This window comes from Balaenoptera borealis (genome assembly GCF_965194805.1).
Source record: "Balaenoptera borealis genome assembly, chromosome: 20".
Classification (NCBI taxonomy): Eukaryota; Metazoa; Chordata; class Mammalia; order Artiodactyla; family Balaenopteridae; genus Balaenoptera; species Balaenoptera borealis.
In genome coordinates, this window is record NC_138879.1 from 2,805,161 (window position 1) to 3,958,593 (window position 1,153,433).

The 1,153,433-nt window shown below is 39.2% G+C and overlaps 2 protein-coding genes and 6 long non-coding RNA genes across 18 annotated transcripts; 5 read left to right on the top strand and 3 right to left on the bottom strand.

Moving 5' to 3' along the window:
* The first annotated feature begins 8,843 nt into the window (after window positions 1–8,843).
* LOC309617792 lies at window positions 8,844–178,841 on the top strand. The gene is made up of 3 exons (XR_014238142.1): window positions 8,844–11,876; window positions 150,007–150,147; window positions 175,061–178,841. It is a non-coding gene; the product is annotated as an uncharacterized lncRNA (long non-coding RNA).
* LOC309617794 lies at window positions 51,957–69,052 on the top strand. Its single transcript, XR_014238144.1, has 2 exons — window positions 51,957–62,621; window positions 62,935–69,052. It is a non-coding gene; the product is annotated as an uncharacterized lncRNA (long non-coding RNA).
* Window positions 178,842–204,653: 25,812 nt separating the features above from the next.
* Window positions 204,654–366,680, top strand: KCNJ16 (potassium inwardly rectifying channel subfamily J member 16). 10 transcript variants are annotated; one of them, XR_014238129.1, is made up of 6 exons: window positions 204,654–221,440; window positions 233,307–233,478; window positions 253,349–253,420; window positions 254,265–254,423; window positions 338,493–338,720; window positions 359,598–360,024. XR_014238129.1 is itself a non-coding variant. In XM_082370484.1 (5 exons), exon 5 carries the CDS (start codon window positions 360,772–360,774, stop codon window positions 362,029–362,031), a length of 1,260 nt encoding a protein of 419 aa, XP_082226610.1. In that variant the 5' UTR covers window positions 218,199–221,440; window positions 233,307–233,478; window positions 253,349–253,420; window positions 254,265–254,423; window positions 360,684–360,771; the 3' UTR covers window positions 362,032–366,680. The 10 variants fall into 10 exon arrangements, 9 of the variants coding, with proteins under 9 accessions (XP_082226610.1, XP_082226603.1, XP_082226605.1 ...); XM_082370484.1 differs by lacking the exons at window positions 338,493–338,720; window positions 359,598–360,024 and adding an exon at window positions 360,684–366,680 and having other exon boundaries at window positions 218,199–221,440; XM_082370477.1 differs by lacking the exons at window positions 204,654–221,440; window positions 233,307–233,478; window positions 253,349–253,420; window positions 254,265–254,423; window positions 338,493–338,720 and adding exons at window positions 310,744–311,430; window positions 313,767–313,871; window positions 360,036–360,196; window positions 360,684–366,680 and having other exon boundaries at window positions 359,598–359,652.
* Window positions 273,255–775,975, bottom strand: LOC309617797. The gene is made up of 2 exons (XR_014238147.1): window positions 772,891–775,975; window positions 273,255–277,013 (listed from the first exon to the last, which is right to left on the bottom strand). It is a non-coding gene; the product is annotated as an uncharacterized lncRNA (long non-coding RNA).
* On the top strand, window positions 384,485–408,308 carry KCNJ2 (potassium inwardly rectifying channel subfamily J member 2). 2 transcript variants are annotated; one of them, XM_082370474.1, is made up of 2 exons: window positions 384,485–392,320; window positions 397,314–408,308. In XM_082370474.1, exon 2 carries the CDS (start codon window positions 397,534–397,536, stop codon window positions 398,815–398,817), a length of 1,284 nt encoding a protein of 427 aa, XP_082226600.1. In that variant the 5' UTR covers window positions 384,485–392,320; window positions 397,314–397,533; the 3' UTR covers window positions 398,818–408,308. The 2 variants fall into 2 exon arrangements, with proteins under 2 accessions (XP_082226600.1, XP_082226601.1); XM_082370475.1 differs by having other exon boundaries at window positions 384,485–391,462.
* On the bottom strand, window positions 468,926–517,462 carry LOC309617788. Its single transcript, XR_014238137.1, has 3 exons — window positions 501,297–517,462; window positions 479,496–479,646; window positions 468,926–474,141 (listed from the first exon to the last, which is right to left on the bottom strand). It is a non-coding gene; the product is annotated as an uncharacterized lncRNA (long non-coding RNA).
* On the top strand, window positions 525,884–544,909 carry LOC309618275. Its single transcript, XR_014238393.1, has 2 exons — window positions 525,884–531,835; window positions 532,315–544,909. It is a non-coding gene; the product is annotated as an uncharacterized lncRNA (long non-coding RNA).
* On the bottom strand, window positions 579,913–588,418 carry LOC309617795. Its single transcript, XR_014238145.1, has 2 exons — window positions 582,185–588,418; window positions 579,913–582,145 (listed from the first exon to the last, which is right to left on the bottom strand). It is a non-coding gene; the product is annotated as an uncharacterized lncRNA (long non-coding RNA).
* Window positions 775,976–1,153,433: the final 377,458 nt, after the last annotated feature.

The following is a 1,153,433-nucleotide window of genomic DNA, read 5'->3' on the forward strand; positions in this document are numbered from 1 at the left end:
AAAATAAATGAAGCGACCCCGATAATGTCAAGGAAAACAACTGACAGTACTTTTTTCTTTTTTTTTTTTTTTACCAATGATTAAAAATATGAGCCTCAAGCAAAAATCTGAATCTTTAGAAAACAAGTATGTGCCACCATGAGCCTAATTAAGTTTCCCAATACCTACAGACTTTTCTGATGAGATTGGAGGTGATATTAACGAATGTGATTTTGGATGTTGCCTAATGAAAATGTGTTAGCATTCAGAAAATCTGCAAATCTCATTGAACTAATATTTTCCAAATAACCAAGGCTTGATGATACAAAATTATATATGGGTAAAAGATCCATCAAAGTGAAAGGTAGACCAATGACTTTTAATGAAGCAAAGTACAAAAAGTTCATTGTTATGGGTTCAGGTATCACAATGAAACTAAGAAACTACCACTTGTCAAGTTTGGTGTAGTGCTGAAGATGAATTTCCACAATTATATAAAAAGGTCATCAAAATACTTCTGCCTTTTCATACATTACCCGTGAGCCTCCATTTTTTTAAACCACTTCAACCAAAACGACATATCACGACAGAGTAAAAGCAAAAGTAGTTATGAGAGCCTGAAATTTTAGTCTTTAATTAGGCCAGACATGAAAGAGATTTACAAGATGTAAAACAATTGCATTCTTCTCACTAAATTTTTTGGGGAAATAATACAGTTATTATTAATAAAATATATTATGTTACCATGGAATAAGTTTATATTTTAACAGATAAAGAAATTTTTTTATAAATTTCTCAGCTTTAATTTCTAATGTGGTAAACAAAAGCTTTGGTTCTAAGACCATGTACTAGCTACAGGCACAAAGCATTGTGCATGGACTGTTTGATTAAAGTACATACCTCATTTTGAAGGATAGCTCCCCAATACTCAGGGTATCAACCTGTTGCAAACACTGGGCCGTTTGATCTCTTTCTTAATACTTTGCCAAGACAGCCTGGCATCTCCGCCTCATTTCCTCTGTAGAACATCCCCCTCTCTAAGCATCAAAGGACCATTCCAACGATGTACTGAGACAGGCTCCAGGTGTCTTTGCCAGCATGCTAAATCCTAAGACATGGGAGAGTTGCCCTTTAGTGGAAAATTCTCTCCTATCCAGGTTTATATTCTGGCCGTATTCTCCCAGCCTCCAGTCCTGTATCCCCAACGTCAATTTCCAGGCGTTTCCTCCTAGTTGCCACAGGTATGGAGAAGCCATATCCTTCACCTATTTTGATGATAATCCATTTCTTCCCATAGCAGCGAGTAGACTTCCCCAGTTGGGCTGTGCTGAGAACTGATCCTAGTTATTGGGCTAGAAACAGCTAGAGGAGCCAAAGGAACGTCTTGCGTGGCCAGACAACATCTTGGAAGACATCTTTCTTAGATGAGAGTCTTCAGGCCACGGGATGCGATTTTTCACTGGCAACGACAAGAGACGGCTTCGCAACACCTGGATGGTTCATGAGACTCTGGAAGTTCCAATTTTCTAAAAGTATCCACCCTCCAAAATCCCTGTCCCAAGTCTCAAGGTCCTGTTGCCACCTTTTTAGGGTTATGAGTTTCATATAGGAGATGTTTTGAACTGTAAAATCAGGCTCCTTTGTAACTCCACCACTCTTAAGAACAAAGTTTGGGCCTGATTTTCAGCACAGCTTGCCTGCTGGCTGCAGGATATGTAGGTTTCTCCAAAGCTGCCTGTAGGCTTTCTGGCTCCCATGCCGTGCCATGAGTTGACAGCTGGCTGTCTCAGCATGTAATTCTCTTTCTTTAAGGCTTCCAGGATATTTAACAGAAGCTACCCAACTCTACAGTCTTTATAGTCGTCACTGTTCTTATATCTTTCCAGGACTAGAGAAAATGCATAAGCCAGCGCTTCCTCTTCTGCCTGGACTTGGTCCACCACAGATGAGCATCTTAGTAATTGTGAGCCCGCAGCTGGCCAGGATTACCACCCCCCGACTTGTCATCAGCAATAGGAGGCCTCTTGCCGTTTGGTGAGTGATCCACTTCCAGTGTCTCTCCTGAGGCTGTCTCTCCAATTGTCTAAAAAGCAGACTCTGGGACGAGGACTCAAGTACCAGTAGCTTATGTTGGAGTTGAACCCAGCAGGCACATGTGGAAAGTAGATAGAGGAGGTAGGAAGGAAGGAAAGCCAATAAAGTATGTTAATAAATGGGGTGCCATGGACCACGGGGGCTTCATCCTGCTGGTCATCCCCCTGTTGGCAAGAAAGCTGGGTGTTTCTCCACCAGCTTCAGTCCCTACTGGTTGCCTAGAGCAGTAACTCCTGGCACTTCTGGGCTGACCAACCGTGGGCTGAGCTTGCACCTGTAGCCAGAGCCTTCTGGTAGACAGAGTAGCAGATGGTTCAGATAGGACACCACCAGTGTGCATGAGAACTGCCCAGTGACGCTGCAGGTGACCTCCATGGGGGGCTGCAGGATATGGACATGACGCTGCAATCCGTTTTGAAAGTTAGACACAGGAGCTTCGACCCAATGTGGGAAAGGACAGGGGTTCACCGAATATTTTTGCACATCTTAGTGTCTTGATGTTTCAAGTTTGTGCCTGGTGGTTTAATGGAAATTGTTTTAGTCTAGGAAAAGACTAAAGGCAGGCAGGCCAGTGAGAAAACTGTGATAACGATCCAAGTATCAAGTGTGGAGAGGCTGAAAATAAGGCACTAGTAATGAGCAAGTACAACAGATCATCCCTACTTCTTGTTCTTTCACTATTACATATTATTCCGTGGAAGACGATACCAGGATGCAGCTCATAAGTATAGCACAGAGCATCAAAAGACAAAGATATGATATAAGCCACAAAAAGGTAAAAACATGCCACTTACATATAGTGTAGAGACAACGTATGTGAGTAACGTGGACGCCAAAAGTGCAAAAAAAAGCATCAGAATAACAAATACCCAATTGACAGTGGTGGTTAACTTCTGATAATTGGAAAGAGGTTTCTTGGAGTTTCAGCTGTGTGATATTGCTTTATTTGTTAAACTGGGTGGTGGGTGCATGGGTGCTCATTATATAATTATTATACTTTTTTGGTGTTTCTAAATTAATGCAAGATGTATTTTAAAACATTTTAAAGCATAGGACTTGATGGCTGAATGAGAATAAGCCAAGTTGATTCCGTGTCTTCTCCTAGTGGCTTTTTACAATATGATAAAAAAAAGAAATAAAAATTTTTCCACACACATGTGTACACAGATACTCACATAAAATGATAATGAGGAAACGATTTTAATGTGTTACGTTTTACTCACGGTCTATGCTGAAGCCCGGATAAGTGAACATTTTAATTAGCTGGTGACCTGTAATTTCCATTTGCAAAGGATAATTTATAGAAGTCTCCTAATTATAATACAGAATCACCGAGTTTAGAGGGATCCACAATTAAATGAAGTCATTTTTACAAGTGTCTTCAGGAATAGCCCTAAGCTTTAAGATGGATTTTCCTCAAAGGAGCAAATCGTAGAGCTTGAATTAAACAGCGTGGACGGGTTTTTATGATCGGCCGCTTTTATGATCGGCCGCTCTAGGCGGGGGGTGGGGGGTGGGGGGGGGCGGGGAGTGGGGGGGGCGGGGGGGGCGGGGAGTGGGGGGGGCGGGTGGTGATGTTTCTTTCGGGTACAAGTTTTCCAGGAACAACCGCGTAACCTGCGTGTGTTCTTGCACGGGAGGGCTTTAGTCTTTTTAATGCTACTTACACCAGAGTGCTTGGTGAATTTCGCCACTGCTGGGTGACACCTCGAGAGAAACAGTATAAACAGTATCGGTGCGTTTCCTCCAGCTGTGGTTTCATTTACCACAGCCCATCTCTGCTCTCACTGACTGTCGGTGACGTCAAAGTGCCCATTCTAAGGGACAGATGGAAAATAACTCAGAGAACACGCTGTTTTCTTATCTTGCCACTCATTTATTCCATTTCACGATAGGACTGAGACCCTCCAAGAAAAAAGAGATGCTCAAATCACTGATGTTTTCTCTGAGTATTTGTGAAGTAATTCTGAAGACAGCAATGCAGTTTCACAAGGAGAAAGCTCTGACCATAGCTTTTTATAAAATGAAAGCCAAGCCTTTTTATCCCTCCAAAATTTTATGTACTTGTTCCCAAGGGCGATATTACTTGCCATATCCTTGGACTTTGAATTTTATTATAATTTTTATGGGTGGAGGGACTGCGTTCAATAAAACATGAATAAAACTACATTTTTCCTTCGCAGCCAAATAAAATCGAACCTCAGGACGTTTGCAGGAAAGCTATGTCCCGGGTTTCTGGTTAGGTTGTCACAAGGAAAGTGAGAGAGACCCAGGAATTTTACGTATAAACTGAAGATTCAGGGCCTTTTGTTTCTTCTCCCTTAGTTTTGACTTTCTTTGCCTGTCTCTTTGAGAATGAGAAGATAATGGCTCTAATCTGGCTCTAGTTTTCTCAGTGACACGGGAGGAAGGAGATTGTGTGGTTATTTATTTTTCATAACCAGAAAGAGAGTTTCCTAAGTTTTCCACAGTATGGGGAGCCGTCAACCTCTGATAAATGGAGACTTGCGTTCTTGACTCCGTATCTTGTGTGTGTGTGTGCGCGCGCGCGCACGTGTGTGTGTGTGTACGGGGTGTCGGGAGAGAGGAAGGGCGGGGACGTTTCTCTTTCATGTACAGTTACACCTAAAAAGATGAAGTCTATTTGTCATTGAGACTTCACTGTTAATTATTTTAATTGGATCATTAACTTGCTTATGTCTCTAACAAATAGTAGGGATCAGAACAGGCCTTAACCCTTAATTCAACAAAGATTGTACGGAACTATTTGCCTGAGGCATTTCACCAGGATTTCGACATTTGTGTGTGAGGAAGGGAGGCTTGGACAAGGGAAGAAACTCTGGGAGAATGGAGTGCTTTTGACGGGCACTTCGGACAGCTACAAACAGCTACAAGACAGCAGAAGGACTATCACTTAGCAGTTTGGAACTGTGTTACGTGGCTGAATACACACTTGCGTGTGCATGCGTGTGTGTGTTTGCGCACATGTGTGCAGGAGGGGGGTGCTTCTGTCATTTGGTGCCTTGAGCCCTGGGTGCTAACCATCCTACTAGTGCAGAGGACAGGACCATGCAAAGACCTGTCATGCCCTGAGTGTACTCTTCCTGCTGTTGAGAAACTGGTCAAAGAAAAAACTGAACTGATGCGTTCGGAGTCGTGGTGGCAGTGACAGAGAGTCATCGACTAATTTATCCACTGCTACCGGCCTCGGTGTTCTCTTGGCATTGGAGCCCAGAAATCAGTGAGTCAATTGGGAAGTAAGTCAAAACAAAGCCGACAGCAAAGGCAGGCTATTAACTTGTCCAAAGTCTCATAAATTATGCCCAAAGCAGGAGCTCTGGGTATTGCAAAACTTTTTTTTTTTTTAACCTCTTATTTGTTTGTAAACAAGACATCAATACCTAGTAATCTTCTATCCTACTTTCTTTTCTTCCCCACTAAGCAGTTACATGCTGTTGTTTCCTTCTAAGCATCTTTGAAAAAGGATGCTTTGAGTTTTTTTGAATGTTAGCAATACTATAAATATCTAGAGATCGTGATAAATCATTGGTACTCTATGGATTAGGCACTTTCCCGGTGGAATCAAGACATTAAATTAAATCATATGTAAGTGATAATGTACCTATAAATAGCATCTCTAGTACCTATAGGTAATGAAGTGTTTGGAATCGTTCATTTCAAAATATGAACAGGTTGGGACCAGAGCAGCCAGCAGATGTTTTCAATTCTGGGCCCTTTGTTTGCCATGGCAGGCGCACCTTTGCGGAGTCTGGCTGTTGAAAGGATGGCCCTTGCTGGACATGTTAGCCTTAACACTGCTTAGTGATTTGTGTTGAGCTTTTAAGCATGAAAGGAAAGCAGTGTGGTCTTTTTTTCAGAGAAAGAATAGATAAAATGTCCCTGAGTCAATACTAGGAGGGCATTATGACTTTTCAAAGTTGGCTAAGGCAAGCTTCACTTAACAATGCCTGGAGGTCCCTTTGAGTGGAATAAATCATGGGTAACGATATAATAATTTCTTTAAAATATAGTGTCGAAAACCAATGTCTGTTTGCAAATGTCAGATCTGGTATCCAGGAAACCAGCATCGCTACTTTTCGAGAAGGGTCTGTGTTTGCAAACTAAAAAGAATTTCTGATAGCCTTTGATAAAAACAAATGGATAATCTGACAAACAGAGTGAGAAATGAGCAAGACAAAGGACAGTCTTCGCTTTTGATTTTAAGGATCAATCCTGGTAGAAGGAGCTAATGCCCAAACCATTCCGTGCAGTTTCCTAACATTTGGTTCAGATTGTTTGATAAAGAAATATATTATGGTGGGGCTGGTATGATAGCTGAAAAGAATTAAAAAAACGCAGCTTCCTCCAGTACTACCCAAATAGTCAATCAAATAAAACCACACTGTGAAACAGGAGGGATGTTTCTAATTGCTTGAGCCCATGTTGAGACTCTTGGTGAAGACCTGGAATACGGTCCATTCTTGTCCTTAATCCACCAGGAAGGTTGAAAGCAAAGAGCAGTAGCAACAGGTTCAAACCGTCTAGTGGTGACACAGGAGGCTTGGTTTCCGAGTAGCCCTGAGGAGGGGGCTGAAAGGGGGGCGTCCAGGACATCCAAGCAGCAAACTAAAGCACAGTATGTGTCTGGGCATCTTTGCTGGTCTTGGACCCATGTCTTCATTCCTCTTTCTGACAGTAGAGCACTCGACTGGTGGGTATTATCTTTTACAACCATAGGGATGATTTTCTGTGACATTAATAAGACACACAGGAAGAACCACGTCTTTATACCAACACCTACTCGTTCACAACGCTGGCGCTGCCAAAGAGGTGGCGATTGTTGAAGGGGAAGTTTGAGGTCTCCTGAAGCAGGGAGTAAAGGTAGAGATTCTGTGATTCATCCTGGGCATAAGTCAATGGAAAAGACTGCAAAGGTGTGAGAAGAGTTTCCCATGGGCCAGTGGGGCCCGAGGAGAGTCTTAAAGGCTGCCAGCAGGTCAGGCTTTGCTTTACTCAGCAGGCTGAGGGCTAAGCCAGTCAACCTGAGCTCTGTATTTCTGGGGAATTAAACCAGTAGATTATACTGATCTCTCAGGAGAATTATGATACGAACCCCTTTGATAGATGTTCGATTACTTTGGATTACACGATGTTTATGAGTTTCTCAGGAAATTTGGTGTGCCCCTTATTTTGCCCAAGTTAATTGCCCTTGCAGTCCTAGTATGTCAAAGCCTACATCCCGTAGGAATTTGACTGAAATTTCTAGGCCCAGAGCTGTTGTGCCAATTGTGATTTTGATGAGAGTGACAGAAAGGTTAGGGAGAAAAAGAATTAGAAATGTGATAGGTGGCTTTACAAATTTAAGTTTAGATTTGGAAATAGAGATGCCAGCCACAGGCTCTAGCTCATTCTCAGTTTAAAGGGGATTTAGAATTATCTCAAAGCCCTTCCCACTCTAAGGGTTTACCATTCTATGATGATAATGCTAAGGCAGAAGTAAAAGCAGAGGTGGAAGGAAGGTCAAATTGATGAGTTGGCCTGGGTTGGTGAGTGGAGCAGCCAAGGGTGGGTTTCAGTAGACCAAATCTTGCCTTCTGAATACTTCTCTCAGTTCCTCAATCTAGCAATCCATCCAGGTGTGTCTCTGCATCAGAGTTTCCTAGGTTACAGTGTCCGACTCGGCCCACTCTAGTTGGGACCGTTTGGGGTGGCAAAATCGAACTATAGGAGGCGTCATAATATAATGGTAAGAGTTTAGGCTCTGGAGAGAGACTACCTACATTTGAAGCCCAGCTTTACCACTTGCCAGAATATTAAGGAAATGATTTACCTTTCTGTGCCTCAGTTTCCTCTTCTGTAAATGGGAATTATAAAGTACCCACTTCATAGAATTTTTTTGACAAGTACATTCATTTTCTTCTGTTTAGTGTCTTCTCCGTGAGGGCAAGGACTTTTGTGTGTTTTATTTACTGCACATCCCCGGCACCAAGAGACAGCTCAACGCATAGTAGATGGCTTGATGTTTGTTAGATGAACGCATACGTATGGTGTTTGGAGCAATACTCAGAACACAGGAAACCCTTCGTAAATGTTGGTTGATGGTGTAATTTTTCTTGAAAGTGCGTATTCTGTTTGTTTCCTCCATACTCTCAATACCCAGCACGGTGCTAGCACATAGGACGAAGACGCTTGTGGAAGGCGGAATAATGTCCCCGTCCCCCAAAGGTGTCTCCTTCCTAATCCCCGAACCTGTGAATGTGTTAAAGAACACGGCAAAGGGCAATGACAGTTGCAGATTAAGATTGCTAATCAGTTGACCTTAAAGTAGGTGGACTGAGTTAGACTATCTGGTTGGGCCCAATGCAATCATAAGGATCCTTCAAAGTAGAAGAGGGGGGGCAGAAGAGACCGGGGAAAGCGATGTGACAGTGAAGCAGGGTCAGAGAGACACTGCATTGCTGGCCTTGAAGATGGGGCAAGGGGACCGCAAGGCAAGCAATGTGGGCAGCAACAGGAAATTACTAGAAGGCTCAACAATTATCTGTTGATGTGAGCCTGAACAGATACCATTTTTGTTCCAATGATCCACTAGACTTTATCGTTCCTTCATAATATAAATGCCATGTGGTATGCTTAATGTACAGAAATCTAACAATATATAAACTTTAATAAGGAAGTCAAGGTCCTGTGGAACTCTGCTCCCCTACAGCAACCACTGTGAGCTTCTAGGTGTTTATATCCTCTCATGAATCTCTTTATGTGTGCAAGTGTGCACACACACATAGACACATACACACACACAGTTTTCCTCCCATGGGATTATGCCACACGTGGCAGTTTGCGTTTTTATCATGGACACATCCCCATCCTCCTAACACCAGTACCTCTCATTCCAGCTCAGTCTGCACACCCCAACTGGGAAGCCGTGACAACACCCTAATGTGTGTTCTTCAGTGTTTTTTTCTGTACTTTGGTGATGTCAGAATGGGATCGTATGACACACTCTTTTGCAGTATTCCTCTTCGTACTCAGCGATACCTCAGGAAAATCCTCCAGGTCATTTTTGATGAGTGCTCTGTGATGTGACTCTAACTCATTTTATCCCATCCTTGTTGACGTTCTCTGTGTTTTTAACTATTGACTACTGCAGACAACACTGCAGTTCGTAAAGCTAATACTTCTTGCACAAAAGCAAACCTTCCTAGTTTTAAAGGCTGTTTTCGAGGGATGCCCCTTTGGGGAGATAAGAGTCCCTGCGAGGAGCCTGCCTCTTTCCCCAGAGCTTCGTATCCGGGAGCCGGAGTTAAGGTCCGCAAGGATTGTGGGAGGTGGGGGAGACAAGGAAGGTAAGGGTGAGCACCCAGCAAATACCTTTCTCTGTAACTTAAATGAAGAAAGCTTTCCACTTAGAATCAATCCTCTCTATCAGCTTCCTCTGAAGAACACGGTATTTGTTTACCCTGGTTTACCTCTCTTAGGGAAATTCAGCATAGCAGAAGGTCCACTAGGTAAATGCTATTAGGTTATTGTTCCCTTTTGTTTACACCAGTGATGTGCAGAGCGATTCAGCGCCCTGTTGGGTGAAACAGCATGTTAATTAAAAAATGGTCAGAAGGTCAGTACTCTCGAGACATTCATTGGTTCCCTCTGTAACGCTGTCTGTCACATTAGCTCTTCGTAGGCAGCTGCAGCTCCAAACTGGTTTGGTTAGAGAGCTCTCGGTGCTGCTTCTCAAGTACAATCATTCGGTGATGTATCTGCAGGATCTGCATCAAAGGGACGTTCTTCTGCAATCTGCACAAACCTGCTTGGCATGTGTTCTTGTTTATGGAAAATCCAAATATATATTTGTGTTCTTTTGAAAAGGGGTGGCAGTCGGAAGGGACGTCGTGCAGGAGATTAAGACTCTAGCGTTCCACAGCAAGCTGAATTCTTCAAGCCCTAACTGGTTTCATGAAGTAAGCAGAAGTTGGAACTTCTCTGGCTGACATGTAGACAAAAGGAAGGAATCCGCTCAGCTGAGGGCCAGTAGCAGGTCCCACCGAAGGACACCCTGAGCCGGACGAAGTCCTTGGGCCGTGGTGAAGGCGCCCTTTCCTTCTATCCGCTGTTACTGGTCACTTTATATGCACTGGCCCCGTCATTTCTCACAACTCCAAGGGGGAGCTCAGACCGGGAAAACTGCACAGACGAAAATAGGCTCAGAGAGCAGTTTGCCTAATGTTCCGCAGCTAAGTAATGGTAGGACCCAACTAAATACAGAATACAAAGAAACAGCTTTTCAAAAGCTTTATTATGGAAGGTGTCGTATGTATAGACGAGTTGAGAGCGTATTACAATTTACTGTCCTGAGCCCGTCACCTAATTTCAAAAATTACCAGTTCATAGCAGTCTTGTTCTCCTCCACCTCTCCAGCCTCCTGTACAACTGGGTTATTTTGGAGCAACTCCCAGATATCATATTTCTGTATGTATTTCCAAATGGTGAATATTTATTAAAAATATAGTCACAATACTGCTTTATGCCTAAATTAAAATAATAATTCCTTAATGCCGTCAGATGTCCAGTCAGCATCTGGATTTCCCTGATTGTGGGGTAGGATTTTAACCCGGGTCTGCACTAGAAGTTTGAGTTACACTTGTGTGATCAGGTTGGTGGGTGAGGTTGGTCCACTCTGCAACGCTTGGCCCGCGGCATCCTTTGGTCCTAAATTCTTCAAGTGCAAATCTGCTACAAGCCGTAATTGCCTGGAATCCTCCACAGGCAAGCAGCAGTTATAGTTCCAGTAACATGCTTTACAGATGTAAAAAGTAAGAAAAATGAGAAAAAGGTATAGCTTACTTCAAATTATGGATATCTGGGGGAGGGGAGGGAAGTGACACAGGAAAACAGAGGAGGGTGGGGAATCTTTCCCCAGCAGAAACAAGGTAGGCATCTTTATTCCAAGCCAGGAAATAATATTATTCATGAGCTCTTGGCTCTCGTCAACATGAAATGATTGTGTAAAGGCACCTAGTTGATTAACCAGGTTTTATTGCCATTTCTAATAAGGGATTTCAGCTAAAGGATTAGATCAGTAGCCTTTGATTTCTAAACTTAGGTAGAAGTCCAGTTTTGCTCTTTGGTTCTCTCTCCGTGCATTCCTGGAACTCATGAGTTTTGCCCTGAACTTTCTGGGAGCAAGGGCCGAGGTCCGGACCCAACTTTCCAGTGAGTGCAAATCACGGTCTCTGGTTCTCTTCGATGTTAGCACGTGACAGGGCTGGAGGCCTCTGGTTTGCTCAGAGCAGTGGCCAAGCAGATGAATGCATGCTCTTGAATATTTGACCAGTGTGACAAGCCTGTGCGGGCTGGAGCTGTGGCTGGCTGAGCTCAGCTTCGTAACCCAGGCGCTTTCTCGACCAGCCGTGTGTGTTTTGCCCCATTAGACTGGCGTGGGTCAGGTCAGGAATGCAATTGTGTGCTTTTAGCTCTCAGTCAGGGAAACATAGTCATGAACAGCACCGGCTCTATAATTTGCAGGACCAAGTGCAAATAAAACCGTGGGGCTCCTTGTTGAGAACTAATTCAGAATTTCAAGATGGTAACAACAGAGCCTTTTTAAGTTAGGGGGCCCCGGTGTGACTGCAGGGGGAGCCCTCAGTGAAGCTGACCTTGGGCACAGAGCACAGAGCCAGAAGCTGACAGGTTAATCTTTGTGATGCTTCCAAGAGGGACCAGTAAGAGGGAGCTGGGACCTTAACTCAGCTTGGCGGAGAAATTGTCGGAGAGCAGGGAATGCCCACGGGCCATCACTGGATAAGGTGAGAGCCGTTATTATTTTGGGGAAGTTGGTGTGCTTGTTCGCTAATCTATGTCGGTTAGCGAGAGAAAGGTCAGCGGTGAACTGTTGATAAATTAATGCCCTGGTAAACGGTGAGTACAAATGCAAGGGCCAAGCAAAAGGCCAGAGGAGAAGGACCCGTCTAAAAGGAACGAGAAAGTTCATTCTTTTCATCCACTTCTCTCTTCCACTTCCAGCCCCTTTACAAGTTTCCTGTAGAGAGAAAAATGTTCACAGCCAAACAACAAAAGACCCAAAGCAGATTTTTCACAGTCTGTGAGCTGATCTTGAACTTTTCAGGGGCTTGTACTTCATAGAAAAAAAGCATTTAGGCACTTCCTCCGTGTTTTTGCATTTGGAAAGGGAGGCTCCTCTCTTCTAGTGCTGAGTGACATCTTAGAGCTTATTTCTTTCCAGTAAAAGTGGAAAATATCAACTAAGGTTTCAAAGGAAAGGAAATGTAATGTATTTTCTCATCAAATTTGGCATTATCTCTCTAGCAGGCGGGCCTTTAATCTTCGGTGCAGTGTTTTTCCATTGTATGATTCTGAGTTTGCCTTCAATCTGTCCTACTCTTTTAACTCCAGATTTCTAAAACACGAAAGTGATTTGCAGAACTTATCTTCTTTTCTCATTTGTTTCCTCGATACTTTTGATTATCACTTGCCAGGGTTTCTCTAGAGAAGCTCACAATTTTGCTTCTGCAAATATTGAACGTAACACAGATAAAGTTCCTTTGTTAGTGTGAATTCATTAATGACCTTGATAAAAAGAACGTTTTCCTTTCCGCCTCCAGCATCCTGGGAGGACTAAAATGATTCGGGGGCTGTTGATATGAACATATAAATGAGAAAGTGCGATAATAGGTCTTTTAAAAATCCCATTAAGTTTTTAAATAAGAAGGAAAGCCAGGCACTTCTGTTCCAGCACTTGAGAACTATGGTGAAGTACCTTTGCCAGCCTTCTTCCCCCTAAGCCTTGGAAAATAGAGATGTGAGATTGATCTCTAGGAGTCGAACTTTTAAATCAGTCTGTTATTACATAGATCACAGCACAGTTGGGTAAAGACAAGTGAAGGGGAAGGAAAGACTCTTCAGCTTAGAAGACTGGATTGCATGTGGCCTGATGAAATGTATTAAAGAGCATGCGTCAAACAGACACGTGAGCAATGCAAACAAAAAATTCACAGAGTCAAATGTTGGCAGTGTTCTTTCAGATGCTGTCTGGGTGGGGACGAAACTTTAGTAGATGGACTTAAGTACTCTTGACTCACTGGCAAGTCCATCCCCGTTGTTGAGATGGCTGTGTTGTGTTTTCTTAGGCTGAGCGCACGGAACATTCAGACCACTTGTTAACTATCCTTAGGAATAATCTGCGCTCGCCAGTGGGCCTGATGAATATTCTTGGCTAACTTTGTTAAACCTTGAACAGGGATAGTTCACACTCTTCATTCACAAGTAGGTAATTCCGTTTCTGAGACCGCTTCCTTTTTCAGTGTGAATTAATAAACCACAATTCTGATCTTACACGTAGGATGGGTGGCTAGAGGAGCTGAGTCAGCCTCAAGGGACAGACCTGTGCCAGGGAGGCTGGCTTCAGGCCCTGGCACAAGCACAGCTGGCACGCCCCTCTCTGAGTGTCGCCTTGATGGGTATTAGGGCTCTGAGCATCCTGGGAGCAGCTTGGATGTTTAGTTTGTCCTCTTTCACGTCTTAGTCCTTCTGTCTATATATATATTTATCACTCCTGATCCCTAATTTAGATCATGTCATAAAACAACACTCCGAAGGCTCAAACTGGTAGAGTGACGCAATTAGGCCCCCAGCTTTCCTTGTTGGATGCGATTAGCTCACCGTTCATATAAAGCTGTCTGGAAAGCACCATGTACTCATCATGACTTTGGAGCTCATTCTTTTAATACATTTTACCTTTTTTCGCTGCGTGCTTGACAGCTGCCTTTGCTTGTTTCTGATGGGCATCTCCTCGTGGGTCACATTCTCAAATCTGCTCTTGCTTTGCCAACTAGGTTTTGATGCCTGTCTTCTGCCCATGTCTTCTGAAGCTGATCTCAGCTCCTTGTGTACATTTTCAGCCCTTTCTGCATCTGTTTCAGCAGTGAGTCTTTCTCATGACCGGATGCACCGAGTCTAAGACTCCTGTCCACGGTCTAGCTCTCCCCACCTTCCCTATTGCTTTAGTCTCTCCAAACTTAAAAAAAAATGCCTTTCAAAGCTGGATGAATCATCTCAGTCGCTTACATGGTGGAGTCCAACCAAAGAACAGCAAGAAGAGTTTTGAAAAACCAATGAAATGGGGAAGTTTAAGCAGAACCCTGATGAAACGACCCACTAATCCCAGACAAGGTAATTTGCAGTTGCAGGTAGCTGTTGGGCAGAAGTGGGCAAGGTCCTGAGAGTCTGCAGAGGGCAGAGATGTCTGGAAGAAGTGGCAGGAAGGCGAAGGGGTCATGGCTCCGGGGGCAGTGTTATGTGATGATCCTGCACTTCAGCGGCCCCGTGAAAGCCCTGGGGTTCCCAGTGGAAAATCACTGCACACCGGTCGGGAGTGACCTGTGTCTGGAGCGGGCTGTGGACAGGCCACCTGGGGATCGAGCGTGAAGTTGCTGCAGTCAGGAAGCCTCACCCACACACCTGTTTGCCATCCTCAGCATGTGGTGCCCACGTGGTAACAGTACTCCCTGCTCTGGAAAATATAGGTTGATTTGCAGCATATTTTCTTGGTGTCAGATGAGGAGGAGCTTGGGAGTTCATTTCAATGCCTGTGAATTCTCCAGGGTCACGTGGGTAACAGTGAGTCTTTCTAAGGAAATTTCATATTTTCTGAAACTGGAAAACGGACCCCTGAAAGTGTAGGGCTTTGATTTTCCAAAAAAAAAAAAAAAAAAATCCTTGTATAATTTTTCATCCACATTGTGTACTCTACCACCCCAACTCTGCTCCTCATTGATTAATTTTACTTTGGCTTTAGTGGAATGTAATTTTGCTGTGATTAGCTTTCTGTCAATCAGAATCCCATGGCGATAATAATGTCTATGTATTTTGTTAAAGAACGAAACTATTTTTGTAAATGACACGTATTTAAAGAAAATGTCACCTATAAGAAGGTAAAGCACGTTGACAAATGTTTCTTTAAGTGAAGCTAATGGTGTGGAATATTTTATGGCATTTCCATGGAAAATGTTACAGGACATCCCTAGAGGATTTCAGGGGAACTTTTATAGCTATTTCCTGCTCCATCAGCATGTTTTAGAATCCTGTGGAAAGCAGGGGTGCTTGCTGCTGCATTTGGTAAGTCATGGCCATCAGTTTCTGTTGGACAGTGGAGGGGCTTACCACACAAGCACGTTTGTGCAGACCGGATTGGGAAGATATCAAGAACTATGGTGACTGTGGGTAACCCTGGGGTCCAAGCGTATCCTTCTTAGTTGCCATAGAAACTTCATTACCATGGTCCTCAGATGAAAGACTTTTGAAAATTCTCATTTATAGTAGAGACTGGCTACTTTAACCCTTTTGATTTGTTGAGAGGTGTTTTTTAAAATTTTTATTGGAGTATAATTGATTTACAATGTTGTGTTAGTTTCCGGTGTACAGTAAAGTGAATCAGTTATACATACAAACATATCCACTCTTTTATTTTTTAGATCTTTTCCCATATAGCCCATTGCAGAGTACTGAGTAGAGTTCCCTGTGCTATACAGCAGGTTCTTATTAGTTATCTATTTTATATACAGTTATGTGTATATGTCAATCCCAATCTCCCAATTTATCCCTCCCCCCGCCCTTATCCCCTGATAACCATAAGTTTGTTTTCTACATCCGTGAGTCTATTTCTGTTTTGTAAATAAGTCCATTTATACCATTTTTTTAGATTCCACATATAAGCGATATCATATATTTGTCTTTCTGTGTCTGACTTACTTCGCTCAGAGAGATTTGTAAATGTCGTTAAATACAGAAAAACTTAGAACCTACTTTTTTTTTTTTTTTGGAACTCTACTCAGTGCTCTGTGGTGACCTAAATGAGAAGGAAATCCAAAAAAGAGGGGATATATGTATACATATAGCTGATTCGCTTTGCTGTACAGTATAAAGTAACACAATATTGTAAAGCAACTATACCCGAATAAAAATTTTTTTAAAAAGTACCTACTGTTTTGAAGACATTACTGTGTGTAAGAAATCCAAACAAGAGTAAGTGCAAAGCGTATGCTCCAGAAACTAATCAGTCACGTAGGGTGACAGCTTTGTTTACGTTCGTCTACAATATCGTACACTTAAGACGTAAGGCACACCGAGAAGCTACTCTGCTTGGTCCCACTGCTGTTTCTCTGCGCGACAGATTTTAACATGTAACTATAAGGGCTCTCACGTTATCCTCTCATGAAGATTTAAAACAGCACTTTAAAATATTCCACTGATTGCACATGGTGATGTCATAATTAGGTAATTATTTTATTCAGCCCATTCATATGTGCCGTGAACTCTTTAAACCAAATCTGTAATGGAGAATAATCGGCCGTGTCAAGGGTGGGCATCTGACATGAAAATTAACACTTGAATTGGCAGAGAATCTGCACGCTGTAGTCAGGATGTACAATCTGGATGGAGATCCTTAGGTGGCCGTAGTCCTGGGGTGTTGGTTTAAGCTCTGACATTAACTAGACTGTGGTCTCAGCAAAACTCAGATTCTTCTGATTCTTGTACTGTCTGCATACTTCACCCCTCTATCTTCTCTTGAAGGGACATCATAATTGGCGGTATCAGTAATACCACTTTTCACTAACTTAGAAAGTGTCATTTTCTATACACTTTCCTACCTAGGCTTTCTTATGCTGAGAATAAATAGGACAGAAATCATTATCCCAATTGTTGCAGAAAAGAAGGAGCATTGGAGATACCTGTTTTACTTCTCAGATCTGTTAGTCTAAAGGATGCGTAACAGAACCCAGGGATCCAGATTCCTAAGTCTCAGATATTGTCCATTGACTGGAACATACTGATTCTTCTAAAGGATGTCAGTGTATCAAGATGAGGATACACCAGTGAGCTCTGGGTCTTGGTCTCCTTAACTCAGCCGACATCATTCCCCAGGGCCCGGGGCTCTCCCCAGTTGCTTGTGTGTTGTTTTCCTTGTTCACATGGTGGCGTGTCTCCATGATGCCAAAATAACTAATCAGTTCAAGATATTCTTTGAAGAAGTAAAACCAGTAGTGTTTAGTGTCATGGAGACAAAACAACCGGTTGATTTGACTTTCATCCATTTTCAATCAGCGGTTTTAGAGCCATGAAGAAATAGCCTGTCTTTTTTCATTTTATGGGGTCTTTTTCCTCCCTCCCTCCCTTCTTTCTCCCCTCCCACCTCTTCTCTTTTTCTCTCTCTCTCTCCCTCCCTCCTTCCCTTCCTTTTTTTAAAACACATTTTTTTCACCCCAGGTAACAAATGGCCTTACAGAAAATTCAAAATACAAAATGTTGAGTGAAGAAAAAACGAATATAACTGTAGTCTCATTGCATAAACAAACACCTTTTTTTCCAACATGTTTAAAGCAAGTAGTATTATAATAAGTAATATTAACCTTTCTCTTTCCTACAATCAGCTTGCTGAATTTTCACTACATGTTGGGGATTTCCTCTTTGTTTGATTTATTTATTATTTATTACCTGATCTGTGACCGCAGAGATACCGAATTGATTTTCCGTAAGATCTTTATGAGGTTCTCTTAGATCTGGCACTAGTTAGCAATGAACAGTGGTATTAGCCGATTTTTACTCACTGATTTTTATGATTTTTTACTAATTTTACTAATTTTTACTTACTGAATATGAACTGTATTGGGAAAACTGAGTCTTGGGTTTTGAGACCCCAGTCACGAGTGGAAATAGAACGATTTTGCTACGTAATGTCCTATCATATCACGCTGTGACATTTATTCATTCGTCCAGAAAGTGTTTTCTGACTACCTTCTGTGTTCCAGACACCATTCTAAGTATGGGGATACAGTCATCAAAAAGCCACATGGGCTGGTTCCTGTCTTCAGGGAACCCGTCAAACACTAAGGAGTACTTGCATCAAGCAGGTCATGACTGGGAAGGACAGGTAGGAAGGAGAAATGCACATACTGGGCTAAAAGCCAGACGCAGAGGCTTTCATGGTCATGTAGAAGTTTATGCCTAAATCCTGTGGATCTGAACAACTCAGATACCCAGCTGCACAAACTGCTTCAGCTGCCTGGGTGCCATTGCACCACGAGCTTCCAGACCGTCCTCCTGCTGATGTGGATTAGGAAGGAGGGCAAGAGAGGATCACCTTTAGGAGTTACCTGATACAGAAAGAGGAAGCGTTAATTTACATTCACACACACACACATACATTAATTTACATTCACACACACACATATATACATTAATTTACATTTACACACACATACATTAATTTACATCTACACACATATACATTAATTTACATTTACACAGATATATTACATTTACACACACACATATTAATTTATATTTACACACACACACACACACATACATATACACTCCCTGCAGGGGTTGAGGATTGAGTGGGAACTAGAAAGTGCTGAGAATTGCCTAGCCTCCCTCTCTCTCTCTCTGTCTCTCTCCCTCTCTCCCTCTCTCTCTCTCCCTCTCTCTCCTTCTCTCTCTCCCTCCCTCTCTCTCTCTCTCCCTCTCTCTCTCTCCCTCTCTCTCTTCTTCTCTCTCATCTTCTGCCTTCGAGTTTGAGACCTATAGGGTATAGGTAGCACTCTGCAGGCTTCCCATTTTGTTGACCTCAGCAACCATTCACGTAAAGTGGGCATGGGATTTCCTTAAATCTAGAGGTTCCTAGGACTAACTTCTTGATAACTCTGGAGGCCTAGCTTGGGTGGGGAGCAGCTGCGTGGCAAGATCCTTCAAGGGATGACAGAATCTGTAGCAATTCTAGGTGGTTCCAACTGGAACGGATACGTGGAGACAGTCGTGCAGCTTAACAGGCAGGAATTCACGGGCATATGTTTTAGGAGGTCCTGGGCTAGTTTCACGTTGTGCCTAGGATAACGACTTGGGGTGAGCTTTACCTGGCCACGTATGAAGTTTTGATACATTTTCCAAATGAACGTGGTAGCTCTTTGGCAAACACCACAGCAACAGAAACGTCCTGACCTGCACATCAGAAGAGCTGGTTCTAGTTCCGTTTCTATCTGTCGTCCCGTGACTTCCAGCGAGGCACGGTGCATCCCCGGCTTTCTGCCTCTTCATCTTAAGTGTGAGGATAGTGACGACATGATTCCTAACAGCCCTTTGAGCGCTGTGGCTTTGTGATGCGAGGAGGGTCCAGCGCATCTTCACAGAGAAGTGGATTTGAACCACGCAGCTCTCCCCTCCCCTCTCTGAATCCTCGGTGGTCCTCCCAATGCCGGAACCTTTGAGATGTGTAAGGGATGTGAAATAAAAACAGCTCTGAATTGGGCGTCACTTGACTCCACGTAGTGAAGGTGTGACCCTGGGAGAATTATGCTTAATTTCTTTGCATCTCAGTTTCTTCTTCTGTAAACCGGGGCAAAAGTACTCACCCTCACAGGTGAAGATCACAGGCAATGACACGTGTGTAAATCCATGGCACATACCAGGGGGCCAGTCGGCCAGTCTCCCCTCCTCCTTCCCTCTTACCCTCCTGAACATGGCCGGCTGAGTTTCATTAGTAACGATCTTAGTTAAAGCTGCTCCTTGGAGTCTAGATATCCACAACCCGTGATGGATGTTGGGCGTCCACCTGATGATTACCTGCTTTGGAATGCTGCTTTTGGTGAAAGCTGGGCTGCTTTTAGACTGAATTCTTGTCCTGGGCATCTTGGCTGTTGGGGACTTCTGCTAGGACCGCTGGCAGCATAATCCCATGGGTCAGCAGTTTGCATAACTTCCCAACTTCCGACTGAATTCGACTAGGGAGTAGTGACACGCTGGAAAATGCGGTGGCAGCCACTGCAGTCCGTCCCAGGGCCTCCCAGAAGCTTTCCGGGGCCACGGATCTCTGTGCTCCCAAGAAAGCATTTTCTTCTGGTAAGAATACGTACAGCAGTCAGCTCACTCTTTGACTGGCTAATATATCAGCAAAGCCTATCTGCTCCCGTAGCTGAGGCATGAGAAATAAAGTAGAAATAATTTTTTTTAAAGGTAAGAGTAAAGAAGGAGTGCAAGAAGAGGAAAAAAAGTAGAGAGAAAGAAGAAGAAATGTAAAGTAAAAGAGAAATGCAAATAGGGAGGAAGGAGAGGGGTGTCAGCAGTTTTTCCAGGGGCTGTAGATTTTCTTGGTAGAATCAGGACGTAATTAACGGGAGGCGTCTCCCAAACCGTAGACTTTCAGAGGTCCAGAACATTATATCTTCGTAACAATTCAGTGGTTTGGGAGTGGTTCTACATGCTGATTCCAGAATGAGTCCATTATTGGCTGCACTAGAATCACCTGTGGGTGTTCTATTCCATGAAGATTTCTGGGCTTTGGCTCCAGATCCACTGAGCCAGAATCTTGAGATGGGACCAGGGATCTGCCTTTGTAAAGAAGTCACCCCAAATGATGCTGATCTGGTGCTGATGTCACTGTTTTAGGAATACAACATGATGACATTTTCTCCAGCAGTTAGAACCAAGGGCTCCATGTTGTATCAGTTCTTCACGGGAGTAGAGACCCTGAGACATAGCTGAGTCTTGTATCTATCTATCTATCTATCTATCTGTCTATTGTGTGTGTATATATATATCTACATAGATAGTTATATAGATATAGATATATATAGAGATGTATGTCTATGAGATGCTCAAGATCATGGGCATGGGTGCATCACGTCATCGTACTATGTGTAAATTACCAATAATGGCCTCATAGGTGGCAACCTTCAAATTTGAGATTCTCCCCCTTCTCAGACTGTAAGAGACTACTTGTGTAGGAAGGAAAAAGCAAACACAGCTATCTTTCTTCCCAACCTGCCACCACTTCTGAGAGGCCGCCCTTGTGGTGTCACGTGCAGGCGAGGAAGCTGGGGTGGGTGGGGCGGTGAGGCAAGCCAGGCCACTGGCACGCAGGAGGTAGGGACGCTGGTGACTGCTGCCTACCTCCTGGTGTGGATTCTGACCCGAGTCCCAAGCACCGGCTGGTCCCACCCTACCACGCCTTTTGTCCAGGGCCTGCTGGCTGTACCATATCTAAGTAGCTGAAATCAGACACAGGTACTTGCAGAGCAGTTTTAAGCCATAGTTTGTCAAAGGTGTCCCACCTTCTTTCCTGTTTCTGCAAGCCAGAGAGAGACCTCTAGCAACTGCGTTTGTGTGTATTTGACACCCAGTGCAAATGCCCTTTGGATTCATGGCACACTCAGATGTGACTGTTTCTTTCCATTGGCTGCGTTACACTAGATATGCACAAAAGACGGAACCGTAGCCAACCCACAGCTGCTTATAGGGCGTGTACTGTCATTTTGGTAAAATTCCTGGACTGTCATCTACCATCTATCACAAGTGTCTTTCTTCAAAGGGAGAATAGGAAAATAAACTTTTTTGCAAGCAGAAAGAGCAAAGAATTGGTTCGATGATACGAATTTTATTAATTATGCAACATTTTTGGAGAAGAGGTGGAAGTCTGCTCTGTGTTTGGAAACACCAGAGGATTTAGCAATTTACCTCCTGGTTTAAGCAAAACGCACCCACGTGCCAACAGCTGCCACCTAGTTCCGCTCAGGAGCAGCTTAAAAAACCCTATTGGAAAAGAATATTAAAAAAAGGATGTCTATATGTGTGTAACGGAGTCACATTGCTGTACAGCAGAGACTGGCACAACAGTGCAAATCAACTGTACCTCAATAAAAAAAAAGACTGAAGAAAAAAAGCATTTAGGCAAAAGCCCAAGGTCCCAAGCATTTCAGTTTTGCCTCCACACTGGTTACGTTTCCAAAATATCCGCTCATCTTCTGTTGATTGCAAAATAGACAGGCCTTTAGAGAAAGAGAAGAACTTTTCTCCCTTTATTTTATAAATAAAGACTTCTTTTGAAAAGTATTTTAGGCAGCTAACCAAAATACACACAAAGAAAAAACTGGTGATATGGGGGATTATTGGATGATTTTTTGGTGTTTATGCCTAGGAAAATAAAGTTTTGGGTGAATGTTACAAACAAGTATTCTAATTGAAGCTGAACTGACCATACTGTGAATATTTCGCCATTTGGTAAGTTTTTTAAATAAGAAAATTTACCTTGGGTGCTAATTTCATTTCAGGCACCTGTGAAGTCTGCTATAATATATAAATAAATAAAAAGTTAGATTTTAGTTGCAAGATTAGGCAATGTGGATATTGATTATACAGTTTATTTAGTTTTATTTAGTTGGTTGCAAAGCTTAGGTAATGTGAATATTGTTATTATTACTTACACTATTTCTTTCATCCATGGGGAAGAATTCTGAAGTCTCAGGGCAACTTTGATAATCAGTTTTCAACTTCTTTTCAAAAGAAAGAAAAGAGAAAACAGGGAGAGGACAAGTATGATGTGCTCAAGACACTGGGCATGGTCTCCTGGCCACTCTCCCTTTAAAAGAAGTCTACCTTCCACTATGGTCCTGATGACAGATGGGATGCAAACCTGTTCGCAGCAGGTGCCCGTCTTCTAGAATGAATAACTTTCATCATAGCTGGCTAGTTGGTTGCTCCTAGGAACTAGGACCTGAGATCCAGACACCAGTGAGGTTGCCTGTGAGGAGCAGTTTGGGAGCTAGAGTCAGTGCCGTAGCCAGGTGCAAATTGCATTTTAGGTAAATATAAAAGCTAAAATCCTTGTAGAAAAGGCTCTTCTATAGAGTAGAACAGAGCATGTATTAGTTATATATTGCCTTATAGCAAATTGTCATCAACTTAGTGGCTTAAAACAATGTACATTGATTGATTGATTGATTGATTTTGGAGTTGAGCTTGGATTTTTATTTTATTTTTTATTTTTTTTAATTTTAGAATTTATTTTTTATACAGCAGGTTCTTATTAGTTATCCATTTTATACATATTAGTGTATATGTGTCAATCCCAATCTCCCAATTCATCCCACCACCACCCCATCCTTCCATTTTCCCCGCTTGGTGTCCATATGTTTGTTCTCTATATCTGTGTCTCTATTTCTGCCCTGCAGACTGGTTCATCTGTACCATTTTTCTAGGTTCCACATATATGCGCTAATATACGATATTTGTTTTTCTCTTTCTGACTGACTTCACAACAATGCACATTTATTATCTCAGATTTTCAATGGGTCAGGAATCTAGGCATGGGCTCAGTGGCTTCTTTGACTCAGGGTCTCTCACGAGGCTGTATTCAAGTGTCAGCTGGCACTGAGGTCTCATCTGAAGACTCCTCTGGGAAGGGTCCACTCCCAAGCTTACTTCCATAGCTGTTGACAGGATTCGTTTCCTGGTTTGCCCTTGCTTGTGGGCCTCAGTTCCTTGTCATGTGGGTTTCTCCACAGGGCAGCTTACAACATGGCAGCTTGCTTCATCCAAGCCACCAAGGGGGAGTCTGCCAGCAAGACACAAGTTACAATATAATGTAATGTAATCACAGAAGTGACATACTGTCACCTTTGCAATATTCCATTGGTTAGGAGTAAGTCATGGGTCCTGTCCACACTCAAGGGATTTGGTGATGGGGATGTTTGTTACTCAGCATTACTGAGCAAAAGCTGGCTTGTGCAAGGATGTGAGTACCAGAAAACAGATTACTGGAGGCTTTCTTAGCATCTGTCTGCCACAGAGCAGAAACAGAGAAGATCCAAGAAGAGAATAGTGCGAGACATTGAAAAAGAGAGACAGACAGACAGACAGATATATGGAGGAGGAGCCACCTAATGATTTTTCTAACTCTCATGAGGGGTCTGGCTCTACTTCGTAGAAAGTGGGTCATATAACATATTCCCATTAGCATTACAATAATGACCTCTTTTAAAAGTTAAGAAGTTTAATTTTGGTTAAGCACACATAAAATTTACCTTCTTAGTCACTTTCAGCGTACTGTTGAGTAGTGCTGGGCACGTTCACGTTGTTGTGTTGCCACCACCAGCGCCACACATCTCCAGAACTCTATTTATGTTGCAAAGCTGAAATTCCATACCCATTAAAAACAACTCTCCATCCTCTCCTTCTACCAGCTCTTGGCAAACACCCTTCGACTTTCCATCTCTATGAATTTGCTTACTTTACATACCTCATATAAGTGGAATCATACAGTATTTGCCTTTTTGTGACTGGCTTATTTCACTTAGTATACTGTTCTCGAGATTCATCTACGTGATAGCATGTGATGAGAATGTTGTCCTTTTTTAAGGCTGAATAGTATTCCATTGTATGTATATACCACACTTTCTTTATCCATTCATCCACCGATGGACACCAGGGTTGCTTCCACCTTTTGGAGTAATGATGCTATGGGAATGGGTGTACAAATGTCTCTTTCAGGTCTTCTTTCAGTTCTTTTGGGAATATATCCAGAAGTGAAGTTACCAGACCACATGGTAATTCTATTTTCATTTTTTTTTAGGAACCACCATACTGTTTTCTACAAGGACGGCACCATTTTACATTCTCTCCGTTCAGTAATGCACAGGGGTTCTGATTTCTCCGCATCCTTGCCAACACTTATTTTCTGTTTTTTTGTTTGTTTGGCACTAGCCATCTTAATCGGTATGAAGTGGGATCTCATTGTGGTTTTGATTTTCATTTCCCTAATGATTAGTCATGTTGAGTACCTTTCATGTGCTTGTTGGCCATTTGTATATCTTCTTTGGAGAAATACCTGTTCAAGTCCTTTGCCCATTTTAAAATCAGGTTGTTTGTTTTACTGTTGCTGTTTTGTAGGATTTCTTTATATACTCTGGTTATTAACCCCTTACAGAATATATGTTAGCAATGACGTCTTTTTTAGTTGAGCTTGTTAAAATGGGTTTTTGTTCTTTGTAATCAAATATCTCTAATTAAGGTGTGAAAGCATCAGGAAATTCTTGCTTTTTATCTCAATTCTTCTTAGTGTTTTGTGTCACGTTTACTGTTTAAAAAAAGGGCCCACTCCATGAAATCAATCCCTACAGATTTTATTAGGGACTGGCTTGGTTTTTTGGGAGCTGCTAGTAACCAGCTTAGAATTTTAAGATTAAGTCCAAGTTCTCACACAATTTTAGATCAATAACTTTTACCCAAGTGCTTTGAAATATTCAGATCGTGATAAAAGAATGTTTTTTCCTTCACATGATACAAATTCTTCCCCTCACTTTATATAAATAGACCCCATCCAAGAACCGAACATAAACCCAGTATGTTCCAAACATGTGCCAAATATGTGCCAAACATGTGCCAAATACGTTTCGGCGTAGACCTTTCCCTGGAGAGGATTGGGGAACGGGAGGGAGCCTAAGAGACTCGGAAGGGACTCATGTACTCCGTGCTTCCAGACTTTGACTCTTTCCAAGTTTCCTCCTCCCACTAATACTTGTTTTTAGCTTCTAATAAATGAGAAGTTAGAGGTTTTTTTTCTTTTCACAGATATGATTAACAGTTACTGCTAAATTAGGTAGCTTTTCCAAAGTATATACAGCTTAAAATTATGGGAGGGACAAAACCTTTGTTCTCAGATCACTGAAGCTTGTTGTGGAAGAGCCCAAGAAGCAGGTTGCTTGCTAGAATAGCAACATATGTGTATTTTTTTTAGCAGGTGAATTTCAAATCCGTATGTAGAAAAGTTTTCTTTCCAAAGCTAGTGGTATATGATGGGGAAGGTGGGAGAGTTATTTTCCCCTTCCTATGTAGTACAAAGCCCCTGATTGAGTGATTGGATCTATACTTTGCAATGAGAGAGAGCCAGAAGGCTTTTCTTTTTTCCTTCTTCCTCTCCCCACCTTTTTTTCCACCACTCTAATGAAATTTGCAGACATGGAAAGAAAACCAAGTTATTTATAGGAGCGGGAGGAATGTGAGCGCTAATTGTGCTTAGTCTATTCCTAAGTGTGTAATCTGTTTGCTATTAAATTTTACAGTCTTTCAGCAATATACACATTTTTTTTTTTTAAAAGAGGAGAACTTCATAAATCTGACAAAGAAAAACCAAAGAAAATTGTTCTGAGGGTTCAAATCATCTAATCAAAGTCAGGTTTACTATAAAAATTTATTTGTAGGATTAATCTCTCTTGCAGCTCTGATCTCTCCCGCCCCCCTGACTAGCTTATTCATCTCCCTTCCAGACTCGTAAGGTGGGATATGGCTGCTCATGAGTGACACAGAGTTGGTGGTGAGTTATCATGTGTGCGGTGCACACTCACGCACAAGGAAAATTGGATCAAATGGAAAGTTACTGGATCCAAGTGTCTGAAGAAGGCACTGGGCCCTTACACTTGAAATCCAGCATTTTGACAATCTAATAATGAGGATGAATCAAGTTATTTGGTCCAGCATAAAGTCATTCTGGGTAGAAAGCTGTCATGGGAAACGAAGTTTTCCCAGGTTTTTCCCCTTTATTGCCCCCACCTAATAATCCTGGGAACCTGCTTATTGGAAATTAAACCCTCGTTAAAAGGAACTAGAGGGGCTTCCCTGGTGGCGCAGTGGTTGAGAATCCGCCTGCCAGTGCAGGGCACACGGGTTCGAGCCCTGGTCTGGGAGGATCCCACATGCCACGGAGCAACTAGGTCCGTGAGCCACAACTACTGAGCCTGCGCGTCTGGAGCCTGTGCTCCGCATCAAGAGAGGCCGCGACAGTGAGGGGCCCGCGCACCGCGATGAAGAGTGGCCCCCACTTGCCGCAACTAGAGAAAGCCCTCGCACAGAAACGAAGACACAACACAGCCAAAAATAAATAAATAAATAAATAAACTTGAAAAAAAGCCACAAGCAAAAATTAAAAAAAAAAAAAAAACAAAAAGGAACTAGAAAACTCATAATCTTTCTTAGGTGAATTTCCCATAGTGGGAATTATTTCCTGTTTGACGTGACTGTCAAGGCTGCAGGGGATGGAAGATCACTGAGCTTACTTCAGGAAGAGGCCAGCGGGTCACACGGCCGCAGCCTTCGGAAACCACAGCTGGACGGCCGTCGGGAAACCGGGCAGTCCTTGGGAGCCACGTGGAGGTGCCAGCACCGAGCACGTTTCCCTGTTTCTGCTGCTTTGGACTGTTTTCTCTGCCCCCTTCTGCTTCTGAGTGTCTACTAAGAAGTTATTAACCTGAACTCTTTGTTATTTTTTCTACTTCATAGCTTCTGCTTGTTCATATTGTTTTATTTTATGTCTTCTCGTAGCTTTGGTGTGTTCCGATCTGTCTTATGCTAACTCGTGCTACCATGTTGGCTTCAGTTTCTACTGCTCAGCTGCCATAGTCATCCAGTATTTTCAGTTAGAACTCTTGAGAAAGGGAATCTGATGGGTTTACTATGACTTTTTATGCCGTTGCAAGCCATAGTGTAGGTTGTAGGTCAGTTGATGATTTGGCTGTTTTTGAGTTCGTTGCCAACCGCTTTCAATTGTCTATGGCTTTGGGGTGGAGGGAACCGGGTCAGATGATCCGCACGGAGACTCTTCTTTAGTGGGACCTGTTGACATATTGGCTATTTTGAAGGTTAACTTGCTTTTCTCCAGAGAAGGTGGCCGGTAAAGATTAGAATCACAATAGTGATGTGAGTTTGGTCACTTGCCACTTCTGACTCCTCTGTGCAAACGAGATGATATCTACTTTTCAGGGTGTTTCTCTTATCTGATTGCTGAGTAGCAGACCACCTCCAACTGTGGTGGCCTAAAACAACAATGAATTATTTTTTTTTCTCCTGATTCTCTCGGTTGGTTGATATGCAGTTCTACTTCACGGGATGTGTGGAAGGCCCAAATGTCTTCACTCACCTGGTTAGTAAGTGCTGCTGGCTGCTGCCTGAGCGCTCTGCGAGGACCAGGGCCTGGACTCTCCACCACGTGGGCCCCCTTGAGTCCTGGTGTCTGGGTTCCGTGGAGGAGCGGCTCACGAGGACCAGCCCCAGGACGCGCCCCGATGTGGGGGCTCCCCTGCATAATTCCTCCTAAAGCCTCATTGGCCAAAGCTGGTCCCCTGGCCGAGCTCAGCCTCAGTGTGTGTGGCGACTCACAGGGTACAAATACTGGAAAGCGTGGTTCACTGGGATCCTTGAAATAACCGTCTGCCATGCAGGTTCTGTCATATTAAATGTGATAGCAGGTGGATAGTGGTCGTTAATGCTCGAAATTGAGTCAGTAAGCACCTGAATAATGTTTTTGCTGAAGGAAGTATGGACAGTTTTCTACACATAGCTTAGCTACATTGCATTGTACGTTTCTGTGTTTAAAACATGAATGCGTTCAATATAAGCGTTAATATTTTATCATACTTTTTGTAAACATATTTAGGAATTTCTACCTTCTGAGAAGATATTTCAGGAGTCTCAAAAATTCCAGGTGATCCAGAATTCTCTCCTTTTCCAAGAACCACTGCTTCCTGTCTCCAAAGACCTTACAGTAACCATAAAACAGCTGCAAAATACTTTTTCAGCGTAGGCATTCAATGTCAGAATGAGATGGGTTAGTTACTAGGGAAAGCATCTCAGAGAGGGAGGCTTGAGTAATTTTTAGGTGAATCAGAATTATTCTGGAGTCTCCTGATTTTGTTGAAGAGGAAACTGACACTTAGAAAGGAGTACAGCAGACATTAACACAACATTGTAAATCAACTATACCTCAATAAAAACCATAAATTAAAATAAATTTAAAAAAGGAAAAGAAGAAAGAAGTATTCTGCCCAAGATTACTGTCAGTGATCAAGCCAGAATTTGAATCTTTTATCTTCTGATACATTCATCCACCAACAAATATTGATTGAGTGCCAAGCACTGTATCAGGCCCCGTGTGTATGGGCATGAAGGAAGGAGACCTGTGGAACTCTGCGGAGCTTACAGCCCGCCTGGGGTAAAGACGGCAGAGAAGTACATAAGCCGACTCGCTAACGATCCAGAATTGCGGTACACGCTGTGAACACACCCCACGGAGCAGAGTGAGTGAGTGTGTTGTTGGACGGGCTGGTCAGGAAAGGCTTCTCTGATGAGGTAACATCTCAGCTGGATTCCGAAGCAGGAGGGGGAAGGCGCCAGCTGCGTGAAGAACGAGAGAACATTCCAGACAGAGGGAACAAGACTTGTCAAGGTCCTGAGCCTGGAGAGGTTTTGATGTGTTAGAGGGAATAAAAGAAAAGGCCTGAGCGCTGAGAAGGCAGAGGTGAGAGGTACCTGACTGACACGGAGACAGAGGAGGGTCTCGTTCCCTTTGGGCCTCTGAGGTCACGAAAGGAAATTTGGGTTTTATTTTAGATACAATGGGAAGCCGCTGAAGTATTTAAGCGAGGGAGTGACATAATCCAGTTTATATTTTTAAAAGGCTTACTCAACAAACATTGAAAGCCTATTTATTTGCCGGAGCCGATGCCAAGGGATAACGAGGCAGGAAGTTAACGTGGTCCGGTGGGGGGGGGGAGGGCATGTGTTGCCTAATGGATGGGGGAGTGTGCGTGGGGGGTGGGCACATCCCTGCGTGACCACGGGGGTGTGGTCAGTTACATAAGAGACCATTTTGTTGCGTTGCTCACAGAACCTTCCACGAACCTGTCCGTGGCTTCACTGAACTGATGGGAACTAGGTTGTTAGTACCGTGGAACCCAGTCTTCCAGCCACAGCTGGTCATCCAGGGTGGGGCCCGTGACCCAAGAAGGGTCAGTCCACTGTACGTCAGGAGTGTGTTAGAGTCTCCCTTCAAGCGTTCACGCGGCGCAGAGGGTGTCATCACCGATGCTGAGCACCGGGCCTCGGAGGTGATGCAGCCGCGGTGCTGCTGTTCACGCTGGACGCGGCGAGCAGAAGCAGCCGGTCATCTAGAAGGGGGGCCGGGAAAGAGGCAGAGGGAAGCCGAGCTTCCATGTGGGCTCTAAACACAAGGGTGCACGTGAGCTTACTTACAAAACAGAAATAGTCACAGACGTGGACAACACACTTACAGTTACCTGGGGGGAAGGCAGGGGAAGGGCTGAACGGGGAGATTGGGATTGACATACACACACTGCTATATATAAAACAGATGACTAAGAAGGACCTACCGTATAGCACAGGGAACTCTTCTCAATACTCTGTAATGGCCTGTATGGGAAAAGAATCTAAAAAAGAGTGGATATATGTGTACGTATAACTGATTCACTTTGCTGTACACATGAAACTAACACAACATTGTAAATCAACTCTACTCCAAGCAGAGGACAAACGGTAGCTTACAATACTGGGAAGACGTATTGGAAGTGTTGGTCCCTGTAGGCTTCCCAGTTCCCATCTTCACCGCCCTGGGCTCATTTTGGTCCTTTGCCTGTGAGGTTGTCTACTGTATCCTTCCAGGATGCTTGTGTCTCTCTCCACCTCCCACACTTGAGTTGGGTCTTCAGAGATTTGTATGCTTTTCACACTCAGAGAAGCAGGAGAGAGAGGTTTTAGGCAGAAACAATAGTTTGTTCAAAGGCACAGAAGCACAAACCTTCTGAAGGTGAGCTACTTCAGAAGATGCTCTTGTCATACACCTTGTAAAACCCTGGTAAGACCTCCAGTCTTGATGATGAAAGCGTAAGGAAGATAAGTTGAAAGGGTGTGTGGAACAAAACCTGCACTTACAGGTTTAATAGTTGGCGGCAGTGGAGAGAATGTGTTTTACCCCAGTTCTGTGAATTCCTCTAAGAATATAAAACTCCCATGTACGGTTGTCAGCGTCCAGCACGCCACCCGGCGTTTCATAGGTATTCATTAAATGTTTGAGATACGATATTGTCTTCCCTTTCCTATGCCTCTGCCACCGGTCCACAGCCAGCAGTAAAGACAGGCTTATTACAAGTTAAGGTCCAAGTTGTGTAGTTCAAAGGTAGACACCGAAGCATGCGGGGTATTTGCAGTAAGAAGTTCAAGTTCTCTTCCACCATGAATAATAAACAGGCTTCCAGTTGGCCAGCCGCCATTCCTTTCCAGAGGCCAACTGGCAACCAGCTCACCCCCATCCCTCTTGGAATTTACAGTTGTGTGCTGGGCAGTGTGGGAAAGGGTGTTTTACAGCAGCAATTAGTTTATTCCTGGGGTAAACAGTAGAAATTTAAGGATAATTGCAGCAAGAAATTTGTTTCCTATTGCAGTGTGAATAACCTGCTGGCGGCCAGTTGGCTGGTTGCCCTACGAATCCCCAAAAGGACGATTGGCAACTGTTTTGCATTTGTGCCTAGGAGGGATTTGCAGATGCATGTTGGGGAGGGCAGGAAAGCCGGGGAGCGGGGGCTGTGTTTTTACATAGGTTTGCAAAGCCAAGGATGGTTTTCTAGGAGGGGTTAAACCAGAAGGAGAAATTCTGGTCTGAGTAAGGGGAGTGCTAGTTTCTCTTTAAGAAGGGAGTTTCGGCTTGAGTGCCAGTTGGCATCTTCTAGACCCAGCTATAGGGGCCAACACACACGCAGGCGGCAGAGTCACTTAATGCTTCTGACTTTGCTGTTCACTGCCTGTGCCTGGACTGAGCTTGGTGGAGCCTGACACAAGCTGCCCCCCCTGAGCCGGTGAGGAGCCCATCTTCCGTGGCCCTGGGGGAACTGACTGTAGCACCCCGTCCACGTTGCCACCCCGCCAGTTCGCCTGTTTCCCCACGTTGCTTACTCAGGTGTGGCAACCATTGTTGTTGTTGTTGTGTTTGCATTTTATGAGAACACGGACACAAGAGTTTCCAGGCCGCTTTTTTCACACGATTTCCCTAAATCTGTTAAACTCCCTGGTGCAGGCTACAATTTGGAAGGTCACCTCAGGCAGCAGCAGTATCACATGTGTGTATAGCCTTGTCTTTTAGGATTATTGTGTAATTATGTTTTAATATTTCCGTAGGAATCTTTAGGAAGGCATTTTTGGTGAAAATCACTAGGGAAATATGCAAAAGAGCTAAAGTTGGAGATGTTGATTCCAGTTACTAGAGATTTAATCTTTCCAGGTAAGGGGAGAGGTGCAAAGTCTTGCTCGACTGACTGGTAATAATTTCTCCCACTAACTCTGAGCTCCTTTCAGGGGTCACCGTGCCGTAGGCGTCTCATGCTTCTTGACTGCTTTTCCTGCACCTCCCCCAACCCAGGCCTCAGTGTGTTCTGCACACATGGCAATTCTGGTCACGTCAAGGTTAAAGTAATTGAAGATGTAGAAAATAAACTGTGGTGACCAGGGGGTAAGGGGGGTGGGAGGGATAAACTGGGAGACTGGGATTGACATATACACACTACTATATATAAATAGATAACTAATAGGACCTATTGTATGTACATTACTCTGTGATGACCTGTACAGGAAAAGACTCCAAAAAAGAGTGGCTACAGGTCTACGTATGACTGAATCACTTGGCTGTACACCTGAAACTAACACAGCATTGTAAATCAGCTCTACTCCAATAAAAATTTTAAAAGAAGATTAAAGTAATTGAGTAATATCCTTTTATGGGGGGAAATAAAATAACTCAGTCTCCTCAGCATGGTTTATAAAGCCCTACTTGATTTGACTCCAGTCTCATCTCTCAGGCCAAACCTGTTCTCTGCAGACCAGTCATGGTGGCCTTTCCCGCTGACCCCGAATGCATCATGATTCCTCCTGTTCCAGGACAGCTGCGCATCCCAGGTTTGCCTCCTGGAACGCTCTCCCCACTGGACTCTGTGGAGAGTGGGCTGCTTCTCCTGCTCCAGGTCTCAGCTCGTGCGCACCCTCTCCCCTGAATCCCCGACACGCTCAGCTGTTCCTGTTGCTCCCTCACGCTGCATGTGGAAGTCTCCTTCCTACCCCTGATCGCAGTCTGTAAATTCTACGTAAGCTCAGCCTACCTCGCCCCTCAGCGAGAAGTAGGGCTCTGTTTCAGGCATCTTTCTGCCCCTGGATGATGGAATAAAGGTGAACTAGATTGGAAAGAGGCTGTGAGGGCTGTCACGGTAAGACGGAGGTGCCAAGTTTAATGTTAAGAAGTAGAAGAAAATGGGACCGAGGCCAACAATTTGGAAGGGGCTTTGAAGGAAACAAGTCAAGGTCAGCATCAGTTTTAGTCTGCAGAATCTAAAGGACTGGGAGTGAATTTCACATCAGCCAGGCTCTGAACTTCAATTTTGAAACCAAACATTGATTTTGGGGTTCAAAGAGGCAGCATTATAGAGGTGGGATCACTCATCTCCAAACAGAAGGCATTTTATTTTTGTCAGGGTTTGCCCTGTCCAGAGTGGGGGCAGGTCAGGATTTTAGCCTGGTGGCCAAAGCAGAGAGGGCTCCGCCAGTGCCCAGAGTGTTTGAAGCTGGGGATAAAAGTTCCCCTGGGGAGTTCTAAGTGGTTTTGCAGCAGAGGTGATTGCTGAGGGTGTGTGTCTATAGAAACAGAAGAAGGAGGAGAAGGAGAAGGGGAAGAATAAGGAGGAGAAGGTTAACACTTAGGGGGACAACCACAGCTCAAAAGTGTCAGAGAAGAAGGATAGAGTGAAGGGGAAAAGTTGGCAGGAAGGAGGCAACTCAAGAGAAAAGAGCCCACACTTTGCAAGGGAAGACAGGAGAGACTTTCAAGAAAGAGGGTGTGGTGAAGGAGGATGAGAACAGAGAAATCACCTTGAGATTTATTCAGAATGAGGTTGTTGATGACCTTGGAAAGGGCAGTGTTGTTGGAGTGCTGGGGGATGGAAACCAGAGATCAGGCTGTTGAGAAGGGGATTCCGAGAAAGTGGGAAAGTCAGAGCCGTGCACTCGGGTTGAAAAATCTTTAAATCTTTCAGCCATCTAAGAAAGTTGCCAAAGGCAAAAACCCTTGCCTGCCACGGAACTGTTGGACAAATTGTTCCCTTCTCCTGATTGCTGTTCTCAGAAAGCTCAGGGCCGTCGGATCCCAGCCAGATGTGTTGAGTTTCAGGACTGAGATGGACATCTTGGGAGACGAGGTGAGGGTGTGTTGTGCACTAAGAGTCTGGCAGCGCCCGTGGGCAGGAGTCCATCCCCAGGGACGGCCCTTCCTTGGCGTGACCTGCTGTTATCGTTAGCTTCTCATTTCCAGGAGTCCTAAATCTATCACAAAGTATGAAAACTGGTGTTTGGAATATGATCTAATTAGTGCATTTTGCTTTATCTGAACTCAATGGCAGAAGAAATGTTGGCTTTGGACTTTCATCTCTTGGGCTGTGTGGTGGTACCAGGACAGCAGAAACTGAGATTTAGGAGGGAGGAGACCACTGCTTACCAGACAGAGGCCTGGTGGGGAGGGTGGAAATCAGCATGAGTTAGGTTTACCAGCAGGAGTTGGGCCATTGATGTAGCCAGCACAGGTGTGGGTTACAGCTGGCACAGGTGCAAAGCAGGTGCTCTAGGGTAGGGATGCAAAATCGTCATTAGAAGTCAGCAACACAGAGAATGTTACTCGGGCTTTGCAAAGCTAGGAGCAGGTTAGCATCTTCAATAGGAATGCAGCCCAGGTTTCTACAGCTAATTCTATCCTGGTGCAAAGGCCACTCTACTTCACTCTGCAGCGTTGTAATCATGCTGCACCCAGGAGCACCATCTGTGCTTGTTCTCTTGGTGGAGTTAGTGACCTCGGGGCTGTCAAGTGGCCTGCTGGGTAAGCGAGGCTCATCTTCTGAGAGTCCTAGGCTTCTGTTTATTGGAATCTTCCTTCCCTGGGAGAGCACCGAATTTGGAAGAGTCATGGCAGATACACAGAGAGACCTCCACCTTGGGTTTGATAGTATCCTGCGCTCAGCCGTGTTGGAGTGGCAGCGCGGGCATGTCTGTGACTGTTCTGTGCGCTTTCCGGGCCTGAGCGTGCGCACCCTGTGCCTCCTAGCGCATCGTGACCGTTTCCGCCGTCCTCTGGGCACCACGCTCTTCTGCTTTGCTGATGGGAGCCAGGTCTTGTTCTGGAGTGTAATATTACATGTAGTTCAGCATAAGAATTACATGTTGAAGCTCACCACGACTTATACTTTTAGGCTACAGGAAGCAAGCAGTTGACCCACACCTTCTCGGAAGTCTAAGGTAGGTAGCCATTCTCAAGCCTTCCTGCAAGGTTTGTCCCTGTTTTGTAAATGCCCTTGTTCCCTTGAGGGCCAATTTGCAAGTTGGACTATGCAGATAGCGCAGAGAATGATAAATGCTGGAAACAGTGTGGATGGAATTTAAGGTCACTTAAAAGGGGCCGTTCTGTACGAAGTGTCCTGCTGGTGAGTTGGGGGGGGTGGGCGGGAATTGTAAAACTCCAGGGTGCTGGTTGTGTACTCAGATGCTGCTGGTTTGCAATTCGTAGGCAGAGGTCAGCTCTGTTGCTCTTCTAAGTGGACCAAGGGAGGATCTCCTAAAATTGGAAATAAGATGATCACCTAAAATAGTTTATCTTAGAGTTTTTAGATATTAAAGATAGCCTAGAAGAAAAATAAGACTTCGTGTAGCAGGAGGGGAAGCTTGTAACTTTGGATAGTTTGCCCACAACACTAGTTATAATAAACTGTATTTATTTAGCACTTAACTACGTGTCTCATACTGCACTGAGGACGTTTTGTGCCATGTGTCATTTGTTTCCTACAATATTATTATCCCATTTTTACAGACAAGGAAATGAAGCGAGGGACTTAGATATCATACCTGTAGAAAATGGAGAGCAGGAGTGAAACGTACATCTTTCTGTTTCCAGATCTTCTGTTCTTTCCAACACACTGCACATCTGGAACGGAGGTTCACTTTGTGTAGGAAAGAAAACTCTGCTTAAAATGGAGGTGGGGACGAAGCCTGGCTATGGGTGAAGTTTCAGAGCTAGGGAGAACTTCCGACGTGGCGTGACTCCGCACCCTCGTGGTCTGAGCGCGAAAGCCGAGGCGCAGGGGCGGGGCTTGCGTGTGTGCCTGCGGCTGTCGCTGGCGGTCGGGAAGGGGTGATCCTAGTCTGCCCGCCGGCAGCTGGCCCGGGCACAGTCTTCTCCGGCACCTTCAGGTCTCCAGGCGGCCTGTCCCTGAGGTCTCCCCAACTTTTGCACAGAATCAAAAACAAGTTCAAGCCGCTTGAAGTGGCAGGAGGACAGGAATTCAAGGCACAACATTTTGGCAGCAAGAAGAAAGTGCTGGGCTAGATGTTTATTGAAGTCTTTTCCCACCAACGTCCTCTGAGTCTGCGATCTTGGCCGAGGGTGTACACTCTCGGGAAGAGCCTACAGTGGAGATCAGAACAACATAAGTCTGTGTGATGGAAGTTCTCCCCCCAGAGTCAGGGTTTCTGATTTAAAGATTTTTATCTGCTCCTCTGCGAAGCCCTTCCACTGTGAGCCCCAAATAATAAGAAAATGTGGATCCAAAAATGTGTGGCCGAAGCCTTTTTTTTTTTTTTTTTAATAGATTTATTTATTTATTTATTTATGGCTGCGTTGGGTCTTCGTTGCTGCACACGGGCTTTCTCTAGTTGTGGCAAGTGGGGGCTACTCTTCACTGCGGTGCGTGGGCTTCTCATTGTGGTGGCTTCTCTTGTTGCGGAGCACGGGCTCTAGGTGCGCGGGCTTCAGTAGTTGTGGCTCGTGGCCTCAGTAGTTGTGGCTCGTGGGCTCTAGAGCGCAGGCTCAGTAGTTGTGGTGCACGGGCTTAGCTGCTCTGCTGCATGTAGGATCTTCCTGGACCAGGGCTCGAACCCGTGTCCCCTGCATTGGCAGGCGGATTCTTAAACACTGCGCCACCAGGGAAATCCCTGAAGCCTTTTTTTGCAGTAAATAATTATGTTTTTAAAAAATTTTACTGAAGTATAGTTGATTTACAATGTTGTGTTAATTTTTTCTGGACAGCAAAGTGACTCAGTTACAGATATATATATATATATATATATTCTTTTTAATATTCTTTTCTGTTATGGTTTGTCACAGGATATTGAATATATTTCCCTGTGCTATACAGTAGGACTTGTTGGCTGAAGCCTTTACGGAAATATCTGGGGCTACATGTAGATTACAAGTACCTAACTAACCTCTAGACCTGTACTGTCTAAGTACAGTCACATTTCAAGTGCTGAATAGCCACATGTGGTTAGTGGTTATTGTTTCAGATAGTACAGACACAACATTTCCATCATCAGAGAAAACTCTGTTGAGCAGTGCTTCTCTAGTCTTTGCAAATGTTCACGGTTTAGAGGTGAGTTTTTTTAAAAGAATTTATTTTATTGAAGTATAGTTGATTTACAATGTTGTGTTAATTTCTGCTGGGCAGAAAAGTGATTCAGTTACACATATATATACATTCTTTTTCATATTCTTTTCCATTATGGTTTATCCCAGGATACTGAAGAGAGTTCCCTGTGCTAGAGGTGAGCTTTTATTCTTTATTCAAAGCAGGGACTTCTAAATCAACCGGGAACAGTTAGAAAAAGAGCTTCACAGAGGAAATGGCAACTGAGATGACTTTTGAAAAACAAGTAAAAATTAGCCGAGTAGATGACAGGGGGGAATTAGGCAGGAGGAAGAAGCTGGGAAATTCTGGACTAAGGAAATAAAATAGCTTTGTGGAATTTTAGTAAAAGTTTTGTAGCTCTGAAGAGTAAGTTCACGCGAGGGAGCATGGCAGGGGGATATGACTGCCTCGGGTATTATTACAAGGAGTTTGGATTTTTGCCCTGGGCATGAAGGAGAAACATTGAAGGATTCTCTGCAGGGATAAATTGGGGATGACTTGGTTGAATTTGGATTTTTACAAAGCTTACTCTTGCAAATGTGTGAGAATGAGGATATTCTGGGAGAGATTGGAGAAAAGGATAGACTTAAAAAGCTCTTGCATTGTGAGAAAAACAATGAGTCCCTGAACTGAGGCATTAGCAGCGGCTCTAGGGAGGAGGACGGGTGATTGCAACAGGGTTTAGGAAGTGCTGGCTGTTAGCTAAGGAAAGCCAGAAGGAGGGAGAAGCTTACAATGGTTTCTGAAATTCTGGTTTGTACCACTGTGTAGAAGATGAAGTCAATGGCCAAGATCCTAAAATAGGAGGACAGGTTGGGAAAGAGTGGTGAGTGATGTGTTCTGTCTTGAACAAGTTGGACTTAAATATTTGGGGACTTGGAGTGGAGATGTCCAGGAGGCAGAGGTACAGGGTCTAGAGGCTGGGTGAGAGAGTCAGGTCAGTGATGTAAATTTGGAATCATAAGCATTGACGGTGGTTGAAAAATGCTCTCGCTGCGAGAGCGTGTAGATTGAGGGGAAATAACTGTCAAGTGTGAGGCCTTGAGGAACAGCAACCCTTAGGGAATAAGCAGAGAATTATGAGCCACACGTTGGAAAGAGGTCTCCAGCAAAGCGGCAGTGAAACACGTCTTAACGGTGTTACAGGCTCCATAGATGTAGAGCATTTGTAGAAAAAAGGAAGTGGTCAGCAGTGCAAGATACCACAGATAAACTTAGTAAGCAGAATTTCACTGATAAACTTCAAGGTCCGATGTTTCAGAGGCTGAGGTCAGATGCCCGGCAGGGGGACTTTTGGCCCAGGTCTTTTTTTTTTTTTTTTTTTTAATTAATTTTTATTGGGCTATAGTTGATTTACAATGTTGTGTTAGTTTCAGGTGTACAGCAGGGTGAATCAGTTATACATATACATGTATCCACTCTTTTTTAGATTCTTTTCCCATATAGGTCATTACAGAGTGTTGAGTAGAGTTCCCTGTGCTATATAGTAGGTCCTTATTAGTTATCTATTTTATATATAGTAGTGTGTATATGTTAATCCCAATCTCCCAATTTATCCCACCCCACCCTTTCCCCCTTGGTAATCATAAGTTTGTTTTCTACATCTGTGACTCTATTTTTGTTTTGTAAATAAGTTCATTTGTACCATTTTTTTAGATTCCACGTATAAGTGATATCATAGGATATTTGTCTGTCTCTGTCTGACTTACTTCACTCAGTATGACAATCTCTAGGTCCATCCATGTCACTGCAAATAGCATTGTTTCGTTCTTTTTTATGGCCGAGTAATGTGGCCCAGGTCTTTAGGTAGATTTTTTAACCAGGTACATTGAAAGTGTTCCTAAATCCAGTGTAAATAGAATGTCAATTTTCTTGTTCCACCTTTCGTAAAACATACGCTGTGTCCATACTATAAATCCTCGGTTTTTGGTCTTTTATTATATATGTTCCTAAGTATTTTGCATTTGTATAGATTTTTTTCTCCTTCAGTAGATTTAGTGTTTCTCAAGGACTGCAGCCACATGTTTTATCTTTTTTAAAAAATTTCCAACCCAATATTCAAAGGATTTCACATAGTTGGAGTTCTAGATAAAAAGTTTCGAGACGCTTTTAAGAAAACCTAAGAAATTCCTGCAAAGATCTCCAGAAACAATTTTTAAGGCTCATTTCCTTGGATAATCAATTTGGGAACATTTATCAAACATCCATATCATCAGTGACACAGAAAGAGGAGTCAGAGAGAGTTTGAAAGATGTATTTTTCTCAAGCCATGTATCTGGCCAACGTGAAAGTATGGCCGATTGACTTTTCCAGATTGGATTGATAAAGAGATGAGTAACCTGATCTTTGTCATCAAGATGATAACCAAGGACTGTCAGAATGTGCTCGTGCAATATAATCATTAGAAATAACAAAACTTCACAATTTACTGAGCACCTGTTATCTTAGCCATCCTCTGTTCACTGTGTATGGGAGGCCAGGCACTCTGTAAAACTCTAAAGTGCTTTATAGCATTTAATTTTTAGGTACCATTAACTTCATTACATATGGAGGAGGCTGAGACATAAATGGTCAAAGCATCCTGGCCTCGTTCACATGTGCAGTGAAGGAAAAACCCAGTCTCTGAATCCCAACCTCCTGACCCCAAAGCACCTGGTGTATATGACACTAAATGATTTCATTTATTCTTCACGGAATCCTGGAAGGTAAGTATCATCAGTACCTCTTTGGCCATGATGAGCCACAGCTCTGATGAGTTTGAGCCATTGTCCGAGAACACACAGGTCATTAGGTCATTGGTTCAAGCTCTTTCTCCTTCCACTGTGTTTCCCTGGCTTCTGGAAGTGTTCCGTCTTCATGAACTGTCACAGACTTTACTGATAGTGAAGAAAATTAGAGACCTCCAAGGCTGGCCACGTCCCTGGAGGTGATCTCATCCTTCTCCGTATTGCCTGGCAAGACTGAAGCTCTTCCTGGTTGGTATCAAGCTGAAGAAGAAGGTTCTTTTAGAAATAACATTGATATCACTATAACGGTATTACATGTTCGCTGAAGGAAAGCTGGAAAACACAGAGAAAATAAAAAATACCCACATTTTTATTGACTAACACTCTTTTATAAAAAGGAAGAATATGCTATTTATTTGTAGCCTTTGTCGTATAAGATGACATTTCCCATATCTTTAAGTATTTTTCTACAATATGACCTTTTCCTATAATATGAACACACAGTACTCTAATAACACTAAGTACGGTTAAATGACAATACCGTTATTTACTGAAACAAATTACGTTGTTGCCATTGAGGTTAATATCTTTCGTTAATGTCTATGGTCATCTCCTTATGACCAACTCCAAGAAACTGAATTTCTAGTCGGGGGAATAACTTGGTAAGTTCTTTGAGATATAGTGATATTCATTGACATACATATATATATACACATACACACACACATAGTATATATATATATATAGTATAGTATATATATACACAAATACAGTAATATATACACACACACAGAGCCTTTCAGAAAATTTATGCCAGTTGTTGCTCCTGCCGACAGACTGTATCTATTTTCTGTACTCTTGCCAATTTAATGGGCAAAAAATGGCATCCCTTTGTTTGTTTGTTTGTTTATTTATGGCTGCGTTGGGTCTTCGTTGCTGTGCGCAAGCTTTCTCTAGTTGCGGTGAGCGGGGGCTACTCTTAGTTGCGGTGCGCGGGCTTCTCGTTGCGGTGGCTTCTCTTGCTGTGGAGCACGGGCTCTAGGCGCACAGGCTTCAGTAGGTGTGGCACACGGGCTCAGTAGTTGTGGCATGTGGGCTCAGTAGTTGTGGCACGCGGGCTCAGTAATTGTGGCTCAGGGGCTCTAGAGCACAGGCTCAGTAGTTGTGGCACATGGGCTTAGTTGCTCTGCGGCATGTGGGATCTTCCCGGACCAGGGATCGAACCCGTGTCCCCTGCACTGGCAGGCAGATTCTTTTTTCTTTTTTTTAAAAAATTAATTAATTAATTTTTATTTATTTATTTATTTTTGCCTGTGTTGGGTCTTCGTTTCTATGCGAGGGCTTTCTCCAGTTGCGGCAAGCGGGGGCCACTCTTCATCGCGGTGTGGGGGCCTCTCACCATCGCGGCCTCTCTTGTTGTGGAGCACAGGCTCCAGACGCGCAGGCTCAGTAATTGTGGCTCACGGGCCTAGTTGCTCCGCGGCATGTGGGATCTTCCCAGACCAGGGCTCGAACCCGTGTCCCCTGCATTGGCAGGCAGATTCTCAACCACTGCGCCACCAGGGAAGCCCTCTTTGTTGTTTTAAATTAAATTTTTGGTTACTACTGTGGTAGGCTGATTCCTGCCCTATCCCCCACCCCAGATTGTCCATGTGCTAATCCCCATGTCCTAAGCACCCCTGAACCTGTTGCGTTATATGGTAAATGAGACTTTGCAGATACAACTCAATTAACAATTCTGAGATGAGGAGGTTGTGCCGGATTATCTAGTTGGCCTGATGCCATTCACATGTCCTTGGAAGAGGAGGCAGGAGGGTCAAAGTCATAGAAAGAAAATGTGAGGATGGAGCAGAGCTCAGCGGGGAGACGGGCATCTGCTGGCTGTGAGGATGGGGGAAGGGTCCGTGAGTGGGCGAGGAGGGCGGCCTCCAGAAGCTGGTGAAGGCAAGGATGGGGTCCCAGAGGGCCTCCAAAGGCAGCACCGTCCCGTGGACCTGTTTCAGGTTTCTGACCTCCAGAACTTCCCCGTAACATCAGAAATTTATGCTTTTTTAAAGCCAGTAAAGTTGCAATAACTTGTTATAGCAACAACAGGAAGCTAATGCAATCACTATTTTTTCATGCTTGTTTCTTATTTTTGTGTTTTATTTTTCCTTGGACCTTAGCTTATCTTTTATTTTGATGATTTTATCTTTTCCTTATGGGTTTTTGAAGGCTATTTTTGTATTAAGGATATTAACTATATTTCAGTCACAAGTATTGTCAATATTTTCTCCAATTGTTGGTCTTATAACTTTATTTTTAGGTTTTTTTTTTTTTTATTGCCTTTTCTTTCTTAATAAATAGGAGTGAAGATTCTGGACTACACTGTCAGGAAGTCCTGGTCTTGAGTCTCAGCTCTAATTTTGGACAAACTGTCTTACCTTTCTGAGCCTTAACTTTCCCATCTTTGGAAAATATTTGGAAAATATTTGGAAAATAATAGTATCCTGTAAAAATCAATATAATGATGAATAGAGAATAAAGAATTATCGTCATGTCTCGTATCTAGTAAGTAAGCAATGCATATTAGACCTTCTTCTTCTTATCATTATCTTTCCTTTTATGGTTTCGTCTTTTGCTCAGTACTTGAGGGGGGAGATTTTGCTTTTTACCTTTAATCCATTCAGTGCCTCCAAATTTCAAGTAGCTAATAACTTGATATTTTCAGCTTATTCCCACCACCAATTACAGCCATTTTCTCATGTCTCAGACATTGGAGGAGACCAGCAGGTCACTCCCATCGTTCTTTTGACCCATGGCACATTTGATGACTTGTCACTCTAGCCAGCTGGTTGCTGATGGCTGCCTTGCTCTTTTATTCATGAAGTGATTGGTGGGGAACCAGGAGTCAAAAAGAAGACTTTTCCCCCTCATTCTCTCAGCTGAGTCTGCAGAAAATCATCTGCATTTCGTTCTGAGTAATGGCAGGTGGTGAAACCACCCATAAGTTCCAGGCTTATCTAACAGCTGGCTCACAGGTGATATGTATATAAAAGTGAGCTGGAATCCAAGATCTCTGCAAAATAAAACTTTCTAGAAGTCAAACATCTGTTAAAAGAACGCAGAATTCTAGGCAGTATGTATCCAGGAGCAGTTTGAATAACCTGCCAGTTCTTTTTTGTTCTCATAATTTTTCAGATGAATTTGCGTTTGGAGGTGGTGTAGGTGGGTAGAAATAAGCAGAAATGTCTTTAAAAAATACTCCAAGTACACTGGGTCTCCTTCTTCTCTTTAATTTTGGATCAACATCTTTGGCAGGATTTGGAAGCTGTTTTTTTTTTAAGAGGGAAAGAACTTCAGTCCAAAGTGTTTTACTGTCTTTATCAGCAGAATTCTGAGGTCATCACTACGGAAAATGGCGATTTGGGTTGTAACGCGGCGGACCATTTTGTTCAGAGATCGAAAGGTCAGCCTCATTGGCCCTGTGATCTTAGGGATGTTGCTCATCCTCTCTTCAAAGTGTCCGTCTTCTCATAAACAACGAAACAAACAAACAACCCAGAGGATTATAAATGGGTGTCCTCATACTTGCTGTCCCTTTGATTTGAAGTGACAACAGTTATTGCATGAATACCTCAACTGTGTGTCAACATTTAGGATCACCTGTTGAATGTCTAACATCCCAGGAATTGTGGAAGGAAAAGAAAGCAGGATTACTCATCAACATTATAAAGCAAGGTTTGCGGTATGAATAACACAGGAGAGCAACTCTGAGCATTTATATGCTCTTGTTTCATCTGGAATCTTTTCTCTTCATTTGCTTAGAATGTGCTTGGTAATCCATCCTAGCGAAATAGCATGTCATTCCATTGGAGTGATTTTCATTTGCCCAGAACCCCAACTGCCCACTGCTTTCTCCCTTCTCCCGCCCCCTGATAGAAACACCAAGCCTCCAGGAGATGCTTTTCCCTCCCCTGTCACCTCCTCTTTCCCAGAAGGGCTACCTTCTGAGCGGGACTGTCTCTGACCCTGCCCTGCACACTTTCAAGCCCAGTACCAGAGGTCTAATTCCTCAGGTGTCAGACCTATTCTCTGTATTTTCCCGCTCAGGATGGGTCTCTCTCTTTCTGTTGGTGATGTAATCTGGTTTCTCCCACAACCTGGATCCCATCACACTTTCTTCTTTATCACACACTCTTCCCCTGATTCTTTGCCCTGACGCAAGTTTTGGATCTTTCACTGCTGCTTTCTATGGTTTTCTGCCTACTTACATGAAAATCAGAGTGTGTAGTATTTCTCTTTTCCAGTTTTGCAGGAGTCATGGGCTATGGCAGACCTTACTTGCTCTGCTTGTTGATCTGCATGGTGTTTGGTGGATGTGTAGACATATTTGGATCGAAATGTCCAGTGTTATCCTGGGGTATGGTATTAATGATGAAAATAAAAGAAAACAGAGTCTCTCTTTTGCTACCGTTAAATTAGAACACTTCACCGTATGCCCTTTCTGCAAATCTTACAAAGGATCTTTGTCTGAACTGTATTCAGATGTTTAAGTCCTACCACCTGTTTGACCCATCTGAGATGCCTTGCCCAAACATTTACTAGAAAAACAAATCAGTCCTTAAGATGTGGGCATCCTCCTCTCTCTCAGTCCCCAAAACACCCTCAGGTGAATCACCTGTGGCTCCAAGAAGCATCTTGAACGCTGGGGTTCCAAGATCCTGTAACCAGTTACACCCTAAGACCCAGGCAGAAGGGCTCTTCTGGGCTTGTGCTTTAGAGGGCCGCACATAACACACACATGCGTACACACACACTAAATTTATTCAAGAACACACAGGCTTCTTTGTCATTAGGGATCTAGCACTTGGTGGTGGTGCTGTGTTAACGTCTGCTCTTGTGACCAGTATTCTTCAGCCCTAGAGAAAAACTCCTCCATACTCCTTACAGTATATCCTCAAAACAAAAGAAACCGTATCCAGATGCCATGAAGGTTTCTGGATCGTACCTGTGCTGACAGCAGAGGTAGCATGGGGACAGTAGAACGGCTTAATTTAAAGGAAAGGCAAACTTACTTAACTCGTCAAATAATATGATATAGAATTATATAGTATGGATGTGCTAGATTTTTGCATAACCAGGTATCGTTTCCCAAGAGTGCCAAGCACTCATTTTCTTACTCTCTTCACGATCTAATTTGCGATTCCAGAGGAACTCAAGATTCGCAAGCTGAGGAATGTTTCACAATATTGAACAGTCCATATTACTCTTAGACTTGTATGTATGTAAATAACAGGCGTGATGTGTAATTCTGAGTCTTTACAGTGCCAACTGGACAGATCCCAAATACTAGAATTGCAAATAATTTTATTTTTACAAAAATATATTTTAATTTTTAATTTTCTTTTTACATTTTAATAGAGAGTTTTGAATCCCTAGAAGAAAAATACCTTCTTTGAAATCAATTCTTTTTTTATACTTTACATTTAATTTTCTTTTTTAATGAAAATACACTCAAATTCATATATTTTGAATACAATTATATTTTCTGTTTTAATCCTTTAGTCACTACTCTCAGGACATCATAAATTATGGTGAAAATCATGATTACAGTAATGTAATTAATGAATTTGCTGAAATGAGTGCAAAAAAAATAAATTCTATAGGATAGCTATAGAATAAGTTATACATTATGTATGCTTTTAATTTGGTACTTATCCAAATAGTGCCAGCTTATCCACAGAACACCCAGCCATAATAAGAATTAAACTCAGTCCTCTTAGATATTTGGTCAGTTCTCAGTGTCATGATAACCATAACTTTATTCATTTCTTATCTTGTCATTATGAAGGTTTGTTTCTCAGAGTAGGGGGAGAGAATATTGAAATCGAGCTTCATCTGTACTATTGTTCCAAGCTCTGCAAATATTTGGGGGTAGATCTGCCTGTAACCTTTCTTGGTAACTCATTCTAGAGATTTTTTTCATTCTGGTAGCCAAACAGTTTTCCTTGTGTCAAACAAAAGTCTTTTCTACTGTATCTTAAGTCATTTTTTTCTTATATTTAAGAATACACACACACACTTACAATACATATGGTGAGTATTACCAGATGTGTTTTATAAAATGTGTCTTACTAACAATCTTCCTCAAAAAGGCAAATTTGAGAATTTTGTTGGTGTTCCCATATTTTTGTGATTTATTTCTCAGGTCTGTCGCCCTACCACATACAAAGGTACCTCTCTGGTTTTTGAGAGGTAAATGTAGAGTCCTTATTATTAGAATATCATTGAAGACCTGTATATCTGGGAAGGGCACTTTATAGAAATATATGGGAAATACATTTTACAGGTAGATTGAGTGCTCATTTCTCTGCAGTTGACCTAAATTCACATTTTATTCGGCTTGTGCACTTCTAAGCGACAGCGTGGAGAGCATGTCAGCTGAGTTGGCCTGGCAGTATCTGTGTCTGTCCCCTAAGGACTCTGTCATGCTGGCTCTAGGCTTAGCTGCTCACCTATAAAATATAGAGCTACTGATTCCAACCTACTGCCTACCTCATAGACACGCTGTTTTTAATGTTTTAATGAAAAGTACTTTGAGCTTTTTTGGGGGGAAAAAAGAAAAAAGATCCTCTCTATAAACAGAGAATTGTTACCAAAATGTTCTTTTCATTAGTTCTTTGGATCCCCTTATGAAAGTCCCCGTCTACCTAATGGATGGGGATTTATAGATAGCCATTTGTAAAAGCACATCCAAATGCACTCAAACATTAAACAGACACAGATGTGCAACTGAGATTATGAAAGTGCCCGACAGCGGTACAGCCTGTACCTGGGAGTTGATGGGAGGGCCTGATTTTTCATAACTCTGATTATTCTCACACTCCACCATACATTGGAGGCTTAAATGGCCTGAGCTGGCCAGCGTGGAAATGGCAATCCTTTTTATAAAACTCTTAATAATCCTCCAAGGGCAAAGCAGAATTAGGAACAGATTGCCTAAAGCTAGGGCTACACCGGCCTTTAGACTTTTTTAGAGATTTTAAGGTCTCATCTAGATTGCTGTAGATACCACGTAGTAATGCTGAAGGACACACAGCTAGTGACTTGTGAGCCAAAGGCACTAAACTTTGCCGTTTCCTGTAGATTTCAGGCCGTGCTGTAGAAACAGTTAAGCTTTCGGAGCATCTGAGAGCTCCCAAGGGTTTTGTTTAGACACGTGCAGACACTCCCCGTATGGCACCCTAACGTTGCAGACGAGAGGGCACGGATCGGAAGTCCTGACTTTTAGGCTTTTATGACTTCCTCCCTCCTTAAGTCCGTGAGTGATACAAACAAGAGGCGATTCTCACGATGACAATAAAACATTGACTTTGACGACCCACACCGGTGGCCTCCTCTCCCCAGATTCGCTAAACTGTTGCCCTGCTCTCTCCTTGACTCTTGCTCACGCTGGCCATCTTCTGTTACCATTTGGCAGGAGGCTTCTGCCCTAAATATTCCTGTCTTGCGCAATGGAAACGGTACCCATAAGGTCTCAATCAAACTGTCATGTGAATTATTTTACATCTCATGAGGGAGATAAAAATAAACTAGATCGGGATTGGAAAAACCATCTCACATCCTCAACCTCAAGCCGTCTTCATCTGTCCTCTCTCCAGCATGCTTTCATCCACTTTCTAACCTATCGTTGCATCCTCTCCTTGACGGTGACTCAGGCCATCCTCCTATTGCCCAATTCTTGTTACGACTTGGGAGGTTGCTGTGGTGGTTTGTTTTTAATATCTTGCCCAATCTTTCCATTTTTAGTTCCAGACTATTGCTTTTAACCACTTTCAACTATCCCATTCTTTACAGAATGACACAGTACTGTATACAATGTAGCTCAGATACTTTTCTCACTCTCATTCCAGGGTGGCTGCATCATACCCTGGGACTCTGCAAAAATGGCAAGTGGGAGATTGTTCTACAGTTTTCTCTTTATCCTCTGAGGGGTCCAGTTCAAGGGACCCACAGTTATCACTGCATAGAGGTGATGTACGTTGGTATTTGGGGAAGTGGGCGGCAAGAGAGCCAAGGTCATCCAGTCAGTAACTGATGGTGTTAGTAGCCTGCGTCCAAGTCTGACTGACTCCAGACTCCATTTTTGTCTGGTGTTCGCCTGTCTCCCCACTAGTCTGGTCTTTTTTTTTTTTTTTTGACCCTGGAGAGGAGCTTCAATTTATTACACTAACTGCAGCGAAAAGCATAACACGTTTAAATTCCAAAGCAGCTACCCACGTAGGACCTGGCCCAGGAAGCTTATCAGCAGAAATGAGGGGAACGAGGGATTCGTAAGACAGGGACAGGTACGCTGAGAAACTCCCACTCACTGTTCCTGAGGGATGTGCCTAAAAGGAGGATCAAATCTGCTCCAGGAATCAGAGAAGGACCTGACGCCTGATTGCACTTCTGGGCTGATAAAACACAAAAACGTGCGGCGTTCCTAAGCAACGTCCTGTCGCCAGTGTCAATTGCTGTTTGACCATGTGAACACAGTTCTGTTATGTTTTCATCAGAGTTCTTCCTACTCTCAGTTTCCATTTTGCTTTAAGAGAAATAAACCCCTGCACTGTTCATACACCACATCTGCCTCTGTCCTGCTCCTGGGAAGGTGCACACCTGAGGAAGGTGTGGTAGCCGTGCATCGTGGCACCTTTCCTTAGAAGCAGGGCAACCAAAGTGTTACAGAAAGACACGGCTGTCACCGAAGCCTTAGGGAGTTCATTAAAACAAATAAACGTGCTTTATTCTGAGTTCCAAGGAAAAGGTTTTGATTGTTTAGCTCAAATAGAGAAGGTTTGTTAATATAGTCAGAGAGCATTTCCCGTGGAACCTTGTTACTATTTACAGCTTTCATAGACTCCTGCCTAATTATTATTTATTCCCAGTCCAGTGGTTCTTTATCAAATGTGCATTTTATTTTAGCATTTGACTTGGTCGTGAGCACTTGCTTAGTTGGTGGAAACTCTTCTGTTTGTTGCAAACGTGGACGGGGAGTTCACTCTTGTTCAAATTCTACTGCAATTCTTTGTTTCATAACCTACTGCCTAGGTAGGTAATAATAGAAACAAACTCAGAAAATGTCTGTAATTTGTTCCTGGTGAAATTTCCCTGTTAGTTTCAGTCATGCAGAGTGACTAGTCTGAGGTAATGGCTATTACTTTCTTAGAATTATTTGTGTTCTGCAATGTGTTTTGCTTTAATAAAAATCAGGATATCATTTTGAATATCTCGTTCTTCCAAATGAGCCTGGTTTTCATCTGGAAACTTCATGTGTTACATGTGTACTTAGCTCGGAGTAGGCTGGTACCATAACTGAGGCTAACAGCAACAACAGAAAGTTGAAAAAGTGAACAGGATCTCAAAAATGCTTTTATCACTACCTCCAGATTTCTTTTTTTTTTTTTTGCTTAATTCATAATATTTCCTTTCTCAAATTTATTTGTCTTATTCATTGAGCACCTGTGTAAATCCTTAGGAAATGGCCAGGAACACAGAAATGCCCCCAAAGCCCTTCTTTGTTGTCTTAATTTTATTTTAATGTAATAGAACCAACATAGGTGTAGCCAGTGTTTCCACAGTGGTTGTCAGGTGCTCGAATTAATTTTCTCTCGAATCATTGAGCATCGTGGGGCTTTAAACCAAGTACATGGAGTTGCAAGCTGCAGGTCTTCTGTCTCTCTAAGTTGATGGACTAATTGCTTTGCACTACAGCAGATGACTTTTCTGATATTCTGATTTTATATTATTGTTTTGTGTAAGAGACGTAGACTTTACTTAAGACTTGTAGTAGATTACGCAACTGAGAGAGAGAGAGAAAGGGAATGTGGTGAGTGAATCATTATAAAAAATTAAATTAAATTAAATAGTTTACATTACAAGCAAAGGTAAGAGATACTCAAAACTTGTCACTTCCTTGGGGACTTCCCTGGCGGTCCAGTGGTAGAGACTCTGCTTCCACTGCAGGGGGCTGGGGTTCGATCCCTGGTCGGGGAACTAAGATCCTGCATGCCGCGCCTCAGCCAAAAACAAACAAATAAAAAACCAAAAAAACTTGTCACTTCCTAATGGCAGTTTTACGACCTTGTCTTACTCTCTGTGCTCTCCAGGTTATCCATGTCTGTTGCATCCGGGTGGTGGAAATCCTCGATCACGGTGTGCTGCCTTTCCCAACACTGCCTTCAGTGGGGTCACACTGGTAGCTAGACATGGGCCGTCGTGGAGTATTTACCCCACGGGGATTGGGACACCCTTGAAAACATGGTCTGTACGTTCAGTGGAAGAGTGTTCAGCCTTTAAAAAGAAGGAAATCCTGCCATATGTGACAACACATATGGACCTAGAGGACAGTATGCTAAGTGACCATAGCCAGTCACAGAAGGACCAATACGGGGCGCTTCCACTTCAGTGAAGTGTCTCGTGGAAGCAGAGTGAAACATCGTTGCTAGAGGTTGGTGACGGGGGAGGGGGAGATGGGGAGCTGCCGTTGGACAAGTATAAAGCTTCACTTTATAACAGATGGTTAAATTCCAGTGATTTGCTGTACGATACTGTGCCTATAACTAGCGACATGGTGTTGTGCACTTATTAATTTGTTAAGGGGATAGATCTCATGTCAAGTGTCCTTACAATAATAATAATAATAGTAAAAATAAAGCTCCCTAGGGGATTCTGGTGCCCAGTGGTGGTTCAGCACATTGGAACCCCCTTCGGGAGTTATGATGAGGGAAGACTATTTTTTTTAATTTAATTTTTTTTAAATTGAAGTATAATTGATTTATCAATACTGTGTTGTGCCCATCTCTGCTGTACAGCAAAGAGACTCAGTTATAAACATACAGACATTCTTTTTTTTAATATTCTTTTCCATTATGGTTTATCACAGGATATTGAATATAGTTCCCTGTGCTATACAGTAGGGCCTTGTTGTTTATCCATCCTGTATATAATAGTTTACAACTGCTAACCCCAAACTTCCAGTCAAGGGGGGAAGGTTTTCTAGAAAGGGTGACAGCTGAGCGGAGGCTTGGAAAGTACATGTGAGTAATCCAGGCAAAGAAGGACGTCAGCTCTTGGACTTCTACACGGCTTCTGCCATGGTACCTGCGGAAGCCTGGAGCCCTGTAGCTTCTCAGTCAACTCTTACAAAATAATAATGATGATAAAGTCATACTACTGTTAAGTGTTTCCTGGCACACCCCGAGGCGGGACCATGTATACCAAAAAGAGAAAAAAGAAATAAGAAAACCCGTTTAGGGGTTAGTGTGCTTTGGCTGGGACAGAGAATTGGATTGGGGAGTAGAGATGAATACGGCTGGGGAGGTTCTCCACACATACAGAGGGCTCTAGAAATGAGAAAATCCTTAGTCAGAACCTGACCCAACCCCGTCTTGTTTCATTGTCACAAATGAGAAATCGAGGCTCCACATGCTGGTGAATTTCCGGAGACCGCGCAGCAGCTAAAGGGCAGCCGGGGCCCGTAGGACCAGCCCAGGTCTCTCTCACGAGGCCACACGCCAAGTTGTCTTCTCTTGCATCCCTTTCTTGTGAAATGCCTAAGAGCGGTCATCAGCCTGATGACGTACTTGGTGCATGGCAGGTACTGAGTGAATGCCTCCTAAATGACCCGCGGGGGATACCGTCAGAACTGATGTGAAGAGATGCACGTTTGTTTAAACGAACTGCTGGCTGACAAGCGTTTTGCTCTTTGAAGCCTGTTTCCCTCCTCCTTTCAGTTGGATGGCCCTTGTGTTTTCGGTGGGCATTAAAAAGTAGGCAGGGAGGCACAGTGACATAGAACTTCCCGACTGTGTTCCAGGAATGCCGAGGGAGCCTTGGAAGTGTCTCTGGGGGTGAGGAGCGTATGGGGAAGAAGCAAGGAGCTGGAATCTCCCCCCCCCCCCCCGCCCCGCTCACCCCTGTTTCAGAAAAACAGCTCCACTGCTTCCTACTGGATTTCTGAGTAGCGTTTAGTGGGAGGCGGGGGGGAGTGTTCTGTTAAAATAACAAAGCTTTGAAAAGGACCGGATTCGTGGGAACAGCAGTGTCGCTGAAATCAGGCAGTCCTGCAGCCAGATGATCAGCATGGCTCTGGGCAGGCCGATTCACGTCTCCCCTTGAGGAGCATATGTAATAACACCTACACGCCGGGGCTTTCGTGAGGATTGAAAGAAATTGAGAGGTGCGGCTCCTAGTGCTCGGCCTGGTACATGGGAGACATTTTTATTATTATTATTTTTTAACAATCAAGCTTTATTCTTTCTAACGTCAGTTTTATTTATTTATGTATTTATCATTTTTGGCTGTGTTGGGTCTTCGTTTCTGTGCGAGGGCTTTCTCTAGTTGCGGCAAGTGGGGGCCACTCCTCATTGCGGTGCGCGGGCCTCTCACTATCGCGGCCTCTCTCGTTGCGGAACACAGGCTCCAGACGCGCAGGCTCAGTAGTTGTGGCTCACGGGCCTAGTTGCTCCGCGGCATGTGGGATCCCCCCAGACCAGGGCTCGAACCCGTGTCCCCTGCATTGGCAGGTAGACTCCCAACCACTGCGCCACCAGGGAAGCCCGAGATATTATTTTTAATGGCAACTGTGGCCCTTCTGTGGATGCAGCAAAAGTGTTAAACATGTTAACTCTGTCTCCACACAGTAGCTGCATGAACCTGATCATCCTTTTCAGGACTTTTTTTAACATCATAGCTTAGCCTAGCTTACCTTAGACATGCTCAGAACACTCACATTAGCCCCCAGTTGGGCAAAATCATCTACCCCAAAGCCTATTTTATAATAAAGTGTTGAAAGGTGCATGTAATTTTTTTTTTGCTTGCTTATTGGTATGTTGTATTTTATGTCTGGTGTCTTACTTCCTTTTCATTTTTCAAAGATACTGTTTAGTAGTGCGTTAACTTCTAGACTGAGCTAATGGAAACTTTCGATCCCAAACAGAAAATAATAGCAACAATAATAATTTATCTTTTGGGTTTTAGTGGCTCTTCACCTCCTTCTTATGTAAGACTCAAAACAATCCAACTGGGCCAAAGGGCAAACACTGCATTCTCCATTTTATAGATTAAGAAATTGAAGCCCAAGGAATAAAACGACCCATTTTTTGAAGTTACTGTCAGTCTCTCTCTCATTTTTCCTCCCTCTGGGTTTCTTAGTTTCAAAGGTGGACTGACTTATCTTCTTATGTAGAGAGCCAGTTTCACTTGATTTCCCTGACTAATCCTGACCCAAGAAGTAGTTAAATAAATGTCAGGTCCAATTCCAGCACTCCAGCATAACCTGCAAGGCTTCCTTATTCCATTTCCCATTTCGGATGACCGGGAATCTCCCTCCAGCTGTACTTCCCCCACCGCAGTCCCTCCGTTCCAGCGACAGGGCTTCTACGCCTGCTGCCACATGGGGCTTCCTCTATGTTACAGTGTCTTCGGCTTCATCTTGCAAGCTGGGTACAGATCACTTCGCTAAAATGAGACTGAATGTTATGATAATCTTGGATGTAGTCATTCTCCCACCAAGCTGCTCTCCTTCTGTCCTCTTGCTTCTCTATCCGCCACCTTCCCTCTCTCTCCCACCCGTGGACACCTGTCTGGCTAGAACTCCTTTCCTGGCTTTCCTGGGCTAGTACACAGCCAGGCCTCTCAGTAAGATGTCAGATGTGTTCATCATGCATTGATCTTGGCAGCAGGACCAAAGCAGAACACACAATCAGGGCTCTCATTATACTTAACCCAAGGAAGGAGATTGTTAATACAACTGGCAGCAACGAGGACCAACATGATTTATTCATTTATTAAATCAAGAATCATGGGAAGACTATCCGTCCCAGGCAGTGTGTTGTGCACTAGGCAAATCATGACAAACCATGTGTAAAAACGTAATAATTGAAGGCAAATGCACTCCTCTGAGAAGGAGTCTAGGTGAAATTCACAGTAGTTATTTATAGACCTGGAGGCCAAATACTGAAGGGGAGGAGAATGAGGCATTTTAGAGAAATATTTTTCTAGGAAAGAGGAGAGAAAGGACACAGAGAAGGTTACGTGAGGTGGTGACATGCAAGGGGAGGAACAGAGAATGGGGCAGGGTTATGAAGAACTTTGGAAGGGTGGAAACTTGGACTTTCCAAGATGGGGGGAGGGATCGGTGGAGAGCTGTAGTTAGAATTGAAGTTTGGAATCAACGCTGGCAAAGACTCTCCTCCTGGCAAGTGGGGGAAGATGGATGAAAGCGTAAGTGAGATGAAAGCAAAGGGAAGTTGAGTCATAGTTGCCATCCAAACACTCACTGCTGGGGGAACGAACGAACGGCAACGCTTAAAAAGACTTCATGACTGGAGAGGCTCAGTGAGAGCAAAACCCTTTTCTTCCAGTTCCTGTTTGAAAATATAAACAACATGAAAATTTAAATAAAAAAATTCTTCCTGTGTCACATTGAGAAACTCTCTGTTTCTTCTGTTGCCGTGACTCACTTGGGGACTCTTCTTACAAAAATGCAACTTGTAGGGATGGGCAGACCTGTTGGGGAAAAACAAGAGCCTCTCTGGAATGTTGACCCATTCTTTTTTTAAAAAAAACTCTCTATTAGTTTAGATTTGAAGGGGAAAATGTCTCAGATATCATAGCCTAACCGGGGTGAGGTACCCAGGACATCTTGAAATAACCCTTAAAGAAGCAATAGAGGATGCTTGATGACTTAGACCACTTTTCTTAACTCAAATCTTACTCCAAAGGGTGCAGAGAAACAGCTAAACTTGGAAAATGGGTGGGATGAGAGATGGTCCCGGTCAGTGAATGCTCCCACAGGAATCATGAAGGATCGGACAGTCAGAGTTTGTTTTAGCGAGAGAGTGGGAAAGAAGGAGATGAGGAAAGCAAGTGGCAATAGCTCAAGTCAAATCAAAGAATCAAATCCTGTGCTTCAAATAAAATACTTTCATGGTACAAAGTGCCTGCTTGAGAGGCTTACATGGATAAGTTTGGGGGGTCTTGCCTCAAAAATAAGCTTTCTTTCACAAACCTAAAATCCACATTGAAAATTTTAGATTAGGCAGATGAGAAAAATGTAAATTCTCTGATTCTCTATAAGTTTACAGATGCTGTTGAAGGATTGGTGACCTTTTATTTCTTTCTTTCTTTTTCTCCTTCCTTCCTTCCTTCCTTCTTTCCTTCCTTTATTTCTTCCTTCCTTCCTTCCTTTCTTTCTTTCTTTCCCTCCCTCTCTCCTTCCTTTCTTTCTTTCTTTCTTCCTTTCCTTTCCTTTCCTTCCCTCCCTCCCTCCCTTCCTTCCTTCCTTCCTTTCCTTCCTTCCGTCCCTCTTTCTTCCTCCCTCTTTCTCTATTGTCTTGGCTTTGGGACATTTAATCCTGAAATATGTTATAATGAGTTGCATTAAAAATTAAAAAATTCAGTAAGGATTTTGACATTCCTAAGGTGTCTGTCTCCTATTAGAATAATCTGAGGTAATGGTGAGAATCTGAGGTGAGGTATTTCAAAAGAAAAAAATTAATTCAGTGGTAGAATGAGTGTGTGTGTGTGTGCGTGTGTGTGTGTGTGTGTAGAGAGAGAGGGAAGATGGTGGGGTTCAGCAGAGTCCTGGCCGTTCTAGGACATACGTCAGTACATTGGGGGCTGTGTGTGAGGTCCCTGAACCAAGGGGGTGGACACAAGGCAGATGGTATTTTGAAGAGCATCAAAGCAATACCATTTTATCTGTTCTTTTTTGACCTTCTGCTTATGACTTTTCTGGAAGCAGTCACACTTAAAAAAAGAAGACATTATTGGAAGAGATAATACACAGACTTTCCTAATTTTTTTTGAAGCCAACGTGATTCAAATATACTTAGCCCTTCCTAAATGCTTTCTATATCTTAATAAGTGAAATTAAGCAGTAAAGTTGCATCTGTCAATGCTTTATACGAGGATGGCTGTGAAGTGTTTCGCCAGATTTGCACAGCATATCTGTGATGCTCTAGCTTCAAATGCAGTTATGTGGCCCACACATGATTAACTTTGCAGACCCCCTGGGAGCCACATCAAAGAGATACTGAGTCATCCTCTTGAAGAGATGAAACCAGATAGACCAGAGGTCCTAATGACTGTTGAGAACAGACGTGAAATTTATACTGAGGACCATGGACAGAGAACATGGCGGATCCACATCTGAGCCCCAAATCAAACGTCAAGAAGAAGGTCTGAAACGTTGCAATTTATGTGCTGGCTGTTTCTCACATGGGCAACTCTATAATCCAGGGTAACAGCAGAGAGGCACTTGTTTCACACTAGTTCAGGATTCTTGTAAGCCTTGCAGGGAAGGTTAGATAGTATCCAGATAGAACAGGGGAAAATTCTCATGGCATTCAGTGGATTAGAAGATTGTTATCTGCATATATGATTTTCCTCTTCTATTTATGGGTGCGTTATATTCCTGAAAGCAAGCAGATCTCTCTTATCATTGAATTTGTCCGTATTCACAAGTTTTATTTTCCCAACTAGATTTCAAGATCTTGAGTGTGAGCAATGCCATATAATACTTTTGTGTTCCTTCATAGCACCCAATGTAAGGATAGACACATAGTAGTTGTTAAATAAAATTTTTGGTTAATTGATTAAATTGAAAAGTTAGGTAATTGAATCAAAGACTCAGTTAATTCACAATTATGGAAGATTAGACTTGTACATTTGTAAAAGCCTTTCCAATTGTTTTGATCATGCAGTGAAAGTGAATTGCATATTTTTTTCAGCAGAGTTTGTTTTGCAATCTGAATTTTTTTGGACCTTGCTTTGAAAAAGGTTGAAATGAAAGGCATGGCAGTGAATCAGCAAGTTAAGAAGGTTAACAATTAGTCATAACTTTAATAGATGAGACAATTACTCCATCTCTACCTTTTAAAAATAACCATATTTTTAATTAGACTTTAATCATAAAGGTCAGAGGTGTAGGGTAAGTTTAGAAAATCAGAAACACAGACTGTGTTGGCAAAACTGCTTCATCTCATGTGTTAAGTTGGACAAATTAACTAAAACAGATCGTGAGAGACTTTCGTTTCTTAAATGAGTTGCTGATTGCATGATTTTAATGGTCTTTAATGTTTCATGATTAGGTCTCAGAACTCAGGTTCATAAGTATCGCTTCCATTTCTTTGTTCCTTAAAATGATCTTTGAAATTTGGTTTACTTGCTCTCCTGCTTTAACAAAGCACAGTACGGCAATTAAAAAAACTTGGTATCTCAGCTTTGACTTTGCTTCTGTGGGACATACGAATATTCTGCTTGCTGATGCAGATTTTAGAGCATAGTGAGTTATTCGTTTTGAAAGTACTAATCCAGACCAAAACTATTGACTTTCAGATGATCGTGGCGGTTCTGGCTACCTATTCCTGCATGACAAACTACTTTAGCACTTAGTGACATAAAACAGCAATCCTTTTATCCTGCCCATGGTTTTGCAGGTCAGGAATTCAAACAGGGCAGAGCTGGGGTTGCTGATCTACGTTCCACGATGACTGGGGCCTCCCTCAGGTGGCTTGAGTTGGGTGGGATGGCGAGGCTGGGGCATTGGTGTGAGTTGCTGGTTGGGTTCACTTCCTTAGTTTGTCTCTCTAACACCTTTGCTGGGATGGAATGTCCAAGGGGCCTTCTTCCTTCACCTGTCTGCAGTGTGGATTGGGATGGGTAGAATAGGGCCAGACAAGGCTATATTTCCTTTCCCTCCCCTCCCCTCTCCTCCTTTCTCTTCCCTTCTCTCTCTTTCTCTCCTCTTCCTTCCTTCCTTTCTTTCTTTGGCTGTACTGCACAGATTGCAGGATCCTACTTCCCTGACCAGGGGTTGAACCCGGGCCCTTGGCAGGGGAAGCGTGGAGTCCGAACCACTGGGCTGCCAGGGGATTCCCCTCTCTCTCTTTCTTCGTATGACTTTTCCACATGCTCCCTTGCGTTTCCTCACAGCGTGGTGGCCCCAGAGTCAGACGTCTTGCGTCGTGCACGGATGCCCCCAGAAGGAACTTTCCAAAGGATGTAGTACCGAAAGGCCCGGGTGGAAACGGAGAGACTTCTTAGGACCTGGCTTCAGAAGTCCTGGGATGTTCTTCTACCTTATTCTACTGGTCAACCAAGTCACTAAAGCCAGGCTAGATGTGAGGGGAAGGAAGGAATAGCCTTGATGGGGTTTGGTATGCATAGAGAGGAAGGGAACAATTCATGACAGCCATCTTGGAGGTGATCTACCACATGCCTTTATTTTGTGTTTCTCGTAACAGGACATTTGTTCCCACTCGGAGCCTTTTTTTTTTTTTTTATTTTTTTAACATTCTGTGTTCTAACTTCCAGTGGTTCTATGGAGGCCATCTATTCAAAGCACCAGAAATCATGAGATTGATATTTTATAGTCATTTCATTTTCTATTTTGATACCAAGATACTACCTCGAATTGCTTACCTCAGGTTCAAATCCACAAGTGTAAAGCCTATACCCTTGATGTTTTGGGACTTTTAATCTTTAAACTTCTTCCATTATGCCTTTGTTCTCAATGATCCCCTTCAGCAATTAATACTGTTCCTGTTAGGGCATCTCAAAGGTTAGTACATCCAGTTTTTCTGTACTTAATTCCTTTAATTTTTCAAGTTCAGTGGTGTTCAGCTAAAGTAGGTAGTTGATCCAATTATTTGATTCATTTGGATTTTAAGCCTGTAGAACAGACGTGGCCAGGTCTTACAATGCCGCATAGCCCCAGTTGGATACCGAGGACGTGTGCGTTGTTTGTGATGATTTCTTCTGGCAAAATTTGAATTAAAATATCACAGTCAGCTGGCTCCAGGGAAAACTCTGAGTCAGTCAGAATTGGTCTCTGGTGCTTTTATATTTCCTTTTAAGGATTTTTCATTTTCCAGGACATCCTACTTGTAGGCTCTGCAGAGTCCCTAATAGCAGTTCCCACTCGTTCCAGTACAGATCTCTGGAGGAGCTGCCTGTTCTCACTGTAACCGTAGAGATACATGGCCATTCGTTATCAGGTTGCTGAGAACGAATGGTTTAAACTGGTCTCATCCTGGGGATTCTGGGAATATTGTCTCTTTCCCTTATGGGTGATAGAAAACTCAACTCAAATTAACTTAAACCAAAAGGGAGTATATGTACAGGGCTAGGATTAGCTTATTGCATCACTTGAATGAGGCTCCAAAGATGTCAGTAAGACCCATTTCCTGTGTCCAGTTTCTCTAGATGTGTCCATCGTCAAGCCCTTGTGGCCACACGCTCAACACGGTCCTCAGAGAACTATTGAAAGGAACGTCTTTTTCTCCAGAAATTCAAATGGAATCCCCCAGCTGAGCTGCCATGGCTCTGGTTGGTCTGAAGTGGGGCTCACATCTGCACTGGTGGCCTGGGATGCAGAAGGCACGATTGCCTTAGCCTGGTTGTGTTTCCCTTTGGGAGCTGAGGGCTGGTCTTAGCTCCGCCAGAAGCACAAGGGCTCAGAGTAGGGGCGTGGACTCCCTGCAAGGCAAACACCCTGTGGGCCTGCCACCAGAGGGGAGGAGACGGTGGGCTGCAGCCCCAGCTACCATCGCAGAATAACCGTGCTCGCGTCTTTTCTTCCTCTGTCATAACTTTCCTCTTGGTGACACCAACCCTGCTCCTTCGGCATTCCCTCAGCTTTGGTGAATTGTCAGAAAAAATAAAGCTGCGGAGAGGTGGCTGGTGTCGCCTCCACACCTTCCTGTGTCACGTTTCTGCGCGGGTCTCATGGAGCGCTTTGTGTGCCTCAAGCTCAAAAACACCCTTTCCCAAAATAGCCCCCTTTTCTCCCGTGCCCTCTGCCATTTCTCCTTCTCAGTGTAGCCAAAAGCCCTCACACATGTTCATTTACATAAATAGACTCCTGAGATTATTCACATTATTATACACTAATTTTTATTTATAATCTTTGGCCCAAAAAGTAGGATTAGGGGGAGGAAACATGGGGAGGAAGAGAAGAGCAAAAATGATGCAAATTTAGGGACATCGCTTGTGTGGGCTGTGGATTACGTACCTTTATTTCATGGAAATCATGTGATTCAAGTCCAAATTATTCAGATAATTGGATCAACTCCAAACTTCATTCATTATTTTTGTAAATGACAAATAATGATTTCTTTTGGAGGAGGCCTAAGGTAAATATATTTTTGGAGAAAGAGGATGAGGCCATGAGCTGCCTAAATGAGCTTCTTTAATTTGATGTCATATCAGCTCTCATAGTTGGAATTTGTACTTTTAATTAGAAGGAAGACTATTAAGTCAGGATTTGCATATGAAATTCCATTTTTTAATGTGAAATCCATCTATCTGAGACAACCCTTAAGTTCACAGAAAGATAATATTATAATTGCTGATTATTTAGAGGGATTTTATCACTTTTGTTTTTTTTTCTTGCTCGACTCCACATCAGGAAAACCAGTGTTTCCCAGGAAATATATTCTTGGACGAACTAGGAACCGTAGTTTTCTTGCATTCTTAATTGGGTAAAGTAGAAAAGAGACAGCTAGGAAAAATAAAAGCCCACAAACACTAGAAGTATATTGCAATGAGGGTGTCAAGGCAGACAGACTCTCTGCAGTGCGAGTTACGTGATCCGGAGTCTGTGGCAATGCTGGCAGCTGGGAGGGAAGAATGGATCTGCTAGAGTCCGTGAGGTGTGTGCTTTCTCTGGCCTTCTGTCCTCGAGTCCCTGCAGTGTTGTCACTTTTGGTCTATGGCATGCTTTGCTCTCAGAACATTCGGTGTAAACTCAGGATGAGGAGTTATACAGGTGTGTTTGGTAAAGAGTGAAGCGTGAAGCAGAAGGATACTTTCATTTACTGAACATCTAGAATGTTCTAGGTACTCTGCAGGTGCAGTCCCTAAATCTTTTCCTGTATTCATCGTAACAATCCTAAGAAATAGGTAGAACTATTATGATCATTTCACAGTTGGAAATCCACAGCTAAGATTAGTTAAAGACCTTGCCCAAGGCAAGTTAGTAGCAGAGCTGTGATTTGAAGTGTGGCCTCTTTAACGGTAAAACCCACGTCTTCTGCACTCACCTTGCTGGTTGCATGGCCAACGCTGTGCTTTTCAACCCAGACATCTTTTTCTTTTTCAGACGTCACTAGTGGCTTGCTTTATGTGGCTCAGGCTGACTTAGTGTCTTCCCTTTCCAGGATCCAAAGCATGTCCAACTGGTTTCTTTTAGCAGCAGACACAGCTCTTGTCCTGTCTCTTCATGGAGTCTTCAGATTGCACTCTTTTCTCTTTTTCTGTTTTTATATTACAGGAAACCTAGTGATACCTTCTTTGTCCTCTGCCCAAAATTTGATAGCCGCCATGTGATTGTATACCAGTGACAAAGCCCTATGGGCTCAATAGCTTCACCTTTATGGGACAGATTATGGCTATATCTGTATCTGTATCTGTATCTCTATCTCTATCTGTATCTCTGCCTCTATGTCTGTCTGTACCTCTATCTGTGTCTGTATCTGTATCTGTATCTCTATATGTGTCTGTATCTCTATCTCTATCTTCCTACTTTGGTTACCAGCACTACCATAGTCCCATAAGTAATGGAAGCTTGTTTATACTTGTTCTTTGTTTCTTTCATTAAAATCATCCCTGCCCTTCTCGCATCCCTACCCGATGACCCACGTAAGTTCTCTAAGCCTCTCTTCCCTCACATAATTCAAGGACTATAATAGTATTCCTACAGATAACCTCTGTCTCACAGAATTATTGAGAGGATTAAACAAGGCAGTCCACGTGAAGTGCATAGCAGAGTCTGGCCTGTGGTGACAGTGGTAGCTGTGGTTGGTATTACCTCCCTTGGGTTGATGTAGAAGCTGAGTTGCTGGGAGTCCCTGCCTGGTGCTCCTTTCACTGTCGAGTCCAGCCTCCTTTGTCACTCAAGGTAGCTCACGCATTTCCAAGCTGCCAAAGCTCACTTTGCAATTCCTGTTGTCACCCTTAGGATGAGAAACCCTTCCTTCCTGGATGCACATCTTATTCAGTTTGTAAAATGTATCAAGAGTACGTGTGTAAGAAACACAGTATACACCACAGTACCCAACAGGCTACCAGCAACATGGAAAATAAGGATGAACTAATAGAGGAAAAATCTCTCCTAGGATACAGTTATTCCCCAAAGTCACAAGATGTGAATGCTCCTGTAGTACCCTTGTATAAACCGTGACTCTTTCCTTTGTGCCGTGATGTTCCACCTGCCTTTATGTCCCAGCAGATTTTCTGGTCACCATATTGTGACTATAATGACCTGAACAAAACTCTGTTTTTTAGAACTTCCCTAAGGAAGTATATTCTGTGCCGTAGGAAGGGACACCTGAGTGAGGTTTTCAACTAGCAACCTCAAGTAACAATAGCTGCCCCAACTGTCTTCCAAAATACATGGCCCAGTTCCCTGCAGGATGTTTGCTTCTTCCAGTGGAATAGGCCCATTAAGGGCCAGAACTAATTTTCTTCTTTTGGAAAAATGGAAGAGAGAGAATACTTTATAGGGGAAAGAGAGGAGAAAATAGGTATTCAGCTACAGGATGGAGCAGCCTTGGAGAGGAACACCTATTTTGCAACGATACAGGGAGCTTTTGCTAAGTTAACAATGTATGGCCTGAACCTTCCTCTCCACTTTTCCTTTAAAATAGGAATTCGACTCTATATTACTTGGTGATGTGTGGTAGGAATGGATTCTTTTTTTTTAAATTTATTTATTTATTTATTTATCTTTGGCTGTGTTGGGTCTTCGTTTCTGTGCGAGGACTTTCTCTAGTTGCGGCAAGTGGGGGCCACTCTTCATCGCGGTGCGCGGGCCTCTCACTATCGCGGCCTCTCTTGTTGCGGAGCACGGGCTCCAGACGCGCAGGCTCAGTAATTGTGGCTCACGGGCCCAGCTGCTCCGCGGCATGTGGGATCTTCCCAGACCAGGGTTCGAACCCGTGTCCCCTGAATTGGCAGGCAGATTCTCAACCACTGCGCCACCAGGGAAGCCCCTAGGAATGGATTCTTTATGGTGAATATGAGGATGTACAAGTCCTGCTTCAAGGTAGGAGAGAGGTGGAAATCAGATTGTCCATTGGGAAGGCCAACTTGTGAGCGACACAAGTTTTCTGATGTCATGAAGTTTGTAATCCATGTAACTTGATGGCATTGATGCCCCAGGATGAAAAGAGAAACACATATTTATGGCCAGATCAATACATTGTGATCTTAATTCTCTAAGACGTTCTAGAATGTCCAAGACAAACTGCGCTCACATGTCAGATTGTGCTTTGAAAGCGTCACCAATGTTCCAGGCAGTCATACAATGAAAGTCAGGCCAAACATCTAGGAGTCATACTCACCTCCTGCTTTTTGCTCAGACCCAACATCCAGTTAATCCGTAAATCCTACTGGCTTTACTTTCAAAACTGATCCTGAGAATTCACCATTTCTGTCCTGGGTCCTGTATTTCCAGAGACTCTCCCAGTAACGTGTGGAATTTTATAGTTGTCTCCCATCAAATCTCCTGGTTTCTGCTCTTGTCCTCCTCCATTCTGTCTCCACTTGACTTAAAATATTTGAAATATTTAAACAGATCACATGATTCTCTTGAAAACTTCCAGTGGTTTCCCAGCACTGAGGACCTATGTCTTGTGGCGTAATCTGGCCACACCTGATTCTCTGCCTCGTTTGTGGTCAATTTCCTATTTGTTCTCTTGACTCCACCCACACCGGCCTTCCTTCTCTTTCTTAACAGCTGTAAAGCTCATCCTACCTTGGGGGCTTTGCCCTTGCTGTTCCCTCTGTCTGGAGGACCTCTCTACTCAGTCTTCGTGGAGAGAAGCCTACTCCAATGTTACCTCCTCAAAGAAGTGGTCTCTGGCCCTTCTATAGAAAATTGTCCCCTCTGGGCCCTGGTAACTACTCTCCTCTCTTGCTTTATTTTTGCTTAAACTTTTAATTTTGAACTAATTTTAGATTCAGAGAAAAGTTGTGAAGACAACGCAAAGGGTTCCCTTCTACCCCTTACCCTTCTTTCCTTAATATTAACACATTACATAGCCACGGTACAGTAATCACAAACAGACCAATTGACATTGTTGTATCACTTACTAAATTGCAGGTCTCACTCAGATTTCACCAATTTTTCACTAACATTCTTTTGTTGTTCGAGGACCCTGCTTTATTTTTGTCATAGCACCTGTCACCATCTGACATTATATTATTCGGTCATTTTTATTTGTCTGTTTTCCATCTTCCCACCAGCATGTAAGCTCTGTAAGGGTATTGATGAATTTGTCTCTGGTTTACCACTGGGTCCTCAATGTTGAGGAAATTACCTAGTATGTAGAAGGTGCAAAATATTTGTTGAACGAAGGAAAAGATAAATGCTCCTGGAAGGCAGATCTGATATGGCCTGTGTATGGTTTTATTGCTTCGTGCATCTTGATAAGGAACAAATGCCCGTGAAAGTGGAAAGGGAGTGATGTTAGAAAGGATAGTTCTGCTTTTGTTAGAAGCTGCGTCCTTTTCACCATTTTTGTATGTTTTTACTGTCCATCAAATATTAGGACCTGTTGATGCAGGGATGACAGTGTTTAGTAAATTCTGGATTCCCGGATTCCACCCATCGATGGTGTCCACTGTGACACTAATTACAGCTTATAGCATTTGCTAAACAATCCTGAAGAGATCGCCAACACAGTGGAAGAAAAAACTGCTCCTGGGGATAAACTGTTGTTTACCCGTCTTGAGCTATTCCCGTGATCAGTGTACACTTGGATGTCTGTATGTAGCAATACGAAACTATGATCCCTTAAAAACCTAATATCACTGAGCATTGTCAGAAGATTCTTTGGCTTAAATTTGGCATTTGATTATTGCGGAGTGCAAAAAGCCATCTGAAATTTGATCCTGACTTCTGGCAAATGGAATGGTTTCTTTTTCTTTCTTATTTTCTGTAAGTTAAGGAAAACAGAAAACTTTCTAGTATAAAGTTGAAAGATACCATTCAATGTGACTTACATTCAGAAAGTCAGCTCTTGATGGTAAAAAAAAAAAAGATGCATTGGCTTTTGTACAGAAAGACACATGAGAACAAAACAACAAACAAATGCCTTTCTGTAAAGGAGACACACCAAAGTTATAGTGGAGAAGTTTACTTTTCTTCACTAGAAAAACATGAATCACTTCACAAAATCTGCTATTTAAATCGTATCAAATTTAAGATTTCTTTCTTTGGGGTTAGAAGAAGAATTTTAGACATTTCCTTATGAGAAGAAGATTTATTTGTGTAACCGCTCTCAGTTTGTTCACTCAGGCTTTGTTACATAAAGAAGGTTACTCTAAGGTAAACTGTGAAGCCACTTGTACTAATTATTGTTTAAACGTGTACTGATTCACAGTCAAAAAGGAGATTCAACAGTTTAAAGGAAACTGGTAAAAATGTTCCTAATAAACATCTCTTAATTGGATACTTTTTGCTTTACTTAAAGATTGTATAGTCGTTCTTGTAAATGATTGAACTTGTGATTTCTGCCCCCTCGGACAAGCATCTCGGGCTTTCCCACTTCCCCAGGCTCCTAGCAGGGCTCATCAGCAAGGGTGGGTGTGATGGGGGTGGTGGAGAAGGAATCCATACAAATGACTGTGTCCAGGGAATTGGAAAGTTGCCTTGGCAAACCCTACGTAAGACTTTTAGCTGGACTGTCCTTGTTGGGGAGGGGTGGTCCCCCAATATTTCCTCCATCAGGAGAAAACCCATTCTCGGTGCCCTGCATTTGGTCCCAATTGTTGGACTTGACCTTGGCTTTGTTTCTAGTCCTACACCCAGCACCTACTCATGTCCATCTCATCTTGAAAGCATCTTCCCAGAATCTGCCATCTTTTTCTTGCCTCCTTCATCCCCGCTCGCCCTGAATCTGTGCTTCCCAAATTTGCCTGTGAGAAGAATTGCTCCTGGCACTTACTAAATTTATGAATCACTGAGTTCCACTCCAAGCCTACTGAATCGGAATTTTTAAAGGAAGGCTATCAGGAATGAGTGTTTTCAAAAGGACCCAAGGTGACTCTTTACCAGGCAAGTGGGAGAATTAGAGAAAGCCACTGTCGATTTTCTTGCCTGGATCGTGGCAAGTCTTTTAGCCAGTTTCCAGCTCCAGCTCCAGCCAGTTCTCTAAACAGCAGCCAAAGCGGGGCTATTAAGATGGTAGGTCAGACCACTCCTCTACCTCATGGTTTCCTATCTTCTGAGTTAGTCAGATGCTCCTCAGGGTAACGTCCAAAGCCAACTCCCAGTGTCTCTGATCTATTCTCTTTTCCCTCTCCTCCTTGTACACTCTGGACACACGGCACTTCTTCCACAAATCCAGTTTCAGGGACTTTGCATTTCCTCTTTCTGCTGCTTGGAATGTATCCTCCCGGATATCTGCTTGGCTCGTTCCTTTATTTCCATTCAGATTGGACTCAGCTCTCCCCTCTTCAGAGAGGCCGCTCTAAACGAAGCAACCATGGCTGTCCAGGATTCTATCCTGTGTCTAATTTATTTTTACTCATAGAATGTAAGAACCTGACATATTATTATTGTCGACATCAACGTTGTTATTGCTATTTTGTGTGTTTCCCCTAATGGAAAGTAAGCTCTGTGAGGGCAGGAACTATCTTTTAAAATGTGTATTGTCAGGATGTAGTATGGTTCCTTGACTCTAGTTGGCTCTCAGGATGTGTTTGCCCAACTATTCAGTGAGTAAGGAGATCAATGAATAAATGAATGAATGAAGAAGAGATTTGGAGCATGTTCAGACTTTTCTCACTGGTTCATTAAGTAGAAGTGATGTAGAGACACAGAAAAGAGGAGAGAAACAAGGGGCGACAGAAAGCCACCATAGTTCTGGTTGAATTGCCTTTTATGAGTGAACAGAACAGAGTTTTGGGGGGAACAGAAGAAATAATATGTATGGGACTTGCTCACTTTCCCAGAGAAGTTTCCGTGTTAGAAAAGTTGCAGCTGAAGTTTGGAATTGGGAAAACATGAAGTTTGAAGTCCCATTGATTTCTGAGCACCCTTCCTTAAGCGGGCTTATTGAGTGAAGACACTCAGAGGATGATAAAATGTCTATCTAGTCTGCTTCACGTAGTTACCTTGCTTTAACTAATCGGAAGGACACTATGGTATTTTTGTTCAGGCTGCTGTAACAAGTATCACAAACTGTGTGGCTTAAACAACAGAAATTTATTTTCTCACAATTTTGGAGGCTAGAAGCCCAAGATCAACGTATCAGCTGGGTTGGTTTCTTCTGAGGCCTCTCTCCTTGGCTTGTAGGTGACTGTCTTCTCCTTCTGTCTTTATGTGGTCTTTCCTCTATGTCACTATATTTAGACTCATTCACATGCATACATGTGTAAGAGGCATGTATAATAATGCCTGTAACATGTGAGAACTACCAGCACATTTTCCCCAGTAAACAAGGTGCCAGTATAAGATTTCTTGAATATTTACAAAATCGAAGACTTACTTTTCTCGTTGTTTTTTCCATATCCTGTTCCTGTTTGTATTTGTATGTACTATTATTGTTTACTTCAGGTGAATTAGTTGAGATGCACCCATATTAATTTCTCTTAAATATGACTCAAAAAATTAGGATGGGTACAGTGACTTATTGTAAAACATGGGATGTAACTATATAGTATTCTGAAATTTATTCTCTGTTATTTTTCATACTGGAAAACCAGTGATGCCCTTAATGAAGCCTGGGTAGGTGTAGTGCAGTGGTTCTCAAAGTGTGTTCCGTGGAGCACTGGAGGGGCAAGTGCAGTTCTTCTCAAGACATTTGCAGGGTATTTGCGGGGTCAAAACTATTTTCATAGTACTTAGATTATGTTTGGCTTTTTTAGTCTGTTGACATTTTTCCTGGTGGGTTAGTTATGTTTGGCTTTTTTAGTCTGTTGACATTTTTCCTGGTGGGTTAGATTATGTTTGGCTTTTTTAGTCTGTTGCCATTTTTCCTGGTGGGTGCGAAAGCGATGGTGAGTCAAGGTGGTGGCACCAAACTGCTCCAGTAGTCACTGAAAACGCAACACTGTCCATTTGCAGTAAAAAAAAAAAAAAAAAAGAAAAGTAAAAAAATTTGCCAGTTTTACTGAAGAATGTCCTCGATAACACAGTGACAATTATTAAGTTTATTAACTCTCAATTTTGACTCCTTTTAAAAAATGCTTTGTTTGACTAAATGGGAAAGCATCTCTGCTACATTTCAAAGTATGGTGGTTGTCTAAAGTAAAAGCACTTGAGTGAGTGATTGAGCTGTGAGCTGGATTAGTAACTTTTTTTTAATGGATCACAATTTTTACTTGAAATAACAGCTGAGAGATAGACTTTGGATATTCAGATTTGCGTATTTGAGAGTTTGTTGTTTTTTTTTAACTGAACAGAGTGATCCTGTCACTTCAAGGGAAACATCTGACAGTATCTGATGTTAATGATAAAATTTGAGTTTTCAGATTTTGACCTTGACACTTTCTCAGTATTTAACAGCTTAGCTGATGAGATTGTAAATTACAGTTAACAATGTAATTGTTGATATTGAATAATAAAATATGTCAATATTTGGAAGATCTGTATAACTCAATAAACCAATATTTTCTAAATGGCCAGTGCATGATGTTGCAAAGTCACGAGTGACTAAATGATACATTCAAAGTGCAGGATAGACCAATGAATTTTAAAGTATCCATAACAGAGTGTGAAAGTTCTTTAATATTGCTTCAGATTCTACATAGCAACTAACCTTGAAGAAACTACTACTTGAGTTTTGGTGAAGTATCAAATATGAGTATTCACAATGGTTTAAAAAAGCTGTTAAAATACTCCTCCCTTTTCTAACCACTTATTTATGTGTGGATGGATTTTCTTCATACGCTTCAGCCAAAACAATATATCACATTGAATGCAGAAGCAGATATGAGAATTTGGCTGTCTGTATTCTGCCAGATATTAAGAAAATTTGGAAAATTATAAGACAGTGTTACTCTTCTCACTAAATTATTTTTGGGAGAACATAGTTATATTTCATAAAACTATGTTATTTGTACTAACATATAATTGGTTTATCGTTGTTATTTGAAAGTGAGTACAAAAACGTACTTTAAAATTCTCAGTATCAACTTCCAATAAGATAAATACTGATAAATGTAACTCACATAATTTGGGACCCTCAATGATTTTTAAAGGCACTAAATGTCTTAAGACCAGCATGTTTAAGAACCCTTGATATAATTTAATGTCTTGTCTGTGATGTAGGTCTGGGTGCTTTGATTCTTTCATTGTCCTGATTCTTTGTCAAGCTGGCTCAGTACTGAGTTGGTCGTTTTGGCATCTCTTCCTCATCCACATCTCAGACTTTGGTATGAGTGTTAATGTCTATTTGCAGAGAGCTTTCAGCCGCTCTGTTAAAACCAAAACCAAAAACAACAGTCTGCTGGTTTCCTACCTCAACTATCTTATTTAATCAATTATGCTGTTTTACACTATTTTTGTTTTTATATCGATCATCTCATTTATTCAACACATTGACTCTCGTTCAAACTACACATCAGACATAATGTTAAGTACTTAGGATATAAGGGAAGGAAGGCAGATACTGTTACTAAGATCTTTACTTCTAATGGGGGAGATGGGTAATAAAGTAACAGTCAATGTACAGTATGATTCATACTGTTAGAAAAAACGTAGGCTGCTAGGAGCCCAGAGGAGGGGAATCCGTACCAGGTGACGAGAGAAAGCTTTCCAAAAGCAGTAATGCCGGAGATGAGTCTTTAAGGGCCATTTAGAAGTTGCTAGATGGAGGCTTGCTCATTCACATCTCTGGAAGTTGATCGCAACTGACACTTAGGGAGGGCTGTTGACTGAAACACCTTTACGTGGCCTCTGCATGTGTCCTGGGCCTCCTTAGAATGTGGTGGCTGGGTTGTAGTGTCCTGAGACAGAGAGTCAGGCAGAAGCTGTGTACCCTTTCATGACCCAGCCTTGGGTGTCATGCAGCATTTGTCTCCCACCAAACTCCATTCTTTGAAATAGAATTTTGAAATTCACAACGGCCCTTTGATTTCAAGGGATGGGGAAATACACCCCACTTCTTTTTGGTGGCGTGTCTTCTGGAGTAGAAGTGCTGCTCTGGACAGTTTTCTGAAAATACAGTCTGTCCTTTGTCCACACAATTCCCACCCCTCTTACATGCAAAGTAAACTCATACCCTCCTCAAGTCTTCCGAGAACTCCCCTCGTTATGGCATCAGGCTCGTGGTCCAGGATCCTGTCGTTTAAATCACGTCCCAGCGCATGAGGTTCTGCAGTTGCAGTTCCATGAGTAGAATCCTCGAAGACAGTTTTTCTCATTCTGAAGACCTGTGAGCAGAGGGGGCGACTTATCTGCTGCCCACACGCTCAACCTACAAACGGTGTGACGGGCGTAGGCTAAGTGCTACAGACACTCCCATTCAAAAAGGAAGACTTTCTTCAGTCCCTGGTCAGTATCCGCTGTGAAATCCATCTGGGCACATTTCTGATTTCCTTGATTAGGGCTTAGTCCTCCACTCCAGAACTCATTCTCCGTAGCTCTAAGCTCTGTCCTCTGAATAATCTTTCCCCTTCAGTGAGAATTGTCCTGTGTTTGCAGCTGAGTCATGTCCTCAGCCTATTACCTGCACATAATATTCAAGGCTCAAATACCCTCTTTTAAAATTTTTTGCAATGTCTCTGGCCCTTTTAGTTCAAAAGATGTTGATGCAGAGAGAAAAGTACAGGCTGGGGTGGATGAACTGAAGGGTGGAGGGGTGAATTGGTAGAAGAGAGCCTAAGAGCCTGAACATTTGCCAATGAGGAGTATACAGAAATGTCCATTTCTGCCACGTGTTCTCTTTTGCTATAACTTTCCTGAAAGTATATTTACTGCTCTAAAATACCTGGGGCTGTGATCAGGGGAGGTATGTTTATCGTCTACAATAGTTCTAAAGTTCATCTTAGTTGAATTTTGACTGCAAGATGCTATCACATGGGTGCTCTCTTAGTATTTCTAAATTGTCCTCTGGACACAGAGGATTTTCCAGAGGATTTTAACTGCTTTATGCCCATTATATGTGTGTTTCACTTCCCAAATTGACATTGAATTTTATAGGAGGCCCTGTTTAGAAGGATACATAAATAGTATTTTCAAGTAAGATGATTCTGCAGTTTACTAGAATTGAATCCCAGTTGTCAAATACTGTTTCTGTCTGAGGATTACAATTCTTGAAATCTAGTACAACTTCTACTAACAGCCTACGTTTTCCGGGGGAGTACAAATTCTGTAAATAGACTATATGATAACAGTAACAAGGACAATTTGACATTAGGCACCTGAAAATACATAAAAAAGATTTTCTTTTATTCTAAATTTTTATGGGGGTATAGCCTTAAGCTTGCAAATATTTGTGACTATATTATTGTTTTTTTAAATCAGTAACTTGACCTGGTTCAGAAAAGTTAGTTTTTTTCAAAGCATTTTTTCTAAGATGTCTTAGATTGCAAGTTCATAAAGTATCATTACCCTTAAGAGTCCTTCTGTTAATAACTATCCAGTTTTTTTTTTTAAGTCAAAATGTTGAGTAAAAGAAAAAGCTGACAACCACCAGATATTTTATTCCCCCCAATTAGTCATCCCATGGAAAAGCTCTAGGATATGAATAATGCATTACAGTGCTGCAACAGATCACTTCATATAAGGTACACAAGGATGCGGATAAAAAAAGAGAAAAAACAGGGGAGATGAAAGAACCAAATTAGAGACAAATGGGTAATTTAACACTGAAGTATCTTTCATTCAGCTCGATTTAACCAACGTTTTTATTGAACATTTGCTCTATTTGCTGAGCTTTTACAACTGAAAAGGATGTGGTCCTTGCCTTTTAGGAGGTTATGAACTGTTGTGAGGATGTGGGGTGGGTGTTATAATTCTGTATAATTAGTGCAGTAATCATGCACGCCATGAAAAGATCACTCGTGGTGATGGATCCAGGGAGGTTTTTATTCTATTTTATTTTATTTATTTATTTATTCTTGGCTGCGTTCGGTCTTCATTGCTGCGCACAGGCTTTCTCTAGTTGCGGCGAGCGGGGGCTACTCTTCGTTGTGGTGCGCGGGCTTCTCACTGTGGTGGCTTCTCTTGTGTGGAGCACGGGCTCTAGGCGTGTGGGCTTCAGTAGTTGTGGCTCACTGACTCTAGAGCGCAGGCTCAGTAGTTGTGGCGCACAGGCTTAGTTGCTCCGAGGCATGTGGGATCTTCCCGGACCAGGGCCTGAACCCGTGTCCCGTGCATTGGCAGGCGGATTCTCAACCACTGAGCCACCAGGGAAGTCCCCTGGGAGTTTTTTGAGGAGACAGAATTTAAGCTTGATGGCAAATAATGCATCTGATTTGCGCAGGCATCCCATGCATATACAAGAGGTGAGAAGAAAAGGCAGGAGGACACAAAAATGTAGGCTGTCTTCTGGAAAGGCTGAATACCTGATTTTGTTGAAAGGGAGAAATAGTAAGGAATGAACTAAAATGGCATATTGTAACTAGATCTTAACATGATCTGGAATGACGAAGAAAATTACCTTTTTTTGTTTCTGTGGGACCTAGGATGTTATTGAAGAACTTGGGGAAGTTATGATGCATGATCTGATGGTAAGTTTTAAGAATATATATCTGACAGCTCTGTGAGTGGTAGCTTTTTAGAATTGATGACATGGAGTTAAGTTTTCTACAGTCAGAGATTTGATCTGATTTATGTGTGTATTTTTAGAATGCCAAGAGGATTATTCTGTGCATAGTTTTGCAGAGTGTTGATAAATTTACTTCAAATAAATAATGGAGAAAAAGGCTAAGCTCTATTTAGCTGCTCTATTTCAATACCTGCTTACTTATGAATGTAATTATAAAGATTGTAGGATATCTAAAAGTTATGAAAGTTCAATGTCTTAAACTTGGAAAGTGTCACCATGTCACAACAACATGGGTTTTGTCTGTCTTTATTTAGCTATATCGGGGTGGGCAAACTTCTTCTTAGAGTCAGAGTATATATTTTAGAATTTGTAAGCCATATGGCCATAACCACTCAGTTGCAGTGTCTTATTTAAGAAGAAGGATTTTGAAGCCAAGCTAGCCCTGGGCTCTCTTAATTGCTTTGTACCTCAGTTTTCTTATCTATAAAGCAGGGGTAGTCACTGCTCATGGGACAGCTGTGAGGTTTAAAATAAGTTAATATATGTAAAGTGCTTACGTTATTATTGTAGCTTTTGTTTTATTAACAGTTCCTATTATATATAGTGGGGGTGTATGGATAAGACAACTTGTTTTTAAATTCACAAGTCTACGGATCAAGAAGAGCCACATTTAGGATTCCATGCAGGGACTACTGTGTGTCACCTTTTGGTCTTGGACCAAGATTACTTTCATTCTGTTAGGAATACTAGTAAGTAATTAAGAGAAAAATGTTCACTGAAATCGCAAAGTGCAAAATAGTAATCCTAATCAATTCACACAAGGAGAAATGCAAACTGTTACTAAATATATAAAATATTCAATTGTACTATTAATCACAGAAATAAAGATAAATATAGCAACAAGCTACCATGTCATTTAAAAACAGTGATACCAGTATGTGGTTATAATTGGAGAAGTTATAGCTTGGTTTAGCTTTTAAGCCCAATCCTGATGGGAATGTAAATGTATAACCTATCCAGAGGCAACTTGAAAATTGAAATTGAGACAACTTGAAAATCTGTGTCAACCTTAAAACATGAAAAAAAATCTTTGTAATATTTCATATTATATAACCATGAAAGTTTATAAAAGGAAACATTTTATTTAAAATTGCTGATGAGAAAGACTCAATTTATCAAAAATAGTATATATAATAAAATTCAATTATTATAAGAAATAATATAAAAGCATATGCCCAGAAAAAGCATAGAATGATTTACAGTGTTTATTATTGAGGAGTGAAGTGTTGTGTCTGTGTTTCTTTCCTTTCCTTTGTTTAACTGTCTATTTCTTCTTCTCTACTTAGTGTGTAAGTAATGTAAACTTTTAGGAGGCTGTTGCTATGGTCTAGACCAGGGGTTATAACATTTTCTGTAAAGGGCCAGATAGTGAGTATTTTCGGCTTCGCGGATCATACAATGTCTGCTGTAACTACTCACCTCTGACTTTGTAGTCCAAAAGCAGCCTTAGACAATCCAATAAAACTTGACTTACAAAGACAGGCAGGGGGTGGGATTTAGTCTATGGCCCATAGTTTGCCAGTTCGAGGTCCAGACAAGAGATAACAGGTGCTTGACTGTAAAAGAGACACTTAGATTAGAAAGGTAGGAATATTACCAGAGGTATTTCAGAGATGTGGCCCCTGTGGAATTCACAGGTCTTGAAGACAATCTGTAAAGCTGAAGAAAAGGGGAGGGTTAACTGTGACTTTTAAGTTTCAAATTCAGACACCAGCTTGGAAGGATATTGAGTGATGCTGTCAATCAGCATAGGGAACTCAGGAAAAGGACCAGATCTTCGAAGGACAGGATGGAATCAACTTGCAACGCGGTGAATGACACGCTGAGTTTGCAGAAAGGCATTTACCCGTGTGGGCCTGGTGTAGGGACGTAGTGAGGTATGGAGCTGAGCATTTAGAAGTATCAGCGCGTCAGGGATAACTTGATAACGGACACCATGGAAATTGGTGAGTTGCTGGCATTTAAAGAAATAAACTCACAGGGGCTTTAGGAAGCCCACATTCGATCTCTGAAGATTCACCAAAGTATGTAGAATGATTTGGATCATTCACCATAGTCTTCCCTCCCCGCTCCTCACTCTGGAAACAGAGTTAGTTGCCCTCCCACCTCCGCCTCCAAATTCAAGGCTAGCATCCTCTTGCATTTCATTAGCAGAGAATGCAAAAGGACTCTCTGGGAAGTCCTAATACTACCTTGTTAGTCCACAAAAGCTAAGTGCTACAACCAGATCAGACATAAGAGCTGCCTATTTTTAAGATTTTGTCCTAGGAAGCCAACCTACTGCTGAATAATTGAAGCTGACAGAAGCTATTTCCATTTCAAGAAATTTATGATAATATATCTTGCCCTCTTAAGGAGTTAATTAAAAGTGGCGTCTTTGTTTTCTTCCATAAAGAAAAATGTATGTAACTCAGGCCTCTTATTGACTGTCACTCAGGCAGTTAAATAGAAATGGGTATCCTATTGGGTAGTATAGTGGTTTAAAAAACAAAACTGAACCAACAAACAGAAAGAAAAACTTGCACGGAATTTACGTCTCTCTTCTCTTTGGAGCTGCCTTCTCAGTTTTATTATTATTATTATCATTATTATTCAGAGATGTAGTTATTTAAATAAATAATTTTCGATGCCAAGTTTAAACGTTTCCATAGGAAAATTATCTTGATATTTTGGCCTCAGTGAAAAAATAGGAAATGGGAAAGAGATCTAGGGCCAATTTTTAATAATGTGGATTGTTCCCCCTTTCACACAGTGCGAAAGTTGCAGTGGTTGCCAGCGGCGCTAAAACAGTCAGACCACTTTCAGAAATTCAGTCACCTCTTAAACACTTAGAGGCTGCATTGAGTGAAAACCGGTTTTCAGAAGCGTTTCCAAGGAAGTAGAAAGTTTCCACACCCTACATCTTGTACTAAAAGAAATGGAAACTGGGCTCCGTCTGCCAAAAAGTCTGAATTGTTGTGTCACACGCTGCTGAACATTATAACCAGTAATAAAAATGGGAACATGCTTGATGCTATATTAAAATGCACTTCGAAAAGCTTAGCCTAATAATATTTTTTGGATTTATTTTATTTCATTTTTTTGCAATGCTGACAATGTTTCCACACTCCCAATAACAATAAGAAAAACAAGAGAGGGGAAAAATAAATGAAATTGGAATAGAGAGTCAGTGTATTGAATCAGTGTACTGAAAAAAACTGCTATTTTTTCCCCTTAAAAATCACTTGGAAAGATCCTAGTATTGGCTATCTAATAAGCCAGAGACTAGGAGTAGACATTTTAGTTTCTATTTTTTCTGATTATGAACATAATAAATGCTCATATAAAAATTCAAATGATTCAGAAAAGTATAGGAAGAAAGTAAAAATTACTCCAGATTTCTCAGAGATAACCACTGTTAATGTTTCCAGATATAATTCTAGACATCTAACTGCATGTATGTGTGTATAAATATTTAGTTTATATATAATATTGTGTATACATAATTTTATATAAATGGCTGCACACTTTGGGCTTTGTTTATCCAACTTTTTTTTTTAATTGAATGAAAGATTCTTTAAATTCTATAATGGTTTACAATTCTCAAAAATTTCACACACATGATTTCATGTAATCCCATAATATTTCCCTACCCCTATCTTGCCCCTCCCACTTCCCCTCTCCCCACTGGTGGCCACTAGTTAGTTTTCTGTATCTGTGAGTTTGTTTCTGTTTTGCTATATACATTTGTTTGTTTTATTTTTTAGATTCCACATGTAAGTGATATCACACAGCATTTGTCTTTCTCTGTCTGATTTACTTCACTTAGCATAATATTCTCTAGGTCCATCCACGTTGCTGCAAACGGCAGAATTTCATTAGTTTTTTTATGGCTGAGTAATATTCCATTGTGTATTTGTACCACATCTTTTTGATCCATTTGTCTGTTGATGGACACTTGGGTTGCTTCCACATCTTGGCTATTGTAAATAGTGCTGCTGTGAACATTGGGGTGCATGCATCTTTTCCAATTAGTGTTTTCCTTTTTTCCGGGTATATACCTAGGAGTAGAATTGCTGGATCATATGGCAGTTCTATTTTTAGTTTTTTTGAGGAACCTGCATACTGTTTTCCAAAGGAGCTGCACCAACTTACGTTCTCACCAACAGTGTTCAAGGGTTCCCTTTTCTCCACAACCTTGCCAACATTTGTTACTTGTAGACATTTTAATGATAGTCATTCTGACAGGTGTGAGGTGATATCTCATTGTAGTTTTGATTTACATTTCTCTAGTAATTAGCAGTGTTGAACATCTTTTCATGTGCCTGTTAGCCATCTGTATGTCGTTTTTGGAAAAATGTCTATTCAGTTTTTCTGTCCATTTTTAAATCAGGTGGTTTGTTTTTTTGATGTTGAGTTGTCTGAGTTGTTTATATACATTGGATATTAACCCGTTATTGGTCATATCATTTGCGAATATTTTCTCCCATTTAGTAGGTCTTCTTGTTTTGTCAATGGTTTCCTTTGCTGTGCAAAAGCTTTTAAGTTTAATTAGGTCCCATTTGTTTATTTTTGCTTTTATTTTCTTTAGGAGATGGATCCAAAAAAAATGTTGCTGTGGTTTATGTGAAAGAGTATTCTGCCTATGTTTTCCTCTAGGAGTTATATAGTGTCTGGTCTTACATGTAGGTTTTTAATCCATTTTGAGTTTATTTATTTATTTATTTATCTCTTAATTTACTTATTTATTTTTGGCTGCATTGGGTCTTCGTTGCGGTGCGCGGGCTTCTCACTGCGGTGGCTTCTCTTGTTGCGGAGCACGGGCTCTAGGCACGCGGGCTCAGTAGTTGCGGCTCGCGGGCTCTAGAGCACAGGCTCAGTAGTTGTGGCGCACGGGCTTAGTTGCTCTGCAGCATGTGGGATCTTCCTGGACCAGGACTCGAACCCGTGTCCCCTGCATTGGCAGGCGGATTCTTAACCACTGCGCCACCAGGGAAGTCCCTTGAGTTTATTTTTGTATATGTTATTAGAGAATGTTCTAATTTCATTCTTTACATGTAGCTGTTCAGTTTTCCCAGCACCACTTATTGAAGAGACTGTCTTTTCTCCATTGTATCTCCTTGCCTCCTTTGTCATAGATTAATTGATCATTAGTGTATACGTTTATTTCTGGGCTCTCTATTCTGTTCCATTGATCTATATGACTGTTTTTGCGCCAATACCCACTTTTTTATTCAACAATATCTAGTTGATACTTCTCCAAGTCAGTAAGTATGGATGTACTACTTGATTCTTGGTTTTATTATTTTATTTATTCTGTTACATGGACGTGACACAATTTATTTAGTTACTCTTGTGGTCCTTTCGATTGTTTCCAATTCTTTGCTATTTGAAGAGCACTAGGATGAACATTTGTCATCTGATCATCTTATTACCATAAATTCCCAGAATCAGAACTCATTCATTTATTCCTGTGTTCAACAAGCATTTATAGAGTGCCTACATTATGGTGGGTATTGACTTAAGCACAGGGGATTTCAGGCGTAAAAACACAACTTTGTCTTGTAGAGTTTACATTTTCAGGAGCAAGAAACAGATCATAAATAAGCAAACAAATGAATAATCAATTCAGATTATGTGTTATGGCAAAAATAATATGGAGTGATGCTCTAAAACATGGTGGTCTCATTTAGGTGGAGCGACCTGGAGGATATCAATGATGAGGGAATATCTGAGCTGAGGTCTGAATGTCAGAATGTGTCCTGGTGTATAAAGATCTGGAGCAGCACATTACAAGCAGAGGGAAACACAAGTGCAAAGCTCTTGAGGTAGAAAAGATCTTGTCATGTTCAAAGGACAGAAGGAAAGCCACAACGTCTGGAACTCTATGGACTCATGGAGAGAGTGTCAGGTTAGTAAGAGTGAGATGCATGTCAGGGCCATTCATGTGAGACATTGCAGCCAGTATGAGGTGTTAAGACTCAAGTCTTACTGCATTGGGAAGCTGCTGGAGGGTTTTAGGCAAAAAAAAGAAAAAAAGTGGTGTGGTAGGATTATGAGTTTAAAAAGATCATTCTGTGGGCTGTGAGCAGGGCAGTCAGTCAGAGTATATTTCAGTAATCCAAGGCAAAGTTAAGGAAGAAGGAGCTTTTTAGGGGTGGGGTTATATATAAAGAATTCTGCGTAAATCATGTTACACTTGAAGTGCCTCTTAGACACAATTGTAGATATACATTAAGCTGTTGGAGATCTGTAATTGGATCTTAGGACAACTGTTAAGTCCTGGAGAAATGAATTTGGAAGCCATCAGCATATGGGAAGTGTTAAAGGCTTGGAGCTGGAGATGTAACTTAGGAAGAAAGTACAGAGAAAGAAAAGCAGGGTGAGGATTCATCTGTGGAGTGCTCAGAGGTTTACAGGCTGAGCCGAGTCAGGGAGCCCGCTGAGGGGGCTGAACCGCAGCAGTCGTGGGCGAGGAGGAAAACCAGGGCCGTGGAGCCCCGAGCCGAGCAGAGGTGGCACTTCAGTCACGACAGAGCCGGAAGCGGGCTGAAGCCCTGCTCTGGCCTGAGTCCAGTGCAGACACAGCAAAGTGACCCCTGGATTTGGCCACACAGAGGTTACCGGTGACCTTCGGGAGGGCAGTTTGAATGGAGGGCTGGAGACAGAAACCTGGTCAGCGTGGGCTGGGGAGCGAATGGGTTCCGGGAACGTGGAGACCAGGATGGACAGTTTTCTCAGGAAGTTCACTTTGAAGGGGAGAGAAAGTGTCGGTGGATGGATGTGGAAGGAAGATGAAGAAACTTTTTAAAATGGAATATTCTAAGCATGTTGAAATTCTGATGGGAATGATCCTGTAGAGAGAAAGAAATTAATAATGCAAGAGAGGTAAGTTAAAATCAAGGAACCTCATTCTTCTTTTTTTTATTTTAATTTTTTATAGAGTCATTTTTATTTTTTATTATTTTATTTATTTTTGAATTGAAGTTGATTTACAATGTTGTGTTAGTTTCAGGTGTACAGCAAGGTGAATCAGTTATACATATACATAGATCCACTCTTTTTCAGATCCTTTTCCCATATAGGTTATTACAGAGTATCGAGTAGAGTTCCCTGTGCTATACAGTAGTTCCTTGTCGTTTATCTGTTTTATAAATAATAGTGTATATATGTCAATCCCAACCTCCTAATTTATCCCTCCCCAACCCCTTTCCCCTTTTTTAACCGTAAGTTTGTTTTGTATGACTGTGAGTCTATTTCTGTTTTGTATATAAGTTCATTTGTATCATTTTCTTTAGGTTTCACATATAAGTGACATCATATGGTATTTGTCTTTCCCTGTCTGACTTACTGCACTCAGTATGGTCATCTCTAGGTCCATCCATGTGGCTGCAGATGGCATGATTTCACTGCTTTTTGTAGGGAACCTCCTTCTCTATCAGACAAGAGAAGGTGGGACCCAGGGAGCAGTGGCAGGGTTGGCTGAAGGAGGCCTCTGCTAGGCAGGACGGGTGGTAGGCAGTGTCCGTGCAGACACGACTAGGTCGTTAGCCTCGGGTGGGTCTATAAGGGAGTGCTCAAAATACATCTGTTTTCTCAATAGGGGAAAGATGACCGGTTAAGAGTATCGTGAGAGGAAAAAGTAGTGGAAACTGAGGCAGTAAGAGAAAGTATAAAACGGTTGTTTCAGAAAACCCTAAGCATGTGTAATAAGATTGTCAATCAGGGTTTAGTGCCCACACTGAGAGGTGGTTATTAATTTAAATGAAGACTAGAAAGCATGGCTATACCTGTTTTCTCTCCATCTCTGTGCAGCTGCATGGGCACAAGTCTGGGATAAAGAAATAACCTTAACAGGTTTAACTGGTCTGGGGTTTTCTTAGGTGAGTACGGCAGAGAGAAAAAGACGCAAGGGGCTGAAGGTGTTGGCAAAGTAGTGGGCCATGGAATCTAGGCTGGATAAGGTGGAAAATGTGGAGGTGAGAGAGTGATATATAGGCTGAATGGTGTGCCCCCCAAATTCATACATTGAAGCCCTAATGCCCAGCACCTCAGATTGTGACTGTATTTGGAGATCGGATCCTTAAAGTGGTAGTTAAGTGAAAGTGAAGTCGTTAAAGTGGGCCCTAATCCAAAAGGACCAGTGTCCTTATAAGTAGAGGGGATTCGGACACAGACACACACAGAGGGATGACCCCATGAAGACAGACGGAGAAGACGACCATCTACAAGCCAAGGAGAGAGGCCTCAGTAGAAACTGACCCCATTGACACCTTGATCTAGGACTTCTAGCCTCTAGAAATGTGAGAAAATAGAATTCTGTTGTTTCAGCCACCCAGTGGTACTCTGTAGTCATGGTAGCACTAACAAACTAATACAAAAAGGTATCATGAATATCATAAAAAAGAAGTTGGGTCAACAAATTATATGTTCAGCTGACCACAGAGAATAGTTGGCAAGAGAAGCTGAGTACAACTAAGCTTGGAAAATGGGAGGTGGTAGTGAGGAAGCCAGATGCTTAAGAGCAAGATGACGCAGGTGGTGAGGTTACTGGTGACGACAAAACCAAGGGTGCGACTCTGGTGCTCAAGGTGGGCTGAGGAGAAGGTCACTGGAAGAAAGGAGCAAAGACGGAGAGGACAGGGTATTGGGGAAGCCCTTCATGTGGATGCTGAAATCACCCACCAGGGTGGCAAGAGTAGGAACGAGGAGGGAAAGAGTGAATTAATGAAGAAAATATCCCACAAATGAGAGAGAGAGAGCGCAATCAGGATATCCTAGATGATAATATTGACAAAGGTAGGGGATATGGTCTGGTCGCCTTGACTTCAAAGGAGGAAGGAGGGGAAAGAGGAAGAGACGGCGGGGAACAAAGAACAGGATGAGTTCACCTCTAGACCCTGAGCACAGATTGGCCTTTAGTGAGAAGACCACCAAGGAGACAGTGTCCCTCTGGAGGGGGGCCTCCAGGTTCACTCAGGAGAAGAAGGGGAAGGAACAGCTGAGAATCAGAGTTGAGGAAACAGAGGAATTTGCTTATTCTGGGCCATGAGTTCCACGCGGAAGACAGACTGATACTAAAATGGATTATGAGAACTACTAATTTATTTATTTTTATTAAAAAAAATTTTTTTTCTCCCAGTTTTATTGAGATGTAATTGACATACAGCACTGTAGAAGTGTAAGGCGTACAGCATAATGATCTGACTTACCTACGTCATGAAATGAGGACCACAGAAAGTTTAGCGACCATCCATCATCTCGTATGGATGCAACATTAAGAAAGAAAAAAAATTTCTTTGTAATGAGCTCTTAGAATTTGCTCTCTTAAACACTTTCATATATAACATCCAGCCATGTTCATTGTATTCATCATGTTGTGCGTTAAAACCACTCTCACTTGAACCTAGATACACCGAACTCCCTTTTCCACTCTCAGTTCAGACGGAGAGTGACTCACTGAGGTGCTGCCTCTTTGGTTTTGAAGCCGCAGAGGGAAGTGCTTGTCTGGGTTGGTGCAGGAAGCACAGCTCACCGTGGAACAAGCACAGGTGGCTTCACGTGGTCCAGACTCACAGGAGGTTATTCCCGAGGAAACAGCCAGCCTGCTGGACTGGAGAAGAGCCACTGTCAGGTCTGTTTATCCTGACCAGGGGGACTTTCTCTCTCCCCCTATAAGTCCCAGGTGGAAAACCCCAACTGAAGAAGCTGGTGTGTTTCATACACAAGCCACGTGGGACCGGCTTTATGATGACCGGGATATTCACCCAGTGAATACACTCATTTCCCAGGTCACGGTAAATACTGTGGTTAAGGGGGCTCCTTTCACACAGGTGCCCTGTGTACCTTATGGTTGCAAAACTGAAAAACAGTCTGGGAAGCCTTATCCGGTTTGCTCTCTCAGCTTCCCCGTCATGGGTCTTACAGACGCTAATAAAAACAATAGGTTTATTAACAAGAGTTTGGGAAGAGGCAGAGGGGAGAGTCAAAGGACTCTTCCAACAAGGTAGCACTTTTAAAAGGGTTCTTCAGAAATAAGGTGAGTAAAGTGAGTATTGATACGAGTGAAACAAAGAGGAAACAGAGAGGGAAGTGTCATGGGACTCATCCCATGGGGGTGGACGTTTTTAGATGGTCGTTAAGGAATGAGATGAATAAAGTGAACATTGATGGGGTTAACACAAAGTTTTATTATAGCACCAAAGATTGAGTGGGCCAAAGCGACACCCTGCTGGTGCCCAAATGTAAAAGGGCTCCAGACAAGCTGCAAGGTAGAGATTGCTGTGAGAGATCTGACCAGCCATCGCTTGGGGCAAGGGTCAGGCAGTTTAATCAAGTTAAAGATGGACAAAAGTGCCAGGGTCCCTCGGCTCAACCCCTCTCTAGGGACACAAAGTCTTTTGCACAAGATGGTTGAAATGGTCTGAGGGTGGAGAAGAGAAGTTTCCAGGAGTCCCTTAATACAGGAATCCCATGAACTGTGGTACCAAAACCCATCGGTGGAGGCTGGACTCTGCTACAACTAGACTGAGAGAGTGTTAGAATGTAAGTGTGGATAGGATTACGAAAGCTGGGATGTTTAAGCAGATATTATGTAAAGAAGTGGTGTCACGTTGTTTGCGAATCGATTTTACGTCTGTCTGGGGAACACTTCCTCAACCTAATATTGTAAAACCAAAATGTGTTGATGAAATCTTAATGAAGGCCACAGTTAGGAATGTACGGGTTGGTGGAATTAAGGTAAAAGTTTGTTGGAGAATTGGTATGTGTGAACAGGCTTTCTGTAATGTGGTTTCCTCTCTTTCACCTATTTGTGTGATAGGGTTGGAGACTGTGTCTGGCTGGGGAACGTTTCCCCACCTCGTACTGTAAAACAGAAGGCTATAAATCTGCCCTTCGAGTGACATTAATTGGACATGCTTAGTGGGAACCAGTAAGATTGCCTGAGCCCACACAGTATAGACTAGAAATTGGAGTGCTGGTGGAGACAGATGGCGTGTGATGACCCCCTAGACTGGGGCTTATGGTAAGAAGCTGCGATCACCTCCCATCGAGGACGTCCGGTCCTCTGCACTAGAGCATTTCCATTGGAGGGGCATTTACTACCTTGCTGTGTGACATTACTGATGGAAGGTACTGCTAAGACTGACATAAAATGATCTTAAAACCTGAAATGCTCACATTGTCTTGGGTGATGTCAGAGACATGCTCTCGAAAGAGGGTGGCAATACCCAAAAGAGTTCCACAACCAAATGGAAATGATTTATACAGGACCACGCTCCCTGGGGAGTGCGAGGAGGAGTAATCCCTAGCAGGAGGCCTCTTTTTCTCTAGGGCTCCGAAGCAAGGGACAGTAACTGCCTGTAACCTGTATATCACACTTCCTGAGGGCCTGATGCGGTAGGGTGTGCCGTCATCCCATCTGCCAAATAGGGATTAGCGGTGCATTCAGCTCCATTGCCTGGGGTACAAATAGCCCACTAGGTGAACCTCTGGAAGCCCTGTCACCTACTCTGTGTGGCCAGGGCTGGACCGCGGCGGAGGGGCTTGCTGGGATGGTATTGCTGCCTGCTGTCTAGTGCAGCGCAGGGGCTGAGCCCAGCGTCCCTCCCAAAGGTGGAAAAGATTGGGGATAAATGGAGAGAAGGAAACACAGCAGCTGGGAGTAAGAGAATAAATAAACGAGTTATATCATGGAAGGAGGGAAAGCCAATATTAAGTAACATCTCAAAAGAGGTTCAGGGTAAGAGATGATATTGTCTCTTAGCTCGATTATGCCAGACACCTGAAGGGGTGAAACCGTATGTTACTGAAGCCACTCCTGCTTTTGGAACCTGACAAGCTGGATGGAGACCTGTCTCCTCATCCTGGGAGATGTTTCATATGATACGATGGTGGACTGGATAGTACTCACGGCTGACTGGGAGTCTAGTAGTGGGCCATTTTCTGGTGACTTTTATGATTGTTTTCCTGTAAGAGATCTGTGTTCGAAGACCGGGGGGTGATTTTGTGATTTATATATATGTATCTTGATCTTTGCCCCACTTCTGGCTCAGAGCTCTTATAACCCTTCGAATGTCCTAAGTGAGAAAGGCCCTAAAGGGAGTGAAATGCTGGAGATTAAAATTTCAGAAGTCAAGAAATCGGGGATACCGATTACATGTAGAATATGGTCTTGGATAGTAGAGGTGAACATCATACATGGGGAGGAGATGAAAACAGTTTTCGAGTAGAGTGTTGATAGCTTGGGGTATTAGTCGATTCTTGCTGTGGTAGCAAACAACCTCAATATCTCAGAGGTGTATAAAAATGCAAACCTCTTTTGCTCATGTCAGGATGAAGTTTGTTGTGACCTGGTTCTGCTGGGCTCAGCTGCATGTCCAAGCCCACCAAGCAGCCCCATTTAGGATATGTTGTTCTGATGCTGGGGGACAAGAGCAAAGAGACAGAATCACAGTAGAAGCTGATTAAAGGTTCAGCCTATATGCAGGAGACCCTAGTCACTAACATTTCAGTGGCCAAAGCAAGTGGCATGGCCTATCCCAAATCAGTGGTGTAGAAGTACATTTTGCCCATAGGGAAACATGGTGAATGAATAATACATCTGCCATAGTTGCTAACTTGGATACTGGGGTTACCCCAAATGTTACAGGTTCTTGTTAAGAAGGGAAAGATTGTAAACCAGTTACTAAAGCTCAAAGAGGTAATCATTATAATAGCTAGAAATGTCTAGGCAATAGATCATGTTAGTATAAAAAACTGAGAAGGACAGTGGCCAAACTTTGGCATTTTTTTTTCTTTATCCTCTTATAAGACTATATCCTTCAACTAAAGACCAGGTAAGCGGTTCAGCAAAGCAAAATAAATGTAGTGAACTAGATACAGATCTGTAAAAGCTCATTACGTGGACTGTTTTCCTTTTTCAGCAATTTCTTTCTAAAAAAATCATCATAATCCCACTACCTTTTCCTGTTGATAAACGTGCAGGAGTGAAATGCCAGTCCATTGAGTGAGTTGGAAACTCTTCATGGCTACAATCAAAAGCTTGGCTAACTTCTTGCATTTCTTTTTGTATTTAATTAGACACTAAAGATATAGAGACATTATTTTCTTGGAAAGTCTGGCTAGTTGCATGACTAAGCCTTAATTAAAACAAGGACCTGGTTCTGTTTCTGCTGTGTCCTGGGAGAAAGTACCCACGGAATCTCTTGATAAGCCTCTCTTCAGAAACATATAACTCCAGCTTCTTACAGAGGAGTGAGAAGTAGAAACTTGTACCCACTCCTACATTTAGTTTTCTCTAGATTTACTGCAGTCATAAGAAAGGGAATATTATATGATGTATTCTGCTTGATATTCATGAAAATAGCTCACATTTATTGAGCTTGGAATCAGCCACTTCTCTGTACATAGATTACCTAAACTGAGTACTCATAATGACAACACTAGAAAGTTAGTGTTATTATCTGATTCATTTTATAATCGAGTAAAGCATGAAAAGGCTAAGTATAAATTACACAAGTTGCATATGGAATAAAGTAATGGAATCAGGGTTCAGTCTGTGTAGTGTGGCTCAAAAATCTGAATGAACCAATAGAACATATCTGTGATTCTCAAACTGTGTGCTGACACACTCTGGGTTATTATAGATAACTCATGGTGTTATTTTAATTTTTCTAGAGAATCATCTCTTCGATATCATGTAGATCACTATATCCAAGTCATTTTAACTAACTACTCAATAAATTGAATTTTTAGGTATTTCTTTTGGCCTCAGCGCGTCATGAAACAGTTCCTGGGACGCTGAGGGTGTTGTGAACTGAGAATGTTTGGGAGCCCCTGTAGTATTCTGTCTCCACACACTACTGCAGCGTGTAGTAAGATTCCAGACATCTCTCTGATTGGCCACTGACATCTTTTGCATCTGAATCATCAGCTTTGTCGTTCTAATTATTGCTTTCTATTAAAATTGTTAGTGTTTTTTCATCTTTACTCTTTCTTTCATCATTACTATTAGCATTATCATTTTGAGTAGTGGTTATCATATTTAGAAATATGCTTGGCTAAAAAATTATAAAGAGGTTTGTCTTCTTTGTTTTGCCCACTCCGGGGACCTGAATATTGAATCTAGTAGAAAGGGTCCACCACATCTAGGTATTCAAAATTTCAGGTGTAAGAAATTTTAACTCAGGACTTTCTATCAAGATGAAAAAGAATGTACTGAGATTAGCTAACCACGGTGTTTGTAATGGGAACTATATGTAGCTTAGTATACAAGTTTATATTTGAGAAATAGTGTCGAATTCCTCAAGAAAATTCTGGTACTAAAATTGGTTTTCTAGTATGGGTCTTCAGTTCCTCCTCCCCCTGCCCCCAAATGTAGTGATAATTCTTAACCTGTGTAGTTATAGAGATAGTTCAGGTTGGGACTGAAATTTTCCTCTAGATTTTTGGAGTCTACTCTGATGGTCAACTTCGTCTTGTACAATACCCATTTCTTGCTTTAGGACATGTTATTAGCCACTAAAACATTCTTAATTTTTGCTTATGCATTTATTCAAGGCATAAATTCATTATTGAGTTCCTAGTATTGATTAACCATGTTCTTTGGAAGGTTTTCTTTTATATGATATTCTCTGCTAATTCCTATTATAGAAAACGACAGGACAGAGCTCTGTTTTTCTGCTTCTCTCACCTGATCCTTCTGGGGTTTCCTTTTCTCTGAAGTAATAATAATTAGCAAGCCAAGGCAATGAGAGGCACGTTTAAAATCTTTTCAGTTGCGGTATATCGCTCTGCTTGGCACCTGCCAGTCAAATGGATGCTGCATTCCTCAGCAGCATGGCTTGACTTGTCAAGAACCGTGAAATACGAACCTTTACCTGACTGTCCACTGAGTAGTAGTAGCTAGAATCTTCTTGCCCAGGAACCTGTCTAGATGTGGGTGACTTTGCTGACATACGGAAGTGTTATGTGCTGAACATGTGCTGCCCCAAATTTCATCTGTTGTAGCCCTAACCCCCAACGTGATTGGCATTTGGAGATGAGACCATTAGGATTAGATGAGGTCATAAAGGTGGGGCACTAATGATGGGATTAGTGCCCTTACAAGAAAAGACACCAGAGCACCTTCCCCTGCAACTGCCCCCAGCAAGAAAGCAGCCATCTGCAAGCCAGGAAGAGAACTCTCATCAGAATCCGATTATACTGGCACTCAGATCTCAGACTTCCAGATTCCAGAACTGTGAGAAAATAAACTTCTGTTAAGTTACCCAGTCTGTCATATTTCCTTATGGCAGATCTAGCTGAGCCGTAAAAGTAGGCACTCAAAATTTTTGGTTGCTTGTTTGATTGATGGTCAGCATGTTAATATCTTGTCAGTTAGTTTCTTTTAACTCAGCCTGACAAAGTGTGGGCACTATGAATTCAATAAGATAAGGTCAGAAGAGTCTCTGCAAAGCTGTCAACTGATTTCTGTCTGAAACAGACAGATCCTGCAATCTTTTTTTCATTGGTCTAACGAAAGAGAAGACAAACTCGGTCACCAATCGACGTCTTAGAGTGAATTCCCAAAAGAAGTGTAGACAAGCAGTGTAGACTTCTACCGCTCAGGAAATTGACCACACTTGCTGCCAGAGCTCCTGACTCAGCCATGAGTGAACTGTAGCTGGTCTGTGACCGCCTAGGGAAGTTTCAGACATTGCTCCGATGTTAGAACATGCCTGAATCGTGTTAACGATTGTAACAGCAAGGGCTGTAAACAAGCACAATCATATTAAGCCTAAAAAGCAGAATGAGCTGGCATGACAGATGATTCATTGCATTTTATGTTGAAATGAATATAATTTTGTTAATTTGGGGGAATTGACACTATGAAGTTTTCGGTTTTTTTAATTTGTTTTGACATGTTGAAAATTTTCTAAAAGATGAGCTTGTTTGTCGTCGGTTTGGTGAATGTTAACTGAGACTGGAAGGCAAACTTCAGCATGCCAGTTACCCCGCTTTTTCTGCACAAGGTGGAAAAATAAGCCCTGTGGCTTACTTCATACTCTGTTGCGCTCGTGAGTTGAGACAAAGTGTCACCCAAGCACTGATACAACTTCCAGTATGTTACAGCACTACTGAGAGCTTACTCCTGAGGTTCCTCACTGCGTTCATATAAACAAGATCTTCATTAACATGTGAAGGCTTAGTTTTGGCCTTACGAAATGTGTCAATTTATTAATTTCATATTTCCCATTGTTACCACTTTGATAGATCTTTCTGACTTTGTTTCTTGTTCATGTTCTATTTTTCATATTTAATATTTTAAGGTATTTTTTTTGGATGGGGATTGTGTCTCAAAATCTGTTTCAAATAGAAGAGAGCTACCCAGTACTGGTCCTGATGCTGACGTATGGTAACAATATTATATAAGTATCCAAGCTCCTGAAATGTTGATCTCATAGGTCTGGGATATGGTCTAGGGATCTCCCTATATATGTATGTTTAAAAAGCTCCCCATTTCATCTTGATGTGCAGTCAAACATAAGGACCACCGAAATGGAGGCATTATAGCTGATGACCAAGCCCACAGTTTGATACTGTAGAATGCTTGCCCTGTGAAGCAAAGTTGAATTCCTTTAAAAGGTATGTAGTTTTCAATAAGGCATATCTCCTCTTGGCCTGAGGGTCTTCATTTGTGGAATCAAACATTTGCACTGTCTCTAAGAATTGATGAACTTGTAATGCAAACAGATTTCTTTTAGCTCTGAATTAGTTAGATAGGTTCTCCATTATGCCTTTATGAGCAGTTTTAGTCTTCGCTATGTTTAGGATGACTCTGGTTAGCATGATAATACAATTTATCCTTGGGAAAACTATGTCATCTACTGTCTAGTCAGAGGTTTATTCTTCTTCACATGGCCCTATGTAGGGCTCTTTGAAATATTTACGTTTGCCTCGAGGCCACACTTCTTCATTAGGCCGGCTGATTGGGTATATAATTGGCTCGGACAAATGTTATCACTATCATTGAAACAGTGACCCAAAATATACAGCCTACTGAGCCTAGGCTGATTATCTTGCCTTTATATTAGAAATGTATAAGGATAACACATGCTGTAATCTCTTGATTGAGAATTAATAAGCTGATGAATTCTGAGTACTTCTTACATGCTAGGCGCTGAGAAGGCAAAAAGGTGATAAAAATCAGTCTAGTCATCATTTCACTGCAATGAAAAAGAAAGACTTGGTACTGACTACAAAAGAACATAGGAAAGGTATTAAAATAGGTCTACAGAATTAAAGAAAGCCTCTGGTGGAAGTGACGCCTGGGCATTGTCTTGAAGTGATGAGTAAGAATTAGCCAGGAATGGGTGACTGGAAGAGTGTTCTAGGCAGGGGGGAACAGCAGGAGCAAAGTCACGGAGGTTACAGGTCATGGTGTGTTTCTTGAGACTGAAAATACTTTCGTTTGTTTGAACATCAAATATGAACAGGGAGAAAATGAATTTTGTTTGCTTGAGAGTTTAGAAGTAGACAGTGAAGTACAGTGACGTACAGATGGCTTCTTGTAAAGGAAATGCCTAGCCCGGGTAAAACGAAGGTGCAAAATCTGGATTCAAACGTAGTCTGTTTGACTTTAAACTTGGGATTTTACCACTAGATGTTACATGGCATGAGATATAATAATTTGAGAACATCTACTCACTTTGTGGGCAGATGGGACACGTGATGTCGGTGTGAGTTAAGATTGAGTTATCATTTGACTCTGTCAGTCCTTCCGTAATAAACCGTTGTGTCTGATTATACATTAGGAGATATATCGACGCGGATGGAGGTAAACGAGTTACGTTCCTTAAAGGTTTCTCTTGAATAGACATGCTTATGAATGAATCTATTGTAAGCTCTTGGAGGCCAGTGGTATCTTATTTCTGTTTCTGTCTCTCTGGTGACTTGCCCAGTGCTAGGATATAATGATGACTTAGTTCATGTTATTTGGATAAATGTGGTGAGCAGGATGAAAGAGCTAAATGAAGGTAAGGCACTGACGTTACATAAGATCTTCTTAAATATATGCTCATCACAAGAGGGCATTGATACCATATACAGTCAAGATTGAAATGGGGGGAAAGGCACTTTAATAAGACATTTCAAACTATGCTTTCTGAAAGGTATGTTGGTACCTGGTAAGAAGGGATGGGGGCAGGAACAGAGACAGAGGGACACAAATAACATGAGCTGCTGTTGATACTGGATAATTTTCAGTTATTTTATGCTAGAAACCAAAAACATCTCTAAAGTGGGCTGCTGTAGCTTAAGAATCAGACCTCTCATCTTACAAGAATCATCGAGAGTGGCCCCACCAGGTAGAAGTGTAACACTAGCCGAGAGGAGTGTAATTACAGAAAATCAGAAGTCCCCTAAGAGTCCCAGTGACTGCTGTGAGTTCCTTTATAGCAACTGATAAACATCTTGCTGTCAGATCAGATTTATTGATCACTCAAACATGGCATTCTAGTTGCTCTTTTTCCTCTGACGCCTGCTTACCTCTCCCCATTCTTTATTTTTATTGGATTTTTTTTGTTTTTGGAGAATACGTATTACAGGAGACATCTGTAAAAGCAAGAAGGTGATTAATAACGCATACCAACTGAAATGAGGATGCAGCACCATTCATGCTGACGTGGAGAGACCAAAAATTTTCACTGCCAACGGTCTTGCCTGGTTGTGCTGGAAAATTAAAACCAAACCTTAGATATTTGGAAATGGTTTGGTTAGAGACAGGTGAAAGTGTTTGGTTATTCTAGATGCTCTGTGGCCTTCAGGTTGAGTCTCTGATAGCCAGTGCACCTTCAGACAGCATATTTCAGGATTCTGCAGGGGCCAAGTCCGTGCTGCATCTAAGCAGAGACACGGCTTCAGACTTCGGGAATGAACTGTAAGGTCATGCAATGTGCTCTCCAAGTGCAAAGATGCTAATTTGATTATGGATTCCTGACAATTCCACGGATTCGCTTCATTTTGCTCGGCTGCAAGACAGAGACAATTATAATGATTAGTCTTTGATTACGTTTGCATCATCCATCTCTCCCTTTTTGCTGCTTTTCATGGGAGTGATCTTCATCTGCATTCTCTGACTTTTATTCTACACCGTTTTCCTCGGTTTGTATTATAAGCTTAAAGCATTTTACAGGTTCTTTTCCCACATATGTTATTAGAGAGTATCGAGTAGAGTTCCCTGTGCTGTACGGTAGGTCCTTGTGGATCATCTATTTTATATATAGTGGTGTGCACGTATAACTGAACCACTTTGCTGCACACCTGAAACTGACACAACATTGTAAATCAACTATACCCCACTATAAAATAAAAATTAAATTAAAAAATTGTTAGGATACAGTACACTTTAAAATTTTATTTCGTTGCACAGTTTTTTAGACACAAGCTACCTACTCTGCAATATCCCATTTCCATCAAAATAAAATGAAATCTGAAGTCCTTGGAGAGCAAATGAACTTTGTTGCTGCGGCTGGGGGATTGAAGAAAGCCAGAGGGTCTCTGAAGGGGACACGGACTTTTGCCGCAGACAGGCAGAAGTGGGAAATAGGGTCTGCAGGTTATGCGTGCTCATGTCTCAGAACTTTCCTGAGCTTTCCGGCAAAGCGTTTGGTTGTTACTTTTCTTGGATACGCTCAGTTCTTTCATAATCATCCACATGCTTCTTTGGTTAGCTCCATGAAAATAGCAATAAGTGATTTCTTCCACTTTAGCAAAAAGCATCTTGATACTCAATGAACTGGCCAGCCCCCTCTTATTTTCATTGTGATTAACAACCAGTTTTCTTTGGAATAGAATAATTCAGTCAGCCATGGAAAGATGATACTCATTTTAGCACTGCACAGAAGAAAGCTGGTAAGAAGTTTGCTGAAAGGAAAATCATGGAAATTTAGCGTTGATCCATTTTTATATTTTGCTAGATTTCCGCCACTCAACCTATCAGTCTGTGACCTGAGACATTTTTCTGAGGCTTTAGTGATCCACAGGCTTTTACTTTTGATGACCTGATGATCAAGTCAACTGATATTCAGAGAGTGCATGAACTCCCTGAAGGAAAGTATCCACAGCCTCGCTTTCCATTCCCACCCGTTTTCCTTGATTTGTTTACACTCTTGTGATTACTGTCATTTGATTGCCCAACTACATCCCACTGACAACTATTCATGTTGCAGTGATTATGAAGAGAACAGGAAAGGGAACACAAAGCACTCAGTTTTGTCTACAATCAGAACTCTAATCTTGCGGCCACCTTTGGAGACTATAGCAGAAGCATAAGATGCGCTTTCTTCTGAGTTTGGATGGGAAAATATGTTCAAATTTAACTGAGATCCACATTTCACGTTTTTGTTAATATCAAGTAAGTTGGAGAATAGGTAGTTGGCAGATGCAGAAAAAAATTAACTTCACATTTAATCACTATTTTACAATGTTAATCAGACTGAAACGCTATAATAGCTTTTCAAAACTAAGCATATGTAAGAATTATCCATTGCTTTACTGGAAATTTGAAAATTGCCTGATGAGTCAATGGAGGTGATTAACATTGCTAGTGAATATTTAAACAAAATTTTCATAATGATCTCTGAGTTTGGTGATTAAAAGAAATAAGGTGAAGGAAGATTGATTTCATAGCTGGAGAGCTGTCTTCAGGTATGGTTTCATGTATGTGATATTTCTAGGACACAGCCAGTAATATTATATTTTGATACCCTTTCTCTCTTCTTCTGAGTCTCAGTTAATATACTGATGTTTGTAAGGAGCTAGGTTGACAGGGAGCAGTAAAGGATGGATGCCATATGTCCCACTGGGGAAACCAACGTTGGATACGTTCTGAGCCCTTTTCATGCCTTGAATTGACATAAAAGTCTTCACTTAAGGGATCTTTTACAATGTTTAAAACATGTCTATTGCTCATGATAAGATGTGCTCATTCATAGAAACATCCGGAGTCCCGGAGAGTCTTGATTCAATTAAGGCTGATTGACATCAGGCTTCTGAAGTGAAAAATGGGTTGTCCTGCCTGTGACATTTCCTTCACGTGCTCTTTATGAAGTCAGTATTTCCAAGAAATATCTCCTCTTAGGACCCTCAGTGTGCCTTCTCATCTGGCTCCCATAGACAGATGTTGCATAATGTACACGAGCAGTGCCTATCCCGTTTACCCACTGCGCCTGAGCCGTCTCTTAGGCATTTGTTCAAAGGAGTGATGCCTCAGCTCAGAGACACCCGGATCAGAAACAAGCTCATGGTATGTTTTCAATCATTTCCAAATGTACCCATTCAAAGCGGGCTAAAGGAGTCCAGAAGAGACATGCATGAGAATGTCTTATCTGCTTGGAAGAGCAGTGCCTACAGATGTTTCCACAAAGATATTGGGCGTCCCTCCAGGGATTTGTGGGATAACTTGCCCTTTCTGCACTTTCCCTGAAGTGGAAGGGAAAACAGTAGCCTGACTTTCCTAAGTTCTGCCTGCAGATACCTTATCAAGGGAGTGAACCCAACGGACTTCGGAAGGTCCTGCAGTCCTGGAGGAGGGGTCATGGGTGGACCCCACAAGGCTCTTTCTAAACTATATCAAAGGAACTTCAGAAGCTAGCTTAGTGCACTCAGCACTTTTGTGTTTTTTAGTACATGTGAAATTTCTTTACATTCTTTCTTTTCTTCAATTACATGTAATGGTTTAAATCCAACATTTTTATGGTAACTGTCTTTTGCAAAGACCCCCATCCAGGTTCTGCCGTGTGAGGGGATGTGTATCACAGGTTAATCCCCTTGTTAATGGCAAATAATTAAAGCGGCAAAATCATTCATATGTCCTCCTCTATGCAGTATATCAACGCTCCTGAAATCTCCATAAATTCAACTTAATACAGATTTTGGAGAGGAAAAAACAAGTCAATTTCTTCTTAACGTGGTGATTTTCTTAAGTTTACCGAGTGTATAGCCCCTTGTAATTCTTTGGATTTCACAGGCAATCATGGTCCCTGGACACTTTAACAGAAAAAAAACCCAAAAAAACTAGTAACTATTAGAAACACCACATTAAGCTTTCACAAGAGTTTTTTTTTTTTACACGAAACACTTTAAGAATTCCAAAACAATGTCAATAGAGTTGGGCGAGTTGGTGAAGACGTTTTCTATTATTTAATTTATTTTAAAGTGGTTCAAGAACTGGACGGCTTTATGGTTCTGAAGCATCCCTCAGCCGTGAACACCAAAATAGACACACGGCTCCTTTGTATGATCTGCTGCTACATAAAACCAAGCCCTGAGTCATCTGTGGGAAACTGAACTTTCTCTGGGAGTCCACCAACATCTAATTTCTGTATATGGATAAATTAAAAAGGATAATTAGATTTAGCTCTTATTTCATCTCATTTCCTTATTTTCCACACTTCCTAAATTCCTGCAATCAAAATACCATACTTCTGAATCTGTTTGTGTTTCGTTTCTGTCTTTTTCAATGGCTGGAGATGTATTTTGGCTTTAAGAGACTTTCACAGCATTTTTTTCCATGCCCAGGACTTACTGATTATTTTTTTTGGTGGCAGCCTGCCCGCTCTGTGCCATGGCTGCTGCTGAGTGCAGCTGAGTCTGAGCAGCCTGGCTCTCTATCAGAGGATTGCCTCTCTGTTGTTTTTCTTTTTCTCCTACTAACCTTTGAGCATATGTGGAAAGGAGAATTGGTACGTAACTTTTGCTCTGCCTCATTCATTCATTAACTTCCTGCTCCTCACATAATATCAGCAATTGGTCACAGAGAAATCTCACTCCTACCAAGGTCGAAGCTGTTTTATAGAAAATACTGATTATTATTATTATTTTTTTGTAGTTTTTTTGGCTGCACTGTGCACCTTGTGGGATCTTAGTTCCCTGACCAGGGATTGAACATGGGCCACGACAGTGAAAGCACCAAATCCTAACCACTGGACCACCAGCGAACTCCCAGAAAATACTGATTTTTATCAGCTGTATCTCTGAGCGTATTCTCTTCCCCTATAAGATAAATTCATGAAATCACTTAGAATAGTAACTGGAACATAAATTTAGGTGTAATCAACGTTGAATGTCTGTGGTCTTCTTGGGTGACTTTTTCCTCAATAATCTATACTATGTGTTGGGTGAACCCCTATTATATTTCTTTTTTATGACCAAATGTCACTTCTCCTTTGAAATCCTGAGGACTTGACTTACCAATTTCCACTCTTTTTGGTTTCACGTCATTGAGACCTCTGGTGAATTACCTCTATTGGCCATTTACCATGAAGTGTTGTAATTATTTATATACATGTCTCATTTTCCTTAATGAATTATAAGGATTCGGTCTTTATACCCTTCTTCTCTCCCCAGCGGTACTGGTAATAATAGCTAACATGTACTGAACATCCTCTATGGGGCAAGCCTCTGTTTATATTGGTGGTCCCATCTAATCCTCACATAAACCCTGATGGGACATCGTTAGTGTCCTTATTTCCTTGATGAGAGAATAGAAGCCTAGGAAAGTTTTCTGAGTTCACACTTCTAGCTACTTGTGCAGCGAGGATTGGATTCAAGGAAATTCAGTTGCCGTGGCTTTACCATGAACCCAGACATCCTAATGCCCACAGTAGAATCCTTGGCATCCATTGGATGCATCTGGCTGCGTATCTTTTCGGTTTTTCCCTCTTCCGTTGCTCGTTCATCTGTAGGTTTTGTGACGAGAAGTCTGGGTGCAAAGCATGCTTGGTGCTGCTTTGATACACGTGGCCGGAAGTGGGAAGGCCGGAAGGCCTGCCCATCTCTGGCTTTCTGAAGGGAACCTCAACTTCCCAGGAAACCCCTGCAGTGAAGCAGAGCCTTGCAAGTTTTCTGGCATCACAGAATACTCTAGTGTAGAGTTAGTCCTTGGACTTCGTTCTTTGAGTTGCCTTTGTAGCCACATTTTTTTCCTACATACATTTTAGTGTGTCCTTTCAGCAAATTTTGTTTCATTAAAAAGTCTCTTTATCTCTTTTCTTTTATTTTTTAAATTTTTTTGGATGTGGACCATTTTTAAAGTCTTGGTTGAATTTGTTACAATATTGCTTCTGTTTTACGTTTTGGTTTTTTGGCCACGAGGCACGTGGGATCTTAGCTCCCCAACCAGGGATCGAACCTGTACTCCCTGCCTTGGAAGGCGAAGTCTTACCCACTGGACCGCCAGGGAGGTCCCTCTCCTTTCTTTTAAATGGGAAGGAGGGAATAGACATGAAAATGATAGCTGTGGGGAGAACCCATGCCTTCACTCTGTGTCCTCCCCTGGGCCACCCCCCACACACACACAGTGTAGATGACTGTACGTCTCCTGTCCCCTTTATTTCCCGTGTCTGCCCCCAAACATGAGGGCAGGGATTGCGTTTGGTCCTGAAGTCCCTCTTAAGGCCACCCACAATAAGACTTCTCTTTTTCTTCCTGTGTGTTTCAAAAACTAGACTTTGCCCTTTAGCACCTAAAAATAATAATAATAAAAAATAATAATAAGGAATCGCGTTTTATGCCAGGGCTTACCAATATATCTCGCCTTTGCTGGCGGTCAGCACTAGGAAGTGAATCTCTTTTTCCGTAACCCAGTCACCCTCAGAGGATATTGGCGATGAGCCATTGTAACATGGGGTAAATAAGACGTATGACAAAGCTAAAAGCTGAAAATAGAATTCATTTCCTACCAGCTTGTTCTATAGAATGTTTTTCATCTGGGGCCAGCTTTCACGTGATCGATCACTCAGTCACATGGGCTAATCTGGTCTCACAAACATCAAGGGAATTTCTAAAACACTTTTAGAGCAAATGCAATTGTAATGTTTGAATATTAAAAAATTAAGTCTTCTTGAGAAGTTATAGTAGGTATTTTTTACTGCTCTTTGGGGCAACTGTAGGGCTACTTGTGTGTTTTCCTCTCAAGCCTTATGCGTTATGTTCTCTTTGCTGAGTCCCCAGGCTCTCCTGAAGGTCTGACTTATAACCACTTCCTCATACTATGTTCATAAGCACATCTGCCCCCCATTTTGCATACAGTTTTAGGGAATTAACAGAACTCCCAAAGATGCTAGGAGTTTTTGGATATTGCCTTGGACAATATTTTTCCAGGCCATTTATCTAAGTGAAGTCTAAATCAGCAGCATTAATACAATGATCTGAGTATAGAAAACAAACTTGTGGTTACCGAAGGGGAAAGGGAGGGGGGAGGATTGAATTAGGGGTACGGGATTAACAGGTACAATCTACTATGTGTAAAGTAGATAAACAACAAGGACATACCATATAGCACAAGGAATTATAACTGTTATAATAACTTATAATGGCGTATAGTCTACAAAAATACTGAATCACTATGCTGTACACCTGAAACTAACTATAATATTGTAAATCAATTATACTTCAATAAAAAAATACAGTGATTAGAGAAAGAGTGTTCAGAGACTCACCGTAGCTATTGAGGCTGTGGAAATGCTAGCTAGAAACAGTGTCCCCCAGAAAAGCTACCGTTGGGAGCTCTGTATTTTATTACACTGAGCTATTGAGCAATTCTTTTTTTTTTTTTTTCTCACATCTTTATTGGACTTTTTTGGAGTATAGTTGCTTTACAATGTTGTGTTAGTTTCTGCTGTACAATGAAGTGAATCGGCTATATGCATACATGTATCCCCATATCCCCTCCCTCTTGAGCCTCTCTCCCACCCTCCCTATCCCACCCCTCTAGGTGGTCACAAAGCACCGAGCTGATCTCCCTGTGCTATGCGGCTGCTTCCCACCAGCTATCTATTTTACATTTGGTAGTGTATGTATGTCCATGCCACTCTCTCACTTCGTCCCAGCTTCCCCTTCCCCTGCTGTGTCCTCAAGCCCGTTCTCTACGTCTGCATCTTTATTCCTGCCCTGCCACTAGGTTCATCAGTACTGCTTTTTTCGATTCCGTATATAGGCGTTAGCATACGGTATTTGTTTTTCTCACTTACTTCACTCTGTATGACGGACTCTAGGTCCATCCACCTCACTACAGATAACTCAATTTCGTTCCTTTTTATGGCTGAGTAATATTCCATTGTGTATATGTACCACATCTTCTTTATCCATTCATCCGTTGATGGACACTTAGGTTGCTTCCGTGTCCTGGCTATTGTAAACAGTGCTGCAGTGAACATTGTGGTACAGGACTCTTTTTGAATTATGGTTTTCTCAGGGTATATGCCCAGCAGTGGGATTGCTGGGTCATATGGTAGTTCTATTTTTAGGTTTTTTTTTTTTTTTTTTTTTTTTTTTTTTAATTTATTTTTGGCTGCGTTGGGTCTTCATTGCTGCCCACGGTTTTTGTCTAATTGTGGCGAGCGGGGGCTACTCTTCGTTGTGGTGCGTGGGCTTCTCATTGCGGTGGCTTCTCTTGTTGCGGAGGACGGGCTCTAGGCACGTGGGCTTCAGTAGTTGTGACTCGCAGGCTCTAGAGCATAGGCTCAGTAGTTGTGGCGCACGGGCTTAGTTGCTCCGTGGCATGTGGGATCTTCCCGGACCAGGGATCGAACCCATGTCCCCTGCATCGGCAGGTGGATTCTTACCCACTGCACCACCAGGGAAGCCCTATTTTTAGTTTTTTAAGGAACCTCCATACTGTTCTCCTTAGTGGCTGTATCAACCTACATTCCAACCAACAGTGCAGGAGGGTTCCCTTTTCTGTTGAGCAATTTGTATATGTTCGAAAATCAAAATCTGTGCTCCTCCTGCATTAAGTGTAAGTTCGGTCGGCAGGTAAGTGACACTAATACTGCAAGCTACTCAGGCTTCTCGTTCTCTCCATGGTTAGAGGAGCAAATCAGTATTTATTGTGTTACTTTGGCTTCATAAATAATACTTGATGTATATGCTCATTTATAAATAAGCCCCTGCTGAAATTATGCTCCAGTGAAATTATTAATAATGATATTTAAAATAATAATGGCTAACAGGTGATGAGTACTTATTTTATGTAAGCTTGTGCTCAGTGCTTTGCAGGCATTATTTCAATGCTGTTTCACAATAATTTTTTGAGGAGGTTCTATTATCTACATTTTACAGATGAGAAAACAGGGGCTTAGGGAGAGAGGTAACTTGGCCAAAGCCCTATGTCTAGTAAGAGGCAAGGCTGGGATTTCAGCTCAAGTTTTCCAATTCCCAAAGCCTTTATATTTAATTGCTATAGGATGATGCCTCACTAGTAGGAAAAAAAAGGTAAACTTAAAAAAAAAAAATTCTTGTTCACTGTTTATGTTTTTTTCTTTATTCACATGAGGGCTGTCTACATAAAGAGTTAAAATTTAATACTATTAAACTATAACATATATGCAATCAAATACAATGTACAATATGCATAATCAAATGTACCCATTTTAGGTGTTTAGTGTAACTTGACAAGTGTAAACACCTGTGTAACCACCATCCAAATAAGATAGAGAACATTTCTGTCACCCTCACATAGTTTTCTGATGCCCTTTGCAAAATCAGTCCCTCGCCTTGTATCCTAGGCAACCACCGATTTGATTTATGCAACCGTAGATTAGTTTTGCCTGTTCTAGAACATAAGATCATAGATCTTTTGAATGTGACTTCTTTTGCTCAGCATAAGGTTTCTGAGTTTCATCCAAATACATGATACATTCATATATCAATAGCCTGTTGTTTTTTAAAATTGATGACTAGTATTCCATTATATGAATATCCACAATTTGCCATCTATTGGCCTGTGAAGGGACATTTGGACTGTTTCCAGAGTTTTGATTACTATGTTTAAACCTGCTGTAAACATTGACTACAAGTCTTTGTGTAGACGTATGTTTGTATTTCTCTAAGAGTAAAATTACCCTGTCATAGGATAAACGTCTAGATATACGCCTTTATAAGAACTTGCCAGACTGTTTTCCCAAGTAGTTTTACCATTTTACACTTTTCCAGCAATATATGAGAGTTTGGGTTTCTCCAAACCCTTGCCAACATTTCAGCAATTCTACATGTACGAAGTATCACTCTTGCTTTGATTTGTATTTTCCTGTTGGCTAATGATATTGAACATGTGCTTATTGGCTTCTGTGAATTGTCTGTTCACATCTGACCTATTGTTTTATTGGGTTATTTATCCTTTTACTATAGAGTACTAATATATACATTCTGGATACAAATCCTTTGAAGACTGTCTCTATCTACCTACCTACCTATCTATCTATCACCTATTGTCTTATCTATTCTATCTGTTGATGTGTTGAAAATGTTTCTAGTCTTTAACTTATTTTATTGATGTTTTCTTCACAGTGTCTTTTGAAGGGTGAAACTTTTAAATTTTGATGAAGTCCTAGTGACATATACATTTTTCTTTCATGGTTCATATATCTTGTGTCTTATTCTGAGAAATCTTTGCCTTTACCCCGAGGCGCCAAAGATCTTTCTGCTATGGCTTCTTCCAGAAGTTTTGTAATACTACTCTATATACTTGATAGTATATCACTCCTTTATATATAGTTGAGTCTAATTTAGCCGACTCCTGTGGTACAGTCTTCCATAGATCTCCACTGGATGTCTTAAGTGATGAACAAGATTGCCTTACATTGACTGGTCAGAACTAAAGCCTCTCCCACTGTGTGGGTTCTAGAAGTAATTATTCTTTTTCAAGTGCTTATTCTTTACCTGATCTTACAGAGTCTCACCCTATTCACCCTGGCGATCAGTCAAAGACTTAAGGGGACTCCTGTGCAGATTTTGGGAGCGATTTCTCTGAAATCTCACAGTACTCAGCTCCACAAATTCTAGCTGCCTTTGCTTTCCTGAGCTCTGACAACTCCCTCTCTCTCTCTCTCTCTCTCTCTCTCCTCTCTCTCTCTCTCTCTGTCTCCAACTCAATGAGAATGCCACCTGCCATGCTCTTCCTGGACGCCTATATTTTTATTATTTTCTAGTTTTCTGTGATGGAGGGCTAGTTCCAGTGCCAGTTTTTCCATTATGGATGAAAATAGAAGTCTAACATAGAGTTTTATAATGGGCTTTTTACATATTTTGGCTTATTTCAATGATTTTTTTTTTCTTTCTTTCAAGGCAAATTTGAAGTGAAGGAAAAATATTTATCTGAATTAAATATTTAAAATAGAAAGTATTTTAAACATATGTGTTAGTTATTGAGTAGCTGATGCTGTCATATAGCCAACAGCATTTTTTGGTACAACAATATGAAAATAAAATTATGTTTTTATAGACTTAGTAGCATTATTATTTTTTATTGAGGATATAGAATTCCAGAGAGTAGAGTGTTTTGGCGAAGATTGCACACTTAAGTTTTTTTCCACAAAAGTATTAATAGCAAACAGTGATTGTGTACTTACTATCTGCCTTATATGTATGTTTTTCTCATTTAATTTTCCCACAGCTCTATAGAGTAGACTCTATTACTTGCCCCATTTTATAGATGAACAAACTAAGACTTAGAGAAATTCTTTAAATGCCCCTGTTTACACAACTAGAAATAGACAAAGCCTGGAATTTTATTTGTCCAGCCTGATTCCAGAGACTGTTTTCTTTTCTTTGCTTTTTTTAAAAATTTTTATTAGCGTATAGTTGATTTACAATGTTGTGTTAGTTTCAGGTGTACAGCAAAGTGAATCTGTTATATTTACAAACACATATATCCGCTCTTTTTTAGATTCTTTGCCCATATAGGACATTACAGAGTATTGGGTAGAGTTCCCTGTGCTATATTTTATACATAGTAGTGTGTATATGTCAATCCCAGTCTCCCAATTTATCCCTCTCCCCGTTACTCCTTGGTAACCATAAGTTTGTTTTCTACATCTGTAACTGTATTTCTGTTTTGTAGATAAGTTCATTTGTACCCTTTTTAAAGATTCCACAAATAAGTGATATGATATTTGTCTTTCTCTGTCTGGCTTACTTCACTCAGGATGATAATCTCTAGGTCCATCCATGTTGCTGCAAATCAGAGCCTGTTTTCTTAACCACTACAATTACCTCTTTTCTTCCTGAATGTCCAGTCTGTACCTGGCCCTGGGTAAAGATGAATAAGATTTGATGTAGTTTCTATCATCAATGAGTTCATAAATTGGGAACAGGGAGACAGATACATGAACAAATTACGATAAACATGAAAAGTGGTAGAATAGCGTATGCGTGTGGCGGGGGGTAGGGTAGAGTGGGAGGGGTATCATCCAGAGAAAAGTAACAGATGTACAGAGATACCAAGATGCACAAGGAATAAAATGGGACATGGTGGGGGCGGAAGGGGGTGATCCTGGAGAGACGGAGAGAGGGTCTAGGTGATCTGCAGAACATCTTTACCTGGTGAATAACCTTTCCTCGGCCTTATTAGAGATGAACTGGGCAGGGTTTCAGCCATCAAAAAGTATTCAACCTACCCAAGTAGACATGCAAAAAATATTTTTACCATTGGGTACATAAATTGCTGTGGGCACCTGATAGAGCAAGTATTCATTCAGTTTGGGGAATCACATAAAGATCCCTGGGGGAAGCTGCCCGTCCGTCGTCAGGCACAGGATAAGCAGCTGGTGCGTTGCACGTTAAAGTACTAGAACCTCTGGTTTCTCTTTGAGTTCCATCAGCTGTGTTGTATTATGATCTATGGAAAACAAAGTCCTCGCATGTATCATATTTGGTTTGAGGGGATCTGGCTTTTGGCCCTTGTTATGAATTGTCCAGAGCGAGATGTGTTGGATTTCCTAAACTATTTTAAAAGCGGTTGGTGTTATGTAAGTGGAGATTTTTGAATCACTTGAAAATTCTGCATATTTGTAAAAAATCAGCCCATTCCTAGACATCATGTTTATTTCTCAAGTGGTGGCACTATTTTTAGAAATAAAGGACTTCAAAACCTTCATCCACATTTTTCAGCCATTACACAATGTGTTCCTCAAACATATGCAAAACAATGACACAGAGAAATCATTGAGGTGGGGGGTGGGAAACAGCAGCTCAATTAAAAAAAATTTTTAACACATATTATGGTTTATTATTTAACAGTTAGCTCTGCTGGCATTTGGAGATTTTCTCAAATGCAAGAGTGTATAGTGTATTAAGATTTATTTGTGTATTAAGCAAACATCTTTGGTTGAAATGTGGCTGGCATATTTGACTGAATCAAAAATGAGATGACACATCCTAGTGACTGATAATATTTAGGGAAATATTTACAAACAAACAAAATATTTTGTTGTTTCTCCAGAATTGTCTGTGCCTATCCCCGTCTGTTTTTTTAAACAAGGAACATTGAAAATAATTACCCAGATATATTTTCTTTTTTTCTTAGGATTCAGCATGGACCATATTTGTAATATTTCCATACATGGTCTAATGCTGAAACCTCACTGGGTCAGCGTTTACCTCTCTTTCCTCTCACCTGATTTTGATTAATTTGTCTGTGAACCTTTTTTTTTTTTCCACGTGTATCATTTGTTCCCTCTCCTATCAAGTGAAGAGACTTCCAGATTCTTGTCTCTTAAAAGGATGGGTTGCCAAATGCACGATCGTAATGGAGTAAATGTAGGATGTTTGTGTGGGTGAACTCAACAACTTCTGGATAAACATGAAGCGTCTGCAGAATTTAAGATTAGTAGAGCTTCTGAAAATAATGAAGCGACTCAGACACGCTGAGGACCACGGTTGAATTTTCATTCCTTTATCATCCTTTACATATAGTGCGTTTGTATACCTTCCTTAGGGATTTGTCCAATGATTTGTTTGTGATTGGATGAAATAAATTTATTGACATATGTTACGGCATAGGATAGCAAATAGTCAGAGGCATTAATTAGTCTCTTCTGAGACATGATCTTTGCTCTTTTGGAGTCACGGAGAATAAAGGGTTACATGAGTGTTAGGAGTTAAGGGTCACAGCCTGCTTGATTGGAGTTCAAGTGCAATTGAAGATGAATGCTTATCAGAGGCCTTTTCTCTGAAACAAACAGGAAACATTAATGTAATATTATTCAAGAACTGAAAAGAGAACTTGGAAAGGACTGGGGGCGTATACGCGCCACAGCTCTTCAGGAAAGAGACTGATTTTTAACGGTAGAAACGCTGGTTGCGTGAATAGGGCTATGTCTGCAGACTCTCCCAGCTCTTACTCACCAGACAGCTTGATCTTCATCTGATTTCCTGAGCAAACTTCTCTCCTACAAAGAGAACGTGTTGAGCAGCCAACATGAATATCTGTCTGCTTTGGCAGTCAGAGCCTCATAAAGTATTCTGTTGGTTCTTTGACACAAATCAGTCTCATGTGAGTTTGAGTTGCATAAGCTGGATTATTTTTCTTTGCGCCTGATTACCACTGGCAAAGCTGACTATTAAATATCTTCTCAGGATATGTATAACCAAGAAGACAAAAACTCTGGAGTAAAGAAGGATAATTGGAATATTTTTCCTAAGTACCCACCCATCCACCTCACCCCAATTATTAAAGTAACATGGGCTCGTTGTATAAACAGTTGTGGAAAGCTATTAAATAAACAATTGTGGCTCATTGTATAAACCATTGTAGACAATCATTGCAGACACTGCAGAACATTATAAACAGGTTTAGGCGTCTTTTCTTCTAGTCTTTCTTTTCTAAGCATAAGGTAGAGGGTTAAAATGAACATAAATATGGCTTTCGCTTATTGAACACTTACGATATACAAAGCACTGTTTAAGTACTTGCTGTGCAGTAATTCATTTTAATCCCTGAAGCAATATCATGAAGTGGGTAGCATTATTATCCCATTTTGTAGATGAGGATACAGAGGCACCGAGATTTTAAATAACCTGTCCAATGTCACAGAGTAAGTAGTGGAGCTGTGACTTAAATTGAGATGGTCTGATTTTATAGCATAAGTTCATTTTTTAAAAAAATTTTTATTGGAGTGTAGTTGATTTACAATGTTGTGTTAGTTTCTGCTGTACAGCACTGTGAATCAGTTATACATATACTGTACATATAACCACCTTTTTTTAGATTCTTTTCCCATAATAAGTCATTACAGGGTATTGAATAGAGTTCCCTGTGCTATACAGTAGGTCCTTATTAGTTATTTATTTTATATATAGTAGTGTGTATATGTCAATTCCAATCTCCCAATTTATCCCTCCCCCTAATTTCCCCCTGGTAACCATAAGTTTGTTTTTTCTACACCTGTGACTCTATTTCTGTTTTGTAAATATTTCTGTTTTGTAAAGACAAATATGATATTTGTCTTTCTCTGTATAGTGTAAGTTCTTAACCATCATACTTTATTTATAATCTGTGCCCTGCTATTCTGAATTCACATAATGCACTCTATAGAATAGTAAAGTTTTGAAAGCCTTCTTGACCATCAACCAATTGCTCATGGCTACATAACCCTCAATTTGATTTTGCCTTGAGAAGGCTCAAAGTTAAATTTGCTCATCTAAGTAATGAAATACTTTCCTCCTATTGGTAGCAAAACTAGGCTGCTTAAGAATCAACTATAGGACCTATCCGTGCGGTGTCAGACCTAAATGTTCTGTCCTGTGTCCCTTTAATATTCTTAAATTATAACATGTATTATATTAAATCTTTGAAATTTGACATGAGAAAGAAAGTTCCAAACATTGTCTAACGTCATTGCCTGGGTTGAAGATTAGTTCAGATTGTCCCAAGACAAAGAATGACAAATGGAAGGCGTCTACTGAAAGAATGGGTACTGTGACTGGTTCTCTTTCCAGAAGTGCTTTTCAGAGTACAACTTAATGGGCTGCATGTAATGTGCAAATGTGTTCTACATTCTGATCTATTTCTGACTGATGTGAATTTAGTCATTTCTTTGGTTCAACTCCATGGCCAGAAATGGTGGTCAAAGAAATGTTGGCACGAGGGCGTGGCTTTCTCTTTTAAGTCGTGATCTAGGACAGTTACATGCTTGTCTGTGATTTTTGTCTTTCTTTTGTCGGAAGGGCTATCCTTGACAAAGGGTATGGATCTGAAAACTTAATGCTATGTAAAAAATTCAAACTTTTTGTTTGTTTTCTTTTTAAAAAAATCTGATTAATGAGCACTTAGAAAAAGAAAGCAGGGACTTTCAGGGCTTATCATGTGTTCACTACGATTTTTTTTCAAACTTGTTACGTTTTCTTTCCTCTTTTCCTTCCTCCCTCCCATTTTCTCTCCCTCCCTTCCTTCCCTCTCACCTTTCTTTCAAGGAATACTATACTCATGGATTGAGCAAATGTTTTAACTTAAGTACTTTATTTACACAATTTTTTGGTAAAGACCCTCATGATATCAAGAGAATCATGCCAAAATAAGGTTGCCTAGTGAATTACTTCCAACTCTTTGGGGGAGGGCTGTGGAAGCAGTCAAAATCCTGAATAGCATTACAGACTGTTAACTTACACAGAAAGTTAGTAGCTTAATAAAAATTTATAATAATCTAGTAATAATGTGGGAGGTTTTAGATACCCACAGCAACATGTGAACAGTATGAAAATATGGTCAATCAAAAAATAGCTAATACAGAACTAAGCATCGTAGGTGGAAGGTTACTGTCTATAAGAAGAGAGGTGATAAATCTTTGTACACGCTATCAGAAAGATTGCACCTTTAGTTTTGTGTTTACTTCTAGGGACCGCCTTTTTAGAAGTACATTGATTTCTAGATTGGGGTACATTTGGAGAAAGCTACAAAGGCTAGCAAGTCGTGATGGCTGGACACTATTTTTAATGAAAACAAACGAAGAAGTTGACGATGGTTAGTTGAATATTTTGAAGGCTGAGGAATCTAATGTTAATTGTCTCAAAAATCTTAAAACTATCTACGGAAGAAGAATTAGATTTAGTCTCTGTAACATTATAGACCACCAAAGTGAGGACTAACAATTGGAAGTTATGTGGAGTCATATTTTGGCTGAACGAAAGGAAGAACTTGTTAAGAAATGAAGCTGCTCCTAAATAGATTTCCTCACGCACACAAAATAGCCACCGTGTATGTATGTATTGGAGAGGAGGCTGGGTGACCATGTGTCAGAAGCGATTTTAAAGAGAATCCTCAGAGAATTTGAACTAGAGAGTCTCCAGCACTAAGATTTCTTAATTCCATGAATCTGTTAAATTCTTTCTCCTGCATTCAGTTACATTTATTAAGATTTTGGTTTTTTCACTTTTTAAGTAAAGTATTATGATGAATACTTTATGCATTTGACCAGCCTTTTGAGAAATCTATAGGGATAACTGAAAAATATCTATTTGATGATTTTATAAACAGATCCAGGAAAGAAAATGTAGTTTGTTTGTTTACATTGAGAAGATAGATGGTAGATTCCTGCCAGAAACAAGTAGTTTTTGGAAGAAATTTAGCTTTTATTTTCTGATGGGTAAGACCCAAGTGACTAGTGGTTTTTCCTGAATGATTTTGAATGATTCAAATATAATATTGAATATAATTTTTCATTTTCGTTTTGATTTAAATTATAGATTTTTTTTTTTAACCTGAAGTGCTCGGTTCTTAAATTCTTCATGCTCATGGTAACAGGCGTCATTAACCTCATTGCATCAGTTTTTGTACTAAATGTTTTTTCAATGATGTTTGCATGTTTGCAAACATCTAGATGAAAAAAAAAATAGGTAGGTATTTCTAGGTGTCTGTAAATTTAAAATATCAAGGTGATTTTTAAACCTTTCATTTGAAAGTTACAGCTTTTGTAACAAATCTCCAAGCTATTATCAGGTAAGCGGTGTATACACATGTATACAGTTGGACTGTTAAATTTAGTTGAAGTAATGATGAGTCATTTATGGCAGCTGTGAACTTTCTAGAAAAATAGACTCATAGAAAAATAAGATCTTCGGATTTTTTTTTTAAATCAAAGTAGTTTATTGTTGTAGACAAAATTCTACACACATCCCAAAAGTAGAGGAATTTCTGCTATTATGGGGTAAATGTATTCCTGAAAAATGGAAAAAAAAAACTTCTTTGGCAAAATCGTGCCCTAAAAGTAATAAGGCTTTGGAGGAAAATTGGGCTGGACGCCGCTCAATCTGCTTAGAGCTGCGTCAGAGGACATTAAACACGCAGAACAAAATAAGTAGAGTGAAGATGCTGAGTGATGGGCACCGAGGTGACGCAAATAGAGAGGAGCTCTGATCAGAGGACTTCTTAAAGGTGAGAACAGGAGGAAGGGCATCTGCCAGGAGCGGAAAGCACTGCCAGGCCATTGCCTGCACTTCTTTGGAAGGAAGCCCCAGGTGCAGGGTGCCTTTGTAATTTTCTAAACATAGAGTTGAAGGTATTTTAGCTTCTTCTACACACTAGCAGAGGGATTTTTCCCCTTTCTGCTAAAGTTTATGATTCCAATATCACTGTTTTTTCCCGACTGCCTAGAAGAAGAAAATGCATATAAAGCAGCAAAACTTCCCCGTGTATGAACTAGTTGACGTTCTAGAAACGTTTATCCCACAGTGTTTTGTCTGAAACTTGTCTGCGTGTAGGAATCGCCTTGAAGGGTTTCTCAAAAGCAGGTTTCTAGGCTCCACCTCCTGACGAACGCCCAGGTAAGGCGGATGTTGCTGGTTTCGGAGGCCACCTTCTGAGCAGTGAGGCTGTCACAGAGCGGACAAGTAAGATGCTCTCCTCCTTCAACGTGAACTTCAAAATGGATGGAAATCACACTGAATACTGGATCCTTTCCTTCAGAAAAGGAGACCAAATGAAAATATCTCACCAAAGCATTTTTAGTGACGTCTCTACTGCCTTTCAAACGATTCAGTCTTTCTTCTCAGGTGGCTCAGGACAGGGCATACACTGATTCACAGTGATGCAGAATTATACAAATTATGTCAGCAGTAAATTTTATTAATTATTAGGGGTTTGGGAAGACAACACTTTGAAGCAATCGGCTTGTGTATTTGGGTATGTCTACCACTTACAATCAAATTAAACCTGTTTCTGTATAAAACCCAGAGTTTTCAGGGAAACCAGCGTGGTTTTAGAGAGTCCAGTCTGTGTGTTGACTGTGGTTGCTTGGCTGGTTTTATTTTCCTCAACTTTTGAATGAGTTATTTCTCACAGGGAAAAAGTTTTGTCTTTGTTTTTGGAGATCAGCTTTTGATAACGTGTAAACTCATACCGTGTTTCGTTACATACAGTTTACCTTATAGAACGTGCTCTATGCCCCAAATCACATCGTGTCTCTGGGCTTTCCATGTCTAGTCTGGAAGTGAAGGGGTGGGTACATGATTGCTAGAATCTATTTCAATTGCAATGTCTATGGGTCTGAAATCTGTAAGCTAGCCTGGTAGGAATCCTTCAAAAACACAGGCCAAATGACTCTCATTTTTCAAACAATTTTCTAGATAGGTTAAGTGAATCAGTTTTCTTATATTTTTAGTCTCTCTCTTCTTTGAATGTACCATCAGTGCCACTGGTGAACAGGGCATCATTAACGACAATGAAGGATTATTTATTTAAAGAAGTAAATAACGAGGATTCATAATGCTCACAGCCCTACCCTTAAGGAGTTTAATGCCTAATTAGGAAGACGATAAATATAGCAGATTTATTATAAGAACCCAACAGTAGAGGGCTGTGTCTCAAATCGAGTAGTAGAGACATGTGCAGGAGTGCAACAGATAGAAGGTTGGCCTCTGGGGCACCATAGACAGCCCTTCAATCCAGATCACATTTGTTCATTGACTGATTCATTCATTCATTCATTCATTCAACACTTGTTTATTGAGTGACTGTTTTGTGCCAGGCATTCTTCTAGGCATGAGAATGCCTTGTTGAGCGAAAATAGAAAGAGGTCCCTGCTGTCATGGAAATTATAATTTAGTGTTTGGAATGGGTAGTTGGGGATAAACATTAACGCAAGAATCACACAAATGCATGTAAAAGTAGAACTATGATAAATCCAACAGAAGAGCAGTACACATACTCTTGAATACTAAAATTAGGGGGATATGACCCAGCCTTGGACTTCAGGAAATGCTTTTATGAGAAAGTTGAGCTCTAGGAAGATAGGCATTAATTGGGTGAAGAGATTTGGGGGAGGTGGTTGTGGTGGGAAGTTTTCTTGGTGAAGAAACGCACCTGAAATACGTTGGTATGGAAGAGTCAAAGAATTGAAAATCTAAGTGTGGGTCGGATTTTGCAATAGTCCAAATGCCTGATGATGGTAGCTTGGGGTATGGTGATGGTAACCATATCAATGTAGATAGAAGTAAGTGGATTTGAAAGATATTTGACGCGGTGGAATTATTCTGGGAGGTAAGCAAGAGGGTGGTGTCAAAGGTTTCAGGATTAACTAGATAAACAGATAGTGGCATGATTTATTGAAATAGGGCCCATGGAAAGAGAACCAGATATGAGCTTGGCTTTGGGCATGTCGACTTTAAGGTACATTTGAGACACCAGGTGGAGGTGTCCAGTAGGCGATTGTGTATACAGGCATGGAACTCAGGGGAATTAGAGGTGTTCATCTGATAGTCGCCGGCATATAAGCTGTGAGCGCAGCTCTAGGCTTGATAGAATACGTAGACAGGAGCATCTGGGCTGAGGCTTGAGGAACTCCATCACCAATGGCAACACCAGCGAGCCTGCAAAAGAAACAGAGAAAGGGTGTATGACTCGGTTGGTAGAAAGAAAGTCAACAGAGTGGTTTGTCATAGAAGTCAAGGGAAGAGAGTTATCAAAGGAAAGAAGTGCTGGTCAGATACAAGGAAGACAAGGACGAAAAAAGCTTCCACTGGATTTTGTGACATGGAGGTCACCAGTAAACTTATCAGAGTTGTTTCCATGAAGTAATAGGAATTGGAGCCAGACAGGAGTTTGGTTCAGAGGAGTGTTAGGGGAGTAAACGTTGAGTAAGTTGTCCATAAACGAGAGAAGAGTGAGGGCCATAGTTGAAGGGAAATGTGTAGTTGCAGGCATGTTGGTGTTTTGCTGGTTTATTGAGAGAGATTGAGCATGATTGGCTGTCTATGGAAAGAATCCACTCGAGATAGAGATTTTGACTACATAGGAGTGAAGAATGACAGATGATATAGTGTAGTGCTTTCAAACTTTCATGTGCCTATGAATCAGCTGAGGACCTTACTTACAATTTTAGTTCTAATTCAGTAGGTCTGAGGTGGGACCCAAGATTCTTCGTTTCTCTGAGCTCCTGGGTGATGCTGGCGCTATCGGTGTCTAGACAACACTTTGAGAACCGAGGCTGTAGTAGACCGGCTGGGCAGTGCTGTGGGCTCTTTAAAACTGAATAATCATGTACTGCTTATAGGTGGAATCTAAAAAAGTGGTACAAATGAACCTATTTACAAAACAGAAATAAATTCACAGATGTAGAAAACAAACTTATGGTTATCAAGGGGGAAAGAGGGGGAGGGATAAATTGGGAGATTGGGATTGACATATACACACTACTATATATAAAATAGATAGCTAATAAGAACCTGCTTATAGCACAGGGAACTCTACTCAATAATCTGTAATGGCCTATATGGGAAGATAATCTAAAAAAGAGTGGAGATATATGTGTACACACATATACTGATTCACTGTGCCGTATAGCAGAAACTAACACAACATTGTAAATTGACTATACTCCAATAAAAATTAATTTAAAAAATAAAAAAATGAAAATGAATGATCGTATATTTATAATGGAATACATTTACCCCGTTGTGTGGCTTTTGTTCCTAGCCTTGCTTGTTTGCTTGGGAGTAAAAGGCAAGAAGAAAACAGTGAGTAGAAGTTTAAGTTGGAGGCAGAAAGAACTGAAGAAAGGGATGGATGGATATGGAAAAATGTAGAAGGTCCAGAGTACTCAAGGTCCCCAAAAAGTTGAAAAGCTGTCATAGTGGAAGCAGCTGGAAAAGCAAGCTGGAAGGCAAGGAGCTTATGAGTGAGGATTTTGAAAGTGAAAGAAGTACAGATGATGACAGGATCCAGGAGTAGCCCTGGAGCATGGTCACTGGCGTGGCCTATGGGGGGGTAATGGTCTCATTGTTACTTCACACCCAAGGAGGACAAAGAGGGCTGTGAGGCTGGTCAGCTTCAGCAACTCATGGCCAAATGCTCGGAGGTAGAGGTTACAGTGAAGGAAGGTATTTAATCTCGAAGCTCATGTGGGGACTGACCTTTTGATCTCTTTGGGATTTCTCTTAGGATTAATTCATTTGTGTGACAAATAGTTATTGAGTGTTTACTAGGAGCGAGGCACTGTCTCTCAGTGACACGGTACATATCCTGTTGAACGAGACAGTGCTTGTGTGCTGGTGGATTCATGCCTCTGGAGTCCTGGTTTCCACGTGTATGGCGTTTCAAAAAGGATCACGGAATGGGCTGTGTGGGAAAAGGATCTAAAAAAGAGTGGATATATGTCTATGTATGAGTGATTCACTTTGCTCTACACCTGAAACTAACGCAACATTGTAAATCAACTCTACTCCAATAAAAATTAAAGAAAAAAGAAAAAAACCCCAAAAGGATCATAGACCTGCCCAACTCAACCCTCCTCACCAAATTGGAAAGCGATACCTGAGATGAGATTAGATCAGCTCTACAATAGCTCTTTAAAAAAACTTCTGTCCCCATCTTTTTCTCGGCATGAAACTTTGGGTTTAGTTTTTTTTTTTTTTTTTACCTGGAGTGAACAAAATTCGTTTGTGGGAAAAACAGCAAAGAAAGTCACTTGACCAGCTTTGAAAAAGACTGCTTTTGCCAAAAGCAAAGGAACCCTTTTATCCCATGTTAACTGAGAGTTTCCTGAACATGTAGGACAGGAACGTGTATGAAACAGAAGACCTACACATCGCAAAAGGTAGCAATTTAAGACTAGAGACTATGTGAGATCTGAAAATGTAGAGCTAAGAGCATTTGCCTGCCATTGAAAGGGAAACAAAAAGAGAAGAGTCAAGCGGTTTACCATCACTGATTATGCCCACCCGTCATCAAGCTTTTCTCACTTTTAGTGACGATCCTAAGATAAACCGATAATATGAATGAATTCATAATAAGTATTTTGATTTAATTTTCGGTAGCCATATACAGGAAGGTCAGATATTCAGCATTTCATGACCTGCGTTTGCTGCCTGGTTGGGCCACTGTTCCATTATTTTCTTTAATATTTCTATCTATAGAGTGATTTCTTTTCTGACTTTGTATTTCCCTAAAATCTGTCCTTGACGTTTTGTGAGTAGAAGCTGTCCCCCTCGCAGATCAGGACTGCAGATCAGTTACGTAAAACAAAGGGAAAGCTGCTTTTATTCTTCTGATAAATGTGGATTCGGTTTTGGCATTCTATCTGGGCCCTGAAGTGTAATGAGAAGCCCAGCTATTTCTCTCGACTTTTGATGAATAGAAGACTGTACTCTTTACCCTTGAAATCTGGCTACAGAATCACACTACACTCCAAAATATTCATATTCCTCCAACATTTCTTGGAACTTTTTGCCCAAAGCCTACTCTGTACTTTCCTGGACCATTTCTGAGACTTTGATCCTTTTCTGTTTGGTTTGTTCCTATCAGTGAGAGCAGTGATACTAATGTGAATGGTGAAAATGAGATCAGCATCATACAGGTAGGACTGGAGTATTATGATAAATTACAAGGGAGAGGAAGCCAGTTTAGGAAGACAGGCTTTCCGAGCTCATAATTCACTCCAACCTTAGAAGATAATAAATTTAGGAGTGTTCTTCAACCTTCATTTGTGCAAGCTGATGATAAACTGCAATTTTTCTGTTTCAGAGGAAAAGGACCACAAAGCATCTTTGGCCACCAAAAAGTTCAGCTCTTAAAAATATTTTGATGAGCTAAATGTAGATGAATCAGAAAACATGCGGATTGAATTTCCCCCATTGTACACATGGGAGGCCTTTTTTTTTTTTTTTAATGAGAAAAAGAATGCAGTTGACAAACAGGGTTTAGGTTTTTCTGAATCAAATATTTAGAAACCAGCTCGAGAGATTTTCATGTATCTGAATGAACAAAAGGTCCTTTGCCCATTCCTCATTTTATCATTTATTTTGACTTTCTTGGCCTTTATGTGTTCAGGTGCCCAAAACAAAAAATAAGTAAATATGAGCAAGCTGACTTTAAAGGTAAGCATCAATTTTAGACACTTCCTTAATGCAATTCAGCTGTTGCAGAGTTAGCTATATATTTATCTCAGAAGGAAGTTTTTTTTCTCTGAGAATGTCACTGGTGCTTCCATTTTAATGACATTAGATGGTCAGATAGGTTTGACAGAAGATCACCTGTAGGGCTGTCTTTGGGCCAAATTTATTGGGTTGGCCAAAAAGCTCGTTCAGTTTTTTTAACAGAAAAACCTGAACGAACTTTTTGGCCAACCCAATAGCTGTAGGTGAACTTTTTCTTTATTGTCCATTCACTTCTAATTTTTGGCATTTCTTCATCCTCCTTCGATGCCCTCATCTACCTGACGACCAGGGCCTTGGACTTTTACACTTTCCCCACCAGGCATCCCACTGACATGGCCAAGGCCCTATTATCAAAGCTTATCCTTCTCAGTATCAATTCCACACTGTCCAAATAGTACATGTTAACTTAATTATATAAATTGCTCTGAACTAAATCCAAATCTTTTTTTAGCTGCGGTACCCTTTAGTCAATTTAAATCTTATCAATATGTGCAAACCAATAAAACATATAAATGGTTACAGCAGTGGTGAGGGTTTCCAAAGATCTGGCCAGTCACCATGTTCTCCTACTATGATAAATTGCATTTATGACCTCAGTTCTCTTTTCTTTGAATCCCTGTACTTTGCCATGTTACTTTGAAGTTTCTCCTACTTTAGGAGGTAGAGTGTGTCTCCCTATAAACTTGACTTTGAGTTTGTCCACGTGACTGCTTTGATCAAGGAAGGATTAGTGGACATGAAATAACCAAAGGTTTGAAAAGCTCTGAAACAACCGGGCTTGCTCCCTTATGTGTCATCCATCCTCACGAGAAGAACATGCCTAGGCTTGCCCAGGAGAAACATGAGACACAGATGGAGCAGTGCCATTTACAACAGCTAAGACACGGAAACGACCTAAATGTCCGTCGACAGAGGAATGGATAAAGAAGACGTGGTACATGTATACGATGGAATACTACTCAGCCATAAAAAGAATGAAATAATGCCATTTGCAGCAACATGGATGGACCTAGAGATGATCATACTAAGTGAAGTCAGTCAGACAGAGAAAGACAAATACCGTATGATATCACTCATATGTGGAATCTAAAATATGACACAAATGAACTTACCTTTGAAACAGAAACAGATTCACAGACGTAGAGAAGAGACTTGTGGTTGCCAAGGGGGAGGTGGGTATGGGGGAGGGATGGATTGGGAGTTTGGGGTGAGCAGATGCAAACTATTACTATATATAGAAGGGATAAACAACACGGTCCTACTGTATAAGCACAGGGAACTGTATTCAGTATCCTATAATCATAATGGAAAGGAATATGGAAAAGAATGTATGCATATGTACAACTGAATCACTTTGCTGTATAGCAGAAATGAACACAACATTTTAAATCAACTGAGCTTCAATAAAATAAATTTAAAAAAAGAAACAAGTGGAGCAGTGCCGCCCAGCCGAACTGCCCCAGACAAGCCCAGCTCAGAACACCTGCTCCCTACGTAGCCCCCAGAAGCACGAGTGACCCTGCTCAAGATCCGCGGAGCCACCTAGCTGAGCCCGGGTGACATCAGCCAACCTCCAGTTCCTCACAGATGCCAGTGCTTATTGTCGGATGCCACTAAGTGTGCGTACTTGTCGTGCATCATTACTGTGAGTGTGGATAACTGACAGACCTCACTGTATTCTCCTCCTGGGCGGCTCCTGAGGCGGCTCCTCTGTGTGCAGTAAAAGCATCCGTATCTGTAAATCCTCACTGATAACACTACGATTTAAAAGAGATTGAGTTGTCAAGAAAGACTTTCAAAAGTAATGGGGGTATAAGGCTTCTGGCAAGAGCCTCAAAGTGAACATTTCAGTTAGATGGTCTTCATATGTTGCTCTTAATTTTCAAGGTAATATAAAGATATGTGTTACCTTGTGTTTCTCTTGTACGAATCCTGTATTACCCCATTTACTGAGTGCCTCCCATGCTCTTGGCACTGTTCTAAACGCTTTACATATGTTAACATGTTTATTTTCACAGCTGTGAAAATCCTCTGCAAAAAAAAATAAATAAGTCAGTCTTTCCCTCCTGTTGAAGGGAAAAAAACCTCAGTTCAGTCTGTTTTCTGTGTTTCTTTTACTACTCACACAAAACATTCTACTTCTGACACTTCTGGTCTCCAAATGTGTGGAGGTTGTTCCCCACATCAAGCAATTCTCTGCAGCACCAGCTGGGTGTCCTACAATTTAACTCAGTCCTAACGCTGTCTACCTGGAGACAGCATCAGATCCCACAGGTGAAGGGCTCAGTCCTGCAGGAGGAAATCCCCACCCCCGTGCTTCAGACGCCAGTCACACGCCCATGTTGTCACCTGTGCTTCTGACCAACTGGCTAGAGATGGAAGGTTTCCACGACCCCCTCCTTGGGTTTGATTAATTTGCTAGAGCGGGTCGCAGAGCTCAGGGAGACACTTAGGTCTGCCCGTTGATTAAAGGATATGATAAAGGATACCGATGGACAGCCAGATGAAGAGATACATAGGGCCAGGTTTGGGAGGGTCTTGAGTGCAGGAGTCTCTGTCGCCCTAGGAGTCGGGGTGTGTCACCCTCCTGGTGTGGATGTAGTCTCGCCAGCCTAGAAGCTCTTTGAATCTCGTGCTTCTGAGATTTTTGTGAGGGCTTCACCACATAGGCATGATCGACCATTAGCTCCATCTTCAGTCCTTCTCCTGCCTTGGGAGAATGGGGACGCAGGGTGGACTATTCCAGTCTTCCGATCATGGCTTGGTCTTTCCGGTGACTGGTTCTCATCCTGGAGCCGTCCCGCCATCTACCCACCATCACCCCATTAGAACAAAAAACACTCCTGTTACAACATTTTCAGGAGCTGTGTGTCAGGGACAGAGGTCAGAGACCAGTACATACAGTTTCTATTATCTCACACTATGGGATAGAAAATTATTTGTTATTTCCTCATTTATGAATGCCAAAACTCATTTGAGCCTTATACCAACTCCGTTATATCGGTAAGTCAAGTATTATTATGCCCATTTACTAGGTACTTTCTATGGGCTTTATTTTATTTTTTTAAACTTTTTATTTTATAATGGAGTATAGTTGATTAGCCATGTTGTGTTAGTTTCAGGTGTACAACACAGTGATTCAGTTCTACATATACACGTATCTATTCTGTTTCAAATTCTTTTCCCAATTAGGTTGTTACAGAATACTGAGCAGAGTTCCCTGTGCTCTACGGTCTATGGGCTTTACATATATTCTTTCCTCATTTAATTTTCTCATCAATCATATGAGCTAGAAACTCTATATGATTAACCCCATTTTAAAGATGAGAAAACTGAGGGTCAAAAATGTCAAGTATTTTGCCGGGGTTCGCACAGCTAGCGTCGCTGTGCTGAGGAATCCATAGCTCAGACACTGCACAGGCTGCCTTCTGTTAGCCAGCTGCAGGCTCAGAGGCCCACCAACAGTGACCTCACCTAATTCTGGGTCTCACTTGCTTCCTTTGCCACGCCCAGGGAAACAAGATCCAGAGCCACTTCATTAGTCCAGAAAGGCCTTAAAGCTGACCTTGTCTCTGGCTCGCTATTTCTGCAGCAGTTCCTAAAAAAAGTGAGATTGGCTCCAGAATCCTATTCCCTAGCAGCTGCCGCATTCACAGTGGACCCTGGTGTCATCTCTGAAAGACCTTCACAACACCTAGTAATAATAATACTTAATAATGAGCTTACCTCAAGTATTTACTATAATTCACTGGGGGGCAACATTTTCCCAAAAAGCCAGGGGACCTAAGAATAAAGAAAATTTACTTTCTTCTTTCTCCTTAGCTATTCTACCAGAATATTTTTCTACTGTTCCTTCCTAGGTTTATGTATTAAATTTTTCTTGCTGGTAGGACTGGTTATTGAGGTTAATAACATCCTACATTTCCTTTCCTTTTTTCTTTTTTTCCAGTCCCCCAAGTAGATCTGTGAAGTAAACTCAGCAGTAGTTGTTGGAACATGACACTCTGGCTTTCTGAAGTATTCTTGCTTGGGCCTGAGGGCCTGAGTTGGGGTTTCCTATAAGTCAGGAATTTAAGAAATAATGTAGCTGGTGCCCTTGATTCAAAGGAGAAGGCATGACTTAGGCAGTCAAGGTTCTGAATTGAAGGATGACACAGAGCCTGGAGGACTGAAAAAGAGACAAGCCATCTTAGGAATTACGAATGCAGAATTCATTGGTGTATTCCAATTAGCTTTGTTAAGATAATTGAGTGTGATAATTAAGTATATATATGGAGAGATCTTTTCAAAAACATGTCAGCCAAGTGTGCATTTTGAATGATTATGTAAGAATCTGGATAATTACCATATAACTTGTAAAAGTCATAATAACCTTTTAATTATCCAGTAAACAAGGTACTGCGTAACTAAGGAAGCCAAGTATTTTACTTGTTAGAGCAGGGCCTATACCTAGTAGATTTGAATAAACACTAGACTTCAGACTCTGATGTTTGGAGAAATTAGGAAAGATAATAATCCTTGTGAATGAATGAATGAATGCACGCATGATCCTGGGTCTGTGTCTAAAGAAGAATTTGGATGACAGCCAACATGGAGTAACATTTATGACTCTTAAATCAGGAGTCTGCTCCTTTAGCCTTGATTTTAAAAATGAGATGGAAGAAGTCCAGAGGCCCTTAAGCCTAAGTGAAATCTTTGCAGCTTATTTTTCGAAGTAAATCCCATATAAGAAGAAGGCATTGTGCAAAGAGATTTAGTCAATTTAAGGCATGTGTACAGAGTGACTTGCTCAGGAAGGGTGGGATCAAGGCTGGACCTAAGAGTGGTGTGGAATAGCAGAGGAGCAAAGCCTCAGGAGTTGGACCAACTTTTGAATCCTGGCTCAGGTTTTTGCCACTTCTGTGACCTGGATCAATGACTTGACTTCCTGACCTTCGGTTTCATAACCCAAAGGGTGTGGTAACATCCACCCCTCTGCAAGATTGCTCTGGGTACCAAATGCAGCTGTGTATGTCAAGTGGCCAGCAGTGAGCGTGACTCTGTCCCTATTAATAACTTTCTTCATTTCCTTTTCATTTTCTCTTGTGATTGGAGGTTCTGTCTTAATTAAAATTATGTTCCTTGTTTGCATCTAGCTCTGTTTCTGGTCCTTTAATAAAGGGTTCATTGAATGCTCGCGTTTGAATGAATGACCCAATGAAACCACGTAAAATGACTGACAGTGATCTCGAAAGGGTGACACTAGGTATTGGGAAAACTGGCTAAGGGCAAACCCGTGCCACTTAGAACCTGGTTCCCTTTTTTTAAAAAAATTATTTATTTATTTTTAATTGTGGTAAAATACCCATAACATGAAATTTACCATTTTACCCATTTTTTTTGGTCTTTTTTTCCCTTTTTTAAAAAAGCTGAGGTATAGTTGATTTATAATATTATATGTTTCAGGTTTTCAACCTAGTGATTCCCAATTTTTAAAGGTTATGCTCCATTTATAGTTATTATGAAATATTGACCCTATTTCCTGTGCTGTACAATATATCCTTATAGCTTATTTATTTCATACATAGTAGTTTGTACCTCTTAATCATTTTACCCATCTTTAAATGTACACTTCAGTGGCAATAAATATACTCACATTGTTGTGCAGTCATTACCACCACTATCTCCAGAACGTTTTTCATCTTGCAAAACTGAAATTCTGCTCTCATCAAACAATAGCTGCTCATTCCCCTGGAAACCACCATCCTTTCTGTCTTTGCAACTTTGATCAATCTAAGTATCTCCTGTGTGTGGAATCATATAGTAATTGTCTTTATGAGACTGTCTTATTTCACTTAGCGTAATAGCTGCAAGGTTCATCCATGTTGTAGCACGTCAAAATTTCCTTCCTTTTTAAGGCTGAATATTATGCCATTGTATGAATATACCACGTTTGGTTTATCTATTCATCCACCATCCATCCACCAATAGACATTTGGGTTGTTTCTACCTTTTGGCTATTGTGAATAATGCTTCTGTGAACATGGGTGCACAAATATCTCTTCAAGACCCTGCTTTCAATTCTTGTAGATATGTACCCAGAAGTAAAATTGCTGGATCATATGGCAGTTTATTGAGGAACCACCATACTGGTTTCCATAGTGGCTGCACCATTTTACATTCCCACCAGCAGTGTGCAAGAGTTCTGATATCTTATTCTTACTGTCCCTTGTTGTTTTCTTTTTTTTTTTTGAAGTGATATCCATTCTAATGGATCTGAGGTGATATCTCACTGTGATTTTGATTTGCATTTCCTTAATGATTAGTGAGGTTGAGCATCTTTTCTTGTGTTCGTTGACCATTTGTTTTATCTTCTTCTGGTTCACTTTTCAAAATCCAGAAATTCAAACAGTACTGTGTTTTCTCTTTTCCCCCACCTATTTCCGTTTTCTCCAGAGAAAGCAAAAACCACTTGCCTTCAAAGCTCTAGGTAACACAACATCGTAAATCAAGTATACTTAAATTAAAAAAAAAAAAAAAAAGTTGTAAGTGTGAATGTAGCAGCCAGAGCCACTGAAGGGTCTCCAGCCTTGTTGTGCTGCACCAACATAAGTAAACTCACACAGTTGACAACCAGAATGTTGGAGCAAATACTCAGCTGCATCTCCAAATCCACATGGCTCTCCATCTTTTAGCTTGAGCAGCTTCTTCAAAGGATCCCAACTCCGTAACTCCCCCAAATATGAACCACTATCAATACCTAGACTATTATATTTTCTTTCTGTCTTTGTAATTAAAACTCAATATAAAATCTTTTTTTAGTGAAGTCCAAAAAAATCATCTCAGTGGAGGAGGGTCCCCCCCAGGTATGTGAAATGTTTTTCTGATAAGGATAATGTACAACTTAAAAAAACAAATCTACACTGTAGAAAGTGATTTTAAAATGCAGCAGGAGAGACTTAATCTTGATATGAGAGATGTCTCTCCTCCAGGAAATGCTAAATACTGAAACAAGTTTAGGAGAAAAGTTATAGACTCTTGTCCTTGGAAAAGATGATATCTCTTTAAAGTCTATTAAAATGTAGACTTTCTATTGCCCTGTAAACAATGGTCTCTAACAATTTTGATTCAGCACACCCACGTTTGAGTACGGGGCCCTATTGCAGAAAACATAATGCTGCTAGCTATTTGCCACCTCAGGAAAGTGCAGATAATCAAAAATAATAAAATGTAAATAATAAAAATATAAACAATAAAAGAGAAAAATCCCATGCCTTAAATTTAAATTTGACAATTATTTTAAATAAGGCTCAAAACAATGAGAAAGACTCTGTGTGATATAATATTTTAGAAGTATTTTCTGTAAAAATAAGCACAGTGATGACATCCGGTAGCACTTTGTACATTTTGACTCCAGTTTCTTTGCTGTGAATCTATTTTAGGTGTCACGGTGTCTTTGTAAATTCACTCCGGGATCTTTCATTCCATTCAAAGCATCCTCTCCCTCAGTGTTTCCTTATGCAGTATTCTCATAAGCTGTTTTTAAACTTTGAGTAGTCATTTATTGTTGAGGATATACTTTCTCAGTTACATCTTGCCTTTATTGGTTCAAAAAGTATATTTTATTATTGAAGTATAATTTATCAAGTACATGTCTAACTAATATCTGTTAGTAGTGGGTTTTTTTTTCCATTCAACCTGTAGTAAATTTCTCTAACAATAATCTAATAGTAATTTCTTCTAATCTTTAGCAAAGTTTTTCTGTGTATGTCGAAAGAATTTTCTGATGAAAATGCTTCCCATGTATCATTTTAACTGTTTGTACCCTGTTAGAAACAACACTTGTATTCCCATAGAATATGAGTCTTTTATTATTTGCCATCAAATGAAAAGGCCCAAATGGGGCCTCTGAATATTCATCATCAAGTTTAATGAGATTTTTGTAGCGTTTGGATTGTGCATTGTATGACTTTACAAACACTGAAAAAATGCAGGTTTACCTTCTTATCCCAAATGCTTAGTGTTTCTGTCTCTCTCCCTTTTTCTCATACATATATATATATATATATATATATATATATACACACACGTATATAAGAAACGAAGAGTTTCTTATTACATCGTATGTGACAGGGAGAGACTGATACACAGTGAGATTAAGTAACTTCCCCAAAGTCACCTACTTAGTACGCGGTAGTGTCAGGAGTCTGAGCTCAGGGAGTCTGGCTTCAGAACGCCATTCTTACCCTGTGCTATCCTGTTCCGCCACTGCCGTTGGTCGTCGTTCTGTTCTTGTGTTTGCATTAGCAATACAAGTTGCTAATGCAACTTGGTTTCCAAACCATGATGGATTAGCTAACCCATCTGTCCATTTTGGGAAAGTTAGTTTAAACTAGGTAATAGAATCCATAATTCCAGTGCACGGTGTGCAAGTAAACAGTAATAAACTGCAGTGAGATGAAAGCACAGGAAGATGAGGGTACCCATCCCCCTCCCTCTGTCGCTGTAGAAAGCCTCCTCTTTCTCTGGGAATCCTTGCGTTTCCTAGCTGAGATCAGCACTTTTTTTTTTTTCCTTTAATTATTGATTGATTGATTGATTTTTGGCTGAGTTGGGTCTCTGTTGCTGCGCGCAGGCTTTCTCTAGTTGCGTCAAGCGGGGGCTACTCTTCGCTGCGGTGCGTGGGCTTCTCATCGCGGTGGCTTCTCTTGCTGCGGAGCACGGGCTCTAGGCGCAAGGGCTTCAGTAGTTGTGGCACTCAGGCTCAGTAGTTGTGGCTCATGGGCTAAGTTGCCCCTCAGCACGTGGGATCTTCCCGGACCAGGGCACGAACCCGTGTTCCCTGCACTGGCAGGCGGTTTCTTAACCACTGCGCCACCAGGGGAGTCCCTGAGCTCAGCACTTTTTTGATATAAGGCATCACAGAGAATACCAAAGTCTATTCTGTATTGTGAGTATTACTAAAACTTGTTTCCTTCTTCTTAGGTTGAAAATAAATATAAATACAGCTTCTAATATTTTCTTTCCATACTCACAGTGAATTATCTTGGACACCTTCTGGACTGTAAGTAGCCCGCTGGGGAGACCACTGCAGTACTGCAGGATGAAAATTTAAGTGAGATTAGAGAACAAATGATCACTGAACTCTGGACTGAATTTTTAGGGAAGAGTCAGAATTTTAAAACATGAAAGAGGTCAACTAAGATCAACACTTAAAAAATCTCCTCTGGTCTCCATAGGAACAGCAAATTCAGGCGGGCAGTTCAGCTCTCCAAGAGTTTTGAAGGATAAAATGTCTCTAAATGTCAAAAACTATTATCAGCCTCAACTGGAATTGGCTTTTGCGTCTCAGCCTGTGGTTACACAACACTCATCCTTCAAGTACCCTTTCCACAGGTGATGGCTGACACTTGAACCTGTGAGAAATCCACTGCTCTGCTGGAAACCCAGAGATTCAGTGGCTCTTTCAGAGGGTCAGTATTTGCTGGTAACGGAAGGCTTGTACGTGGAGTAACATGAGGCCGAATTGTTTATTAAAGAAAGTTCACAGTTAAACTCCACGTTTTTCCATTGGTGAACCTTTTCTGTTTTTTGGTTGTGGACATAGCTGATAATTTTATTGACCTGAACAGTCACTCATATTAAACAACTGAGAGATTTAAGGAGTATTCAGAGAATTGCAGTGTCTCAGCGTAATGAATGTCTTATGTTACTGGGTCTGAGCCAATACACCCACTACCTTATAATTTTTTCCCCTAATTACTTTGCTTCAGGCCCTTTGTGTGCAGCTACCAACAGCTGGATTTCACTGCTTGCTCCAGTGGGATGTTTCAAAAGTTCCTGGAGGCCATTCTGGCTTACTCTTTCAAGTAAATCTCCCCTTTCATAATTTATAGCTGTCTGTAGAACTTCTGGTTTTACTGATGACCCACTAATCTGCCTTACCAGGGAACTGGGTGCTAACGAACAGCCATCTAGAGACCAGTTGGAGAGACATTCAGTGATGTTTAGACACGCTTAGAGTAGGCCTTGGTAAGTCCAGTTGACTTTTCCATTCCATTCCATTGCAACTCTCATTACTAATTAACTCCATTTGGAATTGCGAAAACTTTTTTTCCCTTCTCTCTCATTCTTGGTCATCCACAGCATAATCAGCCCATGGAACTCAGCTCTGTGAGGTTTTGTTTTTATTTTTTAAATGTTTTTATTATTTTTTCATTGACTGGATATGCATTAGCGTCAGCAGAGTCATGGGAAAGTAATAGTGATCGAGAGACACCATTTTCACAAAGTCTAAAGTCACGAAGTAATGAGATTGATTTCCATGATTTACACAAAACATCAGCTTTGATCCTGTCTAAGTATAGTTCATAAATCTCGGGGCAAATGAATGACATACTGCATTTTAAAGAGAGTTTGGTTTATACACACACATTTTGTGGGTCACATCTGATATTTAAAGTTGATACATTACTGGTGTTATCAATGAAGAGCCTCAAAATTTTTTCAGTGAGCATTTTAATTGGATGAAGACTCGAGGGTCTGGGGTAAACTCAACCCCAAACTGAAAGAAGCAAAGTCTGTGAAGATGAAATAATAATGATGTGATTTTGAATTGTTAAAATGTGTTTTTACTAGGTGTTTCAAAGCACTTCTATGTTGGGACCCATTTAAAAACAGTAATATAACAATGGTATAGTGCCTATTACTTTGTAAGTACTTAAAATACTCAATAAATAATTTGGATGCATTATCTTGTTGAACACTCCTGCTTATCTTAGGATATTGATGCTATCAGGTCCCCATTTTAAAGATGAGAAGAAGAATTAAATCACTCATTGCAGTGTTGCACAGCTGGAAAACAGGCAGGGGAGGAAGTTTTAAAGCAAGGTCACTAACCTCAAAGCCCCAGATCTTTATCACTCTGCCCCTTCTGCCTCTTCTTCCTTTTGGGTTTCTGGCAGGAAATCAGCAAGCGCCCCTTGCTTTTTATCAATGGGAAAACAGGTGATTTGTTTCAAATCGCAATTTATGGAAAGCTCAGGTTAATGTGCGATTAACAATAAGCCAAAACCAATTCAGTTTAGAAGGTAAGAATTTTCTGTATAGTTTTTACATATGAGAAATGGTAACTAATATTTTTACGGCACTAATCACCTATCAGGCACGATATTAAATACCTTACTCTTTAACTCTTAATCCCCACAACAACCCAATGAAATAGGTACTATTATTAAACTCATTTTATAGGTAAAAAAACAGAGGCACAGGGAAACGAAGTAAGTTGCCCAAGATCACACTGCTTTGAAGTAAGGAGACTTTACATCCAGGTGGTCCTGTTCCAGAGTCTGTGCTTCATTGTACCTTACTCTCTTACCTTTCCCCTGACATCCAGGTAGCTGAATACCACACCTCTTGCTGAAACTCCAGGGCTTTAGTTGAAGTCCCTTATCTTTTGAGTAATACAGACCAAATAAATAATGCGTGAGATCAGCTAATAAGAGATCATGGAAATACTGAGTAGCAAACAGAATTGAAGACGAAATTAGTACTTTTATCATGAGAATATGACCTAATCTGGAGCTCCATATGGTTCAGATTGAATCCAAACTCACGGAATTTCAACAGATTCCTTCCCCCCCACCCCCTCTTTTTTTACTTTCACTGTGAAGTCTGTTGGTGAGACAAGTATTACTCACTTTGTGTGTGTCTGTTTGATGCCATTCCCTTCCTTCTGTTCTTTCATGCCAGATTCGTAATAGAGTACTGCAGGTACTCAGGCAATTTCTTGGATCATTCATTCTGAGTAGAATTTTGTGGTTGATGTGCTTCTATGTCGTCAGATTTGGAATTCAAGATTATGAGTATGGAAAAGACCACCATATGTTCATCCTGATACCAAAAAAAAAAAAAACAGTGTTTAACAACCTTGGACCATCTAAGCTGCAGATACTGGGTGGCTGAGACTGCAATAGACTTGACTAGTGTAATAATAACAAGGCAGGTCATAGCAGCCCCAAGCTTTCCAACTTCTGGGCGACTCATTTTGTCCATATGGCTATGCAACTGACCCAGCACTTTTTGGTGATAGGCTATTCTTCTCCCTCTGCACTGTGGTTTTGCCTTTGTTGTTAATCAGGGAGCATATATGTGTGGGTCTGTTATCAGTACCACTCTGTACTATTTAGTCATTTGGTCCGTTTTTATACCAACACTGTATTGTGTTAATTACTGTGGCTTTATAATAGATCTTTCAGATCTTTCTTTTCTTTTACAGCTTTCTTGAAATGGACAAGACTACTCTTTCAATGTTGAATATAAATAATGTAGTTATTGTCTCATTTTTGCTATTGGGGAAAATTCTCCATATTTACCATTAAACATAATGTTTGTTTCGTGGGTATTTTATCAGTTTAAACAAGCTTTCTACTTTTCCTAGTTTTCTATGAGTTTTTAAAATCATAAATATTTGTGTTAAATTTTGTAAAATTTTTTTTCTGCATCTATTGATATGATTACATGATTTTTCTACTCTTAATGTAGTGAATTACATTAAGTTTTGAATATTAATGTACTGTTGCCTATCTGGAATAAACCTCACTTGGATTTAGTGTATTATTCATTTTCTGTATTACTGGATTCAATTTGCTAGTATTTCCATAAGAATTTTGACATATAAGTTCATGAGAGAGATTAGCCCATAATTTTCCTTTTTTTGTAGTTTTCTTGTCAGGTTAGGGAATCAAAATTTTGCTGCTTCCTCCACCCCACCACCACCCCCCCACAAAAAAAAGAGGAAGTATTTCCTTTTTGTCTAGTCTCTAAAAGAGTTTATGTAAGGTTGGTATTATTTTACCTATAAACGTTTGGATGAATTAACTAGTGAAATGCTCTGGGCCTGGATCCTTCTTGTGGGAAGGTTTTATAATTGCACATTTAATTCAGATTTTCTGTTTCTTCTTTTTATAGTTTTGGTAGGTTGTGATTTTTAAGAATTTTTAAATTTTTACTTTATTGCTAATTTCATTGGCATAAAGTTGTTCACAATTATCCTCTTATTATTATTATTATTTTTAGTATCTGTAAGATCTGTAGTGTTGTCCCCTTTTTCATTCCTGATATTGGTAGCTTGTGTTTCTATTTTTTCCCCTTTGATCAATCTTGTAACTGTTTTATCAATTTTATTAACCTTTTCAAAGGAAAAACTTTGGGCTTTGTTGATTTTCTCTATTGTATGATTGTTTTCTATTTAATCAATTTCTGCTTTTATTTTTGTTATTTCCTTCCTTCCACTTTCTTTGTATTTATTAGGCTATTCTTTTTCTAGCTTCATGGTGCCTTAGAGCACTGATTTCCCTTTTTTTCTTTTCTAGTGTATTTATTTGAAGCCACAAATTTCTCTGTTAGGACTGCTTTTGCCGCACCTCATAAGTTTTGATACGTCATATTTTCATTATAATTTGGTTAAAATATTTTCTAATTTCCATTGTTACTTGTTCTTTGATCCATGAGTTGTTTAGAATTTTGCTGCTTATTTTCCAAATACTTGGGAGATTTTCAAACATTTCAAAACATTTCTCTGTTATTAATTCCTATCTTAATTTCATTGTTTTGAAATATTCTGCTTAATTGTTAATTTTTTGAAATTTGTTAAGACTTGCTTCACTGCTTTGTATCTTGTTAAGTATTCTATATGCACTTGAAAAAGAACTTGAAACTCTGCAGTTGCTAAATGCAGTGTTTTATACGTCAATTAAGTTAAATTGGTTAATTTTTAGTGATTATTCTAGAGGTTAAAATGTGCATCCTTGCCTTAAATGACATTCTTTCTTAATTTAATGCTTTTACCACTTCCCAAACAGTGTAAGAGCTCCATTTATCCTGTTCTCTTCTGTCTTTTGAGCTGTTTTGTCATATTTTACTTCTGCGTATGTTGTGCACCTCACAAGATACTATTTTTGTTTCAAGTGGTCAGTGTTCTTTTACACTTAACCTGCACAGTCATGCTTTCTTGTGCTCTTCATTCCTTCTTGCTCTTCTGTGCTCTCCTCTTGGATCATTTTCTTTGGTTTGAAGAACTTCTTATAGAATGTCTCATACTGTGAGTTTTTTTTTAAGTATTTGTTTATTTATTTATTTATGGCTGTGTTGGGTCTTCGTTTCTGTGTGAGGGCTTTCTCTAGTTGTGGCGAGCGGGGACCACTCTTCATCGCGGTGTGCGGGCCTCTCACTATCACGGCCTCTCTTGTTGCGGAGCACAGGCTCCAGACGTGCAGGCTCAGTAATTGTGGTTCACGGGCCCAGTTGCTCTGCGGCATGTGGGATCCTCCCAGACCAGGGCTCGAACCTGTGTCCCCTGCATTGGCAGGCAGACTCTCAACCACTGCACCACCAGGGAAGCCCCTGTGAGTTGTTTTTAATGCATTAGTTCAGCTGTTGTTTTTCTGAAATTGTATTTTGTATTTTCACTTTGTATAAAATTCTAGGCTGGCATTTTTGGTTTTGCTTATTTTTTCTTTCAACAATTTATAAATGTCTTACATTATCCTCTGGCTTTTATATCAATATTTTGTTGAAAATAGTTTTTGCTCCTTTTTAGTTAATGTTTCTTATTTCTCTGGATTTTTTTTAACTTCTTTTTGTTTTTGATTTTTAACCCAAGTTTTCCTTACTGGTGTGTGTGTGTGTTGCGGGGAGTGGAGAGAGAGAAAGAGGGAAATTGCTTACCTTGCTTGGGGTTTTCAGATCTTTCAAATGTATCATTTAATCCCTTTCATCAGTTTCAGGGGTTTTTGGCATTATTTTTTCCAATTGGTCCCCATTCTGTCTCTACTCACATCGTGGAAGTTTAAATACAGTATGTTACAGTTTGAATGTTTCTATATGTATTTTCTTTTCCTTTTTGTTGCTTCCTTTTTTTTCCTCTTCTTCAGTTTGGATATTTTTCTATTGGTTAGTCTTTGAGTTTACTATTTTTTTTTTTTTGCATTGTCTAGATTGCTCTAATGAGTAATTCCAGTTATAGTATTTTTCATTTCTAGAAGGTATATTTAATTCTTTTAGCAGATTCAAGTTATTTATTACATTCTCCATCTTTTTATCCATTCATTTATTTTCTCGATCTTTTTCCTCTATTTTATATAATATAATAGTTATCTTAATGTTCTTATGTACAAAGTCCAGTATCTGGATAATCTGAGAGTCTACTTCTGTTGCCTAATTTTTTTCTTGATTGTCAGAAAAATTATCTATTTCTTTGTTTTTTAAATTTTAACTTTATGCCAGTCTTTTTGTAAGAAAAGAATTATAGATATTGAATATAATGTTATTTTCCCCCAAAGAAGTGTTGCCCTTTCTCTGCTAGGTAGGTGAGGGAAAGATCATCTAAGTCTAACAGTAATTGCACTTATGTAGTAAGGGCTTGGCTGTGCTCTTAGTTAGATTCAGCCCTTATCACTGCTGCATCACTTAATCTTCTCACTGAGATCTTGGATTTCTGTCTCCTTAGTCCTTATACCAACTCACTCCATCTGAGGTGTAAGCTCCAGCCCCAGACAGCTTCAACATCTGGCACATGTATTGAGGAGGACATGGGCCATGCTTTAATGCAGGACCTTTTACCCTAAGAACCATGAAATTGAAGTACCATCCAGCCCCATCCCTCCCTTTTTGGCTGTGGTCCTCCACGGGTTTCATGAAAAGTCTAATGAGTCCCTACCTCCTCAGGAATGAAATTTATACCTCCCAGAGGCTTTAAGTTACACTCTAACCTTCCACCCCAACAGGTTCAAAATACAGCGGGTATTTTGTGTTTACTGAAGGATTTTGTCTTATTGGCGCTACCAACAGGTGAACCCCGCCACCTGCATGGCCTGGGCACTCAGCAGCCCTCCTGTGGGGTCATGTTTTTGGGCTCCTTCAGATCCCCGTCTGTCGTGCCAGCCTGTGTGGCTCTCGGGAGCACCGTTAGTGCCAGTTTTCTGCAGTGGCATCCCAAGACTGCCAAGTCTGACCCTCAGAGTTTCCCGGGTGGCCGGTGCCCTCAGGGAGGAAATGACCGTTGCTTGGTTGGCAGCTCTCTCAGGAAGTGCTCTTCTCTCTTTGGCATTTTAGTTGATCTAGTCCTCTTTGCATCCACAGTTTTTCGATGAGTCTGAAAGTATAATTTTGTAATGTATCCTTTTCTTCCCTAGTTGTCACACCAGGAACAAAGACCTGCCACTATATACAACATCTTATCTGGAAGTCAAAATTTCATTATTATTATTGATATTATTATGATGGATTATTTAGAAAAGCTTCCTCCAGTTTTCTAATTACTGGTAAAGCCCACACCTTTTCAGACTTGTTATACTGAGACAAACTCTATCAAATTTCTTTCCTATGTGAGCTCTATGATTTGGAAGGAATTTCTACAGACTATCTTCTGGCTCTATTCCTCTTAGACCTCTGCCATTTATCTTCGTGTGATAACATTGTGCGGTCAGCAGATTGGACTGTAGGAATTGCTGTGGAAGCCATTCCTATACCAGGATGCCGCACAGTAATTTAACCATCCGTGACAACCCTGTGAGTCTCCTACATATACCCAGTAGCCCACGTTAATTATATTTTGATTTCAACTTCTCCTCACTTCGATTACCAGAATGCCTACAGACATTCCAATGGCAACTGACATGAGAGGTCAGAGCGGAAAGGCAAACCTGTTTACAGTTAAGACATCTGAATCTTACAAATTTTAGGAAAGTATATGACCAAGTGACCGTATTACTAAACATTTTCCCAGGACCACAGAAAAGGCCCATGTAAGTGAGGCGCCCTGAAATATAAGCTCTTTTAGCTTCACAGAAAGTCCACCTCCATCAGTAACATGTGTACATACAATTACCACCACAATAAATAAACAAATAAGCACAACAAAGGAAAACCGAGGACGGAAACAAGGCTAGCTGGTACCCACAAGTGGGTTTCTGCTAGTTTGACTTGTGTCTATATTTGATGGAACCTCCTAGGAGGATAAAACGTAAAAGATACTATGGTTGGTTAAATATTCAAGAAAAATGGACAGTTCTAAAAAAAGAAAGGCATCACATTAGAGTGACTATAATGCCTAGGTTTAAATCCCAGCATCACAATGTACTAGCCATGTGACTCTGGGCAAGTTTGTTAGTCTTTTTATGCCTTAGTAGTATCTTTACCTATAAAATGGGATATGTGTGTGTGTGTGTATATATATATACACACACACACACACATATATATTTACATATATCCACATATATTGATATATCGATTGTATTATATCTCTCTATATTATAACTCTTTCTATATGTATCTATATCTGTATATGAAAAGAGCATATCATAAGTGTTCTTTAATGTTTGTGAGCATTATTGTTTGGATCTACTCTTAAGTAAATATTATACTGGTATTGCTTACCATGTTTAATAGGGAATTCATAAAGCTTAAAACTTTTTAGGTAAAAGGCATTAGTCACTGACCTTTAATATACTCTGGAGTGCGTGGAAGTGTGTATGGGGAGGAATAAGGCCTGCCTTTAAAGACCCTCAACTGTATCTGGGAGAAAACTGCCTGGGAGGACAGCTCTTCAGGCCACCTGAGGTCAGGGGCCGTGTGTGTTTGAGGCGTCCGCCTGCAGGACAGTGTGATTTCCTCCCAAGTGCATAAGGCAGAAACTGAAGAGGGAGGGGCTTAGTGATGGAGACAAAAAAGGTTGGATCTTCTGGAGAGAAGTTCAGGTAAAGGTGAGAGCGCGGAGAGTTTAGGAAGCTCGAGTGAGAGAAGGTAAGATGTTTACATGTAGTGTCACGAGGGATACATGTGACCATTGAGCGAGCAGCAGGGAAAGAAGACCCAAGTTGAGGGCTCTGAGGGATTCAGAGGACGAGGTACTGGAGGCGGTATCCGTGTGCCTACTGAGGTCTCCCAAAGTGACGGCAGGGCTGCTTGCAGAGGAAGGCTGCAAAGCCCTGTGTCACTGTCCTTGATGGATGGAGGGGAGACTGGGAGGTTGACTGGGGAGACCCTCTGCGTCGGGTCGAGGAGAAACTTCACAGGGAAAAGAGATCTTAACCTGAGGCTGACAAGCAAACGGATTTAGGAGAACTCCAGATGCGGGGCAGTTGGCTGGCATAGCCCCCTCCAGTCCTGCAGCAGAAGGACCCCATGCCAGCCCCATAGCGGGTAGTTACAGTAGGGGGGTTGGCCAGGTGCCATGTAACGTACATACTTAACAAAGGACACACACTGCGCCTGAAGCAGGGAAAGATGTTCCACCCAAGGTGAGAAGCTCAGCACCGGCTTTGTGGGCCTTTATCTCTTGGTAAGGAAGTGGTCCAGGCCCAGAGCTCCTTCTTATGCGGCTGAGTGGTGGTCCAAAGACTGCATGCCCGAAGTTGCCTTTGCCAGCATACACGCCGGGTAGGAATGAGGATCCCTGAATTATGGTTGTGGCCGTGGAAATGGAAAGTAGATAATGACATTGAAAGGAGGCGCTTTGGAAGCGCGGCCTGGGGCACACTTCTTCCCAGGTCAGCAGCAGAGGAGCGCTGGCTCTGCCTGAGGCGTAGAGCAGCTCACCTAGAGTTTCAGGAGCCCCGTGCCCCAGCGGGTGCCCGGAGCCCCCGTCGCAGTCACGTGTGGACGCCTCGTGGCAGCGCGTGGCAGCCCCCCCCCCCACCCCGTGGGCCTGGGGAGGCCGGGGAGGGGGTCAGCGTTGCTTCCTGCAGCAGCGAGAGGCGGCCTGAGTCGAGCGCGCCGAGCTCTTCTGACTGATGCTCAGAGCCTGGGCTCCTGCTGGTTCTCCAGCGGGTCCTTGGATGCAGGACTCGTAATTTCCTAGGACACAATGCGCGGTGAAATGGTTCATTGTATCAACAAGAATGACACAGTAATTTAAGCCTGGGAATGCAATGTGTCCAACCTCCTCATTTCCTAAATGAGATCAAATTACAACAGTCCCTTAAAGGACAGAGTTTTAGAAATGTTGCTTCTTTCGTTTTTTTTTTTGTTTTTTGTTTTTTTTAATCGTGAGGCACGTATGATGGTGGTGGTCATGGGAAGGAAGTGGAGGAGGAACCTTTCCATAGCTGTGACTTAAAATGACTGAATCAGGAATTCGGACCAAGAAACATGAATTTCCTTGAGAGTGGGATGCAAAGGGTTCTGTGTTTCGCAGACAAGTCCAAGCCTGCCTGTTCTTTAGGCCCTTTCTTCCTTTCTTCCTTCCTTCCTTCCTTCCTTCCTTCTTCCCTCCCTCCCTTTCTTTCCTTCCTTTCTCTTCTTTCTTTCTCCCTAGAAGGCACTGCTTGTGAAATCCAGAACAATTCCCAGGCTCGCTTTGGGGTTCATTAACCATCTTGAACTATTTTCCAAATGTTTTAGGTTCGAAAAAACCCAAACCACACTGGGCCAGCCACTTTTTTTCTTCTTCACTGTCAAACCTATGTGTATTTTAAGGGAAATGTGAGCCATATGTTTCCGATTCCTTTACACTTAACTCATCAAGCAGGATTTGTTAAAGCTATTTGATGTCCTGGATGCCTTTTGAGCCATTTCCTTGTGACTTTCAAAGCCTTTTATTCTCTAGAAATAGGAAGTTGCGTTTTATGAAATGTAAATGAGCTTGAACCCCCAAAGGTCTGATTTGGGTCAGAATTCTGAATAATTGGAATTAGTTATAAGCATGCACTATTCCACTCTTGCAGAAGAATTCCAGCTCAAGGAATAGCTCCCATATTTTTCATTAAAATTTCATAAAGTTGGCTAAACCTTAATTAGAATATTGGGAGGAAAAAAAGGCAAAATATACCTTATAGCAAGAACATATATAATTAATGAAAATGGATAAATATTTCTGATTAACTAAGAACTACCTCAGCTAACTTAACCTTAAAATGAAATAAAATAGAAAAACCAAATGAATCGCCGACAATCATTAAATTTGATCCCATAGGTAAATGGCGGCTTTTATTTTATGGCCCCAAAGTGAACCTCAACTGAATATATTTTTTCCCCAGTACGTCTTACTGGGACAATCAAGAGAATTTTCTAGAAACAAAGCTATTTTCATTTCTTAGAAAAATATCGTGTTCTCTTACACCATCTTTTCCAGCAGCAGAAATTTTAAATCAAAATAAAGAGATACATAATCTAAGGGTATATCCTCTCCTCTATTTCTGGGAAGAAATTCCATGTTGAGTGTGACGGAATAAAACAGGTTCAGTTCTGAGCCTTTGCAATTGTTTCTCCTTCTGCCTGGAATAATCTTGCCTGAGACGATCATGAGTCTGGCTCATCCGTCCTCTCCTCCCGGAGGCTGGCTCGGACTCTCCCGGCTAGGGTAGCTCTCCCTTTCCCCTTCAGTAACTCTCTGCTCCATTTGTCTTTTTTATACTCTTTTGCAGGAATTAGCACTATCTGCAGATTACTCATTTATGCCTTTTGTGCACTTAATGTTTCCTTTCGCCACTGGAAATCTAAATGTATCCCTCTATCCCAATACCTAGGATGTTGGTGGCAAATAGCAAGTACTCAACCAATGCTTACTGAATTTAATTGCAATCATTCGTTGAACCAACACTTGACAAACAACACCTGTTGACATGTATTTTATCTCAGAAGAGGTCAGTTTATATCTAGTGGCTTTGATGAATGTGTTCTTAAGCAAACTTAGTCTTGCCACACACATGAATTTTAGGGTTAACTTTCTACAAAAAATGGTGGCTGAGACTTTCATAGGGATTGTGCTTCATCTGTAGATTAATTTGGGGAGTATTGTCCTCTTAAAAATATTAAGTTTGTCTTTCCATTTATTTAGGTGTGATTTAATTTTTCAACAGTGTTTTGTAATTTCCACATGAAATGGAAGAGAGGGACCCAGAATAGCCAAAGAATCTTGAAAAAGAAGTACAGAGTTTTAGGACTCAAACTTTCCAATTTAAAAACTTATTAAAAACTACACTCAAGACAGTATAATACTAACATTGGATGGACATATAGATCAGTGAAATAGAACTTAGGAATCATAAATAATATCTTGCATTCATGATCAATTGATTTTTGACAAGAGTGCCAAGGCAATTCATTGGGGGAAGAATAGTATTTTAAAATGCTGCTAGAGCAATAGAATACCCCATGAGAAAGCATGAAGTTGGATTCCAACCTCATGCCATCTACAAAAATTAACTCAAAGTGAATTAAAGGACTAATTATAAGGACTAAAACTGTAAAACTCTTACAAAAAATAAAACCATAAATCATTTTGACTTTGGATCAAGCAATCATTCCTTAGATATGATACAAAAAAACAGGCAAAAATAAATAAATAAATTGAACTTCATTAAATTAAAAGTGTTATATTTTAAAATATACCATCAAAAAAAGTTTTAAAAAGGCAACCCACAGGACAGGAGAAAAATACTTGCAAATCATATATCTGATAAGGGGTATGTATCCAGAATACAAAATGAATCCTAACAATTTAACAGTAAAAGAATAAAAAACTGAATTAAAAAATGGACAAACGGACAAAGGATTTGGATAGACATTTCTACAAAAAAGCTATATGAATAGTAAGTATATGAAAAAAATGCTCAACATTATTAGTCACTAAGGAAATACAAATCAAAACGAAAATGAGATACCACTTCAAACCCACTAGGATGACTATAATAACAATAATTTTAAAAAACTAGAGAATAACAGTAAGTATGTGGAGAAATTGGAACACATGTATATTGCTGGTTGGAATGTAAAATGATACAGCTGATGTGGAAAACACGTTGGTAGTTCCTCAAAAACTTAAACATGGAGTTACCCTATGACCCAGCAGTGTCACTCCTAGGTATATACCCAAGAGATGGACAACACATGTCTACACAAAAACTGGTACGTGAATGGTTATAGCAGCCTTATCCGTAATAACCAAAAAAATGGAAACAACCCAAATGTCCATCAATGGATGAATGAATAAACAAAGCGCTACAGCTACATGCTACGGCATAATGGTCCTTGAAAATAATATGCAAAGTGAAAGAGACTAGACATAAAAAGCTACACATTGTATGCTTCCACTAATATAAAATGTCCAGAATAATCCAATATTGAGACAGAAAGTAGATTAGTGTTTGCAAAGCGCTAGGGACGGCAGGGAATGATAATTTACTGCTTGTGGGTACAGTGTTTCTTTTGCGAGCAATGAAAATGTTCTGGAGTTAGATATTGGTGATGGTTGCACAATTTAGTGAATATACTAAAAACCACTAAACTGTATACTTTAAAAGGTGAATTTTATGGATGTGAATGATGTCTAAAATTATAACTGGTTTCACAATTACTCAATTCTTTTGTGAGTGTCTCAATTCCCATGGGAGAAATGGGAAAGGAAAAATGATGTGTTTGATTTGAGAATTAGTCCTACTCATTGTTCATTGTCTTTCTTCTGGGCTTTCTCAGTGCTTAAGCATGAAGGTGGAGAACTGAGTAGGAGCGGTGCTTCCTTACAGAGAAGAGGTGTTAGAGAAATGTGCTGCCATGGTCTGTGCATGGGGTTCTTTCCAGATTCACCCTTGTTGTGCCATGAAAGGGCTGGCTGATGTTTAGGAAAGAAAACATAGAGAGAGCCTTTTGCCTTGCTTTTGTTACCTCACCAGCAATATTTACTTTTGGAACCGGAAATCTATAGATCGATGTGTAGCACTCTCTTAGTTCAGGATCATGATGAATGATGAGTTACTGAGAATAGACCGTTTTCCTATCAACTTACTGGCAGAGTAGGAAGCTCGCAGGCAGCAAAGGTGAAGGTTTACAATTCTGAGAAAAGAATGGTGTAAGTATGACCTCATCAGAGAGAACGACCTTTTGGTTTGGTGTTTTCGAAGTACAACTATGTAAAAATTATCCATGATAGTAAGCGATGAGTGGGAGGAGAATTGCCCATGGCACATGTAATCTGAAATAGCATTTTAAGTGCTACTGGGCTATTTTTTTAAAAATGCTGTTGTGCTTTTAATGAAAAAGAGAAGAAAAAAGAAAATTTATATTTGGCCTTAAAATGCATTTGCATGTATGACAATTTAAGCAGCAAATCTTCCTTGTGAATTGTGTTTTCTCACAGTTACGTAGCATGAGGCCACACCTTCCAATGCTGGAAGACTGGTAGGATGTTTGCGATATTATTCTGCTGAGTGGATGTTACATGGAGATAACGGAAAGATGACTGCACTTAATTTCTATCTGCTGGTGACTTAATGCTGAAGGTACATGATAATTAAAGGGAAAATTAAATAATGATGACTTCCATTTTCACGTCAAGGTGGAACTTGTTTACATTTCATGTGGTTATTCTGTTATTTCGTCTGGTTTGTACCTATCTATCTATCTACGTATCTATCTCTGTAACCCCATTTTGACAAAATAGGATCATATTGCATGCACTTCTGTCTCTCACTTAACTGTCAGTGCATGTTTGCAAATAAGTATTTATTTCTACTATGACTACAATATTTGAGGAACTAATATGTCCAGTGTACTATGTCTTGAATAATTAGACATCATCTTTGCATTCAGATTTTAAACTCTGGGGGGTAAACAATTAACCAGTTTACTGTTACAATAAATTGATAAGAGATGAGATGAGTCATAGGGGGAATACCCTAGAAAGTAAGGCAAATGGGAGGCTTAGCCAAGACAAGGCTAGCAAGTAAGGCAGAACCCAGATTATGCTGGATTTTTTTAAACCAGGTCAAGTTAGTGAGACTATTCCAAGGGCTGGTGGAAACCATTAAAGGGTTTTAGGCAGGACGTGGTATAATTGGATTTGTAGTTTTGAAAGGAAATTCTACTTATATGTGTAGTGGTCAGATAATTTATTATCCAAATCAGGAAACTTTATGCTGGGACTACAGGTGTAAACTTTGGCTCTTCTGGACAAACTAGGATGTATGGTTATTACCCCATTGACAGAAGACTACAATGGAATGAGAGTGGTACGTGAAGCTGAGTTAGGAGAAAAAATGATGGTTTGGACCCAGATGAGGCAGTCCATAGAGAGAGAGAGAGGGAGTTCGATAAACATAAGAGTTATTTTGAACAAAGAACATGAAAAGGTGGTGACTGAATGTGAAAGGGCAGAGAGAGAGAAGTTGAGGTCTAGCAGGCATCTGGCTTGAAAAACCGAATGGATATTGGAGACATTTATTGAGATGAGGAACGTTGGAGGAGCCTTAGAAGGAAGGTGATAGTTTTAGATAAGCACATGAGTGGAAGGTAGCCGTTAGGCACTCAGAAGGCATCAAGATTTATGCCAGGGAATTCCCTGGTGGTCCAGTGGTTAGGACTCGGGGCTTTCACTGCCAGGGGCCCAGGTTTAATCCTTGGTCGGGGAACTAAGATCCTGCAAGCCAAGCGGTGTGGCCAAAGGAAAAAAAAAACTAATTAAAAAAATTAAAATGTAGAACATTTACATTAAAAAAAAAAAAAGATTTATGCCAGCCACTTCTTCACATTTTCCACATCATCCGAGGTGCTCAGCTGGGCTGAAGGAACATTGTGGACTACAGAGCACTAGCCATGGCCCAAGTCTTTCTAGCATATTAGTGACTCCAGAAATATCCAATACTTATTATATTCTCACACGGTCAGCAATTTCTCCTGATCGTTTGGCTCAGAGGTTAGAAATGTAGTCGAATTCTGTATTTTCATGCTGATTCATCAGGAGAAATGCCTTAAGAACCTCCTATTCCAGGTGAGCTGTTTGAAGATGCCTGGTGTGATGGGAGGTTGAAAAAAAGTTTTAAAAGCTGCCCTTTGGGGATCTGACGGTCCTGATTAAGGGACAGGGTGCTTGATGACCCAAAATGATAGGATCTGATGCCAGTGGAAGGTGTATTTTGCCTTGATTAAACTCAACTCTGCAATAAAACCTATAAAGATTTCTGGTTTTTAGAGAAGTGATTAAAGGTTCAATATAGGAGGCAAAATAAAATTTGAATAATGTGGGCTAAAAAATAGATGCCTGTGTGTGTGTGTGTGTGTGTGTGTGCGTGTGCGTGTGTGTGTGAAAGAGAGAGGGAGTATTGGATAGGAGTGGAAGTTCACAACTTATATACAGGTTGGCCCCCAAAGCTACATCACTATCTATTTTTCTCACTTAGTCTAGGTAAACTTGGCTCCTAAATCTTTTAATTAAAGTCCATCTTGCATTTTTTAAATGAAAGGTGGACCCAACTCAGTTACACACATACAGGTGGTATACTTGGAGGATTATGTGAAATACACCAAGAAGAGCAAATGTGCCTTCCTGTGAGAGATATTCTGTTTTGTTTTGTTTTTCATTCCTCTTTTTGATGTTGGTTGACTCAGCTTCCTTTAGCCCTGATCTCTGCATTGATGGATCATTAGGAACTTGAAAGGATCTACACAAATATGAAAGTGCATACCCATTTGTGTTCCTTGGAGTTGCAACAATTTTATACGTAGATCAAATGTTAGCATTGCTCATGTTTTAAAAAATGAAAAAAGTGAGATATGGAAGATTGCGACTTGAAGTCCCAATATTAACTGGGCAAAGGACACTCAGAAGGGGCAGCCATCCTGGGTCTTACATTTGAGACACGGTCTTGATGCCAGAGGTGATGGCTGAGAGCCTTTCTGAAGCCCAAGTGTGGATCTTGTTAACATGTATTTAACAAACCTGAATGGCTAAACTTGGGAATTGTGAGGGTTCATCCCCCTGCACTGGAATGTACAAAATACAACTGCGCTTACCTTGTATGTGAAACCAATACGGCGCTGATGAGTCGGAGAAGAATTCCCCTGCTTTCCAGAATCACATCTGTCTTCTGCCACTCCGCTTAAAGTATGCGGCTGTTCGGGAGAATTAGTGTTGCCTCCTTTCACATGAATAGCAGGAAAACTAACTGTCCACTGTATTTAATAACAATGTCAGTCTCCTTTAGAGTACTAGGAATCTTTGCCGTCCCCTTTTTATGAAAAAAAAAAAAAAATCACATACGATTCCTTACTTCTAAGCTTCTCAAAGAAAAGTTTCCTAATTTGTTTCACTGTGATTCAAATTTCACCGATCTAAAAGAGTACAGGATAATTGACTCAGTGCTGTACTAAAATGTCCATATCTTCAACAATTTATGGAAGATGAGTATCTGTTGTATAATCTCTAACACGAAGATACTTTCCACATTCCTTCCAGCTCTGGAAAAATTCTATCGAAATTCTAAGTCTTATGCTGAACCTTCACTAGGGTTTCACCTTATAAGATTACCTGAAGCCTGTTAAGAAGTAAACTCCTCTTTCTCTCTTTTTTCAGATTAATTATTCTATTGCTAGTATTGCAGGCTAGGAATAAAGTATTTTTATTCTTTTAGTCTTGCAAAGTGGAAAGTTTTAAAATAGTGATGTTGACACCTCAAAAAGAGGAACTCTAAAGTGATCTAGTCTTGGAAATTATCATTGGTTAATTGAAAATTGGAAGGTACTGTGTTTGGTCACTTGTCCTTGTAGAGTCACAGCCAATGAAGCGGATGAAAAAAAAAATTATCTGGCTTCATAGTAATTGTACTTCATTCATAAAAAGAAATTGTGCCCTGAGATTTAATTGAGTGGTTCCAGGGCCATGCCAGCAGAAAATCAGCTGGTTGGGCTCCTATATAAACATGATGACATGTTGAGGGCAGTGTTTACTTTTTTCTAATTAAAGCAAATTAGAAATTCCGTTACATTTCTGCAGTGCATTGCGACAGCAGCATGCCCTGGGAATTGCTCACGGTCCTTCTAGAATAAAGCTTTCCTTCATTCAACTTTCATTTGTTCCTTTAAGTTTTAAATTCACTCCAGGCACTAAGTGTTTATGCCGGCTCTGAGACCTTGGTTTTTCAGGATCATTTCAAAACAAGACTGGAGGATGCAGCGGAATTCAGACCAACCGCTCACGATGACGTTACATGGTTTCGGCCTTGATGCTGGTTCTCTTTGGGCGGACACTCTGTTTTCTTCTCCTTGTTCGGTTCTATCAGTTTCTGTAACACTGAGGCAAACCTCCAATTGACAGCAAGAGATCATTTGTAGGGACCCACACTATTAAACAGAAACAACTAAGATGCCAATGAAAATATATCAACTGCACAGCAAACGTGGGTACTTTTCGTACACAGTAATAGGCTCTTTTGAATTTTAATTTGACACAGGGCTATAAAACCTATGAGGATTTTGTTTTTCATTAATGATACCCTTATCATATTTTTAAACCAGGAAGCAGGTATGTCTGAGTTTTGATGTTTTAAGAAAAGGAATGACCATCATGCATTTATATCATAGCTGTAAGTTTTCAAAATTCAGTGCCACTTCATTAAAATCCTGTTTAATGAGCAGCACATTGAAAACAAAATTTAATATATGGAGCTCACTAAACCATTGTTCATTTCTGAAATCATGGTCACATTTTATCGTCTTGACATTTTTCTGACTTACAATTTCAAGGTTAAATTTCAAGTCCCAGAAACCTTCTTCCAAGGAGGGTTATTCTTAGGGGATCTCCACTCCAGAGTTGCTGAGAAAAGAGGTTCAAAGAAAGACACAAGGTTCAGATAAAGTCACCATGAGGTTTAGAAAAGCATTTACATGTTTTCATATTCCTCTGAATTGATACTGAACTCTGGATCTTAATGAGCTTGTTTCTGCAGTCACTGTCAAGTTCACGAGAGGGAATGAAGGACGCCTCTAATGAATGAACACGGAGAAAACCACAATGCATTCTGAGGCTTTCTAAAGTAAAAAGAAAAGAAGTGATCAGGTCTGTGACTATAGCAAGAACTTCATGTTTTTGGTAACCATGGTATACTAAGAAAGTGGAGGTCACGTGTTTCTCTGATATTTGTAATTGCCAGTATCTCCCAGAACATTTAAAGCACAAATCATATATTAAAAACAAAAAATGGATGTCAACTCTAGCTTAATATGTGTAGGAGTGATTCTAAGACCCTTTCTCTCTTCTAGTGGGCCATTTTTTTTTTTTTGTATCTCAGCTCGTGCATTGGAGAGAGCGATAGGAATAATAAAAGGAGATAAAATTTTGCTCAATTAGATGTCTAAATGTTGTAACTTTTGAGTCCTTGGAGAATAGGGGCAGGGAGAGAGGCTGAATGGGATTTTGAGGACTTCAGTTTCTTTGTTCTTCTCGGTTTTGTCCTGCATGTCAAAGACAATCAAGAATTGGCTGTAAATAAAATTCAGTCTCAAGGAAAGATACCCCACCCCTCCCCCAAGACCCCAGCCCACCTGTTCATGCAGTCTTGGAATTTCTCCTTTGCCTAAAATGAGCTATATATAGTCAAATATCTCATAAAGTGGGGGAGGGGATTGTGAAATAACAAGAACACTTAGTTAAAGGGTCTGACTTAAAGAATAGTGCCCAGATGAGTTTATCCAATTGGGATCGGTTAAGCCTCCCCTGACACCATCCATTAGTAATATTTTCCATGCACTAAGTAAAACAATGGAAACTCCATCACATCTGGTTGAGCCTCCAATACCTATGCAGGCTGTAACAGTTTTTGAAATCTTGATATGAAACAGCACCGTGGCACTCCACGATAGATTGTTAGCAAGCAAAGAAGGCGCACTTGTTCCAAAACAATGAAGAGTTGCTTATTCCTGTTCCCCTTAGATGCCTCCCTCTGGTTCATATTGCTAGATTATTTCATCGTGATCCAAAGGGAATTTGGGGTTATTTTCCTCCCCTCTTTCTTCCCCTATCTTTAGAGCCATCGGCAGCAAGCCTCCAGAAAAACCATCGTATGTGTCTTGTGGGCACCACATTTTCCCACTGAAAAGTTTTGGTTGGCTGGGTGCCTTTCTTTGAAGGTAGAAAAAAGGGCTTTGGAAGACTGATAATTCCAAGAAATATTTGCTGCCTTAAAAGTCTTGTTATCACCTTGCACTTTCTGTAAGTACTTCAGAGATTTACAAAGAGGACGTTGACTATACCTGAATATCCCTAAACCACTTCCTTGATGTTAACATTGAATAAAGATGTTATAAAAATCCCAAAGTACCCATTGCTCTCCGAAGAGAATCAATAAATAAACTTCTAATAGGCTATTGGAGCTATAGCTCAAAGAGGGCAGGGTCCATGCCTACCTTGTTCACTTTTCGCATCTCCAACACTCAGCAAGCCATGGCAAGACCTAAGTTTTCTGAAAACAACTACATTTGCAGGTTTTAGTGTTAATTGAGCCAATGTATATCGTGTTTGCCAATGGGAAAGATACAGGAGTAGGAATAAAAAGTCTAGTGCTAATCCTAAATTAGTGATATTTAACACTAATAACAACAGCAGCAGTAACAACAACAACAATAATAATAAACATTTACTGGGGAGATACTCTGTACCAGGCTCTGTTCCAATCATTTTACATATATTCACTCATTTTGTACTCATAATATCGTTGTAGAGTAGGTACTCTTACTGCCAATTCCTGTTTTGAAAAGAGGAAACTGAGGCATGCACAAGTTAACCATCTTGCCCTAGATCACATAGCTAGTAAGTCATGAAGACAAGATTTGAACCCAGAGCCTTTTCTCTTAAATATTATGTCTTGCAACTAAAATAGTTGTGTTTTGCTAGGCAAGTCTCTTGGTACCTTTGTTGCCATTGCTATAAGATAAGCATAATGATTCTTACCTCAGAGGAGCAGTGGAGATGGGAACCCTCAGATGGGCACGTTTTGGGTGTATTTTCCGTTGTGAAGGTACATGAGATAGTTTACTGTTCTCATCAGATGCCCAAGGACTCAGGGGTCAAGACAGACAGGATTGAGATCTCTTTTTACCACAGTTCAAACTCCCGGAGCGCTGGGGACAAACAATAATCTTCAAAGCAACTGCGGCCACCGTTGTGGCATCAACTCTTGGAACAAAGTAACATATAGTGAGATGTTTCTGTTTGTAGAAAATATCCTTCCAGCTCAGTTTTTATTTTTAGGCTCCATCTAGGCCAGTGATTTTCCATTTCCTTCTTAGAAAGATTTTTTTTTAATGAGCACACACACTCATTCTCACACACATGGGCACACTCCTGTGTACACCCATGTGCATTCACATGCACACACCCACACTCACAGGCACCTACACCCGCAGGTTCCTTGACACTGTGATGTGTGCCTGCCTGCTTGTTGGTGGCAGACGGTGGTAGAACTTGCTGCCTCTGAAGGCAGACCCAAGGGTCCCAGGTGGCTAAGGAAAATCCCAGAGTTTTATCTTCTGAGAGCTTCGGGTAGAGGAGGAAGACTTTCTTCTTTCTCCCCTCCCCCAACCCTTAGCAAAAGAGAAAAAGAAGAATATTAACTAGTACAGTTTCAACAATCAACAGGGACACACCCTGAAATCAGCTACATTTGAGCATAATCGAGGTGATAGCGTTTAAGGGCAGTACTGATGTTCTTGCCACACTTGGATTGATGAACTTTTATGCACATTTTACTCGTGAATTATTTAGATGATGTGGTACCAGTTTGGAGATGTGTGTGTGTGTGTGTGTGTGTGTGTGTATGTATGTGTGTTCTAACCCTCCTTGAACCCCTTAAATTGTGGGTGAGTCTGTCATACAGATAGGTTAAGTCACATAATTTACCAAAAGTATTAAATTAGCTTCACATCAAACATTAAGCATGCAGCTAGGGACAGACTGATCCCAGCAATTCCTCTGCGACATGGATTTTAAAGCACACTCTCCACAGTACAGGTATCGTGCCTGACTTCTTTCCCCCTGAAATTAGCAAGCAAGAACACAGGACTTTCTTCTTCATGGGGGCCAGAGGCTTTCAGATTTCTGTGACCTCCATCATGTCTCCTGACTGCCTGTCCATCGGCTTTTCCTGGAATATCTGGCTTTTTTCTTCTCTGGACCGGCTGTCTCATACAGCATGTCCTGAATCAGTTGTGTGTGTGTGTCAGTGAGTTGGACAGAATCTTCACTGTCAAATGATCACATCTTCTTTCTTTGGTACTGAGAAGATCAAAGTTTAGGATGACAGATTTTCCTTTACCAAAGAAAATTGATTTCTAATCAAGGCCACACCTTTCCAAAATCCAAGCTTGTGTGTGTGTGTGTTTGTGCATGTCTGTGTGTGTGTGTGTGTGTGTGTGTGTGTGTGTCTGTGTGTCTGTGTAAGAAGTCATGTGTTGTGAATAGGAATCTGGAGATTAAGGTAAAGGTGACAATTAGTAATTCACTTCCATGGTGGGTGTCCTTTCGTCCTGGTTGACCTTCAAGGCTTTTGCTTCTGCTTTCCAAAGACTTACTTTACCTTTGATGCCAACGAACAGGTCCTCCCAGAACTTACCTTTAACATCAGGTTCTCAGCTGCCCCCAGTATATTCTGACCACATACAAGCTTAATAAAAATGCAAACAGTGTTTCTTGGAGTTGGGAGGAACGTGGAGTAGCAAAGAGAGAGTGAGCCCTGGGCTTCGAATCAAGGGTTCTGCCCTGCTTTGCACATCTGTGTTCATATTTGCAAGTCTTACAATGATTATAATCCTCAGCAAAATCAGAGGATGGGAAACTATGCCCTGACGATCAATTCTAGTTTTTCCAACTTGCGAGTCGAAGTTCTCACGCAACATGTCCAGAGCGTGGGGTGTTTGGTTCGCCATCAGCTTTGCTGTGTACGTCTGTGTGTGAGGCAGGTTGACATCTATGAGGCGGAAGTATATGCCCACACACGAGCAAACGCAGAGTCCGCTGAGATGAGCTAATCAAGCACGCAGCTAGAAACAGGCACGTTGAGTGGGGTTAGCTTTTTGTAAATACACATAATTCAGCCACTTCTCAGTCTTGTTTAGCCATTAATTTCATAATTTTGTTTCTCACGCTCCCAGAAGTTTGTCATGAGGCTCAGGACGCTGGGAAACGTACGTCCTACGGGTTAGACTCACAAATATTTTCTTAAAATTTATTTTATTGATAATTAATTTACAATATAGTGTTAGTTTGTGCTGTACAGCAAACTAATTCGGTTATGCATACATAGATTCTTTTTCATATTCTTTTCCATTATAGTTTATCTCAGGATATTGAATATGGTTCCCTGTGCTCTACAGTAGAACTTTGTTGTTTTTCCATCCTGTATATCCTAGTTTGCATCTGCTAATCCCAAACTCCCACTCCGTCCCTCCCCCACCTCCCCTCCCCCTTGGCAACTGCAAGTCTGTTCTCTATGTCTGTGAGTCTGTTTCTGTTTCATGGATAAGTTCATTTGTGTCATATTTTAGATTCCACATATAAGTGATATCATATGATATTTGTCTTTCTCTGACTTACTTCACTTAGTATGATAATCTCTGGTTGCATCCATGTTGCTGCAAATGGCATGATTTCATTCTTTTTTTATGGCTGAGTAGTATTCCATTGTATATATATACCACATCTTCTTTATCCATTCACCTGTCCATGGACATTGAGGTTGTTTCCATGTCTTGGCTGTTGTAAATAGTGCTGCTATGAACACAGGGGTGCATGTATCATTTCACATTATTAGACTCACAAATATTTACTTAGCACCAATTAAATGAATATCTAAAGTGTGAGAAATTAAATGCTTAAGAAATAAGTGAATAATATAAATACAGGGTCCCTTTCATCTAGTAACAATTTCTTTGAGGTAGGAATATATGAATATTTGAATAATAATACGTGCTAATAATACATGAATACTTGAAGTACAAAATAATGCAAGAGGGAAGTGACAGTTGGCTACAAGAGCAGAGGAAAGGGACAAAGGAGGGTTATAAGCAGGTGCCATACAAACCAAAAACACCGTCTTCAGAGAAGGGAGATTTCATCATGAACCAGAATGACCTGGGAGGGGCAGCGTCTGATCTAGATCTAGACAGCTTGGGGGTTATTTTTAAAAAATTTTTATTGGGGTATATTGATTTACAATGTTGTGTTAGTTTCAGGTGTACAGCAAAGTGAATCTGTTATATTTACAAATACATGTATCCACTCTTTTTTAGATTCTTTTCCCATACAGGCCATTGCAGAGTATTGAGTAGAGTTCCCTGTGCTGTACTGTAGGTCCCTATTAGTTATCTGTTTTATATATAGTAGTGTGTATATGTCAATCTCAATCTCCCAGTTTATCCCTCCCCCCCTTACCCCCCAGTAACCGTAAGTTTATTTTCTACATGTGTAACTCCGTTTTGGTTTTGTAGGTAAGTTCACGTGTAGGCTTTTTTAGATTCGATGGGGGTATATTTTTTATGTGGGAAGAGAGGAGAGATGGAATCCTTGAAGGGTGAATGGCATGAGCAATGCATTTGCAGAATCGAATGTTTCAAGGAAGTGAGGAACGGAGGATAATGTTGGAAAGGCAGGCTAGGCTGGCGCTGGGCTCTAGAGAGCTGTGCGTGGTGGGCTTAGTCCTGTGGGCAGCGTGGCACTGTCCACATCTGGGGTGCAGAGAGTGGCGCTGCACTCCAGGAAATGAAGGGACCGGAGGCCAGTGACTGCAGCAGAGGCTGGAGGAGGTGATAGTTACGGGAACTAGTTGCAGATGAGCAGGCAGAGAGGGATGTGAATATATTTTGAAATTCAAATACACGTATGTTATGTCCTATCAGGCCATCAAAACCTAACACACTTTTGCCTTAAGTTTCCAAATACCTCTTCTTTTTTTTTCTTCCTTGATCTTTCCTCCTTTAAAAAATGTATGTGCATTAGAATAAGGTGAATATGGAAAAAAGTGAGTGCAGATGCCACAGGTTGAAATCAGGATCAAGAGGATTTCAGTTCACAGACGCTTCGTCCTCACTAGGAACCAGGTTAGCTCAAGGGCAGGTGAAGACAAATAGGTGGGAACCTGTGTGTCCAAGAGCAGAAATGAAAAACAAACCTAGGAGGCAATGACCAGCCACCTCAGTTTCATTTTTAACTCTTCTGCCCTGCCTCTTTTGTAAATATGCATTGTCTTTGTTAAAGGAGAATTGCTTCGCTCCTGCTTTAGAAAGTTCTGGAATATAAGCAGAAACTGAAGCTGTTAGACTAGAGGGCCGGATCTCAAGAAGCCAGACTCAGTGGATTCCACCTTTAAGCCATCCTCAAAAGACCAGAATTTCACATTCTAATAGGGAACTAACTGCTCTCTGAGTCAGTGCTACCCAGATTGGCTTGAATCCCAAACTAAAAAGATCGTAAAATCCCAATCCCAATTGCAAAGTGACCAGGAAGGATGAGTCCAGCCCCAGTGGTACCTGACTACCCCCCCGATAATAGGGTGACAATAGGAGAGTGAGTTTTGAGCATCCACAATGTTCGGACCATAGTAAATAGCCAATAAGATTTTCACCAGGGTTAGATTTTTTAGACAACTTTTACAAACTTATATTTTGTGAAAGACACTGTGTTAATTATCTATCTGTTGTGTCACAAATTATCCCGATATTTAGCTGCTTCAAACAACAAATATTTATTCTTTCACATTTCTGTCTATCAGAAATCCAGGCATGGCCTTGTTTGGTGAGTCTGGCTCAGAGTTTCTCATGAAAGTGGTGTCGGCAGGGGCTGCGGTCTTCTTCTGGCTTGACTTGGGGATGATCTACTTTCAGACTCGCTTCCGTGGCTGTTGGGATGCTCAGGTCCTCTCCAGCTCTCGGCCAGAGATGTCCATTCCTTGCCACGTGGGCGGCTGTCCGCCTGGCTGCTAGCTTCTCCCAGAGTCGTGAGGTTTCCACCAGAAAGAGGATGAGAGGGAGAGAGACAGCTAGACCGAGGCTACATTCGTTTTGTTACCTGGCCTCAGAAAAGATGTGCCACCAATTTTTTGCCATATTCAGTTGTTAGATATGAGTCAGTAGGTCCAGCCCAGCCTCAGGGGAAGGGAATTACTCAAGGACCCAAATCCTAGGAGGAGAGCTCATGGGGGCCTTCGACCACAGACAGGATGAGACGGCCGAGGAAGAAACCCTCTGCACTCCCGCTGTCTCACCAGCGGTCCATCGACTAGCACCATCTGACCTCTTGAGGGCTTGATAGAAATGTAGCATCTCAGGTCCCATCCCACCCAGACCTACTGAATTCGAGTCTGCATTTCACAGGGTCCAGAGTTTCCTTGTGTGCATCTCAGAATTGGAAGAGTTCTCGCCTGCAGGATCTTCACACGTCGAATCTAAACAGAAACCAACTTTAAACTGATCATCACACGTGAGCATGCTTACCTCGGAGCAGACAGTGACAAGGTAATGAGATTCTGCTTTCTACGTTCTTCAGAGAAAGGCCTGAGCGGCCTAATCCATGGTCTCAAAATGCACACACAGTCACTGTTTAATGGCTTAAAGATGAGGGCTGAACTTTTGTTGGCTATCAGACATAACAATGACCACATGGACGTCTCTGATTCCTGCGTGGCATTTATAGGGAAAACCAGATCCTTTGAACTCAAGAAAAACCCCAAACCCATCATCCAAGCATCTTTCATTCCTGGGGATTATCAGAGTTTTCATTACAGGTTAAATTCTTTGTAACTTTTTCATGTGGAAACTATCCCGTTACCTCCTGTTAGCTCTCCTCCTGCTGAGTACAAATGGAGTGTACATTCTACTTCCTACAGCTGCTTTGGATTTTGTTACATTTTCCAGGTTTGAAAAAAAAATGTGCTGACAGAACGTGGCTTCATCTACAACTCTCAACTGATTTTAAGAGTATAAACAGAAATATGTTTCCTGATTGTATGTACCAGTGAAATCAAAATATTATCCCTACATCCAAAGATTCACTAGCCACTTTATTTTTAGAAACTTGGCACTAAAGAGGAACAGAAAAATATGTTGGGGAAAGGTCATTACAACATAAAGACAGCAAATATGGCTAGACAAAAAGAAAAGAAGCACGCTTTTTGGTTTGCGCTATTTTCAATGAAAGATATTTACTTTTTAAATGGAAAAAAAAAACTTTCCATTCGCATCTGGGCAGAAAGTCAGAATCAAATAGATATAATTGGAAAAGCTTACTAAATGATGGACTTATGTTACATTTTCCCCCCAAATGATCCTTTTTGTTTTATTTTACATAATGGAGAAAAATCCTCTTAGATAAATATATCTGAAAGCACAGCGTTCAAAAGTCACATTTTATTGTAACAAGATGAAGCAAATAAAGACTTAAATCTGAGCCACCAAGAGGTAAACAGTTCTGCTTGGTCTACGCAATTACACTCCGTAGGAAGGGCATATCTTCCATTTAGGTTTTCAGGTATGAGGTTGTGAGTCATAAAATCACGAGCAATTTTGGGCTCTCCCAATTGGTAAAAGTCCTCAAGGTGTATTTTGTCAGCCCAACTAGACTGAATACCTAAGGGTCCAGTAGAAAGGGGCTGGGGGGCTGTATACACTGGGATTTTAGAGGCAGGGGGCTGGGTGGAGGCCGAGCTGTAAGGGCCAGGTTAGGACCTATTAACTGAGAAAGGGCAGATGAGCCAGTGAGAAGGAATTGCTGGATAGGCTGATCCCGGCCACGGCAGCCCAAGGTCTGAGCTTCAGAGGACGGACAGAGCACCTGGGTTATAACCCAGCAAGTGACACCAGAAAGTCCACTCTGGATGGTGGAGCACAGCAGGGGGCTGTCTGGGTAGGTGGCAGGTGTTGCGGTGGGAAACGGGACCGTATGTGGAGACTTTTATCTCATGTCAGGGAACTGACAAATCCAGGTCATGCAGGAGGCCCCGCTGTAAGATTCAAGGTTTGGGCTGGGACCCTCAGTCACAAAAGGCAAATGGGAGTGTTTGATTCAATTAGTACAGACCCAAGGCAGAAGCTCAGCACCATGGCATGAACTAGGAAAGGGGCAGGGAATTTTGTGAGTTGGAAGAACTTTCAGAGAGACCCAGCTTATCCCTTTGGCACACGGGGTAGATATTTGATTGATAAAGGAAACTCAGGGTAGGGACTGGGGACTTGGAAAACATAGGAGTCTAGCTGGCCATCCGATTCGGGGCCTGAGAACTGGATTTACTTTGATCCCCTCGCTCACCTCCCTGGAGAAGAGTGGGTGCCTCTGGCCGAGTTGGTAAGGTGGCGTGTGAGCCCATCCGGATCCCTCCAGGCTTGGGCTGGTGACATGAAGGAAGATGAAGATGACACTGACATCACATCCCTTCACTCCGGTCACTCTCCTTCCTTTAGTAACTTGCCTCCAGTAGTGCGTGTGTTGCCAGGCCAGGGCAATCAGCTGGAGACGTACTTACAGGTTTCTGTTGTTTCATGTTATGTGGTTTCTTATGAGCAAGAGAGAAAGTGCTGATCCTTGTAGCTCTGTAATCAAGAGGACGCCCTTATTAGATCCCATTCTGGTAAATAGGAGCAGTATCTAATTTCCTTTGGAAGCAAGGCTTTCGAAGAGAAAGCGTATACCACCATGAAAGGCAATCTTGCCTGGAACCAATGTGTTTGAGTATTGAACTTTGGGTCACACTGAGTTTTTCCCAGCAGTGATATTCGAATACATAATTACTCTGCTCTTCATGTGGTGTTGGTAGTGCAGAGAGCAAGTGTGTGCTTTGTATTTATTTTCCAGATTTGCCCATTTATTGTTCCCCAAGCCACATGACGGGGCGAGTTTTGTTCCACCGCATTGAAAGATAGCTGCTCTTGGCTTCAGGAACCTTTTTTATGCCTTTCCTTTTATTCCTGTCTGATCTTTTTTCTGGTCCTTTGGTGACTGACTAGGTAACTCCCGATGGACCATCTTGTTCCAATAGCACACCTGCCATCGGGTCGTCTCCCAATCTAGATATTTAACACCTGGTGTGGCTTAGGTACTCACCCATTGGAATGGACATTGGCCATGTTCCTTGAGCAGAAAACTAAGGGCCCACTGTGGGATCATGGTAAGGTCAAGGCCCCAAAGAACAGAAAGTAGCAGGTGGGGTTCAGGGCAGCAGCTAATTTACCAACTGGTATGGAAGCATTTACATATTTCAGGTATTCATATGCTCCTACCAGCGCATACTGTTGGATTATCGGGATTGATACTGAGTGATCAAGATGGCGGAACAGTAGGACACGAAGCTCACCTCCTCCCACAAGTACATCAAAACTACATCTGCGTGTGGCATGATTCTCACAGAACATCTACTGAATGCTGGCAGGAGACCTCAGACTTCGGCAAAGGGATTGATACTTATTTGGGGGAACACTGTTACAGAAACATTATGTTTTAAATTACAAACTCTGATAACTAACAGCTCCTTGGGAGAAGAAGGAAAGTAGGTAGGAGGTCAGCTCATGTAAGTCATGGTTAAGAGTTGGGATTTGAATTTGTGCATGATAGGAAGCCACTGGATAATGAGGATCTGAATTATGTTTGAAGAATATCACTCTGGCTGACATGTGGGAGACATAAGTAGAAACATGGAGGCCAGTTGGGTTTTTTTGTTTTATTATATATTTTTTGAGAGCAGGTAAGAGGTGATTCGGTGAGGTTATTGGGGCCCAGAAAGCTTGCATGGCGGGTTCCAATTCATACTGTACAAGCTCGGTCCCAGTTTCCACGGGTCTCGACGCCTTGGTCAGTGTTGGCTGCATGTAAGTTTAGTGAATGTGGTGCATTCTCGCAGAAGACCTGCTACTTCCCCAAGCCTTACTTCTTCTGTCCTCTCACAGTTGTCCCTTAGAACTGGGAAAATTTTAACATTGGCTGATTGGTCACAAAATTGAAAGGGCGTGTAAATACCATGGTGCTTAAGAGAATAAACCCAGGTCTCATATCATTCAGGCTCCAAAGTAACGCTTTCATCTATTTTTAAGAAACCTGTGAGTCATTGATGAGAAGATTTTAAAACAAAGTGTGGATGGAGCCACCCAGAGGAAACAGAGAATGGGGGTGAAACAGTTTTTCTTCCAAAAGTCATGCAGGTCAGACAGGCAAATGGCAGCTCCTGAGTTTACACGGGTTGCAGTTAGGTTCTGAAATCTGCTACACCAGGAGGTCCATCCTTTTGTTGTGTAAGGTTCGGCAATTGCCACAATGTGCTGAATTGTAATATTTACCTTGCTCTAGGTATGCGCCTTTTATCTGTTAATGCCTAACACCTGAGGGGACTTGATGCGTGTTATGGGCCCTCCATAGTCACGTGTCACACAGTGACTGTCCGTAAGCCGCCTGTACCCCTCAGGTTGGTTTGGCCTGCAAAGGGTTTCAGAAATTTTGGATAAGCCATTGTGTTCATTTTCTATCACCATCTGACAAACTACTGTACACGTAGAAGCTTAAGGCAATGCAGATGTGTCATCTCACAGTTTCCAGGGGTCAGGGGTCCAGGTGTGGCTTAGCAGGGTCCTCTGCCTACAGTCACGGAGTCGGCCAGTCATCCAGAGGCTTCAGTGGGGAAGAAACCATTTCCAAGCTCATTCAGGCTGCTGGCAGAGTTCCTTTCTGTACGACCTAGAGCCCAGGTTCCTGAGCTCCCGGCTCCGTGGGCGTCTCCAGCATGGCCCCAGTGGGCTCCCTCGTTAAGCCCACAAGGCGCGTCTCATCTCAGAGAGAGAGCAGCCCATGTTCCAGGGCTCTTCACCCGATTAAACCAGGCCACTCTCATCACCCACTTTTCAGTTAACTCAAAATCAACTGGTTTGGGACTTGGATTACATCTGAAAAATTGCATCACCTTTGTTCTACTCTACTGGGTAGAAGTGAGTCACGGGTTCCATCCACACGCACGGAGGGGAATCACACAAAGCCGTGAACACAAGGCAGCAGGAATTGTGGAGGTTTACCGGCGGGGTCAGCTGCCCACATCTACACGTTGGCAGAAGTGGACATAAGAATCTAGATTTTTGGTTTCTTTTGAAAAAAAAAATGTTTAGTAACACTGGAGCCACACTCCCACCTGGCAACAGCCAGCAGGAGTGGACAGTTCACAGCCGCTTTCACTCAGACATGCCTGCCTGAGATTCTCTGGTTCCATTTTCTACCCCTGTCTGTTTTCTTTACTCACCCGTGCTACCTGCTTCACCCTGTGACCACTGATGGTTACCGGTCCCACGGTAAACCTTCGCTAAAGTTATTTCAGCATAACTTTTATTTATATTTCTGTTGCTTCTGCCTGTGTTTTTGGGAAGTCATAATAGTATTCCTGATGAAATAGATATTGGAGATTACTTAACTTCTTTTACAGAAAAGGTAAAAAATGTCTAAAAAGGCTCTTTGGGAGGGCAAAAATGAAGAAGCTAAAAAAGGCTAAGAAACACAGTTTTAGGAGGAGAAGAACAGGCTGGCTTCGTGATTTGCTGGGCCCAGCACAAGACCGAAACATGGGGCCCCTGTTCAAAGAGTATGAAGAATTTCGAGATAGTGGCCATGGAGCATTAAACCAGGGACGGGGCCCTGCCCAGCAGGGGACCTGGTACAGTGACTCAGCTCACGTGCTGCGGAAGCCAGCCCTGGACGGGAGCATCTGGTGGCAGCTCCTGTGACTGTTCTGAGAGCTGTCACAGGAGATCTCATGCTTTTTCAAATCCTGCGCCCAATGCCACATAATCAGGGTGACAGTAATCCATAGACTGGGGGAGGTTTGCTGAGTGGAGCCTGTGCTTCATAATTAGAAGCAAACTCTGCTAACGTCTGGCTAAAAAAAAAAAAAAGAAAATGAAAGAGGTGGAGAAACTCAATGAGTGTGTCGGTAGTTTTGATTCCTCCATTCCGTCTATTAATTTGGCTTCATTGTTATCCTTCCCTAAAACATGCAAGTTTTTTTTTTTTTTGAAATTTCATTTCCGATCCTTTGAGATGAATGTGGGTAAAGTGAGGGAAAAAAATAATTTCTGGAGGAAAATGAAGACATCAGCTTCCTCTGTATCTGTCTCTGGCCCCCTGCCCCCGAGCTTCTGGGCTGCCTGAGCTGGGGATTTGGGAGAGGAAATGACCCCAGGGTGCTCCAGGGCTGACGCAGAAGCCCGGTCCACACGGCCCAGTGGTGCGGATGGTGAACTCAGTGCCTTCCCCTCTCATGCCAGCTCCCAAAATAACCCAGTGGGAACAGCCCAGCCGCTTCTCCCTCAAGGCCTGCAAATCAAAGCCCCGATTAGGTCCAAGGCTGGGAAACATGGCTGCAGAGCTGCTCGGGGCACTCCAATGCCAAGGGCGTGGAAGCCTTCCTGCTCCCCCTGGGCTTGGGATGGAACACGAGGCCAGCTTCACTCCAGGCACCTCCGCCCTCTCTCCGTGTCCTTGAACTTGCTGGGGAGCAGCGGCCGCCGTAAGGCCGGGATTCCGTAAGTCCAGCAACGAGCACGGTCCAACCAACACATGCGAGACGTCCGACCAAGGAAAGCCCGGCCTGTGCTGGGGGTGCCTCGCTCCCGGGGAAAGTCACTCCCACCGGCCCTGCCCGACGCTCACTGAAATCAGGCCACGGAAGAAGCTGCTTCTGCGTTTCTGATGGGGCAACAGAGCAGCCACTAGTTATCACTGCGGATGTCACCTTACAGGTTGGATTAAAAGAATATGAAGTAGTCTTTGCCCCAGAACTAGAGACTTTATTTGGATGGCAGAGAGGGGACGAGATGGAGCAGAATGGGGAGGGGAGGTGCTGAAGTAAGACAGCCCGATGGCCGATCTGGCCTCCACCTGTGTTTATAAATACAATTGTATTGAGACTTTATTTATGCCGCGTGTTCATTTACGCATTCTCTAAGGCTGCTCTCATGCTACCGTGGCGGAGCTGAGTATTTGAGACGGAGACTGTGTGGCCTGCAAAGTCTGAAATACTAACCTGCCTGGCTCTTTACAGGGAAAGCACGCCAACACCCGCCCTGTGGTCGCGACTGCATGTGCAGCGCCCGCCGTGCTTGTGTAGGTCACGTGGAGGTCTCGGCGGCAGTAGTTCAGAGTGGTCACCGTTCTCCCCGCTTGACGGATGGGGAGAGAGAGGTGAAGTGGCTGGGCCCACGCAGATCATAAACGACAGGGCCGAGTGTGAACCCACATCTGTCTGGTTCCGTGGACGTCTTTCTAGCGCCCTGCGCTGCCCCGTGGCTAACTTCCCATCGGCGTGTTGGTTTGAATCGCTGGTAGAAAAGTCAGGCATCTTCAGGGGCCGAGCAGGTAGGATCTGAAGGGCGCAGATTTCAGGAAGAGGGAGTGGTGTGTGTGTGGCCGAGCTGGAGAGGACCAACCCGGCCTCAAGGCACTCAGACATGACTTGTTTTTCTAAAGCTTCGAGGGCCAAGCAAAACATGGCAGCGAGCCTTATTAGGCCAGCGGGTCCCTGGTTTGTGACCTTTGGACAGAGCCTCCATCAGGTTGGGCAAGAAGAATCATGATACGCTCAGAATGGAAACCAGAGAGGCTGTTTGTCTCTCCCTCTGCTCCGGTTCACTTCCTTGGGAACATCCCAGACGGCTCTACAGAGAATTATGGGCCTGTAGGCCAGGCGGGCCTGCTTTTCCATCCTGACTCTGTCAGCACATTGACGTCTATGAGCTTCAGATCTTTTTTCTTTAAAACGGGGAGGGACATCCCTGGTGGTCCGGCGGTTAAGACTCCACGCTTCCAACGCAGGGGGCGGGCGCGGGTTCGATCCCTGGTCGGGGAGCTGAGGTCCCGCATGCCGCGTGGTGCGGCCAAAACCCAACCAACCAACCAGCCAACCCTGGGATTTATTTATTTCACGTGTATTGCTGCGTGGCATGTGCCAGGCCCTGTGTGAGTCTCGGCCTACCCCAGGGCACGGCAGCTGCATGCTTGCCTGGGCTCAGTCCCCTCTTTCTTACCCCCGTGCAGACGCGCACCCTGCTGGCTCTGTAAGTCAGTAGCCATTCAGGAGCTGCTGCCCTGCCGCCTGTATCAGGACACCTCGTCCAGGCCGCCGCCCTTGCTTCCCCGTGCTATGCCAGTAGCCTCCTGACCACTCTCTTGGGGCCTTAGAGTCCCGTCTCAACCCAGAGACTCGAGGGAGGCTGTTAATACATAAGTCAGATCATGACATTCTCCGTGGTTTCTCGTCTTAGAGTAGAAGCCAGAGTTCTCACAGCGACGCTCGAGCTGCCCGTGGTCTCCCTGCCACCTTCTCCCGTAGCCCTGTGACTCCACCCTGTACCCTGGCCTGTTGACCTTCCTTTGGCCACAGCCGCCCCCCACCCCTTCCTCAAGCACATGGGGTGAGCTCCTGCCCCAGGACCTTGGCACGTGTTTCTTCTGCCTGCAACACAGGTGACTCCCTGCTTCCTTCATGTCCTGCTGCATCTTCTCAGGGGAGGCCGTCCCTGAGCACGGAACCCAAACGACAGCCCGCCCTCCACTGCTCTTCTTCCCTCCTTATCTTTCTGCCTCGGATTTATCGTCACCGCATCTTATATAATGGACTTACTTGCATCGTTTATTGGTCACAGTTGCCTCTCTAGCATGAAGTCCTCTACCCACAGTACAAATGCAGTACTTGTGAGTTCCTTTTCTTCTTTCTTCCCCCTTTCTCGTCAGAAATAAACTTCCCTTATTCCCACAATTGTATTTAGTCTGGTACGATTAAAGCAGGGTTATTTAGATTTCGAAGATCTGTGGCCATCGATGGGAAGTTAGCTCCCGACTGGAAGCCAGTGATTATGGCGGTGGGTCCTCCGGATCATAGCCTCAGAATCACGGCATCCCTGGGGCTCCTTAGAAAGTCGAATTCTTGGTCCCCAGCCCAAATGGGCTGAGTCAGAAATCCTGGGGAAGGACCCAACAATGATTAGACAAGCCTATGAGATGACTGTGATGTGAGAGCAAATTTGAGCCACTGCCATGCTAGGATTGGTTTATAAAACAGTTACAGGACAAAAAGGCAGAATGAGGTCATGGAAAACCCCCGTGGGATGAGATTCGGGACACTTCTGCCATTGGGGGATCCTGGAGGCATCACTTCTCAGACCCGGAGCTTGGGTTCCCTGGCTTCTGGGTCAGGACATGGCGGTGTCTTTGGATATCCAGTGAGTCTGTTTTGACCTTGCTTCTTTCTTCGGACCCTAGGACCATCTCCCAACAACTTACGTGTCAATGCCACCTCCTTTACTTTATGTTCCTAGATCCCAAAGACATGTGGCTCTGATTTGGATGCCCCTTGTCTCCACACATTTCATTCCCAGCAAAAAAAAAAAAGTACCCAGTATCTGTTTTATTTATTTATATATTATATACATGTGATACTATGTGAACATTTTTTAATACATTATAAATCACACACAGAATGGAAACGCAAGCTGAGATCAATAACAAAATAGCGGTTCTAACATTTTTTTCCCACACCCCTTAAAGATCAACTTCCCCAACACACGGGTGGATTCACTGCACAGAAACCACTTGTCTGGAGAACTCAAGGCTGACTTCTCCCCAGCTCTGTTCTAAACAGTGACCTTTTTCCAGCAAAGTACTCATATTCTTTGAGAGTTGAGCTTAGTTACTAAAAACCACTGCTCAGGTAAATTCGTAGGAAACCAACGTCCTCCTTTTATCAAGCACTTACTACCCATCAGCCACAGTGCCAGATGCTTTTCAGATTCGTACGTCTCATTTATTATTTACATGAAGTGGGGATAATTGTTGCATTTGACAGGTGGGGAAACTGAAACACACAGCCTGGTGAAGTGACCTGCTCACGTTGACTCTGAGGGAAAGAAGTGGAGCTAGGACACCAGAAGAAGAAGTTCCTGCTACAAGATGCAGATGGATATTTGCCCTTAAAGAGTAGTTGTTTAGCACAGTGGAAGTGTATTACTTTCTAGTTGTAGATTTCCAATGAGATTTTTGGTGAGGCGCTGACAGCGCCATCCAATGAATAAACCTGAATTGTTTCTATTCTACAGAGAAATAGGGCTGACATTGAGGAAGGGGGTATGGTTTTCTTTTTTTTATAATTTTTTTAAAAATTTTATTTATTTATTTTTATTTATCTATGGCTGTGTTGGGTTTTCGTTTCTGTGCGAGGGCATTCTCTAGTTGCGGCAAGCGGGGGCCACTCTTCATCGCGGTGCGCGGGCCTCTCACTATCGCGGCCTCTCTTGTTGCGGAGCACAGGCTCCAGACGTGCAGGCTCAGTAGTTGTGGCTCACGGGCCTAGTTGCTCCGCGGCATGTGGGATCTTCCCAGACCAGGGCTCGAACCCGTGTCCCCTGCATTGGCAGGCAGATTCTCAACCACTGCGCCACCAGGGAAGCCCCGGGGGTATGGTTTTCTATGTGGGCTCTGGCCTGCCTCCGTGGCACTGCCCCACCTAGCTGGTTGACGGGATGGATTTTCAGTGGAGAGTCAGACCCCGTGCTTCAGAACGGACACAGGTAATTAGTACCACGATGGTAGCTGGAAAGAGAGAGATGCGTCTGGAAACAGCCTCAAAGTGTTCACATCACATTGAACACTGTCACCGATGTCCCTTACGGAGCAGCTGCCGAGCTGAAAGCATGCTTGCTTTTCATCATAACTGATTTTCTCCACCGTGAGCGGGTCCCCGAGCTTGCACGCACTTTATCAGACACACATGCAGTTGACATACGATATGGAAACGCTCTCATCCGCGTCTGTTTATTTGCTGCATCAACTGACAGAATGTGGTTGCTTTTGAAGTCTCCGAGGGGCTGAAAAAAAAATCTCGGAAATCTGACTTTATGAAGTTAGGTTTTCCACCACCAAGACGTATCTTCATGTTAGGTTTGTTTACAAGGAGTTGCTGTTTCCACTTGCTAGAGCAGCTCTTAAACATTAAAAAAAAAAAAAAAAAGTTGTTTTTTCCAACCGCTAAGTGGATCTAAACATGAAGTGTTTCTGCAGTTGGTGTTGCAGCTCCTGGGCTGCTGTGAACTTCTGCTGGGATGAGATGGAAGGTTTCTCCTTCCACTCGGCCACCCGTCATGTGGGAGCGTAATATTTGGAAGAATTTTTTTTTAAATGGCTCATTGTGCGATATTTATAATTCATTCACATCAGCGCGGGACACTGTTGACACAAAGCTCCGTTGTGCTGTTGGCTGCTCCCTCGCTGCCCCATCCCTCCAAGCCCGGCTCCAGGCCTGATAAAGTGGCTCCTACAGAGCACGGCACACAGGGCCGCCCCCTCCAAGGGGAAGGGCAGGCACAGGAGAAGCGGAGGGATGCTTCCACGGGTCTGCTCGAAAGGAGAAAAGATCAGACACGGTCTCCCAGCCTCAGAACTGAAGCACCTGGAAAGTTAGATGGATCTCCCTGAAGGGAGAGAACATGAAGTGCGCTGCGGTTCTGTATGAAAATGTACGTTTCACACTTTCTTAGGATTGCCGTTACCAGATAGTCTCAAAGACTTGCTCACATTTTCTTCCCTCCAAACCAGCTCCAGACCATGAATCAGGAATCCCAGGAAGCATCCTGAATAAAGGGACCTTTGCAGAACGGAACCCCCCTCTCCCTTAGGCTAAATACCTTCTGTTGGACTCTGTTATTTCAGTGAACGGTAAGGATGGAACCCCAGGGAGCGAGAAAAATTTTCTATCACTTCCTGCCTGTCCCTGCCCTGCACCACACACACACACACACACACACACACACACACACACACACACGCTCACCTACAGTCATAAATACTCTTCCCTTTTGTCAGCTTTCAGCCATACTCTTTCCCAAATTCACAGCCAGCTCCTGCTGGCAAAAGTACAGTGAGAAATAGTCCCATATCACTGTCAACGAAAAAGAAATTTCCTCAAAATTCCATTGCTGTTCTGTCTTGAGTTTTAAATTCTGCTTAGCTCTGGGCATTTAGGAGAGAGAGAGAGAGAGAGAGAGAAAGAGGGAGAGAGGGAGGATAAATGAATCAATGACTTTATGAATATTTCCTGTCGGATTCTCTGAAATCAAGGTTAGTATTCCAGCAGTAGAGACAGAATAAAGTAAAAATTAAGCTGTGTGTCTATACCATGAGATTAACCTGGATTTTCATGACTTCTTTTCCTCCCCGACCTTTTAAAAAGCTGGTGACAAAGCAATGAGGAAAAAAAACCAAGTGCAGGGCAGATGCTATCAGGTGTTTTGATTGTTGGAATGTCACCTTGCCAGTAAGATACCAGCCCCACAGGCACGTGGTTTTCTGGCTCAGCTGAACCGTGACTTAGAAATGGAGAAACGGAGGTCCATGGATTTCTGAGTCCCTGCGAACCCACCTTCCTCCCCAGCATGCTATTGCCAGCGTATTCCTTGTTCAGCCTTCATCCCACGAGGGATATAAATTTAGAAAAGAAACCTGTAGGTAATTAACAGTCTAGCATGTCTGTCATTCCTTTGATAAAATGTGTTGGGTGTGGTTTCTCGACATGCAGTTGATAAAATGCACTGGTGGTGTTCCATTTCATTTGACTTTCCATTAGTTTTTTTTTTTTTTTTTCCCCCAACGAGAACGTCTTAATGGCCAGCTTCTGTTTTCAATCATGGGGGCCATTTCTATGGATTTATTTATTTATTTATTTATTTTACATTTTCCAATAAGAAACATATTCTGATCCTTTAAAGGTTGGGGGTAAAGTATGAAAGGGTGGGTGATACTCAGAAGAGGAGCTTCTCTGCTGGCTTAAATTAGCAAGTGTATATGCGTCTGGGTGGGCGGGCACGTGTGCACGTGAGGGCCTTTTTGAGGTCTTCATTGAGTCCCAACTCAGGGACAGAGATCCTGCCACATGCCTTATTTCTTTAGTGTCTTCACAGCTTTAATAACTTATGCCTGGGGCAAGAGCACCTCACTTCATTTATCTATTTGGCTCCAATTTCATACTAGTTAAAAACGCAGAAAATGCTGGGGGCCTTTGAACATGGAATTGCAACTTGCATAACCAAATAAGTCTGTGTGATTAGGTTTTATATAGGACGGAGCTGGCGAGCATGCAGATGGAAGGAGCGCGGGAGTGATTTCCAGCTCACAGCTTTGAAAAGCTGAGTCATCTGGATAAATCACCCAGCTTTTTAACTCACAGAAGCCTCAGGAAGTAAATATGTGCAATGGCCACTCTCTGTGAAGAGTCGCCAGAGAGAAGGCTGTTCTCACAGTCCCTGTTTGCTTTCCAAAGGAGCCCACGCAGGCAGCCTCGGCCGGCTGGGGCAGGAGGACAGGGCTGCAGGTGTACATTACTGTGTCGGTGTACCTGGATTTGAACTTGAGATGCTGTCCCGGCTCTGCATCATCTTCCTCACTTTCCTCCTATCCAATAAGGATCCAGAACTTTGGCCTGCGTCTCACGCGCTCTGGCCAGTTTTTAGATTTCTCAGCTTAAGGCTTTTGACTGTCATCCATGAGCTGTCTCCCTAAGTTCTGGTTCTTGGTTGCCTCTTGAGCCTTGCATACCATTTAAGGCCGGTTGCCTGAGCAGTGGGTTTAGTGCCCCATCTGTGATACCTGTCCTGTGGGCTGCTGTAGCCCTGTGTGATGCGCCTCTTGGTCTGCCCTCTCCCAGGCTCTCCACACCCTGTGAGAATCCCGTTCCTTCACTCGGAGACATTTACACACGCAGAAGGGAACTGGCTTATACTGAAAGGCAAATCTCACTTTCATCAGTCTTGAAACTGGAACCAGAGCTCTGGTCTGTTCCTCTTGAGCCGTTACTTCGATTAGAGACTCCCATTTACGTGTGGCCTCTTGGTCCACAGTTGCTGCCACTGTGGTCTGGGTCACAGACCTCCACTCGCAGCTGCTGACACTGGGCACATGGTCCTGGGAGGCAGACCCCTTGAGCTGCTCACTCGACAGCTGTCGCTACCACCCCTGCTTCTTGTTTGCAAACAGCACCCTGTATTATACTGCCACCCAGGTGGTGAGCCAAGTCCCAGGGGGTGAGTCATCGTTTTGTCAGCCAATCAGAGTCATCTGAATCCTTTTTGCTCCCTGTTTATTTTCTAAGCCTCCCTTGCAGCCTTACAGCCATGGGGTATTGTTATCATATAAGGGAAAATCTGCTGGGAGTATTTAGAAAGTGCTTCGCTGGCAGTAAGAGAAGCAGATTTGTGTGGGGACCTTGCTCGTACGAAAGGATGTGGAGAGGACCCAAGTGCCACGATATGGAAGTGGATTCCAGAGCCCAGCTGCCTGGTCTGAATTCTGGCATCCACTGCCAGCTCTCTTGCTGCTAGCTAAGTTAATTTGTCTCTTCGTGCCTCAGTTTTCCCATCTATGAAATGGGAGTGATAGTAATAGCATCTATTTAATAAGGTTGTTAAGAGAATTAAATTAATAGTTATTAAGTACTTATAATAGTGCCTGGTACACAGTCAAGTTCTGAAAGTTAAACATATGAACACAGGCATTTTTCAAGGTGAATTCGATTTAATAAACACTAAACATAGCATTTTTCTTCCATGAAACCGACAATGATAAAAAACGAACAATGAGGTTCAACATTGGCTAGGCTGTGAGGAGATGGCTACTCTCCTTCCGTGCTTTGGAGTGGATAAATTATATACCTTCTGAACCCGAAATTTCTTTTCCAGAAATAAGGATGGGCAAGGAGACTAGTAACAGTAACAATGCATCTTTTTGACATGAAAAATGTTCAGGGTTCGTGGGGAAATCAGGTAACAGAATATCTTTGATACAACCGCAACATTTATAAAAGAAATTTGTATTCAGTGTATAAATGTGCATCGAAAATACCAGGGGAAAGAGATATAAAGTATTGGAGAACTAGATGATTTAAAACATTTTCCTTTTTGTTTACTTAAATTTTCTAACTTTTCTACAATAGTCTTGGGCCGCTGGTGTAAGAAACAAAGTTCCTGTATTATGATTCCATTTTTGTAAAACAAATACAGTGGCCTCTAGCAATAAACAACAAAACCTAGATATTTGTGCATATAAAACTATCTGGAAAGACATGCACCAAGATGTGAGGAGTTGGCATCTCTGCATTAATGGAATTACAGTTTATTTTATTTTGTTTTCATTTTTAATATTAATACTTCCAGATTTTACTGCAATCATTATGTAACATTTTGGTGTTTGCAAAATGAAGAAAGAGCTAAGCAGCATGTCCTTTTTGTTCTAATGGTCCTACTGATTTGGTTCCTCTGTAGATGGCCGAGTTGGAAAATTCTGTATGTGCCAGATATTTGAGCTAATAAGGATTCTGCGAGAATCCTCCTTCCCCCTTACCCCCCAACCCCACACGTTAGTCTGAAGATATTTATATTTTCTGCCCAGTACCTTTCCCAAGTCATTCTGTGTTGCTGATATTTTGTTAGATTAATAGTTCCCAAGTGACGTGAATATGCTGATTTTATGGCAGACCTCCAGAAAGGGCTTTTTACAAATAAAAATGGCTATGATGAATTACGTTTCTTGAGATCCTGATAATTCTATTTAGAGGTTTCTGTAGGTGCTCAGGCCTTTATGAAAGGTGCCTTCAGATTACTCTAAAATCCTTGCACTCTATGTCTCTTTCCTGCCTTGAGAACAGAGTCAGGGTTAATCTGGGGGTAGGGACTTTTGCCCTGTCTTGCGGTTTGTGAATTCCTTGGCCCACCTGTGAATGTAAAGCATTCTCTTCTGATTCAAGTTCATCTGTCAGTCCAGGAAAATGCTTTTCCTTTTCAGAGGACCTGGATTGATTGGTTGGAAGTATAATTTAGTTCCTGTGTTTGTACTGGATCAGAGATCAGAAAGCCGTTTCAGACTGCGCTGGCTGGCGGGCTTTATTTTAGTGGTGAAGTTCAGAAGTGCAGCAATAGACAGGAAAATCAGAGCTGCTTATACAGTCTCTTTTCTTTCTTTTCCTGAAGTGTTTTAAAGAGGAAGACTGGTTCCCCCAAACTTCTAGAGTTGGCAGTAGTACTGTGGCGTGCTGTCAATTCTTATTTGTTTCCCGATTCTTCTGTCAGTTGGAAGAGAAAAGACAGCTGGCGGGAGGGAGTGTAAGCGGAAAGGATCTTCCTCTGGGTCTCGACTTTGGAGCAGACACAGCTCTATACCTCGTACATGTATTATCTCACTCAACCCTCTTATTTTTCAGAAAAAAAAAAAATGATGTCGTTAGAGACACGCCGATAAGCGGCAGAAGTGGGTTCAAATGCCACAGCTGCCTTCTTTGAACTGGGGGTGTTTGCACAGCGCCGTGTGTAGAAATGAGCCTGTGGCTTCCGGGATCTAGGTGAATCATTCACCACCTCCGACTTTTCAGCATCCTGTCTGTAGATCAAGGATGACATGATGATGAGGAGGAGGGGGAATTGTGATGGGGATGATGCTTCTTACCACAGTGTTACCATGGTGACTGCAAGGTTTACTGTGAGTGGAACCTGCAGGCATTGGATTGCTAGTGCGCTACCCCTTCTCTCCTTCCTCCTGGCCGCAGTTGCCCCGGGGAGGAGCAGAGTGTCCGCGTCAGCTGCATATTTCTGTGCAAACTGACATGAGAAAATGCGCTTCTCATTCCATCCCAATGGATGTTATGATCTGTGCATCCCCCAGGGCCAAGCACAGATACAACTGTAAGTTTACATCTTTATCCACAAACTTCATCATGACTCTGGTGACTGTGAAACACATCCTGATGACAGTGGCACTGAGAACCCTTGCCAGATTCTGAAAGTATTTGCTTAAAACAGCTGCCGCCCAAGTGGCCCTTGGATCTGTCGGTTCAGAGAGCCCCTGACCGGCAATCCACATCATAACCAGACCAGGATCAAGAGGAAAGACACGGTTTGGTCGCAGCGCAAAGTCCCAGGCAGCAGAGGAAATCGTCCTCTTCCTGAAGCGGCTTCGTTTCCCTCTTCCTCTTCTTCATTTCTCGGTGGTACGTGGAGCCTGAGGTTTAGAGCAGTGGGGCAGCTTTACCGGGCACGCGCCAATGCTTTTATTATTATTTTTCAGTTGTTATATGTTGGTCTTATATGCTATATGTCTAAAACTCTATAAGACCCTTCTGAGTCTTCCGAAGTCTTTTCTAGAGAATTGGCTTGGGATGGGGAGAGGGGTGAGGGCTGGGTGTTCAGAGAGGAAGGGGGAAGCAGGTGGGCATGGAATCAGATGGGCAGCGTCGTTTGCACTCATCTCTGTGGTCACTTTTTTTTTTTTTTAAGATTTTTGGATGTAGACCGTTTTTTAAAGTCTTTATTGAATTTGTTACAATATTGCTTCTGTTTTATGTTTTGGTTTTGTGGCCCAGAGGCACGTGGGATCTTAGCTCCCCGACCAGGGATGGAACCCGCACCCCCTACACTAGAAGGGGAAGTCTTTACCACTGGACCGCCAGGGAAGTCCCTCCTTGGTCACTTTTAAAACCACCTTTACTGCACATAGATGCCCAGAGTGGGTGGCAGGCGTGTAAGGAAAGGATGGAGAGAAGTAAATGCTCACTTATTATACTGTTGCTCTGGTGCCGGGTACAATGTTAGATGTTTCCCTTTGCTTTACATCATCTACTTTTTCACTATCACATGTAAGGTGGATACTTTATCTATTTTTACTGGAAATAGGTTCAGAGACAAAATGATTTGCCCAAACTCCAACTGTATCAAAGGCAGAGCCCTGAGTAGTATCTTTGTCTCTCAGTCCAAAGCTCAGGTTAGAACAAATGAAAACAAATAAAATTCGTAGAGCAATGTACAGCTTCTTCAAAGGCTACGGGCATACCAACCCCAAAGATATTCACAAAACATGACTTAAAAAACAGCACATAAAACAAGTGCATTTGTAAAGTTACTTGAAAATAACTGGGGGAATGGACAGCTTGTATTATGATAGGTGGTCTCTTAAATTTTTACTTTTGTAAGTTCTTTTTTTTAAAATTATTTATTTTGGCTGTGCTGGGTCTTAGTCTCAGGCCCCCTGTATTGGGAGCACAGGGTCTTACCCACTGAGCCACCAGGGAAGTCCCTTACTTTTGTAAGTTCTTTGAACCGTGTAGGGTAACGTGAAATAATGTTTGAGTGCTGCCATGTTTTGTGGGCTGTCTTCGATCACTTCATAAGAGATATTTGAAAACGAATCATTTATATGCAAATTGTCGCTGCTGGGTTCTGGAGAATTGCTATATTTTCTTAGGTAGATTAAACTCCAGGAAATCATTCTAATAGAATTCACTTTCTTCAAAAATTCTTTCTTCTTAGATAACAGAAAAGTTAATGTAAGCCCAGCCTGTCTCAGTCAAATTATCACAAATTCCAAACAAGCCGGGTCTGAATTAATAAGATTTCATTGCAGTGCAGGATGGGTATATTTACACAAAGTGGAGACAGAATGAAGGAGCAATCAGAATCAGATGCAATTAAGATGGGAAATACCCTAAGTTAAAAACTCCTTTGATTTTTCAGGGATAAAATGGAAATTCTGTCTTGTGACATTTGATACTTTGTCCTAATCTAAACAGGCTGCTAGTCTCTAAAAAGAGTAAGGATACATCAAGGTGATTTGAGTGTCTGCATTAAATTTCAGCTTCAGCGCAGGCTTTGGAATCACCCCGACTGAGAGGCCAGTCCAGGCTTTGCAAATTATGTACGGAGTTGGGTCAGTTGCTTTAATAAGCTCTTTAAGACTCTGTTTAACCCTTTTTTAAATTAGGAGGAGTATTGGAGAAATAGAGCAAATATATGTAGAGTTGGTTCACTTTCTGGGATAAAGTAGTACACAAAAAGGTAGTTATTGTTACTATATTATTATTTTAGTGTTTTCCAAGTAAGCTTTTTTTTTTTTTCATTTTGTTTCATTGTGGTTAAGAACACATGTTATCTACCCACTTGCCAAAACTTTAAGTGTAGAATACAGCATTATTAGCTCTAGGTGCAGCATTGCACCGGTGATCTCTAGAACTTACATATCTTGCATAATTGAAACGTTACGTCTGTTGATGAGCAACCCCGCGTTTCCCACCCTCCCCCCTGTTATCCAAGTAATTAAAAAATGCAATGTGATGAAGACTTAGCTCCATGGAACAATTTAAAATAATGATATGTTCTCATTCCCTGGGTACTTTGGGAGGGATATAACCAAATTCTGTTATTTTCTTCTTAAAATACCCAGGTAGGGGCAGGTGTGAGAAGATGGGAAGAGATGGATTTGGTTGGTCCATGGAAGGGCAGACGCACGCTGAGGCGATGAGGGAATGCCAAGTCCATCGCTGTTACTCTTGGTAACAGTGATGGAATTGACGTGACTGAGACAAAGAGAAATCCTGAGAAGCTTCATGGCTCAGTTACATCTGCTCTAATGCTGGAAAGAAAGGCCTTGCTGACAGAAAAAGACACATCCACAGTACATTTTGGCTGTAGTACCAAAAACTGGACAAGGCCCTGGGACATTCAATCACCAAAACTGATTCTCCTCTTGCCAAAGTGTAACATTTTCCATGGGTTCTTGTTTGGTGCTTAACGGGGACGGTAAGTAAGTGCAGCTTTCTGCAAAGCCCTCAGCAGCACTGGGTGCAATTTTCATTTCCCCACAAGCACTTGAGACCTTCCTCCCTGATGATCGTTTAACGCAGTAATACCACTGCATTAATAGGATATCCTTTTCTTTCATCTCCTCCTACCTCGTTTGGAAAGAAGTAATTTTGTACCAAAACAAAACAGAAAAACCACCAACAACCCAATGTAATTTTCCAGGTTCAGTCAAATATCAAAGTACAGTAGTAAATAGATACAATATTTCTCACTGGCATCTTCAGAAATGTTGTGAAACGTTTTCTTGGTTGTACTCTATTGTGGCTTGCAAAGGAAATTGGGTGGAAGAGCCAGGGAAAGAAATGCCCAACACATATGAAGGGATATCATTCAGAAGGGTACAGGCTATCTATAGTTTATAATATTTCTTCCCGGTTGAGTTTCATGCCTCTGGCTGTTCTGTCTATCACGAAGTATTCCATTTCTGAAAGTAGAAAGCAAAGGAGGGAATATCTAAGCTATAAAATGTCCAGTTGCTTTCCAAACTTGTTACAATTTCCAACCACATCAAGAAGGTTGTCTGAAAAGACAATCAGCTTTTGCACTAACCAAATACATATACAATTATTTACTTTAAAAAAATTTTCTTGGGGAATGTATCATCAAAGGAATGTTCAGGGTTATTCTGAGGCTATTTGCCTCCAATCTTTTAAAAACTAGTTTTGTAGCTACAGTATATTTGTCTTTTTTTTTTTCCTTTAAAAATTTTGTAAATCAAATAAGCCACAATTCAATTTATTTAGAAAAAAATACCGAGAGCTGGATATATTTTATCCATTTTCTGGGAATAAGATGCTGGTGACTTCCCAAAGAGCAACTTAAGGAGAAATAATCAAAACCTTACTTTTTCCCCCTAAAACTAGATGGGAGGAGGGTAAAACCTTGATGAGATATATTTCACTGAGATGTATCAATAATATGTCTTTTGAAGGTTTGCTTGTTTATCTAGTCACTTTCATTTTCTAAGACATGAAGGATGAAGTTGGAGTTCTGCTTGCATCTTTCAGAACTTGGTTTTCATAAAGAGATAGTAAAACATTGTCTTTTGGACCTCAGAATATTCAAAGGATTTTAAAGATGTCATGGCTAACAGACTGCCAATCAATCAATATTTTTTGATGAGCTGAGTATAAATTTCAGTTGCATGAAATATTTCTAATTCTAAGAATAGTTATAAATGAAAGGGCTAGTGGTCTGTGTTTGGATTAAACACGTATTTCTGGTCTTCCATTTTATCTCCTCTGTTGGATTGTTAGCTGTACTTTATTTGCTTTAAAATTTTGTAGTTCCTTTTTTTTTTCTTTTCCTTTTCCCTTTTCTTTCTTTTTTTCTTTCTCTTTGTCTTTTTTTATCTCTCTTCCTCCCTTCCTTCCTCCCTCCCTCCCTCTCTCTCTCTTTCTTTCTTTCTTTTTTTTTTTCATGTTTGGTGTCAGAACCTCAATGTGCATAATTAATTAATCCTGATCTCTTATGAATTATTACCACTTCGCTGTATATTGCCATTTACCTCACTTCTGTGCATTGAACTACTGTCATCATTAATGTACTTCTTATTTACTTACTTAATTTACTTACTTATTTACTTAATGATTTTACTTTATTTACTATGGTATAAATCCCACAGTAGTATGCTACTATTTTTGCTTGATAACAGTCAATTTTTTTTGAAGGAAATGAAGAAAAAAATAAAATATCTTTTTAATATTTGTCCACATATTTACTATTTCCAGCCCCCGATTTTCCACAGGTATTACATCCTCCTTGAGCCTGGAGAAACTCCTCTAAGTGTTTTTGTAGTTAGGTTGACTGGTGAGAAGTTTTCACAGGTTTTGTTTATGTGAGGATGACAGAGGGTTTTTTTTGTTTGTTTTGTTTTCTACTCTTTTATTCTCCAGCACTTTAAAATTGCTGTTTCATGAATCTTCTGCCCAGCTTTGTATCTGATGAGAAGCAATGTCGTCATTTTATCAGTATTACCCTATATGTTTTGCATAGATTTTCTCCCAGTCTGTGCCTTGTCTTTTCGTTTTCTTAACAATGTCTTTCAAACAGCTGACTTAAAAAATTTTTAATGATGTCCCTTTACCAATTTGTTCAATTATACATCATGCTTTTGGTGTTGTATCTAAGAAATCTTTGCATAACCTAAGGTCTCAAAGATTTCTTTTTCCTCCTGTTTTCTTCCAGAAGTTGTATAGTTCTGTGTTTTACATTTAGGTCTAATGATTCATTTTGTGTTAAGCTCCTGAGTGTTTTAAAACAAAGATGTATGTGAGATTGCTGAGTCAAGCTAATGTTTTTTTCCCACTGTTTTGAGCTACCTTGGTGCATGGCATGAAAGCCCCTGCAATGAACATCACTCTCTACTTAGAACCTGTGATGTTCTTGGAAAAATTTCTCCCAAATTGCAGTTATAGCCAATATATGTGTCTGATTGGAAGATGTGTTCTCTCATATTCTCTCATTTAGCTCAAAGGTTACAGAGATCTGAGTGAGCTGATTTTCATCATTTCACTCCAAGAATAATCTCACTCAGTTACCTGGTGAAGTTAGAATTTGAATACCCAGCAAAATTTAGTGGAGGGAGTGGCTTGGTTTTCTGTAAGAATTAAGGTATTTTGCATCTTCTCTTTGCTTTCAAAACAGTAAGGGAAGACTTAAAATTAAATGTCAGATAATTAAAAGTTTAACATGCATCCAGAAACCTCGAAAGAAAAATAGGGGTGCCCCTTATAATTTCATAATTTACATTCCTCTGTGCTGAACCCAGCTAGTTCCCAAAGATGGGCCTGCCTGAACATCTTGAAGGTCAAAATAACCTAATCCAAGAGACACAGCTGAATTTTATATGAGCTCATTTTACCAAATGTGAAATCTGCTATCTCTTATGTAGAAATATGGAAATGCTAAAACGGGCCTCTCTGATGGTGACTTCAAGGCTGGAAAAAGCAAGGGGGGCTGGGGTGGGGAGGTGAGATTAGGCAGTTGCCGGCTCTAGCAGGCTGCATGCCTTCCAGAACTTGCCAGGATTCAAGACCATATGCAAGTCAGATGACGGCAGGAAAGTCAGGGGGGACTGTGGTGTGTTACTAAAATAACTGCTCAGCAAGAAACATTGTTTCACTACGTATTCTCACTCACACATGCATTCATTCATATCCATTCAATATTCGCTGAGTACTTAGGTTCACGTTAGCCCTTGAAAAAGATAATCATGTACTATCTCTGTTTTCAAGGAGCTTTACAGACTCATCTGAACATTGAAACTACATCCGAAAACAAGAAAAAGAAATAAAGAAAAAGATAGGAAGGAAGAAAGAAAGAAAGAAGCAAGTGGAATTGAAAAGTTGGGAATACAATATATGGCCTCTCAAATGAGTCAAAGATTTTTTGAGTGAGAGAGTTCAAGTAGATATTAATGGAGAAGTGAGTATTTGAAGGGAACCTGAATGAGTGAATAAATGAATAATCTATCCAGAGCTGGTAGGATAATGTGTTCAAAGCCTCGAGGAGAGAGTGAATGAAACTATACAGGTAGGAGAGCCCAGAGAGTGTATGGGGAACCCTGAATTATTCAGATTTTGTTTTATCTAAGATTAAGAAGAAAACCAACAAAGAAGATGAAAAAAATCTGAAAATGTCTATCTATTCTATTTATAATCTTCTGTGCTGCCTAATGGAATGTAAATGGGCTAGCTTGTTTTCAAGCATTGATATTTTCTAAATATCCAGAAAGATTGTTTAATGGTGTGAGTGGCTTCATAAACACGGATTGGCTACAATGCAAAATCAAAGTTTCATCAAAGGTCAACCAATTTGCATTAGAGAACACTTTGCATTGGATCTAGAATATTTAATTGGCAGCTCAGTTGGAATTAACCCTGTGACAGTTAATTCTATGCGTCAACTTCACTGAGCCACAGAATGCTCAGATATTTGGTCCAATGTTATTTGGGGTGTTTTCTGGGAGGGTTTTTTTTTTTTGGATGAGATTAACATTTACATTTGTGGGTGAAGTAAGGCAGATTGCCCTCCTTATGTGGGTGTGTGGGTGGGCCTCATCCAATCAGGTGAAAGCCTGAATAGAACAACAGTCTGACCTTCCTCCAAGTGAGATAGAATTCTCTGCCTGGAGGCTTTCAAACTATGGCTCTCCCTGCCTGATGACCTTAGCACTGGGACGCCAGCTCTTCCTGGGTCTATCCTGGCTGACCTGGGACATCAGCTCTGCAGATTTTGGACTTGCCAGCCTACATAATTGTGTGAGCCAATTCCTCATCATTTCTTGTAATATATCTCTTTATATGTACAACACACATACATAGGATACATATATCCTATATATGTATGTTGGAATATATATTGTTAATTGGGCTTAGAGTACTAAGAGCATGTGTATGGGATGTGTATTGATGTGTATAAAGCACAATCCTATGCACATATAGGAATATATATATACACACACACACATGTATACATTATACATATACCCTACCCATAGGGTCGTTCTGGAGAATCCTGACTAATACAAACTCTATAGGATTCCTGGTTAACCTATAGAAGCAAAAGTAGAATCTCCATGTGTCCCTTGGTATGAAGAATAGTGTTGAAGAATCCCTGCCATTCTTGCAATCCAGGTAGGAGCTCAGAACCCTACTCCTGCCAGTGATGACCATTTCTTAGCATCAGACACAACGACCTGCCAGAGCGGCTGCTGGCTTTCCCGGGGCTGAGGAATGAGCCTGGTCCACTCGCTCCCCCAGACCGTCTCCATCCCGAGGCCACATCGTTGGTCATTAAAACATTCACTGCCCTCGCACTGGCAGTGATTTTGTTTCCCTAAATAGGACCTAGAGTCATAAATACCTGCATGTAGCTCAGCTCTTAGAAATAGCTAAGTAGCATCCCGCAAACAGTACATACTTCCTGTTGAAGCATATGCTGAAACCTGCAGTGCACCAAGCCAAGGTGGGGAGAGCCACAGTGGATCCTGGAACCCCGCCACTTATGCCAGAGGAGCTGGCAAAGGAATGAGCATAAAATGTAGTGTAGACCTGGTCAAGCCTTTAACTCCTCCAGGAAACCGAGCTTGAAGGGAGGAATTTGGGCTTTTATTTTTCCCTAGTGGGAAGATACTTAGAGATAATTCATACGATACCGGATGATTATGTGTAAAAAAATAATGTTTTTATTTTCCTTCTTTGAACTCCTAGCATTGCTTTTCTCTTTGGAACCCCCAGTTCAGCTTTATTTTTCTAAGCACATTCATTCAACAAGCATTGAGCATCGCTTGCGTGCCTGTACCGTATAAGGTCCTCTTTCATCACCTCTGAGTTCCTATTGATCTACGTCTTCTTTGCCATCTCCTCCTGCTGCTGGTCCAAACTACATCCTTCTGGTCACTTGGCTATGATCTTACTCATCTCCTTTTCTTTTCTCTGGCTTGATGATTTGTACCCTTTTCCCTCTCTGGTCCAAAGGAGCTTGACCTAATGCGGCAACTATTTCCTTTGCATAATGATGGGTTGGGGAGGAAGAGGTGGGTTAACTTTCCTGGCAGTCAGCAATTGGAAGAAGTTACCTCCACCAATGTCAGTTGGCCCTTCCCCTCAATCTGGATATTTCTTTAAGTATATGGCAACAGGGAAAGGTCTGTGCCTTTCCTGACTTTTTTTTTTTCAAGTAAATAAGTTAAGAAGGATTCTTAATGAATTCCTCAGATTTTTCTCCATTTGTCTTGCAGATTTGATGGAGAACACCTGCTTTTCTTGGTCATCTGCTAGAGAAAAATCTGTTTCTCTTGCCGTTGGACTTGCGGCTCATAAGAAGGTAGGAAAAGGAGATAATGTAATTTATTTAAGCACTCGTCTGACAGGCGTGGCTCAAGACATCATGAATGATATGTTTTTCATGAATAAAATACATTTTCATGCACTCATTGAATCCCAGAAGCTGAACAACTTAGACGATGTTAGATACAGAAAAGCATTTCTAAATTAATCAGTGGTCCACACCTTTGCCAAAGTCTGGCAGTCGAGTCATTTTAGGACAGGGGTTGGCAAACTTCTGCTGTAAAGGGACAGACGGTAAATATTTTCTGCTTTGGTTGGCCATACAGGCTCTGTTGCAAATATTCGATTCTGCAGTCATGAAAGCAGACATAGATGATGCACAGGGGTGGCTGTGTGCTAATAAAACTTTATTTGCAAAAACAGGTGGCTGGCTTGTTTTGGCCCAAAGCCTCCTGTTTCAGGGCAATAGGTTTAAAGCAATAAAATAAAAGCCATAGATAACCTATAGAAACATAATTCTCAAAGGAAGCAAAATAGAAACAATGTGTATTAGAGAAACCTAGAATGAATGCTAAAAAGGCAGCTTCGGGGCCCCATCGCAGACCTACAGTTTCTGAATCACTGGCAGGTAGGACCTGGAAGTCTGCATATTAGTCTACATCCCAGAAGATTGTTTTGCGTAAACCTGACAACGGATACCTCTCTAGAGCCATAGATGTGTAAGTTAGCTCACCCAGGAAGTAGCCAACTTAGGAGGATGCAGATCAAACTGTAGTCAGGGTGGCACTTTCATCCTTTCTGTGTTGTGTTCTCTTTTCATTCCAGGTACAGTACATTCACTGGTTAAGAGAGTAGGATTTTGAATCAAGTAAACATAGCTTCAGATGCAGGAAATGCCAGTTACTAATTGGGAGACTTTTGACACGCTGTTTTCTTTCGATTCCGTTGTTGGTGAAGTTGAGGTTATACCTCTGATATCGGGCCAAAGTGAGGTACAAATGCATTAAGTGCTTAGCAGCCTTCCTGGATACTAGCGTCACTTTGAATAGATGTTTTGATGCAGTCGTTACCTACTTTTGATTCTGTGGCTAACGCAAGCCCATTCGGTCCAGGATCCTAGCAAAACCCTGCATTCGTGCCGGTGAGGGGCGCTCAGGGTTCCAGCCTCTGGCCCACAAAGCACCTCGGTGCAATCAGCACCAGCAGCCTTCTCCTTCGTGCTCCAGTAGCAAGTCACTTGATTTCAACCCAGATCATAGAAGGAGACAAAGATGAGTAGTTTCAGGGCCTCTGAGGACTGGTCTGTTTACCCATTTTAGAACTAAATCCTTTACTTCTAAGAGAATATGGATAGAGTGAATCTTAAGAGTAATAATGACATTGGCCCAGTGTTATGTGACAGATGTATCTTGCCTTCATCCTTAAGGCACCACGAAGTGGTCAAGACCACTTACGCTGCATCACTGGGGGGAAAGGGAACGTCAGAGAATTTATGGGTTTTCTCACCGTGCGCAGTTGGTAATATCAGAGCTGAGGTTTGCACACAGAACCGCCTATCTCAAACCCTCTCTCCGCCGTCATTTTCAGCACTTGCCGTCCGTCATAACGGACCCTGGAAGTTTGCAAACGATGCGACTGCTCCCTCCGTCCCCCAGGACTCTGACTCAGTTGGTCTGGAGTGGGGCTTGGCATTTGCATTTCTCAAGGCTTCTCTCCTGTGTCAGGGGTGAACACTACTGCTCTTTGTACTAGTTTGTTATTTAAATCTGCATGTTTTCTTCTTGTAAGTGACCCCCTTTCCTTTTATGTGTCAACATTATTAACTACAATTATCTCTAAACATCTTTAATGCTAAGTTGAGAGCTAGCCAAATACTAGGATATTTAAAAACCTTGTCTTGACGTCAAGCGTGGAAGATCAAATACACTAACTTTGTGGTTGCTAGTAAGCGTTCCCAGTGTTTGTCTAGCTCCAAAAAAATCATTGTATTTGTTTTTTTGGCATCTAAAAAACCAGCCCATTCCACAAACCACGTTTGCTTCTGATCAAAGGCAATTTTAGGTCACTGGCTAAGTGGAACTGGTCCAGCTAGTTGTGTCCAATCTGGTGGTGTCATCCACTCTAAAGAAGGTGAACAAGATTAAGCCGTGTTAGGTGAGTTGATATTACTGAACTAACTAGGGACCTGGCTCTGGTGAACTTTGATTTTTCTGTGCTCCTTGAGCCCGCAGACTCTCAGAGGGCATGGGCTGTAGAAGAGCCACCTAAGGAGCTGCGGGTGGGGAAACAGATGTATGCCCTGCTGTGAAGTACTGGCGCCAGGTGCCAAGACCCCCTGCAGAAAGGGCCGTGGGAGAAAGGGTGTGGGACTTGGGTCTACATCAAGCTGGATTCGATTTTCCTTCGGTGTGACCTGTGGCATGTTGTCTACCTGCTGGAGGCTTTTTAAAAAATCTTAACCTGGAGAAAATAATACCTGCCTCTCAAGGTTGTGAATCTCAGTTGTGAAGACCACGAAGAAGCACATGACGAGAATTCAATAAGGAAGGTTACTTTTGATTATGCACATCAGGCTTTTTTATTGTGTGAGCTGGGTGTGTGTTACATAATTATTTACTGCCTTAGCAGTTGTGTTAAAAGAACTGATCTTTATTCCTTGAATTCCCTTGGCATCAACAATTCTGTTTTTGTCAACTAGGGAATACAAGTTTTGAGTAGGTCAAGAGGTGAACTGATGATATTTAGACCAAATACCTTAGTCTATCACATCTTGGATAGGTTTAGTTCAGAATTGGGGTTGATAGTATTCTATTTTAAAATGGGACTACTGTATTTTTCACAATGTTGACATTTCTAGTTTCTTGTGCAGTCTTTTCCAGGTTTGTGGGGAAAGTATATCTTTCTTGTATTTTGATAGGCTTTTAAACCTATAATTTATTTATCATTAAGCGTGGCAGAAAATGCAGCTAATGTTAATAGCAGTTTCATGTGGTTTTGAAGACTACCAAGAAATCCAGTGGTGGTGCGTACACCCTGTATTGATGATTGAGATTCCTTATTTTATATGAGCATTTATGTGTGTGGAATAACATACTGCAGTTCCTCATTAGGGATGAAACTGGACCAAGCAAGGTGATTTGGGATCTGCTAAAGGGTCTGGATTTGAGTCTATTTAAAGCAGTTGTACTAATTTCTCCTGAGTGGATCTGAAGGGCCATGGAGCTTTATGGGTTACGGTTACTTGTGCGTGAGGCGACCAGAGCTCTAGGTAAGAGTTTCTCAACCTGGACACAGTTGGCATTTGGGGTTGACATTTTGGGCTCGGTGTCAGCGGTGTTAGAGGAGGGCTGTGCTGTGCCCTGCAGGGTGGCGAGCGGCACCCCTGGTCTCTCCCCACTCGCTGCCAGGCGCGCCCCTTCCCAGTTGTCTCCAGACACGGCTGCATGGTGCCTGGGCGGTTCCCCACTGAGAACCACTATGAAAATGGAGGTGCTTCTCCATCGCTGGAGAAGATGTCCGGGCCTGGGGTAAGGTAGACCTTTTCCTGAATAAGTTCGTAACCAGCTGTGAGGGTTCAAGGACTGCTGAGTAGTTTTACATGGTTTTCAGAGGCTCTGTTAAAAGGGGGATCTGATTCAAGGTTAGAATCAGAAGTGAGAGAGGAGCTAAGTTTTAGAAAGCTGAGTGTTCTGGGGTGGGAGCCGTGTGTATCCACGAGAGGCAGCAGTTCTGGGAGTGGATCCTCGTCCGTGGTCTCAGTGGCCCTAAGGCTTCTCTGCTTCCTGGTCCCCCTGCATTTCTGTCGTGACTGAGTGGAGAAACTGACACCGGGCATTTTGCTGAAGTCACCAGGATGCACCCGCCAGGAAGGCAGGGGCTACACCTGTCTTGCTCTGCATTTCATATGAGTGGCTGGAAGAGGGCCCATCATGAAGTAGCGTTCAGTAAATTTTTTTTTTAAGAAATGAATAGGCATACAAATAAATTACAGGGGAGATAAGTACGTCAAAGGATCTGGGAAAAGCTCTTGTTTTGCTACCAATTTGTGAAGCAAGTCACTTCATCTTCCTGAATATCCTGAGCTAAGAAATGGATAATTGTGTTAGGTGATCTTGGAGGATTCTTCCAGCTATGAAATTGCAGGGTTTTTGGCAAGGTCACAGACAGTGTTATATAATTGTTGCTATTAAAGTTCTTTGGAGCTTGAGCTGTGAGTGCTTGTGTGTCAGACAACCTGGCCACACAAGTCAGGGTCTGTTCCACCAAAGGTGATCAGAAAACTTCGGGGCAGAGTTACCCAAAAGAACACCTGCTACAGGTGGAGTTAAAATGAGGAGCAGACAAAGGCAAGCTGCAAGACTACGTGATCTTTTCATTCTTTTTTTTTAATATAAATTTATTTATTTATTTTTGGCTGCTTTGGGTCTTCGTTCCTGCACGCGGTCTTTCTCTAGTTGCAGAGAGCGGGGGCTCCTCTTGTTGCGGAGCACGGGCTCTAGGCGCGCAGGCTCAGTAGTTGTGGCACGCGGGCTCAGTAGTTGTGGCTCACGGGCTTAGTTGCTCCTTGGCATGTGGGATCTTCCCGGACCAGGGCTTGAACCCGTGTGTCCTGCATTGGCAGGCAGATTCTTAACCACTGCGCCACCAGGGAAGTCCCAATCTTGGGACCACAAAAGGTGTTGGGCAAACTGAGGTCATGATTTGTCACAAACTCATCAGAGAGCTGAGGTTTCAGAGCAATGAGCTAGCCCAAAATCTAAGGAGAGATGGACATCTGAAGAGAGAGAAGTGGTTCTGGCACTTGCTTACCTGGGGCAAATATAACCAGAGACACAGGTAAAAGAATTCAGCTAGAATTGTTTGTGCATTGGGAGGGGGCAGGTAGGGGCTGGAGAGAGTGTGGAGGCCTTGGGGGCTGCCAAATTGGGAATAGTTTACACCTACTGGCAGGCTCTGGACTTCCCTGGATGCTCAAAAAAAGATGGGTGAGGGTCCTGAGAAAGCATCCCTAACTGTGCAGGGCTGTGGAGGGTGGGACGGTAGTAGTCACTGTGGGAGAAGCATGAGCCCCCATTTCACCTACACAGTAAGAGCCTTACAGCCTGGGAGGCAGGATGGGTAAGGAGCTTTCTAGATGTTAGGTCACTGGTTAAAACTCATTACAGCTGGGGGACGGCAACAACAACAGCAAATGTCCTCTGAGCCTGCGAGAGGGACGGGAATATAAATTGGGAACAAGAGCTGGGGGTGGGGCAGGAGCACAGCAGGCCAGATCCCCGAGGCCTAGGAACATGGTGCTTGTCTAAGCCTGGGGTTTATCCAAAATAGCAAGGATGTTGCTTCCCACCCCAAACAGTCAGATCAGCATTGAATAACAAATACAGTGGAAAACTGCAGGAGAAAGACCCTCCTGACACACAGTGTAAAGAGGAGACTTAAAGCTGGGAGTGGAACAGAAATTGAGGATGAGAAAAACCCTCTGGCAGACCAGTCACCGCCCTAAACACTAGAGGAGGCTGAAGCTTGTGGTACACTCAGGGTAACCATGGCAACAACAAACCCCAAACCCAGTTCGACTGACTCTTGCCCTAGACTGATTCCAACCCCACACTAAAGACTCAGCAGAAGGAAACAGGAGCCCATTTCCACGCATAGAAATCTATTTACCTCAGTCTTTGCTGCTCTACACAAAATGTGTGGCTTTCAAGAAAAAATTACAGGGCATACTAAAAAACAAACAAACAAACAAAACCCACATAACACACTGCCACGACACAGCACAATTAACAGAACCAGACTCAGATATGACACAGATGTTGGAACTTATCAAGGCAATTTAATAGAACTATGAAAGGTTTTGAAAAAAGAGGATAAATGCCAGATTAGATGGATAATTTCAGCAGAGATGGAAACTAAAAGAATCAAACAGAAATACTAGATATAACACAGTGACAAAAATGAAAAATGTCTTTTTTAAAATTTATCTTTTATTGAAGTATAGTTGAATTACAATGTTGTGTTAATTCCTGCTGTACAGCAGAATGACTCAGTTATGCATATATATACATTATTTTTTATATTCTTTTCCACTATGGTTTGTTACAGAATATTGAATATAATTCCCTATGCTCTACAGTAGGACCTTGTTTTTTATCCATTCTGTATATACCAGTTTGTATCTGCTAACCCCAAACTCCCAATCCAACCCTCTCCCACCCCACTCCCCCTTGGCAACCGCAAGTCTGTTCTCTATGTACGTGATTCTGTTTCTGTTTCACAGATAGGTTCATTTGTGCCATATTTTAGATGCCACATATAAGAAAAATGTCTCTGACAGTGTATTAGTTTCGTAGAGCTATTGTAACAAAATACCAGAAATTGGGTGCTTAAAACATCAGAAATTTATTCTTTCCTAGTTTTATAGGCTGGAATTCCAAAGTTAAGGTGTCCACAGGGTTGGTCCCTTCTGAGGGGACTCAGGGAAAATCTGTTCCATGGCTATCTCCTAGTTTCTGGTGGTTTCTGGTGTTCTTTGACATGTGGAAGGATGACTTCAGTCCCTTCCTCTGTTGTCACATGGCATTCTTCCTGTGTGTCCTCTGTGTCTTCAGATGGCATTGTCTTCTCTTTGTGGGTGTGTCTCTTCACCTCTTATTTATAAGTACACCAGTCATCCTGGATTAAAGGTCCAACTTACTTCAGTGTGACCTCATCTTAACTATTTCCAAATAAGTTTACCATCTGAGGTTCTGGGAAGGACATGAATATTGTGTGGTTGGGGGACATCTATTCAGCCCAGTACAGGCAGGTTAACCATTGGACCTGACATAGTCAAGGAAAGAATTAGTGAACCTGAAGATAGGTCAGTAGAAATTTCCAGTGCTGAAACACAAAGAGAAAAGATAGATTATATAAGATTACATAAATAAATAGGAGAAAGCAGAATAGAGTATGGAAGAGCCATTCAACGATACCAAATGATGAAAAATACACATAATTGAAATCCCAGAAGGAAAGGACAGAGAAAGTGGGGATAAAAAATAAGTGAAGATGAAAAGGCTGAGAATTTTCCAAAATAACAAAAGGCAGCAAAACATAGATCCATGAAACTCAGAGAACATCAAGCAGAATAAATTTAAAGAGAGAGAGACATATACACATCTAGGCATATCATATCCAAACTGCAGAAAACTAAATATAAAGGAGAAAAATTGAAGACATTCAGAGAAAATGAGACATTACAGAGAAAGAAACGTAAGAATTAAAGTACACTTCTCATCAGAAACCATGAAAGGTAGAAGATAATGAAGTGACATCTTTGAAGTCCTGACATGCAAAAACACACACACCTGTCAATCCAGAATTCTTCACCTAGAAAAAGTATCTTTCCAATATTACACTTAATACTATGTTTGATGGTAAAAGCTGAACTGTAGACTCCAAATAATGAATTTTACTGTGTGACATTGGGATATAATTTTAAAAATTAAAGCTGCTTAAAAAGTGCAAAACATTTTCTTTAACAAAGTTCACAACATCAAGATGGCTGGAATCTCACCTGCTCTCGATTCCTCTCTTCCCTTCCGAGGACTTTCAGGTGTGCACCAGAAGTGTGACCATCTTCCAGATTCTCTCAAGGGAACCCTTCCTCCGTCATCCTGTTCAGGACCAGCTTCATGGGTCACCGGTTTCTCCCCTTAAAGAAATCCTCCTGCTTGATTTAAGGCTCTGTTGTTGATGTCTTGAATTCTTAGTCATTTTTTTAAGCAGTGGTCCCTCCTTTTTATTGTGCACTAGATCCTGAAAACTATCTGTCCCATCCTGCTGTTGACCTTCAACAAGCTGGTCCCAGTATCAGTGTGCCTGCAACTCCTGTTTGGTTTGAATTCTTGCACATCAACTTTGATTCACCACAATGAAATTTGGGAAAAGAACTTCTTATTTGTGTTCTACTGTATTCCTAGGACCTAGAGTAGCGTCATCTTTTTTTTTTTTAATTGAAATATAGTTGGTTCACAATGTTGTGTTCATTTCTGCTGTACAACGAAGTGATTCAGTTATATATATATATTTTTTTTTTTCGTATTCTTTTCCATTATGGTTTATCACAGAATACTGACTGTAGTTCTCTGCTGTACAGTAGGTCCTTGTTGTTTATCCATCCTCTGTATAACAGCTTGCATCTGTATAGTAGCATCAGCTTGCCCTTTCACTCTCTTACAGCATCCCAAGAGACCCAGCTCTTTCCTCAACTCGTTTAGTTCCTCATAGCTGCCCTCTCTATAGAAAGCTGGTACCAGGTCCCTTGGGAAACTGGGAGATAATTTGTGGGATATCATTTTGTGTCTCATTCAAAATTATTCATCCCTTCTGGCTTTCGTTAAAAGCCCTATAGCAAGTGAGTCTCGGTCCTGGTTGCACATTAGAGTCACCGGGGAGCTTTTAAAATTAACACTGGTAATAGAGCCAACTGAACTGGAATTTCTGGAAGTGGGCTGGTCATTGAACAAGCTCTTCCAAGTTATTCTAACATGCCGCTGGGATTGAGAACGTAAGATTCTAGTCCCTTACCTAGCTTTTACATGCCCATGTTCTCGTCCTTCTAGAAGACCTCTGCCTCGTCTGTTATTCGGCCGTGTGTGTGTGTGCGTGTGTGTGTGTGTGTGTGAGGGAATTTTGTCAGTTAAGATTTACACCCTCTGAGACATATCCAGTCATTTGGAAAATGCTTGACATTCAGATTGGGTTGGTCCTGTGGCCTGCAGGCACACTCGCTGTGAAGAAACGCATACGGTTTTTAAGGTTTCTTTTAGGATCATAGTCTATGACCCTTTCACAGTTATTATAAAGTTTCAGCACAATTAAATACTGGAAACAATGTCAGTCAACCAGCTTCCTTCTGTTCCTCATTTGGAAAGTAATTTAGTCAACTTGGAGAAGTTAGTTTATATTTACTTTTTTCCTCTTCTGCAAAATGGCAATAAAAGTAAAATTCTTAACTTGACTTCTAGAATCCTCATAAAAAAGTGACAGAAGTTGACCAAAGAAACTGGAGGCATTCTGGAGAGAATATATAATCATATCTATATGAATCATATAGAGATAGATAGATAGACATCCCGTATATCTGTATACCTACATCTATATCTGTATATACATGTATATCTACAGGTCTATCTATAAAACCGTTTTTCAGGATTCATTACAGTGTCAATATAAACATTTGTAATCCAAAGTAGCAGAACTATTATAATAAAGAATTACAAGGGAAATATCCTGGTAAAAAGATCAGAGTTCAATAAAATACTGCGGTCTTCTCTGGCTAATATATATTAGAAAAGAAAATCTGATTTAAACCAACAGAATAAATTGGCAATCCGTGTGTTATTAGCTAGTGATTATTAGAAGCATATTTTTTGAGCTTAACAATTACATCAGAGATCTATTTATTAAGAATCAGCTGCATTCCTGGCAATGAGAAGGCAAAGAAAGTTACATCCTGCAGGTCCTACTTCTACTAGGTCTCCTTTTGCCAATTTAAGGTCATAGTCTACCTATAGTGAATAGGCTGCCAATTAGTATGTGTCTTTATTCTAAGGACATAGAAATTAGAAGTTATTTGGTTTGGTTCAATTTAGGGACAGACCTTGTTTCCTAGCTCACCTTCCTTTAGTTTCTTTGTACAAAGTATAGAGAAATAAAATGGACTTTGAAATTGTGTAGACTGGATTTATAACCCAAATCTCCTATTCACTATTTTAGAGCAAGTACTTAAACTTTCTGATCTCTAGTTTCTCCTTGAGGATAATATCTTACAGGGCTATTGTAAGTGTTGAATTATATTAAATAGAGTGTATAGGAAACCTAGCACAACGACTAAGAAGTCATAGTCACTTCTTAAGATACATTAATCCCATTACTTGTGCCTTATTTTTTTTTTAATTGAAGTATATTTACTTATTTGTAAATTTAGATTTAAAATATTGTGTTAGTTCCAGGTGTACAGCAAAGTGATTCAGTTACATATGTTCATATTATTATTTTTTCAGATTATTTTCCATTGTAGGTTATTACAAGATATTGAATATAGTTCCCTGTGCTATACAGTAAATCCTTGTAGCTTATCGATTTTATATATAGTAGTGTGTATCTGTTAATCCCATACTCTTAATTTACCCCCCCCCTTTCCCCTTTGATAACCATAAGTTTGTTTTCTAAGTCTGTTAGTCTGCTTCGGTTGTGTAAATAGATTCATTCATGTTATTTTTTTGATTCCACATATAGGTTGTATAATATCTGACTTACTTCACTTAGTATGATAATTTTGAAGTCCATCCATGTAGCTGCAAATGGCAATATTCCATTCGTTTTTATGGCTAAATAATATTCCATTATTTATCCCATTATATAAATATATATTCCATTATATATAAAACATATATATGTACTCTTTATCCATTCATCTTTTGATGGACATTTAGGTTGCTTCCGTGTCTTGGCTATTGTAAATAGTGCTGCTGTAAAGATTGGGATGCATGTATCTTTTGTTTTGTTTTGTTTTGTTTTTGTTTGTTTGTTTTGTGCATGTATCTTTTTGAATCAGAGTTTTCTCCAGATATATGCCCAGGAGTGGGATTGTGGTATCATATGGTAACTCTGTGTTTGGTTTGTTTAAGGAATCTTCATACTGTTCTCCACAGTGTTTGCACCAATTCATGCCTTACTTCTTAAGCAGTATGCTTAGTTTATTATTCAGAGGTCCTTATGTGTGGACAGAGAGAACACAAATTGCAAATTACAAGCATTTATCCTGGATTCTTGAAGAGACTTTGAACAGAAAATTCAAGCCCAGACCCTGGGAATGGAGAATTATGGTAAACTTGAGAAAGTCGTAATGAGGAATATGTGGAATATAGCTAAGAACTGGAACAAGTTTGAACTGGTGCCTCTTAAAATGAGTATTTTCTTATAAGTATTCTGATAGATTTAAATAAATCTACATTTACAGATCTTCATAGTATTCAAATGTATTCATAACCATCATTTCACCTAATCCTCATAATACTTCATAAGATAAGAACTATTATTCTCACTTTACAGATGGAAGAGTTGATATTTAAGGATGTTAATTTACGTGCCTAAATCACATATTCTATAGGTTTGTGGGGAACACACATAAACATGTTAAAATGGACATCTGATTATTGGGTGTCCTTTCAATAAAATGTTGGGTTTCTTTCTAAAGGAATCGGAACCTTTTATTGATTGAGCCATTTTACAGTTCTGTAAGTTGTAGAAGACAGAGTGGAACATAAATGATTCTTGTCTGATGGGATGCAAACTAATGTTGTCTGGTGAACTTGCAATTGATTTCCACCCTATGGAAAAGGTGATTCAAATACTACATTTTATTCCTAGTGGATATTGACCCATTTTGCATCTATTAGCAAATTTACTTCAACATTCCTGAACACCTGTATTTGTATCTGTGTTCAGATTTTTCTTTTGAACTGATTTTATTTTATTTTATTTTATCTATCTATTTTAAAATTTTATTTATTTTATTTATTTATTTTTGGTTGTGTTGGGTCTTCGTTGCTGCGCACGGGCTTTCTCTAGTTGCAGCCACTGGGGGCTACTCTTCCTTGCGGTGCGCAAGCTTCTCGTTGCGGTGGTTTCTCTTGTTGCGGAGCACGGGCTCTAGGCACGCGGGCTTCAGTAGTTGTGGTGCGTGGGCTCAGTAGTTGTGGCTCGCGGGCTCTAGAGCGCAGGCTCAGTAGTTGTGGTGCATGGACTTAGTTGCCCCGTGACATGTAGGATCTTCCTGGACCAGGGCTCGAACCCGTGTCTCCTGCATCGGCAGGCAGATTCTTAACCACTGCGCCACCAGGGAAACCCGTGAACCGATGTTAACATCTAACAGCTTTCCTAATTAATGACTTAAATTTTAAAAATTTACACATATTTATTGTATATTTGTATGAAAGTCATAATTTTACCCTTTTGAACAGACTTGAGTTCAGGTCTTCTGCTTCGAATCCCAGGACTAATTAACTATTGGAATTCAAAGGAGGTAGATAAATCTTGCTTCTGTCAACTGTCTCAACTCCACAAAAGACCACCCAAAACACATAAACCAGGTATATTGCAGTAAGGGAAAATGCTACTCTGCTAGCAAAAAGTATTTACACACATGCACAGTTTGGAAAGAAATAAAATGATCTTTATTCACAGGTGACATGATCACATAAGTAGATAATCCATAACAGATAAGGAATTTGCTTTAATGAGCCATTTTAGCAAGATCTCTGAATACAACAAACAGAAAATAGAGCAAAAAGATACCATTTGTAATTTAATCAAAACATGTAAAATACTTAGGAATAAATCTAATGATAGATGTACAAAATATCTACAAAGAAAACCGTAAAGCATTAGTGAGAGAAATAAAGACAAATACAAATATACATGCATTTAGAAGATCCAGTAGTTTATAGATTACATTTATCCCAAACTGATCAATAGATTGAATAGAATCCTTGGAAGTGTTTCTGGAGACGGACAAACTGATTCCAGAACTTATTTGGAAATACAAAGGGTCAAAATTAGCCAAGAAAATCTCAAAAGACAACCAAGTTTGGGGATGAAGAATCCTAGGTAATAAGACATTTTAAAGCTGTAGTATTTATGAAAGTGTGGTATTGGCATAAAGTAGACAAATAGAACAGACTAGAAAGCATAAAAAAAGAAAACACATGTATGGTTACTTGATTTTTAACAAAGGTGAGATGCAATAGCATACAGAAAAGGTGGTCTTTTCAGTAAATGGAGCTAAGTCAGTTTGGTATCTCTAAGGACCCAAACACACCTTTCCTCTGTCTGCTGACAACTCCTGAAAAGACCACCCCAAAACCTGTTGATTATGGAAACTAAATTTGTTAGGTCTACGTTTGACAAAAGTCAAAGCAAGGTATTTGGAGCTTTGGGATTTGGACCAAAGTGGTTAAAGATAAATCTTTCAAGGCTGGGAACTGAATGAGATTAGAAAATTCCGTGACGTAATAGTTTAGGATTGGCAGACAGAGAGAGCCTTAAAATGAGTCCAGGTTAAGTAAACTGATTCTTATAAGTGAACCGCTTGCTTAGGTGAGAAATCTACTATCCTGACAGGAGAGACATAACTTTCCTAGATAAATAAAATATTTGCCTGGAGAAGCTGGTTTGCAGGACTTCCCTGGAACGAATAGTTGCCATGTCCCAGATAGCCTCTGTTCTCTGTCCTGCTAATTAACTATGTGGTTGCTGGTTTTGCTGATTCTACCTCCTACCTCACACCATATACACAGAAGTTGATTCCAGATGGCATGTAGATCTAAATGTAAAACTAAACACAGCTTCTAGAATAACACATAAGAAAATATTTTCATGATTGTCAAGTAGGCAAGGATTTCTTAAATAAGATACAAAAAGTGAATTATCCATATAGGGTTTAAAAAGCAGATAATTGAGCTATATTAAAATAAGAACTTCTGTTCATTCAAAATAAACCATTAAGAGAGTGGAAAGGCAGAAAACCAATAGAAAAATGGGAAAAAGGTTTGAACAGGAACTCGACAAAGAGGATATCGAATGGTTATTAAAGCTGAGATAATCATATCTTATAACTCAGCAATTCCACTTCTCTGGGTATACACCCCAAAGAGGTGTATACACATATTCACACATATACACATACAATATTGTGTTGTATTCATGTATAGTAATCTCTATTAATAGAAGAGTCTATAAATGAACTTGTGGTCCAGCCATACGATGGAGAATGAACATGACTCCTCTGTTGCTTCCTGCAACACTGTGGATGACTCTTAGGAACATAAAAGGAGCCAAATACAAAGGAGAATAGACTGTATGCATCCAATAATATAAACTTCAAATACAGGCAAATTTAATCTATGTTGTCATAAGTCATGACAATGTTCACCTTTGGTAGTAACCTGAGGGAGATGTTCAGAGCTTCTGCAATGTTAGGAATTTTCTGCTTTGTGATCTCATGCAAGTTATGCTTACAGGGTGTGTTCATTTTGTGAAAATTCTATAGGCTGTACTTTTTTTGTACTCTCAACTGAATTGACAAGAAATCGTTAAGGAAGGGCAGGAGAAAGAGAGGAAAGGAGGAAGGAAAGACTGAAGGAAGAGTTACTTTCTAGGGATCTACAGTTTAAGTCATCGTAACAACATGAAAAGCAATGTGGACAAAACACAGCATAAACGGATTACCCTTCACACTAACCAAAGCAAATTCCAGAATGAGAATGTTAGTCTGGAGCGGGTACAACTTATTCCCCTCTCTTTCAAAGCTTCGAACTGTCTGCGGGAGTATTTTTCTTGGTGTCAAGCTTAGTCCTTCATACTTCATTAAAGAAGCATTTACAGCTGGATGGGTGCTAGTTCCCTTCCCCGTGGAGCCAAATTTAAATCTTAATTGACAGCCCAGCCCCTGTTCTCTTTATTTCCCATGTGCAGTTAGAATGAAAGAGCCTATGTTCTGAAGTTGAAGCTCAGGAATGGGACGTTTGGAGTTCCTGAAGCCATTCTTCACTCCATGAACCCTAAATTCATCCCATTCCCTCCTGACGCCACATGTGCAGTGAAATATTTGCTACAAGGTGACTCTAACATGGCTTTCCACTGACATCCTTTCTGCTAGTTCCAGAAATACAAATTAGCCTGTGCTGGCAGAAGATTAGGGACTGCTCTTTTAAGCACTCTTTCATTCTGCAGTTTTATTTTCCATTCATCTTGCCAAGCGAGTATCTTTTTCCAGAAGTTTCTCCTCTGCTCTCTGTGCCCTCCTCTTCTTTCATTTTAGTTTTTTTTTTTTTTTTCCCTCCCGGATCCAACTATATCTCCACTGGAGCCTCTTGCTATTTCTTACCCTCATATGTTCTTACACTGCCGACTTCTTTCATCTCTTCGCTTTTATCTCTGGTTTTAAAATTTTTGGCCAGCAGTTGCAATGTTTATAAATTAAGTGCCACCCATGAAGTGGGTAAATTACCTGCTTTGCTCAATCAGACTTCACTTACCATTCAGATTTTCTTGAATCTCCTGAGTTTGAGATGTAGACACTCAGATTAACTATCGTTCATTAGCTATTGATTGTTTAGACCCTGTTCCTAATGAGAGTTTTATGTTCCCTGATATCAGAGACATATCAATAAGAGGATACAACCATCTTCCACAGTATCCTCTACCTTTAAATTTGGTCCCTCCAAGATTATGCTATGTTACAATGCTTATATTCAGGAAGCCTCACTATGTGTACTAGTCCAATACCTCATGTGTCCGTGGGTCTCGAAGAAGCTCTTTGGCTTTAGTAGCAGTATAATGAGGAAGAGTCAGGGCCATTTAAGCTGTCCACTCCCATTCCCATTTTCTCCTGCTGGTTCTGCCATAGCTCGTGATTTATCTTGTTTACAACTTTCAAACTCTGGAAGTCTCTTTACCATCAACAGTCTTGCCACCTCCCGCAGGAGGGAAGACTGCACAGCACTGGGGTCTGTGGTTACCTTGCACTCTTTGGACATCTCCAGGGAGGGAGGGAAGGACAGCGGTTTGAGCCCTGTGGGAACCGTGCCTGCTGACCTGGAACCCAGGGATCAGTTGAGAGTTTTTGTGGCGTTCGTTCACGCCTCTTTAGTTTACACTTTTTACAAAGCAGTTCTTTTCTTTGGTTTTCTATGAGGTTGAAATATCCATGCCTTCCCACTTGGACATATTGTTGTTTGGTCCTTTCTTAATACAATGTCCAAAGTGTAATGCTCTTCCTGAGCACAAAATAAGCATCTTTATGGAGTGATAAGCAAGTTCAATCACATCCTTCCCCCAAATCTTGCTTTTATTTCCACTCTGTTAGAAGAGAGCAGGGTTTCTAAGGAGAAGGTTCTCTCAGATGACTAACATTTAACAACTTTATTTTCTTTTTCATGGTTTATTTCTACTACCACTTGAAGCTAATTCTCAATTATAAAATGAATAACAGGGAGGATGCTTCCGGGCCTTCCTGGCTGGAATTAGAGGTTCCAGATTTCAAAGACCTCTTAGTTACGAATATTTGTTTTTAATCTGGACGGATCAGTGGCCTAGAAATTTAGAGAACTGTTAAGAATTGACATTTCAAGTCTTTGTCTCTATTTGTCTGTTAAGGGGCTTTTGTTCATTTTGGCGGCGGGGGGTTGGGGGAGACCTTAGCTGAGGCCATGACACTGAGCATAATGATATCATCTGGCTTCCAAGCCATAAACATGACTTGTAGGAAAGAGATGGTAGCAGTAAGTTTTTCTGTGTAGATTCTGTCCTTGGAATGAGAAGGAGAAAGAGGAGGAGAAGGAGAACAAACCCTGTATCATACTTGCTGTGCTGTAATGAAGTGTTGCCATAATAATCTAGGATCTTACTCCCCTGAGTTGCTTTGAGGAAACTCTGATATAAATAATCATAAAGCCTTTCTCCAACAGGAAAAAGGATTTGAACCTGAAGTACAATAACTAGTTTAAGAATAATTAGTCCGCTTGAATGCCTCTGCGCAGAGGTGGGCTATGATCAGAGGAGGAAACAGATGAAAATAACTTCCTGGATTCAGAGTGGACAGTGTCATGATCATTTGTATGACCTGTCTATTGATTTTCTAGTTTCTCTAACTTTCATCTTCTGAAGGGATGAAAATGTCCACTTAATGGAAGCCTAGGAACATATACATCCTTGTAATTTTGATTAAGCTTTTACTTTTTACTTTTTTAAAATTTTTGGCTGCGTTGGGTCTTCACTGCTGCGTGCAGGCTTTCTCTAGTTGCGGCGAGCGGGGCTACTCTTTGTTGCGGTGTGCAGGCTTCTCATTGCCGTGACTTCTCTTGTTGCGGAGCACGGGCTCTAGGCTCACGCGGGCTTCAGTAGTTGCAGCACGCGGGCTCTAGAGTGCAGGCTCAGTAGTTGTGGTGCACGGGCTTAGTTGCTCCGCGGCATGTGGGATCTTCCCGGACCAGGGCTCGAACCCGTGTCCCCTGCATTGGCAGGTGGATTCTTAACCACTGCGCCACCAGGGAAGTCCCAAGTTTTTACCTTTAAGGTGCTGAAGTTTTCATGAGAGTTATAGTTTAATTATTGTGTCATGATAATATTTTATGTCTAGTGCTTTGACATCACCCAAACACATTGCCACATAGTACATCATTTGAGCCTCAAAGCTATCAGAAGAAGTAGGTAAAGCAAGTACAATTATCTGTATTTTACAAGTAGAAACTTGAAGTTGCAAGATATTGTGACTTCTTTATCTTCAAGGTAACACATCTATGAAATGATGGGCTGTGCCTTAGAATTTTAGCGCCTTTTCCAGTATAACTTGTGCTCCAGTATTACTAACTTTAAAAGTTTCAAGGATAATTTTTTAAAATTCCACTTACTTTTTTCAATTCCATTCCTCCCTACCACCCCAAATTTTTAAAAAATGGGATTCTCTTTAACAAGTCGCTCATCAAGTTCATTTTGTGGAACTAACCAAGAAAAAAAAAAACAACTGAAAGAAAAGAATAGCAAAATGTTACCCTCTTTAACTGAACTGATTTAAGACATAACAAGGGAAATGGAAAAAACTGGGCTATCCTGACAGATAATTTTGTTTGCCAAACTACAGGCAGATCAGGATTTAAGAAGCTTAGTTCTTAAATGCCTGGAAAATAAGAGAATAATTCCAACTGGAAATTTTGTTTAAAAAAATGACTTTCAAAAGTAGGACACTGCAGATCAGTGATATGGTACAAATGCAAACGTTAATAAAGAGAGTGTAATTAATCAGACTCTAGGTACACTTACTCCAATGTCTAAAAGCAATCTATATGTGCTGGTAAACATCGTTATTGTCAAATGGTGCAAAACATCATATACCCTCAACTGTTTCAAGTGGTCTCTTCCAAGTTATGACTGTTAAAACCCACTGAAATCCATGGGGCTACAGTGTAAACAGAGATATATAAACACACATGCATTAAATGTCTTCAACAGCAACCAAAATGTTAAATCGATTTTATGAGAAGTTGGTTTTCCAGCCACTGAGTGGCTATAAATGTTAAGTGTTTTTACAGGTTGCTGCTTTCCCAGCTGCTGAGCTGCCTTAAATGTTATCATACACACACACACACACACACACACACACACACACACACACATATCCTTGCTTTTCCAGCTGTTAAGCCTCTCTGTACATTTTTACGAAGTTTTTCCTCATTCTTTCACTTGCTTAATCTATTTATATTTTACTCACAAAAGCAAGTGCAAAATTGTCTTGGCATCATCCAACTTTTATTTTTATTGTATTTTTTTAACTACAAATAAAAATTCCATCCCTGTTTTGGTGCTTTCCAGAAAGTAGGGGCTCTAGTTATAATGAATCCAAGATGAACATTACGAGTTCAACTCAGAATTTAGGTACCACAAAAGCACTCTCGTTGTGGTACGCTCAATGGAAACACTGTTCTTGTGGTATTTCCATTGGAAATATTGTACTTGTGGTATTTTTCAATGGAAAAACTATTACTGTGGTATTACTGAGTGCAGCAGGAAATGCTGGCTGGAGTCTTGTAACAAATGGCCAAGAGAAAGAGAGAGATGCCGAACAAAAGAGTTAAATTAAGGTGCAACAGATGGAAGCTAAGGATTAAAAAAAGGGATGATGGTGATGGTGATATTTCATCGGAGAACCCAAAATTAAGTCCTCGTTACATTATAAATGAGGAAAGAAGGAAATTCTTTCCTATGTAGCAGAAGTTTTGTAAAAAACACAAGATAAAATGGGAGTTAGAAATAAGACTTACATATGATAGTAGAATGAAAACAAAATAAAAGTGAGATCATGAGCCACAGGGGTGGGGTTGTGCTTTAGAGTTCTATCTTAGTATCTGTTCACAAGCTCCAGAAATACATGCTCAAGAGAGGAGACAAGTAAGAGATAGCGATTCAAAGAGAAAGGCTACAAGGGAGAATTTTCTGAAGAATTTTCCCGGTCAAGTTTGAGTCGGGACTGCTGTATTGAAATAAAGCAGCTTAAAATAATTACCTAGCTCCCTAGGCTTGTCTGACCCTGGCTTGGGTGCAGTGGTTTTCTCTGTTAGCAGCACTCCCCGGCCGGATCCTCTGCTTCTGTTGGGGAGAATTCTCACCATTTCTCACTTATGCCTGGCTTCTTCTCACACTTGGTTTCCTGCATGAGTATCCTCCTTGCTGGGATACCCTACACTGATCTGAATTCCTCCTGGGCTTCAAGCCAAGGTCAACGTCCAACTCATCAAATGAAGCCTTTCTGACGCCACCAGCCTCCATGGATAAACCACTCTGTCAAACTTTAACTTGGTGGTATTTCTCTGCAATTCAGCATTTAATGGTGTTCTTATGATCCATTGCCTTCCCTGCAATGTGGAGGGCGGGCACGGTGCTTTTTATTTCTTTTGTGCCCTACAGCACCTGGCGTGAACCTAAGCCCCCAGTAGGTGCTTAATAACTGGCAGTTGCTTAACTGAAGCAAAGCAAACATGATCTCTCCATTTCTCTGAATCTTCATGGGATGATTATTTTAGCTATGATAGCACTGGCTGCTATAACAGATGAACCCCGAAATCGCAGAGCCTGACACCATAACAGCTTGTTTCTTATTCACATCCCATTTCTGTGTGAGCGTTTCTGGTGCAGTGGCGCTTCTTTAAGCGCTGACTTAGGGACCCAGGCTCCTTCCACCTTGTGGATCATTGGTTTTCGACATGTGGCTCTCAAGGTTGCCCAGAGGGTGGTCTCTATTCAGCCAGGTGGAAGGGGACAAAGGAATAGCGAGCTGTGTATGCAGGGTGTCTATAGCATTGACCTGAGGTGGCATCTATAAGTGCTGCCCATATATTATTAGTCAACACTCCATCACGTGGTGTTGTGGGCTGAGCTGTGTTCCCCCCAAATGTATACGTAGAAGTCTTAACCCCTAGTACTCAGAATGTGACTGTACTTGGAGATAGTGTCTTTAAAGAGGGAATTAAGTTCAAATGAGGTCAGTAGAGCGAGCTCTAATCCGGTATGACTGGTGTTCTTAAAAGAAGGGGAAGTTTGGACACAGACACATACAGAGGGAAGACCAGGCACAGGGAGAGGATGGACAGGCCTCATAAGAAACCACCTCTGTCGACACCTTGATCTCAGATTTCTAGCCTCCAGAATGGTGAGAGAGGAGATTTCTGTTGGCTAAGCTGCCCGGTTTGCGGTCCTTGGTTATGGCAGCCCGAGCAAACTCATATGCACGGCCACACCCATTTGTGAGAGATGTTTGCACTTGAAGTCTTGCTGTGTGTGGAGTATGAACAGGAAGTAGGTTTTGCTGAACACAGAGAAGTTTTTGCCACGTGCTAGAAGTGGATGTGATGCTAGGGACCGCCTACTCCATCTTCCCTGCCCTTTTCTAAAGGTCACGATAAAGCCTACCAAGAGGACAGGCTTGTTCGAGACTCCTCTGGATATGGAGTGACAACCTCCCTGACTACTTCATTTTCATCTAGTTAACTGGATCTAAAAACTAGCCAATGACTATTCTCCACCCACGTTCCATAAAACTCCCTGCCCTTCAATGCGCGTGCCACCCCAGACCAGCTACATAATTTGCTGGGCCAGTACAAAATAAAAAAGGAGATCCCTTTTTAAAAAAATTATTAAGAGTTTCAAGAAGGTGACAGCAGAGCATTATATCAAACACAGAGCCCTTGTAACTATGGGCCTCATGTGACTGTACAGGTGTCATGCCCGTGAAGTCGACCCTGGTGCCATCCATACCACCAACGGTACCACTACTCGGAATATTTATGGCTTGAAGTTGATATTAAAAAGTGGAGAGACGTTTTAAGGGCTAGACCACCCCCAGCTCATGTTGAGTATGGTGATGCATGACCTAAAACATTAGTTTGTTAAAGCAGATTGACTCTCTCTTGCCAAGCTTCTTATGTTAGAATCACATAGGGAGAGTTTTTGCTTTTATTTTTTTAATCTGTAGAGAATTCAGGTGATTTATTAGGGTTGGGGCACAGGTAAGAAAAGTTTTCAATGCCCCCAGGAGATTCTGTTGCCCCACCAGGTTTGGGCCTCGCAGGTTACAGCAACTTGAAATCTTACGCACCCGTTCACTTTAATCTATAACCATCCCCAGTTTATCACCCTCCACTTCCTTTAGTCAAGGACAGATTTTATTGGTAAATGATATTTTAGATGGGGTTTGAGAATATTAATAGAGATCATCCAAAAAAGAAAGTTCCAAAGTCTATAAAATTAGTTTTCTAGTATCTGCCTCAGCTGTCCTTAACTTCCTTCAGAGGTTATCCCAGGCGACTTTATCAAGAAATTAGTATCTTGTTGTTCTATCTGTACTTTGCTCCATCAAAACTGTTCTCCTGGAAAGGGTCTGATGAATCTATTTATATTAAAACATAAAAGACAGATAACGAATTAACACATCAACTCTTTCCAGGATCTCTTCAAGAGATGAATCACTAAGTGCAGATTTCTTTGCATTGAAGAAATTTTAATAGGCCAAAGGTGTATATTGTGGGGTTTTTCATTTGTTCATTCATTGATTCATTTATACTTTCAAGATATATTTAATCAAAGGAAAGTTATTTCATTATTAGATAATCCTTTCATTTAAGGAAATTGTATTTTAAAGGTAAATGTACCTATTAAAAGATTAAAATTACTATTTATTTACACATATATGATATATATATATATTTTTTATATATATATATATATATATATATATATATATATATATATATATATATCTTATATATATAGAGAGAGAGAGAGAGAGAGAGAATGCTCGGAAGACCCAGGGGAAGGAATATCTAATTCTGTCTGAATCCCACAAAAAAGGTGCACACAGTAGGTGTGGTTTGGCCTGAATCCTAAGGCAGCGTGGTGTAAATTAAAGAGCATAGGCTTTGGTGTAGGACTTGAATGCCTGTCATTTGTTTAGCAGGATAAATTTGGGTGAATTGCTTAGTTTAGTGGCTAAAAGGGTACAAAGTCTAGAGTCAGATCGCGTGGGTTTGAATCCCAGCCTTGCCACTAATTGTATAACCTGGGGAATTTATGTAACTTCTCTGTCCCTTATTTGTTCAATTATAAAATGATGACAAAAATCAACAGACCCCACCGCATCAGTTTTGTGGGAGGGCTCATGAGTCAGTGCATGCAGAGCACTGAGACCAGTGCTCATATTATTATTAATTAGCCTTGTTTTGCCTCTGTCTGTTCTCAGTGAGATGGGGAGAATGGTATAAGCCTTTAGGGGGGACTTTCCTGGCGGTCCAGTGGTTAAGACTCCACGCTTCCAGTGCAGGGGGCGCGGGTTCCATCCCTGGTCAGGGAACTAAGATCCCACGTGCTGTGCAGTGAGGCCAAAAAAAAAAAAAGGCTTTCGGACTGATTTGAGGACCAAATTCAAGACTACATGCAAAACATCTAGCCAGTGCACTTCAGCTCAGAAAATATCGTTTGCGTATTGATTCATTGACTCAACCAACATGAATGTAGGTTACCTCTCTGTAGATTGCCTTTTCCTTTTATGCAGGTTGCCTTTACCTTTATGTAGATTAATTTAACTCTACAGATTAGGGTCTGAGTGGTAAAGTGAACATAGACCACATATTTACTGTTTTCAAATCCTGTAATGAGTTATTTTGCTTTTCCTTTACATAAATCTCTGTAATCCCACCAAACAATTCAAATTAGAGTGTGGGAATCAGTATGCTATGAATAAAAATATGTAAATATCTCCTCTCTAATTAACATGCTTTGCAATTTTTAGCTAAATGATATGATGACACTTAAAAAATATAGTTGCTCTGAGTGAACAGGTGCAAGAAATTCTACAGTCCTCTTTACTATGCCTTTCCCAGAATGATTTTTAACATCATTACTTATGTCCTACTTCATTTAAAATATATTTATGCATGGCTTAAAAAGATACATAAAACAAAACTAAACTAAAAATAAAATAAAAAAATAAGAGGAGCTGAAGGGAAAATAAAAGTGGTGAAATGAGAAAAACTCAGAGGTTCCATAGACGTATCAAATTTATACTGTAGGAGAAACTGTGGACCACAAAAATTGGTTCTGACCATCATGTAGATAGGCCAGAAAGGGAAAAATGATCAGGTCTGATATTTATAAGGGCCATCAGATAAAAACAAGCAAGAATACTTTTAACCAGTCTTCTAAGTATCTTACTGTTCTCTGAACTCACAGACACCTTCTCTAAACCTCTTCTGTGCATGCATCTTTTTAACTTATGTTTAGTTATCTTTATCCATGACTAAACCATAAGATCCCTGAAGAGAGAGGCCTTAGTGTATTAACTTTTGTATAATACCGTACCTCACACATGATAGGACTATCATAAAACGTTTGCACAATGAATTAATTAAGGAAACTTTAAGATGTATGTCAAAAGAAAGAAGCCTGTTTGAGTGGACTTCCCACTTTCAAAGAGAATTGGCTGGAAAGGCAGGCTAACTGGTGAACTGTGTTGGGAAAGATGAAAGTTATAAGTGAATTTCCGTGTACGCACAGAAATAATCACTGTGGTGATTTATTATCATTTTCACATGAGGGGATAAGATTGGCCATTTGAAGATAATCGTTTGCCAAGAAGGGAGAAATTATTGAATCCAAATTCTTTATTTCGAAGATCAATCAACATCTAAATCTCAATAGGATAATAATCTAACTTAACTGGGCAAATGGTCTTCATTTGCTTTATTTAAAACCAATATTCAGAAACAACAAGGTCTGACTATACAGCATAGGGAACCATATTCAATATCTTGTAGTAAACCATAATAGAAAATAATATGAAAAAGTATATATACTAAGAGGCAGGAGACCATTGCTTCAGGGTGCACAAGGGGAGGGGATTCAGAGCACCGCCTAAACGAGCTCCAGAGACGGGCGCGAGCCGCAGCTATCAGTACGGACCCTGGAGACGGGCATGAGATGCTAAGGCTGCTGCTGCCGCCGCCAAGAAGCCTGTGTGCGAGCACAGGTCACTCTCCACACCACCCCTCCCGGGAGCCTGTGCAGCCCGCCACGGCCAGGGTCCCATTATCCAGGGACAACTTCCCCGGGAGAACACCTGGCGCGCCCCAGGCTGGTGCAACGTAACGCTGGCCTCTGCCACCGCAGGCTCACCCCACATTCCGTACCCCTCCCTCCCGCCGGCTTGAGTGAGCCAGAGCCCCCTAATCAGCTGCTACTGTAACCCTGTCCTGTCTGGGCGGGAACAGACGCCCTCAGGCGACCTACACGCAGAGGCGAGGCCAAATCCAAAGCTGAACCCCGGGAGCTGTGTGAACAAAGAAGAGAAAGGGAAATCTCTCCCAGCAGCCTCGGGAGCAGCGGATTAAATCTCCACAATCAACTTGATGTACCTGCATCTGTGGAATACCTGAATAGACAATGAATCATCCCAAAATTGAGGTCGTGGACTTGGGAGCAACTGTAGACTTGGGGTTTGCTTTCTGCATCTGATTTGTTTCTGGTTTTATGTTTATCTTAGTTTAGTATTTAGATACTAAACTTAATACTTAGTTTAGTATTTAGTATCATTGGTAGATTTGTTTATGGATTTGGTTGCTCTCTTCCCTTTTTTATATATATATATTTTTTTTTTTTTCCTTTTTCTCTTTTTGTGAGTGTGTATGTGTATGCTTCTCTGTGTGATTTTGTCTGTATAGCTTTGCTTTTTAAATCCATTTATCATAGGGTTCTGTCTGTCTTTTTTTTTTTTTTTTAGTATAGTTTTTAGCACTTGTTATCATTGGTGGATTTGTTTATTGGTTTACTTGCTCTCTTCTTTCTTTCTTTCATTTTTTTAATTACTTTTTAATTTTTTTATTTTTAATAATATTTATTTTTATTTTTTATTTTAATAACATTATTTTATTTTATTTATTTATTTTCTTTCTTTCTTTCTTTCTTTCTTTCTTTCTTTCTTTCTTTCTTTCTTCCTTTCTTCCTTTCTTCCTTTCTTCCTTTCTTTCTTTCTTTCTTTCTTCTCCCTTTTCTTCTGAGCCGTGTGGCTGACAGGGTCTTGGTGCTCCGGCCCAGTGTCAGGCCTGAGCCTCTTAGGTGGGAGAGCTGAGTTCAGGACATTGGTCCACCAGAGACCTCCCGGCTCCATGTAATATCAAACAGCAAAAGCTCTCCCAGAGAGCTCCATCTCAACGCTAAGACGCAGCTCCACTCAATGACCAGCAAGCTACAGTGCTGGACACCCTATGCCAAACAACTAGCAAGACAGGAACACAACCCCACCCATTAGCAGAGAGGCTGCCTAAAATCATAATAAGTTCACAGACACTCCAAAACACACCATGTGGATGTGGTCCTGCCACCAGAAAGGCAAGATCCAGCCTCATCCACCAGAACACAGGCACCAGTCTCCTCCACCAGGAAGCCTACACAACCCACTGAACCAACCTTACCCACTGGGGGGAGACACCAAAAACAGAACTATGAACCTGCAGCCTGTGAAAAGGAGACCCCAAACACAGTAAGTTAAGCAAAATGAGAAGACAGAGAAACAGAAGATGAAGGAGCAAGGTAAAAACCCACCAGACCAAAAAAATGAAGAGGAAATAGGCAGTCTACATGAAAAATAATTCAGAGTAATGATAGTAAAGATGATCCAAAACCTTGGAAATAGAATGGAGAAAATACAAGAAATGTTTAACAAGGACCTAGAAGAACTAAAGAGCAAACAAACAAGGATGAACAACACAATAAATGAAATTAAAAATTCTCTAGAAGGAATCAATAGCAGAATAACTGAGGCAGAAGAACGGATAAGTGACCTGGAAGATAAAATATTGGAAATAACTACTGCAGAGCAGAATAAAGAAAAAAGAATGAAAAGAATTGAGTACAGTCTCAGAGACCTCTGGGACATTAAACACACCAATATTCGAATTATAGGGGTCCCAGAAGAAGAAGAGAGAAAGAAAGGGACTGAGAAAATATTTGAAGAGATTATAGTTGCAAACTTCCCTAATACGGGAAAGGAAATAGTCAATCAAGTCCAGGAAGTGCAGAGAGTCCCATAGAGGATAAATCCAAGGAGAAACACGCCAAGACACATATTAATCAAACTATCAAAAATTAAATACAAAGAAAAAATATTAAAAGCACCAAGGGAAAAGCAAGAAATAACATACAAGGGAATTCCCATAAGGTTAACAGCTGATTTCTCAGTAGAAACTCTGCAAGCCAGAAGGGTGTGGCAGGACATATTTAAAGTGATGAAAGGGAAAAACCTTCAGCCAAGATTACTCTACTCAGCAAGGATCTCATTCAGATTCAATGGAGAAATTAAAACCTTTACAGACAAGCAAAAGCTAAGAGAATTCAGCACCACCAACCCAGCTTTACAACAAATGCTAAAGGAACTTCTCTAGGCAGGAAACACAAGCGAAGGAAAAGACCTACAAAAACAAACCCAAAACAATTAAGAAAATGGTAATAGGAACATACATATCGATAACTACCTTAAATGTAAATAGATTAAATGCTCTAACCAAAAGACGTAAACTGGCTGAATGGATACAAAAATAAGACCCGTATATATGCTGTATACAAGAGACCCATTTCAGACCTAGGGACACATACAGACTGAAAGTGAGGGGATGGAAAAAGATACTCCATGCAAATGGAAATCAAAAGAAAGCTGGAGTAGCAATTCTCATATCAGACTAAATAGACTTTAAAATAAAGACTGTTACAAGAGATGAAGAAGGACACTACATAATGATTGAGGGATTAATCCAAGAAGAAGGTATAACAATTGTAAATATTTATGCATCCAGCATAGGAGCACCTCAATACATAAGGCAAATGCTAACAGCCATAAAAGGGGAAATCAACAGTAACACAATATAGTAGGGGACTTTAACACCCCACTTTCACCAAAATGAAAATAAGGAAACACAAGCTTTAAATGATACATTAAACAAGATGGACTTAATTGGTATTTATAGGACATTCCATCCAAAAACAACAGAATACACTTTCTTCTCAAGTACTCATGGAACATTCTCCAGGATAGATCATATCTTGGGTCACAAATCAAGCCTTGGTAAATTTAAGAAAATTGAAATCATATCAAGTATCTTTTCTGACCAGAACACTATGAGACTAGATATCAATTACAGGAAAAAATCTGTAAAAAATACAAACACATGGAGGCTAAACAATACACTGCTAAATAACCAAGAGATCACTGAAGATATCAAAGAGGATCAAAAAATACCTAGAAACAAATGACAATGAAAACACGATGACCCAAAACCTATGGGATGCAGCAAAAGCAGTTCTAAGAGGGAAGTTTATAGCAATACAATCCTACCTCAAGAAACAAGAAACATCTCAAATAAACAACCTAACCTTACACCTAAAGCAATTAGAGAAAGAAGAACAAAAAAACCCCAAAGTTAGCAGTAGGAAAGAAGTCATAAAGGTCAGATCAGAAATAAATGAAAAGAAATGAAGGAAATGATAGCAAAGATCAATAAAACTAAAAGCTGGTTCTTTGAGAAGATAAACAAAATTGATAAACCAGTAGCCAGACTCTTCAAGAAAAAAAGGGAGAAGACTCAATAGAATTAGAAATGAAAAAGAAGTAACAACCGACACTGCAGAAATACAAAGGATCATGAGAGATTACTACAAGCAACTGTATGCCAGTAAAATGGACAACCTGGAAGAAATGGACAAATTCTTAGAAAAGCACAACCTTCTGAGACTGAACCAGGAAGAAATAGAAAATATAAACAGACCAGTCACAAGCACTGAAATTGAAACTGTGATTAAAACTCTTCCAACAGACAGAAGCCCATGACCAGATGGCTTCACAGGTGAATTCTATCAAACATTTAGAGAAGAGCTAACACCTATCCTTCTCAAACTCTTCCAAAATATAGCTGAGGGAGGAACACTCCCAAACTCATTCTACGAGGCCACCATCACCCAGATACCAAAACCAGACAAAGATGTCACAGAAAAAGAAAACTACAGGCCAATATCACTGGTGAACATAGATGCAAAATCCTCAACAAAATACTAGCAAACAGAATCCAACAGCACATTAAAAGGATCATACACCATGATCAAGTGGGGTTTATCCCAGGAATGCAAGGATCCTTCAATATACACAAATCAATCAATGTGATAAACCATATTAACAAAATTGAAGAATAAAAACCATATGATCATCTCAATAGATGCAGAAAAAGCTTTTGACAAAATTCAACACCCATTTATGATAAACACCCTCCAGAAAGTAGGCATAGAGGGAACTTACCTCAACATAATAAAGGCCATATATGACAAACCCACAGCCAACATTGTTCTCAATGGTGAAAAACTGAAACCGTTTCCACTAAGATCAGGAACAAGACAAGGTGGCCCACTCTCACCACTGTTATTCAACATAGTTTTGGAAGTGTTAGCCACAGCAATCAGAGAAGAAAAAGAAATTAAAGGAATCTAAATTGGAAAAGAAGAATTAAAACTGTCACTGTTTGCAGATGACATGATACTATACGTAGAGAATCCTAAAGATGCCACCAGGAAACTACTAGAGCTAATCAATGAATTTGGTAAAGTAGCAGGATACAAAATTAATGCACAGAAATCTCTTGCATTCTTATACACTAATGATGAAAAATCTGAAAGAGAAATTAAGGAAACACTCCCATTTACCATTGCAACAAAAAGAATAAAATACCTAGGAATAAACCTACCTAAGGAGACAAAAGACCTGTATGCAGAAAACTATAAGACACTGATTAAAGAAATTAAAGATGAAACAGACAGATGGAGAGATATACCATGTTCTTGCATTGGAAGAATCAACACTGTGAAAATGACTATACTACCCAAAGCAATCTACAGATTCAATGCAATCCCTATCAAACTACCACTGGCATTTTTCACAGAACTATAACAAAAAATTTCACAATTTGTATGGAAACACAAAAGACCCCGAATAGCCAAAGCAATCTTGAGAAAGAAAAACAGCTGGATGAATCAGGCTCCCTGACTTCAGACTATACTACAAACCTACAGTAATCAAGACAGTATGGTACTGGCACAAAAACAGAAATATAGATCAATGGAACAGGATAGAAAGCCCAGAGATAAACCCACGCACATATGGTCACCTTATCTTTGATAAATGGAGGCAAGAATATACAATGGAGAAAAGACAGCCTCTTCAATAAGTGGTGCTGGGAAAACTGGACAGCTACATGTAAAAGAATGAAATTAGAACACTCCCTAACACCATACACAAAAATAAACTCAAAATGGATTAAGGACTAAGACCAGACACTATAAAACTCTTAGAGGAAAACATAGGCAGAACACTCTATGCCATAAATCACAGCAAGATCCTTTTTGACCCACCTCCTAGAGAAATGGAAATAAAAATAAAGAAATGGGACCTAATGAAACTTAAAAGCTTCTGCACAGCAAAGGAAACCATAAACAAGACGAAAAGACAACCCTCAGAATGGGAGAAAATATTTGCAAACGAAGCAACTGACAAAGGATTAATCTCCAAAATATACAAGCAGCTCATGTAGCTCAACATTAAAAAAACAAACATCCCAATCCAAAAATGGGCAGAAGACCTAAATAGACATTTCTCCAAAGAAGATATACAGATTGCCAACAAACACATGAAAGGATGCTCAACATCCCTAATCATTAGAGATGTGCTTTGTTTTACTTCTTGGGGACTCTTGTTTCCAAGCCAGTTCATAAATCATTATCATCTATGAAAAGTGGGAATTAGTATCCTCATTTTATAAATAAGACTACTACTAAACAATAGCTATTAAATGATTTGCCCGAGGTCACACAGCTAATAAGTAATGGTGTCCTCAGCCTTATTCTTGGACTGTGGCTTTGTATAAAGACAGAGCAAATCCTTTTAGTTCTGGATAGAAGCTGGGAGTTCACAGAGGGTGAGAAAGTCTACAGAAGCAAAATGGAGGTGAGAATTAGAAATGGAGGCAATGAGGATGCCAGGAAAAGCAAGGTCAACTGAGGAAATCTCCTCAAAAATAAGGCAGATCAGGATAAGAGCAAGACCTATCTTTGGCGCTTTGAATTGGCAGGACTGAGCCCGCAAGCCCGCCCGGCAAGGAGAAGGGCAGGGCACCTTTGATGGATGCCAATGCCTTGGAGCTTGGATGGGAAAAGCTGAGAAGCTTTGGGAACCTAAGCAACCGGGAAGAAGGGGGCCAAGTAGAACAAACCTCACAGCAAAAATATTTATGAAAATATGTTCTTTACCTGTTGCTATTGTGAATTGTCTGGTAGCTTCATCAGGAGGCATGAAGAAGCATAAAGATGACTTGGAGTCCAGCTCATTTGCAGGCTGAGGACTGTAAATACTGAGAAACTCACTTTCCAGGAAGAAAAATAGCCTGCAGGCAATGGTGGGTTACCATAACCCTGATGAGGCCCAAACAGCCAGCAACTATTTTGTCCTAAAACCAACCTTCTCTTCTCCTAAATCCCAATGTCACGTAGTCCTCTGATTGTTGTCAATTATTATGTAATATTACAGATGATCTTTTCATGTATTTATGCTATGTCCCCTACTAGACTATAAACTCTTGCCAAGATGAGGGCAGATAGTATTCTTTTCTGATTTTCTTATGGCTGCTGCTTAATCCCTTGGACCTGTTTATCAAATACTTGATTGACTGTCCTCTTGCAACAGCACAGAAATGATCCCTGCACATGGGCCCTTTCTGAGCCTATGTGGCCAAGGTTGGGTTCCCTGGCAAGCAGAAGCTGAGATGGACATTACAGCTCAGGATATTGATTAAGGTGCCCTCTTGGGATCAACACGTGGGGAGGGGGGAGAAGGAAGCAGACAAGGAAGAGCGAGACATTGAGCCGCACTGGGGGCCCGACAGCAGCCCTGGGGGCCCCGGAGCTAGAATGGCCCTTCAGACTTGTCTCAGGTTGGGTTGATGTGGACAGGACCTTACTTCCTCATTGGTCAGTTACTGGACGTGGGCCACCTGGGAAGGGATGGGGCCGTGAGGGAGACAGCTATTTGCAACCCTTGAAGGAGCTGACAGCTCTCTTAGCAGCCAAAGAGCAGCAATTCTTGAGTGAAGGGAGATCTGGACAGTGCATCCCGGTGCCCACTCACGCTAGGTAACTCCAGATAAATGGAAGTCTTTCTTTCTTTCTTTTTTTTGTTTTTAGATTTATTTATTTGTTTATTTATTTTTGGCTGCATTGGGTCTTCGTTGCTGTACGCGGGCTTTGTCTACTTGTGGTGAGCGGGGGCTACTCTTTGTTGCAGTGTGCGGGCTTCTCATTGTGGTGGCTTCTCTTTGTTGCTGAGCACGAGGTCTAGGTGCATGGGCTTCAGTAGTTGTGGCACGCAGGCTCAGTAGTTGTGGCACATGGGCTTAGTTGCTCCGTGGCATGTGGGATCTTCCCAGCCCAGGGCTCCAACCCGTGTCCCCTGCACTGGCAGGCGGATTCTTAACCACTGCGCCACCAGGGAAGCCCTGGAAGTCTTTCTTTAAAGGCAGGAGTTATCCGTATCCTCTACTTTGGAGTACTTCTCTGAGCCCAAAGACAAGGGTATCAGTGCCCATCACTATCACTATGTTCATTATTTCCTGACTGAGTTCAAGTTGCATTTTTTCTGGTGGTTTGCGAATTTGCTGTCAGCACCTAGAAAAGAAACAGTTTTTTAAAAAGTCAAGCACTGCCTTCGTCACTGTGTCGGGACACTTGCAGACTAAGTCCCCAAGATGATGCTATGTGGCCTAAAGAAATACTGACTGAAATGGCACTTAGGCTCAATCGCGATTCGTTGTTTCCTTTTTCTAAGAGGACTTCAGCTACATTCTGGACTGAAAACCCAAGTTTGGGATTGACGTGTACAGGTACACACGGCTGTATTTAAAATGGATAACCAACAAGGACCTGCTGTATAGCACACGGAACTCTGCTCAGTATTATGTAACAACCTAAATGTGAAAAGAATTTGAAAAGGAATAGATACATGTCTATGTATAACTGAATCACTTTGTTGTACACCTGAAACTAACGCAACATTGTTAACCAACTATACTCCAATATAAAATAAAAAGTTAAAGAAAAAAAAAAAAAACGGGAGTTGGAGAGAAACAGTCTGCTGGTCCTGTCTGCTGGGTTCTTCAGAGGAATCACCTGCGTTTGCAGGTGCAACTAGCTAAAGTTAGGAAGCAAGCAGAATGACTTGGATGGGAAGAGCTAGTGGAAGGAAATGCAGGTCCCCCGGCAAGTGCTTGGCGCTTCTCTGCGAACAGGTAACAGGGAAATGGCAGATCTTCGAGCTCAGGGAGCCAGCGGCACGGCCAGAGCGCCCCTCCCTCCCTGCCTGGAGGAATCAGCAGGTCGCACACCTGCTTCTTTCTGCACGGCCGCCTCTGCGCAGCCCAGCGGCACAGCTGCAGGACTGTCTGCTCCTGGCCGGCTGCCCCGCGCTTTGCCTTTCCCCGGGGATGGGGCCCTCCCTGGGCAAGCTCAGCCGGGTTCTTTGGCAGCCGAAGTCTACACGGACCCTGCAGGGAGTGGTTGAGAAAAGTGAGTTTGACATGCTTGGAAATATTTAGATCTGGGATGTAAACTGCAAGGAAAATATTTACTCTGTTTGTTTTAATACCACAGAGGTTTGGATCCAGGGAATCTTCAGAGAAGTATAAAAGGCTCCTGCCAAGACACCAATTTAACAATTCGGTCAGTGACAAAAGGGCATCCTGCTTGACGAGTCTGAATTTAAATAACATGTCTCCGGGGTATTCATGTGTCTGTCCCATCAGTTTACAGGGCTGTTTTCTTTAACCTGTGAATTTTGGGGTTTGGTTTCTGAATTGGGACAGGATCAAAATACTCTCCTTTGGTAGAAAGCAAGCAAGCAGGTCCTACGAAGCTGAAGTGGCTGCTAGCTGAGCACAGACAACAAACGCCCCATGACCACTCGACTCTTCCGAGTAACCAGCTCTTCCTAGGAGACGTGTTTGCTCACGGCCCGTGGTGAAAATTCCCTTCCATGTAGTAGCCTAGAGTTCAGATATACTGTCGAGGGCTACAGAACCATCTAACAGTATTCTTGGTCAGTGGGTTTTAACCAGGAATTATGATAAAAGCGAAGCCTTTGTAAACTTGGAAAAGTCGCCTGTTTTGAGTTTTTGTCTTTCATGGAGAGATCTCACCTTGGGCAGAACTTTTAGGACCCACCCTGACTTCCCTCTAGTTTTCTGTCAGCAGAATGGGAAAGTTACTTCTGAAGGGAAGTTTAAAAAAAAAGTCTCAGTTATGCGCACAATACATTTGTGGGTCTATCGGGAGAAGAAACACACAAAAAATGAAGCTGGCATCAGAATATTCCCCACAGGAGTCTGTAAGAGATGAACTGGGACCCTTTCCTGCCTTCAGATGGTACACCAGGCAGAGAAAATCTTAACCAATTTTCAACTCTCAGAAAAGTAGATTCCGTGATCTGTTAGTTTCCTCTTCCACCATCTGTTGCTTCCCAGCTTTGGGAAGTTTTCTTTCAATTAAGCCCCTTTTGCTGTACTGCCAAGCCAATTCCTCCTGTATAATTGACATGGAGGACGAACAGCTGCTTCTCAATGGCTGGTCACAGTTGTATTTCAGTTCTCTTTCAACACCTGTGAAACAGAATTCCTATTCAGAATTTTGTAACAGTCGACTAAAAGCAGAGAGTCTCTTCCCCTCTCTGTGGTGGTGGAGATTCTTGTGTTCTACTTCCTTTTTAGAACCCTTACCCTTTCTGCATCCCCTTTGATTATTGCCACCATACATGTGATTCCAACTAAATCTGATGTCTGTTGATGAAACTTCGAATATTTAAGGTCCTCTAGTCCATTTCTTCCTGAGTCACAAGAGAAAGTTATCCCACTTCTAACGACTTAAGAATTAAGTGAAGAAAGCCTTTTAATACCCAAGTTGTTATTCTGACATAACCCACTTTTTTTTCACATTTCTTCTTAGTTGCTAATTAATCATAGGAACAGCTACAACAGGGAAAATTCAAGCATGCAAAAAATTATATTTACTAATGAACTAATTTGCATGAAAACCATTAGAAAAATATAGACATATTTGATTTATAGCAGCTTAGAACAAAGAGGGATAGGAAAGATTAATTAGTCTAAACCTAGTTCCTCTCATTTTGGAGGAAAAAAACCAAGCTAGAGCAGTGGAGTAATTTTTTTGAGTCAGATAACTAGTCTCTGGGGCTCAATTCTCTATTTTGGTAGCTTCCTTGGTCTTTGACAAATGGTTGTCTGAAATCAGAACAAGGAAGGTTCTGGAACATTGAAAGGGAAACTGAAATAACTATATCTTGTCGTTCTGCCGGCCGGAATATTTCTCCTACTCTCTAGATCAGACTGAAGTTCCATCTGGGAGAGGTTTGTACATTAACTGTAATATTTGTTCACCTCTAAAGTTCAAGTCTTTCTGGGAGCTATCCATTTTACACTGTTTAGGCTCTGATACACAGAATGAATGAAGAGTCTGAGGGGAGGTTTGGATAGAGTGAAAAGAAGAGGCACGGTAATGAGGAATTTCTTAAATGCCAGTTAATGTAAATGTAATGTGATGTTATGAGTGTGTATTAGTTTGCCACTGCCACTGTAGCAAACTGCCACAAACATGGTGGATTAAATAATACAGGTTTATTATCTTATAGTCAGTAGGCCAGAAGTCTGGAATGGGTTTCACTGGGCTAAAATCAAGATGTCGCTGGGCTGCATCCCCTTCTAGAGGTTCTCGGGAAGAATCCACTTTCTTGCCTTTTCCAGATTCCAGGGGCTGTCTACACACCTTGGTTTGTATCCTCTTCCTCCGTCTTCAAAGCCAGTAATAGTGGGTCAAGTCCTAGCATTGGATCACCCTGACTTACGGGCCCACCCGTGTAATCCAGGACCATCTCCTTATTTAAGGTCAGCTGATAAGCAACCTCAACTCCCTCTGCAACGTTGATTTCCCTCCGCCACATACCCTAACCTGTTCACAGGTTCCAGGGAGTTAGGGGGCGGGTATCTTTGGAAAGCATCATCATTCTGCCTATACCACAGGCTGTAACAAAGAAAACAAAACAAAGCTAATCTCAAAGGCTTACCTAAATAAAAGTTTATTCCCGACCCTCATCGGGTGTCTTTGCCGGGACAGCCTTCCTGGGGACTGTTCAGGGACCCCAGGCTCCTTCCAGCTTCTGGGTCCACCTTCCAACAGGGCTTCACGGTTTTCTCCATTCAGTTACCACGTGCAGAAAGAGAGGAAGGCTCTCGTATGTGTCATTTTATGGGTCAGGCCTGGAAATAGCGAAGGTTATTTCCTCCCATATTCCCTGGGCAGTGCTCAATTATGTGGCTATGGGACAGCCTGGGACCTGGGACCTGGGACCCTTTGCCGCAGTGCTTGCACCTGGACAAACATCTCTTTGAGCAACAAAATACAAAGAAACTATGAGGGACTAAAAATATCTGCACACATGCACAATTGTGGCAGATTATGAACAATAAGATACAAAAAGACCAAAAACCCAACTGCCACTTCTGAGGAGCCGGGAGCAAAAGCAGGGTCCTGGCGCAGGCCCCATGCACACGGCACCGCCAAAGGGGTGGGCAGACCACCTCAGCCACCGCTCCGGCCCGACCCCTGGACCCGCGCCTACCCTCACCCCATACAGGGAACCCTCGCCCCCCACTTCGGGGAGCGAGCAAGCAGACCTGTTCCTTGTTTTCTCTCCCCCCTGCCGCAGCAGGGGCCCCAATAAAGCCTCGCCTGATTTTCTGGACAGTCCTCTGATCAATTTCTATCGATTAAGGAGGCCAGGAACCCTGGTTGGTAGTAGCCACACCTAAGAACAATGGACGTCGGGAAATGGAGCCTACCTGTGTGCTTGGGAAAGAAAGGAAATGCACTCGATGAAGAGCTGGTCAGCCTCTGCCCAGTCTGTTCCTAGCCCCCAAACATCTGTTTCATCTTCCGACTACACCTGGAACACATCTGTCCTTCCAGAAGGTAGAAAACCCAAGGTCACCCCCAGTCATTGCCTCAAGTTCAAATCCCAGATCTTTGAGTGATATTCAGACCTCTAAATCAGGACTGAAGAAGGTTCCTTGAACCTACGAACCCTATGTACACACACACACACACACACGCACACGCACACACAATATCCAATGGTGATATATAGATAGGAAAATATGCTTTTAAACTCTTGTTTGGAAAAGGAAAGAATGAAAGACTCACAGCTGTTACTGCTTCACAGCAATTTTGAAATTCTTCTAGACGGATGTTACGGAGGACCCTACTCTTCGGGTAGGGAAAGTTTTTCATTTCATCTTGAATTATGCTCTCTAGAACCTCCCTTTCTAGTGTTCTCCATGGCTCTGGCTTCAGGCCTCTGGGAGGTCCTTCTTTGTCCACTACTCACCATGGCCTTAATAAAGTGGGTACTGGGGACTGTACTTGGCCCTGGTGAAGTCAGGGGACCCAGCAGTAACCTTAAAGCTTATGAAGTCAGTCTTTTTAGACCAAGCTCATCGTATCCTTAATGATATAATTGTCTCCAAAATTAGCATGCTTTACAATCTTTTTATTTCTAGATAGTTCCATGTGCCAGTAACTGCATTTGAAGTTTTTTTTCATAGCAGTATTTCTCAAGTCTGATTTCTTAACTTGCTTCCTCCAAGCCAATCTCATCCTCCTCAAAGCCATCAGAAACTATATGTTTGAAGACCATACCTTTCATCTGATCTTTATCTTATGGTTGTGTGCTTTTGTTTTGCTTTGAGTTTTGCTAAGAATCTTACTATATTTTGTCATTCAGAGCCTTTTTCAATTTATCTCTATTAACTGGGGTTCCAAAGGAGATTTTCGAAGCCTAAAAGTTACTGATCTCTGGATGCTATATACACCTTGATTTCTGCTTCAAAACAAGCTGGGTTTTGTCTGTGTTCATCTCTTGTTATATATTGCTAAGAGTAGCCAGTAATAGCAAATAGACACTATTAATCTCATTCTTATCAACATCTTGTGTAAGAACTACAGGCTTAATTGTTACATGAGGTCTGGGCTGGCTTCCTATTTACCGTACTCAGCAGTTCTGTTATATATTTTGATGTGGAAAACCATGGACTAGACCTCCCATCTTTCCAGCCTCCTATGTCAGTTTCTCTACTACTTGCTGACTAATAAGCCAGTGCCACAAATTTTAGGTTTGTGCTGTGTTAGCACCCAGCTTCCAAATACCAATTTCTAAATAAGTTAAGGTATTATAACGGACAAGCCCTGTAATCTCAGAGCTTTAGCATTCTGATGATTTATTTCTAACTCATATCATGGTCCATAGAGGTTAATTCCGATCAAGCAGCTTTATATGTGGTCATTCAAGGACTCAAGTTCCTTCCATATTTGTAGTTCTGTCTTATTATAGGTTCACAGATCCTTCTCCTTTCAGGAACAGATAGAACAAGGATCACTTGTACAATTTTGTCATGAACTGAGCCAGAAGTGGACATCACCTTTGCCCACATTCTGTTGTCCAGAATTAAGTCATATGGCTACATCTAGTTGCAAAGGGTGATAGGATGCGTATTGTCACTGTGTGTTTCCAGTGGGAAAAGGTAATGGAATTCGGTGCATATGTGCAGTCTGTGTCACACCAGAGGATGCAGAATTGAGTATACTGTGCACCAAAAGCCAGCTGCACTTTGTGATACAGTGTTGATGAGGGTCCTATGCACTATCATTGATAGTTATTGAATATTTAGCAGCAAAAGTGCTGTTGATGGAATAATATTCATCCGCAAGTCATTTTGAAATCTCGAGGTGTTCAAAGCATTGTAGATCAGAAGTCATTTATTTACATGAATATATTATTATGTTATTATACGTATTATTGATACATTTTCGACGATATCTGGTAATCAGACATCGTGGTAAGTGTTAGACTAATGGAGATCAAGAGGATACATTCTTGTCCTCAGAAAGCTCTCAGTATTCCAGAGGAGGCAAACATGTACACAGCTGACTAAAATACAACTCGTTTTTTCTATAATAAAACTATGTATGTTTGGGGTTAATATATACACACTAGTATATATAAAATGGATAAACAACAAGGACCTACTGTATAGCTCAGGGCACTATATTCAATATCTTGTAAAAACCTGTAATGGAGAAGAATCTAAAAAAGAGTCTATCTCTCTCTCTATAACTGAATCACTTTGCTGTACACCTGAAACCAACACAACATTGTAAATTAACTATATACTTCAATAAAAAATGGTTTTAAAAAACTATATATGTGCTATAGAAGCATTAAAAAAGGAACTATTATGTCCTGGTCTTATAGAGAAGTAAATAGGGACGGTGAGAAAAAAGTCAACAGTAATTAATGATGTCCTGTTTTTGTTTTTTGCTTTGCTATGTAAATGTACTATCTCATTAAATAAGAAAGATTGTGAGGAGGGGGTTATCAAAGTGCTAAACACGCCAAACTGAAAAAGTAAAAATGAAAAGTATTTTAAAAGGTCAGTGGTTTTTCTAGTTCAGTGTTTAGGAAAGAGATATTGAAATCTTAAAATCTAGAATAATGTTCAAACTAAGAAAATCAGCAAAGCCATTCCCACCCCCCGTTTCGTGGTTGCCATTTGGACTGAATAAGTTAATGGTCGAAAGTTTGTTGTTGAGGTGCCTCCAGTAGGGCACTTGGGCCACCTCCCATGATGGTAGGTCCCTGTTGGGTCTGATGAAGGCAGACTTTCATTAAGCCTCTCACCACCAGTGGTTGGAACCCATCCACTTCATGCGAATCGACAACCACAAGTATTCCGTTCCGTATATCAGTACCAGAAACTAGAAGCATGGAATGCACACAGTATGCTTTGAACCTCATAATTGTTCCTTGTAATAATAATTTTTTACATTTGAACCTGTGAGTTATCAAGGGAAAAGAAATACAAAGCCACTTTGGTTAAAGGATAGACTTAAAATAACAGGAATTATGGAGATGGAAAAATACCACTTTTCTTTGTTGGCCCAAGGATTTATGTTTGGGGAAAAAATGATTCAGAGGTGATGGCCTTTCTTGGATATTAACAAACTGTAGAACAGTTTGCATCCCTGACAGTGGATGGTGTGTAAATTCTGATAGGGAAGAGCTGTGGCAGAGCAAAAAGAGAGCTAAGCTCAGGCAGCTTGATGTTTATAAAGGGAGAGACTCTGGATTCTTCTGGTAAGGAAAATTTATTATGAAAGTCTCTTCAGCCTTTACTAGAGAGTGAGAACATTTGTTGTGCTTTAAACTGGAATACGAATATTGCTGAAAGTGATATATCCATACAAACAACATGTTTTTCCCAGCCAACTTGTTATACTTAACTCACGCTTATCAGATTCTGAGCTGTATACAAATGAGCTCCAGATGGGAGAAACAGTCAAACATTTAAACATTAGAAATCCCACAACAAAAGAATAAAGAAAAGATAGACGTTTTTTCTCCAAATTTCCAAAGAGGAGAAATTGAAAGGAAAACGCTGACAGTTGGAGTTTCACTACATTTTTAAAATTTCATACTTAAAAAAAATATTTTATATTGAAAGGCAAACTACAGAGTAGCAAACAGGGGAAAGAGTTTGTCTCTCTTCTTACTGCCACATGCAAATTTATAGCAAAATAATTAACTAATAGATATACTGTCCAATGTCATAGCTAATTTATAAGTGAGCAAATATAAATAATAGATATGCAAATTAAAATGTTTACTTATGCTAGTAACTTAAGAATTATTAAATTGAGATTACATTTCACCTATGAAATTATAATAAACATCAAAAGAGAATTTTTAAAGAGAGCAAAACATCATGGAACTGATTTTCCTTCATCACTGGTGATGTTTGTAAACTGGTAAAAAATGTTTTGGAATGCAACTTGAAATTTCACGCACTTGATTGAATGAGCTGGGTTCAGAGGTGTGAAATTGTGAAATAATCCTATTTTTTCTTCCAAATTTTGTGTTGGATCTTCCTTCTTTGCCTTTGGACAAAAACCTCTGGTAAACTCATCCTCAGGTATACAGAAGTCCAGTTTGAGACTAAGAAACAAAACACAACACCAATCCTTCATTGTGTAATCCAGCTTCAGGCTTCTTCTCTGGGCTCCTAACTTGGAACTTGTAAACCTGTAGTAGGGAAGGTGGATACTCCATCGTTTTTCTACCTCATTCTTCCATCCCTCCTCCCTTACTATGTTGCTTCTTGACTCCTCCTTGGTGATAGGGAGTCCGAGAGGAGAAATCAGGGCTCAAAAATTATCTATCAACTGGTGCAATTTGTAATCTGGGTCCAGAGTCCTGTGATGGAGACAGGTACTTAAATGCTGTCTTTCTGCCTCAGGGTATCTATGGATTCTTGAAAGACTACCCCTGATACTGTCCACTGACCTGAGCACTGACCCAACTGCGTGCCCGTATATGACACCCATCTGAACTGCTTCTGGTGGTGGTCTTCTCATAACCTTTTACTCTTGGCGGGCTCTCAGCCCTTGTAGGCAAACCACATGATGAGATCCTCTCCAGGTGGCACCTGCCTCCCTGCCCTCTGTAGGATCCACCCTGATCCAGTTTTTTTCTGTGTTCAGCCATCCGGATTCCTTCCAGCCAACCTCTTGCCTTTCAAGTTTTTCAGGCGAGAGCCAGCCTCTTTGTTTTCCAAATTCCTCACATGTCAAGATCAAAGTTTTCTCACTGGACCTGAAGTTGGTTAACAAAGCGTAGTGGAGGGGAAGAAAAGTGTGGGATTTACTGACAATTGTTCTAAAACATTATTTATTCATCTTCCTAATGCATTCTTAGCTTTTGTTGTATAATAGAAGGCGGGTGATAGGCTAAGAGGGGCTGAACCTGGTTTGGGCAGCCTCCTTTGCAGGTCACATGTAAATGACCAGGCGTCTCTCTCTAGGAGGTAGGGGCATTTGTCACATAACTTTTCAGCTTTGAAATCCCAGCCAAAATTGAAACAATGGAAAAAATCCCATTTAGACTTTACACATATAAAAAAAAAATCTTCAAAATTTTCTAAACGTTGTAGACTATAGGGGAAAAACAAAACACCCTGAATTGTGTAAGAGCATATTATGCATTAAGATAGTTATTGTAGTATTAATTATAAAACAGTAAAATTCCAAAATGGTAATTTGGAAGTAATCCAAAGTCCTATGATAGGAGAATGGCTCAGGAAGTTAGGACATATCTCTATTAAGGGAGACCATGCTACTAAAATAATGGTAACAGACTACGCTCTCATGCGGGAAAATACAGTTCAACATTAAGTGGGAAAAGCAAGACACAAAACTGTCTTCACACTACGTTTACAACTATGTAAGATGCTTATTAAGAAGCCTGGGCTAGGAAATCAAACAGTTTTCTCCTCACTCCTCTGTGACTTGGTAGTTTGCTAGCCTTGGGGAAGTTATTTAAAACCTCCAGCTCTTTTCTCTAAAAAAAAGGATCATACTCTCTATTGTTGTCATGAGACTTACGTGAGCTGAGGCAGAGAAAGTCTTACTGGGAACTTAGTAATTACTCAAGAAGCTTGGGAAAGACATACAAAAATGAAAAATTGGAGTGAGGTTAAAATAGTAATATTTCTTTTACCTTATTTATAATCTTCCTTTAACAATGTTGTATTACTTCCATAATTAAAAACAGACTCACAGAAACCGAGCAGCAGCAGGCCAGTATACTGGTGATGCCAGCCCACAAACTCGGAGGACGCCTTCTCTACAGGAGGCTGCACCAAACTGAGGCTTCCTCACATTTCATGGGCAAATCTGTTTCCCAACAGATTGTGTGAAACAGTCTAAAAAAACGCATCCCAATTACTGGTGTTCTCTAGCCATCTTTGCATCCCCTGGGTACCACTCCCTTAGACTTCAGATACATGCTGCAGTGGTTCACCTTGCCTCTTCCCAGTCCGTTTAGGTCACATGATACAACCCAAATAAAATATGTCAGAAATAAACCAAGGCTAATATCCTTTGATGAAAGAGGGAAAATTACAGTCTCCTAGAGTAGGTTTAATTCAAACAAGAGAATATATCTTGGCAAACCTTTCAATGACTTTTATTACAGTTTACTGTATGCCCTCATTATCAGAACTATAATATGCATATACCTTGGATATTAAAGTCCACTTTTGAAGGTTTTCAAATAAACTCCCTTCCTAATGCATTATCACTCTTTTATTTACTGCTGTTTGCACTTGTAAAAACATTACATGCATTATTTCAAACTAAGAAGAGAGCCAACCATAGCGTTTAAAAAGGGATGAAAAGGTTGAAAATTTTAAAGGTCTTTGTTGAGTGGATTTAGGACTAGGGCCTTGACCGTTTCCCAGGAACATCTAACTGATTAACCTAAACTAATCTCTCAAGTCTAAGTAATATTAATTAATATTTGCATTTTTATGTGGCTTTATGCTGTTGCTTCTAGTGAGAACTAGTCAACTTGCTCAATCAATAGTAAAAAATCTATATTCTCATACTTGAGGGGAAATTTAAATAATTACAACTACATGTCCCGCTTCATGGTTATACCGGGATAAATGATTAAAAATAAACCCCCAAATAAAAACATATCCAACAGAACATTTAAGAATTATCTTCCTTTGATCTTTTATTATTTAAAGAAAAGATGGTAAAGTTTGGCTGGAACCTTGTAGTCAATTATTTTTAAAAGGAACTGGGGGACTTCCCTGGTGGCGAAGTGGTTAAGAATCCACCTGCCATTGCAGGGGACACGGGTTCAAGCCCTGGTCCAGGAAGATCCCACATGCCACGGAGCAGCTAAGCACGTGCGCCACAACAACTGAGCCTGCGCTCTAGAGCCCTCGAGCCACAACTACTGAAGCCCGTGTGCCACAACTACTGAGCCCACGTGCCTAGAGCCCGTGCTGCGCAACAAGAGAAGCCACCGCAATGAGAAGCCCGCGCACCGCAACGAAGAGTAGCCCCCGCTCGCTGCAACTAGAGAAAACCCCGTGCACAGCAACGAAGACCCAGCGCAGCAAAAAATTTTTTAAAAGTCATAAAAGGAACGTGGAGTTGAGGATAGTAGCTCATTGAAATTTGAGTGCAGTGGTGTATCAATCAACTTTGGCTAGAAAACAATAAGAACTCAGTGGCACACAACTGCAGGCATTTATGTCTCACTTACGTGTCTGCCTGGCAGAAGGGGGGCGGGACTTCTCCGGTCTTGGCTGGGATCAGCTGGACTTGGGCTCAGCCACAGATTCAGATCAGGTTTGTTGCAGGTTTGTCCTCAGGGACCAGGAACCAGGAGACTAGATGGGGAATGTGCTCATGAAGGGGGAGGGATGATCCCAAAGAGGATGAGGAAAAGCAAACGATGCTTCCTTCTCAAGGCCCAGACTTGGAACTTGCACACTACCCTTTCCACCCCCCCATCATGGTAAGTTACATGTTCATGTGTTGGAGAAATGTACTCCTCCCACAGAAAGTGGGGAAGAAGAGACAGACTGTCCCTAACAGTCTAATCTAACACAAGCAATACATATATTGTACTTCGTGTTCCTATAACGATGCCATAAACACATCAACCTCATTGCTAAATTCGCTCACTTTTTTTCTCTTTAGTGTTTCTCATACCTTTCCAATGTTCTCCATTCCTTGGTTATGTGTGTAACATACTTTCCTTAAACTATTACAGTGGATTCCCTCCCTGTGTTTCAGGCACCTTACCTGTACCTTCTACAAGACTGTCATTGTTAACTTTTTAACATAAAATTTGGTCATATTATTCCTCCCCTTATAATTCAGTGAACTCTCCATCCTGACAGGGGGGCAGACTTTCTTAACGTGGAATAAATGACCCTGTCCATCTAATTTGTTCCTTTCCCCTCATCCCTTTCCTGAACCAATGTCCATATTACATTTTAGACACACACACTCTTCCTACGGTCTCTCACACACTCCAGGCCCCTGCACCTGCCCTAGCATCTGTCCTCTTCCCCTGGTCCATGGGTCATCCTTCAACTCCAGCACTTGTCTGACGCTGTACCAGTCAGGCAAGGATAATGTATAGAGCAGTAACAAATGACAGTGACTTCTAACCACAAAGCTTGCTTTCTTGTTCAAATATATGTTCATTGCTGGCTGGCTTTGGATCGCTTTCTTCCAGGATTCAGTCTGATAGAGTAGCTCTTATAAAATGAGACATTTCACCATAGGATAAATAAAAATACAGCATGCACTAGCTCTTAAAACTTCTGCTTGGGAGTGATCCATGCCGCTTCCACTCATTTTATTGGCTAAAGCAAGTCACGTATCCACGTCAGAGTACAGTAGGATGGAGATGAAAACCTGTTCTTCCGAGGCAGACACCTGAATGTCAGCTAGTAAGTATTTTGAAGAATAAGAAGATACACCACAGAAGCTGTCCTTTTGTCTTCCTATTAGACTTAAAGATTCCTTCCACAATGTAACAACAACAACAATTAATAGGTCTACTTTTTATTTAAAGGAATAGGGGTGTATATAATATATACATCTTTATGGATCACCCAATTCATTGATACGTCTTCTCCTTTCCACTCGATGGTGTCACTCAACTTGCCGCCACAACATAACAGAGATGGCTCTTCTTCCAGTTTCCAGTAACATTTACCTCATTTGCCTGCCGGCCCTCACCTGGAGCTTGATGAACGACCACAGGCTTCTGTCCACAATTTCTTCCAGGCTCTCAGGCTGTTCCTAACCCTCTTCTCAAAGCCCACCGCCTAGTTCCAAAGCCACCCCCAAGCTTTGGGTTCGTATTTTGGCAATGTTCCACTCTTGATATTAATACATGTGTTAGTTGTATAGTGCTCTGTGATAAATTACTACAAAACTTAGCATCCTAAACAAACAAGCACTCGTGATCTCAGTTTCTGGATGGTCTAGCCAAGAATGTTTCTAGCCCGGGTATTGAGAGTGCCGCTTGGTTCCTTCTCTCTGCTTTCAGTAAGATGCAAGAAGGGAGAGATAGGCTAAAGAAAAGGCTGTTAATTTGTTTTAATTATTGTTTTGAAGATTCCCAGGGTGTAGCACAGGGTTTAATGCATAGAGGAAAGAGACTCGAATAAAAATGACTAACTGAATGAATCAATAAAAATTTAACCAAGATAGTAGGACATGGAATGCACTCTGTATGATACTACAATGGTGGATACATGTCATTACACATTTGTCAAAACTAATAAAATGTACAGCACCAAGAGTGAACCCTAATGTAAACTATAGACTTCAAGTGATAATGATGTGTCAACATAGGTTCATTAACTGTAACAAATATTCTACTCGGGCGGGGGATGGTGATAGTAGGGAAGCTGTGCCTCTGTGTGAGGAGAGGGTGTATGGGAACTTTCTGTGCTTTCCTCTCAATTTTGCTGAGAACCTACAACTACTGTAAAAAATAAAGTCTATTATCTTTTTTAAAAATACCACTTTGGGGAAAATCTTTTAGCCAAAACAGTCACACTTAAGTCAGTATATACTGAGCATTCAGTTTTGACTGTTATCCCCGTGGCTCTGTTCCTGACCAAATTTAGGTGACTCTTGGAAGAGTCCACCAAGGACAAGTTTAATAATCAGAGGGACAGAAGTAAGAGGGTAGACAGGGCGACAAATCCGAAGCCCACACCGAATTTTTTCATTCCAGATCCTCTGATCCTAGATTGAATCTTTGGGTTTGGGTACCATGTATGCATGCGTCAGTTCCTGGGACCCTTTTAAATTAGTTTATAATAGCATAGTACCATTTCAGTAGCTTCCCTAGGTTGGATTCAGTTGGTCAGTTGGCCCCTTCATGCCTCAAAAACAGATTGTTTGGGGTCACGGGTGTTTCTGTGACAAATCTGTTCCTTTATCGATGCCTTTGAAGAGCAATGGGAATCAGCCATTTGGGACATTTGACTACCTGTTTTTTCCTTCCTGCACTGTGAATTTCTGCTAGGGATTGTCAGATTTCTACTTCTTCTCCCAACCAAGATGTGGGAGAGTGATGCGTCTGCACGAAGAAAAGGACAACGTGGAGACCTGGGAAAGTGGGACCATAGCATATGCAATATGGGTCGACAGAGGTAAGTCTAATATTTTACTTTACTCTGGGAACATACCCAAGTAAGGGGATTATAATCCTTTAGCTGTGTTTTCAGATGACCTGTGTTCCCTGGAAAGTCAAAGTACAGCCTATGAATTTGACCTGATGAAAGTTAATAAAAACAAGGCGTTAGAAAAGAGTCAGAGAAAGGGGTGAGCTTAGTAACATCTGGGATGACTGCCTTGAACCCCACAGTTATCTACCTTCCTATGAAACCGCAGGAGTAATCTTCACCCTTAGTAACTGTAGCTAAACTGGAAACTGTACTAGACTGGAAATTATGGTGATTCCCCTGGTTGTAGAGGAAAGAGTCCTTTGGCTTCACCTCCACCTGATACCCTGCTAGGTGTGACAACAATGACATTGGTTGCATGTATGGGTGGAGGGGAGTGAGAGACAGTTCTGGAGATAGGAAAGTCCATTATGCATTCAGAAGAGCATTTCTTCTTGCTCGTTTATTCCCCATAGAGAATCAATGAGAAGCATTTTTTTCTCCTTGTAAAATCAATGCCTTTAATTCTCTAAAATATACGGATGAGAAGGGAAATAATTTACTGCTTGGGCATTAGTTCTTGTCAAGGTGACAGAGTGTAGATATGATTGACAAATAACCATACAAAAATAGTAGTCTTTCTTATTGACATTAGGCTGACTTCGGCCAATTTTGTCATGAAAAGCTAGAGACATTGCATAGCCATTGTGCTCGTGCTTTCTGGTGGACCATCTACTTGTATGACCTCAGAATAAGGTCATGAAATGTGCCAGAGTTGGTGGAGAAAAACTTGTGTCTTTGAAATTTAAGAGCATTTTTTATTCCCTCTGGTAGTCTTTCTGAAATTCTGTGAGTAGGACTTACCTAGTTTGATTCTTCATTACTTGGAAGTACTGAATAGTTTTTCTTGGAAGTGACCAGATGGAAAAAACTAAAAATGTTTTAGAAGAGCTATTAATGCTGGGTGGATTTTTTCTAGAAGCCTTTTTATTTTTATTTAGATTTCGATCAAGAATATTTATGAGATTAATATTAGCTTATCCAATGTGATAAAATTTGTTTTTGTTAGAATTTTAAGCCATAGCTATATGCATTGATGGGCTAGACTTTGTTTTTGATGATCATCTTTACCTCTTGAGCATTTGGAAGACAACAAAATGAAAAATTTTCACGACAGTTTTGCTTCAAATGGCATAAGTTATTGTCTTTCAAGATATGAACCTGAGGAAGCAGTGATATTGTCTCCAGAATCTTTTCATAGAGGACATTTAGTCCCATTTATATTGCCCTAATGGATATTTCTTGGTAAAGAACAAGCACCAAATGTATAATGGGGAACTCTCAAAGAATGACCAGGGTTTTTTTTTTAAACTAGATTTCTTTTCCTAAAAGAGCAATTCTACAGAAAAATAACGAGTAAACCCAAAGAAATTCATTTTCTTCTTAATATTTTATAATCCTATGCTGTCAACCCACCTACAATTAGATAGAGTTTAGGTGTTGAAATGCTCAAAATTTCCACAAAAGGGAGAACGTTTTGTAGGATTTTCATGGTGCAGACACAAATACTGTGGCGTGGACAGAGGAAGAGCAGGCTTCTAAGATCCAGGGAGACGGCCAAATAATTGATGCTCTGTGAATGCAAGTGAGCGCCTTTGCCAGAGCAGAGCATCCAGGAGTGAGTGTGTTCCCCTTACAGTTTTACGAGGCAGAGGCTGCGATGTAGAAAGAAGAGAAAAGACTTTGGAATAAAGCAAACCTGGGTACAAATCATTAACATCTTCATCTTCCAGAGATTTCTGAATCTCTCCAAACATCTGTTTTCTCATTTCTTAATTTCTGAAAAGTTTCTGTTAATAAATTTTTAACAGAAATAAAAGAGATGTTGGGAACCAAAGTATCTGGGGGGGTCACCAGGGTTGTCTTCCACTTGACATTGGTATCTATATGCGTTGGGTTTATATTTAATTTGTTAATGTCAGTCACCAGAAGGTACTCATTTGTGGGTCACAGTTTTCTCCATGCACTCATACGTTCAATAACTGCTGTTATCCTCCAGGAATCATACAAAGGACTTGTCAAGGTAAGTGTTAACCTGTTTGAGAGTAGCTGTGGAACAGTGGAAGGAACAAAATCATGCGCTTCTCACCTCAGACTTAACTTGTTACCTTTACCTGGTCCTTAGCTTCCGCGTTTGTGTGATGAAACAGATGACTACTTGGCAGGGAGGATATGACAATTTAGTGAGGCAGATTATTCAGAAGTGCCTAAAACAAAGTAGATGCTTAATAAAAGTCCATTATGGAAAATATAGTAAAATGGATGATCACTGAATGAAAATGAAGGACGCTTGTCCTCCTGACATGTTTTTTAGAGTAGCATGAGCAAAGATACCTCAGCACTTTGGTGTACCTGTGTTCTTTCCTCTGCTCTCATTTTCACTTGCCACATATATATTGATATTGCATTCATTATTTTTTCTCAGTATGGCTTGTTGTAAGTAGCTTCACTAATTATCTTGTTACAACTCAGTAAGTGGGTGAATTCTTCTGTCCAGTGTCTTTGATACAATAAAATGAGTCCCAACAAGTTTTATCTTTCTTTTCAATTTGCTACGTTTAAGTCCTGATCTGTTGTCCTCTATTTAGCATGTTCCGGCAGAAAAGGACTTTATTAGTGTCCTGTGTTTCAAAGTCAGATTAATATGCGATTTTGCTTATACAGAAATAATGGCAGGTCCCCAAATAGCTCATGATATGTGATTTTGATTGCGTTTCCACGAGTGAAAATGCGTTTTGGATAAACCATTCACGTACATTGAATCTGGTACTTTGAAACCAAAGACACACTTTTTGAGGCAGATGTTTTAGGTCACATGTGGAATAAGTGGTCGAATAGACATATCTTTGAATGGAGTTCATGTTAGAAAGTCATTATTAGATTGTTTGCCTCTGATATAAAGGGTTCTTAATGGGTGCTTTGCAAAATTTATTCTATTAGTTATTTTTCAGTTGGTTTAAAACCAGTAACCAAGATACAAATTGTATAGGAAAGGCCCATAGAAATAAATTAATAACTGTGAATATTATCTTTCTGTTTTTGAAAATTCCAACGTGAAGACTCACTTTCATATTCCTTCATGTTTCAGTAATGAAAAATTTTTATTATCCTTTAATGGTAAATCTGGCTTTGCCCTGAATCTCGAAAGAATCTGGTTTGGTGCCCTGTTTTGAAATCTGCATAAAAAGAAACCATTCATTGTAAAGCACTTTTCACATATTTTAAAGTACCGTATTATCTGTACCTACATTGCTTAGGATGAAAACAAGAAACAAAGTATCCCTTTTAATCATAAAACATAGGTAGAGAAAGAAGGGAGGATGCCAAAGAAATAAGCAATTATTTGTGTACTCTGTTTGTTTATTTCATGACATTTCCTTCTAGCAGTTTGTTTGCTTGTTTAATGAAAGCAGTGAAGACGTGATGCCAGGTCTCGTAGTTTTGGATCCTTGCATTTCTCCAGTTTCCAGTCCCTTTTGGCAATGAAATTTCTTGTCTCATGTTTACAATTGAATTCTTACTTCAACACTGCTCTTGTGACTGTAGTGGCTGATGATGGAGCATTCATACTGTTTCTGTTGGTACAGAGCCAATCAAATAAAAAGTGCAGTGAGACCATTAACATCAAGTACAAATTCACATGTACCACGGATGGGTAGAGTACCAAAAGGAACCAAGGGAACTGTCAAAAAGAATCAGCCCAGCCAGAGGACTATCCATTTACAAAGCATCGTACGCAGCAGTATTTGGCTTATGATGAAAAGTTCAGCGTCCCCAGATAGAGTCAAGTAGCCCCAGTTTTCAATTTTTTAATGATAATTTATAGGGATTGGTACGTTCTGTTTATATATTTTTTAATTATCCAAATTTTAATTTTGGAAAAGCAAATCAAATTGCATGAGTTCCTAGAACTGTTCTTTATGACGCCTCAATGTTCAGTTATCCTGGAGGTAGTGAGGTTAACGCTGACCTTCAGTGCTGGAGACTAGCTCTTCTGGATTTTCCACATGGATAATCATACCTGGAAGCAGTGAAGCTACAAAGGATACAAATGATCTGTTCTGAGGTTTCAAGAACATCTGGTAGTTTTTAGTTTTTCTTTCCTCATATTTCTCCACTAATGTATCTTCTTTCAATGCAGAAACACCTTAGAATATAGACTGATGACAGTATGAAAGCTGTTTGGAACTGTAAATGCTGATTTTCCAAGCTGCTTTAAAAAAAAAAAAATCTACATATATGTGATAATGCTGAGAGGAAACAATTAAAAGTAATGTCTATTTTATTGCAACTAAAATTTACAGCTTTTCAACACAGCAACTCCAGCAAGACTTGGAGAGACATCGAAAAGACTCATAAAATGCCCTTAAATATCCATTTGAAAGTGAATTTGTTTGTGGCCTTTCAGTTTTGCCAAAAGAGGGAAATTTCCTGAAACGTTTGCCGATTTTTCCTCAGACTCAGGGTATAATGTCCTAGTTACTGAGATCCTCTGGAAATTATTGAGGCAAGCTGCAACTTGCTCATTTTCACTCATCCAGGAAATGAAATAAACAAGCATATCTTTTATGATGTGGCAATGAAAACACTGGAATGTATTGACTGATTCCTTAGAAAAGTGAGGTGGGAAGAATGTCCTTTTTTAAACTGCTGGTATCTGATATTTTCCCCCAAATAAACTCAGTCACAGACCTAAGACGTCTTAAGAGTTCATTGGTATGCCTGCCCAATTTATAGGTTCTGTCAGGTTTTCTGAACCTTGGCTCTATTGATATTTGGGGTCAGAAAATTCTTTCCTGGGAGAGGGAATGTCCTATACATTGTGGGGTGTTTAGTAGCATCTTTGGCCCCTACCCACTAGATACCAGTAGCCCCCTCCCTGCTAATTATAGCAACCAAAAATGTTTCCAGACATTGCCAAATTGCCCTTGGTTGAGAACCACTGCTGTAAATCTTAAAAAATAAAAATAAAACAACTTTAATACTTCCAAGACTTAAGATGTTATCTAGGATATTAGATAGATAGATAGATAGAAAGATAAAGATAAATATAGATAAATGTATCCTATATATATACAGAGTACACACTATATTACTTTAGTCTTATGTATATGTATATCTATATAATGAGTATAAACACATATATATTTAGCCTTATACATCTATCTATATAACAAAATTTGTGTCTTTCATGTACAATTTTCTATGCCCTTTGATCTTTTAAAAGAAACAGGATAAGCTTAAAAATGATTTTCTTCTGTGTCTTAAAACTCTTGCAATATGCAGGACATGTGTGTTTTGAAAAGTGATTTTAATGTGTGGGTTGCCTGTTCATTATTGATAGAAAGCATTTCTTGCCTCCTACCCATCACTCTCAGATCTTAAATGGGAAGATTATGCTCCTGGGCTAGCTTCATGAGTGATCATATCGCTGCTTTCAAATATACTTGTTGGTGGTACAATCTTATGTGCGGCTGTCCCCAGGAGCTACCCAACAAGTGCCCCCTTGGACTAGGTTTTCCATCTTTGCTCTCCCAACATTTCTTCTTCCCTTCCATGCTATCGGTATATTGATTCTGATCAATATACCGATAGCATGGTATTTTGTACCATGGTATATGGTATAGCTCGCTCAAAGAAGTAGTCAAGAAAGCAATGTATTGAAAACAAAGCCGTGAATCCGACCAGAAAGGTACTCAAGGTAAGTAAGAAAATGGGGTTGCATTTTTATGATGTGTGGGAAAAAGTCATCCTCGAAAAATCTGGCTCTGAGGCCAACCATTATTCCCTTTGGGGGAAGGTATCATGCAAAACATCTCCTGATTTTAGGAGATCTCACAACGACGTCTGTTGTCCTCAGCGCTTTACTCAGGAACACGGACCAAGTTTCAATCTGAGAAAGAATGTTGACTTAACGCAGCACCTTTCTCTGGGCCAAGTTGCCTTCTTTGTAATCTCTCAAGTGGCATATTTAGTTGACATTTGCAATAAAAAATATGTGAACATAGAATTCAGCCCGCAGATTAATTATTTGGGCTTTCTAAATTTGGGAGAATTGACTTACTGAAGCAGATGTTTCTGAATGTTATCTCTTTACTGAAATCTCCACAAATTGAAATTCCTTTTAGACTTGCATGATTCAGGAGACTGATAACCTGAAAATAACCATCCAGTAAAGTTATTACACCTTCCCTCCATGTCTCTGATCACATATTTTCAAGAAAGCATTGAAATTTGTACCAAAGTGCTTATGTAGGTGGTCTCTTAAAAGCTAGGCTCCATCATGGCAAGTGAGAAAAATAACTCTGTCATAGACCTAAGACTATTTCCTGACGTCAGCCTAAATGGAGTTCTGTGCTCTTTACAAGCCCCTGAATATTTGATAACTTTGAAATGTGCACGTGTAAATTCCCTGTGAATCTCTAATTGGACAAAATTGAACGCCCATCACTATAACTTGGAGCTAATTTCATTCGTTAATAACTATATCGTCTGCAAAGGGAAGACACATGTTAGAAGAGCACTAACAAGGCCAAGTATGTTGAAATGTGTGGGTTATTAACCATAAAATTCACAGTAGGAGAAACTGTGTGTAGGTAAGAAATGCTATTTCTTTTTGAAAATATAGGGTGCATGCTTATATTTCCCTTCTTTTCTTCTTTCACTGGCACCATATAGATTGTATACATGGACACCAACATCCATTGGGCACTTCCTGGGTGATAAGTTAGAAACGAAGAAACAAACCTTTGTCTCATTTACACTCATAGCTGACCTGAGAGACTAGAGGGGACTTTGGTGGTTAGTATTGCTGTCTTTTTACCCTGGGTTCTAGGGCATAAGAATCCAAGTCCTTAAATGTCTCCTTCATAATCATCAAATTATGAGGTGATTGTGGCCAGTTCTTTTGACAATATGAGAAAAGGACAGAGCTTCTTACCTACGGTTTATCTCTTGAAACTTTAAAAAACCACCAAGCACACTAGGACTCCCCCATTGAATAGGTCCCATGCAATCTGCCAGCATTGGCTAAACCAAATTCATTCCCTCGACAGTCAACAAATATGATATCGCTTATATGTGGAATTTTAAAAAATGGTACAAATGGGCCTATTTGCAAAGGAGAAATAGAGTCACAGATGTAGAAAACAAACTTATGGTTACCAAAGGGGGAAAGGTGGGGGGAAGGATAAATTGGGTGATTGGGATTGACATATACACACTACTATATATAAAATAGATAACTAATAAGAACCTACTCTATAGCACAGGGAACTCTATTCAATACTTTGTAATGACCTATATGGGAATAGAATCTAAGAAAGAGTGGATATACGTATATGTGTAAGTGATTCACTTTGCTGTACACCTGAAACTAACACAACATTGTAAATCAACTATACTCCAATAAAAATTAATTTAAAAAAACAGCCAACAAATATTTTTAGTCATTTGCTATGTACCAGGAAGTGTCCTGAGAACCAAAAATATAGCAGCAAACCATAGAAACAGTTCTCTGCCCTCGTGGAGCTTCTGTTCTAGTGTCAGGTAAGGGGAGAGAGGCTGTGAGAAGATAAACCAGTAAACAGAAAAAGATGATTTAGATAGTGATAAGTTCTATAAAGAAAATTAACGAGAAATGGGATGGAAAGTGATGGCCAGGGTGTAGAGGAGATTTTAGATTGGGTTATTAAGACATTACTCTCCGAGGAGGTCACATTTGAGTTGAGACATAAAAGATAAGAATCATCCAAACATTTGGACTTAGGGGCAGACCATTCCAGATGAAGGGAATTGCAATAACGGCCTTAAGACAGACATGAGCTTGGTGTCCTTTATGTGTAGAAGAGAGCCTGTATGTCTAGATTCTAGAGAGTGAGATTAGGTACTGCTATGGACGGAGTTAAGTACTTCCCTCCCACTCCCCAACAAAAAAAAGATGTCATACGTTGAAGCCCTAACCCTCAATGTGACTGTATTTGGAGATGGGGCTTTTCAAGAGGAAATTAAAGTTAACTGAGGTCATAAAGGTGGGTCCCTAATCTGATAGGACTGTCCTTCTAAGAAGAGAAACGACACCAGAGATCTCTCTGTCTCCATGTGGACACAGAAAAGGTTCCATGAGGACACAGTGAGAACGTAGCAGTCTGCACGGCAGGAAGAAACCCAACCTGCTGACACTTTGATCTTCCACTTCCAGCCTCCAGAACTGTGAGAAGATAAATTTCTGTTGTTTAAGCTACCCAGTCCATGGTATTTTGTTAGGGGAGCCCTAACAGATGAATACAGGAACCTAACCTAGGGACTAGCTGAAAATGAGGCCAGCCTCCTGTTTATGAAAATATGTTGCACTGTGGTTCAGAAGTTCTGATTTATTCTACGTGTAATGGAATGTTATTCAAAAGGAGGGTCTAATTTATCCTTTAAAGATGTCACTCTGGCTGCGATGTGAATAAAGAATCATTTGGTTTGGGGAGCGTAGCAAGAGAGAGACCAGCTGGCAACAAATGTTAGCAGCTTAGACTAGGCTGGTCACGGTAGAGATTATGAAAAGGACAGATTTCAAGATGTATTCTGAAGGTAGAATCAACAGAATTATGTAGTAATTATGTAGTATACTGAATACAGTGTGCGATGGTATGAAAGAACTCCTCAGACAATTTTGGCTTAGTCCAATGAGAATAGGGTGGTTTTACAGAGATGGTTATTTTCTCATCGGGGGAGGAATAGGCTATCAGAATGGAGTAGACAGGGATTAAGAGTTCTATTCTAGTTGTAGTGGAGATATCAAAGGGGAAAGTTGTATACAGTGGGCCTTCTGTATCCATCGGTACTGCATCTGTGCATTCAACCAACTGCAGATCAAAAATATTTTTTCAAAAAAATTCCAGAATGTTCCAAAAAGCAAAACTTGAATTTGCCACATGCCAGCAACCATTTATATAGCTTTTACATCGCATTAGGTATTCTAAGTTATCTAGACACGATTTAAAGTATACAGGAAGAGGTGCATAAGTTATATGTAAATACTACTCCATTTTACATAATGAACTTGAGCATCATGGATTTTGGTATCTTTGGAGGCTTCTGGAGCCAATCCTCCACCAATACTGAAGGGCAATTGTATATAAGTTTGGAGCTCAGTAGAGCAATCTGAGTTGGGAGTTATAAATTTGGGATTTATTGGCAGTTGAAAGGTATTTTAAAAGGAACAAAAATTAAATTTCCTAAGAGCAGAATGTAGGTAGAAAGGAATCAAGGCTCTGTGACCAAGATCCAGGTCAGTCCAATATTTAGAGGTCTCTCAAACAATTAAAGAAGAGTTAGCACAATTCTTTACAACCTCTTCCAGAAAATAGAAGATGAAGAAGTACTTTCCAACTCACTGAATGAGGGCAAAATTACCTTGATATCACAACTAGAGAAAGACATTACAAAAGAAAAAAGCTACAGACAATATCTCATATAAACTTAGCTGTAAAATTTCTAAACAAAGTATAAGCAACTTGAATCCAGCAAAACTTGAATCCAGCAAAATATATGTTAAGAATATGCACTATGGCCCAGAGGGGTTTATTCCAGTTACACAATGCTAGTTAAATATTAGAAAATCAATCAATGCAACCTACCATATCAACAGCTAAAGAAGAAAAATCACCTGATTGTATCAATTCATAGAGATAAAACACATGGCAAAATTTAACACACATTTATTATGTATATTATGTACGAATACTTACGATCTTTATATTATGTAAGGGGACATGACAACTAAATGCAATATGGTATCCTGGATAAGATCTTGGAACAGAACAAGAACGTTAATAATAAAAAAAAAAAAAGAAGCCTGCTGAAATCTGAATAAAGTCTGGAGTTTAGTCAATGGTGATGTTCCAATGTTGGTTTCTTAGTTTTGACCAATGTACCACAGAAATGTAAGGTGATAGCATTAGGAGAAACATACTGGGTGAAGGGTGTATGGGAACTCTCTGTACTATCTTTGCAACTTTTCGGTAAGTCTAAAATTATTTCAGAATAAAAAGTATATTTAACAAACAATATTTTACAATTTAGGCAAAAAAATATCAAGTTCGCAAGAGTAAATAGAATAATGTGTGAGAGCAAAATTTTAAACGTGGTTGAAAGATAATAAAGAAGATCTGCATGAATGGAAAGGTATAAGAAGTGCATTCATTAGAAGAAGCAGTATGATACAGATGGCAACTTTCCCCAGATTTCAACAGAAATAGCAAAAATATCTTTGGATTGCCAATTTGTTGATCTTTGAGTAATAAAATTAAAAACAAAAAGAAGGCTAGGGAATGTAAATGTAAATGATTAATTGCAGAATACTTTTAACGAAAGATTTAATGTACTGGTCACCATAATTATTAATTAAGTGTCATCATTTCAGTTATTTACTCATTTCATGAGCAAACGTGCACTGAATGCTTTATGACCCACATGCTTTGTAGAGCCACTCTTTAAGAATGAACAAAATTGTCTACCAAATTGCTCCTCTACCCTGATAGCAATCCTCAATATTATTTTGAAGGTATATGTAGTGAGATCGATACAGATAAACCTAAGTTCCAAAGCAAATTTATGACCAGAATAAACAGGTACTTTTTCAGCTCTTCACATCTTTGGTTCTATGTAGGTAGAACTTGAACATGTTTGGTGTGGAGCCAATCAAACAAGACTGAGGGCAAATCAAGTGGATGGAACAACTAACTGAAGAAGGCAACCAGAGAAAACTATTCAGTAATCAGTCCTGAAATAATAGCACTTTTAAATGACTCCCCATGTTCCAGATGGTGGGCTGGGGCCTCGCAGACAATCCATTCAACCCTTTCCATTGCCGCAAGAAGCCATGATTATTTATGACTCTGGTATAGACTAGGAAATAGACTTACAGAGGTTACTTAATACATCGACACCTGTAGAGCTAGTACATGGTGGAGTTAGGACTAGAATCCAAGCCTAGACTGTCCAACTCTGCTTTATCCTTCTGAACTGACACTGTGATAAGAGGCTTCTCTGTAGGACAACCAATAAGTCTTTCAAATATCTTGGCACCCAATGAGCCTGTTTGTTTAGGTAAAGGTGAGAATAGAATCGTTCTCATTTTCTCTTGATAATAGGTCCTTGAGTCATGAAAACTCTAAATATAAATGCTTTGGAATTCAGTCGAACTGTGTTTTCTTCTTTAAAAAAAGGAGGGGGGGGGATTGAATTTCAACCCAAGCGATTTCTGGAAAGAGTCACACATGCAAGGCAGCGCTAGTACTCTGGAGGTCCCGCCATATTGGGACAGGTCCTAATTGGCGGAAAGAAAGGGAAAGATTCATAATGAATATAATAACAGGGCGAGATGGAACAAAAAGGACTCCTTTCTCTTTTCCTTCTAATCAAGGGCCCTGATAAAAGACACACAGACACATAGCAAGAGCCTTCCAAGGTTGAATCACATTTATTTCCAAACCTGCTGTCATTTAAAATGTAGGTTCAGAAAAATAAGCAACCAACAATCAAACAAAATCCTCTCATCTTGGGCCAAATTCTGAGCTGAACTAAAACAGGATATTTTCTAGAAGCCTATTAAATGTTTGGCCAACATGAAACAATCCTTTATTTGTTATAAAATGATTCTTAAGCTCCCACAGCTTCAATGATACTGACAGGTTTAAGTAAAGAGACCAGCATGGGGGAGAGCGTCCCATGACAGCTCTTCACATTGACTCATGGGAAATGCAGGGTGGGACCACTTTAATCATCATTTATATTATTACAGGTGCCCACTTTGATGACTCGTTGCGCTACTGCCTTTGATCTCCACTATAGAAAATGCTCTGCTCCATCTCAGAAGGGATTGCCGTGTGCCCCATTAGCTGGCCTTTGGATCAAACCAGCAACAGACCTCACAGCTAGAATTCCACCGTTGGCCATTCACAAAGAGATAAATTGTAAGTCCTTTCCATCACTTCCAAATATTTCTTTCAACAGAGAACAATTAAAAAAAAATCTATTAGCTAATTTTGCCATCTCCTTTGGTTACTAATAAGGTTTAGAGTCTGGGCCTTAATCATAAAGTGTTTTGCCAAAGCCTTTCCCCCCCCACCCTAGCTATTGAAGGAATTAATTAAGCCTGGGTAGACCTTGTAAAAGATGTTTTTAATGTTGGTTTTATGCCTTTGCTGCTGATGATAATAACACTCCTATCTGCAATTCATAACCTGATTTTAGATAAGGGTGCTGCTACTGAGCCGTGATCGTAGGCGGCCTTTTAATCCTTTTTCCGTGAGATTTTTTTTCTACTAGCGTGTATTGGGGCCAGTAACATACGCATTTTTTTTTTTTTTTTTAATTTTTGGCTGTGTTGGGTCTTCGTTTCTGTGCGAGGGCTTTCTCTAGTTGCGGCAAGTGGGGGCCACTCTTCATCGCGGTGCACGGGCCTCTCACTATCGCGGCCTCTCTTGTTGCGGAGCGCAGGCTCAGTAGTTGTGGCTCGCGGGCCTAGTTGCTCCGCGGCATGTGGGATCTTCCCAGACCAGGGCTTGAACCTGTGTCCCCTGCATTGGTAGGCAGATTCTCAACCACTGCGCCACCAGGGAAGCCCCTTACATATGCATTTTTGAGGTAAAGGAAAGGTGTTTTGCCATCATAGGAGACAAAATAAATATAACTGGCCCTTGGAAGGGTAGAAAGTGTGGCTCATTTGCCACTATGTTTTAATTATCTAAGACTAAATTAAGGAAGGCAACGTGGTGGAGTGGAGTAACCTGGGATTTGTCGTCAAGGTCCTGAGACCAAAGCCACAATGTGTCATCTACTAGTTGGTTATCCTTGGGTAAGTCCGTTCAGACCTCGCAGATTTAGCGTCCTATCTCTTATCTGAGACTAATCGCAACAGCTTATCTTAATGAACTGTTGATTTAGTACTTATGAGACTAGTTTGTAAATGGTAAATCCCGCACAGATGTTGACTAAAATAATGACTGAGCCACAAGACCCAAGTTGTAGGGAGTTTGGGAGAGTATTCTAAGGAGTTATTGAATAACACAATACAGAAAAATGAAATACCTATTTGTATTTGTTTTCTATGACTGCATAACAAATGACCACAAGCTCTGTGGCTGAGAGCAGTGCACATTTATTATCCCACAGGCTCTGTGGGGCAGGAATCTGGGCTTGGCTTAGCGGGGGTGTCTGGAAAGCTGCAGTCGAGGTGTTGGTCAGAGCCGGGTCCTCATCTGGAGGCTTGACCGGGGTGGATCTGCTACCAAACCCAGTGCGCTGGCAGGATCATCTCTGTGGTTGTAGAACCCAGGTTCTTTGCTTCTTGCCGGCTGTTTGCTAGGGCTGCCCTCAGCTCCAGGAGATTGCCACGGTTCTTTGTCATGTGGCCCTCTCCTCAGGCCTTCTCACAACAGCTTCTTCCTTGGAAGCCATCAAAAGAGAAAGTCTTCTGCCTGAGACTGCTGGCAGGGCAGTTTTATATAAAGTAATATAATCATGGCAGTGACATCATCACCTTTGCACGTAACTGTTTAACATCATCACAGGAGAGACAGCGTCGTCTGCAGTTTCTGTGGATCGAAGCAGGTTACAGTTACCGCCGCACTCCATAGGAGCGGATTTCACAAAGGCGTGAACACTCGAAAGCAAGGGTCATGAGGCTGCCTTAGAGTCTGTCCACCACACCATTCATTATCAGGTCTCTAGATGTTAAATGTACACATCAGAGCATTTGTTCAATTTGTAGACTACGGAATTTAGGCGTCAACCTTCCTACCTTTTCAACAGACCTGACAACAAAAACTAGCAAATAGGCATACAGGAATAGAATATGTCACATTCCTGCAAAGTAGAAAATACACAGAATATTCTACTTAGCCAAACCTGGGTATCCGACCTCGCTTTTCTCCTCTAAAACAAGATGAAGATCATCTTAACGTCAATGAAGTTAGGTCGTTACAATGAGGGTTGCCACTGGGACCAGTGATGGTGTGATTTCCCTCCTGCAGTCATTCTCCATCACCATTCACCTCGCTCCAGGCGCTGGGAGGTTGACCATTGTGGATTCTATCAAGCCCTTTGAGTGCCCGTTGAGTTCAGCCAACGGGAGGCCGCAGCAGGACTGAGGAGGGAAGAAGAGCCAGGTCCATTGCTCGATCATTTATTCCCCTCCCTGTAGGATCTGCTTGGGCTGCCTGGGCCTCTCTGAGAGCTCCGTCCCCACCCCCAGGTCATCCTCACGTGGCGCAGTCTCTACAGGACCCTCCCATCAGGATTCAGGAACTGCTCTCTTCCCTCATCCACTTAGGCACAGATAACAATTTGGATGTCCCTAGCCCTGGGGTGCTGCCTTGATTGTGTGTACTTGTGTGTATGTGATTTCTCTGAATGCTCCCCACAGCTTTGCTAATAATTCCTGTATTAAATCTTCCTCAAATTACCATAAATTGAGCATGCCATTTTTTTTTTTCTTGCAGGACTCTGGCAGATATATCACTCAAAGAATTTAAGTTTTATAAACACAGGGGTTTGTGCATAAAGGGTAATCAAAAAATTGTTGAATGAATGAGAAAAAAACTCTTTGCCAGTGAGTGTAGTCTTTTTCCCATTCAATAATTCAATAGGTCTTGAGGGGCTTCCTCTTCCTTGTGGAGTTCTAATGAGGAGAGTCAATGTGATGGTTCATATTTCCTGGAAAATCTTCCTAAAGGCTCGAGATGATAAATATTGCTTATTCCAGAAGAGATAAGGGTGTTGATTTTTTCAAACTTTCTCCTTTACTCTTATCCAGGACAGAGCTATGGGGGGAAAAAGGCAAGATGCGTATGTTTACAACAGACTCTCAGTGCTGATATCTGTGTTGAAGGATGTCATGATCCACAGTGGTCTTTGGTGGAAGAAGCAACAGTGCAGTAGCAAAGGTTGTAATATTAGAGAATTGTTATAGCATGTTAAAAAAGGACAAAATAAATGAGAATATTGGATAAAGCTAAAATGTTAAAAAAAATAGGCATGCTATAAAGAAAGTCTAGGTAAAAATATGTGAGGTGGTAGAATAAACACTTGAGGACGTGTGAAATGTTTGATTTTTAAAGATAATTAAAAGGGAATTTGGCTGGATATTCAATATTGTCTTGTATGGATGAAAACTGGGTAACTGTGAGGGATTAAATCAATAATTTTGAAGTCTTGTTTATAGGACTATTTCATCACGTTCTGCTGTTAATATTTGCTCAGTAGTCTCTGATCAATGAGATCTCACTGAGATTTCTCAAACATTTGTTTTAATCACACAGATATGCGTTATCATAGCTGCAAATAGGAACTAAGCAGCGGCCAGATTTCTGGGCTTTGTCTACATTCTTTTCTCATATGAGTTTTGACGTTACAGACACAAGATATCCTGGATGGACAGAGGGCTTTGGAGTATGAAACCCGTTTCTAGACATAGAGTCATTTTGTTTGTTTGTTTGCCAGCTCAAGGGCCCCTTTTCTCTCAGTCTAATTCCTGTACTGCTATAAAAGTCGGACACAGCATGTCAAGGCTAAACATATGCTCCTCTATAGACATGCAGTCTGACTTTCAAAAGAGTTAAGGGCCTGGCTCTGGGACTCTTCGCAGACACATCCTTAGTTTTTAAGCTGTATTCTGTGCACTCAGCTTTATGTACTCTTCTAGGAAGGCGTGTTTATAGGGAATCCATAGCTTACCTATACCGGAACTCGGTTAGTTACTCAAAAATAGTAAACGTGTACATCCTGTTCTATGAACGTCTTCAGAGAACTTTTACTGATTTTTCTTTTCTATTTTTGAAATCCTGGTTGGAAAGCTCTGGTAGCGATCGTGGCAGAGGTACACTTGATGTAGTTCTAGGACCAGAGTCTAGAGACCTGTGATCCAGTCCCAGCTCTGCCACGATTTGACTGTGGAAAACGGAGCACTTCCTCTCTCTGAGCTTTATTGTCATCTTGTGAAAAGTAATCATACAAGAGCAATAGGTTCGCCTGCAGAATAGCCATGATGCATAGAGTTTAAGATTCTCTAATGTGTACTCTGATTTTAACTTGCTCAGAAGACACTGAAGTCTAAGCTCGTTTTCATGAAACTTCTTTTTTTTCTTCATTTTATTGCAGTATAGCTGATTTACAATGTTGTGTTAATTTCTGCTGTACAGCAAAGTGACTCAGTTATATATAGATATAGATATATATATACATATATATGTATTCTTTTTCATATTCTTTTCCATTACGGTTTGTCACAGGATAGTGAATACAGTTCCCTGTGCTATACAGTAGGACCCTGTTGTTCATCCATCCTATCTGTACTAATTTTCATCTGCTAATCCCACACTCCCACTCCTTCCCTCCCCTTCCCTCCCCTCCCCTCCCCTTCCCTCCCCTCCCCGTCCCTTCCTTCCCCACCTCTCCCCTCCCCTTCCCTCCCCTCCCCTTCCCTTCCTTCCCCTCCTCTCCCCTCCCCTTCCCTTCCCCCTATGAAACTTCTGAATTAACCCATTCAAAATATTTATTGAACATTTGCTCAGTTCAGAGAGTTAGATGGGGTAATAATAAGCAGAAGAAAGTAGCATAGTTATTGAGCCTTTTTTTTTTTAATGTTCACTCTCTGAACGTGGTCACTGCTTTTAAGGAACTGATGATCTATTAAAGAGAAAGGCCATGTTTGCACATAAACCTGATGCTTGCCAGGGGGTGAAAAGAGAGGCTGGGACCAGCATCCAAAGACATAAAAAAAGGTCACTGTGCGTCTAGGAACCATGGTAAGAAATACAATAGTAGCGAATGTGTGATTATTTACTGTGAGCCAGAACCTGGGCCAAGTACTTCTCACAGGTGAAAACAAAGTTATTACCTGGGTACCATTATATGCTCCATTCTGTGTTAGAAAGGGGTATCACAGAGAAGTGAGGTGATTTCCCAAGGCCACAGAACTAGACGGTGCTGGAATCAGGGTGCTAGTTGAGGCTTCTGTCTGCAATAATACCACTCCTTTTCAGGTCTAATCAAGATGCTTCATGTAGTCCAATGAAAGTGAAATTATTTTCAACAAGTGACATCAGAGAAGTCTTTATAATATTCTATCTTTTGGGTCTTTTCAATGTTTCTCAAAGTTTGTTTTTTTTTTAATCCCAAGACCATCTGTCTGATAATCACTTGGGTGAACTTATTAAAAATATAGACTCCTGGGCCCTATCCTAGACCTATTAAATCACAATTCTGAGACTGGATGAGGAAATCCAAATTTTTAACAATCTCTTTGGTTTATTCTGATGTACACTAATGTTAACAAATTCTAAGGGAAAGATTAGATTTCAATACGTGAAAAAGTTAAACAGTTCTAGGTAGAGAGGATATGAACAAAAATGTGGCATCCAAAGATAAGCCATTCTGGGGGTTTGAAAGCAAACATTTAGCAGGCATGTAGGGTGTATATAAGGAAATAGCAAGATACAAGTGTAGGTCTTGAAAAAGTACAAGTCAGTCTGCTTTGAGCTTTGAGTAAAGTTCCTAGGGCAATGGACTTTATTGGGCAATCAAATAGAGACATATGGGGGATTTTTTGAATAGAAAAATAGCCTATTAAAGTAGAATTTTAGGCAAGTTAGTCAGGTGGCCATTAGGATGGGTGTGGATAGATTGGCAAAGACCTTACGTAAGTGGGGCTCTTAAATGTCTGAATGGATGATAATTGATGATATTGAGTACTCAGAAAGGAAGGGGGTAAAGTAAAATACATTTTGGGAAAAAAAAATCACAGTGTAAAGGTATTTCCTGGGTTAGGTGTTGTGAGAGAAGTCTGAAAAATAGGAGCTTGGATATCTGGGTGCCAGGAATGATGGAGTCGCGTGAACAGGAGGAGGAGAGTGGGGGGCAACCACGGGTTTGATGGCAGGTGGTGCAGAGTCCACTTTGACACACATTCGTGGTGCCAGCCAAACGCAGATCTTCATGTCCAGTCGGCAGTTCGTAATTCGAGACAGAATTAAAGGAAAATGTCAGCACTTGAGGCGTAGATTTAGATGTGCTGTGCGTGACTGAGAGAAGGAGAACCTTGAAAGCGAGAAGTAAATGACAACGCGTAGAAGATTAGAGAAACACAGGACAGCACCTGGGGAATCCTGTCACTGCTACTGTGGAGAAGAGATTGAGGAGGAAAAGATGCACTTTTCTGTCGTCAAGAAGAGTTCGACAAAAATATAGTCTGAGGTTAACCTTAGGTACATTCTCTTCTTAAACAGGGCTGCGAGAAATACACACAAATGTCTCAAAATATTACCAGTCGCCCCTGCTACGAACGTGCATTTCCAGAGAACTTACAGTTAAAATTCAGATCCAGTAATTTACTGCTCTGGTGACCATGAACACAGAAATGGATTTTATCCCTCTTAACAATCACAATAATAAATTAAGTAGCATTTGAAAGCACCAAGAGAGGAAAGCACACGTCAGATCAAAACTGTTTTATTCCCAGAGTGCACTCTTGCCTTAAAGCAAGGGTGCCTAAAGCAACCCATCGCTGCTGGAGATGCGCTCCCTCTGAATCAGCTACAACTTGGGACCAACTGTGAAACATTCGAAAGGAAAGTCTCATCTTTCTGAGTCATGAGATTCTTCCTCTGAAAATACCTTATCATCAAGAGCTTTAAAATTTATTTTCAAGTCCAACCTGGAAGCAGAACCAGTAAGACAAGTCGATATCAAAAGCAAAAGGGAAACCACATTGATAAAAACGTCGGAGCCGCCAAGTTCAGAGGGTCCAGCTTTTGGAGAGGATTCAGGGAGGTCTTTTCCATCAGAACCAGTTTCCCCTTCTTCTTCATTTCCCTTTCATGGACTCTGCCTCTGGGCACGTGAAAGTGTCCTTCCATGCAGTGGGGAGTTAGTTTATTTGTGCATGGGGGTGAGGCAGCCTTTGATAAATATAAAACCCCATCATTATCTCATTTTGGTGTATTCTGAGATTTTCCTAAACAGATGTCATGGAAAATTCATTGAGAAAGAACATAACTTGTTACAAAAGTAACCCACAGATTTTATCTTTCTCTTTTCCCTTAAAAGTTCAAAGCTGGGAGGAAACGACTTAATTGAGATAGGCCTTAAAGAAAAAGAACCTAAAGGTAATTCATGTGTCATTGACTCAGCAGTATTAAGTGAATGGTGTCCGGTGGAAATTTAAGTGCTCTCAATGACCTGTGATCCTGTTTGGCACTTCAAACGTGTTCCATTCTCTTACAGTCTTCAACCCTTCTCATTTTGAATATTGCTACTCTTCCTATATTAAGAAGATGCCACCATAAACAGAAAGACAACTTTGAGTTTACTTTTCTAAATAATAGACTGGTTTTCCCATGAACTATTGAGAGGCCTTCCTCACGCCTCCGATAACAGAAAGAATGCATTTGCAAAGAGCAGAGTGGGTTCAGGGATAGTCCAAAGGACAAAGAGATGATACTTGACCATGTGAGAATCAAATCCTTGACTTTGATCGTTAGTTAAGTGCTATTTGAACTTGTCACTAAAATGGAGAAGTATTTCTAAAGGCCTGTATCCTGGACTCTAGTTTAGGGTAAAACTGGAACCATTATTATGGAGTTACAACTAGTCATTTGAGACATGTCTTTAAGATACGCTTTCTCTCAGAATCCAAGCCTGGATGACCGTGCAAGGTATCTGAGAATCAGCAAAATCATTTTTCTTCACAACTATCTAAAGAAATACCCTTACCCGTCTCTGACTATTAGATGGGTTAAAATAAAAAAACCTGCACACAAACAAAAAATGATACAATATCAAGGGATGGGGAAGATGTGGAGCGATAGGAACATTCATACTTTGCTGATGGAAATACAAAATGATGCAGTCACTTTGGGCAGTAATTTGACAGTTTCTTTTAAAGTTTAACATACATTTACCATATGACCCAGCAATTTTAATCCTTGATGTTTACCCAAGAAACATCAAAATTGGGGTTTACAGAAAAACCTATACACGAATGGTCTTCGCAGTTTTTTCATAATCGCCAAAACCTGGATGCAATCCAGATGTTTTCCATTCAGTGATTGGATAAACAAACTGGGTTACGTCCACACAATTCAATTGATGTGCTAATCAACAAGGATGAATCTCAAATATATCTTGTTATGTGAAAGAAGCCAGACCCAAAAGGCTGCATACGTACTCTATGATTCAATTTCTAAGACATTCTAAAAAAGGCCAAGTTATAAGGAGGAAGAACAGATCAATGGTTGCCTGGGGATTATGAGTGGATCAGTTGACTGCAAAGGGCCAGTGTGAGGGAATTTGGGGACATGCTAATCAAATGAGCATCAAATCTCATAGAACTATGTACCACAGAGAGTGACTTCTACTGTATGCAAATTAAAAAAAAAAATATATATATATATATATATACACACACAAATACTACAAGCTTATTCCACAGCATATCTTTTTCAAACTAGAATTGAAATTCAGTAAAAGAGCTTCAGCTTACGTGTACCCCAAAGAGAAGATGCTAAAAAGAGTAGAGAAACACTGGGTTTGCTTCTTCGTCAAAAATACCAGTCTGAGATAAAGTACTTTGGGGGGATTTTCTGTGTGATCACACTGGTGTCTGGCTCTCCTACCTGTGGCACATGGCCTATGTACCTCCAATTGCTTTCTTAGTCTGATTCTGTGATAATCAATGAATCATAGATCTCGGGAGAGAAAGGGTCATATTTCACCTAATTAATTCGGCAAATACTTCTTCAGCGTCTGTCATATTCCTAACACTCCTCCAGGGAATGGAGATTCATCAGCTTAAATGGATAGACTTCATCCTCTACCAGGCAACCCTGAATTTGGTATTTGTAGTATTCGGTAGTCAAAAATCTTCACCTTCAACTTGTTTATTTTCCGGTTACTGCAAACTTCCTAATTCAGCCGAGCTTCAACTAGTAATTAAAGTCGATTTGAGTGGGATAGGGAGGGTGGGAGGGAGACGCAAGAGGGAGGAGATATGGGGATATATGTATATGTATAGCTGATTCACTTCGCTATAAAGCAGAAACTAACGCACCATTGTAAAGCAATTATACTCCAATAAAGATGTTTAAAAAAAAAAAAAAGTCGATTTGAAAAGCACAAAAAGGTAACATCAAAAGAAAAAAAACACCAGTATCAATTTGGGGGCCTCAGTCACTTCCGATACTATTTTTCTGATTCGTAACTCAAAAGAACTTACGTCCTTTGCAAGTTGAGATTCTAGAAACTAATTGGCATTTTCACTTTCATTTTTAATTTCATAAAAGTATAGGCAACCCACACTAATTTGTTTATTTGAAAGTAACACATAGAAATTAGAAGTGCTGCTTGTGAGATCCTGGGACACTAGGTGAGAACATTCTGTCTCTCAGGAAGGATCCATGTGTATGTGACATCAGTTATTTAACTAGACAAAAATCTTCTGGATGTGCTAGAGTCAGGAGCTCTCTAGAACTTTGAGAAAGGAACTGTATGTAGTAACAAGAAGCAATCTTTCCATCCAAAATGAGAGTGTGTCCAGGAATTGATAAAACGACAAGGGGATTTATTAATTTCCTCTGGCTGCTGTAACACATTACCACCAACTCCGTGACAATACGAATTCATCATATTATAGTTCTGGAGGTCAAAGTCTGAAGTGGATTCCACTGGGTTAAAATCGAGGGGCTGGCAGGGTTGCATTTTTTGTTTGTTTGTTTTTCTGGAGGCTATAGGCGAAAACCTGTTTTCTTACCTTTTTAGCTTCTAGAGGCTACCCACATTCCTCCTTCCATTTTCAAAGCTGGCAGTGGCTGGTCAAGTCTTTCTCATGTCCTGTCACTCTGATGCTGACGCTTTTGCTTCTTCTTCCATATTTAAGGACATTGTGATGATAACCAGCACACCGGGATAACCTGGGATAATCAGCAGATGGGTAACCTTAATTCCATCCGCTGTCTTTATTCTCCTTTTCCACGTAATGTAATGGATTTACCAATTTACCAGAGACAAATTTACCTCTGGATGCATGTTGACTGGCTTCATGAGGATCTTTTGTTTTATTTAACGCTGCAGGAGGTATGATAAGATGCTTCCTGTGCAGATCATCTTTCAAAGAAGTAAACAAGCCAATAGACAGAGGAATAGAGACAGCCTACAGCTAGTGATCTATCCCCTCGTCCTTCCCAGGCAGCTCATCCTAAGTAGCATTACTACCAAAACAAAATCATTGGCCTCCAGTGCCATTTTGTTCTCATTTAAGGCCATGTTAATGTGTCTGTTCACATCTGGAACCACTGCAGGCAGACCTTGGAGAAGCTGCCCGTTCAGTTCCAGATCACTGCATGAATGTTGCAGTGAAGTGAGTCATACAGATTTTTTGGTTTCCCAGTGCATGTAAAAGGCATACTTACACTATACTGTAGTCTGTGAAGTGTGGAAGAGCATTAGGTCTGAAAAACAGTGTACATACCTTAATTAAAAAATACTTTATTGCTAATTATCATCTGAGCCTTTAGCAAGTCCTAGTAGTAACATTAAAGTTGACCACTCGCTGATCACTATAACAAATATAATAATAATGAAAAAGTTTGAAATACTGCACAAGTACCAAAATGTGATACAGAGACACGACGTGGGCAAATGCTGTTGGGAAAATGGCGCCAATAGACTTGCTCGACGCAGGGTTGCCACAAACCTTCAATTTGTAAAAAAATACAGTCTCTGCGATGTGCAATAAAGCAGAGCACAATAAAACGAGGTAGTACTGTATTTCTTTGTGTTGACACTGATAAACTTGTCTTTCTAATACCTTTCCTGCAAGAATTTGAAGAACCTCTAAGTCTAGGATAAAACATGGTTTTGCAGGGCTTATGTGTTTCACCCATGAAGAGGATTTCCTCATTTGGGGTAACTTTGACCAGATTTAGCTTTTTCTTTAATCTTTCTTTTTCTAAATAGTGATTTCGATCAACACAGATGAGAACCATGAGCCTCTCACTGTTTTACTTTGCTGTAAGGAATTCACAAAAAAATGAATGTTTTGTAATAAAATCCGAATTACTTAAGTTTAGTGTGGATTTCTTAGCCAATTACTAGTTTCTTTCATCCTAAGGGAGACCACTTGAGAACCTTAAAACTATGTTGGATTCTTTTAATTCTGTGACTAGAAATTTTTAACAAAGAGTAAGTTCATGCTTTAAAGAAGATGAAAAATGTTTATAAAATTAACTCAAGGTTTTTTTAGACATCAGTTTGGGTTTTCCTCATCTCTGACCTCATACATATTTTTATGTGCTAAGTGTACATGGATCTGAAACATACAGACTGAAACAAATATTCACTGTTTAACAAAGAAGGAAGGGGCTTGGTAAAATGAGATGACTTAGAATGGAAGAGACGGGTCAGGACCACCAGATTGGGAGCATGTGTTTTGAAGTCTGACAGATATATGTTTGAATGCTGGTTTTATCAGGGCAGATACTCTAATTTAACCACCCAAAATCTGTTTTTATCCTTCGTCAATGGAAATAAAACCCCCATACATAATGCCAGTTTTTATCTAGGCTCACGCACATCTAAAACTACTACCTTTCCCACTCCTGGGCATATATCTGGGTAAAACCATAATTTGAAAAGCTACATGCACTCCAATGTTTACTGCAGCACTATTTACAATAGCCAAGACATGGAAGCAACCTAGGAGTCCATCAACAGAGGAGTGGATAAAGAAGTGTGGAGTATTACTCAGCCATAAAAAAAAGTGATTGAAATAGTGCCATTTGCAGTAACATGGATGGACCTAGAGATTGTCATACTAAGTGAAGTTAAGTCAGACAGAGAAAGACATATATGATATCACTGATATTGTGGAATATAAAAAAAAGCTGATACAAATGAACTTACTTACAAAACAGAAACAGACTCACAGACTTCGAAAACAAAATTATGGTTACCAAAGGGGAAAGGTGGGGGGAGGGATGAATTAGGAGTTTGGGATTAACATATACACACTACTACTAGATATAAAATAGCTAATCAACAAGGACCTACTGTACAGCACAGGAAACTCTGCTCAATACTCTTTAATAAGCCATATGGGAAAAGAACCTGAAAAAGAATGGATATATGTATAACTGATTCACTTTGCTGTACACCTGAAACTAACTCAACATTGTAAATCAACTATACTCCAATATAAAATAAAAATTAAATTAAAAAAAAATAAAAACACTACCTTTCCAAGATTTCCTTGCAGTTAATGTGTCCCAATTAAGTAAGTTCCAACCAGTGGTATATATAAGTGAAAACTGTGGTATAACTTCCTGGAAGGAAGAACCATGTACTTTTTCTTTTTTTCCTTCCTTCCAGGGCTGGAACGATCATCTTGGACCAAGATGTAGAAAATGGTAATATAGCCAGGTTGAAGGGTCTTGAGTCCCTGAGGATAGTTTAAACCACTGTTACATTTTCTGTTAGTCTTGGCCAAACCTAATCTAATTCAGTCACTTCTTTGAAACTAATATCTTAAAGGGTTGCTGGGAGGATTAAATGAGATAATATATTTAAATCGTGGAGCACAATGGCTCGTCTGTAGAAGGTAAAATAAATGTGAATTCCCGTCTCCTTTCCAGGATAGCTAAAGTTCTAAAGACTTTCATCCATGAAAATATCTCAAGTTTGATCTTCAAAGTTAATGGCAAAGGAACATTTTTGACTATGAGATAGAGATGCCTCTTTAAGGACAATAAAAGAATTTGTGGGTTTTTTTTTTTTTTTTTTTTTTTTTGGCCACACCACAAGGCTTGCAGGATCTCAGTTCCCCAACTAGGGATTGAACCTGGGCCACAGCATTGAAAGCCCAGAATTCTAACCACTAGGCAACCAAGAAACTCCCAAGGATTTGTGTTTCTTAATTCATTCTTATATATTAACTTATTCAGCATGTTTTGAGTACTGATTAAGCCCAGGCCTGTATTCAGGATTGTCACTGTAAGTAAGACTTAGGCTTTGCCAGTGGTAGGCTCAGATTCTATCAGAAAGGAGAGGCAGAGAAGCGGCCATTAAGATACAGTGATAAGTACCACAGTTAGAAATATTCACAAAAATACTATGGGAATAGAGAAAAAAGTGGCTCAGTCTGTCTAAGGAAGCTAGGAAGATTCTATGAAGGAGAAATTTCAACAGGGAACTAAAAGACAAATTGATATTTGGTAGTGAGGGAAGGAAAGGTTTTAAAACATAGGGAGCCACATATCAGGGCATGAAACAGTGTATTTAGTGGATAACGGAGTAGTTTTGCAAGGCTGGAGTGTTAGGCATGAAGGTTTATGAAAAAGGACTGAATAGTAGGTTAGCATCAGATTATGACCAAAAAAATTTAAAAAATAGGTCTAATGGCAGAGTGGAGGACGTATTATAAAGCTGTAAGTGTGGAAGACATGGCCTCAAAAGACCATTTAGGGCACATTTTCTAGGTTTGATAAAAACAAAAAACAAACTATTTCAGCAGAAACTGGAAGGTGAAAATATTTCATAAAACATTGGAAGATAAAATCACCATTACTTACGACTCTTTGGATGTGGTGATAAAGGCAAAATATTCAGTATAAGTCTAGAGATCTCTCGAGCTTTAGATTAGCTCTGTGATAGAGTGCCTTTAAACAAAAAAGAGGCATATGTGGAAGAGGCTGTTATTCAGCTCTACTAGGATAAGGTGAATCTTATTTGTCCATGTGATGTCTGGGTGGAAACAGTTAATTGGCAATTGGCTAAATGAATCCGGAGTTCAGAGCTAATCATTCCTGAGTCGTATGGGTGGTTGTCACCATCTGGGGAAAGAGTGACATCTAGTAAGAACTGTGAACTTTCAGCAGAAGTGCTTGAAACAAGGCAAAAAAGCTGAAGACAGAAGCCCAGGGAATACTTGAAGAGAGAAGTCAGCAAGACATGCCACCATTTAGCTCAGAAATTGAAGAAGATAAAAAAATTGTTAAAGTTAAATTATTAAATAGAATGCTTCACATATTCAGAGGAATACAGAAAGTTATATCACACACCTCTGCACTTGCCACTGAGATTTAACAACTGTTCTTCTAAAGGTTTTGGTTTTGGTTCTTAACATTTAGGTCTATGATCTATCTTGAGTTTTTTTTTTTTTTTTTTCCATATCATATGAGGGAAGTCCTGGGGTTCTTTCTCTCTCACCCCTCCTCCCGCCCTCCCTCCCCCTCTCTCCCTTCCTTCCTTCCTTCCTTCCTTCCTTTCCTTCCTCCCTCCCTCCCTCTTTCCTTCCTTTTCTTCCTCCTTTCCTTCCTTCTTCCTTCCTTTCCTTCCTTCTTCCTTCCTTCCTTTTCTTCCTCCTTCCTTCCTTTCCTTCCTTCTTCCTTCTTTCCTCCTTCCTTCCTTTCCTTCCTTCCTTCCTTCTTCCTTCCTCCTTCCTTCCTTCCTTTCCTTTCTTCTTCCTTCCCTTCCTCCTTCCTTCTTCCTTCCTTCCTTTCCTTCCTCCTTCCTTCCTTCCTCCTTCCTTCCTTCGTTCCTTCCTTCCTTCTTCCTTCCTTCCTTTCCTTCCTTCCTCCCTCCCTCCCTCCTTCCTTCCTTCCTCCTTCCTCCCTTCCTCCCTCCCTCCCACTCTCCCTCCCTCCCTCTTTCCCTCCCCCTTTCTTTCTTCCTTTCTCTCTTTCTCTCTCTCTTTCTCTTTCCATAGATAGCTGCTTGTTGGGGAAAACCTTTTCCTCCAACCTTGCTTCTGTTGTAGAAAATCAAGCAACAGTATATATCAACCTACTTTTGGACCCTCTTCTGTTCTGTTGATCTGTGTGTCTATCCTTTATGCCAGTACCACATTGTCTGAATTATTGTAGCTTTATAGTAGACTTAAAATCAGGAAATTTAAATGTTTGAATTTCCTTTTTAAGATTTTTTCTATTCTACTTTGTCTTCACGACCATATAAATTTTAGAATCAGTTTTTCAGTTTCTCAGAAAGCCTCCCTGGATCTATACTGGAATAGTTGAAATCTGTGGATCAGTTGGGTAGAAAGTTTACGTGTTAACAATATTGAATCTTCTGATACATGAGCGTGGAATAGTTAGCTATAGTATTCAGAATTGATCAGTAAATGCCTTGAGCCTAGGGATTTCTTTATGGGAGTATTTTTGGTTAGGAACTCAAGTTTTTAATAGATATTTAGTTAACTAGAGGTTTATTAATTTTATTACGTTTTTCAAAGAACCAACTTTTGGCTTTGCCGATTTTCTTTCTTTTTTTCTGCTTCATTGAATTTCATCCTTATATTTATTATTTCCTTTCTTCTACTTACCTTGTGTTATATTTTCCCGTTTTTCTAAATTCTTAAGTTGGAAGCTCGATGATTGATTTTCAACATTTTAATGTTTAGACATTGATTTAAACTATTACAATTTTAAACATTGATTTTAAATATTTAAAGGTATACATTTCCTCCTAAGCACTGCTTTAGCTGCATCTCTCAATCTTTGATATGTTTTCCTTACCATTCAGTTCAAGATATTTTCTAATTTCCCTTCTTATTTTTCATTTGATCTGTGTACTATTTAGGTTGTTGATTAATTACAAAAATATTTTAATTTTCTAGACATCTACATATTTTATTGTTATTGCTTTCCATTTGGTTTAATGGTAGTCTCAAAACAGGCAGTGTATGATTTTAAACCTTTGAAAGTTATTAAAAACCTGTTTTATTATCCTGCATATGATGTTTGGTCCATGTGGTCCAGCATATAGTTTATCTTGGTAAACATTTCATGTGGGCTTGAAAAGATTATTGTGCAGTTGTTGGATGCAAAGGGAAATCACAAAGGATAACTGGAATATCATGAACAGCTTTATGCCAAAAAATTTGACCACTTAGATGAAATGGGACAACTTCCTTGAAAGACACAAACCACCAAAACTAACATAAGATGTGATAGAAAAATCTGTATAGATGCAAACAGTTCTTTATATATTCTTGATATAGTGGTTTTCTTTCAGGTAAATTAATTGTAAATGTTTTCTGCTGGGCTGTGGTTTGCCTTTTCATTTTCTTACTGGTGTTGTCAGAAGAGATGTTTTAATTTTGATGATGTCCAATGTATCAATTACTTTTTTTTTCATGGGTAGTACATCCTGTCTTGTCTACTCTAAGGTGGAGAAGATGTCCTCCTATGTGTCTTTCTAGATTTAACTCTTACATTATTTTATAACTTTATACTTTATTTTTCTTGAATTAATTTTTGCATATAGAGCGACAAGTCCCAGCTACTTTGTACAATGGAAAATGCCCTCAGGAGAACATGCTGTATAAATAGGGGTCTCACCCAGTGTGGTTCCCTTCCTTCAAAGATCCAATGTCCCCAACTTTCTGCTCTTTTTCATCACTCTGCAGTGCCTTCAAAGTTGCTTTTACACTTTACTTGATTGTAATTGTTATCTGCAGGAATATTAGTATATTCTACTACTGGGCTCAGAACTCCTTTAATCTCCTTTTTAACCAGATATCAGACTGTAATTTTAAAATGTGAAGATTCATCTGTTTCAGAAATTCTGGAAAATTTTCAGCTACTCTCTCTTTAAATATTTCATTTATTCTCTATTCTCCCCATTTTTCTCCTTTTGTAATTCCTAGTAGCCATTTTTATACTTTCTTATTCTATCCTTCTTATTTCTCTTGATGTCTTATATTCTGAATTTCCCTTTCTCTTTGTGCTGCATTCTGGATAATGTCCTCAGATCTGTCTTCCAGATTACTAATTCTCATTTCAACAGCAGCTTAATTTTGTCCAATGATCTTTTTTCTTTCTTTGATTACATTTTTTAATTCTGGTCTCCCCCCCTTCTATAAATCAGCCTAGCTTTTTTTTCTCATGTTCCCATTGTTCATTTTATATTCTTCATTATTTGACACCTACCTATGTTATATCTTTTGACATCATTCTGTTATTTCAAGTCTTGTATGCTCATCCTCTTGTTTGCTGACCTCATGAAATGGTTTTTTGTGTGTGTGAGCTGCAACATTCATGATCTCAAGAAGATGTGGCAACAGTCCTCAGCAGAGGTTGATCATTTTCTCAGTGAAAATGTGTGTGTTTAGTTTGCTCTGCAATTTGTTTCTAGGATTTCAAGGGCTAGTGACCTGCTTTTACACTGATTTCTCACCTTGGGGTATACAAGCACCATGTGGGTTGCATAAACTTCGCTCCACACCAGTGGTGTTGGTCTGAGACTCTTAACTTCCAATAGGATGCTTTATTTTGTCCTCCCATTAAGAAGAGCTCAGGCAGAGATATACATTCTCATTGCCACACACACAAGCTGATGAACGGACTTAGCTAGCCCACCCCGTATAGAAGATTTAAATCTAGCCCAGACCTAGCCGGATGTAAGGCTTAATTGTAAATCTCAATCTAATGCAAGGTCAATGCAACCTCTCCTGTTCATCTGCATGAGTTAAAATACCAGTCCCAGTCTCCACGGCCTAGCTGTTCTGTTAGTTTCTGGGGTCCCCCTGGTAAGCGTTTGTAAGCTTCTCTCTCTAGCTGGAGTTGCCTCTCTATTTCTGGAACCTGGGAACTTCCCTTCCTTTCATTTGGATTCATTTGGATTCAGCTGTATCATTAATCAAATATTTCTGTGGTAGCGAGGAGAGAGTCCCTCACTACCTGAGAACTTAAAGTTGCCGTTAGAGTTTATTATTCTAGAAGGAATGTAGAGGGTGCATTTCATTTATATGTTTATCCTTTACAGTACTTAGCTCAGGGCTCTAAAAGTCCATTAGTGCTTAATAAAAATAGGCAGAATGAATTTTAAAATGAATCGAAGGAGAGAACTTTAAATAGTAAAAGCTAAAAGAAAGAAGGCTTTAGTCTTGTAAAAGATGAATTCTCTCTCCCCATCTCAAATGTTTGTAAGAGTGAGGTGGGGACAGGGCCTGGCAGAGGTTATTACCTTCCGTACTGATGTATCAGTGGTCGCGATGCACTGCTTCATTTCCAAAAAACAGTCCCCTGCTGGTTGCTGTCTACAGAAATTCTGCCAACATCCTGGCGGTTGCTGGTTTGTAGTTTTATGGGTTTCCAGAGGATCAAACACTGTATTATTATGTTTGGCTACTAACTCGGGTCGGCAGTTCAAAAGGAGAAAAGAAGGGGAATAAAGTAGCTAGGAGGGGAAATGGGGATCGTACGTAAGCTGGTGTATTTAAGACAATGAGTTGGATTTACTGAGCATGAAGCAGTCTTTACTGAATCTCAGTTAATTTCATTTCAACAGAATATGATTGTATAGGTTCAAAGCTCTGTTTTCGAAGAACTGAAGATATGGCAATTATGTACCAGTTTTAATTTGGACTAAGGAATAAATAAATAGGTTGCTTGCTCCATGTGTATCCTTTTACAAAGTGTTGAAATGGAATGTTTTTTATCAACAATGACAGAAACAAATAGATTATTAAACATACCCCGAAGCCCAAATCCCTCTTCCTTCAAAATAGATTTATTTACCTAAATATAATTTGTAGGAATATTGATATGAAATATATAAGTATAATATTTGGCATTTAAAAATAACATTCAGTAATTATGGAGGGGCTTCCCTGGCGGTGCAGCAGTTAAGAATCCACCTGCCAGTGCACGGGACACCGGTTCGAGCCCTGGTCCAGGAAGATCCCACATGCCGCGGAGCAACTAAGCCCGTGCGCCACAACTACTGAGCCTGCGCTCTAGAGCCCGTGCACCACAACTACTGAGCCCGCGTGCCACAGCTACTGAAGCCTGCACGCCTAGAGCCTGTGCTCCGCAACAAGAGAAGCCACCGCAATGAGAAGCCCGCGCACCGCAACGAAGAGTAGCCCCCGCTCGCCGCAAGTAGAGAAAGCCCACGTGCAGCAACTAAGACCGAACACAGCCAAAAATAGATAAATAAAATAAATTTATAAAAAAATAATAATTATGGAGTGACTGAAATACATAAACTATTTTAAGATCTGAGACAATGTGTATATTTTCTCAGAAAATGAGGTTCAAATTATTAATGTAAGAAACTCTGGGCCTTGACCATGTCATTATTGAAATCTGCATCCCCAGCACTTTCTTTAGTCTCAGAAAAGAATCAGCATATGTGTAACACTTGTAACAAGTGTAACATCCTCTTATAGGGCCAAAAAAAAAAATCTTGTCTGACTTTGCCTTAGATCCGAATGGGACTGGGAGAGGGACGGGTAAAACTATTTTGTTTGCCGTTTTGTTTAACATAAGACACACTGTTTATTCCCATATCGGTTGCTTCTCTTTCCTGCTCCTTTCTCAAAATAATTGTTGAGTGCTGTTAACTCTATAATTAGCAGGCTATCAAGTCCAAAAGGAATAAGAGGGGATTGTGTACTGACATTAAAAAAAGCATCAGGGAGGGATAAATTGGGAGTTTGGGATTAACATATACACACTACTATATTTTAAATAGATAACCAACAAGGACCTACTGTGTAGCACAGAGAACTCTACTCCATATTCTGTAATAAACCTAAGTGGAAAAAGAATTTGAAAAAGAATAGATATATGTATAACTGAATCACTTTGCAGTATACCCGAAACTAATACAATGTTTCAAATCAACTATAGTCCAATATAAAATAAAAATTATAAAAAAGCATCAGACACAATACAGCTCTTTATTATTATTAAGACAAAAGTGCAGATATATACATATATTTTATCAATTTATCCATTATTCTCTCATCAAATAAATATTTATGGAACACTTATTTTGTGTTTCTAGGCACTAGGAACTCAGCCATGAAGAAGTGAAACAAGATGTTCACTTCCAAGGAGGAAACATTCTGGCCTGGAGGTACCATAAACAAGAAAGCAGATAATGCAAGAGCTGTGGATAAAACAGGAAAGAAGTAGAGAGTGACCGGCTTGTATTGGGACGGCTGTGCAGAACAGGGTGGCCAGAGATGGCCTTTCTCAGAAGATACCATGTATGCAGGTATCTGAAGGGCGAAAAGGAGCCCGCTTGTTGAGGATAGAGAGAAGCCGTTAATAGCAATACGCAGGCCACGCCCTCCTCTCGCTGGGGTCTGGGCCGTAGGCCCCCATCTAAATACTTGAAAGTTATAAATCAAGCTTACAAACCATTAATACAATATTTTCTATAATCCCACCTTGACAAATAAGCCTCCCTAACAACCTGGAAGTCTTGCTTGACATTTAGAATACCTTGAACTGTTTGGCACTCTTCACTGACACATGGCAGCATGGGGAGAGCTGGCGGCACGGGGAGAGCCAGCCCCATCCCTAAGGAAGCCTGTTTTTCCTTCTCCTCTCACCTCTGGCTGCTTCCACCTCTGGGGCCACCTGAGGAGGCCCCCAGGCTCGCGTGCGGACACCCGAGTCCACGCGTCCAAGCTCTGTCCACAGCCCCGCTGCCTGCCACTGCTTGACAACCTCTTGGGCCAAGAGAGAACATGTTACTATTTTCAACCAGTTTGACTTTACTAAAAGTCTCCCCTATGACTAAAAGTTCCGACTGTAAAGTTCTCGAGGTGTGACTGTGATGGAGATGTGTCAGAAAAATCAGAAAGGCCAGGGTGGGCAGTGGACAGTCCCCCAGTGCGGTGGAAAGTTACTAAGTTGAGCATAATCCGCTGTGCTCCACATCTATCTCATATCGGCATTTTCATCTGTTACAGAAACGACGTTCCAAAATGCCAGTCTAGCTTGTGGATTTCAAGGAAGAGTTTCCAATCAGATATGTGGTATCATTCATCCTCTCTCCACCCTCCTTAAAAGAAAGACCCTGACTGCAGCAACACCTACACGGGGAAAGGAGGACCAGCTCCGTTTTATGGGTAAGCAAACTGAAGCTCAGTGTTCCATAAGGTGGCAGAATAGAAAAGGGTTAGGAGCGTGGAGACTCATTTGGGTCCTGAGTATCCTACATGTTGGCTGTGTGACTTTGGATGAGTTAATATCTCTACCTTTAGTTGTATTTAATAAATCATCTCATCAATGGTGACAATGACAGTATTCATCACCTAGCGTTATTGAGGGAATTTAAATGAGCTGACACATGTAATGCATTTAACAGAATGCCTGGCACATAATTTATGGTCCATAAGCATTCGTTGGTTTTAATTATTCTACTACCAGTACAACTATTTCTGCTGTGACTATTATTCAGAGCTACATTAAGTAATTGAGAGAACTTCAATGTAGGTTTTCTGATTCTAAGACTAGTGCCCTGGAAACCTTTAAACGAATGCTCATTTCAGAAAAAAAAAAAAAACGCAAAACAAAAAAGTAACAACAAAATCCAACAGCACCATTACTTGCAGACAACCACCGTCACGCACAATCACAGTATTAAAGGAGGTAAAGTCAGGGCATTGACACCTCCTAGTTTTGTAAAGGCAAAGCTGTGTCCTTCCCTGTACAATCACACTCACTGTGAAGCTCCTCCAGCCGCTGAGGGAGCTCTTGACTGTTCACATAAATGGAGTGTGACAGTTTTGAAACAGTGGACTACAAAACCTAATTACAATTTGGCCTTTGGCTTTAGGGCTGGAGGTTCAAAATCTCTCTCTCTCTGTCCTTCTCTACCTCCCTTCCTCCCTTTTTTTTTCCTCTCTCTGTCTGTCTCCTCCTCTGACTGTCTCTCCCTCACATACACACAGAAGTACAGACACACAAAGACACACACGTACACACACGCACGGTTTTCCCTATATTGACCACTGTGCTCTTAGACTCGCTTTGGTGCCCTATGACTATTGTAGATAATCGCTCCTACTCAGTGGTTAACTCTACGTGAAATTCCAACATGACCTTAAATACCTTGTTGTGTTAGGCGTTGTATTGCAATCGTGACGGGTTCAACGAGTTAGGATATGGTAGCAAGGTTGTTTTGCAGAAGAAAATATTTTGTTCTCAGGCTTTGTACCTGGACTTCATACTGCTTCTAGGAAAACTTCTAGCCCCTGTGTGGTAAGAACTTTGAGCTCAAGCAGACTGGGGTCAAATCCTGGCTTTCCACAAGGGATTTCTACAAAGTTCCATCTCTCTGAATCTAAGTTTCATTTTCTGTAAGGAAGACTATCATAAATAACTACTTTAGTTATTGTTAATATTTATTATTGTGATTATTCCTTGAAATTAGAGCTAAGAGACTCTATGAAACCCATAATAATCCTTATCTGCCACTCGGTAGGAAAATCTTTGACAAAAAAAATTCTTAAGGAGCATGTTGTTAGCCTAGGTTCCTTAGAAAGAAAAGCCTGAGGCAAGGGCTGTATGGGGTAGTTTCTTTGGGGAAGTAATCTCAGATACGAGGCGTGGTGGACTGAAGAAGGCGAGCAAGATTGGTGGGGAAATGGCATTCTTTTGTCCTTTTTTGTGGCTGAGTAATATTCCACTGTATTTATGTACCGCATCTTCTTTATCCATTCCTCTGTCGATGGACATGTAGGTTGCTTCCATGTCTTGGCTATTGTGAATAGTGCCGCTATGAACACTGGGGTGCATGTGTCTTTTCAAATTACGGTTTTCTCTGGATATATGCTCAGGAGTGGGATTGCTGGATCCTCTGGTAGTTCTACCATACTGTTCCCATAGCGGCTGTACCGATTTACATTCCCACCAACAGTGTAGGAGAGTTCCCTTTTCCTCCACACCCTCTCCAGCATTTATTGTTTGCAGCAACATGAATGGACCTAGACATTGTTATACTGAGTGAAGTAAGTCAGACAAAGACAACTATATGATATCGCTTATATGTAGAATCTAAAAAAAAGGCTACAAATGAACTTATCTACAAAACAGAAATAGAGTCACAAATGTGGAAAAGAAAAGTATGGTTACCAGGGGGTAAGGGCGGGGGAGGGATAAATTGGGAGCTTGGGGTTGACATATACACACTACTATATATAAACTAGATAACTAATAAGGACCTACTGTACAGCACAGGGAACTCTACTCAATACTCTGTGATGGCCTATGTGGGAAAAGAATCTAAAAAAGAGTGGATACATGTATATGTATAACTGATTCACTTTGCTGTACACCTGGAACTAGCACAATATTGTAAATCAACTATACGCCAATAAAAATTAAAAAAGAAAGAAAAGATTGGTGGGGAAGCCTGCTAATAGCAGCCTAGTGGAGTGGTCTCCACTGAGCTTTAGTAGCTCCATTGCCTATGGCACAGGCATAAAGATCGGGGCTCAATGCGGTTTAGAACTGCCCGTCTGAAAGAAGGAATAAGAGGAGATTTATGCACTAGTTCCCGTCCTCCAAGGTTCAAATGTTGACCCCGGGGGCAGCAATTCCTTAGAGCTTCCGGGATGCACATGTATGAGTGCCCGGAAGGTTCTGGTAATCATCCCACTGTGTGGGTGTCAGAGAGGCCCCAGGGCAGAAAGCGCAGCTGAAGCAAGAGGCTGTCAGATGACACTACTGGCAGTTGCTGCCTTAGCAATGGTCTCAGTGGAAGAAGGGCCAAGACGATGTGAAGTGGAGCCTGAGAAGAATCTTCGGCAAGTATTTTCACTAACGATGGGTCAGTAATAATAATGGGTTAGTTGTTATCCTTTAGTAGAATTCAGAAGAATATACAAGTGCTTGTAAGTTCAGACAATTGTTAGTTTCCTTGGGGGACAGGAAATAATGGAGGCAAACGCATTTTTTTCCCTCTTCTATTTAATGCAGAGTTTTTCGACCTTGGCATTATTCACGTTTGGGGCTCAATATGAATTCTTTGCTGGGGGCCGTGGTGAGCAGCTCTCTGCTCTGTAGGATTCTTAGCAGACGCTGTAGCCTCTCTCCACGAGATTCCAGTAGCAAACCCTCCACCACCCTTTCCCTCGTCCCCAAATTGTGAGGACAGAAAAAGTCTCCGGACGTTGCCAAATATCTCCAGGGGATGGTTGATCACCGCTAGCTGAGAATCACTAATCTCATAGCATTGCAATGTCTCTCCTGTCTCCCCTTTCTCTCTACCTGCCCACCCCCATACTGACCCCCATAACTGTTCTCCCCGCCCAAGTACACAAGCGGTTCATACCTATGACTTACACCCCCATCCTAGCGACCGGTACCAACCAAGATTTTTCTCTGTAGTTCTGTTTACTAGAAGTGCTATTAAAAGCAACCTGATAGAGCCAACGCAACTGGATGTAATTAAGAGCAGTTAAATAAAGGAATCTTATGAAAAAAGTATAAAGGGAGTACTCAAGTAGTTTGCCACAATGAGGTATGTTTAAAAATATTTTTTATGTGTTTTTCTCCATGTTAAAATGCTCCTCATTTAAAAAGGAACAGCTTAAGTACTACTTCAGAATGTTTCCTTTGGTAAGCCTAAACCAGACCAGCAAATTAATGAAGACAATATAAGTCTGTCCAGGAACAATTTTTTCCCTTTCAAATGTTATGCATTTCTGTAAAATAAATGTTTAATTTGAGAATAATTTTAGATTTACAGAGAAATTACCAAGGTAGTACAGATGGTCCCCTACACCACACACCCAGTCATCCTGTTACTAACATCTTCCACCTGTATGGTCCATTTGTCACAATGCAGAAAACAACATTGATCCTTTATTATTAACTAAAGTCGATACTTTATTCAGACATCTTTAGTTTTTCCCTAAAGTCCTTTTTCTGTTCCAGGATCCCATCAGGAGACCACATGGCATTTAGTCATCGTGTCTCCTCAGGCACCTCTTGCCTGTGACAGTTTGTAGCAACCTTTCTGATCCTGGGCTTCTAAATCAGCAGGTGATGGGTAGCCCTTCAGGGCAGAGCACTGAGGATAAATGTGAATGAGGATGAAGAGCCCCGGCTTTACCACCTGCACATCCACAGGGAAACGCTGTGTCACTGGAGTTTCCTGAGACATCAGGAACGTCGAAACAACACAACATAATTTCATAACGATGCACGAGGTTCCCGGGCACACAAAGGCTTGCAGTGGCTTTAGATTCTGATCCCAAACTCCCTTTTCAACCCCATTTCTTTCCGACCTCCCCTCTCACATCCTGAGACCCGGATGTCCCCACTAGTCGCCGTTCTCTGTGTCCTAAGATGTTTTGACTCGGCGCTGGACTCCTGCTGGTAACTCTGTCGGACTGTCTTTCCCCACCAGGCTACCTGTTAACACCCTGCCCATCACGCAGGGTCACCTCCTCTTTTGAGCCTTTTCTCACAGTCACAGTCAACTTCCCTGTCGACGCAGCTCCGCGGTCCTCAGCTTGGACTGTTTCTGGTTGTTCGTTCTAGGTGTCTGCAAGTAATGACAGTGACCTTAAGCATTCATGGCGTTCCCCCTGTGCCCCGTGCAGAGGCTCTTCATGCATTGCCTCGTTTAATCTTGGTAGCAAACCTAGGGCGTTGTTACCCCCTCGTGACCCCACTTTACAGAAGAGGACGTGGAAGCACAGCGCATTTCTCATTGTCCCGTAACTCGTAAGTGGGAGAGCAACGCTGGGAAACTAAATCTGCCCGACTCCTGACAAGGTCTGAGGCTAGCGCCTTGCTTTTCTAATTTCTAGTAAGTTCCCAACACCACTTTCCTGGCCAAAGCTCATTGCTCCCCATTCCACAATCCCGTGTGAGCTGCTCCGACATAGGGGTCCATTTCATTCACGTCTCCATTCCCAAGGCCCTCAGTTCAATGCCTTATACATTGAAGGCATTCATTAAAAGCTTACTGAATTGGATTTCTTAAAAAAAAAAAAAAAGTTATCCTGGCCTCGAAGCTTGAACCCGGAGCCCTGAAAGTGAGTTGGAAGAATGCTCACGGGAGGAGAAGAGCTAAAAATACCTTCTCATTAAAGTGACGATCAGAAATACCCGTGACCTCTGGGAAGGACATGCTTCAGGTCCTCTGGCTGCACAGGGCTCTGGGGCTGAGTTCTGACTGGAAGAAACGCACCCCGTCCAGGGACCGTCTTTTGCCCACACTGGAAAATGACAAGGTGTGGTGAACCGCACTGCACTCTGGGACTCGGCAGACCAGGGGTCCAGACTGCGGGGCACTAACTCCGTGACCTCCAGAAAGTTTCCTGACCTCTCTGGGCTCCAGTTTCCTCACCTGGAAAATGCCGGTGGAGGACCTTGGGCAAACCTTGAGGGTCCCTCCAGCTCTAACATTCTGTGATTCTAGATGCAGTTATGTGAGCCCTGGAAACAAGGCTCATCCACGCAGCCTTTTGGAGAAAAAGGAAAGGAAAAGGGAAAAGAAAAACACTTCCATAAATGTATTTATAGCACAGCCAGTGACTGTGAATCACGGCATAATTAATTCTCTTTTATACAGTTGCCTTGTTCCCTGACTTGGTGCAGTCATTCCCAAGCCCTCCTCAACAGCAACTTCATTGACAGATACGGCATTTTCCTTGTCGCTTCACACTGAATAAGTTCAAAGCATCCAGACTAATCTCTGAGTTTCTGCCTGTTCCAGATTTCTGTAACTGCATGATTCTAATCTTCTGTGACTGACTGACAGACCCAGTTCCCGAAGGATGTAAGATAAATGTGATCTATCTTGACTTCAGCAAAGCTTGGAATTAACTTCCTCACATCAATTTTGTCCATCAAGTTTTAGTATTAAGTGCTTTACCATTTAATTATGATTTGACTAGAAAAAATTGTCCATAGGCTGGTTTGACACTGCCGTGTGCAGATCCTGGAGTGAGTAGATAACAAACACCCTCTTCCGCAAAAGGATTTGACCCTCCATTTCCTAAATCTGATTCTTTCTGGCACAGCCTTCTGATAACTTGTCTTCTTAACAACACCTCCGAGAAGAACGTTTTCTCACAAAATATTTTTCCCTGGTCTCAGATCCCATTCCGGGATTCTTAAAATGGCATTTAGGGAGCTACCTGCAAGTATTCATGCTTGATACTGTCTTGAGTATATTTTGCAAACTTTGTTTTTATTTACTACCCATCTACTTCCACTATTGAGTTGAGGAAGTATCATTTCAGTTCCTTTCCCCCTGATTTAGGGAATCGAGGGTTTAGTCTGAAGCTAATAGCAGCTGATTTTACGTTGACAAATTCTGCAGAATGGCCAAAGTGAGAAAAACAGCAGGCCTGTGCAGCAGAAACTCAGGAGCTTTCACTTCCCATTTATTCCCATCTCATGTCACGTTTGAATTTTGATGGGAATGGTGTGAATAAAACGTAATGCAACCACAGTTCAGATTTCTTCTTTGACCTTGAACAAGGCAGTTTACCTACCGGGTTTCGGTTTCCTCACGTGTAGAATAAAGAAAGAACTTGGCTGGATGACTTTTAAGGCTTTAAAAAAATATACTGTTCAATGTAAAGATTCAGGGAGCAATCTGGATTCATCCGTTTTTATCTGTCCAAGCTGGCTTGTGTCCTAAAACAGTAAACATTTAGGGGTTATTTTAAAGTTTTTGTTTTTGAACTTAAAATCTTATTTTCCAATGATATGCTTTTGATGTATCCCTTCAGGGTAATGCTATATAAAATGTATGGCCACAAGGGTGGTGAATTTATCAGCTAGTAACAGCATCTTCCTTTTATCACCTGAGGTAGTAATAGAACATTATATGCTGCACTAAAAGTCTAAACATTTTGGAATCACTCAGAAAATAATCAGCCTGCCGTAAGTGTTCCTGAGACACATAGCAGTGAGCCAGACAAGAAATGCAATTTTTGGCAGAAATAACTAGTTTTCTTAAAGCAAGGTCCTTACCATCCACTTGACCCCAAATGGAACAGGTTTAAAAACACTCAGGGACTTCCAGCTTGTTCTGCTGTGTCTGTCTTCAACCAGCTGTGAGTACGTAGCTTGCCCTTTGTAGAGCTGTGACTTTCAATCCTATCTTCAGTTTGTAAGCAGACAGAGGTACCGCTGCAGAAAATGATAGAGGTACTCTTTCTTGTTTTAATGATGTTCTATTTCGTGAGAAAAAATATATATGTAACCTTTTTCACTTTACATCATATAAAATTCATCTTACACATTTACAAAGAAACTTTGAGACTCCATGTAAGACAGCAATTTAAGACTTGGGGTCTTCTGAGTTAACTGCAACATTAGTTGTTGTGTATCCTTGGGGAGGGTATCTCCTCATCTGTAGCCAATCTGATTTCATAATGCAGCTCAACACTTACACTTGGAGAATATTGGAGAAAAGGGTGAGGGGTGCCCAGAGGTCTCGCATAGAATTACAAAGGAGATGTTGGTATGTAAACAGCTCTACGGTCCCATTCAGCAGCACAGGCCTCAGGGGCCTTCTGTCGGGACAAGTGATGGGAGAGGGCTGGCAGGTCTCGTGTCTAGTCATGGCAACTGTATTTTCCGAGCTTAGTATCTGATTGTTTCCCAGGCAGCCGAACGTCAGTGGACAGTCATGCCGATCCCTTACGCTGCAACTTCTCCCACATATTATCCGTGATGCAGTGAGATAAGAAATCCGTCAGGGAAAACTATGGGTCCAACATGGCAATTTTGGGTTTCTATTCACTACAAAAATGAACCTCAAGTAGGACTTGTTTTGCAACAAGATAAACATTAATTTCAAGATTGGGCTTGCCTCAGATGCTGGCTGATTCCAACTTTTAGTCTTGTGCGGTTGCCTTGATCTGGAGGAGACATTATTATTTTTTTATCTAGGGCATGTTGCTGGTTCCTGTTGTCTTTTCTGTAATGTATACTTTGTCTACCTGGTGCGGGAGAAAATGAGAACAATGACAGAGGAGAAATAGGGATGTATTTCCTCGTCTCAAAGCCACACCAAAACGAAAAACTACTAATTCCAAAACTAAACATGTTGAAGAAAACAACTTCTTCCTTTGCTGGACAGACACATGTGATTGGAAGCAGAATGAGAATTGTTCTCACACTGTGTGCTGCCACTGATAGAAAAAATGGACTTTGCTCCATTTATATCCTGTCATTCTTTAAAGTAATGTTTTTAGGTCTGTTTTTAATTCTGTTAATGTCACATTGCTTTAAATGGTCCTGATTTACAGTGGATTCCCTTTGTTAAGTCAGGGCTTCGTGATGTGGCATTTTCTAGAGGAAAACAGTGGCAAATACTGCTGAAACCTGTATATTATAAATGAGATCACATGACTTGCTTGCAAATACTCAGGGCACAAGAAAGTTCCCATTTTTTAATCAGCAGATGACAGCCCAGATGAGTAATGAAATCATGGTAGGAGAGAAGGGTTAAGGTTTTTCTAATCCATCCCCTCATTCTAAGCAAGGTTACATTCATCTAAACATTCTTAGAGTGATTAAAATCTTCCCTATTTATTAAAGCTTCCAAGGAAGAAAATCCATCGAGCAGTATATTGTAATAGAAAGACTGTGGCTTTAGATTTTGCCTATATTTTTATTCTAGCTTTTCTGTTTATAGGCTGTATAACCTTGAACAATTACATGACTTTTAAAAGCTTAACTATCGGTCCACCCCCAACTCTCACCCAAAAATGTCTCATTAATTAAAGTTGGTAATAATTACTACATATACTATTGTGAAGATAACAAAGTATAGCATGTATGGTGATGTACCCAGTGAAGATTGCAATTTTTATGTGAGGTAACCATCATTTGGGTAATTTATACAGGTTTCTGTGTTTCGGGATGGTACCTGTTGATCTGAGAAATTCCCTAAGAAGTTGCTGGAGATACACACAGGTGTCAATCTACTGTTCTTGGCGAGGACAAACAATTGAATTTTGATTAAACTAGGATCTGAGTGCTCTGGGGATGTGACCTTTTCATAACCTCAGGTAGAGTGAAATTCTGCTGGTAGGGTAGGGCGATATGGAAAATTTACATGAGAAATAAAGGGGTATCCTGGAAACAAAAGGGTTGAGGACTTAACTCCTCTCTGAAATTCCCAGGTGGTGAAACTCACTAGACTGGACCAAGATGGGTGGCCTCAGTGAAGCCTTCCTGTCAAGGAAGGGTGAGGTGGCTCTGGGATCTGTAGCAAGGGAAGCGCGGGCATATTCATAAGTACATCCTACACTTAATATTTCTCCAGTGTTGTCCCAAATGTACCGAGAACCAACCAATCCCGGCTCTTTGTCTAAAGAGAGCCAGTCTTTACAGAGTCTCCACAAATGAAGTAAAATTCCATTTCTAATTTCCCAAAGCCTGTTCTCTCTTAGTAAAAGAGACTGTGACTTGTAAATCTTACTATCCGGCAGAATGTCCTCAGCTCCTAGACCATTTGCAGGCGGCTTCCAGCTTATTTGGAATGGTATGAAGACTTGAGAGGTTTCTCAAATCTGGTGTGGGAAATGGAAAAGATTCAATTCTTGGTGGTCAAAAAAAAAAAAAGGGAAACGATTCTCTTCATATCACTGAGAAAAACATTGGCCTTGTTCTTTGGCCTTTGGTTTCATAAACAAGCTTGTTAAGGATCAAAACAGCACCGGGGCCACAAATTCCCTTAACATCATCTTTTACTTTATTCTCACCATTTTAAAATTGAAGGAGTTTGTGTTTAAGAGAAGAATTCCTAGATAAAGCTGTTCTTTTCTCTCCTCCCTGTTTACCTCTATCCCAGGTCACCCTTGAGTGCTATCTAGGAGAGGTACTTTCACTGGTCCAAACTTTTTACGTATTTCTCAGCCAGTTAGATCCCACTAGATAGAAGCTCTCCATCAATTCTTCACTGCTATCCATCTTTTTTCAAACATGTTGACATCTTGGTCACATCTTGTCCTACAGCCAACTAAAGAAGATGTGTTGATGTGAAAGATGGCAGACTCTTAACCTCGCATGGTTAGCTTAGGGACAGTATTTATTTTCTCCCCATCATTCTTCTCTTAGAAATGGAGAGCACTTAACACTTCCCAATATGCTTTTGGTCAACATTATCTAATTTGGTTCTTGTATAAACTTATAAAGTTCGTGGTATTATGCCCTTATTATAGATTCATCGTTTAGTCCCCAAATATAAGTGAGCTATGCTAGGCCAGGTATTGAGGATACAGCTTTGAGGAAGCCATATGCTCTGCCTTCAAGGAGATTATAGGCCAGTGAGGAATAAAGGTAAGTAAAGGGGCAAGTGTACTATAGGGAAATGAGTGCAATCACAGGGCTCCACGGGAAGGCGTAAGAGAGAGAATAATGTTGTGAGACTAGAGTAGGCACTGTTGATGTAAACCACTTGGCCTTTACTGTATCGGTACATGCTTGTCTGTCTGCCAACTGCCAGCACCTTCATCTGTTTACCTGAGAGGGCTTCCTCTGGTCACCTAGGCTATTCATCCCTTGGCCAATGACCAGTCGGCATTAGTGCTTGCAAACCCCAGCTCCCTTGCTCCTTGCTGCATGCTCCTTGCTGGTTTCTATCCTTCCCCAGCTGGGTCAAGCTCTAATTACCCCCAGTGAGAACTGTCTTGATAACTCTCTTAGCTTCTCTTCCCCCGTCTCACTTTGGCACTCTCTGTATTTCCCAGGATCACGTTCCAAACAAAATACTTGAATTCTCATCCATGGCTCAAAGTCTGGGAGACTTCTGGGAGAAGCCAAATAAGAGGAAAAGATCAATAAAATACCTTTTAATGATAAAGAAAAACATGTATGTTTATATTTAGAATATACTTCTTCATCCTTTAATTCGTTCATTCATTTAATAACATTGGAGTGCTTCCTACGTACTACGTGAGAATTGCTGAGTATCTGGGATGAAAAAGTAGACATAATTTGTGACTCCAAGTAAAAATAAACTTATAGAAAGAATCTTGGATACCTTCAATAAGGAAAACAAAGGAAAAAAAGCAGGGCATTAGGAGTCGTTTTGAGAAAAAGAAACCCCTCATTTTAAAAATGTGGACACAGGCTGAGAGAAGGCCACCTGGCTAGTCTAGGGCATTGCAAGGACAGGAACGCAGGTCTCTCCATTCTAGTCCAGTATTCTTCCTGTGGTACCACGTGGAAAAATGGAAAAGAAGTGAACTCTTTAAATTTTATGACTGTTAATTATGTCCAGAAATGTATGTGATAAGGTGGTAACCACTGACTTTTTGTTTCAAATGGACTTTAAGTTAACTAGAGGAAGAAGTAAGTGAGGAAATTATTTCTTCCACTTCTTCTTAACCCACCCTCATCGGCCAAAATCAGCACTCCTAACATCAGACTCTAAAAAATAGCAAAAAAACAAAAAAGCAAACAAAAAGCCCCACTTCTATTGATGTACCTGCAATGGATTGGGAAGAAATAAATGGTTCCAAATGCTTTTTTTAATTTTTATTTTATATTGGAATGTAGTTGATTAACAATGTTGTGTTAGTTTCAGGTGTACAGCACAGTGATTCAGTTATACGTATTACATGTATCTATCCTTTTTCAAATTCTTTTCCCATTTAGGTTCTTATAGAACAACGAGCAGAGTTCCCTGTGCTGTACAGTAGGTCCTTGTTGGTTATCCATTTTAAATATAGCTGTGTGTACGTGTCAATCCCAAATGCTTTTTATATCCTGTTTTCCCACCCCTGATCTCAGAGCGATACTGTACTATAGTTCAGGCTTTCTCTCTCGAGCTGGACATGACATGTGATGGAAGGAATTTTGGGGAATTTATCATGGACCACAGCATGGTCCCCCACCTTCAATAGCTGCTCACAAGGCAGAAGCCAAGAAGGTGATTGGGGTCCTAAGTTGTCATTGGAACAGGCGGGACATGTCTGAAGGTGGTTCAAATCCAAGTCCAGGGCTCTTTAGTATTATTGGATTCAAAAACAGAAACTGCTCGTACTGGTCCAGATCCCCTCCTGTTGGTTGTAAGAGTGGTATCAGGTGATTCCCAATGACTTACTTATTCATAAACCAAATTAACAGAAGTAAGTTCTGATTCTTACTGGTCCAATTAAGGCATTCTGGCAATTGCCTTTTGGATAAGGTTGTGACTTCTGCTTTATTATGATGGTACCTGCAATTCATAGATGGGAACCATGGGCTCTCCTTTTATGTTCTCCTAAATTAGAAACACTCAACAAATGCCTTATACACCTACAGCCCCACAAATATTTATCTTCCTTGGCGTTCTAGCATCCTTTACATTTATCCCCTTCCCTAGGCCTCTAGCAATTACAAAATCCATTTACTGTAATTACAAAGCTCCATTATAATTTGATATATGCGACAATTAATATTCACCATCTGTAATCTTCCAAATGAATATCTGTTTATTCCAATACTTCAGCTGTGACATCTAAAAATGAAGGTAAATAATTTGACAAGGACCTCAAAAGCCTTGAATGTTTTCTTTCAACTGAGAAGTGTGTGACTTCTTAAAACATCTCAGGCTCTTTCTTTCATAGGACTTCTGTGAATGCCCTTATGGATATTTTTGTGAGACTCGAAAGGGAAAAGATTTGGATTAAAAATTTCTTGGCTATTTTTAGAGAAGTCCTTAACAATCGAAAGATGCATTTAGAGATTTTTTTCTAAAGGGAATGCTATTCTGTTGTCAGTGCAATCCCTAGTTAATAACTGAGGCACTAGAGTTCAAATGATCATCGCCACCATCACCAAGTAGAAGTATCCCTCATCATTATCTAAGGAATCTAATATTATACTAGTTTTAGTTGGAGTTCTTGGTTGAAATAGAAACCAGCAAACCACCTCTGGGTAACTTAGGTGGAAAAATGGTAGTTCGTGAGATCTGTAGGATCTCTCAGATTTAAGCTGGAGAGCCAGGCTCAAGCAGAAATCAAGGAAGGAAAGGTCCCTTCAAGGTGTCCCCAGTGGACTTTGGGACATCACTGTTCATCAGCTGACCTTTATTATTGCTGCCTCTGGGGTCCAGCAACCCTGGACACTGGCTGTTGCTCTGCAGAACTGAATTGCTTTTGGACGTTTCCTGCTATGCCAGGGGAATCCCCATATTACACTGAAATTTTTATGACTTTCTACATGCATCTCTTTTGTTATTTTTTTTCCACTCCAGGGTCAAATGCCGGCCACAGCATCTGATTAACTAAGCTAGGCAATGTGTCCAGAGTTTTTCCTCCAAGAGGCAAAGACAGGTATATCTGATGTTCCTTTTGATTCACAGTAAAAAAAAAAAAAAAAAAAAAAAAAAAAAAAATGGAATTCCACCTCCTACCCATCACGTGGTCCTGGTTTTCTGGAATCATCAAGATTGAAGCCTGTTATTCAGATGTAATGATTAATAGTGCTCCCCTCATTCTGAAATGTATCCAGGTTTGGCTGATGCTATGGAGTGAATGTGTGTGTCTCCCCATAATTCATGTGTTAAAACCTAAACACCAAGGTGATAACGTTAGGAGGCGGGGCCTTTGAGGGGTGATGAGGTCACCAGGGTGGAGCCCCCATGAATGAAATTAGTGCCCTTATAAAAAAGACCTCAGAGAGCTTTCTAGCTCTTTCCACCATGTGAGACAACAACCTTCTATGTACCAGGAAGCGATTTCTCACCAGACCCTGAATGTGCCTTCATCTTGGACTTCCTAGCCTCCAGAACTGTGAGAACTGTTTGTTATTTAAGCCACCCAGTCTGTGGTGTTTTGGGGATAGCGGTCTGAATGGACTAAGACAGATGATAAATGATGTGCTTGCCCTACCTATCCTAGGATTCCCCCCACCACAATATTAAAGGGGTAATTAGCTACTAGGAAATCAGATGTTATACTCCTTGTCTCTCACCAAGATACAAAGTGCAACTGATGCTCTCTTACCCTTTTTCTCCCAAAGAAATGGGTATGGAAAGATGCTTTTCAGTATCGCTCCTCTTGGGGTACTTTCGATTTTAATCCCCTTGAGAAGAGCAAAACCTCAATGTAACTAAGTACGGAGACTGGCTCCCTGCACAGTCCAGAAATGCATCCCATTTATTAGCACTTTTGTTATTCATGGGCCACAGAAGTAGAGAACAGATGGACCACTAAATCCTCCCATGCAAAACCTTGTAAAGTCATCACACATATGTCTAACTGCTAAGTAGCATCATTTACTTATGTGCCCGAGGTAAGATGGGGCCAGATATGAAAAACTGCTAGAGGTAGTAGCTGGAGGGATTTATGGTTTATACTAACGGGAGCCTAGTAGGATCAAAGGGTAAAAAGAATTTCTTTCCCTCCACCTATAATTGGGATGATGACCAATATAAACCACTTACTAACAGAGCCTGAAGTGACACCTCCTTCTCTTTTCCTATTTTTCTAGCCCTTCTGTCTGGGGTTTTCACTGACTTCTGTCACCCATCTGTCCTTTCTCCCTACCTAGATGACAGATTCTCTGATGGTCCAAACCGCAACTTATGTTCAGTACCCTTTGATGTTGGAGACCATGCCTTGATCATATTTGTTTCTCCAGTTGCACTTGACATAGTGCTTTGTATGCAGTAGACTCTCAAAAATCATTTATAACACTATAATTAAAATTCAACAACATGCAGTGCCATGCATATAAAAAAGCTCAAAATGTATGTTGAATGATTGAAGATAGTTCTGAGTAGAAGGAACCATTTGGAAATTACATATTTCTGGATGTAGGGTCCTCAGCATCTTATAAGCTAAGTTCCACCAATAAATAGATTAGGAACCTTGGGAGATGTATTTATATTTTATGCTGCAAATATAACACAATAAAGGGGGAAGAGAACAGTTTTCTTCCCAAAGAAAACCTTACTAATTCCTTGGAAACTATTGTTCTGAGTTAATTTTAATGACATTATATCTTATGAGTTTGGATTGTCAAGGACTAAAATTGTTCATAAGTTCATTATGACTTATCCTGATATTTTAGTTCCCTGAGATGAGTTTGTTCTTCATCATGGGGAAGTCATAGACTGAAAATAGATGCCTCCACAGAGATCATAATAGGTGAGCTCTTTCAAAGGGGAAATTGCTTTTGCCTGGAGAAATGTTCTCACCATTTTACTTTTTTTGATTGTTCTTTCACACCTTATTTCACATAGGAAGAAGTTTTCTTTAATTACCGTAATCAAGTGAGTAGCTTATAGGAAGTGACTCAAAGGAAAAGGTGTAGACTCCTGTGAGCTGATAACATAGAAGCTGGTGGCCACGCCGGAAGGCTTTCAACGGGGAAACACAATGTTCGTTTTGTGCCAGCATTCTGTGGCCAAATAAGCCACCATATTCTCTTATATTTACATGACTTCATGAAATCACTTTCAAGTAAGGGTTTCAGTCTATATCACACGTGAATATAATATATTGAGCAGAGTTCCCTGTGCTATACGGTAGGTCCTTGCTGGTTATCCATTTTAAATATAGCCGTGTGTACATGTCAGTCCCAAACTCCCTAAGTATCCTTCCCCCCACCCTTCCCCCTGGTAACCATAAGTTTGTTCTCAAAGTCTGTGAGTCTGTTTCTGTTTTGTAAATAAGTTCGCTTGTATCATTTTTTTTAGATTCCTCATATAAGCCGTATCGGTCACTATCTCTCTTTCTCTGTCTGACTTACTCCACTCAGTATGACAACCTCTAGGTCCATGCATGTTACTGCAAGTGACATTATTTCATTCCTTTTTGTGGCTGAGTAGTATTCCATTGTATATATGTACCACATCTTTATCCATTCCTCTGTTGATGGGCATTTAGGCTGTTTCCATGTCTTGGCTATTGTAAACAGTACTGCAGTGAACTTGTTGGTTATCTACTTTAAATATAGTAGTGTGTGTATGTGAATCCCATGGGTGATCGGGGAAGTTGTTCTGAGGAGATACTACACAAGCCGTAGTATCGGTAGTGAGAGAGAGGCCCTGTGAATACGTGAGAGTAGAATTTTCCAGACAAGGAAGTCTTTGAATTTGCGGTCCTAAGGAATATCCTCTTTCAAGGGAAGGCAAGGAGCTCAGGCAGTGAGGGTGAGAGGTAGAAGATGAGGTAAGAAAAGTAGCAGGGACCAGACCCTGTGCTTCTGTTGGCTTGATAAGGTCTCTGGGTTGTATTCCAACTGTTAACGGTATGTGTATAAGCTTAAGGTCTCCGAGACACCAACTGCCACGTCTTGAAAATACCTCTTCTATCTCCTTTACCTTTCCTTTTCAAATGTACCATCCTTGAGGTTTTATTTTACACACAGTTTTGATACAGAAAGGAAAAGACCCAGCATTTAGTATTGATAATGGGACAGCACCACATAAGGAATGTTCCCGTTTGATCTTTTACAGCTACTTTCTGGGATTGAGCTCAGGTCCATGAACTAGTCACACAGCAAGTGGGAGAACCAGGACTCTGGGGTAGCACTGTTCAACCCCAAATTCTGTGCCCATCCTACTCCACCACTCGATGCTGGCAAGATGCGCCACGCCTCAGGGATGGAGTAGAACTTCCATCCTCTTATCTGAAAACTGTGTGGGTGGACTTTACCTTACAGTCCAAGCTCTAGGCAAGGCTGAACTCAGACTCATGTCATAAAGCCAACAGGATTATTTTCAGCTTGTTTCGAGTCCTTGCTGTGGGATCTTTGTTGACCACAAATGGGGGAAAATCTAAAGTCATCGGCTAGAACTGCACCTTCTAGGTTATGATGAAAATAGCATCTGACCAAGAAAGTTAGCTTGTTCTGTGGTCCCTCAGTTCTTGTGGTTTTTACTCACAGGTGAAAGTTCTTATGGCCAAGAATGGAATTGAAAAATCTGCCTCCACTAAGAGAAAAATAAATAAGCCATACTAGGGAATTTCAAGGCCTTTATGCCATGTCGGAAGTTCAAAATTAAGCGATTTACCTCTAGTTCCTGTATGTGCAGTAGTCGCTTTTCATTTACGTGTTATTAGAAGAAAATAATATGTTGATACAAATAAAGGCGTTGCAGTAAGGCACATTGACATGGAAATATTAAATCTCACTCTGCCTTTCTCTCTTAGATTTTGATCTCACAATACTCTGTTATCAGCTAAGGAATTTTAATGAAGAGAAACATCTGTAAGAAATGTTTCTTCATTTGCATCTCTTAGAGATATAATTATTTGTTTTATGTAAATGTTTCTCACAGCGTGACTAATGAATATTGATTTGTTAATCTAAAGCCTTTTCTAAGAACTCTCCTACCTGTGAACTAAAAGATATATCTCAAAATTTGTGGCATTTAGAATCAAATCAAGCAAGGTTTAACTCTTTGCTTTCTCACCTACTGGTGGTATTTCCTTGGCTAGTTAAGTCTCTCATAATTGTAATAACTCTCATATTGTGAGGGATATATTATTATGTGAGATAATGTATATGAAAGTATATTGTGCATTGGAAAGCCCACAAAGGTAAGGTAATATTGATAATAACTGTCATTGTGAAGCTGTACACACATGGCATGTGTAGTTATTCCATAAAACCTGTGATTATCTCAGTTGGCGATTAAAAGGGCAACTCCAAAATCCTAGACCAGTTCTGTCACCCTTTTATTATATTTTTTAAATCTTTTTCTTTCTGATTATGTGCTCGTTCTTGACATTAGCCTAATTAAGTAATTAGGGAGCCTTGCCAGTTACAAAAGAAAAGTCTTGATATGAATTCAAGGTCAAATTGGCATTTAAAAAAAATTATTTGCCTTTGAAATTAGAATTAATCGCTACTTCTTCTCTTAATGCAATTAAATACTGATCCTTTATGAATGGATAGCCAATGTGTTTTAGCAGCTGACTAGATAATCAGAGCTTTAGAAATTCTACTTTAACAGGCTATTGGGCATACTGTAAGCATTGGACTATTTAAATGATTAGTATATATCATTATTAGCTATTATTTGACAGTGGGCCAAAGTAATCTATAAACTTTTATAATTATCTTTTACTGCGTATACCAGTACGTAATTGCTTTGCAGGCAGGGATGGATTTGGGGAGAGAGGATACGATTCTTGGAAGACATAGAAAAATTGCAGTTTGTCAGTTGCTTGTCCTTTGTGTGTTCTCCACTGCTCACTGCACATAGACTGTTACAAAGCACTGTGTTCTGTACTGTGCGTGCGGAGGAAAGGCCTGGGGCTGGAGCGGGGGGGACGTACAAGGCTTTTGCAAAACTGTCCTCTAATGGATAGTTGAAGGGCCTTGAATGACAGCACAGAGACTGATTCCATTGAAGACATTTTCTAGGTCTGCTAGTTAAATGTTTCAAATTTGGGATATATATTTTTTTCTTTTTTCCCCCCAGTGATTTATTTATCTTTTAATATTAAACAGTGTCGTTCCAGTCAAACAAGACCTAATTTAAATTTTTCAAGAATAATTTGTGTTCATCTATCTCTCATGTGGTCACAGAGTCAGTCAACACATATTTACAGATTGCTGACTATCTACGAGACACTGTTGTGTATTGGAGTCACCGCTGTGAGCAAGTTTGACATGTGCTGCGCTTCTTCCTGCCTTTTCTTCTACACTGTACTCTTTGTGAGGAATCACAAACCTCCACACGGAGCGGGAACCACTTTGAAGTTCTGCCCAAAAACAACACATGACCCCGAAGATTAAAAAAGTAACTTCCTTCTATCACAAAGAGAAGAGCTCACATTTTCCTCTCTGTTCTATTTTGTGAAGAGGGAAGGGGAGTTTGTGTAAATCTTTAAGTCTTTTTTTTTTTTTTTTCAAAATATGGATCATAAAGCAAAACAACAAACAAGGGACCAAGAACAAAAGCCACAGCAAGAACAACAAAAAAGCCAGGAGTCTTCCAGCTCAATCTAAGGCAATACCTATGTGATAGGTAACAAGGACGATCATTCCATATAGTCTCTTCCTATTAATAGAAGAAACACAAAGAAGAAGAACAAGTAGCCATTTTCTGGCTTCGTTTTAACAATTGTGACCATACATTAAAAAAAAAAAAAAACAGCTGGAGAAGAGAATAATTACCTCCTTCCTTGATTCACACAAGCAATCATTTTTGTTTTCATAAAGACAAAACAAAAAGCATTCCCCTATAAAATTTGGGATTGTTACTAAATTATCAGATAATCTCTTCTACTCTATTTTGCTGTTGGTGAATATTTTACCTATTGTCCCAAATAATGGCGTATGGCCATGTTCCAAAGGTAAAGAAAAATAACATTGGGCTTATGTATGCTTTTTAATAGCCATATTCCAAAAAAGGTAATTTTTTCCAAAACAGGTTTGGTAGTCATGGTTTCTAGTTTTAATTTGTACTTAACACGCCATTTCAGTTCTCACCATCCATGTGCTCTGTGTTTACTTACCTCACTTAAGACAGGTCTGTTTCCTTTTCTGCTTCATGGAAACCTTCACCATCTGCCCCCAATGCCATAATAGCCTGCCATGAGGTTTAGGTTTACAGCAATACTGACAAATTTGGTGGGGGGAGGGCTGGCAAAGAAAGTAAAGGAAAAAGAAACAAAAGAACTAAGCCAGTTGAAATTCAACTCAATTAATGGAAAACTTTCAGGTTAGCAAAGCATTGTTATTGCACACTGTAAAACGAAGTTTAAATTTTCTAAAAGTGCATTTATTGCTGTATCTACTATTAATATTATTAAGTCCTTTTTATTTGCAAAGTGCTTGGTCTTTGAGAGTTTTATGTTGTCATCACATGCATAAGTGAGATCTGTTTAGAGGAAGAAGCATTAAGATCGTTTTACATTAAAAATAAACCAACTCAATTGAAACATCTCACCAAGAAGATATATGAAAAGATTCTCAGTATCATTAGTTATTGGGGAAAAGCAAATTTAAGCCACAGTGAGATACTATTTCACACTCATAGGATGGTGATAATAAAAAATATACAATATAGAGGATATAAAGAAACAAAAACTCTCTTACGTCGCTCGTGGAAATGTAAAATGGTTCAGCACTTTGGAAAACAGTTTGGCGGTTTCTTAATAAGTTAAACATAAATTTACCGTATAAAGCAGAAATTCTACTTCTAGGTATCTGCCCAAGAGAAATGAAAACCTATGGCCACACCAAAACAGGTACATGCGTGTCCATAGCAGCATTATCCGTAATAGGCCAAAACTGCAAACAATTCAAATTTTCATTAACTAAATAAAATACGATGTTTCCATACAATGGAATACTATTTGGCAATAAGATATAAAGGTACTGACACAGGCTACAACCTGGGTGAACCCTGAAAGCATTATGCTAAGTGAAATAAGCCAGGCACAAAAGACTACATACAGTATGATTCCACTTATATGGAAATACAAGTATACAAATATAGAGAGACAAAAAAAATAGTGGTTACTTTGGGCTGGGGCAGAAACAGGGATTAACGGTAAAGGGGGCCTGAGGGATCTTATTGGGGTGATGGAAATGTTCTGAATCAGGATTATAGTGACAGATGCACCATTAGGTACATTTAACTAAAAGTCATTGAATTGCACACATAATGGGGTGGAGCACTGTGGTGGGTTTTCTGTACAGGTGTTCTAACGCCACTTCAAGATGGAAAGGGAGGTTAGCCCTTACGTAGGAAAGAGACTTGCTGTAGAGGTTCGTCGACTCTGTGTCTCTGTCTACGCCACCTGCTTGCACCATGAAACCTTTATGGCCAATAAAAGCAGGAAGTAGACCATTCCTGGAGCTAAGATTTTATATTTCCCTGCCCCAAAGGACAGCATAAAAACTACGTTGACCTTAGATTTCATACTTCTCAGGTGGGTTCAAGAGAGGGTGCAGTGTGATGCAGGGTACTTGAAAAGGAGAGTAGCTGACCTCAGCATCCTGAAGTCAGGTGTGGGCAGAAGGAAACAGGACACCTGGTAATGAAAGCAAACCCAAGGCCAGATGAATCATAAATGCAGCAGAGAAACAGGGGAAGTGTCACCAGAGAGGGTGAACAATGGCTTTCGATGTGTATCCTGCCATACTCAATAGAAACTGCATATGTTAACATGCAAATGAAGTCTCAAAAATTAAAATCATTCCTCCTTTCCATTCTATTAGAGCAGCAACTCTGGAACCCCTTTCTCTGTGATGCATCAGCATTAAAGCAGCAACATCATTCATGTTCTTACGTGAATACACATGGCTTTGGGGTTGGGTCCCAGGACCATCTGCCAGATGGAGGGATGCAAAGGGTATTAAATATCGTTGTTTTTCAGTGATTTGCAGTTCAGTGAAAGATATAAGCCAGACACGTACGTACATAAATAACTGCAATAAAACAGGAGAGCAAATGCTAACAGCCAGAGGTGTCATGGTGAGTGGTAGTTCCTAAATGCCGTTCAATGTGCTGTTTCTAGACGGGTTGCATTAAAATCAGAAAAGAAATAAAAACACAACTTCTCTAGTCCTACCCTAGCCCCTTGCTGCTCAGTGTGGTCTCAGGGAATCACCTGGAAACTTGATGGAAACAGAACCTCCAACCCCACCCTAGACCCACTGAATCAGATTGTGCATTTTTAATAAGGTCCCTGGGCTATTCCTGTGCACATGGCATTTGAGGAAACACCAGTCTGGGCTATAAAATTAGATGCTCCCGGTGTGGGATCCTGAGCAGGTGGATTTTTGACAGGCTCCCCAGGGGGTTCTGTGTTCTGATCATCCAAGGAAGGTGGTGATCCCTGGAGACTTGGGAAATTGCAGAGACCCCACGTGGTGCATAGGCTGGAGCTGCGTCTGCAGGGTGGGTGGAGAGTGGATAGGAAGAGCCATTCTGTGTAAGCAAGGGTGCCGAGGCAGCACCGCTCATGCCCGGGAAGGTGAGCTCTCGTCCGGCCTGCCCATCCCCTCTGTGGCCCTGTTTCTGATTTCCTAGAAATATTTAGACGCACACATGCATCTTTGTTCCTAACAGAAGAAGTGCTCCTGTTCTGGATCATGACAATCCCTCCAGTTGTCCCTTTGATCTTTGATTCCAGGCCTTCTGCTTTCCTCTTAAGACCCTACTCCAGCAGCGACCCCCTTCTGCCTGCATCTTCCCCCCTTTCTTCTCGAACGGGCTCCATCCCCCCAGGTACAAACAGGCGCGGGTGTCTGCCATTCCCAACAAAACCCTCCTTGGACTCCACATCACCCTCCAGCAACTGCCTATCACTCTCCTTCCAGCCACAGCTTTGAGAAAATGGAAACTAGGTTTTAGTTGTTTTTTTTCTACAAAAGAGATACGTATTCATTATACAAAATTAGAAAACAAAATAAAAGGAAAAGAGAAGCCATAACCATAATATCAACGGCTAGAGGGCATCATCATCAACTTGTATGTATTTCTAGCATATTTCTATTCACCGAAGTATTGATACTTTCAAAACTTTAAAATGGATCTTTACTGTTCACACTGCTTTATAATCTGCATGTTAAATATTATATGAAGATTGTTCAATGACATTGCATTTTAATTTACAGTGTTATTCTTAGTGGTTGAATAGTAGTCAATGTTGTAGCTGGATCATATTTTTTTAATTTAATTTTTATTTTAAATTGGAGCACAGTTGATTTACAATGTTGTGGTAGTTTCAGGTGTAGAGCTAAGTCATTCAGTTGTACATATACATATATCCATTCTTTTTCAGATTCTTTTCCCATATAGGTTATTACAGAATACTGAGCAGAGTTCCCTGTGCTCTACAGTAGGTCCTTGTTGATGATCTGTTTTATACACAGTAGTGTGTACATGTTAATCCCAAACTCATAATTTATCCACCTGCCCCCCCCGCCTTTCCCCTTTGGTAACCGTATTTGGTAACTTAGAATTTGTTTTCTACGTCTGTGAGTCTGTTTCTGTTTTGTAAATAAGTTCATTTCTATCATTTTTTTAGATTCCACATATGTGATATCATATGGTATTTGTCTTTCTCTGTCTGACTTACTTCACTTAGTATGATAATCTCTAGGTCCATCCATGTTGCTGCAAATGGCATTATTTCATTCTTTTTTATGGCTGAGTAATCTTTCATTGTGTAAAATATACCACATCTTCTTCATCCATTCCTTTGTTGATGGGCATTTAGGTTGCTTCCATGTCCTGGCTATTGTAACTAGTGCTGCAGGAAACATTGGGGTGCACGTATCTTTTCGAATTATGGTTTTCTCCGGTATATGCCCAGGAGTGGGATTGCTGGATCATATGGTGGTTCTATTTTTAGTTTTTTAAGGGACCTCCATACCGTTCGCCATAGTGGTTGTACCAGTTTACGTTGAATAGTCGTCCGTGGTGCAGCTGGATACCGTTTTGAAGGGTTAACGACGTGTTTCTCCCCATGCGCACCCTCTTGCACTTGCTTATCACAGCTGCCTCCTCCCGGTGCCTGCCCCACAAAAGGATGCTGTGAGTACCAGGCTAAGTATCTTAACCTGGGTGTTTTCTGCAGAAATGGAGACAGAATTTTAAAAACAGACTTTCACGACTCATGGTAGAGGGGAGGGAGTAGAGATAAGAGAAAGAAAAGTTTTGCCTTCAGGAGTCTTTCAGGGATCTGGTTTTGAAAAGTTTACGACACACTGTGGCCAGTGTCCAAGGTCACCGTGACTAGGGTTCCCATGGGCAAGGTTGAGAGGGGAGTTGGAAATGACTGGGCTCGTGTTATGCCCCTTTCTGACTAAACCCAGGGATAGGAAAGACAGAGTCCCTAGATTCTAGTTCCTGAGGATAGAAAGGAGTTGGGCTCCGTGCTCCCAGATTCCCAGCACTTCCACGACCTGAAGAGTTGAGTGGAAATGGAAGAGGGGCAGAAAGGACCTGGTGTAGCCCACTCAGCTTCCTGTGACCCCAGACTGGTCTGGGGGAAGAGTCAAGTTCACCTATGCGTTTATAAAGGATATGGCATTGGATGAGCCAAGGGCACCCCACACAGGAAGTCTGCATGGGTGGCAGCACCCAGACCAGACAGGCATGAGGGCATCTCCGTAGGTGCAGGGTGAAGGGGCAAGTGCAGCAGAACGATGAACTTGGGGATTATGATATGGTCAGATGCCAACTGATGATCAGCAGTCTTCCCCTCCGCTCTCACCGCGTTTTACGGAAGCACTAACTCAGAAGTGACTGCAAGGAGAGAGAGAGGAGAATTTCCTGAATGGATTACGTTCTTCTTGAGAAAGGAAAGAACTGAGAAAATAAGGTGACTCCTTTGCACACCTGAGTAGTGGCTTAGAAGGGTTGTACCTACCTACTGATCAAGGTCTACCATAATTTAACGGATCTCCTACTTTCAGAAGGTTTTTTCGCTCCCAGTAGGTCATTATTATAAGTCATGCATAACCAAGCATCCCCATTCGTTCTCTCCACTGCTGGCCTTCCTGAGTTTGTCAACCTGGTTCAACCTTTTTTTTTGTTCTTTCTATGCTAACAAAACTACTCTTACGAAGGTAACCAATGAACTAGGTCTTGCCAAACTCAATGTACTCACCATAATCTCTGTATGTCACGTCACTTCCCTATTTGACATTGATACATATTCTACTGAAATTCTCATCTCTCTTGAGTTGCTTAATGTAATTCTTTTATTTCCTCTACTTCTCTGACTTTTCTTTCTTAGTTTGCTTCTGTAGTTCCAACTCCTCCAAAACCCATTTAAATGTTGATTTTTTTTTCAGATTATCATTCCCCTTGGTTCCCTCTTCTCCGTTGCCACGTGTTTCAAGTTGATTCTTGGTCAGTGTCACATATTTAACTATCTCCTAAATATGGTACCTCCTAGATCTTTATCTTCTATATCAAATTTTTACTAGATTGCCTCATTCGTGGCATCTTCTTATGGATCTTAATTCACCCACCCATCCATTCATTCATTTATTGATTTAATATTTATTGAGTGCCAGATATTGGTCTAGGCATTTGTGATATAGTAAGAACAACAACAAAAAAAAGCCAAAAAAAATCTGTGCTCTGAGACATTACACTCTAGTTTGATGTGATGGACAGTAAACAAACAGTAGAGGGAAAATGGCATTTTTTCAGTTAACCGCTCTATAATCAGGCTATTTTCTTCTCCATACCTATGATTTTTCCTTCAGCTACCATAGCCAAGAATGTTATGATTATCCATCAGCTTTTTCATATTAGAATCATCAGAATCGACCTCGACTCCTCTTCTGCTTTGCTTTGGGAAGCAATAGAGCTGAGTGGTTAGGAGTCTGGGCTATCCCATCCCACAGATCATGGTTCAAATTTTGTCACTTAAAATAGCTACGTGACTTTGGTCAAGTTACTTAACCTCTCTAAACTTGTATCAAAAAATCCTACCTCAGGACCTCCCTGATGGCGCAGTGGTTAAGAATCCACCTGCCAATGCAGGGGACACGGGTTCGAGCCCTGGTCCGGGAAGATCCCACATGCCGCGGAGCAACTAAGCCCGCGCGCCACAACTGCTGAGCCTGCGCTCTAGAGCCCACGAGCCACAACTACTGAGCCCACGTGCCACAACTACTGAAGCCCACGCACCCAGAGCCCATGCTCTGCAACAAAAGAAGCCACCGCAGTGAGAAGCCCATGCACTGCAACAAAGAGTAGCCCCCGCTCGCCGCAACTAGAGGAAGACCGTGCACAGCAACGAAGACCCAACGCAGCCATAAATAAATAAATTAATTAATTTATTAATTAAAAAAAAATCCTACCTCACAAGACTAAGTGTGAGTGAAATAATATACAGTCATTATCCCTGCCTTATATTTGGTACTCACTAAATGGTAGCTATTGTTCTTTTATTATTATTATTAATCCAGTTGGCAATTAAATCTTGCAGATTCTATTTTCTAAAACTTCACTGGCTAAAATGGTAGCCCCCAATGCATGTGGTCATTGATCCCTTGAAATGTGGTTAGTCAAAACTGAGAGGTGCTGTAAATGTAAAATACACACTGGATACCAAAAACAGTACCTAAAAAGAATGTAAAATATCTCACAGATAATTTTACATTGATGACCTGTTAAGATAATAATATTTTTGATCTGTTGGGTTAAATAAAATATACTATTTAAATTAATTTCACGTGTTTTGTCTTACCCGTTTAATACAGCTACTAGAAAATTTAGACTTACCTAAGTGGCTCTCATTATAAATATTTCTAATGAAAGTGCTGTTGGAAACATTTCCAAGTATCGTTCCTCTGCTCTGCTCGTCATGACTATTATTGTCTCTCTGCTGTCTTAGTTCAGTACTATCCTACTGGCCTCTGTCCGTGATTCTTCGAAATCCATCCTCTACACAGTTGCCTGATTGATACTTCTAAAATGTTAGAAAAGCTTTTTCTACTACCTGGAGGATATATCCAGGCTCCTTGTCTTGGCGTACAGAACTCTCTGTGATGATGCGTTTTTACCTCTCTGGACCGTCCTTGAATTCTTTCTCACAGTTTCCACGGAATGCGGCTGCTCAAAACTATTCATGCTTCTTTGCTATTGTACATGGTTTCCCTCTCCCTGAAATGAACTCTCTCATCCTGCCTACCCAAAGAATTCCTCCTTTATCCTTAAAACACTACCTTGTTGCGGTGCGAAGTTTCCCCACATCTCCTTTTAGTTTTGTTTATACAACCAAGCTTTCACTTACTTTCTTCATTGTCCTTCTCCATTACTTATTCTCTCTCTTTTTGGGCGTTGAGTTTCTTAAAAACTGGGATTGTAATTTATTACTGTCTGTATTCACCATACATATCAGAGTATTTGTAACAGATTAAGTAAGCAAAAATATTTAAAGGAAGGAAGGATAAATTGAAAGCTTATTTAAAAACATAATAAACAAGCAAGCCATAAAAACAATATAAACTAAATATTTGGTACTGTCCATCTTGAATTTGAAAAAAATACTCATGTCTAAGACACACCAATTGCCCAAATAAATATAATGTAACATCTGTTTCCAAATATGATAGTTGGATTTTGCATCAGAAGTACTATTAGGACCCACAGCCGATTCTGATTTTTCCATTTCCTACTTCAGCCAGTGGGAGCAATTGGAAATAATACACGCACCTCTTGAAACAGTCAATTCTTTAATAGAAACTCTAGAACTTGATCAGTTCACTCTTTGATATAAGACTGTCTTCTCTAATTTAAACAAAAAAAGCAACACCTGTGATTAGTTATCCTTATTGGAAGTTCTGTTCTTATATTATTTCTACCATGAAACTCACATAAGCAATTCTGAGGATAAGGCCCGTAGTGCACTCTTTGAAAGTTTGCAAGCCTCTTTGTTTCCTAGGTTTTGTCTCCATAGACTGTCCCTTATCTGACAGAAAGCTGCCCTTCCCCGCTGGGAGAACCCTGAAACCACTATCAGGTGCTAATGATTTCTGAACCAGACAGAAAACAACTGAGAGACGTGAGCACACATTTCTGTGCTGTCATCTCATTCCTGGTGATTTATTCACTGGAAGGCACTGTTTGTTTTCCAAGGTGGAGCCGTTAGGGAAGGTCTACACTCATCTTTGCAATTTCTTAAGAACCTAAAAACAGATATAGTAGTGTACTGACCTAATTTTCCAGGCAAGGGTTACCCAATAGGTCAGTGGGCTAATTCCAGAGTTTTATGTACTGTGAAAAAGTATGGTCATTGGATCAAGAAGTTGGCTGGGGGCGAAAGTTGCCCTTTAAGGGTAACATAGATGACAGATGACATCACCATTGGGCCTGGGCTTGCTTGCCTTTGGGGACTAAAGTTTCATAAATTATCACAAATTAATGTTTGTGCAGCATGGGCTGTGTAGAGGCAAAAAGATATGATGCACTTTGTAGGAATTACTTGTACTAGGAAAGAATTTACCAAAAAAAAAAAAAAAAAAAAAAAAAGATACTTCAGTTTAAATGAGCCTAAAATCTTCGTGTAGATCCATTCCATTTTAAAATTCACTATTGTGATATACCAAGGTGCTGTTTTTGTAACATACCTTTTTATTATTCGCATCATTATTGGTAAGTAAATATTGTGTTCACAGAAAAATATAATTTATTTTTCATTTACAGTTACGAATTTCACATTTAAACTTGTCATTAAAAATTCTTTATAAACATAACTTAATGGACTGGTTACAACGGGCATCAACAAACTGTTTCTGTAAAGAGCCTGATAACAAATATTTAACGCTCGGCCGGCCATGCAATCTCTGTAGCCATCTCTCAACTCTGCCCTTGCATCAGGAAAGCAACCAGTAAAACTTTATTGACAAAAGCAGGAAAAATAATAAGCAGTGGGCTGGTCTCAGCCCACAGCCAGTTTGTCGACCCCTAAGCTATAGTATAATACAGTATAGTATCTCAGAGAGATACCTTCATTTACTCAACCATTCTCTTATTGCTGGGCATTTAGATTATTCCAAAAATGTCCTATTCTAATAAAAATTTTTAAATAAATGGCTCTGCGATTAAAACTTTGTCTGCACTCCCAAAATTGCCCTTAGAATAGATTCCTAGAAGTAGAATTTCTAGGTCAAAAAGCTATAAATATTTGTAAGGCTTCCTATTCTTTTGCCCCTTGCGAGGAGTGTAAATTGGTGTGTCGTTTCTGGAAAACAGAACTGATGCCTCCCCAAGATCTTAACTAGTTCTAAGTATGATCATTTGTAAAGGAGAACAAAGAAAGGATTTTATGTTAAGAAAAAGGTGTCTCAGTGTATTCGTTTTGTGTGTATGCAACTGTATACAATTTGCATGTTACACAAATTTAGTTTTTTCCAAGTTTATTATCCGTTTGTACGTCTTCTCTTTACGTTTTCATTTATACACATTGGACTTTTTTTTCTTTTCTTTACTTTTCCTTTTTTTTTTTCCTTTACCATTTTGTCTTCTCCTCTCCCAATTTTATTTCCACTATCCGTATTTTAGTAGTAAAAAATCTAAGACCACAGGTTTTTGAATCACACTGCCCAGGTCCGTACTCTGATTCTGCCACTTCCTAGCCGTGTGACTTAACTTTAATTTCCCATATTTCTCAACTTCCGTATTTCTGAAATGGAGTCAGTAAGAGTATCTACATCATCTGTGGCTTTGAGAAAATTGTGTAAAGCACTTTACACATTGCCTTACACACAGTAAATGTTCAATAAATACCACCTAGGACAATGACAGTGAAGGCACAATTTCTTTATTACTTAAATGTTCATTATCCGTCTGGTGATCAAATGTATCATTACTTCTATTTTCCTTTAACTTTATTTTGATTTAATTAAAAACTCCCCGGATGCTGTTTTGGTGTAAGGTATGAAGACGGCTTAAACTGATTTATTTTCCAAATAGCTGGCCAATTACTGCAGTATTTTTTACTGAATAGTACATTCCTTCCTCATTAGTTTGTGCTGTGACCTTTATCAAATATTTTGCTTTTACACATTTTAGGATCTGCCTCTAGTGTCTTAAATTTATCTGCTGGTTCATTCTGACCTCTTCGTCACTGATTTAATTATTGCTATTTTATAACACCCAGTAATACTTGCATTACTCTAGTTTCCCATTTTTCCCCAGAATAAATTTGTTCTCCTAGTTGTATTTTATAGTCATGTTTTCAGTTTCCAAAAAGAATTTCTGTCACTTGAATTTGGATCAGAAGTAAAAGATACTTGCCAAAAAAATTGAGAATTGACATCACTATAATAAGCATTCTTCCCATCCTGGAACATAATGTGTATCCTCATTTATTCAACTCTTCTTTTATGTTTTTTGATGGAATTTTACCATTTCCCATGTCATGCAAAAATAGATAACACTTATTGACATTTAATTCTGTGCGAGAGATTTCTGTAAGGACTTTGCATGTACGAATACGTTTAACTCCTAAAACTATAAGAGAAAGGTTTTTCATTATCCCCACTTGACAATGGTAAAACTGAGGAACATAGAGATTAGGTCATTCGTCCCCGATCACCCTAGGCCCGAAGTTAGAACCAGAGTCGGCTTCCAAAAGCCCATGTTTTTAATTACTGTGATATACTCGTCATATACTTTAGATGTTAAGACAATTCTTAAATGTATCATATCACTGTGGCTGTGGGAATGACATAGTTTTTTCCCCAAATTATTTTTTTTTATTTATTTATTTTATTTTTGGCCGCATTGGGTCTTCATTGCTGTGTGCAGGCTTTCTCTAGTTGCGACGAGCGGGGGCTACTCTTCGTTGCGGTGCGTGGGCTTCTCATCGTGGTGGCTTCTCTCGTTGCGGAGCATGGGCTCTAGGCGTGCGGGCTTCAGTAGTTGTGGCACGTGGGCTCAGTAGTTGTGGCTTGTGGGCTCTAGAGCGCAGGCTCAGTAGTTGTGGCGCACAGGCTTAGTTGCTCCGCGGCATGTGGGATCTTCCCAGACCAGGGCTCGAACCCGTGTCCCCTGCATTGGCAGGCGGATTCTTAACCACTGCACCACCAGGGAAGTCCTCCCCAGATATTTTTTTTAATTGGTAACTGCTAACAGAGAGAGGAAAAATAATTGTCTTTATTGTTGATGAACTCATAATTTGTACATAAAAATCTACTTTGAGCGTTTACAAAAAAGAAAGAGAAAATTGGGTACAAATGATATTTCAAGAAAAGAAAGAAAGAAAACTAAAATTGAGATGTTTCCACTAACAAACTTAGTTTTGTTGTTGTATATTTTTCCTGAAGACCAATTTGAATGTTGCAGCACAATACCTTGGTTTAGCTTGAGGAAAGAAACTGTCTTCAGAACAGAGTTGGAAAAGTATGACCAGTGATAACTCTGTGTCATGGAAAGGTCCGTGGACACCCAGAAGAGGAAATCTAAAATTTCCTGCATGTTAGCAGTCTCTGCTGCAGTTTCCTTAAGGTTTTCTGCTGTGTTACCTACAAGAAGAAATTGACACGTACTTAGCTATGTCTATTAGAGTTCTTCCTTCCCTCAATACCTTGTTGTCTCTGCTGAATGTTATGATACGTTTGTGTCACTTCATAGACAAAATGTGCAGCTGTGTACACACACACACATAACATACACACACACATAACATACACACACACATATACATACACACACAGACATACATATACACACATATGTACACACACAGACACAAACACAGCAACGCCAAAGTGAGGCAGTGTCATCAACTGTTGTCAATCAAATAATAGGTTATTCAGAACAATTACAAATCATCCACTTGAGAGTAATCATGCTAGAAAATTTCCTGACAGTTTGCTATTGCTATACTAATGTCACTGTCAAGGGAGGGAGATCATTTCTCACTTGAGATTCGAGCTCCGCAGGATATAAATCCCTACACAACCAAAGAAGCCGTAAGAACATGTTTTCCAAAATGCAAGATAATCCCTTGACCCATAAGTCTCACTAATGGGGCAAAATTTCTCTCTCCCTTCCCGGGGGGCTACTCTTATAGGCTAAGAGTAAAGTAGATGATGTTATATCCAGGAGCTAAAATGAGAAAGATCTGATGTGGGCATATCTGATAAATCACCTTCCTTGGAACCCAGAAACTTTATGTGTGATTGCCTTGTGAATTATCAATGCAACAGACAAAGCAACTGGTGGTTGCTATTTGTTGTTTATGCTTCTGCTCTCCCCTTCCTCCTCCTCCTCCTTCTCCTCTTCTCCTCCTCTTTATTATTATCATTAATTATTACTGTTTATACTACTACTGTTATTTTCAGTGCAGTCCACCTGACTACCCTATATAAATTGGTTACCTTCCCCTTTACATCTGGCACTTTCCTCCCCTGCTTCTTTCATAGGATTTCGTATCTTTTAAGAAACTCTATTTTTCTAGTGTTGCTTGTCTCTCCCCGCTAAAATGTAATCCTTCACAGAGTAGGATGTTGCATCTGTTTTCGGGGTGTACCCACAGAGCCTAAAAGAGCCTGGGATGCATAGTAGGTGCTCAATAAATACATGTTGGATGGATACCAAACGTTGCTGGTACGTAGAGGGCTAATTACTTCTGTCTTTGAAGGTTTTTCTAAGCAGAGGGACCTGTTGCTTAAATAGTATTTTGATGCATTTATTGACCCAAAAATATTTTATCTGGGCCTTCCATGTACCAGGCACTCTGTTAGGCTCTCTGAAAGATTTAGAGAAAGATTAAGCCATAGGTCTTATCATTGAGATTCTTCTAGTTTATGAGGAAAGAGAAACCTGTACAAATAGGATTATATTACACTATGGTGGGTTTTAGAAAAAAAAAAAAACAAACCTTAGGAACAAATAGTTGGTGTATGATTTGCAGCTGTTTTATAGAGGCCGTCCTTCCGGAAGAGGTGATGATTAAACCAGGCATAGAAAGATGGATAAGAGCTTTCTAGGACTGTAAAATGGCAAAGGACATTGTGAGATTTGCACGTGAGATCTGGATGTGGAGGTGTGGGGAAACATAGTCTGTTATTGTCATGAAGCTGGGGCTCTAGAAAGTCCCCCCACGTCGACTTGTAAGTCGTCATGAGGCTCAGAGGCTGTTCAGAGTGGGCCACAGGCTCCCTACAAGCTGCACCCGAGCCCGGGTTGGCAAAAGGGATGTGACTCTCCAGAGGGAGCTGATGCTGGGGTGATAAAGTGCACTCGTGTTTTTCTCTAAGCTTCCATCTCACGTGAGTTTCTCCTCACATATTTGGTGACCATGTGGTTTGGCCGAAGGGAAGAGAGTTTATGAACACCGCGTCAGCAGAATATTGGCGTCAGAATTTCACAGAATTTATCTGGGTCCTAAGGGACTGACTGGGCCGGACCTCAGACCAAGATTCTGATAAAAAGAGATAACGGGGGGGGGGGGGGCGGGGGGGGTGGTCAAAGCAGGAACCGTGCTTCATTTAGCCTGAGTCAGAGGTAACCAGAGAAATTTAAAGAAGGAGCTAACGCAAGAAGTTTTGAACCTGCAAATAGGTAACTCAAAACTTTAAACTCCAATAATTTGTAATCGTAATAAAGAAGATCTTTTTTCCCTACCTATCGTATTAAGTTAGTGTTGTCAGCTTTGGTCTGGATGCTTCTGTCATAAGTATACTGTTTACAATATTGTCTTTAAAATGTGTGTTGAGGGTTATTTATGATCACTCATTGTACAGTAATTTATTTAATGTGGAGCTCTATTGCAATTAAAATCATGCTGGATCTTTTCGTTTTACACAGGAGGAACCTGAGGCTTAGAGAGAGGAAGTGATTTATTCGGGTGACACAGTTGGTCCAGGTTTGGGATGGGGACAAGTCTCCTGACTTCTAATTCAGTTTTCCTCCTAGAATATCTATGAGTCAGGTTCAAATTTTGATCTTGTTCTTGTGGAGAGGGTATGGATTTTCCAGTCAGATGTATGGGAGTTTGAATTCCAGGTCTAGTGCTTCTTACATGTGTGACTTTAGATCAGTTAACTTTATTGTTAAAAATTTCATTTAATTTTATTTTTATTGAAGTATAGTTGGTTTACAATGTTCTGTTAATTTCTGCTGTACGGCAAAGTGATTCAGTTATATATACGTACATATACATTCTTTTTTAAATAGTCTTTCCATTGTGGTTTATCCCAGGATATTGAATACAGTTCCCTGTGCTACACAGTAGGAGCTTGTTGTTCATCCTTCCTGTATATAATAGCTTACATCTGCCAACCCCAAACTCCCACTCCATCCCTCCCCCACCCCCTCCCCCTTGGCAACTACAGGTCTGTTCTTAGATCAGTTACCTTTAACTTTCTGAGCCTCAGTTTTCTCATCTGTGAAATGTGGCTAGTGAGATAAAAGAGACCATATTTGTAAGGTCTCCAGCCCAGGGCCTTCCTCAGGCTGGGCAGTAAGTAAATAAGAACTGATGCTGTCAGCACCTCAAATCACCGGTTGGGTTTTACTCTGAGAAGTAGCCTGGTATGGCAGAGCTGCATTTTGGGTTCTATGACCAGAAGTGGGAACTCTCTAAGTAAATTTCAGCTGAATTTCTTACTCTGTGGTTTTGACATTCATGTTCCCTTGTGATCGTGAATGGCATAGAAGACAGGATTTTTTTTTCAAAAACTAGTGAATGCTCCTTCCCCCTGTTGTAGATCCTCAAAGAATAATAACATGTACTGAACTTTACGATCAGTAAGAGAGTAAGATACACCTTTGAAATCGTCACAAATCAAAATCACAAGGAGATATGACTTCACACTTGTTAGGATGGCTATTATCAAAAAACAAAAATAACAAGGGTTGGCCAGGATGTGGTGAGGATGTGAAGGGTACAGGAACCCTTGTGCACTGTTGATGGGAATGCAAATTGGTGCAGCCCCTATAAAACTCGGTGTAGACGTCAGCAATCCCCACCTCCAGGTATTTTGCGCAAAGGAACTGACATCAGAATCTCAGAGAGAGATCTGTCCTCTCCTGGAGTTTTTAATCTCTCAGTCTCATCCACACTGAGCCTCCGTCAACTGTCCGCCACGGTTCTCGTTTCCCTCCCCCAGCTGCTTCCCGCAGAGGTTTCTGCCCTGGAAAGTCGTGATTCTCTGTATTCGCCTGTCCTGTCTCCAAGTCTGGGGACAGCGATTTGCCTTGTGACCTCACTTCTTTGAAGCTTCTCAGAAGAGTTGTCGATTTTCAGCCTGTTCAGTTTTTCACTTGTTGTCAGGAGGCTGTGACAACTTGCAACCTTCTCACATGCCAGGCCAGACCATTCTTTTTTATAAATTAAAAATTTCACTATGTTTTAAAATGAGCGGTACATCCTTCGAGAAATAAAGGATGATGACATATAGTATACGTCTAATGATATTTTAAAACGACTGGACTTTGGAACTCATTCCCTGATTCTAATTATTTCCATAATTATCATCCAGTAAAGAAATTAATTAATCCTGCTCTTCGAGCTAAATTCCTGCGTACATTCATGCAGAGTACATGTTTAGAATGGTCATCTCCTAAAGACAATGACTAAAAATCCAGAGGAAAAATGTATTTGGAAAATAAGAGATAGATAATTTCTTAAGTCAACAGAAAACGGAGCCTGAATATTTTGCCTAAAAACCCCAAACCAAATCCAAATCTTTCTTAATTGACAACCTACATTGATTTGAATGAAAGTCCCAATTCTATCTCATCAAGAGACCCTTTGGTAAATTTCTGATCGTGTATCAACCCACGAACGTGGAGTGCTCACAATATTACATTTGAGTCTCCCCCAATTGCAGATGCGTTTTGTAAGAGGGATTAAAAGGAAATGAATGGAATAGCATTTAAAGAATCAGAGGATAATACACCAACCCAAGTGAATGAGGTCCGTGGAGCTTTTGTTCATTCGTTTTGGTAAATTCACCATTAGTAGCCTCCAGGTGATGGAGTCTCTGATTCCTCGAAAGGCTCTCAGATGGTAATATCTTTTGTTCTGATATTTCCGTCCTAATATTGCAGACGACCCACTATTGTGCTGATAATGAACAGAGCTCAGGTAGATCGCCTCTCTTCAACCTCTGAAAGTGTTTCTTACTCTGCAAAAGACCTTGGAGAGTCCTGGCTCTCTCTCAGCCAGTGACACTTGCTTACCTGAGGCAAACAGTTGACACCTTTTCCTGACATGCATGACAGCAGGAGGGAAGCAGTGCCTCTGCCAGGTGTTGCCTGTACCTGGCCGGAAGCGTACTGCCTCAGCTATTAGGACATTTATTGACGCGTTCTCAGCGTTTACTGTCAGCATTGCCAGGCCACGCGTGCGCAGAAACTGAATAAACCCTTTTTATATCACGCTCACCACCTTTTGGCAGTGCTATAGCCTTGACTTACAATTCAGCAATTAAGTTTCCTTTTGCAATTGGAGAAAGTTTGAAATGTAGCTCCATAATATCCCTGCATCCGGTGTTGTCAAAGGCTAAACACTCAATGATTACTTAGACACTCAACGGTTGTTTACTCAAAGCTGTAAAGACAGTTTCACGTCGGGCTTTTTGTTTCTCCTTTTCAGCTGCGTCTCTAGAATCTTATTTCTGCTTCCGAGGCAGATCTCTTGTTGTTGACGCTCTCATTCCTGGGGTGGGGATTTGAAACTGGGTCTGTGGACTTTTTCCTCTTACCATGAGCCCTCTGACCTCTGCTGCGGTTTTTCTTTCCTGGGAATTCCTACAAAAATGGGAATGACTTTGAAAACTAGCCTATCCAATTTAATTATCTGAATCCTACCACAAATCATGGCTACAATGGGAAACGTTACTGAAGATGTACCAGCCTAGGGCTTCCCCGGTGGTGCAGTGGTTGGGAATCCGCCTGCCGATGCGGGAGACATGGGTTCGAGCCCTGGTCCGGGAAGATTCCACGTGCTGCGGAGCAACTAAGCCCGCGCGCCACAACTACTGAGCCCTCGCGCCTAGAGCCCGTGCTCCGCAACAAGAGAAGCCACCGCAATGAGAAGCCCGCACACCACAACGAAGAGTAGCCCCCGCTCGCCGCAACTAGAGAAAGCCCACGCGCAGCAAGGAAGACCCAATGCAGCCAAAAATAAATAAATAAATAAAATAAACTTATATATAAAAAAAAGATATACCAGCCTAGTTGCTAAAGAGAATTTAATTATTTAATTTAAAAAAATTCTTGGAAGGTATCTACTTATCATGACAACCATTGACTTCAGTGTCATTCTATTTTTCTGTTTTGAGTCCCAAGACCAACTTCACATGTCTTCAAAGCTGAATATGGTTGATATTAATGTTGAATATGGTTGATAAAGAATAAAGGTCATTTTTTAACATCTAGAAGACGTGTATTCCCTTATAGCAGTGCAACCATGCCAAGGTGGGAAGCTGCACTTCGGTGTGAAGGGGGTCGTTGAGGAACTGAGGGCAGACCGGAAAGGGCAATCAAGGGCGAGCACATTTGCTTTAGCAAACAGGAAGCCTGCAGCCTTTCCTTCATAGTACAGTACAGAGAGTCAATAAGATCAGGCGGAGGAAGTAATTCAGATCTCACGGTGCCTACCTCCTTTCTGATAAAGGATAGTGGCAAGATAACGTACGCCATATTTTTTCCTAGAGACAAGAGATTCATTCACATGAAGGACAACCAAAGGTGATTTATTTATTCATTTGTATATTCACTTAAAAAGCCAGTATGGACTGCCCCATCTCTCAGTTACTGAGAAGCGTTAGAGAGACTGAAGAATGGGTGGTGGATGCCAAAGTGATGGAGACAGGGCCTTGAGCAGTTCACAGCATGATGGGGAAGAGAGCTGTGCTTATAAATAATCATCCTTGGTAGTTACCAGCGTAATAGGAGAGCCCTGAATAGTGTGCTAAGGAAGGACACATTTTGCCTGGGAAGAAGGAAGGGAGGATTTATTGAGGATGTATGGACCTCTTGTAAGTCAATGGTGTAGTATAATAGATCTAGCTGTTCTAGACTTTAAAGTTTCTCAATTAGACAAATAAATGAATTCATCTTCATACTACGGATATGTTCTATCCCCTATGAATGGCCCTTCGATTGAATCGGGAGTGGGATGGAGCAGCTGAGCTTGATCGTGTAGAACCAGGGAGCAGTAGGTGGTGTGGGGCTGATGAGCTTCCATCTCCATGGGTCCCATGAGTTCTGGTCTCTGCTGCTCTAAGTTAATTCTGTGCTGTAACAGGGAGTAAGAAGCACCAAAAGCTTGCCCTTTGGAAATGGCCCCAGTGGAACAAACTTTCATTTGCATCCAAAACTTCCTCTTCCTGTTATAAATGTTTCTTGTGAGGTTAAGGTGTGGATATTCCCACCTCACTGGCCACTGTTCTGTGTGTGTGTGTGTGTGTGTGTGTGTGTGTGTGTGTGTTTTACAGTTCCATCTAGACCTCAGCCAAGAGTTTGGGAAGTTTAGAAGGAGGAACTGGGCAGGGGGGAAGAGAAAGACAAGAGGGAAAAGTTAATTTGAAAAGGGAGGAAGAGGACAGTTCTTCCAGCATGGAGCAGATTCTGTTTCCTTGTTCATCCACGCTCTTTCTCCCTTCCCACTTTTTTATTGCTCCTGATGATTCGTGGAACCCATCCTCCTGGAATGCCATGGGTCAAAGTACTGTAAAGAAGTAGAAAACAAAATTGAAAGGCATCTGGAGTGAAACCAGATTACATCTACTGAATGGTACTAAATTCTGTCTTTGGTTTTCTGGCATTCCACTTGGAAGATCTCAAGTAATAGATTATATAGACAGAATTTGCAAAAAAATAATAATAATAATAATAATTTCTAAGTGGCTCTTATGTGCTTTAATGAGTTAATATATGAGAGTCCTTTTTGTATTTTTAAAATAGCCTTGATGTATGGATTTCAAAATATTATAAGTAATAGCTAGTGATAGAAATGCTATCACATCTTACTGAACTCAAATAATTACTTTGACTTGTAAATGTTAAATGTGTTCCTTACTTTCAAGGTGATAAGTTACTCTTTTTTAACTGTTAGGATAATTGAGGTTGCTAAGTCTTTAGGGTTTTTTATAACAGTGACTGTTATTTTTGTTCAATGTTGGAGAACGATGCAAATAGGGTTTTCTACAGCAATCTACCTATGAGTCTTCATATGCTTTTCAATAAATAGAAATAGAGTCACAGATGTAGAAAACAAACTTATGGTTATGGGGGGGAAACGGGTGCGGAGGGATAAATTGGGAGATTGGGATTGACATATACACACTACTATATATAACATAGATAATTAATAAGGACCTACTGTATAGCACAGGGAGCTCTACTCAATACTCTGTAATGACCTATATGGGAAAAGAATCTAAAAAAGAGTGGATATCTGTATATGTATAACTGACTCACTTTGCTGTACAGCAGAAACTAACACATCATTTTAAATCAACTATACTCCAACGAAAATTTTTAAAGAACATATGCTTTTCAATAAAGGCAGTTCATTAAAAGGATAATCACATTTTGTTTATTCAGAAATAAACTCATAAATCAGAAACATATTCTGCTGGACCATGTATCCTGATTTTATTTTCCACAAAATGTGGTCATTTTACCCATGATTACAATAACATAAGTGGCATAGCTTGGAAAATATACTGTTAAAGGAAACACTCTAGTGAGATTTAAAATGTGGAATGCATATTGTCTGAATGGAAGTGAACCTTTGGGGGAGGTACCAAAAAGGACTTTAAACCTTAAAACACAGTCAAGGAATGAATGAAGTGGGGTAACTCCTTCAGTAGATTTTGAAGTGAGGGTGATCATCATATTCTTTCCAGCCTTACAATTCTTTGTCTTTACGGAGATCTCGTCAAGTTCTTGAATTTCAACTTGCTCATTGTAATGTCCAGTGAAAATCCCATTAATGTAATCCCACGGAAATAGCTTGTGACTTTCTCCTTCCATCAGCCCATTGTGGTTTGAGTGTTCAGAACATCCAGGAACTTCCAGATCGGTATCAGTTTCGAGGGCTTAAAGTAATTTCAGGAAATAAGTGGAGTGCCCATCTGACCTCCAGTAAGTGTGCCTGGTTCCAGAGAGCTTGCTGTTTTCTCACGATGACCTTGAAAATCACTTCTGTGATCAAGTAAGACCTCTTCTAACACTCAGAGGAAAAGAAATACTTTTCATGAAATGATGAGAATTCAAGGAAGAAAAGTGACTAGGACAACACATTGGTCCACTCACGGTGAAGATGAGACCTGGAAAAATTTTGGCATTTGCGACTTCCTGTTTACTTTCAAGATGATTGCAATATGCAGGGCAATTAACATCCAGTCAATAGCTGGGCTCTGCCAATGTGCATTTTTCTCCCTGCAGAATACCTACAAGAAATCAGTTTTCATTCAAGAGGAGATTTCTCATTTAGATTAATGAGACTAACAAGTTCACTTAGAACCCCCCCAAGAACTATAGGCAAAGCTTATGTACTAGCAAAGGTCATGATGAAGCGACCCTGGGCTCCTTACTAGCTGTGTGACCTTGAGGTCAACTTCAAGGTTCCTAGTTTTATTTGTAAAATGGGAGTGATAATTTTATGTTGACTCATGAGGTTATAAGGGTTAAATAAGAGAACATACTTCAAGCTCTTAACATACTGCCAGACCTTTAGCAAATGCTACGCAGGAGATAGCTGCTATTAATAGCTCAAGATGGTTGTTTCTGAGTGGATTTTTCCCCCTGCAGTGGTTCTCTTTCAACTCGAAGGTAGTAATGGATTTTTATCTATTTGGGGGGGAAATAAGGACATACAGAACAAACCTACTTTTTTTTTTCCTTTGTTATGATCTAAGCTTTCCCTCAGGAAATACCTAGAACAAGAGCAATTTAGATGTAGTTTGAGAGGGTTCCTCATTTTCAAATGGTTATCTAACTAAAGACCAAAAGAACTGTGACAAGATGTGTTGTTGTTTTCCTCGATTTACTAGGCTTAATGGTGAATTCTCAAGGCTGGAATTGCATCATTAGCATAGAATTAGTGTATTGTTGGAATTAGCGCTGAAGAGGAGAGCTCTGCTCCCTAGAAAGTGGGTACCCTGCCTCACCAATAAAATAGATAAAGATGACAGGTTCTGTACGCCACGGTTTAAAGGGATTTCATTGGATTAATTGTAGATGCCTAAGGAGGCTGGCTTGAAGTAAAGACGTACTGATTTCTTCTACACACAGAGCAGGTACTGCTTTTTGGAAGTTGGTTGGATGACAATTAATATTATGTATTTTTTAACCCCCCTGTAGCACATAGATGACACTTTTGTCACTTGGGGAATTGCAATCTGTTGTTGGCACCATCACTTTGCTGCCTGTGGCACTTCTTCAGAAATTCTCGGGTTTCACTGAGCTTACGATTTTCCATCTGGTTGTTTTGGAACAACTTTCCTTTGTCCACTGACCAACCCAACAAATAGTAAATGGTCAGGAACAAAAATATCCAGGATCCAGGTGCCAGAATGGATGTGTTTCTCTGACAGAACTCTGCTTCGTTTTTAGTAAGAGCGTACATTATTCCATTGCTCATCACCCCATCCCAAGTTGGGACAAACTAAGGGAGCAGGTCCCTGTGCAGATTATATTCTCTACTTAAAACCATTTGTACTCAAACCCAAATCATATCTAACTCACTGCGTTAAGAGACCATATTATTTGTTGCAGAGAAAAATTCCATGCCTGAATTACAGTGTATAGATTTATATCTCTGTTTTCAGAGACAGGATTGATTGGCATGTCACAGGTCAGCAATGTTACTGAATATCAGAATCACATATTACACCTTTCAGGTGAAATAATTTGACTTGTTTTATTCAAATCCATTACATTAAAAACCATATGATAATTGGGTTGTATGTTGAAAAGAAAGCAGGAGAGAAGGAGGGGGCTAAAGTCCTAGCTTAATCTCATAGAATAATAAATTACAAATAAATTACCGGAACGCAGCAAAGACTGATCCAAGAATTATGGAATTTCTAGGCTGGAAGGGATCTGAGGCTTGACTTTAGCCATCTTAATTTTACAGCTGAAAAACTGAGAGGAAGGAAAGTTAAATGACAGCTCAAGGTCACAGGTTAGTAAGTGGCAAAGTTGGGGCCGCAAGCTGGATCTCTCAATTTAAAGACCAGCGTTTTTCAAAATATGCAAAGTGTGTCTTCAACATTTTACATTTCAATTGTATTTAATTTAATACACACCTACTATTTTCCACACCAGTTTAGTTCCTACCATCTCATATGGATGCCCTCTTAAAGCACAGACGTTGGTTGATGAAATTTAACAAAATGATCCAGAATGTACCTTTTATGCTATTTCAGAAATCACTTCCCCAACAGTTATATTTTTGTGTTTTACCAAAACATAACTATATGTGTGTGTGTGTGTGTGTGTGTGTGTGTGTGTGTATGATATGTTTAAATGTTTTTCTAGAGCATCTGATTGCATGATGAGAAAGCTCAGTCCATGTATCAAGCAGAATGAATCATAACACATATCATAATCATGTACGCCAGAGATGAAATGCCTGGGTCCCTGTATGCACTTTCTTCTTCACAGAGGCAAGCCAGGGAAATGGTTATTAGTAGAAGCTCTTGTCCATCCCTGACTAATTTGAGGTCAATAGTAGCAATTTGCTTCCTGTATATCATGATGCCTGGAGTTTGGTCTTGTCACAGCACAAGCTACACCTGCATGTTTAGATGACTCAGCAGTTTGATTTTGCCAAGTCAGTTCAGCAATACACTGTTTTACTGATATATTTAAAGTGCAGGCTATGCATCAGGCACCAAAGCTGCGTCCCACAGTGACACTGGGATTTTCCTTTGGTAGGTCCAAATGGACGTACAGGAAACCAGTGACGGACTGGGCTTGCAGTGGGAATTCACATGGCTGGGAGGCCAGCCTATTGCAAAGGGAGGCATGAACCCAGAGTATGGTAACCAAAAAAGAATAGAAAGTCCACACTCTGTCTGGACACGTGTTAAAGTACCAGGAGACCAGCCAGGAGGTGGAACAACAGCAGATTTCAGGTGGTGGCAACAAGCAAGTCATTCAAGGTCACAGCATCCACGGCAGGCAGAGCCCATAAGTATTGGTACCCGAGCGTGAGAGGTGGAATTAGCAATTCACGACAGCATGCACGTCCAGTTAAGCCAAAAAACACCTAAAAATCTACTGAGGTAGAAATGAGGAGAACTGGCCATGTGTACTGTCAACAGTGGTATGCTATTTCTTTTTCTTTTTCCTTTATACTCAAATAACTTAACACTTGGGGATTTCAACTGGCTGTTCCCACCTCTGGACGCTTCTCATTTTTTACCTGCTCTCTCCGCCTAGGACCTTTACAGCACATCACCTGTCACAAGCTTAGAGCTGATCAGACAGGAGCATTTTCGATTGATTACTATTCTCTGCTCTCCTCCAGTTACTGAGACCTGAACTGAACCAAATGGTGAACTTGAGACAGCGCTGCCCAGTCAAATACACTGCACGATTCAGTCTCTGCCTCTTGAATCCCTATGATTCATTCATCTGTAGCTCTCTCTCTCCTCTCACTTCCTCTCTCTTTTTTTAAATAAATCACGCGAGGCACTATTATAGGCAGGGCATGGTGCTGTATTCTAATAGCCTGGTCATGCTGAGAATTGCAGTCGTGTGAGAGAAATCTCCCATGTAGAATGACAACAGTAACCCGATAAGGGTAGGGCATTGGAAATATGAGTTCCCACTTTAAAAAGAATCTGATTTTTTTTTAACATGTTTCCCTTCTTTGCTTAAAACTTAGAAATCTAGTGGGCAATGCTGGGAGAGCTGGGACAGTTAGACAACATTCAAGCTTCACACTTTGATAATCTCTCATCTCTAGGGGAAAAAAAAAAAAGTGACTCACAGTCGTCTATGATTTATGGAAGAATTGTACCGTGCAACTCTGAGAAAGCTGAATATATTGGCTCCATAAAGGAAATGGAAACATTTGTCTTCAAAGAAATACAGGCAAAAGGGTGTAATACCTTCGATGAAATCATGTTCCCCGTACGAAACATCTGCTGATTTCCTTTTAACTCTAGAAAGCAAATATTGTTCTCACATGATATCCTCATTTGGTGATTCAAGCAGAGTTCCCCAGGAGGGGCCTGGGATTGACTGATTGGTAAATATTTACTTATTTATATTCGAGAAAATTAAGAAACATATTTCCCTAAATATGAAGAAGTTTTTTAAAAATTCTATTTTCTTTTCTTCAATGGCAAAGAAATCCTGTTTAGCAAGTTTATTAGCGTTGAGGATCTGTTTCCTCTGTTTTGTTTTGTTTTGTTAATTGTGATCCTAGACCTGGCTCTTTCCCTGTTCTTCATCTATCATCCTGTCCAGATCAATACGTGGCCTCTGTCCCGGGATGGCACAGCTTTCTGTTTGCAGGCTTTGGGATAAAATATCAAGACATTGAGACTTTTACTAATCTTTCCAAACGCAGCTTTCTTTTATTTCCAGAAGTCCGCATTCAGTTGAATCTTCTATAGAGGTGATGGGATTTTCCTCTTGTTTTAATCTTGTCTCTCTCTTTCTGGTTTGACCTAAAAGAGGTTTTCCTAAGTGGCTATAAAACTAATGCATATGATTAACACAAAATATTCTCAGGGGCACAGGAAGTTTTGAAAGTGATCTTTGGTACTGATTACCTTAGCCAATTCTTCAGAAATCAATTTAATCATAGGAGGGATGTTCACAGCAAGATTTGCCCCTTACATATGCGTGTGCATATTTTATAGGCTGTTTTCTGGGATTAGCATTAAAAACATGATGAACGAGAGACCCAACATGGTGTGGGTGTTCCTGTTATTTTATATTTACGTTGGATCATTGTAAAATCCTCTCTAAAGTATAAGATTCCTAGACAGAGAAGATTCTCAAATCTGTACCTTGTTGAAAAACCAGATGAGATATATACTGAAAAGCATTTGCTTTGGGTATTTTATGTAAATAAGCTATGTCACAGAATTGGCGAAACACACACAATAACAACAAAATCCAACTTCAAAATGAAACAAGAAAATCACATTTCAAGGGTAAGAAATTGCTGGATACATTTTCAGAATGTAACAGTAGCGATGCTTTATACAGTATGCTATAGAATGCTTTGATTACGATCTGGAACAAATAGAAGAATTAAGAAACAGGGCTGGGATTAAAAACTGGAAGATGAGCAGGAAGGATAACATAATCTAATCAACAAGGCACTCCATCGTGTAAGAAGAAAAGAAGCTCTTGAACAATCTTGACTTTACCGTATTTATGGTCCCGTTGTATGAGGAGATAAATGATATTATTGGGGACAGGGAAAAAATACAGAGGTAGAAGGATTTAATACATCAGCACAACCCTAAGCAGCTATTTGGAAATCTTCACAGAGTTAAGAAAAAGTTTAACTCTTCATTTGACTGTTTAGGTGTTAAATCAATGTAACCTGAGAAGATACAGTCAGTTCTGCTCTAATGCTTGTTTTGAACATGCAAGTTATTAGTTCCAGTGCACTTGCTATACTGAGGAGCAGTTTGGACATAACCTGTTTGCTTGAGTATAACATGCCTTTTGAGCAAGCTTCCTGTGTGCCTGTATGTGATTTCATTCTCAAGAAACACTAGGTGAATGAGAAAAACGGCATCCAATTCAACGGAGCTGCATAGGAACACGTGCACGCGTGTGCGCGCACACACACACACGCACGCGCACGTGCACACGCACACACACACTCTCCCAACCATCGCAGTTCACCCAACGTCTTATGAGCTCATCCACCTACACCCGGTGGTACAACTTTCCATGAGATTTCAGAGAACGCTCCTTCCACCACTTCCCTATAACTCACAAGCTGAAACCTTTCTTCAGATCCCCACTTCCACAAGCAAACCTCAGGCCTTTCCCAAGGTAAAGTGCTATATTTATTGTAGCATTTTTGCCTTCCTTAACCATATATAAAACACTGCCACTGTTTTTATCAGGGTCATGTCTTTTATTTTTTAATGTATTGGTGATGAAATTTTTGAGTATTGTACCCCAACCCTATTTTCCCCAATAAGTCCTAGTTTTATTGTTTTGTTTTGTTTTTTTGCAGATTATGGTGATTTTTAAGGACACTTATATCATGTTGTAGCAGAACTAACTGCTACACCACAGAGGAGAACTCATGGGTGATGGGCATGTGAAGCACAAGCGCTGAAATGCACTAGGACCCTCTGCCCTGGAGGTGCTATTTCCTATGAAATAGGACCTGTTCAGGACCCTCACTCTATTAGCATGAAAATCTAAACATGTTAGTGCTTTGTCTTCAATTTTGAATTAGTCCTCTGGCCATGTGATTCCTAATGCCCCCATGGCTCCATTGACCTAGGATGAACCTAGCCAGTTGGCAATGCCTCATACTCTGAGATGGGTTTTCCAGAGGCCAAATGGACCCTTTTCTTGCCTTTTCAAAGAGAGCCACACAGGAAGGAAAACAAGAAATTCAACTTTTAAGCTGGCCTATTCATGGCCTTTGCTGAATCCTGGCAAAGAATTGTGGCTTTTCATTACAGTTCATCTCACTGATTTCCAAGTGGAATGAACTGGCCTTTTCATTAAGGCCATAGGAAAGCCAAGTGGGGTGACCCAGGTCATTAAGTGTTGTTATCCGATGAGTGAAAAATGGATGACTTTTCAATATGCATTTGGGGAGCCCTGTGTTTTCTTTCACTGGGTTCTGTTTTGTGAAAATCGGTTCAGGGGTCAGGAGAAGTCCGATCTTGCCTACTCTGTCCTGCTAGAACAGCGCATGCCTTTCTGCTCTGTGGGGGGATAAAGAGAAATAGACAGGCTCAGGAATCGGAAGTGGGGTGTTAACCATTCTTATTTCCCACTTTCTGGAGAGCCCAGCCATGTCACCGGCTCAAGAACATTCTGTTCCCCAAGTGGACCTATTTACAAAGCAGAAATAGAGTCACAGAGGTAGAAAACAAATTTACGGTTACCAAGGGGGGAGAGAGGTGGGGAGGGATAAACTGGGAGATTGGGGTTGACATATACACACTACTGTATATAAAATGGATAACTAATAAGAACCTACTGTATAGCAAAGGGAACTTTACTCAATACTCTGTAATGACCTATATGGGAAAAGAATCTAAAAAAGAGTGGATAATGGCTGATTCACTTTGCTGTACAGCAGAAGCTAACACAACATTGTAAATCAACTGTGCTCCAATAAAAATTAATTATAAAATAATCACCCCCCCCAAAAAAACACAGAACATTCTATTCCTGTAACCAGCAGGAGTGTGTTTTCATTAGCTTCTTAGCTTTTCAACTAAAGCCAACACACACACACACGTACACACACACACATACACACACAATGTACACACACATGTACATACACACAAACACGATGACACGTCTTCCTTCTACCAACCCCCCCACCCCTAGAGATTTCAGCTTGAATAAGAGGGGAAGATGGATTTATTTAAACCCCGTTCTAAATTCATTGTTAGGAAATATAATGATCTCTAACACTGAACCTATTAAAATACTTTGTGGATAAAGAATATAATTACAGCTTTGCTTTAATTTGAGCTAAATTTACTGTAAAAAACTCTGATTTATAAATTATTGAAATGAATACATTATATTTACTTATTTAGATATTATTAAATACCATCTTTGAAGGTATTATTTTACCTTATTTTATTACAGTTTTAGACTATGCCATAGTCTTTTGGGTTTCAGCACCCGATTCCAACGCTGTAGGGGACAGTTTCCCCTACCAACAAGGGGCAAGGGGTGTCTCCAGACACCAGTTGGATGTCCTATCATTCACCTCAGTTCTGAAATGATGTATCCAAAGATAGCATCAGATTCTACAGGTTCAGTCCTACAGGACTGCCCCCTCCCGCTCTTCAGACACCAGTTACAAGCCCAGGGTGTCAACTGACTGCCAACTGTCTCCAAATTGGAGGTTCCAACAACTCCCTCCAACTTAGAATGTCAATCGCAGGTCCAGGTTATAACCTGTACCTCTGGCCATTTCGCTATCAGAGATTCCCACGACCTTCTCCTTGGGTTTGATTGATTTGCTCACAAAACTCAGAAACATGACTTACTACATCACCCATTTATTAGAAAAGGATGTAACTTCGGAACAACCAGATGGAAGAGATGCGCAGGGCGAGGTGTGGGGAAAAGGTGTGAAGTTGCCATGCCCCCTCCAGGTGAGCTGAACCTACACAGGTTCACCAACTGGGAAGCTCTCTGAACCCCATCCTTTTGGGTCCCTGTGGAGGCTTCATTACACGGTCATGGTTGATTAAATCATTGGCCAGTGGTGATTGATTCGACCCCTGGCCCCTCTTCCCTCCCCAGGGGCTAAAGGGGCTGGGACTGGTATTCCAACCTTCTAATCACAAAGTTGGTTCCCAGGGCACCCAGCCCTCACCCCTTAGGTTACCTGTGGGCTTTCCAAAAGTTAGCACATTAGCATAACAGAAGACACCTTTATTGCCCTTATCACAGGAAATTCCAAGGGTTTTTTAGGAGCTCTGGGCCAGGAAGAGGTCTTACTATAAATCACAATATCACACTTAGACTGAACTTTTTGCACATCTAATTCATCATACTGTTTATTTTTAAAAAAGAAAAAATGGTAGTGGGTTAAGGATTGCGATGAAATATATATAACCCATTAGATATAATCGTTCAAATATCTTTATTAGAAATAAACAATCTATCATCCAGGTGTCTTGTTTACACAGTATTAAATATTCAGCTGTTTGGTAGTGTGTGTGCGTGTGTGTGTATGAGAGAGAGAGAATGTACTGGTACTTAGCAATCTTTTTGAAATGCATAGATCAGGATAAGAGAAATCATTAATGCAAAATAAATTTCTTAGAATAATTGTATGCTGAGGTTTGTCTACACAGTTCCGCTAAATTTTGGCTTCTTCGTTCTTTGCCCTTATGTATAAATCAAAGCAGATAGTAGAAATGTGAAGTATGTTGCTTTCTAAGCTGGATTGTGGTTTATAAGGTATTGAAACAACTGGGCATTATAAATATAGTTAGTCGATTTATTGCAGAAAAAAACTTCGAGGTGTAGTTTGTCTTTAAACAGCAGAATAGGGGCTTCCCTGGTGGTACAGTGGTTAAGAATCCACCTGCCAATGCAGGGACCACGGGTTCGAGCCCTGGTCTGGGAAGATCCCACATGCCGCGGAGCAACAAAGTCTGTGCGCCACAACTACTGAGCCTGCGCTCTAGAGCCCGCGAGCCACAATGTCCTCAATCTGATGATGAAGTTCTCCTAGGACCTGGTCCCGATCCCTTTTCTCAGTCTTTGCTTTCTTAACAGGTGCCCCCAAACCGCAGTCCACCTGCAACATTCCTGTCTCCCCAGTAGTTTCTCTCTTCTGACTTTTTGCATGCTTTCATTTAGGTTCGCAATACATTCATAACCTTCTCTACCTCTTGAAAGTTCATTGGTTCATTGTGAAATCACCACTTGCATGCAACTTTTGCTGATCTCCACCAGTGGATGGGTTTATCTTTACTTTGCTTCCATAACAATTGGTTTGTGCTTTTTTAAGCATTCGCATCACCTAAAATTCAGCAGTTCTTTTAAAAATATACTTACTGTATTGTCCTACTACTACACTAATAATTCCCTGATAGTAGGCAGGGGACCATATCTTATTCAAGTTTTTAACTGTAGTGTTTAGCACATCTCCTGGAATATATAGGTGCTCAATGTGTGTTAAATCAAATTCCAAAAATATATACATATATGACTAAATTTTATAAAAGATGAGGATCCTTTCCTCCTTCCCTTCTGCCTAATCCTTTTTCCTCCCCTCTCTTACTCTCCATCCTTCCCTGCTTTTCTGTCTCTTCTAGAAAAATATAAAACTTCTAATTATGTATCTGCTTTACTGTATAACAGATATAAGATTAAGTGAAAAAATTCAGAATTGCTGTAATTTAGTGGTGTTCATTTTTTGCTGGGTGAGTGATCCGAAAGTCCTAGGAACCTGAGTTTATTTAAACAAGTAAATAAATAAGATAGGCAGAGGAGTTTGTAACAGGAATAAGATGTATAATGTGAAACAGGAATGAAATGCAGTCAGGGTCTGAAATGACTTGGAAGAAGACGGTGGTGGTCTTCACATCAGATCCATGGGAAAGTCTAGAACTCAGACAGGGAACCCATGGAGCTTTGAGTATGTGAGGCAGGGTCGTGAGGGTTCTAAAAAATGGGCATCCTTCTGAGTTGAGCAAACACCTTCAACCCATACTAAATAGTCCCACAGAAAATTACACCAAGAAATAAATTTACCTGATATATTTGCTTTACATTGAGCTTTAAATCTGTCAAAAAAGAGACATAATCTAAACTTCAGATTTTGAGATTTTCATTATGATTTAGTTGTATCAAGCTCTCTCATTAGCTGGTATTATTTGGAACTAGAGATGCAAACATTGCTCTGTAGTTGTCATAATTTGAAATGGTTTTGCTTTCCTTTGGGGGCTGATGAAATTTTGTCTGGGGCAACTTATTGGTATCTAATCAATATTTGTTAGACCAAGGAAAGATTTGCTCGGCCAATACTTAGGCAAAAACAAGTGGTTCACAGCTCTGGTTCTGTAGCCAGACTGCCTGGGTTCATCTCCTGGGGTCTTCATTTGTGAGATGTGAGGCCTTGAGCAGGTAAAATGAGATGCCTGTGTCTACCTCAGTTTCCCCATTGGTTAAATGAGAAAAATAAATGACACAATACATGAAAAGTGTCTAAAAGGGTACGCGCGACTAATATCCACTCAATAAGTGTTTCTCGTTACTTTTATTTAGATTCTAATGATTATTGCCACAGTAAAAATATACAGTTGGAAAATTTAAGAAAAAAAAAGTCATCTTCAGTTTTAGAGCAATGCTTTTATTTATACAGAATCAAACAGGCTGCAGTAGACATCATCTTCATTAAATTATTTCATTTGAAATGACACCCACTGACATAGATGCATTTCATTCCCATTTTGTATAAATCACCACCTTTAGGAAATTATAATTTCACCATTTAAAAAAATCATTTATTGAAATATTGTACCTTAGGTTATGAAAAGGCTCAAATGGATGTTCCTTGAGGAAACAAATTCAAGTTGATTATTCTTTCCTTTTTCCCCCACTTCTTATCATATACTCTCTGGAAAACTTGGAACATAGCAGAATACACAGAATCCACTAGTATTTTTTTTTTAAAAAGGAGGAAACAGAGAAAAGGAAGGAGGGAGGAGGAGAAAGGAAGGAAGGAATCAAGGAAGGCAGTCTGGCAGGTAAAAGATGGGTGAGCAGAAACTTACTTTAAGAGTCAGTTGTAGGGCTTCCCTGGTGGTGCAGTGGTTAAGAATCCGCCTGCCAATGCAGGGGACACAGGTTCGAGCCCTGGTCCGGGAAGATCCCACATGCCGTGGAGCAGCTAAGCCCGTGCGCCACAACTACTGAGCCTGCGCTCTAGAGCCCGCGAGCCACAACTGCTGAGCCCGCGTGCCACAACTACTGAGCCCGCATGCCACAACTACTGAAGCCCGTGTGCCTAGAGCCTGTGCTCCGCAACAAGAGAAGCCACCGCAATGAGAAGCCGCACACCACAACGAAGAGTAGCCTCCGCTCACCGCAGCTAGAGAAAGCCCGCACGCAGCAACGAAGACCCAAGGCAGCCAAAAATAAATAAATAAATTAATTAAATAAATTTATTTAAAAAAAAGTCTTTTGTAGTTCTCTTTACAACATGAGGCACTTTGATTTGTGGTTTGTGGGACTAGCTGTGTGAACTTTACAACAGGAAAAATCCTGTTTGTATAAGCAAAGGCATCGCATTTCAGTTTTATTCCCTCTGGAGATTCAAAGGTTCTCAAGTTCTACCCCCTCCGAAGACAAACCTCAGCTCCGTCAGGCTTCTCCGTAGCCGGCACAGAAGTTAAGAACATGTGACTCTAGTAGACAAAACAAGAAGATAGACAGACTCACGGGAAATGTCTAGATTTTGAAAAGTACCTGATGTGGAAAAAAATTGAAAGAGACATAGGAATGGAAAATTCCTTTGCTGGCTTCCTGTTCTCTTTCCTGCTAAGGTGGGATTAGTTACCAGCTGTCAAAAGAAATACCACTTTTAATTCTTACTGGGGAGCTGGGGGGAGGAAAGCATTAGAAAAAAAAATGTCTTGGAAGAGAAGGAAGTAACGAGGACCTTCCTTTTTACAATCCCTCCCTGCAGTTTGAAAGTGTACAAGAGGGGCATAAGGAGGGGAGGGAGGGTTTTGCTGCCATATGAACACTGAAGACGAACTGAGGACATTATGTAGGTAAATGAATCTCCCTCACATGTTTCCTAATGAAATAATCCACGTGGCAATGAAGTTAGTTAGGGGTTTGGGTTATTCAGGTAATTGTCTCACCGGCTTCCCTTGGAGAGGCAGAGAAAGAGTTCATAAAAGAAAAATAGTCTTTAAAATAAGGGCATCCTTTGAAATCCGATCAACCGCCTTTGATGCAATTTCCATTCCCATAAGGCTTCCTTGAGGAGAGTGACCGCTTTTCAGTGTATAAGCACTTCGTCCAGAGAAATAGGATTTACACAGTGTTTGGGCACACCTTCACATGGCATGCTGGACAGTTTACAGAGCTCTCTCAGGGCACAGTTTCAGTTAATGCCCACAACTCAAGAGTAAATCCTATCAGTAAATGTGGGCATGACTGGGGAGTACAAGGAAGCCAGCACATGCTCCGAAAGATCTGCTTCAGCTGCTTCTCCTGGATGTCGGAAATTCCATGGCTACGAATGCATTCTTTTGCATTAAGACAAGAACTCCTTGACAAAGGTTAAAAAGCAAGATTCAAAATTGTGAATATGATTGAATCTCAATTTTTTTCTTAAACCAAAAGGAAAAAAGACTGGAAATAACTTTTCCAAAGGAAATTGAGGCTGGTGATTAATTTTATTGCCTCCTTTGCACTTTTATTCATAGTATCTACAATAAACATACGTAACTTGAATATCCAAGAGAGATTCTTGAAGGTATTCTCTCAATTTTTTCCCTCCTCTGGGAAGGATAACGCAGCTCTTAATCTGTTAGCGTGATTCATTCAGTGTATCAAGCTCTTTTGAATGATACAGTAAATTGCATCATTTGTATTTAAATCTTTTGCTGGAATAGTGCGCATCTGCTTATAACAATGCTGAACTGGATTTCTCCTTGAGGAAGCAAATTCAAGTTAACTTTTTTTTCCCTTTGCCTCTTATTGTGTATATTCTGAAGGGCTTGGAACATGGTAAAACACAGTCCTTCAAGTGGAAATGAGACACCAGGAAGGAAAATTGTGAGAGATGGGATGATAAAGAGAGAAAAAAACTCAGGCACAATCCAGCGATTATGATGTTGGGTGGAGCATAAGGGCAGCAAAAGGGTCTCGGGCCTTCGGAGAGGTGGAAATGGACAAGGGGTTGTAGGGAAGCTGGTTGAGACAGTGAACTGAAGAAAAGGGTCAAGGAGAGTAAGATCAGTCAGTCAGTCAATAAGTCTCTGGTCTCCAAATATGGTATGCTTACTTACTTAAAAAAAGCATTAATTCCTTAGTATCTATTGTGTTACTGTTTTGTGCTAGACACTTTGTTGGATTCAGCAATGGATAAGATCCAGTCAATCCTTACCCACTAGAATTTAAAATTTGGGGAAGGAAGAGACACATGCAACCAAAAAACCACAACGTATAGATTGGAAGGGATAGTGCCTTTAAAAAGTTTATTCTTTTTAAAGATTATTTTTTAAATAAACTGTGAATTGATATTTATAGTAGGCAAGGAAGGAGTTAGTAAAAGGAACCTTGAAGGAAAGATAGAATTGTTTTCAAGACTATTTTTTAGAGCAGTTTTAGGTTTACAGTCACATCGAGGGGAGGCAGAGAGATTTCCCGTATACCCTCTCCTGCTACATAGGCTTAGCCTCTACCACTACCAACATCACTCACCAGAAAGGTACATTTTTGTTTGTTTGTTTTTACTAAGGATGAACTTCCATTGACATATCGTAACTACCCAAGGAATCACCATAGTATACTTTAGGGTTCACTCTTGGTGTTGTACATTCTATGGCTTCAGACAATCGTATGATGATATATATCCATCACTGTAATATCATACAGGGTGTTTTCACTGCTCTGAAAACCCTCTGTGCTCTGCCTATTCATCTCTCCCCTCCTCTACCCCTCACCAACTCCTGATCTTTTTATTACCTCCATAATTTTCGCTTTTTCAGAATGTCATATAGTTGGAATCACACATTATGTAGGCTTTTCAGATCGCTTTCTTTCACTTAGTAACAGGCATTTAAGGTTTCTCCATGTATTTTCATGGCTTGATAGTTTGTTTCCTTTTAGCACTGCTTAATATTCCATTGTCTGGATGTACCACTGTTTATTCACCTACTGAAGGATGTCTTGGTTCCTTCTAAGTATGGACAATTATGAATAAAACTGCTATAAATATATGTGTACAGGTTTTTGTGTAGATGTAGGTTTTTAACTCTTTTGGGTAAATACCAAGGAGCACAACTGCTGAGTTGGATGTAAAAAAGATAGGATTCTAAATTGTAGAAATTCAGTTGGCTTGGAGTTAACCCTGTGTTATTCATTAATCAGAAAAGACGATCAGTGTCTTTGGAGAAGAGGGAATTGCATAGTTTAGCTAGCTCAGGGATTTGCAAGCATTTCTCTGTAAAGGGCCAGATACTAAATATTGGAGATTTTGAGGGCCACATGGTGTCTGTTGAGGCTCTGAGGGTCATCAAATTCTACTGTTGTAGGGTGAATGCAGCCGTGGACAAGATGTAAATGAATGAAAGAGTGGGGCTGTGTTCTAATAAAACTGTATATGGTTACTGAAGTTTGAATTTCATATAAATTTCATATCACAAAATATTATTCTCTTCTCATTTTCCCCCCACCATTTAAAAATGTAAAAACTATTCTTAGTTCCCAGGTCTTACAAAAACAGGAGTAAGACCAAACAAACAAAACATTTTGTCCATGACAGATCTAGAATAGTAATACCTCAATTCTAGACTCTAGAATTTTGTATAGTATATAGAATTGGTATAGTTTATCTTCTTTTTAGAGTCTATCTTCTTTTTAGACCACTACTAAAATCACCAGACAGCAGTAAAGTACAGATGATTGAAAAAGAGATCATGTATCCAACTTCTTATATTCAAGTCATGGATTCTTTCCTCATCTTGTCATTCGACAAATCTTAAAACAAAACAGGCCCCTTCAATTTACCTCAGTTTCTCTCTGTGTTTCGGGGGGATTGCAGCTCCCCAAAGCTGAACTTCAATACATTAAATTTTCAGTTAAGGTAGATTTAGGAAGCATAGGATGCAACAGAAAAGCCAATCCAGAGAATCATTTTTTTTGGCTTTAGAAAGTGTTTTTCTGCTTACATGTGAGTATGGGTGTGTCTGGTGTTCTGGGAATTTACTTCAAACAAAGGAATGAGGCGCGCAGTGATGATCTGACTCGGACTTGGGATGCCGTCCAGTTTCCCCATCTTTTCTCCTGTCCTGCTCCTCTCTTTCGTCTTTTTTATTCCGTGTTTAGCGGCCTCATCTTCTCCTATCAGTCCGAACACTCACCTAAACAAAGCCACCTTCCCTGAGATTGTCCTTGCAGAGGAGAGAGAGTTATGTGTGTGTTTTGTTCTTTTAAGTCCTTTCAGAGGGACCACTGATAAAGGAACCTTAGCTTTCCAAAAGCCGGGAACTGAGCAGGGTAACTGATAATACTCACTAAGCAATCACGTCGGCCTTATTATGCATACACCACCACGAAAGTGGCCTCGATCTGTATGGAAATGTAGACATTTCTCCAGTCTTCAGATTTCTTGGCAGAAAAGTTGACCTCTGGGTCCACTGCTTCCCTGACATTTATGGGTGATTTAAAAGATCCGTCCCTTGGAGGGTTCAAACTCTTCTACCGGTTACTGTGTAACAGGTTGCAAATCACGTGCTCCTATGAGAATGTCAAAACCTGATTGATAGCTAACAGGTTTGGAACACTGAGTATCAGCCTGAATAGGAGCTGTTGTTGTTATGATTATTATTCCCATTTTACAGATGAGGAAACTGGGATACAGAGAGATTAAGCAGCTCCCAATGTCACAGAGCCAGTAAGTGACAGCACCAACATTGAAATCCACTACTGCTTCCTCAAGAGTTCATGCTTTTACAGCTGCATAGCACAGGGAGATCAGCTCGGTGCTTTGTGACCCCCTAGAGGGGTGGGATAGGGAGGGTGGGAGGGAGCTGCAAGAGGGAGGGGATATGGGGATATATGTGTATGTATAGCTGATTCACTTTGTTATAAAGCGGAAACTAACACAACATTGTAAAGCAATTGTACTCCAATAAAGATGTTAAAAAAAATAAAGAGTTCATGCTTTTAAAAATGCAAACAAAACCAAACAACCCCCAAACAGCAACTACGGTCAAAACCTAGACATGGCCCCTTAAATTTGGAGGGTGAACCAAACGAGATGGGCCCTCCCAGATCCCCATGCTACCAATGCTCTTTGGAGTAAAGAAAAATGCTAATTCCTCTGCCAGCACAGAACTCCTTTTGCAATCTCCTGGATACAGCTGCCCCAGGTTCTGAAGAGCTTGGGTGGTTATTTCTTTAGTTTCTTGTGGCTGCCTTTCACATGTTTGGGAACTTACTCTAGACTCTACCACCTCTTCACTTATTAATCAGTTTTGTGACTCCTGGTCAGCCAGCTTGACCCCATGAGCACCTCAACATTTTGTTTCATCCCTGAGGACTAATTGCTCGGGCAGAGAAACTGTCAGATTGTACGTTCTGGATCCGGACAACAGCCTGTGGTTTATTCATCATCTGTCTTAAACTCTGATTCTTGAGGTTGGTGCGTGTGGGGCAAACCTTTAGCCTCCATCTCTGTCTTCTGTTTACCAAGGTTTATTCAACTGTGGATGCCGGTTCTTTGGAACTGCGCTGCGTGGGGTAAATGATCATTAAAGGCATGTTGAATAAAGGGATGAGTGGCTGCTTAGCTGTTTCTGGTTGTCTTGTCTCAGTTTTCATTGGCATCCCATCTCAACCCTGACCTGCTAAGGTGTACACAAAGAACTCTGGTGAAAAGAGCTTCTTTGCATTGCTCAGACCAAGTCTGAAAACTTAGCTCCCAATAACCCTGTTGGTAAATATTTGAGTCACTTACAGGCATAGTTGAACATATTCCTGGCCCAGGAAATCTTCCTCCTTTGTATCCCAGCCCGAGTGAAAAGTGAGTCAGGGTGTGCTTGGGTGACCTTCTCCCCGTCCTTTCTCCTGTGGTACAGAGGTGCTCAGCTGACCGGCTATTGCCTGCTTTATAAGATGCCAAGGGCTGCCTATGTAGATTCCCAGGGTGGAGCTGTAGGAACCAACCAGTGTCAATGGTTAACCCAGGTTCTTGGTGTCTGGAGCTTTTCCTTCCTGTATTATTAACTAAAGAACATTTTTACCATTGCCCAGCCGTGAGCACCCAGCTCGTAGATCCTCTGTGGAGACAGTGAACCCAGGTAAGCATTGCTCTATTATTGTCATTATTCAAAGTCATCCAGCCTATGTTTTGCTCACGCTGGCCTATTTGATTAGGAAGCAGCAATGCTTTGTATCCAGCAATGTAAATATTAGTGTTGAATTAAATGCAGTTAAGAGAATGTAATTTCCTATGCAAGGGCTTTAAGTAGGAGTCTGTGTGTCATTTTCCTTGAGTTCTTTTGAAACTTTGGTCAAAAACAGTTTCAAATTGGTCTTGAGAGAGTTGACTGAAGAGAGCTTATGTGCCACTGTAGATGTAGGTGTCTAAAAGTGACTTCCTTCTATCCCATATTTAATACCAGACGGAGTATTCTATAACTTCTATCAAAAGCAAATCATGGCATCTGTAGATATGCATACATTTATGAATATATGGCTTCAAGCTTTGGAATGTGTGTTTAAACATCCCCTAAAAAAACTTCAAGAAAAATAGGTTAATTTTTTCTAAGAATTATATATAGTTATATGAGAGAAAATAAAAACATCCATTTTTCTGGACTTATTTATTTATTTAATTTTATTTATTTTTATGCAGCAGGTTCTTACTAGTTATCTATTTTATACATATTAGTGTATCTGTGGGATGAATTGGGAGATTGGGAGGGACATATATAGACTTATTTTAACATAGATTCGAAGTAGAGAATTTTCTCCTGTTGTGTTTATTGTAATTTCTCTAAGGCTTTTTTCTTGTCCATTAAAATCTTAGAACTTTTGTCTTTGAGTATCTATTCAGAAAATTATAGATTTATCAATTCTTGCTCTCTGGACACCATGAATTCTTTAGCATATAAAATCAAATTGTCTCCCTTGTTGCTGGATATAGGTGGTAAACAAGAACTTTTCTTATAAAGCTGATGGATTTTGGTCATTTGCATTATACTCTTATACAGTCATAGGAACTGAAAGGTCATTAGGGAAATAAGACTGGAGTATTTGTGCTAAACACTACCCTTACAGCTACAAGAGACAGACCCTTAAGAAGAAAACAATATATTAATGTACCTTTGCCACTTTACTTTGGAAACTGTAGACCAACCACTCTCTTAAGAAGAAAACAATATATTAATGTACCTTTGCCACTTTACTTTGGAAACGGTAGACCAACCACTCTGTAAGTCAGATTTTAACCAACAAAGTGACTTGAAATGCCTAAGCCACAGCTATTTTGTGGAATGCCATTTAAGAGTTCCTGAAATTAAGCCAAAAATAAGCTTAAAGGTGAACAGGGTCCAGAGTTCAATTCAATTCAAATCAGCAGAGAGAGAGAAAGAGGGAGAGAGAGAGAGAAACAGAGACAGACACAGACAGTGAGAGGACCAGAGTAACTGATAGACGTAATTCCTGCTTAAGTTTATTTTTAGAACATGAGCACTGTGATAAAATCGAGGCATTAATCCCATGCAAAACAAGACCATGACAACATTTGAAACTGGAAGAAAAGACTGAAGTGGAAGGGACACTCACGATGCTATTCTAATGCATTTTCCTAAATAAGTGCATTTTTATTTGCAAAAGAACAAGAGTTTTAAAGGACACTGAAAAATCTGTTTTTTCCATTGTGCATGTGAATGGTGAGTCCACGTCAAGACTTGGATATAAATGAGTTGAAAGTTAGAAAATAGCATAAGGTAGAGTTTTTGGAAAAACAACAGATATATAAAGGGTATTTAGAATAAATATTTATAACCAAGACCACCCAAGGATTTGGTTGAATCATTTCTTTTTTGAATTCGTAAAACCCATCATTTAACAAACTGTTTAGCTTTTGTCCCCTGTGAATTTGTCCTTCAGTTACTTCCTTGTTCTAGGAAAAGTGGCCTCAAATCTAACTTTAGGAACAGTGGATGGAAAATGTCATTATTTCAGGCATCACATAGACTATAAATATTTCTATGGTAGCTTGGGGAAGTAAGCATTTATGTGCTTACTATGTTCTGGATGATTAAATACGATATTCATTGGGTCTTCACTACAAGTTTGAAAGGAGCTATTATGTTCATTTTATAGATGAAGATTAGGTTTTCCACTTTCTGGCTGTGTTATCTGGGAAAGTCACGTAACTGCTTCAGGTCTAAGCTTCAAACTCAGTCTTGTGTGAATTCCACAATGCATGTGCTTCTCGTTACCAGATGATATCCTACCTTTTCTAACATTATGATACTAAGAGTTATTAGGCTTGATACAAACAGCAAAAGGGAAATGTCCCCAGAAGGTCTCACACATATGATCTTTGTCCGAGGACGTGGCTGAGAACACAGACAGGTGACCAATACCCTCTCTCTTGAACCGACGAGTGATGTTTTCTCCACAGGTACCGGTTTCAACAAACCGATGGGATACCTATCATCACGGCTCCATCCCTCTACGGTAGCGGAAAACTTAACCCTGAAGAAGCTACCCTGATTCTTTTTATAAGGTGATGACTGACACTGCTCTTCTTTCCTAGGCATTTATGTCACATTGATAAAAGCAGTTCTTCCAGAATGGAGGACATTTTGCTCTTTGTTTTTCCTGCTAGTACCATTGTTTTGAATAATGGGAAAGAACTAAGTTAATGTTCTTAAGAAGGCAATGACCTACATTTTGTCTGTGAAAAAAGAAATTCTAGAATTCGGATTCTTTTTTTTTTTTTCCCCCGCCACCATAGTCTCAAGCCCTTGACCTCTATAAGACACTAACATGGAGTTAGTGGGTCATCTGGTCATTTCCCTGATTTGATTGTTATTGCACTTAGCGAAAAAAATCCACTTTTCTCTAATTTATTCACTGATGATCCTCTCAACAAATATTTATTAAATATAAAAAAGTCCTAAAGAAGGAGGGTTCAGTGGGAGATGATTTATTGCAATGAAACCATTTTCCTTAGGAACTTAACATTAGTGAAGGAGGAAAAACAGATAATTTGTCATTGAGTGATACAACACTTCATCTATTTAACATATTTATTGATTGACTACTGTGTGCCAGGCACTAATTAGACATCAAAATATATTGATGAAAAGAAAAAGACAAAAGTCCCTGCCTTCATGAATCTTGTATTTTAGTAGATGTTGACGGAGACTATCAATAAGTAAAATAAATTGCACGTCAAAGGTGATAAGTCTTTATGGAGGAAAACAATAGGGGAAGAAATTAGGTGTGGGAAGTGGAGGAGTGAGAATATTGTATGAGTTATTTTAGAACAACAAACATCTGTTATCTCCGAGTTTGTGTTGGTCAGGAAGCCAGGCTTATCTGGGTCCTTTGGAGCACGGTCTGTCAGGCTGCAGACACAGAGTCCAGTGGGACCGCAGGCATCTCAAGCCTCGCCCGGGGGAGGATTCTCTTCCAAGCTTAATCACATGGTACTTGGCAGGATTTGGCTCCTCTGGGGCAGTTGGATGGGGGGCTCAGTCTCTACTAGTTGTTGGCTAGAGACCTCCTTCAGTTCCTTGCCACTTGGGCCTCTCCATAAAACAGCGCCCAACATGGCAGCTGGTTTCCATTAGCTCCAGTGAGCAAACAGGCAAGACAGAGGGCAGAGTCTTTCTCTAGCCTGATCTTGGACATGACATCGCCTCAGTTTGGCCATATTCTGTTGATTAGAAATGAGTCACTTGTTCCAGCCAGCCCTCAAGGAGAGGGAATTTCACAAAAGTATGAACCCCAGGAGGCAAGGATCACTGGGGACCATCGCCAAAGCCGCTTGACACAGGTTTACATGTTTAAATAGGATGGTCAGAGAGAGCTTCAGTAAGTAGGTGAAATTTGGTCCAACTCCTGGAGGTGGTGAGGAATTGGGCAAGGTGGATACCTTGGAACAGAACAGCCAGTGCAGAGCTCTGACGTGCTGGGCATATTCGAGAAACCACAAGGAGCCCAGTGTGGCTGAAGCAAGTTACAGAGGGAAGAGTAGTAGCGGATGAGGTAATCTTTGTGCCAGGATTTTTTTCCAAGATGGAGAGGATTCTGCAAGCTAAATACGTCTGAGATGTTTTTTTGAGATGTTGGGAAAGATCAGGGTAGGTATAGATTTGAATAGTTAAGAGAGGAAAAATATTGTGTATGGCAAGCAGGTGATGGTGACAAACAAAAGACCGAAGTGGGAAATGAGGGTAAATGAAGACCTGGCTCCTCCAGCTTGACCGATGGAAAAATAAAAAGGTATCTGAACACCAAGGCTGTGCTGAGGTAATGACCTGCTACTCACCAAATGAGACTTGTAAGGAACACACCAATCTCATCAACACAGAAACTCATGCCAGCTGTTGCCAACAGACAAAGCAAATGTAGATTTATTGGGTGGTAAACACCATTAGAAGGCTTTCTCCAAATGCCTCTCTTCTGATTAGGATGTACCCCCTCTCAGATTTTAGCAAGTAATGACCGAAAAGTCACCCGCCGGGTCTTAGCATCTTCAAATGGTCACTTTGTTGGAAACCGTGGGAGAAAGGACTCGAAACAAACAGTCCTTCTGAGATGCGTATGGTCTTAGTTTATCAGGGCTGCTATGCAAAAATACTACAGACTGGGTGGTTTAAACACAAACATTTATTTCTCACAGTTCTGGAGGCTGGAAGTCTAAGATCGAGGTGCTGGAACATTTGGTATCCGGTGAGACCCATTTCCTGGTTCATATAGGGCTGTCTTCTCACTGTGTCCTCATATGGCAGAAGAGGCGAGAGAGCTCTCTGGGGTCTCTGAGGGCTCCACCCTCATGACCTAATCACCTTCCAAAGGCCCCACCTCCTAAATCCATCACACTGGGGGGTTAGGATTTCAACAGATGAATTTGGGGAGGATACAAGCATTCAGTATGTAGCATCGATGAACGTGGAAATAAACTCAGATCGGTTGTTTTCGGTTACAGTTTCTAGGCCCAAGAGCTCAGCTTCAGGAAAAAAAATGGCTTGTCTACACCCTGTAATGATTGTACTGGAGGATTCCTCTGCAGGGACATTTGCATCCTGCTTTCTTAGCTGGCCAGCCTCAGCGGACTTGGAGGAGAATTCTTTCTCTCATCATTTTTAGGCTATACGTACCCTGGACTTTGTAGTTATTTAAACATAAGCGGTGGATGACTTTATTTTTTCTTATAGCTGCTCTTCAGTGAAAAAGATGGGATCGATTCTTTTCTCTTCCTGTCCCTCCAGGGTTTTCTACTCTAAAATCAAGGATTCAGATGCACAATGTGTATAGCATTTTAAAGAGGCTTCTACTTTTAAAATGTTTTCTAGTTACATTGGCTCCACATTCACTCTCTTTCAAAAGTAGACCTGAAACTGTCCACAGATGCAAAGGAAAACTGAAAAAAGTCAATCATCTAAGAAAGAGCCCCAAAATAGATTTACCCAACAGTTCCACATAAAGAAGGTGATTTTTACCTTAACAATGTCCAGAAGTATCACCTCAAGTTCTGATTTTATGTAAAATATGAGTATAGTTTTAAAGACTTCAAACGTGGTTGCATGGCTTTAGATTATGTTCCATAAGATTTATTCTTTTAACTCAAAAAGAAGCATTCAGTTATTCTTTCTGTACTTAAAGAAAAAAGTATGTTCCAGCACACATGACAAAAACATATTTCATCACAATGAATTTTCATTTTTCATTATACTCCATTTTAAATTAGAACCATGTTCCAATGCAATCAATAATCATTTATTGGGCCTGGTACCAAGATGACAAAGACCTGGTCCTTGCCCTCGGTCTGGCAGAAAAAGGCAGATCTGCAAATAATTAAGGGCAATTCAATGACCTAGTACCATGATAACATGAGATATGATGAGCACACCAACGAATTGAACTTTTTTTCACGAAAGCAATAAGGTGATTGATAGACAAATTTGTGGCATGTTGCTCTTGTCCTGGGTATGCTTTTGGAATTCAGAACTTTTAGGCACTGAAATATTGTTTTTACTATGAACTCTTTTACGAGATTTTTTGTTGCCAGAAGCTTACTCTGACAGTTCCCTTAGAATTATTGTTTTCTTTACCAATTGTTTATTGGTGACTGTATCAGGGTTATCCAGAGAAATAGAACCAATAGGATACATATATAGAGAGAGGAGAGGTAGAAAGAGATTTAATATAAGGAATGGGTCATATGTTTGTGAGGGCTGGCAAGTCTGAAATCTGTAGGGTAGGCTGGCAATCTGGAAATTAAGAGTTAATATTGCAGTCTTGCGTCCAAAAGTTGCAAAATTTGCAGAGTAGGCCAGCAGGCAGGAAACTCAGGTATGTTGCAGCCTTGAGGCAGAACTGCTTCTTCTAGCTTCTTTGGGAAACCTCAGTCTTTGCTCCTAATCCCTTCACCTGTTGGATGAGGCCCACCCTCACTATGGAGGGTCATCTATCAATACTTTACTTAAAATCTACAGATCATAAATGTTCATCACATCTAACAAACACCTTCACAACAACATCCAGAATGGCGTTTGACCAAACAACCGGGCACCGTGGCCTGGCCAAACTGATACATAAAATAACCCATCCCAGGAACACAGGGCATCTTCACTATGATTGTATTTTGCCCTACCATTATTAGACATTCTGAGCTTGAAGCTTCAGTTTCTGTAAAAGAAATTAACTATTTTATACTCATTATATACATTTAAGATTCCATAAGATGGAGATGCCTAAAAATACCATCATTTTTGTATCGAAGCATCCAGTAATTTAATACAGCATTTTCAGTGCTACAATTTTTTAATAAGGCAACCTGGACAAAGAGAAAATGATTTCTTTTAATTCAGGCAAAGAAAAAGACACCACAGTCCAGCCTTCTAATGGCTTTATCTCTTAACTTCACTTTCTATACCATATATTTCAGCTACTATATATTCTCTCCTAGATTTTTGTGTAGTTTATATATTTTCTTTTTTTAAAAATTTTATTGGCGTATAGTTGATTTACAACGTTGTGTTAGTTTCAGGTGTGCAGCAAAGTTATTCAGTCATACATATACATATATTCATTCTTTTTCAGATTCTTTTCTCATATAGGTTGTCACAGTATATTGAGTAGAGTTCCCTATGCTATACAGGGGGTCCTTGTTGGTTATCTATGTTATGTATAGTAGTGTGTGTATGTTAATCCCAGGCTCCTGATTTATCCCTCTCCCCTACATTTCCCCTTTGGTAACCATAAATCTGTTTTCTATATCTATAAGTCTGTTTCTGTTTTGTAAATAAGTTCATTTATGTCATTTTTAAAATTAGATTCCACATATAAGTGATATCATATGGTATTTGTCTTTCTCTGTCTGAGTTACTTCACTTAGTATGATAATCTCTAGGTCCATCCATGTTGCTGCGAATGGCATGATTTCTTTCTTTTTTATGGCTGAGTGTGTGTAGTTTATTTTTCATATGTATGAGGCCTGCCCCCCAATGACTATGTTCACAGTAGTAGCAACATGCTAGGAGCTTTGAGAAGCCACAAGGTAAACATGGTGTATCTTTTTGAAGCGTTAATTTAACTCAACAGTTTGGTTGGAGAATAGACGAACTAAGTCAGTTAAGTGATAAGCAGGTTAAGTAATTATTTTTGTAATGCAGTATATATTTTAAAGAAAAATCATAAGACTGGAATATTTTGAGCTTGGGCTCAGTCCGATGTGTCATATTCTCAGATCTCCTAGGATTTTGGGTAGGGATAACGGTAATATAGTCATTTCTCTTTTGTTTTTTCAGATTTTTTAATGGACAATTTTGAGAAGCACTGTTAAAGGAGGATTTTTTTGAGGTTAAATACATGGGTTAGGTTAGTACTTGATTAGTTAAGGGGCTCTGCCTGCCTCCACCCCACCCAAATAGCTACTCACCCACAGACTTGGCAGTCTTCTCACAACTATGTACTTATCTCATGTGAGACCGTCCCGAACAATAGTCATTCAGGACATTCTGTCTCTACTTTGGGAAAATAAGCCAAAGTAGCCTCAAGAAACAAGGCACCTGGCATAAGGGCTGGACCACAAAAATTCTAGTAGATCTCTGATTCAGGGTTCTTCTATGTGGGAGCCACTGCCTTGAGTCTGCTGAACAAGAGCTTAATGAGACTCACCAACTTGCACTTACCTGAAAGACGCACCCAGCCATCCTGATGAACTATGAGGTTATTAACTGACCTTTTAGTGTTCTTGTCATGTACTATTGAGTTCTATTTATAGATGGCATAATAAAATCCTTCCCTGGACTTGCAACTAAAATTTGAGAAGGTGCCAGAGTCTTAGAGGCTGTGAGCTAATGTGCCAGGATTGTCACATCCAGAAGCTTGCTCCTTTGGTTCAGGTCAGAATTGAGTCAACTTGTGGGTGGTTAGAGAACACTCAAGGAGAAAGTAGTGTGGCTAATTTGAGCAAATTAAGACTTATGAGTTACACATATTTAAATTTAGGCTTTGTGAGAATGGAAGGCGGTTTCATTTCCTTAAGACTAAATTTTTATTTAGCTGTACCAGATAACAGTATTGAGTTGGAGATAAGATTACGCCATTTACACCAGGAGTTTAAAAGCTAAAGAAACATTCAGAGAAACAAAACTGAACGAAGCGAAATCATAAACAAGCAGACCCAAACAAAACCTAACAGAAGTAAAATATACTGTGATTTATGTTCACAGCAGGAGTCAGGACCGTGTTTCCATGCCTTATATTACTGTAGGCAGAATATTTTGTGTGTGCTTTTCCTGAACGTTTGTGTCACCTCATTCCTGTTCTTTGCTGGCATAAAGGAGGGACACTGTTTCTCCAGTTGTGCGTGGAATCTTGCGTGGGAAAAAAGTGACTGTATTAATTATGCACAAAGTAATACCATGATAACTATATCGTGGACCTGGTTATTTTTGGCATCAAAATAATAGCATTCAGTAACCACATTGCCACTCAGGAGACAGAATGTTGTCATCTTTTACACTTTGGTTTCACGACTTGAACAAATGGCATCTCTGTTCTTCTGAGTATGTGCACAATACTCATTCCACTGGGCACTAGGGTATATAAAGATAACTCCATCAGTTCCTTGCCAGTGGGAAAGACAAAGCCTATCCAAAAAGGACATGGGCAGAAAAATCAACTTTGCTGGGAAATTGAGGGAAGCTTTACAGTGGAGGTAATACTTGTGTTTCAGCTTGAAGAGAAAAGGAATGCCTGCCTGATCTACAAAGAACCGAACATGTTTGGGAAAATGTGAGGCTGGAGTATAGGGTGCTGGTGTAAGAACTGAGGCAGGGTGGTGACACACAGGCTAAAGAAGTGGTGTGATCTAGAAGTACCTCACCTGGGAAGGCTTTTTATAGGGTTTACCCTTCTCCCCCAAATCACACGCAACTCTAGTTCTAAGACTGAACTATTTACCCATTCATTACCTGTGACTTATTCTGGGAAAGGAGAAGGATTTAATAGAAAATGTAGAGAACAGAGAAGAGATAGAAGAAGCTAATTCCTGATGTTTTTCTGCTTTACAGAGGACTGTTTGATTCTCATGCAAGGTGGGCTTTTTCCAAGACATAGAACTCTTTCTAATGCAAATAACTTAATAATTGCTCATCAGGGCTCTATTTTCTTCCCAGGTTGTCCATTCGCCATGCTTTATTGTCCTAAACTGCGTGGATATTAACTTGGTGCCACGCTATTTAGGGAGCACGTGGTCAGAATAGTTTTTTTCACACCTGAATGGAGCGCTTGAGATGGGATCAGGGATTCACCTGCAAAGACGCAGCTCCTCTGTGTACCAAGGGATGACCAGATAGACTAAACGGGGCATCATGGCGGTGGAAAGAACACTGGGCTCAAAGTCAGATGCCTTCAGTCTTAGGATCGTTACATATTTATTCTTATTGGACAGTAAGTAGTTCTCCATGGTCAGTTTCCTCATCTATAAAATAAAAATATTCCCATCATTTATTTCTACATTCCTTCAACAGACACTTAATAGTGTATGTGTATATATTGTGTGCTTATTTATATATATATAAATACATATGCTATATATAAAAATAAATCTATATTATATATATAGGAGAATATATATATATACACACACACACACACATTCCTCTAGTGGTTCTGCTTTTCTACTCAAACCCTGGTAACCAACCCTATTAGGTATATATATGTATATATATATGACATGATAATCTGTGACCTTATATAATGGGTGACACGTCTGGTGCTGCAAGGCAGGCAGCTGGCAGCACAGGTGGACGTGAGGTGAAGGAGGACAGCAGGTGAGAGCCAGCACAGCTTAGCCGGAAGCCACCAGGGTGAAATGAAGCTCATGTTCATCTCTCACAGCCTTTGAGCTTCCAGTGAGATCATGGGGGTGTCCGGAGGGGAAGAGGCTGCCCCCCGCCATGTAACCCAGGTGCCGCAGAAGCTGAAGGAAGAAACCCAGCAGGAACCACGGGCTCACCTGTTGCTCTGTGCCAACACGTTAGCCAGCAAATCCATGCCAACCTGTGTGAAGTCCCACAGTGCCTCGTGCCCTGTGCCGACCTTCCGATGTAAAGAGAATACAGCTGTTGGTTTACTTCCGCCTTACAGATGTCATGCAGAATGTCTCCCATGGCCCAGGCTAACCTGGAACTGTGAAGGAAATAGGATTCTGGAACGTGTAGTCCCAGTTTAGCTAAACTGATACCATCCAAACCTACCACCTCTGATGCCTGCCATTCAGAACATAAAACAAATGATCGAAACATAGTTTCTGTCTCCAAACAGCTACCTGTATGGTAGGAGAGAGTCTTCCTTCACTCCGATGTGTGTTATAATAGAACTACTTGTGTAATGGAACACAGCACAAAGTGAGAACAATACACGTGAACAAGCTCTGGAGTATTAAGTATTAAGTTTTTAATGGCTTTGCAGAACCTCATTTTGGCTATTTGATTACCTCTACTTAAAATAGTGAAAACTGGAGAATAAATGTGTTCTAGATATTTTAATAAATGTATATTCCCTGAGATACCCTCGTCTTTATCTTAGTTCACTTGGGCGAGTGGTGGTGCTGAACGGATAGCAACCAAATCTCTACACTAACCCAGATCTTCTGGTTCGCGTAATTATGTATGCTTATTTAAGTCACCAACCGTTTTTCCACAGAGACGATGTTTGTTTTGCTTAAGTATAACTTACCCCTCTTTTAACCTGAGGAAAGAAACCCAGAGATATATTAAGAAACTTCTTGACCGGTAGCAAAATTTCTTGACAATGAGAAAAATATAGAAAAAAGCAATGAAGATAGGAAATAGCCTCAACATGCTATGCCAAAACGATATTACGAATGCTGCTTCTTTATCATCACCATCTTGTATAAATTTTCTCTATTTCCTTATTAGATTATGTTTGACTAACTCTTTCAGCTTAATCTGTCTCAGTTTCTCTTCCTTTGCTGCTGTCTAATAGGGTAGATTTGGAATATTTCAAAGGCGTCGTGTTTTCTCTGTATCACAAAGATAGTGTCACAAGGATAGGTGGCCTCATCCGTTCTGTGAAGGGTTTGTGTTCACATCCCAAACGTTCTGTTACCAAAGTCGTGGAAAGAAGATATTTCTGCTGAATCTTCCATGAATGATACGAGACTACATGGAGAAACTTATGGGATGTTTCACCTACCAATAACAAAGGAGCATGTGTCACTTCAAGGCAGAAATAACGTTTTCAGTTTACTCCCTGATTTTTATTTAACAGACACAGGGTACTAACTACATGCTGTGCGTTGTTCTAAGTGCTTTACAAGTATTCATCCTTCCACCCCCACGAGAAACTTTATTTTTACAGATAAGAAAACAGGAGCACAGAGAGGCCATGAAATGTTCCCAAGGCCACACAGCTAGTAAGTGGCATAGCTGATTTTGGACCAGGCAGCCTTTCTCTATAATAAGTGTTTTAAACCATTAACCCACACCCTCTAAAGAACCTCAGTTCCCCATAAATTCATATCTGTGTGATTGTTAGTAATGCTAAATTAGATTGACACATAATTTGGGTTATACACCTAACGTTCAAGAAACCTTTGTACGCAACTCAGAGTGAAAGCCTGAGGACTGCTCAGGCATTGAAATGATAAAATAGAATCAAACCCTTCCCTCTGAACCCTGCTCTCTGCTCTCTGGTTATTGGTTTCTTTGAAGTATTCTATTTTGCACGCCAAACATTAAGTTGTGCTTTCTCTATCAAAGGCATTTAAAGAATAAAAAACAAGCAAATCAGAAACAGAAAAGAAGATATCTGTACTCTATTTAACAGGCAGAACCCCAGCTGCACCAGCACAAGCATCTGTCATTTTCATCAAAAGTTAATAAACACACAAAAAAGTTAATCGACACAAACAGAATTTTAACACCATAAATCAATAAGGACTTCACTTCATAAAGCAAATATAATAGCCAATCTAAGGAAAGTAATAATTCATTGATGGGGGAAAATACAATCGTTCTTTATGGTCCTAATGACATATGGAAATCTGTCGGCTTTAATACCAAGTATTGAACTAATACCAAACAAACCATTTGTTTGAGGGGAAAAATATGATAAAAGTAGAGCCCAATGGGCCTTGACAGAGTTCTTAGTTTAGAGTAGAAAGTCTCCCTTTCATTAATTCAGTATAAAATAGACCCCTTCTTTGTGCCAGTGAATATTAACTTCATTAGTTAGAAGTCGCTGCTCGTGATACGCAAATATTTACAATGGAAGTTTTCATGGAGAAAGTAGAAGCAGCCTTAGTTTTCACTCTTGCATTAAAATTAATTAAGAATAACAGTGAGTGATATGAAGTCACCTGTGTTAACTATTTATGGCGTAGCAAATCCTGTATTTCATTGGTTCTGCCATTTATTACAAATGAAGTCAAATTTATATCTTGAGAAAGAGCATCCAACAAAGCCAGTGATCAGCATAATGAAATTGTATTTTTAATAGTAAAATATTTTCAGTATTCTCTGAAAGAAAAAGAAAAAACTATACTTCCAAAGAAAGAAAGCTGTTAGCATTACATTTTTACTATTTAAAAATAATTCCATGAAAATAATTATTAATCATTTTCCAGGAGTCATCATAAAAATGTCTCTTGAAGAAATAGGATGTTTACTTCTTAAGTTGAAAACAAAAACTGTTGGAAAAATTTGGCAGTTGCCCTGCCCGTAGGACTGTTAGTGCGTTCATGTTAAAGATCCCTGAATTCCTGAAGGTTCTAATAAACTTCTTTGTTGTGCTTGGCATTTCCTTTTGCGTAGTCTCAGCTTTTAAACTAAAGACCAGATCCTTCACTCGCATATTTTTGTTTTTCTTGTTTTACTCTTTTTCTGATTTGATTCCTAATGAAAATAACAAACATTTGTGGGTAGCACTTCAAAGCTTAGAAAATTATTTTACAACAGTGATCACATCTTCAAAACGACTCTGTGAGGTGAGTGAGAGTAAAGTAGCAGAATTCTCACTGTAGTGATGGGAACGCTTAGGCTCAGGTCAGTGAAGCCATACGTGGCACCCAAGGGAACTCAGACTCCAGGGTTTCGACTCCAGATCCATTCCTCTTTCAAAAAACGTGCAACTCCTACAGATTCTCCTTTTCTCTTCCATCTCTGCAGTAGAGAAATCTTAAAAGGATAACAAGTGATTTCTTAGCGTGCAATCGGTTTGTATTGTAGAATCAGGCAGACCTGGGTTTTAATCTAGACTCTGCCCCTTATGCCCTATGTGATTTAGGCTAGAGATTCTCAAAGTGTGTCCCGGCCCTAGAAGCATTAGAATCACCTGGGAACTTGTAAAAAATGCAAATTCTCAGGCTCCATCTCAGACCTACTGAATCGGCAGCTCTGGGGATGGAGTCCAGTGTAGCTAACAAACCTTCCAGGTGATTCGGATCCACATTCAAGTTTGGAAACCAGGGGAATGTATAGGCCAAGGCACTTCACCACTATCAAACTTCTGTTTCTCTTTAAATTGGGTCAGTGATAGAGTTTTGGGGGGCAAGAATATGAAACAGCGAATACATAGCAGACAAGCGCTTTAGAAATGTTGACCTTCCCAGGGGAGTGAATTTCATTAAAAGGGTTAATTCTAACTCATTTAATGAATTTGGTCCTCCATGAGAACAGAAGTGAAGTGACGCTTCTTTTTTGGATGCTGCATTTTTTCTAAACCTGGAAGAGAGGACTATTTCTAACTTATAGGTAAATGGGATGGTCCTTTTTGGGCTATATTCAAAGTAATTAGTGGCTGCCATTGAAAAGAAATCAAATGAAGTCAGGTGGTGGTGTTTTTCTCTACTAGGAACTTTAATAAAAGCTCCCGGAGGGGGCATGACCTCTGTCTTTGTCACCAGCATTTTATTTGTTGTTTGTTCACGGGATTCTGGCATTTGAGTCATAATAGCTTTGCCCGAGGGCCAATTTTAGTTCCATGTCTTGAATTACTTAAAATTTATAGGTCTTAATATGGCTTAGTAAATTAAGTCTTCAGTTTAAAATAACCTATAAATTCAATTTGAAAACTCAAAGAAGAAAATTTTTTAGCCTTGTGTCCATCAGAACGTTTGAAAGTTGGTCTTCTGTGGCTACATGGAGTATAGAGATAGGAACAAGCAAATCAAGCCAGTTTCACCTTCTGAATCCTCTGCTTCTCCTCTTCTTGGACCTACAATAGTAGAGAACACTTGTTAAAGACCTACTGTGTGCCAGTCACCATGCTGTAAGCTTGGGGTCCTACTATCCTTATTTATTTGGCTCTTTAGGGAGGGGGTGTGGGAAGTGTTCTGTAACAGGAATTGGGTGATTTAAGCCACATGAGTTGACCACCTAAGTTTTTGTTTTTAGATCAAATTAAGAGCCTTGCATAATTTGTACATGAATTTTAACTGCCAGGGACGAGAGCCTTAGTACGCCAGCTTTCATTCAACACTCCGTCTGCCCAGATTCCTGAAGTCTGAAGAGAAACAACCACATAAGCCATGGTTTTTGTTGTTTATTTGCTCCAGTAGTTCCCAAAGGTGGGATTCTTGACTTGGAGGAGACAACGAGGAAAAAAAAAAAACAAAAACCACCTTATGTTACTAAAGTGTAAAACTGCAGGGTTTCCATAATTGTGGCAGTCTACACCGGAGGGCACAGTAATAAATAAACTTACTTGGCTAGGAAGAAGGGAGAATACTGAGCTATAAACGAGACTTACCACCGTGTGTAACATTCTTTTTTCAGAAGGTTATCATATCTGTTTACCAAATCTATATGTAGGTAAAAAATTAAACGCCAGTTACTTCAGTGTTTACAGAGGACACACAGCTCTACTAACTCTGTTTAGAATCTTTAGTCACCTCACACTCACGATCAAGGCAGAGCGTGATATTCTGACGCTCCATAACCCTGGCAATAACTGCGTCCATCACCCGAGGTCTAGTCCTGATGCCCCGGGGCTTTAAGCAAAGAGATCTGACTCAGACTGGTGGTGTCCACTTCTGTCCGGCCTCAGCTGCCTCTTTGCACAGCAAGAAAGCTGTTCAATCATTTGCTCAAACGTTTATTTTTTTAGGCTCCACCTTGAATTGAATCACATACTTATCTTCCTGCCAAAGTATTTGTGCTGGTAAAACAGGGCAACTCGATCTAGGCAGAACCTGCTGTTTCTGCTTCTGTCCAAAGGGTCAGTGGTAGAAAGGCTGATGGCAGTGATTTTATCATTGAATGGGGTAATTGTTCTGAGGTTTTTGTTTTTCCCTTGAAAGAAAATGCTACAGGCTTGAAAGCTCTAAGATAAGGGGGAAAGTCTATGGCAAAACACTGTGTGCCTTCTCACAAACCTTTAGCTAGTAGAAAACAGATCATCTTTGTTACACTTTGGCTGGATAAAATCGACACATTATATGGGTAACTGAGGTCAGTGGAAACCCTTGGAGTTGATTTTCCCAGGTACTTTTCTTTTCTGGGCTGAATTATGGACCTAATTTAGGCTCATAGTGCTACTTACAGACTGAGTTGAATTCATTGGGTTCATTTATCATATTCATATGTTAAAGATACTTAAAAGCCCAGAGCTGCCATTGTGAATGATCAAATTCTGTAGTCTCTCTTCAATAATCTATGATTTATCTACCTAAGTGACCAGGAAGTGTATAAAGGACTGTGTAATTTTGCTAAATTTGTCAAACAGAGAATCTGAAAAATGGAAGTGTGATCCATTTCGTTTGCCTCGATGGCCAAAAATGTAACTAAAACCTTGTTCAGAAATATTATTTAGTAGACTATGGCTACTGAAAAAAGAAAGTCCTCAGCCAGGCAGGTAAAAGTTTTGCCATTTGGGGCCCAAATTCACGTTTTGGCCCTCTCTGCCACCATTTCTCTCTCTCACTTTACACAAATGCTGTGTCCTTTCCTCCCTTCTGAAGTATGTTAAGTCCTCTCCCACTCCACTCACCTATCTAAGCAGGTGTCTCAAAGTCAGAGCCAAATCCACCTTTCACATGACGCTTTTCCAGATGAAATCAGGCAACAAGGAGCACATCCTGGTTTCTATTTTCAGGCAACAAGGAGCACATCCTGGTTTCTATTTCCTTTTCTGCTCATCAACCGTCAGCGAGGACCATTTCCCACTCATTTGAGTATTAGTCAAAACATAACTGAAATAAAAATACAAGTGATCATTGCCTGTTTGCTACAGCTAGTCTTCTAAACAGCTTACTAACTTCCTGTGGACTGGCATTATGTCTTGTAAATCATAAATCTGCAAATAGCCCATTTGTTACCAACCTCTTGGACTCTTTAATCAGTAGAAGTTGGTAAGAGGCCCAATGAGGGATTCAGACAAGTCTTTACTGGGACTTGTGCTGCAGCAGGTGGGGGCGAAAGCAAGTAATGCGTAACCTTGCTCCATCCCCCGGGGGCGGGGGGTGAGCTTAAACGGGGTAAGGGTGGGCGGATCAGTGTGTCGGGGCAGGAGGGGTGGCCGAGGAGGTCTGCCCACCCCCTTCACGGTGCTGTGTGCAGGGATCCCGCGTGGTACCGTGCTTTTGCTCCTGACACCTCACAAGTGGAGAGGTGACAGTTGCGTTTTGGCCTTTTTGTATCTTACTGTTCATTATTTGCCCCGACTGCGCATGCACGCAGTTATTTTTAGTCCCTCATAATTCCTTTGTATTTTGCTGCTCAAGGAGACGTTTGTCCAGGTGCAAGCCCTGCAGCAAAGGGTCCCAGGTCCCAGGTCCCAGCCTGTCTCATAGTAACCACCTTGAACATAGTAAAAAGGCCAGGGGCAGGGACGGGTGGGCAAGGAACAGCATTTATGTCTTTGGGGCAAATAATCAAAAGTGAGGTTGAGGAATGATATAAGATTTGCTCCTTGATAGGATAAATTGCAAACAAGTTAAAAACAGGCAGCATTTATTTTGGGTTTTCCTTCCACTCTGTCCCTCACCCTGTCTCCCAGTTCACACACACACACACACACACACACACTCCTGATGCTCTGATTTCCTCTCTTCTACTGGTTGCACGTCTACTACTTTGCTTTAGCCCTGTGTAGGTCTTCACTTTCCTGCTATTCTCCAGGGAGGGCTGCTTTGCTTGACTTTTGCCTGTTCCCCTTGAATCATCCTGATGCCGTACTCTGTGAAGAGTCACTTTTCCCGCATTTTACCCTCTCATGTAATATTTACGTTTAATTTGAGACCCTTGGGTGCATCGACTACACAGTGAATAACATAAATAAGTCAAGTACTATGATGGCCTGGGATGGGGGGGAGGAGTTTTAATTTAGGCGAATTTAGGTTACTTATCCTGTTTAAGCAGAACCTCATTTATGGGCTAGGAAATCAGGTGTTATATAATACCAAAAGGTCTACAATGTGGTCTGCATCACAAATAAATCCTCAGTGTTGCATCTGTGAATTGGAGAAAGTTGCAGAAGTTGAAAGAACGTAAGCTTCTAATAATTAGTGAAAGTATGTACTGCATACACACAGACACCATCTAGACTGAAAGAAAGGGCTGGCAAAATATTTAACAGACTGCACCCAGCCACGTGGCGCTTTATGGTGCCTGTAAGGTGATGAGTCAGAGAAATACAGCCAGCAGAAAAGGTAGGAAAAATGGTCAAATACTTTGACCTTCCTTTTTGTGACTGAAACCAGTTTGAATTGGTAGATCTGACAAGGCTGAAATTTATTACCCACTCTCCCCCCTAGTTTAAAATAATTTTTGACTCTTCAAAGAGTCGTATTGGGCAAAATGCCATATTTCCAAGAACAGGATGCATCCAGCTTGCTTTAGTTGATCAGTCTCGAGAGATGGCAGGAACTGCTGTTTTCAACAGTTTATAGTGCAAGGCCATGCAATTTATCCCCAGAAGACTGTTACTATTGAGTATTTGTTACAGTCGTTTTCATCAAGATCAGATTCAATGATAATTAAATTAACCCAGCTTTAACATATTGGCCAATAGATAAGAGTTCTAAGAAAGTCAACCTGCTTTGAAAAAAAAAAAAAAATGAGTGATTGAATGCATTTTTTAGCTCATATAATAAGGGAGTCTGAATAATTTATTTGGGGTTTTTTTTCCCACGAATGATTCAATTTTAAGTATTGGATGGAGGCTATAGTTTCAAGAAGCACGTTTGTTCAAAGTGGTTTTCCCACATTTCATTTACCACCACGTTCTACTGTTTTGAGAGGTTGAATATACGAACAGTGGCCAAGATCATATATGACAATACAATTCTGACCGTCCCCCCATCACCCCAGCTCTGTAGCAAATAGCCCTGGAAGACACATTTTTGTAACAATGGGCCCAAAATGATCAAGAATTGGTCCTTGACTTCCAACTCCCCTAATTTTCTTCCCCTGCTTCTAACTTCAAACCAACAAGGGAAAGCAAAATGTGCCTCCTCATCACAGAAGACGCCCACTTCTAGTACACCTGATTCCAGCTTCTCATGCCCCCAGCCTTGGATCAGACCATACCTGAAGCCTTCCTTTTTTCTTTTTGACTATAATGCTTTCCCACTCTTCTGCCTCCTCTTTGAATCTCTGCCAAACACGAGTGATGGCGGCGGACCCCCCTGCTAGAGCAAACTCTGAATGATAGCCCCAACTTGTTCTCATTTGGGTGATCTTCATTTCTGCAATATTTATTTGATGTCTATATAGAAACTTTTAAATAGCAAAATGAGCCCTGCCCAAGTTTAGACAGTCATTTAGGGCCACTGGACCTTCAGTGGAGTGCCAATAATTTTGAAAGCCAGACGAACTGTTAGAAGTGGTTCAAACTTGGGTCAAGGCTCCTTTGACCTGGTTCAGATTGATGACAATTCGGCATTTGTCATAGTCAGTCCTCTTTCCAGGTCATTGCAGCAAAGGTCTCACTGCTTCTGTCTCCTGCACACAGTCCGGTTTGGGGGGTTGTTTTCTTTGGAAAACGACATCATCTGTAATTAGTTCAAATTGGCTCTATTTCTTTGAGAAGTCTATTTTGCCTTTATTAACTGAGAAGTATGTGGTATTTGGTTTTAGAAGGTTTCAGTTCTAGTCCTGCTGATACCTTCTTTCATAACAAGACTTTGAGATACTCTATCAGTATATTTAAATCTTATTTAAAAATTGCTAGGGATGTAAGTACCTATTTTATGGGTGGCTTAAGAATGAAAACAAATAACTTCTGTAAAACTGTTACCAAAGTCCTATGTACTAATGTGTGTGTAGTATGTATTCAATAAGTAATGGCTGTGATTATAACATCAAAATAGTGGCTCATATTTCCAAAGGAACAATCCTTTTTTGTCTGATGTGACAACAGAGAACATTTGGAGCAAAGATTTGGAAATTGCTGGTAACTTGCTAGTTTTTCAGATTGCATTAGGTATCAGATAAACACGGCTATCTGACAATATATGCATTACATCCTATGGAGAATAAAGGCAATTGTCTTCATAATTCAGTTGATGTACACTTTCTGCTCTACTGAAAACCACACCTCTCAGACGTGGAATGCTTTGGGGATTAGGCAGGACTGTGTTTTGACCTCAGCGTTTTCAGTGGCCTCTACAGGTTGAACAGTTTATAGCTAGTAACTTGGTCAAGGTTTTTGGATATAAACTTGCCTTTTTAGAGTGTCAAGAAATCTACATTTAAAATGTGTAATTCCAGAGGTGCGGTAAGGTACACGACCCAGCCAGCTGGAGAAAGTAGCATGCTCTTTATTTTCTCTTACATCCTATTACAGTCAGAGAAAGCATCTGACATGGTGAAATGCTTGCTTTGCAGACATGACGTGTGCAAGTTTAATTTGTGAATCCAACAAAGGAAAAATTCCTGGGCCTTTTACATGCATTTTTCTTAATATGATCACTGAATCCGAGTTAGCCATTTAATCCTGAACGAGACATGACTTCACTGGGGATTGCTCCCTGACTAAATTTCGGACTTCCACACCAGGATGCATCAATCGCTTGCACGCTCCTATGCCCGTGCTGATGTCAGGGGCTTGTGTGAGGGCGGGGCCGGGGGAGGGCAGCCCTCCAGCAAATGTTTTCGGAACAAGTATTTGTGGGAAGTTCACTGTTTTTGTCATAAAGGCCCTTTAGTGGTCAATCTGGAAACCACGAATGGAATGAGTTACCCTGTTGAAATTCTTAAATCAAAACGCATTGGTTTTCTTTGGAGAGTTTCACTAAAAATTAGAGGCACAGATCATTACATGGAAGTGGGAAGACCTAACAGGAGCACCTGGGACACGTTTACAGAATACACGTTTTCCATCAGATTCTTGAGGAAACGTTCCTAAGGACGGGCCCTCAATGCAGGCCCATGTAACATAGTTTTTAACTTCCCTACGGTTGACTATTTCAAATGTTTTCAACTCTCTTTCAATCTCTGATCCTGTCTCCCTACCCACCGTCCCCTTATTGAACCAAGAAATAAAATCACCAGTTTCTTGCCATCCCACCTGTTGACCTGATTGCAGCCGTACCCATCTTTCCCTTGGAATCATACTCAACTCTTCCCACCCTTCCCTTTACTCTGCAACTCCTTTCCCTTTTCCCTCCCTCCCTCCCTCCCTGATGGATTTCTGCTTCTTGTGGATTCAAACCCCCAAGTACCTCTTGAATCTGTTCCCTTTGCTTTATTCCCCCAGGTTATGCAATATCTTCCTCACTTCCCTCCCTATCAGTTGTCTGGCCAATCCATTCTCACCACCGCTGCCAGAACACATGCTCTTAAATTCTAATCAGATTGTCCTACTCCCCTGATCAAAGCCCTTTAATCCTGCCTGAGAATAACTGAAATTCTTGAACCTGACTTCCCAGATGTGGCTCACCACTCCAGCTCTCTCTCATACTTTTCCCCATCCTAGATCCCGCCTTCAAGCCAAATAAACACTTTAATTTTTCTTGTAACCGCTATTGGGCGCTAACATGGTTTGTCTCCACCAGTGGCATTCAGTATGAACAGAAGAAGGGTGTAAATTACACCGTTGGGGAAAAATGACTCACAAGTAACAACTGCAGGGTGGATTCCCTAAAGAACGATCACAAACACACCCGTGGCTTTAAAGAAAGTGGAGTCTATCCAAGAGTGAAGAAGGCTACCCCTGAAAAGAAGTTTATTTATTTGCAGAGTTTTAAGTTGAATATTTATAGAGTTTCCTTAATGCACGAGAAGGACTTCACAAAGGCTTACTGAATTACAGGGAAACGTTTAAAACTTTAAATCATTTTTTGCACTATCCCTCTTAACAAGCCAGCCGTTTTGAAGCCAGTTTCTTTTTCATTCCGTTAAAAAAATGACAACTTTAATTAAGACTTCGTGGTAGATAAGAATTGCTTAGTGATTATATATATATATATAATTTAACATATATCAGCTTTGCCCAATTTTCTTTCCAGTACAGACACTAAAGACCAACTTTTTTTTTCCTGACCCAAATATGAGAAGCTAGAGGCTTTTTCTGTGACTTTGTCTTTCTCCATCTCCCTACTCTCATTCCCAGTAGTTGCGAAGTTGAATTTTGATGAAATTGGATCTTTGCAGTGGAATTTTGAGTGGAATCTGGACAGATTCTGGGCTGGTCAAACAACACCTCAATAACTGTGAATTAAGATATGTCGCATTTTAAAAGAGAGAATCAGAGAAGAATAATCAGGATATTGAGCAAATCCTGAAACATGGTTTATGACCCAGGGGTGTGCTGGAGCAGACTTGTGTCAGCTCCCAAGAGCTAGCTGTTCACCCCCCTTACCACCTCCATGTTCTGGTACATCCCATCAGCAACTGGACATCAGCCAGGGTTGCAGTTTATACCATAGAAATTGGCAAACTCTTTACAAAACAGAAATAGTCACAGATGTAGAAAACAAACTTATGGATACCAAAGGCAAAAGGGGGGGGGATAAATTAGGAGTTTGGGATTGACATATACACACCACTAGATATAAAATAGATAGCTAATAAGGACCTACTGCATAGCACAGGGAACTCTACTCAATATTCTGTAATAACCTACGTGGGAAAAGAATTTTAAAAAGAATGGATATATGTATATGTATAACTGAATCACTTTGCTGCACACTAGAAACTAACACGACATTGTAAATCAACTATACTCTAATTAAAAATTAAAAAAAAAAAAAATTGGCAAACTCTGCAATCAGTCCTTTTTTTCCCTCCAAGAACCCGTAATGAAAATTTGCTAGCACACAACTGCTTATGAATAAGCTAAATGTCCCAGCAGTCCTGGTTGACACCTGCTGTCTTGGTGACTCATCGTTTTAGCATTTGTCCCAACACTCTTCACTCTTAAAAGTGACAAGTTAAATCATCACTCTGCATATCAGGAACCTAGGAGGCTTTGGAGGGTTTTCCCTGGAGGAAGTGAAGCCTGGGACTTGGAAGGTAAGAAGTAACGAGGAGATTCTGGTCTTTTTTTGTCTGAAGAACTGCCTGTTGGAAGTAGGACGTGACTTGCTTTGCAGAGGGACAGCAGGGGGACAGGAACATCCTGTGAGAGCTACGGAAGACACATTTTTATCTGAGTTTAAGGAAGGACTTCCTCATTGAGAGAGTTGAGTCATCATAAAATAGGAACAGAACACGTGAGGGTCACTGAGGTCCTTGTCAATGAAAATGTCCCAGCAGAGACCGAGGGCCACCTTGAGGGGCTGTCATAGCAGGGCTCAGGCAAGGACGTCTTGCTGTGCTCGTGCCCTTCTGAGCCTTTGAGGTGACGGACTCGGCCACTGCGCCGATTCTCACAGGGTCTTTGCTCAGTAATGTGTGTATTCGGTAGACGGTACAACAACCAGCCGGTGAAGTGATTCATTCCAGTTCGGAAAATAATGATCTAAGCAGAAATGTTTATGATGCCTCTTTGTTAAGCTTTAAAATGGAACAACGATCACTCATTTGAGAGGAAGCCCACGCTAACCAATTGACCACTGATTGATTTCTGAGTCCACATTTGGACATCTATTAAGATTGTCCACTCCGCTTTGGCACAGTTTGGCCAAAGAGAGGAAAATAAGTCAGTAAGTTTCCCACAACTTAGGAACATAGGTAGCGGGAGAGACTTTCGTAAGTGGCGGGAGAGGAATGCCCTGTTTCGCAGTGAGAACTTCAGACACTTCCTCTGTCGCCTATGGTCACCGGGCAGTTGGAATAACAGGAAGCCCTCCGGCCGGCAATAGTGGCTCCTCTGAAGTTTGTTTGGGTCTCTCCAAAGGCACGGTTTCAGCAGGGGCTGAGGCTACACCAAACAACTTAGAATTTACCCCTAAGTATGGAAAATTATGTTAACATAAACAATTCTGTCCATTACCTAGCGTCTACAATGTACCATAGAAAGGTCTAACTTTTTTTTCTATGTCAAATTACTCTATTAAATTAGTCAGTTTGATTATCTTATAGATCATCATAAGAATAGTTATATAGTTTTTCCCTAAGCTCGATGCCTTCCATTTTACACACTTTTACTCTTACCTAACACTTTGCCCATTCCTTCAGCCATGTAAGGTCTTCCAATGTTTTCCATTTTTCGTTTGACTTTTCACCACCCAGAAATCATCCTCCAGCCCAGGTGTGTCTCTTCATGTTCTCCCATCAGGCTGTTATTTAACGGCATTGAGAGGGCAAATATTATTGTCTGATACTTTTATAAGTGCTTTACGAATATTCATTCATTGCTTCTGCTGAGAGCTATACCGAATAGGTGTTTTTATTATCATTCTTTCACAGATGGGGGGATGGAGGCACCGCGAGAGTCAGGCTTCTAATCAGCAGAGTGTCTCCCACCGCAGTTCGTAATCACTATGTTGCCTCGCACTTTAAAGATGAGAAATTGAACCCATCTTAACGCGATTCTCTGAAAAACCAATGCGCACACTTAATGCCTCAATGGAAATGCGCTTTCTCTCTACCTATTTTCCTGAAGTCCAGCCTTCTTCTTATGAATGTATATTTTCCTAAGCACAGAGCTGTGTTAACATCGAGTTCCAAACACTGCGTCCTTTTATACACATTTTACATACGTACCTTCTCCTTAAAGAATCCACCTTTGTGGTGTTTTAGGAAAGAAATCATATTTACGTATTTTGTGAATCCATATCCTATTATGGACTTCACTAACCGAGAGTAAAACTCATCTACCTGGTTCTTTGAGGCTAGGAGAGCGGTTCTCAACCAGGGGTGATTTTGTCACCCAGGGGACATTGGACAGTGTCTGGACACATTGCTGGCTGTCACTTTGGGGGTTGGGGTCATGTGGCATCTCGTGGGAAGAGTTTAGGGTTGTTACTAAACGCCGTATAAGCCCACAACATCCTCCCACAAAAAGGAATTATCTGGCCCAAAATACCAAGGCTGAAAATCCCAGGTCTAGGGTATCCTGTGCATTTAAAGTGATTCTGTTGAGGACAATGTATGCCCCTCCTCAACTGTACTATAAAAGCTGTAGAAAACTCTGTGCATATGCGACTACACCTATTAATGGGTCTCTCATTAACATATCAGTCTGTCATTAAGTAGATTCTCAATTGATGTCCCATATTTTATTTACTCTTCTCACAAATCTGAACGGTTTAGAAAGAACTCGGATTCATAACCTAGTCTGAAAACAAATATAACTCTTAAGGAAAATGGTGATAATTGCAGATTTCTTTAGTACTTGTTATTCACTCATTCATTCATTCATTCTTTTTTTTTTCAAGAAATAACTATTAAGCATAAACTGTACACCAAACAATGTTATAGGTGAACAAGTAGTTTAGGATTAGGCTATGATTAATTTGTAGATTAAAGTTAGGATTATTTTAATGTGTACTGAGAAGTTATTAGTATGGGTTTTATATTTTCTGTAGTTTATGTTGTTCTACACAATTATATAAACAATGTTTTATTTACGATGAAATTAAGCAAAGTATTTTGCATAATGTAGGAAAAAATGGGAGAGAAAATGATTTTTAGAAAGTTGACTATTCACTTCTCACCCAATTAGTTAAATTGGTGGTTGGTAATATAACATGCACAAAGCAGACACAGCTGTTGGTTCAATACAAGTATTCCACTCTCTCCTCATGATTTTGTAATGAAACCATGAGACCAAACAGGACACCTTCTTCAAGTCTCCCAAAAGAAGTACTTATTTTTAATAAAAAGGACACACAAGAATCCTTGTAGGACATTTACTTAATTAAAAATTAAGAAGTTGGCAAAATCTTATGTGACAAACTGTACATCTCTCATATTAAAGCAAAACAAAAAACTCCCTCCCTGAAAAATAAACCCCCCTTGAGCTCCATGTTCCTTCCCATCCATCAGCCCATTTTTCTACTCCATTTGACAGCAGGACTCCTTACAAAGGGGATACGTGTTTTCTCCACTTCCTCTCGCCCTGTTCCCACTTGTTCCTGATCTAATCAGGCATTTGTCTCCAAAACTCTACTGAGACATCTTTCGTCAAGCCACCAGTGACGTCACATGGCCACATCCCACAGTTAGTTCTTAGTCCTCATCTCGACCTCTCATTAATCTCCGACACAGAGGATCACTCCCTTTTTCTTGCCATCTTTTCTTCACCTCCATCTCATGGTTTTCTGTCTACTTCAAGAAATTCTCCCTTTCAGTCTCCTTTGTTGGCTCATCCTCATCTTCCCAACTTCAAATTGAGTTGCCCCAGAGCTTAGTCCTGGGAATCTTTCTTTCTCTTTTCTAACTACCCTCACTCCTTGCGTGGTCTCATCCATGTTCATGGTTTTAAATACCCTATATGTACTGATAACTTCCAATCTTATACCTCCATTCTGGACCGCTCCCCTCAATTCCAGAAGAATACGTATTGTCTACCTGACATCTTCATTTGGATGTCAGAGAGCATATCCAATTAACCACAATAAAACCTCAACCACTGAGTTCCCCACTTCAAAATTCCTTCTCTCCTGGTTTCATCATCTTAGTAATTGGTACCAGCATCCAATCAAATTCTTGGAAATGTCCACATTTTCATGACTAGTTCATTCCAAACTTATAAGACTTCCCAATAGGTGAAAAGTGGATATTGAGTAAGAGACTTATTCTCTCCCATATCCCAAACTTAGAACAAACAAACAAGCCAGAAAATAAAACGGGCTTCTCAGAAAAATATCTAAACGTTGTCCTTGAAACCACTACTGGGCTTGTCAGTGGTCTTCAAGGGGCACACATTTCCTTGGAACCCAAATGAAATGCTGTTTGCCTTAGGTGAACGATTACATAGACAGGGTGTGTTTGCAGAGAAAAATCTTTACAGTGACAGTCTAGGGCACCTACACTTAAGAAGAACACACTTGGAAGAAGTTGTTCAAGTCCTGGAGGTGTTAGTGAGAAAAAAATCCAGCCTCTGGGACAGTGAGAAGTTTAGGGGCAACTTTCGGCCATTTTGTGATTTGGGGAGAGCCTTGTTGAATTAAGTTCGAAAAACAAAGGTATAGATGGGCAGGAAGGGAGGCTCTTTCTTCTTGATTCTTGTTTTCTGGAAGCCACCACTGGCAAGACTATCTACTACGGGTAGGCATGGGAACAAGTTAAAGAAAGTGTTGATTCACTAGAGGCAAGCGGAGATCTCAGTGGCCTTTGTATGTGGTGAATGTGTCCGGAAAAGCAAAGAAGAGCGAGATTCTCCCGTGTGCTTTCTCATCTCCATGGCGGTGGGTGCTGACAGCTTGAGAGAGCTTGGAGGAGCAGAGAGAAAGGAACCCTGGACGTCTAGTTGCCGTGCTCTTATACGATGCAAAAGACACGGGGGTCTGAGCTGAACTTCATCGTCCGTAACTAAGGTAAGACCATCTAGTGGGTTACTAAGTGAGCCAAGCCTGAAAGCATTGCTCTCTTGCTCGATCTTTTTTGGGTGTATGCCTGCTAGTAGGCACCCTTATGATGCTTCCTTTGGCTACATAGTCATGATTGATTGCTCTATGGTCTATGGCTGGGAATAGTCTTTCTTTCCTTCATATAATCTCTGGGGAGTGCTGAATCAAACAGATTAAGAATGCAAGTGCCTTTTATAGATCAGGGAAGTAACCATCAGAAACAGAGAGACAGACTTAAAAGCATGATGACTTATCCAACCGAATGTGACTTACTGATGCCGTGGGGCAATGTGGAAAAGGATGAGTCTTTAATTTCCTGTGGAAATAGTCATTCATCAAACCCTCCTTTTGTGTGTCTTCGTCACTCTTCCACTGTTCCAAAGTGACAACAAAGTGGCACTGAAGATTTGAAACCGTGTGATGAAAGGTGCTGTCATTGACTTGTCATTAATGACGTCTTGACAACTAAAAATATAGACAGAAATACTGTAAAGACGCATTAGAAAAAAAAACTGCTAAAAGGTAACTTCAATAAATAGTAAGCTCCTCAGGCTTTGACGTCTGATTAGGTAGAAAAGCACTGGGCTTTTTAACTTTTAATGTTTTTCTTCTACTCACTGTCGTCTTTTGGTTTGCAATCTGGAGCGTTGCCAGGGAGTCATTAATATCGGTTAACACCCCATGGCTTTAGAGTTCATTTCTCTGGTGAAAGGAGCAGAGGTTGAGATAATGCAGCTTGTCTACCTGGAAATTCCAACATTGCATAGATGCAGGGCCGTGGGTTTAACCATAAATATGTCTTATTTACAAAACTCTTTAAGCTTTTCTTTCTTTTTTTTTTTTTTGCAGTTTACAAGACTAGTTTAATTGTAATGCCTAAAACAAAGATTAAACATAAAACATTAAGATTATAGGCCAATTTAAATTTTGCTATATAATAAAAGAAACTTGAGAAATTGCAAATTAAATCTACCAGTGGATACGTCTACCCAAGAATGTAAAGATAATATACATTAGAAAAATCTATTGATACAGGTAATATATGAACACATTCAAGGAAAAAAATGATCTTCTCAATATGATGTACCCAGTAGATGCAGAAAGCTCATTAAATAGAATTTGAAGCTTATTCATAATTTTAAAAAATCATTAACAAAATAGACAGCAAAAGTATATATCAGGAATGCAGCAAATACCATATTTGTTTAAGCTTTTCTTTTTAAAAGCCCTTCCCCCTCCTTCTTTAATTTCCCATGAGCCTTGAAATCATTTGGAGAATTCACAGGGAGCTAGGGGGACATCCCTAGAGGTTCTGAAAGCCCATAATCCTGAAGGTAGAGTTCAAATGGGCTGCTTACACCAGCGTGACCTTCACAAGTGACTTAGCTTCTCTCTGCCTTCTTTTCAAAAGCCTTTCACAATCTCTCTCTCTTAGATATCATTTAATCTCCTTCGATTTAATCTCCTTCGATTATGGTGCCTGGCACACAGTGAGCACAAGCTCAATGGAGACAATTATTATTAGCTCCATTTTAGAGAGGTGGGAAGCTCTGATACAGACAGTGATAGTCGGTTAATAGCTAAGCTTAAAGTAATATCTCAAATGGCTCAACTCCTGGGAACATACATCTTGTTCTCAGGTTTGAGAAAATACGTGCCAGTTGCACTTTTGCAATTAGGATGATAGAATACTCATGATATTAAAGGTAGTTCTGGCAATTTACACCAGCCTTGACCCTCTTCTTTTTTTTTTTTTTTTTTTGTCTATCTTATTAGCTGTATTAAGGTATAATTTATATACAATAAAACTCAAACATTTTAAGTGTACAGTTTGATGAATTTTGACAAGTGTATAAGGCATGTAACCAACACCACAATAAAGATATACATCATTTCCATCACACCAGAAAGTTCCTCATGCCCTTTTGCTGTCAGTTTCTTTCCCTCACCTCTAGCCCCGAGAAACCACTGATCTGCTTTTTTATCACTCAGTATGGTCTTCTCTAGAATTTGACCCGCTTCTGACATGGTTTTCTGAGCAGCAATATTCCACTTTCAGCTTCCAGACACCCACATTCCATCCCTGGACCTCGCCTCTCTGATGAGGCCAATCTCCCCAGCGATGCAGCCGAGGTCCAGGAAGGTATGTGGGATGGGCTGGCATCAGGGTGATGAGGGTCAAGAAGCGAGTCCGGGACAAGGGCGTGCTTTTGTGTGTACGTGGTCTAATAAAGACAAATCAGTCATTTCACATTTTGATCTTTTTAAAAATCAGAACATCTGCCCCCATCATGTTCACTGTGGCTGCTTTAAGTCAGCCAAGGCAAAGTTCCTGGTTTTGTCCAGGTGAAAACTACTGACATTTATGGGACACCTACCATTTTATAATGCTATCTGATTTCATTCTCTTAATTACCCTTTTAAAGGGATGGGGATCAAAAACGTAAAATAACTGGTTGGAATTCACATAGGTAAGTGGTAGACATGAGATTCCAACAGAAATCAGTCTGACTCCAAAAATCAAATATAAATGATGTAGGTAAAGGTACTATTTTGTTTGCATGATGTAAATAATATAAATGGAATAACAGGTTGTGAAAAGAACCTGATAAGACCTTTCTGAGACCCAGACCATCAAAACCTGAATTTGGTTCACCTGCAAGAAATAGTATGTCTGACCTCACAGCGGGATTCAGGGACAGCCTGGGACACAAGAGTAACTGATCCAGAAGCATCTCTGGCCCTTGGAAACTTCCCTGTCAGCCCTTATTCTGGGCTTTCCCTAATTTTTCTGTTAAGAAAATCCATGATCCTGCCTGAGATTTTTTTTTTTTTTTTAAATTTAGGACATACGCAGAAATACAAAATGAAAATAAAAACAGATCAACTAAAATACAACGTTGATGCAATGAACAAAGGCACAAATAATACCAAAACATGGGTCAGTATGATCTTTCCTCTTGGCATGAAAATATGGCTCATAATTATTAAAATAAAAAACTAGACCCAAGTGTTTTTACTTTAACAAGAAGATGAGGTCTTTCTGACACTTTATTTTTAATCCTCTTGGACAATCTTTCACCATTGTTCATTTCATAAAATTGGAGGAAATGCTATTTAGTGGTTAATGAAAAATAACATAAAGCCTTTAAATCTTTGTATAAAAAGAAGCCTTCAGAATTACCTAGCTTAACCTCCTAACAAATTCAGGAAATTCTTCTATATATATTCTTCAAGTTGGTCATCCAAATTCTGAGTCGATGGTCCTGATCTTCACCAGATCGTTAGAGATACTAACAATAAAAAATTCTTCTTGATACAGAGATTAACTCTACTTCCCTGTAAACTCCATACACAGATCCTGGTTCAAACTTCTGTAGCATCACCCAGCAGGGTCCATTTCTCTACTGCACAAATGTAGATGTCCCCTCTCTGCGTGTCTGAGTGTGAACTACTTGAGCAGCGTCATGTTTTCATTATCTCAGCACATCTAGTTCAAGTTCAGGGACTATCGTTGGTGCTCAGTAGGGTTTTGAATACATAAGTGGATACCTTCTTGAATATCTCCTCCTTCAGTTCTTTCCCTAGTTTTCACTATTATAGTAACTTCTCCCGAAAAGCAAAATATCCAGAATTGAACGTTATACTTCAGATACGGAATCTCTCCAATTAAACCAACTCTTATTACTTTCATGGGGAGTTCTGTGTGGATGAAAAAGTATTTTTGTTGACTCTTGGCCTTGATTTTCTGGGAAAGATAGATTTTTTTTCAGCTCAGCGGCCACCGCCCCCTCCTCACTGCTCCTCTTCGCTGGCCTTCTGAGCTTGAGATAGATCAGTGTTTAGTGGAATCATCTACCTGGATTTCCCTGCTGTGAATTTTCCCAGTCCCTAGGGCTTAGGGGACTGTACCCCACACGCACACCCCTCCGCTGCCGGTTCTGAGATGGGTCAATCCCTAGGGCACCTGAGCGGCTCTACAACACACCCCACAGGACTCAGCCGGAGTCTCCTGCCATGAGTGCTGCTTTGAACTCGTGCCCCAGCCCTAGTGACTGGGATTCCTCTTTTCTTTTTTTTTTGGCTGAGATCAGGTCCAATTTTAATGAGGAGAAATATTTAGTTTGGGGGAAATCTAACTATCATGTTTTGTGTTTCATGGTTTTGATTCCTGTGTCCTAAGAACCCTTTGCTTACACCCAACTCACAAAGATTTTCTCCTATATTTTTCTCTAAAAGCTGTGTAGTTTTTCTATTTTTATTTAAGTCTGTAATAGATCTCAAATTAATATTTGTGTTTAGTGTAGGGTAAGGGTCTAGGTATATTGTTTTCTCTAGGGATATCAAGTTTTTCCAACACCATTTGTTGGCTATTTTTTCTCCCATTGGATTGTTTTCATGTGTTTGTTGAAAAAATAAAATAGACATATAAGTATATATCAATTTCTTAGCTCTCTATTCTGTTAATTTAACCCATTTATTGATCTTTGTGTCAGTAAAGTAATTATTTGATCACCATATGTTATAGTTAATCTTGAAATTATGTAGCATAACATAAGTCTTCCAAGTTTATGTTTCTCAAGTTCGCTTTGGATACTCTAGGTCCTTAACAACAACAACAACAACAAAAAACCATCTACACCCTGATTCTGCTTCCAGCAGTTCCTCTCCTCATTAAGGGTTAAAGCTTTAGCTATGGAAGGAGGTGAATTTCTTGTAGTCCTTTTCCCCCCAACTGTTTACTATCTCTGTGACCCCAGATAAATCTACCAAACTAGTTAAGCTTTAATTCTTCATCCCTTGCAAACTATTATATATAGGATGGATAAACAACAAGGTCCTACTGTATAGCACAGGGAACTATATTCAACATCCTGTGATAAACCATAATGGAAAAGAATATAAAAAAGAATATATATATATCCCAATCTCTCAATTTATCCCTCCCATATACACACAACTATATTTAAAATAGGTGACTAATAAGGACCTACCGTATAGCACAGGAAACTCTACTCAATACTCTGTAATGACCTATATGGGAAAAGAATCTAAAAAAGAGTCGATATGTGTATATGTACGACTGAGTCACTTTGCTGTACACCTGAAACTAACACAACATTGTAAATCAACTCTACTCCAATAAAACAAATTTTAAAAAATTCTTCATCCTTAAAATGGTGATGATATTGATACCTAGTTCTCAGGATTTGGGGGAAAATGAAACAAATTCATGGATGTAAAGGGCTGGCACCTAAGAAGTGTTTCTTTTCAGGCTGAGGAGCACATACAGCCCTTATCCTCACTGCGTCTGGATTCCCTATCATCCTGCAGCCCAGCTCCACACACAGGCCCAGGTATTTTTGGCCACACGTCTTGGATGTGGTCACTCTTCTGCCAGGGTGTCTGCCTGCCGCCCGCACTCACCTCTCCTGAGCTCCCCACCTCTGCGTCTCCCCTTCCTTCTCGGCCCTCGGCCTCCCACTACGTGGCTGTCACACTAATTCACAAAAGCCCTGGGAGTCTTTTCTCCCAACACTGCCCTCCGTCAGTGCGGCTGAATTCCTGTCCTTCCACAATCATGGATGGACCTGCTTCCAAGGCACCGCCAGCACCCCTCTGCAGTGGGCAACCCGAAACCCTTGGCCTTTGACCTTAGGGGTCTGGCCATTTTCTTGCCTATTAGTCCACACACATCAGATTTGGCACCTAGAAAGGCATTACCAGATTCTCCCCAGATGCGTGCTCCCAGCCATTGGGGTGATCCAGTGAGCTCCCCCGGCCCACAGGCTGCAGAGCGAGAAGCCGTGAGCGCCGCCAGCCGTGTTCCACAGCCAGCTGCTGGATCAGCCTTAGCGATCATCTCCCGAGGCTGCAAGGCTCAGAATATGGCGGTCCTCCGGCTACAGTGTTCCAAGGTGTCCCTCCAAAGCGTAGGAAGGCACTCCCTTCCATCTAAAAAGTTCTGAATTGTAATGACAATATGTTCATCACCCTTGGGGCGTTTCTTTTGCAATGGAGATAGAAATGTGTTTTCTCTCATCCCAACCTTGGGTTGCTTTGTATTCTTTTATGAGATAGTCAGTCAGCTGTGGCCATGACAGCAGACAGCATCGAGGCTAAAAAAAAAATCAAGTGTATTATACTCAAACGTCCTTGAGACAGCAGATGTGGCACAGGACCACGTGGGAAAGACACCGGGGTGGTCCAGAGGCAGAAGACAGCAGCAAAGGGGAGGTCAAGTCACAGCTGGCTTCTATCAGGGTTTACATGAAGAAGTCAAAGCAGGGCAGGATGAATAGCTTAGCTGTGGCTAGTTTGAATGATTCTGGAGAACTCTGGGTGATAAGGGTTGTTCCTAGTTGCTTGATACCTGGCCCTGTGATGATGAAGGCAGAAGAATATTGCCTTCTTGGGCATACAGCCTCCTGGAGGAGATGTGGCCCTGGTTGAGTTAGTTTGCGTATCTAAAGCATGCTCCGGGCTGGGTCTTTTTCTATCTCTAAGGATTGGCTAGCCCTGAGAAGGGCAGTCTCTCTCCAGCCAGAATATGTCTTTGTTTTTGTTTTCCTTTTAGGATGTCAAAAGATCATAATAGAAAATTTTAAAACCTTTACAATGCATAGGTATTCTTTCATCTGTGGCTTGAGCTGACAGACAGACCCTCCTTTGTCACCTAAGAAATTCAGTAAAATGGATCTCTCTTTACTGATACTAGCCTGCCACTGACCTAAAGGCCTTTCAGTTTTGGGTCCCTCTTCTCTACCCTGAATTTTTCTGTATTTACTAACCACCACTCTTGTATGACATGGCAGATTTCTGGTCACAGTTTTAGTGTCCTTGAGGAGAGCAAGCCAATGTCCTATGAACCTCAGGGAAAATGGCCTTTGCCTAGTTACAGGGATTCATAAACTACCTAAAACATGCAGAGGAGGGCTGGGAATGTTAATTCTCTAATTCACTGATGAGGAACCACACACACACACATACACACATCCTCTTCAGTACTGGCTCTTCACGATTAGGGCTAATCCTTCCATAAGAATCAAGCTTCTGGCTGCAGAAGAAATTAATGCCAAAATAAGTCTGTGTTCTTTGGATCCAAGCAGTAGGAAGCTTTATCCTTGCCGCTTTCCTCAGGATGCTCTGTGACATCATCCACACTGGGTTGTTTTTCCCTTTGTATTCAAACACTTTGGCTTAATTCCAAAGGGCGTCCAAAGGCAGCAGACCTTCCCTGCAACCCACCCATGGGCCGTGTAATCTCACAACTGGAAGCATTCGGCGCCATGAAGAGGCATCGCCCAATTCGCTGTCTTTGATAGCCATCAGCCCACTCCCACCCCAGGCCTGGGCTTCCTCTGGCCTCTTTCCTTGCGGACCCTCTCTAGGTTCTGAGTGGTTCAATCCAGTGGCTTTGCTGGTTGACAGTCACTGGGGCTTGTGGATACTGGTGTGCACATCGTGGGCTGATCTTATCAGTAGAGTGGGTAGACGTGTCTCAGGAAAGCTTGAAAACAACCACAGATGCTGAGATATTTTCCCACAGCCTGCATATTTAAAGTTACGGGACTAGCATACAATCTCCTTAATTCTAGAAAACCTGGTTCAAGCCTTATCTACAAAAGATATGTACATCCAAGAGGATGACATTAACTTTTATGCACCATCTAGAATCTAGTTACAGAGACCTGGGTTGCAATCCTGGTTCTTTCACTTTCCACCTCTGTGATAGATAGTGAACAACTTCTTTTCTCTAAGTTTTAGTGTGTTAATTTGCAAAGCAAAAAAAATGGTAAAATAAAACAAGCATTTCAGGTTTGTTGCTAAAATTAGGGGAGAGTGACACAGAACTCAGGCACTGAGAGAAGAGACCCAGCTGGACGGAGGGGCAGGTGTCACTAGCAGTGTGGGCTGGGAGCACAGAGAGACGCCTTGATTAGCATCACAAGTTGCCTATGGGCTGGACCTCCCAGGCCGCATCATTCTGAACTACTTGGAGGTACTTTCTGACCGCTGAGCCATCACTTTTTAGATAATCGAGATTTTGATTAGTGCTGTTCTGTTGAACTGACAGTAAAGTCTCCTTGGCAAAAGGAGCCGGCCGGGGAGTACATCCTACAGATGGATAAGGTCAAAAATCCTTCAGTGTTGCTTCATTACAAAGAGTGTTCTTTGATTCAGATGACAAGGATGGAGGTCATGAACAGCCCTGCAGGGGACAGGAGGTGGACACCAGCTTTGCTTGATGGCACAGGCATAGATATTGTGTTCCCATGCCAAGGCAACCGTGGACCAAGAACCCAAGAAGCAAAGGGAAGCTCTTGGTTGATGGTGCTGGGGAGTGAAGTTCACAAGATTTTGGGGTCATGTAATCAAATCCGAATGATTAACAGAACAAATTTCTCCTTATACTATCGTGTCTCCTCTCTTGATTGCCTGTGGATGTGGAAGCTGGCATGGATGTATTCACAAGCTGTTGAACATCTGTCTTTGAGGACTGGCTTCTAATTTTTTTCAATGAGGGCATCCAATCTCTCTTTCTACAGGAAATTTGCATGAGATTTGGGAGTTCAAACTGTCAATGATATTTACATTTCTCAGTTAAAAAGCCAACATTTCTTCCTCTGGCCCTAAACTCTATGCGTGGAAAAAGCTGTTTTAGTTCATAGCATATTCTTTCTGTTAAGATAATTAAACTTCTGCAGGACTGCCAACGCTCATCAATAGAATGAATTTTTCATAAATGTTATCTACCTTACGTGGGTGCAAACTGGCATTTTGATTAAGTTGAAGCCAAAAGTTATTTTATTAGCAGAGAAAACCTTCCTCTACCTACCCTGCTCCAACCAACCTCAAATAAAAGGAGGCCATGCTGGCTACAGTTACAATTGTTATGAATGATTTTTAATAAAATCAGTAGCTAAAAATTGTTGAATTTTCAAAATATATTGGAACTCTTTCTCCATGTCGCTATGCTGTGTACATTCTTGGCTAAGAATGAATTTTGATTTGGATGTGGGACATCTCTTTGTTCAAGCCAAGCACCACTCAAATTTCCATAGGCATATTATCTGCTGGATGAATTAGCCCAAGGAATTAAAAATGAAAATTCCTAAACTGCCTTTTGCTCAACTACCCAGAACGTTCCCCTTGATTACATCCTGCCTGTCTGATAGCTTGACTTCAGGTCATTTTAAAAGCCAGCCATGTACAAAAATGGGGCATTCTTTTCAGAGCCTGTGATTTATTCCAAGCCAAATGCAAATCGATTTCTCACTTCTTTCCTTCTGTGGCTTATCTATGCTACCGTTTTCCTTCCTTAGCCTAGAAAATCAAGAATTAACCACAAAAGCAGAATGCTGGGGAGGTACCTTTGCACCTTAAATGCTGGGAAAAGTCTCAAACCTAACTACCTTTCCTTTGGGTCTACTACGTGATGTCACTTTGATATTCTTCCACCAGAGAAGCCTCTACTCTCAGTGGCCTGTCTTGACAGAGCGAATGTGGTGCACTTGGCAAGACTGAGCAGCTCAAGGGCAATAACTGTCCTCATAATCCTCGGGAATAGCCCCCCAATGCCTCAGGTACAGTTAAAAGTCGATTGAATTGAAGAATACACAGAGGCTGTTTCCATGATCTTTTCCAGCTCATCACAGGCATTGGTACGACAGAGTCTCTTACAGCGCACGTCTAAACATCTTAGCAGGAGACGTAAGGAAAAAGTGCCCCCGTGTGCCTCAAACTCAACTCCCCAGTGTTCATCCCAGTGAATATTCCAGCCTAAGAAGTGCTGGGAACAGAACCACTTCTCTTTTTAAGAGAAGTCTTGCTAACCTGGGTCACCTCTGTTTATATAGGCATTCACAGATAATGACATCTAACCTTCCAACTTAGGTAGGGTGATTTATTCTGCTTCTCTAGCACTCTAGTGGAAACTGAAGTACAACCAGTGGAGAAGGTATAGAAAACGAAATGCCTGGAAATCCAAGAGTCTATCTAGTGCACTAATTTCTGTCAGCTACCTAAATCTTCTGTTATCTGTTGTAAGAGGCAATGCTTCTTTGCCAAGTACCCTTGAAAAGGCTCAGTCTAATAGAAAGCTAATCTCATGTGATAGGCAACCCACTGCTTAAAGTATTGTATCAATAGGCTGTCTATCTGGATCTTCCTAGGGACATCATTTGTCTTGTATTTTAAGACCTTCTCAATTTATCTGTATCAACGAGGGAAAATGGGAATGGAGATAATAGCCAATAACAGCTGTTTTGTTTTCCTTCCCAATAAAGACATCCTGGGTTTTCATTTTGACAGCTTAAAACAGAAATTCAATCATTTAAAGGTCAAAGAAGTAGTAGACATTATCCCAGGAGTTCCTGACCTATGAGCAAATTACATCTGTGAGATCAAAAATGCCCAGAAGATTGAACAGACTAATAAATAGACTCTCTGTAATTGCCAAAAGGACAATTTGCAGGCAGTTCTCACAAAACGGGAAAATAACAACAGAGAGATAGGACTTGGTTTTCTGTTGGAATACTATACATAACAAACTTGGAGAAGGTCAAACATGACAGCATTACACTTTCCATAAAATATATTTGTTCTGGAATGAACAGTTAAGTTCAACCCAAGCAGCTCCCAAACCAAAGTACACAGGAGCTATTCGAGACCAGTCATAGGTAACCTGGCACTTAGAAAGCAAAGTGGACGACTAGTACACAATAATATCTATTCTTAGTGATACTTGTGGTTCTTCTGGCAGCTCTGTCATGGCTCTTTGAAGGTTATATCAAGGCAGTTAGGTGCTAGAAGGGAACTTTAAAACAAGTCTGGAAATTGCCAGCCTCATGATTCTTAGAGGGGAAAAAAAAATGGTAGATAACTCTCAACCTCTTTCCCTCGCTCTTTCTCTCTCCTCATTGGGATCTATACTTGAAGGAACTGTGGACACAGCTACAAGCATTGCAGTTAACAACTCATTAAATACCAAAGACTGTGGAAGGAGCTTTGGGGACATAGCTCATTTACTCGCCCTAGCAACCTATGACCTACATTTTTTCATAAGGGCAGGCAGAGGCTCAGAGACTAACATGTAGGGGGCACAGTCTTACTAGTGATCGAGCAAGCCTCTGAACTCAATTTCATGTCTGTTAGAACCCGTCTTCTCCATTCTTGAAGCTTTAACATGGTGGATCTCCATCTTGAGGATATATAAGAATCAACAGGGGAGTTGGGCAGGGGAAGAAATCAAAATGATTGGGGGTGGGATCCAAAGATCTGGAGGTATAACCTGTTCCCCTAGGATCTCAGAAGCAGGTTGTAGTAGACTGCACTTTCAAAAACACTCTACTGCTTGCAGGGGTATCTGAATGAGGTTTCGGAGTTCACGAATAGGAATTATGAAGAATTGGCTAGGGCCAGCTCTTTAGGCAAATCTACATCGTAAATATCTAATTGCCTTCTTCAAATTCATCCATTTCTAAAGATCGTTTCCTTGTGTCTTAAAAGTCCATTAACATAGACCTTAAAGTAGTCAAGTTGCAAAATAGCACAATTTTTAATATTTTCTTTCCAAAGTGATTGCAAATATTAGGATAAAAGAAAGATTCTTAAAACAGACTTTGGTATACCAAGCCAAGAAGCAAAGGCATTAGCAGTTTAATAGGTTTTGGAATGGGGAAGGGAGACAAGAGGGCACTGAGGGAGAAGAACCGCATTCGATGCTTGTTGAATTTGAACTCTGCTTTATGTAGCCCTGAACTGTGACCAGCTGCTTTCATGATTTCTCCAGTTGGTCTCCAGCGGCCAACTCTGAGCCAGCTCCCTCTTCCCCCACTTCCTTGTTTTAAATGAGATCTGGTTTTACTTAGATGAATTAAATGTCACTATATTTGTTTCTGTGAATTGTTCCAGCAAAAATTACAGCATCAGTGTCTGACTTTAAATGTCTGTAAGACTGTCTGCTTCTCCGGGCTATTTATAGTTGCCTTTTAAACACTCTAATAAATGCTTTTAGCCATTGGTTTGCTCCCCCTTTATGAAGCCTCAGAATCGGTACACTTCAAAGTACCAGCTGAAAATACCTGTTTTTTTCTTCTTTGCAAAAGTAATGCATGTTCATTGTAAAGTTTTTGAAATTGTAAATAGACAAATAGAAGAAAAGGGGGGAGAAAAATAAAAACGATCATACCAGAGAGGGCCACAATTCACATTTTGTTTCTATCATTCTGTCTTTTCTCCATGTTTAAATGTATTTAAACTTAAAAAATTATATTGTACAAGCTGTTTTATAGTCCTCTTTCATTTTTTCCACCAAACAATATGTTTTCTATTTTTTTCTGTCAATCTTCTACTCTATCACGTTTAATGGCTACATTAAATAGAATGAGTAATGATATGATTGTACCATTACCTATGAAATAATCCCACATTTATTAGATGGCTAAGCCGTAGCCAAAACTTGCTACTACAAATAGCCCTACAAATTAGCCATGTCTCTCTGCTCATTCATGATCGTTTCTTTAGGATACATTTCTACAAGCGGAATTGCTAGATCAGAAGCTGAGCCAAATTCATAGACTTTTGCCACATGTACCCAACTCACCTCCAGAAATAGTTCAAATTAAATATATATATATATATATATAAAATATAATATAATATTATATCTTTGAAATGACAGTATAATAACATGCATTCCTATTAGGAGAACCACATTTCTAATCATTCAATCCTCATTTTAACAAATTTTATTAAACACTTTTTAGTGCCAGGCATTTGTTTTTTCAACTCCAGATTTCCAGAGAGTTCTGCAGCATAGTTACACGCAGTTACCATACTAAAAATTGTCAGTTCTAGGGAAGCTGCTAGGCAAAAGTGGATAGAAAGACTTTTTTTCTTTTTTTAAACTATGTATGAACTGGCATCTAGGACAGGGGACAGGCCAGGTACATGGAAGGAACTGAGAGCTGGTGTTTGGAGAACTGGCAGGGTTGATGGTTTTATGGATCTAGGAATGATGATTCTCTTGCTAGGACTGAAATCTCCTTGAGGACATTGCATTGTTCAACTGGTCTTATTCAATTATTTGTTAGTTCACTCCTTCAAAGTCTAATTAGTGAGGGTCTACATGCTGCTTATCACTCTAGCTGCTGGGGACACAGTGGTAAATAGGACGAGGAGAGCTTTTCTCAAGGAATTTACAATCTATTCCGTGGGGCAATCCAGCCAACAAACAAACAAATCCATCGGTTAGAGGTAAGCATTTTGAAATAAATAAATCACGTTAACGAGACAGAAAATATCAGTATGGGGGTGAGTTTTAGTTTATATCCTCATCAGACAAGGCCTCTCTGGAAAGGTGGCCTTACGGATGAGACATCAGTGATGATAAGAAGCCACACAGGCAGAAAAGGAAGTGCAAAGGCCCTGGGGCAGGAACATCCTTACTTGTTAGAGTAGAGCTTAGCAAACTTTTTCTGTAGAACGCCAGATAGTAAATATTGTCGGCTTTGTGGAGCACGTGGTCTCTGTTGGCAACTACCGGGTCTACAGGGGTAACGTGACAGCAAGTAGCCACAGGCCATGAATAAGCAATGGTCTGAACATGTTCCAGTAAAAGTTTATTTACAAAACAACCAAAGAGCTGGACGTGCCCCATGGACTGTAGTTTTCTGCCCCCTGCGTTAGTGAAAAAGGGAGATTTGATGAGGAGAGAGAGTGAACGGTGAGCAGACTGGGAGATAATTTTCAGAGATGGGCAGAGGTCAGATATATGCAATCTGTATACAATACTGATTATGCAAATTACTCTAATTGCAGTAGGAAGACACTGGATGGTTTTAAGTAGAGGAGTGACATGTTTTGATTTTATTTTTAAGAAGAGTAGATCCAAGTACAGTAAGGGCAGAAAGAGGAGGTCTCTTAGGAAGCTGTGGTCCATTGAAGACCTGGTCCATTAAAGACATGGTGGTTTTGACAATGATGAGAAGTGAGTAGTTCTAATATCTGCTTTGAAGGTGAGCCAACAGGACTTGCTGCTCGTGTACATAATGGGAGTAAAGGAGAGAGAGAGACCAGCACTCTTAACGTATAGGAGATACTTTTAAAATGTAAATTAAACTGAATTGTAACTGAGTGCTTTCTGTTTCAAGAAACAAAAGCTATCCCTGGTTAATAAAAGCAGAAGAAAATATTATTGAAAAGATATCAGGTAGCTTACAGCATCAAAGGAAGTATGAAGAGAAAGACCCTGATTTGAGCAAAATCAAGAGGCCAAATGAAAATCTAACCTCAGGGACCGTCTCCCCGGAAGCTGCGGCTTGTGTCTTTCTCTGGGTGATTGAGATGTGCACCATCACACCACTGGCCTCTTGACTCTTGGTAGTTGCCTGGAATAACAGGATTCAGCATGCTTCTGTCACTTCCTCAGGAATCAAAGTCTTGTTTGTGAAGTTCTGATTGGCTACTCCACAGTCAGGTGACCCTGCTCCAGGTGGTGCAGTTCTGATTGGTCAGTCCAAGGTCAGGTGACCCTGCTCCAGGTGGTGCAGTTCTGGTTGGCCACTCCAAGTTCCGGTGACCCTCGTCCAGGTGTAGGGTGAGGAAAGGCTGTAGTGAGAAGTGGCTTCTGCCATCTCCACTGGCGTCATCCTATTCCCAGTCACCACCATATCTTATTATCCAGTTATTGAAATACCTTTCTGCCTTACCTTCCCATGTCTGCTGTTAAATTTCTCCAACCAATTTTCCATGGCACAGCCAGAGTGATCTTTTAAAAATGCAAGCCTTATCATGCTGTGCCCTTGGTTAAGGTACTTCAATCGCTTCCACTGCTCTTGGGAGAAAGACCCAAATCTTTAATTCTACCTAGTAGGTCATTTATGCTCTGTCTCTATCTCTCTTTCCAGCTTCAAATCCCCAACCCTACCACCACTCCATCCCCTGCCTCGTATTCAGTTCTTTGGAAAGCATGCCCTATGCATCTCTGAGTCACGGAGCCCCTGCAAATGCTGTTCTTCTGCCTGGGAACCTCGTTTTCCCTTTCCTCTTAGACTTGTCCTCATCGTTCAGATTGTCACTCAGACATCCATCTCTCCCAGACTCCATAAGGACCCTGTATTATAAGCTATTGCAAGAAACAGAGGAGAAATATTCGTCCAAGTTAAGGGTTAAAGGAAGATTATAAGGACAGCTTCCAAGGTGCTAGCCATTGTAGCCTTTTATATTATGCCATTCATTTCTTACAAAAACATTTTGAGATAAGTCAGCTATTGTCCTTATGTTTTAAATAAACACAATGCGGCTTAAAGATATTTGTTAAGATGCAGATATCATACAACTAAGATGTGGTAGAACCATAACTAGAATCCAAATCTTTGATCTCCATATTCCTGCCTTTTAACTGCGCTACTGGAGGACCATATTGTGGAACTTGGACTGTGCCCCATGGTAAAAGGAGAAGGATATTTACATTTCAGAATAATCACGCTGGATGAAAGTGGCAAGAGATGGGTTAGCTGGCTGTTAGGTAAACCAGGTAAAACCAGGTTCTTAACTGATCAGGAAAGCTTGAATTCAGTGATAAAATGCAGATGAGTTCCTGTAATGATAGGTTCTTGTGAGAACCAGGCCTTCAGATTAGTTGAGCACAAAGGATGCAGCAGCCAAACTGCACCTATCAATAGTGAGAGCCTTAACAATGAGAGCGCCTCAAACAAACTAAATAGGGCAACAAGGCGTGAGCTGAGAGCATTTTTACTTACAGCGAGAGCCAGGAGAATTGAAGAGCATCTCTCAGCTCCAGTGTCGGGTCCCGGACCCCCCTTTCTCCCATCATGCTTGTGAAGTGGCACCGTCGCCTCTGGCTCCAGACCCTCTCCGTGTTCGTACTTCATTTTGCTTTCTCCTTGGTATTTACGCCACGGTCTGGGTGATCATCTCCTTTTATTTATCGATGCCCAACTCTCAAATGCCAATCCCACAAGGGTGGGACTCTTCACTAATTTCTGAAGGTGGGTAGGTCTAGCACATATAGAAGCTTAATTTTTTAAAAATGAAAAAAAAAAAAAAAAACAAGAATGAAAACAATCAGTCACAAATTCTCCACTGGAGGCTTTTAGAGACCACTGGGGAAGTCCTTTCCTTACACAACCAGGGGAACTTGAACCGTGGTCTCTTAGAGAGATGTTAAGATTTCATGATATCCAGCCTCTGCATGAAGCCGGGTCCCACTCAAGGTAAAGTCTGAGCAACGGGGGCTGACATCCAACCAAGACAGGGGCGGGCAGGCTGATTTTCAAGATAAGAACAAGAGAAACCATAAGAGCTGTCTCAGTTAGCAGGTACCTATCATCTAAGACAAAGAATAAGTATGATAAGCGCCTTGTGAATTTCTTTAACCTGTTAACTTTGCCGAGCTTGTCACTCTTGTTTCCTTTAGGTTGGTTCCTCAGAGTAAATAGCAAAAAAATTCTTAGTGTGAGCTGGAAGTGTGTGTATCGTGTATATATGAGTGTGTGTGTGTTGAGAACAAGGACTAGGGGATTTTCCACTTGGTAACAGTTGTGAAAGAGAAAAGAAAATGACCCGGTCCCTGGGGGTTGGGGGAAGTGGTGAAAGGACAGAGAAGTGGCCCAGGTGGCTTAATGGTAGGAAACAGTGGTGACATCCACATGTATTGGGAACCACGTGTTGTCTGCCCTGCTGTCATGCAACTGGGAAGCTCTCCGAGAAGGTTAGAGCATGTGCTCTGATATTTTACAGAAGGGGCAACAGTGCTCATGGGATCCAGGTTCAGGAGGTAATCACTGAACAACTGCTGTGGGCCCAGCACGGGGAAAGACGGCTGCCCATCCCTGTCTCGTTCAAACCTCGCGATAACTCAGTGGCATCGGCGACCCCACGTCAGCAGTGAAGACCCTGAGGTTGAGAGAACAGCCCCTCGCGATGAGGACGACAGACCCGGAACTGGCGTCTACCTCCCATGCACGGTTTCTCTGCAACACCAAAAAAACATTTTATTTCAGGCTATTTCTTACTAATGAGGTTATTCTATTTCTACACCAGAACGATCGGCTGTTACAACTGGTATTATTTTGGTACTGTCCTGACGTCCAGAAAATGGAGAAACACAATCCCAGACTTCAGATTTCTTCTACTTCTTTATAAAACACAGCATCCTTTGGGGTGAGGCGGAATTTACACAGGTGATACATGTGACTTAGCGGAAAACGGGGCTGGAACAAGGATCTCCAGATAAAGTTACGAGTAATATTGTCAGGCTGGGTTTCTGCTTCTTCCCAGCACATACTTCAGTTGGTTGATAACATATTATAAGTCCCTTTCCTATGATGAAGCCCCTCTATTCCATAAACTGGCACAAATCTTTCTAAATCGATTCAGAAGGAGAAACTGTAAGGTCATATCAGGGAAGAGGTAAAATCCATGGTCCCTGAGAAGTTGGACCAGGGATGGAGGGTAGGGCTGGGAGGCAGGAAACAGAGAGGGAACAAAAGCTTTAGGTGAAGCCACCGCCTGCTCTGGGGGTGACAGCAGCCGAGAAGGAAACATGAGATACCGTGGCTCTGTCAACAAAGGAGACACTGTTTGACATCAGGGAGTGCGTGGAGAAGGACGGGCAGTGTCCAGCGGGGACGGCGAAGCAGGTGTGCAGTGGCTGAATGTCAGGTCCACCTAAGAGCGTCTGGAGGTCTTATGAGAATTCCAGGCAAGATAAGGCTCAGGCTTAATTCTAAGGCAAGAAGCTGTGGGACAGGTTTGGAGCAAAATAACTCGTTTGGGTTCTCTCCTAACTCGTCAAACCCCTCTTTCTTTCCTCCTCGCCAACCAGAGCCCACCCCAAGTGTCGTCGGATCACACGTCCCTGGACCTCCCTGTGGCCCCCTTCCCCCTTCCCTTACCACAGACTCTACCAAGAGGGTCCTCAAAGACGAGGACCCGCATGCAGAATTCAGGCCGCACTTTCCACTCTCTACCCCGTCAACTCTCACGTTTCCACCAAAACTTATCTCATCTCACGGTTTTGCCAGGAAAGTAACTTGATTACTGATGACTTCATGAAACTCATTTACATGCTAAAGAAAGTACTTGTTCACCTCAAAGGCCATGGGCATGAAAAAGTGAATTTTACCAAAGATACTTTAGACCTTTATTTGTGGAGCATCTCAAATTATACAGAGATGATTACTATTGCTATTCATATGTTTATATTAAGTAGATGCTAGGGACAAGTTCATATTTTATTATCAAAGTGACACAGGATTGTGAAGTGTTAGCCATTGTGTTATATACCTCAACATGCTAATGAAAAGCTTAGGTTTGAAGAGCTACTTGCAGAGTGGTCTGCTTGGTAAATGGCTGAATTTGAGAGGACATGGCAAAATAACAGAGGAATTGCTTCCGAATTGTTGAGTCTGACTGAGGCCCTTTTGTGCATTGAGAAAAGGGGACAGGTACACAGGCTACTCCTTTGTTTTGTTGAAAATATTCCCTGTCGTTTCTATAGCCCATTTGAAATGTGCTCTATTCATAAAGGTTTCTCCTTGAATTCATACAAAGATCTAAAAACCTGGGGAGTAAAAGCAGATCTCACTAGCCAAAGGAGATTAAGGAACATTTTTTAATGTCTTAACTTAGTACCATGAGCAAGGTCTGAGAAAAGTCATTGTCAGGATTGGGTCTGCTCACCCCTCTCTCTCTCACACGTGTCTGCAGTGCTTTCCTGAGTATCTTTGCAAATGGTAATGAACTTGGATGGCGTTCTCAGGAAGAGCCACCATCCTCACTGCGCATTGCCTCTTACTCTACGCCACATTTGTAAAAGGACCCCACGTCACGACAAAGAAATTGCATGCAATGACAAAGGTCCTTCCTTACCTCTGTCATTAATCGCTGGGCAAAATAGTTTGAAACTGGTGTAGAAGAGGGACCTTAGATTTAGCATTTACTTTTGAGTTTTATATATCACGATTTTGTAATTTCAGTGATCATATTTCCATTTTTATTTTTAAAGAAAGGAATTTTGCAATCAATGAAATAGCCACCATCAGTTTCAGGAGAGCAGGGAACACAGCGTGTGAGAAGAACTACAGAAGTAGGAACACTGAAAATACTTTTTCATCATGGAATCGACGGGGACAAGATGATTAGGAAAGCATTAAGGCAATTTTAAAGCCCGGCTTCAATTCTGAGAAAAAACAAATGTTAAATATAGAATGTCCAGTCAATCAGTAAGCCTTACCCTCTGTTACTTAACGGCAAACGATTGGAAAAGTGCTCAAGTTAACACAACATGTGAAAAAAGGGATTAATAAGCATCTATGTTGTCTAGCCATTTTTGACAAAAGGGCTGCTGTAAACTCCTTAGCTCATGGTGTAGGCTGAGAAATGGTTAATATTAAATAAGATTAGTTTGGTTATGATCTATCATTTAGCTTGAAAACAATTGTCTTTTTGGAAATGCATCATCTACATGGTGGGAGAATCAAAGGATAGATGAATCAAATGTATGCATTTAAACAGAATCTGAAAGCTTTTCTCTGGATACGTTGAAATGAATGATCATGATAATAACCCACTGCAGAGGATGTGATGGGTTGGGGGTAGAATTCTCACAGCTGTTACCTTGGATCCCTGAAATTGTTACATTATTCAGAAATAATTTTTCTACATACTCACATTTGCTCCCTTGTAGCTTACATTAAGTGAAACTTCATTCACCAATTAGCATACTGTTGAAGGTATATTAAAAATGGCTTGTTTATAACAGCTGTTGGCACTACTGGAATTCACAGGAATGCCAACCAAACACCATTGCAAATAAAAACCTTTCTTTTTTCTTTCGGTAGCCGGAAAGAGCAGAGTCACACAGTAGCTCTTGATTTACGAACGGTGCTTTCTCATTCTCAGACTCCCACGATGCGTGCAGTTCCCTTTAAGGAACTGGGTTAGAAGGAAGCCTTTACCAAGAAAATAACCCTATCTCCAAATCTGCTTCTTAATTTGCAATCATGTGGGCCTTTGATTATAACTGTCCCGTTCTCATGCCTCCAGTGATCATGTGAGGGAGTGGAAACGGACGACCTTGAATAGCTTCTTGTTTGTAAAGTGTCCTTCAGTGGCAAATCAGACAGGAACCTACAAAGAATCACATATATTCTGGGCAAAATTTGTGGGACTATTTTACCTTTAACATCCCAATAAGCATCTTGTCAGCCTTGGGTCCCATCCTGAAAGTATACAATTGTCTCCCCGAAACACGGCTGAAGTGTTGACCAAAGAGAGGCTGTAACTCTTCAAAGCAGATCTGGGGGACGGCTGGGTGAAGTGGCCAGGGCGGGCGGACAGACAGGGAGAAACGCGGACACGCCTTACAGGACATTTTGGCTATAGCCAGTGTCCATCCTCCCTGTGGTCCACCAAACAAAGTGTTTAGTGTAAAGAGGGCCCGATCCCTGGAGAAGAAGAAAAATGATTCCTGTTGACTGGAGGGAAATTAACTCATTCCTCCCTTTTCCTAGCAGAGAAGGCGCTGGATAAGTACTTGGTGATTAAGTGCCTTGGTTGGTTTCAAGGGGCGTCTCCATGTCTGGAACAGTATTTACGCCCACGGAATGTTCTGTGCTGCCCAGTGGCAGGATCCTCTGATCCAAAGCCTCCCCTCCCCCTTTCACGCCCCTCCGGCACCTGGCACAGGTAGACGATGTGGAAAACATATTCTAGTGATTACTAAACTGTTACCATTGGGCCCCAGTGACTCCTTTTTTGGCAGAAAAGTAACTAAGGACCATTTGATATTGAATGTTTAAAACTTACTTTCAGGTTTGAGCTGGAAAACCATTGGCCTATATCAAGGATGCTAAAAGCAATAATAACAGTATGTATCCATATAACTTGATCTTTTAAAGACTGAATGGATTTGGAGGGAGGAAGATGATTTTGCCCACTCAGAGCTGTGAAACCCTCAGGAATACAGTGGTGAGAGGAGTCCAATTGCAGCATTCTCCCTTTAAGAGGGAAACAAGATTAGCAACCTTGGCAAATTTTCGGCTTCTTTTCAGAGGGAAAGAGAAAAGCTTCCAGTGTCAAAAAAAAAAGAAAAAAAAGTAAAAGAAAGAAAGAAAAAGAAAAAAGAAAAAAGGATGGATGTTTTGAAACAAAGGCAGAAGCAATTTTATACTTTATTGAAAGCTTACCTGGGAGTGATTTTAACTCCCCTGGGGTTAAGAAAGATTTTTTTTTTTTTTTTTTTCTCTCAAGACCGAAGGTGGAGCTAGGGTAAAGGAGTTGAATCTGAAATAACATCCCTGTCAGTTCTGTTCTGTCCTGAAAAGTACACAGGGAAGAAAAATCTCCGTGGAAGAGAGAGGAGGCTACAACAGGTGCCGAAGGCAAGCGACCATCTATGATACAACCTGTATGTAAGTTACATTGTAACAGGAACATAGAAACCCTTAATTGCCTCCTTTTTCTAAGGAAAACCATCTGACTTAAACAGAAAGCCTCGAAGGCGGCTAGACAAATACCGAAGTTCTATTTTGCCTTTTTACATTACAGATTATTTTGTTTTCTAAATGCCCTCAGGCCAGAAGAGTCTGCAAAATGAAGACAATTTTTTTTTTTTTTTTTAATGTCGGGTCAGGAGAGGTAGTGAGGACTCATTTGGGATAATCATAGTGTTTACTGAAGCCTTATGCATGTATAAGAATGTTATTTTCTCTAATCGCATATTTTGTTCCTGTAATGACTGAGTTGAATTCTAAACTGAACTGAGTAATCAATACTTAATGCCTCTATCGTGCAAATGAAGTCTTAGCTGTTTCAGATGGCATCAGATTGCTTCAAATGGGGCACATTGCTCTAAAGACGGAAATTAAAAGCAAGTGTGTCGACTTTTCTGTTTTTCAGGTTTGAAGTGAAAACTCACAAATAGCAGCACCCCTAGAACAGTCGCCGCCCCAGAAGTCACCCGGATGCCCAAAGGGCATTAGAAAGCATGAGCTATTACGGCAGCAGCTACCCGATCGTGAACGTGGACCCCAAATACCCAGGCTACCCCCAGGAGCACGTTCTAGCCGAGAAGCGAAGAGCAAGGAGACGTCTCCTCCATAAAGACGGCAGCTGTAACGTGTACTTCAAGCACATTTTTGGAGAATGGGGCAGCTACGTGGTGGACATCTTCACCACCCTCGTAGACACCAAGTGGCGCCATATGTTTGTGATATTCTCTTTATCTTACATTCTCTCCTGGTTGATATTTGGCTCTATCTTTTGGCTGATAGCCTTTCATCACGGAGATCTGTTGAGTGATCCCGACATCACGCCTTGTGTGGACAACGTCCATTCCTTCACGGGGGCGTTTTTATTCTCCCTGGAGACCCAAACCACCATCGGTTATGGTTACCGCTGTGTCACCGAGGAATGTTCTGTGGCCGTGCTCATGGTGATCCTTCAGTCCATCTTAAGCTGCATTATAAATACCTTCATCATTGGGGCTGCCTTGGCCAAAATGGCAACCGCCAGGAAGAGAGCCCAGACCATTCGGTTCAGCTACTTTGCCCTCATCGGCATGAGAGATGGGAAACTTTGCCTCATGTGGCGCATCGGTGAATTTCGCCCCAACCACGTGGTAGAAGGCACGGTCAGGGCCCAGCTTCTCCGCTACACAGAAGACAGCGAAGGGCGGATGACGATGGCATTTAAGGACCTAAAGTTAGTCAATGACCAGATCATCCTTGTCACCCCAGTAACGATCGTTCATGAAATCGACCATGAGAGCCCCCTGTATGCCCTTGACCGGAAAGACGTGGCCAAAGATAACTTCGAGATTTTGGTGACGTTTATCTATACTGGCGACTCTACCGGGACTTCTCACCAATCCAGGAGTTCCTACGTTCCCCGAGAAATTCTCTGGGGCCATAGGTTTAATGATGTCTTGGAAATGAAGAGAAAGTACTACAAAGTGAACTGCTTACAGTTTGAGGGAAGCGTGGAAGTCTATGCACCCTTTTGCAGCGCCAAGCAACTGGACTGGAAAGACCAACAGACCCACCACGTGGGGAAAGGCCCGCCCGCCCGAGGACCCCGCGCATCTGACACCAAGGTCAGAAGAAGGTCACTTAGCGCCACTGCCATCGTCAGCAGCTGTGAAAACCCAGAGGAGACCGCCGCCTCCACCACGGATGAGTGTAAGGAAGTACCTTACCAGAAAGCTCTCCTGACTTTAAATAGAATCTCTGTAGAATCCCAAATGTAGTCCTGAGTTGTAAGCACGAGGGCTACCAGTCAATCGTTTTTTACCGCCTAGCCAATCGCCTTAAGGCAAGTAGTCATAAACAGAGCTTTTAAAGAAGGTGATAGCTGTCTTTGATGGTGAAGGAAGATAAATAGAGCAGGTTAAACTTGATAAAAGGTATCTAAACATGACATCGTATCCAACTGTTTAACTTTTTTTTTTTGGCTAGCAAATTTTTTGTTAGGGGATGCTATTAAGAGGCCTAATGGATTAATTTACATTTCATCTCCTTTTGTTATTCCGTATACTTGTATAGTCAGGTGGAGGTATAATATTCAATAATGGGGAACACAGGACACTGGGATAATAGAAAGTAGAAAGGAAAATAGCATGAATAATAAAAATTTTAAATGGATCCAAATTGAGAGTATAATGAGTTACCTATAAAGACATGATATCATATAATCAAGATGCGCAGGGAATGCGTTCGGCAGATTGTAACATTGAGCTGTTAAACTGTGAGATCAGTCCCTGTGTTTGGTCCCCAGAGTGTCTCGGTATCAGCTGGCAGAGGCAGTGGCCGTAGGAAGTAACAATGCCGCCGGTTCTGACGGTGAATCCCCTGCCATTTGCCAGGTAACGATCAAGCAGTGCTAGAAGCTACTTTTTCTCTCATCCGTGAGGCAGAAGAAAAGTTGGCATTATTACTCAGAGAGGTATTTCTCTCTTAAATGCTCTGTTTGACTCCAACAAATGGCTCTGTGTGGAGGAGCAGAAATAAGGCAAACCGGAGCTTTGTAAGGTGGGTGACAAGGGGACCGCTTCTGTCCACCTCCCCACACCTTCTTTGAGGACAAAGGATCGGGATTCTGGAGATGGGGTGAGGGAACGGAGAGCCATAAACATCCTCAGACTCTTTGAGAGAAAGCGTGTTCCTGGGTCCTGGAAGACTGGAGCTCTGGCTACACAAGGGATGGAACCCTTTTTTTTTTTTTTTTGGCAGTTGCGGTGGGGTTAGGAGGTGGGGAGGCTGAGAGGGGAAAAGTATTTATTTGTGCCTAGAAGCAATTATGTATGTTTCCTGTCTTGGTCACTTTAGAAAACACAAATAACTTGAATTGTGAATTTTAAGAAACGCTTCCATTGAACTTGGAACAATCATTTAAATGCAGGATTTTGTGACTATAACTAAGGTGATTTTAATGCACATTATGAAGTGGATCAGCTAAGTGCTTTAGAATTGCTTAAATTGGAGGACAGGAGATAAATGTGTATACTCTATTTCCACGTTAAAAGATGTTAATTATGATTAAACACAAATCCAATCATCTACGAGTGAATAGTCACTCACTCTAAGCTTTATCAGTTGAAGACTTATCAGCTATATTCCGAATTATCTGTGTTATTTTTTACATTGTTGCTGAGCTGGTAATAAGTATATGCCACAGCTTTTTATTTGTTTATTTTATTTAAATATATATATGCACACACATAGTTTTTGCTTTTTTCTGGAAAATCTCTCTCTCTCTCTCCCCATTTAAATTAAAGCACACAAGTAGATTTTACTGAATCCCACAGTCCCAAGATTACCAATAGAAGTAAAATGTATAGGTCTATAAAGTTTTTCTTTTGTTTTCCTTCTTTTTTCTCCTTTTTCCTTCTTCCCTCCCTGCTTTCCTTCTTTCCTTTTCCTCCTCCTTTCTTTTGCCTGTGAGCAATAAAGTTATTTTATGATGCACAAGTGCAAAGCTTGTATTCCTGTTGTTGTATGGATAAGAGATCTGTTCAGGTCACAGGTTGCAAAATTGTCCTGAAACTTAACATCAGAGTGCTAAATAATGCATTTCTTTTTTCCAGTCTTGTTTCAGGAATGCAAAACCCATGTTTTTTAAATTGCACATGCCCTGTAGATTTGGATTTTGGAGCAGCAATTACTCAGCTAAATTAGAATATTACAGTCTACCAAGTAGAAAACAGCCAACACTACAACAAACAAACTTGCCCCCTTTCCCCCTTTTTTGGCATGTTTCACACCCATCTAGTTTCATTCACTTTCCTTCCTGGACTCTGCTTGTTCACGATCTTGCTTTGTTAGTATCAGGATAGAGGTGTCAATGTCCAATAAATACACTCTGTCGGGCTACGTGCCTCTTCCATCAAATTCTCTTACCCAGAATAGAATGTACAATCAGCAACCCCATGTAATATTTATCTCCCATTTTCTGTTTAGATTGATAACACACTTTGACACCCCAATGAGTTACTTAATAATAAAGATCTTAAAATTGTGCAAAAAAGTGTGTGCCTATGCTAGTGGAAATTCTGTGGGTGTGGTCAGCAGGGGGGACAGAGCACCAAAACTGAGATTGCTGTTTCATAGAGTTAGGATGTGGGCAGAATTAGAAACCCTTTTTCATTCGTTTCTAACAGCTTGCAGAGCAGCTCTATTCAAATGAATAATTAAGTGCTCCTGTAAGCATTGCTAGAAACCTCCCTGCAAAATAGCATTTCTAGTTGGAAGTGCTCTGTCAATGATGAGAATATTTTTTCTTCTGGCATTCATCTCCCCCTAAAAAAGACATTATTCAGTAGACCTAATTAGAAAATACATCGTAGCATCAAGGCACTGCTCCACTGTGTTTTATAGCCTGGGAGGAGGGAACACAGGAAGAGAGAAGGAAAGGCTATTTTCACGGACCACCAGCTCATCAGGTACCCTTAGGTGCTTTGCACAGATACACTTAATCCCCACACGGAAAACAAAGGGGTGGATATTTTTAATTTCCACGTCATCAAATATCTCATTCTTAACTTTATCCTGACTGACACATTCCCAACTGGGATAATAAAGTGCCCAGCTTAAAAAAAAAAAATTCCAACCGTGTTTCCCAGTCTCTCTTGCAGCCGAGGGTGGGGTGGAGGGCATGCTTCTGTGACGTAGTTCTGGCCCACGAGATGCCAGCAGAACTCTCTGGATGTGACTTTTAGGAAAGCTCTTCAGCTGAGGCTGACTTAGCTATCAGAGGCCCTCTTACCTTCATGCATTCATCCTGCTTCTCGCCTGGACCTCGAACTTGGTAGCTGATGCTCCTGCAGCCCTTCTCTTGAGAGTGAGAATCAGGGATGCTCCTTACAAGGGAAACTGGACAAGTAAGAAAGAGTGCAAGCCTAGATCGCACATCTCCAGACTTCTGCAGGGGTGGCAATAAATACGATTCCAAACTGACAGAGTGAGCCGTAGATCTAGAGGGAATTAACCAGGAAGCAAAGGCTGGGAAGGAAAAAAAGGATGTACAAGTTATGTCCAACCTGAACTTGTAGATGCCATTTCACAGAGCAGGTCTCTGTGGAAACCACATATTTTCTGGGAGAGTTGAGGAAATACCGCTATGATTGTAAAACAAATACAAAAAGAATTACTTTAGCCTGGAAATCCCTCTGAGACAGTGAGGGGCTGAGTGACCTTGATAAGATAATGGGTCAGGCCTGCTGTCGGGCTGCCCTTCATCTTTTTCCATCCCTCCTGCAGAATTACATTCTGTGTTTTAATGGGACTTTCACTAGGGCTGGTGACCTGAAATCTCTGGAGACTCAGGCCACCAAGCACTGTGCAGCTTGGGCAGAAAAGCAGGACTCAACCGAGGCTGTGTTTAAGAACCCCCGGCGAGATCAGACTGCATGAATTCATCCACAGGGACTCTGAATATATAATATACCGAGGAACCCAGACCCTGACTTTAAATATTTGTGTTTCATTCCGTCTGAGTTGGCCAGGATATGTGAAGTAGATTCTCTGGACCACTCTCCTTTAAATGATTGGGCACTCATTCTACTCTGTTTAAAATATTCTATTAGTTGCATCCATTATAAGCATTGAGTCTTCTGTTCTGAATATTCTGCAAGGCACTATAAGCCCCTGAGTTAATTTTTTTAAGGTAAGCTTCACCTTTGGACTTCTAGAAACATCCTTTACACCCTTGGCACTCTCTAAATCACAAAGCCCTGCCCCACTTCTAAATTTGCTGCGGCCAATCTCTCACTCTCTAACTTTCACTTTTAAAAGAGCACTATGACCCGTGCTCTGGAGGAAAAAACTTGTGGCACCACACACAGAACGCAGGGAGAATAACACAGACAGACAAAGCAGCAGGGAGGCACTTGGCAAATTCTCTGCGAAGGCTGTCTTGGGTGGGAGAGCTTTAAAAATGAAAGCTAGTAACTGAGACGCAGTTTGGAGCCACGTGTGGGCAGAGAGCAAGCAAGGCCTCCTACAGGGACGTTTTCCTGAAGAGGCAAAATCCTTGTGTTGCCTGGACACCGTGATTCCTCCGCGTTGCTTTGGAGCTTTTCTTCAGTAAGGAAAACCTTACGTCCAAGTGAATTCCCAAGTTCCTCTTTCACGGCTCTTGGTTTACTAAAGCAACTTCACACAAGCCTCTGACGGCCGTGTGGTTGGGTCATGAGATTTGGCCAGGGGCAGGCAGCGTCTTGCTTCATCAGGTCACCCCGTGCTCCTTGCCTCGGGAAATATCCAGGCCTGTGGTTTGGGATCTTTTGTGCAGAGTTTGGAGACTTAGGTCAACATGGCTGAATGTTTCAAAGTTCAGTAGACTCAGCTGCTGAGCACCTAGCAGGGAACGTTTAAAATTAAATAAACTCTTGCCTTTTGCTGTTTGGTCTCATTGATTTATTCTATTTTGTAAATACTACAGAGTAAAAGAATACTGGATCTCGAGTCTGTCTGTCATCCCAAGAAAAAGCCACTGGGCTGAGATTGAGAGGCTTCTAAATAATGAAGGTAACCTGACCTGGGTCATCACTGATGTCAGGTTCTCCGTGAAAACTCTGGAGACTCCACAGGCTGCCGAGAGAGAGAGAGAGAGAGAGGGAGAGGGAGAGGGAGAGGGAGAGGGAGAGGGAGAGGGAGAGGGAGAGGGAGAGGGAGACAGGTTAATCATTTTCAGTTTTCAGCAAGCCCGGTGGATGAAAACCCAAACGGATACTAAGTCTTGCTAAATTACATAGCCAAAGAATGCTTTTTCTCTGTGCTGTCATTTACTACTGGGCTTATAAAACCTTCTTAATCACTATCTAAGTAACGTGAACTTGAGACAGAAAAGCCCCGAGAGGTTTAGGCCCTGTGAAAACTTCTTTACAGCAAGTTATCAGAAACCTTCAAATTTCCACATAAAATACTTCTGTCACGTGCGCTGCACACTGCGGTTAAAGGCTCTTTACTTGAATTGGAAGCACATGTTGGAGATCAGTTATTTATCGTGCCTTGTGCTGCCTGTTGATTGTATCCGATAGCAGCTTGCCTGGGGAGGGAGGCTGGCCACGGGGCCGGATTCAGGCGACAGGCAGCATCTGCCAGCCGCTGACAAAGATTCTTCGGACATTGGGGGTCATCAGTGCATCTAGCCAGAATCCATTTTACATAGGAGGAAAAATTATCTGCCCAAAGAGACAAAGCCTCGGAGACGCAGCCGAGGAAGAAATCACCACGACCGACGACCGGGGCTCTCTGGAATCCCCAGAGGCGATAGTTGGTCCTGATATGCTGCCGGAGATAAGTTTTCTTCTGTAATCATGAAATGGGAAAAGTGACCCCTTGAAGACCCTCTGTTAAATGGAAGCCCGTTATTTTCTAGAAGTGCTTCTGAACGGAACTGTTGATTGGCCGTTGATTTTTTTAGAGAGGCCGGAATGTGGGCAAGGTTTGGAAAAAAAGTGTGGGAAACAGCTGGTAAGAGCAACGATGAATGCGGATAATCTTTTCTAGAATGTAAACAAAATGGTTGAATTTTAAAAATCTCACCCGTTTCCAGGGCAACGCTAGTGCACAGTGGGGCACAGCCCTGAGCGTGGACCAGCCACCAAGCCTTTCACCTTGGAAGCAGGAGCACTGAGTCTTCCTGCAGGGCCAGCCTTCGGGGATAAGGACACACGGTGAGCGGTGGGGTTTTTCTTCCAGTGAATGGATGTGCTCCATTCTTTGAGGCAGGCCCTAAAAGGAAAGCAGACCAACCTGAGACAGACCCAGACACCTGGGCTGGCAACGTTTGCTCTTTTTAGTAGTCGTACAACCTGGAGCAACTTAGCTGGAGTTTCTGATTCCTACTTTCCTTATCTATAGTTTTTCTTGCTGATTTAAGCTGAGATTGAGTGCAGGCTTACGGACCAGACTGCCTAGGTTTGGATCCTCTCTCTATCTGCTGTTTGCTTCCCGCGTGACTTTGGGCAATTTTCTTAACTTCTCTGTGCCCCAGTTTTCTCAACTGTGAGGTGAGGAAAATAATCGTACCCATCTTACAGTTGCTGTAAGGATTAAGCGAGAGAATATTTGTAAAGTGCTTAGAACAGTAGCTGGCACAGAACGAATGCTAATAATTGTGAGCTATTATTATTATCGCCAGCAGCAAAGTCTTAGGTTCTTTTAGTGTTTTGCCAATTAATATACATTCCTTAACTTTTAATCTGGACTTACGCCAAAGGAAAAAAAATTAAAAAGAGCAATCATTTGGTAGAAGGAATATAAATTATTGCCATCCAAATGTAAATGATTTGTATACGCTCTTACTCAAACCACTTGGAATGAAGTAAATCAAACTTCTTCTCCATTAAGTGAGGCATCAGGATTTAGTAAAATGGTGCTTTGAGAATAAAAATACTACTCTACTCAGATACACTGAAGGCTTAGTGAATGGTACCAAACCAAGGAAAAGCCAGACTGCATATCATACCGTGTGCCCCCCCATTCCATGTAAACCACCTGCTGGGTATTAACTTCAAGCTGTTTCAAAAAGTGTTTAACTTTTATGTCACAATACCATACATTATACTCAAGCTTCTCAATATTTTTCACTAAATTAGAGGGGTCCTGGGAGGAGCAATCTCAGTATCCAAAAATGATCTATTATGACCCAAATAAGCTGCTGCAAATTGAACTTGGAAAAACTTGGTCTATGATGTGCTGGTGGCCCCAGGAATACGCGAACCACCCAGGAGACTGGCTGCCTCACTTCAGGTGCCAGACAAGAGGTGTTGAAGTCATTTGGGATGAGGAAGAACAAGTCTTTTTCTCTAATGTGTGACATCCTATTGTAAGAGGGTCATGGACTTTCAATCAGACGGAAGTGGGTTCAGATTCCAGATGCGCCCTGTGCCAGCTGTGTGAACTTGGGCAATTTCCCAATTGTCACTGAGCCTCAGTTTCTTCTTGAGTATAAATGGAGATAATAATACTCACACACACGTATCCTGATACACTCTTCACAATCCATATATATGTGTGCACGTGTGTGTGTGTGTGTGTGTGTGTGTGTGTGTGAAGATATACACATAACTCCCTGGCACTTAGGAGTTGCTCAATCAACTAATATTTCCTGTGTCCCTCTATATCTATCAGTCCTAGTAGCATGTTTCAAAGGAATTTGAAAACAAAAGCATTGTTAGCTATAGCATTAGAATGCTTTATTAATGATCACAAAATTATTTTTTTCTAAATATTCATGCTTTCACTGTGATGTGTAGGTTGATGGCTGAGGTCAACTTCCTAAATCTATTGTCTTCCTGCTCCCAAGAGTAATTGATTTTAGTCCCAGCACTGCCACTAATGAGCTGTGGGATTTGGGGAAGTTACTCAACCTCTCTGGTCCACAGTTTCTGAACACTCCTGGTTTGCTTTATATTTTTTCATGATTCTTTGAAGCCACAAAATGTGATGTCTTCCCCCTCACTTTACTTCTAGCCATGACTTTTTTTTTGTTTCTTGTTTTTTTGTGTGTGCTTTTTTCATTAACATATGTAATTTACTACAACCTTTCCTATTCTTATGATTACTGGACTATCTAACTTTAACAGAACAATTCCCCTTTCATGTTATTTTCTGCTTCATTTCAAATCTTTCCTTAATGTATAACTAACTGTGATGTACACTGAATACTTCTCATGATAATAAACCAATAGTTCATTTACAATAATAATATCTGTTGAACTTAGTTTTCAGATCTCATATTACTGTACTTTAAAAAAATTGGACCTAGTTTAAATGGCAAAATTTAAGGCATTTAAAAATGACACAAGTCTGATTTCATAAAAAATGAAATACTGCTTTTGCAATTACAAAGGTCGGAAGCAAGTAGTGGCATAAAAAATGTAGTCACTAAAGTACAGCACTAAGATTCTGATGAGGGCAACCTGAATTTACGACCAATGAACAAAGGGCATCAAATATGCTATTAAATTGTTGAAATGCCAGAAGGCTTAATCTATGGAAGTTGGGGGAAATGCTCAGCCAAGGATGCTAGTAGCCCTTTGTGTTATTATTAACTGATGCATCTGCAGATCGGTGACTTGTGCAGTGAATGACTTAGACAACTGTACCTGGCCAGCCTGTGTTTCATTTCCATTTGGGAAAAAGTGGCTGTTCTTTTATATCCTCCCGGTAAGTATGTAACTGACTACGATCGCAGCACCTGGATTCCCAGACCCCAGTGACCTCTGAGTTCCCTGAGCCCTGAGGAGAGATGGTCTGATCTCAATGCCAAACAATCATAAAATAAATGGAGAGCACATTGCAATATTCTGGGGTTTCTTTCCAGGATCACATCTGGTGTGGAACTGAGAGAAATAGCAATTTGCAAATAACAAATCTGAACCAAAGTTTCCAAAATGGCTCTTTTATTCTTACATTATAAATAAATATCAGAGTAGTCATGAAAGACTAAAGCTTTGAGAGCAACATCTGATTCATCAAACAATATAAAGTTTTGTTTATCCTTTTCCAGAAATGTACAATAACTTACTATTATCTAAGCTGTCATTTTAAAGCTTTGGACAATAAATAAAGGATCTGCACACCTACTTGTGTAGGTTGGGGCTTCTGTGGGTTGGGGATTGGAAGAAAGCAAAATATTAACAATTTTGCAGGCAGAAGGAAGAAGATAAAAACATAAATAAAGACACTTTCTATTTTCACCAAAGGCTAGGGCGATGTGTTGGTCTTTTGGAATATCATAATGGTAATAATAACAACAGTATTAATAACAGCAATTATGTAAAAGCCTCCAGTAATTGCAATTCTATTAGGAGGTTGAGTCTTTCTGGTCACCATTGTGCCACCTTGTGGTCACAAGAGAACACATGTTTTTTTCCATGAAGTAAATCCATTAAGTTTTTATTTTCCGCCCTCACTTCTAGGGGATGATATTTGGAAGAATAACTTGGGAAGCATGTTGCCAATAAAGCCTAGAAACAAAATATAATGGGCACCATTCAACTCAAAAATCGCATATGCTTAAAAGTGACAAATGGCAGTGGTCTAAGGATGAATTCCATGTACCAGATTTTCCCTCTGCTACCTAGACATGGATTATACATTTAGAAGATGAAATTCGAGTTCATGAAGACGGCCACTCTCGATCTACAAATACAGGCATCGAAGTCTGGATCAACTCCATTGAGAACCTAATAAATAATTTAGCAATCTATTTATAGCATGAGAAAGCAGCCAGCATTTAGGGATCAATGACCAATATACTGTATGAGGATAATAATCATGTCAATGCATATATAGAAGCAGTTTAATAAACACAATTTTAATAATATGAGTGAAGATTTGCTTTGTAAATAGGTATATTATGATCTTATAATGTTTATGCATTTCAAAGAGTTTTGATATTCATTTAAAGGATTTTTCTGTTTTCTGAGTTCCACGTATGTCAGCATCCGGATGTGAGGAACAGAAAAAAAGAGGACTAGCCACCTTCCCACGTAGCACAGTCTGCTGGCAACTAAATAATATATTAATATTTTGTAATCAATTCAGAAATGGCCACTGTTTTATATTATTAGTGCTTGTTTCATTAAGCATATAGTTTTTGTTTTTTTTTTTTAAAGATTTATTGATTGATTGATTGATTACTATGTTGGGTCTTCGTTTCTGTGCGAGGGCTTTCTCTAGTTGCGGCGAGCGGGGGCCACTCTTCATCGCAGTGCGCGGGCCTCTCACTGTCGCGGCCTCTCTTGTTGCGGAGCACAGGCTCCAGACGCGCAGGCTCAGTCATTGTGGCTCACGGGCCCAGTTGCTCCGCGGCATGTGGGATCCTCCCGGACCAGGGCTCGAACCCGTGTCCCCTGCATTGGCAGGCAGATTCTCAACCACTGCGCCACCAGGGAAGCCCAAGCATATAGTTTTTATCAAGGATGAAAGTATCAGAAAAAAAAAAAATGAAGTTCCAGCAATTCTCTCATTGTAAATAGCGTGTGTGTGGAGAATGAGAGAATGTAATAAATTCTCCTAGATGCGTAGCCATGCTCGTATGGGCTTTAAGTCTCTTCATCCCTCGCTTGGCCTCTGTCTCTTCGCGTCTATATCTGTGAACTTCTCCATCTCTCCTCTTCTCACTGTCTATATCTTATCTCCCTGTCTTTCTGTGTCCCTCTTTGTCACATTCTCAAAATTAACCTTGACCAAAATCTAGGAGGTGGACGGCTCTAGATTTGAACCCTAGCTCTGTGGATTACTAGCAGTGTGCCTGTGGGCAAACTACAGTCATCCCTTGGCATCCGAGGGGGACTGGTGCCAGGACCCCTGCAGATACCAAAATCCCCCGATGCTCAAGTTCCTTACATAAAATAGCAGAGTACAGTTGGCCCACGGTGTCCGCGGGTCCCACATCCCCACACATACCCCGCGGATGGGTTAAATCCCCAGATGTGGAACCCTCGGATACAGAGGGCAGACGGTACTCCACCTCCAACTCAGTTTCCTTATATGTGGAATGGGCCTAAAAGTTCTGACCTCATAAAGTTGTTGTGACAATTAAATGACGAGTTGCATGCAAAGGCACTTCAGACAATAGCAGCGCGGAGGAAATGTTCAGTGCTTGGAGACTGTTTCTATTTTTATAGTCTGAACAAAGATCTCTTCTCAATATTCAAATCCCTGTCGTCATAAGATGTTGCAGTACTGCCTCACTTAGAAACATAATGTCACCATAAATTAGGTATGTATCTCATAGAATTTTAAAACACAAAAATCTCCCATGTACCTCTTCTAACCACTTTATCAATGAAATGATAAGAATCAGAAAGCATCTTGCCAAGCATCCCATAATTAAATAGCAGAACCCATACCTGATCCATACCCTCTACCTCTATGTACTTTCCCAGTGCTGTGGCAATGAACAATGGTTCTCATTCCAAACCATGGCTCTATTTTTTGACCTTCCTTCCTTCCTTTATCTATCTATCTATCTATCATCTATCTATCTATCATCTACCTATTTTCCAGGTCTAGAATTATCTCAGTCAGTGAGATAAATGTTTTCAGTCACAGTACCTGATTTTTCTAAAATTCATTAATTCATGTATTCACATATTGAGTGTCTACCTTGTGTCTGGTCATTCACAGACATTGTAAAGGCAATAATGAACTAACCAGAAAAATAATCTTGCCCTTTTGAAACTTACAGTCTAGTAGGAGAGACAGAAAGTAAAGAAGCAAATACATAATTTAATGCCAGGCGTAGTTAAGTGCTATGTAAAAAAAATAAAGGGGTGTATCCCAGCAAAGAGCGATGGATGCCATTTTAGATAGGGCAGTCAGGGAAAGCCTCTCAGTTGAGGTCACATTTTCTCAGGAAGCTAGAATAGAGAAAGTAACCCATGTGGATACCTGCGGAAATAGAATTCCAAACCAGTGCAAAAGCCCTACAGCAGAAACAAGTTTGAGAATCTGGGGAAGTAGCAAAATGGAAAGAGTTCAGTTTTGTGTTTCAGATGCCTATTTGATACTCCGGTGGGAACAAACAGTAGGAAGTTGTGTATCCATGCGTTTTGAGTGTGGGAGAAGGTCAGGTCTGAGGATGTACCTTTGGAAGCCTTCTACGTAGATCTGTAGTTAAAGGTATAGGCTTGCATGAGCTCTGCCAGGAACTGAATGGTGGCTGGGGAGCAGGGTACCAGATCCAGGGATGCTGAAACATGGTGAGATAGAGACACAGAAGAACTCATTGACCATGGACTTGAGTGTCTGCCTGGAGTAAATGCCTGACTCAAGGAGATTCAGTGAAGGACAAGGGGTAAGAAAGTAAGGACAACTTTAGAAAACTTTTGATAGACAAGGGAGAAGATAAGTGCAATAATCATAGCTGGAGGGAAAGACAGGGTCAAGGCAAGCTTCCATTTCTTCTTTCTTTCTTTGTATTTTTCTTTCTTGTGTTCGTGGGAGGTCGTTGAGCATGTTGATGAGCAGATGGGAAGGATCCCATAGAGAGGAAAAAATAGATGATGTAGGAGAGAGGAGATAAAGAAGTAGAGTCTTTGAATAGATGAGGAGTGGCATCTCTGGTTTACAAGTGGAGGGAGGGTGACATCAGAGCCATAGGAAAACAACATATCCAGGTAGAGATGGAGAAGTGGGTTTCAAGGTGGGGTAGAGAGGACTGATGGTTGAAGACATTATCTTCTCTTTGCTTCCTTTTTTTTTTTTTTTTCCCCAGTATGATGAGAAGCAAGGGAATCAGCTGAGAGTAAAAGGTAGTAGAAATTTGAGTGGAGATAGAAAATGTTCAGATCCTCATCTCAGAGACCAGGGGTGTGAATGGACTAGGGGAATAGAATAGGATTGCCAGCCGTCCCAAAGTCCCCTCTGAGGTTTGTGGTCATACATTTAATGTGGTACATATATACAATGGAATATTACTCGGCCATAAAAAAGAAATAATGAAATAATGCCATTTGCAGCAACATGGATGGACATAGAGGTTGTCATACTGAGTGAAGTAAGTCAGACAGAGAAAGAGAAATATCAAGTGATATCACTTATATGCGGAATCTTAAAAGTAGTGATACAAGTGAACTTATTTGCAAAACAGAAACAGACTCACAGACTTAGAGAAGGAACTTATGGTTACCGGGGGGAAGGGTGAGGCAGAGGTATAGTTACGGAATTTGGGATTGACACGCACACACTGCTCTATTTAAAATGGATAGGGACTTCCCTGGTAGTCCAGTGGGTAAGACTCCACGCTCCCAATGTAGGGGGCCTGGGTTCGATCCCTGGTCGGGGAACTAGGGATTGAACTAAGGATGCTGCAAATAAGAGCCCCCATGCCGCAACTAAAGATCCCGTGTGCCACAACTAAGACCTGGTGCAGCCAAAATTAATTAATTAATTAATTAATTTGAAAAATACATAATCAATAAGGACCTACTGTATAGCACAGGGAACTCTGCTCAATATTATGTAGCAACCTAAATGGGAAAAGAATTTGAAAAAGAGTAGATACATGTGTATGTATCACTGAATCACTTCGCTGTACACCTGAAACTAACACAACATTCTTAATCGACTACACTTCAATATATAATAAAAAGTTAAAAAAAATAAAGTAACATCAGCCAGCATGACTGTGTGTTTTTCTTCATCTAGAACATTTATTATAAAGCTTAGTTCCCAAGAATTTATCCGTTTAAAAAAGTCCAGCCTTCCGAATTAACATGCTTTATTTTTGCGAGTGGTCCATGCACTCACACGATTCAATAACAGAGATAACTAATTTGATCTGCTATTAAAACATGAGTTGTGAAGATCTAGCAATTAGCAGCTTGATTACCATTTTGGCTCAAGAAGGACATCCTACCACATCAATATACCAAAGAGAAGATAACGCTGACGCTTTGCAATCTGCCAGCTCTCCATCTCTCTCTCTCTGTTTGGTCATAACAATACAACCAACTGTGGAAGGGAAATGTGTGAAGTGTGTTGGGTCTCTCTCCTAGCCCAGGGGTCTGGATACTATTTCACACGCTGGTTAGTAACAAAGCCTAGTGAAAGGGGCTGAGGGCTGAGTGCGTGAGCTGGAGAACCATGAATCTGTTTCGAACTGAAATTGTTCTGCAACAGTGGCCACCTGGCTACTTTGGGTCAACGCTGGGGTTGAATAGCAATCAACTGAGAAACGAAACTTTCAAGCATTTATTTGTCCTCACGATAGTTTAACTTATTGTTTTTCCATTTAGATTTGATGTTTTTCTTCCACATGTGTGTATAATATCAAAACTGGGCCTTTCAGTTAAAGCCAACTGCATACCCAGCTGTATACCCTTTGCTATATACCCTTGCTGTAGACTTCCTCCACCATGGACCTTCTCCATGTCCACTTTTTTGGAGTTGGGGAGGCGAGAGAGTCCTTAATGAATCTGGTGCTGCCTTCATTTGGGATCCATTCTTTGATATCCTTTTAGAAAAAAGTCTTTTTAAATTCGACTCCTAAGTTTACTTTTCATGATTTTAAAATTCCCTCTTATAGAACACACAGTTAAGGAAGTTTAAAATCTAATAGGGTTATTTGCAATCAATTTATCAGAACATAAAAACTAAAGAAGTTCATTTTTCATTCCAAGTGTTCTAAAGAGTGAGTGACGGAGTCACATCTTATAACAGGTGTTTCTGTGAATAAATGAAGTAGTTGTAGAGCTGTGTTTGCGTTTATATTAGGGCATGCGTGACCGTATTGATTCAAGGGCATGTGCAAAGTGTATTCTGGAAAATATTGAAAAATAGCCATTTGTGATGTAAACTAAACTCTATTTTAATGGCTATTTTGGGGCTACTTAAATTCAATATTTGAATGAGGGGCATGCTCGTATTTATGTAAAATGCTTTGTCGGGTCACTAGAATAAATCATTGATTTTTGTTGATGATCGTAATCTGTAAACAAGAGAGAGGCTTCCAAAAACTTGCTGGTATGGTTATTTACAAAGGAAACACTCTTGAAAATATCCACTACACTACCTTCTTGTGTTCTGATTATTTGCAAGAATGGCTGCCAGTCTGTTTAGTCTTTCCAGGAGCCTCTGTGAAGGAAATCCATATTCCTGTAAGAACATTGTGTTGAAAAGATACAACATTATTGTTTTTAAATGCATATACAGTTACTCGCGATGAAGAAAGAAGGCAGTGGTCTCTAAGTTAGCATTTTCTGTACTGAAAACTACAATGATGATGACGATAATAATGTCATAATAGTAACAACACCTTTAGATCAGCCTTCAGAGGTCATCAGATTAAAGTAACTGTGCAAAAACAAAGAGAAGAAATAAGATAATAAAGCCATGTTGAATGTCATAGAACTGAAACCCCCCAAGGCATGGAGAACCAAGGTAATGACTCTCATTGAACTGTGTTTACATTATAATCATTTAAATGATATGACTGCCAGAGGACTTAAATTCATGCAGGAGTTTTTAAAATTGACTATAACAATTTTATTTCTAGTAGATCAAATTGCTAAGAGAGCCAATAAAATAAAGTACAATTTATGCCATTTTAGTGTGGCCAAAGATACCACAGAAAAATAACTCTAGGCAGAACCTTGTTCAACTCCCTCTTCAGGGTAAAAAAAGACAATTCATTTGTCCATGAATTTTTGATGAATATTTAACCCCGAAGATCACTCAACTCCCTTTTTCAAATAAAAAATTTTGATATTAAATTTAATGGATTTGGGGGACTCCTCTATTGTTTGAGGTAATTCATATCATCGTTTTCATTTCATTAGAGTAGATTCTGAAACTGAAAATTCCATTGCAATGGAATGAGCTGGCTTTATTTCTTTTTAATATTTGATGAATTTTCTTCGTGGAATTCCTCATGAAATACAATCATTTATTATATTTAAAATCCCATCATCTTCCTATTCGATCCCTCCCCGTTAGGTTTCCCTTTAATTGACTCTTAGAGGCAAATTCTGAAAAATGTATGCACCTATGCCACATAATCTGAACGGCTAATTGTTCTCTCTGGAAGTACAGCCATTGATGCTACTATGTAATTGTCTTAAGGAAAAAACAATGTCCCGTGACAAACCTATCAGAAGCAAGCTCACTGAAAATCAAGATTTTTAGGAAGATTTTTCTTTCACATGTTAGAATCTGGTTTTCAGGGTCTGCCTGTGGGTTTAGCATTTCATCTTGTTCATAGTGCAATGACAAAACAGGGGCAGGGGAATTCATCATGGAATGGGCTGCAGTTTCTCTTCCTTTTAAAGAAAATATTCAAAGGAGCAGAAGTCCAAAGCCCTATATCTATCTTTAATCTGAGCTTTTGATATTAAACGAAATTTAAGTCTTATAGAATAGGATTAAATTAGACTTATAGGCACATTTAATGGGCCTCAGGGAGAAAAGACCTAACTTCTATGATTTCTTAGAAATGTCTAGGAGGAATAAGTTTTAGGTGACTTTGTACTTCAGTTCCTAGAGGAAATTTACCAGGATTTGCAAACTAATCCAATTTGTTCAATTATTTGTTGTTTTTGATGTTGTTTTTTAATCACTACATGCTATTAAGTGCAACACAATGATAGCTGATGAGATCAAATTAAAGACTGGTTGAACTGAAGCAACACAAAGGTAAATAATTACCTGGTGGTTTCACAGACTCTCAGATCCCTTTACAGACCAGCAAGCTTGAAACAATCTAGCTATAAATTTACCAAAAATCAAGAAAATAAACAAGGCTGAAAAATAGGTCCAAATGTACTCAATCTCTGTGGAATCAGTTTTGACATTCATTGATTTTAAGGCTTGATATTAATAGTAACCTTAACTCTATTTTACGAACCCACTTGGAAGCCACTTAATTTTAATATGGAAGTGAATTTGATCAAAATATAGCAACGATAATGAGTTTCAACAGAAAATATGTGGTGGTTGAATACATATTTTACAATCATTATGTAGTTAATCCGAAAATAAATCTCCGAGCATTTATCACCACTTTAACAAGGAGGCCTCAACAGTTAAACAAACCCTTGAATGAAATTTATTCGGCCTCCTAGAATCCGAGTATCAGGAACAGTATTCCCATCCTTTTGACTCAGCTTGGTCTTACACGCCGTTGCATTATCCTGGTCCAACAGTCAGCAGACCTTTCTCAGTAAAGGGCCAAATAGTAAATATTTTCTGTCTTGTGGGCCACATATGGTCTCTGCCTTATCCTCTCATCTCTGCATTACAGCAGAAAAACAATCAGAGACATTATGTAAGCAAATAAGCATGGCTATGTTCCAATAAAACATTATTTATAAGTCCAGAAATTTGAATTTTATAAAATATGCAACTGTCACAAAGTTTCCTTCTTCTTTTGTTTTTTTTTTCCTACCATTTAAAAACATAAAAACATTCTTAGCTCACGGGCTGTATAGATGAGGAGCCAGATCTGGCCTGGGGGCTGTAGTTTGCAGACCTCTGTTCTATGACCATGGGAAGGATAATATTTGGATTTAAAATATTAGAAAAACCCAGGTTTCACGGAAAGGCTTTATTTCCCATGGGTCTTATAATACAAAGATGTTCCCCTACCAAGTAGTGTGTATCTCTGCTCTGGGTCATTTTCTTGCTGCAGATAATCTCCCATAAAAAAAGTTCAATCTTATATTGTTTTTCATGAACAAAAGAAGGAGGATAGCCTTGGGAGAACTCATTTAGGAGTCGCGTGCCAAGGTAGTCCCTGCACGCAAAGAATTTTTGGAAGAACTGATTTTTAAAGAAAAACCTTCCAACGACGCTGTCTCTGAATGTTTCCTTATTTTTCCCTGGGTTGCTACTTTTTCCATTTTAATTCAGTTCTTCATCAAGACTTCTAAGACTGAATACTATTTAGAATCAATCGTATTGAAAAGTCCCCAAGACCAGTTCTAGATCTCTGCAGATCTAGGTATCTAGATATCTAGGTATCTGCAGAAAAGCACTGTAGCGTTTTTCCTGGAGGAATCTGTGTGCAGACAGCAAGGAAGGAGGAGGAGAGGGGAGGAAGAGAACAGGGCTGCCTTGGCAGGGTGTCCCCTGAGTTGTTGCTGCATGAACACAGGCCCCCAGATGCATCCACGGCCAAGGGCAAAAGTGCAACTTCTCTCATCACTGTGACAACTGATGTGCTTGCTCTCCAGCTGATGGAAAATTCCTAGAGGAAGAAGGGAAAAGGGAAAAGGAAAGGGGGCTGGTGGACGGTTAAGAGATCTGAGTTGAGACAGAGAGAGGCTGCGCCTACCTCCCCACTCGGGCTCTGCCCACTTTCTACTGGTCCAGGTAAATCCCCCCCCCCCCCCCGAAAGCTCAGTTTGCAGCAATGCGCTCGTTCATCTAGGGAAGCGTCCACTACAGGTTGAAGACAGGAAAGACTTTGGCATCTGTCTCATTCACTCTTTGAAGCATTTGATCTCATCAATAAAGGAAAACAAATTGGGGTCCTCTATTTTTCCCCAAACACTTTTCCCCTGTTAGACAATCCTCTTCCCATATTTTGCAGAAAGAAGGCAGAGCATGATGGTTGATGAAAAGCGGTATTATCAGAGACAGTTTTTGTTTTTGTTTTTTAACTTAAACCACTGCAGTGACACTTATCTGCCCGTAATTCTTTCTGAAGCCAAGTCCTCTGGCTATTCAAGCCATTTCCCTTCCTAGCAAGTTAGGTTTGGGGCAAAGCAGTAGTAAGTAAGTCTAGTACTTTTCAGTCAGAATCAAACCATCACAAACCAATCACATAAGGCTGCTCCCTACAGCCCAATAGTGGAGATGATTTTCCCATGATGTAATGAATCTTTTAGATCCTTTGGAAAGAAAACTCACCAGCAAGTCCATCTCTCTGTCTAGAGATCCTTTCTAACGAGAAGGCTGTTGAGATCATCTAACGTGGGTAAAAACAGTTCCTTTAGGGAGAAGGTTTTTAGACCAGAAGCATTAGTTATGGGGGTTACCATTGTTACTCCTTTGCAAGGGAGAGAATAAAAGTGTAATCACACTAGGTCATGTGTAAATTTATGCTGTTTTTACTGGCGCTTAACCCTTTTCCTTCCAGGAATTGTTAAGTTCCTTTGCAGTCATAGATCAGTCCTTGGGTACGTTCTCACCAAGGGTGACTGTTTGACGGTAAGGTCCCTCAGTGGACCAACAGAATAGAAGTCAGGTCATGTAACTGACTCCCTGGAAATTACGTAAGAGAAATAAATACCTTGGTATTTGCACAGAAAGGAAATTATGAAATTTGCTTCAAGCATGAACTCAGAGACTCCCTCAAAATCAATCCTGTGAGAAAAATTTTTCTTGGTCTGAGGGGTTCTGCAAAGGAGTTAGGGGTGAAATCTTTTGTAGGAAAGACCTCCAGTTCCTATGTGGCTTGAAACGGGCTGCAGGTCAGGCTGCCTTCAGATGGAGACTTGGAAGAGGGTTCAGGAGACAAGAGAAAGAACAGAGCATCTGTCAAGGCCTAGGGTTCTTTCTCGTTTTCTTGTCTTTTCTTTCATTTTTGGTTTGATGTCCTGGCCTGTAAGTCAATTCACAAAGAATGCTTTCCCTAACGGAGGAATAATTTTTAAAATGAATTTTTTGCGGACTGGACTATCTCCCCTGCAGGATATGGGTTGGTGTTTTAGATGATCAAGCGTGCATGGTGCTTTTTCCAGCATGTTGCTTTGTAGGTTATGCTTTTCAAGGCGGCCTGTGGAGCTGGAATCCCACAGATCCTGAACTGCATTTCTAGAGATGAACCAACCAAATACTCAATTATGATTATCATACAATGCTGAGTACTCTGCCTTGATTACTGGCTCTATTTGGGTGCTAGTCCCCCCCCTTTTTGATAGGATTTGAAATAACGTACAGACCGTGGAGAAAAAAAATGAACCAAGACAAGCAATGCATAAGGAAAGAACACAGCGAGGGGTAAACTAATTTCTGTACTTAATTCACTTAGCGAAGAGTGCTGACTCATTTTGAGCCCAATATTAAAGAGCCTTGCATAAATTTCCATCATACTGCTTGGGTTTTGAAACTATGGATATGGCATTGGTGACTAAGTCTTTTGTGCTAAATGATGCTTTGACCAGGCAGATGTTCAGAGAACTTCTGCAAGAAAATACAAATAACCTTTTCATTATTGTCTGCTCTTCTAAGGAAACTGCTTATGATACATATACTTAGCTAGTGTTGTACGGAAATATTGAAGCTGTTTAGCCTCAGAGCTTTATGGTTATTCTACTGTCGGAAAATATTGAGAGAGTTGCTACTATCTACTTTGAAGTTTTGATATTTTAATACATAAGAAATATGGGTGCAACGGATGAATAGATGATTTTTTAAAAATTGTAAATTGTAAGATACAACTGAACCCTGAACACCATAAAATCAGAATCATGACAGCAATTTGCTGAGAAATGTAGTCTCAATGCTGACTACAGCTCTTCTGTCAGACTGAAGCAACTACAAGTCAAAATTCAGCTGTCTTCAACCTCTTAGGAGGTTTTTAGGCGTGTCATCATTATGTCAACAGATATAACTCTGTGTGTGTGTGTGTGCCTGAATGTTTAGATAAACTCTGAATTTGCTTTCTGCCAATTAATTTATTAAGTACATTCCTTCCTTTACTTAAACCTGTACTGAGGAGGCACTACATTTTTATATAAAAATAATAGACATTAAGAGCAATAGCTTTGGGGTTTGTCCTTTGCCCAAGTGGGAAATATATCATTATTTTTCAAGGATTTTTTTTTGGTAGCCTATTGCACGTGTTAACACATATGAGAGGTTTAATCTCCTAACTGATTTTTTTTTCCCCAAGTTGACTTAACAGGTACAGTGTGAGTCTACACATATTTCAGTTTACATTCAGGGAAATGACAATCAGTTTACAAAAAAGCATTATTTGTGATGTCAGTTCCTGCCTGGCTAACTTGGTGACTCAGTTATGCCAACCCTATAAAAGAATAGATTTTGGTATAAATACAAGTTTTGAAATGAGATCTTCTTTAGTGATAAGAAGATCTGAAGCTGAAACACCAGGAACTGAATTTAAGTCTGTGTTGTAAACTCAGAGTTTCTCTATTGCTAACCATGGAAACAATTTTCTAAAATGCTTGTTAGTGATAGTTATAAAATAGTGATAATTCATTTGAATTTCTGTAACATTTGAAATAAGCTGGATGTAGCTCAAATCCGCATGCAGGAGAAGAAATATCTGGATTTGGTCCTAATCAGTACATTAAAAAATTAAGCACCTATAAGGTGAGTAGTGACATAACTTGGGTTTTCTTTTAATAATCATATAATGCTATTAATGTTGTTTGTTCTGTTATCATTTGTCATTCATGTTATTGCCAATAGTAGGATACGAGCATTTTATTTTTGCATAGTTGTGATACATGTTTTATTTATTTGCAACTATACACAAGGGCTTTGAATACTAAAACATACCTTTATCAAAAGCCTGGAATTAAATACCATTTGAGGTTCTATGCCTGCAGTACAGAAACTGGTCAATGACGGAGGAAAATTTTCAATCAAATCCTCAGACACTGATCAAACTTATTTTTAACATGGAAGAAATCCTCCCACAGCATGAAAAGTGAGCCACACATTGGGAATTAGGCTCTGTGTAAGGAGTAAAAGGCCAAACTTTATATACTATAATCAGGGTAAAAATAATTTGGGGGGAATTACTAAGTGTCTGTGAAAAATATAAGTCCTATTCTAGGATTTCTAGATTTGTCTGAGCAGAGAGGCTATGAAAAGTTATGTTCTGCAGAAAGTTGAGGAGGAAACTCTGGATGTGAAATCAGCAGGCTTAGAATTCGTATCTGCAGCTTCCACTCAGACGAGGAGCTCTCTTGGAACGTAATTTCTATATCTCTGTTTCTTAATAAATTAAAATTGGGACTTGGGAAATCATATAAAAAACAAAACAAAACAGAACAAAAGATCACATGGTAGGGCTGCAGCCAGAGGCAATGGCGGAAGAAATGACAGATTAATATTGCAACAGCCCTGCTTACATCTCTTATCTTCCTACTCACACATCTGTAGATCCTTCCCTGTCTAAAGAATAAAGTGTCAGCTCCTCGTGCTTGTCTTAAGGGTCTAAACTCTGGCCCAAATTTAATGTTCAATCCTAATATCCCTTTACTTGTGAATTTACACAAATGCTGACCATCAACTGGAGAATTCACTTTACTTTCCTCCCTTATCTAATACCAGTTTATACGTCCAGATGTAGCTATAATGTGCTCCTGAATGCCTCAGTTACTTACCTCTTCATTTATGATTTTAGCACATAATCAGGCACTGCCATAGACTGCTATGTTATTTAAAGATTTACTGTGCAAAAATATCTCTTTAAAATATCTTGGGACTTTCCTGGTGGTGCAGTGGTTAAGAATCCGCCTACCAGTGCAGGGGACACGGGTTCGAGCCCTGGTCCAGGAAGATCCCACATGCCGCGGAGCAACTAAGCCCGTGCACCACAACTACTGAGCTTGCACTCTAGAGCCCGTGAGCCACAACTACTGAGCCCATGTGCCGCAACTACTGAGCCCGCGTGCCTAGAGCCTGCGCTCCGCAACAAGAGAAGCCGCCGCAATGAGAAGCCCGCGCACCGCAAGAAAGTGTAGCTGCTGCTTGCCGCAACTAGAGAAAGCCTGCACGCAGCAAAGAAGACCCAACGCAGCCAAAAATAAATAAATAAATAAATGAATAAACAAATTTATTTTTTAAAAAATAAAATATTTTATTCTTCCAACTAAGTTATTTACTCATCTTGTCATTTTCATCACCCTTAGTAGCAGTAGCCACGGTAGTAGTATAAACAACTACCGTGGTCTAAGTGACTGCTATGGGTCAGGGATTTCATGTACATTATTTCTAATCTCTATAACAATCTTTCACAACTAGCTAGATCAATGTTGCAAATCATATCAGGCTGACCAGAAGCCCAAATTCTCCCCACTGTGCAGTTCTATCACCATTGTCAAGGTCATAATTTAGAACATCCTTGAAAATCAATGCAGTGGATATAATTTGAAAGAACTGCAATTAAAAAAAAAGTTGTGGGCTTCCCTGGTGGCGCAGTGGTTGAGAATCCGCCTGCCAATGCAGGGGACACGGGTTCGAGCCCTGGTCTGGGAAGATCCCACATGCCGCGGAGCAACTGGGCCCGTGAGCCACAACTACTGAGCCTGCGCGTCTGGAGCCTGTGCTCCGCAACAAGAGAGGCCGCGATAGTGAGAGGCCCGCGCACCGCGATGAAGAGTGGCCCCCGCTTGCCGCAACTAGAGAAAGCCCTCGCACAGAAATGAAGACCCAACACAGCCAAAAATAAATAAAATAAATTAATTAATTAAAAAGAAAAAAAAAAGTTGTAAGAGATCATACCCATATACACTAATATGTATAATATACATAACTAATAAGAACCTGTTGTATAAAAAATAAATTAAAAAAAAAAACAAAAAACACACACAAAGAAACAAACTGTCAGTCTAAAGGAAAGCTTCACTAGTGTCAGCTTAGTGCGAGTGAAGAGAAGACAAGAATCCAAAGTTGAAGTGAGGGTTCTTCTGCCCCTCGAGACCTCTGTCTTGGCAAAGGGGAGTTCCAGGCAGAGCTCTGGCCCTTGAGGCTTCTGAGGAGGAGTTGCTACCATCAGGACAAGCATGGATTTCTGTACATGAGCCCCTTTGGCAAACTGGTGACACCTACAGACCTCTTCTCAGAGTAGTGTTTTTAAATGCATCAAATGAAATAGGTCAGATTGCAAGGGAGGCCGATTATATTAAAATAAAGCTATTAGAATATTTTTTAAACCTGCAATATGGTAATATACATGCCTCTTTTAGTAATACATTAAATAACAAGATCTAGCAGCAGGTCTTATAAATACCATAATTTTGAAGTAGTTTTGAACTTGAAAGATATTTTGAAATGTCTACAACGACTCCAGCATGATGTGAAAAATCCATGATTTGTGTTGGTGACAAAGTCAAGGTCATGCTAATATTACTGTGATTTGTTGCTTACATTACAATTGGAAAACATGCCAAATTTCAGTTAGAGATGAGTGAAAATAAAGATGTAATTTATTCCCATGCAAGTTCACAAACCCTAGATTAAGAAGCCCTTCAATAAATTCTGATAGTACCTGGAAGAAAAAAAAAGAGATCATACCCTTTGACCTGGTAATTCCATATTTGGAAACCTACTCTAAGAAAACAGTAAGAGATGAAGATAAACATTAATCTACAAGGACAGTTAATACATCCTTGTGAGCATAAAAAAAAGAATATAAATGCGTAAGAATAGGTGATGATTAATTACAGTATGGTTCATACATATTATGGAAATAAAATACATGCAAACATTAAAATATATGCTTACAAACAGTTTTTGATTACATGACAAATGCTTAAATATAAAAAGTTTGGTACTCATTTTTCAAAAAGTATGACAGAATTGATTTAAAATTATGAAAAATAAAGATATAAAAATAGAAACAGAACTATAGGACAAAGGGAAAGAGATACCCAAAGTATTTATAACGGTGGGAATATGAATTTATTTTATTTTCTGTATGTTCCTACATTCTTCTATATTTGTAATGTTTATCTTGTACGTATCTCGCAATGGGCATATATTGTTTGACAATTAAAAAAAAGACTTAAATACACTTTATGCTTAAAAACACACACACATAAACTGTTAAAGCCCATATCCCCAAACTTAGATATTCAGGTATGTATGTAACCTTTCTTTCAAAAGTATCATTACAGTATTGTTGACATTACTCAAAATGTTTTGCATTTTCTTTGTAGCTTGTGGCACCTTCCTTAAATGTCTACAACAGTGAGGAGCATTGATCGTGTGAAGTTGTTTGTTTTGTTGTTGTTATTGTTCTCGAAAAAGCCAAGTTGCATGCATCTTATGGCAGGGCTATCAGGTCAAAGGGACCACCATCTGTGTTAAAAAGGAATGAACCGAAGCTGTAGAATATTACCTTTAAGAGTGCTAACCTGCCACAGATAACACAAATGAAATGATCATCACAATCATTGTGTTAAGAATGACAGTAACGTGAGGTCTGGCCCTAAGATGAATATGGCATTTTCGGAGTGTAATTGTCTCACCCACATGAGATAAATAAAGGCCTCCAGAGCATAACAGAGAGAATTTACTAAATAATAACTCAGCTGCTCTGGAAGTGTGAGCTTCTTAAAGAACTATCCCACTTACTGTTGTTGGTTTTAACATATTTGATGGAAGACAAAGATATATTTAATGGACAGAGTAAGCATTCAAATGATTTCTCATAAATGAGTGTATGATTTTCTTGGACAGAAATGTATAAACATATGCATATTTGCAAACACACAGGTATCTTACTTTTCCAGAGCTCTTTCTCAACTATTCCTAACACAGCAAATACAAGGTCTGAAGCATTTAAGTGCTCTGAGAAGCTAAAATAGATGTCATAAATCCATATCCTGCAGCTTTTTTATCCAAAAAGGAAACTGACCAAAACAAGGTAACTCCAAATTTAGCATATGCTCATACTATGTCAAAAATATACATCCACTTTAAGCCCTTTAGACCATATTTACTTTTACTTTGCATATATTTTTAAACAACCTTGGTTACATAATTTCTCAGCCCAGTGCATATTAGAATCAACAAATTGGACAGAACACGGTGACAGCCTGGTAAATTCAAGGCACACTGGCAGAAGCAAAAATGAGAAGTGAAGGCTCATTGATGGAGAAGAAGGAAAAACAAGCAGAAAGGCTTAAATAAGCTAGTCTGGGGTCATTTAATGTAGAAGACACTGCTCTTATTGTATCCTGATAGGCCCACTCTATTGCAGGTAAAAATGAAATAGCTTATGTTTATTATAATGAGTCATTACTGCGTCATTATTCAAAAGTCATCTTATACTCAAAAATATTGTTACTTTCATTCTTTTCATCATTCCACTGACATTTATTTACTCGGCCATGGGCAAGGCAATAAGGATATAAAGATAAAAAAAAAAAAAAAAAAAAGACCCGGCAGCAGACTTTGAAAAGCTCCCCATTGGTAGGTGGAGACAAATACAGGGAAAAATATATCTGTAACAGCATGAGAGGAACAAAATATGCTGTACTAGAACTATGTACAGAGTGCTACAGGGGCAACCAGTTAGGGTTTGAGGATGCATACATTACATAAGGGAAAATAATTCCCAATCAAACAAATTTCAATTATTTAGAAAAGCCATTAAGTCAGGGGCCCCCAGCCCCTGGGCACAGCCTGGTACCGGTCCATGGCCTGTTAGGAACTGGGCCGCACAGCAGGAGGTGAGCGGCGGGTGAGTGAGCGAAGCTTCACCTGTCGCTCCCCGTCGCTCCCCATCGCTCGCATTACCGCCTGAACACCCGCCCCTCCTCTCCCCAGTCCGTGGAAAAATTGTCTTCCACAAAACCGGTCCCTGGTGCCGAAAAGGTTGGGGACCACTGCGTTATGTGACATGCTGCATTCCCAGGTCTGCCAGATCAGTTAGGCGTCATCGCTGTGTGTGACAAATGGCAAATAAGTCTTGTGGACTAAATCCCATTGCTTTAGAGGAAACTGTGCAGGCAGCGGCATGCAGGAAGGACGTGCCATTCTTAGAAGCAGCTTATAATTTATACACACAGTTACACGCATATAGTCAGAGCCGGGGGCATACCATTACGGACAAACTCTGAGCGAGGGGCAACCCTGCCTTCTGGTATGCTCTCAGCATCCTTAACACAACTACGCAAGCTATTATGTCACACGTGTTGTCTTCCATTCTAAAGACTTCCCCATAAATTCTAATCCATTTCATTGTACTCCTCAGACATTCTCCAGATTTTCCTTTTTGCACAAATCCACTTTCGCACTGAATCAGAGGCTGCCTTATCTTGTCATTTAGTCATTTCACTTGTGCATTGTCTGTCTTCTCAATTAGAGATTGTGAATTCTTAGAGAGAAGAAACTGTTCCTCCTAGGGCTCTTCTGTCTGCTATCTCACCTAGCACACAGCTGAAGTACAAAGTAGCTACTCAACAAGTAGCTACTACCCTTGATTGAATTTATTATGGAGATGAAATCTTACCAGTGCAGTAAGTGAAATTGCCAAAGCAGTTTCCCAACAGATAAGATTACATTCAGTGGCTTAAAATACCCTAGTGGATGGCCTGTCCTCATAGCAGCAGACTGCAAACTCATCCTGTCTACAGTTCAAGTCAATATAACATTTACTTATTGATGATTATTCATTATCACTGCAAAGACTAGTAAGTGGTTCTTACTACCTAGCAGATGCAAATAACAGGAGTTTTTCATCTTTATCATTATGAAATTGGGCTGCATAGATGGTTAACAGACACCTGAAAATATATCTAATTGCTGGTGATCTTTACATAAATGCAAAGGAAAGATTTATGTTCCTCGTGAAACAATCTCCTTCTGCGTCACACGACCATTCATAATCTGACTGCAGATCTAGACTGTGACTAATATTTGGCTTTAATATTATAGGTGGTTACCATGGAGGGAATCAGTAAGAGCATAATTGTCACTTCCTTGGAAAAATTTAACCCACAGATGGATCCTAACACTCAGCTGCACTGGTGTCCAAAACTAATGGGGACTTTTTTGCTAAATAAGGACTGATTCAGCCAAAAAGATATACTCTGACTAGAGAAATCTGTATTACGCATGGCTCCAAAAAAGTATATTTACCCAAGCACTGAATGTTTTGGAATACTAGAATTTTCCTAATAGGGACGTGGTGAAAAGTCTCTCTCATTAATTAAAATGCACATTTACATTTTTCTTTATAAGAGGAAGCAATAGAGTTAATCAATGCTATCCTGAATTTACAAAGTTTCAGTTACTAACAGAAGTTAATCCTTCATGTTTCCTTATTTAGCTAAATAATTAAGGTGAAAATTCTATTCAGATTGGGAAGCTGCTTATTAAAATAATCAACTTTTCTCTAATATTCTACTTCAACAAATAAGCCTTGCTGCATAGCATTACATGGGAGGTGAAAGTGACATTGATGAGAAAGACGCCCCTTTGCCCAGATAAATACATGTATTTATTTGCCCCCCTCCCATCAGTAAATTTATACAAACAACCATAATCTTGTAACTTTGCATTCATTTCTTTAAAGATTTTTCCTATCATATGAAACTATCCTGGCCTGGGGTGTATTCAGTTTACTTAGAGTGGCATATGAAAGTAAAACAATTTCAACCCTAATTCCAGAGAAATGGCACCCCTTTCTGGGTGACTGGTTTTGAACTACAGCTCATTACCTGGAAATAAGAGTGTTGCCTCTCTGAATTCCTGTGGTTTGGAAAATTCTTAGCCATCTACAGATACATAGATTGAATCACAGTAAAGAAGAGAACATCTATAGATGATGAATTTCTTCCTCTTTCCATTTAGGTTTAATATGCTTTGAAGGATTAATTGGACCTCTCCCGCCTGTTCCTTAGAAGAAATCCACGAGGAAACCCATTTCAAAGGAAGCTTATTGCAGTGCAGCGAGCTGTACCTACTCCTCTGTCCTCTGGTTATGCAGAATTAGCTTCTCTGTCTCCAGGCTCTTTTAGCTTTAGGCTACAGCCTGGCTTTCTATACGTCCATCTCTTTTGCAGAGTTGATCCAAACGGTCTATAAATAACACTTGGCTTAACACAGGTTAAATTAGACCTCCCTGGCGTGAAGCATTATTCCCACGGAGAGGACTTTAAAAGGCAAGACAGTTGGTACCAGGGCTCGGACTACTGTACTACCTCAGCAAATGGAATGAAACAGCAATGCGCTTGGCTAGCAGAGAGTCACACCGCGTGCGCAACCCGTTCCAGACCCTTTGAATCTCAGCGTCTTCCTCGGTGCTAGGGAAAGTGGCCCACTTGCTAAGGCGGGATTAAGAGCGATCTGCAAAACCCAAGCGTATTTCACCAGCACCTCCTAGGGGCCGCGTGCGGGTATGAGGCTCGGAGGTGGGTCCCGGCGCAGACCCTTTGCTTCAAGTGTCAGTTTCACTCTCCCCCACACGCACCAATCCAGCCGGGCTGTGCCGCCCAGAACACGAGCTAGTTTGTTGAAGTAGTTTGGCGTCTCTAGGAGGCCTTTCAGAGGTTTAAATAAACTGTGCGGAAGACACATTTGATCGCTTGAGGAAATGCACATTCAACACACACACACACACACACACACACACAGGGATTTCAAACTTGGGAGACTCCTAAATATCCTTTAAGAGCAAAGCTGCGTTATGACACCAAAGCACTCAGACACACACACACACACACACACACGGCTTAATCTGTAACGTTGCAGGGTCCACACCCGGTTCACGCTGAAGTTGACAGAGCTTCTCCAAGGGTCTACGCGCTCCCGCCTGGCTGCTGGGGAGAGGGCCGGGAGGCGCTGGTGCGCGGCAGCGCTGAGTGTCTGTAGGAGTCGCCGTTCCAGAGAGTTCATTCCTCTTTAATTGCTCTGGTTTCAGATCGGCAGAGCGTGCCGGGCGCTGGTGCAGACGGAGCTCGAGGGCGGGCCCCGCGCGAGCGAGCGAGCGATTCCGAGCAGTCTGGGCGCTTTGTAAGTAATCGACCCCGAGCCGGGAGGAGGAAGAGCTGCTTCTCGCAGGCGGCTGCAGCCCTGGCGCGCGTCCGAATCCCGCTGGGTTCTGCGAGCCGCTCGCGGTCCCTTTCCCCGTTTAATGCGCGGCTCCTCGTTGCACCGCTGGTCCGGGGGGGACGGGGGCGGATTCAGGGGGTGGGAGGGGGGTGAAGGGAGAGGAAGACGCGCCCCGGCTGGAAGGCTGAAACGCCAGCCTCCCCGGCTGCCACCGCTTCTCCCGGCCCCCGGCCCCTCGCGAACCCCCGGGGGCGCACGGCCCGCCCCGCCGCCACGGGCGACAGAAGAGGGCAAGTGTAGGGCTGGCGAAGGGGTCGGAAGCTTTGCCCAAGGGCCAGGCTGCCATCGGGCAGCCGCAAGAGCCCGGCCGCGGCGCTTCCCACCTGCCGCCGGCCGGGCCGGGGCGCAGCTTCCCCCTCCCTTGCGCGGCCGGACCGGCGGCCGGGGCGCGGGGCGGGCGGAGGCGGGGGCGGACGGGAAGGAAGCGGCGGCAGGTTCTCCCCGGCGGCAGCCCCGCGGCCGCGGGCGCAGCATCCTCCCTCCCCGCGCGGTCCCCGGGGCCAGGCGCGCTGCGATTGGCCGGCGCGGCCGGGGGCGGGGCCAGGCGGGCCGGTGGCTCGCGACGCCTCAAAAGAGCCCAGGAAAGCGCAGAGCGCCCTGGAGCCCCGGCCAGCGCGCAGCCCGCCCGGCGCCGGCAAGCTGGGTCTTGGGAATGCTGGTTCGCCCTGGCTCGCTCGCTTGTACAAACTCCTGGATCTTACATGCCTCTGTAACCCCCCACTTCCACTCCATGTCCCCATGCTCCTGCGCCGGCAACAGGTAAGGGCTGCTGTGTGTTTTCTTCCCTCCTTTCCTCTCGTTGCCTGCGCGTCCCGGGGAGTGGGCTCGGGCTGCCGTCCCCGGCCCTCCCCCGCCCCGCCGCCCCAGAGGTGCCCAGCTGTCACTCTGCCGTAGCGCTCACCCACGCTCCGGAGTCCCAGACCATGCCTATGGAGTTTGTGCGCGCACCAGAACACCCCCAGAGCTAAAAATACTGAGACATGCTTGGAACAGTTGAGCAATAGAAACAGATTTCTCTGCAGCATCTGTCTGTGCTCATAACTTCCAATGCACCAGCTGTAGCGAGATACTGAGTTTGGAGACAAGGGCGAGGGAGCCTCTGTTCGGTCTCGCTCTAAGGGGAAAAAAAAGGGGGAGCGGGTGCGTCTAGAGTACTGGTCTCAGACTTTGGCAAACCTTGGGACGCAGCGCTGGTCTGGATCCTTGGCGTCTTCCCCCACCCCCACCCCCGCCCCCGCCCCTTTGTCATTGCTTCAAGTGTAGCTTCGAGTTCCAAACCCAGCGAGCGTCTCAAAGTTGCTTTGCTGGGGAAGAGAGCGGGAGCTCGCGTTGGATTTCAGCCGGAAGACCGCAAAACTTTCACATCCTATGTCACTCTCCCCTGAGCAACTTGTTATGCTTTGTAATAATAATATTAACACCGAAATTGGAAGACAGTGTGGTTTCAGGGAAGCACAGTGGTCAAAACGACTTGATTCTGCAGAAGATTGCATCATAACATAGAGTCATCTTGACAGTTGAAAAAAAAAAAATCGAGGTAGGAAACGGGCAGTTTATCGTCTGTGTCTGGGTAATCCTGTCAGTAGGATGGTAACTGGAATACCTGTGAATCCTGGGGATTTTCATAAACTCAGAATTTACCTTTTAGGAAACAAGGCATTATTTGAAAACGTGTTTTGGGTGTGCGAAGAGTGCATATTGCTTTGTACCACTTGTTTTCTTTTCACGATAATAATCGGTAGGCTGTCAGATTTCCTCTCGCTCACCGTTGTTGTGTGTCTGCTGTATGTTACCTGTACACTTGCTAGCTTTTTCCTGCTCACTTCCAACCCTGCCCCAAGTGGTTTATTTATATTTGCCATTATCCGGAAAAATCCCCAGGCTCAGGAGTAAGAGATGTTACTTTAAGGAGGGTGGGAGGGGTGAGAGTTGGGGTCAAGGTCATGTCACTTTACTTTCAGCCCCTCCTCCTCCCCCTTTGCTGGCACTTTCTTTTATATTATTGCTCTCCATAGGAATATTTGTTCCGAGCTCTTGTGAATGTGGCGTTAAATACACACACACACACACACACACACACACGCTATTTCTACTTCCTTCAGACTTTCTGGTTGTAGAATCCCTGGTTAGCTGTAGAGTCCTTGTATGACTTTTGAGTAGCATGAGAGACTGACCATGTCTTTACCTGAGCAGCCGGACTGTTTCAAGCTTTTTTCTTTTTAGTGTGTATTTTTTGTTGGCCAAAGAGGTATATTTTTCAGCGTGTGCACATGTTGAGTGAGGCTACGTGCATTGTTGGGTGTAAAAGTTATAGGGCTCACGCAGACGAGTGGGTACCCCGCCTCCTCTACTGCCCCTCCCCCTCCCTTCTGTTTACTGAGCCTCTGAGAGGTTGCTTCGCTAGCCTTGAGCTCTAATAGCAACAGCGTGCCCAGAGCACACTCAGGCCGGTGTATATGGCGTCAGCAGGGGAATAGCAGTTCTAGACACTCAGCCGACCTCTCTTTCATCCCAGGGCACTTTCTTTTACCATCCTTATTTCCTATCCTTCCTTAGAAACTTTCTTATTTGCTCCACGCCACGACCCTATGAGGGGACCCACTTATTCTCATTTATTCTTCCTGGTTACATGTTTCTGTTCTTTTATACTCCATATTGGGAATATTTCCTTTGTGGTAAAAGTGATTTGGATGCATTCATTTACACCGTGTTATCTCCTCAACCGTGTGTACGGACCCACAGCTCTCTCTCCTTGAACATCTACCTTGAGATTGAAGCCCTGAACTATTTTTTTCCATTGCTTATGCTTCGTTTTGGCTCGGCCTATAAATAGTCTTAACATGAAGAACATCACATGTAGCCTCTCAATTTCCCAGGAATACTTTCTACCTCATTGGTTATACCCTGGGTAAAAATGATTATCTGTGTCTATTAAATTTATATCAGGCCCTTAAATATTTTAGCTGAAAATGGGGGAATTTACACATTGTTCATCAAACCAAGTATCAGTTCTCCTGAGTTGTGCCCATCGAGGACTCCAATCACGTGATGTTTTCATCTATTCTTAATCAAATGTTTCTTAAAAACGTATCAAGAATAGAGCCCTAAAATGAAGTCACCCGAAAGCCCTATTCCTAATTAAAGTCCTTTCCCAGATGCTCATGAATCGGTGACTTTCAGTGTGAGAAGCGCAGGCAAGGAAGTTTTCTGCTTGCTTGCGGCCACTCAGGCATGCGGGCAGGTTCATAGGAAAGACATCCTTCAGAGTGGAATATTAAGACAATGACCCTCGCACGCGTTGGCAGGTTCTAGATTTTTGCTACGTCATGAGCTCCACCAGAGTCTGAATACGCATCATGTGTGTGCGCACATATACACACATCAATCTGTTTTGGAGCATACCTGCTGGAAGTGACAAAAGTTTCCATTTTGCCAAAAAAAAATCTTTTTTCCCCCCTTTCCAGGCAGAAATGGTAGAATTTCTAAATGATGCTCCACATATGGAACAAATTCTGTCATTAGCAATGGAAATAAGACAATAATAGTTGCTCGATACAGGCTCTTTTCAAGATTCTAAATGCGGAAAGCTATTCGTAGGAAGCTGGTAGTGTGTGTTTTGTGGAATTCAAACTAATGTCCTGGGGTCAAGATTTTTGGAAAGTCATAATTCAGTCTTTAGATTTCATATGGTTGTTATGCTTTAATCTGGAAAGAGTGCAGAAATAAGTCAGAAGAAATTTGAGACTGTCTACTCATGGTCCCTAATGGTAAGTCAGATGGAAGGATTGTTTTGAATCATGAAAAGGGAATTTCTTGGTGTCAGCTTATAAGATTCTGAAGTCAAACAGAGCTCAAGGATACAAGCACTATTTAAATGAGGCCTCCCTCGCCCCCCTTTTTGGAAAATGCACCTGCATTCGGTGTCATGTTGTTATCTCTGTTTTTGTGTAGAAATGCTTGGCAATTTCATATGAGCCAAGTGAGCTGAAATCGCTGTTTAAAAAAATTCTTTCCGTGTCCAGGATCTAGAACCCTGAGGAATAGGAGTCTTGTTTCTTTTGTCCAAGTACAAACTTCATGGGGAAGCAGACAAAACATTGAAGCAGGTGGAAGGCTGGGAAGGCACAGCAACTTCTTTTTATAAAGTAATTCAAAGGCACTTTCAAATCAGGCATCATTTAGGTGTCAAAAGCTGCCAAAATGTAACACACATTGCAATTTTCACAGATGACTAATCTCAGGAAAAATGTGTTGGGGCACATTCTTGCATAATAACTTGGATAAAAAGGGAGAAGTGAAAAGACTGTAACAAGACATTTTCAAAGACAATGCACCTTGCCTCTCTTTAAGGGGGTGCCCGAAAACAGATCCATGATTTGCTTTCTTTGTTTGCAGTTGGCTTGGCTGAACGTGGTTCTCTTAAGTGCTTAATCTGAATGTGGCTTGAGGGGGAGAAAGAAAAAGTGGAGTCCTCATCATCAGGGCTTCGTCGAGCGTCACTTTTATTTCTCAGATCTGTGCTATATTCATTTTTTTAAATTTGTATTTGGTTAACAAAACACCCTAGACCTTCTCCTAGGTTTTTGTGAGTCCAGGAAAAACTAGTCTCTTTGGAGCAAAATTGGAAAGTCAAAGTCAATAGGTGGTTTTTACCTGGGCCGGGGTGGGGAGAGATGAAGCAAGAGGAGAAAACTGAAAACTACTATTTGTTTTCATTAAGTAAAGGTGAGTGCATTCTCCATAGGAACAGAGAGCAAGCAGCAGCCCTGGAAGCGAAAAGTCAGCTGAGGGACCCTTATGATTTACTACTGCAAAGCCGTCTCTGTTTGGGAAAACATAGACTTGGACTTCCACAAGATGAGTTCCAGCCTTATGTCAATCCGCTAAAGACCTGGTCCTTGGGCACAAAGGTGCTTACTTCCAAGCCTGTCATCACACATGACAATCCCATCTCCAGAGACTTTCAGGACTCTCATTGCTAGGCAACAGGATCTCTCTGTATCCCCCAGAGTAAACCTGTGTCTTCAAGTCAGAATCACTTGCGCTAACAGAGATGTTATCAGGCGTTTCTGCCTAGTGGCTGCTTTCTGTGTGTGAAGTGATGGAATAAGCCCAAACAGTCTCCAGAAACCGGGATCCCTTTCATATGATTAGAAGGGCTGTCTGCTCAGTTTTATCTTTTAAACAAAATAGTCGGTGCTTTTGGATTTCAACTTGTCATCAGGGGTTTTCATATTCTCTCAACATGCACCTGCTGTTCAATTAATATTAACATTCTGCGTTCATGCGAAATGCTCTCTCGACATGTCCGTGTCCTTAAAGCTTCATGACAAACCTTGGAGTTAGAAAGTCTTTCTTCTGCCTAATCACCTGGGATCCCGGCAAGTAGCGAAGGCAAAGGAAGAGAATAAGAGGAGAGAGGTAGCTCTGTAAAGTAGAATATTCCAGATTGCTGGCAAAAAATAGGGGAAGGGAGACCTGAGATTTCAGTTGAAAGACTGTCACAGACAACTAACTCTTCTGTGTTTAATGACTTCATGCTTCTAAATAATATAAGAAAATATTTTCTTTTGTGTCTATTTCTCTGGGGCTACAAGGAAACGAAAAACCCAGTAATTCAACGTAGAGGACATTTATCTATATCTGACCCTGTGTCTGGCTAGGAAATGTTGCCTTAGGGAGTAGACTTCATTTTTCCATGACTTCTTTTGTAACGAATGATCTCTCTCTCTCGCTCTCTTTTTTTTGGTAGGACCTGTTCTCTGGATGTCAGCTGAGTTACTAAGGTGACTCTGCACGCCAGGAGAGAGACCTTGGTAGAAAGAACCTCCAGGCTCTTGGAGACCCCCATCTCTCCTTCTTTTCTGTGTGTGTGGGTCTTCACTGAACATTCAAACCTGTTTCTCCAAAGGGTTTTGCAAAAACTCAGACTGTTTTCCAAAGCAGAAGCGCTGGCGTCCACAGCAGAAGTGATGGGCAGCGTACGCACCAACCGCTACAGCATTGTCTCTTCGGAGGAGGACGGCATGAAGCTGGCCACCCTGGCGGTGGCCAATGGCTTTGGGAACGGGAAGAGTAAAGTCCACACTCGACAGCAGTGCCGGAGCCGCTTTGTGAAGAAGGACGGCCACTGCAACGTGCAGTTCATCAACGTGGGTGAGAAGGGCCAGCGGTACCTGGCGGACATCTTCACCACGTGTGTGGACATCCGCTGGCGGTGGATGCTGGTCATCTTCTGCCTGGCTTTTGTTCTCTCCTGGCTGTTTTTCGGCTGCGTGTTTTGGTTGATAGCGCTGCTCCACGGGGACCTGGACGCATCCAAGGAGAGCAAAGCGTGCGTGTCCGAGGTCAACAGCTTCACGGCCGCTTTCCTCTTCTCCATCGAGACGCAGACCACCATAGGCTACGGCTTCCGCTGCGTCACGGACGAGTGCCCCGTGGCTGTTTTCATGGTGGTCTTTCAGTCCATCGTGGGCTGCATCATCGACGCCTTTATCATTGGCGCGGTCATGGCCAAGATGGCCAAGCCCAAGAAGAGAAACGAGACCCTGGTCTTCAGCCACAATGCCGTGATCGCCATGAGGGATGGCAAGCTCTGTCTGATGTGGCGGGTGGGCAACCTTCGGAAAAGCCACCTGGTGGAAGCTCACGTGCGAGCACAGCTCCTCAAATCCAGGATTACTTCCGAAGGGGAGTACATCCCCCTGGATCAAATAGACATCAACGTCGGCTTTGACAGCGGCATTGACCGCATATTTCTGGTGTCCCCCATCACCATCGTCCACGAGATAGACGAGGACAGCCCTTTATACGATTTGAGCAAACAGGACGTCGACAACGCGGACTTTGAAATCGTGGTGATCCTCGAAGGCATGGTGGAAGCCACGGCCATGACCACGCAGTGCCGGAGCTCGTACCTGGCCAACGAGATCCTCTGGGGCCACCGCTACGAGCCCGTCCTCTTCGAGGAGAAACACTACTACAAAGTGGACTATTCGAGGTTCCACAAGACTTACGAAGTACCCAACACTCCCCTTTGTAGTGCCAGGGACTTAGCAGAGAAGAAGTACATCCTCTCCAACGCTAATTCCTTTTGCTATGAAAATGAGGTTGCCCTCACAAGCAAAGAGGAAGAAGACAGTGAAAACGGGGTCCCAGAGAGCACGAGTACGGACACGCCCCCTGACATAGACCTTCACAACCAGGCAAGTGTACCCCTAGAGCCCAGGCCCTTACGGCGAGAGTCGGAGATATGACTAATTCCTCCTCAGGAATAGTTAACTTTGAAACACAGTCTGTTGGTCAAAGGCCCAAAGCAGTTACGCAGACGACGGTACTGGTGAAGAGGTGGTTTGAGACAAGTGACCACGAGGGACTGAGGCTAGCACGATGCTTTCAAAGAAAGACTGTAGGCTCAGAGATGAACCTAAAGCACTAAACATGCCTCCCCCACCCCGTGACCCGATGGCACATAACACGTTGTAGAATAAGTTATGGGGTGTTTATGTCTTGTGTTGTGTTTTCATACCAAACTTGAACTTGCAGGCAAGCCTTGGTTGGTTGGGTATTTGATGTCTCCAGAACGCTTCTCTTTAGGGAACAAGAATGTTTTTAAATGGCATCACATTTTTAAATGTTTTCAAGGCAAGACTCTGCCTTAACTTTTGAAAAGCTGCTAACTACACAAACACACGTTGTACTGTTGCGGTGTAGTTTTTCTTGTGTGTAATTTAAAAAGTCAGTGTTGAACTTTCTTGAGAGCTCATGATATGCGCTTCACAGTGGCAAGTATTTGGCTATTAGTTGCCAAAACGAGAGCCTGATTTTTTTGAGGCCAGTAATTTGTTTGCTAGAATTGATTTCTCTCTCTCTCTCTGTCAGTCTCTTTCTGGTTACATAAGGGCATTATGTAACACTAGCCAAATGGTAGCCTCCGGGTTGTTGTTATTGTTTTTTTTTTTTTTTTTTTTCCTCCATGATGTTAATGGGTGATCTCAAATTTTAAGTTAGACTACCTAAAATAAATACCAAAGATAATGCACATTTTTGCACAGTGGAGCTTATACTAAAAAGGAAAGAAAGCCCCACGGCTGCCTTGAAATCAAGAGACAATAACTTTGAACCTCAGCAAGACCTTGAACTGCCCTCTCCTTTTGCACCTTATTCAGAAAACAGAACATCACACACACACAGTCGAGTAAGTGCAGTGCTTCACATTTCTGTTCCTTCATGTAACTTTCACGTTATAGGAGGAAGAAGACAGGGGAAGAAAAATTCACACACACACGATATGAACATCTTTTCTTTCCTTCGAGGTGGTGCTAGCCAGGTGAACGCATACGTTGAGAGACGGTGAGGTGCCCTTAGATTTTTTTCTGGGTTTTTCCATTTTTTGCACATTCCAAAATTTATTCCAGAAGACAAGACCTAGGTTGACAGGAGTCGGCATCCTTGACGCTGAGCCATCCAACTTGAAAGATCAATAGGTTTAAACCCCTGCGGCTGAATTCCTTGCCCTGACAGCTCGTACGTCTCCAGCTTGACTTCATCTTCCGAAAGATGCCATGCCTGGCCTCTAGGCTGGCTCTTACTATCAGGCTGTCTGGACTGAGTCCTACAGCATCCGAGGGGCCTGCGAATGCCGAAGTGGGAAGGTGGGAAGATGCAGAAGAGCCCATTTTGACATAGCTCATCAGCTCAAGTATTCAGGAGGGAGGGGAACATTGCGTTTTTTTTTTCTAATGGTACAGAGTAGGAATGAAAATGTCTCAGTAATTTAGGGTCAACAGAGCCATAAAAATTCTAACAGAGTCACAAGTAAAGGAGATAATGATCTAAAAGGGTCCTTTCCCCTTGATGGATGCACTCATGCACTCATGATTGAATCCGAGCTGATCCCTTTTGCCCTTGGAGCCCTAGAGCAGGCTACTTAGGGCACATTGTTTTCCAGAAGCCTCTCCTGCCTGGCTGCCTGACTTGCTAGAAACATTTTGTTTTGTTTTGTTTTCCACTGTAGCTCAACATAATGGAACTCTCTTTTGTTTTTAAAGTTCCTTATTTGTGAATTCTGGGGTTGCTGACTTTTCTTTTTAATTGGTGTCTCAAAATCAACTCTCTTACGGTATTATATCCCTGTATGCCATTAAAAAACAGCTTGTTCTAGAATCCTGTATTTTGTAAACTGTTGTCTGTGATGGTCTCTGGTTCTTGAACAGCCATATCTGAATGCGGTGCCTGCAATAATCGGACAGTCTCTGCTGTTCTCAGCCTTCAGAGTCGATGGGTTTGAACACTGTGGAGTTATTTTCACTGAAACCAAGTTAGAGATATCAAGCAAGTGGATGTTAAGTCCAAACTTAAAGGCAGATTGGGGAAGTTGTTTAGAGAGTTGGAGGGATTGCGTGGACACAGAATTTACATTCTTCTGTAAATGGCAAATGTTCGGCCATTGACAGAGGACGTTGACGGTTTCAGCTGCTGCTATTTCGATATTTTTGCAAAGGAAAATAATCAAACCAAAGAGTATTCAGTGGTCTGTAAATTAAATGAAGATTCAGTGGAGAATGGGGGTGGCCACAGAAAAGGCACCTTCCCATCACACAGCGCTGCCACTTAAAAAGACTTGAGATATTTGAAAGGGGGTGGGTAGGGGGCAAGAATGAGGGAGGGAACTCTTGCAACTTCTTTCTGAAAAAGAGAAAAAAAAAATCTAAAATTTCTGGTGCACAGGTTTGTTTTTTTTTTTTTCAAGAAAATTTTGCAGAAGCTATGTTTTTAAAGTGTACATTTTATAAAGTTTATCAGATATTTTCATATTTAAAGCCAAATGTAAATAGAAGTCTGTAAAGGGAAAAAAATTGCCATAGAAAGTATAATTTCAGTGCAGCAATTTCTGAGAGCTAGTACCTATATGCTACCGGTTAGCATGGTTTTAGCAAATATTTACCAGCCTTATAAGGTTCGTATTGCTATGTTCTTCTGTTATTTATTTCAGCATGGACTGTTGATTTGAAAGCTTTTTCTAGTTATTAGTATTTTCACAGTTACAAGCTTTAAATGGCAATTTTTTTTTTTTTTTTTTTTGGTCAAGAGCCAAGACACAGGTAATGCACAACGGTTTTTGTTTTTGGTTTTGGTTTTTTTTGCTGCATTTTACCTTCAAAACATTTGTCATTGACTGGGTTTCCTTAATTAGTGCACACATGTCATTAGAATGCAGGTTGAAGAGACTCACTGTGAATATCTGGGGTCTGTTCCGGGATCTGTGTTGGCTTCTCCGTGGCAAGCAAACCCCCATTGAATTTACTTAGGAATTATTTCCTTTTAAAGAATTTTTGCCCATATCTGGATGGGCATTATATTTTTGGGAGGAGGACTAGATTCCTGGTTATCCTATTTTTAAAGAAAAGGTAGACAAAGTGAATTCTATTTTGATTATTGAGAAAGGAATAGTTTTCTATCCCTCTAAGAGTATACTTGAATCAGACATTTTAAGGATGTCACCCATAACTCTGAAACCATTTCCAAATTCCTGGTGAAAGTTTGTTTTATCTTTTTTTTTCAATCCTATCAATGCATTATTTCTTCCCTTCACTTCCTTTCTTCCCTGTCAACTCCCACCTCAAACCTTGATGTTTATTCAGTGAGTTCTGTCCCCTAAATCATGTCACTCTTACAAAAAACAAATGTTGGTTCATATTTGATGATAAGCCACTCAGTAAAGGTAAAAAGCTTGTTCTGAGAAACAGAGTGTTTTTTCACTGTGCCCAATAATGTTAAGGTAAAAAAAAAAGAAAAAAAAAAAGTGTTGCATAGTCACTCACTCCCAACTAGAATCCCTTTTCTAGTTATGTTGGGTTTCAGCTCTGGGCTGCGGTGAATTGAACAATCCCGGCCTTTGGCAATCGTGAGAGTTATTATTTTCCCGTTTGCTGTCTTTTTGTATCTAAAGTCTTCCTAATATACTGCACAAACCATGGATTGTACATATTTTTATATATTATGTCTTATTTTATTATTTCTAAATAAAAAATTAAAAATTGAAAACAAATCAGTGCAAGAATCTTTGGGCTCCCTGTATGGTTACGGTAGCATCCCTGAGATAGAAAGCAAAGGTTCCCAAACAAGAGGGCATAAACCCTGATAGTCTGGATAAATAGAGCCATAGAAATCACCGTAACAGGTGTGGGGTGGCAGATTACTTTAATCCAAGTAAGAGGAAGCCAAGCTCATATTTTGTTTTTGGACAGAATGGCCTAGATAGAGAAGACGGAGAAACAAGCAAACAAAGCTAACAAAATGTGTAAGGTTTAGATTTTGAGTCTCTGTGTAACGACAGAGGTTACTCTTTATTGAGCCCAACTGGGTAGGGTTCTGGCTTTCTATTACTTCATTCCCCTGAAACCAAATCAGGTTATTATATTCTCGTGTAATAGACCAGAGTTGGCAAATATGTTCCTTAAAAGGCCAGATAGTAAATATTTTTGGCTTTGTGGAACGGTCTTTGTCAGAACTATGCAGCTCTGCCCTGGTACTACAAAAGCAGCCACGGAGAATACAAAAACAAATGGTGCGGCTGTCTGTCAATAAAACTTTACTTATACAAACAGCTGGTGGGCCGGATTTGGCACATGGTCTATAATTTATTGACCTCTGTTATTGAGGAAGAAACTGAGGCTGGATTTTAAAGCTAATAAATCATCGAGCGGGTATTCAAATTCAGGTTTTATGTGCTTCTAAATTTAGTTTAATCCACTAAGCTATAGAGCGTTTCAGGGCACCAAGGTACCAAGGATCTGTGGTCTCAGAGAAAATGTCAATTCCTCTGGCAAATTTCAAATAGCTTAACTGTTTTCCACCATTGGAAACACTGAGGAAAATCCCCATCCTGAAATATGGGTTGCTCCTTCATATTTTTCCTTTTAACAAATATTTTTCTTTTAACAAAGCCCTTACTATGTTTCGAAGATGGTTCTACATTCTTTATGAGTATTGAATAATTTAATCTTAAGAGCAACCCTATGGAGTGTGCATGATTTTTATCCCTGTTTAAGAAATGAGGGGACTTCCCTGGCGGTCCAGGGGTTAGGGCTCTGTGCTACCACTGCAGGGGGCCCGGGTTTGACTCCTGGTTGGGAAACTAAGATCCCACAAGCCTTGCGGTGCGGCCAAAAAAAAAAAAAAAAAAGGAAATGAGGTCACTGAGGCCCAGAGAGGTTGAGTATCTTGTGTAAGCACACACAGCTAGTAAGTATTAGAGCTGAGCTTTAAACTGAGGCCATTTAATTTGCAGCAACATGGATGGACCTAGAGATTATCACACTGAGTGGAGTAAGTCAGACAGAGAAAGACAAATACCATATGATATCGTTTATATGTGGAATCTAAAATAAGACACAAATGAACTTATCTATGAAACAGAAACAGACTCACAGACATAGAGAACAGACTTGTGGTTGCCAAGGGGGGGAGGTGGGGAAGGGATGGAGTGGGAGTTTGGGGTTCGCAAACTCTTATATACAGGATGGAGAAACAACAAGGTCCTACTATATAGCACAGGGAACTGTATTCAATCTCCTGAGATAAACCATAATGGAAAAGAATATGAAAAAGAGTGTATACGTATGTATAACTGAATCACCTTGCTGTACAGCAGAAATTAACATTGTAAATCACCTATATTTCAATTAAAAAAATAAACGGAGGCCATTTAGTACTGGGCTGAGCTTTTTATCATTATTCTACGCTTTCCATTTGGAGGCATTCTTGGGAAAAGTTTCATCATTTCGTTTCAGGCCTCTCTGCTTCTCAGCTTTTATTCTCCTTGGTGATGAAAATGCATTCTTTTTCTCCGCATAGGATACTATACATGAGCACAGTGCCCCCACCTCCTTCATAACCTGCTCTACAATTGCTCCCTTGGTTCCTGAGGCGAGAGGACAACTCACAAAGGTAGATTAATTACAGATAAGCATGGGTTGTGGGATTTAGGTAAATTTCAAACTTCAGATTAATTTCAATTAACTAGGAATTGCTGAGGCCTGTCCGGAGGTGAAACCACAAAGCCCTGTTACTAACCAAACAGCAGGCACCTCACCACATCACACACTTCTGCTTTCCTCCAGCTGTGGGCCGCCAAAGGTGTAACATGATTCACTTGGTGATTGGTCCCATTAAACAAGATACAGGATGGTAACTCCAGGCAACAAGTTGAGTGCTATATGAGTCCCACCTCTACTTTTAAAAAAAGAAAATTAAATATGTGTACAAAAGGAAAAGGTGAGGGTGGAATTTCAGAGTTTTTCTGCTTAGGCCTTCTTTTCAGTGAAAGCCAAGCAAGGCCTCCCAACTCCAGCCTCTTTAAGCAATAGCCTCCAGATAATACTCACAAAGAAGAAAACATGTTTCTCTCTAGAAATTTCCATATTAAAGCTCGAAACACTGACTACATCAATCAGATTTGCTTTCCCAAATTAAAAGAAATGAAAAAAAAAAAGCCTAGCTTTATGCATTTTGAGTGAAGTAAAGAACCAAGTCCATAATTAGCATATTTCAAGAAGCCAGAATCTTTTTTTTTTCTTCAAAATAGTTCAGAGCAAGGAGCCTAGTGACCTGATGATTTGAACCACTATATGAGGTTTGTTATAATGACAAACATTTTTATATAATTATAAGGTGATACCTACAAGGCATGGGTGAATAAAACTATCATAGTACCTGGCTCTGGAATAGGTTGACCAGCTGTCCTGGTCTGTTTGGGACACAGGGTTTCCCCAGGATGCAAGACGGGCAGTCCTAGAACTGGAAAAGTCAGTCATCTGCTTTGGAGGCTAGAGGAGTAGAAGTGTTGGGGAAGTGAAGAGAGGGACAGTTAAGAAGAATGTGGAAGGGAGGAGTTTAGAAAAGGTGAGCCAGACTCAGCACAAGCGTTACTAAATAGTAAGAATAATAATGATGGATAATTACACATAAGTGGTTCTCTTCGAATAACTGAAATTTGTTGCCTCAAGGGCATTCATTTTTTTGGAGGAATGGTTTGCTAAAATATTATACAATTCTCTGCCTCATTCAACAAATAGTGTGTGTTATTTAACGTTTCCTTATGTGGTTCAAGCTACTAGGTGCATCTCTTCCTGGTGGGGTGTGCTTTGAAGTCTGTCCATTAAACAATCAGCTGATATTTTGTCCTTAGCACCATTTAGGTTCTTGCTTCTCTCTGCTGTTTTGAGGAAATCAGATAATCCATTTTAAAGACTATATGACTAATAATAGCCAGAAAGGTACAGGTGAGACACAAAAGACCTGGCTTGAGCGTAGAGTTTTTGTGGTGATGGTACTAATTTTCAGAGATCTTTTTTATTTCAAGTGTGAAATTACGTTCTGAATGATTGACTCTGTTAATGGGTTTGGCTTCTAGAAAATTCTATTCAATTTGACCAAAAATTTATTGAGGGATTATTATATGGTGCTGGTTACTCAAAACTTTCTGTATGAATTTTGTCTTCAATAGGACACAGTTTGGAAAAAGGGTGGTACCATTGTATATTCATTTTGTCTTAAAACTGAGTTTTATATACAAAAAGTTTCTGTAAAATTACAAGTACCAATTGTTGAATACTTATGACTTATTAGGCACTGCACAGAGATCTTCACTTGATTAAATATTTTTACAGGGATGTGACCATGGATTCAAATATTTCTGCAACACCTTATTGGGAATCATTTGAGGTAGTTTTGTAAAAACTTTGCCCCCTAGGATGCTGTTCTTTTACTTCTTCCTGCTAGATGACTGCTCTGACCCCAGACACTGCTTAGATTAGGTCTGTGAAATTATTCTTGCCTTTGGGCAAATATCTGGGTTCCCTGCTGTATAACAAACAAATGAGTCAAATCTCACACGGTGTCCTTTTATTTGGCTTTTGTTTTTCAAATTTTTGCTAAAACAGTTGTATGTCTAAAGTCCCAGTTAAGCAATGTTTTATTTGATCCTGCAAACAAAGAGAGCATGTTTCACTAAATAGCATCTAGGAGTTTCCTTTAAAATATATAAACAGCTGCATTAGGCACTTAGACCCATGAAAACAGATTATTTACCAATAGAGACATTTCAAAGGCAAGTGTGGACACATCCCTGACAACACTCAGCAAAACACCCTCAGATGGCAACCATTCATACAAAAACTAAGGAGAGGGGCTTCCCTGGTGGCGCAGTGGTTAAGAATCCGCCTGCCAATGCAGGGCACACGGGTTCGAGCCCTGGTCCGGGAAGATCCCACATGCCGCGGAGCAACGAAGCCAGTGCGCCACAACTACTGAGCCTGCGCTCTAGAGCCTGCGAGCCACAACTACTGAGACCACGAGCCACAACTACTGAAGTCCGCGCGCCTGGAGTCCGTGCTCCGCCACAAGAGAAGCCACCGCAATGAGAAGCCCTCGTACTGCAATGAAGGGTAGCCCCCGCTCGCCACAACCAGAGAAAGCCCACACGCAGCAACAAAGACCCAACACAGCCAAAAAAATAAAAATAAAAAACAAATAAATTTATTAAAAACAAAACAAAACTAAGGAAAGTGGATCCTCCATGCCAGAGGTTTTCTTCAGTCCTGCCATGAGCTCTTGGTGGTCAGAGGTCTCCTCCCTGCCTTTGCAGCCGCCGCCGAAAGTTACAGCCTGCATCACCTGGGCACATCCAGTCAATGAGGCAGCTGAAGAAGATGCCCCAGGGTTGCCATAGAAACGGAAAGAAGCATCGAAGCACCTTCTCCTGCATACTCCTTAATTTAATCTGAGTGACTTTATTCAAGAACCAAAAATAAAACGTGCACCAGGATGTAATTATATAAAAAGCTGTGTTGGACGATAAATACAGTATGTACTTTTGCCTTGGTGTACAGCTCTCTTCTCCCTTCTATTCTGAAACATTTGAACTTTTCCAGCAGGAGTCTTCCTGTAAGGTTTAATTGAAGCGAGGCCCAGATTTACCAAGATAAGGCAGTGAGCCTTGCTTGGGAAATTCTACCTTGCCCCGGCTCATACGTGTTATATGAACGTAGAGTCTCCTAAAACAAGGCCCACTTCCAGGGTCTGCTCATATTGGACCATCTAAGCTCACTGGCACCAACTGAAATTGCTCTGCCTTCAGGCGTTCACCAGTCTTAAACATTCTATAGGTTTATGATCATTTTCTAGGATAATAAAAAGAAGTGGACAGGGGAATGCCAGAACAGCAATTAGTGGAGAAGGCCAACAAAAAAAATTTTTTTTTTAAATCCTGTTGCTACTTGCAATAAACAAGCTGCTTTCACAACAGAGAGACGGGGGACGGAGATGCAAAGGCCTCAGCAGTGGTCCTATTGCAATACTCACCTGGGAGAAAGGGGTCAGGATGGAAAGAGTCTGCCCCCATTAGAAGTTTACACCTTCGAGTGGACTGATGAATTACGTTGGCTAGAAGAAAAAGTTACCTCTTCTTCCGACCATCCTTAAGTGAAATAAGGCAGTCCTGAACCTGCACATTGGCATGATTTAAAAAGGGCTTAGGTTGCTATTTCCTGCTAGTGATTTGCATGAAGCTCTGTGCAATGTAGGATTTACTTAAAAAGGAAAATGCAAAGGTACAAGGTGTGTCTGGTGAGAAAGAATACAACCCTATTTGTTGTTAAAAAAAAAAAAAAAACTGTGCTGGTCCAGTTAGTGCCATTTGTAAAACTAGACTGGCCATATTGTTTAAATGCATATGAAAACCAGCTACATGCTTGCAAAACAAAACGAAAAAGAAAAAAAAGAGAAAGAAAAAAACAAAAGGAACTGAAGAATTTCCTTGAATACCTACCTAAGCTTGGAAATTTTTACTTTAATGAATCTAGAATTTCCAGACCTTTGTACCTAGACGCATGGAACAACCACTCAGAGGAAGTTATTACTCTGTCCATATTAGTGGCACAGAGGAGTTGAGTTCTTGTAGGTTGATGTGGAGAAAACAAAAACAAAAACAAATCAACAACATCAACAGCAAAAATCCCCAGAAACAATCCATCTGAACTCAGAGCCATGCAGATATTTAAAGCTGTGTTTGAGGAACTTCAAATGTATGTTCACATATATATATATATATTGTTCACATATTTATTTTCCTTAAAGAAACTTGCAATTCTAAGAAATTCTTTAAGGAACCACCAATAAGTTTTGTGCAACAGATTTTATTTCTCCCTTATCTTTTTATTTCTGTGTAAGACGCATTTAACCCCACTTAGCGAAATATTATTTGCAACCTGAGTCATCTTCTGCAGAGAAATGGCTGCAAAAAGTTGCCTTTCTAAGGACTTAAGACTTTTGAGCCTTAGTTTGCTCACTGGAAAATAAGAACAAAAACAGAATTTTGTGAGATTTAAAGGGAGAGAGTTTTTGTAAAAGTGCTTCATAAATTATAAAGTACTATACATATTTTAGTTTTACACTTGTAGTGGCAGTTTTTCATTTTCTCATATAGATAGTTTTTACTCCAAATTCAAGACATTTAAGTCTAACCAGAAAGAAGGGAGCTCGTTGCATTTGGGAAACATTCACCAAGCATCAAGCATCTAGAACTATGATGGGTGTTGAAGGTCCAGAGGTACTCTTTTCAAAGAGCTTGCAGTGGCATGAAGGAAATGAGAACAACAATTACAGTAGATTTTATATTTCTATATTTGTGCTCTGACTTTGGCAATCAAAGCAAAAGACCTCCAGTACAGTGTCTGTGCAAGAAATGCAAGCATACTTTTTTCCACTCTTGCTGAGAAAATCCATCCCATTACCTGCCACGTTATATTGTATGCATTAAATGCCAAGGTGGTTTTCTTTTTTTCTTGCACTGGAGTTTATAAGGTGGCACTTATGCACCTGGAGCCTGGTGCCACGTGAAGGGAAGTTGTTATTCTTGGCAAAATGCCAAACCTATCAGATTACAGAATCGATTTCCTTTATCTTGGGGCACTGGACTCTTTTCAGGATGCAAGAGGGATAGGATTTCACAGCTTGTTTGGACACGCTGGTCGTTTCTTATTCTCATTTTTTTCCAAGAGAAGAGTGTAGTCTCCTGGCACACCTCCTAGTCGGGTCAATGCCTGAACAAGAAATGCATTAGGTGCCCCGGATGCCTTCAGCTGAACAAAATGGCTTTATTGCCCCAAAACACAACTGCTTTCCAAGTGCGAAAGGTTGGCTCTTCCTGGACCTTCTAGCCAAACAAAAGCAGCCTTGCTCTTTGGCAGAAGTTTGGTAATATTTCTATCAGGGTTGGTTGTATAAGCAAACCTCCTCTGTTAACCTTGGAGCCCAAACTGATTTCCCCTCATTGGACTCCGAAGGATTCCTTCCCTATCACTTCCTTGCAGATATATATATATATTTCCTTCACCATCTTCATCACTTCATATTGCAGGTCAAATCTTTACCAAATTTTCAAGTCACCGAAAGCTTTCTGGAAAATGTGCTAAAATGAACCATCTATTTTCTTTTCGACAAATTTTTTTAAAAAAGAAAACCAAATTCCTGACAAAGAATGATGAGGTTCCTTTTGCCCATCACCCCACCCTAACACATACACACATGCGCATGAAACTAAATGCACTCACAACGATGCCCAGGGTCCTCATTTTTAAGGAGTCTTGCTTGTGACATTGGTAAGATGAAAGGGGAAATTCAGCCCAGAAACTGTACAAACATCACATAATTTGAGGCATTTGACCTGAATTATTTATTGTTTACTATATGTGTTATGGTTACAGGAAAAGAAATAATAATAATGATGGGATTGTTGGTGATTCTCGTTTTTTTCTTTATAATCTATTTATAGTTTTCATATTTTTTACCATGAAAATATACCTCTTTTTCAGGTCTTATTAAGATTTTTGAGTTGAACTTGTAGTTCATTTTTTCTATTCTTGTTTTCTTTGTTTTATAATAATGATTGGTCTATAAAATATCATCTGAGCACCACTTCTGCCAAAATCCGTGAAGTTTTTGGGTCTGCAGCATCCTCATGTTTATTTATTTATTTATTTATTAAAAGTTTCTGAGTACTTTGTAATAACCCAAAGGTTATCAAAAAGAGTCTTTAAAAATGTCCAGCTGGATATTTTTTTTGTGTTTGTGTTTTTGTGTGTGTGTGTGTGTGTGTGTGTAAGGAGCCTATCTCATTCCTTTTGTTTTTAATATATAATTTTATTGAACTGTGGTCAGAAAACATAATATATTATTTTCTTTACAACATAATGGCCATTTTTTTGTGAATATGCCGTGACTGAAATAAAAGTATATTTGCCCTTTGTTAGGTACAAAGTCTATATGTTTATATAACTTATGTAATGATAACATATAAGTCTATATGTTATCATTATATAATTCAAATATTCAATATCCTTAAATATTTTTTATCTGTTTAATCTCTTGACTACTGAACTAAGTCTGTTTAAATCTCTACCATAACGGTGGAATAGTCCATTTCTACTTGTCTTTAAGGGCACTTGCTTCCTGTATATCTCAAAGATATATTAAGTTATGATATATTAATATATTGATATAAGACATATTGTTATATGATATATCACTATGGTATACTGATGTATTGCTCATGGTAATGGTTGTTAAATCTTATCGGCAAATTGTAACTTTATCAAATATAATAATTATCTTTTTGTCTTGAATTACTTTTTTGTCAGACATTAATGTGGTAATGCTGTTTTAGGGTTTTGTTTTGTTTTGTTTTGTTTTGTTTTGGTATTTACCCAGTATATCTTTATTTTTCACCCTTTATTCTCTATCTTTTTATGTCTGATTATTTTTACATGTCTGATTTTTATAACAAATTTGAGGAGAACATCTATGACTATTATATTATGAATAATAACGTTTTCTATTTTCCTTGCCCCTTCTCTTTCTTCTCTGTCCACTAATATATTAATGTATTTGTCTTTGTTTCTTCTCCTATTGGCTTTTGTATGTATGTTCTGTTTCTTTAATTTTAGTGGATGTCTTTATACGTTTAAGCACTGTATTTAAACAAATCATTCTGAAAATGCCTAGAACTTGTTTGCATTTTCATCTATTTTTTTTTTTTGCTAAGATATGTCTATGCTTAGCATTTCTCCACCCTACAGTACATGATAAAAATCAGAGCTGAATGAATTTTAGTGGGTTTTTATTTTAAATGTGATGCAAATTCCTTATGCTCCCTAAATTAAGATGAAACAGACACTGCGGTGATTCAAGTGGAATAGAGATTTTTACTACGTCAACAAAGGAATCTGCATTAAGTTGTAAATTCCAGGAAGTAGGTCAGGTTGTTCATTTGATATTGAACACAGCCGCCTTTCCCAGTCTGGTCTTGCAAATCCACATCAGCTTACCTCTCACCCAACATTGCCCGTGGTAAAGGACCACTCTGAATGTAAGCGGGTCCTCTGAGTCATTCTGATGCACTGGAGCTTGAGATTTCCTGCACGAGACAAGCATAGAGAGAAGGCCCTCACCCCAGAATGTCTAAGTAGCAGGCTTGAGAAGGGGCCCCAGAATTTGCATCTCTAATAAGTTCCCAAGTGGTGTACAAGACGCTGACCCATGGAACCCACATGAGGAACAAATGGTCTAGTACAATAGTTCTGAACAGGAGCCCTGGAAACTTATCTTGACTGTAATAGGCTAGATCTACCACCTCGGGAAAGCCATTTTCTCCTCCCAGATTCCAGGTTCCTCAAGTAAAAAGGAAGAGGAAGGCTCAGATGGCAGCTGTTTCCGAGGGTCCAGCTAACTCTGGTTTGTTTGGTTTTTCTCTCTGTAAAGAGGCTGTGGTTTATTTTCTGTCACATTTGATAAAAGAGAGCATCGCGTTATTGTGTTCATCAGTGAGTTTGAGATAATTACATAAAGATTTTTTTCTTTTAGTGTTTAGACACCAGTAAAAAATTCATACAAAAAGATACAAGAGGGCTTCCCTGGTGGCCCAGTGGTTGAGAGTCTGCCTGCCAATGCAGGGTACACGGGTTCGGGCCCTGGTCTGGGAGGATCCCACGTGCCGCAGAGCAACTGGGCCCGTGAGCCATAATTACTGAGCCTGCGCGTCTGGAACCTGTGCTCCGCAGCAGGAGAGGCCGCGATAGTGAGAGGCCCGCGCACTGCGATGAAGAGTGGCCCCCGCTTGCCGCAACTGGAGAGAGCCCTTGCACAGAAACGAAGACCCAACACAACCATAAATAAATAAATTTAAAAAAAAAAAAAAGATCAAGTCCTTAAAAAAAAAAAAAAAAGATACAAGAGATTTGCTAGAGGCAAAAAAGAAGGGAAGTAAAATTCAAGCAGAATAGAGAGTAGCTTCTATAAGGCATGCCATTAATATTTATATGTTTGTATAATGGGCCCAAAATTTGCTTCTGTGAATTCTTTTAGCAGTCAAGTTGAAGGAAAATGGTCAAAATAAGGTAAATGGTTTAGGAAATACAGCAAGTGCTGTGGTGATCCAAAGGCAAAGGAAAATACTTCTATTCAGGAAGGCTGGTTAAAACAGAGAGGATGATGGTACCGGGGAGCTTTGGAGATAAACCTGAAATGATGGGTACGGTTTGAAGGGATAAAGGTGGCAGGCACGACATTGCAAGCAGAGCACCACTGCAAACACACATATGAACATGGGAGACCTAAGGCCTATCTTAAGAACCTCGAGACACCCATCTTGTCTAGGGCAGGAATTTTGCTACCCCAGAACTTTTGACGATGTCTAGAGGTCTTTTTGGTTGCTGCAGTTGTGGGGCTGGGTGCTCTCAGCATCTAGACAGATATGCTGCTAAACATTCTACAGTGCCCAGGACAGGCCCCCGCGAAGAACAAGTATTCAGTCCGATATGTCAGTGGAGCTGCTGTTGAGAAGCCCTCGTCTAGGGGGTAGCTACTTTGTGACGTTAATGAGGAATATGATTGGAAAGTAGCTTAAGGACTTTAAATGATTTTTCTTGAAATAGAAGGTTGTGAGCAACCACTGAAGTCTTGTGAATAAGGGAAGGATGTCGCCCTTTAAGAAGCTAAAATGATGGGCTTTTTAGGAAGATGATGCGGCAAATGCATAGAGGTGACTGGAGGGGTACGAGATGAAGATGGAGCTTTGTAGACTAATTAAGCGCCTATGGCTCAGTATTTCAGGTGAGAGGTCATAAGTACTTGGACTTGAGAAGGGGAAGGAAGTGCTTGTCTCCAGAGATGATTCAGAAAAGGGACGTACATGACTTGGCAACCGTTTAAATCACGGTGGAGGAGAAGGCGGCTGGAAGCATCAAAGCTGGTCTCGGCATGGCTGAATTAAGAAACAGAGGAATCAGAAGACTTCCCTGCTGGTCCAGTGACTGAGACTTCGGCTTCCAATGCAGGGGACGTGGGTTCCATCCCTGGTCAGGGAGTGAAGATCCCATATGCCTCGCAACCAAAAAACCAAAACGTAAAACAGAAGCAATATTGTAACAAATTTAATCAAGATTTTTAAAATGGTCCACATCAAAAAAAAAAAAAAAAAAAAATTCTAAAAAGAAACTGGAGTCAGGAGAGAGGGCTGATTGCAAGGTTAAAGAATACACATTGATTTTGAGGGTGGGCAGGGTATTTATAGGTAGACACATTCAGTAGGCTTCTGGAAGGCAGATAGATTCAACATAACACTTCTGTCCACATTCCTAAACTCTTCCAGTTGAGCTGAATCCAGGTTACCACCCTCACTTGCAACAATGTAATCTTTTCATTCTGAGGCGGGAGGGGGCCCAGGCTTGGCCCTTCAGCAGTTCAAGGAACCACCAGTCTCATCCCAGCCGTGTCTTACTGGAGTTCACTAAATATTTAACAGTAGTCAAGGGCTGTCATGGGTATTGTTTACTACAGGTTGTGTCTGCCTCTGTGTACATCTTCCATGATTTCAGGGTTGTAAATTTCCAAGTCACGCTGGTTCTCTGGGCACCAGCTCACATTTATGTAAATCACCTTCACATGCTGGTACACAGCCACTCAAGCCGGACGATTCAGCACATCCCAACATGTACATTTGAGATGGTTCCATGAATTACAGTCTTTGTTCTAATCCTGCCTTGACTCATTCCCATGTATTTGCCATCACTCCTGCTGCAACTTGACCCACGGTGCTCTGTTAGCCTTGTTATACAGTCTTACTTTACAGCGGACAAAGGTGCTGCCCCTTCTCTGATGGCAGGAATGGAAGCAGAGGAGGCCAGGAATCAATCCATGCGCACAGCTGATGCACACCACGGCCAGAAATTGGCATCTTGACAGATTCATTAGACGGCTGCATGGACAGTTTAATTCCTTCTGACTTAGGCAAGGCACATTTTCTTCCATCTCAGGATTTCCTCATGCTGCCAGCTCCAGAGAGTCATGCAACTCTGGAATCCACATACACTGTGTATTCCAACTATACTTTCACCACCCAATTTGAGTTTGTGCCACAAAGAGGAAGCGTGATCTAAGGAAACTGAACTGTGGTTAGTTACGAAAATTCTACCCATGTCTCGTGACCTTTCTGTTAGTTGATTTGTCAAAGTGCTATCCCAGTTGCAGGAGCACAGGTGTTCCATGAATCATGTTGACTGGGCTGGATTCGGTACCTGAGGTCTTGAAGGTACTTGTCTCCGTGTCCAGAAGTCAGACTCACCCAAGAAGATGAACCTACACCAGGGTGATCCACTGTGAGACCTGTTGAAAGATTAACGTTATGGAAAGCCCTTCACAGGAGGGGGAAGGATAGGAGAAGGTATTTCCTTCTTATCTACCAGCTTCCACATGCCACGAAAGAAACAATTTCCAGGCAGACAAACTGGTCAGTGCCATGCTTGGTGTGGATGATTTTTCCAATGGATACATCAATCCTTCACTGACTCAGGACCCTGAGAAACTTACATCTTACTAGGCTACAACACTTCCTCACTGATGGAGAATCTGTCTCCTGGATATTTTGGCCTGTCTGCCAGGCCATCATTCCTTTCCTTGCTGCTTCCATTTTTCTGTACGAATTGCATTATTCACATTCCCAGAGGTTTATGGTAATCGTCAGCAAATACTTTTGCAGCAGAAGGTAACATAGTGGGTGGCTTAAAAGTAAGAGAGACAAAGAAAAGCTCCATCAACCTCATAATTCTCTAGAACTTGTCCTGCTTCCCTGGCCCATTTGAAGGTGAAGTTTGAAAATTTTGTGTTTGAAGAAGATAAGGAATAAAGAGTGGAATGACAAAACAAACAAACAAACCCTGAAAAATATGGTTTCTTGAAAAACTATGGACAGGATCGAGACTCCATGTATAAAGGGATTAAGATGGCTGAATGAATGTTTTATTGAATCATTTGGACTTCGAGGCAGATAAGCTGCTCCCTGAGGCTCTGTAAGGGCCTTGCAGAAAGTTACAGGTAACAAATTAATTCCTTAGGGGCCTTAAAAGGAGAACACACCTTTAGAAATTCTCCTTTCTTCCAGGTAAGACCTAGTCAGTCTTAATCTTCCTTCCCTCTTGTTTTCCTAATCTGGAACATCTTTTAGAAAATGTCACTCAGCTATAAAAAAAAAAAAAGAACAAAATAATGCCATTTGCAGCAACATGGATGGACCTAGAGATGATCATACTAAGTGAAGTAAGTCAGACAAAGACAAATACCATATGATATTGCTTATATGTGGAATCTAAAAAAAATGATACAAATGGGCTTATTTACAAAACAGAAATAGACTCACAGATGTAGAAAACAAACTTATGGTTACGGGGGAGGAGGGGGAGAGGGATAAATTGGGAGTAGAGCTCAGGGAGCTCTACTCAATACTCCGTAATAACCTATATGGAAAAGAATCTAAAAAAGAGTGGATATATTTCTGTGTATAAACGATTCACTCTGCTGTACACCTGAAACTAACACAACATTGTAAACCAACTATACTCCAATAAAAATTTAAAAAAAAAGAAAATGTCACCTTCAGCCTCTAAAATTCAGCAGCAGTGATATGATTTTACAGAGATACAATTAAAAGTATGCCATTAATAATATCTGAGATTTATGGCAAGTGTTTCCAGTGGTCTTCCTGACCCAAAGAATGCTCCTGTTCAGACTTTGTCAAAGATGACCACCAGGGCTGAGTTGGGAACCGACGCCCATCAGTCCTTGAAAATCACTTTAGTCTGACTGCTCCCGGGAATTACCACCTAGGCTTCCCCAACTTTTCACACACGTTTTATGCATTCACACATACAGACACACACTAACATCAGCTCTACGTAGCCCTGTATTATTTTCGATTGTGTCTTTAACGGCTTCCTCTGTCCTGTTCTTCCCTCTGACAATCTGAGATGAAAAAGCTCCACTCATGTTCTCACCTATTCTTTCCTCCATGAATGGAAAAGAGATTTAAGTCTACAGATTAAATGAAGTGACCTCAGGTTCCTGCTAAACCTTCCTTTAGTGTCACTTAGGATCCGTAATTAGTAAACAATTTACACTGAGAACTTCAAAGTAATTCATAAGCTACCTGTATTAATCTAGAAATTACTGGGAAAAAAAAATCTGAGTTTATTTCCCTGGGTATAAGCAGGCTGAGTAACGGTTACTTTGCATGACATTTAAGTGTCTTGACAAATTCCATTTAATCTGCCTAGGTCAGGACCTCTAAAAAAGACGACTGAGTAAAAGCACTTTTATTTGGCAGTCCTCCACAAAGTACACCCAAAACAACAAAATTAACAAAAAAAAAAAAGGAAAGAAAAGAAAAAAGAAATCTTTTCTTCAATGGAATGAGGACGCCGTCAGCTGGAACACTGATGAATGTCTGCCAAGCACAATGAAAGTTGGATCATTCTGTAGAGGGCCACGAAGAGAAACTAGATCTTCAGGTCTTAAGCCATGTGGCTGATTTTTTTCCTTAAAAGTGAAAAAATCAAAGGTCTAACCAAAGACCATTTTTCTTGGAAAACCAAAATGTAGGAGCATGAGCTGGCCCAGGAAAAAAATCACACCACCATCTAATTCCATAGAGTCCCAGTTCCAGCCACCGAGCATCAGGGAGATGCTAGGCACAGGGTAGATGTAATGTCACCACCATTTTCCAAGATTTAACATTCCAACTAGAGAGATGTCTTGAGGGAGGCAAGCTGGAGATGGGAAGGAAAGCAGCAGTGTTCTCTGTAACTGTTGCTCTCCAAACCAGAGTCGTGGAAAAAAAAAAAAAAAAAGGACGACAACAAAAATGATCATGGAACAGAGCATCCATAATAGTCGGACCAGAACAAGAAGAATAGAAAAAACTAAGGACATATTCCCAAAGCAGAGGGCGGACAGATTAGGTGAGAAAATGTTCTGAGTAAGAAGCCTCTGAGAGATGGGGCAGATGGACGCTAGCACAAAGCCCGGCATTTATGAGGCACTTAGTAAATATTCCCTGGGAGATGGAAAGAAGGAAAGAAGGAAGGAAAGGAGGAAAGGGAGGGGGAGAGCAGTGAGTGGCAAGCAAGTGGCAGGTGCCTACCCATCCTTGTTTCCAGGGTTACACCCTTGCCACATATAGACGAAGCCTTTGTTTCTTTTTTGGTTTTCTACCAAACATCTCAAGGCCATGTGACATTCTGGGTGTATCTACATCTGGGCCAGAAGGGTACATTGTGTTCTATCTTTAACTCTCAGGGCATACAGGAATAGTCTAGGTCTCCTGAGAAGTCCTGGGATGATCAACAGATATAATTTCTCTTGCACACTTCTTTGAGCAAATCATTAAAAATAACGGAAATACATTTACTTTCAACAAAGGGGCTCTCTTTGGATTCCATGAGGATGAGGATGAAGAATATGTATTTACATTTTAATTGGTGTCAAAATAAATATTTGTATTGGTGGCAAAGTTAGAAACACGTTAACTTTTAAACCCATGCATTCTAAAAGTGACATATGTCTTATTAGTATTTTTCAGAGTTTCTTAAACTTTCTTGGCTCAGTTTTCTCATGTATAAAATGGTGATAACAGTATCTACCACGCATGGTGTGAGGATATAAACGAAAGGAATTTACAAAACATCTATCACACTGTCTGATACATTGTAAGCGTCTGATTTCCCCATTTTAGACAGGACCCTAATTTAATAATATTTTCTGTGTCTATCTTTCCCAAAGTACTTTGGAACCACTTCTTTTTAAAACCACATTAGAGCATTTGAACACGGTAAGGTAGAGAAAGTAAAATCTAACACTTCTAAAATGTTTGAAATAATTCATTCAACTTAAAAAGAAATACCAGAAAATGAAGGGTCATCTACGTAGACGGAAGGTATAGTATATGTTTGTTCTTTACAGTTTGAACAAAGTCCAAAGTGGATCTTTTTCCTCTGACTTCCTGTATTTGCTTCCTTTCACTTATCAATGTCAGCAAATCCAAGAGGGTAGATCAGCTTCAGGCACTGGTGAAAGCAAACAGTCTAAGTGGGGGAGTTGTTGGAAGAAGTCTCCCTGCCAAGCGCAGTACTGATGGTGGATGGGGCTCCCTGCAAAAAGCCCTTGGCTGAGGTGCGGCGCTGAAATCGGCAAAGCTGGCCTCCGGTTACCAGAACCTCAAGAGGGAATAATCGCTGTCTTGCCTGTCAGCTTGTTCATGAGGTAATTCCCAACCAGGGCAGTAGCACTCTCCAGAGTGTGTTTGGGAATATGTGTGGGTATTTTTGGATTTCACTATGACTGGAGGATATTTCTAATATTTAACGTCAGGGATCCAGGGATGCTCCACTCCTGCAATGTGGAAAAAAGTATCCCATCCAATTTGCAGTCTCATGCATTAAAAATACTGCGATACACACACACGCACGTGCACGTACATATATGTCTATATAATACATAAATTATATATACGTATGAAGAACAAAAATGAATTCCATCTCAGGATGTCGATAGCAACCAGGGTTCTTGGCCTTCTTTAATAAATAGAAATTGATTAGAGGCCAGACAAGAAATTCAGGCAAGGCTTTATTGGGGCCCCTGCTGCAGCAGGGGGGAGCGACAACAAGTAACAGGTTCCCCCGAGGGGGGGCGAACTGGTTCCTAACATGGGGTGAGGGCAGGGGTGTGTGCAGGGGTCAGGCGGGAGGGGTGGCTGAGGTGGTCTGCCCGCCCCTTAGGTGGTGTTGAGCGCAGGGGGCCTGCACAGGACCCTGCTTTTGCTCCCGGCTCTTCAGAAGTCGCAATTGGTCTTTTTGGCCTTTTTGTATCTTGTTGTCCATAATTTGCCCGAACTGCACATGCACGCGGTTACTTTTAGTCCCTCATAGTTTCTTTGTGTTTTGTGGTTCAAGGAGACATGTGTCCAGGTGCAAGCCCTGCAGCAGAGGGTCCCAGGTCCCAGGTCCCAGGTCCCAGCCTGTCTCAGTGTTAACGTAAGTAAAGGCATAGAATGACGGATTGATGCGCTTCGTAACGGTGGGGCTGCTTAGGGATTCATTCCTCTGTCCCTGAATGTTGATTCTCAGATCACTCTCCATTCCATCGGACCCAAGATGCAACTCTTGGGGATCAAGTTACATGTCCCCACCACACTCAACTTCTGTTAAATATTTACAATGGCAACAGATATCTGAGAATCATAACTTGCTATTTGTTTTTTTTCTTTTAACCTCAAGGTTTAAAGGTTCTCCCTTAAAGAAGCCTTTGTGAGAAGACCACTCTGGGTAGCTGGTAAATCTGTGTGTGAGCCTTCATGCAATGCATCGTCTTCAGGAATGGATGCTTTTTCAGGAAAGATTTTTGTAGGTGGTTCTCTTTTGTTCTGACATTGTGTTTATATTGGGCTCCATCCCCACATTTTTTTTCATGTAGTTGCATTTTCAGAAAGCCAACTCATAGCAAGATATGTATTTTTCTTTGTCCTATACCGGGGTGGGGCCTCTTCTTATTTATATACACTGTCAAAAACAGATGCTATAGAAACACAAACTCTTATTTTTGGTGGCAACATGTCTTTCCTAACTTCATGCAGACCTGAAGGAAATTATATCCTAAGAAAACGGAAGATGGCAACACACTGGTGAAAACTCCGTTTGAAGAATATATTACTTAAGAGCTGTATTGTTCAGGTGAAGCACTTTTAGGCCTTTTAAAAATGGCTTTCTTAGGTTTGGTTATTATGGATGTATTCTCCCCAGCAGTGTCAGGGCCATTTCCTGATTCTTGCCAGCCAAAAGTTGCAACATCAAAGAAAAAGGAGCAGAGTTTTATGAAAGTATTTTCCTGGGAGTTTTCGTTATAAATTAGGAGGGGGAAGAGAGAAATTTTAATGTGGATCAAACTCTTGCTTGTTGTCAGAGTAACTATTGCAACAATTGAGTAGCTCGTGTGTTGCCCAATTTGACGGCAGGCTCCAAAAGTCAAGAGTGTCCTTAGATTGTATGTATTTTAACATGCATCTTCATAGCATTATTTTATTTGTGAACGATGCAAGTAAAAGTGCTTGCATGTAGTTCTAGCTGTATCTACCTTATTAAGTGCTTTATTTCTTGGAAGAGGAATTTTCTTTCAATCTAATATGAGCATATCTTCTATCAGAGTCAAATTCTCCATTAGAAACATCGTTGTTGGTTTTTTTTTTAACTTTTTTTTTTAGAGCAGTTTTTTTTTTTTTTAAGAATTTTTTTAAAAAAATTAATTAATTAATTTATTTTTGGCTGTGTTGGGTCGTCGTTTCTGTGCAAGGGCTTTCTCCAGTTGCGGCGAGCGGGGGCCACTCTTCATCGCGGTGCGCGGGCCTCTCACTGTCGTGGCCTCTCCCGTTGCGGAGCACGGGCTCCAGACACGCAGGCTCAGTAGTTGTGGTGCACGGGCTTAGTTGCTCCGCGGCATGTGGGATCTTCCCAGACCAGGGCTCGAACCCATGTCCCCTGCATTGGCAGGCAGACTCTCAACCACTGCGCCACCAGGGAAGCCCCTAGAGCAGTTTTAAGTTCACAGCAAAACTGAGAGGTAGGTAGGTAGGTACAGAAATTTCCCACACATGCAAAGCCTCCCCCTTTATAAACATCCCCCATCAGGGTGGTACATTTGCTAGAACTGATGAACCTACACTGACACATTGTAATCACTTGAGGTCCACAGTTTGCATTGCAGTCACTCTTGGTGTTGATATTTTATGGGTATCACGGTATTTTAATGCTCATATTTTAAGGCAGATATTGAGTTCCTGAGATCACATAACATCAGAATATTCTCAAGCATCCACCTATGCCCCTGGAAGAAGTTATGTCAATGATCAGAAGTTCTATTTTGCTTGTCACGCTCTTTCTATTTTACCCTTGCTTTCACATTCAATTCCACTTCCTGATTCTCTCTCAGACTGGAAGTGCCAAAATGCAGCAAGGAAGTCCAGCTCTCCTCTTCCTAGAAACAAAAAGGTTTAAGAAAACATAAAACTCATTGTGAAATTTCTAACCCAGTTGCACAAAGGCAACGGTTTCTAATTCAGAATGTTCCAAGGGGTGGTCTCCTGTGGGAGAAACCCTGTGCATGCTTTTTGTTGAACTTAATGAAGCTATGCTAAGAAGTTGCAGAAGAGCTTGGGATATCCACCAAAGGGTAACAGAGGATACCTCTAATCTGCACCAACCATCATGTGCCAACCTAGCCACACCTCTCAGGAAGCCGCTGGTGTTCTGGGCCCCACAATGTGACTCCTGTGACGTACTTCTGAGATGTCAAATAAGGATACTATCTGTTTGTGTAAACAAATATACTTTAAAGTGTCAACTCTTTCCCTTGGGCCATACATACCCTATTTTAAATACTGTATCTGATAAACTACAGAAGTCATCGTGATTATTATGGTATCTAATTTGGTAGCAAACAGACCCTCCTTGAACTCTGAGCACAAAAGTCTATTTATTGAGATAAAAAATTAACGTGTTGACATCCTATGTGGCCTGTAAATATGCGAACATAAAAGAAAGAGAAAGTGCTATTTTCTAGAGTCAAGCATTTTTCACTCTGAAACAGAATCATCACATTCAACCTTCTTACTCAACCCAAACCAGATGCAGATTCTGTGAATTAAAATGACCAGCATATCAGTACTGTGCATTCTAAAAGTCTGTTACTTTCCTCTTAATTTCCATAAAATGCTGTCCTACTCAGGCATGTGATGTTGGCATTCTAATTACTGTAGCACTTGTGGCTTGACTTTTATGTTTTATATCCTCTGGACATCTCAAGTTCTAAGGACTAAAATCCTGATGGTGTTTTAAATAAGTTCTTCAATAGTTAATAGAATAAGACGTTAGCGCATCTACACATTGAAAACTGGTTTGACTGAATTAGATTTTTGTAATAAATCACACATAGCGAAAATGTTGTGTCTTCACAGCTAAGACAAAAAACAAGGAATTTTTCACTTTGCAAAATGTAGCTGTGTAGATACATCGTGTTTATCTCATACCCCATCTTCCAAGTCATTGTTCTTCCTTAGATAACACCAGTATCGGCAGTTTATCTAGTACTTTGACCTCTTTTACTACTTAAAACCATAGGGCCTGGCTTCCAAGAAGATTTATAGGGCAGAGCTACAATTCAGTACCTATTCTAGCTCTCTTCATTGCCTCTTAGAAAACAACTATATTTAGAGAAGGATTTCACCAGTCTTAGACTCTAGAGTTTGGTGTATAAACACAATTCAAATGTCCTCACAATTTTTCATATAAGCAAAAAGAGAACACAGATCTGAGTTAGTGCTATAATTACAGTATCAAACACTGTGTGTGTGTGTGTGTGTAGGAAATTCTTTCAAAACCATACCAAAATGTTTACGGTACTCATCTCTGGGTGATGGAGCTATGAATCATTTTATGTTCAGCATGGAAATTTTATGGATTTGCAGTACTTTATAACAACTAACAAGTTAACATCAGAGGGATACAGAGGCTTAGAATGTCATCAGTGAAATGCAATTAACATCTACTTTCTGTCGGAAGCCCTTAATTTCATAATCAGCATACCAAATTATTTGTCAGAGGTGTGGGCTGCTAGTCAACCAACAAGAGCCCATAGTAATATATGGTTTGTAACAAGGAAGAAAAACATAGCACAGTGTAATAGAGCAAAGCCAGGGGAAGTTATAAACATGGAACAAATTTTGAAAAGAGCTGCAGCTACTGAGTGAAACGTGTTTTTGTCTGGTGAAAAGGGTGTTAGTTAATCTACAGTCAGCCTTTTATTTAAAATTTATTTTTAATTGAGATAACATTGACTTATAACATTACCTAAGTTTCATGTGTAGAACATTAATATTTCTAGTTCTAGCTACAGCGTGCTCACCACAAAAATTTTAGTTTCCATTCATCTGGATCAACTGTATGGTAACAGTTTTTTAAGAGTGGTACCTCAAAGTATGAACATGACCTTGAAGGCAAATTGCTATTTTAATAGAAAATCTGAGCGTCTGTAGAAAAGGATTGAGGTTGTTTGTAGAGATGAATTTAGCCAACCTCTGCCAGGGTTAATTACATACTCAGCATTTCATTTACTGAGATAGTATTCATTTGTGTTACTTTTGATCTTTAGTGTTTGTTGTTCTGTAGTCTTTGCATTCTTCTTCAAAACAAGACTCCTTAGACTTTTTCCAAAGGCTGGTATTGACAAGCAGAGCCTAAAATCCATAGAGGGCTTGCAATGATTACCATGCTAGAGTTTGTGGAGTGGGAATTTGGTCATATGTATGTTGTATGTCATCTGTAGTTTTATTTTTCTAATTCTGTACTCCAGACTTTCATTTATTCCACTTGAAAGAGCAGGTTGCTTAATTTTATTTTTCTAATTCTCTATTTCAGACTTTTACTTATTCTACTTCAAAGAGCAGTTTGCTTATTCCTTTCTCTTGCAAAACAAAGAATCTTTGTGATATGGAAAAAGAACCTTGATTTCGAGGGGCACATAAGGGCACCTCTATTGGAAAGCTTCTCCTGACCATCACTGAGGGCAAAGTGCTCCCAGCTTGCAAAGTCTACGGCTGTCCCTTCCTGAAGACCCGTGTGACAAAGCCATCAGGCAGAGGCAGTGATCTCCCGCCACCACACTGGGCGAGAGTCTGAACATTGGTGACCTCTCCGTATAAGTGCCTGTCTTGCTGCTCCAAGCAAGGCTGCTACCCTTCGGCCGTTGGTAACCAGAGACACAGAATTCTAGTGCTGGGCTTTATCATGAAGAATACTGATTTCAAGGGCTTTCCTTCAGAATTGACTCTGTGAGGTGTGGGGATAACTTGCACACAACCTAGACACTGTCCTTTATAATGACCCATCTGATTAGGAATTTTCCTTTTCTTAGCATCGACTGTACCGTCATGTACTAAAATATAGACCTCTAGTTACGTACAACCCAGAAACTGGCGGGGGGCATGAGAAGTAAAGGACATCCCATACTTATTTCCCATTTTCCATCATATCTTTGCAGTCGTAAGAAAGAGTCTAGAGCTTCACATATACTGTCCACACTGTTTGGCACGTAGCATCACCCCGGAAACCTGACCTGGTTGACTACTAGTCACATCTCAATCCAATCTCCACTTCCTCAGGAAGGCTCCTCTGATCTGCAACCTGAGTTTTCATAGGAATGGTAATTTTCCTTCATAGGAAAAATTTTAAATTTGCAAATACACACGTGCTCACATGACTTTTTTTTTTGGTGATGGTCTTAATTCATCTTCTGCAGTAGATTTAAAGCCCCATGATAGTAAGAAGTTAGTCTGTTTCCCTGACGTGGTATCTCCCCTCCGTGGAGTCCCATGACTTGGAACATAACAGGTGCTCAATAAATATTTATGGGATGGATGAATGAATTGAGTGACTAAAAATAAACAAACGGGAACCTTCTTTATTCTGATTCTCCTGCCAACCTCTAGCTTTTCTTTTCATTTTCTTTAGCCACTTCTTTTGCCTGTCTCCTTAAATGTTATTTTTCCTCAAAGTTCTTTCATCTCTCTTATCATTCTATCCATTTCCCCCGGTTAATTTCATTCATCCTTAAGGCTTCCGTCCACCATATGTACGGTGACTCCTGAGTCTGTGTTTCCTAACTTGACCTTTTCCTTGAGTTTAAAATGACCTTTCTACCTTCCTTTTCAACAACTAGATAAGACTGTCTAGACAACTCCAGATCCACATCTGAAGTGAAGTCAGTTCTTGCCTTCCCCCCATCCTCCTCCCCGTCTTTCCAAACTGCCCAAACCAGAAAATTGAATATTATCCTTGATTCTTCCCTCTATTTCAACATCCATCGGTCACCCCATTTCATTAGTTTCACCTCCAGATTATCTCAAGAAACTTTTCCCTTCATTCACTCCCACTGTCTCTGTCTTAGCAGAGACTTTCACGTCTCACCTGAACAACTTCCGCCATGTTTTTCCCACCTCCCATCCAAAGCCAACTAATCCATTTTCCTTCCTGTGCTGCCAGGTTTATTTTTCTTTAACACAAATCTGCTTCTGCCTTCTACTTAAGAATGCCTTCAATGACTGCTCACAGAATGAATTTCCACAGTTATCACTGAAGTGATCAGGTCAACAGCTTCAATCTCTTTCATTCTGTCTCTGCTCCAAAGTTTTCTATGTTTTTTTTTTATGCATAGTGGATATTTTCACAGGTCTCTGCATGTATATGTTGTTTGTATGTGTTAGTATATGTTTATTGTTCTGACTGGAAAGCCCCACCTTTACTTTTCTAGACCAAACAGTCTCTCACTCATGCTGGGAATCCCAGTGCTATCTCTGCGGAAATGATTTTCCTTTTTTCCTTGAGTAGAATTCATTGTTCCCTTATTTGTCCCCCTATAGAAATTTATCTGAATTTTTAAGCTAGCACTTCTTCAAAACTGAGGAACGAATCCAATTCTCAGGGTCTAGAGCTATCCCTGAAACAGTTATGATGGGTAATTTTTAATTTAACAAACACTATACCACTCTTATTATGTTCCAGGCTGTCTTGTGTTTACAAATATTAACTCATTGAATCTTCCTAGCAACAGATGACATAGGTACTATTACTATTCCCACTTACCAGGTGAGACAACTTAGATGCACAGAGTTGAAGTAACTTGCTCAAGGTCACACACAGGCCAGAATTTGAACCTAGACTGTCCAGCTCCTGAGTCGATGATCTTACCAACTCCAGGGCTATGCCGTGTCTTTCAGATGAATGCTTGTCTACAGGGCATGTGTGTCAGCAGAATTTCAGGCGGATGGAATCGTTTCAAAGCCATTAGTAGGGGATCAGTCTCCTTGTTGTTCATGAAACCATGTAGCCATGGAGGGGAGGAGCTAGACGTTTCCTTTGAACTGCAGTGCTGGATTCAGGCAGCTGCTCAGGGTCACATGCGATCTCTTCATTCACATAGTGCAAAACCCAGAACAGCATGCTCCGAACTGGACCTAGTGTCTCCCCGAGGGGAGGAGGTGGCCGGCTCTCATTACGCTTTATGAAACTACATGCTAAATGGAGCTCGAGTTGCTCGGAGACTAGGTGTTCCTATATCTTATGGTTGTCCCAGGATATTTCCTGGAGCAGAGCTCAGCAGTTGAAAGTCCACGGCTTGGGCATGACTTTTTCTTTCCTGGACAAGTTGGCTTTGAGATGGTTGAACATGTTCCAAAATGTGTAGGCTATACGTAAACCACGATCTTTTGAGGTTATTTATTTCTTCTTTTTTTTCTGATGGAATGGCACCACTCCATGGTCAGCTACCTTTGGTGAGTATATATCGCCTAATGGTTATGTAATATGTTTGGACCATAGGTATAGGTAATAATGTATTTCAGCCTTTAGGCTACTATTCCTTTGATGAATAATTCGTTAGGTGAAAAGAAGAATCATCGCTCTACAAATAGACTAATCATGCATCTCATGTTTTAGCTTTGTATTTTTCTTCTAATTAGAAAAGTAATCATTTAAAAAGCAATACAGTCACTACATACTTACTCTTCAAACATTACAGAAAGCAGATTAAAAAGGCTTCTAGGGCTTCCCTGGTGGCGCAGTGGTTGAGAATCTGCCTGCCAATGCAGGCGACACGGGTTCGAGCCCTGGTCTGGGAAGATCCCACATGCCGTGGAGCGGCTAGGCCCGTGAGCCACAACTACTGAGCCTGCACGTCTGGAGCCTGTGCTCCGCAACAAGAGAGGCCGTGATAGTGAGAGGCCCGTGCACTGTGATGAAGAGTGGCCCCCGCTCGCCGCAACTGGAGAAAGCCCTCGCACAGAAACGAAGACTCAACACAGTCAAAAAAAAAAAAAAAAAAAAAAGTCTTCTATAAGTACCTTTTCAAAGACAACTGTAACTAATAGTTTGGTATACTCCTCTCATTTTTAATGCATACACATATATATTTATCATATTATTATTGATAACAATTGTAAACAAAATTAGATTATATTATAAATACCATTTTAAACTTTGCTTTTTAACTGAGCAATAATTATTGAGTACAAAAGAACTCAGGAAGTGTTACATCATATAACTTCTCTTGTACATGGGAATCTGATAGATTAATACTGCCTATTTCATATCTCCCAAATGTTCTGTATTGTAATAAATTAAAACAACATTTGACATGGAAAAAAAAATTGTCACCTTAAGTAATAAAAATGAAAGTTTCTCTAAACTTCCTCCACTTCGTTCTTGGAATGTTCTTGACTACTGAACTGAACCAATAAATTACACAGGAATTTTGCTATCCATCTTTAATTTAAACGCATTCACAAATCTGTCAATCAACTTACTCACGTGATTCATCCGCATTACCCATCTGTTTATTTGCATATGCATTTCAGGGCCTTCTCATCTTGAGAGCTCTAACCTCTAACACTAACCTCAAACAAACAAACAGAAAACAAAATACTTGCCTAAGCTCCTATTAAACTTTCATGGCAAATAATTTTAATAATTTGAATTAAACTCACACACACAAATAGATGGAAAAACCCACTTCTATGGATAGGATAACAATGACTAGGGTTTACAATGATTTACTCCTTTATTAGACCTTTGCCGCCTTCCATAATTAATTTTTAAACACTTCAGAACACCTGGAAATATTGTTTCTGCAAAGGGCAACTTTCCCTTAAAGAGATGCAGAAAAATTGTAGCACCGTCAGAAGACAGTGATCAGAATAGATCATACCAATTAAAACTATTTGAAGAATATGGGCACATAGCCAGGATAACAGAATAACAGAATAGGTCTCTTTTCCCCTCCCCCGACCCCTCCCTTCCCGTCTTCCCTTCTCTGTCTCTTTCTCCCTCCCCGCCTTCCCCTCTCCCTCCTGCTGTATGTAAGTTTGAAGGTTGGCTGGCAGCAGAGCTGAAACAGAAAAGCTGTACTAGGGACAATTGAATAATAACTGTATTTAACCATGTAAAAATTAGCTTCCTTTCTCTCTCTCTCTCTCTCTCTCTCTCCCTTCCTTCCTTCCTTTCTCTCTCTCTCTTCTTTCCTTCCTTTTTTTCTTTCTCTCTCTCTCTTCCTTCCTTCCTTCCTTCCTTCCTTCCTTTCTCTCTTTCTTTCTCTCTTTCTTTCCTTTTTTCTGCCTGCCATAAGGGGCTAAATTAGAATTAATGAAAGAAAACTCAAGGAACCAGATCTCAATATAAGGAGATTTATTTGCAGTCAGATATGAATAAAACTGGTTGTTTGCATTGAATGGTAATAAGGATGATCATGTTGGTATTATAAACGACATAAAAAATAATGGTTAACCTGTATTGATCTTTGTCAGGTACATTACATGCATTATCACATTTAATCCTTACAATAATGTCAGGAACTAGCTATTTTTGTTATCCCCACTTTACAGACAGGGAAATCGTGATATTAAAACTTAGTCCATGTCTCACATGTGATGAGCTTGAATGTAGAGATAAACTGCATTACAGGGGAGTATCTCACTCTAGAGACTAAACTCATAAGTACTTTGCTATGCTGAGTGGTAGTGAATCATCTATTACTGAATTAGCCTTTGAATCATCTGTATAAATATTTAGTAATCTCTTCAGCAAATGCTCAAAACCATTGTGATAATAAGAATGCAGTGGGATTCAAACAGATGTTGAATTGTTGGGTTAGACTTCATTGGTTTCATATTTTATGACCAATAAAGCACAAAGGTCAGAATTTCTGGGTTGGTAACTTTAGAAGCCTTCTTCAAACGTCTTCATAATTATTATGAATCCTCCCTCCCCATACACACACACACACACACACACACACACACACACACTCGTTTCAGAGCCTGCTTCCCATTCCTGGTACATGGAGCACAGCTTAAAAATCAGTAGACTTTGCACAGATGTAGAAAACAAACTTACAGTTACCAAGGGAGAAGGGAGGGAGGGGTAAATTGGGAGATTGGGATTAACATACACACACTACTATATATAGAATAGGTAACTAATAAGGACTTACGGTATAGCACAGGGAACTCTACTCAATACTCTGTAATGACCTATATGGGAAAAGAATCTGGAAAAGGACAGACATATGTATGTGTAGAACTGAATCACTTTGCTGTACAGCAGAAAGTAACACAACATTGTAAATCAACTCTACTCCAATATAAAATTAATCTAAAACAAAAGAACTTAAAAAAAATTCAGTAGGGCTTCCCTGGTGGTGCAGTGGTTGAGAATCTGCCTGCCAATGCAGGGGACACGGGTTCGAGCCCTGGTCTGGGAAGATCCCACATGCCGTGGAGCAACTGGGCCCGTGAGCCACAACTACTGAGCCTGCGCGTCTGGAGCCTGTGCTCCGCCACAAGAGAGGCCGCGACGGTGAGAGGCCCGTGCACCGCGATGAAGAGTGGCCCCCCGCTTGCCGCAACTGGAGAAAGCCCTCGCACAGAAACGAAGACCCAACACAGCCAAAAATAAATAATTAATTAATTAATTAATTAATTTAAAAAAAAATCAGTAGACTTGGAAGATGCCCTCATTGTTGCAGACTTGATACAGGGAAACTTTGCTTGTCTTCCGAGCTGCCTCTTTACAAGTCTTTCTTGTCATAGTGATGATGCAGAGCAAGCTGCCCATCTTGGACTCTCCTCCATTCTGCTCATTTGAAATAAGGAAGTCCAAGGACCAGAGGTGGGAAGCAACTCTGTGGGACGAAGCCTCTGCTTCAAACGTCCCCACGACCCAATGTATAGGGCTCTCAGAAGAGTTTGCTGGCGACATGCGTCACTAAGTGGTGACATTTCATTATTAAAATAATAAATGTAATAAATGCTATGTAATGTCAAGTTTCCCAAGGATCTAGTAGCTTCTCAACACGCATAATATACTTCTCTTCAAAAATATCTATTGGAGGGGCTTCCCTGATGGCGCAGTGGTTGAGAATCTGCCTGCCAATGCAGGGGACACGGGTTCGAGCCCTGGTCTGGGAAGATCCCACATGCCGCGGAGCGACTAGGCCCGTGAGCCACAACTACTGAGCCTGCGCGTCTGGAGCCTGTGCTCCTCAACAAGAGAGGCCGCGATAGTGAGAGGCCCGCGCACCGCGATAAAGAGTGGCCCCCGCTTGCCGCAACTGGAGAAAGCCCTCGCACAGAAACGAAGACCCAACACAGCCATAAATAAATAAATAAATAAATAAATTAAAAAAAAAAAAAAAAGCAACAGTCCAAACAAAAAAAATCTATTGGAATGCTCTGTATTTTCTTTTGTCTGTGTTCTAGGGTGTGTATGGATGTGGCTGTGTGTGTGTGTGTGTATAAAATGGTATATTTCCTATACTTCTTTTTTTTTTTTACTGGAGCATAAAATTTCTGAGTGGAAATCATTGCTTGAATGTGTAGCTCCTCACAATTGCTAGGACAAAGTTCTATCTAAATAGGTTCTCAGAACTTGCAGAAATAGGACAAGAATAATTTGAATTAATCATTAAAAGCAAAAAAAGAAGAAAAGACAAAGAAAAGTATTTAAACTCCTGAATATCAGACAACTGCCAATTTAAAATTTTGAAAAATCTCACCACTCTATTGGAACTATTTTACAGAAGCATCTATTCTCCAAAATAAATTTGTATGTGTTTCTTGTGCATGGATTTGTTTTCAGTCCCCCCTCCCCTCCCAAGGAGCTGACTATTAAAAGAAACATGATAAGAAACCCCTTTGATTATTTTTATGGGTGGCACATTTTTATTTCCATAAGATGATTTATGCTAATTCCTGAATGTGTTTCCAAAGGTAGTTCATGAGAGTTAAAGTCGGCTCGGAGCCCTCGATTTTAGACAAGTTGACAGTGAGGGCATTCTGATAGCATGTGATTACCCTGGCTCTTCCCTGGCAGCCCCCAGGCCTTTTTCCATGCCATTCAATTAAAGCAGTTTCCATTATGACTAACATTATGTGCTCTGAAGATCTTTCATCATATGGTGCAGTGAGGCATTATTTTAAAATAGAAATGCCTGTAAGAAAGCTCTTTATTTTCTTCCTATTGTAAGATGTTCCTTTCAAGTGTGTGTACATTACCCAGACACCATCCACGTTCTTCCTTCTTTGATTCTCCACCTCTGCAAGGTCAACCTTTAAAGTTCAGATGAGAAAAGGAACAGGAGTATTTGTGGATATTTCAGAGTCCATTTGAGGAAAAAAATAAAGAGCTTTGGCCTGGCCACTGCATTCTCTCTCTCTTTCTCTCTCAGCACATCTAAATTTCCACAATGAAGAAGACACTTAAAGTGCAACATTATTTCAATAATTGCAAAAGGGTAAAATAGCTTACTCAGCTCCCAAACTTTCCTATTGACTTGACAGGACATAAAGAAATTCATTCATTAATTATGGTAAGTGACTAATAACATAGTAAATATTTTACCTGTGTAAGGTTCAAATTTACTTTAGAGGATATATTAAAATCTATAAATTATGAAGAATGACAGCTGAGTTCCCAATATACATAAAGGACTGATTTTTTTAAAAAGTTAGAACCTAAACTGAGATCCAGTTCTCAGATTTATAAGACATGTTGAGATTTGACATGGTGAGTTAGATCAAAATATTCCTTTGGGTAAAGATGGATCTCTCTCTCATATCGGAAGATATTTACTTGGTAGATATGTAGTTACATGTATAAAGCCTGAGAGACATAAGAAATAATTTGAAAACATTTTTAATGTGATAAGCACCCTTGTTCTGAATTACACAGATTTAAGTTTTGCTCCAGAAGTGACAGCATAATTCACCCAGATTCACGATTTTGCTTTGAAGCCAATGCCCTTGCCAACTGGCTACCTGTGCAACCTTCTTCATTGTCAAACTTCCTTTGACACTGCAGAACTTCTCCATTTCTTAAACACACAGCACTCAAATATTCTTTGGCCTCCAATTATTCTCAAACTAGAATTTCTTTAGCAAAGCTATTTTATCCAAAGCTAAAGAAGCCCATTCATTCGTAGGTATCTAAGAAAGGAAATGGAATTTCCTATTGATGTTCTCCCTTTCAAGTTCAAAAAGGGATAAAACAAATTTCTATATGAAAAGTTCTTTGTGTTTCTTCAGCAAATAGATGTAGTCTGGAATGACACACAGATCTCTTCAATCCTGGAGATCACAAGTCATTTCAAATGACAATTGTTCTAAATAAACGTATGATTCACAGGGAAATTTTTATAGTTGTTCTACCTATTCAGTTAAGTTCACCTTTCAGCAATTAGCAGTGTTCTTCTGATGTATTAAACCCTTGAATAACGTGTGCTCAGTTACTTTCTCAATATTTTTGAACAGTTTGTTCTAACCTCAGAACTGCACAGTGTTTTTTTTTTTAAATAAAATATCTTCTTTATGCCAGTATCACTCCTGTGTTGCTCCATGTAATAATCCCATTACCATGAATCACATGACATTGATGATATTAATATCATATATGAAAAAGTTCCACAGTGGCATTTGGATGCAAATAACTCTAGTCCACTACACCAATACTTTTTCTTTTGTAATACAACTTTTTAAAAAATGGTTTATGTATGAAGAGCTACTTATCTAAACCCTCTTTATCTCCCCAAACACACTTTTATGTCCAAAAACACATCCAGGAAACAAATAAACTTACAACAAGATAGATTTTGCTGATAGGTTTTTCATCTTTCTTCCTTCCTTCTTCCTCCCCCCTCCCCCTCCCTCACCCACCCTCCCTCCGTCTGTCCCTTCCTTCCTTCCTTCTTCCTTCCTTCATTTCTTTCTTCCTTCCTTCTTCCTCCTTCCTTCCTCCCCCCCGACATCCCCCTTCCTTCCTTCCTTCCTTCCTTCCTTCCTTCCATCTTTTTGGACGAATAGTTGAGTAAAAGATTCTTTTTATGACAATAAATATCCCGACTGGAAATTTCACTTTGTCTTTAACTTCTCCTTTGCATTATGTTATGAAATAGATAGATACAGTGATGTAATAAAACAGGGCATTTTATTTGCACCAGACTTTGTCCATTTTCAGATGGAGTTCTTTTGGAAAGAGATAAAAGAGTCAAACCAATCACAGATGTTCAGTGGGGCACTCACCTCCTGCTGTCAGGGTATACCATTCACTAATAAACCCACTCCATGGTATTCTGTTTGGCTTTATCACAAAGCTTGGAAAGTTCTTAGCACAGAACCTAGAATTGGGTACACATTCATTAGAATGAACATTTGATAGAAAAAAATATGTTGGTTATTTTTGGAAGACTATCCAAAAATATCCTTATGGATATCCTTATGGACAATGTATTTTAGATATAATCCATTGGAAAACATGTTTATTTCCTTAAGAGAAATTTTCTTAAGTGGCCATTGTTGAGGATGATCTACATCTCAGGAAACTATTCTAAAAAACTTTTGATCAAATTTATGAGGGTGAGATTGTCAAGGACTCAAAAGTATTTATCCTTCCAATTTTATGTATGCATAGATCAGGGATCTCTAAACTATGGTCTGCCGGCCAAACAGCCTGTTTTTGTAAGTAACATTTTATGGAAACACTGCCATATTTATTTGTTTACATACTACCCATAGCTGCTTTTGAGCTACTATTACAGAGTCGAATCATTGTGACAGAGAACATATGAGGCCCCCTAAACCTAAAACACTATATGACCCTTTAAGGAAAATATTTGCCAACACCTGGTACAGACGATCAGCTTCTATTGACTTGGCTGAAAATTAAATGATTTATTGAAATATTTACAAAGTTTCAGACACAGAAGACAAGCACATACTTTCCTTAAAGAGCTGAAAGTTAGTCTCATTGAGACAGGAAAAGAGTAGAGTACATTAATCTATACTCTGCTTATTTTTTTTAAAAAGCCCTGAAGTATTTCAATGATGCTCTTTAATAAGACTTCTAAGAATTTTCCAATTCATCTCACAGATAGGACTGAATTTTGGCAGAACCTGTATTTATCCAAACTCAGCTGTCTTTGGGGGGCAAACAGAAGACTCGAGATAAGAACTTCTCTTAACTTTGGCAAGGGAGAAGAGAATAATCCCACTTCTGACGAATCAACAAGCACACAATTCACATTTCGTTCCACGAGGCAAGAAATGAACCTGAGGTGTTCACGTTATTATTTCTGTTGCTGGAAAGTTACTTACATCACTCTGTCATTGAATCTTGGAGTTAGATGAGGCAGGACACGCATGAGTTGTGATTTCATCAACAACCAGATTATCTGCTCAATCCAGTGCAAGCAACGTGACGGGACTATTTCCAGTGCTCGTATTGATTCTGTTCTTTATGCTGCAAAATGAATGCTCACTGTTCTAAGGGGCTGCGCAAAAGCGGGGCAAGTCACATGTCTCATGCACGACATCAGTCTGGAGTGTACTGTGCATTGACAGCGTGATACAAAGCAAGGATGGAGAGCCTGTGTTTTGAACATATTAATAGACATGCAGGCAAGTTCACGGGCTACTCCTTTCCCTTGCAAACTAAAATCACTCCCAGGGAATTGAGCTGGCCCGTTAAATCGTTCTCTGCCAGAGCAAACAGGAAGACGAGAGGTAGTGCTCAGTGGAGAAACCATCAATCAGTACTGTTATAATATGTCTCTGGACTCCATTGCTTCATTTCATAAGGTGACATCAAGAATAATTATCATCACACATGCGGATTTCAGGACTCTTATAGGAGAAAGGTATGTTAATGAATAACCTCAAAGATAAAGAGCACTTTGAAATGTTTACAAATGATGTTCAAAATCAGGGAAAACATCCCCCAAATTCTTTAAGACATTTTCAGCCACCCGCGATAGACACAAGCTCTCGTGAATTTTGGCGCTAGATTAGAGAAGGCTATACTAACACAAAATCAATCTCTGGTTTTCAGGAATGAGATGAAAAAATACCATTGGGAATATGTAAATTTGTTTTGAATTCCTACCATCAATAGGTATTCTTATTATCTATAGACACTGAGTTGGAGACACAGGACCTGACAATATTGCTGCCCCAGTACCTAGAAGCACCCTCAAAGGCCAAGCTATCCTTTCTCTTGTATTTTATTTGGGAGATGTAGTTAGGGACCACTAGTCTTCCTGAAATGTGGGCATTTGGCTGATCCCAGACCCTCTAAGTCTTCAGATTGGTCTAGCATCCCTCTGAATGCATCTGCAACTCTCTTGGATCAAAGACAAATACAGATAAGAAGAAGACAGTTTCCTAACATTTGTGGGATCCAGGGTAAGAGTTAAAATCAAGAGCCACGTACCATACGTCTAACTATTTAAATCATAAACTGCGCTAAAAAACCATTCAATAAAACATTTTGTATTCTACTATCTTGACAAATACAGCTGCTTTATGACTTGGAGAGCTGAGTTTGAATTTAGAATTTTCAGAATCTTTGGAGTTTCTCACTGGCATTTGAGAGTGAGAAAACACCAGTCCCCAGGACCTGGTCCAAAGCCTGTACCCCCGTCTCTAACTACTCCTGCTTCTGACCTGAACCATGGAGGGGCTTCCAGGTGTGTATGTAGATACCCACCTATGAGGTCTAAGATCCTTCCACACTCCCCAACATCTTCTGCTCGGCCAAATAGCTGCCTTTGTCTACTCCTTGGACCTAGGGTTATACATCTGGGGGATGACCTCATGAGGGTTGGTCTGGAAGCAGGCCAAGGCTGTCTTGGGCAGGAAATTCCATGGTTCTGGATCCTCGGAATATAGTCTAGAAGGGAAGCATAGTTACTAAGGAGCCTCTCCTCTTCCTTACTCCTTGCTCCATGGAGAGGGATACATACAGACCAGGGACAGAATGGCGTCTTCTAAAGTATGACCTTGGCACAGGGGCTGGCTGATCTCGCCCAAATCTAAGGGCAGCGCCATTCATGAGTTTCTATGACAGAGGTGTCTACCTTTGTAATTTCCCATCATAGATTTTCTACTTGCCTTTAAAATATCCTTTAGAAAATATTTAACCCTCAGCTAGAGTAGAAAGGATGACTGTGGTAATATGTTATTGAACAGCATTTCATAAAAATAGAGATCAAAGTTCCAAATTGATAACGACAAATCAAATCGCCTGTGCCTTCTGTAATTATTTCGTGAAGGATTTATCGAATTCAGCATGGATTCCTGCATAGAGGCCATTGCCAAACCAACGTGGACTCATCTTCATCCCAAATAAGAGTTTCATTGTATCTCGGGAGATGCTCTGTAGGTATCATGCACCACATCTTTACATGAATATGTTCTGGTTTAGACCCTTTCCGTTCATACTGATGTCTTGATATTTCCTGAGAAAATCTTCTCCAGCTCTTCTTTTCCCTAATAAAATTATATGGATGATGTAGAAATGCTTTGGGCCTGAAAAGATGTCAATTCACAAAGAATATTCAAGTTTCACAGAAAATTGCACTGTTGATCTCAGTCTTTATATTTCCCCTAAAGGCCTTGGACTGAGGCACTTTTCTTCAGAACAGGAATCTCAAGAAGACACGATCATCTGTACAAGGCATGCTTCATTTCACAGTGCTTAGAGTTAGGGGTGGGAAAGGGAGTGAGGGATAAGAAATTACTTCAGTACCCCCTTTCCACAAAAACCCAGAGGAGTATAAAACTCAGGGCTTGTTATGCAAATGCAGGCCTTGTTATGCAAATGCAGGCCTTGAGACAGCTCAAAAGCCTGCCTCTCTTTCTTAAATCAGATGGCCTCCTCAGCATTCACTTTGCAAATAATTCCAATGCTATACCTATTCCCACAAACTCATGGACTTTTCTCTGTTGTAATCACTCACATTTTTCAACCAAGCAGAGTCAAAAAGTAAATAAATAAATGAAGGATGAATAACAACACCAAATAAACTTAAGCTAAGTCAGTCAGATTTTTCCCTGGGTTCGCAAGTAAATGACAGCACTGATAACCCCTAACACGTTATATGAATGACATTAAAAATGCTGAGGGTAATGCCCAAACAGTAAACGCTTTTATTTGGGGTTACATGTTTATTTTTACAGCTGGCATTTAAACGGTAAAGTAGACTGTTCAACAGATCTGCTTACTCAGATTTATCTTAAATAGAGTAAAAACTCTCTACCCAGAGGGACAGAGTTTTTCCTTTTGCATCAGCTTATCCTAACGGCAATTTGTTGGCGGGAGAGGACAGACATAGTTCTCATTGCTAACATACAGATAAGTTGTAAATGGCTCCCTGGTGGTCAGTGAGTCATAAGGAACTAAAATTTCATTTTTTTCCATTCCCCAGGACTAGACCTTTCCTCTCACTTCTTTTTTTTAAACAAGCCACATTCCATCCCAGGAATCTTGGGAGCAAGAATCATAATAGCTACACATTGAGTGTTCAGTGCTTTATGTATCTCATTCAATCCACAGTAATTCTTTTTTTTAATTGAAGTATAGTTGATTTACAATATTGCATTAGTTTCAGATGTACAACAAAGTGATTCAATTCTATATATATATATATATATATATATATATATATATATATATATATACACACACACACACACACACATATATTCTTTTTCAGATCCTTTTCCATTATAGGTTATCACAAGAGATTGACTATAGTGCCCTGTGCTATACAGTAGGTCCTTGTTGCTTATCTATTTTATATACAGTACTGTGTGTATGTTAATCCCAAACTCCTACTTTATCCCTCCCCTCCTTCCCCCTTTGATACCTGTTAGTTTACTTTCTGCATCTGTGAGTCTGTTTCTGTTTTGTAAACGAGTTCATTTGTATCACACAACAACGTGTAGCAGTATTCCTGCTGGATCCTTGAGTGCCAATCACAGTTATTCAATAAGACCCAAAATCTGAGGACCCTGTCCCTGAATAGTCTAGCCTTGCTTGTTGAAGTCACTGTAGTTTACATAACACAGTGTTACTGTTTGTTCTCTTCTGTGGTTCACCAAACAGGGCACACATTTATCAACACTTGCCTAAACCAGCATTGGTTATCATATGCCCTCTGTGTATATTCTCGGTGTGCGGGGCTATTGTGTGTTTCTTTCTCCCTCTCTCTGTCTTTCTGTCTCTCCCTCTTCTGGCAGTTTCCGAACTCATGGAGCTGAACAACGTATCAAGAACTCAAGTATTCAATACAATGTATAAAGCCAAGTCAAGGTATATTTGTAATTATGACACCCAACCTCAATTGCTAATTGGGTCTCATTTAATCAACAATAGAAAAATTTCATGGGAGTAAACTAGTGGTTTTCGAATTCCTGTTAGCATCGACTCTGATGACAATCTTCTATAATTTAAGCTCAGCCTTGGTAAAATCATTAGACTCCTATATTTCTGAAACCCACTGGTTTCCTGCTTTTCCCTAAATCTAAATTAGATTTCACGAAATGCTCTCTTACTAGTGGTTTTGAGGGCTGGCCTTTTTAAACCAGTAGCAGCCAATGATAACTAATCCAAATGCAACTGGGGTACATCTACCTGGCTCACATTGAATTTGACATTTTTTTTCCCAATTTCTTAAAATCACTAAGAATAAAGGCACATACCTTTCCAGGAAGAAAAGGAAACAGTCTGTTCTTCTGACTATCTGATCAAGCAACTATAATTATTTAATTATTTAATATGTATTTAATTAATATGCTTATTATAATGAATGATTTTTATGCATACATTTTTAAGCTAGGGAATAAATATGTAAGACCTGGAATAATATTATTATATTATTCACCTCCTCACATAAAACTCTGCCACTTAAGACAGGTTTATAGATAGTGCTTTATTTTTTTCAAATGTGAAGAAAATTTATTTTGAGCCATTAATATGCTTTCACTCAGTCCTTGCTTATTTTCTTATAAAGTTCCAAACTGCTTAAAGTTTAATCACCTATATCCCTCTAAAAAAGCCCCATTGGGTAAAGTTAGACCAGGCTGGATGGTAAGAATTTGTCTCCTAAAGTTAATCTTTAATCAGGGATTAGTTTATTTTTTGTGGCCATTCTGCCATTGAGGTTGGTGGCATCATATTTAACTACAAAATTAGCACTTGATCATGGCATTACTTGAGGAGGTCAGCTGTGATTATACATGGATCAATGTGGAAAAATAGGGTCATTTCCCTTGAATGATTTTGAAGTTCATCTTCTATACTGTCTTATACATTGTATACACCATGCATGGACATACCATTCTTCCTCTCCCTGAAATTTTAGCGTCTGAAAATCAGCAACAAGATATAGAGCTCTTTATTGCCCCGATCCAAAAGGAGCTTCCAAAACATACTCTATGTATTAGGAATAAAAAGTATGTGACAAAAGCAATAACAGAAATCATCTATTATTTAGTTATCCAAACAGGGCTATGGGCAATTCAGTTGGGTTCAGTTTTGGAGTGCCCTTGATCTCATTTTCATACAAATGCACGAGCTATATCCAGCTTCTTCTTTTATATAATGTCAGCACAGGTACCCCTCACCACACTGCCTGATTTTTAACTATTTATTTTAAGCACTTGAGGAGTGATGACACAACATCAGTCTCCTTAAATCAGTATTTTTTTTTTTTAAAGGAACTAAGAAGGCAGTTTAGCCTCAGACAAAAAATGATCCAACCCACATCAAGGCTGGGGCTCTGCTCAACCAGTTCTGGGCTTATATGGAATTGATTCTGGGAGAGTCTTCCAGCAACCTCCGTCCTCAGCAACAAGTTATTTATCAGAAACCAATGGCATTAAAACATCATGACATTTAATCTTTAAGACAACAATTGCTTATTTCCTTCCCAGAATTGAAAAGAGAGAAAAGTAAAATAAACAGAATTGAAGTAAAACAAACCTGACCCCAGTAACCTCTACTAAAAGCAGTTTTCTTCTTTTTTCTTATTTTATGTTTTGTTTTGTTTTTTATATCCTTTGTAATTTTTTATTGAAGTATAGTTGATTTACCATGTTGTGTTAGTTTTGGGTGTACAGCAAAGTGATTCAGTTTTATATATATATAGGTATATAAAACTATATACCTATATATATATTCTTTTTCAGATTCTTTTCCGTGATAGATTATTACACAATATTGACTATAGTTCCCTGTGCTATGCAGTGGGTCCTTGTTGGTTATCTATTTTATATATAGCAGTGGGTATATGTTAATCCCAAACTCCTAATTTATCCCTGCCCCCCTTTCCCCTTTGGTAACCATACGTTTGTTTTCTATGCCTGTGGGTCTATTTCTGTTTTGTATGTGAGTTCATTTGTATCATTTCTTTTTTAGATTCCACATATAAGCAATATCATATATTTGTCTTTCTCCGTCTGGTTTACTTCACTTAGTATGATAATCTCTCTATATCTCATATATATATATACATATATATATATATATATATATATATCCCACCTTGAAAGGCATTTTCTTTTTCTGCAAACCCTTCCCCCTCCTTGTCCAAGAACATCAAAAGTTCAACTCATGAAACAAAGAGGAAATGATTCTTCTCATTTTATACTTCTATTTCAACAATGATTGTGACATTGAGACATATTTTACATAGTAAAATGAGCACCTTAATCTTTTGCAAAGAGTGTGGTTATTTCCTTCCTGGGAGTGGAAGTACTAAGGGACCCAGGAGGGAAAGGGATACCGGTAATTCTGCAAGCCAGTCAGGAGAAATCCTGCCTGGGCTGGCTGATCCTGAATGGGGCATTCTGCAACAAATGGGAAGGCCAGCTTCTTTCTTGATAACTTCCCATTTGGCAAGTACAACGCGTATTGATTTATATAGCTGATATTGCGGAGGGGTAGGCAGAAGAAAACAAAACGAAACAAAACAAAAGCAGAACCACAGGGAGCTGAGCTCAAAATCATGTCTCAATCAGAGTGTCAATATATATTTTCTGAGAATTTCACCATCAGTGCTCTAGAATTATAAGATTAGACGCTGCAGGCTCTCAGGTGGTTTAGTTGCTCAACTCAGGGCTGAGTGATGCCTTGATAGGGATATTGAAGAATCAGAGGAAACACAAACTCCAGGTGAGTCTGGTGTGCACACACACCTTTGTCTCTTAACCTAAGGCTCCATGCGCTGGTGGTTTAATTAGATCTGCAGTGTTACATAACTATATTGAAATAAGTATATTGTATTTAGTGTAAATCTGTGTTCTTCAATTTCCCGCTTCTATCAGATTTTTGCATGTGTTTGAAGAAAGCTTCACAATTCATCACCTTCCTCCCTTCAGTTAATGGAAGGAAACTTAATAGGTTGGTCTCCTTCCAAAACAGAGGGAATATATGTATACGTATAGCTGATTCACTTCACTGTGTAGTAGACACTAATACAATATTGTAAAGCAACTATAGTCCAATAAAAATTAATTATAAAAAATAGGTTGGTTTCCTTTGCTTAGTTTCCATATCCTGAACAGCAAGAACAAATCAAATTGCCTACAAACTTGTCTCACAGATCTCGCTTCTGGATATTAGTTTCTGTAGCAAAAGTCTTATAGGTAGGCCTACTCTGGATGGTATGCGATTATCAGCTGCTACAGAATTCATCCATTCAATCATTTATTCAACAGTATCTTTGGGGCACCTTTTATGTGGAACAGTTGGGAAAAGAGGAAAAATTCCCTTGGAGGAGTGCTTTCCCCTGTTCTTTCTTCATATATGGTTTTAAATGCTTAGTATTAAATGTGTACTTTTCCAGTACTGAACTCTTGAGCAGTGTAATCCATCTTCACGCACACACTGGGACAGACATACACCCTTATCTACACTGATTTTTATTTACCTATGTAAGTGGAGAGGAACGTTGATGGAGAAAATGACGAACAGAAGACAATTCAAAAGTTGTTTATGCCTGCAAAGCATACATTTTTGGATACTCGATTTCCCTTCCAACTTATGTTAATGTTAAAATGAATTTGCATTCACTAAGCGTATACCAGCTGTATACTGGGATAGGCGCGGCTGGGTGGGAAAGGCAGACAAGGAAGAAGTGGCCTCCCGTGACCAGGGAAGCAGACAGAAGGCGAAGTAGCATTTATAAATGTGCTCTGAATTACCCATGGAATAAATAAGGCACATGCAGAACTAGGGTTTCACTGTTGACTTTTTTTAATGATTATATTTTATCTTTAGGCTTCTTTTCAAGTGTATCTTCTTACACAATAATTTTCCAAATAAATTCTTTAAAAAATCTGTACTGCAAACATCTAGAAGAAAGTTACATGCTCTACACCCACACAAACATGCAAAATGATCTTCTGGCTGAGGTTTGTCCACTGTGTGAATAATATCCTCGTATATAAACACTCATGGATCTTTAGGCACCAAATCACTTCTAGCTCATTCACCAGTTTGACTCAGGCGTGAACCAGGGAATAAAATAAATTGTGTCGGTATTCTCTTCCAACCAGGCACTTGACCCTTGGGAGGAGAGGTGTGGTTGTTAAAACAACAGACTATAAATCAGCCCAGCGGACTAGGAAACATCACTTAAGAGACTGAAGGGGAAAATGATTGAAATCTCGGTACTGCTTTAGCCCCCACCTCAGCAAGGAGAACTGCCTCCCCGCCTCTTCACCAGCGACTTCGGAATTCTCCTTTGAGCCAAGTGGTTCCATTTGATGGTCAAAAGGCCAGGCCTGAACAAATCTGCTGTAACTGGCTTTGGAGAGTACAGACAGTTTCCTGGGGAAAACACCACTTTCTTTCTGCTTTCCCTGAATCTGTTAAAAACATGTTTGTTTTGGCATTTTTCAGGCTTCGTGTGATTTTTAGTACTCCACAGTTTGAGAGGATTACATTACACCTTGTGACCAAAATGAGGGCTGGGGGTAAGTTCACTCCACAGCATTAGAATCCTATAATTACGGGTTCAAACAGAAAGAGGAAGGTGAATCTAGACAAACTTGGCTTTTAAGGATTTAATACAACATAACTGAGGATGACTTGAGACATAGTCTATGTTTAGATTATATGATACAGGCCTTACCTGTGCCATAAACATATCACATGCCAACTTGTGACAAACTCTGAAGGACTATGTGTAAAAGAACTTGGGAACTGGAAGGGAAGTAGGAGTCCAACCCCTTCACTTTACAGAAAAGACATTACATTAAATGAAATTTAAGGAATTTTCTCAGAGTCACACAAATAAAGTAACAGGGCCGCCACCAGAACTCTTGTTTCCTGAATTTCAGCCCCAAACATGTATATATATATACGTGGGGCATATCTGATCCTGAGCAAAAACTCCCGCATTTGACAAATACACACACACCATTAATTATAATATTGTACGTATAAATTATGGAATTTGCATTTGTTTGGTTTTAGAATTGCTGACCAAAAGTAACTCCGAATTGCTCACAGTAGCTCTGAAAATAAAATGTGAATGCACTGAAAAAAAAAAGGGCAGTAGATAAGAGCCAATTTTTTCTCTTTGGAACAGATAAGAGAGAGTCCTGAGCAATTTGCTACATATGAACCCAGCTTCCACTGTGCCAGGAGAAGCCCTTTAGTAAGGCAATAAAGGGTGAAATTCCTTTGTTATAACCACTGTCTCTTTATTAAAGCTAGTAAGTATATTCTCTGAGATAATCATTATACTCAAACTATCACAGGAGACATACCTACTCATCTTGTGGAATAACTACCTGCCCAGTGTCCAAAACAAGAGCCTATTTTCACAGACTTGTATTGACTCCTTAGGTTCTCTCTATAAACCCAAAAGGCCAAAACATATTTTTACTCCAAAGGCAGCGATAACATCTTTACAATCAATACAAGTTGTGTTTATGGAACCATAACACAGAGGGATAGTAAAGGGTCACTCTTGGTTCTACATTGCTGGACAAGGTTTGTGAAGATTATTTAAATTTTCTTATCTGTGATCATCTCTTTATCACACACATGCTTAAAAGAGGAGGGAAATGTACGAAAGTCCAGCGCACTGCCAAACACTGAAACTCTGCATATTGTGGAGGGAAAGAGAAGGAGACAGTGCCTAGTGTGTGTGTGCGTGTGTGTGCGTGTGTGCAGGAGAGAGAATGAGCACCAGAGACAGAGAGAAGATACGAAGGTACGACTTATCAGGAAGGTTGGATTCAATTGACCTTGTACGAGGAATCACGGCAATATGACTTTGTATCTCCCACTTGACTTTCATTAAGAAATGTAGAAAGAGACGGATGCTGGGCTTCCCTGGTGGCGCAGTGGTTAAGAATCCACCTGCCAATGCAGGGGGCACGGGGTCGAGCCCTGGTCCTGGAAGATCCCACATGCCGCAGAGCAACTAAGCCCGTGCACCACGATTACTGAGCCCGCATGCCGCAACTACTAAAGCCCTTGTGCCTAGAGCCCATGCTCCACAACAAGAGAAGCCACTGCAATGAGAAACCCGTGCACCTCAACGAAGAGGAGCCCCCACTCACTGCAGCTAGAGAAAGCCCGCATGCAGCAATGAAGACGCAACGCAGCCAAAAATAAATAAATAAATAAACTAAAAAAAAAAAAAAAAAAAGAAGCTTTGGGGGAAAAAAAAGAAAGAAAGAAAGAGACGTATGCTGTGTCAGATGCTGATTGAACTTAGAGCCATTTGTCTTGATTTGCTACCAGCGCAACCTTTTTTTTTTTTTTCCACAGAAATAATTGTTTGAAGCCTCTCTTGTGAGTGTTGACCTTTGCTCTCTCTGATTTTATATTTCAACACGTCCAAAAAACATGGGCAAGAGCAAAAGCCAATGCATAGAAGAGGACAAGAGACAAGATGTTAGCAAAGACTTCTTTATGTCTACTGAGTGGAGATAGAGCAGAGATCACCACGATTTTCAGGAGACACCAGCTTTGTCAATACGTCGCACTGAACTATAGGATTTCAGAAACCAAATCCATTTACCTTCCTTAGAGAGTTGGTGTCACAGCCTGGAGATCCCAAGATTAGTATTAATAACAAATTGTTATAAACAGTAAGAAATTGTTGGGAATGGATATCACTGTGAAAAAAAAAGGATTCATCAGGGCAACTTCCTAGCAGATATATTTATTCTCTCGTGTTCAAAACGAACAAAGGAATGTGAGAGGAGAGGTAAGCAGAGGAAAATTTATTTTTTTGTTACCCAGTGGCTGAATTTCCCTTGTAGGAACATTATGTCCAAATAGAAGTTACAGACCTGAATCCTATTTCATCTCCTAGGGAAACACTTTTTTTTTTAATTAAAAACTTTAAATTTACAAATTCTTTGGCCAGATGAATTCCTGAGCTTTTCTAGATACATGGATATGGACAGAGAATGGAAATGCTATACTTCCAGGGTCAAAGTGGTGAAGAAGCAGGAAAACATAGGGGCGGGGGAAGTAGCAAGTTGCGTAAACCATACTGATTTAAATTTTATCTAAGGCTGGATTTCAGACCATGACTTAGAATTGTACACCAGGGTTTTAGCACTTTTTAGACAGATATAGATGCACAATGTACCTTGTACTAGAAATACTTTGGTGGTTGCTTCCCAAACCTTTCTGTATATGAGGAGAAATCACCATCACCTCTTGTCATCTCCTCCTCCTCCATTCTTAAAGATGATTTGCTACTAGAAAACCTAATTGTTTACTCTTAAGTATTCTGTCACTACAAATGCTTCTCTGTGAAGAATTAATGATATAACGCCATTCAAATATCCCGAAGGTCAAGAGGCTGGCGTTTTGAAATCTAAAAGCAATTCATCTGAGGATGATTCATTGTTTTCATGGAAAGGAATCTCTATTCACTGTTTCTAGCACTTCAGTTAGTGGTAACATCGAGGCTTCATAGAAGTTTGAGTTAGGATGAATGCACCTGGGTTTACACAATTTTGTATTCATTCAGTCATTCATTCAAGTATTTAATGGACACTTAGAATGTGTCAAATACTGTTCCCAATGTGCTAACATTAGGAACAGAACGCAGAAGAAAAAGATCTTGTACCTGCTTTTAGACAGCTCAGGATCTAGCAGCTGATTGAAATAGTGAGATAAATAGTAAGATATCAATAAACTCACCTCTTAAGGGAACATGAAGCATGAGTTTGAAACCTAGACATGGGTAAGGAAAAAGGTGTGAAGAAATATTTCCCCAAAAGTGGACACGTAAGCAGTGATTTTATAATGAAAAGAGCTTAACTATATCAAAGAAAAATGGATAGAAAGGGAGGACTTTCTTGTTCTTGGATGAATAGAGTACACAGAGAATCTAGTGTTTGGATTTTACCTTGAAGATGAAAATATACTGAAAGATTTTAAGTAGAGGAAAGGAATGACCAAATTCACACTTAATAAAAGTCAGTGTGAGTTTCTTATAGATTTGTGATACAGAGGTTAAAAAGTCAGTTTGAGAAGCAGTATAGACTCGTGGTTAAGACCAAAGATTCTGGAGGATAGAATCTAAATCCTAGATCTAAATCCTAGCTCTTCCAAGTAATAACAGTGTAACCCTTGGACCCTTGGAGAAGTTCTCTCCTTGATCCAGTTTTTTTTTTTTTTTTCATCTATAATAATAATAGTACTTACCTATACAGTTGTTGTAAGGATTCAAAGAGTCAATGTAGACAAAAGTATTTAGAACAGTGCCTGGCATATAGTAAATGCTCTATAAGAGTTCTTAGGAGAATTCTGCAGTGATGTATGGGAGAAATTAGGAGTATCTGCATAGTGTACTGAGGATAGAGAGAAAGATGGTGGGGGGGGTTTTGAATTTTTATTGGCATAGAGTTGATTTCTAACGTTGTGTTAGTTTCAGGTATACAGCAAAGTGATTCCATTATACATATACATATATCCACTTTTTTTTTAGATTCTTTTCCCATACAGACCATTACAGAGTATTGAGAAGAGTTCCCTGTGCTATACCGTAGGTCCTTATTACTTATCTATTTTATATAGGGTAGTGTGTATATGTCAATCCCAATCTCCCAATTTATCCCTCCTCCCACTTATCCCCTGGTAATCATAAGTTTGTTTTCTACATCTGTGACTCTACTTCTGTTTTGTAAATAAATTCATTTGTACCCTTCTTTTTAGATTCCACATATAAGTGATATATGATATTTGTCTTTCAGTGTCTGACTTACTTCACTCAGTATGACAATTTCTAGGTCCATCCATGTTGCTGCAAATGGCATTAGTTCATTTTTGTTTATGGCTGAGTAATATTCCATTGCATATATGCACCACATCTTCTTTAACCATTCCTCTGTTGATGGACATTTAGGTTGCTTTCATGTCTTGGCTATTGTAAATAGTGCTGCAGTGAACATTGGGGTGCATTTATGTTTTTGAATTATGACCTTCCCTGGGTATATGCCCAGGAGTGAGATTGCTGGGTCATATGGTAGTTCTATTTTGAGTTTTTTAAGGAAACAAGGATGTGGTTTTGAGAAATATTCAAGAAGTAGAATGCGTGAGGCTTGGTAACTGACTAGATGTAAGGGCTCAGAAAGAAGTAGGAGGCTGGGATAAACCCCCGATTTCTGGTTTGCATGTCCAGTGGAGGGTGCAACTCTGATCAATGCAATAAGGAAAACAGGAAGAAAAGCCATTGTGGAGAGAGATGATGAATTCAGTTTTGGACATTGACTTGAAGATACTGATTGGTAAGGTCCAATAGACAACTGACTATCATATTCAGAATCATAGGAAAGAGAAGCTTGGCAAGAAGATGTAGATTTAAGGTGTCCTTAGCATATTCATAATTGAAGCCACGGAGCAGATGAGGTCATCCTAGAGAATGAATCAAATGAGAAGGCCGAAGGTAACACCCTGAAGAACTTTTAAGAAGAGGGTGGAATTAAAAAGCTGACAACAGAGACTGAGAATGAAAAAACAAAGGAGAGAGTCCAGCTTCTGGCCATGATGGAGTGACTGCACTGCATTAGTCCTCCCGCTAGAAACAACCACAACACCTGGCAAAATATATGAAATAGCTGTTTCTAGATGTTGGGTCATGTGGTGCAGTTCTGTGATGCCTGAGAGAAGGAGGTGGATGAGGTGAGAGCCTTGGTTGCTCCAGCTTTCGGTCTAGAGACATTTCTCTGCACCGCGGTGCAGGAGAGAGATGCTCCATCAGAAAACAGGGGTCTGGCTGAGTTGAAGAGAGAGATGGCGTGCAGGGCTACTGATACACGGCGGGAATTTGTGGGGCAGAGCAGTAGTGGGAAAGAACTGTGTCGGGAAGGAGCTCCTAAAATCTGCCTAGGATCCTATTGAGTATTTGAAGAACACTAAGTTGTACACGTGTGAGCTGATACTCCAGGAACCTGGGCTAAGAACAACTACTGAGCAAGGAAAAGTTTCTGTGGAGCTGAGCTAAGCAATGATTAGAGCTTGAACAGGGCTGCGGAATCTTTAATTTCCTACCAACTAGAGTCAAGAGATCTTGTTGAACATCATGGACATTCAGTAGATTTGGGTCCACACATTAGAAGGGCATGGCAAGACACACCCCCAGCCAAGCCCAAAAACACACCTTAAAATTATCAAAATGATATGAAAGTAAATTAACTCCTTCCAGAACACAACTCAACGAGGAAACAAAATCCAAATACTCAAGAACTTGGTATCTATATGTCCAGTATACATTCGTGGTAAACTTTTTTCCAAATTCGCTGAAAAATATGAACGAATCCAAGAAGCTCGATAAGCATCAGGCAGAATAAACAGTAAGAAAATCACAGCAAGGAAGACATAATAATAAAAATAATGAGACCTGCAAAGAAGCAGGGAAGTGTGGCCCTGACCAAGAGAAAAATCAATAAAATATGTTCAGAAATTAGATAATGGAATTAGAAAACAAAGGCTTTAAAAGAACCATTATAAATATGCTAAAGGATTTAAAAGTAAATATGAAAACAATAAAGGAAAAAAATTAGAGTTTCAACAGCAAAATGGAAATTATATAAAAAAAGAAACAGAAATTTTAGAAGTGCAAAATATATTGGAATGAAAAACCACTGGGTAGATTGCATAGCTGGTTAGACACTGCAGAATAAAATCAGGGGAGATTTGTCATTATTTGAGGGAGGAAAGATTTTGGATAGCAGATCAGAAGTTCAAGAAGGGACATACTTGGTTTGAGATTTCTACTCTCTGTGCCAGAGGAGACCTCATTTAAGCAGTTGGAAGTATGAGTCTAGATTTCTGGGGAGAAATCTTGGCTGAGATATAAATTTCTGCATTGTCAGCTTTTCTGAGAGAGTGAGTGTAGACTGAAAGGAAAAGAAGTCCCCAAAAGGGACCCTTGAGCACACCTATATCTAGAGGTGGGGGAGATGAGAAGAACAAGCAAAGACACTGGAAAATCCCAGAAAGACAGGAGGAAAGCTAGGTGAATATAATGTTCTAGAAGTGCAGGAGAAAGGAATGGTTAACTTTATCAAATGAATAATTGGCTGTGGTTTATCGAGCAGGTCAGTGATGATTATGATGAAAGCAGTTTTGACAGAGTGGTGAAGGCAAAACCCTGATTGGAGTAGATTTAAAGACAAATGGGAGTGGAGGAATTTGAAGCAGGGAGGAACACAGACAACACTTTGGTGCCAATCTTCAATCCTGGAGTGAACCTGATAGCATCATTGGTCCTGAGCTGGCCTCCATTCTCTTTTACTTAAGGCAATTGGTTATCAAACGGAAAGCATGGATTTGGCCTTGAGAAGTCTTCCAACGCTCTCATTAGAATTCTCCTTCTGTTTAATCTCAAACATTTGCCTGGTTCTCTTCACTTTAATGCAAGTGTCACAAACCAGAAAGAAAAAGAATGCACTGACCTGAAATTTCTCTGTGCTCGATGTTGGAATATCAACTAGGATACAAAAATCATCTTCTGTTTATCAGCTGGAAGGGTTGTATACATAACATCCTTTTTTTTTCAGTCATAATCATTAATGACAGAACCACATTGCAATTATTATGCTATTATTTCTATAAGTCTTCATCTTTGACCCACTATTTTGATCTATGTGGAGACCATTTTACTTTAATAGGCCTTGTGTACTCGCTCCCATGTACAGCATTTATAGTTTTTCAGCGGTTGAATTATATGCTTTCCTCACCTATAGTTTATTAGTCACCCACACTAGAATTGAAGCAGCCCCTTCCTCCTCCTTAGTTACTGAACTTTGAAGCTTGGGAGTATTATAAATGGAGATTTTGGGGGATTCTCAGACACCCAGTTTGGGCTGAAAGGAAGGCAGTGTCAATGTGAAGAATGTATTTCACAGTCGGTAATATTTGACCCCAGATTAAGTAAAATGTGGCTTCACCTCCAATGTAAATATTGGTCGGTTCCTACCCCATTAAGTGTTCCTGAAGACAAAGACTCTGGTCCATCAATCTTAATAATACTCCCATTAGCTCTTAAGCAACATGTTTGAATAGGAAACTGCCTCTCCCTGTCTCTCTCTCTTTTTGTCCGTTGATGATTTAGAGACAGTAAGATCTCCAGGCTTATCTTAAAAATATTTACTCAGCTTCTTTCAGTGATCATGTCAGAGCTTGGTCATAGAAGCATATGTTTCTCTAAAGCAGAAGATGACAGAAGATGAGGAACACAGAGAGCCTCTGTCTGGCCTAATATTTTGGTGGAAGGTGACAGAGGAGATTAGAAAAGTAACAGTGAGGAAATGTTTTTGATTATCTGTCTGCTCCACTCAGTGAAACAAAAATAAAGGTATAAATCTCCATCTGGTTTCATTTTATCTTCTCCCATTAGGTCCAGATCTACCTATTCTTCAGACTTTTTTTGTTTTCTTCTTCCTGTGTTTTGTCTACTTATTCTCTTTGTGTTTCTGACTTGTGTTTATCATTGGAGAAGCTAAGCTGAATATGTGAGTTTTAAAATGTATAAAGATAAGACTACAAGAGTATTAAAGGTGTGTGCCTTCTTTGCAGAGGAATAAACCAAAAACATAAACAGTCATGGTTGATCTAAGTGATTTTAAAGGATAATTACAGGGATTATACTAGTGGGAGGATCATATTAGTCCTATTAAAAATGATACTTTCCATGAGATAATGATTTTCCAATATTTTATGAAAAGGATGCACTTACATGAGAAAATTAATTATTATTATTATCATTGTTATGTATTGAGAACTTTGTCCCAGGTGTGATGTGAAGGCCTTTGCATGTACCATCTCATGTGACTATCAGTTCAAAATTCTGTCTTGCCTATAGCATGACTCTCATCTCTTAATAGAAGATCATGAGCTCAGAGAAACCAAGAGAGTTTTATAGAGGACTTGTGAGCCCTCACTGAATGGGAGACATTTCATGTGCTGTCTGCCTGGGTCGTGCATCACTGTGAAACCACCGACTCAGCTGAGCATGCGAAAGTGGCCTGATAGCACCACTTGACAGGAAGGATTTCCAAATTGAGGAACAATGTCCTTAACATTTTTGATGTGCATCTAGGACTTTGACACAAAGACATATTTTTCCAACCCCTTGGGCATGGCGTTCCTCTTCTTACATGAAATCATACTCTTGATGGTGAAAACCAGTATGAATTTGGATCCATTAGTCCAGTCTTGTAGCCTCACATAAATATCTATCATTAAAGCATGGGCGTTGGGGCTTCCCTGGTGGCACAGTGGTTAAGAATCCGCCTGCCAATGCAGGGGACACGGGTTTGAGCCCTGGTCTGGGAAGTTCCTACATGCCGTGGAGCAACTAAGCCCGTGCGCCACAACTACTGAGCCTGCGCTCTAGAGCCCACGAGCCACAACTACTGAGCCCATGTGCCACAACTACTGAGCCTGCACTCTAGAACCCGCGAGCCACAACTACTGAGCTCGCATGCCATGACTACTGAAGCCCTTGTGCCTAGAGCCTGTGCTCCTCAACAAGAGAAGCCATGGCAATGAGAAGCCTGTGCACCGCAATAAAGAGTAGCCCCCCCTCGCCACAACTAGAGAAAGCCCGCCCGCAGCAACGAAGACCCAATGCAGCCAGAAAATAAATAAACAACCAAAAAAAAAATTAAGATAAAAAACCATGGGTGTTAATGTACCTGAACATGTGTGTTTCTCTTTATTTTCTCCTGATATGATGCTAATCTCAATGATGCCTATTGTAAGTGACCTGTGTATCTAACTGGATTTTATTTCAACATCATAGGCTTATTCAAGACTATTTGAAAACTGTGCAGTTATTCTATTTAAAGTACTTACAGACAAGATAGCTTAGGTTATCTGATAGTAATTCTTTGAAAAAGGAAGAGAGTGATATTCCCATTTTAGTTATGAATATGTTGAAAGACAGAGAAGGTAAATGATATCCCCCAGGATAGAGAGTTCATTGGTAGGAATAACAATGTTAAAACTCAAGACTCCGAAATTACAAATCACTTTGCCATGCAACCATGATATTGCAAACCAAACCAAATTAAGTAAAAGATATGAAAATGTGTATTTGTGGAATAGTGCAACGACAAAGGCTGAGGGCTTGGAATCTTTGACAAAAATATCAGAAAAAATATATATATATTTTTTGGTGGCAAAGAGTTTTGAATTCAATGTTTGGAAGAAATACTCCATAAAGCAGATCTTGAAAAATGAACACTTGTAATCATAGGAAACTGGTTAATCTTTTCACCTTATGCTTTTAGTTTCCCACTAGTGCAAAAAAAGCAATCTTCAATTCTAGGTCCAATACGTTGAACCTTTGGTGGCCACAGAATGTTTTACTGAAATACATTCAACAAGAGATAATACATTTTAAAACCCCAATATTTCCCATTCTTAGAAGTTACCTTGCCTCGAAAAATCGATGAATCGTAATTCAGGCGAGCATTTAGTGCATGGCTGAGATGGCCTCGTGGTCAAACCACATTGCTCAGTAGGGAAATCCTTGTGTTCTGGATACAATTGGAATGAGTTAAAAAAACAAAAACAAAACTGGAAAAACCAAAAAATAAGATGAGCCAACTAACTTACTGACTGCTACCTTAGGGAAGTGGGGAGGTAGCAACTACCAGTAGTTAGAGGGCAAACTATGGGGAGAGGAACTCTGATGGTAGCTATGAACTTCGTTAAATGAATACAGGTCATGTGGGGTGTAGGAGGAGATAAATACTCTGATATCACTCTCCTCCCAGACACCCAGTGCTTTCCTGTTAGTTAAATTCAACCAACCTCAGAAGCAAGGGAGGCCTTTGATGCAGTGTGTCCATATTGTTTGGGCGAAACATGGCAGAGAGAGGCTCTGGAAATGCTCAACACATCCACTATTATCTACTATACTGAGTACTTTCCCATTAGCTAGTTAATTTTACAATCCTGAATATGATGAGGAAATGACCCAATCAAAAAATGAGCAGAAGACCTAAATAGACATTTCTCCAAAGAAGACATCCAGATGGCCAATAGGTACGTGAAAAGATGCTCAACATCACTACTTATTAGAGAAATGCAAATCAAAACTACAATGACGTATCCCCTCACACCGGTCAGAATGGCCATCATCAAAAAGTCTACAGATAATAAATGCTGGAGAGGGTGTGGAGAAAAGGGAACCCTCCTACACTGTTGGTAGGGATGTAAATTGGTGCAGCCACTGTGGAGAACAGCATGGAGGTTCCTTAAAACTCTAAAAACAGAGCCACCATATGATCCCGCAATCCCACTCCTGGGAATACATCTGGAGAAAACTCTAAGTTGAAAAGATGTATGTACCCCAATGTTCATAGCAGCACTATTTACAATAGCCAAGACATGGAAGCAACCTAAATGTCCATTGACAGATGAATGGATAATGAAGATGTGGTATATTTATACAATGGAATACTACTCAGCCATAAAAAAGAATGAAATCATGCCATTTGCAGCAACATGGATGGACCTAGAGGTTATGACACTAAGTGAAGTAAGTCAGACAGAGAAAGACAAATATCATATGATATCACTTATATGTGGAATCTAAAAAATGATTTAAATGAACTTATTTACAAAGCAGAAACAGACTCACAGACATCGGAAACAATGTTACCATCATAACATGGTTACCAAAGGGGAAAGGCAGGGGAGGAATAAATTAGGAGTATATGATTAGCAGATAAAAACTACTATATATAAAATAGATAAACCACGAGGTCCTACTGTATAGCACAGGGAACTATTTTCAATATCTTGTAATAAACTATAATGGAAAAGCATCTGAGAAAGAATATCTATATAGATATAGATATAGATATCTGAGTCACTTTGCTATACACCAGAAACTAACAAAACATTGTAAACCAATTATACTTCGTTAAAAAGAAAAGAAACTGAAGATGAGAAAGGAGAATTCATATGCTAAGGTTTCTACAACTAGGATGTGGCCAAATCAACACTCAAACATAAGCATCAGACTCCAAGGCATTTTGGGGCACCTTCTATTGAACCAGAATAACCCTTAGGAAGAGTCAAGCTCCTGGCAGAAGAGTGAGTGATTCAGAATGAACTATAGTCTATCACATTTCAGTAATACTTCTTATTGCCATATATGGCTACCATCACTGCCAGCTTTTTCTTCATAACCAGCCAAGTCAGTAGGGACAGGTGAGGAGACACATCAGTGGATTCAGTCTTCACACCTGGTATCATCCAGAAGTGGTCTTGTTGTTGGTGGATTACGTAGGTTATGCCAGTGATGGGCTGCGGTTGTTTAGGGAACCTCCCACTTGTCATATGTTCTTAGCTTTGGTCAGTCTGTGCATTAGCCTTTGTTCCCTGCTTAACATTCCAGACTGGAATTCCAGATACCTAGAATGATATCTGGTGTGTACAGAATGTCTGCTGCATAATTAAGTGGGAGAATGAACATCAAATGAACAAGCTTTACTGGCTCCTCAGCCTTCAGGTCCAGACCCTAGCTCAATCTAACGCCACCACCATTATCATCATCTTCATCATCTTGACTATTTGGGGGCACGTAGCAGATGCCAGGCGCTGTGCTAAGCACTTTACATTATGATTCAACATGATGATTTCAACAACCTTGCGAGGTTTGTTACTTTTCTTTCATAGATGAGGAAACTGAGGCTTAGCAAAGTTAAATAAATTGTGCAAGATCCTACACTTAGTAAGTGGTAAAGGTGGAATTTGACGCCAGTTACACTGTCTCTAGAGCACGCATATTGAACGACTTCTCTATATTACCTCGTTTCCCTCCTGCTCATCACTGGAATACACAGTTCCTTGAATCTATATTACTGCTTGCTACAATTAAGATTATCACTCATAGTCTGGCTTTCCTCCCATTATTTTTCCCTACTAGAGAGTAGCTTCCTATACTTCTCTATGCTGTTTTCTTACCAAGGATTGCTTAAGTCATCCTTGGGTTCTAAAGCCTCTTTTGAGCAGAACACTAGATATTCTGGAAGCAACCTGAGGGATGGAGTTCTGGAGCCTTTTTATTCTCCCAAGACTCTAAGCCACTTGGGTCCACTCTTCTGTCGTTTCTATGGTCCTTGGATATCAGCATATTCTACACTCATGATTGCCCCAAGTATTTCAAGTTTGGGGGGGAGGGGCACTTGGCTGCTTAGATTGTGTTTTATTTTATTTTTTATAGAACCAGTTAAAGAATTAAAGAATCTGAGAGATAAAGTGTCTACATTACTATTTTCTTAGCCAGTTCATTGTCAAGAAATGGGAATAAAAGCACTGGTAGAATAATCTCTTCAACAGTGTCTTAGTTATCAGAGCCAGACACATTTGCAAATGCCCCCAGTTGACATACCTGTACTTGGGTTTAGTCATCTGAAATTACATTTGCTTATAACCTTGGTTCTGAATCTTTTCCCAGGAGAGAGAGAAAAAAACCATCGGTCTCCATGGCATCACATCTTATTTTTTTAAGCTTTTTATAGATTCAAACCCCATTTCTAACCCTCATGATGATTCAGGCTGTGTCTATACTACACCAACACAAATGGTTAAAAAGGGAAAAATTCAGGGTAATAATGGTGGAGTTAACAGACAAAATTCTGAATAAAGTAAAATTCCATCTATTTGGAAGTCTTTTAGAATTCAGGCCTTCCAGATTCTTAGGATTTTAACTGTTAACATTAGGTATTTAAAAAAAACCCCTCTAACCATCTTGTTTAGAAATCCTCCTAAATGTTTAGCAGATTTATATTCCAATAACACTGTATACTAGATAACTTGAAATATACTCCAATGTGAAACATCTAGAAATACTAGATAAAATATAAGAAACACGCCAAGACGTCAAAAAATGAAGAGAAGGCTGGAACCATAGAGGAAGCTGTCACTTACTGCTTGGCTGTCGTGAGGACTTGGGTTTAATGAATAAACTAGAAGAGAAGAGAATGTCTTTGGCTCATACTAGGTGGGAAGTTGGACCTGACACCACCACATAAAATCAAGATTTTTGAAGGATTACACCTTTAATGACGGAGTACAATAGAAAATGTCCACCCACCAGCAAAGAGATATGACACAGAATGTTGGCTTTCTTATTCTGGCTCTGGATTAGAGGGGAAAGGGAGGGAGAAAAACTCTCCTCTGAGAGCTCATAACAATCTAGCCCTAAAGCACATTTGGCATACAAAGTCATACTACTTGAAAGGTCCTGAAAAGCACAAGTGAAAAAAATCATCATGCACACATGCATACACATGAAATAGTCCCCGCTTACTGTGTTCCTGACAGAAATTAAAACAAACAATTTCCAGAGGGATTTTCCATCCAGTTCACATAAAATTCCTCCACATAAATCCCCCTTAAACATAAGTGAATAATGGAAAATAATAAAATACTCTAGGACTTGCTACTCAAAGACTGGCATGTGGGCCAACAGCATCAGAATCACTGGGAGCTTGTTAGGAATGAAGAACCTCAAGCCTTACCCTAGACTGAGTGAATCGAAACAAATAATTTTACAAGATGCACATATGATTCAAGTATGTATTGAAGTCTGAGAAGTACTACTCAAGAAACAAGCCACCATAAGCAATATCCTGCACAAAGAACATATTAGACTTCCAAAAATATTTGATAGAATAGTTTTTGGATGCAAACTTAATGCATTTGGATAGATTTAATAGAGAAACGATGGAGCCAAATATATGAAACAAAATATTATAGTATTGAAAGAAAACTAGGAAGAGATATATCCATGGAAAATATGGTTATATAGTCATTGGAATTAAACTCAATGTAAATGTTAAACAGAAGATAAAGAAAGCACAGCTGTAGAGAGAATTAATGAATTGGATGATAGAGCTCAAGAAATTATACCTAATGCAATACAGAGAAGCAAAAATCTATAAAATAAAAAAGAGAGGTTAAGAAAAATGGAGAAGATCCACCAAATGTTTTTAAAAACATTCCAGAGGAATGAATAGGGAAAACGTGGGGTAGGTAATATTCACAGAGAAAATAACTAAGAACACTCTAAAATTTTTAAAGACTCAAACCCTTAGATTCTGGAATCACAGTAGACTCGAAGCAGTATTTCAAAGAAAAAAGAATTTCACAATTAAATCATTAGTAAAGAAACTACAGAAAGACAAAGAGAACATTTTTAAAACATCAAGAGAGAAAAAAACAGGTTACCTATAGAGGAAGGACAATGATACGAGTAGAAAATTTCTCAAAAAGAAACAATTAAAATGAGAAAACAGAGGATTATCTCGCAAATGAAAGAAAAAATAAATCTTGATGTCAAATTTCATGTCATCCTCAACAATAACTCCAAGATACGCAAAAATAAAGACTTTTCAAACATCAAAACCTAAGATTATTACCAGTAAATGATACTAAATGAACCTCAAGCTTTGCTGCAAAGTGTATGTCTTGAACCAGAAACAGCAGCGTGGGCATTACCTGGAAGGTGCCAGAAATGTAGCATTGCAGGTCCCACTTAGAACTTCTCAAGCTTTAATGTGCCTACAAGTCACCTAGGGACCTTGTAGAGATTCTGCTTCATTACATCTGGGTCCTGAGGGTCTCCATTTCTACTAAGCTCCCAAGTGACACCCATGGTGTTGATCCAATTACATTTTGAGTAGCAAGACTACTCAGGAAGCACAACACTTACTGCACCCACATGGTAAGAATTTAATTATCAAGAAGGCATGGTGAATGTTGCAATGATTCTGTGTGAAATAAATTTGGTATTGTTATGCTTTCTTTGTTTGAGGAAAAAAAAAAAAAAAAAGAAGGCATGGTGAGAAATAATATTGGTAAATATGTGGGTAAATCTAGACAAGTGTTCACATATAACAACAAAAACAATAGCAACTAATTTAATAAGTAAAGAAAGCAGTGTGGAAATAAAATACTGGAAAACAACGATATGTAAGATGGGAATAAGATACTGATAGTTAAATATTTTAAGGTCTTCCTAATACGGGGGCGGTGCTATCGATTGATTTTTTACTTCGTTAAGGAAAGTAATATTGGATCTATATCTTCCTAAGCAGTAGCTGGTAAGTGTATAATATATTTTATTTACTTTTTACCAGCAAGTCCTACTTTATCTCAGCCCACCGTGTTCTTTAAATTAAATAATTTTCCAGTTCGGAACCCTGCTATCCTTGTCTGTTTTTTGCTTCTCTTCTCTTTAGCCTCAGTTTTCAAATATAGTCCAAAATAAATGCCTCTGTTTCATTATTACCCACACACTCCTTAAACCCATGCCAGCTGGCTTTCTTCTTTACCATCTTAAAAACCTCTCTGTTAAAAGTCACCATTGACATCCTAGTTAAAGAATCCAGTGGCTCATTCTTTGTTAAGCTGCATCAATTTCTCTAAAGTCTTGCTACTTAAAGTGTGATCTGTGTGTCTGTGGCATGAGCATCACCTGGGAGCCTGATAGAAGTGCAGAAGCTCTGGTCTCCCTTCAGACCTACTGCATTAGAATCTATAGTTTAACAAGATAATTCTTGTGATTCGTTTATGCATTAAAGTTTGAGAAGCACTGCTGTAAAATATTTGGTACTGTGGACCACCCACAAGTGCTTGAAATGTTCTCTTGTTTTGTCTTCCACTTTCCTTCTTGCTTTCTTTTATATTTTTTTACATTGTCTTTAGCATATTTTTCTCCTTTCATTGCATAAATGAAGGTTTTCTCCAAGTTCTTTATCTTGACCCTTAACCCCCATCCCCACCCCTACTTTCTCCCTCCTTCTGTCTTGACAATTTACTCCAGTTAATGACTTCCATTATTTTCCTAGACAGGTGGTTGGTTCACTTCAGAATCACCTAGGCTGCTTGTTAAAAATAACATTTCAGGGGCTCCTCACCAGAGCATCCAAACCAGCAGGTCTAGTTCAGGACCAGGAATACGCACTTTTAAAAGCACACCTTCTGGGGGCTTCCCTGGTGGTGCAGTGCTTGAGAATCTGCCTGCCAATGCAGGGGACACGGGTTCGAGCCCTGGTCTGGGAAGATCCCACATGCCGCGGAGCAACTAGGCCCATGAGCCACAACTACTGAGCCTGCGCGTCTGGAGCCTGTGCTCTGCAACAAGAGAGGCCGTGATAGTGAGAGGCCCGCACACCGCGATGAAGAGTGGCCCCCGCTCGCCGCAACTGGAGAAAGCCCTTGCACAGAAACGAAGACCCAACACAGCCATAAATAAATAAATAAATAAATTAAAAAAAAAAAAGCACACCTGGGTGATTCAGATGTCGCTAAGCTCATACATTTTTATTTGGGAACAAATGCAGTTGTTTAGGAGATGGTTATGTAGATCTTCAGTCTTATTATTTTATTAGTCATTATAAGCTAGGTAGAAATAAACCCCAAATATCACTGGCTTAAAGCAATAAAAGTTTGTTTGTTTGCTTGATTTTATCAACAGTCACGTCTCTGCCCTTGAATGTGATCCAGGGATATGAGATTCTTTTCTGGTCTGGCTGAGACATCCCAACATAGTTCACTCTTAGTCATGCAAATGGCAGGGAAGGAGAAAGAAAGGGAAGGATGCTCAAGTTTTGAAGATGGTCCTGGAAATGGTGTACAGTCAGTCCCCTACATACGAACCTTCATGTTGAGAACTTTCAAAGGTGCAAACGTGCATCTGATTCCAGTAAGGAATCAGAACCTGCGCCATCAGCGTCAGGCGTGAGTGAAATTGCAGCTTGCCCTCCATCTCCTATTGCTGACGATCCTTCAGCTCTACCATCTCCCACCTCCTCTCCCTCCCCCACTCAGTAACTCTTCTTGCCTCTTCACTGGATGCCAGCCCCTGTATGCCAGCTGTTGTACTGTACTGCTTTACTTTTCAAGGTACTGTACTGTAAGATGAAAAATGTTTTCTTTACTTTTTGTGGGTTTTTAAAATGTATTATTTGTGTGAAAAGTATTATAAACCTACTGCAGTACAGTACCATATAGCGGATTGTGTTAGTTGGGTACCTAGGCTAACTTTGTTGGACTTAACGAACAAATTGGACTGACGAACATGCTCTTGGAACGGAATGCGTTTGTCTGTAGGGGACTTACTGTACCTCACTTCTGCCCTGTTCCATGATCAAACTGGTCACATGGCTACAAACACAGTGCAAGGAAGGCTGGGAAGTGTTACCTTCCTGTGTACCTGGGAGGGATGGAACCAGGGAGCATTTAGCCAGTCTCGGCCACGACCCTTAATCTCTGGTCTCACGTTTCCAATGGCCCACGGGACAACTTCACTTGAATGTTTGACTAGCATAACCAAGTCACTCTATTTTTTTAAAAAAATTTTATTGGAGTAGAGTTGATTTACAGTGTTGTCTTAGTTTCAGGGGCACAGCAAAATGAATCAGTTATACAAAGACATATGTCCACTCTTTTTTTAGGTTATTTTCCCATATAGGTCATTACAGAGTACTGAGTAAAGTTCCCTGGGCTATACTGTAGGTCCTTATTAGTTATCTATTTTATGTATAGTAGTGTGTATATGTCAATCCCAATCTCCCAATTTATCCCTCCCCCACCCTTCCCCCCTGGTAACCATACGTTTGTTCTCTACATCCGCCAGGTCACTCTATTTTAAACAAAAGGAATCCCTGGATCTCCGTACCCCTTTCCCAGATTGAACTTCTTCTTAAATTTCTTACTTTTGTCAATGGAATCACCATTCTAATCACAGAGGCTCACAGCCTGGATATCTTCCTTCATCCTCCCTCTCTCCCATAACTACCTGCAACTATTCACCGGGTCCTATTGCTTCTGTCTCCAAAATATTTCTTCCAACCTCCCACTTGACCACATTCTCCCTGGCATGGCTCAATTCTGGCCCATGTTATCTGTTTCTTAAAGTATCCCTCCATCCCACAATGCAGAACACTTCATCCACCAATTCCCTTTTATGTTCTTTCCCCAACTTGGCTCTACATTTCTCACTGGCTAGTTGGCCCACTACCGATCTCCTCTGCAGAATATAAATACCACCTAACAATTCCGAAGGACTAATTACATGTCAGGAACTGGCTAAGCATTTAACATGGAATGAAGGTTATTATCATCGCTTTTTTTCTTGAATAGATAAACAAGGCTCAGGGGTAAAATAATTGTCACTGGCTGGCAAGTGAAGAGAAAGATTTAAACCATGTAATTTGTAGGACCACCTAAACTCTAAAGCCCTTGTTTCATTATAAGCAAACTACTTCATAATATCTACTCCTTTACAAGCTGCTCCATGCTCTTTTCAAATCTAATTAAATCCTGGGTGTCTCTTGTGAACCCCAGTTTTTATTGGGTCCCATCCAGTGCTTGGTTTTTAAACATTCATGCAACATGTGACAGACATGGACCAAAGTTAGGGTAAGTTTTCTCTTATTCTGCAACTCTCAATCTATTCTTACATATTTTTGGAAACAAACAAAAGCAAAACAAAAAACCCTCTTTTCTTTTATAGGTCGAATTATTCATCTGTACTTCTCTCCACCCTTTATGAATATTTATCAATTTCTTTACTAATAAAGTCACTCGCTTTAATATCACTGATGACTTATAGTCACCACCCAACTTTAGTAGATGATGTCTATATCAATGTAAATGTCGTATCCAACATGGCTATTTTGCATTTCCTTATAACTTAGACTTTTAACTTTACTCTTTCAGCAACTTTCTCACTCCTGTGCATGACCTCGAGATTTGCCATACTAAGGTATCAAATGCTAACATTTCAGTTCCTAACTCTTCAACTTTGCATTCTCTCATTCTCACTACATCTGATCTTTAAATTCAGTGTGACCTCTGGCCCCATGAGCTCCTATAAAATTTTCCTGTTTATCAGTGCAAAGAAACAATGCTTCATTTTATTGTTTTTCAACTTGAATGGTATTTGGGCTACAGGAGAAAGTCTACCATCAAACTGATTGCCACAATTTCATTTTCTCAGTATTACCACCCTTCATGATTCCTTTTGCATATTATACATCAGTTTTCCTGTATACGTTTTCCATGCAATTTCAGTCTCCCATTCAAAGCTTATCCCAAAGCTTTTTACCCTATCTTACTTCTATACATGTCTACAACAATTTTCTTCTCTCACTCTTGTCTTCAGATCTTCACTAGCTCTTTCAACCTGGTCAACCACCATGTCAATCAACACACCCACTCTCTTTAAAAAACAAACAAACAAAAATCTTCAATTTGTATTGAATTTGAATTAGTAGGCGCTTGTTTCCTATGACTAGTAATCTACACTATCTTCACCCCCTCATCAATGTCATAAAGCTTTTATTCTACAGGCAACAAAAAGTCAAGCTCATGTATAAAAAAGTGAGCTAATCCTGTAGATAGGCAGTCATTCCTCATTCACCAAACAAGGGCCAAATACAAACACATATCAAAGATTTTACTTAACATCAACTCATTATTAATGAATTTATTCATGATTAACTAATGGGTAACAGAAACAGGATGTTATGACCAATTTAAAGCACAGACACACATGTGCCTGTGCATATATAGTCATATATAAAATTTAAGAAAAGAAAGTTAAAATTGCTGAATCAGATACAAAATTGGCTAATACTACACAGGGCAATATACCTTTGGTGTTACTGTTTCACTGGTCAGAAACCATTTACATCTTTGCTGGACAAAAATCTACCCCTCTGCCCCTTATAAAACTGTAAAATAGGCAGACAACAGAAATTTAAGGCCAGCACTTTGCTCAAAGAACTCCCAGTAATCTCTTCTCCCTATTTTGAAGTTTTGGATTATTTTGGATTATTGGGATTATTTTTCTAGCATCCCGCCATTGCCCACTTAGCTCCTGTGATCATAAACAATTTTCAAAGCCTGTTCTTCTGATCAAGAAAGGTTGGTCTTGTTACATTTGACCTGTGGCAACAGTGTAAACTAATCATATAACCCCCTCCTTGAATTTACTCTGGAAAAAATAGAACCTTATAGCACTGAGTAAACAGTATCGGGAAAGAATTGACTTCTGTTTGGAAATGTCACAAGGAGTCTCAGCTGGACTTTAAAAAAGCCTCTCTCGTTTACTTTTCTGTCCTGAGGCTAGAAAGCCAAGTCCAAGGCATATCCTCCACCAGATTTCACTCACAGTATTTATGAATTTGGGTGAATTTCTCTCTTCTTGAAGTTTACAAATTCTTTTAAAGTCCCTGACCTTCCAGGAAGTGGCTCCAATACTACCTGTGAGCCAAGCCCAGGTTCAAGTTCTTTGGAAGAATGTTATAGGCATTGGCTCCACGCATAAATTCAATCCTTATTCCTTACTACTGGGCTTGTCATTCCCAATTAAATGAGAGTCATTCTCAAACATGACACTCCCGTGCGATCTTGGTTGCAGAATTCATTTGTCCAATTGCGTCCTGGTACAAAGGAGGACAGAGTCTTATCCAGCTCAGGAGAAAATTGTTTCTGAATTCTGAGAGACAGGAAGATGTTAACACCACTTTAAAATGTTTCATTTTAGTTTTCAAGTGCATAGCCTACTAAATTGATACTTAGTCGGAGGAGAGAGCTCTTCCTGTATCCATGAACAGTAAAACAACAGTGCTAACTTAATTTTGTTAAAACAAGTGACCATAGTAGTAGTTCATTGTGTTCTATGTAATATATTCACGTTCTGCTGGATGTTGAGGGTGAGTGGTCTGCTTTCATGAAGTACGTCTGCTTCTGGGCTCAAAGGAGTCCTGGAAACCCCAACTCAGCTCACTCAAGCAGTCTGAAATTGTCTAAGCAATGTTAGCTCAGAATCCTGTACCCAGAGCCTGTTCTTGGACGGATCAAAAGTTCACATAATCTTTTCACAGGACTCGGAGACTCTTCTGTGTTAAAGACGCAAATTCCAGCCTGTAGCTTGTAGTAGAAACACCATCAGTTTGCAATAGGTTGCTTTGTAGGTAAGTGTCACAGGAAAACGGAGACTCGTTTGATAATAAGAATGACAGTTTGTGGTTAATTTATTATAGTAACCAAAACTATAAGGGTGGGAGTAAAATTCTATTGGAATTTCGTACAAACCATTTCATAGAGAGAAATCACTATTCTCCTTGTGGATAAGAATATATTATGAACAGAGAAAGCATTGCAAAATCTCTAGGGCTTTCCCATAAAGTGTACAATATCTGAAAAAAAAAAAAACCATAATAATCACATTTTACCTACACTGACTTAATCTAGAAAAGGCTGAACATTCCTTCTGATCCGACAGTTTTTCCCATGCAGATTTTATAATAAAGTTGAGCTAATTAAGAAGCATGGCACATATGAAACCATCAAAATTACTTCTAGCATCTCTCTTTTTATAAGATGAAAGAATAGATCACTGTGAGTTGCCAGGGGCCCTCTAAGAAATCCTTTAGTTTTAGTGTGTCCTGATTTTATCCCCCAATTTTAAGGCTTGATCTTGGGAAGGCAAAATTAAATGTGGTAACCCAGGAGATTTTGACACTTGATTGCAATAGGCTCATGGGTGCCTGAGAAACAATCATTGGTTACCTATTTAATCCAAATAAAGTGATATTAAACTATTTTAAATTTAACATAGTAAGGAAACATGATTGTAAGGAACTTTAACTTTATCACAAGTAAGGTTTTTCTTTTTTTTATAATCAAAGGTATGATAAAGTGAACACAAACCACAGACAATTATATGATAAGATATGGAAACTTTGCCACCTGGACAGATTACACAGACAATTAAAAAAAAACTTATTACAACCCCTTGTAAGAGCTCTAAGGATAATTTATCATCTTAACTGAGTCAGTTCGAATTTCGCTTTAATATAATATTTGGCAGTAAATGATTCACCAGCTTTTTTTTTTCCTTTTAAATAAACCAATTAACCTGAGACAATTTTGGCAAAATTTTAACACATTTTATTACTTCTTTTCAGGCTCATGTATTTGAAGGTATTATAAACCAAAGCAAAGAAAAATCCCTTTTCTGCAAACCTTTTACAACTTCCCATATCCATTCATGCTTCGTCTCTCACTATTATTTTTCACATTCTGGGACAACCAGGCATTTAAAGAGAAAACTACCTTTTTTTTTTTTTTCCACCCTGATCAACTAAAACTCATTTAATTACTTTGCTTGTGTAGTCACACTTACCTGATACCATCGTCCCAGTGTAATTTTATGTTCTGAAACTCATGTTAATTCTAACTTCAAACCTAAGTAACTAATTTCTACTTCACAGAGAAGACTAAGAGATAGATAATTACTAGTCTAAGGGTGATTGATAGTTTGTGATGATGGGATATTTCCAGCAATAGGAACATTACAAATAATGTGTCCAAGGACAGGACGTTTGGTGTCTTCAGGGAATGGCAAAAGCATGTTTTACATAAAGCATAGGGTAGGTATGAGGGAGATTTGAGAGAAGGCATGAAATTCATGAGGAAGGGTCACTGACACCAGGAACCTCATTCACACACCTGCTGGGGATGTATGGACACCAGGGAAGAATACGGGGTCCATTCCACTTCGAAACCCAGATCTCTTACTGAAGACTCTTACTGAAGATTAAGTTAGAGGGTTGGATTGAAACGGACAAAAAGAAGGACCAGAGATGTTAGTTATGTGGAAAGAACATTAAACTGAGCACAGAGACCTGAGTTTAAACCCTCAGTTTATCAGCTGTGTGATCTTGAGCAAACACTTAAAAGTTTTTCAAACTGTAGGGTACAGCCCATCAATTTACTTGGTTGTGATCAGCATTTTAAAAAATGGAATAGAATATTGTTAATATAGAATACATACAGAATAGGAGAGTGCTTTGTATATAATAAGGTTAAGTCTTGTCTCATGCAATTTTATTTTGGATGTACTACACAAGATGTAGGTATAAATGCGCTTACCATGTTAAGAGCAAAAGACAATTCTTACCTTGGGTTGTCATTGAAAAATGTTGAAAGTCCCTGACATAACTCCTTTTACTGTTTGTTTTTTCAGCAGTGAAATAGAGAAGGTAAAATGTCAGTTTTTATTATTCCACCATGAGGTATTGAGAACAAGAAGGGTAACAAAAGATATGTCTAAAACATTGTACGAACTACACAGTACAATACAAATGAACAAGAGATCTATGTTATTACTGTTACTATTACTACTTCTACTTCTCTTGCTACTATTGATGCTACTATTCCAGAAAAGAGTAATGAATTCTTAAACTTCCATGCTTACGCTTCAGAGGGAAGAAAAAAGAGTGAATGAATGTGAGACCTTCATTTCTCATTTTTTTATCTCCCCCCAACCCCGACCAAATCCCAACCAAGGTTCTGGCATGGAGTATTTGTAGTAAAGGTGATTCTCATGTTAGGGACATGGGTGACACGCATGTAAATCATTGAAGAAGGGATTTATTTGGGGGGTAATTATTTACATGCTTTAAAAAGTCCTTATCATCCCAAATTGTAGTTATGTGATCATACATCTGCTTTGCCCCTTCGGTTGTGAGACTGTTACTTCATCTTTGTATTGCAAGCCCCTAACACAATGTCCGACATAAAGTAGGTACTCAATTAACGAAAATTGAATAAAAATAGAAATATAATCCACTTGTATTCCGACAGTGTCAGCGTGAGCTTTTCAACATCTGATCATTTCAATTTTTGCCTTCAAATAGTCCAAATGTTCCCCAGTGAGAATTGGAATAAAAGCTTGAATTTACAAAGTCCTACCTGACCCAGTTCCTGCCTACATCTCTGACCCCATTTATTTTAATTTTATTTTTTTATTGACATATAGTTGAATTACAATGTTGTGTTAATTTCTGCTGTACAGCAAAGTGACTCAGTTATAGTATGTACATCCTTTTTCATATTCTTTTCCATTCTGGTTTATCTGAGGATATAGAATATATAGTTCCCTGTGCTACATAGTAGGACCTTGTTGTTTATCCATCCTATATGTAATAGTTTACATCTGCTAATTCCAAACTCCCACTCCATCCCTCCCCAACTCCCTCCCCCTTGGCAACCACAAGTCTGTTCTCTATGTCTGTGAGTCTGTTTCTGTTTTGTAGATCTATGTTCATTTGTGCCACATTTAAGCGATATCATAGGGTATTTGTCTTTCTCTTTCTGACTTATTTCACTTAGTATGATAATCTCTAGTTGCATCCATGTGGCTGCAAATGACATTAATTCATTCTTTTTTATGGCTGAGTAGTATTCCACTGTGCATATGTACCACATCTTCTTTATCCATTCATCTGTCTCTGACCCCATTTTATATGAATTTTCACACTGCCCACCATGACCAGTCACATGACCTTCCTTCTCTCTCAAACCTGACACATCTGTTCCCTTCTTGGGCCATTGGACTAGTTGTCCTCTTCCTGTGGATTGCTTGACAACTCCCACAATTACATTCACTCTTATTTTCTGTGCTTGCACCTAGAATATTTAGCAGATGTGATCATTTCAACAGTTCTACTTACTCTTCACTCATTAGCAAAAAAAACTAAACCATGCTTTGCAGGATCTTTCTGCAAAACCATCTTAAATAAACCAAAACGAATTCTCAGAAGAAGATATTTTACAACCTTCACATGATATTTTTCCTTTTTGCATCCCTCTTGGCTTGTTCTTTTCCTACAGTCTTATTCCTTAGGTACAGTTTTATCAATAATATTCTGCCCTAATTCTTGTTTTTGGATGACTTTGTGAAATAATCTATTTTTCATCTTAGATAGACTTACATAATAATGGATGTTGAGGTGCTTAGTCATTTTAGTGGTTGTCAACCACTGATAGTCACAGACACTCACATACCCAATAATATCAGCAGTTCACTAATAGAAATCCACACATAAGTCCACTAGAAATCCATTAGCCAAAGACTAAGGAATTCTGTTTGAATCCAACGCCCTGGCTTTACAAATGAGTAAGATAAATCCCAGAGAAATGAAATAACATGACCAAGGACATACAACTAAATGAGGTATCAGACTCCTAAATCTTCAGACTCTCCAGAACACAGTGCTACTTTGTAACCAGGTTGTTATAGATTTAGAATGAAATCTGGGGTTCTTTTAAGCCAAATGAGAATTCTACTTCTCATACATCTATGGTATAGTTTTTTTCTTATCAACATATTATTTGAAGATATAATAGCTGAAAACTTCCCAATTTGGCAAAAGAATAAGTCAGCAGTTTCAAGAAACTGAGTGACTCTCCGAAAGAATAAATTTAAAGAAACGCATACCCAGAGCCATCATAATCCAGCTGCTGAAAACTAAAGGCTAAAACAAAATACTGAAAGAATCCAGAGCAAAACAATGCATTGTCAATAGGGAATAATGATTACATTCTTGCAGATTTCTCATCAGATACCATAAAGATCAAAAAGAAATAGCATCACATTTTTTAAATGCTGAAAGAAAATAATTGTCAACCAGGAATCCATATTTAGTAAAAATATTCTTCAATGGTGAAGGTGAAACAAATACATTCTCAGGTGAAGGATAACTAACAGATTTTTTTGCCAACAGATCTGAAATAAAATAATTGCTAAATTAAATTTTTTAGACAGAAGGGAAATGATACCAGACAGAAATTTGAAACATGGAGAACCAAGAAAGAGCAAAAGAAATAGCAAATATTTAGGTAGAAATAATGAACGACTTCTTTCTTCTTGAATTCTTTAAACCAGTTGAAAGCAAAATTGTAACACTACCTGATGGGGTTTTTCAAGTATGGGGAGGGTTAATATATGACAACTATAGCACAAAGGGTGGAGGATAAAAAGAACTTAGTAAAGAAAATAGTAAAGTTTCTATTTTCAATGTGAAGTGGCAAAATTTTGATTATAAGTAGACTGACAAAAGTTAAGTATGTATATTGTAATTCCCAAGAATAATCACTAAAATAACTCTACAAAAAGGCATAATCAAAATCTCAATAGATGCATTAAAAAGGAATACAAAACAAGGGGATGGTTCAAATAAGCTAATAGAAAATAAGAAAAAGCAAACAAGAGGAGATAAGGAAACAGAGGGAAAAAACAAACAAGCAAAAATTTAAATGGTAGACCTAATTCTGAGGATATCAACAATTGCATTGAATATAAATGTCTAAATACACCAATTAAAAGACAGAAATTGTCAGAATGAGTTTTAAATGTGACTCAACTCTGTGCTGTCCATAAAAAAAATTACTTCGTCAATAAAATGTTATTATGATCATATTATCAAACCCATGTTACACGAGGCCTCGTAATGAATTCTCCTTATCTCTTCCTCCCATACATATTCTCCTTGCTCCACATTCTACTTCCTCAAGTATTACTTTCGTTATACAGTTTCTGTTGCCTATCATAGGGCCGGGCACAAAATAAGTTCTCAGTATATTCCTATTAATGTAAAATTTAATGTCCCCAAATTTCATTGACTACAAAGTGCCTGCAGGGTATTTGCTAATTTTCTTAAATCAAAATGGCTTATTTCAGGAAGAACTCTGAGTCAGAACAGCTTCATAAAACCATCTCATACTTTTCCATAATGGTCTATCCTACTCTGAAAACTTAAAAATGAAATTATATCGTAACTAATAAATATAATAAAATACAAATTATGCATATCATATTGTACATTTTAATAAAATAGACTAATGCATTTTCGATGATTTTTGTCAAGAATGTCTAACAAAAGACATATTTGATTAAGATCACTCATTAAGTAATAAATGAACTAAAACTGATCAATCCTTCACACGTATCTTGCTTCTTTTTGAGGTTTTTCCTACAGTAACAACATCAGTTTCATCTGACATTGCTGACCATTTTCTATGTAAAAGACATATGCTACATTCCTTTTTTCATTTCCTCATTGAATGTAGAAATCTACAGGGTCAGTGTGGAGGGATAGAAAATGGATAGACTTTCAAATCTGAAGACCTGAGTTTGAGGCTTGAAGACTTAATTTACAAATCTCTTAAATTCTTTGAGTCTTTGCCTCCTGACCTGAAAAACGGCAATGATACTACAGCACCCACTTACATCCCAAGGTTATTCTAAAGATCAGACTGCCCTTGTCTAGCACTTCAAAGTCTTTAAGGAATTTCACTATCTACTTCTGGTTTAATGCTGTTTCTACTATATCAAGTAGCCATCTTTAAAAAATTATTTATTTATTTATTTTTGGCTGTGTTGGGTCTTCGTTGCTGCACGCGGGCTTTCTCTAGTTGTGGCGAGCAGGGGCTACTCTTCGTTGCGGTGCACGGGCTTCTCATTGCGGTGGCTTCTCTTGTTGCGGAGCACGGGCTCTAGGCGCGTGGGCTTCAGTAGTTGTGGCACGTGGGCTCAGTAGTTGTGGCACGTGGGCTTCTGTAGCTGTGGCGTGCGGGCTTAGTTGCTCCGCGGCATGTGGGATCTTCCCGGACCAGAGCTGGAACCCGTGTCCCCTGCACTGGCAGGTGGATTCTTAACCACTGCGCCACCAGGGAATTCCCTCGAGTAGCCATCTTTAAAGGGCTCTTAGGTAATGTGATTTAACTCTATCCATGTAGGTACCAAAACAATGGTTGTTTTACACCCCAATTATTCTTATTTTCATCAATATAATCTCTTCAAAGAAAACTGTCCCCTAGATCTTCTGTGAAATGCTTCCTTACACCCATGGAGAAGTCCGTATATAGGCCCCATGCCAGGATAAACAACAGAAAGTCAAGGGAAAGCCTGTGGGTTAACATGACAAGTCACTTGCACAAATAAATCATGCAACAGAAGAAATGAAGCCACATCTACATGGCGTCTAACTTGAGTTCCAGAAAGAGTCATTTTGCCTGAAAAGGGCACCTTCACTAGAAGGCTGACTCCTTGTATTAGTTTGCCAGTATTGCCACAACAAATCACTACAGACTGGGTGGTTTAAAGCATAGAAATTCACTTCGTCACAATTCTGGAGGCTAGAGGTCTGAGATCAAGGTGTCAGCAGGGTTGGTTTCTTCTGAGGTTTGTCTTCTTGGCTTGCAGATCCTTTGGTCTGTGGTTTCTATGTCCTAATCCCTTCTTCTTACAAGGACACCAGTCATGTTGGAATACCACCCGCCCCCCTGCAATGATCATATTGAACTTCAGTTACGTCTTTAAAGACCCTACAACCAAGTACAGTCACATTCAGAGGTACTGAGGGTTAGGACTTGAGCATTATGGACTTGGGGGATGGGGGACACAATTCAGCCAATAACAGCCACCCCTAATGGCGCCTTACCCAATTTTCATGGGTTAATAACTTTAAATTCCTTTTCCACCAACATTAGGAGGTTCTTGACTCACTCACTCAACATGTGCTATTGAACACGAGCTAATACGCTGGATTATAAATACGGCTCAAGTTGTGCTGATGCAAAGCAAAGACATGTGCAGCTGGACAGTCATCTCAGGAAACCAGAGTGAACAGGAGATGCTCCTTTCAAAATGTATCAGTTTGAAAACAAGTGGAAATTATGTTTGATGAGAACTTGGAGCAAACTCTCTCTGTGCTGAACTGGATTCTATTCTTGGCAACGTCCAGAGAGAGGCAGTTGCTGGAGAAATTATTGGGACTTTGACCCAGCAAGCATTCATGTCAATTACACTCAATGGGATTGAAACCGCATCTGAAGTCTGTCCGCAGAGGGTGAACCGCAGTGCAGAGGCCAGGCACAGTGACCCTGGTCACAGCGCCTTCCACTTAAAAGCATCAGTGCCTCCCAACACCTTGCTCTGCTATTTACAGTTACCAAAGAGGAGTTTGCTTACTTTCACAGATCGTCCTGTTGGGTTCCCCTGTTCTGCCTAGTTACTGACATTTTATTGGGAAAAAAAAAAAAAAACAACCCCAGTTTCCAGAGCTTCCTCTCTCAGGCCATTCCAAGTAACAATTTCTATCATTTTGCAGTTTCCAAACAGCAGCAGATCAGAGAGCTTTTTTCCTATACCCTGAGGAACAGAACAAGTCACACTGTGTCTCATTAACATATATATATATATTTTTCTTAATTTCAAAGAAGAAATGGAGGAAAAGAGAAGGTTCAGGCTTTAGGCGATGCAAAAATCATTCAGCACAGCAAATAAATCAGCTTGAATTCTAATAAACAAACCTCTTTTTGGCTGCAACTAAACAAGTTTGCAAACTGATGGTCGTGTCTCTGAATTTGGTGAGGAATTGCATAACACAGCAGGTAGGCCAAAAAAGCACCAATAAATCAATCTTTACGAAACATAAAGTGAGACTTGGCAAAGCTGAAGAAGAAAAGGAAGAAGTCGAAACGTGCACATGAAATTTCCACATTAAAAACTCATCGCTCTTGCCTGGGTCCTGATGCAATTTGAAAGGAAACAGACAATTCTATAATTTTAGCAAAAATATTTATGGTACGGTATACAAGTTCACCCAAACATTCTCTCCCAAGTTCTTTCAAAAATCGGCCTTCCCCAGCAAAGGGGCTGCTAAAAGACATTTATTTTTAGTACATTTCAGAACATTCTGGATTCTAATCATAATAAAACACAAGTACGTCTATCCTTCCCACCTCCATCAAAGAGCTTTTTGACCAGATGCCCTTGGTTCCCTCCTCCTTTATACCACACTTCAGAGGGGAGCACATGTCTTAGAATCAAGGTCCTTGGAATCAAGGTCAGTTGGTCAACATTTCAAAGACAAGGTCAAACATCAGGTTGCAGCTCTAGGGGAAAAAAATAAAGAATTTAAATCAAAAACGCTGGTTTTAAATTCTGGCCCTGAGCAAACCTCTGTAAGCTCTAGGTTTTAAGGATGCAATATGTGGGGGAAAATGTATATGAGTTTGTATGAAGAATTTATAAAAGCAATATAAAAGTAAATTATCTTTACATCTTACTGCATTATTGTAAGGGTTGGATCAAAGGGGGAAAGGTGAGCAGAAAAATCTTTTATTTGTTCATTCATTTACACACTCAGCAGATATTTATTGAGAGTCTATATTTATTGAAAGTCAGGTTTGCAACAATCAAACTGAAGTCTCGGGGGCTTCCCTGGTGGCGCAGTGGTTGAGAATCCGCCTGCCAATGCAGGGGACACGGGTTCGAGCACTGGTCTGGGAAGATCCCACATGCCGCGGAGCAACTGGGCCCGTGAGCCACAACTACTGAGCCTGCGCGTCTGGAGCCTGTGCTCCTCAACAAGAGAGGCCGCGATAGTGAGAGGCCCGCACACCACGATGAAGAGTGGCCCCCGCTTGCCACAACTAGAGAAAGCCCTCGCACAGAAACGAAGACCCAACACAGCCATAAATAAAAAAAAAAAAAATCCAAAAAAACCCCCCAAAAAACTGAAGTCTCCGACCTCAAGGAATTCAGGCTCTAGTGAGGGAACAAGATGTGCCAGCTGGTGCTGGCCAGTGAGCATGAAAGCTGGGATAGAAGGATGCACGATGGGGTAATGAGAGAATGAAAGAACAGAATTAGTCAGCCAGGGAAAAGTTAAAACTATAAAAAAAAGTATTTTAATTTTAATTATTAAAAATTTAAAAAAAGATTTTAATCAAACAAAGGAGAACAAAAAATGAATAGTTCTTGGGACTTCCCTGGCGGTCCAGTGGTTGAGACTTCACCTTCCAATGCAGGGGGTGCGGGTTCGATCCCTGGTCGGGGAACTGAGATCCCACTTGCCTCAGGGCCAAAAAACCAAAACATAAAACAGAAGCAATACTGAAGCAATTTCAATAAAGGCTTTAAAAATGGTCCACATCAAAAAAAAAAAAATCTTAAGAAAATAAATAAAATAAAAATGAATAGTTCTCTTTGGACCTTCTCTTACAAGTCTCACATTTGTGTACCCATCATTGAGGACATCCCTGGTTAATCCACAGAAACAAAACAGGATAATTTTATGTCGTGTCTAGTTTCTAAGCTTGCCCCCCAATTATCCCCTTTCTTGGTACTTGCACCCCCAGGGTCCTCCTTTCCCCTTGAATGTGAGTGAAAATTTTGACTGCTTCTAATTAGACATGGAAAAGGTGATGGGTTATGACTTCCATAATTACGTTTTACGAGATAATAAGCTGTCTTGCTGGAAGATGCTCCCCGTGGCAGGCTTTGATAAAGCAAAGTGCTGTGTTGTGAGCTGCTCTACAGAAAGGCCCACACGACATGGAAGGGATTGCAGCCTCTGGTCAATAGCCTGTGAGAAACTGAGGCTCCAAATCAGGAGGCTGGGATTAACAGACACACAGGACTCTATATAAAATAGACAGCCAACAAGGACCTGCTGTAGAGCACAGGAAACTCTACTCAATATTTTCTAATAACCTATAAGGGCAAAGAATCTGCAAAAGGAGGTATATATACATTATATAGATATATAACTGAATCACTTTTCTGTACACCTGAAACTAACACAACATGGTAAATCAACTATACTCCAATAAAAAAATAAAATTAAATTAAATAAAGAGTTAAAGATGACAGGGAAAAAAAGAGAAGCTGAGGCTCCAAGTTCCAACAGGCCACAAAATAACCTAATTCTGCAGCAGCCATGTGTGCGTGGAAGTGGATCTTTCCCCAGCTGAACCTTTTGTTTACACTACAGCCTCAGTCAACACTTGGATGGCAGCCTTTTGCGAGCCTGAAGCAGAGGATGCAGCTAAGCTATGCATGAACTCCCGTCACGGAAACAGTGACATCGTAAATACATGTTGTTTTAAGTTGCTAAGTTTGCGATAATTTATTATGTGACCCGAGATAAATAATACTGTATATAATATGAAAAAAAGGGAATTTAAATACATAGATTCTCTCCTGTGTGGACATTATTCAATTTACTAAAAAAAAAAGAAAAAAAAAAAAGATTTTAAGTGCAACTCTTTTAAGTGCAACTCTTTCAGGGAAATGCATATCCCATAAGGAGATACACATGTTCCTACCCATAGTGTCCTCAAATGAAGAAGACATAATTCAAATTTTCAGAGCAAGCACATTCTGACCTCAGAGTGTACATATTACCCCCTCTCTAGCTGACTCCCAGGCGTCTACAGATGGTAAAATATGTCTCTCAACGACCTATATCTCCTTTGTCACAATACATTTCTGCAGGCAAAGCTCAGCTTTTCCCCAGAGAGCCCTGCGGCTGAAGCAAGTTGCGACTTTAAATTCCATGAATCCTACAGGTTCTTAACTCCCTTGTTTTTGAGAGATATAAAGCTCAGAGGGTTAAATAAAGGTGAAACTCTAAACTAGTGACTGGCAAACCTGTTCTGTAAAAGGCAAGACAGTAAATATTTTAGGCTTTGTAGGCCATGGGGTCTCCTCTGTTGTGGCAGAAAAGAAGCCCTAGACGCGATCCATAAATACATGAACAGGACTGTGTTCCCATAAATTTTAGTCATGTACACTGATGTTTGAATTTTACATAATCTTCACATATTAAGCAATGTCAGTCTTTTGATTTTAAAACATCATTTAAAAGTGTAAACACATTCTTTGCTTATGAGACAAAGAAAAACAGCAGGTGGACCGGATTTGGCCTGACCCCTGCCCAAAACCATTAATTCCCAGATGTGCTGTGTAGCAATCCCGGTGACTTCTAATGATCCTAATATTTTCCAAATTCAATTCATGTAATTCACATTTATTAACAAATTACCATGGAAGGTATAAGAGGTGCTGGGAGTTTCAAGAAGGAGGTAAGGGAAGAAAGAGTCGGGGGGGATCTGGGCCGTGGGTGGCATCCTATATGAAACAAACACTCGTGGGGCATTGCACTCGAAAAAGGAATGAACTTGATGCTTTACGTTGTCCTGGAAATTGAAGGGAAACATTAGGTTCTATGTAAAATCTAGGGACTGGTTTGCCAGGGTAGGGACTGACTGATTTCCATTTCATGATGTTAGCTCTCAGTGGTACAGAGAGTTCTCGTAACTCCCCTAAGGGTTACCGCGGGCTTTGGGAATAAAGTGATGCACGCATATGAGCAGATCACACAGGCGAGCTGTACTCCTTGTGCCCAAGAATTTGGGTTCTCGGCCACGCTCTGCTCCCAGCATGTTCCGTCCTGGAGGCCAGTTAATCAGACTCATCAGGAGACAAGTGTAGGCACAGCCTTGAACGGGCAGTGTTGTTCTAAGGCTCTCGAAAGGGTGCTTCTGCCTTTTAGAAAGGTGAAACTTGTTCTAAAATGCATGAAAAGACCTGTTCGACTTGGAAAGAATATCACCAGCTCCTGAGCAAACATTTCCTTTATGATGTAGATGCTTTCATGTCTCTTTCAAAGTCTTAGGTCACTCCTTTAGCTTTAGGCTTTGTCTTACATAAGAAAAGGGAAATGGCGGGAGGGAGGGAGGGAGGGAGAAGGACGAGGTAGCTCTTCATAAAGGACCTTGAGCAAAGGATCCCTCTGGTCCTAAGGTTCCCTCCAGTTGCAAGAGTGGAGCTGCTTCCCTTTCGCTACTAGAATAACTCACCCCCAGTGCTCTCTATCCATTTTTAACATGCCTAAGCCCTCAGTGAGTGCTTTCTGAGTGTTCCTGACTACAGATGTTCCTTGTCCTTTTCTGAAGAATCATCTATATTGTCTTCTACTCTGGGCGCCCATCCAATATGAAGCTCAGATCTTGAATTCCCCTCCCAAAGAGCGAAAGATTTTAAAAAGCTGTCAAACAGACCCAGAAGACAGTGTCTGAGAGCATGTCATAAGTTTGTCTTATAGCAATTATGATGAAGTGAAACAGTAGCAATGTTTTATTTTTCAATGATAAGGGGAAAAATAAAAAAGCATTATGGGAGAAAAATAAGCTACAAGGGTGCAAGAACTCTTGAGACCATCATTTCACGTCTTTGATTCTGTGCAGACCTGTGCTCAGAAAAAAAATCTCCTGAAAGATAGTGAGTGAGTTTAAAAAAGCCCAGACTCTCAGTGGGAAACAAATAAAATCAGGAAGCCATTCCTAAGGCTTATTTTGAATTTCTTCCACTGTCATTTTTAACGGGGAATGTACGTTGAGATATTAGCAATGACACTTAGCTTCAAATGGGAAGAACCTTTGTCCTTCCTGAGCTGAATATTGCATGTGGCATACTCTCTACAGAAATTATTTTTGTCCTTCATCTACGAGAGCTAAAGTTCTGGCTTAGAAGCAGGATACTGGATAAAATTACAGATTCTTAAATAGACCTGGAAGGAACTTGAGAGCTTAACTGGAGGATCACTAATCTTGGAAACAACAATCTAGAATGTCCTGGTGACTTGAAGCAGTTTGCTCAGCTAGCTAGTGGATGTGCTAATTGGATCAAACAGTATTGGTGTCGGGTGTTTTCTCTTTTTTTTCCGATTTCAAAAATAGATCAGTTAGTTTCCCTTTATTCAACATCGATGGGCCTTTATACACAGACAAGAGACTCTTGTTGTAGGAATGAAAAAAAAGACAGGATTAATGCTGCATCCCTTTTTCCATTGACCCAGGCAAGAGATGTATCCGAGTTCAGAGGGAATGGGATGTCCTTGTCTCGCCTCTTTAAGCAGATGGGGTAGGCTGGTAGTGAGGAAGGAGGGTAGACAATTTTCTCCAAGACCACGGGTCCCCTACAAACTGGATCGTGATTTGCCTTGTTAACAGAGGGATAGTGATTCCCAGGGCAGGTCTCTGTAGGTGCAACACCCATGGCAAGAAACAGGTGTGGGTCTTATCATTTTGGGCTGCTCCAGGAAGACAGGGTCATATGACAGGTGTAGACCTAGCACCTACGGAGAGAGGTAGGGGATCCCATCTGGGCTTCTGAGGACCAGGTGGGCCACACATACTTAAAAAACTCAGCCAAATATAACATTTTGTTAAAGATAACATTCACACACCACTTCAAACTTAACATTGTCCTGCAAATTAAACTGTTTTGTTATAGTGTATTTGCAAGCACCGTTTTATACTTACATTCTGTAAATTGTAACTAATTTTAAAGACTGTTGAACAAAGAAAGGGATTCTTCTAGCAAATAGGCAGATGGAAGAGAAAATGCCATAAATCAGAAACCCCTAACTTTAAATTAATGAAGACGGGCAATATCCTACCTTGACTCCCAGGTAAGTGGTCTTTCTGGGACACCAGGAGTTAAGTTGCCATCTGACCAACTGTGTAGGTTAAAGCTTTACCTTCATTCTCGGTCTTCATTTATTCATTCTCTCTTATTCCATAGGACTTGAGAAGCTTACCACATTATGCCTAACAAAGAAAGACAATAAATATTAGGGTGATCCAGGTCAAAAAATAAAGTATGAAGATAAGGCCAAGGGTAGTATTAACTCACATGAAAATGAACACCAAACCATTTTATATTAATGCTAGACATGGATCATAGATTTGATTCTAAATTTTCTAGTAGCTTGTGGATAATCAACATATAATGACTGTATGAACGTGAGTGTGTGTGATTCCGTGTGTGTGTGTGATTGTATGTGAGCATGTGTGTGTGAGCATGTGTGCGTGTGCACATGCGTGAATGCATATGTGTGGATACACGTGTGAGTACATATAAGTGTGTGTGTGTGTGTGTGTGTGTGTGTGCCAAAGAAACATGTCTTTTCTTGCTACTGATAACTAAGGCATATGGTAACTGGTAGTCTGTGAATGAGTTCACAAAAGATTTGCGATTTCAATATTGCTCTATCTATACAGATTTCTCAACGAAAAGAAAGCTTGCCCATGCTATACAAAAAAATAAATGATTTAAAATTTAAAACTTCAATCGAAAATAATTTAAATTTTAAAATCTGAGATTTGTGTTACTTTTTTTGTGTTACTTTTATAGATCGTGATTTGCCTTATTGAAGTATGACTCGTTCTAGTCAAATGAATATGAACTTAACTCTTTGAGCTCATATTGGCCTGGGCTGGGTGGCCATGAGAAGGTATAACATAGAATTTTCAAAAGGAGACAAGGATATCTATTTCAGAATATAACATTTCTTACAGATCATCCCAATAACTGTTAAAACACAGTGGGTCATTTCGGCTACGAGGCAGCTGAAGGATTACAGAAATCAGAATCGCTATTCATTTTATCTAGGGCCTCAATTCCCTCATCTCAAAAATGGAAGAATTGGTATCTACATGACTTTTTAACTTGGCCTCTGAATTCTTTGCCTCTTTTTACTGAGAAGCTAAGTGGGCGATGATATTCTTTCTGTTGTTGTCACTGTTTTCAGGACAATAACAAGAGTACTAGATACTGTTATTGAGTATTTGCATTATGTCAGACTCTATGCCTCAAATAATTTTATCTCATCCTCACATTAACTCTGAAAAATAGTTCTATCATACTGTTCCAAAGGAAGAAATAGGTTCTATAACTTGCCAAGGTCACCCAAGTAGTATACAATTTGAATTCAAGGTTAAAATCAAGAACTAAAATAACTTGTAGTTTGTTAATTCCATATTCTTTTGAAGCAATTCTTGACCACGTACTGTCAACAGAAGGTTAGAAGGTGAATTGAATTAAAGAGTTCTGTGTGCATGTGACTGTGAGGGTGTTGAGGGATTATGGGTTAGATCTGATGTCACAGAAACGACCGGTCAGCTTAAGAAAGCAGAAGACGTGAATCACTTCAAAATGATAGTTTCTACCACACCGAGCAGAGACACAGAGAACCAAAACTTGGAAGTGCAAAGTTCCATGCCTTGTAAGAGGGGAAAGTATGCCGCGTCCTGGTGGAAGCAGAGCCGGCATTCAAATCTGTGTTTTATGTACTTCTGTCTTCATTTTGATAAAGTAGTTTAGTTCCTTTATTTCACTCTTCTTGTAAAAGGGAGTGGGGTAGAGATGGAAGCTGATGAGTGAGAGGTAATAAAAATTACCCATTATAAATGATATTTACAGCTGAAACTTAGAGCTGAAAATTATTGTAAGTAGTCATGTGGGCTCAGGAATGCGCTTGAAATTCGGAACCGTTGTTTTTCCCTGTATGAGAGACATAACAAGTTTGCCAAAAACCATAGTTTATATGCATTTGTTTCCACCGTTCTTTCCTAACCTCAACAAACATACATGGGCCCTAACCCTATGCTGTGTGTTTGCAGGAACGTACAAACACATAGCAATAGACTTTCTTGAAATCTCCAGAAGTCCTAGCTGCAAGATGGTTAGAGATGGTTAGAAATGTTTGCTCCGTCCCACCAACTTGCCTTTCTCTTCCACAAGTTCTTTGGGAACATTTCTCTTTTATGAGTTACAAGAAAGATTCCTGGCCTTAGAGGAAAGACAGATGAACAGATTAACCCCTACAGCATTACACTGGCTGCTTCTGGTCAGGCCGCCAACTGAGACTAATCTTTCCTTCTCTTCCTCGTATCCCTATATGAGGCAGGTGGTTTAATGAGGAAAACCATCATCAGTGGAATATTTATTGAGAAATTCAGACGTCGGTGCTACTCTTCCCTTTCCCCTTAGTTCTGGATTAAAAGAAATAAAGATTGGGAAACCTGATTACGCAATATTTGGTATATATGGTGGGTTGCCCATCCATGGTTGCTGGCCTTGTTTCTGTTGCCTTTATCCATCAGCTTGAGTATTTACCATACATTTCAAATGACAATTGTCATAGTTCAAGATTTCAGTTAGTGGGTTCTTTTGGGCTTCATAGAGCACTCTGATATATGACTCCATTATCCTAAAGTTTAGGATTCCTCAGATTAGGATCAAAATGCTAACTCTTCTTTAGGCATGCTGATAGAAACAGAAAGAAGTCCAAAATGATGATGCAAAACCCTGTTTTTTTTTTACAAAATAACTTCTCTGGCTTGAATTCAGCACCTGATGGAGATTCAGACTTATAAAACCCCCTACTAAGTAACAGAAGATAATGCTTACGGAGGTGAAGGGGACCTTGAGAGGGAACAGGATACAGCTTTTTGCCTGAATATCTAAGGTCAGGTGGTTACGAACAGGAAGTATATTCAAAATTATAATAACTGGTATGATACAGGCATCAACCAATCTGAATGGACGGTGGTAGTCTGAAGAAGGGTTCCAGAGGATCCACGTTGTTCCAGATGCTACAACCATTTCTTGCTGGGGAACAGAGGTTGGCCAGGGATACAGCCAGGGCGACTGGGGTGTTGCAAGGTAGTCAGGGGACCCAGGACAATAGCTGCGCATGAAGCAATCTGGCTGAACTTCAATATTTTTACAAGGAATGTCAGTCTTCCGGAGCAATCCATACTAATATTAGCCCTAGTGACACACACCCTCTTAGAATGAGACTTCTCTCCCTAGAGTATTTTTCATCTAACGCAAAGTTCTTCAGTACATTCATCTGAAAGCTCCCTAGATTAACTAACCGTCCAGTCTATGGTCCTCCCATAAGAACTCTTCACTGGTAAGAAAAGAGTAATTGCTTTTCATTTTTCTTCTCTTTTCTAAACAAAGTGCTGGAGCTAAGAAACCTTTGAGCTTTGGAGGAAGGCATATGTGTTGGGATCAGAGATACTCGTGCCCTGTGTGTCTGAGCGCACGATTTCACAAGTCAGAGCAAAACGTCTGAGTCCCTGGACAGTGTCTGCACACAGTGGGTGACCCACAAATGCATCGTGTCCCTCATTCATTTCATCTGTGTCACACCACAAGGATTGGTCCCCAGGTCTGATCTCCACTGTAATTCAACAAGCAAATTCTTCGAGGAACCGTGCTTAGAGAACTTCCTCTTCATTGCGACCACTGCACCTAGAAGAGGACCGCGTACCCAGTTAACAATAAACAGCCACTGAACCACTCTCCTTGGCTTTTATTCTTAGGATTTACTTTCTGCCCTTTGTATCAGTTTCTCCTTTTTGCTGGATACAGTCCAGATTCTCAACAGCCTTGCAGTTCTCGACAACCTTCCAGGGACACATGTGTGAAGAATAAAACTGTGTCACTGGAATCCATCTGAATATTTTAAAGAGTCTGATTTCCTCAGCTACTCTCTGTAAATCTTGTTCATCTAGGCTGACCGAGCCTTCATGTCCCTTTCTGATTTATGCTTCTTAGACATCTCAGATGTCACCACAGGAATCCACACACCCTCTCCCCATCCAAAAACAGCTGTAGACATGGAAGTTACCCAAGAACTCTCTTTAATTACTTTACTGATTCCTTATATAGTCATGCTGAGAGGCAGTGCAGGATAATGGTTAGAGGTACAGGCGCCAGGTCTCTGTATGGGTTCAAAGCTGTTCTTCCATTTACTAGTTTTATGACTTTTAGCAATGTAATTAATGCCCCAAGGCCCGTTTCCCCATATATAAAATAAGGCTAATAATAGCAGCTGCCGTATAGGGTCATTTTAAAGGTCATTTAGTTAATGCATGTAAGGAACTTAAATAGTACCTGGTAAACAATTAGTACTCAACAAAAGCTAGCAGTGGTTATTGCATGTTACCACTCTCCCCTGTCCTTCAGTTTAAATTAATAATGCACACATTCTATAGTTAAAGTTGAATAGTCAGATTATCTTGGAATTTCTGACACAAAAAAAACATCCACAGGGCTAGCACAAGGATATTTACGGTGGCATTGTTAGTATTGGAGCAGATATTTCCACAACCTAAATGTCTATTCATTACTAGGGGGGATCGTAAAATAAACGTAAAAATAAAAATATATAGACTATATACCTACACTGGAGATTATCATACAACCATTTAAAATAATTCAATTTTTCTAAAATATGTTGTTAAGAATAGGAAAGCAAATTATAGAATAATATGTCACATAGGTAAAGATATTCAAAATACAAGCCATGTATAATACTTGTAAATAAATATATAGGAAGCAGTCTAGAAAGATCCACACAAACAAAGTAGTGATAACTTCTTTGGAAGGCAGGGGAGTGGGGCAGAATAAAATATTTTTGTGTGTTTTCTTTATTTCTGTATTTTTAAAATGTTAGGTAAATATATTTCTTGTATAATGAAACATCAAAATAAGAATAAGTGAAGTTAAAAACAGAAAGTTACTTTGAGCAATTTGGTTCAGTGGCATTGGAAACTATTGACTTTAAAAAAAAAAAAAAAATGCTGAACTCTCTTTCTTTCCAGGATTGAGAGAAACATCATGAGAGAAAGTCAGTTCATTGACTGAGTCAACACAGCTAATGAGCTCAAGTAGTTTGAATCAAGGGCATCCTTTCTTAAGCATGTGCATATAAACAAGTCAATTACATGTTTTCAGATCAATACTAGGAGGACTAAGCTGGGCTTCCTCGTGTGCTTTTACAATCAAGCCCCTGTACTTTAAGGAATTAAAAAAAAAAAATCCAGAGTTAAATCAATCTAAGGAAATAATCTGTCACTTCTCTGTGACTATGGAAGAGACCTTACTCCTTTCTATGGTTATGGGGTTTTACTGTACTTAGATTCCATTCCTTTCTTTAGTATCTGGGACCTCATTTCTCAATGGGGAGCTTTTCCAAATTGAAAGCAAAAATATCACTGAGTTTTTTTGAGTTTGGGAAATGGTGATATTCTGACTTTACTGATTTTTTTCCTTCAATTTTATTTTTGGAAGGAGCTGTGAAAACATGCCCTGCTGTCGGTCACAAGCGCTTCTAAGGCCAACGAAGTGTTTATGAGCAAGGACTGGGTCTGTTGCACCAGCTGTATTGTCCTGCTCGCACTGAGAGATTGTAATCTATTTTGCGGGCAGGAACTCTGGCCTTTGTTGTGCTGAAAATTCTCATAAACTCAGACAAGGAAACGTGAGTAACAGCAATATGCAAGCATTCTCCAGTGAAAACACGAGGTTTCCTGGGATCTTGCTGAGGTCTGAGTGAAGCATTTCTCCACAGAGACAGGAGAGAGAAAGCATAGTAATCCCACCACCCCTTTCCCCATCCAAAGTCTGGTACTGCTTCGGTGGCAGTATTGTTCCCTAACTGGGGGGGCAGGCATGCTCGCGGTGTTAATTGCAGGATGGTGAGTTCTGTTGCTTGGTGTTGGGATTAGGGCTTGGCCACTGGTGGACCTTAAGCGTATCTTTTCTTCCCTGGGAGATGACTTGGAAGAGTATGAATATAATTTAAAAGCACAAAGATATTCTCAAATTCATGGAACCAACCGCCAGATTGGAAGAAATCAAAGCCTGCCAATTCCAAATACTGGGGGAAAATATAGAACAATGGAAACTCTCATTACACGACTAAAAGAGGGTGCAATTGGCACTATCATTAGAAATTAATTTCATTAGAAAGTTGAAAATGTGCACATCCTTCCTAGGTATACACCAAGAATATGAAACACATATACAAAGAAACATGCATTTGTCTGTTTCTACAATGTAATCCCATATAGATGTTAAAAGGATACACGTGATAACATGGAAAATAAACAAAATGCTAAACTGAAAAACAAAACACACACACATAGGTTCAAATCCCAGCTTTACCAGTTACCAGGTGTATAATTTGGGGGCAGTTTTTAATCTCTCTGAGTTTTAGTCATCTTACCTGTAAACTAGAATTAAGAGTAACTTCCTCAAAGATATTGTAAGACTTTAAAATAACATGTCTAAGCAAATATTATATGATATCACTTACACGTGGAACCTAAAAAACAGTACAAATGAACTTATTTACAAAACAGAAACAGACGCACAGACACAGAAAACCAACTTATGGCTACCAAAGGGGAAGGAGTTGGGGAGGGATACATTGGGAGTATGGGATTAACTGATATATACTACTGTTATATAACATAGAAAAACAACAAGCATTTACTGTATAGCACAGGGAACTATATTCAATCTCTTGTAATAAACTCTAATGGAAAAGAACCGAAAAAAAGAATATAGATACATACAAACACATACATATCTATATGTGTAACTGAATCAGTTTGCTCTACACCTGAAACTAACACAATATTGTAAATCAACTGTATGTCAATAAAAAAAGACCTAGCACATCTAAGAAGGACCTGGCATATGCAGAGACGGAGGGCTCTCATTTTTTCATTTGTAAACCAGTGACAGTGGAAGTGTGGCTAAATTAAGAATGTGGAAACAATGTGGTAACATTTTGATAAGGTAAGGCTACTATGCATGTGGAAAAACTAGGATGGCATTGAACACGGCAGTTGTGATATTACGTTTCAGCACCCCACAGATCTCCTTATTCCATATCTGAGAGCCCATTAAAATGAAAGCAGTATAGCTGATTCACTTTGTTATAAAGCAGAAACTAACACACCATTGTAAAGCAATTATACTCCAATAAAGATGTTAAAAAATAAATAAAAGCAGATTGCTCTCATTGGAATATTTATTCCAATTTATTTACTGTGTGATCATTGCTTTTTTGCAAATGTTGCCGCTGATATATCTAAATCCATCTCCAAAGTAGACTGACCTCATCACCCAGCCTTTGATTTATCCCTTAAACCAAGTATTGAGTACTGATTGCAAACCAGGCATGTTATGAGGTACTGGGAAGGCAAAGCGAAAGAAGATATGTTATCTGATACCTAGCATAGTTCACAACCTAGTGCAGAGTTGAGAAATGGAGGGACAACCAGAGAGGCAAAAAGTAATAGGGCAGGTGCTCAAGAGGCAAAGAGCCCTGGGAAGAAAGAGTTAAAAGCAGCTGATTTATCACCTGATTCCCTGACCTGACTTGATTTACATCTATCATAAAAATCTTCGCTTGGGATACAGGAATTCTGCATACTCTTCTCACACTAGCTAGCTCGTCATATTCCCCACCTTTTGCCAATCCATTCCTCTTCCTTCAGTCTTTGCAAAAGATGTTAAAGACACCTGGCTTCATAATAACAGTAGCAGCAATCCCAGTAAATTATTTAATGATATGAACTTGACTCTTGTATCCATTCAAAACATATTCACCCTACTAGAACAAGGTCATGTCTCCAGTCTACACTCATCTCAATTTTCTATGATCATCAATAGCATCTAGGTAAAAAAAAAAAAAAAGAAAGAAAGAAAAAAGAAAAAACCAAACAAGCCAAAGAACAAAAAAAAGCCAAAACTTTTATTTTTTATTTTATTGTTCCCCAAATATTTCATATCTTTTCTTAATTTAATATTTTTAAATTTTAAAGTATTTGGAACTTTTATTATAAGTTGCCTCCAGTTCACGCTTGCAAAAGGCTAGTTTCTTAGACGTATAAGAGCAGAGAGTAACATGTTTCTGCCACCAACCCTACTCCCACCCCAAATCCCACAATGCTACGCCCAAGGTAGATGTTATGTTGGAAAATACGCAACTGAATTTGCTTATTTTGTTGTCAGAGCTTACAGGGTTATTGAAACGGACTGAATGAAGCATCTTCCCTATTTGTCTCATTGAACAAAATATAATAGCAGGGAGAGTTTCTGCTAATATTCATGTTTAAAAAAATGAGCATTAATAAAATAAGTTTCTTACTTCCTGAGCCCCTTCATACATCTCAACTAGCGATACTTTGAACTGCAAAAGAAAAAAGGAAGAAGAAAAAAAAAGATACTAAAGTTCCAGGTGAAATATATCCAGTGCACAGCAACTGATCTATGCTGGTTTTTAAAAGTTTTCTGTTTATTAACCCTCTTCATCTGTCTCCGCCAGCTTGTGGAGCTATTCTATCCTCATTCCTCACTGTCGTGTGGGAGAAGAGCCGACTGTATTGAGAATGAATCAGCTACTAAAATAAGTGGCAGGGTAACTGGGATATGTCATTTGACCTTCAAATTTATTTTCTCTTGTCCTTATTTCATCCCTCTTTCTCTGCAACCTCTGCCTCTCTCTTTTCAGTGTACATTTGCTAAACAAATAAGAAACACATGTGACACCGAAATGCCCTTAAACATATCCCTCTGAGATTTCTAGAAACGCTCATTTGTGAAAAGCATGATAATTTATTCATTTTTGTTGTAGCATAAACACAATCTGTAACATAAACATGCTTTGTATTTTTCCCTCTCCATTTTCGGCAGAAGCTCTGTCTGTCACTGGTCTTGTCAGAATATTGCTTCAATTTCAATGAAGGTGGAGATTGGGGAACAATACAGAAGTTTTATTTAGTCTCTTTGTAATATGTTAAAATACACAAATTGTTTAAATTGGCCAAAGCAGGCAATACATGTTTTGAGGTGTGATTGCATCCTTTCGTGTAAGCCATTGGAAATCCTTTTGGTGAACAGGCAGCACAAAGATACTCAAAATCTTCCTTTGAAAACCTCTAAGGGTAGAGATGCTACGTATGTAGGTCTTGGCTTCAGGGTCTATTCACCCCTGTTGGAAAGATGATCCTGCCTGGAGTCATCAATCTTGGAGTGAGGAGACCAATCTGAGCTAGGGCTTTGCTGCTGCTCTATCATTTAGGGCTGAGGACAGCAGACAGAGCTGAGAGTGACAGATATTACAGGACATGACGGGGGTGGGCAGTTGTCCAAAGCAAGCACAGAGGAGGCACCTGTGAGTCTAATGCTTCTTGATTTGCAGATTCAGCCTCAGTTGTAATAATCCTGCATGAATAGCTAGAGTGAGTAAGAAAGAAAGAAAATGAAAAGAACAGAGGAAGGGAGGGAGGAAGGAAGGAAGGAAGGAAAGAAGGGAGGAAGGAAGGAAGGAAGGAAAGAAGGAAGGAAGGAAGGAAGGAAAGAAGGAAGGAAGGAAGGAAAGAAGGAAGGAAGAAATAGAATGCCTCTCAGCTGGTGTAAAAATGCCCAGTATTTAGGAAAGGATGCCAATTTTTGTCCTTTCATCCATAAACTATGAATTTCTTTGGAGACACTATTCCTGATATCTGACAGGGGTGAATTTGACCACCAGGACACATGGGTGTTTATAATTCAGTTTCTCCCTAATCTGTTGAATTAAAAGGCAAACTAGCATTTATCAAACATAGGAAAGGAAAGGAAGTATTCTTTCTAGTTGACCTTTTGTTTGCTTATATAAATAAAGGATTGGTGAAAGCCTCTCATACAGATGTAGAGAAAAATGAATGTTTCAGAGAAAAAGCAGCATCCAGAAGACGATTAGTTTGACTTCGTCCTGAAAAGAGGCTGGGGATATATTTAAAACATATCCCAGCAAAATCCCCACATTGATGTAACCAGGATAATGCCCTGGAAGTCATGATCCATTCTCTAATTATTATATGACCTCCATATTTTTGGCCAGTGTTGTCAGTTTGCCAAAGCGTTGGTCGGGGGCTGGACTCCAGTAAGTGTTTTATTTTCAGTTGTGCATTCGCCAGCTAAAGTGCAGCTGCAACCTAGTTCAACCCGATCTGGTCAGAGAAGCGTAGGAAAAGTCAATTCGTTTTTCCACTCTCTGGGGCCAAATGGACATTTAGAGTAGAGAACATGTTTGTATTGGGGGGCGGGTGGGTGTCTGAGACTACTTGGTGGACAAAGTAAGACTTTGAAGACTGAAACACCAAGTTAACAGGAATCAATCCGACTAAAGTGTGTTACTTTCTAAAAAAAAAAAAAAAAAAAAAAGACATTTTTCTTCTATTGGGTATAAAATTCCGGAGGGTAAGGTTTCTATAGTGATCGCCAGAGTACCTCACGACATACGTTTGGTACAGCAGGTACCAAATATTTGTTGAATGGGTGTCCGAGTGATGGACTGAAGCAGAATCCTCCGTGAAAACATGCATCTAGGTAATCACATTCATTTTACCACTCACTTGCCCAGTCCCCCCCAATTTTGAGTTGTCAGATCACACTGTCCTATATTTGGAATAATAGAGGGCTGTCAATGCCGCAGATGTCTGGGTTAGCAATCCAATTGCCTCACTCTTCTGTAAATGCTGCCATCAAACAGTGGGTGAGTTCAAAATTAGATGAATCATCACCTCTTTTGTCACTTGGTTTGCCCACCTGCTGACAGGGAGAGATTCGCTCTTAATAAGAATCATCTCTAGGGAAGATAACACACTTCTCTCTTTATTAGAAGCAGCTTAAGCTTGACCCTGGGGCAAGTTGTAAGGGAACTGAATGTTTATTGTACCCTTATTTGCGACAAACAAAAATCACCTGTGTTTGAAAATGATGGATGGAAATGGAAATTTAGCTGTGCCCCTTGAAATGTTTTTTACCAGTGAGTATCATAACAACCACAAAATTCTATGGGTTTTTGTTCCTGGGAAATTATCTCCCTACTATTTCCTAAAACTTTTAGGGAGTAATCATTAATCATAGAATAAAGTCCTAACTCAGCAAGGCCTTCAGGATTGGATATAATTCCTTGGCCCGCAATCTCAATAAACTTTATATAATTCAGCCACGATGGGCAGCTACATTTTCTTGTACATAACCCCCATTTCCCACTGTTAATAGAGAATGGTACAGAGGTTCCTTAAAAAACTAAAAATAGAACTACCATATGACCCAGTAATCCCAGTCCTGGGCATATACCGGGAGAAAACCATAATTTGCAAAGACACATGCACCCCAATGTTCATGGCAGCACTGTTTACAATAGCCAAGACATGGAAGCAACCTAAATGTCCATCGACAGATGAATGGATAAAGAAGATGTGGTACATATATACGATGGAATATTACTCAGCCATAAAAAAGAATGAAATAATGCCATTTGCAGCAACATGGATGGACCTAGAGATTACCATACTAAGTGAAGTAACTCAGACAAGGACAAATATCATACGCTATTACTCATATGTTGAATCTAATTTGAAAAATGATACAAATGAACTGACTTACAGAACAGACTTACAGATATCAAGAACAAACTTATGGTTACCAAAGGGGAAATGCTGTTGGGGGGAGGGATAAATCAGGAGCTTGGGACTAACATACACACACTACTATATATGATAGATAACCAACAAGGACCTACTGTACAGCACAGGGAACTCTATTCAATATTATGTAACAATCTAAATGGGAAAAGAATTTGAAAAATAATAGATACATGTATATGTAGAACTGAATCACTTTGTTGTACACCTGAAACTAATACAACATTGTAAATCAACTCTACTCCAATCAAATTAAAAAAAAAAAGTGTTGTCTCCACACCTGTGTCCACTTTTCCTACTGATTCATCAAACCTTCACTCCACTCATCTGATTCATAAGTATTTCCTAGGTCTCTCTGGCCATTACTAAAGTCTCCTTCTCCTGAGCTCCATTACATTAGTTTTCAACTTCATTTTATCATTTATTACTTACCACTGTTATTTCTTACTTATTGTGTAATGGAAGAAGTGAAAGGTTTGCCTCTGCCATTGCTAATTGTGCCAGTTTTGTCTTTCTCTGAGAGCAAAGATCATGCACTTTGGTTTTTCTCATGCTCAGTGCTTTACATTACTCCTTTTACAAAGTAGGAATTCAGTAACTATTAGTTGAATTGAATTGTACTGAACTGTCCTTATGCAGCTTTTAATCTAATTGGGAAAAAAGAAAAGCCCATTAAACAACATTAAGAGAACGGCAAAGCATCAGAATTAAAACCACAGAAGAATGTGGTAGAGAATGAATATTTGAATCGTGGAAGAATATAATGTATAGCAGTTGTTGCAGCTGAGTACAGGTAACCTGGGAAGACTTTGAATGTACCTTTTTTGTTAAATCTTAAAGGGTTTCACCCAGTGACTAACACACTAAATGAATTCATTTTTTTTAAAAAAATGGAATACTTAAAATTTCAGAAGATAAAGGGAGAGAGACCATTTCGTATATGTTTTATAGAAAAGAAAATTGGTAGAATTCGGTTTTATCAGGACACTTTGGAAAGTCCTTAACTTTACTCCAATTATTTCACTTCAAGCAATCTATTCTAAATAGATAAACAAAAATGGGAACAAAGGTTTCCATACAATGATATTAATCACTCTTTTTTTATCCATACCATGATCACACTAGCCATCTTTGAATTTTTCTTATTCCCTGCATTCTGGGCTGCCTCAGGATCTTTGACCTTGGTTGCTTCCAAGTTTTGGCAATTACGAATAAGGCTACTACAAACATCTGTTTGCAGGTTTTTATGTAGACATAAATTTCCCATGTCTTTAGGTTAATACCAGGGAGGGTGATTGTATGGTATAAGTACGTTTAGTTTTATAAGGCACTGCCACACTATCTTCCAAAGTGGCTGTACCATTTTGCATCTCCACCAGCAATGAATGAGAGTTCCTATTGTTCCACATCCTTATCAGCATTTGGTGTAGTCAGTGTTCTGGATTTTGGCTATTTTGACAGTCAGGTAGTGGTATCTCATTGTTTTAATTTGCATTTCCCTGATGACATATGATAGGGAGTAAATTTTTACATGCGTATTTGCCATCTGTATGTCTTCTTTGGTGAGGTGTCTTAAGACCTTTAGTCATTTTTAATCGAGTTGTTTTCTTATTGAGGTTTAAGAGTTCTTTGTATATTTTTGATAACAGACATTAATGAGATATGTCTTTTGCAAATATTTTCCCCTGGTCTGTGGCTTGTCTTTTCATTCTCTTGATAGTGTCTGTTGCAGAGCAGAAGTTTTTTAATTTTAATGAAGTCCAGTTTATTGAGCCTTTTTCTGGGGTCATGCCTTTTGGAGTTGTATCAAAAACCCATCACCAAGCCCGAGGTCTTCTAGATTTTCTCCTATGTCATATTCTAGGTGTTTTATATTTTTGAGTTTTACATGTAGGTCTATGACCTATTTGAGTTAATTTCGTGAAGAACGTAAGGTCTATGGCTAGATTCACTTTTTTTTTTTTTTTTTGCATGTTGATGTTTAGTTGTCCCAGATTCCTGTATTTTAAGCATTATATGTGTGCGTGCGCCTGTGTATATATACACACATATAGATATCATAAGCATTATTTCTGATTCTCACTACCATCATATTTAAAGGCATGTAACATTTTTGTCATCAGTATTGTGCAATGGAGATGCTTTCATTTCTTAGCAAAATAAACAACATTTTTGCACATAAAGTGTTTGTATTTCAGATCATTTTCGTAAGGCATATTTGCAGAAGTCCAATTATCTGGTCAAAAGGTGTGATCACTCTAACGTCTTTGATATATTTTGCTGCTCACACTAAAATGGCTTTTAGTAATTTCAAGCACCAATAGTGGATTATGACATCTAAAAGACTAAAAAAATGCCTTTCTTATGTTTTATTTTGCTTGTATTTATATTGAATCTTTCTATCATGTTGGTTTACTATTTGTAGATTTTCTCTTATAAATGCCTTTCTTTTGTTTTATTTTGCTTGTATTTATATTGAATCTTTCTATCATGTTGGTTTACTATTTGTAGATTTTCTCTTATAAATGCCTTTTCGTATTTTTGTGCAGATTTTTTCCCGGTCAGACATTCTTATATTTTTAATAAAGTTATATATAGCTCCTTTCTTATCCTGTTTTGTAAAATAGTTTCCCATTCTGCTTTTTGCCTTTTCATTTTTGTTATACTTTTAACATGTATACATTTGAAATTTTTATGTAGCAAATATTGATTTGTTTTTTCTTTCTGTGACTTTATCACTTACTTGTCCATTGAGGAACATTTCCCTTCCAGGTCATTAACAAATATTCATTTGTATTTTCACCTAGTTTTTCTTGTAAAATATTTAGCTTTTTATATATATATCTGGATTTAATTTACTCTAGGGAGAGATTTGAGAGACTGAAATTTTCATTTTTCAGTTTGTTAACCATCTATTCTAATATGTACTCCATTGTGAATTCAATGACATTTTAAAATAACATAATTGGAGTTCACATTTATGCTTTATTTACTACTGTTGAACTATGTTTTAAGCTAAATTAATAAATCAATGGCTACTCTGATCAAAAGAAGCAATTTTATAGATATTATTTGAATAGTTTATGTATGTATTTGGCTTACATACATAACAAAGGTTTGAAAAGGAATAATATCTGTCCTCAAACTCAGGAGGATTTGCAAATGGCTGTTGTGAGCTTTTAGATCGTTCTATCTCATTTTTGTTGGCCTTTACTGCTTTTTTCTGATTCACTCATTAAAAGGAGATGTCAATTTTAATATATTTTGTAAACTTGGTAAACAAATGAACAAAAAGCATATATCGTTCCTTGCAGGGGTGGGGTGGGTATTAATGACAAGTAAGATATATGGCTTAGTTATGAATAAGAGAGGAGGAATATACAGAGATTTTTTTTAAAAAAATGGACCAAGGGACCATGATGTGAAAAATGAAGATGCGGGGGGTGGTGAATGAATCTTGGAGCACATCTGGCTCAACTAGCTCGTCAGATTGATAATAAAAAATAGCAGTGAGTACTAGTTTGACATTATGGCACAGGACTGTACTGACTGCTTTATCTCTCATTTATTTTTCAAAATCGTCTCCTGCGTACTCCCGATTTACAAGTGAGGAAATGTAGCTGTGTTGCCATTGTTTCAACATGGCTCATGAGGAAACTGATCACCAACGAAGAGAAATGACTTGTCAGAAATTACAGAGTTGGGCTTCCCTGGTGGCGCAGTGGTTGAGAATCTGCCTGCCAATGCAGGGGACACGGGTTCGAGCCCTGGTCTGGGAAGATCCCACATGCCGCGGAGCAACTAGGCCCGTGAGCCACAACTACTGAGCCTGCGCGTCTGGAGCCTGTGCTCCGCAACAAGAGAGGCCACGATAGTGAGAGGCCCGTGCACAGCGATGAAGAGTGGACCCCGCTTGCCGCAACTAGAGAAAGCCCTAGCACAGAAACAAAGACCCAACATAGCAATCAATCAATCAATCAATCAATCAATAAATCTTAAAAAAAAAAAAAGAAATTACAGAGTTGAGTCAAGGCTCTCAAAAACTCTGACAGGGTTATCCCCAGTGCAATTTTTATTTTGTGTGGCTGGTGCACACAAAATACATACACACGTACACATGTACACATGTCCCTATTTCCTGATAAAGTCACTTATTTATTTCGTATAGAATCTTTGCTGAATCTAATTTTAGGTACCCAAAGTATACAATGCACCGATACAGAAATGTAGGAATACATTTATACTCCTTTAAAGATCCCATACCGTATACTGGTAACTCGCACAGTTGTGACAGATAGAAGTACAATAATTAATCATGATTAATGGTCATGTTCATTCTTGTCCTCTCTTGCCAAATCTGTTCAGCGGAATTAGATGATTCCTTGTGCCCCATTTTGCTGTGATGGGCTCAAATTCTGGCTGAGTTTCATGTGGTGTTGTTATATCTTGCAGTTATCACTGTCGTTTTCTCCATTAGCGATCGTAGCTCCCTGTGGGAGTGACTTATTATGCCAGGCACATGATTCCATCTTTCTTCTCTGTTAATGATCTCAAGGAATGCATCATTATCACCTTTCCTCTCCACCAAAATCCCATTAATCGCCGTATCCCACATGTGATTTACATGGAGGGAGTATGTTATCCTAGGGTGCAGAGCTCTGCGGTATTCAAACTGAGAGTTGATCTTTTGTATCTCCTGCAACTTTCTAATTCTCAGTTTACCTATCTGCAAAATGGGGCTAAGGATCCACAAAGTCTTCAGGACTTTATAGATTTACATTTATGGCACACAATTGTTTCTCAGGAAAAGTCGATTCTTTTCCAAAGGCAGATTTCCTTCCACAGAAACTAGATATCCCCTGAGATCTTGCCTGCATTGTCTTCATGGCCAACTTCTGACAGAATCATTTCTCTTAACGTAATTCCTCCTACCATGTTAGTATGATGTTCCTAATTAGGTCTTGATCTGTTGGGAAAGGTCCACAACAAGTACTGAGCATTTATATAACCCAATCTAAGCTTGCTTATTAGTCCAGGGAAAGACAGCTATAATTTTCCATTCTTGTCTAGTTGTTTTTTTTCCCCTATTAACATTATTTGTTGAAGATGGAATTTCATAGGAGGAACAGGGTTGGAAGGGAAAGAAGTATTCAGCTTATCACAGTCACAGAGCCATCTCTGAAGGTCTTGGAGCTACACATGTTTGGGGCGAAAATTTGGTCTTCATTCTAAACTTTCTTACATCTTCTCTTGGATATGCAGAGCAAACAAGTCAGAGAGACTACAGCAGATAGATTTTTACAATGGCAAAATCTGATGGAAAAGACTCTGGGCTCATCGTTCAGAGAAGCCATCTGTGCCAGAGTAACTGTCTGTGACAGAGGGAAAAAATAAATCATTTTCAAAAACCCCATTGCTCCAAAATCTGGTCCAACACCACTGTCTTGAGTGCCAAGTATTCTATCTGGCAAAAGCAAGTCATGGAAAAGCACAAAGGCAATTTACCCAATTGGCCTGGGCAGAAGGTTTATTCTTCAATTATTTTTTGTGAGTCTTCCCTCCGAGTGTGGTTCAGACAGCTCTGCACAAGGATCAGTGGCTGGGCAGGGCTCAAGTAAGCGAAAACACAACTAAGGATGGGTAGCAGTGTAGTTTGTAGCAGTTTAGTCTCCCTCCGGTTTAGAATTCCTCCTCCCTAACAGGTTAATCCTATTTAAAATCATGGTTTTCAAAGAGGAAATTCCTGATACAATCATCGAACAGGACCCAGAGTAAGTTGAGGCTCAAACTCACCATTAGAAAATATCAGGGACCTCTGAAAATTTATCATCTCACAGCCTCAGTTTCTAAATGGACTGCTGTGGTGAATGCAATTAATCGGTGACTTCCCCATCTCTATAATTTTCTCTTATTTTTAGGCAAAGGCTCCATTTTACAATGTGTCTACCTTCCCTTCAGTATCCTTGGAAACCAACCAAACCAGTGGTATTGCCGTGTTGGTGAGGTGACCTATTTCTTGGGAGATTGCCATTTAGAAGATTAAAATGCTAAGGCCCCCAAAGAAGGCATTTTTCCAACAGCAGATCGATGTATCAATATGTACCGTTCGGAGAATTTTCTAGAAATTTTCTTAAGAACAACTGGGTACATGTCATGTCATTTCAGGACTTGGGACACCCAGCTCTGATAGAGATGCTGACCAGCATACTTTCTGAGCTATCGTCAGCTGGTGATTTGCACCGCGTGGAATGCATGTTCTGTACTCAAGAGACGTGAATCACTTGCTCAATTAAAAATAGTATTTCCCTAGCAATTATTGGCTCAAGAATGGGAGTAAGTCGTGGGTGAAATTGTGGCCATTTGCTTTCCTATCCTGGAAATGTGCCTGCAGTTTTGTGACAGTCTGACACATATTGATTGATTTGTTTCTCGGAAACATCAGCCCCAAAGTTAATGGCTACAGATTCTTCTAGGATTTCCTTAAAATTAGGTCAAGGCTTTCCAATGTGGGAGATAAATGCATGCTTCTTATTGTAGAATTTAGGGAGAAAGTCACATGCCAAGAGAAAAGCATACTAAGGACCTAGTCATAAGCATTCTTCACCGAATTATACCCGAGTCTTATTTTATTTATTCAAAACAAAGGAATGTCATTACTTTACAGGATTATAGCATGGAAATTATCTAATCAATGATGACTTCCAAATTTCACAATTCAGCTTGAAGAATCACTTTATGCTAATTATCTGATATGCCCATTCCTCCAAATAATGCATTCATTTTTCAAATCTTTATATCACCAGTGTGTCGGTTAGTCTACAGAGGCTGGTGGTACACCACTGTGATATAAAACTGTAAGATGTTCATCATTGCTTGAGAAAAAGGCATATACGTGAACACGTATGAGACAAAGCATATACATTGAAAAGGGAACAGAGGATAAATCAGCTGATTTTCCCATACAGATTTGATTTCTGCCTTTAGATTTGAAGCATGAAAAATATAAGAAGTAGGAAATGAGGGTAATGCTAGACAAAGACAGGAACATGCAAAAGACACTGGCTTGTGAAAGCTTGGGATATTGAGGGAAGTAGCTCAAGGGTTCAACATGATGGAACATAGAAATACATGGCTACCGAGGAGGTTAAAAGGGGGCTTCTATGCTCGGGAAAAGCATCTTGACTTGATTTCTAGGTTACAGGTATTTATGGAAGAATTTTAAGCAGAGAAATGCTAGGATCCCGTGTGCATTTCAGAAGGATGAGGCATAACAAAGAGACCCTACAGAGGAGAAAGTGGAGACAGAATAACAGGTTGGGCAGTAGGAGCCCCCAAAAGAATGAGAATTGGCATCAAAATTAAGATGAAAAGTTGGGCAGATGGAGCCAAGAAAAGGAAACTGTTCGCTAACTATTTGTAAGAGAAAGGGTCAAAAAGGTTTCTAAGTTGGGTGAAGGTGGGTGTGTGTGTGTAAATGTTGACCCCATTAAAAATAGAGAATACAGGAGTCAGAAAGGATATCTGCTTTAGATCCACTCCATGTTTTGGATTACTTCAACTACTTGGTGATTTACGCATTAATACGCATTGATTTATTTAGATGGATGCATTCCTGTATGCAGTTGGGAAGGAGGAAGGAACACGATGATGCACCGTTTGGTGGGGGGACAGATGCCTTATCCTCTTGGATAACTGTAGTATTTCCTGGATTTCTCTTTGGGAAACGACTTCAATTGATTCCTCCCATCTTGTGTCTTTTCAGTGACTATTTTTGAATCGGAATGTTAGAATTTACATTTGTTCTCTTAAATGTCACTGCTCCCTGTCTGGTGAGATCATTTGGAATGTTGATTCTGTTGTGTCTTACGTTGGATTTATCTTCCACTTTGTGCCCTGCAAAGTTGTGGGGCAATATTTGTGTGTATAAGATTTTATCCAAGTGACAGATAACAGTTTTTGCTGAATGACACCAGGAACATGGTGCTGTTTGTACAAAACTAATAACCTCACTCCAGTGAGACATCAAGAAACAATCACTTCTTCCAGTGGAGTTAGTCTTCAGAAGCCATAAATCCACTACAAAATGCTGTAATTTAGACCGAGGCTATAAAGAGAGGCTATATTGAGTGTGTTTTGCTTAAATCAATACCTTGTAATTTCACACGCCTGATCTATCAAAATCCAGGGCTGGTGTCTGTAAATCTACTTCCCACTCTTGTTGATTAATTACAGCTTGATGTCCTTACATAAAGCTGAAAATGATATTTCTGCTTTCAATATTTATCTGGGTACAGTAGATTAACATAAGGGGGAATCAAGTTTATTATTTCAAAAAATGATTACGAATGAAGAGATCCTCGTACTGTAATCTTGATTCAACTATAATCTAGTAATGTTATATTTTATTCATTAACTAAAATTAGCTGTAATCCTCATCATCAATTGAGTGCTTACTACATGTCACTCATTAATCATCGAAATTGGTAATTTCAGCTTATTCTCACAACAATCGTATGATTTTGGTACCACATGCAGGCCTATCATCTGGATGAGGAAACTCACACTTAGAAGGGTAGTTTCTCAAAAATTTTAGGTAGCTCAGTCTACTTGAACCCAGATTTACGTATCTTCGGAACCTAAACCTTTCACCGGAGAGTATAATGACATCTGTTAACAATCCATGGCAATAACAAACAAATACATTTATTTTTCAGAGCTTTTGAGCTTCAGGAGCTTGAAAACACTCTCAAAATCCAAAGTCTTATAAACACAAGATGAATTCATAGATGAGCAGATAATGGGATAAAACACACGCTCGTATTTATATTTTAAAAAATAGTGGACAGGGGCTTCCCCGGTGGCGCGGTGGTTGAGAATCTGCCTGCCAATGCAGGGGACACGGGTTCGAGCCCTGGTCTGGGAAGATCCCACATGCCGCGGAGCAACTAGGTCCGTGAGCCACAACTACTGAGCCTGCGCATCTGGAGCCTGTGCTCCGCAACAAGAGAGGCCGCGATAGTGAGAGGCCCGCGCACCGCGATGAAGAGTGGCCCCTGCTTGCCGCAACTAGAGAAAGCCCTCGCACAGAAACGAAGACCCAACACAGCCAAAAATAAATAAATTAATAAAAAAAAAAGAGAGAAGTACTGATTTGCATAAAGAAATTTAAGCTCTAAAAAAAAAAAAAAAACTAGTGGACAAATAATGGGGCGATAAAGTTCAGAGATAGACATTTTCCAACAGACAGAAGAAAATAGTGGGTTTTCTGTAGGCATGTCTTTCCGGTTGGTCTTTCTCCAACATGCTTCCAATTGTTGGAGACACTTGAAGTATTGATAGTTTGCTAAATCGGATGGTCTTGTGAAAGCCTGTTCTGTATTTGGTCTAAATTTAGATTCAACGTCCATCCCAGTAAGGATTTGAAACTCTAATACTTAACTGATTACTGCTCCTCCTCCTAAATGACACTGTAGGTCTTGATTCCTTCAGGCTAAGACATCGGGGATGTTTTTCTCAAGTTATAACCTTCACCTCTTGTTGAAGAGGGGTTGGGGTGGATGGTAAGACAGCTTTGTGGCTACTCATGGGCCAAGTGATCAGAAATTATCTTCAATATCTTATTATAAGCCATATCCCCCAGCACAAGGACCACAGATATATTCCCATTTAAGTGCAAAAACAGTTTCCAAAGCCCCAAATGCTAGAAATCTTAGGCATATACATTTTTAATCACTCCCTCCTTTTCGTCTCTCAATTAGGGCAACTAGACAAGACCATATTGGTATTCCTTACTTTCAATCAGTGTCTGTGGAATTCTAGCACGTATAAAGAAGACAACAGATCAACACCTATCTCCCTGGGAACATATTTATTTCAGTTAAAGGAAAAACAATACCACAGGACATTTTACTATTTCCAGGTTTTTTTGTAACCAGAGAACTTAAAAGAAACAGTCTTAACCACGGTGAACCAAAGAGGAAATGATGGTGAGAAGTCAGATTTTTGAGGCATTAAGCAATGACCTCTCAGAAAAGAAAGAAAGAGTCTTACAAGGAGGGGGAAACTTGGGAATTGAAATATATTAGACAACGCATCCTACGGGGTAAAAGAAAAAAGAAAGGCGGGTACTTTACCGTGAGATTGACAGAAAGTCCTGAATGGCCCACTTCTCATAATCATAAAGGAGGTGACACAGAGCTTCATATTCAAAGGACTTAATGAGGACAAACAGGGGAGTATAAAAAACAGAACAAAACAAACACCTCAGTCCCATGGTTCCCTTTCCATTTTCTCTCATTGCTCCCACCTGCTATAAGTTATCACTCACTCAAGCGTCATGTGAGGGGCACACTCGCAGCTTTGGCTTGGCCCGGGCAGAGCCATGTGACATGATGGAGACACTTCAAACTTTTCTCAGCTTCCCTGTGCTTTGGCGCTACATGTCTATCAACTAAGATAGCTGTTCATCCAGAAAGTTTTCCCCATAGATTTCTACCTTGGCTCTTGGCTTTTTAAAGGAGGATGGACTTAAACAGTTCTTCCTCTCCGGGCTTTTCACACATCCAGAATTTGCTTTGGGAAAGACAGCCCGGCAAGTCAGGGAGGGGACCCCTCAACACCTAAAGAATGTCAGGCACGGATATCTTCCTCCCGGTAGGTGTCACGTCTCTAAGGATCTCAGAAATGGGGACAGTTCAATCAGCTCGTTCCAAAAGAGGACAGAGTTTATTCTTCAGAGGCAGCAGGGAATGAATGCAACTTTCTGACCAGGAGTCGGGGTCAGGCTTCCTTAACTTGGGTGACCTGGATCAAGCTACCTCACCCCTCATGACTTTAAGTTCTGCATCCAAAAATGAATAGATCAATGCTTTTCAACCTTAGCTGCTGTGCAGACGCCTACATACTTGTCGAAATAGCTATCCAAACAGCAAGACCCTGTGGTATTAACAGTGCAGTGGACACAGAGATGAATAAAACACAATGTATATTTTGTTAGTTGTTTTTAAAGTTTATTACCATTTCATCAAAAAATAATTCACTTTTGCTTCGACCATTCCCCTCAGCTCCCTGCTTTATTCCATTACTCAGCTGATTTACACAATTGCCTTCCTTCGCCTTCCTTCTTGTGAGTTGCCTCTTTCCCCTCTACAGAAACTGTGACTCTTTCCAGGAGTTTCTGAAGCTTTCCTTTTGCTAAATCCCAATGACTGCATTTTCTCTAAACATATTTCCCCTGACTCTCTGAGAAGTAAACAGAATTTACCCCCTCTTCTTGTTGAAACTCTCCCCTTCCGCTTCTCATTCTGCATTTTTCGGTTTCTGTTCTTAATTGCTGACTTCTCTTTTCCTGTTTCATCTGGGGAGTCTTCTTTCTTCTGGCAGCCCTAGCTTTGGTCATTTCCCAAGGGTGCTTCGCCCCTACTCGTCTTTCTCTAAGTTCTTTCTTTCAGTTAGGTTTCAGTATCTTTAGCCATCACTCGTGGGTTCATAGCTCTCAAATTCCCAAGTTCAGCCTCAACTTCTTTTGCAAAATTCAGTCCCTGTTTTCACCTCTCAGGTGTCTAGAAAACATTTGTCTTTACATGGACAGCCTGTCCTCTCTTTATATGCTCCAAACAAACATATCATTTATATCTTACAAACCGTCACACATTCTTTAGTCTTCAAAATTGTTTTGATAACTCTAGGTCTTTTGCTTTTCTGTATAAAATTTTGAATCAGTTTGTCAAATTTTACACACACACACACACACACACACACAAACGTAGAAGGATTTTGATTCGGGTTGTGTTCGATGTATAGACTGATTTGGGGAGAAATAACATTTTGATAACATTGGGTCTTCCTTCTGATGGATAAATATAGTATATTTTTCCATTTATGTAACATTTTTCAAATTGGACTTCTCACATCAATGTTTTATAGTTTTTAGTCTTCAGATATTGTGTATATTTTGTCAAAATTATTTCTAAGTATTTCCACATATTAATCATACTTCTAAAAATTCCCTATGTGATATTTCTCACATCTGTCTCATCTCTGAATCTGGCTCTGTTTACTGCTTTATCTCTGCTTTCTTTCCTCCTTTCCTTCCTCCTTCCTCCTTCCTCCCTCCCTCCCTCCCTCCCTTCCTTCCTTCTTTCTTCCCCCCATCATTCTCTCCCTTCCTCTTTCTATCATTCTTGTTTGAAGACTGGACATCAGTTACATACAACAGTAGAGACTGAGGTAAATACCAGCATGTATGCCCTTAAATGAGCACACCTATCTTTCTTCCAGATTGTTCGTGTGGGTGCTTGAGTCAATCTAGTTGGTAATCAAGCAGATTGGGCTTTGCTGTTGCTAATTGCCTTAGGTGAACGGAGACTTTAAATTCCTTCTGCGCTGGGCCGCCGTGACCTAGTGCCCTGCGCAGAGGCTGCGTGGCGCGAGGCTTTTTCTCAGTGTCCCTGCTCCGACCTAAGCTTCCTGCGGGTGCTGCACGACATCAACAGGTAAGAGTTCTCTTTACGTTCTTATTCATCGCCCAGTGATGAACTGCTGTCACTTGTGACCTGCTGCAGGGCTTGTGGTGGGCAGGGGAGTTCCCTGTCCTCCTGTTCCGGCCTCGGGCAGGCATGGCGCGCCGGCCACTTGGGGATGGGACACTGTCAGTGTTCCCACCCCCCCACTGGGACGTGAGGAGGAACCCTCCTGTCTCTCCCCCAGAAGCAGAAGGGTTTTGCTTCTCTCTCTTCCCCAGCAGCCCGGTACCACTGTCTAGACTGGCAGCAGGAGTGTCTGCCCCTCCCCCAGCCGGGGATGGGGCTGCCCGTACCTGGGGGCAAACCTCTTTGCTTCTACGCAGAGGTTTACCTTTGCTTGTGACTGTGGGCAGGAGGGAAGTCTGTCCATCCTTGGTCCTTCAGTAGCTGGTGCCTGTTGTTTTGTTTCTCTATGAGGCAGTGAATTTTTGACCCGTTGGGACAGAAAGGTTGCCTGCCCGTTCCCTAGTGACTTAAGATGTTTACTCCATAGGAAAGAAGGTTCCAAGAAAGTGGGTGTGGTTTCATGCTGAGTGCCACTGAAAGGGGCTCTCTTGGGTCTCAAGCCCTGTCCCCAGTGTCTGATGAACACCGTGGAGGTCCATGAAAAAGAGCTTGCGAGCGAATGTGTACTTCCTTCAGGTCTGGGGCTCCCAGGTATTCTAGGTTGTCATGCTGGCCTGTAATTGGATTTTGGAAACTTGCTAAAATTTTGGTTGCTTTCTTACCTGCTGTTACAGTGGCTGACGCGTCATTCCTGATTCTGCCCCAGGTGAAAATGTTTTGTTTGATGTCTCTTTAGAGTTGCTGTTACCCTTTGGAATTCTGTTCATTTGGTTGCCGTGTAACCTCTGTTTTGTGATGAGCTCAAAAAAAGTTATGATTTTATAAATTATCTGGCTTCCCTGCCCTCATTCTTAGGGTGAGAGCAACATTCTCTTGTATTCTCATTTTAAGTAGAGGCAGAACCTGAGAGCTTTTGCTACTACCTATAAAGTTTGTATGTGGTTAAGATTTGTCAGACCAGACAGAATTTACTTTTATGTCTTTTTTGTTTGTTTAATCTCTCTTCCACATTCTGATAAAAAGTAAGTATTTCTTATGGCTCTGTACATCTTTATTTATCCCATTGCATTCTTTCAGCTAGCTGGGTTTCTTTCTCTTAATGGTTCACTAATGGCTTCAACACAATTTATTAACTAGATCAGTTTCCCCAATTATTTGCATCATACAATTTAAGGTATACTAAATTCCTACATGTATTCCTTCCTCTCCCCTGCCACCCTGGCCCCCGTGTTTTTATTTCTAGAACTCGTGGTATGATATATGTGGTCAGTTGTCTGCAAAGATTAGATGCCGGTGATTCCTCCCACCCTTATATGTGGATTTTGCTCTTTCTGCAAGGGATGAAGACTATTTCCTCTTCCCTTCAGTATTCCCTGGCCTGAGAATTGCTTTGGTTGCTAGAAGGTGGTAGAAGTTATATACACCGTTTCTGGGCCTCGGGCTTAAGCGGTTTGGCAGATTTGGCCTTTTTTTGCTTGGAGTCTTGATTTACCATATAAATGAGTATGGTTACCCTGCTAGAGAGACCAGATGGAGCGAATGATGTCCTGAAGGGTGAAAGCCCACAGGAAGAGGAAGGACCTAGAAGATGAAAGAGGAGGAGAGGTCTCAGCATCCCAGCTACAGCTCAGCTGAGGGACCAGGTGTGTGAAGGAAGCCATTCTGGTTCGTCCAGACCAAACTGCATCCACCGGATGAAGGAGAGGCTTTCCTAGCTAAGACTTGGCAAACCAACTCACAGAATCGGGAGCAAATTAAATGATGTTTTTCAGTTGTTGTTATGCCACTGAATTTTGTGAGTGTGGTTGTGCCACAATAAATAACTGATGTGACCTGGATGTTTTCCAGTAAAGAACCCAAAATGTATTGAAAGAGAGAGATGATCAGTCAATGGTAGGAAACAGAAGACAATTGGAAATATTTGTTAGTAATTGTGGGGAATTTGCTAGAGGAATTCAAAAGGAGTACTCGTGAAAGCCCTCAGTACTAGTGAAAGCTCAGAAAAGATGGATAAAATTCATTTGTAAAAGCAGATCGATGCAAATTTTGGTCTGTAGTTACATCAAAATAATCGCACAACATTTTAGAACATCTTGAAACCAAATACGTTTGCGCTTGGTTTCAATTAGCAGAAAATGGCATTGATGTTTTTATGTTACGTGGTCAGAGGTTTCCTCACAATTTGAGGTCTTGACTAGCACCCCACTTGTTCTTTAGGTAGCTGATTACAAGCATGGGTATTTTCTTCGGATAAGACTACCCTCTGGCCAAGTCAGGCCTTGTTCTCACTGTCATGGTGCGGGGCTGGGGGCAGTCAATTACTTCCACTCAACCCACCATTTTTTAAACCAACTGACTTTCTGTGTTTGTAGAGCATCAGGCAAGATGTGAAGGGAGACGATTAGAACCGTCTGCATCCCCAGTTAGAAACTCAGCAGCTCTGCAGGATGCAGAAGCAAAGACAAGTTTTTGAAGGCAGGTTTAGGCGTGTCCCCTGCTCTTCCCCCCTGAGGTTTCTCTTGAAACTAGACAGCAGCCCTTACGAGGCAAACCCTAGGCAGCAGCTGTCCATCCTGGACCTCTGACCGCTGAGCTGTGCGTTGGCACTGAAGCACCTTGTCCACCCCCAGCACAGCCCAGAACTCCCTGGAGGCTGAGTATCCCAAATGCCTGTATCCCACACATCCATCTCATTGCAAAGCAACCCTAGAGTCGTGAAGGGAAGCACGGTGTCCTGTGGGAAGTGTTCCCGGGGCCTACAGAGACATGAGGATGGGGGTGGGTAGCTGTGACGTTTGCCATCACTCAGGAGTTATTTCCCATTTACAAGACTGCGATCAGATCCTGACCATTTATTCTACCCACAGTGACATGACAGGAAAGGAGACGTGTAATGGAAAATTTTTTCTACCTGGGTCTTTTTACGATTTCAGCAAAGAAATAAACATCCTCATTTTTCACAGGAGAAGAGAACTTGTGAAACATACATCCAGCGAGGCTTTGCAGCCTTTCAAGAGGAGAGGGATTACAAAAGCTGCTGCCTCAGAGTCTAAGCCTTTTCAACCTAAAAGCTGCCCCTCTGAGGTCATTTACTTTCATGTTACCGAAAGCATGGGTGAATCTTTAAAAAGTAATAAAATTCAAATAGCACCCACTGGGGACTAGGAGATAGGCTTTCAGAACAGGTGGATTCATTTAATTTCAATCATGTTCAGTTTAAAGAGAGAGCAAGAGAGGGAAGCCAGACAGAAGCTGAGTGGAGAAAGCTGGGTTGTTTTGAGAGAAATGACCTTCAAGGGTCCTCCCCTTAGGTACGTGTCTTACAAACCCACGAAAGTAGACGAAAAAGCAGTGCCACTGAGGAAGAAAAACATTCTGCTAGGGCACACCCAAAACAAGCATCTCCCAACCATCACAACTGTGCATCTTAATATTTCCTCTTTTCTACAAAAGGAGGAGAGTTTTGTACATGACTAAGACATATCACATTGTGCCTCTTTTCTGAATGAATTATGTGAAAAAGAGAAAAACAAAACACGGAGCCTGAAGCTTCCTAATTCTCGAAGAAAATGAAAGCCCAAAGCAGCTTGAGATTATAATCCACATATTTTCGGGTTGGTTTTCAGTCATTTTTAAGCTAGGGACTATGATACTTGCAAACATAACGTTCCAGGACAGGAAAGATAATAAAAGAAAGCCAAATGTGTTTTCTACTCAGCCCCGTCCCCGGATGTGAATGGCCACACGTGAGCTACATCTCCAAACTCAGCGGGGAAGTGGTGGATAAGGAGGGTTAATGTCACATATGCCAGTGAAGCACACAGCCAGCTCCCTCCAAGGTTTTCACTCTACATCTACTTCCTTGATGACTACATGCTGGGAAAGACTCAGAATATTATTTGGAGACTTGGGATTAGTACCTAAAACAGCAAGAGAGGAGCCGGAAACATTTGATTTAACCCAGTTGGTGAAAGGAATCTCAAAGAAGAAACTGTGAGTTGCGAGGGGTTATAGGCTCTTTCCACTCCTAGCTCTCTGTAACATGAATATAAACAGATTCCTAGCTCTAATTCCCTCAGGCTTATTTCCTTCTTGAGGGAGAAGTGTTTACGTTCAAAGACATGGAGAAAGTATAGACGATTGGCCCTTAAAAATCTCTCTACTGCCCTCCTAGTTCTTCTGCCGGAGTCTGCTACACTCTCTCTCCCTTCCGTAAAGTTTCTGCCCACATAGAACCCAGAGTATATATGGTAAATACCTTCCATATGAACATAGAATGAAAGCAATCAATAGGGACACAAGACAGCTAGAAAAAGTATCACTAATGTATATGGAGTATATAATAGGTGTCTGGCCTTATGCTGTGAACTTGATAAACACGATTTTTCTTTAAGCTTCACATGTGCTCAACAGAGCATTTACTAGTATTGCCATCCCCTAAGCAGAGAGAGATCATTGGATTTTAGCGCTGAACTGTTAACTACTGCAGTACACTGAGTGTAGCTAACCCACATGTATAATTTGGGATTTTGTCCTGGGTAGAATTTTTCATTTTGGTATCATTAAATTTTGTAAAGGCAAAAGTGACCCCCCAAGTAACCATCTTTTTCTTCTGCAAAGCAGACAACACCCCTCTCAAATAGAAGGACTTCATTGTTGAACCTGTGTTACACTGGGCCCGGGCATTTAGAGTTTCAGATTGGCAGGGGCAAGCACTGATTTTTCTAGGAAAGACACCACGGCTCAAAGTCACTACATGCTTGTCTAATCTCTTCCAAGCAAGGCCCTGATTCACTTGCTTACAGGTTCAACCAAATTTTTAACGTGGAGACCATAATCCTGTAATCAGAAGTCTTTTCGTTGTCATGTATCCCCCAAAGATCCTATAACCCTGGCGTCATGTTTGCTTATAAACAGAACATGTGTTTCATAGGGTGTGAAAATGCGAACAGAAGTGGCTTTCTTCGTTTTGTCAGCCTACTTTTTTAGAGGGTGCTGGTAACTCTGTAGAGCAAGACCAACAGCTTGGGCTGGAAGCCTATATTCTGTGGCTTTTTCATTAAGTGCTAGAGCAGGAGATTAACTTAGCCTGAGTTTTGCATTTGTGTTCCCTACCAATGCCGAGAGGTCTTAGGAGCAAAAGCATATTTGACGTCTATTTATCCTTGTCAGGGGGTTGTCAGCGGAGCGAAGGTGATACTGATGAGAGTGAGGTCCTTTGAGGAGAAGGTGGTGGGGAACTGGATATAGCTGCTTTCTTCTGTTTTCAAGTCTCTCTACTGTTTGCCAACAGGTTAAGTTTCTCCTGCCTCTGTCATCACTTCCCAACCTCTCCCCCACTGCAGGGCATTTGGTGATACCAGAGGAGTTGGGGCTTAACTGGTGGTGGTGATGACAGGGGATATGGCAGAGATGCACGTTTTGGTGTCCACTTGCTGTAGTTGCAAGTATTTTTTCCTTGGCCTTTTAAAATTTATGTTGGCGCATGGTGGTTGAGAAGGAGAAGGCTGGGTCTTTTAAAAGAATATCCTCTGTTATATTCCTCAAATGTGAGAGAGCAGATAAAGAAAGGTAACAGATGCCAAAGAAGTATGGAAGCTGAAGATGTCCAATGGAATCATAAGGGATAAAGACTCATAATAGCCTGAGTATAATAGCCTGAGCAATCTATTAGGGCAAAAGTTGGCATCAGAGGACACCAATAGTTTATTGACCTATCACTTAGATTCTAAGTCTTTGAGATTTGAAAACTCTGATATGGCTTTATCAATTACTATAATCCATCGTTGGGAAAAAGTGAGAAATGTATTTAAATCAAGTTTTCAGTCTCAAGTTCCAAATTTGTAAATGAGCTCTCCAGGGCCATGTTTCCTGAGCTTAAAAAGGAATAAATACCCTCATTTTCTGAAAGCAAGTACCTAAGATACTTCTAAAGACAGAGGTTATTTGGAATTACTCTGGGCTTGAGTACCTGCAGGTGTGCACACACTTTCACACCCATAACTGCTTTCTTCCTTCTTCCCCATCAATTTTTCGTTCCTACTTCTACAGTTTGAGTTCTTAATATGTGCCAAGCACTGTGCAAAACGGGTTACCTGGATTGTCCTGGTAATCCTCCAAGGTATACACTGTCTGTATCCCCATTTTACAGATGGGACACCCAAGGCACAGAGTGGTGACCCAGGTAGTAGCTGAAGTCTGTTTCTTGAGCCTATGCTTTCACTACCATCCAGCTGTCCTTCCCAACTAATAAGACTAACAATCTACACTCCCTTTGTTGCATTTATTTTCATTCATAGCCACATTTTAAAAAATTAATGTTTTAAGAAATTGTTTTAAAATGCTTTCCATCTATTTACCTGTGGAAAAGTGGATTTCTAGCCATCATCACCCAGTGATGACTTTTATAGTAATAAACTCCCTGTGTGAATGGTTAGGTATGTAGATAGGTCTATATATATAGGTATGTAGATTTATAGATCTATAGCTCTATATAGCGATCTAAAAGTAGCTGATTTGCCTGCAAAGGAATAAAAATTAAGTAACATGGATGAGGGTGAGAGGGTTGATCTGTTGAAATTTCATATGTATACTTATATTCCCTAATCAAAAGCAATTTTAAATCTAATCAAACAATAAGAACAAAACAGAAATTTATTCTCCTGGAACAATGTTGGCTCTCAAGTAGGTAAGAAATGACTTGGGATAATTTTTATGGACCATCAATAAAACATTATTAGGAACATCTTTTCTATTTTTTGCAACTTAATTGCCATTAACAGTGAATTCAATTCCAGTGATCAGTTTATCACGTTTTAATTCTTCTAACATGTGTCATCTTTCTTACCCTTAAACAAAAATAGATGAGTTTTGTTTAGGTGCCTTGGCATTTACCATTCTACAAACTAATGCACGCTTTACTAATTCTCACTCAAAAGTGCAAGCTTCTAACTTATAAAGCTCAACTTGATAAAGCACTACCTGGCAGGCTGCCTGTCGTAGGACAGAAAGGCATGACTGAGTTTCTTGGAGAGCTTTAGCTAACGTCACGATGCTGCCCTTCAGTTCTCTGAATGTGTATTCACTCACTAGTTCTCTCATTCTTTCAGCTTTGTGCAGGGTTATTAGGTTCTTTTCAGATGTCCAGTTACCTTCAAGTCACGACAGTGTATGAAGAGTTATGGGAGCAAAGGAAGGCATTTCAGCAGACGGACACAAAAGCAATTCTGTTAACCTATTAAATTCCAGGAGCCCCAGCTGCTCCTCACTCTGGATCAAATGGTGGGCATGGCAGGCTGTATCGTGGCATAAAATACCAGGCATTCTTTTAGACTCAGATGCAACTTAGTTTAGGTTTCTATTTGATCGCTGAATCATCCTTTTTGTAGCCAGCTGGTGTTTTTGGCTATAATATATAAACAATTTTTGGATGAATCATGCTTCGGCCATTCTAGACATCTCACCTGACTGAATAACTCGATCTGTTTTTCAGTTTCACTTTTAAAAGAATCGATTACATAGCCCTTAGCATGCATAACCTCTGTTGTGCCTATAGGGGCCTAATAAAATACACATTCATAAAATATTCTCCAGGCAGGAAAAACAAATTGCATGTCTGATCATCATGGGTCACACTGTACAAAACGGCTAAGACTCTGGGCTCTAGGATTTCACTGCCTGGATTTGAATACTGGATTTGCCCCTAGTTAGCGCTGTGTCCTGGTACAAGATCATTAAATTTCTCTAATCCTCAATTGACTCATTTATAAAGAGGGTTTGTCGTGAGGATTAAAGCGTACAAAGTGAATAAAGCTCTTAGTACAGAGCATGGCATCTGGTAATCACTGAATAAATGTTCACTCTTATTTTTGTGGTTGGTGCTCTTATTTTATTTCCTCCAGTTGTAGTGAGCAATAATTGACCATACATCATTGTATCGATATAAGGTTAAGGCATATAGTAGGATGGTTTGATTTCCATATATTGTGAAATGATGATCCCAAGAGGCTCAGCTAACATCCATCATCTCATATAGACATAAAACAAACAAAAAAATTCTCCTTCCGATGAGCGCTCTTAGGATTTATTCTCTTAACAGCTTTCCGATGTGTAATACAGCAGTGTCTATCATAGTCATCCTGTTGTACTAACATCCCCAGAATCACTTATCTTACAATGAAATCTGTATCTCCCCAACCACTTCCCTCCAAGTCCCTCTCCCCCCTCTGTCTCTGACACCCCACGTCTGATCTCTTTTCCTATGAGTTTTGTTTGCTTCAATTCTGTATACGAATGAGATCGGTATCTACCTTTCTCTGTCTGACTTATTTCACTTAGCATAATGCCTTCAAGGTCCATCCTTGTTGTCACAAATGGTAGGGTTTCCTCACTTTTTATGGGTCAGTCTTATTCCATGATATATCACAACTTCTTTATCCATTCATCCATCAGTGGACACTTGGGTTATTTCCATGTCTTGGCTCTTGTGTGGTTGATACCCTTGATGGCGTGGAAGAGGCAGGAGGGCAGTGGGATGCCACAAGGTCAGCCTCTGCGAGGATAACAGAGAAACTCAAGCAGCTACTCTGTAAGGGTGGGTTGAAACAAGAATTTCCTCTGATGCCTCTCATTTCTCATCCTGCATGCAGAGTCCTCAAGAATACACTTCTTTTTTAATTTATTTATTTTTATTTTTTTTATTATTTATTTATGGCTGTGTTGGGTCTTCGTTTCTGTGCGAGAGCTTTCTCTAGTTGTGGCAAGCGGGGGCCACTTTTCATCGCGGTGCGCGGGCCTCTCACTATCGCGACCTCTCTTGTTGCGGAGCACAGGCTCCAGACGCGCAGGCTCAGTAGTTGTGGCTCACGGGCCCAGTCGCTCCGCGGCATGTGGGATCTTCCCAGACCAGGTTTCGAACCCGTGTCCCCTGCATTGGCAGGCGGATTCTCAACCACTGCGCCACCAGGGAAGCCCAAGAATACACTTCTAACCTAGACTTAATTCCAAGTCCTTCCCCACCCAAGCCTTCTGCTTTAAGCAGAGGCCTCTGATCTGACTCATCTCTGAACTTGCCTTGGGGAGAAATGCTATCCCCTCTTAAACCTGGGTCATTCAAATTCCTTCATCCTAAAAAAGCCGGCTCAAATTTCTTGTCGGTGAAGCTCTTCCCCAAAACTGTATCCTTCCCTCTCCTTTCCCAAATGCCAGTTGAATAATTAAATTACTTTTGCCACTCATTTTGGTGGTGTATTGGCCATCTAGGCTGCCGTGACACATGCCCACACTTTCTGTGGCTTAGAACAATATAACCTTATCATCTTATAATCTTGTTGGTCAGGAGTCTGACGTGGGTCTCATGTGGCCAAGACCGAGGTGTCAGCAGGGCTTTGTTCCTTCTTATTAGGAATCCCTTTTCTTGCTCATTCAAGTGTTGGCAGGCTTAACTTCCCTGTGGTTGTAGGGCTGAGGTCCCTGCTTCCTTCCTGGTTGTTGGCTGGAGTCTGCCCTTAGTTCCCAGAGAATTCGCTCAGGTCCCTGGACCTGTGGCCTTTTCATCTCAGATCACAAATAGGAGTACTCATCTTCTCATGCTGCCATCTTTAGGTTCACGGTTCTGCCTTTTCCAAATTTTAGAACTCATGATTAGATTGCGCCTACCAGGGTAACACAGGATAATCTTCCCAACTCAAGACCTGTCATCTAAGTCAGATTTGAGAAGTCTTTTTGCCCTGTTAGGGCACAGACGTTGTTTGAGGGGCTGTTATTCTGTCCACCCAGGTGGTTTGTCAAAGTCCATTTAGGATTTTAATTACACATAGTCAAGTCTGAATTACATGTGCTTTTTCAGTTGTGTAAGTGTCTTGCCTCCCTGTCAAGATCCTGGATTATAGGGAGGGATGAGGGGTGTTTCACAGTTATTCTGTAGCATTAACCTGAGCTATCTTAGGGCTCTCAGTGATGGAGAAGACACTTGAGCAGGTCACTGAGCCATAGGTCCAAGAGAGTCTTCAAGCTCTTTTTTTAAATTTTATTGAAGTATAGTCGATTCACAATGTTGTGTTAATTTCTTCTGTATAGCAGAGTGACTCAGTTATACATATATATGTACAACTTTTCATATTCTTTCCCATTAGCGTTTGTCACAGGATACTGAATACAGTTCCCTGTGCTATATAGTAGGATCTTGCTGTTTATCCATTCTATAAATAATAGTTTGCCTCTGCTAATCCCAAACTCCCAATCCTTCAATCCCCCACCCCTACCTCCCCTCCCCATTGGAAACCACAAGTCTGTTCTCTATGTCTATGAATCTGTTTCTGTTTCATAGATATGTTCATTTGTGTCGTATTTGAGATTCCATGTATAAGTGATATCATATGGTATTTCTTTCTGACTCACTTCGCTTAGTATGATAATCTCTAGGTCCATCCATGTTGCTACAAATGGCATTACTTCATTCTTTTTTATGGCTAAGTAATATTCCACTGTGTGTATATGTGTGTGTATATGTGTGTGTGTTTGTGTATATACACACAATATAAAACATTTTCTTTATCCATTCATCTGTCAATGGACATTTAGGTTGTTTCCATGTCTTGGCTATTGTAAACAGAGCTGCGGTGATCATAGGGGAGTCTTCAGGCTCTTAGTTTGAGATCTTAAATAGTCAAGTTTATAAAGGATTATTTTGTAATTGGGAGAAGAATCTGAGGTGCCTTCTGCTACAGACTTTTCCTTAGGCAAGTGCCATGAACTTGACCATGCTTGCACTGACTTAAGTAACAGGTGTCATGATCTTGAAGCTGAACTTCAAGGTTGAGTTTATTGGCTTAGAAGAAATGTTTGCTGTAGCAGCATGTATTAAAATCATGCATTGCAGCAGTGGCAAAGGAGTAAAGTACTCATTGCATGACAGACATTCCTTGTCCAGGAAACTGTGTTTAAACGTCCCTCATGTCTGCATAATTTATGATATTTATGAGTGGGGCAATTACTTTATCTCACCCTGAGTAATTTATTAAAATATTAGAGCTGCCCTTCTTAGCTTTTCCTTCTGCCACTCCCTCATAATTCTCCCTACTATCCTGGGACTCTAAATATGAAAACAGTTAAAAACAATTTTTCAAGCCTTTACACAAGTTTCGTTTCTCTAGAATTTTATTTCTTCCTATTTCTCACCGGAAAAGCTTCTAATTATCTGCTGAAACCTCACTGAAATTCTTCTGTAGGGAAGCCTTCCTTTATCCCTTCTCACCTACATAAAATACAAAGCATGTCAGAGTTATTTTGTATTCCTAGAAACCAGTGCCATATTTGACACCGTAAGTCCAAACTATGTGTGTGCATCAATTGACGAATACCTACCATTGAACAAATACATTGTCAAGGTTACATCTTTGGACTTTTGCTATAGAATATTATCCTAATCAATTGTTGGCTTTTCCCCAGTATGATTAATGTTATTTGATTTTCCTTGTTTCCTCAATGTTTATAATGATTCTTGAGATGATGAGATCTAATTGACAACTTTGAATTTAGCGAAATCTTTCTTCTGTTGAAGACCTAGTAAAAACATTGTTGTGAAACACTTTCTTCTGGCACAAATGTATATTAGATCTATTCAAGGAAACAGTAGAACGGAAGTATTTATCTCAAAGCTAATAAAGAGCTCTAATGTTCAGCTGACCTTATCTATTACTCTAAGTGTCTGTAACATGCTGAATCCCACCTTCTACATAAAGTAGAAATGGCCTGAGTCATTACAGACTAGTATTTATCACTCTGTGACCAGTGGTAGACCATGTTTAACCGTGACATTATCTACCTCTATCCTAGTTTAAATTTTGTAAAAAGTGGCTTTGACCTCTCACTCAGATAACGTTTTACATTTTCCCAATGCAAAATAGATCCACTGTTTGACTTTCTGACGACATTTTAAATTCCCTCATTTGGAGTTAGTAAACTTTACATAAACACTGAAGGTGGAATGGGGTAAAAGGTCACCAAATAAAAATATATATTATTAGTTTCTGTAGCACATTTTGTTCCGAGGCAAATCCTCAATATAATAAAATCATTTAGGAAAAAACAACTACTGCTAGCTTGCACTTGGCAAGTGACCACGGATCTCAATAATGTTTTCTCCCAGAAACCAAAAAAAAACCCAAAAAACAAAGATCTCAGAAAGGCCTGTTGTTTTGACAAGCAGTGAAACGCAATTGCATTCCTACATGTTGAGTAGCAGTTGGTACATTATAAATGGTTAATGCGGGTGTGATTCCAAGAGGTATTAGAAATAGTAGTCAGTAGCACACTACAGCTCAGCAATTCTGCATATAACCAAGAGTTGGGTAGCATCCACAGAGAGTATTTATTATGTTGCCAGGCACTTGAGAATATGTTTCTGGAAGCAAAAATGAGATGATGATGAGAGAAATTATGTGATGAACAGTGCCAAAATAGGTATAAAGGAAAACTATTCACTGGGAAAAACAAATGCACTTGGGCATGGCAGATATTTCTAACAATCTGTATACCTATAGGAAGTAGCCCGTTCAGATTTTAAGAAAAACAAAATGGTATTAGCAACGGCCATAAAAGTACAAAAGTCTAGTTCATACTTGACCATGTGTTTCTTCAAATCCCTCACTTTGGTTATCCATACATAGGGCATGTATGTACCATTCTGTAGTTTTAGATTAATTGTTTTAATGAGGACCTGTTTTAGCTTCCTGGCAAATATTCTTTCTCCAATCCCCCAAATACAGAGACACACGGAACTGAGCTCCATGCCTCATTCACCCTTGGATTGGCTTAGAATCTCACATGTTCTCATGGCTTCCTTGTCAAGTGTACCAAAACCTAGATGGCTTCATGTTATTTTCTCTGGGACCCAAGTGCTCTCCGCCGCTTTTGTTCCCCATATGCAGCTGCCTGTTGCCATCTCCACCAGAGTTTCCCACCATCATCTTTCCTCTTCATGGAGATCTCTCCTCTGGGTTTCCCCACTTATCCTCTTTCTCCTAGGCACTCAGGATCAAAATCCAGAAGTCTTCTTTATCCCTTTCTTTCTTACTTACAATAGCTGCTCAGCCTCTAGAACCTGCATAGAGACCCCATACTCTCCCTTCCATCTGTCCAGCCTCTTTCATTGACATGTCTCTAGCTTATCACTTCAGACCTCAACTAGTAAGCATTGTGATTACTGGTCTGCCTGACTTGACCTCTTCCCCCTCTTACTTGATCCTAGGCATTAACCACCGAAAAACAGACGCTCACGTGGAACACCACCGCCAAGTTAAAAAGAAAATCTTCGGTGTTTTCACTTTGCTTGCAGGAGAAATCTAAACAGCTTTGCCTGACATTTATCAAGTATACACACTGAACTCTATCCTTATTCAGTATTCTTGGGGAGGGGCTTCAACATTATTCTGTACCATTGCTCACATCATTCATCTTTTCTGGAATGTTCTTCCCAACGCATCTTTATTTACCAAAGCCATACTATTTTCCATAAAATGCAATTCTAGTCTGATCATGTTGGAAGACCAAAAAAATCATTCAATTTGATTTAAGTTGAAAAATATTTTTGAGAGTCTGTCATTATTAATCAGACCCTTCACGTAGGGAAGTTTTTCATTCAATGGAAGGAAAATGTGAGAGAAGCAGGGCAGTGGTTGTCTGCATTTTGATATGGGAGGTGAGTAACGTGTATGCATTTCCTGAATGGTGGGTGGCAGATGACCAATGGTGGGTGGCTTTGAGACCAAAGCCTACATCCTTTGACTCCCAGTTAACGTCTTTACCCTATAATGTAAGGGGAGACATCATGGTATGCTCATTAAGTATAGACACATCAGGAGGTCTGGAATTCAAACCTGGCCCTGCCACTTATTAGAAATGTAAAGTTGAACATGTCATTTAATATATCTTCCATTTCCCAATCTGTGAAATGAGCCCAACAGGTCTGTCATGAGGTTAAAACAAGGTAATGCAGGTAAAGTATTGAGCACAACACCTGCCATGAAGAAAGCCCTCAGTAATGAAAGCAGCTGTTACTGCAACACTATGACTGGATAAAATTGACTTCTCCAAAGATTAGAAGAATGACATCCCCAAACGCCAGTGGCTTAAAGGTGGAGCTCTTTTCAACTTCACGGTTAAGATTATGTTTATGTCTTAACTAAGACCAAAGGTGCTTTTTCCTCTCCCACTCTAAATGAGATGGGTGAATGACACCTCCTGCAATCAAATACAATTACACAAGTCCAACAGTTCATTTTATATTTGGCATGTATTCCTTGGGCAAACATAATTTCAACCAACTGTTGGTGGTTAACAGCGGTTTACTCCTAGAACTAAAATTCTTCCTTTGCTCTCTCTGTCTCTCACCAGTCCAGGCCATGCAAACTGGAGCTACGGTGCACACACACTTTCCAAAAAAATTCTGTTTCATACCACCGATGACTGCTTAGCCTGGAAAGCCCACAATTTAATTATTGGATTAACCACACTTTTCATCTCCTTGAACCAGCTGTCCAATTGCCAAATTGTACCAACAGAGAGAAGTGACGTTCAGCTTTTGAAGAAATTCTAAGTCATTACAAGTAGTTAGCAGTAAGCAGTATAGCAATGACTAAAGACTTATTTTGGACTTAGACTCTCTGAGCTGAAATCCCAGCTGTCCACTGCTGTGGGATTTTGAGCATGTCACACTGTACCTTTCTGTACTGGCTTCTATTTCATTTTTTTATCTTGTACAATTACTGAAGTGTATATGCGAAATGTATATAAATCACTCAGCAGAGTTTCTGTAATTGAAGCATGTAAAGCCTAAATGATATTATCATTATGGTTTCTCCAAAGATATGTCATCTCTGATAGCAGCTACTGAATTCTGTTCTCTCTCCTGCAGACTCATGAGTTTCTCCCTTTTCCTTATATTTTCCTCAAGTAAGCTAAAAAGAATTTGGCAACGTTCCAAGTGGGTCAACCCCAATCTATCAGAAGGCAGTGGAGGGGCAGGATGTATAGCAGAGGGTTGAAGGTCTTACCAGAAATGTGCACCCTTAGGAATATTAGATGTGGAGCTCAGTGACTTAAATCTGAGGCAGTGCATACAATACCAAGTTGCAACACCTGTTACTGATGGTATTTGAACAAATATCTACTAATAATGAATCGAATGTGCTTTGCCTTTCCATAAAGGGGATCTTGTTAAGTGGGTCTTATTATTCTTGGAAGTGTGATAAGACTTGGAGAACCAATGCCCTTCTGGAGAACATCCCGATGACATCCCCATCGTGCTTTCTGGAGCTGGACCACAGACAATTATTTAGAGAGACTCTTGGGTATGTAGCCCATCAGCTCTTGGATGGTGCTTCAGAAGTCATGGGGGTCGCCTACCTGAGCTGCTAAGAAGGGGAATATTCTACGTTAGGCTTTAAAATGTGTAGCATATAATACCCTGAAGTCTCTCCAATCATATTCTGGTCTAGCCTTTGCCTTAATTATGCAGAGATCCATAGAAAGCACTGTAAATTGTGTAGTTCCCTACCATATGAAATTTCTCCTAATTCACATGTGACTCTTTGGTCAAATATATTTCTATAGGACTATATCTGTTGTACTAAAGAAATGTGTTCAGAAATATGACATTACAGAGAAAATAATCGTTATCACTTTACATATTTTTGACCCACACAACCCTTGTATCATGAGTTCACTTGATCCTTAAAATCATCTTTGATACCTGACAGGTGTCTTGCCAAAGCCACACAGCCAATAAATGGCAAACCAGGCCTTGAACCCAGGACTTGTGACTTGAAATTCACTATGCTTCATCATACCTCATTCTCCCTAAGCCATAGATTATATCACTCATGGAACTGTAAGCTTAAAAAAGACCCTAAACCACCTCTCCTTCTCCCAACTACCCATGCTCCTTGCTATCTGCCCACCCCATCCCGCCATTTACTTCTCCAGCCCCTTTTCAGCAGGCCAAGACACCTGAAACCTCACTGTATGGGAAGGGGCCTTGCAGGGCTTAATAAAATGCAGACGTCTAGGACTCTCTGATCCAGACAGTCTAGTATCACATCCTGAGAAAGCTGGCACTGAACGCCAATGCTAATAACTACTATCCTAGACCTTCGCCTCCATCTAGATTCCTGAGCCCGCTGTTTCAGTACTTCCACCCTCTTGCTCTCCGGGCTTCTGACCTGCAACAACACAAACGTGTACTCCTAGGTCCTCCTCTTCCTCTTTGTCCCACCTCCTGCCCTCTTTTTTGCTATTCTAACAGAAAATGAAACACTTCCCGAGAAAGAAACCCCACCTATTACTAGCAAAACTCTATCAGGTCAGTGTCGTAGCTTCTTAATTATAGTTGATTTATTATTGGCTTCAGAGGATCTTCCCCCAGGAGCTGGTCCCCTCTTCCCCTGGGCCTTCACCAGTCCCCTCGAGGGTAATGACATCCTAGGGCTTCCTTTTAGGTTCTTTTGGGAGGTCCAGGGACTATGCAACCTTTCATGGGCATTGCACCCTACTCAGAGATGCATGAAATTATCAGCCTGGATTCTTGGAACCCCCCCAACCCTGGTTACAAAGTGTCCCAAACCAGAGACCTGCCATGTACGAGAAAGTGTAAGATGTTAATTTTTTCAAAAGGGGCCAAAGTGTCCTTCCAGGTCTCCTACACGACTATTCATTAGTCATTCAGCTTCAGACCATTGTCCTTTATCTGTGTGTTCTGCCAGGTCCTAATTAAGCATGTTGACTGTGCAGCTGATGAGCTGAAATCACTGATGCCCCGTGTGCACTTTACGTCTCCTGGAACTGCCAAGCTGTGTCTGTCAGAGGAGGAGTCCTCAGCTTCATCTTAACCAGCTGGAGGGATTTAGAGTCATGACTATATCCCTGATAATAGGACACCACGATATGGGCTGTGGGCATCTCCCTGCCCACTGAATCACAACCAGGTCCTAGCCTGACATCCTGACTTGGTGATTAGACTAGATTTCTGCTTTCATACTCCAGCCAGATATCCCCTGGAATTATTCCAGACCTTACTAATGATACCTGGTGACGGGGATGTGAGATGCTGTACTTCTGACTTGGGCTCTAACCTCCAGACTAGAATCTCACTTTTAATGTCCCACTAATCAGATGTGACGTCACAGACCAACCTGTACCAGGCCTCCATGTTTCTCCTTTAGACACACCATACCTTAGAGAGTATGGCTGTCTCTGTAGGGGTCACGCTTTAGACCTAAAGTCTTAGAATCATTCTCATCTAGTTATACTGAATTTTGAGAGAAAATACCCGTCTTTCACCTACGTCACCAGTAAATACCATCAATTTTTTCTTTTTTAAACTAAAGATAGTTGTGTAACTGGGGTCTGATCTCTTGCCTAGAGCAACAGTGGGTTTAGAGCTTGGCCCCATCTCGTGTTCCAAGAGCTAGAGTGGGAATGGCTGACCATGGCTAAGAAATAGGGAGCAAAGGGCAAGTTAACTTATGGCCCAAGAGTATGGGTGAACTGAAAGGCAGGGTAAGTCTAAATCATCCAGATAGGCAGAGGAGTTAATGTAATCCCAGAATGGCACCTAAAACTTATGTTGGCTAATACAAAAATTGAATTGCAACCCGTGGGTGAATGGGTGGGTTTAAAATAGTTAATTTTGAAGGCAGAACAAAAAAGTTCTAGGAAGCTACAAAGCACAGGGGATCTCAGCCTTTTAGGGAATACTTGTGGCTGAGCCCTTGATCTGTAAGGCAGAATCCAAACACATGGACCAGCCTGAAGAAGTCTAGATTCAAGCTGGATGCTTCCAAAAGAAGCACCCAGTCATTCTAGAGTTTTTTGATTACTTGCTCAGACCAATTTATTTCAGCTGAGCAAACCACACCACTGGCCAGGGTAGTTGGAAAAGATCACTAAAGTGACACAGTCTGGACTGCTTGAGGAAAGAGTTTCAATGATTGGTTAAGCTTTGACCCTACCATCTTCTGGTACTTTGGTTATGATGTACTTAGTCATTTTCAACATAATCTCGCTATGATAACTAGATATTTCCGCTTTTCTCCTGCATTTAAGTCCAATATGTTTTGCACATTTGAACAAGTTATTGTCTCTAAGAGTACTGACTCCCTGTCATCTTGAAAAATACACCAACAGCTAGCAAACAATTAAAATGTAGGAGCCATTAATCTCAAGAGAGACTATGAATGGGCAATTCCCCAAAGGGATTTCTGCATGAAAAATTAGGAAGTAGTTGCTAGTCTGTGTATGGTTCAGTTGCTTTGTTTTGACAACTTCTACCTACACTGTGTTAATTTCTTCACAGTTGTGCTAACCATCATAATTTTACTAGTGAAAGTTACTTAGGGCTCTATAGCCTAAATGGTTCTTTATTCTGTTCAAAGATCTTTATTATTGATCACTATCATTTCTTGGGGGAATTTTTTAATAGATGTATCTCACTTCACTAAAGTGAAAACCCAAGGGAAAAGACATCATCAGTATTACGTTTGTGTACTTTCTAGTCTCTTAATTATTCTAAGAAAAAAGCAATGGCAAAAGCAACAGGAAAATCAACAAAATGGGGAACCACAGTTATATCCAGGACAATGCATATGTTAACTTCCTATTGCTATCACAAACTGCCATAAATGTAATGGCTTAAAACAACAGAATGGACTGACGGTTCTGGAGTTCAGAAGTCTAAAATGGATCTTTTGGGTTAAAAGCAAACATGGTGGAGCTGCATTTCTTCTGGAGATCTTAGGGGAGAATCTGGTTCCTTGCCTTATCCAGCTTCTGGTGGTTCCTTCCTTATACCCCCTTCCTTCCCCTTCAAAGTACTTTGGTACAACCTCTGCTACCATCTTCACATCTCCTCTCTGCTTTTGACATTCCTGCCTCCCTCTTATTCTTATAAAATGAGGATAAGATCCTCCTGTGATTGCATTGGACCTACCCAGACATCCCAGGATCATTTCAAGAGCCCCGTATCCTTAATTTAATCACATCTGCAATGTCTTTTACTATGTCAGGTAACATATTCACATATTCCTGGGATTAGAATGTGGATACCTTTGAGGGGCTACTTTTCAGTCTACTACAGTGAGATTTTATACTGTAAACTGTTCTGGATAGTAGAGTTGACTTTTATAACATTCACTATTCTACTTTTCACTTGATTCCTTTGAAACCCAGACCACTTATAAAGTTGATCTGCCAGAAATATATCATCTGGACCTTGATGAGGCTCAACGTTCAATTTATCCTAAACCATTCTTTTTCCATTAAAATGTGACTCCTTCGTATATTAGGGTCTTTGTACAGGAATGTTACGTTTGCATAGAATGTTCTTCCTGTTTCCCAGATTGTTGTTAAATCTCTAAATAGTCCTCAAATTGCAGATTAACAGTTACTCTTTTCTGTAGCCCACTCTATCTCCCCCCTTTTCCCCCAGAAAGAGCAATTCAGTGCTTCTTAGAGCACTTTGGCAATGTCCCCATATAATACTCAGATGTGAAAACCCAATTACAATTATACATAACTCCCTGTACCCAGTTAAAGCAAGAGTCATTATAATGTCCCCATCAAGGTGCAAAAATTCTTGTATGACAAAGTGAGGTATATAAAATATATTTAATTTTCACTGTCCTTAACCCCATTCCAGTTTTAGATAATTTTCCATTACTTTTTTTCTGGATTGTTTGAATTTTTATTAGAATACATTACTTTTGCAAATTATAAGTAATAAAAATATTTTTCAAAAATCCTATTCAAACTGAGTTAGTTTCTAAGAAGGTTTCCATTCTTTTCACAAAGTTTATTGCATAAGACTTTAATGATATTAAATATTGTGCATGTGTAGTATTGAAATCTGAGAGGACTCAGTAATATTACTGTTTGGATCAAAAGATAATAAATCATATTGTAGAACAAATATCCTTCACTTTGGAATCTATTACTTTAAGGAAAAACCTAAAGAACTTGGAGGGCAGATGAGTCTATCAAGATATACAAGTGATTCTTGGAGGATGAACAGATAACCTTTCGAATTAACTGATGTCCTTTAGGAACAATGGTAAACATGTGTCAGGTGAATTCAAATGGTGCGTTTGCACTCCATCTCTTAGCCTCTCCCATCCCTTGTGTCAATCTTTCCCTCTACCTTGGGTGGTGGCGAGAGCAAAGATATGAACCCCTAGAACGTATTGAGGGAAACTCTTCTACATGCACCCATGTAGAATTTTGAAAAATTAAGAATCCAAAAATGTATGTCTTGGGCCATGTCAGAATGTTCCCATAGAAGCATGGGGACCTCATAACAGTCAAGGGTCCCTTCTCATATTTTCTTGTTTATTTAGCTCAGGTCCGCCACAGAGCAAGACGTACAGGGAGTACTCAACATATATGGCAAGAGTTGATAAATGGCATATTTGAATTGCTGCAAATTATCTGGTATTTCTGTCCACAAGAGACACAAGATTGGTGGATGAGCAGGGTTTGTGGCTAGGCGAGAGCCTAAAGAGAGAGAGCAGAATCTGTCTGCAAAAATGCCTTGGATTCCATGTTTTAGGATTTGGTATTTAATTTTGAATGCAGTTAAGAACTCGAAGGAATTCGTAAGCAAGGAATCTCATTAACCAAATCCTGCCTTTATAAAGACCACTCCAATGGCAGTGCAGTGAATAAATCTGAGGATGAAGAGAATGACCATGAAGGCTTCATTTGTTAAGCCACTGCAATAACCCCCCCGAACTGCAAACATGCAATATTCAAATCTAATTTTTAGAATATGTGCCATAGTGACGAATTAGAGAGATTCTTTGTGGTCCTACAGCTTAGCTGCGTTTCACTGAAATATATCTATGATTAGGTTCTCGAGGTTAATTCATTATCTGATTACTCTCAAGGTCTCCTGACTATGCAGAACCTTGCTAACACGAATATTTAGTAGGTTTGAACCTATGGAGAGCTGTTCAAAGCATCAGAAACAGTGTGTGTATATGTGTTGGGTGTGTGTGGGGGGGTGGTGTATGTGCATGCTTGTGTGTGTGTATTTCTGGGTGGGAAAGGTCCACCTGAGGCTGGAGAAGGAAATGGTACAGTGTTAAGTTCTTCCCATTTTAATGCTGATTGAAAATTGACGCAACTATGTATAAGTAGAGTCTAAATACACCTGATTTTAACTAACTTTTATAGAAAACTAATTATTTTTCCTAGTAGCTTTAAACCTGATTATACTTTGCTCTTCAAAATCAAGGTGTTTAATCCATTAGGGATAATAAATTCTGTTGACAATAAAATCTATTGGACCTGTTAAATACATATGCTATTCATTACCTATTACAAAGGAGGTAAGCCATTTCACTAGGCATCATATAAAACGAATTGAGTGGGTACAAAAATCCGAATATTTAGCCATCACGGGGAAGAAATAAGAACTAACTTAAGTCTTTTCTGAATATCTGGTGGAGGACGCGATCCTACAGAGGTGCTCTAGTCCAAGGAAAATATTGATTTGTTTAAATGTGTCCCTTACATAGAAAGCAATGTTAGTTTGTAGGAATAGAGATTTCAGCACATCCAAGTTTGATCAGGAAATTCTTCAGCCAGCCATTCCTGCTCATTGTTTGTGGTTCAGTTGTAGTTCTCATTATTCCAGAGAATGGACAGACTCATGGTGTATCATCCATGATTATCTTGCTTTTTAAAATACATCTGCATGATGTAGAGAATAAATGTATGGACACCAAGGGGGAAAGCGGGGTGTGGGGAGGTGCTGGTGGGATGAATTGGGAGATTGGGACTGACATGTATACACTAATATGTATAAAATAGACTACTAATAAGAACGTGCTGTATAAAAAAAAAATAAAATAAAATTCAAAAAAAACCCACCAAAACATCTGCATGTACCAGAGACATGTTAATAAAGACTCTGACATCAGACAAGTCTTCCAACTGCTGGGGGATAATGCCTGTCTGCAGTTAAGCAAGAGTGGAGTGAGGTACAGGTGATGCCAGATGCAGTGCCCGGGGCTCTTTTAAAGGAAACCCTGGTGGCATCATAGACCATGTTAGCCTAAAACGGGAGATAACCAAGTAAGTTGTTTTTAATAACAGTCATCTTTGTGATGCTTCCAGTTAAAGGAGCGGCATGGGAAATATATCTTTGCAGTTTTATACATTTCATTTTGCACTTAGTCCAAGTCATTGACCTTAGAATGTGATACAATCCACTTGCTTGGAACATTTGGAGAACCATCTACCTCTTTCTCTACTCATGATTTGCCATCGAGACGTCCACTCTTCTTCCTGTTACCTAAATTGCCCAGTCAGAGGCAAAAACACCTCTTCCTATCAATGTGAGTTTCCCCAGTTGGATGCAAATGGATCTGGAGGGTGAAGAAAATTAGATTTTCATGGCAGTTATGTAAAGTTTTTGAAGGTTGAATGATCAGAGTACAACAGAATTAAATCCATGTATTTGCTGAAGTTGCTTAATACCATGAGTGGAGTTAAATGGACAGAACATGCTTTGATTTATTTTAAAAAATCATAATTTCCAAGATCAAGTCTCGCCCAGCAGTTTCTCCTGCTCACCTGTAACTTCCTGGTTGTGTAGCTGCCTATGACGGCCAATGCGTTTATTTCATGACAACATGGCAACTGATAGTAGTTGAAAATATTAACTGATTCCATGAATTTCTCCTGCCACTGTTTGTGAAAACCAAGGAACAGAACAGGCTGCTCTAGACACCTGATGACCCACAACACAAAGATAGTATTAGGTCAGCCACAGTAGCAGCTCAAATATTTAACTTAGAAATGTGACCTGCATTCCGAGGGCCATGTGCCAGGAGGGGGTCAGAGCCCTGAAACAAACCCAGGTCTCTCTCTCTTCGAGGAAGTTCATGTTCTCACCCTTAACTGGGAAAGAGTTTATAAAGAAGAGGGAGGGGGAGAATTCCATCTTAAGGTCCTTATTTTTCCTGCCCACTCCCCTTTAGTAGACATCAGTGAATTGGTTACCTTCAAATGTTTGGTTTTACTCCTGGAAAGGGGGATTGTTTTTGTGATTCTTTTCTAAGTTCTGTAAAATTGCTTACATAGCTACCATGAAGTTAACCAGGTTCAGCCTTGAGTTGGGTTTCGGATCCAGGTCAAAGAGCGATGGCTCTTGGAGAATGGGGAAAGAACTACCAACATCTTAGGACGTAACACCTAGGAGTTCAGCTCCTGGTGTAGATCCTTTCTGCTGATTGGGGCTTAAAGGGCACCAAAGTTCTTAATCAGGGTCAGGTGTTAGTCTAAAGCTACAGCTGCTCTGATCCCAGGCAGTGTCAGAGAACCTGCATCCCCACTTATGTGTATCAGGTTACAGCTCAAGCAGAATTAAGATCATGCACTAGATTCCCTGAAATAATGGAAAGGGGCCAGCTCGCTTCATGACTGACCTGTCTACAAAAGAGAGAGAATTAGCCTTCCCGTGGTCATTCTCCAGTTTCCTGAAAGAGGAAAATCCTCTTGCCATGGAAACTTGAAGGACTGAATCATATTAGAAATGATCCCAATAATATGTCCTAAGAACCTTTGGCACTAGGCACTCTGTAGACCCAACCTCTTTGCAGTGCTTCTTTCTTTCTGTTTAACTTCCTTTTCTTGTCCCTTCACATGGCTACCTTTTATGTTTCTAGTTCTCTCAAAGGGTAGAACAACGAAAGTGATGACAAGAACAAAAAACAAAAATAAATGAGCAGAAAGGCAAGTCTGTATTTTCCATCTATATCCCTCCTGACAATATCACAGTACTTCATGTAACAAGCTGAAGGCTCTGGGTGGTATTCCAGATCATTTCTAGTGCTTTGGGTTAGTGACTCTAAATCAGTCATTTCCTTTCAGTAATGATAATTGAATAACTTTACAAAAAGGGGATTTCTAATATGGCAGAAGATGGTAGAAATGAATCTTCTGTCTATCTCAGTGGCTAAGATGGCAATGATGTTTGCCTGCCCTTAGAAGTGAGATGCTGATATAATTGTTAAAGACTTTAAATGATGATTCAGGTTTAAATCTTCTAAACTAATTGACAAGTTGCATATTAGGAAGGCAAACAATAAAGGGAAAGCAAACAGGTACAGAGATTTTTACTTGGTTAATTATCTACAGTGACTGACCTATTCAATTGAATAGTAAACATTTAAAAAACTCTCCTTGACTTCCCTTTCAAACAAGTTCATCAAATTCAATATGCCACTCTGTGACCAATTATAAAATGAAAATCAGGACACAAGTTTAACCAAGAAGTGCTACTTTTGAGTAAAAGAAGTTGGCTAGGAAATATAATTCGATGCTGAAATTTGGGCCTGCTCCTGATTTATTTAAAAACCTCTCAGTCCACTCAAAAATGTTATATCCTGAAGCATCCTGTATCCATGGATATCCACAGTTATAAGAATTATATTCTATGTAAAATGTGAATATTCACAAGAGTAACAATCAGTCCACGGGCCAAATCTGGCCTACCACCTGTTTTTGTCAAGTTTTATTGGAAAAAAGCTATACTCATTTGTTTAGATATTGCCTATGGCTGCTTTTGCACTACAGTGGCAGAGCTGAATAGTTGTGACAAAGAAACTGTGGCCTGCAAAACCTAAAATATTCATTCTCTATCACTTTACAGAAAAGGTTTTCTGGTCGACCCCTGTACAGAGTGTCTGAGCTTATAGCACAAGGTTTCTTTACAATCCCTCTTTCCTTGGGCATGGAGGGTGCCTCACGTTTGCACACATGAGGCAGACAGATGTATTGGTTAGCACGTGCCACTTAGAAGTGAGTTGGCATCACAGATAAAATTAGTTCACTGTCACAGATTTCTTTCCTCCCGTGGTCAGTATTTCACATATTCATGCTGTCGCCCGCAGGGAATTCACAACTGAGAATATAATTAGTTGCCTATAGAGTCATCAGCCTTATTTTAGATAAGCAACTCAAGTGACACATGTATACTGAGCTAGGGTCAGTGTGGATTATGCCAGCAGTATGTTGTTGTTTGTCAACAAATAAGCAGAGCATCCTGGGAAACACTAGATCGCGACAAAGAATCGACTTCTGATCCAAAACAGAGGTCACATATTCCTAAAGTCACGGCCTCTTCCCACTGTGTTACTGACACAGCATGACACCCCAAAGCCAACACAACTGGGTAATTGTTGACACTGTCTTAGACTTTTAGATCTATCCAGGGGGACTTCTCTTTCTCCACGACTTATCATGACTATTACTGAAACTGCCAAGCCTTACTATACACATACAGTTAAGCAATTACTGATTCCACCTGCTCCCCTCCAAGTCTCAGAATGGCTGTTTAAACAACAGAGTATGAAACTGTCATTAAAGCTGAACCAACCGTAAACACAGATGAGAGATGATTTTGGGCGCTACTAGGGAGATCGCTCTGCAATAGCTGAGCTTTGTTTTTAATAACTTCTAAGCACGTTGACGGACACTACCTCATGCAGTCCTCACCGGAGCTCTGGGGGGAGGGGGCGTGCGGAAGGCAGAGCAAAGACCACCACCTATGGGGTCAGTTCATGGGGGATTCACTTATTCACCAACACTTTAGAGGAAAATTATAAAGAGTCAAAATCCTACGGAGAAAATTCACAACTCCTAGGTAGAGTCAGATCTTCAGTTCTGTTTGCAGAATTACCTGGTTAAATGATTGTTTGAAATTATATAGCTAGGAAGCGGCTCAGTTGGAATGGGAACCCAGGCAATATGGCGTCAGAGTGTTTGCAGTTAACGTCTCTATTGCCTCAAAATAACGCACGTTTATTGAGCAGTTATTGGTTATTCACATGAAACACACAAGCCCCATTTGAGTTTCTGCAACATGCCAGATGCTACAGGGCAGGTACTGAAGGTAGAGCAAAGAGCAAGGTGTAACCAGGTATGTAGGTATTTAGTTATTTCTAACCTACTGCAATTCTGATGGCTCTTTGGAGAAAAGGAACAGCGTGATAACAAAACTATAGCCTGAGGTCCTAACATATGTCAGAGGAAGCAAATTTTCAGGATGAGTTGGAATTTCCTGGCAGGCCCGGAGGAGGTAGATGCAGAGGCAGAAAGAACATTCCAGGCAGAGGAATCAGTAAGTGTGAACACACTTGACATAAATAATCATGGAAAATATTCACACGTTCTCCCTGAATTCAAACTCTACCAAGTACTCTCTCCCTGGTTCTTGATACACATTCTTCCTCTGGCTTCTCTCATTTATTTCCTTCCTTCCTACTCCTGATTCTTTCACAGGTTCCTTTTCCTGTGCTCATTTCTTCATGTTGCTGATCCTCAGGGCCCAGTCCTTGGACCTACTTGTTCCTCATTTTAATTCTTAGAAGGTATCATACACTCCACGGATTTTAGTTACTGTCTATACGCCAACAAGAACCAGCTCTTTATATCCGACTCAACTCTGTTTTCATAGCCAGTCCTATATATTTGGCTGACTACTGCTGGATCTGTCTCCTGCAGTCTTTCAAGTATCTTAACCTCCACCTGCCCCAGAGGAAGTCATTATTATTCCCCTCCAAAACTGTTCTTCCTCATTGTTCTGTATAAATCAACTAGACCAGAGACATGAGCATAACTCTTTACAACTCCTATTAACATATTCCCCCCTCCATGCAGTTCTATTAATTCTGCTTCCCAACCTTCTCTCACCCGTGACACTTTCTACCCCCCTTGCCATTACTGTGTAGGACTACCTGTGGCAGCTGTGTCACTAACTGTATTCTCCTTTGCCAACCCTGCAGGACATGTGGTCCTGTCCCAAACATCCATAAGACACTTGGTCCATTCCAAAAGGTCCTTGAAATTTGACTCCATCCAAAATGTTCATGAGTATATTTGGTCCATGCCAAATGGGTTTGGACAGGACTAAATGTGCTATGGTCTTTTTGGACAGAACCAAATATTAAGGACCTTTTGACATGGACCAGATGTCTTATGGACAGGACCAAATGTCTGCTAACTCTTGCCAATCCATTTCCCACACCAGTCAGAATAATCTACCAAGAATGCAAATCCAATTACGTCATTCCATGTTAACACTTACATTGCCCTTGGGATAAGATGGGGAACCCAGTCTTCTGTTCCTGAACTCCCACCTACTACCACTTCAGCCCCATTTCTTGTCACTCCTACATTTCGTATATTCTCAACTATTGATCATTCCATACTCTTTGTTACTTTCAAGTCTATTCTTCTCTCCATTCCACTTTGCTTGATTATCTCCTACCCATCCTCCATGTCTTGGATTTGGCCTCAGGATGCCTTCTATTACTCTCTGTACCATTTAGGAGGTCAGATGATTCTATGATGGCTTCATATCCCTTTATTCACCCCAACATTGCATTCATCACATTTTATGGTGTTGGTTATTCGCAAATACAGGGCGCCTCTCTCTAGCTTACTACAACTACATCTAGCATAGTACCTAGCATATAGTAACTGTATAATAAAAGTTTGTTGATTTACATGAATAATGTTATAACTTCAAGTCGTAATTGTCATATCACAGAATTACAGCTTTTGGATGAGAGAGTCAGGTTTGAAACTTGGATTTGTCAATTATTTTTTGTACTGGTTTTGATGAATTAACTTCTCTGAACCTCAAATTGAATCTGTAAAATAAACGTAATAGCCAACTCATAAGGTTGTTAATAGAAGTTAAACGTCTATAAAGAACTGGGCATATTTAAGTGATCAAAAAAGGGAGCTTTTAGCTGATTAATTTAGTGTCTTATAAAGTGGAACTTTCATCCAATGCCTATGAGTTTGGAGAATACTGGTGTGATCTGGCTGGCATACTTCTCCCCCTTGCTACTTAATTCCTTCAGCTCTCTTCATTTAAAATTTGATTTTCTATAATATCCTGTACAACCTTCCAAAGATAATCCACTCACAAGGAGTCACATTGGATACCACTTGTCATTCTTACACAGAACTGACTTTGTTCACAATCAATACATCCCATTTGCTGCTTAGTCACTGTCTTAGTTTCCCTATTGCCACTTTTTTTTTTTTTTTTAATTTTATTTATTTATTTTTGGCTGCATTGGCTCTTCATTGCCGTGCACGGGCTTTCTTTCTTTCTTTTTTTTTTTTTTTCACACACACACACTGTATTTTATTTTTACAAGAGATAAATAGACTGACACCAAGCATTGTACATGGATGACCACAACAAAAGCAACAGTGATTGCAATTACCAAACATGAAACACACTCATACTATGTCATAATATTGACATTCAGTCCAGTAATCCTCCACTGTAACAGCTCCTTTACTTTGCAGTGAAAATTGATTTGTATATTCTTTGCCTCTGAGTCCTCGTGGGATTTTTTTTTTTTTTAAATTCAGACAGAAAGTCACAAAAATTATACTCATCCTCATCAGTTCACTCAGTCCCATGTAATTAATTTTTTTTTTCCATCTTGATCTTTTGTTAGCACTTTTATGAGTTCATCAGTTTTTCATTTCCCTATTGCCACTTAAATTGTTTTAAATCATCAACTTTATGGCAAACTTAATATCTTATAGGTCTGAAGGTCAGAAGTCTGAAGTCAGTCTCCCTGGGCTCATACACGGTGTCAGCAGGGCCATGTTCCTTCTGGAGGCTTTGGGGGAAAGTTTCTTTGCCTTCCCCAGCTTCTAGAGGCTGCCCGCATTCCTTGGCTTGTGGTTCCGACTTCAAAGTCAGCAATGGCCAAGCAAGACATTCTCATCCAACAGCCCTCTGACATCGACTCTTCTGCTTCTTTCTTCCACATTTAAGGGCCTTTGTGATTCCATGAGGCTTGTCCGGATGATCCATGATAGCTCCCCTTTCTTATAGTCATTTCACTAGTAAACTTCATTCCGTCTGCAACCTTGCTTCCCCTTTGCCACGTAAGGAGACATAAAAGGTTCCCAGCATTAGGACGTAGACATCTTTGGGAGGGCATCATTCTGCCCACTACAGTTGCTGTGTCAAGTACTGTACTAAGTGCTTTAGCCCAGTTAATGCTCCCAGATGTACTATGAGCTAAGTATTACTAATCCATTTCATGGATAAGAAAAAAAGGAATCCTGAAAGAATTGCTTTCTCACTGGTTACGACTGGTCATTGACAGAACAGGATTTTGGCCTCTTTCTGCTGCCTGCCACTGAGTTTTTGTTCTTCGCATGAGCCGGAAGACACTTTTGTGGGACCCTTCTGTTTCTGTCCTTGCCCATCCTTACCAAGCACTGACCCCAGGGTTTGTCCCGTTCACTGTGAGATAGACGTATCTGTGTTACACTCAGCATGTCACCTGAGACACGTTTTACTCTGCTCTAGGGCAACGGCCCTAGGAAACTCAAAGACTCAAGCCAACTCCCGTTTTCAAATAAGAAACCGGGAGCATCCTTTGGGCAGAAACACAAAAAAACTCCCTAATTTGTGAAGCAGTTTTAAAGATCGTAAACAGAATGATTGTTTTGAATACACACATGGATACCCTGAAAGGCTATTTCTTTTGCTTCTTTTTTTCTCTGCATTTTTCTATATTTTTTTATTGTTTATTTTCTTTTGCTTCTTGATGTAAGCATAATATTGGATGATTTCTTGTATGAGTGAAATCACTCTTTCCTTTTATACTGAATTCTGTTTGTAAATGTCATTGGTATGCATTTCAATGTATTTGACTCATTTACGGAGGTGTTTAAAGCCCATGTTTCATGAATCAGATGTTACTATGTTCATAAGATCTATGCCAGTAAAATTCTAGCTCTGGGAAAAAAAATGCAGAAAGAAAAGTATATATCTATTTGACTGAGTGACATCTTACAAGCAATCTAAATTCAGTTTAATAACCCCCTGCATGTTTTGAAGTGAAATCATATTCCTCCACCTATAAGGTGATTCTGCAGATGAAATGAAGTTTGCAGAGCTCACAGTGACCTTGGGAAGTAACCAGGCAGAATTGAAACTTCCTTCTCCCACCAATCCATTAAGATTTTTGTTCTAATTCCTTTATCAAATGTTTCCTTTCCCATGGTGCAGATACGGTGCTAAAAGCTTTGAAGATAGACTTTGTTTTAGTCCATATTTCCTGTTACCCTTGGGATTTGGGGCTGTGCTGAGGTACAGAGTAGAAAGGGAATCAAGTTCACAATTATTCTAAAGGATCTTAGAGACAGGTTTAATCTTTATTTCAATCAGGTTAATCAAGTAAAATTATATTAAAATTCTTTTCGTTCTGTTTTTTTTTCTTTTTTACTTGAGGAAAAGAGAAAGAAATAATGTCCCACTGCAATGGAAAACATACAAGTCCTCTTGGGATAACAAACATAATTCATTCTCACTGGGGCAACCGGTGAGATCACTTCCTGGTAGCTGAGCTTATAGGTTATTGAAACCACTGGGATTTTGTTAAAAATAGCCATCTAATAAATCTGGCCCTTCTTTTAATTAGGATCATGGTGATCACTTTCTTATGGGTTGTTTTCTCCCTTTCAGGACAACTTAGAAAATAATCCCTAATAATGCATATGTCATGTAGAGTTGAGTGGAATTTAAAAACCCTGCTGTATTGATTTTTGTGGATTGCTGAGGGAAGGTTCTAAGTAATTTAAGTGGAGTGACAGGGGCTAAGTCAAGACAATGCACTGTTTCCCTTGAGTGGGTTTAAACTTTTCTAAAAGGCTGGGCAATCCTGAACTCAACCCATCTCTTTAAAACTTATCTGAAAGGGGAAGAGCCATTTCCTCATATTTTCAGGCCAGATATAAGTGTTTCCCTCATTGAACATGTCAGGCATATTCTAAATTGTGTTACAGCAAAAGTCAATCCAAGTCTCCTGCAAGAGCATCAGGGTACTTCCTTGGTGAAAGGGGGCAGGTGTTGAAACTGAAAGTTGATTTCTTAACGTGAAATCACTAGATTCCCCCTTTGTAAGGAAGTGTGGCAGCTACAGCGTAGTCATAAGGCACTGAACCTGACCTCGGGGTTCATAATCCAACTCTTTACAATGCTTCTCCCACATCTGGGACTTGGGTAATGGCTAGCCCTCATGACCTGAAGTTGCTTCACCTGTAAAAGGTGAATAACAGTACCAACCTCAGTCTTTGTGTGGTGTACATCCCTCTGTTCATTTAATATTGAGCAACCAGTTTAAAAAAAAAAAAGGGTAGTGGAAACTAGGCTTTGTCAGGCTCTTTCTGTGCAGGAGCATAGCTATGGCCTAGAATCAGTACACATATGCTTAGATACCGATCTTCACTGGCCTCCGGGAAGCCAGAAGGCCCAGACGACCTGCCTCTGGCCACAAGCAGCAGCTCTTCAATCCAGTGATTGGAATAAATATCACCTTTCTCTCCATTTTCCAAAGCACAGAAAAGATTGGGAAGCATAACTGCCAATTAAGTTGATTACAATGCATTTTAGAGTTAGACTTGGAGGCATAGAGAAGGCAGCTGAATTGGCCAAAGTTGCCCAGCAGGTTAGAGGGGAAACTGTCATCTGACTCTGGATTTATCTGACTGTGATGGTTCATTTCATGTGTCAACTTGACTGGGCTAGGAATGCCCAGAGAGCTGGTAAAACACTCGCATAGACACACTCAGGAGACATAAGCAATTGAATCAGTAAACTGAGTAAAGAAAATCCCCCTCACCAGCAGAGGTGGACATCATCCAATTCACTGAGGGCCCGATCAGAACAAAAAAGGCAAAGCAAGGGCAAATTCTTGCTTTCTCTTGTTGAGCTGGGATGTCATCTTCACCAGGCCTCAAACATTGCAGCTCCTGATTCTAGGGCCTTTGGACTCCAGAACTTATACCAGCAGCCTTCCAGTTCTCAGGACTTCAGCCTCAGACTGAATTAAACACTGATTTTCCTGGTTCTCCAGCTTGCAGATGGCAGGTCGGAGGCTTCTTGGCCAGTTCTTATAACAAATCTCCTTATACATATATATAAATATAGATCTATATCTGTCTCTTATTGGGTCTGTTTTTCTGAAGGACCCTAAAACACTGATTAAGACTATGCTCTTATTTACCAAACCCTATTGGAATTATCATTAATAATATCTATCAAATAATTCTAGTTCACCATTGGTTTGCAAATGGGCCCTGTACACAGAGGGCAGGGAGAGACCCAAGAAATCGGCAGCCACTCCGGACTGGTAGGTGGCAGGTTTAAGAAGGAAAAGAACTTACATACAAGGTTTGTCTTGGGTGCTACAAGATGCGTAGGTCTCTGCACCTACCCACTAAATCGTAGAAGTTTATACAGAGGCCTGAACTGGGTTCAGTCATGTATACCGTCCAGATGGTCTTGACAACCCCTTACTCTTTCAAGGCTGTGTCCTGGGAACAGCTTCCACGATGGAAACAGTAGGCAGAATGGACATTCCAAGGACAGGGGAGGGGGTGAGGACCCTCTGATTGCCTGGGTCCAGCTTGCAGGTCAACTGGCAGTCACGTTGTCTTGATGACCTTCTCCCACACTCACCCCACTTTAAGGAACACGATAGGATTTCACTTCCTTGCCCTCTTGAGGTTGGTGAGCCTCAAGACCTTCTTTGGCCAATTAAGAGAAGTGACATGACTTCTGGGTCATGTCACTTCTGGGTAGAGGCTTCAAGACCTCCTTTCTCATTGTGGCAGGGATGACAGAAGGTCATGTCAAGCTGATTCCTCTGTGAACCCAGGTGTTACCGGAACAGACCACACTGAGCAAAGCCATCTTATGTGGTGCACGAAATGTGACCTAAAAATACACTTGGGTGGCTAAGACAATAAGATCTGGAGAATGTCTGGAACCACAGCACAAGCCAGTCTCTCCTGAGACCGTCATGCTGTTGCCAAATATATAGTAAACTGGCAGGCGTGTGCTGGTAACTCATCTCTGGCAGGGAGGAGGAATCCTTCCTTTGTAACGTTGGGCGGTTGTTATGGTGCAGATACACTGGGGCTGATTTCAAGCTGCTGACATGGCGGCCCTGAACGTAGAGTTGGGAAAGGAGGGACAAAATCAGCTCCGACAAGCCAGTAGGAGGCTGGCTCCAGTACGCCACTGCCTCGGGGTGTACAGTCGTGAGGGAAATAGACGACTCACTGGTTTCTTTGAGCTTGCAGCCTGGGGAAGCAACGTTAACGGGATAATAGAGATGTCTCTGTACCCCACTTTATCAAGACTGTAGTGACTAAAATTAGGATCTCTTCTGTCCTTAAGTACGAATCTTTCTTAACCTGGCATCCACCAAGAGGAAGATGTTAAGCCTGCTGCCGCATGACCTATACCAACAACTACATCATTTCCAAACCCTACGATTCGCTCCTTTTGAAATAAGCACCGATCCCAAATTTAGCTAGTTCCACTAGAAATAGTGCCCCGAAGCAGACTGAAGCATTCATGTTTTTATGACACCAAATTCTCTTTTGGATTCAGCTAACCTCCCCCTAACACTCTCTTCCAAATAATATTTTGAAATGACAGTTTTAGGACAGGCTGGGAATAAGTAAACACTCAGGCACATATGATGACTGTTTAATCCTCTGTAGTAGAGACTGGATAAATAAATGCTTATCCGTTTTATTCTATTTTTCTGGACACACTAGAAGACTACACTTTCCAACCTCCCTTGTGCTAAGCTTGAGGCTAGGAAAGAAGAAATGCACACCATGGCTATACGTGTGCTAAAGGCACACCAGGGCTAAAGCCATACGTGACTTTTCTTGCTCTCTGTTTGCTAGTTGTCTGGCTGAAGGTAGAGGATCCAGGAAAGGACTCCCAGGGGACCCTGGAAAGGAATGGCACCTCCAGAAGAGAAAAGCCAGGGTTCCTAGATCATTGGTCCAAGCCCAGCAACTAAGTTCTAGCTGAACTTTTCTCTGAGTTATTTTGCGTTATTGTTGTAGTTATAGCAGCTCGTGGTTATTACCCTGACTGATATATCTCTTTTCTGGGAATCTATTTGCCTGGAACTAAAAGGTTAGCATGTCATTTTGGATTTTTCTATGGATGAAGAAACTAGAACACAGACTATTACAGTAAAACATTTGGGTAAGTCATGACACCATTTAGATTATCTTAACAGAAACAGAGGTAACTCAGAAAGCATTAAGAATCTAACCTGGCTTCGTTCAGAGAATTCATCATTACCAAGGGCAGAAGTGACTACTTGTTGCGTGCATTTTCCAAGTGGAAGAGTTGAGGTATTTCCTCTCTCTTCCGTAACTTTTAAAAGATAGCTGTGGAGCTTTATAATGTGAAGTTATTTTTAGAAGCATTTCTTTTGTCCATGGTTAGAAGAACATTATGGCCTATTGTTGAGACCAGCAAATGTTTAGATTAATCAAAATGCTCCAGGGACTTCCCTGGCGGTCCAGTGGTTAAGACTCCGTGCTTCCACTGCAAGGGGCGCAGGTTTGATCCCTGGTCGGGGAACTAAGATCCCACATGCCCCCGCGGCGTGGCCAAAAAAACCAAAACCAAACAAACAAAAAACATCCCCAAATGCTCCAATTCTTAATGTAGTAACTGCTTAAAGGCTCTTGTTCAGTCCCTTGCATGCTCACAAGAAAAAGCAAATGCTTGCTAAAACTCTGTGATAAAAAGGATTCTTGTGAATCAAATCAGTAATAGCCTGTGGCCGACGGCATTGCACCACCCAGATGGCCCTTCAAGGAAGGACCTGCAGTCCAGCTGAAGGTAACGTGGTCAGCAAAGCCCTCCAGCCATGGGCTCCTGCAGTGTCTGCCTCAGCTGCAGAGAGCTGCCTTGCCCGTGGCCCGGCAATGCCTGAAGGTCATTCATCCAATGACCCATCCGGCTGGAGTGGCCCGCTCCCCGGGGGCCTTGGCTGAGGTTGTGTCCGGACACATCCCACCTGCCTTCTCCCTCTGCCCAAGCCTGCCCCCTGCCCCTTTGCAAAGAGGCGGATTCCTAAAAAACATCACTCACCCCAAATTCCATCCCAGCATTACCTTCTGGAGAACCCAACCTTTGACACAGACAATTGAGGGCCTAGAGAACTGACCAGAAGATGTATATTTAAAAATGCAAATTTAAATATAACTCCTGCTCCACCAGAGGACACACAGATCAGCCATAGGCTATTATTGCTTGCTCTGGGCTGAAAGCTGGAGATTCTTAGTCCTGTTTCAAAATTTGACGGCTTTTTTTTTTTTTTTCCCCTACACTTCACAAACTAAGGCACTGGAACATATTTTTAAGTAATTTCTAGCAAAGGATACTATTTTCTTCCCCTATTCCACTGGGGGAAAGGAAAGTAGGTGACTAATTCAATGCAGCTCATGGCTGTCAGAAATTATGAGTCTATAGCTATAAATGGTGTATCTGCATCTCATTCATTTATTTTTTTTATTAAAAAAAAAAAAACTTGAGCCCATAGATGTTGATGAGAATCATTTTTACTTAGATCTATGCTTTGGTTTAATTCTTTCTCTCTCCCTGTAATGACTGTATATTAAAATATAAGGCAGAAGTGATCTAATATATCTTTAAGTATTTGTCTTTACCACGATTTTAAAACTCTATTCATACAATCTCATATGATGGTTGCTCTTGGAATTACAGCCACTGAAGCCTGGTTTGGTTGTTTGTTAAGATAATCTAGTTTATCCCAGTTTGTTACTACTATATATTTCTGAAGATGACAGCTGAGACCATTCTTACACAGAGCTGAGAAAGTTGTCATAAGCATGTTATGAAATGGGGAATAAACTCTCCCCTTTGCAAAAATCTCTCTGAATTGTCAGCCCTAGAGACTGGAATGTACCGTTAACGACCTAGTTCTTCAGATTATAAGGAATAATTAGTGTTTAGTATATTTTAGTTATCAGGTATATTGTTTAGTGTATATTTTATGTTAGCTATGATGCATATTTAGTGTATATTAATGGTCACTTGCTGTTATAAATATCTTAGATGAATTATCTCAATGAAATAACCCTGTAAGATGGGCATTCTTAGTGTCATCTCATTTCACTGATGAGGAAACTGAAATCCAGAGAGACCCAGTAATGAATCCAAAGTCATGGGGTTAACACAGATAAAACCAGGATTCATACCAAGCAGCCTCTTATTCACTAGATTGTACAGCTAATATATAAGGTCCTGGTTACCAGGAGTCCTCAAGCAAGAGTATATACCAATAAAAAAGACAACTCACTAAATTATTAGTTGAACATAGTAAATGTTTGCTAATTATTTTCATGCTAAGACATTGATACTCAGGTTAGAATTATCAAATTACCTAGCATTGCCTTGGGAGACTAAAGCATAGCAAAATAGGATTTAATTGGGACGGGGAGAGATGAAGAGAGGGCAGAATGGGTTAGAATATGAACAGCTCTCTGGAAAGGGGAGCTTGAATGGGGAGGCACACTGAATGGGTTCCTTGGAGCCAAGAGAGAAAAAGCATAAAAAATAGTGAATGTTTACTGATGTGGAGGTGGGATTCATTCGATGCATAGGAGGAAAAAGCACTGCACCAAGAAATGATTTCCCTCCGGGCTGGTCTTTTCCAGCCCTGTTTTCATTTCTTTCCATGACACTGAAGCACAGTGACAGTATGATGATCCACTTCGAATTTTCAAACTGATTCAAATATATGTGAAACTCTAAAACCATAAAGCGATGTTGATCTTAAAACAACTAAATGTAAAAGTATTTACTTTGCCTGCGAGACGGTAGAACTTGGGCCCGGAAGTGACTTTTAATAGTTAGATAACTGGAGTTCATTTAAATGAGTGTAGTTTCTAACCAAAATTCAAAATGCAAGTTCTACGGGTTTTGGTGTTTCCTTACTCGACATACACTGCTTTATGAGCCATTTCCGTAATTCTTTGAGTTCCAACACTAGGTGAGTCACATTTTACTGAGATAATGTGTTAATTTTTCAACACACTAGATCCTTGGAAATTGAAAGTATGATATTTTTTCCTTTGTTCTCAAAGAGAACCAAATCTCAAGACTCTTCCAGAGTGGGTTTTTATATCTCAGATCATCACTTACCTAACCTATTCAGTTTCACTTTCCTCAAAACACTTTTGTGATTGAGCAAGTCCTTTTATGATTGAGCTTTGCACAGGGGGTGGGTGGGGAGCCTTTTGTATGGGCCGATCACACTGTTGATGTAAATTACTTTGAAGTTTGGCAGGGACTCTTCCTGTTATTATTTTGCCAAAATCTGCCTGACTCTCTGATCTTTGTATTATAAAAACAAAATGCCCATACTGAATCCTGACATGTCATAAGCTTGACAGCGCTAGATTACCTTTCCAAAGCAGCAAATGTTCTTCTTTAAAAAAAATGTCTTCTTTAAAAAAAAAAAAAAATTCTGTTCTAATTTCTTAACTGCTGAAAAAGAGCAGAGCTCACATCAAGTGTGACTCATGATAACACATCTGATGCCTTTCTTCCTCTTCTCCCTGCCCCTTGAAAAATTGATCCTGTACCCAGTCACTTTCTGACTAGCTGAAAATTGTATAAAATCTTGAGCAGGAGGGGAAGGAGTGTTTGGGTCAATAATTCAGCCAACCATTCCAAGAATGGGGGGAATAGTGTGCATAATCATTAAGTGTAATGATATTACAAGGTATATTCTGGTCATCTCCTGTCAATTAATTTCTATACAACCAATTAGCTCTGAAATGGGTGACTGTAAAGCCCATCATGCGTTAGGTTTAGTTTACCACAGTTACTGCTCTCAACTCAGGTCTCCAGGATAGAAATGCACACATGTAGCAGATAGTTAAACCAACTTCTCTCCCTCCCCTTTCAGCTATTCTGTCCAGAAGTACTGACAGCTGTTCAAATGGACAGCTGCTTTTCTCCTCCTAATCATGGGAAGTGGTATGATGGTTTAGGAATAAAATTACATGTATGCTTCCCACAGTTCTGGGATGGGTCTACGGTAATCCTGATAGGTAACCAAAGAGGTCTGAACCTATTGCAAATAGGAATCAGTGCGTTTTATCTGACCTTTGATCAGAAAGCTGGGTATGGTACATAAATATGCTCTTTCCATTTTAATGTCAACATAGCCACACTTTTATTCTGACGTATAATTAATACAACTTCAGTATTTAAAATTTAACCAGTACTTAGTATTTACTATATGCCGGTCATTGGGCTGGACTCTATTGACAAATACATGGGTAAGTCTGACATGTCCTCAACTTGAAAAATAGCCATGGATGAATATATTCATATATGAATATAGAAATATATTCATATATGAATATAGAAATATATTCATATATATATATGAATATATTTCATATATTTGGAATATGAAAATATTCCAAAACCTACTGGATCCATCTAAGGGGCTGTAAACAAGGAAAGGACTTCGTCTGTGGTGTGGAGGGGGAGCATTTATCAATGTCTAGAGGCTTTTTGGGTTGTCACAACTGGGGAGGGGATGGTACCACTGACATCTAGCAGGTCGAGGCCGGGGATGCTACTAAACGTCCTGCAGTGCCCAGGACAGCCCTCCGTAATAAACAGTGATCTGGTCCCAAATGTCTGTAATAATGAGGTGGAGGAAACCTGGCATAAAACACCTCCACAAACAACGGGGGTGGTGTAGGAAAGAACATCTGGCATGTCTCTAAATCAGGTTGTTTTTTGAAAGAAGAAAATATTGATCTTTGACAGAGGAGGTGATAAGTGTGCAGGGATAGCCCTGAGTATAACTGAGTGATTTTTGTCCGTGTGTAAGAACATCCCTAAAGGGTCTCACCCTCTGCTTTTAGGGACCACAGTTGTTGCAGGTAAAACATACTCACAATGGGCCCTTCAAATAACAATAGCTACAACATCAACACCAACAACTAATCCCAGACAAAGTGCTGCTTATGAGGTGACCACTGCTGTAAACACTTCTCATATGAACTCCACGACTACACTACTGAAGTGGTTCCTAGTCCCATGGATGTTCTCTAGATGAGGAAACCGAGGGCCAGAGCAGTTAATCAGTGGTCCTGTGGTCACCTGGGGGTAAGTGGTAGGGCCTTGGTTAGAACCTAAATGGTTTGGATTCAGAGTCTTTGTTCTGAAATGCAGCATCCTGCTGTGGGAGATGCTGAATTTTTCTTCCATCTCAGCTACATTCCAGGTATGTGATCTTGGACGAGGTTCTTTTCTCTGTGCTTCACTGTACCATCTATAAGATGGATCTACTTGATTCTGGTTATGGGTAGGTTTTATTTTTTATTTTAATTTTTGGCTGCTTTGGGTCTTCGTTGCTGCGCGCGGGCTTTCTCTAGTTGCCGCGAGCGGGGGCTACTCTTCGTTGCAGTGCGCAGGCTCTAGGCGCATGGGCTTCAGTAGTTGCAGCACGCGGGTTCAGGAGTTGTGGCTCACGGGCTCTAGAGCGCAGGCTCAGTAGTTGTGGCGCACGGGCTTTGTTGCTCCGCGGCATGTGGGATCTTCCTGGACCAGGGCTCGAACCTGTGTCCCCTGCATTGGCAGGTGGATTCTTGACCACTGTGCCACCAGGGAAGTCACTATAGGTAGGTTTTAAATGAATTAGTGCATGGGAGGCATTTAGACCTGAAAAATCGTAACTTCTCAATAAGTTTTACCCCTAATGATAATGATGATTTTCCCCTGCGGCACATGCATTGTAGGGTAACGTGATGTAGTGGGCAGAGCAGGCAAAGCTTCCGGAGTCAAGTAGAAGTGCCCTGCATCCTTTCACTGCCTGTAATTAGCTATGTAACTGTGACCAAGTTGAGAAGTTCTTTTTGGGCCTTTACTTTCCTTCTTTTAAAAAATTGTTAAATGGAAATAATCATTTGGAAAATAGTAAATGTACATTTTTATGTGGAAATATATAGTATAGTATCTGAAATAAAGAGAAATAAATCAACAGAAATGGAATCTTAAACATTGTGAGCCATTGGGGAATTCTAATTTCATATTAGCTTTTTACTGTCACCTGATCTGTGCTATTTAAGTGTATTTCACCCTTTTGTAAAATCATCTATTTTGAGAATATTGTCTTCTGTATTTAGATTGCCTGTATGGTCACTAAAAAGCTTTGCATGCTAACGGTAAATCCAGTGTGTGTGTGTGTGTGTGTGTGTGTGTGTGTGTATGCATGCACATGCACATATAAAGAGACATATGCATATAGAAAATCAAAGAATAAGGCAAAGACTTGACATACCTTGTCTACTAGAACCTATAGGCATAAACCCTTTAAACAGGCCCTCTCAAAGCTCGTTCTGGTGGGTGGTTTGAATGCATATTAGCTGCCATAGAACACACTTGGCATGGTTGGAAACCAGGTGTATATAAACATTATCCTCAGTTTTTATTGTCAAAATGTCCATTACCCAGCGTTCATCCTGTCTTAGATTATTGATATTTTTCTACCGTTTGTTCCTCTTAAACACTATAGCTTTTTGCTCTTTAAAGACGCTTAAATAGAACTGTCTCTCATTCTGAATGTATCTTCAAGCAAAGTCCTTTTTAGGAAATCAAACTACAGCTGACCCTTGAAAAATGCAGGGATTGGAGCGTGGACCCCCTGCATGGCAAAAATCCACATATAACTTTTGACTCCCCCCAAAACTTAACGACTAATAGCCTACTGTTCACTGAAAGCCTTACTGATAACATAAACTATCGATCAACACACATTTTGTATTTTCATGTGTTATATACTGTATTCTTACAGTAAAGTAAGCCAGGGAAAAGAAAATGTTATTAAAAATCATAAAAAACTGAAAATAGAATTACCATATGACCCAGCAATCCCACTACTGGGCATATACCCAGAGAAAACCGTAATTCAAAAAGACGCATGCACCCGAATGTTCATTGCAGCACTATTTACAATAGCCAGGTCATGGAAGCAACCTAAATGCCCATCAACAGACGAATGGATAAAGAAGTTGTGGTACATATATACAATGGAATATTACTCAGCCATAAAAAAGAACGAAATTGAGTCATTTGTTGAGACGTGGATGGATCTAGAGACTGTCATACAGAGTGAAGTAAGTCAGAAAGAGAAAAACAAATATCGTATATTAACGCATGTATGTGGAACCTAGAAAAATGGTACAGATGAGCCAGTTTGCAGGGCAGAGGTTGAGACACAGATGTAGAGAACGGACATATGGACACCAAGGGGGGAAAACTGCGGTGGGGTGGGGATGGTGTTGTGCTGAATTGGCCTATTGGGATTGACATGTATACACTGATGTGTATAAAATTGATGACTAATAAGAACCTGCAGTATAAAAAAACAAACAAACAAACAAAAAAAATCATAAGGAAGAGAAAATACATTTACAGTAATACACATGTTTATTGGGGAAATTTGCATATGAATGGACCCGTGCAGTCAAACCTGTTTTGTTCAAGGGTCAATTCTATATCATTAATTAGGATGAAAGTGTATGACTTAGTGTCATCATGATACACAATTAAAAGACACCTGGGAATTCACTGACAGCGCTAGCCACTTTATGAATCGATATTACAGCAGTGAAAAATAAACGATATGACAAAGGTTCACGTTCTTTTGGGTCATTAAGTGCTGCTTTGATGCACTGACTGTTTTCAAAGAAATTACATTTTTACTCACATAACAAATTAGTTACTGAGTTATCATAGGGCCCATCTGTTATAGTTTTATTACTGTTGATATGTGCATTCTGTTTTTGATTAAGGGCTGGGATTCCTAAGTCTGATCTTTGAAAATCATTTTTCCCCTTTTTTAGAAGAAGAAACATGATTGATTTACTCTAATGCCCAAGGTTTAGAGAAACTCCATGAACCAGCTTGGTCATATATTTTGTGAATGTTTGGGTAAAGCAGCCACATTATTCTGCAGATAAAGGTTAGGTCAATGAGTGGATCAGTACAATGCAAAAGAGGTCATTGAACTTAGAAGTCTTGGTTTTCTTCATCAATGTTTTCTTCGTTTTGCTATCCCATCCTCTAACCGATTCTCCTGAGTTGCAGAAGACATCAGACTCGAGGGAGGGAACAGAGCATCATATCTTCCTTATAAGCTGAGTTCTTGCTTCTCCTAAAACTCTAATTATAATCAATTTCCCGTCTTCCTCTAAGAGTCTATCAGGATGAACGGCATCTGTGCCAATCATCAGTAGACATCCGAGTCCCCCAGACACCCGTACGTGCCTCAGTCTTCCTTGGTTCTATTACCCTTCAAATGCTCCGACTCACTCTGACCTCTGGAAACGTATGCTGCCATCAGTAAAACTCCCTGTATGTTAACCTGCTCTCTAAAAATCCCCCCGCCCTTTTTTGTTTTAACACAAGTGCTTCCCAGACTTAAGTGTACCCAGAATCATGCAGAATATTCAAGCACAGGTCAAGGGCTCCTAACCCCAGAATCTGATTCAAGGGACCCAGAATTTGCCTTTCCATCAAGTCCCCAGATGATTCTGCTACCACTGGTTTGGTGACCATATGCTTAATTTCTTACCAAGGCAGACTCATCTTTGGAACTTGTTAAAGTATTCACTAATTAAGATCCTTCCTTATTTCTAGTTTTGCAATACCGATTCCTATAAATGGTGTCTGAGTGAATGCGTACGTGTATTGTCACAGCACAGATCGAACTGGCTAAACAGAAGGACTGACTTGAATGTTCTATAGACGTGGAATAAACTCTACAACTTGATTTCAGGAGAGTCAGTCTATCAGCACATCTATGAATGCTTTTCCTGGAATAGTTAAATAAATATTTCCCAAGCCCAGCCATGCCTCTCCCACACCTTCTAACAGAGTAAAATGGAAGCAGTAATGCACAATAAGTCTTTCTTTATGTGGTAGTAAATTCTGGTTTCCTTAACAACCATGAAGTGCTCCATTCATGAAATGTAGTCAGATCATTAAGGAAAGAGCTGACAACAGGTGCAAAACTTTGTTTCCAGAATTCAGTTCATCATAAACACAATCAGATGATTTAAGTACATTAATAAATGACACAGGAAAAAGGGGAAGGGAGGGATTTCAGGACAGCTAAGAGTGGCCAGAGGTCTGGCAAGAATACTTTTAAAAGAGTATCAGGAAGAAAAACACGGAAGGACAAAGCACAGGTAAAATCACAAAAGGTCACCATTGGGAAATTCCCATTAGTGGTGACAAGAGAAACAGGAGGAGCTAATGATTAGTGACAACGGCTGTGAATTTACTAATGGCTTTTCTCCCATCTGTCCCCAGCGCCAGGGAGCCACAGCCACCTAATTATACGAACTTTAACGTCTTGATAAAAAGCCCTTGTTTATTCCTTTGTACTTTCAGAGAGCAAATATTTTACTTGAGCAAAGGTTATTATAAAAGTGATCACTATGAGTAGCTTTGTTAAGCAGTATCCTGGGCGTGGGGCTGGGGAGAGAAGCCAGCTGATAGTGAGGTTTAGAGCATCACCTATTATCATCTATAACTACAGTGTAAAAAACTCCTGCAATGTGCAAATGCCTTCTCTAGTCCCAAAACAAAAAAGAAAATAACATACCCAAGAAGAAATAAACGGGCTAACAAGAGAAAAGCCAATGAAGGAACTCTTATATTCAGAGCAAAGCATTTTTGAAGCTACTGCAGGATAAGAGAAATGGTTACCAGAAATTCCCTGGCAGTCCAGTGGTTAGGACTCTGTGCTTTCACTGCTGCACTGTGTGGCCAAAAATAATGAAGATAACAAGTAAATTTTAAACATCTACTTTCTAAGAAAAAAAGGGAAATGGTTACCAAGAAATGGAAAGAAGTTTCAGAAAACAATTTTCATAATGGTAAAATCACTTTTGTACATAGAAATATATTTCTTCCTTAGGGCTGTACATCATGTTTTAAGTGCCCTAAATACATTAAATCAATACAAAACTAGCAAGGAGCGGGGCCATTGATATCTTCTGAAGCATGTTCATATATCATAGGATGGTTGCAAGGATAACAAGTTAATATACGTCAGTGATTAGAACAATGTGGGTATACATTAAGTGCTCAATAAATGTTATTTAAAAAAAGTAGCCATCATGACCTTCATAATCATCATCATTCACTGTGAACAATAAAATATGTCCTGGCTTATCAGATAAACCAAACAATTACCAGCTTTTAAAAGAGATGTAAATGTATTTTCCCTTGCTGATGACATTTTTGAAAATTAAAGAGATTTAAGAAGGGACTGGTCTGCCAGACAGTAAACCATATCATAGAACCTGTATGAGTGATAAGATAAATAAGCAGAAAAAAAGAACAGATTATGCTGTCGAGAGTTGATATCTACAACATTGATTCTTAGTATTTTGAGCAATACTTTGAAGGAATGTGAAGTATTTAGAGATACACCACCAATTTCTTTTTCAGTAAAATTTCTCATTTTTAACTGTAGTATAGAGTTGTTTCAGAAAATTGTACAAATCACAAGTTCAGTCTGATAAAATTTATAAGACGAGGCCACGAAACCATGACCCAGATCAAAATATAGAACATACTGGCACCTCAGAAACTTCCTGATTGCCTCTGTATAATTACTTCTGCACAAAGATTATCACTATTTTAATTAGTAGCTCACATATTAATTTTACTTGTTTTTAAAAATCTTAGGCAAATGGGATCTTTTAGGTCAGGCAAGTTTTCTCAAAATTATAATTTATTATTGTTATCATTTTTCATTTCCATTGTTACATAATCTATTCTATGAATATACCTAATTTAATTATCCATTATATTACTGATAGATATTTGAATTACTTCCAGTTTTTCAATGTTATATTTCCAGTTTGGAGGAGTATTTTATATATTTATTATATTACTGTTAATATATGTTTCCCATGTTTTACTTTTTTCTTTTAGTGATCAAATACTTCTTTATCTTCCCCCTCTATTAGCAGAGAATAACATCTATAACTATGGATTAGTGCTTTTATCATTTTTTGGGCAATGCAAGGGCTCCAGAATCCTAACTTCATTGTTTCTCTTCCATGTTCAATTCTACTTCATCATATGCTTTTTTTTTTTTTTTAACTTTTAACTTTATAAATTTATTTATTTATTTTTGGCTGCGTTGGGTCTTTGTTGCTGTGCGCGGGCTTTCTCTAGTTGCGGCGAGTGGGGGGCTACTCTTTGTTGCAGTGCATGGGCTTCTCATTGTGGTGGCTTCTCTTGTTGCGGAGCACGGGCTCTAGGCGCGCGGGCTCAGTAGTTTTGGCTCGTGGGCTCTAGAGCACAGGCCCAGTAGTTGTGGCGCACAGGCTTAGTTGCTCCGCAGCACGTGGGATCTTCCAGGACCAGGGATCGAACCCGTGTCCCCTGCATTGGCAAGTGGATTCTTAACCACTGTGCCACCAGGGAAGCCCCATCATATTTTTTTTTTAATTTTTATTTATTTTTATTTATTCATTATTTTTGGCTGCATTGGGTCTTCATTGCTGCGCGCGGGGTTTGTCTAGTTGTGGCGAGCGGGGGCTACTCTTTGTTGCGGTGTGCGGGCTTCTCATTGCGGTGGCTTCTCTAGTTGCGGTGCACGGGCTGTAGGCACGCGGGCTTCAGTAGATGCAGTGCATGGTCTCAGTAGTTGTGGCTCGTGGGCTCTAGAACGCAGGCTCAGTAGTTGTGGCGCACGGGCTTAGTTGCTCCGCGGCATGTGGGATCTTCCCGGACCAGGGCTTGAACCTGTGTCCCCTGCATTGGCAGGCGGATTTTTAACCACTGCGCCACCAGGGAAGTCCCATATGTTTTTATTTTAATTACATTTTATCTCCTATGTGACATTATTAAAGTCAATATTTATTTAACCTTATCCATATAATTACTCTTTTGTGTTTTCTTTCTTAAGCTTAGTGCTTGCAACTGGGATCCTTTTCCTTCAAAGAACTCCTGTTCAAAGAAGACTCCTGATGTTTACTTTAATGTTGATGGTGACACATTATCTTGGCATTTGTTTTTCTGAAAATAGCTTCATTTTACCTTCATTTGTGAAAAAGTTTGCTCAATACAGATTTATAGGTGAACTTCTGGGGGAGGGTCTTGTGGTTGTCATCTTTTCTGTTGAAAAGTCAAATATCTAACTTACTGTGTTTCCATTGAAAGGAACTTGTCCATTTCTCTAGGTGACTTTAAAAATGTACCTTGGGACTTCCCTGGAGGTCCAGTGGTTAAGACTTTGCCTTCCAATGCAGGGGGTGTGGGTTCAACCCCTGGTCGGGGAGCTAGGATCATCCCACATGCCTTGCAGCCAAAAAACCAAAACATAAAACAGAAGCAATATTGTAACAAATTCAATAAAGACTTTAAAAATGGTCCACATCAAAAAAAAAAAAATCTTAAAAAAAAATGTATCTTTGTCTTTGATATCTTGCAGTTTTCATTTGATATGCCTAAGTGTGGTGATGTTCTTATTCATCTAGTTTGGAGTTTGCTAAACTTGGTTTTTTTCTTTACTGAAGTATAGCTGATGTACAATATTGTAAGTTACAGGTGTACAGTATAGTAATTCACAATTTTTAAAGGTTATACTCCATTTATAATTATTATAAAATATTGGCTATATTCCTTGTGTTGTACAATATATCCCTGTAGCTTTTATTCCTGTAACTATTTTATACATAATAGTTTGTATCTCTTAATCTCCCACCCCTATATTGCCCCACCCCCATTTCCTTCTCCCCATTGGTAACTACTAGTTTGTTCTCTATATCTGTGAGTCTGCTTCTTTTTTGTTATATTCACTAGTTTGTTGTATTTTTTAGATTCCACATATAAGTGATATCATATAGTATTTGTCTTTCTGTCTGATTTATTTCATTTAGCATAATGCTCTCCAAGTCCATCCATGTTGTTGCAAATGGCAAAATTTCATTCTTTTTTATGGCTGAGTAGTATTCCATTGTATATATAATACAAATACATCTTCCTTATCCATTCATCTATTGATGGATACCTAGATTACTTCCATATTTTGGTGATTATAAATAATGCTGCTAAACTTTTGAATCTGTGGGTTGATGTATTTAATCATTTTTGAAATATTATTAGCCAGTATTTCTTCAAATGTCATTTCTGACCCATTCTCTTTCACCTGTTATTCTTGGAATATTTTAGGCTTTTCCACCATGTTCCTCTTATCTCTTATGTCCTTTTCTATATTTTCTCTTTCTGACTTTAAGTCTGATATTTTACCTATCTTAAAATTGAATCATTCTCTTCTGTCCTATCTAATCTACTGCAATCTGTTGGATTCAATTACATTTTCTTTTCAGTTTGGGGACTTCTATTTGATTTTTAAAATAAGTCCCAGCTCTTTTTTGAAATTGTCTAGCCTGACATCTAGCTTTCTAAATATATTAATTATCATTAACTTAAAATTTCTATTTGGAAATTCCAGTGACTGGATCATCTCTTTTCTGTGACTGTTTTATGATCCTGTTTTATGGCATGCCTCTTGATTTTTTTTATTGGATATCAGCTGTTGTGTATGAGCAATTATTGAAGATTTGGAAGATATTCTCCTTCTACAGAAAATATTTACTTTTCTTATGGCAGCCCAAGTTTTTAGCATTTATGAGAGTTGGTCTATTTCCAGAATGCCTGTTTTCCTGATGTGTAGACCTTAATGGGGTCTCCACTGAAAGCCTAGCTGAACCGGTTTGCGAGGCAGAAATAGAGACACAGATGTAGAGAACAAATGTATGGACACCAAGTGGGGAAGGTGGGTGGGGGGTGGGTTGAATTGGGAGACTGGGATTGACATATATACACTGATGTGTATAAAATAGATAACGAATAAGAACCTGCTGTTTAAAAATAAATAAAATTTAAAAAAAATTAAACCCAAATTTTATTTCACATGGTAATGTGACTACCAATAGCTGTGCTATTTTGCCTGAAACTGCTACTTTATGCTTGGTTTCTTAGGCTCTCCCCCTGCACATATTTGGTGTAAGCAAATGCCAAAAAGGCATATCAATGCAGAGTGTTAGATTTAGATCTCTCTGCTCCTTTTCTCTGGAATCTTGGTCCCTCAAGTCCTTGCTGTCTTGGTAGCCCTGAACCCCAGTCTTTGGCTCCTATTATAATACTTCTGAAAGTTCTAAGCCGCTCCTATTTTCCCTCTTAGCCACTCCACTGCTTATGCATGAGCCTCAGATGGAAAAGAGGCAGAGAATGTCTGACTCACCTCAATGTCTATTCTTTCTCAGCATCTTGAATCCTCAAGTCCTTTCTGCACTGCTTACTTCCTGAATACCTCCAAGAGCTTTGTTCTTGTTGTTAAATGTTATATAGCTTTTGTAGGTGATCTAGATTTTGATCAGTGAGTAAGAATAATTTTGCTGTATCAGAATATACATACTCCCAGGGCAATGCCTATTACATCTGTCAGGCCAAAGGAAAAGCACATATTTACTGAACCATATAAGAATTTTAAGTCCTGAGCTATTAGTATGAATAATTGTTTTACTCAGAGGGCATAGTGCCCTAGGAAAGCTACGTGAAGTGAATTAACTATGTGAAGTATAGTGTAAAGACCCTACAAAATTTCAGTGTTATAACAGCAACTGCTGTAAATCTGGCGAAGTGTTGATTCTACTTTTTCAATGCCTTTAACTGTGCCAACATAAATTCAACTCTTCAAGAAAGTACCATGAAAAAATAAGTATGCATGAGTGAGTGTTTTAAATCAGTGTCATAATGTAAAAGAGTATATATGATAAAGCAAATGTCAGATAACAGGAAAGGATTTTTTTATACAGCATTCTAGGACAAATTAGTATAGTGTTGGTAGGGGCAAAAATAAGCATAAATATTATACTATATACCAAGATAAAGTTGAAATAAAGAATAAGCTATCTAAACTTAGACATGGATGTTTAAAGATAATTATTTATCAAATTACTGCAGCAAGGCTTACATTCTGTACTTAAAGGAAAGGATGGATCACCTGAAATGGTAAACAAATGGGAACCTGTTTTTTTTTTGGCCATATGTAGGGCAATGAGAAATATTACAATATTTATAGAGTTCATACAAACTAATAATAAAAACATTCAGTGGAGAATAAGATATCACTGCAGAGAAATCTAGTTACATAGATATTATCATTCCATAATTTGTTGATTGCCATCAAAATCAACACATGTCTTAACTGTTGTTAAGCTCATAGTGGCCAATATAAGGTTTCCAAAATACTAGTTTTCTCACAAAAGCTCAAATTTTATCACTAGCAGCAAATACTGTCAGTTTAGTTACTTAAACTGACAGGCTTACTTTTATCATTTTCAAGAAAATTTCTGCCAAATACCAAAGTCTGAATAACCATAGTTGTCAATTGTTCTTTCAAGTAACAATAGTGTTCTTTAAAAAAAGGAGCTAGTTCAGCTCGTCACTCAAAGAATTGCATAAGCCTAAGACAACCACTGTAGTTCAGTAGGCAGCTGAGGTGTTTTAGAAATGTTTCCAATTGCATTACACACAATAATTAAAAATATGTATACTGAGTGGTGGGAATTTAATAAAATTAATAAATGATACTGCTTCCTCAAGGACGTTCCTAAGTGAAACTGGCTTTTTTTTTTTTTAACTGCATGTGCATGCATGGTCATGGAAATGCAATGACTACAAATACAGTTTAGTGCCCCTGCCTTACCTCATGCTCAGGCATCAGCAGTTTTACCCCTCATGGCTTTTCCGCCATCAGTGAAAGACAAATAACATCTTAGTATTATTATAAAAGTATTTTGATCTCTTGGACTCCATGAAAGGGTCTTGGGGATGCCCAGGAATCCGCAAACCAAACTTTGAGAATTGTTGTGATAGCTCACTGAGTTCTATAATAATAATATCCCTATTTAATAGATGTGGAAAGGACCATATAAGGAGGTTAATACATGCCAAAGGTCACAACATAGTGCCCCATTGTTAACAATATGGTGCCATGCACCTCAGAATCTAAAAGGGTTGATCTCACGTTGTGTTTATCTCTCACTGACACATTTACACACACACACACACACACACACACACACACACACACACACACACACACACACAAAGGGACACAACACAAGGAAACTCTGGGAGATGTTGGATGTGTCTATTACCTTGATTGTAGTGATGGCATCACAGGTATTTTTTGCACATGTCCAAACTCATCAAATTGTACACATTAGATATCAATTGTATCTCTAAGTCTAAAGGAAAAACAAGATTTTAAACCGGGAAATCTGGCCCCAGTGTCTGTGCTATTAACTACTGTACTGTGTAACCACACAGAATAGAACTAGAGGTTTCAAAACTGAGTTAAGGAACTGAGTTTTGGGTGTGCAGCTCGTGGCCATGACTCTCAAAGATAATGCAGATGATGATTAGAGGACTTGGCATAGAAGGAAAATACGAGCTAAATGCGGAAACAATGGAGGAAAATGAAAATGGGTCTTGGAGCCCGGCCTTTCCTGATCATCAAAAGTTTGAAGGATATTTTAGCAGAAATTGTAGACTTCACAAGAAGATTGGGTTGGGGCCGGGGAACAGTTATTCACAAGTGGGAATGGGACCTGGGCAGACCTCTTCTCTCCCAAGGAGATCAGAGGGGAGATAAAAAATAACTAAATTGGAGAGAATTGTACAGGAGATTTTCTTTGGAGATGGATGTTCCAGATATTGTTGAAAGCAGAAAGGGTTGTGAAAAAGATCCTGGGCAAAGGATGTGCACATATTAGAACAGGCTGTGAATTACAGTGGCACCTATATTGTATATCAAAATATACATGACAGGAATGTATATTGTATATTACAGAAACACACTATATTACAGGAATCCTATGTGGATGTGTGTGTGTGTATTAGAATTTTCCCTCCACCAGACATATTTCTTCTTGGAGCGTTGAGCAGCACTCCACTGCCTCCACCCTCCAACATTTGATGGAAAATTTTGGGTTAGGAGTAAATAAGCAAAAAATACTTAGCCTCAAGGAAGAGAATTTACATAAGATTTTCCGTATCTTGAAACACATGCTTATTGGGACTAAACAGGTGGTAAACCAGTTCTCTTAATTATATACAAACTAGCTCATAATTACACACCAACCTAATCCCTGGTAATCTTAGTAGACGTTTCTGCTTATGCAAGGTATGCTACACAAAGGTACTGTCTTTTTTTTTTTTTTTTAAGAAAAGACAAAAAAAAGTTTGGAAATTCTCAGTGATCTCCTTGTTCCCTCATTTATTTTTCCACAAACTCTCTTTAAACTCAAAGTTATCAATTTACCGTTTAATGATATGGTCAGTTAAATGTATCACAATCCTAAGAAACAGTCCTACATTTCAAGCTTGTGTTACACATAGTTTCCGACAACTTTTTTCCATGCCCTGATGTTTCCAATATTGAGATTTTGCACACTTTAGACTCCAGCTCAGTGTTACAGGACCATCTACACTATTATTAGGACACTTTCCCCCAGATTTATTTTCTTTAAATTCTATTTGCGTTGTCTAATTCCAGTTCAAAACTTAGAACAAGTTCTGTTTATTAACCTGTAAGATTTTAAGTTTTCCATTGGGCTTTTAATATCTGCCATACTTTTCCTTTATAGAAATAAAAACGTCAGCTATGTCTTTAGTGAGCCTTTTGTACTTAATTCACGCTAGCATGCTCCCTTTAGCTTTCTCACAGTCCCATGATCACTCATTGCAGCTCTGGGTGCATATTTTTCTCCCATCATGCCCTGATGGCAGTATCTTCATTTTACTTCTCTCTTTAATCAAATCCTCAGATTCTCCTTCGCTCTTGGAAATGTTTCACACAGCAATGTCTGTAACAATTTTGAGACCTCACAGTTTATGCTGTGCTCTTCATTTTTATTTCCTACATTTTACTTTTTTAAATTTTATCGAAGTATAGCTGATTTACAATGTTGTGTTAATTTCTGCTGTACAGCAAAGTGATTCAATTATACATATATATTCTTTTTCATTACGGTTTATCACAGGATACTGAATATAGTTCCCTGTTGTTATACATTAGGACCTTGTTGTTTATTTCATACATTTTAAAACTTGTCTTTTAAGCTCTGCCCCATGTTGTCACCTATTGGAGTGTCTATCCATCTCTCATCCTTTTTCTCTCCCGATCCTTGCTCCTGTAGGGCTTGGAGCCCTATTCGTCGTGACACACGATGTCTTCTACTCTCTAGCTACAGTTGCCTGCATTGAAGTCGACCCTTGAGCAAGACCAGGCCAATTAGATTCTCTCCCTGGAAAATCTGAATTTTTACTGCGATCAGCTAGTTGGTCAGTGATGGTCGCTAGATTGCAGAAGATGCAAACCCCAAATCTTAAAGAGTGGCCATGTTTAATCATGGGAGTACTGAAAAAGAAACAGCTGGTTTTCAAAGGAAAAAAAAAGAATGCATAGATGATCAGGCATGAGAGATGGATACCACTGCCGAGACACCGGATGGTTTTCTAAGTTTTGTCTGAGGCCTTCCTGAGTCGAGCTACTACTTTCGCTACCCAGTGTTTCCATGGTGCGTCATGGAACACAAAGTAGTTTTAAAGAGTTTCTGTGACTTGTCAGCATGTTTGTTTTCTAAGATGAAAAGAGATGGTGCCCTTTGGGGTGTACATCGTATGTGTCCTATTAAGTTGTCATTTTGTTTGTTAATCAGAGTAGATGCTCCTTACTGATGCTTAAAGTCTGGAAAGAAAAAGATGGTACTTCTGTTACAAAGATGTCAGGCTGAATGTGGAACATACGTGAGTGTCGGAGCAAGGAAGACTTGGGTTTGAACTTCCGATTGGCTTTTTACCAGCTGTGAGTCCTTCGAGAAATCACTTTATTTCTCTGAGCCACACGTTACCTTACTTATGCTGTACCCTTAACCTTCAGCACATTGTCGATCACAGAGCACAGCAGGCTCGCTAATACAAGGACTTTCGATCTGCCAAGGGCATTTGGGGCAGAAGTAAGCACATTTTAATTTCCTTGCATATTTTGTCTATTGGGGGAAGAAAATGAACAGAAATCTGAGGCATCCTCACAGGTTTCTGTGGATGACAGCTTAGCAAATGGTCACAGAAATGGACAAAATGAAATGGAAACCCCTAAACCCCCAAATAGAATACATGTTAATGTAAACTTAAAGTAAGCTCTTCTTTTCGGCATTATCTTATTATTAAAAGAAAATTACCAGTACATGGGAGTGGAGTCTCCTACCTCGGAAATGATATCCTGAATGACCATCTATCTATAGATTTGCAAGATTTTTTTTTTAATATGGAAGTATAGCTGATTTACAACGTTGTGTTAATTACTGCTGTACCGCAAAGCGATTGAGTTATACATTCCTTTTTTTAATATATTCTTTTCCATTATGGTTTATCATAGGATACCGAATATAGTGGAGATTTTAAATATATTCATCACTTTCAGTTTCTTAAATATTTGTAAATTAACCTTAACAACCGAGTTCTTAGATAAGAACAGACACAAAGATTTACCTCGTTTTATTTTCTATGAAATTCATTCTCCCAGAATGGTGGCTTTTTGTTTTTTTCCATCTGAAAGTATTTTCCTCCACTTTTAATGACACGTTCACTAGTGTGATTATTTTCTTAACGGCCACCCAGTCACCTCCACTAGACTTGAAGCTCCATGAAAGTAGGAATTATTCCTGTGTTTGTCCCACATTTTATTGTTAGCGCTGCCAGAGTACTTGAAATGTAACAGGCATTCAACAAATAATGGTTGGATAGATGGATGAATGAATGAATAAAATTAACTTGAATTTAGGGGGTAACGTTACATCTCCCACTCTACCCCTGCCCCGGAAAATGCATTAAGTTCAGAGATATGTATATAATTTACTGAGATTTATTAAACTGGTAATACCTGCCTAGAACAAAGTTCTTGCTTTTTAAATTTGGCCACAAATAACTTTTCCCAGAATGGAAATTTTAATAATTAGCTTCGTTTCATATGTCTGTTAACTACATTTGTATAAAATGATGTATGCATTTCAAGTCTTAAAATCGACCTTAAAGTCACAGTTTAGCCTATGTTAGCTGGTATTAACTACTTGCACGTTTCACCTTATCTATGCCAAAAGTTATGGCTAAAATGAGTTTTAGACAGCATGTCTTTTTTTTTTTTTTTTTAAGTAAAGGAAAGATACCGAGTGATGAATGAATTAAAATAGTTTGAGGCTATAGTTGAGAAAAGAATGATGAAAAAGCAAATTGTGTATAGGAAGGGATGGAAACAGTAATAAATTAGTGTAAACAGATATAGAAAAATGTAGTTGATGCCAAAAATATGGATGGGAGTGAAACCATTATTTTTCAATGGTCTAGAGCCAAAATACCATATAAAACAGACTCCCAGACTGGCAGATTTATGAGCGAGTCATAAAAACTAGTGATCATAAAGGTGTTAGAGGGGAAAATAAAAATCTAAACACCATTTACCTTGATTAGATTCAGGATTGAACTGAACTAAGTCTCAGAGGGAAAGAGGAATTTTGCAGTCCAGTAAATGTCTCTATATTATTCACAGACAGTACCAGCCTTTCTGGGAAAGACAATGAATGGGAGATGTCATTTCATCAGCCACTTCCTTAAAATGATAGTAACTAAGAGCTGATACTTATGAAGTGTGAATTTCAGGCCAGGCTCTCTGGTGTCAGTTCTGTCTGCATATCACCACCTTGGACTGGTTGCCTGTCACCTCTTGCTTGAATTACTATACCAGTTTCCAACATGTTCCCTGCTTCTGCCCAGCCTATTCTATTATGGTGTATTATCAACAAAACAATCAGAGGAATCATGCCTTTGCTCTCCTAAAACCTTGTGATTGTCTTCTGTTTCACTTAGAGTAAAATCAAAGTCCTTTCACTGGTCAAGGGGAGCAGAATACATGATCCCAAAATATGCCGCTCTGGCATGTGGATTATTTTGAGCTGAAGGCAAGCAAGACCCAGCAGACTCAAGAAAAAACTTTTACCTCTCCCTTCACTACCCAAAAGAATTTGGATTGGGGGCCTGGCTCAGAGAGAGAGCCATTACCAGAGATAACTTTTACCTGAATGACCTATCTATATGGCAAGGCAAGCATCTAATCACCAAACATCTGCTCTGATTGCCCTGAGAATTACTCTCCTCCACTTTGAAGTCCCAGGCCCCTGTCCCATTCCTTAGCTCAGATGGTGTGTAAGCCTCATTATCCAATTTGCCCTTGGGTCTCATATTTCGTGGGGCTCCATGTGTATAAAATTTGTTTTTCTTTTGTTAACCTGTTTTACGTCAATTATCAGACCAGCCAAAGAACCTAGATGGATAGAAGGATAATTTTTCCTCCCCAGCGAATGGCCTTCAGGTCTATATGATCTGACCCTCCATTCATTCTTCGATTCTATCTCCTGCTTCTCTCCCTTGGGTCCAAATACCTTGGCTTCCATGCTGTTCCTCAAACAATGGGAGCATGTTTTCACCTTAGATCCTTAGCATTCATGGTCTTCTTCACCTGGAATGTGCTTCCTACAGATACCTTTACTGTTGCCTCTCTGCCCTTAAATTTGTTTTGTTCGAATGTCACCTTTTTTTTTTTTTTAAGATTTTTATTTACTTATTGATTGACTGATTGATTGATTGCTATGTTGGGTCTTTGTTTCTGTGCGAGGGCTTTCTCTAGTTGCGGCAAGCAGGGGCCACTCTTCATCGCGGTGCGCGGGCCTCTCACTATCGCGGCCTCTCTTGTTGCGGAGCACAGGCTCCAGACGCGCAGGCTCAGTAGTTGTGGCTCACAGGCCCAGCTGCTCCGCGGCATGTGGGATCTTCCCAGACCAGGGCTCGAACCCGTGTCCCCTGCATTAGCAGGCACATTCTCAACCACTGCGCCACCAGGGAAGCCCCAAATGTCACCTTTTTAAAGAGGACCACTGCTATTAAAAACTAATATGCCAAATAATTTACTTATGTAACCGAGCGAGTTTACCTGAAAACTGGGTTCGCCTCTTGGTGGGTGTCAAGCCAAAAGACACAACCAAGCCGAAGATCAGGAGAAGGAAGGGTTTATTATTACTAGGATTTATTATTACTTGCAGCAATTAAGGAGAACACTGGAGGATCCTTTCCAAAGCAGTGTCTTCCCAACAGCAAAATCAGGGGAGTTTTAAGCTAAGGGTACATGCATATTCATGAAGGGGCTTGAGCAGAGGAGAACTCAGCATAGAATTGGGGCAAAGGTTGACAGAGTCCAAGCTCTAGTTGATTGAAGTCAGGAGGGTCAACATCATTCTGTCTTCCACCTGGGTGTGGGCCTTAGTTCCTGCAGAACTCAAGGGTCTATTATTATGTATCTCCCTTGAGGAGGAACTAGGATTCTGCTTCATCACCACACTCTTGTCTGACTGCCTTTTCTCTGTTCCTGCATTCCTTTGTTCCCTTAAGATCATTAATTACTGAGACCTGTTCAAGGGCAAGCATTGTGGCCAGGCTTAGGTCACAAAATGGCTTAGGCCAAAATGGGTTCTCATGTCAAGAAAGCCATGCCTGATTCTCTTTCTCCGGGGACCCCCTATCCTATCTGCTTACACAAGGGCTCCTGTGTCTGAGGCGCAGAAAGCCAAACTCTGACAAGGGCTGTTTGCAGCAAAGTGAGTGTTTATTTGTAGGGTGCCAAGCAAGGAGAATGGACAGCTCATGCTCAAAAGACCTGAACTCCCTGATGGCTTTTTAGGAAAGAGTGTTTAAAGACAGTGTTAGGGAAGAGCATCAGTGGATGCCTGCTCAGCTCGTGGACCTTCTTCTGATTGGCTGGTGGTGAGGCAACAATGTTTCAGGAATCTCAGTCATCAACCTCTGGTTCGAACCAGTCTGGGGTCTATGTGATCAGCTCGTAGTTGCCATTCTCCACCAGTTGGGGGGGGGGTCTTAGTTTTTGCAGAACAAGTCAAAGATATGCATCAGATTGTTATCTACATCCCTTCAGGAGGAACCAGGAGTCCTGTGACTCTATTGTTCTAATCATTAAATGCTTGAGTCTGCTCTTTGGAACTCAGGGAAAGCATGAGACTAAAGCCTTTTTTCTACAAACAAGAAATGGGGGACACAGAGGGACTTTTTTACCCGGGAGGGCCCCCCAGGGTCTTGCTTGGCTTCAGTCCTCCCTTTTCTTTGGGAGGTTCTAGTATTATTACATCACACATGGTTAAGCACCTGTAGGTAGGGTTCTTGACTTCTCAATGATTTTAAAATAAACATTATGTAAAATTCACATACACTACTCCGAACTATTTCTATAGCGTAGTTTTTATGAGAATAATTGGATGAGTTGAGGGAAACTTTTGACACAGGAGATAGCTTGATGACTTAATTTTTTCCATAAACAGATTTAAACTTTCTGAAGCTGGTATACAGCCTTCTAATTGACATTTTTGCTTTGAAAATTATAATACCATGATGAAAATTCCTTTCAAAAGATGATAATCCATCTTCCGTTTCTGTTTACGTCGGAGAATTCCAATTCATCACCTCCACTAAAGACTGCAGTCATTTGCTCCTAATCGGTCTTCCTGGGCACTCTGTCCCAACTGCAGGGCAAAGCTGCACGAAACATCTCATTACAGAGGCAGAGGGCTGGCAATAAACATCTTCTACAGCCTACGTTTCTGCCAGGAAAGGGCTTTGCTCCTTTGTCTAGCTAATGGTGTTCTAGGCTCTTAATTGTCCTACATCAAATATCTCCAAATACTTTAGTGTCCTCATCAGAAAAACAAAACCAACCACGATTTCAGGCCTGAAGCTCCATCACTTGTTCTAGAATAAGGAAATCTGCCTGGCTCAGCAGTCCGACCCAGGGAGATGGAGAGGAAGCATCTTAGAGCTTGTATCACTCCAGGGAGACTTTACCCAAGCAGAAGACCTGGTTCCCCTCCCCTCTTCCTTTTCCCTCCCCTTCTCTTCCTTTTGGTTGTATTTATAGGTTTTGTGGCTGGGCTAGAAAGCCAGAGAAGGTCAAGGAATTTTCACACCTTGCTGCCACAAATGACAATCTCTATTAAGTGTGGGTATTTTTTTTCCCTAAAGAAAAGGAAATTTTCAGGAAAACTCCAGGAACTGCTTCCCCACAGCCCAGCTAGAGAGAGACCCTTAAGAGATTTGAATGTTGGTATAATGGTTTAGAGGAAAAGGTTTAGTCCAGACAATTGTACTTATTAAATATAGTGTTAAGGAGTCTAAGTTCTTAACCTGGGAACACACTGTGTTCAATTTAAATACATTAATACAGTCGTCCCTTGGTATCTACAGGACATTGGGACTTTGGGACCTCTGTGGCTACCAACATCTGCAAATACTCAAGCCCCTTGTATAAAATGGCACAGTATTTGCATATAACCTATACACAGCCTTCCATATACTTTAATTCATCTCTTGATTATTTACAGTATCTAATACAATGTAAATGCTATATAAATAATTGCCGCTGCACAGAAAATTCAAGTTTTGCTTTTTGGAACTTTCTGGAATTAAAAAAAAATTTTTTTTCCACCTGCAGTTGGTTGAATCTGCAGATGCAGAATCCGTGGATATGGAGGACTGTAGTCACACTATTACTATTATTGAACACCAACTGTGTGCCAGGAGTTAAATTAAGTCTTATTTCACCCTTCCAACAACGCTGTACAGGCAGACCTTGTTTCATTGCGCTTCACTTTATTGCACTTTGCAGATACTGCATTTTTTTTTTATTATTATTTTTTTAAATAAACTGGGGGTTTGTGGCAACCCTGCATTGAGCAAGTCTATCAGTGCTGCTTTTCCAACAGCTTTTGCTCACTTCAGTTCTCTGTTGTCACGTTTTGGTGTTTCTCTCTACATTTCAAACTGCTATTATATTCCGGTAATTTGTGATCAGTAATTTTTGTTACTACTATGACTTGCCGAAGGCTCAGATGATGGTCAGCATTTTTAAGCAATAAAGTGTTTTTAAATTAAGGTATGTACATTGTTTTTTAAGACATAATGCTATTGCATGCTTAATAGACTACTGTATAGTGTAAACATAACTTTTATATGTACTGGGAAACCAAAAAAATTCACGTGACTTGCTTTATTGCAATCTTTGCCTTATTGTGGGTATCTGGTACTGAACCCACAATATCTCTGAGGAACGCCTATAATGTAGGTACATTTTTTTCCAGTTTTACAGCTGAGAGAATTGAGGTGTACAGCATTATGTAGCTTGCCCATGGTCATTCCACGGGAGGGTATTGGTCCCACTGCTGTAGAGTCACATTTCTGTAAACGACACATCTGGTCCACGGATGCGTCTTGTTTGGTTCACAAATAAAAATATTTCTGAGTCACATCGACATCACTTAATTCTCCCACCCATGATGTGTGCAAACATGTGCATGTTTTAGTGGAAATAGTCCCAACCCCAGCTCCACTGTGGTTGCATAAACAAAACTAGTCAAAAAGAGTGCATGCTTTTATTGGTTCTTTGGAATCCTAACTCTATTAATATAGTTGCTATATAGTAACTAAAAAAAAAAAAAAAAAAATTTCTGTTTCAACACTGAGTCAGAGTATGCAATCTTCATTTGTATGCCCTCATGGTCACTTCTTATTATTATATACCCTGCTGCCTTTCATCATTCTTGTTTTACTTATCCTGCCTCTATTTTCAACAAATATTTATTGAGGCCCTCCTGTGTGCCAGGCACTGTTGTAAGGATGGAGGTTAGAGTTTTTAACACAATAGGAAAAAAAAAAATACATGCTTTTAAGGAGTTTGCAAAACTCTGATGTAGTGCATTCATCATTTCACAGTGGGGATATATCCTCGCAGATATCTAACAGAAAAAGACAACACTAAATATGTTACCTTTCCAACTTAAAATTAGAGCCTGGTATATCTGAATTTCTCAAAAGCTCCTCTGAAACTAAAAGCACAGTTGGCTGCCTGAGGTCTAATTTGGGAAGCATCTGATCATTTTTGTCCTTAAATAGCTTCTGCACTTATTTGTCCAGCTCTAAAAATCACCACCTCAAAAACACTTCTTTGGGTTAATGCAGTGTTTCTGGTAATGTAATGCTAAAATGAGCATTTATGAAAAATGTTAATATTGATGTAGTCCCCGTGTTATCTATGCATAGTTAATATACATGGATAGATACAGTGAGTCTAGGGATTTAATTGTTGCACAGTAATCATGATCAATTTATGATGATGGGGTTTATATTTGCAAAATACACATTGATGGCAGAATGAGATGGGAAATTCACAGGCTGAAATTGGGGAAGGAGAGCCGTTGAGAACATTTGAGGGAGTTATCGGTGTGGCACCCATGACCAGCTGTAGAAGTGAGAATTGTAGCAGGTATGCTTTGTGTTTCTTTCCTCTCTTTTATGTGAATAAAACTGGTGGTGACTGAAGTTTGGGATTTAAATGGTATTACGCCCAAATGAACATCACCAGTGACGACTGCGGAATGGATTTTGTGGGTTCCTTTTATTGCGGCCACGTGGTTTTCGTTGGGAAAATGATAAGCGTGGGTGCTGAGGAGGAATCGGGTAGATGGGCTGGATGGCTTCCTTTGGCTGCCGAGATCCATTCTTGTTCAGGACACACCTTGCTCTGAGCCTCGGAGGGTGTAGCCTTCATCTACAAGTCTCTTCCGTCCTCCAAGGTCCCGTTGGGTTCAGCCTATGGGGTGGTCAGCTGGTGCTCAGAGGGTGGAGGAGAATGAGGTCAGCTCTTCCCTTGGCTGGCTCATTGCTGAGCTGTGGATAGAGTAGCTGGTTTCCTCTTCCAAGGGCCTTAGCTCTTGTCAGTTCTACCCCACAGTTCCATCTGATTTTCTGTAACCAGTCCTTCATCTTGGGATGGTAACGATTTCATGCTGTAGTCAGCCCCAGGGTGCTTCCATCCCTGGGGCTTTCTCGTAACCTCATATATTTTCATAAATACTCTCCCCTCCTTTTTTTTTAAACTTTCCTCCATTTCCCCATTTGTTTTCAGCCTTGTCCCCGATTGACTCATATCCTATTAATATAATAATACTAGCATACTCCTGATACTAGCTAATACCAATGGAGCAAATGCAGTTTCATACTTATGTGTTATCTTTCCCTGAACATTGCTAGTTATGTGTTGTCTCATTTCACTCTCAGAACAGCTAATGAAAACAAATTTTGTTTAGTTTCCCCACCTTCCATTGGAATAAACAGAGGCAAATTAAATAATCTATCCAAAATTACCTAGACTGTTAGGCGCAAAGGGTTGAATCCAAGTTTTATTCCAGACCCACAATGATTTGTAGAGGACCTCATAATGGGGGGAGTGAATAACTCTAAAAACAAGACAGAAAATTAAGGGACCAGGGCCAGCAAATGGTGACCAGAAAGAACTAGAAAGGAACACGTGTCTAAATTTATAAGACAAATGAAGAGTACTCAACACCCTGCATAAAAAGGAAAATCCATAAATGAATTAGAATGAGTAACTAAAAGGTACTCAAGTGCCAAGTGGTTCTGGAGCAAAGCCATCCCTGGGTTGAAACATGATTGGTTGTAAAGTGCACCATTTCCAAAAAGAAATCTGAGTTATCCCAGGATTAAAATCTCATTTGAGTGTTATCTTCACATTCTCGCACTCTTTAAAAATGTCCCCTTAAATTCTCTACTTATCCCGAAGCATCTTCTCTCTACCTGATGGGACTAACAGAAAGTTGAAAAGGACATAGGAATGTTTCCAGATTTAATGCAAATTTAAATAATTTTTATTTTTCTCCTATTTATAGTGATCTAACATAAAACACATTTTACTCAATTTTCCATTAAAAAAATGGAATTATTCTGATGAAATATCTGGGCCTTTGGAATAAGATATGATAAAATCAGAATGCCCACAGAAATGAAACTTTCTGTTTCACAAGAATTAAGAAACAGTTTGGCTTCCTTCTTGTGAAAATATTTTAAATTATTTACAAATGATCGTACCTCTATTTCAGTAGAGTAAACATAATGAAATCCTGTTTAATTTCTGAAAAAAATGTTTAGTGCTTTAGGAAAATTGCAGTTTGGATTCTCACTGTTATAAGCAAAACAATAGATGCAATGCTATAAGAGACAGAAACAAGCTCTAAAAATACCTGCTGAATATCATTGGAGATTTTTGGTTTGTTTTGTTGTGTGCATATTGAAATGATCATTGAAACCCAGAATCTCATTTATGAAAGTTTACATTATAAATGTATTATATTAGCTAATAAATACAATAACAACCCATAACTTTATTTATAGTTTAATATTATATTAAATTTAATTTGTATGTTCCCTCGTATGAGGTGAGAAATACTTTCGTGTCTTTTTTTCTCTTCTGTAAAAGCTGCCAATTAAGCCAGCATCATATAGAACTTTGTTTTTCTCTAGTTTCTAATACAGTTTTTTCTCTCTCTTCCCCCTGAACCCCTCCCTGGGCCCCAGATTTATTTTTCTCTTCTTGTGTTCTCTACATGTGATAATTCCAGCTAAATGGACATCTTCTCGGTCTCAATTCCCAATGCTATACAGAGAGAAATGGACTGACCCAGTTTGGGTCAAGAAGTTGCATGTGGTCCCCTCAGTTATGGTCAGGTCACATAATAAAGCAGCACCAATGAAGGGTCACCTCTTATGAAAAAGGGACATAACATAAAAAGGAGTTTTGGAGTGACATGGGAAGACACACACATCTTTATACCCGCCTAGTCATTAATAGTTTCTGAACTCAACCATCAACTGTTTAAGTGTCCTGCTTTAAATATGTTTTACTGCCTGTCATTTAAAATTGCCTTTGAAAATAAGTGGACCATAAACCTTTTAAAAGCAAAGGTTAAATGGGATCATCTTAGATTTGGAGCTGAAATATTTAAGGAACGAGATCTTAAATGGTGGATAGTCGGGAAGGTGAACATATTTCAATGGCTGATTAATATTGATCACACTGATTTATTATAGTTTACTTAAATGCTTTATTACCTTACATTTAAGATTTTTTTTTCCACTGCCCTGATTAACATTGAAGTAACATTTTATATAACACTTTCTCTGTAGCTTTTTTTTTTTTGTCTTGATTATCAAAAGTGTACATATGGGATCAAAACTATGAATGCTTTTAGTGAAAAATTCCAAAACTATTTCCCTTAAGTTTTCGGCAGCCACACAAGAGCATCTATTTTACTACACCGAGTGACATATGGGTATTATGACTTTTTCCTGAAGGCTGTTAAACAATAAATTAAAATGTCTGATTTTAATCTGCACATTTATTTTTAACAGGTCATATTGGATAATGGTTTACTAATTTGATTTCTGAATTTGCAAATTGTATAACTTTATATTTGTGTTTTGAATACGTCACGAGGGATTGGGTCATGCTGTGGACGTACTAACCCCAAAATATCAGTGGCTTCACATGTAGATATTTATTTCTCATTTATAGAAAATCATTTTGTATCCAACCAATTTCTTGGGCACTTCCTTACAAGCGGGCCGTGGAGCAGGCCACTCCCAGCTTGCAGGTCTAATATTTGGAACCCATGAGTCCGAGGGTTGTAGGTCAGGGGAAGAGAGGGTGCCCTGCGGGCTTTACTGCCTCAGCCTGGAAGAAACAGCCTTCTCTTCCTCTCACAGTCCGTTGGGCAGAATTAGTCACATGGCTCCACCCAGGTGCAAAGCAGAACGAGGGGCTGGGTATCTCTGGGCACCAGCAATCTCTGACATCCATATTCTAGCCTCCATCCTTTCCTAATAGGCAATTCAGATGCACAACCATCTGAACACATAAGCCACTGGCTCTCCTTTGCTGCAGATTTTAAGTCTGCTGTTTTGCCTTTTTCATCTGTATTCTGTTCTGAATTTGCCAAGAGATCTTTTTGTCACAAGGACGGAAATTGCTTAGGAAGAATCTAGAAGGATCATTATATTTTTTGTAAGAAAATGTCCAAGAAAAGCATGTCAGATGCTTTCAGTGAGGGTTTCTTTAAAGGACTCCATCGGTGAAGTCCTGAAGGAGGTGGAAGATCTAATGGGAAAGAGCTGATGGAGGGATCATGCAGCAAAGGAGGAAAGTGCATAAAAACCACTTACGAGATCACCCTTTTTATATTAGGGGATATGATTTGGAAATGAGCAGCTCAAGTGCTTCATTGTTCTGGTTGGTTCTAGAACGTGCTTTGCTTTCATTCTGGCTGAAGTTTTCCCCGGAGATCATTTGGATTCTGTCTTCTTGGAAAAAGAGCACCCACACAACTGAATTAAAATATAAGCTAAATTCAGCTTCGTTCAAATGGGCCCCCACATCCATGTCTCTCCTCTGTTCCTTGTCCTCCACCCCACCCACACCCCCAGGAGGAAAGGAAGACGATATGAACTTATTCATGCTTAAAAGTAAAACGAGCTGTGAAATCCGTTTACTTCCTTGCTACCTTTACTGACTACTACTACTAATGGTTGCATCTCAACATGAACGCCGATTAAAAGTCTTCAATAGCCATGGCTCTATGACACAAGGGATTTGATGCAAACATTATTATTTCTGTATCCTACAGATTAGCTTTGCTAAGATACTCCCCCATGCTTTTCTTCCATTCCTTTTTTCCTAGTTCCTCGCAACAAACATGAAACTTAACGTGTCATCTTCCTGCAAGATGTATTATGCAGTTCAAAAAATCACATGCCAGGGCTTCCCTGGTGGTGCAGTGGTTAGCAATCTGCCTGCCAATGCAAGGGACACAGGTTCGATCCCTGGTCCGGGAAGATCCCACACGCCGCGGAGCAACGAAGCCCGTGCGCCACAACTACTGAGCCTGCCCTCTAGAGCCTGAGAGCCACAGCTACTGAGCCCACATGTCACAACTACGGAGGCCCATGCACCTAGAGCCCGTGCTCCGCAACAAAGAGAAGCCACCTCAATGAGAAGCCCACGCACCACAATGAAGAGTAGCCCCCGCTCGCCGCAACTAGAGAAAGCCCACGCACAGCAACGAAGACCCAAAACAGCCAAAAATAAATAAATAAATATATCAAGAAAAAACCCTTTAAAAAAAACAAGTCTTCTAAAAAAAAAATCATGCTATTTTTTAAGGAAAACAACAATCTCAGCTGAAATAGCCCGATGCATCTATCCTGGGTTATTTCATTGCAGATTTTGGACCTAGAACATTTTTAATTAATTTGAATTTAGGTTGAAAGCTTTGTTTCTGAAATCGCTTCCTTGTACTTTTTAGTGTCAGCTTTCCCTTGATTTCTGTCACCTCTTTGGTTTCATTTGCTGCTGACTCCAGAGAATCAGAATAACCGAGGATCAAACGCCTCAACCCTGTTTCCAGATGCAGCTCATCACCGACTCCTTTTTGCTAAAGGAATGATTGTTAAGCAGGAAAAAAAGGAATAAAATCTCAGCAAGGTAATGACTCACACCAGTTAGTACAAACTTTTACCCAGCAGAGCGAGCTGATTAAAATCAGGCTTGTTATCTCCTAGTAGGAGGTGTAGGTAGAAAGATGGCAGTTGCCCTAATAAAATGGAATGTATTAAGTAGCTGAGTCTTGTAGAATCTGTTCTCCTGAAATATGTTCTCTGCATTCACAATATTAAAGGGAAAGTGCCCAGTGATATCCTAACTGAAGAAAATCAAAGCTAAATGTCAAATGCCTAAAGAGAGTAGAGGAGGAATGTGGGTATATTCAGTTTTCAGCAAGGAGACCCTTTCCCTGTGAAGTGAGTCATGGGCGACTATGGGTGATTTTGTTATAAGTTAATATTAGGTCATCCTCACTGTCAGGAATACAGTAGTACTAGGTAGACTGTTTAATATGGATGAAACCCTCAGAAGGGCAAGTATATACAACCTTCGCATAAAGCGTAAATCGGGTAACAATTCTGGAAAGACAGGTCATAGACTTGCAATTCGCATAGATTTAGGCTGAGGAAGCTCGTTAAGATCTAGGCTCTTAGTCGGAAGAGTAAGAATACGGAAGTTTGTAAACTTGCCAAATTCCTAAGTGTTTTTAGCTCCTTGGTGGCGGAGGGGAAGAGAGTTTTGTTCACAAACATATGGCCAAAGTTGATAAGATCTAATTATATGTTTGCAGCTGTTTTGAATCTGTAAATATCTGAAGTTGGTCAACATTATCGAGGCATGACAAAGGCAGTATAAATAAAGGAAATTAGCTAAAAATTGAAACAACAACAACAATCCCTTTTGAAGGGAGGAAATTGGGGGCTGAGCTTTCTAAGTGTGACTTAAACAGGATAAAGATCGGAACAACACTGCTCTACACGCATAAAATAGTTTACACCTCATGGACAGTTCTGGAACCAATTTTTGTGTACTGGAAACACTCTGACAAGAATCTCACCAGTTTGGATATAGTTTTAGCAAACATATTTTACCTGTGTTATTAAAGGACTACTTTGGTCATTTAGATCATTTAGATAAATCCATTCGTTACTGCATAATTCAACGCTTTACTCTCCAAATGTACTTCACATCAATCTACTTGTGGGAGACACAGTAATGTCTCCCCATAGATGTGTACAACCAAAAAAAGAGAGACTTTGCAGATGTGATTAAAGTTAGAAACCTTTAGATGAAGAGATTATCTGGTTTATCCAAGTGGGCCCAATTTCATCCCAAGAGTCTTTAAGGTGGAGAAACTTTGCATCTGTGGTCAGAGAGATGTGATGATGGAAGAAGGGTCAGAGAGGTGACATGGAAGGACTTGACTTGGTTGGACTTGACCCACCAAACTAGTTAATGGTTTTGACAATGGAGGAAGGAAGCCATTTCTAGAATCTAGGAATGGCCCTAAGTTTAGAGCCATCAAGAAAATGGGACCCAATTTATCCCTCCCCCACCCCCAACTCTACTCAATACTCTGATGGCCTATATGGGAAAAGAATCTAAAAAAGAGGGGATATATGTGTATGTATAACTGATTCAGTTTGCTGTACACCTGAAACTAACACCACATTGTAAATCACCTATACGCCAATAGAAATTTTAAAAAAAAGAAAGAAAATGGGACGTTGATCCTATAACCACAGAAGAAGAAACAGAAGAAGTATATGATCTACCATTAGCAAATGGGAGAGAGATGGTACATGCAAATTGGGTAAATAGGTGATATACACACATATGTGTGTGTGTGTGTATATACGATGTACATATATATGTGTATGTATGCATATGTGTATGTATGCATATGTGTATGTATGCATATGTGTATGTTTTAGGGAGAAGAAAAATGAATCTGAATAACATTTTTAAACCTCAGTTATATATATATTAGCTTTATCATGTCCGCAGTATTTTATCAATTGAACACATTAAAGGCCCAAAGAAATGTCAATATGTTCTATGAAACACGTAACCAGGGTTCTCTAACTAAATGTACTATACCTAGAAGTTAATAAACTTCACCCCAAGTTTTTAGAAATGAGAAAGTACTCGTAAATAACTCTCAGATCCCTGAGAAAATTAAAGCTCCAATGATCAATTTAGTAATTAACAGCAGTTGGACCACTGTAGATTTCAGCCAAAGTTCAACCTCACAGCATTAATTTGCTTCCATGATTATTGTTAATCACAGAGTGAAAACAAATCCATAGGCATTTATCTGCAGACACTAGGAAGAAGATAAGAAGGTGAAGGGTATAGAAAGAAACTCATGAATGTAAGATCAGAAATTAATGGTTTAGGTAGTATAAAAAATGGACTTGCTAAGGAAATCCTACTTCTTTCACTTTTAGTGCACCAAAAAAAATATAAAATTTTAGGAACAAGAATGATGGTAAAACTACTGGTAAAATACATTTTTAGGAAGTATAGGGAACAATGTGTAACTTCATTGGAAAATGAAGTTGCACAGGATTATTGCCCAGAAAAAAATAAGTTATATAAATGACATACCTCTCTCATTAAAAATATGAAATGATATTAAACATGGAAAATAAGCAACAGGAAAAAAAATCAATAGAGGAAAGAGCAGCAGATACCAGATCAAATTTTCCTCTAAAGGAACTAGCCTCCGTTTAATTTATAATGAAGTTGTATTAAGACCAGGGAATGTATAACTTGTATACTATTTAAAACTCCCGTGCTTTGAAAAACAGACAGTATTCAGGTCCTAGCCTCTCAAAGACAGAGGCCTTCACAAATATTGGGTTGGCCAAAAGGTTCGTTCTGGTTTTTCTGTGACAGCTTACAGAAAACCCGAACGAACTTTTTGGCCAGCCCAATATTTTGACGTTACACATTTGAAAGACTGCTAAAATCCCTTTCAATTAATTTCATCTCCCTTCCACTAGTTTTTTCCCTTCCAGATACCATAACCGCCCAAGCCCAGGTAAATACAGAAGGTGACATAGAGATACTCAGATACATGAAGGAAACCAACTCAGGAAAGCAAGCAACTTTTTTACCCTTGACTCTGAGAGGTCATATCTTGTCCTTTACTATTGAGTCAACATTCATTTATTGAATAACTACCAAAGTGGCTACAATGAACAGACACTGTTTTCAATGCTAGAGGTAGGGTACTCCCCAAAGAGAACTAACTGGAAGAGTCTTTACATTGTATACACTTCCAAGAAAGAGTTGATTCTCTCTTCTTAAACGAAGTTTCTGCAGAACCCTTATGTTCTATGATTTGGAACATGGAATGGTGGTTCAAAGACTGAATGATAAGGATCAAGGTCATACTTATGCTAGTAGAATGTATAGTAATCAGAAGCAATGTGATCTCCCGTTAGCAAATGGGAGAGTCGGCACATGCAAATTAGGTCATTGGAAGCGTATAAAATGGGGGAAGGGAGCTATTTGCAAAGATGTGCAGAGATGAGAAGAAGGAACTAGGGATGCTCCGAGGGTATTAGGGGTCCATACACATACCCGAACAGGAAATCCAGCACCAGCACCTGAGTCGAGAGGAGTTAAGGTGAAGCTCCTGAAAGAAGCTGTGGTCTGCAGTGGATGGATGTAGCCCACCTGTGGGAACAGGACAAACAGAGAGCAATGGACCTCACTCCCTTCCCACTCTCACATCCAATACTGTCAAACCCAACCAGAAGCCAGATAGCAACATAACCCATCAATGCGCAGTCTACCTGGCTCTGCCTCCCAGGGTATAGAACAAGTTGGTCAAAGGGGTAAAGAGTACATCTAGAGGAAAAGTCTATCCACAACAAAGAATTACTGGAATTGTATGTTTCTCCTAAAATGTTGAACCAGTGACTGTATATAGTATATTAAAGTACTGTAGAATGCTTCTAATAACATAGTTAATATTTAATGATTTTTTTGGAAAGACTACTATGCCCTCCCATTGCTTGGTCACATGACAAAGAATTGGCTTATACATTTCTAAGTATTGGTCCTTAGACATAATCTCTAGAGCATGTCTTTCGTACCAAGCTCATTTCTGACATTTGCAAGGCCTGGAGTAAGAGGTAAAAGGGAGGCCCACATTCCATATGTCAAATATTTAAAAGTTATATATCAAGCTAACAAACTATTAAATATAACCTGTTCTATTCTTGGCAAATATATCTTCATAATTATAAAATTGAAAGATGTGTTTAAAGGTTTAGCTTTTATATGACTGAAAGTTGGCAAAATACCAAAGATAAGTAAATTCACTTATTACTGTGTCTGCTTGGTGTTCTCATAAGCCAGCAATCTTCGGATGAATAATGAAGTAAAGGCACACACAATTCATAATTGATTGTATATTTTAATAACATTTAGGGGCTTCCCTGGTGGCGCAGTGGTTGAGAATCCGCCTGCCAATGCAGGGGACACGGGTTCGAGCCCTGGTCTGGGAAGATCCCACATGCCGCGGAGCAACTAGGCCCGTGAGCCACAATTACTGAGCCTGCGCGTCTGGAGCCTGTGCTCCGCAGCAAGAGAGGCCGAGACAGTGAGAGGCCCGCGCACCGCGATGAAGAGTGGCCCCCACTTGCCGCAACTAGAGAAAGCCCTCGCACAGAAACGGAGACCCCAACACAGCCATAAATAAATAAATAAATAAATAAAATTAAAAAAAAAAAAATAACATTTATTTTCATTGTCTTGATTCTAGTAGAATCAGTTATTTATATAATCAATATTTTCACCTAATTGCTGTACTGTTGATAGATATGCTTTAAAGTTTCAAAATTAAATATAAATGTAAAGTATACTAAATTATATTTTAGATGTATGTTTAATTATTTAACAACTATTTTAGTAATGATAACTTTATATTAACATAATCAAAATACATTTTAAATAAAGTTATTATTACACATTTCCAAAAGTTTTTTTTCTTCTAAAATATCCAAAATATTTATTAAAATTAAAAAGTGAAAGACGATTTATAATTAGTAAATATCACTAGTTAAATCAGAATCATTTAAACAAAGATGAAATTCAAATTTACATTTTGAAAATTTAATTAAATCATGTTAAATTTATTTTATAAAATAAAGCTAATTAGGAATTTAGCATTCAATGTCTATTTGGTAAAGAATCAGTTTTTGAGGTTCATAATTGCATCTAAGCTGTAGATATCTAGAGGTTCAAAGGTATTAATAACGCTTAGAATTATGCAACAGTTATGACTATCTCCAGGATCATGAATTGGAAAACACGAGAAGCAAGAAAATAGACGGCACTACTGAGAAAAAGATGTTTTAACCAATAATTTTTGCTCTCGTGCTGTCTCAAAAGGGAGATTGGATGAATTAAGTTGCCTTCTTACTTTGTGAAGCATTTCCGCCATTCAAATCCTCTCCTTACCCTTAAGCAGCATCTGTCCCCTACATCGGTCGTGGCCCAAACCAAAAGATCAAGATATTTGGACTCAGTGGACTTTTGCTATAAGAACAGAGTGCAAGAGATGGGGGGGCTCTGTCATGGAGGGCCTGAAACGTGCTAGTCATGAGCATAGATGTTTAAGACCCGAAAGATTGCTGCACCTGCTGAGTGCCAGCCCCTAAGTGAGGCACCAGGTGTTCTCGAGTGAATTCTTGTGCGTCCCTGTGCAGAGCCATCGGAAGCAGAGACTTAGCATGGGCCACACTTGCTCAGATCTAAGAGTGGTTCTGCTTGACCCTTAGGAAGAAAAGAAATACGAACGAAGATGAAAAGACGTACGTGCAAATACACATGACTATATCCATCCATGCTTCCTAGAGGTGTTGACACTCTTTTTATTAGCATGTACATGCAGGTGTATCTGACAAATATGCTTAACTCTACAGATATAAATCCTATTAGATAATTCTTGAAATATAAGAAAGATGGTAACTATGCAATGAGTTTCCATCTCAAGCACGTTCCTGATTCAGTTCAATTAGTGAAGGTCTTAAAGGGATGTAAGAAGTAGTAATGCATGTAAACAGTAATTTCTAGTGGTGAACTGCCTGGAGCCCAAAGTTCGTTTCCTGGCTATGAAGTTATAAGTGATCTTATTTGAGAAGGAAAATGGATTCATTAAGCACTGATGGAAAGATTTTGCCACTGCAAAGCTTTTTTTCTTCTTTCTTTTTTTTTTTTTTTTTAACTAGAATTGCATTCTCCAAATTTACAACTTAAAATTCTTATGTTTAGAGTTACAAGTAAAAACCTGTGTTTCACAGTGTTCAAATTAGTTTACTCTAAGCCAAGTAAGTTTCTTGTTTTTGTTTTTTAGGAAAAAAGCTAGAAATGTTGGCAGGAGAATCCTAGTTGTCTCTCTTCCTCTCAGAACTCTTCTAAATTACTTAAAAATAAATGATCTCAGGTATATATGGTTCCGTTTTTTTAAAATTATAGGTTATAAATACAAACATTTTAGTTTTAGTAAGTCTCCAACTCTGAAAAAAATTGGTAATTTCCTGAAATTGAAGTAAAACTATAGTCTTTCATCTTTTCTATAAACTACAGAAAGGAATACAGGGTAATTTCTTCTTTTGAAAAAAAAAAAAAAAGAAATTACAAGATGTACCACTAAACAATGATTTTATGTATATATAAAATAATCAGTTCCTTAGCTGTGGCAAGGAATTCACTTAATCTGGAATCCCACATATGAGTAGTTAAAAAAATATACTTTCGGTTTAGAAGGTCATTTAGGGATCTGAGGTTGACCCACATGTCCTATTAAAACTCTACTCTTTCCCTGGTTTTACTCCTTTTTTTATGAGAAAACATAAGCTAAAGGAAAATAGAACCAATATGATGTAAATTGTAATCTATAAATCTCAGTCTTTTTGGTGATGGTGGCACAAAGCATAAATTACACTCACAAATGAAGACAGCTGGAACAAAAGTTCAGAGTTGTTTTACTACAGAGTTCATGACCAGGAGCTGTTCACAGTCTCTCGATTATGTAATGGAGGTGGGGTACAGAAAAGAGAGGAGAGAAAGAGAAGTCCTATTGTGGGTTTCCCTGCTGACAAATCAACTGTCCTACACTCCTGGGCATTTATACGTAGAGAGCATTGCTGCTAATAACACAGACCCCTGATGATGGAAACAGATCCCTAGGGTTTCAAAATGAACCCGGTGGTACTTGACAATATATAACAAGGCTCCTGTCAGCAGCAGGGCAGATGTGTGATTCCAATAGACACTGACATTTAGAGTAAACCAAGTTTGAATTTAAGAATTATAACTGTACTAATTATGGTAGGGTTTTTTTGTAGGGCTTGTATGGTTTCTTTTCCATGTTAATTCTTTATAAGTGGTATTTGCTCTCAGTTTTGAAAACTGGCAATCTACTGGCCAAATTTGTCCAGTATTCCAATTTTGTCTCGTTGTTACTCAGCTTTAAAAAAAAAAAAAAAAAAAAGAATTGAAATGCCTTTAGATAGTGCTACAGTCCTTATTTTACAATACTATTCTCATTGGTTATTTCTAGAATTTTAAAAAAATTTGGTGAGTTTTTTTCTCTACCATTTCCTCTATTCTCTTTTTATGAAATCCTATTATCTATCTATGATTCTCTCTCATGTTTTGAATGGCTATTTTTTAATCCTTTTTTTAGGGTTAAATAATTTTAATTGTTGATTTTTAAACATTTTTTATTGAAGTATAGTTGATTTACAATGTTGTGTCAGTTTCAGGTGTACAGCAAAGTGATTCAGTTATATAATATATATATATATTCGTTTTCAGATTCTTTTCCCTTATGAGTTGTTATAAAACATTGAGTTTAGTTCCCTGTTCTATATAGTAGGTCCTTGTTGGTCATCTACTTTATATGCGGTAGTGTATATTGGTTAATCCCTAACTCCTAATTTATCCTTCCCCCACTTCCCCTTTGGAAACTGTAGGTCTGTTTTCTATGCCTGTAAGTCTGTTTCTGTTTTGTAAGTAAGTTCATTTGTATCAGGGTGTTTTTTTGGTTTTTTTTGGATTTTTTTTGTCTTTTTTGGGTTTTTTTTTGGTCTTTCTCTGTCTGGCTTACTTCACTTAGCATGATAATCTCTAGATCCATCCAGGTTGCTGCAAATGGCATTATTTCATTCTTTTTTATGGCTGAGTAATATTCCATTGTATATATGTACCACATCTTCTTTATCCAGTCATCTGTGGACATTTAGGTTGCTTGCATGTCTTGGCTATTGTAAATAGTGCTCCAGTGAACACTGGGGTGCATGTATCTTTTCAAATGGTAGTTTTCTCCAGATATATGCCCAGGAGTGGAATTACAACATCATATGGTAGCTCTGTTTTTGGTTAAAAAATCCTTTGTACCTGTCCTGCATTGTGGATGAAATTATCAGTACTGTCCTTCAATTCTCTGATTTTCTCTTTGAAAATATCTATTTCAGAGTACACCATCCATTGAATCTTTTGTTTAATGACCACAGTTTTTATTTTCCTGATTTCAAATTGCTTATTTTTTATAGAGATCTCTTCTTGTTTTATTTATGCCCTATTTTTTTTTTTCAAAAAATGTTTGTGGTTATTATTTTACTTCATCTTTACAGGAATCTTGTTTTATTTGGGTTGGACTCATCCAGGTCCTGGATTTATACTGGAGGTTGAGCTGCTTCACTACAGTGATAGTGGACCTATTACAGATTGTGGGGATAAACCAGTAGGGAATTAGGCCCAGAGTACTGACTCTGAGTCAATCCCAGTTTTCCTCCTAAATATACTGAGCCATGTATACTATAAATCTTACGTTGACTGCTTTTAGGCCATGCTTACACTCTAGGCATCAAAGGTCCCATCTGCCTTTGCCTTGATGCTCACTTCCTTCCCCTTTGTACATGTTAACTCATCAAATATTTGAAGATTACGTCTCTTCTACTTTACCTTTTCTTTAAGCCCTTGCTAGTTTTTTCCTTATTCTCCATGTGGTAATTTCTGGTCCAACTGCTCTGCTTTAGAACCATTTTAGTATGTTTGTATATTGTAGGTTCCAGAGACATTATACATGAACCCCGAAAAAAAATCCTATTGGCAAACATGTGGAGTTATTATAAATACTATATTTGTAAAATGTGAAAGAACATACAGTACATTAATAAAATATTCCAGATGTGATTTAATTGATAAAAGTGTTGAATGTTGATAGGAGCCTTAGAGCAGGCTAAACTTAGTACCTGTGACCTCAGGCTTCATGATATGTGAGCAGAACCTGCTTATCAGAAATGACACCCGCTTATCAGAAATGTCAGCACCTTCAGGGTTTCATTCTACAAATGAACAAACCTGAACTCCAAGCCAGTTCATTAGTGACAAAGCCAGAATCAGATCGAACGCCTGCTGGATCTGAATCATTGTTTAATTCTAAAGAGCATATAAATTAGATTTAATGCTCTATATTCAGATAAAATGTCTATTTTGCATAGATTTCAAAGGACATTATGACAAAACGTGCTATTTGGTGTTGGACCTTCTAAATTTTCACATCTTTATCACGACCCCCAAAATATGATTTAGATTTTCTTCTGTTAGCAAATAATGTTTGAAACCAGTATGTTCATTCCATGTCTGATATTCACCCTGGAGTCATCAGAAATGAGAGATGGATTAGAGGTTGGAGATGGCTTGAAAGGCTAACTTATAAATTTTTGTTGGTGTTAACCATTCATACATACATAAAAAGCTTAAATGCTAAAGGTCTTGGAGTAGGATGTCAAAAATAGAGTCAATATAAAAAGTGTCATCAAATGCCACATCTGTGACATATAAAATATGTCAAAATAATTTTAATAATTAAAATATTGATAATTCACCAAATAAGTTTTAAAAATAATGAAACCTATTTATTATGGAAATACAAATTAAAATCACCATGGGATTCCACTACGCATACCTTCCAGAATGGCTAAAATGAAAAAAAAATTAGAAGTTTAGATAAAATTCCCTTGTGGAAGAAGAATGAAAGTATGACTCAAAGGAGAAAAAGTCCTATCATATTTCTGGGCATTGAAAAGCTGGTTCATGTATTGAGTAGACAATGATGCTTACCAAATACCTTTGGAGTTTAGATTCTGTAGATAAAATTGAAAGAATGGGGTTAGGGTGTTAAAATATCAATATTTACAATACACTAAAAATACAGTCTATAGCACTACTTAAACTTTAGATGAAAACTTAACACATATCAACATGTCTACTTAAAAATGTGAGAGAGAATTCGTAGTTCTTTAAAATTATTTAAAATGATACTTGAGCAAATAATTCTAGTTGAGGCTAGAGTGTCAGTGATGTAGCTAGTGAACCCTTGCCTTACTCTGAGATGTTGACCTTCTTAATCATGTCCTCATCAGCAATTACAGCCTATCAGCTGCCTGTTTGAACCATGCGGGCAGATGTCCTTGAATGCCGGAAGAGGCCTCCTTGGTATTTTATTGGCAATAACTCAAAAGCTTATTAAAATCCAGATGGAGAGGGACCTACAGCATATTTAAGCCCATATACCCAATTGGGTACTGTGCTATTTAATTGCTTGCATTTAAACCGTAATTCCTTTTTCTTGTTCTGTTCTGATTTTCTCCAAAGTGTTTATATAATCTTTCAGTTGATGCCTCCCATATTATCTTTTTTTTTTAATATATAAATTTATTTATTTATTTATTTATTTTTGGCTGTGTCGGGTCTTTGTTTCTGTGCGAGGGCTTTCTCCAATTGCGGCGAGCGGGGGCCACCCTTCATCGTGGTGCGCAGGCCTCTCACTATCGCGGCCTCTCTTGTTGCGGAGCACAGGCTCCAGACGCGCAGCTTCAGTAGTTGTGGCTCACGGGCCCAGTTGCTCCACGGCATGTGGGATCTTCCCAGACCGGGGCTCGAACCCGTGTGCCCTGCATTGGCAGGCAGATTCTCAACCACTGCGCCACCAGGGAAGCCCCTCCCATATTATCTTTAAAACTGGTTCTAGTGCTCATCTATCAGGCACTTGGGTTAAATTCCATGTATGATATTTTTACTATTTTTTATATTGGTGTTAAATGAACATTGAACCATGAAGAGGCAATTGGGTGAGTCATTTATGACTCTGTGGAGCTCTATTAAATTAAAAACATCTGATTTTTAATCCAATAGTATTTTCCTAAACAAATTAAGGCTATTATGTGCACATGGCATGCCATCTCGGTAGCTTGGATAATTTATAAGAGGGTTCTGTCACGGCATATATTGTATCCATTAAGGGATACCTACAACACACCTCACATTAGGTTAGTCAAGCCAGCAGTGGTATTGATAGTTTCTAAAGCATGATCAAAATCATTATGGATAAAAACAACTCATTCTATCCCGATGGCCAGGAATGGAGACCTCATAAATCTAGACATAGTCACTGACCTTCTGGTCCTCATCTGTTACCACGGAGTTAATCCCAAGTTTCTTAAATCCTACCTCCTCTTTAAAATTTTTCCAATAGGCAGGCTCTCCTTTCTATTCATTCCTATTGCATTGAAAGGGTATGACCACTCATTTCATATATAATCTTGTACTGTCCTGAATTATTTATTACTTTCTGACTTTGTCTTATCTCCCACCTGTAGAAGCTTCTGTTCTCCTGTAGGGTCTTGCATGAAGGTGCTATATTGAAGAATAAAATTTGTTTCTATAATAGCTCATACTATGCTAATTATATGTATGTAATTGTCCATTTACTACTCTGCTCATTTGCTGCCATGCTTTTTGAAAGCAGATTCTGCGTGTGAGTGTGTGTGCTGCGAGTTTGCTTTTCACTATTATGTCACTAGGGCTTAGCCCTAGAGCTTTATGAGCCACGCTTTTCTCTCAGACGTGGGATTTTGGTAGATTTCCTTGTATAATTATTGACAAATTACAGAGTCTTCTTGAATCTCTCATTGACCTTCTTCACTATGACCATTTGGAGAATTTGGTCAGTAGATAAAATCTTTCTCAAACCATAGATGGGAAAGCAGTCAATCTCTTTTGAACTCAATTTAAAAACTCTCATTGCATTCATTCCGAATTCTGACATGGCACTAATCAAAGGTACATCTTCAGGTAACTTCAAAGCCTTACACAACTCACAAGAATGTGGTAACAAGAATATTAGTATTTAAAAGTATAGTAAAAGAGCTTACTGACCTAAATGTCACTTTACCAAAGTTGCTGAGAAAGAGGAAAAAAAAAAAAGATATCTAGAATAGACAAAAGAAAGGTAGCAAAGTCCTTGCACTAAACCCACAGAAAATTAAAAGTAAGCAGTTAAGAAAAATAAAAGAGGTAGAAGGGAATTGCTAGACACAAACATACTGACCACAGTTAGAAATTATGATTAACTGCAATTGAGTGGGCAAACAAGCAAGTTTTATTTTTCCTAAATGTGATAGAATTTGGGAGCATATCACTTCTATCTTCAGGGTGGAGTCTTTTCCTGTGGGATCATAAGAAATGACGAGGGGTACGTGTCCTTGATGTGATGAAGAACTGGGACCATAAGTTGGTATGTGTCTCTCAGTTTCCCCCAAACCTCCATAACCAGGTGCTATGGACTGAATTGTGTCCCCCACCAAATAAACATATTTCTTTCTTTCTCTAGTTAAAACCATTTTGGTGGATCCTCTGAAGATCCAACCTTGGTCACAACTTAAAATAATTTGTTTCTAGTTTGTCACTATTACAAATAGTATTGCTAAGAAAATTCTTGTCCATGTCCTTTGGTGAACATATGTTCATCTCTGTGTTGTTATATACCTAGGGGTGAAAGAGTTTTCCAAAGTGGTTTTACTAATTCATTTGCCCAAAAGCATTAGAGCTGCCCCTCTGTCTCCACGGGGTATTGGTGCCAGGACCCCCGCGGATACAATGGTACCCCTGTGATGGACCATTTTGGACCCCCATACCAAAATCCACATATGCTCAAGACCCTTATACAAAATAACATAGCACAGCCGGCACTCCGTATCCGTGGTGCTGCACCCGGCACGGATCTGATCCACGATTTGTGGTTAGTTGAACCTGCAGATGTGGATACAGAGAGCCGTCTGTATTTGCCTTTCCTTCTTTCTTTTTTTTTTTAAAAATAAATTTATTTATTTTTGGCTGCGTTGGGTCTTCGTTGCTGTGCGCGGGCTTTCTCTAGCTGTGGTGAGTGGGGGCTACTCTTCATTGCGGTGTGCAGGCTTCTCATTGTGGTGACTTCTCTTGTTGCGGAGCACGGGCTCCAGGTGCGCGGGCTTCAGTAGTTGTGGCTTGCGGGCTCAGTAGTTGTGGCTTGCGGGCTCCGTAGTTGTGGCTCGCAGGCTCTAGAGCACAGGCTCAGTAGTTGTGGTGCATGGGCTTCGTTGGTCCGCGGCATGTGGGATCTTCCCGGACCAGGGCTCGAACCCGTGTCCCCTGCATTGGCAGGAGGATTCTTAACCACTGCGCCACCAGGGAAGCTCTGTATTTGCCTTTCACCGGTTGCTCTACCTCCTGGCCGAGAGTGGGTATTGAGAGTCTTTTCCAAAAAAATGTGCATGTTCTGGTGGGCCATTAGTGGAATCTCAGTTGGGATTTAATGTATCTTTCCCTCGTGAATAAGAAAGTTAACGGTATATTCATATATGTAATTTAACATCCTCTTTTATGCTGTGACTATTCCAAGCTCTTACCCGTTTTGCTTTGGGTTTTTCTGTCTTTTCCTTATTGATTTCTAGGAGTGGTTTATAATTTGTCTCACATTCCAAATTCTGCCCAGGCATATTGTCTAGCGCTCAAGGGAGATTATGGGGAATAAACTTAAATGGTGGAATAAGAGTGATACAATATAATACATCCACATGGAGATTTCCAAAAATTCAATACGAATTTCCATTCATTTCAAAATTCATAAGGAGACGTAAAAGCCCAAATATTATATAAAGTCCATAACTCATAGGTCAGTGTCCAAATACACTAATGTAAAACTAAAAATCATCTTACGGCCAGTCTTGGCCAGAAAGTTTTATTTTACTAGGAAGATAAAGTAGGGGTTCCCTTAGATGCTGCAGCAGGGGATTTCTTCATCTCAAATGAGTAGAGTTCTTTCAGGGCTCCAGATGCTTACTTAGTTTAATTCAACATTCTCTGAGTCCATAGATGAGTTCACAGCACCAAATGAAAACTCACAAAATATAGTAAACAAGCTAACTTGCAGTCCTAGAGCAGTCGGCGCCCTGATAAACCAAATGATATTATTTTATCAGACGCCTGTGGTCCAACACCATAGAAAAGACTCGCATTTGAGGGACATAGAAAAAAATCTAAGTTTCCGGTTCTTCAGGGTGACCCAAGACACAGACGATGACAGTTGTCTCGTTTTCATGAGCTGGAATTAAATCCCACTGGGAGACATCTATTCTTCTGTTAATTAGTACACGTGTGTGGGAAAAGGGCTGATAAAAATTAGCCTAGGCACACTGTTTTCTTGCTTAGAGGAGCAGTTATATAAAATAACATAGCTCAAATATAATAGGTGGCAGGCACTAAGTTTCTATATGTGTTCACTAATGACCCTATAAGGAAGGTGGGTGTACTCATTGAGGTTCTCCAGAGAAGCAGAACCAAGAGGATACATGTAAATATAGATAGATAAGAGGAGATTTATTATGGGAATTGCCTCATGAAATGATGAAGGTGAGAAGAACCAAGAGATGTTGTCTACAAGCTAGAGAACCAGGAAAGCCAATAGTGTAATTCAGTCTGATGGCCTGTGAACTGGGGGATGGGGTAGGGGGTCGGGGTGGGGTGCTGGTGTAAGTCCTGATCCTGGAGTCCAAAGGCCCAAGAACCACGACCTCTGATGTCTGAGGGCAGGAGAGATGGATGATCTCCCTCCAGAAGAGGGGGTGAGAATTCACCCTTCCCCTGCCTTTGTGTTCCCTACGACCCCTCAAGAGATCATCACCTACATGGGGCAGGACCACCTGCTTTGCTCAGTTCATCAATTCAAATGCTAATCTCTTCTGGAGATACTCGCACCAACACACCCGGAAATCATGTTTTACCAGTGATCTGGGCATCCTTCAGTCCACTTGAAATCATCACAGGGGTACCATTGTATCAACCCTATTTTATGAATATGGAAACTGCAGTGTAGGTTGGTTAAGACATTCACCCAAGTCTACGAAGCTGGTTGGCAGTTCTGGCCGCCCCAGGCGACCCGGTTTTAACTGAGGTGGCCTTTTTCCACTTGCCCTCTAAGCCGCCTTCCTGACGCCTTGATGCTGTGCTGTGTTTGTTTCTCTAGGGACACAGAGCTTGTTTCCTCCCTGGAGCAGGCGCTTTTAGATCTGTGCCACAATATCCAGGGTCTTATATTTTCTGTGTATCTTCAAGGCCATGAAACATACTTGAAGCAAATTGAAGCAAAGCCTTTCTCTCATTGCCACAGTCCGTTCGGCCAGAGAAAAACTACCCTCATGGATTCCTGAAGTCAGGCAGCTGGCCAGCAGCTCTCATCCCTAGAGCCTTTTGGGAACCAGTATTTCTGGCGTGTGTGTTATAAAACACTGGCTGTCCTCACCTTTTGAATATTCTGGGCCTTGAAAGCATGTCTCCCTGCTATGTCTTTCTCTGTGGAGGTGGTTTATGGTTCTTTTCTATTTAGTGATAAGCCAAGCATGCTAGGTTCCTTCTTTTAAATTCATCCTTTCTCTCTTGAGCTCTCAGGAGGAAATAGAGAGTGGGCCAAGATATTTCATATAAATGTCTCTTGTTAAAAAAACAAAACAAAACGAAGACTGTATGTCTGTATGTATAGAGATACACATTGGTTAAGATGCCTAATTCCAAATGCCAAAAGGAGACAGGGTGGGTAGCCGCAAGGTGGTGCTAGGTTGAAGGTTTTTGTTTTAATACTAGAAAAATGACAATGCATAAGAGCAAATGAAAATGAATCAGTGGACAGAGAAAGGTTGATCATACAACTGAGAGAAGAGAAAATTGGTCAAGTAAGTGTCCTACAAGGGTGAGAGGTGAGGAGGGAACCACAGATAAGTGAATTCAGCTCTTGCACTTGTCAGAAGGGAAGAAGGAGATGGAGATGGCCCAGGGAAGATTCACATGTATGTGGATTTATATAGCAGATGGAGGCAAGAGGAGAGGTTTTCCATTTTAGGGCTTCTGCTTTGTCTGTAAAGCAGCAGGTGAAATCATCCGCCTCGGGGAAGAGGGCAGGGCTGGCAGAATTGGGAAGTATCACAAAGTTAAAAAAGAAATCCATTCCAAGCCCAAAGAGTGAGTTAACCTGAGAAACCCAAACAGAACTTATCATGAAAAACGTTAGAAAATTGTAGGCTGCTTGCAGAGTATGTACACTGTTATGTAACTTGTACCCACTAATTGATTGAGTTTTAATTAACTTTATCGCAAGTTTTCAATGCGTCACCTATCAATTCTTTATCTTTTAATGCCGTCTTATGTTTCTTTGATAGCAGATGCTGGGAGATCTATTAAATCATTCTGGAATATCAAATTCTGTGTGTACAATAGAACTAATTATCTTAGAAAAAAGAAAGCATACCCAGTGACGGACGCCAGTGGCTGGTGAAGCCATCTGTCTAAGGCAGTGAGAAAGTATTCTTTTCTTTGGCTGAAAAATCTTCCCCTACCCTTCTTTCTCTCCTAGAGTCAATTTCAGATGAAGGGAATCTGCCCTTTATAGTTGGGATCTGATTCAAAAATTTGTTTCACTGGTCTCAACCTGAGGTGTCATATCTGTACCTAACTGGGCAAGCTTTAGCTAAGTTCTGAAAAACAGTTTTTAAGGAGCAATACAGGGAAACAACCAGCGGCGCGGAGGGGGGCGGTTCTGCCTTTCCGCCGCTTGCCTCATCCCCCTGAGAAGTGGGCCCACTGGACCACCAGCTGGAATTAACTTCAGTCTGCCAGCTTCCTCTCCATCTACAACAGATACATGGTGGATGTCACCGGGAGCAGTGCTTTCTAAGAGTTCAGGCTGCTCTCCTTTTAAGGGGAAGTTGGGGAGGGGGTGAGGGTAGGGGCGGGGAGGGAAGAAAAAAATCCCATCATGTCATCCAACAGGTGAAGCCTAAAAATTTCATTGGAAAAAGTTATGGAAGAGGTAACAGCTGCAGGGCTGTTTGGAGAAAGTCACCAGAGTAGTTTCCATTTGGCATCTGTTTCATCTGCAAAAGACTTTTCTTTTTAAATAAGGCTTGAGCTGAAAGCCCACTTTATTTAGGAGATGTTAAGTCCCGGGATACCAAGGGCTTTGCAAGCTGCCAACATACCCAGCCCCTTTCTCACTCCCCTCCCCTCCCACCAGCCCATCACCGTGTTGCTTGGTGGAAAAAAAAAAAAAAAAAGAAGAACATCCAGAGATTTAAATAGCTCTAATGCAAGGTGAAAATCTTCAAGCCACACATGTCCTCTGTCCTCCTCAATGAGAAGTGTCAACCAGAGATACATTGAACTGGATGGGAAAGGTGAAATAATGTACCTTTGTAGTCAACATATAGGGCCGTGTACACGGTAGACATTCAATCAGCTTCCGTGTTTTGGAATAAATACATAAAAAACAACTAAGCACGCCCTTATCTTGTATGACTAGGAGGAAAGAACCAAGTCATTTTGCAAAAGTAAGATAATATTCTGGGGCCTCAGGGTACTATTGCCCTTAATGTGAAAGGTGATGGAACAGCATATTGGATGATCTCTTCTGAAAGAGGATGTTACATAAGAAGAACCGGGCTTCAAAATTCAATATATAGAAACAAACTCAAGCTTGATGCAGTAGGAGTTAATCAGCACAAAACTAAAATAGGCCACAAAAGAACAAGAACGTACTTAAATAACTCGGGTCCATCTAAGAAATATTTACTATCCTATAATTTTCAGAATCAACGAAAGGCAAAATATATCTCATTAACTTAGGTAACGTAGAGAAATGTAGATATCCTTTTTACAGAAGTGAACTAGTTCGATGATTATCTTCAATCAACTTTAAAATTTCTTTTTCACCTGATATCTGAGGTAGCACAATGATAAACACCTTACTGGATCTTGGTTAGACACACGTAATCTTTATGATTGCTAAAACCATGGGAGATACAACAGCAAAAGGGTAAGATTAATCAGAGAGAAAACGCCATCAGATAGGATATGATATGTACATTGACTTAGAATCTTCAGAGTCATTATTTCTTCTTGAAACATGAGTTGATTTACAGTTATCCTGAATAGGATTCTCTACCCTAGGGATATGAGAAATACAATTTTCACATTCTTCCTCCGCCAATAATATATTTATACTTTGCACAGCTGAAACTTGAGTTAGGATCATCAAGGTGCTTCGTCACTTTAATCAGCAGAACGAAATAAACTCACTCCTCTGGTCTGCTTCTAAACCTAAAAAATGTCCCCCTTGTTTTGCTAGGATCATAACTCTGGGTCAGTGAGTAAGACCGAGAAAGAAGAAAAATGAATGGCTAGTAATTCTTCCTTTATTCAGTACTTAAGGGCCTACAGCCGGCTTATTGAATAATAATGATCAATATCAGACAGAAAACTATTTTTCAGAATTCCTCCTGGGAAGAATATCATATTTGTTTAGAAAATGTGTGTTGATAAGTTGTCTAGAGCTGTAAGACTGCAATTGCATGCTAAAGTAAAAAAATAAACAAAACCAACAGCTGAGAAATATTCAAAGGAGAGCAACGGTCCTTCCTCTGTCTGTGTGGCCACCCTATTCTGGGGTGCAGAGCCCTGCTTCTCAAACCTGACAGTGCATAGGAAACACCTGGGCATCTGTTAAGCATATTCTGATTCAGTGCAGCTGTGGTAGACCCAGGAATCTTAATTTCTAGAAAGCTCCTGGGTGATGCTGATGGTCACTGGATAGCCACTTGGTAGAAAGCACTGATTTAATTTTCTCTGCGCATTTTGGAGTAGACATTGGAAGAGAGTTGTTATCCTGTGTAACAGAGAACCTATCCTGTGTACTAGAAAAGATTGAGGTCAGAGTCATTTGGGTGATGCCCCCCAGAGCAGAAGGACTGAAGAGGCACCACGGGGCCACAGAGGCCACTAACATTGTTAGAAGCTGTTGCTCTGAGGGATGCAATGGAAAATCCTGCATCGCTCATAAAATACATTCAATAAAGTGATGCCGGGCTTCCCTGGCGGCGCAGTGGTTGGGAATCCGCCTGCCAATGCGGGGGACACGGGTTCGAGCCCTGGTCCGGGAGGATCCCACATGCCGCGGAGCGACTGGGCCCGTGAGCCACAATTACTGAGCCTGTGGTCTAGAGCCCACGAGTCACAACTACTGAGCCTGCGCGTCTGGAGCCTGTGCTCCGCAACAAGAGAGGCCGCGACAGTGAGAGGCCCGCGCACCGCGATGAAGAGTGGCCCCCGCTTGCCGCAGCTAGAGAAAGCCCTCGCACAGAAACGAGGACCCAACACAGCCAAAAATAAATAAATTAATTAAAAAAAAAATAAAGTGATGCCAGCAAAACTAAGACGTTCTCAGTTTTGCATCCAGGTAGGCCTGGGAGAAACCAAGGATGCAAAAGTAGGAAGCTAAAAAGCCAACGACATCTGAGTGACAAAAACAAAACTAAAGCTGATATTTATTGAGCATTTATCTGTGTCAGTCATTCTGAGGGCTTTGCATCTTCTACCATTATAATTGCTATTCTACATACAAGAAAACCTAAGGCATAGAGAGGGTGAGCCTACACTCAGGGTTTCTCTTACCTACAAAGCCCAGTGACTCTATTCAGTCACTCAAGGGTTGAAGTATATTTTTTCATTTTCAACCTGAATGAGAGAAAAATCAATCTCTCCTCCCCTCCCCTCCCCCTCCCTCCTTCCCACCCTTTCTGGTCTATCTCTGTCTCCCTCCCAAAAACTTAAGAGGAAAGTAAGAATTCCTGAGAGCTGATTTTTAATTCTTATTCCCTCTCCTTATATAATGTCTTGATTTTCTTCCTTTTTAAAATAATTAATTAATTAATTAATTTATGTTTGGCTGCGTTGGGTCTTCGTTGCTGTGCGTGGGCTTTCTCTAGTTGTGGCGAGCGGGGGCTACTCTTTGTTGCGGTGCACGGGCTTCTCATTGCGGTGGCTTCTCTTGTTGTGGAGCACGGGCTCTAGGCGCATGGGCTTCAGTAGTTGTTGCACGTGGGCTCAGTAGTTGTGGCTCGCGGGCTCTAGAGCACAGGCTCAGGAGTTGTGGCGCATGGGCTTAGTTGCTCCGTGACGTGTGGGATGTTCCCAGGCCAGGGCTCGAACCCGTGTCCCCTGCATTGGCCGGCGGATTCTTAACCACTGCACCACCAGGGAAGCTCTGTTCCTCTTTTTTACAGCCACAGCTTCAAATTGTATTAACACACCTTCATTCTGAGTTAACTCATACTTTAACTCACAAGAGTCACAAGGCTTTTAAAGGGAAATAAATCAAAGTGATCATAAAGGAATTATAGCATGATTTATAGATGAATTTCCTTTTAAAAAATTATAGCTACCTCTCAGCGGAAGAAATAGAATCTTACCAAGAGCTTTGAAGCTCCCGAATACCCTTCTCTGAAAGGGGACCGCTACCCTGAGTTTTGTATGCATCAGTCTCTTGCTTTTCTTTGTAACTTGAAAATAAATGTGTGTCCCTAAAATAGGGGTTTTGCATTTTTGAATTGTATATAAATGATGCTGTATTAAATATTTTCTCCTGCAGTTTATTTTTTTTCCAATCAATGTTATGTTTGTAAGATTCACTGACATCAACTTGTGTCATTGGAGTCCATTTTTTTCACCACTGAATAACAAGGCATTGTATGACTATAATAATTGATTGGTCCACTTGCTGTCAGAGGTCATGAAGCTTGTTTCCCTGTTATTCTGCTTTTGTTATTACAAAATTTTTTTAAATCCATGAGTTCTACAACCTTATCTTGTCTATACTTTCCATGTTATACCTACACCCACCTGACTTTAGTTGAGTTCTCTTTTTTGGCTGCATCATAGAATCACCTGGGCATATTTTAAAAATCCGATGCCCACATCACACTCTGGACCACTTGTATCAGCATCTCTGAGGGTGGGCCTCAGGCATTAGTAGAATGTAAGATTTTCCAGGTGCTGACAATGGGCAGACAAGGTTGCATAACACTGTGTTAATTCCACCTCATTTGAATGGAAAAATTGCTTTCCTGGTCCCAGCTGCATTCAATATAATTTCCCAACAACCTGTCCTCAAATCAGGAGCTAAAATGCCCTATCACAAACAGGGAACTTTATCCTCATTAGCTGATTTTCTTTTCCCGAGTTCCATGGTTTGTACGGTCCGTCTATTTGCTTATGTCAGATGTGCCCAGGGGTGACATAATTGACTGATAAACCTCTAAGCAGTGGCTTCTTGAGGAAGCCTTGTTGATTCATGGCATGATCTGGGTAACTTTGCAAAACAGCGCTCTTGTTTACCCGGAGCCCAAAGGTTAAAATCCAAAATTCGATCCAATCCTTTAAAAATCTGCTTTGGGGGGAAAAAAATCCACAGCATTTTGCTCTGAAGTGAAGAATGATTAAACCCAGAGTCATGTGATCTGCACTGATCCTTTGCAAACCACAGCTATACCATCCTTTTCCAGGAAATATGTTCTTTTGGCCACTAGCCATTTCTTAAAGCAGAACCCTTGGTGAAGGATGAGTCAATAGGGTAAATGGTGACTCAGGCTCCAAAGAAAACAGAGAATGAGTTGATTTAATGCCTTGAGAAGTAGCTTGTTACCCAATTATGCAAAATGTAGAGCTTGATATCCAAGAAAACCATTATCCGGCATGATCCACAGGTTGGAGCTAAACTCGTCATTACCCCAGTGGGACAGCATTAAATAAAGAGCTGTTATTCATTCTTTAGAGAGTTGATAATAACAACACAGAGGTACTTTGGAGCAGTAAGCAACCAATATACTCTAACAGCACTGCAAGTCAGCTGTCTAGGCCCTCTATCCTGTGGCATGGGGGTTTCATTAATGCTTCTTGTCAACTATGCCATATATTTTCCCAGAAGGCTGCATGTCCAGGAATCACTGGTATTGAGAATTACTCTCATCCCTTCTATCTATCCAAACTCTTTCTTCTTGACTTCCAAGCCAATCTTTTTTAAAGTCATTTTTTGTACTCTCTTATTTTTCCAAGGATAAAAATTATAGGAAAACAACCTGCTGAAAAATATAATTAAGACCTAAATGGTATCTACATTGATATCTATTATTTGTATGTGAAGTTTACAGAATATTTAGCCCATAATGAATCTCATACCCAGACGAGGAGCTTAGTCAGGCAACAGATTTTATGTTGATTATTATTTAGTATTAATGAAACAGTAATTTGACTTCTTGGCCAAGTGACTATGTTTTTATTCTTTAAATTCTCTCAGATACAGAGGTTTGCGGAGACTAGATAAAAGATGCTTAGTAAAGTTTTCTAATTTCTGCAGTCAGAATGGAATATTGCCTTTGCCTGTTTTCTCTGTGGGCCTATTTGTATCATCAGAAACTTAGATAAACCTATAAATGAATATTATCCCCAGTATCTGCCACCCCAGTCTTGATCAGTAGTGAAAGAACCGTCTCAGAACTGTTTATCTCAATTGGCCATTTAAGTTTAATAGTAAAAGACTGGTTAATGATAACAATGCACTGTAAATCCTTCGGAAGGAAAAGAGAATGTTTTGTGGACCATTTGTTTTGTGTGTGGCAGTTTTAAGTTATTAGTTTTTAAAATCAGTACTTTTTAATGGAAAACACTTGACCAAAAATCTGTCACAGAATTAGAGACCCATTAAAAAAATAGTTTAATGAGGGGGAAAAAAAAAAAAAGAAACGTAGATAAGCCTAGATTAAAGGCACACTTACAGCCTTAAATCTATTCTTGGGCAGAGGAATTTTGAACCATTTCTATACACTCCAAAATATTAAGTCCTTGATGATTGTATACTGACAGAGAAGAAGAAAAATAAAAATAACTTAGAAGAGGTAAGGCTGAGGGGTTTTGTTTGCTTATTTGTTTTTCCATGATGAAAATTAAATAGGTTGATTATAAACATTCTGGTGTTATAAGAAACATTGGTAGGTATCACAGTTTTTCTTCTTTCTTACACATCTGAATGCCTCAGAACTTTCAAGAAAGATTCAGCATAATCGCCTGTGTGTTCCCTATACTTGGGTGAAGGATAATAAGAAAAAGCCATGTATTAGATGTATAATATTCATATAATTTAATTATCCAAGAGACAGTTACATAGAGATATATAAGCTGTAATATTTGTTGAGGTCATTTATCCACATAGGAGGTAGACAATTGAAATATATACGTATATATGTGTATATATATAAACGTATATATATGTGTGTGTGTGTGTGTGTATATATATATATATATATATATATATATATATATATATATATATATATACACACACGTATATTTATATATGGCAGTAGAAGGAAAACAGTCAAATAAAGAAATCAAAGAAAGAGGGGCAATCCCTATTCACTAATTTTTCTTTCCTCCCTTTTCTTTATATATTTCTTTATTAATTTTCTTTATAAGTATTTTCTGCTTTAAACTGTTGGTAGAGAACCATAACAAATATTCCAGTCCCCAGCAGTTTATTTATAGGTATTAAGACTAAAGGAACGCCTACCCACATTTTTATCTGGAGTCTTTAGAATTTAAACTTCTACTCCTGGACATAATTTCTATGTAAAATGAGCAGAACAGCAAATCACGTTTGTGTTCAGGGTTTTCCCATTCAGTTTCTCTGGATATCTGCCTCTCTGTTGCCATTCAGTAAGAGCTGTATGAACACAGAGTACTCTCTTATTAAGCGATGGCTTACGTCATTTTAATAATATTTTATTTTACTACATGTACACCATGTGATCTAAATTCTTCTGGGAAGATGAATAATAAGTACAGGGTATTATTACATATTTAGCTTCATATTTTGAGATTAGCTATTGTTAAATTATGTTTACTGATGTAGTCAAATGGCAGAAGATATAAATTATAGCAAGTCAGATCACTGTCTTATTGCTTGTATCCAGCTAGCTTCATTGAATAGGAGAACATACGTGGTGCATAAGGTAGCCAGGTTCAATGCATGTATATGCCCCAAATTTTGTTCTCTCTGGCTGGTGGCTTACCCCTCACCCCTGCTGGATGCCTCTCAGATCCAACCTTTGTTTTCTAAGAGGGTCTAAGAGTGAATGTAGATGAAGCAACACACACACACACAAACTCCCCTTAAATTAGGAATATTATCTGATGGCTGATCAAAGCTATGATCCATTGATTGATACATATGACAGCATTATTAGTATGTGTCGTGTCATGCACCATTGCTTTGATTTCATAAACACGCTCCGTTAAAAACAGAATCCAGCAGACCCTTTTAATTTGCCATCCTTGGACGTTCACAGACACCTTATGGAAGCCTGTACATATTCTTTCAAAGCAAAATAATATGGAAAATTGAGAGTGATTCCAACAAAGTATATCGATCCCGGCACCAGCATGTGTGAGTGTTGCTCTGGCTTTTACTAATATCATGACCCAGAGTGATGCTGTTTTCTCTTTCCTTCTTTGCTTCCTTCCCATCTCTCTCTTACTCTCTCATTTTCTCTTTTCCCCGAGTGCTTACTACTAGCAGTTAATAACAATAGCAAACACTTATATATTATGTTTCAGGCATTGTTCTGAGGCTGTCCACACATTATGATGACAGAGCCTCATGATACTACCTTTGAGTAGGTATTAGTATTATCTTTACAGCTGAGGAAGGCAAGGTCCCGACAAAGTAACATTCTTAGTGTTTGATCGCTAGCTAGTGTCAGAGCTTGAATTTGAACTCACACCAGCTGATTTTGTCTGGAGCCCATGCTCTTCACCCTTAACATTTTCCTGGATAAGAGATTAGGCAGAAGCACAAAATTAAAGTATACTTCTAATTAATTTAAAATAAGATTTGGAATAAAAATCCTGCTTGAATTGCTGACACAGATATGTTTTAAATTATGTGTGTTTTTATACTGTTGTTTCAAAAACATGCAGTAATTTCTAACTTCACCATATTAAATATAGATAGTAATTGCTAAAAGTGTTACCTGCTAGACCTACTTTAGATAATAATTTTAAGACTATGTTCCCTGTTGGCATGTCAATAAATGTTATTAACACAGACTTTAAATGTTAAGAAGTCTTTGTGGTGGAGATCAAACATCTCACTGCTATCTGTTTCCTAACTTGAAAAATATTCCCTCCGCATAGAGTACAAAGGTAAATATTAACCTCACCTTTCTGAATTTTCACAATTTCTTAATTAGCGAGATCCAAATAAGTGAGACTTAATTTGTCATTTTCCTATTAATGCTTTAGGGAGATCAAAATGCATCAGATAAATTACTTATAAAATTCAACAGTCTCCAGTTATCTGGAGAAGCAAACAAACATTGAGTTTTAATGATGAGTTCTCTGTAGACTTTGTAATATTTGCTTGGTGTTCTGTGCTGCTGTGTATCGTTTGTCACATATGTGATAAAGCAGTATGCTTTATATGTGGTAGACAGGCAAGGGCTGTCAGAGAATCTCTTATTGCATCTATATAATGAAATGTGATGGCCATTTGAAACAGCATTCCGTTTTTTTATCCATAAGTTAATAGTATCACATGTAATGAAAATTTATTTATTCCTTTTCTGTCCCTTGGAGCGTGTATCTTGGAATCACAAAACCACTTATTACCTGGGAGGTACTGGTCTTTGAAGTCCATATAATTACAGGAGAAGTTTAACTCACTCAGCTTTGGTCAGTTGTATGCATGATAGCAGAAGATTATTATAATTCTCTTTAATTAGCAGAGTGAAAAAAGTAGCTTGGAGAATAGTTTCTGGTCTTAGGGACCATTGTCAATGTTCCAGCATGGTAATTGAATGTCTCTTGAAATATTATATGCCAAAATGATTAAGTATCATTACGAGGGGAAAGTTTTATACAAAGGCAAATACCACAACTGATCATATTCACTCGATTACAATGAAAGTGAATATGCTTTAAAAGCACTCAAAAAAAAAAAAAAAGAGCACTCAATAGTTTTTGTTTCTTAGGCACAATGAGGCAGGTGTGCTACCCTAGAATAATTCATCTCGTTTATACGTGAGACATGTAATTGAAATCACCCTGCCATCCATATTCTTGATTGGAGTTTCATTTATTTTGTAAAGCTTTGGAGGGAAACAAACATAGGCCTACCCACATACACAACGATACCAACCTCTTTCTGCAGAGCCTTGAATTGCCAAAGCACCTCCATGAGTTCCAAATCTATTCCCTGGGCAGCATTTCTCCTTGAGTCTAATTAGGGTCCATTCTGTGTATTTACAAACAGGAAGCAACAAGCCTGCGCCCTCACAAACATCACTCAGAGGCCTCCTCAATTAGCAGGAGGCGTTGGTGATATTTGGGAACGGACACGGGGGTGATCGGAAGTCCATATGTCACAAAGGGCAGATGATCTAATTTTTTCTACCTTAAAGATGACAATCATTATACTGTTTTTGTATTATTAACTTGACAAATTGAGACACTTTCCAGAAATTTTAATGACCTAATGTCAATACTCTTGAAAAATGGGCAGCTAATACTTGGGAATCATAATTCAGAGATTAAATATCTGAAGTAAACTTGAATAAGAAACTGACAAATAAGGGTATTAGCAAAGGTCCCATTACACCAGGATGGATATGGACCCAGGTAATATGTCACAAAAGCATGCACCTTTTAAAAGGTTGAAGAAAGCAGTGCCCACCTAAAATGGATACTACTTCACATTTTTTTGAAAATGTTTATGTGGGTAAATATCTCCGTGAAAAACAGACAAGAATTCTGAGATGATTCCAGAGAACAAAAAAGATTTTCCCATTGTTTAATGCAGACTAGCTCTATTTTAATAGGGCCAACTTCCATTCTCCATAACCTAAAATATTATTATTAGAATAACTCTGATTTAACTATGAGAAATTTTATCTTCACTTTAAAAAATTTTTTCTTTTAGGCCATAGCATATCTAGATATTGTTTTGGAGAATATGTTTTTATTGGCGGAGGGGGGAACATCAACAAGAATATATACTACTGATGCACAGGAAAGCCTGAATCAACACTACTAATAATTATCGATTATAACTTGAAATAGCCATCTAAATATCAGTAATATTTATTCTATGTTACTAATTGTATCCCTAATAAAGGACTGCAAGTCGCCTTACAAGGGTCTTCTTTCTGTTCCACCCAAAGTAGAACAAATAGTGACAAACCCTTTCCAACTCTTAAGCATTAAGTTAGCAGTGGTTAGTTTGCTTCTCATTTAAATAACCTAAATACCTCTCTAGATTGGATTTGGTTACTGCAGGCGATACTGTAGATACAATGTTCTTCAAAAATATTGTTGAAAATTAGCAAGCGTAAACACTTTTTAAATGCAACTTGTGGGCTTCCCTGGTGGCACGGTGGTTAAGAATCCACCTGCCAGTGCAGGGGACACGGGTTCAATCCCTGGTATGGGAAGATCCCACATGTCGCAGGGCAACTAAGCCCGTGTGCCACAGCTACTGAGCCTGCGCTCTAGAGCCCGTGAGCCATGACTACTGAGTCTGCGAGCCACAACTACTGAGTCTGCATGCCACAACTACTGAAGCCCACATGCCACAACTACTGAGCCCACGTGCCACAACTACTGAAGCCCGCGCACCTAGAGCCCATGCTCCACAGCAAGAGGAGCCACCGCAATGAGAAGCCTGTGTACTGCATCGAAGAGTAGCCCCCGCTCGCCACAATCAGAGAAAGCCCGCGTGCAGCTATGGAGACCCAACACAGCCAAAAATAAATAAATAAATTTATTAAAAAAAAAAAAAAAGTCAACTTGTTCTTTTCCCAGTAGTGTTTGTTGAAATTCCATGATCCCTGAGAAGGTCAGCTCATGAACTTTTTGTTAGGGAATCAGCTGAATATTCAAACACAAAACGATATATGTCCCCTGCTCTGGCTTGTAGCAGCTTTAGGTACATGTGACACAGAAAAGAAATCATGAATTAATTATCAGTTCATCTTCTGTTGCAGGAAAACTTCTACTATGGCCAACACATGGACCAAATCTACATATTTTCTTCATACACGTGATTGGTACAGAGAGATGCTTAATATATTTTAAGTTGAAGTTGCTGACGAAGATAAATTTACCATTTCCCGTTATTTCTATGAATTTTAAATACTACATATTTAGTAAAAACAATAAGGGTGTATTATGTGCCAGAAACTATGCTAAATTCTCCGCATGAACTTTCTTTCTCTCACCATTAATCTTGAAGATGCTTACTACAATTACCCTTGCTTTAGCCACGAAGAAGCTAAATTCTAGAGAGAATAAATAGCATGCTCAAGGTCCTATAGCTAGGAAGAGGCAGAGCCACACCTGAACTGAAACGTGCCAGTCTCATTTTCTTGATCACTCTGCTGTAGTGACTGCTATTTTAGTTGATTTGTTGCCAATTCAATTGCTCCTGTGTGCACTTGAGTATTACATAACATGCTATGAGGTTTACAGAATGATCTTTCCAAAAGGCCAAAAAATTCAGGCAGTACAAAATCAGAAAAGGAAGAGCGAGTTCCCATTGTGGGTAGGCTTTAAACAGATGCAAGGACATTTGATGTTACATGGAAGAGGTGGGCATAGAAAACTGCAAATCCAAAGAAGAAAGGTAGGTGCTTTGGAAATTCAGCAGTGCTGCAGATAATTAGATATTCGTATACCTATAGATGAAATAGACACTCAAAACTTTAGAAGCTCAGAAAGGAATTTTAATGGTGGTGTTGAATCCAGGGAAATGTGATGAAGAATTTGGGATAAAGAGGATTGTCCCCTGGAGTGACAGGGAAAGGCGGAGGGGTCAAAGCAATGCAGTTGCTACATTCACAGAAATGAGCTTGTCTCAGTATTTTCCTAAATCATTGAAAGATGGGCAAAGAGATACGTACCATCTAATCTGCTTAACATCATCAGAACTGTTCTTCATAGTTCCCACTAGAATTGAGCCAAACTGGATATAAAAGTTATAAGATGATTATTTGAGATATACTTCTATAATCACCACAGTTTGGACAGTGTCCATTTTAGGGTATTATTAGTAAAAAAAAAAAAATTATTTAAACTCCTGGATGGCTGCATTTTTAAAATTCAGAATCTCTGAAGCAAAGTCTTGGTAGAAACATTGTTCACCCTGTGATGGGTGAGTTAAAATATAAGTTAGATCAAGTGACATTTCTGGAAAGTATATATTCCAGAGAACTGATTCATGAAAATTACTCACTGATACTATTTTCTGTTTATTTTGGATTATCTTTTAGGATTTGGAGCACTTTGTGCTATATTAAGACTAGTGCCATTCCCCTGGAAGGGCTGGAGAAATTTTCCTCTGTTTTTGTTTTCGGTGGTTTTACTGGTCTGCTCACCTCAGTTACCTACTCACAACTCACTCTTCATGTTATGAAGTATATAATTACCTAATATTTTGAGTGGTGCATTTAGCTGTTTCCTAAGAGTTACAGAATGGACTCCAATGAGTGATAAGGCTGTAGAAGTAAGCATAAGGCTGTTTAGAGGATATTCTTTCTTTGTGGCCCTGGTGGATTAATAATCGCCATCTGTAGGAAGGGAAGGGGTTATGGCGTCCCTCATCCCTAAGTCAGGCACCTCTAGACCCCCAGAGATGAGCAATTTTAAGACTGTAAGGATTAAATAGCCTAAGTGAGATTTCCAAATGATTAGAATATCACATTAACTTTTAAGGCAGTGTCCAAGTAAGGCTTTGGAAAGTGACATTAACATTGAAAGTCAAGAGAAGGTTCTTTTTCCAGCCAATTTCCCAGGTAAGCCTGATGTAATACAGGAGATCACAACTGAAGGAGGATGGTGAGATTTAAATCTAAACAGTTCTTATAGATGTCAGAAGGGGGAAAACATGATGAGGAAATAACTCATAAAAGTTGAAGAAAGCATACACATTTTTTTTTTATATACAAAGAAAATTCTCTGTCAGTAACTGAGGAAAGTTATAGGCACCATTTTAAGAGGAAACAGGAAAAAAAATTGGAAGAGTAAAGGAAATGTGGTAGCATGATTTGAGAAAGGATTTATGGACACTTGATGTTGAGATAATGTTTGATTTTATTTATACTTTGTTTGGAAACCCTAGCCCTATTGGCTCCTATGGCCTTCCCCCTGGTTAGGAAAAAATCATTTCAAAATACTCCATTTTAACCCCTAAGGTTAACACTATGATTAATAGCAGTTTTTTTAGTATAAAAAATAACATCAACAACAACTAACCTTTCCCAGGCTTATTTTGAAAGAATCGAAGCAGTCAGTGAAAGAGAACACTGAAAAATAGAGAGATAAGCCATGTGTATGACCTGGTGGGTATTTCCATTTGAAAATTCCCTTATAACGTTGAATGTAATCTATCAATCACTTACAATAGGGTATGCTTTATAGAATGAACTAACCTCCCTTTTCCATTCTTTACCTTGGGAAATAATGATTTAAGTAAAATATTCTTACACCTTTTGCTTGCCTACTATTAGTCCCTAATTGAGTATAGCCTTGTGGTTTAAGGTGAAAAGGGAAATTTTGAAAGTGGCTGTTAAAAACCTGATTCTGAAACCTAGCAGAGAGATCTAGAAAAGAGATCTGTCAGCAAAATTATAGTGACTAGTCAGTAAGTGGGCTAAACTGAAGCTTAAAAACCCAGACTGGAGTTTGAATGGCAGTTCTTCAACTTACAAGTTGTGTGTCCCTTTAGGCAAATTAAGTTCTTTAAGCTGCAGGTTAAAATTGCATATACGCAGTATTATAGCCCTATGATCTTTGGCGAGTCACCTAATATTCTGAAGCCTCAGCTTCCTCATCTGCAGGGGACACGGGTTCAAGCCCTGGTCCAGGAAGATCCCACATGCTGCGGAGCAACTAAGCCCCTGCGCCACAACTACTGAGCCTGTGCTCTAGAGCCCGTGAGCCACAAATACTGAGTCTGCGTGCCACAACTACTGAAGCCCATGTGCCTAGAGCCCGTGCTCCGCAACACGAGAAGCTACCGCAATGAGAAGCCCGCGCACCGCAACGAAGAGTAGCCCCTGCTCGCTGCAACTAGAGAATGCCCGTGCGCAGCAAGGAAGATCCCACGCAGCCAAAAATAAATGAATTTTTAAAAAATTATAAAAAAAAGGAAAATAGACGAAATGGTTATGTGCCTATTGTCACATCTCCTTGACCCTAAGGTGGGTTCCGCTGATCAGAAATAAAGAATGAATTACTCAGCCATTAAAAAAGAATGAACTAATGCCATTTGCAGCAATATGGATGGACCTAGAGATTGTTATACTGAGTGAAGTAAGTCAGAGAAAGAGAAATATTGTATGATATCACTTATATGCGGAATCTAAAAAGAAATGATACAAATGAACTTATTTACAAAACAGAAACAGACTCACAGACTTAGAGAACGAACTTATGGTTACCGGGGGGGAAGGGTTGGGGGAAGGGATAGTTAGGGAATTGGGGATTGACACGCACACACTGCTATATTTAAAATGGATAACCAACAAGAACCTACTGTAAAACACAGGGAACTCTGCTCAATATTATGTAACAACTTAAGTGGGGAAAGAATTTGAAAAAGAATAGATACATGCATATACATAACTGAATCACTTTCCTGTACACCTGAAACTATCCCAGCATTGTTAATCAACTATACTCCAATATAAAATGTTAAAAAAAAGAAGTGAAAGATACAATGACAATAAATCAGGCATTATCTGTGAGCCCTGGATAATAGTGCTGGCTAGAGAATTGTGAGCACAGAAGGTAAACCCATATTTAGAATATGCACCTCTCCTAGTAACTGTTTACCAGGGGTAATGCCATATTGCTGCTGCTGACAGGTCAGACATTTAGGGTGGTAATAATATCAGACTTAGTAAAAAGTAAACAATGCATCATCTCCATCCTGTTTTCAGAACTATTTCATTCATAAGCCATTGTGCCAGTATTGAGAGGGTCAAGGTCAGAGATTCGCTGCCCTCCCTGGATGAGTCATTATAGCTACCTAATTGCAATGGCTTCTTTGTGGCTGGATGCTCAAAGATTCATACACTCTGTGCCCATTCCTTGAGGTCCACCCATAGGCCTCTACCCCAGATGTTTTTGTATCTGATTTCCAGTATTGTTTCCGGAGCCCTGCCCAACCAGCTAAGCCATTCAGCGCTGCTCAGAAGTCCTTGTATAGCCACTTCTTTCTCCATCCAAAATTCATGGCCAATTGTGCAGCTCAAACACCTTTTTGGAGGATTTCCCTTCCCCATTGTCTTTCCAGGAGTTCTCAGGTTGGGGTATCCCCAGTGCATTTTTGGCTTGTGCCAATATATCAAGTCAGACCTGAGTTTTTCCTTATCAAGAAAATCATAGGAGTGAACTGAGAGTAAGATATCAGTGTCTTAGGTGACAAGGGGGTCTGGGAAGCTTGTTCACTTGTGCTTTCTGGGTCAGCTTAGGACCACTTCTGAATGTGCCTCTTCATCTTTCAACAGAGTTCTCTTGTGCCTCAACAACCTTGTGGACTCTTGCTCAGCTCACGATGGGAAGCTCTCTTACTATATAGTCCTTTGCTGTTTCATGGTTAGGTGTTCAGATCCTAACACGGCCCAGTACAAGCTATTGGGCTGCTGCTTAGTGAATAGTTCCCTGCTGACTATGGCATGGCCTTGCTCCAGAAATCTAGAGGTCTTCCCAATGCCGTGCTGGAGGCCAGCTGGTACCTGCTCATGAGAGCTAATTGTAATCAGCCCTTTCCAACTCCACTTTCAATGACACCACATGGATAGCTTGACATTGGCCATGGCAGGAGTATTTACACCATGTACTGTCCAATGCTACAACTGAGGAATTTTTTTCAGTGCTAGTTTACTAGCACACCAATATGTTTTCCCAGTGAGTCTCTTACAGGAGCTTCCCAGAAACCAAACATCATTCTTCTGGACCATTCATCTAGCTACACTCTAGTGAGTGATTCGGACCCAGAAGCCCATCCCCAGGGGCTACTTCCTTGGGCCACTTCTAATACCAACTGCTTAGGTTTGGGTTTTCCAAGAATCTCATCCTGAGACAAAGATTCTTTTGTTTGATCGGTAATCCCAGGAACCACAGATGGAGGAGTGAGAAATGGAAATGGAAAAAAAGACAATCAACTGTGTTATCAAGCCTGTTCCCACTCTGGGCAAGCAGAGTTCAGTCCTGCTGGGAACATTGATAAACCGTGCAAAACTTTCCTTACAGGTAACCCACCTGCAGTGAGGAACCTGGGATATAGTAAACCAATTCTCTGATTAAGAGCTGCTTTAGGGAACTTTCAGCTTGCCTTGTGCAAAGGTAGATTGTGTTTCCTGGGCCAGAAATAAAACCTCAGACAATGACTCACTGTTGTTTACAGTAAAAGGCCTTTGATGAATAAAGGTAAATTCTGAGAGTATATGAAGGTACTGACAGTTTTTATGACAGGAAGTAACACATGCATTTTCCACACATTTTACCTACTTGGCAAATAATTTTCATTGGATTCCTATAAACTCTAAATTAAGCCCTTGGGATCTGCAAAGGGAAATCGACCTAACACCAAAAGAACAATGTATCAAACAATGACGCTCTCAGCGGGAAAATCACAGTTGTACAAACTAAAGAACAACAGTGGCAAGAAAAGTTGCCTTGTACAGAGTCTGTAGCCAAAGAGTAAACTTCCTTTGAAGAATAAAAACTAGCCTGTGTCAAAGGAACCACAGAAAAAGTGTTAACATCTAACACTTCCCAGGAAAAGGGTTAGAATCTGGACCAGAGGACTTCCTTCCAAACATGTGACACACACTAACAAGAAAAAGCAAAGTCTTGGGATATTTATTTGGATTTTAGAAGCTTTGACAAAGAACAGCACTGAATGGAAAAGCAGATTTTGGACGAAGTAACTAAATGCTGACTGACAGACTGCCTATAAGATTGGGAGTAGCCTTTGAATTTTCTCTACTAATAAAGTTAATACAGGAGGATTTAAAAACTGCCAAATACAGATATGCAAAAAGATGCAAAAAGTTAAAAAAATTCCCCAAGCTGCATCACCAGTATATACGGTTTTTTGTTTGTTTGTTTTTAACATTTTGGTATCTATTCCCCATAACATTCTTCTTGTTCTCTCCTCTCCCCCCTCTCTCCCCTTCTTCTCTCTTCCCATCCCCTTTCCCTTTTCTTCCCCTCCCCCTCTCTCCCCGCTCCACCCCCCTCTTCCTCTCTCTCCCCCTTTCCAAAATAGGGAACATTTTTTTTTTTAATATTTTAAGTTTGATTCTGTTCCACTGTTTTTCACCCTTTCCTGTAGGAGTTACCTGTATGTTGGATCTGCCTTGTCAGTTCTCTGCATCTACCATGCTTTTTTTTTTTTTAAGTGAGTGAGTTGTTGTTTTTTTTAAAATTAATTAATTTATTTATTTTTGGCTGTGTTGGGTCTTCGTTTCTGTGCGAGGGCTTTCTCTAGTTACGGCGAGCGGGGGCCACTCTTCATTGCGGTGCGCGGGCCTCTCATTATCGCGGCTTCTCTTGTTGCGGAGCACAGGCTCCAGACGCGCAGGCTCAGTAGTTGTGGCTCACGGGCCCAGTTGCTCCGCGGCATGTGGGATCTTCCCAGACCAGGGCTCGAACCCGTGTCCCCTGCATTGGCAGGCGGATTCTCAACCACTGCGCCACCAGGGAAGCCCCTACCATGCTTTTCTAATAGTCATTTTCTCTAATTTCAAGTATCAGTTGAAGTTGTCCTCCACGTGGTTTCTTTACGTTTTTTAGAAAGTTACTTCCGATCTTTACTGCTTTCAATGGCATCATCTACATCACTTCCACAATCCGCTCAGCTTCCTTTAGTTTCCTCCTGGTTCCGTAACCACTCACCTACGATGAAGATTAACCTAGAGAAAGCACATGAGCAGACAGCTTCAAGTAGGAGGGACCCAACTAATTCTAGACATCTTGACATAAAGATAAAGGTAGCAGATGATGAGAGAAAGAGTTTCAGGCAGAAAGAATGAGCAGAGACACACAGATAAAAAGCCTCCATTTGTGAATTAAGGTGAGTCTAATTTTTCCTATAATTTTCGGTGTATAAAGAAGTGAAACAAGATGATAAAGATTTGGGTCAAGATGACGACGATAATGTAATATACATCTTTAATACAAGATGTATGTATGTGGTGGAAACTAAGACCACAGATCCAAACTTAAGATAGACTCTGCTGGTAGTCTGTACGGAGGAAAGAAAGGAAGAGGGACCCTGCTGACCACAGGTTGGGTGATTCTATCTCCCAGGTCCTCAAAACAACAAAACACAGGCTTCCTTATATACAGTTATAATCCAGGATCTGTTTAGGAATTGGACTGGGGTCATCCTATGGGGTGGCCTTCAAGTTGTAGGGTGCCAAACGTCAAGAGGCCCTTTTAAGGGGTGCTGATAACATGTATTTCTTACAGATCACAGTATTTATCCCCTTGAAAAAGAAAAGGCTTTAGCAGTTTTCTGAGACCTCAGTATTCTTTCTCCAACCAGTAGGCTACATTTCCTATTGCTCTGTTCTGATGGTGCTGACTTTGTCACAAAGACTAAGAAATATACTTCTTCTTTGAAGCTGAATTAGAAGCCATCATTTATGCATATCTAATATCACATTTCAAAGATTTCAAATGTCCTTGATGTGAGACACCTTAATCAAAACCATACCACAGGTACATGAGTTCAACATGATCATAGGTATTCCTCATGATGAATTTATTACTCTCTTGTGAAATTCACATTTAAGCCTTTAGAGCTGTTTAAACAAATCAGATAAACCTGAGTTCATACTCCAACAAGCAGAAATAGGTATAAACTTTAAAAGAAAGTTATCCCTGAGCTCAACCCCTTTCCTGGAAACTTTCTAAGGTATAAAAATAAAGCAAGCCAATAGCATTATAGAAAATGTGATATCCAAATAGAATTGTTTATAAATAGAATGTTTTACAAAGTTTCCACGAGGCATCAGGTGTCCTCTAAACCCCCTGCATGCTGACATTTTCCAGCCCACTAGCTAAATTAAGGCTGAGGAAAAAATTACCTATGCATTGTATTTTTATGTGGCCGTTAATCTATTTTTATATACTGTGGATATATAACATCAGTTCATATCAAAAGACATCCCACGCCCACACAGACACCACAACACATGTATATGGGCAAAGATGAGCAAGAAGATGAAATATTCATTCACTTTCATGTTGCCAAAGACACTTTCACGTTGCCAAATATTCATTCACTTTCATGTTGGTTTCATGTTGTAACCAAAAACGGTCTGGAATGAGTAGGGTGAGCAAATGTGCTTGATTTTCTGGGACTGTCTCTGTTGAAGCCTGTTGCCCTGATTTAGTTACCGAAAGCACCCCCTTGTACTCTCCAAAGTGTCCCATTTTAGATAATAAGTCCTGTGATCATCCCAAGGGTGGGACAATTCATCAGTTATTTGTGAGTTTCTGTAGTATTTGGAGGAAGCAAAATTAGAAACATTCGAATAAATTAATTGTCCAGCAGAGAGAATACCATTCAGTTAAAAACAGATTTCAGGACAAGTAGAATTATAAAGATAATGAAAATGATAAAGAAAATGAAAACATACAGATGATTGCTCTGTGACAGTTTGAGGATTACCTTTGCAGTCAGGAGGATGAAACAAATGACGTGCCCAGATAAACTCAATTTACTCCAAAGATATTCAGGAAAAACAAACAAACAAAAAATCTAAAACATGAAATCAAAAGATATGAATGGAAATATTAAACATTTATCTTTGTTCTTCCCAAAGAATATTATCACTATCTCAAAATTGGCTATGTTATATTCATTTTCTGTGCTTCTATTTCTTTCTGTCTTTGGCACACGTGTTCATATACACTCCAGCTAGGGTATAGTCTGCTACACAACAATGATTTGGCTTGTGTAATTACACTTGGGTAAATATAGTAAGCCTAGATACAGGGAAAACAAAGCTTCCTTCTTCATATAAGAATACAAAATCTGTTGCCAGGATCCTGGCACTAACACTTTTCTTACTTTCACATCACAATAGGCGTCCAAACACTGAACAAGTAACAGTAGTACTAGTGAGATTTACTTTTCTGGCCCTGGATGTCCAAGGTAGAAAATGAACAGAAGTGTATGTTTGTTTTAAAAAGTTTATTAAGGCTAGTTTTTTCCCTTACATTAATTTTAAATGATCATATATATTTTTATATGACGATATGTTGACATATATACCACACTCAAAATGCATGAATATTTCAACTAATTTTAATTATCGTAACTTTTCACAGGTATGTGATTTGTTTACATAGGATTCATTATCTGGACTTTGTGTCTTGTTCTTTACGCTTGTATAGCCCTTAGAAAATGAAAACATACAGATGACTGCACTGATGATTACCTTTGCAGTCAGGAGGATGAAACAAATGATATGCCCAGATAAAATCAACTTACTCTGAAGATATTCAGGAAAACATGATTCCAAAGTCTGGAAATCAAGAGAGATTAAGGGAAATATTAAATATTAAAAAATTTTAATTGGTGGTGGTGGACTGGAGAGATCCTGTTTTGTGTATATGAATTAGTGAGTGGAAAATGTTGCATACAGGTGTTCACAACTGGACCAAGCAATGCTGGAAAATTCAAACTTGGGTATCAGAAACATAAACTGATAATGTGACAACACAGAATGTACAGAACCTTTGGCCTGTCCCTCAATTCCAGAAATGATTTTAATTTGAAAGTGAGCCTACAGTGAGCATTTTATATGACACATGCCTGCAAAGAGCACAGATGTTGGCTTAAACAGTCGTAAGGTCAAATCCTACGGCTCCAAACTTACTAGCCATGTGCCTTTGAACCCATTTTTCATCTTCTTTCAGTGTCACCTATAATGCGGTTTGAATGAGTTATTGGTATATAAAGCATTTAGTACAGCACCTGACATATAATCAGGAGTCAAGAAATGATGAATAATCTTTCTTTGTTTGTAGAACGTTTCTGAATAGAGAGAACTCTGCCAGTCCTACTGCAACAGACCTCCTAACTGTGGTTGCTGAAGGAGTTTGTAAAACAAAGAATAACTAGTGTCTCACCCATTCAAGATTCTTTTTAAAAGCCAAATAGGTCAATAGGTCAATACTTATTTATATTCTCACTTCCACTTGCCAACTGTATTAAAGTGGCAGGCATATTCCTCCCTTGCCCGCTTAGTGGGCAAACTGATAGGTCCCTGAAACATTGTTTTTATTTTCTCAGACATCTGCTTTTCTTATAGTCCTTATATTTGCTGGGCAGATTTGGATGTGACCTTGGCTTTGGGAAAGCAGATTTCAAACTACTCATAGAGAAAAAACAAGTATGATCCCATGTCAGAGAGATTCCTTAAAAAAAAAAAAAAAAAAAAAAGATATAATCCTGATTTTGAAGTCACAAATAATTCCAACGAGAATAAATTAGGGGTAGAAGGATTAGTCATTGTAGCAGCCAGATAAATGCTAAAAAACTTTTCAGAAAATATGCCAAACACAGACTGATCCCATGCACGAAGAAATGAATTTAAAAGGACAGAGGTGGAATCCAGTTAGAGAAAAGTTCAAAACGGTCCAAAAAGGTTCTTTAGGAGAGTAATAGGACCTTAAAAGCATTGACTAGAATAAGAACAAACTCGGGAGAGAACCAATGTTGGAAGGAGCTGGTGTCAACATCACACGTGACAAAAAGAAGGCAGGAGTACCTGAAGCTGAATTTTATTTCTGGCACATTTAGCAAAGGAAAAAAGAAAGAAAATGAAAGAGACAGTGAGGAATTTGAAAGGAGGACATAGTCATAGTAGCTGATCAGATTCAATTGAAGTAATTTCCTACACATCAAATAATAAGGCTAATAGTATTTTTTTTTAATTAATTAATTAACTAATTTATTTTTGGCTGTGTTGGGTCTTCGTTTCTGTGCGAGGGCTTTCTCTAGTTGCGGCGAGCGGGGGCCACTCTTCATCGCGGTGCGCGGGCCTCTCACTATCGCGGCCTCTCTTGTTGCGGAGCACAGGCTCCAGACGCGCAGGCTCAGTAGTTGTGGCACACGGGCCTAGCTGCTCCACGGCATGTGGGATCTTCCCAGACCAGGGCTCGAACCCGTGTCCGCTGCATTAGCAGGCAGATTCTCAACCACTGCGCCACCAGGGAAGCCCCGCTAATAGTATTAATAGCAATCATGTTGGGCTTGGTATCTGCTAGGCATGTGCTAAGTGCTTTACATTTTTAATCCTCATTGCAACCTCATGAGGTAGGTTTTACAAGTATTTTCCCAGCTTACCCATAAGGGAACTAAAATACACTGAAGTTAGACAACCCCAGCTTACCCAAGATGACAGGGTTAGAAAGTATCACAGCTAAGTTAGCATCAGGCTACAAATTCGAGAAGCAGATGATAGACTTTCTTCCCTTTTGCTCATTTTTAAATGTAAAGAAAGCTCTCTTAGAGTCTCCCCAGCAGACTTTTTCAGATTCGGGTCTTGCTTAGCACTTGGCAGGAAAATGAGACTACCATGATTGGCTTATATCAGGCAAGATTTACCTTGGCTTTCCTCGAAAGCAGAGCCTATGATAAAGGCTTACACATAGGTAACTTATTTGGGATTTATCCCAAATCAGGAGTGAAGGACAGAAGGGGAGAAGCTGGGAAGGAGAGAAATTAATACAAGGGGGTGTTATTGGCCTTTGCTAATAGAGATGATGGTTGATTCTCGAGAGAAGGCAAAGACATAAAGTGAGCCCCATGTTCTTGTGTGCTTTCTCTTCCAAGGCATTTTCTAAACCACAAGGAGAAACTAGCATTATTTCTGAACAAAGGAAGTAGTGGAGGCACAAGTTAGGGTTTGGGGAGGCAGAGGACCAGACAGGAGGTAGCTACAGAGAAGAACCGCCTAATAAACTACCAAAATATCACCGAATGTACTCTACCGCATCCAAATATATGCGTGCTTAGGGAAACACCAAGTGGGGCATTGCAGAGAGTACTGATAAGAGGACAGAGAGCAGGGCAAAGACTTCACGGCTGCACAGTCCGCAGAGAAATGAAATTCAGTCATAGCTGTTATACAGCCGTGTTGGTGAACCGCCTGGGAATCTGGTTGTGGTCCCAGAAAAGCCAGATGCTTTAGGAGGAAGAAAAATTTTCTAGATGTAAATTTAAAAACAAAATGTATCATCCTTATTAAAGTCCATAACCAAGACATGACAGGTCAAAGCGAGCCATCAGCAATTTAACTGACAGTCAAAACTCAACAACATTTATAGGAAGGTGATATAATCTAGAGCATCTCTAATGTAGCACCTATAATATCCAGCAAGCATTCAGACAATTATATACATGCAAAGGAGCAGCAAACAGTGACTGGTAATCAAAAGATTAAAAATCAAAAGATAAAAAGGTCAATAGAAACAGATTCAGAAATGATCCAATTACTAGCAATGTGACTTTGTGAAACTCTGAGCTTCAGTTATAACCTATAAACCATGATTAAACAAAAACCAATCCCATAGATTTGCTGTAAGAATTAAATTCATTAATTTTATTTGGAAGTGAATTATCATGATAAAATTACATATTGTATGATTGTCATTATGTCAAAAAATTAAGACAAGCAAACAAAAGTCAGAAGAAATCCTGGCCTGACAGCAACTTTTTTTTTACTATAACATATTAGTTTTAGGTGTACAACATAATGATTCAATATTTGTATATATTGCAAAATGATCACTATAATAAGTCTAGTTATTGTTATATTGATGGTAACTTATTTTTCAAATAACTCTGAGTTTAAGTTGGCATTTATTTCAAGTGAGACAAGGTAGTTTATGAATTAAGGGCTTTGCCGTCAGAAAGAACTAGCTGTGTGTCATTGAACAGATTTCTTAATCTCTCTGACCTTCAGTTTTCTCAAATATAATTGGGAGTTATAATAACACCTGTCTTGAGGACATCGAAAGAGAGACATCAAGAATATACTGGGGGGGCTTCCCTGGTGGCGCAGTGGTTGAGAATCTGCCTGCTGATGCAGGGGACACGGGTTCGAGCCGTGGTCTGGGAAGAGCCCACATGCCGCGGAGCAACTGAGCCCGTGTGCCACAACTACTGAGCCTGCGCGTCTGGAGCCTGTGCTCCCCAACAAGAGAGGCCGCGATGGTGAGAGGCCCGCGCACCGCAATGAAGAGTGGCCCCCGCTCGCCGCAACTAGAGAAAGCCCTCGCACAGAAACGAAGGAAGACCCAACACAGCCAAAAATAAATAAATAAATAAAATTAAAAAAAAAAAAAAAAAAAGAATATACTGGGGTTAACACAGTTCCTGAGTAATTGGGAGCCAACAGTGTGGTGAAGCTGTTAAAAAAGTCTAAGTGATAAAGGCCGATGTTGGCAAAATTGTAATGTTCTGATAATGAGCTGTAGTGAACCCCAGTGGATTATTCCCAAGGAAGATGACTTTTTTTTTTTGATGACATCTTTTTTTTTTTTTATTGATTTTTTTGATGTGGACCATTTTTATATTCTTTATTGAATTTGTTACAATATTGCTTCTATGTTTTGGTTTTTTTGGCCACGAGGCATGCGGGATCTTAGTTCCCTGACCAGGGATCGAACCTGTACCCCCTGCATTGGAAGGCAAAGTCTTAACCACTGGACTGCCAGGGAAGTCCCGATTACATCTTTGAAGATGTACATTGACAGGCTTTTCTGACTAGAGGATTGGAATGGTTGACACAACTGAAGAAGTTAACATTAAAAATGAAAGACTTAAAAAGTGAGGAACCCTGGACAGGCTACCATGTTGCAGAGAGAGGAACTGTTTTCTGTGCTGCTCCAAAGGCAGGGCTGTGACTGGTGTTAAAAACTGTGGGAAGGTGGATCTTATTTCAGTGTTAGGAAGGACTTTTAAACAATTAGAGCAATCCAGTGATAAAGTGGCCTGATTTAAGAAGTAGTCATCACCCTGTCACGCAAAGCTGTTAAGCAGATGTTGACTGACTTCTGCTTAGAATTGTGATGGAGGAAGGTCCTGCAAGGGGTAGGAAGTTGGAGAAAGTGGCTGTCATGTCACTTCCAGCATTAAGATTTAGTTGTGTGGAGATTCCATATATGGGCTTTTTTTTTTTTTTTTATGTCGTACTCAGTAGCTTTTTTTCCACGCGGTGTAAGTGGATATAAATTCCTCGTAATTTAAAAGGTGAGTCAAAAGGAAAATAGCATGTACAGCGGCTCAGCAGCCCAAACAGTTAATCATGCATCTTCAAAACACAAGTCAGAGCAACAGACAACTTCAAAGGGGACCACACCATTGCCAGAAGTTCTCGCCAAGAACCCAGCTGCTCCTGGAAAAATACATTACATTTCCCAGCTTGGCATCCGAACCTCGTGATTGGTGTCCAGGGAGGTGGAAGAAGAATGGGTTTATGGGCAGCCATAAATAACTAGGGCACTGAAATTCTGAAAATAGGCCAGTTTTTTCATTATGATTCGAGACCCAAATAGGGGTGAGCTATTCTTCCAGCCTGAAGGTAAGAGAGCTTGAACTCCCCACTTTCAGAAAACCTAACAAAAATACTTCAAAACCCTGTATTAGTCCATCACGTGCTCTGCAAAATTCTGCACACTAAATCTTGAGGTGATATTTTTCTCTCTGAAGATATGAGGAGGAGGGAATGGAGATTATTTGTATGGGGTCTCCAGGGAATTCCAGCAAGGAGGATTATATCGCTCTATCTATATTACCTGATTTTAGGTTTACGCTCCTCAAAGGACAAAGCAATGTATGTCTGAAACTCGTTTGGAAACCTGTACTTCTGACAAAGTACTCATGACTCAGTCCCTAAACGCTTCCAGAATGCTGGCATCCAAAAAAATTCATCTTGTCCTCTACATGGAATTCTTTCTCCCTATATTCATTCATTCAGTAATCTTTGAGTATGCCCACTATGTTAACAGGCACTTTTCTAGGTACTTAGCATTCAAAAATGAATAAGACCTGGTCCTTGGTCTTTACAAATGCAGAAGCTGTGCTTATTCTGAGTTGCTTTGCTATCTGCTTGGTAGTTACACAGTTTGTGTGAGTGAAGGGAAGTTGGTAAAAAGGAAAGAAAAGTAAATGGAGAATCATTTGCCTTCTCCTTATTCTGTATTATCATTTTGCAGATGGAATAAAGCCCTATGACTAAATTTTTTTTAAATATGAGAGGTACCCACAATACAAAGTTTGTTGTTATTAACACAGAGAAAGACCAATATGCTTTAAGATAGTTTACAGGGCAGGATAATTTTTGCCTTAGTCTTCTGGCAGACTGGGCCATGCATTCCTTCTACCTCCTGTTTTCTGCCCGTGTTTAGTCCTCAATACTGTCTAACAATCCTCCTCAATGTGACATCAAAATAAAGAAAGGCTTGCCCTTGTCCTTTGCTTCATAGAAATAATTCAGTCTTCCCAAGCAAGCATCTGACGTTCCTTCATAACTCAGGTGAGAGAAACTTAAGATTTTGAAAGTCTTAAGCCAACCTCTCCAAGTTGTGCTTAATTTTATCCGTCAATACTTAAAGCAAATTATTGTTTAATGCTGAAGATAAATAGAAAGGGCAAAGGAGAGTGGTATATACTCCATTTCCTTTAAAACAGTGGTTTTCAAACATAGTATATCATCACATTTCCCTGTAGAGCATTTAAAAATGCCTGACGTCAGCCCAAAAAAATCTGAACCAGTAGATATCACAAGAGCATCTAAGAATCTGTATCTTTTCTCTCTGTACCTGTACCTTTCCAGGTAATGTTTCCGTTTGTCCATCCAGGCTTAGCAACCATTTCTTTAAGGCAGGGTTCTCAACCCTGGATGCAGATTAGAATCACATGGGGAGCCTTAAAAATTGTGATGTCTAGGCTGTAACCCGACACCAGTTAACTCTGAACTTCCAGAGATGAGACTAAGCATCCACGTTGGCTGTTTCTCTCAATGGAGGGAGAGGCAATGGACCTCGACTGTCCTGAATTTTCGGTTAATGGGAAAGAGAAGAAAAAAGATAAGGTGATAGAGGTTTAAAAGGAATAGAGGTATAAACCTCCATTAACTCTTTCCTCTGTGTGTTTCTCAACTGGAAGTTAGGCACTGACTACTTTTTAAACATAAATCTTGTTTTCCTTGGCGTGGAGAAGACAAAGCAAGGGAGGTCTTCAACGAAAACCTTTGATGGCAGTTCTCTCACGCCTTCAGAAATGATATGGACACAACCATATAACCATAGGAATGAAGTCAAAACTCAGGAAACACAAGGTCTGCTCACATTTTCACAGGAATTGAATAGCTAGAGATAAAATCTATAATCTTACCAAATTGGGCTCGAATTCAGGTCTCAACACTTCAAACCCAAGGATCATTTTCCAATAAATAAAAGAACAGAATGATCACTCCTCAGAAGAGTCAGTGATGAAAAAGTAGTGGAAAGAAAAACCCGTTCTTGATTTCAAATCATTCCACTACAACACATTTCCTCTTTAGTTTTTATTTTTCACCTTACTTATTTGTGAGTATTTAAGTTCTACTCTTTTAGCAAAATTCAGTTACACAATACAGTGTTATCAACAATAGTCACCATGTTATACATGAGATCCTCAGACCCTATTTATCTTCTAACTGAAAGTTTGTACCCTAACCAATTTCTCCCTATTTCCGCCCCCCACCAGCCCCTGACAATCACTTTTCTACTCTATGAGTGACTCTTTTTTTTTAATTCCACTAAAAGTAATACACGTGCCATATTTGTCTTCATCTGATTTATTTCATTTAGCATAATGCCTTCCAGGTTCATCCATGTTGTTGGTGACAGGATTTCCTTCTATTTTAAAGCTGAATAATATAATGGGGTGTGTGTGTGTGTGTGTGTGTGTGTGTGTATCACACTTTCTTTATCCATTCATCTGTTGACGGACACTTAGGTTTTTCCATTTTTTCCATACATTGGCTATTTTGAATAATGCTACAATGAACATGGGAGTATAGCTATTTCTTCAAGGTGATGATTTTGTTTCCTTTGGATATATACCCAAAAGTGCGATTGCTGGATCATATGGTAGTTCAATTTTTAATTTCTTGAGGAACCTCTATACTGTTTCCCATAGTGGCTGTACCAGTTTACATTCCTATCAACAGTGCACAAGGGTTCCTTTTTCTCCACATCCTTGCCAACACTTGTAATCACTTGCATTTTTTATAACACACATCCTAACAGGTATGTGTGATATCTTGCTGTGGTTTTTTTTTTTTTTTAATTAATTTATTTATTTTTAGCTGTGTTGGGTCTTCGTTTCTGTGCGAGGGCTTTCTCTAGTTGCGGCGAGTGGGGGCCACTCTTCATTGCAGTGCGCGGGCCTCTCACTATCGCGGCCTCTCTTGTCGCAGAGCACAAGCTCCAGACGCGCAGGCTCAGTAGTTGTGGCTCACGGGCCTAGTTGCTCCGCGGCATGTGGGATCTTCCCAGACCAGGGCTCGAACCCGTGTCCCTTGCATTGGCAGGTGGATTCTCAACCACTGCGCCACCAGGGAAGCCCTCGTTGTGGTTTTGATGTGCATTTCCTTAAAGATTAAATGACAGTGAGCACCTTTTCATGTACTTGTTGACCATTTGTATATCTTCTTTGGAAAAAATGTCTATTTAGGTCCTCTGCCCATTTTCTAATCGGGTTTTTTGTTTTTGGGTGTTTTGGTGGCTTTTGTTTGTTTGTTTTGCTATTGAGTTGTATGAGTTCTTTGCATATTTTGGATATTAACCCCTTATTGGATATGTGGTTTGTAAATATTTTCTCCCAATTCATAGGTTGCCTTTTCATTTTGTTGATGGTTTCCTTCGCTAAACTAAACTAAAGCAAAAGCTTCTTAGTTTAATGCAGTCCTGCTTGTTTGCTTTTGCTTTTGTTGCGTTTGCTTTTGGTGTTAAATCCAAAAAAAAAAAAAAAAAAGAAAATCATTGCCAAGTGTCAAGGAGCTTACACCCCATGTCTTCTTCTAGGAGTTTTACAGTTTTAGATCTTGCATTTGAGTCTTTAATCCACTTTGAGTCAATTTTTGTGTAAGATAGGGGTCCAGTTTCATGCATTTGCACGTGGCTAGTCAGTTTTCCCAAGAGCATTTAATGAAGAGACTATCTTTTCCCCATTGTATATTCCATTACATAATCATTCCACTGTAGCACATTACCTCTTAATTTTTAAATGTAATATTGAAATATATATAATCAAAGGGACATAAACAATTAGAAAACTTAAGGTACATAGTTTAGCAGCAATCTCAGGTTAATACTAAATCTCTCTCTCTGTCCCCGTCTCTCTCACTCTTTCTCCCTCCTTCCTTCCTTCTCATGTTTCCTATTCTTAGTTTTTTAATTGATACGCTGAAGAAATGCTTCTCTGCTTCATTTTTTCCCCTTATATCATTAACAACCTTGCAAAACATAGTCTCCACCTATTACTGACTATATTTCTCCTATCTAGGTAGGTAAACTTTGTGAGAGTTTTAGACATTTTAGTAATAGTAAAAGAATCAACAACCTAAATGGACCAAATAACTTTTTCATGTGTGGTCCTCCTGAGAGAATGTGGTACTCAAATAAATGCAGGAATGTGGATCTCTGGATAGAACATGTCAGAATGATTGCCTCACTTTTCAATTATCACATTTTTTGGTCTCCTCTAGGCTGGTTTCCCCACATGACTGCTCTGTTACATTTTGACACCTACCAGAAATAGCCCAGAATTTCTTCTCACATCTCAGATTATCTGGGCTCTACCAACCACTACGTCTAGTAAACAGGACTGAATTTTCTAGCTTACCTCTTTTCCCAAATTCCATTCCAACCAGACATTATAAACTAGACCAACGTTTGGCAAACTAACTTGTGGACCAAATCTAGTTTTATTATAATGCAGCCACACCCATTTTTGTGTGTATATTGAATACAGCTGTCTTCATGCTTCAATGAGTACAACTGAGTAGTCGTGACAGACCTGTCTCACAAAGCCGAAGATATTATCTGGCCCTTTACAGAATGAATTTGCTGACCACTGATCTAGAAGCCACTACAGTAAATCTATTAGACATTCCTACTTCTAAACCTAATGCAAATAGTTTCCAAAAACTACACACCTACCTCTAATTTACCAAATCACATGCTCCACAATTTACGACTTATAGTGGGCAACTGGGGGGGAAAAAAGGTGCTGATTTCACTGATCTCTAGGAGAAATCATTATCAGTTCCCCTTCCACCTTTTACAAATCAGTAACTTGCAAAGGAATTGAGACATGGTAAGGTTTTATGAGGTCCAACGCGACTCTTTTTTTGAAAGCATATAAAGTGAGAACTAAACAGGCCTAGCAGTAATAAGTATTTGGAATAATCTTTTGACTGTCCATCTGTGTCACTGTTATCTGAAGCTTTTTTCTTTGTGTTTGGAATGTGTTGAGCTCTTTTTATACATTGAATTGTAGAATATTATTTTAAGGAACATATTTTTGAGAAGGTATTAAAACTTGAAACTCTTCCCATAATTATGAGAGAAAAAAAAAAAAAATCCTCACCAGCAAAATACCCAAAGTCCTTGCCTGTTAATTAAATGTAGGTTAATGGTGTTTAGGAAAAAAAAATGTCACCAGGAGATAGAAATTTTACTTAGCTCCAAAGAACATAAAGTCAAAGATTCCTGTATGAGCTTTCTATTGTTGCTGTAACAACCACAACTTAGTGGCTTCAAACCATATAAAATGTATCACCTTAGACAGTTCAGTAAATCAGAAGTCTGACATGGGTCTTTTGGGCTAAAATCAAGGTGTCAGCCAGGTCACGTTTCCAGCTGCAGGCTCTGGGGAAGAATCTGTTTCCTTGCCTTTTTCAGCTTCTAGAGGCACCTGCATCCTTGAGTCACAGGTCCTTTTCTCCAACTTCAGAGCCCACTGGTCAAGTCCTTCTCTTATAGAATCACTCTGACCTTCCCCTCTGCCTTCCTCTTCCACTTTTAAGGACGCTTGTGATCACATGATCAGCTGGCCCAGAGAATCCAGGATAATCTCCCTATTTTAAGATCAGCTGATTAGCAACCTTAATTTCATTTGCAACTTTCATTTCCCTTTGCGGTGTAATGTATCACAGTCAGCGTATTCATGGGTTCCAGGGATTAGGACCTGGCATCTTTGGGAGTCATACTCTGTCTACCACAACTTCAATTGTGGTATTTGTTTGGGGTGCGGGAGTGGGGTGTGGTGGGCAATGAGTGGAGCTGCCCATCTGAAAACCATTCTTGATTTTTTGTGTTGTTTTAAGGAACTCCCCATTATCTGAAAATCTAGGTAAAAGGCAGGACCCTGACTCTCACCATGGACACTACATCTCGCATTCTTGACTGCTAGACTATATATAGATCAACTAGACGTACCCACACCTGACTCTGAATCTTAGCGGGTCATTTTAGCTTTACGGGGATTGTTAAACATTATTCATAGTGGCAGTTAGAAGTATTGGAGGTGTTATGAATGCAGCAGCACCAGAAAAATCCAGATGTGCTGGAGCTGAGTGTTTGATGGTGGTAGTACCAGAGGTATGGTCCCAATAAAAGTCACCTTAAGATAATGTTCTTGCAGGGTGATCTTGCCCATGCTTCTTTCCACCTTGAGTAATACTCATTTTTCTTTCCTATGTTGGCTATTAACTCTTTATGTACCAGGTTTTCTAGGCTATAAGCTACCCTGTGTTCCTGTAATCCACTTCCTTTCTTCTTGAATCAGCCATAGTCAGATTCTGTGTCTTGTAATTATGCATCTTTTCACTGATAAAGATTCTTTGGGGTAAGATCCTTCATTTTCAAAAAAAATCTTATTTTCCATGTCTTTCAGTCTGTAACACAGCCTGACTTATAAGTTAGGGGACTCTGGGAACACAAAACAAGTTGTCAGAATGACGACATGGTTTCGTTGGCCAAGTAGAAGCTAAGAGAGCTGGTAACCCGGTAGGACTGCCTTTCATGGGGTGAGAGGAGAGACCCATGTGCAGGTTTTGAGACAACAGTAGAGCTAAGATTAGATTGGACCAATCCTCATAACTAAAGAGCTGAATTTAGGATGCAAGAAATAGCAGCAGGAGCCTGGAGGAGAAAGATTGCTTGAGGTTATGATCTCTTTCCTGATAACTGAGTAATTCACAGAAGGAAAGCTGCATTTGGAAGCACAATGAACAGAATCTAGCTACTTAGAGGAAGTGGCAGGCAAACGTGAGATCAGGACATTGCTATAGAGTCCACGGTGATCCAAACAGTTTCAAGAAAACCAGAGGAGAAGACTCATCTCATGGCATAAGCCAGCAAGTTGGGAATGTGTAGGCATGTGGCTTCGCAGGGATCAGTCACAATCAAATGGACACTGCGTAGACAGATGCCAGGTAGACTGATTACAGTCAGTTGACTGACTGATTCTACTCAGTTGGTACTCTGAGACTTTTGATGTATTTTTTTGCTGTGACTTTGAAATTGGGCCACATTGAGCCCCATGGGCAAGGAGTTTATCATTTGGCCAAGGTCTGAAAAGACAGTGACTAATTAATCACCTGAGTAATCAATATCTTGGTGCATTCTCAAAGAAAGACAATGGAAGCTGGGCAGAATGTTCTCAGCAGACTAGAAAACAGATTTCTAGAACATTCAGAGGCCTGCATAATCTTTTCAGAACACCGTGCTATCCTGGTCTTTATACTTAAGTACTTTTGGATTCAAGCAGGTCAAAGGATGTCCTGAAAGATGTTCTAAAACCTCACATGTAGAGTTGTTACCAGATTTAAAAACAACAACAAGAAAACACAGATATTAGGAAGGGCAGAGAAAAAGAAAGCTCAGACAACTGCGGAGCAGAGAAACTGTGAATTAAGCCAACAAACTTGTTTTGAGTCATAAGAACAACACAAATCAACTCCAGTGTGAGGTATGATATTGCCACATTGGATGACAACACCATAGCAGAAGATGGATGTAGCACTGGGTACACAACCAACCAGAACTTGACAATGAGCAGAAACCTATAAAAACAAGATCTCGACAATGACCAGAGACCTATGAAGTTCTTAACTCTTGATCAGACCTTGTTCCTCTTTTCTTGGTCACGTCTTATTTCTCAAGCTCTACAAAGCAATGTTATTATTTTTTTTTTTTTCTGAGTCCAGGGGATTCTCTACCTTCTTTGGCATGGATTTTCCCTGGTTATGTTTTCAGGATACTCTGAAGGACACAAACAATCACAGAACAGAAAAGGACACAATCCTCATTCACGTTCCCATTAGGTTAAATGCACCCCGATTATGTTTCTTGTTCTCCTGTTGTTTGTTGCTATTACCCTTCCTGTATTTGTTCCCAGACACCTTAAAAACATGAGTCAAAATTACTTTTTTAGGTGTTGGAAAGGTGGAAGAGGGGGGAGGGAGAGTAGGTAAGAGGGCACGGAGAATTTTGTCTTATTTGCTGTGCTAAATTTAGTAAACACATTTTATCCCAGGGCTTGTGCTTTTACATCTGTTGCATCTGTACTTTTATCCATGTATTTAATTTTTGAACCCAAATGCACGCTCTCTCGGTACTCAGGCAACACTATTTTTATCACGATAACTCATTTACTATTTTCAGTGTCAAAGAACTTCCTTTTATATGCCCCCAGCAGCCCATCTTTCATGGGCTTTGAATGATTCCTTGAAAGTAAATCTGTTATTTATACAATGAGGGAAAGATCCGTAAGATTCTTATTTACTAGGAATGTGTATCTCTCTCCCCCTGGTGTGTGGGTGTGTATACACATGCACAGGTACATATATTGTTAATAACAGATCACAAAACCATGCAATTGTTGCCCCTGATCACATAGAATTTTATAAGGGAAGGTGTTGAATCTAGATTTTTGCCATCACCTTGACCAGGGGCAGCAACCTTTTCCTGTAAAGGCCAGATAGTAAATATTATCAGCTTTTCAGACTATAACATCGCTGTAACAACTACTCAACTCTGCTACTGTAGTGTGAAAGCAGCCAAGGACAAAACCTAAATGAACAGGGGAGTTTCTGTTACACAAACAGGTGGCAGATCAGATTAGGACTGCAATCTATAGTTTCCCAACGGTTGAGCTTGAGTTTGCCACTTATACTCACGTAGGGTATGACTCTCCAGATATATGTATATATGTTGATTGATACCTAGAGGTTTTCTTTAAACTGGAGTTTTATGAAGAAACAAAAATAAGATTGGAAAAAGGTAGAACTAATAGACTGTTTGAAATGCACTGAACCCATCCCCTCTAGTGAGAATTGCACACATTCATTGAGAACAAGTGACAGGTACATTGAGTTGACTTCAGAATCAGTTTCCTTCTCTAAGCAGCTAGAGCCAACCCTTAAGCTGGGTGACAAATGGAATGGCTCTGGGACATTCAAGTTGTGTGCACCACGTGCCTGGAAGAGCACAGTTTCTGGCCTCAGGATTATTCTCACCCATCACAAATAATTCTTGATCTTTGCCTGTTTATCTCTGAAGAAAGTACAGCAGAGGAGCACCGCAGTACTGTGATTTCTCTGTTGGATCATTGCTCATCTCTATTCTGAAGATGAGCTGAATACGTGTAGCATCTTTAGCTGAGAAAGTCCACTTTCCCTCCATTAACTACCCCCAGTAAGAGTGGTAAACACTTCCCAAGCCCTACTCCCTCAGATGTAAATGGGAGCTTGGGAAGCTACTCTGAATTACTCAATGTTCAATATGTATTGAATCTCCTTACCAAAGTCTCCTCAAGAAGACAGAAGGCCATCTAGGCCTTGCTAATCAGAGTGGGGTCAGTGGACCAGCCACACTGGCCACATCTGCTTGTTAGAAATGCCAAATCTCGGGTCCCATCCAGAACTATTTGAACATCATTTTTATTTAAAATTCCCCAGGTTATTCAGACGTACATTAAAGTTTAAGAGATGTGAGTCTAAATAATCCATATTTCCAGCTATCTTAATCGTAGATAAGGCAAAATGATGTAAACAAATAAATGGATTAACTGAAGAATGGACACGTGAATTTTGTCATGATGAAATGGACAGATGCTTCCATGAATATATAAATGCGTGAATGAATAAATCATTTTCCCTGAAATAGATAATCAAGTTTATAGAGGGACTGGGTAGTTTTATTAAGATGAAGTGAAGTCAATTATGTGAAACTCATTACTAAACTGTAAAGAGTTATACAAACGGACAGTGCAGCATTAATAGTACAAGCCATCTGGTGACACATTAGTGACAATACGTAGAATCCAGTAATGCATTCTCAGAGACATGCTCTGACACTTGTGCTCATTTATTTGGTACAGAGCTTAAAATTCTCAGCCTGCATTGGTAAAATGCACGGGAAAGTGTACTTTAAGGACATTGGTTGGTGACTACACAAGTTACTGCATTATATGAGAATTTCCAAGTATTGTTTCTTCCGTGTGAATTGAAGAATATTTTCCTGTGAGCATGCTGTCTTTCTCACTCACACACACACACACACACACATTTACACACGTTCCAACAAACACAGTCTCTCCTCCATCCCGGTGAGCATAACCCAGTATCCCCATCTTGGTGGACAACAGAAACATCTGGGCTTAAGAGTGTGGTTGATTGAAAAACGTCAGTTTGAGGAGATGACATTTTCAGTCCCTTGGGATAAAATGTACATACTGTTCAGAAATACCATGATCTTCACAAAAAGATCATTTCTCCTGATATGAGTGTGCATCAGGGATTCATCTGACAAAATTTAGTCCACAGATATAGATAAAACTGCAGCAACTCTTTTTAGAGATATACAGCTTACGTTGATAGATTTCAGGACCACTGGACTAAGAATGGACAAAGTAGCAAAAAACAGTGTGATACGCCCAGCAGTAAAAATGAAGAAACAGGGCATTTCAAAACTGACCTTGATTACATTAAGTAGTCAGGTGCATAATAAAGAGCATATATTCAGGGCGTTTACACTTGAGCTATGGCTTAGATTTCATTCAGTCTGATAAATGGTTGAGCACTGTTTATCTCTCACACATTGACAGTTGGCTGAGGAAGGAACCCAACGTCACAATACACTGAAATAATTCATGTTAGCAAATTCTCCAGGATATTTATAAGCACAAGAGAATCCTGTAGGGATTGGAAAGCAGTAACCCAAAGACATGGCTGGACATTTGCAGTCGATAAGGGTTAAGAATGGAGACTGTATTTCAGTTTGAAGCTAGAATCACATATTTAAAATATAAATATGTCGTGCATCTACGAGCACATATTTTAAATGAAGGTACTGCTTTTATAGCTATGGAAAATATCAGATTTTTAGCACAAAAACCTTAGGTAAATTGAGCACATTTACTAGTCTTTCGAAATTATACCGAGCACAATAAAACACTTACAAAAAGACAGAGTTAATAATTCAAACTGCAACAGGTAAAATCCACAAATATGAGAAGCAATTTGAAATATCAGAACTATTCAAAATTAAATGACATTTTGCCCCTCTCAAATTAACCACATTTAAAATTTACCTCTGACCAGTGCTAATAAAGGATGTAATAAAGCTGGCGAAGTTATTTAATTCTGTTAACCCTTTAAATTGATTCAACCATTTAAGAATGCATTTTGAACTGCATTTAAAGAAATAATAACCCCTTTCTGGGGAATCATCTTAAAGAAAGAAAGAAATATATGAATTGAATGAATAAATAAATATCATAGAAGGGACAGTTCTTTCTTACAGAAGAATTCTATTAATATATATAAAAAGACGGAAATGGAGTATCACCATTGAGCAAACACCACAATAACTAAGGTTGCAGACAAGATCTACAATGAATACTAAAATTAGTGAGCATATTTCGGAGGAGAACAGGATATTTGCATAGCCTCAAAGTATCTTCCCCAGGATATCTGTTATATGATCTTCCCCAGTATACAAAGTATACTGGGAAAGTATATAATAATTGTATGTAATAATTGTACAGTGGATAAACACAGCAGAAACCACCATAATTCAGAGATCAAGGTTAACATTACCAGTAGTAACACACAACATCATATTATAATGCCTAAGAAGGACACAACTTTACTTCTGTGGTGTCTTTGCCACGGATGCATAACCTCTTTCTGAGCAAAAAACAAACAAACAAACAAACAAACAAAACTTCAGACAACTGCAAATTGAGAGACTCTCTACAAAATTACTGACCCCTAAGCATCAAAAATGTCAAAGTCTGAAAGACAAGGACTGAGACTTTGTTACAGATTAGAGCCAACCAAGGAGACAGAAAAGCTAAATATGATACGAGGTCCTCAATTAGCTAGTGGAATACAAATAGGACATATAAAGAACTGGTAAAATTCAAAGAAAATCTGAAATAACTCATGTTATTTCCTGGTTTTGATCATTTTAATATGCTATCTAAGATGCTACCATTAGTAGATAGTAAGCCAAGTGAGATGGGAATTCTTTGTATTAGTTTTGCAACTTTTCTGTAAGTTGAACATTAGACCAAAAATAAACGTTAAAAAATCAAGCTACACTATGTTTTCTCAGATTTATGTCTCACTAAAAATTGGTCTTCAAAATTTGGATAAAAAACTCTAAAAGAATGCAGAAGGGTCAAAACAAGTGTTAGAATGATGGCTATTCAGGATATTCAAGATCATGAATATAATTTTATATTGTCTCTAACTTTGGATATGATTTGCATGGGGCCAGATCATGTCTGACCGTGGCTACTGGTACTTCTTTGATGAAAGCTGGGAACATCTACTGGTAAAATCTAGTGAGAATTTTTGGAAAGGCAGATATATCATTCACAGAATCATAGTCTCAAAGACTTTAAATTGGGCAGGGACCTTGGAAAAGCTTTGGCCAATAAAATATCTCACAGGAATAATCGGCCAATAACACTTTACCCTAGATGTACTCTATACCCATACATGCCCTCATTTTAAGCGTTATCTGACTTCACTCTACCTTCATTTCCTGAAATGTGTCACATGCAACTCTCCATCTAAACCATCACTCTGAGATGCTTTTCATTCTTCTTTAAACTTCTTCAAAACCTATGGTTAATTGTTATATTGTCATCAGGGACTAGCTCATTAAAATTAAAAAAAAAATCACAAAAACCCTGAAAATAGAATGTAGGTGTTAACCTAGCATTATGTACATTTCCATGGAGAATCCAGCGCTAGGCAATTAATTGCTAATAGTCGAACGGCAGGCTGCCGTAGTATTTGGTTGATATAGATTATTGAGGGGAGGAGTAACTATTTCAGATGAACGTCAAGAACACATATATACGTAATAAAAAAGCTCACATTGCTCTCTTTTTACTGAAAATCTTCCCCTCCCCACCCCCAGCCCAGGCCAGCAAGAATGCAGCCATAGAATGACATTTTCTGTAGGAAAAGTCAATCCTGGAACATTACAGTTTATAAAATCAGAAATATTTCTAAGAAAGCACAGCAAAAAATCAATTTATTTCTGTTCCCTCAAAAGTAGCCAGTGCTTATTTTGTCTGGTAAAAAAAAAAAGTGAGAAATATATAAGTGAGAGAGAGGAATGGGTTCTCACAGCTCCATCCACTCTCCTCCCCAAATGCATGGGTGATGTTGCTTGGGTACATTTTCTTTAGTTACCTCTGCTTCTATAGCTGTGTTCTGGGGCATTTCCTAGTAGATTTTGCCGACACTTGGCCACACAGCTTTAATGCAAGTCATTTCACTGTCTAGGAGAGATCAAGAGAAAACCCGACCTTGTGTTGCTTAGGTTTATATCATTAAATGGTGATGTTTCTGTTGGTCGACAAACCATATCCCCCCAGCTGCCATGGTGTTCTTTTCTTTGGTCAACACTCTAACCTTACCAACTCCCTTTCCATTCCTCTGCTCCAACAAAATTACTCTTGCCCCAGGCCTTTCACACTTGCCCTTTCCTCTGTCAGGAATGATCTGCTTGCTCTTCCCCTGGCTGGCTCTTTTCTCAACCTTCAAGTTCAGCCCAAATATTATTTCTTCAGACTGGTTCTCTCTGCATACTTCTCTATAAAGTAGCCCCCAATCCCATCTTTAGAAGTAGTCTTCTGTCACCACACACGATATTGTCAAAGGGCTTGTCAATTCCAAAATCATCTATTTAGTTTTTATATTTTTGGTTTAGTCCCCCCATGAGAAAGTAAGCTTCATAAAAATAGAGGCCATGTCCCATTACTTTATTTCAGACACCGTCCTAACAGCAACTCTGTGGACGTGAAACTCTTACCCTTTTACAGCTGAGAAAACGTTTCAGAGGTTAAAGAATATGCCAAGGGTCGTACAGCTAGTGAATGGCAGAGCCAGAATTCAATCGCAGGCAGAGAGAATAGAGCTCTTAGCCACTTTATTAAACTCTCAGGATTCAGTAAAATCAAGTACATAAAACACTTAGCACAGGCTCTGACGCATAGCACTTAATAAATAATATTTGCTCTCATAAAATCTTCAAAATCATCCTAGGGGAAAAATAGTATACTCTATCTCCATGTAATAAATAAGAGAATAGTTGCTACTCAAAGAGGAGAAATAATTTGCCCAAGAAAGCAGTACAGGTAGTGTCCAACTCACCCTGGTGGCCCAGGTCTTTCCCGGGACACTTAATCTCTTGTAAACCAGGACGGGTGGTCAGCCTAGCAGGGTCCGTATTGAAATCAGCTATATTGAATTCCAAAACTCATTCTATCTTCCTCCCAATATTATAGTAGACAGGCTTGTGCTTCAGGATCTATATTGAATGTATTGAACTGAATTGCTTCCCTTTATTAAGACGATGGGCAGCACAGCTCCTTGGGAATACTGGAAAATTTGAGATTGTCGTTTTAAGACAGATAAGTGAAAGCAGTCTGGGATAAAATCAATCCTTAGAGCCCTGAAAGTTGTAATTTTGCAAATACAGCATTAGGTACCAGCAAACAGCTGGCCGCACCCCACAGCCATAAGAGCTTCCTTGCCGAAGGAACCCGGGTGATGGCTTTATTATTTTTTTAAAAAATAAATTTACTTATTTATTTATTTTTGGCTGCATGGGGTCTTTGTTGGGGTGCGCGGGCTTCTCATTGTGGTGGCTTCTCGTTGTGGAGCACGGGCTCTAGGCGCATGGGCTTCAGTAGTTGTGGCACGCGGGCTCTAGAGCGCAGGCTCAGTAGTTGTGGCGCACGGGCTTAGTTGCTCCGCGGCATGTGGAATCTTCCCGGACCAGGACTTGAAGCTGTGTCCCCTGCATTGGCAGGTGGCTTCTTAACCACTGCGCTGCCAGGGAAGCCCCTGGGTGATTGCTTTTACATCCCCAACATTTAACTGATACCTTTTCAAAGAGAACAACAGGTCCTGTGAGCTCTGTCCAAGCCTACCCCAGGGCATCACATACACGAGCACAGTAACTCCAGACAGTGAAAGCCTCATCACACCCCCTCACGGCGGAGTCTCAGTGTCACCATCAAAGGGACATTACGGATGAGGAAGGTTTTCTTGGACAAGGGATTGAGATCTTCCACTGCTTTTTGAAAGATCGAAGAACAGAGAAGGAGGAAGCAGGAAATTATTTTTAAAAAATTGTGTGTGGATACTAGCAATCTGTGCCACTTAAGTTATTTGTTAATATCCCGGCAAGATGCATTAAAGACTTCAAATCATCCTGTTTGGAAGTCTGCACCATGACTAAACTTTGAGGATCAAGAATATAGTCCAAGAGCACTGAATGTCCAGATCAATTTTCCTCGCTATTTATAAGCACAGGATAATCTCCAAATCTCGGATTTGCTTACTTAGGAGCTATCAAAACACTCACTTTCGGAAGGATCATCAGTACAGTCAGGTTCTGGAAACTGATCTGTAAGCGGCTCTGCCTCGGTGTATTATCCCCAGCATGCAGACCTTTATGTCACACGCTGCCCCACCATCCTCCTTCTGACCCTTCTAACATTTTTGACCCTAGGCTTTTTTATGCAGATAACAAGCTCTTCAGATTTGAAATCTACTGAAGAGTTTGGAATTCCAAGATTCCAAAGGTGGTTAGGTTCTTAGGAAAAGATATTTAGAATAATTATATAATTACCAATCACTCAACCAATCTTTGCTGAACACGTTTTAAGATGTTGCAGCACTTTTTAAGACTTTTTGCTTGGGACAATTAGTTCTGGATTATCCCATAAAGAAATGCATCATATACTTCTATGGTTCTTTCTGAGAAAACTGTATGGTATAAGGTGTTCAAGAATATAACCTACAGTTAAATTAATATGTAAATAAATATTCAAAAGTTGGGGGCAACAAAATCATGTTGTATATATAGATTATGTGAAATAGATTATATGTAATATTTGTTATATTTGATGCAAATGTATTAAAATGTACTATATAGTTATAGTATATGAAAAGAGAGTACAACTGCCTTTTATCAGTATATGTGAGTTGGAGAAAAATTCTAAAATTATTATGTAAAATGAAATAAAATATCAAATATTTTCCTTGAAAATCATTTATATCAGTCAATGTATAATATATTATGATTAGCTTTCTTAAAATGTTAATTAAGGCCCCTAAAGTAGAGATTAGAGTTAACTTGTATATATACACATATCACTGTTTATATTGAAGTATTTTGAACATATAGCAGTGCACATATAAATTAAAAATTGTTGGGAATAAATATCAGAGAGATTCCTCTTTTCAGCAAACTTTAACAAGTTTACTTTCACTTTAGTTCTGTCCTGATCTGTATGCAGACCACTACAAATCTGTCTGGAGATTTCAAAACATTATATATTATTCCTTCAATCTTAATTTCATCAGCACCTACTGGTATTTCTCAAATCAGGACTGACTTCTAAGAGACAAGCCTATTTCTGCATGTGATTTCTCAGTTCAATCACTCATAGCCTGTGACTTACAATGAGATCTGGTACCTAAGGATGTTTTGCAATTCATGAGCTCCTGTATAGACCAAGTTGAAATTTGCCACCGTCACTCTTGATCAAAAGAAGAATCTAAATCAAATTAAACCTTACCTTGAGTGGGTGATGTGAAATTCAACCTTAATTGTTTTCAGGGCTACCACCCTCCACCAGAATAAAACTGAGAAAAGATTCTCTTACACAGTCCAGGATGTTGAAGAAGGCTCTCCAGTCTTAGGTGCAAATGCAGTGAATGGAAATATGGTCAGTCTCCAAGCTGGTCCTTTCCTGTCATAGCCAGTGTTGCCAGCATTTTCCATGCACAAGAGGATCTATGGCATAAATAAAAATATCAATCAAATATCCATCAAATGGGAACAATCTACATACTTGAAAAATACTTAAAGAATATCAGCATTCAATGTATATATGAATGCTTGGCCTCCTGTAACATATAATTGAACTCTTAACCCAAGTAACTACTAGATCATTAGAACTACTTATTTCTTTCTCCCAACCCCAAAATGAAACCTGTTGATAGTTCCCTAAGAAAATCAGCTAACCAGAGGGGCCAAAAATCAGATTATTTATATGTACCATGTATGGACATTGAAATGAAAAGTTTGTCTATGCTTTGTAAAAGATGGTATCAATGGAAGTGTATTTAAAATTATTTTTCTGTTAACCTTGAATGGTTACCCAGAAACGGGTATATTTTTAAAAAGGGAATCCTGAAAAATAAAACATTTTATAGACGTTCTTACAACTGGTATCCAAAGCAAATTAGGAATACACTTTGAAGGAAAGTAAAATCATCCTCTTCTGACTGAGGAAACAACAGGGCAGGTTCAACATTAAAAAATATAGCAAGATGAACTTTGTGAATGAGGGAAGACAAGGCTTCCCTTTGACTTTCAAATTTAAAGAATGTATTCTGAGGGCTATAAATACAAAGGAATCTCTGAAATGAGCAGAAAGCCAGACACGTGAATGTCACAGTCAGCAGGCAGAGACGGATTTGAAGAGATGCAGAGAATATCAAGACTAGCCCTTCAGTTTGAGTCAGCAGGGATTAAACACTAGAGAATCTACTACACCTAAGACCAGCACCTTGTACACTTTTGATGCAAACTTGCAGGAAGAGCTCGATTTGGGAGGGTACAAAGTGTTGGTTCTCTTTTTATATTTTCCATTTGCACAGAGTGATGAGTAATAAAACATGGCATTTTTTCTTGGATCAGACATTACATGCATTGAGTCTACGGCTATGAGTTTATTGGCCCTCACAGCAAGTTTGTTGCACGGTGAGTTTTATTAGCTCCATTTTACAATAAAAGAAGCTGAAATTGAGGTGAAACGACCTCATCCAAGGAAAAAAAAAAGAAAAGAAAGAAAGAAGGAAATATGTCGAGGAGATCAAGGAAGCAATATTTTCAGCTCAGACTTGAAAAGCTTGGGACATTGTTCTATACTTGTCAAAATCTTGTGCTATGGGTTTGTTTGTTTTTTTAACTTCCAAGGCTCAATATATAAAAATTTCTGTGTCATTGAGCAGCTATGTACTTCTTTCAGTATCTCAGCTAGGCCTATAGAAAGACTCTGTCTTTTCATTCAAATTAACACTATCATTCTAATAGTCAGTGAGCATAATTAACCTGGCTCACAGGTAAAGCAACTGGCAGAAAATATATTCCCTTGCTAAGCCAAACCCTTTATAAAAAGTTATAAAAGTGACAGCAGATAGCATGAAAACTATGATAACTGGAGGAAAAAGTAGCAAATTTTAACTTACTCTCTAGAGTTTTCAAATCAGAAATTTTTGGAAGAAAACAAGAATGAAGTTATTAACCCCCCAAATATGTATTTTTCGTGGCTGAACACATGCATTTCTAAATTGCCTTTTAAATGGGCTTTACTGGGCTTCCCTGGTGGCACAGTGGTTGAGAATCTGCCTGCCAATGCAGGGGACACAGGTTCGAGCCCTGGTCTGGGAAGATCCCACATGCCGCGGAGCAACTAGGCCCGTGAGCCACAACTACTGAGCCTGCGCGTCTGGAGCCTGTGCTCCGCAACAAGAGAGGCTGCGATAGTGAGAGGCCCGCGCACCGCGATGAAGAGTGGCTCCCGCTTGCCACAACTAGAGAAAGCCCTCGCACAGAAACGAAGACCCAACACAACCAAAAATAAAAATAAATAAATAAATAAAAGGGCTTTACTGAAATATATGCCCTGATTTCACTAAATTTACACCTAAACTTAGTATACCTTCTTTAGTGAGGTGTCCGTTCAGATCTTTTGCCCATGTTTTAATTGGGTGGTTCATTTGTTGTTGTTATTGAGTTTTAAGAATTCTTTGTGTATTTTGGAGTGAAAAATTTTGACATAATTCTCAAGACTGTGGTCTATGGGGTTGATTAACGTCATTTACAGGCTAGGAGGTACCATTCTATTCATAGCTGATGTAAATCTAATAGCAGAAGTAATTCCTATTTACATAGATCTTTCATGGCCTGTTAATACTATAAAAGGACCCCCTAAATTCATGACCAAGCTCTTTCTGGGGGAAGCGATCAAAATATGGTCGTGGGTACCCTGGATGGAAAATTTCCCTAATGCTAGCTTCTGATGGCTTTGTAGTATATTTTCAAGAATATACATTTTTTTGAAAAAAATTAAATAGATTTTCCTATGTCATTCACTTTTTTTGTTTTTGATTGGTATTGATTTTATATTACTTTTCTACAGTTTGGAGGATGAGTTATTTATGATGAGGAAAATAAGAGCCTGAGACCTTTAGCGAATTGCAAACTGAGTTAGAACAGCCATTGTTATGTTCATTAATATTATTTTTTAAATCATTCATGGAAGTAGTTTCTTTTAGGTTGAAGCTGCTTTTCCTCATGTAAAACATTTTAGAATTTGAAGGGTTTTAGTCAATTCTCACCAAGGATACAAAGAAAACTGGTTTCAAATTCTAATAGCCAAACCAATATAACCTGGATTTCTGCATCTGGGAGGAAGAAGAAATACATTCTCTATGGTGCTGTACCTATTGATCTGTGATCGTCAATTAATTTTATGTAAGTATGTATTGAGGATTGAGAACCAGGCAATTCTATAACTGAACACATTCTCTGGTAAGAAAAATAAGAAAAAAAAGTAGAAAAGAGGCAGAATTTGGCAGCTTTTAGCATTCATTTTTGATACTTCATGTCTGATCAAACCCAAGCAATGACCATTTCCCAACTTATTCCAAAAATATTTCATTTGGCAAAGCAAAGTCATTAGCATAGCAGTGGTAGTTTTCCCCCTGGAAGGAATTAATGGCTCATGTAATTGTGGGGAGTCCCCTCACCAAAATCCTCATCAATGACACTTCTGCCTTTCCTTCATCTATAGGGCACACTCTTGAGAATTATCTCAAAAACATTCGCTCCAAAATATACAAAGAATTCTTCAATCTCAACAAAAAGAAAATGAACAGCTCAATTTTAAAAATGGGCAAAAGATCTGAACAGACACCGCACTAAAAAAGATATGCAGATGGCAAATAAGCATATGAAAAGATGCTCTACATCATCTGTCATTAGAGAAATGCAAATTCAAACAATGAAATGCCACTATACACGCCTATGGCCAAAATCCAGAACACTGACAACGCCAAATCCTCGCAAGGATATGAGACGACAGCAACTCTCATTCATTGCTGGTGAGAATGAAAATGGTACAGCCACTTTGGAAAACAGTTTAGCAGTTTATTACAAAACTAAGCGTACCAAACAATCCAGCAGTCATGCTCCTTGGTATTTACCCAAAGAATTGAAAACTTATGTCCACAGAAAAAAAACTGCACATGAGTATTTATAGCAGTTTTATTCTTAACTGCCAAAATTAAGCAACCAACGATATCCTTAAGTGAGTGGATAGATAAACTGTGGTACATCCAGACAATGGAATATTATTTAGGGCTAAAAAAATGAGCTATCAAGCCCTGAAAAGACACGGAGAAAACTTAAGTGCATATTACTAAGTGAAAGAAGCCAATTTGAAAAGACTGCATACTGTAAGGTTCCAACTCTATGATATTCTGAAAAATGCAATGCTACGGAGACAGTAAAAGGATCAGTGGTTGCCAGGCAGAGAGGGGAGAGAGGGATGAATAGGCAAAGAAGAAAGGGTTTTTAGGGCAGTGAAGCTATTCTGTATGATAGTGTAACGGAGTGAACCCTAAAGTAAACTATGGACTTTGCGTGATAATGATAATAATGTGATCATGTGAATGTAGGTTCATCAATTGTAACAAATGTACCATCTGGTTGGGGACGTGGATAGTCAGAGAGGCTGTATATGGGAGCTCTCTGTACTTTCCACTCAATTTTGCCGTGAACTTAAAATTGCTTTAAAAAATAAATTCTACTGAAAAAGAGAGGGGGAAAAACCATCTTCACATTATGTTCATACAAGATAAAAGTGCAAGAGGATGTTACTGGGTTCTCCATCAATATGACTCTTAAGAGAAAATGACCAGATTCTCTAAGGCCAAGTGCTTTAAGCAGATGTATCCTTCTCGATTATCCTTGAGTCATTTAAAAATTCCTTTTATTTCCTCAATCTGTGCCCTATTGTGTCGAAGAAATAAGGGACTAGTCAGTAATTCAGAATCATTATAAACCATTAATCATTCAAATTTATTAAACAACAAAGATACAACAGTAGCATTTCTAATAAGAGAACCAGGCAATGAGCTATAAGCACGTTGGAGCCTTTATTCTGGTGATCGCTTATCCATTTCTCTGGAACAGATGCAGTCAGCTTCTGCCTTCTCCTCATTTACATGCTAATAAAGAGTTGGCATGAGAAGGAGTTTGTAGATAGAGGATATTAGAGATTCAAATGTATTTTCACATTCTCCTGAAAAGGAATTTTAATACTCAACCTACAGGTTTTTGTTCTAAAACCTGGGCCTTTGGTGCAACTAAATTTTTTTGCATTTGCTACTGCTGCTATCGCACTCCATCCATTTCCAGAATTAGCAACTCTGAGCAAATTCAATTTTTTTTTTTAAACTCCTCTGGTCAAAATTTACATAGCGAGTTAGAGTGAAATGAAGAATTAGAACAGTTATTTGTAGTTATATCTACATTTTAGAAAAATAAACTTTCCTAGAGGGAAAAATAGTGACTTAAGTTGCCTCATTTTAGGGATGGCCTCTGTTATAAGATACGGAGATCATGTTCACTAAAATGGAATTTTCCAGTCCTGCTTGTGGAGAGTATGGTGATGGTTATTCTCATAATGCTGATGTAAAGACATTCCAAGGACTCGAAGGGCCTTTTGAGTCAGGCACATGTAAAATAAAACTTAGCATCATTTTAATAGTGAAGCGTAATTGTATTTTTCTCAAATTATTAATATACAAAATTATAGGCTTAAGCGCGTCTAGTGGAAGGATAGGGAAGTGAAGGTCAGTAAACCCTCAGCCAAAGTCTTAGCCTCAGCACCAAAGTAGGTGATTCTCAGGGGCTTGCCTGAGGGTGTCTGTAGGGAGCAAGAACTCCTAGGAATCTCCTAATGACTCTTCTCAATCTGAGATTCCACGGTGGAGGATTATCACAAGTTCAGCTGGAACACACATTCTGCTTCAAACATTCTGTCTGGCTGTGTATCCCCTTACGCCTCCTTCTTTCCAGACTTACCACCTGGACTCCAGCGCCTGCCTTTCATACACTCCAACCTGGAACCTTACACGTGGGCAAATTCTGGGAAATGTAGCTCCCTGCACTGAAGAGGAAACCTTAGAAGGAACTGGTGGTGATGCCCAGTGAAAACAGAAAGTCAAGGTCACGTACCACGATAGTACCTCTCCAACAGCTATTTCTTTCACTTTGAGCATCTCAATCCAATATATCTCATACATATTTTCAAAAGCAGTTGCAAGCCTGAATTACTTATTTTACTAATGCTTATAAGAATTTGGAATTTAAACTGAAAGAAAGACAGGAAGAAAGAGAGAGGAAGAAATTTAGAAAGGAAGGAAGAAAGAAAGAAAGAAAAGAAAGGGAAAAAAAAGAAAGAAGAAGGAAGGAAGGAAAGAAGGAAGAAAGGAAGGAAAGGAAGAAAGAAGAAAGAGAAGCTTGGGTTTACTAAGCTTCTTGGATGTACAGATTATTGGCCTTTCATTAAAGTTGGGAACTTTCCCACCATTATTTCTTCAAATATTTTTCCTCTTCCACCCTCTCCTCTCCTCGTGGGACTCCCATTACACATATGTATGCTTGGTAATGTTCTATAAATCTCTATATATGTCTGTCTCTGTTCATTCTTTTGTTGATTTACCTTCAAGTTCACTGATTTTTTTTTTCTGCCTACGGGAATCTATTGTTGAACCTATCTAGTAAATTTCTCATTTTCATTATTTTACTTTTCAAGTACAAAAATCTTTGTTTCTTTTTTATAATTGCCATCTCTTTAATAAGAGGCTCTGTTTATTGAAGCATCATCTTCATACATTCCTTTAATTCTCTAAACATGGTCATCTTTAGCTATTTGGACTCCTTTGAAGTTGTTGTTCGCTAAATTCAAAATCTATGGCACTCAAACACAGTTTATATGGATTGCCATTTTTTTCCACTGGGTATGAGTCACATTTTCTTGGTTCTTTGCATGACCTTTTGTTGAATATTGCATATCTTAGATAATATTGGCTTTTTCCCTCCTGAGGATTGACTTTTGCTTTCTTTATAAGATCTGTGACATCTGTCTCCCCCCAAAGGTGTAGCTGCTGACGTTTTTGCTGTTTTGTATTTGTTTCGTTGTTATTATTTTGTTTTGTTTTTATGGTAGAGCCTGCTTTCCTAGGGGTAGCCCACTGTCTGCATAGTTTACTATTCAGCCAAAGCTAAGTTAGAGGTTATGCTCAAGTACCTCAAGCTAGTAAGGTTTTCCACTCTCTGATGATAGATCTGCATATGAGCTGAGGAGCATATTCAGAAAGACTGATTTAAGTTTGCCCATTTTTTACTTTTTTCTGTCTCCTTTGGGCATGTGCACTGGTACCGTAGACCAGGTATGTGTAAGTGGCTTTGGTCTGCTCTGATCTCTGCTGCACATACACAGCCTCTGGCCACCCCTGGATATGTAGAAAGCTTACCAAGCCCCCTATGTGTGCCTCCTTTTACTAGAATTCGTTGTTCAATCCCTAGCTATTCACATTCAACCTAATAGAGCAGCTGGCCGTCTCTTTTCACTTGCTATCAAGATTGCCACTTGAATTAGTCAGGGTTCTCCAGAGAAACAGAACCAATAGGATACACACATACACATATAAACACACACGTGTATACTTGTATATATGTTTGTGTATAGATATGTAAAAAGAACATTATTATAAAGAATTGGCTCACATAATTATGGAGGCCAAGAAGTTTCACAATCCGCCGTTTGCAAGGCATCTGAGACCCAAGACAACAGTGGTTAGCCCCAATCTGAATTCAAAGACCTGAAAACCAGGAGTGCCAATGGTGTAAGTCTTATTCTGAGGGCAGGAAAAGACCAATGTCCAGCTCAAGCAGCCAGACAGAGAGAGAATTCTCCTTTCCTCCACCTTTTTGTTCTATTTAGGCCTCCCTTCAACAGTTTAGAAGATGCTCACTGACATTGGGGAGGGCAGCCTGCTTTACTCAGTCTATGGATTCAAATGCTAAATATCTTCCTGAAACATCTTCACAGACACACCCCAAAATAAAGTATAACCGATTATCTGGGCACCTGTGACCTAGTCAAGTGGACACATGAAATTAACCATCATACCACTTTATAATAATGTTCTAAGTCCCGTGTGCCCTCACGGGCAGTGACAGTGAAGCTGCTGGAGTTCCGGGCCTGTCCATCCCTGGCTGAATTATCATGGACAGAATGAGTGGGGTCATGGGAGAAGTCCTGGGCAAGGACACCGTAGACTCATGCTGTCCTTACCGAAAGTTTAGTAGTTGTCACATAAATGCTACTCATATCGATGTACAGCATTGTCTGATCTCTAGATTTTTTCTTTTTTTAGCAATCTGAAATGATTGTTTTTGACAGTTTTGCCCAGTTTTACGGTTGCATTTTGTCAGAGAGAGGATTAGTTGGCTTCCTAATCCCTCCATGCTGGGAAGGAAATCTTATAGACTACAAATTTACCTAAAGTGTATAAAATAGCTCTTTTTCAAAACATTCCCTCAACATTCCAAGCCTGCAAGGAAAGACGGAGAAAGAGAAAGAGAGATCTATCTGGGATCCAGAAGGTCTATGACTTCACAACAGAGTGTAGTGAAAAGCCTTGTACTTTGGACTCAAATGAACCTAGGTTTGAATACTGGCATTACAACTTCCTGTTACTATATGAACTCTGGGGAAAAAAAACACGTAACCTCTTTGAGCCTCTCTGTAAAGTAGAAATCATAGCTAGACTTTGTGAAGACTAAATGCCTTGGCTGTGCTATGTACTTAATGGACTCTAGTCTTCAGCATTATACCCCTTCCTTTCCTTGCTTTCCATAAGCATGAATGTGCATGTGTGTACTATGTGCATGTATGTGCATGTATGTACTATGTGCAGCTGCCCGGTTTCATTTTTGGTGTTAAAAATTGCATTAAAATGTGTATTTAGTTATTGGTGTTTAAACAGCGCATAGCTGGGGTTATTGGTAATTCAAGAGACACAATGTAGAAATGGTTTCTAAAGCAACCAACGCCCCTCTGGTTTGATGCCCAAGAATGCAGCCCTACTCTTATGTTTTTAACAAGCCTTATGCTGATTTATGTTTGCAAATGTACTTTTGGTAGTTTTCTTAGGCTCTGTTCCCAGTGTCTTTCTTTAGATAACTATTGTATATATATTTTTTGCAGTATTTTCAAAGTAACAAGGAAGAAAGAATGAAGAGGATAAAAATGCATGTTAGTTTTGATGGGATAAATTCCAAACCAACTTATTCTAGTAGAAACTCTTTATTTTTTTCCATTTTTCTTTCAGTCAAGTTATCTGCATTGATGTCATTACAGTACTCTTGCCATTTCTACTTTGAATTAACTCATCAACCACAACTAGTTACTATACTAGTATTTCATTTTTCTAAGTACTGATCATGGCGAAAAAGTGAAACACGATAACGTTAAAAAACTCAGGCAAGGTATTCATTTTGCTGGATCTTGCTAATATATTTATTACATATATATTTTTGCTTGTTTGGGTGCCCAAACATATTGTAAGTTTGAGAATTGAGTCAGCATTTTCCCTTGCCTATTAAATCTTAATAGTGAGACACACGATTTAATTTCTCCTTGATTACCTTTGAGTACCAGACATCAAATATCAACCTGGTTTTGTAGAAACAACGTGGGAATTGGAGTGGAAACAGGACACAAATTTGCCCTGTTCTTCAATAGCTGTATGATCTTAAGTAAATCAACTCTGAATTTGGGTCCCCTTATTTTCAGCAAGGCAGTGGTTTAATCTCCAGTTTTCTAATGCTGCTCAAATGCTATGACTCTGCAGTCAGCTTACATCAGCTTGAATTTCACTCATGTCTTCTCTAAATACTTTATAAATTAAATGCTGTTATTGGCCATCTGCCTAATTATACCAAGGGTTGTCTGGTGTATTTGTTCCATTAGGTGTTGGATAGTGTTTTCAGAGATACGATTTAAGATTCCAAGCAGCTAAACTTGTCCCTATTGAGATTGGGACCTTACTTTTCTATAGTCTCATATTAATAGTCATTTTGTAGTGATGTGAACTTCTTTATTGATCCATTGTATATCTCTATCTATCTGTGAGATAGATAGATAGATAGATAGGTAGATAGATAGATAAGGATATATATCCACATATATGATCCATTCTATATACATATATATGTACAGTGATAGATATACTCTAACTCTATCCTCTGATCCTTTTCTTAAACCTAGAGCACCTTGAGATCTACTGCTTTATTTAGAACAATTTGTCCTCTTAGTGTACTAAATTATTGTACCCCCCTACCTAAAGACATTGAAAATATCTTGAACGTGTTCAATATACATCCAATGATATGATGGTCATAGAGAAAATAAGCTATTGACCAGAGCTTGTACGGGATTCTTTTATTTCTGTACCTCAGTGATGGCTTCAGCCAAGGGTTAAGCTAAAAAATCAAATCCTTAACTCACTCACCTTCAGTGTTCTGTGGGAATGATGATAAAGAAAAACGACATATTATAGGTCTCACCTCAAAAAGGAGCTCAGGTTTGCACATTTTAAAGTCACATAGGCACTATCTTATTAATGGTTTCATTTTGGCAGCTACATACCCGAGTGAAATACATAAAATCCACACACTTACAACAGCTGTTTCCTACTTCCTTCACAAATTTATTTGAACACCTCATGACCTGAGGGGTTAGGAGTGAGTAGATGACTTTCCAAATGAATTATCTCCTGTCTGCTATGTCATTTCAGAAGTACTTACTAATTCACAGAGTGATTTTTCACATTTATCTTTCACGATACGGATATTTTAAAACTATACTCACTCTCCATTTTTATGTTTTCATTTGTAAAACCTTAGTGTACACAGAATCAGAATTGCTGCAAGAAATGTGGAATCATGCTTCGTTTTAGAGACACAGAGGATTTCCTAAATACTCTCAAATCCTTTTGAAAACCTTGTCTTCAGTAGAGAGCTTCAGGATTACATCTTCAGGATTTGGAAATTTTAATTGTGCTGTCAAAGAGTTTTCTTTTTCTTTTTCTTTATTAGAAGTAGTGAAGTACCCAAACTCATTTTTTGAAATATCATGTTGAGGATAGAAAGTCCACATTTATATTAAAATCTAAAGGAAATTGAATTATATAGTTGTAATAAGAACACCCCCTAGCTGCTTACCCGCTAATACTTCCATGGCAAATATTATTTCAGTGATCAATCTTTGTCAGTACAGCCATATCCCGCCTCTCCAAGCATAAAACACACATACACACACACGAAGGAGTGAGAAAGAGAGGGGAAAAGAGTTGAAACTTTCTGACATCATAAGTCAACTTGTACAATATTAAAAAATCAATCCTTTGGACAAAGGAAACCAGGAGCAAATCATTGATCTTAGGTCCGGTATAACCTTGAATATTTCTTCTATTGATAGAGTGGGATCTTGACGTTGAAGGTATTTTAGAAAAAACATTAGCTTAGAATTAACTCCATTAGCAACTATGAGGGTCTTGATCAATCATGTAAATGCTTGTATCTTTTTTTTTTTTTAACTTGTGAGGCTGAGAGGCACTCTTGGTGAAGTTTGCTTAGTTGCAAATGACTTTTTTTCCTGCCCATGCCACCCAATGGAATGTGTCCCCTGCAGCCAAATTTGAAAATAGTTGATGGAACAAGGGTAAGGATTTGAGAGAAGTGGAAACAGTCCGAATCTCAACCCTTGACCCTTGAAATCATGGCTAAGAGGTTCTCATCAGCCTGAGCTGCTTTCAGGAAGAGAGACGGAAGTTTTCCAAGGTTGGCGTGACCATGTTGCCGCCATTCACTATCAGCCAAGAATGCCAATTCCTGGAAAGAAGGTTGTGTCTCGAGAGATAACAAACACTTCCCCAGGCTCCTTAAACTTTTCATTTTGGTTCCATTATTGTCTACATTCTAGCCCTGGATTCTCTCAGACACTATTGTATTCTTAATAAATTCCCCCTCTTAAACTAAATAAAGTTAATTGGATACTTATCCCCAAACATTCCTGCCTAGCACAGGTAATAGTAGAAAATAATAACTGTGTTAATGTAACTAAATTTGATTTTATAAATGAAAATGAAATGTAATGATGTGATGGCAATTCTGAGAAATGAAAGTTCTAAAAAGTATATGATTTTTATCAACACATTGTACAAAGTTAGAGATTACTGAATAATTCTGGAATCATATTAACCCACTTTAGAGTAACAATTTAAAATACTATATTTGTGTAGGATATCTTGAAAAAGTTACAATTTAATTGGCATGTCAAACTGCAAACTACTTTGGGGAAATATTAATTTAATATTAATCTGGTTTATGCCTAATTAATGTGAAGAGTTCTTTCACATTAAAGGAATTTTTTTCCTCTCAACCAATATCCCCTGAAATTTCCTGCTCTCAGAATTTGTACAAAGACAACATATGATCCTTCTCTCCAACTGCAATCACCATAATGTTAGTTAGGTTTTTATGTCTTTTGTAAAATGTCTTTTATTTTATAGAATCTATTTCCCAGGTGTTAAATTTTCCAGAAGAGTAATTTCCCTTGTTTTAAGTCCTGGTTTGTCTGGTATTGGTCTCTCTTGACTAGTTACTTGCATATAAAAAGAGTTAATTTAAATTCAAGTCCATAACCTATTTTCCACTGTTTATAGATGACGCTATGTAGTGGAAACTAATATAGGTCTTGGTTAAAAATTTTTTCCTCTTCAAAAGTGATGTTACTTTGAATTCAATTTCTTAGTTATTAATGATAACATCTAATTCAAAGATGCTATGTGTTAATAGATAACAAAGTTAAGTCAATTTAATTGGGACAAATTTCTCTTCCAGAGGACTGGAGTGGAAGATTTTTACATGGGTAGAGTTCTATTGTCATTTTAATAGTAACTCATGTGGTGTCATAAAATTTAGATTGGTATAAACATTAATCACTAAGCCACACACTTCCTTTTTCATTTTACGCAGGCATCAAAGTCCTGCAGAACATGCTATACCAGGAGGTACCTGTTTATACTTCTGGGTCACCATTCATTGGAAGAGAGAACACTGGGATAAATCTTTTATCCTAAGTCATAAGGAAACAAGATTTCTTTATTCCTTATAAAAAAAAAAATATTGGCTACAAGTATGAAAGTTTAGCCAGGAGGGAATTGAAAATATCTTCCTGTTATATTTTTCCACATCTGCAAGGTCTAGGCTTAGAAGATTTAATTTTAAAAAGATTTCCTCTTATCGTGAACAGGTTATGACATAAGCCAATTCTAATTTAATATCTTCTTAAATAGAACAGAGTTTTCCTGGAATTCCTATGCATTTCTCTGCTGTTTTATTCTCTTCTTTCCTTCTTGCCTGCCACTTTCCAAGATTTCCTGTCACCTTTGCTCTACTGTTTGCAATCTCAATAATCCTTCAATGTCCATACAAACTCCACAAAACTTTTCTTAAAAATTCAAGCCAACAGCTATGTCTTCCCATACTTGATGTACCAGGATAGAGTTTATGCTTTGCGTTTGTAAGTATTAGGACAGATAAAGATTTATTAACAAATGGTTCCTATGTGGTAGATATGTTTAATCTATTATAATTTCTAACTCAGTTCTGGCTTCTCCAACTTATTAAAACATAAAATGTTTCCTAAAATACTAACATTAAAATAATAAAATGCTTCTTAGAATAATAATATTACAATAACAGTACCTTCTGTCCCCTGCCATCACCCAATTAAGCTCTTGTTTGTCTGATAGACGGATTTTGATGAGGTCTTAAAATTCTCCTAATCTCACTGAACGTAGGTGAAATCTATAAGATTTCTCTTTTCTTCTTCTCTCCCTTAATTAGATCCTACCTTCTTTTCTTCATACATAATTCATTACCATTCCTTGAATAAAAAAAAAGAGATAATTAAGGTAAAAATAAAGCATGCCAAAGGAGAGGGGAATCTTCCTTTTGGGAATTACTTGTGATGAAAAGTTTATTCCTCTCTGATGGACAGTTCACGTGTTAGATCTATGTGCTCCTTTCAACTGCCAGGACTTTCAATCATTTGAAAGCATTTGAATCATTTCAAGAGCATCTGAATCACGCTCTTGATTTCAGAATTATTCTCTTGCTATTGTACGTATCAACGTGGCTCCCAATATTGCGATGCTAAAACGTATTGAATACACAGCACACCAAAATGCGAGAGAATATTCTTTATCATTCGGGGATAGCTTTCTTAAAAATATATACATATATTTTAAATGTATTCAATTCCCATACTTATAAATGTGATACAGACTTTCCTCTGGTTCCCCGACCTCTGACCTTCCCTCAGTCACACACACACACACACACACACACACACACACACACACACACATACACACACATACACATACACACCCCTTAAATAGTTATTCAGGTTGTTGCAGGACCCACTTTGTAAGTGTGATCCAGGAAGTTGTGAATAAGGAAATGAGCACTTGGAGTATAGATTTTTTTTCTCTCCCTGAACTTAATAAACCTTTAGATGCTTCTCTAGAGGGGCATCTGCTCCTCACTGCAAGTTGGGGGTCCCTAGTGTCAATCTATAAACAGAAACAGTGGTAGCAAGAAAAAAAATTACTATAAAAATCCTAGGGCTTCCCTGGTGGCGCAGCGGTTGAGAATCTGCCTGCCGATGCAGGGGACACGGGTTCGAGCCCTGGTCTGGGAAGATCCCACATGCCGCGGAGCAACTAGGCCCGTGAGCCACAACTACTGAGCCTGCGCGTCTAGAGCCTGTGCTCCGCAACAAGAGAGGCCGCGATAGTGAGAGGCCCGCGCACCGCGATGAAGAGTGGCCCCCGCTTGCCACAACTAGAGAAAGCCCTCGCACAGAAACGAAGACCCAACACAGCCAATATAAATAAATTAATTAATTAATTAAAAATCCTATATTTTAAGAAAAAGATATTTCTTAACCATGACGGTTTATAAACTGAGATAATGCAAAAGTGCATTATCTGCAATCTTAGGAAAGTTCGGTTCATGATATTTAAACACATCATATGTAAGGCTGCAAGTACTTTTAAGAGAAAAACCAATGCTCTTAATTTTTCATGAAGGAGTGAACAATAAATAGATCTATTAATGCATACCTTTTATCCTTTAATCCATGAATTTAATATTGAAAAACAATATAAATAATAAAAAGCATTGAGCAGGGAAAATAGGCTATTGAACTCAATTGTGTGTGTGTGTGTGTGTGTGTGTGTGCGCGCACGTGCCTGCAGGTGAAAGTTTGAAATGCCCTTAAAATTATTTTTGTAAATAGAACATTATCAGGAATTTAAAAAATAGCCAGAATATTTAACTTCTTAATCTTCCCAAATGGCAAGTTAAGAAGGTGATGAAGACAAACTGAAAAAAAAAAAAAAAAAAAAAAACTTATTAAGAATGCTATTCTATTAAATCAATGTTGTGGACACCCCTCCTCTCTGGGTACATCGAGTTGGCTGCTATGGCGACAGCAGAGACTGTAAGATGAATCAATTCTTATTTACAAAGAGCTGAGGGCAAACATGTGTGGTCATCGGAATAGAAGGGTAAAGTATTTTCTCCGCCACTCTGTTCATTCCGTTGGTAAACCACAGGTAAGCTTTCCAGTGTGGAGTCTCAGAAGACCTTAGTAATTCAACACAAGAGTGAAAATTGTCCTGAAGTACTCCCTCTCGGGTTAAAATCATCTGGATTCGGATAGTTAATGGAGAAACAGAAATGAACTGGAGAAACTGAAACTGGGCATTTCTCTTAGCCTGACAATCTGTTTCTTTATTGCAGTGAAAGGTTATCTCTAATTTGCCCTGATAGGAAGCCACGAGCAGTGTCCTGAATAATGTGCTAAATATAAGCTGCTGACATGCACTTTTGTGATCTAAAAGAGGGCTTCCTCTACTCCAAAAGTTCTGATGGCGTCATCATCGGCTTGTTGCTCCAGATGCTTGGCTCTGCTTCTCTGGGATCTGCTACCTTCGTACACACTGGGCCGATGCAGGGGAAACTGGTCTCATAGCTCCTCCACTGAGGAAGCAGAACCATAGTGGTTTAATGATTTCAACGTTTCGATTGGTTCACATACAAATCAAAATTTAATATAATCTATGATGGTTTTATTGCATGCTATTGCTTCAAAAGAAAAAAAAAACAAACAAACTTCCACTCCTTGGAAACTTTCCCTAATTAATTTGAAGAAAGGTAGTAAATCTGTTCATTGAATCCTGCCCTAATTAAATAAATAAGAAATATAAAAAATAAATAAAATAATAAATCCTATGATTCTTGCTTTTCCTATCATCCCACAGTACATGTTGACATCATCTTTAGGAGAATAATGTTAGTATGTTAATATGCAAAGAATGTTGATGTATAATGTTAATCTATAAGAATATTCATGCAAAACTGGTTTAAGCTTCGGGAGAATCCCACAGGGCACCTGCTAGCTTATTGTTATGCTACCAGGAGAATAAAAAAGCACTACACATTTTAGCACCCTATCCCGAAGAGATTCTCCAAAGGGGTGTTTTCTTGGCCCTCAGGACATTTGGCAAGGTCTGGACAGTGTTCTGATCAGCGTGGCTGGAGGGGGGTTGCTAGTGACATTTAGTGGTAGAGGTCAGGTATGCCGGTAAATATCCTGCATTGCTCAGGACTGCTAATGCCTGCCCCCAGCCCCCATCCAAGAATCAAAGAATTACCTGGTCAAATGTAAATAGGGCCAAGGTTTGAAATTCTAAACTACAGGCAAGCAAACTTTTCTTCCCCTGATATAATGAAGATGTTGCTTTCTATTTTAGTGTTTTGGGTGGGTGGGTGTGTGTGTGTGTGTGTGTGTATGTGTGTGAGAGAGAGAGAGAGAGAGAGAGAGGGAGACTTTTGAGGATGAGAAATGTATGGGCCGAATATGAAAAATACATTCTCTGGTAAATTGGTGCAGCCAGTACGGTAAACAGTGTGGAGGTTCCTTAAAAAACTAAAAATAGAGTTGCCATATGATCCAGCAATCCCACTCTTGGGCAAATATCCAGAGAAAACTCTAATTCAAAAAGATACATGCACCACAATGTTCATAGCAGCACGATTTACAATAGCCAAGACACGGAAGCAACCTAAATGTCCATCAGCAGAGGAGGAGATAAAGAAGATGTGGTACAGATATACAATGGAATATTACTCAACCATAAAAAAGAATGAAGTAATGCCATTTGCAGCAACATGGATGGACGTAGAGATTATCATACTAAGGGAAGTAACTCAGACAGAGAAAGACAAATATCATATATCACTTATATGTGGAATCTAAAATATAACACAGGGACTTCCCTGGCAGTCCAGTGGTTAAGACTTTGCACTCCCAATGCAGGGGGCACGGAATCGATCCCTGGTCAGGGAACTAAGATCCTGCGTGCTGCACGGCGCAAAATAAATGAAGAAATAAATAAATAACAAAAATATGACACAAATGAACTTATTTACAAAATAGGAACAGACTCATAGACACAGAAAACAAACTTATGGTTACCAAAGGGGAAAGGGGGTGGGGAAGGGATAAATTAGCAGTTTGGAATTAGCAGATACACACTACTATATAAATAAAATAGATAAACAACAAGGTCCTGCTGTATAGCACAGGAAACTCTACTCAGTATCCTGTAGTAAACCAAAATGCAAAAGAACATGAAAAAATATATGTATATATTTATGACTGAATCAGTGTGCTGTACACCAGAAACTAAGACAACATTGTAAATCAACTATACTTCAATTAAAAACAATATACATTCTCTGGAATTAGACAAACCGGAGGCAAAACATATCTCCCTACCAATGCCTAATGTAATAATTGAAATTACTAAATTGAATCTCAAAATCCAACTTATAGAGAAGAAACAAAGATTATATGTTATCTCCAGAGGATTGTAATAATTAAGTATTAAATGAGACTACAAATAAGATAAAGCCAAAAGTTAAAAAATCTTTATATTCTTGTCTATTACGTGTATAACAGTATTTTTCTGTAATGGATAATATCTGATGTTGGGAAGACCGGTAAGAAATTTGCTGTTCCTCTTTACATGTATAATTTGATTCCCATAGTGATCTCTTGGTATAACTGAAATTCTTTCTTGGCTAGAGGTCCATCCATTATTTATAAAATTAACTATTTTATAAGTCCTTTGCAAAACTAATCTACAATGACAAAAAGTAGCCTAGAATTGCCTTGGGCTAACTCTGGGTGGAAACTGCAAAGAGGGTCCTTTAGCTATTTGGAATGGTGGAGGTATTCTGTATCTTGATAGGCGTGCTGTTTGCATGGGTGTACATATTTGCCAAACTCCCTGAACTTATACTTAAATGGGTGCATTTTGGTGTATGTAAATTGTATGACAGAAAAGAAATGGGTTCTTTTTAATTGTGCAGATTAGATGATTAATCATATGGCCATTTTACCCTTACCTCCAGAAGAAAGAGCATCTCACACTCAGGTTTGGCAATTGCGCAATACTTTAGTTTATGTGAATAACAGCTACTAACAACTAACTCTTCCTCTATGTCCTCTGTTTAAGTCATGAAATTGTCACAGGAGCTATTACAATCTCCGTTTTAAAGATGAGAAAACTAAACCCCCCAAATCCTCATAGTAAATGCATACTAAACTTAGGGAAAAATCCAAGGCGTTCACCCCATTATTATTACATTATTCATAAGAAAATTATGGGTTTTGGAGACCAGCTGCCTTGTTGAAGGACACACAGCTATACAATGAATGTAACAAGAAAAAAATGTATACTTTTCTCAGTTTTTTCCCGTGATGCTTAGGGTGATCCTATAATACGTTATCTAACCTGGATGGAAAGAAAGTACTCTGAATAATTAAATTGGATCACATGTGCTCCAGACTAAACTGGCATAGCTGGGGCATCTGGCACATGGTCCTATAGGTGTTATTTTTGCCTGTCACTCTTAACACAATATATTGCATCCTATAACCTAAAAGAGCAGATTACTGTATGTTTGAACATTGAAATACTACAGACATTCTTTCTTTTTAACACAAGTACAAATCAAGATGCACCAAAAAAAGAACCCCTGAAGTTAATTTCTTTTGTACTTCGTTTGTTGCTGAAAAGAGAGATGAGACTGTGTGTCAGTGAGGAAACAAATGGTTTTAATCAAGTAAAGAAAATTTGAGGAGGATTTATTTACAAAGGACCCACTTATAACATGCGGGTGTGGTAGGGAAATCACAAAGATAACCCACGAGAGAGAGCAACTAACTATTCTATCACTCCTAAATAAAACAGCAGGTGAACAGTTAGATTTGTGGTTCAGATAACTAACAAATAAATGTTAGACGTTTTAGTGTCAGTATGCTTTTTCCCCTTTTTTATTTTCTGCTAAATCTTGCAACCGTAAGTCTACTCCCCGAAAGGAACAGAGTGAGATTCCTGGAAGGCCAGAAGGCAGTGATTAGAGTAAAGAAGAACCGTAAGGGAAGGGAAAAGGCAGAGTGAGCGAGCCTCACAGGAAGGGGGCCTAGAAATGAGGAACCTGGCCTTGCTTTCCTCCCACCCCTGAGCCCCTAGAGAGGCTTCCCAGTGTCTGAACCCCAAAGACCACCTTCCCAGGGCGCAGAGCACAGGGAAGAAGGACGGGCAGAGTAAATCTGGAGGAACAAATAGAATCCATCTGGCCCAGACAGGATTACACTTCCAGCAGAGCAAAGGTGGTGACCAGGCTCTGGAAAAAGAAACCTATACCTAAGGTGACACCTGACTAATAAATCAACTTGAAATGAATTTTTTTAAAAATTAAACCAACAGGAAATTACAAACAAATACACATTACGAGTGCTTTTTACTCAAAATGCTTAACCTGTGTAACAAAGTTCGAAACAGGGAACACAAATTCTGCAAAAAAAAAAACACCAAAAAACAACAGCAACAAATATATATATATATAAAGTGAATCAAAGGAAAATTTAATAAAACTAGGTTCCCCACTTCTCTCAAAATGAAAGGCAATAGAGCCAGTGCTCTGCAATGGGAGAGGCTACAGCAAAGAGAGGCCCGCGCACCACAGCGAGGAGTGGCCCCCGCTCGCCGGAGCTGGAGAGGGCCCGGGCGCAGCAACAGAGACCCAACGCAGCCAAAAATTTAATTAATTAATTAACTAATTTAGAAAAAATGGAAAGGCAAGTCACAGAATGGAAACCAGATTACAGCATCCATATGGTAAGAAAAAATACAATAGCCTGTACCTACTGGATTTCTCTTACAAAATTGGATAAACAAAGGCTGAAATTTCTATAGATTCAATCAAATATTCTCCTCTGGATAAAATTGTTTTAAGATATAAAGACTTTTTTTTAAAACCATTCCAGATATATCATTGTATAATGATACTGCTTACGATTAACCATGGCTTGTGACCAAAGCATTTCGCAAACTTTATCTGCACCCGTGATTTTGGATACCTTAAAAGTATTCATTATAAGTGAAAACCTAAATATCAATTTATACAATAAGATCACATATTATGGTGAAGAAACACACAAAAGCTAAGACACAAAGGATATATGTGCATACATACATATCTGGAAATAAATGCACAAAAATAATGACATTGCTTCCAATTCTGGATATAAGAACTACAGGTCTTTCTTTCTCAAGATTGCTTTGGCTATTCGGGGTCTTTTGCGTTTCCATACAAATTGTGAAATTTTTTGTTCTAGTTCTGTGAAAAATTCCAGTGGCAGTTTGATAGGGATTGTGTTGAATCTGTAGATTGCTTTGGGTAGTAGAGTCATTTTCACAATGTTGATTCTTCCAATCCAAGAACATGGTATATCTCTCCATCTGTTTGTATCATCTTTAATTTCTTTCATCAGTGTCTTATCATTTTCTGCATACAGGTCTTTTGTCTTCTTAGGTAGGTTTATTCCTAGATATTTTATTCTTTTTGTTGCAATGGTAAATGCAAGTGTTTCCTTAATTTCAGTTTCAGATTTTTCATCATTAGTGTATAGGAATGCTAGAGATTTCTGTGCATTAATTTTGTATCCTGCTACTTTACCAAATTCATTGATTAGTAGTTTTCTGGTAGCGTCTTTAGGATTCTCTATGTATAGTATCATGTCATCTGCAAACAGTGACAGCTTTACTTCTTCTTTCCCAGTTTGGATTCCTTTTATTTCTTTTTCTTCTCTGATTGCTGTGGCTAAAACTTCCAAAACTACGTTGAATAATAGTGGTGAGGGTGGGCAACCTTGTCTTGTTCCTGATCTTAGTGGAAATGGTTTCAGTTTTTCACCATTGAGGACGATGTTGGCTGTGGGTTTGTCATATATGACCTTTATTATGTTGAGGAAAGTTCCCTCTATGCCTACTTTCTGCAGGGTTTATATCATAAATGGGTGTTGAATTTTGTCAAAAGCTTTCTCTGCATCAATTGAGATGATAATATGGTTTTTCTCCTTCAATTTGTTAATATGGTGTATCACATTGATTGATTCACGTATATTGAAGAACCCTTGCATTCCTGGGATAAACCCCACTTGATCATGGTGTATGATCCTTTTAATGTGCTGTTGGATTCTCTTTGCTAGTATTTTGTTGAGGATTTTTGCATCTATGTTCATCAGTGATATTGGCCTGTAGTTTTCTTTCTTTGTGACATCTTTGTCTGGTTTTGGTATCAGGGTGATGGTGGCCTTGTAGAATGAGTTTGGGAGTGTTCCTCCCTCTGCTATATTTTGGAAGAGTTTGAGAAGGATAGGTGTTAGCTCTTCTCTAAATGTTTGATAGAATTTGCCTGTGAAGCCATCTGGTCCTGGGCTTTTGTTGGTTGGAAGGTTTTTAATCACAGTTTCAATTTCATTACTTGTGATTGGTCTGTTCATATTTTCTATTTCTTCCTGGTTCAGTCTCGGAAGGTTGTGCTTTTCTAAGAATTTGTCCATTTCTTCCAGGTTGTCCATTTTATTGGCATAGAGTTGCTTGTAGTAATCTCTCATGATCCTTTGTATTTCTGCAGTGTCAGAGCTGGAGGAATCAGGCTCCCTGACTTCAGACTATACTACAAAGCTACAGTAATCAAGATAGTATGGTACTGGCACAAAAACAGAAATATAGATCAATGGAACAGGATAGAAAGCCCAGAGATAAACCCACGCACATATGGTCACCTTATCTTTGATAAAGGAGGCAAGCATATACAGTGGAGAAAAGACAGCCTCTTCAATAAGTGGTGCTGGGAAAACTGGACAGGTACATGTAAAAGTATGAAATTAGAACACTCCCTAACACCATACACAAAAATAAACTCAAAATGGATTAAAGACCTAAATGTAAGGCCAGACACTATCAAATTCTTAGAGGAAAACATAGGCAGACCACTCTATGACATAAATCACAGCAAGATCCTTTTTGCCCCACCTCCTAGAGAAATGGAAATAAAAACAAAACTAAACAAATGGGACCTAATGAAACTTAAAAGCATTTGCACAGCAAAGGAAACCATAAACAAGATGAAAAGACAACCCTCAGAATGGGAGAAAATATTTGCAAATGAAGCAACTGACAAAGGATTAATCTCCAAAATTTACAAGTAGCTCATGCAGCTCAATATCAAAAAAACAAACAACTCAATCCAAAAATGGGCAGAAGACCTAAATAGACATTTCTCCAAAGAAGATATACAGATTGCCAAAAAACACATGAAAGAATGCTCACCATCATTAATCATTAGAGAAATGCAAATCAAAACTACAATGAGATATCTCACACCGGTCAGAATGGCCATCATCAAAAAATCTGCAAACAATAAATGCTGGAGAGGATGTGAAGAAAAGGGGACCCTCTTGCACTGTTGGTGGGAATGTAAACTGATACAGCCACTATGGAAAACAGTATGGAGGTTCCTTAAAAAACTAAAAATAGAGCTACCATACAACCCAGCAATCTCACTACTGGGCATATACCCTGAGAAAACCATAATTCAAAAAGAGTCATGTACCAAAATGTTCATTGCAGCTCTACTTACAATAGCTAGGACATGGAAGCAACCTAAGTGTCCATCAACAGATGAATGGATAAAGAAGATGTGGCACATATATACAATGGAATATTACTCAGCCATAAAAAGAAACGAAATTGAGTTATTTGTAGTGAGGTGGATGGACCTAGAGTCTGTCATACAGAGTGAAGTAAGTCAGAAAGAGAAAAACAAATACCGTATGCTAACACATATATATGGAATCTAAGAAAGAAAGAAAAAAAAAGGTCATGAAGAACCTAGGGGCAAGATGGCAATAAAGACACAGACCTACTAGAGAATGGACTTGAGGATATGGGGAGGGGGAAGGGTAAGCTGTGACAAAGTGAGAGAGTGGCATGGACATATATATACTACCAAACGTAAAATAGATAGCTAATGGGAAGCAGCCGCATAGCAAAGGGAGATCAGCTTGGTGCTTTGTGACCACCTAGAGGGGTGGGATAGGGAGGGTGGGAGGGAGGGAGACACAAGAGTGAAGAGATATGGGAACATATGTATATGTATAACTGATTCACTTTGTTATAAAGCAGAAACTAACACACCATTGTAAAGCAATTATACTCCAAAAAAAGATGTTAAAAAAACAAAAACAAAAACAAAAAACAAAAAAAAAGAACTACAGGTAACATTTTATTATTATAATTTTACTTTTCTCTACCTTCTAAATTTCCCATCCTAAGTGACTATAATCAGTGAAAATAAATAGTTTAATATTCTCTTTTATGAGGATTTCACAGTCCAAAATAATATGTTTAATTTTCCTTTTACATTATTTGTGCTTCTGATATAAAAAGTAACTCAGTAGAAGAACATATTTACTCCTGGATAACACATTGTATTTATCCATTGCAAACACCCCAGGGAAGAAGACTGAAACTTTGTGTGTTCCCTTCATTTTCATAGTAAAATGGAAATTGTTTGTAGTCATAGCCAAGAATAAGGCTTTGTAACTTTGAGTTTGGCACAGACTATATACAATGTATCACTATCCAAATGTTGCTGGAAAATCTGAGACGTTTTTAGATGCTTTTACAAGAGTGAGTGAAGGATTATCTTATCATGATGAACAATTATATGTTGGTTCTCTTGAATGAGTGAGTACAGGAGGGACATCAAGGGACATTTCTGGCCTGGCATCTCAACTCCGCATAGTTGGCAAAGGAATGATTATCGGTCTGTAACTTTCTGTCCAGGGAAAGGAGAAATGGCTCACGGTAGGGGACATGCACTTGGCACCGTTTAGGCCATTTCTCAACATTTCAGTAACTGAAATGCCGCATTTCTCTGTGTCGACAGTCCTGAGTAACATAGTAGTACCCAGGAGATCATTTAAAGTCTCATTTTTTTTTAAATAGGTAGCTTTTCCAGGCAAGCGTAGCATTTTGCATTTTAAGTCCTGTCATCACCCATAGGAAAAAAAATATATGATGTATTTCCTTTCCTGCATTTAAGTTCAAATTTTTGAGGTCATTCTTTTTTCCAAATAATCGCTGGGTGCAGTGCTTTTTTTCCCCCTAAGTTTCAACAGCTTACCCTTAAAAGACATAATGGATTAAAGAAATGCTAAGATTTGCATTTTTTTTTTCTGAAACTAAGATTAGCACACACTGTATGAAGCTGATATCCTTCCATAGGAAAAAATAATAATAATTTGAGAATTTCTTAGTTGCTGAATAAGAACATTTTTTTAAAAGTGCATTGGAAAGTCTCGAGATGTAGTTTACAACAAATCAAAAACAAAACGTTGTCAACATTGCTTGCTTCTGTTTGAGTTTTGCCACAGGTGTAGAAAGAGGGTCAGCTAGAAGCATCTGATACAATTTACTCACTGGACTGTTAAGAGAATAATATATGGTTCCTATGTCTGTATGTTAATTACAAAAAAAAAAAAAAAGGAGAGAGTTCTTTGTAGCTCTATCTCTTACTGAGATAAGCCAGGAATATGGAGTGAAAGGTCCTTAGAGTAGAGTTGACTTGGTCGAATCATGTTTTTAAGTTCTTTCATTTATCCTCATCTGAAACATGTGGATAACTGTTGTGAGTCATACAATCAGCAATTAAAATACAATTTTTAAATAATTTTTTAAATTTGCCTGCACACACGTACACACACTTACACGCACACCTCCGCATGTTACATCTATTAGAATAACTCAAGACAAAGAATGTGAATGAGCTCCAATATATCAGATAATTCTTAAGACTAAGAACTAAAAAATACGGCCACGTTAAACCTGTCAGCAGTATTTCCATCCCAAGCGATGGCGATGTGATTTCATTTCGGGGCAGCTTCCTTCTTTATTATGGAACAAGTACCTCAACAAATGTTAGTTACGAAGTTCAAGTCCAATACCTGCCATCTGATTTGGGGTGGGGAGGATGGTCAGGACCCCTGATGCAGCCTTTCTGGTACTTTCAGTTAGTTGCACTTACTGGATCTAAGTCTGCACAACCTTCTTGTTTGCTCTTGTTGGCTTCTGCATTCCCTTTATGGAATTAGAGTGCCTTTTTTGGGGCAGGTGTACGAGTGTGAGCGAATGCATTTTCTCACTGGTGATTTGGAGTAAAGACAGTGGGATGCACTGAAAAGTGCTGAAACCCTGCTGTTTCTCTCCTCCTGGGTGACAGGCTTAGAAATGGACTCAGATGGCCCCAGCTCCATATCGTTGCTGTCCCATGTACAATGATTATGACTGTGTAGCCTATCCTTGTGAAATATGCCAGGGTACTTCCTCAGGTGTACTAATTAACGAGTACCCTACAGCAGGCCAAGGGCAAGGCCACCTCTCTGGCTAAGGGGTGAGTTTTCTGGGAGGGACATGGGTATTGCAACCCTTGAGTGTCCCCTCAGACCCCTTCCGAGGATGATACCTGCTCTGGCCATGACTGTTCCTGGCCATAAGTGTTGCTGCGTCTAACCGCAGTTATTAGTTAATCCTTGTTTTTTATTTTCCTTCTATATGTGGTAAGGCAAGAAACCTTTCCAAATGCTTCCTGTGATGTGGGAAAACAGAGAAACTGTCCAGGTGTCAACCTTCCATGGGATAACATGGTACAAGGGAGAGCAAGGGCAACATGAGAAAAGGCAAAATCCAGCATCTTAAGGAGAAATGACTAGTTAAATACGGCAGCAGGCCCAGACACCTTTATTTTTTCTCCCTCTTCGTGCCTTATGAAAGTAACAATAAAGCAACATAAAAGGAAAGAAAAACCCACAAAGACCAAAAAAAAAAAAAAACAAAAAACAAAACTGGAGAGAACTCAACTGCAATTGAGATATTTCAACAGGCTGCAGAAGTGTCATGCAGCAGAGGAAGGACTCAGCAGATGGTAAGAATTTGCAACCGAAGAGTCTGATGGGAATTTGATAAAGAAGTGTACTAACTGACCCGAAAATCCTCCTGAGGGGTTAACCCCTAGAGACAGTAGGTACCACCCAGGGGTAGGATAAGGTAGCACTGAGTATGCAAAAGTGGGTGAACTTAATACAAAGGGTTTGAAGGCTCAGAGCCTGTGGCCCTCCTCGATTAGGTAAATTCAAGCCATGTAGAGTCTAGCTCAGTTACAGAGTAACATCAGTGGGGTCATACATATTGGGTTGTATTTCACAGGAGCTAATAATAATCTCTTAAAGTCAAGATGTCCCAAGGATACATCTTGTGAACGAGCTATGCAACTTTCATGGTAACAAGATATGGAACAGGTATTAGTTGGATAGGACAGCCAACCTAGATGATAGTTTATATTCTTAGTGTTTTCAAGGTGAATGTCTTGCAAACATTTCCACTTTTATACATGTTGAAGGAGACACAGCTCAGGGCCAAAGTGCCTGTGTTGTAATGTATTTTCTTAAGTGTGTGTGTCTGTGTGTGTGTACTTGACAATTCTGGCTTCAGTTTTCTCTCTCAGCAAAGCTAAATAAATGAATATAAATCTATAGTGTCCTGTTACATAACAGCATGCGATGTTCAAATGGGAAAATAAAATAACTGTTTAGCTTGATGTGGTTCAAGAATTTTAGGTCTAAAGTTAGGTCTTAATTATTATTTTGTACTTCTTCCTTGCATACTGTCTTCACTTTTAACCTCACTGCTTTCTAGAGTAAGTATTTGAAATATACAAAATTACAGCTCCTGGCACATATAAATGTGATAGTTACTGGGGCTATTCTTTCAAAGGCAATTTACTAGTATCGTAATTGACATTTTAGATCATCACAAATAGCCCAGGAATCTGAAGTCTGCCTGAAACTGCATTTGTTCCCAGGTAAATTACTTGGCATAATAATCTATTCATGACAGTCTTTCTGAATATTTATAGAATTTTTATTTTCATTGATTGGGAGAAATTTTTCATATTTTTTCTCAAATATTCTGAATGCATCAATAGAAATATTGTCAACAGCTGGTGGAAAACTCCCACCAGAAATTAGTTCCATAATGAAACATTACACTGGACTATTTCCAAGAATCGACAACCTTTATCTTCCTGATAATAGGCAATTGGACACACAGGATATTGAGACCAAATAATTTCCTAGGCGTTACACTAGCGAGGAAAACAGATTTCCATCAGGCCCACTGTGGGAAAGGAAACAAAGAATAAAATTTCCTAGTGTATTCTCACTTTTTTTTTTTTTTTTAAAGGGAACGCTATTTATTTATTTATTTATTTTGGCTGTGTTGGGTCTTCGTTTCTGTGTGAGGGCTTTCTCTAGTTGTGGTGAGCGGAGGCCACTCTTCATCGCGGTGCGCAGGCCTCTCACTGTCACGGCCTCTCTTGTTGTTGAGCACAAGCTCCAGAAGTGCAGGCTCAGTAGTTGTGGCTCACAGGCCCAGTTGCTCCGCGGCATGTGGGATCTTCCCAGACCAGGGCTCGAACCCGTGTCCCCTGCACTGGCAGGCGGATTCTCAACCACTGCGCCACCAAGGAAGCCCTATTCTCACTTTTAAAGTGTTAAAAACCACAACAATTCTCTATCACCTTACAAAGTTTTGTTTTAATTCAAAATACATTATCTACATACCTTCTATATGCCTACTGATTTTTCTCTCGTTTTAGAAATTATTGAGAAAGGAACATTTAAGATTCTCTATAAATGGTGTTGGAACAATTGGATGCCCATGTGGGGGGAAAAAAAAAAAAAAGGAGCTTTGATCCATGCTTGTACCACATACAAAATTTAAAAGAAAATCGATCACAGACCTAAATGTCAAATGTAAAACTATAACATTTCTTAACTATACCTTGGAGAAAATCTTTGTTACCTTTGGCTGTATAAAAATTTACTAGACTCTAATATGAAAGGCATGAACCATTAAAAAACCATTTGATAAGCTGTATTTTACCAAAATTAAACATCTCTGTTCTTCATAAGACATTGTTAAGGAAATGAAGTCACCACAGACTTACAGAAGAGATCTGCAAATCATATATCTGATAAAGGGCTTATATCCATACTATATAAGAATATTTGAGACTCAAAAATGAAAAAGCAAATGATCAATTTTAAAAAGATGAGGAAAGTATTTAACAGACGCTTTACCAAAGAATATATACTCAGATAGCAAATAAGCACATGGAAATTTGCTTAACACTATTAGTCATTTGGAAAATGAAATTTAAAAACACAATGAGATATGGCTCCACACCTAATAGAATTGCTGAAATTCAAAGACTGACCATATGAAGTTTTGACAAAGATGTGGAGTAACTGAAATTCTCATACAGTGTTGGTAGGAATGTAAACAGATACAAGCACCTTGGAAAAATCCTTTGGCAGTTATCTAAACCTTTAAAATAATACAGTATAGCCCAGCTGTTCTACTCAGTATTTACCTAAGGGAAAGCATGTGTCCATATAAAAACATGTACAGAAATGTTCACAGCGAGTTTATATGTGTAATGATCCCAACCTGGCAAAAATCCATTTGTCCATCAACAGGTAAATGGATAAAAAAAAATGTTTATCCATTTATAATAGAATACTCTTCAAGTAATGTAAAACAATGAGCTATGAATAAATACCACAACAAGGTCAAATCTCAAAACCATTGTGCTCAGTGAAAGCAGAAAGATGAAAAAATAGTACAACTGGATGCTTCCATGTATGGAAGATCCTAGAAAATTCAAACTAAAATATAGAGACAGAAAGGAGGTGATTGGGTACCTGGGGATGGGGATAGACATGTAGAAAGAGGAATTATAAAGTTATAAAGGGGCACAAGGAAACTCTGGGGGCTAATGTACATGTTCATTCTCCTGGTGAAGATCATTGTTTTATCAGCATCGAGATACGGCAAAGTGTATCAAACTGCAGACTTTAAATATGTTTAGTCAGTTATGGCTCAAGAAAGCTATTAAAACACCGGGAAAGTGGTTGCCACCAGGGGTGAGGGAGCAGTTTATGGCAGAGAAGAGACACAAGAGAGCTTCTGGGATGGAGGAACATCCTCGTTCTTGACTCAGGTGCAACACAGGTGTCCTTTTTTTTTTTTTTTTTTTTTTATAAATTTATTTATTTATTTTTAGCTGTGTTGGGTCTTCGTTTCTGTGCGAGGGCTTTCTCTAGTTGGCGAGTGGGGGCCACTCTTCATCGCGGTGCACGGGCCTCTCACTGTCGCGGCCTCTCTTGTTGCAGAGCACAGGCTCCAGACGTGCAGGCTCAGTAGTTGTGGCTCACGGGCTTTAGTTGCTCCGTGGCATGTGGGATCTTCCCAGACCAGGGCTCGAACCCGTGTCCCCTGCATTGGCAGGCAGATTCTCAACCACTGCGCCACCAGGGAAGCCCCAGGTGTCCTTTTTATTACAATTCATTCAGCTGGCTATGAAACTATTCTATGTTTTATTCACCATTTATATTTCACAATTTTAAAAGCTTAAAAATTTATATATACGTATTTGGAAACCATAATTTCTTGAAAAAAAGGTAATTATCCCTGACTCATGAATTTGATTATTATTCCTTAATAAAAGCCTTAATAATTCCTTGATAATAATGTATTATTGTTCCTTAATAATTGTATAATTCCTTAACAGTAGCCAATTTGAGTCTTAGTAGTCGTATACATACCCCCTTACTGACTTTATAAATGAAGTGTAGTTTAAGTTGCTTTTGGAAACTGAAGTCAGTTCCTACTTCATTCACAATCACATTCCTATGCAAACTGCTCTGAAAAGATAAGCCAGAAAACTACAATTAAATCATATCTCTCTAAGCCCCACTGGTGGTCCATGCATCATGGAAATTTGTCTGTTCATCTGTTTCTGTGGTGCTGCTAGGTTTATAGCGACATTTGGGTGGGTGCCTATTGGGAATAGTACACTCTTCTATTTTATGTCATTTTTATGGCTTTCCTATGGTCTGTAGCCATTAGGTGCAGTGCCTCTGTCATCCCCTGAGGTACAATGGTATATTTATTGTACACATTTATCTCATCGCTGGTGGTTCATTTCCTTTCCCATCCATGCTGAATTTCCTTCTTGCCTTCCACATCACATGGATGAGTCTTTCCATTCAGTTGCTCAAAATGTATTATCGTGGAATGCAATCTATATGAAGAAACTAGGGGAAGCGTTTGTATCTATAAATGTCTCCAAGAAAATGTCCTCAGCAGTCAAGGAGAACGATTGTAATTTGTATCTCATAGAAAGAGAGGACTGGGACAGAGTTTAGAAGGGGAAAAAAAATCTGATATCACAAAACAGTGATGTCCATGGGGAAAAATGAGAAGCATGTCTCAACATTAGGAAGGAAAAAATAAAGTGAATGAAAGAAAGACATGTTTTGAAGCAGTGATGGGAGAGGGGCTCTTTCTCAGTGATGGTTGTAGCCTAGGAAACTAAAAAGTATCTCTTTTTTCCTTTGAATAATCCCTGAGAGAATCAGGTTCAAAGCGGGGGTATAGATTTTTTTCCTGGGTATTTTGTACACACAATAAAAGCATTAATCCTAATAAAACACAACCTATTGTGGCCTAATGAGAGAGAACATATAAATCTATATATGAGGGAGAGGTCTCATAAGGAATGGGCCCTTCAGACTGAGAATCAGCATGGTTGACTCAGATGATAACATTTCCCATTGGTGCCATTCATAAAATCATAAACTCCAAAAGACACGTTCAAATACGTGTTATGCTGTAGCAAACTTACTGATCTCCTTCACTACCTTTCTTTCACGCATGTTTTTTATTTATTTACCCATTGTACAATCATCCTTTGATTTCTCTTTTTCTGGCCCACATTTGAAAGAAAATTAAATAGAATGTCTGCATCAGGCTTTCAAATTACTCATCATCTAAAATATATATGTTAAGCAAAATGATTAGGAAACCAATTTATGGGTTTTTTTTGCAACAGAAGCTACAGGGAAAGTTTTCATTTACCCAATGGAATCATTCAACTCCTTTGTTTATGGGGGAACACATTTCCCTTAAAGGATGCTCGGACAGCTCCCTATAGGTAGACTGCTTCTGATCTTCTTCAGCTGTAATATCTCAGTTTGGGGGGTGGTTTGAGAGTTGACATCAATTCTAAGAACTCTCAAGAACTGTATCTTAGGTATGAATTAATTTCTTTATAACAGCAACATACGTGACTATGAAAATTTCAGAGCAACATGAATTAGGGAGGCAAATGTCTGCAGTAGTTCATTCTTAATCTCAAGCATTACAAGAAATTAATTATGTTTGATAAGGGCGACATCTGATATGATTAACTTCTTCTTATCAAATTGAGGAAAAAGAAGGTGATATTTGTGATAATCCTACAGGTATTTGTAGTTGCCGGACAGATTTCAATAGTTTCATTTGTTAAGAACCATGCAATGTATGCTATAAAATGCATTAAATTATATGATTTCAGATATACAGTCATCCCTTGGTTCCAGGACCGCCTCAGATACCAAAATCTGTGGATGCTCAAGTTCTTTATATAAAACGACTTAGTACAGTTGGCCCTCTGTATCCATGGGTTCCACATCCGTGGATACAGAGGGCAAACTATATGTAGCTCTTTGCAAAAGTTTGTTAACTGGCATTGAAGGTTTGGATATCAACTACTCCTTTGTCACATTTTCTACTTAAAAATTCGGGCACACAAGATAAGTTTTCATTCATTCATCATGCAAAAGCCCAGCTATCCATTCAATGAATGGGTTAAATATTGCTCTCCAAAATTTTTGCTGAAATAATGCAGCTCTTTTGTTTCATTTTGTAAATAAGAAAAGCAATTCCACCATTTGGAAAATGTCTGCTGGAGAGGGTTGCATTTCCTCTGGCCCCATGATTTGTTAGCAATGCCACCAGTCTGGTAACAGTTTTCAACTTTTCTGGGGAATCTGGGAATGGAGAAGACAGAAATGATTCCTCAATTACATTCTGTTTATTATTTTAATAAAATGAGACTGACCTGTTTCTACTGGCAGTTGAAAATGACAGTGTGTAGGGGAGGTATTTCCACAAGTCTCCAAGAGGAAAGACATCTGTAAGAAAAGAAGATATGATGACCTCATGTATTATTTTGTCTGGAAGGCCCTAGATAGGTCATAATCATGATAGACTCCTATGGGACAGGAATTTCTACCTAATCAGTCAATTGTGACAAAAGGAATGAGATACTGTTTAATACTAGCTAATACTTACTAAAGACCTACCTACATTATTTCAAACCCTGGAAACATCACAGGCAGATTCCGTCTTAATATCTCAATTTCATGGATGAACAAACTAAGGTTCAGAGAAGTTACACAGCTGTTAAAAGACAGAGCTGGGCTTTGCTTCCAGGTCTGTCTGACCCCCTAGCGCATCCTCTGCCCATTATAAATATTATTCCTACTGCTTCTCACTTTGAAAGCAACATAAAGAAGCTCTCTTAAGAGTGGTGGAAGAGGTCACCAGCTCTGAGGCACCCTGTACATTAGTGTGGGTACAGGAGAAGTAAACAGATGAGTAATATAAACAAATAATACACCTTTAGAGGCAGCATCTCATGGAAGAAACATCCTAAATGGGACCCAAAGGAGTAACTCCAACATTCTCAGAGCTTTTTCATGTATGTTCATTATATCACGATGGTGACAATGTGGAAACTTTACATTTCTATCCGAATCCAGGCCATGAAAGCCTTTGAAATCGGCACTGATGCATAAGAAATCTTGTAGTGGTTGGATGGAATATGTGTCTAAAAGTCTACTTCAATTAAGTAAAAATAGAACCAATGGATGCTAAGTGATAAATACACTGAAACGTGAAATAAGGGGTAAAACTCGAAAGACTTGCATGGTATCGTTTATGCCAAAAAAAAGTATCAAAACATTGAACAACTTCATTTTTAACTTATTTCTCAAAAATCACAGTTTGTGGCAAGGCTGACATGGTTTTATATTTATCGTCACTTTGTGGGCACAACGCAAGAAAATGATAAATGGTAGGGCAGTCAAATCTATGAAATTGTTTATCTGTGAGAAATCGTGGTTCAGTCCTAGGCTAGGCATTGTTTGAATGTTGGCATTTTTTTCAAGGGTCTTATGGTTTTCTGAAATCATGTTTTATCCTCTGCCAGACAGCAGGCCTGTTGTTATTTCATTCAGTTCTCCTTTCATAATTTTAGAGAAACTTGAAAATAAAACGGGTAATTCGTTTCTGATGTCTTACAAATGATTGACACAGTACAAGAAAAAAAGAAAATACATTTTTTCCAAGTTTATAGACCTGAGATGGGATTTCAGAATCAAACGTGCCTGTGCCTGGCTTTTCAATGGTGGGTCTTGCTCTTAGATTGTCCTTTTTCCATTCACCATTCCAGGATTTTTTTTCCAAAAATATCCTGTGAGGTCCAACTGGTAGCCAGCATTCTGTCTTTGGTTGATGAGCTTGTACATTTCCTAATCCAACACTTCTTTTGAAAAAGAAATACAGAAGGTGTATTGCAATTAATAGTAAAGGGGGTATCCTGCAACTTTCCAAAAATTGAAAACATGCCTGCTATTCTTTTTCATCCCCTGGTTGGCAGAAAAAACAATCAAAACCCAAGGAAGGAAAAGAGGCCCAGGAGCCAGAACGTGGAACTACTGCCAGAGTGGTTCACAGCCTTCATCCCTGTGTGTCATTTTGTTTTTATGCCATTTAAGTATATTTGTTACTAACAACCAAAGACTTTCCAAAGTGTGACACTCCTGCAGAACAAATGCCCCTACAGCCAAAGCGTAACTTTGTCTTTTCATTCAGTGAGGTTCTATCTCATCGGCTTCTAACCACCACTCCTTTAGCAGAGTTCTAACGCACTGAGTCTTCCGTCTGCATTTTCATCTGTACCCGATGCCTATCTGCCCCGACTTTCCCTACTGCTGCATTGTTTTCCTGTTCCTTTTCCTCTGTCTTTTCTAAAAATTGAGTTGTTGATAGTTAGCGTGGCTCACAACTTAGAAACTCAAAGTGACAAAATCAGCAACTTATTTGCCTGCCCTGAAGCCAGAATAGGTTAAATCGACCACAAACTCCTTGGAGGTTTCTCAGATTCTTGCCTTTGGAAATTCACGGAGGCTTCTTGCCCCTTGATGAATTGATGGGAAAAGTGACAACCTTCACTAAGTTTGAATTTATTCAGTACCTAACATGAATCTGACACTGCGTGAGCAGCTGACCTTACCCTCAAGACGTATCAGCCTTCAAAACAAATAATTTAATCAGAAGAAGAAGAAGAAGGGGGGGAGGGAAAGAAGTTGTATTCTAATCCTGGAGTAATTTTTAGAAAAGAACATCTCAGGGGTCTCAGATGATCAAAGAGGTCTTCATTCACTCCGTGAAACTCCAACAAGACATCAAAGAAAGGGTGGAATTTTCAAATATGATAAAGAATAGAAATCTTATTGGTCTTACGGTTCATGTATCCACTTTTTCTTCTATACATTCAATCTGCAAACAGTTACTGAGTGTGTACTACATGCCGGATATTTTATAAGGCCTGAGACAGACAAGAAGATGAGAAAACAGAGTCCTTACCCGAGGGGAACAACAGCAACAAAACTTATTGAGACTGCGGTGAAAAATCATAATAAATCTAATATATGGCAGATTCAAGGAAGTAGGAAGGTTTCGGAGAGCACAGTGAAAGAGGTGGAGAAAAGAGCAAAGTAGTCGCAGAAGAGTTAATACTGAACATTTGAAGTGGGAGAGAGAAGGCGACTGAATCTATGTTGATTTTATCTATTTATTTATTTTTTCTGGCCACGCCGTGCGCCACGTGGGGATCTATGTTGATATTAAATGCAAATGAAAGAACCGAAGCCATAATGCAGAACTCATGGAGAGTCAACGGTAAAGAGCAAATCCTCCAAACGTTTATTCTGGAGGCAGTAATAATGTCCTGATGAAGCTGGAAGATGCCGCTTAGATTCATATATTCAGAGATTTAACGTGAGAAGATACTTTACAGAAAATTCATTCCTGTCTGCTCTCATTAGTGGAAGGCAGAAGCCACAGCTCCCCTTCATCCAGGTTCCAGACATCAAGTACTTACTATTCAAAGTGCACCTACATTTACCAGCCAATGAAATCATCCCGACAGTATAATTATTATCGTCCCCTTTTAGGAATGAGGACATTGAGGCAGACGGTGGTTAAGCATCTCTCTTAAGGATACACAGCTACACACACAGCTACACAGTCTGAGAGCCAGACCAAGGATGCAGGGATGCTGGATCCTCCGTTCTAAGCTGTTCTGCTCCAGTTCCTCAGACTTGAACCCAGAGAAGAGACGGCGGGTGGGGGAAGGCAAGAGGATAGAGCATTGGTTCCAAAACGGGCTCCGGTGCACGGAGGGCAGGCAGACACAGAAAAAAAAGAGGCAGCCCCTCCAGATTGGGAGGTGGCAGGTCTCAGAAGCAGGGAACTTACATCCGAGGCTTGTCCTGGGCACAGAGAGAAGAGCAGGTCTTCACATCCACGGCCAGAATCTTAAAAGTTTGTCTAGAAGCCTTAACGGGGTTCAGTCACTTATTCCATCCGCACGGGTGTAACACATCGCTTGCTCAAGGCTGCGTCCTTGAAAATGGCTCCTACTTTGGAGAAGGTGGGCGGAATGTAAATTTCAAGGCCGGGGAGAGGTCAGGCGCCTCGGATCACCCGGTTGAGCTCCCGGGTCAGCAGGCGGTCGCGTCCTCTCGATGACCCCCTCCAACACAGAGCTCTGGCCCTCGTGGCAGACCCAGAAAAAAAAGAGATGACATTTAAAGGTTTCGCTGTGCGTTAAGAAGGCACTCTTCTCCCCCTTTTGCGTTTTCTCTGGAGACCTGAAATTGAGATTTGCCCCGCTTCCAAATATAATTCCTGTTAGATTTACTGTTTCCTTGAAAGACAAGAAATGCTGTGTCCACATGACGGGTGAGAAATTCATCTTTGTAGGATTTACACACGTCCGGAAATCGACTGCTTCTGAAATAACTTTTAACCTTCAAGAGATTCACAGCCTCCATGAATGACAGCTGTTAAGGTATGTGTTTTCAAAACTCAAAAATATGACTTACATACAGGGAACGCAGAACAAATATTTTATTTGACTCATTAATTAACGAGGAGACCAGTAAGGTGTTAAACGTGGTTCAAGTGAGCATATGACTTACAGAAATGTATATTCTCTAATAGGCAAAAATAATTTGCATTGCCCGGAACAGGAGACATTTGCATCACTCCCCGTTTTTCACAATTTAACTCCTTCAAAGTTGTCAAATAGCCTCATCAATGGCAAATCAAAGATGCACATTCCTGTAGACTCAGACAGTCCCTGGGAAGCTTCTAGAGAATTCCCAGTGCCCCACTCAATAGGAATCTAGTAGCCTCTCTTCCTCACCTATTTCCAAGACCTGAATAATTTTTCTTGATGCGAAATTCTTAACAATAAGATTAAATTTTAGGAAGAAACTAAACTAAGACAAAGAACATTGCTGTACAATAGCAAATATGTTATTAAGGAAGAAAAATATAATGGAAAAGCTTTACTTAAATTACTGATTTTAAGCCCTATTGTTCTGCAATATTGAGTTGTTAATGGTGATGCTTGTTCTTAAATCCAAGATTCTCCTCCTTCACCCAAGTAATCAGTAGATTTATCTGTATCCCCCTTCCAGCTCCTCCCAGACTAGCCATTCTCAAGATGTAAAGCTCCTCCATCAGGCAGGTCCAAATAGAGAGTTTGGCATGTCTGTGGACAGCTCCCACTGAGGTTTCAGTGAAAAAAGGAAGAAGATCTAGAAATTTTGAGTAATTCAGTTGCCTAAATTCCCTGAGCATAGTGGGAACCTTTGTTTCCGTCGTCACAGTACAAAGAAAATCCCAGTGGCCAAGAGAAATTCTGAATCTCACACACATTTCAACATGTGTAAACCCTTGGTTACTGGAAATGACTCCAGTCATGCATTTGAAGACCCTCACTTTATACATTGTCAAAATGTCAGAACGATTTCAGATGAAAGATTTCTATTTTCCTCCCGGTGTATATAAAACAAAATTAAAGACTTTTCCCCCCTCTTTTTTCATTTCAGCCAGATAAGGTTTAAGGCTTGGGGAGAAAAAGCAATTACATTTATACTTTGCCGTGTTTGGCCGAAAGTTTCAACTTGAAATAGAGTTGAGATTGATAGCACTTACATCCTGCCACAGTGTAATTGTTATCTGGGTTCTAGAAGCCAAACAATCTGAGAAGGGCATTTATATCAAGTTTTTAAAAAAGCTTGATTCTGTTTCCTCTCATTCACATGAACCCGACACATAAGCCCCACTAGAAGGTTTATAAACAATATTTAATGTGTAATTCAAAGCTTATCCTTACTTTTAACTGCCTGGGTGGTTAAAAATTGAGCTGATTTGTTTCTGCACTAGAAAAGTACCTTTCAAAAAAAGATTTCATCTCGTTTGAAATGGTGATGTATAGTTTATTTTGTTTGGAATTAGCATCTTTTCTCCAGTGGAATTGGGTTTTCTTTATCTTGCCATTTAGAAGCGTTTAGTAAATTAGCCCAACACTGGCTCATTAAAATTCCACAAAGTCATGCAATAAAGGTATATCAGCTAAAGTCATAGCCTAACCACCAAGAGATTATATTTTAAAAAAGCAGAAAAAGAATCTAAAACCGTGGTTGCTTTTGTAGAGAAAAATGGGAGGGCTTCCCTGGTGGTGCAGTGGTTGAGAATCCGCCTGCCAATGCAGGGGACACGGGTTCGGTCCCTGGTCGGGGAAAATCCCACATGCCGCGGAGCAACTGGGCCCGTGAGCCACAACTACTGAGCCTGCACGTCTGGAGCCTGTGCTCCGCGGCGGGCGGGGGGGAACCGACCGCCGCGGTGAGAGGCCCGCGCACCGCAACGAGGGGTGGCCTCCGCTCGCCGCGGCTGGGGAGGGCCCGCGCGCAGCAACGGAGACCCAACACAGCCAAAAATAAATAAATAAAATAAATAAATTTATTAAAAAAAAAAAAAAGAGAAAAATGGGAGAATGAAGCAATGATTAGGAAGGAGGTGGGAGAGAAGGAAAATTTTGCTCATCTGCTACAAGCCCTCACTTTTATTATTTTTAACCATATATACACATTGCTTCTATACAATACTAATAAAATAAATGTAATAATAACTACACAAAAGTAAGGATTACGGTACTTCTATAAAACTAAGAGAATTTTGCAGATGCACGTGAACTGTCACAGCAAAATTGCCATGATATTTGAATGAGAAGTTCAAGGTGCAAAAACAATACGTGTATTTTAAGTAACCCAACTATGCAAAAACAAAAAGTGTATTTCTCCATGTATATATGCATAAAAAATTCTAGGAGGATGTACCTCAGACTGTTAACACTCTTTATTTGCCAGGAGTGGGCAGAGACAGAGGAGAGCTTGAAGGATTTATTTCATCATCTGCTATGTTGTGTGGAGATTTTCATAATGACAATGAACACAGAATGTTTGCTATGGGCCAGGTCCTCTTCTTAGCACTTTGCACCTCTTCACTCATTTAGTAATTGTCTTAGTCTGCTTGAGCTGCTATAACAGAATATACCATGGCCAGGGAAGCTTAAACAACAGACATTTATTTCTCACAGTTCTGGAGGCTGGAAGTCCAAGATCAAGGTGCAGGTCGATGCTGTTCATGATGAGAGCTCTCTTCCTGGTTTGCAGAGGATATTCTCCCTGTGTCCTCACATTGGAAGAAAGAGATCTAGTCTCCACCTTTCCTTATAAGGACCCTAACCCCATCACGGCAGCTCTACCCTCACAACCTCATCTAAACCTAATTACTTCTTAAAGACCCCACTTCCTAAAGCCATCCCATTGGGGAATAGAGTTTCAACATATGAAATATTGGAGGACTCAAATATGTAGCTCGCAACACAAATTCAATAATGAGTTAATATACATGTAATACAGTGCAAAATTATTAGATATGTACCTTTTAAAGAAACATAAAGAGCATAAAAATATGAAAGTTCTATGATATTTTTCCCTCTTTTTCCTCCATATGAGAATCCTTGTCTACTGCCCTTCTCCAACTCTTGAGTTGCATTAATATTAAGTATTAACATATGCAATGTAAAGCTTCTACCACTGGAATGAAAGGGAGAAAAACTTTTAAAATATTCTCATAAATGGTTGGAATTAATTTGTATTTTGTGACTGTTTCATTCCACTTGATTTGATCTTTGATTCCTCTAGACCAGTGGTTCCCAAAGTGTGTTCCTAGCCCACCAACATCAATATCTCTTTAAGAACGTTGTAAAGGCAAGTAATTCTGGAACTACACTCCAGACCTACTGAGACCCTCTCAGTAGAGTCTACTCCAGACCCTCTCCCTGTCTCTATCTACCTCTCTGTACTTTTCAAAAAAAAATATTTTATTGAAGTACAGTTGATTTACAATGTTGTGTTAATTTCTGCTGTACAGCAAAGTGATTCAGTTATACATATATATATATATACATTCTTTTTCATATTCTCTTCCATTATGGTTTATCACAGGATATTGAATATAGTTCCCTGTGCTGTACAGTAGGAGATTGTTGTTTATCCATTCTGTATATAATAGTTTGCATCTGCTAATCCCAAATTCCCAATCCATCCCTTCCTCCCCGCCCCCCCCCCCAACCTTGGCAACCACAAGTTTGTTCTCTGTGTCTGTGAGTCTGTTTCTGTTTTATAGATAAGTTCACTTGTGTCATATTTTAGATTCCACATATAAGTGATATCACATGGTATTTGTCTTTCTCTTTCTGACTTAACTTCACTTAGTATGATAATCTCTAGGTCCATCCATGTTGCTGCAAATGGCATTATTTCATTCTTTTTTATGGCTGAGTAATATTCCATCATGTATATGTACCACATCTTTTTTATCTGTTCATCTGTCCATGGACATTTAGGTTGTTTCCATGTCTTGGCTATTGTGAATAGTGCTGCTATGGACATAGGGGTGCATGGATCTTTTTGAATTGTAGTTTTAAGACCTAGCAATCTTTGTTTGAACAAGCCCTCCAGACGAGTCTGATGCAGGTTCAAGTTTGCAAACCACTCATCTGGACTAAGAAACGAAAGTTATTTGTACCCTCTTATTTTCTCTATGAAATCTTGACAAAGAAATAAAGGGAAATAACAGTTTCTAGCCAACAGCATTTCCCAGTATTTTGTGAGTTATGCTTTTCTGTTTCTATGTAGATAAACCCCACTCCTAAGATTTCTGTAGTGCTTCTCTAGGTGGTTTTTCTGTATCCTTAATAACTGTCTCACAATACCCTCTTCCATTATCTCTACATACACATGGAGTTAAACGACGTTCTTCTGATAAATGTTTTGGATTAGTGAATTATTTTTACTGAGATGACTAATAACATGATGATGGATGGAATGGTATCTACAGACAATCCTCAACTTTTACGCAACGTGAGAAACACAAAATCACTGTCAATTTGCCATCAGTGGAAAATCTTACTGAAGCATACTGTGAGGCGTAGCATGCATTTACATTTCTCTCTATGCTTTTATGCAATACATTATATTCAACCGTGTCCCTTCCATTTCTTTATGCAGTTAGGAATCCCGCTTGCTTTTGCTTTGCTGCATGATCATATAAGGCGTTACCAATTCTCCTTTTTCTAAACCTAAAACCTTCAGACTTTAATTTTAGTAGCTTCACCTTTCCTTCCAATAGAAAGCTTTTTTGGAAGCTGTAGTGGGTTAAACAGTGTTCCCCCAAAATTCCTGCCCACCAGGAACTTTAGAACATGACCTTGTTTGAAAAATAGGGGCTTTGCAGTTGTAATTCGGTGATGATGAGTTTATACTTGACGAAAGTCGGTCTTAAATCCAGTGACTGGTGTTCTTAGAAGAAGAAGAGAGGATGCAAAGAGCAGAAGGGCATGTGGTGATGGTGGCAGAGAATAAGTAATGCAGCTACAAGCCCAGGAATGCCAGGGATTACTAAGAGCTACCAGGAGCAAGGCAGATGCAAGAAACAGTTCTTTCTTAGAACCTTCAGAGGAAGCATGGACCTGCGGACATCTTGATTTCAGAATTCTAAACTCCTGAACTACGAGTGAATAAATTTCTGTTGTTTTAGGCCACCATGTTGATGGTAATTTGGTATGGCTTCCCTGGGAAACTAATACAGAAATGAAATCATCACCATCATCATCGTCGTTATCATCAACTCTACAAAGAGAGGAGCAGCTCTGACTATGGAGTTAGGTCTAACAGGCTGAAGGTATTTCCAAGGGACCGTCATGATTTTTCAGAAAACTATTGCCCAGGAATGAGTGGGAACCGTGCTCTTGGGGCTTCATTCTTTGGTTTCAGCACATCAGGTACTACTTTTCCAAAACTTTAACAAAATACTCTAAAGGAAGAACAGTTTCTATTTTTACTTACAAAGGTAGAGTGCAATGTTTCCCACACTGTATTTTGCTAAACAGTGGTTCCAGAAGATTTTAATAGGGGGATAATAACAAGAAGAAAAGGAAATAAAGAAAGATTTCAGGATCCAAAAACTTTGAAAACATTTCATGATGAGTACTTCTCTTGGAGATTCTTAAGCACATTGAGAATCTGGAAGATCCTGAGGAAAAAGCCACTTTTCCTTTGGTTAAGATAGATTCTGCACTTTTAGAGAAATATGGAATGGAATTTGGGTAAACACTGGGAGAATGGAAATTAGATGGCCCTTTATATGTGACTCAAACCAGGCTTGGTCACATTCTTCCATGCAACCTGATTCTACCGAAAACCTCAGTTTTCGTCTCTGAAGATAAGAGATAATACCTCCCCTGTCAATGTCACAGGGTTGTTGGAAGAATCAGCAACCATAGTTACATCGGTTTACTTTATGCTTTTACCAACTTACAATATTTCATATCTGGGATGTTGATAATACCTATATTACTTACCTAAAAGGCTGATCCCAAATAACTGATATATGTGAAAGCACCTAGGAAATTAAAATATTGTATAGATAGAAGATTGAATTTACTACTTGTTTTTTTTCTAATTTATCAGTACTATGTTAGGAGATTAAAAGGTTTTCTTTTTATTTATGGACAATACAAACTAAAAACCAATCTATACCTCCATTCCAATTCTGTAAAAACTCGATGCCGCTTCTGAGATTAACACTTTTACCCCGCCAGTAATGTTTATAGAAGTGGGGACATGTACAGTGTTCTTTTTTATTGTCATGCATCCTTTGAAGCATAAAAAAGGGTACTATTTCTATTGTACCTGCATTTGCATCCCTCTATATTTCTTTTGTACTTTGTACTTCATCAAGGATGTGTAACAGACTACTTACTTCAGACTAGGAATAATAGTTACATGCCTATTACTGAGGCATATTAAAGTATATAATGTAAGCATTATTGTTATTTCACTGGAAAATGAAATTTTATATATATGAATAAGATACTGCAACTATTTGTTTTGCTCTATCACACTGTCTAGCAAAAGTTATCATTATACTGAGAGTCTACAATTGGTCTATAAAAAGAGATTCCTTGTCACATCTTCAACTGAACATTAAATTTTAAAAATGGCTATCTTATTCAGAAAATATCTGACTCATAACAAGTGGACTGTAATTAAAGCAGAGTGAATATTACTAAGGATTTGACAAACCAACAAACTAAGTTTCAAACAGAGTAACACACACACAAACACACGTACATATATAACTCATTGATTTAAGAGGATATCTTGTCTAATTTTATATGTTGTTTAGCAGATTTTTTTCCAAACCAAAATAAGTCTCTACTTCTTCTGAAAATATGAAGGTATTAATTAAACCACACACACATATATTGAAAAAGTCCAAACAGTGTAATTCAAAAGAAGGTACATTTAAAAGGCAGAATCAATTGCCTACACAATTCAAATTTTCCAGTTAATTTTTTAATTCTGTGGTTTACTTTGTTCATTTGGCATTTACTTCTGAAAAAAAATTCTGACTATTTAATGCAGTTCCATAGAGATCAAACAGACTTTCATACACACACACAAACCCACAAAAACAACATTCCAGTTTCTAATGCTCTTTTTCATAATATATGCAGAGAATGACTTATTACTTGTCACTTAAATAAAACACATTTCCTCTAATGTTGGGCATTTCATAGAACTGTCTCTGTAATGTACTGCATGTCCATATGTAGGCAACGTGTAAAATAGACTTTGGATATTTTGCCATGGCTTGCAGTATGTGTGTTGGTGCTTCATGCCAACTTTCCGTTTTCTTTACCAAAGAAGTTGTCTAAATTGTTAATGTAGAATATTTTAAACATAGACCGTCATCCAAACCTATTTTCCCTACTATACTTTTTAAGGGGAAAAGGTCAGAATATCCCAATCAATTGACGCCCTCAATCTAATTTCTGCATCAAGGAGCTCAAAACTGTGTGTCATTTGACCATTTTCCATTTGTTCCCAGTGAAATTAGCGATAGGTTTTTCTGACTGAATTTATAATCCAAATTAGAGTAAAGAGAGAAAAAAGGTTATGGAAGACAGTAGCTGTTGCAGTATTTTCTTTGTTAGGGGCCAATTTTGGACACCTGGAAATTGAATTGGAAAGACTCTCAAGGAAAACAGAGTCAAATCATTAACCCTTTCCATCTTGTAAGAATAAATAGTAACCTGAGATTGGTGACCTAGAACTATTTTAAGGAATAGGGACTGTTTTTTGAGGACATGGCTAATGCCATCTTTCCAGAGTAGAATATTGGCCTTGCAGAAATGATGGGCAAAATGCTAAAAATGAATTTTCACTACTCGCTGCCATTCCAAATGAGATGCTATGCTTCCAAAGAGTCTTCCGTGGAAAGAAAAAGTACTTTCATTGAAAATAAGAATTTCCATGTGTTTATGAGCGAACATGTTCTTGCCAGTAGGACTGGTAAAATTCCCCCTCCTCACAAAAAACAACAACAACAACAATAACAAGTTTTTAAAAGAAAGGTAAAAATAGGATAGAAAAAAAAGGCAAGGAAAACAACAACAGTGTGAACCCCACTGAAAATTAGAATATCAGGCTTAGTCCTGTCTGGAAAATCTAAATAAATCCAGGCCTTTTTCAGATGCATTTAAGGTTGTGTGTTTGTTTGTCTGTTTTTTGTATTGTTTTTGTTTTGTATTCGTTGCTTACAATAGAATGAACATTGAGAAACTTTGAAAACAGCCGATACTTTTTACGCAAATAGAGTATGCTACTGAGGCATTTTAAGATCTAAAAGTGGGCTTCCCTGGGGGCGCAGTGGTTGAGAATCTGCCTGCCAATGCAGGGGACACGGGTTCGAGCCCTGGCCTGGGAAGATCCCACATGCCGCGGAGCAACTAGGCCCGTGTGCCACAACTACTGAGCCTGCGCGTCTGGAGCCTGTGCTCCGCAACAAGAGAGGCCGCTATAGTGAGAGGCCCGCGCATCGCAATGAAGAGTGGCCCCCGCTCGCCACAACTAGAGAAAGCCCTCGCACAGAAACGAAGACCCAACACAGCCAAAAATAAATAATAAATAAATAATAAATAAATTAAAAAAAAAAAAAGATCTAAAAGTGCTTGTGCTGCTCAGTAGAGGAACTCAAGGTTTAGACTTTAGCCTCTCTTGGAATATGGATTCAAATCTCTTCCACTTCTGCCCTTCTTTCTGTTCATTTATCACAGTGAATGGGGGAAGAACATTTAATTACATATTAGTAGAAAGTCATGAGTCATAATTCCACCTTATTTTACTCGGTCACATTTTAATGACCCCGTTGCATCTGGTAGGTACCTGTGTCCCATCAGGAAAGGAAGTTTTCCTGTAGATTCCTTATCTTGCCTCATCTGTAACCTACTGGGTGGGATTAGCTGATCTCCAGGGTCCCTCCAGTTTTAGTTTCTGATCTAAGACTTCATCTTGGAGAGAGGAATAAACTCTCTCACAAAGCAGGACTTTATCCTCACTTCTTTACACCACATCTACTCAGTTCTGTGTGCCAGAACTGTGTACCTTTCTTAAGATTCAGGTGCCACACAGATAGGCCCTTCAGAGGTGACATAGCTAAATACTTTAAGGGAATAAGTAAGGAATCACCATTACTAAGGTTTGAATTCTTGTCTGGGCTACTTGGAGCTCTGTGACCTTAGTAAGTTACCATATTTCTCTCAGTCTCCACGTTCTCATTGGAAAATCTGTTAGGATTACATGCTAGGACATAATTTGCCAAATGTGCTTTAAAGAATATTCCATTTTATTGGATCATTTGATGGTTCTGTTTCTTATCATAAATGAATAATTTGCCTAGACTGGTGTGATGGATTGGATAGTATTGTTGTTTTAATTAGCTAAACTTTAAATTCACTTTCATCCCTTTGTAAACCAGAGGAATGGATATAAAATAATGAGACCAGCCAATAGGAAAATTATAAATAAGATAAAATTTGTCAATATTGCTCCTCTCCTTGATTTGATTCATTTTTTTCAGTGGTGCACCTTCCCAGGTATCCAGTACCCTCAAGTAAAACACTTGATGACTCAAATCTACCAGTGTTTTTCCTAACTAGGACTTGGGCATTATCCTTTACTCAACACGAGTGCTTCCTTGACATGATTATAATTAGAATAAAACTGAAAGCTTCTAAATAATACAAATTCCTAGACCACACTTTCCCTTCTAGGTCTTGTGAATCAGAATCTCCCAGGATTATTCCTTTTAACAAGTTACCAGTTTAAATAGTATGTAATTAGGACAGCAGAGACATAGGAGTTGACATTTGGGAGGCATTGCTTCATATATATTACAGACTGAACGTTTGTGTTCCCCCAAAATTCATATGTTGGAATCCTAACCTCCAGTGTGATGGTATTAGGAGCTGATGCTTTGGGAGGTGATTAGGTCATGAGGGTGGAGCTCTCATGAATGAGATTAGTGCCCTTATAAAAGAGACCCCAGAGAGCTCTCTTCATCTTGGGAGAACACAGTAAGAAGACAGCCCACTGTAAACCAGGAAGCAGGACCTCTCCAGACACTCAATCTGCCAGTGCCTTGATCTTGGATTCTTAGCCTCCAGAACTGTGAGAAATAAGTGTTTGATACTTAAACCATCTAGCCAATGGTATCTTTGTAATAGCAGCCTGAACCTAGACAAGATATTTCCCTAACTTTTCCAAATTTATCACATCTTATCTGGACTCTATCCTATTGTATGTTCTGCTTTCTGCCAGTTTTAATGCTTGTTAAGAGTAATTATATCAAATAATATAGTAGGTAGCTAATACACAATACACATCCTTCAGGTACTTAACAATCAAATCAAATTAAAATGGACAGAACCCACAGAGAAGGTGGTTCTTTGAATTAGAGTGATTAGGGACCCATTAGTTTGTGGCCCCACCTGTCAAACCTAACTGTGTCCTAAAATTCACACTGGGAAACTTGTCTGGCTGTATTAATACGATAATTGTTACTCTTTTACTGTATATATTCATTGTCTGTGGATAAAAAAGGTCTTGCAGTGGATAAAATGAAGCATTGGCAGGAATGAGTCTAGCCCTGCCTTGAAGTCCATAAGCCAAGGGATGCATTTCCAAACCAGAAAGGAAAAGCTGCAGACACAGAAACTGGGTATAGAATCAAGGACTGAAGGACCAAATTGATAAGTTCAATGAATTTGGGAAGTTAATGGGGAGAGTAGTCCATTTAAAAAATGTATTATTTTCACTGTTTGCCTTTCTTTGCCATAATCCATTCAGTCCCTGATGTATTTCACTGGTGAAAAACTTTGATAATTATGGAACATTGATGAGCTAGAAGTAGGATCCTGCAGCCCTCAAATTCTCAGAGAACCTGATAGTGAATTTAAATATAAGCTTACTAGTGGTCTCATTCTTTTCGAATAACGTACTCAAGTTTATTATCTTAGGTCATCTAATCTACACGGTAGGGGATAGAGGTGGAAAGCCCAGCAAAAGCTAGTAAACCTAGCATGGAAACAGATAGAAAAGTGTTGTAGAATCAGCAAACTATGCACTTAATCTTTATAACCGTTAAAGGAGCCATGGAATAATTCTTTTGTTTCTCGGCACAGTCATTTGTTGTATTTGTAGAATGTAAACCAAATGAGTCTCCCACTCTGCATCCCCCAGAAATCTTCAGGATAGAGCAGAGGCTGCTTCTCCCTCACTCTGGCGTGTCATTTACAAGGACACCCTCAGTAGCGCCCCCAACCCTTTTGAAATAGGTGCTGAGTCAGAAAACTCAGGCCACTTAGTCATCAAACCCTGCTGCTATGTCCCAAGATTTAATATGACCCCCTCTTTTATTCATTGTTCCCCAAAGTCTGTCAGATTAAGGACCTCGGGAAGCTTATTCAGCAGAGATGGTAACTAAATCCCTGTCTCTCTCTCACAGTTCGAGACTGAGATATTGAATTCAGAAAATGGAAACGTGTGAAAATATCCTAAGTGAAAGGGGATGTAAAAATGAGAGAATCTCGGAGACAAAGGCATGGGAGGATTAGAAAAATAGATAAGCAGGGGAATATAGGGGAAATCTGGGCAGCAAGGCTTTGTTTTTAGTAGCTGAATTTCACACATCCTTCTTTTTAAAGGCACGGGACTGTTACATACTCAATGTGAGTAAAAGTCTAAGATCACTTCCCAAAACCAAAGTTATGGCTTCCTAGTAAGCATTCACTCTCCTCTCAGTCTTCCAAATCTAATTTTCTGAAGGAGTTAGGAAAATGATTGTTTGAAGGGTGGTTGGAAACAGAATTCATTCTCTTATGTATCTTTGTAATTCTTGGAATGCTGACTCTCCTCAAATATTGATCGTCTGTGTTTTGAGACTACTGTTTACATATGATAAACAAATGTATCGCACCCACTTTTTCTGACTCCAATTGTTTAAACTAGCCTCTCATTTCATTTTCTCAGTTGGGTGTTGTTAGCTAGTCCTGTAATAAACTTCCTGACTCACTGACTCCTGCCAGAGAGAGTATATTTTATGGAAGTGTTGGGAAATTTTAAAGTTAGAAAAAATCATTGATTGTTGAAATGAAATGACATGTTGATAAAAACTAGGGCATGACTCGTGTTTGTTTTTAAAAGGCTCTGGAAGTAACAGACTGCACATTAACATGTATAAAATATCATTCCATCTTTTTAAATCGAAAATGAGGGAAGCCTAATACGATTTTGGAAATAATTCTGGACGTGTATGTACAGTTTAAAAGTAAATCTAAACACATTTTATTTCCTTGGGCTATTTTGAAGGTCATCTAATACAGGCAAGAAAAATAGACTCCCCTCAGGCCAACAAGTAATATAAAATCTTTTAGAATTCTTTAGGGTTTGAATGGAATGGACTAAAATGAAACTATCTGGGTAAGACATAAAAATCAAAGTTTGGTTAAAGTTTCTTTAGATTTATTTTTCACTTTAATCAGTTTCTATGTTTCCTGCTTCCAGGACAAGGATCCAAACTCTAAGATTTCAGGGAATGGCTATTTAGCTGAGTGTTTTGCCTCTTCAAGAAATATCATAAAATAACACTTATACAAAATTTCCACTTTAGATTTCCAGCTCAGAGAAGCTTAGATGAGTGTCCATTGGTCTGTATTGCCTACATTTTTCGACATGAGGGTGGGTGAGGAAGGGGTGTGCCCTGGAAATATTTGGGACAAGGACCCCCTTTTCCTTTCCTCTTCATTAGCTGCCAACTATTTCTTTCCCTCAAAATTCTATCAACATCTAAAAATCTCTTGTATCCCCTGTGACCCGGTGTCGTGGAATTTCACCAGCCTTTTGCCCCTCAAACATGGTAAAAGAATGTCTTCATTTCTTCAAAGAATAAAGTAAGAAAAACTTACATACGATCTCTGTCAGCATTTTCTCTACATTCGTTTTCATTGTATTGAAGTAAAATAATGAATTCTGTTGCTTTGGTGAATAAAAAAAAAGGACAGACCTTGGTGAGCAAAATCAAGCCTGATCTTTTGAAGTAAACCAGGTCAGATCTTTGCAGTATAGACAGTTTCCACAAAATCAAGAATGATTTCCACATAATGGAAAGACCAGAATTATAGCATTCCATCAAGGATTTTTTAAATAAGTTTTTTTTTTTTTAGAGCAGTTTTAGGTTCAGAGCAAAATAGAGAGGAGGCAGTGGAGATTTCGCATATCCCTCACAACACGCAGAGCTTTTCTCCTTGTCAGTATACCCACCAGCGTGGTACATTTGTTACAACTGATGAAACTACATTGACTTTAAGAAAAGAATAAAACGTTTTACACTTTGATTTTTCCAATGAAAATGTATATATTGAAGGTGTACAACATGATGTTTTGATTTACTTAATAAAAATGATTGCTATTGTCAAGCTAATTAACATACCCAGTATTATTAACTGTCGTCAACATGCTGTATTTTAGATCTCCAGACTTTTTCATCATACATAACTGCCACTTTGTACTCTTGGACCAACATCTCCCCGTTTCCCCCACCTCCCTGCCCCTCATAACCACAGTTCTACTCTCTGCTTCTATATATTTGACTTTATTTGATATTACATATAAGTGAGATTATGCAGTATTTGTCTTTCTGTGTTTGGCTTATCTCACTTAGCATAATGTCCTCCAGGTTCACCCGTGTTGTATGTTGTCTCAAATGGCAGGATTTCCGTCTTTATCAAATCTAAATTACATATATATATATATATATATATATATATATATTTCTTATTCTTCCATTGATGGACACTTGGGTTTTTTTCCATATCTTAGATATTGTAAATAATGCTGAATGAACATAGGAGGGCAGATATCTCTTGAAGGTACTGATTTCATTTCCATTGGTTTATACCCTGTTTTTTGTTTTTTTTTTTTTAAGAAAGCACCGTTTTCTCTTAGAAAAAGACACTTTTTGCATACAAATCCCTGTTTGTGCACAAATGAACACTAAAACAAAACAACACATTTGAGGCTTTGTGGCACGTGTTCTCTTAAGAGACTCAATATGATCCCTTCATAGAGTAAGTTTGCTTTGGCTTAAAATTAGGTAGCAACATATATCTAATTCAGAACTATGACTCCAAAATTTCAGTCATGTGTACACAGTCATGTGTTTGCTTTTGCTCTGTATTAATGCCACCTCTCCTGACATTTTCTCCAAAGTGACCCTTTGTGTGTAATAGAAATTCATTTCTTTGTCATATGGTTATCCATTGCAACTTTGATATAATGGAATCATAAGTTTAATGTCTCATTTCATTATTGTCCAAAATTCATGAAAATAAATACCTGACTATTAAAATCAAAGGAGCACATCTATGAAACCTCCAAAAGTCACCTTAGGTGTCATATTTGTGAAAACATGAGGGTAAAGCAGGATGCTAAAGGCGAAAATGTCTGACGATCACCCCTTCTGGTTTACACTCTCATTCCATTTTCCTCAACTCCAAGTGTTCCTACATTTTTATTTATTTGACGACATGTCTTAAAATTATCATCAGCGTTTGCCTTTCAAAGGGATTGAAGAGATGGCTTAACTGGTAGGAACAGATGCCTTACTGTTTTCTAACTATCTAGGCAGCTCTTTGTTTTTTCGTCTAATAATAAAAGTAGAAAAAGAAATCCCTAACTCCATCTAATATTTATTTTAAAGGGAAGTACTGTTTGAGGGATGATGCTTGTTTACATCAGCTGGAAATGTATTCATAGAGGCACTTTTTTTTTTTCAAACTCTAAATACAACTCTTGTCCAAGGAGGACAAAGGCCTTGTCATAAAAGCTTAGTTAGAACTGGACAGTCGTAGAGTTTTGCTTTTGTCTGACTGCATTCTAATCTGTTGACTTTTAAAATTGAATGAGAAACATTGTTTCCTGAGAAGAGAGGGGAGCGTGAAAGGCTGGGAGCACAATGGGGGATATTGTTACTCACCTGGGGGCACATCTTCCAGGTGTCTCTGCCTGATGAGAATTGTCGCAGGTGAACAGTTCAACAGCTAGGCAGCCCTGATTCCTGAAAATGTCATAATATCTGATGGAGTTCAGAGGAGGAAAATTTGAAAGAGGAGAGAATAAATGAATTAGTGGAAGAAAAAAAGAGAAACTAACTAAAAATCGGAAGAATAAAATGAAAATTTAAAGTTACATTAAAAATGGAGAATTGTAAGGCGCGCTTTAAAAAGATGATCCTAATATAACCCAAGTAGTGGATCATTTTCGTTAGACCGTCTAAGACTCTTCGGCTGAAAACTGGATGATAATTTGAACCTCACAGGGACATTACTCTAGGGAATTTATTGCTTGGGCATTTTGTTAAACTTCCAAATACCATTGTGAATGACACTGGGGAAAATAAAATGGACACTTAAATGAAAAAGCCAGGCCTTAGTCAAACACGTGAAACAGGAGATGTGTATCTTCAGAACCAAGCTGTCAAACTCTGAGGAGGTGGTATTAATGGAACCTCTCTTGGTCCATCCTCCCTTTCCCCACTACTTCTCTACAACGATTTGGGGATCTTTAATTACATTTCCCAAGTTTGGGTCTTCTGCTGACACCAGTGTTTATGTGAGAGATACTCATTTTGTGTGGCGTCTTCTCTGTCCATAGTACACATGTCCAGACTTTACACCAGTCACTCTGTTCTTCCAAGTTACTAACTACCAACGGATGCCACGTCTCATGCATGGTCCAGTTGTTTCTTCCTTCAACTGTAGAATTTTGGGTATAATAGTGTTGTCATTGAGCTATAGATGTTTCAAAGTAGGAATCTCAGACTCAGATAAGGTCAAGAGAATATTTGGATACTTTAAGACAAAAAGACTTCTTTTTTATTTTTTTACTTTAATATTTATTTTATATTGGAGTATAGTTGATTTACAATGTTGTGTTAGTTTCAGGTGTACAGCAAAGACATACACATAGATCCATTCTTTTTCAGGTCCTTTTCCCATTTAGGTCATTACAGAGTATTGAGTATAGTTTCCTGTGCTATACAGTAGGTCCTTATTAGTTATCTGTTTTATATATAGTAATGTGTATATGTCAGTCCCAATCTCCCAATTTATCCCTCCCCCCCTTTCCCACTTCGGTAACCATAAGTTTGTTTTTGAAGTCTGTGAGTCTGCTTCTGTTTTGTAAATAAGTTCATTTGTATCATCTTTTTTAGATTCCACATATAAGTGATATCATATGATATTTGTCTTTCTCTGTGTGACTTACTTCCCTTAGTATGACAATCTCTAGGGCCATCCATGTTGCTGCAAATGAAATTTTTCATTCCTTTTTTATGGCTGAGTAATATTCCATTGTATATATGTACCACATCTTTAACCATTCCTCTGTCGATGGACAAAAACTTCTTGTTTTGTCCCTCATGTCAGCTCTGTAGGCAGCTACCTACGTGGAAAAGAAAGTCAAGTCATTAAAAGTTGGGTTTCCATAGCGAGTGGTCCTGGATTGAAGCGCTGCTTCACAGCTTACTGAGAGACTTCAGCTAAGTTACTTACTTCACCTGTAAAATGGAAATAATAAGTGTAGCTACTTCCTAGGGTTGTTGCGAGTCTATAATTGAGATAATGCAGACAAACTACCTGGCGGATTTTCTAGCATGTGATGAGCATTGACTCTGGCGTGTGGTATGCCATTATGTTTTTCTGGTGTGTTGTTCCTACACTGCATAAGAAGAAATGGCTCTGAGTAGAGTGACCAGTTTAAATGGTTGTGGCGAGGGGGAAGCCAGAACCAAGTGTATCAGACAGAGTTCTGGCAGGAAACAGGTAAAACACTCAGTTAATTCGAAGGGTTAATTGAAGAGAGTTCAAAGAGAAGGGACATTTGCTGATGTACGGCAGGATTAACGGAATCATAAAGAAATGGTGAAGTGCCCAGAGGCTCCCGAGAGTAGGAAGCTCAGCCAGAAACCCTCTAAGCCTGCAGAGGAGAGAGGAGAAGGTTGTGATATAGAAACCGGAGAGAGTTGTAGATGTTGAAGAGGGTCACCCGGCAAAAGCCACAGGTAAAGAGTGACAGCCCAGCAAGAAAGGGCAGAGGGCTATAGGACCGCTCTGTTCCCCTGCTGGCAACTCTCACTGAGACAGCAGAGCCCAAAGCCAGAGGAAAAGACCCTGGGCTTCGTAGTTCCTATCGTTAAGCTCCCTGGGCAGAAAACAAGGCAGAGAAAGATACTGGTGGACAAGTGCACCAAAGTTTCAGTTCATTTCTCATAAGCTGCAATTCTTGCCTTATTCTGGAAGCAGGATTTAACACTTGTTATTTTGCGGGGCCCTGGGGCTTTGTGGATTGGAGCTTGGAACTTTGACTTGAACTATATTGTAGGACTGATATCTCAGACTCCCTGGGAGCATAACCTCTAAGTACTTAGATTTTACTTTTGAACAGTAAAGTGCCCAGTTTTCTGTCAAACAGAGCATGACTGATTTAGATATAGTTCCTAAAAAGCAGAGTTTCTGTCGAAGTATTAATTTAATTAAATTATATTTGGAAGTGTATATCAAAGTTAAAACCAGATGATATACAGAAATCCAATTTGCTTCTTGGACATGTGTCCATTGTTTGAATCAAGGTAACTGGAAGAAATCACACTACAGTCTCAAGATTGTTGGAAATTCCCTGGTGGTCCAGGGGTTAGGACTCCATGCTTTCACTGCTGAGGGTGCAGGTTTGATCCCTGGTCAGGGAACTAAGATCCTGCAAGCTGTGTGGTCAAAAAAAAAAAAAGATTGTATCCTCTTTCAAGTAAAACTCTCAATTTTGCTTATTGTATTATTTCAAACTAAAGGTGACGTTTCAGAATAAATTTGGGAGTTTTGCTATTAATTATATTATGCTGAATATTTTACAAGTATTTTTCATTCACTTTGGCTGCATGACCTTTTATGTTGGGGTCTCATGGTAGCACTGATTTCAGGCAAAGGGTCTCTCCCTGCGTCATCATAAATCATTGCAAACTGACTTTTAAAAAGTTAAAGCTAGATTAGTCATGGCACTGAACAATTGATTGAGAAGATTTTAAGGTCCTAAAAGACATTTTTCTCCAAAAATCTAACTTAGAATTTCTTGGAATGAGATACCTTGTCCGAATGATGCAACTGGAAGTAGCAGTCTTCTTTGTCTGGTGCAAGCCTTTGCAACAGTGCTTATAAAATAATTCCTTATCAGCTCAATAGACATTAAGGAAGATACAGAGTGAAAATGAAATTCACCGCTATTAATACAAGGAAATATTTGCCATATTTTAGAAGTAATGGACTCTACTGCAACTTGCAGAAAAAAAAAAAATAGGGCAAAGTATGATTAAACTCACATGTAAAATATTCCAGATAGCATGGCTAATGTCAACCTCCAAAAATATCATTTATTCCACACACTGTGACCAAACCACATCCTATTAAAAAACAAAAAATAAACAGTTCAGGAAGATCAAGAGATCAGGAAGCACTTGACATAACGATTGGGCCACAATAAAATATTTATGAGTCTCTCTTTCATTCAGGAAACGATTTGATACCATCATGGAGTGAATAAAATTGGAAGCAAGGAAAGAGTATTGACGTCAACACGTATTATATTAGTGAAATAAATAATGAGAGAAGGTTTAGAGAATCCTGTGACAATGAAACACGTGTGTATACACTTCCATCTAACACACCAGGAAAATTTGACAAGTGTTATCTGATAGTTGATGCATTTTTTAAAAAATGTAGTTGATATTAGGAAATCAGAGGATTAGCTTTATGTTTTTATTGGAAAAGTAATCTTAAATGTAATTGCTTAATTTAAAAAAAAGAATCTGTGAATCCCATAATCTCTAACCACCCCAGGTACAGTCCTGCCTTTCCTAGAAACACCACAGATATTAGTCCAATATTATTAGAGGTTCTGTTTCATTTGTCTACTTATCACGGGGTGATGGAGGCCAACACAGCTATAAACATTATCAGAAAGAATAGTAAAGAGATACTAGGAGTCAAAGAAAACTTTGTCCCCTCTATTTTTGAGCTGGCAAAGGCAAAGAAAAATATTAACTAAATTGAATTAAAAACTGTGAGCGAGAACAGAAAATGAATTTAGTAATATGTAACTCTGGGTAGATATCAATATCAAGATTATATCATTTAATTTCAATCAGTACACCAATTTTTTTTTTTTTTTAATTTTATGTATTTAATTTTTTTGGCCTCACGGCTTGTGGGATCTTAGTTCCCCGACCTGGGATCAAACCCGGGCCCTCGGCAATGACAGAGCAGAGCCCTAACCACTGGACCACCAGGGAATTCCCAATCAGTACACGAATTCTTATGACATGTCTCTTCCTGTGAAATTGCAGTTATCTCTGTACCTCACAGTGTTTTTACTCTCTGGTTTCTTGCTTTCAGGAACTAGATGAAAAAGTAAGTACGTACTCTAAAAGAGCTGAGGGGTGGCTAGAAAGTCATTTTTGTCGTTGACCTTTCCTATCTAGATGCAGCATGTTCTTTAAGTGATAAAATTTATCCTTGAGGAATCATGATAGATTTCAAATTGCTTTGAATTCCCCTGGACTTCAAGGAAAGAAGAAATATTCTCTAAGACTGAAGGTACAGAACACATTTTAGAGGAAGCAGGAAAAATGCTTACTTTGGTGTCTGAATCCTCCCATTTGAAACGCAATCCTTTGGCTTCTTAAGGAAATAGATGAGTTTTTCAGCTTTTCCCCCCAATGAATCTGTCTTTTGGAAAAGTTCCCACAAAAACAAATACATTTTGATAAAGAGCGTAGCCTAACGCATGGTCCAGAAACAGCCGGGCTAAAGAGAGGCAGGCCGTTAGGGGCTTCTGGGCAACCAAACGGACAACCTGAGAATCCCAGCCATGAGGGGAGAGGGTGGAGAGATCTCCCAAGTGGAAGATTCAATGATCAAATGCAAGGTTAAAAAGAATTTTGAAAGGGTATACTGTGAGAACATAAAGTATACTAGCATAACTCCTACCCATTTGTTGAGCTAAAGGCAAACACGCAGTAGGTTTCTGGAGAGGATACTACAGCAGTGGTACCGGTTTGGAATCTCCCTGAATCCCTACATATGAAACAGGCAGAGCAACAGGGTGGGAAAACAGAAGAGTTATTAAGAAAATTATATCTGAACAAAGACATAGAGAAGATGAAAGAATGAGTCGCATGAATATCAGAGAAAAGAGTAGTCCAAGCAGAGAGCACAGACAGGTCCAGGAGACTCAGGGCTGGAGGGAGATGGTGGGGAGCAGTGACGGAGGGAGAGAGGCAGGAGATGAGGGCAGAGTGGGAGTGAGGAGGCTAGAGCATCCCTGGACTTGGCCTTCGACTCTGTGTAAAGTGGGGCCCACTGGAAGATTTTAAACACTGGAGTGGTGAACTCTATTTAACGTGATCCCTGTAACTGCCATAATAAGACGTATTTATATGAACTACTCCCAAAGAGCTAAGAAAAAGGATAGGATGAAACACCCAAAATTATTTCCACTGGGATTTCGGGGGACAGGAAAAAAGAAATTTGTGTGTTTTTTTCCTTCTTTCTTCACCTCTGATTTACTTATTACAATGAGAATGCGTTATTTTTTTTTAAATACGTATAATCATATCTATATCTATATCTCCCTGGTTTCTAACTCATAGAATATGCCTCTCACTGCATAAACCATTGTCAGCCACCTTTATTATAAGTCACTCCCCCCCGCCCAGGAACTGTTTTGCAAAACAGTTCCTGGGCGGGGGGGAGTGACTTATAAAATCAGTCTTATTCTTGGGCAGCTTTTGTTAGAAAACGAGTTTTCCCCGTTCTGATTTAAATTCTCTTTTCCCATAACTTCTCTCCGACCTGCCCTAGTTTTAATTATTAGGAGATGCAGAGAATGTGCTTCATAATTCTTTCACGAGACTTCTCAGCAGCTTGCTGTAGAAAGGTGCCTGAACTTGGAGAAGGCTAAAGAACATTTTATCAATTTCACAGCTTAACAAAGGGCTGGTCCTGCCCAGTGGACAGAAGTGAACAAAGACATAAGAGGAAGAAGTAAGCAAGGAAGGAGGTGTAGTGGGAGCATGTACTTCTCTAGGATATAAAAAGAAACTTGCATCGTGTGTTGGGCAATCTTATAAAATCGTGGGTAAGGGACACAGGAAAGCTATTGGGAAATGTAAGGTGCCAGTTGGCTACTAAGGGCAGCACCAAAGAAGAATAATTGAGAAATCCAGCCTGGAGAGGACTTAACACCCTCTTATGGGTTTCCAAGTGGACTGCTTCTTCTACAAGAATTATTTTTAGAAATGTTATCTCATATTTTCCGTGCTTGTATTATTTTTTTCCCTTCTAATTTTACACCTGACTGCCCCGAGTGGGTGTGTGTGTAGGAGGGGTGGGCAGTTAAAGGAGGAAGTGGTAGTTTCAAAACACAAAGGGGAATACACATCTCTTAGATTCAAGTGTAAGACGCCAGCAATCTCTCTTCCCACTAAATCAAGCTGCTGCCGCTGAGTGGACTTACACAACACCTTTCACAAACTGAAAAGTACTTAATTCATTGCAAACTGTTATAAGAGTGTGCATTCAATGAAAATAAGGGAATATAACTTTTATAAATAAATAAATACAGGGTGTGTTGATCATGCTTGGTGAGAAGAACCGAGAAGGTTTGAGAGATGGAGAAGAAAACACGAGAATGCCTTTTTTAAAGCCTTGTTTCTTGTAAGTGAGAAGGTATGCCTCTCACTGAACCAACAGTATCCCATCATCTTGGGGAATGCTCTTGATAATACAAAATTTGAGTAAGAAAGCATTTTATGTTTCAGTTTATGTAAGGGGCAGGACTGAAGTTATAAAGAACGGAAAATGTTTCTGTTCTCCTGAAGTCTCTCACGGAAAAACACATGCAAACACAAACCTTACATCACCAAACCTACACGTGCAAACTCATAGGAAGATGACAAATGCTGGTGCAAGGCAGAGTGATCAGAACAAGATCAACAGAGTAGGTGGAGAGAGATTGTGAAAATTAAAAATACATTCATTTCCCAAGAATGAAGACTGTTATCCAGAAAGTCAATTTTTTCCCCAAACATGGCCAAAACCCAGAAGAAACACCAGCAAAAAGTCTAACATGTTTTTAAGGCAAATATTATAGTAATAGCCACAACTACCACCTTAATGTTGGTTAAACTCTTTCTAATTTCCGGGAACAGTGCTAAGTATTGTGATGTGCTTTAAGTAAATTAATTCACTCAATCAACCAATCCAATTTGTCAGAGATCACAGTGGATAGTAGAAGAGGAGTTGACCCCCAAATGCGTCTGCTTGTCTCTACTATCCAAACTTTACAACCAGCAGCCTCCAGATTGGCTGGGCATGTCTCTGCAGGTGTATAAAATGACCTACTGGGGTGTGAGAAGAAAATACATAAGAAGTTCATTTCGATTTTTGTGTTTCTTTCTTTAAAAATTGTTTTTGTATATGGTATAACATATGCATAATACAGTAAGTTAATAAAGTGTACAAATACAGAAATTTACATACTGTAGGTTGTGCTTAAAATATGTGATGATAAGAGTGTGCAATCAAAAAGTTTTAAAAAGAATGCTTAAAGTATTAAGCCATAATGGCTCCAAAACTTAGACCAACCTAAAAAGCCGTGCACAAATTTCTTTCAAAAGTTCATTTTTAGTACATTTCTATCGATTTTGTTAAGCCAAATAGAAAGCTCCTTGTAAAATTCAGTTTCCATTTCACATTTTAGAAAAATTGGTAGCAACTCTGCTATTGTAGTTACCCAAATCCTTATAGATTGCAGTTGCAAATTACAAGGGTAAAAGGGATTACTGGAAGCAAAATGATATTATCTAGACGTTTGAACTGATGTAGATCAAAAAAAATTTTAAATGTTATAAATAGCAAATATTAAATCTTTAAAATAGTCCTTTTTAAAATGTATATTTAATGTATATTTCACTTTATTGTAACATAACACATCAGGCAATAAACAAAATGAGGACCCTTCTTCATGATGAAGTGTTCCCCTTCTGTTCAATATCTTCTGTTTAAGAAAATAATCGGAATACTGTACTTAAGAAAGATACCTATCACAATGGCTAAGTGTAAACATTAAAGGGCATAATAATAAGTTATTATTATTATATTGTGTTAGTTTCCTATTACTGCTGTAATAACCCACCACAAATTACTGCTGTAATAACCCGCCACAAATTTATCATCATATATTTCTGGAGGTCAGAAGTTATAAATGCGTTTTACGGGCTAAAATCAAGGTATCTGCAGAGTTGTGTTCTTTCTGGAGGCTTTAGGGGAGAATATGTTTCCATAACTCTTCCAGCTCCTCAAGGTCAACTGCATTCTTTGGTTTGTGATCATATTCAAAGCAAGTCACTCCAGCCTCTGCTTCTGTCATCATCACCTCCTTCCATTCTGACTCCACAGCCTAGCTCTTGCGTTGGGGTCCCCTGGCTAATCCAGGATATCTCCCCATCTCAAGCTCCTAACTTAATCCCACCTGCAAAGTCCCTTTTACCTTGAAAGGTGACATATTCACCGATTCCAGGGATTAGGATATAATATCTTTGGGGAGCCATTATCCAGCCTACTGCACAGTTTGAACTCTGGCCCCCAAAGATTCATGTCCATCTCACACACAAACTGTGTTCATCTCCCCGCAGTGTTCCGCAAAGTCTCGACCAATTACAGCATCCAATCAAATCCAAAATCTCAGTTGACTCTTACCAGTTCAAAAGGCCCAAATCTCATCATCTCAGTCATCTAACTTAGGTATGGTTGAGGCTCTGGGTATAATCCATCATGGGGCAAAATTCCTCTCCATCTGTGGGCCTGTGAAACTGGAAAAAAAAAAGTTATCTCCTTCCCAAATACCATGGTGTGGCAGACATAGTATAACAGTTAATAGTTGTAGATATTCCTGATCCAAAGGAATAAAATGGAAGGAAAAATGTAGTCACCAGTCCCAAGCAATTTCAAAAATCCAGCTGGGCAAACTCTAATAGGGTTCAAGTCCTGGAAATCATCCTCTGTGGCTTGCCATCTGTCCTCTGGACCTGTGGCTTTGCCCTCAGAGTCCTTGCTTTATTTTGAAAGATAGAATATGCTTGGGGCCAAGTGGTTTCATCAGCCTGCTTCCTGCCTTAAAAACCTTCAGGGTTTCAGATAGCCTTCCTTCTTTTAATCTTCTCTTTGTCCCTTTCAGTCCAAGCTGGTGGTGTTTCCAACGATATAACATTCTAAAAATCCTTGTGGGTATCCCATTTGTGTCTGGGGGATTCAGTTCATTAGACAAGAGGCTCCTTCACAAATCATCCCTGGATAAACACATCTTTATTCCTGGCCTCTACTGAGATGGATGTTGGGATTCACCATTCATACACCTAAGCTCTTCCAAGAGTCCTCTATGTGACTGAACATTCCAACATTTTGGTCCTTTTGAGGCACTAGTAGAATGTTGTCCAGCTACATCCTTGGCTTTCTCTCTAGAGCATACTTTTCTGGCCAGGAATCTCCTAATTTAAACACATTTTGAAATCTGGATAGGCTATTTCCCAAATCACCAAGTCCTGGTTCCTTTTTGCTTCACACTTCTTTCTTCAACTTCTCTCTTTCCTCTCATACTTTACTATAAGGAGCAAGAAGAAACCAGGTTGCATCTTCAACACTTTGCTTGGAAATTTCCCTAGATAAATATCCATATTCATCATTTGCAAGTTCTGCTTTCTGCCTAACCTCAGGACAAAATACAACTAAAGTTTCTGTCACTCTATAGCAAGAATCTTTTTTCCTCCAGTTTCCAATAACACTGCCCTCATTTCCTTCTGATCCCTCAACAGCAATGATTTCACACTCATATTTCTACCCAAATTCTATTTATGATGATGTAGTTATTGTCTAAGATGATATAGATTTTCTCTGTTGTTCTCCTTGTTTCCTTCTGTGTCTTCACCTGCAGTATATTTAATGTCCATATTTTAACCAATAGTCTGTTTATAATGACCTCAGAGTCTTCTAAGATGATACAGGTTTTTTTTCCTACCATACACTTCCCTACTCTTCCAGGCTCTGTCCCTTATCCAATTTGAAAGCCAGTTCTACATTTTTAGATGTTTGATACATGCAGAAGCACCCCACTTTTGGGTACGAATCTGTATACCATTGATTGAATGGCTACCATTTTCAAGCATTGATGAGCTTGAACTCAGCACTTTATAAACACCTTAATTATCTTAACAACTGTCCCAAGAGAAACATTATTATAATTATTTTACAAATGTGAAATACAGTGTAGTATGATATCTTGATAATAGGCTTTGGAGTTAGGCAGATATATTATAGATTCAAATTCTGGTTTCATCACTTTTTAACTGCATATTTTTGGAAAAATAATTTCATCTTTTAAAACTTTCTGAGCTTTAATTTCCTCAAAAAAAAAAAAAAAACCCAGTGGAAATAAAACCTCCCTTTCTTTCTTTTTCTTTCTTTCTTTTCTTTCTTTCTTTCTTTCTTTCTTTCTTTCTTTCTTTCTTTCTTTCTTTCTTTCTTTCTTTTCTTTCTTTCTTTCTCTCTCTCTCTTTTTCTTTCTTTCTTTCTTTCTTATGAGGCTTACCTAAGATAATATATGTAATATGCTTGCTTAGTGAACACGTAATAAAAGTTGTTATTCTTCTATTTTTGTATTCTGCTGCCACATATGAAATTAGTTCACACAGGATAGAATATTACCAGAGGAGAGTAGGTATATTGTATAAGGATTGCTGGTAATGCAGAATGAAATAGACACATTTAGAGAGACTGGTTATTATAGCTGATAAATGCTTCTGAAAGAACTATGGTGGTTGAAATAACTTTAACTCTCCAAACACTTCCATTGCTTTTCTTAAGGAAACTTAATAGTTAAGATATCAGACCTCATGGATTAGTTAGAGAAAAGCTAATGGATTCAGGAAAGTTTGTGTCTGATGAAGATTCAAACATGGAGGAGCTCTGTATTTGTATGGAAATTTATTGATACATAAAGTGCCAATATCAGCTTGAATAAAAAGAAAGTGTTATTATAATCTTCAGTTAAAATATATACTCTAATTATATTCCATGCCTCTAAAGTACTTTATAATTGTTGGCTTGTCAATCCTGGGGGTTTGAAAAGCTCAATACAAATATGATACGTTAAGTAAAGGGAAAAAAAGGAATCCTCCCAAGACTATACTTATTATTTACAGAAAGAATCATGTGGTAAAGAAAGAATCATTTAAAACAATGAACTTTAACATAAACCAACCAGGAGTCATCTCAGAACTATCCTCTGGGATCCTGGCTGAAAATAGAAGTTTTACCACTTGTCTTTTGAAAAGGGCACCCTTTAGTCTACAGTTAAGAATCCTTATGACATAATTTGTTGACTATTTTTTTCAACCAGATTTTTAAGCTGTCAGAAAGTGAGGCACTTAATTTATATATGTACATATAAATACATAATGTGCTGGAGACCTCAAATAATTATCATTTTTGTACATCTAAGATAAGAATTACTAATGAAAATGTTTGCTCTCCTTTTTTTGTTTTAAAGCAGTTCTAGTTTTACAACAAAATTGAGGGGAAAGCACAGAGATTTCTCATGTACCCCTGACCACACACACACATAGTCTCCCCCATTATGAACATCACTCACCAAAATGGTACATTTTTTAAGAAAGGTGTACCTATGCTGACATATCATAATCACCCAAAGTCTATAGTTAACTTAGGGTTCACTCTTCGTGTTGTACATTTTGTGGGTTTGGACAAAAGTATAATTACACATATCTGTCATTATAATGTCATATAGAGTATTTTCACTGCCCTAATATTCTCTGTGCTCCACCTATTCTTCACCCCACCCCACCCAAAACCCTGGCAATCACTGATTTTTTTTTTTATTGTCTCCATAGTTTTGCCTTTTTTCGGAATATCATGTAGTTGAAATCCTACAGTATGTAGCTTTTTCAGATGGGCTTCTTTCACTTGTATTGATAATATGCATTTAAAGTTCCTCTGTGTCTCTTCATGGCTTCATAGCTCATTGGCTTTTAGCTCTGAATAATATCCCATTATATTCACTCACCCACTGCAGGACATCTTGGTTTTGGCAGTAATGAATAAAGCTGCTATAAACATCCATGTGCAGGTTTTTGTGTGCACATAAGTTTTCATCTTCTTTGGGTGAATGCCAAGAAGTGTGATTGTTGGACTGTATGGTAAGAGCATGGTTGTTTCATAAGAAATCGATAAACGTTTTCCAAAGTGGCTGAACCATTTTGCATTCCCACTGACAATGTATGAGAGTTCCAGTGGCTCCACATCCTCATGAGCATTCGATGTTATCAGTATTCCAGATTTCGACCATTCTAATAGATATGCAGTGGTATGTCATTGTTGTTTTATTTAGCATTTCCCTGATAACATATGATGTGGAGCATCTTTTCATGTGCTTATTTGCCCTCTGTATAGCTTCTTTGGTGAGGGGTCTCTTCAGCTCTTTTGCCCATTTTTTAATCAAGTTTTTTTGTTTCCTTATTGTTGAGTTTTAAGAGTTCTTTGTGTATTTTGGATAACAGTCCCTTATCAGATGTGTCTTTTGTGAATATTTTCTCTGTAGCTTGTCTTCTAATTCTCTTGACAGTGTCTTTTGCAGAGCAGAAGTTTTAATAAAGTTCAACTTATTGATTATTTCTTTCATGCATTGTGTCTTTGGTGTCGTAACTAGAAAGGCATCACCATACCCAAAGTCATCCAGGTTTTCTCCTATGTTATCTTCTAGGAGCTTTGTAGTTTTTCATTTCACATTTAGATGTATGACCCATTTTGAGTTAATTTTTGTGAAGGGTGTAAGGTCTGTGTCTAAATTTCTTTGTTTGCATGTGGAGTCAAAGTGTGCTCTCGCCACACATTTCTTTTGCCTCCACCTCCACTTCTCCTTAATAAGAACCCTCTGCTCTGAGTTGGGTATTTTCTCCCATTGGGTACCACAGGCTCTGAAGGAAACACTGCTTTGCCTGAGGCTCTTGCTTCTCTATATTTTTTCCTTCTGCATGACTGGATGAAGACCTCATCCTTGGGTGATAGTCAGGGTAACTACATCTACATGCTATTTCCTATAACATCATTTTTTTCAGCAACTTCCAATTCCAGACACAGGAAAAACATGACCTTCTATTTTCCCAGAAAGCATGTGGTCCATCTCAGCCAATTACGCTTGACCCCTGTCTCCTTCTTCAGGTCACCTTCCATTTCTTTCAGCAAAGTTAGATTTCCATGGTGCTTTTTGAGTCTTCTTAAATTGCTATTATATTATAGTATGTCATTGCTATTATATGTATAGTATGTCTCTTTATAGTATGACGTGTTGAGACATGAGAACATCTCCACCATTGAAAGAAGAGTCTTTTATGTTTTCTCTTTTTTAAGATGCCTAAAGTATTATCAGTGTCATAATTTTTGGAAGAATAGGATCTCATGCCTCAGAGACATCTCAGGGTCCTTTCTACCCAAAGAATGGTTAAAAGATGATTTCTTTCCACTCTACACTTATTTTGGATGTACATAATGTTCAGCCTTAGAAAACTGATATTGCCTTTCTGAGCTGATATGTGTATAGTCAGTTATAGAATGTTTCATATTCAGCTCAAGAAAACATGCACTGCATTTGTGAGCTAAATGACACACATTACTAATTGTTTATTTTCACTTATTTTTATCTGCCTCTTGTGGGTTGACTTGCTGCCAACATATTTAGCTCAATAAATGTTCCTGTTCTACTCTTCCTGGCTTCATAATCAACTTGTAGCTTCTAGTCGCATCTCAAATAAATATTGGCAGAGCAATTCAAATCCTTAAAATGCTTCAGCATATTGATATATTCGCAGCTAGAGAAAAAATAAAAACAGGATCCTCAATATGCATCATGTTTGTCCGCTTTACCACAGGGTTCTCTGACTCAACTCGACTCAATGAGTCAAACAACCTTTCCATGTTCCTCTCAGACTCTGAAATCTTGGGCTAAGTAAAAGTGATGTTGAATATCCTGCAAGGATATTTGTATTTGATGGTAGTTTCCTGTGAAATGAAAGAGAACGGGGGAATAGTGACCTATATATTGGCTCTGACAGAATACATTATGGTAAATTCAAAAGAAACTGGATGGCAAACATTGCTGTTGAACTGGCAAATTGCCATGGTCAAGAAAGTGTGCTGGGAATTATACTCAAGGAAAAAATGTTAAGTTAATAAGCCACTCCCAGCCCAGATTTTCCTCTTTAAAGGACTTGGCTGCCAGCGTCATCTGTTGACATCAAACCAAGGAACCTCTTCCACTTCTGTCTTTATCAGAGTGTTTATTTCCCAAACAGTCAAGGTCAAGTAAATCATCTTATTTTCTCAACAGTTAAGTAAAATCAGAAAGACACGAAGATAGCACCAAAGGGAAGCCAGAACCGTGGTGTCTGGCATAAGCTGGAATATTTATTGCCTCACCATAGTAGTAGCTGATGTAGATGTATTTAGTTAATATCCTTAAGACTCTTGTTGACATCCCACACCCCTTTTGTTAAAAGCACTCATTTCCAAGTCCAGCTTCTCAGTGAGAATAAAGGATATTCCTTTAGAGACCAAGACACAGGCTCCACTCCCGTTCCCTTCCCATGCTTGTATTTCTCTTCCTTCTGTAAGTGGTACTTTCTACATCTCTCAATCCGAAACACAAATGCTTCAAAATCCACTGAAAATGTCAGATGTACAGTGCATGCTTCAATTACCCCAGAGGATATTGTGGAAGTTGCTTTGTGTGTTTGCGTGTGTGTGTGTGTGTGTGTGTGTGTGTGTGTAGGGAAATCCAAAATAATATGCAAAGCTGATGTGCACTGCCATTTCAGGAAACTCTGCCATGTAACTGGGCAGTTTGAGAATTTAGCTGAGTTCTCTTAGGGAGGTCATTCTATCCCAGTATTTCGTATATATTGTGCTTGAAAGTGGACTAATATTCATTACCTATTTTCATTTCATTTTGCTTATTTAAAATAGAGACCTCAGAATTTTGCATGCAAAGCAAAATCCAAATACAGTTTTTAAAACGCAGGTATTTTCTGCTTCTACTCTAAGGCTGGCTTAGGTGACAAATCAATAGGAGGAAGTGAAATATCTTGAACTAACACATAAAAGAAAACACTGAGGGTTTACTACCTTACTGTGCATAACATTTTTTAGGGCTAATTCCCTCCTCATTAAGGACCTTTCTTGCAAAATAACTGTCTTTGAAGAGAGGAGTCAAAATAATGTCTTTATTTTGAAACCGAGCAATAACATGCTTATTCTCTCCTTTAACTATTTTGCATTTAGAAAGCAAACTGCTACCATTGCCTCTTGGACAACAAATAAGCCCCTAAGAATTAAAATATTGCAATATTTCTTAATAAAATTCTCCTTAAACCAGGGAAAGAAGAGGATATGGGCCATAATTCATGCTGATCAAAATGGCAGGTGGAATGCAGTGGGTCCAATGACCAACTTTTATTTGATCTGTGGCAGAGAATTATAATCTCTTATTAGAGATTCCTTGAGGCTGACCTTTCACTTTTGACTTTTTTTGGTGGTGAATTCCTGGGAGGTCTTACCTGGGAAAGTACATGATCCATTGAGGAAGGAACTTGACCACCTTTTATGGACTGAAAACAATCAAAACCAAATAGAGACCTATATTCATAGTGGACACAAGCATGACTTCAAAGTTTGTAAGCCTTTGGGTTCATTTCTCCTATTTCTGTTGTGAGTGACCCAAAATATCAAGCTAGATTTATTCACGTATGCACATAGCACTTCAACTACTTGGGAAAGGAAAAGATGGGATTGCACTTCAGATGTAGAGAAGCAGGGAAAATAAAAAGAGAAGTCTCTATTTGTGTTTTTTAAATGTCTTTATTTCTCGGAGCTGCCTGGTTTTGGCAAGATGAGCAAGAAGAGAGGGGAGAGGACTGAAGTAACTATTCTTATCCACCGTGGGAGTTATTCCTGTTTGCTTCCTCTACAAAACCAGCACCTCCAGCCTGGAGGACGTTCTCCTTTACAAAATATGCTTGATCTGAAAAACTACCCGGCAAAGGCACAGGAGAATCTGAGCTTGATCTCAAAAAAACTGTCATCCTTTTCCTTCACCTCAGAACTCTTCTTTGAAGACATTTAAGTCGGCCCAAACAGGAGACGGGAATGTTTTCCTTGAAGAATTTGTAGAAGATGAGGGTCCCCAAGGTCATTTGTATAATAATGGGTACAGAGTTCTGTTGCTTAAAAACATTAGGAATTTTCTCAGGCATTTAGATGTTTGAGAAAGTATTTCTCTCCATCTCTGTGCCCCGAATGAGCACAAATGGTTGCATGATTTATGTAGATAAATGCGAAAGCTCTGTCAACAGGTATGTGTGGGAGAATCAAAGTCTTGCTGTCTCCCAGCATTTCTTTCACCTCCACCTCCACTCCTCCTTAATGAGTACCCGGTGCTCCGAGTTGGTTATTTTCTCCCATTGGCCTCACTTTTGCTTTTATACCTCTGCTCTTATCATTGCTCCCATTTGGATTGCCTGCCCCCTTCTTCTCCTTGTAACCAAAGCATACCATCTGTAACTTCCAAATAAAGTCCAAGGCTTTCCAATAGCCTTCTTTGTCTGGATACATTGCTATTTTATCCCTGGAGCCTAGGATACATCATAAGCTCTGTATGTGTTATGTGTGTGTGTGCTTCTTTGTTGCCCTTTTTGTTTTAGTGTCTCTCAGCGCAAGTATTTCAAGCTTCTGGAACAAAAAGGACCATATTTCCGTAGTAGTTACCACTTACTGAGTGCTCACTAGATGAAAATAGCAAAAACATATCGGAGCAAATGTTGAAAATGAAGTGATGAAAGAATCAAATTAAACTTTCTTATCTGATAATTCTTGTGCGATGTTGAATAGACATCTGGTCCATTTACATATATAATTCTAAATGTCACAGTGGCAGAAAATGTTAGTTTCCACCGATATCATCTTTCTTTTTTTTTTATAGCCAAAGAATCCCTTCCTTATATCTAGATGTGGTATTGTAACTAGTTCTGGCAAAATTGTATTGTGCAATTCCTGTGATATGATTTTAAAGGGAAAAGGCAACATGTCTTTATTCTTTCCAACACAAACCCAATGGCTGGAGCACAAGCAACCACTTTGGACCAGGAAGGAACCTGGGACCTACTATCATGTATCCACATTATCAGCCACGGACAGCAAAATTTCAAGGAGGGGGTTTAAAAATTAATTGATAAAGAAAAGCAGATGAAATTTTCTCCTATTTTTAAAGCTACTGTTGGGTGGGTTTTTAATATTCATAGCTGAATATTATTCTGAGACCTCCATTTAAACCTAGATGGTCCACATTCTTAGCTTATGTGAGACAGTCCTGGGTTATAATAATGTCTCATTGTAATTTTTCTACTACTTATCATCCTTAAAAGTATCTGGATTAGAGATGATGTGTTATATGGTGACGCTACATAATCCTCTAGATTCTAAATGTTTCTAGTTGCAGAAACATTTATGGAAATGACATTTTTCTTAGGAGTTTAAATGTAAAACAGCTAAAAATGGAGTTACTCTGGGTTAAATAGGGTTGGCATGGTTACAGGTCTGCTTAACAATAACAAATCCCAGACTAGGCCTGAATTATTATGTATGTGTGTGTTTGGAGGCAGGGTGGGGTGGCAGGTATTTATAGGTTCATTTGTTCGTTTGCTTTTGTTTCACACTGGATGGGAATTTCTAACAACTACAAATGTAATACTGTTCTTAGAGATAAATGTCATAATACATATAAGGGAGAAATAAGGAAGATCCCCTGGATAATGTTAAAGGCTCTTTCCTAATTGCATTCTATTGAGTTCAGCCAATTTACTGAACTTACATGATCCTCACCGACTCATGAGATAAGTACTTGGATTATCCGAATTCTACAGGAAAGAACATTGAAGCTCAAAGAAGGTTAGTGACTTTTTGTGCTTCCATAGCATCTGTAAGGTGCCATGAGGTAGCAGCAAACAGAGCCTCAAGTTACCACCCTCCTTCAGAGCACTGATGTACTAAGAAGTAGAAGAAAGTACTGGAGGCAGAAGCCGTCACATCTCGAAACGGAATATGAGCGCAGCGAGCCTTGATGGTGTTGACAGGAGAGGGCGGGGCCAATGTCTACCACCACCTGGGTAGTGTCATGATCATGTGACAGTAAATCAGAAATGTAGATTCAAGGGCGAGTGCCCTCAAAAAGGAGACAGGAAGAAGCTTTTCAGGTCCCTCAGCCTGGCTGTTTGCCTAAAGACAATTGCCATAAATACAGGACCGAAAGGGTTTCAAGTGAGGTGGGCCACCGATAACAACGTGCATGCCAAGTTTGTAAAGAGTCCAGTGCCTGGTAAGGGCGGCATCCTACACTAGATAAGGCACGGATCCCCTGGACACAGGTGTTCAAGGCTCTAGAGGAGGTTCTTTTTTTTTTTTTTTTTTTTTAATTTTATTTATTTATTTTTGGCTGTGTTGGGTCTTCGTTTCTGTGCAAGGGCTTTCTCTAGTTGTGGCAAGCGGAGGCCACTCTTCATCGCGGTGCGCGGGCCTCTCACTATCGCGGCCTCTCTCGTTGCGGAGCACAGGCTCCAGACGCGCAGGCTCAGTAGTTGTGGCTCACGGGCCCAGTTGCTCCGCGGCAAGTGGGATCTTCCCTGACCAGGGCTCGAACCCGTGTCCCCTGCATTGGCAGGCAGATTCTCAACCACTGCGCCACCAGGGAAGCCCTAGAGGAGGGTCTTGAACCTGGGAATGTGAGCCCGGTTGGAGCAGCCGGGCAACGTAGATAAGGATTTCCAAGCTGGTTGCCGTGTGGGCTGGTAAACCTTAAACTAGGTCACTAAGTCCAAAAAATTAATGCAACTATGGTGGGCCAGTTAAAGCAAAAAAAAAAAAAAAGTGAAGTCATAGAAACTGAGGAGAGGATATTCATAAATAAAGGAACCAGGAAAGGGAGACGGGGAGGGATTTAGTTAGCTGTGAGCATGCGCAAATGTCTTCTCAAAGGCTTGCTCCTGTCGTTTAGGTAGAGAGATGCCCTGAAGGTATAGGGATACAGCCTAAAGACCTTTAGAATAATTCACTCTTTGTTTGAACTCCAGGGGACCCAAGCCAAGGGATAAGGAACAGCTTAATTTGATGAAAGTAGAAGGTAAAGAATGGTATACTATCTATTTGGCAAGGAACCCTATCTGGCAAGCAGCAGAGGTAATACTGCTGATGGAGACTCAGAGCTATTCTAAAAGGTTCCACGTGGAAGGGTACAGAGAGGCATCAAAAGGCTGCACTGCCTAGCCACGCATTGCCACCTTGGAAGTTTGCTTAGGGTGATTACACTTTGAAATGTAATATCTTCTGCCCTCTGGTGGTTACATTTTTTTTTTTTTTTCAATTTTGAGTAAGAAAATGGAATGAGGAAATCACAGAATGCCAACTACAGGAACAACCGGGGTCCCAAGTGGCACTAACCGTTAGTTAAAGTGTTAGCCCTCGAACAAGAAAGAAAAACACTCCATTCGGTTTGCAGATTGCCAGGAAATCTACTTTCTCCCAGTTTTTCTCTCCCTCTCCCCAGGAACTTTTCCACCACTTCACTTCACGTGAGGTGGTACCCGCTGCTTCTCACTATTTTGATAGAAAGGCCTTTTGGGACTTGAAGGGAAATTTCTAAAAGAAACTTTAAGCCACACAATGACTTTAAAATGGGAAAAGTATTTGAAAAAGAATAGATACAGGTATATGTATAACTGAATCACTTTGCTGTACACCTGAAACTAACACAACATTGTTTATCAACTATGCTCCAATGTAAAACAAAATTTTAAAAAATTACATAAAATAAAGGGGTGATAATACGGTAAGACATTGAATGATGCCTGGCTAGGATTGAACCAACTTGTTTTTTTCCCTCTTTGGTGTGTCTCGGAGACAGAAAAAGAGCCTGGCTATTATCATGGCAAACTGTCATTAAATTATGTCAAGTGCAAATAGTTGTGACTAACACTCACAAACAAAGAATGGGAGTCCAGGAATAAACACTTTAATGAAGATTAGATGTTCTTTTAGCAACAGATTTTAAGGACCTAGATTCCACTGAATTAAAATTCCCTATGTATATATATATAAAATTTTATCAGAACCCTAATATGTATATACTATGTATAACCATGAAAGGTGTATTACTGAAAAGATAAGACATTGGCTAATATATTTCTCTTTGGCAAATAATATTAAAATTCTTATATCTAATCTTGATACATAATGGATCTGTTCAAGAAAACCACCTACCATTTTACAAGAATATGTTTTGTGGGAGTATTTTTTATAGAGAGCTATATATTTTCATACAATACCAACAGTATATGTTTGATACATATTTATGAATGAGTTCAAGAATGAGGAATCTGAAAAAATCTTATAATTTGTGCCTGGATTTTTCTAGAAAGGAACTACTGACAAATGACACACAGCGTTCCTGATTTTGTTTTTAATATTATTGAATGGGATGACATTCAGATTCAGAGCAACATAAATGGTATTTCAAAACCTTTTAATAAGAAAATTTATATTATGCAAATCTCAATAGCTATATTCATTTTGATGGTCACTGTATAGGTGAAAGCTCCTGTAAAATAGTTATTGGAACCTTGCTAGAACAGCCCTAATATTCTAAAATGACTGCAAAATGTGACTTGAAAGCCCTGCCATTTTCCAGTCTAAAATGTGGAAATGCTAAAACCAAATTCTCAGAGAGAACATCTTTCATGTGAGTGTAATTTTGTGTGTTGTTGGGAGGCTCTTCTATTTCTCTTGTGGGAATGGGTGTGCAAGTGATTTCTCATTCATGAGGAAAACCCATTGCAACCTTGTGGGGTTGTTACACATCGTTTAAGTTAGACCTTCATTTACTGGCCATTCGATTTGGCTTCCAGGAATGAAAGAATCTCTAGTTTTAGAAACGCTAATGATGGCTTCCTTGCAACTTTAGCCCCAGGAGCCCAAAATGTACTCACTGGGGCAACAATCTTCCCCTTGAATTAAAATAAAGAAAGAAATAAAAGAAAGAGGAAAGAAAAAGAAATAAAGAACAGAAGGAAGGAAGGGAGGAAGGAATGATCTCACAGATCTAAAGGGTATTGGTAAAAAGCAAACATTTCCAGCATATTTCCATACATTGACCCCCCTCAGATCCTGACATATAATAGTTTCACAGTTAATGATTTTGAGTTAAACTCTCGCTCCCAGTGCAGAAAATAAATATGCCCAGGAAATAAAAACATAAAAGCCTCATGTACTGGAGTTAGTATTTCCAGCATCAAAATTTGATTGAAAAACTCTCATCCCTTGTTAGGACAAGTGTATGCCAAAGATTGAGAACTTAAAAAATTAAATTTCACAACTTGTTTCATTTTTCTTAAGTAATTATCAATCATCTCTCTCTCACTGTACCTATAGATCATTCTGTGTAGAATCCTATATAATTTATTTAGAATTGATTCAGTCCACAGTAATTATGTTGAAGAATGTGTTATTTGATTCAGTAATATTAACAATGGTTGTTTTACTAGTGCACCTGGGTCGTATTTCAATATCACTTTTATTATAATTGAAGAGACAAGAATATTTAAGTTTATTAATTTTAATTAAGCTTTATGGTTCAGTTGAAACCAGAAATATTATGCTATCTCATTCTGATGAAATAGGATTATACACTTGACTAGTTCCAAATCTAACATGATAAATTCAGGAAACTTTTTAATTTATACACATTATGAAATTCAAGGTTGATTTTTTTTTTAATTAAAAGAACCAAAATGAATAGTATTGAAAAGCAACTATGAAAGTGAAAACTACCCAAATATTCATCAACGGTATAATTGTGGTCTCTAGACACACTAGAATAAAAGGAACTAAGTGATTTAAAAACACATGCAACAGTATAGATGAATCTCAAAACATAATTTTGAGTGAAAGAAGTCAAACCCAAGATTGTACATGCTATATGATACTCCTTATATCAAGTAAAAATCATGCAAAACTACTCTTTGCTGTAAAAGGGGGAAAGGTAATGACACGGGTCATGAGGAGTCTTCTTTGATGTTGGTGAAGTTTCTTGATTTGAGATATTTTTAAAGATGACATGTAGAGTGGTCTTTCACAGACATTCTCATAAAACTCTCATGCTTAAATCTTCTATCCTGAGGGCTTCCCATTTCTGACAGAATGACATCCCCGAAGATGTGTAAAATCCCTAACCCCGCCTTGCATTATCAACTCTTCTGATTTCTCTGGCCTCCACTCTTAACTTCTTCCTCCCTTCCTTTCCCACCTTCCCTATATCCTTGCACACTCAGCTGATTTTAATTCCTCAGGACATCCACGGTTTCCTTATTTTTCACTCAATTCTCCCCTCGGTCTCCTCCTTAGAGGTCAGACCTCTCCCCACAGGAGTTAGGGACCTCTCCTAGTTGTTCTCAAAGCACTAAGTATTTCCTTCAACTTAGAGGTACCACAATACTTTGTAAATCCTTGTCAGCTTGCATGTATCTTCCACCCGAACCCAAATGCAGAGGACAAGGACCTTGTTTATCTGCACTGTGAAGTCTTATGCCTGGAAAACAACAGGCTCTGAGTGTTGTATAACTAATTAAATTAGTTTGTATTATGAGTAAAATTTTTTGAAATTATGAATGGGATCTTTTTCCTCTTTTGTCTTGCTATTTATAAGGTTTTTCATTCTAGTTCACTTAGGACATCTATTCGTGTGAGGAAATTGAGATATAGAATGTATGCACACAAAGAGACTGACACAATTCTTCTGACATGCAACATGTGTGTGTATAAAATTTACAACATTCTTTATATAGATATTTAAAATAAGCTCTTATTATCTCCTCTTGTTTTTGCCCTTATGAGGTCTTGTGAGAAATCAAGCATTTTTTAAAAGAGAAAATAAGAACCACTGTAAGATTTACTTTGAGTCATCCAATTATACATTAGTTCTGTATGTTTTTTTCTTCCTAACTATGAGATGAAGTGAAGGAAGAAGGCCAGATTAGTGATGCACACAATAAAGAGAGAGTTTTTCTCTCTATATCTAAGTTGTAGTGTGAGTTTAAATTTGTGAGCTAGTCACTAATCACCACATGGAGAAAAACAATGAGATATTTTTAAAGATGACATAGTGAGGATATTTCATGAGTATGCATGATTTGATAAGGCATATGTTTGAGGCATTAGCTAGATATTCCTAATCATTAATGTAAACCAGATGAGATCTCTGCATTAGAAGGAGTGATAGATATATTTATTGCCACAAGAACTGGATACAGAAAGCAACATCAGTGACTTTTGAGATGATTCTGAGCAAATCATTGAGGGCTTGAGTTTCCCCATCTCTAAAGGAAGAGGATTGGACTAGTTGCTTCACAGTCTAGGCTAATACTCGTAGTCTGGGCTAATTTTTCTGAGCTGAAAAACCTCTCTGAAGATTTTTTTTTTTAATGTAATAATTTAGCTATCATACTGCCTAGATAAAAAGGACTGACCAAGGAAACACTTGACTTTCCACCTGGTCTTATATGCATTTCTTTTTGCTAAAGTAGAGTGTTTGGAAAATCAATAAACATGTCTTTGGAAAGTTAATGCATACTTTTAAGGGCAACATGTTGCTTTTGTAGCTCTTTAAGTACTTTTCCATGACAACTTCATATATGTGTGTTACCACCACCGTGGTCAAGATGTAGAATGTTCCCATCTTCCCAGAACAATTTTCTCTTGCTACCTTTTGGTCAGTCCTTCACTGAGGCAACATTGCTCTGACCTCTGTCACCACAGATTAATTCTGTCTATTCCAGAATTTTACATAAATGGATCCATATATGTTCTCTTTTGTCTCATACTTCCCTCATCAACATAATGTTTTTGAGACTCATCCATGTTATTTTGCCTGTCAGTTGCATGCACATTTCTTTTTAATTTTAATTTTTTGGCTTAGCAGTCTTTCACTGTGTCCATATACCACAATTTATGTCCCCATTCACCTGCTGATAGACATTTCAGTTATTTCCAGTGTTTTGTTACTATAAGTAAAATTGCTGAAAACATTCTTGTGCAAGTCTCCTGGGGGATACATGTTTTTATTTCTCTAGGATCAATACCAGTTGCTGGGTCACAGACATAATGAATATTTAAAGATAAAATGTTGTATGTTAAAACAAAAAATCCAAAAAAAGAAGAGATTCTTCTTGAATCTGTTGACCTTTAGTGTATTTCTGAGTGTAATCGACTGCATTATTTAGACTTTTTTTTCCCCTTGGCTTGAGATTTGTCTGACTTATGGGAATTTGGAATTGCCCTTGGCATTGCATGTGGCAGCACAATTGTATAGAAGCTTCTGTGAAAGGTTTTGTTTCCACAGATATTGGGAACTGCCAAAGTAAGAATTATGTACTCTGAGTGAACTCTTACATAGCTGAAGTTGGTGTCTCTAGGTGACAAGCCCAGGGCTTAAACAAGCTAAATAAAGAAAGTTTTTCTTTTTTTTCCCCAAAATGTGGCCCAAGGACCACCTGAAAGCAAATCACCTGGGTAGTTGATTAGACACACTTTTTAACAAGCTACTTGCGGACTCTTCTGACCAGAGAAGTTTAAGAATCACTGGACCAATCTAGACCAGTGATTCTTTTTTTTTTTAATTGTAATATATAATCATATGAGATATCTTATTATTATCTTATATATTCTTATATATATAGTATTTTTAAAACATTTTTATTGGAGTTTAATTGCTTTACAATGGTGTGTTAGTTTCTGCTTTATAACAAAGTGAATCAGTTATACATATACATATATCCCCATATCTCTTCCCTCTTGCATCTCCCTCCCTCCCACCCTCCCTATCCCACCCTTCTATCTGGTCACAAAGCACTGAGCTGATCTCCCTGTGCTATGCGACTTCTTCCCACTAGCTATCTATTTTACATTTGGTAGTGTATATATGTCCATATATACACTACCACTCTCTCACTTTGTCCCAGCTTACCCTTCCCCCTCCCCGTGCTCTAGTAGGTCTGCGTCTTTATTCCCATCTTGCCCCTAGGTTCTTCAAGACCACTTTTTTTTTTTTTTTTTAGATTCCATATATATGTGTTAGCATACGGTATTTGTTTTTCTCTTTCTGACTTACTTCACTCTGTATGACAGACTCTAGGTCCATCCACCTCTCTACAAATAACTCACAAATAACTCACCTCTCTACAAATAACTTCGTTTCTTTTTATAGCTGAGTAATATTCCATTGTATATATGTGCCACATCTTCTTTATCCATTCATCTGTCAATGGACACTTAGGTTGCTTCCATGTCCTGGCTATTGTAAATAGAGCTGCAATGAACATTTTGGTACATGACTCTTTTTGAATTATGGTTTTCTCAGGGTATATGCCCAGTAGTGGGATTGCTGGATCGTATGGTAGTTCTATTTTTAGTTTTTTAAGGAACCTCCATACTGTTCTCCATAGTGGCTGTATCAATTTACATTCCCACCAACAGTGTATGAGGGTTCCCTTTTCTCCACACCCTCTCCATCATTTATTCTTTGTAGATTTTTTGATGATGGCCATTCTGACCGGTGTGAGATGATACCGCATTGTAGTTTTGATTTGCATTTCTCTAATGATTAATGATGTTGAGCATTCTTTTGTGTGTTTGTTGGCAATCTGTATATCTTCTTTGGAGAAATGTCTGTTTAGGTCTTCTGCCCATTTTTGGATTGGGTTGTTTGTTTTTTTGATATTGAGCTGCATGAGCTACTTGTAAATTTTGGAGATTAATTCTTTGTCCGTTGCTTCATTTGCAAATAATTTCTCCCATTCTGAGGGTTGTCTTTTCATCTTGTTTATGGTTTCCTTTGCTGTGCAAAAGCTTTTAAGTTTCATTAGGTCCCATTTGTTTAGTTTTGTTTTGATTTCCATTTCTCTAGGAGGTGAGGCAAAAAGGATCTTGCTGTGATTTATGTCATAGAGTGTTCTGCCTATATTTTCCTCTAAGAGTTTGATAGTGTCTGGTCTTACATTTAGGTCTTTAATCCATTTTGAGTTTACTTTTGTGTACGGTATTAGGGAGTGTTCTAATTTCATTCTTTTACATGTAGCTGTCCAGTTTTCCCAGCACCACTTATTGAAGAGGCTGTCTTTTCTCCATTGTATATTCTTGCCTCCATTATCAAAGATAAGGTGACCATATGTGTGTGGGTTTACCTCTGGGCTTTCTATCCTGTTCCACTGATCTATATTTCTGTTTTTGTGCCAGTACCATACTGTCTTGATTACTGTAGCTTTGTGGTATAGTCTGAAGTCAGGGAGCCTGATTCCTCCAGCTCCGTTTTTCTTTCTCAAGATTGCTTTGGCTATTCGGGGTCTTTTGTGTTTCCATACAAATTGTGAAATTTTTTGTTCTAGTTCTGTGAAAAATGCCATTGGTAGTTTGATAGGGATTGCATTGAATCTGTAGATTGCTGTGGGTAGTACAGTCATTTTCACAATGTTGATTCTTCCAATCCAAGAACATGGTATATCTCTCCATCTATTTGTGTCATCTTTAATTTCTTCCGTCAGGGTCTTATACTTTTCTGCATATAGGTCTTTTGTCTCCTTAGGTAGGTTTATTCCTAGGTATTTTATTCTTTTTGTTGCAATGGTAAATGGGAGTGTTTTCTTAATTTCACTTTCAGATATTTCATCATTAGTGTATAGGAATGCAAGAGATTTCTGTGCATTAATTTTGTATCCTGCTACTTTACCAAATTCATTGATTAGCTCTAGTAGTTTTCTGGTAGCATCTTTAGGGTTCTCTATGTATAGTATCATGTCATTTGCAAACAGTGACAGCTTTACTTCTTCTTTTCCTATTTGGATTCCTTTTATTTCTTTTTCTTCTCTGATTGTTGTGGCTAAAACTTCCAAAACTGTGTTGAATAATAGTGGTGAGAGTGGGCAACCTTGTCTTGTTCCTGATCTTAGTGGAAATGGTTTCAGTTTTTCACCATTGAGGACGATGTTGGCTGTGGGTTTGTCATATATAGCCTTTATTATGTTGAGATAAGTTCCTTCTATGCCTACTTTCTGGAGGGTTTTTATCATAAATGGGTGTTGAATTTTGTCGAAAGCTTTTTCTGCATCTATTGAGATGATCATTTGGTTTTTCTCCTTCAATTTGTTAATATGGTGTATCGCATTGATTGATTCACGTATATTGAAGAACCCTTGTATTCCTGGGATAAACCCCACTTGATCATGGTGTATGATCCTTTTAATGTGCTGTTGGATTCTGTTTGCTAGTATTTTGTTGAGGATTTTTGCATCTATGTTCCTCAGTGATATCGGCCTGTAGTTTTCTTTCTTTATGACATCTTTGTCCTAGACCAGTGATTCTCATTGGTGATTGCACTTTGGAATCACCTGGAGAGCTTTCAAAAGCACCCGCCCATGACACACTTAAGACCAATTAAGTCAGAATCTCTGTACTTGGGCACCAGGCATCAATACTGTTTAAATCTCCCCAGATGGTTGTGATGAGTGGCCAAGGATGAGAACTCCTGGTCTATTCTGTGCCATGTCTAGCACAGTTGAGAGCCACGTGACTTGCATCTCTGACCTTTTGTGTATCCACATCATACTGACCATATTGAAGAGGATTAAAGAGGAAGCTTTTTTATTTCCTTTGTACAAATATACCTTGAGCAAGCAGAATTCTCTCAGATACATGGCCATGATTGCTTGCTTTTATCTTATTTCTTGTGAAACATCACATATCTTAATCTATGAAAATTTATTTTATATTCAAATTTCAGAAGTGCATATATTACTGAAAATGAAATTCACTTATTTGGAGAACTTATTAGTATATTCCATTGGAATTTACTTAATAATATGGACTAAATAAAGTACATTTCTGTACACATGATTGGATTTCTACTTTGAGGCTAACCTTCCATTTTAAAATTTTGCTAACATTGGCAATATAATAATTCACCCAAAAAGCAATTTAAAGAATTTTTCTATTTCATATTTCTAGATGCAACATTCTCTACCTGTCATGCCTACGTTACAACTGCCTCCCCGCCAAGTAAGTGGAGTTTATTCTTTAATAAAATATGATCACTTGATAGAATACATCTAGGTGAATACATGAGTCGATTTAAACCATCTAATTCCAACATGCTAGCTGAAAAAGAGCAGAATTCTTCACCCCAAAATATGCCTCTTGTTATTTGTAAGGAACAGCAGACACCAGAGAACCTCTGAAAACCAAGTAGAAGTTACCCTTGTGTAAGGGCGATTTACATTTATAAGGGAAATCTCCATTTGTAAGGGTATCTCCTTCTCTGTACCAGGAAGAGGATGACTAAATCTGTAGAAACTCTTATCAGTGGAAATGGCAGCAACTTAATCTGCAAAACAACCATATCTTTGTTTATTGTGCTTTGCCTTAAAAACGTGGCTTTTCCGAGCCCAAAATCTTCCTTTGTCTTTAGCTGGAGATGGTATTTAAGATGATGGCATGGACCATTTCTGAGAATTACTAAATTTTCCTGTAATATTATTAAACATTTGTTTGTTTTTCTCCTGTTTATCTTTTATTACAGGGGGATCTCAGTCAAGAATCTAGGAGGGTAGAGGAAAAATTGTTTTTCCTCCCCTACATAACCAAATAACCTTACATTCTCTTTAATGAAGAAAAGTCCTTCAGCATCCAGGTAAGACCCTTTGGGTGTCTACTACTTCATGTAACACAATTACTTGAGTCTACTTGGAGGCAACCGGATACAGGATGCTCTTTGAAGTAAGTAGTAACTTCATTTTACTCTGATCCAGAAAATGGATCACACTGGAGGAAACTCTTATTTTTTCTTGACTTCTGCAAGTGTGGTTTGGATTGCCCATTGACAAAGCGAAGCCAGTCACCAGCACATGGTGACTCTCCTGATTAAAATCATGTTAAAACTTTGAATAAATCATTCTCCATGTCCCACAATTCCCATCATACAGAGAGGCTTTGAACCACAAATCAAAGAGCAGTTTGGTTGGCACAGCGTTGAAGTCATCTTTGAGAAATCGCGGCCACCCCCTCCATCTGTGTCACCATGCCAATCACGTCTCTTTGGAATTTCACAGGCCATAGCCTTTGCTATGTGCCCTTTAAGCAACCCTTGTCCATCCCCCATGCCACTGGCCTCCGGCCATCCTTCCTAGCGCACTTAAAACAAACTATAATTGGCATTTGCTTGGCTGGGAGTCAGTTTATTTTCTTGCTGCCTTTCCCAGTTGCCTTAACCATCGGATGTCTTGACAGTTGGCAAGTGGAGACTGTGGTTCTGATATGTCACATAAAATCTGTTGGATGAATATTTTCCTCTAGGAAAGAGTGAAAGTGAAATCCCATCCTGACCCACCCTCTTTCCAAAACAATAAACATTTCCTGGCTGCCGCAATTTTCCTAATCATTTAAAGCAGCACAGTTGTTATGGAATGGGCAGCTGAACTTTATACTTGCCTGGGCCATCTGTTCTAGAATTTAGTCTTTAAGAAGATTACTTCAGTGACTGCAGTTCATGGCAAGGAGGGCAGGTTCCATCAGGGAAAGTGTGGGCACTGTGTCACAGAAAAACATAATCCAGAGACTCTGGAGGGACCATTTTTTGCTTTGTAATACTGAATATCAGTGGAAAAGATAAGGTTTTCTCCTAAATACATAAGTAATACAGAGACAAACTTATCTCCAAATTTATGGCCCGTGTTATGTTGTTGATACAAATGAGAAATGGTGGTAGAGGAAAGCCAAAGTGTATGATTCCTCTGTTTTGCTGAGACATATTTTCCATTGTTAAGTAGCATCTTAAGTTGAAAAGTTCAGATAAAGGGAAAAATATACACATAATAAATGTCATGGAGTAGGTAGGCCTGAAATATGGAGAGAGTAGAGATGAAGATAATTTATTAAGGAAAAATACACTCACGTGGCTTTTAATTCCTACTTTCCACTGTATTTCTGGGCCTGAGATATTACAAATAATGATGTTTCAACATCGTGTTCTTTGCCACAAGAACAAAGACTTCCAGCTTTTTCTTAAGGTTGGTAAAGGACAAGTTAAAACTCTGTGCAGGATGTACAACCCTAAAACTTGAGGATATATGAACAATATAGATATTTAGGCAATAGTTCTCACTCAGAGAAGGTAATTCTCTACGTGATCTCCTATCATGTGAATATGTGGATTTAGTTCATTTAAATGCCCAGTATAAAAATAGAAGCAAGGCCAGTGGTTAAATGTTATAGAGTAACAGTTGTTTATAATAGAGGACGAATGTCCATTACGAAGCATCTCAACTGTAATTCTCTGCCTCTTCAAGTAGCAAGCACATCAAATGGGGAAATATTAGAGAAGGAGGCTGGGATTCTCTAAATGATATGTACTTTGGATGAGGGGTTGACTAGATGGCCTTTGTGATTCTGAAGTGCTGAGCACATTGTACCTTAAAATTATATAAATGTGGACCTTTGTGTTATGTGGACAAAACAGGTTAATGAAAGGCTAGCAGAGTCTCTGTGTCATTGAGAAAATCTGTTTTTTAACTTGCTTTGTTGACCTTCAACAAATAGATGGCCAGTTATGTCTCCAGCCAAAAAAGGGGTTTATTCAGGATCAACAAGGAATTGCAATTTGGGGTCTGGCACCATGGCCTGCCATGAGCAAGGAGAGGAGAACACTTTTAAAGAGGGTGAAAGGGAGTTGGGAAGGTTTTAGTAAACAAAGAATCCATTGGAGGAACTAAGAGTTCGAAGTAGTGGCTTTTCATTGACTGATTGCGAGAGTCTCTCATTGGCTGAACTCTTGCCAGGCAAGAAGAGGAGTCTTTCTTCTTCCTTTTGGGCATGAGAGCTTCCCCCTTCTGGCATCCCAACTCTATTTTAATTGAGGTTTCTGTTTATTAATTTTTACAACTTCCACGTATATTTATTAATTGAAAAAATGTGTTCAAATAAAGTTGACATTTTAATGATTAACCAGGGGCAGAAGAAAAGAGATTACAGAAAGTGAGCAATATATTATAGAATAATCTTACAGTGCATGTGAGTGTCTTTTATTTTGTGATTTAAATGTTTGTGAAATGACAAGTGCTTTAGAGTGTACTTCTTTAAAAAAGAATATTTGACAGTCCTTTGAAGGTCAGTATCCAGTAGCAGATCAATCTCTAGGGCTAAGTAGATTGAAAAGTAGATTCCACAATTGCTCTCATGCTCAAGAAAAGGGCAGTCTCTGTAGCAGTTTCTAGGAAAATTAAAGGGTCTTATTAATGTAAATATGGAAGAAAGGTAATGTGTAAGAGATACATCTTCTCTCCCATTGTCCCCTGACATTTTATTAACATTACTTCATTTAATACAAATCAATTTTCACTACAAAGTAAAGGAGCTGTTACAGTGGAGGATTACTGGACTGAATGTCAATATTATGACATAGTATGAGTGTGTTTCATGTTTGGTAATTGCAATCATTGTTGCTTTTGTTGTGGTCATCCATTTATAATGCTTGGTGTCAGTCTATTTATCTCTTGTAAAAATAAAATACAGTGTGTGTTTGTGAAAAAAAAAAATTACCTCATTTAGGTGGAGGTGATATAGGTGTACCTTAAAAACTACATTTCCCAGCTTCACTTGGAGATGGAGATGGAAATGACCACATGATTAAGCTTCAGTCAATGAAATAAAAGTAGAAGTCCCTTAAATTAGGGCTTCCAGGATGCTCTCTGTAAGGGGGCTGACTCAGCTGAAGATTTCTTTTTGCTTTTCCCCTTTGCTCTTCCCTTTTATGGGATAGGAAAACCAATTGGAAAGGGCAAGAGATGGTGCAGTAGAAGCTAGAAGAAGCCTGCATTTTCAGTGGTATTGTGTGCTTGCTGTATGAGAGAAAAATAACCTCCCAATTTATTTAAGCCACTGTTTTTCAGTTTCCTGTTAAGTGATTTCTGATGGACAGCAGAAGACCTGTTGTCATAATCTCCATGACCTATGTTTTGTTAATTTTTCTGTTTGTGAGGATCAGCATTTATATTTGTTCTGTTCAATAAATGCAAGCCATTCTCTCTCTTATAGAGGGAAAAAAATCTCTTGATAAATTCAGTTTACTCCAGAGAATGGATTCAATAATAAATTCATGAAAAAGACAATAAGAAAAGAATTTTGAAGGCATACAGGGAAATCAAAGAGGAGAATGTCTTGAACGCTTTTACTCTGATTTTAATAGAATTGAAAATTTTTTCCTGTATCTTGAAAAAAATCTGTTTCTAAAATGTGGCCATCTCAGTTTCTTATACTGTAAGTCTCTGCTCAGGAAAATTTTATCCAGGATTCTGAGAATCTGTTATTTATCTGAAGGACTTCATGGTAGGGAATTCTCTTCACTCTCTTGGTTCATTTTTCAAGGTCTCTTTCTATAACTCCCCCACTATTTCCATGCTCATGAAAGCTGTTAAGCATACGATATAACTTATCAGACTTATGCTTAGTATTATGGAGGAATCCATAAGAAAACACACGCAAAAAATGCCTATTCACTTGGAAGATTCATGAATTAATGCTGTAAAGCTTATGTGGTACTTTATAAAATCAAGATAGTAAGCAATTTTAAACATTTGGATTGCTTGGTCTATATTTTCAAGTTAGGAAAGTTAAATAAGAAATTCTGCCCTTTGTGTCCAAAGAATCAACTGCTGAAATACAGATTTTAGGGAAAGAATGACTTGAGAGTAGTTCAAGAAGACAAATAATCCTCCCCTCACACCAACAAACAAACCAACAAGCAAACAAAATAAATAAACAAGCAAAAATAAAGCTAGAAGCTCAAAGTAGAGGTTTTATTTGACCATGAGCATCATGTTTAAAAGGTTGATTCAACAGCTAAGCAACAGCAGTGGGGAGCGCATAATGATGATAATAATGACTAACAATTATTGACTGCTTAGTAAAGACTTGACATATTCTGTACTAATTATATGTAATATGTGATCCATTAAATAATAGACAGTAATAATGTCACTGTTTCCTGTGCTTGTCAATCAACATCCAGAGAACAATATGCAATTGTAGGTGACAGTTTTAAAAGGACAAACAACCTATTTCCCGGGGAAGAATGACTGGGTTGGGGAGAGGTCAGAAATCATGGGATGTTAGATCATGGGAAAGAAATGAGTGCATTCCGAACATCCACAATCTGTGTGCCCAGATCACAACCCAGTTCTTACTTAATCCAATAAGAGCAGCTGATCTTTAACTAACCACAGACTCCATCAACTTCAAATATCTTTGAGACGTGCAAATCTTCCTGGTCGTTGTATTTTGGAAAGTGTTACCTTGACACTGGCCCAAGTAACCACAGTTATTTTCTAAAAATGGCAATCGTAGTTCTCTATAAGTAGTTCCAGGCAAAATATATAACCTAGACTTTTGAAATATACGATAGAAGATCCCCTTCGACTTTCTGGCTTAAGGCTGGGACTCTGAAGGATTGAACACAGAAATTCATATTAATTTTCTTGATTCATTGGAACAATTGTCTCCTCGTGGTTAATGTATTTACAAAGGCACAGATTAGGACCATTTGTCTTGGCTCCACCTGTTGACGTTGATCAATAAGCTGTTTCAGCACTCAACGACATAAAAGATTTACACTTTCTTTCCATTGGAAAACATTCTTTGAAATCCACAGTCATTTTAGGATCTGCTGTAAAGACTCTTTTTCTTTTTGTGCCACTTATAGAAACAGAAACCCAAGCACCGAATATTTCAGCCATGAAATAATAATAATAGAAAAAAAATTATTCTAATCCTGTCATTAACACTTTTAATTGTTCAGTCTGTTGGATTAGCATCCCATTAGCATTGGCTGTTTTTAGAGTCTCAAAATTGATCTATGAATAACAATGAGGATAGCAATGATCTCCTAAAGTCAAATTTATATAGATTGAATTTCAAGGTTTTGGCAGGAGAAGACTTCAGAATAGTTTAGTCAAGAATGTTTTAGAGTCTACATTTTTAGTTATGGTTATGCACAAAAAGTACATCTATTATGCGTATATTTTGTCAATAAATATATTATCGTTTCAACAATGGAACAGATATTATCCTAAATATTGTGGGGATATAATATGATACTTTCCCCAAGGAGGTCACAGTACAGCCAAGGTTAATGAGTAACTAGGGGGTAAAGCGTGTGTGTGTGTGTGTGTGTGTGTGTGCGCGCGTGTGTGTGCATGTTTTGATGCTAACACAAGCCCTATCAAAGCAAGACAATAATTGACTTCTTTCACTTCAACTCCAACTTTCCACTAGGGAATAGTTCCATGTTAATGAATCAGAGGAAGAAGAATTTTAAAACTATGTGTACCTTACTGTGGGTAGGATGGCTAGTCCATTAAAGTAGAAAATATGTTTAAAGGGCTTGGAATGGTATGAAAAGAAACAATAAAAGCATCTGTGATTCCTATGTCATTAATCACCACTAAGCCCATCTTTATAATCTATGTTTTAATCATATGCACTGTCAACAAGTTAAGAAACTAACAAAGCATGTGAAATTGGCTGTGTTCCATACAGATCTTTTCAGAGATCTTGCACTATTACCAAAAGTACTTTGTCTACTTAGTGTACAAAAGTGAATGGTGCAAAAGAGAGAGACGGATATATATTGTTAGTTATACTTTATGGAGGAAATATTTTCCAGGGCAGCAACTCAGACTCTACAGTAAACACCATAAATCAAAGACACTATAATGCTGTTGATAAACTGTCCTTAAGCCCTGTTGATAGCTTGAATATTATGGGGTAGATTAATTTCTTGGACTGGTGCTACATTTTAGTCATCCCCTCTCTGTGTTTAAATAGACAGGCTCATGTAGTTCAAACAGGAGCAGGGGGTGGGGAGGGGAATATATTGTAGATTCAGTTCATGAGAAGGTAAAAAATAGGCAGCAGACTTTTCTTTTCAGTGGAATGGCTTTTCTTGGACCCATATAGGTCCAATATATGAGCACCCAATTAAATGCATGCTCATTTGATTAAATATAAAATTTCTGGGAAATGGTTTTGCAATGAATATAATTTTAAGTTAACTGATATTTTAAAGATGAGGAGGGTATCTAGTCCATGGAAAAATAGAGACACTTGATTAAACCTCTATCAAATTAATAGCATTTACTATGCAGCATTATCAATATAATTTTTATATGAAAGACCAGAACTACTCATTTTATTAAACAAATATTAATTTTCCCATTTGAAATGGGTATGCATTTTCTGATTTCTTCATCTATCCTGACATTATTTTCATTTTATTAAGTTTTTGAAGCACTGCAGTGCCTTTCCCATGACTCAGATTGATACCATGTGTGCCCCTTCTTGGAAAATGATGAACATAGTTCACGCTTCAGGTTTAAGTTACAAGAGAAGGAAAATAGAACATTTTGATATTCTTTTTCAATTCATTTCCTATAATGGAATATTTAAGTCCAGTAAAAGACATGATTGGGAAAAATAAGTTTTAAAAAAAAATTTTAGTAGTCCTTGGTCCTGAAAACACACGTGTCCAAAGATTCTACCCCATTTTGGACAGACGTGTACAAATGGCTGGGCTGTTAATAAAAATCCAGCTACTGTCATACATGTCTAAGAAGAGAATGCTAATTGGCATTTTTTTTCATACTTTGAGAACATTGAAGATATATCACTCTTAATGTCCCACCCAATTGCTTGGAGGGAGACATTTCTTTATTTTTTCCAAATTAACATTTTTCCACTGGTGAAACATATTCATGCATAAACTCTTCTGATTTTTTTTATTGCTTTTACTCAATCCATATTCGCCATGACGACTCTCCTTGACCTTTGAAGAATGTAATGGAACCTGTTGCCATTGAAGCTCACTGTAGATGTTATAGTATTCGGTGTACTATTTTTGTTTTTCTTGCATCTTTTCCTACTATACACACATGTATCTGTCCTCAAAAGAAAATGCAAAGAACAATGCCATCTTCCAGATGATTTTTATTGCAAAGTTTTTATGTAATTTAACATGTACTTAATATGGTTTTCTGTACCACAATCATGCATTGTTATTATGATATCTAAGAGGAGTATCATAAAATCAATTTTAAAAAAAAGTCTAATTCAGGGCATGATGTTGGCAAATGTAGAATTCTGTAAGTGTCTCCTTCCTTACAGATCACATTTTATTTTCAGTACACAAATTTAGAATGTAACTGGCCAGCAAGAGTGTATGGGAGTGAATAGGAAGCAAGACATTTAGACCTCTGTGTCTGGCATCTATTTCAAGTCTGATGTGATACTATTTCTGCTTAGGCAAATCCCTAAGAGTTTTAGTCCCTAAAGAAGGATTTTTTTTTAAGTTCAGATATGCAAAATCGTAAAACAAGTCTATATTTTCTTTTATACCATTTCAGTGCTTTCTTAGATTTACAATGATGAAAGTATAATTCATTGTCTTACACAGATTTCACTAGAACGTTCAACTTGTTTTCAAAGATTTGTTGTAAAATAGTGTCTTGCAATTATCCTGGCTACTAAAAATGATGTCCAATTCAATTTCATCAATATTGAGTGAGAACATAATAGACAGCTCACAGGTGAGAATGTGTTCTTATAGTGAGAATTTATATATACAGTCGACCCTTGAATAAGGTGGGGTTTAGTGGAGCCAACCTTCCATGCAGTCAAAGTCCAGGGATGATATAGTCAGCCCTTGGTACCACAGTTCCCCCAGATCTGCGGTTCTGCATCCGTGGATTCAACCAACTTTGGATGGTGTAATTCCGTAATATTTACTTTTGGAAAAGATGTGTGTATAAGTGGACCCGCACGGTTCAAACCCATATTGTCCAAGGGTCAACTGTATATTCTAATAAATACTAGGAATATTTTATTCCTGACTTCTAGGAATACATAGTTTCCTGGAGACTGGAAACATTATACACCTTCAATTATAATGCAATGAATGTCATATTATAGATATAAAAGCAAAATACCTTGAAAGAAGAATAGTGTGTGACTAATATTTAATAGGAGTGTTAGGGAGAGCCTCAGAAGAAGGAAGGTATGGATGGAATCATCCAACATCGATGGGAATTCAAACTATATCAGCAGGCATTTCAAGAAAAAGGAGAGCTTGAAACGCCATGGCATGTTCCTGGAATAAAAAATAGTTTGACGTTGTTAAAATAATAGGGAATGTATGTATGTATGTACCATACATTAGGGAATGTTAATGTCACGTTAAGTGGCATGTAACTAGGGGGTCACGCCAACTGTGGTGGGTCCTGAAAGCACATCACATTTGTACCTAATCTTGTTGACTATGGAAGATGTCTATTTTTTGGAAAACATTATTTACAATGACACGCTTTACGTGGAAAATTGAGTGCCATCTATTTGACATGAACAAAGTTCTGTTTTCACTATGTCAGGTTATGTTACCTCAAATTATGCTATTTAGTGGCAAAGCCACAATTCAGATTCAGACCTTTTGATTTATTTAAAAACTGAGTGAGTTGAATGACACCCTAATAACGTCGATGGCGTGTGATGTGTGTGGTGCAGGCATGTGGGTTCTTGTGTGCTTGTAGGTGGTAATAAGGCAGTTAAGACAATAAGCTCTCTTGTCATTTATTCTAGAGACTTTCTTAAACTTCATGGTGCAGAATGACCCTATTAAATACCACATTCCGAATCTCAAATCCAGGGCTTTCTACCCAGTAGATCTGGGACAGGTTCTGTGACTCTCCATTTTAATCAATCATGCCAATCTAATCCATGAACCAGAGGTTCTATGGCCCCCATTTTGAGAAATAATTTTCAAAGTATTTTAAATATTTTAAATAATTTTCAAACTTCAAGAATATGATGATACAAATAAGATATTTGTATTAACTGAGATAAATACCATAAAGGACTTTTCTGAGACTGCTGTCTAGTATTTGACTTAGCATATGCCTTGAAAGCAACGTAACTCTTAAAAAATTCTGAGGATGAAGAAATATTTCTTCCTCTTTTTTTTAAAGACCTCCTGCTTCCATACCGCCTTCTCTAACCCAAACTAATCTCACTTTGTAAACTTTATTCCTTCGGGGTTGTAGAATATGGATTAGCCACCCCTATAATAATAATCTTATTGATTGAAGGATTATAGATGACTATAGTTTACTTTTCTTTCAAAGTTAAAGACATCCTAAACCTGATTTCAGTTTGCCTAGATTTTATTTTCTCATATATAGGTTTTTTTGTTCGTTTGTTTGTTTTAACAAAACTTAGATTTGCCATGGTAAGTTACAGGTATATTTGACTCTAAGATGGCCTAGAAAAACCCAGTTCCTGTGGTCACTTTGGCCAGAGAGCTATACACATTTGTCTAAAATTTCAAAGTCATTAGAGAAGCAGTTCTAAAGATGATACTTGCTAAATCTTGGAATTATGCATATATTCCTTGCATGTTGATATTGCAGGTGATATTTTGGTTCTTCCTATTATTAGCTTGTAAAACTGAGAAAATAAAATCATAAAAATACAAAATGATGGTGCATGTACATTTGCTTTCTAACAACATTTCTGGCATTTTTAGAGAAGTTAATAACTACCGTTAGGTTGCAGACAATCTCAATTATGTGCTAATGGATTTATCAAATTAGTGACTGCCCCTGTAATTCTTGAGTTTGAAAAATAGCAAACTGAGTGTCACAGTCAAGTGGAATTACTCAAAGTAAAAAATGGATGGAAATTAAAAAGTGGATGTTTTTAACAAACAAATAAATGAGCTATGTGGTTTCATTCCACATATTCTAATAGTCAAATAAACAGAGTTGTTTAAACAATCTCATTTGTTTTTAAGTTTCCTCCGAGTCAAATACAATTTCATATGAAATATTACAAAAAAGATAGCAAGGCAATATTTGGAATTGCATATTTCTGCCAGTTGCACAGTAAGTTATGCGACACGTATAAAGGCAGTGAAATTATTTATGCAGAAAAGCTAAGACCAGGAGCCGTTCATTTATTTGTTCATTCAGCCAAGGTTAAGCAAGTGTTTTCTATGTATAAGACACTGGTCTCAGCAGGGGATGATGCAAATGAATAAAACATGATCCCAGGCCGTGGTGGAGATAGGCACTTGGGAATAACTAGAATAAAGGCATCAAATCTAGCCCTAGTGTGAGGGGGCAGTCAGTTCAGGAAATCCTCAACAGAGGGTCTATATTGAGTGCTTCATAGAATGTGCTAGGAGCTGTCCGGCCTCAGGGCAAGGCGAGGTTGCCCCGGGCACTCCTGGCAATAGAGGACGACGCAAGAAATTGCACCCAGATACGTCAGATGCTTTCAAAGAAATGCAAGAAATTCTGTGTTGCTAAAGCTTAAAATATCAGGAAAGACTGACAGGGAGACAGGAGTTGTTAGCAGTGCCTTCCTTGCAAAAGAGCTAGCAAATACAATTCCTTAAAGGGAAATGCAAAATAAAAAGTAGTTGTAGATGTATAGGGAAGACAGGACGGTGGCTCCGTTTCTGAATTTCATAGTGGAGTTGTGTAGATTTGAGGTCAACAGAGCGACAGTCGTTCTGGAATATTTTCGGTAACCAGTAGGAACTCATTCATGAGCTTAAAGTACAAATACTATTATCTGTTTTATCATTAAATCAAACTCCCCATCGGGCAGAAAGTTTCAACTTGCCCCCTTAGAGCTGCCCTATTATAAAGATTAGATGATAGTGTTTAGAGACGTATGTATGTATATTATGTTTCTCTCTTTCTCTCTCTTTTGTTTCTTCTCCCTCGCAGGAATAGTAATGATGCTCAGACAGGGTCCAAAATGGCAGGTCTTTCGCTTCGTGCTTTCATGCTCATCCGTCTTTATTCCTAAGCACTCTGTTAGCCAAAGTGGAGCGGCTCAGAGAAGCTCACAGTCTCAGCTACAAGCTGTGTTGAGACCAATGTTTTCGACCACGGCCACGTGCTATGCTGAGACCGGCCACCAATGCTTCAACGTTTGTGCCGATCTTAGAGAATCCCCCCCTCCTTGTGAGGTCCTCATTAATTAGCTCAGTATCTTTTTTTCCCACTAGCATCTCTCTAAGTCAGGCCATCCCTTCAGACTCCCCTAACTAAAAAAATTTAGGAAGCCGGAATTGGAACTCAGTGACATCCCCTGCAGAAGGAAGGCCCTAGAATCTTTACACTCATGTATTTGTCTCCGAGTCATTGCATACTAAAGGACCTATTCATCTTCAAAGTGTCTAATTTACCCTTCTCTCAGTAAATTCAGTGCTTAGCTGTGAAATGACAGAATAAGAATTTTAAAAATAACATTTTACTTTGGTCCAAATTTGAGGTTCACTATACCCACGAATAACAACTGTAACAATGCATGTGATTTTTATTTTTAGTAGTGTGAAGAAGACACAAAAGAGATATAAATATTTTAGCAGAGAAATGGGATTACATCTGCCTCATTCCTTCACCTTTTCCATATAACATAACCTAGTCATACAAACGAAATCCCATCATATCCAAACTCAAGAGGAGAGGGTTATACACTTTAGGGTGGGAGTATTAGGACTGTCTTAGAATTCACCTACCACAATATCTAAATCGTCACCTACAGCCTTCTTTCTACCTGTCTGTTTCTAAGTTTGACCAACTGATGTCCTTCTAGAAGAAAATGAGGTAATTTTCACTATTACCTCCTCCATCCTCTTCCATTTTCATTTAGTTACATTTAATTCACCAAGATTTTTACATTTTATATTTTATTCTTCAGCCATAATGCTATAGTTGTTTAATCTTAGTTCTATATTTCAACGGAGTTAGTGCTTACCAGTAGAATTTTCACCAATTTTTCTCTGCTTCTAACTTCTTTATCTTGATCTCTTGTGTGAATGGATGGATATAAACACCAAGAAACATACATATGTATAAATATATTTATATATACTTTTTTATACAATATTTATATATTACATAAATTTGTAAAGGCTAATATCTCTTTTTGCCTTTTTGTACTGGATGAAACTTTGCTCGGTTAGAATATTCTTGCTCACACCTTATTCTCTTGTGTAGTTTGTAGACAATAATCTAATGACTTCTGGCATTGAAAGTTGTAAGGGAATTCAAAACCAAACATCCTGATCCCTTGTGGGTGGCTTGCTCTATTTGTACTGGTACCTAAACTATTCTTTCTTTATCATCAGTGTTCAAAAACTTAATCAGAATATGTTCTAAAGACCACTGTTTTCTATGATTTTCCTTTTCTAATACATTCAGTGAAATGTGTCCTTCCTATCTGGGGGTTCTGTCTCTCATTGATTTCAGAGACCATTGCCCGTTTTATATCCAGAATAGTTTCTTTTGCTGCATCTGTTGAATACTTTAGATTAAGGATGCCAAGTATTCTTACAGTGTACTGTTTTCACCCATTCTGCATGACATTTGCAACTGGGAGGTAGACTTCTTACCTCCATGCTGTCTTCTGAGGACGTGGGTGTGGGTGTGGAGGGAGACCCTCTGAAACCCTCTGAAACCGCTTTGAGTTTTTGCTCACGGACACTTGTTCTAGTGTTCCTTCTGAAGTCTCAACATCTTTCCAAGCAGTCAAGATCGTATTTCATCCTCTTGGGCTACAGTTCATTCTCCCAAGACAGAACAATTCCATGGTAGCGTGGAAAGTCCTGGTAGCCATTCCAAAGGGTGTCATCACCCTGGTGGGTAGAAGGTAGGGTGAGTCTACTCTGAGAATTTTTTTTCTTGGTTTTCCTCCAAGCTGCCTGTCTGCCTCTTTCTCTCCCACATCTGTTCTTCTTCCTCTAAACTAAAATTCTAAACAAAAAATTTCAGTATTTTCTGTCCTCTCTACTGTTTCTGGACTTCCGGAAGCTATTTATAAGGAGTATCAGCCTCTTGGGTTTCTTTCTTCAGCCCCTCCTTTTACAAGATTTGTTTGGTCGTGAACTTTTTCTTCTCTGCTGCTGACGTGTCAGTGTCCTTCTTCCCCATCTTTCACTTCCTCAGATTCATTGCACTGGGTCTTGGAGCCTGCTGTGTTCTGCCATCTTCAATGGTTCATTTTCACAATACACTCGTCACTTTCAAAATTCTCTGAAAACCCTTGCTGGAATAAAGGGAGCCGGCTAATCTTTGATATCACTTCTTGCTAAACAACCAAGGGAGCTCTCATCTGAGGCCATGATGCTTGTCTATTTGTGCTTATTGTATTTCAGTTCTTAATTCTTTTACCATCTTATCCAAGCCCCTTCCCACACACTAGACTGTGAATATCCTCCCTACAACAAGCTCCATTAAGGCGAGGGATAAGTAGCTTTCTGTTCACTTAGCACCAAGTCTAGTCCAGAATAGGTAACTAATAAGTATGGGCTGAAGGAGTAAATGCATCTCTTGTGAATCCTTGTCATCAAAAATAAATATGATACTTCAAAACAACAGATTCAAGAGTAATCATTTTCACTGTTAGTCTTATATAAGAAATTGTATAAACATTGCATTTTCTTGTGCTAAATGATTTGTGAAGGTACTACTAAGTTTTGTCTTTTTGGAACTTGAACAATCAGCTCTGATGCTAATTCACGTTATCTCTTCCAGACACCTGACAATAATTACCTTAGTGATAAATTTGACCACAGAAAATTGTTCTGTTATCTAGAATTTAAGCAACAGATAAAGAATTAAATGCATGTAAATAGAGGATTTATTCTTTAACATCCTGATGCTTTGACCACTGAAGTGCCCAAGCCATGTGACAAATAAGTGTCCTCAAAACAGGGAAGCCCTTATTAGTGATTCTTTAACCAAGGCAAGGTTTTAAAACCTATACTTTTTTTTTTACTAATGTAAGTCATAGAGGACTGAATTGCTCAGCTAATGGCTGATGACATTTATATTTATTTAAAATGTTTATTTATTTATGTATTTATTTAATAGGTATATGTCATGTACCTATCACTATAAGGAAATGTGCTGAACACAGCAAGAATCTGAAAAGATGAGTAACACATAGCCCCTTCCTCCAAGATATGCAGCTAAGAAGGGGGAAATAAGATGAGTTTCAAATAACTCAAAGTAGAATAAAATAAACACCGTAAGAGAGTTCGAGGTTGTATGAGGGTTCTGAGGGTGAAAAGATCACATGAGGCAGGCACTCTGGTCTAGTAAAAAGGAGCACAGACTTTGGGGTCAGAGAGGCCCAATTCTCCTGTTTATGCTCTTTGCATTTATGACCTTGGTAAGTCTCTGTTTTCTCACGTGTAACACGAGAATCCTACTAGAAGAATGTTCACAAATGGCTTTACAGCCAACATAACCTGTGGATGTGACCCTTCTTACTTAAGGAATGGTAAAGATAAAGAGGATATTTCTGGGATATTAGTCCACACTTCTCTGAGTGATTGCTCTAAACTCAAAGCTGAGACTGCCATTACTCTGCTCTGAGTTCTTCCATAGGTGGTCATCTGTTTCAGATAAAGTTCGCACAAGTTAGGAGAGTGAACAAGTCTCTTCGTCATTTGGTTCCTGGCTGTCTCTTGAACATCATCTCTAGCTATTCTCAATTAAGTATGTCCTCTAGATGAAAGATGGTCTAGCCTGTCGGAAAGAAGTTCTTCAAACACATCACGAACCTTCAACCTTTGCACTTGCTCTGCCTTCTGTTGAGAAATCTTCCCCCACCTAAGAACCAGGCAAACACCATGTCCTCCATAGAATAATTTAGAAGACATTTTTTTTTTTCTGAGCTTCCCTCTCCCCACATCAGAGAATCCACTCTTTACTTCTCCCTCCATCACTCCCATTCACCTATATGTACTTTCATTTTAGCATGTATAGTGTCACTTATATTCATTAATTCTAGTGTGTCTTTTTCATGAGAATCAGAATGGTCACATACAAAATATCTATCAGTATGTTTTCTCTCCTAAGAGGCTGTAAGATTTTCCAGGTAACGTGTCATTCCTTACTTAACTTTGAATTCCCAGAGAGCCTAATTGCTTATTGAAAAATGAAAGAAACCAATAACCACCCAATCAATTCACGTAGTTAAAAGGTGGCACATTGACGGTGTTTCTGTTCCCTTAGAGTATATAATGTACTTCCAGAAAATTCATGAGCCCAAAGAGGGACAAATGGACAGATATATCATAGCGACCCCATTGACCATCACCTTGAATTCCAGATGAGGGCCCGTAAGGATGCTTACTAGCCAGTGGATACAAAGAACCACCAGGAGCGCTACTTAAAGAGCCACCTGACAAATTGCAAAAACTCCCTTACACCTCAAAATTCTCCTTCACTTTCCATCCAAGGCTTCCATCTTGGGAGCAAGTACAGCAACAACCAAATGTGTACTTGCACACTCGTGTCTGTCTGGGTAGAGGACAGAGGGAAAGACAGCTTGAGATGAAGTTAGAGTCAGAATACAGAACTCGTATCCAGGGTTACAGTTTATAAATGCTTTAAGGTGCATCTGTGCTGGCGATAATTCCTCTTCCCCCTATTGTCTCTCCTAAAAAAAAAAAAAAAAAGGTTAAATCTGGAAGAACAGGGCAAGGATACCAACATATATAAGTGTAGCTGGGGGTGCCATTAGAAGCATGTGCGCAGGTTCATACCTGGATGTCATAACCAGGCCTTAATTAGTAGTTATTCAAAGGGAGTTTTTCAAATCAAAGCCCTTCACTTGTTTCCATAAGCATTTATTCAATTTAGTTTGACCACAGAACATGAATTTGGCCATGAATGTCATTTGGAATTTGGATGAAAGAACATTATCAAAATTCAAGCAAAGAGAAGAGTCAATAAACCTTACCAAATTTACATGTCCCCTCTTTTTTTTTTCCCTCCCTCTCCCTATTCCTTGCCCCTCTCCACCACCGATTTTTCTCTCTCTCTTTCTTTCCCTTTTTCAACTACTTATGGTGAGAATTTAGCATTGCCATGATGACACTCCCAAAAAACACTGATCTGAGGAATGCGTTTGTTGCCTACACTATGGTGATAAGCACAAGGAACCATTGATGGATAGATAAACAGCTGTTAACCCCCAGAGCCAAGTCTCATTCTGAATGTTCACTAACTCCAGGAATCATAAAAGTGTGGGTCTTGAGATAAGAATGCTGAACACATAGAAAGGATTTAGCAAGTGCTTACACTTTTTTTCCCATTCTAGAAAAATCTTATCAGATAACAGGTTTTGGAAGAATTTAATATTAAGTCTTTCTCTCTATAGGAAATGACATAAACTTTAGGGATGGAAGTATTTCCTAGTTTCACATACCAATTATTTCATTTTAGATGATTTTGTAATATTACATAATATTCATTTTATCAACATAAGGTGTTGAGATCTCAAAAACAATAAATGTTAGAGTTTCTCAAACAAGGTGACAAATACTGCTCCCAAATATAAATTTTTGGTTTTGAAATGTAATATATTTCTAAAATATGGGGCATACGTTTTGTCTCTTATCTCCAAGTTTACATTAAAAAATTATTATTATAAATTACCATTTTGAACCATATAAATGGTTAATAAATATCATTTTTAATGTGTAAGGATTTTTATTTTCTCACATATAAATCATTAGTTCATCCAGATTTTGTGGATGTTTGGCAGGGAGCCTCAGCTAACTGGAAAGATTAGTGCACAATCCAAAATCATGAAACAGTTGCAGAATTCTAATACGTTGAGTACCAAATTCAAAAACTGGGGGTAGGAGAGTGGGGAGGGGAACTTTCAGCAGAAGAAACATAGCTAATAGAAGGATAATTATATATATGGCTTTAAGATATGTATCGTCTTTGGTTTAAAGTCTGTTTTGTCGGATACAAGTGTAACTACTCCTGTTTTCTTTTGATTTCCACTTGCATGAAATATCTTTTTCCTTCCCTGCACTTTCAGTCTATGTGTGTGCTTAGAGCTGAAGTGAGTCTCTTTTCAGCAGTGTATAGTTGGTCTTGTTTGTTTGTTTGTTTGTTTTTCCCATTCAGCCACTCTATGTCCTTTGATTGGAGACTTTAGTCTATTAATATTTAAAGTAATTACTGATAGGAATGGACTTACGCTTGCCATTTTGTTTATTGTTTTCTGGTTGGTTGTTAGTTTCTTTGTTCCTCTCTTGTTCTTCCTTTGTGATTTGATGATTTTCTGTAATGGTGAGCTTTCATTCTTTTCTCATCTTTTGTGTGTCTACTATAGGTTTTTGCTTTGTGATTACCATGAAACTCACATAAAACATACTTATAGGTGCTTATATTCAACAAATACCATCCTCTGCTTTTACCAAACATACAGATGAACACTCCAAAAGTTTAAACAGCTAAATGGAACAGAGTACTTGACATTATTTTTCCTTTCCATCCTATTAGAACTTATAAGAAATAGTATAGTTATTGATTTTTCATGTGCTCTTATATTACTTTCTCAATTTTTTGGCATGTTACATTTTTACGGTCTCATGTAACTGATGATATCTGGGAGTCAGTCATAGTTTCAAATTCCAAAATTTGCCACTTCCTTGCTCTATCATTTTGAACAAATTATGTAATTAAGACTCGATTTTTTCACCTATAAATGTCCCTTTCTCCTATGGTTATTGTGAGAAATAAATGTGTTAATATATGTAGAATGTACCAGGCACAAGATAAGGGTTATATAAACATTAACCAGTATTATTATAACAAGAAAATTGTAAACACTTCTTTTTCATGCCTTTTTCTGAATTCCCATGAGTTTCATGGGAGCAGAGCAGAGTTCATGCAGCACATCTGCAACAAAAGCTGTTGGGTATATTTTGCGGAGCACGAAATAGTCCACATTAAAACGTGTATTTGCCTTTTGAGTCTCATTGGGTCTCCATGGAGCCCATAAATGTTATTTGAAAACCTAGAAGGGTGGACACCGTTCCAAAAGATGAGAAATGTACTCTTACCTACAGATAAATGAAAAACTATTAAACATGTATATGTTAGCTAAATTGGGATAAGGACTTTGTAAGAACAGTAAAAGCTCTGCAACTAATTAGGCTCATTTAAAATCCATTACTTCGCTTTTAATTAGGCAAAAAGAGAAGGGAGAGTGAGACTTCATTGTTATTTAATTAAGATGGAATTTTGAAACTGGCAGTTCCAGAAAAGCTTCATCTCCTAGAATGTTATATTCATCACTTTAAAACCAATTATTTTCTAAGTCAGATGTTGAGAAGCGTAGTAAAATCAAATTTGATGTTTGTCTTGACTAAGAAAAAGATTTTTTCTTATAAAAGTGAAACAAAATCACTAACTGGCATTGTGGAACTAGTGAACGTTCATTATTAATATAGTTATTGTTAATATAGTGATGATGAAATTGCACAGCTGCTTGATTTTGTAGGAAAACAATGACTATCAAGATCCCTACTAATGTCACATACCATCATTTTTTCTGCATTAATTTAAGAATATTTTAGTCTTGTGCTCAGTATCAAGATTTGTAGTGCAGATAATTCAAAACCACATTTTCACATACTTGTATTTATTTTTGTTAAATATGCATCACTGAAAAAATCTGTTAAGTGATATCACTCTTTGCCCACCTCTCTCCCTCTCTCTCTCTTGCTTTCTTTCTCTCTCTCGCTCACTCACGTGTTTAAGAAATGACTCAGTTCTTTCTAAGATGTTACCTAATCCACTTAATTCTCTCCACTTATTAAATGACTATTAATTTCATGTATTCAAAAATTAATAGACTTCATTTGCCATCTTCAGGTTACATTTATGGCAGAAGAGCACAAAGAAAGAAAGTTATCATGTATTTGCTTGCTGTCAGGTAACATTTGTAGAATCGTTCATGTGATTCCTTTTATATGTATCTGTTCCTGAGTTGATTTTAGTCAAGTGAAGCTGAGTGACTTCTTCTAATGTCAAAATGAGGGCTGAGCCCATGAATTCTACTTCATTACACCTTGCGTCTGTGATATATGGACAAAGCTTACTCTTTCTGGCTCATTTGGTAGTAAATCTTTGTTATTGAATTAAACCAGACATAAATAAAATGCACAGATTTAAAAGTACAGCTTGATGGATTTTACAAAGTAAACAAACTGTATAAAATCAAAATATCATTATCATTATCAACACCACAAAGTACTCCCTTGGGTCCCCTCCCTCACCAAAGGAAAGTAACCATTATTTTGACTTCTGTCATTAGGTATTAGTTTGTTCTGTTGTTGAACTGTACATAAATGGAATCATACAGTATACACACTTCTGTGTCTGGCTTCTTTTTCTCAGCATTATGTCTCTGAAATAACGTTGCTGTGTATAGTTCATAATTCTCATCCTTGTGTTGTATCCTACTGTATGAGTAGAATACATTTTCCCTGCACTACATAGAATGACACCTTTTTGTAAATCCTTTGACCCTACATTTGTGGGTATGTTTTGGGACTCTCTATTCTGTTCCATTGGCTTCCGTTTCCTTTTCTGGTGCTAATACTGCACTGTGGTATCTTGCGGGATGAGCTCCAACTCTGTTCTTTCTCAGGATTTTCCTCAAGGTTCTTGACTCTGTATTTCCTTGTTAGAATCAAGCTTGTCCGTTTCTATACAGGTATGCAAACAAAAGCCTGCCAAGACTTTGGGTGGGACTGTATTGAATCTATAGATCAGTGGGGGGGTAAAGTATGTCTTTAGGATATTGAATCTTCCACGAATAAGCATCACCCCTCCACTTACTTAGTTCTCCTTTAATTTCTCTGAGATTTGTTCATAGTTCTCTGTGTGGAGCTCTTCAGTATCTTTCAAGAGAGATTTCCAAGTTCTGTGATGATTTTTACTCTATTATAAATGATGTCTCTTTTTTTGACATTTCATTTTCTAATTGTTTGTATTATATAGGAGTGCACTTGGTTTATGTTAACTTTTGATTCTGAGAAGTTTCTAAATTTGTGTGTTGATTTAAGTAATGTACCTACAGGTTAGTTTGAATTTTCTTTGTGCATTAGTATGTCCTCTGCAAATAAGGGCTCTTTTTTGCTTCCCAGTTCTTATATATTTTAATGTGTGTACTGTGTATGTACGTTTGTATGCTTTGTCTTATTGTACTTTCAACATCCTCCAGTATAATATTGAATAGATATAGTTACAAAGGACATTCTTGTCTAGTTTTTGATCTTAGGAGGTAACTTTCTGCAAATTTAGCACTAAGCATAATGTATGGTTTTAGTTTTTTTGTAGATAACTAACAACAACAACAACAAAAGACTTCTGCTTCTAAGTAGACCAATACTTCTACTGAACTCAAAAAGAACAACTGGATAAATTATAAAAATTGTGTTTCTAAAGGAATCAGAGGGTAGAAGAAACAATGAGGACTAAAGGGACTAAAATTCCAGAGAAAATAGAACTCTTCAGAGATGAGTGAGGATCTGTAGTTGTGGCATTTGACCATTCAGAAGTGGTAAAAATTGAGCATACTGGCTAGGCCCATGCAGCAGACTTATTTTGAAGAATAAGAGGTCATCAAAACCTTTAGTAGCTGTGTACGATGAGATTGAGAACATCAGGGCCTTGTGTAGCCTAAAACACGGCGTCGGTCTTCCCCTGAAGAAGACACGTCCTACATTCTGAAGCTTCCTGATGCAGAAGGCTAAATAACTAAACCAGAACATTCTGAAAAACACAGTGAAAAATCTCCCTATTTCTTAGTGCTGGGCATACAAACACACTTTCCCCAGGCTCTCAGTTAAAAGCCTCAATGGGGCATGTCTTAGGGATGAGTGAACCCGAGGGAAATGGAACCCTACTTACCACAATAGCCTCTTATTGGATTAAGGTGATCAGCTTCCCAGTCTATTCATTTACAGAGGACTGGGGACAGTTACATCATCTGATGCCTCTTTTTTACAGTAAAGGAGCAGCCTACAGTTGGAAATTGTTAGGTATAATAGGAGTATGTGACCAATATCAAAGACAAAAAACAGGAAAGGGTTGAACAGAGCACCCGTTGATTCAGATTTTTGGGTTAACAGGGAAGAATTAAGAATACCTATGATTAATATACTCAAGAGGGAAAAAATAGAGAATTTCAACAGAAAATTTGAATCTATAAATAGAATTAGAGCAACTTTCTAGAACAAAAAATAGGAAATATGAGGTTAAGAACTCAACTGATGGGTTAACAATGGATTGGGCAGAGAAGATGCCCAAAATATACAGCTCAAAGCACAGAGAAAATGTGGGAGAAAAAAACATAAATGCACTCTAAGAAGTGTAGGACATAGTCAAAATGTGTTAACATATTTGTAACTGGAGTCGCAGAATGAGATAAGGGAGAAAAGGAAGAGATAAATAGTATTTGAGAAAAAAAATGGCTAAAATATATTATTATTATTACTTTACATTGTTTCTTAAAGCTCAATAACAAAACAGTGTGAAGTATTGAATGACGACATCGTTCAGTAACATAAGGAAGGCTCTTATCTGGAACTATCTTATCTCAATAATTCTTTTAAATGTGAGGTAAATCTGAGTTCAGTGCCTTTAAAATTTATAATCAGAAAAATTTTCAACTGAATGGGATACCAAAGATGATTCAGCCCAAGCTCCTTCACTTCATTTATGAGGTCTGAAGGGATTAAAAGGCTTGCCCAGGGTGGTTATAGAGCAGATAATGCTTTAATTTTCCCGTCTCGTTCTATTTATGGACCGATTGTCAATGGATCTGCTTACCAATATGACCCAGTTGGTCGGGGGAAGGGGGAGTGAGCATTTTCTTTTCTTCTCTGTAGAGTATGCATTTAGGCACTAAAATAAGAAAGAGGATACTTTGGAAAACAATTTCCTGGTTGTTCTGGTTTACCTAAACTGCGCTAAAAAATCATGATTCCAATATTATCCATTGGCTCTTAAAATCTCCAGCTTTGTTCTTGTTCTCTTTGCTATGCACCATCTTATCAAGTTTCCTGATCCTGTCGACTCTCTCCTAAGTACCACCTCATTTCCCGTGCTGTCTGTGTGTTAAGTCACAGTCTTAGATTCCCAAGCCTTTATCTGACATTGTGTCATCAGCTGTCACCTCTTCCTAAAGTCAGAATGCAAATTCTAGCCCTCTGCCCCTTTACAAGCCATACAAACTTGGGTCAATTACCTGACTTCTCTGAACCTCAGTTTCTTCCTGTGTAAACTAAGGGTAATAAATAGTACCTACCTAGTGAAATTTCACTTTACTTATACCATTCTGTGTTCCTCAAATATTTTACCATAAGCATTTGTCACTTTTTTAGTCACAAAAATTTAATTTATGAATAAGTAAATAGTTCTCACCTTAGGCAGGTGTTAAGGCAATTGAATCAAACAAAATTATAGAAGTAAAACACTTAGAACAGGGAACAGTAAATATAGCCCGTGAGCCAAAACTAGTCTGCCATCTATTTTGGTAAGTACAGTTTATTGGAATACAGCCACGTCCATTTGTTTACATATTAAATAAGGCCAATTTCCTACTACAAAAGCAATGACAGTTGAGCAGTTGCAAGCAAGACTGTATAATCCACAAAACCAAAAATATTTACTGTTTAGACCTTTACAGAAACAGTTTGCTGTCCTGACTTAGAACATTGCCTGGCATAACAATACATGTTAATTATTCCTGTAAAGGAGCTCTTTTTCTAAAACAACCCAGCATCCAGAGTTTATTATTTCTCTTAAATTCTTACTGACAACTTTGTTATTCAGGAAATTCACTATATACATGCAAATTTTTATGGATTCCACATTAAAAGAGCATTTCTGCAAAATGCCAAACTTGCTGGTACACTTCTTTTGCTATGGGTGAAAACAAATTTCTGGTGTATTATTTTGTAATTAAAGAGTAGTAATTTTGCACAGCTGGAATAAATATATTTTACCTTTGAGTTCTTGATTTATTGAGTCGATTGAGAGCTACCTAGGCTAGTTTGAGCTATTGGATGTAAGGTGGGTTTCTTTCTGACCAGTCTTCTAAACTCAAGATTTATTCATATTAAATAAGGTATTAAAAAGAGAAACTGTCCACTTTCTTGGTGCTGCTATATACAAGACCATTAAACACAGCACTTTTTTTTTTCATTTTTAATAGTTAATGTAAAGGATTGAAGAGGGAATGGAATATATAGTTATATTTATATTTTAACATTAACTGTTAAATATATATATATATATGTATTTGCAAAGGAATAGGCAGTTGCTGTCCGTGGCAAAAAAGAAAAAAAAAGCATATTTCTTTCTACTTGAAAGTAATATTATTTATAAAGGAGGAATTAGTTAGGAGATGACTGGACAAAGCTTGTCTAACCAGAGAGCTCCAGAAATCTGTGGCTTCTTCCTCATGCTATTCCTGGAAACAGCCTTTTAAAATTGTTCCCACGAAATGTTGGATCATGACCGCTATGGAACCATCAGAAGGGTTGTTGTCGTAACAGTGAACACCAACATAAGTGGCAAAATGAGTCATCAGACATCTGTATTTACATGCTAAGGGAGCACGTCTTAGTTTTTTTATATCCAAATTCAAGGTTGTAATTATTATATATGAGTTACCATTATATCCAGGCAGAACATTTTGTACATAATAAATAATTCCCTGTTGAATAGCAATTAAATAATTTACGTTGTGTCATAGGAAATCTGTCTACATGAGGAGGAATTTCAATACCTATAGAAATCCATAATGATTCTAACGTGATCAAGATGTCAGCATAATGGGAAGCATGAAAGTTATAACAGAAGTCTTATTGCCTGACAGTATATAATTACACAGATTAAGAAGCAAACAATAACAGTGGGGAAAAAAACTCTGAGAAATAATACATAGAGAAAAACATTAACTTGGTGATTAACTCAAAGTGGAGTGATGATTAAAAAAGAATGCAAGAAATCCCTCATTACCAGTGTGTATGGGAAGAAATATTTAATATTATCTGATACACGATTATTGATCATTTGAAAATTATGGTGCTCTCCAAGATAAATTCAGGTTTAATGAAGAAAAAAGAGTGTGCATATAATCTTAGAATTTGGAAGGTGGATATTAACAAGAGGCAACATACAGTAACAACTTAATGTCTATTGATGGGTGAATGAACAAAGAAAATATGATATATACAGTGAAATATTATTCAGCCATGAAAAAGAAGGATTTTTTTTTTCCCATTTGTGACAACATGGATGAACCAGGAGAATGTTACACCATATGAAATGAGCCAAACACAGAGAAATACTGCATGATCTCACGTATATGTGAAAGCTAAAAAAGTTAAACTCATAGAAGCAGAGAGTAGAACAGTGGTTGTCTGGGGCTCCAGGGTGGGAGAAATGAGGGTATGTTTGTTCACGATGTACAAGTTTTCAATTGTAAGATGAGTAAGTTCCAGGGATCTAACTTACCACGTAGGGATCATAAATAGTTATGTGAGACGATGAATGTGTTGATGAGCTGGCCTGAATACGAGACGGAACCCAGTTAAAGCCTCTATATAAGCTTTTTAAGGTTCTGGTGGTAGGATGCGGAGATCTGCTTGTCATGTGGCACCTAACACAAGCCTCCTATGTAAGCTCCCTGCTTCTTAAACCCACCACCTGCCAATCTGGACTGTCTGCCTCTTTTTTCTGTTTCTCCTTGCCCTCTGCATCCGGGGCTAGTTTCAGGTTTTGCCCGGGAAGCCTGGGGTTTGGGAACCAATGTGAAGTAAACTCCGAGGTTTATGTTTATATATTGCCCTTTTTAGTTATTGAATCCAACCCTTTTTCATCTTGAAGATGAATCTGGGACTGTTACCTGGCTCAGGTTTTGAAAAGACCACAGAGGCTGTTGAGAATAGATTGTTTGGGCTCCTGGGCAGATACAGGGCAACCAACCTATAAGGGGACCTTGGGCACGATGGGTGTGACAGATCATGGTGGCTGGACCAGGGTGGGAGCCACGAGGTAGTCAGAGGAGGTCATAGTCTGGAAATATTTTGAAAGAGAAGCTCTCCAGGTGTTCTGCCCAATTGGATGGGAGGGGTGAGAAAGCAAAGGAGGCTTTTTTTTTATTATTATTTTTATTGGAGTAGAGTTGATGCACAATGTTGTGTTAGTTTCAGGTGTATGTATACCTATGTCCACGCTTTTTTAGATTCTGTTCCCATATCGGTCATTACAGCGTGTTGAGTAGCGTCCCCTGGGCTCTACAGCAGGGCCTTATTAGGTATCTGTTTTATACCTAGTGGTGTGCAAAGGAGTCTTGCATGACTGCAGAGCTTGTGGCCTGCCCGGTGGGTATTGCTTTGTGCAGATAGAGCTTGTGGCGGAAGCTGAGGACAGCAGCTCCTAGCACATTTGGGGCAGAGCCCGGATGAAGGGCTAGGCAGCAGGTTTTTCTTGGGGAGGTCTGCTTTCCTGTTTGGCGGTTCCAGCGCTTCAAATTGTTTCATACCCGCCTCCTTGAACTCATCCATGTTGCCTGGCGCCTGGCACAATGAAGATTCTGTAGGACAGCTTCTCATCTGTTTCTCCTCCAAGCTACACATCTCCATTGCCCACAACCAATTTCTCAGACAAGGAATGATCCGGACCCCTGAGGATACGGCCCCTTTGTTACGTGCCAAAGTTCTGCTCTGGGAATATGAGGCTCAAAATGGCACAGAGATCTCCAGACAAGATCTGACAGAAAAGAGTTTAGAGAACTGACCCCCTTTTTTACATCTTCCTCTCCTTCCTCTTGAAGGCAGACTAAATGTGGGCTAGTTCTAGCATCCGGAAATACTTGGTTGACGGTAGGCAGCTCTCAGTTGAAAGTGGAAGAGTGTAATGTCAGAACTTATTGGCGTAACTTTGCTCAAAGCCTGAACTCATGTGGTGAACTTACTTTTTATTGATTTATGGTTATTATTTGTAAATAAAATACATTTATCAAAGTAGTTCTTGTTTATGGTTTAAAATTAAAATATTGTTAACAAGCATATAGCAAAACCTAGCCGTTCCGTCCCTGACCCCATGCCTCAAACGGGTCCCTAGGCAACCATTTTCCAAGTTTTAATTATCCCTTTGTCCTTTATTTCAGACTGTCTTTAACAAAAATAAGCAATATGCTGCTTTCTTTTGATACATGAGGTTTTAGCTATGTTATCTATCCTTTTCCTCTTCATCTTCTCATAGTTTGATCTCCTTAAAAAAATACATATTGTGTTTTCATTAACTACCTAAAATATACTGACTGTTGAGCCTTATATATTACATTAATTGCACATCTTCTTTTTCTTGGAGTTAATAATGTATATATTTCATTGATTTTTCTAAATCCTCACATGTCCTTCAACAACTTTGAAAATCACTTTTATATCCTGTCAGATAACCCTTCCGGTTCATTATTTTCTCCTGAAGACCCCCTTCTGGAACCCTCTGTCCTACTCCTGCAATTTGGGCTGGTTGTGCTCCAAGCCTGCTGCCCCATTCTTGTCTGGTCTTCACCCCAGGAATTCCCTTTGCCTCACTCCTGAGTAGGACCTCCTGATTTTTGGATCCCATTTCTTCATTTTCCTTGATTTGTCTCTTTGTTTCGGTGGAGCATATTTTCCAGGAGTCTTCTAAAAAACAGTGAAAGACCAGTACAATTTTATTTTTTAATTTTTAATTTTTTGGCCATGCCACATGGCATGTGGGATCCTAGTTCCCCGACCAGGGATCGAACCCACACCCCCTGCAGTGGAAGGGCAGAGTCGTAACCACTGGACCACCAGGGAAGTCCCAAGACCAGTAGAGGTTTTGAGAGTTTGCATGTTTGAAAACTTAATTTTACCCAAGACAATGATAACTGTGGTTGGATATAGAATTCTAGGGTGGACATTAATTCCCCTTTACAGTTTTGAAGGCATTAATGCTTTGTCTTCTGAGAATGTTAATGTTACTGCTGATAGGTTCAAAGCCATTATTCTTTCTGGTTTTTCGCATGTGATCTATATTTCACTTTAATCTTTAAGAGCTTACATTTATGTTGAACATCCTGACACTTCATGACTTTATTATCTTTTCTCTCCTGTTGCCATGTCTTAGCCTGTTTTTGTTTTTACTTGCTACTTTTCAGGTCATTCTTTTTTTTTTTTTTTTTTAATTAATTAATTAATTTATTTATGGCTGTGTTGGGTCTTCGTTTCTGTGCGAGGGCTTTCTCTAGTTGTGGCAAGCTGGGACCACTCTTCATTGCGTTGCGCGGGCCTCTCACTATCGTGGCCTCTCTTGTTGAGGAGCACAGGCTCCAGACGCGCAGGCTCAGTAATTGTGGTTCACGGGCCCAGTTGCTCCGCGGCATGTGGGATCTTCCCAGACCAGGGCTCGAACCCGTGTCCCCTGCATTGGCAGGCAGATTCTCAACCACTGCGCCACCAGGGAAGCCCCTCAGGTCATTCTCTTGATTTTAATTTCTAAAATTTATATTTGAGTTTACTTTTAGAACTTTTTATTAAGTATAATATACATAGGATAAAGTACATAATAGAGGCCATACATATATGACAAGCCCACAGCTATCATTATACTCAATGGTGAAAAGCTGAAAACTTTTCCTCTAACATCAGGGAGAAGACAAGGATGCCCATTCTTGATTTCATAAGATTACAAGGTGATGAATTTTTATAACTGAACACACAAATCACGTAAACCACATCCAAGGAACAGAATAGTATCAGTGTCCTAAGAAGCCCTCATTCACCTGCTGTCTTCTGATTCCATATCTCATACTTCTCACCACCCAACTAAGGTCCTGACTTCCAACAGCACAGATTCATTTTGCCCCTTTTGATCATTTGTTTCTTTTTATAAATGGAATTGTACGGTATGCATACTTTTGTTTATGATTTGTTTCAATTTGCTAACATTTTAGTTATGAGATCCAAAAATATTCACGTGCAGTTGTAGATTGCTTATTGTTTATGCTATTGCAGATCTGTGTGCCTGTGTGTGTGTATACAAGTGTAAGAGGGAAAAATCATAGATTATATTGGGATGGAGGTAGAGAAATTGGATCTGACAGGGAGAAACCCAGTGTATTGATGATATGAATAGTATTCTGGTTATTCAATTGACTGGTCGATTTGCCATGTTCACTTTTTCTGTTGCTTCATAACACACATATGTGTTGCATATACTATTTTAAGTATAAAATGAAACAGAATTTAAAAAAATAGAATTGGGTATGCTGTCTCATAGTATTCCGTTTCTCATCCAAAGCTTCAATGCCATGCATTACTGAGATCTTCTGATAATAGCATATTCACAAGTGAATCAGCAAAACTGGATCACCTTCAACAATTTGAAAATTCTTGAGAAGCTGGCCTCTTAGTCTTGAATATTCATGTCCTAATCTATTCTGCATGTTGTGGAAACGTCTTGTTATTTTCTCCTTTGGTGACTGGTAATTGACTTGTTCCCATCAGTTAAATGCCAGAGGCTTCTTCGCTGAACTGCCTTCACACTATCTGGAAAAACACACTAAGAAAAAACAAAAATACACGGCATTTATTCTCCTCCATATGCCTGGACACTTTGTAATGTCTCTGGAATGAAAGTACTCTCTTTTTCCCTGTTGATTAAAGCAAATTCTTGCTAGAAGAAAAGCCAGACTTGAAAAGGAGGGCAGCAAAGTGGATTTGCAAGTCCTGGTAAACTTTGGATCAAACCAACCTTGAAGCCTACCCTATCATTAGATTACTCAGCTTTAAGTAAAATTTTCTCTGATTTTTAAAGTTAGTTTGGGAGAAGAATACTAATACCTGCAATATAAAGAACTCTGATGCATCTAAGAACAATTGTCTCTGACGAGCAAAGGCATTAAAAAAAAAAAAAAGTTCTCAAGGAATTTCACTTCCTTTAGCAAGAAAACTAGCTTCAACTTGCAGGAAGTTAATTGAAAATCCCCACGGAAAGAACTGAACTAAAGTGAATGCCCTTCAGAACATCAAAGCATTTCTTAGTTCCTTAGGTCTTTTGATGAACTTGTAGCCCATTTAGTTCCATCTGGTATTTTTCATTAATAACTTCTGAAGCTTCAAGCTGATTTCTTAAGCGTATCCTATCATTTTTTCATTCTACTTTTATTACTCACTAACCTTAGTCATTTTGCTCCCATCCTGTACGTGTGTTTACTTTCTAATAAGATGATTTTATTTTCCAAATGTTTCCTTTTTTAACTTTTAAAATGAAGATAGAAAATTCTAATATATAATTTCAATGCACTTAAATTATAATGGATTATAATGTGGAAGGAACCGTAGTCATTACTGAAAGTAATTTTGAAAGCTCTAAATGAATCCTTATTTTCTTTTAAAGACTTGAATTACCATGGTTGGATATGCCTCATGAGTTTCCCCCTTACCCTTTCAAATATTTGCCTTGGATATAAGTATGCTTTTATATCTCAGTTAATTTACATACAAATTCCATTTCCACCGGATCCAAACCCTTGCCACTTTTCTGTCTGCACCCCACGTATGGTAACACTGTCAGCTTCTGATTTTCAAGCTTAATTTCTGTACCCCAAAGCAGCGTAAGCATTTTTGTACTTGAGCAAATAGAGACCCAGGTTAAAATTTCTCTCTCTCTCTTTTCCCATTTGCACATTTCCGATATTCTTTTGATCTCATTCTCCCACCCACATCTCGAGAAGAAGTAAAGGATCTCAACAGTTTCAACTTTTAGCCGTGCATTTGCCAATAAGACTTTGCAAACAAAATACTCTCAAACTGCAGGATATTTTATAATCATAAATTTGCGCATTCCCATCATCCCCAAGGGGATAGAGCACATATTATTATTCCATTAAGGAAATGAGGACTCTCTGAGCCAAGCAATTCTCTCTTTAGCTCCCTCCTCCCATTTTTGTGTTCTAAAACTTTCTCTGCATGAATGGTTCTCAAAGCTTGTTAGCCATAACCTTGTGACTGGCAGAAGATTCTTAAGGCCCACGCACTGCAGGAACCAGGGTAAGCCAGGCAGGTAGGGTTCTAGGTCTCCTGAGACAAAGCGGCTCAGCCTTTGAGTACATGGTATGTAGTTCTGTCTCATATTATATTTGGAAGAAAAGGACTCAGTGTTAAAAATGGCTGAAAGTAACCTTTCTACGAAAAGTTTCCCCACGAACACAGCACTCTAGATTTTTCCTAGAAAACTACCCAATTCAACAGAAAACAACAGCAGATAAAACCAGCCAAAGCCACATTTCTGTTAACATATAAACATTTTCAAGTGAATAGGATGTAGAAGAGAAAACTTTTTGGAGGATTTGACTTTTTATTCTGTGTTTTGGCTGCTTCAAATGCTCCCATTCTTTTTTGAGCACTTCTTTACTCTCCAGCTCCACGAAACAGTTCATATTCATCTTGTATTGATATTTTTCCCCGTCTCAGCCCTGAAGTCTTAAAAAGAACCTGGCTCCTTTTAGGGGAGAATGGAATTTAGAAACCAATATCTTGGTGCTTGGTGTGTTCATTACTCCTGAGGTTTCATTAGTATTTCTAGATCCTCTGAGCAGACAGAGCCAGGAAAATATATATATATGTACTAACCCATGTATATCCCATTTTCTCTCCATCAAGAGTACCATCCTGCAGATAATCTGTGACTAAAAAGCAGCGGCAATTTTCTCATTCACATTTCCCTAGTTATGCTAAACTATGAGAATGTTATTTTATCATGGGTTAAATCAAACTATTTTAATGTCTTTTAAAAATAAAGCTAATTAATAAGCACAGGGTTTTTTTTCTTTTCTTTTTTCCTGAATTAGACCCTTGGGAAAAAATTCGCTACGCTATTGACTAGTGGAATGAAATCTCTTATTTGGGTTACTTATTATGAGCTTAAGTTCTTGCCTTGCTATTTATCAAGTAGGAAGAGCCAAGCCTTTCCAGCTATTAGTAAAAAAAAAAAAAAAAAAAAAAAAATCTGTAAAAATTCAACTTGAAGATATCAACACTCCTTATTTTTTCAGGTTGTCACAATTACAGATTAAAGTCAGATATTACATAACCAAGTCCTTGGGAAAAAAAAAAATTATTGAGGCAATTGTATGGCATTCCAGTTTCTAGAGGGTAGGTTTGAAAAATGTATCAAGGACTTATTCTTTAATTCAGTTTTAATTCTGTCATTTTTTGTAATAGTAAAAAACTTGAAACAAACTAGATGTCAAACAGTGGTAATTACTTAAACTTGCTATAGTGCATCTATACGATGGGCTCTATGTAACCAGTAAAAACATTACGGTCTCAAAAAGCTTATTTACAGTGAATCTTACAAAGATATATTTTAAGCTAAATAAATACCAAGTGTGAAATATTATTTCAATAATTTGATATATGAGTATGTGTAAATATGTATATGTGTACATAAGTGTGCATGTATAATTTCATGTAAACATGCTTATGTATATATATATATATACATGCTCTACATAATTTCTATATGCCTATAACTATATCAGATATATGTCTATATAAGCAAAATATTAACAAATAGATGATGGAATCTGTGGTAATATTTATATTTTATTTATATTTTTTCACTATAAATGATGAGATTTCTATCATAAAATATTTGATTTTTGGAAAATAAATTGATTGTATTTAATATCCAACTTCATTCTCTCATTTGATAAAATAATATAATTATGTAGTCATTTTAACCTACAATATAATAGTCACCAATACCTGGGTCCCACTCAAAGTTAATCTGTCTAAGCATATATGGTTTATTTATGGAAGTTCCCTTCTATTTCTACTTTGCTGAATGTTTTTGTGTGAGTGAATGTTGAATTTTATCAAATGCTTTCTCTGTATCTATTCACATGTTTATACATTTTTTCTTTACCTTTTAACATGGAAAATTACAGTGATTAATTTCTAAGTCCTTGGTTGGTTCTGATCTAATGAGGCGTGACTTTTTTTCTTAGAGGAATGCCCAGTGCAAGTGAGATTTATGATCTGATGTTACCGTTTTGAGATTAATTTAAATCTATCATTCCCTGATGATCGCAAGTGGTGTTCTAATTCTTTAGAATCAACTCAAGGAAGAGGTTATATTTTTGATGTGTTAGATGATGTTTAAATTAGAGACCGAGAGTCTTTTGCAAAGTGTGTTCTGGAGAGCACTAACTCCGTGGAATGCTCACTCAGTCCAAGGTACTTCCATTATCAAACACCACATACTGTATCTGATACTTAGAGAATCACAAGGTATATTAGCAGATTAAAGTTTCTTGTAAGTCCTGAAAATACATTTATTCATCTAAGTCAAGTATTTCCCAAAGTTATTAGACCATGGAATCTCTTCCTTACCAAACATTTATTAATAGCTTTCGAAACCATTAAAACACTTGGGAAAGTCTTGCCTATTATAAAGTGAGCATTTTTGAAGATCTTTATCCAATGAGAGTTTATTAATTTGTGATAATATAGAGGTTTAACAAACTGATGGTTTGTTTTACACTTTAAATGAAATATTATTTCTTATCCTATCAAGAACATAAAAATATCCCAGTAAGCTGAAAAGACATCATTAACTATTCATTACAATCTAAATAACAAATTTCACAGTAGACACATTTGTTTCCTTTAAGTATCTTGTATTTTTTTGTAGGAACAAATACTCAGTTGCTGACTTTTTCAGTGTCAGTTAAACTTATGCCAGAAACAACCCCTCACTGCAGCGAAAAAAAGAGACAAATCATGATAGAAAAGAACAAATTTTAAGTTTGCAAGTGGAAAGTGCATTTTTTATACATGTGCCAGAAAGCCTGATTTTAAACTCAATGTACCAAAACTTCATTTACTTGAAGTGCAGTAATTCTGACTTTTGAATAGTTTAACATGCTAAAAGAATGTGGTGACTTTTTAATTAACTTTTGGAATATCTGTGAAAAAAAGAACATATAAAGAAAATTAAAGTCATGTTGCAACAGAAGTTCCGTGAATGCCATATTTTCCCCCCTCTTCTCTGACTATTTAATATCCTCATTAAAAATCTCTCTTCACCACTCGCAGAAGCATTTACAAATTCTATACCACATTGAGGCCGAGTAACCTTCCCCCATGCCAGTCAGCAGGCAGGATTTGGAACATGCTATGTAGATAGATCTTTTAAAAATTGCTTCTTTATTAACTACAATAATACAGTGTATCTTTCCTGTCTTTAAAATACTGGCTCACTTGGAGTTCTTTCTGAGTCTTCAGATTCTTTGTCACTTCTCTTCTGAGGTCACGGAAAATGTGTAAGCTATTCCAGAAACCTCTAGCAATGAGAAGGATGCATGACTAAGCAAATCTTTCATTCATAATTTTTTTTCTTCCCCTTGTAACATAATGGGAGAAGAGGATGAAGACCAGTATTTATTGAGCCACTGATGTGTATCAGCATTCTGTTAGAAACTTCATATGCCTTGCTTACAGCAAACCTAGAAACATCTCCATTTTGCAGATGAACAAAAGCCTGGACAGGTCACTCAGCCAATCAGTGGTTGGCTTGGACGTGAATTCAAACTTATCTTGCTCTAAACACCCTGCTGTCTTCCGCCCCATCACGTGCCTTAGTGGCTGCAAATTTCTCCTGATTTGTAAGTACACTTTAACATCTCCAGAACTACAGTTCTTCAAAGAATACTTGAAATATTCTGTTGTCTTTACAGAGGAGAAAAATGAGGTCCCCTGGGACAACAAGGGGTCTCTCCATTTTTTTAAGCTCCATCCCTCCAGTATTCCACAGAATCAGTTCCACTGGAGCCTGAATAGTCAGGGAAACAAGATCTTCCAATCGGCACCTGGAATGTGTTTGACTCACACTCATGAGCCTCGCTCGTGCTATCTTTTGAAGAAACTCTTTGTTATTATTGGAGCCATTGGTACCACAAGAAAAAGAGCCTGGGTTCTACCGTTCAGAGTTACTTATTGTTTATGAAAATTAAACCCAATGTAAAGCAGGATGCTTAACATAAAAATAGGACCAAAATAGTTTAAAATGCCAAATAATAAGATACTATGAGGCATCTGAGGTGAGCTAATTAATGCACTTGTTAACCTAGCAGTCTGTAATAACAATGTAGATATAAAAAAAAAAACCTCAGACTTTTCGTTTCCTGAACTTCCACAGTCAGCATATTTATGCATTTTCCTGCTGTGAGCCCATTTTATACTTTAATCTTCCTGAGCCTGCAAAATATTATGATAAATTGAGATGTTTACTCATCTTTTGCTAGGATAGCCTGAACATTTTTTCAAACTTCATTAAAAGAACAACAAACCAACAACTGAGAGCAATACTTGATTGTACTGTCCTTTTTGTTAGGAAGGGAATAGGAAGCACTCTGTTTTGTAATGAATAGATGAATGATAATGTGTTCCTCAATGAGATACCGTTTCAAAATCTATTTTATCTCTGGGACTGGGATTTTATTTATGCCCCCAATCAGCTGCTTGATTAGCACTAGGTGTCAGGGCAAAAACCAGGCTTGCCTAAGAACGAAGTTTGGAACTATTACATACCACTTGGCATAGATGAAAGCAGAGAGATTGACCTAAAATGAATCATCGTCTACCTCTTTAAAAATATCCAAAGAAATAGAATTTTCTCCATTCATTCAAATGTTCAGAGTTTCAAAGTCCAGATTATATTGAAAAAGTCTTATATTTATTTTCTCTGTAGTATATGTTTGCAAGTTAATGTTTATTTTTGTACCCAAAACAGCAAACGCACCCTGAGCACATGTTTTATTCTAGGTACTTTTGGAACTGCCTTGGACCTATGTCTTATTTAATCCCCCAATCAAACGTATGAATAAGTATTATTGTAATTAAGATTTTTGAATGGGAAAACCAAGCATTGACAGGGTCCCTTGCCTATTGTAATAATGAGTCTGAGATTAGAAGCCAGTAAATTTGGTATTAGAGCCCACACATGGAGCAATTAAGATGTGTTTGTTACTTCCAACGCTGCCCCTTGTTCTAGTCTGACTAAATCCAGTTCTCTGGAAGACCCCTTTCCTCTTACAAAAGTGTTGGTGCTATTAAGCAAGAACCTTTTCTTCCAAAGTAGGATTAAGCTAGGAAAAAAAGGGCTGCAGGAATATATTTATCTAAGGAACGCCTTTTTCCTCCAAACATGGGTGGAGCATCCCCGTAAACACAAGAAGAAACAGCGGGGCGAGAATGGCTCGCTCTCAGAGTTCCCTTTCTTGGATCCGAGACCGGCAAAATCTTAGAGTTTAATCATGGCTGAGGGCTCTTGTAATAAGTAGCAGTGGACAAATACGAAATATACTTGTAACACATTTTCCCTGTGAGATGCTTAAATAATTCAAATGACAAATAATTTGGGCCAGAGTTATTCTTTAGCACAAAGGAGATTTGCTAGCTGTGAATATGGGTTATCTTCTAAGACCTGGGACAAAGACACTAAAAATAAATAAAATCCTTGATATCCCTGTATTTCTATATATCAAGGATTTTATTTATTTTTAGTGTCTATTTTTAGTATTTCTATCTATATATTGTAATATTTCACAAATACATACTTTTATATGTTTATATATCTAGATAGATATATAATCTAGAGACAAATATAGATAGATGTAGATGTGTTACGATAGATCAACCAAGAAAACTCAGAGAAGCTTTTGACCAAATTTTCTATTTTTCAATAAACACATTGTAGGCAAAAGCAATAGACGGATATTATTACTGGCTTAGATTGGTTTTATTATGCTCTTTTGGACTGTCTCATCACTTATTGGTTGTGGATGTTTAAAAACTCTTAAGAAATTTTCAAATAGAGCATCACTGAAACCCTCTTGCACTCCCTATAATGTTTCTTAAAAACCCACACATATTTAAACCAGAGAGATACAGAATTTTAGAAAGTAAGTATGCACACAAGGAACTTGGTATTCTACAGGGCAATTTCATTCCATCCTTTCTGTCTTCCACAGACCTCCTTTCTAAGTCCCTGTATGGAGGCTATAATTCTGGCTTTTTCTCTCTCCCTTCAATGTCAGTCCTAAGGCCGCAGGAATACTTAACTACTATACTAATTGTTCTGGGAGGATGGTTCTTGGCGTTTCTCTCTAGTTAAATCACTCTGCTGTGTCGAGAGTAAAGAAAAATCCTTATCCAATTCTTGGTGGTTTTTAGTTAATTGACTTCTAATGAGGTATCTGGTGCCAGCAGCTCCATGAGACTGAAAATGTTTTTCCTTTTCTTTGATTTAGGTCAATCTTGCGTTGAGTTTGAACATTTTTGCACAGCTTGTTCAATGCATGATGGCATATATGTACCATAAAGAAATGCCCTTTAAAAAGGCTATAGGTACCAGAGATATCACAGATTCTTTCTTTTTTTTTTTTTTAAGTTTACTTTTTTTATTTTAAATTTATTATTTATTTATTATTTATTTTTGGCTGTGTTGGGTCTTCGTTTCTGTGCGAGGGCTTTCTCTAGTTGCGGCAAGCGGGGGCCACTCTTCATCGCGATGCGCGGGCCTCTCACTATCGCGGCCTCTCTTGTTGCGGAGCACAGGCTCCAGACGCGCAGGCTCAGTAGTTGTGGCTCACGGGCCTAGTTGCTCCGCGGCATGTGGGATCTTCCCAGACCAGGGCTCGAACCCGTGTCCCCTGCATTGGCAGGCAGACTCTCAACCACTGCGCCACCAGGGAAGCCCAGATTATTTCTTAATTGATGGCTATAAGTAAATATAAATAACAATTATTAACATATGTACCTACGTAAGCAAGCACCTTATTTTGCCCACCTCTACCATGGGATTATTTGGGGCACGATTCTCACGTTTTTCACGGTCACTTCTTCACCGTGGAGAGTTAGGAGCGTGGATCCACGTTGGCAATAAGACCTCCCAAATATCCTCTCCCCCTCACCCCCAGCTTTTTCTCTTGTTCTTCTCTCCTTTTCCCCACCCTCCCTTTCTCATTCTCTTTTTGGGTTAATATTATCTCAAAAGGGCAAAGGATTCTGGGACTCCTGCTTATCCTATTTCTGTTTGTTACCAAATAAATGCTTAATCAATTGAAAGAGAATGATTTCATTAAGCACAGGAAATAGAGTATGTATTCAAGCTAGGAACAAACAAATAACAAATAAATCAGCAAGGTAGCTAAATTTCAGGTGATAGAACCAGCCAGACATTGCCTCCAGACATTGGCTTCCTTCCTTTGTTAATGACCTGAACTTGGTTAGCGTGTCTCTCTCACAAAGACCCAGTCTTCTTATCTGCAAATCAGAATTCATGTTAGTTGCCAGGGAATTTGACAGGCTTAATACCTAGCACCCCTCTTCCCGAGCCAAGTTCTGAGAAAATTGAGAAAAGAAATGGCAGATGGAGTCCAAATGATCACTTGCATTCATGATAAAGCTTAAGGAAGAGGGAGTAGCTTAGTGTCAGAGCCAAATGGACCTACTAAGTGAATCTCAGAATGAAACATATAACCACAGACTGGACCTGTGAGGCAAAGACCACCTGGATTAGACCTGACGCACGGAGGAACTTCACTTCCTGGGGGCAAGGGAAGAGAAAGAATGAAAGAAAAGAAGACCTGACGTCAGTATGACCAATTTATTCTCCTCGATGTTACTGATCTGATAAATCATTTCATCTCTTCTGGTGGAATAGTGATTAAAGGTTAGAAAAGATCAGAAGTGTTCACATTGGGGGACACTTCTAAAGCTGGAAAGAACAGTTCCTCCAGGTTTCTGAGGTCATAACCCATTGTGCTCAGACATTAAGCTTATTGTCAATCAGGGAAGTAACCACCACCTCAATTTTGGAGGACAGTCTTGTCTTCAATTTCATGGGCTCGTCCGGTACCAGCCACACCTCCTTTGGATCTCCTCCTAGACCCACACGTGAACTGTTCACATTTTCCTCACAGGAGGTTCTGAAATAGGTCAGAATAGATTGCTAAGTAAATGGACTCTAAGACTACATTCTACCCAAGGCTGGAAATTCACACCCTGTTCTATTTCTCCTCTTGCGCTATGTCCAGCCATATGACCCAATGGAGTTTATCAGGGCACTGCAAAAAAGATTAAATGACAACATTATGATTCAACAATAAAATTCCTCCAAACTGCAGATTCCAGGAGGGAATTAATTCAAATACTGTGCACCTTGTGAGTTCAAGTTTGTAGCTTATGCACAATATATTAGCATCCAAAAAAACTAACCCTCCAGCGAGTTCTCTTCCCTTCACAAATCAAGGATCCAAAAAAAAATCATATATTCTAAAATGCATCCAACCCTGCTTCTTATTCCACTTAGACTTAGTTAAAGGGCACCTGATGCCAACCTAGAGTTATTTTTCATTTGGCAGCTGCGGCCCGGATGTTTTTTTTCTCAGGAATGGGGGTAGTTTCTTTAGGATTTTAGAAGTTAAATTATTTCAACATGTAGACTCTGATGCCCAAGACCTTTCTGGAAAGATTCCAGTAGAAGTAACCCCCCGTGGTTATCACCGACAAATGTAGAAAACAAGATTGTTCTCAACTACTAGAGATTTATCCCAGGAAATATAGTTTCAGAACTTAGTATTGCTAAGAAGCTGTAGAAGATACCCATTCTTACCTGAGCAAATGGAGAGCATCTTGGTTTTCCCGTCATTGGAACGGCTTTCAGTTCAGACCACTTGTCTACAATCTGTAATCTGCAAACTTGCTCAGTTGAGAGTAAACTCCTGGCGTTCCAGATGGTTACTCTTGGCACTACTCACCTGCTATGCCTGGGAGGAAAAACTCACTCTTTAGTCTCTTAGGAGTCACTGCTTCCTTGCCAAATTAAAACTTCTCTCTCAGCTCTTTTTGTGTCTTTTCCTCTTTTGTCTCCATGTATTCAAAACCTGTTAATTTCCATTTACCCCTTGAGGCTCATGGCTCTGCAGCTCCGGGTTTACCTCTATAGCCATATCCTTCTGAGTGCAGGCATTGCGTTTTCAGTTCTGTATCAAAGTGGCTCTTTGCACTGCTTCCTGTTTCTGAGTTGCTTGGGTCCAAGGTACCTGCCTTCTAGGGAAAATTTCTTCCCTAAATCAGACCCCACTTAAGGACCCATGTTGGAGGTGATTATGGAGCCAGTGGAAAAAAGCCACAGGAATGCAAGGCTGGTTCTTTCTCGTTTTCTTTTTTGGCTGATCTAGAACTGCCTACTTAGACCTAGCATTTACACTTTAAAGACTTAAATCTTACTAATGCACACAGAACTCAGTGTGGCACAAAAATCGTGGTTCAACCTCCTAATATTTAAAAAGGTTGTACACAGAATGCTCGTTTTTTCCTTATGGCTGATATTTGCTCAGAACAAGCTATACTCCTAGGAAAGCTCCAGGAGCTTGCTGCTGAGGCTTCCTGCACCTGCTAAATGCATGTTGGTGTCTCAGCTGCGGCCCACACACAACCTGCATCTCTGCTTGGAGACCACCTGTGTGGCCGGCATCTGCTGAGGCCACCAATGAGGCTGCCATGACTTTACTGACACTGTCTACATGGCCTGCCTGCCCTGCCTGGGGTCCAAGTGGCCTGGATGTCCTCAGAAGCCCTCTTGCTCCAGGCTCAAGGCCAGGGCCTGAGCTGAAGGTTATTCCCATTTGGCAGGTAGAACCTGAGCACCATTCACTTGAAGCCATCTCTGCATGTGTCCCTGTTTCTATGGAAACAGTTACTTCACTGTGGACAGAGCCACCACAAGCAGCACCAAACACTTAGCAGTTCAAATTAAAAGCCTATGGCCTTTCCACAGCAGCTACGAGCCAAAGGCACAAGGGCACAAACATGCCTGGGTTAATATAAGCCTTTACAAAACACCGAGTTAAGAAGTCGTTCTTTCCGCACATTAAGCTCGCATCCCCAAACTGTATTTTTTAGCTACGTCAAACACCTCTTAGTGGGAATATTCAGCTTATGTAATTCTTCTCTTCTTTTTTTTTTTTTTTTACTTCTCAGTAACTCTGCTTGAGTTTCTGAGGAAGCCTGGGAGTCAGGACCCTCATTCTCCCTACATTCCTGGTCGGAAAAGATTGCAAGAGAGGAGTTACCGGGAAGTCCCAGTCTACCGTGTGCAGATTTTCAATGGAAATGTCAAATCTGTTGCCATAAAAAGGACCAAGAGCGTAGGGATGAAGGAGTTTTGTGAGAATGTGTTTTGGAGAATAGTGCGTCCATCTCATTCTCTGCCTTCCCAATCATGAGAGGTCTGCCCTTCCACCTCATCTCAAACCTCCCAAAGGGCTATTTGGAGAGTGTATACTGTTGTTCCAGCAGGTGATCGGGATAGCAGATTGGGATCTGCCCTGTACCTGGGAAACCTAGACAATGAGGGATCTTCTGAGTAGTCTACGTGGTAAGAGAGACAGGAGATGATTCTCCATGGGGATTTCCCTGTTCTTCCAGTTGTTTCCAGGAACAATGAAGCATAAGTACTTCCTATGGACTAGGTGTGGGTCCATGGGAGAGCTGATGAGAACTGTCTGGTCCAATAAAGCACACCAGATGGGGGTGATGGGGAAGGAATGATGGATGGGCAGGAGCTGGAAGTGAGCTCCTCAGAGCTCAAGAGAGAGCACAAGTGGCCAGCACCCTGAGTGGTGATAATTGGGAAGCTGTCCTCTCATGCCGTGTCCTTCACATGGATGGAAATGTCAAGAGTGAGCAAAAAGCAATTCTCCTGACGCAGCAATGCTTATTTAATAAATTTGCCATGAGGAGTGGCTTGGCAATACATACACAAGGCTTAGGACAGTGTTCTTACTGTCTATGATTAATACCAGCATTATTAACAGTGTATAACAAATTTTAGGTGAGCGTCTTAATGACGTTCTTTCTTTTTTTCAATTGAAGTGTATCTGATTTTCAATGTTGTGTTAATTTCTGCTGTACAGCAAAGTGATTCAGTTATACATATATATATGTTCTTTTTTTTTATGTTCTTTTCCTTTATGGTTTATCATAGGATATTGAATATAATTCTCTGTGCTATACGGTAGGACCTTGTTGTTTATCCATCTTGTATATGATAGTTTGCATCTGCTAACCCCAAACTCCCAATCCCTCCCTCCCCCACCTCCCCTCCCCCTTGGCAACCACAAGTCTGTTCTCTATGTCTGTGAGTCTGTTTCCCTTTCATAGATAGGTTAATTTGTGCCATTCTTTCTTTTATTGAATGCACACACCCTGTCCCACTCTTTACCATTCAGTTTGCATATACAGTCATTTCTGCTATAATGTGGTATATGTGTTCCTCCAAATCACCAGTATATGCAAAATCATGCAATAGAACCCACATGTCATTGGGTTAGGGGCACACCATTCTTAAATTTAATCAGGGACTCATTTAAAAAAAAAGATAGGCACCCAACCAAAATGGTAGCACATGTTAAATGGTTAAGAAATACTTAAATCCTACAACAAATATGGCGCCTGACGTTTGCTTGTGGAAGTGGGATGGTTGCAGCAGCTGTGAGTTATTGGAAAGTGGTAGAAAGAGGTTTCTCTGAAGTCGGAAAGTTGTAACAGCAGGTGTGGATAGGTGTGGCTCAGGGTCCTTGTGAGGTGTGGGCGTTGATGTGCTTTGTGTATTCCCAGCTGGCTCTGTTCATCTGAGTGCAGATGTTTTTTTGTGTTTTGTGTTTGTGTTTACGTAGTGTTCCTCTTAAAGGAAAAGCCCATAAGCAAATGCAAAATTTGTTATCCTCAAATTGGTCCTTAATATACCAATCACATTGGAACAAATTCATGTTTTTCAAAACAAGCAGAACTAACTGTACATATTTACAAACCAGAAGCCACACAGATCTCCTGACCTGCTTGTAAACAGTATAATTTAAGAGAATATGATCTCCCAAGTGCAATGGTTACAACCATTGGATTTGGGTCACGGGCGTTGGCCAAAATAAATAGATAATAGGGAAGAGAATTCTGAAGGTCCTTGTTAGGACCTCACAAAGTTACTCAACTCTCTGGCTAGATTATTTGTGAGAATACAGACAATACCTAAAGGATTGTTGTGAGGTTTATACGCAGGAAGAGGAAAAGAGAGGAAAAACAAATGGCTCTGACCAGTTCTTAGAAATGACAAAGGAAATAGGAGTCACCCCACAATATCAGGTGATAGATTTGAATGGTAACTTTTTTTATTTATTTTTTTGCTAAAAACGAAGACATAGAATCATAGGGAAAAAAATCCATATATTTACTAAATCTAACAATGAACACCATCAAACCCTAATTCCTCTTATTCCGAGTTTGATTAAAAAGATATTTCTACCTCTTTGGTTTTTAGCTGAGAAATAACAAATCCCATCTACCGAGAAGTAAAGGCTTATTTTGTAATGATTAAAATATTGAAAAAAAAAAACATGTAAGTTATAGAGGAAATCAAATTGTCAGTCACTGAAAGCCCACTAAACAAAATCTCCCCATCAGTGGAATAAAAACACTGTAAAAAGAGTTGAAATATCATACACATAATACAATAACAAGAAATTCATAAATTCTTACACCTTTGTAAAAATTGTGTGTTTCTGTAATCTTTGGAACTTGCTTTTTTAAAATCAATATTTCTTTAGTTCAGAGGCTCTAAAGTGATCCTTAGATCAATTCAAGGATCAGAACTGCCTCATTAGTTATGTTCACATCCTTCCAAGACATTTGGTTCATTCCATCTGCAATATATTTTGGACAATGAGTTATTGGGTATAATGTAGCAAAGCAACTGGTTGTTTGACATTTTTTTGTTTGGTATCATGTGGATAGTCCTTTTTAGAACCTACCCTAAATAACTGTTCTCCAGTATTTAACAAGTGTCATGCTATAGTAGGCATTCCAGAAATATCTGGTGAGAATCAGTGAGCCCTTAGTAGAATCACTCACTGGCCCTCATATGCTCCTAAGTTGTTGATTCTATTACATCAACGTTTCAGTGTCTACTATTTTCTTTCTTAACCTGTGGGCTCTAGCAAGGAATACTTTGATCTTCCTCTCTGTTTTCTCAAGATCCAACACGGTGCTGAATACAAAGTAAGGTCTCTCTCTCTCTCTACCAGTTGAATAGAATGAGTGCCTTGCAAGAAGATTCGGGCTGAATCGCCCCTATTTGGCTTTTTATATATTGAAATAATCAGATAGTAGCTGGAACCTCTACTCAGTTTAGCTTTTTAAGTTCAGAAGGGGAGACATTCTGGATTTTATTTCTTCCTCAATTTTAATGGACTAAATCAATTTAGGTCACTGTGGGTGTGAGGATGAGGTCGGGAACTGCAATCCAGTGTTGCTATTTTTATTCTTTGGACTATTACATCCCCTTTAAGCTGAATATACATACTTGAAAAATAAAAATGAAGCCAACTCTTATGAATGTAATCTCCAGTTTCCTGTCGGTCACTCCCCCCCCCACCCCGACCCCTCCAAAGTTCGACTTCATCTTCTTGTTTCCGGGTCCAATTCAAACAGGAGCAGCATCTCTAGTTTCCAAGGAAACCCTGAAAAAACCAAAATTTACATAATTCGCTTTGCCCACTATTGGAATGCAGCCACTTCTGGAGAAAGCAGAGCAGCTGTTCAGCTGCCTCATGGCAACACTTCACAACAGTGTGGGAAGAAAACAAAGAAGAGCAATGCACTTATATTAAACCACCCAGGGGAGGGTAAGGTAGCAGGGCAGAAGATCATCATTTAGAATCGAGAGTATCTAATTAGTCGACAGACCTGCTCTGATTGACAAGGCAGGGAATTTTTAATGAAATCAAGAGAACCAGTCTTTGGATTCACGTTCTCATTGAAAAGCAATGATACACATTTAAATGCTATCATTTAAGGACTCCTTCTCTTTGGAACATACTGCCAAAGAAGCAACTTTTTAAAAGTTTAATGATTTTTATTTCAAAAGAATCCGGTAAAAAGAACACCCACAGCAAAGAATAAAACCCAACTGGGTTATGTGTTTGGACAATTCCTACTATTTTCTCAAAAGTTCATAACACTGCACTCTACCACCACTTGTCTAGAATTGCCAAAACCTAGATACCAAAGCAAGAAGAATCGTCCTAGTCTCCTTTTAGCACAGAAACGAGATACATATTAATAGCAGCCATTCTTTGAATCATGATTCATAACTATGGGTTCGAAAATGAGAAGGTCAACTCAAATTTTCAAATGGTAAGAGGAAAACATTTCAGTGGATAGAATCAATACTGCTGTGTAATGCTGTGTAGTTTGTTCTGTATAAAGGCACCCAGCCAAGGGGGTAAATGGAAGCTTAAAATTCAGGTAAAAGGTCCTAGCTCTGCGCTCAGGATCCAGGCCACTACTGCCCAAAGAAGGGGTACCTTTCTCTCAGCACAAAGGCGCCATCTTTTGGCCAAGCTTGCAGAGGGCTGCTATATACTGTATTCTGTATACTATGTACTATATAGAGACAGCAGGAGACTCACAGATGTCGAAAACAAATGTATGGTTACTGGGGATGGGGGGGGAGGGATAAATTGGGAGACTGGGATTGACATATACACACTATGATATATAAAATAGATAACTAATAAGGACCTACTGTATAGCACAGGGAACTCTACTCAGTACTCTGTAATGGCCTATATGGGAAAAGACTCTAAAAAAAGAGTGGATATATGTACATGGATAACTGATTCACTTTACTATACACCCGAAACTAATACAACATAGTAAATCAACCATACTCCAATAAAAATTAAAAAAAAAAAAGAGACAGCCTATTTTTCTAGTAGAAGCCCTAAGTAGAATGTTAGAACTGAGGGGCCCTAAGAGATCTTCTTGTAGAAATACTTCATTTTATAGACAAAAGAATGACTACCAGGACCAGCTACATAATTTGCGGGGCCCAGTACGGAATGAAAATAAGAACCCCTCGTTCAGAAAGCAGGAAAAAGGGTTATTAAATTTACTAAAATTTAAACCTTTTGCCTTTGCACTGAGGTCTCTCTCAACTTGTCATGGTGTTTTTTATTTGCTTGGTGTTATTTGTTTCATGTTGTCCTAAGCAAGGAAATTGAAAGATGCAATTACTAGCATACATTTCCCATTCATCTTTGCACTGTACGATGCCAGTTTTAAATATAAGAGCATTTCACTGGTATGCAGAATCACGGAAATTATACAATTTGTAGGTCAAACGTGCGTCTGTATTTCCTTCTCATCAGAAGAGTGGAAATGTTACAGAAAACGACCTATTCTGTTCTTTCACTTCTTGACACACATCCTATCAACACTTTCTACCTGGGGCTTCCCGATGAGTAAAGAAAAGCTGGAAAGGAAGGGAATGATGGATACAACTGTCTTTTTATCTTTGTCATCATTTTCAGCATAAATGTTTGGCTGATACAGGGAAGTAACCCACGTAAGAAAGGATATGATAGGTTCCTTGGTCATGTGTGTTTCCTGAAATGCCTGCTTTCTGCATTGAAAAGCAATTGGATTTGAATGGAAAATGTAGCCTCTCAGGGATGTCAGAGCCCAGCTCACTCACTTGGAGATGAAACACGCTTACCTTGCACATTTGACTCACCTTTTATTCCCCTGTATCATCCAAGGTCCGTTAGAATTTTGTGTCATGGGGCATTGCAGATGCTATAGGTAAACGCGGCAGTGAGAAACCACAGTGGACATAGGTAACGTACACATCTCCTCCATGTATAAGCCATTGTCCCATTGGGCTTTACTTACAAAACACAAATTCAAAGATTACATTATTAAAAATTTCAAGACGAGTGAAAGCAGAGCATTAAACCATGCCCAGGGCCCTTCTCTGACTGCAGGTATCGTGCCCATGAATCCAGCAAATACCATGGCCCAAGGAGATGTTACATGATTTTCCTGATAACCAGAGACAAATGTCTCCCAACTTCAGCTCATTTCTAAGCATTAACTTCTTTGGTTTAGTGAACTGACCTTGCTAATAATTCTTCAATATTACTCTGAGGTCAAAGAATGACAGACAGCATGCAAACATTTGGGGAAGGAAAGATGCTAACAGTGATTGAGTGCCTGCCATTCACATGGCATTTTTCTAGGTGCTTTTCCCTACGTGAGCACATGTATCATGATTCTAATGAGATAAGGTATATTTAATTCATTTTTAAAGCTTGATAATCAAAAATCCAGGGAGATTAAGTAACTCATCCAAAGTCACATAACCTACATCTTGAGTAAGCATGGTCAATGGCATGTAAACACGTGGAACATTATTTTTATTTCCTACTGCTCCTTTAGAATGAAAGGAAGTACAATCACAGAATAACTATGGCATGGACGTACAGTTACTTCTGAATGAAGCAATTCAACTCTGCTCCGCCAGCCAAAGCAACTTTCATGCCCTCCAGATTTCCTTGGGTAGAAGTTAGACCTCAACCTACCATATCTTCAAATCATGGGATGCCTGGGATCTGATCCTCCAAGTAGCTGAAGCCCATTTTTTCTCGGCTGGGGGCAAATAAACAATCCCTCACCTTCATGACAATAGTTCTCTCCAGAGAATTCTCATAAATCCCCACATTTTACATCCACTGCAAGAGGAATGGGATAGACAGCTGTACCCCCTCTGAGAATTCCTCCAGAGTGGCCTCTGTCACACTCACGTGGATCTGTTTTCTCTTGGCATCTCGGTGGGAACTTCAGTTTTAGCAATGTGATATAGTCACACAAGTGGTGGATGAATAAGCATTCACAGTTGAGCCCATCTCACTCTAAAGCCTCTATTCTTTTCAGTAAAAATCACTTTGTTTGGTGATTGACTTCATGGTAATAAACATACCTGAATCTAATGCCAAAAAATGAAATGTACCTTTTCTCAAATATAGGTTTAAGAGCTTGTTCTACAGGACAATGAAATTTTCAAAACACTAGTTCCTCGCCTCCTATATGTTGGTTAATATTACTGTCCTTTCAGACAGAATTAGTCTTCTCATACTCCTTGGAGATATTCTAACCTTTGCAGATTTCAGAAAGTAATTGCAGGACTTCCCTGGTGGCGCAGTGGTTAAGAATCTGCCCGCCAATGCAGGGGACACAGGTTCGATCCCTGGTCCGGGAAGATCCCACATGCCGCGGAGCAACAAAGCCAGTGTGCCACAACTACTGAGTCCGCGAGCCACAACTACTGAAACCCATGCACCTAGAGCCCATGCTCCGCAACAAGAGAAGCCACTGCAATGAGAAACCCGCGCACCGCAGCGAAGAGTAGCCTCTGCTCGTCACAACTAGAGAAAGCCCGTGCACAGCAACGAAGACCCAACACAGCCAAAAAATAAAAAATAAAAAAAAAAAAACTTAGAAAAAGAAAGTAATTGCAGACTACTAGAAAATGCCCATACATTTTTTAAATTAATTTTTTTTGGAGTATAGTTGCTTTGCAATGTTGTGTTAGTTTCTTGCTGTATAGCAAAGTGAATCAGTCATACGTATACATATATCCCCTCTTTTTTAGATTTTCTTCCCATTTAGGCCACCACAGAGCACTGAGTAGAGTTCCCTGTGCTCTACAGTAGGTTCTCGTCAGTCCTACGTTTTAATTTATGTAAAGAATATATTTTAAAAATTCTTAAATAGGAAACAATTTTAAACTCCATTCATTTTAGTAATATAGTATGCAAGAGAGAGTTGAGGGTTTTGTTTTGATTCTTACCGTGGTCTCTAGCAAAATTGTATAACATTTTATTGTAGTGGTTATCTGAAAAAAAAAAAAAAATTGGAGGTAGCCGAATCATTTCTCTGGTTTTACCTTGATTAGAAAATGTTGAAGGTCATATTAAAAATTAAAGTACCTCTGAAGACTTCAGCAGAGTTATTGCTGTCTGGATTAGGAGAAACATAAATTCCAAGAAACACCAAAATGCAAAGTAACAAAACATAGTGATCTCAGTTAAGAATGTTCTAGGATCAGTCGGAAGGAAATGGCAAGTGGAAAGGAAGAGATGATCAGGAACAATATTCCAACATGAGAGCGGAGATGTTTGCTTAGTCCTCCGGTGATTGATTTATTTATCTATTTTATACTGTTGGAAACTTGACTTCATGAGGCCAACAGTTTTAAGCACAAATAGGAATAGTGCTAAATGATGGTATTTTTACTGCAGAAAGACTCAGGTAGAGTTTAGAACATGCGGTTCTGGGTAATAGTGAAGCTGGGTAAACTCATCAGGAGCTATTGTGTTTCTATGTAATGGAATCGTTTAAAGAATGTGGCTTTGCCCAAAGTTAACTCCTTCCAGATCATTTTGGGGGCTACTAATAGGAAAACTAAAAGTAGTTAGTGACCAGTTTTGCCTAAAATCTTACTGGGTCAATCCCAGCTGCTCTGTTGTTATTTCACAAGAAAGCTATCAAAATTATTTATTTTAACCATGACGAGGAATTCCCTAAATAATACCTTTGGCCAGTGATTGCATTCACCTCTGTGTCTGCAAATTAGATGTGCTGTTTTCCCAGAAGTCATGTGTTCATGCCTATGAATGCGTAGCTGCTTGTATTAATCCCAGACAAAAGATAGTTAAAGAGACATCAACAGAGGATATTTTGGATTGGGTTTTGCCTTGTTTTATTTATTCGCTCCAATGCTACTGATCTGCAAGAAAACAGCACTTCATTATTTTTCTCTGTCAACAGTGTTATATTATTTAAGCCACCACGACAGCAGAGTCCTGATGTTTGGGAAGAGGCCCAATAGCCAGGGCACTCAACAGAAGTCAGGAAAATGAATAACCAAGGCAGGGGAGTCTAGCTTCTGAAAACGATGAGCATCCCTTTCCTATTTGTACTTTTTCAAATGATGATTTTACATTTGAAAAGTTGTGCCCCGTGTCTTTGGACACCACATCCGCGGAATCGTCTCACGTTACACTGTGTCAACCAGAAACGGTTTCTGATACTGGAGGGTGTTCAGTGAACTTTTGGTTCCCACGTAGACGACTCCCATTCCTTTGGACCATTTCATTCTCCCTTGAAGTTTCTGCTAATGTATCTCCTTCTCACCAGAGGGTGATAAAGCTTCAGCCAGCCTGCACGCTGGTTGCACAACAATGCAGAAAGTGACAGTGAGGCTGTTAGTGACGTGTTCTGTGTCATCCTTTTTTGAAGAGGGGATGGGGTGTGGAGATCCCTCCTTGTACCTGTCTCACCTCCACCGCACACCTTGAACGACTGTGGCCCCGTGCTGGACAGTTGGAGGCTTAATTTCACCTACCAACGTGGAACAGAAAATTCCAGGCTGCAGAGAGTTAGCTGCATTTCATGCTACCTGCTCTCTTCCCTCTTTATGGAGGGAAGAATATCGCTTAATTTGCTACTTGGAAAATGACAAAATTACATCATTGCAGGGTTCAGGGAATTTAGGGGCTAAAGTGTTTTTTTATTGGAGTAGAGTTGATTTACAATGTTGTGTTAGTTTCAGGTGTACAGCAAAGTGATACAGTTATACATACATATATATATATTCTTTAAAGTGTATTTTTTAAACATTACCTTTTTATTATCTCCTAGAATATTCAACCTCTTGTTTTAATTATAATTAATATCTTAGTCACCTTGCTTATGATGAAACCTAAAACTTATATATTTAAAGAAATGTTATTAGACACCCATGAACATTTAAAAATGCAAGTTTCCATTATTCAGCAACTATATTTCTCAGTGAGTAGGTGGACTCCTTCTCCCCTGACTGATGAAGCGACATGATACGGACGTTTAATTGTATTAGTTGTTAACACATGACTGCAAATATTAATTCTCTAGCCCAGCCTGGGATTACTCTGTGTGCGTGTCTGAGTTGGTTCGATGCACCGACAATCGCTTTAACCATCGACAGCATGATGGGCTGAACTTGCGCTTTCAGTGAAGACAGTCTGTCCATATCGAGGTATCTGACTTACCCTTGACCTCTTCCGACCTCTTCCTAAAAGCCGATGCACCACGCATGGCGTCTTTTCACTTGTTTCAAGTAAGGACGGCTGTTGTGAGTGCACCAGACTTGGGATTCTCCTGCTCGAACTCGAGGTGCACATATGTCAGTTTTATTAGCCAGAGTCACCAAAGTGAAGCTCTCGGATTCGTAGACATCTGCCTAATCCATGAACGCTTTCTTCCAGTTATTCAATTCCTGGAGACTTGGAGAGTCGCCTGCACGAAAGTTAGATGGCAGCATCAGCGTCTCTGTCAAAGGGTGCCCTGGGGTTTCTAAATCACTCCCGAATGATGGTGTTCCAAGCCTGTATAGTTAAAACCAGCCATTTACCCCCAAATCTGTCTTTAAAAATCCTGCACCCATTGTATAGGATTCCTGGATATGAAATGTTTGAGTCATATGTCTGTTTGCAAGAGAACTCTTCCCAAGGTGACCGTGTTCAAGGAGAATTGCTTTAAAGAGTGATCATTCCCTGCCTTTGCTGATCGCAAGCCCTTTAATGGCAGAGCTCTTAACGGTTCAGCTTAAGAACCATCATCTGCTAACGACCTTCCACTCAGAGGAGGCCACAGAGAGCCCCTTGGCTTGGCCCATCCTGGAGAGGCTGCGGGGTCAGGAGTGGCCCAGAGGGAAGAAGTTTGAGTTACAGTTTTGATTGGGTGGAAATCTGTTGGTTAGACCATAATTTTGTCCTTCAAAAACAGACAATATTAGGAAGATAGGACCGCATGGGAGAAAACACACATGCAGACACACACCCACACACACATACATACACACACATACACACACAGCTATGGAGGCAGAATGGTCTAGTACAAAAACAGGTAATTTTGCATCGAAAGACCTGAGTTTACATTTTAGCTCAGTTGTTTTTCAATGAGGTAGTCAACATTTCCCAGCTTTAGTTTCTCCTTAGAGACCTAGAAATGTTACCCATCTATGGGATCGACCCCTTACTCATGGCGGCCATACACCAAATTTTAGCTACTGAAGTGCTAGGAAGGAAAAAGAAAGTATGAGGCTAGTGATTAGATCTTGGATTTTTAGCTGACTCAGGAGTAGGAATAAATATTTAGCCAGAACTTTTCTTGGTATAATGTATTTTGAACGGAGTCCACTGATGAGTGATTTATTCTACCATCATAGATATTAACTATCCAGAAAGAAGATGGACTATTATATACATTTATATATGTGGCAGGCACAATACGAACCCGCCATCTTGTGGTAGCATGGAATTTGACAGCGATATTATTTTCTCAAGTGTAATGAGCTTTATTCTAAGGCCATAGCTCCATGGCACCCTTCCTTCAAAATCAAGAAAGCAAAATAGCAAGTAAGTAAGTAAATAAATAAATAAAAGAGAAGAGTTTTTTTAGTGTACACATTCTTCAGCAACTTTAGTGCTTTTATTTTTTTCGACTGATGTAAATTTTTTTTCTTAAGAAACAATCCATTGATTCCTTCAACAGCACTGACTGTTTTCTATATATCAGGCACTGTGTTAGACCCTGGAGAGATGTGGCTTCATAAGAATACATGTCTGGGGAATTCCCTGGTAGTCCAGTGGATAAGTCCAGTGATTAAGACTCTGCACTTCCAATGCAGGGGGCACGGGTTCAATCCCTGGTCGGGGAACTACGATCCCACATGCTGCGCAGCGTGGCCAAAACAAAAAAAGAATATGTGTCTGTCCTCAAATAGCTCAAGATCTAAGGGAGGGTGAATATTATTACGATGTAAGGGTCATGACCAAGTGGTATCTCAGAGGAGACTTAGAAATAGAGAACAAAATGGAGCTGAATCCTAAAAATTGGAAATGAATCTAGATTAATCTAAATTCATTAATCTGGAAATTAGACAAGCAGAGGAAAACTAGAAGTAAGGTAGAGGAATAGAATAGAATCAAGGCAGAGGGAATATCAGAGATAAAGACTAAAAGTTTTAGTTCAATTCCTAAGGTAGTCACCACTCATTTGCCAGGTACCCTGCTAGGTGCTGGGATACCATAGGAGACAAGGCAAACATTGTCCCTGCCAACATGAAAATTACATTTCCCAAGGGAACTGATACACATGAGATGAAATTAGAAAGTGGTGGGGGGAATAGATTGTGCTGAAACAAAGCGATTTGCCCTGACTTTGAATGTTAGAAAGGTCAGAAGAGATCACCATGATGAAGTGAATTTTAATTTAAAGAATGAAGGGAGGGGGAGCATTAACCAGATAAAGAGGGGAGATGGATGGCTAGGAGGAAGAACTGGAGTTAACTGCTCCTCTCATCACTACCCTGTCCCCCAAGAAACAGAAGGAGATTCTATGAGCATAGACCATGGGGTACAATAGTAATGAAATACGGCTAGTTGTGACAGGCAGAATAATAATGCCCGCTCCCCCAGATGTTCACATCCTAATCCTGGAAACCTGTGAACACTTATGTGGTAAAAGATAATTAAGGTTGTGGATGAAATGGAGATTGCTAATCCACTGATGTTTAAATAAGGACACGATCCCAATCTAATTGTGTGAACTCTTAAATGTGGGGGGGGGGGGGGAGGAAGAAGAGCATTGGAGAGAAAAGACAGAAGGAGAAGGAGAAGTACAGCACATGACAGGGGATTAGTCCATCCCTGCCAGCCTTAATGATGGATGGTGGAGGTCATGAGCCCAGGACCAAAGTGGGTGGCATCTAGAGGCTAGAAAAGGCGAGGAGGTGGGTTTTCCTATAGAGCCTACAGAAAGGAATGCAGCCCTCTTGACACCTTGATTTAAGCACCGTGAGACCTGTGTTGGACTTCTGACTTGAAAAATTATGAAACAATCCATCTTTGCTGTTTTAGATCACTATGTTTGTAGTCATCTGTTTTGACATCAATAGAAAATTAATACACTGGACGTGTTGTCCACGGATAGATCAGGGAAGCCCCATAAGCCATGTTAAGGATTTTATTCTTTATTGTCTAGTTCAAGAAGGAAAATCTTTTCTTTTTTTTTTTTTTTTTTTTTTTGCATAGGCAAAGATCTGTTGCAGTTGTCACTAATAGGCGACTAGAGCAGAGGGTCACTGTGAAAAAAAGAGACATCACTTTATTTAAGAGATATTTAGGTGGGAGAACTGACAAGGTTTGCCACTTGATTACGTTTGAGACTTAATGCCCATGCTAAGATTTCTGATGGGGCATCCTGTGTTATTATTATTATTTCTACTGTTTGGCCGCAGTGCCTGGCATGCGGGACCTTAGCTCCCCGACCAGGGATCGAACCCTCGCCCCCTGCGGTGGAAGCACGGAGTCTTAACCACTGGACCGCCAGGGAAGTCCCTTATGTTATTATTTATAGGAAAATGCTTTAAATACTGGCAGAGGAGCAGATTGGGGGTGATATCCAAGTTCAAATTTAGCAATACCGATTTTGAGATATTTGAGAGCTATCCATGTGGAGAAGGCCACCAGATGGTTGGATTATACTGGTTTATAGCTCCGCCAAAAATATACAGCCTGGAGATATATATTGTGGGTTGCATATACACAATAAAGAAAACCATGTCATTGGTTAGATTGCTTGGGAATGGTATTAAAATAAGGACCTAGAGAGAACTCTGAGTTATAGCAGAACTTATGGGGCAAGCAGATGAGGAAAAGAAACGATTAAAAAATAAAAAGAAGGAGGAGCAACTGGTAGAACAGGGAAAATCAAAGTGTGTACATAAGACAATACAATTCTCCAGAAGGAGGGAGAGGTCAGTTGTGTTATAATTTGCAGAGAGGTCCATAATTATAAGGAGCAACACATTTCTATGACATATATTGAAATAGATATTATTTGCGATATCGGCAAAAGTATAATTTATGGAGTGGGAGAGAAGAATCATAATTGGGGTTTGTTAAGGAATGAGTGGCACCTTGATCACTGAGCACTTGACTCCTCCCACTGTCTGGCTGATGTCTCCGTGGTAGAACCCATCACAAGTTACAGATGCCCAAAGGCCAACCAGAAAAGAACAAAGAAAATGCTGTTCCCAGATTTCTGTTTTTAAATGGACGCAACATATTTTCATTTGGTTCTTCCAAGCATTGTCATTTTCTCAATGTTCTTAAAATCTTTCAAACCTTGACAATAACCTCATAAGAATAGGATAGTCAATTGCCTAAGAGATACACACATTGCTCTCCCTTTTCTTGCTGTTCTTGTTGTTTCTATGGTTATTATAATAATAATTCTGGTAGGGTATAATAATTGAGTGCGTTAAAAAGAAAAAACCAGAAGAGATTAAGGAGATACGGTGTGAAGTGTAATGTGGTATCCTGAATTGGATCCTAGAACAGAAAAGGAGTCGAAAAGGGAAACTTACTGAAAACCAAATGTGGTCTGAAGTTCGTCAATAGTAATAGTTAATAGGAAAGCATCAGTACCAAAGTTAATTTCTCGGTTCTGACAAATGCACCATGGAATAGTAAGATGTTGACATAAGAGGAAACTGGGTGAGGTGTATACAGGAACTCTTGTATTACCTTTGCAAATGTAAAATTGTTCCAAAAATACAATGCTTACTAACGATTAAATATAAAACCATATATTTCAGTTAGTATATTAGAGTGATTTTTCAATTAATTGCCTTAATACTTCTAAAAGGAGACTATTGTATTCATTATGTTTTGTTCACTGTGTGTAGCTCATTGAAAGTACTCAAGAAATATTTGCCAAGCCATTGAATGATAAAAGAGCAAGGTTTAGTTTTCAACATGAAAAGAAAACAATTGTATTCTCCACTCTAGCCACTAGGTGGAAGTATCGGCACATCAGTTAAAATTCGTTCATCATCCGTAGGAAAACGACCACTTGAAAACAAATGACATTTGGAAAATGTTATGATATACTGTAAGAGGAAGAATTCCTAGTACTGTGATGAAGATCAAGAAAGATATGAACTGGCTGTGGACAGGAATCCAGGATTCTGAGATATACCGAAAGGAGTGGGGGGAAAAAAAAAAATCAGCCATTTATTTAAACATTTCCAGACACAGATATAAGTGCAGTTGGAGAGATAGCACATCTGGAGAATTAACGGACATCTATCTTTCCCCAGACATTAGCGTAGCATGCAAAGTCTGAAACTACCAAGACATGGAAGACTCAAATGATCAGTATTATGCTGCCAGCGCTTCAATACGGGTGACAGGTCTAAGTGCCGGAGAACCATTTAGTTGCAATGCTACCACTGAAAGGACCAAACTGCATTTATTCTTCCTGCCACTTTCTTTTTCACACTTTCTATCATTCAGAACATAAAAGCACTTTCTAACATCAGCCACGGCAATGTGTAACTCAGAAGGCAAATTCTAAAACCAAAAAGGAATTAGAATGAATTTCTGTGTTTCAAAAACAGCTTGCTTTGTAGTTTGCAATTCATCAATTTCATTTATTGGTTTGAGTCATCAGACATTTGTTATATTTTGGGTACTATGCCAGTCAAATTCTCTGCTTTCTGTATAAACTCTCTCAATAAAGATTGATACAGAGAGGAGAGGAATGCAGAATTTTTCCAGAAAGATTATATTAGACTTACACAAAGTGAGATCTAGTGCTTCAGCCATAATTTGACAAATATTGGCTCACTGCCGTATACCCCATGCCTTAGATGCTGGCACACTGAGATACACAAATAATGATTCTTCTCTCTGGTCCATTTTCTGAGTTATCCATTTCTGAGTTTCAAGTTAAAAGATGCCAGAGGTCTGGGACATTATTCCTGTCCCAATTGTCAGGAAAACTCCTACACCAGGAAAGGCGTAATTATCAATACTCACTCTTTGTAAACAGAGAAAAACTACCAGCAATATTTGAGAAAGAAGCGTCTTGACACTGAAACTTTTACTGCTAATGAATTATTAACATGCAACACGATGTGTTCCTAACAATAGGGGCTACTTGTTTTTATTTATTTGTACTCATATTCTCTGCCATTAAAATTTAGACAATGTTTGAGCAATGTTTTCGCTGCTGACTGCCAACCACATACACGGCAATGCTACAAATCTCAAAAAGATTCATTTGGCTTTCTCCTTTGTGATCTCCAATTACCACATTCCCTTTTATACTTTCCTTTTCTTTATGTCCATATCCACCTATTTAATCTTGATCCAGGATATTTGGAGCAAAAATTCCAATAAGTGGCATTTCCAAGGCTTCTGCTTAATAGATCAAGACCTGAGGCTTAGGTGTGTATTTAAAAAGCATTGGGTTGGCCAAAAAGTTCGTTCAGGTTTTTCCATACGATCTTATGGAATATTTTACCAGGAATATAGACCACTCTGTGAATCAGTCCTTCCTGCTCGGGGGGAAATCGCCTCTGCTTATCAATTTCCCTGTAAAAATTCATCAACACATACAGTTTTAAGCAAATTCCTTGCCAACTTGTTGGACACTTGCAAGACAGCATCTTTGGTCAGACACCCGGATAAATGACTGGTGGACACTTATGAACCAGAAAGACAAAGAACAATAGGTTCGCTGGAAAATTTCAGCCAGGTACAACTCTCTGGGTCGGAGGCAGTGCAGTGGAATTCTGTGGATCTACCACCTGAGTGAGAGAGAAAAGGGACAACCTCACTGACCTCATCAGCAGGAGGAGACGGAGATGTGGGAGTGTGGGTAGCAATACGGTAGTGGAGTGATTCCTCAACATAACTCAGATTCTTCCTGTTCTTTTACCCATAGTTTACAGATAAAAGGAAGAAAGCATACATCTAGATTGTTTTGTTGCTGTTCTGTTTTTGTTTTGCTTCTCTTTATACAACAAAAAATTTTAGATACTTGATGAGATGCTTCAAGGCTTGTATAAAAAATATATGGGAAAATAACATTTCATTCTGTCATTTATATTTAGAAATGCATCCAGTTTGTTTGGAGATAGGCAGAGTACTCCAATAAATTAAAATTTCACTTTTTTACTAGTTTTATTTATTTATTTTTTGATGTTGTGTGTCTGGAACTACAGAGTCTCTTCCCCCCCAAAAAAATCATATTTTTTTTTGAAGAAAAGAAAAGGAAAAAGGTGGAAATGGAATTGCTTTATTTTTTTAAGGAGCACTTCTTGATTGCCTTCTTTTCAGTTCTGTATATATGCTATTAAAAAAAAAAACTAAACTAAAGCTAATGGATTTCTGGAATAACAACAATCCCCCCCAAATTAATGAATTTCTAAAAAACTAACATAGCTTATGATTTTAACTATTAACTACCCCATCATTATAAGGTATGTTTGTCCCATCCTCATATATTGATTTTTAAGTGCAACTCATTGTGCTGAATCATCGTCTAAGATTCTTTGAGAGTCTGCTCTTCCACTTTTTTCGCCTAGAGAGAAGATAGTTTTTTAGAAGAGAAACCATCTGAACTGTCACAGAGCGCAACAAAATCTGTGCCAAGTAAATTGTTGTTGGAGGTATCTCGCCCAGAAGTTTCTGTTCTGTATGGGTATGTGTTCGGAGGCCTCGCTACGGAGCACAGACCTTTCTTTGCCGGGACATAGTTTATAGCTGATGGAGAAGGAGTAAGCAAAGGAGAAATGATGATGAATGTGTGCTTCTTGCCACAGAAACCTCTTTCCAAAGGGCTGACACTAACAGAAACAAAGGCCAGTTGAAAAGGCAGTGGACCTCACCCTGGACCAGGTGAGCTTGCAGAATCCCCACCTCCCCTGGCCGTGCATACAGAAGGCTGGGCCATCCCAGAATTCACAGCCAGGGTGGTCGTCTGTGTGCAGAACTGAAAGCAAACAAGGGCAAGCTGTAGCCAGATGTGAGGGCTTTCAGGTTCACTGACGATTCCTGGGGTCCTTGGAGTCAAAGCAGCTCACGCACGTTCCTGTTTTTCACCAGGAAACACGGAGACTGGAGACCGAAGGAATCTGATCACCCCCCACCCTGGTCCCCAAGATGGTCTTTTTAAGTCGCAAAAGATACCAGGCTCGCGCTTCTCCAAGGCTCCTAAGAAAATGCAAATGCCGACACATCAGCATCTGTTGCTGGATCTCAGATTACTGTAGTGAAGCTGATAAATCAGTGACTCCTCCTTATGGCCTAAGATCCAGTAATACATTTCCCATGAGATGATTTCTAGGCCTTTATCCGGACATGAATTTCTGGAGATGTGGCTTTAACCCTTTCTACTCAGTAGAGAGAAGTTTTCTTATTACATCTTCAGAAAAATGGAAAGAAAATTCTTCTTTTCCGAAGCATCTAATTTGATCTCCTCCTCTTCTCCACATATCCAGCTCCAAAATCAATACTTTTATTCGTTCTACCAATTTCTGACCTGTTCTTTTGTTTTGACTTTCTTTCTCACTACCCTCACATCTCACCTGATAAGCAAAACCCAGGTATTTTAGAAAGCACGTTCATGAACGTGGTTGGTTTTGTAATGTTAAATCAACCTGGTATATGGATTGAGGCAGAAAGATGTCATGTCTTGTCTTGCATATGAATTTAGGGAAGACATGCAATTCAGTTCTCTTTGTTTCAGAGACTTCAGCCTAACACTGGTTCAGGGGTCAAGAGTCACTTGCCTCTTCTGCCTTCCTTTGCTTTTTTGTTTGTTTGGTTTTAAATTTGCCTGAATAACTCCATCTCTATGTCCTCGTTTCTAAAATTACATCCCAGGTTGGGTGAAATTAAAAAGTGTAATGTAACAGCGAATTGATTTTTACAAGTAGTTCACTTTCCAAGTGGGCTTGGATTTTACCTTTGAGCCTTGAAAACTTTATTGATGTTCTCTATGTCCTGGTCAAAATGAAACCAAATTTCATTTTACCTCTTTGAGAGTCTGTTTACTAAAGTCACTAAATCACCGTGTTTCTGACCTCAGCTTGAAGTTCAAACCCTTTTTCACAGCCATTAACTTTTTCCGCATCCCACCAAGCAGATGTGCTCTCTGTGGCTTAATCTCTTCCATACTAGATTGTCGAGCAGGCTTCCATCTGATGGCGGCTTTGCTGCAGTATGAAGACCTCATCCATTAAATCCAGTTTGCTCATTTTGTTTACATATGATAAATTCAAAATAATTTTTCCCCCACGGGAAAGTCTTAAGTTTGCTCAGTAATTAAAATAAGAGACACCAGCATTGGAATGGTGTATCAACAGGAGTATCCTTTCAAGTAAGTCTTATGCATACCCCTCCATCCCATATTTCTTCATGCACTTGTTAAATTCACATGTAGGTCAAATTCACATATTAGAGTCACAAACGGTCAATGGTATCAAATGTTTTTTAAGTAGCACAAATCTTCACCGTTCTGAATCATTGCACTGTGTCAACGGCTATGCTTTGCAAATATAAACTGGAAGGAACAAAGTAAAGCAATAAACTAAGAAACTGGAGGCATAAGCTAACTGCTTTTTGCCTTATAGAGGCAAATGGCCTTTTGTTGTTCTGACTGGCAATCATGATTCACATCTTTTTAAAAGTAATATTAAAGGCTGACAGGTGTATTGCTTATTGCCCAGACCCTAAGTGCTAAGATATTCATTGACCTTGCCTGAATTGCTTCTCACAAACATTATGAGAGGCAAGAATTATTATCCCATTCACCAGATGAGCAAATGGAAGGACAGATGTCTTAGGAAAATAAATTAGCCTCCTCTTCTATGCTGTTGGATCCCTACATTATATTTCTCAGTCTTTGTGCTGATATGGAGGCATAGAATATCTATTTTGTATTTCTTTGGGGAAAATAAAATGTTACTTTAACCTTGATTCTTTTAGGTCAAAAATGCTTTCTTTCAGACTCTTAATGGTTTCGTTATCCCCATACAAAGGGTTGCTACATTTGTCCTTAGAGTCTAAAAGTGGACGGCTTGTAACTTCTCTGACTCCTTCCCTCAAAATTGTAATATGTAAAGAAATATATGAAAAATGTGTGAATATGCAGATGACTTTCGGAATTTCCTTGGCTCTGTTGTTTCTTAGAAAAAAACGTAATTGTTATTGATTCTCAGCTGATCATTCAGAAATTAAATTCCTCCAAATTAATTCTCTTTCTTATTGGAGGTTCCAGCTGCCATCCGATTGAATTTTCCTGTTGTTTACTTGTCCCAAAGTCTCTGTAAAAGATTTTATTTCTCTAGGCAACCAGCTGGTTTTTCACATAGATAAGGTCAATTAATTTGACCTTTGTTTCAATATGAAATGCATAATAAAAGCTGGTGCCCCATAGACCGGATGTGGCCTTTCAAAAAAGCTACTTGCCAGGACAGGGAACAATAATTTATGACCTCATAAACCCCAGTTGCAGTGCTCGTTGCTGAGCATGGCAATGACAAGGGGCCTGTGTGTCTTTATTTATTTATTTTTATTCTATGCGACAGAGAGATGGAAAAACGAACCAAGCACCTGCACTCTTGAAGGATGGGAACTTGCAGAGGCCCAAAATAGGACTGTTGTTTCTTTAAGGACCCAAGGACACTATTTGAATTTGCATTTTTCTGCAGCTTGTTTTCTCCCGACAAAAATTCCTAAAGATAAGCTCAGAGAGTTTACTATTGACTTCTTTTTTTTTTTTTTAACATCTTTATTACTATTGACTTCTGACTGTAAGATCTCATTATCAAAGCATATTTCATAACTCAGGTTTTGAGAGCTGTGTAAACTCATTATGAAGCAAAGTCTAAGACAGAACATTTAAATTGATATTTACAAGCGATGACAAAGTGATCAGTGCTCGCAGTTTGATGGACGGATCTATCTAAGAATCCAATTTCAACAAGTTTAGGAGGATGTGAGCTTTCCCATTTTAGTCTTCCTGTTACTGTGTCAGCCACTATTCTGTACGCATTCGCATCCTTCCTATGGGATATGTCAAAGGCGTTTGCTACTTCACGTGAGTCTGTTATAACTGGCATCTATGTCTATTTTTATTCTATGTTTTAAACCACCCTGGTTGCACCCCTTTTACCTAAGTATGTGATCACATCTCTGATTAAGTCCTAGAAATAGGCTAAGTCAAGGCATAAATCATTTTAAATCTATCAATTAACGATTTTCGCATTGTGATTCATTACCTGTAGCCACCAAATATTTAGGGATCCATTATTTTAACTGTTCTTTTGAAATAAGCCCTTTTGTGTACCTTGAATTTTGGGTAAAGGATACTGTAACAAAACATTTGCTCCTCAAGATGTGTATTTATTCCCAAAAGAAAAAAAAAAAATCTTTTCTCGGCTCTGGGGATGCACTTCTTGGAAACAGTTTTACAGATGTGGAGATGCAATTTTTGGAAACCCAGTGGTCATTTTGGATGAAGAGCACTTTCTAAGTAACAGTGCAATAGGATGAGTGATCGGGTGTAGTGGAGACGTTTACAGTCTACAAGAGACCAGGGCCTTTTGGGTGGGAGAAAAGAAATACAGCCATTGGGGGAAGGGTAGCTTTAGAAAGAGCGTGGAAAGGAAAATGAAGTGTGCTGAAAACAAACAAACCTATTTCAAAATTTTTGCCCAGTGATTCTCATGGACTTCTGGTGAGAACATAAAGTAGGACCACCTTTGCTCAAGAGCCATTGGCCAGACCCATCAGAAGGCTTAAATAGCAGATATGCTGTCCCAGCAAGTATAATTTGAAGCATTTATCCTAAGAAAAGCATCATAGATATCCCAAACAACTATTTTAGGAGAAAATAACTTATACACATAAAAATGTATTTATATTTTCCAGAGTTTTTCATATACAGATAGATAGACAAATAATTGGTACCATGCATTTTGTTTGCAACCAGCTTTTAAATTTTTTCACCCACATACTAATAAATGGTGATCCCTGGTCTATGATTTTATGTGATGCTAAATTTTCTTCTTTTTCAAAACTTCAAAACACAAAAACTTGTTCTGTTTTTAAAAGTAATCAACAAACGCTGTTTTGCAATATCTAGAATGGTTCAGTATTTCATCATTAAAGAGGAAGAAATCACTTTTTCCGTATTTCTTCATACAGGGTTCCCCATGGCCCCTTGCCACCAAGACCTGGATCTAGGGTTAATGTCGTTAGTACTATAGTTTGAATACATCATTAGTTAAATAGACTTTTTGTTGACTGTCTTAAGAACCTAACCACAATTTATATCATTGTTTCCATGGGGAAAACCATGTTCCAAGTTTCAAACAGCTGACATAAAAACAAATCCAAAACAGCTTGTTTGTACCTTGAAGATTGTCTATATTTTTTTGTTTTCATTTTTACTACTGAAAACTAGTTGTTACCCTGAAGTCATTAATAGCCTGAGAATACAATATACCCACAGCCAGCAATTGTGGTCTGGACTGTTTTTGACCTCTAGTTAAGAAAGGCTTTTTCTGGATCTTTGTCCTTTATACAGCATTTTTTCTATGGGGATTTCTTTATTAATTTACTTTTAAGGTTGTCAATCACAACCACAAATTTACTGATGTAGGTTTGAACTATGCCTGATAGAAACCAGGGAAATCATATTTAAGACTACTAAATTATCTTTCTCATGACTTTCTTTGTTGGATTTCAGGAAAACCTCAGAATAGCTGTCTCTCTCCAAAACTCCTATTATATTGATCTCCAGAGATCTAGCTAGCTCAAAATAAAAGACTGCTTGAATAGATCCTATTGCAGCAAAACCCCACCAAAATATTGTCAAATGTGTTCCAGCCATAAAACTCAGGTAATAAGCTGAGTTTCTAGCTGTCTGTGTCCAGACTTCCCTCTCTGATTCTCAACAATAGTTGGGGCAGGTCGAGAAGACGAGGTTAAGATACATGGCGCTGAAGAGAGAGAATGAAGCTCATAAAAGCTTTGTGAGTTTCAGGAACATAAGACTGTCAGTTGTATGCAGCAAAATTCTCACGACCCCAAAGCTGAACTTTGTAAATAGGCTTGGCATCAAACTCTTGCCTGGAGAAAATAAAGAGGAAAAGAAAGGGAAAAAAAAAAGAAGACCCTTGCCCTGCTCTGACACACACACAAATGCACACACATATGACGTGCATGCACTGCTTCACTTGATAAGGACGTGTGTAACTGGCCTTTTGCACGATGAATTACAGAACCTCATGCTACTGACCACTGGGTGAAAGCAGTGTTCTTTCCTTTGAATTGTGCTTCTCAACAGAGCTTTTAATATCCTGATTAGACTGTATTAGGTTGAATGACGGAATTCTTTGTATTGGTGAACCATCTCCAGTTCTGTTTCTTGGAGAGGCTATTTCTAATGTCAGCGCTAGAAACTCCCTAATGTACGAGGAAGAAATAAAATGTATGATGAAAATCATGGGCTTATGTATTGGTTGATTGGAGCCTCAGTTCAACTAACATACTCCTTTGAAATCTAATTTATTCTGTTTGTTTTGTTTTGGGTTTCTTTCCCTTAAAACTGTCAAAATAGTAGTATGTGCCTCTTTCAATTATTGTGAGCATTGAAAGACATGCACGCCAAGTGACCACACACATTTGGAAAGCTTAGCTCAATACCCGACTCCCAGTAAGTATACAAGCTCCATGATGTATAGATCTAATAATTATCATTGTTGTTATTATTATTATGAAGAGGGTATTGCTAATTGAAGTCATAGACCTGGTAAGGATGAATCCCTAGATATATAAATCTAAAGCTGAGCGATTTCTATTTTTCAGTACTAAAAGGGGGCTCTTTTTTTAACTTATATTTTATTTTATTTTTAAATTTTTATTGGAGTATAGTTGATTTACAATGTTGTGTTAGTTTCTGCTGTACAGCAAAGTGAATCAGTTATACATATACATATATCAACTCTTTTTTTAGCATCTTTCCCCATATTTTTAAGGCACACCTGCCCTCATCTATTCCATAGTTAGAGATTTTAACCCATGACTTTGTTTATTACAAGAATGTAAGTTTTCATGAAATGGTTTGGGACTCATTTTCAAAAATGATTGTTATAACATCTTCCATAGTTTTTATCATACTGCACTTAAACTCATTTTACTGCTGGTCAGTAAATTGCATGGTACAATACAATGGTAATGGCAGCCAATGCAGATGATTAGCTGAGAAATTCAACATAGGAATATGAGCCAGTATCTATGTGACATTTTATGTGAAGGGTCTTATGTACTTTAAATATTAATTGAAATATTTCTGTTTCATGATGAATGTGTCTTTCTGTTTTTCATAAATGAAGTGGTTAAATCCCGCTGGTAAACAGCTTGGAAATTTCCGTTTAATACAATTAATACGCCATAGCCAGTAACACAGTTCATAATAATACAGTCTCTCTGGTTAATATTCTATAGTCCCTTGACATTTGTTGGTATCAGCTTTGACGTTTATTAAGGTTATTTTCAATAATTTCAAGGTAATAGATTCAAACCTTAATCAGCCTCTTACTTTCTCAGATAAGTCAATAAACCTCTTATGCCTACCATTTTCTTGTATTTTCTATACTACAAAATGGCTTTCTTCTTGTCTTAGTCTTTTTCAATACTGATTTATAGTACATGTCGCTTAATGCTTTCTCTTCTCTCTTGGGACTTACTTCTAGTCTTTGCTTTCCTTGACTTGATTTTGCCTCAACCATCTAAATGCCTCTTAAAATGTTTTGTGAAGTAGACTCATTTCATGTTAGCTTTCAAAATTAGGCCACAAGGTTCATGTGCCCATTTTTTCCCATGGACTGTAATTTGACCATCAGAAAATTGTCCCTTACACCCAGCCCAACTTTGACCTTGTGACAAAATATTGTTCTGTCTTTCTGTCCACATGGCTCTGCTAATTCCTTACCAAGTTTCTGTATGGTAGACTTCTGTGTTGTTGGTTTCCAGAATCAACAACAAGCCTAATAAAAGCATGCAAATATGCATATTTACCTCCCCTGTTTTTTCTCATCACGTTTATTTGTTATTGTAGATAACAATTTTTCCACTTCTCTGGTGTGAATCCATTGTCTCCTCTGTTTCATTTCATCCCAAATTCTCAAGGACATTTATTCACTTCAGGTTTGTAAGAATTTTCTACTAGAATTTATTGCTCTCTTTATTTTCATATTATTGTATTTTTATCTACTGGTTTCTCATTTCTCTTTAAATACAAACAAGCATAGTAGATGCTTATTGAATAAATGAATAAGCATTGGTGGCTTCCACCAGTCACCTTGTTACAGAAATCAATTAAAGAGTGTGACATGATTAAGAAGTAGGTATCTCTATGAAGAATTTTTAAGAGGAATTCTTTTTTTTTAATTTTATTGAAGTATAGTTGATTTACACTGTTGTGTTAATTTCTGCTGTATAGCACAGTGACTCAGTTATACATATATATATCCTTTTTCATATTCTTTTCCGTATGATTTATCACAGGATATTGACTATAGTTCCCTGTGCTATACAGTAGGACCTTGTTGTTTATCCATCCTCTATATAATAGTTTGCATCCGCTAATCCCAAACTCTCAATCCTCCCCTCCCCCACCGCCCTCCTTCTTGGCAAGCACAAGTCTGTTCTATGTCTGTGAGTCTGTTTCTGTTTCATAGATAAGTTCATTTGTGTCTTACTTTAGATTCCACATATAAGTGATATATGGTATTTGTCTTTCCCTGTTTGACTTACTTCACTTAGTGTGATAATCTCTAGTTGCATCCATGTTGCTGCAAATGGCATTATTTCATTCTTTTTTATGGCTGAGTAATAGTCCACTGTGTATATTTCATTATACTACCTCTTCTTTATCCATTCATCTGTCAATGGACATTTAGGTAGTTTCCATGTCTTGGCTATTGTAAATAGTGCTGCTTTGAATATAGGGGTGCATGTATCTTTTCGAATTATAGTTTTGTCTGGATATATGCCCAGGAGTGGGATTGCTGGATCACGTGGCAACTCTATTTTTAGCTTTTTGAAGAAGCTCCATACTGTTTTCCATAATGGCTGCACCAATTTACATTCCCACCAACAGCACAGGAGGGTTCCCTTTTCTCCACACCCTCTCCAGCATTTATTATTATATGAGCATCCTTTTGCAGACACAAATACAAAGAGTTTACTCATAAGTTTTCACTACTAAACCTGCTCATAAACACTCAGCAAACTCTTTGTAAAGGTTTGAAATTTTGCTTATTTGTTTTTTGTTTCTTTTACTACTGGTAAGCTCTTTCATTTCACCACAATTACTTTTTAATTTATATTTGTTCATTTAAATATCTGACCACTTATTAGGCATAGAAGCAACTGTCCTTGGATGAATATTAATTTAATGTTTGATACGAAATTTCCATCCATTTTTGTTCATGAATTGTCCACCCACAGTAAACAAGTATAAAAAGAGATAAAATATATGAGCCAACCCTTTTCAAGCATTGGAAAACAGGTAGTTCAGGGCTATGATCCTTAAGGGAAGGTAAACACATTCCCTGGTTTTCTTCATGGGGACTGTTCAGACTTATGGCAGAGCAAGTTGGAGCCCAAGTAAAGAATAAATATCTCTGAGCTGATGAAGTAGGAATAAAAATTCCATGCTGCTGAAGCAACTGGAATTTGCAGAACAGAATCCAGAAAATAGGAAGTTGATAGAGAGGAGGACTCAGAATTTGCAGGAGAATTTGCCATGAGTTCTTGGCTGAGAGAAATTGTGTAAGCGCAGGGCAAGCAAATATGAGGTGCAGCAGAAATTGTTTCCTACAGAGATTACAGAGAAACAGTGATACCAAAGGCCTTTCAATGACGGAAAGTGGCATTTTGGTCCAGCATAAGTGGAGAAACCTCTATTAGAAACTCATGCTTTCAGGTGAGACCCCAGGAAAGCCACAGTTTAATAATAAAGACTACATTCTAAATAGAATAAGGACCACACCCCAGGTCTCACTTCAAAACTGAGATTATTACGTCCTAAGAAATAATAAAACCAAGCCTCACAAGAACAATAGTATCTGCCAGTAATTTAAATGTCTGTCAGGAAAACAAAAATTAACACCGTTTTAAGAAAGATGGCATAATCCAGACTCCTTATAACACATCACCATGATGTACAGATTATAATAAATATTACTAGATGTGGTAATTAACTGATGGAATTTTTCAAGCTCAAGGACTTAAAAGCAATAATAATGAATGCACAGATGAAAAAATCTCAAGGCAAATTAAAAGAAGAACATGGGGAATTTTGAACCAAAAAATCCAACACCTAAAATGAAAAAAAATCACGGAGCTGCTTAAGAGTAGTTGGAAGACTGACTACAAGTGGGTTAGTAAACCTAAATATAGATCAATAGAAAATGTCTATTTTAAAATTCAGAGAAAAAATTGGAAGAAAATTAACAGAGCCTCAGTGACCTGTGCAAAATTATGAAGTGGTTTCACACAGAGGTTATTGGAGTCCAATACAGGAAGGAAAAATAAAAGGGGGCAGAAAATGTTTTTAAAGAAATTTCCCACCCTTTGGGGTAAAAAAAAAAGTTGTATATCCAAGGAGTTCAATATACAGTGTACACTGAGTAGAATAACTACAAAAAGAACTATGTCTAGGTATATCAAAATCCTAGTCCTGAAAAGTTAAGACAAAGAGAAAGTTTAGAATCTTCCAAAGCAAAATAGAGATTTCATCTGGGGATTTGGTATTATTATGTAGAATCAACTGATTTCTCATCAGTGTGCTAGAAAACAATCAAACAACATCTTTAAAGTGATGGGAAAAAAAGTTGACCTAGAATTCTATATTCATTGAAAGTACCCTTCAAAACTGATGGAGAAATAAAGACAATTCCATTCAAACAAAGGCAGAGAGAATTAATTGCCATCAACATTTTAAAAATGTTGAAAGGATTTCTTCAGGCTGAAGGAAAATATCACTGGATAGAAACAATGACACGGGAAATACACTGTCCTCAGAAACTCACAATCTGGTACAGCAAGGATCATCAAACGATGTCCTGGGAGCCAAATCCAACCCGCTGACTATTTGTGTAGAGTTTTATTGGAACAGCGCCACGCCTATTCATTTGCATACTGTCTATGGCTGCTTTTGTGCTAGAATTGCAGAGTTGAGTTGTGACAGAGATCGTATCTGGCACTTTACAGAAAAAAAAAAAGGCAAGTCTTATCATAGAGAATGAAAAGCAGAGACTATGAGAAAACATAGCATGGGCAAAGTACCATATAATATAGCACACATTTCTGCAATGAGGAAATCCAGGGTTTAAAAAAAAAAAAGAGCTACTTGGAGATTTTCAATGGTAAAGTGAGAGACTGAAAAAGTGAAAATGTATGAATGTTAACGAAAAGGCCGCTGCCCAGCGTCTACACATCCACCAGGACAGAAAAATTGCAAATGGTCCTTTGATGCCATCCAGGGTTAGACTCAAGAGATGGTATAAAAAGTAAGATTCTATTGATTTTATTGGTTTTTCAAATTTACTTCAAGGCAAATTGAATTTTGAATTTATGTTTCCCCTGTCCACACAAACTAAGTAACTAAATGAAGCATTTGTAGGTGGTTTATCTCGCGTTCAGCTTTTATAACGCTTATTTCCATAAGGCATTAATTCCTAAAATTTCTTTCACAGAGTGGAGATTTGTAGCCAAATTTGTCTGGCTATTAGACTTATAACGGCACAGGTGGGAATTTAGGGAAATAAACAGTCCCCATAAGGACCTGTTGATAAATTTGAGCTCCGACTTTTCCATCCTATAAAATCTTTTTCCTTTCTGTCTCTTTGCACATCTGTGACACTGGAGTTTGGCCCAGAGGAAGAACACACAGTTGAGATAAAGAGTTGTGTGCCAAGGATGCTGAATATTTGGATCAGATGGGATGCAGATGAACATCTGTGCTGAGAAAAGAAAGCCAAGGACGATATTCTCCAACATTGAAATAACTATACAGAGTCCTACCCCTATAAAAGCTCCCTCTTTTTTGCCCTGAGTTTTTCACTTAAAGAAAGAGTGTTTCTTTCTGTCCTTCACTTCAAAGTTATGGGTCCACTCCTCCCCGCAGGTGTGTGTTTGTTTCAGTTTACCAATTCGAAGGCACAAGCAAACCTCCTATGATTTGTAGCCATATTTAAAGTGGGCTTGACAGTCCGATTTTTTGCACTGACAGGCCCACAATAAAAATCATGTACTGTTACTAGTTTTCTAGGCAGAATCATTTCATCACAATTATCTTCAAATCTCCAATGTTCTGTGTGCTCAAAACCAATTGTCTTTCTCTTCATAATTAAGTTGAAGTGACAGTGGATGACAGCTGCAATTGGCTTCATTTGTGAGGCAAGCGCCGCTTTCACTGTCACCATGGAATCATGCTGGCTGTGTGTCAGAATATTTAAGCCATTGAATGTAACCAAATTTGTAGTCAGACAAGGTGCACATTTATAGGCAAACACACATTTTGTGTGTGCGTGTGTGTGTCTGTAACATTATACACTTTTTCACCAAATCCCGAAAGCTTTAGCAAGATTTCTAAAGTACACATCTCCAAAATATTTGATAGATGCAAAGGGTGTTTCCTATGAAACAGCTTTGTTCCCACGTTGGCCACAATTTTCTGTAAAAGGCTAGATAATATGTATTTTTGGCTTTGCGAGCCATATGGTCTCTGTTGCAGCTATTCAACCCTGCCCTTAGAGTGTGAAAGCAGAGACAATACAGAAATGAATAGGCGTAGATCTGGTCCAATGAAACTGTATTGATAAAAACAGGCAGCAGGGAAAATCTGGTCCGTGGGCTGCTCTAAACATCATTCAACATTATTTTATTTACAGTAGAGTACACACCATTTTAATTTAAGTTCTTATCCCCCTTTAGACTGTTACAATTACAAAATATTACTAGAAATAGAGAATGAATGTGGTTTAAAAATAAAAGTTTGGGGGTTATTTATGATATCGATATTTACATGGAGTGTAACAAATGACCTCCACGTAATTTATCTCAATTGATACCTGTAACAACCTCATGAGTTAGAAAGCACAGGTCTCCACTGAAGGCCCAGAAACCTTGAAAAGTTTAAGTGGCTCACCCCATGTCAGAAATGCAAAGCGTAGAATCGGGATTTGAAACTTTCTGTTTGGGTAGCAAAACCTTTCTTTTGGGCAGCAGCCATTTGGGGAGCTGATTTTTGGTGATAATTTTGATTGCATAGAAGTGGTCCTAATTCAGCTCTTGATATGAGATGACTGTTAGACGTGAAAAAGAAAGTAAATATTTTCTATATTATCAAAATAATGGAGACAGCAAGAATGAATAATTTAAGAAAAAAAACAGAAACAAGCCTCAAATACTCATGTTTTCCTTAATAACAGTATTTCTTTGCCTGAATTGTAGAGGTAATTGCCTCAATGATCCCCTTGGCTTCTTCTTGGAGACAACAGCTTAATGGTCTTTTATGCAGGACTCTGAAACTTCAAAAAGAGTCTAAAATGATTCACTCCTAGCCAACTGACATTAGAGCAATCTGTTATGTATGCTTTTGGCTTCTGTACAATTTAACTGTTATAACTTTTATTACATAAAAAGCTGAAAGAAGAGATAAACTACTGCATTAGGATTTTTGATACAGACATTGAGCCATCGACACAGGAAACCGTGTTTGTGGATTATGTCCATAGCTCTCCTGTCTGCCTAAGAACTAATCACCTTATAATATTACCATCTAACTTTCATTTATATTGATGGTTTTTCTCCAACAAGAGCAAAATGTTTTGGAGAAACTGTCTGAATATCTTTACCACATTGGTCTAAGATCACAGGGTTTACGATTTCCATTCTTTAATTTTTTTTTCTTAAATGGCTCTTTTAGAGAAAACTAAGTTAAACTATTTCACAGTTGTATGTGTATATAAAATCTGAGAATGTTGGCCATTTAGAAAGGCTTTGGTGATACTAAAACTACTTAAATAGTAAGATTAAAGCTCTTCATTAATATAAAGTTAGGTGAAAATGACCTGTATGGGAAATTGTAGGCAGTTGGGGGCACAATTCTTCACACCACAGAGATGGCATCGCTGAAGTGTAAAATGGAAAAGCAATCTGATAGATAAGGTAATCTGTTTTCCTCTGCAAACCAGTGTCCAGGGTGAGAAGTGGAGCTGAGGGAAGGGTAGGATCTGAGAGTGTCCATATTTCCCCAAATATCCAGATCGAGGCAAAATCACAATCTTCTCAGATATAAAAAAAACTAATATTATTCAAGGAAGCAATTTTCATTTCTTAACCTATTTAAGAATAGATGATAGTTCCTTAATTTGAGTCACTGGCATTCCCATCTATTGAGATTTATAAAAGTGGTTATGATGCAATGGTTTCCTTATCTTAAAAGGACGTGCATTATTTTTTGCACCATTTTATTTCTATCAAAAGTTAGTGGAAATAGTGCCTGGAAAGCAGTGCCATTCAAATTTTATCTGCCTTCATTTATCTCTCATCAGCAAGATACCAAAAATAATTACACAGTATCGTCACTACAGAGCTGATTTTTAAAAAAAGGACCTCTGAGCCTCTCTAAATTATTTTTTAAAAAGTGGAGTTTATAGCGAGGCTAGTCAGTATTAGATTAAGTCAGTGCTGGCAAGCACCATAAAATCATCACGTGTAAAAATCAACACAGGTTCCAATAGTGATGGGTATGGCGTGGGGCGTTATATACTAGGGCCAATACAGGGGGACACAGTATGAGTTGAGAAAGTTCTTTAACAAAGGGCTGTCAGATATGATTTACTGAGCTGGCCTCTATTGGGCAAGCCTCACTGAGCACTCTGAATTCAAGCTTTCTACACTGGCAGACTTTTCCATAACCCTACAAAGACGTAGCATTATAGGCAGTTCATAAAAGTGATGTCTTTTGTTAAATCCTAACAGGGTCTCTCAAGAGGGGGGACAAAACCAATGAAGTGCAAAATATAATATGAAATCAATTTCCCTTCTCACACAACCCTGAGAATAAGAAAGGATTCTTGTTTTCCTGGGACTGCTAAAAATCCGAATGTCTTCTGGGTGGTTGGAGGAGAAGATCAAGAGAATTTAAGAATATTTTTAGCTTAATTATTTTAGGCATTTCATTTTGAAGCAGATTTAGTGCGTGTTTCATCTCTTTAAAGGATCACAGACGTCTGAGTAAGATCATTTTTCCAGATACAGGGGGAAGTAGTTTGAGAGAGGGGTTATGCTTAACGAGATCCACTTTCAAAAAAAAATTGTATTAGTGGCTGAAGAAAAGGACCAACTCTAAACACTTAGAGTAATTTCTGAACACAATGATGTAAGGACTGTGTTGGGTGAATCTGGTTCACAGCAGAGATGGGTGGTGAACACTTTTAACTGAACTTAATTGTTTATAAACCATGGTACGTCTGAATATGTGGCTTTAGCTCACGTATAGCTCTAACTCTGCTGATGTTAGAAAACATAGATAACATTAAAAATCTGATTATTCTCATTAAGAGAATATATTACACAGACAAGGAAGAATTACTTGTTCGGAGACTGCTATATCTTATTTTGCTATATGATAGGGAACATTTTACTTCAATTGTATACTCTAGATCTCTCTATAACATTATATCCAGCCCTGCAACTCCAAATAGATATTCCTCTATATTTCTTCTAAGAAATTTTCTTTACAAGTTGCAAATTAGCTTGCACCAGCCCCTCTGAGCTTATTTGTGGCATTAGATTTTTTTTCAGTTTTTTTAATGTGACAGTTTATTCAATAGTATAGATAATATCTATTTTTACCTATGCTGCAGACGGATAATTCTTCAAATTATGAAACAGAGTACCTGAGCATCAGAGTATCGATTTGAGCCCTCCAAGAAACAGACATCAAGATGGAATTCGATAAGAAAAAAAATTATTGGAGAAATACCTTTGAAGGATAAAATGGAGAGAGGCTAGGAGTAAGCAGATACAGGTCTGACACCTATGAAAGGAGAGAGGGGAGGGGGAAGTTAGGGTAAGGAGAGCCTCAGACCGCAGTGCAACTTAGAGACAGTGTCAACCACGCTGATGGGGGCTCCAGAAGGCAGATCACCTTGTAAGAAGAGTCCTGCGTTCAACAGGAATGGCTGAGCTGTGATCCCTGCGCTGCGCTGAGCCATTGTCTGTGATAAGCCCAAAAGGAGTGTGGCCCGCATCCCCAAGGTGTGGCAGCAAGGCTACCAGCCACCTATATGCCTCTGAATAGGCTCTCTCGAAGGACCATCTGAGCCTTATACTCTTATGGTTGCCATAACTTAGAAATCTCCTTTGTGGAATATTGTGGCATATTGATATGGTCAACATGGGGAAGAATTACACACGTAATCATACTGCAAGTGCGATTCCAACACATTTGATTCTAACAGAGATAAGATAGGTATATATGATGCAAGACATATTCATAAAAAAAATCTAAAATCGAAATAATTTCATCCATCGATTGTTTTTCTTAACACGGGGAAAGAATGTTAAATTCAGCTTTAGCAGCAAGACTCCTTGCTGATCTCCAAGCAGGTCAGAGTTCAGTGGGGTCATACTTTCATAAATACTAGTATAGGTTGCAAGTGTCCTTTTTCTTAAAAGTATCATTGAAAAAAATTAAATTCATGATTTTTAAAAAATGGTATGTATTATGTGCCAATGGTGCCCTGCTGACTGTGCTCTTCAGGGGAATAATCCAGAACAAAAGTACAAAGAAATGTGTCTTCACCATCTCCTTATTCCTCTTCGACATGCTAATATTCTTTTAGTCATCCCAGTTTCCCGGAGTTGCTTTTTATTTTGTGCTGCTTCCAATTGCTGAGGGTTCACTAGAGCAACAAGTATCAATAAGACTTCCTCCAAATGTTTCCCCCTTCCAGATTCTACAATCCCATCTTCCGTTTCATTTATTAAGAGCCTCTTTTTCTTCTAAGAACCAGATGAATGTGTTGAAAACGTAAGGTGCATTGGGTAGATCCAAAAGAAAAGAGCTCTCCAGCTTACCTCCACGAATGGGACTTTATGACATGGGTACGTGAAAAGGCAGGGTATCATGTACTCTGGGTGCCAGCACTTCCAAGCCCAGGATGTATCTTGTGCTTCATGGAGAACCAGAGCCAGAGCTCAGATTTATGCAGAGTATTATCTGAGGCCAGGGACGCTCCCCTCCTTGGTATACCTCCCAGCCTCACTTCTCACAGGAGAGACTTGGTTCCGGTCAGTTTGTCCAATGCCAGGCAGAGCTTTGGACTGAGTCACCGCAGGGGTGGTTGTCCACACACCCCACATCTCCATCGCGAGCGTGACTTGTGCATCATACCCTGGGCCAGTCAGCGGCAGCTGTGCCAGCAGGGTTATTTGCTCATTTCACTCGTGGCATGAGTCACAGCTGCTTTGTACATAAAGAACCTCTTGGGGCTGCTTTCCTCAGAAGAGGGCAATTAGAATTTTATGGACTCTCCAGGACAAGGGTTAATGTTGATAAAGCCTACCTCTGTTAACTCCTTGTGCTTAACTGCATTTAACCATTGTTTCAATGCCTATAACTCAAAGAGCTAGGCTTGCATTCCTGCCGCCGAGCTCTCCTTTGCCTCAAACCACGCTGTTGCGTGTTCCTCTTCTGCAAAGGTCCAGACTCGCTCATCAACCACTGGCTACATGCCCTGGACTCATCATTGCACTTTTTTTGTAACTGAAATGAACTTCATCCCATCTTGTCATGGATTTTAACTTCTGTTTCTAGTGCATGATCATGGTTTTTTTACATGACAACTTGGCTCTCAATTCAGGTTACTGTGTGATTACTGAGGACACCAAATTCTTTGCAGCTCCTATGTGGCTCAGAACCACGAACCAGTGAGGGTGTAAGGCTGTGTCTGCCAATAACAGGAGCCCAATAAAGTTAATTGTTTCTCCGTTAGGCACTTTGCTAGTGCCCTGAACACATGGAACCGATTATCTGGCACTGCAATGTTGTTAAATAAAATGTGCAAAAAAGAAAATACAATTATTACTAAAGTAAAAACATACCACCAGGGGTTATTAAAAAAAAAGCAAGATGTTTTACATTTTGAGGATGTTTCGCTGCTACATGTGTGTGTTTGGTGAAAAACAATTCGCTGCAAGACACTGCAGGGCCGGCGTTAAACTTTTCTTTCTGTTCCATTATCTTCCAGTTGTTTAAAATCAATGGAAGCAGACTTTTTCATTCTGAAGGAAACATTTTTTTTTTTTTTAATTAAAGGCATATTTTGCAACATTGGAATAAGAACTACTCACTTAAGACATTCATCTTATACGATAAGTAGGATGATTCTTTCATTTAAGAACCTGTTTACTTCTGTCAGTTCTCTGGGCAGGTCTGAATTGCTTTTGAACTCCGCAATGCACAAATGGATAACATCACTGTAAAGTAACTGCATTCTGGTATAGAAAAGAAATTACTTGGGTAGCATGGAAAAACATAACTATAATCCTGTTTAGGTTATGCTTAAGCGAACCGTGGGGACTTAATAAATACAATGTGTTTATAAGACGAAGAGTCATAATCAGCTTCCATTTACCTTCAAGGTTTTCCCATTTCTCACCAACAGTTTAAAATAGTATTATATTGCCTAAATGGAATGCAGTAACAGTTACATTGGCCATTTTTTATTTTAAATTGTTTTTCCCATATTGCAAATAACTGTGATCATAGATATTTAGCCGATGTCCACTAGAGATTATTAACAAAACAAGAATGTTTTGTTACGTTTGAATTTTGTATGAATGGCCTTTAAATAATCAACCTGTATACATTTCAGTAAAACACTATGTTAACTCATTCGACATTACAGACCGACTCATATATTAGGCTAAAAAACCTGAGGACCAGAAAATTTTTTTTTAAAGTTTTGGATTTTATTATCTATGTCTTCAACTAAACAAAATGGTTTTTTAAAAAGTTTCTCTAAAGTGCCCCAAATCAAGTAAAGTGCCATTAAAGCCGGTCTGAATAAACCAATCTGGGATCTGGCTATTAATTGTCCTGATACAAATGTGGATTATGTCTTTTTTGCTAACCAAAGACCTATAGATTAGGACTGCATGTCAATACAATAATTGGTTTTGCTTAGTTTTCTTCTTGTTATGAATAACTAGAATGATCAATATTGAGAGTGACTGCAATTTCCGCATAGAACATATGTCGTTCGAAATTGTCATGGTACTTTCATTACAAGTGGGCTCTTGAAATCTTTCTAAATGTAACACTTTTCAACTAATTATTAGTTCTGTACTTTGGTTGCTCTATAGCTTTCTAACATACTAAGAGAATGCTCAGGCAGAAAAGAGCCTTAATATGAACAGAAACAGATCACTTTTTTCCCATGGGCAGGATCAGGAGGTCAAATCTTCGTAGATCACTAAAGACAATCTTCTTTGAGGCAGAACTACAAAGTACTCTGGCCACGTTTAACTAGAAAAGCATTAAACCATCCTTTTTTTTTTTTTTTTTCATATTTTAGTGGAATTTAGTCCTCTCTTCTCCACACTCTGATCAGAAATTTAATAGGGACTTGTGAGATCCGAGCTTTTTTTTTTTTTTTTTTTCCTGTACCCTTCTTTCTCTCTAGTTCTCAGGGAATATCTGATACGAGAAGGTCAGGATTGGCTAGGTCAGCAGGAAGCAAATGGCACATTTGAGAAACCGGATGAGCCTGGTCTGAATTTACCATGGAAACACTGCCTTCACTTCTCTATTAAAGCTCAGAGAGAGCATGAATGAGAAAATCAAGTGTATAGCCTCGCTGTGACTTCAAATTGTTAAATATAATATGCTTACAGCTGCATAGCGTGATTTAAATGATATAAAATACAAGGCTGTAGCATTTCCAAGAGGAAGTAATTTAGGGTAATGGCTTTAACCGCCCCCCCCCCCCTTGGCTAAAAATGCAGCTAGTTGCCAACAATTTAAAAGAGACTTTGTTACCACTGAGAGGCAAGTCCATCAATTTCAATGAGATGATGATTCACTACTGATAACCCTGATTTCTTTGAGATTTTGATGGGTAGAGAAAAAAGATGATTTGGCTATTATTAATAGGCGTTTGTACAAAATAGAAACAGTCATCGTAAAGCATGAAGCCAGAGGCTATTTGAAAGGGGATCTGGAAGATAATTATAGGATTCCATAAATGACATAACTAGGTTTTGGCAGCTTTTTAGAAAACTTTGCAGACAGATATTGTATATTTAGTAGGTTAACTAAATCATCCAAATTACTCTTTTTATTCGTGTTACAAGTAATGTAATATAACTACCCTATATTTTATAGATTTGACATAATCAACATGATTTAATATACTTACATTCACTGTATACCCTACTTTTCTATTCATTTCAAGTACATTTAAAAGAAGTTAAATTTTGAAGTTTAATATGTAAACATATTTTTTTAATTTAATTTTTCTTTTATATTGGAGTATAGTTGATTTACAATGTTGTATAACATATAAACATATTATGTGACTACTACATTAAAGGAAAGAATATTTTCTCTTAAAAACTAAAGTTAATCTTTTAGCGTTGTTCAACATTAAAATCCTTTTTATCAAGGAAAAAATGAATAAATATTTATTTAAGACTTATTTTCCTATGTTGGCTCCATGATTTTCAAATTTTTCACAGGGAAAAGTATATTTTACAGCCAATCTTACTTGAAATCCTAATACATGAAACAAGTATTTTATTAATATGTTTATTTAATAAATTTAATGTTTATAACTTCTGATTATTACTGAATCATTCAGTGGGAGTTATGAGATCACTTTGCTTAACAGGGACATCTCTGAAATCATGGCTTACAGATGACAGTGGTAATTTTACTTGTAAACCAATCTACTATCTATTCCTGTATTTTTATTTGGCTTTACAATATCCAGGACAGCTTGATTTATTAAACCAAATAATAGAGGGTAGCAGATTTAAATCACTACTCTGCAATTTCAAGAAAAGCATCACATAATAGAGATATTTTCTTAATGAGATTTGGACCTTGATACGTTCAGTTTACAGCGCAAATAAACATGTTGTCTCCAAAGTGCAAACATTTTGTATATAACACATTTGCATTTGTCACAGTGTTAAAGGCAGTTAGCATGTAAATCATATATATTCTAAAAATGCTGACTCGTGTTTGTAGAATCATTTGAAGCATCTTCTATAAAACTGCAGGGTTCTCTGGAACACAGCATTTTCATAACCACAGTGTCCTTTAGAGAAAAATATTGTTAATTATAACAATAATAATGCTAATTTTGTCCTTAGCATTTATAATGGATTTAATGAAAGCACACATGGAAATAACTGAAGAATAAACGAATGCATCAGAAGTTCTATTTGTGAGCAGCAGAGAACCCCTAGTAATAGTGAAATAACAAATAGAAGTATATTTCTCTTACATAAACAAAATCCAGAGGTACGTGGATCAATTCCTGCTCAAATATGGCTGCTTGTATTACTTTCCATCCAGTAAGATGGAGACAGGGGTTCGGAGGGTACATGGCTGTTACTTTTTTTTAATAGATTTTATTTATTTATTTATTTATGTTTGTCTGCGTTGGGTCTTCGTTGCTGCGTGCGGGCCTTCTCTAGTTGAGGCGAGCGGGGGCTACTCTTCGTTGTGGTGCTTGGGCTTCTCATTGTGGTGGCTTCTCTTGTTGCAGAGCACGGGCTCTAGGCATGCGGGCTTCAGTAGTTGTGGCTCGGAGGCTCAGTAGTTGTGGCTCGCAGGCTCTAGAGCGCAGGCTCAGTAGTTGTGACGCACGGGCTTAGTTGCTCCGCGGCATGTGGGATCTTCCCAGACCAGGGCTCGAACCCCTGTCCCCTGCATTGGCAGGCGGATTCCTAACCACTGCACCACCGGGGAAGCCCCATGGCTGTTACTTTTTAAGGACACTTTCTGACATTGTCATGCTGCTCCTACTTACACCCCATTAATCAGAAATAAGTAGCATGGTGACAAAGTGAGAGAGTGGCATGGACATATATACACTACCAAACGTAAAATAGATAGCTAGTGGGAAGCAGCCGCATAGCACAGGGAGATCAGCTCGGTGCTTTGTGACCACCTAGAGGGGTGGGATAGGGAGGGTGGGAGGGAGGGAGATGCAAGAGGGAAGAGATATGGGAACATATGTATATGTATAACTGATCCACTTTGTTATAAAGCAGAAACTAACGCACCATTGTAAAGCAATTATACTCCAATAAAGATGTTAAAAAAAAAAAAGAAAGAAGTAGCATGACCGCACACAATTGCAGGGAATCTGGGAACTGTGATCTTTACCCCGGGGCACTCAGAACTTTCTATTCTTCCAAGAGAAGAGGGAAAGAGCAACATTCCAAGTACTAAGAACAACTTAGTTATCTTTTTTTTTTCTTTCTTTTTTTGCATTTCACCTGTTACTCTAAATCATGGCACATTTAGTTAACATTCGGGTTCTATATTTCTTATAAAACACCCCACCTCTGTCCTTTGGTTCTTCAAACCATATTCGTTATGGGTTTTCTATGGAAGTTTTAGCTGCACCCACCCCACCTTCCCCGGACCCAGAAAGATGCATGAGTTAGGCTACAAGCAGTGACTATAGAAAACTTTTGATACCATTTCTTTCTTTCAAACGTCAGCCCTCACTCATTTCTGTCTTGTTTTGGTCATTCTCCAGTGTCTCCTGATAATTATTTTTTGCATTTTGCCCAGAGTTTATAGTTGCTATCTGTAGGGTGTTAGTCCCAGAGAAGCTTATCAGCCATAACTAGAATAAAAGCTCATGGAAGTGTTTTTCCTGATATGTGCACGTCTGGTTTCTTCCTGTCGTTCAGATTCAAAACAAATGTCACCCCTTTAGGCAGGCTTTTTCTGACCTTAATTTAAAGTAGCCTTCAATCTATCTTATAGAAAAGCAGCCTGTTTTAAGACGGCGCATAGCACGGCATTTTCCTTAGCTGTTTACAAGGGCTCTCCCCCACTCTTCCTTCAGACCTCTGAAGTTCAAAGGTCTGTGAATCAGTGAGACCTTCTCCGACTGTGATATATCAAAACACTCTGCTATCTTAGTACACACACATGCACACACACATCTAGAGTGAATATACTTCCCATTTTGCCTGGGATAATCTCCTATTATTCTTCTTGTCATGACATCATGATTAATAACATTTCCTATTGCTGTCAAAATTTTCTAGATTGGCCTGATAAATCATATGGTAAGGTTAAAAATTCCTATTATACTGCTTTATTTTTCTTCATGTCACTGATTACCACCTGATATATTAGAATTTCTGCCTATACATATATAGAAATATGTTTAACATATTATTTAAAATGTATGTCTATATATTAAAGTATATGTCTGTCTCCCCATACTCGGATGTAATCATATGAGGGTAGGAACTTTTCTGTTTCTTTCACTGTTATATACAGGACAGCTACTGGCACAAAGAAAATACTCAATAAGATTTGTGCAAGGGACAAATGAATACATCAATTTCTTTTCTTTGTCTACCCTAACAGAATGTAAGTTACATGATACTGAGACCTGATATTTATATTTCTCCAATTTATTCCCTCTTCCTGGTATATAGTAGGGCTTCAATACATTAATCCATTAGTCTTACAACATAGAGCTAACTCTCTTCTTTTTAAATTGTTAACTAATAATATTTGAGTGAGGAGCTATGATGTCTGTATAGGCAACTCGATTGAGTTTCTTTTGCTGCTGGGTAGATCTCGTTTATCTCAAAGACCCTGAGTCTTATCCACAATCGGATTTGCATTTCCATTGTATGGACAGAGAGAACTAAGGCAGTTTCTAAACTCCCACAATAAGGATCGCTTTACTCAGTGGGATAAGCAGAACAACGCCCCTCTGCCCCCAAAGATGTCTATGTCCTAATCCTCGGAACCTGTGAATATGTTACCTAACATGGCAAAATGCACTTTGAAGGTGTGATTAAGTAAGATTTTGAGATGGGCAAATTATCCTGGATAATCTGGGTAGGATGCAACATAATCACAGGAGTCCTTGTAAATCAGAGAGAGGCTGGAAGGTTAGCGTGAGAGAGAGATTTAAGATGCTCTGCTTCTGGCTTTGAGGAAGAAGGAAGGGGCAGGAACCAAAGACTGCAGTCAGCCTCCAGAAACTAGAAAAGGCAAGGCAGCCGAATCTCCCCTAGAACCTCCAGAGGGAGCGCAGCCGGCTGACACCTTGGCTGCAGCCTAATGAAACCCGTTTAAGACATCTGACCTCCAGAACGGTAATATAATAAATTGGTGTTGTTTTAAGCCACTACGTGTGTAGTAATTTGTTACAGCTGCAACGGGAAACTAATACACTCTGCATTAGGCTTCTTTGGTGTAATTCACTTCTGGATGGAGAAATATTCCTACTGATCTACTGGGAAGGAGGGAGTAGCTCAGCCTCGGCTCTGACCTTCTTCCAGGCCCAAATCCACGCACTAAGCGGTGGCTTTCAGGGCTCCAGCTGGGAACAAAAGCAGCCGCCACCTACTTACCGTTCCTGGAGGAGAGGAAGGCACTGGCCCATGTAGCTGTCCTCCGATAACCCTAATGCCTCCTGTTGCACAGCCCCATCGTGCCCCGTCGTCTCCTCGTTCACCAGGTCTGACCTTGCAACCAGCCGCTGCAGTGCCTAGAAGAAAGGAGCATCAACTCAACTTCTGATCTGGCTTTTGCATCTAAATTACACACTGAGGGGTGGGATAGGAAGGGTGGGAGGGAGACGCAAGAGGGAGGAGATATGGGGATATACGTATATGTATAACTGATTCACTTTGTTATACAGCAGAAATTAACACACCATTGTAGAGCAATTATACTCCGATAAAGATGTCAGAAAAAAAAAAGAAAGAAAAATTACATCCCGTGTCAAAAAGAGAAAAACAAATATTGTATAATATCGCTTATATGTGGAATCTAGAAAAGTGGTACAGATGAACTTACTGGCAAAGCAGAAATAGAGCCACAGATGTAGAGAACAAACATGTGGTTACCAAGGGGGGAAGGGAGGGATGAATTGGGAGATTGGAATTGATATATATACACTACTATGTATAACGTAGATAACTAATGAGAACCTACTGTATAGCACAGAGACTCTGCTCAATGATCGGTGGTGACCTAAACGAGAAGGAAATCTAAAAAAGAGGGCATATATGTATATGTGTAGCTGATTCACTTTGCTGTACAGCAGAAACTAACACGAGATTGTAGAGCAGCTATACTCCAAAAAAAATTAAGAAAAAAAAGTTCTCAATTTTTAAAATCTCTGACAGCACCCTTTATCCTTTATTCCTTTTTTATTTTTTAATTTTTTAAAATGGTGCAGCCACTTTATTTATTTATTTTTAATTAATTAATTAATTAAGGCTGCTTTGGGTCTTCGTTTGGACTTCCCTGGTGGCGCAGTAGTTAAGAATCTGCCTGCCAGTGCAGGGGACACGGGTTTGAGCCCTGGTCTGGGAAGATCCCACATGCCGTGGAGCAACTAAGCCCATGAGCCACAACTACTGAGCCTGTGCACCACAACTACTGAAGCCCACACACCTAGAACCCGTGCTCCACAGCAAGAGAAGCCACCACAATGAGAAGCCCGGGCACGGCAACGAAGAGTAGCCCCCGCTCGCCCCAACTGTCCTTTATTCTTACTACTACCATGGAATCCCCATTTTTAAATAGCTTTCTTGTCATTTCAGCGGGATTTGGGGAAGAAAATTAGGCAAATACATGTGTTCAATCTGTCATCCTGACTTAAAAATTTGTGTTTTATACTGCTTTTTCTACACTTTTGGTTACTTTTTGCTCTACTCATCCCCATGTGTCTCTACTTGTGAAGTACTGGGAAATTATATAAGTTTTTTTTTTGTTTGTAGCAGTGGTGAAAGATTCTTGGGGCAGTGCCCTCATTATCTGTCAGGCCAGGCATCTATGATTAAGAACAGGTGCAGCCAACTCCTTGCTTGACCTATCAGTTCTGCCTGCATCAAATGAAAAGCAGGATTAAGTGTTCTGGGGGATCTTGCACTCCCTCTCAATTCTCTTATGCTGGAGAACTTTCCAGAATATTGGCAAGGGTCTGGATTTGTGGCCGACCAATGGTCCCACATCCTGCCGTGGCCCCCGCAGACTTTGCAGCTTTGAGGGAGGAGATTTTGATGTGGTTCTACTGGAGTCCTATCCTTCATGTAATTTCAATGTAATCAGCTGCCTTACATTCAGTGAATTATGGGTTCATTGATCTATCTTTTATTAGTTTTCTATGATCAAGTAATTCTTTGAAATTGCTATACATGGATGGCAGCATTACCTTATTACTAAATCAGACACTGATGCTCCCTTCTCAATTCTTTGCCTGTTCCTTTAGTTATTACAATTGTAGGTGGGTAAGTGAAAGATGGAGTTTCAACATTTGTACCCAAATCGCCACCTCACAGAGAAGTTCAGATATGTTAATATAATCAATAAGCTTACGAACTCTATTCTATCATTTTATAATCAGCTTAGATATCAGTTTATCCATTATGACTTCATTTTTTAGTTTAATCCTCAATTGCAGTGGAGGGTGTAGGGGACTCAAGGTCTGCCTGCATGATGCTTTTGTGAGTTCTGGGATATCTTAATGATAGAAGGAAGTCTAGTCTAGTAGACAAAATATGGTTTCTCATGCTTACGGTGAAAGACGGTAAGTGATGCTTGGATTTTGCTGTCTGCACCAGAGTCTCAGCTCCAAAATGTGCCCAAAATGAGAAAGGGTAACCCTGAAGGAGACAGAACTCCGGAAATGTTATGCTACTTGGAGGAGGAGATATACAAGTAGTTTCACAATGCTGTCAACAGACAGGAAGGCCAAAGTTTCTGAGCTGAATTATAGGAAAGAGAATTGGTTCAGAAAGAAGGAGGTGTAGGTACCAGGCCTTATAGGTAAGGTTAGAAACCAAGAAGAATGGCTAGAAAATGACACCAGTTTATCTGACACACTATCATTTGCTTATAAAGTCAATAAACTAAAAGTAAAATTGTGAAACCACCAGCCTTATGGAAAGCATCTTTACAAATTTTATGGCTTTATTGGTAAAATATTTAACTGAAGTTTATTAACTGGCTGGGCTCAGATATGTTTACACAAAATCTGTTTTGACTTCTTTAAGCCTAGGCTAATAATGTTCATCTTAATCTGGTTGACCTTTATTATAAAAACTCAAAGTCCATTATCATATCAATAAAATTTTTAAAAATGTATTTAGGCACTATAAATAATTATTTCTTACGAGATGAAGTAGAGATTCCCTCAACGGACAAACAGGCAACTGTTCCCAATTTTATGACTCTTTTAAGTAAAGGATTCCCAGCAAACATTCGGAAGAAATTCTATGCCTTCCAGGAACAAGCAGCTGGGAAGAGGGAAGAGATTAATACAGAAAGAGCTGTGGACCATCTTCGTCGGTCCTATTCTTCAGTTCCGCGATTGAAGGCATTAAGTTTTATTTTATTAACTTCTCTCCTGCCCTTCCAAAGTTGAGGGTGCTCGCTCCAGGGCTTGTGTAGAACTGCCCCAGGGAACCTCAGTGCAAAGGTTTGAAATCACAGCTGGCTGTGATTAGACGGATTGTGTGAGATCAGTGCTTGATTAACTTTCAGCTGCTATTGGTTTGCCTCAGTTCCTGCAGGAGAATTAATCCGTAGGTTCAAGCAAATTTTGGATCTTAATGGATACCAGATATATTGAGCCCACCCAGACCACCAAGATCTAGCAATCCCTTTCCTCACATTCAAACTGTACAAATGAATTCATTCCTCCTTCCTTACCCAGTGGCCAAAATAACCCCACCTCACTGTTTCTCTCCTATGGCATTCACTTTATTATGCCTCCTAGTCTAAGAAAGTATGGGTTCTTTAAGGTGAAGTGCAGGTCTTAGCTTTTGTATTTTTAGAAGATGAATTTAATTCCTTTCAGAGGAATTTAGTTCCTTCCACTCAGAAGAGTTTGTTGGATGAATAACGGTCACTCTGCTCCCTATCTCTTAATTTGCTTTCAGGGCACATGAAATTATTCTAGCTCTATAATTAATAGTCTTCACTCTCCAGTTCTATTGTACCTATGAATTTATGCCATCCTGGTTAAGGATTCTTGAATTAGAGATGTATACTTATTATCATAAATCATCATTATCTTGATAACATTGAAAGGTGTTAGGTCATTCAATATTTTTACAAGAATGCATGTTTTGGGATCCTTACAACCTTTAATTTATTGATAAATTTCATAGTGAGGAGAGGGTCTTCATTTAATCCCTTCCTTGCTAACTGAATATTCTTATACTTGTGTGAATCAAGGAACTCACTCAAAAGAGAAAACTTGGCCCAAAAGTAACACACACATTTCTGTTTAAACTTCAAGAGACTTCTATTTTTCTGATAGATTATTATGATAGCATTGACCTATGAGACCCACACTGTTAAGATCAGAGACATGTAAATAAAAATATTCATCAACGTAAATAAATCAAACAGAAATTTTCCTAACTAGCGTGTAACTCATTTCCTTTTGTAGAGTCTATTCGCAGGAAGTAGTAGGAAAGAAAGCTGAGAGAACTCAGAGCTTTTTGTCATGCTCATGTGTTTCTCTGAAATTGTAATGTAACTAAATGAAAGAGGTAAATTTTCAATTGGTGACTTCTAAAATTGCTATGATCAACTGGCTTTCAGATTCATATGGTCGGTTTATTCTCTTCGAACAATTTTTTTGCCCTATACTAACATAAATTTGCTGGGCTAAATATTTCTTGGAAACCATATGAGAGTTACATGCTACAAGCATCATTCTGTATGTCTGAGCTTCTCCTCTACCAATATCAGACCAATTTAATGCATGTATCTATAGATCTCTATCTCTATATCATGCTTATTTTCTTCTCTCAGAAGGCTTGCTTCAGTTAAATTGACCTATTCATTTTTCTCTATTAATGTGGTATTTATTCCACATTTTGCCCTTGCTCAAATCACCTCTCCCACCTGCCATGTCCTACCCCTTGCTACTTGCTACATCCTAAGAGATACCCCCGGCTCCAACTTAAGAACCATCTTACCCACAGGATTTTTCTTGATTTTCCCAGGGTTTATTCCCTCTTCTTCACTTCAATATAACTTTTTGTTTGAATCACACATTCAGCACTTCTTGGGTTCTTGGGTTATTATTTATTATTTTGTGAAATTATCTAGTCTCATTGTAACCTCTCAAGGTAGGTGGTATACTTCTTTAAAAAAAATCACATTTTGTTCATACAAGTAGTATTTTTACTAATATTTGCAAAGTATGATGCTTGCAGTGTTAACAAAAGAAATAGTATAACACCATTTACATTTTCTTTGACTCAGAATAATAACCTGCAAAATCTTACATGTTTAGGAAAAATATCATTTGTTCATATCTACAGATACTGCTGCATGGAGTTCTGGAAATGAAATGACAGATAAGTGGAGATTATATGCGTCCTGTTAGATCGCAGGTACCATGAAAATGGCGATCATAACTGTCCTGCTTACTACGGTACTCCAGTGTATACTGTAATACATAGTACCTAGGTGGTGGTCAGTAAATAATTTTGAATGAACCAAATGATTAAACAAGTAAGTAAAATAATCTAGATAAAACACAAGTGTAAAAGGCAACTTGCCTATCTTTCTTATGATTACTTATGATGGATAAAAACAGTGTTAGCAATAATGGAATGGCTACCAATATTCTGATACCGGGAATCATCTAGATAAATGTCCAGAGGTAATTTAACCTTGCTTTTCTCAAGAAAATGAATGTGTTAATATCTTTTAAATACATTGAGAGTTAGACAAAAGTGAAAATAAATCTCTGGGTATCAATGTCTTTGCAGCTTAACTTGGCTGACCTTTCACCTTTGCTAAGGGAATTAGGATTTTGAACATGTTAGAAAATTCATATTTCCAAGGTCATTAAATCCATCTTACTTACTCAGTAGTTGAAGTTGATCACTAGAGTTAGCAAGGGAAATTCTCTCTAGGCTGAGCAATGGTTTCCCTGTTTTATCTGATTCCCTTTCCAACCTATGGCCTTTAACAAATGGAGTGAATCACTGACGGTGCATGAAAGACTAAAGCCCAGAAGCGGTTGAGTGTGTAAGAAGCTAAGGATTCAGGGTGATTAAAAGGGACAATGAATGCTTCTTCCTGCATTCAGCTTTGCTGGATGACCCTTAGCACAGATGTACCTGCTCTCAGTACTTACCTCTAGGACCTAGGCTTAGCTGATTTTGGGAACTTGACCTCTATTTCTCTCTCTCATTTAATGAATTAAATTTAGTTCATTCTCACTAAAGCATGGGCACCTGGGTCATAGCTTCTAGAAGACACAGTTTTTAAAAGTTGTGCTAATTCAAATATACATCTATATATTGGAACTTCTTCAAGATTTTCAAAAAAATTAGATTACAAGCAAAACAACAAGTTTCTTCTAAAAATATTTTATAACAGGCTGGTATTTTTTAAGAAGCTGGTTCATAAGAATTGCTTAAGTAGGCGTCACAAAACGGCTTTTCTATTTTAATTCCTTAACTTTCTCCATGGGCGTCACATTTTCTACAACTTCTCCCATTCTGTGTGTCTCGAAACCAGCAAGCCAAACATTATCCCCGTAGTCAAATATGCATGGTCCTGGTCTCATTAAGACAAGGGGGATGTGAGGAAGGGGACTTTATCTACAGAAATAATAACTCCAGTAGCTTTATGTCTATGAGTTGGGGGAGTAGAGTGTCAGTGTGTGAGCTTGCTGGGGCAAAGGACAGACAGGAAGGACAGAGTGATAGTGAAATACACTATGGATCTTTACTGTGTTGGGAGCTTCCAGAATACAGGTCCTACACAATTCTCCTGTGGTTACAATCCATCATTAGTCATTAAATGAATAAGTTATGACAGAATGAATATAAATAATATAAACGATAGGCTTCTAGAAAAGCAGTCAGGGTTTTTGAAATCTATCATATGTGTCACATCAGAAGTCAAGAAATATGGACAGTACATAGAATTGTTAGAAAATTAAGTCTAAAGAAAAGACACTTTAAAAAGAAAGACACTAAAAAGAAGATACTCTAAAAGGAATACTCATCAGGAAATGATGTTGAGACCCAAGTTTCCAGCTTGGAGGAGAGCAAAGACCTGCAAATCAAGCCTTTGCTATGTATAGCTCGAAGTAGTTTTTAGAAGCCTTCGCGGTAAAAACCATTTATCAATAAGCCATTTTTGAGAAGAGATGGCATCCATCATTACTTTTCTAAAGAACTGCAGTCTGCTAACAAGATTATATAAGAAGAGATTTGCTGGATTATTTGAGCCCAATAGGAAGTTGTCAGCATTTAAAATGACGAAGGACCTCTTTGTCTTGCTGGAAACACTGTATTTACATCACCCGTTGCGTTGGCCTCACAGCTGCCATTTTGCTTGTATCTCCAGGTATGAGACGTCCTGCTCCTCTTTTCCCTGTTCCTCATTAGACACCTTAAGGGTTACTGGCAAGCAGTGGTCTTTTTATAGGAATAAGGGTCTGGCATGAACGTGTCATGGAGTTTGAATAACTTTCTCTTCCCCCTAAGATCCAGCAAATCAAGGTCGGGGGCCGTTGCCAAAGACTGGCTCACGGGAGGCAGCGCCTGGAAAAAAGGGGGGTTATCTTTGCACTGAAGTGTGTCCTTGCTGTGTCTTCCCTGCTGTTAAGCTCCAGTTTTCAGACGCTACTGACCCGGGAGCTTTCATCAGCCTTAAAGCCACTTTTAATAACAACAAACTCAGGGAATCTGGGGAGTTGTTCGCCCACATCTGGAACTCTGACAAGCATCTCCTCATCGTTCTGCCTGGTGAGGTCCACCACTGCTTCATGGGGCATATCTCCTCCCCGGCACCAGTCCTGGAGGTAAAACCAAACATCACCTTTTGGAATGAAACCCGCAAATAAAAACAAATTAACCCACCCCGCCCCCAGCGGCGCCCTGCCTCCCCACGCCTGGAGGTCTGTTTGGAGCCCAGCACTTACTTGAATGTTGTGTTTTATCGCGTTTTGTGCTGGATTCTTCGGACATCCACCATCCTCCCTCTGATTCAGCTCCTCCATTCATCATGATGGAGCGTTCGGCTAGGAGGACCCCAGCCCGTGGACTCCCTTCTCCGCTTGCAGCCCTGCTTAGTGCAACAAACAGGCTGCAAAATGTGTTTACCTTGCATGTCAGATATCGTTAGCCTCGAACTGGGGGCCTGTGGGGTGAACGATTCAGCAAGTCCAGCGCCATCCGTCTCAGGTTTCCCTTCTGTGATGGATGGGACGTCAGATCTTCGAGCGCTGTGATAGTGATTTGGACTGAACTGCTTGCAGATTCTGTCTGGAGACTGAATCTGCGAGATTGATGGGTGAGCTTCAGGGGAAGCAGTCAGTGTCCTGAATGCAGTGTTTTCTTCAGGGATTTTCTGAGTCAAGATCAAGGGGACACAGTGCTGGGGAGGTATTTGGATGACCTCACCTGCTCACTTTCTGAGGATTCACAAAGGATTCTACAGGATTCCTTTTTCAGGATTCTACAAGATTCAAAGGGTTCTGAGGATTCCTATCTCTACAATTATTCTCCTTATCCTCCAGAGTGTGCATTTGTCTAGCCCACCCTCCTTATCACCGTGCATGTGATCACAGGGCTCTTCTTGAATCGGATTCTTTTCCTACACTCTTCCTTTCCAATGACCTAAGTCATCTCTCACTTTTCTGGAAGCTCTGCTTCCTACAGAGTCAACACCCCAAAGTTCAGCTTTCCGTGTTCTCTGCTTATTTCAAGTGTGTTATTTTCCTCTCACTGGTCAGACAATATGCTGACACCGTGCACTGCAGAAATTTCCCAGTGCAAGGTGAGCTGGAGAGAATCTCTAAATGTTATACGTGCTTTATCTGGTAAAACTTTAGGAGTAACTACTGAGGATCTCAGAGTAAAAGAATTTTCCTGTTTGTATCAGGTAACTTTCTGGATATGATGTGAGCCCAGAATTACACATGAGCCTCAGTATTAAAGAGTTCCAAAGGTCAGGTTCTTGTAGACTGTGAAGACTCTGGTACAGGGAGAGTATTTTCAATTCCTCCAGTTCAGTGGCTCCCAACGGGGGAGATTTTGCCCCCAGGGGACATATAACAACATCCTGAGATGTTTTGGGGAGAGGGGTTGCTAATGACATCTAGTGGGTAGTGGCCAGGGATGCCGGTAAACATCCTCGGTTGGATTAGGACTTCCTCACCCCCAAACAAGAAGTATCTGGCCCCAAATGTCAATGATGCTGAGGCTGAGAAGCTCTGCCCTAGTCTGTGCCAATACTGAGCTAGGTGCTTTAATAATAATACAACAGAATAAATAATAAAGAAATTGCAATATGCAATAAAGGCTTGAGGAGTAAAGACACGAATGAATTCAAAGTTCTGAACTCGAATTGGTGTTCCGTTCTGCTCACTACTGCTCCCTTATTAATCTAGTTGATGCTAGATCGTGCCTGTCTCCCTGGGCTCATGTCACTTACCATTTCTTCCTGCCATCCCTCACTTCCTGGGACTGGCCTGCTCCAGTCTGGCTCTGTCAACTCCTCTCGCCCATGGCCCCAGGCCTACTTAACCCTTAGACTCCACCTTGACAGCTTGCAGACCCAGAAGCCCAGAGAAGCAGGATCCACAGAAGATCTGGAATCAGGAATAGCAACGGTCGCCACCACCTATTCTAAACATTTAAGTCACTTGATGGATTTCGGCAACTTTCCCATTTTATGCCAGGCCCTGTTGATACAAGTGCTGTAGCTGTAATGAAGTTAAACTCAATATATTTTTTTCCTCTCGTTATAACTGGCAATAATTTTGCAAGTTCCCAGCTACCGTGGAATCCATTTGGGGCAGGCAAAGAAAGCAAACAAGCTCCAGTCTGAAATGTAATTGTGGTCGCCACATGTGAAAAAGGTTAGCTACTAACTTTTCTTGTGAGCTTTACTCTGGTTAACAGACACTGGCTTTTGCTTCAACCAAGTACATTTCACTAATAGGAAATGGAGACAATTATCTGGGCATTTTATTTAAAGAAAAATGGCTTTTCCTGGAAACATTCAGATTACAGAGACAAAATGATTCTTAAAATATGTTGCCAGAGGGTGTAACAACATTTTCAGATTATTTATCAGAGAGATGTGGAAATCCACTCTATGCCCAGGTCCGGAAATGTGACTAGACACAGTTAATTAGTACATGCATACTATATGCTGATAGTATTTTTTTTTTGTCAATAAAAGCTTTAGGAATATAGGCACATATACATTTACATTCAAGTTTGATAACACTAGTAGTTTCATTTCAATACAAATTATGTTAGAGAACTCAGTTTTCAGATATGGGCATATAAATGGGCTATTTGAAATTCTTTTTTTAAATTTCATCAAAGTATAGTTGATTTACTATGTTGTGTTAGTTTCTGCTGTACAGCAAAGTGATTCAGTTATACATATATAGATTCTTTTTCATATTCTTTTCCATTATGGTTTATCACAGGATATTGAATATAGTTCCCTGTGCTATACAGTAGGACCTTGTTGTTTATCCATCCTATATATACTAGTTTGCACACACTAATCCCAAACTCCCACTCCTTCCCTTTCCTCTCCTATTCCCCTTAGCAATCACTTGCAAAATTCTTCTTTTTAAATCTAGCTACAGAGTTTGGTAGTGAATCTCTTGATGAAAGGTGTGCAGCTAGTTTGTCCTGGAACTCCTGAGGATGATGATACTGGTTTATAATCTGATTGCTCCAGGGCCTCTTTATGCCTCTCAGGCTGCGTATGGCTCGCCGTGCTAATGCTGCATTAGAAGAATCTAGTAGCAGACACGTGGCTACAAGACAAGATCTCCCAAGTCCCCCTTAACAGTGGATTAAGGTTTTTCAGTTATTTTAAAGCAGACGGCAAGCTCCTCCATTATTTCATGTCAGGAGTCCGTCCATCTGGGATTGGATGATGGTGAGGGATAACTTCATACTGACGGTAGAGCGCCAAAAGATTTGGAAATATTTTTTAAGCTTTTTTTAAATTGAAGTATAGTTAATTTACAATGTTGTGTTAGTTTCAGGTATACAGCAAATTGATTCAGTTATATATATATATGTATGTATGTATATATATATGTGTATATATATATTCTTTTTCAGATTCTTTCCCGTTATAGTTTATTATGAGACATTGAATATAGTTCCCTCTCCTATACAGTAGGTCCTTGTTGTTTATCTATTTTATACACACAGTAGTGTGTATATGTTAATCCCACACTCCTAATTTATCTCCCCATCACTCCCCGCTATCCCCTCTGGTAACCATACGTTTGTTTTCTATGTCTGTGAGTCTATTTCTGTTTTGTAAATAACTTCATTTATATCAATTTTTTAGATTCCACATGTAAGTGATATCACATGGCACTTGTCTTTCTCTGTCTGACTTACTGCACTTAGTATGATCATCTCTAGGTCCATCCATGTTGCTGCAAATGGCATTCTTTTTTCATTTTCATTATTTCATTCTTTTTTATGGCTGAGTAATATTCCATTGTGCATATGTACCACATCTTCTTTATCCATTCCTCTGTCGATGGACACTCAGGTTGTTTCCGTTTGGAAATATTTCAATGGTTTCCCTCTGGTGCAGAAAGCAAACTTGTTGCAGGCGTCACCCATTCAACCATCTCAATGACCCTGTAAGATGCATAGGGACATTTTCATTTTTATAGTTGAGGACACTGAGCCTCAGAGAGGTTGAATAATTCCCAAGATCACGCAGATAGGGAAAGAGGCTTCACTCACTATTAGAAAGAACATGGAATAAAACCTCAAGTTCACTAAGATTATAGAAGAATCTTAAACAGCTATTAGAAAGTTTGAACACATTTGACATTGTGAGATATCCCTAAATCTTTAGCAATAAATGCAGTCTTCTATTTTCACCAGTGTCAAGTTCCTACCAGTTTAAAATTCTGTGTCTGTTCCTCCTGTTATCCATTCAGTTAACCAACTTCATGAAAGTATAATTTATCTCTAAAATTTATAGTTCTCCCTCAGCCTAACAAACGCAAACCATCGACTGTTTTAAGTTCCTTTCAAGGTAGATTATTTCGCCTCTAAAAATCATATGTCAGTAACTGAGCCATGTTCTAGCATCTCATTTAAGTTTAGATTTGTCATTATAAACACTTCATTGTGTCATTAGATGGAATTCTTTGGCCACTTTAAAACAAATATTTAAACGCCACTTCCTGAGGATAATGTTCCCATGGGTAGAGAAGATACTCTGGACCAAAAGAATAAGGTACAAAAAAAACTTCAAGGTACTTACAGCCACTGCAAGTTTCTTAATCGTACTTAATTCATCTTGTAAGACAACTATATTTGTACAAGCGAAAGCACACATTTTATTTAAGTAGACCAATTTGCAGAGAGCCCTGTACGTACATTTGTAACCTACTATAAACACGAACACAGAGAGTTCTTTTATACTTTTTTTTATATTTTTATTTCATATCAAGGATTTCTAATGACGTCAGCAGCAGTCTCAGAATTGGAAGGAGCAGTAAAGATGTAACAGGCAGTAGCTGAGAGGATTTTTAGCTCATTGGCTGAAAAAAAAGTCTTGCATAAGTGATCTAACCAGTGAATCCTAATTTAAGAAATTTCATCCATTTCCATTTTTATGAGTGGAGTAAACAACATCAATAATAAGAATAATTGAACGAGGCTAACAGTTTTGGACCCTTGCATGTTTTAGTTGGGTGGAAGCTTGTAATAAATGACTTTCTATTACAACCCAAGACAGCGCATTGCCACTCCCAAATACTCTTTACTAGAATTTCCACAATTAAATAGGGAAACAAAGGATTACAATATACATAAAATTCAGTTGTAAATTCACATTTTTACTGACACTTGACCATTAGTCTCCGTTGAAATAGTCTTCCCATTTTAAAACTAGCATCTATTCTGGTCCAGTTTGCCAACATGCTTTTCAGAAAGTTTCTCAGAGATGTTAAAAGTATCCACAAGATGGGTTGGACCGTGAAATCCTGCATCTTATATAGGGTTTGTACTTTCATAACGGGGAGGGGATTATAACTTGCTAATTAGTCATATCTTAGTCTCTTCTGGTTTAAAAATAGCCTTTTTCATGTAATTCAGTCTCTGGCAGGAAAAATTAGATTTCATATTTCCTCTCCCAATGTCTTCAAATTGTGTGTGGGTATACACACTGGGGCCAGAGATCACTTTATTGACCTGTGGACATCAGAGAAAGGGCTTCCGTTTATATGGTACCAAAAGAAAACCTAATACTGTCGTATAACATTGTGAGGGGGCGATGTACAGCCCTTGGAATAGTTAATCTAACTTATTTGAAAACCCTGCCTCCTTTCTGATAAGGAAAGCAATCAAATATTTTTCATACTCAACCATCATGCAGGTCATTTTTGAGTCTTCAGAGAGGAAATCAGCATTACTTAGAACCCAGAGCTTTCCAGTCATTTTAATAATACACAGAAGTTGAATGTGCATGGAGGGGGGATGGGAGGGTGGGCGGATAAAGTAAAATCAATTTTGTGCATTTTTTACTCCTAACTCCTCTCGTCACTGGCTATTCCAGAAGTGGCTGTGAATTTATGCTTCTAGAAGCAGATATTGATAATTCATACATCCACACTATCTGTTATCTTGGGAGGAGAAGAAAAATATCTGGCTTTGAAATTGATAGGGGTCTTGGGGTAAAAGGGGGATCGGTTTCCTTTTGCGGAATCCCTAGTGCACGATGCCGCTTAAGAGGAAGCTTACATTTCTCTTTTTCACTTTGTATGGAAAACACTATTCTCCCTCGAGCCCTGTGGTAAGGTTGAGGCAGCCAATGTCCCATGTCTGCATTCCCAAACTCGTCCCCCTTTACCTCGGAACGCCGTTCCCTCGCTCCCAATGAATCGCACATCCGTTGTTTTACCACCCAGCTTATTTGATCCCCGTGGAAGATGAATGGCTTTGACTAAAAAAATTAAACAATGGCAGAACTAAAGTGCAGCACAGACTAAACCTTACTGCCCCGCAGAATTTCCTTTCTTTCTTCCCATTTCTGAGATCAGGTCTGGGTTTCTTTGCTATCCGTGCGTATTTGCTGGAATTCTTTAAAATCACTGGTGTTTCTTTTTAGAAATTCGAAATTATGGTCATTTGTCTTTCATAGTTTTCTTTTCGGTAGGAAGCAGCGCCACGTGTGAATGGTCCACCAGATACAGAATGTGGAGATCTGGGATGGTGCCTTGATTCTGTCACATGACTCTTTGAACCTAGCTCCCAGATCTGTCACTTCAGAATACTCGTTTCCTCACTTGCAAAGTGGAAGCAATAGTTGCCTTGCTTTGACCTTTAGGGTAGTTGGGAAGATACAAAAATATGATGTATATAGAAGCAATTTGAAAACTTTAAAATGCACTAAATACGAAAGGAATTAGATTGAGAAAACTTAGAGCAAACTTATAAAATACATGTGAGTAGAAAACAAGCAGGGAAATATAACCTAAGTCTGTTCCACTGTTTTATGGAATATGAATTAATCAGTGCAGAGATACCTAATTTTTAACTGGCAAAGAGCATTTCTGAGTGACTGCTGCTGCGATGACATTTCAGATTTCTATCTTGAGATACAACCTGAATGAGGACCAAATCCTCATCACATACAAAATATTCTGTCACCAATTTCCATCATCCTGAAAATACAATCATTAACGTACTAAACTGCTCAACAACTAATAAAGTTTCTGGAAAGCCATGGTGCATTCTCCATTTCTTGCTCTCAGAGCCTGGAGGTTAAATTATCAGTATATTCAGTTTGGATGCCAGGATAAATCGCAGGCAGCACTTCTCAGGAACTGGGACTGGGGAGTCTTTATGATGGTGGTCAGGGGTAGCACAGCGTCCGCAGTGGGCACTCTAGCAGAATGCCGAGTTGACCTGAATGACCCTCCTCTACACAGCCCAGCAATGAGCTAGCTCATCGAGGGAAGGCTGCAGGGCTGCTAATCTGTGAATTCCCCAGACATTTGGAGCCCTAGAGCATCCCGTTTCAAAGGCTAACATACCTGGAAATGCAAACTTGAGATCTTCCAAATCTATCAGATGATCCTTATTCCTTCCCACATCCTCTGGACATAGGCAAGGAGGCAAGGATATAGGGTCCACACTCAACTTAACAACCCATGGTGAATCTAGATACATCCAGTCTAGACAAACATCTCATGGAATGAGGAGGGTCTAGAAGACAGCATTCACCCTACTTGCCCAGTGCCTGTAAATTTCTGCTTTTAGCCTCACCTTGTGTTGGGAGTATTTGCACTTTTCCTTTGCTTGGCAGGGGGACAAGAAGCAAGATAAATGCCATTCACCCTGGGGCCACAGCCTTCAGGAAGCAGCCAGAGGGTTTGACCCACCCCAGGAGTGAGAGAAAAACACCCTTACGAATGTCAGTGGGTCACGTGGCCTAACTTAGATGAGACTTAATTTTATGTACATGGATCACTGAAACACCAGGCCAGCCTGGGGAGTGTGAGCTATCCCCAGGCATGTGTGACAGTAGCCTGACCACATGAGCACAACTGGTTTCCAGGTGGTCAATGTCATGTTCACATACTGCCGAAGACCTGGAGAGATGAATATACTGTGAAAGAGAACCCCGGGCAATGAGGCCATTGGAAAATTTCAGGTGGAGCAGCTTTCTCCTCCCTGGGCTAGGATGGGGATGGGATAGTACTTGCAGGCCTGTTGCCCCTTTGGAAGGGGAAGCACAGGGCTGAAGAAGCCTAGAAGGTAGTCCAAGTCTCCATATGAGGTGGAAAGATGGGGGGGCAGGCAAAGACAGAGATGATTGGTAAAGTTCCTCTTGATGCTCTTTTATAAAAATGTATGTGCCTACGCTTCTTAGAAGAAGGGATTGAAGAAGAGGGAATTGAAGAGATTAAGAAAGCAAACAGAACTATTGGGCAAATGTGGAAACCAATGGTATTTAAGGAGATGAAGAGGAAAAGGACAGCAGGGAGAGAGAGAACAGAAGACAGATTAATCTACAAATTACATCAGTTTTTAGGAGATTGGGATCAAGAGTTTCTTGAGGGATGTTTCTGGAAGAAAAAGATTAATTGCTAGATGCCTGAGAATATGACCCGTGATTAAACCCTCCTTGCCACATTGACTCAAGCTTCCAAGATTAAGGAGCCGAGATGAAGCTCTTCTACTTCCTTGTCAAGATTGTTTATCAAGTAACAAGTGGCAGGTATTGATGGGATGCAGCTGCACCAGAGAATGGACACTAGTTAGGTACCCCCGAGGCTGAGGGAGAGACGTGACTTAAAAGGTTTGAAGTTAAAGGAGCCTAGAGCTTATGAATTCCCTGAACAAAGGTGATCCATGGCCCTCAGCATGGTCTCTTCAATCACACGTGTCCTTGGTATAGGGTGACTGAGACCATGGGATGCACAGTAATGGTTGTTGCTTGTCTCTATCTTTTCTTAAAACTAAATAAACCTGGCACTGAGTGGAGCCTATTATGTCTAATGAATCTGACTGTCAATTTGAACTCAGAATGACTGCTGATGGTCTAATGGCTCTAAACAGGGAAATAGTGACAAGAAAAGAAAAGAAAAGAGAAACTTCTGCAAACTTCTAGAATCAGGCCAGGGGTGATGGGGAAACAGAACAATAATGAAAATATCCTGGAGGCATTATCATAGAATTTGGATAGTTCAGATGGGTACACAGGTGGAAAGTCCAGAGAAAAATGAATATGTGCTTAGCATGAAATGAATGGTTCAAAGCTTCTGGGAAGAAGAACATTTAACATGTGAATTCCCAGAAATAATATAAAATAATTTATGTCTGTGTATCTTACAGAGGGGAAAGGAAGTGAGAAGAAGAGCTGCCAGCATGAAAATGTCCCACCTAAATACTGGTGACATGGTGTATGTTTTTCCTAGTATTTTCCTAATACCCCAAAGAATCTATTTGAATAGAAAAATAATAGAATTTCATGACTTACTTAAACACCTGTGGTTTGGTGGTTTTGGGGTTGGGTAAAACATCACTTTCCATACAAGTAATTTAGGTTAAAAGGAATTTAAATGGCTGAGAGCTGCACACTGGTTTCTGTTGCTTTGGGGTTCACTTGCTAGTCGTTCATTTACAGCACATCTCCTACACATATTCTTCCATAAGTCCCGTTTTGAAAGCAGTCTCCTCTGACCATAGTTTTAAGGGAAATAAAACATGGTAGTGATTCAGGAGGCTCTTTAACAGATGTCATTAGTAAGACTTATAAAGCCAAAGACAAGCAACATAGGCAAAATCCAACATTTCAGTATTGACAAGAACATGGACCAGATGACACGAAGGCTGTGAAAATAATGTAGACAGAATCAAGCAGTGCATAGAATAGTAGCATTCAATCAAACACTTAAATAACTTGGGTAGATTCAAATTTAAAAAATGAAGTGAAGTTGGTTAGTGTTTTAACTTTAATTCTCGGACTTTGTGTCACGAGATCAACTCATGTGGAGGAGATGCACTTGGCATCTAATGTCCATGATGGCTAATAATGACCTCAAGTTTCCAGGGAGTGCCAGGTGAACGATTACCTTGCACATCAAAAATCTCCCATCAGTAAGGAGCTTCAGACTAGTAAGAAGAATCTTCAACGTTCCTGAAATGATATCCTTGTTTCTATCAATGACCTATCACTTTTAATTCTGAAAATTTTGAGAAGAGATATAGTTAGATATGCAAAGTTAATAAACCCAAGACATTAATTCATCTTGTGGAATAATCTGTACTGGTGTTCACAGGTTGTGTAATGCATAGAGGCAATTTAATATTTTAGATAATTTCTTAGGATAGCCTTGGAATTCCGATGTAAAATAATTGAGTAGCTGACCTTAGAATTGGGATTTTTAAATGGATTCATTTCATTTCCTTAGTATATTCATAAGCCGGAACATTTGCAAACATTTATTTATGGAAGTCATTTTTCAATCAGTGACACCACTGGAAGGCAGTTACAAGGACTATGCAAAATAAATAATTCACTAATTCCTTGTTTCAGGATAAGAGACAGGGAAAACCTCCCAATTAATGAGACAGTGGGAATCTGATGTTTGGAGACTAACAACTTAGTAACCTTCAGTTAAAGTTGCAGCCCTGACATTTCTAAAAGTATTGTGGTTCCTAACATTCTAACTGATTCAGGCTTAAAGCAATAGAGAAAAACCTTTGATCCTTTATAAGGTGTAAATTAGTTGTTGCCCCAATAAGTTCACTTACTATTTTCTTCTTTTTATTAAAATAATTTCATCTTTTAGAAAACCAGTGTGCTATATCTACTTAGCTTAAAATAGTTTTGTGCTAAAATAGATGTTTCTTTTTAAGGTGCGGTAATGCTGTATGTTTCAAAATCATGGTCCCAATTTTATGGAATTCAGTCCTTGGGTTGAGGTCAGCAGGGGGCTAGTGTGGCTGTGAGGACTGAATCAAGTGCGTGAGGGGCAGTGATGTCTCTGGAAATGAACCCACCAGAAAGCAAAAGAACTGCAAGCTCATCAATGTACCCTAGATCCGTCTTTACACATTTCAGATCAAAACAACTCATTATGCAGGCATCTAAATTCCAGAGCAGCGGGGGCATCTTTCCTAAGTCTCTTCTAATCCTTTTATAGTAAAGTTTCTCTCTGATAGATATGTTTTTGTTTCTTGAACAACATTCAGCAATGTTGACTTCTTCTATGCCTTACCGAACAGTGGGCTTTTGTCAGAATATTTATTTCTTGACATCTCAATTACAAGTTATGCCAGATGATATGGTTGTCATTTCTCCATGTTTCTTAGTGCTTTGAAAATTTCAAGCTCAAGACCATGCTACATTGCCCACTTTTCCTGAAATGCCTTTTCTTCACATCATCATCATTCTGCTCATTAAAAGATTATGCCCTTTTTTCACGGAAATAGGGCAAACAGTCCTAAAATTTGTATGGAACCACAAAAGACCCCAAATAACCAAAGCAATCTTGAGAGAGAAGAACAAAACTGGAGGCACCACACTTCTTGCTTTCAAACTATATTACAAAGCTTTAGTAATTAGAACAATATGATATTGGCATAAAAACAGACAGGTAGGTCAATGGAACAGAATAGAGAGCCCAGAAATAAACCTATGCATATGGTCAATTAACTAATAACAAAGGGGGAAATAATATAGAATGGGGAAAAGACAGTCTCTGCAACAAATGGTGCTGGGAAAACTGAACAGCTATCAATACATGCAAAAGAATGAAACTGGACCACTATCTTACACCATACACAACAACAAACTCAAACTGGATTAAAGACTAGAATGTAAGACCTGAAACAATAAAACGTCTAGAAGAAAACATAGATGATAAGCTCCTTGACATAGATCTTGGTAATCATTTTTTGAATATGACACCAAAAGCAAAGGCAACAGGAGCAAACATAAACAAGTGGGACTACATCAAAGTAAAAACCTTCTGCACAACAAAGGAAACCATCGATCAAATGAAAAGGCAACTTACAGAATGGGAAAAAATAATTTCAAATCATGTATCTTATAAGGGGTTAATATCCAAAATATACAAAGAACTCATACAACTCAATAGCCAAAAACCCTATCTGATTAAAAAATGGACAAAAGATCTGAATAGACATTTTTCCAAAGAAGACATACACATGGCCAACAGGTACCATCATTAATCATCAAGGAAATGCAAATGAAAACCACAGTGAGATACCACCTCACACCTGTTAGAATGGCTATTATCAAAAAGACAAATAACAAGCGTTAGTGAGGATGTGAAAAAAGGGAACCCTCTTGCACCGTTGCTGGGAATGTAAATTGGTGCAGCCACTATGGAAAACAGTATGGAGGTGCCTCAAAAAATTAAACATAGAATTACCATATGATCCAGCAATTCCACTTCTGGGTATTTATCCAAAGAAAGTAAAAACACTAATTTGAAGATATATACACCCTCATGTTCATGGCAGCAGTATTTACAATAGACAAGATATGGAAAAGACCTAAGTGTCCATAGATGAATGGGTGGATAAAAAAGATGTGATTACATGTATATATAATATGGAACATTATTCTATAATAAAAAAACAATGAAATCTTGCTTTTTGTGACAGCATGGATGGACTTTGAGGGAATTATGCTAAATGAAATGTCAGAAAAAGACAAATACCTTATGATCTCTCTTATATGCAGGCTCTAAAAAATCAACCAGCCAACCAAGCAAACAAAAAACAAGCTCATAGATATCAAGAACAGACTAGTGGTTACAAGAGGCAGGGAGTGGGGATGAGAGAAATGGGTGAGCAGGTTTTTTTGTTTTTGTTTAAATAAATTGAATTTAAATAAGGTTATATCCTGGAGCTTATATTAACCCTTTCCTGGGATGCATCTTATGCAGCTCTGACTCAAAGATTGAGTTCTGAAACCTTCAGCTTCACGTACTCCTTAAGCTCATGGTCTATTCTGCAACCTTCCAACAGCAGATTGTATCTGTCAAACACGTGAGGGGGGCAGGGAACACTTTTATTTAGATTTAAGCCAAAGAAAAAGAATTCCTACCTCATTGTTTACAAATGAAAGTAGGATTGAGCAGGATCAGAATCATCTGAATGACTGCCTCATTTTTTTTGTTTGTTTTTGTTTTTTTTTTTAAATTGTGTTTTCTATTGGAGTAGAGTTGATTTACAATGTTGTGTTAGTTTTAGGTGCACAGCAAAGTGATTCAGTTATACATATACACATATCTATTCTTTTTCAGATTCTTTTCCCATACAGGTTATTACGGAGTATTGAGTAGAATTCCCTGTGCTATACAGTAGGTCCTTGTTGATTATCTATTTTATATATAGTGGTGTGTGTATGTTCATCCCAACTTCCTAATTTATCACTGGCCCCCTCCCTTGCCCCTTTGGTCACCATAAGTTTGTTTTCTAAGTCTGTGAGTCTGTTCCTCTTTTGTCATCATCTGAATGACTGTCTCATTTTTTTATGCGCTTAAAAATATCCCCTTATGGAGGTTGATTCATGCTAATACACTCACTGTCTTGCCCAAAGGCAAGTGCTGGCTACTGAATTAAAGATATAATTCACGTGATTTGCTTATTTTATATTTAATTCTCAGCTTGCGTTTTTACATTGGATATTCTCAAGTAACCACCAGGGCTTTCTGGCCCTGCCTCAGACCTAGATTTGTAACTGATTTGAAGGGTCTGCTGTATCTGGCTTTCAATGAAAGGTCAGTTAGAACTACCAGGGCAGCTCTCCTCCTGCTAACCCCAGGTTGTCCATACGATAATGAAAACAAATCTTTTTGATGCCGAAGAGCAGCTTAGTTCTTCCGATGTCTCCTGTCTTGCTCCCTCCCAGTTCCTGAAGGTTCTTAGACTTGCAAGTTGTCAAAATACAGCTAGGGTGAACGTGACTCTTTCCTTTCGTCCTTTGCCTGGGCTGAACATTTTGAGCAGAGATTCAGAATGATTTCTAACATCAATTAATTTTCCAATGTTGGACAACCATTTCCATAAGAAAAGGACTAACCTGGAGTCCTTTCTTCTATTGAGAAGAAACAGACTTATCTGACCAGTAAGAGCAAATCTTATAAAATGTTAAATTCCCTTTTCACAAAGATTCGAGATGAGACTGTCTCCTGTACTAGAAATGGTGGTCATGGGGAGAAACATTGAGCTGAAAGAAGCCTCCTGGCCACTGGAAGAGGAACTAATAGCTCAGTGAAAATATAAAAAAGACATTCTGCAGAAAAACAAAGCCAAAAGAAGCTAAGGATATCTCCTCAGGATTTGAAAAAGAATGAAGAAATGAAAACTAGAGAATAAAGGTGAGAGACAGAGACAAGGAGAACAGATACAAGAACCCCAATAACAGAAATGGTGGAAAGGAAAATACAGAACATGCAAAGCAAAAGCAATAGCCAAAGCAAAAATAAACAAAGAAAGAAAAACCCCACAAAATAAACAACAAAACAAAACAAAAAACAAATCTCCAAGCGGAAAATGAATGTGCTCTTTCGTATTAAAGGGTTATAGCAAATTCTAAGAAAAGATAATGGAAAGCTATAAAAACAAACTATATGTACAAATGTATGTAAAATATATTTTTAATTGAAAGACAGATGGGGAAAAATCCTACAAACATACAGGTGTAGGAGAGATTAAAAACAAAAAGGTTACCAACTAATGAAATGAAAAAAGTAGATGGACATGAGATTTCTTCTCCCAGAACTAAATTTTGGGGGATAACAAAGTATATTATAATGAAGTTAAGGAGTAGAGGAAGAAGTCCAATAATTTTCTATTCAGCTAAACTATTGCTTAGGCATAAAGTAAACACTTAAATATTTTTAGAAATGCATTTCAGAAATGCAAGGGCTCAGAGAATGTGTAACACCCAATTACCTTTCCTGAAGGAAGCATAAATAATCCAATGATGGGAAATCTACGATAAAAGAGAAATGATGATGAACAATGAAGCCACTAAAATATTATAATATCAGTCATTGTTAATGTCATTATGACACTTTAAGAAAGTGTTTAAGTAATCAAAGAAAACGCAAAATCAGAATGCTGTCAGGAAGAAAAAGAAAATTCATGCTTACTAAATTTCATATACTTTTTTCATAACAGAGAGAGTATGAACAGTTTTACCCTCATTAAGCACAGAGAAGGAGACATTCATATTACATTGGACTTACCTGACTATTGGCTTACAAACAAGAAATCCAGCTCTGATTAAGTGGACAGGGAATTTATTGCAAGGGTTTTAGGTAGCTCTCACAATTGACAGGGAGATTGTAGGAAAGGGTTCAGGCAGAATCAGAGGGAGGCAAATCACAGCCTATCATGACTCTGAAAGGATGATTTATATGCTTTCACCAGAACCATTATCCTGGGAAACCCACCAGCTTGGTTGGCACCAGGGATCCTAACACCCTGACCAGCTGTGGGGTCTTAATTACCCTGTAGCCACAGGGAATCAGCTCTCCTGAAACTGCACCTTGAGAGCATGACCAAATGTGCAAAGCCTTCGGGAAGGACACCTGACTGGCTAGACCTGGGACATTTGTCCACCTCTCAGCTGCCAGAAGGATCCAGCCACCATTATCTTGGCCCTGCCTCCTCACAACTGGGATGTCTGTAATTTGCAAAGAGTGAAGGGACAAATGTCCACTCCAGGAAAAGGCACACACAGAAATGTACATAGACAGCCTCGCATTTTTTAATGTGCTGTGAATTGGAGCTCTTTGGTAGGAAATTTGAAAAGCGCTGAACTAGGTGGTATAAAACATATGTATCTATATGTCTGTATAGATATATGAGGTGGACGTGAGATTTCTTCTCCAGAACATAATTTTGGGGCGGCAGTTAATGGAGTGCATTATGAAGATGTTTAAGGAGTAGAGAAAGAACTCCAATAATTTTCTGTCCGGTTACACTATCGCTTAGGCATAGTGAAAACATTTAAATATGCAATATTCTCAGAAATGCATTTCAGAAATGCAAGGGCCATATATATGTATATTTTTGACTCAAGGTTTTAGAAAGGTGACCATTATTCCAGGCATGACAGTTAAAATCAGAGTAAGATCTCTCATTTTCTCTTCAGTATATCCTATTGCTCTGACCTAGGATCACAGTCACATCTACATTTGGCTTAAAGACCAAATGTAGAGCGCAAAAATGAGCATTTATGTCTCTAATATAATGAGGCTTCAGATTCAGGATAACCTAACACGACTCTTTTCTCAGTGAATTTTACCTAAATGTCAAAATTTGTGTGCCAGGACTAGCTCCAAATATTTTCCTTGCCACCCTGATCTGGCCTCCAGACAAGAACATAACTTATAGAGGTTCCAGTTGCAGTGAATTTAAAGTGGATCGCTTTTATTTTTACAAGGATTTCCCTGCCAAGTTCTAAAACCTGGAAACTTCTGTTAGCATGCTTGAGACGGCACTCAGGGTAAGGATTTGGGTCCTCACTGACTTCTGCTTCTCAACACTTTTGGAAATTTAAAATGGCCATGATTTTCAACTTTTTCAGGTAGTATTTTGGTTCCTTTGCTGCATCTTCAGATTTGAGGATGTCAAGATAGTATTTGTCTGATTATATTTTCTATTATTTAGATAATTTTGCAGTCACACCACATACAGCTTTTCTTCTGTACGTCCATGACCGATCTCAGAGATTCTGATCTCCAGGATTTATCTATTCTTTTCAAATGTAGATTTTATCCTGATGCCAAAAACTAGGAAAAAAATATCATCAGAGTGGAAAGTTGTAATATTTTTGATTGTTATTGTCAAAACATAAAAATTATTTCAACTCCTATTAGAGCTGTAGGACCCAACATGCATATCTAAAGGTATGATATTTCGCTGATGAAGTTGATGATGGTTTATTCATTAGTAAACAAACACTTATTGATTTACCTCTGGGTCAGACACAACTCTAGGCACTGGAAGTACATCATTGTATCATAAAAACAAAACCCTGCTCAGGGGCAGCTTCTATGCTAGTGGGGAGAAGCAGAAAATAAATAAATCAACCCACTTATAGAACAGGTTACCACATGGTAATTGATGTGGAGCAAAACATACAAGGAAGAGGGAAACGGGTTTGCAGTTTTCAATGAGGTGGTTATGAACGTCTTACCCTGCACTTAACTTTACCACGTGGACTTGAAGAATGTTGAAGATGATGCCTGTGATGTCTGGTCAGAGGAAATAGCCTGTGGAAAGACTAGAATGAGTGGCCTGTGGGACGATGACCATTTCCAAGCATCAGGAAGGGACTAGGGTGGCAGCAGAATTAACATAGCAGGTAAGTGATGATGATGGTGGGGATGTGCCTGAAAGGTCATCCGTGTTCCCTGACTCAAAATATGTCATGAGGCTCCAAGATCAAGGAACGTGGTGCAGGAGTCTCCTGTATTCAACTCAGCAGAGAAAGGGTCCTCGTAGCAAAAAGGAATCCTCAGGCTGTTACACCCACGTGGATGGAAAGATGCCTTAAGTACAGTGGTGCTTACTAAACACTCATGGCATTAATTTCGAGCAAGTCCGTGTACGCAAAGATGCAAAGTGAAGAAGACAGGAATTTTTTTTTTCCAGGTTTTCGTAACAGTTTGTATACAGATTCTGAAGCACAAAGAAGGGGCATGCTTGTTGGCTGTACATAATGGAGGGGAGATAGATTTGAAGTTCTGAATAAGAAGTAGAGAGTTGCAGTCTGGCTAGCAGCCTGGGAGAATAGTGAGGCTTGAGGAAAATGCCAGAGAGAGACAGCCCTGGTGGTTCCCTAGGATCTGGAGGACATGAAGACTCGACATGAAATTTCAGTTGAGAATTAGATATAAAAAAAGGAAGCAGGGTCTCCGCTCTTAATCTCGTAGCAACACTTTACCTTGGCCGAGAGTGTGAATGTATCAACTCTAATCTATCCTGTAGAGCAGGTGTCCGTAAATAGCTGTTGAATCAATTAATCTGATTTTGTCATACCTAACAAAAGGTCTTTGAGACACCGAGCTCCACACCACATGAAAACCCATCTTGTCTACGTTTCCCTCAACAGCTCTAGACGAAAGCTTTCCATCAAGAATGAGGACTTTGCCAAATTGGCAGGACTTAGTAGTTTTCTTCTTAGTTTTACAAGCCCATGATCCACCTTGATCCTCTTCTGCCTGATGAGGTTGTGATTGACTATAGGTTGCTTCCCAACCTAGACGTGGATTTTTTTTAAAATTATTTTTATGGTCTGTTAGCAGATCCACGCCAACCTGATGGGCTACAACCATGCCAACCCTTGTTCCCCTGATAATATTTACATCCTGTATAAAAAGAGAGGAGAGAAACTAGTATTTCTAAGATTCTGATGTTTCAAAAACAGTGCTCTATGATCTTATTCATAATTCATCATTGCTCTTTGAGGCAAGTTCTTTACAAATCAATATAATGAGGCTGAAGAAAGTCAAGGCTATACTGCTTATTATGTATAATCGATCACGTTGACCTGATTTGAAAATCTGTGCTGTTTTCATTTCATTGGATTCATATTGTTCTCATTCCCCAAAGCTGAGTTCCTCTATCTTGACTGAATCGGGATTTTGCCTGGTTCTTTCCTTACATTTTTACCGCTATCTCTGTAATACCACAACTTAAAAATCTTTTCTACTTGCTTAAGGCAAAGCAGAAGCTGGAGGTGAGGGACAGTTGGACACCAAGATATGTTAAACTCCTACCACTTGGAGGTAGGCTTTGAGAGGTACCTTTCATCCACCTTGTTATGTCCCCTTTACAAACCTGTGCATTAAATATATTACAACATTTATGCATTATTACATGAGGATCAGAAAGAATAGTTCATATAGTTGTGTTCAAGCAAATAACTAGCAGAGCTGAGATTGGACAAAAGTCCATCTCTCCTCAAAGTCCCTGAAATTAATTTTTTCTATGTTACTGTCTTCCTTATATTCTTTAGTTTTCTGCCTGAATTCTCCCCCTTTTCTGAAGACTTCAATACTTTCAAAAAATGTATTTTATTGAAGTATAGTTGATTTATAATGTTGTGTTAATTTCTGCTGTACAGCAAAATGATTCAATTATACATGTATATTATACATTCTTTTTCATATTTTTTCCATTATGATTTATCACAGGATACTGAATATAGTTCCCTGTGCTATACTGTAGGACCTTGTTGTTTATCCATTCTATATGTAATAGTTTGCATCTGCTAATCCCAAACTCCCAATCCATCCCTCCCCCTCTCCCCTCCCTCTTGGCAACCACAAGTCTGTTCTCTATGTCTCTGAAGACTTCAATACTTTTAATGCTATTAATTACAATAGAGAAAGTCCTCTGGTAGCAGAGCAAACTCTCCTTGACTGTGGCTGGGAGTCTGGGGCAGGATGTTCTTAAGTGGGAGTAGTATCATTAGAGCATCTCTTCAGCTTGTATGTCCTCACGACCAAATTACTCTCGGGCAGGGTTGAGAGTAGAATGCAGCGAAATATTTACAAACAATCACCATTCTATTAGCAGACAGACTTAGAGATACACAAAGAGAAAGACAAAAATAAGAAAGTGAGTTAGATATTCAGTGTTACTCATCGACCCACCATCCCTTTAAATAGGTTTGAACTGAGCATCTCAAGCCCTTGGACTTTCTGTCTCAAACTCTGGGGACATTGGCAGATTGGTTGGCAGGTTGACCTTCTTAGCATTTATGGCCAATTCATCCTGCAAAGGACAGAATACACATGAAAAGCCCTGTGCAAAGTTTATTTTCATATACAAAATATTATTTTAAATGTGAAATATGCTCATTGCATATTATTAAAAATATACAGAAACTCTCTCCTAAACCCGTCAATCATAGGTAACGTCTGTAAATAACTTCTTACGTGCTTCAAAATTTTAAATTCTACATTTGAAAAATATAATATGGCCTATAATGCAGTTCAACTTACTATATTGCATGATATAATACATAGTGCACGACTTTCTATTTTGTCATAGATAGAGCTATCTCCGTCTCTTTCATGACTGCATTGCATTCTAGTATTTAGAGTTTTCACTTATGCATAATGTTGTTTTAAATTTTTAAAAATAAAGGTGAAATAAATATATTTGTACATGTATCTTTTGTTTTTATGTCTCTATAGGATATTAGAATTAAAAAGAATGGCTGTGTAGGTGTCTTATATAATTAGATGGACATAGGCTAGTTGCTCACCAAAAGTTTTCAAACTTTAAACTTCCACCAAGAGTTAAAAACAAATGATGGTTTTTTCTAAAGTCCTCCAAATTGGATATTATCACTCTTTTTGGTCTTTCCAGTTGGATGAATAAAAATTGATATCTCATTGCTAAATTTATATTACTGAGTTTGATTCTTTTAAAAAATTTAATTAGCAATGTGTATTTTTTCTGTGAATTGCCTATTTATGTCTTAATGTAATTTTGTTATTGGAATGCAGACTAATTTATACCTGACTTTCTGGTTGTATTTTACACATTATAAGTATTAATAATTTATTTATGTATTAATAGGTGTTAATAATTTATTTAATTAATTATTAATAGTTTATTATTATATGTGTTGAAAATATTTTCTCTGGCTTGTCTTTCAAGGGTCACCCTGGTTTTTGGTCTTCTTTGTTTATTTGCTTGTTTTTGGTTATATAAAATGATGTTTTAATTCCATTAGAATAATGAATATTCCCCTCTTATTTGATTTAATGATACCCTTACAAAGAGCTTTCCACTTAAATTTTATTTTAAAACATCTTCTATATTTGCTTTTATTCCACTAAAGTTTTTGTTTGTTCGTTTGTTTGTTTTTGGTTTTTTTAGGTGGCTTAACAGAAATTTATTTTCTCACACTTTGGAGGCAGGAAGTCCAAGATCAAGGTGCCAACAGGGTTGGTTTCTGATGAGAGTTCTCTCCTTGGCATAGAGACAGCTGCCTTCTCACTGTGACCTCACGTGGCCTTTGCTCTGTGCCTATGCACTCCTGGTGTCTCTTCCTCTTCTTATAAGGACATAGGTCCTACTGGCTTAGGACCCCACACTTATTACCTCATTTAACCTTAATTACCTCCTTAAAGGCCCTATCTTCACATGCAATCATCTAGGGACTAGGGCTTCAAAATGTGAATTTTGAGCAGACACAGTTCAGTCCAAAACAACACATGTGCATGAGTTTCTTTGGGAAGCTTATCAAGAAGTGAAACTGCTGACTCCTAGGGTGAACATATTGTCAACTTGAGTAGATGATGGCAAACTGTTCCCCCAAGTGGTTGTACCAATTCACACTCCTGACCAAAGTGCTTGAAAGTCTCTATTGCTCCTCATTCTTGCCAATCCTTGGTATGTCAGTCATTTTAAATTGTGCTGATGTGGTGGGTGCATAATGACATCTTCTTGGCTTTTATTTGCATTACTCTGGTTATTAATGAGGTTGAGTGCCTTTTCACTTTTTTAGTGCCCATTTGGATATCCTCTTTTGTGAAGTACTTGTTCAAGAGTTTTGCCCATTTTTCTGTTGGGTTGATATCTTTTTCTTACTGATTTGTGTAGGAGTTTTAAAAAATATATTAATGATAGTCCTCCTGTTAGTTATATACAGCATTACAAATATATTTTCCCCCTCTGTTACGTATCTTTCTATTTTCTTTATTATGTATTTATCTTATATTCCTTTATCGTGTATTCCTTATCATAAAAGGAACCTTAATTTTAAAATAGTTAAATTTTATCAGTCTTTTTTTTGATGATGTGTTAATGTAGGTTTATTTTATTTTCTTTTTTTGAATTTTATTTTATTTTTTTATACAGCAGGTTCTTATTAATTATCTATTTTATACATATTAGTGTATATATGTCAATCCCAATCTCCCAATTCATCCCACCACCACCACCCCACTCCACCCGCTTTCCCCCCTTGGTGTCCATACTTTTTTTCTCTATATCTGTGTCTCTATTTCTGCCTTGCAAACCAGTTCATCTGTACCATTTTTCTAGATTCCACATATATGCATTAATATACGATATTTGTTTTTCTCATTCTGACTTACTTCACTCTGTATGACAGCCTCTAGGTCCATCCATGTCTCTACAAATGACCCAATTTCGTTCCTTTTTATGGCTGAGTAATATTCCATTGTATATATGTACCACATCTTCTTCATCCATTCATCTGTCAATGGGCATTAAGGTTGCTTCCATGACCTGGCTATTGTAAATAGTGCTGCAATGAACATTGGGGTGCATGTGTCTTTTTGAATTATGGTTTTCTCTGGGTATATGCCCAGTAGTAGGATTGCTGGGTCATATGGTAATTCTATTTTTGGTTTTTTAAGGAACCTCCGTACTGTTCTCCATAGTGGCTGTATCAATTTACATTCCCACCAACAGTGGAAGAGGGTTCCCTTTTCTCCACACCCTCTCCAGCATTTGTTGTTTGTAGATTTTCTGATGATGCCCATTCTAACTGGTGTGAGGTGATACCTCACTGTAGTTTTGATTTGCATTTCTCTAATAATTAGTGATGTTGAGCAGCTTTTCATGTGCCTCTTGGCCATGTGTATGTCTTCTTTGGAGAAATGTCTATTTAGGTCTTCTGCCCTTTTTTGGATTGGGTTGTTTGTTTTTTTAATATTGAGCTGCATGAGCTGTTTATATATTTTGGAGATTAATCCTTTGTCCATTGATTCGTTTGCAAATATTTTCTCCCATTCTGAGGGTTGTCTTTGCGTCTTGTTTTATTCCACTAAAGTCTTTATATGTACCTTTTTTTTTTTAAATTAATTAATTTTTAATTTATTTTTGGCTGTGTTGGGTCTTCATTTCTGTGCAAGGGCTTTCTCTAGTTGCGGCAAGCGGGGGCCACTCTTCATCGCGGTGTGTGGGCCTCTCACTGTCGCGGCCTCTCTTGTTGCGGAGCACAAGCTCCAGACGCGCAGGCTCAGTAGTTGTGGCTCATGGGCCTAGTTGCTCCGCGGCATGTGAGATCTTCCCAGACCAGAGCTCGAACCCGTGTCCCCTGCATTGACAGGCAGATTCTCAACCACTGCGCCACCAGGGAAGCCCTATATGTACCTTTTAAAGTTTGAATTCCAACATTGTACCAGAGAGTATTAACTCTTTAATACAGAGCTAATACTCTTTGATACAGAGAGTGATGTTAGAATTCAAACTTTAAAAAAACTTATATTTGTTTTTAAATAGCTATTTTTAAAGTCTAATGGCTCACAACCAAGACAGTATTCTCCCACAGATTTATGTTTTAGGGTGAATAACATCATGAAGTGTTTTTATGAATATGTATTTCACATCTAACAAATATAACTATATAAATACATGTATATACTATATATATATATATAAACTATATGTATGTATGTCTATACCTACACATGGTTATGTTTTATATTAGGCTTATGTACATATATATAAATATAATCTTATCTATCTTCCAAATATTTTAATTGCCTTGCACAAATATTTTTTAGCAAAATATAAACGTTTTAAAATATTACAAAAAATAAAATAAATTTACACATAAAATTTGAGTTTTATAATTTTATATTTAATGTAGTTAACTGACAATTTATGTTGGCTATTCTTTTCAACACATTTTGAATTTTTTTTTTTAACAAATCTTATAAATAGGTTGGTTTCATGGTCTATTTCAGGAACCAACTCCAAGAAATATAAAGTTAAGATAAATGGACCTAATTAGTTAAAATGATATATTCTGTCCTTTTAAAAAAGAGTTGAATATGTACTTTATCTCATCCCACTTAATAACATAAACAGACATAACTGAACACTTTAGTAAAATAACACCCTTGCCAATTCATTATCCAGAACTCAAACTTGAGTCTGGTTTATTTTTCAGGTTCATATGTAAATTGATTTTCAAATGGTGATTTTTCATTGCTAATAATATTTTAACATATTTTCTTTCACAAAATGTGGAGGCTCTGTTATACAAAAGTAATAGTTGATCTTATCTCGTGCTGAGGAAATTTCAGAAATTTAAATCAAGGAGTCTCAAACAATTGAGCTAAATTTATCTGCTTTCAAAACAAAAGTTAAAATCAGAATAACCTCAGATCATTTTTGTTTCCCGTAGCTGCTGCTATTTGTTAAACTTATACCCGGAACCATAGATAAAAGAAATGCCTGCTATGTGAATACTTCACCTAATATGTAGAAATTTATTGACTCGTTAAGCATCTAGCACCCAAGATGAGTTCTAAAAGTGAAAAATGGCAAGGCTCCACTCCAAAGGAAAAAAAAAAGATTGTTTCCACTCTGATTTTTTTTAAAAAAACACCAGTGTTTATCCTAATAAAATACATTCCATAATCTGCAGTTTCCTCACAGTCAGACCTTAAGTTAATCAACATGTAAAATAGGTGAAAATATTTCTCCGTGAATATTTACTTACATAATTTCTAAGGGAGAGGTCATAGATACCACTTTATGCAGAAAGAAATGATTTATTTTACTACATTCTCGCAATTTAAGAAGAAAAATCATATTACAAAGACTATCTTGAACATCCTTTAAATTGTTTTTTTTTCTGTCTTTGCTTTGCTCTGCATTTTAAATTAACCCAGAGAAATAAAAAGAAGAACCAGAGAAAACCAAGGCATTATGACAGGCATTATTTTATGTATGAGTCTAAATGAGATTTTCAAAAATGGATACCGTATTCCTTAAATGGATCCGTGTGGTCAAAGACCATTAGGCAAGTTCGGAAGATTCCATGGGGAAACCTGAGGCCAGACGTTTCAACCCCACCGGACTGAGTCCACTGTTTGTCTTTCTGCATGGAAAATTAATAAATGTATCAATCTCCTACCAGCGGCCCTGAACTAGGGAACATAAAGGAAATAGAATAAGTGGGGAAAAAAATTGCACATGTGCTTCCCACCCCCATCGTTTCTCTTCTGCGTGTTGAACTTACTTTTCCTTCAGGTCTTTTCCTATTCTTCTTTTTTTTCCTTGTTATTAGTTATGTCTCTTAGCATTTCTGACTGCATTGCATTTTGTCTGCCTGAAAATGTTGTCTCATAACTTGGACAGGGGCTGTAATTTAATGGAATTTGCCACCTTTGCATACTTTCTGCTCAGAAGATCAGTCAGTGGCCTTGACGAGTCAGATTTCATTAAATGATTTTGGTTTCAAGGAAAAGAAAAAAATTAAACGGAAAGTTAAGGAAACTGCAGTCAGGAAACAGGTATGGTGCCAACAGCCATAGAGCCTGGGATTCCAAAAGTCGTTTCAACATTTCGGAACTGATAAGCTAATTAACTATTAAAACAGAAACACTCTTAGGATACCTATGACCAAGGTTATAAATACACTTCTTTTCAATTCCTCTTTCTTTCCTTTTCTATTCTGTAACTGCTGAGTGTTGCCTTTATATTGCACCAAGGTGATTCTAGGAAGTCAATTACAAAGGTTTCAAATCACACGAGGAATCTAGAGGAGCTAATATGAAATGTAAATTGCATTAAAAAAATGGTAACAGGATTTTTTTAACACCTAAATTTTTGCTTTATACCAACTGGTTTAAAACGCTGCTGAAGTAAAATTTAGAAATATAGTGATAGGTATTGTCTATATGCTTTTCTTTTTATATCAGCTGAATTTCTTCCTCATCCCTCTGCTTAAAAGTATAATACTTGTTGGTTCATAACTCCTTTTGCAAATGGCTGGTGGGTAAAGATAGTGAAAATACAACAAACCAAACAAAATTAAACAGTTCTGTGAATTGCCTGTTTATGAAGGAGAGTTTATTTGTGTGGGTTTGTATTCTTAAAAGCTTAAAAGAATTCCCTTTAGGGATTCTGTTTTTCTTTAGTCAAATGTAATGATTAGTCATTGAGATGTGAAAACATAGGTGCCAGACAGAGACAGAAAGGGAAAGGCAGAACAAATCCAAGAGCTGAGTTGTACTGCAACAGAAAATATTATTTTTGTGTTCTATTCTCATTTTGAAAAGAGAGAAAAAGCAAGCTGGGTGTCATGATTAGAGCCTGGAGTTCAAGTTTGTTGAAAAGATCAAGGGAATTTTAAAGCACATAGGTAGTCAGTTTTATATTCTTGGCATCATCATGATATAAACCTTTCTATCAACCCCAAAATTTAAAAAACCTATTGTACCTAAAATAAAATGAAATGAAATAAAATAAAATAAAGTATCTGTTTATTATCAGTTTGGTGTTATGGGTTTTGTTTTGTTTTGTTTTGAGAGGGGGATCCTTTGATTTTTGTAGAAATAAGTGGAAAATAGGTGCTGGACCCTAGTATGTCTGGAATTTATAAGAAGGGTCTTCTGAAACTGGAAGCTAGGCTCAGATTTCTGAGAAGGGGATGCTGTCTGATGGATAATACCTTTGACAAAGCATTAAAAGCTGGCTCTGGGGGAACTAGGTGAAGCTAGAAACTGGACCCAATTAGCTAGAAGATGCTGAACTAGGAGCAAATGCTGTTTTGGGGTTTTTTTGTATGAATTTGTTTTTGTTTCAGTTTTACTGAGATATAGTTGACATACAGCACCGCATGAAAGTGCACAGCATACCGATCTGACTTACGTACGTCATGAAATGATGACTGCAATAAGTTGAGTGAATATCCATCACCTCGTATAGATACAAAAATAAAGAACTAGAAAAAAAAACTTCTTTCCTTGTGATGAGAACACTTAGGATTTACTCTCTTAACAGTGTTCATGTTAATTAACACTATTAATTAATTAATTATAGTTATCACGTTGAGCAAATGCTGTTGCCTGTCTAAGGAGCTGTTGTTGGGACGGTGCTTTGGACAACGGGCAGCAGGTAAGAAGCAGTTCTCCTGCCCCTCCCCCAGGCTTCCAGCTCCGTCTTAATGTCATCCATTGCATAATGTCTAGCAGAAAGGCAGCTGGCAAAGGAGAAATGTGGTCTGCACAATATCACAGGGCAGAGTATCAAAGGGTGAGTTTGGAGATAAGAGACAGTAACTTAGTATCTGGCCACACATCAAGGTGGCGAACCATCCAAAAACTGAACCAAGACAGCAGAACCAGGATTGAAGAGCTCGTAGAAATTGGTAAAATTCTCCCCGAAACCTTGATTCTGTGTAGGAACTAGAAGAGATCTGGGACCCCCTCCTCAAGAGGAATACAATTCTGGTTGGCTTCATTTGAATCTCAAAAGACAAGAGTAGGAGGGAATTCCCCAGCAGTCCAGTGGTTAAGACTCCTTACTTTCATTGCCGAGAGCATGGGTTCGATCCCTGGTCGGGGAACTAAGATCCCACAAGCCACGTGGTGTGGCCAAAAAAGAAATAAATAAAAATAAAGTCAATCCACTAAAACAAACAAACAAAAAAAGAGACAAGAGTAGCAGCATGATGGGTCCAATCAGGAGATAAAGCATACACAATGATTTTTAAAAAGGAAGCTAAAATGATTATTTTTTGAAAAGGATTTTTTGCGTATTAGGCTTTCCTAAACCTTTGGGTAGATAGACAGGTTTATATCACAGTGATACCAAGTACATAAAACTGAAGTTCTACATCTGTGCTTAAAAAGAAGAACCGAGTATTCCGGGTGCCTGGCTGGGGCAGAGCATCAAGAAAAGTCGTCACGCCCACGCTACTGACCAAAGGGACAACCGTAGGACCAGCAAAAGGAGCTCCCTCCAGCAACCTCTTCTGAGAAGATGAATATTACGTAAACTGCTGAAGAAAAATGCCTAAAGGACTCCCCTCCCTTACCACAGAGTGGGTTTTTGAAGAGCGAATTTAGGTTGAGAGACAATAAATTGCTAACTGACACACCAGGGTAAGTTAGCTGACCTTTCTATTATACAGTGATTACTAACCCTTGGTTGTAGCTACAAAGCAGCAGGAATAAATCTGTCGAAAAAAATTTTAAAAGCAAAGTAAAATAATATTAAGAATGCAGAAGCACCTGACCTTTTAATTTCACATGTCAAATAATTGGACAGACGCTAGCCCACACATACTATTGCGGGATAGCCTTTATGCTTAATGCATGAACTAAAAGGAGAGGATAATTGCCAGTCAATATCCCACTAAAAACACAATGTATGGATCCAAAAGGAGGCACATATTTTTATTATGAATTGTAGTCACTCCAAAAGAAGTAGCATGTGTGTTAGCACATGTTTACTTCCTACGCGTACAGCCTTTTCAATGCAGATTCGTTCCCAAAGTGTGGCAACTTTGATTAACCTACCTGTTCTTCCTTGACACAGAAATTGAAATTAGGTTTTGCCCTTCTTTACTGTTTTTTGAAATGCTAATAGCATTCTTTCTGTGGCTGTCTGTAACAATAAAAGAAATGAGAGATTTTTGTGTATCAGCCAGCTAATTACATTAACCCAGTTTTATTAAACCACAAAATTTCCCCACTTTTCCAAGAATAGTCAAAAGCCCAATTACATCCATTCTTTTATTCAATATCTATTAAGTGCTTACTATGGAACAAACATTGCTATATAAATTTATTCTTGCTTGAATTGTCACAACAGTTTAATTTTAATTTTTAAAATGTATATGTATTCCTGGCTCCAACAATATTGATGGTTACTAAGCAAATATGAATAGACAGTTAAGGAAATGCAGAAAACAATTACTTTGAAGGGAAAAAGCATACTTAGCACTAGTTTAGGTTTGAGCTAAGCAGTTTTGGGTTCCCCCGTTTCACAGAGGCTGATATAAACACCAAGTCTGTGTTTCAGGATATGGGTTGGCAAGTTCCTTACTATTAACGTAAATGAGAAAAGTGGGCTTTGGCGTGTTTCTAAATGCATTTCTATATCCTCAGCCTAAGATTGGCTTCTGGAAGCTGAATGTGGAGATTGTAGCTGATTAGCTTCTGTAGTCTTTTACATTTTTCACTCCGGAGCAGAGATGACAGTATGTTTGTTGACAATTTTTTCTTTGTTTAGATGTTTATGTTTCATTTGACTATATATTTGAGTGTACCGCTGCTTTCTAAATAATCTACAATTGAACAAGCCCCTTTTAATGCAATAGAATTTCATGCTTTTTACATCTTGTTTTTCACTAATCTTGGAAGACTGTTTCATCATGCATGGATAAACAGTATTTGTAATCGTTGATTTTATTGAGACAATATCACAGGCCACAATGTTCTAATCACACTACATGAATCCACTCATTGAATCCTCGTAACATCTACCTCTGGGGTCAGTACTACATCTTGGTTAAGTAAGTAATTTGCCTAAGATCCCGCAATAAATATGGGTCTAGAGGGCATATTTGATTATTAGGTGCTACTGGCTCTAATAGTTAATACATATTGACACATTTCCACGCTAAGCTCTGTATACATCAGTGTATTTATTTCTCATAGGGTTCCTATATGTTAGAGGCTGTTATAACCACTCGTGAAAATGCGGAAAGTAAGGCCAACGCAGTTAAGTAAGGTCGTATAGCTAGTAAGCATTTAAGGCACAATTTGAACCTGGACAAATTGCCTCTAGCTTCTGTTGCCTTGATCAATCTGCTTCCCCAGAATAAACAGTAAAAGAAAAATCTAGTCGAATTGCTCAGAAATACTGTTTATATCATCATTTCTACTTTGGTTTTAGAAATGAAAAATCTAATGTTTAGAATGAATAACGCTGTTCTCCATAGAGAGAAGCTCCACGTGCTAGTATGTCAACACTGCTTCATTTAAGAAACCCCCATGAGAAAATTGGACACAAGGGAAAACAAAGAAGGGCATGGATTATTGGCACAGGGTATTAAGATGTGTATTATGTTTAACAAGGAAGCAAGCCTGGTGCTTCTCAGTCAATGTCTCCTTTTCTTGCTATCCCCATACTCATCACGAAAGAAAATTTCAAGGTGGGATTATCTAATGCATTGGATTGATTGCCAGATAAACCAGAGCGCTCAGATTATAGAGGGAAGTCTGATCTTTTTTTTTTTTTTTCTTTAACATCGTTATTGGAGTATAATTGCTTTACAATGCTGTGTTAGTTTCTGCTGTATAACAAAGTGAATCAGCTATACATATACATATATCCCCATATCCCCTCCCTCTTGCGTCTCCCTCCCACCCTCCCTATCCCACCTCTCTAGGTGGTCACAAAGCACCGAGCTGATCTCCCTGTGCTATGCGGCTGCTTCCCACTAGCTATCTATTTTACATTTGGTAGTGTATATATGTCCATGCCACTCTCTCACTTTGTCCCAGCTTATCCTTCCCCCTCCCCGTGTCCTCAAGTCCATTCTCTACGTCCGGTCTTTATTCCTGTCCTGCCCCTAGGTTCTTCAGAACCACCTTTTTTTTTTTTAGATTCCATATATGTGTGTTAGCATACGGTATTTGTTTTTCTCTTTCTGACTTACTTCACTCTGTATGACAGACTCTAGGTCCATCCACCTCACTACAAGTAACTCAATTTCGTTTCTTTTTCTGGTTGAGTAATATTCCATTATATATATGTGCCACATCTCCTTTATCCATTCATCTGTCGATGGACACTTAGGTTGCTTCCATGTCCTGGCTATTGTAAATAGAGCTGCAATGAACATTGTGGTACATGACTCTTTTTTTTTTTTAATTTATTTATTTAATTAATTTATTTTTGGCTGTGTTGGGTCTTTGTTGCAGCGCTCGGGCTTTCTCTAGTTGCGGCGAGCAGGGGCTACTCTTGGTTGCGGTACACGGGCTTCTCATTGCAGTGGCTTCTGTTGTTGCGGAGCACGGGCTCTAGGCACGCGGGCTTCAGTAGTTGTGGCACGCGGGCTTCAGTGGTTGTGGCATGTGGGCTCTAGAGCACAGGCTCAGTGGTTGTAGCACACGGGCTTAGTTGCTCCGCAGCATGTGGGATCTTCCCAGACCAGGGCTCGAACCTGTGTCCCCTGCCTTGGCAGGCGGATTCTTAACCACTGCACCACCAGGGAAACCCATGACTCTTTTTGAATTATGGTTTTCTCAGGGTATATGCCCAGTAGTGGGATTGCTGAGTCATTTGGTAGTTCTATTTTTAGTTTCTTTTGGTTGTGTTTTGTTTTGTTTTTTAAATTAATTATTTATTTTATTTTATTTTTTGGCTGTGTTGGGTCTTCGTTTCTGTGCAAGGGCTTTCTCTAGTTGCGGCAAGTGGGGGCCACTCTTCATCGCGGTGCACGGGCCTCTCACTATCGCGGCCTCTTTTGTTATGGAGCGCAGGCTCCGTAGTTGTGGCTCACGAGCCTAGTTGCTCCGCGGCATGTGGGATGTTCCCAGACCAGGGCTCGAACCCGTGTCCCCTGCATTATCAGGCAGATTCTCAACCACTGGGCCACCAGGGAAGCCCTATTTTTAGTTTTTTAAGGAACCTCCATACTGTTCTCCATAGTGGCTGTATCAATTTACATTCCCAGCAACAGTGCAAGAGTGTTCCCTTTTCTCCACACCCTCTCCAGCATTTACTGTTTGTAGATTTTTTTATGATGGCCATTCTGACTGATGTGAGGTGATACCTCACTGTTTGATTTGCAGTTCTCTAATGATTAGTGATGTTGAGCATCCTTTCATGTGTTTGTTGGCAATCTGTATATCTTCTTTGGAGAAATGTCTATTTACGTCTTCTGCCCATTTTTGGATTGGGATGTTTGTCTTTTTGATACTGAGCTGCATGAGCTGCTTGTAAATTTTGGAGATTAATCCTTTGTCAGCTGCTTCATTTGCAAATATTTTCTCCCATTCTGAGGGTTGTCCTTTGGCCTTGTTTATGTTTTCCTTTACTGTGCAAAAACTTTTAAGTTTCATTAGGTCCCATTTGTTTAGTTTTGTTTTTATTTCCATTTCTCTAGGAGGTGTGTCAAAAAGGATCTTGCTGTGATTTATGTCATAGAGCGGTCTGCCTATGTTTTCCTCTAAGAGTTTGATAGTGTCTGGCCTTACATTTAGGTCTTTAATCCATTTTGAGTTTATTTTTGTGTATGGTGTTAGGGAGTGTTCTAATTTCATTCTTTTACATGTAGCTGTCCAGTTTTCCCAGCACCACTTATTGAAGAGGCTGTCTTTTCTCCATTGTATATTCTTGCCTCCTTTACCAAAGATAAGGTGACCATATGTGCATGGGTTTGTCTCTGGGCTTTCTATCCTGTTCCATTGATCTATATTTCTGTTTTTGTGCCAGTACCATACTGTCTTGATTACTGCTGCTTTGTAGTGTAGTCTGAAGTCCAGGAGCCTGATTCCTCCAGCTCCGTTTTTCTTTCTCAAGATTGCTTTGGCTATTTGAGGTCTTTTGTGTTTCCATGCAAATTGTGAAATTTTTTGTTCTAGTTCTGTGAAAAATGCCAGTCGTAGTTTGATAGGGATTGCACTGAATCTGTCGATTGCTTTGGGTAGTATAGTCATTTTCACAATGTTGATTCTTCCAATCCAAGAACATGGTATATCTCTCCATCTTTTTGTATCATCTTTAATTTCTTTCATCAGTGTTTTATAGTTTTCTGCATACAGGTCTTTTGTCTCCCTAGGTAGGTTTATTCCTAGGTATTTTATTCTTTTTGTTGCAGTGGTAAATGGGAGTGTTTCCTTAATTTCTCTTTCAGATATTTCATCATTGGTGTATAGGAATGCAAGTGATTTCTGTGCATTAATTTTGTATCCTGCTACTTTACCAAACTCATTGACTAGCTCTAGTAGTTTTCTGGTAGCATCTTTAGGATACTCTATGTATAGTATCATGTCATCTGCAAACAATGACAGCTTTGCTTCTTCTTTTCTGATTTGGATTCCTTTTATTTCTTTTTCTTCTCTGATTTCTGTGGCTAAAACACCCAAAACTATGTTAAATAATAGTGGTGAGAGTGGACAACCTTGTCTTGTTCCTGATCTTAGAGGAAATGGTTTCAGTTTTCACCATTGAGAACAATGTTGGCTGTGGGTTTGTCATATATGGCCTTTATTATGTTGAGGTAAGTTCCCTCTATGCCTGCTTTCTGGAAGGTTTTTATCATAAATGGGAGTTGAATTTTGTCAAAAGCTTTCTCTGCATCTATTTAGATGATCATATGTTTTTTTCTCCCTCAATTTGTTAATATGGTTTATCACATTGATTGATTTGCATATATTGAAGAATCCTTGCATTCCTGGGACAAACCCCACTTGATCATGGTGTATGATCCTTTTAATGTGCTGTTGGATTCTGTTTGCTCGCATTTTGTTGAGGATTTTTGCATCTATGTTCATCAGCGATATTGGCCTGTAGTTTTCTTTCTTTGTGACATCTTTGTCTGGTTTTGGTATCAGGGTGATGGTGGCCTCGTAGAATGAGTTTGGGAGTGTTCCTCCCTCTGCTCTATATTTTGGAAGAGTTTGAGAAGGATAGATATTAACTCTTCTCTAAATGTTTGATAGAATTCGCCTGTGAAGCCATCTGGTCCTGGGCTTTTGTTTGTTGGAAGATTTTTCATCACAGTCTCAGTTTCAGTGCTTGTGATTGGTCTGTTTATATTTTCTATTTCTCCCTGGTTCAGTCTTGGAAGCTTGTGCTTTTCTAAGAATTTGTCCATTTCTTCCAGGTTGTTCATTTTATTGGCATATAGTTGCTTGTAGTAATCTCTCATGATCCTTTGTATTTCTGCAGTGTCAGTTGTTACTTCTCCTTTTTCATTTCTAATTCTATAGATTTGAGTCTTCTCCCTTTTTTTCTTGATGAGTCTGGCTAGTGGTTTATCAATTTGGTTTATCTTCTCAAAGAACCAGCTTTTAGTTTTATTGATCTTTGCTATCGTTTCCTTCATTTCTTTTTCATTTATTTCTGATCTGATCTTTATGATTTCTTTCCTTCTGCTAACTTTGGGGTTTTTTTGTTCTTCTTTCTCTAATTGCTTTAGGTGTAAGGTTAGGTTGTTTATTTGAGGTGTTTCTTGTTTCTTGAGGTAGGATTGTATTGCTATAAACTTCCCTCTTAGAACTGCTTTTGCTGCATCCCATAGGTTTTGGGTCATCTTGTTTTCATTGTCATTTGTTTCTAGGTACATTTTGATTTCCTCTTTGATTTCTTCAGTGATCTCTTGGTTATTTAGTAGTGTATTGTTTAGCCTCCATGTGTTTGTATTTTTTACAGCTTTTTTTCCCTGAAATTGATATCTAGTCTCATAGCGTTGTGGTCAGAAAAGATACTTGATACGATTTCAATTTTTTAAAATTTACCAAGGGGGAAGTCTGATCTTTATATCCCAGAAGAAAAGACAACAGGTTTTATGGGAAAAATTAATGAAGCAATCAAAGAAGCCAGATGAAGAGATTCTAGAATCTTAATTCTCAAGCCCCAGAAAAGTTCCCAGAATTTAAAGGCCAGTGTCCTGATCCCCAACCCATTCCCTTCATTCCAGGGCTCCCCTTACTCCCTCCTGTCTGCAGGCTTTCTGATACCCAAGGGCAGTCGTGTTTTCTTTCTCTTTTGGCATCTTGTAGATTTAACATTCATCTGTTGGGGCACATCGAGGTGATTTGCCAAATAACTCCTTTTGGCCAGAAGAATGTGCTGGGTTATTATTCTTTGGTCCAAATGAGCCAGACTGACTGTCTGCATGGTGGGAATATGCCAGATAATTACTTTAACCATGTCTTTCCCTTTAGCTGTGTACACATGGTCCTCGTAGTCTAGATAAACTTGGTTAAACCTCATATTGAATAATTACTGGCAAGTGGCCATGTGCTCAGAGTAATTTAATGTTCATCTTTGGTTTCTACAGGGTGCTAGTGACAAAAGCAGGTTTTGTTTATACTTATGTTAGAAAGATTTTCTTTTCATAATTCAAAAGAAAATCTCCCAAGAAAGGAGGGCTCAGTGAAAAAAAAAATGGTTTTGATTTCAAGTTTTCCTCAAAAATCACAAACACAATACTAAGAAAAAGCTGATATAGTTTAGCTTTTAGAAGCAGAAAGATGCTAGGAAAGATGACCGCATTCCTACTGCCTTGCAAGTCAAGCGATTTTTACTACATTGAAATTAACGTCTGATATTATGTTGTTCTCCCTTTTCAAAGTGTGGACCAATGTTGCTGCATTTTATTACAGGAGGTAAACAATACGATTCCCCATGACTTGCTATATCTTGCAGTCTCAGAGTAATAGAAAAAGCCCTAGAATGGGAGGCGGAAGGGAGGGATCCAAGTTCTGACTGTGTTATGTATTGGTTTGAGAACCAGATGCAAGAAATTGGACACCTCTTTCTCCTTTTCCTTGGAAAAATGAGAATAACATCATCCTCATCTTGCAAAGCATGTTTAGGAGGCTTAGATTAGATCACACAGAACATGATTTTATCAGCTGTAGAACACTGAATATCCTAACTGAATGACAGAAACTTGGTTTAAGATCTGCACACAACAACAAAACACAAAACATGTCATGCTGGGGTGAAGATGGGCTAGGAGGGCAAGGGAATGTCAGTGAGGAGACAGACAACCCTGGGGATAATTAAATCTGGAAGGAAACCACCCTCAAGCAAAGCTGTACTTTCCTCTCCTCAACTGCCGCAAAGGAAACCTAGGAATTCCAGAGAGAAGAGGGAGAAACATGAGTGGGAAGCAAGTTGGCTATATGTTTTCCAAGTTTTGAAAATGTTCATTCTCTTGGATCCAGAATTTTCCTTCTAGGAAATCTCCTGAGTACACCTTGATAAATAGTATTTTTTTTTTAATTGAACTATGTTTGACTTATACCATTGTGTAAATTTAAGGTGTGCAACATGCTTATTTGATGTATTTACATATTGTAACACGGTTGCCATCATGGCCACATTATCACCTCTCTCAGGTCATGTGATTATCGTTTCTTTTTTTGTGGTGGGAATAATTGAGAGCTAGTCTCTTAGCAAGTTTGATGGTTATAACACAATGTTGTTGTCTATATTCTCTATACTGTGTATTACATCTCCAGGCCTTATTTATCTACTAGTTTCAAGTTTGTATCCTGAAATAGCATCTCTCCTGTTCCCCCTCCCCACAGCCATTGGCAATCACCACTTTACTCTGTTTATACAAGTTTGGCTTTTTTAGAGTCCACCTATACAGGATATCATACAGTACTTGTCTTTCTCTGTCTGACTTACCTCACTTAACCTAAATTGTCAGGGTCCATCCATGTTGTCACAAGTGGCAGTATTTCCTTCTTTCCTATGGCTGTTTATATATATGTATATATACACCATATCTTCTATATCCATTCCTCTGTTGACGAGCACTTAGGTTGTTTTCATAACTTGGCTATTGAAAATAATGCTGCAGTAAACATAGGAGTGTATATATCCATACCCAATTTTCATTTCCTGAGGGTACATATTCAGAAGTGAATTTGCTGGACCCGATGAACACTCTTAGTCCAAATTCTTAAAAAATACAGAAAAATATCCTCATGTCTAAATGGATAATATTAGGAGAACAGTGAAGTAAATTATGGTGCAACCATGTGATGTTTATTATATAGCCACAGGCATAATATGTAGATAAATATATAAATGAAATGGGAAAGTTTTTGTCATAATATTAAGCTGAAAATTAGGAGCCACCAATTATATCTATGGTCAATACATACATTTTAAATGGGTCATCAGGAAAATAAAATTTTGGAGTTCCCTGTGAATGTTGGGATTATGGAGATAGTCGTTAGTTTGTCCTTTTTTATACTTTTGTTATGGTGTTCAGATTTTCTATCATGACTTTCATGGCCAAACATAAAAAGTTAAAAAGAAAAAGTAAGATGGGATAGACATTTTTTCCCTGTGGTCAATAGTGAGTTCTGGGGTTGCAATGATCCCCTAAAATTTTAGGACATTTGTGTAGTGAGTGAATGCACATTATTGATGAACCAGTTATCATGCTTTCTGGAGATTTCACATTATTCATTACTTGGATTCAAAAGTTTTGATTCTTGAAGGTATCAGAAAAAGCACAAGTTCCTACTAGAGCACTGTCAGTAGTTCTTTTGAAATCTCTGCTCTTATTTTAAATGCTATTCTGTGATACAACATGAAAAAATGGGCATATTAGGATCCTATAACTTAATGTTGTTATCATTTCATAGCCTTTTTAGTTACCGATATGAGCTTTACATATAAGAGTGGCTTGGAGTATAAAACTTACATTAAGACATATATATATATCTCAGCTTATGCAGAAAGCCAGATGATGTAATTGATAACAAGGTTTTTTATTTCAGTTATGCACTAAGATCAACTTACTTAAATTTACTAGACAAATTATACATTCCATTTTTGGGGGGAGGTTCATTGAGATGATATTTTGTCTATTTGGGATCATTCTTTAAAAACTCTCCAGGGGAAAATTACTGTAGCCATGGGTGTAGAAACATACGTGTTAATGTAGGTCTTTGGGGACTGGTTTCCCTCATTTCTCTGTGCGTAGAAGTAGACTTAAATTTTTAGAAGTGAGTTGAAAGTCAGTTCAGGCACATTTTCTGGTAAGGGACATTGACAGAGAAGACACTTGGTGTTGCCAACTCTCTCTTCTTCCTGGACCCGCTGGAAAACTGCATTTCCTAGACTCCCTTGCAGTTTTGTTCCAACACTGGGGCTGAGTTTTGGAAACTTGGGCAGAGAGGATGTTATTCACATCACGCAAGGTATAAACACCACCCTCAGGACCTTCCAAACACCATCCTCAGGACCTTCCAAACTCCTCTTCCTATTCTATAGTGTTCAAGAAAGCCACAACTTCCAACTGCCCTGGTGGCAAAGCGATCTTGGAAGAGAGCTTGGAAGAAAGCTTCCAGATTATCTCGGAAGGAAAGTCTTACTGGGCCGAACCACTGAGATTTGGCATTTCTTTTTTCCTGCAGTGTAGTCTACTATCCTATCCTGACATATAAACAACCTGACTTCATAAGTTGATGTTAACTCTATAATCTACTCATTTGATTGAGTGTATGGATTTGCCCTTATTTGAGAATAAAATAAAATAGAGGTTCCCCTCTCTCCTTTTTCTAGCCAGAAAATAATCCCATTCAAGAATGTGTTGTCAAATTATAAACTAAAAATATTAATGATAAACTTAAAAAAATGAGTCCATTGATGATTTCTCCTATGGCATGGACTCCTTTTTCTAGCTGCTTACAAATTAACTTTGGATTAAGTTAGGCTACGAGAAGTCTATATACTTGGACCCAATTATTGGGTCTTTGTGGCTCTGTTATTTCTCGCTTTGCTCTGGTGCTCTTCCTATTGATACTTTAGCAAAATCCTCAAGAGAAAGAATGACAGGTGAGAGATTTATTTTTGCCTTTGGAGTTCTAGATTCTAATCCATCACATCAGCCGACACCATCCTTAAGTTCGGATGGTTTCTCTTTGTCCCATCAAATATTTTCTGATGATGGCAGGTCTGCTTCTCCAACCGCCACCCATGCTGAGACTAAAACATTGCTCCAGGTATAAAAGCAGTTCCTGCTTTATGCTTACTTATGAAAAGTTCATCCTTCTCTGTAACTTAGTTCCTTCTGGCATTTTGGCATCCACTGTTCTTTGAGGACTTTAAAGAAAAGTATAAGTTTTAGTTAATCTGGTGTTTTGATGGATGCAATAGTCTCTTACAAACTTCTACTTCCTATTGTAAGTGGAACTCCAAAAATAATGAAAGGTTTAAAAATTTCACTCTGTATTGCCTCTTAGTAGGGTGAGTTTCCCATGTTCCTCCCCTATTAGATTACATATACCCTGAAGCCATTCATTCATTCATGCGTGTGTGCATTTATTCTTTCATGTGTTCTTCCCCCAAATAATTACCCACTGCAAACTTACTAGACTTTAGGGGACTGTGACAGCTGCAGCAAACATGCCTCCTGCCCTTAGGACTTCACAATGTTGTTTGGGTCAGTGATGAGCACCTGACACAAGCCAAAGCAAAATAAATCTATCCCTAGTCATCTACGATCAAAGCTGAAATAGACTCGCTTTCTCTTTGTTTACGTTTTTATTGTTTATGCTTTCACTTTCTCTTTGAATATGTAAACTTTGGAGCTGTGAGCAAACATCTTCCACTTTCCAAGTCGAAAGATAAGAAAAACATTTTCTTCTTCCAATGAAGAAAAATGAAACAAATGCACAAAGAGGATTTCAGTTAAAAGAAGGGTTCATGTTAGCCTTCTGGAACACGACTCTAGTCCTTCTCAAACTAGAACACAGCCTTGCACCCCGGGGACCTCAGTCAATATTTTGGGAGTGAATGAAGAGATTTTATGTAGACAGGATAGCCAAGTAAAGACATGAAGGTAGGACAAAGGGGGTTGCATGGAGACAATGCTGGGTTGGAGCAAAGGCTGTGTGAAGAAGGAGAGGGACAAAGAGAAGGGAAACGGTAGTTTCAGGTCATGTGAGCGAGCATCTTGAAGGCAACAGCAATATGTCATCAACATTCAGATGAGGAATCCCTAGTCCAATTACATATGCACGTGTTTAATATGGTAGTGACCCAGTTTTAAGTGGAGCAGTGTAAGCGTGTTGCCTAAACCATTGTGAGTGACATCAAGGAGGACTTCCTGTTGACACCGTGATACTAAGGTGGCTAGCACAGATTTTTATGGCACGCCCTTACAGCTCCTTGAAACACTCTGAGCTAAAGAAATCATATGGAAATTCCTGTGTTTAATATGGATAAAATGGACACATAAACAGATACACATTTAGTGTCAAGTGGGTCCATTAGTGGAATGACTTTTTGGTTAACTGCCTCCTCCTTCACATGGAGAATTTCAATCAGAAATTTAATGTGTTTTATATCAAGGAAGACAGGCATATTTTTTTACCACATAATTTTAAGTATCCATAGCAACTAGAATCATGTTGACTTGATATAATAACTGGCATTTCTGAAGATGATTGAAGTATACCAGTTATTTTGTACCAGGTTACTTTGCATTAAGCTAAGTAACTCTATATTTAGGGAATGTAACTCTATGTTAGGGAAACATAACACTGAATTTGAGAGAGGAGCTATTGCTTTGATATGTATTCTAATACCAGGAAGCATCTTTTTAACCTCAAAAAAAAAAGAAAAAGAAATAAAACTTGAAAAAAAAAAAAAAAGAAGCATCTCTACTTAAAATTGCCAGCTTTACCATAAGGTCACAATTAATTGAAATAGCTCTCAGCATCATCTAGCTATCTGATGAAGTTGGAAAAAGGAGCCAGAAATATTTAGATTCTTGTTTTAATCACAATTAACGTGAAACCGCTGTGTTTGGTAAGAAATACAGACACTCAATATAAATTCTACTGTGGAGACGCTTCCAATATAAATATAACTTGTAAAGTCAAACTAGACAGTCCATTGACTTCAGATAGTGAGATTAGATTGGGGTCTCAGAACTTAAAAAAATTACTTTATAAGACAGAGTTAAGATTCCTTAGGCTTAGTGTGGATTGCATTGGTGGAGGAAACAAATGTAGCCAAATTTGAGTGGTATAGAGCACAGTTCCAAAAAATAGAAAAATCAAGAATGAGAATCATCATTTTATAGAAGAAAATCCTTGCAAATAAACTACAAAAGAAAGTTATTACCAACTGGTAGACATTTTTGCTTCAATATTTCTCAGGTTTCTCAAAATTATCAAGTCCAACACTAAATTCATTTTATCCTTCCCCAAACTTGTTTCACTTCTTGTGTTCCCTAGCTCCTTAATCTATGTCTTAATCTTTAACTCAGCCTTTTCTCAAAGCCTAAGTCCTGAGAATTTTATTTCTTAAGTATGAATAGACTTTTTCTGCTTCTCTCCTTTCCCACTGCCACCACGTTTATCTGGTCCACCAGCATTTCTCACCAGTACTTCAACTGCACTTCAAATCTAACTCATTATCAACCCATTCCCAACACTGTATTTTAGAGTGGGCTTCCAAAATCATAGTTACGATTCTATCAGTAAGATCTTATTTGCCTCAGAAGAAAGTCTAATCTAGGTACCAGAAGGACATGATGTTTTGAAACAAAATTCATGTAAGATAGTTTCAAATTCAGAGAGGCACTAACCCCTCCGCTCAAGAGGAGACCAGGGCCAGGTATATGCAGTCCATTGTAACAAAGCAGAGTAGGGAAGCAATCCCTCACTTGAAAGTGTGGAACTTGAGCTAGAAGGAAATACTCTCTTTAGGAAAATACAGAGATGGGAGAGACATCTGAGTTAAGTGCAGGGACTGTGTTGGCTAGTCAATGGAGATTTTGAGTACCAAGGACCATACTTTTCAGGGGCACTGGTTAAAATGGATGCACTCTCAATGTAGCTGGCCACAGCCAAGAGCAGAGATTTGTGTCTCGAGGATTTGTTTGAGTTGATAAAACTTCAAGGTAACTTTTTCAGGAACAGGATTGGATAAGAAAAGGTCAACATTTGAATTTATGAATAGTAGACATTCCAGTGATCATATTTTAATGTCCAATATTCAGGGCACTCTTTTGATAATATCAATGTGCCAGGAAATTGAGTGATAATTGGAAGATTATAAGCTAAACATAGAAACATGAACTAATGTTCATGTTCTAACTTCTAATGAGTTAGAAGAATAGTGAATTTAGGCTGGTAGTTTTCAGACAATATACAATGAAGATCACTAAACTATTTACATTCTCTGTCAAGAAAACCAAGAATGAAGACAAGACAAAGAGAAAAAAGAAATAAAGTGAACTGCAAAAGTTGTGGTCAACATGATAGGTGGGAATGAGAAGGGAGTAAGTAGTATAAAGTTTCCAATTTTTCTACAGTAAAACCTGATTGACATTACAGCAAAGCCTAATTAGCTATCTCTATTTTCCAAAAGCCATGTTTGCCATCAAGATATAGTTATGCCTTTATAACTCAGATGGGTAAAAAACATTTTTTTTTTTTTTTTTTTTTGCTCACAGGCTTAAAATTTTTATAACACTTATTGACTCAAGGAACAGCCCCTGCCTATACTCTGAAGGTCTCTTTTTACATCTCTGCCATGATTCCTGTGAATATGTTCCTTTAGGGGTTGTGTTTGAATGTGTGTTTGTGTGTGCAAGCAGTGCGGGTATTTTTGATATTGTTGCCCTTCCCTTTCTTACCTGGATTTTTCTTTCTTGTCTAGCTCATTCTTGCTGCCAACTCCAATGGAATACCAGATTTCCTCTTTCTTTACTCTGTTATTTTCATTTAAAGATTATTATTACTATTATTATTATTTTATGGAGGGAAAAGGGGTAGAAGTTGGGAGTGTTCACATTTCCTTCTGATGGTGTTCTCTGATGACTCTCATTTTGCTGCAATTGATGACTTTCCTGCTCACCTGGCAGGGGTAGGAGACAGTGTTGTATGAGATGGTCTTGAAACTTATCTATGGATCTTTTAATACATTGCAGCTTACATTGGAGGTGGTCTAATTCAGGACAGATTATTATTTTTAATTTTTTCATCCACCATCTTCTAACTAAGCACCCTTAGGTCTGGCAGAACTGAGGACCTTACTGAGTACACTCGGGTTAAGTGTTTCTGCAAACCCTCAGCAAATATTTGACAACCAGCTACCATAGTGACATATATATGTATATATCCCTATACGTGTATACTTGTATGTATATTCTTCTCTATCATACAAATCCTTGCAAAACACTTAGATTTCTACTCCAAATGTTAATAACAAATCTAAAAAAAATTTCTCTATAACATTTTCTTTTGCTTGAAATAAACTCTTTAGCACTGATGATCTCTACATAAAACCTTATGAAAAAAATGTTAGTGTAATTATTTAGTCATGAATTGGAGACACCTGAACCAAAAAGAGAAGAGTGTAGCGGACAGAGTCTGTTCCCTCCTTTCAAGCCAGTGGATTTGCTCTATTTTATTAGACTTGTTTGTAATTCTCCATGTAGCAATACAGAATTTGAATTTCATGGAAATTCCTTGTAGATCCTTCTAATGGTCCTGCTGTCATCTTAATTTTTAATGATAAGCATTTTAATTTACGTTTTTGTTGTTGTTGGTTCGACTGTTTTCTTAAGTGTTTAGTGGGAAATTAGAATAGGCCACATAAAGTTCTTTTTAGCCTGGCCCCGTGTTAGACTAAAGATTTCATTGTTCAATTCATAATATGCTTTTTTGTTGTCGTTTGTTTCTTCCCTTTTATCTTTCTGTTGGATGCCAACCCAAGATCAGAAATGTTTTACCAACATCTGTTTATTATTTTATTTAAACCCGAGGACCATAAGACTGTACACATTGTTTATAGGTTTACATATTGCCCTCAGCTGACTTCCTTACATATATTCTTGATGATTTGGCTCTAACCCATCTTTTATATTCAATTCTTTTTTTTTTTTTTTTTTTTGCCTTCAAAGCCAAACGTGTTTCTAAGTGGTACTGGTTGGATGATCGCAACAGAATTTCAAACAAGCCAATGTTTTATTATTTATTTTCAGAACTAACAAACATGTCCCATGGCTTATATGAATGCTTTTACAACAAAGCCAAAAGCATGCTAGCTAAATCACATCCACCACTTACTCTGCGGAGTGTGGGGAAATTATGGAATTCTTATAGAATCATGTGGATAGTTATGGAAAAGTCTGGATGTTCTTGCCCTCTACCTAATGTGGTGATAAATGAATAAAGTGCCAGGTATTGTGTTTTTAACTTTTAAGTATCTCCATAATAAGAATTTTATGGTGGTGGTAGGTTATGCTTTCAACTATAAGTAAAATGTTTCTAAAGTTGCAGAGCTGTCTACATTCCATTCCAAATCAGTGAGATTTATCTGTAAACAGACTCACTCTTCTGGTCTGTTAATTTTTTTATGAGTCTCCTGAGCTATCCTCAAACTCATGTCTTTCACCCGTGCTCGGTCAATAACAAATTTATAGGATGAACCGTGAGATGAGATGAGGGCTAGAATTATCATGGAAGAGACGGTTCTCTTCTGTGCTACTTGGGTCAAATTAGAAATGTAGACTTCAGCATCATCTAGTCAGGTGGGAATAGAGGTCCTAATTCAGTTAGGCGATTCTGATTAATATAATTTTTCCAAATTATTTGAATAATGAAGATGGCATAGATTTGTCTTTGTGAAAATCAATTTAAGTAGCACATTAAATTAATTATTTTATTATACCCTCCAGCACCACACCACTCTACGACTTCGTAGCATGGTCATTATATTAAAAACAGAAAATATATTGGTATGAAACAGAAATTGTAAAGAGCTTTAATTTGTATTTCTTACATTTTTTCCTTTTCTTGTAGATGGATGGCAGATATTTGGGGAAAAATCACATATTGCTCAGCTTCAATAACTTTTTTTTTAATTAGAACAAACCACTTTCCTTGGAACTTTTAATTACACAGTTTTAGTTCCTGAACCACTAAGCTGTTATCATAGACATTTAAAATACTCCCATGGTTGTGATTTTTTTGGCTTTTGGAAAATGCAGACAGTCCCCGGCTGACCAAAAATTTACACTGCAAATATTTTTGCAAAATTAAGGATAGCCCTTTTGGACAGTTTGATGATCATTATTAAATCTTCCAACCATATTTAATTTGGATTTGGATGTTGTTTATGTTTGTGGCTTTTTTTTTAAAAAGTGTCTTTTACTCTCCATAAACTAAACTGTGCTGTTGGACTGTCAAATATATATATTTACTTATATATCAAGGGATCACCATGAACTTTTGTTTTACAGCATAAAGAAAGGCTCTGACCTATTTCTTTCAAGGTCATAAAGACTTTGCAAGCCATCTAGTCTCAGTGGTATGTCTCTGTTCACCCAGCTGGTAAGGAGTACAGCTGGTCAATTTTGACTCAAAAACCCAGCAGAGGTAGCATAATGTAATTTAATCTAAGATTGACAGATTTAGAAAGGAGTAAAGGAAAAAAAAACCCCACTGCATCTGTACCCCAACAATGTCCATTCTTCCAGCTAGAAGAGTCAGAAGACCATGGATTTCAGGGTCAGAAAGAACTGAATTCAAGCATCAGTTTACTAGCGGTGTGACCTGGGGCTAATTATCAAACCTTGCTGAGACTTCACTTATTCTCTTGAAAAATGGGGTGGAAAAGTCTGATCACTGAATAATACAACCAGTGTGTGCAAAGCCCCTGGCATAGAGTGAATGTGTAATACATGATGTCTGTTATTCCTCACACCTAAGCTTATCATTCTAATGTTACAGGCCGTCGTTTGGACTTGGGTTGAAAAGTTTGATATCAGTCGTAAATTTTCACAGGGGAAACAAATGGATACAGTAACCCTCAGTTCTCAAATGAGGGCGGTTTAGCCTTTCAGGGGATGTCTGGCAATGCCTGGAGAGTTGTGGTTATCACAGCAGGGGCAAGACGGAGGATGCCACTGGCATCTAGTGGGTAGAATCCAGAGAGGTTGCCAAATATCCTACAATGCACAGGACGGACCTCACAACAGTGAATAATCTGGCCTCAAATATCAATAGAGGCGAGATTGAGAAATCCTGGAATACACTGAAAAACATTCCAAACTTCTTTACCTCAGTGACCTGATGACAAAAATGAATTCTCAATATCCATACGGTAAATTCAAGTAAAATTATGGGTGTGCATTTAATTATATTCAGTTTAGCTTATATGGCTGTCAACTTCAGAAAAAGTTTGCAGGTACACTCTTTAAATTTCATATATTTTATATCACACTTGTTAAATATAATTATGATATATCATAGAAATGTAAGACATAATTATAAATGCCATAATCCAAGAAATATTAAAATGTAGCTTGTAGAATGTGAGTTCTTACTGAGCTTGTCAGCTTGGGAATGTATATCTATTAGATTATATATCTATATTATATAGATTATATATTAGATTATATATCTATAGATTTTATAGCTATGCAGATAGACATCAGAATAGGCCAGCAGTGCTAACACCATACATTCTCAATATACCTTAAAATGGCCTAAGATATTGACTTGCGCTAGTAGCTTAAAAATTAAAACAAAACAAAAACAAAAACTTTTCAAGTCTTTGAAATTCTGCTCTTGAAGGAAATGCCCAGCAAAACCATCTTTGGCATTTTCCATGTTCTTCTTGTTCAGGAAACCACTTAGAATTTACAAGGTTTATTCCACATATCTGAAACAAAATACTTTTTGTTTCATCAGATTTCTTTGAAAGATATTTGTTTTCAGGATGTTTGCCACCGCTTGTGAGTAAAGCAAAATATAGAGGATTTTCATACTGGAGACATTTTGTTCTGCGGGCTCCCAATCCAGGCATTCTGAATTAGATGATTCAGGAAGAATTTTTCTTTTTAGGTTTCTTAAATGTTAAACCAGCTCAGGCCTCTTCAAAGGCTACAGAGACTGATTCCAAATTTTCTAAACTTGCTGTGAATGTGAAGTGCGGAGAATCTCTCTTCATAGTACATTCTTAAGAGTTTAGAATATTTGTCTCAAAAAAAACAAAAAAAAAAAAAGGAAAGAAAAATATCTTTTCCTGTTGTGAAAAGGTTTCAGATTCCAAGTCTAATATTCCTTCATTGGTAAAGTATGCTATTAATTAGAGTTAAGAAAAAATAATAAACAAATACCTCACCTTTCATCTGAGACTTCTAAGAGCATTGTATTTATTAGGGAATTTTCACAGCCTCACACCAGGAGGCCCAACCTATAGTCAGAACCTCGAAGAAAATTGTAAATGACATTGTTTTTAGAATGGGCAATGATTGCAAATCTGGCTATCTATGGTAGATTGTTGGTGAAACCGACCAAAATAATGGTCCTCCCTGTAGCTACACCCTCGGCTTGGTCCCTCTTACAGTGACTCTTGATTTAGCCAATGAAACAATAACACATTTGGTGGAATCAGAGATTTGAAAAGTGCTTGCATCCTGGGACCTGAAAACCCTGTGGCCACGATCATGTGACCAAATCTTGGCCATCTTGCTGGAGGATGAGACAGGTGACCCAGTGACCACATGCCCTCACCTGGCCCTATGCTAATTACCAGAGTGCTAGTGAGGCCACCCAAACCAACCAGCCCCCGCCAAACTAGCCCAAACTTGAAGAACTACTCAGCTGATCCGCAGATTGATGAAAATTAATAAATAATAAGTATTTTAAGTGGCTATGTTTTAGGGTGGTTCGTTACAGAGCAAAAACTATTAAATTTTCCCTGGGTATTTAATCTAGAAGGTTAAAACATTACTGTAGACACAGCTGGACTTTCTGAAATTTCCTAGACTCTAATTTAGCATTTAACAGCGTGAGGTAAGTGAGGGTTCCGTGGAAAGAGATCTTGCGTGGGAATGGAGATTCAGGGTCTGTCCCTGGTTCTTCCCGTAATTAGGTGTAGGACTTGGAGCTAGTTAACTTATCTGCACCTCAGTCTCTCTCACAGCATTCTCTTCCAACGTGTCATGTGCCGTGTCCCTTGGGTTCTTTCTCCAGCCACTGTTTTTCCACTTGCACAGCTTGTTGTTGTGAGCTGGTCACAGCATGATTTCAACCATCTTCTGTATACCCATCACTCCAGCATCTGTTTCTGAAGCTCAGATCTTCTTTTCCCTAACTTGCAGTCAGCGAATCTTCGTTACTTTCTTAGCATCTTCCACGGGCAATTTAAACTTTAGAAGGAAAAAAAAAAAAGGAGGGAAAAAAGGAAGGAAGGAAGGGAGGGAGGAAGGAAAAGTGAAAGGAAGGAAGGAAGAGAAAGAGAGGGAGAAAGGGAAAGAGAGAAACAGCTTCCCTTTTCACTCTTAATCTGATTTACTTTGTATTCTATATCTTGCCTGGTGGCAACACCAACTTCCTAGGTGATAGAAGATCAATCCCAGCAGTTCTTATCTCTTCTTTAGACCTTAAATCCAATCACTTATCAACACCTACTGATTTATCTTTTAAATATTTCTTAAATTTGTACACTCCTCTCTGCCCCTTTATGACTGTCTTTCTTTACCTCTTTTCTAAAATACTGTAAAAATATTTCAGATGGCCTCCCTGCAAAACAGTCATGTCCTCTTCAAGACCATTATCAAATCAACAACCAAAGTAATCACACCAAAACATAAATGTGGTGATACCACGCTTCACTCCTCCTTGCATAGGATCTTTCAGTGGTATCCTATGTCCTACAAGCCACATTCCAACTGCCTTAATGTCACAAAAAGATCTCATTGAATTGTTGCTGTTATTGTTCTTGTTTTCTTTTTCTTTTCTTTCTTTCTTTCTTTCTTTCTTTCTTTCTTTCTTTCTTTCTTTCTTTCGTCTCTCTCTCTGTCTCTGTCTCTCTTTCCTTTTTTCTCTTAGAGGAAGAAGAAAGAATATGAGTTCAGTTTTAAATAAATTAAATTATTGATAACGGATAAATCTAAATAGAGATGTCCATTAATTTGGGTTAACGGGTCCGGAGCCCAAGAGAAAGGACTAGAATAGATGTGCAAAGAACATGCTTTACCCTCCCTGGATGACTGTGGGAATTTTCACGGCCAGGGACATGAGATACATCAATATTTAAGAATTAGGTGCAAGATGGTACCCCACAAAGCAATGGGAATGAATGGGCAATGAGGTAAAAGAAAACAAACACACAAAAAACCAAGAGGATGTGGTGTAATAAAAAATACAGGAGAAAAGTATTTCAAAGAGAGAGTGCTTAACAAGTTTACCTGCTCCTGAAATGTCAAGAAACATGAAAATTGTGATGTGCCCTTCTGGTGGCAACATGCTGGCCCAGTTCAGAAGGCTCAGAAGAACTATCCGTCTCATGAGATTGCCCATGAGACAAAGATGGCAGAAACTGCAATTAACTGTCAGATACTTTTCTAAAATTATTTTTCATGAATAAGAGTTTTACAGTGGTAGGTTTGTGTATATTCAAATTTCACAGAAGAACTTGCCAATGGATAGGTATTGACATACTGTCAGAGAAGCAGATAGTAAATGGAAGCATTAAGAAAATAATTAATACACATTTTCCTGCTATTAAACAGGAATAGAGAAAGAGGATTCTGGGCATCTTTTGGAGTCTGTTTGTACTTCTAGCTAATCAATGACTAAAACAAAGGGACACATTTAAGGCCCTGTATTTATAGGGATTTTAAAATCTTCTCATAGTTCTTTTATTATTCAGGGTTTCACAATGAATGAGCAGATGCACAGAATGGAGGTTTTGAGGAGAACTTCATGAATGGACTATTTACAGAAGTGCAGGCAGATGAAGAAACCAATTAGTGATGCTGAGATTTCCAAGAGCTCACAACACTGGGAGAGTTACCACTTCAGGGCTTCAAGGAACAGAGGGTAAGCCAAGGGTGTGTGGCAGGATCTAGTGAAAGTGCTGGGAGGGAGAGGAGGACAAGCCTTACAACAGGAATCAAAATCTAGGCAAACATCATCCTAGGTGCCCTTATTCTCTTATTGGCCAACCAATTAGAAGCCAGACCGCAAGGAAGGTAAGGTGAAGCATCCCTGGGGCACAAGCCTCCCAGGATACAAGACAGGGCAGAGAAGGAGAGAGTATGTATGGGTCTGGAGGGGAAAGTAGAGAAGGGGTGATACATCTCTTATACCTAAAGACAATATGCACTACACCCTCTTCACTTGCCCAGCTTATAAGAGCAACAAGCTCAGTGCAGAGTGAAAAGGCAGCCACTCAAAGGAACTGCAATCTGACATTTCGGCCTCTAGTCTTAAATTCAAAGACAGAAGGGAGATAGTCCAATGCCTCAGCTTGGAGGTTGATTCGCTGGGTTGGAATTCTGTTACTTCCAGGCATAGCTGTGTTACAGGCAGGTAGCTTAACCTGAGTCTCAGTTTTACCAGTTGTAAAAATGGAACAATAATAAATTTTAAAAGAGTTTTACAAGAATGCTTGACATGTTAAAAAAAAAAAGAAAAAGAGTGCTCAAATGTAAATTCTAGTTCCTTTCTTGCTAGAAATATCACTGTCACTCACCCTTGCCCTTTAAAAATGTAACATTGCCTTTCAAAATATGTATAACTGCCTGAGTGAAAATCCCCAAATCACAAGCTGTAAGCTACCGACATTCCAAAACTTTCACTCCCGAGGACTTGCTCTTTTTCAATATTTCAAAGTTAGAAATAAACCTTACTTCTATGTGCACTCGTGGCCTTTTGGAGGTTGGTTCCCTAATCCTTATTTTTCTTTCTCAGAGTTCTCACATGCCCACACACCAAGACACACACGTCTTTTCTTCTATTCTTTAGGCATTAGTTTCTCATCAAATGCAGTTCAGCACCAAATCACAATTTCTAAGCAAAATGAGATCAAGAAGAGGGACCTTTCAAAAATCATTGGATTGTATGCTTACAGAAATACCACCTGACATTTGATTATTAATCAAATCCATTTATTTGCATGCCACTAATATTCTGTAGACTCTTATGATAACTGGTACTAATTCTGTCTTTTGGAAGTTGTGAATTCCATAAGACCCTGTTGGCCAAAAGTGCCTGGACAGAATCTGAAAATGTGCATGTTTGATGTAGCTTGTGATGTGAGGAAACAGTCTTATAGCCTTAAAATCCTTTGTGAAATTAAATATTATCTTAAGAAATCCTAATTAACGTAATCTCCAACTCCATCTTCACTTTCTTTTCTGTGACTTCATTCTAGGCTGGCCTGCCTGTGACCTGGAGTGCATTGACTTCACTTTAGATTAAATGTGACTAAAGCCTCAAAAAAATAACCTTTTAATTATCCTTTAAACTCTGTAAAGAGAATTCATTTTGAGTGTGACATCATCCGATGATGGTTTTAGCACACTAATTTTATTCCTTTGCCGCACTAATTTATCTTAGTTTACACTGATAACCAGCCAGATGTTGAAATATTAAAATGGGGTTATCTCTGTACATTTTTACTCATACAAAGAGGTTGCAACCAAAGAACGCCTCAAAGGTTCTTGCACAGTTTTGAATTTATTAATCCCGTCTTTATTTTATGGTGTCTTGCAAAGAGCACCAAAAGTAACAATCTGGTTGGCAAAATAGCAAAGATTCTGAGGGAGAAAAGTTACTTTAGCGATACCATGACGAGTGATAATTTTTAAAGTTATTAAAATAAGGCCAAAGCGGTTTTATAGTGACACAGCCAGGTTGTTCTATGGACCCCAGATCTGCTCTATAATAACGTCAATACCACATTTCACAAAACGGTACTCTATTTTTCCCTGAAGATTAAGTATGGCCAGAAAATGAAGTTGTAGTAGACCAACTTCAAAATGACAAACTTACAAGTATCAACTTTGAGGTTGTACTTTCAGCATCCCTACCATATGTGAAAGGAGGATTCTCACAGATTTACCTCACTATTAGTTAAGTGTTCAGTCCATGTTCATTGGTCAACAGCTATATTTTGGTCTCTTTTTTTTACCAAAATAAACCTAGTGGAGGTAGGTTCTTTAAACAAATGAAAATCTGGGTTTGATTTTTTTATAATGATTGAAGTATAAAATGGTGAACAGAGACAGTTGACTTATTCAGCTGTATGTTTAAATAATATTTTCTAATCGCTGGGCTGACAATAGAGGATAAATACAAAAGAATCGTATTTACATTATTCAAAAACTATAAAGCGAGAAACTGGGTATTTCCTATAAAAGAAAGTTGATTACCGTAAGATTAGAAAGTATAGGGACGTTTATTCTGGCCGCACTGGCCTGTAATGTCTTGTGAGAGAGAGCAGACTTTGAGCTGTGCTTTGAGCATCGCTAGGATATTGGTCCTCTGGGATGGGGGATGCAGTCATTCCAGGTGTACAGAAGAAGGTTAGCCGAAGTGGCAAGATGTTTGGTGAGCGATGAGTAGTCCAGTGTGGCCAGGAAGAAGAGCTACATGATAGAGTTCTCCATCAGCTTGGGAAGTGCATACTGTGTATTCCAGTCTCGATACCACACAGATTTGTGCTTTTAAAGCATAATTCATATGGGATATTGAATAGATGAAAGGGAAGAGACTGATTGCATAAGACCATCAGAGGCTGACCTGATCATCCAAGCTACTGTCACCAAACTTGTTTGCTGTCATACCCAGTATCAGATTTAAAAACATGAGCACACAGCACACACCCCCAAACAGGTATATTTACTTATTCATAACACATACATAGACCTACATCTATATAATTGCTTCAATATATGATGTACACTGTAAAACACACATATATAGAAATAGAAAGAAAAGATGAAATACATTTTAGAGGAAGCCTTCTTTTTGTGCCCCCGAGATGATTCTGAGTATCTCCTGAGGTATGTGCGCCATTCGTTGGTCACCCCTGGGTTAAGTAATAAATAACAGAAGTAATGAGGGCTATTGATGCAGAAAAGGGATTGATGCAGAAGTCATTGCCATGATTACAGTTGCAGATTGCAGATTAATGACAGATTAAATTCAGGAGTCTAAAATAGTTAACTAGGTCAAGATAGCAAAACTAAATATGGGAGAGGCATCAGTGAAAAAGCAGAGTAAGAACCTTCAGAAATTCCCACCTTTATAAAAGCTACAAGAACATTGTCAGAATAAACATTTACAGAACTCTGGGAATTAACCAGAAGCTTGCAGCAATCTGGCCAACAGTTATTCCAAAATAGTGAGAGAATCTCAGAAAGAGCAGTGAGGCTTATGGCCTTCGAGTTCATCATTTGTTGCCAATTCAAATAACCATCCGACGCAGGAGCCCTTCTCTCACTGGATGTCCTAGTAACATATGACATCATGCATCTTCTGTTGAACCACACTTTTCCTAAATGCTACGATGCAACATTTTCTCTATTTTACTGCTTTTCTGACTGTTTCTTCTTTGTTTCTTCTTCACACCTGGAATGTTGGTATTCTTCAAGATTATGACACATAGCCTCTTCTTTTTATCACTTTATAATATCTGGTTGGCATCCCATTCAATCAGATGGCCTCGATTACCATCCATGTGCTGGTAACTCCCAATTCGGTATAATTAGCCCAGACGTCCCTCCTCTGTTTCAGATTCAGAACATCTTTTTGAATATCAAAGTATACATTTTAATCATCTTAACACACATGATTTTGGCTCTCCCGGCTCTCAGAATGCCATCATTTCCAAAATCACATTTCTAAGCTCCTTAGTCATTGATGGTCTTAGCCCCTTCCACAGGGGACTGACTCTATTTGGACTATATTTAATACCTTCTGATGAAAGTTGTTATTCATTTTTGTTAGTACATATGTTTCCTTATGTTCCATTATTCTATGTTTGGTTTGAACAGATACCTAGCAGAGAAAATAAGGGAAAAAAATAACTACGTTCATTTTATCTGTTCGGGAGGTTAAACTGGTATCATTAAAGCAAGCAGAGTTTCAACGCTGACATCTTTAACATCATAAGTGTGTTCTATTCATTGTATGTGTTGAAAAAAATAAATGAATAAAAGATTAGAGTGATCAATCTAATCAGCGGTTTTTAGGATTAACACAGTGTTGTGCTATCACCACCATGGTCTAATTTTAGAACATTCCCATCACCCCCAAAAGAAACATCTGACTTACCTCTTTCTTCAGCCTCCCCCGTCCCAGCAAAAATGACAAACCTCTTTTCGTTTCTTGTGGTTGCTAAAACTCAAAAATATAATTCTGTCTTTAAAACTCAGACACTGAAAGTTTATTTTTAATTTGTGTTTTTATTTATTTATTTATTTATTTATTTATTTTTGGCTGTGTTGGGTCTTCGTTTCTGTGCGAGGGCTTTCTCCAGTTGCGGCGAGCGGGGGCCTCTCACTATCGCGGCCTCTCTTGTTGCGGAGCACAGGCTCCAGACGCGCAGGCTCAGTAGTTGTGGCTCACGGGCCTAGTTGCTCCGTGGCATGTGGGATCTTCCCAGACCAGGGCTCGAACCCGTGTCCCCTGCATTGGCAGGCAGACTCTCAACCACTGCGCCACCAGGGAAGCCCTAATTTGTGTTTTAATAATCTGCTCTGAAAGCAGTAATGAAGAAATTTCTTAAAGGGCCACAACGGACCAACCAGTGAAAGGTCTAAGAAATGTAAAGAGTATTCAACCAGGCATCTGATCTATAAATGCCCTATGAATGAATGAACTTTCCTACACGTTTTCAGAGGAACTTTGTAAATCGTGAAGAACATGCCAGCGTTACATTTATCTAGTCCTTAAATCTCAGACCTTAATCTATGACATATCTTCTAATACTTTCTTTTATATATATATATATATTTTTTTAATTTTATTTTTTATTTATTTTTGGCTGCATCGGGTCTTCGTTGCTGCGCGGGCTTTCTCTAGTTGCAGCAAGTGGGGGCTACTTTTCGTTGCGGTGCGCGGGCTTCTCATTGTGGTGGCTTCTCTTGTTATGGAGTGCAGGCTCTAAGCGTGCAGGCTTCAGTAGTTGCAGCACACGGGCTCAGTAGTTGTGGCGCACGGGCTTAGTTGCTCCGCGGCATGTGGGATCTTCCCGGACCAGGGCTCGAACCCGTGTCCCCTGCATTGGCAGGTGGATTCTTAACCACTGCACCACCAGGGAAGTCCTTCTTCTAATACTTTCGATCACATTCCATGTTAACAGTTTATCAGATATGCCCTGAGCACCTACTATGCGTTTGATACCATGCCAGTTAAAGGAAAAAACGAAGATGAATAAGATAATGTATGCAGTTTCAATTAATGTCCAGCCTAGAGGTAGAGATAGATACTAATATTTTTTGAAATCTCCACATCCTTTGAAGCCCTTTGGTGAATTCTTACCTGATTTTCATCCAAGGATAAGGACCGTTAAAATAAATTCATAAAAATCACCCACCCCTGAATTTCCAAAATCCTTACATGTATCTTTTTCATGTTCTAAATTATGTTATATATATATATATATATATATATATATATATACATCAAAATTTCTTATCTTCGTGTTACAGTATAAATCATTTGAGAATAAGAAGCATATTATATTCATAGCCTAGCTTCCTGTACTTCTCATTTTTACCATCTATTACAACTGAAATCAAATCAATTATTTGTTTGGTGCCTGGCTTCCTTGACAAAATATAAACTGCATAAGCTCAGGACTGTGTGTCTTAACTGATTCTTGAAACACCATCAGTTGGAGTAGAATACAAATATTAAGTACTCCCAAACTGTTTTTGCCTGTATGTCTTCATACTTTTCTCCAACAAAGCCTATCGAAAACCTACTGTTTGCCTGGGTCTGAGCAAATTGGTGAATAGATTTTTAATAGATGAATGAAGCCCTTCATAGCTTCAGGTATGCTTACAAGTCAAGGTTTCTTTTTTCTTTTTTTCCCTCCTGATCTGTTCAGACAAGTAGGTGATAAATGGGATCTGAATATTGCTTTATGTAGATTTTCTCCTCAGGCTGCTGAGATAATGATTCTCAGGTGACATTTAACTTAGCTTTGTAGCATAAGCACGTGATTTGTTCTTCTTTTTCTACTCGGGGTTTTTGTGGTAACTTGTTTTTCTTTATTTTTCTCTTTAGTCAGCTTATTTTGTCTTACCACTGTAAGCAATCAGAGACTCTTGAGTTTGAGATAAGAACAGAGTTTAGTAATGTTTACACCTTCGGAGTCCAGCAGACTAGATTTGATTCTGCACATCACCAGCTGTATGATCTTGGGTAAATTACGAAAATCTCCTCATCTCCTTCATCTTAGCTTGATGATAATATTGTCCATCTCACTAGAGGGCTGTGAGTCGTTTACCCAACATGAAATAATCAGTGATAATAATAACAGTGACTGAGATTGAGGATTATTGTTGTTATCATTTAATGCCTTAAGTGAGGAAACTTACCACTGGCATAACACTACTTTCATGTGTATCAGGACATTGAAATCGAATAGGAGAAAAACAGATACACACAGATCGCTTATGTGTGTTCTTGCCTTGGTCTCCATGGTGCCAAGACCATTTCTGTAAGGTAAGCTCCAGGTTTTCAATGAAAGATTATTCACTCTGGGAGCTCAGTTCCTGCATTATTCATGCCATTCTGCATGCAGCTAGATTTATGTGTCAGGAAAAACATACAAATGGAATCCGATGTACTTGCACAAGTTCCTGGATCATTTGATTTATGTTTCAGTAAATAAAGACATATGTCTTATAGGTACTGGCTTCACTTCTCTTTAGAAATGGAAGTGCAGCGCTTCAAGTTCTTTTCTTGGCAGGCATAGGCTTCTGAAGTTTTTCAAGCAATGCGACCTCAAATCATACACTTTCAATTTTCAACTGTGTTCATTTTACTTTTGTGTTTGCATTCAGCACTTCCAGTACCAAGACAATGGAAAATCTACAGCTCTGCAACATTGGAAAAGTTCAAGAGTTCCTAGTTTAGGTGCAAATTATAGAAGCTACTAAAATAGGAAATTCAAATGTCAAACCTTATCGAAGCTTCATCAAGCTACCTAGTTGTCTGGCTGCAAGTATCTTCCCAAATCACCTCAGCCTATTGTGTATTTAAATATTGCCAATAACTCCTCCTCAAGAGGGTCCTAAATCAACCTGAGTACTTTCATGTAGTTTTGCTACATTGTATTCATTTTACATGAGCATCTCAAATAGGTGAATGTATAGCTCGGGAGTTATTTCCTTGAGCTCTAATTTGTAATCGAGTTTAAAAACAAGTCCTTGGATAATCTAAAAAATTTCATTATTGGTCTTTCTCAAAGATGTCAAGGTCATGGAAAACAAACAAACAAACAAAAGACTGAGAAACTTCCAAAGAATAAGGAGACATGGCAACTAAATGCAATGTGGTATCATGGATTGGATCTTGGAACAGAAAAGAAGATAATAATGGGAACAGTGATGGCATTGAAATAAAGTCTGGCGTTTTGTTAATAGTGATATACCAGTGTTGGTTTCTTAGTTTGACAAATACATGAGGGTCTTATGAGATGGTAACATTGGGGGAAATTGAAATGGGTGAGAAGTGTATGGGAACTCTCTGTACTATCTTTGCAAATTTTCTCTAAATGTAAAATTATTTCAAAATAAAAAGCTTATTAAAAAACAAACAACGATAAAATCCCTTGCAACGCAAGAATACGAAAGTTTTTCTTTTATGGACAATTTTACAAAAAAAAAGAAAGAAGATATCTCTGAGTGATACACTAACCACTTTCTCTCCTCTTGTCTCTTGATGTCTAAATTATTATGAACCTCAGAAAAATGACTGAGCCTTGTTATGGCAATAACACTTCTTGAAAATCACCCAATGTGAATGAATTTGTTTTTTAAATGCTGCCTAGAGCTCCTTTTGCTCTTAATTTCTGTAAAGAATGTACACCACCAAAACCTGAAGACACATTTGATCAGCAGATATGGTAGCATGTTGATTGAATCCTTACAATTTAAGTCATAATTTTAAAGTCAAGACTATTTTTGAGTTAGGATTAATGCATTCCAATATGTAAAACAGGAAGTGAACTTTTGTTTAAATGTCCCATTTTATATAACGATAAGATGAAACAGAGGGCTATTTGGATTTCTTATTAAAAAGATTAAAAAGCACCTGTGGAATTAAACACAGCCAGGTATAGATCACTCTACCTTCTTCGACTCCCATGCAAGTTTTGTTTTAAGAGCATTTAAGTGTAGGGATAGCTTTCTGAAGTATGATGCCATCTTTAGAATTGAAAAGTATAAAGATGCTTCTGTTTAAAATTAGGCTGATTTTTATGTTAAATGAAGTAACACTTGACAAAACACCATTGGGTTATGCAAATCTAGCTGAGAACCTAAGCATTACTCTGGGTGGAGAATAAACAGTGAAATGTATAATATTTTCTTTCACTAAATATAATACTAACACAATCATTTTAGCAAATCAGAGGTCTCTACTAAAGGAATATAAATGGACTATATATTTGGTCAGTAGCTGTTTATCAGATCTGCTCAATTTTTAATGAAATCCATAAAATTTGCATGTATACTTATCAAGATACATTGCAAAATGTTTCTAAAATACTAATAGGGTTATATTTTTAAATATTTTTTAAAACCTCAGTCAGTATTGAATGCCTAGCTTATATTACAGAACAACTAGCAATGGTTATATGCAGACAAAACAAAAAACGAAAATAAAGTATAAGTTCAATCAGATTTGTGTGTAAAATCTGTGATAAAATACAACTAAACTTAATCAGTGTTATAGTTATGTTTTTCTGCCTCATAGCTTATTGAAAGGTCAAGAAGGAACTAGATTTTAAATTTTCCAAATTATATCTGAAAAGAGAAATTGAATCCTACACTTCAAGTTAGCAAATGGCATAATTTTGGTTCAGACTTTAATTGCCTTTGTTATCACAAGTATTCTTGGAAAATAACATCTGTGCACCAATTATGCAGTTTAACATAAATTTCTCCAGATTTTACAGTAAATATTTTGGAAACCAAATATCTGCACATGAAAATTATAGTTTTATTTTCATGAAACGATAGCTTTTCCCTGTTGTTTACAACTCAGGTAATAAAATGCTAAGTCTCTCTATTGGGTCACAAACTAGAATCAATTGAAAAACATGCTTTTGTCAATGACTCCAAAATATGCTACTCTAAGCTTTATAAAGTTGAGGCAACAAATTATATAATAGCTGTAGAAACATTAATACAACGTTATATAAAATCATCTGAATTCAGAATCATGGGCATCTTCCTAACATGGCATAAGAACTTTTGAAGTGTTATGCACCTTAGTACATTTGGATTCTTGTTCTGCATTTTCTTGGACCGAGTGTGCTTAAAATGTTTGGTAGAAAATAATACACTGTTAGTTGTAACTATATGATCCTTACAACAATAATATAAAAGGGGGGACAGAGTTATTAGCCCTACTTAATAGATGTAATGGAAAGATACAGAGAGCATAAGAGACTCGCTGAAGACATGCCCCTTACGTATCCTGCATCTTTCGACTTTGCTATATCATGCCCATTGTTGATCTAAGTCCTAAGAGCTAAGAAAGTCTGAATAACTCAATTTCACTTTCTTTAAGTTATGATTTGAACACCAGTCTCTTCTCTAAATGTACACCTCATCTGAATTATATCTGGCTAACTGGGGATTGTAAAGTGTTGAACATCATTACATAAATGTTTGCTAAAATATGCATGGCGTGTGAAGTGAAATGTCGCAGAATTGATTTTCAAGCCAGTTACACCATTTTGTGTAAATTGTATTGCTTCGGTTATATAATCCCATGATTTTATTTTATTTTTTATTTACTTTTTTAGATTACTAAATAATTTTTAATGTCCCTTAAGCAGGCAAGCACTTTGATAATCCCATGATTTTTAATAAGTGAGTGTTCCAGAAAGCATACAGGATTAACTTTCTTTCATTTATTTTCCAATTTACTTCCTAAAATTCATTGGATTCAATCTTCAAGCATAACTGTACAACACAGAACAACAAAAAGAAGCTGGAAAAGGACCTAATGAACTCTCTTTTGGAGACTTAAATCATAGGAGAATACTCTGCTCAAAATCCAGTCTTTTTATTTCTCCCATAAAGCAAACAACTACCTCCTACCAGGAACTCATTTCAGTTCTACAACAGATGTTCATTTTCATTTTACCTGGAGAGAAGGACAGAAGTTCCTAATACCTCTCATATTTAGTGGGATGCAGGTACCTCTTCACAATGTGGAATTTTTGCCATTGAAGTAAGTGAAATTACATCCTCCACCTTTTCCTGTGTAACCTCCTATTTTAGCTATTAACATTCTATGTTCGTGGGTGGCATATAATCCGTCAGTGTACTCTTGAATCTTTCGTCTGTTTCATAGGCTTCAAAGGATTTTGTTCTTTCCTTAGAGTCCTTCCTTGGAAGTAAACTGGCTCTCCTGAAACTGCCCTATTGAGAATCTCTTTTCTGACGGGGTGCCCTCCATCAGGCAATGCTGTTTATGGCACTTTCTGAACTTCTGACAAATCGCTTCTGCTCTGCTCTGACTCTATGAAATGCCAAAGGTACCTAATGCTCAGACATGAAGCCTTTAGAATCTATTTTATTCCACTGAATCCACTTTCTTCAGATGTTAGGAGTTCCTTCCTTCACTGTAATTAGATGGTTTCCAACAGTGGTATGAAGAATGTTCCATATGTATTTTTCATCTACTTAGAATTGGCAGTGGAATGGCAGGAAGTTCTCCTGTAGGGCTCTCAGGAGATTAGCATACACTTATTAAAATGGGAGCTGCGCTATAATACTCAGGGATATACTTTATGCTCAAAAATATAGGAAGAGAATGTTTGATTCCTGATAATAAAGGTAATTAAAATCATTGATGATGGCTGATACAATAGGTAGCTTTTAGTGCAGGAAAAAATGCTTCTGTTTAGGAAATGTTATGTATAACTTCAAATGAAGGCAAGGAATTCATCATGTCTAATGTTATTCTGTGAGTGTAGACACCTTAAAAATTAAATAATAAATGTGAATAGGTGGATTATGTATTTTTTCCTGAATAGATAAGATTATTTATTGGTTCATAAAACAAACATTCGTGGGCTGCCTAATCATATGCCATATATTGCACTAGCCAATGTGGAATTAAAAAAACATAGAATAATACATTAGTTTTGTTCTTACAGAAACCAGTAAGGAAGACAAAGATTCAAGACAACATTATTTTAAATGCACAAAGTAGAATGGGAAGATGTGGACAAAATATTAGAAAAACCATTAGGAAAGACAAAAGGAGTAGACTGGGATCTAAAGAACAGGTTCTTATGGGAGATGTCTCCTGAACTAATTGAAAAAAGTGTAGGAATTAGCCAGACGACAGGACAAAGGCATTCCAGGAAGAAACATCAGGAAAGAAATCAAAACACAGACATGAACACTTGCATACTGCATATAAAGAGAGAAAAAAAATGTCTTTCTGGAGGATAAATCTGAGGCAGGAATTGGTGGGGAACGAGAGCTGAGGAGAAGCCAGTGGTTTTTTCCATGTTATGGAAACTGTATCTGATGGGAAGCTATTGCTGCATTTTAGGTGGTAAATTGTCATTTTAATTAGCTCACCCTAATGTCCCCATGGAGAATCAGTTTAAAGGGGGCAAAGACTGTTGAGGGTGGGAGAGGCAAGTGGGGAGGCTATTGCTATTCACGAGGCCAAGGAATGCAGGACAGAACTAGGGACATAAGAGGCGTGAACGATGTCCACTTGCAGACCACAGTTAGGGTTGCACAGTGGACGTTTGCTGCTAAGGATCTGTCGATTAAAATGAACTAGCCCATATCTTCATGTATGCAGGTCTATCCAAGCCCCAAGGGCAAGTCTCTAGTCCTTGAGATCGACCCACCACCAAATGGAAACCCTTCACACCTCACATTCCTCCCTAATTCTTAGAATTTTTTTTTATTCTTCCATTTTGACTGTAATCTTGTTAGAAACAGAAGTAATTTCCTTTCCTAGGGTTGCCTAAAAAATGTCACTGAAATAATTCTAGTCACAAATAGCCTCAAGCCACATACTCCATTTTATTCTAAATACAAAGAATTTCCGTGTGTGTTTGTGTGTGTGTGTGTGTGGTGTATTTGAGGAGAGGGAAAACAGACTTAGGTGGGGCTGAAGCTCTTCATATATATCACTAATTCAGAATACACGCTGCTTTCTGACACACATTAAATCTGAGAGGTCTAGAATTATACATCTGTGATGATACCTGTAGTTTTCTCTCTCATTTATCTTTCAGATATTGGTTTCCTTTTATTCAATAGATTCTGACTTTCACTGGTTCCCCCTCCCCACACTGTCTTTCCGGAAGATCTTTTCCATTTCTATCCACAGGTTGACTTCCATATCTATACCCCTACTTTGTTATTGACTTGCATGTTTTAATTGCCTGTCAAACATCTGTGCTTGGTTCCCATGAAGAATCGAAGCATAGAATTTCTAAAATTAAACTAATCCTTTTTGCAAATCCCTCATCTTCTCCACCCAAAGCAGGATTCCCACTCATATTTGTTGGTCTGTCTCTGTAAATGGGTCCATAATCTGTCCTTTCTGGTCTTGCTGCCTTTCAAAGTAACACCTTTCAGTTGTTGCCCAATGCCCTGAGAATAAAATCTTAATTTCCTATAATGGCACAGGTCTCATCACAAATTTATCCCGAGTGTTTCTCCAGCCTTATTCCTTTACTCTTTTCTGCTCCCTTTCCTGCTGTTGTTCAGTATTAACTTTGCCAGAAGTGGTTTTACCCAGAAGCTGAAGAAGCTTGGGTTCAGGTCCTCTCATTTACACAGGGCTTTGCCTGGTCATATGCTTTCGTAAAATTTTCAGAAGTAAATTATTTTAACCACACTTGCTTATGACAGTGATCACTCTTCTCTCCAAGTTCCCTTCTGTCACAGCCTCTGTTCCCCTGATGAGTGGCACAAAATGATCAAGGGCATTTGGGGGATCTGGATAAGGAGAAGGGGAATTTGAGGTGAATATGCACTTAGTTTTAGTTTATTGGATATATCTGTAGAGCGTAAGCCACTTTCTAGGTGCCAGGGTATGGGAATGGCTCCAACAGAGTGTCTGCCACTCACTGTGCAAAGTCATCAGTGGTCACAACAAAGAAGCACGAGACCAGAGGTTAGAGGAAGACATGAATGAGCCCTATGGTGCCCAGAAATGGGAGAATTGTTGGTAGCAGAGGGTAAATAATATTTCTTCTTTCCACAGAAACTATATGTGGAAAATTCTTTCATACTTCACAGCCCTTCTGTGAAAAAAAACTTGATAGATGATTTCCACAATTTGACAAAGTTCCGAAAAATGGCAGGATGTCAGCAATACACTGTGAGGTGTAAAGAAAATTTTATAACCTATCTGAAAAAAAATCAGCCACAATAGAGGAACGACTGAATTATATTTTTATTCTCCCTACAGGAAATATTTTTTTAAAAACTTGTATTATGAATAAGCTATCAAAAACTAGGTAGCCAAAAATAGGTAGGTGAGTGAAAGGTATTATAGAAGTATATTTATGTTAAATATTTTTTGGGGGGTTGTAATATTTATGAGCCTTTTACAATTTGTAATTTGTGGTTTCTTTCTCCAAACTATATGTTAATATTCACACCCCCCTTGGCAGGTTAGAATGGCATGTGCTCTCCCAACATGGACTCAATTTCCACCAAGTAGCTATTTGAAAACAGTAATCAGTGATTTGCTCCATAAAATATAGACTAAAAGATAGTTCTAGGAAGGAATGAGATTTTCCTCTCTATATTCCAAAGGATGGTGTGAAATGACCTACTTTTTTACATACTGCTTTAACTTTTGGACTATACATCAAAAAATAACAAAGAAGGTATTCACTGAAAATCTTGTAAAAAGGAATGTAATAAATTTCAAACCCAAATAATGGTGGGACTATGAGAGATCTAGTCATATCCCCTGCTACTAAGAACATCTGTAAGGATTCCAATATTAAGTCTAGTAGGCAAAAAAGAAGAAATCCAAGTATCTGATGAAGGCAAAAGAGCAAATAGAAATATAGATTGGAACAGTAATACAACTATTTGGAAAGATGTTCTTTTCTACCATAAAAAATGAATGAGAATTATAGATATGCCATCTCTTCTATGTATGAGCACATAGATGCATATATGTAGCCACACACATACACAGATTCCTCCTTCATCCAGCAATGTGATATAAAAATTATTCTTAACAAAAACCCATTCTTGCTGTGTAAATACCAATTTTCTTAGTTATTTTTAAGATGTTTTAAATTCTTTGTATAATAGTTTATTATTGGACTCCGTTCTTCCCATTTGGTCATTAAAATGATCTACTTTACAATGGCATAGTATTTTGCAGGTATCATTTTTCTTCTTCTTCTCCTGTTCCTTTTTCTGCTTCATCTTCTAAGCTCCATAACAACCTCTGTTCACATTTGTGGCTTTCAGAGAGAGCCAAAATGGATAGCAAAGAAAAACATCATAAATTCATTATGAAATTCTACTCTGTGTATTTTTTATGTATTCTCCAGCTTGCAAAGAGTATATTAATGGAGATTTCTAATTTTGTTCTTCAGAAGGATATAGTGTTGAGTTGTTGAATTGTTGGGCTCCTCATACATTTTCAAGCCTGACACTCCATTTTGCATGTTGAAAGACACCTTCTAATCCAGTACATCAACTAATATTGTGAAAAAACAGTTGACCATTTTATTCCCTGTCTTTACGGAGTACATCGATTTCCCAGATCCTTCGGTCAAACTGGACCTTTACTTATGGTCCCACCACTGATTGTCTAGGCAGTTCAGTAAGAATCATTGCCTTACTTCAGCAAATTCTAATCTTTTCAAGTCATAGATACGTCTTTCTTCAAGTTAAATATATTTATTGACTTTGTTCATGTGTTTGGCAACGTGCTGCTAAGTGCCTGTCTTAGCCCGGCCAGGCTGCTGTAACAAAAAAATACCGTAAAACGGTAGCTTACATAAAAATTAAAATTTATTTCTCATAATTCTGGGAAGTCCAAGATCATGGTATTGGCAGACTCGGTGTCTGTTGAGAGCCCACTTCCTCACTGATGGCCGTCTTCCCACTGTAACCTCATGTGGCTGAAAAGGCAAGGCATCTCCCTGGGGTCTCTTTTATACAGGCACGAATCCCTGTGCCCTCATGATCTAATCACCTCCAAAAGGCCCTACCTCCAAATACCATCTCATTGGGGATGAGGATTCAATATATACATTTTGGCGGGGGGAACAAAGCTTCCGTGCATAGCAGTATTTTCACACATCATGTCATTGAATATGTTTAACACTCCGTGAGCAAGTATTGTTGCCCGTTTGCATGTAACTAATAGAGGGTCCAGGGAAATTAAGCAAATCAAGCGTGCAGATCTAGCCCAGGGCAGCAGGAGTTTCCATTGCCTGTGCAAGTGATGTAATGGCAAAGAACATGGACTTTGAAATCGCTTCTAGCTTGGCCCTCTAACTGCAGGCTTTGGAGTCCACAGCATGTTACTTCCCTTCACTAAACCTCGATCTTCTTACCTATAAAATGTATGCATATTAAGTACCACCGAGGATATTTGTTGATGAATGGATGAAACAAGATATGGAAAGAACTCAAACGTATGCAAATAAGGCAGCAGTAGCAGCTAGCAGCATCTAATTCCTGAACCCAAATCTAGTGCTTTTGGCTAAATTATAGATGCTCCTCATTAAAATCTGACTATGTAGATGAAGGAAAACAACAGAAAAAAAAATTAGGAAATATGTGATGTTTCTCTTCCAAGTCCAAGACTCATAAAATTATATACACCAACAGGCACCTGGCATGATATATAATGTACCTGCCATTTCAACTTTTAAGGGAACCAAGTCTGCACCTCACCTTCACGCCAAGACCCCCAAATGTATATCACACCAAGTGCAAAGCTCATCAAGAAAAGTTCTCAAATGCAATCATCAAGGAGCATAATCTATATATGAGCAAGTGGGAAAACTAGAGAATTTTTGTTTTTAATTACAGATGTCTCTATAGCCAACTCCTCTGCCCTCCTTAAATGGAAAAAGGGGCTTAATGGAAAACCCTCTTCTATATTTTAAAAATCAAATTTGTGAAGATTTTATTAAGGAAAACCAAAACAACTTTCCATTTCTGGTTTTAAAGCCAGAGCCAAACATCCTACACTAACAAGTTAGGGGTGGGCTAGAGAGGGAGGGCAGCAGACACAGCTTTAAAAAATGATGTTCTTGATCAAAAAGACAGGCTTCACTTGGCTCTTTTGGTTTAACTGTTGTGGGTCTCCGATGTGACCTCATGGGACACAGCCCATTAAGCGCTTCTACGAAAACATAAGAAAATCATTCTATTCCAAGCAGTAGCCACTCCACATTTTCATCATGAGTTAACCACAGTTCTCAATGTTCCATCAGTCCAGGGGAAGGTTCAAATTCAGAAACGCATAAACGAACTCTCGAGATGAAGGCCTCCGTCCTGTCTGGTTTCTCGTTCTGGGCCAAAGTTCAGACGACTGTGTATGTTATAAACACTAACTCTCGATGCTTATCCAATTAGCATCTACATCACTGCCAGTGAAATGGGTGCTATATTCTGGAACATCCAAGCTCGTTTTCTAATCATCAAAAGCAATTGACTGAAGTTAAACCTCTTTTCTATTTCAATCATTAGACTTCTGCCTGGCCCATGCTCTAGGACAGAAACAGGATTTAGAAAAGACTGGCTGTTACTCTTACAGCCCATGCCAGCTCCATACAGATTCTGTCTGGTTTAGATAAATTACAAATACTCTTGGGCCATATCTATGTTACCAACATTATTTCCATGTTTCATTCTCTCTGAAGAGATTAGTGCTGTGACCTACCAATCAAATTGAGAAATGATGTATTTATTGAAGACGCTGATTTTCACTGTGGAATATTAGTAAACCTTAAATATCTCAAACTGATGGAAATTTCTCTGGCATCCAACACAACGAAAAAATCTAGAGAGGATGTAAAGAAACCAACACTGAGCCTGGATTTATACTTAGAGACAAACCACATAAGGTAGGAACAGAGTAATAATCCAAAATGTAGATTTATATCTACCCTAATAAGCAGGGCAAAAATCTCAAGGATACAACCGTAATAAATGATACTTCAAATGATTTCACATTGAAAACTGAAAACCTATAGATGCTGCAAAAGATGCAATGCTTCTTCTCAGGAACAGCAGTCTGAATTCCTTCCCCAGCAAAGGAAAACATAATAGCTGGAAACTAAGATGCTTTATATAAAAGCTGATGTCATTTTCACTTCTTTTTTTAAGTTGTTAAATGATATTGACTTTTCCATTCAACAAGAGGAGCCTCAGGACAAGTTTTAATGCCGTAAGGATGTGGTCAAATTCTTGAACGCTTTATAGTGTAAAATCACACTTTAGGGAGATGCAAGTCCTGAACTGTATGATGGATATAAATGAAGGACCAGTGAGTTTCATAGCACACCTCTTACTGTCCTCTAGAGATGTTCACTTCCTTCATTTCATTTGCATTTTTAGTTCAGGTTGTTGACGTCATTCCCACAGATGACTGCCTCCTGGCTGGGACCCCAGCCTCTAGTAGCACCCCTGAAAAAACCTTCAGGCACGTTTCCTCCACCAATATCTTTAACCAACTCAAATGTGAACATGTCTACAATCAGCTGCACACTCTTAAATAGATGAGTTGAAGTATGCTTCATTCTGCTTTGATCTGAGTCTGTACACGTCTGACTAGCACTGAAGTTGTGGGTCCATTTCTTCAGGGTCTTATTTCTTGTGCTCAATTTGCTGATGTTGAAATGTCTCGTATTCTACTGGGCACAAATATTCCAAACATAACTCACAGAAATTAAAGGAAAGTAGACCATAGTGGAATGGAATTATTCATTCAATTCAATGCAGTCTAACACGGCTAATTCCATGCGGGAGTCTTAAGTTTAAATAAACTTTCCACAGCAATCTATTTTCTGAAGACTTTTGCTTTGTTTGAATTCTTTTATGGAAGGACATTTTCCTCCATATGTTTATTCTCACAGACAAATACAGGAAAAAGCCCACTTGCTCTTGTTGACCTTTCTGCTTAGCAACTATGACTTTTCTTAGCTCAAAGGTAATTCTTTATTCAAGAGGGCCTTATTTAGAACACATGATAGGCATTCAGCGTTTTCCAGTAGCCTCTGAACACCACAGAGTATTTATTTACATTGTATAAAATTAGAGGAAATGAAGGGGTTATGCATTTGAACTAGAAGCAACAGCCTAATTCTCTTTATGGAGAGATTTCAGTCAATGTCACTTTTTGGGGGAAAAAAAAAGAACTCGGATTACAGACATTTTAAACAATATAGATTTTTGTTACCTAACAATGAAATGTATCATGTCATTTTCTAAATAAGACCCAGGGTATGAATTAAGGGCTCTTTCTAGTCTATGCATTGTCTAGGAGTACTTTTTGATTCCTGTCTTAGCAAACTAAGACATATGGAGTCATCTTTGCTTAACTAGCCCAAATGAAAACTACTTTAGGGGAAAATATTATTTAAAAAGGACTTATAAGATATCTAACTTTATGTGAGTTCATGTATTTGCACATAGATCATTAATAAAAAATCAGTTAATGAACAACTGGTACCTGATACGATACAAGTGGAATTTGACCAGAATGGTTTTGATTAACACAGGTTACAACTCTTATCCTTTCCATTGCTTAAAAAGTGTGAAACTTATTCATTTAGCTTGAGTTTAATTATACTTGAGAGCAAATTTACTAGAACAAAACTTGTTAAGGTCAGGAAAAAATGCTGTAAAAATGCACTCTTCGTATTTCTAAATGCAGCATGAAAAAGTAATATTTGAACTCAAGGGGCGAAAATACTTCACAGTGCCTATTTGTGAGAGGTCCATTAAGTAAAAAAAAAAAGTGATAAATACAAAACAAGGATATAAAAGCAATTCTAGAAATAAAAGCTAGATGATTTATATGTGCTGCAGATACCGAAATGGTTGAATATATCTCCGTCCTGAGAAGATTTTAGGAAGAAAAAAATGTAGCCTATTATATTCATATGGACACTGAAAATAGGCTTGATAGATCCATAATAATGAATGCCCATTTAACATGGTCGATTTAAAGTAATTGCTTAACATATCCAAATCCTTATTATGTAAGCTCTTCTTAGGAGACATTTTATACATAATTTTGTACAAGTCTTTATTAAAGATAGGCTGTTTATTAAGCTCAAAGAAGAACTGCTGTAAGAATAAATTACATTGAAGCATTGTTATGTTCAACTGTATACATTCCACAAACTTAAAATCCAGAAAAACAGTTTTGCCAATATAATTGAGTAAAGATTCCTAGTATAATAATTATTTTAAAATATTTTTAGTATTTTTTTTTTTTTTTTTGGCTGTGCCCTGCCTCATGTGGGATCTTAGTTCCCTGACCAGGGATTGAACCCGTGCCCCCTGCAGTGGAAGCGGAGCCCTAGCCACGGGACCACCAAGGAATTCCCCTAAAAATATTTTAAAATGTAAGAGTGGGTTGTATAGTAAAATATGATTTTGAAATACTCCAGTGAGTTCTGTACTCTTTACAAGAACCCCTACTGAATATAAAATGCAACTCATATACACACATATATTTAACAGAAGTTACACATAGCGATTAATTTGTGTGTTGAACAACATTTATTTTTTTTAATTTATGCATTCACGTATTTATATAGGTATGTAATAATATGTGTATATATATATGTGTGTGTGTGTGTAGATAGATATAGAATTAAGAGTGTTTATCGCTAGATAGCATGCTTATAGGATATACTTCTTTTCACTTTCAATTTTCTGTTTTCTAAATATTCCCTCACATAGACATATTAACGTTACACTTGGAGGCAGGCTTATGTAACCACGGAAACAGATGGCTTTGTGTATACCCTTTATTGCATCAAACAGGAGGCTTTAATGTTACCTCACAATGGATGAGGCTTGGTTATAGCTGGACTACCCAATGGCCCCATTGTAATATACATTTTCCTGTCCATAATTATTATTCAATGTCTTAAATCATTTATTGTAAAAATATGTGAAGTCAATTTTGCAGGATATGCAAATTCTTTGTTGGGTTATTTAGGGTTGGTAATCATTTTTGCTTTATTAATATCATTTCATTTATGTCCTTCTGTACCATGAGAAAATCAATCTATACTTTTATCCCTTGTAACTTGAAGAATGAGTTCTGCCCATCACGATCTATTTTCATGAACCACCTGAGATGATAATCATCTATGACTCTAACATGATTATCCTTTCTTGCCTTTCACGCTACCTTTCTCCATACTTCCCCATCCACCTCACCAAAAGAAGAGGGGAGCTTACAGTTAGTTCATCAGCTTATCAGTTGAAATCATGGAAAGAAAAATATGGCGCATGCACAACACCTATTTACAATGGTGTGGGCAGGGTGTAAAGAAGGAAAATGTAGTACCAAGGGCTAGTAAGATGATGGTTTGGTAACCATCCCTAGACCTGAAGAGCAAGAGAGAGAGAGATCAAGCCATGAGCTGTGACAACAGGGCCATCTGATAGGCTCTGCGACCCTCAGTGGAAGGCTTCAGCCAGCATGTGTTAACTCCGCTAGCAGGGAACCAAAGGGATGGAGAGCTGGATTAACCCTCCTCTATCCGTCTAGCAAACTGCTACTCTTCCCCATTGGCTAATCCTTACAGGAATCCAAGAGGGAGCCAAGTGCTGTAGTCCCTCTCGGCCACATTCCCGGGCACAGAGGCAGCATGGAGACAAGTAGATAGAGGAGCTTCCGGGCCACATGGAAGGCACCCAGCCTTCTCTCCTTTGAGATTTGACTTTTGTCCAATAAACACCCCAAAGGAGAGCTATTAAACTTTCCTGAACTTCAGAGCATTTTGAGAACTTGATGAAATCTAGAATAATCTCTCAACCCAGAAAAATACACATGTAAACACACACACACACACACACACACACACACACACACACACACACACACAATGCGGCATGACGCACTTTTAGGGAGCCTTATGTAACTCCTTGAGACTATCCAAATACCAACATCAAGAATTTCTGCCATAATATTAATAAAGTTTAGGGTCAGTATTTTCTCACATGAAACTCTTAAGTCTACTTGCTTTGGTGATGTACATAATATCAAAATAAAGACGGTTTTATCCAAATCTGTGGTCTATGGACTAATCAATTATCTAGAAAAAGCACAGCCTATCAAGAGGATACTCTTGTCAAGAAATTCACATTTGGCAATCACATCAATAAGGAAACGATTTGCAAGTATTTATTTTAAAATACATTTACAGGATTTAAGAATTTTAAGTGAGGGTGTACATTCAAATAAGAGTATTAAATGGCTTATGTTGAAACTGTTCTAATTTACTGTAACTACAAGCCAAAGATATACTCTTGTTCAAAGTCATTTGTTGTACAACTGACACTTCTACTAAGAAATCCTCCAGAAAATAATCCGGAGGTGGGCTGAATTAATTATATATATATAATATATATATATTTATAGCAAAATCTTCCAAGTTTTGAAAAACTGTTGAAGTATTTTTAGGTTGTAAAAAAAACACTTGTGCCTCTCTGATAGAAACCCAGTGGATGGTGCTTCTTCAAAGGATATAGGAATTGTGATCAGAAGTCCTAAGTAAAAGGCTGACATCTGTGTAGTGATATAATGTCAAATTGACGCAGGAATGGGTCTGTTGATATTAGCCTAGCTAATCATTTTGCTAATTGGACAGCCTTTTGGGCCACAGTGCAAAGTCCTATCAGTTTTCACTTTAACTACTCACACAGATGATGTTTGACTCAAATGTATTACTTTATATCAACACACTGAAAGGCTGTAAAAATAATACCACATGTGTTGCTGCTTCTTTTTAATAAGTGTCTTCCTCAATTTTCCCTGTTATAATAGAGATTTTCACACGAAAAAAATTAAAGGTTATTTAAAGGATATCAGTTGAAAAATGCACCCAAAAGATTCTGGAAATAAATGCAGCTACCAGCGCAATTCTTAGTGTCATTAGTCTGTCACTTGTCTTTACTTTAAGAAACTCCATTCAAATGGACCTACCTTTGATTTCCGGTTTAAGTGGCCTTTCTGTCTACTTCCTTCATACAAATAATGTGGTTTCATCTCCAAAATAAATTCATATTTTTAAATAAATTTATTCCATTTCTTCCTTTTTAGATATTTTTAATTAGATGCTTACGGATATTTTCATGCAGCAGATGAAAAGCAAGATTATTCTGACTCTGCCAGACCAAATGCATAGACAGTGTGAAGTCAAAGAGACTGCATACATTTTAAGAAGCAGAACCACTTACTGGCTGATGGTTTCAATCCATTTCTTCCTTGTATTAGTGATTTTCACCTTCAAAGTTAAGAAAAAAAAGATTGCAAAGTTGCCATTGTAGAGGTGGGTCAGTAATTAAAGCCAGTATGGTGTCTGCCAGCTACAGAGGATACCACCCAAAGCAAGGAATTTTGTAGTAGATTTAAAGAAAATGATCAGAATTACTGTACATATTTCAGATCAACTGAATTATTGTGGCAACAAAACAAGTGGGTGTTTTCCTTAAGAAGTCTTAAAACTAGGAATAAGTTTTTTATTAATGTCCACAAGATTATTAAAAAGAGTTAAGCCCCCAAACATGAGTTGTTTGATGAGTTATTGCATTTTCTGGCTAGGTAACTTACTATATCTTACAAACAAAACTACCCTTTAGAGATCTTTTTAATAAGGACTATTTAGGACATTTTGTCATTTAGGTGATTGGGATATCTATCAGGTTGCTTTATAATACGATTTAAACTAATGGTCAAAATTCTTGCCATGTCAATCTGTTAAGTAAGAATCAGGAAAATGGGTCTGTTTACACTCCATCTTCTTTATTTCTCCTGCTTAGTATCTGCTAGATGTTCAAATGGACAGTGAAATAAATAGTGGAAAGAGAATCTTGCCATAGCCAGACATCTTGGCACTGCGGAAAAAAGTTTATCCAAGTGGAAAAATACGTAATCCTAAAGAATGATTGATTTTTAATATGTATATTGGATTGAAGAGAATACACAAAAACAAATTGTCCTACTTATTTCTTTAATAAGTAAGAAAATGGAAATATATATATATATATATATATATATATATATATATATATATATATACTCCTATTATGTCTCTATATATGTCCTTAAGTGCTCTGCCATCTCATCTTTATGCCTTTGCTTCCGCTGCTTCCTCTGCCTGCAATTTCCTCCTACTTCCCCATTCGCTCCATTCTCAGCAAGCCTACCTGTATGATTCTATGTTCTCTCTCCAGGGCTCAGTTCGGTTTCCTCCAATGAGACCTATTTCCTGCATCCTTCCCACCTCCTCACACTCAGGCTGTTAGAAGTTCCTTCTCTTTGTTCTTAACTTCAGGAGGCTCATCTGCTTCATACAGTCTTATACACTCTTATCTTACTCAGAGCATGTATCACCTTGCCTTCTAATGGCTAACTTTTTTCTCCCCGTGTAAAATTCTTGAGAACATTTTTTATCTTAGAATCACTTTTGCCCAGAATAGTACCTGCCTTCCATATAGTAGGTCGTAAATAAATGATCAATGCATTGAATTGGAACCTCATTTTGGGGACAGTTTTTCAAAATTTAAACTTGAGTTTATGACGATAATAATTCAGACTTTCCTTCCTTGGCTTGGCTAGGTTAACTGATGGATACTCTTCATATAATTGCTGTTGAAGTATACAGATGGGAAACCAATATTTTATTCTCAGTGCTTCAAATATCATATGTTATAATTTCAGTCACTTGTCCAGTCAATAACTCAAAGGATTCATCTTTGCAGTGAAGAAATAAAAAGATCAAACCAAGTTTTATAGTCTATTGACCTCAACAGCTTTCCATGGTGAAAATAACACATATTTATTTTCAACTCTTTGAGGGCTGAAACTACTTTCTTTATTTCTGATTCTTAGTGCTAGCACACTGGTGGGTGTTATTTAAAGTTTCATTGAATTAATGAGCAAGTAGTATGACTTTTCAAAATTGCCATGGCCGCTAGGTGATCTATTTCATAAATTGAAGGAGATTTTCGTGCCTTTTTGAGATAATGTGGTCTGTCTTGTTTAGCTATGTAATAAACTAGCACCCAAGAATAGATTTGCCTGCGGGGGGGGGGGTGTCTCGGTTTGTCTTCAATTAAAATAGAAAATATTACTACAATCAAAATATGTTAAATAGTATGTAGAGCCGTGATCAACCATATTTGATGGCCCATCACTCTGGCCTTCAAGACCCGGTACAAAACACTAGACTTCATTGATTAATACCTTTTCCATTACCCATTACAGTCCAGCCACCTTGGCCATTTTGTATTGTTTCTTTAGCATACTTGTTTCTGCCCTTGAGCATTTGTTCTTATTTTTGCCCTCAAATCTGCTCAAAGCTGACTTTTTGTCATCCAGATCTCAGTGGAAATAGCTCTTCAAAGTATCTTCCTTAAACACAAACCTAAGTAGCCTCCTTCAGCCTTTCCCTATCACATCACTGTCTCACTTGCTCTGTGGCATTTACCGCCATACAAAATCAACTAGTTTGTTTTCAGTTTCTGGTCCAATGGAATATTTAGAGATTAGAAGCTCCATGAGAAGAGGGTCCTTATTGTTTGTAGCTGCCGTTTCCTTACTGCCTAAAACAGTGTTACTTACTGAAAAAAATGGATTTCCAAATAAATATCAGTTCTTTCTTTTTGTCTACGTGTGTAAAATGTAAGTGACTGCTGAGAGCAGATGTGGTATACTTAGATATAAGTATATCTATAGTCTATGCAATAAGTATATCATATGGTATAGGATTTTGTTCCAAGCTCTACAGCAAAAATCAGTAGCACATCATCAATGACTCCAGTTAAATATAAGTTGAAAAAGAAGAAAAATTTGTTTTTAGCACCTAATTCAAATTTGGGGGGAAATAAAGCACTGTACTGTGAATACGTATTATCATTTGGTGCAAACTGATCTGATGTGGATTTGAGGTGCATTAGAGGTGTTTGGAATTGAAGAGAAGGGTCTGTAAAGATAATATATTATTCTAGCCTTCATTGCTTCCTTAAAATTGAAAGTGTGTTTCTCTGTGATCCTCCTTTGGGAATGGAGACTTATTCAGAGGGGGCGTTTGCCTGCATTTGATTGTTCAGCTGTATATCAACTGGCGTGGGTTCAGCAGAGGTCTCTGCCATTTTGCATTCAATCCTCCAGAAAATCACGACCCAAATATCCTACAACAGGGATCAGGCTTGGGTTTAAGTGCTGCTTCCCTCACATACTTGTGTTCTAGTCATTTAGAAAAGTGTGATTAAAAACCATTATGTGCCCCAACAGATGTGACCTTAAAGAGGTTTAAAAAAAAAAAAAGGTGCAAAGCAATAGTGGTTAGACTAACACCAGGAAAGTATTATAGGAGCTGAACCACATTGAATACTTCTCATTGATTACTACCTTCTGTTTCAAGAAAAATACCATGATGTTTAAGAATGAGCTGCAGCATTTCTAAATCAGCTCCTTTTCCCCATCTCCCTGCTCTCCTGGTTCTAATGAAGAAGAAATTAAATGTAGATGGTTTCTGAATTTTAAATACTCTTCACCGAAGAGGATTATTGGATTGTTACCATCTTCATTTCCTCTACTCTCTGATAATTTAATCCATGTGCCAGGAAAATACAAAACAAACAAAATAAAACCATGGAAACCATTTAGAAAATGAGATCCCCTTGTTTGAAAATATTTCTATATAAATATTAAAGCATGCTTAGCAATCTTGGGGAAATAAGTTAGCTAGTTTTTATTAGGCGTAGTGCTCCTGTTAGCTGACAGGGTCTTGCGAATTCCCCTGAGTGTTCACAAAAGCATCTCAAAGTTTTTGTCTTTAATATAATTCACTATGTCTTGTTCACAAATATGCTGCTTCTGAGCTACCAGTGGTAGAACATGCAGCATAAATTGTCCATACAATAGGAGAGATTTTGAAAGTAATAATCTCTCCTATTTGTAAAGACTGATAGATTATTCTGCTCTTCTCTTTGTGCGTATTTCCTTGACTAATATATAACCAATGATAAATTTATAACCAGTGATATAAATTTATAAGAAATCTCCCAAGCAAACAATAGAGTCTGTCAGCATTGGAACTGGACTACTGAACTTGTATTCAGTAATATTAGGCACAAAATATATTTGCCCAAAAACTCTACTAGCAATGCACATGTGTTTCACTAGTATTTATAGTAAAATTAGATTATGAGCCTAAAAAAAATATTTATTACAATTATGAGCTGAATAAAATATTTTTTACTTCAATTTTATATTTTCTTTATACAGAAACATAGTTTTATAAGCAATAGGACAATAAAATAGGGCTATTGCATGTTAGGAAAGGTAACTTTGAATGCCTTGTCTGGTAAAGAATAAAACTTAGGGCAAATGAATCCTAAATAATTAAGGTTTTATAAATTGTACAACGTATTGTTAAATTATAAGTACTTTTGAGATATTATCCAGTAAGAAGATATTTTATAATAAACTTATAGGTTAAAAAATTCTTTCAATGGTCTTCAGTATGTCCTGTGTAAAAAGATGGAGGTGAAAATATTAGGAGGAATTATACCCCAATTCTTGTAAATTTGAATAAATTTGCTGTTTGAAATCAGCCCTCAAACAAAGTTTCCTGCCCTTTCAAATAACGACCAATTTAAAAATTAAAGTTTGCAAAATAATAGTCTGCTACTGTGGCAGTTACAATTACATGATATATAGATTTAATTATTTAAATAGTATGTGTCATGAGGGTATAAATCAGGGACCTGTGGAAAAGCATTGTCCTCCATCTCTGCCTCAGGAGAAGGCCATCAGAGAACTGAGGGAAGTCTTTGGGGTTGAATAAAAGGCACTTGATCACTTGGTAAACCCCAGCCATCACTGTTCTTCCATTGAACTGAGGATTAATTTTATTTCTCTGTCAGGAAACAGAAACTTATCAGGGAGCAGAAAGGAGCAAAAGATGATGTCTTAGAAACAGGAAACTAAAGAATTGTTTCTAAATCTCTAGGTACAAGAAGATACCTTCCATCAGATTTCTGGGTCCACAGCCCCACCCCACCTGGGGCTCTATGAAAAGCTGGCAAAAAGTGTCATGATTTCACTAGTGGTTCAATGCAGCTCAAAAAAAAAAAAAAAAAAAAGTGGAGTAGTAAACATAACTCATTTACACTCAGTATCCAGAAATGATTCAGGGTGATGTTAAGATTTCTAAGGATGCCAGAGCAATAGAGGTGAATATGGTGCTCGTAAGGTTTTTTTGTTTTTGTTTTTTTGAAACAAGAGTAGACATGTCATGAGTTAGGAAAGATGACAGGACTCATGATAACTTCTTTATAGTCCAGAGACGTTGATGCCAATACACAGGGCCGAGTGAAGACATAAATTTGGAAGGCTTCGTGTTTAATCTGGCTAGACGGCAATGCATTCTTGGAATCCTACTTATAAGAACTCACTCTTTTCCTACTAAATTTGTATTTCGTATCTGTATAAGGGGTATATTCGTTCTCTTCAAGGTCTAAAATTTTGCTTAGTAAAATAATTCAGTGAGGCTTTTTGGTGGGAGGGGAGAAGAGATTTTGGTGAGAAAGTGGGAAAAATAGAGGAAGATAAGGGCAGTGAGAAGGTTGTGGTGGGAAAAGGCTATGTCTGAAGACTGCTGTGTTTTCCTTGGCAAGTCACCTCCTCCATCTAAACCTCAGTTTCTTCATGTGTGAAATGGAAATAATGATAATAACTTACTGAACTATCAACAAGATCATGTGAGATGATGCCTATAAAGGGCCAGATGCAATGTCTGGAATACAGTAGACTCGAAAGACTTGGTTTCAGAAAGTTCCTTTAGAAAATTCACCATCTGTCTTGACTGAAATGAAGGAAAAGATTTTTTAGTATTATGTTCTCATTATCTGTTTGGGTTCAAATTTACTTGGAAACAGCATGGATCTAGATAGCACTAACGTAGTTGTGATTCTGAGAATTCATGTGCTCACAAGACTAAGAACAAAGAGGGCAAGAAAGAAAATGACCCCAATCAGCTTCAGGGACAGCACAGCACAGAAATGTCCCCGTTTTTACAGGAATTAGTAGCACTCTACTTTTATACCCTTTAACTCCTGAAAGGAAGGGATAAGCTGTATTGTTGACAATGAGTTATTATCAGGTGCCTTCAGCACGTAGGATGAAGTTTATAGCAATAGGATAATATTTGGACGTAGCTCTAGAATAGGAGAATGAGAAAGTAGAAGGAGAAGGTAAAACTCTTACATTCTAACCTCACTCTTCTGAGTGGCAACTTGATCAAAATTTCCTAGGAATTCATCGGTATGTGAAGCATATGGCTACAAAGTGGCGAAAAGTCAGGAATGCAGGCACCTCTGCTCCTCCCCAGCCTGTGAAGTCTTGACTGTATAGTTAGAATACACTGTGATAGTTTACAGAACACTACGTTAGATGTGGAGAAAACCACTTGCCCAAAGATGACTTCTAGATTATAGAAAAAAATATTTATCTTCTTTCTTTAATAATTATTAGAGATCTTGGAAACGTTTTATCAAGGTGTTTTCTCCTTATCTGTTTTTACAACAGACACCAAATAATGTGCTTTTCCATTGGACAGCAAGTTTGATTTTAAACAAAGATGATTTAGGTAAACTTCAGAGTCTCTGTGAAAATATCTTCAGAATATTAATGAATTCTGATCTCACATTTTTGAACAATAATACTTTTGTGTTTAAGCCAATTTTATCACCTTTAGAGTAATTGTCAATCCCTATAATAATATTTAAAATTACACACAGGGTTAGACATGTTTACAACTTATGTAATATTATTGACAATGTCTCAATATACATATCGACATCATTATCCATATATATGAAAGGCATATGCTTGTAGAGGCACAGAGTCATCTATATGATAATTCACAACTTAGTGTTTAGCTTTTTTTTTTAAAGTAAGTATATCAGTATTCTTTTCCTATGACAATGATGATACTTGTATATGATATGTCAATTACACTTATATTGTAGCTTCAAGTATATTAGCTCCAAGTATGGTAAATGAGAGAGGTACGAGTGAACATTGATCATATGACAGATAACTAACAACTTACACACATAAATATATTTTTGCTATTCTCATTTTTTTCTTCTTTGTTGTATTTCAGTTAAATGGCGGACTGAAAAAGAAAAAAATAGATGTGAAACTAGGTTTTCAGACCAAGATTTCATATTATTGAAAAAGCTTTGATTATTTTAGGAAATTTTGCACTGATAAGAGGCATACAATGACTAAGCTTTTAAAGAATTCTTTATAATTAAAATACAAGTGTCATCATAAATACTTACACTTATATTGCAACATTTAAGCATTATGAATAAATCCAAGCTCAGATCTCCTTGTATATTTAACGTGGTAAATACTGTTTGAAAATACCTTATGGAAAAACAGTTAAAAACAATTTATTATAAATTAAAATAGTTAGCAGCCATGACGGGATCAAATATGGGGGCTTAAATTATTATTTTGTTCTTTAAATAAAGAAATAAATTGAACTGATCATAATATTTCATGTATTTTGATGTGACAAATGACTTCATGGGATAGAACAGGAAACCAAGCTAATTTCCCATCAATTGCTCTGTCGAAGATTGTCCTACTGTAATATTTTGGTTTGAGGACATTAGGACTTATTTCTAGCAGAATTCTGGAGTAGAACTATTCAGTTCTGACATGGTCATCCATTTCTGTCTCAGGACCTAGGTACTTTTTAATAGATGGGATGAGAGAGAAAGGGCTGTTTTGTCTCTCAAGGAATGGCTAAACCAGATGTTGAAAAGGGAGGAGAGATTTTCAAATTTTGGCTGAAAACACCATCCAACGAATTAAAAGCTGACATCCAATCAGTAACAATACTTCCAGCCAGATAGCTTTGAGCCCTTTTGAGTCTGCCTCTGGTCATTTCTTTCCTCCTCTCTGAGGTGACTTTTCCAGGTCACTTCTTGTTGTATATTTGTGGAAGATTTGTGCTAGAAGCATGCAGACCACCATCTGCCCCCCAGATCAAAGGCATCCGTCTCTGAAGTTCCTCAATGAAACAAGGGTCAATGTTGGGAAATTTATCATTGGAACCCACTCAAAAATAAATCGCAGATTTTAATGACTTTTCATTTTCCAAAGAGTTCAGTCTCCCTTCTAGATAAAAAATTAAAATATAATAATACTGTGGTATTATAATTAGTTTTCCTACAATGTCATATTTTCTATTTGGCTCCTAAGAGAGAAAGAAAATGACATTACCATATCTCAGAGACATTTTTGAAAAAGGGCTTTCATTCTGACTTAGGAGGTAAACCCTTTTATAAATATTATTTACATGTAAATAGATAAAAGTCTAAGCTGATTGATTTTCAAGATATAAAGATACGTTTTTGAATGAAGTTTGCCTGTTAGGAAGTTAATCAGCCTTTTTTTAACTCCACAATTTAAAAAAAAAATATCTTATGCTCAGAAGATTTATATTAAGAGCTGAAAATACCAAAAACTAAGAAACTGAACCCCGCATTTCTGATCTGAGATGGGAATCCATCTGAACTTTCACAGTAATCCAACAGAGGGCAGTGGAATTCCACAGATGAACGTGATTGCGATGCTGAAACCTAGATCCCCAGAATGTAAATCTCTGAAGAGAAATCTGTCTTAACACAGCTACCTCAGGAAAAGGGGAATTATTGCACTTAATTAAAGTGTATTGACACCATATGTGGCCCCTCCTCCCCACGTCTACATTTTGGATTCATTAATGATTAAAAAAAAAAAAAAATCAGAGACTAGTAAGGGCAATATTCCCATAGAGTCTGCAACTTAACCCCCAAACATTAATCCTATAAAAATTACACTTAAACAAAAAGCTAGTTAGCAAACAAAAGCCTTTCAAATGAGACAATTTGTGTTCATTATGTCTATAACTCGAAGAAATGTCATTGGACTGTTTTTTATCAATATTTTTCAAAGAGTTTGTATGTTTTTATGTAATATTTAAACAACTTTGAAAAACGGAAAAGATCTAGTTATTTTTGCCAGTGAAGTGCGTGTAAAGCTGTGAACATTTTACATCACCTAAATAGATATAGAAATAATAATTTTACACGTCTGATTCTCCATATACCTTAAAGTCCTTGATCTTTGAATAAAATACATCCATTATAGTAGAAAATGAAACCTTTTTGTCCTGACTTGAACGTCTATAAAAGAAATTAAACTCTTTGGGAAAACATTATATACCAAAACATCTGATTTTAAGAAGCATTTTAATATTTTCTCCTCTTTATTCCCTTAATTTGCCAGAATTCTTTTGTGTGTGTCTGTGTTTGTGTGTCCTTTTTTATTTGTTTTCAAATTGAGTTTTCACTTAAACTCTTCAAAACACACTTGGAGGCAGAAAAATATATATTACTTTCATATTCAATCTGTTCTAGGATTGACACCTCAAATCCGGGTTTTTCTTATGTTCTAATTAAATCTTTTCTTCATAATTTTTAAGATTAGAGTATTTTATTTAAAACATCTTTTTCTCATTGTAAAATATAATCATTGATTGCAGAGCATTTAGAAAATATAAATACTGATGTAAAATAAATTTAAAATGACCCTTACTTCTACCTCTCAGATATATACTATGAGCGATAATTTTTTTCCGTATATGTGCACATGAACTATATATATAGTTCATGTATGTCAATATATATCTTTCACACATTATCAATATATATTTCACATATAGCATGTGTATATACATATATATACACATGTATATTTAATATTTGTGTGTATATGTATATATACATTATATTTAGTAACATTGTGTGTATACATATATATACAAATATATTTAATAACATTGGATTATACCAGTTATAGAATTTTGTAATTTGCCTAACATGCTTTGAAGACTTTCTCAGGTCTTTAGGTTATCAATATATGATTTTTTTGAAGTATTTGACTTTTTTTATTGACGTATAGTTGACTTACAATGTTGTGTTAGTTTCAGGTGTACAGCAAAGTGATTCAGTTATACATATACATATATCCATTCTTTCTCAGATTCTTTTCCATTATAGGTTATTACAAGATAATTAATATAGTTCCGTGCGCTATACAGTAGGACCTTGTTGAATCACTCTCTGATTTTAAATGGCTATGAACTGGGAATTCCCTGGTGGTCCCATGGTTAGGACTCTGCACTTTCACTGCCGAGGGCCCAGGTTCCATCCCTGGTCAGGGAACTAAGATCCTGCAAGTGGCAGCATGGCCAAAAAAAAAAGAAAAAAGAAAAAAGGCTATGAACTATTACATTATGTAGATTTACCATAATTCATTTACTTTTTCCTTGTAGATCAGTGATTTATCTGATGCTTTTGTATAGTCCAGGAATTGAAAATTGATTCCAAGTCAAAAGAATTCTATGATATTAATTCCAAGTCTTTGGAGTTGAAAGTTCTGTTGTCTTTTAAATTAGATTCCTCACAAGTCTATCCTCACAAGTCTAAATAAACAGTAACTGCAATCACGGTGCTATGAAAGATAAAGAAGAATATTGACTGTAGGCTTTTAGGGATGAGATAAATGTTTTGATGACTATATTTTAACAACAAGAATAAGGAAAAGTTTGTGCCTCTCACTTTATAAAGCAATATATATTAAAAACTAAATTTTACAGATGAATGCTTTTGTGTATAATAAAACTCTGTTGATCCTTTTGTTAAGGTAACATAGAACAAATACCATTTTTATCAATATTCAACATTCATGTACCGAAAAATATTTTCGGGTATTTTTTTCTCCTACTCTACAAAACTCAAATGATAAACTGGATACTTCATTATATCATTCAGAATCATACTTTTAGTAATTAAATTAAAATGCTAGGTACACAAAACTTAAAAATCTTACAAAGCTGGGAGCAGCTAATATTAAGGAAAAGTCTTCTTGTTTTCCACCTTACCCTACACCCCTTAAATCCTAGTTTCCAAACAGCTGTATGTGGATTCATTTTAACACATTGATATAAAAAACTTTTTCACCGTTTGTAAACTAACTGTATATTTGACACACATACAGAATGAGTACAGAATTCATTTCAAATAGTAGTTGCCCTTACAAACTTTGTAAACACTTAGTGTATCTAGGTATATATCTATATAAATATCTATTTCTATATATTTTATATACCTTGTAGTTTTAAAAGGCCTTTTTATGATTTTTGGAGTAGGTAGAGATATTATGGCATTCGTATTCTAACATTATATGAGAGAAAACTTAGAATTGGCCGAAACACTGATACAATATTGGTAAAGTTACTAGACCACTGTCCCATAGCCAGTGGAGAACTGAATCCTGGTTTTTGATGTATACTCAGCTCACTCCACCACCAGATGATATGTTTGTTTAGCCTACTGAAGTCTTTTCATTTGTGTTTCTAAATGATTGCCTAAACTACACTTCATATATAAATACATCATAGATAAGTATAATATACATGCATATATACACACGTATATGTGCATATCTATCTATCTATCTATCTAGAGAGAGAGAAAATACAAAGAGTATATAGAGAGAGCATACAAATGAAAACACCCGACTATATATACATTGAACTATTTTCAGCTCATGATTAGTCTGAGAAAAAGTAAATAACAACTTTTAGAATCCTACATTTCTTTACACTCTGGCCTATGGATTTCTTTTTTAAACAAAGAAAACATTTTCAGCCTTAATCATAGCTCTGAGTAAATGAAAGCGTTCCTGCATATTTGAATTTCACAGGTTTTGTATTTCACACTGGGAGTCAGGCTTTCACAGTTTTTTAACTACCTTAAAACCTTGTTAACTTTCAGCTGAAATTGCTGTTTAACAATGTTATGTTCTTGTGGGAATACAGGATCTTTGAGAAAGCAGTTTTGAGGAACTCTAGTCCCAGAGCAAGCTAAATCTAAAACTGGGTAGAAACAGTGCTTGCTGGTAGGAGTAACTGCGGCTTGAAGGGCAATCGACCTGTAGAGACGGACGGTGGGGTGGAACCAAGATGAGCTTTCCCCAAAATAAGAATTAAGTCAGCGTATGAGAACGCTTTACTGATTGACAAGGATAGGGACAAGCTCTCTTGCTGCTGATTGCAGGGTATACCAGATGCTTGGAATGGCCTCATCTGTTTCTGTCCTGTGAGGATGGGGTAGCAACTTATTGGTGACTCCTGGGTAATCAGTGCTCTTCATCTGCTCCCACCTGGTGCTTCTCAGGACAGCAGAGCACGCGCGAGTATGAGTCTGCAATAGAGTTAACCTGCAGCTGGGAGCTAAGTTACAGTGTGGAAGGTATTAATTCTAAATGAAAATGAAAAGCCAAGCTGGGGACCACCTGAAGATTTCAACAGTCAATAGGTAAGGAAAGGGGCTGAGGTTGTTTCTCTCTGAAGTCCACCAAAAGGGAGAACAAGAACAGAGTGAAGACTGGGCAGGAATCAGAACAATTAGGGATCTGTGACGAGGGATTTAGATCCCGAGCGTAGAATATCTTAGGCTCTAAGGATGTTGTTCCTAGATTTTTAAAAGAAATGTGCTATGCTCTTTCCCTCAAACCAGTTCTCCTAAACCACTGGTGCTCAACCTGGGATGGTTTTACTCCCAAGTGACAGTTGGCAATGTCTGGAGATGTTTTTGGTCGTCACACCTGGGGGAAGGGGTGCTTCTGGCATCTAGTGGGTAGAGACCAAGGATGCTGCAAAACATCCTACAATAAACAGGACGATCCCCTGTATAACACAGAATTATCCAGCCCCAAATGTCCTAGTGCCAAAGTTGGGAACCCCTGCTTTAAGCTCACTTTTCAAATCATAAAGACAATGGCTAGTAGTTAATTGCAGAAATTATGTCAAAATGGAACTATGTAGCCTTTGACCAACATACTGACCTGACATACAAATTCATAGAACTACGAGAGCATCAAAAGCCTGAAATGATTTAGCCTCGTGAAGAGTCTGAAGCAGACTCATTCTTCCATTTGTTATTTCTGTGTGTTTTTCAGGACTTCATCATTCCCTTTACAAATGTTCCCCTTAAAGAGAAAACTCTAAACAGGGGTCTAGGATGCCAATTTCTCTAAAAATAAATAAAACAAAAGAATAGAGACATTTCAAATTAAGTAAGGGCAAAAAAGAAAAAAAACAGCTATAGAAATAAAATGTAAGTGTGCCTGGTAATGTAATATAGTCTTTTTCTTTCCTTTTTTTTTTTTTTTTTTAAGGTGCCTATTGAACTGTAAAAGAAAAAGGCACTTGGTGGGTCAGAGTTGCGCTGAATTCCTCATCAGAGGCTTTCCTCGCCTAGAAAGCTTTGTAGACCCCTATGAAACAGACACAGTGGGGTGTGAAACTGTCAAAGGCAGACAAAAGGCTTCCAAGGGGCCTAGCGTTGCATTAGAAGGCCCTCGTTTTCCATCTCAGAATCGAGTTAGCCTGCGATGAAGTCTGTTTTTTTTCTGAAAGTTGGCAGCTGCTGACCAGTAAAATTTGGTCTTTGCCGGAAGTCTTAGCTACAGCGGGTGGCAAGGGTTAATATTCAACCCACCACCGCATTTTGCACAATCTCCCGGGAGATCTCTCAATGGATTTCCACTGCCACTGGAAATAATGGGTCACAGCTGCAGCAGCCCTGGTAACACTTGATATTCCCATCACAGGCGGGCCAGCGCTTTCAGTGGAAATGAGAAAATCACTAAGTCTGGGCTGTACATTGTGCCCAGGGTCAAAGTTCCACAGTCGCCACCTCAAAGGACCTCTCAGCCCGAACCCCCAGCCCAGGTTGCTTCTGGATGGGATCTTGGATTCATCATCTCCTCATTTTAGGAAAAGTGCACGTGGGCAGGCAGGTAGGAAGGTAAAAGCCCCGTGAAGAGCCGCAGAGAAATGGACATCTCTGGTGGACAGGGGTTTGATTTCTGCTTTTTCACAGAGCAGTTTTCATCTACTTAAAGGGAATCTAGTGGTGTTCTTTCAAAGTTGAGGAATAAGCGGCCAAATGTGTACTGTGATTTAAATGTAGTTAAAATGTTTCTCCATTCCCTGTGCCTCCACATCCCTCTCATCCAACGGTCCTCATCCTAAGAGTCTATCGTAACAGATATCATTCTCTTGGGATCAAACTTTGAATGGCAGAAATAGCTGGTGAAAATGCCTCCAGAGAAGGATGACAAATCATTATTTAGAAAAGTCCTGACGCAGGGCACTTGCTAAGATTCGGAGACTATTTGTGTATCTTCCCCACGTTGATAATCTGATAAATCAACATCTACTCAGGCATTCATTCATAGATTCAGTGACTAGTTTATTCAATCCTTCCTTCACCATTCATTCATTCACTAGAGAGACTCTTTTTAAATTTAATTTTTATTTTATGTTGGAGTATAGTTAATGTACAATGTTGTGTCAGTTTCAGGGGTACAGCAAAGTGATTCAGTTACATATCTACATATATCAATTCTTTTTTCACATTCTTTTCCCATATAGGTTATTACAGAATATTGAGTAGAGTTCCCTGTGCTATACAGTAGGTCCTTGTTGACTGTCTATTATCTAGTTTATATATATTAGTGTGTATATGTTAATCCCAAACTCCTAATTCATCCCCCCCCCCACCTTTGGTGACCATAGGTTCATTTTCGAAGTCTGTGAGTCTGTTTCTGTTTTGTAAATAAGTTCATTTGTATCATTTTTTTTTAGATTCCACATATAAGTGATATCATATGATATTTGTCTTTGTCTGTCTGACTTACTTCACTTAGCATGATAATGTCTAGGTCCATCCACGTTGCTGCAAATGGCATTATTTCATTCTTTTTTAGGGCTAATTAATATTCCATTGGATATACGTATCACATCTTCTTTATCCATTCATCTGTCGATGGACATCGAGGTTGCTTCCATGTCTTGGCTATTGTGAATAGTGCTGCTATGAGCATAAGGGTGCGTGTATCTTCTCGAATTATAGTAGACTCTTGTTGCACGCCAAACTTTTGCTGGGCACAGTGCAAAGTCTATGGCTTAATGTCATTTTTTTTTTTTTTTTTTTAATTTATTTATGGCTGTGTTGGGTCTTCATTTCTGTGCGAGGGCTTTCTCCAGTTGTGGCAAGCGGGTGCCACTCTTCATCGCGGTGCGCGGGCCTCTCACTATCGCGGCCTCTCTTATTGCGGAGCACAGGCTCCAGATGCGCAAGCTCAGTAATTGTGGCTCACGGGCCCAGTCGCTCCGCGGCACGTGGGATCCTCCCAGACCAGGGCTCGAACCCGTGTCCCCTGCATTGGCAGGCAGACTCTCAACCACTGCGCCACCAGGGAAGCCCCTTAATGTCATTTTTACAGGCACATTCTTTATTCCCTTCAGCCGCTCTGGAGAAGCAACCACTCAGGCTTTCTAGATCCTACAGTGATTTCAAACAAGCCCAGCCGTCACCCCCTGCACCATTGCCTTGCAAACTATAACTATATATATAAAACATAATGTTTTATATTATACTTTGTATGATGTATTTTTCAATGCTACATATTGTGTATCTATATGTACATATATCTTCATGCATGTAGATAAGGGAGCTTTGTGAGACCTCCCCAGGAATCTCACAGTCCTCAGCAATGCTGAAAATTGGCTGGGACAGAATTTTAAAGTATCAGGAAACACTGGGGCTACTCAATGATGTCATGGACGTCCCTTGAGAAAATGTGGTCATTAAGTGAGTTGCATGTGGTGATAAGAAGCCATTAAAATAAACAGAACTTCTATATAATTACTAAATTTCCCAGAAAAACAATTAGAGTGCTTGAGACATTCTGTGTCTGTCTTCCACCGAGTTCAAAGTTTCCGCTCTGCCCATTTTCTGAAAAGTGCTTGTTGAAATTGTGCAGCATAACCAAAAGAGAAAAGAATCAGAGGCCCCTCTGGAGTATTTGACAGCAATTTTTGCTATGTTTAATTTTCTTTTAAACAGTTGGGAGCTCTGAAATAAAATGGAATAAATGGACATTTTCTATGTGAAAAAACGTGATCGCTTTCAAAGCCCTTTGCATGATGTAAGTTCTGGGTTGTAATGCTAAAACAGCAACTTTGTATTATAATAAGTCATATATATGGGTGTGTTATAGACTATGTATACATATTATGTAACAGAGTAGTTTATGTGTGCGTGTATAAACTATCATAACTATTCATTATCTTATTTCTTTCCTTAAAAGCCAAGCTCTTAGCACCTGGAATTCCAGGATTAGAAATAACATTCCCATGAATCCTTATGAAAATGTTGGAATGGTAAACATGAAAGCTTTCCCTGGAGTATATTTTCATGTGAATTAAATATAAAGGGAAAAAGCTGGATAGATTGAATTTGCATCTTTAAGACTAAGATGGGAGTGGCAAAGAGATGGAGGCCTTGAGAAGTTAGGAGGGGATATTTGAAGGCATGTAAGTCAAGGACACAATCCGTGGACTTCACAAGTTTGCTCTGGTCCTGCCTTACTGACTGATATTCTATGGGCTCTTTGATTTAAACCCTAATCAACTGTTCCCCTGTGTAAGGGGAAAAAAATGTATCCCTGGATTCAAAGCTAATTTTTTGTAAATTAAATCCTATTCTTCTTTATATATATATATATATATATATATAACTATATCAGAAAAGCTTTATTTTTAAAGTATAATAAAAGATTAAATTACGTCAACTTGAGTTACATAGCAGGGCTCACTCACCTGATGGCTTGGCTATTTTTGCTGTCTCAGAATGACCTCCTTAGGTGAAAACGACTGTCCTCCTGGCCACCCTAAAACACTTAAGCTTCTCTTTCTTTGTACTCACATAGCATCCTCTTCTTATTGCAATCATGGCATACATTTCCATGTATATTCATTTTTATTTACACTAGTTTTGCCTTTACCTCTAGAGTATATGCTTCTAGAAGACAGGGGTGAGTTTGTCTTTAACCAAGTAGCATCAGGATCCTCTGACTCAGTGCCAACACTGAGTAAAATTTGGAAGATGAATAAGCAAAAGAATGAATGAATGGGTCATTTGACTACGATTTGTGGAATGCCCAACTAGAAAGATGTACTTACACTTTCCTGGCATATCTGGCATTTAAGAGACATGCTTATAGCACATTATACATCTCTAAGGATACAGAAGATGGAAGACATGACCATTCTCCTAGAATGTCAGGGAGGAATGTCTGGAAAGCTCTCATTTTATAAATAATCTACCAAATTTAAACCTTTTTCAAGTGTTTATAATAGAGAACATGTTTTTAGTGGTTGCCAGAGAGCAATGACTTCTAGCATCTATTAATATTCTGCCAACTTTTGGTTACTAAATTTATCATCAGGGATGAATGTTATTTTCTGCACCATATAGAATTGTCTGTTAGAACTGAAACTAAATTTAGAGAAATAACATACAGAATTATGTGTAGGCTTCACTCGTATGTGTATAAAAATAAATACCGTGTGTGCATGTACTCACGTACTTAATGTGGGCCATTACTTAATGTGGATAGGCCTCTATTATTGATATTTTCACTAACAGAGGGGAGCAGAAGCATAGATAATTTTAAGAAGGTCTGTGGTTCTCTTCAGGATGCATTTTTAACCTTTAGATTTTATAGGTTTGTGTTGTTTTTGAAACCAGCTTTAAACAAAGTGATGAAGTCACCTTGAAGACCTAATTCCAAGTGAAGCTGATCATTTTAAAGATCCCCCCATTCTGCCTCTAAATATCAGAACCTGTTCCATGTTGAGAATAGGGAGCATCTTTTTCCCTTGGGATACGACACAGCATCAATTTATGACTCAAATTCTCCTTAGAATTAGGACATTAAAGGGTCTTGGTTCTATGGGAATGCCTTCACATCTATAGTTAAAATAGGACTAAATGAAGTATAAAGAGATGTTGACAAAATCAGGTCCCAGAGAAGATACAGTAAGTCCCCTACACACGAACCTTCAAGTTGCAAACTTTCAAAGATGCGAACGAGCATGCCATCAACGTCAGGCGTGAGTGAAATTGCAGCTTGCCCTCCGTCTCCTGTTGCTGACGATCCTTCAGCTCTACCATCTCCCACCTCCTCTCCCTCCTCCAGTCAGTACCTCTTCTTGCCTCTTCACTGGATGCCAGCCCCTGTATGCCAGCTGTTGTACTGTACTGCTGTACTTTTCAAGGTACTGTACTGTAAGATGAAAAATATTTTATTTTTTGTGTTTGTTTTTTATGTATTATTTGTGTGAAAAGTATTATAAACCCATTACAGTACAGTACTATATAGCCGATTGTGCTAGTTGGGTACCTAGGCTAACTTTGTTGGACTTACAAACAAATTGGCTTATGAACGTGCTCTCAGGACGGAACTCGTATGTAGGGGACTTACTGTACATTACTACGTATTTTCTGTCCCTTGCTAATCTCCTTGGACTGAAAGCAGCTGCAGACCTCCCATGGGAATGGGCCAGGCTGCCTGACAGCTGGGGAGCACCTGTTCGGCTGGGCTGGTGTTTGTGGCTGGTGTCCATTCTGATTGGACAGAGCATCTGTTTCCGATTGGCTATTGCCCATGCTCTACCAGTTCTTAAATAGTCTCAATATCAACCCCGGGAATAGGTAACCATGCTGTATTCTTGATACTTGTACATTTCATCAGTGTCCTGGAGAAGGTTCCCTGTATCAGAATTTGATTGAATGAAGGTTACGTTTGGCCAGTTCCAATATGGAGGGGAAAAGGATGCAAAGCGCTGTGAAATAGATGTCTAAGTTTTAGAATACTTTTAAAGAAAGTAGATAGAATGGCAAACAACACAAATTACTGATTAACAAATTTATGTTAAGTACGTCAGGTAGGCAGTACATCCATTATATGACTCCTTGGCAAATCAATGCTGTTAATGACTCAGAAAAGTAAGGATCCCAACTGGAGGTTAATATACTTTATTTAATTATGGATTTTCATTTTTACAAAGCATCCTTTTTCTCACAGGTAGTCTAAGTGAAATTACATTCCTATCTGTATTTGCAAAGAATACATGAATGGGGTAAGAATGAAGACTTCTTCCTATTTTCACTTCCTACTCTTGCCTGAAATATAAAATCAGGAAAAACAGGGAGGCATGCAGTTCCAGGATAAGGAGTGGCAATAACCCTGTGTAGAACTGAATCCACCTCTACCCGACATTTGACACTCACTTGAACAAATAAATGAATAATGGCACTTCACAACTATTTTTTTTTTTTTAAGTCAGGCTGTGAAGGTACGCTTAGTGGCTAGACACAGCTGGAAATAATTGGGAAACAGAGTATAGTGCAAAAGAGTTTTAAAAAAAACCACATGGTCTCAATGATATTTTCATAGTGCTCCGAGCAATTTTCTACCACCGTCAAATGGTTTCAAGACTCTCCAGCTCAAAATTACCTACAAAACATAGATGCCAAAAAAGGTAAACTGCAATGCATTAGGACAAAACAACCAGTAACCCTGAAGGAAATTCCTTGTCAAAAATGTGAATGAGACACTCGGTGGCACAAACAGCCACTGCCCAAACTTTCATCCAAATTGTCACTGTGCCGCATCCACTGCAGTGAAGAGGGTAAGCAGTGATTCACACACCATGCTGAGAAATGCAATGAGTCACTTGCCTCTGTTTATTTCTGCGGATGCTGGTGGGGAGGAGTTCTCGAACAAGCCGATGAAGGTGTTTCTATAAGTGAATAACTGTCTACTAGGAGAAAACTTGTGTCGCAATATGCAAAGCCTTTATTTCCGGTGACGGTGTGAGTTAATAGACATGTTAGTCAAAGAAAGGCTTATAACATCTTTCCCCATAATATGTCCTATCATGAACCACCTACCTAGCAGCAATTCAGAAGTTAAAAGTTTTACCCCTCATTTGTGTCTCCAATTTTGCTCATGATTGATAGTGACATAACTTCTATTGAATTCTATTCTCTAGGGGCATAATGCCATACATTTCTTCCTTTACATTTTTTAATCATGAAACAGAATGATGTCACATGATGATGTCATCGATGATACAGCAGTCTTTTCTTTAGCCAGTTAAATATATTAGCAACTACTTATTTAACCTACTGCACGCAAATAACGTTTCTAAGCTCTTTACATGTGAAATTCACTTCCACTTCGTAAAAGTAACTTATTAGCCCCATCTCACAGATAAGAGCATCATGTTTCAGACACACTCAGCAGACGGCCCAAGATGATATAATTTGTTGTTCTGGAATGGAACTTTTAATTTCCATTTTCTTTTCAAATACATGAGAAATAGACATGTCAGAAAAGAGTAAGCCTAGCATAGGAGTTAATTACTTTTCATATTAAGACACCATAAACTTGCATTGTTGCAAACTCTTGTTCATCTCTGTGAAGGCCAAATACAAAACCCTAACAATTTCCTAAATTAAAGTGTCTTCTTGTTTTGCTATAATTGTAAACAGGATGGAGATTTGGGACTGGATCAAAAATAATGCAATATAAGAGGAGATGATTAAGACGCAAGATACCCAGAAACCACTAGGGGATGTTCAAAACGTGTAAGATGTTGGCAAAGCTTAGCAGTAGCACACATGGATACAGCCAGAAAGCTTTTCTAAAGTTTCTTCCACTACGCAGATGCTAATTGAAGAACATTTTAAGACCTCTTCCTAAGAGCTTATATGCTTCCATGTAATCATAATCTACTTACTTTAGTTTTCAAAGACAGTTAAGAGCGGTTGTACCTCCATGAAAAAGCTAGTTCTCTGTATTCTCAACACTTTGGATAAGGGTGATGTGGTACCAGGAATTGGCAAACTACAGACTCCAGGCCATTTTGATCCTTTTCCTGTTTTTGTAAATAAAGTTTTATTGAAAACCAGCTAGGCTCATTCATTTATGGATTGTCTATGGTGGCTTTCACTCTGCAACAGCAGAGCAAAGTAGATGCAGCAGGGACCATCTGGCCACAAAGCCAAAAATATTTACTGTCTGGTGCTTTACCGAAAAGGTTTGCCAACCCCTGACCTAGATGACTGTGGCATATGTTTTAAAAAGAAAAAAAAAAGAAGAAGAAGAAGGAAAATAAAGACTACTGAGAACTTAGCCTTAGTAGACAAAGGGAGACAGAGTTGAAATTTCATGCTCCTTCCCAGACAGTGCCCTGGTCCCAGTGGCATGCCATCTGTCATGGTACCATCATGACCATTATTGCAAAGGACACCTATTTAGCCTAATTGCAGTCCTGCCACAGACGGAATTTGCAGAAAGAAAAGAAAAGTTGCCAGAGTCTGTTAGTTTGAGATAACATTTTATTGAATCCTCATCCTATTATAGAATTTCAGCTCCCTTACTTCATCTCTGCCCAGTCAAACTCCTTCAATGTTTTTAATAAGAGGCAATTATTTTTATAGGATTTTAAACAAATCTCTGTGGAATTCATATATTTTTCAAAACTGTCATAGATAGTATATTTTAGTACAGAATCAGTGTTGAGTTAGCTATTTCACACAAAAAAAGATGTTAAAATGATTGAAATCATGGGAGAAAAATCACTAGTAGACACATACAAGTGACTCATGTAGGCATCATCTCTTACTATTTAAACTGTGGCACAGAAAGTTTGAATAACATGAGGATTTGGGATGCTTTATCTCTAGCTGTGGATACAAATTAGCATTCTAGGACTTAATGGGGAATTTTGAAGTAAAAATGAAAGGAATGATCCAGAATTCCAGGGACTTACAACCGAATGCCACCAGGTAGCTCAATATTCTGATAATTTAGCTACCAAACAGCTCAGAAAAATTTGGGGGGAATGATAAAATTATATTGGCACCTAATTATATAACCAATTTTGTTATTACATACATTAAAACTTTGTATGGCTCAAATCATATACCTCCAAGTATCAGCGATATAAACATTTGCTATAACATGGCTTGATCTATTAGAAAGATATTAGACCTGTTTCTAAAGAGAAGTTAAAGCAGACCCTGTAACATATTTGTGAAATAATGGGTTGACATACTTAACCTATAATTGCTTTCTGCTATCTAACCACTATCTTTATGTAACTTGGGTACCCCAAGTTTTTTTTAACAAAAGGACTGTCCTAAAAGGTATTGGAGACATTATATCATTCAGGAAACCAAGCAGAAAATTAAATTAATTTGCTTTTAGTTTGTCTTTTTAAGCTATTAATTTTTTCCTTCACCTATTTAGGCAATAAAACTGCCCAGTCATCAGTAAGACACACAAATACATGTAATCTATATTCTTTAAATGTGGCTTATACTAAATGAGATTGAATAATTCTTTAATTTTTCTGATGATATTAAAATTACCCCATAGAAGGCTATAGAAGCGCAAAGGTGAATAAATAAAAATATACATTCTGATAAATGCTTGTATTCAAATGTGATGCTTCCACTTACTTGTAAATGTTAATTAAATAGTTGGAAGGGGAATGGGATAATATAGAGATTCTGTTAACACTTTTGCGTCTTTGTAGACACACTGGCAAATCAAGCAAAAACATTTGAACCTTTGTCTGAATGAGCATAATTTTAAAATCTGTCCATTTTCCAGAAACTAATATGATGAGTTGTGTGAACCTTTGGTTTGATGTTTCATTGACCACCCAGACCAAAGGCAATTTATACAAATCTTCTGAGATACACCCATCCATTAAAAGGCCACAGAACAAAATGCCAAGTAGCACACCCCACTCAGCGTGGATGCAGTCATGTCCTAGAAATTATTCAATGAATCGTCTATTTCTGGTTTGTGAATGAGCTATTCTGTCTCAGTTGCTCTTACGCTTAAAATAGGAAGAAAATTTCCACACCCTGAATCCAGTTACTGTGCTGTTTATTCCCTCTGCAACTAGATTCCAGTCTCTGCCCTTATCTCTCTTTCTGCACCTGGAGACCGATCTTGCAGTATGGCTGTACTTGAGCTCCTTGGATCTTTAGTTTCAAGTTGGGTTTGGTCAATGGACGGCGCCGACAGGAAAAGAAAGGCAGAAAGAGAGAGACAGGCATGTTTCTCTGATTCTTCTCAGCTGGGCTGCAATATTGGCGATATCTATGTCCCTCTACCTATGGCCACAGCTCCTAAGGGGTGACCCCTCTGCTGTGGCTATGGGTCTTACCAAGTGCAGGCAATGCCCTTCTCTTGCTTTGCCCTTTCAGGCTTGAAGATGGGAACCACTGCGAAGCATTGCCCATCCATGGACATTTCAGCATCCTTCAGTGGCCCCTGACACCCTTCCCACACCTCTGTAAATAGATGCTCCCTTTGCTTTCTAGCTTTATTGAGGTATAATTGACAAATAAAGATCGTGTACATCTAAGGTGTACAACATGATGGTTTGATGTATGTATACATTGTGAAATGATTACCACAATCAAGGTGATTAACACTTTCATTATCTCATATAGTTATCCGTTTTGTGTGTGATAAGAACACTTAAGATCTACTGTCTTAGCAAATTTCAAGCATACAGTAGAGTATTATTAACTATAGTCACCATGGCGTACATTCGATCTCTAGAACTTATGCATTTTATAACTGAAAGTTTGGACCTTTGACCATCATCTCCCCACTTCCTTCACTCCACCCCCAAGCCCTTGGCAACCGTGGTTCTACTCTCTGCTTCTGGGACTTTGATGTTTTCAGATCCCACGTAAAATTGAGATCATACAGGATTTGTCTTTCTCTGTCTGGTTTGTTTCACTTGGCCTAACCTCCCCCAAGTTAATCCATATTGTTGGAAATGGTACAATTTCCTTATTTTTAAAGGCTGAGTAATATTCCATTGTGTATGTATACCATATTTTCTTTATCCATTATTCATCGATGAACACTTTAATTGTTTCCATGTCTTTGCTATTGTGAATAATGCTGCACTGAACATGGGAGCGCAGGTATCTCTTTGCGGTCCTGATGTCATTTCTTTTGGATACACACCCAGAAGTGGGATTGCTGGGTCATGCGGTAGTGTGTGAAAAAAAGGGACCTTTGCATACAACCGGAGTGAAAAGCGTATCTTTTCTTCTTGTGAGGACCTGCCTAGAAGAGGTATCACCCTCTGACAGTATGTTGCAACAGATTTCCAAATATCCACAAAACTGATTTGCTTTTAACAATGTATCAGTAAAGATTAAATGTAAGATAGATAAATAAAGAGAAGAAATGTTGCAGGTTAATTCAAGTTTTGTTAAAACAGAAACAGTGAGTTCAGTGTGTTGGTGGGGCTACTTTGTATGGCATTATTTGGGGATGGTGAAGGTCCTGTTTCTCAGGATATTTTGAAGTCTTCCACCAAAGATTTGATCTCAATTTCTGATAAATCTATTGAAAAGTGAAAGGCCACAAAAGCCAGTAACAGAACAGTAAAGACAACACCAGCTTTTGCTCTTGATGTGTATAGAGTAACTAAAAGATGTTTTGCTCTCTCAAGATCCATACTCTTGCAAGTCATCAGCATTTTCAGCCTACTGACACTGCTAAAACTATACTTTGAAATTTAAAACTGAGAAGGAATTTCTTTATTCTAGGCAACATTTTCCTCTTTCTTGAGGCTGTTTAAGCCATCATATTAGTGAGTCATGAGCAACTGAGGGCCATTTGGAATTACCTGGAAGAAATGCATTAGTTATTAATCCAGATAACCTCTGTATACTTAGATAAGCCTGTGACCGTATCTATATCTATTTCACATAGGTCAATATTTATATTGATATAACATCCCTGTGTGCATAAATCATGTATTTGTATCTATAAAATGTTATATAGCTAGGGAATGGATTGCTAAATTATTAAGAACAGTAGTATAATAATAAACTTTTTGGTGGAAATGGACCAAATACAATTACATCTGTGTTTTTAGCTTTAGAAGACCCAGGGAGAATCATGCAATGACATATATCAAAATTGTAAATAAATACAAAGTTTCACATGACAACCATATAAATTGGTTTCACTAAAAACCAGGTTGATCTGTTACTTTTTCTATAAATGAATCCCTCCATATGCAGCATAAAATAGTAAAACCTGTCCACTGTAAAATACTATTGTAGTTATTTTGCCAGCCAGAAACACACGTTGAATGTGATTTGAGTTCCTGAAAATCAATGGAAATGTGGTGCATGAAAACTAAAGGTGTAAGGGTTGATAGTTTGACAGCATAACAATTGTCATTGTGGAGACTGTATATAAGCCAAATGTAGATTTTGCATTTATTACATGAGTTACCCATCCCACTGCTGAAAGTGAAATGGTTACAAATGGGTTTCATCAAATATTATACCTTCTATTATCCTTAGTCCCAACCTTAAAAAAGGCTGACTGACCCAATCAATTTGCAATTTTTGCATTATTAAGAACATATTCTCTTCATACCATTGAGAAAAGCATCTGTAGATCAGGTTCTCATTCCAGACCATTGCCTCTGGCCAAAGCTTTCTTCTTAACAACATAAAAAGTAAAAAATACAGAAAACAGTGAGTCACAGAAAATTCGGTTTAAATGCCCAGCATTCTTTTAATAGAAATTGCAGGTAGAATTTCATCTGTATTAGTCAGGGTTTCAGAATAGCAGGTAGGATGTGTATCTAACTGTCAGATTTCTATGAGTAATTCAATTGGCATGGAATAAATTTGGTTATATTTGTGACTGCTTGGTATTTCAAGGTTTTTTTTTTGTTTTTTGTTTTTTTTCCATTGTGGAGATGGACCCAGATCTAAAAACCATATATTGTGGCAATTTTCCCCCTCTGATGACCTAACTCCACCTATCTCCCTCAATAAGTCCCACTTTGAAAAACTACAGTATATTTCTGGTTACGTACGATCAGTTGAACCCACATATTTATCATTTCTTCCTCCCAAAACTCCACAAATAAGAGTAAAGGAGGGACGTCCCTGGTGGCGCAGTGGTTGGGAATCCACCTGCCAATGCAGGGGACACAGGTTCGAGCCCTGGTCCGGGAATATCCCACATGCCATGGAGCAACTAAGCCCATGAGCCACAACTACTGAGCCTGAGAGCCACACCTACTGAAGCTTGCGCACCTAGAGCCCGTGCTCTGCAACAGGAGAAGCCACCGCAATGAGAAGCCTGCTCGCCGCAACTACAGAAAGCCCACGCACAGCAACGAAGACCCAACGCAGCCAAAAATAAATAAAATAAATAAATTTAAAGAGAAAAAAAAAAAGAGTAAAGGAATAGGGACTTCCTTGGTGGCACCGTGCAGAATCTGCCTGCCAGTGCACGGGACACGGGTTCGATCCCTGGCCCGGGAAGATCCCACATGCCGCGGAGCAACTAAACCCATGTGCCACAACTACTGAGCCTGCACTCTAGAGCCCGCAAGCCACAACTACTGAGCCGATGTACCTAGAGCCTGTGCCCTGCAGCAAAGAGAAGCCACTGCAATGAGAAGCCCACACACCACAACGAAGAGTAGCCCCCGCTTGCCGCAACTAGAGAAAGCCTGTGCACAGCAATGAAGACCCAATGCAGCCAAAAAATAAATTAATTTATTAATTTTAAAAAAAAGAATAAAGGAATAAAAAAGACATAAATGGAGGAGGCCGGCCTACAATATCGTTTCCAATGATCCCTGCTTCCTGGTCTTCACAATCTGTGCAGTCTCCCCAGATCACTCCCAGGTTGGTCTGTTTGACCAATATCATATGGCAAAAGTGAAGTCGTGAAGTCTGTCACCTCGGATATTATGTTATAGAAGAATATTGCCTCTCTCTCTCTCTCTCTCTCGTCTGTCTTTCCCTCTCTCTCTTTCTCTTCCGTCTCTCACTCTGATGAAACAGTCTATTCTATTGTGAACAGCCAAACGGAGAGACTTAGGTGGGGAGACTCTGAACCTTCTGGCCAATAGTCAGCGGGGAACAGAGGCTTGCCTCCAACTATGTGAGTGAACTTGGGATGGGTTGTTCAACCCATTTGAGCTTTCAGATGCCAGCAGCCCCAGATGAAAGCTTAACAGCAATCTCATGGGACACCCCAAGCCAGCACCACCCAGCCCAGCCACTCCCAGATTTCTGAGCCCCAGGACCCGTGAGATATGATCAATGTTTGCTGTTTTCATCAGCTGGGCCTAGGGTCCTTTGTTACACAGCAATGGACAACTGATACATAAATGTACAATGAGGAAGAAATCAGGAGTATATTTCACAAACAGTGGATAAAGAAACCAAAGGCAATTCAGATGCTAATTAGAGGCTTTTGCAGGAGAAGTTATCAGTGAGGATCGATCTAATCCATGTCATAGCACTGCAGAAAGACTCGGGAGTTGGAGTCGCGAAATATCAAAGAAGATGACAATAGAGCAAGAGGGTAAAAACAGGAGAATTAGATGCAGGTGCGTATAAGAAACAGCCAGATCCCAATATTATATCCTCTACCTAAATGAGAGAAAGAAGATTCTGTGGAGGCAACAAACCAGAGAGCTCCAGGCTGTGGGAGCAGCTATAGTAGAAGGTTGGTGAGAGGTGATGAACTGAAACCAGGAAGGACAAGGGAAAATTCATGCATCAGATAAAATAAGACTCTCAGTCCCCTTCTGACTCTCAACTCAAGCATATGTTATCGAGGACTATCTACCTGCAAACGCAGAGAAGAAAGGTTTTGATTCTTTCCAGGAAAACACACACACACACACACACACACACACACACACACACACACACACAGCGCGTATGCTCACACGTGCGCGCGTGAGAGAGAGAGATAAAGAACCTATTGTTTGGAGGTCCCCGACAAAACACCAGAACCCCACAAGTTGATAAGTCCCTGACACACCAGTTAAAGTGAAACCCACCAGTTGATAAGTCCCTGTCACAAACATTGACATTCCAATCAGCTTTTCAATGCTTTACCCTTAAATATAAATGGAAAGTTACTTTTCGTCAGACATTAGAAGAAAGCTTAAACACCTAAATCATAGAGATCAAAAAAAAAAAACTGTTAAAAGAATAAGTCAGTAGAAATAGATACAATAAAGGAATTAGAGTAAAACTTTTAAAACACATCATTTGGGCTTCCCTGGTGGCGCAGTGGTTAAGAATCAGCCTGTCAATGCAGGGAACATGGGTTCAATCCCTTGTGCAGGAAGATCCCACATGACGCAGAGCAACTAAGCCCGTGCGCCACAGCTACTGACCCTGTGCTCTAGAGCCCATGAGCCACAACTACTGAGCCCGCAAGCCACAACTACTGAAGCCCGTGCGCCTAGAGCCCATGCTCCGCAGCAAGAGAAGCCACCGCAATGAGAAGCCCACGCACCGCAATGAAGAGTAGCCCCTGCTCACCGCAGCTAGAGAGAGCCCGAGCACAGCAACAAAGACCCAATGCAGCCAAAAATAAATAAATTTTTAAAAGAAAACAAAAAAAACATAATTTATAAATTTAAATTTATAAGAGGATATAAAATATTGAATCTATACACAAGAACAGGGTGTAAGAAATAAGAAATAGAGAAAAATAGTTTTTGCAAATAAAAATAAGAGAGTCACACTTCTTGAAAATAAATAGTAGGGTGAAAAAATAACTTTGAGACAAGTGTCAGAGAGTAGAACAAAAAATTTAAATGATCAGTATTAACAGAGGAAACATAAGAAAATTAGAGAGTTGGTACATGAGGTCCACAGTCTAGCTAATATGAGTCTCATAAAGGAAAAAAAAAGCAATATGAGGGACGTAAATTATCAAAGATCTGTTAGCAACAACAAAAAAATATTTACCAGAATAAAACTTGAAATTTTATGTTGAAAGTCACCATCCACTGACAGGAAAAAATGAGGGAAAAGTTACAATAAAAAGTCAATGTGGTTGACAAATGCTTGCAAATGGACATTCAGATAAAGAGTTCATTGATCCCTGATCGTATTTTTATTTTTTTCAAAATGGTAAACCTTCTATTTATAGCCAATTATCTATTTCCTTACAACATTAGGTTTAATTATTATTTATACTTTCATTTTGTTTTAAATCATTTTCCTGATTTACTCAATATGCCATCTTTCTTTAAAACTCAAGCAGCCACTATTTGTTTTGTTTTGTTTTGTTTCTGGTTTTGCCACCCGTGTGCTGAGCACAAGTGTTCAGGGTCTAGCCATATTTACTTAGGTCCAGTTTTTCATCAGCCAAGTGGTAAAAGTTAATTTCATATTGGGAAAAATGTTGGAATATACAACATGTGATGCAAAACATCACATTTATTTATGTATTTTTTTCTTCCCTAAAGTATAGTACATGCCTAATGCCTTCTCACATGTATTAATTTAATGAAATGCCTCTTTACAAGGGTTGCTTGCTAATGATAGGATTTGAGTTCTGGCAGGCAATATTTAGGGTATTTATTTTTAAATAGGGATAATAGGTGTATTTATGGGCAAATGGTCCCATTTCTCTTAGAGAGACATAGACATTTTTTGAAGGTTATTTTCTTGTAAGTATAAGCTTCTTCCTGGGTGTAGAGCCATTAAGAGTGAATCTAATTTCAACTCACATGTAACATACCAAATATTTGCATTCACAGTGATCTATTTTTTACCAAAGACTGGTAGTCAGTGTGGTCGCAAGTCTATAAGCTGTGCTTGGAGTGGAAGGAAAATATATATAATATTTACATATATAACTTTTGATATGTTTATATTAAATATTTAATAATTTAAATAGTCAGAGCAGTAGTTTCTACTTTTTAAAATAGTATAAAGACCAGTGACAGTGACAAAGTATCTATTTCTGCCTTGCCTCTAAAGAAAGCATAATTAATCTTTCAGAAGACATTTATTAACCCAGAGGATGATTTCACAATGTGGAATCCACCTGATGTACGTTTCAGTCAATATGTGTTTAATTCTGACCTTGGAGACACTACCTCATAAGGGACAGACCAAGAGCATGAAAATGACAAAAGAGCCTCTGAATATTCTTACTGGGGCTGACTGTCCTGGGCAGGGTAAAGCCATAATGCCAAGGTCAGTGGTGAGACACTGACTTGGCCAACCTTCGCCAACTTAACCAAGCGTGAAAACAGGTCTCCAGCCAAGTCTGTCGTGGTGGCAAAGGAAATTCGGAGAAGGCTTCTCTCCACAGTTGGCTTTGAATGAGCAACAGTTGGTTAGCGCATTGTGATTATGAGAATAAGACCATGGACATAATCCCAGCCTCGTCCATTAATATCATTTATTTCCATGACCACCAACTGCACCATCAGCCTTGCCAGCAATATTAGAAATGCTCACATTTGGTTACCAGGACAATTGAGCAAGAAGCAGCTCAGTATAACTGTACTCAAAGCTGTGGATAAAAAGACTTTGTTGACCAGGTCAGCATGATTAAATTTGTATACATCTACATTTTATCGTTTTGCTACCTATACTGAATTTTAATTTGGGCTTAGATTACAATAATGTATAAATGGGCAAGGCAGCAATCTAGGTCAATAGACTGATTTTTACCACAGGGACCCAAGGGGAAGTTCCTGGAATTTAGAAGATGAAATTCTCACATTCTGCATGCTTAGCTTTCTTAGTTAATGTCCAGCTGAGTTATGGTGTGTAGGAGAGTCCAAGTTTTCAAGTCAAAATCTTCACACTCATGATTTTCAGAGGTGAAACAATATGATTTAGAGGAGTATAGACTCTAAGTCTTCCCTCTCCTCAATTTCCCTGATATTTAAATCATAAAATAAGGGTAAGTGGAGAAGCTTGTTGATATTAGGCTCCTTTCCATCAGGTAATAAAATAGCAATTTGCAAGCTGTGAAATTACTTTCAGAGCCATGCAAGGGTACATGAGAGTTGAGGACAACAGCTGTTCTAGGTGGTTTCTTTGCTGAGAAATGGTGCTGATGGAGGTGTTGCAGTGACTAGAGGTGACAGTGAAAATGATGGTGGTGTGGGTGTTGGTGATGGAATGGGTGGTGGAGGCGAGGATGAGGGAGACGGTGGAAGTCTTGGTGGTGATATTAGAGGTGGGGATGGTGGTGGAAGTGGTGCTGATGTAGACGGTAGTGAAAAGGTTGTGGTGGTCAATTATGGCAGGTGGGGCTGTTGATGGCAAAGCAGAGGTGATGGAGGAGCCTTTGATGGCAGAGGTAACGGTGGCGGTGGAGATGGTATCAGAGATGGATGTGAGATGTTTGGGTTGGAAATGGTGGGCATTGTGCAGGGGATGAGTTGCTACCTTTTTCTGAGCATCTCTTTTCTGTGTGAAAAGGAGAAAAGGACAGTCAGTGTTAGAACTCAATCTTCTGTTGCTGCCATAACAAACCACCACAAACTCTGCCACGTGGAACATTGATATTATCTCATCGTCCATCCTCCAGAAGTCCGGGTTGACTCTTCAGGCTTCTCTTCTCTCCAGGTTTCACAAGTCCAAAATCAAGGTGCCCGTTGTCTCTGCTCTTAGAGGGATGCTGTGGGAAGATGACTTTTCGGAGCTCTTTCAGGTTCCTTGCAGTTGGAGGTCTGAGGGCCCCGTTCTCTTGCTGGCTTTCAGCAAGGGCTGGTCTTTGCCCCTGGAGGCTGTCCACACTCCTTTTCCTTGCAGCCCCCCTCCAGCAATAGTGGGTCAAGTCCATCATCCTTTCAATCACCGTGCTCCCCTTCTGCCATATTTCTCTGACTGCTTCTGCCTTCCTCTTCTGCTGAAAGGGCTCATGTGATTACATGGCACCTCCAGATAATCTAAGATTATCACCCCATTTTAAGATCAGCTGATTATTATCTTTAGGTACACTTGCACATTTCTTCACAGTAGTAACTAGCCTGGGTTAGTGTTTGGTTGACTAACAAGCGACAGGAGACTTGGGGGTACATCTTGAGAATTCTACTATATATATAGAACCCCCAGTACCTCCTTTCAGTTTAATGGATCTTCAGTTTGCCAAATGGACTGGAAATTAGGTGATCTAAATGTTCATTGAACCCTCAGAGAGATCGCCTTCTAAATGGTCTCCCTAGTTTCAGTTACATAGCTATAAGAGTCAACATCTCCCTGGGGTTTTATTTACCTGGTATCTCCCTGCCAGATATTACCCCTGAGGGCTTAAACGTCAGCATGCCAGGCTGGGGACCATAAACCTTCCTGATATATTTTTCTTTTCCTGACCTCCCTATAGGACTTGCCTGCCTCATTTATTTTGAACCAAGCATATGCTTTTTTGTACTATTATCTATCATACATATATTTTTGTCATGTCCCATAGATTCTAACTTCCTGGGAATTGGTGTCATATTTTATACTTATTTTTCATTTTTGCTCTAGAGAGGAGTGGAGAAGGAGGCATTGTCTTAATAGCATCACTAGTATAATATTAAGGGCACTGGGTGTTGAAAATTTTGTTATTACAACAAAAGATTAGGACTATAAAATCTTCATGCACCCTGGGAGAAAGAGTCTGAGCAATAAATAAGACTAGGCCTGCAGCAAACAAACAATAACATCAACAGCAAAACCCAAATTAAAAGCCCTACCAATTCCCTTGTGTCTTTTTGTGAAATCTCCTCCATGACTAGATGTCCAGATGAAAGCATTATTTCCTTACATCTTCTTTGTAGTGATGCCAATGCCCTTCAGACAAAGATCTCCAGAAACTCAGCTGTAGTTAAACAATTTGGGTTTATTTTTTTGTTGCAGAAAAGAAGACTGTGTACCATGAAAAACCCAGGGGGTGTTTCAGTAAGAGGGTGTTGGAAGGAAGCTGTGGCAAGAATTGGGCTTTAGTTGGGTGCTTTAGAGAAGGGCTAAGGAAGAAAGAGTTTGCTCTAAGTTAGATCAAGCAGGACCATTTTATGATTATCTCAGTAAATCTTACCTATAGAGGGAAGATTAGGAGAAAGATCAAGCTCTAGTGGGTAAATAGCTGTCTACCATTCTAGCCAAGAGAGGGTGGTGTTTGGTATTTTGTGGGTGGCTTTTTTTAAATCTGTGCTTTAGCCAAATGATGACGTGTGAAGTGGCTTTGTTTTGACTCTTTTGTCATGGTCTCAGGGTAACCCTGCCTGGGTCTGGCATTCTGTAAGATGGGTGTTGCTCCACAGAGCGTCATGGGCTAGTGATGTGCCCAGGCTTCCTTCTGGATGTCAGATTCACTTGTTTTCTTACTTTCTCAGAGGTATACCAGTGGTTTTATTTCTGAACCCGAGAAAAAGTTTCTGTATGGTTATAATGAAATGATTCCTAATATAAATTGTATTTATTGATTTTTTTTTCTAATTTTCCAGTTTGTTTCCTTTATTTTATTTTTTAAATTCTTTTTCAAATTCTTTTCCCCTTTAGGTTGTTACATAATACTGAGCAGAGTTCCCTGTGCTATACAGTAGGTCCTTGTTGGTTATCCCTTTTAAATACACTGCTGTATTTATTATGTATTTATTGATCTCATTTCCAAAGTACTGTTTATAAATATAATGATGGTGGTGATGATGATTATAATGGCATTAATAATAATAACACCAATGAAAGGAAAGCAGAGGACATGAGATGGGAAATGAGGGAGGGGTGAGAATACCTCGGCGAGGGCTAACCATCCACAACAACTGCTTTATCTTATCTAATATACATGGAACCATTTGGGGTAGGTATTTATTATCTGCATTTCTCATATAAGGACATTGAGAGGCCAAAGTTTGGTTAATTTGAGGGAGATAGCAGCTTATAATAAGTGAGTGTCTTTAGTTGATTCCCCAGAAGCAGAAGATTCGTATAAAAGTTGGGTTTTGGGGGGACGTATGATTGACATATAACATTAGATTAGTAGAATGCATGTTTTCTAAAGAGTTTTCCCCAGGAAATACCAGTGGGGACTTAGGGAAGTGAGATGGGGAAGGAAGGAAGGCCAAGGAAGAGTCAGGCATTCACCAAAGCCCCACAAAGAGACTCAAAAAATAAATAAACAAAAATTTTAAAATTATTCAGAATCACACACACACACACAAGTTTTCAGGAGGAACAAGAGGGTCCGTGAACTCCTAAGGGATGGAAAGTCTCCTTGTCCACAGAGTGGAAGTCTGTGGTCCAGCAGCTCTCAAATGTCAGCTGAATCAGCAACACCCAGAGGGCTGGTTGAAACACGGAGCTTCTCATTTAGTAGGCGTGTGGCGGGACTCAAGAAATTTTTATTATTTTTAACCAGTTCCCGAGTGAAGCTGCTACTCCAAGGGCACCACACTTTGAAAAGCACTGATACAGGCTGAGGACAGCCCTTCGGCCAAAGACACAGATGCTGGCTGTCAGGAGTGAAGTGTGGGAGCTGACAGCAGCTGCTCCAGCTTGGACCTCCATCTTCCTGTATCCAAATCTGGCCTCTCAATGTGTGTGGGATAAGACTTCTTCATTGGGTAGCACAAGAAGCCACGGAAGAAACCTATTTGAGCCTTGTCTATGTTCACTGAAGATGAAGCATCAAACGGCACAGCTGGTTTAGAAGATGATTAGTGTGAGATATAGAGTAAAATAAAAATATGTATTTATATACTTGGCATTTTGGTTGGCACTTCGTGTTTTCCTCTGTGCTGAGGCCCTAAAACCATAGCTGCACGTTTTCACTATCTTTAACCAACTCCTTCTAGCTGCCAAGTTCCAGAAGTACCACCTGCCATCACAGTATTCTCTATGCTGTGGATCTCGATTTAGTTTTAGTTTCAAATAATTATTTTATTCAGTAAAGGTGATTATTTTTAAGTAGCTAACCAAACTTGATTTAATATTAATGACGTTCTAAGATATATCCTATTGATAAATTCACGATTCATAGATTAGTTTATGGATACCTTGTTCTAAATTTTGGATTTGGGGAATAGGTCGCTCTACCCAGGACCATAAAAAGCTCCATTTCTCCTGTCCAGGTTTCAGCCAACAAGAGAGTTCCTTGTCACACTGGGAAGAGCACAGGGAGCAGGAATGTTCTGGAAAGAGTTGAGGATGAAAGTGGATGCAAGTCCCAGGTTTATCTGTGGTACACTTTTTTCCCATGGGCAGTCAGGATAATTCTTGTTCTATGTTGACTCGGGTCATATGAGGGCTTTCCATATGTTTACACACAAATCTTCACTGCCCCCAGCGAGGTAAGTACATCAGGGTCTGGCAGAAGAAAAGGCTGTTCCATGCATTTTTCATGAGAAAAATTTCAATAAAGTGAAATAACTCGGTGTCCCAAATACCATGCCAACAAATGACAAGAAAACCTGTTTACATTTGGATTGTGTAACCAGCAGAGCTTGGATTTCCTACATTCCAAGGCTACCAGCCAGCCCTTTCAGTTAAGCCATTAAAAAAAAAAAAAAAAGTTCAATTAAAAAAAAAGAAAGAACTGTTTAAAGAACTACCTGGGAAACATATGTCATTAGAAAATTTTATTTAAAAGGATTTTTTGAAAAACAATTACCATCATATATAGGATTTCAGTTTATACAGGCCAAGTTCGTTGGGACTTTGACCCAAATTATCTCAATTATTTATATGTCACAAATACCGGAAATATCCGTATAGCTGAGGCAAAAATGGTTTGTTCTTAAATTTTCTGAACAAGAGTCATTCTTCCATACCTACTAAACACTGTGTATAATCCTATAATCCTTCAAATGTACTGAGAAGACATAATTTTAAAGTAAATAAATAAATACATAATAATTGGACTTGCAAGAGAGAACATAAATATAAAATATTTTCCAGTGTCAGCTAATATTCCTCTGTAGAAAGTCGTGATTTTCAAAGTATGGTCTCTAGATCAACAATATCCATATCACTTGGGAATTTGTTAGTATGCAAATTCTAGGGGTCCTTCTCCAGACCTACAGAATCAGAAACTTTAGGTTTAAGGGCCCAGTAATGTGTATTTTAACAGGGTTTTTCGGTGACTCTGATCCAAGTCAGAGACCCAGCAGATACTACTTAGTGACGAAATGATAACCGTAGAACTCAGAATAGCGGGTAACACAGTGTGGCACCACAGCAGAGATAACAATTTTATTTTATTTTATTGTTTTTGTTTTATGTGAGCATATGCGTAAATAGAAAAAGAAAGAAAAGAGGAGACAGAGAAAGAATAGAGAATTTTAGCAGTCTTATAGGCTATTTTTGCCACATGCTTCTCAGTCTTTTTCCAAGATTTCTTCATGGACTATGTATTCGTTTGGTGATTAGAACTATGTTATTAAAGAGAAAAACAAGAGGTATCGTTGGGCGTATTGTGGCGCATTTAGAAATTGTGCCAAGTTCTAGCGCAGCAACGTACAAAGCAAACATCATCCAGGGTGTAGCAGATGCACGTGAGCGGCTCTGTTCTCTTCGTAAAGTATGGAAACTGTCATCACACAGCTTATAACCACATTTTCACCTGCTCTTACGGTAGGTGTTTTAAACTGCTGGCACACAGCTGACTAAGACTCAGGCAGACCCTGGCTGAAAGGGATGCTGCCGCAGGGACTTTCTTGTTCAGGGTCCTCCTGGAGGTCCAGAGGCTCTCTTGCTCTGGTTTGCAAATGGAGGTGTTCATGGCTTCTTTGTTAGACCGTTTGATACTTGACCTTTTTTTTTTTTTTTTAAATGACTGAGATGGTGAATACTTACATTTTGGGAAATATCTGAAGCCATCCTTGGAGAGTTAAGAGACAGAAATCAGACAGGTCTTTCGGAACGTCTGACTTGGTTCTATGCTGGAATTGCCAAGGAATTCAGAAGCAAATTCTGTCCTCCGAAGTGTATGAGTATTTTTATTGCTGCTATAACAAAGCGTCATAAACCTAGTGTATTAAAACCACACTGATTTATTCTCTTACAGTCCTGGAGGTCAGAAGTTCTAAGTTCAGGGAGTTGGTAAGGCTGCTTTCCTTCTGGAGGCTCCGGGAGAGAATCCATTTCCTTGCATTCTCTAAGCTTCTAGACGCCGCCTACAGTCCAGGGTTCATGGCCTCCTTCAGTCAATCTGACCTCTGTTTCCATCACATCTCCTTTTACTTTGACTCTCCTGCCTCCCTCTTAACTTGTGAGGACCACGGTGATTCCATTGTGCCCACCCATGTAATCCAGAATAATCCTCCCATCTCAAAACCTTTAACTTCATCGTATGTGCAAAGTCCCTTTTGCCATGTAAGTAACATATTCACAGGTTCTGGGAATTAGGACGTAAGCATTTTGGGGGAGCCATTATTCTGCTCATCATACAAAGGAGGAACGTTCTCAATGCTGAATTAGATTGTTCTTTATCCACATAGCAAAAGAATATTGAACTCCTCTGATTCCTGTCACATTTGCAAAAGATGGAGAGACAGATCTCAAGGGTTGTATAAATATTACCCTTGACAATGACAAGGTCCATGCAGCGTGCTAGTGAAGAAAACCAAGCTTATTTGGTGATATTAACTTGAATTTACAAAACTTTGTGAATTGAATAAAATAACACTCATGTATTTACCTATTATAAAAGTTATGCATTGTGATTAAGTATTAACATTAATATCAAAAATGCAGATTAAAAAAGAATGATGGTCTCTTGGATATTTATATGCATATTATTTTTTGTTTTTACAAAATCGGACTTTAACGCACATCGTGTTTTGCAACTCTTGTCACAACTTTCTTGTAAAATCTTTTCTGATAGTATTATTCATTTACTAAATTCCACAAAATTATAAATTATTACATAATTTATCCACTATTATTGGAGATGTAGGTTGTTTGAATCTTTTAATTACATAAAAAATGTTATGTTGAACATTCTAGCAGGTAAATATCTATCTGTGCATATTCATGATTATTTCCAGGAAGTAAAATAACTAGAACAAAGAATGGCTGAATATTTTTTAAATACTTACCTCCCTATTGGTGACATCAATGCCTTAAAATCAAACATAGGTGTTAATAGAAAGACAATGTTTGGGGCCATCCCATTAGCTTTATAAGAATTTTTTCCGTCACTTCTTTGGAGATAGAAATCTCATAGTCAACTGCATTAGTTATAGAATAGAGCATCTATACTCTAAAGAGATGGTACGTAAGTGTACTTAGGTTCTAGGTCTTCAAACAGCCTTCATTTTAAATGCATGGCATGACTCAGAAAACAAATTGAAGGTTACCAAAGGGGAAAGGTTGGGAGGGATAAATTAGGAGGTTGGGATTACATATACGCACTACTATATACAAACTAGATGATCCACAAGGACCTACTGTATAGCACAGGGAACTCTGCTCAATACTCTGTAATAGCCTATATGGAAAAAGAATCAGAGAAAGAATAGATATACGTGTATGTATAACTGAATCACTTTGCTGTACACCTGAAACTAACATAACATGGTAAATTAACTCTACTCCAATATAAAATAAAGAGTTTTAAAAATATATGGCATGTCACTTCATCTCTATGGAGAGAGACTACTGTACTTTGCTCTGAGTAGAGACAGCTCTCAGTGGTGGACGTAATCAGACTGGGAAAGGGGAAAACTCCAGGAATTACCAGCAAAAGCATGGGCTGGACTAAAGACAAATGAAACTTTTGTTAAAGGAAAATATCTACAGGGAGAGTTTGCAGAGGCATGAAAATTAAAGTTAATGTTCATCAGTGTAACCCAGTCAGGAGCTGTGGCTATCTCCCCTGCAGATATACATACCTGTAAGGAAGAAAAAGATATTTTTTCTGACCTTGAAGCTTATGATCATTGAATGCTGAAACCTTAGAAATCATTTGGATGACATCTGTCGAAAATTACAGGATAAAAATAACAGCTAACTGAACGTTATTACTGTATTCCAGATACAGTGTTAAATGCTTATGTACACTGTTACCAGTATTCCTCACAGCATTTTTAGGAAGGAGAGATCCCCATTCTACAAATGTAAAACTGAGGCTAGAAGACTTAACAAATTTAGAACTTGAAGATGGTCGTAGAGTTAATAAATGTTGGCCCATGTCTGAATAACACCAAGATCTATCACCTTAGATGCTTATTTGGCTTCAGGAAAGTAAAAGAGAAGTGTGTAGAAAGGAGGCTTTTGAAATAAAGCAATGATTAAATCATTTTCTGAACTATTTGAGTGATGATGACATGCTCATGATATAAGAGAAACAAGCCAATCTCTTTTTAATATAATGTGAAATCAATTTTTAGATCAACATGAAAGTTTGCAAAAGATAAATTTGTGTGTGTGTGTGTGTGTGTGTGTGTGTGTGTATACACAGCCTTGTATACAGCAGTGGTCTTTGAATGATAGAGTCATAAATGATTTAAGTTTACTTCATTATTTTGCATTTTCTATAATGAAGATGATAGTCTATTTTATAAGTTCCTTTTTAATAATCAACAGAATGTGTAACCATTTATTTTTAAAAAAAACAGAAAGTGGGGTAGCTGACTGAAAGCTTTATTGAATTTTCCACAAATATGAACAAGGGAAAGTGATCATTTTTCTAATTAATAGTACAGATATGGAGTTAGACATAAATTCCTTCTGTGCTGTTTTTAATTTGTGAGACAAACAAAAGTTACAATATCTAAGAAGAATTAGGACAAATCAGTCCATGACATACTTTATCTTTCTCTTGAAACAAATAGTAAATACACACATGCAGGAATAAAACATTAACCTTACACTGAATTCTTGTTACAGAACTCAAACAAGCCTTCTGGAAGCTGCTACCAAAGATTTAAATTACCAAATATTTTGCAACAATCAACACAGGTTGAGATCCAATTCTCGGAGAGTTCAGGGGTTTTGAGCATGGGCCACCTGTTCTCCTTGCTTGGCCCTGCAATAAACCTTTCTCTGCTCAAAAAAACAAACAAACAAAAAAACAGACTCGATTCTCTTAACTTTAATCTTACACATACTGCAGCTGCAAATGGCTGAAAACACATTGTTTTTCAATCAAATCAAAGTAGACCTTGGGATCTAGCAAATGTCTGGAACAAGTAGAAATGGCAACATAAGTTGAAGTCCTGGGCTTTCTTTGAGATGTAGACTGCCTTTGAACATTATATTGGTCTCAGTTTGGGAACTGAAAATCACTTGTAATGAATTCAATGCAATTTCTTTAATCTGTGAACTCATAGAGTTAATGCAGGTAAGATTATTTGTTTTCAATGAGCCATTTAATATCATGAAGGAGGGTTTTTGTAATCCCTAATTAATTTTTGCCCTCAGCCCACCAATTGATTAATAACCCAGGGGAGTGAACAGGCAGCCTCCTTCCCCTTCCAAATAATTGCTACCCCAGTAGCAATGTCACATGCAAAACCACCACCGTTAAAATAATAACAAATCTGGGTAAATGATGATGGCCTTAATGAGTCAAACAAATTTCAATTCTTATTGATTAATTGGTGAAATTTATATCGTAACCACTGCAAATCTACCTTAAATAAATGTAGGCATGGAGAAGGGAGCTGTGATTTTTATTGAGACTACTTCAACTATCCAAACAAATGTTTCTTTTTTTCATGAGCAGAATATAACATAGGCCTGTGCAAGATGACTGACTGCTATATTTAACTCAGACAAATGCATAACAAATCACTATTCTGCAGTAAGAAGGCACACCTCATAGGCTCCTGCTTCTTTCTTTCCTTTTTTTTTTTTCTTTCATTGGGGCCTGGATATAAGACCACAGCCATCTAAATAATCCTCCAGAAATAAACCAATGAAATTGTGAGTCTGACAACAGACACAGTATTATACCTGCAGCTGCTAAATATTTCCATAGTCCAACCACCTTTCCAGTAAAAATTTTATCCTGGGGGAAATTCAGCAACTAAGATTTTAACTACTTTTCTGCAATAGAAAAGTTTGGAGCAATTGAGCCTTCATAAATTTCAATGTTTATGGCCTTTATTTTTCTTACAGAATTACCCACCCATCAAGTATATTGTGAAAATACTACCACTGTATTACTATGTTCCCATATAAATAAATTCTTTAAAAAATTTCGGATGATGAACAATGAGACTACTTCCTAAGAAAGTACAGAATTCCAAAACAATTTTCTTGTTTTCTATATTACTTGCTATGTTCATAATTGTTGAATGAGCGTTTCAATTACATGAATATTGGAAACTAAAAATGTTTGTAGATGTCTTGGCCAATTATCTGAACTGTGCACATTCACTAACTAGCCTGCTCTGTTTTGATGGAATTCTAAAAGGTTAGAATGTTTGGCTCTTGCATCCTTCCTGTTCTCTTTGCAGAAATAGTATTTATTTCGGTACAGCCAGGAATTTATGAACATATTTTCAATGGATACCATGCTAATACTGGGATTATGACATAGTGAACTTATTCTTTGCTACCCAGGAATCTACATGGGTATTGGAAAGAAAGATCATTTACAATAAATAGCAAGCGACCTCTGGAACTTTGGTGAAAATATAAATAGTTACAACTGTTAAAAAGAAAATTTGCATTATTTTTCAAAAATTTAAATGTGAGAACCATAATATACTAGTTCCAGTAATACATCCATATATATGTATGTGTAGCAAAATTGTGTATAATGATGTCCACCACGATATTATTTGTAATGGCAAAGAACAACAATATATGAAAGGATTGTCAAAAGGAAAACGTTTATAATCTTTGCTTATCCTGAGTTCTTCCAAAGAACACAGCCTGAGGAGATGGCTTGCCTGTAGGTTTATTTTGGGAATGGGTCCCAATCAGTGGGAGTAGAAACAAGGGAGTTAGAGAAAAGGAGGGGACATATTATTATTTTGTTTTTTTGCAAGACAAAACCAATTTATTGTTTTGTTCTCATCTCTCCTCAAATTTAGTGCTTTTTTTTTTTCATGGAAAGGCATTTTATTTTAAATATAGCGGTGTATACATGTCAATCCCAAACTCCCTAACTATCCCTTCCCCCCCCACCCTTCCACCCGGTTGCTGTAAGTTCGTTCTCTAAGTCTGTTAGTCTGTTTCTGTTTTGTAAAGAAGTTCATTTGTATTTTATTTTATTTTTAGATTCCACATATAAGCGATATCATATATTTGTCTTTAACTCTGTCCGACTTACTATTTCTAAAGCATGTTATTGATCTTGTGGTTTCCAGGGCAACTACGTATCAATCCTGCTTGGGTACCCTCTGAAGAAATGTGTAGAACTGGCTTTGGTATTATTTCCCGGGGGTTGGAATCTGATGTTTGTGGCCTCCAACACTCATGAGTTTCCCTATGGGGTCTCAGCTTCCTTGCACCTCCAAGTTCTCTCCTTGTAAGAATTTCTGAGCGGTTGCCCACGGGCCTCCGACGTGGCGGCAGAGAAATCAAAGGGCAGGAAGGGAAAGTCACACGGTGCAGTGGAGCTAAGGCTCAGCCTGTGAACCACAGAGCAGATTCAGCCCGGTTTCCGCTGTGTCCCACAAATGCCGTATGTTCATTTTCATTTTCATTCAATTAAAAATTCATTGGCCTTTTGATTTTCCTTTGACCTATCAGTTCTTTAGGTGTATTATTTAACTCCCCAAATTTGGGATTTCCCAGATATCTCTCTGTTATTGATTTTTAGGTTGATTGTGTGGGGAGAGAAAACATGCTTTGTATGATTTCACCACTTTTTAAAAAAATTTTTATCTTACATTGGGTTATAGTTGATTTACAGTGTTGTGTTAGTTTCAGGTGTACAGCAAAGTGATTCAGTTATCCATATACATATACCCTTTCTTTTTCAGACTCTTTTCCCACATAGGTTATGACAGAATATTGAGTAGAGTTCCCTGTGCTATACAGTAGGTCCTTGTGGATTATCTATTTTATATATAGCAGTGTGTATCACTGTTAAATCGAGTTTGTTTAATGGCAAAAAAATATAACCTATCGTGGTGAATTATCCTTGTGCATCTAAATGTGCGTTCTGTGTATCGGGTGGAATCGTCTCTAGATGCCAATTAAGGTCAAGTTGGATGATAATGCTGTTCAGGTCTTCTATGTCCTTTAAGGTTATCTGATTAATTTATTATTAAATTCTGAGAGAGGAGTACTAAAGTCTCCAACTGTAATTGTAGATCTGCCTTTGTCTTCTGTTCTATCAGTTTTTACTTCATGCATTTTGAAGCCCTATTTTGATGTATATATACATTTAAATTATGTCCTTGGTAAATCAAACCCTTAACCACTTTGTAATGTCCCTCATGATTTCTGGCAATGTTCCTTTTACAATGTCTATCTGATATGAATAGTCATTCCAGCTTTGTTTTGATTCTGGTATGATTCCTTTTACTTTAGTCAGTCGGTTTTATTCTTGTAGTGGATTTTTCATGGACAGTATATAGTTAGGTCTTACTTTTTTATCCAGTTTGATCATCTCTGTCTTTTAGTTCATTATTTTTGAATAATTCTTGGATGTTACCTCTTCAAATTCTGCCCTCTTCCCTCTCTTCTGGATCTTTAATTACACCTATGTTAGGCCATTCAGTATTGACCTACAGCTCTTGAATGATTTGCGGTTTTCCCACAGTTTTTCACTTTTCATTTCTGTTTGCTTCATTTCTGTTTACCTGTCTTCAGGTTCACTAATTCTTCCTGGAGGTGTCAAGTTGGTTATAAAGGAATGTACAGCTACAATAATTCAGTTAGTAGACTATGTCCTCAATACTTAAAAGACAAACCAAAGCTTAAATATCACTCTTCTCCACTCCACGCACACCATTTTTGTTAAGATTCCAGGAATATGGAATAACTAATACAATCATTTTAAGTGTCTAGAAGCGTCCATCCTAGTAAAAATTAATTTACACCTGAAGATGCTTTGTTGAAGCTTTAAGAATATTTGCCAATGAGTATTTTAAGCTCTTCTGTTAAGATTCGCTTCATTTTTGTCATATGGACACAACCTCAGTTTGACATGTCTTAGGTAAGAGCTACACACATCCCTATAAACGTTGATACGGCATAAGTGAGAGGTCAGTGAAGATTTTTCAGCCTGCTTCTATGGGGTTGAAGCCATAAGTATGCATATATGAAAGGGAAAGTATTTTTTTTTAATTTTTGAAACAACAAAGAAAAAAAACAAAGAAAGGGAAAATAGGAAAAATGCTGCCCCAGAGGCTTGTATATTTTTAAAGTGCCTGGTTATCTTATATCTACTTATCTCCACCTCCATTCCCATATGTATTTTCTAGTTACATATTTGTTGATGTTATTCGTTCTCGACATTCTTCCTTTTAATGAATTAAATATCACCAGTCTGATGGCTGTTATTCTGGGGTAAACTAAAAACACACTTATTATGAACATACTTGATTTATTATAGCCCCAAAAACAATCATGATAAAAGATGGCTTTCATTACCTTAATCCTCACCATTAGCAGTTTCAAATACATTTTGGTGAAAAAAAGGAATTAGGAGTAAATAAATAACAAAGTAACTTTCCTTTGGGTTTTGTAAAAAGATAGACTTTCATTCAGTTCACATTTCACACTTTCTCATGTTTCTCCTTATACCTGTTTACATATTCGTGAGATGGCGGACTAGGGCTTCGGGGTAAAATATTTAGCTATGGACAATTTTTCTCTGTGCAAATCCATATGGCCTAGTTAATATAATATAGTTATTGAGTTAAATTTGCATACTTACTCTGGGAAATTCAAGGATTTTCTAGGAATTCCATTTGCAAGCATGTTTGGGTGTCCTATGGACACATAAAAAAGAATTTGGAGGGATTTACCTGGTGGTCCAGTGGTTAAGAATCCGCCTGCGAATGCAGGGGACACGGGTTCAATTCCTGGTCCGGGAAGATCCCACACGCTGCAGAGGACTAAGCATGTGCGCCACAACTACTGAGCCCACGTGTCATAACTACTGAAGCCCACGTGCCTAGAGCCCGTGCCCTGCAGCAAGAGAAGCCACTGAAATGAGAAGCCTGCTCGCTGCAACTAGAGAAAGCCCATGCGCAGCAACGAAGACCCAACACAGGCAAAAATAAATAAATTAAATAAATAAATTAAAAAAAAATAGAATTTGGAGCTGTCACCAAGCCTACTGAATAACTCGGTTGGGCATGACCATAACTTGGATACTATGTACTCTAAGCCAAGGAGGGGCGTACCTGGCTTCTGAGCTCAGTTGACAGTCACTTATGAGACTTAAGAATTTGACGTATGTAAAATGATGTAAAAAGATCTTCTTATTTCAGAAGACAATGAAAATGATCCAGGGAAGATCATTCTTTTTTTTTTTTAATTTTGGCTGTGTTGGGTCTTTGTTTCTGTGCGAGGGCTTTCTCTAGTTGTGGCAAGCGGGGGCCACTCTTCATCGCGGTGCGCGGGCCTCTCACTGTCACGGCCTCTCCCGCTGCGGAGCACAGGCTCTAGATGCGCAGGCTCAGTAGTTGTGGCTCAAAGGCTTAGTTGCTCCGTGGCATGTGGGATCTTCCCAGACCAGGGCTCGAGCCCGTGTCCCCTGCATTGGCAGGCAGACCCTCAACCACTGCGCCACCAGGGAAGCCCCAAAGATCATTCTTATAATACTGATGTAATATCATGGTGGCATTAGAGCTAGTGGGTGTACGAACACTGTAACAATTGCCTTTTACAGATACAAGAGGAGAATGGCTCTATACAAAAATAAAATCTTTGGGATACTCTGGTGTGGCTTTGGGACACCCTGGTGTGGCTTTGGGACATCTGATGGCCACGTCGTTAGGAAGAGGGTGGTGTCAGACACAGAGTTTGGGGTTAAGTATTGCCTCCTACTTGGAGGCCCCCTGCATTTGAAGCATTACAACATGTCATTCCTTATTCCAGTTGTCTATTTTTAAGTCGCAAATAACTCCAAATATTAGGGGCTGAAAACAATACCACTTATTTTGTGCACATGTTAAGAAAAAGAGAACTGTGGCATCTCTCCCTCTTTTATAAGGACATCAATCCTTTTGGACAACCCCCTCCCATAATCTAGTGACCCTGACCTAATTACCTCTCAAATGTGTCATCTCCAAATACCATCCTATTGGAGGTTACTGCTTCAGAATGAATTTAGAGGAGACACAATTCAGTCCATATCAGATATTGACCTGTAATTTTCTTTTCTTTTAATGCCTTTTTTTGGTTTGAGTAGTAGAGTCATGCTAGTTTCATAAAATGTATTGATTAATGCTCTCTCATCTTCTATTTTTTTGGAAAGATTGTGTACAATTTGTATCACTTCTCTCTTAAATGTTCTGTCCAATTTACCATTGAAGCCACCTATGTCTGTATATTTTTTCTGAATATGTTAAACTACAAATTCAATTTGTCTTCTTCTGAAATTGGGCCTTAGTTTGGAGAGATTCTAATTCAACAGAGTTTTATGGTTTTGAGTTTCAACTGGGGCCAGTTTCCTAAACCTTCTTGCTCCCCATCCTGAAACTCACACGCAGGGACCCTAAATTCACCCCCATGAAAGTTGGGGTCTGGAAATTTACTTAAGGCTCAACTCAATTCAATTATCAGAGACATCTGTGCTCCACCCAAACGATAGGCATACACAATGGGGAGGGGTGGCTGTTACGCTTAGATTAAAGGGCTTTCTCTCCATCACGTCAGTTAGAAACAGGCTAAAGGACCAGTCCTGGAATTTTACCCCACATCTGATAAATAGAATACACTTAATGTCCTAATTTTTTGCTGGATCTCTGAGAGATTTACTCCTTAAAGAAGGCTCAGAGAAAGAGAGAATGGGGAATTTTCTGGAAACTAATGAGCCTTGGAGACTCAGCTTTCCCCCTCAATTGACTTTGCCACACAAGATCAGACTGGCAGAACATCAATATAAACTTTATTTGCTGGGATTGACTCTGGACACACTGCATATTTCCTGCTGAAATATGTGTAAGTATAGGTATAAATGGATGTACTTTTCCCTAACACTTTGCATTCCAAGGCTTAAAAATGCTTGGATAAAATGTAGTCTTTCTTTCTAAAGAAACTGATTTATATGGATGCTGTTTTACAACCCCCTACAGTATTTGTAAAGTAAAATATGTTCTAAATCTTGCAGTAGTAACTGTGCAGGCCATACTGCCATTATTTTAGTCTATAGGAATTAGACTGGTAATTAAGTATTTGAATCCACAATTTTAAGGCATGCACTTTATCCTGTATACATCTGTGTTGAAAGAGGCCTGTGATTTTTGTCTTTCAAAAATATGCTTAACATTGGCACTTAGATTCTTCTAGGCCATGTGAACATAAACAGATAACAAATATAGTCTTTAAGCAAATAGTTTTTGTTTCTTTTTTTAATTATGTCAAATAGCTAGCTTAACAATTTTTCTGGTTTTCCTTCCCTGAAGAGGTGTGGTATTTTCATTTTATAAGACGTGGTCATTCTGGGAACTTTCTGGAATGATGTTGAGGCTGAGAAGGTATTCAAGTATGGTTCTTGAGTTATTTGAATATGTAAAGGCCACAATTTAATCATTTTGAAGTGGATTTTTGAGAATTTTTTAAGTGAAAACCTTTCCTTATAATTGGAAATTTCAAGGTTAGTTATGAGCAAGAATATGAAATACAGAAGAAGAAAAAAACCAGCCTAACCATCTAGTTAAATATCAAGTTGGTCCTACAGCTATTTTTGCATAATTTAATTGAAGATTTGTTATTATAGTTAATAAATATGTTACTTTTAAGTGGTAAGTGAATGGATCTTTTTATTTTGAAAAAGAAATCTATTAAAATCTTGAGTACAATTTAAGCAGAAATGATTCTATCTTTCCTCGGCGTACTCCACAGATAGCATTAACTCTTGGAGAGTATGAACACTCACACACACCAAAAAATATGGAAAATCAAAACGTAACGTTATACTATAGTAGCATTTGTAGAAATGAGTCTTCCAGTCCCCTTTTCTAGAAATTGACACTTCCTCTCCCCTCATAATTATCACTGGCAGTGCCACATGAGTAAATATGGTCCTGCCTTTCAGCAGCAGCTGATGGTCCTCGGTCGGACAACCCCCCTTCCCCCAAGCCTGGCCAATGATACTCTTTCTTTGTCAGTAGAAATGAAAATCATCAGACAGTTTTCCTCCAGATGAAGAAAGTTCCAAAAGAATAAGATATTGTATTGGTCTTGATTCTTCAGAGAAACAACACCATTAGGATAGATAGATAGATGGATAGATAGATAGATAGATGGATAAACAGATAGATAGAGAATTATGAGAAGGAATTGACTCAAATGGTTATGGAGGCTGAGAAGTCCTAAGATCTTCAATCAGCAAGATGAAGACCTAGGCGAGCTGATGGTAAAGTTCCAGTCTGAACTTGAGTCCAAAGACAGGAGCCGACAGATGTACAAGCCCAAAGACTGAGCAGAGAGAGTGAATTCTCCTTTGCTCAGGCTTTTTTGTTCTATTCAGGCCTTCGAAGGCTTGGATGAGGTCCACCCACGTTGGGGAGGGCCATCTACTTTATTCAGTCTGTCGATTCAAATGTCAATCTCATCCAGAAACATCCTCATAGACACACTCAGAAATGCTGTTTAAACAAATATCTGAACTTGAAACTAACATAACATTGTAAATTATACCTCAAGAAAGAAAGATAGAAAATCTGAAAAAAATAAAAAACAAAGCCACCTGAAGGCTTCAGTTGAGTTAAAAAAAAAAAAAAAAAAATCTGAGCATCTCATAGCCCAGGCAGGTTGACACATAAAATTCACTATCACAGGTATCATCAGATGAGGTATTATAAGTGATCATTTTCCCCTATAAGGAGAAAGGTAATCTGCAAAGAAGTGAAAAGATGAAGCTGTCACAAGGAGAAAAGTAGGCAACTAAGGAAGAAAAACATAAACCCTGATCTCAGATGTTCCTGAGACACGCTTTACCTTTCCCAGGGTTTAAGTGCCCTGAGAAATAATATCCCAGGGTCCATTGATTTAATTCCCATCTTTTCTTTAGTAATTTGAATTTGGTTTCAACTACTTGACACCAAAAATACAAACTAATATTGATGGCTGAGTCTGATGAAAAGAACATTCAACTGGGAGAAGGCAGGCTAGTTTCTAGCCCTGAGTGTGCCACAAATCGTCTGAGTTTGGGGAAGTCAATTCCCCCTCCAGATTTCAGGCATCTTATCTCAGGAGTACTCACTAACTCATTTTTTTAAACAATCAAATATTGAACTCAAGCTATGTGCTAGGCACCTGTGATGACACAAAGCTTATAGTGGTAAACAAATAAACAAACAAAACATGATTATACAATTTATATGAGCTAGAGGGGAGAATTTGATGGTCTCTCTGACTTTAATGCTTTTCAGCACTAGTACAGTACTCATATGAATTGACAGCAATTTAAAGCCCCATATTTTACCCATTATATCTGGCTTTTTATCCATAGCAAAATAGTGTATTCCCCCCAATAATTATTCAAATGTAAGTAGATATCTCAGTACCATATTTTTACACAGAAATATAAATTATATCCACCATAGGCCATTTAAAATATGCTTTCACTTTAAAATTACATCTGGAGGTCGCTTTGTGAAAATAAAATAACTGTTGATTTATGGGTCTTAATAAGAGTCTGATCCTTTCTTATAATAGAAGTGTTATTTATGTTGTTCCTGTTAAGACAGGAAAGTTTCTCCATGGGGGTGGAAGCCATTGATTTCCCTTTGGGGGTCTTAAAAGTGATTTTCTATTCCACAAGCTAGAAAGAAAACCCCTGCTTTATGCATCCAAAGCTTATCTTCCCTTCAAAACCCACTCAATCCCTCTCTGATTTGTGCCCATGAATCTTTCCTTGACCCCTTCAACTCTGTGATCTCATGCTGCTCTAAACTCACTGCACTGACTTGCCTTTCAGCAGTGGAACCTGGGAACACAGGATGAAGGCAGATAACAATATTTCAGGAACAGAGAAACTGAGGCGCACACAAGTGGAAGGACTGGGGAAGCCTTGAAGGTTAAGCACAGCCGAAGGGTCAGAAATACAGAGTAGCTTTCTGAAAAAAAGATGATGAAGTTAAGCAAAGGACGCTGTATTGTGTATAATTCCAGCCTTGTGGACGGCACCGACCAACAGATCTCTCATGCTGAGTCACTGGTGCTACTCCTGCAAGGAGCAAAATAGATTTTAGTACTGTCGTCAGTGGCGTAGGCAGGTAGAGATGCGACTCGTTTCAAGAGGAGGAGAAATGCCACTGCGTGGAATCCTCACTTCCCCACTGAGTTCTTTTCTGTTATTACTATTATTTTAATCAGTTTAGAATTTTTGTAAACTGATTTACTCATGGTAAATTAACACCATACCATAAATGTAGAATATTCGTTAATGTTTGATTGACCAATCAACCTCAAAGCTCTCAGTGGCTTACAGCTACCGGTTGTGTCCTTGCTCATAGGTGGGCTGTGCCTCCACAGCGGGTCAGCTGGGTTTGGTTCTGTGTTGCCAGCTGGGTTCAAGATGACCCCACAGGTTTTCTCATTCTCCTTGTACCAATAGCTTCCTATTCCACTCTTGGTGGATCTCAGAGGCACACGTGGGCAAGTCGAATCAAGAAAATGTGTTTTAAGCCTTGGTGTACGTTTCATGTTTGCTACCATTCCATTGGCCAAAGCAAGTCACATGGTCACATGTCCAAGCCCCATAGCAGAGGGTGAGGAAAGTTCCTCTTTCATAGCTGAAGGCTCTGCAGTTTTATAAGGATGTAGTTGTTATAAAGGAGTGAAGAAATGACAACAGTAATCCAATCCATCACATAAAGCTAACAATAAACCGTACCAAATGCTTATAAGAAAAATCAGTATCTCCCCATACCAATCCTGTTCCCGAGAGGCAAATATTTTCTATTTCTTTTGGTGTTGACCTTCGTCTATCTGTCTATCTATCCATTAGTAAATAATACTGTATTTATATTTAGTGTAAATTGGTATTAATACATATTTATCAGTTTTAGACATTATCAAATTCCTGTAACACTAGATGAGTTTGGCTTTGTTGCATCCTCACCCGTATTTTCCCTTCTCCCATTATATCAATATAATATTATCACAATTTGGGGCTTTAATCTGTTATCAGTAGTTACATTATGCTATAGATATAATTCAGTGCTTACATAATATTTTTAATTTCCTACACTTAACAATTTTATTTCTGCTTAAATCTCTTCATACCTATTTCCAGTTTTTAATGTTCCAAAAGACCTGTCGGACACCTGTCACTAATTTTTCCTAGTATTCAAGCACAGGTCTTAGCACCCTATTAATGGCATCCCCTGTCCCCCAACACACACACACCTTGGACACCTCCCCCCATCAAAGTTTCACATCCTTCTCTCTTGTCTGGACTAATGCTTTCTACTCGTAGTGCAAAACCATCATCCTTGGGCTTTCTTTACTTCTTTGCTTGAGATATGCTACTAGTTCTCAATATTCTATTAGCATTCAAAGTTTCTGTTGAGAAGTCAAATTTCAGATTCTTAGCATATGATCTATTTTATTTCTCCCATAAGTTCTTAATATATCCTTTTTATTTTTTTCTTCCAGTTTTCTGGAGATATAATTGTCATACAGCGCTGTATACATTTACGGTGTACAGCATAATGACGTGACTTACGTACATCATGAAATGATGATCACAATAAGTTTGGTGAACATTTGTCATCTCATGGAGATGCACAATTAAAGAAATAGAAAAAGAATTTGTGTGTGATGAGAACGCTTAGGATTTACTCTCAATATCTTCCATATATAAAATACACATACCCATTTTATTTTAATTAGTGACATTTTCAAATTGAAGGCAGTTTCAGATTGAAAACTGTCTTTTTATTATTATTACTATTATTGATTCTCTAAAAAGAGAATCTTCTAGAGTTCCCTGCTCTTATTATCTTTTTGCTCCCAGTTTTCAACTCTTTGTTTGTTTGTTCTGCTTTCTGGAAGTTATTCTCTGTATTACCCTGGTCTAAGTCACCATTATCTCTTGCCTTGATGAATATAATACCCTCTGAAATAATTTTCCTACTCTTAACTTTGCTTTATTGTTGTTCAGGCTCAAAAGAGCAGCCACAGGGACCCTTTAAATATTATGTCAGAATAAATGTTCTCTGCTCTAAACTTTGCAGTGGTTTGTATCCTGTATTTCAGAGTAGGAGCTAACATAATCTTTTTTTTTAATTTTTTTAATTTTTAATTTTTATTTATTTATTTATTTTTGGCTGTGTTGGGTCTTCGTTTCTGTGCGAGGGCTTTCTCTAGCTGCGGCGAGCGGGGGCCACTCTTCATCGCGGTGCGCGGGCCTCTCACCGTCGCGGCCTCTCTTGTTGAGGAGCACAGGCTCCAGACGCGCAGGCTCAGTAATTGTGGCTCACGGGCCTAGTTGCTCCGCAGCATGTGGGATCTTCCCAGACCAGGGCTCAAACCCGTGTCTCCTGCATTGGCAGGCAGATTCTCAACCACTGCGCCACCAGGGAAGCCCCTAACAGAATCTTTATGACAGCCTACAGGGCCATATTGATCTAGAACATCATTAGCCCCCTGCTCTGAATTCTTCCTTTCTTCCTTTTCCTCATTCTCTCCTGGACACACCAGCTGCTTTGCTAATTCTTTAATATAGTGCTTGTCTTTGGAAATAAAATGTGAGCCACAGATGAAAGCCACATGCATGATTTCAAAGATTTTAGTAGACATTTAAAAAAAAAAAGAAATAAAAAACTGGTTGAAATTAATTGTAATAATATATTTAACTGAACTCAATATGTTTAGAATTTATCATTTTAATATGCAGTCAAAAATTTTTAAAGTACAGACTTTGAAAACAAACTGATGGTTACCAAAGGGGAAAGGAATAAATTAGGAGATTGGGATTAACATACACACACTACTATATATAACACAGATAATCAACAAGGACCTACTGTAGAGCACAGGGAACTCTACTCAATATCCTGTAACAATTTATATGGGAAAAGAATCTGAAAAGGAATGGATATATGTATATGGATAACTGAATCACTTTGCTGGACCCCTGAAACTAACGCAACATTGTAAATCAACTATACTCCAATATAAAATAAAAATTAAATTAAAAAAAATTTTAATTAGATACTTTACACTAAGTCTTTGAAGACTTTTTTTTTTTAACATCTTTATTGGAGTATAATTGCTTTACAGTGTTGTGTTAGTTTCTGCTGTATAACAAAGTGAATCAGCTATATGCATACGTATATCCCCATATTTCCTCCCTCTTGCATCTCCCTCCCACCCTCCCTATCCCACCCCTCTAGGTGGACACAAAGCACTGAGCTGATCTCCCTGTGCCATGCAGATGCTTTCCACTAGCTATCTATTTTACATTTGGTAGTGTATATATGTCAATGCTACTCTCTTACTTCGTCCCAGCTTCCCTTCCCCCTCCCCATTTGTGTCTTTATTCCTGTCCTGCCCCTAGGTTCATCAAAACCATTTGTTTTTTTGGATTCCATAAGACTGGTGTGTTTTTTACATTTATACAACATCTCAATCAGACTAACTTTTGATCTATAACTACCCTTCAAAAACATCCCAAATGGAGGGAAGGGGCCAGGCCCTACACTGGCCAATCACTGCGTATGGACCACACCGGACGAGAGGGTACAGCTTCCTTCCATGGAGAGCAATGCCTGGGGAGAGACAGCTGTCAGTAGTCAACCTGTAATAGAAATGAGCCATCAAAGTCTTTGACTCTGGAGGGAGGGTCTGAGCCATGTACCAGAGCACCTAAAATAGAAATTAAAATGTAATAAAAGTTAAAAATAAAGATGCAGTAGGCAGACCTTTTAAAAACATGCATTTATTTATAACTAACACTTCTTGTCTGGGACATACTCTTAATTAAAAAAACAATGATTGCTCCCTACTATCAAGGGTCAAGAGTTTTTAGTAAGTCAGTAATTTGAGCAAAGTGTCTAATGATGCCAGCTTCAAAACCTAGATTGAAGCATCCAAAGAAATCATATATACATATTATTATATATGGAAAAAGTCTGCTTTATGGTGAGAAATTGAAAACAAGATCCTATCCACATGCTAAAATTTCTCGTTTTTTTTAAATAAAGTTTTGATGAGATTAAAGCAAGATATTAACTCTTCCTTCTAATAAAGCAGCTTAAGAGAAATTAAATGGAAGAAATCTTGGTAAAAATCCTCCTAACATGCAAAACACAGCAAAAATGAATCTGAGACTTTGGGCCAATTAAGACCTGGGGTTGCTAGCGAGTGGTCCAAAAGGGCTTCCTTTTGTGTCGTGGACCAGAAACATTTGGAAGAATCTGTGAAAGAGATACATCAGGCAGAAAATCCAGTGGACAATGAAGTTTCTTCTTGATCAGGCAGAGCTTGTCAGTGATATTTCAGACAGCGGCACCAGAAAGGGTATCAGACGTAGACACATTCATTGTGTTGGGAGTGAAGGCAGGCAGAGCAGAACGGGGCTTATTGATAGCTGTCCCCAGTGAGGCAGCTTCCCCCAGCAGGCAGAGATAAATGCCACTGCTGGAAATACTAACCTGTCATACACTTTCTGTTGCTGAAGTGGTAATGACAATGTACATCTACTTCATCTGTTCACATTAACTCTGGCTGCCCTAGCAGAAAGTCCACGTAAGAATGGCTTAAATGAGATGTATTAAGTAAGCGTTACAAAGAGTACAGAAGGGTAGATAGAATCAGAGATGATTGAAGTTCCAGAAGAAGAGAAATATGGAGCAGAAGTAATCATCAAAAATAGAATAATATGAACTCCTTGAGTAAAAGACCTGAATCTGAAGGATGTATAAGTGGAATACACTGGAAAAAATTAACTGAAATAGACCAATATATGCCACCTGACCCTAAAATGATGAAAAAGGAATCCAAAAGTGTTAAGTAAACAATATAAATAAAATAAAATTTGTTATTAGAAAAGAAGAAGAAATGAGGTTGCCCTCAGATGCCTCTTCCTCAGCCTTAGACACAAGAATACAAAGGGGATATGATCGCAAACTTTGAAGGAAATGGGTTATTATTCATGATTTCTGTTACCAAACAGGGTATGATTCAAAGAGAAAGAGAAAGACACACATGTTTTCCCTAAAAGCACTCATTGAAGACATTCTTTAGTTAACTGAATCAAAATAAAGCTCTCAAAAGTGGGCAGTTTCTATAATAACGTAAAAGAGAAAAAGCACAAAAAGACATTTAAACTGGTTATGAAAAGACAAGCATTATAAATGTGATTATAAAACAAAATGTAAACTAATTATCATAAGAAGAGATGCATGATATAAAATAATTATCGCAAGCAGGTTCTAAATACCTGATCATATCCCCAAAAGTGAGGGGCTGGGGTGTATAGGAGGAAATGAACATGTGCTAATTTCCTTGTCTTAAATAGGGAGGGGTCAACAAAGATTACCTTATGGTTGATATTGGTAAAGAGAAATTAGGTTCAAGTGTGTTTTCCCCCCAAAATAAAGTTATTATTCATAAGATTAAATGAGTTAGTTGTTAAATAACTCAAGGTAAGTAAATTAAACCTATGACGGAAAATTAAAAAACAAACCAAAAAACCCCCATAAGAATGGAAATAATAAAACTTGATAGCCAAATTTATTAGTGATGACAACAAATACAAATGAATTAGAACTTTGCTATGATGCAGGACAAGAGTCTGGATTTATAAAATCTCCTCTCCAAAAATAATAAAATAAGATTTATGAAGTAAATATAACCAAGAATGTACAGTCACCAGTGAAACAAGCTAAGGGCCCTTAGACAAACATATATAGTAAAAAGTTTTTTTTTTTTTTTTTACTATTTTTTATGTTTTACATAAAACTATAGAATAAACTGGGCCAAACTGAAAAAAAAAAAAAAATAGCAAGGAATCCACAAGGACACCCCCCTTTAAAAAGAGCAGAGTAATCGGATAATGATGATATTCATAAAGTTTACTACTCTCCCTACAGCCAGAAATGGAGGTTTATGCGGTATTTTGGAAAAAGAAAAAAAAGAATAATGTTCTTCTTTGAGTCTCTCTTCCTCTTTGTCGAAAAACAATATAAAAGCACATTCCTAGGGCTGGAAAAATCAGTCAAAATTAGCCTCTCAACCCAATCCCACCACCCTCTGGCAAAATGGTAACCTCAAAGAGACCAGAGTATCATCTCCTACCTCTAATTGTTTAGCAGGAAACAAAAAGCTGTGGGATTAAAGGAAAAAAATTGCTCTGCCACTCCAAGAGACAAATTTCAATCCACAAGACTTCGTAACCTCTGAAGCAAGGAGGCTGAAGGTTAATCCCCGTGGGAATGGCCGGTGGGTTGTTCAGAAGAGCGGACCTCAGTGCAAGGCTCTCGGGACAACTCCAGGCAAGGAACGCGGCTGCGGCTTCACACACAGCCAGAGCACCTGCCCATCTCTATTTCGTTTTCCCTTCCGTTGACTAAGCATCTAACATATCCATACTCACCCTTCAACTTGCTATGCTGGAAGCATGTTATCTGTGTCCAGGTTAAAGGAAACAGTGAAAATCAAAAATGCCACACAGTTTGAAAAATAAACTGGTGAAAAGTGTTAGGGAAGCTTAGGTCAGGGGAAAGATGGTTAAATATTACAGAGATACAGTAAGTAAAATATTGATTCTGTGGAAGAAGCGGCATATTTACTAGTACGATGGAAGATAAACTTCCCCCAAAAGATTCCAAACGGTATACCCAAAACCTTAGTTTTTTTTTTTTCTTTTTAAATAAGGATGGCCTTCCAAATCTTTTGTTTATTCAATAGTCACAATTAGTAACTTACTTCTGGGAAAAAATTAGTTTGAAGCCGATTTCATATCATATATCAAAATAAGTTTCAGATGGATGAAAGAATAAGGTAATTTGTGAAAATTTTAGAATCAACTATTGGTGAATATTATCTAATTTTGATGAGGGAAAAGACTTTCCATGCAAAAATAGGGAAAATAAATCATAATAGAAAGGATGAATCTTTTTGAATATATAAAATTTAAAAAAATTTGTATTTCAAAAAATACCACAAACAATCGTGAACAATAAGCTGGGAAACATAATTCCTCAGATGAGAGAGAAAAAATATTTATGCATATTCTTTTGTACCAAAAAACATGTTCACTTAAAATGGCACATGTGATCTGAATTCTGTGAAGAATTGCGGGTCCTGATTATTTCCTAAACATATATTTCCTCAAGCTCCTGTCTGAGGGAGTATGGAAATTTTATAGCACACATTTTTCAAGTAGGCATGCCTAATTGCTTCCTGATTTGTTTATGAAATTTGTGGCAATTACTTGAAGACAATAGCAGGATGAACTTATAAAAGTACAGATTTTGGAGTTTGACAAATCATGTTAGAATCCTTCTTCAAATATTTCCTGGCCCCTTTGCCAGATGTAGTCACTCAATTCCTTTGAGCTTTAATTTGAAATGGTGAAATTTGAGTACACTGCTCTTTGTCAGCATGCAGTGAATATTTGTTTTCTTTCCTCCTTGTATCCCAAAGTTTTGTAGATCCCAAGTTTCTAAGTAATATATTATAAAGATAATTCCCTAAACCTGGATTTGCAAACCATTGTCTGCAGCCCAAATTAGCCTGGATCTTTTTGTAAATAAAGCTTTATTGAAACAGAGCCATACCCTTTTTTTTTTTTTTTCACGTGTTGTCCATGGCTACTTTCACAGTGGAACAGCAAATTTGAATCACTAGATTGGGATTGTCTGGCCAGCAAATCCTAAAATATCATATGGCCCTTTAAAGAAAAAGTTTGTCTACCGCTGGAGGAAACTATATTTTTGCTTTTACCACTTGAAAGAAGACAGCGCTGTACTTGTGAAATATAGGTACCTGGTGAAAGCAGCATTTTACTCAAAAAGTATTAAAATGAATATTCTGCAGAATCAAAAAAAAGAGAGTCAAACTCATATAGAGAGTCGTAAGTCATTGCCAGGGACTTGGGGTGGGAGGGTAGGGAGAAGTTGGTAAAAGGATACAAATTTTCAGCTAGAAGATGAATAAGGTCTGAGGATCTAACATAAAACATGGTGACTAATGTTGGTAACACTGTATTTTGTTAAGAGAGTAGAACTTAAATGTTCTAATCAGAAAAATAAGAGAGAGAAAGAGATAAATATGTGAGGTAATGAAGGTTTAGTTAACTAGATGGAGAGGATCCTTTCACAATGTATACGTATATCAAAACACCAAGATGGGGACGTCCCTGGTGATGCAGTGGTTAAGAATCGGCCGGCCAATGCAGGGGACAGGGGTTCGAGCCCTGGTCCGGGAAGATCCCACATGCTGCGGAGCAACTAAGCCCGTGTGCCACAGCTACTGAGCCCACGTGCCACAACTACTGAAGCCCACACGCCTAGAGCCCGTGCTCCGCAACAAGAGAAGCCACCGCAATGAGAAGCCCGTGCACCACAACGAAGAGTAGCCCCCGCTCGCTGCAAGTAGAGAAAGCCCGCGCCCAGCAACGAAGACCCAACGCAGCCAAAAAAAAAAAAAAAAAAAACCGCGAAGACATACACTTTAAATATCCTACAATTTTATGTCAATTATACCTCAGTAAAGCTGAAACAAAAAACAAAAGATTCTAAGATTCATATTTAGTATGATTTTCATGTGTTCTAAATCATTTTAGCCAAATAGCGTTTTAAAATGTTTTATGTATTTTATGCCTTTCTTTTCCTCTTCTTTTCTATTCTCTTCCTTTATTCCTCTTTCTTTATCAGAAAATCTAATGAGTTCTTTCTAAGCTGGAAAGTCACTGAATGTGATCCTGTCCTCATTATACCCCCTTTGATCTTGCTACAATACGGAAATATAAACAGTTGTTCTATTCATTTAGGATTCTGGCTAAGGTGCAATAACTGATTGCCATAAATCAGACAGAGAAGTCTGGACCTGGTATCTTTGCTTTGATTCAATTATGTCTTGTGCTAATCCTGCCCTTGCTGAATCTGAATTTATCTGTATGTCTTTGGCCTGGAGGTCAAATGGGGAGTTTATTGGTATACTATCTCTTGTGAACTTATGAGTATTTCCTCTTTTATTCAATTTAAGGACAACCCAAGATGACGCTGTCTTTATGGATTATTGCCCTGCCATTTTAGAAATGAAGAGCTGCTTGGCTAGTTCATCATTTGGGCAAGCTTAGATAATCCCACATATCCATTTGTTAAAATAAATCTGAAAATTAGGAAACGGTAGTTGTATATAATTTGTATTTATAAAACAGAGAAACCAAGAGATCATATCGTCGGGATGTTTCACCCCTTCTACTCAGACCACAATTCTTGTTTTATTTTTTATCACCTTCATTTCCTCTATTTTAACATGATTTGTTTCCTATCCCTTCATAGTGTTTATATAGTTTAAATAACTGCAGATAGTTATCATACTTTTGAGTCATTGCTTGGACCAGAAAAGCATGTGGGCTAGCTTCTCCTGGTTTTTTTCTTTTTCCTCCAGAATTCAGTTGGTCCATATTATCACTTTTGTTTTTATAAATATGCTCTTTATTCTATTTTTCTAAATGAGTCTGAACCAAAATGCTTTTTCTTTCTGGATATGTGTATCCAGAAACTGACACGTCCTGTGCTGAGAAAGACATGGTGGACATGGTAGCCAGATTTGGGTTTAGAACTTGCTTCTACTTTTTTTTTACTAGTTTTATGATCAAAGACAATCTTATAACTTTCCTCAACCTCGATTTCCTCAAATGAAAATACCTATCTCCAACAGTTTTACTGGTACAGACAATCGAAGCATACCAATCTGGCAAAAGCAGTATTTTTTTTCAAGTTTCAATGGATTTGTCCTTCATATACATGCTTTATATATCTGTTCTTTATATACTTATCTACCTATATGACTCACTTCTTTTTTAGAAGCAAGAACAAACACTAAAAAAAAATTTTTAAGGAAATTTCAGGCTCCTAAATATACTATAATGCTACGTTAAGTCAACTACTTTGCCACTGGCTCTGGGAAAGAGAGATGAATGAAAGAGAAAAGAGTCTGCAAATAGACCTATTGGTAAATGTTAATATTTTACAAATGAGAAATATGCAATTTCAATTCATCTGGGAGAAGTTATATGTCAATATAATTTTTGGAAAAATTATCAAAAATAAATCCCATCTTGCAAAAATCCTAAATTTTAACATTTTTAGATATAAATAAGAAATGGCAAAAAGAGATAGTAAATAGACAGCAATGTGAATAATTTACCTTCAGCCTATAATATTTGAATAATGAAGACCCTATCAAGAAAATATATCTTAATTGTTCAGATCTTTCAGGAGGTCATTTTAAGAGTGCTTATGCAAGGTTAAAAATAAAACATACATTATTTAACCCAGCAGTTCTTTTAGGAACTTATAGTCGAAAGGTAATAAAATATAGTTAACTATGGACAAAAATGTAGATCAAAATAGCTTATCAAAGTTTTATTTATACTGTTAAGGTATTAGAAACAATACAATGTCTAACAAAAGTGGATTGATTAAATAAAATTATTGTTAAATTCATACAACAGAATACTTCTTTACTACTACTATTTTTTAAATGTATGTGTTTGTGTGTGTGTTTATATTTAAATTGTTTTGAAGAACAACAGTAACAAATTGCTAAGAATTCTGGATTACTGATTTCAAAGCTGGGTTTATATTTTTTTTAAAAATTCCAGAAAGTTCCAAAAAGCAAAACTTGAATTTGCTCTGCACAGGCAACTATTTACATAACATTTTCATTGTATTTACAATTATTTACATAGCATTGACATTGAATTATGTGTTATAAATAATCTAGGGATGATTTAAATTATACAAGAAGATGTGCATAAGTTATATACAAATACTATGCCATTTTATGTAGGGAACTTGGGCATCCTTGGAGTTTGGTATCCTTGGGGGTCCTGGAACCAATCCCTGTGGATACCTAGGGACAACTGTAGTCAAATGAATTTTGAGTCAGTTGAGTGAGAGTTCTGTCACATTTCATATGACTACTTTGGCAATCATTTTCTCTCTACAAGTGAATACTAAAATTCAAAGCTTCAAACCAGACTCTGTAACAAGAAGTTTTCTCTAAATCAAAGAGTGAAGAAAAATAAATATCTACAATTAATTCACCTGATGCATGATAATGAGTTTTATTCATGATTGAAATTTTATACGTGGATTCATTTGGCAGTTCTGTGATTCAAAGGTGTCTCTGGCTACAGGACTTTTATTAAAATCTTTCCATTGCACTTGACACAGGGAGATCCCATATCCATTTGCCAAAAGTTTTAATTTTTGGTGCAAAACTGAGATATCTAAGTGGTCAGCCTGATGATTTGTTGATAATTTTACATCCTTGAAGTCAGGTTTTATGATCTTACCATCCAGAGTTAGTGGCATAATCTGAGATGTCAAAACAAAGGAGGCACCAGAGTATGGCAGTCACTTGATATATTTCTTCTCTCATTTTTGTTTTTTGTTCAGGTTGATGGAAAAATGTAAATGTAGGTTTGGATATCAGGATGTTAGCAGAACCCTAGGGGGAAAGGAGAGTTTTCTTTGTAACTTGGAAGGCCTGGAACGGCCACTTCTGACATCATGGGTATTTTTAATGAAATATTAATGACTCTGATTTTAATAGGAATTTCAGCACAACCTAAATTAAGCCATTGGAAAAGGGACGTGGTCCCGTTAAGAACAGTAAAACCGTAAGCCCCCTTCCTGAAGAGTAGCTGTGAGCAGTTAAAGTGACAATCAATTTAACCAGGCCATATTGCTCTGTAAGTCTCTGAAGTGTGAAGTCCCAGCATGCCTGATGTATTTCATTTTAATTTCCTTTTGGACAGAGCTATGGTTAGTGGGGACCCTCACACACAAAAAGAAAAAGAAATGTGCAGAAGAGGAGGAAATTATTTAACCCTTTCCAAAAAGCTATGCAGTGCATTTAGCTAAAGTAAGAAAAATACACAAGATTAGATCTCTCCTTTGGTTTTTAGAGAAAAATCAAAGTGGAGTAAGTGTAGTAAATAATGACTTATAGATGATTCCTATTGGAAGCCCTAAAATGCTCTCTTGGCACTTAGTTTGAGTATTTTTTAGAGAGAAACTGGATGGTTCTAAAATAAATCTTCCTTTGCTCTTTCTATATGGGAATATTACAATCATCTAATTTCACATGATTTTCCATCTGTCATTGGGATTAGATTTCTAAATGGTGAGCTGCTGATTTGTTGACTATTTTGCACTCTAGAAGTCAGGCTTTAAGACATGGCTTTTGGTGGCAGCTCAGCTTGGATGTTTTTAAGATGGTGGCCTTGTCAACTTTTACAAAAGTAAAATGCCAGATAAATGGGAAGGACTTTCTTAAATTATAAACATTTCTTACACACAGGATGCTCAACTACCTACAGAAGTTTTCTTGAGACTATTTTTGTTTCAGAGCAGCGGGAGAGAAGACAGCAATTGTGTAGTGGAATGTGGAAGGCTGATTTTGGACTCAGGAGTCAGGAGAGCTAAACGTGACTTTTATTGGCTTTGACATAAATTTATAATTTGATATTGTTAAAGTCGTTTGCTGTTCCTAGGTTTCATTTCTGATTCTCTTCGTGAAATACTGCGATGCACACTGAACTCAAAACACCTTTTGAGATTTTTATGTGTTCCAGCACCAATTTTAACTTAAATAAAATATGACCTGTTCAAAAAAGCAACTATTGCTAGATGTGTAATATTTTTATCTTAATACAAGTTTAAAGGTGGATACCTATATGGAAATTATCCACAGGAATAGTTTCACCCAAGGATTATTTGAATACAAAAAATAAAGAACACTGTTTTGGCTCCTTATGTAAAGAATGAAAAGCATGGCCACATTCTTTTAATAATAGTATATAACGCATATATATGGAATCTAAAAAAAAAAAAAAAGTTGGTACTGATGAACCCAGTGACAGGGCAGGAATAAAGACGTAGACATAGAGAATGGACTTGAGGACATGGGGGGTGGGAGGGGGAAGTTGGGACGAAGTGAGAGTAGCATCAACAAACATACACTTCCAAATGTAAACTAGATAGCTAGTGGGAAGCAGCTGCATAGCACAGGGAGATCAGCTCCGTGCTTTGCGATGACTTAGAGGGGTGGGATAGGGAGGGTGGGAGGGAGGCTCAAAAGGGAGGGGATGTGGGGACATGTGTATGCATATGGCTGATTTATTTTGTTGTACAACAGAAACTAGCACAGTATTGTGAAGCAATCATACTCCAATAAAGAGCTATTTAAAAAAAAAGAATAGCATATATCAACACATAATTTAATAAAATGTTGTCAAATTAATGTTCCTGAAGTATACAGTTCTGACACTATTACTCACCCTGGTCAAAAATATCTACTGAGTTCTAAGTATGGCCAGACTTAAGACCAAATTCCTTTCTTAGGCTGATCTTCAAAGTATTCTAAGATTTGACCTTGACTCACCTTCCCGATGTCCTATCCCCATGTTGCCAAACTGGACTCCTCTCTCTAGTCTTGCTTGTGCTCTTCCCCTTTTCTGGGATTCTTGTTCCCTAATAGTGACTATCAAAACTTACCCTGCGCTCAAGGTCTAAAGCAAATGTCATCTGCTAAGCCAATCAATTGATTACACATAGTTTCTTCTTCCTGGATTCTCATAGTAGCTGAGTTTAGTGATCATTAAGACAGACTTTAAACACTGGCCTCACTAATTTCAGGTGAGTGACCACACTTATTTCCCTGAATTATGAGTTATCTGAAAGGTAAGAAGAGTGTCTTCCACGAAGATTTTTGAGATTTAAGGATTAAATGATGAGGCATATGGCCAACTTTGCCCATAGTAGGTGTACAATTCTTCTATTTCTCCTGCTGTCTCTATTATATCACTTATTGCCTTTTGATTTACAAATATATGAAGTATATTAATATTATTATACATATTATTTATATAAACACATATAGATATTTCATTACTAAATTGCATAGTAAACACACAGTAACTTTTCGGTACTGGCATCCGGCATTGCCTTCCCCTTTCTACAGAATCGGGAAGGACCAGAACCTCTCTCTGCCCAGCCATCCCCTGGGAGCAACATGTGAGCCCATGACCTCAGGTTATAACCAATCTGACGCTCTTGTCCAGGATTTGAATCTTGAGCAAGTAAGACAAGGTGGAAGAAGAGGTTAAAATTCACATGCAGAAGCAGTAGTGTCAGTGTCCTGTCATGGCATTCTGGCCAGAATGTGTCTCCTAAAAGACAGTTGTATGGCTTCCTGCTTCTTGAATGCCTGACATAGCTTCTATCTGGTCTATTTTCCAAGTCTGTTTCTCTAACTTCCCATCAATTGTTCAGCCTCTAATCTTCTACTTGATGCCTCTATGCTTAAGAAAGCCAGTGTTGGTTTCATTTCTTGCAAGTGAAAGCACTTTAACTATATTCTATACATAGATCTCAAAGTTATTGAAGGCAGTAACAAGTGACTGATTTGATTTCCTGGTTTAATTTTTTTGAAATGAGCTGGATTACTTCTATTAAAAATCTGTCAGCTATTCAGTTGCCCCAAGTCAGGATAAATGCTTAAGACTTTCTCCTCATTTACCAGTTTTCAAAATAATGCATCATTTCTCTAGCTTTCCTCAAAGATGACATATTTTTTTAGTATCACTATAAACTCTTGGAAACAAACGTATCTGAAATGTTTGTATTAATTACAGTTATCGTTCTGTTAAAGTTAAAAGTGTCCTACCTATGTTTCTGGGGGCCTCTTCAGTTTGAGTTCTGAATCCTTTTTACAAAAACCCCATAGTTCGGGATAGCTGCCTTGATTTCTGTTAGGACAAGAGTTTTTTTAGGCTTATCTTACACATTTTCTGCTCAGATCTAGAATCAAACATTTCTACATTTCAACAAAGAGGCAGATTTTGCTTGGGACAATGGGTAATCCTTTTAGTGGCATTCTACTCACATGTATTACACCTTCTATTTTTAAACTTCCCCTAAAAATTAAAATCTTTATATTTTAATTATAAATTTCTAAATATTAAAAAGATAATTGTTCTCCCAGTGGTTGTTTGCTTTGCGGTGAGCGTCATTAGATTTTATAACCAAGTTTTTTGGAGTTCAATAGCAAAAAAAAAAAAAAAAAAAAAAGTCAAAAGAGAAAATCAATTCATTCAAATAGGCGAGCTCTAAAAGTCTGCTGAAGTGATAAATGCAGAATGAAGTGAACACTTAGCCACATGAGCTATTATGTGATGCAAAGAACTGTAGAGAAAATTGAAAACAATTTTTGCAAAGTTATATCAATTTATTGTAGGAAAAAAAAAATTTGTGTTTGAATCAGTTAAGATGCCCCAACTCAATCTGACCCTTTAAAAAACAGGAAACATCTTCCAAAACTAAGATGTAAATGAAGAAGTCCATCCCCAGGCCTGCCAGGTATCAGAAGCCCAGTTATGTCACCAAGACCCCATGTTCTTCAGCATCTCAGGCTTCTAGTTTCCAGCTCCATCCTACAACTAGTTCCTTCAGCCTGGGGAGCCTGCTAGATAACTCCACCACTCCTAGAGCTACGACTGGCGCGACAGCGCCCAGGGGTCAAGGGCGATCGTGGAAGAGGCTGCTGCCTTCACTGCTCATCTCCATTTCCTTCTCCGTGGAAACAGAAGGCTGAAGACCGCACCCGCACAACCTCACTTCCCAGCCTTCTGTGCAACCGAGAGCGGCTAAGTGACCAGGTCCTGTCCAGCAGGGATGTGAGGAAAAGCAGCGCTATAGGAAAGGAATACATGGCTATGTTTTGTTTTGTTTTGTTTTGTTTTTTAAATTAAGGAGTCAGCTCAGGGCTGGCTTTTTTTTTTTTTAATTAATTAATTAATTAATTTTATTTATGGCTGTGTTGGGTCTTCGTTTCTGTGCGAGGCAAGTGGGGGCCACTGTTCATCGCGGTGCGCGGGCCTCTCACTATCGCGGCCTCTCTTGTTGCGGAGCACAGGCTCCAGACGCGCAGGCTCAGTAGTTGTGGCTCATGGGCTTAGTCGCTCCGTGGCATGTGGGATCTTCCCAGACCAGGGCTCGAACCCGTGTCCCCTGCATTGGCAGGCAGATTCTCAACCACTGCGCCACCAGGGAAACCCTATGTGTAGTTTTTATTCTGCTTTTCATTTAATAGTGTATGCATTTCCACGTTGCTAAAGCTTCCAATTATTTTTCTGTTAGCACTTACATACAAATTCATTAAGTAAAAGCACTGTACTGTAATTTAATTACATCGCCTTACCTTTGCATCACCCTACCTTTGTAAACTAGGTTGATTCTCCTTTATTTCCAAGTAATGTTGTAATCAATGCCTTCATGCCGATAACTCTTTTTTCTTTTAGATTAGTTAATCAGAATTCATTCCTAGAATGTTCACCAAATCACAACGATCATTATTTTTATCCTCACTGCATACTGCCAAATTACTTTCCAAAAGGCTATACCAATTTACACTCCTCAAATAACATAGGAATATATCATAGAGGTATAACCTTGCTTGATTGGAATTTACTTCTTTAATTTGCCACTTTAATAAGGGTAAAATATCACACTATTATTAGTGCCATTTACCTTTATTTAAAATAATGAGACAAAATTTACTCCTTATGTAATGTTTTTCACAACCTCTTATTTGACTTTTTCCCAGGATTTTAACACTTTTTTTTTACCAAAGTTTTATTTTTAAAACAAACATAATCTACTTTTGCCATATTGTTTGCATACATTTTTTTGAAGGCAGTCTGAAAGTTCAGAATTGATAAATATTTGGCAATGGTCATTTTTGTTTTCTTTTCAGTTTTCATTTCTTAAGCATATGTACACATGTATCATTTATCCACTTAGAATAATCTTTGATTCTTAAAATTACTTATTTTTCCACATGCAATTTGGTAAAAATATATGAAGTTGCAAAAAAATTCCATTGAGTTTCAAATAAATTGCATCTAATACACAACTTCTTTTTAGGAGAACTGACACAGTTATGACATTTCATCTTCCTTTTCAAAGATATTTTATCTATTCAAGTCTTATTTTTTTTTGTCTCTCAATTCCAGAAAATATATATTCTAAAAGAATAATAAAGTTTTGTAAGGACATGTTCTTTCTTTTCTCTACCCTGGCAGAAAATTCTAAGTACACTTTTACGTTAACAGACACTGAGTAGTCAAGAACAAAGCAAATATTTGTGTGTTTTGAAATGTTTTAGTTCATCGTGCTTTTACCTTTCTCCATAAACCAGATTTAAATTTCTCTGCAGAAATCTGGATCTTTTGCTGTGTAATTTCTATGATCATTTCTCAACAAAAGTGTTCTTGATAAAAATTTGAATCTATTTTCACATTCATTATTTTATTTTGAAACCATATTGAATTTGGCAATAAATATTATTTTCATCATTTTTGTGGCATCTGGTAAGCTTGAAGAAACTCTCAGGTGAGGCAGGACGGCAGGATGGGGGATAGTCTTGGAGCCCTGCATGGGCCACGCTGATTTAAAAACAATGAATCTCTTCCAATACCCTCCTTTAATGCCTGAACTCCTAAGGCTGCAGTGACTTTCCCAAGACTCTTCCCCTGGAACCACAACCAAGCTCTTCTGACCCCCAGTCTGGTCCTCTTGCACTTGTAACAGAATAATTCTCAAGAATACAGGACATCTCTCCATTCCTTGCCTTTTTGCATTTCCACCTCAACACCAAACTATTTAGTCTGCCCAACCTTGCCAGGTCTGTCCTTTCCCTATGCTTTGCTGAAGTTGTCCTTTCCTCCTGGATACTCCCTACCCCATGCTTCACTTGGTCAAAACCCGCCCCCAGCACAGGTGAACCAGGTACACGGTTTTCTGTAATCGACAGTGTCTCACTTCCTCACGAGACTTTAGGCTTCTTTGATCAGGGACCATATCGATCTTGGTCATCACTGAATCCCCAACATTTAGCCTAGAGTCTTGACTCATGGTAGGTGCCAAGGGGATCTTTGAAAAAGATTCACACCGAGTGCCATATTTTCTGGGAAGACTTCCCTTACCTAACCACGTGTCTAAGTCTGTCCTAATAACACATACAGAATCCTATCCTTCTAACAATCACTTGCCCAACTGTATTGAGAATTACTCCAGGCAAATTTTTTTCCTTTGGAGGCAAATTTTTTTCTGTGTAACCTTAACAGTAAACACCATGCCTGATGCATGCATAGGTAGTAACTGCTCTCTCTCCATATATATATATATATATATATATATATATATATATATATATATATATATATAGTATTATTACATTATATATATTAATAAGATATAATGCATTATTACATTATTACATATATACTATATATACACACACACATAATCTAAGTCAGTGTGATAAGCCATAAGTTTTCTGACAGCTTTTTATATTTCCAGATATCTTAAAATGCCTGGCAAATTGGAGCCACCAGGAAACTTCCTGTCCTGGAGGTTAAGGCTTTCTGCTCTTAGTTAAGGCCATCAAGGCACTGCTGGTCAAAGCCACTGAGCCGACACTTTCATTTTGCTGGAGGACCTGTATCTTCCTGTCTCTGATCTGCACATCGGGCTCGCACGGCACACCAGCGAGGATATTCAAAAAGCATTTGAATATTTGAGTCTTACCTGCTTATCTTCAAGCTTCTTGGACAATATATTATTACTGTAACTGTTCATGTACAAAGCTTCTTTTTTATTTTAGAGGACTTTTAAGTCGAACAAGCCAGAATGGAAGTCATTCATTCTGGGATTTATCTTCACACACCTCTGAGCATACAGCAGAGAGTGACGCAAAATACTAAAATGCAGGGAAGCTCCATAAAAACAGCATCTTGAATCTGTTTTAGTCTCTGCCATATCTCCAGGGATCTTGATCTACGCCTAAGACATAATATGTGCTTAATAAACATTTGTTGACTTCTATAGGAGTAGAGTGGAAGAAATGTCTTATGAGCACTTAATTTCCTTGGGAAAAAGTTTCAGTATATTGTAAAAGAATTATTTATTTAACCTTACACTGAATGTGTCAATCTAAAATATTTTCGAGGGGCTTCCCTGGTGGCGCAGTGGTTGAGAATCTGCCTGCCAAAGCAGGGGACACGGGTTCGAGCCCTGGTCTGGGAGGATCCCACATGCCGCGGAGCAACTAGGCCCGTGAGCCACAACTACTGAGCCTGCACGTCTGGAGCCTGTGCTCCGCAACAAGAGAGGCCGCGATAGTGAGAGGCCCGCGCACCGCGATGAAGAGTGGCCCCCGCTCGCCACAACTAGAGAAAGCCCTCGCACAGAAACGAAGACCCAACACAGCCAAAAATAAATAAATAAATAAATAAATAAATAAATATTTTTAAAAATAGTGGAAAATAAATAAATAAATTTTTTTAAAAATAGTGAAAAGAGGAAAAAAAAAAAAGGTAGAATTGCCAGGTCAAATAGGTATACTTAAAAAAAAATTTTTTTTCGAAAAACATGGCCTAATGCATTTGAAATAAAATATACAATTAGAAACTGATTTTCTTAGTATGCTTTACTTTATGAATTTAAATAAATAATTATGAAATAAAGGATTCTTAATAATGACCACACAATCTGAGGTTTTGTATTTTTCTTCTATATTTACCCTGGACCCTGTTATTGAAATGGAAAGTTAAGCTGACATTTTTGCAAGGTTTTTTTTTTTTTTTGCTTTTTTATAGTCTAAAAGGTTAATGAGCTGTGGTGTGGTTTAGCACTGCGTGTGCTAAGCTAGCACCTAATATGTTAAGCTGGGTGTGATTCTAGCCTTCGGAGAAAAGTGGTCTCCTGCACTACAGGTGGGGGAGGGGAGGACAGAAGGAAGAAGCCCGTACCATTGTGCCCCTGTTACTGCTCAAGAAAGGTGGTCCTGGTCGGCTGCATGCCCTTGGGGTCTTTATATACAAGCTGTTCTCTAGGGGAACATAAATATCCCACATTCCATTTCGAGAGGTGCTGGGTTATAGGTTATTGACCAGTTTAGGGATTTATAGTTGGGAGTCAGTAATTGTTAAGGAAAAATGGCTTGACAATTTTATTATAGTGGAGGCCTGCTGGAAAAGTTAAATATAGATTTACCTAAGAACTAACTAGATCTTGGTAATAATAAGTATGTCTGTGTGTGTGTGTGTGTGTAATTATGTGTAGATATTTTAGTACAGACTATGCTTTCTTTTTCATAGAGGAGAGTTATAACATGAATTCTTATATATGTATCACATAAGTATACAACATACTGTTTCATAAGAATATACAGAGTATTGTAAATAAACACAATACTGACAAATCCTTTCTGAACAATGAGAAATTGTTAATTTGTTTTCAAATTTCAGAGCAGCAGCAGAAGAAAAAGAACAGCCTTGGGGTGTAAAAGTTACTATTTACAATAGACTTCATATCCCACCACTACCCTGCTCCCCACCACCACAAACATATACCCACACAATTGTTCACCTTTAAGATCTTAACAAATTAATCACCTATTTTTTAATCTATGGATTTTTTAAAAAGATAGAGATTTAATGATCACTCTGATTCTTTCTGATGCCAAATCTCAGAAGAACTCATAGATCAAGATTTAGTACAAAGAATTAGTTTGATGGCTTTATAGAATAATAGAGAATGTGGCTTGTCTTCATCCTTCAGGTCTCTGCTTAGTAGTCATTTTCACGTAAGGATCTTTCTGAATCTCTTAACTTGACCACCTTCAGTAACTTTTGATTTTATCATCATCTTATGTTCTTCATTTCATTCAAAGGTGTTTGTTAGCTACAAACCATCACTGATTCTCACTCTACCTAGACTTTTCTATAACCACGTTGTTCCCGAGGGTCTCTTAGCAACACCATACCCCGTTCCCACTCCCACTTCTCGCTCTGTCTTGGGGGTGAGGATGAAAAGTGGGCAAGTAGGGAGTAGAGTGGAGTTCTGCATCTAAATTATTTGGTGTTGCAAATCAAATCAACATAAAATAAATAAAATATGCACTTTATGGGCTCAATGGCAGAATGGAGATAACGGAGTAAAGAGTAAATGAACCTGAATAGATTGACAAATATTATTTAATATGAAAAAAGAGAGAAAAATTATTAACAGAGGAAAGCATTAACAAAGTCTTAGGAAACTGTAGGACAATACCAAAAAGATTCAGATTTCCCTCTGGTTAGTAAACATATGGAGAATATCAGAATAGTACTATACAGTTTGAATGGATATTGAAAGATAGGTTATTACTTGTGTTATGAACTTTAATGAGCTGATTGTCTGTGAAAACAATCTGTAGGATTTTTAAAAGTTCCAGAACCTCATACCATAATATTTAAAAAGTTAAAGATACAATCCACAATTATATTATTGTGAAGAACCAGGAAAATATCAATGACTTGCAGGGGAATAAACAGATAACACCAATGTTGGAATTATCAGACAAATAACTTATAGCAACTAGCATAACAAGGCTCTAGGAAGTAAGATAAAATGCTCTTGAAATGAATGAAAAGTCTCAGCAGGGATATAGAAGTTATAAAAAAAGAACCAAATAAAAAATTTAGAGCCTAAAAATAAAAGCATTGATTTAAAAAAAAATAAAATAAAATTTAAAAAAATCAGTAGCAAATGGAGATGACAGTGGAAAGATCCAGTGAAGATAGATCAATAGAAAATATCCATTCTGAACAACAGAGAAAAAAACACTGGAAAAAATGAACAGAGCTTCAGATATGTGTGGGATAATTCCAAAAGTCTAAGAGTCATGACAGCAGAGTTCTAGAAAGAGAAGTGAAAGAATGTGGTTCAAAAATAATTGAAGAAATAATGGCTGAAAACTTCATAAATTTGGTAAAAGATGTAAATTTTCAGAATCAAGAGGGTCAGTGAATCACAAACAGAATTAACTAAAAAAAAAAAAGAAATCTACACCCTGACACATCATAATCAAACTGATAAAAATAACAAAAAATTTTGACCGCAGCCAGAGAGGGGGAAATGAAAATGAAAAATTATTACATTTAGGGAAGCAACCATTTGAAAGACTGCAGATTTCTCATCAGATATTAAAAAAAAAAAACTAGAGAAAATGATGGATCAATATATAGCATTGCAATGAAACTATATTTTGGGGGAAACAGAGCAAACAAATGAAAATACCCTTTGTGATAGGAAACATATAAACAAAACATCAAATTTTTATTATCCTTTGAGATCAGTACTTGGAAATGAATATACAAAATGTGAAACTTCTGTTTTTTTCCTACTTAAGGTAAAATTTGATCTCTGTGTGAAATCTGTAGACTTTTATTTTTCCTGTCTAAAACTGCATGGATTACTATTGCATGTACTAGTCTAATATTCTCAATGCCCACCAAACCTTAAATAGGATTTTATCTTAAATTTGAAGACTTTATTGAGGAGGGACACTTTCCTATATAGCTGTATCCTATGATAGTTTCTAATCAATAAGTAGGTATGTTTGCAGAGATTTTCTAAATCACAGAAAGAATAAAAGCACCCAATAAATACATTTATGATACAGATTACATTGCTTTTCAAGTTTCAGCATTTACTGTGGTGAAAGTAACAGTTAACACAAAAAGGAAAAAAAAGTGATCAGAGATAAGGAACTCAAAGTATAGAATTCATGTTTTTCTAAATATATATATATATATATATATATATATATTATATATATATATATATATATATATATATATATATATATATATATATATATATATATATAGCTTAAGATAGGCATAGGAAAGCGTAGTTGGTGTAAAGTAGCCTTGTACCTCATAACCACATGAATAAAAATCTCCTAATCATGCCATGAGGCTGGCAAAAACTTCCTTCAGTATGTTGCCCTATGGGAAAGTAAACCAGTTTCCACATTATTGTCCAGATTGATATCTTTGTCTGATGAAGGAAGAGAAAGAACTGAAATAATTTTATCAGAAGAGAGTTTTTTAAAATGTGCAAAAAGAGAGAGGTCAATGTTTTTTTTTTTTTAAAAATCTGTGTCTTGATTATTTCCTTACAAAAACAAATTAAGAGATGGGCATGAATATTGTGAGGAAATAACAGAGGAAGTAGCGTGTTTTTCAAAGTCTCCTAGCCATGTGGCTACTGCTGTGTGCCTTTCGTCTCATTGGTTTCCTGAACATGGGTGGAAAATTCTACTCTCATAATATTACTTGAGCCTTTTCTCTTCTTGGTCTTCTTTTAGGTTGGTCATTGGGGGAATCACCAGATGGGAAGGAACCTTTCAAGTCCATTACTCCTTTCCTATCCCTTCAACACCTTCTGATGGCCAGTGGGGTTTTCACAGGTTCTAATATTACTGCAATGATTCAGCAAGCTCTTTGAATTGCATTCAGGAAGGGAATAATATTCTCTTTCTAATTCTCCTAGGAATTCACCTTTCCTTCCTGAAAATACAGACCAAAAAAAGCCAAAATATTACTTCCAGTGAATTAAATCAAATAATCTTTGTGGAGTTAAACGCTATATGTTCAAAGTCTGATTTGGTAACCATGAAACAGGAATAGGCAAGCAGATCATCAACCGATACTGAGCTACATGTCTTTGGTGCACAACCATGTAAATGTGGAGGAAACAAAAATTAATAGCAGGTGAAAATGATTCCAACTCTGACAGTAATCTCAGTCTTGGAGGACTGAGCATTTAACCTGTGGGATCTGACACTAACTCCAGATGGATAGTGTCAGAATTGAACTGTAGGACACCCAGCTGGCGTTGGGGAATTGCATGATGTGTGGAAAACCCACATATCTGGAGTCTGAAGTGAATTGTAGCCGGAGAGTAAAGAAAACACACTGAGTTTTTTCTAGACACAGGAGCAGTTACCAACCCAATCAATAGAAATTGATCAGAGGCCAGACAAGAAATTCAGGCAAGGCTTTACTGGGGCCCCTGCTGCAGCCGGAGGGAGCAAAAAACAAGTAACAGGTCCCCTTGTTCACTCCCTGAGGGGGGGGTGAGCTGGTTCCTTATTTGGGTTTGGGGGGGCAGGGGTCTGGATGGAGGGGTGGCTGAGGTGGTCTGCCCACCCTTTTGGTGGTACTGAGTGCAGGGGGCCTGCACAGGACCCTGCTTTTGCTCCTGGTTCTTCAGAAGTGGCAGTTGGTTGGTTGGTTTGTTGTTTTGGTCTTTTTGTAACTTGTTGGCCATAATTTGCCCCAACTGCACATGCATGCGGTTATTTTTAGTCCCTTATAGTTTCTTTGTATCTTGTTGCTCAAGGAGACCTCTGTCCAGGTGCAAGCACTGCAGCAGAGGGTCTCAGGTGCCAGGCCCCAGCCTGTCTCAGAAGCACTAACATTATTTGAGAAATAATGGTGGTTGTCCTCCGTAGGGAAGTGGCTGTCAGAGGTGATGGGAGGAGATATTGTTACAGAATTTGGCTGCCGATGGTAATGGGACTGACTGGATGTCAAAATAATAGGGGTGGGGGTGGTTTAATCACCATAGACAGGGTGGGTACAATCATTATAATGAGTGCAAAGTAAGAGTGACATCCAGGGGCCCTGTTCTACAGAGGGTTGTGCAGATGGATAAGACCACCTCCATAGGGGTATGATAGGTGGGCAGCTGAAAAAGGTATTGCTCAAAATTCAGCCACAGTTATGAAGTGTCAAGATCCCTTGCCCGGTTTTTGAACCTGAGCGACTTTTCAGATCTGGAAGCCATTGATTGAAGAAGAGTCTGGGTCCCCATGAGGGACAGTACAACACCATGTCAAATATATTATCAAACATTTCAAGGATTTCAAGAATTTTTGGACAAAAGGTTCAAGATGACATTGATACCCAGTCACGAGAAGCATCATCATGGCCCCCACGTAGATGGAGTATTTGGGGCTATATAATTAAGGGAGTTCTTGTGGAGGTCTACCACCCAGTGAGTCCAAAATATCCAGGACCTACACGGTACCTATGTCATAGCTCCCAAAGGTATAATTAAATAGACAGCCTTGATATTTGACAAATTATCTAGTTTTTGGTATGTGTAGCAAGATTGATTATTGCGGGGAAGGCCAAGTGGGAGGCTTAAGATAGTTAAGACCAAGACGATTTTGCATCTCATGGAGGAAGAAGAAGGAGATTTGCTCTACCCTTAATGACCTAAAGAGCTCTAAAAAAATCAGATGGTTTCTTAGGATGACGGTAAAATACCATTATTCAACCAACCAACAACTCCTGTGGTAATTGCTGTTCCATTTACAGTATCTGTGCTTGAGCAGGTTAAAATGGACTCGGGTACATGATATGCAGCCTTTGACCTGGTAAATATGTTCTCTTTCATCCCAATCAGGCAGAAGGTTCAGAAACAGCTCAAATTCAAATTGGGATCAGTAACAGCCAACATTTCTAGTCTTGCTTCACATCTGTGTTAGCTCTCTTGCCCTGTTTTATAACATAGTTTGAAGAGAACTGAATTCTCTGGACTTCATAATATTATATTGATTCACCTGGTGACATCATATAGATTGGAGCAGATGTGCAAGGATTGGAAAATTCACAGGACCAGATGAACCAAGGCTGCACTTAGTTCACAAGTATGTTAGCTCAGTATGAAGGTATGAGACAAAAATAGATGGCTGCGGTATCACAGCTCTACCGAGAATGGCCCTGAAAGGCAGTGATGAGAGGAAATCCAGTGGTAGAACCTCAGGCAATAGATCTGGTCATTTCCTTTGCGAGGCGAAGTTCCTTAAGTTATAGCCCGTGGTGAATGGCTTGGCTGGTTACTCATGGGCCTGGATGAAGGAATTGTTGAGTAATTAGTGCACTGAATCCCCTCAAAGTTCACGTTCACCCAGACCCTCAGAATGTAACTTGGAAATAGGGTCTTTGTAGGTGTAATTAGCTAAGATGAGTTCACACTGGATTAGGGTGGGTCCTTCTCTAACGACTAAGGGTTATTATCAGAAGAGGAGAGGACACACAGGGCTAAAAAGAGAGAATAAGCCTGTGTTATGACACAGAGACACAGAGGGAAGAATGCACTTGACAACAGAGACTGGGACGATGCATCTACCAAGCAAGGGATGCCAAGGATTGATGGCACCACCGGAAGCCAGGACAGAGGGATGGAGTAGACTGTCTCAACACACTTCCAAAGGAACCGACCCTGCCAACGCCTTGATTTCAGACTTCTGCCCTCTGGAACCGTAAGAGAATAAATTGATGGTTCTTTTTTTAAAGCCACACTGTTTACGGTAATACGTTACAGCAGCTCTAGGAAACTAATACAACTAGGGACAAGGAAATCTGGGGAAGAAGCATATTGAAAGACCAATGGGAGAGAGCAAAAAGTTGAAACATTTTGTATTTCATGTCCACAACTTCAAGAGAGCATCTGCTCTACAAGAGGCCTTAACAGCCTCCGAAACATGGAGTTTTAATGTCAGCCAGTGTCAGTGACAGCTAACTTCCACAATGCCTCCATAACCAGACTCCCCACTTCTTTATTATACTAACATTTTTGTTGTTCTAGCATTGGGTGACATAAATGTTCACTATAAGAAGACAATTTAAATTGCAAGTGCAAAACAAACTTCAGAGTTAGATGCAAAATATAAAATCCAAAGCCTTTAAGAAGGGTAATCTATATTGCATTGTTATTTATGCCTCTCTCTCACACACACACACACACACACCACACACTCACATCCTTATGTGCTCTAGAGAATGAGGCAACATTGGGCAGATTTGAATTCTTGGATGTTTTGCTTTGGGTTTGGCAGCACAGGTGTGTGTAAAAAAGTTCGAATCTCTTCGGTGCCGACTGTTCATGAAATCAGCCAAAGGTATGGAAGCTTCATGGCTTAAGCCTGGTTTTATAGTCATTGTTTAGCCTACTGCTTCAAGTTAAGATTAGCTCCCTTTTCCTTTCCACATACAGGCATGCCATTATTGCTTACAAACACAGCATTATAGTTCCATAAGTATAAATAAATAAATAAATAAAACGCATTGAAAAATAAGGAAAAGGCCTATGCATAACATGGAAAGAAATCAGTATGGCCACATAAGGAATTCTCTGATACGGCCAGATTTATACAAGGCAGATTTTGAAGCCCTTCTAGAGGTGGAACAGTTAAGAAGATATTATGGGAAGAGCATAATGACTAGATAAGCTTGATATATTTTCTTGTAAGGAAAATATAAAGTTTGTAAAGCCATGCATACTCCATGGAACTTGGTCTCAAAACAGCGTTGCAAGGTCTCAGTCCAAGCCACCAAAAGCAATTTCAAAATATATAAGTTTTACATAACAACCTGTAAATCACCCATAATTAGGACCATACTTGATTTTGAGTTTTAAGCCCTATGTTGTAATATGTATTTTTGAATGTATAATTCATGCAGTGATATACATATATAATATAAATAATACAAGGTAAAATTTAATTTTACATTATTTTAAATTATACAACAGAGACAGGAGAAAACAATTTCATGCATACACAGTTTAATTCCTTTCAAATTTGATAAGTGTGTTCTTTGAAGCTAGTAAAATTCAAATCCTTCACCTCCGGTTTTTAAGGGAATGAAATGAATATATAATCCTCAGCAAAATTACCTACCATCAAACTTACTTTTGCTTCAATAACCCACTTCCCTTCCACAGTACAGCTGTCACTGCACTTTTCCCCTCCACTAAAATGAAACCTCCAGCCTTCACACCTGGAGTGCTTTCTGTTTTCATCCTTTCCCACTTCCCTCCTTTTCTCTACCACAGGAGTCCCGAATCTTCTCAAGAGGAAACAGTGGTTCAAGACAGTGGTCTCTGTCGTGGGAAGGGGAAAAACATCCATTTAGGAACCCTCAAAGGCTAATACATTTTACCCTGTAATAGTAACCACAACAACAAAAGAACCAAGAAAGAAGGAAATAATACTTTGTATAGGCTTAGTTTGTATACTTACTATTTCAAACCATATAAATTGCCATTTTAGTTAGTCAAAAATGATTGAATATTGGCTCTTTCCTATGACTCAACCTAACACAACAAGGTCCATAAAGAAATAAGACGCTCTTTACATCATTGGTCATCTACAGAAAGAAAAGAAAAACATGGGGTAAAATCAGCATCAAATAATCCAATCCCTTGTCTTACATCAGTCTATAATTCTTCGCCTTTGCATGTGCCATGTGAAATGTTGATGCTATTTATCTTCACTGTGAAATAATTTCTTATGACCCAAGTGTTCCAGTGACCCTCCACTTAAGGTTGAGGCCACTTTTGGTGCCTGTCCTACTAAGAAATCCCATCAGAACTCTACTCAATACTCTGTAATAACCTATATGGGAAAAGACTCTGAAAAAGAATAGATACATGTATATGTATAACTGAATTACTTTGCTGTGCACCTGAAACTAACACAACATTGTAAATCAACTATACTCCAATATAACATAAAAATTAAATTAGATAAAAAGAAATCCAATCAGTACGTCTTGATTGTTCTGAAACCCACATTGGTCCCCAACCAACACCTAAACTGACCTCCTTGTTCTAAACCATACTCCTTCTAACATTTTTTACTACACACTCTGGAACTTTTATTTGTATTATTTCCTTCCTTTTCATCATTTTTGAAAACAAGAGCTGTGCATGCTTTGCTGTCTAAGCCAAATAGTTGATCATTTCCCATTGTGTTTTTATTTAATTTACTCCACAGAAAACATTGTGATAATGTTTTAAGGCCAAAGCAGGATGTCAAAGTCTAAGCTGAGAAAAGAAACAGTGACGTCATGAACTTTATCAGTTGGAATAAAACAGGTTGTCGTTTGCAGCTTAACATTGGTTATTAATAACAAGGGTAGTCCTTAGAAATGTGTGTAAAACTTCTTTCACACGTGCCTAATAATTCTAGAGAGATTATTCCAAAGGGGGAAAAATTACCTTCATCACTGGGCTTCCAAAAAAATAAGCAGAAGTGGATTAATGTAATTGCTTAATCAACAACATTCAGCCCAAAGTATCCAAGTGTGTAGAATTAATCATCTTATTGTAAGATTCATTAAAAAGTAATGGGCACAGTGAGAATGTTGCACAGCTGGGAATAATTTTGTTCAATTAAAAATAAAAATAAATACACCTTGGAAAACCCTATTTTGACAATATTTTGCTCCATGCCTTGTCTTAAAAACAAGGATCTTGTTCACTCGTGCAGTACTTAATACCATCATCATTTTTCCAGTAAAATGTGTGAATGACAAGCATCACAGACACAATCCATTGCAATAGCACCCCTTCCCCTGAAACAACCTCTTAACCCTGGTTCATGGTCAGTAAAAGCGAGGAAGTCTTTATTGTTCTTCTCTCTATAGGGATTATGTTTTCAATAAACTAGTTTATTGTTTCTAGAACCCAAAAGCCAGTTAGCAGTTTATGAATTGAAAGTTTGAAAACTATGTATTGAACTTATTTTCCAAGTACAATTAAATGGTTAAAAATGAAGTACTATTCACTGGGGTGTGGGGAAAGGAAGGAAATTAGCAATATTAGAAGGGGGTCAGTTGTTATATCCTTTGACATTTAAGTAATCCTTATTAAACAACCATTAACTCTAGCTTCCTGAAGACAATCAAGTATGAAATCATTCCTTGTGTAATGTCTTCTGGTGTTTCCAAAAATTCATCATCGTTTGGGGGTATGGGGGATAGTTGCAATCCAACATGAAATTGACAAAGACATTTGACTGTTCCAACAAATTACCTAGAGGAAATGCTTCTGTTTTATTCTCTCTTTGCTACACATGGTCATGGTCAATGGTCACTGAGTTTGAGGATCATTGGGTCTTGCTAGTCATTAGATTTGATCCCCTTGAGGACTATAGTTTTAAAGAGGAGAGTTGACATTAATGTAACCACTGATGATGACTTCCAAACTAGATCTTTAAACCCAAATACATTACTGACTTTGGTTATCTACATGTGATATCTGAGGTAATAATGGTAATAACAACAAAAATTAATAAGTTTAGTAAAAATTTAGGCACCAGTTTCAACCACTTGCCTTTACCCCTATTTTCTTTCCATTTACAACTTTAAAAAAATTCTCCTCTTTTGTCCGTAATAATTCATCTCATACCCTTAGTTTACATACCTCATTCAGCAAGACTAAAGCTTGGAATGAAGCCAAGGACCATCTTTTGTTCCTTAAACATTTCCCTTGAGCATTTCCCCAACCTCTGCCAAGTGGTTTATCAAATATTCTTCCAACATAAAAGAGGAAAAAAATTCTCCTGCTAAGGAAATAACATTTTTCTACATTGTTATATTATTAATGAGTCTAGAAAGTTCATTTGAATTGTATGGCAGCAGTCTCCAGTTCTAATTAGAATCACCTGAGATGCTTTCAAAACACATTTTCCTGGGACCTCTCCCAGACCTATAGCTTCAGGATCTCCAAGGGTAGACCAGCAACTCTGGATGTGTTTCCTTGGTCTCAGGTAATTCTGAGAAGGCCCCAAGTTTGGAGACCACTGACTTTTGGAACTAGCTTTATTCTATACTCATGGCCTTCCATTTACCAATATTTTGCCACATGGAAAAGATATTGAAGGTCTGTTTCTTCATCTTTCACTTCCAATAATTTCTGTATATACCTTAAAATGACAGACACAAAACTTAAAACAAGCATTTTTCAGCATTGCTGCACACCCTGGTGGAGATGGTTAAGGAAATACTTATCTGTGACTTCCTGCCCCAAACCCATGCTGTCTCCTTGGTAGGGTGTGTTCAATATTACACAAGCCTGAGCTGATTCTCAAACTACTGATAAGGAAGCCATTTTATATTTAAAGTGCTGACTTCGCCACGAAAATGAACAGTCGTCCAATATAAATGTCATTTTTTGATTCCTTGTAAAATGGCTAATAATAGAAAACTTTAATGACTGTAAAGTTTGTTAAAGAATTTACATCATTTATGTGAATCTTGGGCCATAAAAACTTGGGGAAACAATCTGTGTAATCTAGAGTTAAAATGCTAAAACTCTACAATTTTTTTCAAGATAAAAATCAACATTTCAGTCAATCATATAGTGTCATTTGATCACCTTCTTTTGATACTGAATATTTGAAAACAAATGCTGTATTTCTAAAAGTAAATTGTGTGCTTACCAGAAATGAGGACCCAATATTATGGCATAAGTTCTATAATTTATTCACAAAATATGTGTGTTTGTTGGAGTGAAATGGAATCAGATTGAAGTTTTCAGGATATATTTGTTAAATTGATGTTTTCTTGTGTTCGGATGAAATAACGTTTGTCAGGGATTTATATTCCATTAATTTAATTTTTCATACATGTGAATTCAAGTTCCATCTGTGTAGATGGAGACTTTGTGTTATTCAGAGTTACTACCTTTATAACAAGCAGGATATTAATAATACCATATCATTAACATGTTTTAATTATGACCTAATTAAGTGCATGTTTCCAGCACTTTGTGGTTTATAAAATCTTTTCATATCTATCTTATTTCCTTGATTGCAATGTGCACCTTTTATTCACATTTTAATATTTCTCAAATATTAGGATTAATCTCAAAATCGCTATGCTTAGTGTGAAAAAGGTGCTCTTTACTCAAAAGTTTTCTACAAGCCTTATTATAACCCACGACATGTTAAAGTCAAGGAAATAGGGTATGATTTCCGTTGATTCTGGAGACAATTCTGTAGAGTCGACGGGGTTTCTATTCTCCTCACTTGAGCAACAAGGAAATTACGCCAGAATTAGAATTTGTTAAAGTGCACCTCCCCATGGACTGTTTGCTTGCTAAAGTGATTATATGCCAACATGTACACTTCTTTTAGCAACAGAAAGATATTCAGTCTGTCTCAGAACAAGAACATACAGACAAAAGGACAGAGGGGTGTGCAGTACAGTTTTCTCCAGCAAGGCTTTCCAAGAGGAAATCTAATATGCTTAGTTTCAAGTATCCCTTACACAAGGACAGTCACGTGGTAAGCATCTCTGCTAGGCATGTGGCTCGGGCAAAGCAAACTCCATCCTTTCCATTTCTTTGTTTGCTGAAGAATGCTACCTACCTAATACCCCGTGATAATCTTTGGCCCGTGAAACCTGCCAAGCTCTGCCTGTTTCTCTCAACTTGGTGGTGACAGCTTCCAGCTGGACACCTGATCAATCATCCCTGTCACTGGCCTCTGTGTCTAGGGCGTGATTGCTTTTGTTTGTTTGTTTTCTTAGCTTGCTCCGCAGCTTTATTGGCAGGCTTCCTTGCTTGTCCATTAAAAGCCAAATGTGAAAGTAGCAAACTCCACCATCTGGGAAAAAGGGAGAGGGTCTGGCACATCTCACTGGCCTTGATTTTATCAAAGCTCCTGGAGGTTACAGATATTTTTTTCACTGCAGACATGTTTTGGCTGCATTTGGTAGTGATGAAGGAGGAGAGGGTGGTTTTTAGTGGGATTTTGGTTTGGGGATTTTTTTCTTCCTGATCTCTTTATAATTTTAGCGCGGCTCAAATAATAAGATAAAATGTAGGACATCTTTGAGAAGATTCCTTCTGTAACAAAATTTTTAGCTACTTTGACCATTCAAAATGAGTGCTTGAATCCCCAAGACAAGTGACTGTGAACAAGGCTTTTACAAAATGTTAGGAGCTTTCTTTGGCTCCTGGAAGGAAAGTATTACAGTTTATATTTATTTATTCAGTGACATAAAACACTTCTCCATTTAGTCTTTCTTTTCAAAGCTTCATAATGAGACGTTTAACAGTAAGCAGGATCTAGAAGAACTTATCAGTTGGTACTCGGTGAAAATTATATGTAAACACAGCTATCTGTTCCTCAAACACATAGAATTGTACATTTTTAGAGCATCTTGAACAAGGGATCATGAAGAAGTCATTCCCACACACACCTCTGGTGCACGGCTCTTACATTCTCATCTGTTTATATGTCAAACCCAGTTACCAACTAAAGGACATGTTTCATTTCTCCAGTGCTTCTCCAGCACTCTACATGATTGCATTTCTGTAGGAGCAAAGGAGAAAGGTCCATGTCCATGCAGTACTCTTTTCATTTTGAAGGCTGAAAATGACATGCCACGTGAAAATAAGGAAATTAGAAGACAGCATTTATCACATTCCACGAGTTTACAAATCACTGCAGAGTAGATATCCATGGCAAGGGACCCAGTCCCTATGGAATCACTCTGAAGTAACAATATTTTGTATCCACCTAAATCCAATCCCCCAAATAGTGTTTTAAAATGTAGGAGGGGTCAAGTATAAACACATAAAACCTCTATATTCCAGAGAGACAAACAGAATATCCCAGGAAACACATGTCTTGGTATTGCTTCTAGTGGTAAATGTAATAGCTGTGTTGTGAAGAGGGACATTGCTGAGTGATGAAACCAGCCCAGACTGTGTCCTGTCTCCAATAACTGAAAAAAAGAAAGAAAAATGAACACTGAATCATAGGCATATGCTCAATTCCCCTCAGAGCTAGGTCAGCCTTTGAAAAAAAGAGCACTAAGCGAAGACACTAGAATTTCTACATTCCCCCTCCCCAGTCACCACCACCATTTAAAACATGTGATTCTTTTTCAGATTTACTTCACTCTGGAACTTAAGTCAATTCAATGTAATGCTGCTATTACTTATATCATTGAGTGTATGGGTGTGAGGGAGGAGTGGCAGGTGTGTAGGTGATGAACTACCAAAATGACTAAATCGTTTGATTATTTGACAAGAGCAGGTTGCCAGTAGATTATGGCTGGAGTACATTATATCAATAGTAATACAAGGGGATATGTTATGTTGCAATAAAAATTGGACATTTCTGAACCTATTTTTTTCTATGATTGACGCTTCGTTCACGTAAGTATAGGAGGGATATTTTCATCATTGCTATAAGAAACTGTATTTTTTTCTTCACATGTTCCTATAGCCACCAGAATTTTCATCTAATAGGACCTGGAAATGAGATTTTAAAATATAACAAGATCATATTTTCTTAATGTAAAATTTATTCTCAAGTGGGTGGCAATAAGAGTCAATAATTTTGAGTAAGATAGTACCATAATCAGAGACTGTGGCACAGCACGTAGACAGCAGGAAGTATGGTTGATGGTGGCACAGATCTATAGAAGTTTGGGCATAGCACAAATTTTTTTAGGAACAAAGACCCGTGCAATGACCCGTGCACGAGATTTGCTCTGTGGCAGTGATAACATAATGGGATCTATCTTCCAAAAATAGCTAAGACTTATCCTAAGTGAAGCACATTATTACTAAAATTCCCTCCAGTTTCTCAGAGAAAGAATATATGAGTTTGCGGTCTCTTTCTCTAAACACATTAAGATTTTATTTTGTTTTAAAACATGACTTTCCTCTCGAAGTTCTCAGCCAGCCAAATCTGTGCTTTATCTTCTTGCTTTGGTATAATGCCTGCACAAGGCCTCTCAAAATAGCTTCCTGTCTGGCTTGTTTAAAACATACCTCTTCACTGTCTCTGAGATGAGCTGAAGGGAGGATATGAAGTCAACGAGTATAAGGTGAAAAAAAATAACCATCCAGTTCAAACAAACCACTTGCTCAGTCAATAGTTTCTGGTCCCTGTTCAGCTGTACCCAAGCAAGTTCCTTATATATCTCATTATCACACTTCTTTATGGCTAACCCTTCAAAGATGATCTTGTTTTGAAGTTCTAAACATCCTGCATGCTAAAATGACTCAGGTATTATCATGTATTGATGATTCACGAGGTCCTTCTGGAAGATGTAAACTCAGGCGTCTAATCAATAAAATAAATTTGAGTCTTTGAACTGGTTCCAGGACAATTTTTCTTGGCAGTTTTTTGGCTTCCTGAATTATACTGACCCAAACCATGAATAATGATCTAAAATTGCACAATATACAGAAACCAGCTGTTCGAGAGGACAAGAGGGTGATGTCATGGGGCCATTTCTAATCTCGATTTAATGTCCTGCCAGTGCTGATGTCACTGGCTTGGTAACACATTGGCAGACTCCAATTTGTTAAGGATGAGTAGGTTCGAGAAGGAAATTGTATCATTGCAGGGAAAGAGACTTCTCATTTTTTCTGAATTGGGGCTGGACTAACAAGAAACTGCAAGAGCTGACAGTGGGATGGCTGGTATATACTCCACTGCAATGATATACGTATTAGAGTTCACAAATGTGTCCCTGTCTTGTTTGCATTTGTCAAGAAACAAAGTTCCTAATCTTCTAAAAAGGAAGATATTGCCTAAGTTTTCATGGGAATAAAATACAATTGCACCAACAGAAGATGGTAAGGAGTAGTCTTTGAGTAAGTACCCAGAAGAAAATCTGGGAATCAAACTGAATGAGTTTGTAAGATAGACTACAATGTGTAAACTACAAGTTAAATATATCTTAGTTATCTTAGGAACTAAGCTAACTGTCCATCTGCACTCAGCCCTGACAGGTTTATCCTTTTTCCGGTCCCACAACCAAAATAACAACTAAATAATACAAAGAAGTTTGAGAGAATTCAGAGGAGTACAACAAAAATGATTAAAGGGTTAGATTATCATTTCTGGGATTAAAATGTTAAAATACTTGGAGCATTGTTAGGGAAAAGAGTAGTAAAGGAACATGAATACCAACATACAGGATTCTTTCCTATGGAAATTATTGTCTATACACCAAGAAATGCTGCAGCTATAAGGAGTTAGCATAGAAAACAAAAATTAATGGTTTTTTTTAAGGCAGGGTTTTTATCTGAATTACTGGTGTACAGAAAATTGTATTGATTGTCTACTTAAAACTGTGTCAGAGGTCTCAATTTTTAAATCTGTGTGAATGAAGTTCAGCTTCTTTATGATTTAGGGGCTTCTGTAATGAATTTTTGAAGTACATTTAATTAATAGACTAGATACGTTAAAGTGTATATTTGCTATGTGATTAAAGTAAGGTAACTTATAGAAGCCGATGTCAATTATAACTGTACTGAAATAATAAAATGACACAGCTGGCAATTGTGAGTTTTTAAGTACACCTCAGAAGTGCACAAAAGCATTATTAATTTAAAATTAGCTCATGCATTGTGTATTTTCTTTTAAAGTATCACATAAAATTTTTAAATTGTTCCCTTAATTTTTAAGTGCAAAAAGTTCACACTTGTACAATTACATAAATTAAATTTAATGTTATTTTAAGATAATGTAGTTTTCCACTAGGGCTCAGTGAAGAGAAAGAATTTGCAGGTCTGAAGAAACAGACAAAGAAACAGATTCTATCCACACATCTCAAATGTTTGGGGGGAAAATGTTAAATTTTATTAGTAATTATAGAATTTCCCCCCAATAAATCATATTCATATGAACTTTGGAGAGTAGAAATTGAAGGGCTTAAAACATTTTATTATGAAACCATAGAACAAAAACATATCTAGAATGTGTACTTTATGAGATTAAGGAGAATTGCTAAACAATTGTAAACTAATACCGAGACCCAGAGGGGACAGTCAAGGAAAGAAAGCTTTCTTGATTGCAGCCTAGTTAAGCAATTTAATTAGAATGGCTGCTTTTAAAATAAGTGCAATTTTGCCAAAGGGAAGTGTGTTTTCTGGTGATAGATAGGAACATTGATGAGTCCCAGCCAGGGTACCATTACAAAGACAAAAGGTCACTGGGCTCTCCTGACAACAAGCACATGTTTTCCATTGGATGCCTCCCCGATGGAGAATTTTCTTGCCACTCATTAGAATTTATTGACACATAATCCCCTGCAAAAGAGATTGTGGAAAATGTAGTCTTACATAATTGTTCTTTCTTTCTCCGAAGGCCTGAGTGAATGGCGTATCACAGTGGTCGTTTTGGGGGTGATGATGACGTTGGGGGGAGAGGAGAGACGGGGAGTGAGGCTGCAAAATGTCCACTTCCCATCCTGAGGCACACACAGACCTTTAAATGCTTCACTTATCTCATATTGTAAACTCCAACTGGAGGAGAAATATTCACCAGACAGGTCATAAATCATGCCCACAGACAGGTGCAATAAATACCAATGTCAAAAAGTTAGAAAGTAAAATTATATTGTTTTGACAAGGCTTCCAGATGCGCTGACAACAGGGCAAGTAAATGGTCTCTTTTCTGAGAGTCCGTATTACTGGTCCATAGGCGGGAAGAAAGACCCCAAGCCATCATAAGAAGAACAGTATCCCAGAATTTTAACGCTTGTCACCCTTACCATAATCAAGGAGATGACTAGTTAAGATTCTTCTGTCTATAGAGAGAAGTCATCACATGTTAAAGTGTTATCTGTGGAAAAAGCATTTAACATGGGAATTCCTTGGCCGTCCACTGGTTAGGACTCAGCGCTTTCACTGCTAAGGGCCCAGGTTTGATCCCGGGTCAGGGAACTAAACTCACACAAGCCGTGCAGTGCGGCCAAAAAGAAAAAAGCATTTAACACAAAATCAGGTATGACAGGGAAGATATTTCATATGTACACAATGCTCATCGTGGAGAAATTGCTTATAAATCAAATTGTTTTAAATTATATATATGAATACACACACACACACACACATATATTTAAATATATTAAATATTTACTATTTAATGAAATAACCCAGTGATCCTTTTATAATAGTTCTTTTTTTTAATCTTTGGTGTAAATCTGGATTTCGACATTCTTAAATGAAAATACTTTAATATGAATTGTATTATTTCTTCTACAAAACAGTTTGACTAATTAAATTTAACTTCAAATAAGTTATTGCATTCTAGTATTCTTAATAGAGGTATTAGCTATAATAGGGATTTTATTAAAATGACAGACATTACATACTTTTACATGTTAATACATATGAACACAAAAGGATGCCAGACTCTCTCTTCTTTTGGTATTTGTTTCTTTCTCAGTCAAATTTGCAATGAAAAAATAATGTTAATTATTTAGCAATTGACTGAAATTTTATTTATGGTCATGCTATAGACATATCCAGCTATTGGAAATGTATTCAGGGTTATACATAATCAACCAACAAGTTCAACTTCCTTAAATACTTTCATCTGAAATAAAGAAAGAATTGGGGTAAATTTATCAGAACTTTGAGTAATAGTAATAACAGTTTAAACTATACGTCCCTGTGCATGGAAATGTCGAGCTTGTTCCTGAATGATTCAATTGTACAGTTAGTTCTGTTTTAATAACAATCTCTATTTGTTAGGTCAATTTGTCTAAATCGATCCTACTATTCAGATACTTACTACAAATCAGGCGGTGCTGAATTCAACAATAATTGGCCAAATGTATAATAACTAAGAGTTCCACATTTGTATTAGACCTGAAGAAAATGAAAAGTAAGTAAGACATCATCTTAAAAAATTTTACTCAGATACCTTTAGATTGACAGGGAATCTTACTTCCATCTCCTAATCTCCTTGACACCTTAGAATCATACGAGACTGAGATTGGAAGTTTCAAAACAGTTTACAAACTTCCAACTTCTGACCGTTTGAGTCAACTCAAAGTCATTTGTAGAATCCCTCAAGAAATGACTCCACAATGGTAATTCAGCTATTTATTCCTAGGTTAAAATGTTACTTTTTCTCACTCTCTTTTAGGAAAGAAACAAATCAGAAACATATTTCTTAATATGCTTGATATTCCAAAGGGAGGTGTCAGTTATATAATTTTGTGTTTATTCCTCGGGATTTGGGTGAATTGCGTACCTCTACTGAAAAATGAATTCTTTTGCTGAGCTGTGTTGGTGAGTTAGAATGATGACCTAGGGAAGCAGAAGTCAGGAGTGGAAGGCCTGGTAGCAGCATCCTGTAAACCAGGCCAACGTGTTGCCCTAGAAAGGAATGTGCTGCCATAAATGAAGGCACCTGGAGGTCAAAGGTCATGGTATGTAATTAGCACAGGCCATTTAAGGAAGAATAAGAAAATAATGTTTTACAAGCTGGTAGAAAGAGAAGCAAATAATCATTTAAATGTTCCAATTGTGAGTTCCGTCAGTGTGTGTGGTTTATTTTATAAGCAACTTTCTTTACTAGTAAAGAAGAGGTGAGGCAATACTGAGAAACAGTACTCATTGGGACCCTGCAATGTATACTCCCTGGCCCTCTCTTTGAGCTCACTTGTATGAGGTTTGTTTCCAGCACTTCATTTATTTTTTCTCTTACTCCAAAACTAATTCTGGCATTGGAGAAATGATAAGTGGAATAAAATAAAATAAGGAAATCTCTTTAGACTATGGGAGATATTTTTGGCCAGTTTCTAGAAGGAAAGGTGCACTGGATTCTGGTTTATAAAAGTGAGGCATTCACAAAGGAAGCTGGAAAGTTTTTCTCTGGGCAGCCCAGCCACCTAATGCTTAAGTGACCCATTAATGTCACTCGTGGGATTATCTAGTTGCCCATTTCATTTAAAATAAATGAAATGAATTTTAGTATTGCAACTGACTTACTGTTTGTATAGGAACTGACTTCTGTGTAAGCAGAGGTGACTTAAAGGTCATGGCAAGTGAACGTTATGCCTCCAGTGCACATTTATAATTGCATTTATTGCTTTTTACACAGAAAAATAGAAACATTAAATTAAACCTTTCTCTTTTTTTATTGTCATTAAGATATTGGGGCAGTGAAACTTCCCTACATATATGTAAACTGAAAGTAAAATATGATAACTAAGCTATTAAAGACACATCTATCTACTTACAGCAGATTGCTGAGTACAAGTACTATCATTCCTTTTGAAATCCAATGCAAAATAACACTGTGATATCTTATTCCGAAATTGTCATAAGGCAATCATTCTTTGGTATACTCCAGTTGTACACTGGTCAACCTATAGTTGTTTCTATTCCAGGGGCAAGTTAAATTTTATCGTTGTTTTATTTTGAAACATATCTTTTGGGCATCATTATCAGTTGATAAAAAAAATTGATGATGGAAGAATATCTTACTGGTAAGGATGCCATGAGTTTGTCAAGATGTAAATCTGAGAACTGGTTTCCATTCTTTGTTTCCTATAGTGGGCAGTAAAAAGAACAAATTAATGGAGTGAAACATGATCTCTTGCCTGCTAAATTCCAAGGAACCAACCGTGATATTTAATTACTTACAGATATTGAGCCTTTTTTCACTAATCTTTATTTTGTCTCCATTTTTTCCCATTATTCATTCAGTTTTTTTTGTTTCGTTCTGTTTTTAAGTTAGAACTTGCATGAAGACGATATATGATCATAGGACCTGAGGGCATAATACAGAAGAGTCACTTATAAAGGACATTCTTTGCACTGGGTCACAGCATTCCTATCATGGATACAAATAAATCACCAAATGTTTGACTGTGGGTTGCGCTTAAATTGACTCTAATCTGAGATTGAATTCTTATTTCATTTAATATTTTATTTTCATTGGAATTCCTGAATATGTGCTGAATGATGTAAGTGGATGTTTTTAATTTCCTAACATCTAAAATCGAATAGAAGATGCACGTATTTCATGTCCATGTCCTAAAGAACTTAATTTGAGCTGCACTAACTACAATGTAATAAACTTAATTGTGGCTTTACTGTATTTGTTCTTGTTAATTAATTCCACAAGATCCCTGCCACTCTCTTAAGTTTTAACTTCATATGAGAAGAGGAATAAATTCAGAAAACTGACCATACAATTGATTAGGACCACACAAACTGTCCATTAATTATTTTGTAAATACTTCAAATAGTAAGTCTGTTTTTTCCAGCAAGATAGTAAACTCCTCGAGGACAAGAATTATAAACTTCTAAAATTCCTAGCCATGTCTAGAGTCAAAACTGAATCTATCATAGTATTTATTAATATTTTTAACTTAGTAGTTAAGGCTTAGTCTCTCAGTAGTGGAAAACCCCAAAAAGAAGAAAGAAACATGAGTATGGAATCCAATGCCATATGCTTCTTTAGACACTATAAAATATGCCAGATCTTGATAAATTCAATAGGTTTTTTCTTTTGTGTCTAGAAATAAATTTAAACAGCTTTGCTCCAATTTTAATAATCATTGCTTCATTATAAAAGCAATGTATATTCTTTGAGAAAAAAATTTAAATAAAAACATGTAGCAAGAAAAATGAAAATTATCTGTACATGAAACACCAGATAAATGGGCCAATTAATCTGTGTATATTCATCTATATGTAATTAGTAGATTTTATAAATGGTCACTCTCATTGGATATGTAGTTTTTTAAAATTTTTATTGGGGTATAATTGACTTATAATGATGTGTTAGTTTCAGCTGTACAGCAAAGTGAATGTGTTATACAAATACATATATCCACTCTGTTTTAGAGGGATATGTAGTTTTAGTATCTTGCTCTGTTCACATACATGAATTCATTGATAATTTTCTCAGTTAATTAAATACTCTATAAAATATTTTAAGTGGATTTATCTTCTATAATAAATGAATATGATCATTATTTATTACAAAAATTATATATAGTTTTTACTTTTAATACTACTATTTCAATAAGGAATAAAGTGTCATAACTACAAAAGACGTTATCTGTGCTTTTCTGACCTTTCATTTTGGTAAAATTCAAGAAGTAGGATAACTCAAAATGACGATCATTTTTATTAGTTTGGGTATATTATACGAATTGTTTTGAATGATATCTATTTCTGAAGACCTTAATAAGTAAAGTATATGTCTTTGGTGATCTTCTCTTCCCTTTACTGTTCCATGTATTCACATAGCCTAATCATTATCTTCTGCTATTTAATACCAAAGAAATGCCTGCAAGGGATCTGTCTTTCTTAGCTAATTCTTGCCCTTTGCAGTTTTTTTTTTTTTTTTTTTAAGATTTAATCATCTAGAACACCAGGTCCCTACAGAGAACTTGAACATTTGCTTTTAATCAAAAGACAAAGTTTATATTAAAATCAGTAAACAAAATCAGGGACTTGTATAAATAACAATTTGTGCATATCATTTTCATTTTTGCTAACACTTTTGACTCTGGTATTGATCTTTCGCCAGGTTGTGAAACTCAGAGGGCAAAGTGCAGAGTTCAAAAGTGGCTATTTGCCTCAAGGTTTATTGAAAATAAAACATCAACGGAAGTCCGCTGAAGTAATTTGAGGAAACTTTTTTTTCCCTTTTAGGAAGGATATCATTATTCGGTTTCTAAGGTTAAATCTGCTTAGAGAAAAATAATAGAGTGAAAACAGGCTTGAAACACTAGAAAGCTGGCAGAGAACATCTACAGAATTATGTGACTTAATGCAGGCATGTAAAATTTCCAAGGAACCACTTCTCTCATTCTATTCTCAACATCCCTTTATCTGTTCATCATCCAAATATTGGAGCTATAACTCCAGGTTGCCAATCACACAACCTGTGGACACACAGCAGTTGTCAATTGAGTGAATAAAGAAAGGAAACATGTTTAAGATGTTATTTTGAATGTACTTTGATAATAAGGTGGATTTTTAAAAATCATTACAACTGATGGATCGTCATTATGCAGATAAAGACAAAGCTGATTTTTTTATTCGCACTTCCCAAATTATTATTTTGCATTCATGCAAGCACTTGCTGGGAGTGTTTTCACACTCAAACAAAACAAGTGCAGTGTAGGCAGAGCTGTTTTTTATTTTGAAAGGTAACTGAAAACATACAGTAGAGTTCTCCAGTGCTGGCTTGAAATTGTTGTATCTTAAGATTCTCAAGGCATTTATTAGAAAGTGTCCATCCGACTTATGAGAATTTTAACAGTCTCCCTTAGGTCAGACTGCAATTTAAGCCAGGAGTCAAGAACTTCAGTAATCTTTTACCAGCGTCATGCAATAGATCCTGGTTATTTTCAACCAAATTAGACATCATTTTGGATGTTTATTCTCCCAATTAGCTGCTTTTTTTTCCCTAATCCTTCTAAGTTTCTTTATGATTTATTTTAAAATTCCCTTAGATTCTGATTACTACAGCAACTTAAGTGTGGTCTATTGGAAATCTTCAAAGGTGTAGAGGAGAGACACAAAATCATTTATGTAATAAGACTCCAGCTAACAGGCACCCTTAAGCAATCTGAATGCTTATGGAATAGCATGAAAATAGATCCAGAAAATTAAGCTAAAAGCTGGAGAAAAAACAAACTACATAAAGCTGTGCTTTCACAAGACTCATATGTCTAAGTATATAAGGTCTTAGCTTTTCTGGGGCTGACATTCTAACAGTGGAAAACGTATAATAAGTAAGTAATCGAATAACTAGAAAAGAAAATTTCAGATGCTATTAAGAGCCTGGAGCCAATAAAGCAGTGTTATGAGAGGTGATGAGGGGTCCTTTAGAGAGGAGTGTTAGGAAAGACCTCACTTAGGAGCTGGTAGCTGAGGTCCCTAGAAGAAGGTGACTTTATAAACGTCTTTGGGAAGAGAGGACAGAGAAGAAGAATAGGAAGCATCAGGTCCTAAAGTGAGGGTAAGATTTTTATTTTTGTTGTTTTGTTTTTCTCCCTGTGGAACACAAAGAAGATCTGGATTGCTGGGATACGGTTAAGAACAGAGTATAAGGGTATGACATGGATAGAACGTAGGCAGGGACTAGATAATACATCAATGCAATGAAAGCCATGACAGCCATTGGACAGCAGAACTCACTGATTTATGCTTGGCACACCATTCCAGTTGCAGCGTTGAATGTGAGTTACTGGGGAAACTAGCGGGGACCCTATCATTAAAATAGCGATTGTGATGCAAGTAGAAGAGAATTAAAAGTAGTAGTTGCTTAATGAGATTTAAAAATCTCATTTTCCTTTATGTAATAGTAAGCAATGTAGTGCTGATATGGTATATCCTCTCATATTGAACCTAGGCTGCTCCCAGATTTCCATTCTGCCATCCCTAATGAGTGCAAGAAGGATGGAGGAAAATAGAAAAAAGGTCCCTTCTGAAAGCTGCATATGTCACTTTCCTCTACCCGTGGTCAGAAATGAGTCACATGTCTAAGATGGCTGTCAGGGAGGTTGTGGACCCTGTCATGTATCAGGCTGATGTTCCAGCCAACATAACACGCTATGAAGACAAGACTGGGAACGAAAAGAAATATGCTAAGAGTGGTAGAGTAAAAGTGTGGACATCCTTGAGTTACTGAATTAACATCCTCGAGTTACTGAGCTACCCAACCAGGGACACCTCCTCTCCTGGGAATTCTTATCATGTAAGAGATAATAAGCACTTTATATTTCATCCATTATGAGTTGGGTCTTCTGTAACTTGTAGCCAATAGACTGCTGTGTGATAAATCTCTGGTGAAGCAGAGTGAAGGTGCAGTATCTATCCTCTCCAGTTAGTCTGTCCAAGTGACGAACTTTTATTTTCACTCTTAGGGTACTTAGAGACTAGTCCTTTTGCAAAGTTGATGTCATTTTTAACCCTCAAATCATGAGATAACAGCAGTTGTGCCCTCATGGAGCCAAGTAGAAAGTTGAGGGAAATCTGTAGAATTCATGTCCAAATCTGCAAATGTAAAACATCAGAGATTGGGGTCTGAATTATATACTTTGCCCACACATACGTAGAAATCGCTGTGATGTTCCTAGGTTGGCAGGGTCTCCATTTTGGTTTTGCCCTGAAAATTCTCCTATATTGTGTCCTAGCTCGGTAATTGGAATTCTACAGACAAGGACTTCAATTCCAATTCTGTGTAGTATTTCACATGTGACTTAATCTCACTGAGATTCAGCTGTTCCTGTGAAATACAAGGATTGATAAGACTACCTATTTCACTGCATTATAAGATTGATTGTTTTACATTTATGGAGGTTGGTACAGACATCATTGCAAGAGATTTACAAACGTTAACTCCTCAAGAGGGAGGTATACGTATTACTCCCCTTGCACAGGTGAGAAAAAAAGACAAAAATGAATAGAGTAACTTGCTTCAGACCATCAGCCAGCAAGAGCTAGAGCTAGGATTTGACGCCCAGTCTTCTGGCTCTGTAGTGTTTGTTCTCTGCCCCTCTCTGTTTAAATGAAATATTGCCTGCAGACTGTTTGGCACATACACATGCAATAAATGTCACTTATTATTTTTATTTTGCATTTTCCTATCACTTTATTTTGACTTCCATGTGGGAGAGGTGATTATCCAAAGATGTGAATTATCCAAGGATTGTGATCGTCAGAAGCAGAGGAAATATTAGATTTTTCCAAGTGGGAGTAGGGTTAAAGAGTCCCAGCACTTGAACCAGTCCAAAGCAAGAAACAAATGTCCAGAAGCCTTCCCTGCTCCACATCTGTTTTTATTTTTCAGTTTATCAGCCTGCTGTTTCATGACAGGATTTTGCAATATTCAGCTCCCCTGGTGACTTATAGGGTATCAAGGGAAGAGAGAATAAAGAAGCGCTTTTAGCCAACTTCAGCTTTTCCTTCCTTAAAACTGAAGATAAGCTCTGGCTGGACACCATGAGGTTAGTTGAAAAGGCTGATTCATGCACCTCCCTGTTATCGGCTGGAGAGGGGAAGGCTGGCTTTCCCAGTGCCCAGCGCTGTCGATGGTCCCCTTCCCACAGGGTCGGGATGGTGGTGTGTGAAGATGAGACCAGCTGGTAGCTGAGCGCTGCCCAGGTAGAGCGCAGGCTATTCTCCTGGGGAGCAGGTGTGGGCGCCTTTGGGAGACGATATCTATGTCGTCACATCAAGGTTGGGGTTTGCTGAGAACGTGAGAGGAGGAGACGTACATAACTGTTGGGTTTACCTCCTGCAAAAGCAGCCGCTCTTTCATCAGCTACCAGTAGGGAATGGCCTCTGGCCTGTGATTTCTTATAAACCATATTCCATTCATATAAACCATAGCAAACACTAAGCCAGTGCATCCAACAGTCTACAAGCTCTCATTAGGGCGAGACAACCCATTTTCGGGGAAGGGTGGAGGAGGGGGAGGGATAGATTGGGAGTTTGGGATTGACATGTACACACTGCTGTATTTAAAATAGATAACCAACAAGGACCTACTGTAAAAAAATAAATAAATGAATAAAATAAAGAAGAAGCCCAACATGCATTTTTGTCCTAGCAGAGGACAATTTGTAGTATTGTAAATACTTGTAATAAACATCCGTGGGGCAAAGACACAGTAAGAGACTATCTCAATATTGCATATGGCTATCCACATATAAGTACGAATTGTCTCTGTGACTTTAAATAATTTTTCCTACTTACCAACGTAAAGAAATATATATTTAATAATAAACCTGTCTGTATTTCTATCTATACCTCTATACATCCATCTTCATAGATATACATATATATGTGCATGTATACATATGGGTGTGAACATATGTGCCTGTTTACAAAAAAAAAAATCTTCAGGCAAATTTGAGAGGTAATGCTCATCCTCCAGTAAATTTTTATGAATGCCTGCCAATTGCTGACAACTGTTCTTTCCTAAACTGGGAAAGATCAACTCCAGATGTTTACCTTCTCCTGGAGGAGACCAGAGCAGTGTCTCTCCTACCAGAAAAGCCACCAGAGTGAAATAAGAAGTGACCCTAGCAACTGTTCTCCTGAATTGCTTCCGGAGTTCAAAAGTACAGTTGTCTCGCTCCCACCCCCCTTTCCTGTCTTTCATTCAGCTGCTTTACATAGTTTCTCCCAGGAGGTATAAGCAGAGATTTTAAAGAAAGGAAAACGTTCAGGTGTCTCAAAACAATCCATGCAGGGAGTGGTGGTTTGGAAAGAGATTACTAAAAAACACTGTCAAGACTGAGGCCAGGTTTAGATGTGTCATGTGTTGCGTGAAAGAAGAACCTGGGTTACTCTACCCACAGAACACAAGTTTGCCTAAATAACCTGGATGTTTTAGATGCATGAGGTCAATTTGAATACAAAATGGTCAAAATGTTTGCTTGGTTCTCTTTATTTAGCAGGTAAATAGGAAGATGAGAGTTACACAGTGGGATTCACAATCAACAGAGAAACTTTATTATAAACCAGATTTAGCACCATGGATAAAACGTGCAGTTTTTCACAAGAATAAGCATTCAGCTTACAAAAATGTCTATTTCTAAACCATTCAGCTTTGTTCCCACTCAACTTTTTTCAGATTTTCTCATTTTATGACATTAAATTAGATTCACCATTCCTAACATTTCTCCTTTGCTTAAAACTATCATTTAGAGCAATATTTTTAATACCGTAAATTAAGACTCTAATGAATTTTTAGCTACTCTAAAAGAAAAGCAGAATCATGTTTGGGATGCTTCTGTGTCTCTCATTTTCTATTTGTCTGAAAACGTCTTCATTTCACCATCATTTTTGAGGATTTTTTTTTTTTTTGGTAATAATTCTAGATATTGCAGGGAGGTGTTTTGTTTGTTTTTTTCCTACAACACTTTAAAGATGTTATCCCATTGTCTTGCTCCTTTCATTCTTTCTGTTGAGGAGCTAGTGGTGAATATTATGCTTGTTTCCTTGAATGCAAGGTGCTTGTTTTATTGTTCTTTCTTTGAGGATTATTTTTTCAGCCATTCTACCATGGACCTAGGTGTTTTTGTTTTTATTTTTGTATTATGCTTGGAATTCACCAAGCTTCTTGGATCTTTGGGTTGAAGACTTTAATCAGTTTTGGAAAATTCTTTACCCAAGTCAATTTAACAATAGCTCTTGCTTCCTTTTCTTTGTAGTTTCCTTTGTATATTCAATTGCGTATCTATTGGACTGTTTATTATTATCCTATGTTTTGCACACTTGGTTCTGTTTTTTAATTTGTTTATAGATTTTTTTCTTTATACATTTTCCCCTGTTCTTCAGTTTGATCATTTCTATTTACCTGTGTTCAAGTTCACTGATCCTTTCTTATGCAGTGTCTAGTCTGTTCAAAGTTTATTCTATAAACTTAATTTAAGAATTGCATTTTCCAGCTCTAGAGTTTCCATTTGATGCTCTTTTAAATGATTCCTTTTCTCTTTTGAAACTCTCCATCCATCTTTTTCTTCATTTTATGCATATTTTTTCTCTGTTGTCTTTAACGTACTTATACTAGCTACTGCAAGGTCCTGCTCCAGTCAACGCAGGGCAGCTTCTCTTTACTGTTTTTCTCTTTTTCACATGGTTTTATACTACGTACGGAGATTTCTCTGTGCCTTTCTAGTTGAACCCCAGCCTTACCCTCCACTCTCTCCATTGCACACTTAGAGAAATGTTATGGTTGAAATCCAGTGGGTAGAGAGAAGCAGCTTTGATTTTAGGATTTCTCTAGATTCAAACAGGTCATGCCAGCCTGCCTGACTGTTAAAATTTCTACTGATTTCTCCTTTACTCTAATAAGGAGCTCTCTCTGCCTTTGGCCGGCACAGTACTCTTCTAGCATCTGCCTAGTCATGGACAATGGCCCCAGGGAGGAAGCAGCTTTTGAGAACTGCTCACCTAGGAAGTGAGCTTCCTGTGGGATTTAGTTTCTTCATAATTCTGTGCATTTACAGATGCCTGTAGTTTATCTTATCTATAGTTTACAGGTAGAATATATCTTTTTTGTTATTGCAGTACTTGTTGTAGTGGCAGGTAAATTGCATGTGTGATCCCCCGTACCAGGAGGTGGCAAACTACAGTCCAACAACACTGGGCCATATCTGGCCTGCAGCGTGTTTTTTGTACAGCATGCAAGCAAAGAATGACTTTTTATTTTTAAAGATTGTAGAAGTAATCCAACCACCAAACACAGGAGAATATGCAACAGATGATACATGACTTGAAAATTCTAACATATTCACTATCTAACCTTTTACAGAAAAAGTTTACTGGTCTCACTCTGTATCTTAATCGAAATGCTAACATTCTCTGTTTTATTACTTTTCATTCTTTTATGCAGCAGAATCTAACAATACAAACTTGTTGCCAGCATTCTGGGAGTAGAGGGGTAGAAAGTTGGGAATCTAAGCATTCACAATGTAAACTTGTAATCAACACCCGTTTTCCACATGAAGCCCTCATAGTTCACTGATGTCTCCCAGGCCAGAGGTTTACTCACTCCAGAGAAAGCACCACCAATATTTACCTGCAGGGACAATCTCCTGGCTATGCAAAATGACAAGAGGATCTGGCTGTCTAACTATTTCTTCTTTTTCCAACCACTGACCAATTCCTCTGTGGTACGTTCCTTTACCCTCATTTTAAGAACTCCCTTTGTTACCAGCTCCAGATCTGGGGGTGGTGGGGAGGTCTGCAATACACATAAGGTTGCTTCATAGATTTTTCCCAATATCAAATGAGAATTCACTTTTTTGATCTTGTAAGTCAGTTATCACTACTCTCTCTTATTTTTATACCCTAACACTGTAACAGTGTTCTCTCATGACACACTCTCTTTAGTTTTGTGAGATTTATTTTTTTCTCCTCTATTCCTTTAAATTATTATACTGGGGCTTCTGGAAAGAAATATAGTCTATGCACGTGTTTCTCCCTCCGTCTTTAACCAGATTTAGCCTCCAGTTGTAACGGGGTTCATGCAGAGGCAAATTACAGGGGCAGAAACATTTGAAATCTGAACCAGAGGGCAGACATAGGCCATGGCAGAGCAATAATAGCTGTATTTCTCATGCAGATACTTGTACAGGCAGTCTTTAAGTGAAGGTAGATAGCTATAAACAAAAGGCACCCTGTCAAAACAATAATGCAAACCACATTTTCATTAAAATAAAATGACAATGGTAATTATACACTCCTTTGCTATGTTGATTGTATCCCAAATTGTAGATGATAGTTACATTGAAGTCAAATTAAATGTTGGCATTCATTCAGAAGTGGTGTTAGTATAGGGAAAGAAACACTGGTTTACTGTTTCTGCACTAACTGCCCCTCCCTGATAGTAGGCAAGACACTAAGCTTTCTGGGGCTCACCTAATGAAAATAATTAAATTCTCTTATTTCATATCTTCAAGGACAATCCCAGCTTTGCAAATTTATCATTTGTCAAAAGAAAATCTGAGCTTGTTTCGATGTGTCAGTATAAAGAAATCATCGGCCTTGGCAATAGAATCATTGCTAAATTTTATATCTTTATATAACAAGGTATATATAGTGTTAAAAATGTTTCTTGTGCATATATAAATCTTCTTTATACAGTTAGGTAGAAAAAGAAATGTTAATCTGTCAATTTTATCAATTCAGGCAATTCACCAAATGAAATCAACAAGAATCACAGGGATTCAAAATATCAGTAATTCTAACCCTGTAATAATCCTTGGATGGTAGAATGATCAAGTTTTACTTTTCTTTAAATAATTGTTATAGTTGCAGCCATTGGATAATCCTAGCGAACAAAACTACAAATCCTCCTAAAGGAGTATTTTGGTGCACAATTCTGGATAAGAAATGCCGGATTAAATTTTCTCTGACAGAGCTAAGTTGATTGATAGTAGATTTGCAAGTTTTTGAAATAAGAGAATGGAGGGAGGAAGGAAGTAATTTAAGGACACGATTTCTAATTTGTAAAGCCCATTTATAATATTCTTAGGGGTAATTTGCTGATGACAGTAAAGCTTAAGGAGATAGATCAAGCTAATTCATTAACTGCTCTATCTTCTTGGAAAGAATTAGAGATGGGGGAGAAATTGGTCTGTAGAATTTCAAGTACCAGGGGATTTTTGCAGACTCAGTCTGTGGACAGAACTAACAAACCAAACTGATAGATCATTTGGCTGAATCATATCTTTCAGTCTCAGTAGGGTAATCAGTCACCATCCCAGGAACAAAAATTTTTCAGAGTAATAAGAATAACAATAATAATAATAACCACTGACTTGCATTAATCACTTGCCATGTGCTAGTTTATTTCATGGGTGTTTTAGAGGTTTTATCTCATTTCATCTTTACTACAACCTAAGAGAACAACTGTATTATTTCCCTGCCTTTTATGAGAAAATTGAGGTACAGAGAGGTTAAGTAATTTGGTCACATGTTAGAAGGCAAAGCCATGATTCAAATCTAACCTGACCTCAGAACCAAATTTCATTTTCATTTATAAGCATACTGCCTAGTTAAATGTTTTGTTTCCTCTATTCCTACTCTGTCAAGAAATTGAAAATATTTTTTTTCTCTATAAAGACCAAAGAGTTACTTTGTAACACAAAGCCATGTTAGTGAAGCTGGACAAAATAATATAGGAAATAAAAAGAAAACTGGAGTATAAATTTAAAATAGTTTAAGAGGCATAGACCCTTATTACTACATCAATGGTGATTCTAACCATTTTTCTTTTTTGTCAGTTTGGCCCACAAGCAAGTTATTTAAGCTCTTTATTATTTTATTTTTTATTTAACCTTTTTAAACTCAAGTTTCCTCATCTCTACTCTCATAAGAATTGGAAAGATCAATGTCATAATGTAGGTAAATAAGCCTAATACAGAGACTACTCAGTGATCAATAGAAGACGGTGATTGAATTATCAATGTTAGGATTAGAACTTTCTCTCAAATCAATTGGATATAAATTATGAAAAATAATCACGTGTCATTTTTTGGGAAATTTGCTCTTGAAATCTGACCAAGGATGCTAGAGGCATCTGTAGGCTTGCTGCAGGATGGATGGTCCCTGGAGCGGAAGTAAGTAGCCGCAGGCCCGGGAGCTCCTGAGCAATGCAGACGCTCTGTCCACACCTCTGACCCACCAAATCAGAATCTGCTTCTGAGCACAGCCCCCTGTTGGGTCATAAGCACTTTGAGAAGTACTGTTTGTAGAACTAGATAATTAATCGATGGTTTGGATTTTAAAAAGCAGAGGAATTGACTGAGAATGCTGGATTTCTAGTTCAAATAATTGGAAGACCAGAGAGTTAAAGAAAACATTTTTTCACCATGTGTTTCGTGGTTTGGTTTGGTTTTATTTATTTATTTTTTAAGCCCAGAGAAGCAGAAGGGCCAGGAAGAGGAGAGATTGTTCGGGAATGGGACATTCCATGAGTGGAACTGGGTCCCCTGAAGTCTGTAACTCAGAAGGAAATGGGGGGAAAAGCAAGGGTGCGTGCACAGTCTGATGTTGCGGAGGGAGCCCCCTCCTTCCAAGGTCTGGGAGAAGGCACAGAGATGCAATTCATTTTGTGGGTAGCGGGGCAGGGAGCTGAAGTTCATGAGCCAATGGCAGGATGCCTAATGAGACAGGTGGAGCGAGCCGGCTTGCGGAAGGTGGGGAAGGTTTAAGGGAGTCGGAATGCAGGAAGGGGAGGTGACTGCAGGGACACGGATGGCCTGACCACTAGGGAGGACCAGGACACTGGCGACAGTGCTTCTCAGTCCCACGGACCGTAAGGTCTGGAAGAATGGCGAGCCCGAGGGAAGTATCTTTCTCCAAAAGCTTGAAGATCCAGGGCAATGGTGATTAGTGGAATGGGGGTTCAATGCGGTGCAATGGTAGGATGTGAGGTGCGTGAGTGGGTGCCATAAAAAGGAACCTGATGGAAGAAATTATATATATATATCTCAAAATAGGGAAGTGAGCAAAGGAGGTAAGAGACGGCCAAAGGCAGAGTGCATCGGGCTCATGACTTATGACAGTAGCCATACAAGTTATCTGGCTGAATACCCAGATGCTCTGGAGATTCTAATCGTCATGTGCATTTGGTACAAACTAGCTTTGAAACTAAAGAATGTGGAAGAATTAAAGAGAGGAGGCCTAACTGCTTTCTGCGATAGAACATCAGGTTCTAAGGTCGAGCAAGTGGACCCTGAAAAGTCACATGTGGTTTTACACTAGTTAGGAATCCATGTTCCAGTAATGGGGCAACTTGCTCAGTTGACTCCTGCCAGCCAGCTGGTGTGTGTGCAGCCAACACGTAAGGGCAGTAATACTTGTGGAGGGGTAGTATTACTGCCCCTCTCTTTTCACAATTCTCTTTCTTTCCTTTTTATAATGAAACAATATTATAAGGCTCATTGCATCAAAGCAGGAAACTGATAGAATAGGAGAAATTGATCCGTGGCAAAATAATCCTTCTGAAAAGGAAAAGAGCTAGAGGGAAGGAAAAAATCAAAATCAATAACAAAAACTAAAAACAAAGAATCAAAGCCTCTCTTACTTCTTTCCATCAGGGCTTTCAGAGATGAGGCAGAATATATCAAGCTCAGAAACTCCCCTCCCACCATGAAAATAAACCATCTCCTCTAGCTTAAGTTTCTATCAATTAAATATAAAAAAATTCTTAAATATATAAAAATATTCTTATATATATATTTATAAATATTCTTATATATTTATATATACTTATTTTTAAATTTTATTTTATATAAATGTATATGCAATTATGTATCAATAGACATAATATATATACATTACACATATGTATTTTAATTTTCAAAAAGCATGCTTTCTTTCTGCCAATGACTTTCAGTCCCCTGTTTCTTCACCCCAGATAAAATCACTATTTACAAGTTTTTATGTAAAAATCTATAGATAGTATGGACATATGCCAAAATTTGGATAACTTCCCTTTTTCATACACTGAAAATACATTTGTCATACATTATTGAATTCACTATTTGAATTTTATGCACACTATTCTTCCGTTTGCGCATTTCACCTTATCTTGAAAGCCGGTCCACATTGGTACACATGGATCCTCCTCTTTTCCAACGGCTCTAGCTCCAATTTTTTTAATTTAATGGTGTTACCATTATTTATTTATCGATCCTCTATGGCTGTACTTTCATGTTGTTTCTTAGGCTTTTGCCTTCATAAGCAATGTCTCATATATACTGTTGTACCTAAGTTTTCACACACATCTAATCTATAAACAAGTTTGTAAGAATGGAATTCTCTCTTTTTTTTTTTTTTGCTCCAAGTTCGTTTTTTTTTAATTGAAATCTAGTTGATTTACAATGTGTTAATTTCTGCCGTACAGCAAAGTGACTCAGTTACACATATATATACATTCTTTTTCATATTCTTTTCCATTATGGTCTATCCCAGGACATTGAATATAGTTCCCTGGGCTACATATTAGGACCTTGTGGTCCACCTGAGGAATGGAATTCTTTATCAAAATATCCCTCTTTAAAATTTGATAACTTTTGACAAATTGTACTTCATACAAGTTTATACTCCCTCACGATATGTGTGTGAGTGTAGTCGCCACATTCTCCTTAATACTACACTTTCTGGAACTTACTAAGCTCATTTATTTTAAATAAAAAATTTTTGTAGTTTTCATTTTAATTTTGAACATTCTCATGTTTAAATATGTCTTTGAACCTCTGGGAGTTAATCTGTTCCTGTCCGACCTTGTTCATATACTTTTTATTTGCTCCCACTCAGGCTGAAACTTTTAACAAGTCTTTCCAGAATGTTCAAAGACAAACCAAAGCAGGCACAACATGGAGAGTAGTTTACACCTCTTACTGGATGGGAACATTGTGGGAAATCCGCTTCTGGGTGTCTCAGATTACACCTCCAGTTCTACTCCAAGTCGACGCCATGTATTGAGAGCCAACAAGTTTTCATTATGGGGAAGCCATCCTCTCACACTCTCATCTGATATACAGTGTGTATATATATATGCATATACATACACATGTATGTAGGGCTTAGGTCCTCTTCCAGCTTAATTGCAAAAGTAAAGAGACTTTTACCACATTTTTCCCCAAGCAGGGTTTCTAAGCATGCCTAAGTGAATCACCAGACACAGTGTTGATTACATCACTGATTATGAAAACCTGACCTGGAGTGAAAGCAGAGACAATGCAAAAGAAAGGATTCATCTGAGGGACAATATTTATAAATAACTGGCAATGTCCAGGGATGATCAGGTGAAGCACAGGGGTAGAGGAAGGAAAAGTCCCGCGTGGCCCCAGTGTGGGAGCACTGAAGGACCGCAAGGGCAGAGCTATGGCTTGTAGAAGGATGAGTATCACAGACAGGGAGGAAGGCAGAAGCAAATTTTTCACATAAAATCCCCTTGATGCTTAATTATGTGCTCATTTTTATACACAGTTTCTTTAAGTTATGTATTGAAAAACTAAGAAAAATAAACATTTAGGAGGCAACTTAGCCAGAACTATAGGGACCTCTTATTTTGCAACAAGTCCTAGTAGCCGTGTTTCAATAGTGTTGAGAACCCTTATCTAATTGGATCAATTCATGAGGCCAAGTGATGGTGCCCTGATGATGTGAAAGCCAGATACCGTTTGGTTGCCTCAGCCAAGTAGTTTGCACCAGATGTTGAGACCTGGCAAGACAGAGAAGGCAGAGCTCACAGCTGTTGGGAGACCCCTGTGTTGCCAGCTTTATGTGAGTTCTGACTGGCTGGGACCCTTTATTTCTGCAGAATTGTTCTGTGGCTGGGAAGAAACGCTGCCTCAGCGAGGCTCTGGGAAGCCCATGTTTTTGGGACAGTTGCCAGAGAAGGAATGGAAACCTAAGAAGAGCAATATGGAGCCTCTGACGTTTCGGATTTTGACACAGAGCATTTCTGAAGGCAGTATGCCATTAGCTAGAACATGCAGCAAATCACCTGGACGGAGCCATTGACCAGTAAAACCAATGAATAATGGATGGGAACGCACATAATGATGGGGCATGAGGGAGAAATCTTTATGGTATAATCTGGCTAATGAGTTAGCATTCATGAAATTTCAATAGGACGGCTATCTTGGGGTTTCGGGTGCTTACAGTTTGCCCAGCCCCTAATTCATTGCTTTAATAGGAAATGTCACAGTGTCTAGTCTCCCATGTATACACTTTCAACTTATGAGACTCTCAAATGGCCATTAATCTCTGTAGTTGATGAGTCTAATTCTTTGTGTCCATGATTATGTATTGTGGGAACAAACATATTCTCCAGCGAACATGCAAGAGCGAATGAGTGTGTCAGGATCTGTTTGAGAACGCATGTATCAGACAATCATCTATCTATGATTATTTATTTAAAAACTATCTGAGTTATAACTCTAAAGTGAGTCCCTATAAAAATAATAACATTTTCTCCAAGCTCAGCCCTTTTATTGCCCTTCAACAATGCTGTACACAATTTCTCAGCTCAGAAGGAGGAGGTGAACCTCTTATTTGTCTGATCATTTGGCTCTTCAGCCATGGTTTCACGATTTAATTTTATTCAAAGGCATTTCACAAAACTATCTACTTACCCGTTGCATCTGAAATGATGCCTGGAGCTATATATGATTAAATTAGAAACGAGATCAGGGTGAGAGCTGTAAAAAATATGGGTAATATTCTATGCTGAACTCCCCTACCCTGAGGTCCCCAATCCCTTGATACATACAGTAGAATTCCTATTTTACTCTGTCATGCTCCATTAATCCTTGGATCTCGAAGTGTATCTGACAAGGGTGATGTTGCACATTATAAAATAAAATTTCTCAAACTCTGCCCATCTGTTAGTGATACAGTCAATCTAAGTGTCCTATATATAGAACGTACATACATTTCCTGCATTGCATAGTCTTTCAAATATTTGCTCTTGGCATTGGAAGGTGTCCTACTGTCATAACAGACAAGTCATTCATTAAACTGTCAGCACCTTGCTACCCTGCTCCCATAGAGGGCCCATTTCTATATTTTCTATTTCTTGTTGGATGAACTGTTCACTCATCAGAAGCTGAGCAGTTACTCTCGTATGGGTGCAACTGAGTCGTTCATGTCAACATATGTAAACCAAAGCTCTGCTTCTTCATTTCTACTGGTCCAACACTTGCCTGGCGGAGGGTACTAATGGGTTGGAAAACCAGCTTAGATTCATGAGAGTTACTTCGGTGTCAATAAGATGCAGTTCTTGGCTGAGACATCTAAGGAAGGGGCATTAAAAGCAAAGGAGTAGAACAAACAAGTAACAGCGGAAAGATGTGATTAATTATAAACATTGTTTGAAAATCTGAAAGGGAATTAAGAAAGGCAGTTAGATACCCAGACCTATACATTATAACTATTTGGAACAGATTATGTGGAAGATTACAAAAATATATTTAACCTAAAATGAAAGCGTCTACTATGGCATACACATGGGATGTAAAAAATGATGGAAGTAAATTCCTGAAAAATTAGAGCTAAGCTCTATTGATTTTTATCTTTGATTTTATTGTTTCTATTATAAGAGGGCTTGTGTTTATGACACATTTAATATTCACTGAAGAATTAAGAAAACAATTCATTTGCTTTTCAAGATCTTAGAGTAGTTTTTGAAATATCCAAGCCCTTTCCCTGTTTTTCTTCTTGACCTGTTGCCTAGTTCATGATTATTTGTATTCTAGAGAGCAGAAAATGGACAAAAGGAGGGGAAACTTAAATTGGCTAATTTAACTCCTAATTAACAACGTTGATGCCAGCATCACAGAAAGTAAATTAAAATCTTTAACTTCAATGAGCTCCATTGATATTCTGTACTTTCCAGTTAACTATGCACTCTGCATAATCAGCTATAATAGAACGTAAAAGATTGTTGATAAAATATGAGACAAACACTCTCTCACATCTTCTTTCTTGGCTTGGCCTTGTTATTATGGGATAGAGATGTTAATACATTATGATACATAGGATTTATTATTCTGAGCTTACTCTGGCATAGAACTAGACAAGACCACCTCACTCATCAATTAAGTCATTGCATATTTTGTGATGTACACTTTGCCCTACTCACTTGAAGTTTAGTGCTCATGAAGGTTAAATGTTCTCTTCTCCAGGCCTACAGAGCAGGCCTGGGGAGAAAAAGCTAATTTCCCGCCCATGACAAAGATATCAGATGGAGCCACCCCATCCTCGAAACACAAATGAAAATGGCGAGAGACTCAAATGAAATTATTACACTAATTTACCTTACTAGTATTGCCTTCCCATAGAATAACACAGCTAGAATATTATGGTCCACGTAAAAATTCCATTTTTTTCTCCACCATTTTCCAAGAGAAACTGTTTCATTTTTTTTGGACCAAGATAGGACAAAATCACTGTTCCATTGTCTTATTATGTACAGATGGTCCCCAACTTAGAATGGTTTGACTTACAATTTTCTGACTTTACAAGACTGAGAAAGCAATATGCATTCAGTAGAAACCATATTTCAACTTTTGAATTTTGATCTTTTCCCAGCCCAGCGATCTGTGGTAAGATACTCTTGTGATGCTGGCTAGCAACAGTTACCTGCAGCAACCGGTCCGTTATAGCCACGTGACCACGAGGGTGAACAACCTATACACTTACAGCCATTCTGTACCCAGACAACCACTCTGTTTTCCACTTTCAGTACAGTAATCAATGAATTCAAATTGCATGAGATATTCAACACTTCACTATAAAATAGGCTTTGTGTTAGATAATGTTGCCCAACTGTAGGCTACTGTGGGTGTTCTGAGCACCTTTAAGGTAGGTTAGGCTAAGCTATGATGTCTGGTAGGTTAGGTGTATCACATGCATCTTCAAGTTATGGCATTTTCAATGTACAGTGGTTTTATCAGGATGTAACCACATCATAAGTTGAGGAAGATCTGTATTGTCTCTATTTTATTTTGTAACTTTAAGAAGATTAACTTTACACAGCAGTTGATCACCATCGTGTATGTGTGTGTTGTGTGTGTGTGTGTGTGTGTGTGAGTGTGCGGGTAAAAATATTTTCTACCAGTCAGGTTAACTTGTATTCTGTATTTAAGTTGAAATGTACATCCCTTTGATCAAATATGTTAATGCTCTTATGTCTTGATTTATATGGTGGTCAGAAATTTTATATGTAGGCAGTATTTAGTTGAACCAAGACCTTGGAATAACTTGCTCCATAGGAATGGTGTTCAATTCTTCTATCATGCAGCTGATGATTTTTAGAGCTTGGATGAAGAAAAGAGCGAGGGTAATAAAGGTATTATATCATTTAAGAAATATGAGTTCCAGTTGGTATTTAAATAACAACGGTTAAGAGAAAGCATTGGTGAAAAATTACTTGTTTGGGGCAGACTGAAAAAAAATCTAAGGAAAAGGAAAAGAGGAAGACCAGAAAATGCTAGCTGTAGACTTTATCAGTCTATGTCACCTCAAGTCATCCCTACAGAAACCAACAGAATGGTGAGTGATTTATGTTGCTAGATCAGAGAGACCCAAAATCGACCTATGGCGGCTGATTTAGTCTCTTATCCAAGAGGAATTTGATTAAGCATTTTCTTCTGTTTGATCAAATTCTTAGCATATTATTATTATTTTTTAAATCTGCAGTACAATTTTACATCTGACAGAATTATACTCTTTAACATATGTATTATTTCTTTTTTTCTTTAAATGTGATGATCCATTAATTAATTAATTTATTTATTTATTTATTTATGGCTGTGTTGGGTCTTCGTTTCTGTGCGAGGGCTTTCTCCAGTTGCGGCAAGCGGGGACCACTCTTCATCGCGGTGCGCGGGCCTCTCACTATCGCGGCCTCTCCCGTTGCGGAGCACAGGCTCCAGACGCGCAGGCTCAGTAATTGTGGCTCACAGGCTTAGTCGCTCTGCGGCATGTGGGATCTTCCCAGACCAGGGCTCGAACCCGTGTCCCCTGCATTGGCAGGCAGACTCTCAACCACTGCGCCACCAGGGAAGCCCCCATATGTATTATTTCTGATGGAAATTGCTAAGTCCCAGTTATTGCCTTCTACAAGTTAACTCTCTCACTTCCAATAAATCATCTTAAAAAACTTACAATTTCATGATAAGTATGGAATTCAGAGATTATTTTCATCCATTGTTTTCCAATAAGAAATTCAGAATCAGAGACTTTTAATGACACATATGAAGTCAGTGCCTTCTTTAGGGAAAGAATGGTGTCTGTTTTATCCCTCACCAAACCTCTAGTACTTAGCTAATTACATACGACCTGGTAGGTACACCATAACTATTTGATTAGGTGAATTATTTTAAAAAAGGAAAAGCAAGAGTTTTACGTATTTCTACAGATCAAAAATTATTTTAAAAAATTACTTTTTGTTCTCACATTGAATCTACATTAAACATTAGTTCTTCCAGGAGATATAGCTTCTATCACCAGATTCCAAGCAGAAACCAATGCTAATAATATGATGGTTGACAAGCCTGTTGGTCAATCAATTGCTCTGGTCTCTCTGACCAAACCCTGTAATTATGGTGAGTATATGGTATAGATTTCCCAACAAATTCCAATTTCAGAATCCTTCCTATTGTTCCCAGAAATATACCTATGGTTGCCAAACATGTAAGTTGTAAATGCCTTTTCTTTTTAGTTCAGAAAATATAACTGTCTCAAAAAAAAGTTTGCACGCCAAAATATGATCTAAAAACACTTTCAAAGCTGTGCTTATCTCATGGAAATTAGGATAATTCCAAGAAGATATGATAAATAACACCAAGGAATAAGAATTAAAATAGTAATTTAGTCAAGGTAGTTAATGAGAGTAAAAGTTCATATAGGAGACAAACTTTAAATATAATTATTACAAGGGGGATAGATAAAGGCTATTCTATTTGAATAGAAAGTGTGAAGGTATACAAAGATGAATTAGCAATTTTTCTGTATAAATGAGAAAGCAGATTAGCATGTTAACCTTATCTAATAGGGATCTGATTGAAGACACTCACACAAAATAATATAATGAGTACAGCACTGACACAGAAAATATTAGTGAAATGGGTAAATAAATTAATGGAGTTTTCAAAACTCCAAAACTGTTTCAATCATTTTCATTACCAGTAAACATTCGCAATTATATTCATTCAGAAATAAATCTGTTCAGTCCTATTCAATTCAGTTTCAGAGATGGAGTTCTATAAGCCTGCGTATGTCACAATAGGTATAACTTATGGGGTTCTTTATAATGTTGAACCAAATTATAAAAAAGTTGGAATTTATTTTATAATCACTCTAATTTCCGTGATGGTTATGTTGTTCTGGTTAATTATGGTGTTGTTTTTAGTCAACTTCATATGCAGTTGTTTTCTTTTTTTTTTCTTTTTGGGCCGCACCATCCGGCTTGTGGGATCCTAGTTCCCTGACCAGTGATCGACTCAGGCCCTCAACAGTGAAAGCACAGAGTCCTAACCATTGGACCTCCAGGGAATTCCTGATTGATTTTTATATATACATCTAAATTACTCTCTGAATTTGGTTGGACTCATGAATCCATCAGCATTTGTTTGTCTTCCTGAAAATGGTTGAGTTTCTAAGAGTCAGATTTAACAAATAATAAATCTATTTTCTCAGGTTTATCAGCTTGCAACTGGGGAGATACTGGTAGCCAGAACTGCTAAGTAGCCTGCTCAATAGTCAGGAATCCACACGCGATCATTTATTTAAATGCTTATGTTGGAATTATTTGGGGGTCTGATTTCTTTTAGGGTTAAGTGTCTTATGAACATTTTATACAAATGTTTTTTTTCTGTAAAGTTGCCTGGGTAGTTTGATAAGTATAGGGTCAATATAAACAGCATTCCAAAGAAACCTGACAAATAACATTTTGCAAAATCAAAATTTTGTAAAATATAACTTCATCATAAGCAACAGCCAGCCACACACAAAAATGAGTCCCTGATCAGTGACAGATTTAGAGACTAAAAACTGCACAAGTTCAAAATATCTATTTTGGAATTTTTATGTTTCAGCCAGGGAGATAGATCTATCTCTATACACCCACTCCCTTCCACAAAAAAACAGAAAAAAGGAAAGAAAAAAATATAATCCAGAGACGTGCAAATATTTAATAATATTCCTTGTGCTACAAAAGTCTTATATCTACAATATTCAAAATTCTTAAACAAAAATAATACCCAACTATCACCATTGACATCTTGGAGTTTGTTTTCATTTGGGGGTCACAAGTCACTTACCCCAAAAAAGAAAACTCCATGAGAGGGTAACCTGTGTTCTGGAAACCTTAGAATTCTTAGTTTAAAATTCTATGTGCTTCTTATTCAATAACATACTGTATTTACTTAAGGAGAAGTTATTCCTGGATAATGTTCACATCCAAATTTTTAGGTTGAATGAAAACAAGAGCGAAATAAACTTGGCAATTAGGTGAACAAAGTTTCTGGTTTAAAAATGGCCTCTGTCTAGAAGCCCTGTACAAAGCTTCTCCCAAACCCCTGCTAAAATGAACTATGTAAAGACAAAAAAGATTTCAATGTCTGACCTCATAAACTAAGATTGACAGACGAGCTAAGGCCTGGGTCTGGAAGGAATTTTCAATAATTGGAAGTCAGACAGACTTGAGTGTATTGACCAGTTGGTGCCCTGTGTGTGTCATCTTATGAAACAGACGATGGGACAGAATGAGAGATGGTGGGAAGATACAAACCTGATTCACACCTCCCCTCCCCCCCAGGCTCAGGCAGAGAAGCAGGGTCTACACTGACCAAGACTCTCTTTCAGTTGTGCTCTTCTCCACTCCCTCCTCAGCCCCATTCATTCTGAATGTTCTTCTAGAAACTGAAACTCCAAGAACTATCTACATAAAAAGAGAAAGGGGAACAAGAGAAGCAGGGGCTGGCAGTGCAGTGCTAAATCCTTGGCAGTGCAGAACCACAAATAAAACACAGCCCAAGGTGGATTGTAATTGTTCACAAAGATATGCTAGGAGCGCTGTACATCCCTTAGTTCTTCAGCTGCAGATCTGAAGACGAGTTTTGCTCAGCAAACCAATGGTGAGCAAAAGGTCAATCAGTAACTCTGAACATTGCATTTGGGTATTTTCTTGTTCATTGGATGATTAATAAAAGTAATGATAATAATAATTATAAGAGCAGTTACTAAAAACTTACTATGTGACAGGTGTTATTCTTGGCACTTAGAAAATGTTAATCATTCAATCCTCAAAAAATCCTATGAGGTGGGTATGATTATCCCCATTTCTCTGATGAGACAACTAAGGCAAAGAGAATTCCAGTTAAAGTTAATTTGCCCAGAGTTATATGGTAGTAAGTGATGAAGCTACGGTTTCAGCCTGGGCATGTCTTGCAGTGTTCCAGAGTGTTCTTTCCATCAAATAGAGTTAAAATCTTCATAGCAGGGACCACTGGATGGAGCCAGTGGGAGATGGGATTCATGTTATTTCCTAATATTCTTCGCATGAATATTTTCTGCAGTGGTGTAAGGTGTTAAGGAGATTTTAGGAACCATTCCTCTACTCCTTTTTCATGAGCTCAAATTAAGTGTTGAGAAAATACAGTTCTGAAGAGCCATAGCATTCAAATCAAACTCCACTGGAGAACTGTCTAAGTCTCCACTTCGCTTTGTCTTTAATTTTGAGTCTGATGTGGATTTCCTGAAAGGGTTGCCAGTTTATAATATTTTTTTCTTCTGCGCCTTTTGAAAAACGATATGTGTGACTTACCTGAATCTGAGTGAATATGACAGCAAATCCAAAGAGATTGAGATGCTGATACCAAAGCTGCCTGAAAAGCTTCTTCATTTCTTTACTAAAGAGGGAAGGGGTGACAGAAAAGACAAATGTCCCCTCGAAAGTCTCCTTCCCTTTTTCTTTCCTTTTCTGTGACTTCTGTTCACTAACTTGCCACTGGCTCTTAGCATAGATTGCCTGCCCCTTTCCTGTTCCTACTCATGGAAGTAGGTGCAGCCAATGCTGGTCCCTGAAGCAACAGTCTAGATCCCGAAGGCATCTTAGAAGATGATGTGAGCACTAATCATACTGATTAAAAGCAAACAAAAAGCAACAGGAATACAACATCACAACAAAACGACGGTCCAGGAGACTGAACCATCGCTTCTATGTTGTCAGAGCCATCAATCCTAAATTTAAATAAACTAAGTGATCAGGGGAAAAAAGTGAAAGAAGATGAAGAGGAAAAAATAATATACAGACACTAACCTCTGAGTTTTCTGGGCTAAGTGTGAGAAGCAAACATTAATTGACAACTATGTGTGATACTGTCAGGAAGGGTCTGTATTTTTGACATACAGAGGAGACAAAAGTAAGAAAGTAACGAGTAGGAAGACTGAAGCCAAACTGGACATTTGACTAAAGCTTTGTACTCCCCCTGCCTTGCGCTTGCAGTGTTCAGTACCTATTTATTTTTTGGCCAAGTCCTTTCCTCACCCTCTTCCTTTATAATACCAGAGACTTCTGCAGAATCCTTTAGGGAAAATGGAGAGAACACAGACTAGGTGTATAGACAAACCCAGATTTACACCCTTGCCCCCTAATGTTTCTAAACCTCATAGTTTAATAATAATATATATTTTAGGGAGTTGTTGAATGCAGATAATGCATGGAAAGGAACCGGCACATAAGAGGCATTGAGTAAATGTTTATTATTATTATTAGTGGTGATAGTAGTAGTTGCAGTATTAGATGAGCTACCGTGAGAAGCTCTTACAGATACAGAATGTTAACTCTCACAAATTTAGGCAAAGAGGGTCAGAATGAAAAGGTGGAAGGATTCAAGAATGTGAAGTTAATTTGGACTAGATATCACTTTATTCCCTTTACTTTTTTTAAAGATCTGTCGGAGTTGATCAGTTAGCAAATTTGAGTAACTCAATGAATCAGGGTCAACTGTGTCACTGGTCCCCAAGCTTACAGCTAATAAAAAAGTCATAATTATACACTTGCAGAGCTGCTTTGAAGGAGAAGAGTGGTGTGATAGGTTGTTATAATCATGACTCCCGATAAATCTCGCCTTTTTGTGTCCAGCACCTTTGTAATGGGTGATGGTCGCTCCTTACGTCAAGAAGTGGAGTCTATGTTACCACCTGTTTCTCTTGCTTTCTGAGTTGCTTTGCCTGTTCTCACAGGCAGAAATAAAGTTGTGTGAATTCTGAAGCCCAGGTCTTCACAGATTGTGCAGCTTTGGCCCTTGCTGTCTTGGAACCCAGAAACCACTACAGGGTGAAGAAGTTCAGTCAAGTCCAGTGGAGACTGAGAGGTCAACTGGAGGAAAACCAAGAAGCCCCAGCTTATAGCCAAAGTAGCAAAGCCTGTGAGTGATGCCATCTCGGAAACTCCAGCCCAAATCTAGCCATCAGATGACTGTAGCCACATGAGTGATCCCAGGAAAGACCAACAGAAGAACTTCTCATGTTGCCAAAGGAGAGAATCATGAGAAACAATAAATAATTTTAAGCCACTCAGTCTTGAGCTGGTGTGTTATACTGCAACAGATAACTGACAGAGAAATTGGTTAGCTGGGAGTGAGTTGATGCCATGGCAAAAAGCTCAAATATTTGGCATTATCTTTGGGCTCATGTGGCTACAGTCATCTGCTGTCCTCTGACACCTGTGAGGCAGTGGTTTGGGAGTACTGTGGATCCAGCTATAAACAAAACACAGCCTTTATAGTTAAGATACGATGCACTCTCTCATCAAGAATCTCTAACTAGAAGGCAGTATAAAATCACTGCTATAGAAGAATCACAAACAAGTCTACGATAGCATAAAAGAGAGGAAAGAGGGGTTGTGGGAAACTTCATGAAAGACCAGGTAGTTGAGTGGGACTCAGAGAGCAGTCAGGACGGCAGCAGACAAAAGATGGGGTTGATGAGCATTCCAGCTGTAGGCGCATCCTGAGCAAAGGCACAGAGGTGAACAAGCACAGGGGAGGTCCTGGAGGTGTGAACGGCCCAGCTCGACAGGTGTATGATGTGCAGGAGAAGAGGCAGACTTGAAGGAGCAGGAAGTGTCTTGGAGGTAGAGTGCCAGGCTCCGAGGTCAGGCTAGTAGATTGGACTTCCAGGCACGAGAAGAACTGGGAGAGCGTGAGTCAACCTGATGTTATCAATAATGCTTGAGGAGCTAGCTCCCCAAATGGCTCAGGATCCTGTATGCACAATTATCAAATTTCCCTGACTTTTCTGGATTCAAGACACTTTCTTTTTTTAATATAAATTTATTTATTTTATTTATTATTTTTGGCTGCATTGGGTCTTCGTTGCTGTGCATGGGCTTTCTCTAGTTGCAGCGAGCGGGGACTACTCTTCCTTGTGGTGCGCGGGCTTCTCATTGCGGTGGCTTCTCTTGTTGCGGAGCACCGGCTCTAGGTGCGCGGGCTTCAGTAGTTGTGGCACACGGGCTCAGTAGTTGTGGCTCGCAGGCTCTAGAGTGCAGGCTCAGCAGTTGAGGTGCACAGGCTTATTTACTCCGTGGCATGTGGGATCTTCTGAGACCAGGGATCAAACCCGTGTCCCCTGCATTGGCAGGCGAATTTTAAACCACTGCGCCACCAGGGAGGCCCCAAGACACTTTCTGATGTTATATGTACTTCCCTTATACTATTTTTAAAAACAAAGTATTCTGAAATACACATTTGTTTTTCTCTAAAACAATAGTAAGCAATATAAACAATGCTACGGCTCAGAGAACTATAGGATATTTTTGTTTGTGCATATTTATTCTCTGTCCAAAATTAAGGCGATATTTACATGAAGTGAAAAAAACTAAAGGAATGCTTTATAGTCTTAATTATATCAGTACCATTCTCTGACGTAATTGTCTGATTTTTCTTTAACTGAACTGGTTAAATCTACTTGCCGCTCAGAGTGAACCACCATTATTTCTTAATCGAAGTCGACCAAATGTCATTTGATGTACTCCATTTAGTCTCTTTGGCCCTCACTTCTATTGTCAGATATTATCCTGTGTGTACATGCTTCTACTGACAACATTTATATTTAAAAATAAAGAAACTAGACCAGTTGATTGCATCACTTCAGCTGAGATATTAGCAAACTAAACACACATAAAGGGTTGGATTCACCAATACAAGGGGCAGACAGTCTCATGGAGGCTTCCTACTGTGATTTCACCAAATACTAGGCTGACCTTAGAAATCAACATGATTACAATAAAAGACAACACATATCCCCTGTGTAATCAGCGGTTTATTATCTAACACATGATTTAAAATTCTACATTCAGACACCACCATGAACAGGCCTCCCATTGTCCCTCACAACATTGTGTGCTAAAATGCAATATTCCTTTAAAATCTCCAAAAGAAAAGAGGCAAACACCAGCTCCAGGCCAGACAAGAAGCCTGTGAAACTTCAGACAGTTTTCATCACAGCTGGCCAGGCCTGGGCAGTTTCAGACAAAGGACTTCCGCCTTTATCTGGCCCTTATTTTGATGTCTCATTCAGCTGAAGATAAAAGGAAAGATGTGCTTTGAAATTTAACCATTAGGGTGGCAAAGAAATCCTCATGCAAATGTCACCCATACATGAATTCGAGATGAAGTCCACATTTGTCATTGCGAACTTAGAGCTTGTTAGTATTTTTTTTCCTCCCAAAGCAGTCGGATACAAAACTGTGGATGAAATATGAGTGCTGGATTTAGTCCAGTTGGAATTCTTCAACTTACACATCTTATTTACAAAAAACTCAGACAGAGGAAAAAAAAATATATGGAAAGACTATGAGAAGGGATAAAATAAAAAATGGAGAATGGGATATTATGATACACTTTAGGTTTAGGTAATCCAGAAGGCTAGGGAAACTCCATATCTGTCTTCGAAAATCTTATCAATTTGTATTATGAAAATGAGCTAGCTTCTTGGAAAGAGCAACATACAGTTCTAAAGAAGCTTGCACGTTTACAGAAGGTGACTGGCTTGAGAGATATGGACAAGGTGAGGATTTGCTCTCTACATGTCGAGAGAGAAAATTTTGCAAACTGCAAAATATTAATTGGATTCATTTTCAAACTTAGAACAATTGAGCATGTATCTTCCGTGTATAGTTTCTCGTTCTCCTGATGCAGAAGTAATTTTCCAAAGTTGTGATTCCAGATAGTTTGTGTGGTTTTATGAGAATTTTATGTGTGTTCCTCTATTTTTGCCATTAAAAACTCCAAAGAAAATGACTTCTCACTCCCCCCAGTTCTCAACATACAAATCCGTAGTTGAATGAAGTGGGTGATTGAGTCTGGAAAGGATCTGAAGAAGTTTGTTTTGGAACAGAAGATTGGACGTTAGGAATGATGGTTGTGATAAAATAACTGGAGGACTCTCAAATAAAAGATGAACATTACTTGATCTAAGGCAGAGCTAGGAACAATATGATAATTGCAGTGAAGAAAAATATGTTGCTATAATTTAGCGGAGCCAAAAATGAGTGGTATATCTTATAAGGTAGGGAGGCTGGGAGATTATCCTCCTGCATTTATGCCTTCTGAACAGATTTTTGGGATGTAAACTTTGGAGGAGAATTTGGGAATACAAGGATATAATTTCTGCCTTAAGGATTAACAGTTTCTTGGAGGCAAAGTGAATAAAAACTATCGTCAGTTATGGTGGGTACAGCAGAAAAGCTCAGAAATGAGTCATTTAAGTCCATTCAAGATAAGTATATGTTGACAAGGCGTCTTGGAATTCTTCCAGAGTGGAACAGAGTGGAGCACTTCAGTTGAATTTTGAAGGAAAAGTAGGAGATAGCCCTACTATCTAAAAAATATTGAAAAATTTTTCAATATTTGAAAAATTTTGAAAAAATATTCTATGATTATTTTAAAAGGAGTTTGTTAGTTCAAATATACCAAATGATATTTAAATCCAATCCATTTCTGAATTAAGTGATTTCAGATGTCAATTTAAATTCATGATTTAAAAGTTTTGACCTTATACCACATACAAAAATTAAGTCAAAATGAATCAAAGATTTAAGTGTAAGACTGAAAAAAAAATTTGGTATGTATGAGATATATATGTGTGTATATATGTATATATGTTCATATATATATATATATATATATATATATATATATATATATGGTGCAGCTGCTATAGAAAACAGCAGTGGCGATTCCTCTAAAAATTGAAAATAGAATTAGCCTATGATTCAGCAATTCCACTTCTGGAATTTATATACGCAAAAGAACTGAAATTGAAAGCAGGGTCTTGACTAGATATTTTTACACCCATGTTTATTAGTAGCATTATTCACAATGGCCAAAAAGTGGAAACAACTCAAGTTTCCATCAAGGAATAAATGTATGAACAAAATGTGGTATCTATGTACAATGGAAGACCATTCAGCCTTAAAGAGGAAGGGAATTTTGACACATTATACAGCATTAATAAACCTGGAGGATATTATACTAAGTGAAATAAATAAGCCAGTCCAAAAAAGGGTGAATCCTGTATTTTCCCACTTATATGATGTACTTAGAATAGTCAAATTCATAAAGACAGCAGAGTGGTGGTTGTGAGGAGATGGGGTGAAGGGAACTGGGTACCCTTATTGTTCAATGGGTACCAAGTTTCAGTATGGCAAGACAACAAGAGTCCTGGGGATGGATGGTGGTGATGGTTACAAAGCAATGTGAATGAACTTAGTGCCACTGAGCTGTATATTTTTAAATGGTTAATATGGTAAATGTTGTTATGTGCATTTTACTACAATTTTAAAAAACTTTAAAGAAATGTTTATAGTTAAAATATAATGTATTAAGGTGTTTTCCAACTTTTGAGAAGTTTTTTTTTTTTCCTCTTTTTTTCGAATTAGTGAAAAAATTGTATTGGGAAGTAAGTAAGGGGTAATCATTCTACAGGATAATCTACGGCTAAAATCTACGTTGAAAGGCTTTATATGACTGTTTTTTCCTACTTAGTTTGCCTCCCCAGCTGCATTTTTGTACACAAGAAATTCGTAGTAGTTAATAACAGATTTGTCCTCATAGGACCTTTACTGTTACATCCTTAAATCCTGATAGTATTTCAATGTGGTTTGGGGAAGAAAAAGGGATCATCTTAATATACATGCTCTGCCTGAGGCTTCAGCATCCAAGAAGATGATCAAGTCCAGTTATGATACTTAATAACACAAATCATTCTTATTATCATAACATTTAGTTTACTGAGTCCTGCCCAAGTGTCAATAATTGTGCTAAGTGCTTTCCATGCACTACCATATTTAATTGTAAGTTTTTTTTCCTGTGTACTCTAAGAAGAGTATCTTAAAAATATTACACAGCTTCAATACCCTTTTGTTTGAAAAAAAAATTGTTTAATATATGTATTTCCTTCCAATGAGGAAAATAGAAACTCTAAACTTCTCATTAGTCTGAAAAACCACTCTAGGTCTACATAATGGCTTAATAAGGTTGAGATTCCTTTTAAGGAAATGAATTGTATCTGAATTCAGATGCTTTAGGAATTGATAGGAAAATCTGACTGTGGTTGACAAAGGCAATGAAAAACAAAACAAAACACTAGGCATATTTAAGTTTTTATGTAATGGGAGCCTTATTATGGGAAACTTAGCATATGTAAAACCTCAAGCCTGAGACAACAGAAAAATGAGTTAAAAGCATAATGTCTATTTTGAGATTGTTCATGTAAGGAATAAACCTTCAGTTACCCTTTGGAGAACTACAATTTTTTATTGTCTATTGGCTACTCACACATTAAACAATGTCCAAATAAAATATTGAATGGAATAACAAAGGAGAACTTGTTAGTGGCTAGCTGGTTATAATCAGATGAAATTACACTGTTTATTTTCAAGTAATCTAAGACAGAGGGGACAATGGACAAATTATATCAAGCTTGAAATATCCTGGGCACATAGTACCTGTATCCTGGCGGCAAGAGGATTTTAACTTTACAACAGCACAGCTTGACTGTCTGAGCGTTGAGCGTTATTCTTCCGAAGTCTCCCTAAAGCACTCGACGCCAGTGATCAGTTTGCCTCTAACACAAAAAACATCTGTGACCTGAAAATTATACAACTTTATTTTACAGGCATAACTGAATTGAAATCAAAAGCCCTCTCCCTGATTCTTTTAAAAATCAGAAATATCTACCACTCAGAAGATGAGAATGGGTATTTCTTCACTCATGTGGCAGAAACGGCTCCTGACCCCCAGTTTATAGTGCAGAGTTGTTACTGAGCGCAACTGCAGAGCCAACAACTACATTTGTCAATTCCCTCTGCATATAAGTAGAGTCAACCAACTCTTTCTCACCAAGGAAATGCGAGCAAAAAGTGGTGTAAGTAAGTCACTTTTGGGCTGAAGTTTTTAAGAAGTGGGAGTGCATTCTTTTTTTTTCTTTCCCTATTTCGTAGCTGAATGTTGATGCCCCAAAATAACTTTGTAAACTACATTTTGAAAATGGTAGGGCTTCTCTCCATCTGGGTCCATGAATGGCTGGGACCAAAGCCACCTCCCAAACCTAACCCTGCCCCTCTCCACGGCTGACTGGACTTTCCACTAGCAGGTATTAATCTTCTCATGTGTTATGACCCTTAGCAACTAGCGTTGATCTAAATGGTATTCTCGCCCCTACATCAAATCAAAAGTCTAGATCCCATTGCTCTGATGTGTATGAAATCTGCCCATTTTTTCCACGTGCACTAATGAGACTGTAGTATAAACCACCATGATTTTAGAACAAGTAGAGATTAAGGATATCTTATGAATCTCCTTGCTTTCTACTTTTTTATTCTCTCTGGTCCATTCTAAACACTGTTTCCATGGTAAACATTAAAAATGAAAATCTATCTCATGCCCCTGTTCAAAGTCTTCCAAGGCCTCTTGTACTAAAATTATATATTTTCAAAAAATTTACATCAGCCTAAAAATCTTTGAATCACTTGGCTCCAGCCTGCCTCTCTCAACCCAACTCCCCCGACCCCTCCACTCCTCCACCACCAAGCTCTGTCTCTATTCCCACTGCTTTCTTGACGGAATGGGCCAAGCCTATTCATTCTCTGCAAATTATCATTGCTGTTGCATTTCTTTGAACGCTGGGCTCCGAGACCTTCTCATGGCTGGTTCATTTTTACCCTCCTTAGAAAAGCCTTCTCTTACTATTCTATCCTCAGTTAGTCTCCCTCATTTGTCCTCTAGTATATTATTTTATTTGTGTCATTTATAGTTCTTTCCACGCTCTGTAGTTATCTTACCTGTTGCTAAGTTGATGTTTGGTGTTCCCAGATAAACTATAAATTCAACGTGTTTGTGGATACCTGTCTAGGAGTTGACACTGAGCCTTTTCATACACAGATAACCAATACATATTTTTTAAAAAAAAATTGTTGAATGGCTGTTCACTTTATATTGTGTGATTTCTCCTTTATGGATAAGAAATCTATTCTAGTTACTGATACACAGATAAAAACTATGAAATTTTACTGAATCTCTTTTGAGTCTTTAGAATTCTGTGTCTAATTAGGATTGTTTGAAACCATAAAGATGGCCCTGTCTAAACATGTTTAAATCTTTTATAATTCCTTTTTTTTTTTTTTTGAGAGTGCATTCTTGGTCTCATGAAGCATAGCAAGCCAGTCTGTTTTGTGATAAATACCCAACAATTGTAGAATTAACCCCAGCAGTACTTTATTTCATCACCGTTTGGTTCAGCCCTCAGCAGACTCTTGATACTACCAAGGGATCATCAGCAGATTCTTATACATCTCTCATCCTCATTTACTCATTCTTGAAAAATCTCAGTGGCCTTAATCCAAAAAGCTATGTAAACACTCTTTTTGAAAAGGATACCAAAAGGCTCTTTCGGAGGTAAGGAATCAACAGTGACCTCAGGAAAATGTCAAGGTCTTTTTTTTTTTTTTTTAAATATCAGGGAGTCTTCCTTAATTGTGAAGTTTACCTTCGTGATCACTTCTTGTCTGGTTCCGCCTCAAAAACAGGATCCAGATTCTACCCACTGAAGTTGGTAATAACTTAATTAAAACCAAGTTCTAGGAACGGTGGGGTCTGGTGTGCAGGGGAGAGGGCTGTCTACCATTTTGCTATGGATTCTGATAATCTATGCCAGATACATATCCATATATGTGTGTGTGTGTGTGTGTGTGTGTATATATATATATGGTTCTGGGATAACCCTCACTATAAAAATTCTAGTCTACAAAATCAGCAGAAAGCTTGTCAAAATAAATCTTAACTTCTGACCGTGGTAGAAGACCTACTACGAGGTATTAACAGAGTCAGAACTGTCAATCACGGCCTGGTCTCAATGTTTGTGTTATGAATTCCAACTCTGGTGGCATGAACTTGGGATAAAAACCATTGTAGGCTGCGTGAGTCCAAAAAATACAAACCCAGAGTGAAATGTATTTGGGGCTGAAATGACGTTACCGATGTCTCAGATGGGTTTTCTTTCTTCCCCTCCCCCGCCCACCTTCCCTTTTGAAAGGTGATGCTTTTATTAGATTATTTCCACTGCCAAAAGACACAGCTACTGTCTGGCTGAATTTGCTGGTTTTCTCTTGAATTAAAATAAATAAATAAAAGAAAAAAAAAATCTAAATCTTTTAAACAAAACAAGTGGGAATGTTTTCTTTCTCCCCCCAGCCCCCTGCCAAGTCTGGGTCCCGTAATAGATGAGACGTACTTGTGTTTGCACATATAATGTGCTCTAATGACAGGAGGGGCTTCTTAAAATCAACAAGTATTGTCTATGGGTATATAGATGAATGGGAAACCGCACTTTGCTACAATACGAGAGTCAGCAGCTAGTCTTGACTGACAGCTGCTTAACGCTCACCTCTGGAGCAGACAGGCTCCTAGCCCATCTGTATCATTCATTCCGCTTCATCATTCACTGACCGGATCCTTGAAAACGCAGTTGTTTCTCGGTACTCAATGAGAATTTAGATAACATCGCTCATTTCTCTTACTTTAAAGGTAAAGAAAGCGAAGACTTGCGCCATTAAATCACCATCCCATCCATATTCAAAGCCCTACAGCTAATTAACGGCCTTGCTAGGAATCTCCGTATTTGCATATTAAACACACTGTGTCAAAGACACTGTCAGCACTTTACTGACCTAGCCCCGGGGTCACTTAAGGTCATCCCAGCCCTTCCTTTTAAATAAAACTGAGGGGAAAGACATTTTACACTCAGGGGCAAACCTCTTCTAACCAAGTCTGCAGATTCTTAGGGAGGGCAGAGGAGTGGAGGGTAGGTGGTTCTCATGTTTTTCCTATTGTCTTGGTCTTGTCTTTGCTAATTTCCTGGGATTTCTTGAAATGTACCTTTTACACTAATATCTTCTCTCTGCTTTGCATGGATTCCTACATTTGTCCTTGACTTTCCAGCACTGAAAATGAACTTTGCATTGAATTTCAGTTTATGTTGCCTTGTAACTTTTTTATTATTTGTGTGCAAAATGGTTAGTATTTTGGGCCTACCATGTGCCAGGTACACTCATAGGCACTTGCCATAAATTTTATCTAATCTTTAAAATGTCTCTGTGATTAGGTGACTGCTCGGATGGCAGAGCTGAAAAATAAACCTGGGTTTCATCAGTTCCAAAGACAGTTCTCCCTCCACTAAGCTACGTTGCTTCCTATATTTTAAAGGGCTCTTGTCTGTGAAGCAGAAATTATGTCATTAACCCACCCGGTAGAGCACAGTCTTCCAGCTGTGGGACTCACTGGCATTAATCTTCCTCCCTCATATGACCAAGGAGAATGGTCCGCCCAGGTTCAAGGTGCCCTCTGTGTCCCGGAATAGATTCTTTTCTATGAGGAAAGTGAATTATCCTCAAAAAAGATGAATGAATGCAGATTGTAGCTTTATTCTCATAGACTTTGAGATCTTTTGTTACCTACATAATGCCAAGTGTCCCCCCAAAACTTCTTTTTAGCACTTAGTTACCTTACAAATAAGACTGAGATAAAGTTTCACGGATTCAAATAGTTATGTTGAACTTGGAGTTGCTTAGAAGGAGGAAAGGATTTGTACTTTATTCAGTTTCTCACCCCATCTCAGCTCTTCCATTCCTGGGGAATAGAGTCATGCTATTTGCCATGTGGAACCAGCGCTAACAGTAGGTTCTATAATGATGAGAGGCACACAGGGTGGGATAGATTTGATCTGAGACAGACCACAGAGAAAAATCCAAAGCAACCATCATTTGCCAACCCTCAATCCCATGAGGAATTGTTGGCTGACTAATACTGTCCTGCTATGGTCTGGGAGAGAATGGGGCTATCATTCCCAATAATCCACATCACAGGCCAAAAGTCTTGAAGGAGATTTTCTCTTTCCTTCTCTTCTTTTCTCCTTCCTTCGTTCTTTCCTTTCTCGCTCCGTCCTGTCTCTCCATCTCTCCCCCTCCTTCTTTCTTCCTCTGTCTCTGTCTCTGTCTCTCTCTCTCTCTCTCTCACACACACACACACACAGTCTCAGACTTATTACAGTCTTCAGTATATTCCAGTTGGCTCTAGGCGCTTATGAATTACATGTTTATTTTGTCTTCTTGACTGATATTTCCTCATGTCTGAGTATTGTGCCTTTAGGAAGGAAAACTTATATATATATATTTTTTTTCTTAAGGAGAGGTTTTCTAAAATTCTTGCCAAAAGTAAAGTGGCTTAAAAGGAAAGTACATAGGGCTCTTCCTTTGAAAAGCGAGTTATTTCAAAAAACTTTATTTATAACAATTTCTATTTTCAAGCATGTTTTTTGAGGAATCTATGAGACCTAAACTGAATAAGATCAGAGAAGACAAATTGAAATAATGGTGCCCAGTGAGTGTGTAGTTGAGTGAATGCTTTGGTACCACTGGACTTAACAGGCATCATTATTCTACCAGGCTTTTATCATCAATTTTCCATACCTGCAGCAAGCTGGAATATGAATGGCTGTCTCCTTACTGACTCATCTCCTGTGCCCCTCCCCTTCTTTCAGCCATGCAGGGTCATGGACGGGTGCTAAATGCACAGCCCTCTGACTTCCATGTCTGCCTGCCATTGTGTACCTGGGTCACCTGCCTTGGATGCCTGTCCCTGCCTTCACCCCTCCTCCAGACCAGGTCAAGGCACTTCAGCTCTGAAATCTGACCTCATTTCCTCCCCACAAGAAGAGTTCATCCATCCTCTCTCAAACACATCCTGATTCTAGTCTGCCTATCAATGTGGTATAATTCTTTGCTTATAAATCTGTCTGCTTTCCTCTACTGGTCCATTCACAGAGTCAACGGTCACTTTCTATAGATAACTGCAGAAATTTTTTCTCCTCCACTAAATGAAAAACTGCTTTAAATTATGTATAAAATTGGATAAAATTTGTATTGTAACAATTTGTATGGAAACACAAAAGACTCTGAATAGCTAAAGCAATCTTGAGAAAGAAAAACGGAGCTGGAGGAATCAGGCTCCCTGACTTCAGACTATACTACAAAGCTACAGTAATCAAGACAGTATGGTACTGGCACAAAAACAGAAATATAGATCAATGGAACAGGATAGAAATCCCAGAGATAAACCCACGCACCTACGGTCACCTTATCTATAACAAAGGAGGCAAGAATATACAATGGAGAAAAGACAGTCTCTTCAATAAGTGGTGCTGGGAAAACTGAACAGCTACATGTAAAAGAATGAAATTAGAACACTCCCTAACATCATACACAAAAATAAATTCAAAATGGATTAAAGACCTAAATTTAAGGCCGGACACTATAAAACTCTTCTAGGAAAACATAGGCAGGACACTCTTTGACATAAATCACAGCAAGATCTTTTTTGACCCACCTCCTAGAGTAATGAAAATAAAAACAAAAATAAACAAATGGGACCTAATTAAACTTAAAAGCTTTTGCACAACAAAGGAAACCATAAACAAGACGAAAAGACAACCCTCAGAATGGGAGAAAATATTTGCAAACGAAGCAACCAACAAGGGATTAATCTCCAAAATATACAAACAGTTCATGCAGCTCAATATCAAAAAGACAAACAACCCAATCCCAAAATGGGCAGAAGACCTAAATAGACATTTCTCCAAAGAAGACATACAGATGGCCAACAAACACATGAAAAGATGCTCAACATCACTAATTATTAGAGAAATGGAAATCAAAACTACAATGAGGTATCAACTAACATGGGTCAGAATGGCCATCATCAAAAAATCTACAAACAGTAAATGCTGGAGAGGATGTGGAGAAAAGGGAACCCTCTAACACTGTTGGTGGGAATGTAAATTGGTACAGCCACTATGGAGAACAGTATGGAGTTTCCTCAAGAAACCAAAAATAGAATTACCATATGACCCAGCAATCCCACTCCTGGGCATATACCCAGAGAAAACCATAATTCCAAGTGCACCCCAATGTTCATTGCAGCACTATTTACAATAGCCAGGACATGGAAGCAACCTAAATGTCCATCAACAGAGGAATGGATAAAGAAGATGTGGTACATATACACAATGAAATAGTACTCAGCTATAAAAAGGAATGAAATAGTGCCATTTGCAGAGACATGGATAGACCTAGAGACTGTCATACAGAGTGAAGTAAGTCAGAAAGAGAAAAACAAATATCGTACAATATCGCTTACACGTGGAATCTAGAATAATAGTACAGATGAACTTATTTGCAAAGCAGAAATAGAGACACAGATTTAGAGAACAAACTTATGGATGCCAAGGGGGGGAAGGGGATGGGATGAATTGGGAGATTGGGATTGACACATATACACTACTATGCATAAAATAGATAACTAATGAGAACCCACTGTATAGCACAGGGAACTCTACCCAGTGCTCTGTGGTGACCTGAATGGGAAGGAAATCTAGAAAAGACAGGATATATGTATATGAATAACCAACTCACTTTGCTGTACAGCAGAAACTAACACAAGATTGCAAAGCAACTCTACTCTTTTGTTGTGTAAAATTCTGCTTCTCATACTGCAGAGCACAGTAGTTTGCAAAGCCTGAGCGCTGGATGAATGAAAGAAATATTAGGATATTTGCTCTAAGTTATTTGCCTTGGGGCAAACAATAATTAAGTCTTTAAGGACTTAATATGTGGTATACACTGTTCTAAGCATTTTAATGTGTGATCTCATTTGATCCACAGAACTATGAAAAAATGTGCTATTATTATCCCCAATTTATAAACATGCAGAGAGAAGATAAGTTGCTCCAAGCCACAGAGTTGTGCATGGTGGCACCAGAATTTGGAAAGCCCATGAGTCTAACCACCACTCAGCAGCCTTGATCAATAGACTATTAAATATGGGTAAAGATGCTGCAAGAAGTTTTACCTAAGTGGCAATGAACACCTGCACTGGGGAAAGACACCAGGAAAGGCGAGAGGAATCATACGTTAAATTACATCTGATATGTCCATGGCCCAAAGGTCAGGTGACTGCTTCTTCTTATGCTACCACTTTAGACCCCTGAATGGTATTTGTTTCATTCACATTTATTCACCTTTCACGATGTGTGTGCCCATCACATCCTGCTCATAGTAATGTTGCTTTATGAACTAAAATGTAAGTGTGGTGAAAACTTGCTAGTTTTTCACTCACTTGGAATTCAATATTATGCAAATGGATTGGATTGGGTTTCGGGTCATCTTAAAACTAGATATGTTTATGGGATAAAAAGTTTAGATAATTAACAAAGAAAACTCAAGCATTCTTAAAACCAACTTTACCCATGTGTAGCTGATGTGCTCTATTTTATTTAAAATGATGTTTTAAGCGTGTCAGGTGGTGCTCCTGCTTGGGGGTAAACGGACAGATGTTTGTACCTGTTATTGCATGTTCCTAAAAGTAATAAAACATCCATTTGAAAATGGTTTATGACTGAGATTTCCAGTTACTTCTCCCTCTTTAATTTCCCCCATACTTGAGTAGGTTTTTTACCTAATTTCTTTTCAGAGTTCCATCTGATCTGTAGTTCAGTTCTTTTTCTAAAATCATTGAATCCAAGGGAAACTAGTTTCAGAAGTTTTAGAAGCAGGCTATTTAGGGAGCACCAGCTGATGAGTAATCATAAGTATCAGTGAAATTTTGTTGGAGTCTGTCTTCTGTGAACACTTGGAAAATGTCAGTTTTTCTTCTGCATTTTTGTTACATTAGACATTGTGGCTTGAACTTGATTCCAGGCAATAGGGCTATTAAATAGTGTGGGAAATAGAGCTTTTGAAAGGAGAGGTGTCAGAAATTTGGGTCCTGAAAAATTGTAATGGATTACATAGACCATGAATTTGAAATGTAAATTCATCCTGACCTGCACCTGCATCTTCTCTTTGATGACACAACTATATGTCTTCTGTGATTTGCTTTTGGCTTTTTGATAGAGCAATCACAACTACAAAAAAAAAAAAAAAAAAGACAATGCCCTTATTAGCAGATCAATGCTTTTAAAATATGAATCTTTTTGGGGCTTCCCTGGTGGCACAGTGGTTAAGAATCTGCCTGCCAATGCAGGGGACACGGGTTCGATCCCTGGTCCAGGAAGATCCCACATGTCGCGGAGCAACTAAGCCCGTGCGCCACAACTACTGAGCCTGTGCTCTAGAGCCTGTGAGCCACAACTACTGAGTCCATGTGCCACAACTACTCAAGCCTGCACGCCTAGAGCCTATGCTCGGCATCAAGAGAAGCCACCGTAAGGAGAAGACTGTGCACCACAATGAAGAGTAGCCCCCGCTCACCGCAACTAGAGAAAGCCCGCGTGCAGCAATGAAGACCCAATGCAGCCAAAAATAAATAAATAAATAGATTAATTAATTAATTAATTTTTAAAAATTAAAAAAAATTAAATATGAATCTTTTCTGAAGCTCTTCTGGGTAGATCCATGTCTATCTTTTTTAAGAGAAAGTTTATCTTTAAGCAAGGTAACAAATTCTGAGGACTTAGCTATATATATTTTGCTTTATCAACAACCTTCACCTTTTTTTACAATGGAGAATACAGTTCATTGAAATGGACTTCCCCATTTCCTTTAGGCATGTTGACCGACACAGTTTTCTGCTTCAAGCTGTAGCAATGTCATTTAATAGTACAATCCCCACGGTCAGCCTTGAGTGCAGAACACTTAGTGAATAAGTCAAAGAATCTAGTATAGACTGATGGGTAGAGCTTCATAGTTCCCAGAGCAGTCAGGAAAGAAACCAACCTACGTCAGACTTTAATATTTATTGGGAACATGACACCCATGTGGTCACTTTGGTTTGTTTACTGTTGAAATACAGTTTTTCTAAAATTCGAAGTTACTAAATTTCTTTTACATGGCTAGTCACAAAGGTGAAAGGGAAAATAGAGCCTGGAATGAAAAGGCAGCAGGAACATGGAGAAAATAAATTAAAAGTGCAAAAGTATATAAACAACAGTTTTAGAATTTATTTTTATTTAGGTAACTTGGTTTATAACATTATGTAAGTTTCCTGTGTACCACATTGTATTTCTACTTCTGGATTGCCCTACAGTGTGCTCACCACCAGAAGTTTAGTTCCTATCTGTCACCAAAGAGTTGATCACTTTTACCCATTTCGACCTCCCACCACCCCTTCCCTTCTGGTAACTACTACCCTGTTCTCTGTATCTAGGGGTTTGTTTTTATATAAACGGCATTTCATTAGTCCTCCTGTCTCTACATTCTCTTATGAAGTAAAGAATTCCTTACTCTCTGAGTTTCAGGAGGGGGCTTAGATGGTGCAAATAAGATCCGCACAGCTGGGCCAAACAGACACACAAACAAACAAACAAAAACCCAACAACTCTGTTCAGATATCAACTGTCAGGGAGTTTTGGACTCTATCAACCTGGTGTGAGAGGGAATCTCTCACAGTTTCTCAAATCTATGTAAATTCAATAGAAACGCTTTTTCACACTGTATACATGTGGAATGCCAAGCTCAAATAACTCAGTCAGTGGGAGGATCGATGTATGGATTAACTCCGGAAAGGGTTTTAAGATGACAACATGCTGTCATTTGGTAAGCAGATAGGATAAGGGGTCCCCAGAGAAAGAGGACCAGGCATGGCTTTCTTGACATGAGAACCCATTTTGGCCTAAGCCATTTTGTGACCTAAGCTTGGCCACAATGCTTGCCCTTGAACAGGTCTCAGTAATCCATGATTTTAAGGGAACGAAGGAATGTAGGAACAGAGAAAAGGCAGTCAAACAAGAGTGTGGTGATGAAGCAGAATCCTAGTTCCTCCTCAAGGGAGATACATAATAACATATCTTTGAGTTCTGCAAGAACTAAGGCCCAATGTTGACCCTCCTGACTTCAATCAGTTAGAGCCTGGACTCTGTCAACCTTTGCCCCATTTCTATGCTGAGTTCTCCTCTGCTCAAGCCCCTTCATGAATATGCATGTACCCTTAGCTTAAAACTCCCCCGATTTTGCTGTTGCGAAGACACTGCTTTGGGAAGGATCCCCCAGTGTTCTCCTTAATTGCTGCAAGTAATAATAAATCCCAGAAATAATAAACCCTTCCTTCTCCTGATCTTCGGCTTGGTTGTGTCTTTTGGCTTGACACCCACCAAGAGGTGAACCCAGTCTTCAGGTAACAATTAATCCTGTGATACGGCTTTCAGAAGCTAATGTGACTTAGACTATCCTTTAGTAGAAGGGTAATATCTAGAGGCAAGAGAGATAACCCTTGAGATTTATTCTGTATTGGTCTCATCACATGGTGTGATTAGACCAAAACTCCCTCTTTCAGACAGAAGAATACACTCTGAGAGAGAGACAGAGAGAGAGAGAGCCCAGCCACTGAGTCCCTATGAGTAATGAGAAAACAGTGATGTTTTGCCTGGAGAAGCAAAGAGCAACAAAGCCTTGAGAGTGTAAACCAGCATGGACATGCTCTTATGTAAAAGAAACTTTGGTTTTATTATTTACTAATGACTAAACCAAAACAAGCAGAAAAGTTATTGGCTGAGGATATTTTAATTCAGCAGAAAAATTTTTAATAGGTAGAATGGGGTCTTCAAGTGGTAAAAACAAGATGACCATTACTATTCAATTCTAATTGCTAGCCAATTAATATTCCAATTACTAGACTATTCAAGCATTAATTACAATGCAAATTGGTGTGTATGTTACCAGGATTCAAGCACTGGGTAGGAAATTGGGCTAAATAATAACAATAGGCATTATTTAATAAGAACATATTTTGTGTTACATCTTGTGGTGATAATGCCTACTGTCATTGGTACCCCTCAGAAGAATTTCACAGAGTTTGTGGTATTGATCCCATCCCATAGATGAAAAAAGAAAAGGTCAAGAATGCTATGTGGCTTCCAGATTCCTGGGGAAAATATTGGCAGATGACAAAACCAGTGTTCCATCCAAATCTTTATGCCTACAAAGTTTCTGTTTTACCCTGATACTCTGATGCTAATAAAATCTGACCTATGGACAGTATCTTTTTCACCAACTAAGCTGTTTTTTCCCCCTTATGCTATGCCTAAAAACCTGTCCATATTCTCTTAGATGCGCTAAAGACCATCCTTAATTCAACCTCAGAATGATTGTGGAAGCAGCCTCTGCTCACCTATCACCCTTCTTAGTCTGCTCTCAGCCTGGCCTTCTTGACCATCCACTTTGGTGGTTTGGCTTATCTGCTTCTAACCAATCATCTCGTTTTCAACTCAGGAATTGTTTTCTCTGCCCTTGTTAGTTATGCTTCATTTGCTATATGTTAACAGCCGTATCTGTTAATACGGCTTTAAAAAATTTTTCTCCTTGACTTTGGGACCATCTTTTGTGAAATGCTCCCTCTGGGAAGGGTCTTGCTTCCTGGACCAGCTCCTCTCTTGACTCACATCTTGAAGAATTGGAGACTGCAGAGAATACGATTTTTTTCTCTGTGTTTCTATTGTTAAGAATTCAACCAGGCAAGAAATTATAGAGTCTCCTGTACAGTGTTTCTATTTCTCTCATTTTTCCCTATCATCTCAATAAAAGTATAACTTCTTTAGAGAAAGGGTTATATCTGTAAACATATTTATTATTCAAAAATTGGGCTTACAATGGAACTTAAAAATGTTATTTTTTATCTCTTTTAATTAATTAATTATTTATTTTTGGCTACGTTGGGTCTTTGTTGCTGTGCGCGGGCTTTCTCTAGTTGCAGCGATCGGGGGCTACTCTTCGTTGTGGCGCGCGGGCTTCTCATTGCAGTGGCTTCTCTTGTTGTGGAGCACAGGCTCTAGGCACACGGGCTTCAACAGTTGTGGCACGTGGGCTCAGTAGTTGTGGCATGCAGGCTCAGTAGTTGTGGCTCGTGGGCTCTAGAGCACAGCCTCAGTAGTTGTGGCGCACGGGCTTAGTTGCTCCGCGGCATGTGGGATCTTCCCGGACCAGGGCTCAAACCTGTGCCCATTGCATTGGCAGGTGGATTCTTAACCACTGTGCTACCAGGGAAGTCCCCAAAATGTTACTTTTTGACTTTTGTTTATTTAATTGGGGCTTATATTTCATGCAAATAACCTCATAGGTATATTTTGTTGCTCTAAATTTATGGAAATACCATCAGCTGACTGTTTTTCTCCTAATAAAATCCAATATAGATTTATATTTACATGACTGACTATATGGAAGGAATTGACTAATTCCAGATTTTCTTCTAGCAAAGAACAGATTTATCTCTAAGTGGGAGAATCTTTTTTATTTAAGTCTTTTATTACCCCAAATCAGCAAACACACAGTAAAACTGAAAAAAGAACAAAACAAAAACCACCAAATATTTAAGGCTGGGAAAAATAAAAACAACAGACACAATTTATTGAGAATTTATTATGTGATAGATTCTAACCACCCATGGCACGTATCTCTAAGGACTGGCTTTCTAGCACATCTATACAAACCTTTAGTCAGCACACATTAGTTCAAGATGTTTAACACAATGAAAAATCTTCCCAACTTTTAGGAACGTTTTGGCTTACAGCCTTGCATCATGTTTTCCCTACAGTTAAAAAAATATGTATCCAAACTGTAACCCTATTTTTCAGGGAATCTTGCTTTTTCTCTGGTCTATTTCGATACCTGCAAAAGCTCAAACAGTGCAGGTGCACACACATATAGATATATAATGAATAGTAAAACTAAACACATTTTTTTTTTTTTTTTTTGATATTTACCGGCTTCTGTACTTTGCTCATAACCTAGGATTGGTAGAAGTCATGGCAACCTTTCTGATATTTGGCTTCATTTTGGATACAAGGCATACTCACTGACATTTGAGGAGAGCGCCTCAGTCACTGGGTTCATGCAGCCTGCAGCTCATGCGGGCTCAAAACGAACATGGAAAGAACCACTGTAGTAAGAGCCATCGCAAATCCACCCTTGACTTCAGATGGCCTACGTGCTCTCCAAGTAGAAATATTGCTGAGGGTTTGCCAAACACGCAAAGGTCATGGATTTCACCGTTTTGCAAGCAAAGGAAACAGCATTTGAACCTCCTTTGAAAACTTTTTTTTTCACATTAAGAGGCGCCACACGAACAGAATGTGCCATAAATAATGTGTGCTAACATTTTCCAAAAAACTGGACATCAATTAATGCTAATTTATGAGGGAACTTCTTTGGAAGAGCATAGTCCAGACTCATTACTACTGAAAAGACTCATTAATATAAATGTTAAGGCAGTTTTCTTAAAGGGAGGAGGGACTAAAGTAAATGCATATCATTACATTGAAAGTTCATAATTTACTGAAAATTCAGTGGAAAGCAAACTTTACACTGTATGTTTCCAAAGGTAATGTTTTAGCACATTAATCAAGAAAATAAAATAAGAATGAGGATGTGATATTCAGAAACACATGCAATGAAAATCCAGCTTAAGGATACCTAACATTTATCAAATAGGTGCTACATGCCAGACATTATATATACGCTACCTTGTTTATTTTTTCCAAAGAGTACTGTGGGACAGATATGTTATTTTTTCCATCTTACAATTGAGAAGACTAAAAAAACAAGCAGTTTGTGTTACGTGCTAAAAGTCACCAAACTGACAACTAGTGAAACTCAGATTCAGAACCCCATCTTAAACTACATGCAGTACTTCATAATACTGCCTTTGACGACTGTCAGATAAATGTGTGGACAAATTTAAGTAGACTTGTGTAATGCTTTATCCTACAGGACCTTTAAAAATAAAATCAAATTATTTTTCCATAAGTTAAACTATATATTCCTACACACGCATTAATTTGTGTGTACTAACTTGACCAATTTTAAGTTTGAGGCAATGACTTATTTCTACTTTTAGATCTTAACCATGGTGACAAAATAATAAGCAGTCCCTACCTTTTTCTGAATTTCTCTCTAACATTTTGAGTGGCCCAGGTAATATTCATGAGTTGGCTGGAAAATGGAATTTCTACTCTCGAGGTAGTTGATTATCTTAGGTCATGTCTTTGCTGAAATGAAAGTGGAAAAAGTCATCTTTATTTGGTTTCTTTAGGAAGAGTGTGTGTGTGTGTGTGTGTGTGTGTGTGTGTGTGCATGCGCACCTGTAGGTATACTTTGGTAGAGGAAAGATGGGGGATAGGGGAGAAGAATGAGGGAAAGCCAGAAGGATATTTTACCCAGATTCTTGAGATTGGTTATCTATTGCTTAATAATAAATGTTTTCTGTTAGATCTCCAGGAGATCTCTTCACCTTTAATTCATGTTTCCTCTCCAACTTGCCACAGATTCTGTAATTGGGAAAAAGATCCTAGTGGGATATCAAAGCTCATCATCTCAGTAGCCAGGAAAATGTATGGATCCTTCTAGAACAGTCGTTCTCAAACTTGATCATGCCTCAGAATCATCAGGAAGGCTTGTTAAAGCACGGACTAGTGGGTTCTCCAATTTCCTTTCAGTAGGTCTGGAGTAGGACCTGTGAGTTTGCATTTCTGACAGGTTTCTAAGAGATGCTCCTGGTGATGCTCTAGGGACCCCACTTTGAGAACCCCTGCAGCAGAGGGGACAGTAGTAATGCAATATATGTAGGCCCATGATGTACGCTGGTAATGACAGTTCACGTTCAAAAAATAAACAATCTTGTCTGTTGTACCATCAATGAATAAAACATATATTAAGTAGTTTCTAAATGATCTATAAATAATTGTTACATTCAGGTCTCAAACTAAAAGATTAGTATTGAATAATGATTTTAAAACAATTGTTGAATAACTTCAGACTTTCTAAATCTTTCTGTAGCTACCAGCCACCTAATCAGGCACTCAGTGTAACTTTGAGTTAAAAAATGAGAAAAGAATTAACCCTTAGGGCTATTCATTCCTGAATTTTCCATAGGAATTGAGAAGCTTCCAATTTGTTTAAATTGAAACAGGGAATCTCATTAAAAACCTACCGCACTCAGCACACAAAATTAAAGGAGTTATATTTGAATGATTAAATATTTACAGCTTATCAGTGAGAAAATACTTACGTGATTCTAGGATAAGCAAAGAGCGTTCACCAAGGAGGTGGAAGGAAAAAACAGAGATGAAATGGAGCAAAAGATGCCATTTCAGATTGTGAAAGAGGAAATCTTGTCTAGGTTTTCTCAGTAACTCACTTTTAGAAAAACCTTTCTTCATGAGTTTCTTTAGTGATAGACTGTTGTTGGCAAAATTAAGTCTAAAATACCTCCAAAGTTTACCTAACAGTGGTTTCTAAAAAGAAACACCATATCCTCCGAGTTCCTGATTCTAAGGGAAACATTTGTGCATCAGTTACATAAAGTCCTCTATAACTAAAGAAGGGAGTATGAGTTTAACATGCAAAATTCAGTGCATGTTTCACTGTGTGAAATGTTTCAATTATTTCTATAAAATTTAACATGTTCTAGATATAGCGCATTAAGCACACAGCCAAGAAACGTTCCAAGCCTATGCTGTTTTTCATTTGGTTGTATTGTAAGTGTATGAAACACATGTTAGGAATATATTTCATATTCTGCATTTGTAAAATATCAAATTTATATCAGCAGAAACCACAAAGGCAGCCCAGGAGCTGCCCCCAGAGCAAGGCCATTTTGCAATCACACTTTTAACACCACATTATCATTTTAAAGAACAAATCCCCTGGTTGAAATGAAGAAAATGATTTTCACAACTTATGGCAATTTTCTTTATGTATTTATTAGACAGGATTCAAAACATATACTCAACAAGAGTTTGTCTCAAGTTTCTATTTTGTGTAATATGTACCATGCTGAAACTACATATTACAAATAAAATGAATTCAACTTGGTTATCTTATTCCATCTTATAGCAGAGATATACTTTTGTGAGATTCTTGAAGTTTATTCCAAGATATCTACATGCTATGATTCTTCATATTATTCTATGCTAAAAAGCTATCAAGGGAGAAAATTATTCTTCTCATGAGCTAAATAAATGTTTTTGCAAACATCATTCTTCAGTCCCAGATGAAATGTTGATAAAATATTTTCTGAGAAATCTATTTATGCTACAGAATTTACCCTGTATACCTAAATATGAAGCCTTTCCTCCCACGTCTTATTATATAAGTATAGGTGACATTATACCAACAATTATATTTTATTAGAATTATAGATGACATGGATTTGGGTTACACTAGCATAATTTGTCTTATTTTGAATTCTTCTCTAATAACAATTACTTTTAAGTAAGAGGAACTGGGTTCTACTATCATATGGTCACATTTATAAATCCTTCATTATGTATTCACTTCCTTGACCTGACAAATACGGTCAGTTTACAGTTCATTTCAGATGAGTTGATTTCAAAATAGTACCTCAAATATCAATCTAAACTCATACTACCCTGGTCTGTGTACAACTATCTGTAGGCATGAATCTCACCTTGGGGTTAAGCCACAAAAAGGAAACTGTTTGGTGAATGTGTCTCTGTGGTTCCTAAACAGAGCAAATAAGCTCCTTAACGTCTGTTCCTCAGTTTTCTCACATGGCAAATAGGGATGGTAGTAACGCCTACCTCATCGTTTTGTGTGAGGACTTAATGAATTACTATTTGCAGTGTGCTGAAAATAACATATAGCTCATGGCAACGCCTACACAGGTGATCGCTGGTATCATCACTCACTGATGTTTCCTCTGTGCCTGCCTCAAAGGAATATGTAGCTAATAAACGAAAAGTGAATTAGTAAATAAAATAACAAAGCCTCTCCTTTAAGTCCATCATAGCCTTTTGTTTGGACCTCTCTAATAAGATATACTGTATTCTGTATCATATTAAAATATTTATTCTCACCTTATGCTTCCCCTACGTTACCGGAGGGCAGGGAGTATGTCTTATTATATTTGTATCCCTGCAGTGACAAGGACTATGCCTGAAACACAGGAGGTATCTATTCCTAGCCTGTGTGGAATGAATTAATAACTAGAGCAGAGCCCAAAGAAATGTGAGATACTTCGCCTATCAATCACTGATTTTTTAAGATTAATTTGTTACATATTTGTAAAGTAACTAGTCTGTGGATGACATTTTGCTGAATGCAATACAAAAAGGCTTCACAGTCCTTTACTTCAAGAAAATTGTAAATTAATAGGGAAGGCAAAATAACCCAGAACACTTACACGTGGGTAGTATCTGACTCATAAAAGAGTATTATATGAAAGGCTAGGAGGTTCCAGTGGAAGAAGACATCACTCCCAGCATCACGCAGAGCCAAAAAGGCATCATGAAATCGTACAGCTAGCTCCCTGCTGTGACACCTTTCAGCAAACAACATGCATGACAATATTTTCCCCACTGGATTGGTTAAATTGATACGTATTTTGATTTATCATGAATTAAACTTGTGGCCATTTCTACCCAGATCCACTAAACGACCTGTGAATTCAATCAAACTGATGGAGTGAATTAAGCAAAATTCACGGGCTTTTTTGGGATTCTGGTAGGTATGGCTTGGTTACTAATATCTGTTTGTTGGCTTTTTGGCTATGTATTAGGAAGTCAAGAAACTAGTGAAACTGTTTAACCTCATCAGCACATTAGCATTTAATAAAGTGTTCCCGACTATCAGTAAGCAAGGCTCTGTGCTCCACGGCAAACACTAACCACAGGGAAAGCATATTTGATGACCAGGAGCAAATATCACCGAATACTACATCTCCCATGAAGAACGGCTTGATCATTTTAAATGTCCTGATCTGTTCAAAAAAGCTAATCAGGCAGGCTTGTGTAGACTCAGCATTGGCTACCAGAACCTACTTTGGGGTGTGTCTGTGTGTGTGTTTGTGTGTGTGTGTTTCCATTACACTTCTCCACTTCTTTTTACTTGGTAGAAATGGCTTGACCCAACCGTGAATGTACCTGGCAAGACGCGTTATAGTTCACACATTTCTAATCAGAGTGGAGGATCCAGGGCCTCCTGCCAGCCCAGGCCCGAGGCATCCTGCAATTAACATTGTCAAGTGTTCCCTGCCTGTAAACAGTTACCTCACATTACCTCAGAGCACGGGGCCGTGTTTGCACAGGACAGCCAGCCGCCGCAGTATGGCTTAGCTAAAATTCTGACTTCTGGAAGTCATTTTCTACCACGTGCACGTTTCAGTAAACCTGCAAAATAACTTAACCGAAGAGACCCAGGGTGATTTTTCTTCTTTCATTTTTCTCCCCACCCCCGCCCAACTAAGCTGTAAAACTAAGTCCCCTTTATCACAAAAGTCTCCACTATATAATCCAATTGACTTTCAGAGTTTGCTTTCACATATTTCTGTCTCTTCCTATGTCACTAAATCGTATCAGCTGCTCTGGATTTGGGTTTGATGGTGATTGCTGAGGTGGGAGAGACAGTGGCTGCATTTGTTGGCTACTTTTTCACTAAATGTAGGGATCAGGGAGTACAGTTTTTGGCATTAGTGGACTTTACTAGATATATAGGTTATTTCGTTAGTTTTTTTTTTTTTTAATTCGGTCTTTAGTCAGTTTTCCTAAGATAAAAATCTTCAGATCTAGACTTTATTGTACTTTTTGTTTCATACTACATTATATATAAAAATATGATATCATGTATACCATTATACCCATATATATGTATAACCATACGCAACATATTTATATATAAATTAAATATATACATAACTATAATGTCCATTATATATAGTAACAATGTATATAATACATTATTCTAATAATGAAATTACTGAGTAGGTATGTTAAAATGGAAACAGTATTGTTTAAACTAAATAGTATGTGTGTTAATGTTTTATGATGATTATAAATCTTCTAAAGTCAGTTAGTATCTTACGTATATGTATGTGTGTTTGTGTGTGTGTGTGTGTGTGCCACTTTTAATAGAGCCGACACATGAGATAATATGGCCAACCCGGAGTCTTACATGGATTCAGAAGGAAGAATTACAATTAAGTCTTTAAGAAGAGCTTTGATTTAACTTTCCCCAAATGACCCTTCTTTCAAACAGCTTTCTTTGGTTGTATACAGTATAAGCTGGATGTACTAGGAGAAATCTTAAGGAACCCAGATTTTAATCCTAAGCATATGGCTAATTAGCTGTGTGACTGGCTAAGTCATTGAATCTTTCTGGGTCTATCTTTCAGTCAATGGAGAATACCATAGTTGTCTTACTTCTTCACAATTTTTTTTGGCCAAATAAATAAAATAATGTATGTGCTATATTTTGAAAATGCCAGTAGTATTAAACTGAAGGAGATACTGCTAACATTACTGTAATTATAGTTCAGTGATCGTTACCGTTTTCCTTTCTCTGTTCCTCTTCTTGGTTTCCCTTTACTCTTTTTCACATCTTTATTAATATATCTCTAACTATTCATATTCTTGCTCTAAGCTAGAGGTTGGTAAGTTTTTCTGTGATAAGCTAGATAGTAAATATTTGAGCTTTGAGAGCCACAGTCTCTGCTGCAAGTGCTCAACTCTGCCATCACAGCATGAAAGCAGCCAGAGAAAATAGTAAAAAACAGGTGTGGCTGTGTTCCTATAAAACTGTACTTGTGGACACTGAAATTTTAGTATCATGTACATTTCACGTGTAATGAAATACGCTGCTTCTTTCAATGTCTTTTCAACCATTTAGAAACATAGAGGAGCCCATTCTTAGCTTTTGGTCTCGCAGAAACAGATTACAGGAGGCAGATTTCTCCTGAGCCAGTTCAGTGGCTCCTGCACTAAGTAGACACCTGACGGCGTCCCCATTCCCTAGGTGAGAAGGTTGGTTTTTGGCGTAGAGGAAGAGTGCTAGTAGCTGGCGCTGTATTAGGAGAGAGGGCGTCTCAATCCCAAATTTCACCCCTAATTTGAATTCCAGGGAGAAAAACTAAATCAAGGTATTGAAAACATAATCAATAATGTATATTTCTTTCGAATCCTCACCTTCAGACAGTAAGAGTGCAAATTGCTGTTTTCCACTCCTTTACATTCAGCTCGGTGTAACAGCCAACTCTTGTACTGCTGATGCTATAATGTTTTAGAGTGAAAAGGTAAGCTAGAAGCCACTTAAAGCCTCTCTCTTGTCTCATACATAAGGAAGCTGCTGTTCCACTGAAGTAGAATAATTTGCTCAAAATTAGTGCGGAGCCAAACTAGAACTCATAAGACCGAAGAAGGGTCTCTTTTCACTATACAATTATAGTTTTACTGTAATTGTCAAGGTTTACTATAATTGTTCCTGAAAGTTCATCCAAAACAAAAACAGAACCAAAGAAACAGACTCTTGGACGCTTCAATACTTCTAGGTTAAGATGATGGCCCCGTTGTTATTTCTCTCCCCTTTTAGAAATACATGGCAATGAGAGAGATGCGAATAAATGCCAGTGGTGTGCTGAGTATCCCCTGCTTTCAGGTAAAGTTTTAGGGCAAGCCGTTGTTGACTAGCGGCTGGGTTTGACTGCTCTTTCTGTTTACATCACATGTACTGTCCATCTTTAGGTGATTATCCTCAGAAAATTTGCTCCAGTAGACATGGCAACATGGGAGTTTCTTTTCTGATTTGGCCAGGGGGATCCATCCACAATAGACTTTCCAGTCAAACCTGGGGCCAGGTCCCTCCAAAGAGTTCACAGCTTTGCCATCACCTGGGGCCACACATTTAAAATCCCGGCGTCTTTCTTTCTCATGCAAACAGACACCAGAATGGAAAGGTGGTGCATATATTATCCACATCTGTCTGCTACAAATCCTGCTCAGTTTCATGCTTTTAGGACAAATTCCAGGCAGAGGGCCACTGGGAGAGGCTCCATTTCTCAGTACCCCATGCCCAACTCTGTCAGTTAGGCGGCAGAATAATTTCTTTCATAAGGTCTGTCCTAGCCAAAGAAAACATACCCATGCCCTGTGGCAGGGGATCTCTGAAGGGAAAGGACTGTGTTCTGAATTACACTCCAAGGGGAGCTGACCCTAGATCAGATGCCTTAAGACCTGGAAAGCAGTGAGACAGGAATATATCAAAGATGGACTTTATCATTTGGTATGGTTAGAAAATCAATTTTCTATATATGTAACCGTGGCATGGATAAAATCCACCTCTCTCATACTCCAGCTCTCTTTTCCCCATGGTATAAATTAGAAGGACTGCATTCGTATTTGGGTATCAACACTAAAGAAACAAGCATCTCAGAGTTGGAGCCAATCACTGAAAAGGATGGAAAAACAAGCCTCCTTTAGAAAAGAAATGGAAAGATGTCATTTATATGCACAGATTAAATTAGCAAAAAATATAGGCTCATGCAAGGTCCCTGCTGTGCTTCCTTATGCATCTAATGGAAAAACTGTTCCTGATCCAGGGTTTTATTATTATTGTTATTATTTGAAATGCCACCTTAGGAAAAAAACTTTCCATTTGATACCCACCTTACTAGGAGAGGCTCAGTACAAAAATAAATAGTTGAAAATGTGCTGTGACTGAAATAGTGTTAGCCAAATTAATGCTAAATTTCCATCTGGACTTCAGCATGCTACCACCCAGAAATATTTTCTGGATCTCATTTCTATCTAGCTTTTTTTCCTTCTTTTTTCTTTATTTCTTTTTTTCTTAAGATTCTCTCCCTTTGGCTATCTTCTGCTGTAAAAGGGTTGGGTGATTGTTATAAGGCAAATTGCTTCTGCCGTAGCATCATTAGGCAGACCTCTCATCTCTAGGAGGCAGATATATTATCATGTAATCCCACTTGAAGGGCACACCTCTAAAGGTGGTCTTTCCCCCCAGGTGGCTGCTATACCTTTTAGCAGATTCATCCTTGGCTGGGACATAAGGAAGCAGGGCTTCGGACATCAGGGCATATTTCTCTTTGCATCTTCTCATCATGCTTTACACATTGTCTTGATTCTAATTTTAATGAATAAACACATATGGAACCAAATACTGCCTCAAATGGAAAGTCTGGACAAAACAGGTAGAGAAACTGTAGAATATTTTCATATTTTAAAATATTCTTATTTTTTTATTTTTTATTTTTTTTATTTATTTATTTTTAAAATATTCTTATTTTTGACAGTTCCCAAAAGCCTTGGTACACTGAACAATTCACGTCAATCCCAAGCTTCTTTGGAATGAATTAAATTATTACTATTTCCAGGGGTGGGGATAAAAACAGAGGAGAAATCCCAAAGTCTAGGTCCTCTTCCAAGTTTAATTACTAACTCACTCTATGACCTTGTACAAGTCATACAACTATCTGGGTCTCTAGTTCTTTATTAAAAAATAAATAAAAATAAAAAGAACACAAGTAATAATAGCTGTCCTGCCAACTTCTTGGTTATATTGAAGCCGATTCTTGAATAGTTGCAAATAACCTTTGGAAGCATTAAAAATGCTCTATAATCACAGCACTTCTTTTTGCCAGGAAGCTCAGCACAAATTATTTTATAGCTTAAAAAAATTGTCACTTGAAAATTCAAACTAAAATTCATTGGGCCTCTCTTCTGTGCGAGGCACCATGCTAGGCACGTGATAAATATCGTCCTGAACCCTCATAAAATCCTTGGAAGTTATGTAGTCTCATTCTAAGTTTATCAAAGGAATAAGCACATCTCAGAGAGCTGAACTAACTTGTCTATGATTGCATTCCTGAGAAATGGTGAAGTGGTATGAGATCCCAAGACTGGCTGATCCCAAACACTAGGTGCTAAGCACCCACTACACAGTATATGAACATATTGTCGGAACAAAAACTTCTCGTTTCAGTTCATTTTAGGGTCGTTTAAGAGTTTCATGCAAAGCTCGTAAGATGGAGGAGGCTCTTTCTATTAGACTTCAAGTAATGCGTGTTGGTAGTGTCTGGAACTGGGGATCTCAGGACCTGACCACTGTGGTCCTTAGCTACATAGTCTAGAATGAGTGCTTATGGGGTGTGTGTGTGTGTGTGTGTGTGTGTGTGTGTGTGTCTGCGTGTCTGTGTTGTTGGTAGATAAAGAAAGTAAAGTGCTAAAAGCATATTTATCTTCTCCACTTACAATTTTTTTAATTTATTGGTGATAGCTACAGTGACTGTCTTTCTTCTTACTAAATGTTAAGTTTTACACTAGGTGCTGGGGAGCAAACCAAACTTGGCCTCTCTTCTCACAGATTTGAGAGTCCAGGTGATAGGAGGGTTTTTGGTTATTCAGAAGACAGATTGTAGCATAGCCTAGGATAATAATGAGGGATTTGGGAAGAAGTGGATACCTGTAAGAGCTATTGAGAAGGCAAAAACCAATAAGTATTGCTTATGGATTCAATATAGTGGGGAGGGCCCAAGGGAACGGAGAGGGGTGTCCAAGATGACTGCCAAATTTTAAGGCTTGTAACTCAGAAAGAGGCCTCCAGAGTATGGTGGCAATTCCTCTATCATCGGAGAGTAGTAAGGATCATGGTAATGAAATGGGGAGGTTTGTGCAAAATTGGTGACATATATGGGAATTCCATATAGGCATTCAATTAAGTGCTAGATCACTTCTCCCATAGACCGTTTATCATCAACCAACCAACCAACCAACAAACAAAGCTTCCTATTTACCCCAGAATAAAAATCACACTTGCATGTGCTTATTGGAAACTGTTCCCCGCTTCTACAACACCCTGCCCTCCATGCTACATTATCAGGAGCAGAAATAATAGCTGAGTTGAGCTTCATTCTCTGGCCCTTCCCATTGGGTTAAGGTTCAGTCAAAGGTGCTAATGAGTAGAGAAATGGCCAGGAAGCAACAGAAGAAAGAAGGAAAAGAAAAGGAGAAGAAATCAAATACTCTAGGTCTCACTGCTGATTCAGGATTTACATTTTGCTTATATTCATAAGGATTTAAAATAAAATTTTTAAAAAGAAGCTTGACAAAAATAAATAAAAATTTATAAAAGAAGGTTGCTATTATGGTGCAGAGTATAACGGATTCTTACCAAAGCTATCAACTTCTCTTCTAGCCTGTCCCTTGCAATATCAGTTTTTACTAATATTACCTCGCTTGTGTTTATTATTAGACACAGATCTTAGTGACTGATGGCTGGAACCGTGGCAGATTTGTGGAAGAGGATATCATTTTAAGGATGTAAGATTTCATCAGAAAATATACTATAAAGCTCTCGACTTCCAGAAGTAAGACAGGACAACGGAGGAGAAATTCCTAGCTCCGGCAATAAACAATGAAGTGCTACAATTGAGTCCAATACGTGGACTAAAGAAATGGTAACTAAAGGGGTGAATTAAATCAGTTAGCTCTGAAAATCTGTTAACTTCTAACGAGACTTCCTCTCAGTGAAAAATAATAGAACATCAAACTAAAATAGATTTTATCAATTTGAATTCCAGTGATGAAAACATTAGTCATAGGTTAAGATATAAGTATCTGGAATAAATGAATGATACTAAAGGGAGATTCAAAATGAACAAACTTGAATTTAAGGTTCACAGAAATTGTCTACCAATCATATTCCTTTCCACCCTTCACTATCTTATTTTTTATTTTATTTTTATTTATTTAATTTATTATTATTAACTTATTTCATATCTTTAGTTACTAGCTTTAGTTTCTATCTTTATTCTTTCATTAGTTCTCTTACGTGAAAAAGCAAAAGTTAATAATTCAAAATTAAATCTCAATTATTTCTCCTTTGAACCAGTTTTTACCTTTTGAAGCACATTAGTGAGACTTTGCTGTTTAGGGGAGGACTACCTATTTTACATTTCCAGGGTGGTTCAAGAATAATTTAGATGACTGATCGAGTTGAGAAAGAAATATGATTTCTCTTTACAGAATTTAAGTTAAATAAGAAAGCTCCTTTTCAGGTAGGAGGTGAACATGGTGCTTTCAGGTACTCATGCTGAAAGAGGCTAAATGTCACCGTGAAGAAAGAGGCTGCTTCTCACCCAGCCTGGTGGGTCGACCAGAGCCACAGGGTGGGAATGTGAGTCTGCAGATAGGCTCCTCTGGCCTGAACACCCAGGAAGACATATTCAATGGTTTGGTCTACTAGAACCTGAGCCCACAAAGCTAGGGAGTTAGGCAAAAGGCCCTTTAGCAAGTTTAAATGACGGAGGAACTGTGTCTGTGTGTGTCACCTCTTCACACATTCCTCAGGTTACAAGCTGATGCAAAACTGACATTTATGTTCCTCTAAAGAGGTCTTATTATCACTAGCTTGGTATCAGTCAACTGACAGAAAAGCGAAATTCACCTTCTGAATTACCTAGCAGCTACTTTTCAACACTTAATCTTTTCCATTTCCTTTGGCCTCAGTGAAATGAGCAAAAACTGAACCATTCAACTAGCTGGCTTCTGTATCAATACATCTATTGAAAATAGAAATAGAAGTAGGAGGAAATAGAAGTAAAAGATATAAAACAATTAAAAGGTCAATGTTACTGTTTTCCTTAGTAATGATGACTAAGCACTAAGCACTATTGCAAAACCTGGGTTAAGCAGGCGAAGGTTTCTATTATTCACACTGATTTGCAGTTTTCAAAATGCATTAGTACATATTTAAGATCTTTTTCTGCAACTAAACCAGTGCTGCTTAGGGGAAAAAATATATAAGATTGTTATAAGGTTTTAGAAGCTTCATTTTACATTCATTGGCAATACAGTAAATCCCCTACATACAAACCTTCAAGTTTCAAACTTTTAAAATGCGAACATGCATTCGCATGTCCAATCACGTTAAGTTAGTTCACGTGTCTGGTGTACACTGTCACGTGCGTGCATTTTCTACAGGTGGTTGGACTTTTGTGTACTTTACTGTACAGTACTGTATAGAGTACAGTATCTTTATTTCAAGCCCAGGGTGTCCAGAAGCAAGCATAAAAGCAGCAGTGATGTAGCTGGTACTTTTCAAGGTACTGTACTGTAAGATTAAAAACGTTTTTTTAATTTTTTGTGTTTGTTTGGTTTGTATGTATTATTTGTGTGAAAAGTATTATAAACCTATTACAGTACAGTACTATATAGCCGATTGTGTTAGTTGGGTATCTAGGCTAACTTTGTTGGACTTACGAACAAATTGGACTTATGAACGTGCTCTCGGAACCGAATTCGTTTGTGTGTAGGGGACTTACTGTATAGCACTTGACAATTTTATGTGATTTTTGCTTCTTCTTGGTTCTGAGTGAGCGTATTGGCTCCCTCTTAAAATTCCAACACTAGCACAAGGCCATGAGGGTTACTTCCATGACACCACCAGCTGAGCTCTGAATATGTTTACACTCAGGCTTCTATCAAAGAAAATTTTCGAGAAATCTCCATGTCATACCTTCTCTGGACCAAAGGGATAAGAGAAAAGGTTTTAATGGTAAATTGGAACATATCCGTGATTGGAAGGAGAATTCTATATTTAATGATGAAAGACTACATTCTTTACACACACACACACATATAAATACACACACAATTTGCCCTGATAACAAGCCTAGTATCAACATGGGTACAGTACAGTGGCATTACTTATTTTTGAAGTTGTTAACAATAAGAAAATACTTAATTATTCATCTTTGAATAACCCTAAAATAATTGTCTTTCTCTTTGTCTAAATAGTTATGTTCCTCATAGTTTCTCTCAAGAGTACATTTTTAATCTTTTCTTTCACTGTCCTTCTCCTTTGAGTTCTTTTCAAGTCATTCATAAAGTCCTCCACTTTCTCATGAAGACTGAATGATGCACACACATTCCTATCTTGCTTTTGACACTGGGGGAAAATAATTGAAATGCACAGTGGATATGCAGTTATTTAAGTGCTGATTGTGTCCACATATCAGCATTTTGAAATAATGTAATCATTTCAGATCCTTGACAGTGTGTTAGAGTTTAGACATATTCAAACATTCAGATGACCAGTTATCATGTTAATTTTTAACCTGTCCTTTTGGTACCATATAGGTAAGCCTCTATCCCAAGTATAATGCATCCTAAAGCCTCTTTATAGCAGAAATGCACTGATTTGTGACAACTCAAGAATGATATAAATGATTCTTGGACGTCAAAGAAGTCATTAAAACGTTTTAAGACCTAGCTCATAAGGAAATCAAAATCTAAAATCAGCAAAATTTAGAGTAAAATCCAAGAAGTAAGAACTCCCACACTATTATTCCAGCAATAACTATCCCATGATAAAAAGCAAGCACAATTTAAAAAATCTATTTTATGGTTATTATTTATGTAATGTTGGCTTTGGGTGATATTTTTCAGCATGTAGTTTATTTGTAACTTAGTCTAAATAAGTAGAAATGTTGAAGGAAGAAATGTATTTCTTTATACAATTTAAACAGAAAATGTCACATGAGTCATGCTCTTATATACTTTTACTGATTCCATGAAACCTGAAAATGAAATGAAAATAGTTGATTTATGGGTAGATTCTATCTTTAAGGGCAGGAAAAATAAAAAGGAAGCTATTAACCTTTTGGTATTTCCTTTGAGTGTCTTCTAGTTACTTTCCTACAGCAAAACATTACAATTCCTATTCCATCAGCCATGTTCTTGCTTTAATGCTTTATTCTATGTTGCTTTTCTCTACAAATGCAATTTCCATTTGCACACTGTAACAGGTCACTTTTGGAAGAGATTGAGGGTAGAAGATGTTTTTAATTGGAAGGGGGAAAAGTGGTTTCAATGTAATGAATAAGCTTTCCCCTTCTCATAACTGACAGTCAAAATGAGTGTGGTTTTAGTCACACACTTGTCTTCTCCCCTTTCCTTCACACCTGTCAGGGAGCAGATAAAGGTGTGAGAAATGTGAGTCCACACCGGTCATGCCGTCTTAAAAAATGGTACGGTAATAGCTGTCAAACAGTGTTGTGATTGTAAGAGAGAAAAATAGGACTGCTTTAATTATAATGTTGGAGCATTGGCAATATATTTGGTTGTCATATACCTCTCGCTTCCATATTTTCTTTGTAGTATTTAATTCTGTGAAGAAGACAATACCTTCCCACTTTAGGTTTTAAGAGCCATTAGTGTGTTTATGCATAATGCTTGTGGCAAAAAAAAGGCCATAGTTCACAGTGTCTAGTTAGTTTAGTTCCACGATTTAAATATCAAGCCTTGTCATTAATACAATGCTAACACAACCAAAAACTATGCTGGCCTTTCCAAAAAAATATTTATTTGGGGATAATCTTTAAAATGATTTACAAAGTAATATAAACACATTTATTAAAATGTTTAGAATGTGACCCAATTTTAATTTTATTTTATTATTTTATTTTATTTTGGGGGATGGACTATATAATGAAAAATAACCCCATTGACAGTTATTTTCCTACAATAACCTAAAAAGCTTTAGAGGCAAGTGGTATATTCTGAGTCTCAAATCTAATTCTGATTGCAAATTTATGTATTTTTTGTGAGAGTAGCGTAGAAAAAAATAAATAGATGTTGCACCAGGTAGAGATCCTCCTTCCCTAGCAGTCTGTGAATTTTCTCTTGAGCTATAGTCGTTTATTTGTGTCTGTTAGGGCAAGCAGGTTAGGAATTGGGTGAACCCCTGTGTGTCCAGGAAAAGGCCACAGTGCATACACGTATACATTTATAGCAACAGCGATACGGCGTGTAACTTTCACATTTTGTTAACTGTTTACAGATGTCTGTTGAATGGAATCCTCACGTGCAGAGTAATTTTCACACTCTGTTCTATTTTTCAAGCACGATGCATAATGTTAAGAAGCGAGGGGAGCTAACTGGAGGGTACACCTGGTGCAGAAGCGCGGACGTGAGAGAGGACTTTGCTGATCGGAGCGGATTTGTGTGTCAAAGAAGCGATCTGCAAAGTGGAGAGCAGTGGCGAGCAGCACAGTCCATGGGAGGACGGGGAGAAGACAGAATATGTACTCGTGCTCCACGTGTTTATAAATGAATAATGTTTGTTAATACTTAATATATGGCTGAATACAAATGTCTTCCCATGCCACGTGTCATTGCTGGTTATAATATATAGATCATCATGAGTGTAGAGCAGACAGTCACAGGTCCTGTGCACTCCAAAATGTGTCCTAAGGCAAAAGTGTGGGTTCCACAGTGCAGAAGTGTTATCCACTTTCTGTCCTGAAGACACAACAATGAACAAAGTGGAATAGTCCCTGGATCATGGAGGTTATGTTCTGGTGGTAGACGAATAAAAATATACTTACATACATGTGTGGACATCAGCTGGGCCGTGACTACGTGCAAGAGTGCTGTAGGTGGGAAGTTGTGTACCATCAATAGAGCCCTGAACAAAAGAAAGAACGACTCATGCAGACACGATGGGGAGCAGCACCCCAAGAGAGGAATAGGGCAAGGAATGCATGTTCTCTGTATGGTCAAGGATGCACGAGGTTTTCGAGCAGAGGAGAGGCCTGATCTGACTTATAAAAGAACAACTCTGAATATTGTGTGACCAACAGCCTCTGTGGGGACAGAAGGGAGACTGAGCCCTTAGCTGGCTATTGCAAGAAGACAGCGTGATGGTTGACAGTGACAAGGACAGAGTGACAGCTGTGATGGTGAGGGGGTTGCTCAGATTTTAGAAATAGGATGTTTTGAAGGTCGAGTAAAAAAGATTTATTGATGGATAGGATATGGTTTGTGAAATGAGAAAGGAAGTTAGAGATGTCTCCATGGCTTTTAGAAGAAAGGGAAGGGTACAGTTGCCATTTACAGACACGGTCATAAACGAGGGAGGAGCAATGGGGGCGAGGAATCTGAGATGCCTAGTACACACGGAGGTGGTTGTGTCAAGTCAGTGTTTATCTAGAACTATTTAGAGAGAACCTGTCTTGACATGGGAACTTAAACCAGGATTAAGCCATCAGTGGGTGGATGGAAAGCCATGAGCATGGATGAGATCAACCATAGGCACACCTTGGAGATAACGCATGTTTGTTTCCAGACCATTGCAATAAAGCGAATACTGCAATAAAGTGAGTCACATGAAACTTCTGGCTTCCTAGTGCATAGAAAAATTATGTTTACGCTATACAGTAGTGTATTAAGTGTGCAACAGCTTATGTCTTAAAAGACAATGTACATATGTTTTTTTTTTCTTAAACATCAGTATTGGAGTATAACTGCTTTACAATGGTTTGTTAGTTTCTGCATTATAACAAAGTGAATCAGCTATACATATACATATATCCCCATATCCCCTCGCTCTTGCATCTCCCTCCCACCCTCCTTATCCCACCCCTCTAGGTGGTCACAAGGCACCGAGCTGATCTCCCTGTGCTATGCGGCTGCTTCCCACTAGCTATCTATTTTACATTTGGTAGTGTATATACGTCCATGCCACTCTCTCACTTCGTCCCAGCTTACCCTTCCCACTCCCCGTGTCCTCAAGTCCATTCTCTACATCTGCGTCTTTATTCCTGTCCTGCCCCTAGGTTCTTCATAAGCTTGTTTTTAGATTCCAGATATATGTGTTAGCATACGGTATTTGTTTTTCTCTTTCTGACTTACTTCACTCTGTATGACAGGCTCTAGGGTCCAACCACTTCACTGCAAATAACTCAATTTCATTTCTTTTTATGGCTGAGTAATATTCCATTGTATATATGTGCCACATCTCCTTTATCCATTCATCTGTCGATGGACACTTAGGTTGCTTCTATGTCCTGGCTATTGTAAATAGAGCTGCAATGAACATTGTGTTACATGACTCTTTTTGAATTATGGTTTTCTCAGGATATATGCCCAGTAGTGGGATTGCTGGGTCGTATGGTAGTTCTATTTTTAGATTTTTAAGGAACCTCCACACTGTTCTCCATAGTGGCCGTATCAATTTACATTTCCACCAACAGTGCAAGAGGGTTCCCTTTTCTCCACACCCTCTCCAGCATTTATTGTTTGTAGATTTTTTGATGATGGCCATTCTGACTGGTGTGAGGTGATACCTCATTGTAGTTTTGAATGCATTTCTCTAATAATTAGTGATGTTGAGCATCCTTTCATGTGTTTGTTGGCAATCTGTATATCTTCCTTGGAGAAACGTCTATTTAGGTCTTCTGCCCATTTCTGGATTGGGATGTTTGTTTTTTTGATATTGAGCTGCATGAGCTGCTTGTAAATTTTGGAGATTAATCCTTTGTCAGTTGCTTCATTTGCAAATATTTTCTCCCATTCTGAGGGTTGTCTTTCCGTCTTGTTTATGTTTTCCTTTGCTGTGCAAAAGCTTTTAAGTTTCATTAGGTCCCATTTGTTTAGTTTTGTGTTTGTTTTTCCATTTCTCTACGAGGTGGGTCAAAAAGGATCTTGCTGTGATTTATGTCATAGAGTGTTCTGCCTATGTTTTCCTCTAAGAGTTTGATAGTGTCTGGTCTCACATTTAGGTCTCTAATCCCTTTTGAGTTTATTTTTGTGTATGGTGCTAGGGAGTGTTCTAATTTCATTCTTTTACATGTAGCTGTCCAGTTTTCCCAGCACCACTTATTGAAGAGGCTGTCTTTTCTCCATTGTATATTCTTGCCTCCCTTACCAAAGATAAGGTGACCATATGTGTGTGGATTTATCTCTGGGCTTTCTATCCTGTTCCATTGATGTATATTTCTGTTTTTGTGCCAGTACCATACTGTCTTGATTACTGTAGCTTTGTAGTATAGTCTGAAGTCAGGGAGCCTGATTCCTCCAGCTCCATTTTTCTTTCTCAAGATTGCTTTGGCTATTTGGGGTCTTTTGTGTTTCCATACAAATTGTGAAATATTTTGTTCTAGTTCTGTGAAAAATGCCAGTCGTAGTTTGATAGGGATTGCACTGAATCTGTAGATTGCTTTGGGTAGTATAGTCATTTTCAAAATGTTGATTGTTCCAATCCAAGAACGTGGTATATCTCTCCATCTGTTTGTATCATCTTAAATTTCTTTCATCAGTGTCTTATAGTTTTCTGCATGTAGGTATTTTGTCTCCTTAGGTAGGTTTACTCCTAGGTGTTTTTCTTTTTGTTGCAGTGGTAAATGGGAATGTTTCCTTAATTTCTCTTTCAGATATTTCATCATTAGTGTATAGGAATACAAGAGATTTCTGTGCATTAATATTGTATCCTGCTACTTTATCAAATTCATTGATTAGCTCTAGTAGTTTTCTGGTAGCATCTTTAGGATTCTCTATGTATAGTATCATGTCATCTGCAAACAGTGCCAGCTTTACTTCTTCTTTTCTGGTTTGGATTCCTTTTATTTCTTTTTCTTCTCCGATTGCTGTGGCTAAAACTTCCAAAACTATGTTGAATAATAGTGGTGAGAGTGGGCAACCTTGTCTTGTTCCTGATCTTAGTGGAAATGTTTTCAGTTTTTCACCATGGAGAACGATGTTTGCTGTGGGTTTGTCATATATGGCCTTTATTATGTAGAGGTAACTTCTGTCTATGCCTACTTTCTGGAGGGTTTTTATTATAAATGGGTGTTGAATTTTGTCCAAAGCTTTTTCTGCATCTATTGAGATGATCATATGGTTTTTCTCCTTCAGTTTGTTAATATGTTTTATCACATTGATTGATTTGCATATATTGAAGAATCCTTGCATTCCTGGGATAAATCCCACTTGATCATGATGTATGATCCTTTTAATGTGCTGTTGGATTCTGTTTGCTAGTAATTTGTTGAGGATTTTTGCATCTATGTTCATCAGTGATATTGGTCTGTAGTTTTATTTCGTTGTGACATCTTTGTCTGGTTTTGGTATCAGGGTGATGGTGGCCTTGTAGAATGAGTTTGGGCGTGTTCCTCCCTCTGCTATATTTTGGAAGAGTTTGAGAAGGATAGGTGTTAGCTCTTCTCTAAATGTTTGATAGAATTTGCCTGGGAAGCCATCTGGTCCTGGGCTTTTGTTTGTTGGAAGATTTTTAATCACAGTCTCCATTTCAGTGCCTGTGATTGGTCTGTTTATATTTTCTATTTCTTCCTGATTCAGTCTTGGAAGATTGTGCTTTTCTGAGAATTTGTCCATTTCTTCCAGGTGGTCCATTTTATTGGCATATAGTTGCTGTAGTACTCTCTCATGAGCCTTTGTATTTCCTCAGTGTCGGTTGTTACTTCTCCTTTTTCATTTCTAATTCTATTGATTTGAGTCTTCTCCCTTTTTTTCTTGATGAGTCTGGCTAATGGTTTATCAATTTTGTTTACCTTCTCAAGGAACCAGCTTTTAGCTTTATTCATCTTTGCTACCATTTCCTTCATTTCTTTTTCATTTATTTCTGATCTGATCTTTATGATTTCTTTCCTTCTGCTAACTTCGGGTTTTTTTTGTTTTTCTTTCTCTAATTGCTTTAGGTGTAAGGTTAGGTTGTTTATTTGAGATTTTTCTTGTTTCTTGAGGTAGGCTTGTATAGCTATTAACTTCCCTCTTAGAACTGCTTTTGCTGCATCCCATAGGTTTTGGGTCATCGTGTTTTCATTGTCATTTGCTTCTAGGTATTTTTGATTTCCTCTTTGATTTCTTCAGTGATCTCTTGGTTATTAAGTAGTGTATTGTTTAGCCTCCATGTGTTTGTATTTTTTACAGATTTTTTCCTGTAATTGATATGTAGTCTCATAGCATTGTGGTTGGAAAAGATACTTGCTATGATTTCAATTTTCTTAAATTTACCAAGGCTTGATTTGTGACCCAAGATATGATCTATCCTGGAGAATGTTCCATGAGCACTTGAGAAGAAAGTGTATTCTGTTCCTTTTGGATGGAATGTCCTATAAATATCAATTAAGTCCATCTTGTTTAATGTATCATCTAAAGCTTGTGTTTCCTTATTTATTTTCATTTTGGATGGTCTGTCCATTGGTGAAAGTGGGGTGTTAAAGTCCCCTACTATGATTGTGTTACTGTCAATTTCCCCTTTTATGGCTGTTAGCATTTGCCTTATGTATTGAGGTGCTCCTATGTTGGATGCATAAATATTTACAATTGTTATAACTTCTTCTTGGATTGATCCCTTGATCATTATGTAGTATCCTTCTTTGTCTCTTGTAATAGTCTTTATTTTAAAGTCTATTTTGACTGATATGAAAATTGCTACTCCAGCTTTCTTTTGATTTTCTCTTGCATGGAATATCTTTTTCCATCCCCTCACTTTCAGTCTGTATGTGTCCCTAGGTCTGCGGTGGGTCTCTTGTAGACAGCATATATACGGGTCTTGTTTTTGTATCCATTCAGCCAGTCTATGTCTTTTGGTTGGAGCACTTAATCCATTTACATTTAAGGTAATTATCGATATGTATGTTCCTATTACCATTTTCTTAATTGTTTTGGGTTTGTTATTGTAGGTCTTTTCCTTCTCTTGTGTTTCCTGCCTAGAGAAGTTCCTTTAGCATTTGTTGTAAAGCTGGTTTGGTGGTGCTGAATTCTCTTGGCTTTTGCTTGTCTGTAAAGTTTTTAATTTCTCCGTTGAATCTGAATGAGATCCTTGCTGGTTAGAGTAATCGTGGTTGTAGGTTTTTCCCTTTCATCACTTTAAATATGTCTTGCCACTTCCTTCTGGCTTGCAGAGTTTCTGCTGAAAGATCAGCTGTTAACCTTATGGAGATTCCCTTGTATGTTATTTGTTGTTTTTCCCTTGCTGCTTTTAATATTTTTTCTTTGTATTTAATTTTTGACAGTTTGATTAATATGTGTCTTGGTGTGTTTCTCCTTGGATTTATCCTGTATGGGACTCTCTGTGCTTCCTGGACTTGATTAACTATTTCCTTTCCCATATTAGGGAAGTTTTCAAGTATAGTCTCTTCAAATATTTTCTCAGTCCCTTGCTTTTTCTCTTCTTCTTCTGGGACCCCTATAATTCGAATGTTGGTGTGTTTAATATTGTCCCAGAGGTCTCTGAGACTGTCCTCAATTCTTTTCATTCTTTTCTCTTTATTCTGCTCTGCAGTAGTTATTACCACTATTTTATCTTCCAGGTCACTTATCCGTTCTTCTGCCTCAGTTATTCTGCTATTGATTCCTTCTAGAGAATTTTTAATTTCATTTATTGTGTTGTTCATCATTGTTTGTTTGCTCTTTAGTTCTTTTAGGTCATTGTGAAACGTTTCTTGTATTTTCTCCATTCTATTTCCAAGATTTTGGATCATCTTTATTATCATTACTCTGAATTCTTTTTCAAGTAGACTGCCTATTTCCTCCTCATTTGTTTAGTCCGGTGGGTTTTTACCTTGCTCTTTCATTTGCTGTGTGTTTCCCTATGTTCTCATTTTCCTTAACTTACTGTTTTTGGGGTCTCCTTTTAGCACACTGCAGGTTTGTAGTTCCTGTTGTTTTTGGTGTCTGCCCCCAGTGTGTAAGGTTGGTTCAGTGGGTTGTGTAGGCTTCCTGTTGGAGGGGACTGGTGCCTGTGTTCTGGTGGATGAGGCTGGATGTTGTCTTTCTGGTGGGCAGGACCGCATCTGGTGGTGTGTTTTGGGGTGTCTGTGACCTTATTATTAATTTAGGCAGCCTCTCTGCTAATCGGTGGGTTTGTGTTCCTGTCTTGCTACTTGTTTGGCATGGAGTGTCCAGCACTGTAGCTTGCTTGTCATTGAGTGGAGCTGGGTCTTAGCACTGAGATGGAAATCTCTGGGAGAGCTTTCGCCATTTGCTATTACATGGAGCCAGGAGGTCTCTGGTGGACCAATGTCCTGAACTCAGCTCAACCACCTCAGAGGCACAGGCCTGGCACCTGGCTGGAGCACCAAGACCCTGTCAGCCACAGAGCTCAGAAGAAAAGGGAGAAGAAAAGACAGAAAGAAGGAAAAAAATGAAATAAAGTTATTAAAATAAAAAAAAGATAATTATCAAAAATAAAAAAAATAAAAAATAATTAAAAAATGAAAAAAAAAAGAAAGAAGAGAGCAACCAAACCAAAAAACAAATCCACCAATGATAACAAGTGCTAAAAACTATATTAAAAAACCAAAACAAAACAAAAATGGACAGACAGAACCCTGGGACAAATGGTAAAAGCAAAGCTATACAGACAAAATCACAGAAAGAAGCATACACATACACACACACAAAAAGAGAAAAAGGAAAAAATATATATATATCGTTGCTCCCAAAGTACACTGCCTCAATTTTGGGATGATTCATTGTCTATTCAGGTATTCCACAGATGCAGGGTACAAGTTGATGGTGGGGATTTAATCCGCTGCTCCTGAGGCTGCTGGGAGAGATTTCCCTTTCTCTTCTTTGTTCACACAGCTCCTGGGGTTCAGCTTTGGATTTGGCCCTGCCTCTGCGTGTAGGTCGCCTGAGGGTGTCTGTTTCTGCCGAGACAGAACGGGGTTAAAGGAGCATCTGATCAGGGGTCTCTGGCTCACTCAGGCCGGGGGGAGTGAGGGGTATGGAGTGCGGGGCGAGCCTGCGGCAGCAGAGGCCAGCGTGATGTTGCACCAGCCTGAGGCATGCTGTGTGTTCTCCAGGGGAAGTTGTCCCTGGATCACGGGACCCTGGCAGTGGCGGGCTGCACCGGCTCCCGGGAGGGGAGGTGTGGAGAGTGACCTGTGCTCGCACACAGGCTTCTTGGTGGTGGCAGCAGCAGCCTTAGCGTCTCATGCCCGTCTCTGGGGTCCGCGCTGATAGCCACGGCTTGTGCCCGTCTCTGGAGCTCGTTTAGACAGTGCTCTGAATCCCCTCTCCTCACGCACCCCAAAACAGTGGTTTCTTGCCTCTTAGGCAGGTCCAGGCTCTTTCCCGGACTCCCTCCCGGCTACCTGTGGCGCACTAGCCCCCTTCAGGCTGTGTTCATGCAGCCAACCCCAGTCCTCTCCCTGGGATTCGACCTCCAAAGCCCGAGCCTCAGCTCCCAGGCTCTGCCCGCCCTGGCGGGTGATCAGACAAGCCTCTCGGGCTGGTGAGTGCTGGTCGGCACCGATCCTCTGTACGGGAATCTCTCCGCTTTGCCGTCTGCACCCCTGTGGCTGCGCTCTCCTCCGTGGCTCCGAAGCTTCTCCCCTGCCGACCCCCTGTCTCCGCAAGTGAAGGGGCTTTCTAGTGTGTGGATACTTTTCCTCCTTCACATCTCCTTCCCTGAGGGGCAGGTCCTGTCCCTATTCTTTTGCCTCTATTTTTACATTTTTCTTTTGCTCTACCCAGGTAAGTGGGGAGTTTCTTTCTTTTTGGGAAGTCTGAGGTCTTCTTCCAGCATTCAGTAGGTGTTCTGTAGGAGTTGTTCCACATGTAGATGTATTTCTGATGTATTTGTGGGGAGGAAAGTGATCTCCATGTCTTACTCTTCTGCCATCATCTTGAAGGTCTCTCCTCCAGTGTACATATCTTAATTAAAAAATACTTTATTGCTAAGAAATGCTAACCATCACCTGACAATGCCAGGTTGTCACAAACTTTCAATTTGTAAAAAGCTGCAATAAAGCGAAGCACGATATATAAAACAAGGTATACCTGTAGAGAAACAGTATACATACAACATCTTAGAGGTCTGAGAGAACAGAAAGAAATAGCAAAGTAAACAAGGATCAGAAATTAAGTTCAGGGACTTCCGTGGTGGTGCAGTGGTTAAGAATCCGCCTGCCAATTCAGGGGACACGGGTTCGAGCCCTGGCCTGGGAAGATCCCACATGCTGCAGAGCAACTAAGCCCATGTGCCACAACTACTGAGCCTGCACTCTACAGCCCGTGAGCCGCAACTACTGAGCCTGCGTGCCATAACTACTGAAGCCCACGTGCCTAGACCCCATGTTCCGCAACAAGAGAAGCCACCGCAATGAGAAGCCTGCGCACCGCAACAAAGAGTAGCCCCCGGCACTCGCCACAACTAGAGAAAGCTTGTGCACAGCAACGAAGACCCAACACAGACATAAATAAATAAATAAATAAATAAATAAATAAATTTAGTAAAATAAAAAAAAGATTTAGAAAGTAAATTCAGAGGGAATTGAGACAGTGGTTTCCCAGGGGTCAGGTGAAGATGGAAAGTCTAGGAGGAGGGAAGGGCCACCCAGGCCAAAGGCTGTTCCAAAGTCAAGTACCATGAGGACTAAGAATTAGCAGTTGGATTTGGATCTGTGAAGGTCACAATGACCTTGGCAAGAGCTACTTCAATAGAGGAGGTAAAGGGGGTACTCAGGGGAGTGTATATAGAAAACTTCTTTGGAAGAGCTTTGCTATAAAGAGGATGTAGAGGAAAAATACTTTTCCTTCCACACTTCCAGGTTCTTGCCTGAGACCCCCTGTAATAAAAGATAGATTAACAGGAGAAAAATAAACAGAAATTTAATAACATATATACCCCTTTGTACGTGGGAGATACCCAGGAAAACTGAATAACTCCCCAAATTACCCAAGCCACCATCTTAAATACCACCTCTAGATAAAGGCAAAAGAAAGATAAGAGTTTCTAGAGATTTAGAGCCATTCACCTCTTCCTGGTGCAGAGAGACAGACAACCTTACAAATGCAGATTTCCCTTATAAATGTAAATCTCTTATTAAAAGGTAACTTCTCCTCCTTTTTAGAGTTTCTCCTGTCTCTGCTGTTTCTTAAAAATAATCAGCTCAAGATAAACCATATGCTAAAAAGGCATATTTTGGGGTGGCAAAATCTGCTCCTCTTCAAGGAACAGAGATATTGGGCTATATCAGAGTCCATGATGCTTTTGTTAGGGTTTTCAAATGGAAGATGTAGGGGAGCAAAATGTGTCTCTTTGGCATGATGGATTAATTTAGACTGATTATCTCTAAGGAACAGAAGGCTTAGGAAGTTTTTCTTGTTACCTTTCCCTTAACTGCCTAAAAGAATTTAGATAAAGGGCCTGTTCCTGGAATTGAGCTACCACCGGAGATATCTCCGAAGAATATGGGTTAGGTGTGGCGGAGGACACCGGGCAGTGTCTAGAAACCAGAGTCCACTGTGTCCTCTTGGCTCTGCATGTCCCCAAAACCATCTGTTTACAAAACATTTGCATTTCCATCTCCATGTGAATTGCTTTTTTCCTTTTTGAGGTCCCAAACCTACTACCTCCAATATCCTCTTCTGTCCTCAGCTGAAGATGATTTTTAAAGTGAGGGCTTCAGCCATTTTGGCAAGTTACTCAGTTTTCCTGAGTCTCTCCCATGAATACATGCCATTAAAGTTTTATTTGTTTTTCTCCTATTACTGTCTCATATTAATTTAATACAGAGACCAGCAAGAAGAACCTGGAAGGTGTGAAAAATTAGTCAACAGAAGCCTCAATCAAATAGGAGGCCGGAAGTGGAAGCTCTCACGCCCTACCATGGTGGCAGGGCCCAACAGCAAGAAGAAAATCTTTCTCTTCTTCCCTGGCAAGGACTCAGCCAATGAGAGACTGTCACAACTCAGCCAATGAAAAGCCATGCACTCTTTGTTTACTAGAGCCCTCCCAACTTCCCTTCCCCTCTATAAAGACTTGTCTCCTTGCACAAGGCTCGCCATGTTGCAGACCCTAAATTGCAGTCTTTGCTGATTCCGAGTAAACCAATTTTTGCTGGAGAAATAACTGGCAGCCTATTTGTTTTAAGTCAACCAAGGGTAGAGGAAAATTTATTTCTCCCCAACAAAGACATTACAGAATGTTTGAATGTTGATGGAAATAATTCAGCAGAAGTGGGGGTAGGGAGAAACGTCAATTCAGAAAGAGTAGAAATAATTCCCGGAGCTGTGGCTTGATTCGGAGAGAGGATGATGGGAATCGAAGAATCTTCCCTTTGAAAGAAGCACTGAATCTCCTTCTTATTAACTGGACCAAGGCAGAGCCTCTGTGTACAGATGCAGAGAGCTCTTCAGAGGCGGTAATAGACAGCATCACTTTTCTCTCATTAAATGCATTATTTGTAGTCTAGCTAATTTTAATATATTAGTGAGAATCAAAAGAGATTTTTATGTGTGTGCTGCTAATACTACAACTATAAACTATTTAGAGATTTCTATTACATTCCACTTATACTTAATTTTTTAAATTTTGAGAGTATTTAATATGGTCTTTGTAAATAAATACACAGATATGTTTATATCTTAATTAAACAAAAATGTATTGGGAAATAATCCTAAAATGTATTATTGACAGGGGTATGTCATCATAGGAGCTTGGAGACCACAACTGTGGAAAATAAAGTGTCTGTGTGTGTGTGTGGGGGGGGGGGGGTGTTTGAAGTTAAATTTTTAAAAATTTAAAAGCTAAGAATTTAACTTTTAGAAGTTAAGAAAACCAATTCAAAAAAGTCTTTTAAGACCTGCTAGAGACTTTATATTTTATCTTATCCAGGATGGGGAGACACTGGAGAGTTTGAAGAAATGGCTGACAGGATCACATTTGGGTTTCAAAAAGATTTCTCTCTTGGAGAAAAGTTATGAGGCTTTTATGGTAATAGAGGAGAGAGGAGAGAAGACAGAGGAGAGAGGGACGACAGAGACAGAGACAGAGAGAGTGGTGACGTGAAGGACGGGGATTTGGAAAATAGCAGTCATATTTGGAAAGGAAAGGGCAGATTAAAAAAGACTTTGGAAGATGGAAGTGATATTTATTAAGATACGTGCTATCGAGTAAGAGAATAATTTGGCAGGAAGCTGTGGAGGAGGTAGGGAAGAGGGAAATGATTCATTTATTTTGGATGCATTCAATTCAAAATTCCTGTGGCCAACCCCAGTTGGTTTATAACCAGCATCCGTTTTTGGAGTGTGCATGTGGACCCCCATATGCACAAAGAGAGTTCTAGTATAGAAATGTTGGATTCATTAGTTTAATATGAAAGATTGCATTCAGATCCTGTCCTAATAGCTGGTATGTCTTTCCTGTTCATGTTTTATACTTTTACCTCACATCTGTATCAGTCAATAGTAATAGTAATGTTTTGATTTTTCAAATAGGTTACAAAAATGGCATCAATATGTATGTTTCCTTTGGCAAGATGTGTTTATACTCAATATCATGCTGATACATTGATCTAGCTCAGACGTTGAGAAACCATGGCTCATGGGCCCAAATCTTGTCCTCTACCTCTTTTTGTGCAGCCTTTAAACCAAGAAAGTTGTTTTTTGTTTTTTTGTTTTTTTTTTTACAGATGAACATTTGCAATCAATTTGATGATACACAATAACTTTCAACACCAACTAGGTGAAATTTTATCCCCATAAAGAGAATCCTATTCTTCTTGTTAGTATACCTATGTTACAAAAAAAAAAAAAAATACACTCAATTTTTATTACTGTGTTTTGAATTTCACCGATACAGAACATGTGGAACATATCTCTTGCTATATAAATACCTACACAATATTCTCAACTTACACTTTGGCTGGCAAAGTCTAAAAAAGTAAACCTGATCTAGTTAATTCATTAACTTTGACAATTGTTAATTTTTCATCTTACAAGAGTATAATTTATGCATTAGTTACTTAATTAATAAACTAAATTCCATTGTTTCATATTTTTGCTATTAGAAGCAATGCTTAAAAGCTATCTTTGTTAAGAGTGTCTTCATACACATGGATGAAATTTTCTCTGTGCATGAACCTAAATGTGGTTTTGTTAGCTTAGAGTTTGAGTGTATCTTTAACGTTATTATACATTGCCTACAAAGTGGCTCTACCAAACCCAGTCAGCAGTGTGCGAATTTCTAGCCAACATCCTAACCAACTGTTAATTTCTTAAATTTTCTCCAATGTATTTATTTTACCAACATGTATTTTTATTTGAACCATGAATAACTTAGAAACATGTCTTCTAGTTTCTAAAATCTTTTGTAAAACCTATCATTCTCTTTCTATTGTATTGGCTTTTTGATTAAAAAATTGTTCTGAATGAAACTGACACATAGATACTTACAACATAGTATATGGTCCATTTTTATAAATGTCCCATTTGTTCTTGAAAAGAAGATGTGTTTTATAAATGCATTGTGTTTTGTGCTACGAGCAATTACATCAGTCATTTATAATGCTGAACTCTCTGTCATCTACTTTTAGTCTGATTTATTTGTTACTATTGCACAAAGGCATACATAACTGCAAATTAAGTTTCTCCTTGGTCTTCTGTCAATAATTGCTTTAAACATTTGAGCCTATATTGTTACATATGTAGCTTATTCACTGTGGCTTCTGTCACTTAGCAATATGCATTTAAGGTTCCTCCATGCGTTTTGTGGCTTAATAGTTCATTTCTTTTTATTGATGAATAATATTCCATTGTATAGATGTACCATAAATTGAAAAGGGAGAAATAAAACTCTCTTTCCACAGCTAATATCATCTACATAGAAAATCACAAGCATTAGTTCATATTAAACCACAATGAGATACCACTACCTACCTATCAGGATGGCAAGAAACAAAAACAAACACAAACATCTGACGTTGCCAAGTGAAGTAAGGATACAGAGTAGTTGGAATTCTTATGCACTGTAGGTGCAAAATGATACCGCAACTTTGCAAAACATTTCTTCAGTTTCTTATAAACATATACGGTGACTATAGGAATTAGCAACCCTGCTCCTAAGTATTTATTCAAGAGAAATAAAAATGTATGGCCATTCAAAAACGTGTACATAGGTGGTTTTAGCAATTTTACTTATAGTCACCAAAAAACTGGAAACAACTTAAATGCCCTCATAAATAGATGAACAAAATGTGGTATAACCACACAATGGAATATTACTCAGTAATGAAAAAGAATGGACTACTGAGAAATGCAATGACATGGATGAATCTCAGATGCATACAGTGTGTAGTTTTAAAAGGCTACATACTACATGATTAACCTGAATGATATTCTGGAAAAAGCAAAACTAAATATAGGCAGTATCAGTGGTTGCAAGGATTAAGGGTGAGGAGAGGAGCTGACTACAAAGGTGGAGGGTGGGGGAATTTTTTTTATAACATGGAAGCATTGTGCTTATTTTTTTCTGGTGACAGTTATATGAGTCTTTACTTTTTGTTAAATTTTGTAGAGCTGTATAACCAAAAGAGTGAATTTTACTGTATGTAAATTTAAAAATAAAATAATGCCATGCTTCTTTATGATCACATGGTACTATCAGTATCCGATCCTTTTCTCATTAAAAATGAATACTCACTACATGTGTGGCTGGATTTTGTAGTCACCATTCCCACCTTCCTGTGGAACGTCAAACACTAGTCACTGGATGAGTCAAGAATTAGAGAGATGGTCTGGTTTGCAATCATCATTTTATGTTCTAAACAAACTGATTTTACGTTCCTCAAATCTTTCCCTAAGATGGATGGCTCTAATAATTCTTCACCTCCCTTGTCGTCCCATTGCCGGTAACACTAACAAGCTGGGTTTTCCTACATCTACCCCACCCTAAGGCAAAGACAACCTCCCGTGGGGATCAGCTTCTTGGTGAGAATAGGATGTTTCCACCCACCACTGTATATTGACACTTGCTATGCTTCTGGCCATAAATCACTTGATGACATCACATTGTTGCTATAAATCCACGAACAAATAAGCTATCCTTCCATTAGGGAACATAAAACGGTCCATGTTCAGACTCAGTCTGCATACTGTTTATGGGTTGCTTGCTGCTTTCAGGGTTTTTACAAGAGAACATCCACTGTTTCTTTCTGGCCCTACTCCAGAGAGCTATGTTAACACTGCCCATTTTCCAAGATATTTGGTGTGAACCCTGCAGAACAGAGCCACATTTTCCATCAGGGACCTGCATCATATTTTAGTCTCTATTTCCCAGACAAATTAAACCCACTGTTTTATGAGCTTCTTCCAAGGGGCTACACAGTAGCTCATTTTATTGAATATGGATACTGTCACTCAGAAAACGAATCATATGATAACAGAGCCTAGAGCTTACAAATTCTAGAGCATGTTAATTATTACCTCAGGGTATGACCCTGAATTATTTAACTTCCTTCGGGAAAGTTAAGCAGTGGGCTAGTCTATGACATTGGAATTGAAAACACCACGAGCTCCAAGAGTTTATCTGCTTGCAGGCTGGGGAGGAGAGGAGTACAGAATCTCCAAGCACCAAGGGGGAGAATAAATTTTTATGTCATTCATTCCTTCATTTCTTTATTTGAACCAGAAAATGATCTCTAGTATCAACAGCCTTAACATTCAGTTCTGTAATCTTCCTTCATGTTTTTAAAGTCATAAGTTTGGTTTAGGATTCTAACCAGGGGTAAGTTGGAGCGACAATGGAAAATGGCTAAGAGATTCCTCAATTTTGCTCAAAGAAAGGGATAGACAGATAGACCTGCATATATGTATCTACGTATACACATATGTAATAAATATAAGTATATACATTTATAGAAGCAAAAATACACAAATAAAGTTTTGAATCGTTTCTTATTAGCCCGTTCAGTTATTATTGATAGGTTATCCAAGCCAATCCCTGGGTTTTGTTTGTTTTGTTTTCCACTCTTTTTTATCCAAACTGAATTATCTAGGTGCAACGGGTTCTACATGGTTGTTTACTTATTTCTGTTCTAGTTTTCAACTTTTGTCTAACAACAAGCAATTACATTAACACTAAACTAAATACGCTAAATTCATTTATGATATGATAGTGAGTGTGCTGCATATGTTTTCTCATTTTAAACCACAACTACTCTGTGGGGCGTTCACTATTGTTCTCATTTCATAAATTAGGAAAACGAGCATCAGGAAATTGGGCATCTACCCAAAGTTGTTCAACCTGTAAGAAAGGATCCTGATTTTGAATGCATGTCTGACTCCAGAGAATTTGCTTTCAAAAACAACCCAATACGGACCCTGTTTACTAGCAGTTTAAACAAGAGGAGGGGGTATGTTGCTATTGGGTAAATAAAGGACCTTACTATGTTTGGAAAAAAGAGAAAGTATGTACAACTTTACCTTAGATGCGGTTTGTTGTTGTTTTTAATTAAAGGTCAATAACATGATACTTTGCTCCATATCTGATTAATCAAATCATAGAGTTCAAGGTAAATGCACTATTTATTGGTGAGCCATGGAAGAATGAACTATTTGATACTCGGTGGAAATTTCATCTACTACTCAAACGATGATAAAATTATTTAGGTTTCAAAATTATAATGCCACAATGCTGTAAAAATATCACCCTGGGCAAACTGGACTATGGGATGATTATGTAAAGTTTTTTTTTGGTTTACTGTAACTTTAATTACTAGTCCTAGGATATTTTAGGAATTTCTGGGCCGTAAATTAGCTGAGAGGCCATAGGTGTTTATTATTAAGGAAATTAACTTAGTGGGCAGCCCCAAAGGGAGCAAGACACTGGGCATTAACCTTTGAGTGTCAGAGGCCACCCATGTACCCTGATTCCAGTGAAAGAAGATCTTTACCAGCAAACTCTCAAGACCGACAGAGAAGTCAGGGGCTGGTGCCAAACTGGAAAGATAGGTATGGAAGCCAAGTTTATTCCAAGGCTGAGAGATACTAAATGGTTGATTAATGAGTATGCTATTAGGTCAACCAATATCATACAGAAATAGGTCAAGTGTGACCATCAGATTCTGAGGGAGGAGATTTTCTGGGTCTCCAAGAAGGGTAAAGACAATGGTTAAAACATCCTTTCAATGCTGTAAAATTTGAGGCCCAAGGTGGGGAAAAAGAAACCTAGCTCCAAATTGGTTCCATTCACATCTATAAACCTCCGGGGACATTACGCATAGCTTGAAATTTCTCCACGATCTGGGATCAGAGAAACATTCAGAGTCTTTATGAAAAGAGAAGGATAAGAAGCAGTGCAAATTTGCATTGGAGAAGCTTTGAGACATTTTACTGCCCCTTAGGAAGAGATGATGGTGGTGGTGACAGTCTACGTGTGAGGGGATAGTCTCCCTTCCCAAATAATTGAGGTAGAAATGCACTGTTTGTTCAATATACATAGTCCCCTACCACCAGCAAAAACAAAACAAAACAGACAAAAAAAAAAAAAGCCTACATAACTAGGAGGGATTCCAAACTGGCCAGGTGGCCCAGATTGGCAAGTACATATACACTGTTCATAACTTAAAATTTAAAGAAAAGAAAAAGTGTGTGAAAGAAACATTTGAGAAAGTACATTAGCAAAATTGCCTTATTTTCAATATCAAATAATCCATTAAACTAACAACAAAAAATAACAACAAAAAGATGCACAGAGGTCACAGGCTGAGAGCACTCAGCAGTGATGGTCATAGCAAATGGGCTGGAGATCAGGATACTTCCTGGTGGCAGGAGGGAAGGGCAGTCCCAGACAGAGTGATGCGCAGCTGATAACAGGATTTTCCCTCTGTGGGACCCGCATCACAGAATTTCTAACCCAAATGGACGCAGAAAAAAAAAATGATGACCATGTTTTACTTTTGTGTTTTCCATGTGGATGGAAATCTAAAGTCACACCATGGCAATAATGTCAACAGTGCCTTTATTCAAAGCGAGGCATCTACAGGCAAAGACCACTCCATATTCTGTTACTGTAATTATCTCTAAGTAGGTGTATTTCTGGGGACCCAGAAGAATTGTCCTATATCTACCTTTAAATGCAGGTTCCATTGAGACAGGTCCCTTGTGCCAGGTGTCCATCTTTAAATTAAGATTGAAGCCAGTGCTTTGGGAGAGTCGTTTTCAATATCTGAAGACAAAAGTGACTTGTCGGAATGCTAGGGAAATTGCAATGGCTGTTCGGTAGTTCATCAAATAGCTGCCAGCCTAAATATGCCCCAAATAGTCTTTTTCTTACTGAGGCTTCATTTTGGCCTAACTCTCATTCCAAGACCCCAGTCTTTCAACAGGGAAGCTCTGTATGCCAAGTATCAGTGAGGAAACATAATTATTACTAAAATTGAAGCAGGTACTATTAAATCTTTTCATTTCAATTTGGAAATACAAGATGAAGAGTTTAATATTAACTCAATCAGTCAGCTTCAATTAGGTCACGGTGTATTACAGTTAATAGCATTACGATCACTAATACAGCTCCTTGAAAAACAAGTAAAGTATTATAGTTACTCCAAGTAGACATATTCTACAACGATTTGATTATATTTATATGTTTTCTTGCAAACTCCAGTGGTATTTCTCAAGATTTTTTAGGTGTCAACATATGGTTTCAATTTCTCTGAAATATATAGCATAGCTTGTTCTCAGAGAAAATGCTGCCAAACAAGACTTGTAAATGTATCTTGAGGTTAAACTTAACATCTCGTCCTTTCCTATACGGGTCCTTGGCTAACGCCTGTATAGCCGCCTCAGATGGAAAAATCACACCATTACCCAAATGAAGTTTCCTCAACTGAAAAGGGAAACAGCTTTCTCTTTCTTACATATACTAACCTATACTACAACAGAATTTTTGCCCATCAAGAAGATAAAAATATAGACATGTTTAGCTACTTTAAATAACTGTCATTATGATTAATTTCATAACAATTCGAAGTAAAGGAATCAGGCCACCCAAATTCACAAAATAGAATAGTTTCAGTAGAAGAGAATTTTAAATCATTCTAAAATCTCCCTGGAAAGCTGCTGCTCCAAACACAGAAAAAGGAAAACAAAGTTGCATTCTATTTCTAATAAAATATTGCCAGAAATTGTGATAAAGCTGTATTTCCTGCTGGACTAAATATTTATACAGAATTGTTTATCTTTAAGGTACATTTCAAATTCACTCTTTGTGCATTTACTTAATACACATTCAAAGTTTTCTGTTTATCTTCAGCGTGTGTGTGTGTATGCATGTGTGTGTATACAAATAAACGTAACATTTTACCTGTTTTCAAAAGAATAAAACTCTGGAATGTAAGTTTAAAAATTTAGTTTGACATTTGTATGTTTTGTCTGTATTATAAACCAAATCCAAGTAGTGTATGGATCCACTTTTATAGCTAATAGCTTGCTGTAGGTATTTTCTTGTGTTATAAATTCTCAGGGAATATGGAATTAGTTTGCTTCATTCTTTTTGGATAGCGTACATCTCTATATAATCTGTGCATACCCACTGCTGATGACGATGCAACATGGTTCATGTAGCGATTTAAACTTCTGTTTTCACATTTAGGTGAACAAGAAGACAAAATTGGTGAGTAAAGGAGGGATTTTGTCTATGAAAATTTCCCCTAAGTTCCAAGTGATTATCTTGAAGCTATAAACAATCCAGCAGTCCATTAAACCGTATCCCTAAATTATTCAAGATTTACATGCTTGGCCACCTTCACACTATTATTATTTTGTCTCAGACCAATGGCGTTTATAAAATATGTATATAGAGACAGACTAAATAGAACTGGGCAACTCTGTGCTTCAGTGAGAACAGCGCGTGTTCAGTGTGTTTTCCGCCCCAGTATCAGGAATGCGTTGGGGGAGGACTGCACTCCAGTAACTTCCATTAGTTTAGCACGTTCTTTCCTCCGATTATAAACATGAAAGTGACAATATGTAGAAAAACGCTGAAAACACAGATGGAAGATAATAAAATTAAGACATATAAGTCACTACACAGAGATGTGTGACTATTCGTGTATGTTTCTGTCCTTTTTTAAAATCATTCGGTCAATAACCTACATACTTTGTTAAAATAAAAAGATGGATCAAGAGCATCTTTCCAGTAAATATTTTTCAAATTTCTCTCTTTCTCTCTCTTTTTTGTTTTTCTACAGCATCGTGTTCAAGTAATTATAGCTATTACATTATTTCTGGAACACACCAAATTGTATATGGAAAAACTGTGGAACTTTTAGGTTATTTCTGGTCCAATAGCTCTTGTTCTTATTTTTAAGTACTTGCAATAGAAAAGACAACTATTTATTGAATGTTTACTGTGTGTCCAACACAGCGCTTAGTGCCCTGCATGGATAATCTAGTCCAGAGTTTTGCAAACTACATACTGCAGCCACTCCCAGCCCACTGCCTGTTTTTGTAAATACATTTGTTTTTTTTTTAACATCTTTATTGGAGTATAATTACTTTACAATGGTGTGTTAGTTTCTGCTTTATAACAAAGTGAATCAGTTATACGTATACATATATCCCCATATCCCCTCCCTCTTGCGTCTCCCTCCCACCCTCCCTAACCCACCCCTCTAGGTGGTCACAAAGCACCGAGCTGATCTCCCTGTGCTATGCGGCTGCTTCCCACTAGCTGTCTATTTTACATTTGGTAGTGTATATATGTCCATTCCACTCTCCCACTTTGTCCCAGCTTACCCTTCCCCCTCCCCGTGTCCTCAAGTCCATTCTCTAGTAGGTCTGTGTCTTTATTCCTGTCCTGCCCCTAGGTTCTTCATGACCACTTTTTTTTTTTTTTTTAGATTCCATATATATGTGTTAGCATACGGTATTTGTTTTTCTCTTTCTGACTTACTTCACTCTGTATGACAGACTCTTGTAAATACATTTGTACTGGGACACAGCCAAACCCATTTGTTTCCATATTGCCTACAGTTGCTTTCCCTCTACAATGGCAGAGTTGAGTAGTTGCAACAAACACAACATGGGCTACAAAGCCTAAATTTTTATATGCTAACCTCTGATACAAGTCCAATAGAACCTTCTGTAATGATGGAAAAGTTCTGCCCTTTCCAATATGACGACAGCCACATTCTACATGAGAAGACTGAGAGCTTTAAATGTGGTGGTGTGACTGAGGAGCTGACTCTCTAATCTTATTTAAATTTGATTAATTTAAATTTAAATGGAAACAGCCATATGTGACTAGTGGCTATTGTACTGGATAGGATAATTCTAGAAGTCCTGGTCGGTAATATCCCAAAGCCCATGTTCTTGATGTGTGATTTCTGAGAATTTCTGGAAGGCTAAAGAGTTAGTAGCTCAAAATTTAGCAACTACTTCTTTTGTGGTTGTCATCATTTTTGCATTAAGATTTTGTAATTTAGCAATCTATGGCAAGTTATCAAAACGGTTCTTATTTTAGTAATGAAAGTTACTTAAAATAATCACATGATGAGTAAACAGAAATAAAACCTCTTTTTCTCCTCTGAACAAAATCAGACAGTTATATTTTGCAAGAGACAAATAAATTGTTCTTCTGTTGCTACTGTTATCCCAATTTAGTTATTTAACAGAATTACTGAGACATAAAGAGAAAAATAAAATATCCAAATCTCCGGGCTTCTCATGAAATAACAAACCATAGAAATGTTCGAATCTTTATCCATTCTCTGTATGAAACCCTGGCAATAATTTTACAAGAAAAAAATTATTTTATCCTTTAGAACAAAATAATTTAGATTCAGTTATTCAGATGATCAAAAAGGTTGGGCTTTTTTTGTTTGTTTGTTTTGTTTTTGGTCTTTTTTTTTTTTCTTAGACCCAGTTGTTAGAAGAAACTGAAAGCATGCAACTGCATAGAGATAGCCCCCAACTTAAGATGGCTAGACTTACAATTTTTCAAGCTTACCATGTTGCAAAAGTGATATGCATTCAGTAGAAACCACACTTCTAATATTGAATTTTGGCCTTTTCCCAGTCTAGTGATGATAGGCCATAAACTCCTCTCTAGGGATTCCAGGCGGGGGTGGTAGCTGCCACTCCCAGCCAACCAAGCCATCATGAGGGTCAACAACCGATACACTTAAAACCATTCAGCACCCAGGCAACCATTCAGTTTATCACTTTCAGGACCATATTCAAAAAGTTACATGATATATTCAACACGTTATTATAAAATAGGCTTTGCGTTAGAAGATTTTGCCCAACTGTAGGCTAACGTAAGCACTCTGAGCATGTTTAAGGTCGGCTAGGCTAAACTATGATGTGCAGTAGGCTGGGTGTATTAAATGCATTTTCGACTATGATGTTTTCGCCTTATGACGAGTTTATCAAGACGTTACCCCATCGTATGTTGAGGAAGATCTGTAGTTATTTTTCTCCCATCAGCAACCAGGGCCACATTACGTCATTTCTGACCCTAGGCATTTTTGCTTTCATGGCTCCCTTCTTTCATTAAAAAATAAATAAATAAATAAATAAAATAAAGAATGGAAGAAAGGAAAGAAGAAAGGGAGAAAGGAAGGGTTGGAGGGAGGGAGAGAGGGGAGAGAGAGAGAGACAGAGAGACAGAAAGACAAGGAAGTAAAATCATATTTTCCAACTGCATTGGTATGAAATTAATATATTGGTTTTCTGTATTACAGCACTTTTTTTGACCTAGAATTACATTTTGTTCTTTTTGATTTCCAAACCATTTAAAACACCTCTGTGAGCCCCTAAAATTATTCCAGGTCCTGGTACCTTGTTTCCTATGCTTCCCACGAGCAATAGGTCACATGAAGTATAAACTGCCTTTTGGTGGCTAGATTTTAGGAGTTGCCTTGGCCCTCCAAAAGTCTTTCCTGTTATTAGTAATCAATTCCTCTGGGATAAAATTTAACTGATCCTTTCAACGGAAAATATTTCAAAAGGTTAGATAACCAACGGAAATTAATTAATTATGACTGATGGCAATTAATGCATAATTTATGCAGTTGCTTCCAGAGAACAAGAGTGATGGTGAGACAGGCATTAAATGGAGGTTGGAGTGGGTCAGACAGGGTGAGGAGCAGAGAAGCAGGTGGTTATTGAGATTAAAGCTACTGCACACGTGTGCTTCCTTCCACAACTAGAAAAACACTTGCAGAGTTCTTTTCTCTCTTTCAACACTTAAGAAGCAACGGCCAAATGCTGGGGAGGCCACGCGCTCAGGGGGTGCTCTGCAGGTTGGGCAGGCAGGCTGGAATTCAGATTGCACTGCAGGGGGCCTTGCGCCCATTAACCAAACCTGTGGGACCTGTGTTTTCATCTGTGAAGTGGGGACTGGAGTCCCTAGTCCTTTTTTTGTGGTTGCAAGCTGTCCATGGTTAATAGACAACAGCTTTCAGAAAATTTCTTGGTGTCTAGTAAGCACAGCCTTAGTGTTAGCTCTTGTTGTTAGTAGGAACCCATGTAGGGGTAGAAGGATGACTGCAAGAAAGTCTTGCCCTGGGGGAGCTGACATGGAATGCATGCATCCCTTCTGTCACGGGTGCTAACCTCAGTTGGTAGTAGCTGCCTGGGCTGATGGTTGAGAATTCTAGTTTTTATTCAAGTTCAGAGAAAAAGAGTGTCCCAAGTGTAGAAGGGGGGTATTGTCCATCCTGTGTATCACGCATTTTCATCCCTGGTCTAATAAGATTAAAAAATAATAAAATCGGGACTGCCCTGGTGGTCCAGCGGTAAAGAATCTGCCTTCCAATGCAGGGGATGCGGGTTTGATCCCTGGTCAGGGAACTAAGATTCCACATGCCGCGGGGCAACTAAAGCCCGCGTGCCACAACTACTGAGCTCACGCGCCTCAACTAGGAGCCCGCAGTGCCGCAAACTACAGAGCCCACGTGCCCTGGAGCCTGCGCGCCACAACTAGAGAAGAGAAAACCCACATGCCGCAACTAGAGAGAAGCCTGTGAGACGTGACGAAAGATCCCGCGTGTCGCAACCAAGGCCTGACGCAGCCAATAAATAAATAAATAATAAATCTTTAAAAAATAAATAAATAAAATCAACATATTAATGAGTTAATTTTGCAAGCTAATGATTTCCCTTAAAACATAGGTGCATGGCCGAATGTAACTTAATACTCTTTCATTCACAGGGTTTATCTCTTTGAGTTATTTGCAATGACCATTCAGACAATTTGTTCCATTTTTTGACATATTTTCCTCCCAATCAAAACACTGTATTCTTCAATATCACAAAACAGAATTGAGAAATTGTAAAGGAGATGTAAAAGCATGATAATTGGGAAGTGATGAGTGTATTTTGGAGGAAGGGTCATCTTTTGTGAGGGCCGTCTATTTCTTACTTGGTTCTCCAAAGTTCTGTTCATCATGCATTTCGTTGCAAAAATACTTGGCTTTATAATGATTTGAAAGCCTGTTTCTGTTTGCTTCAAGGCAAACAAATGCTTTGTAAATAAAGAATGACCAAAATGGCCTAATCCATCAGCCTAGCCAATAACAAATGTCCTCTCTGGGTAGACATTTACAAAATTACTGACAATGCAAATCTTGATCAGAAAAAAACAAATCTATAAGGGACATTTCTTTTAACTTAAATTAATCAGACATAAATCTGTAGAGTTACTTGGCCTTGAATATATGCACATATGTGCACATCTTTTTCAATCTCAGGCACATCTCTGTATTTCATTTTCATATAGGTAAACATCTGTTGGAACTATATCGTTCTGAGTTTACTTGAATTATAGCAAAGGGCTTGACTTTAGGGTTTTTTTTTTATCCTTTTCCATTTAAAAAAACATTAAAAAGGAAAATTCTTACCATAAAATTAATATTTATATAAATGGGTTTTCTCCATACATAACTAAACAGTTAAATAAATCATTTGAAACCTAAAATGTATTCTTTAACTCCAAAACTACATTCCACATTTTTCATTTACAATTTGTAGCTAATTCATTAGTGTTACCTTTCCCAGTTTAGCAAAATAACAGTAAGCTGTCAACATTTGCTTTACTTGTGAGATATAGAGATACTGGAATTAGACTATACTTTAATTTTAATTAAATGCAGTTTAATAATTGAAGAGTTATTTTAGCAAAAATACATGTTACATGAATTTTTAGAGATAAAGTTAACTAGACGTGGTCTTTGGAGCCTTAATTAACAGAATATAGTTATAAAATATAAGTTCCTTGTTTAATGTACCAGAACCAAAGTGCAAAAACAATTTAACAGATTGGCATACAAATCAAGTTCCTTTAAAAGTGCTTTCATTACCTTTCCTTTGATTTTCTAGTTTATAGTCATCCCCTCCAAGCACGGAGAAGTGGTGGGGGAATGGAGTGGACAGAACGTGTGTAATTTCAATCCAAAGTCAAGTACTGTTAACATCTAAGCATATTTCTTTATAACTGATTTACTCATTTTGATTTTACATAATCAATATTACACTGTATATAATTTCCCATGGTGCTTTTATTTCCTTAACTCTGTAATACGAGCAAATGAAAACTAACTTTGTACATAGGACTCTAATGGCTATACGTGATTTCACTGGTCTGTAGCAGGAGCTAGCTGACTTTTTCCATAAAGGGCCACGTAGTAAGTATGTTCTGCATTGGGAACCTATGGTCTCTTTCCCAACTATTCAGCTCTGCTTTTATAGGGCCAAAGCAGTCTGACTACCTACAAACAGATGGATATGGTCGTGTTCCAATAAGACTTTATTTGCTAACACTGAATTTGGAATGTCATATAATAGTCACACATCACAAAAGAGGATCCTTCTTTCTATGTTTTCCCCAAGCATTTAAAAATGTAAAAACCAGTCTAAACTCACAGGCTGTACGAAAGGCAGAAGGCCTGCGGGATTTGGCATCCGGATCTTAGTTTGATGATCCCTGGTCCACAGCCTCTTCGACTGGCAATGTCTGAGTCTCTCCTAGGCTGAGCTCTCCTAGGACAGCTACGCTTTTGTTCACCTATTTTGATTCTACGTCGGATCTTCTTATATATCTGAGAAGAGTGTCGAGAGTGTTGGTGGTTACTTTACTTCTAATGAAAGCATTTGAAACTGGAAGATTTTGTTGAAAGGGATTTCTAGAAATGAATTCTAAATTTGGCATCTCCAAGAGTCTAAAACCAGGCTGACGGAGGAGAGGAAAAAGCTTTCCTTGACCTTCTTAGGGTCCTTGGTTGCGTGTGAAAATTAAACTGACAAAGAGAGATTCACAGGAGAAAAGCATACAAATTTGTTTAATACAAGCTTTACCTGATGTGGGAGCTTCCATAAGGAAATGAAGACTCAAAGAAACACTAGGGCTGGTGTGTTTTTATGCTAGATTTCACGAGGAGGGGACAATGTCGGTTAAGAGTATGAGGTACTTGTAGCAACCTGGGGGGGCAGGGGAGGGGGACTGAGCACGGCCCCTTTGTTAGGATTTGACTTCGCATCGCTTTGTTTCGCAGAGATAAAGACGCTCCTTTCCTACAGGTATAGGGACCCTCTCACATGAGGGTTTTATAACCTGTCTCAGGAAAGAAAGGCAAAGGGGAGACGTGGTCAGAGTGACCCTCCTGTTTCTGCCATTTTCTCAAAATACTCAACACGCCAAGGTGCCAATTTTGGGGTAACATGACCTGAACCCCAACACAGATTTATAGGCCTTTGTCTGAGACAGTCTGCTTTTTATCAGTAACTGTAATTTGTCATTGTTCTTTCAAAGCATCATTCTCAAAACAATTATAAAGAGTTATAATACAAATTATAAAGATGGTAAAGAGTAAGATATTCTGCCCTTTGTGTAGGGTGTTCCTTAAACTTAGAAAAAAAGAAATACACAGAATACTGTGCAGGAAAACCAACAAAGGTACCAAGAGCACAAGCCTTGATTTCCAAATGCAAGGTCAAAGAGGACTGCAAGGGAGCATTCTAACTTGGGCAAGGGGGGGGGGGGGCGGGATCTTCTACAGGGCTTCGGCAAGTGGCGTCTTTCAGCGGCTATGTTCTGGCAGAGTCGGTTAAGGATGATTCTTAGGAGAGGGAGGAATTATTCCTCTGAATTAGCAGCCACTGTTTGGGCAATTCGGATTTTATCCAGAAGGGTGAGGAGGAGGAGCTAGGGGCTACAGCTCTGCAAGAGGGGGTGGGAAGGACACACATGAGGGCCCTCGTGGAAAATTCACTGTCACACAATGTACTAGTAACCTATTATAGGGTATTTAAATTAGAAATTTACCTTTATAATAAGCCATTTACTAGAATCTGTATCATTTGTTTCCGTGGCTAAAAACAGAATTATTGTGCTGGCTTAAATACTGTGGAAAGTTTACTAGTTTACTATTAAATTATCTATTAATTGCATGTAACAGGTGGATGGAGTGAATTCAGCTGCAACTGATCAGATCCACGATGCAGAAGCGTGTCACTAAAAATTCCCCAATACTGCTTAGGCTTCAATACTGATATTGAATCAACTACGTATTTTTCCAAAGCAATAAAATAAAAATAACAATAATAGTCTCCCTAGGATGAAGGATGACCATGTAACAGGAATATTGTCCTGTGCTAGACTTGTAACAGTACCGTGACCTAGGTATGATAATCTTGATTTTAGAGATGAGGAAACCGAAACTTAGAGACTTTAAGTAACTTAGATCACATAGTCAATGGAAGTGAAATTTGAACTTGGGCCAGTCTGACCCCTTCTGTATTCTTAACTATTAGGTCAAAGAGAGAAGACTTGATCATTTATCACAGTCACTTAAAGATCACATTAGCAGAATTCATTTTTGGGCAGAATTTCACTTCTAGCAAAATAACTGGCAAACACATAAACGATAGTGACAGGTTCCCAATATATGTAAAGATTCCTTCATAGTGTGATCTTACCATGTATTTTCACTTGTTGCCGCAATATTTCCCAAGTGTTAACATGCAACCTTATTGGAAAGATCTTTCTTTGAGAGAAGATTCAGGGGGAGAGCCTGCATCACTGTTCTTTTTCCCTCCAGTATTAAGAGCCAAACTCTAACATTTTCTTTTAGATTTGCTAAGAGGAAGGGAAAAAAAAAACTTCCCCAAGAGAGCGACACTGAGACAACACAATTTGCATATCTTAACAGCCTCCCATAGTGTCCTGCAAACGGAGAACAGTTGAAGGATATAGAGTTCCTTTTACACAGGATAACCAGCGGAAATTACCACTGATGTTAATTTGAAACAGAATGAGATAGCTACACTGAGGTGCCTTGAGGAAGGGTACAAAGAGGGCCTTCTCTTGTTCGCGAGGTGCTGACAGCGTGGGTGAGAGTCGTCCTGTGCAGCTGATGTAAGGAATGGCACATCCTTAACTCTCAACACCTGGATGGAGCTGGGGGGATTTTGCGAGAAGCCTAGACAGACGGTTTCTCATAATGACACTGCAAAAATCCCAAAAGGCATCTGCAGCGGGCTCACTTAGGAACCGAGTTAAAAAAAAAAAAAATCCTTTTTTAGAAAGGCTCGTTTACCAAAGCAAATAAAGTTAAGCTATTTAATAAATCCTTTCTACAGTCCCATTTTGGATAGATGTACTTTTGCATCATTGTTCTTTCTAGGGGCTCGGAAGTTATCGGCTGCCATCAACCTGCTTGAATTCCAAGTACAATCTGAGAACAGAGAGGCAATAGTTCCTATTTAAACTATTTGACCATTCCTTGGGACTTTCATCTTCTATTTGTTTCCCCATTAAAAATATCATCTCCCCTCAATCCACATGTAATTCCAAATAGAATTCGCTGAGAATGTTATGGATTAGCATTTGATAAAACATGTAATCTATCTACCTTTCTCTGATATTGATCTGATTGCCTTCCAAAATAATCAGATTCAGTGTATCCATTACACTGGCAATCAAGGTCTCAAAGATGTGTGATTAAAGTACTGACTCAGGCAAACAGAAGAGTATTCTTCCCAAGCTGAGAGGCACACTGGGGAAGCAGTACAGGAAAGAAAACTCACTACTTCAGAGCAGGATCTGTTTTTCTCTAATGTATACAGCAGTGACATATAGCTTCTTAATGCATAGTATTGGCAGGAGGTTAAACAGAATAAAAGTGATATAAAGCATTGTGGAAGTGTACAGTGCAAAGCCATGCATACCAAAATAATTTATTATTCAGGTTCAGATACACTGCCTTGGAAGCTACCTTAAAACCTTTTTAGAAAAAAAATGAGCTGAGGATAAATAATGAAGGGAAAATAGTTCCCTCTGGTTGTATCATGAATTCTTAGCCTACACAGCTGATGCAGATTAAGCAATTTTACTCCAATAAAGATGTTAAAAAAATAAAAAAATTAAAAATAGAATGTGAAAAAAAAAAAGACTAAAGGAAAAAAAGAATGGAAAAAAAAAAAAGAAAGAAGAAAACCTTCTGGCTCTCACCCTGGAAGCTCTTTTAACTTGTTATAGGATTAAGTGGTATGGATACGTAATCCAGCACCAAAGAGCATCTCTAACTAGAAAATGTAACATCAGCTTCAGGGGCAATGAAACTCTTCAGAGAAAGGAAATAGCTCTATCCGGGACCTAATCATTCTAGAAGATCCATCTGGGCCTCAATGGCAGGATGGAACGTGTGCTGACAGAGAGGAATTGAGGAGAAGTGCAGAAAAGAAAGCTTTCTGAGAAAAGACTTCCAGAAGAAAAGGAATAAGCATACCTGTCTGAGTCTGGCTACTCCAGGAAGATAAAAGCCCTCTAGCTCTGTGAGGAAGAAATGGGAGTTGTATACTGAGAATGGAGGGAATACAATGTAAGGCTATCATCTGTGCTTGCATCTTTCTCTCAGAGTGCTCAGCTTCAGGGAAGATTTGTAGACAAGGCCAACGCCTGGAGAAGAAAGACAAATCCCCCAGTCCACTGAATCTTCCCCACTACCCCACGTGGGAGGCATATTTACCTCCACTTAGAGATACTGACAGTGACCCTTCCCGGGGGTGGAACTCAAGGTGGCACTTCTAGTCAGTGGAAAAACCCCAGAATTTGACCCCAGGTCTAATTTCAAAACTATTCTGAGATGTGGAGAACAATAGAAAATAAGTTTAGATATCTAATGTGGATGAAGTTTTCTGATGATACTGCAACAGATCCAGGACCATTTCATGATACTGTGACAGTTTTCCTTTTTTTCCCAAATGTCTAGGAAACATACACACATGTTGCTGAGGGATCATCTGTTTGTTTGTTTTTAAACTGTGCAAGTCTATCATAGTGTAATTACGATTATTTTAAAAGATGCCCTTTTCCTGTGCCAGAAGGGATAATCTCGCCCAGAGAAGGTAGATGAGGTAGGTGTAAAAGTCAGTCAAGGGTATGTTTTCGTACGCTACCTGTCACTAATAGTTGCCAAGCTTCTAGGGGAGAAAAATCACAGGGCTCTTGCCCCAGAAGAAGTTTTAATCTCTTGTTGACTGAAAGCCAACCTCTACAAGAAAACCTGAGGCATATTTAGTCTCATCTAATCAAGTATACTTCGTTATTTTAATAATAATAATGTTAATAAGATAGTTCTATGGAGAGGAGTATCAAGAAAAACTTTGAATTAAAAAACTAGGAGAAAAAATGATAAAAGTTTAGTATTCCTCAAGGTCTCTAACATATGAAAAATTTGGTTAATGGAGGAGTATTGGGAAAATAATTCAGGCCAGGGAGCAAGACGAACAAGTCACAGAGGCAGTATAATATGGGAGAACTATGGATCTGGCTACAGAAAATGTTGATTTTGTTCAAATTGATTCAGGCCAGATGATGGCAGGCTTTGGTGTCTAAGCTCAGGAACAGAAAATGAATGCAGCCACTTCCATCCTCTTCATGCTCTTAGAGAACACGTCCAAGAGTCTATGATCCTACATGTTATACAAATTATAGATTCTTGAAGTATAAATCGTTTTCTCTTACAACCTATTTTAAGGGGTAAGCACACATTCAACACTTAATTCTGGAAAAAATCTGGTTGATCATCCTGCTCTACCTGCATGAGACAAAAGTGTAAATTACATGTTTATGGTCTATTTGATTTTACTTTGTTTTGTTTCTACCAAAAGGCCACTCTTTTTTCTCCCCTGTTGTATTATCATTGACATAGAACACTGTGTAAGCGGAAGCTGTATGCATGTTGATTTCATACACTCACGTATTGCAAGATGATGACAGCCTTACGGCTGGCTACTGACACCTCCAACATCTCACAAAATTACCACTTCTTTTTGTGGTGGGAACATTTAAGATCTACCCTGAAAGGGGTCATTCTTGAAGCATTTAATACATATGAACACACTTTTAAAAGTTATTGAAAATTCTGCACGTTCCTATATGGTGAAAGGGAGCGCCATCTTACTTCAAGATTCGGGTGTCAAGTAAGGCTTTGATTTTGCTGCCCAGCTCATGCTACCCAGTTGGTGGGTAACTGCACCAGGTCCTTAAGAACTTCCTGCATTCTTGGAGACTCTCTAGTTGCCCCTTGCATGCATGGCACTGAAATACTTCGGGGAGCTCAGCCAAAGCCTGTTGACAACACAAATATGGGTAAGCCAATCACGTGGAGAATTCTCAGGATCTTTGTATCACCTAATAGTTTAGGTTTCTCGGTTATGACAAAAAAGTTTTGGGGGCTGAAACTGAAAAACAAAAAAGAAAGAAGGCGTTACCAGGCTGTGTATTGAACAGAATTATGTCACCGCCATCTGTCCAGCTGACATCTAAACTCAGAATTATTGTTGTGCATAAAATGAAGACATTAACTTTTAATTACTTGGTTAAAAGACAATGTCGCGGCACGGGAAAATTAAGCTTCACAAAACAAGGATTCGATTAGAAGTGTGGGCTAGCACCCACTGCTTCAGTGGTTCCTGTGAGCTCCGACAGCTTTCAAAGTGCTTAAGTAGTTAGTAAGGTGACTGTAACATTGACCAGCAAATGACATAAATCCAGAATTAATTATAAAGGCTTACATAAGTGAAAAGAAAGGTGTTCACTGGATCTGGGTTTATTGTGAGACGTGGACATAATGAAATTTTAATCGATTTGTTTACTTAAGGAAGAATTAATTGCATATCATATTGCAGAAAATATAGTACAACTGTAAAGGTCCCTGACTTCAGACTCTTAGTTAAGTGGATCACTTGTGTCTCAACGTTCTTAGACAATTTATATAGTTTTGGGGTTTATCAAGCCTGTGTTCAGCTTGTCACATTGACTAAAATTAAGCCATCCTTTTGAGCTCTCCGAAGGGGCCTCTTTCATTTTTCTAGGGAACTGTCCATCTTTCCCATCTCCACAGCTCCTGAAATGGCATTCTCCCATCTAATTCGGAGTAAGTTGTTATTTAAGGATTGTTCTTAATTTATGAAGTGATGAGGGGTGCCCCAGTTAGCTGGATGCCCCTGTGAAGTTCCACAGGTCAGTGGTGAAGCTATCCGTTTACCAACTGACTTTTAATCTTCTCTAGCTGACAAAACAGGATTCATCCTCATGCAGAGAAAATGAGCTACCCCTTTATATATAGCTGGTGTTTGCACGCAGCTTGAGCATATCACACCTGAAAATCAACCGTTTCCTAGAAATACAGTATTGATCTGAGTTAGTGCTTGCCACGGAAGACACTGCATGTTCAAAGTCAGAGTACCTATTTTTATTGCACTTCATGCAGGTAATTTCCAAATCTGTTTCTCTCTGGAGAATCAAATGGTCTTTCATACACATTACAGCCTACAATAATACTAAGATTTTCTTTGCTACCAAAATGTGTTCCTCACTGGAGTTCATTCTGGAATTTAGCATAAGTAACAACAAAACAGACACGAAATAGCTTAAAAAAGAGTCTTTCTTCAGGAGAACAGAGTCCTAAAATTGAAATGAGTAATTACATAAATTATTACTTGAGCAAAGATTTATTGAAACCTCCAGACCCACCCACCATTGTATCAGACAGAGCTTTCTCAAGAGTCCAAGACTGCATAACACCACTGAGTGCTTAATAGATTGCCAGGCCCTGGTGTAAGTGCTTCATGTGGATTATTTCCTTTTTAGCCCATACGGAAATTTGATGAGTTAGATGTTGTTATTATCTGAATTATAAAGAAGGAGAAACTGAGCCTTGAAGAGTCAAATAATACTCTGGTGTTACAACCGCTAGGAAGTGGTGTAATCCATTAATCGTTTTCTAAAATTTTCTGTATTTGATGATGGCTGGGGCTTTGTGAACCCCAGGAGGGGTGGGACTGGTCCTCCCAGAGTTAGTTGGCTCCTAGACATAGCAAACCACCTGCCTTCGAGTGAACCTTTGACATGAACACCAGCCAATCCAGAGCACACCTGCCCCCTCAATCACCACCGTTATCAAATTCTCGCACTCCAAGCCATTATTCCTCTTCCTTTAAGTCACCCCAAGGCCAGGTACTGGACAGCTTGGGACCAGCCCTTCGGCCAGAGCCTGCCAACATTCTTCAAACTCTCCAATTCTAAATCTGCTCAGCTGCTTATGCTGCCTCACCCCTTTCTTTCTACTGAAACGATAATAAAGGCTCTGGTCTGTGCTTTCCCCATACGCCATCTGCCTCCTGACCGACCTTGGTGCTTTCCCATGTTGTCCTGCATACCACGGCACCTGTTTCCTCCCTCCTCCTGGGAACTGTGAGTGACAAACCATCTTTTCAAAGGCAATTGTCTCCGATGTGTTGAACTCACCATACCTGAATACAGACAAAATCCTAGGTACATTAGAAGACGTGTACCCAGGGTTGAGCCAAAGTCCTTTGACTGCACAAATTTCCCCCAACCCCCCTTTCAAACTCAAGGGCCATCTTCTTCTTCTTCCTCTTTACTTTTAATTTTGAAATAATAAAAGCTTCACAGGAAGTCACAAAGAATGTACAGGGAGGTCTCAAGTACCCTTCACCCAGCCTCCTCCAATATCTATACCTCCTAAAACTAGAATTCAGTATCACAAGTAGGAAATCGACATTGGTACAACCCACAGAACCTGTTTAGACTTTACTATTTACATACACTCGTGTGTGTGTGTGTGTGTGTGTGTGTGTGTGTGTGTGTGTGTGTGTAGAGCTCTGTGCAATTTTACCACATCTGTAGATCCTCTAAGCACCACCACGATCAAGATAGTCAACTACAGCATCACCACAAGGCCCCCTTCACTGACCCATTTACAGCCGTGCCTACCTTCCCCAGCCCCAGGCAACAGCTAATCCATTCTTCATCTCTGTAAAATGTTACTGCACAGATGTTATATAGATGGAAGCAGGTAGCATGCATCCTTTTAAGATTGGCTTTTTTCACTCAGCATTATTTCCTTGAGGTTAATCCAAGTTCTTGCACTTATTCCTTTTTATTGCTGAGTAGCATTTACCAGTATGGGTGTACTATAGTTTGTTTAACCATTCATCCTTTGAAAAACATCTGGGTAATTTCCAGGGTAGGGCCATTATGAATAAAGCTATGGACGTTTGTGGACAAGTTTCTGTGTGTTACATTGATGGCTCCCAGGGAAACACATCTCCTGATATTCACACCCTTATGTAATCCCCTTCCCTTAAATATGGGCCAGACCTGTGAATCATATTGATAGTAACCAATAGAAAGTGGCGGAAGTGACACGGTTAGTTCTGAGCCTAACCTTTAGGAGGCATCTGCTCTGGCTCTTTTGGAAAAACCTAAGAACCCAGTGCTATGAGGAAACCCAAGCTAGTCCCACAGCGAGGCTTAGAGGAGAAGGAACCAAGAAATCCATTCAGAAGTGTGAACCAAGGTTACTGGCCGGTGGATACTTCTGAATTCCAGCAATCATCGCCCTGCCAGCCATGTGAGTGAGCTGGCTTGGAAGTGTACACATGAACAACCTCAGCGATGCCACTGAAGCAGATGAGCTATGCTTGCAAAGCACTGACGAAATGGCAGAATCACGAGCACATGAATAAAATGGTTGTCATTTTAAGCCACTAAGTTTTTTTTTTTTCAGGCCATTCCTGAGGAAGGAACGGTGGTTTTTTTATTTTAAAGATTTTTTTGATGTGGACCATTTTTTAATTTGTTAATTAATTAATTTATTTATGGCTGTGTTGGGTCTTCGTTTCTGTGCGAGGGCTTTCTCTAGTTGTGGCGAGCGGGGGCCACTCTTCATCGCGGTGCGCGGGCCTCTCACTGTCACGGCCTCTCTTGTTGCGGAGCACAGGCTCCAGGCGCGCAGGCTCAGTAATTGTGGCTCACGGGCCCAGTTGCTCCGCGGCATGTGGGATCTTCCCAGACCAGGGCTCGAACCCGTGTCCCCTGCATTGGCAGGCAGATTCTCAACCACTGCGCCACCAGGGAAGCCCAAGCCACTAAGTTTTTAGTAAGTTTGTCCGACCAAAACTATGCATAGCAATACATAATTGGAACAGAAATACACATCCTAGGGACTTCCCTGGCAGTGCAGTGGTTAAGACTCTGCACTTCCACTGCAGGGGGCATGGGTTTGATCCCTGGTTGGGGAGCTAAGATCCCGCATGCCGCTCGGCACAGCTGGAAAAAAAAAAAAAAGAAAGAAGAAAGAAGTACGCATCCTAGTATAAGCCGGTCCTGGATACACGTTAGTTTTTATATTAATTTGCTAAAATTTCAGGTTATTTAAAATAAATACAGCTAGCAACTATCTGCATTTAAAGGGGTAAAGTACAACAGTGTGTTTTTATATATAGCATAAACATATAATGTATCCGGATAATCTAGAAATGCACTGGATCTTGAGTCATAATATCTAAGACCAATCACATACTTTGAAACGTCAGATATCATGGACAACTGTTTGGATAAAAAAAAAAAAACCCTATAAAATTATTTTGTATGCTGTAGAACACTAAACAAATATAACGTATTTTTGTAGTGGCTCACAAGCAATTTAGTAGTTGATTGATAAATAGGTACAAAGAAAACACAGATGTTAATTACACTTTAAGGAACACTGAATTTATCCCACCATTGTCTGTATTATCAAACTCTCATAGTATGTTCAGATACAACAGAGTATATTATAATTTCATTAATTTGTGTAGAAATCCATGATTTTCAATAAATGGAACATACGATAAACTTTATATAAAAACGCCATTGACTAGTAATACTGTCACCAATTAGAATTCAGCAAAGAATCACATTTCATTCCATAACGTCATTTCATTTAATTTTATAATTTTACTTAACAACTACAACACCGAATAGAAAAGAATAATTAAGCTTGATTGCCCAAATATTTCTAGCAATTGATTTCAGTCATCTTCCCTTTTCTCTTTTTTTTTAACCAACAAATGAGAAGTTGTGACTTGACAACATCTGATGTAGTGGCAGACACACACTTCCAAATTTGTTTGTTCCTGAGCTATTTTTGGCTTTCTTTCGTCATTTAGTCCAAATTAAGCATTGGTTAATGTGGTTACATTTTACTGGAGCTACTAAAATAAGGTTACATAAAACCGAAAATGGAAATAAAAGTTTACAACAAGCTTCATTCTGCTTTCTTTCTTTGAAGCCCAGTGGAAAGTATGACAGCCTTGCACATTCAAGTCTTTGCATATTATTAAACTAAAAAAAATTATAAAGAACATGACAGGCTGAAAGGAAAAAGAAGTACCAGCCAGAACAAATTCTAGCTGTTGATTATTTCCCAAAGATATTCTCCTTCAAAGCCCATGGAGAAAAAAGCATCACAAATTCTGTCCAAAATCATGTTTCCCTAATGGCCCCAAACTGGAAAATTCAAAAAATGAGTTTCTTTGGGTTAATGCTGCACTATACAATCAATTTGTGGCCAATTTTTTTCTCACCTAATTTTCCAGTTGTTTAAGAATTCATCGCTTGTGTTTGCTAAGTCCTCACAGTAGATTAAAAGCAAGTCAGTTACAAAACACAAATGAAAACATTTGGTCCCACTGAACATGAAATCCATTTCAGAAAAACGTGGTCAGAAAAACAGATGCATGAAGAAAGATGCTAAGAAACTGAAAAGGCTGCCACATACATATTATTTGGGGGAATTACTTAATCTTAGTCTCATGGCTAGGACCATTTCTCTTCTATATAGCATTTTTCTGACAATTACACAGCTGAATGGTTATTTTTGTTGCTGTGTTTTGTTTCTGTTTTTGGTTTGTTTAGATCTTGGCCCGCAACTTTAAGTGTCTCTGAGAAGACTTAAGGCTAGAAACTATGTTTTCCAATTTACATTGATTGTAAAAATGAGATTGTTATAGGGAAGAGGTTAAAAAATTATTTGAATCTGAATTAGAAAGAAAATTCAAATTCATTGCTCATTTGAGAGTACTTCGCAAACCATCCAGTGATAAAAGTGCCTACTAAAAATGTACTTATGCTACCGTCTGTTAATCAAGCTACTTTCTGAACGTATAAATTGTATCAAATTATAAAAGCTAAGTAGGGAAATAATCAAATGTATTTATAACTTAGACCAAAAGGTTTTTGATGACACATGTTTAGGCATGTGGGCTAAGGGGTGGTGGTGATAACAAGTATTCAACTAATTGCCTAAATTCTTCACTTTATAATTCTCCAAAAATAAAGTAATTTCTGTGTATGTGGGCATCACCACTAAACCACCGTTTCTCCAACTCTGACAAAAAAAGATATGTCTCAAACTACCATATTAAAATAATACAAATAGCAGTGAAATTAAGACAGGAAAACTTTTACTCTTAAATTGCTTCAAAGTCCCATTTATGCATCTACACCCCTAATAGATTATGAGTATAAATCTGACTTTGATCTTAAAAAAAATTTGTCTAGATCTTAGATATATATTTAAGGGTAGTTTAGATCTCTCTTTGATCATATGTTTTTCAGTTACTAAGTGCTGAACACAGAATATTACATATTAGTATATTAGTACAGAGAGTGGGTATGAGTACTTGGCAACTAAATAGTCAAAATTCAGGTATGTTTACTTAATTTAATAAAACTGTTTAGTTGGAGAAGAAAAGCAACTTTTGAAGAGCAAAATCTATTTTGGATTAACTTTAAAAGCTTAAAAAATTAGTTGTAATATTTTCATCCATGGTTTTTAGTCTTAAATATTATGGCTACCAAGTCTGTTCCATCCCTAAGATTGTTAAAAAACAAAAACTAAAACAAACGATCAAAGAAAAACTACTCACCTGAATTTTCTTCTAATCCTTTAGTATTTTTATTTTCTACCATTTAAATTATTATTTCACCTGGAACTTAACCTCATGAAACTTAAGTTTTATTCATCTTTTACCAGTTTTCCTAACTCTATAATCAAATAAAGCACTATTTCCTCAGTGTTTTTGAAGTGCCACTTCTACTATAAACTACTTCACTATATCTAATACTGCTCTTGCATCACCACATCTTTTCAGCCCATTTTCTACTCTCGTCACTGCTGCAGCCACCAGCGGACTGAAATCTGACTGCAACTTGCTTCCGCTGAAAACAGAGATCTCTCCCTTTCAGCCCCAGGACTTGTTCTGCCACAGTTGCATAGGATGCGTGGTGAAACCACTCAGCCACTATGACACATGCACAAATCTGGAAGTTCAAGTGACTAGTACCCTTGACCGAGGGTAACCCCTGACCAGTGTGTGGGACGGGAGACTGGATAAATACACAGATCTTCTGTCCCTCGATGAAGAAGCTGTATTTTACATGGCTCCTCGCAGAGTCCCCAGTGGGACCAAGTCCAGTCTCCCCCTTGCATTATGAACTAGATAATGCACCCCTAGACGGGCTCTGCCTCTTGCCTTCTTCCAGACTTTCCGGTTGCCTTCTCCTGCCCATTGAGACGTTTCCCTGCACGCAAGCTATGTGCATAAAAATGTTTACCTTAGACACTGATTTTAAAGCAAACCTAAGCTCACATCATTTATTTTTGATTCTATTTCTTGATGCTATTCTGTACCATTAATCTGTCCTTTCATGGTTTTATAATATATTTTAATACCTGGTGAGACAATTGTACATATGCTATTCTTTGTTTGAAAACTACCCTTGGCTGCTCGCATGGATTTATCTTTTCCAGATTAACTTTGAACCATTTAGGCAATTTCAAAGTCCTATTAATTTCTTAAATTAGAAATAAATTATACACTTTCACTCAATTTCACATTCCCTCAATTATCAGCTGTATGGACTTGTGCTTTTTCCTTCTTTAAGCCCCAATATCCTCTTTTATAAATTAAGCAAAATAATTCCTTCTTCACTGAGTTGATAGAAATAGTAATTAAGATACACACACATACATTAATCATTATACAGTAAACGCTATACAGTAAACACTAAATAGTCAATGGATTATGTATATGCTAATATTACTATAATATTGAGCCTCCTAATTTATGAAGATAGCATATTATTTCATTAGTCAAAGTACATCTAGCTTCCCATAATAAAGTCTAGTACTGTTCTTATCAGTCCTACTTTTTTTTTTCCTAAAATTTTTCTAAGAATTTTTTTGACATTTTAATGGCAATTTTGGATGAGATCATTTTAAATTTTCATTTTTAAGCTTATAAAACTAATTTTATTAGGCATGTCTACGGGAGGCTTGGTGCTGAATGTTTTATAGATGCTATATCAGTTATTCTTACAATAATTATTTGAAATGGGAACTATTATTGGCTGCATTTTAAAGATAAATAAAAAGACACAGAAAGGTTGAGTATATTCACCCAGCTAGTAAGTGACTAATCTCAAATTTAATTCAAGGCTAACCTTGATTTTTAGGAAAGTAATTGATCCCTCTATATTGTTTTTATAACTAGCCACCAACAACTTATACCTGTTACTTCTAATGATTTTTGTTGGTTCTCTTGCTTTCTTTTATAGATGATCGTATTAATTCCAACTGTTGATAAACTTGCTTCTACCTTCCTAATATTTATCTTACTAATGTCCTTCTGAACGAATAGAGCTTTGACGAATTGAAAGCAGTAATGTGTTTTAAAACTCATTTTATGTTGTTAACAGAAATAAAAGACAAGTGTCCTGGGGACAGGGTGTCCTCTACATTTCCAAATCAAAAATACTTTGCTAAATTTGTTTGCCAAACCCTGAACACCTAGGAGTTCCCCATCTTTTTTTAAAAATAGGACACGGCTACCACCGTGTAACTGTCCTAACCTCATTTTGTAGACATTTTCTGGTGTTTGGCTTGTAAAGGCAAACTCTGAGCCGCTCAGGGGCGTATGGCAGGGAGAGGTGTTTGGGGTTCAGGGCAACCACCCTTCCCACCCAGGACACCACACTGGGCTCATGGTTTCCCTCCAGACGCCTCGCACAAACCAAAGGACACGAGTCTGGAGGCCACGTTCTGAGTGAGCAGGTTCGGTCTCCAAGGGCACATGACTAAAAGGTGACTTAAATTTTCCAATTAGTCCTTCAGTTTCTTTTCCCTCAAATTCATAGATTGCGACATTGAAATTGAGGCCCTGCACGGTGGTAGCTCCTTTGAATGAAACGATGATTCACAAGACCCAAGGCACTGAGCCAACTGGCCTCTTCTTAGGTAGTCACCACCTACCTCCTGTAAGCCAGGGAGAGCAGGGGAGAGCACCGAATGTCAGGAAGGAGTATATCTGCCCTCAGAGGCAAAGCAGGTAGGAGAGAGAAATGACATCAGCCAGAGACGATTCCAACAATTCATCAAGGTCACTCTGTGGTTGATTGAACTTGAACGGTTTTCCCCGATGATTATGTACATGTGTGTTGAGTAATTAGACTGAGATTCCAGAATCTTTGTCACCCATTTCCAAAGTATTCCAGCATATTTCCTTGAAGACCTTTCTCAAATCTGTGTGTTAAGTGTTTCTACAACAGCAAGAAGGTGAAATGAGTTTATGTAGAGTTTTGGAAAGAAGAAATCATTGCTTTCTTTCTCATTAAACTTTGTTGAGAGACACAGGACGAGAATAATATCATGCAAACCTCCCCCCTCCAAAAAAAATTCCCACTATGAGGTGAACACCTATTTAAAGATAAGAGGTTTATACAACAATCCACTAACCTGATAAAAAATATATCCATTTTACAGATGCGGAAGTGGAGAAAATGGAAGCACAGTGAGGTTCCTATATAACTATAACCATAACCATGACTATAAACTATAAGTACATATATACATATAATACCATAATAGGTTGTCTATCATTTATTAGTCTTGAAACAAACAATGTATACAGTGTCAATACTGGCCCACATGGCAACAATCTCCCTGTGATAGGAGAAACTATGCTTTGTAAACAAATGTATGTAACAGAGCATTTTCATTCTATAGGACAAAAGGGCAATAAGGGAAGTACTCAGCTCTTTCACGGAAAGTTCCAAGACTAGGAACAGTACTTATTCATCTAAAAGTAGGTTATCTGACCACACTCTTTGAGAGATCAGAAAAGACAAGGAAAGCTTCAGAATAAACCAGAAAGACAGAGGGCAAAACCACCAGGCCAGGGAGTAGGAAAGCCATGTTACGAGCTTAAGAGATGTGAATATATGGCTGAGTGATGAAATACATGCAGCCATGCGATTTTCACAGGGGAAATAATTTTTCAAAGAAATTAAATATAGAAGTGGCTCGTCTTCGGTTAAGGAATAACAGAAAGCCCAAATTAAAGAGCATTTCATTAGCTTTCTAAGTGGAGTGACGCAATAAATGACTTGCTTTAAAAACAAAGACATCCAATTAACCCCGCTCCTGAGATTGACAGTTGAAGAACCACTCATCGTAGAAGGGCTATTTCCCTCCAGGCTTCTGGACCAGAGCCTCAGTCGGTAGTGTGAGCACATACGTGTGTTTCCGTGTGGTGTGTACATTCACATACACGCTCAGACACACCTAGGATGTTAAACTGACCTGCCTTCAACAATGGGCTACTGATTGGAAGTCCCCAAGGCAAGTGGATGGAAGTGAATTCGTTGTTGGGAACAAGGGCACAGGAGTGGGTGAGAGCGGCTGAATGTCCACACCGCGTCCCTCCAACCCCTGCCTCTGCGGTTTCTCTCTCCCCGCAGAGCCCAGTTACCTGCGGAAATCATCCGGCTCCGCCTCGAGCACCAGGCCGGCTCCCGGAGCCCCTATGTAGGCCGAGTGGAGCCGGAGGTTTGATCCTCCAGCCCCCGTACACAGTCTTCCTTTCACCACCTTCCGTTTATACAAAGACTGGCTTATCCCATTTTTTTTTTTTTTTTTTCTGTTGCCTTTGCAATGAAAAGCTCTCCACGCGCAGCCTAATAAAGTTCTATGCCCACCCCACCCCCGTCCCCAAATCCCTGCCAAAAAAAAGAAAGAAGGGAGACTTAAACCTGGAACTCATTTAGCTAAAGGGACTTTAGTTAACAAGAAAGTTACCCATCATGAACTGCAGGTAACACCTCCCGTGATCCTTAATCCATTACCTGGAGACTTAGCCCAGGCTGAGTTTGATTTTATGAACTGTGAGGTTGCAATGTTGAAAGTCTGCAAATTGGACATAAATTGGACGCAAAAGACGGGGGGAGCCGAGTGATTTTCTTTCTAATAGTGTAGCAGGCTTTGGCTCTTACCAGAGATGCCTGTGATCTGGAACAGGGACGAGGATGAGTGCCTGAGTCTGTACCTCTCTCAATCCAGGATTTCCCTCCTGGCAAAAAGGGTTTTTTCTCCGACTCAAGCCAGCTCTATCTACAACTGCCTCGTATATTACCAGGTGAATTACTCTTAATCACAGTGAAATATTTGACCAAGGAATGTGCGCGTGCACAAACACGCTCACGCGCTATTCTGAGATCAGTAACAGAAAATGAGTTTTCTTCTACACCTTGCCCCTTACTGGCAACAGTGTCCTGTGATGCTTTTGACTGGATCCATTTTCATCTGGCCCCCTTGGCATCCTTTTATAATCCTAGGGAGGACAGTTTACGTCATGAATAATGCAGTCATTGGTTTATGGGTTTTAAGGAAAACGAAGACCACTTTCAGATTCATTGTTATCTTCTCCTCTCAATTTAACTAAACATTTACTTGTTATTACTGTTTTCACTTATTAATTCATTTATTTTTACATTGTGAAAGCATCTGGAGATGATCCAGAGATCAAAATCTGGGAAGGCACACATGTGTTATAACAGAAGTGGAAGGCCAGGTATAACAAATCCTATCATCGAGATGAAATACGAAAATACAGAGGAGGGAAGATTAAACCAACTGGGGATAGAAAAAAAAGTGAAAATCTGGGCTTCAAAAATCGCACTGTGATTCACCACATGGACACTAGTTTTGGTCTGGGGTGGAGAGTAGAGGTAGATACCCCCGACAGAAGAAGAGGTTTTAGAAAAAACAGTAGCAGAAAAATTTATGAAATGGCCATTTGAGTGACATGGGCAGGGTCTGCTGTACTTGGAGGAGGAGAGGAAAGATGGACTGAAGTCTGCAAGTGGCCAAATCCAGGCTGTATGGTGTGAGCTCTCTTCCGCACAGTTTCTGGGGAATTCCCTGGTAGCCCAATGGTTAGGACACTGCACTCTCACTGCTGAGGACCTGGGTTCAATCCCTGGTCAGGGAACTAAGATCCCACAAGCCACACAGTGTGCCCAAAGTAAACAAACAAACAATAGAAGTTTCTGGAATATTTTGAACATGGGAAGTGTACCATGAACTTGTGTGTAAAAATTTGCTCAAATCAACAATAACAGCATATATCTCAGTGTCTCAAATGCATAAATTAATTACAGTTCATTCAAATGATGGCATACTATACAACATTTTAAACAAAACAATTGATCAAGCATTTAAAAAATGTAAATGTTTTGAAATTTGTGTATCATATACTATTATTAAAATTCAATAACAAAAACAAAAGCATTAATGGATTCACATATGTCAATTCCCTGATGATCATTACCTATGGGGAAGTAGAAAGGAAAAGAGACATATGTGTAAAGTTTTATTTTTTAAATAGAAAAAGTATAAAATGGGAATCTCAAGCAAATATGGCAAAATATTAACATCTCTTTTATCTGGGGTATAGTTACTTGGATGTTAGCAGTGTGTGAATTTTCCATAGGATTTACATATTTTGTCATTTTTAAAGGGCCAATTCCCCTCTCTCTTTCCCTCCACACACTCACTCAATACTTCAGCTCCAACTACAGCTGCCTCAAGTATTTCTCACAGTCTTGGGGAGCATTTCACACTTGTCCACAAATAAATGTGGTCGGTCCCCAGGGGGCGTCCCTTGCGCAGTGCTGGCCCTACAGGAGGGACCCGGGCCGCCTCCCAGAGTCAGCTTGTGCCTCACTAACTGCCAGCACAGGGCAAGGTGTCTCCTTGTCTCTTACAGCACTTTTTTAGAGAAAATCTATCCTGCAGAGCACTCTAAATTCTACGGGTAGAAACACATTTTGGATCCTGTGGATTGCAGAGCAATGAGGGCAAGTAACCTTTACCCTTTGTGTTACCCACAGTTTGCAGCACACCATTTACTGAGGGTTTGGCTCTTAAGGTATACAGGAACTTTAGTATAATATTTCTCCTTGCTTTAGCCCCACAGCTTTCCTCTGGATGAAAACTCGAAATCCAGTAGAATAATCATAGGCTCCTGGATGAACGCAGAATCATCCCTCACCTCTGACAACTCAGGTTTTATTACTTGATCAAGCTTTCCTTTTTAATTCTCCTTTTCCCTCAAGATGGCTTTCTCCCAAAGGCTCCCTGAGTCCTCCTACAGATAAACATCTTGTCGTAACCGTCCATCAGTTTAAACGCCAAGCCCAGACAGAGTTGAGGCTCAAACTGGGTTCTCCACTACACCAGGAAGTTTATTCTGGCAGGAGAATGTGGGCCAGGCTGGAAACAGGAAGAGGCTGGAGTCGGGGAGACCAAGGAAGAAGGCAGCTACTGCAAGCGCACAGGCTAAATTCTACTTTCACATGTAATCATTTACAGCGGTCTTCTTTCGTGCTGTGTTGTGGAGGCTCTACAGAATATATATTATAAATTTATGCATGGCAATGGTATTTTCTCTAGTGCTTCAAGCCTGAAAATCAGCATATTGAAAAACTGAGTCTTACAAATATCTCATTAGGTCACCTGACTCCACCTAATTTGCAGCTGTGGCCCTAAAACAAATCTCTCAGGAAGATAAAGGAGGGATGAGGAAGGGGAAAGAAGAGGTCAAATAATTAGCTTTGAAAACATTTGATGAGTATTACCTTTAAATATGCCTTTATATATTTAACACTCTTACCTCTTTAATATACCCAGAATTACTACTTATAAAACCAGCTGTGCAAAAGCAAATAAACAAACAAACAGAAACAGCTATGGAATATACGTAGAATCACTGATCAGCCCACGTTCTCTTATCATTTATTAAAATTTTGAGTTCTAAAAGCAAACTGCCTACAGATCTTACAGTGGAGCCTTGTTGATCATGAATGGTTACTGGCATGGTACCAAGAGGATGAAGACAAGATAAGAAATAAGCAGCATTTCAATATTGCCTTGAAGTAGATAAATAGCTTTGTTTGATTAGTTCCCTTTATTACAAAAGCTAGTGTTTTAAGTGAGCACCATTTTTTTTTTTTCCAGTATCATTTGCAGATGTGTTAGGTTTCTATAGCTTCGGATGTTCACAGAATTTGCCTGCAAATTTGGGTAGCCAGGGTATGTCAGAAAGAAAAGTAAGTCAGCCACCGAATAGAATACCGCACAGCATATATCTGAAACTTCTCTGCATTTTGTTAAGTGAGGGGTAAAAATTCAATCTTGGCGGGACAGGCCAAGAAGAATAAACTTTCATCCAGAGTATAAGTTTTCTAATACTCACAGTAGGAAAGATAGGGACGGACAAGACAGGACCATGTTGTTAATTCCAGTCTTAGGCATATTTATGCCGAGAGAACAAGCCAAATAACTCTATGCCCGCATTCAGCTAATTGCTATAAAGCAGAATACGAGAGAAGACCTTTTTAAAGTTTTCAATTACTGTCACTACGACCGCTACAAAAAACAACAGAACAACATTTCAAAATGGTTTTCCCACGTCATTTGCCATCGTAACATTTTAGGGAGGGCCCAGGTGTCCAATAAGATGTGTTTTATTTTTAAACCTTAGAAAAATGGAAGAACTTCATTCTATAAAACATGGAATGAGAATAACCCTCCTTCACTTCTCCCTTTGACGCTGACATAGCCACGTCAATCAGACGAATTCCTGCTGACATCTTCATGGGAAAGCAAGAGAAATCAACTCTGACAACAGTATTATGCATCTGAATTTCTCTGTGTTCCAAACGCGGTTGGAAGCAAAAGTAGAACCAGGAGCATGGGATTCTACAGTTCATTTATAACCTAACTAGAAATCTATTCTGCTCACCTCTCCCCTCTCTCCTGCCCAAAATAAAATAGCGTTCCATCCCTAGGTGAGGGAACTTTAAGGAATTAACTGTTATGGGAGGTCAACATTGTAAATAATTGAATTAAGCTTCTTAACAAGCACTGGATAATTGTCTAAACGACTGCCAGCTACAATAATGATAAAAGTGAAATTGAGTCTTCTGCTGCGGGGTGTAAGCTGAGTAGCAGCGGGGGCCTGGGAAGGCATTTCCCTCTGTGTATTTATTTATTATATATACTGGACCCTCCCATTGCAGGAAAAGCCTGAGGGCACAGTTAGGGATGGCTAAATGTTGTGGCATGGACATTTTTAATCCATCTATTTATTTTTCTTTCTGCATCTTACAAGGACATGTAAATACAGGAAAAGCTACCAGTCAGCAGTAGTTTTGTTGCTTAAGCTGCATTACGGGCTGTTGTGTATACATGTGGATTTTTCATTACCCTAAGAACTCTAGGGACCAAACTCCATGACCATACTGGGTATCTGATTGGGATGTTACTGGGTTTTTATCGTCACACTGCAAGCTGTACTTTCTGGCTGAAAGAAGAGAAGAAAACTTAAAAAGTCAAACATGAACATCTGTAAGAAAGAAAAGCTAAGCTGTTTTCCTGACTTCATCCTCTGTTTTCCACCCATACATTTTGATCGCTTTAGACAATATGAAGGTGTTGTGTAATTTTCACTTTACAGCTATAGAACAGAGCGTATGAAATCGTAATACATCGTGATAGGACGCTGACGACCAGGCACTGCATACCCTCACAGGAGAGGACCCAAGAGCACTCAGGGGAAGAAAAGCCTTCTCTGAGGTTAGGTAATTTTACATGCAGGATTTATTATATTTACTGGACCTCCAAACGCAGGAAAGGCTTACTGTCAGGGCAGAAGGCAGCTGTGTATTCAGTCTTAGTGGGACAGGCTCTCCAGTGGGTGCTCTGAGCTTCGTCATGGTGTAGAGTTTAAAAGGCAGGTCCCTAAGAGGATGCCTAAGAGCTCAGTCCTCTTGGGACTGTGGGAATTTATTAGAAAAAAAAAAAGACAATCACAGAGGCTGCCAGAGCACCAAAGTAGCAGAGTTTAAACTAGAGTTTAGAACTCTGATGGTCACCATGCTTTGGAACATTGTCAGATATCTGTGATGACACAAGTGCAAGCTCCCAAATCTGAAAGAAAATCATGCTCATTTCTCCTTAGGATTTTCTACTGCCCAACTTGATTCTCATTTCTACAAAGGGAATCACCAAATGCTAAAATCACCCCCAATAGAGCATTTATTGATTTTTTTTCTCATTAAAGAGTAATTACATAACTTAAATATAGTTTTGGGGAAGATTGCCTAAAATAATATTTTCACAGATCAATGCTAACAGTGGTTGGAAACACACGTATGCACGAGTCTCATGGTGACCTTCACATACTCTCTATTCCTCAAAAATAGATCAAACTCTATAATCTGTTTCAAAATATCTTTCAAATTAATTCTATGTTATGAGCATTTCCCTATATCATAAAATATTTTTCTATAACATGGATTTTACTATGAATATTATTTGATTTAGTTAACCAGCTGTACTTTTTGATTAGTATGACTTGTAGCTTTTCTGAACGTGCTCGTGTTCTACTACTCGCATTACTACTGTTATTTCCTGGAAAAATATAATCTCGAATGTGGATTACGGAATCAAGCATTTGTAAGGCCTTTGATCAATACTGCAAAATTACCCTCTAGAAATATTTTGTCCCTTTTACCCCACAGTGGACCCCTCCTTTTAAGATGCTGGTGTTTTTTGGTTTGTTTGGTTGGTTTGGTTTAATTTTTTTCTTATTTTTTTTAGCAACATGGACAATTTAAGTTATAAAACTTACAAAGAATCAATATGTGAAATGAAACGTGTATCCATCAGCAGTTTTTCTGTGGCTGTTCCTTACCTGATCTCACAATTTTACTCTGTGAGACAGCCTCTACTAAGAGAACCAATAGTTAGGGTACATCTAATAACTGTCCAAAGACAGAGAAACGTATGTTCTCGTCTCCACTCATTCACACACCACTCTTGAGGTAAAACTCAATAACTGTTTCTCAGTCTCCTGCTTTCTAGACTACATACACCTAACCATTGTCTTTATCACATGAAAACTACTCAATTTCTTTCCTTATTTTTCTGGACCTTTTTTAGACTTTGCCAGCACCGCTATGACTTTTGTTCTGAAGACTAGTATGTACAAGGTACATGACCCACCTGTTAATTAAAAATTATGAAGGAATTATTAATTATCTGGAACTGAATTATTGGAATTAAAGATTATTCATGAGCATTTTGCTTTTAAATTCACAGTTACATTTTCATTCATTCAGTTAATTATGCACTTTGTGGAAACAAATGGGATATTTACTTAAGGTTAGACTAGCACGTGGAAAAATCTTCAAAAGCCAAAATAAGTATCTCTTGTAGGGAAATCGTGAAGAAGTCAGGTGTGCAAAAGATTGCTTTTCCTCAGGTTGGTGTTTTGGAACAGTCAATTTTGGAAGTGACATAAATAATTCCGTCTATGGAAATAAGGAGAGACAAGCTAAAAACGAAGGCAAAATGAGATGACTTTTCCTCATTAAACTTCATGATATGAATCATTAGATTAAGAACTGAGAAATTCTACATATCACATCACTGCCACCATGTTAAAATAAGAGCCTCCAAAGGCCAAATGGACACAGTTTGAGGATTATTCTCTCTCTAGTTTAACTGTGCCATCTTTTGCCCCCCTCCTTCTTTTAACCCATCAGTGCAAATCACTGTTAATTGACTGTGTGAACTGTCGAGTGGCAGCTGGGTCAAGACTATCCCTCCCGCTGGAACATAGAGGAGTGTATACAAAGGGCGGTGAACAGTGACAAAGAAGACAAGACATTTCTACTTTCCATTCTGTGATGGAGGGTACCTCACAGAACGGAGAAAACTGACATTTTAGTTGTCTTCTTGTGAGAGGGGTCAAGGTGGGTAGACTTCTTTCCTTTCCCCTCAAATACCAGCTTGCGTCTCTGAATACTAGAGCATTATTTGCAGATTAATTTATTTTGTAGATTTTTGAATCTGGTGTGTTTTCTTTTTGCAGTGTTGCTTTAGGAGAGATCAAACAGAGAAAGGAAAGAAAAAGAAAAAAATTCTCATTTGGGTGAGTAACAGAATTAACACACACTGGATCCTTTGATAAGTGGGAGCAGGGTTCGTTCAGAGCCAAGTCCCCTAGAATTTTGAAAAGGAGAAGAGAAACACTAAGATATTTCCGTTTGACTTTTGGTAACATGTTAATTTTTGGTTTATAATTAATTTACGACCACTAACATTCTATGTGGGGGAAGAAAACCAATATTACCCCACAGCATCTCAATTCTCCTGTGGAAGCACATCCAAAATAAATGCTGTCCCTTGATACTGTACCATGAAATACATTTCTAAGAAACCCTTGGAGCCTTTTCCCTGAATTTCCGACAACGTCTGCTCAAGAAACTCTTCAATGAAACCACACAGGTACAGCCTCAGGAAGGAAAAAAAATAAAAAATAAAACTACAGCTCCAGAGAGTATTTTCCAGCCAGTTAGCTGGATGTATTCACATTTTTCATATTAACATTTTATTAAACATTTCATCCCAAGAAATGTTTGGGATTGCATCCATAGCATAGGGATTTCTTCCAATATTTTTGACATATTTTTCTGAGACTGCATCCTGATTTCTGTCTTTGTCTCTATGTCTCTCTCTGTATTTCTCTTTGTCTCTCTCTATCTGTCTCTCCCTCTTTTAAGTCAGTGTCTCCTATATACCATGGAAGGGAGACACTTTTTTAAACCAGGCAGCAGACTCACCCACATTTCAGGATCTTAGAGCATTTATCTTAGTTCTTTATTAGGTCATTTAAGTAAATTATTTAACAACACTTGAGTCTATTGTTATTATGAATTTTTTACATAGATCTGAATTAGGAAAACCTATCATTTAATAGAAGCAATTATATAGGGAAAGGGTAGAAATCATATAATGGAAATATAGATATTTTCCCCCCTCTGAAGGAAAAATAAGCAGATGTTCCTTAGCAAGAAAGAATTGATTCTCAGATGTATTTAGTTCAGTTGGTCAGGGGAAAAGCAAAAGAACAAAAATCAAAAGCATTCAAGTAATTTTATTTTAAAAATTAAAAACCATGTACAGTACCATTTTTATAAAAATGAATCATGATAGAAATAATACTGGTAACATTATACTATGATCTTATTTTCTATTCTGTCAGTACTACCCGGGGTTCTGAATTTCAGGGTCTCCACATTTTGGAATAGTTTATAAGTATCATCCAGGTATGATACACCAGGTGGAGAACCATCTGAGACCCAGTTCCTGTCTTCCCCCTGTGAGGCATTTTCTGGCTCCTAGGCAGGTGTGGGGTTGACCAGATATCCCTAAGGAGTCATTCAAGGGCTTGGGTGTAGGGAACACTGAATCCAGGAGACTAGCCAAGTGGGTCTTTTGCACCTGGATTACTATCCTTTATTCACCTTTTTGTCTGTTACCATTCTTGACAATGTTGATATCCATATAGGAGGATCATCCAACAGCCTATCAGTTCTTTCACTTCTTTAGACTCTACAGTGTCTCTTCACTCATTGCACTTATATGGTTGTTCGCTTACATGGCATACCCAAGTCTTTGTCATCACTGATAACTATACCAATTCTAAAATCTTAATTTCAAACACTGCTGTCTTTGACCACCCATTAACTACTAACCGTCCTGTTCACTTACTCACTCCAGCAATTGACTGATCCATCAATACTTTCAATCCATCTGCAACTCTACATTTCAGTTTCCATTAAATCTCTTTGCACGCAAGTGTTGATTTCTCTTCTTAACCAATCTATATCCTATGGTCTATAACCAATCCCTGCATATACCCTTAAATATGCCCAGCAATACCTAACCCTAGTTGACCCATTCAGCCACTTAATGTGTGGATCCAAAGATATGAACACTCCTTGAAGTAACACTGGTGACAAATTCATAATCACAAATAGGCCCCAACATTTCTAGACAATTTTAGCATTTTAATGTCACCGTTTCCCCCTGTCAATGATGACATTTCCCCACAGTCTCTTTCCTGAAATCTTCAAAATCTTCACTCCTCGTTCTTAGTTGAAGACTTGATTCACACTTCAAAAAGAAAACAGATGCAATCCAGTAAGAACTACCTTATCTTACTACAATCACATCTACCAATCTACCACCATCTGTACCACATGTGATTTCTCTCCCTTTAAAATATGCAAACTTTCTTTGGTCTTTTTTTAAGACCATTTATATACTCTGGGTCTATTCTCCCTTGACTCCTGGAATTTCTTCCTTTCTCTCCTGCTTCACCTACTTGATCATTCTAATGGTTCATTCCCATTAGTACTCAAATGTACCTTAATATCACCCCATATCCACCTTCAGTTACTGTTTCATTTCTCCATTCCCTTTGCTAGCAACAGTCATCAAGAGTTGTCTGTAGTCTGCGTTTCTACCTTCTCAGCTGCTATTCTGTCTCAGATCATTCCAACTGGACTTCCATCCCCATCACTCCACAGGTATTTTTCATACTAATGTGACTAACAACATTAACCTTTTGAAAAGTGATGCTCAATTCTTGGTATTCACTTCAAACCACCTTTCAGCATCACTTGACACAGCAGGCCAATCCCTCTTTCTTGAAGCTCTTGTTCTCTAGATTTCTTCCCAACACAACACTCATATAGTTTTATTTTCAACTTTTTCTTATCACCTTTCCTCCCTCTGTTTTACTTGTTCCTTCTCCCATATTGGACCTCAAAATATCAGAAAGCCCTAGAGCCCCACCCTCAATCTTCCCCTCTTTTTCAGCTTTACCTAATTCTTAGGAGATTTCATTACTCTCCTGCTTTTAAATACTATCTGTATTCTGAAGAGTCTCCAATTTTCATCTCCAGACCTGTCTCCTGAGCTCAAGAGTTATATATCAGACTGCCTATTTGAGAGCTGCGCTAGAATGTTGAACTGTCATCTCAACAGAACATGGCCAAAGAACAACAGTATTGATTTTCCCCCATGAACTTATTCCAAAGTGTTATACATTTCAGTAAACGATGTCACCTCTACTACGTCATTTAGAAATAGAACCTAAGAATTTTCCCTGGTTCTGCTTTTTTCTTTCTGCAAAGCATCTCCTCCTTTAGTAAGGCATGTCAACTCTGCCTTCAAAATATTTTATAAATCCAAACACTTCTTACCACCACAGTGCTAAAATTGTGTTGCAAGGTCAAAGTCATCTCTTGCCTGGATTGTTCTGATAACTTCTAAGTGGTCTCTCCAGTTACCTAATCTTACCTTTCCATCCTTAACTCACTATTCTCTCCCCACAGCAACATGAATGATTCTTTCCAAATTGTGACCCTTCTCACACTCTTCCCCTGCTTGAAACCTTCTAATTGTTGGCAACCAGATTATCCAAACACCTCAGCGTGGATTACAAATTCCTAGATGATCTGAAACTTGCCTACCTATCTGACCTCTACTATCTCAATTCTTCCCATGTTCCCATTGTAGCATATGTTACACTGCTTCCCTTCTGTCTCAATGTTGACATACTGATTACTGTCTCAGGACTTCCATTTGCTATTTCTCTGCTCAGGGCACTTTATTCTCTGAAATTTCGTGGGATTCCCATCATTGAAGTCTCAGATCCTAAGTAACCTCTTGGGTGATGCCTTTCCTGATCACTTCAGCTAAAATGGACATCTTATCTCTATCACACTACCCTGTTTTTTTTTTTTTTTCCTTCCTTCTTCTTCTTCTTCTTTATAGTACTATCAAAACTGGAGTTATATTTCTCACTTTGTGTTCATTTTTAGGATTTTCTCTTGAACCCAACTAGAATGCAGCCTATTAGAATGCTTTGCTCACTGTTGCGTCCCAAAGCCTAGTAAGGAAATTATTATTTTGATTTTTTTAAACTCATTAAATTTGCTCACTGGACTAGCGATACCCACCTCCACTGAGATACAAACTGCCAAGCACGCTTTACAAATTCCAGAAAACTTTCATGCACGCTCAGCTGATGACAGCTAAATGATGAATAACAAGGCAGCCCACTGCTTCAGACAGTTTTCCATAGATTAATACAGGACATCTCTACCTCAGAGGGCAGACTGCGCTGGGTCAGACACTGGGACGGTCTGGTCAGGTCCAGCCAAGGCACCTGGATTTCCTTCATTCACTGTGCAGCCATGATGATAGTGCCCATCAGTGGGGGACCTCCATGCCTCTGGGGTCTTTGGAAAGCAACTGGGTCCTATGAAAGGCTTCTCTGTCCCTCCTTTCCTGAGTGTCAGTCTTTAAGTGAGAAGCAAAGAAAATGACAGCTCTCTTCTGCGGCTGTATTAAAATCTATGCGGCCGCGTGGTTTCCAGGGTGCTGCTCCTGCCGAGGACTGCTCTGATGGTGAACGACTGCGACACGTCACCAGTGTAGCCGGGCTCTGAGGATGCATTGCGGCAACAAGTCATTCGTCACACATCACTGCCTCAACAGCTGCCCCCGTCCGGGCCTCGCCTGTACACTCCGGCAGGGAGCCCTGGCTCAGAACAAGCCTGTGTTCCTGCTGCACCCCACACGACCACCACATTTACCACGTATCTCTTACTGTTAGCGGGAGGGAAGAAAGATAGTTTTCAGTAGCGAACTCCACTGGAGCCTCTTAAGACTTTTAAAGGCAAAGGGTCCATATATGCTGATGCCATAAGATATTAGCAAAAGATAATTATAGGAAGGTACTTCATGCTTTTAGAATGCCACACTAATACAAGAATTGTACCATTCATTCTCTGACAGCCATTCTTCTAAGGGTTTTACAGGTATTAACTAATTTAATCCTCTAGTAGTCCCGTAAGTAAGATAGTACTATTATCACCCATTTTATAGATAAGGAAAATGTGGTGCAGCGAGATTAATTTGCCCAATGTCACCCAGCTAAGTAGGATAAACGGTACCTAGATCAAGGCAGCCTAGATCTGAAACCTTTGGTCTCAACCACTGTGTCGTGCTGTATAGACTTTCATGTACGATCCTAGTGGTTCTCACAGAGGCTTATATTGACCCCTGGCTTCTAGGGCCAAATAAACACATAGACACAGTCAGGACTTTTACTCGACTGTTGTAATTTGCTTGTCACTAAGAACTATTATCATTGATGATAACACCATTTAACAACTGCTTGTTAGATTCTGGGGCATGTACTAGGTGCTTTGCTTACATTATTTAGGTCTCCCCACCTTGCCATGTATTGTTCTATTTCCTTTCATTTTCAACTAGATGGGTCTCGAAGTACACTAAAAACTTTTAAAGATGTTTCCAAAGAAGGCACTTGAAAGGGGAATAAAGAGGGAAGAGCAGATCAGGGACAGCTATAAATTGAAAAAGTGAATGGGTGACTGGAAATAATTTCTGTAGGATAGTTGAAATGCCATTTGTACACATTTAAAATAAATCAACTGTTACAATCAATTCAAATGTCACTGAAACAGAATCTATAGCGTATGCCTGCTTTTTTGTTCCAACTGAAAATTAAAGTTTGATGGGAGAGAAAAATCACTCTACAGATTCAGATTCTTTATAATTCTTAGCGTCCAATTCAAACAGGTTGGTTCAAGAAAGAAAACAATGGTATATTGGATTTCCTTAAAATTAAAAACTTCTGCTTTGAGAATTATACTGCTAAGAGAATAAAGATAAACTAAAGACAGGCTTCTATTTGTAAAATACATATTTGATTAAGAATGTGTATGCAAAATATACAAAGAACTCTTAACCTCAACAATAAGAACAGAAATAATCCAGTTTTAAAAATGGGTATATGCATATGGCTGATTCAGTTTGTTGTGCAACAGAAACTAACACGGTATTGTGAAGCAATTATACTCCAATAAAGATCTATTAAAAAAAAAAAAGGCCAAAAAAATGGGCCAAAGATCTGAACAGACACCTTACCAAAGAGATATACAGATGGCAAATAACTATGAAAATATACTCAGCATCATGTGTCATTAGAGAAATGTAAATTAAAATACAAGATACACTGCACTCATATTAGAGTGGCTAAAATTAAAAAAAACAAAACAAAACTGATGATACCAATGCTGGTAAGGATGAAGAACAATAGAAACTGTCATTTATGGCTGGTTGACATGCAAAATGGTACAGCCACTTTGGAAGATAATTTGGCAATTTCTTACAAAGCTAAACATAATCTTAACCTATAGTCCAGGAATCATGCTCCTATGTAATTGCCCAGCTGATTTAAAGCTTGTATCTATATAAAACAAGCACATGCGTGGGTATAGTAGGTTTCTTCATTCAGTGGTATTATACATCCATATAAGGGAATACTATTCAGTAATGAAAAAGAAGATGCTATCAAACGACACAAAGACAGAGATGACTTTTTTTTTTTCCTCTTGTAATAAGGATTTTATCAAATGTAGTTCTCCCTTTTTCCTCTTACACAGACTTTCAAGTCAAAATTTGATTTGTATTTGGGTGCAACTACATTGCCCAAGATAGAATTTTTTTTTTAATACAGCAGGTTCTTATTAGTTATCTATTTTATACACATCAGTGTATACATGTCAATCCCAATCTCCCAATTCATCCCACCACTACTCCCCCAACCTCTTTCCCCCCTTGCTGTCCATACGTTTGTTCTCTACATCTGTGATAGAGATGACTTTTAAACGTAAATTGCTAAGTGAAGAATCCCAATCTGTAAAGGTTACACACTGTATGTTTCCATTTATATGATGTTCTAGAAATGACAAAGCTAAAAAGACAGTGAACTAAGTGAAGTACGTCAGACAAAGACAAATATCATATGATATAGCTTATATGTGGAATCTAAAAAAATGATACTTATTTACGAAACAGAAACAGACTCACAGACTTAGAGAATGAACTTATGGTTACCAAGGGGTAAGGGTAGGAGGGAGGGATATATTGGCAGTTTGGGATTGACATGTACACACTACTATATTTAAAATAGATAACCAACAAGAACCTACTGCATAGCACAGGGAACTCTGCTCAATACTCTGTAATAATCTAAACGGAAAAAGAATTTTAAAAGGAATAGATACATGTACATGTATAAGTGAATCACCTTGCTCTACACCTGAAACTAACACAACATTGTTAATCAACTATAGTCCAAAATACAATAAAAAATAGAAAAAAAAAGACAGTGAACATATCAGTAGTTGCTAAGGGGTGGGAGTATGTGTTGAAGCACAGAGGGTTTTTTTACGGCAGTGAAACTATTCTGTATAATATTATAATAATGGATATAGGATGCTAAGCATTTGTCAAAACCCACAGAGCTTTCCAGCACAAAGAATGATCTTTAATAAGATTATTTAGGAGTCTGGGTGATCTCGGGATGAAAGCAAACTGTATACCAAATGTATGAAATAACCTTACTAAAGGAGATAGAAAGAAAAAGTACTGATCTAAATAACTTTGGAAATGAGTTAAATCATTAAGACTAAAGGCAAAAAGGACTGTTTTTAAGCACTGCCCACTAGTTGATAATATTGGATAATATCACAAAGTACGAAAGAAATACCCATGAGTGTACACTGATATAAATGACTTATTAAATAAATAAGTAAATAGATAAATAAATGCAGAATAGCCAAATCTTCTATGCAGAAGAATTCTAAATAATTTATTTAGATATGCCACAATCAAGGAAATGGGCTATAAATCCCGCCCCTTAAGTGTGGGATACCTATTCTGACTTCCTTCCAAAGAGTATAGTATGGAAAAGGGAAAAAAAAGAGTAAACTGTGGAGAAACCCGACAAACACCACCTCACCCAGGTGATCAAGATTAATATCAATATTGATAGTGTTTTGAAAAACATCACAGCTAAGAAAAATAGAAGAATACATATGAGCTTCAGTGTTTGTTTTGACAGATATTTTAAAGAACTTTTTAGCTTGAAAAAAAATTCACAAGTGTTAAAAGAACACTCGAAAAAAAAAAGACAGCATTTTTAAAAAGGGCAGAATATGTAAAATAAAATCAACTGAGCCTGTTTACAGTCTGTTATGCAATTAAATTCTGAGGAAAGGGACTCATACTAAAAAGCAGAGAAAATGTTTTCAGTCTCCTATTAAAAGGTTACATTATGAAATTCATTGATGACTAAGTACTGTGATTTAATTGCTACAGGGGTTTGATATTTGGCACACGTAAAGAACCCAGTTTTGAATGGATAAATAAGGACTGCAAGCTGTTTAAAGAAATAAATTTAAAGACAGTATCAGTAGATGATATTTTTACTTGACTTACTAAAATTAATTATGAATAAAGGCCAAATTGGCAAATTCTATTCTGAATATCCAGAAGTCCACCTGTAATTTTCCTTTGGGGGCCTTCCATTCTCCATGCATTAAATTATAAATTTTAGTACTTTTGACCCTTTAGGGAAAAGGTTGGAATGTTAGGACATATAAGCACCCTTATTTTTTATTGGGGTATAGTTGCTTTACAGTGTTGTGTTAGTTTCTGCTGTACAACGAAGTGAATCAGCTATATGTATACATATCTCCCCTCCCTCTTGGACCTCCCTCCCCCCTTCCCACCCATCTAGGTCATCACAGAGCACCGAGCTGAGCTCCCTGCGCTATACCGCAGGCTCCCACTAGCGATCTGTTTTACACATGCCGGTGTATATACGTCAATCCCAATCTCCCGGCAGATCCCACCCTCTCTGCCCCACTCCCGTGTCCACGCGTCTGCGTCACTATTCCTGCCCTGCAAATAGGTTCATCTGTACCATTTTTCTAGATTCCACATGTATGCGTTAATATACAATATTTGTTTTTCTCTTTCTGACTTACTTCATTATGTATGACAGACTCTAGGTCCATCCACGTCTCTACAAATGACCCAATAAGCACCCCTATTTTAATATGTCTCAAATATCTTGGAGAATGTCACTGGTGACATGTTCAGCGTCATTCTACGTGTTATGTTGCCTGGCTCATGGAATCCTCCACTGGTTTCTGGGTCCCCCAGTCAACTGTCTCACCCCAAGAAGACCAGCTCTGCGTTTGAAAAATATTTAAACAGATCAGAGCTCTGTGCCTTGAGCTGTACCGATTTTGCTGGTTTTATCTTCTTGACATGTTACTATGTGGTGGGAAAAAATGACCAATTCACCCTCGATTTCCTCAAGCAGGTCTTTTCTGAAGGAAGGCTAGCAGATTCTTCACTTCTGGGCTGCCATGGCCTCCCAAGCGAGACGTTCCTCCTGAATATTCCCCCCAGGCCAGGCCTTTCATTCCAGGCCGAATATTGAGGCCAGCAATCAATAAGCTGGGTCTGCATCTGCCTTTGACAGAGGGAACACCAGGCTGACACCAGCCAGTCTGGGATCAGCTGTTTCCCTGCCTTTGATCTCCTGTCTAAACTCCCTGGGCGTCTGCCTCGGCTGAGACACAGGCCACGTCATGCTGGTATCTCCTCCAAGGCCCATTGTGGCCATTGTTTTGAGGAGGGGATCACCCGACAGAGTGACTGGTTACAGCCCTCCTCGACTGCAGGAAGCCTTTTTGATGCGGGGCAGATGATAATGAGAGTCTAATTGAGTGATTAACTACCTCCATGGACTTGGAGGTTTTAATGACACCTCTGCATTAAGGTCTGCGTTTCCCAGCAGGCCTCCAGTTTGTAACTGTATGGCCATGATATTGCAATTATAAGCCTTGCCTTTAACCAGCAGGGATTTAACAAATGCACTTGGTTAATCACAGCTAGATGGCCCTCACATCTGACTTTGTTGTGAAAAACATGTACAAATTCAAGCCCAGGATCGAATTATGAACACAGGCCATTTCAGGTCCATGGTTCCATTCATAATATGAAAACTGAGTTTCAGAAGATCTGGGCAAACTAACCAAACGGCATCAGGACCAAAGTTAGCTTCAGCAGCGTAAAAATACCTTCAAAATAAGAACTGGTTTTTAAGAGTTTCCATGCCTATGGTTCTTCAGAGCAATGAGAGTCTGCCTAGATATACCGTCTTTAATTAACTGGGTCTGAAGAGCCTATTAATGCAATGTTAAAAGGAACCAGTCTCAGCGGGTTCTCACAGCGGGAAAGATATCCAGGGCTTTCAATTTACAAGGTCTTATTACAAAAGTTCCCTGCTGTTTTGGTCCGTGGTCTTTCTGCCTGGGAGCAATTTAATGATCTGCTTTAGAGCAGAGAAATGGTCAGAGAGAAAATGTTCAGTGTTATGTGTTAGCGATCAAATACCCAGTGGAATTTACAATGGTAACCAGACACTTCCTTTTCATATCAGAGTAGAACAGGGACAATGACATCAATACACTTGATTTGAAAAACCCTAATTGAACAAACTGGTAGTCCTCTGTGAACGTTTGTTGGTAACACGAGGCTGGTATTAGCATGAGGCCAACATAAATGATATGGATGATGAGGTCAATGAAAAAGAAAAGAAGAAGGAAGAAAGAAAAAGTATTTAAGGATAAGAATATGACTTTGACTTGAAAGTCCCTTAATAATTTCTTCTTCATGTATTCAACATCATTTGAGAAATATGTATAATTTTCTACCATGCCCCAGGTCTCCTACTGCCTATGCTGGGGAAACATCTGTCCACACAGCTCTTTTGTGGAAGTGATGAATTCACTCATTTTTCCTTCCTTTAGTCATTCAAGGAACTGTTGCTAAATGGTCATAATTTGACAGGTATTATTGTGCTCTGTTGATAATATTTTAGTTATCTTTATTTCCCAGACCTAAAATGCAAAAGGTCTAAAAAAATCCTTGGTGAACGACAAATAACTGAATATTGAGTGAAAGATTCCTAACGTGGTTAGCACTGGAAGCACAGTCATAGATATTTATGGTGCAACGTGCTTAAAAAAATATAATAGAAATGTGTACACAGCATTAGGGAACCGTGAAAGAGAGCCTTCCCAACTCTGCTTAATTGAGGTAAGAAAACATAGAGGATGTGAAATTTCAGCTGAACGTGTTTTGGTTAGGGCATCGCTAGAGAGGGGAAAAACTGGAATCAGGGGTGAGCTTTGAGCATCTGCTCTTTTAAAATACAGATTCTAAAATGTGTGAAGCTTACATTGTACAGACCGGGAAGGGCTTTATTTCCAAAGGACTAGCATAAACTAAATGGCACAAGAAGAGTTTTAAAATCTTACATTTTCAATCCTCATGCTACAATTATCCCTTGGCTCTAAAGCTTCGTCTTATCTTAGAATAACATATTAGAATAACAGGAAGGTAGGTGAACCAAGTGGCTGTTTACACTTTGAAATTTAAGGAAACACTGTGAAATTTTAACTCTACCTTCTTATCTGGCCTATGATTTTATCACTAGAATTCTTCTTTCTTCCAGTAAAAGTGAAAACATTGCCAGGCATGTTACTGCAACAGTCCAAAATGACTTTGAAGTTTCCTCTAGTCTTGTCCGAGTATCATAGTCTACTTTCTTAGATTAACCTTTTCTGACCTTTGAACATAGCCTTGAGCCCTAAAATATCAAGCTTCTCTTTAGACCAATGGCTTCAGGCTGGATCACTGAAAACTTCCTTCAGGCTCAACTCAAGAATTATGCTTTACACTCACACTGTATTTTAACGATGTTTAAGGGTAGATTTGGTACACTGAGATGTCAAACTTGCTGAGTTCATTGAACTGAACGTTGTCAGATCTTTATTTGAAGCAATTAAAAAGCATTACACATTATGTAAGACAGAAAATATCGAGAAAAACACTGCTTCTCTACAAGAATAGTTACTGCAACTTCTTGCTGGAGAATGAGCATCTCTAACATATGTTTGGACGAACTAGACCACTTGAGATTTCAACCCGTGAAAACACAGCAAAGCTCTGACCACTGGCTGGTCACTTACATGAAGTGTTATTTGCTGACACCACATAGCGAAACTCTACATTTTAGCAGATAATGATGTGGCACTTTCCAAGTGAGTGCATGCAATGAATATGAAAATTGGTGATGACAGTAACTCAGTAAGTTTATGAGGCATAATTGTCACAGAAAAATAACACCTTCTAGTGGGAAAGTTGATAAAGGCAGATAATTTGAATTAGGCGAGGCAAAAAGGTCAAAATTGATGACTTTGGAAAAATGCGAAATGATCCTAAATACATTACTTTCATTTGAGGTGTCCTAGGTGCTGGCTCGAAGAAGGAGCAATGCACTGCCTGTTGGTTTTTACAACGTAAGGGGTAATGGATAAGGAGGGACTGAGAAAATCATGTGTTCCAAAGAACTATTTTGTTGCAGAAAATATTCCTGAGCTTCTTTGCTTTTCCTTGACTCTTTTCAAAAGCACTTTCACTTCTATGCTGGGTCTGCCTTTTGTTTGCGACTTGAAAATGCCTAATAAGACACCTTGCCACGCACATGACCTTACAAGAGCATCTCTAGTACATAAATGTTTTCTGTAATTCTTTGGGTTTTTATACGATAATATTTGATATTTCTATAGGTTCCCTAAAGAGGATAAAATCAGAATGAAAATTAAGTCACTGGAATCAATAAAAATATCGTAACTTATAAAATGTTACTTTTAAGAAGCAGCCTTCAAGGTCTTAAAGTTTTGCATGTGAATATTGTATCTTTCAGTGATATTAGGCTATTGCACATGCAGATTTGATCTAATAATTGTGTCTATTCAAACACCAAAAATCTATCTAGGTAGTAGCATTTCTCACCTGTAAATGAACCCTTGTCAGAATTCTCAAGCAAAAGGAGCACTTATCTTAGTCTGTACAACCTTGGGACCCACACTCTAGCATGAAACTATTATAATCTTATCCAAATAATAGCCTCAAATGAATAGAACATGTCTTTCCTCTTTTAGAAATATGGCTTAGAGAAATTTATCTGAAAACCACACACACACACGCGTGCATGCACACGCAACCCTTGAACGGGTGATCTATACAATGTGATGTCACGCTAGAGCTAGTCTTCAAGTAATCTGTGGTTGGAATGAGGGGGATAAGAAATACTCTAAAGAACATATATTTAAGAGATTAAAAACATCGAACATTCTTCTACCCTGTAGAAAGGATGTTTGAACATTTTAATTCATTAGAAAAAAATCACTAGCCATTACTCTTTTGTAAAATCATAGACCATTACAGCCTTGTAACAGTAAGGGAAGATCTTGTACAGGACCAGTACAGAAAGGACCTTGAATATTTAATTTTATAAGTGGTAAAATGAAAGCCCAAAGAGAAGATGTGACTTGTCTGCAATCACAGAGCTATTTGGTGGCTTCACTGAAATTAGAACCCAAAGTTTCTGGATATACCACCCTACTTTTCTGTTTTCCGTATGTTACCCTTACTTCCACTTGATATGAATTTTATGAAAAAAAATTTAGCATTTCTCCTGGAAGAAAGAAGCTAAAGTCCACTAGCAAGGTTGCTACTGATCTGGGTTAGGTCCGATTGGAATATGGCGGAATGTGGTTTGCTTTATTTGGCTGGGAGCATTTCTCTGTAACCTGAGGATTCATTAGTTTGAAGTGCTGGCCTTTTGCCTCTTTCCAAGGCCATTTTAGATGCAAATTGTACCCCAGACATCATTTTTAAGTGACAGGAAAATCTCTGGAGATAACAAGAATCAGTCTGTGAAATTTATGGACCCTTTGCATTTTCTAATCCTTCTTGATGAATAACTCAGTTTCCAGCCAGGGTTTGAACTTAAGAGTTGATAAAGCATCAGTTTAAGCTGCTGGCTACTAAATCAATGTAAGCGATGGCTTAATCAGCCTTTCTACTCCCTCCACTACCTTCCCACAGAATTCCATCAGACTTCTATTGAGTCAGGTCAGCAAGAGACAGATACCCTGACAGGCCATTTGTAGCCAATGGTTAGCATGGGAAGAGTGTGTGGACCAGCAAAATGACGCAGTTCTACTAATGAGGATATCGGTAGTCTTCAGAGCAAGACTGAAAACCTTGACCTAGAGATTGCTGTAGTTTAGGGAGGAGGAGTATTATGAAAAAATGGGGAGGAGACAGCTAACGACTTTGATCATTTATAGAGAAGATGCCTTTGGTGATATTGTGTACTTATTCTGGTTTTCTAACCTATAATAGGAATGCATGTCTAGGCGAAGAACACACAGCAAATTGGAGGGGCAGTTTACAGACCCTTTCGAGACGGGAGAAAGCGGGAGAGTCGATTTTGAGTGAGGGTGGGTCCCCTTTAGTTATCCTCTTGGGAATTTGATAACGGAAATTTCTTCCAAAGGTTCATCTGCTCCTGGCAAATTGAGAAAAGTTTCCACTTTTCTGAAACCAAAGTTTTGGCATGTAGTTTTAAGTGTAGGTTATGTTATACAGAGAAATTTTTATTGCCGCTGACTGATGATCCAGTGTGGTAGTTTGTCTTATTAAAATGTTGCTGTCTATACAAGTATGCATTTTAATTATAATTAAAAAAAAAAAAGAGTGTGTCCAGTGTTTAACTGAGCAGATGTCTTTCTATACCCAGACTTGTGAAGAAGCATGGATGCACTCTGGCTTTTCTGATGTTGTGCGTGGGTAAATTGATATTTTATGACACTGCACTCTGTTTTCTGAGCCAGATTCCTGAAGCACATGAAGATGAAGGCTGTCTGAGCTGAGAGGAGGGTCATTGTGATAAGATGTGGATCTTGGGGATCAAGGGGGGGTTTCTCGACCTTGTTTCCTAGGATCTGAGTGGTTGTCAGAGAAAGTCTGCTGGCAAAGCGCAGGCACGATGCGCTACTCGACTAAGAAGAAATCCGCCACGAGGGGAGGGACGCCTGCTTCTCAGTGAGGACTGATGCCTCTGCACGTCCTCCACAGGAAGACGCTTTTCCAAAGCCTTGCCACTTCAAGTGTGGTCCATGGGCCAGCAGAACCAGCACCTCCTGGGAGCTTTTAAAACAATGCAAAAACCTCAGGTCTCTTCTTACTAAAGGAGAACCTGCAATCTAACAAGGTTTTCAAGTGGTCCATTTGTATCTTACAACTTGAGAAGCGCTGTTCTAAAAGAAAGCTCCACACAAAGATAAATGCTTTTCTCTCTCGAGGGTCTGAGGACTTTTGTGACAGTCCAAGGGTCCGTGGTCAAATCCATCTCTTGGGAGTGAAACAAATTATACTGTAATTTAAATTTTGCTAACCGGCTTTCATATGCATGAGACACCCATTGTGATTTTAAATGATTCAGATAAATTGAGGCTTTTTTTTTTTTCTCTGTCTCCCTCTGTCTGTGCCTCCCTTTCCCTCCTTCCTTCTCCTACAAACCTCTCCCTATCTCTTTCTCTTCCCTTCCCTCCCCTCCCCTTTCCTCCCCTCCCCCCTTCCCCCTCCCTTTCTCTCTCTCTCTCTCTCTGATATGGAAAATCAAATCTATTAGTCCATAAAACTTCAGTATTTCAGTGTGAAGACATAACCATTTTTTCTTACTGAGTTAAGAATCTCTGTGGAGGCTGGGGGTTGAGAATCTGTATTCTCAGGCATGAATGTGGGATTCTGCTGTCAGGATGAGTGGCAAAGTGCTGTCTCTGATCCTTACCTGGACGGTGTCCTCAAATATCAGTTACCCAAAACTAAAGCAATAGGGTCTGTTATAGAAATAAAAATACTTTTTCACAATTAAAAATTTACCATTTTAGTTTAGGTTGCATTAAGTTTTCCCTAAATGGGTGGACTTGCAAAACCAAAACTGAGTTTTCATCTTTTTTGGGGAATGTACTTAAGTAGGTACAAAGAACTTTGTGGCCAGATGGGAGTTTGTTTAACAAACCAAAAACTTGCTCTAAAAACCAGGTTCCTTTTTTTAGTGGATTTAAAATAAATTACTGAATAAACAAATATTTACTTTTAGCCAACTGCTATCCTAGGTGAGTGATATGAAAGGTTTTTCTAGAAATAATTTTTGCATTTTCAGGTATACACTTAGATCTGTACTGTTTTCATTTTAAACTCAGGGAAAACATCTGTGATTATAGATATAAAGTGGTTTCCCTGTAGCTTTAAAAATATTTTCTTCCAAATTATTTTTCACATCCAAATTTAGAGAGTAAATGATCCAATCTTTCCTTTTGATGGCAAAGGGGAAACAGTCAGTGTAAAGGAATGCAAATTAGATATACTCAGAGTCAAATTGGATTTCCAAATAACAGTAAACAATGATCATTACTAATGATAACAATGTTTAGATAAAGAAAATATTGTAACTTTGATGTGTTACTAATGTTGTGTTCTTTTGGGTTAGAATAACAACAGTATTCTCAGATGTAAAATAATCCTATAGATCCTAGAGATGATTGAATTAAAAAAAAACTAGAAGGAATAAGCAGCCCGTCTTTCAGTTTCTGATTTATATATGGCTGCATATTATTTCATTTATGATTTCTCTATGACCAGTGTCACAGGAACAGATCTAGAAGGAGACATGCCCATCTGTAGTGAAATGGCAATTCACATTATTCTTGTTTATGTCATGTCTCTAGGATGACTAGCTGGGTAGAGGGTGGGATTCATCTATCTATCTATCTATCTATCTATCTATCTATCTGTCTACTATCTATCTATCATCTATTTATTTTTAGGAGCCACAATAGGTATTTTCTTGGTCTCCAGGAAACAAAATTGACTGTATTATTTTGTGTGCGTGTACAAGTATATTGCCACAAAGGAGACTTGCTTGTTGACTGGTATTATGTTCTTAAATAAACTAGAAGAAAATAGTTCAATGAAGATACATTTATGATTATTAGGCTGCTCCTTCTACATAGAGTATTAATTTTGAAATCATTATGTATCTTAAATTGCACAGTCAACAAAGTTCATTAGAAAACATTCTATAACATGGAAGTGTTGTATTCTCTAGGTTTAAAAGTATGGCTATAGGGATCTCCCTGGTGGCGCAGTGGTTAGAATCCGCCTGCCAATGCAGGGGACACGGGTTCGAGCCCTGGTCTGGGAAGATCCCACATGCTGCAGAGCAACTAAGCCTGTGCAGCACCACAACTACTGAAGCCTGCGCTCTAGAGCCCGCGAGCCACAACTACTGAGCCCGTGAGCCACAACTACTGAGCCTGTGTGCCTAGAGCTCCTGCTCCACAACAAGAGAAGCCACCACCGCAATGAGAAGCCTGCACACTGCGATGAAGAGTAGCCCCCTCTCGCCGCAACTAGAGAAAGCCCGTGCACAGCAACGAAGACCCAACACAGCCAAAAATAAATAAATAAATAAATAAAAGTATGGTTATATAAATTATCGACTTTAGAAAGGGAGATAGAAGAGAGAGAGGGAAGGGAGAGGCATGCATTTTTAGTGGAAGAGATATCCACGGGTTCAGTGTTACTGAATATCATCTACGAGTTCACTCTTCCTCTGGACCCCCAAAGTCCTCTGCTGCTCCAAAATGTCACCAAGCCTCATCTTTAAATTTCTAACCAACAGTGTGCTTAAGGCGTTTTTCCCCAAGAAATTTTAATAAGAAAACAGATATTAATACCTAAAAGTGACAAAAGTCCTTTCACAAATTAAAGGTGTATGGTAGCAATCCCTCAGCAGAGGAAAAGCTTTGAGAATTAACAGAAATGGAATATTCAGACTTAAGGTACTAGAGTGAGGAGCAAGGACTTTGGAAAAGTCTAGAGCTTTGAATTTGACCAGGCAGCGAGAATTCAGCTAGTAATCCAGAATTAGGTACCTAGGGCTAAAGGGAAGGTTTATAAAGCTTCTCAATATTGGGAAGTAGGGCACACCAGGGGCAAGCTTTGCCTTGTTCAGGACCGTGCCATTGCTCACTCTGTCAGAAACACACAGTTGAAGAAAAGTGAAGTTGATGAAATGGTTTTGGAGCTTTTGAAATAGAGGATTCATGTGCCACCTCTTAGTCATTTCTGGCTCTTAAGTTCCTGGGCAAATATGAAAAATCCCACAGAGAATACACAGAGCAATAAATGTTATGAAGCACTAGCTATAATCGTGGTTGGTCTACGCGATGTTTGCAACCCAGTGACCCCACCTGGAAGTGCTTCATAAGCAGCTACCCCTCCCTCTGCTGCATCCCACCCTGCGGCTGTGCCTGCTGCCCATGGCTCAGAAGTCACAAGAATCAGCTCTTGCTCCAGAGGCCCTCTTGGCTGGTCTGGCAGCTTCAGGAGGGTCAGCTCAAGACACAGTGGTCTTCTTCGTATCTTGACCTTCAGAGTCTCTTCTTCATTACAGGGTGACTATCTTGCTTGAGAAAGTATATCCCAGAGGCAAGAGGTATAACAGGAGTAAATTGTATGGTTTTTTGTTTCTTATTGTTTTATTTTGTTTTAATGCGATATCTTCAGTATGAAGCTGAACTCTCAATGGAGAGTTCCATACCAGGTCTTGGGTTAAAAGGTTTGATGAGGAACACAGATCCACAATTGGTCTTGAGTCTATGTATGCCCATGTTTTTCCTGAAAACCTGCTTGTATAAAGCTGGGTACTCCTGCTCCTTGAGACCTATATGAGATTGGGCAGGAACTCAATTTCAAGCCCAGGGAAAACAAAGACCTGCCCCAGTATTTTGTAACTTTTGAGCTCATAATCTCATTTTCCTTTCCAGGCCCACCGTTGCAGATCTAAACTCATAAAAGGTACTCAGCAAAAATCTTTCCATGTAACAGCTTTCAATCTGGCAAGAAGACGGTGTTGCTGTAATCACTGCCCTTCTTTAAGCTCATAGAAGCAAAAGTCCTGTCACTTAACAATATTCACACTTCTTAGATGAGAGGCGTTGCTTAAATAATTTTACTATTAACTCTATAATTTTCCCCAAGATCATTAACATGTCTAAAGGGATGAAAAATATGTCTTTTGCTTCCTCTGGCCTTTTACACCCCAGGTTTGCTCAGTCTTAAGATGGGAGGTGCTATGGTCTCAATGTTTGTGTCCCCACCTCAAAATTCATATATTGAAATCTTAACCCCCAAGGTGATGCTATTAGGAGGCAGGGAGCTTTGGTAAATGATTAGGTCACGGGGCGGAGCCCTCGTGATTGGGGTCAGTGTCTGCTCTTTCCTTCTGCCCTGTGAAGACACAGGGAAAAGACCACTATGAACCAGAAAGAGGGCTCTCACCAAAACCTGAACACGCTGGCATCTTGATCTTGGACTTCCAGCCTTCAGACCGCGAGAAATACATCTCTGTTTATGATAAGCCACCCAATTTATGGCATTTTATGATAGCAGCCCGAACGGACTAAGACAGGAGGGTAGGTAAGTACTTACTTAGTTTGAAGGAATTTTTAATTTGTTTATGATCTCATCAGAAATTTCTGCCCTGGAGACAATTTTTTAAAAGTTACAATTCTTACGGTGCCAAAAGCATCTCACAGTGCCTTAGAGATTTATCTGTTAAAAAAAAATGAATAGAGGACTTCCCTGGTGGCAGAGTGGTTAAGAATCTGCCTGCCAATGCAGCGGACACGGGTTCGAGCCCTGGTCCGGGAAGATCCCACATGCCGCAGAGCAACTAAGCCCCTGCGGCACAACTATTGAGACTGCGCTCTAGAGCCCACGAGCCACAACTACTGAGCCCAAGTGCTGCAACTACTGAAGCCCGTGCGCCTAGAGCCCGCGCTCCGCAATGAGAAACCAACGCAATGAGAAGCCCGTGCACCGCAACGAAGAGTAGCCCCCGCTCGACGCAACTAGAGAAAGCCCATGTGCATCAACAAAGACCCAACGCAGCCAAAAATGAATAAATAGATAGGTGGGTATACTAAAAGAAGAACCACCATGGTGCCTTAAACTCATACAGACATGACAAACAAGTGAATGCTGGCTCTTAAGTCCATTGCAATAGAATGATGCAGGTGATTAGATGTACTAGTTCTCCAAATTCTTTCTTTCATCATCTGTTCAGTGTATTATAGTTTGTGGGGTTTTTTAGTATGACTTTTCCCCCTAGATTTATTTTTACAATTGTATCTTCCTTGGGCACTTACTCATTTTAAATTAGAATCAGAGGAAAGCCTTGCTTGGTATTTAGAATAAATGCACTGTTTAACAAATTGACCCAGAGGTAATCGGACGATTGGAGTTGCAAAGACATAGATGAAGTCACACCATGGAAAGCACCTGGAATCTTGGTAAGCTCTCTTCTCATTGAACACGTGGTATCAAATCTCTGGTCCATGGCTTTGCCCGAAAACCCTGGGCAGCATCCGAAAAGAATGTACTGAAGTGACTTGTCTCCTTCTAAATATATCTTAAAAAATAAACCCTGGTTCAGATATTCTATTTAAATTTGAGAACAGTTTTGTCCGGAAATGTATAGCCCATGTTACACTTAACAAGAAAGTGTTTATCCAAAGAGTTAATACAGATGAGTAATCTCACACTCAGATGCCAGTTCTCTGGAGGTGGGATTCCCGTAAACAGCCAGACTCTTTGAACTTACGGTTTTCACTTTATGTCATCCTCCAGCCACTAAAACAACACACCACCGTGGAGTTCTTCCCTGCTAAACCCAAACACACCCACCTCATGGAAACTTACTCTGGAAAACTGAGAAAAAAAAGTATCTTTCTAGAGAAAACTCATGTTCATCTCCTGGATATTGATTAATCTTTGCCTGTGAAATGGAAGTTTCACAGCGTACTGGTTTTAGGTCAGGGTAACTGGTTCTGGAGAATAGCGAGTTGCTCTTCAAACGTCATCTGTACCTACAAGCTATGGATAACTCTTCCAAGAGTGACCTGCTTTGGAGATCTGACAACCTTTCAGCTCGGCTTAAGGAAGTGATTATTTTAAAGAAAAGATTTCAAAGCTCCTGCTCAGTTTTCTCACTTCACCTCATATATACCTCTGTTGCAATACATTAATTCTTCTTTCATCAGCTTCCCCTACTTGACCATATGCTGCTTGAAGACAAGGGTCTTATTAGTTTTTAAGTCCCAATTCCTAACACAGTACTCCTAACACACAGTAAGCACTCAACGAGTGTTTTGTTGAATAAATGAATGAATGAATGAATATCATTTCATCATTTCAATTTATTTAATTTAACATATAAGAATGGCAATGGGGCTTCCCTGGTGGCGCAGTGGTTGAGAATCTGCCTGCCAATGCAGGGGACACGGGTTCGAGCCCTGGTCTGGGAAGATCCCACATGCCGCGGAGCAACTAGGCCCGTGAGCCACAACTACTGAGCCTGTGCGTCTGGAGCCTGTGCTCCGCAACAAGAGAGGCCGTGACAGTGAGAGGCCCGCGCACCGCGATGAAGAGTGGCCCCCGCTTGCCTCAACTAGAGAAAGCCCTCGCACAGAAACGAAGACCCGACAGAGCCAAAAATAAATAAATAAATTAATTAAATTAAAAAAAAAAAAAATGAATGGCAATGGTTTTATATTTGAGGACAGCTGATATTAAATTTAAGACTTCCCCTTGGTAGTTGTGTAACTTAGAGCAATTTATACAAACTCTGGTCTCAGAGTTTGGTGTTTGTTGTTTGCTTTGGGTGCGTGTTTGTTTTTTCCTCTAGGGCACTGATAGTAATACTTTGTAAGAAATACTGGAAGAATTAAATTATGATGATGTCTTTACTCAGAACACAGTACATTGGAAGCATTCACTAAAATGTGGCTATTACGGGGACTTTCCTGGTGGTCCAGTGGTTAAGACTTCACCTTCCAATGCAGGGGGTGCGGGTTCGATCCCTGGTCCGGGAGCTAAGATCCCACATGCCTCACAGCCAAAAAACCAAAACATAATACAAAGCAATATTGTAACAAATTCAGTAAAGAATTTAAAAGTGGTCCACATCAAAAAAAACAAAACAAAACAAAACTTTAAAAAAATGTGGCTATTCCTTTAAAATTGTTTTATTGTTATGAGTATTTGGGTATAAGTTATTCAGAGTGCTATCTCTACTCATCAAATATGCAAGGCAAATCTCCATGAAAATAGTTTGGTAAATGTGGAAATTTTTCATATCCTGAGGAGACAGTGTTAAAGTCTGAAGTAATTTTTGGCCTAAGATGAGTGATTGAGAACATGAGAGTACAGTGTGGAATTTAATCCCTGCCACAAGCATGGGAAAAACCTGTGCACAGCTGAGACTGCATTTTATTTGTATGCAATGATTTTATCTGTACGTTCCAAGTGATGAGTTAAGGCAGTTAATTGGATTTTTCAGACCTTCAGTCAAACTAAGAGAGGAGAGATAAAAAGAAGAGAGACAGAGAAGGATTTTAAAGCTCGAATTATTGAGATTTATTGCTTCTCAACTGCCATGTCCTTGATGTGTTTTAATCACTTGTAGGATGTGTTGAAGGTAAACTGTTATGAAAAATAAAGAGTAGAAGTTTGTGAAGGATTTATCATGGAAATATATGAATTAAGTAATCTTAAAAAGTTCTACTGAAGCATGTCTAAGAAGTGAATGTTTCCCTGCATTATTTTTTACAGATACAGAAAATTAAACTACTTTTTAAATTCAATTTCACTAGTCCTTCTCTGTATGTTGCATTCCAAAGCCCTGATTCTAGACAATAAGACAAATGTTTGGTTTTGGTAATACACTTTTTCTGCCTTGTTCTAACTTTGGATTTAGTTTAAGGAACTCTAAGATTCCATACTTACTAACTTGGGTGAGATTCAGTTCTACCGTATGTCAGACAGGGGTAATTATCCCTCTTCATGAGATTGTTAGGAGAATAAATTATTTACTCACAACACTCATTCAATTGCTTCTAACTAAATTGCAATTGGTATTTATAAAAGTGAATGGCTTGCAATACAGATCTTCCAAGGAAAAGAACTCTAATCTATTCATGACCAGGTCTGTCATTATGGCCCCAGAACATTTCATATCCATCCATCAATGGATGAATGGATAAAGAAGATGCAGAATATGTAACGGAATATTACTCAGCCCTGCAAAAGAAGGAAATCCCGCCATTTGCAACAACATGAATGGACCTTGAGGGTACTATGCTAAGTGAGACAAGTCATACAAAGACAAATACAAGTGTTAATATCACTTATAGTAGAACTAAATAAGCTGAACTCATTAAAACAGAGAGTGGGTTGTTACCAGTGACTGGGGGGTGGGGGGAAGAATTTGGGAGTGTTGGCCAAAGGGAACAAAATTGCAGTTAGAAGATGAATAAGTTCTGGAGAACTAATGTACAGCATTATGATTGTAGTCAACAATACTGTATTACATATTTTAAATTTGCTAAGAGACTAGATCTTAAATACTCTCACCATAAAAAAGAAGTAAAAATTATGTGACCAGATAGAAGTGTTAGCTAATGCTATGGTGGTAATCATATTGCAATATATAAATGTGTCAAATAAACCTATTGTATACCTTAAGCTAACACAGTGTTATATGTCAATTATGTCTCAATTTATAAAAATCTTTATATTGGAAATGAATTCTCTCTAGATTTAAAAGTTCAAGTTGAAAGATTTTTTTCTTCTAGACCTTTTTCCATCACTCATTTTTAAAGACACTTAAAATAACCTGCATATCTCTCCTTTCTAGCAACAACTGCATCCTCTAAGAACAACCATTCTTTGAACCTTTTCTTCCCCACTTCCACTGGTGTGTTCATAGACTGAAAGTCTATTGAGGACTAAATTACATTAAAGAAGGGGCTGACAGCAAGAGTTATTTGCATTATGTTGGCAAACAAAGATACTTGGCTTTTTGGCTCCTTTTTAATTACCTTGTTTATTTACTCAAAAAGGTAACTAAGAGTATTTCATTTCTAAGTGTTCAATAAACACCTGACAACGTTACAAGGATTAAGTTATAGTGCAAAAAAGAGACTAATGCTACACTGCACAGGTAACATAGCTGGTTAATGTAGACGTGGGTGGACGTTTATTGACATATCCCTCTCCTAGACTGAGAAGGGACTTGAGATGTCTATGTGTACTCTTTTAATAAGTAGGCTGGTAGGCTGTACTATTTCAACCAACACATATTTTTCTAGCTGAAAATAATTTAATATCTCTATTTAAATCTATATTGTTAATTATATATATAATATATAGTTAATTGTCATTTTTAATCAAATGGTGCTGCATATGCCTGATCAAAGAGCGTTAGCAATAATTTAATCTTAAATACAGTTATCATAGAGTTTATGATTTCTGACGCTTCCAGTCCAATTTACAAACTCTAGGTAACTTAAATGAAATGGATAATTTCTTAGACAACACAAGCTATTTTACTGACTCAAGAAGAAAATCTGAATATACCTACAAAAGTAAAGAGATTGAATTACTAATCATAAATCTTCCCACAAAGAAATGCCCAGGTCCAGATAGCATCATAGGTGAATTCTACCAAATATGGAAAGAAGAATTAACACCAATACTGCACAAACTCTTCTAAAAACAGAATGAACAGAACACTTCTAAACTCATTCCACCAGGCTGATTTTACCCTTACACCAAAACCGGACAAAGCATCATAAGAAAAGAAAACTACTGACCAATATATTTTATAAATTTAAACATGAAATTGCTCAACAAAATTCTAGCAAACTGAATCTAGTACTGTATTAAAAAAATTATACACCGCAAACTTGTCAGATTTACCCAGGAATGTGAGGTTGGGTCAACATAAGACTTTCAACCAATTAAATACAGCATACTAATAGAATAAAGAAAAAAGAACACATGATCATCTCAATAAACACAGAAAGAATATTTGACCAAATCCATCATCATTTTATGCAAAAAGCACTCAACAAATGCTGAATAGAAGGTAACTTCCTCAAACTGATAATCTTTAAAAAGACCACAGCTAGCATCATGTTAATGGTGAAAGAATAAAAGCCTTCCTCCTAACTTTGGGAATATGATGAGGATATTTGCTCTCACCACTTCTATTCAACATTATACTGGAAATTCAAGCCAGGGTAGTTAGGCAAGTAATTGAAATAAGGACCATTCAGATTGGAAAGGAAGAAGCAAAACTACCTCTATTTGCAGATGACATGAGCTTGAGTGTAGAAAATCCTAAGGAATCCATGAAAACACTATTGAAACTAATAAAGGAGCTCAGCAAGTTGCAAGATATAAGATCAATATACAAAAATCTATTTTATTTTTGTACACTAGCAATAGAAGTCTGAAATTAAATAAAGATAATTCCATTTACAAAAGCACCCAAAAGAATAAAATACATAGGGATAAATTTAACAAAAGAAGTACAAACTTATTCTGTGAAAACTAAAAAAATATTGCCGAAAGAAATTAAAGAAAATCTAAATAAATGGGAAAACATCCCAAATTCATGAATCGAAAAACTTATTATTTTTATTTTGTTAAAATGACAATATGCTCCAAAGTGATCTATTGATTCAATACAATTCTTATCAAAGTCCCAAAAAGTTTTGGGGATTTTTTTGCAGAAAATGATAAGCTGATCCTAAAATTCATATGGAAATTCAATGACCCAGGATAGCCAAAAATAACTAGAAAAAGAACAAAGTTGGAGGACTCATGGTTCCCAATGTCTAAACTTAATACAGAGCTAGAGTAATGAAAACTGTGTGGTGCCTGTACCAGGATACACACATAAATCAATGGAAGGGAACTGAAGGTCCAGTGATACACTCTCACATTTATGGTCACTTGATTTTTAACAAGGGTGCCAAGACAATTCAATACAGAAAGAATAGTCTTCTCAACAAATAGTGCTGGGACAATCAGGTAGTCACGTGCAAAAAGCTGAAACTGAACACTTCCCTCACACCATACACAAAAACTAACTCTACATGTAAGAGCTTAAATGTAAGAGCTAAAACCATAAAACTCTTAGAAGAAAGTACAGGAGTAAATCTTCATGACTTGGGTTTAACAAAGTTTTCTTAGATATGACAGCAAAACCACTGTATTGAAAGGAAAAAAAAGATAAACTGCACTTCGTCAAAAGTGAATGTATGGGGGAGACATTCAAGATGGCGGAGGAGTAAGACGTGGAGATCACCTTCCTCCCCACAAATACATCAGAAATACGTCTACACCTGGAACAGCTCCTACAGAACACCAACTGAATGCTGGCAGAAGACCTCAGCCCTCCCAAAAGGCAAGAAACTCCCCCCGTACTTGGGTAGGGTAAAAGAAAAAGAAATAACAGAAACAAAAGAATAGGGACAGGCCCTGCACCAGTGGGAGGGAGCCGTGAAGGAGGAAACGTTTCCACACACTAGGAAGGCCCTTCGCGGGCGGAGACTGCGGGTGGCGGAGGGGGGAAGCTTCGGAGCCGCGGAGGAGAGCGCAGCCACAGGGGTGCGGAGGGCAAAGCTGAGAGATTCCCGCACAGAGGCTCGGCGCCGAGCAGCACTCAGCAGCCCGAGGGGCTTGTCTGCTCACCCGCCGGGGCGGGCGGGGGCTGGGAGCTGAGGCTCGGGCTTCGGTCGGATCGCAGGGAGAGGACTGGGGTTGGCGGCGTGAACACAGCCTGAAGGGGCTAGTGCGCCACAGCTAGCCGGGAGGGAGTCCGGGAAAAGGTGTGTAGCTGCCGAAGAGGCAAGAGACTTTGCCTTACCTCTTAGTTTCCTGGTGCGCGAGGAGAGGGGATTCAGAGCGCCGCCTAAACGAGCTCCAGAGACGGGCGCGAGCCGCGGCGATCAGCGCGGACCCCAGAGACGGGCATGAGACGCTAAGGCTGCTGCTGCTGCCACCAAGAAGCCTGTGTGCGAGCACAGGTCACTCTCCACACCGCCCCTCCCGGGAGCCGGTGCAGCTCGCCACTGCCAGGGTCCCGTGATCCGGGGACAACTTCCCCGGGAGAATGCACTGCGCGCCTCGGGCTGGTGCAACGTCACGACGCCTCTGACGCCGCAGGCTCGCCCCGCCTCCTCCGTACCCCTCCCTCCCCGCAGCCTGAGTAGGCCAGAGCCCCCGAAGCAGCTGCTCCTTTAACCCCATCCTGTCTGAGCGACGAACAGACGTCCTCAGGCGACCTACACACAGAGGAGGGGCCAAATCCAAAGCTGAACCCCGGGAGCTGTGCGAACAAAGAAGAGAAAGGGAAATCTCTCCCAGCAGCCTCAGAAGCAGTGGATTAAAACTCCACAAACAACTTGATGTGCCTGCATCTGTTGAATACCTGAATAGACAACGAATCATCCCAAATGGAGGAGGTGGACTTTGCGAGCAACTGTAGACTTGGGGTTTGCTGTATGTGACTGGCTGGTTTCTGGTTTTATTTTTAATCTTAGTTTAGTATTTAGTGTTCATTATCACTGTTAGATTTGTTTATTGATTTTGTCGCTCTCTTCCTTTTTTTTTAATATATAAATATATATTTTTTTCTTTTTTCTCTTTTTATGAGTGTGTATGTGTATGCTTCTTTGTGTGATTTTGTCTATAATGCTTTGCTTTTACCATTTGTCCTACGGTTCTGTCTGTCCATTTTTTTATTTTTATTTTTTTAAATATAGTTTTTAGCACTTGTTAATCAATGGTGGATTTGTTTTTTGGTTGGGTTGCTCTCTTCTTTCTTTTTTCTTTTTTTTAAATTACTTTTTAATTTTTTATTTTTAATAATTTTTTAATTTTCTATTTTAATAACTTTATTTCTTTTTATTTTATTTTTTTCATTCTTTTTTCTTCCCTTTTCTTCTGAGCCACATGGCTGAGAGGGTCTTGGTGCTCCGGCCAGGTGCCAGGCCTGTGCCTCTGAGGTAGGAGACCCGAGTTCAGGACATTGGTCCACCAGAGACCTCCAAGCTCCACATAATATCAAACAGCGAAAGCTCTCCCAGAGATCTCCATCTCAACACTAAGACCCAGTTTCACTCAACAACCAGAAAGCTACAGTGCTGGAAACCCTAGGCCAAGCAACCAGCAAGACAGGAACACAACCCCACCCAGTAGCAGAGAGGCTGCCTAAAATCATAATAAGGTCACAGACACCACAAAACACACCATCGGATGCAGTCCTGCCCACCAGAAAGACAAGATCCAGCCTCATCCACCAGAACACAGGCACTAGTGCCCTCCACCAGGAAGCCTACACAACCCACTGAACCAACCTTACCCACTGAGGGCAGACACCAAAAACAACGGGAACTACAAACCTGAAGCCTACGAAAAAGAGACCCCAAACACAGTAAGTTAAGCAAAATGAGAAGATAGAGAAACACACAGCAGATGAAGGAGCAAGGTAAAAACCCACCAGACCAAACAAATGAAGAGGAAATAGGCAGTCTACATGAAAAATAATTCAGAGTAATGATAGTAAAGATGACCCAAAATCTTGGAAATAGAATGGAGAAAATACAAGAAACGTTTCACAAGGACCTAGAAGAACTAAAGAGCAAACAAACAGTGATGAACAACACAATAAATGAAATTTAAAATTCCCTAGAAGGGATCAATAGCAGAATAACTGAGGCAGAAGAACAGATAAGTGACCTGGAAGATAAAATAGTGGAAATAACTACTGCAGAGCAGAATAAAGAAAAAAGACTGAAAAGAATTGAGGACAGTCTCAGAGACTGCTGGGACAACATTAAATGCACCAACATTCAAATTATAGGGGTCCCAGAAGACGAAGAGAAAAAGAAAGGGACTGAGAAAATATTTGAAGAGATTATAGTTGAAAACTTCCCTAATATGGGAAAGGAAATAGTTAATCAAGTCCAGGAAGCACAGAGAGTCCCATACAGGATAAATCCAAGGAGAAACACGCCAAGACACATATTAATCAAACTATCAAAAATTAAATACAAAGAACAAATATTAAAAGCAGCAAGGGAAAAACAACAAATAACACATAAGGGAATCCCCATAAGGTTAACAGCTGATCTTTCAGCAGAAACTCTGCAAGCCAGAAGGGAGTGGCAAGACATATTTAAAGTGATGAAGGAGAAAAACCTACAACCAAGATTACTCTACCCAGCAAGGACCTCATTCAGATTTGATGGAGAAATTAAAAGCTTTACAGACAAGCAAAAGCTAAGAGAATTCAGCACCACCAAACCAGCTTTACAACAAATGCTAAAGGGACTTCTCTAGGCAGGGAACACAAGAGAAGGAAAAGACCTACAATAATAAACCCAAAACAATTAAGAAAATGGTAATAGGAACATACATATCGATACTTACCTTAAATGTAAATGGATTAAATGCTCCAACCAAAAGAGATAGACTGGCTGAATGGATACAAAAACAAGACCCGTATATATGCTGTCTACAAGAGACCCACTTCAGACCTAGGGACACATACAGACTGAAAGTGAGGGGATGGAAAAAGATATTCCATGCAAATGAAAATCAAAACAAAGCTGGAGTAGCAATTCTCATATCAGACAAGATAGACTTTAAAACAAAGACTATTACAAGAGACAAAGAAGAACACTACATAATGATCAAGGGATCAATCCAAGAAGAAGATATAACAATTGTAAATATTTATGCACCCAACATAGGAGCACCTCAATACATAAGGCAAATACTAACAGCCTTAAAAGGGGAAATCGACAGTAACACAATCATAGTAGGGGACTTTAACACCCCACTTTCACCAATGGACAGACCATCCAAAATGAAAATAAATAAGGAAACAAGCTTTAGATGATACATTAAACAAGATGGACTTAATTGACATTTATAGGACATTCCATCCAAAAGGAACAGAATACACTTTCTTCTCAAGTGCTCATGCAATATTCTCCAGGATAGATCATATCTTGGCCTTGGTAAATTTAAGAAAATTGAAATTGTATCATGTATCTTTTCTGACCACAATGCTATGAGACTAGATATCAATTAAAGGAAAAAATCTGTAAAAAATACAAACACATGGAGGCTAAACAATACACTACTTAATAACCAAGAGATCACTGAAGAAATTGAAGAGAAATCAAAAAACACCTAGAAACAAATGACAATGAAAACACGATGACCCAAAACGTATGGGATGCAGCAAAAGCAGTTCTAAGATGGACGTTTATAGCTATACAAGCTTACCTAAAGAAACAAGAAAAATCTCAAATAAACAATCTAACCTTACACATAAAGCGATTAGAGCAAGAAGAACAAAAAAAACCCCAAAGTTAGCAGAAGGAAAGAAATCATAAAGATCAGATCAGAAATATAAGAAAAAGAAATGAAGGAAACAAGAGCGAAGATCAATAAAACTAAAAGCTGGTTCTTTGAGAAGATAAACAAAATTGATAAACCATTAGCCAGACATATCAAGAAAAAAAGGGAGAAGACTCTAATCAATAGATTTAGAAATGAAAAAGGATAAGTAACAACTGACACTGCAGAAATACAAAGGATCATGAGAGATTACTACAAGCAACTATATGCCAATAAAATGGACCACCTGGAAGAAATGGACAAATTCTTAGAAAAGCTCAACCTTCCAAGACGGAACCAGGGAGAAATAGAAAATATAAACGGACCAATTACAAGCACTGAAATTGAGACTGTGATTAAAAATCTTCCAACAAACAAAAGCCCAGGACCAGATGGCTTCACAGGCAAATTCTATCAAACATTTAGAGAAGAGCTAACACCTATCCTTCTCAAACTCTTCCAAAATATAGCAGAGGGAGGAACACTCCCAAACTCATTCTACAAGGCCACCATCACCCTGATACCAAAACCAAAGATGTCACAAAGAAAGAAAACTACAGGCCAATATCGCTGATGAACATAGATGCAAAAATCCTCAACAAATTACTAGCAAACAGAATCCAACAGCACATTAAAAGGATCATACATCATGATCAGTGGGGTTTATCCCAGGAATGCAAGGATTCTTCAATATATGCAAATCAATCAATGTGATAAAACATATTAACAAACTGAAGGAGAAAAACCATATGATCATCTCAATAGATGCAGAAAAAGCTTTCGACAAAACTCAACACCCATTTATGATAAAAACCCTCCAGAAAGTAGGCATAGAGGGAACTTACCTCAACATAATAAATACCATATATGACAAACCCACAGCCAACATCGTCCTCAATGGTGAAAAACTGAAACCATTTCCTCTAAGATCAGGAACAAGACAAGGTTGCTCACTCTCACCAGTATTATTCAACATTGTTTTGGAAGTTTTAGCCACAGCAATCAGAGAAGAAAAAGAAATAAAAGGAATCCAAACCAGAAGAGAAGAAGCAAAGCTGTCACTGTTTGCAGATGACATGATGCTATACATAGAGAATCCTAAAGATGCTATCAGAAAACTACTAGAGCTAATCAATGAATTTGATAAAGTAGCAGAATACAAAATTAATGCACAGAAATCTCTTGCATTCCTATACACTAATGATGAAAAAGCTGAAAGAGAAATTAAGGAAACACTCCCATTTACCACTGCAACAAAAAGAATAAAATACCTAGGGATAAACCTACCTAAGGAGAGAAAAGACCTGTATGCAGCAAACTATGATACTGATGAAAGAAATTAAAGATGATACAAACGGAGAGGTATAGCATGTTCTTGGATTGGAAGAATCAACATTGTGAAAATGACTGTACTACCCAATGCAATCTACAGATTCAGTGCAATCCCAATCAAACTACCAATGGCATTTTTCACAGAACTAGAACAAAAAATTTCACAATTTGTATGGAAACACAAAAGACTCTGAATAGACAAAGCAATCTTGAGAAAGAAAAATGGGGCTGGAGGAATGAGGCTCCTGGACTTCAGACTATACTACAAAGCTACAGTAATCAAGACAGTATGGTACTGGCACAAAAACAGAAATATACATCAATGGAACAGGATTGAAAGCCCAGAGATAAACCCACACACATATGGTCACCTTGTCTTTGATAAAGGAGACAAGAATATACAATGGGGAAAAGACAGCCTCTTCAATAAGTGGTGCTGGGAAAACTGGACAGCTACATGTAAAAGAATGAAATTAGAACACTCCCTAGCACCATACACAAAAATAAACTCAAAATGGATTAGAGACCTAAGTGTAAGGCCAGACACTATCAAACTCTTAGAGGAAAACATAGGCAGAACACTCTATGGCATAAATCAAAGCAAGATCCTTTTTGACTCACCTCCTAGAGAAATGGAAATAAAAACAAAAATAAACAAATGGGACCTAATGAAACTTAAAACCTTTTGCAAAGCAAAGGAAAACATAAACAAAACGGAAAGACAACCCTCAGGATGGGAGAAAATATTTGCAAATGAAGCAACTGACAAAGGATTAATCTCCAAAATTTACAAGCAGCTCATGCAGCTCAATATCAAAAAGACAAACATCCCAATCCAAAGATGGGCAGAAGACCTAAATAGACATTTCTCCAAAGAAGATATACAGATTGCCAACAAACACATGAAAGGATGCTCAATATCACTAATCATTAGAGAAATACAAATCAAAACTACAATGAGGTATCACCTCACACCAGTCAGAATGGCCATCATCAAAAAATCTACAAACAATAAATGCTGGAGAGGGTGTGGAGAAAAGGGAACCCTCTTGCACTGTTGGTGGGAATGTAAATTGATACAGCCAGTATGGAGAACAGTATGGAGGTTCCTTAAAAACTTTAAAGTAGAACTACCATACGACCCAGCAATCCCTCTACTGGGCATATACCCTGAGAAAACCGTAATTCAAAAAGAGTCATGTACCAAAATGTTCATTGCAGCTCTATTTGCAATAGCCAGGACACGGAATCAACCTAGGTGTCCGTTGACAGATGACTGGATAAAGATGATGTGGTACATATATACAATGGAATATTACTCAGCCATGAAAAGAAACGAAACTGAGTTATTTGTAGTGAGGTGGATGGACCTAGAGTCTGTCATGCAGAGTGAAGTAAGAAAGAGAAAAACAAATACCGTATGCTAACACATATATATGGAGTCTAAAAAGAAAAAAAAAAGGTTCTGAAGAACCTAGGGGCAGGACAGGAACAAAGACGCAGATGTAGAGAATGGACTTGGGGACACGGGGAGAGGGAAGCATAAGCTGGGACAAAGTGAGAGAGTGGCATGTATTTATATATGCTTCCAAATGTAAAATAGATAGCTAGTGGGAAGCTGCCGCATAGCACAGGGAGATCAGCTCGATGCTTTGTTACCACCTAGAGAGGTGGGATATGGAGGGTTCGAGGGAGACCCAAGAGGAAGGAGATATGGGGATATACGTATATGTATAGCTGATTCACTTTGTTATACAGCAGAAACTAACACACCATTGTAAAGCAATTATACTCCAATAAAGATGCTAAAAAAAAAAAAGTCAACATATGTTCCAAAGGATACCATCAAGAAATTAAAAGACAATTCACAGAATGGGAGATAATATTTGCAAACCATATCTCTGATAAGGTAGTTATACCTAGAATATATAAAGAATTCTTACAACCCAATAATAAAAAATTTACACAATTTTAAAATGGGCAAAGTATCTGAATAGACATCTCTCCCGAAAACTATACAAAAGTCCAAAAAGCATATGAAAAGATACTCAGTATCATTATAGGTAAAGGATCTCGATAGACATTTATCCAAAGAAGATGTGCAAGTGGCCAATAATCACATGAAAAGATTCTCAATGTCATTAACCATTACTGAAATGCAAATCAAAACCACAATTATATATCACAATTTGATAACATTTTACACACATAAGGATGGCGGTAAAGAAAACAACCGAAAAATAACAAGTGTTTGGGATGATGTAAAGAAATCAGAATGCTTATATACTGCTAGAGAGAACGTAAAATGGTAAAGCCACTTTGTGAAATGTTTGACAGATCCTCTAAAGTTTAAACATAGAGTTACCATATGACCCAGCAATTCCATTACTAGGTATGTACCCCAGAGAAAGGAAACCTTATGCCCACATAAAAACTTGTACACGAATTTTTATAGCAGCTGTATTTATAATAGCCAGAAAGTGGAAATAACTCAAATATCCATCAACTGATGAGTGGATAAATACAAGGTAACACATTGATGCCATGGAATGTTATTCGGCAATACAAATGAATGAAAAACCGATATACGCTATAACATAGATAAACCTGGAAAACCCTTATGCTAAGTCACAAAGACCACATATTGTATGATTCCATTTATTTTTAAAGCAAAAGCAAAGATAAACTTCAGTTTGACCTATGCTGGAGTTATCACACATTCTGACATTTAAATGTATAGTGTTTCACTGTATGCACCTAGGAGTAACAGAATGAAAGACATACTCAATTCTATTGCCACTATTTCAGTGGCTAAACTAAAGTGTTGCTTTATAGTAAAAGTATTCACTTATGGGAGAGACAAAGTTAGGGTTAATCTATTTTCCTAGGTGGTACAATTAAAGCCTGCATTCTGTATTTTGTAGAATGCTTAACCATTCTTTAAAAATTCTCTGAGCATCTGGTGTGAAACAGAAATATATCTCTTTCTTGAAACCCACAAAAATCTTATTGCTTCTGGGAAGGGTTCACAGCAGCTACCAGGGTGAGTGATGAAAGTGCTCTTTACCTTGGGTTGTAAATTCCTCCCAGACTTTATTCCTATATGACTAGACAAACCAGCCATAACGTATTTCACTGAACATATTATTTCCTCCACCAATATTTGGAAACTACTATGAGTCACTGTCTGAGCTTGGTACTACAGATAGAACATTTGATAGATACAGAGCTAAAAGAATGAACAGCGAGGTAGGGCAGCTAGATAAGTAGATTGAAGTTTATTCTGGAACGTGTACGTGCTATAAGAGGTGAGATGTGAGAAGTTCTGGGACCTCACAGAAAGGAAGCTAGCCCAACCTGGGTGCTCAGGGAACGCTTCTCACAGACTTTAAATCTACACCTTAACGAACAATTAGACTCTAAGCAGGATGAAGAGGGGAGTATAACAAAGAAAGGGCATTCTGGACAGAGTAAATTACAAGGTACAAAGACAGGATGATGGGAGAACGTGCATGTGTGGCTACTTGCAGGTGGTTTGACATATGAGATTATTGGGGCACACAGTGGGTAGGGCTGCTGTGAGCTGAAGCAAAAGAGTGACAACTCTGATGGACTTCTTCCGAGGTGTTCTGAGTTTATGCCAAGGGCACATGTTAATTTTGGAAAGACCACCTTGGCTACAGCAATGGAAGGTAGAGTATAGGAACATAAAGGTGAAGCCAGGAAGAAAAGTGAAGTCCATTGACTTATTCAAGAGAAGCTTGAGCCTGAACTAAAGCAGAAATACAAGAGACATAGAGCAATGAATGGATTTTAAAGCATTTAATACACATAATCAACCAAAGGGTAATTTGGATAAGGGGATGAGTGAAATGGAAGATTTAGGGGGACCCTTGGGTTTCTATTTTGTGCAGCTGAAAACAGGATGGTATAGTTTATTGAGAATGTGGGATCGGAGAAGCAGTGCCTGTTTGCTACGCGAAACATGCGGAGATGTGCTTTGAAGGTTTTAGTTTGTGGTGTGCATCAAACGTAAAGAAGGCTGTTGGGCACAGAACTCTGTAGTGCAGGATACTCAGCTGCTCTCAGCAGGACATCGGAGAGTAGTTACCTTTTAGCAGATGAGTGGGGAAGAGTTGTGCATGGAAAAGACTAAGAATAACCAGACGTGTTTGAAATAAGCATCAGTGAGTGCCAGAGAATTCAAGGGGTGATGGCTTTTTAAGAATGGAGGGGTCAAAACTATCAAAACATGGAGGAAGGTCACCTTAAAATAGAACTGAAAAATGCCCATTAGATTTTTTGGCAAAAAGCACACTCTAGAATTTGGTGAGAGCCATTTCGTGGAGGTTCCAGGATCAGGCTGGATGGCTGGGTGTGGAGTGAGTAGATTGGTAGGCAACTCAATGCACAGAGTGAATAAGCATCATTCAAAGAGTTTTGTGAGACAGAAAGATGGTGAGAGGTGGGAGTAGTTGCAGACACGATTTCCTCCATTTTAAAAAAGAACTTCAGGGACTTCCCTGGCATCCAGTTGTTAGGACTTTGTGCTCTCACTGCTGAGGGCCGGGGTTTGATCCCGGGTCTGGGAGCTAAGATCCCAGACAAGCCATGGGGCACAGCCAAAGAAAAAAAGTAAAAAAACCTCCCAGTTTTCATGGGATATGTGGTTTTGTTTAGATGAAGGAAATGGTCTGAGAAGGAAGTGGGCACTGTTGTTTCAAGACTGAGAAGACATAGCAGAGAGAGGTGTGAGGAGAGAAATATCCCAGAGCACAGCAAGAAGAATTAAATTGGGGCAGAAGAGGAACTCTTAGAAAAGGAGGATAGAGGGAAAGACAGATAACTAAGACCGTTCCTTATTTCCTTTGGAAATCCCAAACAGTCAAGAAACAATCTCACTGACCGATAACTGATGACACCGTGTCGAAGTGTCTCCTTCTGGCAGGAAGAGCATGTGACTTAGGCTCAAGAATCTGCCTCCCTCTCTGCTTGGGGACCATTAGTTGGGGAAAAAAATAGGCTTGGTGAGTCCAAGAGGTAGAGGGGGCAAATGAACTCGCCCTGGGTCCAATCTCACTATATTTTGATTCTCTATGGAAAAGAACAGATGTTCTCTTTTTCGTTGAGAAAGCACCATGCTTCCTCCTCAAGTACATTTTAAACAGGAGGTTTCAAGAGAGGCCACCCACAGCTCTGATGTTCCCACCGAGAGGAAAAATAAATGCCAAGCCCATGTGCACTAAGCAAGGGGGAAGAGCTGAAAAAAGAAAAAAAATCCAACTCTATAGCCAGTTCTGCTTGGCTGGGCTAGTGGCAAAGATTAAGTTTACCAAGCTTTTATTATTAGTTTTTACCCATTAATAGTTCATTGCCATTGACAGTAGGCACCCTAACAACCTAGCAACTAGTTAGTAATAGTCCAGTTTACTAAGCCCAGAAAGTCTAGAAAGTTCTTAGAAAAGTATAACATTGATATTATAACATGAATGATATTGAATGCGTGATATATAATATGAATAGTATGAATGATATTATAACATTCATATCATATCAGATTAATAGGATAATGGGGATGGTATAGAAATAATCAAAAATTATGAGCACTAACAGAGGTGACCAGAGGTTTTTCTCATAAGGAAATAGGTGGCTCTGAGGGTCTCTGGAGTGAGAAAAAACACTTAGGTTATAGTACCGGCTACTGACTTTGCCAAATAGAGCCTAGTGTGACTTTTGGAAAATTATTTAACATTTCTTTGTATCAATTTTCTTGACCCTAAAATGCTGGCTCTAAAACCACATTCTTTATAGGGTTAAATACATAAATACATACACATATTGAATATACTTACATATTATATTTAATATTATTTTTATTATTATACATTTTTATACTATGTTTGTTTATTGTTATATGCTCTAATCCATCAAGATCCTGCCAGGAAGAAAAATGCACAGATGGTTCACTCATAGAGACATGTGAAAGAAAAAACTACTTACAGAGATAAAGGTGGGATAAGGACACATAAAGGGATAGCAAAGTGTGAAGAGACTTAGCAACTGCAGATAACTGCAGATAACTATAACTGCAGATATAGCAGATAACTATTCAAATAATATTTAGTGTGTAACTTTCATATTTATCACTAGACACATTTTCACTGACATTTAAAAATATGCTTGAACTTATAAAGATGTCTGCAATTTAAATAATAGAGACAAGACTATAACCAGAGGTCAATTCATTTCTTCCTTTTAGTGATAGAGAAAATGGGACACAAGGAAGCCAAGTACCCAGCGTCATATAAATATCTGGAGGGATATCTTGAAGCCAGGTTTCATAATTCTTACGTCCATGGTGAAATACAGAAGGAATAATTTTCCTTTGATACATCTCCAACTCTCTTATACATTATTTCTCAGTGTTTTCTAGTTGGAAAGCCCTGGCTTATCCCTTTAGTTCCTGGAAATTCTGGTACATCTACACGGTCAATTAACTCCATCCCTAGATCTTCCGGATTCTTTTCCTCTTGCCTCGTCAAGGCTGTACTCTCTCCCGTTGGCATGGAGAAAGCAGAGTGCCTGAAGCACGAAGCCACTGAAGAGTGGTCCTGTCTCTTTAGGTGGCAGCTTTGCTGAAACTGGCTCTTCCTCAGGGTGTGTTTCTTGGATGTGAATGGCCAACAGAGTGTATGCATACTTGCAGGGTAATTTATGGAGGAAAAAAAGTCGATGTGACACTAAAGTTAAAACACTTGTTAGGCATAGATGGAAAATGAGACACCAAAAAGAGTCTTAGTGTATTAGATCATCCTTTGGGGAGCGGGGGTTCTGGAGAGTAGAGAGAAGAGTTTGGGATATGAGTTCAATCTTGAGATTCTGATAAATGCTGTGTCAGGCGTTCCAAGGGAGAATGGATGCCAGACAAAGGCCAAAATCTTACATCCTGCTGCATAGCTGATATTAACAACGTTCCTTGTTTTCACATCATCCTTGCCTTGTATTTGAGTAGCGGTCAAGTCTTCCATACCAAAGTTTAACGCAGATGCAGGCAGATTGCCGTCACTTGAAAAATAACTGAATAAATAGTCACAAGTAACCTTCAGCTGGTCATGAAATTATAACCCACTCTGAGCACTATATATTTTGAAAGATAAACTTAATTCATGGGTAGACAGAATGACCTACTTAAAAAGATATTCACAGTAGTATACTTTTAATGTAACCCAGTCCCTTTTAAGGTTAAATGTGTTTCAATTTATAAAACTATGATTAACCCACAATCTTTACGTTTATAAATTCAAAAATCCTTATATTGTCTCCAGTCTGTCTCTCCCAGACCAATTCCCCCCATTCCAAAACTTAAAAAATAAATGAATAACCCAACCCTGTAATGGTTTTTTTTAATGGTTTAGTTTCTTTGAGTATGATATTTAAATAAAATATATTATGAAACATTTAATATGTATGTCTGTGTATGCATATATATGATATATTTATTGCTATAATAAATTTAGTGTACTATCAGAATTGGAATATGTTTATGAAAAAATCTTCAAAATAAAACAAATCAGTCCAGAAGTGAAATTAGAATGGGAATTGGCTTTAGATACTGAACCTTGGTTTATTTATCTAAGACACAATTAATAAGTGCATGCCATTTTTATCATATGTTTTCTAAAATTTTAAACATAAAAGTATGTTGCACATGTAGAACAATTCTTGCACGATATTTTCATGGATTCTTGGATAAAACCGAAAAAGAAGATAGTAATGACAGGATGAGGTTAGCATTTTATTTATAAGAACTTCTTCTATAGCTTTAATTTAAAAATATAACTGGGGCTTCCCTGGTGGCGCAGTGGTTGAGAGTCTGCCTGCCGATGCAGGGGACGCGGGTTCGAGCCCTGGTCTGGGAGGATCCCACATGCCGCGGAGCGACTGGGCCCGTGAGCCACAACTACTGAGCCTGCGCGTCTGGAGCCTGTGCTCCGCAACAAGAGAGGCCGCGATAGTGAGAGGCCCGCGCGCCGCGATGAAGAGTGGCCCCCGCTCGCCGCAACTGGAGAGGGCCCTCGCAGGGAAACGGAGACCCAGCACAGCCAAAGGTGAATAAATAAATAAATAAAAACCCATTTAGCCATCCATTTCATTCATCTGTAAAAAATAAATAAATAAATAAATAAAAGGATTCCTGGTACCTAGTAGATGCTCAATAAATGTTTAAAAAAAAAAAAATATATATAACTTCTTTGAACTCTATTAGTACCCCCATCCTCTACCAAATGGACCAAAGGAGAAGGTGGCCTCTAAGAATTTAGTAACGCAGGACTGGATTTCATGTAGTTTAAAGACCTTGTCAGGTCACTGCTTATATTGACCATAGTCAAACATCTTGGAGAGGCTAAGATGGTCCATGTGAGGACCTGGCAATTGCTTCGCTGTTATTGTTGTTCTTACTTTGCCTCTAAAAGGACCAAAGGACAAGGAGAGGAATGGAGAAGGGAGGAGGGGAAAGGAGGGCTGAACAATAGGGCAGGGGGCTGAAGCCTCAGTTGTATGAACAGCCAATCCTCTTTGCTCAGCAATGTATTCCCCCAAATCACCACCGCTCTTCCAGTTCACCTGTCTCATCATCTCTACCCTTCTCTCAGCAAATTATTTCTCTCCCTACTTCACTGAAGAAACAGAAGCCACCAGGTGGGACCAGCCTCAAATTGCCATTCACCTCTATGTAAAAACATGACTTATATCAGATGAAATGTCTCCTTTCCAAGTGTAACTTCTCTTTCTCTGTTATGGATCCAAACCCCTCAAACACCTGGCCTATAGATCCTCTTCCTTTCTAGAGGGTCCTTCCCCTGCCATTTAAGCATGTCTCAAAACAGCATCAAAACTTGTTGAACTTTTAATCGTGTTTCCCTCACATCAATGGGTCTTGAAAGAACAGTCTCCACTGGTTACCAGTTTCTCACCTCCAATTCGTTTCTCAACCCTTCTATCTCAGGTTCATCCACTACAACCGAGTTAAAATTGCTCTTTTCGATTCAACAATGACCTATTGTTTTACTCCAATGAACATTTTCCTTTCCCTTGGCACTTGAGCCCTTTTTGGAACTAGACAATTTTGAGCTTTTTCTCCCTTCCTCCTACCTGGTTAAAGTCTCCTGTTTTATTCTATCTGCCTTTCTAGAATGATTACTACACCCATGACTCCAAGTAGCACTTATCTGCCCACGCTCTCATCTCAAGCTTTAAACGACTGTATATATTCTCTACTAACGTGGCTGATTGAAAGCCCCCAAAGTCACCCAAATTCAAACTGTTTAAAATTCAACCTTTCTTACTTCCCCTGCCTCTTCAAATCGAACTCTCCTTTAATTCCTGATCTTGAGGAAATGGCATTCCCACCCAGCAAGTCTCCTAAGCCAGAAATCTGAGACACTTTCCTCCTCATTGTCAGCATGTCATGTACCATCAGGCCCTAAGGTCTGTGGCTTCTACTTCTAAATGGCTCTCATATCTAGTTCCTTCTCTGCATCAATATTTTATTTCAGGTCTTCACCGTTTCTTCCCTGGAACAATGCGATCGTCTCCTGCCTCTAATTTAAATCTGATTAAGGTATCACTCCATCCTACTGTTATAAACTGTAAAGATGATACTGTTATCTTCTCACTTGCCATCTTTTTGTTGTTCCCCAGTCACGATATAGCTGAAACGAGTAGGTGGGACATCCACATATGCCCATCATTTGGTATCTGCGTACTACTTCTAGGACCTCATCTCCTCCTCCTACCCTATAAAACATTCAATATTTGAGCCATACTGAATTAACTGAAGTTTCTTGAATGAACCCTATTCTAAGGGGCCTCTCAGCATTTTGTGCCTTCACTGCCTCTTTCTGGAATCTCCTGCTACATTCTCTGCTTCATTTCTACCAGTTTACTGGATTCAAATGCAGAAGCATCTTCTCCAGAATGCCTTCCTGGGACTTCCACGCTGAATTCAATTTGTCTTTTCTGTTTTTTTTTTTTTTTATACTACCTTTTGCGCATCATTATCATTTATAACACTGCATTACAATTACTGAATTAATCATTTGCCTTTTCCACTAAAATGTGAAATCCTCCAAGTCCTTGCCTACATCTTTCACATATGTATGTTAAACACTTAGCGGAGAGTCTGGCATCAAGCAAATGTTCTGTGTATATTTATTGACTAAACCAGACTACCATAATCCCAGATAAAATGTACAGATGTGTTACAATTACAGACTACACTGAGGTTCAAGTCAGCAGCCGGAGAAAGCCAGTCAATTCACTAACAGGTCTTATTTATTATCATGCTGCCAAAGTTAATTTTCTATGTTTGCTTACATCCAAGTTATTGTGCTTAGAATAAAATGGTGACCTCCCGTTTGAATTTCACATATTTTGCTTTTCACAGCAGGGAACTGTACTAAGTCAGCATTTTTATGTCCTAAACTACCTTCAAGACATAAGGTCTTACTTAAAATAATAAATGATCATCCTTCAAGAGTCAATTAGAATCAGAATCATAACGATTTCTTTCTGGAAAGGACAGTCTTAAGAGACATGTATTTCAACTGCAGTTGAACCGACTCATGAATTTGATAATTTTCCTCCTGCTGTGAATGTTAGCTTCCATTCTGCTTTTAGCCCAACATCTATAGTCCTCTGCAACTGTAGAATCTGTTGCAATCGCCAGAATTGTTATATAAAAACATATCTTTGTTTAGTGACTATTTCAGTCATTCAGAAACGGTCTGGAAACTATAAAATTTAGCCACATGAAAATTTCAAGGATGGAAGTCATGTTATTGTTTTTCCTCAAACATATTGTTTTTAGCCTAGAGCAAAAGTAAACTTTAAGTGGTCCCTGCGGGGAGATCTGACATGAAGTGTTCCTTAAGCTGAAGACATATCCACCAAGTGTAAAAGGGTCAGTGGGGCTCTCCGTGGTACAGAAACTTCTTCACAGACGTGTATGCAATGCCTTTGATAGACCAGTTACTAGGCCCTGGGGATGTAAATGCTAGGTCCTGGGAAATGGCTCCCCTTTGAAAAGATTACTATATCATGATGAGATTTCATATATGTGTGTATATATATATAGTAGTATATATATTTTATTGGGTTGGCTAACCCAATATGTATATTATACACACATATATATAACATACATACATATATACACATCTGCTAATTTTAATCCGATGTGTTTGATGCTATGATAAATTACAGACAGTGTCCTATGGAAGCACAGATGAGTGACAGTCAGCTCCAGGGTCAGAAAATATTCTCTGAGGGAGCTGGTTAACGATCACAATTTTAATGGAGAGGTTGAGAAAGGAGAGGTTGATGGTGTTATTACATTACAGAGAATTTGAAGCAGAAGGCACACATGGCATGGCATGAAGAATGGAAAAGAACGGGGCACATATCTGGGCAATTTACAAGTGACTTGCTATTACTCAAAAAGAAGTGTAGGCAGGGAGAAGCAAGATGGCAGAAGGACGCTGAAGTGAGAAGAGGCCAGGTCACAGGGAGCCTTGGGTCTGTTCCTTCTGGTAACAGGATGCCCTGGGAGGGTTTTCGAGCAGCAGCAAGTCATGGCCAGAGTTTCGTCTGAGGAGAATACTCTAACAGCCACGTGGAAGTTGGATTGGACGGAGGAAGCTGGGAGCCAGACTAGAGACGGCTGCAGTACTCAAAGTGACTGATGTGGGGACATGTTCTAGGACTTGGAAAGTGGCATGAAAAGAAAGGCATGCATTTGAGAAATATTTGAGCTGTAAGGTCCAGAAATTGTTTTAAGTGAAATCTATATAGTCTGTGACATTTATCGGACATTAAATACATTAAAATAATTTCTTTCACACCACACCCAATGCTGTTATCATTCACATTCCTACAGTTCCCCATCCCAAGTTGTTTGACTCTACCACTGCCCCAGCAGGCATGCTCACACACACGCACACTCATACACACACACACACACACACACACACACACACACACACACACACACACACCCTGGCTGAATATCCTTTATAATGCTCTGCTCAAAGGGTGCAGAGCCGCTCATAATCACATCACAAATGAAGTCGAGAAATTCAAGTTAAGGCCCAGGCACAGCTCTCATGAAGGTCACCTCAATTTGGGAAGTTTAAAAAAAATGTTGGAGCAGAGATGGAAGAGGGAAAAAATCAGAGGGGAGCTGCCTTATTCTGGATTCTCCATCCCACTTTGAAAGTAAACACACTGCCCTGGAGCTCTACACTGCAAAGGGAATCCAGGGCAATCGCTCAGGTCACGCGATCACTGTGGACCGTGAAACCAGATAACAGGGCTGCACGCCTCCTACCCACCCCCTTCCCAAGCGCACGGTGTTTTGTCTACACAGACTTTTCCGAATATTTTCCCAGGGATGTTGTTTCAGGAGCTGAGTAGCCACTACAGTTCGAGGTTTGTCTTTTGGTCCAATTTTGCAGAGTACAGTGTCTCAGTAAATACCAAATGTAAGTGTCCTCTGTTACACGGAGGCTGTCAAACACCAGAGGGAGTTAAGGCTCTCCATCAGCAGCGATGACCCACGTGTTTGGTTTTTAAAAGGCTCCCATGAAAAACTGAAATGGGGAAATCAATATGTTCATTTAAAAATTTTTTTAAGGTATATTGTGAATATATAGAGCTGTTCATTTGGTAAAATTCCTATGGTATTTCATTGTCCTTTCTTTCTTTTTTAATTACTCTGTAAAAATGAAGAATGCAGTTGATGTAAAAACGATTTCTCTCTGTTTTGAAGGAAATTTCTAATGTGCGGAAGTCCCGTCTTTCTTACTGCAAGTGAGTTTGTTTTCAGATTTAGGCAGAAAGAAGAAATTCCTCTCTTCCCTCTTAAATTTAAGCAGACTGTTCTTATGTGTGTTTTAAAAAAGGCTACAGAGGTAAAACTAGGCCACGGTGGTGATATTAGCTCCAGCAAAAATAGTCTGATTTACACTCGAATGCAGTTATTTCAACTTTTCAAGTAATGTAATCTTAGGGAGACCTTGGTTCCAAAAATATGACAATGTCTTAAGTAGAAAATCAAACTTCACAGGATCATTTTATTTCCATTAAATTCCACTCTGAATGTTGCAGAAGGCAATTTCTGGTTTTATTATTGTTAATTCCAAATATAATAAATATTCGTCTCAATCTGAGTTGATTTATTATCATTTAAAATAGGAGACTATTTGAAGCTTTCACTATATAGAAGGTATCATAGGATTTGGTCCAAACTACTGTTTTTTTAAAAAATTTTTCTTTTGCTAAAAGTAGCATGGGCTAAATTCTTAGAAAGCATACATTATAGGCATAACATTTTCTGAGGGAACAAGAATAATTCGACTTGCAGTTATTAAAGAATATATCATCAAAATTATAGTTTTGTGGAAAATAATAAAAATACATGTGCGGTTATTAGAGAATATTGTCATTACCTACTATCCATATTACCATTTTATATTTTGTTACTAATATTGAGCTTTTCTTTTTCTAGCTTGTAATTTCCCCATGATTAGGACTTTTTAAATTTGATATAACATCTCCCAGTCAGGTACTGACCTGTGCCATCAAAACTAAACTTAAAAATACCTTTGAGTCTAGTCTATGAAGTCTAATATCCTGTTATTCCTAAAGTAACCTGTCAATTTCTTCAAGAATGCAGTGGTGATGATCTCTAACATACTCAGAAAAGGATAACAAAGTATCTGAGCTCCGTATCACCAGGAGGGAAGCAGAACCTAGCGTTAGCATCATGGATGGTGAAGACCAAGGGTCTGGATTCAAATGTTCACTCTCCTGCTTGTAATCTCTTTGACTTTGGCCAAGCTGCTTGACAAGTCATGTCTCATTATCTGTACCAAATTATCTTGACCTCTCTCATTTTTATCAACTGTTCACAACAGAGTGAGACCGTAGAAATGTGAGGATTATTGGAATTCATGATAGTAAATCCTTTGACATATGTCTGCCATATAATGTTATAAAAGTTTGCCATTTTTATTTTTGTATATTGGCTAATTCACATCACTGTTGGTATTTTTTGAGTGGGGGGGAGAGGAAAAGGGGTTGTGGGACGCAGGGAGCTGAGACAGTGGTGTTTATTAGCATTATTTTAAATACTAAGTAGTATTTAAAATGAAAAAGATCAATATCAGCCTCATTTTAATTAGATTATCTTAACTCGGTTGATGTGTGGAATTGGGGATGAGAAATAACGTTTGATCAAAAACCGACCAAGAAGGTACTGGGCCTTTCTCATTATATATGCTGAATATGAAGGCAAATGAGTAAAGTCTCTTGGAAGTTAAAAAAAATCTTGATACAAAGAACATCTTAGGATTTAAGTACTTCATTTGTAATCCCTGGTATCAGATCAGTATTTATCATGCATCAAATTTTAAATATCTGCGCTATTCCTCTCAACGCCTTTCTAAATTTGTTAGAGTTTACATTCAGAAAACATCTTTGCATTCAGATTCAGCATCCTTTCAACACTTGCAAAAAAGGAGAAATGAACACAGAATGTAAGCTGAAATGAAATGTGTCACCATTCTTGCTAATGTAGACAAAAGGACCCTTTGCAGAAAGTGCTTCATAAGAACTTTAGTGTTTCAGATGTAGTAACCTCAATTCAAATCAGAGTCTATTTACAGCAGTGAGTAAAAATATCAATGCTCCTTACTCTGGGGGGAGAAAAAGACATCTTTGCCAATGCTATAGTCTTAAGGGTTAGTAAGCCTGCCATTTGATTGTCTTCAATCTGCTGTATGAATTGCCTACAAGACTCTTTATCTTCCCCAGACATGATTAATGTAAGCATACATCAACACCAGGGGCTCTACCTTCTCTACCAAGCTTCCCTTAAGAGGATCACCTACCATCGGGAACAATAAAAGACAGCTGGGACTTTTTAAAAAAATGGGTAAGGGTGGGGAGAAAATCCATCTATTTCACTACTAAACCTCAAATAAATAGATGAGCTTGCTAGCAGTGCCCTTGGGGCCCTAATGTGATACAAATTGATCGACAAATGTTCTCCCTGTAGAGAACTGTGAACAATTCAGCTCAAAAGAGCCAAAGACGGAGTTAAATCTTTTAAAATAGCACACCCTTGGTGCTTCAACCATTCTCCTTCGTTGCTCTTTAATTTGAGACATTTGTCAAGGAAAGAAAATATATGTCTTCTGGGAATTCCCTTGTGGAGTTACAAAGGATGCAAATCTGGCCTGAGACAATGGTGAGCTTTCCAAGAAAGTCAAAACTCACACTGTTGCTTTTCTCATTTGTTGCCCAGTTTTTCAGCTGGAGCTGGAAAATGGTCCCTGACTCCATCTGACAATGCTTTCCTTAATGGATATGTATCTAATATGAAGAAAACTTGGACCATATGCTTTAGACACCCTTAGGATTGCTGCTGAAACCAAAAGACTAATTTTTAATCTCCCAAATTATTTTAAAAGTGTGGATGGGGTGGTATGGAGAAGAAAACAAAAAAGATCTTGGGCATGTCATCGGGAAGAAGGAAGCTGATGAATCTTGTGGTTTGTTTTGCTTGCTTATCCAGAAGAATGAGATCCTTTGCGGGGATTTCTTACCCAGCTTTATGTTGTTTGGAGCAAACCAATTTCTATTCCAGAAACTCAATATCCTCCTCTGTCATATGAAAAGATCAGAGTATGTAAATTCTAAGGTCTTTTTGGGATCTGTGATTTTTATTATTTAATTTTGTTTGGAGACATTTCAGCCCAGAAAATTAGCAAACAAATTGCCAAATGCGAAAAATCTATGAAAAATATAATTTTCTTAATGACTTATAAGAAAACAAAAATACCAGGCAATATAAGATGCCAAAAGCTCATTATGTTTTTAGTAATACATTTTAATTAAATTTCTTCATTCCGGTAACCTTTACCTAAAGAAATCTGTGCCTAGATAACAGAATCTCAAGTTGCAAATGGATCCTTCGGTCCTACTTCCCTATTTTGTAGAAGAGGAAGATGTTGGTTAAATCTCAGAGCTCCCAAATTATAGGAGATACCGAGAGATGAAGAACAATTGTGAAAAAAGAGGGGCTACAGTACTTCCAAGGCATGTGTGTTCACACATACACTCAGCACAAAGAGTAATTATTAAAATGCTACTGAGTGAAAGTTGAGTTGAAAAACACTTATATCCTTTCCCTTCAAGGGACTTTGATATGAGGGCTATGATATATACATGTAAATCCAATACATGGAATTATGTCCTTAGAGCAGATAGAGTGGTGTAAAGGAGGGAAAGCCATTTCACACGGGGAGAGTCCTGGAAGGCTCTGTAGAGGACGTCATTTGAGATGGGCCATAAAACATGGGCAGTGTTTATATTTTAAAGACATTTGGGGAGGAGGAAACAGAATCCATCCATTTATTCATTCATTCATTCATTCATTTACTCATTCACCCAACATCTGCTAAGCAATGACAATAGAGGAGGCATTGAGTTTGATCCCAGACCACAAGATCAAAGAAAACAAGGTCTTTACCCTCAGGAGGTGGTACTTGCTTGAGAAACAGCTAGGTGATCAGTTCATCTATATCACAAAATATGTGTGAGGAATGGAGGACACAAGACAGGGAAGGTGGGTTGGGATCTAATCATGGAAGTACTTGAATCCCAGCTTGACAGACAATGAGAAGGTCACAGAGGTTTCTGAGCAGATGTCAGATACAGCCTGATCAACAGGGTGCCTTAAGTAAAAGAGACCAAGCAGCCATAAGCAGTGCTGACAGGTGAAACTAAAGTCAACAGAACTCAAGATGGAAAAAGGAAAGAAAAACTAACAAACAAGCACAGGATAACAGTGACTTAGTACCTCTATTCGGAAAGCCTGACTCAGATAATTCCCTTGAATTCCAGAACCAATATTTCTTCTGAAATGGTTCTCCTGAAGGGTTTAAATACTTTAAAAATGCAAATGCTTGAAGTCTCAGGGAGACTGGAAGGACTAGACGGTGGGGGCGGGGGGGGGGGGGACAGTGAAGCCCAGAGTGGTAGAGGGACTTGTCCAAGGTCATAAAGTGAATCAGAGCAGAGTCAGGGAAAGGCTCTATGAGTCATGGCTCCCAGCTTCTGCTCTGACCACGAGATGAAGCAGCTCCTCCCCTAGCAACAGAGGGAGGACTCACCCTTGATGTAGCCAAACTGGTTCTCTCTCTACATCTCTGGCCTCCGCTAATGGCAGGACCCTGTCTTGTTATGTTTTGTTCCACAGCCCAGAATAAGTTCCAGTGAATAATTCTGGGCTAGGTGGAGAAGTGGTAGCAATGAGGTGGTTCGCCTTATAATACTGTACCCGGCCACCCGGTGCAGGTAGCAGGGCCAGAGCCGGAAATGGAGTGAGCAGATTCCAACAAGTTTGAAAATGGGGACCATTATTTACACAGTTGAGAAAAGAAGATCATGGATCCCATGGGTCAAGTGAGATGTTTGGGAGTGTCTTCTCTTTGTTAATAAACCACTTCTGCTCGGGGATAGCGTATCAGGATGAGGAACGACTCTGTTATGATCCAGATGGCCTGAAGCGTTTGTTGACGTTGTCATGGATGCTGATTGTTTGTTTGTTGAAATATATATGCTTGCTACCATCTCCCCATCTCTGAAATTCTAATTTACCCTCTCTGGTGAAGAGGATGGTTTTTACTGGGATTATTTTGAAACCTCCAAAGTCAACCCTGATACTCGCCCTGGATAGAAACCACTGTTCGAAAATGCCAGATCTGTGGTATGGGCCCAAATACTAAATTTTCTTTCTTTTCTAAAGGTGACTTGTCCTTGCCATCATTCTTCCTTCTGGTCTTAGAATCTTCTTTTCCTGTTAGTCATGAATGGTCATTGAAATTATTGTTAAAATCACATTTTAATATACTTTTTAGCTCATGATATTAAAAACATACTTTGGTCATTAATTGTACAGAAATATAAGTACTCCTTGTACAGATCTGTAGGCATTACGTGCAGTTCCAAGGTAAATGTATATTTACAAGCGTCTGGGAGAAATGAGTAATAATACCTTTTTCTTATGAAAATATCAATTTGGGAAAGCCAGTGTACTCAATAATTCTTTATAGTGGAGGGTGTATTAATACAGTTTTTGTACTTGTACAGGCAAAATATTGCATTTAAAAATTTAAATTTCATTTAAGTAGATTATATACATATTCAAAAATTCAAACAGTCAAAACCACGAAAAGCTAAACTATATTGTTGAGGGATGCATGCATAAGTGATAAAAATATAAATAAATGCAAAATCTATTGTCACAAAAGTCAGGAGAGCGTTACCTGTTGGGGTCGGGTTGGGAGGAGATTTTGCTCAGAGAGGGCATGTCAGGGGGGTGCCCTAGGGGCTGGCAATGTTCTATTCTTCCATCTAGGTAGTGGTTACGCAGATGTTTGCTTTATTATAGTGTTAAACCGTCCAAATATGTTTTACGCAGTCTTCTGTATGTATGTGATAATTCACAATAAAAAGTTGTTAAAAAGTTGCAGAATCCTAGATGACTTCATAATGAAAAACCACTGTCTCTTACTCCACTGGTCCTCATCTTTAATTCCTTCTCACCAGTGAAAGCCACTCTAGTTGTTTCTAATGGTACTGATCTTCATATTTCTAAGGCAGATGCCTATATATCTATCTTTAATATTAAAAAATCTTACACATTGTATTTTCACTTCACCCTATAGCTGATGGGGAATTAACTCGGGTGCTCATTACTCAACACACACAGGCGTGGGTGGGCCCTTCTCCACCCTCCCTTCTGCTCCCCCAATTTTTTGGTTAAATTAATATTCAGTGCACCTCTTTTTGTGACTAGGCGTATTTTGTTTATAGCTGAGCCAACCAGTACTTTAAGATTGCGTGTCATTCTGTTTTGTACATTTTTATGTTCTCATGATAGTTGCGTCTGTTTTGTTTTCCTTTGCATTTTGTCTTACGGAACCATGACTTACTTGGTTTCAAAGATTTCCAAAAAAGAATGATAAAACTTCTCTCAGTATATTAGTCCCACTTTAGATAGGCTATCAGTTAGGGATGTGTGTATGTGTATATGTTTGTGCATTTTCAGGCGTCTTTTTCCCACTGTCTCAGCCTGAGCGAGGTATTGTTTAGGTCTGATACACTGACTATCTTCCTAAGACTTCTCCTCCCCAGCCGCATGGGAGCTGTCCTCACTTCTTCCCTACCATAAATCCTACAAATTCCTCTTTTATGGATTACTCCCTCGGAGAATGATGCCAGGAGCTTCCTGAAAAACAAGATGTATGGCAGGTAATTTTTTTGCAAGTTGGCAGGTCTGAAAATATCTCGATTCTACTATTACACCTCCTGATGGTTTGGCTAGGATCATATAGTTTTGGATTTTTTTTTTTTGAATTTTGAAGACATGTTTCTTCTGTACTCTTGCTCCCGGTAATCCCATTCATGGCTTATTTTTGCCTGTGCCTTATCTGTGTTTTTTTTTCCTAAAACCTTTTAAGATGTTTTCTTTCTTTTCTTTCTCTCTCTCTTTTTTTTTTTTTGGTGTCCTAAAATTTTATTATGAGGCACCTTGATGTGGATCTATTTTCTTTCAGTTAATGCTGGACACAAGGTAGCAGTTTGAAAAGGAAACTGAGTCAGGAAAAATTCAAGACAGCAAGATAAATGAAAAGACCACTGAAAAATTTCAGTCCGAAGTTGATGATGAAGCTATGAATTAAATAAATGGAAAGAAGCAGATAGTAGAGCCACTACGAAGTCAAAATGGATAGCAGAGGAACAGGCTGAATGTTTTATGGGAGGTCATGGATTTTTTAAATTAGAACTGGTGTTTAGACCTGGTGATTCCAGCTCCACAGGTCCCTGCTTTGACCATTCAACCATGATGCAAAGGAACATCTTGCCAGGGACGGGCTGCCTAAATGGTGGGGCCCACTGGAAAATGAAAACGGGGCCCTCTTGTCTAAAAATTATCATGAATTTCAAGATGGCCACAGCAGAACATTAAACCAAACATGGGACCCTTCTAAGCACGGGGCTCTGTACTTCGTAGAATGGATAAAGCGATTATAATTGTTTCATATACTCAGTGCTTACAATGTTCCCTGGACTGTTTTAACTTCCCTACATGTTTTCACTCATATAACCATCACAAAACCCTAATGAGTTTGCCCCTATTGTTATTTCTCTTTCAAAAGGCAGGAAAATTGAGGTTAAGTGGAATTAAGTGACAGCTATTGATCTGAACCTAGATGTTCTGGTTTTCCAGGCCCTTCCTTTGTAATCCCTCAGAATGAATACGTGAATGTGTAGGCAATCACTTATCCAACCTTTCAGAAGGTCAAATAATTTTCAAATTATTATACAAGATTAATTCCCTTTTCCAGAATAAATGCCCACATTTCTGTGTCTGTGCCCATTCTATTCTTTGTCTAGAATGCTCTTTTCTGATGCATCCACAGATTGCAATTCTTGTTCATTGTATCAAATGGGAGTCTTTTAGTTATAGATGAAAAAAAAAAAATCAACCCAATCTTGCTGAAGAGGAAAGGAGGAAATTACTGTTCTGTAATAATGAAAAGTTTATATAGCTCCTTGTTTCAAGTATGGCTGAATTCAGGACACAGAAGGTTACTGGCACCCATAATCCCAGCACTTAATAGCACCTCTTCTGTGCTGGTTCATTTTCAAGCTACTTGTGACCCCAGCAGCCCTAAGCTCATGTCACTACAAAAGCAGATCCTGAGAGCCACAGACCCTGCTTCTTTAATAGTGACAATAAATGCCTAGGTTTTATAATATTTACTGACCCTGAAATTGATTAGCATGGGGTTTTATAATTGATTTTGCCTATGGTCATGTCCTCCATCCTGAATACTGGAGTATTCTATTTTTCACACCTCCATCCAATGTGGGTGTTTTTCTTCCTACCTGAATCATGTAGATCAAAGTCAAAGGAGTTGGATCCCCACCTCACTCTTACAGTACTTTTATCACGAGAAGAGGCAGTTGACATTGAGATGATCTTCAGTTTCATAACCACGTGGGTTGCTACCATACTGAAACACTCCCCATACTCGTTGATAAAGAGCCCCTTCTCCAAGTTCCTGGAAACCTAGCCACTCTCTTAGATCACCTTGGCCTCTCCAAGATCTATCAATCAAAGGGTTAATGAATAGCACTGCAGAGGGTTTCTAGGACTTTGCTCCAACTGCAAGGTCAGTGTTCATTCAGCTTGGTTGGTAACTGTGACTTACTGGTTCTATTTTATTTTTATATGACATTTGAGAGAAGAGGTTTCATCTTTAGGAAAACTGGAACTTTTAGTGAGAGCGTTTTAGGATTAAATTTGATAGCAGATGGCAGAAAACCCAACTCTCAGTGGGTTAAACAACATAGAGGCTTCTTTCTTGTTCACGTAAAAGCACAGGTGAACAGCCTGGGGCTGGCGTGCCAGTGTCTGAACTATTGAAGACTTGAGCTTTTTCTATTGTATGGTTCTGCCATTCTTCATAACTAACTATCAGCTTGTGATCCAAGATACTTCGCAAGGCCCAGACATCATTTTGCATGAAGATAAAAAAGGAAGCAGAAGGGCACCCCCTTCTACTCCTTAGTGATGACTCCTGGACACCATTATGTCTCCTAGAAGTCACACATACTATTTCCCTTATATCCATTGGTTAGGACTTAATCACTGCATCTAGTTCCAAGGGAGAATGTAATTGTAGTAATTATTTCAGAGAACCATACACCTAGCCAAAGAGTAAGATGCTATTATTGTAGAAGGGAAAAAATCCCAGGTATGAATAGATAAACAGAAGTCTCAACCACAGCTAATCACTTCATAGTCTTTGACTTACCATGGGAAAAGGACCTTAGGAAGGAAAATAATTCTTCAAGAAAAGTTTGATGGGAGATTGGAATAATAGACCATCCCCTGCAAAAAAGGGAAGGAAAGGTCCTTATTTTATACCCCAAGCTGATGATGAGGGACCATCTAGAAACCATGACTTTTATTCTGAAGGGAGAAAGTGTCTTTTCTAAACTCTATTTTCCATACCTCCATCCAATGTGGGTGTTTTTCTTTCTGCTTGATCTCAACCACATATGGCACATGAAATACAAGCAGGAGTTGTGTATGTTCAGACTTCTAACTCCCCTGGCTTATACTTGTCTCTCTCTTCTGCAGACTCTTAAAACGCTTGTAGTTTACATGAAGCAATACAATTAATTCACTGAACAAATACATTATGAACATCTGCTATATGCAGAACACTCTTCTGGGAGCTGGTTAAACGTTAGTCAACAAAACAGACACATTTCTTCAAGTATAAAAAGACTCAAATTGAATTAGTAAATGATAGTGTGTTATACTAAGTGTTAGGGGACCAAATAGAATAAGGAACGGGAGATTGGGAGTGCTGGAAGTGGGGACTTGCAATTTTAAAATAAGGTGCCTCATTGAGAAGTTGATATTTAAACAAAGGAGGCAAGGAAATCGGCCACTCAGAAATGTGCGAGAAGAGTATTTTCAGGCCAGGGAGGAAGAAGTTCAAAGGTCCTGAGGTGGGAGCGTGCCCATCCCATGAGCAGCAGTGAGGTCTATATCTGTATGGCTCTACTTGAGTGAGCAAGTGGGAAGTGAGGTCAGAGACTAGACCACGGAGTGCTTAGTAGGCTGCTTAAGATTTTCTCTTTTACTCTGAGTGAAATGTGAAGCCATGGGAAGGTTTCAGGCAGAGGAGGGGTACCATCTGTTTTAAGTTTTAGAAACATCCTACAGGTTGCAGCATTGAGACTAGACTTTCAAGGAGTCTAAGAAGAAGTAAGGAGAGCAATTAGGAATCTACTTAAATAATCTAAGAAAATATTAGAGAGAGACAGTAAATAATGCAAACAGGATAGAGTGACAGATTGGACATGGAGTGTGAAACAAAGGGGGGACTCAGGAACGACAGGAAGATGTTTGGAGACGGTATCTGTTATTTGCCTGAGATGGAAAATGCGTAGCTATTGGAGAAATCTCACTAGTTCAGTCTATTCGACATCCAAATGCAGATGTTGAGTAGCTGGCTGAGGTTCAGTGGAACATCCTGGGCTAGAAATGTAAATGTGGGCATTCATAGCATATGGGTGGTATTTAAAATCACAAATGTGCATGGACAGACGAATGGATAAAGAAGATGTGGTACATATATACAATGGAGTATTACTCAGTCATAAAAAAATAATGAAATAATGCCATTTGCAGCAAGATGGATGGATCTAGAGATTATCATACTAAGTAAAATAAGTCAGAAAAAGACAAATATCATATGATCTCACTTATATGTGGAACCTAAAAAAATGATACAAACGCATTTATTTACAAAACAGAAACAGACTCACAAGCATGGAATCCTAACCACTGGACCGCCAGGGAATTCCCAAAACAGTTACTTTTTTTTTAAAAGTTCTACTCTTCCTGGTTTAAATGTGTTTTTTTTTTTCATTTTATTGTGAAATGTGTTATCCACAGAAAAATGAATAAAATGTGCAATAACGTAAATCACATCTAATTAAATATAATAAAGAAAAAGAATGTCATCTTCAACTCATCCTGACTTGTGTAATAATTATTTCCCTTTTTTCTTCATTGTTTTATCACCTATGTATGTTTCTGTAAGCAACAGAATTTAGTTTCATCTGTCTTTGAACTTTATATGAATACAGTCATACTGTCATCCCTTTGTGTGTATTTTACTGTGTGTGTGTGTGTGTGAAAATGTTAACATTTACAGAATCTGGGTGAAGGCTATTTGGGAAAATACTTAATATTGCAATATTTCTGAAATTGAAAATAAAAAAAAGAATATAATTAATAAACTATAAAGTATTTTAAATGTGTACTTTCTATCCTAATTGTGCAGTGTTACCTCTGTCATATATTAAGTGTGTGTGTGTGTATATATATATATATATACACACACACACACATATATGGTCTATTGTTGAGCTATCAAATACTTCTGCATTTATCTATATATTTATCTCTGTGAAAATTCCACATTGATTAATTACTATAGCTTTGTAGTAAGGTCTGATATCAGGAAGAGAAAGTTCTCCCACATTGTCCTTTATTAGAATTCTTGTCTATTTATGATTTGTGCACTTTCATGTAAATTCTAAAATCTACTTGTCAAGGTCTATCAAAAGGAAAAAAATTGGTATTTTTATTGGGATTGCACTAAATGTAGAGATCAGTTTGAGGAGTTGAAGTCTTTACAGTATTAAGATTTCAATCCATGAACGTTATTTATCACCATGTTTGCTTATTTAGGTTTTCTTAAAATTTCTCCATAACATTTCACATTTTTTTCTCAGAGATATTGTTCCCTTTTTTTAGATTTATTCCTTAGTATTCCAATTGTTTATGTAATTGTAAGCAATATTTTAATAATGTATACATTAATGTATATATTATAATATACATTCAGAAAAATAAATGTTTATCATGATGCATTTGCACAAACTCAATACACCCATGAGACCGAGACTCAAATGAAAAACGAGAACATTATCAGTTTCCTAGAATCACCCCTCTTTCTGCCAGTTACCACTCCACAAAAAGAATCACTGTTCTAACAGAATATTTTTGTTTTGCCTATTTTTGAGCTTTCTATAAATAAATCATACAGAATAGACTCTTCTGAGTCTTTTTTCACTTCTTTCATTATGTTTGTGAAATTCATCATATTGTTATGCGTAGTTGTAAATTGCTTCCATTTAATGAATTTACACCAATTTATTTATTCATTCAACTGCATTTTAATAGTTCCCGGTTTTTGGTCGTTATCAATGATGACACTAAGGGCATGCTAATATATGTTTGTTTGTTTTTTTAATACATGTGCACAGTTCTGTGGAGTGTACATCCAGGAGTGCAATTTGGGGGCATATAGAACATGCATACATTCAGCTTTGCTAGCTACACCAAATCATTTTCCAAAATAGTTGTACTGATTTACACCTCCACCAGTGCCTGTGAGACTATAGTTCCCTCCACATCCTTGCAATATACTTGGTATTTTCTCTCTTTTTCATTTTAGCCATTCCTTCAGGTGGATAGTTTCATCTCCTTGTGGTTGAGTTTTACGGTACCCTGAGGACTAGTGAGCACCTTTCCATATGTTTATTGGTCATGTGAATGATTTCTTTAGTGAGCTGTCTATTCAATTCTTCTGGCCCATTTTTTAAATGGAGCTGTCTATCTCTTTTTCTTATTGATTTATATGAATTTTTACATATTCTGTATATAAATCCTTTGTCAACTCTATGTATTACAAATATCTTCTCTCACTCTGTGGATTTCCTGTTCCCTATTTTAATGGGGTTATCTGATGAATAGAAACTATTTTAATAGAGTCCTACCAACTCCAAGGTAATATCTTTTAGTCAATATTTACGATTGATTCTTGGGTGATCAAAAATAATTCTCCAGTTATTTACTGCAGTAGTCTACATGTGTTTATCAAGTCAGATTTGTATATCGTATTGTTCATATCTTACCCTGTTCTTTCTGATACTATTGTCTTCATGAGCTAGCTGTTACCAGGAGAGATATGCAGTCACCTCCCATTATAGTCATGAATTTGTCCTTTCTCTTTAGCTAGTTTTATCTTGGCTTAATGTATCTCAAAGCCATGTCATTTAGTCCATATACATTTAGAACTGTTACTTTGTTCTGGTGACTTGAAACTTTTATCACTATAACGTGATTCTCTTTAACACAAAAAGTATTATTAGTATAAAATCTATTTATTCTACATCTGCTTTTAGCAAGAGCTTTGGTCTCAACAACGTAGTCTATTGTTACTAGGAATGGAAGTCTACATTTAAGATCTTTAATCCTTCTGCAACTACTTTTTATATATGGTGTAAAATAGGGATACAGTTTCATTATTTTCCAATGGCAAACCAATTGCTTAGTGCTATTTATTGCTAATTCCTCCTTTTCCCAGTAATTGGTCAGGTCATCTTGTCATATTTCAAGATTCCATATACGAGTGGGCATGTTTCTATACTCTACTTGCTCCACTGCTGAAACATATGTCAGTGTATATTAAGGAGTGAAAATTTATGGGAAAGCTGCAACCAAGTTACCTGTAAACAAAGCACCATGATTACAGTGTTGATGGCATTTACCTGTACTGGCAAACCTGGTCTCTAACTTTGGCAGCCACAAGGGGGCAGGGAAGGGTATTAATTGGGTCAGAAGTCAAGTCCCAAAGCCTTCCCAGGCATAAAGTAAAATACAAGCTCCCAGATCAATCTAGGATTCCAAAAGTCTTCAAAACAGTAATATTGGTATGAAGCAGGAAGATGATATAGAAACATATATAAAATTACAGGCTCATTTGCATGTAGCTAAATATTATCAATGTACAGTCAGGATATACCTTTTCTATTTTATAAAGACTTTTATACTATCAACACTGAAATATTTTATCTATGTCATTTTGAGCTATCAAAAAGTATACCCTCTTTTCCACCAAGCAATTGTATGTATCATATATGATACATTTGTCATATATATAATACGTTTCTGTTTGTAGATACTCACATATATTTCATAATATAAATTATTCATTGTGTAGATAAGTGGGTTTTTGTTTTTGTTTAAATATTTTCATGTAGAGGTTTTCATCTCATATATGTATATGAGATGTAGTTGAGGGTAAAGAGTATAGGTTTTTAATATCTCTAGTTTTAAATATTTTAAAACTCTTTAGAAAATTTCATCCTGGTATATCACAGATCTGAATTTGTATAACTCTTTAATCTTTCTGTAACCCCAACTCCAACAGAATCTCCAGTTCAGGAAGTCTTGTATTTTAATCAAGTCAAATTAATATTATGAGCTCTAAATAAGCTACCACAGAGTGCCAATTATAACAATATACTATTTTCACTTCTTAGCTGACGGGAAAGAGTTAGTGACAGAACCTTGGAAATATTTTTTTTTCTGTACATTGAAAGCATATGAGTGAAATGGAATATGATTATTTCAGCCATAAAATGAACCATGCAGCTCCTGAATGCTTGGGCCATGGGACAAAACACACAATTTCTTGAAAGGAGGCTAAAGGAGGCTAAAACATCGTACTGATTATATCAACCTCAAAACAAAGTTTTGATAAATCATTGTCATAGTCATACTGTTAACTCCCAAAGCTGCTGTTTTCTCTACTGAGATTCCACAGAAAACACTTAAAAATCATAGATATTTTAGGTTGTATATGAAATTAAACTCACTATTGCTTTTCTACCCAAACATTCATTGAAAACTGTGCTCTAGAGCTAAAATTTTAGGAGGAAAATACCAAACTTGATGATCAATTCAAGTCCTTGATCAAGTTACCATCTCAATGAAATGGCATTTTTCTTTCCCCACATCATGTGCAAGAGGTTTTTTGCCTATCTGGATTTATTTTCTTTGTCATTTTTCCCGTGTTCCTTTTCAGTCAGAATGCAAACTAACATTGTTTTAAGACTTTTTTCTTCTTTCTTTATTTTCTTACGATGTTCAGCTAGTGGTGGAGGAGAGCGAAAAAAATGTATGAAAGGTCTAACCACAAGGCTATCTTTTAAATGATACCCTCAAACATCCTGAAATTCTACATTTCCCAGCTCATTCCCTTATTCTTGACGAATATTTCCCTCTTTTTTATGATTCTCAATATGAACAGCACTTGCATGAACATTTCTGTTTGTAGATACTCCCATATATTTCATTATATAAATTATATATTGTGTAGATGAGTGGGTATTTTGTTTTTGCTTAAGTGTTTTCATGTAGAGATTTTCATGGAATAAAACAGAAAGGAAATCGATTCTAAACTTGGCTCGTTGCCTAATTTATTTTATTACTACCTTATTTTACACCCAGACACAAGTTTGTTTTCATGGCTAAGATAAACAAACTGGACAAGCGGTTCCCTTCTGTGGGAATTTGGTCTCATTTATGTGACACCAGATTCCCTCCACCCCTTCCTTACCACCACTAGACTCACCTAAAGTGAGCTAAAATATTTATTGGGTTATGAGAGTGAGGTTTCTTTTTTCTAAAATTTCATATAAAATAACGGTGCAGTATTGGTCTTGACCAACAGAGTCTAAGGCTCCTTTGTGACCACTAAATGTAGGAAAAACCACAAATTACTGTTGGAGAGGGGCTGGCCTTGGGTTCTGGCTTCAATGACCCCCTCCCCCTAAATTCAAATACCCTGCATCTGTGTAAATAAACATCTCTAGGTGTATGGTAAGGGAATATTTAGCACGAATATGTTTCATACAAAATTAGCAGCAAAGAAAAACTTTAGACTTGTAATTATATGAAAAAAATGTAAGCCATTAGTGTAATTAAGGTGTTTCTTCCTTTTCCCTTAAACAGGTAGAATATGATCCATATTCTTTTTCATGGAGACTCTCATTGACTGAGTTTCCAAAGCACTGTTTTTCTTCTTCCTCCCGTGAAGACTTATAATGATACTTTTATTCTGTCAAGTCTAACATTAAAAGTTTATTGGTTATAAATTTAGCATAGTGTTTCTGCCAATGGGATCTAGGGAGCTAATAGATAAGCTTCTTACTTAGGAGATATTGGCTAGAGAGGTCTCATAGTTAATCCATAAATAGAAAGGAAATGAATTCAGACAAGATAAAGGCTGAGTTATTTGGCTCTAGAGAGTGTGTCTGTAGCTTTCGCCCTCATTTTCCCCTCTATTGGCTGTTCTTTTCCTCTTTCCAGGTTTTGGTGTGAAAACTAGTTTTTTGAAAGAAGCATCAAAAATTCTAGCTCGAAGTCTCATTTAGTGAGGTCATAACTCATAAAAGTGTGCCTTCAGAATTTCTTACTTTTATCTTGTGCTAGAGTGACCAACCATCCCAGTTTGTCCTGGTTTTAGCACTGAAAGTCGTGCATCCTGGGGACCTCCTCAGTTCCAAACAACCATGCTTAGTTGGTCACTCCACTGTATACACTACGTGCGTACCATTGCCTTACGTCTTCCTGTCTGCTATTTTCTTCCTCCTCATCTAGATCTTCCTGATGATGAAAGCAAGGTCAAATCCCGTTTCCTGCAAGTAGTCTTCAATGCTCATTCCCTAACTTTCTGTGGTTCTTAAATTGTGCTTCACACAATTAAGCTTTTCATTAAAGGCTGTCTTGCCTTGCTTGAGAATTATTTTGGACACATTCTCTATCTTTCACCAAGTAGACTCTAACTTACTATGGAATAGAGTCAAGGAGGTAAAAGGGAGCTTGTCTCTGAATCACTGCTGTGAATCAGGCATTGCACTAAGTACCTGGTCTCATTCACAGCACCATACCCTATGAGGTTGGGATCATTACATCTTTTTTACCGAAATCAGTGAAGTTCAGACAGGGTAGTCACTCACCATGCAAACTGAAATCCAGACCTAGCGGCTCCTTCTGATACACCATACTTAGTGCACAGCAAACATGTCTGATGTTTTTGAATTTTTCACAGCTCTGGACAAAGTGTGGAGGTTAAAGTACATTCTCAAGTGATACCTGTCATTGTGTCTATACTGCTCTTCCGTTTAGATCTACAAACCCATGTTAATGACGGTAGGGAAGATAATTCTTTTAAAGAATAGTAAATCATAGAAAAATGTGTCTTTTATCCAATTTAAGCAAAGTTGTATTTCATAGATTAGTGTTCTAATATCATAAATGTATTCGCTCTGTGTCTTGTTCTTTTAGACTTAAAAATAAGGTCATAAATGTGTCCTATATCCATAATCTATCTATCTATCTATCTATCTATCTATCTATCTATCTATCTATCTATCATCTATCTATCTTTAAGTCTTGTCATCATTTGACTTTTCCCCTGGCTTTCTTATTTTTCCTTTTTAAAAAATTCTTTAGATCTCTACTACCCAATACAGGAGCCACTAGCCAAGTGTGGCCATTAAGCACCTGAAACTTGGCGAGTCCAAAGTGAGCCATTCTGTAAAATACACTCCAGATTTTGAAGACATACTAAAAGAATAAGAATGTAATATCATTCATTAGTGACTTTTTATATTGATTAAATGTTTAAGTGATAACCTTTTGAATATACTGGGTTAAACAAAACATTATTCAACTTAATTTTGCCTGTTTCTTTTTACTTTTTAAAAAATGTGGCTACCAGAACACTTAAAAATTACATATGTGGCTTGCACTGTATATCTATTGACTAGCACTGCTTTGGATAATTTCTAGAGACATCAGGTGATCAATACTTTCTATTCATTTTCCTTTGGGATAATCCCATATTTTAATATAGTCTTAACAGAATTTTCCCCAACAAAATGATATATTTAAATATTATATGTTAGGTATTTAAATTAATAAAATATCAACATATGTCCCTACTCATGGTCAGACAATGATTTTTTTTTTCTTGATAAAATAACTCATGGTAAAAGGAAAGTTATATAGGTCACATGAACATAAGTGTGACAGCGAAATTCCAGTATTGTTTTTGAGGCATGAGGTATGATATTCAAAGAAATACATTTAATACGCCTCTTCTTATTTTGGATTGCTATATGTTTACCATGGAACTTAACTTCAATCAAATTGACAGTAAATAAAAATAAAGCACAACAAAGTAGTTACTAGGAAAACATAAAACATTTCGGGGGGCAGGGAGAATATTGCACAGTTCAACTATTTTTAAAAACCTTCTTAGATCTGGAATCTGTGATATTCAGACCTGACAAAGTTGTACAGTCTGTAAAACATACTCTTATCAAAGGATGGCAGTAAGTTGCTTTGTTAAAGCTCTAACAGGAGGCAAAGTGCTCCACTGACTTTTAGCTGGTGTGAAAACTTAGAAATTACAAGCAAATGTATTAGTTATTTCTAAATGATATAGCTTTCTACAGTTCCATTGCCAAATCCTAGCCAATAGGTTGATAAAAAAACCATAGGAGAGGAAGGGGTTGGGAATGGGTTCACTCTGTGTGTGTGTGTGTGTGTGTGTGTGTGTGTGTGTGTGTGTACTAAAGTTATAGAATCCCCTTTGGGCACTGAACAAGTTCCCCAAGATAGTCTGGGATTTCCCACTCCAGGGAACCCAGCAGGCTCTCTGTTTTAGTAGCTGAGGCGTTCTGGAGTTCAACAGTGCAGGTAGCAGCCTTTTTTAGAAGTCTCTCCATTTTTATTATTCTAAGTTCTTATTTAGGAGCCTCTGAGAAAAGCAAGGTTTCCTGATTTAAAAAAAAAAGAAAAGAGACAAAAACCTGAGTGTGACAGGTGTAGACTTCAGTCACTAAAGAAACAATGACTATCAGGGTCATCAAATAATTCTTGGACACCTCAAAATGTTTCTTGCCAGCAGAGCGCTGGAGCAGGCATTCAGAGAGGAACTCAGGTGTAAGGCACCTGCAGCAGCCTTATCAGCAAGGTGGCGTTTGGCACTATCTCTAGGGATGTGGTCACATCACTCAGGCTCTTTGATCTCAGAACCTTCATCTTTGAACAGCGGAGAAGCATTCCTATTTACTTTTCTCTTGCTCCGCACCTGAAAATGACTCTCAGTATACTCATAAAATCATTGATGATGATAGCTTCCTGGGGATCAAACACTCACAGAGTATTTTAACAAATAAAAGTAATATTGATAATAGAGTCATTTTTTAATCTCTTTCAGGAAATGGCTGATACAGCAATCGAGTTTTACAATGAGAATTAATAATGTAGAATTTCTGACTAAAGTGTGGAGAGGCATTTGGTATCTGCAACTCTCTTTTGGGTAAGTAGCGTCTCTTGCAGGAGTAATAATTAGCACAGGCATTTATTAAGCACTTACTGTGTGACAGGCATGCTGAGTGGCCCTTTACATGCACTATCCTCCTAATAGATCTATGATAAGGTGCTATTATTATCTCCTTTTTAGAGCTGAGAGAATTGGATTCAGTAAGAAATTAGCCTAAGGTCAACACTTAGTAACTGGAGAAGGTGTATGGGCCAGAAAGAAGTATTCAGTGTTTTTTCCACCTTGGGCATGCATCTGTTCACTGGGGCAGCTTAGGAAGTCACAAATCTTCTGTCCAGCATTGGAGGCTCTGATACAGTGTCTGGGATAGGGTCTGGTGATCTGATAAATTTAGAAGGTCCTTGAGGGAATCTGATGTAAATGAAAACATCAGAACCACTGATCCGATACCATAGTGCTTAGAGGCCAATTTCTCTGCCGCTGTCATTTGTGACTCTGCATCTGTGACTGCTCTTGGATCTGATTTAGTTTTTTGAAAGCTTTAGTGATTAATGTGGAAGCCTCCCCCTTTTGGCAATGTATTCAGCAGTTGCCTGGTTTATATGCTTCTTCCTCTTGGCAGAAGTCAGTATTTGCATTGTTTACCAGCCTCCCTGTGTGGAGAGATTAGTTATTTATTTCTTAGCCTTGGCTTCAGTGATTCTGCTGATAGGAATCATGCCAGAGAATGAGTGTAGACCTTCCTTCTCAAATTAGAGGCTTGGGCGGCTCTATACAAATGATACTCTAGCTCAGCCCTCAAAGTCCACAGTAAGCCTTTTCAACAGTTTGTATACACCTAATTCCAGTCCCCCACTTCCTTTTCCAATTTGAAGAAAGGATAAAATTCTTAAACCACCTGGTAGGGTGGGGAAGATTAGACATGGGGGTTACAATACAGGATGAGGGAATAAAGTTGGTCCCTTCTGGCCTCTCTCCAGCTTCCTCTGCCCTCTGGTTTTTGAGATGTAGAAGTGTAGCGGGTTTAGATTAATGTATTCTTGGGGTTATTTCCTGTTTCAAAGAAAAAGAAGGGATGTCAGTGGTGTCTGATATCAAATAATTTAACCAGAAGGGGAGGTAAGCTAAAGCAAAGGAAGGTCTAGGCTTATTTTCCAACAGGCTAAAATGAAGAAAAGGAAAGCTTCAAGTATCACTCATTTTGATCCAAGGCTTGTTGACCAAACACGTACGAGGTACTTTGAAACGTACTTGCTATAGCGTGGGCTGGAAATAGACGCGTATTGAACGGACTTAACACCAAAGGCTCTGTACTGTGTACAAATGGGGATGAAAGCTGGTGCCCGCCTTTAAGAGTTTTAATCAATTGTAGGAGGGGGGTAAAAATTTTGTGAAACTTGCTTCAACGGAGTATAACAGAGGCGGGTATAACAGAGGCAGAGGGTGCTGTAAAGTTATTGATACAACGGGCAGGAAACTGTGTTCTGACCAGAGGGATTAGATGATAAAGGAGTTGGCTTTTGATGTCCCAACTGACTCTCACAAAAGCTTCAGATACACATTCCCCTGGAAGAGTTTGGGGGTCATGCTGACAGAGGGGAGAAGAGTCCTGTGGGGAGATGGTGGGGGGCAGGGTGGAGGAGGGTAGGAAAGCAGACTCTCAGGGAAACTTTCAAACGTCTGTCACAAAGGAGATATGGCTGTGACTTTCTGGGATGTGGCAGGAACTATTTAAGAGAAGAACCCAAACAAAGGTGCCGAAGATGTATTCTGATCTAAGCTAGATGGCAGTTTTCTGATCCCAAGGGTTGACTGAACGGACTAGTTTCCTAGGGCTGCTGTAACAGAATCCTGCAAACTGGGTGGTTCAAAGACAACAAAAATTTACTCCCTCAGTTCTGGAGGCTAGAAGTCTGAAATCGAGTTGTCAGCAGGAAAAATCTCCTCCATGCCTCTCTCCTAGCTTCTGGTATCAACTCTTAGCGTTCCCTGGCCTTTAGACTTCCCACTCAGATCTCTGCCTCTGTCTTCACATGGCATGTTTCTGTGTGTGTCTGTGTCTCACGTGGCCTTCTTCTAAGGACACCAGCCATTGGAATTAGGGCCCACTGTAATCCAGGATGACCTCATCTCAACAAATCACATCTGCAAAGACCTTATTTTCAAGTCAGGTCACATTCTAGAGTTCCAGGTGGACATGAATTTTGGGAGACAACGCTGTTCGTCCCAGTCCACTGGGTCAAGTTTTTGAGAATGCTGTTTAAGGACCAAAACATTACTAACTGTTTTGGATAATTTCCAGAATTCCGTAAAACCTCAGTTGGAGGGGAACAAAGATGAGGTCAAAATCTTAGAACTGAAAGCTCTTTGTAATCCAAGAGATGAAAGCTCTTGTCAGGGGGTGGGGAATCAGGAAGTCTTTTGGCAATAATAAGCCCACTACGGGAAGATGGAGAAATGTATGTTTCACAAGACCTGGCAAAGGGGAAAGATTGCTTTCAGGTAGGTAGCTGCCCTAGTCTTCTAAATGGAAATTCTTACCCTTTCTGTCTTCAAACAGGTTATATGTACCGATTGCCAAACTGCAATGGTTCTGAGGCACACTGATAGTCCTAGAATATTTTTTGTATCTGTGAGAGAAGGGTCAAGCAGTCCTCAGTTTCCTGGTTATTTTTAGTAGCATTGAAGTTAGAACTAGTATAAAAACGAGTATTGAGTGGGTGGGGAGGATTTTATAAGTGGAAATGAAGAGCTCCCGAGCTGAAGTATCGGCAGAATTCCAGAAGTGAGCAAGTGAATGTTTTTGTTCAGCATTTCAAATTGTCCAGTTTGGCAAAAGTGCACTCACATAGCAAGATCTAATGGGCCATGATTCTAAAAAGTTATGTTGTGGTCAGATAGAATGACAGGTTAGGAAAGGAATGTGATCTCATGTATATAAATCATAGATAGTATCCAAGATATTTAAACAGAGAGGTGGCAAGACCAGGTCATGTGACAGATTCTTCTTGGGGGAAAAGGAATGAATGCAAAGACATTTTTCAGTAAGGATCTGAATAACCCGTATAAGAAGTAATGTGTACCTGCACTAGGATGGTGGTCATATGAGTAGAAATAAGACAGTCTAGAAAAACTTCAGAATTGGAAATCTGGAAATCATAGGTTTTGAGAATAAGGCATTGACAGAAAGGAAAGTTTCAGATTACTTGGACTTCCAGTGGGATAGATTGAATGATAAAATAAATAATAATATAGTTAACCAAGAAAAAGGAACCTAGGGGAAAAGTACACTTTTGTTCATTTCTGTTGTTTGTTTGTAGGCGAGATCATGCATTTGATTGTAGATATACTGAAGTTATGGTGCCAGTAAGCCATCCATAGAGAGATGTTTAGGTGGAAGCTGAAATATTGATATAAAATCTGGACCTTGTTAGAAATGCCAGGGCTCAAAATGTAATTTGGTAGAGGGCCACAGGAAAGTGTTAGCAATATGCATAGATATGTTTCTCAGGTAGCAGGTGTGAAGGAAGGAGGAGAGAGAACCAGGTATTGAAACTTCAGTAGAAACCTACATAGAAATGTAAATTGAAGGAGGAGCCAATTAATGTAATAGAGACGATGACCTATGGAGGATGAACCAAAAATATTGTGTCCTAGGAAATGCAGGAGGATTTCCAGTTGCTTCATATGCCAATGGGATCAAAAGAACTGGGCTTGAGACAAGCTTTGTCAGGCTTATTATCATTTGGTACTTGTGCAAATCATTTTACATCTTGGAGCCACAGTTTCTTCGTTTATAAAATGGGAGCAATACCAATGTGAGAATTAAATGCAGTAGTGGATATGAATGTAGAACATCATGAAATGCATTAAATATTACTATTATAGAACGCTTGGGCTGCTTGAGAACTGATTAGAGAGCATTGAGATTGTGGCACATTGGACATCCTTGTGTCTGCTTAGAGAATGCTTTCTCCAAAGTGGTCAAAACAGGTTGGAGCAGGTTATGGACAAAGGTAACATGTGAAAGAGCAGAAACAGTGAGTGTAAGCTACACTTCTTAGATTTTTAGCAATGGAGGGAGGGAAGAGCATGAGATGGTAGTTTGAGAAGGAAGCAAGCTTGGAGGAAGTTTATTTTGTTTTTTCTCTTCAGGATTTGGTTACATGAGAACACATGTGTATACTGAGCAGAAGTCTGGAGGCTAATTATAAAACAAAAGAGACAAGTATGTGGAAATTCTAATACTAGGTAATAGAATGAAGTGTGATGTGGAATTAATAGGACAAGAAGAAATAAGCCCAGGTTAAAAGCTGGTTTTGAAAAACAGTAAGGGTTTACATATGTGTGTGTGTGTGTGTGTGTGTGTGTATATATATATATATATATATTTTTTTTTTTTAAATAACAAGAAAAACAAACAAGAAAAAGAACTAGTAAAGGCTGGTTGGTTAAAGAAAGAAATTCTGAGATGGAGAGGTGAAATACAGAAAGATTTTATAATGGAGGGATTCTGTTTTGTCAGCAAATTGAAATAGGAGACTTGAGGAAGTGAGGGATGAAATAAATGGAGGCTTCTGGGGATAGCGTGTTTGAAATGCCTGTCACTGGTCCACAGCTGGGAGCACAGCCAAACTAACTAAGCTCGGGGGAAGGGGGGTTCAGAAGGACTGGGGGAAGGAGGATAAAGTTAAATAACTAGACGTTTCCACCGTGATTTTGAATAGGTTCAGTTGGAGTGGAAAAGTGGGAAAGGTGAACGGAGAGAAAAATCCAATCAGGCACATAAAATGTTTAGATCAGCAGCATCTGATTTTTTTTTTTTTTAATTTTTATGTTTTATAGAAAAGATATCAGACCTTTTATTTTTAAATTTGCCTTTTTCAATTGCACAGGACTGGCTACTGGCCATACCAAGAAAATAGTCATCTGGCCTCAGGAGAGTCCAGGAGACAGCCCCACTGTAAAGGAGCACTGACCAAATGGGTAATGGTAAGTAGGGAAAACAGGAAAGTTAGCCTTTTCTGTGATTTGGTTAGAAGAGATGGAAATGATCAGCCCGTTGTTATTAAGAGAAAGATGGAATAGGCCCACCAACAGGGACTGAGATATGAGAAAGAGCGATCATCATCCAGCCGTGAGAGGAGATGGCCATTTGCCTCTGTAGTTCTGGTTCATGTGTATCCTTAAATAAATCCTATCTTTTAGGGAGCCTAATTAAGAAACCAACCTTGCATAACAGGGTTAAAAATAAAGCCGCAAAGAGCAGGGACCACACAAGTCTGATGAGTTCTGCGAAGGGCTGCGTTGTGAACCTAATTCTCCATGTGAGTTCACCTCCTGTGGGAACTTGGACCATCTTTCATCACCTTTGTGGCAATCTGCTGCAACTCCTAGGCCATATGCAAACCTAACACACCTGACCTGAGTTTTGAATACACAGCAACAGTGAGGCAGTGTCTCCTTAAGATAATTGTTTCCAATCTTTGAAAAGTATCAAAGCTGCTGAGTGCTTATCTCAATCGTTGTCTTTCACATTAGATACAAAAAGTATTTGGAAAATAGCACCACAGAAAAGCCCCTCCTTCCTTCAGTATGACACAGATTTGGGTTGTTGTTAGCTAAACTCTGATGTGGGTGTACACAACCCACTGAATTGACAGCCCTGGCAAGGCTAACAGGGACCTGGAGCCCTTGGGTTTTGCCTGCAAAGTGATACATCCGTAGTATCCCAAAGAGAGGTGAAGAAACGTAGAGGCTCTCAGATTTCTTTCTTCTTTGTTCCTTTCTCCTTCCTGTTGGATGTTGGGAGGGGTCGACCAGCCCCCAGGGATTAAGACATTCAAAGTGGCCAGTAATTTCCATAATAGGATTCAGTGATCAGATTCAAAAGCAAAGAACAACTAATAGGAAAGGATAAGAAGGATGGATGGTTGTGACAGAGTGGGCCCTGTGAGCTGGGAAGTAGTATTCTGAAGAGAGCATTCTGTGAGCCCTTAAGATGTACACAAATACTAGATATTATTTAAAAGTGAGGAAGTCTCCATGGGTTAATGTCCTCAGGGAATAATTTCTAAACCATGATGGGCTACAAGATTAAAGAACAAAAAGACATTTCAAAAGTGAGAAAAATGGAAGTGGGATAAAAATTCAGCATTCAGCTGTTGGAAGAAATTTTCGCAAGAGCAAATGGAGCCCTGAGAACAGGCAGGAAGAACCTGAGGCCAGATTCGTTGCTGAGCTTGACTTTAAAGGAATCAGTGTTGTGTAGGGTCATGTTTACAATATTTTCTGAAAAAGGTATTAGCTTACTTCTTTCATGGAAGAAATACTAAATAAGGAGTTTGGGTTGCAAATCAATCTCTGTCTCTGTCTGTCTGCCTCTCTTCCTTCCTAATATATATCTTAATCCATTTCAGACTCACTGCACGTCCTCTTAACCATATTTCTGTATGTATTTTTACGTTTTAGTTAGTGATGTAATAACACTAATGATTCCAGTGTGGAGGTTAAAAACAGGCTAGGGTGTCAAACCAACCAAGTTTCAATTCTCCATCTGTTGATCTCTGTTAAGTCACTTAAACTTTTGAGCCTGGGTTCTTTTTCTTTTAAGACAATTTTCTAAGAGCACTTTTAGGTTTACAACAAAATTAAGAAGGAGGCACAGAGATTTTCCATATACACTGCCCCATACATGCTTAACATCCCCATTATCAATATCACTCATCAGGATAGGGTACATTTTTTTACCAAGGATGAACCTGCATTGACACATCATAATCACTCAAAGCCCATAGTTTACATTACAGTTCACGCTTGGTGTTGTACATTCTGTGGGTATGGACAAAAGTAGAATGACCTACATACATCATTATAATCATAGCGAATAGTTTCACTGCCCTAAAATTCCCCTGTGCTCTATATATTCATCTCCCCTTCCCTAGCTCCTGGTAACCACCAATCTTTTTGTCACCACAATTTTGACTTCCCCAGAATGTCATACAAGTTGGAAACATACAGTATGTAGCCTTTTCAGATTGACTTCTTTCACTAAGTATAATATGCATTTAAGGTTCCTCCATGTTTTTGAATGGCTGGATACCTCATTTCTTTTTAGTGCTGAATGATATTCCATTGTCTGTGTATACTGTACTTTATTCATCCATTCATCTATTGAAGGACTTCTTGGTTCCTTCCAAGTTTTGGCAAATATGAATAAAGCCGCTATAAACATCCTTGTACAGGTTTTTGTGTGGACATAACTTGGGAGGATTACAATAATATAACATATACACATATTCATACATACATACATATTCACACATACATACATATACACACAAATGTGTATGTAGCATAGTGTGTGTGTGTGTGTGTGTTTGTGAGAGTGGGGTAGGTAGGTAAGAAATAGTGCAGATGAGGTGAAGTAGAAAAGAAAAGCAAGTTTTTTGTTTTGTTTTTTTTTTAATTAATTAATTTATTTTTGGCTGTGTTGGGTCTTCGTTTCTGTGCGAGGGCTTTCTCTAGTTGCGGAGAACGGGGGCCACTCTTCATCGCGGTGCGCGGGCCTCTCACCGTCGCGGCCTCTCCCGCTGCGGAGCACAGGCTCCAGACGCGCAGGCTCAGTAGTTGTGGCTCACGGGCCCAGTTGCTCCGCGGCATGTGGGATCCTCCCAGACCAGGGCTCGAACCCGTGTCCCCTGCATTGGCAGGCAGGCTCTCAACCACTGCGCCACCAGGGAAGCCCCGCAAGGTTATTTTTTAATAGAAGAAGTGCCTAAGCATTCTAATGTGATCTTATATATATATTTTAAAGAAAAACTAAAAACAAAAACAAAAAATAGAGAAATGTACAGAAATATTATGACACACCAGCTTACACCTAAATCTCACTACTCAGATTTAGAAAGTTTTTTTTTTCTTTTCTAAATTGGCTTTAGATTTAAAATATATGTGTGTGCGCACGTGCGTGCATCAATACCAGAAATAAAACATTTGAAAATAGTGGATATCAGTAGTAGTGCCCTTTTTAAACTGACTTATCGGTCTTTATACTGAGTACTAATCTCTTATAGGTTTTAGATTATGGTTTAATGTGGTTATACTACTATCTCTTGTTTGTTTTGAAATAACCACATTTATTAAGCTTTTTTTTAATGCTTTAAGCCTTTGATTGAAATTGTGTTTGGTATAGTTTATGCAATTCCAGTGGCTCTCAAAATTTAGCATGCGTAATAATCATTTAGGGAGTTACTTAAAAGTACAGATTTCCAGGCCTCTCTTAAAGATTCAGGGGTTCTAAGGTAGGAAATGAGCAAAGTAAGTAAACAAAAGATTCTCATGCAAGGTGATTGACAAATACACTTTGGGAGATACTCCAGTGCCCCATATAGGAATTATCCTTGGTCAGAAAACCAGAAGACTGCCCTCCACGGAATCATTTTCCTTTTTTTATTCTTTTGGAAATTCTTGTCTGAAGCAGCTGTGAATCTGGGGACATGCATAGAGATGCATGTACACAGTCACTCTGCTAGTGGTACAGGAACACTGTCTTTTTTCAGTCCTTCCCAATGTTCCTGGAATAACCAGGCTAACACCCTCGGTGGAAGTACAATCCGCGTTGAAACAAAAAGTGTAGACCGTGAAAAAAATTCCTGCTAAGGTATATTTCCATTATTTTATTCCTGACTTCTGGTGATTGTTTTAAAACGATTCCTCCAAACAACTACTGTGAAATGAAAGTAAGTAGAGCATGGAGTGTTTAAGATATAGGTTTTTAATGAAAATAAGGTAAGGGATAAAGAAAAGTTGTAGAACACTGTGAAAATCTGAGGCATCAGGAAAGATTTCTTTTTTTCTAACTTTAAGGAATTTAAGAGAGATTGGACCTAGGCATTTTTCTTGTTCTCAGCCAGATTTATTTCCCTTTCGTATTTATGAGCAATATCAAATGTTTTAATGTTGTGGATTTGTCCTGAATCCACTAATAAAGTGGCTTCCTGTCTTAGCTTCGGTAAGCTATTCACCTAATTTAGGAAATAACTGATCCATGTTTTGAGACAAAGCTCTTTTGTTTAAAGGACCTTAAGATTAGAATGACAACCAAGGGACATTTGACCCAGATCCCAGAAAGTCCTGAGAATGGATTTTCTCTGTTTAGCACATGGCTGCAGTTGAAAACATTAAAGCAGAAGAGAAATGTCCAGGAGGAAAGCTCTCATGGACCATAGCAGAAGTAGCAGAACTGATATATTCTTTCCAACAGCCTTTGCTGATACTCCTCAGAGGAATAGATGAATTCTAGTTAGGTGTTTTGGTGAGTTTCATTAGGAAGTTGACTCAGGTCTGTACTGCTTGTAGAAGCCAGACAGAGGGCAGGAGTCCTACTCACAAATCTTTAGGAAGTGTTGAAAGCTGAGTCATGTCAGAGGTGTAAATCCTGTTGCAACAAACAGCACGCGTTTTGCTTCTTTTGGACAGATACAGAAAGAAAAATTTAGATGTAAACTGAATATCAAAACAGAGGCTGAATGAAATGAATGAAAAGCATGGTGTGGGACACGGAAAATCTCCCTTTCTGCCCTTTTGGGGTCCCACTCTACCTGAGAGATTACCTATTCTTCCCCTCCCCACACCCCACCAGCCTCACTCTCATCCATCAGAAGGAATCAACAGGAAACGTCAGGACAACATCCGAACTCAAAGGGTAAATTATATGATGTACACTCTTTGGAGAAAGGTGTACCCTAAACTCTAAAACGAGCATTACCTTTGTACTGAGAATGGTTAAAATGGTCTAAAAATGAGCAATGTTTAAAGAGATATCACCTATCTTTGCTGAATTTCAAGCTGCTGTTAAAGATAACGGATGTGTTTTGGAAAGTCAGTGAGATTCAAGTGAGTAACAAAAGTAGCTTTCCAAATGAACATCATCATAGAATCTCAAGGGCCTCGAAAATACATGCATAGGTTTGTCAAGAGCCTTTATAAAACATATAATTTCTGTTTAATAACTCATTGGTTGGCAGAAAATTCTTCAGTGATTTTTTTTTTTCCACGAACACAGAGAGCCAGGGTGTTAAATGAAGAGTAAAATTTAGGGGCTCTGACTTCAATCTGGCCAGCTTGGACCATAACCATCATGAATGGCCACGTGTCTCATCTTGCTCCTGAACTCTGTCAGTAAATATTTGACTGGTGGAACTGGTGAGGGCCTGAATAGTAAATATTTTACAAGGGGAAATGGGAACTCCTCTTTGCTCTGTCCTTGCCTTACATTAAACATAGTAATTTATATTAACTGGGAACCAGGTAATTCTCTATTTACCCCGTCAATAATTAGTCATCATTTTGAATCCTAAATCCTGCTTATATCACAAATAGGACACACTTTTCTTTCTTTCTCTCTTTTTTTCTTTTTGGCCAGATAGGGATAAATTTACAAATTGGCTAATGGAGCATTCAGCCCTCAACTGAGAAAAATTGGAAGCCTTAGGTAATATATGGTGCACATGGATAATTCATTCTCTGATAACAAGGGCATTGACAGAGTAATCTTTTTTCCTCTTCTCCTTCCCATCGAACTCCATCCTTCTTTAAGTGACGGAACAAGTGAGACCCTAGGCTGGGCTGTGGAGTCCCTGCTACCCAGCTTTTAGAGTACTTGGCGGAGCCTTTCCTCTTTTCCTCTGAGGGGCAACAGCTGGTTTTCATTATGCGTCAGATTATGATACACACCAAAACGAAAATGGCCAAAATGAATAAAAAAAGGAGTTCTGGTAATACTGTGGTTTGTTCCTGGGGGTGTCAAGGTGAAGAATCCATCCTGTTCTTCAGACCATTGTAAACTTAATCCGTTTCATCATACACAGGAGTGAAATTCAGCAGTGTTTTCTTAAGAATCTCTGTCGCTTTTATTTACTGTGGGAGAGGCCCCTTGGTCTTTCTTTCTTCTTCCTTTGGTGTAACACTAATGCACTTTATATGTCCTTTAATCTCAGTTCCAGTTCTGTCAATATTTGAGCTTATCTTAAAACGAAGAGCTCCAAAGGAGGGTCAAAGAAAGTAAATTCTCACTCCGGAAGGCAAATAACAATTATTTCATTAAACATCCAAATCACAAAGCACCCCTTGGACCACATTTTGATATAAACAAGAGGGTGCAGTTTCCCCCAAATCCCTCCTTTTTTGATGAACATTTAAAAAGTCCCAAGTTTTCTAACAGGGGGCTAATTTTCCGAAAATGTATGGTTCTACTAAAAAATTCAGTGACAAATAACTGTAAGATCTCTGTGTGTGTCTCTCTCTTTGGAATGTCTATTCCTGATGATGAGAGATGGGTAGTAGGGACGCAGGTATTGAGCCCAGGTTGGCCCTCTGGGCTTCCCTAATAAAACACCCCTGGAAAGAGCAGCTCATAAATTCGCAGCTTTCACAGAAGCCAAGCAATTCGTATCGCCCTTTGGTCCTTCGCACTGCGATGCAGACAGAAATACAGACTCACGTTTAGTCCACGATTATGAATTCCACCAGAGCCGTCATTGTTGTTCAGCCTGTTTGAACAGCTATTTTTTTTTCCCATAAGCTTCTACTTTCATAAACTCTGAAGACTGTGTTCTCGTAATAAAAGTGAACTTAATCTCAACCAAAGCGTTGGATTAAGACACACTTTTGGTTCACCTACTGTAGCTTTTCAAACAATAGGCGGGTGACCAGGTGTGGCAGGTAGGTGTCTGCTGTTAAGTGGGGCTTTCACACTCTCTATAGGGCAGAAAAATACACACACACACACACACAGACAAACATGTACACACACATATACTATTAAAAATGGAGGTGCCAGGAGGTTTTTCACACTCTCCCTTCCTTCTGGGTTCTAGCAGGGAGAGTAAAGAGACGCAAACATTCTTCTAGCATAATAACTTAGGGGATTGTTCATACAGACAGTGTGAAAATTCAGTTGGTTTGCAGATTCCACACTTTGAGGGCAGATTCCACACACTGTCTCTTTTCTTTTTTCCTTCTTTCGACTTTAACGCCATTGGCGACTCTGGCTCCATCCTGCTGGGAAGCAATTAGTGCTGAAGGCATGACAACCAGCACAGAAGTGGCAAGGGCCATGAGGGTGGGGAGCAAAAAGGAAAAGCAAAAAGAAGGAGGGGGCCATGGGGAACTAAATAACGGAACCTGGAGGTAGGGGCAGCTTCCTCTGGATGATGCTAATGGGATAGCCCTCTGGGGACACCAAAGGTCAAGTACTGAGAGCTTGAATCTGCAAAGAAACTAAAAAAGTCAAATCCAGTGGAAAAGGAGAGACAGTACCGTCCAGTAGAACTTTCTACAATGGGCAACGTCCTAGAATCCACACTGCCCCAAGCAGCGGCCATCAGCCACCAGCGGCTGGCAAGCACGTTCAATGTGGCTGAGCAATTTTTTGGGTGAAACCGAGTTTTTTATTTAATTAACTTCATGTAACTTGAGTAGCCATATGTGGCCGGTGACCACCATACTGGGCAGTGCAAGGGCAGAACAATCACTCAAGGGCCCCATCTCTTCTTGTGAACCTTCTAGCAAGTTAATACCAAGACATGAATCCCAAATAAAGGACTGTTTTATATATTATTATGGAGTCTTTGTAAGCACCTGGCTAATATAAAGAGCATTTGTGAGATGGGTTTCCCTTCTAGTCTATAGCAGGCCTGGATATATTAATAAATGTAGGTATGCAAACAAAATGGTATCAGAACTATCCCAGCAGAAGGCACGGTGAGCAAAGGGTATGGAATCAGACGTAACTGACCTTCCATCCTAATCTCACCACTTTTTGTTCTGTGACCTTGGGCAAGACACTGAATCTATATCATCCTTTCTTCCTTCATTTGCTAAGACGGAATTAATATGCCCCTATTCCTTTGAGTGTTATGATGATTAAATTAAGTGAGTTTACCGAACATTATAATAGTTATTTTTCCCCTTTTGGCTACTTCTGGTGTTTAACCATAGACAATTTATCCCAGGGTCATTAGAGACTTAATATAATAACAACAATGGTAATTACGATAACTACAACAGCAATGACAGTAAATTCAGTCAGCAATTCATTCTATTATATCTTGTTTGCACCAGCTAACTAGCTCTGCTGTAACAAAAACCTCAAAATATAATAGTTTAAAGAAGAAATTTATTTATTTCCCATATTCCTGCCCTGAGTTGAGCAATTCAGGTTGCGGGCGTAGCTCAGCTGCATGACACCCTTCAAGTTCTCCATTTTCTTCCTGACTTGTTCCCCATGATCCCCTAGAGCAGGCAAACTGCAACTCAAAGCTCAAACACAGCCTACTGCCTGTTTCTGTATATAAAGTTTCACTGGAACACAAACACATCCATTTGTGTCTGTGTTATCTATGGCTGTTTTGAGGCTGCAAGGGCAGAGCTGAGTATTTCAGCGACCTCATGACTACCAAGTCTGAAATATTTATTATCTGACCCCTTAGAGAAAGAGTTGGCAAGCCCTTGCCCTAGAGTGCTGTGGTCATCGGCGTGCCCAAAGCTGGAGCACAGACTCGCCCGTGTGCCAGGGAGGGCACAAGGCAGCAGTCTTTTTAGGAGAGGCAGAAGTTGAACACGTAACTTATTTTTCCCTATTTCATTCGGGTTTTTTTATTCATTCAACAAATATTGGAACACCAATTTGTGCCAGCCGCAACTTCAGTTCCTTGAAAATCTCATTGGAGAAAATTAGGTCACATGGCAACCTCCAACCACTAGAAGGTTCAGGAAAAAAAAAAAAACATTGACTCCAGGTGAGGCTATGCAGCCAGCTTAAGTTCATTATTATTATTTTTTCTATGTTTTGGCCACAGTGCGCGGCACGTGGGATCTTAGTTCCCCAACCAGGGATGGAACGCGTGTCCCCTACAGTGGAAGAGTGGTGTCTTAACCACTGGACCGTCAGGGACGTCCCTTAAGTGCATTATTATTAACTGTCCACTTTGCAACTACAAAGTGTTACCTGGCAATGAGATCATGTGATTAAGGAAAACAATAGGGACTAGCTAGCCCTGGAGAAGAACTAGGATGGAAAGCAAGACATCGAAAAGAACATTTTCATGTGATCAAGGTTCCACAATAGAAGACTTGGCTTCCGAAGTAATAAGTGTTTATCAAGCTCCTGCTATATTCCCAGCTTTGGGAATATAGTGGTGAAAAAGCCATGTGGCCTCTATGGATTTTGAAATATAGCAACCTAGTTAATATCTGAGAAGATAGTGTGATGCCTGTGTTTTTTCTAAGACCCTTACTTCATACAGGGAAGGGCACTTACTGTTCCTTTCCCAACTGAGCAATAAGTTTCCTCCTGAGTAAGAAGTTGATTTTATATATAGACAAACTAACATTTGCTACATCAGCTTCTTTTCTCTTAAGTCTGAACTGCAAATTTATTCTTTCAAAGGCAAGAAATAAAATTCCAAACACAGATAATGGTCTACATGTGATTTCCCATAAAGAACTTATAAACTAATTAATATTTTGGAAACAGTATATCTTATATACTGTTTCAGAGAAGCAGTCCACTGAATTTATAATTTTGTAAGGATTTGGCCATTGACTGACTAGTTTGTGGCTAACATTGTTATAATTACAGTAGAAACAGAGTACCAAAACAACTGACATGAACCAAGCGTTTTCATTTACAAGTCAATTTTATAAAAAGTATCTGATTTGATCCTCACAGGAACCACATGATATAGATATGATTTAATAGATTAAGGAGATAGGAAATGAAGATGGAAATCTGAAATCTGCTCTCTTAACTCTGCCCCTGACATGCATCTAATTTGTTTGAAAAATTAAAACTAAGAAGGATGAAAGCCTAAGAAGGGAATTGTGTATAAATTTGGATCTGGCTACAATAGAATTTGTTACAATTTGGATAGAAGTCTACAATATAGGACTTCCCTGGTGGCGCAGTGGTTAAGAATCCGCCTGCCAATGCAGGGGACACGGGTTCGAGCCCTAGTCCAGGAAGATCCCACATGCCTCGGAGCAACTAAGCCCGCGCACCACAACTACTGAGCCTGCGCTCTAGAGCCTGCGAGCCACAACTACTGAGCCCTCATGCTGCAACTACTGAAGCCCATGTGCCTAGAGCCCGTGCTCCACAACAAGAGAAGCCACTACAATGAGAAGCCCGTGCACTGCAACGAAGACCCAACACAGCCAAAAATAAATAAATAAATAAATTTATAAAAAAGAAAGAAGTCTATAATATATAATAAAATAGAACAGAAGAGAATGAGGAAAGCCAGGACTCTGAATGAAGCGTTGTGCTCATTTAACTTCTGGATGTCCAGTGAATCATGATATCTGGAAATGGGACCCAAGAAACTGGCCATTTAATGAACCACCAAGGTGATTTTGATCAATAGTCAAATTGCAGGGCTATAATCTAAGAGGCTTCTGGAGTCCTGGGATAAAGTAAAAAGGATATGACACGGATCCTGGCACTTGGAATGGAAAAGAGAAAGGTTTGTGAACATTATTTCATTTATTTATGAACAAATATTTATTAAATGTGCATGATATGCCAGGCCCTGTGCTAGGTGCTGGGAGACAATGGGGAACAAAAGAATTGAAGCTTTTCTACTCCTGAAGTTTACACTCAAGATAAACATGTCGAAAGAAGCAAAGAGAGCCATGATGACAGACTGGGCCAGAACAATAAAACAGCGGAATTGTTTCTGAATTGCTCTAAGATGTCTAATACTGAATATTAGGGAAAGTGTGCTTTCCTTTAAAAGCAGGAATCAAGAAATGTAATTATGATGTTAAGAAATATGTTCCTTTCAATTTTGTCCAGAGTGGGTTTCAGCTGATATAAGGAGATGTTAGATTTAGGATAATCTCTGAAAAAGTAAGAAAGTAAGACAAGGGCATGGGTTGGGTACAGGCCTGGGAAGGCAGATGCTCTGAAGAACAACAGTTGAAGCCACGCGAGTGAATGAACGGATCTAGAAGGTGATGCTGTAAAGGGATGAAGACTGATGATAAAACTGTTGGCTTTCATACTCACAGGTAAGAAGCAAGGGAAAAGAAAGAAAGAAAGAAAGAAAGGGAGGAAGGGAGGGAGGGAGGAAGGGAGGAAGGAAGGGAGGAAGGAAGGGAGGAAGAAAGAAAAGAGAGAGAGAGAAAGAGAAAGAGAAAGAAAGAAAGGAAGAAAGAATGAAAGGAAGAAAGAAAGAAAGAAAGAAAGAAAGAAAGAAAGAAAGAAAGGAAGGAAGGAAGGAAGGAAGGAAGAAAGGAAAAGCGGTAATATTATGCAAAGACAGAAACAAGGATGATAGCAGAATGAGAGCAGAAAGGGCAGAATTAGGAAACTGCATGGCTGGAAACCATGAAGGAAGAATTTCAAGGATGGAGTTGAGGTCACAGAGAGGCTACAAGCATAAGGACTGGGGAGGGTCATTTGAGTAAGTCAAACTTAACATGTTTGATTGCAGATCTAGGAATGTGATGGGAGATGGAAGGGAGATTTCAGAGTGCGTGATGGTGAATAGGCAGATAAAATTTAGGGGCAGCAGATACAGGCTGGCCAATGAAGAATAAAAATTAAAAGTTGCTCAAAGACCTATTAGGTTAAAGTTAAGAGGCCATAGAAGACCTGAGCATTATTGAAAATAGAAACAAAAAAAGTCCATTTAGAGGAAGTAATAGAAAATTATAGAAAAAGAGCGGGCAATTCTATAAATGGGGAAGAAATGGGTCCAGTGGAGCTTTAACAATTAGGAATATCATGGCATTTCAAGTCATTTTATTCTAAAAATAGATCACCTAGATCTATTCAAACACAATTGTTAACAGTTTTACTTGCATTTACTTGTTTTAGCTTCTGAACAGGGAAGGAGGTCAGCTTTCAGACCACTAGGCATTGCAATGACATTACCAAGGTAAAATCTTCCAGTCTATGTAAATGTGCTTATCTGTGTTTTCCCCAGGTGGCCATCTAACCCCCTCAATATTTTTTCCACCAGGTGGCAATGCCCCCTTACTATTGAAGAACTGAAAACAGCATGATGAGAACAGTGAATAATCTGGATTTCTGAAAGGACATTCTGACAACTGCCTTTGTTTAGAAAGGTGACATTTTCATCAGAGCTGCCTCCTGGAAAATCCATTACAGATTCCCAAACTGCTGATTATATACAACCTGAGGAGAAAGGGAGGGTGACAGAGTGCTTTATGTCAAAAGAAGGTCACCTAATGTCTTGAGCTAACAGTGAGTTCATCTAGAAAGAAGGAAAAAAACTTTTCATAATCTGGAATTCGGAGAGCATTGGGCAAAATAAGAGCATTTCTGAGATAGTCTTGAGAAAGAAAGGATGGCTGAAATAATTAAGAAAGAACACAAAATGAGGGAGGAAGGGAAAGATTCAAGGGATTCATAAATATTTCTATATTAGTAATCAATATATGTTTAATAAATGGATGAAAGGAGAGAGAAAAGAGACCCATATACAATGCTGTTAGTGTCCAGTCCTCCAGAAGTTGCTGAAAGCATGAAAGGAAACGTTATTTAAAAATCAAGTTTAGAGTATAGAGCAGGACAAGGGGCAGCAAACTATGGTCCACGGCCCAATCTGGCCTCCTACTCATTTTCGCAAATAAAGTTTGTTGGACCAGCCGCTCTTATTCCTTTGCATACGGTCTCTGGCAGCTTCTATGCCTTATAACAGCAGAAGCACGTACTTGCAACAGAGACCATCTAACCGGCGAACCCTAACATACTCTTTGGCCCTGTACAGTGAAGTCTGCCGATCCCTGGAGTAGTGTTTGAAAGCATGAGTTTTGGAACCAGACAAATCTCAGTCCCAGTTTTAATTCTTAATAGCTGCTTGACCCTGAACAAATTTTAAGGATTAAAGCAAGTTCTGAAAACACTTTGCACGCCGCTTGTACATAGAAATCATGTTACCCATCACTGTCTTTCCCTCATAAACTAAATGAGAAGCTGAGATAATTTCCTCAACCCCACCAGCCTTTAAACACCAAAACCAAAATCCTTTGTCATTTATAGAGCCATGAAACAAACCACCTCTCTTTCATTCTCACGAGGATGTTTTCTCCAAGTAACCCCTCTCTGTTTAAAGGCCTGGGGCCTGAATCTTCAACACGCAACAGTAATGAAAAGTTGATAGGATGCGGGGCATGTGTTTGGAGGTGACCCTGAGTGCTTCTGACACTGGCTATCTCAGATCTACATCTTGCTTACAGAACCTGTGAAGATGATTTGGATGTTTCTCATTCTAGTGTCTAACGAATCCAGCACTTAGCTGCCAGTTAAGGCCTTTGGCAAACGCCTATAGGAGAAATGTCTAAATGTAAACTGTGAATCACTGGAAATGGGAACTCTGTCAAAATAAGGGAATTAAGTTCATTAAAGGTGTGGTAGCTTAATTTTCTGTGCCAGCCCATAATGATCAGGGCTGGCACTAAATGCTCAACTAGTGCAAACCCACCCAAACTTGGCAGAATAAATGACCCCAACCAACCCAGCCACTTGGCTTTCCCCTTGGGTTAAATGCGCTTAAATTAGTAAAAATCGCGTTTGGATGGTGGGCCTTTCTTGTCTTCTAGATTGGAGCTGTGTTTTATCAACACCATAAGGACAAAGAGCCGAGAAGACTCTGCTCGTGGGGTGGTGTGCTTGACCTCTTCAGGTGAGAAGAGTTGCCACCAGAGTTGCAGGGTCTTTGGGACCACATTGGTCGTGGCACAGAGTCAGTGGGGAGTGGGCAGAATGTGACAGTGGCCCACCCTCAGACACATAGACCTTAAAAGTGAAGTGAGGCTCTCGTGGGCATGTGGCAATGTATCAAAACACAATGTAGGACTTCCCTGGTGGCGCAGTGGTTGAGAATCCGCCTGCCAATGCAGGGGACACGGGTTCGAGCCCTGGTCCGGGAAGACCCCACATGCTGCAGAGCAACTAAGCCTGTGTGCCACAACTACTGAGCCTGTGCTCTAGAGCCCGCGAGCCACAACTACTGAGCCCACGTGCCACAACTACTGAAGCCTGCACACCTAGAGCCCGTGCTCCGCAACAAGAGAAGCCACTGCATTGAGAAGCCCGTGCACCACAACTAAGAGTAGCCCCCGCTCACTGCAGCTAGAGAGAGCCCACGCACGGCAACAAAGACCCAACGCAGCCAAAAATAAATAAAAATTTATTTAAAAAACCCCACGATGTATTTGCTACTTTCTATGAGGGGCAGAGATGTCCCTATTAATAGCAAGGGAAGCTGTATCTGGTTCAACTGGTACTTTCTTAAATCATTCAATATGTCTGAAGCCTATTCTGCACATGATGTACACAGATGAATGCATTCACCAGAGATTCACTGAGAGCTTTTCTAAGTGCCCTGGGTAGAAGATGAGTTCTATGAGTTCTGCCCTCATAGAACTTAGGTTCAGGTACAAGAGATAGGCTTCAATACAAAGAGTTATAATATCGTTCAAATAATGGTAACTGCAGGATAAAGGCTGGGTACTAGGTAAGCAGAGAAAGGAGTTAAAGCAATTAAGTAATGCTTCACCAAATAGTGATGTTGGATCCGGACCATGAAAGGTATAGCAATGGTGAAATGTCGTATTACTCCCTTGTCCTCTGTCCTCCTTTATATTTTACAAGAAGAGAACTGAAGAGTTACTAAGAAGTAATAACAGCTACAGATACATATTCTTCTCTCCTTTTCTTAGCCCTGTTGGATTTCCTTAAAATCCAGATGAAACAAGTGGACTTTTGGAAAAGAACTTTTCAGGAAAATGGCGTACCTATGTTTTCACGACGTGTAAATTATTTCTTTGAAATTTCTGTCTGTCAGGCATAAATGACAAAAAGAAACATGATGTAGATCCTCTGATACCAACCATCTTTACAGTTCCACTGGGGTGTTAGAGAACCTGGCAGCCCTTTGATTACAAGAAAAAGGGATTGGGAAGTGACCACTGACCACAATTAGTTAGAAAAAAAAGGCATAATTGGGATTCATTTATTCAAGGTATGTTTTATTGTTTGCTTATTTTTTGTCATAAAATCTTCATGGTCAAATTAATTGAGGTATCTATAGCAACTGATGGTCATTTTGTCTTTCACAACACAGCTGGCCTAAATAATATTTCCTAACCATTATTAAGTCAGAATAAATGAGTTGTGAAAGGTTATATTTTAGGTAATCTAATAAACATTTATTGAGCACCTGTAATGTGTAATGTATCAGGCAATGGATACAAGAGAAACCATTATGATCACGACAGACACAAACTATTACCTTCTTCATCTGATGCAAGAAACAGACATTTCATGGTCAGAGTGACAATTTTTAAAAAAGTAAAAGCCAAAAAGATTTTCAACTAGGATGTGAAAGAGGAAGAAAATTACAATTGAATGGAAAGTGGGAATGTGGCTGAGAATGGCAAGAGCAGAAAGGATATCTAATTAATAGAGAATTGCCTTAAATTTTATTGGCAGGGAGCAATTTTCATGCTTTTACTATAGCCTTCGGGCTTTGGCTTAACTAAAGGATTCACACCGAAGTACTTGCATTTTAAGAGGAAAAAATATATAACAAAATGAGTTAATATGGGAAATATTAACTGTTATTAATATTAAATATGAATATGGTGAGAGGAGGCTAAAAATAAAAACCAACCCTTAATCATAAAAAACGGGAAAAGAAAAAGGATGATTGTTTTAAAAAGTTAAAAAATCCTTTCTATAAAGGTTTCCCTACCATAGAAATTTCAGCCTCAGATAATGGGAGCCTACTTTCCCCCGACTCCGTTCACGCCTCCCCCCAACATCTTCTGCCGCCTGAGTTCTGCACTGGACTCTCATTCTTTGGATACAGCAGAAAATGTTGACTACTTCCACTTTTGGAGGTGTTAATGCATTTTCTTGGATGATATTTATAGAGAAAACTCAAGGAGAAAAATTTGTTAATCAAAATACGAAAGCTATTTCTGGAGTTAATTCTTAGTAGCCTTTCTAGTTGTAACCTGTGGCTATTTAAAGGGGAAAAACTGTGCCCTTTTCCAGCTTCTGTATTCACAGTGTGAGATACCAGGCCCTGCATAGATGGGAGTAGATTTGAGAAGTCTCGCATAGGCTCTGATTCCTACAAAGGTCAGAGGTTTGCTATAAAGTAGAATTTAGGAAGCATTTTTAAAAAGTGTAATAATGTTAAAATCATGCGAAAGGTGTAATATTTAGACTCCATAGAGGTCTTCCTTCAAGGTTTACCCACTTAAGATTTATGTCATTATGTGGCAAATAGGAAACGGAGTTGTCGTTTTTTTGGTTGGTTGCTTTTCCTTTAGTGTTACTGCCAGGCAAACTTTATGGCATTAGAGATAATAATAATATCAACAAATAACAATACTTATTTTGTGTTTCTTTACTAATTATCCATTGAGAAAAACAAAATCTTTACC

Excerpts from the sequence above, each read along its gene's own strand:
- KCNJ16 (XM_082370484.1), top strand. The coding sequence starts at position 360,772 with ATGAGCTATTACGGCAGCAGCTACCCGATCGTGAACGTGGACCCCAAA.
- KCNJ2 (XM_082370474.1), top strand. The coding sequence starts at position 397,534 with ATGGGCAGCGTACGCACCAACCGCTACAGCATTGTCTCTTCGGAGGAG.